Genomic DNA, 1,153,433 nt, shown 5'->3' on the forward strand with positions numbered 1-1,153,433 from the left:
TTGTTGCGAACATTTCAGATGTTAGTCACTTAAAAAAGAATTAGAATTTGACCACTTTCCTCAGAAAGACTAACCATCATATTCTATTCCACCAACAAATAAAAGAAGAAAAAGATGTCGTAAGTATTGTGGAATTTAAGAACATAAAAACATTACTAACATCTTTTTCATAGAGAAGCTTTCTTTCTCGATAAGTTAGAGGAGTAGGGTGAATGATAGAAGCCAATGATATTTCATTAATCCTTTGTTATATTTTGATGCCTATTATGGTATTATTTAAGTGTCAGTGTTCATTTTTTAGTAGCTGATTTATCTTACTCTCATTTAGTAGTCATTCACTATTTACTGAGGGGTATAGGATAGTTTATGGACTCCACCCCAAATGACTCTAGACAGTTTGGATTTAAGGATTTTTTTTAAAAAAAGTTATTGATTGCCCAGCTGGCATGGCTCAGTGGTTGAGCATCGACCTAGGATCCAGGAGATCTCAGTTCAATTCCCAGTCAGGGCACATGCCCAGGTTGTGGGCTCGAATCCCAGTAGGAGGCGTGCAGGAGGCAGCCGATCAGTGACTCTCTCATTATTGATGTTTCTCTCTCTCTCTCTGTCTCTCTCTGTCTGTCTCTCTCTCCCCCTTCCTCTCTCTGAAATCAATAAAATATTTTTTAAAAATTTATTGATTGATTTTAGAGAGAGAGGAAGGGAGAGAAAAAGAGAGAGAAATATCGATTTATTGTCTCACTTATGTATGCATTCATTGGTTGATTCTTGTGTGTGCCCTTACTGGAGATCAAACCCCACAACCTTGGTGTATCAGGAGGACACTCTAATCAGCTGAGCTACCCAGCCAGGGCTCTTTGCTTTTTATGGTTTTTCTGTCTTCTGTTGTCCTGTGTGCTATCATGTCCTATCACAGTCCTTTCTACTTCTGGCAGCTTTTGTGATTTGCTGCCTCTGATCTGCGGAGAAACTGGGTAGTCAGGTTTGTTAGAACTGTGTTTTTGAAAACGTTCTAGGTGAGGACATCAATCTCTTTCTTTTCTCTAGTGCCTTGCTGCTCAAAGAGGGGTCTGAAGACCAGCAGGATCAGCTCACCTTGTTAGAAATGCAGAATCTTGGGCCTCACTCCAAAACTGCTGTATCAGAATCAGCGTTTTAACAAGATTCTCAGGTGATTCATGTGCACATTAAAATTTGAGAAGCCCCACTTTAGCATATCAACTTTGTGACAGTTCATTTTTCTACTTCGAGATCCTTTTCTAGCTTACAAATTGTGTCTTACTGTGTTCTAGGTTCTATAGCTTGCTCTGAAATATTTTACGTCTAGACACAAGGGGCATATTATAATGTCGAGAAGCATATTAATGTTTGGTAAGAGGTAATTCATGAAGATTTTATTTTCTCTCCCCTAGGATATCCAGCGATCTTGGAAGAGTCTGTGTCATGGAATCGATCTCTGTGATGGGAAGCCCTAAGAGCCTTAGTGAAACGTTTTTGCCTAATGGCATAAATGGTATCAAAGATGCAAGGAAGGTCACTGTAGGTGTAATTGGAAGTGGGGATTTTGCAAAATCCCTGACCATTCGACTTATTAGATGTGGCTATCATGTGGTCATAGGAAGTAGAAATCCCAAAGTTGCTTCTGAATTTTTTCCTCATGTGGTAGACGTCACTCATCATGAAGATGCGCTAACGAAAACAAATATAATATTTGTTGCTCTACATAGAGAACATTACACCTCCCTGTGGGACCTGAGACATCTGCTCGTGGGTAAAATCCTGATTGATGTGAGCAATAACATGAAAGTAAACCAATATCCAGAATCCAATGCTGAATATCTGGCTTCCTTGTTCCCGGATTCACTGGTTGTCAAAGGATTCAATGTTATCTCAGCTTGGGCACTTCAGTTAGGACCTAAGGATGCCAGCCGGCAGGTATGTGTTTTTAAATTTTATTCTTGTTTATCTGGTATTTTTAGTTATGTAGTTAAACAAATAGCATCCATTTAAAAACCAAATTCTGATACCCTCCAATGATTATCATTTTGAAAACTATGAATGAGCACCTGAAAGTTCACATCCTGACCTTGTAGGGGCACATTTCTGTTCTCAGAATCATGCGGAAAGCTGAGAAAATAACTTTGGACTTTTCCGTCGTAACAGGCTAGTTCAAGGAAAGGCAAGGCTGGCTGATGAATAATGGGACACATTGCATTGAGTCTGTCCTTGCTTCCCCAGAAACAGAAACAACAGCCAAAAAGGCCTCTCTCTTTCTCCCCCTTCCTTCCCTGCAGCCATTTGGTAGCAGTGTTTCATTCTGTATGAAATGCTATTTAATGTGATCCTCAGGAAGAATGCTTTGGAAGTCCATTTTATTTCACGTAGATTATTCATAGAATTTATTAAAACACAGTAGTACAGTTTGTTTTATTTTAAATGTAGATTTTAGTTCGTGTGAGGAAAATAGAGGCAGATTGGACTTCTTAGGTTCTCTTTTAGTCTAGGGGTTCTGCCTAGTTCAGTTTGAAAATAGAAGTAAATGGGGAACCCCATCAATGCCTTTGTGGAATGAGAGCTTTTATGAGTAAACATATAAATAGTGCGCCTTAAAAACCTTTTAAAGATGTGGTTATGCATTATAATTAAGCATGATGATAAAATACTTTTGTTATTTTTGTCCATAAAGACAATTGATTAAGGGTCTTAGAAAATAAATTCAAGCATCTTATCACTGCATGTTGCATATCAGTCATGATAACCATTCACTTTCAGGTCTTTCATTTGGAAGCCTAGTAAAAGAATATATATTTTTTCCAGTTTTCCTAGATGCTATTTCTAGGATCCTTTTTTCCTTTTGCGTATCCACTAAAGTTTAGCAATGGATACAGACTAAATTAGGGATAAGCCTGACTTTAATCCTTTGCCATATTTGTGATAATTTTAACTCTTTAACAACAACAACAAAATTGTGGAACTATGATTTAATTCAAAGTGGGCTACAGAAATCATTTCATTTGTGTTTCATAGTGCTCATTTCCTTATTATGAATGTTTGATTTCTACTTGTTTGATTTCTACTTTTAGGCTCATTATTAAATTTCATAATTTGTAGCGTTTTTTCCAACAAATAAAAAAGTTCACTTCACCACTGTCACACTGTAATTAATTTACAATGCTTTTCCTTATTTCTTTGTTATATAGGTAGTGTTCCCCACTCCATTTTAGAAGTTCATGAACATTTGTATAATAGTATAAACTTTGTCACTCATCTGCCTAATATTAGGTAAAATTAATAATCCAAAGAGTTTTACATTGTCAGCATAATGCCAGTGTTTCAGTATGGTCTGCTCCAGAACCCTTATATAAACGTCTTCAGGCATGATATATTTAGGAATCTGTTTTCCCCAAGCATTACTTCATAGCAGTATTTTTCTAGCTCTGAGAGCTACCTATAAATAATATTGGCTCACTCCAGCAATGAATTTGGTGCTCAACAAATATTTGTTGAATCTTCATCTGCAGTAGTATCTCTAAGAGGTTCTGGTAGTTTGAAAGCCCACCCTCACCTCCACCCGTCACATCATTAGTGTTCTCATACAGCTAGTGTTAGAAAATGGCAGTTGATTTATTTTCTAAATTACTAAGCCTTATAATACCATTTTTCCCCTCTCTAGGAATACTGTCATTCATTTAAAGATGAAAGAATCTCATATTTTGAACCATGAAGTAATATATTTGAGATAATCCACAGTTTTTCAGTGATACCCGGCGAACTGGTTTCTAAGCCAAAAGATAAATTTTATAAATAATACAGCATCATTATATAATTTAGAGGTTTTAATTGCAAATTCAGTCCTGAGTCCATGCCCATCTTCTCTCTTGCTGAATATCTGTAAAGGGCAGTGCTTGTGAGCACTCTACTAGGCAGAATCAGGTAGCAGGGACTTTGTTTTTTTTAATGACACTATTTTATTCTATTAATAAATAATAAATTAATAAATGCATTATCTCCTAACTTTTTGCATCACTCAGGGTCATCACAAGTGATGCTCCATAGATTAAGTGGAGTGTGGGATCATTACCATTTTTGTAAGCAACAATAATAATGATGTGTCTTTTGTTTTTGCTGCAGGTTTATATTTGCAGCAACAACATTCAAGCTCGACAGCAGGTTGTCGAACTTGCCCGGCAGTTGAATTTTATTCCCGTTGACTTGGGATCGTTGTCATCCGCCAGAGAGATTGAGAATTTACCCCTGCGACTGTTTACCCTCTGGAGAGGGCCAGTGGTGGTCGCCATAAGCCTGGCCACGTTTTTCTTTCTTTATTCCTTTGTCAGAGATGTGATACATCCATATGCTAAAAACCAGCAGAGTGACTTTTACAAGATTCCTATTGAGATTGTGAATAAAACCTTGCCCATAGTTGCCATTACTTTGCTGTCCCTGGTATACCTAGCAGGGCTCCTGGCAGCTGCCTATCAACTTTATTACGGCACCAAGTACAGGAGATTTCCACCTTGGCTGGAGACCTGGTTGCAGTGTAGAAAACAGCTTGGATTACTAAGTTTTTTCTTCACTTCGGTCCATGTTGCCTACAGCCTCTGTTTACCGATGAGAAGGTCAGAGAGATACTTGTTTCTCAACATGGCTTATCAGCAGGTATGGGCCGTGCTTGTTGCTTATCTGATGCTTAATATAATTTGTAAAACGTAAGATTAAAAATAGGGTACAACTTTGCATAGCTTGGTTTATTTAGGGCAGGGAAGTTTTGTTCTTTAAACAATGTTTCTGCAAAATCATTTAGGGTAAAATCTGCAACCATCCCTTTCTTTGCAGAGTAAAAGCAGAGAAATAAAGGATTGGGGGTTTTTTCCTTTTTTTTTTAATGTTATTATTGCGATGATTGCTTTTAGTACTGAACAGCTCATTATTTTAATGTTTTGTAATTGGCAATGTTCCATGAAACATTAAGGCAATTCTTAGTAAATGTATACAGTAAAATTAGAACCAGTGCAAACATAAAACAATAGGGAGTCAAGATCAGGAGACATGCACTTACCACGTTTTTGTTCTCAAAAAGCAAGAAAGATACTAGTTCCTGAGGTGAAGCTTTTCTAGCACTTAGCTCAAGGAAATCTCAAGGAGAGCTTCACAGAGGGAGCTTAATGCTGGAGTAGACTGATTTCCTCAATAATTCCCATTCAGCGAATGTAAAATAAAGGGTATCATTGCAGCTCTTTGATGTAGCATTTCTCAGTGAAAGCCGAGGACACTGCACCAAAACAAATGTGTAACAGCTTTTTCTTTTTATAAGGAACCAAGGCATCATCGGCCAAGTATATAGGGTCTGGTACTTACATGTGTTTCAACAATTTCAACCTAAAATCATTTGAAAAGAAATTAGTACATCAATGCTTTTAAGCCATTCTTTTCCTAAAAATATTAATTCTGTTACCTGAATACTGAGGTTTCAATCTGCTCTTCCAGCGTCCGCCCTCCTTCAAGCCGTTTGCTCAGATCTCACCCCTCAATGAGGCCTACGTTGGACACCATTTTAAATTCTGCTGCCTGCTTCTGGCCCAACCCCGGGCTCCTAGGCACTCTTACTCTGCTCTACTTTCTCTTTTGTCAATAGCAGTTCACCACCTTTTAACACCCTTGATGTTTTCCTTGTCTGTTATTGTTATCTGCCCTCTCATCAGAACGTAATGCTGAATAAACTCAGTCTGGAGGCTCTGCTAGAAATAAATGATAGAGATTTATTCAGGGGTCTTGGAGTTTGCAAACTGTGAATGCAGGTAGGCAAAAACCCAAAGAAAAAGAAGTTAAAAGTTCTTATTGTAAAAAGTGTATTCTTGAGAATTGTCAGTCCTGCATTCATAGCCCTAGGGTTGGTCCAGGACAGTTACCAGCCAGATGCCAGGCAGTCAGGATGATGGGTGCCAGGTGGATACGCACATGAGTCCTTCAGGGGATAATCAGAGAGTTCCCTGGTGGTCAGTTTTATATCCAGGCATTAATGCAGCACTAGAAAGTTTAAGTTCCCAGGCTAGTTGTAACAAGAATGGAATCTTTCCTCATGCCTCAACCTTCATAACATTAATAATTGTAGCAGCTTGGTTAAAATGGCTCCATTTTATATATTTTCTGTCTTTACTCTTATAAGTTCATGAGAGGAGGGATTTTTATGCATTTTGTTCACTGATATATGCCTAATGTCTAGAACTGTGCCTAGTACATAGTCGACACTCTGAAAGCATATTTACGGAGTGAAGGAATGAACTGGGAGGGCAGGAAGATGCAGGTTGTAACCTCTGGGTATACCGAGGTATGCTGTTGTTCTGTATTGTTGTGCAGACATCAGATGAGATAGGAGGAGCCTTTTTCGACAGAGGAATTCTCTGGACCTAATGGCTAAGATCTAGCTTTGCTTTGCTTTAATTTCAAGTATGTTTGGTTAACTGCAACTAGACAACGTTAAGGTGGTGTTACATTAGAATCTGTTTTCCATGAATAGATACTTACGTAAATCAGAGCTTTGGCCAGAGGAGTCCAACCCTTGATTTATACCTTCATACTGTTTGCTTGTAACTAGATATTCTAAAAGCGGTCCCTATGCAGAATACCGCGCCTTCAGAGTTAATCAAGTCTGGCTTGGTTACATAGCATTCTCGAGGTAAGGGGAAGACATTTGGAAAAGCGCTGTATAGGAATGAGGCAGTTGGACAGTTGGAAATGTATTTTAAATAATGAGGCAATTCAAGTGGATAAATATTTGCATTCGGTAGGGCTTTATCCTCAGGGAAATCTCAGCTTCCTGTGGAACAAAGGGTAAGAAGAAAGAGATAAATGAACATATATTCTTGATGTGAGAAAGGAACATACAGCAGTAGTTTAAAAATTCTAAGTTGAACTAAGTTGAGCATGTACCCAAAATATTCAATCAAGTTAAACCAACTTGTAAAAGTACCTCAAAACTAAGTCTAACTGCCACTGCTTCTTCTGTGTCACCCGGAACCTACCCCTCGGCATTTCATGGTCTCGATGCCAGAGTCCCTGTAACCGTGATGCATTACAGGTTTACCGACTCTTCTCACGTGTGTGCAAGGAAGGAGAGAATCCTAGTCCCTCTTTTTGTTTAACTCTCCATTCTCTTTCTCCCACGCCTAGAACAATGTAATAGATTCCTCATAACAGTTTGTTAAATTGAATTAATACAACTTAAGTATGTCCATATGTGACGTATTCTTATGCCAAGAGTGAACTCTGTGCTGAATCAGTTAATGTTCTGCCAAATAAGGGAAATTCACGTTCGTTCTCTTGTTAGGTTCATGCAAACATTGAAAACTCTTGGAATGAGGAAGAAGTTTGGAGAATTGAAATGTATATCTCCTTTGGCATAATGAGCCTGGGCTTACTGTCCCTCCTGGCAGTCACCTCCATCCCTTCAGTGAGCAATGCTTTAAACTGGAGGGAATTCAGTTTTATTCAGGTATGTGGGGTTCTGTTTGGTGAGGGAATGGGCTGCATAGAATTTAAGTGTTAAGTACAGTTGAATTTAAATATGCTTCTCATGAAAAGATTGCCTTTGGGGGCTGCATTTTTGCAAGTAAGCTTGGCGAACTCATATTGTTGGAGGCTAGCCTAGGATCATGCTAGTTTAGTAAGTGAAAGACCAGAACAGGTTTTTATTGGAAGGCTTTGATAGCATTGCCTGCTATGCTATGGATAAAGGTTATTTTAATAAGAAAAAGAAGGTGGGGATGTGTGAGCTTAGAACAAGTTTAATGCCAAAAGTCAATGGTCAGTGTATTGTTAGCCAAATGAATGAAGAATTATTTTATTTTTTATTTTATTTTATATTTTGAGTCATCTTGCTATGCCTAGAAAAATCTCATTGATTTGAATTCAAGTGAGGAGAATGTCAGTCGAATATTTTATGAGAAATGTGTGTGTACACATACACAAACACAAACAGTGGCAAATCAGATAACTAGGTTAATGGATTATGACAAGCTACCTGTTAGTATATTTAGTATATAAGCTATATACGTATGTATATGAGTGTGTACAAAAAGATTTCAAAACACCATTGTTCTTTAATAAATTGAATATTTGCCTCCATTTATTCTTATTTAATAAATTCGCATTTTTTTAAAATCGTCACCTGAGAACATGCTTTTATTGATTTTAGAGGGAGAGGAAGGGAGAGATGGAGAGAGAGTAACATCTTTTGGTTGCATCTTGCACACACCCCGACCAGAGATTGAACCCGAGACCTTTTGGTGTACGGAGGATGCTCCAACCAACTGAGTCACACCAGCTGAAGCTAAATTTGCATATTTAAAAATATGTAACTCAAACATAGACCCTACCTATATTATCACAAAATCAGTATTGGTTGGATACAAGAGGTTTACAGCACTATAATGCCAAAGAATATCATTTGGTGATACACTAAATTTTGGGGGAGGGGGGCGTACCTATTTGCTTGAGGTTTTATGTTTTTAAGTTATATAAAAATCTCATTCAAATTAAGGACATTTCCCTTATCTAAATTCATTTTTCTTCTTTTGAAGGAAAGAAAATGTGAATACTTTTCCAAGTGCTAGTTTAATCACACTTGGAAAGAAATACAAGGCCCTCAGATAAAATGTGCTATATGGGTGCAAATTATCATTATAAATTTAGATGAGTAATTGCAAACAGAACAGTTTTCTGCTAGAATTTTGATCCTTTCCCAGTGAAATTAGATGTTACATCACTCTATGAATGTAATAATACAATTGAACATAATAATTTAGGGAACCAGGAATGCTGAACTTTTAGATTTTAACTTATAAACTGCTTAACTGCTTTTAATAATCTTATTTAATAAGGCCAATGAAGCCACATGTTTGAAATGCTATTTATATTACTTACTAGCATATACTATTTTTCATATTTACCTTCAGTTAGTATGTGCATATGAATGTGTATATACCCCCGTGAGAATGCTCTTGAGCATTTAATTTTATTATATATGTATGTATGTATATATATGTATGCATACATATATAAACACACCCATTTTTGTAATACACACAACTAGCAGAAATGTGAATAACCTTTATGAAGAAGTTTAGCAGTTTTTATCAACACCCTTAAGGTAAAGCCAGATGATTTGACTAGCAATCCCACTATAAGAAATCAGTTCAAAGGAAATAAATCACAATATAGAAAAGGGCTTCAAGTGACATTATTTAGAGTTGAGGAAAGCTGGAAACAGTAAATGATCAACAAAAGGAATGGTTAAATAAACTATAGCACATTCATTCAATGGAATGTCATACAGCATTCAAGCTATGTCCTTATACTTAATGACATGAGGAAAAAGTTCTTCATATAATAAATGAAATAGAATATTAAACTATAGGCAGTATGGTCTTATTTGTGTAAAATAAAGCATGCATATAAATATATATGAAAATGTTTAAATTTTTAATTTAGTAGAGAACAAAAAGTAGCTCAGTAATTTAAGATAAAATAGTTTTTATCAAAATATAAAGATGGTATACCTGGGTAGGTTTATTGATGAGTTTGAATAATTTGTCTCTTATTTCTTTGTTTCTTTTTCTTACTCCTCCCTCCAAAGTCTACACTCGGCTACGTGGCTCTGCTCATAAGCACTTTCCATGTTTTAATTTATGGATGGAAACGAGCTTTCGAAGAAGAGTACTATAGGTTTTATACACCACCAAACTTCGTTCTTGCTCTCGTTTTGCCCTCAATTGTAATTCTGGGTAAGAGCATTTTACTTCTTCCATGTATAAGCCAAAAGCTAAAGAGAATTAAAAAAGGCTGGGAAAAGAGCCAATTTCTAGAAGAAGGTCTTGGAGGCGCAGTGCCTCATTTCTCACCAGAGAGGGTCACAGTGATGTGATGATAAATGGTGCTCGCTGATGCCATAAGGAGGCCCTGCCCATGCCATCCTTTTTATGACTTCCCGTGTGTTCAGTTCCCAGTGCGCTGTCCATTTCTGTGTGCTGAAACTTGTTCAGTGTGGTCTCAGCCAAATAGTGGTAGAATTTTCTTCAAATTCATTTTCACAAATGTCATTTTTTGCCAATATGGATATTTGTAGTTAACTTATTGTTGAAATTTAGATATGTTTTTTGTTTTGCACAACTGTGACATTACTGTTATTTTAACAAACTATATTCTTAATCAGGCCAAAATGTTTATAGTTAATAATATAGATACAATATAATGTTAAAAACACTTTGCAAACCAGCAGAATTTTAGGTTTTAATATAATTCAATAGATAAGTTTTTTTCTGAAGCTCAAGTAAGGTTTTAATCATTATCCAGTGTAAGAAATAGAAATGCATAATCATATATTTTTTTTAAGAAAGGATGCATTATATTAGCATCTAGGAAAGGGTGCATGGCTATATTCCTATATTTCTCTCATAAGACAGGATTTGAAGAATATCATTAATTTTGTGAATCAGTGTGATTATGTGAACAAACACAAACTGAAAAGACAAATTGAACCTGAAGTGATATTTAAAATGCATTGGAGACATGAAAGATATTCTGATAATGCGTACCTCATGAAAGATTTTCTTTATCTTGTTACAAAGCAGTTCCCTTTGAATATTAATATGTTGTCCAGGAGAAGACAGCCATACTTGGCCTCCATAACTGATTTTGCTAATATAGTACCAATCCTGGAAATCGTATAATTGTTTCTAGTTAGAGGGAAAGTAGTAGGTTTGCACACAGGTAGTTGTTTGTCAACTGATCTCTGTTGTTGCACCTTAGCCAGTCACCACTCTCTATGGTATAGGATTTTACAATTCATTGAGGGATTATAAAATGCCACCTGTTGTTCTAAGCACTTTACTTGTATTATCCCATTTTATGCTTAAAACAATCCCATGACAGAGGTAGTTATCATCTTCATTTTACATATGAGAAAACTGAAGGATAGAAAAGTTAAGTCACTTGCCCAAGGTCATGCAGAGCCAGCATTCAAGCCCCGGCAGTCTGTTCCAGAGGCTGATTCTAACCTCCAGGCTGTGTGGCCCCTACTCCATCTCCATGCATTACATTATGTTGCCAAGGCATTGATATTCTTGAGAGGGAGTTGTGGTTATCAAATTGTGGGACAATGCACAGTTACTTGCCTTGGGGGAAGATCTTGCCTGAGCCATGACCCTGGAGACCCATGGCAGTCCTTATGCCTCCCAATAAGCGTGAGGGACTCCAGCAGAGATAGGACAATGGCAGTTTTAATAAATGTCTGAGGTCCTACAGAATCTTAAAAAGTCCCTGTAGGTTGGTCATCTCCTTTTCTCTTCTTGGGAAGTCCTACTGCCTGCTCAGCCATTCATTAGGGAGCAGTTTGCAAGCATGAAGGAGATTAGGGTAAGTGGTTAATTAAAAATCTGCTCTAGAGACATATAATCATACAAATTATTCATAAAATTTTTCAGTGCTGACATGCCACATTAAAATTGCATTTTATTCACACTTGGGTTAGAACACCCTACATTTTCACCCGTATGTTCTTTCCTATTAAAATAAAAAATTGCAGATGAAATACATTCCTCTGAAATTATAACATTTGTAAACTCACTCTCTGAGTCTGAGGGACTACTGAATCCAGCTGACAGAAATAAAAGGATGTTTACTTAGTGGAGGCTACCTTTTCCACCAATGGCTCTTTCCCTACTATGCATTGTGTCGGTTTGGTAAATCACTCATGATTCTCTAATGTTCTCTCCTTGGTGAATTTTAATATCTTTTACTTTTTAATTGAGCTCTCTATTTTCTTTATTTTAATTATAATCTTCCCCTCTTGATAATCACTTACTTGTTAGTTCTTAGTAGCGATTTGACTGGGTGATAACTTTTAAAGGTAAATACCTATAAACTGTTTAGTGGACTAGTGAAATCAACAGCATATTTTCAATATTTTCTTGTTCCTTAAATTTCACTGCCTGAAGATCTTATATTCACCATTTAATGTGAAAATACAATGAAATATTTTTAAAATTAGATTACTATTGAAGCATATTGTTGCATATGTATATTAAGTAGCCAATAATAGAAATAAAATCACTTTGGGAGATAAATGGGGACTTTGAAAATATGAAAAAATGAAATTTATGAGAATATATGTAAGATGTAACTTGTTTCAAATGGTATCTCCTTTTCTCCTTTACAGAGATGAAATTAATTTTGAAGTGTTAGAATAAATGTAATAAATTCATAATTCTAAATATTTAAAAGCCTTTCAAAAGTGCAAAAATATTGACTTAATTGCTTTATTTGACTTTTAATTGCTTTACTATTTCCTACCTGATTATTTTTCTTCATCACTACTTTTCATAATCATTTTCATAAAAAATCATTAGTCTGGCCTCAGAAGTAGGACTGAATTCTGCTCTTACTAGATGTGAAAAAGTGGTGGGTACTTTAAAGTAATGGAAATTTGTTTTCTAATCTATACTTTGAGAAGTGCCCCTGAGAAAATTGTAAGAATGTAGAAAATATATCCAGTCTTAAACCTATGCAAAAAAAATCAAGTAATTTTTTTCCTAAGAATAAAATAATCCTGGACTGATGATGCTACTTAGCTTTTTTGTGCAGATGTCATATGTCTCCTCTATTAATAATTTTTAAAATTATGTTTAAATATGAATATATTCATGCTAACATATATTTTTCATAGCATTTATGAAAATTTAGCTGAGATTGCCTACATGTAGAGATTTTTATTTAAATTTTAAAATATTTTAAAGTATGAATAAATTATATTTATAGCTATTTATCAGAGATGATTATTTTGTGCAATGTATGGGATTGGCTAACGAGCTCTAGTGTTAAAACTACCAGATTATTTTCTAATAAATTGGCATTATTGATTAAGGAATTTGATTAAGGAATTTCTTGACTTGATTAAGGAATTTCTTTCAAAGTTAATTTGATAATAGTAACATAAGGTATATTCATACAGTCAGATTATGAAAATTATTTGAATAAAAGGGCTTCAAGAATATATCACATCCAGTGTTTGTATTGTTTATCTCCTATGAAATATGATAAAACTTTAATTCCTTTAAATTGCCTTTTGCCATTAAACTATTTCATAATAAATTCTGTACAGAGAGGACCCCCCCCCAAAAGAGGTTTATTTGTGAAATTTAAGGTTTTTTATGTGCTATTTTAAATAAAGTACCATAAATGTAATTCATAGGTATTTCTTTAGGAATACTGTAAACACTGAACCTGTGTCAGTCTATAAAATCTGTTTTGAAATAAGTGTTTAAACAGTTGAAAATGTCATGTTCAAATTATTTTGTAAATTCATGACTTGAAGCAGTGCTACTCATAGTGTAACACACCTTGGTCCAGTGTTAAGATTATTATTTGTGATGTGTCATCATGAAAAGGAGATGTTCCACCTTCAATTCTTCATAAGTCAGTGAAACAAATTCTGGTATATATTCACTATATGTAATTGCTCTAAATGGAAATGTAATAATTTTAGTGAAAACACATTCTGTAGTGAATTTTACAGGAATGAAATGGTTCTTCAGTTTTTTTAATATGAAAAATTATGAAGTGCAAATATTCAGAGATTCTGCCCATATGATACCAAAACAACGTTTAATTCAGCCTAACACATGTGCATACTGAGATCTTTCACTTTCCAAATCATTGGATTTTCATTCATGCAGCCATTCAAAATTAGGGCCAACTGTATGGATACTCCCAGTGACTGGACTGGCTAAGTTAAATCACCAAAGCAGGGGCTTTTGTATGATTTCCAAGATGCCAACTTCTAGGAAATATTCTAAGATTTTCTTTAAAGGTTTTACATAGTTTTTCAGATCCCCATCCTGAATAGGGACTGAAAGTTGTCTCTCAATGTCTAGTTACTCTACTTCTTTACAATCTGCTGACCATCAAATTCCTCAGCCGCCCTTGCAGTCAGGTGGCCCCATGTGACTGAGTGTTGTCCAGTGACATGCAGGGGGAATGTATGAGTGACTTGCAGGAATGGAAGTCTCTTCAAAGGAAAGCAGCACGAGTTTTTTACCTTTATTGCTCCATCTTGCTGCTGGAACTATGGAAATAACAGGAGCCTTGACCTATCCAAGAGGACCAAGGCCACACCCTAAGGAAGGCATGTTAGTGACTAAAGAGATCTTGACTGTTTCACTACTTGGACTGCCTTTTCCTGTATTTAAGCCATTGTAAATTTGGGTTTCTTTACATGAAGTCAGAATCAATCCATTCTGGCCTTCAGTTTTCCGTCATGATACCGTTTAACACTGTTTGAATAAACTAGAATGCAATAATTCTTACCTTTAAAAGTTTTTAAAGGATAATCTGCAATTCACATTAGAATTGGTTTTTCATTGTTAATTAATTAGACTCATCTTCTTGCCTTGATCTTTGATTAGATATTTTGTATCTGCTAATAAAAGTCTTCTTTATAACTGTGTAATAGATATTTGCTAAAACTCTGTAATCACCAAATGATTGCTATCAAGTTACATGCCATGTTTTTATATCATTCTCATAGATCTGCCTTATAAACATCTAAATAAAAAGCACTATGTATGATAGTTTTGGAGTCTTGGGAGTTTTGTTTTTTTTTGCCAAAGTAGTCATTTAGAAAACATCCATCTAATAAATTGGTATTCCTAAAATCATTTCTTTTCACTTGCATTCATTAAGTTTTTTAAACCAGGACTCAACACAATAGTCGAACTATATTCTGTAAGCTCCCAGATAGAAGGAACTCTTGTCTCATTCATTACTATATTTCTAGTGACTAGTGCAGTATGGTCCTACAGATACTAAGAAGATATTATAATGAATATTGATTCATCTTTACAGAAAATTATATTATTTATCATCCCACATCCATGCGGCCATGCCTGCACTTCTCCTGCCCACACCCCTCCCCGTCACTACCTCCATCTCTCGCCTTGCCTCTTGGCCAGTGACTTGGAGCTGCTCTGTGACACCAAAGTGGAGTCACTGCTGCTGCTGCTCCATCACCATCACCACCACTGCCACTGCCACACTGCTGTACTGAGGAGGAGAAACCAACATTGGAGCCTGTGGACAGTGTCTGTGGAGGCTCAGGCTTCCCTGAAGCTGCCTAGCAATGCATGGGTGTTAATGTCCTGAGAGTACAACTGCCAGTAAAATACAGGACACATAGTTAAATCTGAATTGCAGAAAATCAATGAATAACTCTAATAGTTCTAGTGTGATTCTGTTACTAATTGCATGGGAATATTTATTATTTACCATTTATTTGCTAAATCTGGCAACCTACTTGAGGGGTGAACTTTGACCAAAGAGATGCATCACAAGGAGCTGGACCCGGCCGGGCATGGCTCAGCGATTGAGCATTGACCTATGATCCAGGAGATCGTGGTTCGATTCCTGGTCAGGGCACATGCCCAGGTTGCAGGCTCGATCCCCAGTTGGGAGCATGCAGGAGGCAGCTGATCAATGACTCTCATCATTGATGTTTCTATCTCTCTCTCTCTCTCTCCCTCTCTCTGAAGTCAATAAAGATATATTTTAAAAAAAGAAAAAAAAAGGAGCTAGTGGATAAATTCTCCCTTTCCCCCAGATGGGCTGTTCTGAAGTGCAATAATCCATAGGCCTCCTTGAAAATATCCTAAAAGACTGAGGGATTAACTGCACTTACTCCAAAGCTATGGCCAGCTCAATAACACCTATATTTGTGTTCCCTTCTCCACTGCCTGCCTCACTTGCATCTGTTCATAACTTCTGCTTCCCAGAAATTGTGGCCCCCAATAAAGTGGTAGCAGTTCAATGTTTATTGTTGTTTGTTTATGGCAGGCTCTAGGGAACCTAAGCTAGCACAGTAGTTTTGGTAGTGGATTCTTCAAATGGAAAATGAAACACCAAATAAATGATTCTGACAAAGCAGGTTCAAAATTCAGATTGGTTGGACGTCCTGGAAGGAAATACATCTCCCAGGGACAGATTTACATTGATCAAATGTACAGCGATAAATTGTTAACTCAGAATAGTAATTTATCATGGCTGTGAGAAATATCAATGTCCTGTAGACAAGAATACCAGTATTGCCTTGACTAAGCATATTCTATTCTTGAATCTTCTTCAAAAAAAAAATAAAAAAAATCTTTATTGATTTTAGAGAAGATGGAGAGAGAGATAGAAACAATGATGAGAGAGTCATTGATTGGCTGCCTCCTGCATGCCCACGACTGGGGATCGAGCCTGCAACCCGGGCAGGTGCCCTGACCGGGAATCAAACCCCAATTGCCTGGATCCTAGGTCGATGCTCAACCGCTGAGCCACGCCCAGCCGGGCTTGAATCTGTTCTTTCTAAGAATTCAATTTATAACTCAAAGGATGTTGGAATCAGTTATGGGCTGAATTGTGTATCCCCCTAAAATTCATATGTTGAAGTCCTAACCCCCAGTACCTTAGAATGACTATACTTGGAGATAGGGCCTTTCAAGAGGTAATTAAGGTAAAATGAGGCCATATGAGTGGGCCCTAATCCAATATAACTGGCATCCTTATAAGAAGAGTTTAAGACAGGGAAGACCATGTGATGACAAAGGCAAAATGGGACCATCTACAAGCCAAGGGGAGAGGCTTCAGAAGGAAACCAATCTTGGACACCTTGATCTTGGACTTCTAGCCTCCAGGCTGTGAGGAAATAAAATATCTGTTGCATAAACCACCCACTTTGTGGTGTTTGTTCTGGCAGCCCTAGCAAACTAATACAGAGCCCATGGAATCAGAGCAAGTGAAGTCATAGAACTTGAATAATTAATTCATTGGAATAAAACTTGTCTGATTGATCCTGCTCCACAATAAAGACAGTTATATCCTGGGGGTACTTTACTATAACCTCCCACGTTATAAACACAGTGAATAGTTTTTAGTTCTGAAAGCTTGAGAACATTTTCATTTCACAGAAATATTTCTCTATCATGAAACCAAAGCTTTGATCAGGTGAAAGTCACTCTTCATACATCATTTTCCCGCCTTTTTTTTTTTAATTTAAAAATGAGCAATTAAATTTTTTTTTTAGAAAAAATGTATTATTTTTATTTATTTTTTATTGTTGACAGTATTACAGATGTCTCCCATTTTCTCCCTTTTTCCTGCCCTCCACCCAACCCTCGCCCCGCCCCAGGCCTTCCCCACACTATTGTCTGTGTCCATGGGTTATGCATATATGCATACATGTTCTTTGATTAATCTCTCCCTGTCCCCACTTCCCTCCACTGAGCTCTGTTATTCTGTTCTATGCAGACATGTCTCTGGCCCTAATTTGTTTGTCAGTTTATTTTGTTTATTAAATTCCCATTTCATTTTTTACCATTTATTTAGTTTCTCCACTGAATATTTAAAAAATCACTCGCAATTTGGATTATCAGTACACTTTTTATTAGAATGGTTAACTTCAGGGATGGCTGTTCTTTTACTTTTGTTTTCTGTTCCATGTACTTAATACTCCCAAATTTGCATTAATGATTTGATTGGAAAGAAGTAATTAGTTTTGTTTCTTTTTTTAGGCTGTGTTTCTGTCACAACCTGATCAAATTTTTAAAACACAAAAGTAGGTTAAATTCCAGCTTTATATGTATTTCTTCTGTTACATAAGTCCCCAAAGCTAACCTACTAACACTATACACTAATTACATTTCATATGTGCTATAAAAATTGTTTAAAATAAATTACTCTGACTCAGAAATGAATGTGATTGAACATATAGAATATTTTGCTTTAGTGTAGAGACAACCAAATTCATATGTAATCTAAAATACTTATTAGAAATGTCCCTGATTTATGCTAATGAATAATTATAATTTTACTAAACATTGCTAACTAGGTAATGTGCAAAGAAGTATCAGGAAAAAAATCAGAATAATATTTCTTAATATTACATTATTTATGTTAAAAACATTTAACTTTGTTACTTTAAAAATTAAAAATTATGTATAGGTCAACATATTAACATTTCTACTTAATCTTTAAATCTACAGCTGCTTTTTAAAAGAAAATGCAATTTGTAATTTAACAAAGATGTTAAATCTGCAGAATTATCAGACTAACACATTTTTATTCTCTATGTATAAGTCATTTCTCTACTTTTAACATTTTGCTGAAATAGTTTACCATTTCAAAAGTCAGTTTGTTTATATCTTTGTGTTTTAATGTCATAAAAAATGTGTCCTGTACTCTTAACTTACAGCCTTCAAAAATCTTTATTAAGAGGGATCAGTGAATAATGATTAAACTTAATCCACTACCTAATTTAAACAGGAAAAAGTCAAGGGTTTTTAAGGGCTAGAAAGGGGGAGTTCATGGGAGTTATCCTAATTAAGCACTGGAAGCTGATACTCTGGATATAAAACGAAATGAATATATAGGTCTTTACACAATTAGTTAAAAAAGTAAAAATCCTGTTGTTCATTTGTCAGGAAAGTGTCTTCAGTTCAGTCCAATAAGGAGAGTCTGACTTTCCAGGGTCACGTTGGCCTATGAAACCATATCAGCTTCTGCCAACTGTGCCGAAACACAATAGTAGTTGCTATCTCCCAGGCAAGCTCTGCTTTAAGTGGGGAGTTTTCCCTTGCAATCCCTCCTACTCATTTTTCCCCATCCTGAGATGCCAGGATGAGCACACACAGGATAAGCAGCATCCAAACTAGTTCTCCACCACCGTCTTGGTTGCAGGTGCCATTCCCACAGGCCCCCATTGTGTTTATTGCATGGCTTCAGTCTGCTTTTGGTGTGGTGTGCTCGGAATGTGCAACTCAATGAAGGTCATGTTAATAATACACTTGACAAACCCATTGCACTCTCCCGGGGTGATAGCAGACTTAGACCTACTGAACCCAATTCTAGGTATAAGACCTGAGAGGTGCTCTAAAAGTACCAATAGGTAACTGCAAAGATAAAAGAAGAAAAAAAAAGGAGTCTGAAGCCCAGGCAATGGAGTTCCAAGCAGGGGAGAGTGCTCAACAGTGTAAAATACTACAGAGAAGTACAGCAAGATGAGGACAGGAGCATGTCTACAGACTTTGACCTCAGTCAGAGCAGTTTCAGAGAACTGGGATGGGGAAAGTAGAAGAATGCACTGAAATGAGGAAATAGGGACTGGACATGCTCAGTTCTCTTTCAAGGAAGCTTGGGGAGGGGGGGGCGTGGGAAGTGGGCTGTGATTTGCCCTAAGTACTGCCAGGCTCAACCTAGTTTTTCCATTTCTTTTTATTTATGAGGCTAAAAATGTCATTCAGTGTTTGAACTGGTTAAGGGACCTAAGAAACCACTGATCAACTTGCTTATTCTACAAATGAAGAGAGAAACCCTGAGAAGTGAGATGAAATTTACATTTATGGAGTTTCTGTGTAATTTTTTAGTCCATAAATTTCATAGAAGATATAAAAACTCACATTTAAACCTTGAAGAAATTCTGTAGCTTAAAAAAAAAAAAAAAAAAAAAGATTAAAAGGCTTAAAGGATTCTTAAATGTTCACAGCCAAGGTGTTTGGAGTGATTAAGTTATACTGATCATTAGCATGAGCAGCTTTCTATTCAAAGTCTTCACCCTTCTCGGACTATTACTCAGGGTACAGTGACTAGTAAAGATAATGATAATAGTGACCATTTACTGGCGCTTATTATGTGCCAAGCACCGCTTTACAAAAATACCCTCTCATTCTATCTCCTCACAGCCATCCTATGTCACAGATAAGAAAAGTGAGGCTTCCGGGGGTGAACTTGTTCTAGATTCAGTGATTTGACTCAAAAGTCTCCCAACCTGGTGTCAGACGCCTCGTAGGGCCGCTCGCGTACAGAAGTGGTAAGAGGCTGGGGCACGCAGATGCCGCTGGCCGCTTCTCGGGGGCGAGATAAACTCCACTTCCAACACTACCCGTCCGCCCTCCGTCGCTCACCCACCCACGTCTGCACCTCGTCCCTCCGCCCACCCCCGCCCGTTTTAAGAAGGCCCAGCGCAAACCACCACAACGGAGACTCCGCGCAGGTGACACCGCACAGCCCCGAGCCGAGGTCCAGAGCGCAAACCCAGCGGGTCCCCGCGTGGAGCTGCCGCAGGTCAGGCTTCGGGAAAGTTTGGATTCCCCGGGCTTCCGTAGGGGGCGGGGCTTCCGCCGCCTCTGGCCCCGCCCTTAGCAACGCGCTAGCGTGTTAACAACCAGCCGGCTGGCGCGAGCCGAGGTCCGCGGGTGGGCTGTGGCGGCGGCGTGAGGGTGGTGTCGCGGGGGCCGAGGCCACGGCCGGACCCGTGGGGCCGCCTTTCTCGACTCTAGCGGCTCTCAGGTGGCCTTCCCTTCTCGGCGGCTTGTCTCTGGGTTCCGCAGCTGCGGGCACTGCGTAGGACCGAAGAACCCCCACCCCTCACTCACTCCGCCGCCGCAGCCATGGCGACCGCGGAGGCTCCGGCCGCTGCGGAGGCCCAGGGGCCGAGCGGCCGCAGCAAGTCCAGCAGCCCTCGACAGATCCCAGTGGTCGGGGTGGTCACGGAGGACGAGCACGCTCAGGTACCCGCCAGTGTCCGTGCTTTGGGGGGGGGTGGAGGGCGTGGGCTGAGAGGACGGGGCGGGGGAGGGCGGCGAGGGCGGAAATGGGACCAAGTGGAAACGAGGGGAGCCGGCGGATCTGAGGTTCCCGTCGACCTCCAGGCACCTGTTAGCTGATCCCCCCGAGATCGGCGCGGCTGCGAGCGGGTTCGCCGTCGTCCACCAGCCTGCCCCGGGCCTTGGGCCACGTGGTCCTCCCGACCGTCCAGCCCAACCGAGCGGGCGAGGCTTGGCCGCCTCCCAGCCGACAAAAGTGTGACCCCGAGGGGCCTAGGGGAAGGGAACATTCTTGGAGGAAACGCGACCTTGACCACTTTGTTTGCACTGTGCTTTTGTATGCGGATCCCTTTTGTGTAGTGAAGCTCTTGGCAGAGGCGTAGAAATTCTCCCGTGTTTAAATTTGCTGCTACTGAAACCTGCACCTGGAGGGGAGGAAACTGCTGTTCAAATTAGAAATGAAGCATCGTTTTTATATGAAATTTGAAGCTGATAATGAAGTGGGTCAGGGAGGGTTGGCAGAGAATAGAATTGATTTTCTTTGTTTTTCTCTTTTTATGTTATTGATTTTTACTGAATATATTGGGGTGACACTGGTTAATAAAATTATGTAGGTTTCAGGTGTACAATTCTATAACACATCATCGGTGTGTTGTACTGTGTGTTCACCACCCCTGGTCAAGTCTCCTTCCATCACCATCTATCCCCACTTTACCCTATTCAACACCCTCCCCTTCCTCTCTGGTAATGGCAGTACTGTTGTTTGTTTGTATTTGCTTAATCCCTTCACCTTTTTCACCCAGCCCTCAACCCCACCCCCTTCTGACCGCTGTCAGTCTGTTCTCTGTATCTGAGTCTGTTTCTATTTTGTTAGTTTATCTTAAAATTGATTTATTTCATTGTGCTTGTATTTGGTTTTGAATTTACTTTTGTTACGCAAAATTAATTCTCTCAAGCTGGTCTGTTGAGAAATTTCACTTCCGAATGGTGGCCTGGATCTCCGTTGTAAGTGGGGGTATTTAGAAAGTTCAAGTTGTTTGTTCCATTGGACCTCCCCAGAGACCCATGGTCAAGCCCTAAAACATGAATTCTATGGAGGAATCCTGCCCTGCCTCGTCCCACTAATGGCGTGGGGCCACTATGGGAATTACTGTTGAGACCTTACAAGTCTCAGGCTGCGTAAGGAACCCTGTCTCCTGCGTCCAAATCCTGGAGCCTTGGAGAATTCCTTGGGAGTGGCCAGTTGACTGGGGACCTCTTCTACTGTGGGAACAGGGTTGAACTCTCTGAGGATGGTCAGACACACAGTAACATGCAGAGCAACAGCATTTTTGCATGAGGAACAGGGGGAATTTACCTAATCAGTTTTGTGGAAGTGCTCCAGCCTGGGCTGGGGGAAGAAGAACTGCAGAGGAGCAGCAGCCTTCCACTCCCAAGGCTTCAAGGGAGCTCAACACTACTGCTGTTCTCTCAAGCCCTGGGCAAAACTGGGAAGCAGGTGAACTTTATATCTTACAGTTCTCATTCATTCTTTCTTTACTTGGTGTAAAAGGGGACAGTAGGCAAGGGTATATGAGGCGGACAAGCATGGGCTAAAAAGAAAGGGGGGAAAAAGAAGAAATACTTTTAATAGTCCATTGCCAAAATAGTCCACAACGTATCAAGTAAAGCAAAACAAGTGCACCGGTGTAAGTGTATGTACTTTCTTCCTTCCCTTTTTTCTTTTTCCATTTCTTTCATTACTACCTCTCCTTACAGGGCCTAGTATTCTCTTCCAAAAAGAAATCAATGCATATTAATTAAAGTTCCTACCTTGTTAGAAATGACAAGAGAAAATTTCTGAGATGCCCCACATTAAATTACATCAGGCTGGCAGAGTGAGAGGGAAAGACAGGAGTAGTTAACCAGTTAGCAATGGTGGGCCAGCTAACAAAAGACTGCTCACATTCCCGAATGTATGTTGGAGCTGTGAATCGACCTCCAGGCATGTATTAGCTGACTACTAGACTCAACATATCCCGAATATGCATGAGCTTCCAAGACTGTGGTGCCTGGCCAGGTGTGGCTCAGCGGTTGAGCATTGGCCTAGAATCTGGGGGGATCGAGGTTCGATTCCAGTCGGGGCATGTGCCTGCTGGGTTGCGGGCTCAATCCCTGGTTGGGGGCATGCATGAGGCAGCCGATCGATGACGACTCTCTCATTGATGTGTGTCTCTCTCTCTTCCTCTCTCTGAAATAAAGACTGCAGTTACTGTTGTCAAATGTAGTGCGAATTTCCTACTTACAGACTGCACCTGTCGTGGAACTGCCCCCTCACCCCTGCTTCACCTTTCCCGCCCCCCATCTGCAGCCAATGTAAATTCTTTCGTAACAACTTATACCTTTCTTCCCTAAAACATAATGTTTAAAAGCGCCCATCAATTCCAGGATGATGGACATGTTTGTCTTTTCTACCAGCTGCTGCTGGTAGTTTAGACTTCATTCCCCAGGACCTGGTCCTTTTTTTGTCTAGTATATGGCTCAATAAATCTTTTTTAGAAAAGCTTTCAGCCTCAAAGGGTTCTTTTGTTTGTCTGTCTGCTTGTTTAACAATAACTACTTCAGGAGTATTAACATTTTATAAAGTACTAAAGAAAAAATATCTACCGAAAGAAATGAAATAGAATAAAAACTTCTTAGAGCTGGGAGAAAAGACGACTCAGCCCTCTTGGGTGTTGTTTGTGGTTGCTTTTACAAATGAGGACCGTAAGGCCATGAGTTAAGTGAGGGTTACTCAGAGTGGGGTCTAGTGCTTTTTACCATCATTAAAATGATCTTTTTAGACCTCTGCCTCGAGCCAGTGAAGACTCTTGGAACTCTAAATGTTTTCAATCCTTTCAGATCATTCCACACTTGCAGCCTCCTCCTCTGCCTATGCTTGAGAGACAGTGTGTCCTGGCAGCTAAAAGTGAGACTGTGGATTCTACCTTAGTTCAGTAAGGCAGCTCCATCATGGGCTTAAAATCAGTTGTTTAACCTTTATCTATTTTTTTATTTTAATGCTGTTCCTCTAACCCTTTAGAGCAGTGCTTCTCAGATTTTAATGTACGTTTGGAGCATCTGGGGATCTTATTAAAATGCAGATTCTGATTCTGTAGATCTGGAGTAGAGCTCTGGATTCTGCTTTTCTAACAGGATTCCGGGTAATGCTGAGGCAGGATAGTAAGAAGCTAGGAAAATTCCCTGGCAAGTGGAATTCAGAAACTAAGATAGCCGAACAAACTGGCTGAGCAATTTACAGCCAGAAATAGAAGGTCATCAGGGTGGAAAGCCCCACGTGCCTAGCATGGGCAATACTGGCCTTTCCTCCCCTGTCATATTGCTGATCCTGCCATTTAGACTCCCTGACCTTTCCTCCCTAGAGATAACATATAGGCCATTTCAGCTCCAGGCCCAGAAAAGCAGCAAAACCAGGAGATAACTAAAGACGCCCTGCCCTGGTGCTGACCAGTCAGTGGAGACCACGACCCTGAAAGGGCACACCTGGGAAAGCTGATGAAATTCTATTGAGACCGCCCCTAAACTCCCAGCCTTTAAAAATCCCCAAAACAAAGGACCTAACAATCACTCTCCCTCCCAGGCCTGCTCCTTTTCCTTCCCCCACAGGCATACATCTCCTAAACTCTAGGGATCCAAAGAGACTTGCAACCAGAGGAGCAATGGGCAGCAGCAGCTCATCTGGGCTAACCCCCGAACCTGTCTCCAAGGCCCCCTTTTCTCTGACTTCTCAGTTAGCCAAACCAGTCCTGTCCTGGCTCATTTCTTTCCTATAACATTTTTAGAGAGCCAAAGCAGTGCCCCCGCACCCCCCCCCCCCCCTCCTGCTGCTGCTTCTATCCTAGGCCCTTCTTTGTTTCACTGTCCCCAGCTTTAATAAACATACTCTCAATCAGCTGGTCTTGTACTGTGAAATCTTTCCTGCAGGAAGTCAAGAACCCACACACCACTGGCTGGCCCTCCCTAGGCAGACCCACTCCGAGCCAGGTCTCCTTTCTGGTAACAATGCAATTGTGACCCATTAGAGGACCCCAGTTCCCACTTTGAATAGCAGTGCTTAGTGTATTATAAATGCAGTATGATATGAACAGTGCTGCAGAGTTCACAACAACTAACTCCTGGAAAGCTGTAGGAGATAGTTTCATCTGTATTCAGATTATAAAACAAAATAAACAATAACAATAAAATAAAATTCTAGCCCTCCACGAGCAGGTCACATGATATGGTAAAAAACAAGGGGCACCAAATGGGGCTTTAAAAGAACTACTTGCTCTCCTTCCTTGTCAGCACAGTGCCTCAGTCAGTCCTACATTGATGTGTCATCCTTCTAGGCAGCCCTTTGGTTAGCTCCTTTTCCTGGTCCCAGTCTATTTTCCATAAACACCACTTTATCACTGTATCATCCTCCTTTCTCTGAGTCCCACCCCTCTTTCTTTTTTAAAATGTTTTTATTGATTTGAGAGAGAGGAATGGAGAGGGAGAAACATTAACCTTACCTGCAACCTGGGCATGCACCCTGACCAGGAACCAAACCGGCAACCCTTAGGTGCACGGGACAAACCTCAACCCACCAAGCCACACTGGCCAGGGTCCACTCCTGCCCCCCTCCCCTTCTTTCAAGATTTAACAGTATCTCCTTATTGCTTACCTCATCTAATATAACTACATTGACCAAATCACTTAACCTCTTTAGGCCTGTTCCCTTTTCTATTAAAACTTTCATGGCTGAAAACCTTTCCAAAAGAAAGGGTTTATTGAGCCATATGCTGGCCAGAAAAGCATCAGGTCATGGGGCATGAAGTCTGAACCAGCAGCAGCAGGGCTAGATGGAGAAGACGAGTTGTCTGCCATCCTAGTGTTAACGGGCTTTTTTACATATCAAGGAGGAAGAAAGATGTGAGTTGTTTTGAAACTTACATGGGCTGTAGATAAAGGGAGTGGGAGAGGGTGAAGTGGGGCTATTCTGGGATAAGTGCATAGTCGTAAGGGAGAGGTGTTTGTTCCTTTGGATTGGCTGGAGGCAACAGTCCGGAAAGTTCCTACGTAAGCAAGAAGCAGAGGCTTCTGCTTCCAGGCTCCTGGTGATCAGTGGCGCCTGGCTGTTCTCGTTAGATAATCATGGAAATAGCCACCTGGAAGTTAATTCAAGGTTTCAACATACGCTTAGGAATGTAAGCAGTTTTCTGTTGGTTCTGCCCTGCAGTTGTTAACTGATTTACCTCTCTGTCTCTTTGTCCTACCCTTCTGCCTGCTATAGTTAATTTAGGACAACAGAATTTTCTTCTTGTTACTATAAGATAGGCCTGTACTAGATAAGTGTTCCCCAAACCCAAGTGACCATCACAGTCATCTAAGGAGCTTTTAAAAAACATTGTACTGTACATAAATGTGCCCTACCCCAGATCTACTCACTATAACCCCCAGTGGGCAGCCTGGGACTCTTAAAAAGCTCCCTCAGGTGTTTAGCTTCAGAACCACTGAACTAAATGATATTAAAGGCCTTTGCCATGTTAGGAATCAAGTGCCTCAGCTCCACTTCTCCGTCCCGTTTTTAAGGGTTTCCAATGCATAATCTGTGATTTATCTGTAACATATGTTCTGCTTAGTGCCACCTTCATGACAACAAAAATGTTGTCTGTTGTTTTTTCTTGTAATTTCCCCCACTTCCTCCAATATTCACCAGCAACACCCAGCACAATACCTGGTACACAGGAAGTGATATTTAATATTTATTGAATGAGTTCCCTCTCTTTTTTCTGAATTTAAACCTTACCCTGTTGGCAGCAGTGAGACCCACACCAGGTGTTACACCGGTGAGGTCAGACAAGACTGGGGTTCAGCAACCTCAGTACTTGAGTTCTGGCTAAGAAGGAGTTCAGAGCCAAGACTCAAACTATAAGAACGTTTGTTTGGAAAATTACAGAGGAAGAAGAAGAAATTCACAGAAGAAATGGGCTTAGGAAACAAGTTGTTATAGAGGCAAAGGAAGGGTCATTGGAGCTTAGAAGTGAGAAAGGTAAAGGTGACTAGCCTGGGAGGAGGAGGAGTGAAAGGTACAGGCGTGCTCCTGGGAGAGAGACTGCTGAGTCCTCTGTCCTAAGGGTTTTAAGGGTGGAGATTTTAGGGCGGTCCCATGAGGAGATCTCAATAGAATATTCAGCAGCTTTCCAGGTGTGTCCTTTCAGGGTTGTGGTCTCCCCTGATTGATTGGTCTGCGCCAGGCCAAGGGGTCATTATTCAATGCAGCTGGTCCTGAGGTCAGCCTTGGCTGTGGCTTGCTTGTTTGGTTTTGCTGCTTTTCTGGGCCTGGAGCTGAAATACAACTGAGGCCTAGATGTTATCTCTAGGGAGAAAAAGGTCAGGGGGTCCAAACTGCAAGAGATATGCTAGGGGAGGAAAGGTCACCCTGGGAGCAAGGTCCCATCTTACAATTGTCCTTTGCTAGGCACCCAAGGCTTTCCTCCCTGGTGGCCTTCTGTACCTGGCCCATCATCCTTGCTCTGCTCATGTCTATCTGCCTACCAGAATCCTACCTTCAGATCCTACCTCTGCAACATAAAGTACTCCCCCAACCGGAAGCATTTCCCATTTATTTTCAGCCTTGAAGAGCTTCTCACAAATGCATATATTCGTAGGTCTGAGTCACACAATTTCTCACCTAATTATCACTTGTTTTATGTTGGTTACTGTTTAATTTTCCAAGTTATTTCTCTCCCACTAGAATCTTGGGTTCTTTAAGTGTAGGAAATACATCTTAATATTTATGGGTCCTTCATTCCCTGAACTCTAAGCTCAGAGTAAAAAACTGAAGTCCTCATGAGTAGCTTACAAAGCCTCTGTGTTCCAGCCACACTAACCTGGCTTCTCCTCAGCCTGCCAGGTGTATGTCTGCCTAAGGGCCTTTGCCTGCAGGTTTTGGCCTTGATATTCATGGCTTGTTCCCTTACCTCCGTCAAGACTTTGCTGAATTGCCTGCCAAGCATCCTAGCATTTCTCCCTTTGCCCCGTGTCATCCTTTGTAGTACACTATGTAACATTGATTTTGCTGCCCTCACTGCGTATCAACTTTTTATGAAAGCAGATTTTGTGCGTTTTATTTGATACCGTATCTTTAGCACCCAGAACAATGCCTGACACAGTGTAAGCCATCAATAAATATTTGTAGAAAAAAATATTTAATTGTGATTAGTTCAGTTACATAGGTATCGGCTGAGCTTCCGTGCCCAAATTTGCTCTCCCTCAGAGACCTCTAAGAACCTCCACATCTGCTGGTTGATGTCATATATCGCCACTGACTATAATGTTTCCATGGACTGTGTCTTTAAAATTGCCTACCGCTGTTTTGGAGTAATTAGTAGAAATAACCTCTGTGGTCAGTTGAGGAGTCAGGCAGAAAACTACGACGCAAAGAAACAGCATTCTTGCACCAGACAGACGTGCAATCCCACTTACTAGCTATGTGACCTCAAGTTAGGTCTCAGGGCCCCAGTTTCATCAACAGACATAATAATGCTACCTTTACGTTGTAGATTTGAGGACTAAAGATATAAAAGGACCAGGCACATGAAAGGACCATAAGTAAATGTTAGTTCCTTTCTCTGTAGCTAAGTATCAAATGAATTAGATTTCTCCCCTTTGAAATGTCCCTTGGGAAAGTGGAAAAATAAGTTCATCCTATAACCTGAGGGGAAGGTCTAATTTGCTTCCAAGCAGTTTATTAACTGTTTGATCTTAAAAGGTTTTGTTAAATGTTTTTACCAATTTCTCCATAAGCATGTTATAATAACAGCAATTATTTTGATATTTACACACGTGTGTTCTCTTTTGCTTCTACAGTATGCTTCTGTGATCTCATTTACCCAAACTCTTCCAATTATTACTTTACCCTGTGGTTTAGAAATCTCTGCCCCAAATTGAACTCATCTCCAGCTTCAGCACAGCCTCTTTGACCAGCATTCCCTGTGTCAGCAAATGATGCCACCCCTTATATAATTTCCGAAGCCCAGGAGGCTTTCTCACCTTTTTCTTTTCGTTCCCACCAAGTCAAATCACTCATTAGTTCCTGCTGATCGTACCTCCTTAATGTTTTTCATTCTGCTCACTGTTGTCTGTCTGTCCCAGTTGCCCCTGCCTTAGTCAAGACCTGAAGTTACAGACTGATTTCCTATCTCCAGTCTAGACCTTTCCAGTTCAGTGTCCACTCAAGATAACATTCTCTTTTTATTGTTCCATTTATCTGTTTGAAACCTGTGGAAATGAACAAAGACCACACTCGTGAGGACAAACAGAGGCTATTTATTCAGAGCTTGTGCTTAGAAAGAATTTTCAGCCAGCGTTACTTGCATTTGGCAGAGACTGCCAGGCAGGCAGGGAAGGTTTATAGTGAAAAAAGGGAAGGCTTCTGGTGCGCTCTGGTTGGAGGTGGTTGCCATGGGGAAACAAGGTGAGCTAGCTAGAAGCAGGGCATCCTGTATGATTGAATTGGGAAGCATATTTGGCTTTTTCTGGGTCCTGACTGGCAAATGAGGGGGCAAAAAAAGGGGAATCATTGACCAAATCCTGACTTTTCTGAGCCAACTGCTGCAGAAATTGTGGTTTGGCTCTCCAGGTTGGTTGCTGCTGAGGTTTAGGCCATAGTTCTATTGTCATGTATAGTCTGGCCATTCTCTGTTTATATACCCAGTCCCTCAAACCTTTCGATTATTTTTGAAGATCCTTCTCATAGCATAGAATGCCTTTTGTAAAATGGACTTAATAATAGTACCTACCTTACTAATAGAATTTAATTAGTAAATACATATAAAGTGGTTATAACTGTACCTGGAAAGAGACATCTAATAAGTTTTAGCTGTAACTCTCATTGTTATTGTCATTGTCCTTATTTGTGATTTGACCTGTACTTACCTCAGCAGCAGCATCTGTAGCACTATCCCCTGCATTCTCCTCTCCAACACACTGTATGACTCAAATACCATCTTTTCTCTTGCCTCCAGGCCTTCACACGCATTACTCCCTCTGCCTCCATCTCTCAAACCTTCAGTCCGTCTCACAAATCCTACTTACTCTCACCTCTGCCTCCAGAAGTTGTCCCAGATTGCCTCTGATCCACCCCATGCCATTCTATATCTCTTCTGCGTGCTTCCAGAGCATACCTCTCAGCATTTGTGGAGCGTTTTATAGCATGTTATCTATATTACCTGCATTTCATGCCAGACTGATAGCTACTTGAGGTCAGGGCAATGTGTTCCCACACCTGGCACAGGTTCTAAAACACAGAAGCTGCTTATAAATATTTGTGGAAGGAGGCAAAGGATAGGGAGGAAGGGAAGGAGAGAAGAAGAAATCTTAAAAACAAGTAAAACAGAGTAACATAAAGTATAATAATACAAGATAAGTCCAAGTGGAATCTATGCTTTAATCTTTACTACTCTGTTTCTTGTAAGGGTTATACCTGCTCATTGGGTGGGGGGCTGGGGATCTGATAATACAAGCAGGTATTTTAAAATCCTTTACAAATCCTCAAAACCAATGTTGCAGAAAATCAGAAAATAAAAACTCACTATATATGTTTCTCTAAGAACACAGGAGGAAAAGGGAAAAGACAACTGAGGTAGTGGCAGATGGCACTGTTAAACACCCAACTCATAAAAGGCAAAATTCTATTTACAGATTTATTGGTAACAGTAAATTTAATATTTCAAGCTATTGAACAGTAAAATGTAACAATTTTTATGGTAACCATAATATCAGGTATAGACAAGTATTTAGTAAATTTTTTTATTGTTAATTTTTAAAGTAAAAATCATTTTGAATAAATAAATTCATTCCAATACTCATTCTGCAGACTTAAAGTTAGAGTGCTTAACTAAAAATTGTTCCTGAAAGACATTTTTTAAGGTCAGAATATACAAGTTTGTAATTGTGAAGGAAAGGAAATTCTAGACTTAAGAGGCAAAGGAATAATGACCATGTAAAAATATGGAGATGTGTACATTATAGATTTAAAAGTCAGAAAATACAGTGGTGTTAACACTAAGTGAGATTATTTAAAGCATTTATACATGTAAATAAAAGCAGAAAATAATATGTAAAACCAGAAAATAATATATAAAAATAAAAATTGGTGTATTTAGATGGTAGGAATAAGTAGGGTATTTTCCCTTTTGAATATTTTTTATGTCATGATTACATCATCTTTTCAAAGGGTTATTTTAAAGTAAAAGTAAGTGTGAAAGAAGGACTGACAAGAGGAAGGAAACAAAGAAGACTGGGATAGCTTAACTCATATAAGAGGAGTAAGCAATTTTGATATAACATTTGAATTAAAATGAAAATATCATGCAACAAAACATTGATCCCAGAGTTAAATATAGCCAAACCTGTGTTTAGAATTTGGGGACTTGTGTATTATCATAAATACTTAAACTTTGGGGCATAGCATCTCTTGTTTCCTTCCTCACTTACCCACAATTAACTTCATACGGTTGGCCCAGTGTTTGGTGCTGGGGATGCCAGAAAGCAAGCCTTTGCTCTCGAGTGAATTTTGACACAGGGCTTGGTGGGAGATAAACATGTAAACCATTTCAGAGCAACACTGATGGGGGTTGTAATGGATATGTGCTTAGGGTGCTCTGGGAGCACAGAGGAGGTACATTTGTTCCATCCGTTTTCATCCCTTGGGGAGGTGACGCCTGAGCTGTGTCTCGAAGGACTTACTTGTGGGGGTTAACCACGGAGAGGAACAGGATTGTAGCAACATAAATGAAAATAGAGGAGGGGGTGAGGGGCATTAATGGAGTCCCTGAGTGATTTAGGTGGTTATATTCAGATTTGAGATTTATTATTCTTACCCTGGGGTAGAGGGTGATGCTGAAAAGTACAAGAGTGGGTGGAGGCGGGGGGAGCAGCAGGAAAGCAGTTGAGCGAGAGGTGAGAACTGAGTAAATCAATAAGGTGCAATGGGCTCCAGAAATACTTAAGATGAAAAATCTGTAGAACTTGGAGGTCCCTGTTTTCCAATGTGGGTGACAGTAGAACACTGGCACCAACTGAGAGCGGTCAGAAAGGCGATGTCCTGCCTGTCGGTTAGAGGCTCGTCTGGTGCTGTCTGCATAGGTAAGCTCAGGGTAATGTGTACGCATGAGGACTGTAGTAGGCATGAAGAAGGTACTTGTATTTTCCAAAGCACGGAAGTGCTGTTATTCCAGGTGCTGTCTTGTGCCTTTTGGGACTAGCCAAATTTAAAGACATTAGGATTATAAGATAATGCTAGAATTCAAGAGGTTTGTTTTTTTTAATTCTAAAATCTTTTTACCCCTAAAAGATCTCATCTGCTTTTCACTCTCCCCTCACTATCTCTTTGTCATGAGATATTTTTAAGTTGCCAAGGGATAAATAATATCCTATGAAAATAGTGTGTTTGATGTAATTTCTTGATTCTCATGATATAGAATACTAAGGGTTGTGTGTGTTTTTTTAGGGTGCTTTAAAGCCTATGGACCTAAATCGTGTCATCAAACTCCTTGAAGAGACTGAGAAAGTAAGCTTTGAGGGAAAATTTCTCTGCTAGATCACTTATAAACTGTGATTCCCCTGAAAGGTAACATGTATTCCCCCAACATAAGTCTCATTTCTCTCCTCCTGAAAACTCTTCAAATATTCAAGGACTGTTTAAATTTAGTGTGAATGTATTTTGGTAGGCAGGATGGAGGAGGATACTAGATTTGGTTTCATGGGATGAACCAATCCATGGTGGATTTAAACAGAAGGATTCATAAGAGTAGAGGAAGACTCAACTAGCTTCTGTGTTTGCTTGTTACCATGTACAATGGGAGCAAGGGCAGAAAAAGTATATCATGATGTACTAAAGTTTTTCTGATATGAAATCAGGATATAGATATAGTCATAATACTCATAGGTAATTTATTTTGAGAGAAATCTTATGTAAAATATAATGAAAATAAAATTATTTTAGATACACAAAATTGAGAGTTCAAGCATTGGGGAAAAGGGTGATAAATGCATATGCGTGTATGCTCACACACCGCACTCTCCTAACGTTACCCAAGAATTGATTGAATGCCTAAAAGCCAACACACACTCTGAAATGACTACAAGATGAAGAGTGCATGCTTTTATTTTATTTTATTTTATTTTATTTTATTTTATTTTATTTTATTTATTTTATTTATTTATTTATTTTTAAGAGTGCATGCTTTTAGTAAGCAGAAAATGTGTTGAATGTAGTAGAGCCTATCAAAACAAAACAATGTCCCGTGATTAGTAGGCACAAAAATTTAGTCATTGTTTTAACATTTTTTAGCTTCTGCATTTTTACACAGAAGACAAAAACACAAAAATAATGACTCATAAGAATTTATCTTTTGCTGGCTATGTTTGTTGTGAAAGTTATTTTTAATTGTGAATATATGTACATTTTTCTAAAAAGAAAACTACATATAGCTCCTACTAGTTGTCAGTAAGGATAAAGTAAAAAAAAAAGTATAGAAAATGCCACAGCCTCTTACAAACAATTTAAAGATTAAAAGGACAAAAAGTGATGCAGTCATGAAAAGACATCACTGTATAGGGTTTGGTTTGGTTTGGTTTTAATAGGCTGAAGCTGTTTGATTTGCACCAGTACACTGGGCATATTTTAGAGATTAAGATTACAATTTCTGGAGTCAGGTTGCCAAATATGACTCCCAACACCACCACCACTTATTATCTGCCTGATTTTGGACAAATTACTTAGTGTTTCAGCTTGAGGTTCTTATTTCTGGGAAAGAGGAATAATAATAGTATCTTCCTAATAGGGTTGTTTTGAAGATTGATATGAATATATGGTGCCTAAATGGTGCATGGCATAGGAAAATGCTCAACATGCTTCAGATAGTTAATATTATGTCTGGATACAATTACTGCTAGTATATTAATTTAGTTTTAATTTTAGATTTCCTAATCAAATTTAAATGGCAGTTTATTTTTACCTTCACTGTTTCAGGAAACATTTTATAATCCTTACATTATAATACAGTAAGTTAAGAATTTCTTGATAATTTTAATGTCTACTTTCTTTTTATAGTAATGAAAAATGTTTAAATCTCAATAGTTTTAACAGCACAAAAGAACTAAAACAGATCATTTGTTTTAGGATGACTTAGAAGAAATACAACTTAAATCTGTGAAGAAAGTGATACAATATTATCAGAATGGATTTGTATCCTTTATATATAGATGTATATTTGTTTCATTTATCCTGAAATGGGAGAATTTTTATTAGAAAATGAATCGATTTCCTATTGCTGCTGTAATAAGTTACCACAGAGTGACTTAAAACAATACACATACTTTATCTTATACATCTGGAGGTCAGAAGTCCAAAATCTGCCTTACCCAGCAAAAGGTATTAGCAAGGCTAGTTCCTGTTGAAGGCTCTTGAGGACAGTCCGTTTCCTTGCCTCTCCCAGCTTCTAGAAGTGGCCTGCATTCCTCAGCTCCTAGCCCCTTCCTCAAAATATCATCACTCTCACCTCTGCTTCTGTCCTCACATTTCCTTCTCTGATACTCTCCTGCCTCTCTCTCTCTCTTTCCCTTATGAGGACCTACCAGGATAATCTAGGATAACTTACCATCTCAAGATTTTTAACTTAATCACTGAAAAGTCCCTTTGCCACATAAGGTAACATTCATAAATTCTGCAGATTAGGATGTTGAGATCTTTGAGCAGGCCATTATTCTATCTACCACAGAAAATACCTAATATTTTGTGTGTTTTACAAAGTAGTATTTTTTGTTTATAAGAAAATATAAAATTGAAGAAAACAGGACAATGCAGTTAACTCTGTACAGATAATGTCAGTTCTATAGACTCAAAGAGATGGTGGATATGGTTAGGAGGGCCAAGTCAGTCTTGTTTCTGCCAATTTACTTGAGTATTTGTACTGTTAATAAACTTCTCAACTTCTCCACCCTTATAAAATAGGCATAACAGCACCTCATGAGGTTGTTAGGAAAACTAGATGAGATAATATACATGCAGGTGCTTGATAATCTGCAAAACATTAATGTGTTATCCCCACTAAATATACCACCTCGATCAGAATATGTGGAAATGTGTGTGTCTTAAAACTATCATGCTTAAGAACCAGTTTATTTTTGGGTGGCTGCTGCTGTTTTAATCTTTGCCTGTGTATGCTATTATAAAATGTGATAAAATTGCCACAGGAAACTCACTTTCTGTGGTCATCTTGCCATAGACTGATAACATACATTTGCAGAACTCAGAATTCCATAGACAGGGAATTGTGCCTTATAATTTTATATCACTCTTTTCTTACCTTACCTTATTTTAGCCTTGTTTTATATGGATTTGTTGAGTCAAATTAGTTACCCTGGGGGCTTGTGGATCTGAAGCACTATTACTGGTAGCCAAGAAAGTCTGGGGCCAGTGATTTCTTTTCCTGTATTAATCATTATTTTTTCTCTTCAGGTTAGAGAGTTGGTGTCAAATGACTCTATTTCTGAAAGTCTTTAGTGGGCTGGCTTTAGAGGTCATAAAACTTAAAGCAAAGGTATGTTAGAGAAGTATCTTGGTCACTTCTCTAAGAATTTAACAGAGGTTTATCTTTCTAATATAGCCAGCTCTCCCATCTTTTCCTAAGATGCTCTTGGAAAGAGACTAGAAGCTAAAGGATCAACCAAGAAGTTGAAGCCACGGCTTCCATGTTCCCTTAGCTGCAAAACAAAATCTGTGAAATTTGTTTATGTACCAGTTGGGGTTTTTTGTTTTGTTTTGTTTTTATTTTTTATTTTTTCCAGTTGGGTTTTTTAAATAGATGAAATAAAAGGTGCTTTTACCTGACGATCTACAGATGGTGCATTTTGCTTTTATACTAGTTTTAAATTAAATAAAATCTCAACCATTTTAAACCTTAAATACAAGAAAATGCCTCTGAATAATATTAATAAAGTAATGCAGAAAAGTAAGGTAGCTTTGGGTTTCTTATTCTGAAGCAGTTAATGTTTCATGTGAGTAGGTGGAAATGAAGGATATGATTGAGCCATTAAGTTAATATTTTCAACTGAATCCCTAGTGTAGTTGTTGGTAATCAAATTCTAAAGGTATCATGATGAGAGGAGAAAAAAATATTTAGAGTAATAGGTTACTGAGACAAAAATTAAGTAATATTCCTTAAAAAATATGGTTCTTCCCTGGCCAGTGTGGCTCAGTTGGTTGTGTGTCATCCAGTGCACCAAGAGGTCACTGGTTCGATTCCCTGTCAGGGCACCTGTCCGGGTTTTGGGCTCCATCCCCTGAAGGTGGCGTGGGGGAGGGGGCAGCCGATTGATGTTTCTCTCTCTCCCTCACTCTCCCTTTCTCTCTAAAATCAATAAAAACATTTAAAAAGAAATATTAAATATATATATACATATATATTTCTAACTTTTCCTCTTTAGTCTTCCAAATTAGTATAATTAAAATAGTGTCAACCACATTTAACAAAATGGGAATTCTATAGATTTTCTTGGCCACAAGTGCTATGAAGAATAACAGAATAGATTCAGTGACATAGAAACATGGATCAGACTGAGGAATCTCAGAGAGAAGGAGGGGGGTGGAGAGGGAGAGAGATTAACCAAGAAATGTATATGCATATTGCACAACCCAAGGACACAGACAATGGTGTGGTGAGGGACTGGGGAGTAGGGTGGGGCTAGGTGGAAGGGGTTAATGGGGAGAAAAAGGGACATCTGTAATATTTTGAACAACAACAAAAAATAATGTTAATAAAAAAAATTAATCTTAATTTTATTTCTTAACTAAAAAATATTAAAGCCCCTAAGGGATTTAGTACAGATATTTAAAATTCTGAATCTGTGTGCAGGAAAAATTGAAAACCAGCCTCGTTTTATAGAACCTGCATATAATATCATAAAATTATGTGGGTAAGTTGTTTTTCTTTAAGTTTATTTTATAGTCACATGCAGTATTTTATTATGTTTTATTTTGTATTACAAAGATATTATGCACTATGATGTAGCAAAGTGAGGCAGGACTCAGAAAACTTCACTTGATCACTAATTCCAGCAGTTAGTATTTCAAAGGTAGTCAATTTTATTGTTGTCTGAGGTTGCTAGCCACAGGAGGTTAAACTGTAAGTATATTAAAATGTTTTTTTTTATAATAACTTGCTCTCACAGTAATGATAAATATGAGTTGAAACCAAGAAGTTGTAATATCTTTAGAGAATCCTTGAGACAATTTATGGACAATGCTTGATATTTTCAGTGTAGTTTCTTTCTCTCTTTAGAAAATTTGATTCTCAAAGATGTATTAGGTTCTGATTCATGTTTTTTGATTTTCCAAATTTGAATGAAGAATAAAATGTCAACAGTTATTTTTGGTATATGTTTTTTAATATTTATTAGAGGTCAGAATTATCAAATTAGTCTGCCCTACCCTCTGTACTGTTTCTCCAGTCATTTGGGAGAACTAGGAATATCTTCTGCTTCCTTGCTGCCACATAGTGGCTAACCAGGATACATATTAAAATATGTGATTTTGGTTTGCAATATAATATAGTACAGGAAATTTCTTTCTTTTTTTTTTTTTTTTTTTTTTAAATATATCTTTATTGATTTCAGAGAGAGGAAGGGAGAGGGAGAGAGAGATAGAAACATCAATGATGAGAGTCATTGACCGGCTGCCTCCTGCACACCCCCGACTGGGGATCGAGCCCACAACCCGGGCATGTGCCCTGACCAGGAATCGAACCGCGATCTCCTGGATCCTAGGTCGATGCTCAACCACTGAGCCACGCCTGGCAGGGTGAGGAAATTTCTTAAAGTAGAAATCAACCTTCCTGACAATTTAACCTTTGAAACCTTTCTACCAATTTAGTTTTTCAAATACAGTACTGTTTCTTTTAATATGCAAATAATGATATTAGTAAGACTGTATATGAAGTAGGTTTTAACTCGCATTTTTAGATTTAGGAGAAATGACATTTAAAATTTTGTAATTACATTTAATTTTTTGGCCATTGGAACAAAATAGTCAAAAATAGTTTATTGAATGCCTTACTTTTTCATAGAGACCGTGGAAAATAAAGACCTAAATTATCACTCTGGTGCTTTCATGAACTTTAATATACAGATAGGAAATTATTATATTGCTGTGAGATTGTATATATAAAACATTTTCAAACAATGAGGCTGTGCAAGTCGTAGAACACCAGGTTCATAAGCATGACTTTCAACATCAGTACCCCCACAGAGCTCCATCAAAAACTGGTTCTCTAGGAGAGCTGTGACTAAATGTTTCACTGAGCAATATGACAGATCCTTTGAATTACACTCTTTACTTTCCCTCACATTTCATAATTCTCCGTATTATTTCATTTTTTCTATTTTCCTAATTTCTGCTTTTGTCTTGCATTTCTCCACATCTTACCCTCACTTGATTCCCTTTTCAAGACATTTTTGAGAGATAAAAACATTGAAAACAAAATAAAGCATTTCTGTTTTGGCCCATAAGTAGTATGCTTTTCTCATGGCATCAGAACTATAATGCTTATCTTTTTTCATAATCTTTTTGGTGAAAAACTCTTTTGATGCTTTATCCTTTAGGTTGTTCCCTTTGGTAGCACGGGAAAAAGTTTGAGGACAAGTAGAACTAGTTTTTAGAATTTAAGTTATTTGCTTCAAATGAAAAATTTTAACAAACACTTGAAACGAACCTCTGTGGCATTTATAAAATTGCCTTTTTCATAGTTTTCCTTGGAATATCTTTCAATGGTATATATATATATATAAATCTCCACATGTGATATTTCTAAATACTGTTTTTCAACCATTTAGTTAATTTTTTTGAAAAACATTAATTAAAAGTCCTATGTATAGGATATATTATATTTTAAATGAATAGTATACGAGCTTCAAAATGCCAAAATAGTTTTTATTTTGTATTTAAGAACTTTGACGCTTAGACTAATGACCTAGGTTCAAGTGCCTTATCTTTCATGATTTATAAATTATTTTCGAATAACTTTGGTTATAGTAACTGTGAAATGTGATTCTAATATAATTAATATTTGTTAACTTTAATTTCTTAGTGTTTCAAAAAGTGTATCTGTTATTTTGTGGACAGTAACTAATCCAGTTAATAAGGAAAAGGTCACTGCCCTTTAAGAACAAATAGCCCATTGATCTACTAACTAGAGTTTTTAAAACTTCAGAAAAAATCCTTAAACAGCTTTTAAGTTATAGGTAAGCCTAGACATGTGACTCATATTAGATTATCCAATGTCTTCCTAATTTTGATGGAAGTACACCTATAATCTCTTTTTATTTTTCCCTTGGAGAGAGAGAGTTTTTAAGTTTTTTATTTATGCAGTATTGCAAGATGGCTTTCTTAACCCTTGCCTTATGTCCATCTCTGTTCATTTTTATAAGCCTTTTTTATTTTATTTTATTTATTTTTGGTCAGTTAGCTAGAAACATAAAAATGTTTTTGATAGTCGTCAGTTCCCCAGGGCTAAAGAATAGAATATTATTCTCATTTTATTCTTTAGAAAAGAAATTTTTCCTACTTTACAAATGATGCCTCAATTAAGGACTTTATGAAACATAACTTGTACATTCTTTATTCTTATTGAAGCTTGCCATTTTTGAAAAAGAAAGTATCGGATGAAATAACATATGCTGAAGATACTGCGAAGTCAATCGCACTTCTGGGTAAGTTAAGGTTTTTTTAAGATAGAGAATTGTAATATAGAACAGGCCTGAATGACAAGAAAGGTGTCTTTCACGAAGTTTCACTAAGAGTGCGTCTCCAGATCTAGGCTCTTTTCTTGTTTTCTTGTTGGGGATTAATCATAGTGTGCTTGGTGATAATTTTTGTATTGTTTTTCCCTCGGGTATTTTATGATACCAACAAGACTTTGTGTTCCTTAAATACAAGGACTGGCAGATACTTCTGTGTACTTATTTGTCTTGAGGTTGCTTAGTTGCATAAAATATTTAACTGTTTTTTTGTAAATTAGAAGTATGTGTCCCTCTCAGTAATCACAAAATGTTTTCAACCTTGAACTCTAATAATTGCTAGAATCATCAAGATTGTTCAATAAATTACCTAATCATAAAATGGTGGAACATTAAAAACTTGAACATAGTATACATAAAGATGAGGGTTCCTGTGTTTTGTATTCAGAATATGAAAAAAATAGCATAAAACATCAGATTTTTGCATTTTGGTTATTGCTTGATTTTCTAGAGAAAGAAAATAATTTCCCAGGAAATGAGATCAGTCAAACACTAGCTCCTTGAATCAGCCCTTGAGTACATGACAGCATGTTCCCAAAACAAATCCTACATTAAATTTATGCTTATTAATTTAGGTCTTTGTTTGTATAAGAGAACCAAAAGATACGGAATTGGTCCAACAAATAAAAAATAAATATTTACTGAATTGTTATGTTCCTAATATTACATTTCATACTGAAAGATGTTAGAGACTCAACTGGAATAAGTAAAAAGCATTTTTAATTTTTAACTCTAACCCTTTTATATCTAAATATGTTTCATTGTCCTTAACTGTAGATACCTTGGGGAGAATGATTATGGCCTAGAGTAGGTGAAGGTATCAAGGAAATTAGAGTAAATTTCGGGAGGTAGATAAGATAACCTTATTGAGCAGGTAGGCTGAAAACTAATGGGAAACTTGAATTGTGTGAATCTCTGTCATCAGTGGAAATTTACAATGGGAAGCCAGCCCCAAAGAAGACATGGTATAACTGATAAAAAGTATAGGTTTGGTTGATAACATTTTAAAAAATGCCTCTGTTGCCTTATTATTTTAAAATGTTGCCTCCAAGAGTGTTTGCAGACATTCCTATGATAAATACATGGCCCATTTCTTACTGTGTCAATCTGCTTCTTGCTGAATGACTGCCCACCTGCAGAACACAGTACTGTCTCGCTTGAGGGCAGTGTGAACTCAGTTTAAAATGAGCTCCCTTATATTGTTCATTAGACTCCACATAGGAGTGAAATCATGTGGTGCTTGTCTTTCTCTGCCTGGCTTATTTCACTTAGTATAATATTCTCCAGGTCCATCCATGCTGTCCCAAAAGGTAAGATTTCCTTCTTTTTTCTGGTCAAATAGTATTCCATTGTGTTAATGCACCACAGCTTTTTTATCCACTCATCTACTGAGGAGCACTTGGGCTGCTCCCAAATCTCCCCTACTGTAAATAATGCTGTATTGATTTTCTAATGAGGATATTTTTAGTAATCCTATTACTAACACTTTATGCTTAAATTTGCATATAAACTTATGACAGTGCTATTAAATAATATTCATTTATCTTTCTGGCAGGTGAATTAATGAAAGTACCAAGTTCTGAATTGAGGGTACAAATTTGTAAGTGTATTGTTGACTTTTATCATGCAGAACCACCAAAGAAGCATATTGCAGGTGAAGTTTTCACTGGTTTTTCAGTAATAACTTATGTCTTTATAAAACAGAATATTCTGTCCCATTTCTCTTTGAACTTGGAAAGAGAGTGGGATCATAAATGCAACATAGCAAAACCAAGATTTATTTTTTTGTAGTCTCAAGCTCTTTGATTATTTTAAATAAAAAATTGTATATATTTTTTAAATTTTAGATTTGCATATTTTTATTCTGATGCTAAATATTTATGATACAATTTTTAAAGTCTTACTCAAATTGGTTTAAATATAGTTATTACTATTAATGTTAATTAATAGTGTTGGTAGTATTATTATCTTCTAACATAACTATTTATAGTATCTGTCCCACCAATTAGATGTTAAGTTCTTAATAATAACATTCTCCATCATGTTTGGGAAAACAATTCTGCACATTACAGCTAAGGGATCTTAACATGTGATGATAAAGTGAATCACTTTACTGAAGTGGGTGACAGCAAGCAAAAGGCCCTCGCACTGTGGGGGATATAATGTCACTTAGAACATACTTCCTACCTTCACAGTTTCTGTAATTTATAATCAACCTAGGAAGGGAGAGAAGATACAAATTATAGTTACATGTTTCTTAAGATAGGTGGAAATAAGACTTCGTGGTAGAAAAGAAAGATTACTTATATGACTAAGGAAAAATGCAGACACCTGAAGTAAAGAAATGATTAAGGAGATAATTAAATGCCAGACTTGAACTATTGGTGAGAGAGACGAGTGGAAGCGCTTGGTAGATGGTAGACATTAGCTGCTAAAAGCAAGACCAGCAATACAGGCTTGTAAATAGAGATGGTAACTGCAGCCATGGGAATGGCGGAGCTTGCGGGGAAGGGCCAGGGAGCAGGAATAACGTGATGGAGGGCCCCAAACCAACATGTGGGAGAGGATGACTCAGAGGTTGACAGTGAAGGGAGGTTTACAGAGGAGGGAGAAAAGCTAAAGGCTGCCGTGTCCGGGGTGCTACTGAATGACATGTTCGACGGAGGAAAAGTGGCCTCAGGGGCCAGTCCTGCAGAGGCTTCCATAACTGAGGAGTGAGAAGGCCAAGCTGAGGTGGCCTCTGGAAAGCTGTGACTCATCTCTGCCAGGTTATTACCATAAAGTGGTCAGGGCACATGCAAGATTAGGGACCGAGGGCACTGAGAGCGAGGGCAGTGGGAATGGGGGGGTGGGGCGAATGCAGACATCTTTAAGATAGGATGGGCAAGGAAAAGAAGGAAGATTGAGAACAGCTTAACTGGTAGCACGATCAAAGAGAAGAATTTAGGTTTTGTTTTTAACTTGACTAAAAATGAAATTTATAGGCAGAGGAACAAGATGCTAGTAAGTGGGCCCTGGCTGCTGTGGTTCCGTGGTTAGAGCATCTGCACACCTCCTGAAGGGTCCCGGGTTTGCTTCAAGGGCCTCTACCTGGGTTGCAGCTTCATCCCCTGCCCTGGTCAGAGGCATTTGGAAGGTGACCAATCAATGTGTCTCTTTCACATTGATGTTTCTCTCTCTCTCTCCCCCTCCCTCCCTCCCTCCCTCCCTCCCTCCCTCTCTCCCTAAATATCAATGGAAAAAATATCCTCTGCTGTGGATTGACAAAGAAACTAGTAAGTGGGAGATGGTAGGGTGAAATTCCCAAAGAAAGCTTGAGAAGATGGAAATAAGAGCAAAAGTTTAGGGTGAAGCTTGATACGATGAAGGCACCCTTCTTTAAGATAGAAAGGGAGACAAATGATGTATGAGATGTGGTAGAGGAGTTAAAGGTGCCAAGAAGTGAGCTCGACCTTAATTTGATCAGGCTCTGAAAATTAGGAGCCTTGGACCATGCTCTCACTAACTGTCACACAGTTGATTTTAAGTGATGGGCATGGCCAGACATCTGGGATCACAGCTCAAAAGCCCTCAGTAGAGCAACTGTAAGAGACATAGCCCTGGAGATAGGAATCAAGTCCTTAATATGACTATGTCTTCTTATAGAAATGTAAACTCAATAGAAAAAAATACAGTAAATATAAAGTATGCATTTTGGTCCATACATGTCATAGACTATTATGCAAATAAAAATCATGATTTGTGACAATCTGTTGCAGAGTAGGGAAAAGTTTACTATAAAATGTTTAGTGGGCACAGTGGGATATAAAATTCTGAATATATTTGGTATATTATTAAAATAATATGCATACATTAAAAATCAGAAGGAAACGTACCAAAATGTTAATATTGTTTTCTCTGGGTGGTGAAATTACAGGCAATTTTTGTTTTCCTCTTCGTACTTCTTAAATGCCTAACCCATTTTTAAATGCCGAACCCATCACAGGAAGGGACGGGGCCTTGTCCAGGGTCAGACCGCAAATCCAGAAAGATAAGACAAACTGATAGACATCTCAGACCTATGACAAGGAATCTAGTTGGTCTCGAAAGCCAAGAAGTCAGGGAGGTAGATGAGTGATATCACTGAGAGAGAAAGTAGCTGCATTTCAGGTGAGCAAATATCCTTGAATGTTCATTTAATCTCCTTGCATGTAGTTGGGCAGGCACCTTTGCAACTATGTCAAAAGGAGAGATAGTACTTCTCATAAAGCTAAGGGAGAAGGAAATTCTTATGGGACGTGTCACCAAGAATCAGACTTCCCTAAGATACCATTATATTCACTAGCATTTATCAGAACAGCATTACATTTTATCTCTTATTTCATTGCCAACATCATATAATTGCTGTCCTTTGAAAGCACTGAAATAATGGTTGACCTGCCTGAATAGTGAAACATTCATTGTTTATAATCATGACATTTTTCTTTATGGAAAGGCATATCTACTGATGAAAAAGGAATATTGTTCTTATTTAGAATTTAAGATATACCTTGAATTTTGTGGTACTATTTTAAATGTTATACCAGGGGTCAGCAAATTATGGACCACAGGCCAAAATTGGCACACTGTAAAAAAACTTGGAACACAGCTATGCCCATTTATCTTATTTTTATTTTTATTTATTGTTTTGATAATCCTCATCTGAGGATATTTTTTCCATTGCTTTTCAGAGAGAGTTGAAGGGAGAGACGAAGGGGGGGGAGGAGAGAGACATCGATATGAGAGAGACACATCAGTTGGCTGCTTCCCTCACACACTCCAAATGGGGAGAGCGAGCGAACCCACAACCCAAGTACATGCCCTCAACTGGGAATCAAACCTGCAACCCTTAGGTGCTCTAACCACTTAACCACACCAGCCAGGGCCCCATTTATTTTTATAGTGTTTATGCCTGCTTTCGTGCTATAGTAAGTTGAGTACTATTTGCAACAGAAACCTTATGACCCACAAGGCCTAAAATACTTACTACCTAGACCTTTATAGAAAATGTTTGCCTGCCCCCATACTAAACCATTTTAAAATGCCATACACTTTTTCAGAGGTTTGTTGTTGCTGTTGTTTAATGATAAATTACTCATTCCTTTGTCTTAATGTAGATGATGACTATGTGAAATAACTGTATTTATTAACTAACTGTTGTTAGGTTACCAACAAGCTAGCTCAACATATAAGATTCAAATGGCTGAAGATGGAGGATTGGCAAAAACAATGGTTCAGTCACTGGCCTTGCTTGAAAATCAACTTGTTGAGAAACTTTGGGTACTTAAAGCTCTGCAACATCTCTCAACTTCTGGTTTGTAAATTATTATATTTTAATGCTTTATTCTCAGCTAAGTTTGTTTCTAATAATGTCAAGACTGCAACATAAATAATTTTTAAATTTATTTTCAGAAGTTAATTGTACTTTAATGATGAAAGCAAAAGCAGCCAGTGGCATCTGTGCTCACCTCAATGACCCAGATCCCTCTGGACAGCTTCTATTTCGTTCATCAGAAATACTTTGGAACTTACTGGAAAAATCATCAAAAGAAGAAATCGTACAACAGCTTAGTAACTTGGAGTGTTTGCTGTAAGTATATGTGGTTAACTAGGAATGTTTTTTAACCTTGACATAACTAACATTTTTGTTTGAATTTGTGTTCCATTAGGCTTGACTCACGTAATGGCTGTGTTTCAGGACATATTTTTTGTGCCGTTGTATAAATGCGCCTGCACAATAACAAGCGATTTTTTTTCTATGTGGAAGGCATTTAAAGTAGCTTGTTAACAAAACTTAATTATGTCTTTGAATATGTATAAAGTAAAATTAGACATTTAAAAGAACTGTTTTATTTGTTCATTCAATAAATGTATTTTTGAATACTTACTGTCTCCTAGTTACTGCAGTAAGCATTAGCAAAAATAAGAGTAAGCCTTTAAGTTAGTTATTCATTTATTCCTTAAGTAATTATTGTTTTCTCTGTGCCAAGCTCAGTTCTAGGCCATAGAAAGACAATTAAAACAATACAGATATGGTCTCTGCTTTCATGGAGTTTGTGTTATGTTAGGAGAGACAGACAATTAAATAGGCAACTAACTGCGAGCACACTAAATGTTGTGAAAGACATTATCATAAGATGCTACATGTTTTCCAGAGCACACTAAATGTTGTGAAAGACATTATCATAAGATGCTACATGTTTTCCAGAAGAGGGTGAATCAGCGCATTTTTGTTTGCAAGTGACTGAACACCCAATCTAGCTGACTTAAGCAATTAAGGAAATGTATGGGCTAATGTAACTACAAAGTCAAGGATAAAACTGGTTTCATGTGCAACTGTATTCACGGCTCAGCAAACACCAGGGCTTGGGCTCTCTTCATCTCTCTGCCCTGTCTCCACTGCGTTTGCTTTATCCACAAGCTCCACTTGGGGAGACCTGAGAAGTCTAGGTTCACAACATCATAACCCCAAGTCAAGCAGAAGAGAAAGCTTGCTCTTCTGAAAGCACAAGAAAATTCTTCGAATTGAGTCCCTGTTGGCCCTGAGCATTGTGTTGGCCATAAGCCCATTCCAGAGTGAGTTACTAAGTGACAAAGAGAAGGAATGCTCTTTGGCTAAAAGGAAGCTGAAGGCAGTTCACAAGACCAAAACTGAGGAAAGAGTGAAGCCTACATAAAAATAAGGGCACTTTTATCACAAGAAAGGCAAGCAGGTCCTCAGAAGCAAAGCAACAAATGCCCATTTTACAGGGAACGCGACTCAGACTTGGAGAGCTAATAAATGCTTCCTAATGAACCCCAATCTGGTGTTTGAATGATAAATATGAATTGGCAACACAGAAGCGTTTTTGCATGCAGATCCTAGACGAGGAAACAGAAGTGAAACAAAAGTTAGCAAAATCGAAAAACTGAAAGAAATTCAATATGATGAGACAAGAAAGTAAAGGGTAGAATAGTGAGAGATGAAGCTAACAATGTTAGCAGGGACCATAATGTGAAAGGCCTGAGAAGCCTTGGTAAGAAGGTAGGACTTTATCCTAAGAACAAAGAAAAGCCTTTAAGTAGTTTTAAAAAGGAAATGAGGTGATTGAATATTTTAGAGCAGTCACTTTGATCGCCATGCATAGATTGGACTGATGGATTCTTACTACAGTGAATTAGAGGCAGATTTGGAAATATAGAAAAGATTAGAAACTTTGAAATAAATAGTATAATATAAAAAGGAGATTTTGTTGATAAACACATAAGTAGTATTTCCATAAGAATATGGTTCTAAAAGTATGATTTTACTTTCCAGGACTTTAAAGGAAGTATTTAAACATCTGTTTATGAGAGGTTTTAGTCATTACGATCGTCAACTTAGAAATGATATATTAGTGATCACTACAATTATAGCTCAAAATCCTGAAGCACCAATGATTGTAAGTATGAGTAAATTGTATTAATTTAAATTGTGGAAGTGGGGGGATTGGGAGGGAGCACTAGACTATGTAGTAATATTTATGTACTTTGTTGTAATGCTAAGTTATGTAGTAATGTCAGGATGGCTACCAGTATAGTCACACTCTGCCAGTGCTTCCTCCCATTGCTTTTGGAAACTTTCAAGATTTTCACTCTGTCTTTGGTTTTCAGCAGTTTTACTATCATAAGCCAAGATGTGATTTTCTTTGTATTTTTCCTGCTTGAGGCTCATAGAACTTTCTAAATATGTAAATTTAGGTCTTTCACTAAATTTGAAGAATTTTACACCATTATTCTTCAAGTGTTTTCAACCCCATTCTCTCCTCTTCTTTTGGAACTCTGATTACATGTGTGGTCTACTTTTTGATATTGTCCCTCAGGTTTATGAAGCTGTTCATTTTTTCTAATCATTTTTCTCTCTGTTCTTCAGACTGGATATTTTGTATTGGTCTATATATATTTAAATTCACTGACTTCTTTTTCTGTCATCTCCATTCTACTATTAATCCCATCCAATATATTTTTATTTCAGATGTTATATTTTTCAGTTTTAGAATTTCCTTTTGGTTCCTTTTTGTTGTTTCTATTTCTCTACTGAGAGTTGCTGTCTTTCCATTTGTTATGAACATCTGGTGTATTCCTCTGAAAAGTGGTTTTTTTGTGTGTTAATAGGCATTTTGTTTGGCTATTAACTCATCCCAGTGGTAGATGACAGCTCAAACCTCAGTTCATTTCTTTTAATCTCAAGTGGGATACTTGAGTATGCCCTGCCTTTGCATGGTTCACCCATCAGCCTGATATTCAGGAAATTTATACACAGAATTTGGGGTTCCTTCCTCTGGCTCTTTCCTTTATGGGATTTATCCCTTCACTTTTCAGAAGCAGTGGTTGCCCTATGATTGCTTCTGTCCTCTGGTTCTTCAAGTTACTAGGTTACAAGTTTACCCTGAGTTTTAGCATTTCCACAAAGTGCAGACTAGAGCCTGGGCTCATTCTCAAAGCCATTTAAAAAACAAAAATAGGGGGAAAACTCATGCAGTACCACCTTGGTTTCCTCAAAGTCTTGACTCCCCTCCAATATCAGCTTGGTTTTGGTCACAGATAGTTGTTTTTATATTTTGTTCAGAATTTATAACTGTTACCTGCAAGAGGGTTTCTTATAGGAGCTACTCAGCTATCTCAGAAGCTTAGCTTCCCCACATTTCATCATGTAAAAGTCATTGGATGATTGACATCCTAGAGTAGAGATCTTTGTCAACAATATTCACATATCAGCCACATACTTTCTAAGTTGTGCTTGAAGGAAATTTGGCAGTGAAGGACATAACCCCACGTTATGGGTATCAGGTGATCCCAGCATAAGAGAACAGTCACAGGATTCATACTGCGCAAATAGGGAAGCACTCCCACACAGCTTCCTAGCCAAGGCTGCAGTATGCATGTAGGTGTGTATGTTTTTCTGGAAGCCCTGGTCAGTCAGTAAGTTCTCATTAGCATCCTTGCAAACATTCAGGTGAATTTTCTGAATGTGAGTCAAAGGAATAACATCTTCACATTGTAAAGAAATCATCTTGATTCTAAGTAGTAAATATGTAAAGCTGTAAGCTCAGAAGGTCCAGGGTTTGCCCTTATAAGCTCAACCTAATATACAAAGTCCAATTAATACATTTCTGTCAGGAATGAGTTCCCTCACTGTGAAATGCTTCCAATTCTGGTCATTCTTCAGGGCTTTTCATCTTAAGTAGGAACTGTTTTGTTATCTCTTTTAATCCTCACCTGAGGATATTTTTTTCATTGCTTTTTCGGAGGGAGGAAGGGGAGGAGAGGGGAGGGGAGGGGAGGGGAGGGGAGGGGAGGGGAGGGGAGGGGAGGGGAGGGGAGGGGAGGGGAGGGGAGGGGAGGGGAGGGAGGGAGGGAGGAACATCCATGTGAAAGAGACACATTGATTGGTTACCTCCTGCACAAGCCCCGATGGGGGGGGGGGGCAGGAATCAAACCTGCAACAGGGGTACGTACCCTTGGCCAGAATTGAACCGAGGACCCTTCAGTCCACAGGCCAACACTCTAACCACTGAGCCAAACCAGCTAGGGCTGTTTTGTTATCTCTTTACTAAACCTTTGACATGAGAGTGGTTGGGGTAGGGGTAGGGAGCAGGGTTGTTTAAGAAGAAAAGCAGTTGAAAATTACTACTTCTTCCCTTATTTTGTCACTTGAAGGTATAAATAATTACATAATTAACTTGTCTTAATTCATATTGGGTTCTTAACCAAATTTTAAACAGCACCTTATAAAATAGTCTTGAATAATATATTTCTAAGTAAAATATCTCTTAGAACCTATAGAAGTAAGTCTAATATTAAATAAATTACAAGTTTATCTGGCTATATACTTTTATTTTCTTGCTTTCATTCCTTGATATTATTAGTGCTTTATGACTTCAAATGAATGACAAGGGGAATCTAATAAAGATACTTAGGTAAATATGGGCATCTGTAACTTACTTTCCACTAATTCATTCATTCCTCTCTTTGTTTTGTGTATTTATATTAGGAATGTGGCTTTACCAGGGATTTGATACTCTTTGCAACCTTCAATGAAGGTAAAAGCCATAAAACTTTACTTTCAACCTGTAATTATCTTGATGAGTCTTATATATCATTTTGGCTTTTATTTTACTTTCTTTTTTTCCCCCTCACAGTTAAAAGTCAAAATCCTTTGGTAAAAGGGCTTAAGCTTTCTAATTCCTATGAAGATTTTGAGTTGAAGAAATTGCTGTTCAACATAATTGTGATCTTGTGTAAAGATTTACCTACTGTGCAGGTGAGTAATCAAAACAAAAAATTGAAATTGACTCGCTTTGTAGTATAACTTCTTAAAAATCATGGCTGCAAACCTTTCACCAACCCATACGTTTACCTTAGAAAGTAACAAACTCTTATTAGCTGGAATTTCACCTTTTCAACATTTCCTTTGCTTATCTGTAAATAAACAGTGAACTTACCTAAATTTAAGCCATGTAAACCAAAGAAAAGCAGGAGAACCTTAGAGATTTATTTATATATTTAGATCTCCTCGGTAAGAGAACATAAAATGAAAGAAGATCCATATAGGCCCATCTAGCCTAATAGTCTGTCTCTGACCATAGCAACAGGGTTGATTCTGCTGGAGGAATGCTAACTTCTGCTGCCAGTATCAAACCCTTCTAAACTGCCTTTTCTCCACACCAACCTAGCATCTTTACGTTTTTTTATTATCCGTGAATTTATCTTAATACTTTATATCCTATATAACAACATGATGCAATTTGAAGAACACGGGAACTGAATTTCACCTCTGTTTTATCACCTACTAGCTATGTGGCCTTGGGAATATCACCTAAACTTTCTGAGGCTCAGTTCTGCCTTCTGTAAAAGGAAGGTTATAAAACTTCTGCCCTGTTCACAAGGCTGTTGTGAGATTGATTCATGAGATTAAGATAAAGGCTTCATAAACTGTAAAGTGACAGGAAAAAATGTGCAACTAACAATTTCATTAGTTATTTCCTGTGTTAAGTGAAATTTCATTTTAGTCCTAAAACTCTTTCAAGCTCCAGAGAGTTATCATGAAAAAAAACTGGGAATACATTCTGTCAGTATCAATAATGATAATATACAGGTGGTTTGCCTAATGGTTAAGGCTTCAGCCAGATGGAATCCAGTGCTGTCACTTTCTAGCTATGTGATCTTGAATAGATTGTTTAGTTTCTCCAAATCCCACATATCTCTACATCGAAATGAGTATGACACCTACCTCATGGAATTATTATGAGGATTAAAAGAGCTCAGAATTTTCTTGGTAATGCCACATTGAGGAATATACAGGGTTCCCCCCAAAAAAGTGTATACACTTTACCAGCTGATAACTCAACTTTGAAAATGAAATGCATTTTAATAAACACTGCCTTGATAATTATTCAAAATGTATGTGTACATTTTTGGGGATACCCTATATACTAAAAAATGCTCAGAAAAGGAAAAAATGTCTTTACAGTTATAACTTTATTAGTTACATCAAATACATGTACTCTATACATCCTAAATGTATTTTCTGAAATGCCAGATAGAAAATATTCAATAAAATGTGGTTCATTTTATGTCATATACTGGTGACTATGACATAAAAAAATGACTATGTGTACTAATATTTGCAGTTCACAGAATATTTCAAAAACATTATCCACTTAATACGTACAGTGTTTCTAGAACTACTAGTCATTTTTATTCCTGTTTTCTCAGGCCTAAATCTTGTGTTCTTTCCATGTGGACTAGTAGAAAAATTAGGAAAATTCATAGATGTTATTGTGCAAAAGCCTTTAATAATGCCAAATGAAAAGGAAGTTGAATAGAATATAGCGCATGGTGTGTTACTACCCTGTGAACCACAAATACGCATCAATCAGAATCAGCTACACTATTAACTTCATCGGGAGCTGGTCGGCTCTGACAGCCGTGGCCGTGGCTGTGGCCGTGGCCGTGGCGGCGCCGGTGCGGCGCGAGGGCCACGCAGGCTGGAGGCTCAGCTCCCACTGGCCAGGTCATTCCAGCTCCGACTGGCTCGGGCGCGATCAGGGCGGCCGTGGGCCTGCGGGGAAAGAGAGCCTGAAGGGGGGCCATGCTTCCCAGAGCGGAGTGAGCAGCCGGCAGCCCTGCAGAAGCCCCGTGAAGGCGAGATCGCTCATCGTAGGAAGGAGATTGAGCGTCTACAGAGGGAAATGGAGCGGCACAAGCAGACCATCAAGAAATGAAAAGATAACGTTGAAGATTAAGTGCACGCAGTTCCCCATAGAATGGTTACATAGTGCCCATTTCTATGAAGACACAGTTCTGGTAATTAATATCCATCTGTGCTACTGACAGATTATAATGAACTGTGATCAGTGGGGGAAAAAATTAACTTCATTGTCATAAATAGCTATGCATTTTTGTCTTTTTTTGAAGTCGTGGATTCAATAGAACTTTAAAATTCTAGACATGTATTTAACTATGGTTTATGATCTGACTGGCATTCATTGGACAGAATATTTGTATAAGCTCTGATGTGTGTGCTTAAAAATTAGCCATAGTCATTACTTCAGACAAAATTGGTTTGTATAATATACTACTGAATCTGTGAAATGTTTCCTTTATAAAAAGGGGGAGGAAGAGAGAAATGCCAGCAGTTTATTTGCCCCAAATTTCTACTCCTGTGGTTTTATCATAAGAAGGAACTAAACTATATACTGTATATAAGCAGCATAGATCCAAAAACTTGATACTGTATATTATTGTGTATTATTATTTTTATCTAGAGAGTACATATCCCAGAAGAGGGGATCATAGCCAACTATTGTTATTATTGAGTTTGGTTTGGGGTTTTTCTTTCTTTTTGAGGGGAGGGGGGATACTTATTATAGGTTGAGATCTTTAGGAAGGAAATATTTTGAAATGATTATCAATAAAACATAAAAGAGGAAATATTTTATTTTCTTAGATTAAATTTGTTTTAATTATGTTTCTAACAAAGTACTTTTTGCCCTTTCTCATAGCTATTAATTGATGGCAAAGTTGTTTTGGCTTTGTTTACCTATGTTAAAAAGCCTGAGAAGCACAAAATAATCGAATGGTCTGCAGCACAGTATGAAGAATTACAACTACATGCAATTGCCACTTTGTCATCAGTGGCTCCTTTATTAATAGAAGAGTATATGTTGTGCCAGGGAAATGCTCGAATTCTGGCATTTCTAGAATGGTGTGAGAGTGAAGGTGAGTGGCCCTTAAAGATTCCTATCAAAATTTTCATCTACATGTTGCAACTGAACTCTCAATATATGCATAGAGAAAGTTATAAAATTAAAGCAAAGAGAAATAAAAATTTAAATCGCTTCCTATGATTTTGATTTATTTACATGTTTTAAGAAAAAAGCAATCTGAGATTTCATTTAAAATCTGATATTAGTAAATGTCACAACTATAGATGATGCACACCTCTCAGTAAAAGAAATTGTAATCTGATTTAAAGATTTGTATTATTAAGCCTATCCAACAATTCTACTAAGTGCTGCAATATTTTAATCATTAATTCAACAAGTATTTATTGAATGCCTACTAGGTACCAGGTACTATTTTAGCTGCTGAAGATATATTTATGTTCAAAATAAATAAAATCTCTACCTTCATGGAGCTTAAAGTCTAGATCTCTAGTTAGAAGTAATAAATCTACATGTGGTCTTCAAAATTAGAAGAGCGCTAATTTGTTGGATATTTCAGTTTTCATAATTCTTAGAAAGGAAATAAGATATACTTTCTTTTTAAAAACAATTTATAAAGAAGATACTACATTCTTTTCTGGTAGTAATTTTGCTCTAGAAATAATTTTATATGGGACATTTTCATCGGATCAGTCATATCATTAATTTATCCAAGGGGGGGGAAAAATTATAGCTTATATTTTTATTCCCTAGTTTCTAATATGCTGAGTTACTGAATTTAGTCTTGTTAAATAAAACAATTCAAATAATAATAATAAAAAAAATAAAACAATTCATTTCTTCTGTCTATCCTTTAAGTTTACAGAAGAATATATCATTATAACATTATTTATGTTTACAAAAAAATGTAAGTCAAAAGAGGAAATGGTGCCTAACTAACTAGAGGAAGACTGATAGCTAACAATTACTGAGTATCTACTGTGTGGTAGGCCTGCAGCACCTTACAAGTGTTTATTTATTTAGTCCTCACAACAAATCTAGGACTTCTAGGTACTGTTATTACTCTTGTTTATCAAATGGGTAGAAATGAGTAAGAGAAGTTAAATAATTTGTTCCCAGCCACACGGTAAGTGGCAGAGCCAAGATTTACTGTAGGCAGTCTAGCTCCAGAACCCACACTTTTAACCAATACACAATACTCAGAAGAGTATTTTGAACTTTTTTTATAGCTTTAAACATAAAGCGACTTCTAAAAGAACCTTTTGAAGAGTGTGTATTGTAAAGAAGATAGGGCAACTTGCCTTGCTATTTATCAAGACCTACTATGAAACCGTAGTAATTAAAATTGTGTGGCACTAGGCCAGGAATAGATCGATGGAATGGAATATACAGGTGGTTGGCTTTCTCAGAGACGATATTGCCATAAGAGAAGGATGGCGCTGGGGCAGTTAGCACTCCGTGCAAAAAAATAAAAATTAGATCCTTTCACCTTATTAAAAAAAATTAATTACAAAATGATGAATTAAAGCCTTAAATATGAGAAGTTAAACTATAAAAATCTTAGAAGAAAACATGGGAAAATAACTTTATTATAATAAGGTAGGAAAAGACTGAAAAACCAGAAGAGCTTAAACTGTACAGGAGAAGATTGATGCAGTTAATTACTGTAAAACTTCGAAATGTCTTTCTGACAAAATCAGAATAACAGTCTATAAATTGAGAGAAGACATTTATCACCCCTGTGACTGATAAAGGATTAGAATCCAACTGCGTAAAGAACTCCTACATATCTAAAAGAAAATAACTCAGTAGAGAAATAAAGAACAGAGACTTCCAGGTGACAGAGAAAATCTCAGATTTCCAAAAAACACTTAACCCTGTTGGTAATCAGAGAAAATGCAAATGAATATAACAGTGAGCTACCATTTCACATTTAACGGGTTGGGAAGACACTATTAGTCATACGTTATATCCATATAACCACTTTGGGAAACAATTCGGCAACTTTAGTAAAATTCAATGTAGGCATCCCCTGTATGATTCTGGTGTCACATGACAAAACCCTTCTCAGTGGGAATAAGAGGACATGAACCAGAATGCTCATCATAGCAGTTTGCACTAGTGAATGATTTATTTATAAAATGAATGCTGAAAGCAATGAAAATGATCTAGATCTACTTTTGACAATTTGAATAATTTTTAAAGCATAATGTTGAGTAACAAAAGCAAGTTACAGAAGATACATACAGTATGATACATTTGAAGAAAAATCATTTATTTTTTGTTAATCCTCACCAAGGATGTTTTTTCCATTGATTTTTAGAGAGTTGAAGGAAGGAAGGGAGGGAGAGAGAGAGAAACATCGATGTGAGGGAGACACATCCATTGGTTGCACCCTTTCAGTGCATGGGCCGGTGCTCTAACCATTAAGCCACACGGGCCAGGGCCATTTGAAGAAAATTTTAAAATATTTTTATTCTGGGAAGAGGAGGAGGGGGAAGGCATAATATTTATTTCTCTAAAAAAACTAAAGCAAGTATAACAAAATTTTTACATGTTTCAACTTATAGATATGTATATGTCTGATATATTGAGTAGTTTATTTGAAATGTTTTGTTTTAAATTTCTTGATATAAAGTAAATTATTACTATTCCTCCACAGATTTCTTCTTCAGTCATGGTAACAGTTTTCATGGTACCGGCGGCCGTGGCAACAAGTTTGCCCACATGCGCTACACTCTAAGACTCCTGAGAGCCATGGTCTACCTTCAGGATGACGCTGTAAACCAGGATCTTTGTGAAAAGGGAACAATTCAGCAACTCATAGGTAAAATGGAACATGCCTGGTACTGATGCAAGTAGAATAGTTACAAATTAGAGGTTTTGTTTAAAATGTTTTTCTACAAATTTATTTTGTTTTTATAGCTGAGAAACTCCTGAATATTTTCTTGATTTTTGTTTCCTATTGTTGCTATAAATCAGTTTCTTTACCTAAACATTCATGATCACTCATCCTTTAAACATTTGTTTTCTCAAGTCATATACCATTTCACTTAGGATTATCTTCCTCTTTTCTGATTTTTTAATGGGCTATTGTTATAGTTCATTCTTCTAGTAATAAGATTATCACTTTCTGGTCAGGCCTTTTAGAGTCATTTTAAGAGAGGATGTTACATTTTCCAGGGCTTCTGACGTAGCAAAACACGGGTGCACTGGTGTACGCAGGAGTGTACGCAGGACGTCCTGACCCTGATATGAAGTATCAGGATCGCCTGGATTTTCAACTTAGAATTGGCTATGCTAAGTTGCCTTATCCTCAAAATACATACATGTGAGCTCAGTGTAAAATTCAGAACCCCTAAAAACAGCTTTTCACTTTTTGTTAAATTAAATACAGTCTGCCAGCCCTAACCTTTCCTGACTTTGAAAAGTAAGAGCTATTTTAGCCATGTTTATATTCAGTGATTGCCTCATGAGTAAGTGATATAATTTGCTGGGTGTCAGTGAATTTCAAACGCCCACTCAGAACTCTCCTGCCTGTTAAGCTAGAGTGCCTGCTCTTCCATCACTAGTGGAGTGGAGTGTGCTCTCTAATAATACTAACAAGCAAACAAGACTATGAAAGGATGTTAGACAGATACGGTCACTCTATGGGGAATTTGCTTAGGATGACCAAACCTGAAAGCAGATGGTTTCACTTCCATGCACTTTTTTTTATTTTTATGTTTTATTGATTTTAGAGAGAGGAAGGGAGAGGGAGAGGGAGAGGGAAACATCAATGATGAAAGAGAATCATTGATCGGCTGCCTCCTTCACGCCCCCTGCTGGGGATGGAGCCCCAAACCCGGCATGTGCCCTGACTGGGAATTAAACCATGACCTCCTGGTTCATAGGTCGACATCAGCCACTCACCCACTCCAGCTGGGCCAGAAGTCAGTCTTAAGACCCCAGCCTAACTGGGTGGAATTCAGGAAATACAATTTCCATCTGTCCAGGAAGAAGTCTTAATCTTCTCTGGGTGGAAAGGGGTAGGGAAATGGGAAAACTAACAGCAAGTGTTCCTTTCTTAGGACCCTTTTCCTTTAACGTGAAAGAAGCCTGATCTTTATCATGTGAGAGTTGTTAGAGGCGGGACTTTCTCTTACTGACTCTAACAGAGGGCTCTGCAGTAGTAATATGCTCCACAAACAGTAACTGCATTGTCAATGTAGATGTTTATGCTTATATACCTTTTGTGTATGCACTGGGGTTACAAACATGTATGAGCAGGACACTGGGGACCTTGCCCTTAAAACAAAAGAAAAGATGCATGTCATAGAAAGATATCACATGTTACCATGTACTATCAATAAGACTAATGAGTATTAGACTAAATACGATAGAAACTAAAGTGCTTGGGTAGTTTTCAGAGCTGGGCAGTCTTTTTTTTTTTTTTTGTCTAGTTAACATTTATTGAGTGCTTATTATACACAGGACACTGTTCCAAGTACTTTAAATATACAACCTGATTTAATCCTAATGATAATTCTTGGTACAGGTACCTATTTTATAGATAAGAAAGTTATGGAACTTTCCAGAAGCTATGCTTCAGGGACTGGGGGGGCGGGAGGGATTAGGGAGTTGTTATTTAATGGGTAGATGAAACTTGCAAACTTGAGTCAGGCCCAGATTGTGAATGGTTTTGAATATAATGCCAAGGGTATAATTAGAGTGCAAAAAGGGTGCATTTACTGTGTGTCTACTGTATGCCAGGCATATACCTAATCTTACAACTCCCCTATTTGATAAAAATTATTAGCTACATTTGTACTAACAAAGCAGACATTTTTTTCTCCCTAAATCCTGATAGTAAGTGGCAAGGGGGGGCGGAGCCTGACCTCTTAACATGCTCTCTATCTACTATACTCCTCTCCACTCTTTATGACAATTACTGTTAATCCTCTTTTGGTTTCTGATCACCTGATGAAAGCTGTCAGTCCTGATACACATGGCAATACAAACTAAATTTTGCTTATGATTTATTTCATTGCATGGGAATTTGATTTCCTTCATAGGGACTAATTATAAAAACAAGTTTTACAAAGAATTATTTCTCATTTTTTATCTTTACTATTCTTATTTTTAATTTAAATATTTTAAAATTTTAAACTGTAAAATATAATGTTAAATGTACCATCTTACTCATTTTTTAAAGATTTTTTTTTATTGATTTTTAGAGAGAGAGGAAGGGAGAGAGAAAAAAAATTAATGTCAGAGCAGAGCAACATTGATCAGCTGTCTCCTGCATGCCCCCTACCAGGGGTGTGCCCTGACCCGGAATTGAACCAGCAACCCCTCAGTGCATGGGAAAATGCCCAGCCAACTGAGGCACACTGGCCAGAGCCCATTTCAGTCATTTTTAAGTGTACAGTTCACTAGTATTAAGTACATTCATACTGTTTTGCAACCAATCTCCAGAACCCTCTTGATCTTGTAAAACTGAAACTCTATAACTATTAAGTAATAATTTGCTTTTCCCGCCTTCCCCCCAGCCGCTGACATAGACCATCCTACTTTCTGTGTCTATGAATTTGACTACTGTAGGTCCCTATATTAGTGGGATATATTGTATTTTACTTGTCTTTTTCTGACTAGCATGTTTTACTTAGCATGATGACCTCAAAGTTCATCCGTGTTGTAGAATGTGTCAGCATTTCCTCCCTTTTATTTTTCAATTAAAACAAATTGTTTTATAACAACACACATTTATTATCTTGAAGTTCTGTAGTCCAGAAGTCTAACTTACATCTCACCAGGCTAATCTTGAGATGGTGGCAGGACTGGTTTCTTTCTGGAGGCACTAGGCGAGAATCTGTTTCCTTGCCTTTTCCAGCATTTAGAGGCTGCCTGACTCCATCATCTTCAATGCCAGCAAGGCCAGTTGAGTTTTCCTCAGCTCCCATCACTCAGAAAATACTCCCTCTTAAAGGAGGGATAATATTTCATTATATGTATAGACTACATTTCATTCATTCATCAATAAAGATGGGCTACTTCCAACTTTGGGCTACTGTGAATAATTCTGCTGTGAACATGGGTGTACAAATACTTTTTGAAACCCTGATTTTAATTATTTGGATTTTACCCAGACATAGAATTACAAGATCATTTGGATATTCTGTTTTTAATTTTTTTAAAGAATTGTCATACTGTTTTCTATAGTGGCTGCACTATTATACATTCCCACCAACAGTGCACAAGTTTTCCAACTTTCCCCCATCTTTTCCGATACTTTTGCTTTGTTTTGTTTTACAGTAGCCATCCTAATGGATGTGAGTTGGTATCTCCTTGTGGTTTTGATTTGTATTCCCTAACGATTAGTGATGTTGAGCATCTTTTTATGATATTGTTGCCATTTGTGTATCTTCTTTGGAGAAATGTCTAGTTAAGTTCTCTGCCAATTTTTAAATCTATTGCTTGTTTTTTCATTGTTGAGTTTTAGGAGTTCTTTATATATTCTGAGTATGAATCTTGTATCAGATATATGATTTGCAAATATTTTCTCCCAGTCCATTAGTTGCCTTTTCAGTCTGTTGATTGTGTCCTTTGATACACAGAAATTTTTAATTTTTTTCTGTCAACTTGCTATAAAAGTTTCTTACTACTTAATCTTAATTTCTGTACTCATCTTTTTTTAAAATTACAGTTTATTTCAATATTATTTTGTATTGGTTTCAGGTGTACAGCATAGTAGTTTGACAGTCATATACTTTACAAAGTGTTTCTATGGTATTTCCAGTACCCACTTGGTCCCATACATAGTTATTACAATATTATTGACTGTATTCCCTGTGCTGTACTTTACATCCCCATGCCTATTTTGTAACTAATAATTTGTACATCTTACTCCCTTCACCTCTTTCAAGGGCAGCACAATCTTAACAGGAAGCTTTATTGAGTTGAGGTATACCAGGCTAGTTTCAAGAAATTAAAAGAGAGAGAGAAAGAAAGAGAGAGAGACCCCTTCAAGCAAAGGGACAGCATGAGCAGAGACATGATGGAGTCAAAGTTTTATGAAGATAAGTTTAACTGTCTTTCTAGCCAGGGGCCAAGATAGAAAGAGTTTTGAATGGCAGAAAATAGAGTTTGAACTCTATCATCTTTAGGCATGGGGAGCCACTAGTGGTTTTGACCAGGGAAGCTATATGTATAATGCTGTTTTAGGAAGAGGAATCTGGAAGAAATATATCGGATGATTTAGAATGGAACAATCAGAGGGTAAAGGCAGAGAATTAAACGATACTGAAATAAGAGGAAAATAATTCAGTATTAACATAACATGTGGTGCAGACAACAGGGAAAGTGACATGCCTACACCCAGGTGGGAAGGAGAATGAGATGACCTAGAAAGGAGCAGACCTATGGGTAGCCAGGTCGCGCTTCTAGAAGATGCTCCTATAAGAGGCATAGAGGCCCCTCTGTCCATGGTCTGCCCCTGCACTGGGCCTCCAGCGTGCTCAGCTAGCCTCGCTAGGGGCCGATCCCCCACCAATAATTCATCCTCACAGGACCAAGAATCACCCCTTCAGGGCCAGCTTTGGAGATGGGCTGTGATTTCCATGGTCCTTCTACTTTGGAACATAGCTGCACACCATCTGCTAATGCTAGTGACCCCTTTAACAGAGGAAAAATGGCTTTTGTTCCTCATTTAGAGCTTTAAGGAGCATTCCTTTTTTGAGGCAAAATTTTATTGTGCATGTTGTTGCATCAGTGTAAGTGACTGTTTTCAAGGCTTTTTAAATTTTGATGAGAAGCAAGGGAGAGATTTTAAAAGACATGGGAATCCTGCTACCTAAAGTTGTTGAAGACTCCTTCACATAGACATAAGGAGAGGCTGCAGAAAGACAGAACAAGAATAGAAATGCTTATGGTGGAATCTAATAAACAAAATAGACTGAGGAACAAAATAGATCCAGAGACATAGAAGCATGGAACAGACTGAGGGATTTTAGAGGAAAGGAGGGGGTGGGGGAGTGGGTGGAGAGATTAGCCAAAGAACTTATGTGCACATATGCATAACCCATGGGCAGACAGCAGTGTGGAGAAGGCCTGGGGGAGGGCGGAATCGGGGGGGAGGGATCAATGGGGGGGAGGGGGATAGCTGTGATACTTTCAACAATGAAGATAAATTTTTAAAAAGTAAAGAAATACTTATGGAGGTCTTCTACCTTTGCTTAAAATTGATCCTATTTATTAATCACAAGAAGAGATGACGCAGAAGCAACAGCAGCTAAGGTCAGTCATTTTGGTCATGTATTTGCAACGGCACTCATTTCCGTCTCATGAAACTGCATATTTTTAAGTGGTTTTGTTTACTGAGCAAAGTATCAGGTTGTTAGGGCATCTTAATGACATTCCATTAATTCTGTACTAGAAATTCTGTATAGATGGGGCTACTGATTTATTGAGAGTTCAAAGAATCCATTTATCATCTGCCTACATCTTCTAGGCAACTATGCAATGAAAACAGCCCTTTTTAAAATTATTTCTCTAGCTGAAATTTTATAAGAAAGGATTTCAAAGCAGTAACTGATCAAAATAAAGATATACTATCCAATGACTTTGCATTCTTTAAATTTTTTCATATCAGAAATATTTAAAAATACAATAAGCAAGTTTAATGACAAGGAAGAGGCCATTATTTTGGAAATTCAATCGGACATATTACTTATCTTATCTGGTCTTTGTGAAAATAACATTCCCAGGAAGGTATGTATGCCTTTGAATCAAAGTTTTATTTAGATCTCCCAGTCACCTAATGCTATGAACTTTTTCTTAGTAAGTGTTCATAAATGTTGGTGTTGTTTAATCTCGTGGAAATTTAATTTAATATTTTTTATAATTAGAATAGAATTATATACAGTAAAGTGTATAGATCTTAAGTATAGTCAATAGGCTTTGAGAAATGTATACACTCGTTTAACCAATATCCTCATTAAAATATAGAATATTGTTATCTACCTATAAAATTTACTCATGTCCCTTAGCAACCATCCTCCCACTTGCCTCCAAGAAACCACTATTCTGATTTCTCTCCCCCTAAATTAGTTTTACCTATTCTTTAACTTTGTATTAATGGGATCATTTACTCTTTTATATCTGGTTCCTGTCATCCAGCCGTCATATTTCTGAAATATATCCATGTTGTTGCATGGATCATTATTGCTAATTGTATTGCTGAATAGTATTTCACTGTATGAACATAGCAGACATTTGTTTCTCCATTCCCCTACTAATAAATACGTAGGCTGTTTCCATTGGGAACTATTATATGTAAAGCATCGATGAGCATTGTTGTGCTAGTCTTTTTGTGGACAGAATGCTCTCATGTCTCTTGGGTAAATACATAGTAGTGCAATTGATGGATCATAAAGTAAGTGTTTGTTTTTAACAAACTGGTAAATAGTTTTCCTAAGGGAGTTGTCCCGTTATAAATGCTGGCGTGGGTTTGAATCAAGTTCATACCTAAAACCCAAAAGGGGGAAAAGGAGCTAATTCCCTTTGATCTTTTTTAACTCCATAGCAAACTCTGAGTCTGAGAAATTGATAACTTAAATAGCAAGAGACAGAATTGGAAAGATAATAAAAAGTTATGAAGGTTTCAATAAAGGGATTTTAGAGAGAGACAACAGGAACAGCAAAGGATCCTTAGCTCCAAGCTTTGATGCGACTTTTCATATCCTACCACTCTGTGCCTGTGCTCTTCTGGAAAAATTCTCAGTCTTGGTTGTTGGGAACTAGAACTGAACCACAAAGCAATGAGAAAGGTAATTGGTAAGGGGCCAGTATGAACTGGTAATAACTTCATATCAATTATTAAAGTTTTTTGTTTTTTTTAAATATATCTTTATTGATTTCAGAGAGAGGAAAGGAGAGGGAGAGAGAGATAGAAACATCGATGAGAGAGTCATTTATCGGCTGCAGCCCACAACCCGGGCATGTGCCCTGACCGGGAATTGAACCCCGATCCCCTGGAGCCTAGGTCAACGCTCAACTGCTGAGCCACGCCCGGCCGGGCTAAAGTTTTTTTTTTTAATTTTTGTACCAGAGGATATATTTTTTCCATTGATTTTTTTTTTTTTTTTTTAGAGAGAGAGTGTGGAAGGGAGGGAGAAGGGGGGAAGAAAGAGAGAAACATCGAGGTTGCCTCACACATCAATTGGTTGCCTCCTGCACGCTCCCCAATCAGGGCCAAGGATTGAACCGCACCCAAGGTACCCTTGACCAGGAATCGAATCCAAGACCCTTCGTTTCATAGGCCGATGTTCTAACTACTGAGCCAAACTGGCCAGGACTAAATTATTAAAGTTTTAACTGCCATTTATATTTTTGTTTCTCTTTTGGGAACTTTAGAAAATTTTCCATGATGGAACTTTAGCCTCTTAAATTATTTGCTGCTATCTAGTATTCATCTGACATGATGATTGAATACTTTCATTATACTGTGGAAGAAAATTATGGGACAAGCCTTAGGGTTTATTTTTCTAAAAGAGAAAGAAAGGGGAAAAACAAAACATATAAAGCAACATTAAACTGGGCTACTGATTGATGCCCTCTCTTAAAATGGGGCTTTACAATAGTTTGTTGTAAATTCTTGAGAACAACTGAGTACAAATTCAGAAACAAAAAATTGAATTAAAAGTACTATTTTCCTAATAATGTTGTATTTATCTGAAAGAGGAAGTTTTAGGGTACAGGATGAAATGGGAAAGGAAGGGAATATTTATTTTTTATTTATTTATTTATTTATTTATTTATTTATTTCAAGAAATAATTTTAAATAAATCTCTTAGGAAATTTTTGGAACTGAAGGAGTGGATATAATTCTTGGTGTAATGAAAACAGACCCCAAGAAGGTTCAGAGTGGATTAGGCTATAATGTACTTCTTTTTAGTACATTGGACAGCATTTGGTGAGTATTACTGTAATCACAATACAAGAAAAGTACCTCTATAGCTATGTATGCTTATTTTCTTCCCTCAAAATCACACCAGAAAGATAACTCCCTCAATGCCTTTTTCTTTTTAATAGTCCAGAAATGACACTTACCAGTGATTTTATATGTAGAAAATCCTAAATAATACACACACACACAAAAACACACACACAAAATAACTGTTAGAACTAATAAATAAATTAGGTAAAGTTGTGGGATACAAAATCAACATATAAAAATCAGTTGCATTTCTACACACCAGTACTGAGCTATCTGAAAAGGAAATTAAGAAAATAATCTAGAGCATGAAAAAGCATAAAATAACTGCAACAGCACCAGAAATCATAAAATAACTTTTTTTTAAAGAAGGAACCATGTTAAATAATTACAAATTAATACTGAGCCATAAATAATGAAGTAATAGCCATGTTAAATAGGAAGGGGACAGAGAAATTGGGCTCCAGGAAGCTTACGATGCCTGGGAGAAATGATGGAGGCAGCCTCTTCGACCAGCTCAGCCTATATCCCCCCTCCCCCAGGAAAACCCTAAAGGCAGCCCCCACAGCAACTTCAATCCCTCACTCCCTGCAAACTGCACAGGCCTCCGCAGCAGGCACTTTACAAATAATCTCAACTGCAGAGATAAGATGAAACTAAAAATCATCCAATGAGGCAAACCAACACCATGAAAGAGACAATAAATGAATAAATTTGGAAGAAACAGTTGCTAGAGTAACCAGATGAGACCTTTAAGAATAACTAATATGAAATATCGAGGGAGCATATTGCATCTATGGGAAAGAAATAGGCAATTATGAAAAAGAATTAGTTGATTCTGGTTTTAGAGTAGCTGAAATTAAACTACTCTGGCAAAGCCTAGTCAAAGTTCAGTTTTTAAGTAAAAAAATTACTTGTTTTGGGGGAATGAAGAGAAATACTTTGAAAAAAATTTTGATAGGAATAAACTGACAAATTGAGTTTAACAATAAACCCTTGTTAAGTGAATATCTTTCTTGTCAAGGTGCTGCATTTTGGCTTGTTATGCCTCAGAGGATTACTTTCTTGAAAAGGAAGGCATTTTTCTCCTGTTGGATTTATTGGCAGTAAGTATGATGATAACAATTGTAGAACAAAAAATAAATGTCTTTATTAACCCTTTCCAAGCTGAATACCACAAAACATTATTTTGTAACTAAATGTGCCCCCGAAGTATTCAAATGTTTGTTTTAATCAAAACCCCTATGGGAGATTTGTAATATGCACTTGCATATTAAAGGCTCTGAAAACTCCTTCAGTGAAGAAGTCAGTTTATGTAGGACAGTGTTCCCAAACACGTGACAGCAGAGAAATTGTTTCATGGGGTTTTTTCTCACCAACCTTTAAAGAAACTGTGAAGTGCTAAACTATATCAAAACCTGTAATTGTTTAATAACTTCTAGCCTTTTCTCTTAGTGTAAAAAGTTAAGGGCCATGTTAGAGAAAGGAGTAGAGACCAGCATTTATTTATTTATTTATTTATTTATTTATTTATTTATTTATTTATTTATTTTGAGAACTTCGTATAATTTGTAGGTAATGTGAAGAAGCTAGTGGGTCAAGGACCATTTTACAGAATAAGCAGGGGTGAGGATACTCAGCCTTCCAGGAAAGACGGTTGCCAGTTAGCAGCTGTGACAAATGGCAAGGACCCTGATTTATCCTCAAAGTAAACCCCTACTGGCCTCAGTTATGAGTGAGTCCATAGTCAAGATGATGCGGGGGGAAAAGTATAATTTTGTTTTGATAAAACTTTGGGAGATGTTCTTACAGAGTTCTAGCTATGTCACTGTTGATTGCCACCATTCTTGATTTTATTAACAGAATAACAAACCTTCTTTGATTTAGTAAAGGTACTAAAGTTATTTGTGTCCTTTCATCTCTCTGAAAGAAAATGCGGTGAATATAAACTGTAATTGAAAAACATTTTTTAAAAACTCAACTAGGAAAAAAGATAAATAAATAAATTACATTTAAAAGAGAAAATTAGTTGATACTAGAGATAAGAGAGCAAACTCATTAGATATAAAACATTACAAACAAAAATAAGTTAATAAGAATTATAATAAATAACCCACCTTGATAAACAGGAATGAGTCATAATCAGAAACCCTTGTTAAGTTCAGAAGATTGAATATATACAGAAGACTGTATGTGTTGCTCCGCTAATGTCCTAAGTGATGTTCGGCTCCCATGTTTCTCTGCATACAGTACAAGCAGCCCAGAGATGTGTGGCGATGTGTCGGGATTCTCAAAGTCACAAAGTTTATTTGGCTCATCTTCCTGGAATCTTGTTTTTTCCTAAAGATTTGGAAGTGAGGGATTATACTAAACGTGTGTCCATATATTAAATACTTAAATTTTATATTAATATTTAAGATTATATAGAAGATTTCAAAGACATTTCTCACTTGTGTTCACTCTGCTTTGCTGTTAGAGTTTCTTTGATGGACAGGTACAGAGACTGGTAGGACAAGTCATGTAGCACAGTCATTGTGACCATAGGCTGGCATCCTGTACTTGTTAGCTGTACAACTTGGACAAGTTATTTAACATCTCTGATATCAGCTTCTTCAAAACAGAGATGACAACAGTATCTACCTCATACACTGTTGGGAGGATTATGGGTGATACGTGTATGCATGGGTCACTTTTGTTCATATATATACACACAATGTTATTTTATAAAAAAATGTTTTTATTGATTTCAGAGAGAGGAAGGGAGAGGGAGAGAGAGAGAGAAACATCAGTGATGAGAGAGTCATTGATGGGCTGCCTCCTGCACGCCCCCGACTGGTAATTGAGCCTACAGCCCAGGCATGTAGCCTGACCAGGAATCAAATGGTGATCTCCTGGTTCATAGGTCGACACTCAACTACTGAGCTACACTGGCCGGGCTACACAATGTTATTCTATCTAACATTAGTTAGAATAGTTTCTGACACATATTTTTGCTATGCAAGTGTTTTCTATTTTTATGAATATAATTATTAGGTTGTATTTAATGTAGTTTGAACCAGTCAAGTTAAATTACAAATTACAATTACATTCTTTAATGACATTTTTATATTAACCTCAATCCGTCTCCTAAAAGTGAAGTATAGAAGTAAAAAACTCATTTTATTGAGAATTCTGCTTAATATAACCTGCTAAAATATTTATTCAGTGTGCAATAATAATAATTGCTAATAGTGGTTAAATATTATTGAGAGCTTACTGTGTAACAGGCAGTCTCATAGTTATTATGACTTATCATAATAACTCTCTAAAGCAAGTAAATGTTATTATCCTTCATTTAATAAAAGAGGAAACTGATAATGTTTATAATTTAAACAACCAGTTACATGCTTCCTTTGCTATTCTACTAGCAGTATACTATAAGAGTTTATAAATAAAAAACATTTCACACAGAAACCATCACTGTGTAGAGGCCATTGCTATGGATCACTTCTCTCTACCTAAATATTGTTTACTGAAAACTAGTTCTAACAAAACAAAAGAAATACACTTGATAATTTTTCTTAAGTTCTTAAGTACTCTTTTATTATGGATGCTGACTTTCAAAATACAAAATTACACCTCATTTTGAATTATTTTCATATGTGACTACCACTTGCAATTACCATCAGTTCTTCTCTTAGTAACAATGAGGTTATAGCTACTATGAGTCCTTACACGCCTTAAAGCATGTAAATTGGAAAGATCCTATTTCAGTGATTTATATACAGCAGTGTTGACCTTGCTCCACCTAAAATGAACATCTTTACTTACTTTTGCACTCTCCCTTTTCCCTAGTCAACCAAATCTATTTCATTTTAGGTCATGATGTATGTTTGTAACTACATCCGAATTATATTGAATCTTTTTCTTTTTACTCTTTTTAATTCCTAATGTTTGAAAATTTATTTATTATAATGGACATCTGTTTTAACAGGAGATTAGCCCAAATCACACTTAAGTAGAGTTTCAATTTTATAAGGCAATGATTTAGAAGAAACTTATTAATACAAATGTTTCTCCTATTTTAAGGTAATAGTGCTTAATATTTATTGCAACTTTTTTCTTTTCTGTTTCCTTGCAAAAGCTGAACCAAAAAAAATTCTGCAGTCTAATACTTGCAATAATGGTTGAGTTTTGTGATAACCCCAAAACTGCGGCTCATGTCAATGCTTGGCGAGGAAAGAAAGACCAAACGGCTGCTAGTCTTTTAATTAAATTGTGGAGACAGGAAGAAAAGGAACTAGGAGTGAAACGTGATAAACATGGGATGATTATTGGTGAGTGTACTTATTATTGTTAGTACAAGCCATTAGATGCATATTTTGTTTAAAAGAGATCTTTAAAAGATTAGGAAAGTAATAGACACATAGCAGTATGGTGGTTACCAGAGGGGAGGGGGGAGGGGGAAGAAGGGAAAGGGGGTGCAATGTAGGATGACAAAAGGAGACTGGACTTCGGTGGTGAGCACACAATGCAGTATACACATGATGTATCATAGAATTGTACACTTGTAACATATAATGTTATTAATAACTTATTTAATGTTATAAACATATAATGTTACCCCAATACATTTAATTTTTAAAAAATAAAAAGTAAGATATTAGGAAATTATGACAATTTTTACCCTGTTCTTTAAAGTTCTCTTCACAGGGGTTTGCACATCTTGCCATCATAAATTCTGAATAACTGGAAGAAAACTAAGTAGTAGCAGATTCATATTTCTATAGAAATTTTCAGGAAATGGTATTTGATTATATACTTTAACTTGGAAAAATTAGCAGTACTTCGTAAAGAAGTTTCTTTGGGTTACCTGCTTTTACAAATAGATATTTCAGTAATATTTTATATGCCAGTGAAATTTGGGATGTAAATAGTGTCCTTGAAAACAATTTGTATAATATTTTGTACATTTTTATTGCTTCATATTTATATAATTTACTTTTTATATGAAGAAACTTTTCTAAATAATCAAGTGTTTCATAAATTTTAATTACTAGATTCTAAGTTAATGAAGTTTACAGTATCAGAATTTATAGTTCATTAATCTATTATGCAGTGCTACATTGTATTTTCCCGACCTCTCAATATTCTTATTATGGTTTCATCTAAACTGTTAGTATTAGTTATTTTTAAATGAAAATACTTCTCCTTTAACTTCTGATGATTTCTATCTTCAATATGATTTTATTATTTCTGAGTTTTGATCTATAGCGTTATAAAATAGTTTTTTATATATAGCATAATATATAGAAACCAAAAGCAAAGGAGATTGCATCATTGTTAAATTGACATTGTTCAAAATCCGGATTTCAAAATTAGAAAAGTTACATAAGACTTTCACTTTTTTTTTTTTTTAATATTTTTTTAATCCTCTCCGGAGGATATGGCTTTTTGTTGACTTTTAGGGAGAGAAAGAAAGAGAGAGAAACATGGATGTGAGAGCAGAACATTGATTGGCTGCCTCCCATATGCACCCCTACTGGGGATCGAACACACATCCTACGTACGTGCCCTGTCCAGGAATTGAACCTGCAACCTTTTGGTTTATGGGACAATGCTCCAACCAACTGAGCCACCCAGGCAGGGCAAGAGTTTCACTTTTTTAAAACTAATTTTGTGAAATTTTCATATCTTACATAAATAACAAAAATGAAAGCTATAAGTTTTGCCACAGAATGGGGAAGAAATCACAGATTACTTATGCATTCAAAAGAGTAACCATGTACAAGGCATTATTTTTCTGTGTTATAATGTTTTTATATATTTTATGATGTCTGGACTAAAATCTCAAAATTAAGTATTAATTTACTACAGTTTTTATCTGTTCCTTCTATGTTTTCATGACATCTAATGATTAGATACAAAGAAACCTCTATTTACTAGTTTTCAAGAAGAGCAAAAAATCATGCCACTGCCTGCTAACTGCCCGACTATTGCAGTTATGGATGTTGCGGAGAACATTAGAGCAAAAATCTATGCTGTGTTGGGCAAACTAGGTAAGAAGCTACTCATCAGATACCCAGTTGCCTCTCTGTTTTGCTAAGTATGTATGTTCATTTTGCTTTGGAGCCCATTTTTCAAGCATGGTGAGCAAACTCCCTTTATACAGATAAATGCATGTTCCGTTGTTAACCCAACATCCAGGCTACACCCTGATCAATTAAGTCAGGGTGTGTGGGACCCAAACATCAGTCTTTTTAAAATTTCCCCAGGCAATTCCTGTGTGCAGCCAGGATTAAAGGCAGTTAGTTTAGATGACTAGGCTTAAACACTAAAATTCTGAATCACCTGAGGTTTTTTTTTTAAGTCCTTCCTTCTGATTAAGGAAAGAGTCCTCACTCGTCAGGTTATGAAAGTACAGTATCATGGTCTGACCAGAGCACAGAAACTAGTCCTGTTTAATGCCTAGGTAAGGATGACCTGGCAGCAGGAAGTCAGAAGCTCACAGAAGTAACTTTTTCATAAATCGAGATGAATTCAAAAGTAACTGTTTGAATTTTTTATGATATATGTATATTGGGATCACTTGCTCTGTTAAAGTAATTCTCTCTTTATGAACTTTGTTTAGATTTTGAAAATTTACCTGGCCTATCTACTGAAGATTTTGTCACCCTTTGCATCATACACAGATATCTTGATTTTAAAGTGAGTACCTTCTGAACCTTGTTATTAAAAACTAGTATGGCAAAAAAAATCCATCGGGAAATAAAAGTTCTGTTCATAGCTGTGAGCAGCCACCTGAACTGTGCAATTTTTCTTTTCCATTTTGCATCTGATACTATTCAAAAAACATACAAAAAAATAATTCATTGTGTATTTTCTATGGGATAAGATTTTATCCAACTATTAGTTTATAAAAGAAGTTGAATGTTGCTGAGATAGAGCTATTCAGAAGCCTAGCAGAATGTGTAAAATATAATTTCTTCTCTTTACAGATCATTAGGAGCTAGAATTAAATGAATTATTGCTTATTAAAATAAATTATTAATACTTATTAAAGCATTACTTTATCATTGTTTTATATGATCACATGTCAATTAAAGGATATTAGGTTGCTTACCTTGCTGGTTATATTTTTGGTAAATAAGTACTTTCAAAGTTTCAGGGAAGTCTTTTCAACTAAACATTTTCTTTTACTAATATTAGTATACTGTGTATTTGAATGTTGTAAATGAATAAACTTCTATTTTCAAATGAAAATAAGACTGAATTTTATCTCTATCCTGGATATATACATTTTTCTTTAAATTTTAACATCCTCAAGCACATTCATTTTCAGACAACCCAGAATATGCGATGGAGCTTTCAGTTTGATAGAACCGTGGAGTTAAGAGCTTGAGATTCAGTTACTGCTTTAGCAAGAAGGTGAGGGTCAGGGCTCTGTTTCTCAGGGTGGCTAGGTTCTAGGGTCCCAGGAATTCCCGTGGTCATTCTCCTATAAATTCAGCTTGACTCATCCTTCTATAAAACTTTAGGAAGGAAAACATCAGTAGTTAGGGGGATGAGACTAAAGCAGCAGTTTCTGCAGCTGTGAAAAGAGTGACTGTAAACCAGAGGACAGTGATGATGGCAATGAACTAGACCTGGTTAGTGGAGCCTCATCCATGAATACTGTATCCTTAAAAAATGTTTGAGAATTACTTCTGAATACTCAAGTGCAGCTGGTGCTCCAAGTCATTCCCAGCGCACTTAACTCACTCCTAAGGAGTAAGTTAGGAGAAGCTGGTGCAGTAAGTGTTAACTTTGGAACAATCAAAATAAAGTATTACCTAGAATTGTATCTTTTCTTTTTCAGTTAATTTAACTATTTTAAACCTAAATTTTATTTAACAGATTGGAGAAATATGGAATGAAATATGTGAAGAAATAAAATCAGAAAAGTTAAGCCCAGTCAGTACAGATAAAAGTATTTTGGAAGCTATTATAGCAGCTTCAGAAAATATTGGAAAGATGGTCGCTTCCCTGCAAAGCGAGATGCTTGAAATCCAGGCACGCCAAGATGTGCAAAATGAACAAAAAATGTACACAAAAGTAAGCTACAGATACCACTGAGGCACAAGATAATAATGTCATTGTTTAAACTAGTTGAAGTTCTGCATGGGATGTATTTACCTTACTTACGAATGTTCTAGCACTTAAAGTTATTTTGTAGTTTTCTCTTCTGTTAGTTTCACTGTCTTTGTATAGTTTTTAAAGACACCATGGAGTTGAGCTTAAGATATTCAATTACTATATTCAGTGCTGGTTTATGGCATTATAATTTGATTTCTACAGGCCTACATTTCAATAGGTAAAGACATCTGAGACTTCCCTTTTTTGAAATGTCAAACAGAATTCCAAAAATTATTAGCTATTTGAATGTATACATTTAGCAAATTCTGACAAATGGTGTATCTCTGTGACTATAGGTATAACCTGACCAAGAAAGTTGGCCCTCACCCCTCACTCTGTGAGAAGCCCTTACTGGTATGCCAGCCATAGGCATAGCCTCATTTCAGTGCCTAACACTATGAGCATTCCGTAAGTCCAGAGATAAACAGGTCTCTGACTTCAGCTAATCAGAAAAGCCTGTCAGAAAAATATAAGCCATTTTCCTAAAGCTTTATGCAGATGGGAAGGGAACACATCAGAAGCTTTTGAGCAAATAGGTTAAGTGGCTGTTTAAGTTGACTTGTCCACGAAATGAAAGAATGATGTAGCGCCCCCACTTATGCTCGGTGATCCTTTATGGCTGCAACTAAATATTTAAAACACCCTAAGGTGATTTCCAAAGTGTTTTCTATTGCCTGCTCCTTTCACGTAGACTATAAAGGTTTATAGCTTCAGCCTAGTGGAGCTCTGTGTCCACCTGTGAATTCTGCTCTGTGTTAGACACCTCCTTGCTTGAAAGTTTTGTTTGTTAAGAATTTTTATTGTGTGGATGCTGCCATTTAACCCATTTATTTGCACTTAGGTGGGGTAGCCCTACTGGAAGTCCTGCTGCTTCAGTAGTTCTGTTGAGTGACAGAATGTCTGGTCTGTAGACTAGCTATTCTTGATATTCTAGTTATTGTTGATTTGCTGTCATGGCTCTGACCCTACTTATTTTTTTAGCACTTATTTAATTAAATACTCTTAGGTTCATGATTTAAACTTAATAGTATATTTTACGCCAACCAAGGGCATGTGTCCTCTGATTATATATTTAGTGGGTGGCCTGCTGCAGTTTGTGAGTAGTCACCTCCCTAGCCTGCATCACCACAACCAACTCAGCACCCTCACAAAATTGCTTGTCTTGTGCAGTCATGAATTAGAACTGGTTTTACCAATACAGTCTTGCTTAAACTGTTATCAGTGGCAGCAGGAATCTGTTTTCTCCTGTGAATTTGTTGTTGGGCCATTTATATATTTTGTTCTGTATTATTATCCATCTTCACAAGTGATAATTGTGAAAAACAATCAGTCTTGCTGAGAATGATTGTTTTCATTTTTATATTTTATGTGTTTATAACAACAGTTTTGTATTATATTTCATGGAAAGCAGTTCAAACCCTAGACACAATGAAGGAAGGACTTTTCCCTCCATTTGAATACTTTTGTTTTTTTAAGTTGTTGAACTTTATGATTACTCTAGTCCTTTTGCTAGTCGGCCTTAAAATATACCTTGGCAAAAACTTGTTCTTCCTTCAAAATCAGAGCTTTCAAACCCTCTGGTACTCTTTCACAGAAACTGGACCTCTTAACTGTCGTCTTCATTTCAGATACAAGCCACACACAAGCAAAGAGAACTGGCTAATAAGTCATGGGAAAACTTCTTGGCTAGAACATCAAATGCTAAAACTTTAAAGGTAGGATTTTTGAACTATTATGATACCCACAACGAATAGCTAACTCTGACAGATATTTTCAGGAATAATTATCCATTCACCTTTTTTCTGTTGATCTTCCTGTAGAATGCATATGCAGTGTAGGCTGATAACTGAAACTATGAATTTTCAGTTACAGAGATGCCACTCTGAATTTTGTTTGATTTAGCAGTGGGAAGCAAGAGCGTGTTTCTGGCTTGCAAAAAGGAGTTGATGGTCAGCCAGGAATGAGCTTCTACTTTCCATGCTGAGCCGCGTTAGTCACTGATCTGTAAGAAGCAGAGTGAAGGGCAGAAAAACTAATTGTCCATATTATCCTCTCCCCCAAGGACATTTCCCCTCCGTGACCACCAAAAGAAATGTTATATTAAAGTTTAAATGGGGATTTGGGATAAACACCCGTTTGGAAGCAGCTTCAGCTATAAGCTAGAAACGAAAACTTTTTTAATGCGAATTGTTTGCTTGAAATATGAGAGAAGCACCATTAATTTTTCGAAATCTCATTACAGTCATCTATCTTTTCCATCAACACTTTGAAAATATTGCTTCGTAACATCATAATTCTTGCTCTCGATATGCAGTTGTTAAATGTTATGTTAGTCCACAGAGTATAACCACAGTAAGACAGGAAAAGCATAGCTAAGAGCACACTTATTCAAAGCACCGTGTCTTCCCTTTTCGCTGAAAGTTCTTCCCAACTTTACTTATAAAATATGCTCATAACTACCTGTACGTTTAAGGAGTATTTAATGAAAATCAGCCCCTTCCGAACAGGTCATTGGTTACCTCGAATTTCACCTGTTCTGGTGCCTCAGATTTTGAACTTGAATATAACTACAGCAAATTGTATAATTTATATTATTCTAAATGCTTGAAACATTTAAGTGTACTAAATTAGTATTTAATTTATGCAAAATACTTTGAAAATATGGGTCACCTGATGTAAATTCAGTAACTTATTTAATTGTGCACTAAATATTGAACCTGACCCCCCCCCCAAAAAAAATTGAACCTGATTTCTGTAGGACCTGCTTTATTTCTTGGCATATGACCAAGACTTCTAGAAATCTCAGTAATGTTTTTAGGTATCTTCTACAATGTACAAAAGATACAACTTGCTAATAACTATCTTCTTAGCCTAAATTATTAGCAGATTCCAGTGCTAACAAAAAAGGATAAGCCAGACACAATTAAATATAATTTGTATACTTCATTGTAAGTGTCATAGTTAATGCTTTAATAGCAAAATTATTTTCTTTCTAATTTAAAAATCTTTAGAAAGCGAAAAGACTTCAGGAAAAAGCTATCGAATCCTCTAGATACAGTGAGCGACCACCAAATGCGATATTTCACCAGACAGATATTAAAGGCCTTAACACAACGGTAAGATTTTTTCCCCCCCATTACTTTTTTTAGTAGATATTGAATTTAGTCCCCAGAGGGTTATGTCCATGGGGTTTGTCTTATATTTTTCCTTTTTGCTATTCAAATTTCATATAGTTAAGGCATGTTTGTCTTCAGGGTACCTCCACCCTCACCCAGTGCTGGTTTAGACTAGACCCAGCCCCTCAGGATTCCCAAAAAACGGCTGCAAACACCTGTCAGACTGTATCTCTCTGTTTCTTAGACAGAAAATGTTCAGTGCCTCCTTTGCCTGACAAACATCCGTGCCATATCTCGGCGTTCCTGGTGTCATCGTCTAAACATAGTTTGGCCCTGCTTGCAAAGCTGATAAGCAGTAGAAGTAGAATTTAAACCCATTTGCCTGGCTCCAAAGCCCTCATCTCTCCAATATGTCATGATCTCTCTAGTTACTTATATGTACGTTTTGTGTCTTTTCCAAAGTAAACTGAAGGATGAATGAGTTTTTCTCCTATTGAAAAATTTTGTAAATGGACTCTTAGATATTTACCTTTTGCTTTTTTAGGTGCCCTCTGGTCGGGTAGTAGCAGTGGAAAGCACTCCTGCCCGATTGGTGGGAGGACCTCTGGCTGATACAGATATTGCTCTGAAAAAGCTTCCTATTCGAGGAGGAGCCTTACAAAGGGTGAAAGCAGTAAAAATTGTGGATGAGCCAAAGGAGAGTGTTCCTACATAAAATGCTCTAGAGACTTTTTGAGATAAATCCTGCTTATAATTTTTTGGTTAAATATATACAAATGTAAAGCAAATATTTTAGAATAAATGTTTTGGTAAAATACTATAAAAAATAAAAGCAATCACATGTAATTGATTTTTATTGAAAATATCAACATAGCATCAGAAAGGTTGTCATCAGTTTCTTTATAAGATGACTAATTCTTTCAGCTGAAATCGTGAAACATGTTGTATCAGTGGAAACTCTTCCGGTTGCATATGAACTATTCCAACTGATTTAAGCCAAAAAAAAGAAAATACACAAAAACTTTTACAGGTTCTGTAGCTATCAAACCTAGGAGTAATTAAGACTCTGGGCGTTGTTGGATCTAGGGACTAACACTCTGTGGCGGGATCTCGTCCTTCCCTAGCAGCTCCTCGGTAAGTTCCCAGGTTCCAGGCAGTAGAGAGAGTGCAGGCCTGTCTCGCAAAGCTCTGCATCTGGCCCTGCACCTTGGGCCCGACTGGCTGCATGCCCATCCCCGAGCCGTTCGCCGTGACTGTGGCCAGATCTGAGTACTGCCTGCTCCCGGGGCCAGACGTAGGCCAACCCCACCCACCCGAGGAATATGGATGGAGTGGAGCAGGGACTCAGGATATTGTTATCATGAGTATATATAAATAGCGGGCACAAAAACATTAGCAACAAATACATTGGTCAAAGTAAAATAAGTTATCTCTGTTATAAAAAGCAAATGTTAGTCATGAGGTAAGCAATAAAAATAAAAAAACAGATGGTCTTTTAATAGATAAATATGCAAAGCAAACTCTATGCTACTTCTCTTCTTCAATGGGGAAGGGAAAGGGAGAGTGGGGGAAGTGTTTTCCTTCCTTTGGTGTGGAGGTATCTTGCCGAAGAATAGGAGGTAGGTGCGTTAATGCTGGGGATGTAGGGTGGTGTCTGTGTCCCTGTGTGCCATTAGGAGGTTTCCATAGCCTGTCTCCATCCCCATCAAGCCCCTCCTCCACCCAGGAAACCACGAAGTTGAGTTCATGTCCAGGGCTGGGAGAGAAAAGAACCTGTTTTCTTAGATAGGAAGATACACTGGAATTTGCCTAGATTCTAGGCCCGTATGGCACACTCAGCAGTGTACTGGTAAATGTACAGCCAGCTTTTCGGGGGGGAAGCCCTCATTTGTAGTGTTTGCCAGTTTGCTCTCCGCTAGGACTGATTCCAAGCCTCCAGCATGATCCTCCCGGATGCAGAGCTGGGAAGACACACGTAGAATCCACTTCCATTATCTGATAAGAGAGGGCTCAGCACCCCACCAGCCCATCTCCTACTGCCTCCTTCCTTCCTCTCCTCTTCCTCCCCCAACTCAGCTTCCTTCAGGAATTTCTCATTACCCTCGCCTGTGAGTATACTAACATCTGCAGTGAGGGGAGCAATCGTAGCCGTTGTTAGTGTTCTGATTAAACAAGTTGCCAGTTCGCCTCTGGCCGGCCGTCTTTCTCCCTGGCCCAGCTGCCCATTCTTGTGGCCCACAGGAGTAGATTAGATGCAACAGCTTATTAGTGAGCTTTGTCTTCTGAATCACTTCTGTTACCACCACCCGCAGGACATTAGAAGGAATAATTTCTTCTCTTCACAGGAAGCCCTAAGCACAGAGTCCATGTAAAGGGGAGTTACTGAGACAGCATGGCCGTGGGTGGAAGCGCGCAAGGGTGAGATGCCCGTGCAAAAAGCACCGCACACCTCAGGTACATCTCAGATACGGAGTCCAGATGAAGGGTCCGTGGCTAAGAACTCTGAATCTTTGCCCCACTTTGTAGGCTACAAGCTGCTTCCTCAGCCTCTCAGCTCCCTAAGGACAAGTAGAAGCCATATCTCATTCATTATTGTAACCAGTAGCTCAGTAAATTATTGAATAGGTGCGATGGTGGCCGCAGCTCCTGGCAGCCTTTCCCTTGAGCTCTGCAAACGCAGCCAAGTCCTGCGCTCGGAGGGAAGATGCAGCCAACAAAAGACTATACACTAATGCTGAGCTCGGACATGTTAAAGTAGTTCAAATGTATCTACTTCACAACAGGGATAGACTTCCTCTAAAAGGATGAGGCATGAATATTGTTACATTAATAAAGCATGTGTAGAAGTAGAATCACTTGGTTGAATATCACTTTTTGTCTGTAATGCAACTTGATAGCTCCAGATTAATTTGGACCGATTGCAGTCAAAATACCTGTGATGTCTGTGAACCTTTCCCCTGCCGTGTAGACCTTACCTGTCGGGGAGAGGAAAGGTAAAATAGGGCAGGTGCTTACCTAGTAGCCATCTAACAGCTGAGTAAATGTAGGTGGGTGGAGGGTAGTAATGTTGCTTAATCCAGACCCTTGCACTTGGTAGAGAGACTGTACCCAAGTTTGCCTATTACAGCTCCAGCCACCCCGCAGGGAGAGCGTGAATCAGGACGTCTATCTGACTGTCACTAACTCTGTACGTCTGTCTCCTCACCTCCTGTGCTCCCCCGCGCCCCGAGCCCGCGGGGAGGTACTGACTGCCTAGCCAGCCTGGCTGAAAGGCGGACAGTATGTTTCCTTCCATGAGTCAGTTGAGACAAGATTTCAAGCTCTCAAACTGGAACTTTTGCTAACAAACTAAATGGAAAGAAAGTCAAGAGAATAAAAATGCAGTTTAGTGAGCACAGGTGAAAGTGGCTTCAACACCCGTCAGTAATGAGAGTTTTACATGGGAGGGAGCTCATTCCATGGTTAGACCCTGTTAGCCAGTGGTTGCCGATAGTGGGGGAAAACCAGTGAGTAATTAGGTGAATAACTCATTCACATGGCTCCCAGTCTGCCTCTGCAACACAAGGTACATTTCATGTCACAGGACAAAACTAAGGTGTTCACCCTACATCTTTAAGGTAAAATATCCAGTTTCTTTAATCATTCTTACTTAATCCTTCCAGAGTGAATGAATCTGGCCGGCCCCCTTCTGAAGTGCTACAATTTGTTATTCGTCTATACTGTGAGCAGCCGAGCCAAACGAGATTTCCGGGGGTAGCCAGGCCCCTGGAAGGTAGTATAGTGAAAGTGGTCCCTCTCATTTTACACACCTGCCCACACAGCCTAAGCTAACATTAGTTTCATTAGCACTCGTGTTTAATGATTGCTTGTATTTAGTTTGTAGTCAAAGAAAATGTCAGAGATGCTTCCTGAAAAAGAAAGAAGCAGCCCCTGACACCCAGAGACTGTCTTAGTACTATCAGGTCAAAATTCTATAGGTAGACCCAGTGCTCAGACCTTGATTTCTAATAATATTACCCAATAAAAGAAACCAGCATCCCCTGGAGAAATGACTGGTTCTAGAGATAGGGCAGAAATATACAAGATGCATCTGGAGCATCCTATGGAGCTCCCACGGCTAAAGCTGGAATAATTTAAGCAACAAGATGAACAATGTAGCATTGGATTATAACCCAAACTGTAAATAAATATCCATAAGTCCATATTTATATAAATAAATGATGAAAGAAACGGAAGAGAGGAGAGACAAGTCTCCCACACAAAGAATTCCAGGTCATTCGTATAGAGTATTTCCTAAAGGAGGTAGAACACAACTCGCCACCCCGAGTGTGGGATATGCTTAGTGAATTGCTTCCAAAGAATACATGGAGAAAGAGAAGGGAAAGTAACTTTACAGCAAAGAAACCTGTCAAACAGTACTTTAGCCAAGGTTAACGGCATCAGTAATAAGTCATGCTGATAGCACGCACCCTTGATATAAAATGTCGAGAACACCTCTTTACCTTTCTGATTTTCATCCAAAAATACTATAACTCTCTCTAGTCTAATCATGAGAAAAACATCAGGCAAACCCAAACTGAGGGACATTCAGCAAAATTGTCAAGATTATCAAAAACATCTTAGAGCCTAAGGACACACGACAACTCAGTGTCACTGTGGGGTCCTCGGTGGGATCCGAGAACAGAAGAAGGACATGAGGGGAGAACTAGTGGAATCCAAATAAAACCTGAAGCTTAGTTCATAATGCCCCAGTATTGGTACATTAGTTATGACACATGTGCCGTGCTAATGTGAGATGATAACAGGGAAAATGGGCGAGAAGTATACGAGAACCCTGCGCTATCCTTGCAACTTCTCTGAAAACCTAAAACTATTTTAAAATAAGTTTAAAGTAAAAAAAAAACAACAGACAAATGCTATAGGGAGAGCAGAGGAACTTGAAGCATAAGTACTCAAATTATTGCCCATTTTATCACTTGTGAAGAAATATTTAGGGGAGCAGTATTAGATGCTGTGCTGGCTGATTTTCCTCCTCAGCCTTCCGCTCCCTGGAAAATAACTGGTTATAAGTGAAACAATATAAGCTCAGTTAAAACCCTAAGCTGTGAAACTGAGCATTCACCGTAACATCACCGCCTGATTCAGTCAGTGGTTTTTTGTGTGTGTTTGGTTTTATTGCGAATAATCTCTTGACAGATCTAATCAAATGATTTTGAATAGAGCAAAATAATATGTACTTTTTCCCCACTCAACCCCATTTTGGCCACCATTTCTCTTTTTTTAACTTATATTTTGATGTCATACAACTGCTTTTGAATTAGTTACATTTCCTACTGCACCTCTGTCCTATTGCAGTGACAGCTCTGAGAGTCAAGAATTGTGTCCGGATTGCTCAGCAGTGTACCTGCAAGCTCAATGAATTTTTGGCAAATGAATTACAAATAAAAGATGAAAAAATAAATTTTTCTATAGACAAGTGTCATGATTTGGGGCAAAAAGTGGGGGAAATTTTAATAGAATGTGATATCTACAAGGCGTAAGATGAACTGCTCTAAAACCAGAATGCCCTCTTTGGCAAATGTCGTTATTTTTAATATTTTTAATAATCCAGTGTAGCATGTAAAATTGGTTAGGAGAACTAGGAAACCATTTGTAATTAACCTATTTTGGAAGGATAATAATTACACTGGTTAACACTAAAAAGTTTATCTTTGATGCAACAAAATGTTTATGACATGATTGATGACAACTGGTTGGACAATTTTTTAGGCTAAAATTATGTCGTCTTGCTTCATGGCATTGAACTTCTGGTTTCAATTGTTTGCCCACGGGTTGTCAAAGAGAACTGTTTTCTAAGAAAAATCATGATCCTGTGCCTCTACCTTCAGGAAATGAATTAGGCATCTTCTTGAATATCTGTCTGGTCATTTTTATAAAAGGACATAAGTCCTACCCTCCAACCAGTTGATTTTTCTGAGCTTAGGGATCCACCTTTCATTGGCAAGATAAAAGGCTTTTAATCCAGGAATGTATTAGACTTATAACCTCCTATTCTGTGCAACCAGTTGTTATATAAAACTCAGTTGTATGAAATAATATTTGTAAAAGATATGCAGTCCATTCATTCTTTAATATTAGTGATTCTTAATCTGGGCTTCATGGGCACACAAACACACACACACCCCCCAAAATTATACACAAAATAATGAACGTGTGTATATACAACACCTAGTAAAGGGTCCATAGCTTTATCAGCATTCCCAAGTGGTCCGGGACTCAAAGAATGTCAGTTTTCCCTCACTTAATTCAAAGTTTATTCTTGGATCCAGTCAAACCATCAGCTGCATACTTGCTCGGTATTATTTTTGCTACTTTTAATATTATATTGCTTCTATTTGTGTTTGGGCGTGCTGGCATCAACCCGCATTCGAGGGAATCTTTGTCAGGATACTCGAAAACAGCGCTGTGCACCAGGGTAGCCATTCTGAAACCCCGTGGGACAGATTTCCACTGGGTCTGAGTCCTAGAAAAAGCTGGGCTTCTCCCAAACATATTGTTTGGTTTCTCTTATCAGTATTGTGAATCTTGAAACTGCTGGATTCCCTCCTCTTCACTTAGAGAAGTAGAAAATTCAGACCAAATTTACAGCTACCCTTTATCAAAGGTGTGGGGTTTTTATGACATGGATTTTAAAGTATTGATCTAAACTAAAACTGCATATTATTACTTTCCTGTGTTCATTTCCCATCATCCCAATTTCCTCATCTACTTCATGTTACCCTATTGTTTGGTATATTTCTTTAAAGCTTCATATCATTTTTGGAATAAGATGTGAGATATAAATAGGAAATAAAAAAACCACACAACTGAACTAGCACCTAAAGACAAAAATTCTATCAAACTGCACTTTACTGAAATAATGCATCTTACTGCTTTTCTGTTTGTTATTCCTTGTTAAAAATGAAGACAACAAAAATGAAAAAAATTTAGTCCTTGATGCATAGAAAAATAATATATAAGATGGCTCAGTGATGAAATGCACATATCAGAAGCCACACAGTGTTCTACATCAAAGTTAAATATTACTTTTTAGGACAATACTGGCATTAGTTTGGGCACAATTTTAAAGTCAATATTACATATAAGATACTTTATAAAATTGGTTACAGTTTTACTCCATTGACTGTTGCATTAAAAAATATGTTGCATTTGCATTTTATGTGGAGTTTTCTTTAAAGATGCTTTACAAAGATGCCTTCTAAGTAAGAAACTATTAAGTTTCCTAAAAAGATGGAAATGATCATTCAATAGCCATAAAGCAATTACACGTCAACAAAAATGCAACCTTCATCAATATTAAAGAATTAGAAATAATTTTGATAAATACTACAGGAAATACTTGACCTCACAAATACTGACAGGGTGAAACGTTCAGGTTGGCATCATCTTGCTTGAGACATTTTCTGTGTTCTTTCTTATATGTAAAATACAAATTTTGTAAAATACAGTCCTGTGAAGTTACAGAGGAGAAATTGTGAACATTTCTTTTATTATGACTCTTAAGATTCCCTCCTTTTAAACAACTCCATTGAAAAAATTAATTTCAAAAGGCTAAATATGTGTCCGAAGTTTAACGATTTCTTCAACAAATGAAATATGAATAATTAAAGTGTTAAATGGCTTTCTTATGAACTACTCATGGGAAAAAATAAGATAATAATTTTAATGATCTATCAAAATGTATTATATTCCAAGATCATACAGAATCAAGTGTACATAAGAGTACCTGCGGTTTCTACATAATATAAAATAAGTAAAAATGGAAATCAAAGCTGATCATATTAGAAAAAAGTATGGCAAGCTTGCTAGCGCGTTGGATAAGCTTGAAAAATCAAAATGATTAAATATTGAATTTTTAAGAAAACTAAACTGTTATTCTCTTAAGTACACATTTAAATGACCTCCTGTTATCTTCTGTGGAAAATTATACTTGGGAGGCCTCACCTGTCTTCTGCCCATTCCATGAGATCTTGAAAGTAAGCAGTCTACATACATGTCCCAGAAATCCTGAGCTATGCTTAAGAAGACATCATAATGTCTAGGCCGCTGGGATTTTTGCAAGAACAACATGAAATTCCAGAAAGCATCCACACTGTGCTCTATCTTGAGTTCCTTGAGATCTATCAACGTCAAAGAGCAAGCGTTCCAGCACTGGAGATCAATGTCTTCCATGATCCCTGGGCTGACGCTGGCCAGCACTCCCTTTTGAAATTCAAAATCTGCGTTAATCAGATTGATCAGCACCAGGCACCCCAGTGGTAGGTAGAACCATCTTCTTGTGGCCAAGTCCATATTCTATACAAGAAAAAAAAAAGACGGGATATATTTTTAACTTAAGAAAATTATTCAAATTATTCAATGATCTCTTTAAGCCTAAAAAATCATAAATAATACATATTTCTTTTTGATCCAGCCAAATTTGCCTACTATGTATTTGTTGGTTTCCATCTAAGTTGCTGACTCTCAGACTGACCTTCGAAAGGATATTACAATTACAACTTGTTTACCATCCTAATAAACAGTCTTCAGGAGCCATTGAAATCCAACACAAGTTTATGAAGATGCTATAGATAAATTTCATCACACACGTTTAGGGCTGGAAGAGACCTTTAAAAGCATGTGCCCCAACCTTCTCCCTTTACAGATTAGAAAAATCCTCAGTGATGTGGCTCCGTCAGTTCTCAAGTCTCCTGTCCCCCACAACACATTCCAACTAAGTGGATCAAAATGAAGCCTATTCTATGTGTAACCACCAGAAAAAAGTTTGCTCAAACGGTGTTGGACACTCAGGCAGCGTTTTAAGTTTCAAAGTTACTGATACTGAAAAAAAAATTTTTCACATTTTTATTCATTGAAAAATATTTGTTACGCATTGACGTCCGGTGAGTCCCTGGCTTCCCCAGGTGGGTCAGGAGCTGGATGGAGAAGAGGAACATACATGCGTGAAGCACGGAGACAATAAAGGAGATAGAAGCTAACAGGACATGGTGCGGGGCCGGCGACAGTCAACAAAATCTGGGCATTTTCTAATGACCCTGCACAGTTTCCCTGCCAATGATCACTCAGTCAGTCGGCCAAAAGCACCTAGGTGGGCGTCAAGGACCAAACCCGGCCGCGCACCGCCGCAGAGCTGCGATTCCAGGCTGGCGCCGGACGCGCCCCGGACTCGACGAGACAGCCAGGGCGGAGCGGAGGGGCGGAGGCAGGTCTAGGGGACGGGCTCACCCCAGCCCCGAGTGCCGCCGGCTGCCACCGCCCCGAGAAGAGTTAGGATGAAGAGACAAACGAAACGAATTTAAATTTAGGTCATTAAGGGCAGTTCACAACCTTGAAAATTGTGCAGGTTACCCAAACTGACAGTGGTCACTTTATGAAGATCTAAAAGGGAGGGACTGGGTAGGACGGGAGGATCCCCCCCCCCCGGTGGCTTTCAGGTGACTCTCCCGGACCAGTGCCCCCCTCGCCGGCGAGGTCACCTGGGCGCAGAGGAGGGAGCCCGCGCGGGAACAGGGTCCCTCTCCGCGGCCGGGGCGCGCGTCCCGGCGCAGGGTCCCGCGCGCGCTGCAGGCTGCTCCCGCCCGGGAGGAACGAGCGGTCTCCACGCGGGCTCGGGACCAAAGTCGGCCCTCCGGGCTCTCAGCCCCGCCCGGCCCGCCTCACCCCGGCAAGCGAAAGGCGGGAGCGGCTCCGGGACCCGCCGCGAGCGCGCACCTGGCGCCCCGAGCTCACCCAGTGCGACTGTGTCCGCCGCTCCGCGCGCTGGGCGGGGAGGCTCGGCGTCTCCAAAGGCTGCGCGGTGGACTCTGATTCTGCTGCCGCGGCCGGGGCTCGGGAGTCAGCCCCACAGCCCGAGCCGGGCTCCTTTTCTAGGGACCGAGTGAGGGGGCAGAGGGGCGTGGCCCGGCTCCCGAGGCTCCGCCCGCACCTTGCCCACCTCCCGAGCCCAGGACCCATGGGCGAGACGCACGCCGCGCCCCTGCCCCCGCCGCCTTTCCCGCTTCTCTTGCGGGCCGGCGAGTGTCTTCAAACTCCAGCGGCTCGGGGTCTGCGTCTCTCTCTCTCCCTTCTCCCTTTATTCTCCCTTCCCTCCTTGAGAAGATCCGCCCAGGCGGCAGAGTACTGACCCAAGCTCTCTCCTCCCTCTACCCACCGGCCTCCGCGCCCTGTTCTACCCAGAGAAAAACTTTCAAAACGTGTGGTTGAGTTGTATGAGTTCTTTATGTATTTTATTATTTGAGGTATTAGCCCTTTATCGAAGGTATCATTTATAAATATCTTCTCCCATTTGGTATGTTGCATTTTTGTTTTGTTGATGCTTTCTTTAAGATGATTTTAAGAAAAATAAACATTTGGGAAACGTATTTGCTTAGGATAGAAGGGGTTTGCTTTGGATGTAATAATAAATTAGATGGCTTAGTTAACTTGACCAACTGTTAGGTCTAAAGTTCTATATGAATTTATCATAGCCATTTTAAAATGTAGTGTGTGCTTTTGAGTTTCACCGCTGCACCTTCTTTTTGCCACAATAAGATACCGCCTCACACCTGTTAGAACGGCCATTATCAATAAGACAAGAAATAAGTGTTGGAGAGGGTGTGCAGTAAAGGGCACCCTTGTACACTGGTGGGAATGTAAATTGGTGCAGCCACTATGCAAAACAGTATGGAGGTTCCTCAAACAATTGACCGTAGAGTTTCCACCTGACCCAGCAATCCCTCTTCTGGGCATCTGCCAAAAAATTTTTGAAAACACTTATTTGTAAAGATATATGTACCTCTATGTTCATTGCATCATTATTCACAGTAGCTGAGACACGGAGAAAACCAATGTGTCCTGCAGCAGAGGACTGGATAAAGAAGATATGGAACATACACACAATAGCATCTACTCAGTCTTAGAAATGATGAAATAGTGCCATTTGCGACAACATGGATGGATCTTGAGAACATCATGTTAAGTAAAATAAGATGAAAAATGATAAGAACAATATGATTTCACTCATATGTGGGATATAAAACAGAAAGCAACAAACTAACTAACTAAACAAACTCATAGACTCGGACAACAGTGTGATGGTTATCAGAGGGGGGGTGATAGGAGACTAGGCTTTGAATGGTGACCACACAGTGCAATATACAGATGATATATTATTGTGTACCTAAAACTTATATAATGTTACTAATCAATGCTGCCCCAATAAATATAATTTAAAAGAAATACGTGCCCGGCCGGGTGTGGCTCAACTGTTAAGCATCGACCTAGGATCCAGGCAATCAGTGTTCGGTTCCCAGTCAGTGCACATGCCCAGGTTGCGGACTAGGCAGCTGATCAATGACTCTCTCATCATTGATGTTTCTATCTCTCTCTCCCCCTCCTTTCCTCTCTCTGAAATCAATAAAGATATATATATTTTTAAATATATAAATAAAAATAAAAATAAAAGAAGTATGTGATTGATAAACACACACAGTGGAATGTTATTTAAATCGTCTTCAACAAAAGCAATGTATTCATCACTATTCTCATGATTATCCTGTTCCCAGTATATCCCACTGTCTCTAAACTTCACCTCTGAGTTATATCAGAAAGCATTCTCCCTTTCTCTGTGTCACTTTAGGCCCTGACCCCATTTCAGAGACCCTTCCACTTAATTTAGCCTTACTTCTGCAATTAGGTGTTCATTTTCACTACATTACTGGGCACCTATTTGTATTTGCCATCTACAACATATTGTCTTGTTTTCCATAAGAACATTAGATCTTCCCTATGAATTTATAAAACTACTCTTTATTTCATGTTTTTCCAATAACTGACATAATACAAGGAGCACTCAATAAATATTTTTAGCTGATTTCTATTCATATTCATGATATTCTCTCCACTTAGGAAGTTTTATCAGCTTTGCACAAGACACACACAAATCTTTGCACAAATTGCACAAGTCTTTGCACAAGATTTCCTGGTTTAGTCAGGCCAGTGGCCTGTTCATTTGTCTCCCATGCTTCCTGCCTCCAGTCATTCAGTTGCAGTTCTGTCATATATTTGTGTTTAGCCCACTTCTCCTTTATACAGCATGCTTCTCCAGGAAACACTGCATTCAGAAAAGCACTCCACACAAAGCAGACACAGATTGACTGACTAATGCTGAATATCCTCAAAAGAAAAAAAATTTCAATTCATTGACTTTCTGACTCATTATAATGAAAGACATTAATTTAAAACATCTACCACTGTAATTGCCTCTAGTAAACCTTAAACACAATATATTTATCAAAGTGTGATTCAATGACCTTGGGGAGAAAAAGCGCAGGAAATGAGGATGAAACAAATAAGTACCCTGCAGAGAAAATAAGTACTCCTTGGTTGCTGACTAATTGAAGAGAAAGAAGGCATCCCCTGCGCGCCCCTCCCCCCCCCACACAGGAACACAGGAGAACACAGAACAAAATACTGTTTCTGAGATAGGAAAAGAAAAGAATTCAGGAGAGAAGCTGAAAAAAGATCATTGCTTCTTACTCCTGCCCAACAGGCCCATTAAGTGTAAAATATTTTGTTGTCATTTTTTTTTTTTAAACTATGTCTTTATTGATTTCAGAGAGAGGAAGGGAGAGGAAGAGAGAGAGAAACATAAATGATGAGAGCATCGTCACTGATTGGCTGCCTCCTGCAGCCCCCCAACTGGGGATTGAGCTCTCAACCTGGGCATGTGCCCTGACTGGGAATCGAACCTCGGTCTCCTGGATCCTAGGTCAATGCTCAACAGCTGAGCCATGCTGGCTGGGCTTTGCTGTCATTTTTTTCTTTTTAATATATCTTTATTGATTTCAGAGAGAGGAAGGGAGATAGATAGATAGAAACATCAATGATGAGAGAGTCATTGATCCGCTGCCTCCTCCACACGCCCAGCTGGGGATCGAGCCCCCAATCGGGGCGGGTACCATGACCAGGAGTCCAACCTAGATCTGGATGCTAGGCCAACTTTCGAGCCACACCCGGCCAGGCTGTTGTGATTTTTCAAGAAAAGTAAGAAATAAAAGTTTACCTTAGGTTTAGTTTATACCTATCTTGAGTTTAGCTAAAACATAGAAAGTATATAAACACCATGTATCCTAGAATCCTCATCATACCCCATTTTGCTGCCTGTTTGGATTTGCTTCTATGTATCAGGTAGATCTGCTCGGGCTCCCAGTCTTTTGGATGGTCTCTGGTGCAGGCCAATGTGAGACGCTGTTTGTGACTGGCCTTGAGTACCCTGTTTGAAGCTTTCTGCACTCCATAGGTTTTGAATTCCTCTGCTGGGGCTGGGGGCTGACTGTGTTTTGTTTTTTCATTTTTATAGTTTCTATTTTTCTGCTAGATTTCAGATTTCATTTATTATGTACATATTTTCTTTTATATCCCTGAATGTGTATAGCAACTGTTTTAAATCTTTGGTAATTCCAACACCTGGGGCATTCCAGGGTGATTTCTGTTGATTGTCTTTTCTCTCAAAAGGGAGTCACATTTTCATGTTTCTTGGTTTATTACGTAATTTTAGGTTGTATCCTTGACATTGTAAATGTTATTCTGCAAAGACCCTTGATCCTGTAATACTCTCTCAAAGAATGTTAGGTTTTTTCTTTGGTTGTTTTGGTTTAGCATGCAATTGACTTGACTGGGCTATGTTTTATGGACAGCAGCTCAAATGTTAGGTCCGTTCTTTTAGACTGAGCTTGATGGCTTAAAGTTTGCCCTGTTCAGACATCGTTCAGAGGAGCAAGATGTTTGTAAAAAGAATTTGAGGATTCCCTTCTCTGGATCCCTCCTTCCTTGGAGTTTCCCCTTATTTTCCAGCAACTGTACTTGTCCCAAAATGTTCTCCCATTCTTCAAGCCAGAAAACCTGGTGTTTTGTATAAGAATTTTAGCCAACCTGTAGGGAGCAGACTGAGGTCTACCCTTGGGCTAGAAACTATGAAAATTGGAGTCTGAATGCTTCCCTTCTAACAAATATCAACTGCCCACCAGAATCTGCTTACTTTTGGTCATTTTCCAATGTCTTCAGCTATTGGATCTTTATCTTTGCTATATGTAGGAGGATTAGTCTGACAGAGCAACTCATAATCAGAACTCCTTTATAGTCCTCAGTTTGAAAGTTAACAAATCTGTGGCCCAAGAAGGTGTTTCCTTGTTTATGAAAAATTTATTGAAATTGGGGTTCGCCAACATGAGAGTTGGGTTTTTGTAGTGGGATAGAGGTTATTGGGCAATTTCCTGAACTTTAATAAACACTAGTTTGAACTGAGTGAAGTGATACCCAGTCAAAATTCTATATTATAAAATATTTTAATAGAAATGTAATATTATAACTTTTCATTACTTGTTATGGATGTTGCTAGCAAAGTGCTGAAAATAGTTCCCTAAAAGATATGTGTATGGAGTATCTAAAAAGTGTTTGAAATTAGCATACACACACATATTCAAACAGATGATCTCATATGAATGTTTATTTCAAAAGGTAAAATAATATACCCAAAAACAAACAATAATTACTTCTCTGGATGATAGAATTTAGGTTGTCATTTTTCTTTTGTTTGTAATATTTTGAGCCTGAATTATTTTGCAATAAGAAAAAGAGTGATTTAAAAATAAAATAAATCCTCAAAACATTTCATTCACATTAAGATATGTAAGCACTTCCTAACATCTTGCCTTCTGGCTTATCTTTTTCCTTTTGTGATTATGATTATGTGAAAGCACAGAAAAGAGTACAGATTAAGTTGTTAATAAAGAATTTTAAGTATATACAGAGGTGGGCAAAAGTAGGTTTACAGTTGTGAGTACACAAAACACAGAGTTTATTCTTGTATTATTATTTATTAATTTTGTATCATTTCCATAAAAACAACTGTAAACCTACTTTTGCCCACTCTGGTATAAAGAAAAGAACACATTTTGAGAGTTAGCTCTCTCTTTAATTTTACATCATTGAGAATATAAGTATATCCAAGGCAGACTTCCAGATTCCCTTTGAATTTCTTTGTTATATTTAACATTCTTAGACATTCCTTGATGTAAGCTATGCTGAACTCTTTACAGCCTCACATGTCTTCTTATTTTCCATGTCAAAGGAACACCTTTTACCTTGAGTTTTTGAGCTCTCCCATTAAGGCATAACTAAGGGTAACTCTTGCAATCCTTTCTATAAATAGTTATTATACCAGATAGGGTTCACTTGGCAAAACAGAACACTATGAATTATATGGAATAAAGAATTCAGTAGAGGTATTAGAACTTACACAATTGTGAGAGAAGCTGAGGAAATAAAGGTCTGAATGTGAACAGAGGGTTAGAGTAAAGCCAATAATAAGGGACCACAAAGAAATCTGTGGAAAGCTGTTGCCTTTGCATATGGTGGTGGGGGCCTGAAGTCATTTTAAGTCAGAAGTCAGAGAGTCAGGAAGAAAAGTTGGACCATTGGGTAAAGCAAGGGCACATATTTCTTCCACAAAGACAAAATGGAACCTATGCATGTCACTCCTCATGTCAAACCCCAAGGATGCAGGCCACCTACAGAAAAAGTTGTGCTTTTGACCATCTTGCTATACATGCTAATTGGCCCAGGAACTGGAAAGCTGAAGGAGATTTCATGGGAGCTAGAGAAGCTATGAGCCTGGTGCTGCTCCATGTGAACAAGGTGAGCAATGTGAGCCAGAATGTCAGTAAACACACACACAAACACACACTCACACACACATTCGCATTTGCACTCATGCATGTGACATACACAAGCATGTGTTGAGCAATACCTTGGACCCTGCACCAATATTTTGCTATAATGGTGGCTGCTCCTCCCTTCCAAATCTCATGAAAATTTCTCTAATGGGCAACTTTAAATTGTAACTACTAAAGGGAAGGAAATTCTGAGAACAATAGTTCCAGCTGAATTACCACAGTGCTAAATTACCATAGTCTTGCTGTCACCAAACATACTATGAAAAAGTTGTCAGTAATTCACCTTGACCCCACTCATAGCCCTACTGAAAAAGACATAAAGTGAGGTTGGATGTATTTAAGACCTACAGAATGTGATAGGAGAAAATAACTCAATAAACTCAACTTTCTGGTTCCAACCATCCAACAATTCCACGTAAGATTCTCAGACATTATGACTGGCACTAACATAGCAGGTTTTTAAAAATAAACTTGGGCTACTGTTATTAGTAAAATGCGGGGCAGGATGGATCATAACTTTGACTCAGTGGTAACTCCTATGTGCCTACATAAATAAAATGGGTCAAGATTACTCAATTTTATGTCCTATCTAATTCTGCTACAGTCTTTTTATCTAGCCTCACAGTAATGTTTTATTAAAAAAATCTTTGCTTTCTTGTTGCAACATTTTAATATTGTAGAAGGAAGTAATACAAAATGGATGTAGTTACTGGTTTTTCTTCTGTGTAAGTTGTAAGTAATTTCTACACATCACAAATCTCATCTTCTTTTAACAAAGAGTGTTTATCAGCAAATACGATACCAATTTTCTTTGATAAAAAGAAACAATCTTTCATCTCTGAGAGAATTTTCGGTCAGAAGTCTTACATGACAAGATTACAATATTAACATTTTTTTCTAAGATGAAGTTTCATGTAAAATGCTTTCTTTAATGAAGAGATGCAATCATTCCTAACTACTGGAGAGACAATTTACACAGTAGGTAAAGAGAAGTGCAAATTTGGAATTAATGGCATACAAGAGGGTAGTGCTCACAGTCCAAGATCAGCCCATAGAGGTTCTCTGGAAGAAATATTGCTTCCTTTACAGTTCAGAAGGGATTCAAAAGAGGATGAAAGAGGTGGGAAATTCACCCCCAAGTAAATATCAGTTACTGTAATAGAAAAGGAAAGAGAAAAATTTCATTTTAATACGTTCTCCAGCTGCCCATAACCAAATTATTAATTAAGAAGAGGAAGGACAAGAGTTTGGGATCATGCAGAGAAACCAAAAAGAACAGAAAATAACATGTTCATGTTTTACTCAAATTCAATTCCAGTCCCAAATTTCGTATTTCCCAAAAAAGGAATATTTCAGAACACTGAATGTGACAAGTTATAGTTAACATAGCAAGATGAAGTAAATGCTTCATACTAAAGTAAGGCGCCAGATCCAAATTCAGATTTTTAAAGGAAATGATCACAAAAATTATTGGACTGCTGAGGTCCCCCAGGTCCAATGGGCAGGGCATAGGGGATGCCTGATCCCTTTCTTCATGCTCATTTGGATGTTCAGGGACCTCCAAGAATCCTGCTGAGACAGTGCACTGTCCTAGGCCTGCAGCGGCGAGGCATAATGACTGTAGTGCGCCAACGCCTCTTTCTAGAGAAGAATATCCTAGCTGGTTAATTTATAATGCAGTAGTAATAAAGACTGACACTATATACAAATATGCTAATATAAACATTAATTTCCTTATTTTGAATTATTATTGAAATTATCTAAGAATTCTATCTTACTGTAAGTGGTTATTGCTTGATGGAGTATTGGTAACAAACAACAAAGAAAATGGGTTAGGTAAATGAGAATCCTGAATACATTACCGACTTTCCTGCGGTATGAGCACTCTTGTTTTGGACAAGCAGGAAGCATCATTATCAAAGGCCCTTCTGATGATTCCACTGCCATTCTTATACCTGTAGATGATTTTTTAAAGTATAAAAAGAGAGAGCAATCAATGACTCATATCAATAACCCCTTAAAATACTTTTATTCCTCTAGTACAGGTTGGTTGACAATGGGGGTCTTAAAAACATGATTCAACTAAGTCTTAGGATTTCTATAAATATTTCTAAGAAAGTAACCTTTAAATGATATCCTTCCAGTTAAAAACAGGATGCATTAAGAGCAAAGCAAATTCATGTTCTATAGGAATAAGTTTTCTCGACTCACTGTGAATTCTGGTATCAAATATATTAAAATTTGCTTCTTTCATTAACACTGCTACTCTGCTTAATTATTCTTATTTAGTAATTCTAAAAATCATGGCAGTTTTCTAGCACATAGCTGTGAGATAAGTTAGGAATTCAGTAACTGTTATATGAAAGGATGAATGAACAAACCATAAACCCTTAGGAAGGAAGACAATAAGATAAAACCACTTTTTTTTCCTCTTCACATAGATTTTACTTAGGGACAAAAATTACATGGCCTAAGGCCCTCACTTTGACAATGCTGCATTTTAATTTAGAGAGATGAAGAGCTTAGCTGGTATATAGCTCTCATTTGTTCAATCCATTTACCTTTATCTAGAACTTGATTTAACTGTAAAGTGTGAGAACCCCAATTTATAATTGTTCTCAGAGTAACAATATTTTGAATAGCATGAAGCTAAAAGAATACTTGATGTTACTTTTGGGGATTACAAGGCTAATGAGTGAGAATGACTCTATGTACCACTTCAGGTGATTCATATGTCATAGAAGTTAGCAATCCAGCTACTGTCTTTCTTTAAAAAAAAAATTAACTAACAAATATTCAGAGAATATATACGGAGTCCAAGGCCTGAGCCAGATGGACCCTGTTAGGATATATTAAAAAGATGAAGACAGCTAAATAGTTGGAGATGGCAATGTACTGAGCTTTAAAAAAAAATTTAAAGATTGAGGTGGCAAGAAGATATAAGAACAGAACTTCCAAGGAAGCAACTTCATAAATGTTCTCAATTGGAACATGGATATGATGGTTGGAACTACAGCAGTAATTCTGAGACCATAAGGGGTCTTAAATATAGTGATATGATCAAATCTGTTGTTTTAGGGGGGAAAAATACCTCTGGAAGTCATTATGGACAAAGGATTAATGTGAAGAGTTTTGGGTTATATTACTTTCTTTGTATATGAAAGCTTGTGAAGCCTGATGACAGGTATAGAATCAGTAAAATGATTAAGGTTAAAATGAATCTTACAGAAGCAATGTAAGCTGTGATGCTCTGTTATATTAGGGATACTGAGAAGCCTCCTGTTTCTACATATTCCCTGCACTGAAGGATCTCCCACAATAAAGCTTGACATTCTTTTAGTAGAAGCTAAGGCCTTTTATTCATTCCACAATTAGAGATAAAAACTAAAAAGTAACTACTCTGAGAGAATTAACATACTAACTTAAAATCATGTCAACTTGTAAAATACAGGTATCAAATCCATGCCTGAGATCCAATTTTGATGGGTACCATGAAAGGAAGGCAGAAAGGCACTTAGTACCTGTAGTAAGAAGAAGTAATTATAAGGAAGAGAGTTGGGGGGATGCATAAAAGGGAGGTTATGAACACTAAAAAAAAACCCCTATTATTTCAATGTTTTTTCTTTAAGATGGTTTTGGAAGAGGAAATGCAAAGAGGAAGCATTTTGCTAATAAGTACTAGTAAATCCAATTTAATGATTACTGCTTGCTAACCTATAATCTTCATAACAAAAATTATAGATGCTGCCCTGGCCAGGCGGTTCAGTTGGTTGGAGCATTGTCCTGTACACCAAGATTGCGGGTTTGATTCCTGGTCAGAGCACATACCTAGGTTGCTGGTCCAATCCCAGGTAGGAGTGTGATTGCCAGGGAGGCAACAGATGTTTCTCTCTTACACTGATATCCGTCTCTTTCTCTCTCTGTCTCTGTTTCTGTCTCAGTCTCTCTCCCTTCCTCTCTAAAAATCTAAAAAACAAATATATCCTTAGTGAGGATTTTAAAAAATTACAGATGCCGAAGAGTATCAGAAAGTTATTCTTACCTATGCTGAGGTAAACTGTTTACATCTTGAGTAACCATTAATACAGAGAAGTGGGATGAATAATATAAAACAGTAAAATTGTGTGTACGGTTCTACATGTAGTGATGTACTTTCATTTATATGTTGTATAGGAAACTTCCTGGGAATTTGAGTAGTTATTACTTCATAAGAAGAAACTTGAATACTCACAAAGGCTTATTTCCTAAATGAAGTAACCAGAAGCTGTTTAGTAGGCAATTATTTCTACTATGAGTAACTTTATGCTGGTTCCACCTAGAAACATCTTGACACAATTAATTAGTCAGACTGGCTGGCCAGTCCTTGCTAATGTCCTCAAAATAAAATATGGGCTGGGTAAGTTTTGATATGAGAGTAAAGAAAGAGGAAACTAAAGATGACTACTGAGAAAGAAAGACCACATTAGGAGTTCTCTCGAGGGCCCTGGGAAATGAGTTTTTGGTGTGGAGGGGAAGACCCTATCACTTCTAGGAAATTACTGAACACCAGAGAGAGTGGTGTGATACTGATGACAGACCCTCTAACCTACTTATATCGATTCCTCTTAGACAAGCAGAATCAAAGTATGACAGACAAAAAGTGGGCATCTAATTGACAAGGTGAGAAGACACAAGATCAATTTAGATAATCTATAAAGGAGACAATCAAGTTAGACAATTTTCATTTTAGTCTATTGACAAATAAACAGTTTAACATCATAAAGTATTAGGTTTCTAAATTACATATTTATTCATTTTATGCTTAAAATAATTATTCTACAATATGTATTAGATTAAATGTAATGTAGTGTCTAGAAATGAATCCTGGAACAGAGAATGGTTATAGTTAGTTGAAAAACTAGCGAGATCAAATAAAATCTGCAGTTTGGTTAATAGTATTGTACCAACATTATTTTCTAGTTTTGACAAATGGTTATATAAGACATTAACATTAGTGCAAGTTGAGTATATGGGAACTCTTTGGACTATCTTTGTAGCTTTTCTGTAAATTTAAATTTATTCCAAAATAAAATGCTTATTTAAAAACGTTTTTAATTAGAATAACTCTATTTTATATTAAACATTTTAAAAATCATATTGTGAATTATGCCAGTGGCTCATTTGGGACTACCATGTCTATTATACAAAATTCTTTAGAGCCACTAAGTTGAGTAGTTTGACTACACTTAAATCTTCTGAGTAACTATGGGGAAGGCATTCTGTCTTCTCAGTGGCAGGAGTAGTAGAATTTTCTTCTAATAATGACTTTGTATCAGGTCTGGATAATACTCTGGGTCATTTCACTTCATGTTCATTTTAGCCGCACATTTTAAAAGAAACAATTTCCAGATTCACGTCTCTTTTACTATTCAGTAACCAGAGCTATAATAAATATTTCAGGCTCTGACCATCCATTTTTCAAGAAAAATATGATGCTTTCTCCTTTGTTTATAGTCCATAACATTCCTTCGGTATTTTGAGATTTTTTTAAATATCAATTTCTCATTTATATTTTACTTGCTGTTATGTTCCCATAATATATATATGTTATGGGGAAGAAAATAATGTGGGCTTGTGTTCACTAGTAAGACATAAAACCTTAGAAAATAAATAGAGTGGGCTTAAAACAATTCTGACATAAGAAGACCTGTTAAAGATAATCATCCAAATGGCAGCAAATATTATCAAGATAAATTAAACATCTACAGAGCAACAATCTAATGTCCTGATTAATGTATCATTACAGGTTAAATGACAATTACGGCTTTAGTGACTGGTGGGGAAGAGAGATTCAGGAGCAGCAAAGGCATCAAGGCGGAGCGGGAGAGTTTTCACTTCGCGTGTTTCCAAAGAGTCAGGGTCGTAAGCAAGGGGCAGGAAGGTGAAAAGCATTGTGGGAGTTACGCTTGGCGGTGACGGGAGATTTGCAGACTGGCGGGGTCAGACTGGCGGGGTGGGCGGGGCTCGGGCGCCCGCTTCGGCCGGGATCGTTTCTCTCCGCACGAAGGGCTGCGGAGAGGCCAGGGGCGGCCTGGCCGCGCCCCGCCAGGTTCAGGAAAGGTAACCTCCGGCTCCCACAAAGGCGCGCGGGCTGTAGACCCCGACCCGCCGGCCCCGAGAGCTACTGTCCGACGGACAACGACCCGTTTCCTTCACCACTGGATACGGCGCAGCGCTTACAGGTCGCAGGTCCTGAAACTTCTGTCACAGGCTTCAAATCGCCTCCTGGGAAGTTTTGCTAGAGATCACTCGACTCCTCAATGAACTAACAGCTTTCTCGGGCCCTTCTTTCCCAGCTGCGTTTCCGTAGCTTTGACGCGTTTGTTTTATTGTTGGAGGGCTTTTTGTTTGTTTTGTTTTTCTTTCAGGTTTGGTAGAGACTGAGGTACTTTACGGTTTCCTCAGCATACAAATTCCTCCAAGGCAGCTCAACTCAAAATGTTCCCATTCAAAATGTTCATGCCTGAGGCACACGCGCCACACCCGACTGACCCTTGCCAGGGCGCCCTCAACACTTCTTACAGTTTTAAGCTGCTTTCCAGTAAAATGAGTAGCGCACCTTCCACCTGTCCATAGGGCGCGCCACACGGCGCATGCGCCCGTCCTGTGCGCGTACACCGTACGGCGCATGCGGCTCTCCGCCGAAGGGCGCGGAGAGAAAACGGAGTCCGCGTCTGGTGATGACGTAAAAAGGGCGCGCGGTACTCCGGTGTGTACACCTTCGGCGGGAGTGAGTCCGGCCGTTCGCAGTCATGGTGCGCTGCAGCTGCGTGCGGTTCAGAAAGGTCCGTGACCGGTGCCCTCCGCCTGATGCCCGAGGGCCACCTGGGGGCTCAGGAACTTCTTCTCTTCCAACCTACCTTTTTTATTTGGGGGCCTCTTTCTTGCCTGTTTTCTAACATAGTCTCCTCTCGGGTCGTCCTGTGAGGGGGTGTGTCTGCCCGGCCTAGGTAGGACGGTTGTTTGGGGACGGGGTGTGAGTCTTCTGGGGAATTGTGTGCACGTGGGATGAAGAACTGAGGCGCCTGCCTGCATTGAGACATGCACGACGGTATACGTGGAGTGTAGGTTTGACTTTTTCTTTTGGCTCAAATAGTGTTTTTCTTTTAAGTAATAATATCTGTAGTCTTTTTACATATACGTTTTCTCTTTAGTGCATTGTCTTTAAGAGCTTTCTAAAGACGACTTTTCATCAGTAAATGAAAACATGTCATCAGAGGCTTGCCTTCTTGCCAGAAATTTAGGCCAGTTTTTGTGTAGTGTCGGTTTTAGAATCGTTTCTGTAAAGAACTTACAGTTGCTTCAAATTTAAAAGCCTCTTTGAGAGCCTTACTGGTAATGTTTTTTTAAACGAGCCAGCATCATAGTTTGGCCATTATCTTATTACTAACGATGAGATTGAGATATTTTCTTTTAAGTTTGGGTTCTAAATCTGATCTATCTAAAGCAGTAAAAATGCATAAAACTATTGCCTTTTTTTGTGGGTAAGTTACTAAAGACTACTGCCATGAAAAGTCACTTCCAACCAATGTTGTTTGCAAGTGGAATCTCTCTCTTCACTTAATGTGATGCATTTCTGATCTAGCCTTGCAGAACCAAAAGCGTAAGTTCTTCACCCCAGAGAAAAGTACTCTGGTTGGCCCTCAAGTTTATCTTTTATATATTCCTCCCACCCTATTCTTTTACAACATTCTGTTTTATGAATATGTTTGCATACTTAAATAAATCCCTGCACTTTGATTCTTTGCTGTGACCCATCCACTGCAGTCTCATGTCTGGACTGCATCAGAATCACCAAGGGAGCTTTTCCTAAATGTTCTGGCTTTGACCTGTCCTCACCCCCTCCTTCAGAGTCTATCAGAATGGTCAGTGGAGTATATGTATTTTGCAAAAAGTTTCCAGATGTTTTTGATACTTACAACTATCCTAGATGACTAAAGATGTAAAGATTATTGATTTAAGAAATTACTCTGTAAGGAATCTTGATAGTCTGTGAGGTTAATGCATAGGCTCTTTACCTGCAAGAAGGTCTTGATTTAGTGAGGGAAACAGAAGTAAACACTAAATCTGTAAGATTTCAGTAAGTTTACTAATAGATGTGTAAACGAATTGCTAAGAGCCTGGCGAAGTGGATGGTTAAGTGTTGATTAGAGGAATTAAGAAAGACACTGGCAAATAGGACGTTCAGGTGGATTTATGATAGAAAAGAACAAGTGACCTAAGTAGAGGAAAAGTGTGAGCAGAGCGGCTTGGAGATGTGAAAGTATAACGTGTAGTACAGAGCACAAGAGGAAGAGTACAGAGGAAGGGGTTGAACAAATAGAATTGAAACTGAGGGTGGTTAAGAGCTTTGAATATAGTACTGAGAACTTTATACTTCATTTCATAAATGCCAAAACAAAAAACCATGAGTGATTTTTTTAATAAGGGAGAAACATGATTAGAAATCCGTTTTCGGAAAAATAGCTCAGGCAGCAAGATGAAGGATGCTTTGAGCAAGGAATGACTACACCCTTAAAGACCAGTTAGGAGCTAATGTCATAATGGTTAAGATAGGAGAATAGCTTGTGCCAGGAAGGAAAGAGAGTTAGGGCTTTGGGGAAAGAAGCAGATACAGTCAGAGGTTCCCATATGTAGTCTCAATGAGTAGTAAACTGTGGTTCCATTATTTGAAAGAACATTGGAGGAACAGACTTTACCTAAGGAAAAGTTTGATTTTGTTATATTAACATATATTTGAGATGACTATTATCCTTTCAATACCTACAAACAAGTGACATGTTTGAGGGGTTTCAGATATAGGTTAAATACGGATATTGTCCTCAGTTGCTTTAGACTCTTTAGCTTACGTCCTGGCGATGTCCAACAGACTGGACCTAGAGAATGTCTCCACCTAGGAAAGAGTTAATACTGCAGGCTGAGGTCACCCAGGGGAGACAGTCTAGATTGAAAAGTGGAACAGGGTCAGAGACCTTGAGCAAAGGTGGGACAACAATTGGTAATTGAAAAAAAGGGGGGGGGGGTTAAGAGATAAAAGGGAAGAGGAGGTCAGGAGATGAACTGAGAAAGGCTATAAATTTGGCATGCAGGAGGCCCTTACTGACTTTTTGAGGCGTTTTAGTGGCAACAGAGAACTAGACAGGAGCTCTGAATTGGTAAGCACATTTGGTATACAAATGTTCTCTTTCTCTCCCTCTCTTTTTAAGTATGGAAACTTCATTGATAACCTGAGACTCTTCACCAGAGGAGGAAGTGGTGGAATGGGTTACCCTCGTTTAGGTGGAGAAGGTGGAAGAGGTGGTGACGTCTGGGTTGTAGCCCACAAAAAAATGACTTTAAAACAGCTTAAAGACAAATACCCCCAGAAACGGTTTGTAGCTGGTGAAGGAGCAAACAGTCGGTGAGTATTTACTGAATGACTCTGATTTTATAAAAGTAATCCCTCCCAGAAGAAAAAGAAGTCAAACGATAAAAATATAATTAGTAATTTGAAGTAAAGTATATCTTGTATTTGTAACAGAGCAAAAATCTACATTTGTTTCCATGCTAGTAAGGGTAAAACATGGCACTAAGACATGTTTCGGAGCTTCCAAACTTTCTCTCCTTTTCTTTCTTCAGTGTTTGTTCATGTTCTTTTGCGCTTCCTCTGTAGAAACAGAAAATGACCTGAATTCCCACTGTTTTCTTCTTAAATTATTTTTGACAATCTTTAGGAAAACTTTCTCAAACCTCATCGGAGCTACTCCACCCCATCACCACCAATAGTTCCCCCAGCATCTCATAGGCAGTGCTGAAAATTTACAACCTGTTTCACTGATGTATCTCTTGTATGTTTTCCCTTTTGCTTCCCTTTCATTCTTTCTATGACAACAAAACTTTTCCTTTATTTTTCATTAATGTTATTTTCTGTAGAACATACTAAGTTGTCCTCAAAATATGAGAAGAATTATTTCGTTCGTTATAAAGAAAATGAAGAAAAAAATTCTTTAAGCTTCCATCAAAATGCAGGCTATGATTTCTCAGGCCTCTCTTATTCTGTTATGTCATAGGAGGTATTGAGTAATCACTAGACTTTATGTCCCTCTCTTCTTTTTTCTTCCCACAGAAGTGTTTTGATCCATATTTGTCAGGATACCAGATGATGGAATGTAGCACTTACTTGGGGGATGGATATAAGCAAAGGATAGAGACTGGGATACTAAACACTCTATATAACACAGATACTCCCAACACTAAAAACAACAACAAATTATCCTACCCAACATATGCAGCAGCACTCCCTGCTTGTAAATGATTCCTTGGGGAAACCCCTTAAATTTCTTTTGAGCATTTTTGTTTTATGAATAGTCTGATTAAAAACCATTTTATAGAACAGATTTTGAGAGCCTTGTATTTGTTACAATTCAGTAATTCAAGTTTTGAGTACAGAATGTTACTTTATTTTGATATTACTGGTGGGAAATAACAGCAGTTTACATCCTAAAGTAAAATTTGTTGTTTTATAATTTCTTTTGAGAAGTAAGGTTGCTATAATTCCAACCTTATTCCGTGTTCAGATCAGTGGTATACTTAAAGATGGTATACAATGTTTAAATTTTAAGAAAGTTTTAAATAGAACACATTTCTTACTGGGATTGTGTGTTGCAATTTTTCAAATAGAGAGGCTTAAATCTAAAGGATTAATAGGAGCCAGCTGGGTGAAGGGGAGGAAAAAGCATTTCAGAAAAGGTAACATGAACACAGGCCCAATGATAGAAGACAAGTACCAGTATGAGACACTAAAAGAAGGCCAGTGTGGCTGGAATGCAGGAAACACAGAATGTAGAAGAAGAGGAGACTAGAAAGATTGGTACGGGCCAGACTTTAATTCAGACCATCATTATTTATGAAATATTGCAATAGTCTCCAATTTGGTCTCCTGTCTCAGTCATCACCTTCAATCCACTTTTTATCCAGTTATTTTTAGAGTGACTTTTCTAAAACACCAATTTGCTAATGTCACTTGCCTATTTAAAATCCTTCAATGTTCCCTGTCACTCTAAGATAATCTTCAAGCTCTCTGACATAGCATATCAGACTCTTCATGATCTGGACTACAGTGTCTTTATTTTACAACATACCACCCCACTTGTACCAGCATTATGCTAGAAATAACTATTAATTTCTCCAAACAGCTTGTTCTCTCCTAATCCAGAGGGTGTGTGTGTGTGTGTGTGTGTGTGTGTGTGTGTATACATATATGTGTACATTTATATATATGTGTGAATATATGTGAACATATTCAGGTTGCCAACACATCATTTCCTGCCTTGTCTGGCAAGTCCTATTCCCCTTTCAAGACTTGGTTCAAGGACTACTTCCAAAATATAGATAACTAAGATTTTAATTTCATATATCTAATAATGTCTACCAAAAATCAGACTCTCTTGTTCATCATAAAATCATCGCCCAATAAATTGGTTTATGCTTGTTCAACTATGGAAATTATTGAATACTATTTCAACTATTTAAAAAACTATCCAAAGTTTGTTTGAAATTTAAGGGTAAATGTTTTTAATAAAATGATATTTTAATTGAAAGTTCACCAGTGGTAACATATAAGAATGAAAATTAAATCTTGCCTCTACATTCTAAAAACTGCAACACACATCTCAGTAAGAGAAATGTTCTATTTAAATCTTTTTCTAGTATATGGTGGTCCCTCGGTTTTAGAATGGCCCCGTTGACGAACATTTCTGTTTACGAACGCCATAAACCCAGAAGTAAATGCTTCGGTTTTCGAACATGCCTCAGAAATCAAACATGCCACATGGCTTCCTCTTAGTGCAAGATCGTGAGGCCTAGCTGTCAGCTGTTGATCCCTCGATTTTCCAGCATTTCAGAACTTGAACTGTCTTCTGGAATGGGTTACATATGAAAACTGAAATACCACTGTATTTCTAATTCATCCATTTCTGTCAATCCAGTTCATTCAGCTTATGTTAATTGAGTATCCACTATGTATCAATCATTGTACTAGATGCCTAGGATACAATGATGATCTAAACTAATATGTGCACTGCCCTTCTGGAAGTTACTGTAGTGTAGTAGGAGAGCAGACATTAATTAAACACATGAAAAATGGAGAATTATAACTGTGACAAGTCATATGAATGAGACCCTACACATGTTTGTGGGTCTGGAAATTCTGACCTAATCATGGAAATCCAGAATAAAAAGATTTTATAAAGGTCAACCACCAGTAATTCCAGAAATAACCAGTATTAACCTTTTCTTGACTTTTCTTAGACTTTTCTGTGTGTTTATACAAATGTAATCAAAAAGGTAGATAGCTAGATAGACAGATAGTTTGGAGGTACAAAAATGAGAGGACAGGCCGGCTTGGCGTAGCTCAGCAGTTGAGCATCGATCTATGATCCCAGTCAGGGCACATGCCTGGGCTCGATCCCCAGTCGGGGGCGTGCAGGAGGCAGCAGATCATTGATGACTCTCTCATCATTGATGTTCCTATCTCTCTCTCTCTCTCCCTGCCTTTCTCTGAAACCAGTAAAGATATATTTAAAAATAAAAATGAGAGGACAGTATTTTGCAACCTCCTCTTTTCACAACTTTTTTCTAAGCCAGAAGATTGTTCAGAATGGCTGCATAGTATTATAGTATTGGCAATAACATTTTGTCATTCATCTGTTTAGGTAATTATTGATTTTTTACTATTATACTCATAATGCAACACACATCCATGTGTATATAGTAGTTTACATGGTTATTACAGTTATTTTCTTTTAGGATAAATTCCCAGAAGTAGATTTACTAGTTAGAAGTTTGTACCAGTTTATTCTCTGATGAGCAGTTTGAAAGCCAGATGATCCCCCTCTAATTAAAATACTCTCATTTGAGGTCAGTTTTTTAAAAAGTTTTGTTATTTAATTGATTTTTCTTTTTTTTCCAGTTTATTTGTGTACATGTCAGGTGTAGAATACATTAGTTCATTATTATTTGTAAGGACTTTTGGTGGTTAGCTTGTTAATTTAAATCATTACTTTATTTTTATTGGGATATGGTAGTCTAAAGTGCAAATAAATAATTAGGGATAATTTTATTTTTCCTCTAATATTTCGCCATTTAACATCTACATAGAAGAGCTGGTTGCTAGTCTTCTTTATACACCATTATATTTGCTTGAAGCATAAGCCATTTAATTTTGTGGGGTTTTCTTATTTTAATTTAGCTTTATTTTTTTGTAGGGTTAGTGCACTGAAAGGCTCCAAAGGAAAAGACTGTGAAATTCCTGTACCTGTGGGTATTTCAGTAACTGATGAAAATGGTAAAATTATAGGTAAGTGTACTGTAGATTCTAAGGTTGTGAAAAAGATGCACTTCTTCTAAATTGTTTGGGAGCTGTGGGGATAGCATCTCTTCAGTTCCAGAATTTTTTTAAACATTAACTAGTTCAGCTGCTAATTTATTAAAGAGCTTTTAAAAATGTTATATAAAGGTTGTTCAAAGTTAATTGCTAGATTTAAGATTATTTTAAAGATATGAGAGTGTTTACTTGGTTTTAAAACATATAAACTAGTGTCTTTCCACTGCTTACAAAAGTGTTTTTCCAGGGTCAAGCTTTTAATGAAACTTCCGGCATCTGTTTCTGAAAGAAAAATGTCATTAGTGATTAGCTTTACTTACTTACTCTAAGTATCTTTATCTCTCTTTTTAAGGAGAACTCAATAAAGAGCAAGACAGAATTTTGGTAGCTGAAGGAGGTCTTGGTGGTAAATTCTTTACAAATTTCTTACCTTTGAAAGGCCAGAGACGAGTAATTCACCTTGATCTAAAACTTATAGCTGATATAGGCCTAGTGGGGTAAGTATCATTCATAATCTTTATTTTTATTTTTCCATTTCCAGAGAGATGTGTACATCTCAGGTGCACAATACATTAGTTCATGAATAGGAAATAAACATAAAATGGTAATTTGGTAAAATGGTAAGTTGGATCTTGCTATGACTGTTTCCCTATTCTTTAGGCTCTGTTTAGGTTCTATCCATTCGCAGTACTGTAGACAACCTTACTATGTTGTCCTTTTCCACCGGCCTCCATAAATTTATTATAGAAATATTTTAATCAGAAAATTTTAAACGAGCTCCATTAAGAGCTTAAAAATTTTTATAGTATTCTAAACTAATCTTTGCAAAATATTATACCATTATTCCAAATGAAACTTAGGCAGAGATTTGAAAGAAGAGTTTTCTCAAATTTGAATGACAGCTCTGTGAAGGCAGGGATATCATTTGTCTCATTGATTGCTATGTTTTTGGCGCCTATGATATTGCCTGATATAAGTCAATGTTCAATAAATACTAATTGGATAAATTTTTTTATTCAGATATAATTGACATACAATATTACATCAGTTTCAGGTGTACAACATAATGATGCAATATTTGTATGTATTATAACATCACCACAATAAATTTTTTTTCTTGTGATGAGAAAATTTAACATTCACTCTTAACAACTTCTAAATATATAATACAGTATTATTATATAGTATTATTTACTATAGTCACTGTACTATATATTATATCGCCCGTGATTGATTTATAACTATAATAAAAGTTTGTATCTTTTGACCCCCTTCACCAATTTTGCCTACCCTTACATCCCCTCCTTTGGCAACACTAAGATGTTCTACCTGTGAGTTCAATTTTTTGTTTGTTTGTTTGTTTGTTTGTTTGTTTAGATTCTGCCTATAACTGAGATTATATAATATTTGTTGTTCATTGTCTTACTTAGTTCACTTAGCACAGTGCCCTCAAGGTCCATCTATGTTGGAAAGTGGCTATATTTCTTCCTTTTTATGGTTGAATAATATTTCATCCTATATATAATGTATGCCACATTTTCTTTATTCATTTATCCATACATAGACTCTTAGATTATTTCCATGTCTTGGCTATTGTAAATAATGCTGCAGTGAACATAGGGGTGCATATGTCTTCTCACATTAGTGTTTTTGTTTTCTTCGGATAACTACCCAGAAGTGGAATTGCTGGACCATCTGGTAGTTCTATTTTTAATTTTTGAGGAAACTCCATACTGTTTTCCATAATGGCTGCACTAATTTACATTTCTATATGTTGGATAAATTTAATGAAAATACCTGAATGAAATTTAGAAAATCCTCTGTTAAGCAACTTTCATTCCTAGTACTGTATTTTCTTTCATGCATTGTGGGCCTTTCTTGAGGGAAATTTTACAGTGTACCCTTGAAAGGTGTTTAACAGTTGGAAAAGAAGGCCAACCAACGGTGGATAGTCTTTCAGAAAAAAAAATCAAAACTAAATCTGATCAAAGCTTTATATATAACTACCTATTTATAGAAAATCCAGGGAAAATGAGCATGTTAAATGACATCATGGGGGTGTCAGCAGAAAAATCCAAACTATGGGAAAGACTCTACAGGACAGATGACCCAGTTTTATTTTAAAAAACAAAATTGCCAAGGGAGAAACAAGGTGGAGGGGGAACTATTACCAAAAGAAATCTAAGAGACACATCAACCAGTTGTAATGCAGACCTTATTGGAGTCTATTCAACCAAACCAACTTTTTGTCTTGAGAGTATATTAGTATTTGTTGAGCTAGGTGATGGCTAAATGGGATTTATTACTCCTCTCTACTTTAGTATATATTTGAAAATGTCCATGTAAAATGTTTTGGTTTTGTTTTTTAATCCTGACCTGGCCACGTGGCTCAGTTGGGTAGAGCGTCATCCTGTACACCAAAAAGGTTGTGGGTTTGATTCCCAGTTGGGGCTCATGCAGGAGGCAACCCATCAATGTTTCTCTCTCTCTAAAAAATCAATTAAAAAATTTTTTTTTAAACCCACAAAACAATAAAAGTAATATTTTATCAGTGTTTGGTTAGAGATTGTAAATTATGGGTATTTTTATTAGTTTCTTTTTGTTTTCCTATGCTTTACAAGTTTGTGGGGTTTTTTTTTATTTTTTAAAAATATATCTTGATTGATTTCAGAGAGAGTAAGGGGGAGAGAGAGAGAAAGAGAGAGAGAGAGAGAGAGGGAGAGGGAGGGAGAGGGAGAGGGAAAGGGAGAGAGAGAGAGGGAGAGGGAGGGAGGGAGAGAGAGAGAGAAACATCAATGATGAGAGAGTCATTGATCGGCTGCAGCCCACACCTCGGGCATGTGCCCTGACCGGGAATCGAACCCCGATCTCCTGGATCCTAGGTTGATGCTCAACTGCTGTGCCACGCCTGGTTGGGCAGCAAGTTTGTTTTTTTACATAATTTGAATTATTTATTCACAATACTGAAACATTTTTTGTGTTCAGCATGAATTTATCTTTACCTATTTCATAAGTATATTTTGTTCCTTAAGTTTTTCAAGATTACTTTAAATTTATACTCTACTTTTAATTCCAGAAATATTCAAGAAATTTGCTTCTTAAAATGTTAAGGATTCAGAGATTAAACAATATTAATAGTACTGACATTTGTTGCAATGTATAAATTCATTTTCTCATTTTAGATTCCCAAATGCTGGAAAATCCTCTTTGCTAAGTAAAATTTCTCACGCAAAACCTGCAATTGCAGATTATGCATGTAAGTATAATTTGTATTTTAATATGTGGTGGTGAATTTTTAAAGACTAATCTTTCTTTTAGTGTGAATAAAATGACAACTCTAAGTGTAGCCTTAGTTTGAAAATTGGCAGAATATATGCATTTCCCATTTATCTTTGAAACCTCTGTAGCCCTCAACAAAGTTTCTAGTACTTGTTACTTACTTTGTTGCATTTACTTTTCTGTTGCGTAATTATTTATTTGGTTTAGTTATGATTTTATGAGCACCTATCCTTTATCAAGCACTGTGATAAGTACTAGGAAGGCAGAGATGAATTCTTTCACTCTGCTTCACTCATGGCAAGTATATTTTTCTGGGAACTGCAGTAGGTTCTAGAGTTACAAAGACTGGTAAACAGAAACAGATACTATTGTAACTTTTATTGAGCTTACAAACTAGTGGGGGAAGGCATATAGCTCACTAATGAATGTAAGGATATGTAATACAGTTGAAAAAGAGTTTAGGTGACTGCTTTAGAATTTTTTGTGTAAATGTCATGCTGGGGTTGAGGTTCGAAGAGTAAATATGAGTTAATCAGCAACATAGTAGAGGGGAAGGGTCTTTCAGTCAGAGGAAATGGCACACGAAGGCTTTTTGGTGGCAGTGAGTAGATTCGTGTATCTAGAGAACATGTGGTAAGGGAAAGAGGGAATCAGTGTGAGGCTGGAGATATATAGGTAGAGACTGCGTCATATTGACCATGTAGACTGTATTTGATCTTTATATCTTAAGATAGCCTTTTAAGCAAGGGATAAAATGATTACATTTGCTTTAAAAAGATTTCTGCATATAATACAGTAATGGATTGGTGTGGGACATATGTGGATCTTACATATGTAGAACAGTTAGTAGGGTATTGTAGTTGCAAGGTGAGATATAATGGAAGCTTAAACTAAATAGTGAATGAATGTGATAGGATCTCTGCCATCATTAAACATAAAGGTACAGAATGATATTAACCTGGAAAATAAAATTAAGCCATTCTAAAATTAGACTCTGATAAAGTAGACTTCATTTTGAACTAACTGCTTTAAATTACATGACCGGTATTTATTGTTATAATACAGGGTAGTCTTGAGGAGGAAAGAAGAAGAAAAGCAAAAAGTCATAGGAAGGAGGCTAGTGCAGGATTGGTGAGTCTTAAGGATAGCTGAAGGAGAAAGAACTGGACCAGACCTACTGATAGAAACCGGAATTCTGCCCCCGCCACGGTGCTTCTCCAAGTGTGGTAGAGGAACTTTGAGGCCCATTAATTTAATAGACTGTGCATATTATAAAAATCTGTATTTGTCCTTTTTCGAGTATATTGTAAATGGCAAAGATAATTGTACCTTCTATTTCAACAAATAAGAAAATAATTTGAATTAAATTGTTCACAGAAAAAGGTATATTGTTTATTTTATACATAATGCTAAGACAGTTTTGAGAGTACTAGCTTTTATTCCAGTTTTAATTTATTATTGCTTTTTCTTTTAGTTACAACATTAAAGCCTGAACTTGGAAAGATTATGTATAAAGATTTCAAACAGGTGGGTATTTTTAAAGTAAGACACTTAAAAAATAAATAAATACTTGGTTAGAAGTGAAAGTATTTGCTTTTGGTACTTGGACTTTATATTTGACTGTTTCTATGGTGTTGGGGGGGACAGTTGCAAGTGAAACTGATCAAATCAATAGTGAACACTATCATAGTAAAATACTGTATAAGAAATGTAACTTATTAAATAGACTTTTTTTGGTATTTTTAAAATGTATTGGGGTGACATTGGTGATATAGGTTTAAAGTATACATTTCTATTATACATGATCTGTTTATTGCATTGTGTTCCCACCACCCGAAGTCAGATCATCTTCCATCACCATATAAAGGACCCCCTTTACCCTTTCTTGCTCCCACCCCCCTTCCCTCTGGTAACTACCATACTGTTGTCTGTGTCTATGAGTTTTTATTTATTTTTCTTGTTTGTTCATTTGTTGCTTTCAGTTTTATATCCCATATATGATTTCACTCATATGTGGGATTCCACTCATATGTGAGAATGTAACTTCTTGTTTGAAAGTTAAACTCCAGTTTGTCATTACAACATTGTTTTCTTTATTTTCTTTGTTTCTCTTTTTTTATCCTCACCCTGGGATATGTTTTTATTTATTTTAGAGAGAGAGGAAGGGAGGGCGGGGGAGAGAAAGAGAAACATGGATGTGACAGAGAAACCAATCAGCTGCCTCCTGTACGCACCCCAACTCGGGATGGAACCCACATCCTGGGTATGTGCCCTGATCGGTATACAGTACTGGACAACACTCCAACCAACTGAGCCACACCAGCCAAGGCCTCTTCTTTATTTTCTGAATCTCTGTTTGATCTCATTGCAAGTCCGTATTTACTTTCATATTTGATTATTTTTATTAATTGAAAACATTTTCTAAAGTTCATGGAAATGGTTTTATTTCAACTTTCTCATCAGAAAAATTTTAATTGAATGGGATTCTGGCCTTATCTAATTATTCAAATTTATTTTTCTTTAATAAGGAAGAACTGTAGATCTTTTTGGTAATTAGACTAAAACAAAAATATGTAATGTATGATCAGCAACCGTGCTCCTTGGTATTTACCCAAATGAGTTGAAAACTTACATCCAAACAAAAACCTACACACACGTTTGTAGCAGGTTTCTTGGTGACTGCCAAAATTTGGAATCATCCAAGATGTCCTTCAGTAGGTGAATGGGTAAACTGTGGTACATCCAGAAAGTGGAATATTATTCAGCACTAAACAGAAATGTGCTGCAAGCTATGAAAAGACACAGAGGAATCTTAAATGCATATTACTAAGTAGAAGAAGCCAGTATGAAAGGTTGCATACTGTATGACTCCAACTATATGAGATTCTGGAAAAAGGGAAAACTATGGAGATAGGAGGAAAAAAAAAAAGAAAGAAAAATTAGTGGTTGCCAGGGATGAATAGGCGGAGCTCAGTGGGTGTTTAGGGCAGCGAAACAATTCAGTACAATACTATAATGGTGGATATGTGTCATGCATTTGTCAAAACTCACAGAATGTACAACACCAAGAGTAAACCCTAATGGATTTTTGGTGATGATGTATCAGTGTAGTTTCACATAATCCATTGACATAATTCAAAAGAAATAAGATTTATATTCATTTATAACAGTGGTATAACAGTAAAAAATTAATAAAACTTCAACAATTATATAGAATATTAAATAAGTAAAATTATAAATACAAGATAATATGAATATAGCAAACAATATTTAGAGGAAAAGAGAACATTGTAATTTTTAAGGGAAGTTAGTAGAGAACCTTCAAACAAACTTTTAGGACATGAGACCTCTGTAGTGTACGCTGCTTTGTCACATAGCGACACTTTTAAAACTCTGAAATCTTTTTTTTTAAATATATCTTTATTGATTTCAGAGAGAGGAAAGGAGAGAGAGAGAGAGAGAGATACACATCAATGATGAGAGAGTCATTGATCGGCTGCCTCCTGCACGCCCCTAACTAGGGAACGAGCCTGCAACCGAGACATGTGCCCTGACCGGGAATCGAACCACGATTTCCTGGATCCTAGGTCGATGCACAACTGCTGAGCCTCGCCCGGCTGGGCTAAAACTCTGAAATCTTTATTCACAAGAGCAGTGTGTGTAGAGCAGTGCTTCCCATCTCTTATTGCTCATCAGAATTATTTGAGTGGCTTAAGAATAACAATGATAAATGAAGCCTGTGCCCCAGAGATTTGAAACCAGATCTCTTAGGCATAGAGCCTGGGCATCTGTTTATAAAACTGACAGTGATTCACAGTGAGATTTGAAAACCACAATTGTAGAACAATGATTAATAATGCTTATCTCCAAATGAATATAGGAACTCTATATTCTTTACTTTTTAAGAATGGTCAATAGTCCTCCTGGTAGAATATGAACAGAAAAGGAACATTAACTACATATATAACTTAAAACTACAGAGCAGTTCTAAGTAAGTTTAGCTGAATTAATATTCTTGAACACTTTTAAGAATTCAAGAAGTTGAAATTCTGTGGTAAGTTCATATTAAACAATATAATTTTTGGAATTCTTACTAGAATTTTGTGATTAATTACTGTTAAACTAACCCCTAAAGTTCTAGATTGTTAGATTAATAATTAAAAATGGGACTCTAGCCTGGCCAGTGTGGCCTAGTGGTTGAGTGTCTACCCATGAACCTAGAGGTCAGGGTTCAATTCCTGGTCAGGGCACGTGCCTGGGTTTTGGGCTTGACCCCCAGTAGGGGGCATACAGGAGGCAGCCGATCAATGATTCTCTCATTGATGTTTCTTTCTTCTTCTCTGAAATCAAAAACATTTTTAAAAAATAATAAATAAAAATAAAAATTGACCTCTAAGTTCTGATAACAAATGATTTTGATTCTTAATACATTTATTTTGTTGTAAAGGCATCTTGGCTTTATAAAGATGCAGTGGTAATCACTAATTAGGGACTGTCTGTACTCGAAATACCATGAAAATTTTGGATGTAATTGTACTTAGGATTTTCATGTATTTTTCTTTTTTATCAAACCATTTAATTTTGTATTAGATATCAGTAGCTGATCTTCCTGGTTTGATAGAAGGAGCACATGTGAACAAAGGAATGGGCCACAAATTCCTCAAGCATATAGAAAGAACTAAACAACTACTTTTTGTTGTAAGTCATATGTACGTATATCAACTGAATGTGAAAATCAGTGAATTTAGTTTCCCTAGATGTTTTTTATAAGTTTAAAGATAAAATGGTAGCATATGTGACTCCACTAAGTCTGTTTAAATGGGGTCAAATACTATAAATAATCTTTGCTTATAATTGGGGATAGAAATGGCATTATTTACTGTATCAGATATAAGTTTGGTCATACTTGTCAAGGTTTAATTTCTTAAGATTTTCAACATACCACTGTATTATATAGTGTCTTTTTTCTACTTTATTGGAGGTGCTAGAGTTATACAGCTGATCCTTGAACAACATGGGTTTGAACTGTGCAGGCTCACTTACACACAGATTTTTTTCAATAAATACCTGTACTGTTTTCAATCCATAGTGTTGAAAGTCTGCTGATATGGAGGGCTGACTGTATGTGTTGATCTATGTCATTTTATATATGGACCTTGAGCAGCCACATAATTTGGTATCCTCACAGGGGTCCTGGAACTAATCCCTTGTGAATACCAAGGGGCTGTAGTAAAGTTTTGGGGGAGGCAAAAGTTATATACTGATTTTCAGCTGTGTAGGGTGGGGTAGGTGTTCATGCCTCTAACCCCCAAGGTGTTCAAGGGTCAGTTGTTCATGAGATTGTCCATAATAGTACAAATTGTCTATACTAGTTTTTCATTTTATTAATGGTTGTGATTTTATCAGAATAATTGCAGTTATCTTGACACTACATTTTCTCTTACTTATTTTGAATTACTAAATTACCAATAGAGTATAGATTGAGAAATTATTTTTAGCTTGAGAGAATAAAACATTCCAAAACAGCAGCGTATAGCTAATCTTATGTTAAAGGGTGTTTCTTTCCCTCTTTGTTTTTAGGTTGATGTTTCTGGATTTCAGCTTTCTTCTCAAACTCAATACCGCACTGCCTTTGAAACCATAATACTGCTTACAAAAGTAGGTTTTCTGTTTCTGTTTTACTGTGTTTACTGGTCTAATATATAGGTACATAAGACTATATGAAATAACAAATAATAATTATAATAAATACATATTCCACCTCTACTTTTTGAAGCTTTGATGTTAAAGAATTATCTAAACTTGCTGTTTCCAGTTCTTCAGTATTAACCTGCTCCTAAAACTATTGCAACCAATGAAACTCTCCTTATTGCATACTTCTCAAACTGTATCTTGCTTGAACTTTTATTCTTACTTCTTAGACTGCCTCTCAGTCTACTTTTTATACTCTTTCCTGTTTATTCTTTAATTAGCATTCAGTTAAGTAAATATACTGATGACTCCCAGATCTGTATCTGATACCCAGATCTTTTAGTTAAGCATTAGACCAGCTGCCTGTTGGACATCTTTGATTGGATATCCCATTAATTTCTCAAACCTAATATGTATAAAACTGACCTTTTTTTTTTTTTTTTTTTTTAACTCTCCAGCCTCCTCTAAAACTTTACTGAGTATGTAAGTGAGAAACCTGAGTGGTTGTCTTAAGTCTCTTTTTCATCACCTATATCAAACCCTGTCAGTTTTGCATCCTAAATCTCACTGAAATTCATCTCCTTGTCTCCATCCACACTTTTAATCATCAACCCTTCTCATTAGAATGTTTTAAGTCCCTCCTATCTGGTCTCCTTGCTTCCGGTCTCATTTCCCTGCAGACCATTTTTTATGTGGCAGCTAAAGTGAGCTTTGTAAAAGAACCAAGCTGATACTTGTTCCCTGATTAAAACACTTCGATGGTGCCCCATTGCTGTTAGGTTAAAATCTAACCGGAACATGGTTTATAAGGTCTGGCAAGGTTGGGCTCCTACCTAGCAGTGCATCTCTTTTTCTTCACATCCCTCCTTACATTGTATATCCAGCTCTGTGATTTCTCCCTAACACTACGTGATGTTTCTTATCTCCAGGACTTTGTATATCCTATTTTCTTTACCACTTTTTGCCTATTATTAATAACACTGCTGTACACATTTGTGTACAGATTTTTATATAGACATGTTTTTATTTCTCTTGAGTATATACCTAGGAGTGGAATTGCTAGATAATATGGTAACTGTTTTTTTTTAAATTTTGAGTGACTGCCAAACTGTTTTCCAAAGTAGCTACACTGTTGCACTATTTTACAATTCTACCTGCAATGTATGAGGTTTCCACTTTTTCCACATTAATGTCTGCACTTGTTATTGTCTATCTTTTTATTTTAGCCACCCTCGTAGGAATAAAGTGATATTTCATTATGGGTTTTGTTTTCCAATGTTTATTTCAGTTTTATTTATTTTTATTGTTGAAAGAATTACAGATGTTCCCTTTTTTTCCCCATTGACCCCTTCTACCTTATACCCACCCCCCACCCCAGGCCTTCACCACATTATGGTTTTGATTTTCATTTCTCTAGTGATTGATGTTGTTGATCATCTTTTCATGGGCTTATTAGCCATTTGTTGTCTTTGGAGAAATGCCTATTCAGATTCTTTGTGCATTTTTTTTCTTTTTAAATACATCTTTATTGATTTCAGAGAGAGGAAGGGAGAGAGAGAGAAACATCAATGATGAGAGAGTCATTGATCGGCAGCAGCCCGCAACCCTGGCATGTGCCCTGACCGGGAATCAAACCCTTGTCTCCGGGATCCTAGGTCGATGCTCAACCGCTGAGCCACTCCTGGCCGGGCATCTTTGTGCATTTTTTAATTGGGTTATTTGTCTTTTTACTGTTGAGTTGTAAGAGTTCCTTATATTTTCGATACAAGTCCCTTATCAGATACATGATTTGCAAATATTTTCTTCTATTCTGCCAGTCGCCTTTCCCTTTTTGTCATATGTTTTGAAACACAGAATTTTAAATTTTAATTAAGTACCACTTGTCTATTTTATCTTTTGCTTATGTTTCTTGGTGTCATAGCTAAAATACCATTGCCTAATCCATGGTCATGAAGATTTACTTCTATTCACTTCTGAATTTTATCTGTGTGCCTAATAGAAGTCCAGATATTTGTATTTGGCTTGAGGCACAGATCAGAGCTATCTCTAGGATGTCATGTGAGCTAAATTATATTATCACATGACCTAACTATTAAACATTTTCCTTTGTTAATTAATTTTATGGTTGTTGGGATTTACTGCATTTCAGAGATGTGACTGGGCTCTAGATTACCTAGGCCTACAAGGTAAAGAAAGATACTACCAAACCTTAGGTAATCTATATAGATATTTTAATAAAGTTGTTTGGTCTTTTTTGATTTAAAGGAGTTGGAGTTGTACAATGAGGAACTTCAGACAAAACCTGCACTTCTGGCAGTAAATAAAATGGACTTGCCAGATGCCCAAAATAAATTTCATGTACTTATGAACCAACTCCAGAATCCTAAAGGTAAAACTGATTCATTCATTTAATGTCAATTTAATGAATATCTAATATGTGGAGAGTGTGCAAAGTGATATAATCAGTGGAAAATAAAACTAACAGTTGCTACTGTTAAATTCTGTTTGATGAAAGAACCCATACCATATGAAACATTTAAATAACATTGTAATGTAATATTTACCAAGTTTCCGAATGTGTGATACAGGTAGTAAGAGGAGACAAAGAAAAAGATAATTTGAGCTGAAAAGGCCAGGCTTCATGAAGAGGAAACAGTTAGCATCTACCTATAGTCTTTCACTTTAACATATTTCACAGGTTCTGGAACTTCATTCCCCTAATACACCATAAATTTAAAAGCAGCTCATAGTTCTAAAGTAGTGTCAACTGTGTGAGTCTTTGAAGAGTACTAATCTTCTAAAAAGAGCGTGAGTACATCTCTATATATGTGTAACACAGAAAAATAGATGCTGCTACTTCAAAAGGATTTATTTGTTTGAAATTTGTTTCTAAATGGACCACTTTGTGTAAAGGAACTTAAAGGGACTCTTCACTATCTTGAATATTGAACTTTGCAGAACTCTCTATCCTACAGTGATTATGGTTTCATTTTTCTGAGTCTAGGAGAGGACCTCTTCACAAATGAGGAAAAGTAGGGTGGATGGGAAGTGGTTAACATGTTTTTAAATAGTACTAATTTCCCTGTTTTTATCCTTGGGGTAAAAATTGGGGAAAGTAAATTATTAGGACTAGCACATAGCACCAGAAGATTCTTTCTCCGCTCAAAAGTATTTCCCTGGTGTAATTTATATATTGGAGTTGTCCTTGAGTTAGTACATTACTTTTCGAATATAAGTATTCCCTGGAATTAGTAAATAGTCTTTATTCCTTGATGTCATTTGCTTTATGAGATCATTAGATCTGTTTGCTAATTGGTCTTGCAGAAAAGGACATTTTCAGAGGAGGTACTAGAAGGAAGGGTAACTCAAGAGTTTGTTGCTGTTTTGGACCATGATAAAACAAAATACAGTGCCCTCAATGATAAATCCTGAATTCACCTGTCTGGATTTCAGAGGGCAAATTGGTGTCATAAACCAAGCTTCATGTTCGCTTGTCCATTTTCTTTCAGTCTGGCCTTTGCAGGTCACGTCAGTATTAACCCATCCCATTGTGTGCCACCCCTCCTCCCACTGCCTTGGCGGCAGGGGAGAGGAAAAAGTAATATAACAGCTCTCAGCCCCAGTGGAGTGATAGAGCAGACTCATCTGAAGTGATCTCCCCTTGAACTACCCCCACACCTTTCTCAGTTTTAGTATGGCTCTTTGTACCAGTGCCTGTACTTACTTTAAGGCACTTAAAGGCCACCTGTGTACTGAGGCAAGCTAGAGTATCCCAAACTGCAAATGATGTTATTTTTATAGAAAGCTTCTTGCAGAGAATCTACATTGCCTCACTTATCGACCCCTCCCCAAAGCAACTTGCTTCTGTAAGTAAATACTTTTCTGTGATTCTTTTACTTAATTTGGTTTAAAATATCTTTATCCAACAAATATTTACTAAGCATCTGTCATGTACCAAGAGCTTTACCATTGTCACTAGTAAAAACCAAAGGTTCTGTGAGCTTATTAGAGAGAAGGAAAAAGCGGAATTTAAAATGCTGAGTTTGCCCAGCTGGTGTGGCTCAAGTGCTGAGCATCATCCCATGCACCAAGAGGTCACCAGTTCGATTCCCGTTCAGGGCATATGCCCTGGTTTTGGGCTCGATTCCCAGTAGGGGCGTGCAGCAGGCAGCCAGCCGACATTTCTCTCTCATGGATGTTTCTACCTCTCTCTGCCTCTTCCTTCCTCTATCTCTAAAATCAATAAAAACATATCTTAAAAAAGAAAAGCTAAGTTTTTGGTTCTTTGGTTCACAAATCAAACCTTTTTAACATAGTTTTGACTTACTTTGAAAGACAATAAAAAAGAACATAGTTTTATGTTTTTTATTTCAGATTTTCTGCATGTATTTGGGAAAAACATGGTTCCAGAGAGGACAATGGAGTTTGAACATATCATTCCCATCTCTGCGATTACTGGAGAAGGAATTGATGAGTTAAAGAACTGTATAAGGAAATCCCTGGATGAACATGCCGACCAGGAAAATGATGCATATCATAAGAAACAGTTGCTTAATTTACAGGTTTCCAATACAATATCTTATAGTGAGCCACTGTCAAAGAATGCTGTTACTGGTTCCAGAATGGAAAAAATTTAAATTGATTAAAAATGAACATGAAATTGTGTTCACTTGAAAGTTTTTCCACAGATGTATATTTTAGAATGTTAGTTATTACTAACCTTCTGATATATATGGCATCATTTGAGAACCATATCTTTTAATTGTTTACAGTTAAGTATATCAACAGTAAAAAGTAACTGAGAGCTAAACATGACAGTTTATAATTTTATGGCCAACCCACCTATAATAAAATCCTCTGATATTTCTGTTCTTATGGTGTCTCTAGTGAGGTCACTTTTTTTTTTTTATAAAGGGATTTCTAGAATATTATGAGAATGAGCAAACTAGGTTTTGTTTGTTTGTTTTTGGACCTGTCATGTATATGGTTCAACTATTATATATAATAGTTCTCATTTTTAGAAAATCTAAAAACCCTAAACTTGAACATATGTTCAGTGATAACAAAGATTACTGAATCATATTTAATAGAAGCCAGCAAATACATATTTGTGATTTCAGCTTTTAGAAAATTTTCTTTTTTAAATATAAGAGTATTTTTTCTTGCTTTAGAGCAAAATGGTGTATGACTCATTTTCTTATGTCCTAGACTGTTTGAATGTCTACTTTCATATTTTAGTTAAGAGAAAATAGGAAGTGCAAACTTTAAACAATATTATCAATCGTCAATATATTCTTCAGATTATAATATCTACATGCGTTTCAAAAATATTTACAAATTGGACATTTTTTTAATGAATTATAAGATATACATGTTCATTGTAAAATATAAAATTTAAAGTGCAAAAGCATGTTAAAAAAAAAGTTCCCATCTTTCTGCATTCCGTACTCCAGACCTTCCCAGACAAAACCACTGTTAATAGTTTCCTGTGTTCTTGCAGAATTTTTTATTTATATATCTTTTTACCCAAATAAGTTTATTATATAAACCTTTTCCAAGTATATTTTTTTTACAACATAGTAGCAAGGTAATGAGCTTTTAATAGTTACTCTTCAATGCTGTTTTTAAATTATTAGGAATTGTTTTGGAATTTAAGGCTTAGTGAAGCCATTATATATGGCTATAAGTATTAAATAAAAATGATGTAAATATTGATATACTTAAATTTCTTCTGATATGACATTGTGACTTTTTACAAACATTATTTCACTTTTATTTCTTCTGTTTTCTGTATCCCACTCCCACTCCTCATCCCAGTCCCCAGATCACTAGCTTTTCTTGTATTTCTTTTTTCTTCACTGCACAAGTATTATTGAGTGTCTCCCGTGTACCAGACACTGTGCAGGGCGGTACACGTAGTGTTGAAGAGAACAGGTAGAACCTGCTGCCTTCATGGATCTCACATGCTATAGCAGAAACTGCAGGGGATTAGAACAGCTTAGTTCTACTTTGTAACAGAGGAATAAGAATGAGAAAAGCATTTGGAATTTGAACATCTGTACTGAGCATAGTGACTATGTTTCATATTGGGTATGTTTTACACTTACAACTTCAGGGTCATTTTTTTTTTCTTTTTTAAACTCCGTTATTTCCTAGTTACAAACAAGTAGCAATGTGAGGACAGTTGCCTGAAGCTCTGACACCATAATCTTATTCTCTGCTGTGTAAAGGATAGTAGTTGTGTACTGAGGATTAAGAGGAATTCTTATTTGCTTTGTCAGAAAGTTAATGAAAGCTTTAGATTTCTTTCTTGCCAAAAATGAACATAAACACATGGAGTATTTTCCAAGTAGTTTCACAGGCGAAAACTGCTTGGTTTCAAAGTTCAGGTAAAAAAAACTCACTTTAAACAGGTAAGTTCTATCTAGGAATTTAATATTATTAAGGTACATTAAAAATAATGTTTCAGGCCCGGCAGGGCATGGCTCAGCGGTTGAGCATCGACCTAGGATCCAGGAGATCGAGGTTCAATTCCCGGTCAGGCACATGCCCAGGTTGCGGGCTCGATTCCCAGTTGGGGGCGTGCAGGAGGCAGCCGATCAATGACTCTCTCATCATTGATGTTTCTATCTCTCTCTCTCCCTCTCCCTTCCTCTCTCTGCAATCAATAAAGATATATATTTAAAAAAATATGGCAACATTTTGTTTGAAGACCAAACTGTGTATTGAATATTGTGGATATTTTAAAATCCTTAAAAGTATCTCTAATTTGGTTTAAATCTGTCTCTTGTGGAATAGACAGGTGAAACAGATCCAAACAAAATAGTTTGAGCACATGGTTTGTGCTGGTACTCATAGTATCTAACATAGTCATATTTCCCTCCTGGGCACTGTGCTGAAGGTTTCTCGTACATTATCTCTTAAATACTAGTTGCCTCCTGCTCACTTGTTTATTTGAAATTGGGTGGTGGGTATATGAGTGTTGGGTTTTTTAAAAAATACTTTATAATTTTTTAAAAAAGTATTTGCCTTACAAAAGTTTATACCTTGAGAATTAAGCCATTTAGATACCCAGAGTTGACAAATATTGACAGACAACATGCTATAATTTTTACTGCAAAGGTAAACAATAAGGAAAAATAAACATCTTTTTTTCTTCCTTAAAGAGGTATTTCATAGAAGCATTTTGTTTTCTATTTTGTGATTGGAGCCTGGTGAGTAGAGGAAAAGTATCAGAGGAATCTCTTTAACTTTGAGTGGGTGTTACAAGCCAGCTGAAGGAAAAGCAAAATCAAATACGCAAAGAAATGAGAAAAGAGAAAAAAGAAAGAAAAGCATGTATGTTGGAAAGTTTTAGTATTACCCTGTGAATAGTTCAGAAGTAACAGGTGAGATTATTGCCTCAGTTGGCCATCGTAGGATGAAAGAGCCAAGGACAATTTCAACTACCATTTCTGATCATAACCAACCTTTAATTATAGGCAGCTCTAGTTTTAATTTTTTTCTGTTTCTCGTTATGTGACAGTCACTTAATAGTTGTTGGTACTTGAAAGACTTCAGAGGAAGTAATCACCTTTGTATATATTATTAATGTGTTCATAATAGAAATTAAGTCCTTTGGGATGCCCAGGTACCAAGTTATGTGAAGCGTTGCTATTATCTGAGTCATGCCCTTTGAAATATTTGGAATTTGAAGAACCGGATATGCAGTTTATAGTCTAACTTATTTTGGAGCAATATATGGCAAGGTAGTTTTATTTGCTACCAAGCATTTTTATTGGTATTATTTCTATATAAAAGGCTTTAAGAAGGCCATGGTATAATTTCCTTACGTTAAGAAAAAGAACATGATTATAAAGATAAAGCTAAAATATACCTTCAGTTTTGTTTGTGGTTTGCTACAAATTGAGGCAGACTGAAAATATTTTAAATCAAGAGCAGACATTGAGTAAAAACTTTTGGCTTTGGATGGATTTGCAACATGATTAAATAAGAGTAAATTAGGTCAACCAAATCCTAATGGGAAGAAAATAAAAATACTCTATAATATTTGACCCTCAGTTTCAAAAGCCTTTCCATGATCTGGCACTACTTCAGGGTCAAGAGAACTTGTAAGAATAGTACAATGAGCACACGTAGCCTTTCCTAAAAAATACAAACCAAAAAAAGACACTTGCTTTAAAGAATCATTAATGTCAAATTTGTGACACATCCATCAAAAGTTTAATATACAGATTTTTCTTTAAAAACTGGGTTAAAAATAGCAGTGGTGGGAGGAGGGGGTAACTACTTTGACAGCATGGTTGGACCTAAAGGCTATTATGCTCAGTAAGTCTGAGAAAGACACATACCATATGATTTCATTTATATGTGGAATGTAAAAAACAGTATAAACAAAAAATTGAAACAGACTCATAGACACAGAGAACAGACTGATGGTTGCGGGGGGGGGGGGCTTGGGGGAGTGGGTGAAAAAGGTGAAGGGATTGAGAAGTGCAGCTTGGTAGTTGCAGAATAGTCACAGGGATGTAAAGCGCAGCACGGAATAAAAATAAGACTTCTCACCTACTTAAAAGGGGAAAAAAAAGACAATTTAAAACACCTGAATGCAATTATAGGCAAAAGCCTTTAATTATCCTACTTAAGGTAACTTGTACAATTGCCTTCTCTCCCCTCTTCACTAGTAACTTTATTAAAGAAGACCTGAGGCATGCTGTCATTCTACCCATTTTATACTAAACCACAAATTCCTAACAGTTTTCTTAATTAAGGTATAATTGCACTTAACGTCATTAGTTTCAGATGCACATCATAATGATTCACTATTGTATACACTGAAATCACAGTAAGTCTGGTTAACATCTGTCACCATACATAGTTTCAAATAAATTTTTTTCCTTGTGATGAGAAGTTTTAGATCTCTCTTAGCAGCTTTCAAATATGCAATACAGTCTCCGTGCTGTCCATTACATCCCCAGGATTTATAACTAGAAGTTTGTACCCTTTAACCCCTTCACTTACCCCCCCCCCCCCCATTTTTGGCAACCACTAATCTGTTCTCTGTACCTATGAACTTGTGGGGTTTTTTTGTTTGTATTTCAGATTACATACACAAGTGAGATCATCCAGTATTTGTCTTTCACTAACTGCACTTAGCATAATTCCCTCAAGGACCATCCACGTTGTTGAAAATGCAAGATTGCCTAACAGTTTGGTTGGGTTTGTTTGTTTGTTTGTTTTTTAAGATTTTGTATTATTTTTGGAGGGTGAGGGAAGGGAAAGGGAGGGGGGGAGAGAAAGGGAGAGAGGGAAACATCCATATGAGAGCAAAACAATCAGCTGCCTCCTGCATGCCCCCTACCTAGGTCTGAACTCAAAACCCAGGGAATGTGCCCTGACCAGGAATTAAACCGGCAACCTTTTGGTGCATGGGATGACACTCCACCAAGTGAGCCATACCAGCCAGGGCTTCACCATTATTTTTTTATATAGATATATTACTATTTCAAATGAAATCCTGAGGCACAAATAGTTAACTTTCCCAAGATCATACAGGGGAAGAGTGGGATAGAGATAGATGCCATCTTTTATTTCTGTTTAAAGCTATGGTGCTTTTTCTCAAACTTTTTATTTTAAAGATTTCAAAGTTACAGAGAATTAGAATAGTACAATGCACACTCATATACTTACTCTTTTTAGATTCAACACTTACCAACATTTGCCACATTTACTTTATCTCCATTTGTGTGTGTGTGAGATCATTTGAAAGTAGTATGTATTATGACACTTAAGCATCCTTTATTTTTTAAAATTCACATCAGTCCTACCTAAGACTTCCGAATCCTTTATATTCTACTCACTAATACAGGACTTCACAGTTAGGAGAAACCATAAAATAAAGGGAAAGGAGAACTGAAATTGTGCAGGAGAGTAAGGTTAGTTCAGATCTCTAATAGGTAGTTGCGTGCTCGGCACTTTGCCTATATTAAATCTATTAATTTTCAAGACAACCGTATGATGTAGGTAATCTTATCCTCACTTTACAGATGATAACCTCAGAGAGAAGTTGCCTAAGGCCACCCAACAAATATGTAGCAGAGCCCTATATAAACCTAGGCAGTTAAATATATATTTTTAAAAATTTAAAGGATGCTGAAGTGTCATGATGCCTGCTACTTTCAAGTGATTACACGTACAAGTGGAAATAAGCTAAACAGCAAGTTGGTAATTGTTGAATATCGAAGGTAAGTATATGACTGTTCACAGTCTCTGTCCTTTTGAACATTTTCAAAATAAATTATTGAGCTTGAGCTCTTTTCCACTTCATGCCTTGCGAAATACTTTGAGAGGGAAAAAGTATTTAAGGATTTTTGCCAACAAACCTTACAGACACATCGCATTTAGTGGGAAATATTTACGTGGGCACTCAACTCAAAACCACCTTTAGGTTTTTTTTCCCTTTGAACTTTTTTTTTTTTTAAGATTTATATCCCAGCCCGACAGGCAGGGGCTCAGCGATTGAGCTTCGACCTAGGATCCAGGCGATCGGGGTTCGATTCCCGGTCAGGGCACGTGCCCGAGTTGCGGCTCGGTCCCCAGTCGGGGCGCGGCTGCGGGAGGCAGCCGACCAATGACTCTCTCATCATTGATGTTTCTTGCTCTCTCTCCCTCTCCTTTCCCCTCTCTAAAATCAATAAAGATAACCCAAATCTGAACGGAACCACAGGCGCGGGAAGAATAGGGTAGGTGGGAGCCAGGCGGGGGAGGGGACCGCAGGATGTTGCCGGGCGGGGCCCAGGCGGTTCTGGGAAGTGTAGTCTCCCAGGGCTTCCCGCTCGGGCGCCGGGAGGACCTGGACAGGCTCCCAGAAGCCTCCGGGGCGGCTCCCGGGAACGCACTTCCTGGGACGCGGGGAGCGCGAGCCGGGGCGGCTCTCGGGGTGGGCGAGTGGAACGCCGCGGGCGTGAGGAACAGGTAGGTGCGGCGACGAACCGCCCGATCCCTGGGTCTTTGGCGTAAGTATTTGAGGGTTTTGTGTAAAATAGGTAACTCGAAGGGCATCAGGGACTTTGAAAAGTGCGGACCCCATTTGTGGGTATGAAAACTGAGTGAGGAGAGGTGTCTGATAGAGCTTTAAAAATCTGTTTTGTACACGGGGGCGTGGAAACGGCGCAGCGCCTTGCGGGGATCGCCGCGGGCTCGCGGCGGGGCCGGAGGGTGTGCGCTGTGCGGCTGCAAGGTGCTATTTTTGCATCACTGGCTGCCGCCGGTTGTGTAATGACGACCTGCTGGCGGATCAAGCCCCCTCTCTGTTGCTGGGCTGGGCTTGTTCTGAGAGCGCACGGCCTCCGTTGCGCTCTCTCCTATTGGCTGGAACTGAGAGCTTTTTTTCCTCCCCCTTTCCGCCAGCTCCTTGCTCCTAAGGACGCGGCTCACTGGGAGGGAGGCAGGGAGGGAGATGGGGAGGGAAGGTGGGGGTGCAGATTGCTCTGGAAGCTTCGTTTGCTTTCCTCTGAAGCCCAAGTTCTGTTACAGGCCAGACGTGGTGACCGCACGTAGAATAATTGCTCAGGGATCCTAGGGTGTGTTTTTTAATTGTGAAATGATCTCCCTTAACTTTGGAGTGAGCAGTTATGCTTGATACCTACTCAAGACACATACATTTAGAAAATAAAAATTCGATTGAAATCTCTTCCGTGCAGACCTCAGTGGGACAGCATTCTGTATGTATCATGAGCGTGATAGGGCTGGTGATAAACGCCTTAATTCAGGAAGTCATCAGGCGTTCGCGTGTGCTTTCTCATCCTACCAATGGAGATAAGGAGTATTTGAAGAGGAAGTTGTTGATGCTTTAAAAAGATATATGGAAACATATTTAAATAGCAGGTTGAGTCATTGGTGGCGCTGTAAACTCAAAAAACATTCTAGTTGCAAATTTTAGCATGCACAGTGCAGATCAACTTTGCCTAGTTTTGTGTCAGTATCCATTAAAGAGGCATAAAAGAAACATCATGAATTTATTTTACTTCCCAGACAATTAACTGCACAGTGTTTCCTCAGCCCTTTTTATTGTTTCGCTATAGTTATGAAAATGGTCTGAAAATTCATCAAATGTTTACAATTTATTGCTGTGACAATAAAGTGATTTTTATCCTTATATCTCCTATCTTCTCAAATCATCAAGTGAGAGTTGTTTTTTCTTCTATATGTTATATACAATGTGTGAATTTAAGAATAAACTGCCTTGCCTGGCTGGGCGTGGCTCAGCGGTTGAGCATCCACCTGGAGGTTCCATTCCCGGTCAGGGCACATGCCGGGGTTGAGGGCTCCATCTCCAGGCCTCGAGTGTGCAGGAGGCAGCTGATCTATGATGACCCCCTTATCATTGATGTTTATTTCTCTCTCTCCCTTCCACTCTCTGAAATCAATAAAGATATTTTTTATTTTTTTTTGAAAAAACTGCCTTTTAAAAAAACTTACTGCCCACCTTTTTGATATAACATCTCATTGGTTTTAGATGTTTGCTAATTATTTTTCCTAATCCATGTGAATCCAAATTGAGTTTTAAAGAAATAGTGTATTAATTTGGGACATTTTTTTCTATTTCTTTAGGCCCAGATCATTTCTACTCTTTGTTCAGATGTGCATATATTCTAAGTTGATTAAAGTTGTTTTAGAACTATCAAGTACCTCAAAGAGTAAGTACCTCCTTCAATTATATTTTTCTTCTTTTTGCTACCATATATCAGATGACAGGTTTTTCTCTTTTTCAACAGAATAGTTATAGGACAGACCTCCGTTGTGAGTGCAATGATTGATGAACTACAAGTTTCAAAGAAAACCCAAATTACAGGTAGAAGGGACTGCAACTGTTACCATCAAGAATTAATTTAGCTGCTGTTATGTGTCTTCTCATATAGCTATTCCTTAGTATTGTCCCTGAAAAAATATGTAGCAATGGGTCTGAATTTGTACAGCTCTTAGCCACTATTCCTGCTCCATACTTCTTTGAACTCTATTCAAAACCACAGAACAGGTATCCTTTTGAAAATATTTTTATTTGAAATGGTATTTTTGATCACCTTTCACTGTGTACCAAATTTTATTCACCTACTTCTCTGAAAGTCACTGTGGAACAGATAGTCGAATGAGCAATATGAAGTAGTGGTTTTGAAACAATCCTTACTTGATTTGGTCAGTAACTACTCCAAAGAGAATGCTCTCTCATTGTTATATGGCTGTAATCATCTGTGGGTGTTTGCTGGTAGTTCAGAAGAAAAGCATGTTACTAGCTAAAGAAAGTAATCCTGCTACTACTCGTTACAAACTTAAATTGCTGACCATATTCTGTTTAAAAAGGCCTCTACTATTCATGGTCTTGCAGCTACCTTGGGGGACATTTTACAGATGAGTATTTGAAGTTCAGAGGACATGGATATCTTGTTCAGTTTGTAAATGGTAGCTTCTGTTTGGCAGTTAGGTCTTTGATCCCTTGGGCTACAGTGCCAAGCTGTCTCTCGATGGAAACAAGCCCACGCATCATATATATATGACCCAGCTCAAGGCTGTCCCCCAGCTAGTGTTCATGAGTGTTCCTCAGATTTGTTAAAGTGTGTTCTTAGCTTTGCATATTTTCCACAGTCCCTAATAAGGGCTTTTCATATGGCAAAAAGATGATTATTTTTCCCCTCATTGCTATTTTAATAGGAAAATATAATCAATTATTTAGCTTTGATGAGCAAATATTAATATGATATATTAACCACTCTTAATGAAGAGGGGTATATCCAATGCACAGCATACTTAAGTTGAAAACATAAACAACAGCACAGTCATAATTGATTGACTCTCTAACCACTGTGTTACTTAATCACTGTTGCCAAACTTAGATATTTCTAAAAGCATAGTTTGTGTGTAAATACCTGGGAATGGCCTCATTTTTCTTGGGAAGAAAAAGAACTTTTGTTTCTTAAAAAAATGAGAGAGACTGCCAATAAAGAGTGGAAAGCAGGGGCACAGTCTAGAAGCAGCTTGGAGGGTTTACAACATGGACTATGAATGAATGGGACTGTTGTTAATACAGCAAATTTATAACTTTCTCTCTGTATCCTGACCATACTCATGTGGACCTTTCATTTGTTTGTTTGTTCATTCATTTAACAATAATTGAGTGCATTCTATGTGCCAGTGTTGGACACAGTGAATAAAACAGAAGGCTCTCTGTCCTCCTGGAATTCACAGTCTGGTGGGAAAGATAAATACTGAGCAAGGAATTATAAGCACAATTGCTGCTACCAAAGGAAAAGTACAAAGGTGCTACCAGAGCATCTAACCAGGGCAGGGGAAGATTAAAGAGAAAGGGGGGGAGGGCAGGGTTAGGGCCAGGCAACTAGGAACTGGAAAGATGAATTCGTGTTAGCTAAGCAAAGAATAGGATAGGATTAAGAAAGTTCTAGGGGGAAGAATAGCATGAGGAAAAGACCTTAGCCAATTTAAAAAGTGGAAAATTTGAGAAGTGAAAAGCGGTATAGCTATATAGATGATAGTGTGTAAGGTGGGAGAGTGACAAGTAAAAAGATTGAGAATTTGGCAGGACCAGATGGTGGGATTTGAAACTTTAAAAACTTTATTCTGAGGGAAATAGGAAGTCACTGAATGGTAAGAAATGTAGTGATATGATCAGATTTGCATTTGAAAAAAAATTATTCTTGATTCAAAATTAGTTGGTGCACAGCACAAGAGTGGAAGTTTCTTTCCTTCTCAATACAAACAAATCTTAACCCAAGAGTCAGGATTACTTTCAGTTTTAAATCACTAAACGTATTCATTCTCCCAACTATCCCTACAAAGTGTTACTTCATCCTTTTAGTAGGATATATGACTTACCAAATCATACGTATATGGAGTTAAGAACAGCATAAAAAATAAAGCAGCCAAAGAAAGATACAAAGAACAAGGACATTAATTCCATCACTGAGGTTGAAACTCAGCTAAAGAATTGAGATTAATAGTATTTCCCTTCTGAAAAAGTGCTGTATCCCTGTTGGCTTTGTAAATAGGACTTTTAGGTAATCTCTGCGATCTGAGCTAAGAATGCTTCAGCAAAAGCAAGTTCAGGGGACTGGTATATCACTTGTATTGATTTGATACAGGATAAATTTGAACATACTTTATACTGAAATATTGACTGTTTATTAGTGTCATTTGATAGTCTGTAGACTAAGAAATACAGGAATTTATTAACCATAAAGTGGTTCATCTTGATCTTGTTTCTCATTCCATTTGCGTTGTAGGAAGCAGTAGTACAGGGCAGTTTGGAGAAATCTCAATTACCTTGTTGCTCCAAGGACCTGTCCCCTACCTCTGAAAGCAAGAAGGAATTATGATTGGGTTAGGACTCTGAACAAGTTATCTGAAGGTGTTCTGAAGCTTTGAAAGAAACAGAGGGATCCTTTTTCTTATGTTTCACATCTTTGATCAACTCATCATTGTCTTTCATTGCTCAGTCTTTTTCTAACCCTGAATAATACATTTTTGTAAATAGGTACACTTTATTGGTTCACTTTGCTTAATTCAAAACAATAATTACTTGAGATGTAGTAATCATACAACTGCTTTCACTATCAGTATTTTGAGCTCTTATAAAACAGCATATTCTTTCCCTCAATCTGACTGTTAACATATTGGGGCGAGGTCCAGCTCTTAGTGGCCTTATTGTTCCTCCTGGGCCTGACACAGTGTTTTTGCATGTGCTAGATACTGGGTAAATACCTGTTGAATGAATGATTGCTTAGCAATGGCTACTTCCTTGTTCAATTCTGCATTATCGATAGCCTACCTTAGTGTTACTGAACAGAAAAAAGTTTGTCCACCTGATCCTAGCAGAGCCAAACACTAGACACTGAGAATTGGAATGGAGAAATACTGGCTTTTATTATGAATGGTCCCACCCAGGAAAATAGGAAGCTAATACTCAAAAGCTCAAACTCCTCGATGGCGTGTAGGTTACAGATTATATAGAGCAAAATCACAAGACATCATGGGTTAGGAGGTTCAGAGTTGTGCTGGGAGCCGATTGGTCAGAAGTGAGGTAAGGGTAATAAATCATTTCTTGAGGTCTTGACGACAGTTCTAAGATCTGTTCTGGTATCCCTTTATCTGATTCATGGGAAAGTAGCCAGGGGGTTGTTTCACCGTAGGGCTCAGGGTCTGAAACACAATTTAGATCAAGATGTTATCTTTAGCCTGTCATTTGTTAGGTCTAGGCTACTACTATCTTCTGGTGCCTCAGGAGTTGCTGGTTATCTGGGAAAAAGGCTGTGTCTCAGGGATGGATGGATGGATGGATGGATGGATGGATGGATGGATGGATGGATGGATGGATGGATGGATGGAGATGATAGATGATAGATGATAGATGGATAGATAGATAGATAGATAGATAGATAGATAGATAGATAGATAGACATAGATATATAGATATATATGGAGAGAGAAAGAGGAGAAAGAGAGGTGGTTTTTAGAGGTAGGATTTAAACCTAAATTTAATTAAAGTAAAAAGAACCCTCGGTTTCATTTGTTGACTTTTCCAGTGTAAATATTCTCAAACTTGCACCAGAGCTTCCATTGCTGAACCAAGGTGGTTGGTTGCTAAATTTAAGCAAGACGGTTTTTCCCCCCAAATAAGGACTATATTTTTTTTGTTTTGTTTTTACCCATAACATTTTTTTAAAACAGTTGCTACCTCTGGTCATATTGACAGAAAGGAACATGATAAACAAGTAGTAAACTTAGAACTAATTATGCTTAAAAAATGGTCACTTGTGCTTAAACTCTGATTTTATATTGTACACTTACATATGTATGTACAGGTATGTGTGTAAACACACCTATATTTTCTGCTACTAAAATTGTTCCTGGTTTATATGATTAGATTAAATATACAAATACATCATTTTCTAAAGAACATTGTGCTTCCCATTTGAACACATCTGGCCAAGTCCTCACCCAGTTTCGTAGCATGTTGGTCATGTTCTTTCCGACCTCTGAACTCCTGAAATGCTACCCCGTCATCTCAGTAGGTCATATTTGATTCAGCAAAAGATAATAATGGATTCTCTAAACCTATACTGTATCCAGAAGTAAGAATATCATCAACCTTGCTGCTTTGTCATCATCTGACTAAAAGAAGTAAATGTACTACCTTATTAAAGTATAAAGTAGTCTGTTCTGTTGCCTTGTAGGGGGCATGATAGAAGGCAGAGACAATTTATTCGAGCTGTGTCCGGAGAGTGAGTTTCAAACTTTTGAGGAAATTAAAGCTTAATAAGATACCGGTTTTTATGGTTTGTCATATACAGAAAAAGAACACAGCCTTTTAACTTGGGATGAGAGAAAGGCCTGGCAGCTTTTCTTCTTTTCCTTATAATAGCAATAATAGAGATAGGTTATCATTACTTCAGAAATCTTAGTGTTCATCTTATATGAGCAGTAACAGTGTAATAAGCAGTGGTAGTATATTAACATACTTACCAATAACCAGTAGTATGATAAACTGCAAAGCATGCAAGTCATCTTGAGGCAGCCAGGAAGCAGCTGGGCAGAATAATTTCAGGGACTTTTTCATGTCTTTTCATTTGACTGACTCACTGGAGAGGAGTTCATTTGTGTTTTGTAATTTTCTGGTGTGCCTAGCATAAAAGAATGAGATGTTTGCTTTTTCTTGTTTTTTGAACTGCTGCAGTGTGCCAAACATTGAGCTGGTCCCTGAGAAGTGATTGACATTTGCCTTGCACTTCCAACGTGCCAGGCATGTTTTAAGCACTTGACATTATATTAACTCATTAAATACTTAGAACAGTTCTGTGAGGTAGGTCCTGTTATTTTTCACATTTTATGGATGAGGAAAATGAGGCACGGAGAAGTTTGTATCTGACCCAAGGTCACTCGGCTAGTAAGTGAGGAGGTGGGGATTAGAACCCAGGCTGTCTGCCTCAGCATCTGCCCTCAACCATTCTGCTTTCCTGTGGTGCTTCTTTCACTACATCTTTGTCTTTTATGAGCTGCCTTCACCTCTGTTGTGCACTAGTCTCATTTTACATTTGCATGAGCATTTGAGGCTGAACTTACAGTGTTTGTAATTAATGGTTGTTGAATGCCCTGACCCTATATGTTTGAGTGCCTGACACATGAAAGTATTTAATTTATGTGTGTGGAATGCTTATTGACAACCAAGAGGATTTAAGATGTGTTAAGAGAATTCGAAATTAATTTGGTTGTTCCTGTGATTCGCTGTGAAGATACTCATGTCTAAAGACTTTAGTTGCTATGTGACCCAGTCAGCGGTAATTGTGGTATGTGTATGCCTGTGTGTGTGTGTGTGCGCGCACCTGTGCTTTGAGGTGTCACACACATGTATTTATAAACATTTTTATTGTACATATAGAGGCTATAAGGATAGAATTTTCTCTTTTTGATGACATCATTAGTTATGTTGCCAATCAGCACCACCTTTTTCCACTCTGCTCTTCTGTTCTCTCATGATTTGTCCTCTTGTGTGTGGCCCCCCTAGTCTGACTGACAGCACTGCTCAAGCCTGCCTGCCTGCCATGGGCTGTCGGGATGTCCATGCAGCCACAGTCCTCTCCTTCCTGTGTGGAATCGCCTCAGTAGCAGGCCTCTTTGCGGGGACTCTGCTTCCCAACTGGAGAAAATTACGACTGATCACATTCAACAGAAATGAGAAGAACCTGACTGTCTACACGGGCCTGTGGGTGAAGTGTGCCCGATACGATGGGAGCAGTGACTGCCTGATGTACGACACTACTTGGTATTCATCAGTTGACCAGCTGGACCTGCGGGTCCTCCAGTTTGCCTTGCCCCTCAGCATCCTAATCGCAATGGGTGCCCTGCTGCTCTGCCTGATTGGAATGTGTAACACAGCTTTCAGGTCTTCGGTGCCCAACATCAAACTGGCCAAGTGTCTGGTCAATAGTGCAGGCTGCCACCTGGTGGCAGGGCTGCTGTTTTTCCTGGCAGGTACTGTGAGCCTCTCCCCATCCATCTGGGTCTTCTTTTACAACACCCATCTGAACAGGAAGTTTGAGCCAGTCTTTACATTTGACTATGCAGTGTATGTCACAATCGCTAGTGCTGGGGGCCTGTTTATGACTTCCCTGCTGCTGTTTATTTGGTATTGTGCCTGCAAATCTTTGCCTTCTCCTTTCTGGCAACCACTCTACTCCCATCCTCCCAGTATGCATACTTACTCACAGCCCTATTCAGCACGCTCCCGCCTCTCTGCCATTGAAATTGACATTCCAGTAGTTTCACACACCACCTAATGGAGAAATAGTTGTTAAAGGAAACATTTAGCCTCACATTTCCCTTGTACAAGGAGCTGTTTTGGACCAATATACATTTTCCTTTGTTTCTGACCAGTCTATGAAGCCAAATTTGTATGTCCTGGTAGAATGAAGTGCTGCTAGTTTTATGAAAAGTACATTATTTTAAATGTGAATCATTCCTTTTATCTTGCTTCTTATGCTAGGAGGATTTTTTACCTCTATATTGATGTCTGGTCAGTAATTCAAGTGGAAAGGACCTGTGTCTCAATTGAGGTGATTTAGAGCAACATAGTAGTGTAAAAAATGGTGGCTAAGAGAAGCTTTTGTATGTGATCTTTACAAATATTTCAGAATATGTATTGTCTTTTTTTCTATAATACCTTAAACCAGTTTAAAAAAAAGGCAATTTCAGATATAAGAAATTTCTTTCAGGTAATGGTAATTAATAATCTTTACAGTAGTCAGACTACCAGCTTAAGGCTGTGACTTTTCTTAGTTCTCTCGGGGCCAACTGCATTGGTTAGAGTTAGGTATTTTGAAGATTACTTTCTTTTGTGAATTCCTTATCTTCTACCTCATGCCAGTGTTTAAAAATAAAATGCATTTTAAGTGATACCAGAGAAAATAAGCCAAACATTTTAAATACCTATTAGTATGGATAACAGTTAACAATTTTAAGAGTTAATGATTCTATAAATTATATTCTTGTAGTTAAAATGTGCCATGAGATGGACTGGTGCTTCCTCTGAGGCAGAAAAACATTTTTTTACAGATATCATCCACTAAGTGGTACTCATGCCCATGTATAATCTCTTAGTAACTAAGGAAAAAAATAAAAGAGGCCCAAGTGGCTTGCTCTCTTTTAGGCAGTGTCCGGGGACAAGCATCTGTTCTTCAGTGACAAACATCAGAGGTTCACTCTCATTACTGCCTTTTGAGTGATGGGCGAAGTAAGGTATGGCTTCACCATGACCACATTCACTCTTGACTCAGCTCCTTCATTGCGTATTTCCTTGAGCATATATCTTTGCCCAACATGTTAGTAGTTACTATAGAGGATACATGAAAAGTGTGAGACCTTGTCCCATTCACTAAAAAATTTTGATAGAGAAGTTCAAACTATTATCTGACAATTAGGGAAGAGTCTGACATCATTGGTAGCTGCTCGTAACTCCTCAGTCATTGATCCAGGAATATATTTCAACCAGAGACATGGCTTTCTGGTAGACAAACTTATTGTACAATGCTAGCAATATTCTGGAGCCTAGAAATTCAATTCATTGGATCCTTTAGAGCACCTACCGTAGCTGAGACACTGTAATAACATTATGTAAGATTCATGAGAATGGGCAAAAGCAGTAGAGAAACTGTTTACTTTTCACCTCTGAAAGTATGGTGATGTATTGAAGGAGGAGAATTTAAAATCTCTTCGAATGGGCTAACATTTAGATGAAACCATGTTAATACTGAGATGAATGCTTAGAAATTCAGGGATATTGGGTCTTTACCCTTGTGAATTTGAGCTGCTTACTTAATTGGTGTAATTTGCTACACATCAGTACTGTGTTCATAAGGATTTTGTTCTATTAACCATTAACCATTACTGGACTGTTTTAACATTCCACAAACAGCTAGTTGCATGGTAAATAGGTTCTTATGCCTCTTTACAAATCTGGAGTATGATTCTGGTACTTCTGTGGATGTAAGTGGTACTTTTATTTTTTCTAATTCCAACACTAGTTTATGTATATAGCAAATAAACCCAGGTCTATCATTTCTAAATGCTGTTAGGAGAAAGCATGCACGGCTGTGGGTTTTTAGTTACAGCTCCTGATTTCCTTCAGTTCTGTTCCTTTTAACTCTTGTCAGATTGAGCTAAATCTTGGTCATTCCAAGACAATGGCAGGTAGAATTTTGAGATTAATGTTAATTTACCCCTTTGCTAATTAATTTCAGTCCCCTCACTAACTTTGCCCAGAAGTGTCAGGAATTCCACTATCTCCCTGTTCTTTGTGTAAACAATGTTAAAGAAAAGTAGACTCAACCATTAATATATCACACAGTTTTTAGTCCAAGGGATCGTAACTATAAATGCTAACCTTTTCCTACAAGAATGTTTTGGATTTTTTTCCTACTCTGTAGCCTTAAGTCAGTATTTATTATAGATTCATTAGACAAAAGAAACAGCTGTTTCCCTTTTTGTCTCTACTATTTCAGATTTGCGATCAGTAGCTATTCTTCAAAGCCATCAAAGGAAAGCAAGTATTTATAATTTTTTTTGTGTGTAACTTTTGAGCACTCATCAGGCTGTCATTGTGATGGGGGATCTTTTTTTGTTACAAGCCATTAATATTAAGGGCCTTTTACAGAAGCCAGCTTGAAAAGCAACCTTAAATGTGGTATGATGCACCAGATTTGGTTTATCCAGCCATGGGAGAAAGAACCCTGTTTACTTGTAAATATTCACTGTAATAGATCATATGTTTGTTGTAAGCTGCAATGTAAAACCTCAATAAAACTGCACTGTACTTCTTGATGTTATTAAAAGATGTATTTTTACAAGTTTCTGATTCTATCTTCATTTTCCTCAGTGCTTTAAGGTAAAACATTTTGAAAAATGTTTTTCAAATATGTGCAAATTTAAAGACACAGCCCCATTTAAAGCTATATAGAATAGCAATTGGAAAACTGGATTTATTATTTCAGAAGCATCAGAACCCTTTATTCGTTTCTAAGAGTCGTCCTAGGAGTTTACTGGACTGTTTAACATCCATGAAAAAGCACTAAGGGCAATCAGTGTGCCAGATTTGCCTCATCAGTGGAGTTACCTAATGGACTGTGATTTTGGAGACTGGGAGTTACCAAATGGTTAAATAGAGGACCTTTCCTTACTCTGCAGAACTTGAGGTTGCCAGGAGAAGTGGTCCTGACAGGTAAGTCACCTTAAAGTTTCTGAAATCAGGGATGAGCTTTTGGTGTTTTGGATGACAGCTTCCTGGGATAGTTCTCACGTACGTGTACTCCTCACTGGGCCCTCGGGACCTTAGATGGCAGAGCCATGTGTTGCACTGGAAGCCCAAGGCTGCTTCAGGCAGGGTGACTAACACACCACAATGTGGAGTCCGCCCCTCAGTTGGACAGGCTCACTGAGGGTGACTAAATGCTTGCACATCCTTTCGTGCTAACCGGATTCACAAGAGGCTGATTCACCAACCAGGAATGAGAACTATAGATTACTTGCATCCACTATGCGAGACCAGTGTTTAAAAGTACACCCTACGCAGAGCTCCTTGGAGAAAAGACTGATTCTAGTCCTGGCTAGGAAAGTACAAGATGAGCCCAACACGTTCTTCCAGAAAGTGAGGAAATGCTCAAAGAATGATGGAGACTTATCGAGTTACAGAGGAGCCAGCCCCAAGAGGCCCTCACTGACCGAGTCTGGGAAATCCGAGCATCAGAACGAATAATAGTAATGGGTTATAACCCACTGAATAACGCAGAACTCCATGTGTCCCTACTGCAATAAACAGGCAGAGAGGGAAGAAAAGCAGCGTGTCACAGTAAGACAACCGCCTTCCGACCCAGGAAGGTTCTGTGTCCGTGCGGGGCACACAGAGCCCTTTACTCCTCCCTGCAAGACTGTGGGACTCAGAGAAAAAGCTCAGTTACAGCCTGCCTAGTACTCATATCCAAATCTCATGTTGACAGGGAACTTGGGCTTGTTTCTTGCATTTTGTTTGGAAATATTCCAGCATTCCAGACTGTCCTGTAAAACAAATTCTTCAGTAAATTTTGAGGAACTAAGTAAGATGGTGGGTGAGGGAAGGAGAGAGAGTTTTCCGTATGAAAAACCCATTTTGTATGAAAAACCCAGTGCAGCTGGGTCCTGTTAGCAGGAGACTAGTAATCATGATTTTGAAGGGTCTTTGTTCACTAAAATCCTCCATAGATAGAGTGTGTGTGTGCAAGTCTCCAGGGTTTTGCTTTCTAGGAAAAGGTAGCAGCTTTTCATGAAGAGAAAAGGCATTACCAGTACTTGAACTGCATTATATCAGTGGCTTCTCTCCAAGATTCACACTCATCAGTTTGAAGGGATACTTCTGGTAAATCAGGATAATTCAGTTGTATTTTAACATAATGTTTCCTCTACCCCCATGGCCCTTTTCTTGCCTTCACTCTCAGGCTAACTCTGTGGTCCAGAAGGTCCCAGTGGGGATTTTAGCACCAGGAGACTGCTGCAGGGAGTGGGAAGGCCCAGGGCCTGGCAGCCCCACTCTGGGGTGAACAGGAAGCCCATCTTCCCCCTCGCTGGCCATGTGAATGAGGGCTTTGGCTCAACTGCCCTGTCGTGTTTCCAACCTGCTAACCTGCTCCTGGCCACTGGAGCCAGGTGGTACTGGCCAACTGTGCACCTCCTCCCAACTCCCTGTTCAGTGACACCAGTTACTTGAAACTGGCCATGGTGGAAATATTTATGCCACAGAAATGGACAAATTCTACAAGTTACAATCTATTTCTCTCTTTTTCTTCTTTTCTTCTCCCTCTTTTTCCCTCCCTCCCTCCCTTTACTTTTGAGAGCTGTTTGTGAAACATTTACCAGCACACACCATTGTTCAGGCAAGATTAATTTGCTGATGTAATAAGAGATTAAAACGCATAAGGCACTTTGGCAGCCCAGAAGAGAGGAATTTATTTCCCTAGGTGGGATTCACTTACCTATCTGACTTCCTCCAGCTCACTACCTATAAACTGCCTTTCGCAAAAACATGAACCATATTTCTGCCTTTGGAACTTTTTATGGATTATTCCTCTGTCCACATAGCTCTGTCCTTCAGGTCTCTTGGGTCTTCTTGGCCACAGTATTTAAAATCGTATCCAACAATATTCCCCTAAAACACAAATGATTTCCTGATGCCTTCTCTGTTTCATTGTTCTGCATAGCATTTATCACTGTCAGTGACCATAAAACTTTACTCATTTGTTCAATTGGTCTACTTTCACTAAAATTTAAGCAGCATAAGGGCAGGAATTTTTGTCTGTTATATGCATCTCCAGTGTCCAAACAGTGGTTGGCTTTTGGTAGAGACCCATAAATGTTTGTTAAATAAATGATTAAGTTAAAAAAGATTAACTTGCTGAACTTCAGGTTAGTTGATGAGGAAATTAGGAATCGTATCAAGTGCTGAGAGCTGTAAAACTTTATCTGTGATAAGGGATTCTGTTTCCAGCATTGCCCCATTTCCCTCCCCACCACCAATCCATCCTAAAGACAGGAAACAGAATGAACTTAACAAAATGCAAATATGAATAATCTCTCCCCTACTTAAAATAATTCAGCAGCCACCTGTCAGAACAGAGTCTAAGTTCTAAGTTTGAATGGAAGGCCTTGTGCAGTAGCACATACAGGAGAACATCAAAGAACATAGAGCCAGGAAAAAAAAACTGCTTGGCATAGCACAGTGACCCAGGAGTTATCTAGAAGGAAGTTTTTCTTGCTGTGCTCATAGCTAATAAGGCTCTTAGCAATTATTGACACTATCTCACAAGTCGAATGTAACAAAGAATGCAAATTTAATAAGAGGGAAATTCCTCTTCAGGGACCACTAGATTGGCCACATTCCTTATTCAGGGAATTTCTGTTTCCTTTATGATGGAAAGAGTGACCTGATAAGTGGGATAACTAGCCTTTAAGATGCCCCCAATGGTCCTTGCCTCCTGGTGTTCATACCCTTGTGTGGTTCCATCCCACACTGAGTGGGGCTGACCTCAGTTACCAGTGAGATTTTGCAGAAATGGTAGTATGTGACTTCTGAGGTTATTGGTCATAAAAGACATTGTAGCTTCTGCCTTTCTCTCTTGGATCACTTGCTTTGGAGGAAGCCAGCTGCCATGCTGTGAAGACAGGCACAGCCCCATGGTTATCATAGGAGGAATGGAGGCCTCCTCCCAACACCCAGTATCAATTTACCAGCCATGTATGTAGGAGAGCTATGTCGGCAGCAGATTTCCTCCACCCCAGTCGAACATTCAGATGACTGCAGCCTGATAGACCCTAAGCCAGAATCACCAGCTAAGCTGCCCCCAACTTTCTGACCCACACAAACTGTGGAAATAATGCTTATTGCCTTAAGGTTCTAAGTTTTGGGGGGTGATTTGTTACACAGCAATAGATGACTAATATAAAGAGCTAAAGCAAATGCAGGGGATCAATTTTGAGGTGTTGTGATATCATAAAACATCTCTCGCAATCCCAGATTCCCTTGGAAAGTGCTGAATTTTTATTGCCAATATGTGATAAAACAGTCTAATCTGAAGCCTGTATGTTGGGGGTTAAAAGTGAGAAAGATCTGATCTGAGCTTTGGTTGGGAGCAGAGTTCTCTAATTTTGGTTAGGTTGTGAGTGACTGCTGATGTCACCAGAGAAATAAACTGAAGAATAAACATACATGGAGTTTGGGGTAGAAGTTAAATACATTTACAGTCCAACAAATCTGATACTCATAGTAATTATATGGTTACCAGGAACAAATAAACCGTAAGTATAAAAAACACATCATTTATTTTTGTCCATCTGATTATTTCTGGGGTCATTCCTTCAGGAAGAAAACTAAACTGATAGTTTCCTAGGTAGGAGAGGAAATAGCTGATTCTAAGACTCATTAGGCAGTTGAGTTGGCAAGCAATACCTCCCACTACTAGAAAAAAGGTTTGGGACACGGAAGCTAAGTTGTATTGACATTTCAGTACAGTGAATGTAATCTGATTGTCTTGCTAACAGTTGGCCTGAAAAGGGGGCCAAACTAGGTGGTTTAGGGCTCCAGAGGGGAGAGGCCTAAGGACACTGAGCTCCTTGGTTGGGAAATAAAGGAGAGAAGAAAATGTGACCAAAGTAGAAAATGGCACAACCATGAAAGCACCAGAAGCCAACTTCTCTTTTCAGGCTGCTTCTGTCTCCACCCAGCCTAATCAACTTCCCAGTCGCTAAGGTGGAACAAGCCATAAATGCAGAAGTAGAGTGGGGAGAGCCTAGTAAACTTTCCCAGGTAGAGCCACGATGCCCATGGAATTAAGGTAGCTTTGATAGGGAGCAGAGCAGGAAATAAGAATTTCCCAACATTTCGTGGTAGCAGAAGTGTCTGTAGTTCAGCTGAAGTCCAGGGAAATTCTGCGTCCTTAGAAGTGATATCATGAAGGAATGATGCACAAAAATTCACTTTATTCAGAGTACAAAAGTATGTATTAAGGAAGTAAAGGAGTCAAACTTTTAAGATGTGGAGAGAAAAATGGCAAAGAAAAATCATCTTAATGTTTTACTTAAAAATCCTGCTACTGTCAGTCACATATCAAGAAATTGGCAGCCTATCTTTCTGTGTTTGTTTATATTTTTGTTTCTACAGATGCCTCTGAGTTTTTTGTTAGAAGCAAAGTCACTGAGACTGCCAAGAGAATTAGCAACACAGACATGAATCATACCATGGGCAGTTAGGAGGCACCCCTCCCCACTTCCCACTTGTATCTGTGCCTTTTGAAGGAATTATGACTTCAGGGCAGGACTGGCTTCACAGGCAAAAGACCTGCACAGTCACACAAAGCCCTGTGCTCAGAAGGGTCCTGCTCTTAGTTTAATATTCAGTGGTCACTATCTTGAAATTCTTCATTTTTGAACAAGGGGTCCTGCATTTTCATTTGGGTCTGGACTCCACAAATTATGTAGCTGGTTGTGCATGAGAGCACTCAGGAAGGGAATACAGCGGCTCTGGATGCATGCAGAACTGTGATTTTATCCAAACTGCCTCTTGCTATGCAGTAGGAAAAGTACTTCGATTTCCATCTGCAGCAAGGACAATGCCATCTTACTCCTACAGTTATTACTGTAAGAATTAGGTATTTTTGTGAAGAAAGGCAGATAAAGCACCTAGTATAGTATCCCTGGCTTCACTATGATTATTGTTCATAGGTCCAACTATCAGATCCCAAGTGATATGACTGCTGATCATAAAAATAAGTATCCTTATAAAATCAGGTGTCTATTTTTGCTTTACATTTTACAGACAGCTATGGATTTATATCTCGAATGCTATCACTTTTGCCAGGATCCTCGTGACTTATTCTTTCTGTTGGAGCTGTTAGGAGAGACTAAGGAAATTAGCAATCCTTGTAAGTATTAGCTACTTCATGTTGAGTAGCTCTGTTCTTCATGAGTCCAGAAACAAGGAGGTCAGCATGAAGTTTCCCTGATTCTTCAAGGAGGTAGGAAGCTAACCAGGATATATGTTGCCCTTTCTGATAACCTGGGACAAAGGATGTTTTCACCGTTCCCACTATTAAAACAGCTAGAACTTTTTTCTGGCTGGAGGGAATATAAATTTGAAACTTATGAAGTGATCAAACAAATAGCCTCCTGTTTTAAGCCAACCCCAAATAGCTACAGTAAGGGAAACGTACTTCCTTGTTTATTACTTTGAAAGAAAGGGTGATATTGGAGCACAGACTGACTAAACCCAAACCAGTCCTTAAGTGGTCCGCACTGTGGGGAGAGGACAGGGAGCCAAGACAGGTCATGACATTACCGAAGACTGAGATGATGTACCTCAAACCAGCATGTATAGATTGTGCCTAAATAGAGTCTTTCACTATTAACAGTAGTTATATTCTCTAAAGCCACCGTGAACACAGAATTAGTGTATACTGAACCCATTGCTCCTGGGAGAAAAAGAGACTGAGATTCCTGGAAACCGCTACTGACAACGTTTTCATCAATCGATCAATACATTACCTTGTTTTATGTGTGTTTCTGTTTAATCTTATTTGATATGTTTTTAATTCATTAACACTGAACTCATGGCCACACTCATGCCTAAACAAACTTATCTAACACATGTGTTTTCTACATAAGACACATCACAGTTTTCTTGCACTTAAGAACACTGTACAGCACTTAGCACTATGCTTTAAGGTCCTTTTAAACAGCAAAATTGCCAACAAAAAGCCAAAATGCAAAAAACGTGGCATTAAATAGATCACAAAAAGGACACTGTTGACAGTATGAGAGCTGAAACAAGAGTGTTGCCTTGTTTGACCTCAGCTGGGAACATGCAAGTCAAACCCTTCCAATTTTTGCTGCTCTGCATGAATCCGAGACTGACCACGAAAGCCCATAAGGATTGACTGTGGGGTAACAAATAAAATTTTAGTGAATTGGTGAATTTATAAACAACGGAATCCACCAATAATGACAGTCAATTGTATACAGAAGTTGAGAGCGAGCAACCCCAGAGGGTGGGTTAAGAGGTGCATATAGACGTGAGACCAGGCCATCGCTCTCCTCTCCTCTTGGAGGAGGCAGCAGAGAGCACAATGGGTGTGGAGTCCGGAGAGCTTGGGGAGTTCCAGGCCTCGTCTTACCAGCTGGGCAACTTTGGGTCGGCGTCTGCAACTCCCATTCCTGTTTCTCAGTTTCTACATCTGTGTGTTGAGACCAGTAACATCCGCCTCACTTCTTTCAAAGGGTGGTTGTGAGGGTGCAATGGATTTTTCTTTAAGTTCTGTTTACTGTCACCTAACGCTGGGGCAGAGAATGAAGGAGGGGAAGCAGGTGTCATTTTGTATCAGAAATTTCCTTCGTAGATGGTTTGGCTCCCCAGAAAAATCTAAAGCCAAGTCCATGCAAATGTTTGGATTTGGATAAATATGTTTCCAGGTAAAATGCATTACGAATCCAAGGAAACTAAGTATAACCATGAGCATTTTCTGGATGAACTGACCTTGTGGAATAAGATAAAATAATCGAGCCAACAGTTCAAAGACCTACAACACCCCTCTTCTACTAGGATTTTAGGGGGAAATATGGAAATGAAAAATAACACTTCTGATGTAACCACCTTGGGGGAGGGACCCAGTGAAAAGTTGGCTCCACTCTTATGGACAGGAGTTGGGGTAGGTGGACCAGACACTACAAAAGGCCCCAGCCCTGGGTGATGGTTGCATGTTAGGAATGTACTCAATAACACTTAATCACACGTTTAAAAATGATTAAGATGGTAAATTTTATGTTATGTATATTTTACCACAATAAAAAATAATCATGAAAAAAAAAAAAAAGCAAGTGGCTGGCTGGAGTTTGCCCATCCCTGCCCTAGTGGATGGATCATCATGGGTGTTTTTGGCTTAGGAGACTCCTAGGCTGTAAGAGAAAAGGGTCTATATTTACTCGGTTCTTCAGTAATACGACAAAAAGAAAAATTGAAGAAAACAAAAGGGCCCAGCCTGTGGCCAGTGTAGAGCTACTGCACTGTTCTTCCATCATGTTAGGATAAAGATGCAGCCCTAACCCTTCCCTTGTAGGATAGGAAAGGTGGGACATGCCATGAGCCTGGAAGAGGCATTTCTATTTTGTCCACTACAGCCCTGTCCATCCAAGGAGACCCCTGCCTGAGCTGTGAGTACATTCTCCTCTGAGGCAAGGGGGTAGAGGGACAGGGGACTAGGGACTGATGTCTTTTCTGGCTTTTAAAAATTTGTTCACAAAGTCAACAGGTAGATTTACTTTCCTCTTTTTGAAGTGCCTAAGGTAAAAGATATTTATTTTAGTTGAACCTATAGATTAGGTTAGAGAAAATTGATAATAGGCTGTTAGTATTTTTTATATCAATGCAAAAAAAAAATTCTTCAGGAGAAATTCAAATAAGTATGTAAACCTGCTTTGAAAATGGTAGAATGTACCATAAATAGGAGGTATTAGGAATTGCCAAGTATCTATGGCTATGTATATTTACAAATACCACTTCAATATAATCTCTTTCAATGAAAGATATTTAAAAAGCAGTTTCATCTTCAGGTTTGATATTCCACATTCTGTTTTGCCAAGATGAGGTCTTCTCAGCCCTTTTTATTATGATTTTATTCTGTGCTTGATATGAAACTAAATTAATGAGCAGCTATTTCTAAAAGTTATCATCTAACACTATTCATTTGCTTTTCTGTTTAATTTGTATCTCCTGCTTCTTTTTTTGATGAATAAATTCTTATTTTAAGACCAAACATTTATTTAGCCCTATATGTCTACATGTAATTCTTATATTTGAAACTCCTTAATCAAAACTAAATGTGGCCCTGGCTGGTGTGCTCAGTAGTTAGAGCATAGGTCCGAGGACTGACGGGTCACAGGTTCGATTCCCCACCAAGGGCACGTACCAGGGCTGCAGGTTCAATCCTCAGCCCCAGTTGGGGCACATGCAGAAGGCAAACAACCGATGTGTCTCTCTCACATCGATGTTTCTCTTTCTCTCTCTTCCCCTCCCTTCCTCCTTTCCACTTTCTCTGAGAATCAATGGAAAAAAGATCCTCGGGTGAAGATTAACAGTAACAACAACAAAAACAAAACTAAATGTGGACTTAGTTTTAATATTTGCCTTAGTAATTAGTTTATGAGTATAGAAACAAGTAAGTGATATGTTTTATAATATATTTGTGCCTCTGTTTTTTAGGTCAACATAAAGTATGCAGCTTGACATAAGAGCACTAGGAAATACCTGTGACAACATGGATTTTGATCATCTGAATGTTGTCTAAGGTCTTAGGTTTCCCAGTGTATCCACACATCTCAGTAGTAAGATCACACTGAATTATGCCATTTAAAGGACAATAGAGTGGACATCCTGTGCTGTCACCACATCCCATTTTTTAACTAGACAAAACCTGATGAACTTTAAAACCATTCAGCAGCCTGGCAGGCATGGCTCAGCGGTTGAGCATCGACCTATGATCCAGATCAAGGTTTGATTCCCAGTCAGGGCACATGCTCGATCCCCAGTGCCCATCAAGGACTCTCTCTCATCATTGATGTTTCTACCTCTCTCTCTCTCCCTCTCCCTTCCTCTCTCTGAAATCAATGAAGACATGTTTTTTAAAACACACACGCACACAGAACATTCAGCAATAGTGCTTGAAGGGTAACTCCATGTAGAGGTATTTTAAACTTAATATTCCACTCCTAAAGATTGGAAACTGTTAAATTCCTCAAAATTAATCCTCAGCAGTGAAATTTCAGGCATTATGTGCACTAGAGGTGAGATTCTTTGATTCCTGAGTTTCTCCTGGGAACTCCTAAATCATATCATACGAGCCTAACCAATTTCAGTGCATTTTAGGCTAAAGCCTTGTAAAAGCATGTAAAAACTCACTGAGATTTCATGAGAAAATATTTTTTAAATTCACCTTTATTGTTGAAATTGTGACAGATATTCCCCTTTTTTTTCCCCATTGACCCTCTCCATCCCGCCCCACCCACCTCCCAGGCCTTCATCATGCCCTTGTCTGTGTCCATTGGTTATGCATATATGCATCTAAGTTCTTTAGTTAATCTCTTCCCACCCCCCTCCACCCCACCCTCAACCCTCTTTCCCTCTGAGATATTTTTTTAAAAGATAATTTGAAGATCACTTTGTGAAATGGTCTTTTGCAAAATACATTGTGATATAGAAAACAATCCTTATTTTAGCATTGCACTGGGTGGCATGTATAAGTAACAATTTTTTGAAAAGAACAGACTATATACAGTATATGAAAAAGTTCTCTACAGCCTTTGAATTTGATTGATCTGCCTGGCTATAGCTTTATTTTTGTGGAACAATTATGACATCTAGTGGTTACTCTAAGTAATTCCAAGGAATGGTTTCACATGCTATGTCCGCCTTAAATTCATTTAAGTATGAGAACTTGCCATTCAAACAATACTGTAACAAATATCTCTTTACATAATTATATGGGATAAAGACAAAGTAGTTGAATTTCTGAGTGGAAGGATATGTATTTAAAATGTTGATAATGCCAATTCACCCTTCGAAGAAGGTTGCACCAGTTTCCGCTTCCACTGTGATGGAGAGTAGGCCTTCACATCACCCTAACAATGAGGATTACCAAACACGTTCATTTGTGTTTTAACTTTCACTTCCTTATGAATGGGGAAACTTATATTCTATGGCTTTTTTCTTTTACTTTCTTTTGTTTCTTATTTTGTGTGTTTAGCCACTTATATTTGTTTTTACATTGTATTTGTTTATATTGCCGATAGGATTACGGATGTCCCCATTCCAGCCCCCTCTTTGCCCTCTTCCACCCAGCCCCCATCCCGCCTCTGGCCATCACCACACTGCTCTCTGTGTCCATGGGCTGTGCATATATGTTCTTTGGCTAATCTCACCTTCTTTCACCCAGTCCCCCCTCCCCTCCCCTCTGACAGCTGTCAGTCTGTTCCATGCATCCATGCCTCTGGTTCCATTTTGTTCATTAGATTCCACACATAAGTGAGATCATGTGGTATTTGTCTTTCCCTGATTTAGCCACTTCTTTTTCTTTGTCAGTGAGCCAACCCACATCTTTATTCCATTTTTTAAATTTAATGGTTCTTAAGCATTTTTTTTGTTGGCAATTTTTGCATAATAAGGAAATTAGTCATTTATCTGTCATTTCCATTGAAAATATTTTTCCTACATTGTCATTTATACTTTGTGATTGTTTTCTGCTTTGTAAAATTTTTAATTTTTCTGAAGTCAAGCATATTAGTTTTTTCCTTTCTAATTTTAGTTTTATTGTCATATTTAAAATGGGATATTGGTGACATAAGCAGAACTTTACTTTTATCTCTATACAATTCTGTATTATTTGAATATATTACTATGAGCATGTATTACTTACGTTACAAAAGTTATTTTAAAGGACTACTTAATAACGTGGAAGATATTTAGAATCTGTAGTTAACTACAGAGCAAGTTATAAAACAATAAGTAAAATATGATCCCACTTTAGAAAAATAAAAGAATATCTATGCAAAGAAAAAAGACTGGATGGATATACTATACCAAAATGTAAACAATGATCTCAGAGTTGAAGAATTTAGGTAATTTTTTATTGTTTTCTTTTGTATTAATCTCTATTTTTCTAAACCCTCTATACTGGACATATATTCCTTTTGTGGTTATCAAAAGTAAAAATAATTATATCAGAATGCATTAATTCCTGTGTACAGATCTCTGTAAGAAACTTTTACTCTAATTTCCTGTAGCTTATGTTTTACTTCTCTCTTCCCTATTCCAATGACTTATTTCATTCTTAAAAAGTTGGATTCATCAGGCATGTCTCATAAAAAAAGATTATATACTTCATTAATACCTTTAAAGGGAGAGATTTGTGGTTTGTGGAGCGAGAAGATAATTCGATACAAAAATATCAAACATGAAGGTTATTTCTTCTACCACATTTCAGTCAGGCAAGACCTCTAGTCACTGGGTTTCTCCTCCATGCTTGACTGACCTCATCTGTATTTTATGTGGAATAAATAGCAAGTACTCCTGACCTTCTTTGAATTCTTTTTATTTACATAATTATATTCACCCTTGTTCCAGAAAGGATTTACAGTAGTTAATAAAAACACACAAAGTTTAAAAACAAATAAAATGTAACCAGATAAAGTAAGTGTAAAATAAGTGGGTGAAGAAATCGGGACAAAGAATATAGAAGAGTCCGGATGGTGTGGCTAAGTGGTTGGGTGTTGACTAAGGAACCAAAAGGTCACAGTTCTATTCCCCGTCAGGGCACAGGCCTGGGTTGCGGGCTCCATCCCCACCAGGGGTGTGCAGGAGGCAGCCGATCAATGATGCTTCTCTCTCACCGATGCTTCTATCTCTCTCCCTTCCTCTCTCTCTCAAAAAAATCAATAAAACCTATAAAACCTATTTTTTAAAAAAAGAAAATATAAGAGGAGAGATAAAATGAAATTATAAGATGAGATCTATCCCTTAAGGGCCAGCACTTTTCTTGAGGGTCATACCAGCCTCCTTAGCTGCCAAGAGAGACCAGAATAGGAAAGGGTCAAACTGCGCTGAGATGGAGCCCTGAGGGAAATTACTCCAGTGTGACAATAACAGCATTTACTGAGGCTTCCTATGGGTTAAAAACAAGGCTCTTTACATCATGGTTTTATTTAAACTTCACAATAACCCCATTGTTAATGGGGAATGTTTATTTTTGTTTCTCTTGACTCCTTAGGAAGGACACATTTGGGAGTCACTCTTTGGGCTTCTGCCCCTTAATAACATCTTCCTCCTTAGGAGAAGTTTGGGGAAGTTGATGAGTTTGAGAGAAGAAAGGAGCCCCTGTGCTCCTTCACCAGGCAGACCTATTCTCCAGCCCAGAGGCTCTCTGCCCCTCCATGCACAAAGCTTGCTCTCGGAGCTCGGCCTCCTACTTCTGGCCTTCTGATGTGTTCCTCAGTTCATCTGTATCAGTAAGAAACTGACACTGTCCACAGTCCCTTATCTAAAACTCATGAGGCCACTTGGGCCTCAAAATTCAGAGATTTTCATCTACAGGTTCTGGGACAACTCCCCATCATCAAACATATTATTATTTCTGCAATGAAAGGTATGAACGCTCACACTGAGTGGGATAAATTAAGACTATATCACAACAATTCAGATCAGATTTTACTGTCAAGTGAGTTCAGCTGATGTTGGATTTCGAAGCCAAATGAGTTTCAAGACACTTGGTTTTTAGAACGTTTTGTGTCTTGAATTGTAAATGTCTGACTTCCGTGTGTACTTCCTCTGTTGGCTCCTGGCTGGGAGAAGGGAGGAAGGCAGAGGTGGCTGCACTTGGAAGGTAATAAAGCTTAAGCTTCAGGGCCCCCTCCTGTAGCCTTATAACTTATTTTATATTCATAATTTTATATTTTCTTTTAAAGAGACCCCTCAAAAATATAAGCCTCCGGCCCCCAAAACCTAGGTCTACCCCTGGAGAGAGGTTTGATGGCCTTCCCTAAAACCCCAATAGCCTAAAGGTAGGTACCATTATTCCCATTTTTCTAAGGGAGAGACTGAGGCAAAGAGAGCTTAAATAACTTGACATTCGGTTATAAGTGGCAAAGTTTGGATTCAAATCCAGACAGTGGAACTATTGAATTTGTGCTTTTATTTGCTGCCTTTCCACATGGGTGGATAAAAATAAGAAAATAATTGGTATTTACTTTCCAGTTAAAGCCAAGAGGGTAGCCCTTATCCCAATAGAAATAACCTTAGGCATCTTAATTTCTATGAACCATCTCAGTGTGATGAGAAAAGAAGGAATGGATTTGTTTAAATAAAAGCCACTAGCATCTTAGGAAAAGTACTAACATAGCACCTCTGTACACTCTCTTCTCGAGAGAATCCTTGGGACTGAGTCCTGTTTGCCCATAATCATTTTCCTGTTGTCGAGCCTTCAATATTAGGCACAGTCTCTGCTTTTTTCTCCCCCAAAGTGATTGTCTTTCCACTTCCCAACATCTTAGCTATATTTGGCTTTTCATGTAATTCAATCTGAAAACCAGCAAGAGCTGTGTACACAGAATCCTCTAACTTTTCTCTCACGGTAAACAGTCTCGCATTTATATCACCTCATTTACTCTGCATGACAAACCTGTGAGAAAGGGGAACAGGGAACACCTACCTTTTGCAAGTGAAGAAACAGGACAAGAGAAACTAAATTCTCCAAGGTCACCAGGTACTGGTAAAATCGGCACCAGGACTCAGGACATTTCCCGCCTCGCCCAGGGACACTATGACCACCTCTGTTTTAGGCAAGCTTGAAGGACAGGGTTTTCCACAAGGGAAAACAGAGAAGATTGCTCATCTAAAGAGCATCCACCCTGCCCTGGCTGGTGTGGCGCAGTTGGCTGAGCGTCGTCCTGGGCACTGAAAAGGCGGCTGGATAGATTCCTGGCCAGGGCAACATGCCCAGATTGCAGGCCCCATCCCCAGTCGGGGTGCGTTCGGGAGGCAGCCGAGCAATGTTTCTCTCTCACATTAATGTTTCTCTCTCTCTTTATCCCTTCCTCTCTCTCTCTCTGAAATCAATAAAGACATTTTTTTTAAAAAAGCTATAAAGAGCATCCACTCCCATCATATATGTTCCGTCTTGTTTCACGCGTAACTTCATCGGCTGCTAAACTGTTGAGTTCCCCAAGAACAATGAAACCATTTACACATTCAGACTGATTCTTATTTCACTCTCTCATTCCCCTTCCACTTGGCATAAGAGAACAACAAGGAAAACTTTTGTTTTATTCCTCACAATTCAACAGTATTTTAAAACATTTTATTATGAAATATAAAGTTATAGGGAACAATGATAATCCCTTGAAGAGCATGGTGATGATACCACACAGCTACAATACACCTTAGCATTTTGCCATACGTTTGCTTTAGATTCTTTAAGCGAGTGTTTCTCCAGTCCCATTATTTTCTTGCACCACTCAGAGATAACCAGCAAACTAAATTTTGTGTATTATCGTATAAGTATTTGTACAGTACTTTTGCATAAATAAAAAAAGATTATTTTATATTTATATAAAAAGGAATTTATGATTGCTATAAATATCTTGTATCTTCCATTCTGCAATCTGTTTTTTACACTCAGTGGATTTGTTTTTTTACACTGATATTGAAAGCTAATAGATTTATGCCTTTGGTTGTTTCATATTTATGTTTTTTAAATTGACTTTCAGAGAAGAAGGAAGAAAGACATTGATGTGAGAGAGAAACATCAATCCGTTGCCTCCCACATGCACCCCAGCCAGGGATTGAACCCCTAACCTGGATATGTCCCCTGACCAGGAATCAAACCAGGGACCTTTCCGTGCATGGGACAATGCTCAACCAACTGAGCCACACAGGCCAGGGCTATGTCCTTAGTTTTTGTAATATTGTGGAGGGATCTTTGTTGCCATTACATTTTCTAATTGTTTATGAGAACACTATTGATTTGTAATCAAGGAAACTTTCTGAACTCATTTATTTGTTCTAATAGCTTGTGGAGTCTCTTAGTTTTCCATGTAGGCAATCATCTGAAAATAAGAGCAGGTGAGCATTTTTAGAATGATTGTATTTCTCAGTGTTACCTGCACTTTCAGAATAAGAAGCTCCTAGGATATCTCATTTCTAAAATAAAATCATTGTCCACTATCTACAAGTGTCTGTTCCGATACAGAGATTCAGGAAGTGCCTCCTATCCCCATCCTGAGGTTTTTCAGGAGGTGTTGTTATAACCCTGTTCTTTTTTGGCTCTGTCACCAAAGATTTCATTCCCTGAAGAACTTGGTGTGGCTTCAAATGGAGCCACAAGGCCAAAAACCTAGAAGCAAAGGGGTTACCTTTGTGTCAAGAAGAGCATAGTACCCCACTTAAGGATATCTGTGATTTTATACGACAGTAGACTTTTTGGAGGACTAGTCTTTAGATTTAGGAAGGCCCTAATCAGATGTTTCTGCAAATAGATTTAAATAAATCTATCTCTTCTCTTTTTGTTTGTCAATGAAACAAGTGGAAGAAGAGCTGTGAATTCAGTATTTTCTGTTTCCATTGAGAAGAAAAGTAAAGAGTCACATAATGAAAATCAAGGTGAAAGATGCATTATCTTTGTGGCCCTTTATTCTGACCACGTATCAGGGCTGGGCAAAAAGACTAGTAGTCTTAATAAAGCAAGAGTCTCCTGGAAAAGCATTGTCTGGTTTCCATGGCAACTGGGAGCCAGAGTTTTAACTGCATGTCCTGTCATTATTTTCAACTGACATCATTAAAGGACATTTTCCCAAAACTCTGCTCAATAGAAGACATTAACGAATAAACTCTACGCGTCGATTAGGGTTTTTTGGATGCAAACAATAAGAAATGACTAACTTAAACAAAAAGTTACTGGAAATATTCTAGGTAGCTCAGAGTCAAAGGAAATGTTGAACAACTGGGCCTCAGGAAGGAAAGAGATGAAGGCAGCTCTGGGAAACTGGGAAGTCGCTGCAGAGAACTGCCACTCGTCAGCCCTGCACGTTCCTGTTTGTGTCACTCCACTCGAGAGACACTGATTGGCCTGACTCATGCCAAGAGGCCCTGCCCCACCGCCCTTGGTCTGTGTGTCGATGGGCTGAAGGGGGGTGGCAGGGAAAGCACCTTCCTTTTCATGTCCTCCCACAACTAGACATGATGGAGAGGGGGTAGTTCCCAAGGGAAATCAGGGTTTTCTTATCCCTGATTTCCAAGAACAGGAGAGGTTATCCAAGAAAGGGGGAGAATTGCTGTACAGGAGGGTACAACAGATATTCATTTCACTCCTCCTCAGCATGATTTTTATCAAACCTTAATACAGCAGTCTCCTGGCAGAACCTCCCGGCAGTAGCACCAGAGGGGTCTAGGACCCCAGAAGGAGAGGACTCCTCTGAAAGTGGGTCCAGGAATGCTGGGAGGGGGGCCTCCGTCAAGCCCACTGGGGGACCCCAGGCTGCCAGCATGAACCTGAGTCCTTTGGGAGAAAGTAGCCTTTTCACACACACAAACAATGGGACAGAGTCTTTCAGGACCGAGAAGAGTGTTCAGTAGGCCCTTAGGCTGGGCTGGCCTAGAAAGGTCCCATAAGGGGACTGGGACTTTTATTTTTAACTTCAGACTCTTGTTAGAGCAGTGAGCTCCCAGGAGGCTTCGGAGGTGCCCCTCTCCTACTTTGACACCTTGGCTTGACTACACAACCAGAGCTTACTCGGAAACGTCTCTCCCGCCATCCTTGCCTTGCTTCTGCGGCTGCTCCCACTGCCTGTGAAGCAGGTACATGTGCAGATACCAGAGTGGACCACCTGAGTTCAAGCCTGGACTCTCCTACCTACTTTCTGTGCCCCTGTCCTGGCCAATATGTGACAGCTGATGAAGCTCTCTAATCTTCATCTTTGTAAGATTTATTAAAATACCTAATCCTAGCCCAGCTGGGTGTGGCTCAGCGGTTGAGCGTCGGCCTAGGATCCAGGCAATGGCGGTTCAATTCCCAGTCAGTGCACATGCCAGGGTTGGGGGCTCAAACCCCCCGTGGGGGGCGTGCAGGAGGCGGCTGATCAATGACTCTCTCATTATTGATGTTTCTATCTCTCTCACTTCCTCTCCTTTCCTCTCTCTGAAATCAATAAAGATATGTTAAAAACAAAACAAAAACCTAATCATAGAATTGCCCCCATTTCCTGATAGCATCTAATCTGGAGAGAAGCCCTACTTCCTTAAGCCCTCCCCCAAATCACCTAACATAAAACCAAATTCTTCATAAGCCCTTTCCAACACCTTCTTATCGAGACACCCACATCTTCCCATGCTGCGAATTTTCCTTCTCAGTAATGAGTAATAAACCCAACTTGTTCAGTGACAGGTGTTCCTGATGGTCTTTAGCAGGAGTGTACTGACACAATCGTGGGTTTTGAAATTTGAGCGACCTGGTTTGGCATCCTGACTCCACCACTTACCAGCTGTATGACCTGACAGGTATCTAGTATGCCTCAGTTTCCTCATTTGTAAAGTGAAGATAATGGCAGCACCTTTTCATCAAACTGTTACGAGTATTAACATGTAAAGAGCTTAGCACAGTGCCTGACACATAATGTTATCAATAAATATTTACTAGTATTATTGGCTCAGCAATAGTATAACTTTCTTTACCTGATTCTAAGATTTCTTTATGCTGATTCTAAGATTTGCATTTGATTTTGCCTTTAAAGATTGGTGGAATTACCCTTGATTTTTTTCCCCATAGTTCTTGCCAAATCACATAAACCTGAATGCCAGTGTATGTGTGCATGTGTGTGCGTGCACTATTTGATGGGAGATGAGAGTAGGGCCTAACATTTACTGAATATTACCTAACAGACACTTTGCTGGGGTTGTTTACCTTATTCAATGAACAAAAGCTAAGGAGATTTTTCTGAAAAATCTTTTGAGATCAGATGCAAAATTTTCCAGCAGAACTGCAAACAGTTTTGCTGGAAAAAGAGGCCATTTAGCCATCCTCTGGAGGAATTTGATCCTAATTTAAGTCTGAAGCAAGGATTTAGATTTAATTTTCCTGCTAGGGGTTGGTATATTCTTTGCCAAAGACATGACCTTCAATTTTTTTTTTTCTAAGAAATATCTTTTAGAGCCTGCAAAACAAATTCAACTCACATGAGAATGTAAATTAAGTTAGGCTACGGAATCACATATGCTACTTAGTGGCTCCGTAGAAGTTTGACAGCAGAGTTTAGGTTGCAACAAGCTCCAAGACACCCGAGAAGACCTTTCAGTTCACGGTCTGGAATGATTAAATGATTAAAATTGCTCTTTAATAATTAAACGTGCCATCTGTATAAGGCAGAGTGTGACCTTTCACCCTGGCTCTCTCAGGCTGTTCTAGAATTTCTGCAGTTGGCACATGTGGTATCAGAAATCCATTGCTATTCTTCCTTTGAAATCTTAGAGGAGCGGACTTAGAGCAGCTGTTTTTGTGCTGCCAGATTTCATTGAAATGTGGGTTTTAAAAGCCCTTGGCTGTCATTTTGAGTTAGCTTACCTTAATCAAAAATTTCACCATAATATAATTCAGCTGATGCCTGAAACTCAATATAGCGGAACATTTGCTGAACAATGCACTTAACAATAACCAACTGGAATGTATGTTTTCCATTGAGATGTCCTTTTCATGTTTTATGTGTCCTCAAAGATGTCTAACAGATAATGAACATTCTTTTTTCTATATTTTTTAAAATATCAAGAAAATAATCTCCACCTTGCCCTCTTTCCCCAGGTCGGGCACATAAAAGGAAATGTGAATTTGGAGAACTATGTGCTCTACTTCTGCAGTACCACTTGAAAATTGATGCTACCCAGTTAAGACGACTGTAGTGACTAGACAGCAAAGATGAGTACATTTGCATGTTTGTCTTAAATGTTACATCAAACAACTTCCACAGCTCAGAGATCGACAGGTACAATGGTCTGTACAAAGGAGTGTCTGTCACCATAAACATGATTTCTCTGTGTGTTTGGGGGAAGGGGGCACTGACCTTAACAGTGCTCGCTAATTAATCTGTAGTGTCCTGGAGACTTTTCATCTGCTTGTCTTCAGCAGGCTGTTTAGTTATTAAAGTTCAGCTTTTAGACTATATCCAATGTTTTAAATGTTGACTTTAGTGCTTCTTTTGGAGATAAACGCAATTCTCCACTTCCCTTAAAGCCAGAAGCAAAGATAAGTGAGTTAGTCTTATTCTTAATATATACTGCAAATTTTATTTTAAAAAGCTAAATTCGAAAGGTTAAGGGATTAAGCAAAAAAACAAAAAACAAACAAACAAACAAAAACCCCTTCATAGGTAGACAACAATATGGTGACTACCAGAGGAAAAGGGAGGTAGGGAAAAGTAGGAGAGGGTAAAGGAGAAATAAATGGTGATTGGAGGAGACTTGACTTGGGGTGGTGAACACGCAATATAATATATAGATGACATATTATAGAATTGCATCCCTGAAACCGATATTTTTATTAACCAATATCACCCCAATAAATTCAATAATTATCAAAAACTTTTTATAAAAGCTAAACCATGGGGTAAACTCTCTTAGAATCTGTTATTTGAATTTGTTTCTCACATAAACTTTATAGTTGGTAATCTGGAAAAATTACCCTATTTGCTTTACTGAGTTTTTTATTGTATTCAGGAGCCAGATGGAATTCGCTGGGCATTAAGACATAACATAAAATAGGGTATATTTTTCCTTTTTCCCCAGCAAGATTTTAAGCCATGGGGACAGAAAACAAGTATTCATTTATTCATTTATTTATTTTTAAAATGTTTATTTATGATTTTCTCCTATAATGGATACTGGACTACTTACCACCACGAATGAGACATGTAAGAACTCAATCTTGAATTAATATAGGGAGCCAAATACATAAAATAAATATCCATAATACAAAGTAATTTTACATATATATGTGCATATGTATATACATGCATACACACACAAATTTATAAATCAGAGGAGAGGGAATTCAGTTTGTGAAGGAAAAGTGTGCTGGTTATTTACCAGCTAACCTTCCACATTCATTCCCTACCCTTCTCTGCCCTACTCTGACCTCTATGCATTGCATTACCTCGGTTACTTTGCCCCTCTGGCTTTGGGAGGTTAAGTATTAAAAGAAGAAAGAGGTCAGGGTATGTATTCCCCCTGCTCCCTCAACCAAATTATTTTTCCTCTACCTTATGACCACAGCTCCAATCGGGCAGTCTTTCTGCTCCTGCTTTGCCCCTTCATTTCCAGGGCTGGTAATAGCTTCCCTTTGTTATTAGTCCCTGGGTGCTTCACCATCCTTTGCTCTTGTTACTCCTGCTCACACCTCTGTATTTAGTCCCTTCATCGAATTCTCTTCAATTAACTCTCCTGCTGGGCCCTAGACTGACACAGAGAGGGGTAGAGAAGGTCAAGAAAGGTGATACGGAGCTTCCTTTGCCCTCAAATGTTCAACATATATACTTGGATAGATCTGAGCAAAGCTATTATCCAGACGGAAAACATGTCATTTTTGTTGCCACCAACAGATGGCATCAGCAGTCATGTCAATCACTTAGCACTGTGCATTGTTCTTTTCTTGAGTCTGTTGGCTACTGTGATAGAATAATCACCCTATCCTGGGTTTCTCGGTTTCAGTTACCCATATGTATAGGAAAAACATGGTATCTGTAGGATCCAGTACCATCCACAGTTTCAGGCATGCAAGGGGGGACTGTTGTATTGTGATTTATAATAAGAAACATATTTGATCGCTGTGTCTGTTTCTGAGAGCTTTAAGTTTTCTTTTGTTATGTTAATGAGGTGGCTTCTATTGACATCCTAAACCCCAATGTAACTATGTTTGAAGACAGGGCCTTTGAGGGAATAATTTAGGGTAAAGAGATCATAAGGGTAGGGCCCTAATCCAATGAAACTGGTGTCCTTATGGGAAGAGGAAGAGGCACCAGGAGCATGCACTACAGAGGAAAGGCAGGTCATTGGTCTATAAACCAATGAAAGGGGCCTCAGGAGAAGCCAACCCTCAACTTGGACTTCCAGCCTCCAGAACCGTCAGAAATAAACTACTTTGTTTAAGCCACTGGTCTGTGGCATTATTCTACTATGCAGACACATGCACTAACCAATGAACTGTAATCCACAAGAGACTAGGGCAAGTGACTGAGACAATGAAAGAAAATATTTGTGCGTGTGGCTAAAGGATAATAACATCAGATGCCTGTTAGCATTAGGAGAGGGCCAGGAGTTTCTTCCAAAACTTGAAATGAAGAATGACTTTGAGGTTTCTCTCTTTGGTGACTGGATGGATATTGGTGTTATGAATCAAATTAAGGAGACAGGAGGAAGAACAAATATGATGGGGAGTATGAGTCTGACTTTGGGCATACTGAATTTAAGGTGTCTGAAAAACATTCAAGTAGAAATTTCCAGAAAGAACCTGAAATATAAGCCTAGAACTAAGGCGATAAATTATTTTTTTCATATAGATTTCATTGAAAATACTTATTGAGCACATAGTATATGCTAGGTACTTTTCTAATGCTTGGATTACATCAGGAAACAAAAGAGACAAAAATCCCTAGTCTGTGGGGCTTATATTCTAGTGGACAGGAGAAAGAAAAAAAGCAATAACATAACAAGTAAATTATATGGTATTTTAGAAGGTAATGCAGTGCCTGGGAACAATAGAGAGAGCCAAGGGGGTTGGGACAGGAGGGGGTGTGGATTGCATTATTCTCTGCAGAGGTTCAGCCTCATTGGGAATATGCCATTTAAGCAAAGATTTAAAGGAGCTGAGGGAGTGAACCGAGGGACTACCTGACGGAAGTGTGTCCAGGCAGAGGAAACGGCCACTGTGAAGGCCCTGAGGTCATAGCATGCCTGGTATATTTGAGACGCAGCAAAGATGCCAGCATTGCAGTAGCCTAATCACATAAGAGAGAAGTAATTACAGATGATGCCAGAGAAGCAAGATGGGCAGATGTCAGATCACATAGGGGTCAGCTCTTTATAAGGAGCTTGGGCATGATTCTGAGTGAGATGGAAACTTTAGGATAGAAGTGTTACCTGGTCTGGCTTTTAAAAGAATTACTAGCAAGGCCAAGAGAGTCGGGCAGGACAAGGGCAGAGAAACCAGGTAGGAGGCTCTTACAGTAACAAAATGGGAGGTAGAGGTTGGCTCCTTTGAAGGTAGAGATGACCTGCTAATGAAATGGATGTGGAATTTCAGAAAACAAAAGGAGCCAAGGTGTGGGATCAGAAAAACTGGGATACGAAAGTGGATGGAAGGAAAGCTCATAAGTTTTGAACACGTAGAGATGTAGCAATCAGATGCCATTGTTTGAAGAAGTTGAATAGGCATTTTGATATATTTGATGGGAATTTAGCAGAGAGGTCCAAACTAAAAATATAAATTTAGGAGCCTGAAGCACATGGTTAATATTTAAAGCCATATCACTGGATGAGATTGCCAAGTGGATAAATATACCTAGAAAAGAAAACCAAGCATTCTGTCTGGATCACTCAATATTAACAGGTCTTAGAGACAAGTAGCATCCAAAAAAGAGACTAAAGCAGAAACAACTTAAGAGGTAGGAAGACATTCAAGAGAACATGGTGAACTGGAAGCCAAGAGAAAAATATATTCAGGAACAATATTTGATCATTGGATTTAGCACGTGGAGGTCATTAGTGTCCTTGACAAGAGACTTTTTGGTGGATTGGGGGCTGGGGAATCTGCTTAGAGAGGGTTTAAGAGACAGTTGAATCAGAGTTGAATCAATGAATACAGACTACTCTTGCAGAATTTTCTTCCAAGGGGAAAATAAGGAAGTGGGGTTAGAAAAAGGTTTGTATGTGTTTTCAAAGACAGGACCAATAACAGCATGTTGATATACTATTGAGAATGATCCAAGAGAGACTGAGGAATAAATGATGCAAAAAAAAAACAGGAGAGTTTCTGGAGCAAAGCTGTTGGAGAGATGAGGAAGGTGAGATTTAATGCCCTTGGGTCAGGTTTGACTTTAAGTAGGAGCATGAGTCATTCCTCTATAGTAACAGGCATGAAAGCAGAGAATGTGAGTGCAGATGCTGGGGTACATGTGGAGGTGGGGTCTAAGTCAGTGTTCTTCTGACTGGTTCCATTTTTTCTGGTAGTAAAGCAAGTCATCGGCTAAGAGTGACCTGGGAGGCTGAGGAGTAAGTGGTCATTGTTATGTCCAAAGAGCATGAGACTGCTGGTTCCAATCAGAGGTAGCAGAGTTGGGGCTACCTCTCTGGGCAAGATGGTACTTTTGATGAGGCAATGAAACCTCACTTACAAGACACCAAGAGACTGAGGTCAGTGCAAGGGTTTTCAGGTGTCATGGGTGATAACATTACTTTCCCAACCCTCTGCCTGAGGTGGGGTGTTGTAATTGTTGAATAGATTCAGGACTAGTGAGGTATACATTTGGGCCAGGGGAGGAATCAGGAGGCACAGCAGACTGTTAAAGAATGAAATTCAACCAAGTAAATATGAAGATCTAATTGGCTTTATTAAGCAGTTCATGAATCAGGCAGCAAACTATCTAGCAACCAGAAGGGTGCTTGGAGGGGTTGTACAAAATGGAAAGTTTTTATAGGAAGAAGGATGAGGCAAGGCAGCTATTAACAAAAAAAATAAAGGATTGTTTTTAGACATCTTGGGGTGTGTGGGGGAGGATGACAGCAAGGATTTTTTTTTTTTTTTTTTTTTGGTGCAGATTGCCTCTACTTTCTATGGGGGATGGAAAGGGCCATGTGACAGATTACCTCATTGGTGTTGACCAGAAAATTCCAGACTGGTTGATGAAATTTATATTTCTGGGAGAGGTTGAAACAGCAATTAGGTCAGGTATTAAATCTAGGTTTGGTATCATGGGCTTTAGCACAAGTGATGCCATTTGGGCCTGTGGTTTTCCCTTTAATAACTACGATGCTCTGAGGGAGGGAGTGTCCTGATCTCTTCTACTATTCTGCTCCAGAAATTAAGGGTCTTCTGTAACAGAAAACAATCACAATCTACTGTTCTTAATTTGGAAAAATATCAAAAAACTTTCCCTTTATCTTTTATTCATTTGGATGGAAAATTTTTGTTTATTTTGTGTATGTGTATATGTGTAAGAAATATGTACACACATATATGGAAATTGTATATAGGTAGAAAGAGCAAGAGAGCAAGCTTGATTTATGAACAAAGGAGCTTTATAGATGGGATTCGTAGACTTACACATTCCCCTTCTTCATTGCAGATGTTTAGATGAAAAGGAGCATAGGGACCTTATTTAAGAACAATAAACACAAATCTTTTACCACAATTTTTCCTTCCTTTGAGGAGTCCTAAAAGGTTGTTGTCAAGGAATGCTCAACAGATGAAGAACATAACTCACAATGGCTTAAGCAAAGGGCAAATTATAGGCTCAGACAGTAGAACAGTTTGACTCCAGGGACTGTCTGATCCAGGGGCCAGACAGATCAGCAGGAACCTGTTTCTTCTGAAATGACTCAGTTCTCATGGTGGCTATTCCCTTATGAGGTGGGGTCCTCTGAGAAGCAGATGCCAAGACAGGGTTAGACAGGACGATGATTTGGGTCTCCATGTATCAATGTCAACTCAGGCCTTGTGTCCAAAAGACCTCAAAATGTCAGGTATTTCTCTTTCCCCAGTGTACAGTCACTCTAGTAAATGGTTATAGGTCCTTTGTGGAAGAACTGGGAGAATCATTATAGTATATTTTGAAGCAGTGTTGTGGCGTCCCTTCTAAAAAGTGAACACCTCTTTAGTCAATGGGTTCTGGATCTGAAAGTTGGCTCAAGTTTGGGAACTGCAGAAGGGATCATGACTTTTTATTGGGGCTATTGCCCTCAGCCTCCTGCTCCTCCATTTTTGTTCTTTTCTTGTGGACGCTAAACAGTACCTTGCTGACTGCCCCTCTCTTTTGCTCTACTAACCACCATAGGTCAAGCCCCCATTGGCCTCCCCTCTGACTTTGGCGGTTGTTATGGCAAATGTGGCCTCCTGGCTTCTTGCATTTAAGTACCACCAGTTGACCATTATTACTTTGGGGGCTCTTTCGTTCTGAATGGATGTTATGAAGCCCAGATCCATGACTGCTTCTACTGTCAGTCTTGGCCTGCATGGAGAGCCATCGCTGAACTTCTTAGTGACACTGGTATGCTCCTTACCAACACATTCCTGGTGGCCTTGGTGAACGGTGTTTTCTCAGGACCCTCTCCTAGAACATAATCATCTGGTGGTTTTTCTGGCTTCATATAATATGCTTACTTCAGCAAGCCTAATTCTCTAGCCTTTTCATTCCTTCCTATTCCTCCAGCCTGGACAACTCAGGCATTTCTACTTTCCCCAGTGTTGGCCATCACTTTCTTCAGGCTTCTCAGAGCCACCCTAACAGTGAGTGTGTCCCCATCCTGAGGGCTTGCTAGTGCACTAAATCCCATGTCCTGCAAAATTATCCCCAAGTTGATGAACTCTTGCTTACCCAGTTTAACATTCCTGCTCCTTGTTCAAGCACCCTCAAAATTCAATATTAGTGGCACTCATTGGCAGAAAACAATAAAAGCTAATTATACTTTGGAATATAATTTTTTCCTCTCTTATCAGGCCCAGCATATCTGCAGCTGGATTCTACTGGGATTGAACCATTATTGGCCTAGGAACCAGGAGAAGAGGCAGGAGGCACCTATTCAGACACCCTTGTTTTCTAGCACACAGGGAGGCCACCCCTGCAAGCTCTGAGATTTCAGAGGGAACTGCAGAATCAACCTTACACCCCTAGGAGCATCCATCCACTCACCAAGGCCATCAAGAATGTGCTGATAAAAAGGGCTCCAGCATCACTAAGAAGTTCAGTATCTCTTCTTTATAGGATGAAACTGACGTAGAGGCTGGACTCATTAATATCCGTGTAGATTATGAGGTTCCCAAAGTAATAAGGCCCAGGAGGTGGCACTTAAACATAGCATGTTTCAGGGTCTCAAGCTTTTCTAACCAGAGCTCTGGCCTCAGCATAAGACCTGCCTGCCTAGGCACGCAAATGTCTCTGGAGCTCTCTATCAGCAGCAGTCTCGAGGACTTCCTGTCAATCTGGAAGGATTGACTCTGCTGCTTAGCTTTGCCCACTCTTCCATTACTAGGGACAAAGTCTACCAAAGAGGTCCTCTATATTCCACACTTAGTCATTGACTGCTAGCCCTTGGTTTCTCATTACCCCTCTTTCAGGGCATCAATACAACTCTTTAACGAACCAATTCTGTTGTTCTTGTAGCCACCATTCCCCTATCCTTTCAAACGACTGAATTATATACCTACCAAGGCATTCTTATCTCCACTAGTTCATTTTCCTAAGTGGAAAACATTTCACCACCAATAAAATTTTTAGCCATTTAGCTGTCATCTCTTTTCAGGAACTATTCATACTCCACATACTGCTCAAGATGGCATCGTTATACATTGGAGAAGAAGTGAATCAGTCTCAAAGCTTTATCTTACCTCGTTTTCTCAGAATACCTCTCGTAGCATTTGTGTTAGTTATTGTTCTTTTAAGAATCAGCTGCCAAGATGGGATTAGAAGTACGAGAGGTTTATTAGGAAAACAATTGGGAAAGATAAAGGGGAGGGAGCTAGTGAAGGTAGGGAGAACCTTCACACAACAATTCAGGTATGAAACCTGTAAAGGAGGGGGGAAAGGAAGATTTGTTTGGTAGAACTTCAGAGTATACAGCCCAGTTCTAAGAAAGTTTCAACCAGATTGACAGGAAGTCCTCGAGCTCGAGCCAAAATCTTCCACTGGAGGCACTCTGCATTAGTGCTCCTGCATGCTTAGTCTTGGATGGAAGCAGCCTGTAGGAAGCATGGACTTGGCACAAATGTGATGGAAGAATCTGGGACAACCGCTGAGGCCATTAGTGAATTATGCTGTGAGCAGGGCATATTCACTGCCTTACTCTGCATGGTCTCAAGATGACTTTTGGCAGCTATGGGAATTAAACCCTTCCCAGTTCAAATCCAGAGAAAGATAAGCATCTTTGGCCCAGCATTCCTATCAAAAGCCCAGAGATTGACTTGGATTGGACCAGTGTGGGTCATGTGCCTACCCCTGACCCAGTCATGGTGGCCAGAGAAATGCCATGTTCTGATTTGTCCAGGTCTAGTTTTCAAGCTCCACTTCCAGGGTAGTGTCAGAGCCCCACTTACACTATGAGAAGTCAGAAGTGGTGAGGGGCTGGTTCCCAAACAAAAACACACACATAAAGAATATGTCTTTATTGATTTCAGAGAGAGGAAGAAAAATAGCAACATCAATGATGAGAGAGTCATCGATTGGCTGCCTCGTGCACATTTCCCCCCACTGGGGATCGAGCCCGCAACCTGGGCATGTGCCCTGACCTGGAATCGAACCGCAGTCTCCTGGATCATAGGTCAGTCGATGCTCAATTGCTGAGCCACAGCCAGCCGGGCTGTATTTTTAATATTAATGGCTGTTGCCTGTTTATTTTCCAAAGACACTATAACAATTCACAGTTCCACCAAAAATTATAATAGTATTTTTTTCTACATTTTCACTAGCAGTGTGTGCTAGTTTTGTTTTGATTTTTTTGCTGACCGGATGGGTACAAAGTGCTACCCATTATTACTTCAATTTACAGTTTCCTAGTGCCAGCATGCGTTAAAATATTTTTTAACACATTCTGGCTACTTGGATTTGCTTTTCACAGGTCTCTACTGGTTCTTTTCTTGCCACTTTATAAGAGCACTTTTCATGTTATAGCTTATAACCCTCCATCTGACCTCTGCATCGCAAACAGGGAAGGAAAAAGCAGTCTGGACTCTTCACAGCCTTCCCTCTCTCCATCTTTGTTATCAGTACGAGGTCCATAGTACTCAGGGTACAGTCTAGATCAATATGCCAGGGGTGCTAAGGGACAACAGCACGTTCATTTTCTGTTTGTTTTGTTAATCTTCACCCAAGGATATTTTTTCCATTGATTTTTTTGGAGAGAATGGAAGGGAGGGTGGGAGGGGAGAGAGAGAGGAACATCAATGTGAGAGAGACACATCAATTGATTGCCTCCCTCACATGCCCTGACCTGGGTCAGGATGGAACCTGCAACCCAGGTACGTGCCCTTGACTAGGAATCGAACCCATGACCCTTCAGATGGAGGGCCCGTGAGCTAACCACTAAGCCACACAGGCCATGGCTGCATTGTTCATTTTTGAAAAACAAAACAAGATATGTCCTGGAGGGAGAAAAAAGATGATGGCGTAGGTAACAGCTGCACCCGCCACCTCCCGCAACCACATCAAAATCACAACTAAAATACAGAACCACCATCACTCAGAACCTCCTGAGATCTGGCTGAACAGAAGCCCCACAACCAGGGAACTGAAGCAGCACCAAGACCGGTAGGAGGGGCGGAGACTCGGGCGGATCGGGGCTGAATCTTGGAGACACAGCCGCAGGCCCACACCCGGTGCCGCTGTTTAAACCCGGGAGGGAATCTCAGCGGTGGCGGTTTCCTGGAGAAGTGAGGAGTCCCAGCCCCACAGCAGGCCCCCAGCCCAGGGCTCCAGGGCCGGAAAGAGACGTCCCCACAACTCTGGGCTGTGAAACCAGCGGGGACTGTGGCTGAGGGTCGCGGAGGCTGCGGGAGCCCCAGCAGCTCCTCCTAAAGGGCCCGGCACGGACTCACTCAGACGCGCTCCCTCTGAGCCCAGCGCCGGGCAGCAGCCTGAAAGGACCTGGGACACTCGGGGGGGGGAACTGACCTGCCTGAAATCTGGGCGAGAGGTGGAGGGGCGGCTTCCTCCCAGGCCGAAGGGCTGGCAGAGGCCATGGCTCCCTTGGCGAGTCCTCCCCGCACACAGCCGGCGGGCAGGCGCCATATTTGAATCGCAGGCGCCTGACTCACACCTTTGGCCCCGCCCCGTGATTCCCGGAGGCCCTGCCCCCCCCACCTGCAGCTCATCCAGGCCATTTCCAGGGGCTTTTCTGTGCAAGTGGCCTCTCGAGCCTCATGCTTAGGACTTTGCTAAAATCTCTCAAACAAGCAGCAGCGGGCCCCATATGGCTTGATAAGTGGCCCCACGCCTGGCACTAGCAGCAGCCTGCATTGGCTCATAGCTTGGCCTCTCCTGGGCACCTCCAAGCCCAGCACAAGTAGCAGCCAACTACGGTTTGCTGTGTAGCTCATGCTGGGTGGCCCTGGGCAAGGCACTGGCACAGGCTCACTTTGCACCTCCCGGGAGGCCCCAGAGACAGTGCATCTGGTGGTCAGACTCGACCACACTGGGTTACAACCCTACCACATCCACGAGTGACACACTCAAGGGGCGCACTTGGTGAACACCAAAGCTCCACTGAAGTAAGTCCTGCTCCATAGGGGTGTCTCCAGCACAGCAGCTCTTTGGCTGTAGTTATAGCTGGTCCTCATAGCTGATTGGTCTGGGGGTCAGATCCTCCCAATGACACCAACAGCAACCAAGGCTCAACTACAACAGGACAGTGCACAGAGCCCACACAGGGGAGCACCTAGAAGGCCCAGCTCAGGTGACTGGGGAGGCTGAGGCCCTGGACCCTATAGGACACCTACTACACAAAGCCACTCTACAGATTCCAGGAGACATAGCGGCTCTACCTAATACATAGAAACAAACACCTGGAAGCAGCCAAAACGTGGAGGCAAAGAAACATGTCACAAAGGAAAGAACAGAAGAAATCTCTAGAAAAGGAACTAAATGAAATAGATCCAAGCAAGGTAACAGATAGCGTTCCGAATAATGGTTATAAGAATGCTCAAGGATATCAGTAAGAGTATGACGAAAATAATTGAGAAAATCGATGACATAATAAAGTACCAATTTGAAATGCAGGCTACCTGAACTGAAATGAAGAATAATTTATAGGGAATCAACAGTAGAGTAGAGGACACTGAGAATCAAATCAGCAATTTGGAACATGAAGAAACAAAAAACACCCAACCAGAAGACCAAAAAGATAAAAGAATCCAGAAATATGAAGATAGTAGAAGGAGCCTCTGGGACAACCTCAAGAGGCTCAACATTCGTATTATTGGGGTTGCCAGAAGGAGAGGAAAGAGCAAGAAATTGAAAACCTATTTGAAAAAATAATGACAGAAAACTTCCCCTACCTGGGGAAAGAAATAGACTTACAAGTCCAGAAAGCACAGAGGGTCCCAAACAAGAGGAACCCAAAGAGGCCCACAGCAAGACATCCTAATTAAAATGCCAGAGGTTAAAGACAAAGAGAGAATCCTAACAGCAGCAAGAGAAAAGCAGTTAATTACATACAAGGGAGCCCCCATATGACTGTCAGCTGATTTCTCACCAGAAACTGCAGGCTAGAAAGGAGGGCAAGAAATATTCAAAGTGATGAAAAACATGGAACTACAACCAAGATTACTCTACCCAGCAAAGCTATCATTTAGAACTAAAGGTCAGATAAAGAGCTTTTCAGACAAGGAAAAGCTAAAAGAGTTCATCACCACCAGACCAGCACTACAGGAAATGTTGAAGGGTCTTCTTTAACAAGAAGCTAATGAACAAAAGAATATGATGAACTAAATAGATTCAGAGACATTGACGCATGTAACAGACGATCATAATTCAGAGGGAAGAGGGGAGGGGGGTGGAGGGTGCAAAGAGATTAACCAAAGAAATTATATGCATATAAGCGTAACCCATGGACACAGACATTGACAGGATGAAGGCCTGGAGAGGGGGTGGGAGCGAGGTGGAGGGGGTCAATTGGGGAGAAAAAAGTGGGTCACCTGTCATACTCTCAACAATAAAGATAAATTAAAAAAAAAAAAAAAAGATAGGCCCTGGTCAAGGACAAGTTTCCATGCCCTGTCCCACCCACCCCTACCCCTACCCCACCCCCACAGTGCTCAAAGTTTAGTCATTCTGGAACCATCTGCATCATTCTGCCATATCCTTTAAACTATGTACTCCAAGTTATAGTTTTGAAGCTGTGTATTGTTGCCACTGTTTCATTATAACTATTAATTATATTTTTCTGATACACTTTAAAAATAAATTCATAGCTATGAAAAAAACACATTCATCTGTATACCCGTTAAAACACACCCTCTACAGGGAGGCTGGCGAGCGCATGTCCCTAGGGCCACGGGGTCCAGGACGGGACCCAGGAGGCGCAGGCTCAGGACCGCAGCACCTGCCGCGCCCCCGCGGCCGGGTAGGTTCCTTTACCTGGGAGGAGGGCGCACGGAAGGCGCAAAGCTTTCCACGCGCCTGAGTGGTGAAAACGAGAATCCAGGCCTCGTTCCCAAAGCAGCCTTACAGCAGGACCCAGCGAGCCTGGGCGCTCAGGGCCCCGAACCCGCGCCCGCGCCCTGGGCTCGCCCCGCGCCCCCGTGCGTTCCGGCCGGAACCCTGCGGCTGCCGGGGTTCTGCGATTATGCTGGGCTCCGAGGGGCTGCCTCGGACCCGGGCCGCGGCGGTCACAGTCCCCGACGCGGGGCCGCCGGGGCCGCTGGCTGCGAGCTTGCGGGACCCAGGCCTGAGCCGCCATGTGCGGGCTGCGGGCGTGGGGCCAGGTCCTGCTGCCGGTTCTCCTCGCTGTCCTCCTCACCCAGCTCTTCATCAGCTTCTCCGAGAAGGGCCTTGCCCAGGTCTCCAGGCCCAGGGGCCAGCAGAGGCCGCGCTCGGACGTGGACGAAGGTGAGCCCCGCAGCCCGAGGCCGGCCCCCAGCCCGAGGCTGGCCCCGCAGCGCCCCCTCTCGGCCCCGCAGCCCGAGGCCGGCCCCGCAGCGCCCCCTCCCGGCCCCGCAGCCCGAGGCCCGCCCCGCAGCGCCCCCTCCCGGCCCCGCAGCCCGAGGCCGGCCCCCAGCCCGAGGCCGGCTCCGCAGCGCCCCCTCCCGGCCCCGCAGCCCGAGGCCCGCCCCGCAGCGCCCCCTCCCGGCCCCGCCTCCCGAGGCTCGCCCCGCAGCGCCCCGTCCGGCCCCGCCCCGCCCCCGCTCGCCTCGCCGCCTGGTCGCTTGTTTCCTTGTGGTGCTGGCGAGAAAACCTATGGAAAGGCTCCTGACGTTCTGGGTGAAATCCAGTTAACTTGGGCTCGAGTTAATTTGTCTTATATCTGAAATGGGGGGAGAAAGATTAAAATCGTTTTAAGTTGGGGCGAGAAGGCCCCTCCCCTGGCTTCCCGCAGGGCCTGTGTAGCAAGCACATGAGCTTCGGGCTGTGAATAAGCCGCTGGTTTTTGTTCTAACCGGACTCCTCTCAGTGGCCATAGCTAAGTAGTCTTTCTCAGTGTTTTAAGGTCTTCGCTAATAAATTGCTCACTTTGGATCTTAAGAAGTAATTGCTTTGGTTTGGAGACTTCCCTTGGTGTTTCCTCCCCAACGGAAGGGATTTTGCAGCGTTCAGAATGGTCCTGAGTTGAATTTATGAACTTGGAAGTAGGGTTTTAGAATCCTAAATGGGAACTGTATATAGACAGAATAAGAATAAAATTTAAATTACTTGGAAAATGCCCTGTAGAGCCAAGATTGCCATTTTTATGAAGACTGTAGGACAGAATAGTTACTGCTGTCTGGTTCCCGGGGCCCTAAAGAATGTTAGTATCTCTGAGTGAATCCGTCTTCCTTACTAAAAACAAACCCAGAGCGCTCAGCTTTGAGGGGAGGGGAGTGGGGAGAGACTGAATTAGAAGGCCTGGCTTGTTTCCTCCGGCTTCATCTCCCCCGTGGATTTCTCTCCTGGTCGCCTCCACACACACTCCAAGAGGAACAGTGTTCTAGCACCATCCTGCCCTGTTCTCCCCACGCCCGGGACAAAAACACAGGCCACACCTAGACACAAATCCTTCCCTTTGTTCCCTAGCAAATTGGAGTCGTACTAGAATTTCAAAGCACCTTATTAATATACTCAAATAAGAACAAAATGAGAGTGAATAAAACAAATTAATCATAGAGAACACAGTCAGTGCTAGGGCTGACCACGCTGGTCAGGGCTGCTGAGGAAACAGCTTCCTTCCTGAGGGAAAGCCTGGTGCCGCTTGTCCTAGGCCTCCCCCAAGTGTTTGCCTCCCGGCCTGGGGCAATTTCCCCTTTGTCCTTGCGTGTAACTTTCCTATTAATAAGGATATGGTCTCTTAGACATGATTCCTTGACTTCTAAAACTGAGAAAGGGATTCTAACCGCTCACTGAAATCCCCACCTACATCCTGGTAGGATTCTGAGTGAGTGATAGGACTTTGTGGGTGATCCAAGGTCAAGTGAGACCTCCCCCAAAGCAGGTTGCTTTGATCCTGAGGGCTTTTAACCCTCATGTTCATTTATATTTGAGAACTTAGTAAGCAATATCCCAAAAAGTTACAGTCTGCACTTGGAACTTTGGGTTAAGAATTTTCTCCCCCAATATCTAATGAATGAATTTAAAAAGTACTCCCATGTAGAGAAATTCTTTCACCAGGAGCAACCAGACAACAGATGGGCATAGTCTAAAAAGGAAGTGGCAACCGAGAAAAGAAATCAAACATCCTGGATCAGCACAGCGTGGCAATGCTCCGGTGCCACCATCACCCCTTAGAAGTAACTAGAGAGTCACTCAATTCCAAGAAATTTCATTAATACTCCCAGATTTGGAGATGCAAATTGAAGATTCTGTTCTGAAGATTAAGAGGAAATGGACAGAGAGAGAGAGAGAAGGGTTACAGAGGAGAAATAAGGAAAACAGAAACTGAAGAGTAGCCTGACTTTGATAGAAACACAGGTTCCTGAGCTACAAACTAGATTTAGGGGGGCAGATCTACAATCCAAAGACATCCCCTTTATAGCAATGGGAAACACCTCCAATTAGCTAGAGTGAACCCTGATAGTGGAAAATGGCAAAACCTCAGAAGAGAGTGTAGAGCCCCACAGTATAACAAAATCTGGCATAGTCTCATTTGAGTTCTATGCCTTCGTCAAATCTGAGAGCAACCAAGTGAACAGGACATAAAATATCACAAAACTTGTTTCTCATAAAAAAACCCAAAAAACTCAACGACAGTGGTAAGGTGGTCAAGATGAAAATAGACAATATAACAACTATATGCAAATACTGCATAGCTAGCAAAAGAAATAATGAAACTGAGGAGTATATGATAGCATGTAGAAAATAATCTACCCTAGAAGAAAACATAACTCAGGGGACAGATGAAAACTTCCCCACTTGTGCTTTGAGCTAGAGAACCACCAAATGAGAAATAGATTCGGTGAAACAAGTCTCAAAGTCAAGATATCAGGAAGAGATGAAAAGGTAGTTTTCTTTCTTTTTGTTTGTTTATTTTGTTAATTCTCGCGCGAAGATACGTTTTGCATTGATCTTTAGAGAGAGTAGAAGGGAGGGGGGGGAGAAACATCGATGTGAGAGAGACATATGGAATGATTGCCTCCTACACGGGCCTGATCGGGAGCGGGGATCGAACCTACAACCCAAATACATACCTTTGGCCTGGAATCAAACCTGAGACCCTTTGGTGCAAGGGACGACTCTAACCACTGAGCAGTAACCACTGACCAGAGCAAAAAGGTAGATTTCTTCAAGGAAATAAATTGAAGGGTAAGTAACTTGAACATGAGAGAAGGCTTTCAGGCTTTCTCTTTATTCTGGAAGTATCTATTTGTTTATTTCTGCTAATGGTAAACACCAAGGATATTTTCCATGCACCCTCTAAGTATACTTATTGTATTGGGCTCTGGTAGCTGCCTCCTTCCTCTGTCCTCTAGACTAGGGGGTGCTGTTATCTGAAGGAGGTGGGGTCTCACTCTTTCCCCTAGTAAACTTCTCAGTCCCTTCCATCATCTGCTTACCCAAAAGGGCCAGAAAGACTGTAAAAAGGTTGCTAGTTAGTAATGCAAATGCTCAATCTAAACCTTGGAGATGGATCCAGATCAGGTGATGTACTGACATGAAGCTAATGAGGCCATGAGGGCAGATTTGGAAAGCAATGGAAAGGTCAAGAAAAGCGAAGGTCTGAGTGATGCCAAAATGCATGTGAGAGAGGAAAGAAGATGCTAGTTTGAGAACAGAATATTGTGATTTAACAGTTCATGGTTAGAGCCATGTGGGATGATGGCAATATCCAGCTTTAGATCATGGAAATAGTCTGCTCAAAGTCAGGTGAAGAACCTACATTTTTCTGTATGGTGGAATTTCAGTTGATTTTTATTTTTTATGTATATTTATTTCTTATATTGAACATGTACCACTTTTATAACTACTTAAATATAGTAATTCTGTTTTAAGTTGGGGGGGCAGGTTAACAGATGAAAAGAAGGGGAATATCAGGACTTAGTGGAAAGAAGCGAAGCTGTGGTCTTTACGTTCACGGGAACATTTTTGTCTGCAGTATAAGAAACCAAGGTTATTCACATAAGAGAAATGTAACTGTCTCACTTGAGCAAGACAAGAGGAGAAATGCAGTGGACTCAGGAATGAGTGAATCGCCACCAGTTCCCTTTGCTTCTGTTTTTACTTTTTTCTTTGCCTGTCAATTTCATTCTCTCCTACTAGCTTCTTCCTCAGGGCCTCCTTCTTGGCCCCTGGCAGCGCCCAAGCCCACATCCCTTCAGCTTTCCAAGAGAAGAGAATGAAGCCCTGACTACCCATCGACCCTCTAGTTCCAATTTCTAAGCCATGGGGGGAGGATCCTGATTGGTCTGACTTGGTTATACTCCCTCTCCCTGGACCATTGGGTCTGGTCTGGGATTAGCCCAGTTTGATTCAGGAGCAAAGCCTTAGGTGCCTGGCTGGGATCAGGGAGTTTGAGGAGGAGAGGGCAGTGACTTGTCCTACTATGTGTTCAGAGCTGAGGGAGCAGTTCTGCAAAGGAAGGATGGGTTCTGTTTCCCAGGAGAAGGGAGAGGTGCTGGTGGCCGAGTAAATATCATGGATGCAAATCCACACTCTGCCATATTAGCAAGTGAGCTTGAATGCGCTGACTTTTGTGAGGTCAGTTTCTTTATCAGTCAAGTGGGGATAATAATAACCACCTTTCCGGATTGTGAAGATTGGCTATACTTGTTTACAAGCCAGCGTTTATGTTTATAACTTGCTCGGTAAGGATTTCATATAACCCGAGGGTGAGGGTCAGCTTATAGTACCCATTAGGCCGAGTTTCTGCTGTGGCTGCTCAGAAAGGGTGAGCATTTCTCTCATTGGTCCTTTCAGAGGTGCTCCTTTTCCAAGTTCACACGAAGATACCCCGTGTCTTCAACTAGTGCTAGCAGCAGCCATGTCTTCAACCTTCTCTAATGTATTTAAATATATAAAAGTTTGCCCAGCCAGCATAGCTCAGTGGTTGCCCATAGACCTAGGATCCAGGAGATCGAGGTTCGACTCCCGGTCAGGGCACATGCTGGGGTTGTCGGCTCGATCCCGAGCGGGGGGCCTGCAGGAGGCAACCGATCAATGACTCTCTCATTATTGATGTTTCTATCTCTCTCCCTCTCCTGTCCTCTCTCTGAAATCAATAAAAACACATTTAAAAAAAATAAAAATAAGTATATAAAAGTTAAGTAAAAGCCATGTTGATATCACATACATGCTGATATGATGCGATAAGAAGAGAGTGTCACCTCTGCAGTGTTCTTTCCTAAAATCCATATTCACTCCAACCATGAGAAATACATCAGACAAACCCAAATTGAGGAACATTCTATAAAATATTTGACCTGTACTCCTCAAAACTGTCAAATTCATGAAAAACAGGGAAAGGCTGAGAAACTGTTACCGACCAGAAGAGATATGGTGGTTAAATGCAATGTGGTTTCCTGGATCTTGGCACAGAAAAAGAACATTAGTGTAATAATTGATGAACTCTTAATAAATCTGGAGTTTAGTTAGAAGTGATATATCAGTGTTGGGTTTTTAGTTTTGATAAGTGTATTATGATAATGTAAGATGCTAGTGATGGGGGAACCGGGCAAGGGGTATACAGGAACTCTCTGTATAATCTTTGCAGTTTTTCTGTAAATCTGAAATTGTTCCAAAATTAAAACTTAAGCTAACAAAACAAGCTGTGGGGAGCAAGGAGAATTTGGAGAATGGTGGCTCAGTCATGTGCCTTTTGTTTCCCTGCTCCTGCCTCCTGGGGTGAGCCTGAAGGCGCCTTTCCCACCGCAGCTGAGCAGTAGAGTCTTTCCCATTGACCTTGCCTTTTCCTCCACTCAGCTTTCCCCTTGGGAACTTCAAGGATGCTTTTGGATAGAAGGAAGGAACATTCAATAAGACTTAATTTGAAAAACTGTTGTAAGTTTTTTTCCAGCCAAATCAAATCTGTTTCCAATCAAACAATTTGAAATTAAATAGAAAAGTATGACTTTTTCCATAGAGCCTGTGAACTCTGTTCCCCCAAAACAGAGTGAGTTTCTTCATTGTTACTGTACCACAGGACAACTGGGGTATTCATTTCACACCCTACTTACTTTACAGAGATGTTGGAGTCATAAAACGAACCACTGAAATGCTTTTTCACAATCTCATATTTTTTATTCTAGAACTTCTGAATATAAGTTATATTCTAGTTGTGTGGGGTTTGTTTGTTTTTTCACAAAACAAGAAGAATGTAAATCCTCATTTGAAGAAAGTTTTTAAAGCTTTGTGGCAAAACAAGATGGAGAATTTATATTTTTTAATATTTAAAGGACTAGTTAACCAGCTATATCTTGGCAAAACCATGCTGAATAACAGAATTACTCAAAGAGGCTTTTAAAGTATGGTGTTTTAATTATACAGTGATATTGCGATTTTTTTCTTATTGTTTTTTAGAAGTCATTCTGTAGAACTGACTTGGGTGATCAAAGTTAGATGGTGCCATTTCCTATTTTTCCAAGTAGCAGGGGAAATAAAGATTTAAATAGCACCAATGGGAAAAGTTTCTAGATTATTGAAAATAATGAAGTAAAATGCTGGGGTATGGGTGACTATGCTATGAAACAGGAATGACTAAATGAAATGCACTTTTATATATATTGAGCAATAAGTAGGCTTTGTATTTAAATTTTTTTACTTAATATTTTTTCTTGTAGAATGTGCATTAAAGAAAAATTGTCAACTATGCATAGAAGATAGAAAAGTAAGTTAACTTTCTTATGAGGAAATTACCTTGGGAATGTTATAAAGTCGCATAATTAAGAGCTGCAACCTAAAAGATATGCTAAACTTTGTTCTATACAATTTCTATAATATGAATGACTAATAGAAGTTATTAAGATGTATTTCTACATTTCAAACCATTCTCCAAGGATCTAGAAATAAACAAGAAGTAATTTAGTGTAAACATGTACTTCCTTCTAGATGCTTCAAAAACAACACTTTTTTGCATGAAAAAATTGTACTGACTTTGGGAAGAATTTTTTTCTATCAAGGAAAAATAAGCCCTTTGAGATACAGTGAAAAATTTCTTGCTACTCTATCCCCTAAAGACTAGGAAGGATGACACACTGTTCCCTAACCACAATGTAGCTAACGTCCCCTTTCCTGATGATCACATGTCTGACACCTTTATTCTTCACTTCAGATTTGGAAAAAAGCAGAAATGCCGTAAGTAATGAGGTAAATGATGTTACAGAGAGCTTGGCAGCAACCCTCTCAAAATCATTCTACTCTAACAAGTATTAGAGAACTGAAAAATAACACCAGAGACAGTTAGAAAGGGCACACTAGCAATTGCTATCTGTCATAGTGATCTGGAGGTACCGCCCTGTGCCCCTGTTTATGTTCATCTAGGCCATTCCTCTGCTTTAATGAGGCCCTGGGCTCAGGGCTCTTGGACTTCTCTACTCAATTCCTGCCATAATATTATGTGCTTTCCATCCTTGGCGATGGCCCAGACACACTCTGTCCTGCCGTGTCCGGACTTCCTCAGCTCTGTGCATTAGGAGGTCATTCCCATGGCCACGCCCTGAGTCTGAGTGATCTACAAGGGCTCTTGCATTCTCATTCCCGTGCACTAGACATACTTTTTGGCCTCAACAAGACAAAACCAGCTGGCCAGCATGGTTCAGTGGTTGAGCGTTGACCTATGAACAAGGAGATCACGGTTTGAATCCCAGTCAGGGCGCATGCCCAGGTTGCAGGCTCAGTCCCCAGTAGCAGGCAGCCGATCGATGATTCTCTCTCATCATTGATGTTTCTATGTCTCTCTCCTTCTCCCTTCCTCTCTCTGAAATCAATAAAAACACACACAAAAAAACAAGGCCATCCTCTAGTCCTTTAATCTCATTTTTCCTTCAGCTTATGGCCCCCTCCTATGGACTCCCTTCCTTCCTGTGAATTCTCATGGCTGTTCACTTCAATGCACACTTTTCTTTCTTTGTTACAATGAAAATTTTCAAACGTGAAAACAGTATAACTTTATACCTCCCCCCCAAAAATTCCAACTTGACCAATCTTATTTCGTGTATACCCTCTCCTTCAAAATGGATTGTTCTGAAGCAAATAATGGTACAAATACTGCGAAAAATACTGAGTAAGTGTTGTTGTGCACATGGAAATTTTAGAGTAGTGGACATTGAAAGGATCAAAACAGCATTTACTAGTTATTTATGGGCAAATGTGAGATACAGCAGAGGTTACACAGATACAGAGAGAACTGTTTTTGTGTTGTTTGGCAGGTACAATATGTACACTACAAAAAACAAATCTCTAAATGGAAGAATATAATAATTTCAAAGGGAGTAGAACAGATATAAATGTAACAGAAGTTTATAAATGAAAGTATTCACTTCTAGTTGGTATGCCTAGATTCGATTTCTTTCAGAGAATAAGCAGAATTTGGTCTGAGCCTTGAGGATTAGGTGAAATCTGCACAGGAAAGAGTAGGCCTTGGACACACAAGCCACGGCAGAAAGAGAGAACAGGTATCCACGTGGCAGAAGTGAACATCTGGTGTGGTGGATGTTTGTGGAATTACTTGGAAGGTAAATTTCTCTCCAGTTGTGATGGGGTTGGAATGCCAGACTATGGAGTCTGTGTTTTAACAATAGGGATTCAACTGAGTTATTTTGAGCTAAAAGGTGACATGACAAAAGTGCTAATTTATGATAATGAATAAAGCATCCGGAGGGGCTGGAGGGACAGAAGCCCAGGAAGTCTAGGATTGTGCCAGCTGAAAGGTAAAAATGGAAGAACTGACAGAACTTCATGAACTGCAGAGAGAGAGAAAGTAAGAACAGGAGCCAAAACCCACTGGGCTTGCTCCTCTCTGACAGGTTCAAGGTTTTTCTGGCAATTTCATCTCCCTAAAAACCCCGCTAGATGGAAAACAGAACAAAACAACCTGCTAGATGGCATGGACTTGATTCCTAGGAACTCCAAGAACTAATAACCAAAGCCAGAAGTCTCTGGGTTGCAATCCTTGAACCTAGACCTTGACTTTGCAGCTCCAGTCTTTACACAACAGTCCTAAAGGACAGGACCCATTCAGCCTAACTGGCTTCAATCTCAGACTTGTCTAAATGACTTCATTTGACCTTTGGTCTTGCTTTGCAAGAAACAAAAACTGGCCTGTGAATACCTCCTGCTCTCAGGCTGTGTCCAAGGGGTGGTTCCTTCCATTGAGGTGAGTCATTACCTCTGCTGGTCTCAGGATGTACAGCCAGAAGTGACTGGGAGAGGTCTGGGAATCAGTCTTGGAGAGCTGATTACCAGCACAGAACCACACTGATTAGGTTAGAACTCCAGGTCCCCTATTTATTAAGTGTGTGGCCTTATGTGAGTCATTTCACTCCTCTGTGCCTTGTTGTCCTCATCTATAAAGTCGACATAATGGTACCTAGCTCACAGGGTTGTCAGGAGGATGAAGTAGTACATAAAAGGGACTTAGAATGACGCCTGTCACATGGTAAGCACAACATATGCAACAGCCATCTTTCCCACTCTGTCCTCACTTTTTCGACTTATCCAGGTTCTAGTCTTATCTCCCACAATGGTTTCCACCTCTGTACCTTGCTTTTGCTTACTTGGGCAAGGGACTTAGAATTCCCTTTTCCTATTTTCACACGATTATCTGACCACCGGTGAGCGGGAAGAGGGAGGAGGTGAGGCTAGGTTGATTGACATCACCACTGGGCCCACATATTACAGAGGAAAAAGGTGCTGCTGACAAGAGGAATGGGAAAGATAGTTGGAGAGTAAAACCCTGTCTTCAGAAGTCATTATTACTACCTCATGGAGTAACATCTCAGGCTTAGTTCCCTAAACACAGCCTGAGAAAAAGATTCAGGTACATGTCATTTCTTCAGTGACTGCTCTTTAGCAAAAATCTATGAAAGAGTAAGGGACTCAGGACAAGTAAGGGACAAGAGCCAAGCGAAGATACGCCCTCAGCTAAAGTCTCCACTTGGCCTGAACCATGGACTGCCCTGGGGCGAAAACAAATCACTTAGCAGAGTTGTCCCTGTCCTCAGGCAAAGATGCCCACTGTTTGGAACCCTACATATTAGTCAGTTACTGGCGGGGTTGGGGTGGGAAAGTTAACTCACAGGCAAGGTTGTCCCTACCCACTGAGGACAACTCAAGAAGGGCAGCTTGAGCCACTTGCAGCCACCACTCATTGCAGCTGGAATTGAGTGCATGAGCCTGGTAAGGGAAATCTGGGCAGACCACCGACAGTATCATGATGATGATGATGATGATGGCTGTGATTTATTGAATACTTATTGAACTAGTGCTGAAAGCTCACTAGAATTGTGATTATTATAATTGGACACTGCTTTTATTTTTTTTCTTTCCAAATACAGTGTTTTTGGTGCAGTGGAGAAAACACTTGCAAAAAGTTTTGTTTTTCATATTTGGGGTGTCAATTAAGTTCGGCATTTTGGTTAAGCTGTAACGGTGAGTTGTCCGTATTTTAATTTTTGCGTACTTTTAAAAATTAATTTGCAAGTACTAGTGATTTGCTACAGTTGAAGGATTATAAATTATTATATTTGCTTTATTAAAATAATAGCAAGGAGAGAAATGGGGGACATCTGTAATACTTTTAATAATAAAATTAAAAAAATAATAATAATAGCAAGTTTGTTCATTGGTGTTCCCCTAATATGGGCTGATACTAGATTTTCCAGCCTTTGTTGGGTCAACTAGGTCAACATTCATTCTGATCGGTGGGTGCCTTACTGTACCAGTTGTTAAATACTTTAAATTTCATCTCTATTCTAGTGTACGATAACCATAACCCAGAGACGGGTGGATTATATTCTTATGTTGTTTTAGGAACTCCATGAATTTTTTATAAACTAGTCCTGGGGTGAGGACACATTGAGCCCAGTAGCATAACTATAACTTCTATTTCCCCAGCTAATGTATTTTTTCCTGAGAATTGCCATTCAGAACAATGACTCCCTAGGACTGAACATATCTCAATCATCAAAGAACCTTTAAATTATATCTATCATGTTATATTTTGGTTTTGTTATATGGTAACTACCAAGGCAGGGAGATGTATTAGAACATTTTAAGAAGTTTTCAAAGAGAGTTAAAACAGAAGATTTCCTGGGAACCCTGACGATCTAGAGCAACCAGCTGTCTGTCTTTTTCTTAACTGAAATGAAAAAACATAAATTTTGCCCTCAAGTCCCTGTTTTCTGTAGGTACTATTAGGTATATTAAAATCATAATTGTTTGTAGCAAAGAGTTGATAAACAAGTAACACTTCCTATATTTAGTGTGATGGGTAACCCTAGTCTCCTACTTCGTGTTCTGCCCTTACAGTTACACATAGCGTGCGGGAAGGGTGGGGGGAGATTGCAAGCGCTAGAAATATGTTTTCCCAGCAAACACTTGTTATCTCTTTGATAAGGAACTGCTGAATCCCAAAAAACAAAGCATCCCCTGATATCTACATACAAACCTGAAGGCAACTTGGATAAAATAAAGGAAAAAATAGCCAGTGGCCTAATAGTTTACCAATTTGGAGATAATGTTACCTCCTTTTAGCAACCCAAATTATTTTAAGATGGTAGTGACCGCTGTGCTAATGGTGATTTGATTGGAGTATGCAATGTATGCTATTGTAGCTTCAGAAACGACTGACTCTGTACTTAAGAATCAGACTGTGTGGTACTAGAAAAGATGAAAACATGAGACATTATTCGTCTTCTGTTAACTTAAAATATATTTCTTTTTATAATTTCAGTTGACATGTTCGGATTCCTGATGCTTCTGCTCATCGCAATAATAATTATAGCATTCATTTGGCATTGCTGCATCTTTCATTATTACCTGCAGGAGTATGTTCATTGTGTCCTTAGTAAGAATGTACTTTGGGATAATATCATTGAAGAAAATGCTAAGCTAGTTATCAGAAATTTTCTACCTTTTCAATGTAATAAAAATAATATATCCATATGATAAGGGAAAAAGTTCAAAAAGTACAGAATATTATAAAATGAAACATTTAACTTTCCCACCCTCTACTCCACCTCTGATACCTACTCACCAGAAGTAATCTTTTTAGTATGATTTTATTTGTGGTTCTTCTTTCGGTTACCTCAATATATTTGAACAATATGGTTATATCTCCTTTTCATGATTTATTAATTTTAGATGTTATCTTTTGACCCCTTATCATGAAAGCTGAAAAACTTATCTTGCACTATCTATATTTTTTGTTATTTTGCTGTTATCATTTTATTTTTGAATAGTAATTATTAGCTCTTAAGATTAGTAATATTTCTTCTGTTGGTTATCTTTTTTACTTTGAGTATAAAATATATTTCTTTTTATAATCTCAGTTGCTGTGTTTAGATTCCTGATGCTTCTGCTCATTGCAATAGTAATTATAGCATTCATAATGTCTGTTTCCATATTGCTCCCATTATTTAAGATAAGAAAATTTGGAACCCTATACATCTTTCTATTTATCATCTCCTCCTCTATCTTCTAAACTCTGTAAACTTTCTCACTCATTTGACCTTTTCAAGTGTATATTTACATTCTATTCTGTAACTATGTTTATACCACGAAATGCTTACTCTATAGTTTGAATCTAAAATTTTTAAGTGAATAAAAAGAATAGAACATATTATGATTGTATAAATATTGTTTGTAAAGAACCAAAATGGAAATAGGAAATGTAATTCTGTCGCTAACCCAGAATGCTTGACAGAGAAGTAACTAGTGTCGGATCAAATTGATTCTCTTTGCTTACTCTCCATTTCTCACATCATATGCTTCACTTCGGCTTGTTTCATGTTTATATTGTGCTTTTTCTGTACAGCCTTTGCATTTCCTAGAGTTTTCAATTACCTTCATTATTTCTTGTTAAGAAAGACACATGTATCTTTATTCCCATCACTGTGATTATTCATCTTACTATTTGGTAAATATATATTCACTTTCTTCTTATAGGCATTCTTCTAAAAGTCCTGACACCCTGTTCTAGTTTATAAAACTTAGTTTATTTTCAGTGCTCTACTGAGTTAGAAGAGTTTTTTGGGTCTTATATCTTCCTCTTTTTAGAATTGATTTTTTTCCCTTTTACTAGAGTACATCCTCAAGTAATTTTTTCAAAAGGGGTTCACAGAAGTATGGAAAGTATTCCCATAGTCCACACATGTCAAGAGATTTGTCTTTCTCCATTATCCGTCAGCCCAGCATGGCATTATTTTTCTTTCTTCAGATTGTGCACCTTTTCTAAAAGGACCCATCAATAAGACAGGTGCATGCTAAAAAGCCCTCCTATAAGTAAAATGTGCCTATAAAAAGGTAAGGGTTGGCCACATATCCTACTTGCTTACCTAAGACCTCTACTTTGTATAGGATTTTTGTATTTTTCTGGCTTTGAGCCTTTATCTCCTTGTTTATTAACATACAAATATAAAAGACAGGGTATGTTGGAATAAGATCACTTCTTATTCTTTACCCTCCGGAACATAAATATATTCAGAAGGAAGAACCAATAGTATACATTGCATGTGTGGTTTAAGAGGTTGTGGCAAACATGTTGTTTTTTTCTTTTATATGTTTTCTTCCCCAAATCCTGGTGTCTAATACGTGTTATCACTTTTTTGTATATGCTTATGAATAAAGTGGCAAATGATACCCGTGAGAGAACAGGGTCCTGAGCAAACATCCATCACTGAAGCCTCTTCTACCTGCAGTTTAAAAGGAAACCCCAAAGTGCAATATACAGACATGACATAGATTGTACACCTGAAACCTGCATAATTTTGTTAACCAATGTCACCCCGATACATGTAATAGAAATAAGTAAGTAAAACTAAGAGGCAAAAAGGAAATCCCTGAAGCCTTTCTGCAAATATGGCCCAACAACTGTACTCCATTCTGGTTTCGCTCTGCCATCCACCCCCCTCTCTTCTTCAGTTTCCTCTAGAGATCTCCTAAGCCTCGATAATTCAATGAGCACTGTATTCTGTTAGAGGAATTTGTCTTACTAAGGATTTATTTCACTTCATGATCCACAGATCTTGGTTGGGTTCCAGAAACATCCACCTTTCATTTAAAAAATGCCCTTGAATGACAAACTGATTACTACATTGGATCTAACATTCTTGTTACTCAGCAGATATGATTTAAAAGTTAAAGCACTTTTGAAAGTTTCAAATGTTAGAGAATATAAATGTTTAACTGCTCATCTACTCAGTTCCTGCTTGACTCCCGTCTGTTTCAGCAAATACGTATCGAGTGTGTATTATGCCCTCGGCTGTGTTGTCACTAGAGATATAATTGTAAACAAGAAAGGCCAAATTCTTACTTTCGTGGAGTTTACACCCTACTAAGGGGACACAGACAAGAAACAAGCAATTGTTCATTTTATTATTAACTTATTGATATTTTAATGATAGTCCATTAATTTTAATTGTGTTGTTCTCACTCAAACACTTTAATTCTCCTGCTGGATAAATAAAAGGAGAGCTTTATTAGAGGGTTGGTAATTTAAAAATTGCATAACTTTAGTCTTCTAATGAAATAAACTAATTCTAATTATAACCTTAACTATTCTGAAAATAAACCTTACTAATTCTAAATTTACCATCGTTTTGAACAGCCCCCGATTCTGTATTGCTGGAAGACCATACACCTTTCCTACTCAAGGTAGGAATACTGACAAGTGTTTTAACTTATTTCATGAGATGCCTAGACTTTTGGTAACTCACAGCTGGAGTCTTTCCCTTACTATTCCAGGCATCAAAATTAAGTATGAGTAGAAAAAATGACAGCAGATTTCATTGTTCTCCTTTCTAAAGACACATTCTTGTAGCTTCAATAGTCTAGGATGGGTAAAACCACGATATTGACAGAGAAGAGTTAAAATTTCCAACCCAAACTGGATATTAATAGCCTTCCCAGTTCCCCCGACTCCTACTCCAGGAAAGCAACTCAACAAAAGATGACCTTTGCCTGAAGGAATCCTTGTGAACTTTTCCCCAATTAATTCACTTCCTCTTACCTAGTTGGCTGATCCTCTATTCACCCTTCTCAACTGGATTCTTGAATCTCTCCCTTAGCTACAAGGCACTCTCTTACCCGGGACCCAAATCTTGGCTTCCTTCAGCTCATCACTCCTGGCTCCTGGCAGACACTCCCCTGCCCAGGCCTGGACCCTGAAACCCCAGCTGAAGTCAGAACCAGGGCCCCACTTTTCACCTGGGCAATTGGACCACAAACATTTTTAGATCAAATACGACTGAGAAAAGGGTACTGCAAGGTCCTTTATAATTACATTAAAAATAACTTTGGGGGAACATCCAGATTATTGTGCTGCTCTGGGCCTTCGGGACAGAACAGTAAATCTGAATGAGAAGCAGGGTAAACCTCACAGGGGCAAGGGAAATGTCCAGCACATACACACTCCACTGCCAGCTCCTAGGTCTTGTTATGTAGAAATTGCCTGGGCGGTAACAGGGTGCTGAACTGTGTCAAAAGCTATTTGAGGAGGGGCCTGGAGTGCTTCCTAGGGTTGAAGCCAGAGCCCAGGGCCGCAGAGCATGCTGCAGGGTGTTCTCCCTCTGCGTTAAATTCCACAGCAGACTGCGCTGGAGAAATGCTCTGAAAAGAGCACAAGATTGAGTATTTATTATTTTAGGTAGAAACAATGATAACAATTATGTATTCACTGATTGAGGCAATTAGTTACACTAACTTCATCATAGGGAATAAAATGTAATAAAATTCCCAAGGCAGGATGCTTTTGTGCCCAGAAGAATACTCTCCAAGCCCAAGGGGGAAATGCCTGTATTAAAGGACTGAGTTAAGGAAACAGGATTCTTCAAAAGGAACTGAGAAAAAGATGGAAAAGTGGGAGACAGGGGCTATCTACATCAAGAAAGGAAGGTCTGCATACGGTTGGGGAGAGATTCACGAATGTCCTTTGGACTTACAAATTGGGAGGTTCCTGGTAACCTGTCTTATGAGTGTTTATTCAAGACAGAATAAGCAGACTTTTGACTTACGGAGTAGAAAACTATGGAACCTGAAAAATGTTATACACAGTGTGGGGTTTGACCACGATGCTCCTCGTCCACAGTGTCAGCTTCCAGGAGTGGGGGTAATATCACCCTCTTGGTCCTTGGTACTTGGGCCAAACTTCTCTAGAATTGAATTCAGAAGATGAATTGCTGGGTTAGGGAGTCACTGAGCATCCACAGTTTTCTCTCGCTGGAGACTAGTCTTGTGGCCACCACATAAGGTTTGACCTTTTCTTATTTGTCAAATTTATACCCAAGCCTGGCCAGTGTAGCTCAGTGGTTGAGCATCGACCTTTGATCCAGGAGGTCTCGGTTCAATTCCTGGTCAAGGCACATGCTCGGGTTGAGGGCTCAATCCCCAGAAGGGGGGTGCAGGAGGCAGCTCATTGATGACTATCATCATTGATGTTTCTACCTCTCCCTCTCCCTTCCTCTCTCTGAAATCAATAAAGACATTTACAAAAAAAAAAAATTATACCCAAGTTGGTAATACGTGAAGTCACTTGAGCTCTAAATATTAAAATAACAGTAACATTAAAACCTCAGAATAGAACTCATATGATTATTTATAAATATTTTGTATTTAGCACTTTAAAATATTAGGTGAGTCATCATTAACTTTTCTTAGAAAGAATTTGAAAAGGTAAATTGATTTTCTCTTCTCACAGTATATGATGAATAGATAACTGAAAAGACATCTTCCAGAGAGAGAAGGAAGTCTCTATACTGGTAAGGTTTCAAATTATATTGCATGAATTTTCTGCATGCCTTTTCCGCCCTCCAACTAAACAAACTTTTAAAAATGTAACCAGAATTATTAAGAAAGTAAATGGAAATCAAATCTGTAAGATGTGAATGGGTTTCCAATGCCTGAAAACATGTAATAGAAGGAAGCAGAAGATGAAGATTACAGCTCCTCGCTCAGGCTGCCTTAGTGGAATTCTGGGCTTAATTTACTGAGTATTGTGTCGTACTGGACAACTAACTTAACCTGTCTGTGCCTTCATTTATTCAACTGTTAATATTATCTAACGATAGTGACTGAATCATTGGGTAGCTCTGAGGACAAAGTGAGATTTTACAGGTAAACTATTTAGAATAGCCATAGACTCTTAGCACTTGAGGTCATATGAAGGTCACCCTGCCCAACCCCTCATAAGTAAAAGAACTAATGGAACAGAGCAATGGTAATAAAAATTTACGTAAGTGCAGTCTTCTAATGAAATAAGTCCAATTATAACCTTAACTATCCTGAAAATAAGCCTAACAGATTCTACATTTACCGTCATTTTGAACAGAGCTCGAGTGTGTACGGCTAGAAGACCGTGCAAGGACCCTCTTATGAAGATTTTCGTCGTGATGGATGAACAGCTAGGAGCCGCCACTTGGATTAAAACAGTTACTAATTTGGCTTCGTGTGTGTACGTGCGTGTGCTCACATGCGCCTGATTTACAGCAGGTAAACACGAGGCACACTTTTCCTGCCAGCGCCCACATCCCCCGGGAAGAAAGGGAGCCCCTGGCTAAAGGCGCGTGCCGTAGGCCTGTGCTCCTGGAGAGGTCAGTGCAGGTGAACAGGGGGGGAGGGAAGGAGGCAGTCACCTCCCAGAAACCGGCGGGCACCCTCCAGGCTAGCGTGATCCCCAGGGGGAGAATACACAGCAGTTTAAAAGATCAGTGACGCTAGGGTGACCGTATATCACCCAGACTGGCACCATTTTGAGAGCGAAAGGGGTGGTATGAATCTTTATGGTGTGAGAACAGGTGTAAGTAAACCAGGACTATGTTGGGCAAACGAGTGTGTAGTCAGGCTGGTGAACAACCACTGTCATGAGGGAAATGTGCCCATTTAATGTTGTTGGGGGGCATCGGTTATATGCAAACTTTTTAGAAGGCAATCTGATATCTATTACTATTTTATTTTGGGGGGACTCTTTGACTTGGTAATTCTGTTATTAGAGGTTTTCGTTCCTTTACAGAAACACTTCACGAGTCATCACAATTATGTGTATTAGTTGAACCATATGACATTTCTGTGTTTTTCCAGTTATGACATACTATAAGGGGCAATTTCATATGCTTGAAACTAATAAAATGATCAGGAGTTGATCTAGGTTTTATGGGGCCTGAAGCATATGGAATTTTGGAGCCTTCTCTAAATTTTTTTTTTTTTAATTTTCCTTTTGTTATTTTACAAGAAATATTTGACTCTGATAACAGATATTTTCAGGGCCTTGAAAGGGCTAGGGCAAATGAGGGCCCCTAAGCTTAAGCTACATGACACACACACATATTCTAAGAAATGTTTTAGAAATATTACATCCTTGACTAGACTTGAATGAGAATGGGACTGTTAAATACTACATTTGGGGATGTAAGTTAGTACAAGAATTTTAAAAATCAGTTTGCTAACATAAATCAAGAGCCTTAACTTTTTTTCACACTTTATGCCAACAATATCACTTTGGGGAATTTATCCTGTAAAAATAAGATGAATAGTTTTATTTTTTAACATTTAGCTCTGTGATCTATTAGAATTAGTCATGGTATAGTGTGTGAGATTCAGCTACAAATTTTTCTTCTTCCAAATGCCTATTCAGTAGCCCCAGTACAATTTATTTTAAAAGCCCATCTTTATGCCAATTATATGAAATGGAATCTTTTTCACAGATTAAATTTCCATACACATTTGAGTATATTTTTTTATGTTCTAGTCACTGTCATTGGTTTGTCTGGTTTATCATTCCCTAACACCATAACTGTTTAACTATGGAGAATATATAAATTAAATTAATATCTGGAAATAATGTCAAATCATTACTTTTTTTGTTTCCATTTTTCAAAAATTTTATGTTCAAGCAGAATAAAGATAAGCTGTTAATTCTAACTTGTGCCAATGCTGGAAATTACAGAAAATGAAACATTTGGTCTCTAAAAAACATCATCATTCTAGAACCTCAAGGTTCTGCATGGAAAGTAATTTATGCATTTACAATGATTTCCTCTTGGTTTGTTTCAACTTGGTTTTCCCCTCTCCTCCCTTTCTCTTCCTTCTCTCTTTCTTCCTCTTTCCTTCTTTCTTCCTTTCTTTTCTCTTTCTTTCCCTACTTCCCTCCTATTTTCCTTTTTCAGAAGCAGGCTTACCAAAGAATTTGATGAAATTAGAGAATTTTAAAAACTTCATGTCCTCTCATGCTGCCCTGTTGTCCAACTTTTGCACAAGAACATTTCATTTTGAATCAAAATGCAAATGCAGGGGGGAGGGAAATGTTACTGCAGAAGAGCGTTCATCATACAGTTGACTAGAATAATCATATAAAGACTTTGAATGCCAAGGACACATTTTTTAATGCTTTTTGACTAGATATTCTGTTAAAAATAAAGCAGTAAAACATCTAAAAAATGAGACCTGAGTCCAATCCAAAGCTGAATTCAATAAGGCAATATTTTGAAATCTTAGTATAAGGCATTAAAACATATTGGCATAAATTATAGAACTAGTTATGGATTTTTTTTCATATCTAACTAGTAAACTTAAAGAAAACGTAGTGAACTGTATTGAGAGAAAAGGAATTGGTCTTGGATTGTAAGGAAGCAGGACCGTGAGAAGAGAGAAAGAGCTGGAAGGCCTGGGGTTGGGGGAAGCTTCCGCTTGGGCGATGAGAGTGGAGTGAGGGGAGTTTTGAAGAGAGCGGCTCCCTGAAATTGGGTTCCCTGGGGACAGAGATTTGCCTGCAGGCGTTTCCTGGGGAATGCTTTTAGGAATAACACACCTGAGGGGGAAAGAGAAGCAGACTTGGGCAGAGGGAATAGTTGAACTGTGCTAAGGCCCAACAGAGCCCTCAGTCAATCTTCCAGGGAGCTCTGGGAATTGGATGTCTTCCCTCACTGAGGCAAAGAGGCCCAACCTCCATATCAAAAACCATCATTAGATACGGGATGCTGTCCAAAAAAAGGCTTAACTATGAGTGAGGTGGCTCCCTTTGTTTGAGGGCAATTCCCAAAGGGATCCTGGAAGCTGGAGGAATCAGCACCCTGTTCCTGGGGAGGTCCAGACAGCACACCACAGCAAGCACAACAGCAGCTGCCATTGATTTAGGGGAATATCGAGAATGGTGATGCTGGGAAGACAGGATTGAAACGTTCTGCTCTCATAAGAGCACACGCCTCCCTCACCACTTTAGCGTTTTCTTCATAGCCTAAGTGAATATTTAAATTTCTTTCAGTTATATCTTTCCACGGGTATCTGATTTTTTTTTTAATTGACCCAATGCAGGCCTTTTGCCACATGTGACCAACTTTATTTTTAGGTTAAATAAATGTTGGAATGGAATTCATTGTGATGGTGAGTGAGAGGGGGAAAGATATGTAAACAGAAGATGGTAGATTTACTAGAAAAAAAAGGTAATAAAAAAATGGGGTGTCTTGAAGTAGAAAAAGCAGATCTAATGGAACATATAGTGGGGGAGTAGAAGGTTGTGGCCAGAAATTATAATTTCTTTCTAGAACACTAAGAGATGGAATAATTTATATCAAGGAGTAGCAAACTTTTTCTGTAAAGGGCCAGATAGTAAATATTTTAGGCTTTTCAGGCCTTATGATCTACTCAACTTTGTTGTCGTTGTGCAAAATCTGCCAGAGATAATACTTAAACAAATATATATGACTGTGTTTCAGTAAAATTTTATTTTTACTGAAGGCAGCGGGCCAGATTTGGTCTGTGAGCCATAGTTTGTGAACCCCTGGTTTAGACGAAAAAGACCACTGAACCAGGGTTTGCCTAACTTGTTACACTGAGCTGTCACAGTTGTTTTTTGTTTTGTTTTTTAAGTGTTTTTTATTGATTTCAGAGAGAGGAAGGGAGAGGGAGAGAGAGTTGAAACATCAATGATGAGAATCATTGATCAGCTGTCTCCCGCACGCCCCCTGCTGGGGATGGAGCCTGCAACCCGGGCATGTGCCCTGACCCAGAATCAGACCTCGGTCTCCTGGTTCATGGGCCCACATTGAACCACTGAGCCACACTGGGTGTAACGATTGTTTTTAAAGAGGCCAAATAAAAGAGCCAAAAGAAGATAAAAAGGAAAAGCTGGAAGAAAGTAGCCATTATGTGACTTCTAACCCCACCACTTTTGTCACATTGTTGATCATGTAAGCATAGCCTTTCAGTTCATGATTTACTTTTCCACGCTTCACATTTATAATATTACTTCAGAAATACTCAGGTTGTTTTTAGATAGAAGCAACGATTACTCCAACCAACACCACATATGCCACCCTGATAGATCTAAATGGGTTTTGACAAGCACACCATTAGAAGTAGCTAATCTCAGGATACAAAATATAGCAGTAGCCTAAAAGGAATAGATCCGACTTCTGAAATACATGAGGGACGGGGAAAGCAGTCTTTCCACTTAATTTGTGAGGTTCTTGACAAATCTGTTACCCTCTATACTTCATTTTGCAGCTGTTCAACAAAAACACACTTGATATGTTTCCAGAGTTTTGAAATCTACATAATAAATTGAACTCACTTGAAAAGATGTTCAGTGCCCTTTTTAGATAAGGCAATATTTCCCACATCCAAGTTCCTGCTCAGCCAAATCCACAAACATGGATGTTATTAAAGAAAGCCTTCAATGTGCTATAGTTGAGAAGAGATGACCCTACCCATTATAACTGTAGAGCCAATAGAAATTTACTCCAGAATTTAATTTACTCTTATAATTTGGGTTTCAAAATAATTAAAAAGGGAGAATTAAGAGAAGCCTTTATGTCTCTTAGCTATCTTTTTGGTAAACACATGCTGTTGAATTATATATTGAGCATTCCAGAGCCTAATGAGTAAATTGTGAGTGAAAATTGTGGGAAAAGACTTCGCCGCTGTTCCATTCTGGTAGAGGAGAGTGACAGGGAAAAGGCTGAGGTGAGGGGAAGAATGACAACAGCTTTGTTAACCCGACCCTGCAGATTAGATGGTCATTGCCCGAAATGCCAGCTTCTGGTTGGCTCTAAGAAAATGCCCTTTTCTCATTTCACTCACCGGCGTTTCTCCCTCCATTTAAATGGTAATTACCCATTTATAATGCGTTGCAAGCGTGTCTAGTTTTACTCAGAATCCTCTGGGAGCTCCAGAAACTAGTACTTTCATAATGAAGTGGAGTTATTTCTTTTGTGGAGTTATTTCTTTGCTTGGGAAGATTTTTTTTTCTACTCTCACCTGCACTTCCCCCCCTCCCCCCCAAACCAATAGGATTCTTCCAATCAAATAATGAGCATTGGCAAAACTGAATAATGATATTGAAGTCATGTAACTTTAAATAATATCTGTATTTTAAGTGACTTTTAATTACCTTGGTAGTTGTGCATGCATATTAATTTGGTATTAGTATTGTTTTCTCCTAAATAAATCAGACTTATTTCCTGTAAAGTCACCATCCCCCTCAATTTTTTGTTTTCAAAATTACATTTCTATATTATTTTAAAATCTAACGGTTAATTCTGATTCCACACCTTTCCCTTTCCCCCTCTTCTCTTGGTGCATGGCATTTAGTTCAAGGTTCACTTGAGTATTCATATCAATACTGAGTGTTTACTTGTTTCCTTAGGTGTAGGATTTTATCATGACCTTCCAATGGCTTGAATGCAATCGAAGTGCCAGGCAAAACCTAGTATCTCATGACCACACGTACTAAGTATGGATCCCGCCACACATTCCTGACCTAGTATTTACATAATCAATCACTTAATATCAATAACTTCTATCTTTCTGATATCAAGACCATTTTTATGTAAAACATCAAACTCATGGGAGAACAAGCATTTTTTTGCCAAGTTATTTATAATAAGTAGGATTAAGTAGTCAATATAAAAAGACAAAAGTTGATAAACTACAATGCAGGGATAACATTTTTTCTATAAGTTAAGCAAGATTTCTGTCAAAAGGGCGTCTAAATGAAATAAAACCACATAATGAAACCCTGTGTGTAATAATAAAATAAGAACAACAGTAAGAATAATGAATAATAATAAATAAGAAGGCAGTAACGCTTCTCAATGGGCTTCTAAAATGTGACAAGAGCTTTTTTGGAGGGTGGGGAGTTCTGTGGTCAGGTTTAAAAGCCTAAGGTCAGTTGCTTAACACCCGTGAGCTTTGCTTTCCTCATGTATATAGGAATAATAATAACCACTTTGCAAGGAACCTTAGAAATAATGTAACAAAAGCTCCTGGAATAGAATATATAATCAATAAATGACAGCTCCAGGGCAGGAGAAGGAGCCGGACAAGATAACCACCATGAGGTAGAGAGAGTCCAACCCCTGAACCAGCAAGATCCTAGGTTCTAATCTCTACCCACCACTTTTTAGCTGCTTAATACTAAGCAAAGCTATTTGAATACTGTCTCCCTACGTAAAAGGGAAATAATGCAATAAAAGCTGTATGAGAATTTAAATACTGTATGTTAAACACTTTTTATAGTACCTGGCGCATGGTTGGTACTCAAGAAATGATTCTATTATTGCCTATGATGAGCCTGTTATGTTACCGTAGGCCTGTGGGCACTGTGCGAACATCAAGAGGAACCGTACCGGGAGCCCTAAGACACTTAAAATCCTTCCAGGAAGATAAGGCCTTGAGGTTAGTATATAAGTTCAGAAAGTACAAAATATACTATAGTAAGTTCCACAGTAGGAGCCCCCAGCTACCTGAGAGTTGAGTTCAAGTCTAGAGAAGCACATTGACAGGGATCAGGCAGGCTCAATGGAGGCAATGGAAGCACATCAGCAGAGTTTACAGAGCTGCCAGGAAAGCAAGGGGCAGAGATTGGGACTGCCCGAGGGAATTTGGGGGAGAGGAAGCAGAATGAGCCATGAAAGCCACAAAGGTGGGAAAGCACAGAATATACATGAGTGAAATAGTATATAAGTTCTTCTGTTTATTTAAAGTATAAGGAATGGGGAAGTTGCAGGAATTAACACCTGATAGTTACTGGGCACTTATGTGTCTGGCACTGTTCTAAGGGCGTTACACATATTACTTCATTCACTTCTCACCACAACCCCATGAAATGCATTTTAGGATTAACTCCACTTTATAGGTCTGGAAACGGAGCCCTTCTAGTGCCTACAAGTGCAACACAAATTGGTGCCACTTCCCTTGAGCTGTAGCAGCGCGGTGCTGAGGCACAGCTTGGTAAGTGGTGTGTGGGCTACACTTCTTCCCCTGCGCACCCCTCACCCCTTAGCCTGATCCCACATTCAGGACCCCTCAGCCCACATTAGCATGTGCATCAGTCCTGCTTAATGTCACAAAGCTGGGCAATCTGGCTCCAGAGCCTGAGCTTTTAATCAAGACACTATGAGATGGGAAAGGCACCTGGCCCTTATTTGTGGGGAACTTTGAAATCCACACTTAGGAATCTGAGCTTTGTTTTAAAGTTACTGGGAGACATTGACTTTATTCTGAAGGAATGCAGGAGCACTTTTTAGCAGAGGTGGGGAATAATAGAATCACATTTGTAAGAACACATGCCTTGATGGTGTTCCTGGGGGGACAGGGAGATGGGAGGGTCGATGGCTTAGAGGGAGATTCAGGCAGGGAGACAAGGTAGAAGGAGAGTGCCGGGCGTTCAAGTGGGAACAGTGGAAAGCCCCAATGAGGGCCCTGGCACTGGAAAAACACGGAGGGGACAGGCTGGAATGACATTCAGATTAGAATTGGCAAGCCCTGGTGATCATTTAGAAGTAGAGAGTAAAATGGAGGAGCTGAAGGAGACCCCAAGGCTTCCAGCTTGAGTGATTGCAAGATAATGATGCTGATAATATAAAGAAGGGAAACTGGAGGAAGGGCAAAGAGGTTTTGGTGAGAAAGATTGAGTTTTCGTGTTAAATCTGTAGTCACAGCAAGGCATGCATGTAGAAACTTCAACTGACAGTTGGGATTGGGGGTCTGGGCCTGGGAAAATTTGAACTGGACACGTAAATGAGGAAACAATCACCATGAAGCCGTGGGTGTGGGTGAGAGTGATTGTGGATTGTGCTGAGAAAAGCAAGAAGAGCAAGAATGGGTCCTTCAGCACGGCCTTAACCTGGATGTGGAAAGAAATTATGGAGCCTCGCCTCCAAGAAGATGGTGGAGTGACTCACAGAGGAGCTGGGCAGGACACGGCAGGGCTGAGATGTGGGATAAGGGCGGTCAGGAGCACCAAGTGCATGGCACAGGCAAACGTTGCTCCTGCACTTAGGCTATTTTGCAAACTGCAGTAACACTTTTAAAGTATTAGGATGTTTCAGGATACTAAGGAGCACTTTGCTAAATATTAGGTATCAGAGTAGCTGAAAACAGATTGTAGCATTCCAAAGTATCTTTTTTTAAAAAATTTATCTTTATTGTTGAGAGTATTACAGGTGTCCCATTCCCCTCCCCCCCCCAATTGACTCCCTCCACTCCGGTCCCACCCCCTCCCCAGGCCTTCACCCCATTATTGACTGTGTCCATGGGTTATGCATATATGCATATAACTTCTTTGGTTAATCTCTTCCCACCCTCCTTCCCTCTTTCCTCTGAAATATGATTGTCTGTTGCATGTGTCAATGTCTCTGGATCTATTTAGTTCGTCAGATTCTTTTGTTCATTAGCTTCTTCTTAAAGACCCTTCAGCTTTTCCTGTAGTGCTGGTCTGGTGGTGATGAACTCCTTTAGCTTTTTCTTATTTGTGAAGCTCTTTATTTGACCTTCAGTTCTAAATGATAGCTTTGCTGGGTAGAGCAATGTTGGTTGTAGTTCCATGTTTTTCATCACTTTGAATATTTCTTGCCACTCCCTTCTGGCCTGCAAGGTTTCTGTTGAGAAATCAGCTGACAGTCGAATGGGTGCTCCCTTGTAGGTAACTAACTGCTTTTCTCTTGCTGCTTTTAAGATTCTCTCTTTGTCTTTAACCTTTGGCATTTTAATGATGACATGTCTTGCTGTGGGCCTCTTTGGGTTCCTCTTGTTTGGGACCCTCTGTGCTTCCTGGACTTGTAATTCTATTTCTTTCCCCAGGTAGGGGAAGTTTTCTGTAATTATTTTTTCAAATAGGTTTTCAATTTCTTGGTCTCTTTCTTCCCCTCTGGCACCCCCAATAATACAAATATTGGGTCTCTTGAAGTTATTCCAGAGGTTCCTTCTACTATCTTCATATTTCTGGATTCTTTTATCTTTTTGGTCTTCTGGTTGGGTGTTTTTTGTTTCCTCATGTTCCAAATTGGTGATTTGATTCTCAGCGTCCTCTACTCTACTGTTGATTCCCTATAAATTATTCTTCATTTCAGTTCGTGTAGACTTCATTTCAAATTGGTACTTTATTATGTTATCGATTTTCTCAGTTATTTCCCTAATCGTGTGCTTAAACCTTCTTATGAACAAAATTCTGAACTCTGTATCTGTTAGCTTGCTTGGATCTATTTCATGTAGTTCTTCTTCTAGAGATTTCTTCTGTTCTTTCCTTTGTGACATGTTTCTTTGCCTCCACATTTTGGCTGCTTCCAGGTGTTTGTTTCTATGTATTAGGTAGAGCTGCTATGTCTCCTGGAATTTGTAGAGTGGCTTTGTGTAGTAGGTGTCCTGTAGGGCCCAGGGCCTCAGCCTCCCCAGTCACCTGAGCTGGGCCTTCTAGGTGCTCCCCTGTGTGGGCTCTGTGCATTGTCCTGTTGTAGTTGAGCCTTGGTTGCTATTGGTATCACTGGGAGGAATTGGCCACGTGGCCAATCAGCTGTGAGGACCAGCTGCAACTACAGCCAAAGAGCTGCTGTGCTGGAGACACCCCTATGGAGCAGGATTTACTTCAGTGGGGCTTCAGTGTTCACCAAGTGCACCCCTTGAGTGTGTCACTCGTGGATATGGTAGGGTTGTAACCCAGTGTGGTCAAGTCTGATCACCAGGTGCACTGTCTCTGGGGCCTCCCGGGAGGTGCAAAGTCAGCCTGTGCCAGTGCCTTGCCCAGGGCCACCCAGCATGAGCTACACAGCAAACCGTAGTTGGCTGCTACTTGTGCTGGGCTTGGAGGTGCCCAGGAGAGGCCAAGCTATGAGCTAATGCAGCTGCCGCTAGTGCCAGGCCTGGGGCCACTTATCAAGCCGTATGGGGCCCGCTGCTGCTTGTTTGAGAGATTTTAGGAAAGTCCTAAGCATGAGGCTCGAGAGGCCACTTGCACAGAAAAGCCCCTGGAAATGGCCTGGATGAGCTGCAGGTGGGGAGGGCGGGGCCTCCGGGAATCACGGGGCGGGGCCAAAGGTGAGAGTCAGGTGCTGGCGATTCAAACATGGCGCCTGCCTGCGGCTGTGCGGGGAGGACCCGCCAAATGAGCCACGGCCTCTGCCAGCCCTTCTGCCTGGGAGGAAGCCGCCCCTCCAGCTCTCGCCCGGATCTCAGGCAGGTTAGTTCCCCCCCGAGTGTCCCGGGTCCTTTCAGGCTGCTGCCCGGCGCTGGGCTCAGAGGGAGCGTCCGAGTGAGTCCGTGCCGGGCCCTTTAGAGGAGCTGCTGGGGCTCCCGCAGCCTCCGCGACCCTCAGCCACAGTCCCCGCTGGTTTCACAGCCCAGAGTTGTGGGGACGTCTCTTCCCGGCCCTGGAGCCCTGGGCTGGGGGCCTGCTGTGGGGCTGGGACCCCTCGCTCCTCCGGGAAACCTCTACCACTGAGATTCCCTCCTGGGTTTCAACCGCGGCACCAGGTGTGGGCCCGGGGCGAGTCTCCATGATTCAGCCCCAACCCTCCCTCGTCTCCACCCCTCCTACCAGTCTCGGTGCTCCTTCAGTTCCCTGGTTGTGGGGCTTCTGTTCAGTCGGATCTCAGGAGGCTCTGAGTGGTGGTGGGTCTGTATTTTATTTGTAATTTTGATGTGGTGGCGGGAGGCGGCGGGTGCAGCTGTTACCTACGCCGCCACCTTGTTTCTCTCCCCCAAAGTGTCTTGAATTGCAGGAGGCACATTCTATCCTGTGACAGGGTCACGCACAATAAAGGTTTGACCTCGCAGGAGAGAGGTTGCCTAGAGCATCCTGTAGAGAAGGAATCTGAGCAATGCCCAGGCTCCCTGGGAAAGAGCACTGGGATCTATCAGCCATACCTACCCTCTGTGGGGGGAGTGGGGAGCACTGTGCCTAATGGGTCTGCCCTTCATTGGGTGCTTCCTACGGTATTGTCAAAACTCTAAAGTCTGTGATGATCAGAACCTAATTTATTATGCACATCAACTGAAAAGGGGAGGGAAAAATGTCTCCTCATAATTTCAAGCACAATTTCCCAGCGACAGGATTTGTACAATGAAGCTGAATGTCAGACTCTCTAAGAGTGAAAAAATGCAAAAGAAGGTATATTTGATATAAGTAATGAAGGATCACCACACGCCTCCGAGTCAGCCCTTTCCTGATGCAGAGGTGTGTGTGTGTGTGTGTGTGTGTGTGTGTGTGTGTGTTCAGTTGTTTGGGACTTTAGATAAAGGTCGTAATGGGAATATAGTGGGAATAAATGTATGAAGGGGATCGAGAATAATTGCTTTTTACCGAAAGAGGAAAAACATTATTTAAATTTCTGCAGTCAAGCACTTTGATGATAGAAAGCCACAGGTAGGGAACATAAAAGCCAATGCTGAATAGAATCATTCACTGGAGAGAAGTCACAGCCACCACGTTAATAGCATTTTAGATGAGACTCTCCACCGTTCTATGTAAATAACTGTTGTGAAAAGCTTTCATTTCATAAGTACTCATTATGATAGACATTTATTGTTAGTCTTGAAGAAGTCATGCATAGACAATTTTTGGAAAATATCATTATAATTTAAATACCTATTGGAATTAATTTTAAAATAATTTTGCCTTGCAGAATTCTAGAGGTGTAGTTCTTTGTGTTTCTCCTGACTTATTCACTGTATTGTGAGAATTTACACCAATCGTTTCATCTCTGAGTCAGAATATAAGCCCCTGGAGGGCAAGGGTGGCGGTTTTTCAGGGTGCTATCAACACCTCTGGGTGCAGTCCTGCCTCTCGCTGGTCTCCCCTTACTTTTCTCCCCATTCACCGACATTTTCAAGAGGCAGCTTTTACAACGGAAGTCATGGTGCCCACCATCAAAAACTCAAAATCCCGCTGTGGAGAGAACAGCCGCCAAAAATAGACACAACTAGTAGCAGAGAATGGGCTCGGTAACTGCTATTTAAAACCTCGACTGCGTTCTCATTCTCCTTCCAGCCACAGATAAAATTCTCAGGGATATACGGGCAAGGGCTTCGCTACTTGGGCTCAAGAGGTATGCCAGCATGGAAGAGCTCCGCTATTACCATTTCCTGGTCTCGTTTAGTATCTCTCTTCCCTGTATCTTTGTTCTCACTATTTTCTTCCTGACAAGGGCCTCTTGTACCGATTCCCAGAATTCATTTGTCAAAACCCTAATACTTTTTCAAATCTCATCTTAAATACCACAGTCAAACAAATTTTCTTGGTCTCACTTTAGCAGATACGAGCTGTTCCCGTTCACTTTTCTTTCCCCGCTCTCCTGGTACTTAAGGTGGACATTGTGTGTGCAGAATCTCAGCTTTACCACTTACTGTTTGTGACATCTTGGGCACATTAGTAACTTCCCTGGATCTCAGTTTTGTCATCTTAAAAGGAGGAGTAAAAATAGTTGCTTGTCGAATTAAGTCAGACAGAAAAAGTTGAGAACCACATGATTTCACTCATATGTGGGATATAAAACTGAAACTCATAGACACAGACAACACTGTGGTGGTTGCCAGAGGGAAGGGGGTGGGGGTCGGGGGTGGGGTAAAGGGGCCAAATATCTGGTGAAAGATGATTTGACTTTGGGTGGAGGACACACAGTTCTATATACAGATTATGTATCATAGAAGTGCACACTTGAAGCCTATATAGTCCTATTAACCAATGTCACCCCAATACATTTAATTAAAAAATATAGCTGCTTGTTTACATGGTTGTGGTGATGCAATGAGATAACATGTAAAGTACTTATAGCAGTGCCTAGCAGATAATAAACAGTAGATAATAGCTGTCATGCCAGCACCTTACAGTTTCTGGCACATAGGTATATAAGTTGACTTGAATAATAATGATAAAATTGAATAAATGATGAGTTCATTTCGGTCTGATTCCTATAAGAAGAAAGGGAGTTAGAAAGAGATAGATTAGGGTAGAATGGATTTGCTTGAATAAGCATTTATTGTATTTTTGCTTTGTGTCACCATTGGGGATACAAGGTGGACAAGACAGATAATATCAGGGGAGATATTTGGTCAAAGGATACAAGCTTTTAGTTAAAAGATGGATATGTTCTGAGGATCTAACGTACAGCACAGTGATTATAGCTAATAATACTGTATTCTATATTGATAGTTGCTAAGAGAGTAGATCTGAAATGTTCTTACCACAAAAAAGAAATGGTGATTAGGTGGCGTGATAGAGTTGTTAGCTAATGCTGTGGTAGGGGTCATTTTAGAGTCATCAAATCAACATGTTGTACACCTTAAGCTTACATAATGTTATTGTTAATTATACCTCAATAAAGGTGGGGAAAAAGACAGACAATGTGGGCACTAAAAAAAGTGAAGAGTGCCCTGGCCAGTGTGGCTAGGATGGTTGGAGCGTTGTCCTGTACACCAAAAGGTCAGGGGTTCAATTCCCTGTCAGGGCACATACCCAGGTTGCAGGTTAGATCCCCAGTTGGGGTGCATATGGGAGGCAACTGATCAATGTCTCTCTCTCTCTCTCTCTCTCTCACTAGCTCTCTCTCATCAATGAAAAACATCTTTGGGTGAGGATTTAAAAAAAGTGTTTTTAAGTGAAGAGCAAATAAAAATAAAAATTGTGACACTCTTGAGAGGAAAAGAAGGCACTGAAATTGGGGAAAGTAAAGGTGGGGAGCCCACTTGAGATAAATAGGAAAGGCATCCTTGAGGAAGTGGGGTTTAAGCAACTACCAAAATGTGTTCAGGAGTCAGCCACGAGCAGAGTTGGGGGAAGGAACACACCGGGTGGAGCTTCCGAGGTAAGACCGAGTGTGAGGTGTTGGAGAAACTCAAGTTCAATGTGACTGAAGTGAGCAAGGGGTTGAGCTGAAGACTTAGGCAGGGATCAGACTCTGTAGGGACTTATAGGCCATTAGGAGTCTGGGTGGCACTAGACTAGACTGAGACCCTGTGATTTTCAGCTCTGCTTAAGGCTATGAAACATGTAGAAAAATATTTGGGAGTAGGCGTTGAGGCGCAAGAGCAAAGCCCAGGGGTTGTGACTAAGAACAGTGTCAGAGGAGACAAGAAATAATCTGGGAAGTGGAGGAGTTGCACTGGGGAATACGAGAAGCTATTCTCTTCTGGAGGGTCCCTTTCTACGCAACAGCTGCTGCCTTTCTGGAACGAACGTTGACAGGATTTTTCTCATAGCAGATGGAAAGTCCAGCCGACATGGTGACCTTTGGAATGGGCGGTTTCTTTTCTGCCAAGTGGAACCTTTTCTGTGAATGTTTTTGCAGAGCGAGCTGTGTGACCTTAGTGCAGGGTGGCCAATGCTATCCTTCCTGAACACTCAACCTTCTTCCTTTCATGTCAGCGGAAGAAAATAAATCATTTATGTTAGCTTGAGTAATTGAAGCTTTTCATTTCCAGTTGACCCCTGTGTGTGTGTGTGACTAACTTGAGTTGATAATCATTATTACCCACATACAGCTTTTCAAGGGATGGACCATGAGTTGGAAAACATTGCATTTCAATAAAAATTGGTATAATGGCCTTGAACTTAAGCTTTCCAGTCTAAATGTGAAACCTGCAAGTTAACATTGTATTACATTTCCAATAACGACTGTGTCCTTCTTGTTTCAGGCTCCCTTCAGGATTTTAATCATCCTTACAGCCTCTTTGAGAATGATTGAACTTCTAAATTCCCGTAAGTTAAAATTTTAAATTCTAGTGAACATTTTCGTAGTGTATCTTATTACTTTTACATTATGACGTGTGTGGTAATTTAAGATCATAAGGGTTGAAAAAGCTCTTGAAACAAGATTTTACGGTTGGTTTAAAATTTTCTTTCAACTTTTGAATAATCTCCTTCCTGGCTAGTTTTACAATCATAGTCTTCTTCCCTTTGAACATAAAGTGTAATAAGTATAGAATGTTCAAGCACCTGACATAAATTTATATACGGCGTAAGGATTAAAGGTTACACCCTGTGACTCTCTCTGACTTGGCTATTTTTTCATCACTTATTTTATACAATCAGATTGAACCAATGATGATATATCATAATTCTAAAATGCACAATACTATCTTTCAAGGATTAGTGATTTTGGAGTTGTTTGATGTTACAGTAAATGAAATTATGAATAACCTTGTTTTCTGGGCTCTGTTTGACTTTTTTCCTCTCCTCGCCTATCAGGGAATCTTAAAAAATAAAGTGCAACTCAGCTGGTTGTCTTTGAAGAATAACAATTTGAGATGAGAGCAAGTTGATAGTGCAGTAATAAGGTCTGGTGATAGCTTTCCCAGGAGATATCTTATGCAAAAAATGATGGGGGTCTGCCATCACTGAGCACAGAATGCTGCCATTCTCGACTTTAATAGGAAAGCATTTATCTTCTGCACCTGCTCCAGGATATGAATAGCTGTCATGTACTCCAACAAAAGAGAGGGAAAACTGTCACTATGATTTTTAAAATATGCATTGGCATAAGAATAAGGAAAATATTTTGAGCACTTAGAATTTATTGTTCTTGCTCGATTAGGCCTGGTTTCTACAGTGAATTATTTAATTTATTTTTAATATTATTAGAATTTTCCTATTGAGTTCATAGTATGACTTCATCATTACAGAAAGCTCTCTGAATTATTAAAGAGAGCCTGTGTGCGTGCTTTATGAGTAAAAGGTTATGCATTTATGATTACTGAATTGTCAGTGACACGTAGCAGAATGAAACACTTAGATAAAATGTAAATGCAGTTTTTACAAGTATGCCAGTAAGACATAATAAAACTTATTCCTAAAATTTCACTAAGTAGAATAAATGTCAAAATGGAATAAAATGCATATTGAAATTGATTATTGGAAAGACAAAAGGTTGACCCTGAAGCCAGAGCCTTAATGTTTTTATTTTATTTTAAAAGATATTTTAATTTTATTTTTTAAATTGTCAAGTTTATTTTTATTAAAATTGTTTTTTTTAAATTGATTTTATTGGGGTGACATTGGTTAATAAAATTGTATCGGTTTCAGGGGTACAATTCTGTAACACATCATCTGTATGAAGTCAGAACCTTTAAATGTTTTTTAAAAATATTGAAATGCTATTACTTTTCCACAACATTTTTATTCCTAACTATTACTGCTTTATTGGGTAAAACTATGAAGGAAGCCTGTCAGATCTCCTGTATGGTTATGTTTGCCCAGCAGGTGCTTCCCCCTGTGGCATTTTACACGCTGATTTTTCTTAAGCTGCTGTCTTTCAGCCTTAAGTTTCTTGAGGAATATTCAAGAGATTTTAAGACTGCACAGACACGCAGTATATACATATATAAATTTTAGCAAAGATTAATCTGACTCCTCTTTTAACAGGGCTACTGCTGTTGCTTAAAATGTCTTTGGACCTCTTTCTTTGAAATGCCCTTAAAAATCGGCATTTAAAACACATCATCGGTGGTTGCAGGTCATCATTCTGGGGGGAGGGTTGGGAGATGGGAGCCAAGGATTTGTTCCTGAAGTAGCAGAATGGCACCCAGGGCCCTTGCGGTGAGCAGGCAACTGAGCGTTTCAGATCATTCATTCTTGGTCGGAGTCAGGGATAGGATATACAGAATGTGTTGCGTGCAGGGGAGAGGAAGACTGAAAAAGCAGAGAGGAAAAGGAGGGGCCAGATTAACTATAATAAGAATTTAGAAAGAAAAATACAAACTGGTTTCAGCAGTTGTTGAAAAGCTTTGAGTTTTCATGGCGACTCTTTTGAACAAATGCAATCACTTAGAAGGACCGGCCTCCCATGAGGCAGAGGTTTCACGTGATTTTCACTTCTACTTCTGAGTTCATTATATCCATATTAAGATTTAAAGTGAAATAAATTAAAACGGAATCTGATTAATTCTTTCTCGGCTCTTCCACCCACCGAGCATCAGTCTGGCCAAAAATCTTACTCTCCACCTTGTACATCATGATTGATTCCTAGTGGTGAGACATCTTCCTAACTTTGTAGAGTTTCTGCAAACTCCTGAGTTACATAGGTAGTGAGGAATCACGGTGCCTCCAGGAAAGTTGGCTTTGGACAGAGGGAGCAAAGTAAATTTAGAAAAAAAGGGGAAAGGTGCCTAGATTCAGAGAGTCACCATTCTAAGTGGAACTTTGGGGGGTTTTCACATTAGGAAGCGACAATCTGGAAAGAGATAAAAAACGATCGGCGTAATACCAGTTGCCAGCTGAAACGTTATACTAATTATCCCAGCTTCTTTAGGTCTTACCTCCTGAGACTGAACAATGTGCTTGGAAGAGGAGATGAAAATTTAGATTTAGGGAACCTAGTCCCAGTTCAGCTCTGACCTTAAATTACTTATGATCTTTACAAATTACTTCAAGAAAATGGCCGCTTTCTCTTTTTCTAAATGAATCCTTAGAGACAGGAAAATAGTAGTGTCCCTGTTGTATAAATAAGGAATTTAAGAGACAATCCAGCCACCGCAAAATAAATTGCCCAAGATTGTTTGGTTTTCAGAGGTGGAGCTGTGCTTGGAAGGATACAGCTTTTGTCTTATAAGAAACTGCTTCTCTGTGAGATGGCAGCTCAAAAATTTCTTTTAAATTTGCCTAAATCATGCAAGAAAGAGGTGATTGTGCTAGAAAAAAAACCTTCCCTGTCAGTGAAACAGCATTTCTGGAGGAAAATGCTTTCTCAACTGTCCAACAGTAAACCAGAAAAATATATGCTTGGTTATAAAGCTAAGGATAGGTTTGCTTTTTATTGCCCTCCTATTTGGTTCCAACACTTCCAGTGATTTCCAGCTCAAATGTTTCCTTTATTCATCACTGTGAAAATACAAAAGCACATAAGATTATAATAAAGCAAGTCTTCTGGTCACCTGGAAATAAAATACTAAAACCTTAGAGAACTGGGTTTCATATTCAGGAATGGTTTTATGTCCACTGTTTAATCCTAACAACATTTGAGACTTACTGTGTATAAATCTTTATCGGTTGTTCAGAAAAATTGCAATAAAAATATTACATAATGCCCCTGACATCAGGCACTATAGATGCAGATTCTAATTAGTAGGATATTTTCACGTCCCCTTGCATAAACCCACTGCTCTAGCTTATAGACAAAGAAGTATTTCACTTGAAAATATAATTACAACAGAAAAAAATCAATGAAGTGTTCATAAACATATGAAATTGCCAATATGTGTTTTGGGGGATTTTTTGGGGGAAGGTTTGGTTTTTTATAAGAAGCAGGTAGAAGAGCAAAATATCCATGGTTCAAAATACTTAATCAAATGTCTCTCATCCTCTCTAATTGTCTCCTCAAAGTTTCTCCAAAAGAGCCCTCAGCATTTTATAATCTCAACAATTCTGAATTGTTGCACTAAGGGGGAAAAAAAGGCTAGAATTGCTGTAAAAGAAAGAACCATTTACAATGTTCATTGAAACTGAGCCACATTAAGCACACTGTTATGAGATGGCTACTTTTTTGTACTATTTACTATATACCCTTTGAAGTGTTATAGTATATACCATTTCATATACATTTTGCTAACTTTTAGAAAATATTGGCTCTTAATCAAGAATGTAACTTATGCCATATTTTTCCTTTGGGGAAAAAGATCAATTTGAATTGTTATTATCAGCTTATAATAACAAGAACAAAATTTTATATAACTTTATGTTAACAAAACATTGTCACAAACATATAACCCAATGAGAGGCTTTTTTCTTCTTCTCTCCCTTTACCCTCTTCATTTTTCTTTTTTTCAAGTTTTATTGAGATATAAATGACATATAACATTGTATGACATTTAGTATTAGCATTAGCATTAGCATGCAAGATAATGATTGATATTCTATGTATATGCTACAAAATGATTACTACAGTAAGTTTAGTAACATTCATCGCCTCACATAGTTTCAATATTTTTTTCTTGTGATGAGAACTTTTAAGATCTACTCTCTTGGGAACTCTCAAATATGGGTATAGTATTATTTATTATTCTCACTCTGCTGTACATACCTCCCCAGAACTTATTCATTTTTACTGGAACTTCGTATCTTTTGACCCCCTTTGCCCATTTCACCCATTTCCTACCCCATCTCTTACCCTCTGGCAACCACCGATCTGCTCTCTGTATCTGTGAGTTTGGCTTTTTTAGATTTTACATATAATTGAATATTTTGGGCATCTTTGTTATAAATTAATTGAACAAATATGCATGGATTTATTGCTGGGCTTTCTGTTCTGTTCCATTGACCCATATGCCTATTTTGGGGGCAGCATCATATACTGTTTTGATTACTGTAGCTTTGTAATATAGTTTGAACTCAGGAAATGTGATATCTCTAGCTTTGTTCTTTCTCAAGATTGCTTTGGCTAGTCAGAGTTTTTTGTGGTTCCATACAAATTTTGTTTTATTTCGGTGAAAAATGTTTTTGGAATTTTGACAGGGATTGCATTGAGTCTGTAGATTGCTTTGGGTAGCATGAAGATTTTAGCAATATTAATTCTTCCAGTCTGTGAGCATAAAGTACCTTTCCATTTATTTGTGTCTTCTTAAATTTCTTTCACCAGTGTCTTACAGTTTTCAGTGTGCAGGTCTTTCACCTCCTTGATTAAATTTATTCCTAGGTTGTTGTTGTTTTTATGTGATTGTAAATGGGACTGTTTTCTTAATTTCTCTTTCTGATAGCTTGTTGTTAGTGCACATAAACAACTGAATTTTGTATACTGATTTTGCATCCTGCCGCTGTACTGAATTCACTTATCAAGTCCTCTACAAATAGACAGTTTTCTTCTTCTTTTCCAGCTTGGTTGCCTTTTATGTCTATCTCTTGCCTGATTGCTTTGGCTAGGACTTTTAGCACTATGTTGAATAAAAGTGCTAAAAGTGGACACCATTGTCTTATTCCTGATCTTAGAGGGAAAGCTTTTAGTTTTTCACCATTGAACATGATGTTAGCTGTGCACTTGTGGCCTTTATTCTATTGGGGTATGTTCCCTCTATACCCAGTTTATTGTGAGTTTTTATCATGAATGGATGTTGAATTGTGTCAAATGCTTTTTCTGCATTTATTGAGGTGATTGTATGATTTTTATATCCTTTATTTGGTTAATGAGGTATATCACATACACCATGATCAGGTGGATTTATTCCAGGAATGCAAGGATGTTTCAACATCTACAGATCAATTCTTCACTCATCTTTGTTTAGTTCACCATATGTTCCAATTTGCCTAGGACAGTCCTACTGCATGCCTGTTGTCTTAGTGTAATTACAAATAGAGCCCCCTCAAATAAGCACATGAAAACATGTTCACCATCCTTAGTCATTAGAAAAATGCAAATTAAAACCAAAATGAAATACCACTACACACTTACTAGAATGGCTATAATTATAAACACTGTGCATACCAATTGTTAGTGAGGATGTTGAAAAACTAGTTTTAATACATTGCTGTAAAAAATATAAAATGGTGCAATCACTTTGGAAAATTATTTGATAGTTTTTAAAAAACTTAAATGCACTTATCATACCACCCAACCATTCTACACCTAGATACTTATCTAAGAAAAAAATAAATACATATGTCTATACCAAGACTTTTACATGAATGTCCATAGAAACTTAGTTTATAATAACTCCAAAGTGGAAACCCAGGTATGTATCAAGAAGAGAATGGATACATTATGGTATAGCCATGCAATGGAACACTACTCAGAGAAATAGGAAGAAACAATTGCTGCACAGAACATGGAAGAATCTCTGTGTGAAAGAAGCCAAGCAGGAAAGGACATAATATATGATCCTGTTTATATAAAATTCTGTAAAATAAACTTGTAAACAGAAACCAGATCAGTGGTTGCCTAGGAATGGGAAAAGTAGATGAAAGGAGAGATTGCAAAGTGCTACAAGGAAACTTTTCACGATGGTGAATATGTTTATTATCTTGACTGTGGCCATGGTTTCACAGGTGTATGTCCAAACTCATCAAATTACAAATTTACATATGTGCAGTTTAATGTAGATCAATTATACTTCAATTAGGCTGTTAAAAAATAATGCTGCCTGGCTGGTGTGGCTCAGCAGTTGAGCACTGACCTATGATCTAGGAGATCTAGGAGTTTGCGGTTTGATTCCTGGTCCGGGCATGTGCCCAAGTTGTGGGCTCCATCCTCAGCGTGGGGGCGGGCAGGAGGCAGACCATGGATTCATGAGTGACTCTCTCTCATCATTGATGTTTCTATCTCTCTCTCCCTCTCCCTCCCTCTCACTAAAATCAATAAAGACATATTTTTAAAGAAAAAAAAATAATGCCACTGTTCACTCTCAAAGGTATTACAGTTTGAATGTTGGTAATATCTTATTTGTTAATCTGGGTGTTGATTTTATAGATTTTTTTTTAATATATCTTTATTGATTTCAGAGAGAGGAAAGGAGAGGGAGAGAGAGATAGAAACATCAATGATGAGAGAGTCATTGATCGAGCCCACAACCTGGGAATCGAACCCGTTCGCCTGGGTCCTAGGTCGATGCTCAATAGCTGAGCCATGCCCAGCCAGGCAATTTTATAGATTTTTAATTTGGGTATTTGTTTTGTAGATTCATTCAGTTTGTAAAAATCCACTTACAATATGTGCACTTTTCTGTTTGTTATTCTTCAAACAAACCATAACAACAATAGAAACAAAAACAACAAAAAAAGCCTGGAAGAATCCCTGAGGAAACATGCAGAAAGTGTTTCATTTGGCCAATAAACTATAGAACAGCCCAATTTTTTATATATATATTTTTTATTTTAGAGAAAAGAAAACTGAGATATAGAAACAACTTACAAAAATAATAAATATTTCAGAGGCTACTTCAGCTAGCTTTTTATTTCCTGAAAAACCTATGTGCTTTCCTGTGCTTTTCAGGCCAGTGAAAGAACTGGCCTATCTTTAATAAATGTTTGTTATGTTAAAAATAATCATCCTTATTTATGGTCATCCCTTATACATTCATGTCATAATTCATGATGATTCACAGATTCCTTCAGAGGTAAAAAATAATATTTATTTAAGTATTTACAGCGAGTTTGGGGACACAAAGCAACTGACCCTTGTCATTTAGTTCAATGATGCCAGTATAGTCTTTGGGACAAGGAACTGTAACACAAAAGGATTTTAAGGAAACAAAAGACGTCCCACTAATGGATAATACCATTCTGATCATAGAATAAAATGAGCAGTAGAAGATAATAATATATTCATCAGCATTTGAGATACGTGAACACTTAAGAAAAAAATATCCATGCATTGAAGTGGATTTTTATGCATTTTGGTGGCAGCAACTCAGTAAAATCTGTTATCTATGGAAGATTTTTTATTACTGGGGTAAAAATAAGCAAACAAGTCTTTGAGGGTAAAGAGCAATTTAGTTTAGAAATTGATTAATTTTATAAAACAATAAACTAACTTTTAAGTAATATGGCTTATTGCATTTTAATAAACACTCCCCAAGGATTAATTTATTGGTATGATGTTTTGCATACAGTAGTCTTCAAAGTGGTGTAGACTGATTTCAGTTCAATTCATAGCCAGTTTAGGGAAGGAGAAGGTGGTAAGGCAGACAGGGAAGATACAAGAGATGGGCACCACAGAGCAAGAGACAGCAGAGAAATGCTCTGTAGATTCTAAAATAAATCATTTCCAGAGATCTTCAGCTGTTACCCAAAGCTTTGGGTTCCTTACAGAGTGTAGAACAGTCTCTTGGTTCCCTACTCAACATCTATTTCCCTCCACACATGTGCTAAAATGGCCCTGATTTTGTTGAATAGCCATGAACTTGAGAGAGTTTGGCCTGATTCCCAGGCCCAGAGGGTAAATCCTAATTGGTTTATGACATTCTCATTTCCTTGCCAGTAATTGTTTTAGAAAGGACATATAACTCATTCTGACCAATCAGAAATAAGAAATCTGCTGGAAGCTTCTAGGAAAGGCTCTCTCACTCTTAAATAGGACGCAAGAAGGACACCTTCCTCTTCTTCAGTTGGGCAATTTTGTATCTAACTGTGGTTCCCAGAGCCACTTCAGCTACTTTCTGATAATGAGATAAGTGAGTCGGTGGAAAAAGTTGATACCTTATGAGGGGCAGAACTGAACCCTGGAAAGAACCTAGGTCCCGATGATGTCATTGAGCCCCTAAATTTTCCAACCCAGGGCTTGCTGCTAACCAGCCAAGTGATCTTGAAGATTGATCTGGGCCTCAGTTTCCTCAACTATAAAATGAGGAAGATGACCCTTTTACTCAATCCATCTGGAACTCCTCAGCTCTACCATCAATCCATGGTTCTTGCAATCCATAAATGGTTCACTGAAGTTACCAAACACTTCTTGCTGGCAAAAAAGCATATAACCAGGAAAATGCAAACATCAGTGAGCTCTACCATAATTTTTCAGTGTAATTTCTAGGAATACAAGTTTCAAAAGTTGCCTAGGGCCACACAAAAGATTTTCAGGAAAAAAAGAAAGAAAAAAAAATGAAGATTTTCAGGCATTTCAAATATCAAAAGCTGATATGTGCCCAGTGTTGATATAATGTGAGAAATAATTAGCAAGAAGCGTGAACTGCCACAGTCCTATTCTTGTATTGATCACAGTATGAAAGGAGAGATGCTCTATGCCAGGCAATCTCACCTCAGTCACTTTTCTTTGGACCGTTATGTGAAGGTATTTTGTAACTTGGTGATTGTTCTCACTACTCTTACTTTACAGCTTGGGAATTTCAGCTTCAATTAGATGAAATGGAATTGTCTTTTGCACCAGGAGGTCACAGGGACTATTCTTTCTCCTTTGTTCTCTGTGGTGTTGCTGCTACTACCTGTTAACTTACATCTAGTGTTTCAAAGCCATTTCTTCTTGGTCTGGGTTTGCTAATGATATTTAAGGATTGCCTGACCTTTCCATTACTTACTGTTAAATATTTTCAAAGCAAAAAGAGAAAAGTGGATTCTTGCATCAAATGGGGTTTTAAGCTAAATGATTTCCAAGATCTTTTCCCACTCTTGAGAACCCCTGAGAAGTAAACACTTTCCCCAATGGAATTTTTTCTATTTTCAAAAAAACTATTAATGTTTCCAAGTTATTGATAAAAAAGAAAGTTTTTTAGTCTAAATCCATCTAAAGTCAGCCTCATGTGAAGGCAAAGAAGCAGTGATTTTCAAGGGTCCTAGGATGTTCCCATGAGTCCTGCACCTGTGTTTGAAATGCCTGCAGAAGTCAGTTAATCACCATCTGACATAGAATTTTCCTCTGTCAAGAAAAGATGGACCAGTGTGCTCTCCAAATATTTTTCCAGGTTCAAATTTCTATGAACCAATATTACATGAATTAGGAAATTAGTAAAGGCTATTATATTTTCTTCCATGTAAATCAAATATTCGGTGAGTTCCTATAATATACAAGGTACTATGCTTTTATTTCATGCCAAAATTAAAATGTTATGGGCAGAAAACCAAGCCAATAAAAATGTAGGCATCACCTTGGAAACCCAGGACAAAGAAAGCAAGTGATAGAGATAGTAGTGGGAAAGGTCAGGAGAAAATCCTGCAATTTGTGGCCTAAATTAAGTTATACCTTAGTGTCCCATCTCTATAATGGCAGTACACTGGATGCTTTTGACTCTTAATAAAAGCCACCTGTTTATAAAGGATTAAGCATCTTATGAACTATGGCAGAGCAAATATAAATGTGATTTGGGAATCCTAAAACTAATAATAATCTCACCTAATGCTTTTTTAAAAGTGTACAAACTCTATTTTGGTCATAATGGTTCTAACATTGCAGATACATCACCATAGAGACCAGCTTTTCTCCGAACAGAGACTCTTCTCTTTGGAAATAATGTCAGGGAAAGCCAGTCTGCTTTCATTCCCCTGCCTCATCTCTCCTTTGTCTTTCCCATGATGCCCTCTGCTCACAGGCACAATTCCACCCCTGTTTCTGTCTAATCGTAGTTCTTCAGACTATCTGCAAGCTTTTCAAAATCAACTCATCCTACCAGACCTGAATGCCTGGGCTCTTCCCCCAAGCATGTTTCCAACCAGCCTGGGTCTATGGTACATCTTGAATGCCTGGGGTCTTTCTCCTCTCCCCTCTCCCCCCTGGTTGGCTTGTCCATGGATATAGCAGCTGCCTCAGTTGCCCTGTCTGCCTTCTCACCTTCCTCACCCTCCTCCTAGGATCAACCAAATCTTTCCAGGCCATCCCACAAAATAAGCCATCCATATCTTAGAACTGAGCACGGGGCACAATTTTCCAGTATTGTGCTGGCCTCCTAGCTTAAACATCCATTTCTTCTTTCGGCGGAAGTTCTGACTTTTGCTTGGGATCCCCCTTTCTCCCATGTTAGTCCAAGCAGACCGGGTGAGCCTCTGTTCTAAGCACTAGGGGCTGGAGTTTGGGACCCAAGGTAAACTATTCCCACAGTGATTGGGTCAGAGGTGGGAATATGACCTAAAATGACCCACACAGAGAAAATGTCAGACTTCCCCTAGAAATGGCAGGATAGTTGCTCCCTTTTCTTTGGTTAAATGTAAACCTGAAAGGTTGCAACTGAAGCAAGTTTGACACTAACATTTGCAGGTCACAGAGCAAGGGAACAAATGGAAGCCTATGTTCTAAGAATAAAACCATGTGCCTAAATATGTAAAAATTATAAAATCAAACTCACTGCTAAATACAAATTGTTACTTTCCCTTTTTGGACAAACAGATTTTCTCAATGACCTGGAAGGTCAGGTTCAAATTCTCAGACTCAGACTTCTACTTTGGAACATGGGTTGGATGAAAATCTCATACTTTGTCCCATTCTGTGCTTCTCACTCCTGCCTCAGTTCTATACCACAAGACTCATGAGCCACATACAGACATCCTAGCCCGTTCATCTGAATTCCACACTCACCCTCTGCAAACAGCTCCCTCATGGTCCCCAAAGTACACAAATTGGCAATTTAGTTCACCTTTGGGTAGATGGACTCAAGGAGGAGGCCCACAAAGGGCTGAGAACTAACCTAGAGATTTTGACAGGAAGTTCTTGGGTCCACGGTCCCAGAGTGTGATCTAGAAGAATGTGACAAGTCTCCAGGGGAGTCTGTGCCTTCGCTCCAGAGGCCCTTTGTCCCTTGGGGAGGCACATGGCTGGAGGAGAGCCAGAGAAGAGCTGCCTATTGTACAAGGTCCAGGAGAGGGGCCCTTTGCCTGGATCTAAGGGTAGCACTTAGCTGCAGGCAACCATCTCACAACCACCAGGGTAGGAGCTGCCTTAGGAAAAAAAATCTAACACACCAGAGAAGAACTGGACAAACCAAAAGACTGAGAGAACTGGGTAATGGTTACACCATGTGAGTCTCCACATAAGCCACACCTAAAGCCAACCCTATCCTGGGACTGTGCGGTTTTATGAGCTAATTCATTTGGTTTTTGCTCAAGCCAATTTGGGGTGAGGTTTCTGTCACTTGGCGACTGAAAGAATCACGTCTGATAGGCTTCTTGGTGATGGTGTGTGAATGACTCATGTCTGGGCTGCTCTGCTTCCTGAAACTGTGGGATTAACCTTGGTCTCGCCAATCTCTGCAGATGAAAGAGCCCCTCCCCCTCATTCCCTACATCCTGGTGAGGAGGGGGTTCTACGTCCAGGGCTAAGTCACTTCCTTGTCAGCCCAGTTGTGCCCAGGTACCAGCCTGCCTTGTGCCTAATCCTCCTAGTTAACAAGGGGAAGGAGCTAGAAACTGCCAAACAATAATCCACTCATTTAACTCTTGCTAAAATTATAACTACAGTTGAGCCCATTGAAAATATGCCACAACGTGATAAGCCACAAAGAAAAGACTCAAACAACTATGAAGGCTCTAGTCTTGAAAGCATCAGTCCCTCACCATCAGCTTTCTTAGCGAGGGTGGTCCAAACGCGTGGGAAGGAAATGAATGCTCCTGTTTTGAAAACTGGTTCTTCTCTTTATTGACAGGTGTGTTAATCGTTTAAGAAGATGCATATTTGTGCACATTTTGTTTCCTGTTCCCCTTTCCAATGGCCTGTCTGATTTTAGTACCAGTTAATAAAGGTTCAACTCAGAACTTTAAACCCCAAGCAGAGGCTCTAAACCCCAGAAATTAACTTCTTGAGGTCATATGGAACACTGTGTGAGAATGAATAAAGAGAATTAATTAATTCATTAGTTAATTATAATGCATATAATACTTGATCAAGTTCAACTGATGTATTACTATGTTCCCTATGAAATCCCTAAAAACTAGGGTGTGACACTTTTTCTTTAATAAAAAGAAAAATGTTGAGGATGAGAAGCCATATATGTGGATTTTTTAAAGTGAATATTAGAACATAAACTTTTTAGGGTATTAGTCCAACCACAACTCACCCCCAGTTCTTTAAAAAACAACTTCTCTGCTGGAGGGTATGTCTGTTCTGTTTATACAACATGCCTCACCACCACCCCTCTCATCTCTGGCCACAGAGAGGAAGAGGTATGAGCAGAAATAAAGCTGATGAACAAAGAAGCAGAGATGAGACACTAAGAGGGCCCAAAGAGAGACTTGCACATACAAAACAAGAGTGGTGGCCAAGGGTCTTGACAGCTTTCCAGTTCCTGGTTCCACTCTCACCTGAGGCCCACTTTCAGCTTCTTCCTATTGGTGCTGAGAGACCCCTTGCCTCACCTCCCATAGCTTTCCAATAAAATCTGGGGTTTTTTTTTCCTCCTTAAGCTAGCTCCAGAAGTTTTTTGCTATTTTAAATGGAAATTCTTAACAAACATATGCTTTTTAAAAGTTTGCCTTTTAACTTGTGTACAGTCATGGATTTTCAGCTCATTAAACTTTAAAGAAAAGCTTCAGAGAGACTTTCTTTTAGTCTGAGAACATCCTGAAATTCTGCGATTACTGTCACTTGAACAAGAATTTGCTCTTCTGCTACATAAAAAAGTTCTATTTAAAGCAGTCTTTTTTACTGGAGATACTGTGAGTGGTACAACTTGCAATGGTCTTGGGGTTTCAAAATAAAGATCACTTCCCTGAATTTCTCAGCAATAATTAGATAACTAATCAATTGCTAACATCCACAGTGATTCAAATAATCAGCAAACTTGACAATATTGAACTTTACCTTGGGTTTTAATGGTCTCGGTGTACTCTCTATTTAAGTGATGTTGAAGCTTTCTTTGAGTAAAGGAGAAGAAACATTTTCTGCCTGGTTTCTTCTAACTTCAATTAATGCCACACCTTCTTTTTTTTAAAAAAGCAAAACAAAACTTCTATAAAAATCTCCCTATCGTTTAAACATCTGTATTAGTTTTCTAGGGCTGTCATAACAAAGTACCACAGATAGGGTGGCTTAAACAACAGAAATTTATTTTCTCACAATTCTGAAGGCTAATACTCTGAAATCAAGGTGTCAATAGGGTTGGTTTCTTCTGAGGCCTTTCTTCTTGCCTTGTAGATGGCTGCTTCCTCTTATGTCTGTATATGGTCTTTTCTCTGTGATTATCTGTGAAATGTCCTCTTCTTTTAAGGACACCAGTCATAATGGATTAGGGCTACCTAATGACATCATTTAACCTTAATTACCTCTTTAAAGACCCTATTTCCAAATACAATCACATTCTGAGGTACTTGAGGATTAGGACTTCAACATACTAGTTCTTTGTGGGGGGGGCGGGGGTTGGCTTTTTTTGGTGGGAGGAGAGACACTTCAGTCTATAAAAATTTTTAACCAATATATTTTGATTACCTAATATGAGCTGTTTTAAAGATTGGGGAAAATTATGAAAAAGAAAAATCCCCTGCCCTTCTAAAGATCCAAGTCTTGAGGGTTTATTTTATTTAGGATGCTGTTTAAGCCTCTGTGACAGAAACCCCATACTAGAATAGGTGAAAATTTCTCTCCTACATTCAAGTCCCGAGGTGGGTGCCCAAGCCTGCAGGACGGCTGTGCATTCCTAGCACCAGCTTCCTCTCTGGGCACAGGGTAGCATGTTGATATTCATACTCTTGTGTCAACTCCCCCCCACCCCCCACCACCTTGAATGAAGGTTGGACATAGTGTCTTGTTCCCAACAAATAGAATACAGTAAAAGTAATAGCATGTCACTTCTGGGGTTAGGTTAACAAAAGGATTGTGACTTCTGTGTTGGGTACTCTCTAGCTCTCTCTTCATCTCTCACTTACTGACCCTGAAGGAAGACAGTGGCTATATTGTGAGCTGCCTGAGGAGATGTTGCTAAGGGAGGCCTCTGGCTTCTGGCCAGCAAGGAATTGAGGCTCTTTAGACCGAAAGCCTGTGAGGAACTGAATGCTGACAATAGCCAGTTGAGCAGGTTTAGAAGCAGATCCTCTCCCCTCCCCCACACTGTTGAGTCATCAGATGAGACCACAGCCCAAGCAAATAGCCTGACAGCAACTTCATGAGAGACCTTAAGTCAGATGCACCCAGTTAAGTACCTTCCTGGTTTTGGACCCACAGGAACTGTAAGATAATAAATATTTGCTGTTTTATGCTACTAAAATTGGGGGTAATTTATTATGTAACAATAGACACTAATATAAATTTCATCTATGCTTTGGAGTCTTCTCTCCTGCTTCTCTTTCCACACCTTCCAATAGCAACTAGACATGGAGAAAACTATTTAAAAGAAAGAAAACCTTCAATTTACGTTTATTCCCCTTCTAGCTACAGCTACATTACTCCCTTCCTCCTTTGAGCCAAACTTCTTGAGGTTTCTGGACTTACTCAATACCCTTTCCCTTCACGTTCCTTCCATTTCACTCCCCTCCTATTTATTCTAGTGCCGCGTAGTCTTTAGCCCAATGAACTCTCAGAAACTTCTCTCACCAATGTCTCCAACAAATCCAATGGGAATTTTCAGACCTTATTTCACTTCACACTTCTGTATCATTCAGTACACCTCATTTCTCTAAGTGTTTTCCTTCCTTCATACCGATTACATCAGGTTCCCCGGTTTTCCTATCTTTTGGAACATTCCATCTTGGCCTCTTTTGCAGGCTTTTTTTACTCGGCCCTAAAAGCTCGCGCTCCTCAGGGCTCAGCCCAAGGTTGTTTGCACTTCTCACTCTGTATACTCTACCTGGACGGTCTCACTTCTAATGAAGCTCTGATTGATATCCAGCTCCTTCCTGAGCTCCAGACTCATATATCCAACAGTTCTACTCAGCAACTATAGGGCTACACTTATCATTAACTACCCCCCAGTCCTCCTCTTCTTCCTCTTTCTTCTATCACAGCAAATCACATTAGTACCTGGCCATTTTTGCCCAAGCTCAAAAAATAGTCACCTTGACTCCCATCTGTTCATATGTGAAATTGTTATTGTTCTCTTTTTTTAATACTTTACAATTCCGTCCACTTCCCTCCATGCACAATGTCACAACTATGGACCAAGACACCATTATCTCATGCGTAGGGAGCTGTAACAGCCTTCTAACTGGTCTTGAACTCACTGTTCTCTCTGCAGCCTATGGGCTTGTTTTATAACCCTTTAAAAATGTCAGTTCCCTGCTTAAGGCCCTTCGGTACTTTTCCATTGCCCTTAGGATCAAGTCAGAGTTTTATGTCAGAGTGCGCAGGTAGTGTGGCCATTGAATTTATCATCCATATGGGGCACAGTGGAGAGTGAAAGGAAGTGCTGTTAATAATTATGAAGGAACAGGTGTGTCAATTGAGACTGTCTGGAAATAGGGGATAAAAGGTCACCTTGTTTATGGAGCCCTGGGAGATTTGCAGCATATCTCCTGTGCTATCATACCCCCAGCTATTCTGAACTTCATTCATTTCCTTGAATTCACCCTGCTCACTCTTGCGTTGAGCTTTTGGATCTATTGTTCCTTTTGCCTGAGAAACTTCTCACCTCTCTTATTCTTCTGAAAAATTTCTATTCATCTGTCTGGTCTTGACATAAATGTCCCTTGTCCAGGGAGATCTTTCCTGACCCATAGATTCCTGTGCTGTGGGTTCCTATAGAACCCCTCCTATCATGCCTCTTGCTCCTTTGTATTACTTATAATTAACTACTTGAGGACTGACTTCCCAGCTGGACTATAAGATCCTTGAAGGAAGATATTGTCCCTGTTTTGTTCATCCCTATATCACAAGAAGGAAGCAGTTCATGGAGGTAAAGCATTCCAAGTGCCTGTGTGGGATTCTAAAAAAAAAAATCTCCCATCCTTTGACACTGCAGTAGATGGTATTATCTTCCCAACCTCCCATTCCTACTTCTGCTGGGTGGCAAATTTCATAGCCCAGGGCAGGAATTAAGCACTGTAGAAGTTTTTGGAGATAAAGATCTCACTTGCAGCGATTCTGACTCAGTTGGTCAGGTGTGGGCCCAACCAATAAAAATCTCACTGAATGATTCTAACTTGAAGCCAGGATTGCACGTAGTACTCTCAGAGTAGTGCTGTCCAGTAGAAATTCTTGAAAAGATGGGAATGTTCTATGTCTTTTTTTATCCATTAGGTAGCCATTCGCTACATGCGGCTATTGAGTATTTGTAATGTGGTTAGCGCTACTAAAGAAGTGAATTTTTACTTTTTACTTTTATTTTACACATTTTAGATTTATACATGTGACTAGTGGATATTGACAGTACAGCTCTGGAACAAAGGCTCTCAAACTCGAGTGTGCTCCAGAACCAGCCAGAGGGCTCTTAGAGTGACCCATTGCTGGGCCCCACCTCTAGAGATTCCAATAGTGTGTGTACTTCCGAAGTGGGGCCTGACAATTTGCCTTCTAGCCAGTTCCCAAGTGGGACTGCTGGTGCTGGTCGAGGCACCACACTTTCAACCTGTTAAAAATATAAACTCAGGTCCCATCCCAAATCAGAATCTACATTTAAACAAAATCCTCAGATTATATGTATGAACAGCAGAGTTTTTATTGAGGTGTAACTGACATATAACATTAGTTTCAGGATGAACACTGCAGTTCGAGAAGCACTCGTTTGGATGATCTGTGTAAGTCAGACAAGTCCAAGCTACCCATGAGCACAGCTTCTCTCCTCTGGAATTAGTTATACCTTCATTTAGCCTTCACCGTTCAAACTGGTTTTAAAAGAAAGCTGAATCATGTGTGTCACCCTGCTCTTTGTCTCATTAATGAATCATTCTCAAGATCCAAATTCTAAGAGTAAATACCCAGTGCTTCACATAAGTAGAAATATGTTCCATCTAAACCAAACACTTGGTTTTCTCTCTGTGGTTTGTATTCTGCTTGCAAAGTTTTTCAGCTTATCTTTAGGTTTTTTCACAGGTCGCTTTTCTTCCCCTTTCAGTTTCACTCCAAGCTGAAACACAGTCCCTCTAAGTTCCCAAAGCAAGACTTAGCTATAACTTTACCAAAGTCTTGGGAATCTATGGAATGGAAACATGCAGAAAACCAGGCGCTGGAAAGAAGTGCTTCAGGAATTCTTAACCACACCTTTCCCAAGGATTATTCCGACTTTTGATTTTATTTCTTGACTTCTTGACGTGTTGCTAAGACACAGTTCACCTACCTACCCTGGACCCCTGCCTCCTACCAGATGTCTATGCTTCCTCCAGATTATAGCCTTTCCATCTCATCTGAGGACCAAAGACAGAGAAAAACCCAGCTCCCCCTTCTGTCCTGGTGCAAAGCCTACCCCAGCCCAGGTGTGTCCTCATTTGCAGTTCAGTTCCTTGCAGTCCTTAAACCTCTCCAATCTAGAAAGGATTTTGAAGGTTTCCAGTCACACCTCCCACCCCCAAATATTTACCTGCCTTCAGAGGCACCTAGTGAAATAAAAGATGCTATAAGTTTTCATAAAAGTTAGAATTCTGCTTCAGATAGAACACCCTTTCCATATAAAATAGTTTTGTTAGTTCATTCAGGGAACAGATCGAGATGTCAGAAATTCATGTGTGGTGGCTGTATTTTTAAAAGTATTAGTGGTCATTTGTGCATGCTTGCTGTGTGAGTAGAAAGAATGACTTGAGTGTGAGTCAGGTGCCCTCTTTTTTACTCCTTATTTCCCTTTTTCAGTAATCTTTCTAAAGCTTCCTGTTTCTTGACATAATTTCAGTGAAATTTAACTTGAACAAAGTCATGTCATCAGACAGTGCCGCAACAACTAGATATTCATGTAGGGGAAATGAACCCCAACTCATACCTCACACAATACACAAAAATTAATTTGAGATAGATTATATGCCTAATCATAAAATCTAAAACTACAAAGGTTCCAGAAGAAATCGTAGGAAAATATCTCTGCAATGTTGGGGTAGGCAAAGATTTCCTAAGAAAATACAGAAAGTACTAACCACAAAAGGAAAAAAAAATAATGGTAAGTTGAACTTCATAAAAATTAAACATTTTCAAAAGACACTGATAAGAGAATGAATAGAGAAGCTACAGAATGGAAGAATATATTTGCATCACATTCATCTAACCCAACACTTGCACCCAAAATATATAAATACACCTACAACTTAATAATAATTTTAAAAATGTAATCTTAAAAACTGGCAAAAAGATTTGAAGGACACTTCACAAAAAAGATACATAAATGGCGATTAGGCACTTGAAAATGTTCGGTATCATTAAGTTCTCATAAAAATACAATTGTAAAACACAATGAGACACCACACACCCACTAGAATGGCTAAAATGAGCTCATACATTGCCAAACTCTCATATATTGCCTGTGGACGTATAAAATGATATAACCACTCAGGGCAGTTGTTCAGCAGTTTCTTATAAAGCTAAACACACACTTACCGTACAATTCAGCAATCCCACTCATAAACATACCAAGTGAATGAAAAGATGACCTCACAAAGAACCATTGCAAATGCTTATAGCAGCTTATTCCTAGTAGCCCTAAATTGGAACCAGCCCAGGTATCCATAAACAGGAGAATGGGTTAACAAAGATAGCAAAAACAGCAACCACCTATGATATAGTCATACAGTAGAATACAACTCAGAAATAAACAGGAACTAACTACAAACACAACAAGGATGAGTTTCAGGAACGTGCTTAAGTAACAGAAGGCAGGCTCTAAAGATTACATACTGTGTGATTTCACTTACATGAAGTTCAAGAACAGGAAAACCCCATCTGCTGTTACAGAAATCAGAAGTTGCCTGGAGGTGGAGGTGGTTGGGAGGGACTGGGAAGAGGCCAAGGCAACTTTCAGCTGTGATAGAACCTTCTATGTCTTCATAGGAGTGTGCATTACGCAGGAGTCAAAACTGAAATCTGTGTGTCAGTTTTGTCCCAACTGATCAAATGTACAACTAAGAGCTATACAGTTCTCTCTATTTAAGTGATACCTCAATTTTTTAAAACTTGAGCAGCTTAAAATAATATAATTGCATTTAACCTCTGTTACACTGATCCCACTAACTCTACTCATAATGGTCAGCTACCCAATGGTGGTGATGAATAGCAGTTTATATGTGTTGTTTAATTAACTAAAGCTACTGTTGCTATGAATTGTCTGAATTTCGCTTAAATTGCTACAGATTTATTTTAACTTCTGTTTTCAACTATAATACGCTGTAGATTTGCTTTTAGAGAATGACTGAGTTTTCAACTCAGTTTCCTCAATGTTTTTCACCAACGTATGATCCTCTTAAATGCTTTTGTTCATTTTTATTTTCTGATCTGAAAGGTCTTCAACATTTTATGCTTTGCCACCAACATCCCATCAATTCATCACAGCCCAGTTCAAGTGCCATTTCCTCGATGAAGCTTTTATTCCCTTTGTAGCTAAAAGAGCTCTCAATTCTTTTCCTGACCTATTATAGCAATATTCTCTCAAGTCCTAATTCCCATGATGATACAACAGCTTAAAATGTATTTGGAACTTCTTTTCTTGAGTGCAGGCCACACAGGTTTAAGCCACAAAAAGTATTCAAACGTCTAAATAAATATTTGAACTCAAAAAAATATTCAGTCTCATATAATATGAATCTCCTTCCCCTGAACCTAGAGCATACATGTAAAAAGATAAATAATTTGAATGTGTGAAAATAGATCTTGCCTTATCTGGAAAGTATAACAGGGAAAGTTGAATGATACTCTAACTTTTAAAATCTTATGGTTAAAATATATTGTTCTCATATCCAAGGTCATTTTAGACATTACAGTCATTGTACTGGAAAAAGTTCAACAAAATAAAACAAAAGTGATTGACAATTTCCATCTTATTATCAAAAGACAAGAGACTGGTTTGACTCGAAGTATCTGTTTTAAACAGACACATCATATATTTATGACAGCTCTATATGAAGACAGTTTTGTATTTCAAATTATTTGTGGCAGTGGCAAATATTTAGTCAACTCACTAGTGAGAATATTGTATACTTTCATTGCAAAGGTTAGTTGTATTGTGTTGTGTGGGACTCTTTAGTATGTATTAAGGACCATCACTAAATAAATATATTTTAGTTTTCAGGTGGTGTTGTTGTTACATTATATCTACTTAATGATCGAGGCTCATATCAGTCCATCCTGTACTATAATGGCAATAAGAGAAACAATGCTAATAAGTGATGATTCATTACACTGGATATACAAACTCTGCTTCATAACTTTACTAATTGTCTTCCCCTGTTCCAGACATAAGCCAGTGTCCATTCTTATTAAAGGAGCATTTCAAAAGCCCTGCCAAATAAGTGCATATAGAATGTAGGAATTATCATGGTATTAAACAAACTGCAGCACCTTAACTATACTACACATCAGATACTGAGGTAGGTAGTTAAAGATATTTACTAAATTAAAAACCACCAGAGGGCAGCTTAATACAATAGTGATTGAGTGGTTAAAAGAATATGGTAGTATTTTAAAAATAACTCCAATAAATTAGATACTATAAATCTATAGATATAGAGAAAAGAGAATAAAAAGAGACACATTTACTATTTTAAAATTTCATTTATAATAAATTTTTCTGAGTTTGGCATATTTGCATTATATTTTATATGTAGTGCACTTTTTTTTTTTTTTAATATATCTTTATTGATTTCAGAGAGAGGAAAGGAGAGGGAGAGAGAGAGACAGAAACATCAATGATGAGAGAGTCATTGATTGAGCCCACAAGCCGGGCATGTGCCCTGACCGGGAATTGAACCCTGATCGCCTGGGTCCTAGGTTGATGCTCAACTGCTGAGCCATGCCCGGCCGGGCTGGAGTGCACTTTAAAAGTTGATCTTCAAATACAAATATGAATTAAAATTATTCACCTCACTTTTTTTTTTTTTTTTTTGGCAGCAGCAAAATTAACCAGGAGATCAAGCAACTTAGTCAATATTAAATTTTTTGAAATGTGATCTTAGATTTCTCCCTCTCCGTAGTAGCCAACGCTCCTCCTGTATGAAGGAAGTGGCATCGTTAGCTTGTCTTTCTAATTTAATGTAATTAAAAATGAAAATTAAGATGGTAATGATAATTCTATTTAAAGTACTTTGCATAATTTTAAAATAATTGATGTATTAATTTCTTTGCTCTTTGTCTCTTCCTCTAGTTTGAATGCTCCCTGAGGTAAAAGTTATGTACTTAGGGACCTTACAGAACACAGTGGCTAGCAGTTGGTTTTCAGTAATTTTTTTGTTGGCTTGAGTAAGTAAGTAAATAAATTCTTAAGGGACTAACACTTCTAGAAACCATTCTATGTTTTCATGTACTCAACTTCCATCCATCCCTCCATCCATTCATCCCCACAGACATCTAACCCTCAAAGACAATCTTCAGACAGTGTTGCTTTCTCTTTGGTAATTGAAAAAGAAAAACAACAACACCTTTCTGCCCTGACCAGTGTGCTCAGTGGTTAGAGAGTGAGCCCTCAGACTGAAGGGTCATGGGTCGATTCCTGGTCCAGGGCACATAAGTCTGATCCCCAGCCTCTCATGGGGAGCATGTGCAAGGCAATCAATCTGTTTCTCTCTCCCTCTCTCCTCCTCCCCCCTCGATTCTACTCTCTCTAAAAATCAATGGAAAAAATATCCTTCAGTGAGGATTAACCAAAAAAAAAACAGCCCAAAAACTTTCTCAGTGAAGAATTCCCAGTTTAAAGACCTTCCTTCTAAAATATATTGAGTAGTCTTTACAATAGGGGCAGCCTCATTTTAAAGACTGACAGCCTTCCTCAACTTCCCTGTTGGCCAATGCAGCGGTAAAAGTGTGTAAGGGTGCATTGTGCTGTTTCCCTCCCTAAAGCCTGGGTTGCTGGTTAGAAACTACTTTCTGACAAACTGAAAGATGAAGCCTTTCTTCTTTCACAGGATATATGTTATTTATCTTGGAGCTTTTGAAGAAATTTATTGCCACTCTTGTGGCTTCTTTTTTTGTTTTTTGTTCTTTATTGTTGAAAGTATTACAGATGTCCCCCTTTTTTCCCTCATTGAACCCCTCCACCAGGCATCCACTGCCCCCCCCCCAGCTCTTCTCCACATTATTGTCTGTGTCCACAGGTCATGTATACAGTATATGCATCTAAGTTCTTTATTATTTTTTAACCCTCACTTGAGGGTATTTTTTCCATTAATTTTTAGAGAGAGTGGGAGGGAGGGAGGGAGAGGGAGATGAGGGAGAGGAAGAGAGAGACATATCGATTGGTTGCTTTCCTAAGGCCCCCCTGACAGGGGCTGGGGATCGGAGATCAAACCCGCAACCCAGGTACGTGCCCTTGACTGGGAATTGAGCTGGAGAGCTTTCGGTCTGTGAGCTGACGCTCTAACCACTGAGCCACACTGGCCAGGGCTCTTGTGTCTTCTTGGTAAAGTAATATGAGCACTAGGACTCTGCCCTGGGCCATGATCTCCTCTCACATACAAGCCCCACAGCTCTAACAATCACCTCTATGCTGATGCCTTCCAAATCTGTACTTTGAGCCCTGACTGCTTTCCAAAACTTCAGACGTGTGTACCCACCTGGATGACCCACAGCTACCTCCCACCCATAGTGGGAAGGGAAGGAAAGGAAAGGGAGAAGAGAGGAGAGAGAAGAGAGTACTTGGATGTTTTTGTAGAGTTTAACCTTCCTCCTCTTCTCTTTAAAAACTGTGAGGAGAATACAGACTACCAGAAAATGTCTGGGATCCATCAAGAGCAGAGACTTGCCCCCCTTCCATCTAGGATTCTGGGAAGAGGGTGCCATTCAGAGAGCCTGACACAGCATGACGCAGCCTAAGGAGGGTAGAAATGTCAGAGGGTCATTTTTAGGCAGAAAGAGAGGCTGGAGACAATACTCCCCCCAAGTTCCTCAAGGCTTACTTGAAGCAGAGAAAGGATATAAAAGTTCCATATAGTGAGGACTGGGGATGCTGAGGATTGAGCCAGTGACCTGCCAGGAGTCACCGTTAGGGGTCACCTAGAACTGGAGGCTAAGTGACAGAGGGATGTCAGCCTCCTCAAGAGGGTTGAGATGAGCCAAGTCAAGGGCATGGTGTAGGAAATGTGGGTCAGGGATTGGGGTTGGAAAAGACACCCACAGGCCCTTAAGAGTGTTTACCAAGAGCAGAGACCAGAAGTCACACTGTCCAGGTGCTAAAAGAGCGCAGGCAGTGAAGATGGGCCAACAAGACACCCCTCACTTGTGGTCAGTGGGAGCGAGTAAGGAAGGACCAGGTACCAGAGTTCCTGCCTTCATTGCCATTATGTGCTACCAGAGTGGTACATTTGTTAAAACTGATGAACCTACATCGATGCCTCATAATCACCTAAAGTCTGTAGATTATCTTAGGATTCACTCTTGGTGTTGTGCATTCTGTGGGTTTGGACAAGTGTATAATAATATGTGTCCACCATAGTATCATACAAAATATTTTCAGTGGCCTAAAAATTCTCTATGCTACAACTATTCACCACCCCCCTCCTGCAGCTGAACCTCTGGCAACCACTGATCTTTTTACTGTCTCCATAGTTTTGCCTTTTCAAGAATGTCAAATAGCTGGAATTATACAGTATGTATCCTTTTCAGATTGGCTTCTTTAACTTGGCAATACGCATTTAAGGTTCTTCGTGTCTTTTCATGGCTTGATGGCTCATTTCCATTGTCTGTATGTACCACAGTTTATCCATTCACCGACTGAAGGACATCTTGGTTGCTTCTAAGTTTGAGCAATTATGCATAAAGCTGCTATAAACATCCATGTGCAAGTTGTTTTGTTTATTTGTTTGTCTGAGATAGAGAAATATTGATTCGTTGTTCCACTTATTTATGCATTCATTGGTTGATTCTCATATGTGCCCTAACTGGGGATTGAACCCACAACCTTGGCATATCTAGACAACCCTCTAACCAACTGAGCTACCTGGCCAGGGCCCATGTGCAGGTTTTTGTATGGACATATGTTTTCAACTCCTTTGGGTAAATACCAAGGAGCACAATTGCTGAATGGCATGATAAGAGTATGTTTAGTTTTGTAAGAAACCACCAAACTGCAAAGTGGCTATACCATTTTGCATTCACACAAGCAATGAATGAAAATTCTGTTGCTCCATATCCTTGTCAGCACTTGGTGCTGTCAGTGTTCTGGATTTTGGCCATTCTACTAGATGTGTAGTGATATCTAATTGTTATTTTAATTTGAGTCTCCCTGATGATTTCTGATACGAATATCTTTTCATATGCTTGTTTGCTGTCTATTTCTTTGGTGAGGTGTCTGTTAAATTTCTTGGCTGATTTTCAAATTGTGTTGTTTTCTTATTGTTGTGTTTTAAGAGCCCTTTCTATATTTTAGATAATGGTCCTTTATTAGATGTGTCTTGAGTAAATATTCTCTCCCAGTCTGTGCTTGTCTTCTATTCTCTTGACATCATTTTTGCAGGTCAGAAGTTTTTAATTTTAATGAAATTCACCTTATCGATTATTTCTTTCATGGATTGTGCCTTTGATGTATCTAAAAAGTCATTGCTATACCCAAGATCATATAGGTTTTCTTCTATGTTATCTTCTAGAACTTTTATAACTTTGCATTATATCTTTAGTTCTGTGGGTCATTTTGAATTAATTTTTGTGAAGGATGTAAAGTTGGGGTGTTGATTCATTTTTGTGTGTGTGGATACCTAGTTGTTTCAACCCCGTTTGTTGAAAAGGCTCTCTGACCCACTGTATTGCCTCTATTCCTTTGTCAAAGATCAGTTGACTATATTTATATATATCTATTTCTGAACCCTAGATGCTGCCAATTCTTCTGTCAGTATCACACAGTCTTAATTACTATAGTTTTATAGTAAGTTTTGAAGTTGGATAGTGTCAGTCCTTCACCTTTGTTCTTCTCCTTCAATATTGTGTTGGCTATTCTGGGTCTCTTGCCTCTTTAAGAATCGGCGGGTTGATATCCACAAAATAGCATGTTTGAATTTTGATTGGGATTGCATCTATATAGATCAAGTTGGAAGAATTAACATCTTGGCAATATTGAGTCTTTTTATGCATGAACATGAAATATCTCTCCACTTATTTAGTTCTTTGATTTTATTCATTAGACTTTTGTTGTTTTCCCTCATATAGGTCTTATACATATTTTGTTAATTTAGACCTAAGTATTTCATTTTTCGGGATTCTAATGTAAATGGTATTGTGTTTTTGGTGGGTTTTGTTTTTTCTTTTTACTGTTTTCAAGACTTTATTTTTTAAAAGCTTCTTTATCTTTATTGTTGAAAATATTTCAGATATCCCCTTTTTACCCCCATTGATCCCCTCCACCCTGCATAATGGTACTGTGTTTTTAATTTCAAGTTCCACTGTCCATTGCTGGTCCTCAACATATTTTTTAACAGTAGCATGGTAATTAATCATATGGCTGCTTAGTAAGTTAACTAACCTCTTTCTTTGAAACAATATTTAGATTGTTTCCTGTTTGCTGCTATTTAAAAATACCAACCAGATAATGTAAAATCCTATACATATATCTTTAAAGGTTCCTAAGGTCACTTCTTTAGAATAAACTCCTTAAGGTGAAAATTCCAGATCAAAAAGTACGCAAATTTAAAGGTTTTTGATATATGTGGCCAAATTGGCCTTGAGAAGTGTCATGCCGCTTTAAATTTTAACTGACAGTGTACACTTCTCTAGCAACACTAGGTATTGTAGTATTGAAGTTCTCTTTTGGAAAAAATATTTTTGATTGAAAAAATATCTTGTTTTAGTTTGTAATTTTATGATCACTGGAGAGATGGTACAGTTCTTATTGATGGATAAATCTCTCTATTGAGAACACCAATAATTTGCTCTATGCTGCCAGGATTTTTCCCATTTTGGTACTTTAACAGGTACTGAGCACAGGGAAGTGGCATGATGTGAAATGTCAGTAGTGACAAAAGCAATAGGTGTGTGTGGTTAATGGGCAATGATATAAGGATCCTCCTTCCCTTCTCAATAAGTAAAACATAGTCCAGAATAGAAAAATCCATTGAGACGGAGAGTAAATTAGTGGTTGCCAGAGGCCATGGGGAGGGAAGAATGGGGAGAGACTGCTAATAGGTACAGGGTTTCTTTTTGGCATGATAAAAATGTTCTAGAATTAGACAGTGGTAATGATTGCACAACTTTACGAGTGTACTAAAAACCACTAAACTGTACACTTTAAATGGGTGAAATTTGTGGTATGTGAATTAAATCTCAATAAATCCATTATTTTAAAAAATCAGTGTAACTATTTTTCAAATATACAGATGATATTTCAAATTGAATCAACAGGACAGTGTGTTTTAAATCATTTTCCTAGGGCAAAAGAAAGATCAGAGGACTCCAGGCTTACTGATCCAACATTAATGCAAGGGTAATGGGTACAGTTTTTCTATTTGGGGTGGTGAAATTTTTCTAAAATTAGATGTCATAATGGTTGCATAGCTGTGTGAATATACTAAAACTCAATAAAGTGTACACTTTAAAATTGTGAATTTTGTGGTATGTAAAGTATATCTCAATTTTTAAAGTTTTTTTTTTAAGTTGGCACAGAGTTACTGCATGACCCAGCCATTCCACTCCCAAGATAAATGGAAATGTACATCTACACAAAAACTTGTAACAGGTGTTCATGCCAGAGTTATTCATAATAGTAAAAACAACCCAAATGTCTATCAGTTGATGAAAGGATAAAGAAAATGTGGCTTATCTTCATAAAGGAATATTACTCAGCAAGAAAAAGGAATGAAATATTGACACACGCTGCAATAGGATGAACCTTGAAAACACTGTGCTAAGTGAAAGAAGCCGGTAGACCACATAATGTATGATTCCATGTATGGAAAATGTCCAGAAATAGCAAATTTACAGAAGCAGAAAGTAAACTAATGGTTTTCCTGGGGGAGGAGGGGAAATGGGGAGTGACTGATAATAGGTAGGGGCTTTTCTTTTAGGGGTGATGAAACTGTTCTGGAGTTAAATGGTGGTGATGTTTGCACGATCTTGTGAATATACTAAAAACCAGTGAATTTAACACTTTAAATGGGTGAATCATGTGGTATGTGAAGACTGCATCTCAATAAAGCTGTTTAGGAAAGAAAATATGCTAACAAATAGTTACAAAATGTTGAGACAAATGTTAAAGAAAGACAGATGGTAGAAGGTAGTCTCTGCTAATATAATGTAAAACAAAACAAAACCCAAAGAATCCTCTTTTCCTTTTCCAACCTTTTTCATGAATGATAGCCAGCATTTACCCATATCTTGAATCCATAATGGCTCCTTAACCCTATTCTAGATCTTGAGTATATTAGCCAGGATCATTTCTCCATTCTTTCCCCCACCATGGATTCATGACTCACTGTTCTATGCTTGCACACATTGCAAGTATTCTGCTTACTCACAGAGTTTATGAATTCCACATGCATTTTTTGCACAATTTCATGCTGTATTACAATAAAAAGCTTAATCCCAAATTTTTGCTTTTACCTTGCACTCTTTTTAAAAATACAGAAATACTAAGTAATGTTGGTAGTATGCATTCATGCCAGACCATCACCACAATGTTCGATTCTGCCAGAAGAAAAGCATTTAATATTAGGCTTTGGTTCTTGTTAGTATTCAACTCTCTCTCTATAAAAATTATGTCTCCCTGGTAACTAGGTAGTTTGAGCCATTGTTTTGACTTTTAACAGCGCGGGGAGTGGAATTTTGTCAAATGTTTTACGTTATTGCACTTCCAAATTCATTCAACAAACATTTATTGAGGACCTGTTATTGGCTAAGCACCATTTATTTATAATGATCATTAAAGAACTACACTTGATTAATCAAGTGTGACTTTTCTCTTGCAGACACTGGTAAGAGCACTTCAAAGATGTGAATGGGATTAATTCAGGGCTGCTGCTCCTGACAGATAAGCCAGTCTACTTGCTTGAGAATGACATGCAAAAAAGAAATTAGGTAAGAAGAAACTTATATGAGTAAATTAGTTTTGCTCTTGTAAATTGTAAAGTGCTTTTGTTTTTCAGATTTTTTTGTTTTTTTTTAAAACAATTTAAAGAAAAATTCTCATAAGAACTTTGGGAATGATGCGGACATGGAAAGCAGGAGGCTATGTGGTGTGCTTGCTTAGAGGAGCACAGGAATCCAGAAAGTTTAAATCTTACTATTTTATTTCAACTTAACCTCGAGAAGCAAACATCAATGACCAGGCCTCCCTAACATTTTCTCTACTGCCCATTTTACTCAAACTTGATTCTAACCTGAAGTTGCCTTTCACGAGGAGAGAGCCCCACCTATTTCCTCCATGGGACCTGTTATTCCACCCAATCTCTATATGTCTATATACATTGACCAAGGTTAAAAAGAAAACAAAATCTTTCCTCATTGTTTGGGACGATTTATCTGCAAAGTATAAAAAAGTAAAACGTACCTCTGCTTTTTGGAGAGAAAAGTTCAGAAATGACTGTGTTTTGTAAATAAAAACTTCACAATACTTATCTTTGGCTAAAGATTAAGCATGAGAAATTCCAACCATTCAAAATGATAATTTTTGTAAAATTAGACATAGTAAAAACAAATGGATCAGATTCTTCATCTGTTGCAGAAATTTTACAGATTTAAATGTTGCCCTTATGTATATAAGTGCTGTATTTGAAGTCATTTGCATAATAAATTCTCATTCTTATCAAGCACTAACTGTTCTTAGGAAAAACCCACACTCCTCCTCCCATGTGCCTCTTTGACTCTGACATCAGGTGTGTGGGGTCTGTTCCCACACCTAGCGATTCTGTGACATCAGCTAGGTGTCCTTCCATTTAACTCAATTCTGACAGTATCTACCCGGATAGCAACAGATCCTACAGGTTAAGGGCCCAGGCCCTATCTCGATGCCAATCAGAAGTAGTAGGTCCTCAGATTACCCACACCTTCTGGCAAACTTGGCTACAAATCAGAGGTTCCCATGACCTCCTCCCCTCTTGGATTTGATTATTTACTAGAACAGCTTATAGAACTCAGGGAAATCCTTACTTACATTTACCAGTTTATTAAATGATATGATAAAGGGTACAGATGAACATTCAGATGGAAGACATACGTAGGGTAAGGTGTATGGAAAGGGGCTTGGGCTTCCATGCTCTCTCCCAGAGCTCCACTGTCCCAGCACCTCCATGTGTTCACTAACCTAGAAGCTCTCCAAACCCCATACTTTGGGGATTTTATGAAGCCTTCATTATAGCAATAATCGATAACTAACTCCACTTCCAGCCCCTCTCCCTTATCTAAAGAATGGGAGGTGGGCTGAAAATCCTAGGCTTCTAATTATGGCTTGATCTTTCCAGTGACGAACCCCCATCCAGAAGCCATTCAGAAGCCCATCAAGAGGCACCTGATTAGAACAAAAGACACTGCTATCACCCAGGGAATTCCAAGGAATTTAGGAGCTGTGCATCATGAACTTGGGTCAAAGACCAAATATTAGTGAACAAGTTCTTAGTTCAGATATCACTAGCTGCCCCCATACTTACCAAAATCAAATAGTGAGTTCACCAACACCAGAGCTTTAGCAGAGTTTGAAATCTCTCTCTCTCTCTGTTTCTTTTTGAAGAGGGCTCACAAGATTAGCACTAGAAGACGCTCCTAGTGCTCATATCACTTAGGTAATTACAAGGGTTTCAGGAGCTCTGTGCCAGGAACTGGGGGCAGAGACCAATATATATATATTTTCCATTATCTCACATGTACTGAGGACTATTATAAGTGGTTTATAAGTATTAACTTATCTAATTCTCATACAATACTATGAGGTGAGCTCCAAATAACATAATGTAATGGCAGAGAGTGATGCAACATGACATAGTGTGATATGATGTAACATAATGTGATGTAACATAACACACCCTCATCTTATAAATGAGGAAACTGAGGCACAGGAAGAATGAGTTTCATAGCTTTTAAGGAATAAGGTTAAGATTTTAACATATGCACTTAAACACTTTTATTTAGATCAAATGCTCTCATGTTAAGCACAAGTTCTTAATTCAGATATCAGTAGCTGCCCCCATACTTACCAAAAGCAAATAGTGAGTTCACCAACACCAGGGCTTTAGCAGAGTTTGAAACCTCTCTCTCTCTCTCTGTTTCTTTTTGAAGAGGGCTCACAAGATTGCATGCGCATTAGGCACCACAAAACTCTGAAGCCACACCTGGGGCCTGCTTGACTGGTCCTTGTTACCTTAGCGGAATTAAATAGGAACCATATTTGTTGGAAAGAGATTTGGGAGCCAGCAGCCTGTGCTGGATACTCTGTTTGCGCCTCCAGATGAACTCTCCACCCTTCTCGCCCCTAGTCTGCAGCTCAGGAGATGTAGCTCTATGGATGTGTCCCTGGCCTCCTTGCCATAGTCAGGGTCCAGCAGTGGGGGCACCGCAGGAGGTGGGAGGACGGGAGGAAAGAGCATTGATTCCCTTGGCTCCTTTCTTGGCTGATCATGTAGGGTGAGTTTCATGGGTGATGACTTGTGCAGTCAACAGGCACCAAGCTCAGAGGACCCTACGCTTGGTTTAATGCTTTGCTGTCACCGTCTTGAAATTGTCAATTTTACTTTGAACGTGTGCATTGTCAGTGAAGTCTGATATGTGAACAGAGGAGGTAAGCACAGTAGGTATCTGCCACTTCTGGTTGTCCCGTTAGCATTTCCAGTGCCCCATGATCATGGATTCCTTGCATGCACGATGCCTGGGAGTTCAGTGAGACGCAAAACAAGCACAAGGTAAAAGTGTCTCATCTACGATAGATTAAGCCCAGAAATGCCCCTCTTTCCATTTGAATTAAAATTTGCTTAAAATTCAGGAAAAAAGGACAATGGCATTCTAAGAAACATGAACAACCAAGAACTCTACCATGCCCTTTCTTACCCACGTTACTTCCCTGTATCAGCTAACCACTTGCACTAAAAATGATGCCTTAAGAGGAAGGAGAAAGGGCAGGCAATCCATAGTTCCCTTTCCTTTCAGCCCCTCTTTACTAATCAGTAAGCCAAAGGCCGAGAGTGCCAGCATAGTGTCTGTATAAAGAAGTGAAGTAAAACAGTCAAGTTAGTTTTTGTGCAGCATTTCTACTGTTCCTGTAAGAAAAAAAAATACACATGTATATGCAAACTATTAAATACGAATTTTATAATTTTGGTGATTCCGCTCTTAAATGCTCATATATCTCATTTAAAACTGACCTTGCACAGTGAAAATAGTAAAATTCAGATTAATAACGTAAATTTTTTAAAATTTAGAATGGCATTAGATAGAAAAATTTTTTGAAAGACCAGTCAAGAGAGGGGGAGAGAGAGATTGTGGAGGGAAAACTAAAGTTTTATATTTTAGGGCCTTCAACCACATTTTTTTTTGCATTTTAAAATTTGCACTGGACTTTACAAATTCTGTACTGGGCCTCACTTGACAGTGGCTGCCTTCCTCCACACAAGGTCACGATTCCTGATGGGTGGCCCTTTTCTATGGGTCTCCCTGGGTCCCTGTACCTTCAAGCCTGCTGCAGGTACCACACTGTCAGTATTCCAGGGTGTGGTGGGAATGTGGAGGGAAAGAGGGAGACTTCACCTTCCCTTGTTTCCTTCAACCTCTATCCACCTTTGTAAATCATTTTCACTAGTCTCTTGTTTACAGTCCTTTTGCATTTATATACTTTCTTATAGACAATTTCAAACATAGACAAATATCAGATGCCCACGTAATCATTACCCAGCTTCAACAATACTTCTTTCACTCTTCTGGAGTGTGCCATTTGTTTCCTGCAGGGCTCCTGGCTGATCTAGGGCCTTCTTATGCATTTTGACTATTTAGGGTCACTACACCCCTCTCCTCGACAGGGAACAGTAACATGGCAGCCTAGTTCTGAAGAGAATCAAATGGACATCATCCCACAGATTAAAATGAGGAAAGTGGCTTTAGACACATCCCCTGCCTGTTCAATGAAACTTGGTTCCCTAATTCCTTCCCCAGCATCCTAGCTCATCTTAATCCAGGCTTTATTTTGTACACAAAGTTGCAAAGAGAGGGCATATTTGGTGTCATTTAGAATAAGCGAATTGCATGAATCAATAGCATTTATTCCCACAGATTAATAAGTGCTTTATCTTTTCATTCATAAGAGAAAAGGAACCACTCAGGAAGATTTTTTTTCTTTGTGAGGAGGTCCTCTTTGGGAGAGAATTGATTACATGGTCTTAGATCAGCAACATATTTGTCTTCCACGATTTCATGAGAATAATTTTGTCATTAATGAGATTTGCTAGTAAAGCAGAAAGGTCATATCTATAAGGATAGCATCATTTGTAATATGAGACCCTGGACTCTTTTCTCAGCAAAAAAAAAAAGAATCATTTCAGATTTAGTCTTTTCACTAGTAGGCACAATAAAAGTCATATGCTATTCTATAAATGGGTATTGGGAATTAGACTGTTTTTCATCATGTCCCACCAGGGGTACCATAGAATTGCCAAAATCAATAGTAACCTAAAGAAGGAAGGGTTGGGAGGAAGGACTGATATTTTTTGAATGCCTTCTTTGTGTTATCAGTGCTCTCAGCTTCATTATCAGTTTAATCCTCATAGTAATCCTAGGAGGCAGATGTTATCATTCCTGTGTTATGTAGGAGGGAGGTGAACCTCAAGGAGGATAAGTTGCCCCAAAGCCCATAGCTACATAGTAATCAGCATAACCACCTATTTTTGCCTTGCAGTGCTTGACGCTATGAGAAGCACTTTACATCCACGGTGAAACTTAATTAACCCCATGTAGTAAATTGATTTATGCCCATAGTACAGATGAGGTGGGTTAAGCAACTTGCCGATGGTCACATAGATAATAACTGGCCAAGTCAGAATTCCCAGTCAGTGCTGGCTCACTCAAATAAACCCTTGCTATTCTTACTGCCCTCTGTTGGCTCCCCAGGGAGATGGGCACACTGTTACAATTACTTTTTCCATCTTGAATTCTCTTGCTCTTTACCAATGTCCATTCAATCATTCTTAGATCCTTCTCTTTGATGAAAGACACAAAAGCAAACGTGAGCAGACAGGTCCTTTATCATCATATTTCATTGCACAATCAGTCTCAACAGTGGGCCTGTTCTTATCTCGACCATTTTCTTGTCTAACCTAAGTTTCTCCTTTCATTGTCTCCAGACATTTTCACTCAGGTGCTTCTAAAATATTTTAAGAAGCAACACACTCCTCACCACATTTTTAAGTTGATGCCTAAAATTTTTATCATGTTAAAAGAGTTGCATATATGTGCATGTGTGTAATTTCCAACACATTATAATGACATTTAAAAATAAATTGTCACATCACTATTTGATATCTATCCAGTAGAATCTGAACAATATAGCAGTTCAATACTCATCACACTTTTAAAATATATATGTCAATTCTTCTTTACCTGTAGGACATTTTTTTGTTCATTTTTCTTCTTGAGATGTTATTTCCATTCCATTTCTTAATATATTTTATCCTTTAAAATATTTATTTCATGAACAACATACTTCTATGCAACAAAAATATGTAAATAAATAAAAATAATTTTTAAATTTTCTGTGACCATGGGTTCAAAGTGTTAGAAAATTCCACACAATTTCTCAAAACAGCATAATTATGTTACAAATACTGAGGAATAATTACTAAACTTAAAATGTAAAATTGTATTGGAATTGCAGTTCTTAATGGTAAAGCCTTTTCCCCTCATATATTCAGGGCTAAATATAACAGGGTTGAACATCAATGCTGAATGTATGACTTGGTACATAGAGATAGTCTGAGAAACTCTTAAATGAGTAAACAGGAGTGATGGAGTCTTGTTATAGCAACAGGGCTCAATTCTTTGAATTCTTTTGTTATATGCCAAAGATTCCAAGGTGATTTATCATCAAGATTATTTTTAGCAACCTTTCATCTGATGACTTGATTAGACGTCCTTCCCTTTGGTGGAAAGCAGAGAATTGGAGTCCGTCTGATTTTCGAGTGGATTAATTACCCTATCATTAGAGTCACTCGCTTCCCCTTCTTGAGCACACCCCGGGCAGTGCCTTAGAAGGTTTGGGCTGAGTGTGAGGTTTGCCTTTCTATTATCAAGTGATAAAAGAAAGGTGATTGCTCAAAGGAGATAGGAAGAAATAAACAGATGCTTTGATCATAGGAGCTTTCTGGGATCAGTCTAGTTTTTATGAAAGCGTATCCGGAAAAGGAATCCCTTGAAACAATTCATGCCCCTCATTAAGACTTTATGTACCCCCACCCCCGGTTCAAGACTCATTATCTCTAGCATTTGTTTTTCCAAGCTATAGCTCATTTGGCACTTTAGCACCCCAGCACTGCTGATAAGTGCGGTGGCTAGTCTTTAATATTTGTCCAGTGAAGTGGGCCTTTTTTCTCACCATCTTTAGTACATATTCCCCCCCCCATGGGTGTTTCTTTTATCCATTCAACTACACTGTATCTTTTTATAAATTTATCTTTATTGTTGAAAGTATTACAGATGTTCCCCCTTCCCCCCCATAGGCCCCCCCTCCCACCCTCCCATTTTCTTAAACTTGAAGCTCTTCCAAAAGCTCCCTTAGGGCCTTGTAAATAAGACAAATATATGGGCACAGATGTTTAAGTGTCCTGGCCAATCCGATTGAAAAAATAAGAAAGAAAGGAAAGAGGTGTAGTAGGCAGTTAGACAGACATGTGCACAGCAAGGATGATGGGTCAGGTATAGAAGGTCACCTGGGTAGAAAGCCCCAGGTGCCCAGAAAGGACAATTGTAGGGTGGGGCTATTACCAGGAAACCCTGGTTGGGTTCCGGCTGCCCATCATTGTGTCCAATTCAACGGAGGCAGGGTTGAATCATATAAGGCATCTGTTGAGATGGCCAGCCAACCAAGAAGACAGGGGGTTTACAAGCATCTAAAACCTGTCTTACCGTATGGTGCAAGAGATGGGATTATAAAGGGGAATGGGGTAAATTGAGGCTGGGAACAGAACGCAGCTACGTGCAGCCCCAGAGGTCTGCAGACGTCAGCTATTGTTCTTGACGGATCTGGTGATGCATGGATAAAATGGTATCTGACTCTTGTGTCAGCACATGTTTCTGACTGTTCCCTGCCTCTAGCTTTATGACTTTGTTATCACCCTGTGGGTTTGCATCCAGCCATAAACTGGTCTGCTGAATTCAAAGGGAACACAATGGGTCTGGAAAGGACAAACTTATAACTATATCATACATCATACTATGAAATAAGCACAACTAGTTATACAATCAAACTATAAATCACAATATTCAGGCTATTGTACCCCATCAGGACCTCACCCCCAGAGTGACCTTTCCTCCCCTAACATATCGCTGGTCATGTGGTTTGGACCCCCTGATCTTTCCTCCCTGGAGATAACATCTAGGCCTCAGTTGTATTTCAGCCCCAGGCCCAGAAATAGCAGCAAAACCAGATAAGCAGCAAAACCAGACAAGCAACACTAGGGTTATCCTCAAGACCAGCTGCACTGGATAATGACCCCCTGCCCTGGTGCCGGCCAATCAATCAATGGAGACCACAACCCTGAAAGGACACACCTGGAAAACTGCTGAATATTCTATTGAGATCTTCCCCTGGCACCTCCTTAAGATCTCCACCCTTAAAACACTCAGGACGGAGACCCAGTGCGATCTCCCTCCAGGGAGCAGGCCTGCACCTTTCCCTTCCTCTTCACCTTCTCCCTCCCCTTCACCTTCCCCCTCCCACCCCCAGGCATATTACCATTACCTTCCTCACTCCCAAGCTCCAAGGGCGCTTCCTTTGCCTCTGTAACCTGTATCCTAAGCCCATTTCTTCTAAGAATTACTTTTTCTACCTCTGTGATTTACCAAATAAATATTCCCTTATAGTTTGGGTCTTGGCTTTGAATTCTTTCCTAGAAAAGAATGCAGGTTGGCCTGGCCCCACAGGTCTAGCAACCAGTGCCATTCCTGCCACCTACAACAGAAGGAAAGGAAGGGAAAAGAAAGGAAAGGAAAGAGGAAGGAAGATCACAAAATACTCTCTAAGGGGATTTTAAGTTATAAGAGGTAGATTCTCTACAGAGAGCCTATACATCAGGCCGCAGTTATTTGGCCTCTTGGGTTTACACAGACATTGATGGCTTCCCTCCATTCAACATCTATTCCTAGCTTCCCCCAGCAGGAGTACTCCTGAGACAGGCTAGTGAGCCAGGACAAGTGGAATAGGGAAACTGAGATAGTCACAATATCCTACCTTCCCTAACCAAAGACACTTAAGAGAAAATTTATAGTTCCCTTCCCCAACCAGAGGGTAAATTGTTTAAATCAACCTACTCAGGGAGATAGATAATGAACATTTAATTAGTGCCATTTGTGCCAACCACACCCAAGGACGGATGGAGTCTGGGGATTAAATCTCATTTTGGTGCCTGGAGCTGATAACTGTTCTCTGGAGATCTTTCCCCAAGACCTCGCCTAAACTCCCAGCCTTTAAAACCCTCAAGATAAGGGACCCAGAGCACTCTCCCTCTGAGGAGCATGTCTGCCCATTTCCCTTTCTCTCTTCTCCTCCCCTGGGTGTATTACCTTTGTCTTTCCCCCCTCCTAATCTTCAAGGTCCTTCTTTTGCTTCTGTAACTTGTTTCAGAAGCCCGGCTGGCTCACTTCTACTACCTCTTATAATTTGAGTTCTTGGCTCTGAATTCTTTCTTTGCTGAACTTGAGAACCAAGGTCCAGTTTTGCTGCCAAAACCACTGGTAATACCCCAGCTCATTCTCAGCCTCGGGGCTTTAGTGATTGATCCCATCTCCATTCTACAGGTAAGACCTCATTTTTTTGGTTTGTTTTTTAAATTTATTTTAGAGGGAGGAAAAGAAATATTTATTTGTTCCACTTACTTATGCATTCACTGGTTAATTCTTGTATGTGCTATGACTGGGAATCAAACCCACAACCTTGGCATATCAGGACGTCACTCTAACCAACTGAACTACTCAGCCAGGGCCAAGACCAAGACCTAGTTTTAGCCATAATCCATTATATCCCATATTCCTGACTGCAGGAATTGATTGGTTCAAGTAAAATGCTTTTATTTATTATTTTTAATATGTTTTTATTGATTTCAGAGAGAGGTAGAGATAAAAACATCAATGATGAGAGTCGTTGATCGGCTGCCTCCTGCACACCCCTCACTGGGGATCGAGCCCAAAACCCAGGCATGTGCCCTGACCGGGAATCGAAGCATGATCTCCAGGTTCATGGGTCTACACTCAACCACTAAGTCATGCTGGCTGGGCAAATAAAATGTTTTTAAATATACGTTTTGGCAGATGCCTCTGGCAGGGATGCTTTCTTTGCTGTTGGACGTAAGTGAAGAGAACAAGCACCAGAAGTCTCTGGCAGTTATCTTGCCACCATGAGGGCACAGGTCTCTTAAAAAGAAATACAACACCGTTTGTAGTACAATTCCTTCTTCCATCTTGAGTTTCTCAGTTCTTGGCAGAGCCAAGAAATGAAGAGAAAGAAACTGGGAACTAATCATAGTCACTTGACCTAGGATCAACTTCCCCCTGAGGCAGATAAATTCCCAAATATTCTGTTATGTGAACCAATGAATTTTCCTTATTGTTAGTTAATATGCATTAGTTTCTTGTTACTTGCTACATGAAAAGTGATAATATAGTCACTGCTGTAATCAACATCTCTGCATTTATTTTGTTAGTTAATTTTTTGAAATATTGGTGTTAGCAGGGACATGGTGAGAGCTCAGTTCTTCTCTTCTTGAAGAAATATTTCAGTCAAGAGACAAAGTGTACTGAAGCTGTCCATAAGTTGCTGACTTTGATTGAGGAATTATAGACATCAGAAGCTTTGAGTTGACTTTTGACAAAGGTAGTAAATTCAGACAACATTATGACCTAATAAACTTTTTTTTTTTTTAAATGAGAAAGACAAAATATAGCAAGGAATTTATTTGCCACAGCAAAATATACTTAGGACAATGAAATAAGGAAGGACACAGAAGAAGCAACAGGAGAGACTAGGCTGGGCGGCTTTGGCTCACTGGGAAGTCAGAGAGAAGGGGGAAAGGGGACCTTGGAGACAGGTTCAGGGGATTAGCCTGGGGTGAGCTGGCGCTGCCCATTGCTCCCCTGGCTGCAAGTCTCCTGGGATCCCTTAGAGGTTAGAGGTACATGCCTAGGGGACAAGGAAAGGGGGAAGGGAATGTCACCCGCTTGAGAGCTGGCTGGGACCTTCATTTTCAGTGGTTTTAAAGGCTGGGTGTTTAGGGGAGTTCTTAGGGGTGGATCAATAGAATGTTCATCAGCTTTATGCTGACGGACCAAAATGAGGTTTATTCTCCTAATTTGTCTGTCCTTGGGAGTGGTTGGCAAATGGCACTAATTGGATATCTTTTATTTGTCCAGAGTAGGGTGATTTAAGCTACTGACCCTCTGGCTGGGGAGGAGAAATGCAAACCATTTACTCTTGAATGTCCTTGGTTTAGGGAAGATAGGATTTGTTAGGTGGCTGCAAACTGCTGTATAACTGTCTATCTCAGTTTCTCTATTCTACTTGTCCTGGAATTTTCCTAGCTTTTACTATGCTATAACATTGGGACTAACTCCCCGGCCGGGCGTGGCTCAGTGGTTGAGCATTGACCTAGGATCCAGGCGATCAGGGTTCGATTCCCGGTCAGGGCGCATGCCCGGGTTGTGGCCTCGATCAATGACTCTCTCATCATTGATGTTTCTATCTCTCTCTCTGCCTCTCCTTTCCTCTCTCTGAAATCAATGAAGATATATTTAAAAAACAACAACATTGGGACTAACATATACATCATTTAAAGAAAAAATACCATTGCTTAAAAAGATTGAAAAGCCAGATACCTAGATTTTTATTAATTTCAGGAAAGAAGTATTGGTGTTTATACAGGTCAACATATGGCACTTCTCTTTTCTCTACCTGATCTCTAAAGACATTGAGATCAAAATGCCAGGATTCTTCCCTGATGGAGCTGCTGTGGTCACAACTTAGCTGTGTCATCGCAATGGACTTCCTAATACTTCAGTCCTGAGCTGGACTTCACAGTCAGCTACAGGCAGTGCTGGGCCAGCACAGGCTTGTCCTTATGAAACCTGACAAAAGCGTGCAGACAGATACACAGTACATGGGCTAGCTTCCAAGAGAAGGAAGAAAGGAGGGGCATGGCTACAGTGCCCAGCATCTAATCTCAAACTGCACCTCAGTCCTCTTATGTAGAATGAGATGAGTGAGAGGCAGGGGCCGAGAGACAAGAAAGCAAATATACAAAAATACGTATGTAGAATTGTGACAAACACTAGGAAAGAAACAAATAAGGCCTTGTAAAAGAATAAATGGGTGAGATTGTTTTAAAAGAGGTAGTCTGAACAGGCTCCTTTGTGAGATGACATTTAAATTGAGACTTGAAGGGTGACTGGAAGCCTGTCCTTCAAATGAAGGTAAGAGGTTGGAGCCCGGCAGCATTCCAGGTGGAAAGATCAGTAAGTACAAAGGCCGGTAGGTGGGGAAGAGCAGGGATGGAGGGCAGGTGGCCCAAGATGAAGCTAGAGATTTAGGCCAGGGCTGAATCGTGCAGAGCTGTGAGTGATGGTCAGGTGTTTGGATTTCATTCCAAGTGAAATGGGAAGTTGCCAAACCATTGAAGAGTTTTAACAGGAGAGTGACGTGAACTGATTAGTGATTTAAAAAGATCACTGTTTTGAAAATGAACCGGGCAGGTACAAGAGCAGAGATGGGAGATCGATTGGGAGAATACAGCAATAGTCCAGGTGAGAGATAACAATGCCCTCATCTAGAGCGGCAGCAGTGGAGATGAACAGAAGCCTAGACAGTTTGCTGATGGATTAAATATGATTAAATATGGGAAGTCAGGAACATCTTGATTTTTTTTTTTTTAAATCCTCACGCAAGGATATTTTTTCCATTGCTTTTCAGAGAGAGTGGAAGGGAGGGAGAGAGAGAGAAACATCAATGTGAGAGAGACACATTGGTTGCCTCCTGCACGCACCTCAGCTGGGGCCGGGGATGGAGTTGCAACTGAGGTGACTGCCTTTGGCTGGAATTGAACCCAGGACCCTTCAGTCCATGGGCTGATGCTCTAACCACTGAGCCAAACCGGCTAGAGCAACATCTTGACTTTTGGTTAGAACAAAAATACAATGCAGTGGTCCCTCAGTTTTCGAATGTGATTCGTTCCGGAAGCCCGTTCAAGTTCTGAAATGTTGGAAAACTGAGGGATCCAGGGCTGAGAGCTGGGCCTCAGGATCTTGCCCTCAGAGGAAGCCATGGGGCATGTTCAACTCCCGAGGCGGGTTGGAAGACCAAAGCATTTCCTTCTGGGTCTATGGCGTCCCTAAACCGAAATGTTTGTCAACAGAGACATTTGAAAACCCAGGCACCACTGTATTTCCTTCCTTCTTTCCCCTTCTCCCCTTCTTTGTTTAATTATTCTATTCTTCTTAGTCTGGGAAGAACACATCAATATTTTATTTGTAGACATGCTATGTTCGATATACATAGCTGAGATTCAACTATATGGACATATGAATCTGGAATTTCCATTTGGGATATGCATTTGGAGATTATCACCAATAGACGACATTTAAAGCCCTGGGAGTGCTAGAGAAGCCTGAGAATTAGTAGCCAGTTGGAGAGGTGGAAAACCAGAGTATAGCATTGTGGAAGTCAAGGGAAGAGCATTTCAAGGAGGGCGGGGCTGACTGTGTTACACGCACTACCTGAGCACTGTAAGACCAGGACAGAGGGGCTTTCTGCACTTGGCCCCCTGGAGGTCTCACCTTGCCCTTGACAAGCAATTTCACTGGGGGAAGGAAACCTAATTGTAGTGCGTTGAAGAATGAACGGGAGGTGAAGAAATGGAAACAGTTATAGGGAGCCCTTCTGAAAGATTTTGTTGTGAAGGGGAGTAGAGAAGCTATAAAGGAAAGAGAATGTGAGGACAAGGGTGGCATGTGTGTGTATTTAAAGATGGGAGATTTCAAAGCTGTTTGTTTATTGTAAGAGATGATCCAGTAGGGTAGGAGATGGTGACATGCAGAAAAGAAGGGTTAAGCAAAGCAATGAGGTCCTTGAGGAGACTGAATCCAGAGCACAAGGGTTGAGACTGAAAACAGAGTAAAGGCCTGTCATCAGCCTAACAGGAGAGAAAAAGGAGAGCAGACGTGAGTAGGCAAAAAAGATGAGGGAGGCTCCATCTGATGCTTCTGTTTTCTTACTGCTATTCAAGACCTAGGATAGAGTCATATATATAGTCCCCAGTAATTCCAATGTCTTAAAAATAATATTTTAATGCTGTCATATGCAAATCAAAATATGATTTAATTTACAACATTGTGAGGCTTTCCATAGATATAAATTCACAAAGACAACTTCCTTGGTCAGAACATGTGTGCAATTTTTTTTTTTACTGCAAGTACATTCTAATCAACCATATTTAGAATTAAATATAAAAGAACCAAGAGTATTCTATAATTATAGATATAATTACTGACATTTGAAATCTGCTTGGTTGAGTAAACCAGATAATTAGAATTTTATGTTAAATAAGCTGAGGTTCAAACCTATGCAGGACTGAGTACTTTGCACAGAGAAAATTTTCCCTGGCTAGACTACTACATTTTTAACCCGGGCCAGGTATTTCAAAAATATGCTCTTTTGTGGTCATAAGGGAGCGCCAGATGGGGATGGAATGGGTGGGGAGAGAAATATTACACATGACTGTGCAATCACTTCACCACTGTTGGAAAAAGACAAAACCATGACCAAATTCGTAACATTACCTTTGGCCTCTAAAGAACAGTACATTTTTTGGCTATCATCCTCAATAATTTATCTTTCTTTTTTTTTTTAAAGTATATCTTTTTGATCTCAGAGAGAGGAAGGGAGAGAGAGATAGAAACATCAATGATGAGCGGGATTGTCATTGATCAGCTGCCTCCTGTACGCCCCCGACCTGGGGATCGAGCCTGCAACCTGGGCATGTGCCCTGACTGGGAATTGAACCATGGTCTCCTGGATCCTAAGCCACACCCAGCCAGGGAATAATTTATCTTCATGTAACATAATCTGTTTCCTTAAGAACTCAGAGAGCCCTACACAAGTTACTTCATTTGTATTCACTGCATTCTGAAGTTGAGAGCAATTGTCTAGACTAGTGCTATTCCATGGAAATATGACACTGCCACATGTGTAATTAATAAATTTCTAGCATCTACATTTTAAAAAAGTAAAAAGAAATAGGTGAAATCAATTTGAATGTTATATTGACCTAACCCAAGATGTGGAAAGTATTATCATACCAACATATAGTAAACATAAACACTTGTTCATGAGATATATCGCATTCTTTTGTTGATACTAAGTCTTTGAAATCCAGGGTGCACTTAACACTAGAGCACATTTCAATGTGGACCAGCTACATTTCAAGGGCTCAGTAGCCACATGACATCTCAGTTTTAGATAAGACTGGAAACGGTCATGTGTGGTCCCAGAATCCAAAGCCCAGGCTCTGTTTCAAGGTAATATAATGTGAGTCACAATTTATCATTTTCCTGCTCAAAAGCCTCCCAAGACTTCCTGTCACTCCTAGGGCGACAGCTAAAACTCTTACATATAAGGCTGAGCATGATACAGCCCTGCCTTCCTTGCCGACTTTATGGCCTAACAATTTCCCCTCCTAATTCTGCACCCATCCCCACTCCCAGCTTTACCTCAGGATCCTGGCACTTACTCCCAGTCAATCCTGGACTGCATTTCCTTATGGCTCAATAACTGAATTCATTCAGGTTTTTGCTGAAATGTTGTCTCAGGAAGGCCTGTGATGTAAAATAGCTCTCCTCTCTAGCCAGTCTCCAGCTACTTACCTGCTTTTTTGGTGTTCATTACACTAGGCACGGAAAATGCATGCATACTTACCTGACCAGAGATACCATGATCATGAGGGTGATTTCCCAAGGCAAGGCTTATCCATTGCGCTCGGATGTACTGACCCCTGTGATTTCCCCAAATGTGGGAAGCTCGACTGTATAATTTGTGGTAGTGGGGGACTGTGTTTGAGCTTTCCCCTACAACAAAAGTAAAAAAGAAAAGAAAATGTACATACATTTTTAAATTTGTTTACTATGTGTCTCCTTACAGTAGGAAGTAAGTTCTATGAATAGGTCAGGGGCATTGCTTTGGGCACTCTTGGATCCCCAGCACTAGGACTAGTACCTGGCACACAGCAGGTTTGCTGAATGGATGGGTGAAGAGTGTTATTTTTTGGTAGACTCCTTGAGATTAAATGTCAGCCTATCTGTTTACTATGTTTATTCATTGAGTAATTGCTTAACTTCTTTAAACTTCCTCATCTGGAAAATGAGAGTATTATTAACAATAGCATCTATTTCATAGAAACGATGTTGCTTTGGCAATTAAATGAGACAAAGAAGGTAAAGTACCGTAACTGGGAGTTGTAACCTACCCCACCATTCTTTTGACAATGTTTCTGTAAATGCTGACTCTAACTAATATGTAGCTTGTAGATAAACAGCATGTTTGTATAAGAACCCTAGGAACTAACTTCAGAAGTTACAGATTCCAGCTTTCAGCTGTCCCGGTTTTGGGGGATTTGCTGACCTTCAGCCGTAGAATCAAGATGACGTAGAACCAGGGTGACCTACACCAGACCATCACTTGACCACTTTCAAGATCCTTATCGGAATGGACTGTGCTGGCCTGCACGTAGAGAGCTTTCCAACCCCTTCCCCTTGATTTCCTTGTTCTGGTTTGCCTCTCCCTCCTTATAAAAGGAAGGAGAGGTGCTCAGATGCTTGCACTGAGATGTTGAGATGGGCTTTGTAACAAGAGTCCCCCTTCTCCTCAGGTGACCAGCACTTGAATAGAACCTCTTTCCTTTTTCACCAGCATCTGTCTCATGAGTTTGTTTTTTGTGGTGGCAGACAGCTGAACATGGGTCCCAGTTACAGTACCTCATATAGAATCAGGCTCATAATAACACTCAAGAAAATGTCCTACGATTCCTTTTAGTTAAACAAAGATGAAAACGAGTGCTGTGGCTCAGAGGTTCTCCTCAACCCCCACCACCGCTCCTCAGACCTAGCTCTTTGCCTCTCCAGCACCTGCGTTCCCATTCACGTTCAGCCACCCTTTCAGTTCCATCGAATGCTGTTCAGCATTCTCTCCCCTGACTTCCACAGTACAAAGGCCTTCCTCCCACCCCCTGCCTGCTCCCTCTCACCCCCTTCTGCCGACTACTCTTCTTCCCTTGTTTCTTCAGGCTCTGCCTTTGATGCTAGCTACTCCTTGCCCACTCCCTGAGCAATCTCATCCACTCCCAGGACTTCAGTTGCCATTTCTATGCTGCTGATTCCAAATCTACATCTCCAGCCCCACTTTCTCTGCTGAGCTCCATGTCTGTGTCTGCAAAGGCCTTGTAGCATTCCACTTGGATATCCCAAACTGAAATCAATCCATTTCCTCCAAATCAACCCCCTCCTCTTCTACTAATAAGTGGCCCCTCACCCACCCATTTTCCATACCAAGAAATGCAGTGTGAGCCTTGAGTCTTCCCTCTTCTATCTCACAATACAATAATCAGAATGTACTCACATATCTGTCTACTCTTACCTACCCCTGTCGCCATACTTGAGTCCAGGCCAGAATCACTTTCTGTCTAGAGTCCAGCCTAGATAAACTAAGTTTCCTAATAGACCCTTCTGTATCCCCTTCTTTCCTTCCACTAATTCTCCACAAAATAACTAGAGCAATCTTAATAAAATGCAAATCCAATCTCACTGTCTTATCGTGCTCAGAGCCTAACTGCTAAGCCCTCCAAGATGATGGGTAATTCCCCATTGCCTTTAGGATAAAGTCAAATTATGTGCACTTTGATGCAAACAGCAGTCCTCCAAAGTATCGTCTACCACATTTCTGTCCACCATTCCTTATGCTTTGCCTCCCCGAGGCAACCACTCTCAACTATTTTACCTGATTCCTTTGGAATTATCTCCATATCTTTAAAGAATATTTGTATTGCTATTTAAAAAAAAAAATTTCAGTGACTTCCAACTCTAGAAGATGAAAATTTAGCTTATTTTCAACAAATCCTATGATGTCCACCACATGTATGAACACCTCCCTTCCTTGTCTTCTCAACATGACCATGACTTACTTATATAATGAATTTAGTATTGGCATTGCTATGACTTTGTAAATGTTATTCACATCTAAGCCATAGGGTATACTATCCTATTAATACTTTTCCTGCACAACTTTTTTTCTTGAGTTAATAACTATCTTTTCCCCCTGTAAGTAACTTGGTTTTTGAAACAAAGAGGCTTGACTCCATTTTTTATGTTTGACTGTGGACAGCTTTCAATTTCCACCCCTCTTGTTCCTATCTGCTCTACATCTCGGCAACCAAGATAAGAAGACCGGTGTAGGCATTTACCTCCAACAGCTGATGGGAATCTCAAATATTGCAGACTATCCCGTGCCTGGGAAATCCTCCACTATTCTGACTCTACCTTTTAACCACAATTAAAGCCAAGCCACCCCTCGCCCTTTGCTCATTTCCTCATCTGACCCCTGAATAACCCCCATCTCTGCTGGGTACCCAGGCTTATTTAGATTCAATGGTGGGTGAATTGTGTCATGTGTCTAGATATCCAATAAATTCCTGAGTGGGCAACCATGCCCTGTGCTGGACAGACTGATTTATGTAGTTTTCACGTACTTACCATTAATACATCCCCCAAATACTCCCACCCCCAATTTTGTAAATCTTTCCTCCAAATGCTTTAAATACCGGTCATTTTATCCATGTCATTTTCTTCATGCTCTTTGTCCCTCTGCCCTGCTCCAGCTCACTGACTGGTTGATCTTAGGCTTCCTTCAGAGCGGTGGCCATAGATTTTCCTTTCCCCATCAACCTGCCTCTCTCATGTATCAGAACTCTATATCCTGGATTCCATTTTCTCTTTTCTTTTTTGGTTAAACAAATCCTCTGATAGCTTCCTGAGAAATGCACTTTTGAAGTAATGTTTTTGACCTTTCACATCTGAAAAATCTATATACTACCATCCCACTTAATTAATAACTTGGCAAGGAAACACTACATTAGAAATCATGGAAGGGAAAAAAAATCATTTCATTCTGCTGTTTTCTAGCATCCAGTGTGGCTGTCAAAAAGCCTGAGGGTATCCTGATACCTGATTCTTTTTAGAATTCTCTTTTTCTTTTTTGACAGTTTTTAGAATATGAAGTGGGGAAAGGTAGGCTTATAGCTATAATACCAATAATACAATAATTGATAAATAATAAGATGCCTCAGTGTAGGTTTATTTTCATCCATTGTCTTGGGAGGGCAATCGGCTCATTCAATTTGGAAAGTCATGTGCTTTCATTTCAGGAAATTTTCTTGAATTGTTTACTTTGATAATTTTTTCCCTCCATTTTCACTGTCTCTCTTTCTGGAACTCCCATTGCTCAGATATTGAACTTTCTGTACCTTTCTCATCTTTTATCTCTTCTCTTTTCATCATTTTGTTTTACTTCCTGAGAGATTTAGCCAACTGTATATTTTAAACTTTCATTTGAATGTTTTCTTTTTTTAAACTTCACCTGAGGATATATTTTTCACTGATTCTAGAGCGTGAGGCAGGGAGAGAGAGAGAGAGACACCCATGAGCGAGACAAACATTGATTGGTTGCCTCTGTAAAAGCCCTGACTGGGGATTGCGCACCCTTATCGGGGATCAAACCCACAACCCGGACATGTGCCTTGGCTGAGAATCAAACCCATGACCCTTCCATGCACAGGAAGAATCCCCAACCAACTGAGCCACACCAGCCAGGGCAGAATTTTCTTTTACACTATGATTATTTTAATATCCAAGAGTTCGTTTTTTGTCCCGGCCAGGCATGGCTCAGTGGTTGAGCATTGACCTAGGATCCAGGAGATCAAGGTTCAATTCCCGGTCAGGGCACATGCCCGGGTTGCAGGCTTGATCCCCAGTTGGAGGCGTGCAGGAGGCACTCGATCAATGATAACTCTCTCATCATTGATGTCTCTCTCTCTCTCTCTTCCTCTCTCTGAAATCAATAAAGATATACTTTTTTAAAAGAAAGAGTTCATTTTTTGCCCTATGACCGTTACTTTTAAAAACAAAATAAACTGGTGAACAAAATAGATCCAGAGACATAGAAGCATGGAACAGACTGGCGATTCTCAGAGGGAAGAAGGGGATGGGGGTTAGCGGTGGGGTGAGTGGGTGGGAAGAGATTAACCAAAGAACTGATATGCATGTGTGCATAACCCATGGACACAGACAATAGTGTGGTGAAGGCCTGGGGACGGGGGGGTAGAAGGGGTCTGGGAGGAAAAAGAGGACATCTGTAATACTTTCACCAATAATGATAAATTTAAAAAGATTTAGGGAGCATTTGAGATCTTGCTTTCCAGCATGTCATTATTTTGGCTTAAACAAACTAATAAAAATTCTCTACGGGTTAAGAACCAAACCAAAACAAACACATTTAGAGCATCCAGTTCTTGTTCAGTGACTGCACTATCTTGTAATGTTTTGTCCATCTTTGAATCTTTGAAGATATTAACAATAGGCTTTTCTTTTTTCTCCTGCATAGTCTTAATTTTTCCCTCATTGTTTTTCTAAGCTAGTTTGTTTTTATTTCTTTCTGACTAGAATATTCCATCAGGATTCCAAGGTGGTGGTGGATCAAGTGGAAGCTACACTGACACTTTCCCAGGACCAAACTGGAATGACAACTAAAGTATAGAAAAACCATCCTGGATAATCAACTGAAGACTAACTGGACATATAACCAAGGACATAAAGTGGAGACTGCACAGAGACTGGTAGGAAGTGCAGAAGCACAAGAGGGCTGGCTGGGCCACCACAGGTAACAGCTAAAGCTCTGGAGGGATATCTCAACTGTGGGGGGTTCCCAGTGAGAACTCTGGCTTCTAAACCCCAAGCTGGGCACCCCAGACCAGAGCAGTAGAACTGAGAAAGGTACTCAGATAACATCTGGCTGTGAAAATAAGTGGGGTTTCTGTCTGCCAGAGAGACATGGTTGGAAATGCAGGCACCCTCTTAAAGGATCAATGCACAAAGTTTTGTGTGCAGCCACTCACTTTGGGCTCCAGCAGAGGGAGGGCAGAGTGGGCTAGAGCTGTGTCAGGAAAATCCAGGATGCTGGTTCTGGGGATAGAGCTTGGAGGGCAGCCATCTGGATTCCTGTGCTGAGTCATTCCCCAATACTGCAGAGGACATATTTCTCAGGCAGGCATTTACTATCCAGCAGCTTTTGCCTTGGGGGAGGGGTGAGAGAATTGCCCCACCCCCTGGAGTTTACACCTTGTTGTGGTCTACAGCCTGAGGCTCATTAAAAGACTCAGAAAAACAATCAGCCTGCAAGAAGAGGTGGATCTCTGGGTGCTTTGAGTCTTTGCCTGATCTGCTTCTGGACCTGGGTATTGGAAAAGCAGAACCTGGTGCACATCTTGGTCCTTTCCAAACACACCCAGAACCAGAAGAGGGAGCCATGAACTGTGGATCACTGATAACTCCAAACAGGGTACTCAAGGCCAGTGACAAACAGCACCTGACATTGGTCTACACCAGAGACCCTCCAAAAAGAGGGTCTCTACCTAATACATAGAAACAAACCCAAATAGGCACTCAAAATGGGGAGGCAAAGAAACAAGCCCCAGATGAAAGAACAGAATTCTTCAGAAGAAGAGCTGAATGAAATAAAAATAAGCAATCTATCAGATATAGAGTTCAGAATGCTGATTATAAAGATGATGAGAAAAGATAGGGAAATTATTATGAAGGAAATTAAAAATCACATAGCAGAAATAGAGAATATGTTGAAAGGGATAAACAGCTGATTAGAGGAACCTGAAGAGCAGATAAGTGAATTAGGAGACAGGGTAGAAAAAGCACTCAATCAGAGATCCAAAAAGAAAAAAACAAGTAAAACAGGATTACAGTTTAAGAGAACTGTGGGATAACATGAAATGTAACAATATTCCCATCAGAGGAATACCAGAAGGGAATAAAAGTGACCCAGGTATAGAGAATATGTTTAAAGAAATAATGGCACAAAACTTCATTAATCTGGTGAAGGGAAAATCAAACAAGTTCAGGGAGGCATAGAGTGTCCCAAGCAAGAAGAACCCAAAGAGGCCCAAGCCCAGACATAATTAAAATGCCAAAAATTCAAGACAGAGAATCTTAAAGGCAAGAAGAGAAAAGCAAGCTGTTACCTACAAAGCAGCTCCCATAAGGCTGTCAGATAATTTCTCATCAGAAACACTACAGGCCAGAAGAGAATGGCATGAAGTATTCATGGAAATGAAAAAAAGCAAGGATCTGAAACCAAAACTATTCTATTCAGCAAGGCTATCATTCAAAATAGATGGTGAAATAAAAAGCTTCCTAGACAAAAAAAAAGAAAAAAAAAAAAAGTTAAAGGAGTTTATCAGCACTAAACTAACATCGCAAGAAATGTTAAAGGGACTGCTGTAATAAGAAGTAGAATGCTTGGTAAAGCTCCCCTGTGAAGCTGTCCAGACCAGGGCTTTTTTGTGTGCTGGGATTTTTTGATTACTGCTTCGATTTCATCAGTTGTTGGCCTATTCAGGTTTTCTGATTCTTCCTGATTCAGTTTTATGTAATCTCACTCATATGTGGAATCTAATGAACAAAAAAAATCTGGTGTACAAAATATAGAAGCATGGAACAGACCCAGGAATCTCAGAGGGAAGGTGGGGGTGAGGAGACATTAATCAAAGAACTTACATGGATATATGCATAGCTCATGGACACAGATAATAGTGTGGAGAAGGCCTGGGGGGAGGGTGGGCAGGGATGGATACTGGGTGGAGGGGGTCAATGGGGGAAAAGAAGGGGACATCTGTAATACTTTCAACAATAAAGATAAATATTCCATCAGCTATTTGGATATCCTTGGCTGGCTGCCCATATATAGGAGAGAGACACTAAAAAGCTTGGGGCAAGCTCAATTTACATGGTTTAACCTGTCCATTGTAGGCTTCACTGTAGGGCAATCTGTTGGTCAGAACTATGGGAAGAAAGTGAGGAAAGAAGGATAGGTGTCTTGACTTTCAATTATAAACTTTCTGTAGGTTGCCACTCAGCCTTGCCAACTGTTGGCTTAGGATTCAGCTTTTTTGGGACTGACAAGTCAGTTACTACTCAACTATAATTTCTCCAGCTTCCAAAATTATGTTGGTGATGTTTCTTCTTTATCTATGTGTTTTTGAAATTATGCTTTTAAGAAATCCATTCACTATAGGATCAGTGGCTCTTCAGGAGTAACAGAAATTACCGTGTTGTCTGACATTGCTAATAGGAATTAAAGTATGCCCAACCCTCACTGTATCTACCTTTGGTCCTTGCTGTTCACCAGCCTTATTTCAGTTCATTTTCTACTCAGACCACTTTTCAATCTCTGGCCCCCAAGAATGCTGATCCCTCTGCTGGGGACTCCCACTGGCTGCCCAACTACCTCTATGGATCTTTCAGGTCTCAGTTTAAGTGAGATTGCTTGGGGCGGACATTGCTTACCCTCAGATTGGGGTGAACTCTCCCTGCTGTAGGGTATTTGAAGAACCCACTGCTTCCTCTATTTTAAAATGGGTCACTTTTATTTTCCCTCATTAGTCTGTAAGCTTTGTGCAGGCAGGGGCTGTGACCATGCTCCATCTCTTTCACTGCAGTAAATCCAGCTCTTAGCACAGTGCTTAGGACAAAGTAAGTGCTCAAAGTGCATTTGATGAATGAACAAATGAGCACAGTGAAATTATTTGCTTATGATAAGAAAACATGGTACTGGAAACTGATTCTCAGCCCTTTCCGTTCAACTATATTGGCTTATCTCTTGTTTTAGTTTGTAATGAGAAGTCAAACATACTTGATTAGGAAAAGGATATAACGATCCCTTGAATTTGTAGGTTGGTAGGACCAGGAAAATTGTCTATCTCTAGTTTACAGATGAAGCAGAGAATAAGTGATGCTATACAGTTCACGAGAGAAGGTTCTAGAACTGAGACTATCTTCAGGCTCCTAGTAGTGCTGTTACTTATTTGTTTATATGGGTTTACTGTTTGAAACACCCCTAGGATGTCACCTCTCCAACTGTATCGTCTTTTATACTCTCTCCATGGTATTTCTATCTTGTTCTCTTTTCCTGACCTTTGTCAAATAACTACCATCACGTTGCCATTTAAGGGAGTAAATCAGCGATTCTTACTTGGGGTTATTCAAGAACTATCTCAGGTTCTTCTTCAATTTATATGTGTCTCTTCCTCCTCCAGTTCCTGCCTAGGAAGTTCTAGGGTAGTCCTTTGAAAATGCTCCCCAAGTGCTGTACACTGAATATTTGTCCCCCAACCCCCCCAAATTATACATTTAAACCTAATCCCCAGTGTGATGGTATTTGAAGGGTTTTTGGGAGACCATTAAGGTAGGAGGGAGAAACTGCAATGAATGGGATTAGTGCCCTTATGAAAGAGGCCCCGGGGTGCCTCCTCACCCCTTCTGCCATGTGAGGACTTGGTGGGAAGGTGATGGGAAGAGGGTTCTCCCCAGAATTCAACCGTGCTAGCAGCCTGATCTTGGACTTGCAGTCTCCAGAACTGTGAGGATAAATTTCTGTTATTTAGAAGCCACTCAGCCTATGGTGTTTAGTTATAGCAACCCAATCAGACTAAAACACCAAGTAATTTTATGTGACTCATCCTCATAGGTGGGGAATATTGGGTTAAATAGCAGTTATGACCAAACTGTACTTTATTAATCCACCGCTGATGTATGCTACAGTGGTTCAACAAGTGATAGTTGTAGAATGTGTAGTTCATTTACAAACACCAACTGGAGTAGAAAGGAGCCTCTTTCTACTTTTTCAGAGTCAACTGAGCATTTTCAATACCGTACTTTTAATTTCTTTTCATAATGTAGGAAAAAGCAAAATGCTGTGCTGGAATTTAGGAGCTTTGATCCATTTATTAACCTGTTTGAGTTGGCCAGTTCCTTGAACTCTCTCTGCTTTAGAATAGTTCCTATCTATCAGGACAAAGATAACTATACCCAAAGTATAGCAAGAGAAAAAATAAATGCCACACATCATGCTACAGAAATGTTTCCTGCAGGAAAATATTTTGGTAACCAAAGTGTATCTCAGTCTGGAACTGTAAACTGTGAAGATCTTGGGGACAGCCTTGTGGCAGCTCTAGACCCATTTCTTTGTATAATATCACGTTAGTTAGAAGTAGTGTTTTCTTATTGTACAAGTTATACAACAGTGAAAAACAGGAATAAGATGCCATTGTAATATTTATGCGTGGTTTAACAGGAGAGGAGAATTTATTAGTATTTCAACTCACACTTTGGCCCCAGTAGTTTATTTTCATCAAAACTATTCTGACCTAATTTATGATTCAATTCATTCGGATATTTCAACAACCTCTTTGTTTTTTGTACAGTCATTTGCAAGTACATCAATTTACTTAGTTCCCTAGGTCTCTTGAAATATATAATAAAATACAGAATTAGCTATAAAACAATCAGACAAATTTAGGTCTTATTCTGAACAAGCCTGGAGGTTTGTGTCAGCAGTAAGTAGTTTCTGTAAATGTAAAAAGGTTTCAAACCAGGAGTGAGTGGGTAATGGACGGCTAATAGAAGGGAGGGGAAGACGAGAGGAGGCCTCGCCGATTTGGGTGTGAAGGCAAATGCAACCTTCCATTTCCCTCCTCTTTTGACTTTAATTGGCACTTTGTCAAAAATGAGGAGGAGGAGGAGAGGGAGGGACACTTAAGACTGGACATTATCCAATAGTTAGAACTTAAAAGTTGATGACAGGAGTTTTGGATTCCATGTAACAGTTTCACTGATAACTCACTGAAAACGGCATACCTGCTTCACCTTGTGGCTCTTCGGTTCCTGGATGAGTTCAAAAAAGGATGATAACATTTGATCCCAAAAATAATTAACTAGGGTAACTATTTAGAGTTTTAAGAGGATATTTAATTATGTAAATTTCCACCACTTTAATAATGACACTCTGACCATATGTCTTAATCTTTAGCTATCTATGCTTTGGCCCTGGCCGGGTAGGTCAGTTGTCTGTTAGAGCATTGTCCTGATAAGCCAAGATTGTGGGTTCGATCCCTGGTCAGGGCACATACAAGAAACAACCAATGGATGCATAAATAAGTGGAACAACAGATTGATGTCTCTGTCTCAAATCAATAAAAATAAATTAATTAAAATAAAACGACGATTTGGCTAAATTCTAAAATTTTACATTAATAAACAAATGTTTCCTCTCTCTTTACATATGTTTTTATTCATTTCAGAGAGAGGGAGAGAGATAGAAACATCGATGAGAGAGTCATTGATCAGCTCCCTCCTGCACACCCCTTATTGGGGATGGAGTCTGCAACCCAGGCATGTGCCCTGACTGAGAATCAAACCGTGAACTCTTGGTTCATAGGTTGACACTCAACCACTTAGCCACACCAGCTGGGCAACAGATGTTTTCTGTTTAACTTTACTTTCCAACTATTCTTCACACCCTTGTCAACCCTGTTTCATGGATTTTTTTTCCCTGATAATATTTTTTCATAGTTTCAGGTCAGTAAATCTGCTTCTGCATCTGTTGGTACTGTAGATTCTAATCAAATCATCTCTAGCCTTGGCCAGGTAGCTCAGTTGGTTAGAGTATTGTCCCGAAACACCGAGGTTGTGCGTTCGATCTCCAGTCAGGGCACATACAAGAATCCACCAATGAAAGTATAAATAAGTGGAACAATAAATTGATCTCTCTCTCTCTGTCTCTCTTCCTCTCCCCCTTCCCACCTTGCTCTGTTTCAAAAAAACAAAACGACCTGTCTTTATTTCATCTTATTTGGATTAGGATTCATTCTCTTAAAATTTACTGTCAGCATAGTAGCCTGCTATTTTTCTTATATGGACAAGATCCATTTATAATAATGGCATAATTTATGTATAGCATGACTAGAAAAAATGTATCTTAAAATTCACATAATTTCTTGTCTCTCTCATTTGTGTATTAATTACTCTTCACTAATGTGTATACTATTTAGTATATAAGCTAGGAGAGGAGAAACAGCCATTCAACTTAGAATCAGAATTTTGCAGCTAAGACTGGTGATCGATCTAGTTCAAGCCCCTCATTTTAAAGATAAGAAAGTGGGTAAGACCACACAACACTTAGTGATAGAGTAGGGACTAGAATTCATGACTCCTGGGTCTCCAGCCTCTGTTGCTACCACTCCAAGCCTAATTAATACACATGCATGCTTTAACTGATGAATCTGATTAAGGTCAACCCATGCTGAGTTAGCCCCTAGGTAAGCTTATTTGTTTGTATTCAGACACTGCACCTCTAATTCAGGCCAGCCAAAACTCTAACCTTGTGAACCACAAGTTCAGATGGAGAACTGGCACTGATCCATCTTCCCACTGAAGACACATATGCCACACAGATGCTGGATAGTCATCATGGTTTCTGAGGACAACACATCACTTCTCAGTGGCAGCGCTACATTCTACATTCATTAACAGACCTTTTATTCGCATCCACCATGAAACAGGCATTGTAACTTTTGTATCATTGGGTCCCTGCCCTCAGGACCTTACGATCTAAAATGATGGCAAATGTGAAACAAATAACTGAGTCCTAGAACATAAGTGTACATATCTTCAAGACATCCACTTAAAATTTTTCTTCTTTGCTCTCTCACTTTCTTGCAAAATTAGCAATTTTAATATATAACCAACAAAGGAAGCAGATAAGCATATCATGGAAAGCTGGTTATTCATAATTGCTGAGGTTTACTTGGCCCATTGCTACCGACTGTTTCTCCTGCGAGCTATACTGTTGTAATTTGGGGAATTTTTTTGGAGGTGGGAGAGCTGAAGTTTTGGAGTGGGGTAGGTAAAAATGAAGTAAATATATATTTTTAATGTTTTAAATTAGTATTTTTATTATAAAAGCAATGCATTCTTTGGGTAAAACATTTAAATTATACTTAAAAGTTTAAAGTGCAAAATAAATGTTTTTTTTCTATTCTGGGTTTGCACACTTAACAGTTTTCTGGTTCCCCCCCACAGATTTTCTATTTATGTAAATACACATATATGTATACATTTTCCCCCACAAATGGGTTAATGATAATTTTTTTTTCACTTACCCTAGATATATTTATACATCAATATATATTGAACTATCTCATTAAAAAAAAAAAAGCTTTTACCTATCCCTCCTCAGCCTTTGGCTAAGTAAGATCATCTGTAAAAAATCTTTACCTACTATGTATACCTTCGTATGCATATACCATAATTTATTTAAGCAGAAGTTGACCATTTAAAAAGTGGTAAATACTAAATACTGGGGTGGTAAAACAGAAAAATTACATATAAACAGCCATTGCCAGAGTAAATAATAGAACAGCCACAGACATATAGTCAGAGTTTATTAAATTAATGACTCTTTGTTAATCTCTGTCGACTCTTAGAACCCATCAGGAATTCGGTTGCTCTTGTCGTCATTCATAGCTGCTGATAACTTTCTCCCTAATTAACACGAGCAAGTGGTAAAAGTGAAACTTTTTCCTGTCTGAGGCCATACTTGGTGCTATTAGTAATACCTAGATAGGGTCACCATTAACCAACATCCCTGCATTTTAACTCCTGTCGACTTCCTGATGAATTCCCCACCCTCCTGTGCTCCCCACTTGACTTGACTTCCTGTGTTTTTTAATCAGCAGCAATCCATCAAGACCCTATAAGGTGCTCAGTGCCCAGCAGAACACATCTAAGTGTTTCACCTCACAATGTAGGGAAGGCAGGAGGCTAGTTTTTGTTTTAAGATACAAATCTATTAACAAAACACAAACTCCCCAAAACTTCCTTTAAACCAAACTGCATTGTCACACGCTCACAAGCCCTTATTACACAGCCAGATGACTCAAGATAACTAAACTTCTATTCATAAGGAGCTGGCTGGCCCCGAGTCAGCACTCAGGCCCTCCCCCACCTTCCTTCGCTCTCCCCAGGGACACTGACATTTGGAGCCCTCGTTTTTTAGAGGAATGAAGATGATGTGCGTTTGCTGCCTGAACTGTTGGCTCTGGGATTTTATAAAAGTACCTCCTGCCCCCTTTTACAGTTTTTTTTTTTTTTTTTTGAGGTGGGGGAAGGGGAGGTCAGAATCTCTGGCCTCTAAGTCTTCCAGTTTGGAAATATATTCTGCACAGGGGCAGCAGGCTAAGGACTTGCGTTTGCTGTTTACTCTAGAAGCGGGTATTCCCATCAGAAACCCCATCTGCAGCGTGTCTCACTCTGCCACCGGGGAAGAGGGAAGCGGAGCCCCAGCCCTGCCTTGCTCGAGCTGAAGCTGCCGCTTCTGCTCCTGACACTAAACTGGCCCACCTTTCCCTTGCCATCTTTCACTTCACAGCTTCCCAGGCAAAATGAAAAAAAAAGAAGTCACTGTTAAGCCTGAGTGTGTCCCCGAGGCCTTTCCACTCCCCCGACCTGGCGGCAGCCCCCCAGCTCCGCGCTCCATTCACACGCGGTCGTGGCGGGGAGAAGGCCACGCAGGTGACCGGTCTGGACTCGGCCCCTTCCCGTCCGGGGCGTCTCCAGGCCTGAGGCAGGGTCCCCAGCTGCGCGCTCCCCGCCGGGCCGGGCCCGGGTCCTCCAGCGCGGGGGCGGGGCGGCAGGGCCGGGCGGAGCGGGGGCGGCCAGGAGGGGGCGCCGCGGGGCGGGGAGGGCCGCGCAGGACGCGGGCTCCGAGCGGGGAGCCGAGGTCGCGCCGGGGTCCCGCGCCCGGGGGCGGTCGCCGAGGGGAAGGCGGGGCGCGGCCGCGGGAGGGGCGCCGAGGGCGGGGCGGGCAGCGGTTCCGCGCCGCGGCTCTTTCTCCCGAGCGCCCGAAACTCGGGGCTGAGAACTTCTCCCCGCCCGCGCCCTCGGCGCCCCCCGGCGCCCGCACCGCGCCCCCGGCCCGCCCCCGCCCCTTCCCGGGCCGCGCCGCCCCGGGTTACAAAGGAGGGAAAATGAGCGGGGCGGCGGCGCGGCGCGGAGCCACTGCGGCGGCGGGGACCGAGGCCGCCCCCGGCACCACGTAGAGCGCGCCCGCCGCGCAGCCCGGCCAGGCCCCAGCGCCGCCTGCGGACGGCCGCCCGCTCCGAGCCCCGCGCGTCGCCTCCCGGCCGGAGGAGGAGGCGGAGGCGGAGGCGGAGGTGGAGGCGGAGGCGCCGCCTTCCCCGCGCCGCGCGCTCGCCGTTGTCTGCGCTCCGCTCTGGACCAGTTTGGGGAAGTTGCCGCGGCCCGGCGTCGCCCAGATGTGCGACCTCATTGAACCGCAGCCGCCCGAGAAGATCGGCAAGATGAAGAAGTTGCGGAGAACTTTGTCGGAGAGTTTCAGCCGCCTCGGTGAGTGGCGCGCAGCCCGGGCACCTGGCCCGGCGCCCCCGGCCCCGCGCTTCTGGCACCGGCGGCGCAGCGGCCGCCCGGGGCTCGCGTGGGGTGCGCGCCGCTGGGCGCGGGCCGTGGAGGAGGGGACAGTGCCCGGGACCTGGGGGAGGGTGACGACGGAGAGGAGAGGCACCCCTTTCCTTCAGGATCCGGGGTTCCATTTGTGGATGATATTAAGCCTGCAATTTGGGCTCCGGTCCTCGCCGCTACGCTCGGGCTCTCTGGCCGCGGGGGGCCGGGCGAGGGGCCGCACGTGGGGCTGCGCGGCTGCGTGGGTCAGTGATGTTTTGCGCGCAGGCGTTGGCACGGGGTGTCCAGGCAGTAATTCAGCTCTGGACGCTGGCGAGCCGCTGAGTTGCGCCTCGGTATTGTCTAGCACAGCCAACCTAAAGAGAAGTGGGACAGATACCTTGGGACCTTTTGTTCGGCGCTCAGGTCCTCGAAAGCGAGAATGGGTTGTTCCGTCCCGAGGTCTCCGAATTTTTCCATTGCTGCAGAGAAATGCGCGCTGGGAACTTGTCGGAACATTTAGGAATTTCTCCCGAACTTCTCCCATCGATTAGAGCCCCGGGACTATTGTCTTTAAACCGATCAACCAACTGACCAACAGATAAAAACCGACCGAGACGTGCTTAGGACATTTAAGAATAAACCCGTGTGACAGACTGTAGCAGGGAGGCACCAGTGTCACGTGGAACGGGTTGGCTGGCTTTCTGAGGCTGACCATAGAAAACCCCTTTAAACCTTAAGACGGTGGCTGCCACCTCACATAACTTGCATTTGTACAGCTAACTGCTTTCAGCAAGAAAATCGTGCCAGCACTAAAAATAACCTCAGAGTCCCTAAGAAGCCTTCTAGCCTTTGTAACGTGTCATCCACGTTAATGAAAGTGTTAATGGAAATTAAGCAAAAGATGCTTAATACCTTAAAACCCCGGGTGCATATGAGTATTATAGCCATCCTTCTATGCATGTATTTAAAAATCATTATATAACTGCATTGGAAAGTACGTAAACTTTCTTTGAGTAAAAGGAAACATGGGTCAACAGTTTTCTTTGTTGTCCTTTAAAATTTTGTATTGGGATACATCATCTTTCCCATGATGACGATGTAACGTTACCGCGGGAAACCAATATTTAGTCCTGGTTTAGTTTATTACATGCCCTGGATATTTGCAGTTTCACTTTTACAGGGTAGGGATGCATATGAAGAGCTTGTACATTCAAATGAAGTTTGAGACCAAGAAGAGTGAGAGGGAGCTAGGTGTGGAGGTGGTGTTCATTATTAAGGAGGGTGTTTCAGTCCTCCCTCCCCCCAAAACCATCACTGGGGCGGTTCTGGAGTCCATTAAGCCCTGTTCTAAAACACATTAACTGTATATTTGCTAATGCTAATGACTCTGTTGGAGCCCTTCCAGTTTTTTGTTAAATAATTCATTGCAATCGAATCTCAGTAAGAAACCAAGGACATTAATACAAAAATTCCTTATGTTTAAATAATTTCAAGGTTTTGATCGACAATCAGTAAAATTTGGATTAACTACAGTGCTGTCAAATGGGGTATTATAGTTAATTGGATTTTCTAGCTTCCTGAGATTTAGTGATGCGAAACTCCTTTTGTATTGGGATACATAATGAAACTCCTTTTGATTCTGACTCTTGTTAAAACGTCTTCTGAGACCTAGTAGGTTTTAATTCCTTTTGGAAACAGTACATTGCAGTAAATATAACATTATTGTATTGATGGAAGGTCTTGATTCTGAATGGCCTGTCTCATTCTGGAATACTGTAAAAGGAAATAAAGAGATTTAAAGTAATTATGCCCCTGGCCGGTATGGCTCAGTAGGTAGAGTGCCGAGAGGTCACCAGTTTGATTCCTAGTCAGAGCACATGCCCAGGTTATGGGCTTCATCCCCAGTGGGGGGCATGCAAGAGGCCGCTGATTGATGTTTCTCTCTTATCAATGTTTCTATCCCTTTCCCTTCCTCTCTCTCTCTCAAAAAAAAAAATCAATACAAATATATTAAAAAATAAAGTAATTATAATTGAATACTAAGCCTAAGACATTTATTAGAAGTAGCATTACAGAAAAATGAATCTTTGTTATCTATGTATTTTCTTGATGTGGTATTTGCAGAATCAAAAATCAGCGAAATCAATCTGATTATTTAAGGATTTTTAAGGTACTGGAGGGTGTTGAATTGAAGTTTTACTATGGGATCCTATAGTGCATAGATGAAGGGTGTGGTGCATAGACAGACTGGGGATTTCTGGTGTTGCCACTTGTAGCTGAGTGACCTTGGACAGGTCCTTCAATTTCTGAGCTTCAGTTTTTCATGTACAAATCAATTTGTTATTGGCATTTAGTGAAATAATACATATGAGGTCCTGTGTGGTATGTAATAAAGATTCAATAGGTGTTCATAATATGTTTATTATCATTATTAGTGATTGCATCATACGGACATAATTGATCTTCGAAGTGGAACGCAAGAGAAATAAGGGCATAAGTGGCCACTGACTTGGCAGTAGAGCTAGCCTGAAAACAGGATAGGTTTTGGAGTTGGACTGGTCTGGGGTTGAACCCCTTTTTCTCTGCTTGCTGTGCACCTTGGGCAATTATCAGAATTTCTCTAAACCCCAGACTTCTCATTTGTAGATTTTCTTAAGGTCGTTGTGAAGGTTAAATAGGATAAAATACATAAAATATCTAGTGCAAGATCACTCACATGATGGACATCGTTACTGGAGGCTGTTATTATTCCATCCAATTATTTTGTTTATCCCCTGTCTTCCTCCTTCATGGGTACTTCATGAGGAGATGAAAGAGTAAATATTTATTCCTGTTGAATAATCCAACATCACAATATATTCATTCCCTTTAACCAATCTGCGATGGCTTTTGAAATTAACATACTGACTTTATTTTGCCTTTTTTAGTATGATTCAAAAGTGTAGCTTGTTATATGATAAAATGCACAGCAGCACTGTCTAGCCATAAGAAAGTAGTAATCATTCATCTACAGAAAATAAGGGCGATTTTTGAAAGTATACGATATCCAATCAACATTTATTAATAATAATTTCGACTATATAAAAGTGACAGTGCTGATGTGTAATTTATTCCTATGTGAAAGATCATGCCAACTTTGTCATTGCCCACCTCAACGACAGCTCATCCGAGATTGCGGTCTAATAAAATGCATTGGCTTTCAGGCCATGGCGCGCTAATTTACGACATCTGCCAGGGAGTGACTATAATGCAGCTATGGTTCTTTTATTAGATGGGTGTAATTGAATTTCAAAGCCATCCATTGATTTCAATAGTATTTATGGCTTTCTGCTAAGTAGTGTCAGTGTGTTGATTTATTTAGAATTTACTACAGTTGTCTCTCATGTTGTTTTTAATATTTAGGTTAGCATAAACAAAGACAAATGGGAATTTGTTAATTAATTGCTTAGAAAGTTTATATTAAAATCCACTTCCTCTTTTCTTGTTTTATTTTTATTTTTAATTTTTGAATGTTAGCCTGGGAGGAGAAAGGCTTCCTGTGATATCTAGTGTAAGAGTAAGGTCAAACTGACATTTCTTCATAGTCATTTGAATGCATTCCTTCACCCTTATTTGGGCTTTCTCCTAGAGAAAGGAAGTTTATACTCTGTGATATTTGAGATGAAACCCATGTATACCATTTCTTTAAAAGAGTTTTTGAGAGACCTGAGTTAAAGGAAGAGTCTGTGGTTACACTGAATTTTGGGGTTCGTTACCTTGTACTGTAAGTGTGTAATTGTAGAGTCCGGTTGTCATTTGATAAGTCCATTCTGTCAGAAAAGAGAAATGGAAGGTTAAAGGGTCAGGCAAAATCGAACTGTTGTACCTCTCCCAGTGTAGTTTCAGAAGATTTTAATTTGAAAACTATGAAATGGATTTCATATCTAGGATCTTTTCGTAAGAGAGTATATGTATGGTTTTCATATGCCAGAACTTGAGAGTGCCTCAAAATGTAAGGTGTTGACTTTTTCCATTGAGATATGTAACTCATTAATTCAACATATAATTACTGAGTACCTCCTGTGTTCTAGATATTGTGCTGGCATTCAGATTCAGTGACCATTGGTAGTGGTCCTTGTCCTCAGGACTTTAAGAGAAGACAGGCCAGTGAATGGGCACTGACACTATGTGTAGAATGAAAAATTCTGCCTTGAAGATGAGCATAATTGCTATTGGAGAACATAGGAGGGGCACCACTTTGGTCTTGGTGAGATCATGGAAAGCTTTCTAGAGGAAGCAGTGTCAGAGCAGAGGACTGAATAGAAAATCTGGTTATCTTAAACAGTTTAACACATGCCCCGCTGTTAAGCCAGAAACATGTAATATGCTTTTTGTTCCATGATATCCTTGAAGACAATTGTGGGCTTACATTTACGTGAATGATTAATGACAGTCGGGGAATGTAATCAATAATGAGATGTTGTGTGCTTGCTTAGGTCTTCAGTGACCTGGTAAATATTTGGAAATGGCACCTTTAATTGGCTTTTGTTGTTACTATTACCTGTTCTTCAGGGCAAGAATTCAATATTTAGAAGAAACTGTGTAAGCTGTCAGCCTAGCAGTGAAGGGTTTCAATGAAGCGATAAACTTCTTAGTCTTAAAATGTTCTCCCCTGTAGTGTCCAGGGCTTGAGGATAGTGTGCAGGGGAGAGAATCTGGCTTCCTGTTCCTATAGCTTAGAAAATACACCTGCAATCCCCTCTTCTGTTCTCCTTTCCTTTCTACCTACAGACCACACCCCTCTATCCAGAATGTTGGAGGAACTGGCAGGACTTAGAGGGCAAGAAGGAAATAGTCCACTCTGGGTGTTAAGAATTCTAGTTTTCTGCTTTCTTCATCTCTCAGCTTGAGGGCCTTTATTCCATATTTGCAATTCTCTAAGGGATTGTATCAGCTGTAGTTCTTATTGGATGCTTTGCTTAAGAAAAACCATGGCTAAATTTCCAGAACTTTTATCATGTCCAAAGTAAATGTATTCAAAAGTTTGTGCTGTGAATTATAAGCTTGCTGCTGTTTGTACCTTGTATGGCAGCCACATAATGATTTCCATTAATCTTCATTAAATGTGCTAGGTATGAGGCTGGACAATAATTGACTTTGTATTTGAAATCAACAAAATAATCATTTCTCATTCTAAAAAATTGTTTTTTTTAGATGGACCCACTTGTCTATATTTATGTAGGTCACTAATATATTATAACAGCTTCACTAGTCAAGTATGTTAATTAAAGAACATGCCTTGGATTGAGGGAGCAAGGGGTATAGTCTAGTAACATTGTTGACCTGTATTTAAAGAAAGCCTTTTATTTTTATTTATTTATTTATTTAGATTAGAAGTTTTACGTTCTAAGTTAAAATTTAACCATTAAGAACTAACCCTAACCATCAAGAATACCTAGGATCTTATATATGTATTTCTATCAAAATAGGTTATTTTAGATTTAATGTAAGTTTAGCATAATAAAATATGTGTAATTGAATGTGAGGCCATTTGAGACTGGGACAAAGGCCTGTCTTTTAATTTTCCATTCAGAAGAAGTTGTTCTCAAATAAAGGAAGTAGAGGAAGCTAACACAGATCAGTTTCTTAGACAAAAGGGAAAGATTAAGAATTAAATTTTCAGAAACATTTTCTCTCTCTTAACCTGCTGTCATCCTCCTTAACGCACCACCATAACTGCTGATGTTTTAAAAAGACAAATTTTTAGTATAAAACAGAAAATATACCTTGTTTTTGAGATTGCTACACTATAATAAGCTTTAATATGATAACTTCAGTTTAGGTACGTGACTTCTCTCAGAGCTTAATTGCCAAAATAATTTGCTTTCCATTGCTTTAGTCAGAGTGTGGCTTTCCAAGTACTTCTATCTGGAATAGAACTATCAGTAAGCACCTATGCACAATTCTTTAAATTTGAAACATTTCTCCAACTAGTGGTTTCAGCTAAATTAGCTACTTTGTGCATTACCTTCATATGAATCATTCTAAGTGATTGTTGGATTTAAGCAACCAAGTGTTTGCCAACTATGCATAAAATACTTCTCTTTCTCTTTTCCAGTTCTGAAGCCAGACATATTTAAAATAAATTTCAAGAATTCACTCGTTCCTATAAAATATTCTGAATGTATTGTTTCCTTTGTTGATGCTTTGTTATCAAATTTCTCATGTTGATATGCTTGAATTATATCTCTGCAGTGCTTGTGATACATGTTTGGTCTTTCATCACCGTGCTTAAACTTCTCTCAGTAGGAAAATCTCATTCAGGGCGGTGTGCAGAGTGGGTGTCACCCTGACACTTGGTCTGGGAGGTCCATATACCATGCATAATGACATATGCGCAAAACCCAGAAGTTTAAGGGGACATTTCTTTAATAGTACTTTTTTTGATTCTGTCATACTTTCATTTAAACATTTTCCTACTGCAGAAGAGGAAGGGGAAAAATATGCATGCTTCTTTTCTGTACTTGGGAGGGCAGTACATTTACATATGTATGAGAGTGTTTCACAAAGATGCGTGCTGTGCGGTTCTCTCATTTGTATCATAACATTGTTATTCAGGCTGGGGTACAGTTTTACTTTCTGAAATGAAAACGCCATACCGCTTGGATCTGTTTGGTATTTTTTTCTGTTTTTTAGAACTTGGCCTCTTTGAGACATTTCACAATAACTGTTTCCTTTCCTTTCTTATTTTATAGCTTTGAAGAAAGACGACACCACCTTTGACGAGGTAGGTTAAATTTCTTTATCTAATGTTAGATGTATTTAATTACTGCCAGGTTAAGTCAATAGGTGCCAACTTCCCACTTAGAAACAGAGAAAAAGTGCATTAAAAAAAGACCAGCAAGAGGTGATATCTTTTTAGTTACACTATATTATTTTTCAATTGTAAATCAGTCAAATGAATGAAGAGAAATGTGCCTTTTAAAATGAAAAACACACCAAACACACCAAACACACCAGGCCTTGGTGGCGTTGCCTTGTTGGTGATGTGCGTGCTCAGGACAGGCCTGGGGCCGTGGGTGAGCTGGGCAGCGCAGCTCGCTTGCGGACCTCCTCTGAAGCAGGGTGTGATGCGATGTTGACGCCACATATTGTCTGTCGGACTCCCAGAGGAGGTGCTGACTTTTCCCGTTCTAGTTTTCCTATTCTTTGTATATCAGATCTGTCTTTATCTACCTGCTACAGAGTAGCAAAAAAGCCTGTTCAAGTAAGGCAGAGGTAATTAATAGCATTCTGAATGTGATTTTTCAATTGTACTCTTTCCTGAGTTTTTCCAGTATCAGTGGGAATCACCAGAGAAATAATGTGTTTACAAAATGTTCTCAAGAGTGCTATGAAGTGGTGTTTCATTGTCGCCATCCAAACCACAGTAATTGATCTGTGTTGTAAACTGGACCACATGTGTACACGTATATATATTGCGTGTTTATATATGAACACAGACGTATGTACGCGATGTGCTTATCCTGAAGCCTAATGAAAGCATAGATTAGTTTGGTGTGGTTAACAGCTGCAGAGTCCGTGACATGTGCTACCTGTCGTCCCCCCCTGTAGTGCTTCAGCGAGGAAAGGACATTTGTGCTCCTGGAAAGCCCCCTCGGCCGGGCGGCTGGCTGTGGTGCGGGGCAGGAGCACGCAGGGAAAGCCTGCTGCAGGCCGGGGTTTCTGGATGGGGCCAGTGTCATGTGGCTGTCGCGGTCTCCCGCTTCACCGGCCTGCTGCACCTGTCCTCTTTCCCGGGCTCAGCTCTGCAAAGCTGCATGTCCCTGGACTCGGAAGCCACTTCCCCTCCCAGCACTCCTGCACCATCCTAGAAAACTTAGTTACTCTAGACCTGAAGCAATAGAGGAATCTTTTCTTCCCCATCTGTAAAGGTTGTAATGATGTTCTCTAAACCTGTATTTCTGGAATTTCAGCAGTGTTATTGAGATGTTTTTAGGAGACTATTTTCTTCTCAGAAGAAATCAACATGAGAATATTGGGCACCTTTTCTCTCTTTATAAAGAAAAGGCTCCCCTCTAATTATGGAGGTAATTTAAGCTCATATAAAAAAGAAAAATACGGAAAAAGAGAAAGTCTCCCGAATCCCATTTCCAGTTACAGCCACTGTTGAAAGTTGTTTTTGCTTTTTTCCTCTTGTTAAAAAACACGCAGAAAGCCACAGCCCCTATATTACATCCTGTTCCTCTTTTAACCTGGAACAAACATGTTACTTCCCTGTGTTTTTACTCATGACCCCTAATCATCATTAGGAATGTAAAAAATATCTCATCTTGTTTAAATACCATTGTTAATGATCCTATGCTAGTCTGTCATGTGGCTGTGACACGTGGCTTTTAAAATAATCTGAGGCTGGAGCCTCCGTGAAAGTTAAGGAGGTATATTAAACCCTCCAGTCCCCCGAAATGTCTGTACAGAGATTTTGTAATTTGGGGAAAAATCATCCTTAGCTTTTACAAAGTGTTTTCCTTCCTCTGTACCACAAGAGATTGGTTAAATACCTCAGATTAGTGGCTCTCAGAATGTGTCCCCTGGAAGAGACATTGGAGGTCACGTGACCCATGTCGTCATCTCACCGATGAAGAAACAGGTCCATAGGAACCTGGTAGTTCCCAGTTAACCAGGGGAAGAGCCAGGGTCAGGAGCCTGGGAGGCAGCTGTAGCAACGGCTGCCTGACTATAAATAAACCCTAACTCAGCCACCCTCTCAAGAGCAATCGACTGACCCTTCCTAAGCCTTTTACAAAGTTGGTGTGAGAATTAAATCAGCTAAGTGTATAAGGGTTCCAGAACAGTGATGGCACATAGGAATCGTCTCTTAATTGGTATTGTCATTGTCCTTGCCATCACCTCCCCCTCATCACCGATGCTCTCACCGAGACATCCACCTTCTGTAGTTGGAAGGGCTGCAAGGATGAAGCATTTAGTTTGAAATTAAGAATTGGAGAGTTATTTCAGATATTCCTCTAAAATTCCATATAAGGCTTCGTGTGATGATTTGCATGTTAATTAAAACTGTGAAAATATTGTCTAAAACCTACCACTTCTCAGGTTCCTTCGGAGGATGACTGCATTCAGCTTTGCAATCCCTCAGGTGGCCTGCACGTGGTTAACAGTCAGTAACTATCTGCTAAATAAGAATAACTGTCGGTTGCCAATCAGGAGAGAGAATGTTGAACTGAGTACCAGATGATGTGAATTCTCATTTGCCGGTTCCTACCTATCAGGGCAAGTCGTTTAATTTACCCAGGGCTCAATTTCTCATTTGTAAAACCAATCAGACTATGATCTTCAAGTTGCTTTCTCTGTTTAAATGTATGACAGTGGCCTACGTAACAATCAACATAAAATTACAATTTTGCCAAGATCAGAAAAGAGCATCAGATCTGTGATTATATAAACAGAAAGTCAGTGACTTCTTCAAAGATCATCTTTGGATTATAGTGATAGAAGTTTTCCTGAACTTGTTTTGTGATCTTCCTCTCAAAATCCGGGGAACTGGACCATGTGTTGGAATTCAGTCAAGATTTGAGTCTTAAAACCCTGGGCTGGGTGAGCGACTTAGATGGGCATGGAGGTGTGGCGGCTTTCTCCCTCTCTGTGTTTATGAGCTGGAGGCTCCTTATCTCGAGGAATGGCTTCTCCAGAGGGTCTGGAGCTGGAGTTTAGTTGCTACTCCCCAATTTATGTAGAGGATTTTTCTAGGACATGTATACATGTTGGACCTGGAATGGAGGAGAGAAAAAATATGGACCTTTTTGAAAAAAATATTTATTTACTTGTTTTTAAATAGGCTGAAATTACCATGACTGTTAATTTTCATAACCAGTCTGGACTTTATTCAGGAACCGTGTGCTAATGCTTGTTGTAGAGAGAAATGAGAGGCACTTTGGAAGCTAAGTATTGAGGCCTCAGATAGTTAGATTCGTAGGCAATTTTGTTGGAATAGGGAATTTTGTTGAAGCCTTAGGGTTTGACGCAGTAAGTGGCTAAAATGAATGGGCTAAATAAATAATTGTTGGCGAAGCAAATGGTTAAGCCAGATTGAAGGATCAAAGAAGATTGCTACATTGTGTCACAGTTTTAAGTGGACAACGTTTTTGGTGACATTGTGATGAGAGTTGGTGTTGTCACTATCAATAGTGATACTATTGCAGAACTTTCCAAATTTCTTTCTTACCTTTGCTCCCCAGTGAATGGCCATGGCATGTCCCCTAAGTGGATCCATTCTTCCTGGGGCAGTGAACAGCAGCTGTACTCTGACTTCTGGTGAAATTTGGAATCTTATTTTTTTATTTAATTTGTTTTAAAATAATAATACCTAAAATGTTAAAGGTCAGAAACACAGCTAATCTGCCCTAATGTAAAATTACCACATGTAAAACCTTTTGAACTTTGGAAGCAGAAAGCTCCAATTAAGTGTAAATATATGTTTATAGAAAGAGCTGGAGAAGTCTAAAGCCACAGCAATTCATGAATGGTTCTTCTGCATAAATTAAGAGGTTAAATGGTGTAGCTTTAGTTCTGCTTCATGCCTCTGTTACTTTAGCTCAGATAAGTTGTCAGAACAAAATGTTGACTATGCTTGGCTCTTTGGGGGAGAAATGCAAAAATTTTAGTGATCAAAATAAACCTTTTCAAATGAGAAGTTTTATTTGTCTATGGTATGGAATCCAGATAGTTCAGCATTTATTTAGTTTGGAAAAAATGGGTGATCGTTTATGACTTTTTCTAATTAGTCTTCACTCTGCTCAGTTATTTCATGTTTGCGAAGTATAGGGGCTGCTAGCACATTTGCGCATTTTCTAGCGACTCTATTTTTTGTATACTAGAAAAATGTGTACAAAGCCTACCAAATAGCTTCACATTTTTACACCTGATCTGTAACTTCTCTGAGCTACCTTCTTACAAGTTAACTTGCTTCCTGTCTGCTTAATGTGATCATTTTGTGAGATGGATGGGAGCAGTAGTCCATTGATTTCAGCTTCTAGTCCAGGCCCCTCTGTTATTTTGTATGAAGACGTACCTATCATAAGCACCTGTAGTGAGAAAGGCGGCGGTGATTTTTATGAGAACTAGAGTCCAGGGCTGAGGTACAGATATGATTTGGGGATATTCTTGGCCATTCTTTTCCATCCCTTGAGGGTGGTGGAAGCTCTTGCAGTCTTTTCTCTCCCTGTCATCATCATTGGAGGCCTCAGGGTCTGTGTGAATGATGTTTGCATTGTATGCAAGGATCTAGCTTCAGACTTCTTAGAGTTCCTCATCTAAAATAATAAATCCCAGGAACAACCTTTTCTTCCTAGCTCTCTCTCTCCTGCTGCATACTCCCTTTGTCTCTTCTCTCCTGGCTTCCAGTTTCCAGAAAACCCCTATCGCATTCTTCCAGCCTAAGCCTTCCCCCCTCCTCTGTTCACTCATGGTACATCACTCTCTCCCCAGTATCCTCAATGGCCTCGCCACTTTGTACTTTGCTTGTAACCTACTCTGCCAGCCCTTGATTTTGACCTGGCATCTTTTCCTTTCTTACCCAGTGGCTGCCAAGAGCTGCTTGAGGAAACCACTCTACAGTATAAATAAATTTATCGTCTCCAGCCTTTGCTGGAACCTGAAGCCACTGTGCACAGCCTTACACTGTGTGGCTGGCCTGCTTCCTGCTGAAACCTTTCCACTCCCCTCAAACCTCCTAGCAACCCTCCTCCCTTTAAGGAGATGACTTTCCCCCTGTATTAGTTTGCTAGAGTTGCCATAGAAAATTACTACCAACCAGGTGGCTTAAAACAACAGAAATTTATTGTCTCACAGTTCTGGAGACCAAAAGTCCGAAATCAAAGCGTCCCCAGGGCTGGTTTCCTCTGAGGGCTGTGAGGGAGGGATCTATGCCAAGTCTCTTTCCTTAGCTTGTTTGTTCACATCGTCTTCCCTCAGTGAGTGTTCATGTATCCGAATTTCTCTTTTATAAGGACATCAATCATACTGAGTTAGGGACCCACTCTGCTCCAGTGTGACCTCCTCTCAATTTAACTAATTCCATCTGCAGTGACCCTGTTTCTAAGTAAGATCACATTCAGAGGCACTGGGGAGTTAAGACTTCAACAGGAATTTTTGGTGGACACAGTTCAACTCCTAACGCCCTCCAACTTCTTACAGCACTTAATGCCATTAGACTGAATCAGCACCTTGCCCCCACATGTACCTTCATTTGCTCCAGTCTTACTCCCCACTCCATCCCCATCTCAGAGGAGAGTTGTCTTTTCTGTTCTAGGCTAGTTCCTTCTCCACTTCCCTTGATTCCTTCCCCTCCTTTCCATGCCAGAAACTTGTGTAATGGAGTCTTTCTAATCGGCATTTTCTGTCTCTTCCTTTGTGTATAGGTATTTCACCATAGGCCTCGAGCATGGTTAAGTTCCCCATCTCTTTCATCATAACGGAAGCCCTCTGTCCTCTGTGGTCATTTTCTTTGTTGTTGTTGTTGCTAACCCTCACCCAAGGATACTTTTTTCCACTGATATTTATTTATTTATTTATTTATTTATTTATTTATTTATTTAGAAAATATATCTTTATTGATTTCAGAGAGAGGAAGGGAGAGGGAGAGAGAGATAGAAATATCAGTGATGAGAGAGTCATTGATCGGCTGCCTCCTGCATGACCCCAATGGGGATTGAGCCCGCAACCCAGGCATGTGCCCTGACCAGGAATTGAACCATGATCTTCTGGATCCTAGGTTGATGCTCAACCACTGAGTAATGCTCAGCTGTGCTCCATTGATATTTAGAGAGAGTGGAAGAGAGGAGGGAGAGAGAGAATGAGAGAGAGAGAGAAAGAGAGAGAGAAAAGCATTGATGAGGAAGAGAGACACCGATTGGTTGCCTCCTGAATGCACCCAGACTGGGCCAGGATCAAACCTGCAACCTGGGTATGTGCCCTTGATCAGGAATCGAACCCATGACTCTGGTTCATGGGCTGACACTCTAACCATTGAGCTACACTGGCCAGGGCCTCTGTGGTCATTTTCTCATGCTCTCCTTTTCTGGTTTGTCTTTCCCTTGCTGTTGGCTACCCCGTATTATACTCACATCAGCGTGGCTGACTCAGCTTTCTGAACTCCACAGTCAGATGTCCAGATGCTCAATAGATGTTTCTGCCTCTGCATCTCTTGGTCACCTTGATCTCAGCACTTACAAAATGTTACTAATTCTTATATTCTCTAAACCTACACCTGTTCCCTTTCCTATCTCAGTGATTGGCTTTAACAGCCACATGATTTTTCCAAGGTGAAAACCTGACACCATCCTAAATTTCCCTTCAATTCCTAAATGTAGGCATTGGCTCTTGTTCCCTCCTGCCATCTCCATTCCCACTGCTGAGGTGCACATTCAGCCTCTTCTTGTCCTGCTCTGGCCTCCCTGCCTAGAGCCTGCCTCCCATTCCAACTGAATGACAGACCTGAAACACAAATCAGGCTATTCACCTGCTTAATACTTTAAAAGCTTCCTGTCAACTTTAGGTTCAAGTCCAAACTCCTAGCTTGGCTTTCAAGGCCTTGTATGATCTGTCTTTTGCCTATCTTCCCACTTATCAAACAGTCATCTCTTTATGTCTTCATCGCCGTTCCAGCTACCATGATCTCAGTTTAGGACTTTATCCCTTTTACCTATTTTATCCCAGTGATCTCCTAATTGATCTCACTGTTCCATCTGTCACTCTTCTGGTCATGGCACTTCCTTCCTTTAAATTCAAAGATTTGTACATCAAGTATTTGTTGATGTCTGTTTTATGTGAGGCTGTGGATATGCTCTCAACCTGACTCTCAGTCTAGCCAGTCTCACAGAATTTAATCCACTGACCAGTTCCTGTCATCTTGCGGTGTGGTGCCCAGGCACAGATGCAATGTGACTCTTTAGAGTAAGATTTTATATACCTTTATATCCTATTTTATTTTCACATGATGTCGTCATGTCTGCCAGTCCTGGAAGGTACGGACCTATCCCATGCAAGATGTCTAGAAATTTAGACTATTCTGATTATGCCAATAAATCTTTATGTTCAAATTCACCAAATTTGGATGACTGAAAAAGAACTTTACTTCCTCCTTAATTCTGTCATTGGAAATCTAGTTGAAATTTTCAGACGCTTGAAACTTTCTTGTGCTTCAGTTTTCCCTTTGGTTTGATCACATTTACCATCTCCCTAATTATGGTAGGCATAATTACCATAATTATGTCTAGTTTCAGACAGTGCCTACAATGTCTGGGTAGTGCTGTAAAGATTAAGGGAGGAAGTTCATGTCATAAAATGTAAAATGTATGACATTTGGGAGAATTAGTCACTTTCATTTTCTTAATTCCCAAAAGACAGAATGTTACAGAAGTTGAAGGCACCGTGCATCCTGACGACAGGCCTATTTGCCTGTAGGAAGTCTCTCCTATAAGGGCAGCTGGTGTTCCCTTTTGGGCAGTGTTTTGATTTGAGTGTTTAAATTCATTTACAGAAAGCTGACCTTGGGTGTACAAAATCTCTTCATATAGCCTAGGTACTTATGATTTTCTCCAACAAGTACAAATGGGCTGAGCTACGGGGGATATATTATACCCATTTTCCTTCTGACTGAAATTTGAGTAACTGATTTATAATCCAGAAATCCTTAAATTGCTTGATTGTATTTGAGATGCTCTTATGGTAGGAGCCATAATGATAATTGAAATCAGCTAAGTCAGGTGGTCAGGTTTTTTTTTTTTTTTTTTTTTTTTTTTTTTTTTTTTAGTAATCACTATTTCTCTATTACAGTTGACATACAATATTATATTAGTTTCAGGTGTCTAATCACATCCTAGTGATTAGATATTTTATAACTTACTAAGGATCATCTTGATAAATCTGACACCATGCATAATTATTAGAATATTATTGATTATATCCTCTATGCTGTACTTTACATCCCCATTACCATTTTGTTACTACCAGCTTGCACTTTTTAATCCCTTCACCTTTTTCACCCAACCTCCCAGACCCCCTCCCATCAGGCAACCATCAAAATGTTCTTAGTACCTATGAGTCTGTTTCTGCTCTGCATGTTCATTTATTTTGTTTTTTTGACTCAATTGTTGATAGATACATATTTATTGTCACTTTTTTTCATATTTTTGATATATTTAAAAAAAATGTTTTTTTGTTAATCCTTACCTGTGCATATTTTTTCTATTGATTTTTAGAGAGAGTGGAAGGGAGGGAGATAGAGAGAGAGAGGGAGAAACAGCGATGTGAGAGAGACACATCAAGTGGTTGCCACCTGCATGTACCCTGCCCTGGTCTGGGTATCGAACCTGCAACCCAGGTATGTGCCTTTGACCAGGAGTGGAACCCAAGACCCTTTGGTCCGCAGGCAGACACTCTAACCACTGAACCACACGGGTCAGGGCTCTTCTTTTTCTTAAAGAATACCCTTTAACATTTCATGTAATACTTGTTTGGTGGTGATAAACTCCTTTAGCTTTTTCTTGTCTGGGAAGCTCTTTATCTGTTCTTTGATTCTAAAGATAGCTTTGTTGGGTAGAGTAATCTTGGTTGTAGGTCCTTGCTTTTCATCACTTTGAATATTTCTTGCCAATCCCTCTGGCCTGCAAAGTTTCTGTTGAGAAATCAATTGACAGTCTTATGGGAGCTCCCTTGTCTAACTTTTCTCTTGCTGCTTTTAAGATTCTCTCTTTGTCTTTAACCTATTGCATTTTAATTATGATGTGTCTTGTTTGGACCTCTTTGGGTTCATCTTGTTTGGGACTCTCTGCACTTCCTGGACTTGTATGTTTATTTCCTTATCCAGGCTAGGGAAGTTTTCCATCATTATTTTTTAAAATAGGTTTTCAGTTTCTTGCTCTCTCTCTCTTTCTTTTGTAACTCTGATGATTTAAATGTTGGTATGCTTGAAGTTGTCCCAGATTCTCCTTACACTACCCTAATTTTTTTGGGTTTTTCTTCCTTTTTTGCTGTTGTGATTAGGTGTTTTTTGCTTCCTTATATTCCAAATCACTGTTTTGAATCTTAGCTGCTTCTTTTTTATTGTTTCCATGTCCTTTTTTATATTTTGAAGTTGTCACTAAGTTTATCTACTCTCCCCCTAAGTTCATTGAGTATTGTTATGACTACTGTTTAGAACTCTTCATCTAGTAGCTTGCTTCTCTCCATTTAGTTTAGTTTTTTTTTAATGGAGTTTTGTTCTGTTTTTTTCATTTAGGACATGTTTCTTTGTTTTCTCATTTTGGCAGCCTCCCTGTGTTTGTTTTTATGTATTAGGTAGAGCTGCCATGTCTCCCAGTCTTGGTAGAATGGCCTAATGTAGTAGGTGTCCTGTAGGCTCCAGTGGCACAGCTTGTCTGTTCATCTGAGCTGGGCACTCCAGGTGCTCCCTCCTCCCCCCATGTGGGCTGTGTATACACTTCTCTTGTAGTTGAGTGTTGATATTATTGGGACATCAGTGGGAGAGGTTTACCCCCTCAGGCCAATCTGCTGCAAGGACTGGCTGTGACCACTGTAGAGGATCAGCTGTGCAGGGCTCCACACCAAGAGCAGGACTTACTTCAGTGGGGCTCTGATGCCTGCTGAGTGCACCCCTTGAGTGGGTTGGGTCCCTTGTGGAGGTGGTTGGGTGGTACTTCAACGTATTCTGAAGCTGTTCAGTTGGGATACTGGCTCTGGGGCCTCCAGGAGGTACAGGCCAAGGTTGGCCACTGCCTGTGTTCTTCCTGGAGCCACCTGGCATGAGCTACAAAGCTATCTGTAGATAGCTGCTGCTAGTTCCGAGCCTGGGGCCTCTTAGTGAGACGTATACCGCAGGCTAGATGCTGCTTGTTTGAGAGATTTTAGGAAAGTCTGAAGCATGAGCCAAGACAGGCCATTTGTATGGAAAAGCCACTGGAAACAGCTTGGTGGGTCTGCAAATTGGTGGGTTGGGGTCTCAGGTGAATAGCGATAACGAGGTTGATGGAGACTCAGATATGGCACCCATCTGCAGCGTCTGTGGAGGAAGGGCTCAGAAAGCTGCCCTTCAGTTCTCGCCGTGATGCTGGATAATTCAGGTCCTCCCTGTATGTTTCTGATGCCTTTTTAGTGCTGCCCCAATGCTGGAGCTCAGAAGGAGGGAGTCTGAGTAAGTCTGTGTGCGAGCCCTTTCAGAGGAACTGCCTGGAACTCCTGGAGCCCTGAGGCTCCCTCAGCCTGAATCCCCACTGGTTTTTACAGCCAGAGGTTATGGGGACTTCTCTTCCAGGCACTTGTACCCTGGGCTGGGGAACCTTGTATGGGGCTGAGACCCCTTGCTTCTCATATCCCTCCTGATTTTTATCCACCACTTGTAGGTGTGGGACAAGCCTGTCTGCATCTCGGCCCCTCCTCCCAGTCCGAATGTAGCTGCTTCTTTAATTCCCTAGTTGTAGGGCTTCCACTCAGCTAGATTTCAGGCCTTTCTGAATGATGTAGTTTAGTTGTATTTTTATGTGGTTGTGCAAGGAGGCCTGTACTGTGTTTACCCTACGCTGCCATCTTGACCAGAAGCCAGTTTATTTTATTTTTTAAAAATAAGGTCAAAGAAGTGTCTTTATTTTTTATGATCAAATGATTTTCTTTTTTAAAAATTAAATTTATCAGGATAACATTGGTTAATAAGTATATAAATTTCAGGTGTCCAACTTTATAATATGACACCTATATACTCTATTATATGCTCAGTAGGTCAGGGTTTTTTGAGGACAGGAGTAATGGTCTGTACTTTCAATTAATTATTTTTTAAAATTTGATTTTCTTTTTTTCTTCATGTCGTCCCTCTTTTCTTCTTGTCCTGTCCTGTCCTTTCCTTCTTTTCCTCCCTTCTTTTCCCTTATCTTTTGTTTAAGCATATGAGCCTGGGGATTTTATTAAAATTTTTTTTTTAATGATCTTAATATATGGCAGAACTCTTTGCCACAGTGTCTTATAATGCAACACTGTGTGCTTATTTTTAAAAATGAGATAAGTAGTTTTTATGTGTGTTTTTAAAAAGCTGCTCATTAAATTCCAAATTCCATGATATTAAATCTTATATGCATGGGTGAGGAATGTGTGGGGGGAAAAATTTTAAGGCTCTTATGACCAGTTAAAATAAAGTAGAAGAAATTGTCTTAACATATACTTGTATACACTGCTGATATTGTGTCATATAGAGTACTTATTTGACTTTTCACTGATAACACTTTTTCCAGCCTGGCCAATCTCACTTGTAAGTATTGAAAGAGACTGAAATTGTATGGAGAACTCTGGAGTCTTAGAGTCACAATTCCATGTGCTCATTTGTGTTCTTTCAACCTGTGGACACTCTCATGTGAGATGTCTGTAAAGTGTGATTCTAGAAGGTATTTTTACGTTCAGGCACTCACCATTCTAGTCTAGCTGACCTCAAACACATTGTTCTAACTGTGTTGACCTATTGAAGTATGCAGATAATTTCCTTAAAAAGCTGTAGAGCAGATTGATGTCAGTCTCTCAGTTGTGTTCTCATGTATTTTCTTGTGTGGGAAAGAAAGGGGCTGAGTTGCAGTTAGAGTACCAGGAGTTTGGCATAGTCCAGAGTTTGCCCATAGGAATGTGTCAAGTAGGGAATTATCACCCATGACATATGTCTTCGTGGAAACAAATGGAAATATGTTCTTCTAGTCTATTCCTTGCCTTAAGGCTGGGCTATAACTATAACTTAGTTACCTTAGAACATTATTTCTTCTGTTTTAAAGGATTTTTCAAAGAAGAGAGGGCACCAGTTTTGTAAAACAGTGATGGGCATGAGGGTGAGAGTTTTCTAAATGCTCCCTGAAGATTTTGGTGTGGACTTCACCTCTCCCTACCCCAAATTACACCTTGAAAATAACTTCTGCTGCAACCAGGGTTGTTTTTTGAGTGTATGATATCCCACAAGTGTATTCTGATGATAAATGATTGATAGCTACTCTTCTAAACTATTATTGAACTAAAAAGGGGTGGAAGATGGATATTGGTACAGTTACATGCAGTCTGAATTTTTTGAACAGCTCTTGATTTCAGATCATGCATCCTGATTTTTGGTTCAGAAAATATAGTCCTAGTTTTGCAACTGTATACTTCTTGATATCACATTAATTTTCCAGATATTTTAGCCAAAGGGGAAACTATGACAGAGATAAAGAAATTTTAAACGAAGGAGGGCTAAGTAGACATTATTCCACAACAGATAAAAATGAGTAAAGATGACTTATGGTTATATTTTCAATTTTAACAAAAATTTTATTTAAAAATTATTGTTAAAGAAGCGAGAAGATAGATGGGATAAAATTGTGTTAGTCATTCAAGGCATGAATTACAACTTCTTTTGTGTTATATAGGCGCTCATTTATTTTGAATCTTCAGTTGTACAGCTTCTTTATATTGTCTTCGTGAATATGATGAAGAGTTTCTGCAGGGCTTACTTCCCTTCCCTTAAAAGGCAGACTGTTTAATTTTAAAAATGAGCATCCTTGAGTCATTAGATATTGGGGTTCAGGTGTGCAAAATGCTTGTTAACATATGGCCTGTCCCTAGATGCCTTAATTGAGCTCAGAACTTTCCCCAAGAGGTTTGCATTACTTTATCTAAATGATGTTACATGTGCAAGAAAAAGGTGCTTTCATCATAAAAGGAAAATATAAATAAATATGTTCTTTGCAAGATATACTGATCTGCTTTACATTAATTTCTCTACAGTTATTAGAAGATAAAAATCTTGCAGCCCATATGAATGGCATTAATTTGATAAGTTTCAGATACTTTTAGTATCTACAGCATTCCATTTATGTCCCTTATTATATTGTTTTATATATGCATTTCCCTCAATTTGAAAAATTTTTTTTCAGGCAGCGTAGGCTTCTCACCCTGGACTTTCTTCAGGTTCAGAATTTTTCCTTCTTATCACAGTTACCTATTTTTCACTGAGTAGCTTTAATATTTGCTACTAAGGAAAGTAATGCTCACTGCAGAAAATTTACAAACTAGTAAAAAGCATAAAATAAAAGTTACAGTGTTAAGCGATAATATCCTTGTATATACAGGAGTATGATCTCAGCTTTAACATGTAAAACATACATGTTTCTTGCATGGGGGAATAAAGGAAATACAGAAGGCTGATAGGGAAATTGAGGTTCATTGGAGTTCAGACTTGCTCAAAGCTCCTTAGCTAGAAAGTGGTTTAATCTGTGATCCCAGCCTAGTCTCTCTGATTCCAATGTGTGCTTAGCATTTTACTGAGCTGTGTCCCAGGAGAAGGGAGAAACAACACCTGGGCACTGGATGTGTGATATTCGGTGTATTGATGGGGATCTGGCCTAAAGTTCTTAGAAAGATGCAGCTGATGTTTGGTAGTAATTCTAACAGATCAATGGTTTTCCTAATAAGATGTAGAGCAAGTGAACCTGGAAGATTCCTGCAGTAGATTCCAATGTAATTTTTGAGCCAAGTTCCACCAAGTTACAGAGAAGAAACTGAGGTCCAAGGTAATTAAATAAATTGCTGAAGAAAGCATGGTTGGTTAGTGTGAGATCACGGACTCTTCTAAATTACTCTTTGCGTTGCTTGTATTGCTGTTTTTATCTGTATTTGGGTGGGGTTGGGTGGAATTGTTGAAGAAATTAGCTTCCTCCTTCTAGTAGGCATTAGGATTCAGAAGACAGTGAAGGTTACGGGAGGTTAACGGATGGATGAGGTACCGTGGATCACCAGCCTGCTGGGAGATGTTAGGCGAGTGCTGGTGTGTGTTTTAAATGACATGTTCAGAAAGCTGTGTCAGAAGATCTTTCAATGGGTGTAAATTGAACACGGCGAATAGTTACTATTGAACAGAGTACATCAGATAATAAAGTCATTCTTTCTTTTCAAATCCTATTAGCCTGTGCATGTGAAGCCACTCTAGCTTCATTTTTATTTCATATTGTGATACTTGAAATCTTCATAAAGCTTAAAATATAGAGGAAACAGGCTGATCTTTTAAATATTTACATCTCAGTAAGAAAAAAATAAAGATTTTAGGTGGGCGTGGAGAGAGACAGCGAATGCTTTGTATTCCTTCTCTTTGGTAAGTGGGTTTCGAGAATATCAGACCCAGGTTTTCTCTCTGTCCCCTTTACCCCATGCGTCCAGTATCATTGGGTGTTCTTTCCCTTTCCCCCCTGAAACTGCTTGGTCTTGGGACTGTGCTCAGCCACCAGCCACCGTGCTTTCTTCACCCTGAGCCCTTTCACGGCCCTGGCAGTGGGTCCAGGCGGTTTATGACCTTTTGGCTGCGTGTGCCATCCTTCTGCTGTGGCAGACGTGCCCCTTTCCTAGGTGACCGCTGCAGGCCAGGGAAGAAGCAGAGCAAGTAGCTGGCAGGAGATGCTGAGGTTTTGGAATGATTGGCCCTCTTCTGCAAGTAGAGAATCATGGCCCTGAACAGGAACTTGAACGTCCTGCTCCCCACTGCCTTTCAGGGATGACTTCTGTCATGCCTGTCATTTGATTTACTTTGTCTAATGTTTTTACCTCCATTTGATTTGGGAAGATTTCAGGACATAAAGAGTTATTTTTAGATTCTTCTCTGGTACCAGTTGGGCTCAGAAGTAGGAGAATTTGTGACCTCTTAGTGTTCTTTTGTTTTGTTTTGTTTTTAGCCTCACCTGAGGATATGTTTATGGATTTTGAGAGACATACAGATGGACAGACAGACAGGGAAGTGAGAGAAACATTGGCCAGTTGCCTCCCGTACTTGCCTGGACCCGGCATAGAACCTGCAGCCTAGGTGTGTGCCCTGATGGGGTTTGAACCTGAAACCTTTTTGGTGTACAGGACGGTGTTCCAGCCACCTGGGCCCACCCGGCTAGGGCTCTTTTTCTTTTTGATGACAAAGAGCAGAGAAGTGAAAATCTCGAGAGGGTATAATCAGTTTTCCAGTTACCAAGCTCATTGAGTTAATATTTACTCTTAAAATGAATGTATTTGCCAGCCCTTCCTGCTGTTTGTTTGGGGAACATGTAAGTTCCATGTGAGAGCCTCTAACTTGTTTCTGCTTCCATTCGGGCATTTTACCTCTGAGGCTGGTGGCTAGTGTACTCAAGGGTATAATACCCTTTAGTAGTATTGTACTTCAAATCATATTTATCTTGAGAGTAAAGGAAGGGACAGAGATGAAGCTAAATCATTTTTTTCCTGTTTCTCTGAGTCTACTGCTCAGTCTTCTTAAACCTATTTCTAGTAACTCAGTCAACACATACTTAAGCAGTTAAGAAAACTGGGATTAAAATACAGCCTCAAAACAGATTGTAAACAAAATAAACTGATGAACAAAATACATCCAGAGACATAGAAACATGGAACAGACTGAAGGATCTCAGAGGGAAGGTGGGGAGGGGTGTGTGGGTGGGGAGAGATTAATCAAAGAACTTATGTTTATAAGCATAACCCATGGACACAGACATTGGTATGGGGAAGGCCTGGGGGGTGGGTGGAGGGAATCAATGGGGGGAAAAAGGGGACATCTGTAATACTTTAAACAATAAGGATAAATTAAAAAAATTGTACTTGAAAAGGTTTGATATTTATTTATTATTCTAATACTCTTACATTTTTACAATATAAAATAACACCTGGTTATTAATGAACAGATAAAAAATATGATATAGAAAAATTGGGAGAGTATGAAAATTTTATATTTAGTAAAAAAATTTCCCAATACCTTTAAAACAATATTCATTTCAGTTTACAGTGTTGTTGTTTTTTACATGCGTGAATATGATATGTCCCACTATTGTTCAAGTTTTTTTTTTTAAAAAAAATAAAGATCTCTTCATAAAGTATTGTAGTGCTCTTAATCTTTGTGACTTGCCTTTTCATTTGCCATTTATGTTATTTTGAGACATCTTTTAAAAAATGCTAATCAGCCCTGGCCAGGTGGCACAGTTGTTTGGAGTATAGTCCCATACACCACAAGGCTGTGGGTTCCGTTTCCGGTCTGGGCACATACTAGGTTGTGGGTTCTGTACCCAGTTGGCACGTACAAGAGGCAACCGATCGATGTTTCTCGCTCACACCGATGTTTCTCTCCCCCCCCGCCTCTCCCTCCCTTCTTCTCTCTCTCTCTAAAAAAAAAAAAAAATCAATAAAAACGTCCTTGGGTGCCTGGATGGTGTGGCTCAGTGGTTGAGCATCGCCCAGGAGATTGCCATTCTATTCCCGGTCAGGGCACACGCCCGGGTTGGAGGCTCGATTCCTAGTGGGGGGTGATGACTCATTATTGATATTTCCCTCTCTCTCTTTCCCTCTCTCTTTCTCTCTCTGAAATCAGTAAAGACATATTTAAAACACCACACATACACAAAGTCCTTGGGTGAGGAATAATAAAAATAATAATGATAATAATTAAGAATGTTTTTGTTGTTTCTGGCTCCTATAGATTTTTATATACTTATTTTGTATTTTGCTATTTTACTAAACACTTGGTTTCAGTATTTTTCAGAGGTTTCCTTTGGGTTTTCTAGGTATGTAATCATGTCATCAGCAAATTATATTTTTATCTCTTCCTTTCCTGTTTTTTAAATTTTTTTTCTCTCTTGATGCTTGTAACTTTCTAAATTAAAGCTGTTATTTTCTTTAGCTCTCGGGTGAGTATTTTTCCAATATAAACAATTTTAATGAACATAAAATGTTGATTATTTCAACTTCGAAGTATTTAATAACGAAAGGGTCCTCAGGTACATTTTATTGTAAGTTTTGTTGGTGGGTTTTTAAAGCATCCTGTGTAAGAGACCTGCTGATTACATTTAATTATTTGAAGAATGTTTTGAGGAATTTTAAAATTTATTTATGTACCAAAAGAGAGACATACGGGTTTTTATTCAGTATCTTCTTGACATTCCTTTGCACTTAATAGTCTGTATATTAAATGTTTGAGTCATATCCTGCAAGATGTATCAATTAACACATAATATTTTTGTCCAGTCAGAAACCTGCAAAATGTGTATGAACTTTTGGTGAGACATCTGCCACCATTTCGGGGATCATTGAGCATCACCAGTTTGGGGATGAGTCACAGGAATTGTTGATTCGGTGGTCGATGGGCTGGGTATTTTTCTTCGAGATTTTTTAAAATTTTTGAGTGATTGATCAGCGCTTGCTGTTTTTGGTTGTGACTGGGTCTGTCCAGGGCTTCCCACCCTGAGCTCCCTCTGCCGGAGGGTGATGAGCTTGGGGATCTCTCTTCTCCTGTCTTCCAGCAGGGATCTCTCCCCTACCCCACAACCTTACGTGCCTACTTTCCCTTATCTGTCCAAGCAAGGGTCATAATCTCTACCTGGCAAACTTATTGTGAAGATTAATCAGATAACGCTCGTAAATCCTTTAACAGGTCTTGGCACACCGCAGGCACTCCGCTTCTCAGGGCTTGATAGTGCCTCTCAGCATCCACCATGCTCAGTGACATCTGTGTCATCCTTCACGCCATCTGAGCCCTCACGTCTGGGGAACAAGCTGAGGGTCGCGTGATGCCTCCTTAGCTTCCTCATGGGACACCAGTGGTCTGATTTTAGGAACCTCTTCATTTTAAAGATGGGGAAACTGAGGCTTTGAAGCCCAAATTTAGGCTTCCTCCTGCCGCTGCTCCCCACCCCTCCCATCACAGCGGCCCTTCCATACCCGTGTGCGGGCCGGATCTTGCGGGAAGGAACGGCCCCTGGTGGGCTTTGTCTGCTCGGTGGGTTATTTTGTTTGTTCAGCACAGTGTCTTACGTTTAGTATGTGCCACGTAAATGACGCTTGAAAGATTAAACAGACAACACTTTTGGAGTCTTTTTGGTGAGTTTATTTATATCCATAATCTCTCTTTTAGAATGCCATAGGAATTCACTGGTCGTTTATTGATTATGAGACCAAAAAAAACCACAACAACCCAATTTTTTCTTTTTTTAAATTAAATTTACTAAGGTAACATTGGTTAATAACATTATATAAGTTTCAGGTGTAGAGTTCTATAACACCTCATCTGTATATTGCAATGTGTGCTCACCACTCAAAGCCTAGTCTTCTGTTGCCAATATAGTTGACCCACTTTATCCTTAAATGTTTTTTCTTTATGTACATTATTTAATCTTCCTAATAATGTTGGCATTATTGTTTCTACTTTTACAGATGGGGAAGCTGAGTTTTAGATTAGTTAAGCAACCAGTGCAGCAAGGCTAGTGAAGTGGTGGAACTGGGGGTGACCTGGCCCCCTCCGTAACAGCTACAGTAGCTGCTGGAAGGGACTTGCTGGATTGTTGGCTTTTAAAAGGAACGTTGAAAATTCCTTGCATTTAAATGATACTGAGTTACATTTACTGGTGAATTGTGTGACTTTCAAGTTACAGATTAATGCTAAGTGTGTAGTAGGGTAATCCTTGGCTGTGGGACTAATTGAGAAACAAAACGACTGTTGCTGCAAACAAATTGATTTTCCTACTTAGAGTAGGCGCTTACTCCAGTCCTAACGATCCTCCAGCATTTGCCTTCAGGATTCTTTCTTATCTAATTAAAACGTACAGGCAAGATGTTGTGCGTTTTCAATAATTTAGTATCCACGACTTTTACCCCTGCTGTTCGTTTGGAAACAATTTAGAATAATCTGTGCACATTTTTAAAAATCATAAAGTGACTGCCCATTTGTGCGGCGGTGTTTTTGGTCATGTAGAGCTTATGAGTTTTTCGTACTTACCTTGAAATAACCTTGTAGAAAAATTGAGGATCCTGTGTGGTGACTGTTTCCAGAAGTCTCTAGCTTGTGATAGGGGGAAAACAAGCTGTGTGACCCATGGATATGTCTTTTGGGGTTAATTCTGTTTGTATCTTTGGATTTTCCTCCTCTTCCCAAGATATATAAAAAAATTAAACATTAGAGGTCACACATTAGTGCACTGGATTTTTATCTAAGGTTGTCCCTTCTCTAAGTGGGGAGCGAGGGTGTGGGAGGGTGGGGACATACCTACTGACCTTATTAGAGATTTGGGAGATGTGTTATTCTGATCCCTGATAGCTTAGCAAAAGGCTATCCTGACTCTGTTTTTATTGAACGCTCTTCCTGTCATTGGGGTAGTTTATATTGTTTATTTATTTACCTTTGTGTAAGGAAGTTCCTTCTTTACTGGCTCATCTTATCATAGATCAAAGTTTCCACCCAGGGACCTTTACTGAAATGGTATTGTCGGAGGCTGTGTGTGGTTTCTTTCTGTCTTCTTTTTTTTTCTTCTTTTAAAAGCTTTTTGAATTTTTGCCCCATCTGCACTCGATGGTTTTCCTTCTTTTTATTTATCACTACTGTGTAATGAATATTCATAGTTTCATTATTAATGCAGTAGCATACCATTTGTCAGCTTCCTGGCTTCCTGGTACTATAATTAAAAAAAAAGACATCTGATTCTTTTATTTATTTTTCTTAATTTTTGTCATCTTTCTTTGTCTACTTTAAATTTTTTTCCTTCTCGAGTTTGTAATCATGTGAGTTTTGGGCCCCTGACTGAGACATATGTGCAGGCCTAAAACTGCACAGTTCGGGATGTCAAATGGTTTAAGAGGATTTCTGTCGTGGACTGAGGAGAGTGGAGCTGTGCCTTCTGGGGGTATAGTCTGACCACATGAATACCAGTAATTAGGCAGCTTTTATTTTAAGAGAGGGGCAGCTGTTGCTAGAGTTGGATTGGAAGATCTTTAGTTATTTTGCTCCCTCTTTAAAGAGCTACTGTCCATACATGCATCTTGTTGCCCGGGGGGATAGATATTGCCATATTGATATGTGAAACGGAGGGGAAAATCTGAAAAAGAATATCAGAAGTGTTCTGAACATTAGATTTTCAGGTATTAGGTTTGTTTTCTTAAGTTTCCCCCCCAGTTTATTTAAAAAAAGTTGTTTATGTCAATTAATTTTTAGTGATTTTTAGGTACGATTTTCACCGATCTCGCACTTGATCAGAAGGTCTAGTGGCAAAAGCTCCCCTGAGCATCCGCAGCCATCCCCTAGAGATTAGGACAGTGGTTGTGCTTTCCGGGGGTTCTCAAGCCTTTTATTTAAATCAGTGCTTAACACCCAGTGATGATTTGGGGGGGGTCTGTGGAGTCAGAGGGCTAGACCATTGTCTCCCCCTTTGCCTTGGTTAAAGGCCCTGTCACCCCTTCTCACATCAGGCAACAGTGTCGCTGCAGATCCACAGCAGATGTTTATAGGGCTTCAGAGTTTACAAAACAGTTTCACATGTTGTTTCAGTACATTCTTGCAGCAGCCCCACGGAGCAGGGGAGAAATACTTCCAACCCTGTTTTGAGGAGGAGGGAAGTGCGCTCCGGGAAGGTGAGTGCTGTGCCGTAGGCCACAGATTCCTGTCCTCACAGTAGAGCTGGGTCTGGAACCCAGGTTTCCCGCCCATCTACCCTCTGTTACTCTGCATCACCCGAGGGAGTCGGGGTTTAAGGACATTGCTTTCAGGATCAAATTAGGGGAGGTGTGTGACCTAAAAGCCCTAGTAATACGGAGTTCAAAATGATAGTCCTTTCTTCAGTGTTATAACATGAATGACAAATAATATGAGTCACCCACTAATGTGCCCATTCAGACAAATGCATTTTATTCTTTCATATTTCGTGACAGATTTATAGACCTGAATACTTAATTTCCCGTAGCTGTGAAGAGCATAAATCTTATTTTGTATTCTTCAGATGCCTCCAGAGCCAGCAGCTCAAATTGTGCTAGGAATATTGGCAGTTTGGCTAGGAGGAAAGAAGGGCAGAGCGGCCGGCAGCCAGCCCCTTGAGCGTAAGGAGGAGATGAGAGGCCTTCGACAGCGGCACAAAGTGGGGCAGAGCTTGGGTGAAAGCAGGCCGCTGCCTGTGAGAGGCATTTAGCGTTCAGTAAGGATTCGAGTTTCTGCTCCACCACTTGGTAGCTTTGGGACGATGGACACACAGCCCCTAATCCCCGAGCCTCAGGATCCCCCTGGGAGCCTGAGGGCTGTGAGGCAGGGTCGGGTATGGGCTGAGAGGGCAGGGTGCTCGCTGCCTGGTGCCGTCAACCTGCGGTCGTGTCCAGGCTCCAGCTCTTCTTGGCTGAGCGACACTGACCGTCTCCATGCCTGATGAGATGGGGGGATGGTGCCCTGGCCGGTGCAGCTCGGTCGGTTGTAGCATTGTCCCCTACACAAAAAGGTCGCGGGGTCTTTTCCTGGGCAGGGCACACGCCTAGGTTGTGGGTTTGATCCATGGTCTGGGTGGGTATGGGAGGCAACTCATCAGTGTCTCTCTCTCTCATAGATTTTTTTTTTCTCTCTCTCCCCCCCTTCCTGCCTCTCTCTAAAGTCAATAAAACATACTGAAAAAAAAAAAAGAAAAAAAAGAAATGGGGGGATAATAATAATAATAAATATAGGGAAGTATCTGATGCCTCTGTTAAGCTCTCAGTATGTTAGTTTTTTTCTCTCCTCTATAGGTTTATTGAGGTTAAGCCCAAAGAAAGAAATTTGAATACCACTAGAATATAATTTTTTAATATTTGCATGAGATTTCATTCATGTAGTTATTGGCCTCTTATACCTTGGGCGTTTCTTTTTTAAATGTGATATTTTTGTACTATTAATCACTGAAAATATTGTGTTATATCATGTCTAGGAAATTCATTATGAGCCTTTCGAAGAGAGAAGGCTTTGTGATAGAAGCCAGCTGCCCAGACATTTCCCCTCCTCCCCCCTCCCCCAGCAGACAGCAGGAGCAGCCTGTTGGCCGGGGTCCAGATTTCCTAAGTGACGGGATTGTTCCCGGGGCCAGGAATGAGAGGAATCTGCCCAGATTGGAGATGGCCTCAGCCACTTCGCTTGCTTCCTATCTGCAGTCTCCTTCCCCAACTAACTGACCTGGCACCGTTTTCCATCGTTGGGCATGCTGTTTGCACACGCTGGCAAGTGTGGAGGTCTTGCTATAAAAAAAAAAAAAAAAAAGACCTTTGAACCTACTCTTGAATCTCATGGAAGTTTTTCTGTTTTTCTTTGTGCTGTGGAAGAAGAACTGGGAGTTCACTTTAATTTATGGTTACATCTCTACGAATCAGTATGGCCAGCCTCTGGCTGTGTTTTTCACGTGTAGCACCTTTGCTGACCTAACTCACGTGTTGAGGTTGTGGTTTTACTTTCCCCATTTACTTAGGGTGGGAAGGGTTAGTTATTTGAATGGCTCAGACCAGGAAATGATTGGCTGTTGTCAGTGGAATTTGTTTATCTTTTCCGCTCCTCTACATTCCTAGCCTCTGAGCGAACTCATCACTGTGATTGCACTTCACTTTGTACCAGCTCCTCCCCGGCTCTATTTTTATTAAATACCTGCTATTTCTCTCTTCTTTGGATGTGAATTCAGGGAACCCCATGCAGATATTTTAGAAAGGGCTCCCTTGCTCACATTTGTTGAAATAAAAATATTTATTGCGGAACACTTCCTGTTCCCTTTTTATTTGCCTACCTCTTAAGTACATGTTTTCTGCAGGTATTCTCTGAGATTTAGGATTTTTCTGTCTGCATAATTTTTTTAAATTTAAAGTTGATGCATGTAGTGAGGGTCCATACTAGCACTGTCCAATAGAACTATAATGTGAGCCACATATAATTAACATTTTTTTCTAGTACTCATATTAAAAAAGTAAAAGGAATGGGTTACTTTAATTTAGTATATGTTATTTAACCCAATATAGTAACCCCCTTAATCAGGGAAGGTGTGTTTTCCAGATCCCCAGTAAATACCTGAAACTGGATAGTACCAAACTCTCTACATATGCACTATGTTTTTTCCTTTACAGACATACCTGTGATAAAGTTTAATTCATACATTAGGCACAGTAAGAGATTAACAATTCTAACAATAAAATAGAAGAATTATAACAATATCCTGTAATAGAAGTTACATGACTGTGGCATTAAGTAAAATAAAGGTTACTTGAACACAAGCACCTTGATATCACAACAGTGAATTTGATAACCAAGGTGGCTACTAAGTGACTTGGGCAGCCAGCAGGTACAGCATGGGAACATGGACAAAGGATGTCTTGGTGGGACAGAGTGGGATGGTGGGAAATTTCATCATCCTATTCAGAATGGCCTGCAATTTAAAACTTAGGAATTGTTTATTTCTGGAATTTTTTATTTAATATTTTTGGACCATGGTGGAATGTGGTAGTGTGAGTAACTGAAACTGTGGAAAGTGAAACCTCAGATAAGGAGAACTATTCATCAAAATATTATAATTTGGACATATAATCAATATAAAAATTATTATTGAGATTTTTGCAGTTTTTTGTATTGTTTCAAAATATGTTTGTCTATTTTATACTTACAGCATATCTCAGTTTCGACTAGGCACATTTCAGGTGGTCAGTAGCCACATGTGGCTAGTGACTCCCTTATTGGTCAGCACAGATCTATAATGTAACTTTTGTCTCAAAAAGGCATCGCAGTATACTGGCAATTATTTTCTCATCAGAGTGGCTTAGAAAAGAGGCATGAGTCTGTGCCTCCTGCCTTTGTCCATAATTAACACATATCTAGAGAAATTTCCTTTGTTAGGAAAACTAATTGTGGGATAAAACATGAATTCAAATGTAGCGTGTGTCAAGTCACCTAAACAGTTGACTGCTAGTAATAAAAATTGCTTTGTCTCACGGCCAGACTTAGCAGTCAGGACAAGACTCAGCATTTAGCACAGTCCCTGGATGCACTCACACAGAACTCACTTTAATGCTACTGAAGTCTGCCGCAAAGCTGGGAATGCTGTTTGTCATGGACACTGTATGGTCCCCCTACCTCCAATTACTTTTCAAGGTCATAGGGTTTAAAAGATGATTGATCTTTAGGATGCTAGCTCATCTGCCTTGTGTTTCATTTTGTGCACTCATTTTTCCAGGACTCCTCAATTACTTTCTTTGAAAAAATGGTTATCGTGTATTAAAGATCGTTTCTGAGTCTTAAATATAGATGGTTATGGCTGAATCTACTCAAGGACAGTGTTTCTTAGACTTTAATGTGGATGTGAATCACCTGTGGATCTTGTTGCAGTGAGAGTTTGATGTAGTAGGTCTGAGGTGGGGCCTGAGAGCTTGCATTTCTGAAAAAGTGTCATACGATGCTGATGGTGCTAGTCCACAGGCCATCCTTGGAGCAGCAAGGATCTTGTGCTATGGTAAAAAAAATGCCAATTTTGGTAAGTTTTTATCAGCCTGCACCAAAAAGAGAAAACTAATAATGTAGAGAGTGAGGTTTTCCCCTATGCTAAAGGTACTCTTTTGTTTTACTAATTTCTTAAAATTCTGAAATAATTTCTTTCCTGCCTTCTTGTTACCATGATCATTGTAAATAGTAGTGATTTTTTTTTTTAATGACCTTTCATGGCAAAATTAAAAAGCTGACAACCCTATTTATATCTCCAAGTTAATAAAATAAAAGAATTTTACCAATCTACAAACTCCTAAATTCTGAGGCCACAATACCATCTAAACTAGTGATTTCTAATTTTCTTTTAAAGCATTTAATGGGGTCTTGTATTGATAAAATTACTTGGGTAGTTGTTTAATGTCACTTTCTCCACTGTGCTCTAAGCTCTGTTACCCCCCCCCCCCAACACTTTGTCCTTAGTACCTAGCACTGGGTCTGTTGTCTGTTAGTTTCTAATCAATACTTTTAGGACAGCTTTATGCATTGGGTCTCAGTGGGAGTACTGCTTCCTCAGGGAGTGTTTTGGAAATTAGAGAGAAACTAACTGGTTGTCCAAAGGAATGGAGTATGTACTGGTGTTTGGTGGGTGGGGGACCAGAGGTACTAGACATTCTGTATTGTACCTAACAGCCAACCATAGGAAAGCTTATACTGTGCATTCTGCAAAGTCTTAGTGCAGAGTCATTGGTGAAAGACCTACCAATAATTACCTGATCCAAAAACCTAACCCATTTAGCATATAAAGACAAATTTTTTTGGGCGCAGTTCCATTTATTAAATAAATTTATTATATGAAAATTTCAGGAATGTAACGGCTGCATACTTTAAAAGTTGTACTTTGATTTATTGGTAAGTTAACAAAGACATTTTGGCATGCTCCATCACCAGCAGAAGTGCTGCTTGCAGTATTGAGTTGTACCAGTGCTCATTTGTGGCAGTGTGATGATTATGAATATACGTCTGTGTATTCTCCCTCTGTCTCTCTCTCTCTGCCTTTATTTAAAAATATCTCCTAAAAAGTGTTGCAGGTGTTCAGGTGAATGTCTTTTACTTCTTTTAAATTTAAATTTACTCACTAAAAATGGTTGCAAAAATCTTACATCATTAAATCATTTAGTGTAGTCACCCCTATTACACAATGAAAGTAAAAATTACTCCCCTCGATTTTGCCCTTACATTTCAGTTTCTCTTTGTGTGTGTGTGTGTGTGTGTGTGTGTGTGTGTGTGTGTGTGTACACTACTTTGTAGATTCCGAATGTTTGCTATCAAAAGGTGGCGCTGGCCCGACAAGGTTGAGAACCCGTTTCCATGGAAGCATCAGGGAATCAAGGATTCCTGGCTTTGTCTTATTTTTGTGAGCTGCTCATTTAATGTCCCTGAATTCACTAGATGATCTGCATCATGCACTTATAGTGAATGTTTCGTGAATGAGCTCACGCATGGGAAGGTGCCCCAGCTGACTTGGTGACTGCTTGCCCAGAGCTCCTCAGAAAGGCAGACTGCCTGCCTGAGACCCCCTGTGCTGCTTCCCTTGTGTTTTCAGTGTGGACAGACAGACCGTTTTGGAGGAAGGGATTTGCCAAATGCTGAGCTATGGAGGGGTGTGGGGGTGCTGCTGGTGGGGGGGGGGGGCAGTTTTCCTGAGTTTTAAAGTTTGTCAAGTGAATACGAGTAGAGTATGATCTGGTTTTCCAGGAAGAATTTAAGATCCTCAGACCAGGGGCTGCTATTGTAAGAAGTTTTTGACAATTACATTTGGCCTGTTTCAGAGCGATTAACTACAAAACCCATTAAGACTCAGGGGTTGGGGAGACTTGTATATGTTGCTCAGCAGTTGGCTCGGGTGGGCTACGGGCTCAAAGTCCAAGGGGGAGCCCACAGTTTACACTTGGTGCCAGGAAAGGCTCCTGGGACTGAGTTGACGAAAGATGGCAGCGGGTTCCACAGAAAACACCTTCGAGTCCAAATAATTCAGGCAAGCTTAGATCTGGCTAGAATGGTGCTCGTTAGTTGGAACTAGAAAGGTACAGGAGACTCAAGGGTAATTGCCACTGGAAGAAGGTCACTGAAGGTGAAGCCACCTGAAATGGAGATCAACATTTCATGATTAATACGCATTTAAGGTTTGATTGGGATTTGGTCTTTTAGAAAATAATCTGATTATTATGAAAATAAAGTTTGTTCTAGTCTTTATTTGCAACTATGTGCTATTCTTAGGAAAAAAGAAATGAATTAAGTTTTTTTTGAATAATTATTTCTGACAATTATATGATAACACATGCTGTCCATCATTTAAGCATAATTATAAATAAATTATTTATTTACTTATATTTTTCTAAGGGATTTAAAACAATTTAGTAATCACTTCATTCTCTTTTAAAATTGTAGATTTTTTCCCCATCTTTAATTGTTAATTGTAACGAGGATCCAGAGATCCTCATTTTCTGTGGTCTTATATGTGACAAGCAGTTTTCCAAAATCACTTTCATTAATCTTATGAAATGTCTGTTTTGCAAGATTTGTAGTTGATTTGTTTGCGTTTTCAGGCCACTGGTGGGAAAGGCAGATAGGAAGGAATATTTGAGTGTGGAACTGATTTTATATGTCATTAATTCTCCAGAGAATATTTTTGAATTATGATAAGCTACGTTTGGGGATAAATATTTGCATCACAAATTCCCTCATACCCCTCAAATTCTTTGTGTATTTTGTAATGCCAGTTTGGTGATAGAATCAAGGGCTGATGTGTTTTTATCCCTCTATCACAGGATCTTATGCAAAGTAAGTTCTTAATAAGTGCTTGTTGAATGGAATTGTTGAATATCATGAATTTATATTCTTCCATGATTTCATAGTTGCAAAGTTTCTCTGAGTTGCTCAAAATTGACATCATAAAACTTAGCCTAGCATTCTTTTTGTGTTAACACTTTATAAGGTAATGTTTTCATCTAAAATTTAGATCATAACTGTTAAATGTTTGCTTCAAAGAGAACACTTATTCTTTGAAATTAATAATAATCTAAAAAATCACACACACAAGCTGGATAGCATCTGTGCAGGGAACTTTCCTCTCAACATTATGAGCAATTATGAAACATGACCAAAGAGAGGTCTTGTAAATTATGAATATTCTGAAAACAATGAGGCAGATTCTCCTGCTGCAAAGATAAACCTGGAGTTAATGGAAGCGCCATATGCCTAAGGGGAGCTGTCATCAAGACAAACAAGTAGTTTGTCAAAATGGCATTTAGATGATTGTAAGCAATATTAATCCAGACATAAGCTGTTGTCAAGCTTAAGTCTGAGTGTAAAAGGAGCTATTTTAGGCTTATTTGTATATTGTTGTCTAGTGGAGCAAGTGATTTGAAGCCATCAAACTTTTAGGGTAAAAGATGGAAAATTGCATATAATTAACCAGCATTTGGATCTCTTCTTTATCAACTGCTGAATGCAAACTTTGATTATTTGAATTATCTTGTCTGCTTTGACCCATCCTATTTTATTATGAAATGCTGGAGAAAGTAAGCTGCTTTTTCCACCTACAGTACCACTTCTCTCCCACATAAAGGAGGGGTTAGCAAACAGAGGCTTTGTGTAATATAACACTCATTATACTAACCATCCAAGGGAGCCTGAGCCCCTGTAAAGCAGCTGTCTCCCAACTGGGGTACCTGTACACTTAGGGGAGTAGAACAGACTTTGTAAGTGGTATGTAGGCCTGGATAGTTTTAAGAGAATCTCTTTTCAGCTCCTTAACTTCTGATGAATTCTTCGTGAAAATTAAGCTCCCTGAAAACACACTCATGGTCTGGGCATCATGCAGAATCTTCTTGCCTGCCCTTCCGCAGTCTTCTCCAATTGTACATAAAAAAATACTCTCCTCCATCCATAATCTTGCTATGGTGTATTGACTCAAGGCTTTTAAAGGTCTGTTCATCAAGCAGAGGACCAGTTCATACTTTTGATGTCAGGTAAATCTTAAGGCCCCTTAGCTGTTCCCTACACCATCCATCTTATTAAGCAATGCATTACTAATAACATTTATTTTTATGTTTAATATCTATCATAGCCAATATTATACTTATTATGCCTATTAATGATAAGTATAAGTAATTATAATAAATATATAAAAATGAAAGATAGGGAAATAATCACAATAACTGAATCCAGAAGACAGATATTAAAGCTTAGAGTTTTGTGGTCACAGGAAATCAAAGGCATTTAAACATTTTTAAGTATGTATGAAACTTTTTGCTCCAAAGAAGTGCAATAGAGTATTTCTAAGTCAGCAAAATACTTTCAAGCCTAATGTATGAGGGTGAAATTCTGAGGGAAGAGAGGAATGAAATATGATTTCAAGGAGAAAAGGGTATAATGTAAGTTTTCCTAGTCATTGTTCATATAAAACATGGATTATGTTGGGAATGAAATCTCCATGATATTTAGGCTTCTCTGGACACATTTAAAATAATAATGTTAAGAAAGTGAAAAGACAGCCTACAAAATGGGAGAAAATTTTTGTGTATTTCATGTCTGATAATGAACTAATATCCATAATATATAAAGAACTATTACAACTGAACAGTAAAAAGACAAGTAATCCAATTACAAATTGGTAAAGGATCTGGATAGACATTTATCTGAAGACATACATATGGCCAATAAACATATAAAAAGATGTTCAACATGGTTAGCGATCAGAGAATTGCAAGCCAAGACCACAATGAGATACCACCTCACACCTGCTAGGATGACTAGAATGAAAAAGACAGACAATTACAAGTGTTGGCGAGAATCTGTGTGGTTCAGCTGCTTTGGAAAATAGTCTGTGGTTTCTTAAATAGAATTACAGTATGATCCAGTAATTCCACTCCTAGGTATGAGAAATAAAAACATGTCCACACAAAAAACTTCTATCCAAATATTAATAGCAGTATTGTTCATAATAGCTCAAAAATGAGAACAATCCAAAATTAAAATGTGGTGTGTCTGTACAGTGACATGTTATTAGTTAATAAAAAGAAATGAAGTGCTGATAGATGCTAAAACATGAATGAACTTTGATAACATGATGTTTAAAGAAAAAGCCAGTTTCAAAGGACTACATATTTTGTGATTTCACTTATATCAAATGTCCAAAATAGGTAAATCTGTAGAGACAGAAGGTAGATTAATGGTTGCCAGTGGTTGGGTGGGAAGGTGGTAAGAGGTTTGGGGATTGACAGCTAAGGAGTGTGTGGTTTCTTTTTGAAGTAATAGAAATGTTCTAAAATTGATTGTGTTCATGTTTGCACAGCTTTGTGAATATATTAAAAGCCATTGAGTTATGTTCTTTCAATGGGTAAATTGTCTGATATATGAATTATACCTCAATCGAGCCATTTTAAAAAAACAGTGTAATCATTTTATTTTCAAAATGTCAGTGTTTACAATATGCTGGAAATGACATACTTTGCATCCTTTAAATAAAGTTATGATGAAATGTTCCAAATATAGACAAAAAATTTATAAAGCAACTCATTTCTGCAGTCTTAAATTACCAGCTATTTGGGTGCATACTATTTCATTGAGTTGATGCATGATACTTGGCTCATTCTCCTACGTAAGGCTGTTTTATGTTTTGATATTTTAAATAATGAAGACTTCTGTACACTAAAGTTTTTTGTTTTCTTTTGGCTATTTCCTTTGGGTGAAATTCGAGCTGACTTTCAGGAATGAATGATAGTAATCGAAAAAATTATCGATTGCTTAATATATGTCAATTTTGGATTTCCTCACAGCAGAGTGTGAGTTAAACCATATTTTTATCTCCGTTTTGCAGGTGGGGAATCTGAGGATTAAGTAACTTGTCTCAGGTCTCCAAGCCGGAAAGTGAATCTGTGAACCCCTTTTGAGCTTATGTCCAATTTGAGGAAATAGCTCTGTGTAGTTCATTTATATATTTTAGTGTGTGTGTGGGGGAAACAACAATAATCAACCACACATAGATTACAAAGTATTTCCTGGCTCAGATAAGCTTGGGAAGCTTACATTCTCTTCTTGGTGGACACACATTTAATATTCAAGTCTCTGAAAACTACTTCAGTGAAGAAGCCTGTTTAACTTGAACTTCACTCTCATGTTCTTTAGATCACTTCCTAGGGGCATCCCCTGTGTTCGATGAGGAGAACTTTTCATGGAGAGCCATTTGGGCAGGACAACCCAGAGTGGTCATCAGATTCCTGTCCTGGGCCCCCAGAAGCCCACTTTATAAATATTTGATGAGCATGGATACTTACTAGAATTTCTTGAACTTAAAAATGTAATGAGACTATGTATTCATGTTGCTTCAGAAAATTCAATTGGCTTTAGCTTTTATTTTTGCATAAAGATTAGGCAAAAATCACAAGGTAGATAGTTAGGAACTTTCAACATTCTACTTCTAAGAAAAGAAAGTAGATGCCTTTATAAAAATGAGCTGCTTTGATTTTACTGAGCACCTGCCCTGTGGCAGGCTTTTTGTTGGAAACAATGAGGGAGGGCCCTCATCTCATGGAATTTACATTGTACAGAGATGTGGAGATTACTGTTAACTCATGTCCTTTTCTTTAAAAAAAAAAACACAAAAACCTTTATTGATTTCAGAGAGAGGAAGGAGAGGGAGAGAGAGATGGAAACATCAGTGATGAGAGAGTCATTGATCGGCTGCCTCCTGCACGCTCCCGACTGGGGATGGAGCCCGCAACCCAGGCATGTGCCCTGACTGGGAATCGAACCCCCATCTCCTGGATCCTAGGTCGATGCTCAACCGCAAAGCCACGCCCGGCTGGGCAACTCCTGTCCTTTTCAACATGCTTATATATGTACAGGGTGGGGCAGAAGTAGATTTACAGTTGTGAGCACACGAAACAGAGTTTATTCTTGTATTATCGTGCGAACAACTGTAAAACTACCTTTGCCCCCCCCCGCCGTATATCCCTACACGTTATTATAGTTGGAAGGTTTTCTGCACCTTGTGACTGGGCACTTGGTCTATTCTTGGCAAGTAAGTTCTCAGTTTTTTCATGCATTAATGTTTTGATTATGGTAACCAGCTTTGGGTTTTTTCTTTGTTTACAATGTGTCGGTCTACAAATAAATCTTTTTTCTAATTAAACAAATGATAACTTAACTTTAAACAACCCCAAATTCTTTAAAATCACTAAAGACACTGAATAAAACTGGTTCTACATTTTCTTCCTTTTTCTGTAATGCAGAAGGAATTTTAAAATTCTAGACATTTACCAGGCTTGCATTGAAAAAGCATCTAAACATCTGGTGAAGGTGTTGGTAGATTTCTTTGGTGAGTTTTCTATCTAGTCTCATGATAGCATTGCTTAAATAATTTATAAGGGAAACTCTGGGTATTTTTCTCCTTTTTAAATAGATCATAACACATATTCGATAATACTTAAATGAATGTTTTTAGACAACTATATTTATGTATAGTTAGATAAACAAAAGTGCTTTCACCTGTTAGCAAATACAAGCTCATTTCAAGATATAAAAGTCTTGTCTTTAACATTTTGGCCAAAAGGAAAAAAAAAAGGTTCTTTTTGAAAACATGTTGTCTTCTTTTAATTTCCCTTCTTGTCACACACACTGAGAATAAATAATCGCCACGTACTGGACTTCTTTTAAACAGATCACTGATCTGGGAAGTGCTCACTTAGTCTCAGAAGGGGTTTGGCCATCGGAGAAGAAAACCACAGCTGACTTTTATGGGTAGAGGCAGAGGGCAGGAGCAGCCCACTTTTCCCCAGCAGTTGCGTGGGCCTAGGGATGACTCCAGCTAGTTAGTGAAACGAGTGCTGGCTTGTTTGTATTTCTTTAACCTTGCTACTCTTCACCCAAACATTCAAAGAAAGGCAGTCTAGCGCCTTTCATGATTCACGAGGCTTAGGGAGAGAGATGTTTCTCTCGTGGATGCCTTTAGTTGTTGAGTTAGTGGTTTGCCTTAGGGTGGCAAGAGTTTTCATTCCCTAATTAATGAGAGGCATGCGGACAGTGTGAAGGACCTGCTTTCTCCTAGAGATGATTTTTAATGATTGAATGTGCATGTGAGTGTCTTAAGCCCAAAGCCAGACTGGATGCTTTAATGGACTGCATTACAAATTAGTTGAAAAATATAACTTGTCTTAATTTTTTTTCTCTTGTTTGTTTTTTCTGCATTAAGCTCTTTCCTCTACCTTTTTTTTTTTTTAAATTAAGTATAATATATGCATGCACTACAAAAGAGCATAGAAAAAAAATTTCCTCTCAGGTTCCTAGTATCCCTCTCTAGAGACAGTGCTAAACAGCATTTTAAAAACTCCTTCCAGACATTTTCTATGCTTATAAATCCTCTCCCCCTTTTTTTTATACTAATGGGACATGCCTTGTTTTCCTTCCTAACAATATATCTCGTGGGTGTTTCATATCAACCTGCAAGATATATTTACAGTTTGCATGCTACTCATTGTATGGTTGCATTACAGTTTACCCATTTTTTAAATCGGTGAACTTTTAGATCGTTCATAGGATTTCATCCTGACAGCGGTGAATGGACAGTTTTGCTCACACCTGGAAATGCTGAGTCATACAGGCTACGTAGAGTTGTAACCTTAATGTATATTGCCGAACTTGCCTTTCGGAGAGAGTGCACTATTCACACCCCGCCCACCATGACTTTTTCTCTACCCTATGTTCTGATTTGTTTTTCTGGAACTTACAGATTTTTCCAGCCTGGCATATGCAAATTAATATTTTATTAGTTGTTTTAAATTTGCATACTTTAGTTATTAGTTTGGCTGAGCATCTTTTCTTTTTAAGCTTATAAGCCATTTTGATTATTTTTTTCCCTGTGAACTCCAGGCTACTTCTGATACTGATGAGAATTACTGCACAGGTTTTTGGGGGACACTCAGAGACTTGTGTCTTAGAACCTTCTTAGTGTTATTAGAGTCCTTGGAGGTCATCTCATCCCACCTTCCACTTGGTGTAAGATATATTTTATAACCTTTGATCACCTGCTTGAATTCTTCTAGTATTAGGGGCTTAAAACCTCACGGGCATCTAATACCTCTTTTGGCTTTAACTGACAGAAAATTCAAGATATGTTAAAAGAGTAGTTGAATTTATAGAGAGGGTGGGAGCAGGTGGACTCTTTAAGTAAACCACAGTAATGACGCTAGAAGATTCTCAGGCCCAGTCTGGGGACCAGAAGCAATGCATGTTTAGTCAGTCTCATCCATTTGATTATGCCATGGGAACATAACCAAGGAGGGCTCTTTGGGGATGGTTAGTTAATTATCTATTTCTCCATAATCAGTTACCCCTAAACTTAGTGCCTTAAAACAAATAATAAACATCTAGCATCTCACAGAGTTTCTGTGGGTCAGGAATTTGGGAGCAACCTAGCTGGGTGGTTCCGGCTCTGGGGGGGCTCAAAAGTTGTAGTCAACGTTGGTTGAGCTGAAGTCGTACGAGGGCTTGTCTGGGCTGGAGGGTTTGCTTGCACCTTGGTCACTCACATGGCTGTTGGCAGAAGGCCTCAGTTCCTTGTCACATGAATATATCTCTGTAGAGTTATAGAGAATGTCCTCAGATTCTGGCAGCAGCTTTCAGAGTGAGCAATACGGGAGAGAGCAAGGTGGAAACTGCAGTGTCTTCCATGACCTCAGAAGTCACATGCAGTCATTGCTGCAATATTCTTTTGGTTACAAAGGTCAGCCCTCTTCAGTATTGGAGGCAACTACACTACAGTGTGACCACGAGGAGGCAGGGATCATTGGTGCATTCTTGGATAACCATGGCCCTCTGGCCCCCAAGGACTCACATTTCTCTTACCTGAAACACAAGATACACTCATTCCTCTTAGGGCCCCAGATCTCATCCCAGTCCAGAGGCCAACTCTTTGTGTAGGAGCATTAGGAGATATTTAAACATATTCTGGAAATGCTAGATATCTGTTAAGAATTTTCCTGTGTCAGAAGAACTTGTTGTATTTGGGTAGTGTTCTCAATTATTAAAGTATTTCTGTAGGTTCTATCCTATACTATTTCTGGCCCAAGTAAATAGGAAATAGATTTATAATCCTGACAGAAGAAAGGAGGTCTAGTCAAATATTCCAACTTATTTTTGGTCAGAAAAGCTTTATGACTTTCACTAGTTCTTGAAAATGAAGGTGGGGTTCCTGGAAAACACATATTGGAGACTTCTCAGTCCAGGAACTTGAAACCTACCAGGGAAAATAAGGATATGAAAACTGCTGGCTACTGACTTGCGGTTTCAGCTTCAAGCCCAGCATTTCATATTTTGTTTTGTGAGGCTGGGGCTGGAGCTCTGCGAAATACACTTCCCAGACTCCCTTGCCGGCTGGATGCCTGTAGGTTTTTGGCAGGAGGAGACACCGGCAGAAGATTGAAGTGGAGGAGGCAGGGGAAGAAAGGACTTGGCTGTTTCGGCTCCTGTCGGCATTTCTCCTGTGGCCGGCTGTAACTCTGAGTCTATAGTTTCTTTAAGATTTTTGGCATCAACTTTGCCACAGCCCCTAACCACCGTCCAGGTATCAGTTACTGTGCATGTCCTGTTCCCCCCACCCTGCTTGGATTCCTGTTACCCGCCCCTCTTTTGAGCACCCAGGTTCTCTTAACCCCATAACCCCTTTTGCTTCTTTCGCCTTAAGGTTGTAGCTGCTTCTAGCAGTTGCTAATATTAGGGTTATCTCTGTGTCTCCTGTTTACTTTTTCGATCCCCCAACACCCATGTCATCGATTTCCTCTGTTCAATCCCTGCCATTTCAAATACCTAATGTCTGAGGTTTCTGCATTGCCATTGATTGAAACAGCACTAAGGTTCCTAAATACATCACCCTCACAGTTACAGCGACCTGTTTGTAGTTATATTTTCTTTCTTGGAAGGGCATAGCAAGAGGCTACTATTCTTCATCTGGTTCTTTGTCCAGATGTTTAGTGTTTTTCTGATTTTTAGGACTCGTGTCACTGACTTCATTTTATGATGTGTTCTCATGAGCAGGCCTCTGGGGTCCTCCTTCCTTTCTCCATAGTGGCCTTAGAGATGCAGTTATCCAGGGTGCCCGAGTACTTTCTTTTTATCTGTTTAACCCCAGCACTTTTCCAATCATCCTCAATACTAAGGAGTATACATACCCTTGGCCCCACCTGGTCCTGCCTGAGCACCTGCCCTGTGAGCCTCTTCTGCACACGTCTGTGTGGCCTCCATCCTCATAGACCTTGCCCAGCAGTGGGCCCCTGCAGGACCTGCTCTTACTATTCCTCACATCTTATGTCTTTCCCAAGGCTTGGCTCCTGTACTGCCATCTGCTTTATTTCCCTTTTCTATGCCCAACTCCAGTTCCCCGTTTTTCTTGTTATCACCAGTTGGATTTATTCATAGTTTATATATTTTAAAATTCAAAGTGCTTGCTGTGAAGATATAACTGCTGAATTACTTGAATTTCACATAAGGACTCCTGCATGAGGAAACGTAATTATATTAACTCATTGAATCAAGTGAGCATTTTATAGACCAGAGGAAAACAACTAGTGATTTCATTCACGATACCTCTGTTCTGCAGGTTAATAGATTAATTAAGCCTTTCTATTTTTCCTAGAGGGGTTATATGTTTCTTTAGTAACCATTTATCTTGTTGCGCTGTTTGCATAGCACCATAAAGTAGGAGTAAAAGGACTCACTCAGCTCTTGTCCCTTGGAAGACTATACTGTGTACCTGGGGAGCCAGAACACATACATTAAGCAGCTAAGGGACCAAAAGAAATGTAAGAAGATGTGATAGAGTCCGTACGTAATTGTATGTTGTGGGGCATATAATAACGCTGCTTCCTGTGTGCAGGCACTAAGCACTTTATGTTGGCTCATTTAATCCCCACAATTTACACAGTTCCTCTACTTTGTCCTGTTTTATAAGTGGTGAATCTGAGGCTTAAATCACTTGCCCCAGGATACACATCTACAAAGTGACAAGAGTTTAGTACTTGAACCCTAGATTGATCTGAGTGTAAAACTGCAAGGTAGACCTGAAGGTTACCTGCGTGTGTGTTGTGCCTGTGTGCGTGTGGGTTTTAAGATGTGCTGGGTCCCTTCTCCATCCCTTCCCATCCTGCTCTGTGCCCTGGGTGGCCGACCTGTGTGGCTTACATCAGTGAGCGCCCTTGCCCTCCAGCTTCCAGGCAGATTCCACCATGGGAAGAACTCAGGAGATCAGAGGGCAGGTGGAGGATGGGTTTTTATTCCTCCAGCTCTTTCCTACCAGGCCCCAGCCTGTGGGCTCCATAGCTCTTCCCCCCGACCCTTCTCTGTGTCTGTCTCTGAATTCAGGAATCACTCTTACCCCTTGACCCTTCCAGCATAGAGGGGTGACGATTCGTTGTTGTCAGTAGCACTAACCCTGCCCCGATTTTAAAAGTTGTCCTTTCAAACTCAGTTTGAATGTGTCATGTTTCCTGTTGAGGCTGGTTTGAGGAAATACTTGCAAGGCATTCCTTCCTTTCTCCCTCCCTTTCTCCCTTCCGTCTTTTCTCAGTGTGTCCTGCATAGAGGTAAGAAGTAGCTAAGACGTGGTTCCTGTGCTCAAGGGACTTATAGGTGAAAATAATAATATTCGATTAATAGTAACAGAAATGAAAGCTAGTGATGTGGTGAGAAGTGGAGTTGGGACTAGATAATCTAGCACATGAAAGGAGTTGATTACTCAATGAGAAATGTAGCTAGCACTTCCCAAGTGGGTTGTTTATTTTTTCTACCTGTACATGAGCTTTTAGCTCCTGGCCAGAATTTAGAAAAAAACTTATTTTTATTTAGTTTAATAAAAAAAAAATTAAGGATGGTGTACATCTTTTTGAAAAAGGGAGTAACTGGAAGTGTGGTTTTTAAAACTCACCCTGTTCACTGAAAAGGTAAGTTCACCTTAAGAGTTGTCAATCAAATAAACGTCTCTGCTTTTGCCCCTGGCTTTAAGGTGCTTATGAAGTTTGAGAAGGTCTGTCAGGTTTTGTTTTTTAATTAGTAGACATTACTTTTTTGGAGCAATTTTAGGTTTAAGAAAAATTGAACCTAGTTCTGGTATCACCTCTTACCTCCCCACCCTCAATTTCTCCTATTATTAACATCTTGCATTAGTGTGGTACTTCTGTTACAATTGATGAGCCAATGTTAATTCATTGTTATTAACTAAAGTCTGTAGTCTACATTAGGGTTACATAGTTCTGTGGGCTCTGACAAATGTCTAAGGGCATGTATCCACTGTTACAGCATCATACAGAATGGTTTCACTGCCCTAAAAATCCTCTCTGCACCACTGATTCACCGCTTCTCCCCTTCCCCTGAACTTGGCAACATTGATCTTTTCACCATCTCCATATTTTTGCCTTTTACAGAATCTTATATAGTTGGATTCATACAGTACATAGCCTTTCCAGATTGACTTATTTCAATTAGCTATATGCATTTCAGGTTCCTCCGTGTATTTTTGGGGAATGATAGCTCATTTCTTTTTATGGCTGAATGGTATTCCATTGTGTGGGTGAACCACAGTTTGTTTATCCATTTACCCATTGAAGGACATCTTGGTTGCTTCTGGGTTTTGGCAACTATGAATAAAAGCTGCTTTAAACATTTGTGGGTAGGTTTCTGTGTGGACACATGTTTTCGACTGGCCTCCCAGGACTTAAGATATATCGAGAGTTTGGGAAGGCCTATCAGTTTTTTTAACAGCCAGGAAAAAATGTAGTTTTTGTCTCTGTCCATGTTCAGCTCTCACCCTGTTATAATGGCTTGGTTGATTAGATAATCACTAAGGCAAAGACCCAACATCAAAAGATCACACAGGAAAAGGAAGTATTTCTGGAGTAAACTACTCGTTTTCAGATGTGAAGTCCAATCTCTCATCCAGAGAAGGGAGTTCTTTGAACTATAGTCAGAGCCAAGGGGAGATACTTGCCTCCTTGCCAGACACATTGAAGCTTAATTAATCAATTAATCACATACTTATGTAGGACCTGAGAATTAGAGTTGAAATAGAAACTGAGTATTTGACATTAATAAATCAAATATCAAATACTTATCTGTTTTATAGTTTTATATGAGCAATTTACTTGATGATTTTTATTTCAAATTGAGGAAAGTAAACACATTACAAATGCATTTCTAGTGTATGAACACATCTTTGGAATGTTAATGTGACTCTCCCTTGCCTTTGAGTAAGCAAAGAGCCATTCTTTCAAGACTTCCTGTGGCCACAATACTTCTGCCAAGGGGTCTGACTCCCTGGGAATTTGCCAGCCTTTCTTCGGAGACGTTGACTCATGCTCAGGCACCCTTAGAGTTTCTAGTGGTCGGTTGAGATCTGGGTCAGTGTAGGTGGGTGCTAAGCCAGACATATAAATTTCCATCTCAAATCACCTAACTCTTGAGTGGTGTAATTTCAGGAAAATCGCTTCAACTTTTTTGTATTTTGTGAGTACCAAGCCTCCTTCTGCTGCCTGGGGGACATTATGAAGGTAGATTAGCCCAGGTTTTTTAAAGCACTTAAAGCTCCCCAGGGGAAGGTCCTTGCAACTTCCAGGCATAATGACTGGGTATATTCCAGCTGGAATGAGGTGAGCAAAGTGCACTCACTTTAAAGCCAAATGCTCTCACCCTTTTCTTCCGAGGATGCCACTTAGCCCCTTCATGGGGATAATATATCTTGAATGTGAAAGCATTTGAGTTGCACTGGGGGATATTTTGATTTATTATGCAATATTTCACCATAAATCTGGACTCATAACATTTTGGTATCTGAACCTAAAGACATCATACGCAGTGGCCCAGAATCTTCCTTACCTAAGTGAGGGCGGGCAGGTGCTCCTCCTTGGTTCTGCAGAGCCCCTAGGCTGAGCTTCTTGATCTGCTTTTGCCTGTTTAGTGGAGCCATTCCTGTCTGCAGTATTCTCCATGTAGCTCAAAGCATCTCGTGTGAACATTGAAAAATGCTTTCCTAATTTCTTACAATTATTAATAAGAATCGTAAATGAGAAGTATTTTATATCCATAACATTTTTTTTTTCCTATTTCACAGCAAATGACTGGCTAAAATAATGATGCAACATCTTACTGCTCTCAGAGTTGGACCCTCTTTCTGTTGATATCAGCAGATAAAAAATGTGAATTGGAAATAGTTGCAGAGAAATAGATATTTAAAAATATTTTCTAAAAAAGACAGTTTATGGGTGAGACATTGGAGATCACTGTTGTTCATTTACTTAATTCCTTCTTTTCATTTTGTAGCAATAGGAGACTGTCATAGCTTACACTTTGGAGGTGTTTACGTAACAGGCAGACCATCTTAGTAATGTGACAGACTTTCAGTAGTTGATGCCGTCAGTTTCTTAGCTGGATGTAAAAGTAAAAGCTGGATGGAAAGTGTAACATGGTAGTTCATTTGAGCATCCTTAGGTCTCTAGTGCAGTGATGGTAAAAATGTTCTAGATCTACATAAATTAATCTTCTGATATTTTTTCTCGATCTGTGTTGTTCAATACTATAGCCACTAGACACCTGACTTTCTTCATACTTTTGTTTTTAAAAATGCATATATAGTCTGGTTTTTATAAGTAGCATTCCCAGTGTAATGTGGACATTAGGAGTCTACAGATTTTTGGTGGAATATCGGTTGAAATAAGAATCTGCACTTTTGAGTAAGTTTAAAAGATAGTTGGGGGGAAAATTTATGAACCCAAAACCCCAAAGTAGAACCATCATCTCCGTTGGTTTTGGCATTTTTCTTGTCCTTATTATGTTCAGACCCTGAAGTGTTGGACTACATGCCTTTCTTTTGAACTGTTTGCAAGAACCAGCAGAATTTTAAGGCACTATAGATTCTTTTTGTTCAGTAAATAGATAGACATTTCTTGCTGAGACGACAGAAATCTGAAACTACTTTTAAAGACTACACATAGTTTAACTCTGTGAATGTTGCCAGATATGACCTTATTAAAATAAAGTTATGATACTTGGGCCTGCAAGAATATTACCCAGAATTGCAGTACAGTTGGTTTAAAAGGAAAGGCAGGGGGAAAGCCCTAGGATAAAAAACTCCACACTTGGGATATTTTCCTGATTTTTTTTCCTGTTTTATCCAAATATTTTCTATTGTATATTTTCTACTACTAGATCCTAAGGAGATCACAAAACTATGTTTTATTCTTGTCTTTAGGGAGTTTATGAAATAATGACATAAGGCAGAAATGAAGAAAAAGCTCTTAGAATGATACAGAGGGCTGCGGGAAAGTTCCAAGTAGTTCAGAAAGAACTCAGCAGTCGAGGTTTGTGGAGGGGGTGGAATCCTGGAGCCAAGGGGAGAGAGAGAGAGAGAGAGAGAGAGAGAGAGAGAGAGAGAGAGAGAGAGAGAGAGAGAGTGTGTGTGTGTGTGTGTGTGTGTGTGTTTGGTTGACTTTTCATTTTAAAGACTTTTTAAGAGCAGTTTTAGCTTTATACTAAAATTGAGGGGAAGATACAGAGATTTCCCGTATACCTCCAGCCCCTGCACATGCATAGTCTCTCCTATTATCAACATCACTCCCCAGAATGCTGCTTTTTTTTTTTTTGTACCAAAGATGAATCTCGGATTTACTCTTTATAGTAAAAGCCCTACCTTATTACTTCAAACTGCACTAATTAGGAAATCTTTGTGAAATGATTAAGGATTGAGCACAAATAGGATTTTCTAAGAAATTAATGGCATCAGTGACATCAAGTAAATGTTTGACCTGTTTAGAAGATAGTGGGTTAAAGTACGTCTGTAGTGAAGGACCCGTGCATAAACATTCCAGTAACATTGAGTATGCAGAATGTTAAGAAGGAAGAGTGTGTTGGCTAAGAGCATAGAGGCTAGCATCAGACTCCCTGGATTTAAATATTGGCTCTACTACTTACTTGCTTTTTGGCTTGATCAAGTTATTTAACTTCTCTGAGCCTCGGTTTCTTCTGCAAAATGATAATAATAGCCCTGACGGGCTTACTTAGTCGGTTGGAGCATCATCCTGTACACCAAAGGGCTGTTGGGTTCAATTCCCGGTCAGGGAACATACCTAGGTTGCAGGTTTGATCCTGGGTCCAGGTGTATGCTGGAGGCAACTGATCAAAGTTTCTCTCACATCGATATTTCCCTTCCTCTCCCCTCCTCTCTCTAAAATCAATGGACATATCCTTGGGTGAGAATAAAATATAAAACAAAATGATAATAATAATCTTGCTTACCTCATAGCATTGCCGTGAAGATTGAATGTATTAATACACATAAATACTTAGATCCTTGCTTGATACCTAATAAACACTCATTAAGTGACTGATGTTATTTGCTTATTTATTTTTAAATTAAATTTCCACCTGAGGATATATATTTATTGATTTTTAGGGAGGGGGGAGAGAGACATCAGTGCGAGACAGAAACATAGATCAGTTGCCTCCCATATGCACCCTGACTAGGGATCCAACCCACAACCTAGATATATGCCCTGACCAGGAATTAAACCCAACAGTCCTTTGGTGTATGGGATGACACTCAGCCCACTGAGCTACCCGGCCATGGTAACTGTTATCAATGTGTTCCTAGCACTGTGCTAAGAGAATTTCTGGCATCAAAAATCTTACAGACTACCAGGTAAAAGAACATGTATTGATATATAATATACATAAAACTTCAGTATAATGCAGTACAAATAGGTGCATACTTTCTAGTTTGCAATTTAAAAATGGTAACTGATTCAGTGCACTTTTAAAACCTAATTTGAATCCCTTCAGATAACAGAAAAGTAATAGCTTTTCAAAAGACATGCTCTGCAGTTTAGACTTTTCCATGAGTTATGAGTGACCTTCCCCTTGTTGGACCGATTAGTGAAATTTGGCTGTTCGGCCCACTGGGGAAGTGTACACTAACATTCAGCCTCACATCTCAGGCGAGTGTACTGATTAGGAGGAAATGCTCCTGTTTCTTGAATATTTTCCTACAGCCCAGCTGCAACACAGTGGCTCCTGAGTCTAAGGACGTGGAAACTGGCAAAACCATGGAGTGAAGCCACTAGCAGAGAGGCCCTCAGTCACACCACTTGGCACCTGAGATGGAACAGACCTTGATCATTGGGTCATTTCCTAGTGATTCTGAAACCTTTTCTGACAGAATGTTATGACGCAAGTGAATTGAATTCTGTGTTTGTTACAGGATTCCTGTGAAACCTTTTGAGAGGCCGAAGTTTGCCTACTGAGGTCTACTCAAGCTGAAATGAAAAACAACTATATTTTGCAGCTTTCCTGTTGGTGAAAGGTTCCTGTGGCTACTGAGGCTCTTTTCCTAGCTTCATTGCTATTTTAGAAGTGTGCTCAGCAGGACCTCTGCAGTGCACAACTCCAGGGGACAGTCTCATAGGTAGTTTATGTAAAGGGCCCTCCCTGGAATTGCGTAGTCCATGGCCTGCCCACCTGCACACGGGGGTCGTCCTGAATTCTGCTCTTAGTCTTGTTTTACAGCCTGTTGTTACAAGTTCCTTGGAATGTGTGCTGATCTTATGGATGAAATCGGGCCTTTCACTAGACAAGGCCTTCAAATCCAAAGACTCAGATGACCCGTATTTAACCATGCGCCTTCTATGCCTGGTGGCATTAACCCAAATTCATGGTTATCTCCCAGGTTTTGATGACATGCCTTATCAGTGTAATTCACCTGGTGGTGGGTTTGAAGGCTTTCTGACCCTCGTGAGCTGGGACTTCACTAAGCATTCTTCACTTTTAAGTTTGATTTGTTACTGCAGCCACTGTTGCTGAGGGTGATCCTTCTGCTGTCACTGGCAGGGCTTGGAGGTTATAAATGTACTGAGGGTTGTGTGCAAGAGGCTGCGTCTCCCTTACGCAGCAAGGCGCTGTGCTTCCAGCTGCTCCGGGCGGGGTCTCAAGCCACTGCCCCAGCTGCCCCAGGAGCTGTCAGAGCCCACTCTCTCCTGCATTACAGAGGGATTAAGTATGCTTTTTGCTAGAGCTGTGTCTGGCAAGAGTCTTAGAACACTTCCAGGAAAGAAAAACAAAATTGTATTTCAACAAAGGAGTAAGAGAAGTTGGCACTCATCTCAATGAGGTCGTGTCACTTGGGACACAAAGTTTGCGTGCTCTTTATCTTAACCAAGTTTGTAGGTACTCCGAGGAATTCTTTATGCCTGTGCTTTTAACTTAGAGAAGTTGGAACAATAACTTTGGGGTGATTGGAGCCAGGATGATGTATTTTGCGCATATAGGTTGATAGGAATTTATATTTACTCATGGACAAAGTAGATCACTGTTCATGCCCAGATTTCTTTTTTTCTACATTTGGGAGTTAGGAGTAGTGGTATAAAGCAAGTCTGTTCATTGGAACCACAGGCGTTTGGAACTGGAAGAAATTCTGATACCTTGTACGACAAACTCATTTTGCAGGTATTGAAGCCAAGACCCTGAGAAGCTAAGTAACTTGTGTGAAGTGACAGAGCTGGTGGGTGGTAGAATCTGAACCAGCACGAAGGCCATGCTGTGCCAGTGAAACATGTCCTGCTCCGTTCTCTCCCCAGGCAGGTGCCCTTGGAGAAGATAGAGAGCCTGGGGCATGTAAAGAACCCCTCTGGGGGGGGGGGGGGTGTTTCACTTGAAGGGTTTATTGAGGTGCTATGGAATAATGCTTATAAAAGGCCCTATTACTTACTGGAAGAGTGACCTTGGGTAGTTAGTTAACCTCTCTCTGCTTCGTTTCTTAATCTGTAAAGTCACATATACTTCCTTATACAAGTGCAGTGGTGCTCTAAGCTAAAATCTGTAAAGAACTTACAGCAGTGTTGAGCACAGAGCGGCTGCTATGCAACCATGAGCTGTTAGGATTATGTGTTGAAAGTTGCCTTTTTGCTTTTTTGTATAAGAGAAGAAACATCTTTAGAGAAGTTTAAACAGTTATCATCTTGTGACCTTGCTCCTAACTAAGAGTTTTGAAAAGGGGAGAGACTTCAACACCAGATAATCATGTTTGAATCTGGGCTCCTGCACTTTCTAGCTGTGCGACCTGATGCAGCTATGCCACCTGTTCAGTTTGCTCCTCTGCCAAATGGAGATATGAATATACATCTATATATTCATTAGGTTGTGAAGGGTAGAGGAAATGGATGTGAAACCCAGCCTGGGTGCACAAATGGGAGGTGTTTTCTGTTGAGTGGAATGAGTGGAATGTACACACACACACACACACACACACACACACACACACACACTTCTGTTCAAGTCCCCTTTCCTCCATTGCTCTCCAACTTTCATACGTCTCTCCATATAGATTATAATACATCTGCATCACTTTCCTTCACTTTATATATAGTGTCTTGAATAGTTAAATAGTTTGTTGTGTCTTTGTTTTCTCTCTCTGAAACTGAGTTCTTCTTGAGAAAGAGCATTAAGATTTGTACTTGTTTTGGATCACTCTCACCTCAGTACTGAGGGTGTGATAGGTGCTCACTGAGGAGCTGTTGATGTTGATGGAATAGTCCATCGAAGTAACCAAAGAGTGGGTCTTCTCCTACCAGCGGTTCAGGACCTACTCTCTTCAGCTTTCTTTTTGCTTGATTACTGTTTTTAATCTCAGTACCTCTGTGTTAGCACTTTCTGCCTCTGAGCTATGAGGAGAAGCCATTGTTCCTTTATCTCTGTTGTTCTAGTGCAAGAAACTGGAGATATTCCTAGTCATTGAATTTTTATCACAAAATATTTTCGCTTAAGATTTTTGGTGATATTTCTCTCTTCAGAATGTCTCTGTGAAAATTCATTGCACCTTTTAGTCACATTTAATAAAACAAAACCAAATTTCCATCATTTTCATGGTTCAAGAGCTTTTTGTCAGTGCTTGTATTTTATAGAACTTTTCCTCTGCAGAGTAGAAATGGCTTCCTAAAAATACTGGGTTTTTATAGTTATAGAGGCTGAAGCTCTTGGAAATTGTTTACATTATCAATGTAGAGGTTTTTTTCCTTCAGTCCTCACCCAAGAATATGTTTTTATTGTTTTATTTTTATTTATTTATTTAATCCTCACCTGAGGACATGTTTTTTAAAAATTGATTTTAGAGAGAGAAGAAGGGGGTGGGGAGAGAGAGGGAAACATCAATGTGAGAGAGAAACATCAATTGGTTGCCTCAGGTATTGGGATCCAATTGAGCCACCTGGCCAGGGAAAGTGGAATTTTAAATATAATATCTTCTGATATGTTTTTTATAACACATTTTTACATTTTACCTAAAAACTTTCTAAATGGATTTTTGCCCCTCTCAATGTCGCTTAAATATGTTGATGTTAATAATATGTAAGGAGGAGCATTCATTCATTCAGTATTTAATGCACCTTCTATTGCAGGTGGTGTACTAGGTTGTAGGAAAATAGTGGTGAATGACACAAACTTGGTATATTAGTCCTTGTATAATTTACAGCTTAGAGAAAAGTAGGAAAAAACTAACCTTCAAATGAAGTCATGCGCAAGGAAAGGTTAAAGTCAGTAGAAGTTGCTAAATTTCACTATTACTGAAACTAATGAATATTTAAAAAAACCTTTCAAGATGTGATGAACTATGAAAGTAAGGCAAGATAAATGTAGTTTTTTCTCCATGATTGTTTACTTTTGCAAGCACTATGATTATTTGTTTCTCTATACTTTATGTGGCAGAGAACCCAAAGGATCTTAGACATTGTCCTGCAGCCATCTGACACCTATGACAAATTTAACCCCTTGCAGCCCAGTGTTTGAACTTCAGCGTGCAGCATTCAAGGGAAAGGAAAGAGCTTCTTTCTATGAAACTTAAGATCACAAGTAGAGACAGGCGACTCTTCTGTTTCCACTAGAAAGTGGATGACCCCCATTTAGATGATATTTGGGTTGCCTTTACTCTGCAATAGATTTTCATCTGATAATTATAACGTTGAATTATTACGGTCACTCTCCTGAAGGGAACACAGCACAAGCAAATAATTCCTTAAAGTCCTCGTTGTTTTTCTACAGTTTAATGAGATTCTGAAAGCTGTATCTACATCCAGTGTAAAATATTTCTTTTCCCTTTTTGAAAGATGTAAGAAGGATTGACTTTTTTCAAACTGAAATAGCTAAAGGAAGAGCCAGCAGAACTTAATACATTTGATAAAGTTTATCAATCATAAGTGATTTAGGACTGTATCTTCTATTAGACATTACCTGTATGGATTAGATTGATAACCGATAGCAAGATGAGAGCAATATGAAATCTGCTGTGTGCTTGAGAAGAATTGTGAAGGTCTGAAGAGCAAAGCTCGTTGAAGGAACTCTCTTGGGGAGAACTTTTGGTAAATCTCAGTTGATGATCAGCTCAGCCCTTTGTCTTGGATCCCTAAATTTTTACTCAAGGGAAAAGAATTTGAAACGATGTTTTACTTAGGCAAGGTCATGAGTCAGCCTCAGTAATGACTTACTGCATCTTATGTACTTATATCCACCAGATGCATGGAAAATCTATTTGCTTGTTCCTTTTAATTGGTAGGTATTTTTATTATTATTAATTATCTTATGCATTTAATTTGATAAACTGCTTAAATTTGGGGGGTGAGATTTAAATCAGTATAATCCTATTTAATAAAAACAAAACCAGACACTGCAGACCACATTGCAGGAATGTAAATGGGCAAAGTGCAGGCTGAGTAGAGTGCTTGGTGTATTTGAAAGGCTCATGTGGGGGGGGGGGGAAGATTGGAGGGGGTAGTGTTATTTTTATCTCTAGCTGATTGTATCCTGCAAAAATCCAAGCTCAGTGTTACAAATCTTCAAAAATATCAAGGGACTTAAGAAATTCAGACTTTATGTTAAATCACTACATCTTCAAATGTCCTTAATTAATTAATTAAGTTTTTTTTTTTCTTAAAAGCATGGTGGATGTCATACAAACCAGTTAAAAAGCGAATTCCCAGCCAAGGGGACAGTTTTAACCTCAGCTGCAGTCAGGGTCGATAATTGAAAGTGCAACACGGGAAATAACTGTAGAGTAGCTTTTAAGTACTGAGGGGAAATCCTTTTAAGTGGCAGCATATCCTGGAAGCTTTCTCCTCTTTCTAGAAATCCAAGCATCGAAGGGAAAAAGATTTTGGAGAGGCATTTTCTATGTGTGCAATACTGGAGAACCCCACTTTTAAAAATGTCAGCATTTACAGCCAAGTTGGAATAGTGGTAGTATTGCATGACTGAATTATACCTGGGCTGCAGTTTGAATAATTATAAATGTGGTCTGGGAAATTGCTTCATTTAGCACATCAGTTCTGTTATGGAAATGTGACTTTTCTGGAGCAAGCCATCATGCTTGCAAGTGGGTGAATGGACCGACTTTCTATTTGGGACACCAAGAAGAATTGCTGGTTTGACCACATCACTCCTCTGTTAGCACTTCAGTGGCTTTCTCCTGTTCACGCGTCAAACTCAGTAGCCCTGCAGAGCCCTTCCCTTCCTGACCCCGGCCTACTCATTCTGCCAGCCCTCCTCCAGTACTGTTTTCCAGCAATAGGGGGCTACTCTGTTTCCAAATGATTCATGGGTCTCTCTGTTTTTGCATCCTTGCACCTGTTACTCCCTTTGCCATGAACACAATGTTGCCTGGTTAGCTTCTCTGATTTCCAGACTCAGCTCAAATATCTTTTGTTAAACAAAGACTTTATCTCTAAATCAGCACTTGATAAGCTCTGATTTGGGTAGACTTTAAAAAAATAGACAAAAATTGTATTTATATCAGGCTCTAGAAGTGCTTTGATTCTCTGCCAGGGTTGCAAGAGAAATGTTTCATGAGCTTCCTAAGTATGCTGTATAAATAAGTCAATTTACATGAGTTTCCCAAATTAGGGATCTTCTAGCTCCTTTGGATAACTCACAGTGCATGTGAGCATATTGACAACTCTGAGAATTAGTGTAGCCAGTGCCTTAACTTCATTTGATTAGCATTTTTCAAACTTAATTGACAATGGAACTCTTCTTTCAGAGTTCATCTGTTAGTGCCTTGAGGAATGCCTGGTTTGGGGACATAATTTGGGAAAATATTCCCGTGAAACATGCTTTTGATTAATAAGAGGAAATACCTTAGGAAGGAATGTCTTAGAAGTAGAGAAAACAATAGATAAATTTTGTTCATCATTTTGAATGGACTTCACCACTTGGTTTCAGTATTTTACTATTTGCTAATTCTTAGTGGAGACCCTTCAAAGCCATGACTGGCCAAATTGCCACATAGTCCAACAACAAGCAGTGCAAATTTATATCACGATCTCTTAATAATTTTTTACTTGAAAAGTTGCAGTCACACAAAAGTAAAGAAGAGGGTATGAGGAACCCACAAATACCTTTTACCTAGATTCAACGGTAAAGGTTTTGCTACCTTGCTGTTGTTTTTTAAGTCATCTGCCCTCTTCTTTTGCTGAACTGTTCTAAGGCTCATCCAAGACCTCGTGAAGTGAAGTGAAGTGAAGTGTCATTTCACTTTACACTCTTCAGTTTGCATCTTCATAAAAGGGGCCATTGCTTTATATGACCTCAGTAATATTGTTGCATTTATAAAAATTATAATAATTTCATGGTAATGTTTAGTTGCCAGTCCATACTTAAACTTTGAAAAACATTGAGATATAGTCCACAGACCATAAAATTCCCTGTTTTCATGTACAATTCAGTGCTTTTTAGGATATTTACAAAGTCAGGCAACCACCACCATCTAACTTCAGAACTATTTTATCATCCCCCCAAAAGAAATTCATATGTATTAGCAGTCACTCCCCGTTTTCTCCTTTCCCTTAACCTAACTTTTGTCTTTAGATTTTGCCTGTTTTGGGTGCTATATGGGCTTTTGTGACTGACTTCTTTCATTTAGCTTAATGTTTTTAAAGTTCATCCATGTTTTAGCATATTTTAGTACTTTATTCCTTTTTATAGCTGAGTAATATCCCATAGTATGGATATATCAGTTTGCTTATCCATTCATCAGTTGGTGGGCATTTGCTATCTTTCTGCTTTTTGGTTGTTAAGAAACATGCAGTAATGAACATTCATGTACAGGTTTTTGTGTGAACATGTTTTTCACTTCACTTGTGTATATTCCTAAGAGTGGAATTGATGGGTGATGTGGTAACTCTATGTATAATTTTTTGAGGGACTACCAAACAGTTTTCTAAAGCAATGGCAACATTTTACATTCCCGTCAGCAGTTTATGAGGGTTCCAGTTTCTCCACATGCTTACCAGCGCCTGTTATTGTCTGTGTTATATTTTAGCTGTCTTAGTGCGTGTAAAGTGGTATCTCTTGTGGTTTTGATTTGTATTTCCCTAGTGTCTAAGGATGTTAAGCACCTTTTTCATTTAGCTATTGACCACTGTATGTCTTCTATGGAGAAATATCTATTCAAATACTTGCCTAGTTTTTAAGTAGGTTATTTGTGTTTTTATTATTGAGTTCTTTATATGTTTTAAACGCTAGTCCCTTATTAGAGATATTAGTTGCAAATATTTTATTTCATTCTTTGGTTTGTCTTTTTACTTTGTTGATGGTGTCCTTGGAAGCACAAAAGTTTTCAATTTTGATCAAGTCCAGTTTATCTATTTTATCTTCTGTTGCTTGTGGTTTTGGTGTCACACTTAAGAAATTATTCTAATCAAGGTCATGTAGATTTATGCCTATTTTTTTTTCCCTGAAAGTTTCATAGTTTTAGCTAATACATTTAGGTTTTTGAGACATTTTCAGTTAATTTTTATATATAGTGTTAGGAAGGGGCCACACTCTCAGAAGTAAAATCTTAGCTTTAGGTTTCAGGTGACCTAGAGAGATAGCTATTTTCCCTTTGCCTGCATCCACTTGTGCATCCATCCCCCACCCCCACTCCCCCATCCTTAATTAATCATGATATAATTTACTAGAACCTATTTGTATAGTAGGGAGTACAATCAGGGTTTATGAGAGGACAAAGTCTCTATTACAGATGTGATTACATTTAATTAAGTCAACAACCAAGTTATAATGGACATCTGCCATATTCTCATTCTTGCCTACTTTTCCCCTGTTCTGGAAATGGGACTTGTTTGTTCTCTGTGGAGTCCCCTTTCCACACTCTCTCTGTCTATAGGCTGATCTTACAGCACATACTTCTGCTGAAAGAGTGGGGAGTGGGCAGACTGTACTGACTTGGCCCCTGAGGATTGTATCTCTAAAGCCACATATAAGTAAAATAAATGAACAAGCCGAACAGAAACAGACCCATAGATACAGAGAACATTTTGACAGTTGCCAGAGGGGAGGAGGGTTGGAGGATTGGAGGGATGGGTGAAAGATGGGTACTATGGATGGTGTCAGATGGGTACTAGATTTATCAGGGTGATCACTTCCTAATCTATATAAATGTCTAATCATAGGGTTGTACACCTGAAACTAATATAATATTGTATGTCAGCTGTTAATTTAAAAATTAAAAAATAAATTAATTTTTTAAAAAGAAAAAATTCTTCTGGCATCTTAGAATAATTTCCCACTGACCTCTGTATTATATCTGTGTAAAAGTAAAACTTAGACACAAATGCTTATAGCAACATTATTCCTAATAGCCAGAGGGTTAGAACAACACAAATTTGCATCAACTGATGAGTAGATAAAAATATAATATGTACATATGTAATGAAATATTCTTCAGCTGTAAAAAAGAACGAAGTACTGATGCATGCTATGACATGGAGAAATCCTATAAACACGCTAAGCAAAAGAAGCCAGACACAAAAGGGTCATGAGAGATACCTGTCATTAGTGGGAAAGAAAACTGACAAATACTGCTATCTTACCACCAGGAAGGGGTGTCTGTCTGTTTATAAAACCAGCATGAGGAAAGGTGAGCTGAGAGATGGATTCTTAACTACCCATGGAATAGCTGAACCTAACTTTGCTTGAAGCGTAGACTATTTCTGGACCTATCAGATACATGAGTCTGTATATTCTTCTTTATATTCGCAGCTGAAAGAGTTGTGGTTATTACAAAGATGGAGTGCTAGAAACTGAAGACACCAGATATGTAAGCTGCTTCGTGCCTCCATGGACTTGACAACTCAGAAAGAGAGTCATGAGTGAATGGGTGAATGAATTAATGAATTAATGACAAATGCAAGAGCAGACATAGCTATGAAATAGATGGATAGCACAACTATTGGGGAGGGGTTAGGGAACTGGGAAAAGCCCTCAAAAAGATTAGTCTTAAATTGAGAGGTAGGTTGGCCTTCACTAAGACTTTCTGTAAACCACAAACCTGATTTTCCCACTGCAGCCTGCAGAAGTCATTTCTGTTATGTTATCGAAGATGGATGTGTTGTTACATTCTACAGGTGGCATAGCACTTACTATCGATCGGGCTTTACCAGGGAACTTTTCTTACAGCCGTGAAGAGAAGGTGGGAACTGACTGTAGCAGGTTGTCAGAAAATTCATAATTTGGGAAGTAGTATTAAGGTTTCAGAACCTTATTTTATTTTATGTGATGTATTTTTGAAATAAAGGCCCAGTGTACATTGTGCTTCAGGTTAATCTAACCCTATGGAACTTGGGATCATTTCATTCAACTCATTCATTTTACAAAGAAAAAAAATTATAGCCCATATAGGCTAGAGAATGTACCCAAATTCACACAACAGGGCTTGAACTATAATTTTGGTTTCTTTACCCTTGTTGCAGTCTTTCTGCTACTTTATATTTTCTCCAAACAAGGGTATTGTGTTTAAGAAAGAACATATTTCTTAAGAAGAAAAGCTAGTGAGACTTGCAGTAAAATTCTTGAGGAAAAAATAAAGAACAAGGGAGGGTTTTATGTGGATGAGCCTTTTGTTTAGCAAATTGCCAGCTGGATGCTTCCATCATTCGGAGTTTGGTACCCACACCCACTGCAATGGCTGGATGGCTGCCATTCTTCATCCAGATGGTGTGCCCCGTGCCTGTTCAATTAGGCGAGGAGCTGTGGCCCTCACCGAGATGGTCAGCACACCTAATCCCAGCATTCAGAATTGCCAGCATACTGAATTTGAGATAAGCAATTATTAGAAGTCACAGATCAGCTCCCCCCCTAACTCTCAGGAAATTGTTTATTTTGTTAAAAAAAAATCTTCACTGAGCCACCATCTTCTTCCTTCTGCAAACTCCACAATAAGAAGATTATATAGGCTCCACTGTAGCTTTGAGTAAGATTATCAAGAGTGTGAAAGTGTTAAGGTGTAAGCAGACAAAATAAAGAAAAGTTAAATTTTTTTCTCAAAGAACAATTGATGCCAGTGCTTGGTCCTTTCCAGTGGTGGGCACTGAAAATCTTTACATAGAATAGGCTGTTTGTGTGCCAGTCAAGACTTGCCTTGAAGTTTCATTTGGATAGCAAGCCCATATATATATTTTTATTCTGTATGCTATTTGGGGTGGCTGAATAGGGGGCAGCTGCTGGCATTGTGGGAGGAAGGGTAAGTCTCTGCCCTCCCCGGCGAGCATTGGTATATCCCACCCCGCTTAGTTCTTTGTGTCTTTCCTGGTGCTCAGTGAAATCGTTTCTAATGAATTTGCCACTGTAGTAGTTATGCAACTTACCTAACAAATAAGAAGTTCCTTCAGCATCTTTACTCGTGTTAGGTAAAAGCAAACACTAAGTTGACGTTATATTCACGCTCTCCAAGGATGACACAAAAAGACAACTGTGTTCATGCTCAGCTGAAAATTATTCTGTTCCCTGGTTGTCCAGGAGCCATTTGCCAGAGCTTTGGGAATAGAATACGCTGTCAGTTATCCTTACATTGAATGTACTTTATTTTGGGGGATAAGTGAAGTGGGAGGAAAGTACAACTTCTGGAATTACTTGGACCTAGTGTGGAAAGGTGACTGGGAGAGGTGAAATCTGCATAAAGTGAAGAGAGGTGAATGTAGAAGCAAATAAGAATATAGAAAATCCAATTTTTTTTTTTTTTTTTTAGTAATGGCTTTACTGCGGTATTAGTCACATACTATACAATCCACCCATTTAAAGTATACAATTCAGTGGTGGTTATTATATCCACAGAATTGTGCAACCATTGCCTCTGTCAGTTCTAGAACATCGCATTACTGAAAAAGAAACCTTGTACGCTTTATCTGTCACCTTTCTCCCCCTACCTCACCAGCCCTAAGCAGTCACTAATATCCTTTCTGTCTCTGTGGATTTGCCCATTCTGAATATTTTTATATAAATGGAATCATACAATTACGTTATGTGGCCTTTTGTGTCTGGCTTCTTTCACTTAGCGTGTTTATAAGATTTCTCCATGTTGTAGCATGCGTCAGTACTTCGTTCCTTTTTATGGCTGAATAATATTTCATTATATATGTATATATTATATTTTTATCTGCTCATCAGTTGATGCAAATTTGTGTTGTTCTAACCTTCTGTTAGGAATAATGTTGCTATAAACAGTTGTGTCTAAGTTTTACACAGATGTAATACAGAGGTCAGTGGGAAATTATTCTAAGATGCCAGAAGAATTTTTTCTTTTTAAAAAAATTAATTTATTTTTTAATTTTTAAATTAACAGCTGACATATAACATTATATTAGTTTCAGGTGTACAACCCTATGATTAGACATTTATATAGTTTAGGAAGTGATCACCCTGATAAATCTAGTACCCATCTGACACCATCCATAGTACCCATCTTTCACCCATCCCTCCAACCCTCCAACCCTCCTCCCTCTGGCAACTATCAAAATGTTCTCTGTATCTATGGGTCTGTTTCTGTTTGGCTTGTTCATTTATTTTATTTTTTAGTTTCCAAATGTAAGTGAAATCATCTGGCATTTCTCTTCCTCTCTTTGACACATTTCACTCAGCATAATACCCTCTAGGTTCATCCATGTGGTTGCAGATGGCAAGATTTCATTCTTTTTTTACGGCTGAGTCATATTCCATTGTATATATGCACCAATTCTTTATCCACTCATCTATTGATGGAAACTTGGGTTGCTTCCATACCTTGGCTATTGTAAATAATGCTTCAGTGAAATAGGGATGCATATGGCTTTTCGATTTAGTGTTCTGAGTTTCTTTGGATAAATACACAGACATTTCAGTTTGCCATCGTTTAAATGCTGGTTGACCTTTCAGAACACAAAACCCGTGTAATTACTTCTAAGGAGTAGATAAAAAATTTAGAAGACTGCTTTTAGTTCAAATTATAGAGCTGGAACTTTTCCGCTGGTTCCATTCTCAGGAGTTTTTAAATTTCTTCCCTCATACACATCACTGTCAAAGACGAGGTTCTCACACTCTGTCATTTCACTTTGTCTAAGTGATAGCGCCTTCCCCGATCAGACACTGTGGGGCTCTGTGGTAGTGATCCTCAAGGAGCAGGGAGGGGCAGTAAGCAGAGGAAATAAATGTACAGACATCGGTGTGTTAGGTACCATCGCAGGTACCAGTGATTGGAGAAGAAGAGGGAGTGATGCCCTCATCCTGGAAGGGTCAGGGAAGACTTTACAGGGAAGACTTCACTGATGTGGTCACATTCAAGTTTGAATTTTTAAAAACTGAATGAGAACCTAGATTTTTTGTCACAATATAAAATAGTTTAAATTTTGGGGCACTGATTTTTTTGTGTTGTTACCATCATAATCACTGTTTTTAAGCACTCATTGTTTTCTTTTTTTTTAAAATGAAATAAAATCATGCTTACATGATTACAGAATGAAATAAATCATGTTTATATAACAAACTACCACACCCTGTCAAGTTGCACAGAATTTTTAAAAAATTCTTTGAATTTTTATTATTGATACTTTTTTCCTGAGCTTTTATATTTATTTTTGGACTAATATTTTCATTCTTTTATCTAATTACTGAACAGAAAACTTAGATACTAATGGAGTGTAATATGTGGGAAAATGAAGTTTGTAGTGTTAAAACCATATATTTAACTAGAGTTTAAAATGTCAATCCTAGAATTACAATTAATACAGTTGTTTTTGCATAAGTTTTCTCAGTATATTTTTACTACAAAAATGACATTTTAAATTCTAAATTAGTGTTTAAAGTTAAACACTAATTATTATCTTATTTATAAATGTTATGAGAATTGCTTACTTCATTATACTAAAAGCTCTAGAATTTGGAAGAAACTCTTAAAATTGATTAATTCATTGCTCAGACATAGTAGATGGTGCCTATTAACAGAATTTTCTCTAGAAGTCTTCTGACTTCAGTATGATAATTATTCACATCATTCTGCTGAGAAAAATTTGGATGTGAATAACCACAAATCCATCTTTCATAAATCTTAAAACTATAAATCTCAGGCTTTATTTATTATGCAACACATCCTTACTTTGCTTTCATGATTAATACTATATAATACAATAATGGAATACTGTGATTGATGTATTTTTAAATATTCTTACATCCACTGAATTTATAGCAAGGTTAAAACTTATTTTTACATAGATATCAAGGGTCTAATAAACTGAATTAAAAGTCATTTGTCCATAAACACACCACTTACTACTTTTATAGAGTGTTCAGTTGTGCTGATTGCATTGGGATGAATGTTTTGTCATGGAAATACTCTTTGACAATGGGCATTTAACTAAACCTAGTTCTACAGTGAGAGGGTCTACTGTTCATAATGAAGGGGGATATAAAATTGCATGGAAATTTTGAAAGAGTCTTACACAAGGGGTGCTTCCAAAGATGGAACAGTATTTTTAAGAATATGGTTATTTATACCAAGAAGAAAAATAAAGCCTTTCAAACAAAGCCATGTGTTAATTATTGGTCTATGGGTCCTCCTGGGTAGGATCATGAGAAACTGTAGAGTTGGACCTTTGGCTACTAGAGAGATGGCTGGGGATCACTTGGTGGGATATCAGAGTTTATATTGGAAGTTTTAGTTTGAACAGATCATATCAATGTAAAGGCAGCATAGCCATAGCGGAAATGATTTACTGGGAAAGGTGGGGCCACTAATTCCTCCAGAAGAACATGAAAGATGAACTTCTGCAGATGTAGACATGTCCAAGGTGAGAAGAGAAATGAGCTGTACAATAACCCCAACAGCTTAATTTGCTTCCATAATTATTCTTCTAAATGGGAAGGTAAAAAAAAAAAGTAAACTTTTAGATTTAGATGTCTCAGAGATGATTCTCAGAGGGCTAAAAAATATCCTAAAATGCATAATTATGGTTTATGCAAGCATGTTTTTCCAAAACATTTTGTGTAGGCGATTTTACAAAGGATGATGAATGGAAACCACAGAGACATACTTGCCTCCTCCCAGGAAGCACCATCCCCTCCTTCTCTGCGCACTGGCAGCTCCAGACCTCCTGGGACAGGCCAAGCCCTCTCCCCAGCGATCCCCACCTGGCTTTGCTACCAAGCCAGACACTCCTCTTACCTCTCCTTCTCTGCCTGGAGGGGGCAACACAGCCCTCTCTGAAGAAAGAGCCCTGTCCATCTGGGATTTACTTTCACCTAAGGTGTAGAAGGTTTAAGTAGGTCCCGCCCCCAACAGTCGATTTTAGGAGCCCATTTATTGAGCATAGTTCACTCTTACTATGTGGTGTTTGGCCATGATGGGGGCAGTCATACAGGCTTATCAATAGCATGGATCTCATTAGTACTGAGATGGTTTTGGGTTGAGGTTGGTTTTGAGGATCAAGGAGCCTGAAATCTTGCCCATTCAACCTTCTTTTCCATATGTTACCCTTTTATTTATAGTAGGATTTTTTTCCTCGAAGTATTATTTTTCATTTATATGTATGTACATTCTTGTGCCAAAACGGTGCTATTTTATTTATGGTAGGCATATAGCACATTCTAATACCTGGTATGGCTAATCTGACCTTTAATTCATTGTTTCCAAATTTCTTTTAACTATTTTCATCCTTTTGTATACTTTGCTTTTTAAGGTCTGAATAAAGCTTCTCTAACCCCCAAATGAATATTGGCATAGACTATTTAGAACTTTTTTCTTGAAATATAAATTTGGCCATTCCTAGCAAAGTATCAATAGTTAATTCTGGGTGTATGAAATAGATCCAAGGGATGTGCTTTATGAAATAACCAGCGAACCGTGACTCTGTTGAAGGGTTTATATGCTTAACTTATAAACAGCACCTTCTTGAATTACACTCAGAAATAGAATTGATTCAGTGCACCAGTGTAATTTATTCTTTTCTATATATACAGATATACAAATCAGCTGTTTTCTACATTAGTTAAGTACCAACTACCTCCCTGTGAGCTTATAATATGATTCACAGATTGCAAAAGCATGTAAAACTGAGAGAAAAACTTTTAAACAACCACGACCTTGTTTCTACTTACTGATTTCTTAGCATCCTGCTTACTTTCACAAACAAGTTCAGGTTTTGCTCACAATAAAATGCTATTAAAATTTTTTAAAAATATATTTTTATTGATTTTTAGAGAGAGAGGAAGGGAGAGAGAGAGAAACATCAATGAGAGAGAGAAACATCAATTGACTGCCTCCTGCAGGACTCCTACTGGGGATCAAGCCTACACCCTGGGTATGTGCCCTGACCGGGAATCAAACTGGTGATCTCTTGGTGCATGGGATGGTGCTCAACCAACTGAGCCACACCGGCCAGGGCTAAAATGCCATTTTTAGTAAGAGTTAAAACAATGAGTACACGAAGGAAGACGTAAACTCGGAAAGGAGAGGATGGAAGGTGAAGCTGTATATCAAGAATTTTTGGCTAGGCAATGATCCTGTGAAGGGAATTAGCCAACTTCAGAGCTCATCAGAAAGGCCAGCTGGTAGACCAATCTAAGAACAGTCTTTATGTTGACATGTTCAGTCAGTCAGAAAATATTTAGTGAGCACCTACTATATGTCTGTCACTCTTTTAGGCCCTGGAAATATAGTAGTGAGCAAATCAGACACAAGTCCCTGCCCCTATAGAGCTTACATTTTAGTGAAGGGACACCAATAAACAAAATACACCATCTGTGTGGTGTGTAAGACAGTAAAAATTGTTAAGGAGAAAAGGAAATAAAGCATGGAAGGGAGATAGGAAGTGTTGGGGAGAAGCTTACATTTTTGTTGGAGTGGTCAAGGAGGGCCTCCTTGAGAAATTGACTTTGGAAAAATGGCCAGAAGGCCATGAGGGGTGGTAGGTCAGAGGAAGAGAGGTGCTGGCAGAGGGGACAGGTTGTGCAAAGGCCCTGGTGTGCTTGGAGGAGGGAGTGATGGAGAAGGGGCTAGAAGACTGAGTGAGGGGAGAGTGGTAGGAGGTGGTTCCAGCATCTCCAGGATCATCCCAGATGTTTCAGGGCTCTTCAGCTGAGAAAGATCAGGGCCACAAATAAAAGCAAAGAAACCAGCTTGCCACCGCTTCTATTTTTATTCAGTCGTACATCAGGTTTTTTATGTGCTCAGAATTCCCAACATCTTGAAGAAGGAGAAGTGATGTTATATCCTAGTACAACTTTGCAGTTACTTTTCTATTTACTTTGACGTAGGCCATTTTGAAATTTGAGCAAACATTTTAGGATGTACTTCTAAATGTGGTACATCACTGTTTATTTTGGAAGCAAATAGGAAAGGACCTGTCTGGATCCACTTGGCCTTATGAATACACTACACAGACAGATACCCACTAAGAGAGTATTGTTCTAAAAGCAGGCGAACCCTGTGGTTTGTAATCTTGTTTAAACAGTCAGAGTTGCAAATAACGATCCCTGAAATATAACTTCCTGTCATTCACCTACCTGCCAATTTCCCCTTAAATTTATGGGTTTTTATAAAACTTACTGTGAAACTTGAGATGCTTGTAATAGTCAATTTCAGACTCATTTTATACTTTTTTCCAGACAAAGGTGTTTTAAAATTATGCCGCTGAAATCCTGTAGTCATTTCTCACTGTCTTATTGTGTTGTTGGCTGTTTGCTGTCTGCTTAAAGAAAATAGAGTGATGCTTATAAAATCGTGGTTTCAGTTCTGTTCAGAAACCTAGCTGGGTAGTCCTTTCATTGAGGCCTCTTCTGTGTATTTCCTAAAGGGGAAAACACCACCTCGCTTTTCGCTTTCGAGGTGATGGGGAAGAATACATAATCTGTTTTCTTAGAAGCTGTTCTTTCTTGTGAATAGGACTGGGAAGTCTACCATCTGCACCCTGATGCATATACAATCAAGCCTGTTTCCTCTGAAGTTGATGATTGGTGCCTAAGATGACTCGATTTTTCCATTTTAGTGACATTTGTGATTTTTATCCCTTTGTTTATGGAAAGGGAAGATGGGGGCAAGTGTTACGAATGTCAGGTCTCTCTGGTTGGTGGGTTGGTGTCTCGCTCCAGGATACGTTGTTTCCTTAGGCTTCCAGGGAAGCGGGGTAGGAAGATGCCCCACAGTGCCAGCTGTGTGGCTGCCAAGCAGCTGGACCACATAGGCGCCTCTTTGGCAGAGTCAACACTTGGGCCAGAAAGGCTGTGACTCAGCGATGAGTGTAAACATTTGTTTAGTTTGAATGATTAGGAGCAGAGCGCCTGGTCCCTGGTTATGAACTGATTTGAAGAGCGAAATGGAGGAAAGCTGCAGCCTTTGCTGGAGAATAGTGCTCTTAGAAGTGTGGACTCTAGGGCCTTTAAGGGAAGCCACTTAAGCTCAGAATATCAAGGGAAGCAATGGTGTTGGAGGACAGGCTCTTGGTGAGTTCTCCAAAGCTGAGCAGAGGGACTGGCAGAGGTGAGAGAGTGGAGGGTTTGCCTGGCACCCTTGGCCAGGGCTTGGGGTAGAAGCAAGGTGCTGTTTGCTGAGAGCCTTCACAGTCACATCAGTTGGTACATGAGCGAATAAATGCGTCCCAGATCTTTAGGAGGAAGAGAGGGATAGCAAGAACCAAGGGAACAGTTCCCCCCTGTATTATTATTTGCTTATATTTATGTCTCTCCCACTAGACTATGGATGCCCCGAGGGTGGTGTTCATGCTTATTTATTTTGTATCACCACTGTCGACCGAAATGAACTGAAGGATGGGATGAATTTCTCTTTTTAATGTCATTTTTTAACCTCTTCAGTTTGAGGGCAACTTGTTATTCACATACAAGAAGTCCACAGTGTATAATGTTACTCTTCTTTCTTTCTTTCTTTCTTTCTTTCTTTCTTTCTTTCTTTCTTTCTTTCTTTCTTTCTTTCTTTCTTTCTTTCTTTCTTTCTTTCTTCCTTCCTTCCTTCCTTCCTTCCTTCCTTCCTTCCTTCCTTCCTTCCTTCCTTCCTTCCTTCCTTCCTTCCTTCTTTCTTTCTTTTTCTTTCTCTTTCTTCTTTCTTTCTCATTCATTCATTCATTCATTCATTCATTCATTCATTCATTCATTCATTTTTATTTTTAATCCTCACTGGAGGGTATTTTTTCCATTGCTCTTCAGAGAGAGTGGACTGGGGTGGGATGGGAGGGCGGGGGAGAGAGAGAGAAACATTCATGTGAGAGTGAGACAGAAGCACCAGTTGGTTGCCTCCCACACACGCCCCAACCAGGGTCCGGGGATCGAGCCTGCAACCCAGGTGCCCTTGGCTAGAATTGAACCCGGAACCCTTCCGTCGGAGGGCCCACGGTCTAACTGCCAAACTGAGCCAAACTGCCAGGGCACTTTTCTTCCTTTTAAGGTATGGGATTTAAAGGAAAAGGATTACACAAGGCCAGAGGGCTGATCATCTTCATAATAATGCAGAAGTAATCATTGGTTCATTGTTCATTTGTTCATTCATTCTGTCGTTCATCAGACATGCACTACCAGTTATGTGTCAGGTGCTGGGGATGAAAAACACAACATAGTAGTTTAAGAAGGAACTCACAGACTTCTGTATTTGAAATAAAAAGAACAATAGAATAATCATCCACCTAAATTGTTTCCAAAGGATTTGTATTAGGAAGAGTTGCAAAGAGAGTTGGGAACTGCTCTTAAGAAACCGAGCTCAGAGATAATACTGTGCGATCAACTTCAATGTATTAACTGATAGCAATTTGAAATAACAAAATGAATTCAGTTACATATTCAGATACAACATTCTAAAGCTTGTTACTTAAGATAAATTTTTCTGATAATTTACCCAAAGTAATTCTATTTGTGCTTTATACTAATACTAATGACTTATTAGGGCAGGTAGTATATTGTCTCTTTAAAGGCTTCTGATGGAAACTGCCTCAGCCTTGGGCAAGTAGCTCAGTGAGTTAGAGCGTTGTCTGGATACACCAAGGTTGCAGGTTTGACCCCCAGTCAGGGCACATGTAAGACTCAACCAATGAATTTATAAATAAATGGAACAACAAATCTCCCTCTCTTCCTTCCTTTCTCTCTAAAATCAATAAATAAGAAAAAAAAGAAATTATCTCAAACTGAATTAATGTATATTTAGTTAAATTGTTTATTCCTTCCAGGAACCTCTAGAAACACCAGTCCCCAAGGCAGTTTATTTTAAAAGAGAGTTATAGGTAAAATTGCAAAGAACGGAGAAAAATCCAACTGGTAATAGTTTTTTAACCTCTTAAAATACTATGCACATTGTGACTGTGCAAGAAATGCTCTTAAGTGAACCCAGTAGATTTATTGGCTAAGAAGAGATAGCTTTCTTTTTAAATCAATCTACTTTTGTTGGCATAGTGCAATTATATTATGTGATTTGCTGTATAAATCATTGAATCTTTGATTTGTAAGAATGAGTTTTTTAAATGATCTTTAGCTCTGTAGATTCATAGTCACCATAGGCTACTGGACGGACTGCCTCAGAATGTTATGGATGGATGTCTCCAACTTACTAATATGCTGTGGCGCTCAGAGGCCATTATCTTCATTATCTTACTCCTAGCGTTTTAGATGTGATTAAAAATGATTCTTTGTGGTTGGATGTGACGGGTCTGTAGCATTAGTATCTCCTTTGTGTGTGTGCATAAATTTTATTTATACACATTTAGTTTATATTTTTGTATACATTCATTTATATATATTTACACATATATTTACATATATTTTGTATATGTATATATGCATACATATATGCTTTGTGTATATATACTACACACACAAAATATATATAATTTGAGGAATAAATAAGAAAGTGCCATCTTGTGTAGCATGTGAATTTCTTTATGTTGTGAAATATATATATATATATATATATATATATAAATATATCTGTATTGATTTCAGAGAGAGGAAGGGAGAGGGAGAGAGAGAGATAGAAACACCAATGATGAGAGAGTCATTGATTGGCTGCCTCCTGCATGCCCCCGACTGGGGATCGAGCCCTCAACCCGGGCATGTGCCCTGACTGGGAATCAAACCCCGATCGCCTGGATCCTAGGTCGATGCTCAACCACTGAGCCACGCCCAGCCAGGCATATTGTGAAATATTAACTTGACTAATGACATTAGGAGGACATCAGTTTATATCATCCTTGGATTTTATGACAGCCTCTTTGAGCTGAACTCGAGTTTTTTTCCATCATTAGACATTTCCTAATGCCTGATTAAAAAATGAAGTTTATTTGTCCTCTTAGACTGTCACATGTTATTTAATATAATTAAATTTATCTATGAAATCATGTGGATAGAGGAGCACCCATTCTTCATTGATTGTAAAAGTAAAGTATAGAATGAATAATAAATTTAAAATCACAGTGTAGAAGCAGCCAGATGAGACCCTGGGGTCAGACAGAATGAGTTTCTATTTGTCTTGCTCTCAAACACACTGTTCTGTGTTGGAAATCTATTGGGCATATTAATCAAATTCCCTGTGTAGGCTGTTCATAATAAGACAGTGCCTTAAGTTGCATGTCTCATCACCACATATCAGATGTGCGTAATATATAGGGATTTAGATCAGATGCTGGAGTGTTTGGACGCTTTTGTTCCTTTGAGTCCTTGAGGGTGGAGAAGAGGTATGTGTGACAGAAGTTAGCTCCGGGTACCCTGACATTTATTATTTTATTGGAATATATTTCTGGAGACACAATTGGTATCTCAAATTAGATGACTGAATAATTCATTTTTAAGAGTTTAAAACTTTGTGGGCAAAACAGATTTCATCCATGCATGGGTGTGTTTGAGAATATAACTATGTACACAGTTAACACCTTTCCCCCAAACTCTGTTGGAAAATTAAAGGCTCATTTATGGATTCTACAAAGAGATGAACTCCTGCATTTGGGAGCAGTGCACATGCTTGAAAGTATGGATGCTTGGATTTATCTTATAAGAGAGTGTCAGAGTCAGGGGTTTTACTCCCCTCTATCCTATGCTCTTTTTATTCTTTTTTTATTTGTATGGTTGTTTTTTTAGGAGATACTTTATAAGACTTGACTACTTGGGGCATGAATTTTAAACTATTGTTTATTATTCAGCACCAGACCTTTTTGTTCTCTCATATTGATGGTCTGTAAGAAAACAGGGAAATGGGGAGAAAAGGGGACACCCATAATTCTTTCAACAATAAAGATATATTTAAAAAAAGAAAAGATAAAATAAATAAATAAATAAAAAAAAATAAAAAAAAAGAAAACAAGGAGGCTCTTCCGTTGAGCCTGCTTGCCTGCAGTCTTGATCAAATGTCACTCTGATTCCTGCGCACTTCTGGCAAACTAAGAGGTATTCATGAAATGCTTCGTTCACTTGTTCGAGACAAATATTTTCATTACATACTTGGTAGAGGTGGCTCCATTTGTGTATCTACCAGACATTTCCGTACCGATCTCCTCTTCATAGACTCGTGGATTAACAGGTGCACACTGTCCATTTGTCCTGAGAATGTGCCCACCGGCAGTGTTCAGCTCCTGTCCGGGATACCCGCGCACTGGCGCTCGCATTGGTCAAACTGCATATTTTTGCTAATTGTCCTTGTGTTTCTAGTAATATAATACAGTTAACAATAAGTGGAAAAATATAAGTGTAGAAAGAAAGAATGGTTGTTTCTGTGAAAAGTAAGTGAAACGCATCGGAAGGGTACAGGCATGCTCTGGCGCCCCTCCCCGTTTTTCCGGCTGACTTGAGTGTAGCGGAGACAGCTCTAAGGATTGTACAAATGTAGAAGACTTTAGCCCAAGTGTCTTTAATCTTCCCTTTATGAAACTCAATACTAGGATTTATAGATGATGCTTTATGGTTATGGTTAATGTGGGGGGCAAAAGACTGAATTCCTGATCATCTTAAAGAAAAATCCTTCACTGTATTTCAAAAGATAATTGAGTGAATGTCCATTTATAAGGATTAAGTTAAATAAAATGTTTAAGGCATGTATTATACTTTTTTGGTCAATCACTGCTTTAAATGACATTTTGCTTTGTCCATTTAGTTGTGACATCCATTAGAGTAGATTATTGCTTTACCGCCTACATTCACTTACTTGTATCTGTTTGTGCACTGAGATTATGTATGAGCCTTTTTCCTTTTTATTTTTAATAGTCCAGTCACAGTCCCAAATATTAAAGTTTACATTTTCACTATCTAGTAAGAAAATATCTAGAAAACAATAATAACCTAAAAAACCTTTAGGGAGAATGTATAAATATCTAAAAGAAGGCTTTTCTTTTACGGTAGAAGCCAGTTAAACACAATTTAAAACTTTTTTTTTCTCCAAATTTTTTTTAAAAAAACTGTTTATTTTGGAAATAATTTACACCTACAAAAACATTGTAAGAATAGTACAAAGAACATTAAAATATCTTCTCCCATTTGCTTTGTTATTTGCTCTTTCTGTCATGTATCTAATGTGTGTAGATATGCATATAGATATACAATCTCTCTCTTGCAGACACACAATCTTTTTCTGAAGTATTTGAGAGTAAGTTGCATATAAGATAACACATATTTCCTAAGAATAAAGATATTCTCTTACATTCCCCCAGTGCAGTTATTAACTTCAGTGTATTTTGCATTGACACAATACTTTTTTTCTAATCTGTGGTCTGTTTTCCAATTTTGTCAATTGATCTAATAATGTATTTTTATGGCATTTTTTCCCCTCCTAGTGAAAAACCAAGCCTAGGATCACACATTGCATTTAGTTGTCATGTCTTTTTAGTCTCCTTTAATCTGAAACAGTTCTTCAGACTTCTCTATTTTATGACATCAACATTTTAAAATATAGGGTATGGTTTCTTTTGTGTGTGTGTGTGTGTGTGTGTGTTTAATGGAGTGTTGCTCCTGTTGTGTGATATTTCCTCTCGTTTAGATCCAGGTTCAGTGTTCCCTGCCAGAGTATTTCATCACTAATGTTGTATCCTCAGAGTCTCACATCTGGAGGCACATGACGTCCATCTGCTCCTCAGCTTTGATGTTGATTTCTATCATCTAGTCAAGGTGTTAGCTGATTTCTGTATACTATTTTTCCCCATCCTACTCACAGGCAATATGTGGGGAGACATTTCCATGCAGATATCTTGCTCCTCATCAAAATATCCCCCCTAGACTTAGCATCCATCAGTCATTCTTTGTAGTGGTTGCAAAATGATGATTTCCCCCTCCACATTGACATATGTAAGCAAGAGCCCTTCCCTTTCCTCAGTGCCACTCTTTTAATTATTGAAGCACAATAATATGTTTTTCACATATTTGGTCTTCCAATAATCATTAAAATATCTTTTACAAAATTGAAAACATTTCCTGTTGAAATTTTGATTAGTATGGCATTGAACTTTGAAACGAAATTAGGAAGAATTGCAATCTTTAAAGGGATTTCACTTTTTAATTCATGATCTGGGCAAACCCCATGTAAACATGAGATGTAGGAAGATTTAAGAGATAGCTAGAGTACTGAAATGTGTTTTGTTTTTTCTTTAAACCTAAAAATTGATCTTCAGCATGGGTCTGTTACATTCATCAACCAGTATTAAGGGCTTGTTTAGAGCTGGTCTGAAAGTCAGGCTGGGTAAGAAGTAGCTCTGGGCTACTGGACTTTTGGGTTGAGGTAGCCTCCCTTAAAATAAGAATTGTGAACAAAAAAAGGCTTTACTTAGGAGGTGGGATTTAAATTGAGTTCTGAAGGGTGAGCAGGGTTTGGGTAGAAAGTGGAAAAGGGGGGCTTTTGGGGTAAGCGTAAAAGATGGGAGGGGAGGTACTGAAAGTAGAAGTAATCGTGAGGTATAAGGGCAAGAACTGATTTAGAGGCACATTAATCACTAAATGTGTATTGGGGTGGGGAAGCAGTAGACTATGTTTTTGGGGTGTCTTGATAACCAGGCAGGTTTTTTACCTGTGTTACTTTGGGTAACACTCCCACCCAACTCCAAAAGAAGGATTTAGGCAGTTATTTAAAACATAGCATTTTCATATATGCATAACCCATGGACACAGACAATAGTGGGGTGAAGGCCTGGGGGGACGGGTACAGGATGGAGGGGATCAATGGGGGGAAAAGCGGACATTTGTAATACTTTCAACAATAAAGATAAATTTAAAATAAAAATAAATTAAAAAAACCCAGCATTTTACCTTTAAAACATAATGAACTTTTCCCAAAGGAATCTGAAAGGAAAGAGAAAGGCATTATTAGTCATGAAGAAACTTATCTTGAATTACAAAAGCAATTTCTGAGATACTCTGATGAAATTGTGAAATTATTCACCTTTTGCTGATGATCTAACACAAACAGGAACTGTTGCTGTAGCCAAAAGCAATCACTGCCAAAGGACAGGAAAGCCAGTGAATACTTGATTTAAGTCATCAGGTTTGACAGCCCAGAAATGTGATTTAGAATTATGACTTCTTTTTTCTCAGTGTCACCTAAATCAATACCAACAGTATTAGAATGACAAAGTATAAAGTTAAAAAGCTCAGGCTATAAGGGGAAAGTATTAGGAAGGAACTTCAAGAAATCCAGGTTGGATCTCGGTAATCACAGAGCAGTCAGAATGGACATGTCCAGCACATTCCTATGACCCTTTCCTGCATCTGAAATGAACTGAAGAAAATTATTGCTGCCCTGGCTGGGTAGCTCAGTTGAATAGGGCATCGTCCCGGTATGCCAACATTGTGGGATTGATCTCAGGTCAGGGCACGTAAACAACCAATGAGTGCATAAATAAGTGGAACAACAAATGGATCTCTCTCTCTCTCTCTCTCTCTCTCTCTCTCTCTCTCTCTCTCTCGCTCTCTTCTTGACTCAAATCAATAAATTTTAAAAAAGAATAAAAGAATTATTGCTTCACAGATTTCCTACGGATGTTCAGTATTTGGTTTAGACACCTGGGATCATAGACCAGTGAATACAGATTTCTAATGGAAATTGGTGACGATGCCTAAGAAAATAAATAAGAAATGGAAATATAAATCGAAATAGCATGTTATTTTGTGATCACATTAAAAAATCTAACAACCTGAAGATGTAATCTTTTTCACTTAGGTCATAATTAGCTTTCCCTGTATGTCAGTATCATTAAACCACTTAGTTAAAAACCTGCTTAATAATTTATATTTTATAGAAAAATATTTTTCATTGTTTACATAGCATGTGAAAATGACATAATAATCGTGCATGTTAAAGTACCAAGTCAGTAATTTATAGGCAATGACAGTAATAGCTATTAACAAAAAAACCTATGGTTAATCAATTCTTGCAAAAGTAAACTAGAAAACACAATACAGGTGTAAGTTAACAATATATATTGAAAATGTGTTATTGTAATAAAAACTGCCATACAAAGTGACCCAGTGGGAGAGTGTCCCAAGACAGGATTTCTGAGATAAGCAGGCGTTAAAATCATTGGTGCAGTTAGTGCTGATGTCAGAGACAATTTCAAATAGCATTCATGTGTAGAAACAGTGTTTACGATGTGATTACGTGACACCACCAACCCATATGCCATAATGAATTTGCAGAATCATTCCCTCTCTCTTTCCCTCTTGTCCTGACTTCATCCCTGTCTCCTTTCTTCCATCCCTCCCACCAAAGTGACTGTGCTCCTAAGAATCTACCAGACGCTGTGTTCAGGGCTTGCAGCCATAAATAAACAAGACGGAGGAGTCTCAGTGGTGTTCACCTTTGTGGAGCTGGAGTTCTGCTCTCACATTCTTCTACCCTAAGTGCCCGTGTTCAGACAGGTTAAGCATGCAGTTACAATGCAGTGCTAATACGAATATTGGAGTCATTTATATAATTATCTTGATCTTCAGGAGACACAGATATGGCTAAGTGTGGTTGAAAATGTATATGAGACTATGGAGTTCTTTTTTAAAAATGTCATTTATTAATGAATTTGTGAGAGAGAGGGAGAGAGACACACAGAGAGAGAAACATTGATTTGTTGTTCTGCTTATTTATTCATTCACTGGTTGATTCTTTCATGTTTCCTGTCAGGGGATGGAACCCAAAACCTTGGTGTATCTGGATGACGCTCTAACCAACTGAGCTACCAGGCCAGGGCAAGTTCTTAACGGAACTTGTGGTTCCTTTCAGGAGCCATAGAAGATGATGGTTCTGGTTTTAATGACTAATTTAACATCAAATCTATGGTTCATAAAAATTTGTGCTGTACAGATTAAAAACTGCCTTTATTTTTGTTATCCTAGGGGTCATTTGTTGTTTTGAATATGAACTGAAGGGATGTTTAGGGAGGTTGGGTGTGGGTAGAGAATCTCTTTGAGTTGTTGAGCAAGAGTGATGGAGAATGGAAGAAAGGGATTAAAGTGCAGGAATGAAAATAAATGTTTAAGTGAGCTGAGGTCTGTGAGTCCTTGGACTCTTTTGAGTTAGAGAAATACTGAAGGCATTTTCCCATTTCAGATCTTCCTTCCCAGACTGGCCCTCAGGGGGAACTGTTAACCCAAAGTAGTTTAGTTGCTGACTAGAAGCCTGTTGGAAGATTAGCAATTCATGGTTGTTGGGGACAGACTGCTTTTGTATATTCAGTGTTCATAAATTGAGTTTTCATAACTTAGGAAATTTTTTACCTCGAAGTAATATTTGCTTTCTTCCCCCCTTTTTTATTGAATTTATTAGGGTGAGACTGGTTAACAAAATTAAACAGGTTTCAGGTGCACAATTTCACAGCACATCATTTGTACCGTGCACTGTGTGTTCACCACCCAAGTCAAGTCTCTATCTGTCACCATTTATCCCTCCTATACTCTCCTCCACCTCCCTTCACCCCCCTCAAAATAATATTGGAAAACCGATGGAATTTGCTCCAATTTCTTTGAAGACATGAAATATATCTTTTTTTTATTATTATTTTTTAAAAAAATGTATCTTTATTGATTTTAGAGAGAGGAAGGGAGAGGGAAAGAGAGAGAAACATCAATGATGAGAGAGTCATTGATTGGCTGCCTCCTGCACACCCCTCACTGGGGATCGAGCCCACAACCCGGGCATGTGCCCTGACCAGGAATCGAACCACAATCTCCTGGATCCTAGGTCGATGCTCAACCGCTGAGCCACGCTGGCTGGGCGAAGACATGAAATACATCTTACCTATGTTTGGATCCCTCCCTAGGTTGGTTTTAGGCACTTAATCATTGCTGAATGGATGGAAGAATTTGGAAGTTCCTAATAAATTGCATATTACTCGGGAATCATTCTTTGATGATCCAATAAGAAGAGAAACTTTTGGTCTTTTTTGGGAAAATTTTTATAGAACTTTAGAATTTGTGATTGATGTGAGAGACCCATGTAGTCTAACTGCTTTATTGATGCTCGAATCTACATTTTTAGTTTTTATTTAAAATTTCTAAAGTTAATATACTTTTTTATGGATACATATGCAACTTCATTAGAAGAATCTGATCATTTGCACTGAGAATCTTAATTGTTAATGAAGTGATGTACCACCAAAATCAAGGGCCCACATCTTTAGACTGTAAACCCTCTAAGGCACATCTCACCCGTATTTAATGCTCTGAAAGGCATGCAGGGTGGGTCTGCTTGCTATTTGCTTTCTTAGAAGAAGCAGATAGTGTAACACTTAATTGTGTGGGCTCCGGAGCAAGAGCTCCTGGCTCCAGATAGGGTGTGTTTCAATTTAAATTCTGGATCTACTAGGTTTCCTTATTTTTTTCAGTGCTCTAGTTTCCCCACTTGTAAAATGGGAATAAAAATAGTACCTACCTACCTCAAAGGATTGCTGTACAGAGGAAATATGTCATTTCATGTAAAATGCTTAGAACTACCTGGTATTCTTATTCTTTATATTCTTTATATTATTATTAACTTCCTTAGCTATGTCTGTAATTTTATTTAGAAAGTGTTTATTAAGTGAATTAAATAAAACACTGCAACTTAATTTATCTTATCTTAGAAAGAAATTCTTTTGGAAATACTAAATACTTCATTTATAACTATTCAGTGTGATAATGTGGTTTCTCTTACATTGAGCCAGATGGCGTTCTCTAGCTACAGAATAAAGGATCCTTTAGCTGTGTGTCATTTTAGTAGCAACCGCATACATTACTTTAAAATGAAATGAACATGGAATTAAAAAAAATGATACATGGCAAATGTATAGAATTTTTACTAGGTTGTAAGAGAATCATGTTTGCATCTAGGTATTTTTAAGAGCATAAAAAAGATGCATTGCCTGTTCAGCGTGGCTCAGTGGTTGAGGGTCGACCTATCATCCAGGAGATCCTGGTTTGATTCCCGGTCAGGGCACATGCCTGGGTTGCAGACTCAGTCCCCGTGTGTGTGTGTGTGTGTGTGTGTGTGTGTGTGTGTGCAGGAGGCAGCCGATTAATGATTCTCTCTCATCATTGATGCTTCTGTCTCTCTCTCCCTCTCCCTTCCTCTCTCTGAAATCAATAGAAAACATTAAAAAAAAAGATGCATTTGAGTAAATACTTGTAAAGACTTATTTTGACAGAGATTACTTTAGAAGGTAAGCAAATAAAAAACAAAAACGGAAAAAGCCTGTAAGTTTAATTATAAATGTGCCCATGCGTCTTTCAATGCTCAACTTAGATTTAAGTCTTAGATTTTTTATTTTATGTTTTGTTCATGGTAATAATTATTTGAAAATATTTTTTAAAAATTCTACTGTAGCCTAGCCTGGCGTGGCTCAGCGGTTGAGCGTCGACCCAGGATCCAGGCGATCGGGGTTTGATTCCCGGTCAGGGCACATGCCCGGGTTGCGGGCGCGATCCCCAGTCGGGGGCGTGCACAGGAAAACTTGTAATTTTAAATAGAGTGGTCAGAACCATCCTATTTCTGTTCACAGAAGCTGTGACTTTTGAGCAGACCTGGAATCCATGAGGGAGTGAGCCACGTGGCTGCATGGGGGAAGTGTATTTTAGGTGGGAGAACAAAAGATGTGGGTGGAACAGAGTCAACAAAGGGCAGAGTAGTAGGAATGAGGTCAGGAACATAAGCAGCATTTTATAGGGCCTTTTAGGCTGCTGTAAAATTGATTTACTCTTAATGAAATGAAAACCATTGGACGTTTTTGAGCAGAGTAAGGTTATTTGGCTTCCATTTTTAAAGAATTGCTCCATTAGCTGTCCTGAGACTAGACAGTAGGAGGCGTGGGGCACCAGTTGAGAGGCTCCTGTAGTCCATACGATGTTGCTGGATCAGGCCACCATCCAAGGAGGGTGGCTGCTGTGAAGATACTAACAAGTGGTTGGAGTCCTGATTTCCTTTGAAGGTAGAGTCAACAGGATTTGCTAACTGCTTGGGTATCAAATTAGACTCATCAAGGCTTTGGGTCTGAATAACTAGAATGACGGAATTATCGTGAACTGACATGTGGGAAGACTGTTGGAGGAGTCTGTTTCAGGATTGTTGTGGGGCAGAAGGTCAGCAGTTTTGTTTCAGATGTGTTGAGTTTGAGGGGAAAGGTGCAGGTTTCTACATATAATCCCATAGCACATGTGTGTTATACTTAAAGGAATACAAAGTAAAGGAAAATTAGCTATCATGTGCTCCAATTTGAGAAATATATGCATTTAAATATGGAATTGTTTTAAGGATACAATTGATTGCAAATGCTTAGGAACTTGTATTTCTGGCTCACTTCCTTATGTCATTGTTCCATCTAACATTTCCTTTTCTATAATTAGAGATTGTATCTTCTTTTGTTGGCTTGGATTTTAGACAAATATACCCAAACATTTCATTACACATCTATTTTTCAGAGATTTATCTTTCAAGAATTATCTACATTCAGTAGCCATGTGTTTATTCCAAAATGATTCCACAATTGCTCAAGTATACTTGGAATTCTGTTTTTATAGTAATTCAAAAACTAACTTACAAGCCATGCAGGAAAATTAGTCTGGAAGGGATTTTCAATTTTTAGACATTGACTTTCATTCAACCTCTGCTTTGGCACATTGTACATTAACACTCCTAAAGAGCCAACAGCTTTTCATATGCCAAATTTAGTCTTTTACCCATCAGTAGACTAATGACCTGGACTACCACATTGTTATGTATGAGGGCTCTGCCCGCTGGACTGTGCTGGGGGTGGAGATTGGGCCCTTCCTCCTGTCTTCTGCCTCCTGCCCCAGGACTGCTTGGCACTGTGACTATCCTCACCTCCCAAACCAAGAGAGGCCAGGGTTTGCAGAAACTTATTAAGCATTCGATACCTTTTTATTTATCTCAAAATAGATATTATATATTAAAAATATATTTCGCAATGTAAATGAAATATTTGCTGTATTTGCTAAGAAGGGATATTCTTTAATTATATAGTATCATCTTAGGAGAATCCTTGCCACAAAATGTCCTTGTTTCCTATATCAGGATTAGTTACAATTCTTTTGGGGTTTATGAGTCTATGGCTTTATTATAAAAAATCTTTTTATTAATTGATTTTTATTTTAATTCTATTTTTTTTTTTTTTTTTGTAGAGAGAGGGAGGAAGGGGGAGAAAGAATGAACAAGAAACGGATTTGTTCTTCCACTTATTTATGTAATTGTTGGTTAGTCCTTGTTATGTGCCCTTACTGGGGATTGAACCCACAACCTCGGTGTATTGGGGTGATGCTCTAAGCAACTGAGCTACCCAGCCAGGGCTTAAAAAATCTTTATAAACACTGTCATGTCACTTATCACGGCTACTAAAAGGCTTAGTCAGATTTGTTGTTTAGCAAAAGTGAAATGCTTTTCCTTTGACTTAATTTTCTCATGCACTTATTTTTATTTTTCTTTTCAATTGTGGTAAAAAGCACATGACATAAACTTTACCATCTTAACCATTTCTAAGTGTCCAGTTCAGTTATGTTAACTAAACTCACATTGTTGTGCAGCCGATCTCTAGAATGTTTCTATCTTGCAAAGTGGAGACTCTGTGTTTATTGAACAACTTTCCATTTTCTCCTCCGTCTCATCAATTTATTTTTAAATTACTTTAAAAATCTAATACATACACAGAGCATTAAAATGTCAGGTTGTACTAAATGGATGATTGTAATAAAACAGCAGTTTTGTGTTTCCCATGTTTCTTCCTCTACTTGTTTTAATCTATGTGGATAGTGACAGTGAACTCTTTTTTGGTGTTCCTCAGCAGAATATGTCACAATTCTTATTTAAATCAGTAGTGTATATTTTCATTATGAAGACTATATACTCAGTATTCACTATCCAGTAGAGTGGTGTAGTATGCTAAGTTGCCATTCTTGTATGACTTTATTTGTTTCAGCTTGAGTTAATAATGAACATTTGTTGCCTATTTAATTTTCCAGTGGCCCCACCCCTTGTCCCCCTTCCACATGTGCTGACGATATTTTAATTGATGAAAAGATTTGGGGTCCTCACAGCTCCCACTTTTCCAGCTCCACACTTACTCCTTAGGCCTGAAGAGCCTCCAGTTATCCTGGGACTTCCTTCGGTGCTTCGTCATGGTGGGTTGCATGCCCTGCGCTGGATGCTGAAATTTTGTTCCTTTCATGGCCGAAGCTGCCATTATTTTGTTCTCGCACTCGAATGGTTTGGTTGGGTGTAGAATTTTATGTTGGAAATAATTTTTTCCCTACAGAATTTAAAAATCATTGCTATATATTGTCCTCTAGGTTTCATTTTATATTTCAAGAACTCCTTGCCATTTAATTGGTTATGGGATGAATCTGGAGACTTGTGTTTTGTTTGGAAATTTTTCTGGTTTTCATTACTTTGCTAGTCACCTCTCTTCAATTTTCCCTGTACTTTATGGAATCCCTGTTAGACTTTGGATCTACTGGGTTATGGAATTGGTAGTCTAATCCTTTTATTTGTTTACTTGGGTTTTCCATCCTTCAGTTTTTTGTTTCTGTTTTCCAAGGGATTTCTTTGACTTAGTTTTACCAACTCCTTGCTTTAAATTTTTATTTGCTGATTATATTTTTAATGTTAGAGATCTCTTTCTTGGTGATTGATTTTTTTTTTTCCCCCCCATAGCATCCTGGTTCTTATTTTATATACGTGATATCTTCTTTCTCAGACAATATTAATTATAGGCTCTATTTGTTTTGTCTGTGTTTAAATTCTTATCCTGTAGGGAACATTAAACATAGTTCTTCTAAAAAATAAAAGTTTCTCCTTACCTTAACATATTCTTCTGTGCAATGTCTGTGTTACATTCAGGCTGTTTTTTCCTGTTTATTTTTGTATGCTGCTCTTATATGTAGGAGGCTGTTACTGAAGTTATGGTTTTCATCCCCAAGAGCGAGTCTTGACATGTTGAGGAGCACCTGCCCGTGGAAGGCTCATGGGCAGGTCGTTTGGCTGTATGGTGATGAAGTGGTAAGCAAACTGCTTCAGCATGGGACTCACAAATGTCAGTATGGGAAGCCTTTTTTCTTAGAAAGGTTTAGTTTTTCCAGAGAAGATTCTTCTACCCTCTTGGTTGGAGAAATTAAGCCCTGTATGTGGAGCAGATTGAAGGAGTAGATCTGAGGGTCCTAGTGTTTTTCAGTTAGCAAATTTTCACTCAGCCCTTCTGTGTTGATCCCTGATTCTGCGCCCACTTTTTCTAGATAACTGATCTTCAAGCCTCTACAGGTCAGATTCTCCAGGGAATAACCTGCTTGCATTGGGTAGGGGTGGAGGCCTGCAGGGTTTCAGTTGCTCCACAGGGAGACTTCACTCAACTTTCACGTTTTCAGTTCTCCTCATTGTCTCTGTCCTTGGTTTACCTGGCCTGTCTGAGTTTTGTGCACGAATTGGCTGACGTCTCATTGATACCTTCCTAACAGGCACTTGACCAGCAGCTTTCTCCGCTCTAACTTTCCCTTTGTCCCTGTGCATTTACATCCTTTTAATTCGTTTACTAGCCTGAGTTTTGAGAGGGAGAGGAGAGAAAAGGTCTGAGTGGTTAATCTGCCATGTTTAACAAATATCCCATCCAACTATTTGAATTTTTATCTTGCTAGGTTGTACGTATTTTACTATCCACCTTAAAAATCATTTCTGAAATGAGGCTGGGTGTAACATGTTTTAAAAGCTTCCTTTGAAGGATGGTGCGGTGTGTAGGCATGAAAATGCAATATGGAGCGGAGCACAGAATTGAAAGTTAATGAAATCTTAATATAGTTTTAGAGTGAATAGAATTCAATATGATTAAAGACAACCTTTGCATTTTTAGATATCTGACGTATATAATCACCGTTCCTTCTACCTAGTTATCCCGCCCTTCACCCCAAATAAAAGGAGTGGAAAAAAATCCCAAAGAATAATAGAGTATACTTTTAGGCACATTTTCTTTATGTCACTACCTCTTTTTCAGTGCTTTACGGGTACTTTAGAGATGTGGGCATACTGAAAAATAGCCATGGTTTAAGTCCCAGGTAGTTATTTTTAGCTTTTACAGGCAACCATTCACAATCTTGGAGACAGGGACACAGTGCTTCCTTGCTACATCTTGGATCATGACGCCAACCACTGAGCACTCCTTATTGCTACATCAGTTAGTTTTATGAAGAAGAAATAATGATCTTGAGACCTCCTATGCATGGCCATACAGCTTTTAGTCAGATCAGTAAGTATTTATAGAATAGTGTCCATGAATTTAACAGATGAGACTGGACTTGTTCTTTCTGAATCTCAGTCTAATGCCCTTTTCATTTAAATAATTCCTGGATTTACTGTGGGTTGCAAATGTTAGTGCAATGTATTAGCAAGTAGAGTATATGTACCAGTAATTTTTACCTTATTTTGACACCACCAGCATTTCTATAAATCTGTTTTGACAATAATAGGAAGTTTGTGAAGAAGGCTTGTAGTCAGAATTGGTTTCCAAGTAGCATCTGGGTCTCCCTTGGGAGGTATCACCATCAGGAGCGGTTTCTACATGAATAGCATTATTTTATATTTTCTTTGTTTCAGCTGTGTGAACTCTAAAGTTACAGATCTGACATCTTTGTAGATATAAACCCAAGTTTCATTTTCTACTTTCTAGCATCGACTTGCATTTTTCATTATATTTTGCATAGAGGTCACTGCACTGTTATGATGAGAAAGAAAAACTGCTTTAAATTCAGGGCATTGCTTCTGTCAAGTTAGAAAAAGTTATCCCTGGAGAAAAGCATTTTGCCAGCAGGGTTCCGCAGCTTGCGGGGTGTACTTGGAAAAGGTGCATAAAAATGTGAAGCACGTGAGTGAAAGAATAGTTCATTTAGCCCGTGTGTGAAATTCCAGATTCCCTTTTTATGCTCTTATGAGAAATATCCTAGGTTTTGTACATATTTGCTTCTTTCCGTTTTGAAATGGTTGCTGTGTACTCTTCCCCAAGGTATTAAACATGTGATGACTTCTGTGGAATGTAAATATTAAGGTTGATGTCTAAAGGTCGTCTTTAAAATTTTAAACACCTGCACTCCTTCATACTTAAATATTTATTGAAGAGAAGTTGTGTAAGTTATATAAGCTGTGGTGAGCCCTGGAATAGACCCCCAGTCTGTGACGCCTACCTGCACAGACTTGGAGAAAACGGGCCAGGGTTAGCACCCATTCCGTAAGTGCTCCCCCGGGACAGCATCTTCAGAGGTTTCCCCATTCTCCTGTCACTTGAGTGAGTCTTTGTAATGAATCGCTTGGGCAGATGCCTTCTTCTAATTTTCCCTGTAACACCAGACACTCATGGTTGTGCTGTTGGAAACCAGGAAAGGCTTATATGGGAAGTGGCTGGGAGAGCAGACATTGGACTAGTTTGTGCTGCGATATAACTGCTGTGTTGCTCTTTGTCTCTAGAGTCAGCTCAGTGGATGTCTCAGGCCCACATGAAGAAGTGCCAGTGAGAGAGCATCTACTTGGTCATTGACTTGGAGTCCTCTGTTTTTTTTCATTCTTCTTAATGATTCCCTGTTGAGATCCCCTCTGACTTGGTATTAATCAGAAACCTGCTTACTGAGTAGAGGGGAGTTGTTTAAGCTGGCTCAGATAGCATGTCATTGCTCATTTATTGGAGTTATTTTGTTTCCTTTAAAAATGGACTTATAGCATAAGGATGCTAAGGTAAGAAAGATCCTTGAGGAAGATCCAGTGTGTCATTGGAATTAAATAATTTGTATAAAGAGATAAAAGCAGATGGAGTTGGGTCAGTAAATTAAAGGGTTAGTCCACACGGTGTTGGATGCCTAAGGGATGGGAAGGAAGGATGGATCACTGTCATCAAGATCTGCTTCAGCCCGCCCGGGTGTGGCTCAGCGGTTGAGCATCAACCTAGGATCCAGGTGATCAGGGTTCGATATCCGGTCAGGGCACATGCCCGGGTTGTGGGCTTGATCCCCAGTTGGGGGTGTGCAGGAGGCAGCCCATCAATGATTCTCTCATCATTGATGTTTCTCTCTCTCTCTCTTTCCCTCTCCTTTCCTCTCTCTGAAATCTATAAATATATATATATATAAATCTGCTTCAGGGTGGAGCTCTTAATTTTTCATTTTTGCACCTTAGTGCTTGGATATGTAGTAGGGTTTTGGTATATGTTTTTTAAAAAGCAGTCAGGGATGGAGTACTGTCAAGTGAGATGTTGAGATTAAGCTCTAAGGTGAGAGGAAAAGTAATGATTACATTATAAATACTAAGGATACACAGAAAGCCAAGAGGAGTAGAAGGCAAAAAATGATTTGAAAGAACAATGAAAACAAACCATGTAACATTGATTGAAAGGTCTTTAATTAAAAAAGAAACAGTATTCTTTCGAATACTAAGAATCTTATGCATTCTATATTAAATTTCTTTATACAAGTAAATATGAAATATTAAAATAAAACCTACTGTTTTAAACTTTAAAATCTAGTTTTTCAAGTTTATATGCCTCTTGTTTAGACTAACTGAACTCTCTTTTATTTTAATTGGAAGCTTGTATTGGATAAACTCTGGACTATTTTGGTATCTGAATGATCAGATGCCAGTTGTTTTACTAATTTAAAGAAACATAACTGAAACATCTTGTTGACTATTTTCCTATCCAGTGTGGTATTAATATTTAGTATTGTTAGTGAATTAACTGATTTACCGTGCATACCCTAGAATCTTTGTGCATTAATTAAAGACGATCATGTAAGAGTTCTTGAATTAAAGAGCTAATTGATTAAAAGTTGAAAATATTCAAATAGCAACCTGCTGAGAAAATGTTTCATTTGGAAAATTAAAGATTTGTGAGCAGGGAACTATAACTGCCTTCTAGGTATGAGTAAGGGATGAAATAATCATGTAAGACTTATATGACATGTCTCTTATATTCCATGCAGTCCTCGAGCAGCTGAGTTGCTACTTAACTAAGAACAGATATTATTTTTAAAAAGCAGTCAAGGATGGAGTATTGTCAAGTGAGATGTTGAAGTTAAGCTCCAAGGTGAGAGGAAAAGTAATGATTACATTATAAATACCAAGGATACACAGAAAGCCAAGAGGAGTAGAAGGCAAAAAATGATTTGAAAAAACAACAAAAACAATGAAAACAAACCATGTAACATTGATTGAAAGGCCTTTATATAAGCATATGTGACCAGAGTAATTTTTCCCAAATGAAATCCCGATTTCTGTTTCCTTGCTTATGAATCCCTCGCTGCAGGATAAACCCCAAACTCAGGCTGGCACACAAGACCCTTCATGGTTGCCCATCGTCTTCTTTCAGCCTTATTCCAAGCCTTACCTTTCACCTTCCTGCTTCCTTCTCCCCCAACTTTCCCCAGATCTTCTGTAGGGAACTACCTTTATTCCCACGAAAGATGTCCTATTATTTCCTACCTCTTCGTTGCATTCATGCTGCTCTTTCTGTCTAAAAATCCACTAGCTAACATTATGAGACTCTAAAAATATAACTTGAAAAATATTTAATGGCTTCTTTTGGCATTATACCACATGCATTAAAGTAATAAACAATTGAAATATTTATTTTCTACCCCAGTAAGCAAAGAGTAAGAACATAGACATGGTATTCCTTCTTGTATTTATTCAACAAATATTTATTGAGCACCTACTGTTTGCCAGAAACTATTCTTGGCCTTGGATATTGAAGCGATCACGATAGAGACATTTCTGCCACCATGGAATTTTTACTTTAGTGGAGATGACAGATAGTAAACAAAAATATAATGGTCAAGAAGAGTGCAAGGAATAGAAACCAAAGCAAGGAAAGGGGAAAGAGAGACAGGAGGGGGAGTGTTGGTAAAACGGTCAAAGAACCTATTTCTGAGAAGGTGATGTTTGAGTGTAGGTCTCAGAGAAGGGAAGGAGTAACCGGGGAATATCTGGAGGAAGAGAGGGCAGCGGCCTTGAATTATAGGGGGGCTTAATGTTCTTCAGAACCAGGAGGGAGCGCAGGGTGGCTGGAGGACAGTGAACAAGGGGACTGGTGAGAAGGTCATGGTTAGAATGTAACATTTCATTCTAAATCAGAATCTTTTAAGATTTTGAGCAGGACAGTGATAGTTTCAAAAATCCTGGCTGCTGTGTATAGACAGGCAGGGAAAAGAATAGGAAAGTAGCAGCAGAAAGGCAAGTTAGGAGGCTGTAATGACCATCATGGAGAGACGGACTAGGATGGAAGCAGTGGAGGTCTGAGAAGTGGTTGGATTTGAACTATGTACTGAAAGTGGAGTCCAGCAAACTAGCTGTTGTGTTGGATGTAGGATATCAGAGAGAACAGTCAAGGATCCTCAAGTTTTTGACTAGAGAAATCAAGTATATTAATAGTAGGGCCATTTATTGAGATGTGAATACTGGGGGCGGGGAGCAGCCTGGGGAGAGTATGGAATCAGGATTTGGCTTTGGACTTGTCAGATTTGAGATTGATATATCAAAGGAATTGTCACCAAAGTAGTTAGATGTATGAGTCGGGGGGATAAGGGAAAGGTAGGGCCTGGAGATATAAATTTGGGGACCCACAGTGTATTGATGGCATTTAAACCATTACATTTAAGATCACCTAAGGAGAGAGTATAGACAGAGATGAAAAGAGGTCCTAGGTCCCAGTCCTGGGCCACCTGCACCTTAGAGTTTGGGAAGAAGAGAAACCACCAGCAAAGGAGACAGAGTGCAGAGGAAGTGAGATAAGAAGAAAACTAGCTGTGGAACCCAAGTGACGAAAAATGTTTCAGAATGGAGGAGGTGATCAATTGTATCAATCGCTGCTGATTGGTTCAGGCGAGGTCTGGGAATTGCACACTGGGATTGGCATTGTGGAGGCCATTGCTGGCTGTGGTGGAGTGGAGAGGACAGAGCCTGGTTAAGATCAGTTGAAGAATTGCCCTGGCTGGTGTGGCTCAGTTGGCTGAGCATCGTCTCGGGCACCGAGAGGTTGTTGGTTCCATCCCCCGTCAGGGCACATACCTCAGTTGTGGGCTCAGTCCCTGGTAGGGAGCATGCAGGAGGCAGCCAATAGATGTTATGCTCCCACATCGATATTTCTCTCTTCTCCCTTCCTCTCTTTCTAAAAAATCAATAAACTATTCTTAAAAAATAAAATAAAATAAAATGAGTTGAAGAATGAAAGGCAGCTTTTGCTTTTGGTCTCAAAAAATCATTGCTAAGATCAATGTGTAATCATTTCACAGTATATACACATACCAAATCATTATGTTGTAAACCTAAAAGTCGTAAAATGTTATATGTCAATTATATTTCAATACCTTGCCTTCCCCCACTCCCCCAAAAAATTAAAACAAGGAGAGGCAGTGAGTGGCGCCAATTGGGATAAACTACTTTTTGAAGAATTTTGTTATAATGAGAACCATAGCAATGAAGCTATAGGTGGGAGGGTTAAGGGATCAAGGGAGATTTAAAGTGCAAGATAACTTTGGGAATAGTGACAGTGTCATTCCCCACACTCTTTTTTGTTAAACAGGAAGCATGCTGAGCTAAAGCAGTCCTTAGCTCTAATATTTACAGTCCCTATAAATATGAGAAAATTGTCACCAAAAGACATAGGGCTTTTTACATTCTCTATGGTGTTAAAAATGTTTTTATAAAGTATCAGATTGTAGTGCATTTACAATATGCTTTTTTCTTTTAACTTCTCAGATGTTAGATAATGTCTTTGAACTGATAGAAGCTGAACTGCACTGTGTGAGATTTTCTATAAACCTAGAAGTAATTTCAGAGTAAAAATTCTAGACAGGGCTTCTATGTCTGAGCAAAATTGGTGACAGTTATGTTATTCTAATTCTTTTAGAATACTTAAATGGAATTACAAGAATTGAACATTTCCCCAATAAAAAGAAGTATTGGATGGACATGTCAGTTGTTAGAAACATTTAAAAGAACTTAAATACTTGAAAGGTAGCTGATACATGCTACTTGATGATTGTTCTGCTAGGTGGGGCTGGCTTAGTTTTACTTAAAATTAATTGCTCACACAAAAATATGCTTCCCAGCCCTGGCCGGTGTGGCTCAGTTGGTTGGGCATTGCCCCCTGCACTGAAAGGTTGCCAGCTTGATTTCTGGTCAGGGCACATACCCTTTGTGTGTCCTGATGGCGGTAAACTTTCTCATTCCAATTTGTTCAGTAAACCTTATCTTGAAGCTGCAGGTTTGTAGTTACAGTGGAGAAATATGATGGATAGTGAGAAAAATAAGAAAGTTGAGAGAGAGAACAGAATGAGAGAGGGCTAAATGTTTTCATTACAGCTCATAGAGAACTATAAATAGCTCCTTCTTCCTTTAGCCAGAGGAAATATCAAGAAGAAAGGCTAAAGGTAGCACCTATAGCTGTTAAAAAAAGTGGTTGAATTTCATGGAATGGTGCAAGAGCAAAATGCACACACAAATACATGCTTACCAGCCCTGGCCGGTGTGGCTCAGTTGGTTGGGAATCATCCTGCCCACTGAAAGGTGCAATGGCAATAGAAATAGAAACCCCGATAGTGAAGAAGAATGATATCGATAGGAGCTGATGGACTTAAGGGGTGACTGAGAAAATGAGTTGACAGCCCATGGCTGATATAGAAGGATTGGGCACCCAGGCATGTCCGGTTCCTGAGCTCATGATCTTTCTCCATCCAGCTGTTCTGCATCGGAATTTATGTTGAAGTTAGTACTTCAGTGTATCTGTTCACATGGTTTCACCCATGATGTTTCTTTTGTCCTTACCAAACCTGCTTCATCCTTTAGAGTTTTGAGTTAAGCAACCTTGAGGGGTAGAGAGGAAATATCTGAACCAAGGCGGACCTGCGCCAGGTTCTGGTCCTTGAAGTCAGGTGGCCTGGCCAGTGCTGTAGTTGCTACGGGCCCATGGAAGGAACCGGTTGCGGTGGGCTCAGTCAGGAAGAATGAATTGCTGTTTATGTGAACTTTTATATGATCCGAATCTTCCTTGAACGATTAGGAGAAACAGTGACTGTTGAGGGAATCTGGTGCTTCAGGGGAGGATTCATAAAACTAAGCTATTCTATTGGCCTTTGTTTCATGATAAGTAAAACTCCGTCTTCCCTAAATGAGAATCAGTATTGGGGAAGAGATTGAGAGGGAGAGATGGCCACCAGGTTCCCATGACTAGCTGTTGCCACAGTCCCCAAGCGCAGTTTTCCTTAAAGAACATGGAAAAGGAGTTTGATTGTCTGCATCTGGGATAACTAGGAAAAAACACATCTTTGAACCATATGGGCAGGCAGTGTACTTGGTGTCCCTGGAGTCCATCCAAATAATCTTCCACCAGAGGGGAGAAAAGAACCATTGTTCATGAGGGTTCAAATCACGGAAACTGTTCAACTCTACTAGGCTGGGCTCTTAGGATGTTACAGAGGTTCTTTGTTAAATTATCAAATTACATCCAGATATAGATGACAATTCTTATGCTGAGAGTAATCATTGCAAGTCTTTGGATATACATCTCTCCCCTCCTCCAACGTCTTACCTATTAGTTTCTTTGTGACTCTAGTATGCAGGATTTGTTACCTAAAGTGAAAATCGGCCAGCTTTGCTTGACCCATCCTTCCGAGCCTTCCTGCTTCTGAACTCTCATAGTTTTTTCTTTTCCTTCTTCTATGGCAATTATTTCTTGTGGTACATTTCTTTGTATAAGTATCCGTGAGAGCAGCAATTGTGTCTCATTCATCTCTATGCCCCCCTATAGTACTTAATACAAAGGTTAATAAATGATTGGCACGTGAATAGAACATGAAAAAAATCCTTTAGTAATGACATATAGAAAATGTAGTTTATTTTATAATGTCTTCTTAGCACTTTTCTGACATATTCCTTAAGTCCCTAGTGTACCTTTGTGGCTTTTTCCAAAATCCACTTCTTTAATTTTTAATAACTCTCTTTCCTTCGTGACCAGAAGCCTTTAAAACTCAGAGTTGGTGTAACAAACTGATTTCCCTTTCACAATTCCTTTGACATTTCTTAGCTACTTAAGGGTGGTGATGTTTGCCAACACTTTATAAACAGAGTCGGTAGGCTAAGTCAGTTTATTCCCCTTTAGGTATTGTGCCTAGAATTTGAATACATGCTACCATAGCAACTTGGATGCCTGGTTAAATTAATCGGTCCAAGTATTTAGGCTTCCGACAGGTGCAGATAACAGATTAATAGGTAATACTCCATGACTTAGGGCAGTTATACACATTTCCCTGTAAGTTATAACAATAAATTAAAATTTTTTAATATATATGATAATTTAGTGCACATTTATAGAAATGTTATCATATATCGTGAGTGTGTGAGTTAGCTTTGTAAAAACCTTTGGCTGCTATTAAATCCATCCTTTCCTGCCATCATATAAGTCAGCGTCAAGCTTAAGTCCCCTTTTCCTAGAGTTTAAAGCAACACACCTATTAAGGGACTTAGCTCCAGCTCTGGCATTAGTGCCTCACAGTAGCTCCGCATCCTTTCGTACATGCATTTCCATGGGTATTAGCACTCTTGGTTACAAGGAACTCAAAGTCAACCAGAAGTAGCTAAAGTGGAAATGGGATTTATTGGGAAGATAGTGTGGCAGAATAGAAACGAGGGCTGAGCAATGACACTTGAGAAAGTCAGGCAACCAGGCGGTGCTGAGACCTCAGCGGCCTGGACCAGGGACTCCACTGTTTCAGTGCTGTCTGTCTCTTGCCCTCGTCTCGAGACTCTCAGTCTTGGCAGTTTCAGGATTTCAGTCCAGCTTTTCTTCAGGGCTGGAGACATGGACATCGTTGGCTTCTAAACTGATGCTTTCGCTGCTTTGCCACCATCAGGGGTGGAGGGATGGGGTACAACTAACTCAGTTGTGCTTGGAAAAGTCCCAGGAACGACTGGCTAAGTTGGATCCCCTGTCTGTTCCCAGACTGGGGCAGCCTCCCGAGACTGCAGTGGATGCTGCTGGGGGAGGATCCATTTCAGGAACCTGTCTTATTTTAATAACCACTCAAGAAAAACATTCCACAAGGAGTGGCAGGGAAGGATTCAGCCAATACCCATGTGCTGCTGTTGTCGCCGCTCAGTGGATCCAAAAGGCGGGCAGTAAGTTAAAGCACTTCGGAGTTGTTAACATCCCTGTTACTTGTGCATTTTGCAGCGAATCTCATTCTCTTTTATGCCAGTGAGACTGGTCGGTGATACGATCATCTGATGATTCGTCCTTAGAGAAATGGTTACTTTGGTTTGCTTTCTGTTCTTTGAGAGTGATGTACATGTAGTTTTAGAATGATTTAAATGAATACCAGTATTAGCTTGAAAAGGCAAATACTAAGACATTGGCCACATGAAAGTTAATTAAATTACATAGGAGCATGTATAAGTAAAATCCTCAGAGAGAGAGATACATCAGTGTGAGGGAAACATCCATTGGCGACCCGGCTGCCAGGCTTCTCCCCCTCCCCTCTGCATGTGCCCATGGGGGGGATCGAATCTGCAGCCCCGCTATGCGCCCCTAGTGGGAACTGAAATGGCAACCTTTGGGTGCACGGGGTCATGCTCCAACCATCTGAGCCACTCTGGCTGGGCCATATTTTAATTTCAATTGTGAGTTATCTTTTCCTTATTGTGTTTACTGTTGAAAGTACAGGATTGTTATTTATTCTTTCCCAAGGTCCTGCTTCCTGTTGTGTTTTATTTCTCAGGTATATAGAGTAAGACAAAGAAAGCAAATTGTTTAATGAATACTTTTTATTTTAATATTTTAAAGTACATACTAGATCAGTGGCAGGGAATTTCTAGATTTAAAAAATGTCAAATGCAGCCCTGGCTGGGTAGCTCAATTGGTTAGAGTGTTGTCCTGATACACTAAGGTTGTGAGGTTGATCCCCAGTCAAGGCACATACAAGAAGCAACCAATGAATGCATAAATAAGTGAAACAACAAATCAATGTTTCTTCCACTCTCTCTTTTCCTCTCTCTAAAAAAATCAATAAAAAAAAAAAGTCAAATACAATTTGAAGTTACTTCTCACTTATCTATTTGGTAGGAAGCTTTCTTCCTTTTGGGGTTTTTCTGGTTTTCTAACTAAGTGAAATTTTACAAAGCTAGAATAAGGTTCCTAAAAGCAATAAAGCTGACTCATAACCTTGAACTAGAAAACCCTTTCTCCCCCTTTGATAGTTAACTCAAAAACTTAGCTAAGTTTTTGAAAAATGAGCCTTCGCTCCTTAAGAAGCTTTTGAAAGTCATGGATTTGTTGGCTTTCTCCTTCCTGGCATCAGGAAGAGAGAAAATCCTCACATCTGTTCTCTCTGCCTTTTGCCTTTATTCTTGCTGTTACCTGAGGATTTTGTGTCTGCCACTGAAGTTTTATAGTTTAATGCACATTTCTCAGATCATATTAACACCACCCATTTGGAACTCTCTGATACTGTTCTTTGGTGAAGGTGGCCAGAATAAAATCACTTGTACATCTGGGTCGTCTGCTTCATTTCACACATGGGGCATGGCACCATATCAAAAATCCAGTTGCTTTTGCTGGAGCATGAATAGGAAAAACTGTACGGGGCCATGGAAGTGCCCAGGCATTTTTAGTATCACCTGAATAAATAGTAACTACATAAATGTGTATGTGTATGTATGTAGAAACCATGCAGTGTGTGTTTTAATGCAAATACAAGTCTTATGTAAAGGATTAGAAATTTAACTGAGGAAAGCAAAGACTGAGATGTAGACAAGTTGTTACCTGGGGTCATTGAGGACACACACCCAGGAAACACTATGTACAAGGGGGGAAAATTGTTCCCTGAAGAGGAGGAGGTTGAACCCTTGGGGAGAAGTGGCAGATTTCAGATGTTTGAGATGTAGGCAAAAAATAAGGCGTATCTTTTTCTTATTGTAATCTGCATCTAGCTGCTTGTGTTATTAGATTCATGAATCTTCTATGCTGCTTTTTACTAACATAATTTAAAGTTCCCCTGTTATAGCTCTGTCTTTGGAGTTTTCATTTCCACCTGAAGGAAGTTCATAACTGGATGTTTTTCACCTGGACATATTTTCTGCAGTTCACCAGCCCAGGGTGTATCTCTAGCCAAGATACAAAAATAGAGCCCCCATGTAGGCGCTGCAGGAAAGGGAGAGGCGAATACTTTATGGCCTGTGTGGCTGTGTCTTCTTTTTATCTGTGTTCTGGATGCATCAGGGTTTTGAATGGTCTGCCCTCAACCTTACTTTTCCCATAAGTCCTCTTGTTTTTAGGGTGCAACTTAAGAAAATGTAGCGTTTTTCAGGAACAAATTTATTGGGTTGTGATAGCATCACATGTTTACTGATAAAATTTGTTCGTCTTTTCCCCTTCAGAATCCAGAAAACACTCAAGGTTGTGTAATATTTAGAAGAAAATTCTAAGGTTTCCATGAAACGCCACGAATGGCATATGGATATTTTTGGTATTGTGGTTAAGTAATGACTTTTAAACATTCAATTCAAACTCCTTCAGAGGGTCTCGAGAAAGTATTTTAAGTAGCTTTCACAATGTTTTGAGAAAATATTTCAGAGGGTCTTGAGAAACTATTTTAAGTAGCTTTCACAATGTTTTGAGAAAATATTTCAAGTAACTAAGATTTCTTTGAACATATAGGAGTGTAAGTAATAGCTGGCGTGCGTGGAGAATAATTAAGTTTAAAATTTTTAGGGTTTATAAAAAAATTAGGGTTTAGGTTTTCTAAAACATCATGAACATTTTAAAATAAATCATATCCTGAACATTTCTCTTTAAAAGTTTACAATAAAAGGAAATTGCTGGGGTTACACGGAATTACAATATTTTGAAATTCAAACTCTTTTGGGGAAATTTTTATCTTTTCTCCATCACTTATCAAAATGAAATATTTTTCTCTCCCTAAAAGCTTAAAGGTTTAATGAAATTAATTAATAAATTAGGTGGCTTGTATTAGATTTATATAAGTAGCCTTTATCTTACCTCTTTCTTAATTTTTAAAAACTTTTCTTATTTAATGTCTCTTTTTCCTTTTTCAGTTAGTCTTTCTGTACTTCTTTCTTCAGTTACTTCTTTTTTTCCAGGTTCATATTTTTTTTTTTTTTTTTGGGGGGGGTAGGGAGGCATCTGTCTGTAATATCCTACTTATATAAGTGAAGGTCAGCCATCTGGCAGCCTCATATATCTGAGATAGCTCCAGGTAGGTTGATAGGAAATGAGTTTTTACACAAATGAGAAGAACCATAAAACTGTAAGAAGGAAATCCTAATGGCAAAGAGAAAATAACCAAAAATTGAAGCAGAGAAACACATAGATGTCAATTATTGAGATCAGGGCCTGTGGCCCTGCATCCTCTCCATTAAAACCCTGTTGCCTGTCAGTAATGTTCATGACTGACCTCATCATCAATGAAAGATTAATTGTGTTTATTACAATCCATTTAAAAAGCTAGGGAAGTACATAACAGTTTTAAAATTTTTAAAAATCACGTAAAGGCAGCCACTTCAAGAAATTAATTTTCATTTTTCTGCAAAAATCACTTAAGCAGATGTCAGATTCTAATATTTTTGTCGACCCCTTTCTTTCCTGCCTTTTCCTTTATATCCACTGAGATACTATTTCCACAAAAGGCTTTTTGTCTCTTCTCTTTAAATATGACCCTTTATTTTAACTTCTTCTATTGTTCTTTTGTGGTGTACTTTCAGATGCATCTCAGTGTCCCCCAATAAACATTCGTAGCAGTAGACTGTGAATCCTGAGTGCCATGATCACAGTGGTTAATTTCCTGCAGCTTTGGCCCCTGGACTCTATACTTCTGCTCTGTGGCCAAACTTCTTGCATAGTCGTATACATTTGTTGACACTCTTTTTTGCCCCACACATTTCTTAAGCTCCCTACCATTTCCACTCCACCGGAGCGTCATCAGCGCCTCCTTCTAGTATTTATTTATTCAGCAAGTACTGAGTGCTGTTCCAGGGGCTGGGGAAGCAGAACAAATCAAGCGAGTAGAAGTCCATGCTCTTGAGCAGTTTACATTCTAGTGGGGGAGGAAGACAAACAGATAAAGTCATGTAGATACCGAAGCCAAACTTGTGCAAAGTCAAAGGGGAGGGAATGGAAGGAGTCTGCTGGGAAGAACATTCTAGGCAGACAAGACAAAGATTCCTGAGGCAGGGATCAGTTTGAGGAAAAGAAAACGTGTCCATTGTGCCTGAAGCCTAGTGTGGTGAGTGCTGTGGGCTCCCTGCTCAGGGGGTGCCCATGCTAAATGGCAGCCCTTCCTCTCCAGGCCTCAGTCAGTGACAGCCGCCAGGTGTACACAAGGCTGGCCCCCTGCTTCAGTGGGACTAGTGTTGGGTGCATTTGTTTCACCTGAGGTCACATCCCTCCTTGGCTTTTCCCCATCTTCCTGTCCTCCTCGTCACCCCTTTCCTCTGAGATCATGTCCTCAGTAAATTAGGTGAACCAGAATCCTGGCCCAGCTCTGTTTCTAGGAAACCCACATTAGTGTACTTTTGACTTTTTTCTGGGCTCCAGATCCTTAGGTGCCTACCCAACATGTCCACTTGACTGTTCAGACGTACCTACAACTTCACGTGTATAAAAATGGAATTCATGACAATTTCCCCTTCTTCCTGTATCCACTCCTTTAGTTTGGGACCCCACCTTTCACCTGATTATACTAAGAATGCAGAGTCCTGCTTAGATTTTCCCTCTCCGTTAGACCTCACATCCAGTCACTCAGCAAGTCACTCCTCCTGAATGCCTCTCACCTCCTGTGTCTCTCCGTCTCCACTCTTACTGCTTTAGCTCAGAGCCTTGACTGAACTATTTAGTCTCCCAGGTGGTCTCCTTCCCTCCCCGTTCCTCCAATCCATTTCTATACCACTGCCCCATTGCAAAACGAAAAATCCCATCCAGCCCCTTCTGCTTATAGCCCTTCAGCGATTTCCTTTTGGATTATATGGCAGCCTCCTGTAGGATAAAGTGGCTCATTTCTTAGCAGGGCAACAGTGCCAGCCAGTTATGCTCTGGCATCGGCCACCTTTCCTCCAGCCTTCACAGCTGCCACTGCTGCGTGTACTGCTCCTGTCCTGCTGTTTCTCAGATGCCCTCCCCCCCGGGCAGTGCCCAGAGGCCTCCGCTGTGCTGCCTCCTCGGTGACGTCCTCTGTGAGCCACGAAGGAACATTACTTGTGTCCAGTGCACTCATTTCGGTGTGTTGGGATCACCTGCTTTATCTTAGGCACTCACGGGGTTCCTGGAACGCACTGTGGTTCACAGTGCTGGGCGCATCAGCACATGCTTTTTGAATGAGTAAATGGGAAAATAAGGAGAAGCTTTATTGTGTTAAGTTTTCTGGCTTTTCTACAGGATAGCTCAGTGAATATGAATGCTGTACATGCTCTTACCCACCAACTCTACAGAAAAAAGGGTAGAGAACTACTTAGAATATAGATGAAGTGACTAAAGAGAACACTTCTAAGGTGGGGTTTCCCCAGGGAACACTGAATGATAGGGGAAGGGAGATTAAGCCCTAAACTGTGGAGTTGGGAAATTCATTAATTTGTTAACTATTTATTTAATATTGGCTAAACGCCTAGCATTGTGTTATGTGCTTTGGGGAAACAAAGCTGATACCGTTCAGTCCACGAGGGCCTCAACTCGGGGGAAAAAGCCGACAGTACAAGAGAGTTTCGTGAGGCAGCCTGTGACCAAATCCTAGATGAGTCAGTAAGAAGTGCTGTTGGTCTGGCAAAGGAGTCTTTGTGGGGTCATAAACAAAACCTCAGGTTTTTGAAAGCCTTACTGAAATGAAGCTTGCTATGCAGAAATGATGTTCACATAGCTTAATAGTTTCCAGATATGAAGGAGATAGCTGTCTCTCGGCTTTGGTGAGGAGGGGAGTACATCACATTGTGTTTGAAGAAGAACTTTCTGTAAGATTTTTGAGTGAGCTTTTGTGCTGCAGAAAAAATAAGGTTCGGTATCTTCACAGTGTCATTCAGAGGGATGAAGGTGAAGGTCGCTTGCCAATGGGGGATGGGGGAGATAATTCCTTTAAACCAATTAGGATGTGAAGGGAAAATGCTTTTCCCTGAGGTTGTTGTTTTTTTTAACATTTTTAAACACACTGTTTGCGGGTAGTTTTCATCGCGCACTCTACTACCAGTCAACGTAAAACGTATGAAACGTTTCCCGCATACAGTGTGTTAAAAATTGAATTTTGGAACCTTTAGCCGGTTTGGCTCAGTGGTTAGCGCTTCGGCCCTCTGACTGAAGGGTGGCGGGTTTGTTTCTGGTCAAGGGCACGTACCTCGGTTGCAGGCTCGATCCCCAGCCCTGCATGCTGGAGGCAACCAATCGATGTTTCTGTCTTTGTATCTCTCCCCTTCTACTCTCTCTAAAGAAATCAATGGAAAAAATATCCTCAGCTGAGGATTAACAAAATAAAATAAAACTGAAGTGTGGAGACAGAGGAAGGGAGAGAGAAGGGAGAGAGAGAGAGAAGGGGAGAGAGAAACATCGATTGGTTGCCTCATGAACACACCCCGACTGGGGATCGAACCTGAGACTTAGCTATGTGCCCTGACCGGGAATTGAACCCACCACCTTCTGGTGTAAGGGATGATGCTCCAACCAACTGAGCCTCACCAGCCAGGGCTTCACTGAGCTTTCTGATTTATAAGTGTGAATCCAGTTCTGGGAGCAGTGGGAATATTGGCCACTCATCGCTGACACAATAGCTACCTCCTCTTGCCCTTTAATTTCTTAATTAGATGAATACCTTTGAGGTGAGATTTCATGCCTGGCTCTTTTTCTTTTATTTCCTGCCTCACATGTTTCTCAATTGTTTCCTTGTGTTTTAATCTAATTTATTAACCTTTTGTGGTTCTGTTTTCTGAGGATAGGAAATACTTTAAGCAAGGAAAATTGTAGATCAACCACTTTCCTGTAGGGGTCGCTATGAGAGTAGCAGTTTGGCATTCTTCCTTGCCACCCAGCACCATGTGGCATGACTTGACACAATTAGCCTGAGGACTGTGAGATCTGGTTTGTGTTGGCATTTTACTTTTGAGAGTGGTATGAGCCTAACCCCACCAAGAATTCTGCAGGCTCATAGCTTTTTTATTTTATCATTTTAGTCCGTAAATGCTACCTGTGCATTTTTTTTTTTTTTTTACCTCACATATTGGTGCATTATTTTAGAGTTCTCATTATGCCCCATTTGCGTATGACAAATAAAACACACAGACACATTAAACCATTTTAGTGGCTTTTGCATCATGAATGATGGTAGCCTAAACTTGGCCTTCTGTCGGACCTCAGATTATTGTTTAATGGGGTTGTCACTCAGGATACTTACTGGCTTCCTCCAGTGCTTTTAAAAAATTGAATTGAGTCTGATGAGGTGCATCCCCTTGATTAAATGTTTTTCTTCCCATGCAATCACCATTAGCTCTTTGGCTCCAATTCTGTATTCTTTTGAAGCAGCCCTGCATTGCAAATCAATATCTTTCTGGCGAGACAGTGTGTTGTGAATCGCCTGGACGGCATATGCACAGTTACTTTGGCTGCAATGCTGCTGCAGAGCCCGGTTACTCTGCCTTCCTGGGAACTCCACAGGCAAGTCCATCGTGTTTGGAGGAAAAAACAAGAGATTTTTTTGGAGGAAAAAATTGCACTGTTAAAGCTATTGATACTGAATGTTAGCATGTGCTTTGTGTTCTTCTGAACTATTTTTGGTCCTGTTCCACGGAGGTTAGCTTCTCTGGGGTGATTTCTGGGTTGTTGTGTTTTTTTTTTTTTTTTGCTTCTGCTTCCCCCTTTCTTGGTTGTAGTACGGCCGTACCATTTCAGCTTGCTAGTGCAGAAAGATGTGAATTCAGTTACTGGATGCGCCTGGCCTGGTGCAAACACATTGCTAGAGACATGTTAAAGAGTTGCAGGTGAATCGAGCCTGAGAGAGACAACAGCGAAACGGTAAGAGGGAGCATGCTTAAAATTAGAGCAGGGGTTTTAATTTGGAGCATCTCGGCGAGTCTGAATCCTGACTCACTCATTTATAACTTGAAAAGGATTCATTTTATGCATGTCATTTTACTCATCCCCTTGCATTTAACTGCCAAAAACATCACAGACTGATCAAGGGGGTATTTAAATTAGGGATCTGACTGGAGGTTACTCATGGGAGAGTCTCTTGAGGCTCCCGAGGCTACTGCTTGTAGTTTGTAAACACCGGTAGCAGTGACAAGATGTGGAAAAGGTTTCGCGACTGTGCTTCTTTGCCATAGCTGAGTCTTATTTCTCCTGAAACTTACCTTATTTATTACAGCTGAAAGAGGTCGTACAGATTGTTTTGCCTGGCTAGGCTTGGCTGTGTGCCCTCTGAGTCAAGCTAGAGAAGGGGCAGGAGACTACTTTTTTCATTTGGGTAAACTGATGTCTATGAATTAGCTGGGTTTGATCAGAGTGGAATAAACATCTCTGATACATTAGGGACCTGGGGCTTCCTCTGTGCTCGTCCCACCCCCGCCCCTTCTGGAGCACAGAAACGCACCTGCTTTAAGTGTGTGCTGCCTGGCAGAGGTCAGTGTGCTGGTATTTTGCATCGTTACACCTGTAGTGGTTATGCTTTCACGTATGGAAGTGATGATCCTTCGTGCAGTTCTGCTTGAGGTGCTGGCTGGAATAGTGGACCGTTAGCATTTTGGATGCAAATGGAGAAGCCCTGCTGCATTCACGAAGGACCAGGGCAACAGACAGGCTACTCCAAAATGATGCTTACAGCTCCTCCAAAATGATGCTTACCAGCTTGTGAAGAAGATAACAATCGAGAGACAGAAATGCAAACCTTGATAATATCTACAGAGGTTGAATTCCTGTTTCCTTTGTTAATTGGCACAGAATATTAGTGGGTAGGGGTGGTTGAAGTTGAAGGACATGTTTTAATGTTGTTCAAAGTGAGGCTACTATACTACATGGTCCTGGTGAATTTATAAGGATCTACCTATTATATAGGAGCTGAATGTTAAGGATGTCAGCATTTGATTTTTTGCTTTAAAAATATTCTGCTTATGTGTATTTAACTCAATAATTCACATAAAATTTAAATGGTATAGGTTGTGACTGTTAGTTGAGAACATCATCAGTAACTTGCTGTACCATGCTGGCCATAAGCCAGTTGTGTATAATTTTATGACATAGGCATTTTTAAGAGAGACCACCTAATTACTTGACAGGCTAACTGAGAGAAATCTTGATAATATATTGGGGTTCACTAGCATATTTTGGGGGGGAGCCTTAAATATGCTTCTGTATTTACTCAACTGTTTATTGTAAAGGTTGGACATTGATTTTTGGGAATGAATATTTGAATTTTCTTCCAAAGAAAGTTCAGATTTTTGTGTTTTGACATTTTAAAATTATTTTTTTAAAGAGTAAAGATGGACTATAAGCTATTATTTCCAATACTTCAGTTGTTCTTTATAAAACAAAGAAACAAATAACTCTTTTTCTATTTAGAAGATGATGTGCCCTGTGTTTACTGTTTTTTTTTTTTTTCTGAGAGTGATGTGTTCTAGCTATTTATATTTTTACCTTCACTCTGTGTCAGCTGTGAGGTTTATTTTTTCGTGCTGTGACAGAAGGAATTGTACATTTGCAAAAAGTAAGTAATTTTTTAAAAGGGAAACAAATAGAGCAATAATATGACATTGATTTTACAATCATACATTTTTTTATTCCTCATTGTTCAAACATTTATTAGCCATCTACTATGTGTAAGAACTTGTAGGACATGCTCTGAGGAAGTATAGATGAAATAGATACACTCCCTTCCTTGAACTGAAGGAGCTTAGATATAATAGCATTTGTATTTTTTTTGTCTGGAATATGCTCCATTATACTTTCTCATGAATAAGTAAATTTAATGCTTTTTGAATATTATATTTCCCACTTAGGAGAGTCCTTTGCTTATTTTCTTTTAATCATTTATTTATTAAACAAACATTGATGATGTCTGCGGTGTAATAGTGTACCTACTGTGTATCAGTAAGTAAAATAGACCTGGTCCCTGTCCTCAAGAAACTTACAATCTACTTCAATTTAAAATATTTCAAGGAGAGCCCTGTCTGGTCTTCCTCAGTGGTTAGAGCATTGGCCCGTGCACTGAAGGGTCACGGGCATGTACTTGGGTTGCAGGTTCGATCCCCAGCCCAGGTCGGGGTGCCTGTGGGAGGCAATTAATCGATGTGTCTCACATTGATGTTTCTTTCTCTCTCTGTCCCCACCCCTCTCCCTCCCTGCCTTCCACTCTCCCTTAAAAAAAAAAAAAAAAAAAATCAATAAAAAAAAATGTCCTGAGGTGAAGGTGAAGATTAACAACAACAACAAATTAAAAAAAATTTCAAGAAGAAATTTTGGGGCCCTTTTTTCTTTTTTTCATTTTGGGCACTTGTGAAACAGAAACTGTATGCTTTGTTTTTTTAAATTGTGGTATAACATATACCTAACAAAATTTGCCATTCTAAACAAAATTTTTTAAAACAATTTTTAATATGTTTTTAAAAAAATTGATTTTAGAGCAAGGAGAAGGGAGAAGAATAAGAGAGAGAGAAACATCGATGAGAAACATCGATCGGCTGCCTCCTACGCATCCCCTACTAGGGACTGAGCCCACACCAGGCAGGTGCTCTGACCGAGAATCAGTCACGCGGCCTCTTGATTCATGGGTCGATGCTCAACCATTGAGCCACATCGGCCAGGCAGAGATTTCTCTTTTTAATTGTTCGATTTACTGACAATAACTATATCACAGTGTTTTGCTACCATCACCACTATCCAGTTCTAGAACTTTTTCATCATCTCAAATAGAAACTCTGCTCATTAAATAGTAACTCCCCATTGCCCCTCCCCCCAGGTTCTGGTCATCTGTGGTCTGGTCTAGTCTAGTCTACTTTCTGTGTCTGTGAATTTGCCTATTCCAAGATACCTCATATCATATCAAGTGGAATCATATAGTATTTGTCCTTTTGCATTTGGTTTATTTTCACTTACCTTGTTTTTAAGGTTCATCCATGTTGTAGCAGGTGTCAGATTTTCATTCCTTTTTAATGTATGCTTTGATTTTTTTAACGGAAAAGATAGCAATCCCGTCCTCCCTCGAAATGAATTCACTAAATCAAGTTCCCATAGGGACACCAGCATGGGTAACTTAGAGATACTAAAAACAAAGACCTTGTGGGCAGGGGGAAAGGATCAGGAGTAAGAAAGCACTGAGGGAATGACCTATGGATATATTACGTTTGGGTTCTTTGCATGGCCTGGTAACTGAGCACGGCAGTTGGGCTGCTTACACTTTTCAAGTCAGTTCTTTGCTGATCTAGAGCAGCAATCTGTTGAAACAGCCAGTGGAAGGCTGGCCTGTGGCTTTTGCCATTACTAACATTTGAATTGCACGCTCTCTGCCTCTAGCACCTTACTCTATCTGACTTTATAAGCAATGACTGATCATGTTGAGGTCCTCTTGTAGAATTAGAGACTCTTAGAACTGGCAGGTATTCAGCAGTAGTATTGTCTCAATGGCTCCTCATCCTTCGTTCAGCCGGTGGGAATCTCCAGCTGCCCACTGCAAGCCACCTTTCACTCCCCACTGCTGTTCTGGGTGGACACTCGGTCTGAAAACCCCGGGTATCCTTTGAGTTGGACAGACAGGAATGAGAGAGGGTGTAAGCTTGATGTCCTATTAAGCAGTTTTCCATTGGATGAGGTAAGCTTGGCTTCATCGTATAGCAATCTCTTTCTCAGATTTCTACTTGATACTGCTTCTCTTGAATCCAGATGTTTTCCTGATAGAGGATCCTTTTTAGAAAGCCAAGTTAAGGCCCCCAGAGCTGTGTATTTATCTGCCATCGACTGATTTGATGTTTCTTAGCTTTTAACAAAGCAGCCAGGAAACACAAACATGTATGGAGGAGGAACAGTGAACGTGGCAGAATCGAATGCCTCAATCACCCCATCTTCCCCACCAGCCTGCCCTGTTGAATGAATCTTATGCTTTCTGCACCCCTTCCCCACAACTTAGCTTTTCAGTTCTGACTTTTGATATGAGGCAGAATTAGGTAAATCAAAAAAGTAAGTTGCCCTGGCCGGGTGGCTCAGTTTGTTAGCGCATTCATCCTGTACACCAAAATGTTGCAGGTTCGATCCCTGGTCGGGGCACATATGGGAGACAACTGATGGATGTTTCTCATATCGATGCTTCTCTCTCTCTCTCTTTCTCTTCCTCTCTCTCTTAGGTAAAAACCTATCCTTGTGCGAGGATTAAAGATAAAAGTATGTTAAATTTGGGTGGTGGAGGTTGGGCAGAGGAGGGAATGATGGATCAGAGAACCTTAGACCACAGAGCAGTTATTTTGCTTTGAAAGTGCTTTTCTTTTGCATCAGAAGAAGACAGAACGAGACAAGTGTTACAGATCAGGTCTGTCCTTTGCTCATTTCTCTCAGGATAGAAAGAGAAGGCAACCTGATGGTCAGCAGCTTGGGCTTTGTAGTCAGGGTCCTGGAATAAATCTCCTTCCTTCTGTTTACTCTCCGCATGGCCTTGGACACGTTACTTAATACTTATGTGCCTCAGCGTAATCATCTGTAAAATCGGGATAACAACAGTACCTCATGGGCTTGTTGTAGGGATTAATTGAGAAACTACATATAAAGCATTTTTGGTAGCAACTGTTATGTAAGAGCTCCACAACAGCTTTCATCAGCATTGTCATCATCATATAGAAATCTTTAATTTCCATCTCTCTTTTCTATCAGCTTGCATTGCATCTTGCCCACTCCGTCTCTAGTTGCTTGATTATTGAGCATACATGACTGTTTCTTAGTGTTAGTGGGTTTGAATGTATAAAAAGAGGGTCTGAAAGAGTGCTCCAGCATTCTGTTTACTGTGTGGCAGGTTTGGGAAGGAAGGGTCTATAGTCTATAGACTTCCTCTCCTGCCCAGCGGATACAAGTTGCCCCCCTCCCCTCCCCGCTTATTCCTCAGCTAAATGAGATCTCGTTAAAAATACAACAATGACAGCGGAGTGCTGCTGGGAGCACTGGGGGTTGTTTTCAGGTGGCAGACAAGCAGCAGGGTATGTGTATCCCACTGCTCTGCTCTATTCAGCTTGGATATCTCAGTTAGGATTCACTATTGACTTGCCCCAGTCATAGGAAAGGTTTACAGAGCCAGTCCTTGTGAAATCAGTTCGGACTTTATTATTAATGGATTGCTGTCAACTGAAATTTCAGCTCTTTACAGTAGATGGACCAGTTGTCAAAGCTGCATTGAAAGCTGCACTCCATTTCTCCCCAAAGGTTCATTGTTCCCTGTGTTTCTCTTCATAAGCTCTGTGTGGTTAGTGACCCATATATGATTCTCTGAAAAATTGAAGAGCTTCAAAAGTCAATCCTGCATTGAAGGATGCCCTACATTTTTCTGAATTCTTTGGTGGGGCTTGCGTCTGGATTTATTTTATGAGAGTAAAAACATTAAATTTTTAAACTTTCTAACATCACTTATGATGTTAATCACTAAATTTTTATCCAAGCATTAATAATGTATTTAAATTTTATTAAAAAGATGGTTATTGTAGGTGAGGAGAAGAGAGTTGTCTTTATTTATGTAGCCATCTGTTTCAGACTAAGAAGAGAGTACACAATTTTATTTCTCCTTCAGGAAAAGAATTTAAAAATATTTATAATATTTATTTTTAAATGCTGTCCATATGGTTTCCAGGGGAAAGAAATCCAGGCCCTAATGGATCAGTCAGTACCTCCAATAGTGTCTTTTTAGTGTCCATTTTTAATGTTACTGTGCCTTCTGGATGCTTTATCTTACATGAGGGACAGAATAGTGAGCTTACAGATATTTGAAAGGAATAAGTGTGAAGAAACAACTAGCCTGGTTTCATATAGAGAAGCTACGGGTGGTGCAGTGAAACTCAGAAGAGAAACAGAACAGAATTCAGAAGGCACCTGAGACTGTTGTTTGCACAGCCTTTGAGACATGACTGCTTCTTCGGTTCTCATGATGTTAAAAAACCTTCGCATACCAAGTATATGTGTACAGTTCGAAAGCATCCTGGACCATGGTACTGATTTCAAACACCTATGAATCTGAGTTCAGATCTGTTTATTGGTTATTAGTGCTTCTGACGTGGTAGATATTTTTCAATTGCTGTAGTTCATATTGGTCAGTCCCCCTTGCCAGGTTATTTCACACCTCTGCACGGTGAAAACACAATCTAGTTTTCCCTTCTTAAGTAGGGCCCAAGACAAAGCCCATTTAAAAGAAAATCTATAGTTAAACCTGTAAAGCCTATGCGGAGGAGGGAGGTGTCCCTGTTTGCAGGCGCAGAATTTTTTTCCAGAATAAGAGCTTTGAGGGAATTCTGTCTTGATGAAGAAACTAATTGGCCATGCAGTGTGAGCCACTTTGTAGCTCGATTCTTCTGTTTTGTCAAGAATGGGTGTTCCACTTCCCATTGCAGCTCTGGGAATTGTGTAGGCTGGAATAGGCTTTGCTCTGGAATCGCAGTAAAGCCACTCCCTTGTTGTGCGTGTGGGTTCTCATTTCATGTACCCCGTTTCTGAGCCCCCTGGCTCTAAGTGTGGGGGGGTTAATGTAGATGTCATCTGTATTTTACTTCCCAACACTATCATTTGGCCATATGATGTGAATGCTATACCCCTGAGTCTTTTTTTCATGATGGAATTTTAACCAGCATATAATTATGGATGTCAAATGGGAATCAGAAAATTCACGTATCTTCTTCTTTCTCCCCTTGACCTTTTTGGGATATTGTGTAAGTTTTTGGTGGAAGCAGTGACCCGGCCTTCCACAGAATTGCCGGGTCCTTCCGTTTGGGATTAGGAGTTCATGTCCTTTGTCTAGTCTGGGTGGGAAATGTTCGGAATGATTTTGTGGTAGTTTTTTTTCATCGATATGGTGGCCAATGGCAAAACAATGTTTTTGTAATAAAACATATAAATCCATACATTTCTGTGCAGGAAGTAATGTTACATATGCTGTTATAACTTGTGTACATTCTCTGTTTCTGTTCCTCACTCACCCTAATCCTGTTGGTTTTTAAAGATATATAAATATATCGGGTATACCCACTACTTAAATATATTGGGTGTACCTTATCAAGAAAACTTTATTTCAGAGTTCAAAATTATGTTAAAGGATTATTTGATGTTACCACGATCTTTTGTGGGACATTTGAGCAAAATAGTTACCCAAGGAAGATTGAAATAACTATCACTCATATTGTACCCAGAGACTGAAGCAAATCTTGCCTCTGAAGAGCTTGACCTCTTTCATAATCTCAATCCCTTACTTGACCATAGTAGCAGAACCTATTATTACACAGTTTAGAGCCCTGTACCTCAAACTATACCACACACATATCTCCTGGGAATCTTGTTAAAATTTAGGGTTTGACTCAGTGGTACTGTGGATGGGCAGGGAAGGGGGCTGAAATCCCAGGTGACGTCAGTGCTTGCTGGTCTGCAACCAGCAAGGGGTTAGAGAATATTCCAGATAAAATTCGGATCCCCAAAGATAACTACATCTGAAAAACCTGTATAGGCCACAATTAACAATAGAGGTGGCATTTCTACCTTTACTATGAGTGTTCATTAAATGTAGCGTTAAATTTATCATTATGACTTGGACAAAATAAAGAATCTAGAGGTTAGTAAATATATGCATTTATCTATGTGAGTTTATGATCAAAGCTGTATCTTTTATATCCAAATCAAGTGTATAATTGTAACAGAAGGGAAGGCAAGCAAATAAAATTATTTTATCAATGTATATTAACAATTTAAGCTGCTGGGAAGACCACCTAAATATTTCATAATAGAATTAGGAAAACTATTATCAGGCCTCTTGGTGGTAATGACTGAAGCCCACCCAGTGAGGGTTGTAACAAAACTACAGCCACTGAAGCGGCATAAAGGAATGTGGTGTCCTCAAGAGTTCTCCATTCAGCTGTGTCCATTAGCTGTGGATTCAGGATTGAAATTAAATCAGGTCAGACCCCAAAGAAACCAGTCAGTAGAAAAATAAGCATTTTAAAATTAAATCACAATAATAGACTGAATTCTGGTGAGTGGGAACAGCTGGTGAAAGCCTCTTCATTGATGGAAAAGATCTGGGCTCATTTTTATGTAGTTTTCTTAAGGCTGATTTTTTTTGAAACAGCCAGTGTTTAATTAAAGGGGAAGGCTTATACTAAGTTAACCAATCCATTTTTGAGTAAATATTAACAGAACACCCATTCCATGCTGTCTTTTGGGCTTTGGGGACATTAAAGAAATAGGAGATATGGTTTCTGTTTACAGTTTGGTCATAGAAATATAATGAGTGCATGAGAAACAGAGCAAAACAAAGACCTCCTTTCACCCCCGTAAAATTAGCCAAACACATGAAAACAGATTTCACAGTTGCTTATGAAAACATGTAAGACAGCATATATTTAAGTGACAAATTGTGAGGTACAGTCTCTGAAAATGACATAACTCTTAAGGCAGCTTTGGCCGGGACAGTGGCAGTGACAGTGACATAGGGGCACAACTAACATTTAGTAGGCAGAACCAAGTTTGCCAAATGTCCTACAGTGTGACTGCTGCACCATAGTAATTCCTCAGACAAAGCCCCAGGACTCTGTCACTGAGAAACTATGCCAGGATCTGAGCGTTAAGGAAGACCCACAGAGACTGGGGCTATCAGAAGTGTTCACGTGTGAACCTGTCTGCCTCCTTTCTAAACGCTAAAATCTGAAGGGAAATGGAACGTACAAGGAAGCACCAAGAAGTGATTTTATGTGTCTGGCCTTATCTAGCTGATCTATATAAAATCATTTACCAGCTATAAACTGCTGCCTAGAGTTCATAGTAGAACAGTCGAGCTCTAAAAGATCTTAAGAGCTGTTTACTCCCGCTGTCTCATTTTTCAGATGAGAAAACTGAGACCCAGAGAATTTAAGTGACTTATTGTAGTCACTTAGTTCTGACTTAGGTGAGCAGCAGGCTTGCCGGTGTATTAGCTAATGTTCTGAAGGTGATTTTGGGCAAGATCTTGGTTGTGATAAAACACAGCTGTAAGTAAAAGTACACTCATGTATATATCCCTTCGTATAGGTATAGCTAACACCTCCTATATCTGTTCCATGTAACCATTCACACTGCCACCTCTACACACACACAGGCACACCCCTTAGAAAATAAAAAAAAAGACTATAACCAAAGAGAGGACAGTATACTTTTAGATCTTCCAGGTTTAGGTTAGAGATGAAGGTAGCTGTCGTGGGTTACGATTGAATAGGCTTTAGAAATCCCCACCCCACCCCAAATACCTTGTCCACCCACCTCCTAATAGCTGAAATTCCCTTTACAAGGGATAGAGCTTTTTATTCTGTATTCCTTAAAGTTGAAGTACTTCTGGGAGAGGTAATACTCTTGTTTAAGTGTGCTAAAACTTGTAAATGACCGATGGTGGTTTTTTTTATTGGGAGCAGATTTTGAGGGGAGATACTGAGTAGCAGAAAGCCATCAGGCCCTCACCAGGTGATGGGTGAAGGGGAAAACAAATGGAAGAGGCTGTTGGAATGTCGGGATTTTTGCTTATTTCAGTTTTTGCATTGGACCTGTGGTGGATATGCCTTTTATGAATGTCAAAAGACCGTGACTTAGCTCACTGTCCGATGCATGGTATATATTCGCTGTGGGTCAACTGGAATCTTTTAAACCGGTTCTTTTTCTGGTGTCTGTCTCCATGAAGAGTGTGGAATAGAGAGTCAGAGAAGGAGGCCACATTCCGAGCCAGGAAAATACCGATCACCTGAAGATGGTTGATTCAAAGGGACAATTTTCAGCCCAAATGAATTCACTGGAAATGAATGCCAGCCTTGACTGAATTAAGTTGTGCTCTTTCCAATCCACTGCTGTGCGTATGGTAGACAGTTGTCTGGATTTTACATCGCTCCAAGCTAAAATTGTAGGTCAAACTGTGACTTTTGGAGCCTCCGACACCGTTTGAATTTCAAACAAGTTTTACTGAGTTTTGAGTCTGCTGGCTCGTGTACAGACCCCTGTTAATGATGAGTGAACCAAAATAATTGATTCAGAGGAACACCCGAATGTGTGGGTACTTCTCTAACCTTGTTTGAAATTCTGGCGTCTATTGAATTTGCTGGAAAAAAAGATCAGGGATTTATTTTGGTCTTTGTGATGATTTCTCCTCTGTATCTGTTTTCAGGTACCTCGAGACATCCCTGCTTATGTAAATTTTGTCACTTCAGTTTCTAAATGGAACACAGAAGTGTGAAAAGATGCAGTCATAGAGAAACTAGATCCTTGACTCCTATTAATATTGGAATGCCTCTTGTTTTCAGGCAGCACCGATAGGACAGCTGCCTACGGTGATTGGCTCTGGGCAGAGGTACCAAACGTGTTTTCTTCTGAACCCACGAGTTGAGAAAACCCCTTTAATCTATGGGAACCCCTTACTTTCTATAAGTTAGTAAAAAAATCCTTGACCAGATCCTGCAAACAGAGGTTTGAAGGAAAAGGTCCTCTTGGTAGCTATAAAATAAAGAGGAAAAAAACCATTCTTTGCCCTTTGGAGGAGACAGTCATGTTGAGATTAAAGCATCCCCCAAAGAATAATTGCAACCCTGGGTACGCCAAATATTGGAACGGAATAAATGCACAGTCACTGAGGTGAAGTCTTAATAAAGGATTGGTCTGAGTGCATGGGGTTTAACCAATAGGGCTTCTGAGCAAAGGTAATTTTTGAGAAGAATCTTGAATAATATAGTTGACTCATGGCTTGGTGTTGGTGTGCCCCATGCTGAGGGACAAACAGTGAATGTGTGAATGACAGTGAAAGCTGATGGGGTAGAGAACGCCCAAGGGTCTTCTGTGCCTGGAACAGCCGCAAGTCAGTGGCTTTTGTACTTGGCCAAGTGCCCACATCCTTAGAAATATATATAGCTAATATAATATGATATAATATAATAAAATATATATAGCTAATGTAATTTTGAAAACCAATTTTTTAATCTAAGTATTAATTACTGACAATCAAATTTCTTTAATTTCAAATACTAATTTAGTGTCACTGATTATGTTAACCATATTTCAGACACCTTAAAAAAAGAAAATATGCACAGATATGATTATTGCAAGTTAGATTACTAAACTGTACTTACCCCAATTTAAAACACCAATTGTTGGTTTAATTAATTTCAATGTCATTTCTGTATTCCTTTATATACCTTCCTAGAACTATAGGTGTCCTTATTTAGATTCCTTCTAGGGGTTTCAGTAATCATATTTTTTGACTCTTCTTGTTGTTGTGTAAAGTTTACAAATCCACAAGTAAAATAATGCCGTCTCAGGACAGCCAGGGTTATAGCGTCTGAGTTGTGGACTGTTGGAGTCTTGGCTGCTTTTTCCAAAAGTGATTCAGATTCAGATCTGAGTCACTGGTTAGCAGTGAAGTTTTCTTTCTCAGGGTTAAATTTCCCATAGGTATTAAAATTTAACTTATTTCCAAAAACAACACCTTCCACATTGGATTGACATAAGTTCTCTTTGCAATCTGGTATCTCTCCACCAGACATACATATTCTTTGTAAGATATTGCTTAGGTGACATCACATACCCTTTAGCCTTTTATTGTGTGACACTGACCTGTTCTGTCACCATCGGAACATCCTGTGTTGCTAATCTTTTTACACCTGTGCTGCTTAAACCCTCTCCCCACAGGCTCCGGTCAATCATTCTTATTCTCAGTACAGTTCTTACTTTTTATCCTTGGCTTACTCACAGTTCCATGAGTTAAAAACCAACCGGATCCCATTGTATTTATTCTCCATGTGCCCTTTCTATTAACTTTTCTTTCTTGAAATCATAGCAGAGTCATGGTTTCGCAGTAACTCAACTTGTTCCACTTAACCGTATTTTTCTTTTTCTTTTGATGCTCAAATATGTAGTCACGGTTCGGCCAGTAAGAACCCCCTTGTCCTTCTAGCATTGTCCCTGGCATTTTGGAAAGGATCCCAGTGTTCTGCTAACAGCTGGATATTTCGCAGCTGTTTTGTGCTTCCTGCCCTGTGGGCTGGAATCAGGTCACCTTCCAAGGAGGCCTCTTTTTTCGTAGTGGAGAATTGGAACGTAGACCACAATCAGGGCACTAGGGGTACGCATGAAAGTTAGTAGTGCGTCAGACGGCTACAGTGGGGTGGTTGGAAACGTCTGCCTTTTTGAGGTTACGGGTTTGCATTAATTTTTCCCAACTGGACATATGCTTCTGCCCTCAGGTTTTCGTACAGTTTGAGGTTTTATCGTCATCAAGACTTTCTGCGGCACTGCCCATAGCATTTTGTTGTGGGAGGACAGACAGATTCTTCTGGGGGAGGGGAAAGGTTTGTGTAGATGGCTGACCGGTTGATAGAAAGATTCAGATGAAGATGGAGCACCGGGGAGCAGCACCAGTGCACAATCCGGTTTCTAGAACCTTCCTTCATTGCCAGGACTCCAGTCAGCTCATTCTTCTTTTCATGTACCCCGGGCACTTCAATGGTTTTATTCTGTGAGCCACCCGAGATTGCAGCTCTCCGGGGAAATGAGTGCTGTTCTCGCTCTGTCTGCCCTGCGCCCTTCTCTCGACCAAACCCTGCCTGGTTCTCGGCAGGGCCTGCAGGGCTGCCCGGCCGCTCGTGAGGTCAGGCACAGGGCCGAGTCCTCGTCATCTTTAGGAAGGGCCTGGAATCTGCTTTCTCTCTTGCTTGTGGCCAACAGAGACAGCCAGGTCACGTTTAAATTGTTTGTCCCAGAGATTGGAAACTTGAAACTTTTCCAGAGCAGTCACTTTGGCCTGTGTGGAAAACTCGAGTATAGGTTACTCGAGGAAGATGCTTGCCCACAGCAGGTGCTGGTACTGGTATCTTCACATAAACCTCGGGCACAGTGGTGACCAGCATAAATTGTGTATAAACTTAGTTATGTGCAGAACCTGCTCATGGGCTTTATAATGCCGATGGAGTTACACCGGGGAGAAAACTCTCAATGTGTGCTTATTTATTGATAGTGGTCATAGAATCGTCACTTGTTTTCTCCTGGATCTGATACAGTGGATCGAATTCAGGGAGTGGTATCTGCAACATGTTCCTAAGAACATTCTGCTCAAATATCAAGGTGCTTCAAGCAGTTTCAGTAAAGGTAGTGTATTAGTTTTCCATTGCTATGTAACATATCACCACAGACTACCAGGCTCTTCTCTCAGTTTCTGTAGCTTAGAAGTCCAGGCAGGGCATAGCTGGTTTCTCTGCCCTAGGTCTTACTGGGCTGAAATCAAGGTATTGGGTGTGGTCGTGGTTCTCACCTGGGGCTCAGGATTCTCTTACAAGCTCACTAGTTGTTGGCAGAACTTATTTTCTTGTGGTTGTAGTACCCTGATCCCCATTTTCCTGCTGGCTGTCAGCCAGCGACCACTCTCAGCCCTTAGAGGCTGCCCCACTGCCTGAGCCATGAAATGTTTGCTTTCTTGCAGGCTAGCGAGATCGCATCTCTATCTTCTGTGACTAGCTGGAGAAAGCGTCCTGCTTTTTTAAAAAAAAATATAATCTTTATTGATTTCAGAGAAAGGAAAGGAGAGGGAGAGAGATAGAAGCATCAATGATGAGAGAGTCATCGATCGAGCCCGCAACCCGGGCATGTGCCCTGACCGGGAATCGAACCCCCAGTTGCCTAGGTCCCAGGTCAACGCTCAACCGCTGAGCCATGCCCGGTGAGCTCGTCCTACTTTTAAAGAGCTCTCCTGATTAGGTCAGGCCCACCCAGGATAATCTATTTGCTCTATCATATAACATTGTGGTAGTGATATCTCACCATATTCAACTCAAAGGGGAGAGGATTATTCAAAGGTGAGGGACTATGGGTGTCATGTTAGAATTCTACTGATCACAGTGGGCTTGTAGTTTTTAAAAAATCTTACGTTTGTTGGTAGCTTTATTAATTGATTGATTTTAGAGAGAGAGAGAGAGAGAGATTTGTTGTTCCACTTATTTATGCATTCGTTGGTTGGTTGTTGTATATGCCCTGACCTAGGATCAAACCCGAAACCGTGGCCATCAGGACAGCACTCTAATCAACTGAACTACCTGGCCAGGGCTGTTTGATAGGATTTTATGCATGTATATTCAGGGTGTCCCCCTAAAAATGTATACATTACTGTAAAAGCCAATTCTGTTACATTTTGAAAATGAAATGTATTTTAATAAACACTGTCTTTATAATTATTCAAAGTGTGTATACATTTTTTTGGACGCCCTGCATATGTTTATTATTTTTGTGTCAAGCCTGGTGTTTTTTTGACCATAGCTTTTGGATAATAAATGTTTCAGAGCTCCAGCCCTTTTTAGCAAGAGAGCATGAAAAGCCACTAATTTAAATGAACCTTGTTAAATCTGATTTATGAATTCGACAGAACCTTATTGAGCTTTCCCGTGGGCTGGGTACCGAGTACAAGACGCTGTAGGAAAAGGGCGCAGTAATGTGGACAACATCTCTGCCTGCATGGAAATGGACAGGAAGATGCTGAGTCTCCAATGTGTTCTGCTGATGGGAGCCTGGGAAACATGGTGCCTGGGAAACCACTGTGGGATATTGATATTCTTAAGAATTTTCATATGAACTCGGAACTAACTGGTCACCATTTTCCCATTATTTATGATTCAATTCAGTCCCCATTTATATCTTTTTATATTATCATTCTATACACATTTACTACCTCATTTGATTTAGATATACATATGTAAATCTTTTAGGTCAAGTAAGAAACAGTATTTTATGGCTAAAACAGAGAGATTAGCTTCTTTCTGAAAGTGTCACAGTAAATTGAAAGATCCATGTGCTTTGTTTTTTATCCTTAATTTTTGCTTTCTTCAGCTTTTGGTTTCATTGACTTTCTTAATTGTTTTCTATTTCATTTATTTCCACTCTGATATTTATTCATTATTTTCATTTTTCTGCTTCTCTGGGGTTTCGGTGCCTCTTCCTTTTTCCAGTATTTTAAGTTATAATCTCATTGCTTTGATACCTTTTGTCTTTTCTACTATTTACACTTAGTACTGTAATTTTTCTACAGCTAAAGTTTTACTTTAGCATCCTGCCATTTTTATATTTTGTATTATTTTCATTTAGTTCAAGATACTTTCTATTCCTCCTTTTGCGTTAATTTAGTTTCCAAATATTCGCTGTCACACCTATCTTTTAAAGTACTTCTCCCCACCCCCTAGTCCTTTCTAAGATATTTTCTTTAACACTGGTTTTAAGCAATATGATATTGATGTGTCTTCGTGCCATTTTCTTTGTATTTCTTGTTCTTGGGGTGCACTGACTTCTCAGGCCCAGGCGTTTATATTTTATAATTATAATTCAATTGCTTTGGTTATGTGGGTGGTTTCACATCCATGTCACCTATATTGCGTGTGGCTTTCACATTCTTAAGGAGGACACATAAAGCCTTAAAAATGTTGAGTGTATCTGATCTCCTTGTGGTAAATGTTAAGTTTTTGATCATGTGTAGAGGACTTTGTCTTTTAAAAATATCTTTGGCTATTTTCTGGTCTCATAAATAAATATGATGATGTCCTTCTTATTTGACTTAATTAGACTCTAACCTGTGCTTAGTAGTTGAGACACTCTTAGGACAGGTTGATGCTGAATTACACACAGAATTTGGTGTGATTTTTTTTTTTCTGTACATTTCACTGTGCTTATACATACATATATATATATATATATATATATATATATATATATATATAGATGCCTACATCTATGTCTGTATCTGTCCGCATGTACATTTGTATCTGTTGATATCTGTTCCTACACATAGATACGTTAATTCCCACATGGAATCATCCTATATATATATTACTCAGACACTTGATAGTTTTACTTTAACAAATATAGGATTATCTGAAATATCTTCTGTTTTTCTGCCTTGTAAAGGGATGTGGAAACTTCACAAAAAGAAAAAAAAAACTTTAAAAGCAATTTTAGAGCTATCTTTTCTCTAGAGAGGATAATAAAGCTGCCTAGCTTTACAGACAAGCTAGAGGCCATAAATTTATTGAGTAAGAACAACAAAGTCTCCAGAGTATAGGGAGAAGGAAAGAGTTAGACATAAATTAGAAAACCAGGAGCAAAAGTCAGAGACTAAAATAAGATGAGAGAGTGGGATAGGCTGCGCAGAAAGAGAGTGAGTGGAGATGTCGGGAAGGGGATAAGGGTCTAGCAGAGTCATGTCAGCAGAATTTTGAAATGTGTTAGCGTTTTTCTTTTGCCGGTATTACTCCTTTTCATCCATTAGTTTTGGTATTTAAAAAGACATTATTTTTAAAATTTTCAACATCTCCAACCATGTTAATGTTATAATATGCTCCATTCCATTTTGGAGATGAAATCAAGATGAGGGCAGATTTTAAACATACATATTCAAGCATAAAAGTTTAGAAGAACATTATGATCTTTTTGTCTGTGTTAGCTGCTTCCGGAAGACCCATGAGTTAAAACAATGATCTGATTTAGCTCAACTGAATTTATTTATTTTTTAATTAGGGAAAGTTTACCCAACTTCTTTTTTTAAAAAAAAAATTTATTTTTATTTAAAATATTACAGATGTCCCTTTTTCTCCCCAATGACCCCACCCCGTCTCCCTCCCCAGTCCCTCTCCCCACCATTGTCCGTGTCCTTGGGTTGTGCATATATGCATATAAATTCTTTGGCTACTCTCTCCCCCTCCACCCACTCACCCTCCTCCATCCCTCTGACATTCGTCAGTCTCATCTATGCTTCCATGTCACTGAATCTATTCTGTTCATCAGTTTATTAAGTTCTTTAGATTCCACGTATAAGCGAGATCATGTGATATTTGTCTTTCGCTGCCTGGCTTATTTCCCTTAGCATAATATTCTCCAGGTCCATCCATACTGTCCCAAATGGTTCGAGATTCTTCTTCTTTACAGCTGCGTAGTATTCCATGGTGTAAATGTCCCACAGCTTTTTTACCCACTCATCTAGTGATGGGCACTTGGGCTGTTTCCAGATCTTAGCTATTGTAAACTGTGCTGCTATGAACGTCGGGGTACATATATCCTTTCTGATGAATGTTTCAGGATTCTTAGGATACATTCCTAGGAGTGGATCCCCAACTTCTTAATGATTCAGAAATAATCCCACTTGCAGTCAGATGGTAAAACAGGTGACAAAGTTCAAGAATCACCTTGGGGCACTAGCAGTCTAGGCCTTAAGTCTCCCGTTTTAGGGCAGCATTTTAGTGACATAAGCAGAGTGATTATGAGGAGTTTTTCATATTGTGATTTAAGCTGGTGTGGCTTTTAGAATGTGTCCTTTTTGGGTCTTCCCTCAAATTAAAAGTGGCATGCTTTTTAGAATAACAAATCAGCATGGTTTTGTTTTTTTAAAAGATTCTTATAGACACTTTAATTTTGTTCTACATCAGCCATCCATCCATGAGGATAAAACTCTGTTGTACCATAGCCACATCTGGTCAATATAAAGTACTCAAAAATTACAATAGATAGTCCATTTTACCAGATTATGTTTTTCTCCAAAAAGCGATGCTCATATGTTAAAATTAGTTGATTATTTATCTTTCTTCTAGACTGAAAAGAACTTTTAAAAAATTTTTAAAAGTTTTCTTCTGTATTGAAGACATTGGGGCGACTTTGGTTAATAATAAAATTATATCGTTTTCAGGTGTAAAATTCAATAGTACCTCATCTGTATATTGCATTGTGTGTTCACCACCCAAGTCAATTCAGCATGTTTTTGGTATTCAAGTTTCAGGGGAGAGTTCTGAGTGGAATTTCTTTTTCTTTTTTCCCCCAGATATGTGTCACAAAGATGTCTACACGGAACTGCCAGGGAATGGACTCAGTGATCAAACCCCTGGACACAATTCCTGAGGATAAGAAAGTCAGGGTTCAGAGGACACAGAGCACTTTTGACCCATTTGAGAAGCCCACCAATCAAGTAAAGAGGGTGCACTCAGAGAACAATGCCTGCATTAACTTTAAGACTTCCTCCAGCGGCAAAGAGTCTCCTAAGGTTAGGCGGCACTCCAGCCCCAGCTCGGTAAGTGCAGTCTCTCATCAGTGGTAAGCAGAAGGAGTAGCCCTCTCAGAGGAGTAGCACGCTGTGCTGGAAGAGGGCGGGGGCTTGATCAGTGCATGCTCTCCCAGGGTGGTTTAAATTAGGGGAGAGAGAGTGTGTGCTCCAGCAAACTATATACCGACTCTTTATTCATAAGCACCCACAAGCAAATGAGAAATGATCCAAAAAAAAATCATTTTTTTTTTCTAGTTGCTTTCAGTTAGAGGAATTTATAATTAAAAACCCTTTGGAATTTCAGGATAGCTTTGAATTTGGCAAGTCCACAAAGAATGTCGGTTCAGAATAAATGTTAAAATTTGTTCACGTGTGTTATTCCAGTTTGTTTTCAGTGTCACTGTTTTAAAATTTAAGAGCTAGACATTGAATCATCTTAACAGAAACTATTTTATTATAATAGAGTTTTCTAAACTCAAACTCTATGAAGTTTTGCCTTTTGATCTGCGGAGGTTTAAGATCTGAGGTGATTGCTGCTTTTGACTGAAAATTTTTACTGAAACTACTATTTCCAAGACTCGGCTGCATTTAACATTGTAAAAAAAAAACCAAAACACACACACCTTAGGATCTTTTTAATTAAGTAATTTTCAGATTTAACTTACACTTAAGAACCGTTTCAATAGGTGCACTTAAAAGCTAAGAGGAGAATGCTAAGAGAATTTCGATGCTGTCTTCTTGCTAAGAAAACACATGCCATTTCACAAACTTTAAACATTAAATACCATGAGAGCCAGATCAGAGCAAGAAATGTCAACTGCGAGGAGAGTATTGACACTTCAATTTAATTAAACTGTATGACACTGCACAAACTTGGTGTCACATTTTGTGTTAACGAAGCTGAAATAAATGTTATTAATGCAACATTTGTGAGGATAATTGATTATCAGCTTTTCCTCCAATTGGCGCCATCATCTTGTCTATGATTGCAAAGCAGCGTCTGTCTAGGTCACAGATATAGCACTACCTCTGGGGAGAACTTTCAGATTTAGTGTCATTTAGAAGAAATGAAAGGCGTTGTTGTGAATGACTAAGCCTATGTTATGGAAAGAGAATTATGTATTTTTACTATGTATTTATCTTAATATCTTTGTATCAACCTATGATTGATATGTAAAACTGGCATTTTCAGGTATTACAGTGAGGCATACACTAACAATTATTCACTATTTAAATGAAATTTAATTTAACTGGTCCTGTATTTTATCTGCAATACTAATTATAATCTAATGCTATGCTATTTTTTTATTGCTCAAATTGTTCCTGCCTTGGCCACTGGGAGCTCTGTGTCCTTTTGAGATGTCTTCACACCTTTGTTTCTTGAGCAGTTTCTTGCTTTCTTGTCCTGTGGGACAGTCTTGGCTTCTATTGTGCTTTCCAAACCCCAAACCTAGAATCTGTTATTTCTCTAGAGAGCCCTGGTTCCACTTATTGGAAAATGGAATTTAGAAATGGGTCCTGGGTTTGCTTGTTGCCACTGGGGGTCATGTAGTTTTAAAAGTCAGTGTGTACATCATAGTATCAATAGCAATGGGGTTTCAATATTTACTTTTAATTTTTAATAAGTAATGAAAATCCTTATCAAGGAAAGTTGAGACGTGTCTGGTCCTCTCTGTATTTCTCTGTTTAAAGTTACAGTTTATTTTTATTAAAGTAATGCTTGAACATAGCTTGAAAGGTCAAATAGGAGAGGATTCTGGGAGGATGGTAGTGGCATAGGTTTTGAAACTCCTCATATAATTAGAGCAACTAAAACCAAGGCAATGGATGACATTGACAACAAATACAGGATGGGGCAAAAGTAGGTTTACAGTTGTTCATATGGAAAATAATACGATTAATAAATAGTAATACTAGAATAAACTCTGTGTTTCAAGTAAATCTACTTTTGCCCCACCCAGTATAGCAGACCAGGTATCTCCATGAACCTCAGAGTAGGAGTGAGGGGAACAAACCACGAGCAGTGTTAAGAACTGCGCGGTACCCGAAAGTGCGAGGGAGGAAGCTCAGGGAAGGCACAGGGCCTAGAGCCTACTCTCAGAGCCAGGGATCTTCCACCTTGCCATCAGAGTGCATGCTGGCAGCTCGTTGGGCCATTCTTAGGACAGCGACAGCAACTGGGAGGGACTTCGATGCTCCTCTGAGTGGGTGAGTGCAAGGAGGTCAAAGGCTTGCAATGAATAGAAAGTGCTGGAGCAGACTCTGCAGGGCAGGTTCAACAGGGGCAAAGGAAACAGAAGGTGCAGAAAGAAGTATTGCAGACAGACAGGGGGAGAGTGTGTGTGCTAGATCATCTTTTTTTTTAACTTCATGAAAATAAAAATGTTTATCCTATAAAGCTAGAAAAGCTATCTGGGCCATACCCCTCTATTCTTAAACTACAGAAAATTCATGTTACTTAAAAATAATCAATAGACAAATTATTGGTTGAATGCCATACAAAACTATGAGAAAAAAAAAAAGGAGTAGGGAGCTGAATAACGTCTTTATAGATAATGAAAGCAAGCAAGTGGATTTTTAATGATAAATCGGCAAAATCCAAAAGAATCAATGGAATTACTACAAAAAAAACCAAGAGAAGCTATAAAATAGAAAGTTATGAAATTAACCTACAGAGCCCAATATGAACCTGTATAAAACTGTTGTAGAAACTCTTGTACAAGCCACGTCTTCCCAACTGTGTATCTACCTCTATGCTGTTTGCATGCTGGTCATTCTGTGTGTTAGGGGCCATGACTAAAATCAAAGAACTAAGAGTGCCTCAATTTTAGTGACCGTCACATCCATCTGTACCTCCTGATTTTGTCCCATATCGGCACTTTAAAACTCAGGTTTTCTGATTCTTCCTGATTCAGATTAAATGATCTCACTCATATGTGGAATCTAATAAACAAAATAAACTGATGAACAAAATAGATCCAGAGACACAGAAGCATGGAACAGACTGAAGAATCTCAGTGGGAAGGTGGGAGTGGGGAGAGATTAACCAAAGAATTTATATGCATCTATGCATAACCCATGGACACAGACAATAGTGTGGGGAAGGCCTGGGGGGAAGTAGAAGGGGTCAAGGGGGAATAAAAGGAGACATCTGTAATACTTTCAACAATAAAGACAAATTTGAATTAAAAAAAATAAAGTTCAGGCAAAATGTAAAGAATGTGATTTTATCTAAATTGGTGTATTTCAAAAGGTGTTTCACAGATTCGTTGACTTGTTTCAGATGTTTTTGGAGTGCCTGCCCTTCCTGAGGCTAGGTCTAGGGTAGTGTTTAATGCTGTCACTGACAGGACAGACTTTCCCTCCCCTTTTCCTTCCACCCCCCCCAACCCGGCTGTGCTCTCCAACAGTGAGGACTGCTGGGAGCACTACAGGAGACGGCCTGCCTGTCTTGCTGGTCCAGTTTAGATGGGATGTTATTGGGCTGTGCTGTCATAATCTGAGATTAAAGAGAACATAGTTTCAGACATTCGTATACAGATTACTGTCCTCTATACATTCCAAAAATTCCTCAGCATTACCTCCTTCTATTACCCGCCCCCCCCCCCCCAATGTACATCCCATGCTAGGCAGGCTCAGTCTAGAGAGGGGAGGGGGAGGGTGCAAACTTGAAAGCAAGAGTTGCACTTCAGTTCTCAGATGGTCATCCTTAGGGGGTCTCATCTTGGTATTGCCTTCTGCTTGTGGGGCTAGACCGTTCCCAGAGAGAACCAGGCCCCCTTGTCAGGTTGTCACCATGCATGGGGATTGGGTGTATCTCTCTGTCCAGCGTTTAGATCTATTTTGTTATCAAGTTACCCATCAAGTATGGGTTACCTTAGTGTGACTCTGTTTAATGGGGCTAGAAATGCAGGATGATAGAGCCTGTTCTGGAGATCCAAGGCAGAAGAAAAATTAGCCAAGGCGGCTCTCGCTTCAAATCCTGGTTGTTGACTGAGGTCACAGTTCTGGTGGAATCCTTCCCATCTTATCCTCATACCCACTCTCTCAATTATAATATAATGTAATAGAGTGGTGGTTCTTACCCGTGGTTTTCCCCATCAACTATCTTAATCAAGGGGTTATGCATAAAGGTTACAATCTATTTCAATGAATTCAGTATGAATTCTTATAGCCATATCATGGTATCATTACAGTGAACACAGAGGTGTTACTCATGCAGTTTATAAGTATAAATACAGTTCAGAACCCATCCCTGTTTTTAGGATAGGGTTTCAATAGATGATGGACTGTATCATAATTTAATATCTCCTACTTTTGGGTAGGAGTTAGGTCTACATGTAGATTCCACCAATGTAGTGGTGGTAAAAAAAAATCTGTTTTTGATTCCAGTGAACCTGGTTTGAATTCTTGCTCTGCCATTAGCTGTAGGATCTTGAATGAGTTACTTGATTTCTCCAGTCTTTACATTCTTCTTGTTCAAATGGCGATACTAGTAGAACCAACCCCAGGGTGGTGGTACAGGGATTAAATTTGGATAATGTATTTAAAGTGATTAGCTGAAGCCTGGCTCATATTAAACATAGGATGTTAGCTAGTTTTTGCTGATTGCACAATGAACTAGAGCTAACAAGGTCAGGGTCCAAACACCGTTCAGATGAAATATTATCTTCACTTTTTCATTATCCATGCCAATGTCCCCCACCACTGGTCCAGACAATTGACAGTTCTCTGTACCTTTATTCTGTTAAAAAAAAGTATAAACATTATCTCATTAAATTCCACGTCTCTGTGCAGTTAGTGTCCGCTAGTTATTGCTGATTAGCTCTCTGCAGTTCCAATTCCCTAAAGTGCTATCTTAAGCCTGCACTCTAAGGAGGGAAGCGATACGCAGGGAATAGGTGCCCCATGAAGCCATTTCCCACCCATGCATGCACATGACATCAAAGATGATGTTTGGAGTTGACAGCATACTGGTTTGATGTAGCATCTTTATTTAAATGTGATGCTTTGATAAATTTGCAAGGGAAAAAAAGGCAAACCAAAGGCTTGAACTTTAATTATTAAACTAAAGAGGACCTCTCCTTCTGAATTATTCTTAGTTTTGTTCATTTGACAGGACTGGTTTTATTATTGGCTTCTTTAAAGACTTAGCACTTAGATTCCTTATTTATTTACATAGTTATTACAGGTCAGAACATTTTTGCGTACTTAAAATAGGAGACTGCTTTTATGAGAATCTAACTCTTAAAGTTCAGACTATCTCATAGACATGGCCTAGTCCATAGGCCCATTCTCTTGGAGACTAGAACAACTTTCAGGGAGGTATTATATGTATTCAGTTTGTGCTGTGGAGCTAGTGTGATTGATCTGTAAGTTACAGTGTATTTCCATAATGTCTACATACCGGTTTCACAGGGCAAATAACATTGATTGTATGACCACCACAGGTGGGGAAATATTAATTTTCTGCCATCACAGTGTTCATGGAATATATTTTAACCATGGCAGTTAATGCATCCACATCCATTTAATTAGATAAATAGACTACTTTGTGCCATTAGCATTTTCTCTTACTTGATTTTTCTTGCGGATAAATGGGGTATGTTTTAAAAAATACTCCCCTTGTTTTTCTAATGTCCTCAATTTAATTTCTTCAGGTTGTAAGTGTAGTATGGTCTGTGTCTCAGAATGATTACATCAGTTCTGATATAAGACAGTTTATGAAGAGTGATTAATTTTTAGAAAATTATTTGTGCCTTCCCGGCAGAGAAAATATACTCTTACAAATTTTGTGGGACCATGTCTACCTCTTGCTCTAAATACGCATTAGCAGTTTACCTCCTAATATGAGCAAAGAGGAGATTGTCTGCTGCTGCTTTTTACTTCAACTTAGATTGAATTTATTCTTAAAGGAGCGCAAAAGCAAACATACAGACTTCTCATTCTGATTTTAAATAATTTAGAGTGGAACTGTGAACACAATATTTTCCCCATTGAAGATCATTTTACACTGAAGTTTAATGTAGGTTTTTAAATTTCTATTTAAAACTTGGGCTCAGGAGGGTGATGCTAAAGTGCGACATTCGCAAGCTGTTTCCCTGTGATGAAAAATGCATGAGAACATAACCCACACAGGACTTGTCAGGTGATTTTGAATGTAATTTCCTGCTAAGTTTTACTTGGTCCAACTCAACACATGGTTTGCACTTCACAAGTTTCTTGAAGAAAAGAATAGGCTATTGTCTTTATGAATCCTTTCCTACTATATATGTGTTGTTCTTTTTCTAGCTGCAGTTAAATGTCTAACTCATATTACTCTCAGGCGTTCTTCTTTTCCAGTATGTGCATGTGTATTTACATTTTAATTCAAGTATTGATTTGTCTGCATCCCATGGGTCTTAAAATGTCATGTCCTTACTGCCACATATTTATTTATGAGTTTTCTGTTTTGATTTTCTTTTTGGCCTGCATGACTAAACTATTTAGTTTTTCTTTTATTCTTTATTTCTAATTTATTACACTGAGTTCAGAAAAAGTAGCTTGGAATGTTTCTGTGATTTTGAATATTGAGATTTTCTTTGTGGCCTAATCTGTGGTCATTTTTTGTGAATGTTAAATGTGTACTTAAAATAAAAAGTATCAATATGTGAATTAGATTAAAATATTAATTCTAATATGCAAGCCCACATATCCCTTACTTATTAGTTGTCTGCTTGCTTTGTTGATGTAATGAGCGATGTATGTCTCCCACTATCACCATGGGTTTGACAATTTCTCATTTTATTGCTATTAGCAGTTGTTTCATACATTTCAAAACTGTGTTATTTGGCTCAAAGTAGTTTGTGATGATTAAATTTCTTGGTGGATGTTAATGTTAATTTTAATGAGATATACTAATTTAATTCGTTTGTTTCCCATAGTCTGTCTTGTCTGCCATCAGTATTGCGATAGTGCGTGATTTTGCAAAAATACTTACTTTTGCTATATTTTTCCTGTACTCCTTTATTTTCAGGTTTACTCACTTGCTTTAATTTTGTCTCTTCTCAATAGCATATTGCTAGGTTATCTTTGTTTTTTTAGTCTGAGAACTTTCTAATAATAGAGGAAGTTTGTTCATTTATGTTTATTGTAATTTTTGATATGTTTGGATTTTCTTCTTATTTTATGATTTTTCACTTAACATGCTTTCCTACTGAGTACCCCGCCTCCTCTAGCCTCCTACTTTTTACCCTCTTCGCCCTTCTTCCTTGCAATTGTTTCTTTCAGCCCTTTCCCCCCAGATTTGTTTGGAATTTGTATCTTATTTAAATTATTCTAGGGGTTACCTTTTAAGAATTAAAACTCATACATTTGTAGTTAATCAGTATCTGCAGTCAATCCAGCGAATCTCAATATGCTTTATTTCTCCTATCCTACTGTTTCTTGCTTTCCTGCAGTTCTTCCATCACTCCAACTTCATCTTATATTGAGATAATATAGAATTTTATACCTAGATTTTTTTTTGATGGTGGTAAGATTGCAGCTTTTCCATCCCACTTGAGTAACTATTTTGAGTATAGTATTCATGATTCAAAGTCATTTCCCTTTTTATTTTGAAAATATTGCTGAATTGTCTTTCTTCAGCCAGTGTTGTCTATAAAAATATTACGCTTATTGGATAATTTTTCTGTTAAGATGCAACCTCACCTCAGAGTTTTCTGGGAAAATTCTGTTCAAACATTGAACTTAGTACTTTTTCACCTATGTCCATTCTTTTATTCACTGCCCATTAAATGTTTTATTTTACTAATTAAATATTTAATCTTTAATCTCTCTGAAGATACTGTTATTTTTATTCAAAGTTATTTTTACCTTTGCAATGTCAACTCTCTTACCAGGGTTTGAATTTACTTCCCATTAAATTTTACGCTTATTGATTTTTCTGAAATGATTTGTGATTTTTGACACTCATTTTTGTGTTGGAGAATTGCTGTCGGCTTATTCTGTCTTGTGTAAATTGTCTCCAGTAATTGTATGAGAGAGGCAGGAGTTACAGCTTGGGGATGTGGGCATGTCCTGTTTTCTCTAGGTAGTGGCTGCTTCTCTTCTTGCTCTGCCCCTCTAGCCTGGATACCCACATTCTCAGCTGTGTCTTCTGTGCAAATGTCCCTGTAGTTTGCTTGAGGTGACGAGCTGTGTCTTCTGTGCAAATGTCCCTGTAGTTTGCTTGAGGTGACGCCGCATGCCCAGCTGTGTGTGATATTTACTTAGAAGCTCCTGCTTCTTTTAATTGTAATAGCCTTTGCCTACATGTTGGGGCTTTAAGTTCCCCCAATTTTTTTCTCCAAAGTTATGATCCTGATTACTTCTATCTTTCAGAAGTCCTCAGAATTTCTGATTAGATATTGGTACTCTTTTCTGTTTCCCAATTCCTGTTTCTGATTGTCTTTTCAGTCACTGCATGACATTTCAGATGGCAAGGAAGTAAGAGGCATGTGCTCAACTTGCCACAGAATCCTTATAAATGGCGGGAGTCAGATTCATTGTCAGGATGCTGTGTTGTTTTGTAAGTGGTGCAAGAGTATATGCTCAAGAATAGTGTTCTGTAAACTTTTTGGAGGAAGCTATTTCCCTGAACTTCTACTGTTGGTTACTTACAAAGCACCACAATCATTAGCAACTTGTTATCAATTATATATGTACTTATAACTAGATCAGATAATCCCTTTAAGATGCTTTTAATTCCTCATATAATTATCATTTGCTAATATGTTTTGGTATTGCCCTTTTATAGCGATGTTAAAATAATATGTAATTAGCTTCCATGGAGGACAGTGCTCTCTGGTGAAGTTGGGGTGGAAGTTGAGCACAGCAAGTAATGAGCTCTCTCTCTTAGCACTTTTATGGTCATGATGGGGGATACATACCATTTCTTAAGGAAGAGTTATTTTGTTGCAGCTAAATCTAAAGGATTGGTTTTTGTAGACATAAAAGAGTTCCTTTTCTATTAATTGGTGATATCTGAATGATAGATCTTTGATTTGTCTTTGATTATCTGTTTGTATCGTCAGGTATTGGAGGAATACCTTTATATGACTAAATTTTGTACAGTCATGATTTATAACAGGGTTCAGATAATAACTATTTTTAGCTTTGTTGGCCATGTGATCTCTGTTGCAACTACAACTCTGTTTTAGCTTGAAAGTCATAACATAATATCTAAATGAATGAGTAACTGTGTTCCAATACACTTTATGTACACTAAAATTTGATTTTCACATAATTTTCACATGCTATGAATTTTTTTGATCCCCCCCTTTAAAAATATCTAAAGACTTTTCTAAACTTATGGGACATATGAAAACAGGTGGTGGATGGGACTTGCCAGCCCCTACTTTAGAAGATTATATGATGACATAGAAAATAGTTACAATATTTTGAGTGGGGAAAAAAGCAGGTTACAAGATAGTATGTATAGTGTAATCCCATTTATGTAAAAAAGCAGTCTTCTGTATACAGATAGCATTGGAAGAAGAGGTATCAAAATATTTATGGTGATTCCCTCTTAATGGCTAGATTATGGGTTAATCTAAACTTCTGTACTCTTTGTATATTCAGAATTTTGTACCCCAAATATCTGTTGTTTTTAAAAATAAGCATTCTTATATCATAAAAATGTTATTTAAAAAGTGACAGAGGATTTGTATATTTTTAGCAGAGTTGGGTTATTTATTGTTAATTAGTTTGATACAGTCTGTTTTGTTTACCCTCTGCTCCATTTTTAGCCGACAAGTCCCAAATTTGGAAAAGCTGACTCATATGAAAAACTGGAAAAACTAGGGGAAGGATCTTATGCTACAGTATACAAAGGGAAAAGCAAGTAAGTTCATTAGTTTTTTAATGTTTCAATGTGAAATGTACCTGCTCTCTTAAAACTAAGTCACAGTATATTTAAATAATTTTCATGTAATATATAATAAATTTCCTCCCTCAGATTTCTTTTTTAACAAGTGTAAAAGTGAATAGAATTGGTTTTTCCTGCTAACAGTTTTGCAGACTTGTTTAGTTTGTCTTTTCTGTCCCACCCTTCCCCCCATCTTTGCTTCTCTTTCTCTCATTGGAGTTGGAAGCCTCTGGTGAGAATTCATTTCTGGGTGAATGATATGAATAATTTATCATGGAGATTTAGCTTTTGCTTAAGAATTAGAGTAGTGGCTGACAAAGCCAAATGTATTGGCCATTCTCGATGTCTTTTTAAATGAGTTTTCACTCATCTTTCAGAAATTACTTAATAAAAAACACGGCATACTCTTTTTTATTCCTACCTGTCTCCTTTGGCATCACCCTGCACATATTTTCACAAAGAGCAACAACTCTTCCCCATTTGTTTTCTTCCCCCAGGTCAGGGCAGAGATTTAGGTCCTGAACAGCTCACCCCCTGCATGTTTCTGATAGACTTCCTCCCTGTCTCTGATTGATTAGGAGCACAGAGTTACTATATTCAGTGCCATGTAACTCATAGAAAACTTAATCATATTTCAGAAATAAGTGCAGGGGACACAAGCCTTGTCTTACCTTAATCACATAACCAAATACTATTAAAAAACTATTTTCTAAATTATTCCTGTTTTTGTTTCCTTTGAAGTCATTATAAAAATTAGGAAATTTTAAGCTAAATTATATAGAAGAAAATGATCTGAACTATCATTTTAAACACATAACTGGAAATGTTGATTGTATGCTGATTTAGGTGGTTTTTGGCTTCTATGGAATGTGTTCTTATACCTTTGTGCATGATTTTTGAGTTAAGAAGGTGAAGGAATATTCCTTATAAAAGAAGAAATGTAAGTAAGGAAGCGCAGCAATGCTGTACATAAAAAATACTAGTATAAATTTTGAGATCTTAGATATTTGAAAAAAGGTCTTTGTTTATTTGAATGAAAAATAAGAATGATGGGGAGTAAAAACCAAAACAAAATCTAAAGGGCCGCTAATGACCTAGCGGTGCTGCTTGAGCGTTGCGGAATGTCGTGATAATGGTCTGGGTGGCTGAGCTAATTTCAGTAGGGGTCGTGTCCCAAATTTTAAATTATTTCCTAAAGAAAAATAGTACTCTGCTGTATAAAAAGTACTCATACATCTCATGTTAATAGCATGAAGGTAACTGCACTGGGTTAAGCAATTATGGTAAATATAGTCTGATATATGCTTTGTCCCATTGACTCCTCACCATGCCCTGTAAGATAAGGGCCTATTACTGTCGTCTCCATTTGACCAGGACACTTTGTGCTTAGAGAGTTTCAGCTGCTCGTCCAAATCCATACAGGTGGTTCGTGGCCATACTGGTTTTGGCCCGTATCTATCTGGTTTGAAGGCATTATTTTCCTAACCATTGCACTACACCGCTTCCGCAGTGTAAGGCCTTCCTTGGGAAGAGTTCGTCCTTGTTGAATATTCCAGATGGTTCTCACATATACTCTCACTCGGTTTAATCATGAATCAAACAGATGCAAACATACGATTTCATTATAAGGAAACAAACCAATCACTTGGAAGCCCTTCCCACAAAAGATGTGCTCCGCTGATTTCCAAATGTAAGTTAATAACTCTATTAAATGCTTAACTTTTAAGATTTATGGCACAGTCTTGGGGATGGTTGAGAAATCCTTCATTTATTATGCCTGAATAAAAGGAAGACTGCCTTTTACGTACCTGCAGTCTTTGAGAAGGATGGCTCTGGACAGTTAATACTTCTCACTCCAGCAGGCTTAAATGTATCTTGTCAGCATTTCTCAAGCAGTTTCAAGCCTGCTGGTCACATGTAGTATTTAATTTCCTCCAGCTGGAGATGAAAGCCATTGACCACTCGCCTCCTATAATGGATGAGAGGCTGCATGTGCTTGCTTGCTTTAAGGTGTCGAGGTCAGGCCAAAGAACAATAGTTACGTGCCATTCAGCAAGACCTGAGGGCTGCGTTTGTTTGATGCATCCCCTGAAGTGCTACGTAGTTTAAAGAGTCTCTGAATGTTGGGATCCCTGTTGCAGGTTCCTCGATAGGATTCCTCGCTGCTGTCCCATAAATGTCTGCAGCTCTGCCCCCATCTTTAAACACTGTCCTTAGCATCTTCTCCAGGAACAGCTATTATTATCTTGCACTAAAGCTGCCTGGCATTTGTAGAGATCTCACTAATTTTTGGTTTAAGAGCATTTTACGGATGTCGATTTCCATGGGCCAAGTTCGGAATCTGCCATGAACGCCATTGCATTAGTTTGCTAAGGCTGCCGAAGGAAAGTACCATGAACTGGGTGGTTTAAACAAGAAATTTATCTTTCTTACAGTTTTGGGGACCGTGTAAGACCAAGATGTTGGCGGAGTTGGTTCTTTCTGAGGGTTGGTTCTGTAAGGGACTCTGTTCCCTGCCTCTCCCCTAGCCTCTGTGGTGTGCTGGCTTCTCGGTGTCACCCTCTTCCAACTTCATGTTCACATGGTTTGCTCCCTGTGTGTGCCTGTCTCTATGCCCAAATTCCCCCTTTTTATTAGGACTCTAATCATATTGCATGACCTTATTTTAACTTGATTACACCTGTAAAGACCCTGTTTCCACATAAGATCACATTCTGAGGTATTTGGTGCTAGGACACCAATATATCTCTTTTGAAGGGCACAGTTCAATCCATAACACTTATGAATTTCAGACCTCACTAATTTGGCATTGTGTTTATAACAATGTTCTTCTTGTCCTATTTATGGTATATATAAACCATCTTTTATTTCATGTTTCTTCTTTAAATAATATAAGCAGAGGATATACCCCCAGCAAGAGGTTTGTGCAGTTGTTGATTTTGGTGTAGTTGCTGTTAGCCATAATTTAGAAACTTGAGAAGGAGTAGAAAGACTTTTTATTACTCTTGAATTCTCTTGATTTTCTTATTCTTGCAGGGACACATAGGTTGGGTAGTTGACTGTGATTCCTATACTGTGTAAACCCCCTTGGTAATGAGTTTGGTTCTAAAGAGTTTGGCTGATTAACTGCAACCATATCAATGTAAAACACTCAAGAATAAGTTTAAAAAAACACAGACAAAACGCTTTAAACTTTTCATATTTGAGTAGAGATTTTTTTTAAAAACATTTCCCCAGCTTCATAATTATTTCTTTGTGCATGTGTGTGTTTGTGTTTGGGACAGGGAAGCAATTTATCATAACTCTAACTACTAATCTCTATATCCTGGTTTAATTTCCTTATTATGTTCTCTCTTTCAAATCCCTTTAAAATTTAATATAGGGTTTTAAAAGTCATACATTGTATAACACCTCAAATTTTAAAACTTGGTATAAAATGTCTTTAATTCAGCACCGTGAAGTCATCGCTTTACCTCTCAGTTTCCCAGGAACGTTTGTATATTAAGACACTTGCTAACCTGTTCTGAGCTTACTCAACTGGAGATGAGTATTTATTATGTTATTTTTATGCCTTTTCTATGCTGTGTGTGAAAAAAAGGTATCTTAGATGTGGATTCTGCTGTCAAGAAACAATGATCTTGAAGGGAGGTGGCCCATATACATAAATAAGTCTATAAAGTTAGAATGTAATATATTCTGTAAAAGCTAGAATGTACTTAGAAAGTCCAGGTAAAATGATGTGGAGTTTCAAAAGCAAGGAAGAGAGGATGACATTGACTAAAGTACTTTATATATGTTCTTTCCAGTGGCGAGTGTTTGAATTCACAGATTCATTTGCTTTTTAAAAAATTTTATTTTTAAATTACAGTTGCCATTCAGCATTATTTTGTATTAATTTCGGGTATACAGAATAGCAATTAGACAGTCACATACTTTGCAAAGTACACACCTGGCACCACACATAGTTATTACAACATTATTGACTATATTCCCTGTGCTTTATTTTATATCCCAGTATATTTTGTAACTACCAGTTAGCACTTCTGATTCCTTCACCTTTTTCACCCAACCCCCCAACCTTTTCCCCTTTCGCATCCAAGAGTCTGTTCTCTGTGTGTGTAAGTCTATTTCTATTTTGTTTGTTTGTTTACTTTGTTCTTTAGATTCCACATATAAGTTAAATCATATGGCATTTGTCTTTCTCTGACTGACTTCTTTCACTTATTGTAATACTTTCTAGCTCCATTCATACTGTTGCAAATGGTAAGATTTCATTTTTTTTTTTTTTTTAAGGCTGAGTAATGTTCCATTGCATAAATGTACCACAGCTTTTTTTATCCACTAACCTATTGATGGGTACTTGGGCTGCTTCCATAGCTTGGATATTGTAAACAATGCTGCAGTGAACACAGGGTGCAAATCCAAAAATTTGTATGGAGACACAAGACCCCGACTAGTGACAGCAATCTTGAAAAGGAAGAACAAAGTTGGAGGTCTCTCACTTCCTGACATCAGATAATACTACAAGTCTATAGTAATCAGAACAGCATGGTATGAGCATAAAAACAGACACGTAGACCATTTGCTTTAAAATTAAGCCTTCTTCATCACTGTGTGTATTGGTAGGACGCGAGACAGTTCTCTTTTGGGGCTTGGTGGATAGCTTAGTATCAAAGGGTGATACTAAGCTATCCACTAAGTTTGTTAAAGCCTGAGGGCCTTGAAGTAAAGGCAAACTGATTCATTTTGATTATTGTGCGAATTTTGATTAAGCAAAGGTGCTATCTTTGAGTGTTAAAGTGGAATTGGCTATAAGCCATATCATTTGGAAAGGTTTGTGGGTTGTTAATATGTGAGCGCCCATGCATGTGTGGCTTTGATAGATAGGAGTTACAATCACCGGCCACCTCAACTCCCAAACTTGAGATGAGGTGGAACTCACCTGCCCCTCAGAGCCCTGGGGTCTGTTGGTGGAGCATACCCAAGTCCCTGCCAGTGCCTGAGTCCCCCGGTTTCTGCACGCAGTGGTGACACACCACGACCCTTTATTCCTGCAGGGGACAGAGGCCTCTCTTTTCGGGGCGGGGTGGTGGTGGTGCTGTAGCTGCTTGCTTTTGATTTTCTCATACTTCTAGTGTCATTTAGATCAAGAAAAATCTTTCTCTTGGTTCTACCTCTGGAATTAGAGTATTGGACTTTGACAAAGCCATCCCACAGGCGGTCCTGATTTCTGGTAATTTTTTCCTGCTTATCTTCAGTTTCTGTTGAGGCGAAGATGCAAAGCTTTACTCCTGCGGGGGCCTGCTAAACACAGAAGTCTGCGCACGCTGGTTTGTGCCAGCCTTAGGTTATCTCAGAGGCCAATGAGAACAATGAAGGAGTTTGCTCACCTGTGTAACAGGAGACTTGCGTGATTGAAAGTGTCAGTCTGCCTTTAGCATTTCATTCTGCCAGTCTCTGCTGAATTATTGAACTTGAATGAAACGACCTCATAAATTGAGAGACTAGCCCAAACCAAGACTGAAAAATACTAAATACATTTCAAAGAGCTCTTCGAAGCCCCGGGAGGAATAGCCGGAAGAAATGCTGTTAATTAAAACAAGCAGCAGTCGGGAAAGACAGTGGCAGTTAACCACCTTTTCAGAATTTGTGAGGTTAAAGAGGTGGCTTTTACTGTTTGCCCTGAAGGTCAACTCCATTGCAACACTATCAGGAGTAGTTTGAAGAATTTTAAAAGTCAGAAATGCCCAGATGGAAACTGATGGCCCACCGAAGTTTCAATCTTAAGTGTTGACACGGGGACTGTCATGCTGACTTCCAGTGTCCTGAGATGTTACTGCCTGCAAATGGGAGCTCTGTGCCAAGGAGAGGCACGTCTGATTACTTGGTGTGAGCTCTGCTGCAGGATGCTCCCGAGGCCCTCTCTCTGTTTCTCATTACGTCTGCTTTGCTTTCTTTTAGACTTTGGGTCCATGGGCCAAAGCTTATTATCACAGCTCACTTCTAAGATCAAGCCTGTATCCACACTATTAGTCATAGGGTATGAAAATGGCAGCATAGTATGATAATACAGTCAGCGTTAGCTTTGCAATTTAATGCACAAAATACATGACAACATACAAGAGAAACTGGATTTTGCTCCATGTGATTTTTTAGACCTGGTGCTCCTCGTGTACAGGTTAAAGTTGAAAAAGTAAAGTTTTTATCATTGCCTAGGCCGAGGGGGATAATAACCCACCCACCAACATCTGCTAATTTTATTTTTAAAAAGCAGAGCCTCTCTTGAAATTGCAGATTTAGCCCTGACTTCCTTTAGAAAAAGAATGGAGGGCAGGAGGGTCTGGTTCATTGGTACAGCTGGTTTCACTTAGCCTGCAGCAGATAAATAAACAACGCCTAATCTTTTCGACAAAAGTGACAATGAGGATATTGTTTAGGCAAGAGGCATGATTTCAATTATTAGACTAAACTGTACAGGGATAATTTTTTTATTAGACAATGTTTAAATGTGTTGGCCTCTGTTGGTCATTCTTGTTATAGGGTTCTTTGATCATTTGATTAGGGGCCCCTCAAAACAATCAGTGATATTTTCTGTCTTCAAAATTGAGATCATATATCAGCTATGCCCAGCTGGTGAAAAAATGGGGGCATTCTTTAGATAGTGGAAGAATTTTTTGAAAGAGGTAGTGTGGAAATTTCCAATTATTATAATGTCAGGGTTCCTAGAATCTCCCATAGTTCACCCTAAATAGTGTTTGAGGAGAACTGGAGGAAGGATTTGATGGTGAGATTGGTTTCAGTTTAAAGCAGACCCACATTCCTGCGTTGTTTTATTATTATTGTCACTCCTTTAGTTTAAACCAGGATGCTAGGGAAGTAGTGTCTTTCTAGTCTAAACCAATGGTTGTCAACTGGCTCTCAATCTTTCTCCCCAGGATACATTTGATGATATGTATCTGGAAACATTTTTGGTTTTCCCAGCTTGGGGAGAGGTGGTTGTGTTATGGACATGTAGAGAGGAGAGGCCAGGGATGCTCTTGAACGACCATGCAGATGAACAGAACAATCTTCTTCAACAGACAATTCTTTACTACAAAGTGTGATAGTACCAAGGTTGAGAAACCCTTGTCTAAACAAGGAATGCATGGAGGCAGTGTTTGTTTCAAAGAGCTCCTGCCTTTAGAGGCATTTACTAAGCCCCTGTGGTGTTCTGCGTGTGAGGCCAGGCAATGGATATGTAGTGGTGGGAAAAACTGAGTGCCTCTTCTCATGGACCCATCATCTAGTTGGGAAGGCAAAAATTAGTCAAGTTAGCAGATATATTTGGAGTTTTAAGTTGCTTAAAGGAAAAAAGATGTATGAGAAAGAGTTAAGATAGAGAGTGGTGGGTTTTATCTATTTGTGTGAGAGAGGGGTGGGTAATAGGTGTACTTTCAGTGGATGGACAATGGAAGCCTTGCTGCGAAGGGGACGGGTATGCTTAGATCTGAAGGAGGACACATGACCAACCAGGTAAAGAATAGGGACAAGACCCTTAGAAGAGGTTGGTAGGTTTCACAGACTCCGAGAGCCCCCCCGTGACTGGAGGCATGGGATGTGTTCAGGGAGATTTGTATGAATTGAGTTTTGAGAACTTGGCAAGGCCTTGTGGATCATCTTAGGAACGTTCTGCTTATATATTGCTGCAAAGTGAACCACACCAAAAACATAAAGACTTAAAACAACACTGTTATTTAATTTGTTGCAGTTGGGGAAGGGCTGGGCAGGAAAGGTTTCTGTTCCATGTGGTATCATTTTGTGCAGCTTGACTGAGATAGGAGGGATCCATTGCCAACATGGTTCACTCACGTGGCTGGATGTGGCTGGGAAGCTGGAGCTGGCTCTTCACATGGTTTGGGTTTCCTAATAGCATTCTGTGTCAGAGTGAATGTCCCCTGACATAGGAAGTCAGATGTCTGCCTTCAGCCCCAGCATGTAAAGAGCTTGGGAGTTGTTGCTCCTATCCTGACAAGGAGAAAAAGCTGGGCAAACTGAAAATCAACAAGTTTTTTTCAGTTCATCCAAGAACAGAGTTCACAGGGAAAACCACTATACTAAAGTCTGAAGAGACAGACACGTCAAGATAGAGCCATCATCTATCTCCTTACCTGGAGCACAAGCTTCTGGAGCCATACTGGTAGGAATGCTGAAATAGTAACTGATGATCTGCTGGCGACTGAGTGTGGACTAATATGAGAGTGAAAACTCCAGGAGGCTGCAGCTGTAGGAAAGCCCCCACATTTTCTCGGACTTTGCCTTCAGGAACCCCACAAGGTTCTCACAGTGAAGATCATGGAAGGAAGATCCCCTTGTGGCTCTGGCAGTGGGAGGGGGAGGGGGATCTTTGTAAAATATATCCAGACCTTTCTCCATCACAAAAGCCTACTCTGCAGGGAAAAGTCTTTGCTGGAATCTTATCCCAGCCTGTGAAGGGATTTTCTTTCTCCCACTCAGTCTCTCTCCAGCCTCCTTTCTGTCTCACCAAAGTGGGAGAAACCATAGTTAACAATGGTCGGGTTGCAAGGAAATAGACTGGGAACACTGCAGTCAGGGAAGGAAGTCAGGGTTGAAAGGGAAAAAGCTACATCATAATGGGAATACCTGCAGAAGAGGGAGTGGAGCAGAAGTATTTGAAGTAATAATGGCAGAAAACTTATCAAAATTCATGACAGACACCAAACCACAGATTCATGAAGCTCAGAGCCCACCAAGTAGGCTCTGTATAAATATATATATAAACACACACACACACACACACACACACACACACACACCCCTGATGCCCGCAGCTAGTCATATCATATTCAAACTGCAGAAAAACAAAGACAGAGATAATCTTGAATGAAGCTAGAGGAAAAAATACTTTACCGTAAGGAACAAGGGTAAGAATTACATCAGACTTTTCATCAGAAACCAAGCAAGAGCATGGAATGGAACACTTAAAGAAGAGTCTTGTAAAACATCACCAATCTAGAATTCTGTATCCAATAAATATCCTTCAGAAGTGATGGACAAATAAAAACTTTCTCAGAACTTTCTTCAGGCATTCAGGCAAAAGGAAAATCATGTAGTTTAGAAAGCTGGACCAACATAAGCAAAAGAAGAATGTCAGAGAAGGAATAAATGAAAGTAAAATAAAATCTTTTATTTTTCTTAGCTGATTTAAAAGTAAACTGCTATTTAAAGCAATAATAGGACAATGTAGTGGGTGATTATAGTATATAGATAAGTGAAATGAATGACGACGGTGTCACAAGAATGGGCAATTAGAATTGAGAATACTCTGTTATAAGGCGTCTATGTTACATATGAAGCAATATAGTGCTATTTCATGGGGGACTTAGATAAGTTAGAAAGGTATCAGAGGAGGCAAGAAAAGGGAAAGGACAAATACAATGAATAGAGAACAGTTACAAACAAGATGGGTATTAATATACCAATCTCAAAATCACTCAGAATGTAATTGGTCTAAATACACCAGTGAAAATGGAAAGACAGAGATTGCCCATGTGGATGAAAAATGAGACCCAAGCCCGGCCAGCGTGGTTCAGTGGTTGAGCATTGACCTATGATCCGGGAGATCGAATTAATGACTCATCACTGATGCTTCTCTCTCTGAAATCAATAAAAACATATTAAAAAAAACACAAGACCCAACTATATTTTTTTTCTATTTTTTCTTTTTAAATTAAGTTTGGGGTGTATTTTTTTTTTTTTTCTATAACAAACTTGCCTTTCATATAAAGACTCAGGTTAAAAGTAAAAAGATGGAGAAAAATATACCATTCTAACACTGATTACAAGAAAGCTGGAGTAGCTATATTAACTTCAGGCTTAGTAGACACTTCTGACAGTTCAGAAGATCTTCAGGGATAAAGAGGGGCGTTACAGAGCTATAGAGGGATGGGTTTCCCAAGAAGACATACAGTTCTTCATGTGTATGCACCTGTCGCTAGAGTGTTAAACTATGTGAGGAGGAAGCTGACAGACGGGGAAGGAGAGATGGACAGATCGACAACTGTAATTGGAGACTTCAGTTGTCAGTCATAGACAGATCCCGCAAGCAGAAAGATCAGTAAGGAATAGATGAGCTGAGGGGCACTACCAGGACACAGAAAGGGAAGCTGTCGTATTTCAGGACCCGTGCCCAGAGCTGGCAGTTTTGCTCAGGTGTTTGAAGAGACCGGATGGAAGGTGTAGGGGACATACGCTGCACCTCTCAGTGAGGAGTGTCAGAGAATTTGGGGCCATGTTTAAAAATCTCACAGTAGAGATTGGATTTCATTCTAGTCTGGAATGAAATCTTTGTCAGCTGTGCACAGAGTTCTTCAGTTACCTTTTCTGACGACTTTCTTATTGACTCCTTTTTGAATTAACCTCACCAAGTTTTAGATAACATTCTTGAGACGGACAGAGATTCTGTTTGGAGTAAGGGGCTTTGTGCAGAGGGGGCCTTTTGTCCTGGTTTGCCTGGGACAATCCTGGCTTATGGTTTTTGTCTTTGTGTAATTGTTAATACTTCTTTTTACTAATTCAGTGTTCCCATTTGGGTGATAAGTTATATAATCACCTTACTTAGATAATGCCTTATTCTTTTAGAAATTTGAAAAAAACATTTTGCCAAAACTCCAGATTTGCTTAAAATATTATATTATGGCATTTATAATAAGTATTTAGAAGGATTAATTTTAATGAGTCTTCGGGGAGCTTTTCGAATTGTTCGTAATTGCCATTGAACCTCTAACGCAGATTTGACAATTTAAAATGCTTCATGGCTGGTTCATGAGCTTTCGACAGCAAGGTATGAGCACTAGACTTCATGCTTTTTGTGAAACAGCAATGATCAGTCTAAAATTCAGATAACCTACCTCGATCCCTTACTACTCATAACATAAGTGATAGGCTCAGAGTAATTTAAGGTAGTGGAAATGCTGGAAATTTGAAGCAGGAATTAATGAGCCCACTGGGGCTTGAGTGAAATCCGGTGCTATTAGAGCTCCAAGCTAATAGGTTATAGTGTCAGTGAGTTTTAGTCAAATATGTATGGTCTGTTTAGCACCGATGCACACAAAAGAAGTATACTATACCAGTAGGAGCAATTATAATAATGGCGAGATGGCATGTTGCAGAAAAATCTAGGACTACAAGCTGCGTAGAGTAATCAAGTACAAGATTGGGTTGTAGACTCTGTTGACTGGGGATAGGCCAGGATCAGAGAAGAGGCGGAGTGGGGTTTGATCTGATTCTTACCCTAAGTATGCTTGGGTTGCCCAGGAAGTTCAACTTAGGCTCTCTTTTGTTGTCTCATCTTTGGGCCCAACAGCAATACCTACCCGTGTCAATAAAATCTGAAAATGGAAAAGGTAAATGCAAGCTTAGTGGCTTCTAGCCAGAAAAATATCTGAGCTTAAAAAAACATCTCAGACAGAGAGGAAATTATTTTAAAGATTTTGGGCATGAGACATTTTTCATGCTTAATGGTTGATTCAAGAAAACAGACATCGCTTTCCCTGTATAAACAAATTCTTTGAAAACTTAAAAGATAATTCTGTCTGTAGTTCAAAATAGTCCCTTTGGGATTGCTGTGTTTTTAACCATCTCTGTTTTCGGGGATTGAAATCAGTGGTCCTACAGATCCACCAGCATTGTCTGAGCTGAGGGAAAATTGTAAACACTGGATACTTCGGTTAATAGTTGAAAGCCCTGTTGTAACTCAACAGAGAATAAGGTAGAAGTTATTCCTAATTGGCCTGATGGGTGACACAAGAGTGAATTCGGAAGCAGTTTGGCAGCCAGCACAGGGACAGACAGGCTAAAAAGCCCCTGAGGAAGCAGAAAAGGGACCAAAGGCTTTTGTTGTGCCTCTGATCAAGCCTCTGGGGAGAGAGAATAGGGAAATGGAGATCCTGAGAAACCAAATAAATGTTACAAAGGAGCCCTATTGGGGATCCCAGGGGAAGTTGAATTCCTAATGAGAAGGCAATGGACTAGGTAAAAACAGTCACACTTTTTTTTTTTTTTTTTTTTTAACTTTGTGTTCCTGAGAAACTTTCAGTGTTAAGCTCTGGAGAGTTGTGGGCACCTGTGACTATGCCCAAAGTAAAGCATAGAGAACTGTTAAATTAAAATAGAATATATCTCATCTCTGAGCGAAATAGGAGAGATGAAATAACAGAACACAAGTACTTAGAGCTGGACAAAGGAAGAACCAAGGAAGGCGAGAGGGACGGCTAGAGAGGTAACAAGAACACCAGGCAGGTACCACGGAGGGAAGAGAGTTGCAGAAGAGTGTGAATGATGAGGTCAGGTACTCAGCAAGGTCAAATCAGATGAGTCCCGAAAGAATCCATTACACTGGCAATTAGGAAGGTTTTTCTTAAGTATGTGTAGGGGATTGGTGGGGAAAGCGACCCACTTGCTTTGGGTTGAAGAGATAGAGAGAGAGAGAGAGGGAGATGAAAAACGGAGGCTAGAATGCAAGCTGTTACTTTGAGGAGTAATACAGGGAAGGGAAGAACAAAAAGAAAGGAGAGAAATATCTTTTGTTTTAGTTTTGAACTAGGAAAGAATTGAGTATGACATAGGTTATAACGAAGGAGTCAGTAAATAGAGAGAAAATGATTAAGGAAAACACTTGAAGTACACAATTTTGATGGAGAAATCTGAGGAGCTCTGTTTCGTCTGTCGCTTGAACTTGATTCCGTATGCCACAAATAACTGGTCTCCCCTGTTCCTGGTCTGATAATCTGTAGATCGGAAACAGCTGTCCTTATTGCCAGCTTCATCTCATTGGGGACTTAGACCTATCAGAACATTACCCTTCTTAAATCTTTCTTCTCTTTTTACTTGTGTTCAGAGTTCTCATTGAACTCTGGTGTAGAACATTGTGTCTCTACTTGGCCCTTTTTACTCCATTGATACTAGTTGTGATTTTTAAGAACAATATCGATTTTTGTGAGTCTCTTATTTCTCTTGGTGCTACCTTGCTCTTTGCAATTTAGGGTTATGAAATAAAGCTGATATTTAGTGAACACTGGGGTAAGCGTCATTTTTTTTCACCTATAAAAACAGGGCGAGTAATAGAATTGATTTCTTACAACTGTGAGGAATATATATAAATGAATACATTTGGAGAATTTAGAACATTGTTTTGCATATCGTGCATGGTCAGTATCAGCTGTTATTTTTTTTAGTAAAAATCCCAGAAAAGCTTTGAAATAAGACTGTTTCCCCCATTTTACAGATTTAGAAACGGAGGCCCATAAATTTTGAGTAGCTTCCCCACAATCACATAGCTAAGTGGGAGAGCCAAGATTCAGGCCCAGTCAAGTCCAACTAGAGAGCTGAGTTATAATTTTTATCTCCTTTTATTTTTGGGGGAAAAAATTTGAAATCTGCTTTCTTAAGATCTGTTCTTACTCTACCCTTTAGTAATGATTGACTCTGGGGATACATAGCTAATTTCTCCCATGATTCTTATATCTTCTTTTGTGCCAGGTTGCAATTTCCTTTCGTTATTTATCATTCGTATTCTCTGCTGTTTTAGGCAACCACAGAGTGACATCATCATAGCAATTTCCCCCCTTATTTCACCCAAGTGATTTGTGGCTTTCCATAGAGGAGATACCTGCTTGAAATAGAATACTCATTGTTCCTCTTTCCCTTCGGTCAAATATGTTTATTTTGGACAAGGTTTTCCATTCCGTTGCTGCCTTCTCCTTACGCACCTCAGCTCAGGGTTTGATGGCACCTATTTCTCTTACTACCTTTTTATTCTATTCATGTGGCAAACATAACTCCTGATCTGCCAGCACCTTGACAACCCTTTTACCCTTCTCATAAATAGTGGAGGAACTAATATCTAACATTATAGCAAGAGTAGCACCTTACAAAAATAAAATTCTTTCAAGTAGAGTTTTGAATAAATCAGAAACTCAGCACCCGTGAGAATCTGCCCGAAGTATATTCCCACCACTAACTGTGAATGCAGTTAAGCATTCAGACTTAAATTAAGAGGAAAAATGGTTGTCTCTACCTGTTAGGCCATTTGGAAGTCTTGCCAAAACTTCATAGTAACATATTTATAGCCACTTCCTTATATATTTGTATCTAAACAGGTACATTTATATTGTTTGTATGTATTTACTCACACAAGCTTTTAGATGACTTATTAAATGATAAATCTTTTTTGTGATGGTTGATGTGACCTGAGCTAATTTACCATTGACCTACCTGTTAAAAAAAAAAGTACTTGTTTAATTGATGAGAACTGGAGAGAACAAATATATTTAAGTTTATTTTGTCTAATAAAAATGGGTATGCGGAAGATGCTTCATCAAAAATACACTTGTTGAAACTAACGTGGCCAGATCTCTACATATGGAGCCACTTAATAGTCAGCCTGTACAGTTATATTTTCCTTTCTACTTTTCAAAAACTTTCTCTTGTGTTATATATAGTTCTATAATGCATGAACACTCCCCCATATTTGTATATATGAAAAACAAAATGCAAGGTTAACACCTGAGTTTATACCCGAGTAGTAACAGAGAAGCACTGGAAACTTGAGTGTCTCCACCTCCCATCTGTCCTTTCCTTACCCTGCTTCAGAATTGGAGGCATTCCGTCTATCTGAGATAAGTAATCTCCTCGTTTTTAAAAATAGCCTGTGTAATCCCGCCATACTTTCTCCTTAGACACTCAAAATGAATGTTTTGTAATATAATGACTGCATGCTTATCTGACAAGATTAATCATGTTTTCTCACTTTCTGAAATTCACTATCTGAATTTCATTTGATTAATTAGTGGCCTGGATTTTTAAGATTGTGGTAAAAATGAGAGAATAAGGAATGCATTTTCTTTAAAAATTGGTGTATTTAAAAACAAAAGAAAAAGGGAAAGTAATCCTCTGTGTTATAACCAGACAAAGTTGTTTCTCTTACCATGAACACAAGATATTAGTTTTATAGTATTCATTTTAATAGTAATTTTTATGTGGATACATTCCTTTTATTTTATTTTAAATATATCTTTATTGATTTCAGAGAGAGGAAAGGGGGGAGAGAGAGAGAGAGAGAGAGAGAGACATCAATGATGAAAGAGTCATTGATCAGCTGCCTCCTGCACGCCCCCGACTGGGGATCGAGCCCGCAACCCGGGCATGTGCCCCGACCAGGAATCGAACCCCGATTGCCTGGATCCTAGGTCGATGCTCAACTGCTGATCCACGCCCGTCCAGGCTACATTCAATTTTTTTTAATAAGAGAAGAGTATAACTAAATCTTAGAAAAAAGAAAAATGGTAAACAATTATTAAGCGACTAAATATCTTATCTGCAGATATTTGACACAGAAAGATTTATATATTTGTATTCAGTTTACCCAATTTGCAGATATACCACTCATTTTTTTAAAACTCATTATAAGGCAACGTGGTGCACTAGCTAAAGTCTCATTTATTTTCTGGACTGGGATTTGTATACACGGTGCAGTTATGGAAAAATTTCTCAGTTGGATAACTACTGATGATTTCCCATCTGCTTCAGTTGGAGAAGCATGATGGCAGTTGTATTCATTCCTCATTTTAGGTGAAAATTAAGCAAATATCTAATTGCTTTTGAGCAAATGTTACCTCTGGAGTCAGGGACTTTACTCCTTTAGCACTCACTTTGAACTTAAAAGAAAATCATATCAGAAAACTTCCTGTTAATGACGGAGAAAGACTGACACACACAAAGGAGAGACGTTTAGGAAAGCTGCCATTTATGATTTCTTAGTTATAGAAATTGTTGTAACAGGGAAAGCTGGTGGAATTTGCCCTGTGTGCAGCTGTGCACTGGTTTAGACCTTGTTGGACTAAACCAATAAACAGGTACAGCGCTCAGTGTTTATTGAAGCCGGACTCCACCAAAGCCGTTCATACAAGGAAATCCTTGCCACATGGTTCCTTCTCAAAGAGGCTATGTTATGTCTTCTCACTCAATGGAAATGAAATTTCTTATTAGAAGCTCATTTTCATGTTATGGAACAGTTTTTTGTTTAAGACCTTGTCAGTTTTCCTAGTTAAACCTAGCAAACCAGATAGCTCTACAGAAAAGGGATGCTAGTGTCCTGTTTGATAGTGACAAACACACATGCTATTACTTGGAAAGCCCTGGGAGTAGCATAGGTGGATTTAACAAATTGAGTATTCACCTTTTTGCCACCAAATATTTTATAGTATGTGTATATATACATATATATATATAACTACAGTATATAAACCCTAGAAATTTATTTATTTTTAGTGTGTTTTAATTTATATTTATAAATAATATTATAGCCTGTTTTCATCTGTACTTATATCATGAGATATATTTAGTAGACTTATAACCTCAGTTACTTTACCTTTATTGGTTAGGGATAAAAATGTATATTTAACTTCTTCAGGTGAACATTGTTGGTATGTTAGCTTTTACTTCATTTAAAGCTCTCCCTTAAAAAAAAAAAAAGTAGTGGGCAATAAATATATTGATGTCAAACAAGATCAAACATCTAATTATCGGATCAATATTGTAGAGGACTTGGCATCCAGATCTCTCCTGAGTCTGCGTTTCTTTCCTTATGTCCTGTTGCTTCCCTAGTTTCTGCTCTCTGTGCTTTAAATGTGTTTTCCCCACTTCTGAACCTTTGTTTTTGATAGACCCCTCTGTGTAAGTGATTACCTCTCCTTGTCACTCTCCACATCCTATTCCATCTCTAAGGCCCAACTCAAGTCTCACTCATACTATGAAACTTTCCTGGTTTCTGACAAGACTCCCTCCTTGACTAAACTTTAGTTATGCTCGTCTAAGCCCTCTTCTTGACAAGGCCTTGACTTTGCCAGCTACCCCTCACCCTCCACCTCCTTACCAGGCCTGGATAGCTCATTTTTCACTTTAGAGAAACCCTCCCAACCCTTGATTTCTCATTGCTCTGGCCTGCCCTCAGTAAGAATCCTGTTAGATCAATTTAGCAAGATTTAGCCCTACCTTTGATGTCTCCTCTTAGTAATTTTCCATCAATAGTGACTCCCCTAACCGGCTCCTTGGCTCCGTATCCCTACTTGGTTTTGTTGTTTTCAGAGTTAAGCCTTACTTTCCTCTCCCCTATTGCAGTAGACTTGAATAAAGCCTTACTGTTTTAACAAATGTCAGAATAATTTTTCCTTTTTTTTTATGATTTACTTGCTGCCTTGCTTTGTATCTACTTCCTCCTATGTATATAGCTTATTCTCATATAGATAATTAACTCTTATGTGTACAGTTGACCCTTGAACAATGCATGCATTAGGGGCAGCTGCCTTGCATGCAGTCAGCCTTCCACATACTCAGATTCTCAGCCATGGAGCTGAGCCTTGAGCAGTGCATGTTTGAATTGTGCAGGTTAATTGAACTGAGCTCATCTGAAAAAAGTCTGCATGTAAGTGGAACCGTGCAGCTCAAACTCTTGTTGTTCAATGGTCAACTTTATATATCCTGTTCTTCAGCACCTGTCACAGTGCTGTTAACAGATGTTTAACTGATAAATGCTAACTATGTAATGAGTGGGGAAATGTTTAGGAACGCTCTGATCAGGCTCTGTTAGTGCAGAAGAGGCTTTGACAGATGGTCCTTAGGAATAGAGATTTGTAGTTGGGAATAGGAAGTTCTTTCTTCAACTGACATTTGGTTACTGTGGGCTTCAGTTCTTCCAAGTCTAAGATCATGTCTGTTGGTTTATAGCGTATGTGTCCTGGACATGATTCAATTAGTTGTTTTCCATCACTGGGCGTGGAGCACACCCATTCTACTGAATCCTGGCCAGGTCAGCTTGGAGGAACTGCCGCATGGGTCCTGCCCCCATGTGGCTGTCAGGTCCTTGCAGGCTTTTATTATCTGGCTAACAGGGTTGCTTTCACTAATAAATTAAAATGCAAGAGTCATGGTATTTTATGAAAGAAAGAAGTACTGGGGCCATTTTCCTTAAAAGGAAAGTGTGAGCTTGTTTGAACTTGATGCTTCCTGGGTTCTTATTTCAGCCCATCCAGTAAAAGGATATATTGTTAAACCAAAACAAAAAAGTAAGTGGCCAAATATAAAAGTAGGGTGCCAGTAAGAAAAATCTACACCTAGAAAAAATACTCCAGAAGATACATACATGTGGAAGAATTTACCTCTAAATAGTGGGATTCTTACAGATACAAAATATTTCTATATTTTCCAACTATTCTTCCATAAACATATGTTACTTTTGTAATGAGGATAAGACTTATTTAATCCATTCTAAAATACATTGACTTATTTTGAAATTTGTAAAATATTATTAGAAAACAGTGACATTCTTTGAGAGTAAATAATATGATCACAAATGTCTGAACAAAACATGTACTGGTGTAAGCAGAGTGCCTCTGGTGAAGGAGGGACCAGTATGAGCGTGTGGACCACACGCCTTTCGCCTGTGGTTCACTTTAATTGTTGCTACCACACAGAGAACTTAGGAGTATGGGCTCTGAAGTCAAATCTCCTTTAGATCCAAATTGTGGACTTGTCACTACTAGTTGTTAGACCCGTGCCTCAGTTGTGTAATAAAGTGAAGTTCATGATAGTATCTATCACTTAGAGGTGTTACAGGGATTAAATGAGACATTGTAAATAAAGTCCTTAGTCCAGGGCCTGCCATGCTGTAGGTACTTCAAGGGTATTCAACACAAGTGCTATTTTTGAGTTAAAGACAACTATCTTGATTTTAAAATTATTGACTATGTATGAAAACATTTCATTTTAAATCAAGCTAACTAATTTGTACTCTGGCTTTATTGCTAGGTTTTGGAAGTAGTGATTCTAGAATAGATCTTATATACCAGTTATATATAATTTTTATGAAGGTCTTTTTTTATATTTTGTATTAATTTACATATGATAAAAGAGCTGATTAATATAAAACCTTATCTTCAACCCATGTAGGTGGATTGTTTTCAGCTTTATATTTAATTTAATCATTTTTACTTTGACATTCTGCTTGCCTTTAAAGCAGTCCATTTTAGTGTTACTTTTATTTTTAGAACAATCTTTTAGGTTTAGGTAATTCATGATAATAAATGCCATAGCAGTGTTCTCCAATCCTTTTTGTCATAAAAGATAAATTAAACTAGGTAAATTTCCCCTTGCTTTATATTGTTTCTTAAATTTTATTTTAAAGATATTTAATAATGACATATTTCCTGTATTTATGAAAGTAATATATTTTAATTGGGGAAAATAAAAATTACTCATAATACTCCTTGGCTTGATATGTCTCCTAGTCCTTTAACCAAGCTACTGTGCATTTTTAATAATTTTGTTTGTTGGTTCTCCATGGGCCTTTGCAGCCAAACCCAAAAAAGAAAATACTAGCTTTCTATCCTGATTATAATATAAACCTTAAGTGTATGTGTGTGCACGTGCCTGTGCATTCATGTGTATCTTTATTAGAACTGGGTTGAGATAGTTTGAACTCTGAATACCCCTGACTTAATGGCTCTCCAGGGCTGTTTTGATTGTTTAGTCCTGCTGTTCCAAACTTCATTTAATTTTGTATGACTATGTTTGCTTGGAAAATGCAAGATCTCTGTGGTTAATAGTACTTTGCAATGAGTATTTGGGGACTGCTCAGAGTCTCGTGGTGAATCAGGAATGTACTTTCTGGTGCATCTCACTTAACTTCTTGGAGATACTTTTTTCCTGAGAGTAGAAACTTGACTTCTCTCTTGTGATGCTGAACATGTACATCTGTACTAGAAAAAGAGGAACATTTTGATTCTGTTAGAGAAATGGGAACATCATACTTTACACATCTTAGAACTGGGAAGGAAGCCTGAAACACTATAAGGTTGAACATCAGATTTGATTGTCTTTTCCTTAGTCCCAGCTCATGTGTTGACTCACTCTGATCGTGATGCTGTAGTTAGGATTTTAAAAAAGAAAATTATGAACGAGTAGACTTGATTTTTATTTTTAGATACAGTATGGGGCATAATATGTAAGAATTTGGGAGAAAATATAGATGCTTCTCAATTTATGATGGGATTACATTCCAATAAACTCATCACAAATAGAAAATATTGTAAGTTGAAAATGCATTTAATACACTTAACCCATGAAACATCATAGTTTACTTTCAACATGCTCAGAACACTTGCATTAGCCTATAGTTGGGCAAAATCATCTCGCTGCTGCTGCCCAGCATCACAAAAAAAGTATTGCATCACATATCACTATTCTAGGAAAAGATCAAAATTCAAAATTTGAAGTATGATTTCTAATGAATGTGTATCGCTTTTCCACTATCATAAAATTGAAAAAATCCTAAGTCAAACCATTTTAAGTTGGGGCCCATCTGGTATAAGTAATCTAAGATAGGGGGAAAATGATAGTATCATCCAGAAGTACATCCATTCCTTTTCTGCCTTTGTGAAGCCTTTTCTATGGGGAAAAAACTACTGAAGATAGAATCTACCTAAAGTGGCAACTTGACCTCAGAAAGAGAAAGTTTGATTTCTCTAGAAATGTAGAATGCAGCCTTTCCAAAGACCTCAGTAATATGCTTCTCCAGACAAGGGTGCTTGAAAGTGGGACTAGGGAAAAACAAAAAAATAACCCCAACTTTTTTTTTTTAGAGAGAGAAGGGGAGAGAGAGAGAGCGAGAACGATAGAAACATCCATGTGAGATCAAAACACCTTTTAGTTTCCCTCCGTACGCACCCTGACGGGGGATTGAACCTGCAGTCTTTCAGTGTATGGGATGACTGAGCCACCTGGCCAGGGCACCCCAACTTCTTTTTTTCTTTATCTTTACACCATCCCTTCATTTTTAGTTTTCAGTGCTTGTATATTTAAGGTGTTGCATATTTAAGGATATACACTGTTGTATGTTATGGATAAACACTTCTAGAACTTATTAATACAGTAAGTTTCAGATCTTACCCTGTGAAATATCAATCTGTGAAAACTCTTCATAATAGACTACATTTTATTTCTCTTTTTATGAAACTCTCCCATCTCATCAAATACACATGGCCCTTCTCTAGTACTTCCAGGAGTATGTGTTACCAGCTACCTTTCCATCTGTGGTGTCCTGGTATCTTTTCCATGCTTTGAGCCTTCTCTTGATACGTTAACATTCTTTGTCTTTCATAACTGTGCCTTACTTTTAAAAATAAACTTAGCTATGTTATTTATGCATTTTAGTTCCATCTTGTCTTATTTCTTCTTTGGCGCGCCATTTCATCAAGGGCTGTATGCATGTGACTCCTTGCTCTACCCAGAACGGTTCCTTGCCTCTGGAGGTGTTCCAGGAGGATACCAGGAAGTGTACAATCTATTGCCCTAAAACTCCAGAAGGTTAATGTATCAAAATGGATGATAAAAGTCTCTCCAAACCAAACAAACATTAGACCAGATTACTATAGTACAGTTCAGCTCAGTGAGGGAAGGAGAGGAAGCCTTGGAAATCCAGGAAAATCTCAGGTTTGAAGCTTACACATAAAGGGGCTATCAGGTAGAAGGGTGATAGAGAACCCGTGGCATCACTTGCCTTCTGCTTTGCTTCTGTCATTGCTACCAAGGAAAGGTAGCATCCGGTACCCAACTGTGGAACTAATAGAGGGGGGAGTTAAATTATCAGATGTCTTAGGAAGTTTAATAGTACATGGTCCTCTAAGGAGCTCTGATTTAAGACCTGAGAAGCCCGTTTCACAGAATTTTAAAGAAATTGGGAGTTGAGATTGCCCCATCTCTGTCAGCCTTTGAGGAGCTGTGAAGAATTGGAGCAGCATTAGCAGCCTTGAGGTGCCCAGATCCTCACGGAAGAAGCTGGGCTCGGTGAACCAGAGCCAGAGGACATGGTCTGACTTGCCCTCTGCGTGCCCTTCTTATTCCCCCTAACGAAATGCTTGTTCTGATGATTTCTGAGTAGTTAGAAAGCAAATAAGTGATCTGTGAGTTCATAAAAAATTATGTTGCCTGGCGGGGCGTGGTTCAGCGGTTGAGCATCGATCTAGGATCCAGGAGATTGAGGTTGGATTCCCGGTCAGGGCACATGCCCGGGTTGCGGGCTCGATCCCGGGTCAGGGGTGTGCAGGAGGCAGCCGATCAATGACTCTCTCATTGTTGATGTTTCTTTCTCTGTTTCTTCCTTTCTCTGAAGTCAATAAAGAGATATTTAAAAAAAAATTATATTGTTCCTAAATAACTTTAATTCCCTTTTCTGGTCAGATTGTTAAGCTAGTGGACTAGCCAAAATACTGTAGATACTGTGTATCTGCTAGTTGATCAAATGTAGGTTAGTGTTCCTGGTTTTTTTGCTGATTGATAAGGGAGAGATAGGCAGTTGGGTGATATGCTGCTGCTCATGGTAGATTTAAAGCAAGCTGATGAACTATACTGAAGGGTAGTAGGGTTTCTAGTACCTCTTTTACCTGATAAATGGTTGGCTCACTCATTATTACTGAGCCCTAACTGTGTGCCAGAAATTGTGCCAGGTACAGAATTTCCAGCACATTCCAGGGGTAGGTGGAAGGTCAGTGCTGTGGTCTGGGACAGTGGGGTGGAAACCTGACTGAGAGCGTGGAGGTGGAGAGGAAGGACTGGATTGGGGAGCTTGAAAGTGAAAAGAGGAGGAGGGAGGGGAGAGAGGGAAAAGAGAGGGCAGGTTCCCCAAAAAGAGCATAGGGTGGGAGTCAAGTGTGGTGTCAAAGAGCACTGCCCTGGACCTCATCCTGCTCAGTGTTGTCACTCTTACCCGGGCTGAGGACACATAGAAGGATGTGTGGCCAGTGCCTGCCACTCACAGGCTTGGAATTTAGAAGACACGGGAGGCCTGAGCAGTTGGTTGCTGCTGACAACTTGGCATTTTGTTAGGGATAAATAAAACTGCTGAAATTATGTTTAAAAAGTGAATCCTTGAGGGAGAAAATGAATTATTAAGTACAGGGCAAGTTAGAGTTGGTGCAATTACAGGGCCCATGAAGAAAACTCGGGTTTTTAGGTGTTGGCAAGATCACTATGAGTTTGTAGTGTTTTGTGACTATCACAGTCTCATTCAAGCTAGGACAAATTAAGTGCAAGTTTGGTTTCTGGAACGGGGCAGGGTACTATCCCAACCCACTCAACACTTATTGGACCACATCTGTTAGTGTGTACACCCTGGAAAGGGCATTTGAAAAGGGATTAATTAGCTGAGAGGTATCCAGAAGCTTGCAGCCTGAGACTGCGAGGGCACTCAAAATAGTTGAAAAATTTTTAATGTTTATTGTAACAAGGAGACTTTAATGTTGGAGCAACCGGACAAAGGTAGAGTGGCACTGAGAAGTTGATGCAGGAATCTAAAAGTTTAACACAGAGGTTCTCAACCTCAGTTGCACATTAGAATCACCTGGGGTGTTTTAAAAACTACAGATGCTAGGACTCCACCTCACAGCAAAGAAATTAACCGTAACATTGCCTGGTCCCATCCAGGAAATGTTATGTTTTATTTATTTTTAAAATAAAACATTTTTTAAAATTACAGTTGACATTCAGTATTATATTAGTTTCAGTTGTACAGTAAAGTGGTTAGACATCAATATAACTTACAAAGTGATCCCTCCAGTAAGTCTAGTGCCCACCTGGTACCTACCATATACAGTTATTACAATATTATTGACTATATTCCCTATGCTGTACTTTACATTCCTATGACTATTTTGTAACTACCAATATGTTGTTAATCCCTTTATCTTTTTACCCAGCCTCCCAATCTCCCTTCCACTTGGCAGCCCTCAGTCTGTTCTCTGTATCTATGAATGTGTTTCTATTTTGTTTGCCATTTATTTTGTTTTTTAGGTTCCAAATATAAGTGAAGTCATATGATACATGTATATTTTACAGTACGTTGGTACAATGGTATGTTTTAAAGTTCCCACGTTGATCCTCATATATAGCCAGGGCAGAGAACCTGTGCCTTCTGGCCACCTGCAGAGGCTGGGCCCGTCCCTCCTCAAGCCTTGCCTCGTTCACGCGGGGGCAGCTACACTGAGCAGCAGCCCCTATGTCACTGCTCCCGAGACTGGCAGCATGGACTCCCCTCTGCCTCACGTCCCTGTTGACCCAGGTACCACCCAAGGTGTAAAACTGCCTGATCACCTCCTGTCCCTCAGACCTCACTCCCGTATTCTCACTACACCTCCTGCACCATCTCTTTTCCCCTCCTTCAGACTCTTCCCCTGTCTTCTGGATCTAGAACATTATTCTCTGATGAACAAATTACATATTCTCTATCTCTTTCTGTTTTTTAATGCCTGCTTTAAAAGGAAACTGGCTTTCTCTTGAGGCTATTACTTCCCTTGAATGCTTCCAAGTGACCCACCCTTTTATACCCGACCTAGATTTCCTACTGAGATCCAGAGCCATAAATACCAGTGCTTCCTTTCCATCTCCACTTGGATGTTCCCACACTTAGATCTTCCCAGACAGGACTCTTGGTGCCGTCATTCTAAATCTCCTCTTCTTTAGTTTTTCTCAACTCTTGAATAATAAATGAAAAATGGTACCTCCTACCACCCAGATACCGAAGCCGGGACATTTGGAGTCATCCTTTCCACCTTTCTCTACACCCAGTTCAATTTATCCTGACAGCATGTCGATTCTGTCTTCAGAATATCATTTTCCCTTCTCCCGGCTCTCCCCAGCACCTGGCACTTTGTGGCCACCATGTCCTCCAGGAATCACGGCAGCAGCCCCCTGACCTCCCCCTGCTGCTGCTGCTGCTGTGCTCCTTCCGACCATCCTTCACCATAGTGAGCGAGCCGCAGACACATCATTTAATCACACCGCCCGCTTTCTTAAGGTCCTGCGGTGGTTTTTAGCAATCCTTCCTGTGGCCCTTAAGGACCTCCATGATCAGGCTCTCTTGTCCCAACTCCGTAAGTATGCCCCTCACCCCACTCCTGGCCAGCAAGCTCCAGCCATTCTTTTATATTTTGGTTTAATGCATTGTGTTCTCCGCCTCTGGGCTTTGGTACAGGTTGTTTCATTTGCCTGGAATGTTCTTTGTTTACTCTTTTATATTTCTTGTTTCAGCTTAAATGTCATATTTTCAGAGAATCCTTCTGTAACTGTTTAAACTAGGTTCTTTATCTTTTTTAAAGCACATTACAGTTTTCCTTAATTGCATTTATTAATTACCAAGTTCGTATTAGGTGTTTTAAAAAATTTATAGAACTTTTTATAGAAAATTAGTAGAGAACATAGGTATAATAAATCCCCATTAGCCAATTACCCAATTTCAAACATTGTCAACCCTTGTCTGATTTTGCTTTATCTATATTTGTTTCCCTCACTTATTCTGAAACAAACCCCATACATCATGTTATTTCATGGCACATTTATTTTTTAATAGATTAGAACTCTATTTTAAAACATAACTGTGAAACCATTATCACATCTAAAATATTCAACAGTTCCTTTATATCATCAAATATACATATGCACTGTTGGAGTCAAGATAAAACTGGATCTATACATTGCAATTAGTTGATACCTCTCTTTTAATCTATGGGTCCCCCTCCCATTTCTCAGGAAATTTATTTGTTAAGAAATGCACTCATTTTTCCTGTATGAAGAATTACCTGAGGTTTGGATTTTTCTGATATATCCCAAAAATGTTATTTAACTTTCCCCCATCTCTTTAAAATAAGTAGTTAGATACAGACTTGGTTAGATTCAATTTGGATTTATTCTAGGGTAGAATGAGTGCTTCCATCAAGAGGCACATACTATCTGATAGTCTCTTTTTTTGGTGATTTTAGCACCTGTTCCTAATCTATTAAATGATTATGGTTAGCAAAATGATGTTATTCAAACTCTATCATTTCTTCTTCATTTGTTACATGCAGTACATCTGTAGAGAGAAACTTTCACGTATCAACGACCTGGTTACGCTAAGATGCAGTGTATATGAAAATATATGAAAGGAAAGGGAAACGCTTGATATATTCTTTATATTTTACAGTTTTTTAAACTAATAAGGTGATTCCATAGCACCCTCCAAATATAACTGATGGCTTTTTTTTTAAGTCTTTTTATAAACATATGGACTTAAACAATATTTGAAACCTTTCTAACACAGGTATTATTTTAGCAATGCTCAAATTGTCCCATCTTTGATGAGTGTGAGCCTCCTGCCTCCCTTTGACATGTTTTAGCCTCTTTGTAGTTAACGTGCTTTATGTCTGTCTCCGTGGTGAGATATAAGTGCAGGGAACATGTCTGTGTTGTTCATCCTAATTCCAAGCACAGAATCATCATTTCTCAATGAGTATTTGTTGAATGAGGGGCGGGATATTAACACTTAATTAAGTGGGGGTCTGTCTTGTACAAGCACATTTCGTTTAGTCTTTGTGGAGTCAGAATTTGAATCAGAGAGTGGAAATTTACAGGAAGCAAATTTTAGCTCAATGTAATGAAGAACGAAATCATTTAGGGGTGTTCTAGGGGAGTTTGAGTTCTATCAGAGTCTTTCTGGGGGGGGGAGGGGGCTACCTTTTTCCCAGGCCCTGAAAGGACAAAGATAGATAAGGGAGAAAAGATCTTCTTGTCTGTTCAGAAGTCTGAATGATCACTGAGGTTTCTTTACTTGCAAGGTAATAAGACTCTCAAACTCTTCAAACTCTTCATTGCCAGATTTTATTTTTGGAAAGGCGTAAAGTTGGCTGGTTTAAAGTGGTTGAAATGTACATAATTCTGTTTTCTCCCGTGAACATTATATGCCACTCTAATTAATTTTATGTTTCAAAGTTATTATGAGTTTGTACATTTTATAAGACATTGGCGGTGATGAATTATGCTTTAGCAGTCATCGTTTCTTTTACATGTAATAATTGTTGTCTAAGCATAGCATACCCTTTTCTCATTGTATTAAATCTTAAAAAATATATCTTTATTGTTGAGAGTATTACAGGTATCCCATTTTTTCCCCCCCCAAATGACCTTCTCCACCTCGCTCCCACCCCCTCCCCAGGCCTTCACCCCATTATTGACTGTGTCCATGGGTTATGCATATATGCATATAACTTCTTTGGTTAATCTCTTCCCACCCCCCACCCCCTTCCCTCTTTCCTCTGAAATATGATCGTCTGTTACATGTGTCAATGTCTCTGGATCTATTTAGTTCGTCAGATTCTTTTGTTCATCAGCTTCTTGTTAAAGAAGACCCTTCAACATTTTCTGTAGTGCTGGTCTGGTGGTGATGAACTCCTTTAGCTTTTTCTTATCTGTGAAGCTGTTTATCTTCAATTCTAAATGATAGCTTTGCTGGGTAGAGCAATCTTGGTTGTAGTTCCATGTTTTTCATCACTTTGAATATTACTTGCCACTCCCTTCTGGCCTGCAAAGTTACTGTTGAGAAATCAGCTGACAGTCGTATGGGTGCTCCCTTGTAGGTAACTAACTGCTTTTCTTTTTCTGCTTTTAATATTCTCTCTTTGTCTTTAACCTTTGGCATTTTAATTCTGATGTGTCTTGCTGTGGGCCTCTTTGGGTTCCTCTTGTTTGGGACCCTCTGTGCTTCCTGGACTTGTAAGTCTATTTCTTTCCCCAGGTAGGGGAAGTTTTCTGTCTTTATTTTTTCAAATACGTTTTCAATTTCTTGCTCTCTTTCCTCTCCTTCTGGCACCCCAAAAATACGAATGTTGGGCCTCCTGAAGTTGTCCCAGAGGCTCCTTATACTATCTTCATATTTGTGGATTCTTTTTTCTTTTTGCTCTTCTGGTTGGGTATTTTTTGTGTCCTCATGTTCCAAATTGATGATTTGATTCTCAGTATCCTCTATGCTATTGTTGATTCTCTGTAAATTATTCTTCATTTCAGTTTGTGTAGCCTTCATTTCAAATTGGTACTTTATTATGTTATTGATTTTCTCAGTTATTTCCCTAAGAGTATGCTTAAACATCCTTATAAACAAAATTCTGAACTCTGTATCTGTTAGCTTGCTTGGATCTGTTTCATTAAATTCCTTTTCTAGAGATTTCTTCTGTTCTTGCCTTTGTGATATGTTTCTTTGCCTCCACATTTTGGCTGCTTCCAGGTGTTTGTTTCTATGCATTAGGTAGAGCTGCTATATCTCCTAGAATTTTTAGAGTGGCTTTGTGTAGTAGGTGTCCTGTAGTGTCCATTGGCTCAGCCTTCCCAGTCACCTGAGCTGGGCCTTCTAGGTGCTCCCCTGTGTGGGCTGTGTGCACTATCCTGTTGTAGTTGAGCCTTGGTTGATGTTGGCATCACTGGGAGGAACTGATCCCCAGACCAGTCAGCTGTGAGGACCAGCTACAGCTACAGCCAAAGAGCTGCTGTGATGGAGACACCCCTATGGAGCAGGATTTACTTCAGTGGGGCTTTGGTGTTCACCAAGTGCGCCCCTTGAGTGTGTCACTCATGCATGTGGTAGAGTTGTAATTTAGCGTGGTCAAGTCTGACCACCAGGTGCACTGTCTCTGGGGCCTCCTGGGAGGTGCAAAGTCAGCCTGTGCTTGCCCAGGGCCACCCAGCATGAGCCATACAGCAAACCGTAGTTGGCTGCTACTTGTGCTGGGCTTGGAGGTGTCCAGGAGAGGCCAGGCTATGAGCCAGTGCAGGCTGCTGCTGGTGCCAGGCCTGGGGCCACTTATCAAGCCATATGGGGCAGCTGCTGCTTGTATGAGAGATTTTAGGAAAGTCCTAAGCATGAGGCTGGAGAGGCCACTTGCACAGAAAAGCCCCTGGAAACGGCCTGGATGAGCTGCAGGTGGGGAGGGGCCTCCGGGAATCACAGGGCGGGGCCAAAGGTGCGAGTCAGGTGCTGGCGATTCAAATATGGCGCCTGCCTGCCAGCTGTGCGGGGAGGACTCGCCAAAGGAGCAATGGCCTCCGCCAGCCCTTCTGCCTGGGAGAAAGCTGCCCCTCCTCCTCTTGCCCGGATTCCAGGCAGGTTAGTTCCTCCCCGAGTGTCCCAGGTCCTTTCAAGCTGCTGCCGGGCGCTGGGCTCAGAGGGAGCGTCCGAGTGAGTCCGTGCCAGGCCCTTTAGAGGAGCTGCTGGGGCTCCCGAAGCCTCTGCGACCCTCAGCGACAGTCCCCGCTGGTTTCATAGCCTAGAGTTGTGGGGACATCTCTCCCTGGCCCCGGAGCCCTGGGCTGGGGGCCTGCTGTGGGACTGGGACCCCTCACTCCTCCAGGAAACCCCCACCACCGAGATGTCCTCCTGGGTTTAGACGAAGCACCAGGTGTGGGCCCACAGCTGCGTCTCTGAGATTCAGCTCCCATCCGCCCTTGCCTCCGCCCCTCTTCCCGGTCTCAATGTTTCTTCAGGTCCCTGGTTGTGGGGCTTCTGTGCAGCCAGATCTCAGGAGGCCCTGAGTGCGGGTGGTTCTGTATTTTAGTTGTGATTTTGATGTGGTTGCGGGAGGCGGCAGCTGCAGCTGTTACCTATGCTGCCATCTTGATCCTAACCTATTTTTTGAGAATAAAGTATAATAGCACTTTTAGGGTATTTCAGAATAGCAAAGGCTAAATAGTTCTGAAATGATCTCTCATTTACACGTGAATAAAAATTGAATTTAGATGGGGATAGTAGTACCACGATTACTTAGTTAAGTTTTTGATATTTGAAGTATGTATTTAATACAGTATCATTAGCATTTTAACTTGTGTCTTAAGAATAAAAGAAGTGCTATTAGTAAAACTTTAAAGTATTAATGATAATGACTTTGCCAAAAACTTAAAAATTTGGCCCAAAATATTATCGTTGATATACCCGATCTTGTCATTGTCCTTCCTCTGTTAATATCTACATTTTCTACTGTTGCTTCTAAACCAATGCAGTAAGGAGACAGAAGCGTGGTGTCTACCTGAACTCGGTAGTATTTTCCTTAGTAGTTTCTCTTGAGGCAAAATCATAATGAAAGAGTGAGGAAGAATATATTAAATTTCCCAGAGCATATTAAATTTCTTTTAGGCATATTGCCTTAATTTCCTTTATATCCTTAGACATAATTCTTCTAGGTGTTAGCACATGGACACTATTTTCAAAGATGATCTAGATAGTATTTGTAATTTTGTTTTATTATACTGTTATCCTATTAATTTCAGGTAACTAATAAAATAGAAAATCTTCAAGCTCTCCTTTGAGAATTGCTTGCCTGTAATGACATTCTCTTTGTGCATCAACTTTTGAACCTGGAAAACTTACCCTGAGCTAACTGAGGAGTCTTTCTTTATAGGCTTCAGGAAATGTTGAGTGAACAAATGAAGAAATGCATGAAAATACGAATAGGCTGTTGACATTCAAAGCTTCACTCTCACAAGAGAATTGTAGTATTATTTACACACTTAGGGCACACAGAACTGTGGGTAGAGTTCTGAAGTTGGCAGAGATGTGCATTTGTGATTAGAACCATTCTGAAAGCTGGATCCACTTGAGCATGGCTCTGCTGGGACACCCAGCCCCCCATGTCTCTGCGTGGATAGCTCTGTGCGTGCTCGGGCATCCCCTGGCTCTTCTTCATGCCGCACTTGCCAGCTCGTCCAGTTTGACAGACCAGAGCAGTGAGACACTCATCCTTGGGCCTGAAGTGAGCTTGACAAGGAGGCCAGGCTGGGAACAGCAGTTGTTGGAAGAATCAGAGAATAAAGAAGAATCTCTGCAATTAAAATGGCTCTCTATATAGCTTAGAACAACTAGACACAAACCTGACAGCTACCTCCAATAGAATGTCCTGTGGTGATAGTGGCACAATTTAAAGCATTTATTTTTAACCACCTTATTTTACCTAATTTATGTCTCCGTTGCCAATCAAGCCTTGATTGCCTTCTGTTCATTAGCTTTTGATTTAATTAATAAGACTTGTTAACGAGGAATCTTCAATATTTTCCTGTAAACAGCTCTAATTTATTGCTTCAGTTTGAATTTCGTAATCATTCTAAAGAACTTAAATCGGTGTTTGAAGCCTATGTTTTGAATCTTTAATAAAAATAGTTTAAACTCCCAGGTAATTATTAGATACAGTGTTTAGTTTGTTTTTGATAGAACAACAGGCTTCTTATTTTGATATCTTTAAAAACTGACAGTTTGGTAGAGTAGTAACTTAAAATTTCAATTATTTTGGCCCGTACTAAATTTAAAAAAATACATGTACCAAAGATGGAACATTTAAAAATTTGTCATATTTGTTCCAAAGGTACCTTTTCCAAAAGTGGAGCCAGTGACTTAACAGTTTTACTAGATTTTAGAACTGAGTGATTCAGGAGTTGGCGAGTGTCTAGACATGTAGAGAAAAACTGATTAAGAAAAGAGAAAGTTAGAGTAACTCTTAGGTTAAAGAGCAATTTGATAATCAGTATGGTTCTTTGTGGGAAACCAATGAAGCAGTTGGAGAAGAGGAAGACACAGTGATCTGGGCTCATATTGTTAAAGGATAATGAAAGTTTTGAAACCTGTCTGTTGGGTGCAAAAGGCTAATTAACAAAGCATTCCATAAATCATAAAATTTTAAGGAAATGAGAATTTTCCATATCTACGTGCATCAAAAACAGAGAGACTGCATCTTTAATTTGAAAAAGAAAATATTTAAACCAAACATGAAAAAATGTGAAAGCTTTATAAAATTTTGAGATTTCTGAAATATTTGAAAGTAGTAATTTTTTTGATTGAATAAATTTGACATGTAACCTTGCATAAGTTTAGGGTATACAGCGTGTTACTTCAATGCATTTATCTGTTGTACTATGATTGGCAGTGTAGTGATATTTATCACATTAGAGTACTGTTACTGTCTATATTCATTATACTGTGCAGTGGATCTCTATGGATTGCTTATTACTCATTACAACTCTGGTTTTACAAGTCTTAAAAACCATCAGTCTTATCTATCATTCTTCCCCCAATTCCCTGCTAACCACCATTTTACTTTCTCTTTTTTTATACGTTTAACTTTTTTAGATTTCACATGTAAGGGATATTATACAGTACTTGTGTTTCTCTGTCTGACTTATCTCACTTAGCATAATATGTCAGGGTCCATTCATGTTTTCGCAAATGGGAGGATATCTTTCTTTCTCGTGGCTGAATAACATTCTGTTGTGTTGAGCACCACTTCTTTTTCTGTTCATTCATTGATGGGCGTTTGGGTTGTCTCTGTATCTTGGCTATTGTGAATAATGCTACGATAAGCATGAGAGTGCATATATCTTGTTCAAACCCTTCTGCATAAAGGTTCCCTTTTTCACCATATCCTCTCCAGCTCCCGTTATCTCTTGCCTTCTTGATGATAGCCATTCTCACAGGTGTGAGGCGATTATCTCCTGTGATTTTGATTCATATTTTCCTGATGATTAGTGATATTGAGCAGTAATTTTTATACCTTATTCTTTAGTTATCTTGCAGGTATAAGGAAGGAAATAGCACATTAACATTATTAATATTCATTCAATGAAATATTTTGAGTCTATTGCAGGCAGTTTTAGGCACTGAGTACATAACAGTTACCAAAACAGAAAAAAGTTCCTTCTCTCCTGGAGCTAATAGTCTAAATCTTAAGGAAGTATAAATCTTAAGGAAATGTTAATTTCATGTGATGTAGCACAAAATCTCAACATCTCTAACTGTTATGTTTATCATAACTAAAATAAATTAATACTTGGAGATTTAATTCATGGAGAATTATGCTTCAGAATCAGAATCCCATTAATCTGGATCTTGTCCTTTCTTTCCTTTTAATCCTTACCCAAGCATATGCGTATTGATTTCAGACGAGAGGGGAAGGGAGGGAGGGAAGAAGGGAGAGAGGGAGACAGGGGGGTGGGGAGGGAGGGAGGGAGGGAGGGAGAGAGGGGGAGAGAGAGAGAGAGAGAGAAACATTGATGTGAAAGAACATTGACTGACTGCCTTCTGTACGTGCCCCAACTGGGGGATTGAACCCACAACCTAGGCATGTGCCCTGACACGAAACCTTTCAGTGTATGAGACGATACTCCAGCCAACTGAGCCACACTGGCCAGGACTGGATCCTGTTCTTTTATGTGGTTAATCATAATAAATGTTCAAAATTTTTTTTCACTACAAAAATAACGCACATTAGTCTATGAGATTAAAGGTGTTGTACTTCTAGTTGCATTTAAAGAGTAAGTTTTGGCTCAATTGAAGATTCATCTCCTTTCAGTGTATTACAGGCAATCATAGCTTCATGGTCTGAGAGTGTGTTTTAAGTATATAACCTTCAAAAACATGAATTCCCTGTATCTCAGGATTCAGTTCATAATATGTATAAGTTAACAATCTCAAGGGAAATGGGAAAGCTTTGTGGGAAGGTTGTCTGTGTGTTTTTTCATGGGTGAGGGGGAAATATCAGTAAATGAGGGGAAAATTCCAAGCAGTTCCTGGAATTAGTTACTGCCTCCTCAGGGAGCAAGTGATGAGCTCAACTGGGCTGAGAAAAATCTGTGCAGATGTCAGCTCTGACTGCATCCCAGCCCGAGGCCCCGCTAAAGGTCTCCCTTACTCCTAAAGGACATAGTGAAGAGCACAAGGTACAGTCTCCAGTTGAACTGCGTGTGCATATTAATGTTCTGCCTGCACCTGGGTACCCGGAGCACAATCAGGATGAGAACACATAAATGGTGTACTCAGAGAGGAGACTTGCAGGGCAGAAAAGCAGCAGGTCTGACCTTCCAGCTGAAATACAAGGAAAAATAAACACCACGTAGATGGCAGGCACATCGTGGAGCCTTATAATCAGATCTCCTTATTTGATTACTGTAACCAATAATGTATTTCCACAGTGAGTTTCATGAGGAATGCCAGTAGGATGGTTGGGCTGTGATAAATTCTTGGCCTTTGGAGTTTCATGTCTGCGGCAGTTTTTTGAGCAAAAACAGACCAAATGAATTCAGATCTGAAAAAAAACATTCAAGTTCTTTATTTCAGACTCAGTTCTCCTTTGCTAGTTCCATAACCTTGAAAGATCTTTGGTTGCAATTTAAGTTGCAATGGAAAACCCTTTTTCATCTATCAGACTGGCAAATTTAGTGGTTGATAGCATAGTATAGGTGAAGGGGGAACAGGGGCTCATCATTTGCTATAGGAAGTGTAAATTGGTACAGACCCTATGCAGGATAATTTCCTACTATTCATCCGAATTAGAATTTAGAAATGCATGTACATTTTGATCTTGCAATTTTACTTTTAGGAATTTACCTTATAGACATATTTTTATGTAGATGAAATTACATTCTAGGAATATTTATTGCATCATTGTTTACTGTTTTAGTAGCAAAAAGTTGGAATCATGACAAGTGCCTATCAATACAGGAGTAGGATTGAATTAAGTATCACAGTTATGCAAAGGAATACCATGTGGTCTTTTAAAAGCAAGATACAGTTTTCCATGAATTTAAGAGGAAGTCACCAAAATATATTAAGGGATAAAAACTATATTCAGTGTACTCTGTATGGCATACTACCATTTGTGTATGTACACGTGTGTATGTATTCTATGTGTGTGTGTGTGTGTGTGTGTGTGTGTGTATGGGTTGGGCAAAAGTAGGTTTACAATTGTGAATATGTGAAACAGAGTTTATAATTTTTTTTAATCCTCACTGGAGGATATGTTTTTACTGATTTTAGAGAGCAGGGAAGGGAAAGAGAGAATGAGAGAAAAACATTGATGTATGAGTGAGACATCAATTGGTTGCTTCCCACTTGTCCTCCCACTGGGGATTGAAGCCGCAGCCTCGGTATGTGCCCTGACTGGGAATTGAACCCACAACCTTTCCGTGCATGGGATGACACTTCAACCAACTGAGCCCCACTGGCCAGGGCCAGAGTTAATTCTTGTATTGTTATTTATTATTGTATTGTTTTCCGTATGAAAAACTGTAAACTTGTTTTTGCCCACACCTGTATGTGTGTGTGTGTGTGTGTGTGTGTGTGTGTGTTTAAGTATACATGAATAATAGTAAGTGGTGACCTCAGAGGATGGGAGCTGGGTGGCTGAGAAGGATGTGGCAGGGAGATTGACTTTTTCATCAAATGCCTTTTTGTATCTTTACAAAATTTTTAATGTGTGCATGTAGGCCCAGTAAAGAAAGTAGAACATTCAGCCTGGCCAGTCTAGCTCAGTGGTTGAGCGTCCATCGATGAGCCAGGAGGTCACTGGTTTGACTCCCGGTCAGGGCACATGCCCGGTTTGTAGGCTCGATCCCTGGTGGGGGGCGTGCAGAAGGCAGTCACTCGATGATGTTTCTCTCTCATTGATGTTTCTGTCTCTCTATTCCTTTCCTTTCCTCTCTCTCTAAAAATCAATAAAAACATATTTAAAAAATGAAAAACAAAAAGAAAAAGCATTCGATTAGAAGACTAACAGAATCAACCGGATAAAAGTTATCTGCCTAGTGCATTCTTACTTTTAATTAGAGCTGATACCCATTTAGAATGCATCTGGAAGAACCATCTGCTTTGGATAGGTCTTGTGTAACCTTGTAATAGTAAAATAGTCATAATTTTTATTTTGATGATACACTGTATTATAAAACACAATCAGACCAAATGTAATTTTAGGATGCTCTGGTAAGAAAAAAAATCTTGAAAAGGGAGGCATGGTTGATATTGAAAGGGAGGGAGGAAAAAGGGGAGGGCAGAAGGAAAGGGAGGAAGGAAGAAGGTAGAGGGAAGGCTGAGTATCAAGTTTCTGTCCTTGGGACTGAATGACTTCAGTTTAGGACTGAAGATGAAGACATTTCAGCAAAAGAAACAAAGGAGCTATTGGAGAAACAAAGAATGTTATTTTGACTGCTCTATTTTTAATTAATCTGAGAGTAATTGATGGAGCATGGAGCACGGTGATTTTGTTAAGCACTAGTTTCATTCTGGAAGGAACATAGAGTGAATCAGAGAAAACTTCAGTTAAATTTTGGACTATGCAAGTGCGAGTATTTGAAATGGAGTATTTAAAGTGTGAATATTTATGATGATGATGATATAGAATTCCCAGCCTGACTGAAATTAATCTTGTTGTGGCGGCATAATTGAGTCCCTGACATTTTCAGTGCAAAAAATATAAATGGTAAGGAAGAAAATTAGAACCATAACAGGAACAGATTTTCATGGATTTGCCTCTCATTTTTTCTTTCCTTCTTTTCCAGGGTAAATGGGAAGTTGGTAGCCCTGAAGGTGATCAGGCTGCAAGAAGAAGAAGGGACACCTTTTACAGCTATCAGGGAAGGTGGGCATTTCTTTTGTTATCTTTGCTTTTGTGTTTACATGATACCTGTAGCTGTTTAAATATTATGCACCTCTGAATATGATGAGTTTTAAAATTATATGGTTTTATCTCTTATTGGAATGTATAAGCGGAAATTTAAAGATCAGTACCTCTTGCAATCATATCAAGTCATGCTATATAAAATGAGATTATCTATCTGATTTGGTTTGCAGAGCTCCTAAGGTACATATTAATCTAGCATTACTCTGTATTTATGACTTTTCAGGAAAGTCCTTAAAATGGGGGACCAGCCCTGGCTTAGTGGCTCAGTTGGTCAGAGCGTCATCCTATACGCCAAAAAGGTTGTGTGTTCAGTTCCCGGTCAGGGCACATACCTAGGTTGTGGGTTTGATCCTCTGGTCAGGCCACATATAGGAGGCAATGGATCGATGTTCCTCTATCACATCAATGTTTCCTCCCCTCCTTCTTCCTTCTAAATAAATAAATAGATAGATAAAAGGGGATCATACTCTTATTACTCATTTATATTCGTTTTTGATTTCTTTGTTCTATCCCTTACTACATTTTCTATTGATTTTTCTTATTGACTTATACATACTCTTTATATATTAGCATCATTTATGTTATATTTTCTTTTGTTCTGACATTTTTCTAGAAATTCCTTTTACAATGTAGTTACTTGTTACATTTAAGTTTTTATTAAATACAATTGCTCTGTCTTTTGCTTTATTACTTCTTGCATAGTATCTGTACTCCAAGATAATATCTTCTTTTATTACGGGAAGTTTTAAGTTCAGTTTCAGAACTTTTAGTATTAAAAGCTCTACCTCTACTACATTTTTGAAAGTACAAATTATTTTTGCACTGAAGGAACCACAGCTACTTGTTCTGGTAATCTACAGTGAGGTATGAATATCAGCGATTTACTGCAATAGTGTTATTAAGGTATTGATGAGCTAAATGTAGTCCGTTACGGGTTTGTTTTCCACAACTATTTTTATGATTTAAATTATTTTTGAAAGTCTTTTTTCTGGTTTCATCTTTCATTTTCTTTTTTATTCCACTTCAGTTTGGTTTCCATAATTCCTACTTAGCTGAAAATGTTCTTATAAAGTTAATCAATGACCTCCTTCTTACCAAATAAAATAGACACCTCTTCTTCTTAATTTGCCAAACCTTTTAGCAGATCATACATGGTTGAAACATTCTCCCCTGTGACACCAGACCTTTCGAGTAGGTAGTTTTTTCTCTTTCTGTTGTGCTGGTTCCTTTTCTAAATATTAGGGAGTTTAAGGACAGGGAAAGGGCCTTCTTTTCTCTAATCAGCACTCTTTCCAATGTGATTTTATTATTTCAAGAATTTAAATAGCAACTATAAGCTGATGACTTATACATGTCTCCCTTTAGCTCCATTCTCATATATCCATTACCTGGCATTTCCTCTTGAATCCAGTAATATATAAGAGGGATAATATATCACTGCCAAGTGAGCTTTCTTTCAGGAATGCAAGGCTGTTTCAACCTCGAATAGTCAGTCAATGTGTAACAGTCATCTCGAACTTAACACATCCAAAGGAACTCTTTTTCCCCTCCATCACTCAAATCATTTTCACCCAATATTAGCAATAGCAGCACCCAGTATTCCTCCTTCCTAAATCTTGCCCATGAAGGAGCCCTGTAAGTTACTTGACTAAAACATGTCTCAAATCTGTCTGCTTTCTTTATCTTTATGGCCAGCCTCAGTTTCAAGTACTGAATGGCCTGTTTTTCCCCAAAACATGCTACAAGATTTGCTATGTCAGGGATTTTACACATGTGTTCCCCATTCCCAGAGTGCTCTTCTCTGGCTCTTCTCATGTGCCAGGTGTCAATTCAGATGTTTTCTTTTCAGATAAATTTCCTTTTACTGTTATATCTAAAATAGCAGCTGACCATCATCTTATGCATTTTTATTCTCCATGTCAGCACCCTGTTTTCTTTATAGTTCTTACTGGAATCTGAAATTAATTATTTTCACTCCTCTCTACTTGTATATAATCTTAGTGAGATCAGGGACCTTATTGGATTGTTCACTGCTATATCCTCAACATGTAGCATGGTAATCATAATATTTATTGAGTGACTTAAGGAAAATCATTGAGCGACTATAGAGTATTAGACACAGACTCTGCCCTCAAGGAATCTGCTTTCCAGGTGGGAGACAGAACATACAGATAATAATCTGAGAAATAATATTAGGTGGCATTTTTAGTGCCAAATCATTTCTAAAATATTGTAAGTTTTAAGTAAATTCCTCCATTAGTCAAGGGAGGTAAGGTGTCAGGTGGGCCTTGAATTAGGCATAAGAGAGATAAGCAGTGAAGAGCAGATTAAAGACAAGTTGCATTCCGGAGAGGTATAGAGGGAGCTGAGACCAGAAAGCTCAGGTACAGTGACTGGGTCAGGAGTTCTCATTTGGTGGATGTGGGAGGATGGGATGGTTATTGCTCCATAGAAGGTATCATCACAATAATTGGATAGTGCAATTGACATTTAGTGCAGAGCTGGACACTCTGCAATATGTAGGACACTAATACAGAAGTAGGAAACTGCAATCTAAGTCCCTCTGCCAGTTTTTTAAAATAAGCTTTTATTTGAATGCAACACTCCTATTTGTTTATGTATTGTATGTGGCTTCTTTTTCAGAATCAAGTGGTTGTGACGAAGTACATGGTCCACAAAACCTAAAGTGATTACTGTCTGCCCTTTACAAAGTTTCTCAACCCCTGCTTTAATACAATGAATAGTTGTTTTATGTCCCATAAGCCTTTTGAATGTCCTACTGGGCATTCATGCAGGTGAAAACCTGTTTATATTTGTCTTAGGCTATTTGCCAACTATTTAATGTATAAACCCAAAGCATGCTCTGCATACATTTAATATGTACCAAATTTTCTAGGAATATAACTACCGTGTAAATGGAAGAAAAATTATATTTTGTTTTATTTAAAATTTTACTAGAATTTGTTTGCCATTTTGGAAAGTTACTTATCTAATGGCAATATTGCTTGTGTTAATTAAGTCACTAATGTAACACTTTCAAACAGTCTGAATTTGTAGTGGTTGTGTTCAGGCTTATTCTATATATAGATGTGAGCACCACTCTATCATGATTTGCAGTGTAGTTGTACCTCCTTTATTTATATATTTAAATACATCTTTTATTATAAGTTATTTTTTATTTCTTTTACATTTTATGTATTGATATATATTTGAAATTCTATATATAAATATCTGAAATTATGTGTGCACACAGACCCTATTATCTATGAATTTCATTTCATTGTGGCATTTGTTATATAAAGAGGATATTGGGTCTGATGAGATTGGAAACCACTGGCCGAGATGGAGCCGTGGGTTCCAGTTGAGCTAAGGAGGGAGGCAAGGTTAAGAGTGCTATTGAATTTGCTTATGGTAGACCCTGAATATTAAGGAAGAGAGTGGCAAAGAGATGCCTGACCTAGAGAAAAGCAGGGAGAAAATGAAATTGAGTAGTAAGCCTGTTCCGTGGAATTAACCAGCCTAACCTTGCTGTTGGTGCCTGTTAGTAGACAGTTCATAATGACTTTATTGGATCCAGCTGTGACAGTTGGGTCCCTCAATGGGAAGTTCAAGGAAAGAAGCAACTAGGGTCAATTGAGGCTGTTGATGAGCTGTTTATGCTGCCTGGATATGAAGCAAGGCCCTTGGGCACATGGTTAAGTCTTGAAATAAGCTTAGGAACTGTGGCTGGGATTCAGTTCTGTTGTAGAATGCAGGGCTGGCTGTGTAGCTGGGACATTTTGCGTGTTGGAGAGTCTCTGAAGAACTTTGAGCTGAATGTATTAGAAAGCTAAATCTGATATTAGGATATGATATAAATTAGATAAGAAGGAATATGGAAGCTGATAAATCAGTTATTCAAAGTAGTGCAGATTTATTAGGACTCAGGTTTATTGGAAAGTAGTCACAAAAAAAGATGGGTAGAGAATGAATTGTCAGAGCAAGGTGAATTATTGGTTATAGATGATTTGAAAGGGAAATATCAATGGTTTTGAGATTGACTGAATAAAAAGATGATGCCACAGGGAGAAATAGTTTGTGATTCTCTGGAGAACTTCTTTTAACACTTTACAGTTTGAAAGGGCTATTATCCAATTTAATCTTCACATTAGCTCATTGAAGGTTTGTTGTTACTGTTTTTTGTATAGGATTTATATTGTTTATAGAATCTGTATTATAAATATGGAATTGAGGCTCAGAGAGGTTAGATGACTTGTCTGAGGAGTTGGATCTTATACCTAGATGTTCTTAGATCAAAACAGTGTCCTGCTAACTTTGAGGGGTAGTTGATTTGGATTTTAGGTATTTTGAGTTCATGAGCCATCTATTATGATAGTGCTTGTTGGCGATGTGGCAGTGTAGCTCCCAAGAGTGCAGCCTAAGTAGGATATATTTAGCATGGTTTTTGTTTTTTTAAAATATATCTTTATCGATTTCAGAGAGGAAGAGAGAGGGAGAGAGAGAAACATCAGTGATGAGAGAGTCACTGATCGGCTGCCTCCTGCATGCCCCCGACTGGGGATCGAGCCCACAACCCGGGCATGTGTCCTGACCTGGAATCAAACCGTGATCTCCTGGATCCTAGGTCGATGCTCAACCGCTGAGCCACGCCCAGCCTGGCTAGCATGGTTCTTAACAAGTTGAACAAGTATCGTGTTTTTGTGGGAGAGATCTTTGAGTGAAATCTGGGAGTTAATTTGTAAGGCATTGTAGTGAGTTGGAAAGCCCCATGAATATTAGAGTCTGGAAAGCTGGGTGTTGAACCTGATTTTGTTTTTCATCACTGTACATTATAAGGCAAGTCACCTGTATTAGTTTGCTAGGGCTGTAACAAAGTACCACACATTGAGTGGCTTAAAGAACAGAAATTTATCATCTCATGGTTCTGGAGCCTAGAAGCTCTAGGTCAAGATGTCAAGGCTCTCTTTCTGGGGGCCATTTGGGAAGAATCTGTTTCAAGCCTCTCTCCTTGGCCTATAGAGGGCTATCTTCTCCTGTGTCTTCACATCATCTCCCCTCTATACCTGCCTGTGTCCAAATTTCCTTTTCTTATAAGGACACCAGTCATAATGGATTAGGGCCTACTCTCATGAACTCACTTTAACTTAAAATTACCTCTGAAAATTTCCTATCTTCAAATAAAGTCACGTTCTGAGGTCCTGGGGTTAGCTCTTCAACATAAGAATTTTAGGGGACACAATTCAGTCCGTAACACCACCTAATGGCTTTGGACCCCAGTAATCCCACTTGTAGAACAAGAAGTTGGTTTGTGTCATCTCTTAGAAACTGTCTACCTCTGCATTGTGGTTTTCATTTCCCAAGGGATCTTTAAACTCAGAGATCAGAGAATGAAATGAATTGTTGAATCCTGGAGTTGCTGATCACAAAATGGCATTGTGCTTTCTTTTGAATAAAGTATTTTGAGGTTTTCCTAATAATATCTGACTTCTGAGTGATGTTTAATGATAGAAATGACCCTATAGTAAGAAGAAGAATTAAACTTTGGGTCAATTTTGGTTATTTGTTTCTCTTTTGTCTTCTCAGTCTTGCCTTTCATAGCCTTATTTTTCTGCTGTTCACATGGGGAAACAAAAGCTAACACCAATGCTCATCATCTTTTGCTATTAATACTCCTAGAAATCTGTGCACATTAACCCTTCTTTGTGGCCAGTGGTAGAGCTTGAAATACTTAGGACGAAGGTGGGAGATGCTTGCGAGGTGTGTTCATTTTTATATTTTTACATTGATGAGGGAGTAGCATGGCTTGTGGAATTGCAATGAAACACTTTAATTTTAGTTTTCCTCTTTTCTACTCTCTTGGTCAATTTCCTTATTCACAAAATGTCAACAGCAGGAAGATTTCAAAGTAGGAAAGCACCACACAGTTTTCAAGTGGCTGCTTGCCACTTATAAGCTTACCTGGGAATTTAGGTTTTAACACATAATTTTCACCTACAGTGTAAATACTTATAAGCAACCCTAATCTTACCTAGATTTATGTCCAAAGGTGGACTTTGAATTTTATCTCATAGAGCTCAAGTGCTTAATGGCTTGATTTAGGTTCAGGTGCTTTGAAACTCATTCTGTCTTTGATGGCAGCTTAGAGAATTAAGTAGCAGTGCTGAGGGCCAGCTTTTCTCTTTTAATTTAAAATCTTTAAATGATATCGTCATGGTTTTTAATGGTACTGATAAAGAATCAGGAGATAGGCTTTGAAAGGGAGTAGATGGAATTTCCTAGGATATGCCAGCTTTAAAATAACTTAAAAGTGTATAGGTTCTTACTCTGTGATACTATATTCTAGATGTCCAAACATTTTTTTTTTTTTTTGGCTAAGGTTTCCCTGGACAAGGAATGAAAGTGAGGGAACCAGTTGTCTCCTTTTGTGGATTCTTGAATATTTAATGGTTTTCTTAGGTGAGAGTTAAGTTTGAAGAGAAATCTATTAGATATTCTAATAGAGAGCAATTTAAAATTATAATAGTAATAATATCAACGAACAATATTGAGTGAAGAAAGTAGGACACAGAGAGGTTAAGTCACTCAGCCAAGGTCACAGCTAGGGTGTGGCAGAGGTAAACATTGAATCTGGCCAGTCACACTCCAGAGCCCACACTTAACCATTACACTATGGCAGAGAGATTTTGAGTAGAAAATTTGGATTTATACTGCATATTTGTTTCATAAACAAGGTTATGTTATTGTCATTAAATTAAGGTAAGCAAAAAAGATAGATTTTGAGGGCGGTGAATGTAGGGGGAAAGCTTGTTTATGAAGGTGCAGGCACATTATTCAGTAAGTATAGTGGGGCAAGCTAGGGTCAAAACCAGGAAAGGAACAGGATCGACAGGGCAGCTGAGGGACAGTCTGGGCACAGAGAAGAAAAAGAACCCTGTAGTGGTAAACTGTACACTGTGGAACTCAGTATTTGAATATGTTCTTTTATTTATTTTTTTAATTTAAGAATCTTTATCATCACTGCAGTTGTATAACAAATATATGTAAGACCCAATACAATTAGTTAAGAGAAAGAACAAGAGATATAAATATTAGGATATTGGAGAGGCACAGGCAAAAATACTACTATATATAGATGGTATAATTTTTGTATCAGAATCCATTGTATTTTACAATTCAGTGACCATATTTTTTCTTTTAATTTTTATTATTTATTTATTTAAATTAAATTATCTTTACTGTTGAAAGTATTACAGATGTCCCCCCTTTTTCCCCTCAGTAACCCCCTCCTTCCCCCCCACCCAGGCCTTCACAGCAGTATTGACTGTGCCCATGGGTTATGCAGATATGCATATCAGTTCTTTGGTTAATCTCTCCTCAACTTCCAATATATTCTTTTTAATACCTGTCCGAAAGTGCCCTGTGTTTTACCCAGCTTTTCTCTCTCTTCTTCTCTTCACCCTTTTCCAGAAACTGAGTCTTTGTTCCATTTATTCCTCAATTGATCCCCCCCCCCTTTATGCTATTAGAATTCTGGCAAAACATTTTTAATTTCTAATAAAAACTGAAGTACCCAGGAAGGCAGAGGTAAATAGAAATTGAAGAGGTGATTAAGAAAGAAAGACAACATTTTTTTTATGTGGAAACAGTTAAACTGCTAGGAAAGTGAATAATTGGTCCTTTAATTGTTACTTAATTGTATAATTGTAATTTGATTATATAATTAAATATTTAATAGTACAGTGAGTTTGGTATATAAATGATCTGTGTTGATATTTTTATAATGTGGTAAAGTTATGAAATAGAAAATAAGGCTGATTTTAATTGAGCATTAAAAATTTTCTTGTTTATTATTTGAGTTTTGTCATCACACCTGTCTTACATCACAGCCTCTTTATTTATTTTTGTTATTGTTTTTTTAAACCATACAATTTTTTTTCCTTATAGCTGTCTGATATAATTGCTTATGAAGATTGAATGTTAGGTTTGATATCTGTGCTGTAATTCATTGGTAATTAACCAATCCGAGTTCATTTTTTGCATTTCATTTTTGGAGTATTCTATTATTTCCCTAGGGCTGCCGTAATAAATTTCCACAAACTTAGTGCCTTAAAAAGAACAGACATTTATTTTTCCACAGTTCTGGAGGCTAGAAGTCCAAAGTCAAAGCATCAGCAGGATGTGCTCCCTCTGAAGGATCTAGGGGAGAATCCTTTCTTGTCTCTTCCTGGCTTCCAGTGGCTCCCAGCAAGCCTTGATGTTCCTTGGCTTGTTTCTGCATCATTACAATCTTTGTGTCTGTCATCACATGGCCTTCTTTCTTGTGTTTTTTTCCTGTTCTTATAGGAACAGCAGTTGCTGGACTTGTAGCCTACCTTATCTTCATCTTAGCCAGTTACATCTGCAAAGACACTGTTTGCAAATAAGATTGCATTCTGAGGTTCTGAGTGGACGTGAATTTTGGGGAGACACTAATTCAACCCAGTACAGGTGTTTATTCCTCTCTATTTCACAGAGAGATTTGTAATAGTGGACTGGGACATGCATTGCACCTTGGAAAGCTCAGGAGAAAAAAGGACTGCATAGTGGCTTTGATCAAACTTTTCACTACTTTCTTTTTACTAAGTGTACATATATTAGACGAATGGATGCATTAGTTTTCTTCATGGTGATTTCTTCTTGGTCTTTTCTACATAGGCTCTTTTATTTTGCTTTGAATTTTTTTTTTAAGAATGTGTATTACTTTCCTGGGTGATTGAAGGACTCGTGAACTATAGCTTGTGTGGAGAGTGATTGTGTCAGGAAGGGTAGTGAGTATGACTGAGGCATTGGTAGTTAGGTTGGAAGCAGACAGAATTGATATAATAGAGATCCCTGAGGCTACTAAGTAGATGTGAGATGACAACAGTCTGTTTCCACAATTCTGTGTATTGATTGTTGGGACTTCAAACACATTTACTCCAAGACAAAATAGAAATTTTGATTGGGATCCTATGCTGTTCCATAAGAGTCTTTTTTTGACCCAGATATGCAGTCCAACAATTACATAGCTCTTTAGATCAAATAGAACCTAAATATTCTTTGTAATATCCTTTGACAAGATGATTTCTGGATTTCTAATGCCTGGACACCTTCCTGGTGAGAGAAGGAATCTGCCAGAGAAGTCAGCTCTTTCATTCCCTCCTTTTCCCCTGACCTGGAATCTCTCTTTCAGGCTCCTGGAAGCTGAATTGAGAAGTTGGGCACAGATGGGAAGTGGGGCCCCAGGAGCATAAGCTCCTTCTGTAACAGAACAGACCACAGTGTGGGGAAGAAGCAGAGAGGGCAGCCATCTGTTCCTCTGTATTTTATCAATAGTGGTCTTGTGAATTGTTCATCATCTTGTAATGATATCTAAATTAACAAGTAGATTATAAGAACAATTTTTAGTGAGGCTTTCCCCTGTGCTAATGCAGCATCTGACCCTATACATTGGGTGACAGGTTAACTATGTATCTCTCAAGGGTCTTAAGAATGCGTAGAATTCAGTAATTCTGTGCTCAGCTTAGACATTTCTGATTTCAGCTGTTTTATTGGCAAATGTCCTTGAAGGCACTAATTGTACCACCATTGTTTGAGATATTTTAATCTTCTTGGAGCTGATTTGGAAGCTAAGTCAGATTTTAGAGATCTTCTTGTCTAGGGGGTCTCTCAGTTGCATGTTGGTGGCACTCAAACTGCATGTTTGGCTCTTGCAGTCAATTTTAACAAATTGGACGAATGACCAACCAGCAAGGGTTAGTTTCACTTGTGGCTAAGAGCCTAGGCTCTTAAAGTCTAGCTGCCTGGATTCATTTGGCCTTCATTCTCACCTATATGTGTGATTTTGCACAAGTCTGTTAAACTTTCTGTGCCTCAGTTTTCTCATTTCTAAAAGAAGGATACAAATACTCTGACCGCGTAGGATTGTTGGGATATGGCAGTCATTAAATATAAAGATGAGGCCATAAAATAGAAACAATCAAGGAGTAATGAAGGTTTCTTGGAAATACAAAGTTCATTAACAAGAATTAAAAATTCAGGAGAAGATTTGGATGGTCATCTCAAGGAAAACTCCCAAAAGAAGGTCTCTTATCTCTTTGAGGATGAGTGTTACAGTTCCTTTTAATTTTTTTCTGTATTGTCTCTGTTTCATTTTTTTCCTGCTTGTCTGTTTTGTTCTTTCTTACTGGAAACATCCTTCAGCTGCTTGGAGACCTTGATTGCCAGCTCATTTAAGAGTGAGACCCTGATATTCTGACTGGAAGCGCTAGGTTCCTGGGTAGGAAATGTTGTTGGTTGTTGGGCTTCATTGTAGGGTGATGGGGTGGGTTAACCAGCTTTTTCTCCTCACAGCCCCTCGGATGTCAGTATGTGTAGGTCTCTTCTTGAGAAGAGACTTACATTTCTCCAGAAGTGATTATTTAACCTCCTGCCCAAAGGATTTAAGTTTGCTGCTCACATCTTGGTGACTGAGTAAGAGACTGGGGTTGCAGGGGATTCTCACCCTTCAACATGCAGAGTTTTATTGAATCTTCTTACTTTCAGTTCAGGTCATGCAGCTAGTGTAGAGGGACTAAGAGGTATTGAAGTACTTAAGGCAAAAAATGATGAAGGCCTATAAAAGGCCTGGGCAGTAGGGAGAGATAGATGAATGTGCTTGGGAGGGACTTAGAGGGACACCTGGTAGGGCTTGGTGTTTGACTGGGCATGGAACTTGATAGAGACGGAGGTGTGCAGAATAACTTCCAGGATTCTGGCTTGAGTAATTGAGTGGATAGTGGAAGTATTAGGGAAAGGACTGCAGGGTGGGAGCAGGTATAAGAAGGGAAAGATTGTAAGTGCAATCTTAATGTGTTAAGTTTGAGGTCTGATGTTCATGTGGCAGTTGTTTATATGGTAGTACAATTTATATAATAGGTCAGGCGTACCTATATTGGGAATCTTACTTGGCACTTTCAAGTACATGATCTTATTTAATCTTTCAACATCATGAGGAAGGTTGATGTTATTATCTTCATTTTAGTAATTAAGAAGCTGGAATCTAAAGAAATTTTTGTCCAAAGTCTTACAAACAATGGTGTGGCAGATAACGGAGTCAGCTTGAGTCTTCTACCCCATGTCCAGAACAGTGCCTGACACATGATAGCCACTCAATACATGTTGGTGAGTGAGTCAATGAATAAATGAGTCAATAAACTCCACATCATTTCTTATTATTCTACTACACTGCATTACATTAGACACAGAAACCTATGTGATCAAAGTTGTACACAGATTTTTTTCAGGCTACTAAGAAGCAGAGAATTGAAATTGGGAAAGCACCATACAGCGAGTCAAAACATTTCGAGTCTTGATAGAGACTGTGCTACTAGCTATGTGATTATGAGTGAGTCACTTAACATTTTTTTTCAGTTTCTTTATCTTTGAAATGAAAGGGTTAGACTATCTGATCTTAGAGCTTCATGATTAAAATAATAGTACCAGCATGAATCTTTACTTGGATAAAAGATCTATAATTGCATCATCAATATTCTTCATACACACATGCTGTAATGCAATGTGCATTTACTGTGTTTAAAATATTTCTTTTAAACCCTCTAATAATCTTTATGTCTGTCACTGCAAAACTTAACATGAATCGCTTCAGAGCATTTGATAATTGACAGGCAAAAACTTTGTAAATGGAAGATAAAAATCCATGAGTCTAGACTTTGATTCTAAGTAAGTTTAAATAAATTGACAAAATTGTTATTCTTTATAAGTCTGAGTAATTGAATGGGTGTCTGCCAATTGATATCAACAAAAAATTTGCAAGCTGTTAGATCATGTGACTTCAGAAACTATGAAAATCATCTTTTCTTTTTATGTCTGGGTAGAACTTTTCAAATCAAGTAACTTATTTCTTGTCTGCTTTAAATTTGTAAAAAATTTGTATTACATTTTCTTCTCTTTTATTTGGAAATATAAATGTTTTCTTGGAAATATAAATTGAACTATGATACATTTATATTTAAAACCTTTTTGGAAGGATTATGTAACTAGCTCAATCTGAAATCATTTATAACTGGCTAAAAATCTTCATGGACTTTTTTGATATCTTATGTGCTAATCTTTTGAAAATGCTCTCATTTAATTCCCACAATAATCCTATGGTATATATAGATATCAGAATCTCAAAATTACAGATGAGGAATTGAGGCCTAGAGATAAATAAATTGTGTTGTTTCAAACAATTTGTTAGTAAGCAGATAAGTTAGATTTTAACTGGGGTCTTTTAACTGAGATATTTGTTCCAAAGATGACACCTCTTACCTTCAGAATTTCTTGACTAATTTCAAAAAGTGATGGGAATTCATAATCTATGTGTAAATTGCTTGTCATGATATTGTCTTAGCTACTACAAATTGCTTTATAAAAATGCAGTCTCTTGGCATACCTTTGTCATTTTCAACATTTGAGAAGCTGTTATATTGTTTTGCTGACTAAACTATGTATAAATTGTTTGTTACTAGGTAGTAACAGAAATAATCAAAGGATGACAAACTATGAGCAGTAATTAATTCATGACCAATGTCATGACCATTGACAGAATTTAGTGTCATATGTCTTCAAGTTCTAGACTAAATTTCCTTGAATGTTTAAGGAACACTTAAGGCCAATTGTAAACAAGGAGACTTTTTAATCTTCATTAAAGAAAGATATGTGATGTATATTGGAACAAACTTTATGGAAAAGAATTTGGCAGTCCTAGAAGAGGGGAGAGGGAGAAACGGTCAACAACATACAGGGGTAAGCAAAAGTAGGTTTATATTTGTGAGTATGTGAAACAGAGTTTATTCTTATATTATTTTTTATTAATTATATTATTTATTTGTTTTACAACTATAAACCTACTTTTGCCTGCCACTGTATTTGAAGAAATAATTGCCAAAAACTTACTAAATTTATTGGAAAATATGATTCATTTATTAATCAAAGAAGGTAAATGAACCAAAATTAGGAAAAACATAAAAAGACCCTAATCTGGACCCATTGTTAGTCTTACTGTTGAAAGACAAATAGATAACCTTGAAAGAGATAGGAGTAAAGCAACTCATTACATGCAAGGGAAAAAAATATAGTTTAAGATCTAATCTCTCATTCAAACCCTTGGAGGCAAGAAGGCAGTGTAAGGGCATATTCGAAACAAAACAAACAACCTATCCACCAAAACTTTCCATCCAACAAAACTATCCTTCAAAAATAAAAACTAAGGACATTTTCAGGTCAGCCACAAATTGGGAGAAAATATTTCAAAATAATATATCTTATAAAGGATTTATAACTAAAATATATAGAGTATTTAAAGAGGTCCAAGACTCAGTAATTAGAAGATTCCCCTAAGTTTTTTAAATGGGCAAACAATTTGAATAGCTATTTTACCAAAGAAGACATACAAATGGCTAATAAGACATGCAGTGAGAGTTGACTATACACCCAATATAATGGCTGTAATTGAGAGATTAACAATACAAAGTGTTGGCAAGGATGTAGAATATTGCTGATGGGAATATCAAATGGTACACCACTTTGGAAAACATATTGACAGCTTAAAAAAATTGAATAATAAATTACCATACTACCCAGCATCTCTACTCTTGTGTATCATCTACCCTGGAAAAGGGAAAACATCCTTCCACACCAGGATACCTATGAGAATGTGCCTAACATTACTATGCGGAAAAGCACAGATCAGGGAACAATTTCAATACCCATCAGCTGCTGAATTCTTAAACAAAATATTGAATATCTGTACAGCAATAAAAGGATCTAATTACTGATAACATGCTTCAACATGCTTGAACCTTGAAAACATTATGCTTATAGAAACCTTGTGTATGTACATAAAATTCCCAGTAATGGCAAATCCATAAAGACAGAAAGCAGATTAATGGTTGCCTGGGGCTGGAGTTGAGAGTGGGGATTGACTGTAAATTTTCACCACTCTCTGATAAAATGAAATTGTAATGAAAAGGACTGTAGTAGTTTTTGAATTAAACGGGAAAGAGCTCTTTGGTGTGGTCATGGAAGAGATAGGATTTGGGCTGAGCTTAAGTAACAGTGTCTTATTTGGTTCAGGTTGCTATAACAAAATACCAGAGACTCAGTAGCTTATAAACAGCAGAAATTTATTGCTCACTTTTCTGGAGGCTAGAAGTCTGAGACCAGAGTGCCTGGGTGGTTGGGGGAAGGCCCTCTTCCAGGGCGCAGACTTGTCCTTGTATCTTCACGTGGTGGAAGAGGCTAGAGAGCTCTGTGGGATCTTCTTTAAGAGCATGCATCTCATTCTCGAGGGTAATATCCTCACGACCCAATGGCTTCCCATTGGCCCCGCCTATTAATACCATCCATCGCCTTTGGGAGTTAGAATTACAATATATCAGTTTGAGGGCGTGGGTTACAAACATTCAGATCATAGCAGATAGGTAGGATTCACACAAGGGGAAGTGAACAGGGAAAGGCATGTCCACTAGGGTAGCTGGCTAAGGTAGGAAATACTGCTTCCTCCCCGCCCTTCCCCAAGCCTGTCACTGGTGTAGGGGAAGTTAAAGATCTTGGTGGCGGGATGTATGTCGGTTGCTCCTTAACATTTTCTGATGAAAAGCCTAGCTGTTCTTGTGTTCACTGTTATTACACTACAAATATAATCTGGATATTGTTTTATGCAAATTCTTAGTTTCTGAGAGTTGTGTTCTTTTGTTTTTTATTACTCTCACATTTGTTACTGTGGCATGAGTGCCACTGTTGATGCTGGGTCATTAGTATGGCAGGGCATCTGGGGTAATTGGTGAGGGAAAAACCGAGAAACCACGGATCTCTGAGAGAATGTCATGAAAGCTGAGAAAGAGGGGACAGAACAAGATGCTGAAAAGGAAGAATGGGTCTGGCCGTGGGGGATTAGTGAGGAGCTGTGAATGATTTGAGTGTCCTAAGCAAGGGTGAGTTTGAAGTTGATAGAACCATTTACAGAAACAAGGAAGCTGGGAGTGGTGGTAGTTTTAGGGTCAGTGTTTGAATAGAACTTTCATATGCTGACCTTGAGGGGATAGCCATTTATCCCAGTAGAAGTCACTGATCGTAGGATTTTGAGCTGAGAGGAACTTGAGTGATTATATAATCCAGTTCCTGGATTTTTCAGAACAGACTGAGAGCTAGAGAGTTTAGTAGGTTGTTTGAATTACCATGGTCAGGAGAGCTCAGGCCTGGAGTGAAAGTCATGGGAGTCATTACTGTAGGGAAGATGGCCAGAGATCTGGCGTGAATCACATCTTTAGAATGCGGCCCTCACCACAGAATGTATCTGATCTTGGGGGACGTGCCAGAAAGATACATCGTTTAGGTTTCTCTGTATTTCTCATTTTCCTCTGACATTTTGGAATGTGGTGGAACTCTTCAAAAGACCATCAAGTAATTCCCATTTTAATTTTTTAAAAAGCAAATTAATGCCATATGTGGAGAAAATGTACCGTATAGTTTATGATGGGAAAAGTTTAGAAGTAGAAAGTTAGTATAGGATATTTATATTTTTTGGACACCTGCCATCTCAGTGAAGTCCCTGAGTGGTATACTCATAAGAATTGAATTGATAATAGCACTAAAAGAAAAGCTCTAACAATTTGAACAGGGCCCAAGAAAAAGAATTAAAGGAAATAATAAGCGAGAACTTGGCAGTGGCCCTGTCATCTGTGAGCTGACACTCCTTCCTTCTGTCCTGAAGTTTAGGGCTAGTGTGGGTAGGAACCAGCAGCAGGGGCAGTTTTAATGATGACAATTTGGTTTCATAGAAGTACTTATGATTATCAAATTTTCTTCATGAAGACCAGGATTCATTTCTCTTCAGGGGCTTTTTTTTTTGCCAGATTTTAGGCAGTTTCCATGGTGAGCAGCAGATTGGTTGTGTTTGGTTATTTAGGATCACCTGGGTAACATTTGTTATAAGTTCTAAATGCATAAGTCAATTCATAAATACTTGTCTGTGACCTTGCTATCTAAATGTGTTTAATTATACTATAAAGATTATAAGCCCTGTGGGAAGAGATACATTTCTATTCTCTTAGGGACTTCCAGGGTTGATTTGGATCTTAGGTTCATCCATTTGGAATGTTGCAGAGAGCTGATGGGGATAAAGGGAGCCAGTAACTCCCCACACCTACCCATTCTAACCAGCAGATCCTAAACCCACAGGATTGATCACTAGATAGATTCAAATCCATAGCACAGCTCTTAGCACTAGGACATGCTGCTTCCCAGAGGCAGGATCACAGAGCTTAAGACGTAACCCTTAAGTGATTTGCTACTTGATTGTCCCAGAGCAGCAGACCAGGACTTCACCCCTGGTCTAGATTAGAAAAGAATCCAAACTTGTCTGGCAGGGATTCCCCCATAACCAGTGAAATTTTGGGGACAGAGATTAACCAGATACTAGACACAGTGCTATTTCACAAGGTGATTAATATAGCAGAGCTTATTGATACCACACATGGTGGAATAATTACTGCAAAAGACAATATTTTTGAAGTATTGCTTTATCAGGGGAACTAAATCAAACTGAAAATGGAAAAACATGAAGGTACAGCTGCCTATTACACAATTTTGTTTTCAGATGCATGCTTGAAAATGTTCAGAATTGGGGAACTCTGGTAGCTTAGCTGTAGCTTGAAAAACTATACTTCTAGACACTATCTTTCCAGAAGACGCTTTCCTCAGTAGTAGATCGTTGCACATACTGCCATTAAGCTGCTCCTATTATAATTTCAGATTTACCTAAACTATTAAAAATAAAGTAATAAAATTATTCTAAGCAAGCAAATGATAGTAAATTTGGTTTGTTAGGAGTCTTTTCCCTCAACTCCGAGTTTTGTGCATGAGATAGAAAAATTACTGACATTAAATCTGCAATATTTAACAGGCCGTCCTGCCGTCCTGCTTCAGTAAAACCTCCATCATTCTAAAAGGTTTTGAGTAAAACAAAATCTTAAAACCCACCAAGAGCAAATGGCCAATATTTTTTGTATGTATATAATTTGTTACCCAAACTTTTCATTTGCTGCCATTTTATTATATGTATTATGGTACTTGGAGCAAAAATATGGCCAGAGAAATATATGAGTGTATTATTTTCGTTGATTTGATTAAGCTGCATATTGCTTTTGGGCTTCATAAAGCATCTAAGCAAATTCTTAAGTATGGTGTTATATTGCTTTGGCGTGTGCATGGAATTGTTAGTGGGAGCTTTATGTGTCATTGGAGGGCAGTGCCATGGCCTTTGTTATTTCAGAGATGAAGTATAATGCAAAAGCAAATTTGAGATAACAGTCAGGATCTGAGATTTTCAAGCCTATAGACTTTTCTTATGAAATGTTTTTTTTTACAAGGAAGAAACTGAAGTGGTTTGTTATGCATATGTGACCCAGAGGATATCTAGCCAGCTTTCTTTAATGCTGATATTTCCAGGATACAGTCCTTTCTGCATGCATGCGCATGAATATATACATCAGTACACCCCTGCAAATTAAAATCTTATTTCAAATAACTCATGTTTAATAAGTGTGATTTGTGTTTTTCGTTTCCCTGGTGAGTGTGATTAAAAAAAAATTTCATAGAGATAAACATGTAGGAAACTGTCTTGTTTTTAATTGCTATGGGCCCCCTGAGTTCATGGAATCACTCTAAGTAATTTGTGGCCCTTAGAGAAGAAAGAGAAGACATTTCTTTAAGGTTTTAAATAGTCATTTATAAGATTAATGTAGACACCGAGTCTTTTGAGAGTTTCCAGCTTTTTGAGGAATATTAACCTTCCCTCAGTAGGAGGAGGAGGTCTTCTAATGCTGAACACGTGCCCTTTCTCTTGAGGGGTGATGAAATTCCTCCCTTTGAGATAATTTTGGTAAAGGAATAATTTGATTAGAAATCAATTAAGAAAGCACATACAGTAATTCACACATAGGAATCTTTTATAGAATTTTTCAAATGAAAACTAGAATGTTTTTTTCTTAAGGATAACTAGTGATTTCCACTTAGCAAAAACCAATGACCTTTTCAAATTTTTGGTCATCCTCAACTGCATTTTATAATTTGACACTGCTGCTGCCACTGACCCTTGCAGTATTTAACGGGCCTTCCTGTATTGTAGTTTTATTTGTTAAATCTGGCATCTTGAAGTCCCCTCTCTTCTGCTTCCTCCTCTTTGTACTTCTTTTGGGCATCTCACAACCCCCTGGACTTGGTGCTGTCTCTTCACTTCCTTATCAGAGTTCATCTACCCTGATGTATTAGCTGCCACCTCTCTATGCTGATTTTCCAATATATATCTCTAGCCTTGACTGTTTTAGCTCCCAAATTGAGACACCTTAATATAACTCTTATTGAATGTATTGCTCCTATCCATTGGAACTTAGCATGACCAAACCAAATTCTATTTTGAATGCTCTGGACCAATGATCCTATTGCATTCAGGGTCAACATTAGTCTCATTGATTGAAAGAAATCAGGTTTTCTGTGCTGGGATCATGTTATGTTAGACTCCTTTCTGTCCTCTTAAGTCATCTGTCACCATTGTAGAGTTTTGTTTAGAATGGCAACCCCTTTTGTTCCTTTCCTTTCTCTCTTCATTGCTGTTTTCCTGTCCAGGTATAAAGTAGTATCCTTTATTACTTGAAATAATACCCTTTCTGAGTCTCTCTGATTTAGGCGTTCCTGCATCCAGTTTCTCCTGCATTCTGCTACTAGATCAGTCCTTGTTTAGCACAGTTTTATGGTGGGTTGTCTGGAGTTGCATGCGGGTTCATTGGGGAGTGCTTCAGGAGAAACCTTCAAGGAAGTGCGGAAGGCAGGATTGGGCAGAAAGAGGAGCTGACCTGCAGTGAAGTTGTACCTGAAGCCTCAGCTAATCCTACAGAATATTCTAGAGCTGGAATGGGCTTTCACAGTTGCAAATCGAGGCAAAGGGCCAGACCGTTATAACTCCTTAGCTCTGGAGAGAGGCCACTGATGTGATCTATTTCAAAGACCCTCTAATTAAATCTGCATGGCTATCGTTTGGTCTGTAACCACCATGGAAGTCTTTTCTGCCTCTTCTGGTGGCTGTGAGCAAGTCACCCCCCTCAGAAGAGGCATGAACTCGGAGGAGGCTGTCTCTACAGCCAAGAGCTATTTCCAAAACAGGACACAGCTGTGGAGCAGCAGCGGCGGGATGGGTGTGTTGGTGCTGAATAGGGCGGCAAGCTGAGCCCCACAGGCTCCACTGCAGTCACAGTCAACGTTTCACTTTCCTGTGTAGGCGCCCCTCTATCTGCTTCATCAAGGTAAATATCTCTGCCTTACTTTGAGGATCCCTCCATGATCCAGCCCCACCTTACCTGTTTTTGAACTCAGTTTTTACCATCTTCCCTGCCTGTCCTGCAGTCCAGTAGGGTTATCCTCAGTGTTGCCCCACTGGTGAAGTCTGGTCTGCAGCCTCCTTGAGGTCCCTGCTCACCCACTGTCCACTCTGCACCTTCATGCAGGCCTTCGGGCCTTTGCCTCTGCTGTCCTCCCTCCTGCAGTGTCCCCTCTCCTCTGAGTCTTCTCTTCTCCTTTCACACTCAGTCTGTGAGTACTGAACAAATATGTACTCCATTGCATACTTTATCGTAATTGTCACTAGTTTTGTGTGTGCCGTGCTTTAACGTATTATTTTGGAAGGTGAGGCATATTTACTGTGGTATTCTTGATAGAGTCGAGCAGAATGCTAGGCTCATAATGGAAAATCAATGAATGGCTGTTTTATTTCCTGATTGCTTTGTAAATGACATAGCCAAAAAACACACAAAACACTCAGATTGGTAAGATAAGATTGAGCTCAAGGGATGAAGTTTTCTAAAAGAATTGCAGAATTTTAAGCTTCTAAGGGTTTGTGTGGCTCCTGAGTAGATGACCTGAAGTGGAATTATGAGTTAATAGCACGTTCCGTATCCTCTTGTCCCCTTCACTTTCTCACACTGTGCTGGGGCCAGTGCAGCCTGCGGTCCCTTCCCTGTGATCCCAATCCCCCCTTAGGAACTTTCTTCCTATCTCTATACCTAATGCTCTGCTTCCCTCCACTCCTTCCTCAGCTGCCCAGTAACCCCCTCTACCCACAGAGCAGCCTCTCCTGGGCATCACCCCTTCACAAAAATTTACGTTTATCAGTGAACAAACTACATTTACACATGACAAAACTTGATGTTGGTTGAAAAAAGCCAGACCCAAAAGAGCACATAATAATTGTTACAAAAGCAGACAAAGCTATTTTGTGGTGTGATGATCTGTTATAATCAGGATAGCAGTAACTCTTGGGAGATAGAGTATTTAGAAGGGTACAGGAGAGGGTTTCTGGAATGCTAGGAATTCTTTATTTCTTGATCTAGTGCTGATTATGTGGATGTGAGCTGTGTACTTGGAATTGGTACTTCTTTGTATGTATGTTATCCTCTGAGAAAAAGTTTTAAAAAATGATCTTTCCACTTGGCAAGCCGATCACTTTATGAGCCCTTCTGTGACCAGGGGCATGTGTGGCTCTCCCCAGATGTACTGATTTAGAGATAACAGAAAGAGAGGAGTCATGGACTTGGCCCTATTTGTTTACCCTGGTCGTGGTGGCTCTGGGGAGAAGTGAGAGGTTATCAGATTCATCCATGTGTTACTCGACATTATTATACATTAATCATAAAAAACTCTTGTTAGAAGTTTTGAATTTTTTCCCCAGTAGAGCCTAGTTATCAGATTGTTTTCCTGTATAGCTTATTAATTTTGCCTATTGCAAAGGAAATGCCTTTACTCTTGTTTTACCTTCAGGAAGAATTAGGGAACAGTTGCTCATGATTTTCCTTAGGTGTTCTAGATAGACAGTAATTTGTGTTGAAAAAATTGCCCACTGGGTACTTCAGAATATCTGGGAAGGGAAGGTTGAAGTAGAGGGAGAAATTATTATGTGTTCTCTTTGGCTACGTCATTCAACTTGGGTGCACTTTTTCATGGTACAAAGGCTTCGAGCAACAGAGAGAATCTGTTCTCCGTTGGACGTTTTCATTTTCACTTGGGTGGTGTAAATTAATGTGATCAGATTGGAAAGGCAGAGACAGGGAAAGTGTGGGTAGCAAGCCCTACTGAGAAAAAGTAGGCTTGGATCAGCCAGACCTGGTCTCTAATCTGGGTTCTGGCAGTAAGTAATGGGAACTTACGCAGATTGGTCAACCTTTTTCTAAAAGGGCAGTAATGAAGCTCTTTCCACTTGCAAGATTCTCTTGAGGACTAGACAAAGATTGTAAAGCTCCAGATTCAGTAAGTGCTCAATTAAAGGCTGTGATTTTGTTTTTAATTTAAAAAGAACTTTTCAATTATAGTTGGTATGCAATATTAGTGGTTACACTTTACGTATTACCTTACAAAACGATGACCCTGATAAGTCTAGTACCCATATGACACCATGTATAGTTACTACAACATTATTGCCTATCAGGGCTGTGATGGTTACTGCTGTGGTGACATAGGGCTGGAACAGAGGGGACACACATTTCCAGGTTGTTATTTTGAATGCAGAGTATTGCAGTACAGGTATTCCATAGTAAGCTCTTCCGGGATGTTTGGGAAATAAAAATAAATGGGAGGAACAATCCTTCCTCTTCAAACAATCACACAATTTTGTGAAAAAACTAAACGACAATTTTATGGTCATATATTAACAAGTAGTACAAAATCTTTCATACATACAAATAGGATTCAAAGTAAATGAAAGTTCCTGTGTGATGGGGTTTGTCAGGAAAGGCTTCTGTTAAAGGCTAGAGGTAGGTGTGCCGAGAGCTGAGTTTTGGAAAATTAATCATCATGATGAAGACAGACAACATTGATTCTTTATGGACTCTGCTGGGCGCTTGAGTTTCTGTTTTATATGTATTATCTAATCCACAGAACTTCCCTGGGAGGTATAACTCCTGGAATTATCTTCATTTTATAGGTGAGAAAAACCAGAGCTTTAGTGGAGGAGTGTGACAGAGGTCTACACTCTTGTCGCCGGCTGCATCATCCTGAGTGAGCACGGTGTTTGTAGGGGATATCATTAAAATTGTTTTGGAAACAGTTGCCCTTATGGGAGCTGTGAGTTAGTTGGGTAATCAGTAATTCTACCTTTGTTCTCATAAATCCCAACAAAATGATAACTAATAAAAGGTAGCCTGGTGTAGTGGAAAAAATGTGGATGTGGAGGGAGAAGAACTGGTTTCAAGCCCTTGCCACTTGTTAGCTTCTGTGCATCCATGGACAAGTTACTCAGCAAAGCTGAGTGTCTGGATCTTCACAAAGGGTCTAGAGATAATGTATTTTCCATTTTGCTCTATAGGGCCATTGTAACCATCTCCTGGGTTTATGAGATTGTCAAGTGCTACAAAAGAAGTTATTTTTGTTAATAGTACAAGTTATAGACATGGTGATGATGATAATAACATGGTGATGATGATAGAATCTCAGCAATAATAATAATTTAAAAGAGTAGTAAAAATAGACAGTAATGCTTTGCATCAGATGGCCACAGGGATTGAACTGCCCAGAGCTGGCAATATTTCAGATATTTACTGATTAAGTTGTTTTGGTAGATTTGCAGTTTATGCCCTTCTTGGCTCAAACAAGCAATTAAATTCTCCTCAGGAGATCATGCAAGGTTACCTGTAGTTGAACAGCCTACATTGCTGAAATTTTGGCTTTAGTTCAAAATTCATGGCCAAATTAGCATCGGAATCACTGAGGCCTATTCATAAAGAGTGGATTATGTAGGTAACTAAAGTTTATGTAGTTAGCTAAAGTGACTTGAGGTTCACAGTGTTGCCAGGAGATAGAGACTGTACTTTTATACTGTAGCTGTCTGCGGGTCTGACTGTGTTTATATCTAAGTGAGTGTATGACTTGGGCTGGAGCTTGCTAATTTAACGGAGGCTGCCTCCAATTTAGCAACTGAGATTTGTGAAGGGCCCCTAGGGCATTCCAGGGAAGTTTTTGTATAAATGAGAGATAATGGCAATATTTTAGTCATTCGCAAATCATCCCTTTAAGTAAAATTCTTTACAAAAACCACTAAAATCATAGCGTAATTATTTCTAAAAATTAAATTCAAGTGCTCTTAGAGAGGGATGTTTTCAGAGCTAGAAAACATTCGTTTCAGGTGTTCAGTAGTCATTGCCCTGCCTTTCTTGCAGTAGTATAAGTAGTGAAGATGTGTATACAAACTGATGTCTTGGAAATGTTTTTTTGTGTTTTTTTTAAATTATACTTTATTTTATTTTAGCTATCGTAGGCAAATTGTATTTTAAGGAATTGTACCAACAGGATTTTGCATTTAACGCTAACTGGGACTTGGACTTCTCAGGCACTGACTGATTATATAGAGGGACTAGATTCCAGGACAGAACCCAAGCTAACGCTGGACTGTGGAGATTTCCCTGGGTCTTGCTGAGGGGCCACAGCTCACCCAAGAGGAAGTGCTGGTTAAAGTGTCAATAGGAGATGAAATGATGATCATAAAAATTACTCAGGAATCTCAGGAATTAGTCCTGTGACTCAAATGCATGCCATTTTATTCATTTCCCCAAACTTTAAATATTTGCTAGTTAGTCTTTGTATTTCAAAACTCCAGCAAAAAAATAGGCATCACTCTGGACAAACTCCCTGTCGTATCCCACATCTCAAAACGGGGTTGGTGCTTTGAAGAGACTAAAAGAAACTAAGACTACAAGCCTCGTCACAGAGTGGGCTTCTTCCTCCTTCATGTGGTTTTCTGAAAACACACGCACACACACACACATGTGTGTGCATGTGTGTGCATGCCTGCATTTTGGCAAAACTATTCAGAAGAATGCTTGGAAGCTTTTCTGCTGTGGTGTAGGTAGTGGAGACATGATTGTTTTTAGATCAGGTGTGTTTTTTTAATAACTTAAAAAAAGATTGCTTGATATGAAAATTATAGCAAATATAGTTCCTACTAACAGAATTTTTCAGATTGTATAGACTTTAATGTTAGGGACTTTGGAAAATGTGCGAGTTATTTTTAATAAATTCTTGATAATAAGACTCTGACAAAATTCTTAATCATAAGTTTATCATTGTTTAAAAATTGTATTACTCATGTTTTGGAAAGGATCATTTGAGAGTAAATTAACATAAAAATGACCATTCAGAATGTGGTAGTTATGCTTTTGTTAGTCAGAACTCCTAGCAGTTTTGCTTTTTAAGTTCATGTCTTAATTGGTCATCTGGATAGAAATGTCAAGAAATTGCTTTTGCAATTATAGCTATCTTAGAATAATTCTTTCTAGAGAAACTGAGCAAGGATGCCAATTAATTCCAGCTGTTGGAGTGAATTGTATGTAAATATCTGAGTTTAACCTCCAGTAATTTAGGGGAGAAGCTCTTAAATGCTGTAATTTAGCAACCAAAAAGCTTCACAGGTCATTTGTGCCCTCATTTGACTGAATTCTTTAATGAATATTGATTTCTCTCTTTCCTTCTTCATGAGCTCAGTATCCCTGGCCGCTGTTGGCTATTTCTGTGGAGGTGCCAGTTCTAGTAGGAAGGCAAGATTGGGGGAGAAAAAAAAAAAAAAAAGCTTAATTTCTCATTTTAAAATTTGTTATTATTAGATATTTTCTCTAAACTTGAATACTCAGTTGCATATGTGTTTAATAAAAAAATTAATACACTTTGTTTTTTTAGGTCTATAGAAAAATTGAGCAGAAAATCTAGAGAGTTTCCATATACCCCTTTTCCCCTGGCACAGAATTTATAATTGATGAACAAATTCATCGATACATTTTTATTTACAAAAGTTCACACCTCACATTAGGGTTCACTGTGTGTTGTGCAGTTCTGTGGGTTTTGACAAATGCACAATGACATGTGCCTGCCATTACTGTCTCTTACAGAATAGTTTCACTGCCTTAAAAATTCCCTGTGCTCCCCCTGGGCATCCTCCATCCATTCACTCGTGGTCCCAACCCCAGGCAACAGTTGGTCTTTTACTGTCTCTATGGTTTTGCCTTTTCCAGAATGTTATATAGTTGGAACCATAGAGTATGTAGCCTTTTCAGATTGGCTATTTTCACTTACTAATATGCATTTAAGGTTTCTCCTTGTCTTTTCAGGACTTAATAGCTCATTTCCTTTTGGCGCTGAATAATATTCCATTGTATGGATGTAACATAGTTTAGTGATCCACTCACCTACTGAAGGGCATCTTGGTTGCTTCCAATTTTTGACAATTATGAATAAAGCTGCTATTTACATTCTTGTGCAGGATTTTGTGTGGACATAGTTTTCAACCCCTTTACTTAATTTCTTTTTACCTAGGAATGAGTACACTCTGAATATATAGGTAAGGCTAAGATAAACCATTCCTTTGGGGAAGATGAGAGGTTTGGAGGGGGAAAGATGGACTATTCAAATTTAAAGTATGAGCCCAGCAAGAGTTTGCAAACACCAGACTGTCTCCTGCCACTGGGTTAGTGGGGTGGGGTGGGAATGGAGAAGCTGGAAGGATGTTTTTCCCTGCATGGTTACAGTTCAAACCAATTGAGAGGAGCATCAATAAACAGCCTTAATCAGTCCCAATTAAGAGTCCTAGTAGATTAAATTCTCGTAAACTTTTAAACTGCGTTTATAAATTTAATACATTTGCTGCTTTTAAGCATTCAAATGCCTTGATCTAACGACCAGAACTTCTCCGAGTACTTAAACTATTATTGTAAATCTAATAAGACAAAATTGATATAGTTCCTCTTAAGAATTCCAGTGGTGGTGAGAACCTAGTAAAACTCTCTTATACCTTTTCATTTAAAATCACAATTTTAAAATAAATTAAATTGGAACTACAAGCATAGTCTGTCAACATAGCAAACTATCTTAACCGTGATACATACTGTATTGAGTAAATATTGAACTACATCCAAATGATTACACACTGATTTCTAAACTTAACCTCAGAGGTTTAACACTGTGGGTTTGATTTTATTTGATTTGATCCTTACATGAATACTTAAAATTAAACATTCCCAGAGTTCTTGTCACGCAGAGGGATTCAGAGTTAGCATCCCAGGAAGAGCAGGCTTGTTATATGAAGTGAGTCAGGTAGCTTACCAGTCGAGATCTGAGACCTGGTGGAGGGCCGCCAGAGGTGTCCAGGGCACCTCTCCAGGCCGCTGAAGGACAAACTGTACCATTTTGTATAGTTACTATGACAACCAGAAGATTCCAGGTCTCTACTCTTAAATAATCCTTTTATCTCATTTGGATTTACAATTCTCCAAATCCAGAGCCACTTCTTTCATCTAATCTCTTCACCTTCTCACGGAATTCTGTATTCTTTTTATATTTTTCCTGTCTGGTCAGGGCAGAACTCTGAAGGCTATTTAATCTAATACTCCTTAAATCTGTCCCTCTCCTGCTTCTGTCCATCTCCAGCCACAACACTGAGGTCTTGCTCATGACAGCTGTGCTGACTGAGTTTCCAGCTATGTCTGACTGAGATCTCATCTGCTTGTTGAATGACTTACTGACAGGACAGTGACCATCATTCATGCTTACTGAGGAAAGGTAAAGAAGTAATGTCCTTTTACAATTCAGATATGGATGTCTTATGTGACATTTATATTCTGTATAAGTGTATTTCTAAGTAGTAGAGTGAGTGTCAAGCACAACTAAAGGCTTTTCACAAAAGATTCACTATGAAGTACAATTTTAGATTAGGTTATTAGGATTGACTTGCCTCTTTCAGTCCCCACATGTAGTCCCTTGATAAATCCTGTTGGCTCCACCTACAGAAATATCTGAAATCTAACAACTTCTCACCACATTCTTGGCTCTACTGTTAAATAGCCTCTTGATGGCTTTTTGTTTGTTTTCATAGTTATCCCCAACCCCCTTCAGTCCATAGCCTACCTTCCACACAGCAGTTGGTATGATCTTAAAACACAGATCAAAAAGTTTTTCTTCCAGTATCAACCCAATGCCTCTATCATAATAGACTGAAATCCAGATTCTTTACCTGTATGTTCTAGATCCTGGCTTCTCTCCAGCCTCATGTCCGATCAGTGTCCTTAACCAGACTGGCCTCCTTGTTCTTTGACCACATGAGGTTATATCTCAGGACCTTTGGACTTACTGTGCCTCTTCCTGTAACTCTCTGCCCTGACATATTAACGTGCCCCTCACATCAAAGATTACCTCATCAGAGACATATTCAGAGTATGTTTAATCTCCTTTCCATTTAAACTCCCTCCCTGCACCCCCCCCCCCCCCCCCAGTCTCCATTGCTCTGTGGTCTCTTACTGATTAATTTTTATTCAGAGTTCTTACCGTTAGCTGGCATAGCCCTGTGTATTTATTTATTGCTACAAGCTCATCACTATATCCCCAGCTCCTATCATAATTCCTCGCACTAGTAACACTTATAATACAATATACTTGCTGAATGAATGAACAAATGAGTGAATGACTTTCTTATTATGTGTGAAGGCCCAATAAAAGCAAGGGCTTTGCCTGCCTGGTTTATAGCAACCACTCAAATATTTACTGAATGAATGATGGATGGATTTGGGTTTAAGTGACTTTGAGGCATTTCACTTCCTGGTCTTAGAGTCCCTTGACCTTGTCTTACTTACAATAACCTTTTTTCCTACCTCCCTTGCTGCATCACCTGTCCCTAGTGATGAAGTGGCTGAAGGGAGTCTTCTGTAAGTTTCACATAAGAGAGTCTGATGAAAGCACTTGTCCTTGGCCCTTAGGTGATTTAATCTAGTTTCCACGTGCCTTGCTTCTTTATGTTATGTAAAACCAGAAGTAAAATTAGTGGTGTAAGAACAAATATAAGAATAAAATGGGAAATTTGAAATTATTCGAAGACTTAGGGTTGCTAAAGGTACTTGTCATCTTCAGTGTGTAATTGACGTTAGACATTGCCGTTCATAGTTTTAAAATAAGCCACTTTACATAAAGAGTAATTTATAGTAAATACCTAGTATTTAACAAAAGATGAGTGTTTTTAAAAATCTGAAAATCCCTTAAAGTTTGAATATTAAAAATGTCATCCAAGATGAAAAAACTAAAAGACTGTGTTGCTAAATATTGAAGTATCACCGAGGGTAAAACAAACCCTTATGTTTGAACAGTGCCATACAGTGCAGGAAGCATTTCCCCTACTTTATCTTGAGCAGATATGGGCCTGAGGTCAGGTTTGATAGAAATACTTTAGCTCAGAATGTAGGTCATTAAGAGGAGCTTCTATAAAAGGCTTTGGAGAAGTTCTTTTAGACAAAGAACTTAGAGTAGTTAGTGGCTTCTATCCCCAGGGTTGCTCAGTGGAGACCAGGTAGGTCACATGGGTAAGGACTTGGTGAACTTTCCAGAGTGCTTAATGGCCCCCTGCACAGTCTCTTCTCGTGCTAGTAGTCAGGTGCTTCCCATATCTTCAGCCCTCACCTTGTCATCCACCACGTCTGCGCCTAGATCCTGACTCTGCCCTTGTCCTTTCTCTGGAGAAATAGGGGAATAGTGAGATTGTGGGGTTCAGAGTCACTGGGCCTGGGTGTGGTTCAGCTCTGCCACTTAATCTTTCATAGGCTTATTTTAATTCAGATCTCATTTATGTTCTATAAAAACCCATGCTTCCAACTATTAGTTGATTGATATTGGAAACCACCACATTTCTAAGATTTGTGAAGCCATTAAGCAAATAATGGCATGAAGGGATTCTGCAAATCAGAATCCCTTGGGGAGCATTGGGGCCGTGATTCCACACAGGATGCTGAATCAGCATCTTCGGGGCTTAGGTACCTAGATCTCATTTTCTAAGTTTTGATGTTTGAAACCACTGTTTTGGGGACACAATAAGAATTACCAGACATAGTCTCTACCTTCAAGATGCTTATGTCATGCTAAGCGAAATAAGTCAGAAAAAGTCAAGAACTGTATGATTTCACTCATATTTGGGATATAAAACTGAGAGCAACAAATGAACCAACAAGAGAAACAAACAAAAACTCATAGACACGGACATCAGTATGGTACCTGAGGGAAGAGGGGTGGGGAAGGGGTAATACAGGGTAAAGGGGGTCAATTATATGATAATGGCAGAAGATTTGACTTTGGGTGATGGGCACACAGTACAACATACAGATGATATATCATAGAATTGTACACTTGAAACGTATAGATCTTATTAACCAGTGTAACCCTAATAAATTTAATTTTAAGAAAAGATGCTTGTGTCTCGTTAGAAAATGAAGAAGACATGAATGATACAATTAGGAATGTGATTAAGTTGATTTTTGTTTACTTGGTTGATGGGAATGGAGGGGAGTCCAGATGAGACAGCATGGGGTTGGGTGTCGTCGATTTTTTCTTGAGTTAGAGTGTTTGGGTAGACAGGTACCAGATAATCTGACTAGGGTAGCAAGAGTCATTTTATTTATTTATTTCTAATTTTTATTTTATTTTATTAACTTTATTGGATCACGTCTCTTGGATTACAGACTCTTGAAATCTGATGTAAGCAATCAACCCTCCCCTATTGGGAAAATACAAAGTCACAAAAATTAGCACACCCTTCAGGGGTTTCTTGAACACCTGGCTCCATATTAAAACTTAGTTCTTAAGTCTAATGAAATAACTGAGCCATTTCTGTCAGTCTTATGGACTAAAGAGCAGTGATTATTTCTGGGCACTATGATCAAGTGCAAGGTTTATGTGCGAGAAAGTTTCTGTGCTCTGAAGAGCTGGTTTTAGATGTGGGACACTTCTGAAAAATACTTTTGAGTAATATTTACAAATGGACTAAAATTCTGGAATGCAGAACGGTAAACTTCGTATGTTAGAATGTGATGTGAGAGTCAGTACAGGTTATATAGAGGGAGCTAGGGACGGGCCAGCGACCGCTCTCCCTTCAACGCCTTGTCCTTTTTGTCTTCTGTCAAAGGCTGGGTGCGGTCATCTCCAGGGGAGAAAGACATGTTGGACCCAGAGGAGCATGGCCGGAGAATCAGATGGATTTAGAAGCCCAAAGAGTCATCCTTGTTTAACTTTTTCTTTTTCTTTTTTTCCCCCACTAGATTCTGCCTTTCAGGTTCCTGCTTGCCCCTGTCAGGGCAGGTGGGCAGACAGATTCAGAGGGATGTGTGGAGACCATCTGTGGTCTGAAGATGTGCTTGAGTTGTGTAGTATGACCCTTAGGTTTATAGATTCTGAAAACATTAGTGTCAGAAGTCATATTGAACATCTTTTAGTGTAGTGATTTTTCAAGCCTGGGGTGGGTTGTATATAAGAGTTATGGAGGGGAATACTTGTGTTGTATAAAAAAACATGTACAGTATGACTGTTGTTTCCATAATAGAAATTGTGGGACATACATTCACCATAATCATTTTGGCTGTGGTGGATGTGCTGGTGGTCAAGTGAGAAAGTTTTGTAGAAAGCTAGAAAGAAAAGATGTTGAGATCTGGTCCCATCTATTTATTTAAGAGGCAAGGAAAGGAAACAAGTCCCAGAGGTGAATTGAGTTAGCCAAGGTTGCACAGCTAATAGTGTAGAATTGAGACTATAGCCTGTTCTCCAGAGTTCTAACTTTGTGCTTTTTTCCTCTATGCTTATGCCTTTGGCTCCCTACGAAGAAGTTCATTAGCCATAATGAACAGTCCCGCTGTTGCAGGGTGGTGGAACCCACAGCGAGACAGCTTTCTAGTGATAAAGGTTGTAAGCAGGGAAGCCCATTTGCTTCCTTCCTCCCATCCCATCTGTTCTTTTCCCTAGAATACTCACCTTAATGGTTTCTACTCGCTGTGATGTGTTTCTCAAGGCTCAGAAATGAATGGCACATTGGTGCTTCCAGGGTTTTAGAAAGGTCTTGTAGAAACCACATATTAAATGTAAGAAACAAATACGTCTATTTTCTGGTCATCTTTCAGACTTCTTCCAAATGGCACCACCGAACGCTGTGCTTACTTTCACTAAAGTGGTATAAACCACTGGTTTTAGTGGAATGTGATTTATTAGACAGCTTTATGCATGGTTTTCATTCAGAATCAAAGTGGAATGCTTGTGAATAGTGAAAATTTTCTCTATTTGAAATTGTTTCTCACCATTATGATGATTCTTCATCCCTCCTTTCTGAACTGACACACAGGGCTGCTTGCTGGGACATTCAGTTCAGTGCCACCAACATTTATTTTATGCCGACTGTGTAGACATCTGGAAAGATATCAAAGAATGAAGGGTGAGAGTTAAGCTGTCATTTAAGCTTTGGGATAGATGGATGAGAGGCTGGAAGTAAATTGCTTCTGAGGACAGGCTACATCTATGTTCCGTCTAAGAATGGACTGGCTATCTTATTACCTTGTTACCGTCACCGGAAGCTGTCACCCTCAAACCAAGATACTCTTTTCTCCTGTCTTTTCTAGCCTAGCATATCTGTCTTCTTCGAGAACTCTGATTTATTTTAAATGCATAAGAAAGATAGCTGCATGGTTGTCCCCATTGGGGAGATCGTCAGAGTGATTTTCAAGAATCATGGGATGACCAGAGCTTAATTCCTACTTGTCATTTGAACAACAAAGTTTGGAAAGTTCATGAACCTTAAAAATATCAGAAAGCTTTCAGTTTTCTTTAAAGCCTTAGTGATTTGCCAAAAGTATCCAACAGAACTACCAGAACAGGACATTGTCCTAAAAATACTTATACAACCCCTTTAGATGTATTAAGAGTTAGGTAGGCAGGAGAACAGGAATTAAGATAATTTCTTGTCTTTTAACTGTGGTCTCTCCCATTCCTTGCTTTGCTTGGGCAGGGCTGCTGGGTGGGGAGTTGAAAACAAAAGGGGAGTTGGTAGCCTGAGTTCAAGGAAAGGACCAAGTAGAAGCTCTGAGGAGTTGTGTCAGTTCAAGCCGAGTCAGACCACTTAACAAATGGATTCTCACACGCTGAAAAGTATACAACTCGTCTCCACTGAGAGATTTAGCCGATACTGCATTTGTGGAAATTCTGAGGGATGTCTCTTTACTTTTTCATTGACACTATTTCTGTATAAAGTAAAATGAGAGTGAATAAAGATATACAAGAGTACACACACACACACACAACTAATACATATATGGTGTCATACATACAGAAAAAAATAGGAGGAAAGACCCCAAATTGTGGTTATCTTCCAGCTGAGATTCTGATGGAATTTTTTGCTTTTTACCTTTTGAAATTGATACAAAATAATTTTTGCATTGTGAAACTTCTGTGTGATACTGTAATGGTGGACACATTTGTCAAAACCCATAGAATGTTCAACAAAAAGAGTGACCTCTGGGCTTTAATCAAAACAGTGATCAGTAGTAGTTCATCTGTGGTAACAAATGTAGCACACTAAAAAAAGATGCTAATAGTTGGAGAAACTGTGAGAAGGGGGAAGAAAGGGTATATGGTATATGGGAACCCTCTGCATGTTCTGATCAATTTTTTATAAACCTAAAAACGGCTCTAAAAATAGTCTGTTATTTAAAAATAAAAGTAATATTGTTAAATTTTTGAAGGTAACTGAACATGTGACTTAGTTGCCTCTTAGGGAGCTTCACCTATAACAGCACTTATTTCTGAAGTTTCTGGTGGAGTGATGTGTTTCATTTTATATACCCAGCTCTGATCTTTCCCCAGTGGCCCCAAGAGTACTGGGAGGATTGGGAGCTGGATTGTGGTTAATTGAGGCTACTTAAATGCCTGGTAGTTCCAGACATATGCTTATGGAATAGAGGAAACTAAATTTTATGGGGTGCCCCCTCTGTGCTGGACACTCTGCTAGGGGTTTCACATGTCCTCAGCTCCTCCTTGTGGTGTCCTTGTGACATAGATGTCATAGATGAGGAGACACCTGAGCGAAGTCACAAGCTAGCAGAGACCAGAGCTTAAAATTCACATGTATCCAACCGGCTCCTACTGTGTTCTTTTGAGTTCTTATAGTGCTAATTCTTAGTTATGCATTAGCCAAATTTAGCACTTTATGTTATATGTTTTCCCACAAGATGCCATTTTGATCCCACGAAACTGGCATTTGACGTTTTGGTGATATGTTAGGTGTCTTGAGTCCACTTTCTTTATTGTCTGATGATCTTCACGTGAAGGCCTAGTGAAGGGTTTGAAAGAAGCCAGCACAAGGCAGAAGCAGGCAGTGAGAGTGTGTGCCAGAAAATAATTTGGTAACCCACTAGGAAAATGAAGGCGGAAAGGAAAGGGCTGGAAACGAGTGGCTCAGATTGGAGAAAGCAGCAGCTTCTAGGAAAGGCATTTCAAACAAAAAACAGGTCTTTCCCTCGAAGAACCAGAGTGTGTCAGACACAATCTGACAGTTAAACACACACATCTGTGTGCATCTGTGCATGCACACAAATGCACTTACGCACACAATTGACACTCTTTGTAACAAAATCCGGTATCACAGGGAACAAGCGTATGGCTGAGCACTGAGCACTCTTCTAATTAGAAATAAAGGTTGGAACCAGGAATCCTGCTTTGTAAACTCCTTCAGCCTTCGGTTAGGGTCTGAGTTGGGTGAGAGTGTGATGAAGAAGCGTTAACGCATTTGCTGGGCTCTGGTGCAATATCTTGCACAGGAAACCACCGGCCTTATTAATGTTGCTTTCATTGGAGAGATGTGCACAGCGATGGTAGTTTTCCCACTTGGTTTTATTGGGATCAAGACATAATTACTGTACTCTAAGGAGTGTTCTGTTGTTAATTATTTAGTTTGCTTGTTTAAGTAATGAGAGAAATTCTAATTCCTTAAATTGACATCTTCAATAACAATGGGAGCTACCGATGTTTGCTTATAGGTCATATGAATTTGATAGAAACCAAACACTGGCAGCAAATAATGCTGTTTCTCTTTCAGCTCTAATATTTTGGCTTTCTAGTCATTAGCTCCAGCCCTTTCTTTCCCTTCAAAAAGTACATGCTTATAGTTTAATGTAAGTCATCTATACTTGTCACACACAGTGAGGTACGAGCTTCAAATTTGAAAGTAATGATTTATCTTGATACTTTTAGATTAATTTTGCAATTTTATCAGAAAATTGATTAGTGACTTGATTATTTCATTTCATTAGGGTTAATCAGTGGTGATATTCTTAAGCCACTGGGAATTGACAATCTCTGTCTCAGTAGGTTGACCTTGTATATATGGGAGACATTTGTACAGCTCTGAATTTTCAGAGTAATGTTTGTTAGGAAAAATAACCTACCTGATCATTTTCTTGAATGAAAAGCATCCTGGATGTGAAAGCCACTGTGGCTCTGGTCCCCTTAGTGCTAGGATGGTGGCAGGGGATACTTTTGGACACAGACCTGTGGCAAGGCCACCTGAAGTAGGAGCCCCATTCCCTGAAAATGAAGAAACTTCCCCTGTGCTTGAGAGAGCCAGGACCAGTCTTTTGAGAACTTTCTGGCCTGGAAGCCAAAATTCACTTTCTGATGAGAGGTAGGAAAATCCTTGTATAGGGAGATTCAGTGGCCAGGAATTAATCTGGATCGCTCTTACATTATTTCTGCCTCAGGTAATGAAGTTTTTTACTATGTCGTGTATAGGATAGTTTAGTTTTTACTGAACTGTATCTCAGCCCCAATCTTCTATTGATAGAGCATTCTGAAAATTTTGCTAAGGAAATGGTAAGAGTTTTCAACCTATTGTCACAGAACTACCAAGTTTTAATTTTGATGTTGTAGTTTAAAAGGTAATAGATTTAAAAAAAAAATAAGTTTTTTCCCCCCTCATTGTACCTTGACTTTGCAACAGGCATATTAATAGAGCAACAGACCAAAAAAGCCTGTGCAAGTTCAGCCAGAAGATATTGGAAAATTAGAAAAGCACTTTCATTGCTAATTGCATAGGCGGTTAATATTGGAGCCTGGGGAGAGTCTGCCTGTGGAAGTGTAGTGATGTTTGGCAGTTAGGAAGGGTGAGTTTGAAATCTGCTAATAAATAAACCCTGACGCTGGCCAGTGGGGTTTAACTTTCCAGGATCTCAAGTTTTAATCTACAATGAAGGACAAAGCTTAAGTTAACTTCTCAGAAATTCTTGATAGAAAATTCTCTGTTTTCTAGCTTATGTTTTATTTGCACACATATTAAAAAAAGATGGTAGAAATAAATGTTTCATGTCTAAGCTCCAGATTTTTGTTCATGTGATCTTAACCGTCTCTAAAGTCAACAAATGATGGACAAGAAAATCCCAGTGCCATTTATGTATCAGAATGTTTGGGCTGCAAGCTGCACACGATGTTCACCCCCGTTTTAAATGAAAAGGAAATGTATTATCTCACACGATTAAAAGTCTGGAGGAGAGGTGGGGCTCCAGATGCTGTGTGACACTCCCCCCTCCCCTCCCCATCTCTGTGCAGCTCCCTGTCACACGGTGGCCGTTGGAATGCTCCCGGTCATGTCCAGCAGGGAAAGAGAGAGAAAACCCAAGCACGGAAGTCTTTTATGTTTCTCCCTTTGTTTACTACACTCTAACAAACTACATACTTTGTACCTTTTTCTTCTTTCTGTTTATTTTTTCTTTGTCATTCCCCAGTAGAAGATAAGCACCACGAGGGCAGGATATTTTGCTCTATGTGTCTTTTGTTCACGTATGTGTCTCCAGTGCCTCACACATAGTATCTACTCAGTAAACTTTTATTGCATGAATGAATGAGTTCTCTTAACATTTTATAAGAAAGTGTTGCATGACATGTATCTTTGAGCTTTAAAACGACACATTCTAAATTTTGAAGGTATTTAAATGATAGAAATTATATTATGTAAATCTGGTTGATCACTTATGGATATGAGTGTTTTTATTCCACTTATTTTAAAGGTTTCATTTTACTCTTCATCTTTTAAAATCATTAAGTGAGGTGAAGGGATTATGATGTGCAAATTGCCAGTTATAAACACAGTCAATATGGGAAAGTACAACATAGGAAGTGTAGTCAATAACCTTGTAATAACTATGGATGGAGTTAGATGGCTACTAGACTTATTGGGCTGATCACTTCATAAGTTAGATAAATGTCTAGTCACTAGGTTGTATACCTGAAATTAATGTGATATGGTATGTCAACTGTAACTGGAAAATAAAAAAAAAAATTTAAAAAATTAAATAAGTATAAGTAAAGTCATTAAGTGGAAACATTTTCAGGGGGGAAATTTCCACCACAAAATTGAGTAAGTTCCTTACTTGAATTCCTTTTGTAATCCTTTTTTTTTTTTCCTTCAAAATGAAGTGGAAATTTAAAACTTGCAGGAAATAAAATGTCAATTTTCAGATGTAGAGCATGCATACAAGTGGAGGTTGCTTTTGCTAGCCCTCTTTTCTGGTGCCATTGGTTTGAATGCATTCCCCACAGATCATCTCATAAGACTTGTAGTAAATTATATTATTTACATGACAAGTAACGGGCACCACTCAATGCTAACCTTTTATTAGACATGTGCATTTTCATTTCCGTTATTATTATACCTATGTGAATATTTCTGAAAAAATAAAATGAGAATTTTTTTCCCCCCTTTGGTGACACTGTTATGTCACTGAGCTAGGATGGCAGTGACCTGGTTTCTGTCCATTAACAGCTGTCCTGTCAAGTTGTCACTAGAATAGTACATTCAGGGGGTGACTTGTATGTGAAAGAACTTCTTTGCTGAAGACAGTCCATTCTGTCTGTTCCTGCTGGGTGAATCTTCTAGAAGTTCAGGTCCTGTTTAACCCCCTTTCTTTTTTGTATCCAAAAATAATTAAGCTCCATAAGAACCTGAGAAATGGACATGCAAACCTTTGTCTCAAACATTGTCCTCATTACTCTCCTTCAGACATTTTATTTTATAGCTTATTTTTTAACTAAAGGTATATAAGGCCTCCTGCCCTTTATGACTCTTGTTATTTCCCCCAACCGTGTTCCTTGAGCTTAGACTGTTCTACCTCCTTAGAGCACACGCATAGGTGCCTCTGCTCCAGTTGCAGTTCTCTCTCCTTCCCCTTCATTGCCTTAGTATTTTAGTTGTTCACATGTTACCCTCTCTCAGCACGTACACAGACCTGTGGTAGTAAAGTTACCTGTGTGCTTCTCACCTACCAGGTGCAGGCATTTTGCTTAAGGTGGGGGTCTGGGTAAGGCAGTTCTCTGAGGTGCCACCGTCCATGCTGTTGCTGAGCATTCTGCACACAAGCGCCAGGGATGTTTGCAGGAGGCCGTCTCCCTTTACAGCTCTGGATCCATCAAACTGAGCGGGACCTCAGGTGCTAACCTGGGAAGAAGACATCTGTTTGCTGAGGTAGCAGGAAAGGGGGAAAAGATACAGACACAGCACTCGCCTAGTTCCCCATGCAGGGTAGGTGAGGACTGTGATCTGGACAGATGTGGAAAAGCCAAAGTTGTGCATGTTGCATGGAATCCTCCAGTTTTTAAATACTCACTACATTTCTAAAACATTGCACAGGCCAAGCACCTCAGGTCTGTGGGTTGGATCGAACTCTGCTGTAAGCCTACGTATGGTTTAGACACCTCTTCCTTCTCTCGCTGATGCTGCCTTATTTATGTGCTTATCTCATGCTGGGTAAATAGTTAGGATGTAATTTTCATTTCTAACAAGAGCTTTTAGAAATAAATTACAGTTTCAAACAAATATTTTACCATCTTGCCATAATCTGAAATGTGAGTGGAAATTAAATAGTGCCTTTTTTGTTACAACTTTAGTGTGCACCATTTCACCTGCCTGTGAAAGGAGAGCTGCTCGTGATACCCTATAGGAGGTTTCTTCGCTTCTTTTAAAATTGAGTGAACTATATAGGCTCCGTGTGTTTGTCAGTTATTACAGAAACGAGAGTGATTTATTTTGATCACCATATCTAGGCTGAACTAGACACGGTGCCACAAGGTAACGGGTCTGCAGCACAGTGCAATGCTGGGGGCTGTGCTGCTTGCGGCAGTTTGTGGAAGATCATTTAAGGATTTTATTTTTCTCATTTGCACATGCACTGTGCAACCTTCACTTAATAGGCGTCTTCGTAAACTTAGCACCGAACTGAGTGCAATGAGCACAGTGGGAGTGAGAGCAAATAATGAGCAGGTGGGGATACAGAGAGGTGGAAATAGGTCATCAGGTAATTATAACTCAGGAAAACTGATGGTGCTGAGGGACTGAGAGCAAATGCTCCTACCTCGAGCCTTGGGGGTCAGCAGAGGGGTCCAGAGGAAATGAATGCTAATTGAAGATCTGAAGAGATGGCCAGGATGCGGGAGGCTCAGAGGCTATGGGAGAAGGAACAGAAGAGACAACATCCCAGAGGTCTGAGGGGACACAGCGAATTGGAAATCTGCAAGGAGCACCATGTGGCTGGAGTTCAGAGTGGGACAGGGGGCCAGAGGAGCTGACCCCCTGTCACCAGGAGTCCTATTGTGCAGGTCCTTGTGAGTCCTGTTAAGCAGCCCTTGAAGGGGTGTAAAAAGAGAAGTGACTTGATCAGGTAAAGGCAATTTAAAAACCCCCAATCTGAACAGCAAATTCCTCTTTAGCGCTCTTCTTTACTTATTACTGTCTCTTTAAACCACTTTAGTCCAGATGGTGATGCTGCAAGTGAACAGTTGCACAGATATATCTGAGATATATCTGGTGTCCTTCTAGTCGTTTTAGCTTCAGGTTTTCCCCCCCTTCAGCACTGTATTAGGAGTCAGGAAGTCAGGAAGTCAGGGCTTGAGACCGGTGGCCAGCTTTCTGTATATTTTATTTTCCCAGTTGTCAAATGAAGGTTTGGATTAGATGCTCTTGATGGTGACGCTCAGGTTTACAATTCTGCGAGGATGGTTTCACACATGCGTGATGAGTCAGTCACCCTGTAAGATCACAGATGTATTCAGTGCATTCACATTTTACATATAGTGGTGTGTGTGTGTGTGTGTGTGTGTGTGAATGTATATGAAACAAGATGAAATGTTATTAGAAAAGGAAATGTGGGCCAATAGGGGTGGAATACGTTTGAGAAAACGATGCTAATGCCAGTAACGGGTGGCTGTTCATCACAGTTCTCAGGGGATGCCTTCTGTATGGAAAAGCAGGTTGTCTGAGCAGGAGCCTCTGTCAGCACCAGTCACAAGCATAGGGACAGAGACACTAAGAAAAGCCCTTCCATTGTCACAACATTTTAAGCTCAAAGTGTCAGGAGTCAGACAGTTTCCTAGCTACATGAATGTGTGATCGAATTATCCCTTCATCCAATTCTCCTGGTTGGCAGTGGTGGAGATAGAGGTGCAAAATTTCTAGAAAATTTGAGACCATACTAGAGAAACCTCTTCCTTCCCCTGTGTCCTTTCCTTGAATGGCTGTTTTTTGTTTGTGTTTTAACTATCACGACAATCTGAAGTTACCTTGCTAATTTAGAAACATAAAATATATAATGTGCAACTGACTTTTTACTTTACTCATATAGTTACCATAATAGATAAATGTTTTATCAGAAGCATTTCTATAATACATTTCATGAAACCTAGCGCTCTTAAGTTGTTGCCAGTTTCTGAGTACTAGAGACTCTTAAAAAGATATGACAATGGGTTTTTATTTTATTTTGTTGATTTTATAGAGAGAGAAGAAAGGAGAGAGAAACATTGAATTGTTGTTCCGCTGATGCATTTATGGGTTGATTCTTGTATGTGCCCTGACCAGGGATTGAACCTGCAACCTTGGTGTGTCAGGATGACACACTATCCAACTGAGCTACCTGGCCAGGGCCAAAAAAGACAATATGAGACTCTAATAAAAATTTTAAAAGTTATTTTTGTACCAAAGTGGCTTCTCTAGCATAGGAGAGAGTTAGCAAGGTTGGGTAAAGCCTTTCCCCAAACTTTTAAATAACATTTGGCCCATGTAACTTTGCATAAATGGCTTTATTTTTTATCACCATAGGCTTCTGAATACTGAACACTTGAGATGTCACTCTGCTCTTTATATATTTGTTTTTCTCGCTTTTGTGTATTTCCAAATATAGAAAAGCCTCCTTCATGAAACAGAGAGAAATGAAAGCAGTCAGAGACAGCTTTGCCAGGCCTGCCAGCACATGATGGGAAGGCGGTCTCTGACTGGATCCTGAATTGCTTGTCTTAGATTCAATATCTAGTAAAACTTCTGAATATTTCCGTGGGGCTAGAGTGGGCCAAATGTTGTGTCAAGAGCAGCTGAGCAGAAGAAAGCACTGCTTGGGGGAGCTAAGTGGGACTCTGTATTAGCGACCTGCCATAGTGGCTGAGCTCTCAGAGCTGAAATGAACTCGGCTTCCCACCAGGGCCCCTCTGCTAGAGGCAGCAGGAAGGATTTCAAGGCCTCGTCCAGGCCTGTGGATGGTCGGCTCTTTCGTCATAGGGTTGTTGGGGTGAAGATCACATGACTGCTTGAAGGTTAACTGATGCTGTGAGGAACAGGGTTCTGAGACTGTGCACTTTCCACAGAATTATACAGTAGTTTGTAAATTTTATAGCTTTGACTTTGTAGTTCAGTCAAAGGAAGTAGTGGCATGTTTGGAATTTCAATGCAGAGGATATTCAAGGGTAAGAGTTAACCCCATCAAAATTTTTTATATTTTTCATTGCTCTTCCTTTTGTGATAATAATCTGTTTATAGTGTCTCTAGATCTTTTAATTGTATCTGTTTCTTAAAGCACTGGATCTGATAATGTACTTATTGCAAATTTTTTTACATAAAATGGTACTCTTTCACAGATTTTAGAAATTGTTGTGTGATTGAAAAGGCCATACACCCCTGACCTTATCAACATTCTATTCATATTGAAAAACCTTATGAGCTGACATTTTTTTTGGGTTTTTGAACTGGACAGGGAAAAACCCACACACATCAGAATACCGTAAAATTTTCAGAATAAAGATTTTCCTCTGCCTTCTGGCTCAAGATATTATATCTTTAGATGGAATCTATCTCAGTGGCTCTGTATGTGTGTGTATGGGGAGGGGGATGGGGGAGGTGGGGTAGGGTGGGGCTGGGATACCTAAGTATTGAATAGTGATTGCCATATAGTAGATGTTAGATAGATACCTATTGGGTGATTTTTGGCCCCATCCCCATCTGCTTTGACTTGGTAGGTTTGGAATAGGACCTGATGAATTTGCGTTGATATGAGGCGGCACACCAGTTGACTCTGATGTAGGTGGTTGAAGGCCCACCAGCACCTTGTTGTGGGCCTGTGGCTGTGGCTATGGTGACATAAACGACCTACTTCTGGACAAAGGGTGTGGGTGGAGATAGAGTCCCCTGTGTCCGGAAATCTATAAAATTACCCTGCTTTCTGGAGGATTCTGACAGTGCTCCACCACTTGACTGGTATCTTATGAAGCCGAGTGTCCTATGTGCAGGCCCTTAGGCCCTAGGACTTGCAGCCATGACAAAGAAAATATTTTTGACTTTCAACTTATCTTTATATTTGTAAAAGAATACAATAATAGCTATTCACATACTTCATGTGGGAGAAGTTGATTTAAGTATAGCCAAACAGTGATAGCTATTATGATATAAATGTTTATTTTTTAACCAGAAGACATAAGGAGCTTGGTGACAAACCACATATCTTTTTCTTTCATTGCATAGTTTGTCATTTTCTTACAGACTGAACATGAACCCACATATAATACAGTATAAAATAGTTCAAATAAAGTAAACCACCTAATAGCTTCTAAACCTAGTCTTTATAGCCAGACAAAAAAACAACTCTTTGATTGTCAAGTCTTCTGGTAAACCCTTTGCTCCTGAGTTGTCTCTTTTCTGCCTAAAGACAGTACTTGGAGCATAACCACTACTATTCCCAACCCTGTTGCTTAGCAACATTTGTTTCTGCAGAAGTTAGTAGCAAGACCTTTACATTCGAGAAGAACCACATGTGTATCAGTCACATACTACCTGCATGTGTGTGGATCTTCCCAGTGGCAAATAGGAACCAGATTAGCTACAGTACAGAATGGCAGCTGGTGGGTCATCTACAAGTTTAACTGGGAGTAATCAGAGACAATAAAATTAGAATCTTTGGCACTGAGCAAATTAATCTTAATGCCGGTAAGTAACTGTTTAGATAAGAAATCGTTTCGGTTTTTTGGATTAACATGTGATAGAGCAAATTAGAGACTGATACAGGGCCTGCTGTATTCCAGGATAGGAAAAGAGACCCTTATACTACAAGGATTTATACCCATACCCCAGGGAGTGGGGGTTAGTAGTGACAAATCACACTGTAGTTTTACTGATTCATTATTGTTGTTGTGTTGTGGTTGCATATTAATTGTTCAGTTAAACATTTGTATGCCTTTTGTAGTATTATTTCAGTGTCTTTAGCCAATTAGCTTGTTATAAAGAACTTTTCCAGATGCTTTTTATTTTAAAAGGGATATATCTTTACCACAAACAATTCAAATTGTATAGAAAGGTTCATGTAGAAAACTAACTTGTTTCTGTATCCCTCCTTTCAACAATGACCATAGTTTGATGAACAGGTTTTTCCTAACTTTTTTGTGTTCTATGCAGAGTCAATTCCTGGTCATTTGGTGGCAGATTAATTGGTTTGAATATTAACAGTGGTAAAAAAGTAACAATGCATTTGTGAAAAAGTTAAAATTGCTTTGAACCAAGTAAACCTTAGGTTGAACCATGCGAAATTGCTGTTAGTAGGTCAAAAATGTCAAGTATTGGCAGTTTCAAGTGGTTAAGCTATCCTGTAGAGGAATTTGACCTTTGAAGTGATTTAATACGCAGTCTGTGTGGTCCTGTGAAGCTGCAAGGTGGAAATAGCCCCCAGGTGACTGCTCTTTGCCAGGAGTCAAGTGGTGGAGATACAGGTATGGATGGCAGGGGGAACGGTTGAGGCTGTAGTTTCCAGTACCTCATTTCAGCTCTGTGACGTTGGGGAACTCAGGAGGGGAGCAGAGCAGGAGGAATATGCAGTGGGATTAAAAAGCTCAGCTAAGGAACAAGCAAAACAGTAGACTTTCTGATGGTTATAAAGCAATTTATGATATTTGTAAGGTACTCCCAACTGTTGTATTATCTTTCCACATTTGGACAACAGCTGCTGAACAAAAAACATCTCTAAACTCTGCATGTGATTTTAGCTAAATTAAGTTTATATGACATCACATTTGTTTTAAGCTTGTGTTTTGGGTTAGCTATGACCTTTTTTCCCCATAGCAGAGTTGACTCTTTGTATGTATGTATGTATGTATGTATAAAGTATACAAAGCAAAAATGGTGTCAAAGATACAATTCCATTTTAAACCTCATTGTTCCACTTTTCAATTAGTAGTTTATGGTATGTGCATGTGTGTGTGTATAAGGTTACATATCATTAAGGGGAGTAGAACCACAATATTTATCCTAGTATGCAGCTGAGTAGGCCGCACACCGTGCAGTGCCACACACAAGTTAACCTGGAGCTGTGCGTCAGTTCTCAGGGTATGCAAATATCTCTGCCTGTCTCTCTCTAGACCATTTATTCATCACAGACACAGTTAAACAGGCAATCTTGTCTTTTCTCTGCATGTAATCTTTTTTTGTTGTGATTTGCCTGTAAGATTTTACCATTCAGAATATTTTACTTATGAAAATACTCAGAATCCACTGGCAAGTAAGTGAGATAGAACTTCTCATTGAAAGTAATTGTTCATTAGTTTTTATGTATTGTTTTCCTGTCTCTCATGGCTCTTTTATTCTGAAAAGGAATTGGAAAGATATAAGATTAAATCCACTTATTATTTAACAAGTAACATAATTATGTTCACGTCTTTTTTCCATACAATTTCATAATTCATTATAGGGAGATAATTCATAGGAAATATTTTTTCAAAGCTCAATTATGTCCTTTGTGGAATTATTTATAAAAACTGAAATCTTAAACCATCTATTATTATTTTTTTTTTGAGATGAGCAAATGTCATAGTGAGTCTGATTATGGGGTGGGGTTGAGGTCATCTCATTCTTGTTTTTAATCACAGGAAAGGAAGCTTGTATGGGGAAAGAATGGAATTTAAGAGGCAGAACCAGCTGCTCCTTGCCAGTATTGTTAGCTGGTCTTCTCTGGGTTTTTGGAGGTGTTGATATCAGAGGGCCTTGTGTTGAAAATGAGTGTCATCTGTCATCAGACTGAGACCTGGGGCTAGTACGGGTCTCATAGTAGAGGGGGAAGATAGATCACACTTGAAGAAGACCTGCCAGGTGACAGCAGGCCCTTTTCTCATTCAAGGAATAGATTAGGCCCTGTCTATATATCTAGTTTTATTATTTCTAGTGTAAAGTGAACTTCACACCCTTAGAGCTATCTAGCTGTGGGCTTGAAGAAAAAATCCATGTCTATTGTGGTTGTAACATGCCTGAGACATGGTTGGCTCCTTGGGTAGTAACTTTTGTCTCCTAGAGAAGTCAGGTAGCAGTGCCTCTGGTCTACCTCACTGAACAGAAGAAAATGTGGATGCACTATTTCTTTCCAGAGGCTAAAGCGGGAGTGAACAAGGATGGATTGTGTTTATTTGTGATCTCCCCTTTCCTAGTAGGATGTCAAACAATGGACAAGAAGACTATCTGAAATATTAAAGAAAGATTTTGTTCGTCTTTTCTTTATTAACATTGCTTTGAAAAATAGCCATGGCAGTGCGAACCTGATAAAATGAAATACTGTTGAATTTTTCTGTTAACTAAAAATGTATTGTTATCATGATGAGGTTGGAGTTTAGGTAGAATTTATCTCTTCCAAACTGGAGTGGAAACTGGAGATGTTTATTCTCTGAGTGGGAGGGGTAGGTTTCAATATGATTGATGGTTGGGTATCTGAATCCTGCTACCAAACTAAGGAAGGACTCCCTGTGTCCTTATATCCTGCTGGGACTTTGTCAGAGGCACAGTTATCTTTAGGAGCAACAGTGTTTTTCTGTTTTTGTGTTGTTTCAACATCACAACCCCAAAACTATTGTTAGAATTTTCACCCTCAACCCTAATTACAAGTCTTTTACATCATGTGCAATTACAACTTTTCAAACCTCACTGGTGAAATGAATTTCAAACGTTGCCATATGTTTTCTCAGAATCTGTGAGGAAGCCAGGAGTGCTGAAATTATGAATGCTAGTGTTACAGGATTTGTTTTGTATATACACGATAAGAAAATAACATGTGGTATATTTATGGTATTAGTGGGATTACATGGAAAATTATTTTGACAGTGTTTGTCTTGAACAGGGAGACATACTGGTGCTGGGACTGGTAGGTGTTAATCACTGGGCTGACTTGGCAAGCCCTGGAGACAGCATGGATTACAGTACCTGGCACCTTACTGGGGACAGTGGCTGCTGCCTTGGCAGCCTCCACGTTAGTCAGGTCTGCCACCCCCTCCACCCCCCCCATGTTGGTGGATATCCCAGCCGGTTTTCCGCCCTTCTCTGCCATTTTTCTGCCATCAGCTTTGAAAATAGTGGCTCTATTCGTTTCCAAATGTGAACTCATTATGTTAATCTCAAAAGGAAGAGGGCTTGCTTTCAAATACAGATGTCAGTACTAATTTAACTGATAGTGTGTTTTTAAAGTGTATATAAATGTATTTAGAAATCGAAAACCTGTAATAATTGAAACTTACTAGAATTAAATGTGGAAGCTTTGAGTTTTCTTGTAAAAATGGTCAAAACTATCATGTAAAAAATGGCATGACTTTTTTCTGTATTATTCACTGACAGGAGAAAATATTTTTTCCCAAGGCAGGCATTTGATTCTACTGAAACTATAGTAGAAACACAATAGGAAATGATGGGTATGAAGACATTACTTTGAGAAATGAGAAAGAATTTATGTGCAAGTGGTGAGAGAAGAAAGGGGGAGGGGAGTAAATAAATAAATCAATATAAATAATTTTTAAAAATCCAAAGCAAAGGATCCTTCAGGGATGGGATTCTCATTGAAATATAAGCTTCAGTTCCTTTTTGAAGTTGTTGCTGATAAAGATGGATCATCAGTTAATTTGACAAGCTGAGGGATAACTTGAAAAATGAAATTGGACAAGATTACAAATGATATTGTGTAATGCATTTCCAAAACTTGCTTCACAAAGCCAGGTTCTTTTATACAACATGCAATTCATTGGTCCTTAATTCATTTCACTTTATTTATGTTCCTGTACAGACTATGTGTGAAGTAGGTGCCTGGTAATCATTATCAAATATACTATTGTGGTCTGAAATATCACTCTCTGAGGATGAGCTTGCCTCTGAAGATTAGTGCAGGGGCAAGAGTCCTTTGTAAAATGCCATTTAACATTTTAAATGTCTATTTTAAAAGTGAGCAAATGTGAAGTTTGGTCTCCAGATTAATATCTGAAAGCTAGCTATTTAATAAAGCTTTAATTATTTAAGGCTGATAGGCCAGTTGAATTAGTAAAAGAAGGAAGTTTATAAATTATTGAAATTAACAATACTAAAGTATCATAAGCCTATATAGTGGACTTTTCTTCCAAGTTCAAGTGCTGTGATTTAATTGTTATTTTTTAATTATTTTCTCATGCATGCTAACTTACAAAGCTGAGATAAAACTAATTTGTAGATGTTTTAACTCTAAGGTTTTTAGTGTGTAAAACTAACGTCCCATGGCAGATATACATTAGGCGAAAGAGAAGACCTTCCCATGATAACGTAGACTTCTTGGCCTTGAAAAACACACACACACACACACACACACACACACACACACACACACACACACACAACAATGCTTCTGATTTGGCTTCACAAGGAACACATTTCTTGTCTTCTAGTGTTGAACCAGCCACACCAAGTAATTTTCAGTCCGAATAGCCTTCTTTGGACCAGTTATGTGTTTATTAAAATTTATCTTGGGATTAGGGATATCGTGTATTGCCCTGAAACATATTTGCCTGGGGAAGACAACGGAAATTTATAGCAATAACAATAAGTAAGAACAGGAGCTCACATGCCTTGAGGTCATACCAAAACTTAACAGTCTACATGCTTTACCTCTCTGTCTTCTCTGGGGACTGCCCAGCCCAGTACAGCCTCTTTTGTATGGTGATTATATATTTAAAATATCATTTTATTTGAGTAAAATATTAAATAATTTAGATTTTCTTTTTTTCTTAGTATGTTAAAACATGGGTATGTCTTTTTATTTTTAAAAAATATATTTTTGAAGCAGTTTTAGGTTCACACCAAAATTGAGTGGAAAGTACAGAGAGTTCTCATATACTCCTTGCCCAACCCACTCCACCCACCCAAGCCTTTCCTACTGTCAGCATCTCTCACCAGAGTGGTATGTTTGTTACAATTGATGAACCTGCATTGGCACATCATTATTGTCCAAAGTTCATTGTTTACATTAGGGTTCGTGCTTGGTGTTATAAATTTCTTTTAAAAGATGTGGTTTTGCACTATTAGTATCGAGGGTTCAAGGTTTGTCCAGAGCTGCCAATGACAGTGTCTAGGTTAGGAATAAATACTTGAATAAATGACGGAACACATGCAGAACATTTTTTCTCTCTCCAGGTTGTGTGCCAGAAATCAAAATAGAAGACACAGTATTAGTAAAATAAATAATGATGATAGAGGAAGCTTCTGTTTTTGAGTATTGTGCGTGAATGGTGATTGATGTAAAGGAGATAATTCTGTTTATTTCTGGTCTTACTGAGGGATGAAGAAGAATTTATTCCTAAATTATACTTGTGCTTTTAATATATAAAATGCTCATAAATTAATTTAATAAGCTTTGGATTTGATTATTTGATAAGATGGGCTACTTGCATGGTTCAGTATTTTTTACATATTTCCTCATCTTTCGTGGTTCTTTTATTCTTATACAGAGAAGATATAAGACCACATCTACTTATTATTTAATTATAAGTGATGTTTTACAATATGCTCATGTCTTTTTACCCTGAAACTTCATTTTTTGTAATAATAATAGAGAGATATTCCTAAAGAAATATTTTTCAAAGCTCAATTATGCCCTTTGTGGTGTTATTTATAAAAGCTGAAATCTTAAACAATACAATTTTTTTTCAGATTAGCAGTGTCACAATGAGTGATTAAGGGGGAGGAGTTGTCTCATTCCTGTTTTTAATCACAGGAAAGGAAGCTTGTAGGGGAAAGAATGGAATTTAAGAGGCAGAACCAGCTGTTCTTTGCTCAGATCTTGAAATTGCCAATATTGTTAGTTGGTTTTCTCTGGATTTTTGAGGCATAGATATTAAGGGGCCTTGTGTTGAAAATAATTGTCATCTGTCATCAGACTGAGATCTGGAGCTAGTACTGGTCTCATAGTCAAAGGAAGATAGGTCAAAGTTGAGGAAGACGTGCCAGATGACAGCAGACCCTTTTCTCATTCAAGGAATAGACTAAGCCCTGCCCAACATGGTCAGGAGGTCCCTAGATATGTATTTCCCACTGTGCCAGATGACAGCAGACCCTTTTCTCATTCAAGGAATAGACTAAGCCCTGCCCAACATGGTCAGGAGGTCCCTAGATATGTATTTCCCACTGGGGACCTTAAATGAATGGCATTCAGTAAATTTATTGATTTGCTATTGTTTATTGGGCCTTGATCTAAGGCATGAGATTTGGAGGACAATGCTTGATTCTGAATATTTTTACTCACACTCCTCCAAATGTCCTAAATCCAACAGAGAGAGCAAATAAAACACACATAATCCACAAATTCAAGAGCATTAGGAAACAGCAATAAGCCTGTGGTTACAGAGAGTGGTGCAGGGGTGGCTTACAAAAAGGTTTCAGAGACTGTAAAAAAAGTAGAGAGACATGGAAGACTTAGACAAAGCGTGGAGAAAATCACTCCAGAAAGAGAAAGCTGGGACTTCATATAGCTCACAGAACTGTCTACAGGAATGGAGATCAAAAGTGAGAGGGACCAAAACTGGCAGCCATTGAAAAACATTGCTTCTGGGAGAGACTCAGTTACATAGAGAAAGGATGCTACCCTCATAAAGACATGACAGTGAAAGTAGAGAGGGAAAGAAAAGGGAGAAATTAAGGGCCCTATACAAACAAGAAAGAAGACACACTAAACCGTCCCCTTTGATCCCACTAGCACCATCCATAAAAGCTGCATAGAAGAGGGAGAAACTGATTGAAAAGGGTCCTCAAGCTAAGAGCCCAGGCCATTGAGTGAATAGTAATCAAACAAAGTGGCCCACATCGCTGCAACTGCTGTAAAGCATCAGAAAATGTAAATCAGTGTTTCTGCTGATAAAAATGCTTTTTAGAAAATCATCATGAAATTAAATTGTATACAACACTATAATCTAAGTTGTTTTAATTTAGGCACTTGTGTACGTGAAACAAACAAAACCCACCTTAAACTGGAAATACAAATTCTTACAAGAGAAATGAACAAAAGTCAAAATGAAATGACATTAGAGTTAATAGAAGTCCTGGGAAATACAGAAGAAAAAACAAAATCAAATCAGAAATGACTAAATCACATGGTGTCCAAGAAAAAATAAATCCAAATGACAGGTGACCCAATTTATTAACATTTACATTCAATTTAAATGGTTTAACTATCAGTTAAAAGTTAGATATTGGCAGAATGGATTAAAAAAACACATAACCGAACAATATGCTGTCTATAAGAAATTCACTTCAAATGTAACAATATTGGTAGACCTAAAGCAAAAAGATGTAAAAACATACACAATGTAAACACTAATCAAATGCAAGCTGGAGTAGCTATATTAACATCAGACAGACTTCAGAGTAAAGAAAGTTACCAGGGACAAAGACATTATATTTTGATAAAGGGACCAATTCACAAAGAAAACATAGCAGTACTTGATGTATGTATGTATAGTAAACAACAAAGCTTCAAAATACACAAAGCAAAAACTGGTAGAATTGATTTTTTATTTTATTTTATTTTTTAAATATACCTTTATTGATTTCAGAGAGAGGAAAGGAGAGGGAGAGAGCGAGAGATAGAAACATCAATGATGAGAGAGTCATTGATCGAGCCCGCAACCCTGGCCTGTGCCCTGACCGGGAATCGAACCCTGATCGCCTGGATCCTAGGTTGACGCTCAACCACTGAGCCACGCCCGGCCGGGCAAAAACTGGTAGAATTTAAATGAGAAATTGAAAAATTCCAAATTACAGTTGGGGATGTCAACACTCCTCTCTTAGTCATTGATAGAAACTGCCAACCGGCAAGATCTAATTGTCATTTATAGAGCTCTCTAACCAACATCAGCAAAATATATAGGGTGGGGCAAAAATAGGTTTACAGTTGTTTGTATGGAAAATAATACAATAATTAATAAATAATAATACAAGAATAAGCTCTGTGATTCGAATACTCACAACCGTAAACCTACTTTTGCCCAACTGTGTACATTGCATATATTTAGCACATATACCAAGACAAACCAGATCCTGGCTCATAAAACAAACCTTAACAAATGTAAAGGAGTTGATATCACACCAAGTATACTCTCTGACTGTGATGGAATCTAACTAGAGATTAATAACAAATAACTGGGGGTATGGGGTATGGTGGAGCTTCATCTAAACAAAAACCTAGTTCCTCTGCCTTTGATTCTGAATTGTTATTGGCTTGGAAAATCGGAAAATAGGTACATTTTATCTGACAATGTCCCAAAATGATAATGAAAGATATCAGTTGATTGTTACCCATGATCAATTGTCTCTCTGTCCACTTTATTTGCAGCCTCTCTGTTGAAAGGACTAAAGCATGCTAACATAGTGTTGCTTCATGATATCATCCACACCAAGGAGACGCTGACACTCGTGTTTGAATATGTGGTGAGTAAAATAAGAATTCAGATTTTGATGGACATGAGTAAAAATCTTATAGTATGATCATAGAGTTTGATTTTTAGGTTGCTATACTGAAATGAGTATTTTACCTGAATACATGAGACTTAATTTTGCATAATTTTGAATGATATACATCTTAAAGAAAAATCCTTAAAAATATTAATTTGAATTTTCATTAGATATATATATCTATAACCTATTTGCTACTACAATACACTATAATTTTTAGGTTTATCAAATAGTATTAAACAGCATGATGGTGATTATTCCAGCAAAGGAAGTTCACAGACAATAAAAGTGGGTTTTTTTGATGCAGGAGGGGATTTTTAACTTATTTTTTCAAAGGCATCCATATTTAGATTTTTTTTTTTTTTTTTTTGGTGGAGCAGAGCCTGATACCTACAATTTAGACTTCATAGTTTTTCCCCTCACTTGGTATTTCAGCTATTAATTAAAACTTCCAATATGCATAATACAATGTAATGATCTTATTGTGTTGAGCGTATTACTGCTAGAAGACTTGGACTTGAACTCATAATTAATCTTTCTTCGTTTCTCTTAGAAAAACATATGGTATTTGTGTAGCACCACTTCAGCATTTAACTGTGGAATCATGAAATGTAACCATGATAATTAGCATCTCAATTTTCACAGATGGATCTGAGAACATGTAATTTATAAGATACAAATGACATTGGTGGAGACTTTTATTGAGAAGACTAGCTGTTGGTATTGTAAATGTATTAAGATCCCATTTGTAATTACCACACTGCTTTTTTAAAAATTTGAAATAGTTTTCAATTTTCCTTAAATATATATAATAGAATGAATATTTGCAACATTTTTATCTTGCTAATGTCTGCCTGTGTCTATTTGTCATATGAAAATTATTGTCTTATGACGAAGCCATTCATCTTGTCTATTTACATATAAATGATAGATACATTTGAATAATATGGTAATGTGGCTACAAGGACAGCTAGAGCTGAGCAGTTGAATATATTACATGCTACCAAGAATGGATGGAGATTCACACGTTAATGCAAATATCATTTCCTTTGTTTAATCGATGATGTTGGCATCAATAATGTATTCAGCTGGTTTAGAACTGGAATTTTTGTTTCATATTTTTCAGTATGTCTGGTTGCAGCATTTCAATTAAATCTAGTTTTTTTCTTAGTATATGTCTGACTTTTGTAATGTTTTGTGGAAAAGATACTTCAAAAATATACTTGTTCCCTCTCCCAAAATTGGATAATTAAATTAAAAAGAAGAAAAGCAGTTTGACCCCCTAAAATCGGTAACAGTGATAAACTAACAAAAATAATGTTAAAATATGTCCTCTAAATCTTAAAAGAAAATTAAATATATTTGTGAGGCTAAAAATGTGCCTAATAGGTCAGATGTCATTTGATGCTTTTCCTGTGGAAGTTGTCATATAAAAAAAAAGAAATTCTCTGTTTTGCAATATTTGCTAGCTGATGAAGACCAAGGTTTAAACAATCATTCCTTTTTGTGTGAGTGAAATTTCCTGTGGCTCCAACTCTTGTGGATACATCCCAGGTCCTCTTAAATCAGCCACATGGTGACGTGCCCCTGCGCAGTACTCTCCTGACAGCATTTCACCCCTAACTTCTCTGTGGGAGGTGAGGCTTAGATGAACCTGTTCTCTTAGAGAACGAGGCGAGCTTGTATCCCTTATGGTTCCTGGCTGCCCTATCCTTGCCTCTTCAGTTCACTCTCCCTTATTTTCTTACTTTCCCATTGTTTCCAGGCCTTTCTCCTTTCTGACTGACGTTTTTTGGTCAGTCTTTTTTATTTATCTATCCTTTTGCTCCCTCTGGTGAAGCACTTTTTGCTGCTACAACTGAAGTTCATTTGTGTGGTTTTTGTTTATTTTAAGTACCATGTTTCAGTGAATCTCTGAAATCGGAGTTGGGAGGGAAGCTGGTAGAGAACAGCTCTGGGCTGTGGAAATATCTTACAAGAATCTTTCCAGTTAGAGAGGGAAGGTTGAATTGCCCAGTGCAAAAATAACTTCCCTGAATATTTCCTAAAGTTTTTATTTTTGGACATTACTCTTTCATTGCTTGTTGTCTGTATATATGCTGATATCTTGAGGAAAATGAAGGTTATTACATACTTTAATGGATTAGTTTAATTGGATTGCTTTCAGTATCTAGCAGAAATAAATTCTACTCTTTTCTCACATGTTTTATAGCAATGGAAAGGCAATTGTAATTTCAAAGCATGAAATGCCTTGGGAATTAGCACAGATCTGGGTGAGAGACACAGAGTAGAAAATAAGACAGCACTGTGAGCATGGGATAGTGGGTGACGGATCAGAAGGGGAAGTGAAAGAACGTTAAAGACAAGTATGACCACAGTACCAAAGACCAGCAACTAAAATTTACTGAGTTTTATGCCGAGCACCGTGCTTTACAGTTATTACTTTCAGTGTTCTCAGCAGCCTTATGGAATTATGAATAGCACCACTTTACAAAGGAAAAACCTAGGGATTAAAGAGATTAAGTGCTTCTCCAGGTATTGTAGCATGTAGGATAGATGCAGACCCATCTTACTCTGAAGGCTAATTGCAATATTATACCTCCTGTTTATTTTTACAGCTTTCCTTAGGCTGAGCCTTTGGTAGAGAGGGAAAGGAAACTTTCTTCTTTCCTTCCACAGTACTCTTTGCACAACCTTCTGCATTTGTGAAGACCCAGAGTGCTGTAAATCTTAAATACAGTTAAACTGCTTTATAACTTAAGTGAGTTTTATAGGCTAGCCATTTAAAATTTTATTTTAATTATGAAATGGTTAACTTTCCATGAAGAAAACTTTTAAGTTACAGTATTGTTCTGTGTATTTCACTGGCATCTACTTAATCTCACAAACATACACACACTCACGCACTCACACTCACACACACACACACACACACACACACACACACACACACACACAACCATGTTATATAGCAAGCCCTAAAATTAGTATCAAACATTTTAACCTACAATTTCCTAAACTTAATGATATTGCCATATTGCAAAATTTTTCATATCAAAGTTACTTTCTTAAAAAAGCTGATATTATAGTTTCACGTAATTAATAGTACCTGTTTTTTGAGGGAAGGGAATGAGTACCTTAAATGGTGTAAGAAAAATCAATACATCATACCCAATAAAACCCCAGACCTGAAGGGAAAGTAAAATAATTTAAGATTCATTACATATTACTGGATTTTTTTCTTTGGATTAGAATTAAGTAAGTATTCAAGGGTTTTTTGAGGTACTTGTATAATTTGAGTTCCACAAAATGAAAGGTTCTTATTTAGGATAGTTGACATGTTGTGTAACATATTTGTTTCCTTTGCTGTAAAAGAGAACTCTAAGCCTAGCTGCTTTCTGTTCTTCTCACCAATGACATATTAGGTTACATAAAAGCCTTCTGAGGGCCAAAATAATGAAGTAAGTGTTGAAAAGTTGGTGATGTGAAAGAATACTTGAGGAAATGACTTTGAAGGTCATTACTAAAGTGATTTAGTGGATAATAGGACATTGTTAATATCCCTTAAGTACTGTGAAGAGCTCCTAAAACACCTGAAATGTAGGTTCTTACCCATTTTCAAAGTGTGTAGATAGAATGAGCTGCAAGCTGAAGGTTGGGGCACACTGGGAAATGTGCTACCCGGACTGCTCACATCTCAGTCTTGTAACACATGGGCTCTGTGACGTGTGCTATTTGGATACTACCTTCCTCCAGTTCCTAAATGGGAAGGAGCATGGTCAGCCAAGGTGGGGCTCGATTAGCTTGAAGAGGCATCTGGTTTCATAATGATCTAAATATTGTTATAGCTGTCTCTTTTCTGCATAGGCTTGAGACTTGGAGAAGAAATATAGAAAATAGTGAAAGTGCTAACACATTTTTTTTCCTACTTAAACAGAAAATTAAGCCTTTTAGTTTTTATTTGCTGCCAGAGACAAGTAAGTGCCACATTACCCTATTTTACACCATGCTGAAAAATTTAAAACAGATTCCATAAGTGGAAATAAGAATATTAATAGTAAACATGATTATGTAAATATACATTACCATTAGCTAAAGGGTGTAACTCTTCTGTTCTATTTTAAATTAAATGAGAGCAAAGTATGTGTAAAAGACTTTTCATTACACACTTAATAATTATGTATAATAAGAAAAGCAGCAAACTTATAGCTAATCATGATATTCATTGGAGCAATCATTTTATTTCTTCTTCTGTGCTGTAAACTCATGAAATATTCCAAACTAATGTGCAACATTATGTCAAACAAAAATCTGTATTCCACATGAAAAAAAACTGTCACTGGAAATCATATAAAGTGATTTATGTGTTACCAAAAAAATCACATAATTTACTTTTTATATTGCTTTACATGCTACAAAGCACTTTCTCATAAATATTGTTCTGTTAGAGTCCCTTTTAGCCCTTTGAAGTATAGAAGGCATGTAATACTGTTATCCAGGTTTTTATTGATGAGGAAAATAATGCTTAGAGAGAATTCAAAACAGATTTACTAAAATCACTCAGATAAGCTAATGACAAAGGGAAGCCTTATGGCCAAGTCGTTGCATTTCAGCCTGCGGCCTGCTGGGGTTAACCAGCGGCGTAGTTTGATGTGATGGTCTGAGGTATCTGTGATGTTAGGATCTGGAACTCTCAGCAGATTCTCTCTTGTCACCCTGTCACACAATCTACCTAATTGTTTGGCTTCTCTGCCTCATACATCTTGATTTCTAAATCTATAAAGAATGCTTTCATTTGCATGATTTTATGGCACATCTGTTCTCAAAAACTGTAGCTCTCCATCAGTATTCTGGTTTCCAGATTAAACTGTCCTGGTACAATTCAGCATTTTCCTGCTTTTCTGTGAGAAAAAAATACATGTGCTCATGTCCATGCACATACAAACTAAGTGGGGGTGATGAGGGAAGGCCTCGCTGAAAAAGTGAGAGGTATTTAGGTAAAAGTCTGAAGGAGGTGAAGGAGGAGACATCTAATCTAGGCAAGAGCCTCCCATGGAGTGGCTGCGTGGGGAGCAGCAGGGCGCCTGCGGCTGGAATGGAGCAGCCGAGAATGAGACAAAGCCCAGGATGCTGTGGGGCCTGGATTGTGTCAGGCCTTGTAAGGTTTTGTTTTAATGAATTTTGCTCAGAAATGAGATGGGAAGCCACCGAAGGGAGTTGAGCAGAGAAATGATCTGATCCAATTTATGTTATCATTGGATCTCTCTAGCCGCTTTCTTCGGAATAGACTGGAGGTGGGCAAGTTCTGAGACAGGGAGACCCGTCAGGAGGCTATTGCTGTTCGCTAAGCATGAGATGATGTCAGCAGTGGAGATGATGAGAAGTGGTTGGATTATGGATATATTTTCAAGGTTGAGTGATAACATTAGATGCGGGATTTGAGAGATGAAGAGGAGTCAAGGGTGTTGCCAAGGAGTTTGGCTTGAGCCACTATGATCATGGAGCTGCTGTGAGGAGAGGCGGGCAGACCGCAGGAGGAGCAGCATGGGCAAAATTCCATGCAAGTTTTAAGTAGGTTAAGTTTGAGAGCCTGTTACATATGCAAGTGGAGATGTCACAAAGTGGTTGGATACATGAGTCTGGAATTTAGCAGAGGGATGCAAATAGAGATTTAGAAGTTGTCTGGGTTATAGATGTTATTTAATAAGGAGTCTGGATGAGATCACCAAGTATGGTAATTGTTACATTGGTGGCGCTAAATGAACCATGCCTTTGGATACTCACACTCTTAGGTAGGCCCTGCCCCTTAATCTACCAGGGTTTGTGACTTACTCTAACCAATAATGCGACATGGTGAAAGTGACATCCTGCCAGTTGTGGTCCTGACAGCCTCTGTTTTGCACTACTAAGCGTCCTGACCAGCTGCGTTAGAAATCCAGTAGTCCTCCTGGAGAGACCATGTGGAGAGGGAGAGACGCTAGACTACATGGAGAACCCAGAAGACAGTGTGAAGGTAGGCCCTAGACGTAGGACCCCAGCCAGCCTAGCTAAGTGCGAGACATGTGACTGAACAAGCTATCAGGACTAGGGGTAGAGGGGAAGCATTCCAGGCTCACAGGTATCATATGGAGCCAACATGAGTTGTCCCAGCTATGCCTTTTCTGAATTTGCAACCCAAGGGTCATGAGAAATATAATAGTAATAGCTGTTGTTTTAAGCCACCAAGTTTTGGGTTGGTTTGTTATGTAGCAGCCAGTAGCCAAAACACCATATAAGTGGATGAACACAGAAATGGAAGAGTTTCATGGACTGAACACTGGGGCACTTCAATATCAAGGGTCAAAGTGATGAGAAACAACCAACGAAGGAAACTGAAGAGGAAACACCAGCAAGATAGATTATTTGTGAACTCAGATGAAACCGTTTCAGCTGAGACTCTGAGCTGTATGGACTTGGGTCTCACAGAAGCAGGGGCTGCCTCTCCAGGGCCCAGTAGAGTGTCTGGCATAAAGTCGGTGGTTAGAAAATACTTTTCATGTGAATGAATGAGTGACATTTGAAGCAGGACGAGTGTGAGACTGTAATAGTTCTACTACTTAAAGCAAACAACCAATGAAAGCATAACTACTTAATTCATAGTTTTGATTTTTTTCTTTATTTTTCTGTTCATCTGTATTCCATCTTTAGTTTCTATGTATAGTCTTTATTTTTTCTTTCAAGACAAATATTCTTTCAAGCAGAAGATTTAGAACAAATGTGACTTCGTAGCAGCTACAGGAGGCTGTAGACAAAGCCACCTCGTTGAGTCAAAGGAATTAGTGTCTGGCCACTCTAAATAAATGTACCAATCAGAGTTCTCTATTGCAAGCAAAAGAGATTCTCTTTGGCTGAATTAATCAGAAAAGTTTATTGAGAGGATAGCACGTGGCTGACAGACCTGCTGGGAAGACTTTAAAAATGCACAGGAACAGTGCGAGGCTGGAGAGCCAAAATCATGTGGTGTAACTGCGCACTGAGCTCCTGCTGCTGCCAGGAGTGTGAGCTCAGACAGTGCCTCTTACTTCGCTGGCCTGGCTGCCCTGGGTGACGGGATGTTATTACCTCTGTTGATGATGTCAAAATGGCATCTGCATTCTCCATGCTTCTTTGGGTCTTTAGCTCCTAATGTTAAGTGAGGGTTGGCTGTGTTTGGTTTGCTGATACTAAGTCACTTGCCCATGTTTTGACTGCACAGACCCCTGAGAAAGTGTCTTTTACCTTTTGGTTTTTGTAAAGGCAGGTGGGTGTTGCCTCCCACCCAAACTCATAAAGCAGGGGATTTTCCCAGCATGAGGAATACATTCAGATACAGGACACACTTCCCTCCGGTGTCTGCTCTTCCCACCCCCCCTCCCCCCAAAACAACACACCTCATAAGCATCCATAAGACTAAATTCATTATATAGCCCCAGGTAAATTGCATCTAGAATGTGAAAAGAATTGTGGATGGCATAGTCGTAGAACCATTGTTTATAATCTTTGAGATATCATTAAGAATGAAGGTGAGTAAAAGTAATGCTGATTTTTAAAGGGTGGCAGGGAACAAACCTCTGAATCTATTAACATAAAAGCTTACTATAGAACATTAGTGAAATTCAGAAATAGATTTTTAGACAATAAAGTCTAATAATCTTTGTTCCCTTCTAGTAAGAAACAGTGGTATTTCTTGATGTCAGCAAAGCTTATGATAGGGACTCTCATGAGATCCTTATAAATAGAATAGAATTTAAATGCACTTGTTCAAGATTATTATTCTTTCGGTTTATTGCTGGTTGAACAATTTTCCCCAAACTCTATTGATTAATGAATTGAGAAAAGTCTATCAGGGTATGCTGTAGGGCACTGTCCTTGACCTTATGCTATTTGATATTATTATTAATAACTCAGATAAAGACATGGTGATGATGTTCTTAACCCACTTGTGTATGTGTGATAGCTGGGAGTCATAATTAACACTTGGAGTGATGGAGTCAGGGGTCAAAAAAGAATCTGACGAAATGATGAACTCAACCTACGAGGTGCATTGCTCTGGGGATAAGTAAAATGGTCTATTTGTGTTTTTTTGTTTTGTTTTGTTTTTTAAAGCAGCTCAACCTAATACAGAAAAACAGGGTGGAGGAAAGTTAACTTAAAAACAATTCATTTGAAAAAGACTGTAATTTCTTTGGCTCAGAGAACTGCAGCAGACAGGAGTGTGCACCAAGGAGGGCCAATGCAGAAGCAAGAGGCCTGTGAACCGCATATAACAGCGACTTTCAACCGCTGTGCGGCAGGAATTTTTAAAACCTGCACTGCCTGACTGTTTAGTCAGGGACACTTCAAGGCACTGAATTTAATTTACAACACAAAATATCTGACACTGACCTCTTTCCCCTTAAATTGACAAATAAATGACAACAGCCAACATAACAATAGCCATTTAGTGTGAGTGAATCAAAATTATACTTTTTTTTGGTTAGACTGGCAAAAAGTGTTTTTTGGTGTGCCGCAGAATTTTAGTAATTAATGTATGTGTGCCATGAGATGAAAAAGGTTGAAAATCACTAGTGTAAACCAGTAAGTGCAAGAAACTTATTCAAGAGAATTAAAGACATATTGGAGAGCAGAGAAAAGGTAACGTATCTATTCCAGACAGAAAAAGAAAACCAAGTGTGAGGGTTCTTGGGAGGCTAGTTTGGGCTTAATCCTGGGCAGAATGGCCAGATGTTTTGTGTTGTAAATTAAATTCAGTGCCTTGAAGAGCAGTGAGCACCATGTTACTAAAAGCATTCAGAAATACTGGAGGGAGAGTTCCTAACCTCTACTCTATGCAGGCGGCTGAAATATGTAATTTAGCTATGCTACTTCATGCAGTCATGACTGAAACCATGAAGCAGGTATAGGTTCCCTTCATTTTGCAGATGAGGAAATTCAGGAAATGATGTCAAATACAGTTGACTCTTGAACAAGGTGGGTTTGAACTGCATGGGTCCACTTATATGCAATTTTTTCAGTAAAAACGTACAGTATTGTAAATATATTTGCCTTAAGCTTTTTAAAATAACATTTTCTTTTCTCTAGCTTACTTTGTTGTAAGAATACAAGATATAACACATATGACACAAAACACGTATTAATCGACAGTTGTCAGTAAGGCTTTCTGTCAACAGTAGGCTGTTAGCAGTTAAGTTTTTGGAGAGTCAAAGTTGTACACAGAATTTCAGCTGTGCAGGGGATCGGCACCCCTAAGCCCCGTGTTGTTCAAGGGTCTACTGTACTCCATGCACGCCTTTTGCAGTGGGTGCGTGATATTTCCAGTGTCGAGTGGGAATCCAGGTAACTCCCAGTGTACATCGCAAAAGACTGCCCAAGTGTTTGCAACTGTTATGTAAACTCATCCCACTTGGAATAAGTTTTAGAAGCAGAAAAATGAGTTATGTTCGTTCACTTAATAATTCATTTGTTCATTCATTTTTTTCCTCCAGCATATAGGGGCTATTGTCGCTGTGCCAGGGATTATCCTTAAACTCTAAAGGTACAAATATATTGCCCTTGTACTTATTTATTTATTTATTTTAAAATATATCTTTATTGATTTCAGAAAGAAGAAAGGAGAGGGAGAGAGAGAGATAGAAACATCAATGATGAGAGAGTCATTGATTGGCTGCAGCCCTCAACCCGGGCATGTGCCCTGACCGGGAACCGAACCCTGATCGCCTGGATCCCAGGTCGATGCTCAACCGCTGAGCCACGCCCGGCTGGGCTGCCCTTGTACTGAAACAGGTTGAAATCCTGTGGACGACTGCAGACTTAGACTAGATGATCTCTGCCTGCCACTTAGGTTATAAATTACTGTCACAGATCTTCACGTGTCATGGGACTACAACATATTTGTGTTGTAACACAAATATGAAAACAATAGGAAAACTGGATTTGACTCATGGGCTTTTCTTTCTAGAAGAATTTCAAAGATGTAGTGTTATATATGGAGAAGTAGTTATACAGTGTAATACTGTGATTCTGTATTTTGAAGGGATGGGTTGTCATTCAGAACCGAGCACCAAATGTGAACAGATGTAAACATTGTAGATGATTGACTGTGCAGGCAGCGTAAGATAGAAGAAGTCTGAACCGTAAGGAGAAACTAAAGAAATGGAAAGGAAACGAGCTAGCTTTCAATCACTGCTCTGTTCTTCACTTCTCATTTTCTCTAATTGGTAGGATAAAGTCAATTATCTTCTTTCTGTCCTTTCCCTAATGGCTTCTCCTCATCGCATGAGGAATCATGGTCTCTTTCAGTCATTTTCAACTGTGTGTGTTCACTATCATGTTGGATGAGATTTTAGTTTTTTTCCTCTTTAATCATAGCTATCTTCTCTGTTTTACTTTTATTTCTTATGGTCGCCATCCTTATTAGGAAGTTCTAATCATAGTTCAATATTTGAATTCACATTTGTGATAGAAGCATGTCAGCTCTCTAACTGTTGCTATAGTTATAGTAAATGTCGGATCACCCACAAAAACACAGTTACGACAATGTTCCACTATAGATGATTTTTTTTTTTTTTTTTATGAGAATACACTCTTTCTTTATGGACTTTAAAATTTTTAAATTTTTTTTCTTTAATTTAGAATCGTATTATTTAAACTTATAGGCATTTAATAGGGGAGCTGTGATATGTGTTATTTGCAGAGAATAGATGAAAAAAAAGGCTATCGATAGAGGGAAATCATAGGGAACATAAGAATAGTAATAGAAAGAGAATTCCTTTAGAAAGAAAAGAATGCATTTCACATATGAATTAGTTGGAGGGTTTTTCTGATAGGAGTTATCTCCACATTTCTCAAGTTAAGAAAACAGTCTTTTAAAAACTGTGCATGTGCCCAGCCCTGTGTGGCTCAGTGGCTGAGCATCGACCTAGGATCCAGGAGATCGAGGTTCAGTTCCCAGTCAGGGCACATGCCCGGGTTGTGGGCTCGATCCCAGTCGGGGGCGTGCAGGAGGCAGCCGATCCATCACGACTCTCATCATTGATGTTTCTCTCTCTCTCTCTCTTTCCCTTCCTCTCTCTGAAATCAATAAAGATATATTTAAAAATAAAAAATAAAATAAAAACTGTGCATGTTTCAGGGGGCAGGTGGAGACAGGAGAGTGATGGTATTAAATGTAATAAGACTGACAATAATGATAAGTGGGGAGAAATCACAGAAATGGACCAGCTAAGGTACTAAAGTTACCGCCTGATGAAAGTGATCAATACTTCCAATTACCTTTACATTATGTTTGACTAGGCCACTAAGTAATTGGAGAAAAAAATCATTAGCAAATTTATCTCTAAGTGAGAAAATTTCCATTATTATATATCATGCAAAATGGGGTGTCTGCAACTTCACCAATTTTCAGAATCAGTAATTTGATATATGAATATCCTTATAATGACCGCTTAGGATTTTCTTTTATATAATAATTATTATTTCTTATATTTCAAGAATACTTAGTTACCATGCTATAGTTTAATATGCATTTTGTGCTTTGGTAAAGGTATATTAAATCCACTTGAGGTTTAAATCATTGATTTTTATTTCTGATTTTGTGCAGGTTATGCAGCACATGAAGATAGATTCCGTTAGTTCTGTGGTTATGAAGAACAACAGTTTTTAAACTTTCAACTCTTTTAGCTAATTCTTTAGGATTTTCCTCTAGATACCTAGTAAGACTTTCTTTTATTTAGACAGTTCTTGGTCATTCACCTTTTGGCATCATTCATCTTTTGGCATCATTCATTTGGCCGGCATTTTCCTACAGTGAAAAATGGGGAATTTAATGGACTGTTTTTCCATTCTTCTACTTTCAAACTAGGGAACCCATCCTATCCTGTCATCCTTTGAACCTCCCATCCTCTCTATATCAGTATATTATAATTTTGATTAAATCAGAAATTCAGTATTTGCACTATTATGTGGATATAACTCTTGTTTGTAGCTGAGGTCTGTTGTATATTGTGATTACTTTCCCCCTTCAGTTCAACTTTTGGTTTCCCTGAAATTATTAACAATTTCCCATTTTTTAATTTCTGTTAGTAATTCAAGGCCTCCCCAAGCCTCTGCCTGGTTCATCTCCCTTCACTGACTTCCTGGGATGTCCTCCCCCCCTTTCGTGGGCTGGGGCTCTTTTATCTCTCCATCTCAAGATGTTTTGTTTTGGGGGGAACTGAGTTTCTAACAGGTTTCAGGGAAAAAGTGTGCAGATTATTTTTTTGAGAAATTGCATTCCTGAAAATATCTTTCTTCTCTACTCATTCTTGATTGACATTTTGGCTAGTTATAGAACTCTTGGTTAGAAACAATTCCATTAGAATTTCAGTGGCATCACTCCAGTGTTGTCTAGTTTCTACTGTTTCTGCTAAAATACTCCTATTCCACTGTTCTGAAATTTTAGGATGAAGCAAGAAATAGATCAGCTTGCAACTTTATTTTCATTGGGTGAACCTTTTCAATCTGGAAACCCATGTCTTTCTATCCTTCTTAAAAAATATTACCGTTTTATTGAGAAATAATTCACAAAGCAAAATTTACTCTTTTAAAGTGTATAATTAAATGGGTTTTAGTATATTCACAGTTTTGGGACCATCACTACTACCGAAATTTTAGAAAATTTCTTTATCCTTAACAGAAGCCCCATACTGTTAGCAGTCACTTCAAATTATCTAATCCTTAGCAACCACTTAGCAACCACTAAATCTACTTTATGTCTCTAGGTTTGCCTGGACATTTCATATAAATGGAATCATTAGTATGTGACTTTTCTGATAGGCTTCTTTCACTTAGCATAATGTTTTTGAAGTTTATCCATGTTGTAGCATAGACTTTATTCTTTCCCATGGTATGTATATACCACGTTTGTTTAACCATTCATCAGTTGATGTACATTTGGGTTGTTTTCACCTTTTGGCTATTGCAAGTAGTGCTGCAGTGAACATTTGTGTACAATCATTTGTTTGAGTACCTGTTTTCAGTTCTTTTGCGTATACATACACCCGGTGTAGAAGTGCTGAGTCATTATATAACTCTGTGTTTAAGTTTTTGAGGGACTGTCAGTCTGCTTTCTAAAGTGTATGGCCCTAGCCGGCTTGGCTCAGTAGTTAGAGTCTTGGCCCTCGGACTGAAGGGTCTCGGGTTCGATTCCAGTCAAGGGCACATTCCTCATTTGCAGGCTCGATCCCTGGCTCTGGTTGGTGCGATCACAGGAGGCTACCAATCGATGTGTCTCTTTCACATTGATGTTTCTCTCTCTACCCCCACTCCACTCTCTCTTTCTCTCACCCTTCCACTCTCTCTGAAAAACAATGGAAAAAAAAAATCCTTAGGTGAAGATAAAAAATAAACAAAAATAAACTATATGCACCATTTTGCAATCTAACCAGCAGTTTGTGGGGTTTCAGTTTCTCCACACCCTTGCCAATACTTGTTATTGGCTGTCTTTTTTATTACAGTGGGTATTTAGTGGTTTCTCATTGTCATTTGTTTTGAATTTTCCCTCATGACTAATGATGTAGAACATCTTTAATGTGCATGTTCTGTTCCAAAAATTGTCTTAAATTATTTTGTTATGGTTGCCTTCCTTCATTATTTCTTTTCTCTTTGGATCTTTTATTATGTAAAAGTTCAACTTCCTGGATTACTCTTCTAATTTTCTTGTGTTTTGTCTCTTATTTTCTAATTATTTTTTGCTTTAGCTCAATGGTAAGGGACATTTTCTCAACTTTGTGTTTTATCTATTTTATTGAAGTTTTTAAGTTTTATTATTAATTCCAAGATACTCTTTTGTTCTCAAAATATTTCATTATTACTTTATTTTTAATCCTCCCTTGAGTACATGTTTTTATTGATTTTAGAAAGAGAGAAAGGGAGAGAAAGAGACAGAAACATTGATGTGAGAGAGAAACATCAATCAGTTGCCTCTGGTATGTACCCTGACTGGGGATCAAACCTGAAACCCAGGCATGTACCCTGACTGGGAATTGAACCCACAACCTTTTGGTGTATGGGATGACCTTCCAACCAACTGAGGCACACCAGCCAGCGCTCAAAATATTCCATTTTATAATATCCTTTTCTTGTTTCAAGGTTGCAATACGTTTTCTTACCTCACTGGAAATATTAATAATAATCTCTTTGAAGCTGTTCTAACAATATTTTATTTGTTTCAACCAAGTTAATTTTTTTTCTTTCAGTTTGCTTTGGTCTCTGACTTTAATATTATAGCCTTTGGTTTTTGATAGCTGTGGTTCTTGGCTGTCTAATCATACTTAAAGTGGTACAGTTACAGCCTGATTGGTAACTCCACATGTGTGGATGGCTGGTTCACCATGAATTTCACCGTGGAACCTGACTAAGCCATTTTGTTGGGAAACCCTTGATATCGGTGCCCATCTGCTGCAGTGTGTGAGATCCTTAGTGAAGGTTCTCCTAAACCCCCACCTGGAGGCAGAAGCCTAGCTGCCAGTCTTTGGAAGTAGAATGGGGGATAGGATCCCACACAGTCCCCCTGTTTTAGGATAGTAATCCTTATTCCTGACTAGTTGCGTTTTCTAGTATAGACACTCTCTGTTTTATACTCTCTGGGGTTGGAGAGGCAATTGTCTATGTAAGCCAACCGGGAAGGGATCTAAGGATTAAATAGCTACAGAAAAGCCTTTCAAACAATCTTTCATATTTTAAACCTCCACATGTAGACCTTATAGTCATTCTCACATCCTGGTGCCACCAACCCACAGGCCTTTTTGGTTGTTTCATTGTGCATATAGGGCCCTGTCTAGCTAGGCTTTCCCCTCTGCCAGGTTAATAACCCATTTGTGTGTTTTGTGATGCTAAACTTGCTATCTGTTTTGGAAGTTCTAAATTTTGGTGAGTGGCGATTAAAGAGAGTAGAAAGTAGGTGCATATGTTCAGTTTGCCATACTTAACGTGGAACCTCAACCATTCTTTTTTTTTTTTTTTTAACTGTTTTTTGTTTTTTTAAAAATATATCTTTATTGATTTCAGAGAGGGGAAAGGAGAGGGGGAGAGAGAGACAGAAACACCAATGACGAGAGAGTCATTGATCGGCTGCAGCCCGCAACCCGGGCATGTGCCCTGACCGGGAATCGAGCCCTGATCGCCTGGATCCTAGGTCGATGCTTAACCGCTGAGCCACGCCCGGCCGGGCTCAACCATTCTTAATAAGTTCAAATATGAACAAATGCTTGAGCTTGTCATTGTGTATGCCACTATGGAATTAAATATTTTTTTCACATTAGAGGTTGTGAAGCACATAAATCTTTGATATTTATCAATTGTCAGAATTTATCAAATGGGACAAGGCTATTGGAACTGAAGATGTTTGAATTAACTGCTATTAGATTATGATTCCATTGGTAAAATTTTAGGCACACCAGCAGTGTCTAAAATGTGAGGGTGCTTTTATTAGAGTGTCCTGCCTTGATGGAAAATATTTATGCTTGTTATGGTGTTTTAGTTGTTTTTCTGTTATAATTTGTTATAATTGTGGGATGATGATACACTTATAAAGGCATACTCACACATTCGATAGCATTTTAAGGCCAACAAGAACATTTTTACAATTATGGGTGTGTGTAAGGAAATAAACAATGCCGAAGAGTTCTGATTTTAAAACCTAATTATTAAGAATGTATAAATTGCTCATTTTGCAGGTTCATTGTGTTTTTTATTAGAAAACTCTTTTTAGAAAACAAACTTTAGTGTTTTACGTTAACATACAACTTCAAGTGAGTAATTTGCTCCTTTCTCACTGGCAGATACAAGTCCAGTTACAAATTCCCAACAGATGCTCATGCCTCATTTCCATTTTATAATTTAGGAACGGGAAAACTAATTTGTCATGGCAGTTATTTGCTAAGTAAGAATTTTCCATCTTCTGGTTTCCCCCTTTTTTCTTGAATATGTGATCTTCGTTTTAAAGCCTTGGATCTCAGTGATTAGCTTTCATTTCGGTCATCATCAGGAACATTTGGAAGATAGAATTGGCTCTCTTTTTCCCTCCTTCTCTACCCTTTTTGCTTGAATAAGGAAGTTAGAAACAGCAAAGAAAGACAAAATGTTGAGTATCTTAGCTAGAATCTAGGGAAATATATTAAGGAAAGAGCTCTTCTAACAAGACAGAAAGTCATCAATACCGGGGGAAGGGGAAACAGAGAGATGATTAGTAGCAAAGTGTCTATTAGAAGAAAAGAAAGGGCTAAGGATTTTTAATGTTATCAGATTTCACCTGAGTTAAAATACCATAAATTGAGTGGTATCTTGTAATGGGTTAAAGGGCAAGATGATCACTCTTGTCTGTCATCCTGACATCTGTATAAAATGAATGGGCAGCTAGTCTCCCTGAGGGCACAAGCTGGGTTTCTCATTTGGTGTTTCTCATAGTACAATTACAGTGGGAATTCTGTAAATCTTTGCCAAATCAATGTGGTTATTTCCATAAAATTGATGCATCAAGTATATTCTCTGTGTGCGTGTCACAAATGTAGAGTCATTTTTCAAGATTTTTAAAAAAGCATCCTTACAGATTGTGACAGATTCTGACCACCCCCTCCTTTAAAGAAAGACTTGCGATATAGCTACAGGAAATATGGTCACCAGAATGCTTCCAGTTGTTAGCAATTCCAGGGTCTGTCTCAGCTGCAGAGCTTGATTTTGAATGAGTTCAAACCTTTCCTCAGACATCCTGTATCTGGAGACTGTGTGAGGTAGGGGTTCAAAGGCCTCCTCATTTCTGCCCAGTGCAAGGCAACTCTGGCTCTAGGGTGGCCACGGCTTATTGGCCCGCATTGCAGTTTGCCTTCCTTTGTTCATCCCTGCTCTCTTCTCCTTCCTTTCACCTAAGGAACATATTGTATCCTTTTACATAATCAGCATATTGTACCCCAGACTCCATCTGGAGAACTCAAGTTATGACACAGAGTCATAGAGATTAATTTAAATATACGGTCTAACTCTTTAACAAGGATTTGTTATCTTTCAGGGAAGTTACTGTTAGAATATGGGGTTCTGACTTAAGTATCCAAGTATCCCAGATCTCATACCAGAAAATAAAAAAGATTTTTAGAGTTCAGAGTGGAAAACAATAACATGGTTTAGCAACACTTTCTAGAAAAGTTAACTTTAATAAGCAGTAATTGAATTTGAAAAATTGTAGCATCCTTTTGAAGTTACTAAATTCTTGCCAAATGTTCTATTAAAATTTATGTGGGAAAGAAGGCATGGGTGGAGGTGGAGGAGGGTATAGAGGGGGATAAATGATGATGGGAAATAAAAGAAAAATTAATGCAAACATATACATGTAATTATCTAATATTCTTACTATATATTATCAGTGGAAAAAATTGAGTGTGATTGGCTTACTGTAGAAAACTATTACTATTCTTTAATATTAGATCTCAATACCTGCAGGAGGGTTATATTTTTCTTCTTTCCCTATTAAACATAGGCATGGACATGTGACTTGCTTTGGCTAATAAATTGTGAGCAAAAGTTATCAATTATCTCAGCATAACCTGCCTAATCCTGACTAATATATCCCAGAATATGTGCTATCCAACCACCCAGAGGAAGCCAATGTTACCATCTGCTGTCTTCTTTTATGACTCATACACGCATGTTAAATGTATGTATGCGTAGTTATTTATATGTGTGCTATATTCAGATATAACATATGCTGTTTTCTTAACCTTTTATACTCATAGAAGTTAATGTACCATTGTTTCAGATAAATAAATGTAGTTATATATCAATGTTTATCCACATTTTTAAATCCATGCACCTTTTGTATTGATATAAAAATCCTATGCTTTTTTTTTTTTTTTAAATAAATGTATCTTTATTGATCTCAGAGAGAGGAAAGGAGAGGGAGAGAGAGAGAGATAGAAACATCAATGATGAGAGAGTCATTGACCAGCTGCCTCCACTCCCCTGACTGGGGATCGAGCTCGCAACCTGGGCACGTGCCCTGACCAGGAATCGAACCCCTATCTCCTGGATCCTAGGTCGATGCTCAACTGCTGAGCCACACCCGGCTGGGCAAAATCCTATGCTTTGATATCATTTTAAATCTTTGATAAATTTAAAATTCTTAATAAAACAAAATCAAATAATGATAATTTTAAAAAGGTTTTATTAGATACTTAATTCTGTTTTTTTTACATTCAGATCCACATGTTTGATAAATACAGGCACTAAGGTTGCATCCCACAAGCTTTTTTATCATAGTGTCCAGGGTGAAGCACTGATGTGGTCACCTTCCATGTCAAGTATAGTTTCTGCTATGTTGTTCTTAATAGAAATTTTTATAACTAGCTTCTTATGTTGATTACAATAATTATGTGTGAGGCCTACTAATTTATTCTGAAGTAAATATTCAGATTTTTGCCCAAAATTCTCCAGTATGATTTTCTGAAGAACAATTTTGTAATTATTTCAAATTCGAGCACCAGTAACTTCTAAATTTTGCTAAGACTGACTTTCAAATGGTATTTTCAACCATAGCATCAGAAAAGCACCACCTGAATTTATCCCGACGAACTTGGTAAATTGTATTCTTTCTTTTGAAAAATTTGTCAGTAACCTTTTTATGGTAAATTTCACTAATTTCAAGAGTATGGAAAGATATTTTTAGCTCTGACTCACTGAATACATAACTAGATTTTGGCATAAAAGCTTAAAATATATCATGAGGAGCAATAATGTTGGTCTTTGCTTCTTGAAGTTTCTGGATTCATATTTAAAACATCAACTATATCTGCCAAATATGTCAGGTCCCTGGGAAAGTTATTATCTTGGCAAGTTTGCAAGTGTCTAGTGATTGAGGACAAAAATAAAAGTTATTTTTTCCAAGGTACTTTAAATTTTATACTCATGCCTAGCAAGGAGCTAAGCACATTTCCTTCATTTGTGAATCCAGAAAAGCTAGTAGCAAAAGAGACAAAAAAGAATGATTTGATTTCTGCTAAAAAATTTTTATGACATATAAGTTAGCAATTTGACATTTGGTGAGAGATCCTGAATAAGAAATACTTTGGAATTTCTACTCCATTTTAACTTTTGGCAATACAAAAATTCATGAGTTTTTTTCCCCCCTCTGTGATCTGAGGTCTTTTTATTCTTTGCCATTAAAAGAGCTACTTGAAACAAAACTTTTACAATTTTTGTGGATTCTTAACACATTTCACTGCTCAATTTCTTGTGCTTCAGAGCATCACACTCTGTAGGTAAAAACTTGCATTTAAAAAAACAATGTTGGTATGATCCTTGTACTCATTGAGTTTGAGAGATAAAAATGAACTTCGCCTCTTTTCATACTATATTGATATAATGGCAGAATACTTTTTAAAGCAGAGATCTTACATAAATATGCTTATGCTCATGTGTGTCACAAGAATACCAATATAAATGGTCTTTTTAATCACGCACAGCAAACAGACATTTCACATACTTTGTCCTGCCAGGACTTTCTCTGAAAACTTTGTCATTCTATACTCTATGTATTCCCAACAGCCAGAAAGATTTAAATAAACTCTGTATTTGTGATATAAATTTATTTTTCAAACTATTGTTCCAGTTAAAGAATTTTTTACTTATCCCATTTTGGAGTCTATAGACTACAACCCTTGCCCCGTAAATAATCATATATTCATAACCACGTTCAAGAAATCCAAAGTATTTTGCCTTGTAAAATCTCAACAACATTACTTCTCATACATCCCATCTGTATTTCCTTGGGGCGACAAAAACCTCCTAAAATCATTACTACTAGGTCAAGTGATATGAACACAAGTTATAAATGTTTCATTTTAGGTAAGAAGAGGAAGAGTGTTGTTCACATTTTTTTTCTTGTTGTTCTTATTTCCCTTAGGGTCATCAGTAAGCTCCTAAACATCATGTACTTTTTATTTATCTTTATGTATTTTATAACACTTCCTCCAAAGTAAAAGTTTGAAAATATGTTTTGATTTTCAGTTGATATGCCAAAAAAGGATGAGTGACAAACTAACAAATGATAATGGTTTACTTTTTTCGTTGTGATCGTGTTCCAGAATTACTGTTTTTAAAATTAGAAAAAAACATGTACCTGAACCTCATTGCAGTATAATTCAGAAAGTTCTAAGCCACACATCTATTATGATTGGTCCCCCTGTGGGCCTTACTCTTACCCTTTAGAACCCAGATTATGAAAAAGGCTCCTCTATTCTGCTTTGTAGTCAGCAAAAGTTATTTCAGAATGGCCACCTTTGATTTCTCTGTCTTCCCTTCCCCTCATTATATCTCCTCTTCCTCTCCTCTCCCCCACTTTAGTTCTCTGCTTCTAAGGTTTTTTCACATTTTCATGTTGCATTTACCCTATAATTTCAGGATATTCTGTATTTCTAGCAGGGCAAGTCCAAAAGGTGTTTTTGGAATTAAAGTATTCCTGAGAACTATTCTAGTTCCTTTATTTTTCTTCCATCTCATGTTTTGAGTCCAAAAAATTTTACGTGGCCCACTTTGTTAACGTCCCCCCCCCCGCCCAAATTCTTGAGGATGTTGGGTGATCAGACCATTCCATTCTTAATACCCATTGGCTTTTTATTTTTCCTTTCAAAAATCCCCCTGGCTTCAAAATAGCATGAACATCTTTTTAAAGTGGCTATTTGACTCTGTTAAAATTTATTATATGGTTAGGCTTGTGAATGGTTTGCCAGAGGGTGTATAAACCACAGTGGGTAGCTCTTTCCTTCACTGTTTCAAGAGAGCACATTTTATACATTCTCTTAAATGCAGGAATAGCATATGGTTCTGAAGAACCACAGTGTCTACTTGTAGAAATTTTCCTAACTTGCTTAAACTTTCTAAATCTATACTTTGAATTTATTTAATTTCATAAAGGAAAATCATATCTCCTAGTTTTATAAAGCAGATGAATTATTAGAGTAATAGAAGTATAGGTAGAGATATGTTAATTTTATCACTTCGCCCCTGTGATACTGAAATGCTTCAGACACTTGAACTATTGGAGCATGAATATTTGCATTATTTAGATCAGAGAAGAATTGCCCACAATAGTCTGCTGCGGTACAGCTATACAATCTGTCTACCCCTGACGCCATTGCCAGAAGCCAAATAATAAGGTTTCTTGTTTTAATGGAAAGATCTTTCAGGTGGCCGGTTTTACATGATGGGACTGTGGTTGGAAGTGCTTTCTGTCCAGCCTCCAGCCCCAGGCTGCCCATGCAGTTTGGATTCAGAATTAACAGCTGAAACCAAGTATAGGCAGAATTATGGGATAGCGAAGTCACATATAGGCTTAATATGCCCAAAAAGAACAATACATTATACTTAAAAAAATGACAATAATTTAATTAGAATAAAGCACAATACTGTGACTGCTATGGGAGGACTTTTGTGTACGTTAATGACCCTTGCCCTCCCCGGGGAATTTGTGTGTGGTTTACTGGTAGAATTTCAAACATTTCCTAAGTGGCTTAAAACCAGATAAAAAGAAAACAACACAGAAAAGGGCTTTGTAATATGTAAAATAAATATGTTCAGAAAGAGTGGAATATGTGAGAATATTCCATTTGAGGACATATTTTTGGGTGATAATGGGATAAATTGGAAGAACTTACTCTGTGTTGTCATACCATGTCCTATGATGCAACTTGAGGCACAATCATCTAATTGTAATTAGAATTTCTACTTCAGGAGGAAGAGAGAGCATTTTTGTACTTATTCATCAATGTCTTTTCCTTTTTCTTTTGTCATGAAAGATAAGGGATTTCAATGCATTAGCATAATACTTACAAAATTTTATTTTTTTAACCACTGTTTTAAAAATGGACCCCTTTGATACATACTGGGTATAAACTTCCTCTATAAAGCATCTTGAATGGCTGTGATTTCGTTTTAAAGGAAAGTTGATTAAATGTTTCTTTTCATCTTTTTCTCACTAATGAATGGTGCTCACGTGTTAGATCTCGTAACATTAAATTTTATTAATTATAATTTGGGAATGAAGTAGATGAGTACAATAAAGCTTAATGGACAAAACTGTGATTTCAAAGGCAATTTAAACCTGTGGACTTCATCTAAGAGCAGTTTGGAACTAACTGCGCAGTAATTTGATGTATCAATTCTTACAGCAGCGTAGGCTGATTAAAACGGAGACTGTAGCTAGAGGAAAATTGCATTGATTACTATAGAAGAAAGGAGGGCTCAACTTCTGTAAGTTGCCTCTAGCAGCACTATTCTCCAATGAATTACATAACTTTAATGAGCTACAGGTGAAATAGGTTAAAAACTAAAATGAGAGTGAGTTCTACCAAAGTTCATAGCTACCCTTCAAGTATGGTTCTATTTAGAATGCTCGTGGTGTGTCCCCAGACCTGGGACAACAGTAATGAAGGTGACATTAGCTAGTGATGGAGCAAGCATCATAAGTAACATCTGCTCTACATATTTCCTTGGTCACACTAACACTTACCATTGTTACCATTAATTTTGGGGCCACACACAGTACTGCTAAAGAGTGGCAATAATTGCTCTTGTCCTTTAAAAATCTGCAAATTTCTTGATATGATCTTTTACCAGTCAGGGTACCATTTTAAGTTTCATTTTAATGGTGTCATTGACCTGGAGGAGATTGGAGTGTCTACAGTCAAACTGGGATGGAGACTAAGGAGCTTTGTAAACAATCAAAAATCAGTTAAAAGGAAGGCTCTCTGTTTTTATGCTTCCAATTTGCACATGTTATCAACTAGTTCGTAACCTATCCCATCTTTTTTAATCACATGGTTCCACTTAATTTTGTAAAAACAAGTTTTCATTTATTTCAAGATGAAAGTATAACTGAACCTTGGTATTTAGCGATAACATAAGCCTATGCTTTATGAAGAAAGAAATTCAGAATTAGTTTTATTTTCTGGCATCTTTCTGTAGTCTTACTCTTGTGAAGCAGGGTGGGGTTTTTCAGTGTTATAAAAATCACACCAAGCTTGAATATACTGACTTTCCTCTTGCTGTCAAAATGGAAAACTAGATGAAACGGAAGTAGAGAATGTGAGGTATATTAAACAAAACTTTAAGATGAGGATTTCTGTTGGTTATCCCCAGAAGGACTTCCTTAATTTTAGCCTAGATACTAAAAATAGGGCTGTGCTATTTTCAGTGCCATATTTTGGCAGTGCTTCTGAAGAATCTCAAAATTTGCTGACAAATATTGTGGACCCCATGCTTAGCATTGTAGGAGAATGGAAACAAGTGCATGTTTTGGGGAAGGGGCTTTATTTGGTTTGCTGCTTAATGACATACGCCCTGTCTGGAAGTCAGCGCTAATGCAAAAGCATAGTTTCTCCGAGGATCTTGGTCTATCTTGAAATAGGGGGTTTGATCATACGAAGAACCAATAATTGGAAAACCTCACTTCATGGTTACTGCATTGGTTAATAAGAAATACAAGAACATACTGAGTGGCTAAGCTTATTTAACAATTGACTTATAACTGTTCCCACCCTGGAAAATGTGTGAGTAAATTTCATCTCCAAGGGATTGTGTGAGTTTGTGGTCTTCAGAGAGCCTTCTTACCAGTGGCTGTCAGTGGAGGGATGCTGCTTCTTTCCCCTGATGCAGAGTGAATTTCAGAGAGAGGGAGGGATGGAGAGTGGAAAAACATGAAGAAACGAATGTCCTAGGCCAGCTTTTCCTCATTGTTTCCTTTGGCTGGCCTCTCTTTCCCAGTTCTCTCTTACAGGGCTGTTCTCCGCTCAGGCTTGTTTGGAAATTGTCGGTATATTCATGATTTATCTTTGTAGTTTCCTTTCATGTCCTTTCTTTTAAGTCTCCTGGCTGTGTACTATTAGTCATGCGGCTCTCAGCTCTACAGATGACCGAAATTAACTGAGACTCTACTGTGTGAAGTGCTTGTGAGTAAAAAGTCGGTTCAATTTTCTGCGGTCTCTCTGTTTCCTGCCTTTTTGCAAGGGGAGATTTCTCTCCTGCCTTCTAAATTGATCCAGCCGCAGAGTAATCAAGTCAAGACGGGGAAACCCAAATTGTAAATGTGGCACACTTCTCTACAGAGAACCTTGCTGTTCAGGCTGATAGGATTTCAGATCTGTTCCTCTGATTCCTTCCCCTAGAAACACTCCTGTACCTATGTAAATAGCCAAATAAATGCTACCTGATGGGTAATCAACAGCAAGGAAGAAGGGACCTGATTTTGAAGGAAATACACGCTAGCGTGGAGTTTGAGCCTTTGGAGCCTCTTTCTGCTCCCGCTCTGTCTTCCACGTCACCTGTAAGCCTAGCCATACCTGATGGCTTCATTTAAAACCACCTTCTGCATGGAAGATTGATGAGGTGTCCTCAGGCATTCAGGTAACATCCTGTCAGACACAAGCACTTCTGAAGGCCTTGCCCTGAAGAACAGCAGCGGCGATGGAGCAGATACGATTGGAGGTGTGGGAAGGTGAGGTGCGACATAATGCAGGGAGGGAAAGAGGAAAGGTGAGCCAACAGCCACGACAGAGATTGAAGGCCGAAGAGCGATAGTGTGTGATCTGCAGTCACGGGCATCTGTTCTAAAGCTGCCTCTTTTATTATTTGTACAAGAAATAGCCAGAGATCAAGGCAGATGGATCTGAGATTATTCGTGTGTCATCTGAGGATAGTGGTTTCTACCCAGGCTGACTTTAGAAAATGGAGTGACAAAGTACCTTCTAGCATTATTGTTTAGTTTAGTTCTGTTTTATGGACCAGTGCAAATCATAAGGGGCACATAACCCAATGGTTTGTACTAAGAAGAGAAGTTAAAAGGAAAGAAGCAATGTAAAGAAATCTGTAATTTTGGCACATCTAATGCAGTCCCAGATGTAGTGCTGTGTATTGAAAAAGAGAGAAAAGAAACAGTTTTTAATGCAGGTAGAACAGAAGTTTGCCAGGGTACAAAACCTTGTACTATCCTGTCTCTTGCTCCGAGATTCTCCATGTTCTTACCCTGACCATACAGAGCAGTCGGAGGCTAATAGTGAACTTGCCGTGTGGAGTCGCGGTGGTTGTGTACAGGGGCAGTGGAGTGTGCGTGATGGTGTCTGAGCATGCAGACGGGAGGCCCCTATGGAAGGACGGGTGCAACCCCTGGGAGCTCCAGTTTCCTGACTGTATTTATCCTTCAGTTTTTAATTGCAGTCCTTCCAAATATTCCTCCCTACTCCAAACACGCCACAAAAGGTTGTCATCATCATGATCATCATCATCATTATAGCATCAACCAGTCACTGGGCAATGTTCTGAACACACTTGCTCATTAATTCTCACAATATCCGTATGATTAGTTATTTTAGGATTATCCTCATTAGATGAAGCTAGTGATATACAGAGGTGATATGATGTGCCCAGGGTTACATAGTTAATTAATGACAGCCGTGTGTGTATGCATGTGATGTGTATGCACACACACATTTTCATGCCATACATTTAAGTAAATACGAATTTAAAAATTTTAAAGGTTTGGAAAAATCTTTATTAAATGTCCTACGATTTCATTTCTGAAGAAGCCTCTTTCCCGAGATTCGTGATGTTGATGCCATTGGGCATCGACTCAGAAGGGCATCATGTGTACTTTGAGGATCAGGAATCCCTTCCCCACCCCACCCTGCACCCATTCCTGATGTGTTTCCTTCTTTATAGCTTTGGTTTTTATTTTTTTTAAAAACTTGAATACTTTATTCTTGGGAAAAAAGCTATAATAATTTACAGGTATTAAAATCCACAGAATATAAACTTTTGTCTTATTTATTTATGCAAAATCAGCATTTAATAAGTGTCAAATATATAATACCATAAAACTTTTGGAGGATCACATTAACAGATGTTCTTATGTTGAACTATTTTTTAATTCCTAGGTTTCACTTTGTTTGGTGTTGAATTCCAGAACCTACTGTCAGAATTTACCCATCTGTGGTCATAAAGAGGCTGGTTTAGTTCTCTCCAGCTCTCCTTTGGTTTTGCCTGCTTTGGCATTGTAACTGTAAAGGAGGAGTGGGAAGCATCTTTTTTGTTGTTCTGGAGTGATTTATATCTGTTACTTGAAGCTTTGGAAGATTTTCCATGAAAACCCTCTGAACTTGGTACATTTTTTCAATTCGTATCTCTTATAGAATCAAATTTAATCATTTATTTTTTAAAAGACAAGTTTTCTCTAGATTTCAAATATATTGGTTTAAAGGTGTTTATAATATTGTTTAGTTCAGTTTCTAGTACTATATGATTATAGTATATTTTTAAATCTCCACATTTTTACTTGTATAATTTTCCTTATTCTTAATATTGATTTCAGAAAAACCCTCATTTTAAGAAAAAATTAGTCTGACCAAAGATTGGTTTGTTTTATTGGGTTTAAATATTTTTTTCAATTTCCATGAAAATAGATTTTCTTTCTTTGCATTTCCTTTTCTTATTTCCCCCTTTGGACTGTTTTTCTTCCTTATTTTCCTCCTGCTACCATTGACCTTACGACCCCATTGACTGGAAGTAACATTACTTTTTGGATTACTAAGAAGGAAAAAAGAGAACATATTCAAACCATGACTGAGAGCTTTCCTATCATTCAGAATTTCTACTTATGCTTATTGCAAGAGCCCTACAGGTTTTTAATTCTGGCACTTCTTATAAAAATCTTACCTGGAATTTTGAATGAATAGTTTCCAGATAAATATTATATCTCATCTTTCCATCTTTCTTCCTCACATGGTCCTTCAGTTGTTTGTTGATGCTTATGTCATCAGAGTAATAACTCTGCAAATAGAGCAAAATAAAAGTTTGCTCAAACACAAGCAATGACATCTGTATTTCAACTACTGCCTGGTAGTAGCAAATTAATGCTATTATTCCAATGTCAAAGATAAATGGTATGTCTTACAGTTGATGGAATATAGTATACCTTGATGTTTATTTAGTTGTGGGAGAAGGTGTAATATGACTTCTGCTTTCTGATAACTTTTGAGACTTCCTCTATGTCTAATACATTGTCAGTTTTTGTGAGGATGCCATTTGTGTTTTAAAAAACATGCAGTACAAGTTTATTGGGCACAAAAGTAAACATGCTATTTAATTGTGGTTTTCATGTTCTTCATCATCTTCCCCCCTTTTTGGGCCAATTCTATTTGATTTTCAAAAGAAGTAAGCTAAACCCTTCATGATTTTGAGAATGTTTTAGTTTCTTCCTTTATTTTTATATTGTTTTATGTTGATATGTTGTTAAATTTATCAATGTTTACTAAATTTTCCTTGAATTCTGCTTATCTAATATTTATGTTGATATGCTGATTCATGTTTATTGACATTTACCAGTATAACTAACGTAATATAAATGTATAATATAGAAAATATATTATTTCTCTCTTTTTTTCTGTTTATTATTCTTAGTTTGTACCTTGAAAACAGTGTGATATGATTTTCTTTATTTTGTAAACTGAGTTTTTTACATTTTTAATAATAATTTTAGAATGTCATGGATATGTTGTAATTGATATGATTGGATGTACTTTCTATTTACCATTTTATTTGTTGTGTGAGAAGCAATTAACAAATTAGATATAGTTCTTTTCTCGCGGTCTTACTGTGTAATGACCAGTGTCTTAAATAATACCTTATTTTTGTATATCATGTTATGGGTTAAAAGTACTTTCTTATGTATTCATTTTTTGTTCTTCAAAACTCTTCTCAAGGGAGATGTTTTTCCTGTTTGAAATGACGCAAAACTTAATAATATGGAGTTACAAAGTGGCAGTTTGGAGTAGAGAATTCATTCCTCAGTTTGTTAAATGAATAATATAAAACTTGTATATATTCACTTAGGAAAAACTCCTTAGAACCCATTATAATTATATTTTAGAGTCATTTTAATGAGCTATACTATATGTAAAACTATTTCCACCTGTATTACTCAGTTCTTCTCTGTGTCTGACATTTTCCTTGGAGCAGAGAGAGAGTAATTTTCAAATTAAACATAGTTTCTTTCATCATGGAGTTTGCCTTTGATTTAGAAGCTAAGCACCTTGACTGTGGTCCAAAATAAAGGCGATATTGTCTCAGAACATATCTAAGAGCATTTCTTCTGTCCCATTTTCTTTCCCTTTGCCCTTCAGTTGGCCACCTTACGTGTCCTTAGTGACTAGTGTAGTGCCTGGAACATAATAAGGGCTCAAGAAATGGCATGACGAATAGCGAATGAATGCTAAATGCTGCCATATATCCTCATCAATTACCACCTGGCATGAAATGAAAACTCAGTAAAGGAATCTGAACTGTTGTCACCATGGTTACTGCAAGGTTCTTGAATATGTATCATGATTTCTCAATAATTGACTCCTGATAATAGGACTCAACTACTCATGTTCAGTGGCTTTTACAGAATGATTAAATGTTATAATTTTTATAGTATCTTCCAGTAAGGCAAGAAAAATTGGAATAGCAACTTTACATGTTTTTTCCAAAATCCTTTATAGTTCATAAACAGAAAAGCATTAAGAAGGAAATATATAATTCTGGGCAAATTGAGCTTGGGATATTTAAAAGAATAATGGCATATTAATAGGGATTTTTGTTGTTATATCTGGATGTATTTTTGTCTTAATTTATAATTTTGAAAGTACTTGTATTTTATAAGGTATATTTTTTGAAATATATTCAGGAGTTTTGGAAACCTGAAGATTGTTTTTTAATGAATACATCTAAGAGAAATTTAAATAAATCCAGTGAGTAATTTTACTATAATGATCTAATTGTAGTATTTTTTCCACACAAAATAATCATAACCTGCATTTGTACTTGAAAAATACAAGATAATTGAAATTATAAATGGATTGGTTAATTGTGTATGTGTGCGTGTTTTAGTTTAGTTTCTTAGTTAAGCTACTTATTTTAAGGTTGGTTGTTTTGTTTGTTTTTAGCTAAAAGATTTATATTCAATGAGAAGGGAATTAGGCATTTAACAAATTATGGACATGAATTCCTTCTAATACACAGATATATTTAACATAAACAGAGCCTAGAGGTAAAGGTAATGATTGAAATTGTTTAAAAATGAGGGTTGGAGGAGCATGTGATTGCGTAAACTAAAAAAAAAACCCACCACTTGTCTTATATTTGCTTTGTTCAGAGGGTAATGGTGACTTTGAAGTCGAAAAATATTGATTCATCATGTTGTAGCCAGAGGGACGTTAATACATTTTCTCTTTTTTTTCCCTAGCACACTGATTTATGTCAGTACATGGACAAGCACCCTGGGGGGCTGCATCCAGATAATGTGAAGGTAGGAAAAGATCTTTTTAAGTCAACTATTAGCATTCTTCTTGTGCATTGTTTTGAGCCAAAGTCTAATCTCTCTACCATAACTTTACCTTTTAAAGAAATGTTTGTGTACAGAGAATACCGAAGTGAACCATAGCCATTGGTTGTAGTCGGGAACCATGTTTAACATTAAATATTTTCAATGGAGTATTATTGTTTAGATGTTATTGTATTTTTTCTTCATGGAGAAACAGTAATGAGTGAGATCCACTGGAATCCTGTTGTAGCACTATTTTTAGTAGCTCTACCTTGGAACCCCATACTGAAGTGTCAGTTAGCGTCAATATAAAGCATTATTAGCCCGGCTGGGCGTGGCTCAGCGGTTGAGTGTCGACCTAGGATTCAGGTGATCGGGGTTCGATTCGCGGTCAGGGCACATGCCCGGGTTGCGGGCTCGATCCTCAGTCGGGGGTGTGCAGGAGGCAGCCGATCAGTGACTCTCTCATCATTGATGTTTCTATCTCTCTTTCTTCCTCTCCCTTCCTCTCTCTGAGATCAATAAAGATATATTTTTTAAAAAAAGTATTATTATTTTGAAGCATGCAACAGACTGAGGAATTCCAGAGGGGGAGGTACAGGAAGAGATTAACCAAAGAATTTATATACATAACCCACGGACAGACAATAATGCAGTGAAGGCCTGGGAGGGGGCCAATGGCGGAAAATGGGGAGGGGCATCTATAATACTTTCAACAGCAAAGATTAATTAAAAATAAATGAATAAGTGTTATTATGACCCAAAACAGTGTTATGGTGAGTTCACAGAGCATACTTTTCATTTGTGTATACAAATAATTAACAGTGGTTCTATTTCCTACTGCTGTCTTCATTTCTTTTACTATAAATTGGATTACTATGTGTCAAAATAACTAAGTTTTTATGATTTACCTCACAATTATCTTGAGAATTCTCCCAAAATGTCAAGCTTACAATAGAAAAGCCTTTTTGGCAAATGTTAGGGAGTTAGAAGATACCAAGTTATGCCTGAATGTTCAATGATGTGCTCACATTCTGTAACTCAGATGACTACATTTCGTGACCCTGAGAATCACTTAAGTACTATAGATGTATCTAAAGTAAAATGTTCCAGTTTCTTCCCATTCGTAGTCTACACCACTCTTCACAACATGGCATGTTTTTTCTTTTGTGCTTTTCCCTTCGCTTGTAGAGATATATATGCTGATATGAGTTTTGTGTATTTATTTTTTGCTTTATAAAAATAATACATAGTTAGATTGGGGGAGAAATTTTAACAGATGAAGAGACTTGTTTTATTAATCTTGGTCATGTTTAATAAATGTTAATGGCACATGAGCATAATTTTATTTTTTTTACAATTAAACATATCAAATTGTCTTATTTATATATATCTTAAATGTCCTTTTCCTAGGGTTGACGGGGTTTAAAATTAATAGCACAGTACATCTTTACTCCTGTTCCCTAGTTTAACCCTGGGAATATATAGAGAGCCCAGGTAGTAAGACCTTTAGCTTTGGGGAACCCAGGGTACTAACAGCCTCAGTGGAAATCAACAGCAGCTCTAATTTTCACTTCCTGGCTTCTAATTGCAGTGACAGGATTGAGATTAAAGAGCTAAATGAATCTTTTCAAAGAACCATGGCATCACTGGGTTTTTATTATTCTTACTTGGTTTTCTCACTCCCCCTTTGTGTGTCATTAGTTTGGGACAAATATTGATGGAGTATTTTGTTGGTGAAACAAACAAAGAAAGGTCATTCCACAAAGTATCTCCGTGTTCACTGCCCTCGGGCCAGTGTCAATGGTGATTTTTGTAGCATTTGTAAGTTCACTCCCGGAAATGGTATTTCAGCTTCTCTTAATCTAGTTTCGTAAGCTTTTCTTTCACCCTAAGGTTGCTCATCATACTTCAGAGGCTTCGTGTTTGCCACTTATTCCAAGTACAGGTTGTACCATGGCAGGAAATAAGATTTACTACTGCAGGAGTTGACGCCTCCTAGGGCATGGTGACAACTTAGTGGGGAATGAGATGTGCAGTCAGCATAGAAATAATGTAAAGAAAATTAGATGCAACACCAAAAGAGAGAGAGAGAGGGAGAGGAACTTTGATGTGAGAGAGAAACATTGATTGGTTGCCTCCTGTATGTGCCCCAACTGGGGATTGAACCCGCAGCCTCGTTATGTGCTCTGACTGGGAATTGAACCCACAGCCTTTTGGTGTATGGGACAATGCTCCAACCAACTGAGCCACAGCGGCCAGGGCGGCACTGGGCTTTTCAACAGCAACACTGGAAGGGAGATGGCAGTGGGCAATGGCTTGAACGTTCTGATGTAAATTATTTCCAACCTAGTATTCTATACTAACTACCAGTGAAGAGTGAGGGTAAAACAATTATTTTCAGATGTTCAAGGAGTTGGAAATTTTGCCTGCTTTGCAGTTTTTTTCAGGAAGCTACATAAACATGTACTCCACTAGAACTGGGCACAAACCAAGGCAGAGAAGACAAAGACACCAGGCACAGAGGCCACCAGAGGAGAGAGGTGGAGGAGAGCCTCAGGACAAGAGTGAAAAGAATCCCAGGATGACAGTGATGCATCAGGCTGGGAGGGTAACCCACCAGGCCAATTGGAGCAAGTCACATGTCTCCAGGAGAGATTTCCAAGAGGAAGAATTATTAGAGAGAATACCTATGTGTTTAAGCAGATTTACAGGATGGGAGAAGAGTTGTGTGCTGGATTAGTGGTAACTACAAAAGAAAACTAAGCAAAGGAAAACAAACCCATGGACAAAAGAACTAGATCATTGCCAACACTAGAAAAAAACAAATTGTTGTGCAGGGGCAAAGGAAAGTGTTCATATTAAACGACACCTCAGCTGAAAACAACATTTCCATGATCATAATAATTTAAACATTAAATGTGGATGTAATTTAAAAAGAAAAACACCTCTTCACGTGATTGTGTTGTAGCTACGCCTGTTCCATGATTCACATCCTAGAATAGTCATCCATTTCAGCTGCCACATTTTATATAAAATAAAGATCAAGACCATTGAAATTAAAGGGGGCGTTTCGACTCTGTCTAGTGTTTTTTTTCTCTATCTGGCATGACTAATACACACAATTACTGTAATTCGCTTATTATTTGTGACTTTATATGCACTCAGTCATATAGGTTTAACATCATTTTTCCTATTGAAGATAATAGTTGCACCTTCTCTGAGGGGTATGGGAAGTTAGAAAATAGAAAGCATCTTGTTAATGCCTGGGCTTTGGCATCTGAATTGCAGTGCACAAAAGCAGACGGCCCTTATTTCATGTCGGTTTCCATGGGAGGCCACTCACCTAATTATGTACTGACTTTTCTTCATTGTTTGCCGCTTAGAGACACTGCACTCCTCCAGGGTTACATTTAGGATCTGCACTGCAGGTGAAAGTATTCTCAAAGAAGTCTGACTGCGACATAGTGACAGATGCCCCACTGGTATTTCTGTTTGATGTATTAGCATATTTTTTTCATGCGGTGATATTTATTGTCACTCAAATCTGTGAATGCGAAATGAAGACCATGAGAATAATATTTACTAAGTTAATAGCTGTTCATAACAGTGGGCTAGATGTTAATTAAAAAAAAATACAGTTGAGCTAAAATGAGACCTTGTAATGGTTCTCTATAAATTTAAGGAGATGTGAAAACCAGGTGAGCGAAGCTATAACCTTTAAGAGTGAATCTTCTTTTAATAACACCAAAGCTTTGTATTTAGCTAAATTAAATACATCATTAAATATTTGGATTGTAATAGATACTGAATATTGATTATGGTGAACAGAAGGAATACAGTGATCAAATCCATTTGCTTCTAAATTTGGTGATTTTGACTTTTAGTTTCATCACTATGCACATGGCAATGTGTAGAAATATTTTAAATATTTATCTTGGATTCTAAAATGAACATATATTTGTTTATATTTCATATATCTTTGTTTATTGTAAAAGTATGGGGTGTCATGCACCTAAGAATTGAGGAGATTGTTCTTTAGTGTGAGTCAGGTAGAATTTCAAGCATTACAAAGGCCATGTATCACTGAAGAATGGAAAGAAAAAAAGAACAATTAGAACAGCATGAAATAGTCTGGAAACTTTATACTAATTCCCAGCAAAACATCTATTAAAGTTTTATCTTTCTTGATGTATATTTCTTATATGCACTGGAATAAACTCATAAGAAAAATTGCCAATTTAACTAAATTTCTAGAATCACTTTGCTACTTTAATTGCCTACAAAATGTGTCTATTCTCAACATGGCACTCTGAAATAAATATTCACTATTAACTAATGGTTTATTTCTTAGTATAATGTCAATTTTAGACAAATGGGTAATTTTAGCAGTTAATTACTTAGAGGGCAATTTAAAACCTGAATCAAAAGCCGGAGGACATTGGCTTTGCTATAAATATTTATGATAATTAAAAATCTAGCAACCAATTGCTAGAAAATGATAATTGATATGTAGGAAACTGGTTAGATTTTTTTATTTTGTAAGGTAGCTAATTCTTTTCCCCTCTTCATAAACCTTTTACTATGAATATTATTGGGATTTGGGACTCATAGCTGGGTTGAATGCAGAACTTGTATTAGTTCTTCATTTTACAATTCTCTGTGATATACAGAGATTTTGACTTTTAGTTTGATCATTGAGTTAAAAAATGACCATAACAGTCTAAATCTCATTCTTTATTCAGTTCTTCTTGTGGTCTTTAAAAATTGATAAGCATGAGAGAATGAAAATTTAAAAAAAAAAGAAATTAATTGATGCTGTCTCCAGTTGATATGCAGAAGTGTGGATGCTCCAACCTTATTACGATTACGACATTGGGTCTTCCTGTGTTTTTATGTAATGTACCTTCATTTCAATGTTATCTTAGTGATGTTTCTAGAAAACACATTTGCTACAAGTATCGGGAATCCTGTTGGTATAAAGCTGAGTTACGTTTTTTATTTCAATATCTATATTAATTTAAAAAGATGAGAATCATTGTAGTTGAAAAATTGCTGTTTTTCTTTCATAGTCCAGAGAACAAGCAGGTGTGCAGCAGGCAGAATAATATTATGCCAAATTAAGATTGTCTTATACAGATGGCGCTGAGAATTGGTTCCTAAATGAGACTTTCTGATGTTCAGATCGAAAATGAGATAACACCCGGTTTTCTCCATATTCTGAATTAGAGCTCTCATGTAGCTGGTAATGATTCCTACTACATTACTGTGAATATTATAGAGCCTTTCCTCATACTATATTTTGAGAAATATAATTATTTCATGACTCTGTTAAAGACTGTTTTAAAAATTTGACATCAAGTCTCAGCACCTGTCTAGATTTCTTGTGAGTTTTTACATCCTATTTTTGTTATAGCAAAATAATCTTTCATATCTAGAAAGTAAAGGATTGACAATAAAGTGAAATTTCATGTGTCAATTCATATTGTATTGGACATTCAGAAGGGGGTCTAAGTAGTGAATTTCTGGTTAAGATGTGGGGCCTGCAGTCAATGTTCAGAACATGCCTTTTGTATCGTGGCATCATCTGCTGATCCTGGAGGTACTTTAAAACCCAGATTGAAAAGAAGGCATCCCAAAGATTGATGAGATACAATCATTGGAAGTATGCGATGTGATATTTTAATTGTAAGATGGAAATACCCAGTTTGGGGAGTACCCAGTGGGAATACAGCCTCCTGGGTTTCAAGCTCCAAGCCATTCACCTTGCCTCGTTTCCCTTAAAGATGGATCCTGCATTTGACCCCTCTGTTTGCATGTTTTCTAAGACTAACATGAGAACCCAGGGGGAAATCAGCCTGAGAAGTAGAGTATACACACACTCCCAGGGATTTTTCTGATTGTCTCGAACAGGCACCACCTTTATGTGACTGGCCAGTGCATATCATAGATATTTTCTCATAATATGTAAATTCCTATTACTTAAGGCCTCTCTCAAAGGATGTATGTACAGAGAGGTTTGTTGATCATATGTATCCAAAATCCAAGTGTTTTCTGCATTCCATTTCAAATTTATTTTTCTCTTTGATACAATTTGTACAAGCCCTTTACACTCCAAGATTCATCACCTTCGTCAATGTTTCAGTCAGCATCTCCTTTTAAAAAAGTTACACTACCCTTATCATTTGACATTTAAGAAAATTCATTTGATTTAGTGCCTAAGATGTTACTTTAGGCAGTAAAACCATTTTAAATTCTATTTTATTTCTTTCTGTTGTGTTTAAAAAAGAATGGCCTTGTAGTTGGGGGAGAGTAACATCATTCACAAATGAAGTTGAGTAAAAATTTGTATTTTGTGCTATTTCTTTTTTAGTTCTAATAAGTGAGTATCAATCAGGTCTGTTGTGTAATTCTCAACCACGTTGCCAGACAGAAACTTGACAATGACCGATCTTAAGATTATATTGTTTGAATTCCTTGAAATGACTATTTCAGGTTTTCTCTGGGAAAATTATTTTGGGTAGCTATGAAAATCAGTAGCTTAAGTTTTATCATTTTGTTTGTAGTCAGCTAGGGAATATTTCTAAAACTAATTTTAAGCTGCTAACCAGCTTTATTAAAGGGAAAATTCTCATTTCAGCCCTCTTCATCTTACATAAAAACCCTAATAACTTGGAAACCCACTTACTATAGTAGAGCTTTTTCTAAGAAACTTTGCAAAAAAAAAAAAAAAGAGGTTTCATAATCCCCATTTGACTCCTTGTAAGCATCTCAGCTCTGGTTCCCATGGCTTCAGTCTGCCTGCTCACTTTGGGTGGCTCCGTGCCTGGAACAACACCTTGCTTGAGATCCCCTGGAAGAGAGGGCGGGATGAGGGGCCGGTTCTGCTCAAGGATTACAGAAATTGTGCAATATCTTTCCCCACAGAGCTTGCCTAAGTACCTTAAATTCTCATTTTTTCGGTTATTCCTTTCCAGAAAGTTGTCCTCTTCAGGAATAAAATATTAATATTCAAATATCTTAGAGAATGTAATTTAAATTGTTGATTATTATGTAGGGATGTGTCTCAGAACCTTGAAGCAGAAAGCTGAATGGAAGAACTCGAAAGGAGCAAAAGTGGCAGGACAGGCTTTCCCTCCTATTCAGGTTTTCCAAGATTTGGACCCATCCGCAGTACATGGCAAAAAAAAGTACATGCATATCTATGACCTAATGCCATTTGTGTCTTATACCATCCCAGTAGCACACTTAATATCGTCAAGCATGTCCAGAGTGACATACATTATACCATAACTTTGAATATGTAGGGTTTTATTCTTGTCTCCTTTATATCTTTGTATAACCTTCTAAGTATTCTTTTAAAAAAATTCAACAATGGGATTGTAATGATGCTTTGAAAAATAGATGTTTGGATGTGAATTGTGTACATTGTATTACAAGTTAAGATTTGATATTTGCATTAGGCATTTTCAAATTTGAAACTCAACCAAATGGAATGAATCATGAATTACTCTGGGGCTTTTAAAAATTGAAGGAGACCTAATTTTATGATGAAACCATTATCGGATGCATGTTATAAAATATTTTGACATTCATTAGAAATTTGGGGATTTCCAAGTTTCTAATTATTTTTCATTTTTAGAAAGTTTGATGCCCAAATAATTTACTCTTTGTGTAGTTTATGGGTTTTTAACTAATACAGTGTTAAACATGGAGCATATTATTTGAAGCATTTATTACCCATGGACAATTTTGCTTTATTTGCCAGTGTCACATTGCCTAGTCTTGGGTTCACACAATCTGAACTACTTTTAGAAATAGTACACATACTTTTTGAAAAATCAAATAGTACAGAAGCCATACTCTTAATTGTGGGTATCTGAGCCAGACAAAAATGGGTTCAAATTACCAGTACTACCTCTTAACTTGCGATGTGTCCCTTTGGCCAATTCATTTAATTTCTCTGAATCTTTATTTCTTTCTCTATGAAATAGGAATAATAATATCTTTCTGACAGAGGTCTTGGGAGGAGTAAATTATCTAAATGAATATAAAATGGTACAATGTCTATCACAGTAAGGGCCTAACAAATGGCAGTTATTGCAGTTGTTGATTTGTAGAGTGCCCTCCATTTGCTATTCATAAAATAATGGAATGGTACAATATTAAAGCATGAATGACTATTATCTAAGACTCAATCAGTCATTTTCAAGATGAGAAACCTAAAATACAGAGGTGTTGACAAGCTTGGTCCCCAGAAGGCAAAAAAGCAGCTTAACTATTTTGTAAGAATTGGTTGTGTGCTGTAAGGCAGGAGTTCATTTCCTTCTGTAATCCCTAAAAGAACCTGGATATTCCTTAAAGGAAGTTCACCCGTGCTTAGTCTCTTATTAAGTGGGCCCACATATATTAAATAATGCATGCATTTCAGACCATTCCTGGAACTCAGTGACTCTAAACATTGAAACAAATAGCATCTGATCACACACCTTTACACTTTGAAGGAGAGGGAAAATAAAACTTGTTGCTTACTGCAAGTGCCAGTACATCTTCTCAGTAATAAATACAACACATTGAGTCTAATAATGTGTGCTTTTTACCAACATTTACTCTAAAAGTTTCGATCAAAGGACTTATGTTGATATTTTTTACCTGCATAGAGCCTGAAGAGTTTAAGAAGGGAATAGTATTAAAGATTATTCCCAAGTAGTCTACACCATGGCACTGAGAATCCGAGCTGCTTCCTGCAGGGGATGGCAAGGCAACTGGGCTATAGATAGACCTGCTGCTGGCAAGTGTCCCTGTTCATCATATCATTGTTATTTAAGGCATTTTCCCATTGGGGTTTTGATTGCAGAAAGTGAACATGTTTCAAACTAGGATATAAATCTTCAGTGATCATACTGAAGAATTTGGAGGAATCTCCTTTTATAAAGTTGAGTGAAATATCCTGAGGTGACAAGGTGGTCATAGGAAGACCTTATGGTTACCACAGTGAAAAGACAGAAAGCGAGTTTCGAATATGTTGTTGTTTCATCTTCAGTACAACAGCTGTCTTCTACCATGTTATTTATTTCTAAGAGGTTTTGAAATAGCAAAAACAAATTCAGTAATCACAGGTTCATTACATAACTTGCTAATTGAGACTTGCAAACTTGGGTTCACTTAATAAAAGTATTTTGCTTATATTGAGTGTATAACTCTTCATTCCTGCATTTATTAAGCATCAATCTCACTTAAGATAATGAGGGGTAGTGGAAAGTTCACAAGCACTGTGTGATGGTTGGATGAATTTGAGTGTTTCTTGTGCATTGAGAGCTTTAGTTTTCTCATTTGTTTCAAAGAAATGGAAAAATATAGAACCAAAAATGGAAAGAATTAAATGATACATGTAAAAGTACTTGGACCAGCGTTTAAACTAGAGTAAGCCTTCAGTTAGTATTGGTCCCCCTTCTTTTTGGGAACTGATATTCCATTGATGGTTACTATGTTTTATTAGCAAATACCAAAGGTGATTTTTTATTTTTTATCTGCATGTGACTGATTTTTGGTGGTCCCTCTTGTTCTCATAGTGTCTTCTGGTTTTCACCAGGATCAAATATATCTTGTTGCATGGTGATTTATACAATGAGCAATTGAAGTGGCTTTCTCAAAAATTTACATGGAAAAGTTAGGTACTTGCCTACTGGTCTAAAGAAAGAAATCCCCAAGACTTGAGTTCTCAAGACATTTCCAAAGAACATTCCATAGGATATTTTATTTAACGCAGCGTGGCCTCTGCTTCCTTATAGCCTTACCACCGTTAGCCAGTAGTGCATATTCTGTTAAGCACATTCCAGTGTTATTTCTAATGTTTTCATTAAGTCTACTGTTGTCCTCTTGTTAGCATTACTTTTATGATGGTGAATTGGTAGCTTTACATTTCATATGTTATCTTTTAAGTTTTTCTTCTTAATTTATCTAGTGATCTGCTTGCTTGGTTTCCTCAATATTTTCCCTCATAAAAGCAAGGGGTTTGTCATATAACACATCATTTCAACTTGTGCATCTAGCGAATGATCCATTGGGTTTTCTATTAAAGTGTTATGTGTAATGAATTCTGTCTTTAGAGTGACAGGTTTCCTATCACTCATCCCTTCCATAGGGCTTCTCTTCGTATAACGGCAGAATCAGTTCTACATTTTTGTTGCTGTTGGTGCTAGATCCTTTCTCCTCTATGTCTTCAGTACACTCAGTTTGTGTTGCTGTTACAGTGCAGACCTCCTGAAGCGGCGATTGTGTGTTTATCTGCCCCTTACACCCCGGGGCCTGTGAGTTCCTGAGTCCAGGGCCTACATCTTATATTCTGTTCATCTTTGCACCCCTCTTCCATGGCAGCACCTGGCACATGGTTGACAAAGCCTGAGTGGATATATTCTATGGGAATTCATCCTTACTGTGTATTGCTCAAAGATCTAAACATTTGTTTGGGGCTATAGCTTAATGTTTGGCTCTGTCTGTCATATTGGGAGCTTAGTTTGTCCAGTTGTTACTGGAGTGTGTAGTTTCATCCTTTCCTAACACTGATTTTTGTAATCTCCTTTAATATGTTATCCTATTTGGATAACATGTGTATTATTAGCATGCGGATTATATATTTTCATTAATTAGGAAAGATATTAAAAGAAGAGCCCTTTGGGACTGTTTGATGTACCCACTTCTACACTTAGCTTCTAGAGAATTCTATTCCATCATTTCCTACCTGTCATTTTTGTATCTGCTGCATCCAGAAGTCTCTTAAGTTCGGTTTAGAAATCACATTAGCAGTATAGGGGTGTCCGCTGTGCACCAGCTTAGAAAGGCACAGTCTGTGGGAGGTAGGATGATGCTGTACTGCCGTAGACATGTGCAGAGGGTGCTGTCGGAGCCCAGAGGGGGAGCACCTCATGTAGACCTGTAGGGGAGTGAAGGTGTGGAGAGGTGGTCAGGGAAGGCTCCAGGGAGGAGCGATTCTTGAGAAGAGACCTAAGATATACATGGAGAGTAGCAGGCAAAGGGGACAGAGGGCTTTCTGTCAGAGGAGAGTTGAGAACAAAGGTAAAGGGTTGTGTGCTCTGAGCGTGGGGGTGGGTGAGATTGCTTGGAGTCAGGGAATATAGAGTGATGACTCCTGAGCACTCAGGTGGATCAGGGCTCAGCTCAGTGGCCTTGAAGGCCATGGTGTTAAATGCCCAGACTTTATCCTGCAAAGCAGCCTTTACATCAATACTTTGCCTACTTGTTTTGATTTCTGCCCAAGATTCCTGTAGTGTTGTGGTTAAAGGCATGGCCTTCGGAGCCAGGCTGCCTGGTTTGAGTTCTGGCTCTGCCGCTTAATTGCTGTGTGACTTTGAGAAACTGCTCCATGTCCTCCTCACTAATGCATAGATGATAGAAGTAGCTTCTTCATTAAAATTCTTACAGAGATTAAATGACCTCATATTCTATGATGCATAGAATGGCAGCTGGCACTTGGTGTGTGTTTGTTAAACTAAAATGCACTGCCACGGCTGGATAGACAATCACGTTCTGAGAAGTCGGCTACGCCCCCAAATTAGTTAGCACCTCGCCAAATGCCAAACTGTCTTCTCAAAATCAGGTTATTATTTTAAAATTTTAACAAATGCGTTACATTTATTAGGGTAGCATTGGTTAATAACATATAAGTTTCAGGTGTAAAATTCAATAATACATCGTCTGCATACTGTTGATTGTGTGCTCACCAATTAATTTCATTTGTTGTAGGGTCTCCCTTTGTGTTTATTGTTCTTTCGTAAAGCTATTGAAGAAATGGAGTGGCTTTGTTCACTCACTCTTTTTCCCTTCTGAGCTGAAGGAATATGGATTTTCTTAGAAATGGTGAGCATTAGGCTTCAGGGTGCAGCGGCTATTAGAAGTGAAGGCAGCTGGAAGCTGCTGGTGATGGAGCTAAGTCTTTCCATCTGCTAACAGGGAGGGTGGAGAAGAGTTGTCAAGTGTTTGCTTCCTAAGGTTCCTGAGCCAGGGATTGAATGTAGCCTAACACAAAAGAGACTTTACTTTCTGATGCTTAGATCCTGGAAATAATGGTCCTCAGCCTTGACTGCTCCACAGCATATTATTACATCCAAAGATTTTGAAATGAATTCATCTTACTGTTATTTGAAGGTATCTACCCTGTAAACAATTGACTTGGCTTTTATAGCCCCTAGTTAGTTGGAAAATATTCCACAAATGCTAGCTTCCAGGGCCCTCAAGGAGTTGCCAGTCTTTTTCCATTCGAATATTCTGGAATCTTGATACCATCCATCTTTGACAACTTACCCATTTAAGATTTTCCTGAAGCTGCCTTTTGTTACTAGCTGATTGTATAGACTAGAACGCCAATGGCACTTAAAACATTTGTTTTTATTTTTGTTTTAGAAGATTAATTTTCAAAAACTATGTCAATTAGGTTTATTTTGGCTAGTAAATTGTTTAAAAATACTCCCTTTTTCATAAACAGAATATTGGACAGCCTAGTGAATCACATGTTTTGTTATCAACATAGACATATTTGATATGATCCAATATGAAACTAAACAGAGAAGGCCTTCAGTCGCTTCGTTAAATTTCTTACAAAAGTATTACTCTTGAATTTTTTATTTCTCTGTTTTCTGAGTTTCCTTTCCTTTTTGATGGGTCTGTTCTGTAATTAGTGAAGGTACATGTCTGTCTTTAGGTAATGGCCTAATCTCTGCAGCCATATGTGCAAAAGCAGTATAATTACAATGTAGTATTAATTGGACCATGGGACTGTTTTAGTTTTAATTATTTGAAATCATCTTATCTTTTCATTCCTTAAAGCATGTTAATGGGCGAATCCTTGGGTATCATGTTTATGCTGTTTCTATGGAGTTAAACGTGCACATTTACATAAACTTGGTAAAATATTTTGCGTCTTTTAATGTTATGGATAGATTTTTTCTCTGTCTTAAACATTATTTTAGGCTTGAGGAAATCAAATATTATAAAGAATTGATTCTTTACATCTTGCTTAATTTATAGAACACAGATTGAATTATATATCTCTTTGGCTGAGGAGGTATCACTCTGGGTTGACATGATGGATTGTTAGAAATTTTCAGATTTGCTTCTTAATAAACAAGGGCTTTCCATACCTTTGTATACATTCTGTTTAAATAATTTGGTAGGCAATTTAGTGATGGGAGTACCCATTTTTAATAAATACAAGTACTTGGCAGACTGTATGTAGAAACTGGCATTTATCTGTGTTCAGATTTTAACTTTTCTCTCCCTATTTTTTCAGTTGTTTTTATTTCAGTTGCTGCGAGGGCTGTCTTACATCCACCAGCGTTATATTTTGCACAGAGACCTGAAACCACAGAACCTTCTGATCAGTGACACGGGGGAGTTAAAGCTGGCAGATTTCGGTAGGAAAGCAGTTAATTACCAGTCTATTTTGTCACACTGTGCGAATGCCCGGCAGATGGTAGCACTGCATTTGTTTAGGCGCACTTCTTCTAGCATTATAGATCATGGTAAAATTTTTTTCAGGAATGAAGGAATTTTTTTTTTTTTTTAATCATCAACATCATGCTTGGTGGGTTTTTAAAAATTTCAGACTGCTTGTTAGAGTCTTAAGTCATCATACACATAAATTACATCTCATATATTTCCAAAGGAAAAGTCAGTAACATTGTGAACATAAAATATATTGAAAGAAATCTCTTTCCCCCCCTTTTTATTATGAAAATATCAACCACATTTAAAAGTAGAAAGTTAGTATAATGAACTTCCATTGCTCATTACCCAGCTACAATAATTCTCTATATACTGTCACACTTGAAGGAACCTGAATTCATGTCCCTGGACTTTTTCAGGGCATCACAAAATATATTCAATAGTACGTGGCGCCCTAAGGTTTTAATAATTTCAAAATCTAGGGGCAGTGTTAACCTTTTCAGAGGTGACTGTTGCTTTAAGAATTCTCAATAATTTTATAAAAGTTGACGCTGATGCTGATTGGAAAGCTGAGGTCCTGGTCTGGACCCATACGATGCCATCTCTTCCTTTAACGTGTTCAGGTTGGCATCTTCCGGCCCAGAAGCTTTCTTGCAAACACTCTCTGAGGCACCCGGAGAGGAGCAAAGTGCTTGCCCGTCCTTGCCCACCCCCCACCCCTCCCGCACCAAGCCTGCCTGCCGGCCTTGCCTGGCTCTGCCGCACCCAGAGCGTGCTGAGCTGACTCCTAGCGCCCGGGAGTGCTGATGTGTTGACATTGCATTGCCTCAATTATTTTTGAATACATATTCTGATTAGAAATTTGTTCCATTAGGAGTGGAATGGAAATATTACCCTTGGGACATAAAGACGCCTGAGGTTGAGATATGGGCTTTTGCTGAAATATGATTATATTTTCTCACTCTACCCCCACCCCTCCCAATAAATTAAAAAAAAAAGCAGGCAATGTTTATTTCTTATTCCCACGTTAGTAGACTGTTCAGTATCTTTGGAATGAATCTACCCTGTTGGGTGTTATATAGCCTTTTCCTCAAAATTTGAAATACAACAAAAGTGAACATTTGTATTTTGCAAAACTTTGTCATTTGTACTCCTGTAGTTTGGTAAAAATGATGACTCTGTGTGTGTGTGTGTGTGTGTGTGTGTGTGTGTGTGTGTTTATTGCTGATTTTAGCATCAGAACAATACTAGGTCTTTCTATTACAGGGTAGAAAATAATGGGAGAGTAGGTGGTAGGAGAGAAGATTTGCAGTTCCTCACATTCAAGGTTATTGAATTTTCTGTGAACATATTTGTAGTTTATCAGTAAATTAATAAGGATTTATAGTCATTTTTTTTCTGGTGTGTTAATATACTATAAAGTATATGTTGTAATAAATTGTTGTATTAAACATTAAATTTTATTGAGCATGGTTTTCTTAAATATTTTTAAAATACATTTTTGCAATGTTGGTTTTATCTGTATAACCAAGGATATAATAGAATTGTATATAGAAGTTTACTAGGGGTTGTTTTTTAATTTCATGATGACTTTTACTATAGCAGTTAAGTTTATTTAAAAGATTCTCATGGAACTTTAAAACAGATATTTTATAATATCAGATTCAGAAGTAAATTGAAATGTAATTTTAAGCAACTTAGAAAGTTTTAAGAAAATTTAGGAAGTATAAACAACTCAGGTAAATATTAACATTTTTGTTGTATATTTTCTGAGTACCTTTCTTCTCCTCTCTTTTCTTGCTTCTTCCACCTATTATAAATCCTCAAAAACCAAACATACTGTTTTTCAAGTCATTTTTAAATAAGAATATGTTATGAACATTTTCTCATCACATATGAAGAATTTATTTGTAACAGCTTAGAGTTTATCCTTAATGGCCAAAGCTCAGCCTCATTATTCCGCCCCTTATCAGCTACAATTCTAGTTCTTTCTAATGATTCCCTGTGACGCAGTCCTGTATGGAACACGCTTGCAGAGAAAGCTGTATATTAAAGCCTATAATTCTTCAGACGAGACTGCTCCGCAGAGAGGCTGTGCCGTGCCCCTCCCTCAGTGTCAGGGACCGAACCTTCTTGCTGGGCAGGCACCCTTGGTGTGCATCCTGTGCCTGAAGTGTAATGAGCGAGATCCATTCACCAACTGACAATTTCCCCCAATTAATTGTGCATTATTTTTGTCCTTTAATTTAAGACATGCAATTAAGTGTGATTTACTGCACTTGGGCACGTGTTTGTGTCTGAGATGAAGGAAACACGGTGTAAACTGCGGAGAAACTAGACAGTCAAAATGGGGTGATGCCAGGCAGTGGAACAATGAGAAACTAGGTCTTCATTCAGAGTTTGATGTATGAAGAGCTTTAGAAACAGTTTCTTTGTGCTACCTCCTTGTATGTGAAAAATACCACAAAATTTTAATCAAAGGAGACAAATGAAATCTGTATGATTATTGCTCCCAAATTGTGAATGCTACTACCTTTATTAGAAAAATGTATTGGGGAAAATGAGAGAAACGCACTGGACTTGATTGAGTGTATTCTATGTGCCAGACACTTAGATATTTTTGTTTCAATGTCTCTTCAACCTAGTCAGGTATAGTAACCTATATTTTTGAGAGAGGCATGAGATTGAGAGAGGGTTAGGATGGTGCCTGGGCTTGATCATATAGGTCAGTGGTTGCAAAGCTGGAATTCAGGTGCTCTATCCCCTATTTTTCACTCTCAGGTGGCGCAGGGTCTTTGTGTTTATACACACCGACATGGTACCGTACAGAACTGCCTAATTCCTAGTAAATTATCGATCCTTAAGCATATATATTCAATTTTCTACATAAAACAAATATGACACCCACACTATAAATAAATTACACAAATACCAAAAAAAAGAATGCATCACTTAATTGAAAGAACATTTTATCATTTGACTAATTCAATAATTAGTAAGTGAATTTAACTTGAGTACTTGGAGATTTTACCTGCTGGCCGAGGTAAACCACATGATAATGCGTTTGCTGACCCATTCAGGTTCAAAGGGCAGTTCTGAATTCCAGGTGGTCAAAATGCTGTAATTATTTTCTTTTTCTTGTGAGCAAAGTTATATTTGAGCAGTTACCTGAGGCTTATTTTCTATACGCAGTTTGAAGAAGGAAATTACCCATGATTTAGAGTCACCGTGGCTTTCCTAATGCAGAGGTTGGTCCTGCCTGTGTATAATACAATAATAACATGAGGCAGAGGCATTCAGGCTGGTTTCTGAAGAGGGCTTCATCTTTACATTATCTTTGAGAAAGAACGTTTCAGGTCTCTTATCCAGCCTGTGTCTTCACCCTTTGCTCCTCCTTACCTGCTGTGGTACAGTCAACCCCAAACTCGTTCCCGTATCAGAGCCTCTTTCTTAGCCTTGCCCTTTGCCTGGAGGACTCTTCCTCCTGCTTCTCACTGTGGCTGCCACTTTCTCATCATACAGATCAGAGATCACGCGTCACCTATTCAAAGAGGCCACCTTTCCAGAAGTCAGACCTTTCCCATCACTGTCATCCAGTTTAACTTCTTCATTAGCACTTGCAGTGCATTGAAATTGTTTTGTTCACTTGTTTGTCTGTTTTTTTATTCTGCTACTTGTAAGTTTCTTGAGGACAGGTACTTGGCCTTTTTTGCTCACTGTTGTCTGTGTTATGTCTAGAAGCATGCTTAGCACATAGTAGGTGCTCAGTAAATATTGGTTGAGTGAACAAAAAAATATGCATGACTACAATGAATAATTGTGTAAAGACCAAGACCCACCTGAATTTACTAGTTTCTGCTTGATTTATTTTGGCAAAACAGTTTGCAAATTAATTTTCTCTTCATCACTGCTGTCCTGGCTGGGCACAGTCATGAGTGTAAGTGAAATTTGATGACTTTAGATAGTGTTGGAGCCTCAGGATTGCTTTGAGGCTCTGATATATAGGCTCTACATACCTGTTTGGTATTTACTATATTTGTAACCTCAGGCTGCAGAAATAAGTGTCACTGAGTGAATGTAAAGATGCACAAAAGATGTATAAGATCTGAAGATCCTACTGTGCAGACATTTAATGATTTTCTAATTGTACTGTTATTGAGAACAAAGTGTGTTGAGCATTGAATTAGGAGACCTGGCTCTGTCTATAACTAGCTTGTGACATTCAAGAAGTCACTTATCCCCCCTAAGCCTTAGGGTCCTCAACTGAAAAATAAGAGTATTGAACCGACACTTTCTAAGATCCCTTTCGGTGCTGGTTTTTTATGTTGTACGTTTCTGAAATTATTAACTTATTTTCTAATAACCAGATATTCACTGGTGGATAAAAATCTGTCCATTGAATCTGGAATCAATGCTATACCACCTCTCCTTAGAATCTAATTTTTTATTCTAGCTTCTGGAAATTCAAATAGATGAGAGCCACGCTTTTTGTGATATACATGAGATCACATTAAAAGAAAGTTATTGAAGTATGACAAGTAAATGCATAAATAAATTTGCCTAGAAATTAATGTTCATTTGCAGTATGAAACATGAAAACATAAAGGCATTTTTTTCAGGTAAATGAGATTAAAACAAAATAGATGAGTCTGTATAGTTAAAGCTTCCTGCAATTCTTGCAAGATGATGATGGTGTCATGCACATTTCCCAGCCATTCCTCTGCTGTTTTTAAGGGTCATGGCCTTGCTATATGGAAAGACAGCTGGGTTAAATTTGCCCCTGTAAAAAAGAGAGTGACAACTCTGTAATATAAGCACTTAAGGTCTTGGCTTATTTCGCTGGCTTTTCCTAATGTAGGAACCGAGTTAAATAGCTCAGTGGTTTTAATCAAGTAAAATTACACAGCTCTTTCCCACCAGAGGTCTAAAATATTATCGTCCTAATGTTAGTAGTTTTCTCCTTCTGGCTGTTCCTTGCCTTAATTTGAGAAAGGAAATGATTGTAGATCACATTTTAGATTAATTTGCAGAGTACATCAGAGATGTAACTCTGCAGAGACGACATTTATTTGTAACATGCCTCCCAGAATTCACATAGGAAAAGGAGAAAACAAGGAAATCGGGTGCCTTCAGATGCAGAAAAGAGTCTGTCAGTTTGATAAATATTTACAGTCTCTGAATTAAAGCCTGTTAGTCCCCAAAGTATAGACCTTTAACTTTTATTATCATTAGCATATAAAATTCACCATTGAAGCTCTAGTTATAAATTCAGGGTTAGATATAACAGTCCATTCATATGGCCTGTAGGAGTCAATTTTTTCTGTACCTTTGTTTTAGAATATATTTTCTATTAGCAAAAATATCTTTATTACCCAGTGAGGTATTACTCTACTTTTAAAAAGGTCCTTTGAACAGTTTAGTGTATAAGCAGTTTTAATGCAAAGTTTTGGGAAGATGCTTTTATATAATTCTGAAAAGTGGAGAATATTTTTAGAATAACTGATGCTACAATATGAACCAAAGAAAGCAATCCTCTACCCCCAATTTTTTAAGACTTCATTAAACTCCAAATCAAAATGTATATATCTTAAAATCTATCAGATTATCAAGATTACACATTAGAAATAATTTTGATTGACATGTGAACTAGATAAAGTTATTTCCCCCAACCCATTATTTTAGCAGCGTGGTAACCCTTCTGAAAAGGAAATTTTCTTCTCTCTGACCATGAAATCATCACTTAGCTTCATTATTTAAATCTTGTTTAATATTCCACTCCTCCCTCAAAAGGTTGCTGGCTTTCAGAAGGGATGATGACATTCAATTCTATTGTTTTGTGTTATCACAGTGTAACTTCTCCCAGGTATGGTGACATGCTACATATATGAGGTTTTTTCTCCTTTTAAGTAGACTTCATTTTTAGGTTCATAGTAAAATTGAGCAGAAACTGCAGAGAATTCCCATATGCCCCCTGCAGTCACACATGGGGTAGCCTTCCCCTGTTATCACCATCTCCCACCAGAGTGGTGAATTTGTTATAATTGATAAACCTACATTGATATGTCAGTATCACCACAAGTCCCTACTTTACATGAGGGTTTACTCTTGGTGTTTCACATTCTGTGGGTTTTGATAAGTTATGATGACATGAAATTTATTTGGCACTATAGTATCATACAGAAGGGCTTTGCTGCTCTAAAAAATTCAGTCTGTATGGATTTTTTTAAAGCTGTAAATGGGAACAAGAAGGAAATACAGTATATGAATTGCAACTAATATACATATTCTACGCTTTGAGAAGTGTCTGTTCAGTCACCATTAAACAGATTGAAGCAATGCGGATAGGGGTTGATTGCTAAGAATGGCAGCTTCAAACTCCATGGAAATGAGGACATTCAGAACAGTGTTCATTCATTTTTAGCCATATCATGCATGTGAGGTAAGGAAACATTTTAAATGCAGAACAGACTGCTACAAATAAGGCTAATTATCATCTCCCCACTGTCCATGGAAACCTTTTGGGCAAAGGGATTTCAGTATGAAAACATATTTTTTTCTTATACAATAAGGGGGCAGGGAGCAAAATTGTTGTTAGTAAATCAGAGAAGTGATGCAGGATATGAATTGAAATATACCAATATATCCTCTTAAAAAATCTCTGTAGGCGATGACTGGAACCCTCAGTGCTGGCTGTGATGACCAGATAGGGAAAAATATAGGTGACGTTAGCAAGAATAGCACTGAAATGAACCTTAGGGTTATGTAACAGGTGCTACTCAAGACAACAGTGATTACACTTGAACATGAGTTTTGTTAACCTGCAGGTAAGCGTAAAAGGTTGCTTGGAGTTTAACAATTCACTAATGTCCTTTATTTATGGATCTTCCTTCATCTCCTGCTCTTCACCTTCCAAGAAGCCACATTGTAAAATGCAGCCAAAACCAGACTCCTCTGATCCATCTGTCAATATGCCTGATTTATACTAGAATCTTGGAGACAGTGAGTCATTGTAGTCTAAAGCACATGTTCTCTAAAATTTTTACTGGAAGCAAGAAAAACTGAGCAGCGACTATGGGAAATCTGAGATATGCTGTAAATTCTGAAAGTTAGACGTACTGGAAAAATTTATGAATTTTATTTTATTTTTTCTCTCGATACTGTCAGTTTAATATTAGTTTGCTTTTTTGTTTTATTCTCTGGTTTTTTGTTAATCCTCACCTGAGGATAATTTTTCCCATTGTTTTGTTTGTTTTTTTAGAGAGAGTGGCGGGGATGTGGGGGAGACAGAAAGGAGTGGGGAGAAAGAAAGAGAGAGAGGAAGGGAAGGGAAGGGAAGGGAAGGGAAGGGAAGGGAAGGGAAGGGAAGGGAAGGGAAGGGAAGGGAAGGGAAGGGAAGGGAAGGGAAGGGAAGGGAAGGGAAGGGAAGGGAAGGAAGGAGGGAAGGAAGGAGGGAAGGAAGGAGGGAAGGAAGGAAGGAAGGAAGGAAGGAAGGAAGGAAGGAAGGAAGGAAGGAAGGAAGGAAGGAAGGGAAAGAGAGAGAGAGAGAGAGAGAGAAAGAAAGGAAGGAAAGGAAGGAAAGGAAGGAAGGAAGGAAGGAAGGAAGGAAGGAAGGAAGGAAGGAAGGAAGGAAGGAAGGAAGGAAGGAAGGAAGGAAGAAAAAGAAAGAAAGAAAAGAAAGAAAGAAAGAAAGGAAAGAAAGGAAGAAAGAAAGAAAGGAAGGAAGGAAGGAAGGAAGGAAGGAAGGAAGGAAGGAAGGAAGGAAGGAAAGAAAGAAAGGAAAGAAAGAAAAAGAAAGAAAGAAAGAAAGAAAGAAAGAAAGAAAGAAAGAAAGAAAGAAAGAAGAAAGAAAGAAGAAAAGAAAGAAAGAAAGAAAGAAAAGAAACATTAGTGTGAGAGAGAAACATCAATTGGTTGCCTCCCGCACATGCTGGGATTAAACCCGCAACCCAGGTACACGCCCTTGACGGGAATCAAACCTGCAACCCTTTGGTGCACGGGCCGACACTCCAACCACTTAGCCACACCAGCCAGGGCGTTCTCTACATTTTTTTAAATGCCGTATATGTTGGTTTACTTTTGAAGTAGTGCATATTTATAGTAATATTTAAAATTTTTCTTCTCTCTTTGAATGTTTTTTTTCTCTCTGTTGTAATAAACATAGGAAGCTAGGACTTTTCTCTTTTCATTATCATGAATGGGAAATAAAAAAATGAAAACAGAGAACATGATCTTTGCTGCTTTAGGTATTTTAGATGCATGTCTGAAAAACAATCTATGTTTATTTTATCACATACGATAAAAATAACCTTGGTGTGCATAATCCAGCTTACAAATCTAAAGGAATATAACTTTTTTCAAAAATTCAAACTTTAAAAATAGGACATCTCCCTATTAAATATCTGCCAAGTTATTTGACATTCCAATTTTTAATTTGGAAAGATACTGATATAAAATGCAGATTGGAGTGTTTACTCCATTTTCGGAGTACAGTTGTTAGCTAAAGAACTCTGTTGTATGAAATGGTGACCAGCTGATAGTAGATGTGAACACTGCTCAGAACCACCTGGAAGTCATAGAATGGGGAGCAAGGGGTGACAGCAGAGGCATGAAGAGAGGCGAAGGTAAGTTGGAAGATGCAGGATCATACGGTTATGATGGTTTCTGAAAAATCAACAGAAAGCTCTCAACCTACTTAAAATAAGTTGTGAGCATCTAATAAAAATCACTAATATTAACATTACAAGAACAATACAAAATAAATATGATATGAAAACATTTGCTCAAAGAATTGGAAGCAGAATGTGATGTTATTGCTGAAGTCATCACCACTTGTTGATAGAATCCTGTCATTGGGAAAGGTGTGTGATTGGGAAAAGTGTGTGTGTGTGTGTGTGTGTGTGTGTGTGTGTGTTCAGAATAAAGGCAGCAACTCTGTGATGGGAAAAATAGAAATAAATCTGTTATAACTTTATAAGAGAAAAGGAAAACTCATTATATTCACATTCTCAAAATTTGTTATTTTAGATTTTCTCTGGATTTCTTAAATCCTCACCTGAGTATATGCTTCCATTGATTTCTAGAGAGAGAAAGGGGGGGGAGAGAGAGGGAAACATCTCTGTGAGAGAGAAACCGATTGGTTGCCTCCCGTACACACCCCCACTGGGCATTGAACCTGAAACCTTTTGGTGAACAGGATGACGCTCCAACCAACTGAGCCACTAGCCAGGGCCGACTTTCTCTGGATTTTGAAGGAACCTTCGAGATGATCTAGTTCCAATGTACTAGATTAAAATTCTTAAAAATGTACATACTTTGGCCCAGAGTTGCAAAAATAAGTTAACATTGTGGCCATTATGTAGTAGGTGATGTGTTCAGTTATTATTACCGACACCTCTAGAGCCCTAGCGTCGTGCCCATTAGACTATTGATACCTTATTTAAATCATGCATAGTCTTAGTTTCCCAAACATGTGAGAAGGTGGAAGTGCTAACCAGATGTCCGCTCAAAGGAAGCGCAGCTGGTCCGATGGCCTGTGTCAGCTAAGCAGTGAGATCCTTGTCAGGAAGCTGGGTCCGGAAGACTGGCTATCACTCGGTACTGAACACTGGAACTAGATAGAAGTGTGGCTTGAGGAAACCGCAGGAAACAACATAAAGAACAATTCTCCCTGCAGACCTGTCCGAAGCCTGGCTGGAAATATAAGTTGGAATGGAGCCTCAGTAATTCATGAATTAGAAAGAACCACCTCTCTGATTATATTCGTAGGATCAGTTAAAGCATTGAGAAGCCCTCTGGGCAGATGAAGGCTGAATTGGCTTTAACAGTGTTCCCCTTAGAATTCAGCAGTGCTGGGCAGTAGCTGAAAAATGCTCTTAATGTCCCCCAGGGGGAGGACTTCTGTTCAAATCTGACCTTTTCCATGGGTTGGAAGTAAACAGGACACAACTCCAGGCAGGTAAAGCTGTACCAGAAGGACTTAGTAAAAACATTTAAGATTGAAAGAGAAAACTTTTTACATGAAAGCAATACACCCATATGAAAAGACAGAATAAGGTAAAATATCCCAGAATGGTTGGGGCACATTCTGGAGCCAAATACCTTAGTTTGAATCCTGCCTCTGCTATTTGCAAATCTTGTGTCCTTGAGTGAGTTACTGAAATTCTCTGTGCCTTAATTTACTTGTTTGAAAATGAGAATGATCATAGTAATCCTGGGCACCTCAAAAATTGTTTAAAGAATTAAATAATTTCATGCTTATAAATCATTTAAAGACAATGCTCGGCTTATAAACAGACAACATAAATGTCCTATTTATTTTTAACTAAGTTTAAGTGTTCAAAATGTTATTGATTTTTTAATGTGATTTTTCCCCCTAAAATGTTTAATGAACTTTTTGGCTTTATTTTTATTTTTTAACCCTTACCCAAGAATATGTTTTACTGATTTTAGAGAAGGGAAAAGGAGAGAGAGAGAGGGAGGGAGGGATAGAGAGAGAGAAACATCGATGTATGAGAGGAACACTGATCGTCGCTCCAGTCCTCGCCCCCATTGGGGACTGAACCCGCAGCCTCGGTCTGAGGCCTGACAGGCACCCTTTCGGTGCACGGGACAGCGCTCTGTCCACCTGAGCCACAGCGGCCACGGCCTCTTTTGCTTTCTTGAAGAGGGATATAATATGGAATATTAATAGTTCACTCAGCACATTTTTACTGAGTGCCTGCTGTATACCGAGACTGCTCGTGGCTGAGTGCAGGGTGAACCAAGGTAACCAGGGTGAACCATGGCTGTTGCAGTCCTGCTCCGAGCTTTCCTTGCAGCCTCGGTGTCACCATTTTGAGTACCAGTTATTGTGTTATACAGAGATGCCCCAGGAACTAAGGAACTTTTGAAAGCGATCTGATTTTTAAATCGTCTCGTACATTTTATGGAAATTGTCGTTTGTCTAAAAGCATAACTATCGGACAAGGTGAGATTTTAAAAGTAATTATCTACAAATGAATGTTAGAATCTTTCTGTGGTTTGTAGTTCAGACTTAAAAATATCTCTATAACAGAGCCATTCATTTTAGCTTTCCTGGTGAAAGGACTAAGGATAATTAAATAAAAGGGAATTATTCTGGTGATAAGACTCTTTACGATAGATCTGTAGCACCAGTGTCATTCTTTGAGAAGAAAATTATACTTTATGCTAATTTTTAAATGGCAGAGCACTTTGGTAACTAGCCAAGAATCTGCTGGTATTATGCATTTTCTCCTCATAAACAACTGAATGCTTCTGCCAAATGTTTCATTAGGAGAGACCTGTGAGATAAGAAGATTTTGTGAACCACAAGAAAAATCAGTCTTAGCTGAAAATATAATTACACTTTAGTGTACAGGTTAATAAAGAAATGAGTAAACCTTGAACACTACTAGAATGAAAGCTACTTCTGTCTGGTGTCAACACTTGTGGTCTCCTAGGGGCAGATCTTGCTGCAGAAATTATTTTTACCTTGTCAGGTAATGCAGAAATCTAAATGAAAAATGGCATATTGGTTTTTCAGAGTCTTCAGAGATTTGATGTTCTGTAAAACAGTGAAATTAGTTTATGAGAAAACGATGTAGGACCTCTATGACTTGTTTTCTAAGATTTATGTGGCAGTTTTTTGGAAGTAAGATTTGATGTCAGAGTTCATTTGACCAGTCTTTAAAATCTCAAGAGGAAAAATACACAACTAGAAATATGCATACATTAAGGAATACACATGTAATCTTCAAAGAAAAGGTCTGTGTAGACTGGTAAAATGAATGATTTAAGATCACAATAGATTGTAGGTTTCTTAGCAAATATATGAATTTAGTGCTTTTGTAGCATGCAGCTTTCCTTCCACTGAAAATATCAGTACCCTACATTTTGTCAGCCCTGGCTGTGACAGCAAACTCAGTCACTTCTTGAATTTTAAGAATTGGCTTATTTTACCTTCTTTGTGAGTGACATGTCTGTGATCTACTTTGGATATAGGTATCTTCGCTGTACAGTGTTGAAGCAAAGGATGAGCATTTTGCCTAGTATAAGATGTAGTAGTCATTCTGGACTCCAGTGTCTGAAGCATTTTTCGCTTTGAATATTGAATTCAGCATTTGAAAGCATTCTAGTAGTTGAATCATTCAGACATGTTATCTAAAGCTCTTAACATTAGATTGCTTTTAGGAAATGAAATTGATTCAAATCTGTCATTTCTACTGCTAATCATAATAGCAGCCCTTTATAGTTCATAAAGTGATTTCATAGCTCTTATTTTATTTATCCTTGTAACCCTGTGAAGTAGACAGTACAGGTCTCATTACCCCCTTTTAATATGAGAAGATTGATTTCTGCTTGCAATATTAGCTCAACGTGGGCATCAGACTGACCGATATATTAACTTTGGCATTTCTGCTAAGTCTGTGTACTTAAAAATAATTCATCTTGAAATCATCTTATAAGATCATATGACTTCTTTTATATCTTTTAAATAGCAACATGAAGAGCGTTCAAGGAGTTCTCATTGTTATGCTGATCAGTGATCTTTTAAATATGAAAATTATAGATAAATACGTTTTGCTGTCCAGTGAGTTATCAGTGGAATAGCTATAAATGAGCTCTTTGATCTGCCTCTGATAAGTAGAGAAGTTTTGATGCAAATTTGAAATTGCCCTTTAGTCACTAAGTGAATGTAAAATAAACATAGCACTTGTACCCACCCGATCTAACGATTATCTAGAAGTTGAAAGCACAAACACCGAAGGCAGTAAAACATGCCAGTATATTCCAACTTGCTCTCTCATTGCCAAAGATAAAATTTCTGGAAATCAGGAAGGGATTAAAAAACAAAAACAACTCAAAACCTTTTAAAAACGTATGAGGCATGGAACAAGTGCTCATTAAACTATTCTGCACCTCTTCCTTTCTCCAAGCTGCCCCATTCCCACCCGGCCGCTGACAGTCACTGTGGGTGCTGATGTAGATGAGGTGTGTCACTGACGCCTGAGGGAACGAGGGGGCAGGAAAGAATGAGAAACTACTGTTTGTCTTCATAGCGGTAAATTGTTTTGTTGAGAAACACAAGTGTGTAATTTTTTTTGCTCAGAAAAAAATATCATACTTGGTATATTTAGAGAGCTAAAAGACCAGAAAAGACTATAAAAACATTGGAAGGGAAGCTTTTCCATCCTTGTATTATTTTTAGGAGCAGCTAATTTCCCCCAGTTAGTTGGTAGGATGACTGTTATCGCCTTTATACACTTATCCTGCTTGCTTTTTACAGAGGTATTCAGAGCCAACTTTTGATGGCTGAGTCTTTTACTGCCTCTGTAAACCTGAAAAGGCATTTCTAAAACAACGGTCCATGGAACATACATTAATAAAATATAATTTTTTAAATGAAAAGATTGTCCTTGGTCGGATCAGTTGAGGGTGTGCTGCATGAGTGTGTCTTCCCCACCTTCCCCTGCCCAGTGGAATCCCAGTGTACATTAGCTAATGATTAAAGATTTTTCACCTTGCTGAAGTTGAAATAAAATCTGACATTGTAGCTCTCGGATTTCATTAAGGACAGATGTTTGAGTCTGTAGAACTTAAATTGGGAAACTGTTAGTGTATTAGTTATCTTTTGCTCTGTAATAAATGACTACCAACTAAGCTGTTTAAAACAACACACTATCTCTCTTCCTACGGATTAGGAATCTAAGTGTGGTTTAGCTGAGTGCTTCTGCGTCAGGTTCTGTCACAAGGCTGCAATCATCTGACGGCTCTGCTGGGAAAGGCTGTATTTCCAAGCTCACATGGTCATTGGCAGTTCCTTGCAGTCTGTTGGACTGAGGGCCTCAGTTCCAAGCAAGCTGTTGGCCAGGGACCGCCCTCAGTTTCTTGCCTGTGGATCTCTCCAAAGTGGCTGCCTGCTCCATGAAAGCATGCAAACCAAGAAGGCAATACTGTCTGCAGCCAGATAGTTACAATCTTGTGTAAAACTAAGCGTAGGAATGATATTTCATCACCTTTGTCATATTGTGCTTTTTAGATACAAGTAACAAGTACTTAAGGGGAGGAGAGTCCACAAAAGCATGAATACTAGGAGACAGGGGGTTCAGGGGAACTATTTTAGAGTCTGCCAGCTACTATTCATATAAAAAGTACTACCCAATTATTTCACAGCGATTATACCGTGTGATGTGATTTTTCCATAAAGAAGAACAATTAACTGAGCATGTGAAGCCTGAAGCTAGGATGTAAAGATGTATAAAGGGTATTGATTGGTGCTTGTGTGAGATACTGGGATGAGCACTCTGCTTAAGTATTTTACCTAATAAGACTTCTTTTCCATAAAACCATATAGAAGCTTGAGAAGTTGAGCAAGCAATAGGTCTGGAGTTCTCAGGCAGCTCACTGAGAAAAGAGACAGTTTATGCCACTAATTATAATATTTTCCAACAGGTGACTTCTCTATACAGAATCGGAGGCCAGAAAAGGGTGCCACACTTTATGCTTAGGCAACTTAGAGGGAACCATCTAAAGTTTTTTCAGGGGATGAGTAGGATTTTATGAGGTTTCTGAGGTAAGGACAGGGGCGGGGCCAAGTATACGTAAAGGTAAGGAGTTTTACATAGTGGTGATATCTACAGTACCTCTACTGGTAACCTGACAAAGGACAGAGCCTTTACAGTTTAGCCAGGGCCAGAGATGCTGGTGGACATATGGACATGAAAGCCAGAGAGTAGATTAAATGTCAGTTAGGTGGCCATAGCGGCAGATGGCAACTACTTGGTTATGTTTTTTATTATTTACTTATTCCCGGCTGTCTTCCAAAATGGCCCTGCAGCAGCTGCTGATTGAATGGTCTACTTGCTTTATTCTTATTTAGCCTGCAGGCGTTCTAGGCAGACTCTGCTTCCCCGCCCCAGTTTCCATCTCCAAGTTCCACCTTCAGGCAAGTGTATCTGGAAGGGCACCTGGTGTCAGTGCTGGGAGGCCCCAGGGGCTAAAGGGCTGTGGCACAGAGGGTCTCAGCACTTGCTTCTCCAGCCTCCTATCAGCTAGAACCTGCTGCCAATCAGGCAGGACCTGGGTCATGTCCAGTCTCTGCACAGATAGGCCCTTGGGACTGTGGCTGGGCGCTGAGCTAGGTGCCTGCAACCTAGAGTTTGCTATGCAGAGCCAGTTGACAAATCTGGGGAGGCCAAAGCTGGGCGAATCCTCTGGACTAGAAGAATGACAGCCAAGTCTCACAGCAAAGACTAGGGGTGAAAAACTGGGAAACCTGTGGCTTCTCTGCAAGCTGATCCCTTGGGCAAAGATAACAGCAAAAAGGCGGGCTCATTTAACAATGAAATTTAGTAAAACATGGTTGCAGGGGTGAAAAGTCTAAGTGCTGGTTCTGATGTTTTACTAATTAGCTAGTTGACCTTGGACTAGTCAAATGAAAGGGATAGCTTTGTTTCTGATAAGATTGGATTTAACCTTTAAATTTCATTTTTTAATAATTTCAAGTTTTTCTTAAAAGCTATTTTCCTAAGTGAGTTTATTGTATTGGCTCCCATGTGTTTATACAGTTTATGGTCATTTTCTTAAATACCTTTAAAAACTTCACAGAAATTTCTGCTTTGCCCACAAAAAAGTAAAGGAACCTGACAAATATAAAATTATTGTTGACTGCCAACCTTATCTGGAATGGAGGTATTACTTATTACCTTTCTTAGTGTAAGAGTGCCAGTGACTATTATTTCTAGGTAATTAGGAAAAAAGAATGGCTAAGAATGAAGTGCTTTCAGAAAGTTCATTTTCAAAAGTAAATTCAAGGCAAATCCGGAAACGCATCTTCCCCCCAAAAGAGGATGTATAATCCTTTCCCTGTTTTTCGCTCTATATTTATTGTTCTAAACATGGAGAATAAGGGAATGAAGTGAGATGCCAAAGAAAAGAAGTCTACAAATATTTGCTCAGAATCTTGCGAACCTAATCACAGTAGCCATTTAACAATTTTCAAGATACCTTCGAGTCCTGTCTTCACATAGTATATCATTGATAACGTGGAATCTGTTTTTATCACGAACATAGTAGGATTTTTCATATTTTATTTCCATATATTGACTTTTACAGTGATAAGTACTATATGTTCTTGGCTTTAAAATAGACATTATAGGCAGCTCTAAAGAAGAAAATAAATATTACCTTTTATCCTTCTTGACCCATATAGCCCCTGTTAACACACTTCACGGTCTTCTCTGTATACTTACATAACTTGCTTAATTTTTTAACAGCATATACATTGCCTTTTAAGGCCATATGATTTAACTAATGTGGTGGTTTTCTCACCAAGCATTCACCAGTTCATGAGTTGTCCCCGTGACATTCATGGTGAAATGGAGATTGATGTGACATACTGGAAATGCAGTAGAAAATGGACAAATGTTTTTCCATAAAATGGTCACAAACTTTATATTTAAACACAATAATATTGTATTTCAACTTGAATAGGTCCTTTGCTTCCATTTATTTCAATATGCATAGTACTCAGATTTTAGTGAAGAGGAAGCTTATGCAGAAAACCTAGTCTCTTCTATTAATGCTATTTCTCTACTGTAGTTATTAGATTCTCTTCATAGATAATAGATTTGTTTAATCTTGTTAAATGGACATTATTTTAACTTTTAATATGTATCTAAATCTGAATAATTCTTTAAACCCTTCCATTCTGAAACTTCAGCTTGGGTGCCCTCAAGAAGAGAGTAGTCTTCATCACAAAACAGTTACTGCTCCCTGATTTTGTGCCTCCTGGTAAATGGATGAATATTCATGTTGAGTCTGGCATCCAAATTATTTTTAATAATTCAAAGTGGAGGGCATCATAAATAATAGTTAAGGATACTTTTTCATATTATACACTGTTATGTGCTTTATCAGAGAAATGCATGGATGGCCTTTCTCCATTGCTAGTGAGAGTGGGGCTCTTGGAGTGCCACTGGAATAAGCATTTCCGGAGGCCCCCACAGGAGGACGAGATGTGGCAGAAAGCTTTTTTGCGTGGAATTACATCCCTCATTTTGCAACGTTCCATTTCTCTTAAACCAGTCCTGGAATACATGCAGCTGGGGATTCAGCAGAGCTAGAAGCAAAGCCAGGGTCCAGAGTTTCCGTTCCATGGTGGAGCTGGGTCTGGTGTAGCATCAGGCTAGTTACAGTCGATTAATTTATTGTGTGTGGAGTCCACATGGCTGAGAGCCATGTGGGAAAATGCAGAGTGTGAGAGTGCTGCAGGCCAGGAGTCAAGCCTGAGAAAAAGGCAAGAGAGAGAACTCCTTTTGTTAGGAGTTTATATATTTCAAATCTTTCGTGCTTGCAATGGCCATGCCTTCTCTGGCCAATGACCTGTTCCCAGGTTTGACTGACAGGCAAGTCCCCTCCTTGTGTCACTCAGACTTTACTGGGCATGAGTCTATTTGGACTTCCCTTTGCTCCTTTCCAGTTACTCAGTAACTGGGTTTATTACAATGGTGTCAAATCATAAACTAGAAACATTTCAATCAGAAATCACATAGATCTAACCACTAACCTATTTTCCTCATTTTAATCTTCTAATAGTTTTCAATTTTAGTATTTTATTATCCAGCTATAACAATGAGGTAATTTGTCTTCAGATGTTAATTTTTAGCATTTATGTTGCATTGTATTTTACTTAAAATGAAATTTACCCATTACAATTTGATGAGTTCAGAAACTCTCCTGGTTCCCTAGAGCAATCAAGTATTATTTTTCCTACTATTATTTTTTTAATTTTTTCAGACCTTAGACAACCTGGAAGAGTGGAACCCCAAATAATAAAACACTACTCGGAGAACAAAAGCTCTCTCTCATGAGATAGTCTAGACTGGGGTTGGCAAACATTTGCTCTAAAGGGCCAGATAATAAAAGTTTTCAGCCACGGAGTCTCTGTAGCAACTACACAAATCTGTTGTTTTAGTGAAAAGGTGGTCACAGGCACTGTTTCAACAAATGGATGTGGCTGGATTTGGTCTGTAAGGCCAAATTTCCACCCTCCATTTTAGACTTCAAAATTTCGTGTTTCTTACTAATAATAGCCAGTGACCCGGATAGAAAACATTTAGCTCAGTGAGCTTTTCAGGGAATGCATTAGGTAATGAACTAATTTGTGGCATTTTAATTTAGTACACTTGTCTTTTGAAAGTTATTATTTCTGAAAGTGTCGAATATATGTGGCATTCCAAAAACCTGCAAAGTGCAATTAGAGTAAGTTAATGTTGCCCAGTTTTTTTGTAATAGCAAAAAGATAATGGAAAAAATAGTTTGGAGTCTGCATTTGAATAATTGCACATTATAAATCTCAAATCATACCACTTACCTATGAAAGTTTCACAAATTGGTGACATGTCACATTGTATTTTCTTTTCATGCAGTGTTGCTGCTCTAAATGGCGTTTTTGAAAAATGAGCAGTCTGTCTTTGTTTTGTCAGTGTTTCATACCCATCTGAGCAGTCTCACTAAGCCCCACAGGGTTGAGAGCTTGTTTTGGAGGAAGAATGTCACCCCTAGGCTGACGGAGCATGCCTGCAGACTACTGTGACAGGAGCACTTTGCTCCCCTCAAACATCCAGCATGATAATGTCATGTTATCTTTACCAAACCATTTTTAAGTTGAAGCCTAGCAATCTCGTAAAAACGCAGCCCACATTCACTAACTCACATGTTGACAAAGAATGGGCTTATCATAGGAGCTAGGTAAACTTGACAATTGATAATAGAAAACAGTCACTTGTTACTTCATAACAAAAATATTGCAAAAAAAGGATGTTAGCATAGAAAAAGTGGTTTTAGGAAAAAGTATTATATGACTTATCTTTGGAGTTAAAAGTGAGTAATGTGTAAAGTTGCTATTTTTTAAGACAAAAAAGTTTTATAGTAAATGGTTGATCGTGTAAAGGATATCTTTTTTATAAATTCGTGGGTGTTTTGTTTTGTTTTAAAGACTAATTCCCTTGAAATTTCATTTTAGAAATGCACACTGTATTCACAACATTGATGTAGTTTCATCTTTAAAGCCATGTAATAGAGTTAGAGCAGTTTAGTGCCCATGAGGTATTGTTTTGTACTTTTGAATTTTAATCTGCAATCATTAATTCAAAGTTTAATCAATCCCCTGTGATAAGTTTTACTCAATTTCCAGAAATATATTTCATACAAAGACTCCTTTGAGCTCTTTCAATGAAATATTTAATGAAGGAAACAGTGAGATAGTCAAAGAATGGATAGCAAAACAGCACTTTTCAGACTCTGGGACTCAAATTTGGTTTGAAAAAAGATTCTAAATTTAAAATGACCTCATCTATATTGTAATGTTTTAAATAAAGCTTTATTGGTGAAGATAAATGCTTTGATAGACACGTTATTTGGACTAACAAGATCATATAGCACTAGATGAATTTACTTTTTGTAGCTGACAGCTCTTTTAAAACCATGACAGTCTTCTGGAAATGTCCTTGGTCCTCTCAAACTCAGCATGTGTTATGTTTGCTGACAAGCAAGGATAAGTAGATTGTCAGGTTGCTGATTCTGAGTTCAAGCTTCTCAGAATCTACCCAACTATATTCTTACATCCATTAGTTCTTGGTTATTTAGACAGCATGCCTTCATGCGGTTAAATTGGATGTAGAAATGAAACCTTCATTGTATGAATTATAAATTTTTTTGAAAATTCTAGCTGCTTGGGCAGTTTTGACACTTTCATCTTAGGGAAATCTATTATCAGTTTGTATACTTGCAAGCAAGATTCAAGGAAGATTTTTTTTTTTTAAGTTGGAAATTGCTTGATGATTCAAATTGCTGATGCCAGCTTATCCTAGGTCTTAGCAGCTAAACTGGCAATTATGCAGAATGCCTAATAGAAGTCATCTTGGTTGTAGTGGTGAGAATATTTAACTAATAGTTTATGTTGGCTTGTTCCACCCAGTCATTAACTCAGGGATGCCAGCCATAAGTTTCCCTACTACACCAGGAAAGCCTGCCATTTAGAACCAATGACTGCTTCAGGATTCAAACGATGAAATATAAAGGAACATGGTAGAATCTTAGGTTGGAGAACGGCCTGCTAAGACTGCACAGAGCGGAGTGAGGACTTACTTGACACTTTTTCTTTCTTTTAAAAACAAGTATCATATTTTTTTTCATTAGGAAACATGAATACACAGTAATAGACATTTCTAAGAGGAGAAAATGGGAGTATAGTGAAAATTAAGTTTCCTTTTCCCTCCTGCTTCCTTGCTCCCTCCCCACAGGCATTGCCTTTGCCGGTTTCTTGGGTCTCTTTCCAGAGACATCATGCTCATGTATAAGCTATTATTTTTTTAGTGCAAATAGTACATAACATGCCCATCGTTCTTTCTTTTGCCTTCCCCCTTAGCAATGGTTGGTTCCATGTTAGTACATATAGACTTCTTGGCCTCATTGGCTGCATTTTGTAGCTATCCCATAACGTATTTAGCTATTTTTTCCCCCTGGAATTTGAGATTATGTTTAGTGTTTTGCTATAAACAGTGGTAGAGTGAACTTGCACTGTCCATGAACGTAAGTCTTTGTGGCTATAAATACAGGATAAACACCTGGAATAAGGGGCCATTGATCACTCTCTGAAACGCACCCAGCGACTTGCACGTTCAGTTCAGCCAGTCAGCTCAGTGAACACAGTGCTCATTCCGCACCTGTGCTGGCCCTGGGGGCTCTTGAGAATCAGACGCGGCCTCTGCCTTAAATAGGCCAGGGTCACTCTCCAGAGACTGCGATGCTTCAAGGTAAAGCGCCTCGTGTCAAATCAGAGGTGTAGCTGGATCTTGTGGACATCCACGACAGCAAAAGTGACTTCTGACCTTGAGGATCAGGGAGGACTTTGAGGATGAGTTGGAATTAGAATTAGACGTGGGAAGTGGCAGAGAAGGGCTTGTGGGGAGGGGACAGGAAGCACAGCTGCACCAAAACACACACTGGGTGCCCTGCTCTGTGCCACACGGGCCTCTTCACCACGCCTGTGACATGCCAGGCTCACTCCTGTCTCAGAACCTTGGCACTTACTGTGCCCTCTGCCTGAAATACTTCCCCTAGGTTTCTTTATGGCTTCGTTTCTTTACAGTAATGCCCATGGGGCATCGAGGTGCCTCAGCTTCTGTTCCTGTTCTTGTCTCTTCCCGTGATGCCACCATGAAAGTGCCTCCTGTGATGGCCTCGCGTCACAGCGGCCTCCTGCCTAGTGTCCTGCATGGCCATGGCCATCTTGGCCTCCTCTGCCTTCTGCCCAGGCCTTCGCCTTAGGCCTCCACAGTGCAGTCAGCATCAGGCTGTCATTTCCAACCTGATTTCGTGAGGGTTGGGCATTTGGTGAAGGGCAGGGCACTGCAGCTCAGGGAGACTGCTTGCTTCTGTTTGAAGTTCATGCAGAACCTCAGTGTGAAAGAACAGGGTTCTCTCTGTTTATCTCCTGCTTATCTCTCTCTCTGCCTGGGACTGACTTCTGTCTCTCCAAAGTGAGTGTATCCCAGGGCTGCACCTGGAATTTAGGCCTCAAGTCCCCTCCTCTTGAGAATCTGCGGGCCCTGGAAGGACTATTTTCAGATCTTGGGGTCCCCTTCCATTCTCAGGACTGAGGCCATTGGCCTGCAGCCCCAGTAAACAACCAGAGCACTTAATATTTTCAACAAAACACAACCAATAGTCCAGTGCCAGTACTCTTGGAGTGGCTTTAGACTTAAATGTTACTACAAGCTGGGCTTTATTGGTCCTGTCCTTTATAAGGTGGAGAAAGCTCTCGTCACCTACCCTTTCTTCAGTCCTCCAGGTTCCTAAAAACCTCTGCTCAACAATTGGAGCGAATATCATGTGTTGTCTTTCTTGAGGCAGCAAACATCTTCCTCAATGAAACCCAGAGCCTCAGGGACCTATTAGCTCTGAGAAAACATGCGCCCAGTTTACAGTACACCCTTTGCTCCTTTTGAAGCTTCAAGATTCAGGTTAATTTCTTAGCTTGCCCCAGAACAGTGGGTGGGGACTTACTTTACATTTATATAACAGAAATTGCTGTTAAGTCGGTCTTCTTAGATTAAAGGAACAGTCAGCCTCAGGTAGATTCAGGTCTCTTCGTTCAGTAAAACTGAACAGCTGGAAGCTTTGAAATAAGTGTGTTTGTACTTCTCTGCTCATCAAGATTTTTAATAAAAAACCTCTCAGATCTGGACACACTTCTTTCTGTGTTTGAGTTAACTCTTTGAGAGGCAGCTAAGTTGCTCTGCAGTATCAGAGACACTGACATTGCAATAGTTGGTATCTGAGCTGGTTTTAACACATCTTAATATTGCCATTCATGGGTGAGACCCTTGTAAGCAGAGGCAAATTGACCCCCTAGTGCTTAGACAGACTTAGTCTTGTCTCGGTATTGCATTTTACAGAATACTCAGTGTCATGTCAGGGTGCAGAACGGGTGAGAGTGGTGGTAAGAACTGAGGCAGTTACAAGGAATGATGCTTGCTCATGGGGCTTATCATATAGATGGAGAGAGAGATAAACATAGAGATAAAAAGATTAATAAAACAGTTTTACATGCTAACTGCCAAGTGAGCCAAATAGAGAGCCAGATGAAATATAAAAATTTGGAGGAGAGGTTGATTAATTCTTGAGGTTTCATTTATCTAAATTTTAAATACCCTATTAAATGAAGTTTAAGAAATTATGGAATTTGTTAGGAAAGTAAGTCTAACACTTGTACTATTAAGAACCAGTAGTTTCTATATTAATAATCTACAGTATAATATCTCTTTATATTTTTATTTAACATATATGTGAGCAGCATAAATGGATTCAAGTATTTTATGTATGTTTTGAGTTTACTTTTTACCAAAAAATATGGATCATGAACTTTTATGTGATTCAGTTTTACTCACATTAGGTTTTTAAACATTTTAAAATCCAGGGATAGATTTTCTGTTGAAACCTGACACAAAGTCCCATGGTGTAGGACAGGGAAAAGCAGAGGTACTCTGGCTGAGGTCGGGTTGGATTACTCTCTGTTGGCCAGGGCAACATACACATGCCACCTGCTATGGGAACACTGCCTCAGGGTTATGGTAGGTGGCTGTTTTTCTTACAAATGTCAGCCCAACAACAGGCTCACTATGGGCCAGACACCCTACCAGGAACTGAGGATCCAAAGGCAAAAATGAACCATGGTCCTACCTTCAGGGAAACTGCAGTCTTGTCTTGGGCAGGTGGCAGCTGACATGTGAAGGAATAACTTAGGATGTCAATGCAAGCACAGGGCTGCAGTCAGTCACAGATTGGGGGGGGGGGGCTCATTACTTGGACCTGGGAGGAAAGGGCAAGTCAGGGTATAGTTTTGAAACTCATATAAAAGTCCACAGCTGAGTAAGGCTTTTCAAGATATGACACCATACTGTGCAAAGAAACTGACGTGAAAGTAGATAATTACAGGTAATATGATGGGCTGCTAAACAGCTGGCTGGAACATAGAAAGGAGTCAGGAGAAACAAGGCTGGAGTAATAGCAAGGGGTTTATTCCTTGGAGTTTAGACATTTGGGATAAAGCCCAGGGGATCCATCAAGCTCTTTAGCAGAGGAGTGAGAACTGATCAGATTGATAATAGCCAATATGTATTTGGTGTTTCTGTAGGCCAAAGGCACAATTAAGCCTTTTTCATGCATTTCTTATTTAACTCACACAAACACCCCATCACTCAGGTGTAGTCATTGTCTCAGGGATCCTAGAAGGAAGAGGAGAGCAAGTCAGATGGGGTGGTTGAGAGGAATCTGATGAAGGGACTATTTATGAAACTGGGGACACTGTTAAAGATGTGACACTCCTTCAGGTTGGCAACACTGGGGAGCTTTTCCCACTCCCCCACTGTGGGATTAAGAGAGAATCTGATGCTGCAGCCCACTGAGTAAGAGCAGTAGCCTTCCAGGGGAGAACATAACAACTGCCACTTCCCTGTCCAGCTGGGAAGGAGCCAGGGAACAAGTACACCGCCCTCACTTGTTTCTTTCCCTGCGATGGTTTTTCCGTGAGCCTCCCACTGGCCAAACCCAACTTGAAGCCAGGGGCCAAGGACTCCAGTTACAGGCTCTTTAAGCCTACCTTGTAAGTAAGTGGTAGTCCCCTCTGACCCCACGGAGGAAGCTCTCTCACACTACATGCAACTGTCTCCTCCTCAGACTGTGGAAAAAGAAAGGAAGGGTAAACATAGCAGCTGGGAGACCATGTGGGAGCTCTTTCTAAGGTTCGGGACCCAGCAGAATACGTCTCAGGGCCTGGAGTGCCAATGGCAGTGAGGACAGGACAAATGGAAGGGATTTGAAGCAGTGGAGGCAGATGGACCAAACTGGGGACCTCAGCTTCCTTCTCATAAGATATGACAGACGGTCTTAGATACTTTCCAGCATGAAAGCTCTGGGACTCGTCTCCGTGGTGATTGTGACATATATTTATTTCTTTGGAATTAATGTATTTTTGAAAATATTCCACAAATGCCCAGTATACCTCCTTTAGGAGATTTGAAGTTTATTTGTTTACTGTATTACTGATGCCCAACTCCAATTACAGGACGACCAAGACTGTCACCAAGTGTCACTTTTCATCAAATTATCAAAATAAACAGGCATCTCTTTTCTTAGACGTTTTCTCTTAATTATAATGTTTGGAATCCTATGCTGAGTGCAATATTGAGACTCCCAAAATATAACTGGACCTCGGCTGAAATAGTATGATAAAAGACAAAACTGAAAACATGAGAGAAAATAGTTCAGAAAAATTGGGCAGCAACCATAAAATAAAAAATGTCATGATTCAGTATGACTCAAACCTCCTTTCCCTTGAATTGGCTTAAAAATCACCTCATTAATTTGAACTGATTCAGTTGGACATTTACTGTTGTAAAAACATAAAACCTCTTAGTTCATTTTGAAAGTAACTGCCTATTTTCATCTCATGAAATATTTTTAAAATTCACTTCAGAAAGGACACCTCAGAACTTTTTCTTTATACGATATTATTACGTATGCTTCAGATTAGCTTTAACCACACCCAAGGTTGAGGTTGCTGGATAAAAGGGGGTCCCCAGGGTCCTGTGTGACCTGAAGTAGATTAGTTTCCTTTCTGTTAAATTGAGTATACTAGTAATCATACAACCTTTTAAGTTGCTATAATGATGAAATGATATCATATATTTAAAAACCCTTTGAATACCTAACAGATTATAACTGCTCAATAAATTCTCATCAGGCTTCCCTATAAATACTAGCATATGCACTGATTTTTATATTTTAGTATTATCCATAGTAAGACCAGGTAAGGATATGGTTCCCTACACACACACACACACACATAAACACACACACTTGTTTTTTTAATTGAGTGGTTTACAAAGGAAATGGGAATGCTTTTCTCTTCATCTCCCAGAGGAACACTCGCTCTAATTTCTTACTTCTCTTAAAATCTAAAAAAAAAATTGAGAACATATGTTGTCATTTCAAATGTCATGTGTGTATGATAATTTCATCTCTATAGATTGGCTTCTTTCCTGTTAAGTGCAAAGCATACCTCTGGCATAAAATCATAATTATTCTCAGGCTATATCACCTAATTATAGTTGTGATTATTCAGTAAATAATCTCTCTTTAACATATACAAGTGCATACTCATAATATTTGTGGTATATATTCACCTATGAGCAAATGGCCTAAAAGTTTTGAGTCTTATGTCTTGATTTGTAACTTAGATTTTATGATGAATTTAGTATGTTTTACTTTTAATTTTTAAAAATTGGAAGCAAATCAGCATGAATATGGAAATTCATCAAAATTGCTAATTTAGTCAGGTTATGAAATTCATTTTCTATATTGTGTTGTCATCTAGCCTTGAAATAATGACATTGAGTTTCATTAACTGAGAAGCAGGAACTAGAAAACGAAATGTAAGCCAGTGGACTGTGAAAATGATGGTATTTTCACATACAATCTATTGAAAATGATTTTGCATTTTCTACTAATGCACATGTGATATGATAGGATCATTGAGGTGGAATTATTTACTTAAAGGCCTTTTTAAGAACTTGAGCATATGTGATTTTCATGCATTTAGTAAACAAGGTTTTCAGTAATATTTTCTTAGGATCACAAAGTTTTAGTACAGACGTACCTTGGATATACTGCAGGTTGTTTCAGAACAGCACAATAAACTAAGTCACACTAATTCTTTGGTTTCCCAGTGCATATAAAAGTTATTTTTATTTTGGAATGCGCCTTTCCCTTTGCTTTTTAAAAATTTATTCATTTAATTTTCAATTACAGTTGTCATTCCATATTATTTTATACTTGTTTCAGGTGTACAGCATAGTGGTTAGACAATTACGAACTGATCCCCCTGGTAATTCTAGTACCCACCTGGCACCATACATAGTTATTATAATATTATTGACTATGCTGTACTTTACATCCCCATGACTATTTTGTACTTCTTAATCCCCTCACTTTTTTCACCCATCCCCTGTGGCAGTCATCAGTCTATTCTCTGTATCTGTGTTTCTGTTTTCTTTGTTCCTTTGTTTTGTTCTTTAGATTCCACATATAAGTGAAATCATATGGTATTTGTTGTTTCTCTGTCTGACTTATTTCATGTAGCAGAATATTTTTTATTTGAAACACCATCTTTTTAACTACACCTATATAAAAAGGCACTATTGTATTCTGTACTGTTATGAGTTAAAATACATTAAAATGATTCAACATCATCCTCTGTGAATAATATGGCTTTTGGCATATATAAAACTGATATCATGGGTTATGGATATAAATTTCAGTCATATCTCTATTGTTATCCAATTTGTTGCAATATGCCAATAATATATTTATATCCACAAACTGTAAATGATAAAAAAAAACCCCACAGTTATGTTTGCACCATACTGTAGTCTACTAAGTATGCAATAATATATGAAAGGCAATGTACATGCCTTAATTAAGACATATTTTATTGCTGTAAAATGCCCTTATCTGAGCCTCCCGTGAGTTGTAATCTTTTGGCTGGTAGAGGGTCTTGCCTCTATGTTGATGGCTGCTGACTGATCAGGATGGTGGTTGCTGAAGGTTGGGGTGTCTGTGGCAATATCTTAAAACAAGACAATGAAGGTTGCTGCATTGATTGACTCTTTTCACAAACAATTTCTCTGTTGCATACGATGCTGTTGGATAGCATTCTACCCACAGTAGAACTTTCAAAGTCGGAGTCAATCCTATAAAACTTGCCACAGCTTTATCAACTAAGTTTATGTAATATTCTAAATACTTTGTATTCATTTCAACAATCTGCACAGCATCTTCACCAGGAGTAGATTTCGTCTCAAGAAACTAAAGAAACTACTTTTTTTTACTCTTGCATAAGAAGCAACTCTTCATCTGTTCAAGTTTTACCATGAGAATGCAGCAACTCAGTCACATCTTCAGGTTCCACTTCTAATCCTAGATCTGTTGCTGTTTCCACCACATCTGAGGCTACTTTCTCTACTGACTGGAGTCTTAAACCCTTCAAAGTCACTCATGAGGGTTGGAATTAACTTCTTCCAAACTCCCCTTAATGTTCGTATGTGACTTCTTCCCATGAATTACAAATGTTCTTAATGGCATCTAAAATGCTTAATCCTTTCCAGAAAGTTTTCAACTTACTTTTCCCGGATCCATCAAGGGAATCACTCTCAATGGCATCTATAGCCTTACAAAATGTGTTTCTTAAATAAATAAGACTTCAAAGTCGAATTACTTCTTGATCCACAGGCTGCCAAACGGATGTTGTGTTAACAAACATGAAAACAACATTAAACTTGTTTTACATCTTCATCGGATCTCTGGGGTAACCAGGTGCATTGTCAGTGAGCAGTAGCATTTTAAAAGGAATATTTTTTTCCTGAGAAGTAGATGTAAAAGTGGGCTTAAAACATCAGTAAACCATGTTGTAAAGAGATATGATGTCATTCAGACTTTGTTGTTCCACTTATAGAGCACAGACAGAGTAGATTTAGCATAATTCCTAAGGGCCCTAGGACTTTTGGAATAGTACTTCATATTCAAGTCACCAGTTGCATTAGCCCCTAACAAGAGAGTCAGCCTGTCCTTTGAAACTTTGAAGCCAGGCATTAACTTCTCTCTAGCTATGACAGTCCTAGATGGCATCTTCTTCCAATATAGGGCTGTTTTGTCTGCATTGGAAATCTGTTTTTATCTTATGGATAACTTGCTGCAGCTTCTACATCAGCACTCGCTATTTCACCTTGCACTCTTATGTTACTGACATAATTTCTTTCCTTAAACCTTATGGACCAGCCTATTCTAGCTTGAAACATTCCTTTTACAGCTTTTTCACCTCTCTGTCTTCATAGAATTGAAGAGAGTTAGGGCCTTGCTCTGGATTATTATTTTCCTTAAGGGGATGTTGTGGCTGTTTTGATCTATCCAGACCACTAAAACTTTACTCAATAAGGCTGTTTTGCTTGCTTATCATTCATGTGTTCACTGAAGTAGCACTTTTAATTTCCTTCAAGAACTTTTCCTTTGCATGCGCAACTTGGCTAACTGCACAAGAGGCCTAACTTTTCAGCCTATCTCAGCTTTGGACATGCCTTCCTCAGTAAACTTAATAGTTTCTAGCTTCTGATTTAAAGTGAGAGACTCTTCCTTTCACTTGAACACTTAGAGGCCATTGTAGGGCTATTCATTGGCCTAATTTCAATGTTGTTGTGTCTCAGGCAATAGGGAGGCCCAAGGAGAGGGAGAGAGACAAGGGAATAGCTGGTCTGTGGAGCAGCCAGAACACACAACATTAACAATAACTTTGCCATCTTATATGATGTTTGTGGTGCCCCCAGATAATTACAAGAGTAACATAACTGATCACACACCAGCATAACATTTATAATAATAATGAAAATTTTAAAGTATTGTGAGAATTATCTAAATGTGACACAGAGCCATGAAGTGAGAAAATACCATTGAAAACATAGTGTGAATAGACATGTTCCATGCAGTGTATTCACAAACCTTCAATTTGTGAAAAACGCAGTATCTGCAAAGTGCAATAAACTGAGGTGCAATAAAGCGAGGTATGTCTGTAGTTGGACATACTCTGAACTTTCCTTAGTCTGACCCATAGGTCAGCAAACTTTTTCTTAAAGGGCCAGCTATTTATTATAGCTGTATAGGCCTGTCAACTTCTCAACTCTGCTGTTTAGTGCAAATGCAGCCATAGACAATATGTGAGGGAATGGGTGTATCTGTGTTCCAGCAGAATTTATTTACAAAGACAGGTAGGTGGTTTGCAGACTATCGTTTGTTGACTTTGATCTCATTCCCGTTGTTATTTTATACATAACATAAGCAAGAGAGCTTAAGTGACTTCATCAAGGAGACACATCTAACTGGTGTTTAAACCACTATCAGGAATTTAGTTTTTTCATATCACAAGTCTTCCAATATATAGGCTAATGCTCTGACAAAAATAGCATATTCCTTATATGGTATTCACCCAAAGAATTTTGACTCATTGGTCTTCCCAGCACATCTTTAATTTCATTTAAAGCAGTATTTACCTGAGAAGTATATTGTTTTTATTTTCTATACAAAATAGAAAAAATAAAGAATTCCTATATATGAAATTTAATTATTTGAATATCTCTTTTCTTGTTTAGAATGTCTATATTAAAATGTGATCATTTCTGTTATTTAAAATGAAAGATATAAAAAAAAATCTGTGCCCTTTAGAATAGCCAGAAATTAGGCATAATTTATTAACTTAAATTCAAAGATAATTAAAATCAGAACAAAATAAAATATTGTCTTAACATGTTTAAATGTCTTCTGGACTTAATTTTATTCTATTAGAACTCACTTTCAAAAATTCCTCTTATTCATTGGAGAGACTCTGAAAAGTGCCAATCAAAACATTTTAAAGGGATTTTGTTATCCTGTAAGAGTAGATTCTGTTAAAGTAGAAGTCTGGACAGAAACAAAACCAAAAATGTTTTATTCAAAGGAAAGAAAAAGATCTAGTTGTCATCTCAAAACTTTTTTCCACTTTCAACAACACCATGTTATTAAATGTACAGTTGGCTCTTGAATAATTTGGGGGTTGGGGGCACCAACCCTTCACACAGTTGAAAGTCTGTATACAACTTTTGACTCCCCAAAACTTAGGTACTAATAGCTTACTGTTGACCAGAAGCTTTATCCGTAACATAAACAGTTAACATATATTTTGTATGATTTTATACACGCGCGTGCGCGCAGGGTGAGGCAAAATTAGGTTTACACTTATTTGTATAGAAAATACAATTAATGAATAATAATACAAGAATAAGCTCTGTTTCACGTACTTACAACTGTAAACCTACTTTAGCCCCACCCTGTGTATGTATATAACTGTATTCTTATAATAAAATAAAGAAAATGTTATTAAGAAAATTTTAAGGAAGAGAAATATAGTATTTATTGAAAAAATTCTACATATAAGTGGACCCACACAGTTCAAACCCATGTTGTTCAATGATCAACTGTATAAAAAAGCATAGACCTGTCCCTGAAACGCCCACATTTCCGGCTTCCTTTGATGGCAAGTGTGGGGCAAGGGAATGGAAGATATCCAACTTGCATAGTGCGTGTAGGGGAAGGTTAGGCATTGAAGTATTTTATTATTCACATTAAAAGGTATTCCAATTAAATTTTATTTTTCAATAAAATTTCAGTAAATTCAGATAATTTGTCTATAATGTATTTTGAAATTGATAACTATTTGTCATGGACAGGCATGAGGCTAGTGTAACAACCTTGTAAGAGACGGTGAGGACCTAAGGACAGGGAAGAAAAGAAACTATAAAGTAAAATCCATTGGCCCGGCTCAGTTGATTGGAGCATCCTCCCATACTCCAAAAGGTTGTGAGTTTGATTCTAGTCAGGGCAAGTACCTAGGTTTCGGGTTCAATCCCCTCTCAGTGTGCATACGGGAGGCAACTGATCGATGTTTCTCTCTCTCTCTCTCTCTCAAATCAATAAACATATCCTTAGGTGAGGACTTTAAAAAAGGTAAAATCCATTGAATTTTGTAATTTTCGAAGTGGAAGGAGCCTGCAATGAGACAAGACTTCTGGCTTTAGTGAATGGATCGATAGTGATGGTTAGTGGTGAGTTATAGAACACTGGACAGCGTAGTACTGGTTGGAGAATTGGGGACAGGAGAAATGTTTGAGATAGCTGTGGAAGATCTAAGTGGCTATTTTTTTTATGTAGAAATCTAAAGATTTAGGGGAAGATTAATTCTAGAGATAATGTATTTGAGGCAGGCAGCATATAGATAGTAACTGGAACCAGGGGATTATATAAGATCATCCAGGAAAATCTGTCAAGTGCAGAGGAAAGGTTAAAGCCAGAACTTGGGAAAACACCAGAAGAAAATGCTTTGCCTTTTGTTTTGTTTGGTGGTTGTTTATTGATGCACTCTAAGAGCAGCAATAAAAGATTTTCAAACAGCTTTAGCACATCCTAAGATACTTAATATAAATCCTGTAGGACGGAGAGGACTCCATTAAAAATTGGTATGAAAAAAGAAATTCCTGGCAAGCTCCCTGGACTGTGGAATGGGAAAGAAAGATAAAAGCCTTTCTCTGCCCTTCTCCAGGGATGACTCATGGAATAGCGAAGTTCTCCCTTTCTAGCCCAACTGCCAGATGTTAAACTGCTACCCAAATAATTCATGTCTGTGTGGATTCGAGTTATGAAGAAAGGAGACCCTGGCCTAGACATACTGATTTTGTGATTAACTAAGAACATGACCATCTTTTTCTAATTGTTCGGTTTGGGGAACGAAGTATGTTGAGGGAGAGGTGTGGGAATTGCTCTAATAAAAACACGAAATCACTGACAAGCACAAAACAGTGGCCCATCCTCTGGAAAGACTGGAGTGGTGAAAGATACTCCTTTATATCTTATTTTTAGTTGACTTTCACAAGTTCACCTAGCTTGTACCATTATTCCACTTTATTAGAAAGAAACAAGACACCGTTGCCAGTTCTTTTTCAATCCCTTAGTCAAAGCGGATACATGGGCGTTTTCATTCTTGACTTGTCCTAGGTTTAGTGATGTTCTCCATAGAGCCTGAGAGATTACTCAAAGTCTCTAAGCAATTTTACCACCTGCAAAAAGGATGCATTGGAATTTGAAGGAATGATTAGATGTGCGTGAATATAAAATCTAATGTATATCTGTATATGGCTAAAATAACTTTTCCTGTTTGGGGAACCTAAAACAGTTTACTAGTAAAATGCATTTACTCCTGGACTCATGGCATATCCCCAGTGTTAACGAAGGAGATGACTGTAGGGACTTGTTGTGGTTGTGTTGAGTGCCTGCAGGACATCCGTGTACCCATGTCTGCTGAGGAGTTGCATAGACCCAGATCTGAAGCCCAGGGACAAGCAGAAACAAGCTGGGGGTAATATCTCATGAGAAATCACCTGTCCGTAACAGTTAAAACATGGCATCAGTCACAGTTACCTACAGAGTGTATATACATTTGAGAAAGCCCTGGTTTGAATATATAACCCTAGACAAAACCAGCATGTAGGGGAAGATCCCAGAAGGAGACCAAGTCACTCCTATTGATTCTTCCGTATCTGAGAAGTCAAGGGAGTAGATTTAAAAGAAGAGGAGTGAGGGGACGGTGGGGAGAAAAAAAATAAAAGAAGGGGAGTGCTCAGCAGTGTCCATTGCAGCTGAGAGAGCTGGTAAGGCCTAGAAAGTCTCTGCTGGTTGATGCTGAATGACTGGCCAGCGTAGGGCATATGCCATGTGATTTATTCTGTGTCCCTGCACCGGCAAGAGGGTAGAACCAGGCTAAGGGTGGCAGCAGATGTTGGATAACCATCTTAAAGATATATGAAAAGGAATTATTTCATTGGGTAAGAGGTTAACTATAAAGCTTCAGAACTCTAGAAATCTAAGATTCTGCTCTGATAGCTAATATCAAGGTTGCCCATCTTTGAATAATTGGCACTAAGGCTTGAATAAGAGGATTTTTTTTACTCTACTTTAGGGTCTTTGATTAGTTTGAAACAGTAACATCTTACCGTTGGATGCTCTAAAGTGTCATGCATGCTGTTTTCGGGGCCCTTAACAACAAGCACCTGTTCATAAAGCACACACTCAGCCACAGCAGCAGCGCGCGGGTAACCTATACTCATCTGGTTAGCATTTCACTTGGCTTTTTAACTTTTAATTCACACTAAACATTAATGTAAGAAGTTTTGATAATAACCCGTGAACTTCATCTTTTTTAAAAGGTAGTGTAGCGCTCTTCCTGTAGTGTAACCATAGCAACTGGCAAGGAACAGAGAAAGAAAGCTTTCACACATGCTGGGCTAATTAATCCTGTCCTACAGTTTTCCTTCAGCTGCAGGATGCAGTTTAATAAATTTTGCACGAGTAAGCGTGTTTTGATGCATGAACTGTATAAATACATAGCAATAACTTTACCAAAAATATTTATAGAAAGTCCAGTTATATATTCCTACTTCAAGTGTACTTTCTTTTTCTTTTTTTGAGTCATTGTTTTAATAATTTGCTCCTTCCCTGAAAAGTTTTGAGGTTTATTTATCTTTTTAACTGAACAGATATTGGTAGGGTGAAAACCTTTTGTTTATCAATATACAGGACACTTTCCACAAGAAACTGTTTCAATTGATTTTATTAAAGTGAGACGTTGAGTTTTCTCAAGCAATGCAGAAAAATGTATCTTAAAACTATAACATGCTTCCACATATGATACCTTTGCACACAAATCATTTTAAGAAACTGTCTTAACACACTGAAGAGTTGGATATGAACATCTCATTTTCACGGTTCCTTTGGGAAGTTCTGTGGCCCTCATGAGGGGAGTTTGAGCAGCCCTTGGCCAATACATGTGGGAAGGAGGAAACTAATGGAGACAAAGCCTTTTCTATTTATATTTTCCAGATCTATTTAACCAGTTTTATAAACTTATATGAACATAATTGAACTGAAATCACATATAATTATTTAGATTTATACTATTTCTATGTTATTTTGAGACCATGCTCTCCCTTTAAAACTGAAAATACCAGCATTTTCTATAACTAGCCTGGTTTTCTGAGCTGTCAAAGAAAATCTCAGATGTTTTCCTTCTCCTGTCCCTCTGGCCTCGCTTTCTGTCATCAGGGCCTCAGAAAAACCAAGGGAATCCAGCCTGAGTGTTTTTGGCATCCCATTTGACATGAAAACAGCATATGGAACTAGTCAGAACCTATTTCAGGCCTGTGAGTAGCTCTTTGGTCTCTGTATAGAAACATGCCCATTTGAGGGATTACAAAATTCTGGAAACACTGCCACCCTAATTGTCCTATCCGTTGTTCAGTTTTGCCTGAACTGAGGTAGGAAAAACCCTTGCAGAGAAAAGGTCAAAGGGATTAAGAAGTACAAATTACCAGTTATAAAATCGCCATGGGAATGTAAAATAAAGCATAGGGAATATGGTAAATAATATTGTTATTATGTATGGTGGCAGATGGGTACTAGACTTATCAGGAGGATCACTTTGTAAGGTATATAAATGTCTAATTACTCTAAATTAAAAAGGAAAAAAAAAAGTAGAAGTTGTTTCGGAAATCTGTTATCAAAACTAGTCATTCTGTTTATGTGCAAAAAAGCTGCACCACATATATGTATGTATGCATGTTTATAATCTGTACATTTTAACATAGAATACTTATAAACATTAACCAATTTATAATATGCCATTGTATTATTAGAAAAACTGCATTGTAGAACAGTTGAGTTACTGTACCCATAGTTGAATTAATTAGAAATTCTTTGTCTCACCAGCTGTCTTATTAATTTTAATGTTTACATAGAATATACTAAGGGAATACCAAGTGTTTAATAAACAGGAAAAAAAGTCCTTTTTCTAAGTACTACACAAAAATTTAAATAAGCGGAAGAAGAAAATGAATTTATTATGGTAAAATATTATAAAAATGCATATGTGCTTTGAGCATCACAGTGATAAATAATACTTTACTCTTGTCATTAATGAACATGTGATAGAAAGCTATCACAGAGATTTTTTTCTTTTCAGAAATAACATTTTAGATTTTGTGATTTTTAAATGAATCATAGTTATTATAGAAAACTTGGAAAAATATATTTCCTGTTCTTTTTTTCTACGCCTAATTACTTATGGTTGTGAGGTCAAACTGCATACACATTATCACTTAACGTATTATTGTGACCATTTTCCCAGTTTTTAAAAATTCTTAGAATACATTTTAATGTATTTAACTATTTTTTTATAATTATTTATTTAGATAGTTTTCAAATGAGCTTCCTAAGTAAGCATTTCCTAGGGAGTACTTGACAGACACTGAAGCCAAAAGAAGTTTTTGAAATATCCTTTGAAAAAACTGTCATAATTTCACCTTTCAGATTCACAATACACATTAGGAAAATTAAGGGCACTGAGAAGTCTCACTGTATGGAGTACTGTTTAACTTTTTAAACCATTTTTTTTCAAAATGATTTGATCGTAGAAGCCTTTCTGGTAACACTATTTATAACTCCCAGAACTAGAACTCCATGAACATTCTTTGGAAAGTCCAGAAAATTTCTACGCTTCTGTGTAATATCTAATCATTGATGGATCATTTGTTTACTCTCCTGAGATTTTATTAGAGACAGGATGCTTTATTAGGCATATAAATGATTTACTGGCATGTGTTTGAAACAGGTAGACCTTTCTTGTAACCTTGACACTGAATTCGTGATTCTGTATTACAGTGTCGTGTTTGACCTTTTAAAACTGTGAACATTCAAACTTAAATTCCCTTGTTCCATTAATACCTATTAAACTTCTTTATGTTTCATGTAACCTGCAGGTCTTGCAAGAGCAAAATCGGTCCCAAGCCACACATACTCCAATGAAGTGGTTACCTTATGGTACAGACCTCCAGATGTCCTCCTGGGCTCAACAGAGTATTCCACCTGCCTTGACATGTGGTGAGAAACGGAAGCTCTTCTCTAGCTAATTTATCTAAGTGCTTGGTCTGGGTCAATCCTAGACAAACATCCTAACAGTTTGAATGAAGATTAATGGTGGGGAGTGCTTGCCTGTGTGTGGCAATGATGCTGGATTTTTAAAAAGCATGATTGGGAATATTCCCTAATCAGAGCCTGCCTTGCAGATGGGGCCTAGTAACCGTTCTTGATGGACAGGGGCAGAGACATTTTTCTAACTGTCAGTACAGTGATTTTTCTCCCTAAAGGTCCTAATTTGTGACTTTATTTTATGACAAGGACATATATCTATATCTCCAAACAACAGTATGGGTTGGAAGTAGTAGCAATCATGTTTAAATTCACAACATAGCTCAGATAAAAGATTTGAAAGTTTTAGTGTAACTCTCAGGCATTAAATTTGGTCCAGTATACTTCTGAAAACTGTTGGAGCCAATTATCCAAAATGAAATAAAACTACTCTTTTAAAGGGTCACAATAAGTTTAATTTCAGTAAAGTCTCGGTTTTACAAGATGGTTTAGCAGAATTTAAAACTCTGTCGTGATAGGAGACCCAAAGACTAATGAGATTTAATGCATAATTATTACTAATAATAAAGTACAATGAGTTCCCAATCTATTGTGATCTGGCTGAATCAAATAAGGTAATAATTTTTAGCACTCAGGAAAGGCTTACTAGTGACTGTTGAAAATGTCCTTTATTAATAGAAAAACCCCTTTCTAGACTCACAATTGTGTTTAAAGCAAAACAGTTTACATAGCACATGGTTATTTTATAGCAGGAATCATCCTCCAAGAATGACTGTGCCCCATATACAGAATTCAGCTACATGTTCATATAACGTTTATGACCTCAATAAAACTTCAGTTCGTGTTGTTTATCTCACTGCCATGTACTTACTTCACAGCTCTGCCCTCAGTTATCTTGGCTTTTAGGTAATTAGGCTGTGATGAGGTCTGGCTTCTTCCCTGATGTTTGTGATTCAAATATTTTATGGCGAGAAACAAGTTCCTTGTGATGTAGGGCACAGTGTAGATTTTCTTAATTTAGGTTCCAGCAAACCCCCTAGGAACGGTTTTGAAACCACTAAGATTATATGCAATATTTTGTGTACACATGGATGTATTTATTTTTATGGGGTGTAGATCTATGGCTTTCAATAGAGCTATAAAGGAATCTGGGTCATGAAACAGCCTAAGATCTATTGCCATACATTTTGTAATGCCTTATAATAAATCTAATACCATTATAATGCATGTTCCAAAACACTGAGAATAAAGATGACCATCTATCATTGGGGAGCTGAGCTAATATTTATTTTTTCATCCCACTTTCTGGCTTTTTTGTTTGTTTGTTTTGGACATTTTTTTGCAGTTAAATTTTTTTCCCCCCAAGACTAGGCAGGGGCTTGGGCAAAATAGATATTTTGATCATTAGTTGTAATGGAAGAAAAAATTGGAAATAAAGGTCAAAGAATGCATCAAGATATCAGTTAGACTAATTTTCTAATTCCCTTCCTCCCTCTTCCCTTAGACTTGAGAGTAGGCTATGCAAATAATCATTACTTAATATTTGTGAGTTATGGAGTAGCTGTCTGTATTTTTTAAGTATGGAAATTGTGGGTTGCCTTTCATTGAGGTCAGTTGAGGACTCTGCTAATAGAACATAATTTGGAAATATTTGTAGCTTGGAGCCAGTTTTTTGTCTTAGTGTTTGGCAGTTCAGTTAAGGCTCTACCCTTATAATTGGGAGAAGCTGTTTTTTATACCCTATTGGCTAATTTTCCCCAAACCTTTAAAAGGGCTGTTTAAAATACAAAGAGCCACTTAGGTCGTGACTTGCTGATATATGTTTCTTATCATTGGTATTTGATTTTCAGTCTTTGCCTCCCCCACCTCCCGCCCCACACCCTTCTTTCCTTTCATATTTGTGTGTGTGTGTGTATATGTGTTTGTTTTAAGGAAGGGGGCTTGGGCACTTTCTGCCCATTTACTTTAAACTGAGACATAATGAAGTATAAGAATAAGACTGCTATTTAAAGTGGAAGGGAGGGCCCAGCTGGGCGTGGCTCAGCGGTTGAGTGTCGACCTAGGATCCAGGTGATGGGGGTTCGATTCCCGGTCAGGGCACATGCCGGGGTTGCAGGCTTGATCAATGACTCTCTCATCATTGATGTTTCTATCTCTCCCTCTCCTGTCCTCTCTCTGAAATCAATAAAGATATATTTTAAAAAAATAAATAAAAAGTAAAGTGAAAGGGAGGAAAACTGATCCAAAATAGTAGACCCCAGCCTTGGCTGGGTGGCTCAGTTCGTTGGAGTGTCGTCCCATATACCAAAAAGGTTGCAGGTTTGATCCCTGGTCAGGGTGCATAAGGGAGGCAACCAATTGATGTTTCTCTCCCCCTCCCCCACCCTCCTTCCTTTCCATCTTCCCTCCCTCCCCCCCTTCTTCTCTCTCTAAAATCAATACACATATCCCCAGGTGAGGATTAAAAGAAAAAGAGTAGACTGCCCCAAATGCCCTTTTGTGTGCATGCAATAGTTATTGGCAAAAACAAATAATAAATGTGTTATGCTTGAGCCGTTTCCTATGCTTCTTGGCTCTTCATTTCCAAGCCCTAAAATCTGAGCTATATCTATGCTATGCCTGTCATTCTGAATTTGATTTCATTCCAAGCCATTTCCTAAAAGTCGTTTTGTTATTATCCACTAAGTCAGGTAAAAATACATGTGTTTTTCCAGTTAGAGAGAAGTTCACAGGGCACTGATTTTTGCATAATAAATGAGATCGATGCTGGGTATGTGAAGACCTAGAAATGGCACTCTAATTGAGTCATGGCTCAGCTGCACCAAGGAGAAGCGCAAATATTAACCCATGGACAATAGCAGGGGGGCAGGTGGCAATTGTTTCAGGCTATTTCTACAGTTCATTTACCATCCTGGGGCAGTAGGGTAGTAACTAAAACCTAACGATCCCTACACACTGTTATATTTTCCAGTTTTCCGTTTAAATAGCCACAGGCAATAAAACATTAATGAAGACACATAGGCATTAACCTCGGCAGCGAGTGCTGAGAAACGGAACCCGCCGTGTCATGATTTCCTGCTCTGGGCCTCCAGCCCCGTGGTGTGAACGCTGTGCAGTGAGCGCGCATCAAGAACGACAGTTTTCATACCTTTGTCTCCCTCCGTGAAGGGGGCTTTAAGCAGAGGAATTGGACATTATCTCGTGTATAACTTCTCTTAATTCTTGGATTTTATAACTCTTTGAAAGTCAAGGCATAGGAAATTATCTTTAAGCTTCTAAACCAAAAAGGCTTAGCAAGCACCGAGAGCCACATTAAGAGAAGTGCAGATGCGAAAGCAGCTTATCCGTGTGGTTAGTTCCTCCCTGTCAGGGAGCTGTGTTCTAGCCATGGAGGTCATTGCTCTAAATAAGCTTTGTAGTCCTTTATAGAAGCTTATAAATATGTTTAGAGCGGCATTTATTTTCTAAAGCAGAAGGTCACTAGGGATCATTTTAAGGGATTAATTTTTAACATAAGGTGACTAAGTTATCTGTAGCTAATAAATAATTATCTCGTCAAGATCACAGTGCTTTTGGGGGCCACAGTATTTATTAGCACTACCTTATGGTATCAATTACAGTGCTCCCCAACATGGTGTGTGAGGAATGATAGCGTGTCAGTCTCTTCCTTTCATCATCTGTTTAAAAGCTAATTAACATATTAACTATGCTTGTCAAAATGTGGGGCAAATCGTTTATAAATAAGCCTGTCAAATGTAATGAGATTGCATATTAAATCACCCCTTTTTCTATTACATCTCTGATTTAAGATTAAAATTAATTTACTTAACATTGTAGCAGCTGGGTGGTTAGAAAAAAATTTCCATACCAGGCTTGATATATAGAAAAATGCCTGCATCAAAATTGATTTTGCATATATCAGGAAAGAAATTCCCTATTTATTGAGTATTATAAGGCCATTTGACATTGCTTTTTATTAAATAAGCCAAATCACCACACATATTGGAAACAGACAAGAGTTGCCATCATTCTTAATGAACTCTCTTGAACCAAGGAGATTTATGTAATAAAATAAGGCTTTTTTGAGGACTCAGGTTTGTTTACCAATGTTTTAGGAGAAGGAACCAGAGGTAAATCCTACTATAGCCCCCATCCTGAAAATATATTTGTTCTCCATGAAGTCCTATCATGAGTAATAGGGTAATAGTAGTACTAATAAGTGAGTCTTAAGTAACAGTAATAATAGGAACAATAATAGATACTTTCGTTGAACACAGACTGTATTCTAAGCTTTCCCACATTTTAATTACTTACCTATTATGCCATAATACAGTGGAAGAAAGCAAAACCCAGGAAGACTAAGTAGGATAGAAAGTAAGGTCACACAGTCAGTGAGGAGAGCCAGCATTCAAACCTGCTGCTAATGCACTCCAGAGCCCTTTTCTTTCCAACATATTACATAATCTCTTAAGATAATTGATAATAAATTGGTTTTCCTTTCACTAGTACAGTTATTCCAAAACACAAGGACAGTAAAATTCCTATTTTGTAATTTAGATTATGTTCTGAGTCATGTTGAATCCTTTGTGTGCTTCCAATAAAGGGTGTCGCTTTTTCCTCTCACTCAGCAACCTTGAGGACAGCCTTTCTCCCCTCACATTACTATTCTGTATTATATAGTTTTATTCAAGGAGGACTTTCTTTAAAATACATTTAAGGCATGAATCTCCAAATTGAATACGTCTTATGGGACCAATATCTCTGCTGGCACATATTTTCCCAACTCCTCACCATTACTCATTTATCACTTCTGCTAAAATGAATGAGTCCATTTAAGAAAGAATGCTAGTAAAAATGAGAATTTGAGTTCACGGGCTATATAAAGTCATCTATCTGTTAACACTATTTACACATTTATAATTAATCAGATCGCAAGACCAAGGAGGATTTTAATTAGTCACTGTCACAAGTCTTTAAGAGCTCTGGAGAGCTGCTCAGATAATACATGATCCAGGTGACTTGTCCGTGTAGTCACTGACATGCAGTGGAACTTAACAAAAGAACAGGCGACAGTCAGAGGGCGTCTAGGTGGTTGAAAGCTGAGCTCATTGTGGCAGCCATGGTTTCTGAATCCACTCCTACTATATTTAAGTCCCTTAAAATTAGGATGACCGTATAGTATGTATTCCAGAATACCTTTGAGAATTAATAGTAATTCTGCCAGAACAATAGATGTAAGACAGGGATTTAATTGTGATATGTGTTCATCTTTCTCATAAAGCACCAGAGCAGCAATTTTTTAAATACTAGTAACCAGAAAGACTTAATGCATGTGAGTACTTAATTCACACCAAAGGACTGCTAGCTACAAAGTCAAATTCCTTGTGGAAAACTTCTATAACATTGATTAACGAATTGACTCCAAAAGTGCAGTTCTCTAATATTCGATGATTATGGCATTATTGAGTGGCTGCCAAAGTACTGAATTTTGTGATAGCCTTGGAGTGCTGAAAGGAGCCAGTCCTATTTTTCTATCAAAAGCTTAGTATGGTTATGGTTTTTACATCCCATGTTGTTTATCATTGTGTGTTTGTGAGAGGAAGAGTGTAGGTGTGTTTTCAATGGATATGTTTGGTCATTTATTAGTGGTAAGCTGGCTGAATAATAATATATAAAATGAGGCATTATTTGTAGTCTTCACTACTAAATATTTTTTTAAAAATAAAAATTCCCTATTTTTATAAAAGTTGGCAAAGTAATTGGAACCCACAAATCGGTTTTTGGATGATTTTTAAATAGCCAATCACGATGACTAATTTTCATGATATTAAGATAGCCCTTAGTATACTCAGCTGCTTCACTGGTTTGCGAGATAGCAAGATATGATTAAATATGAAATTCTTTAAGAAATATGAGACTCCACAAATGTTGAGAATAATGTTCTTACCAGTTCTTAGTATATCAGCCAAGAAAATATATTGCATTTTTATTGGAATAAGGGCATACCTCAGAGATATTGCAAGTTCGATTCCAAACCACTACAACAAGGCAAGTATTGCAGTAATGTGAGTTGTGAACTTTTTGCTGGTGGAGGGTCTTGCCTTCAATTTGTAAAAAATGCAACATCTATGAAGTGCAAAAAAGCGAAGCACAGTGAAACCAAGTGTGTCTGTATAGCATCCAGGGGTGCTATAGGATATTTTGAAGAAATGGAGGCTGCTGTATCTGGTTTCAGGGACATTAACATCACCATATATGTCTAGAGAATTAGAAATTTAGACCCAGGGTGTTCTCATCATGTGTGCGTGCGCGTGTGCGTGTGTGTTTAATTTGGAAATACATAAATCAGTGCTCAAAGTTTAGACAACATTGAAAGTATGCTAGTGCCTTTTATGTTTTAAGTTGTGAATTCATGTAGAAATCAGTCCTCTGGTCGAGTAACTAGCAGTGGTTTGTTGCCTAAAGGAGAGGCAGTCTTGTAGTAGAGAACACATCGAACGCCAAAATTAGGTTCTATCTCTGCCCCTCCTTCCCGTGTAACCTTGGTTGACTAAATCCTTCAACTGTCCTTATCTTCAGTTTCTTAATCAGATAATAAAGCCTATGATAATGAAGCCTGTTTCAGGGATAACTAATAACTAATAGCTGCCACCACAGTAGCAATAGCAAACATAATAATCTCCTGTCTCACCCACACTCACCCTCTAATTTCCCAGAGCAACTGCTTTCATCTTGTTTATTGTCTGTCTCTATATGTCTTAAATAATTGTTTATATTACTATTTATTGATTTATTATTTTAGACTAGGTAGATGTTATGATAGATGAGGGTTTAATTTTCTGTCGACTGTTTTTCCCTTCATTCTCCCAATATAGAGTCTATATCACATTTTGAAACATTAATATGTAAATATTCCTGCTTAAGTCAGGTAGCATTCATGATATGTATACTTTCTTGCATAACCTTGTGTTCTTCTGGACTTTATAATTGTCTCTGATTTTTATTAGTTTAGTTGTCTTTGTTCTTAATTATTTATAGATATGAAAGGTATGTCAATTATGTATGAAAATAAATTCCAAATGCTCAAGCATATTGGCAGATCAATAAATCCCATTTAATTTTCTTGACATCTCCCTCCCTCAGCCTTTTCCTTGGAACTTTTCTCTCCCCTGTCCCAGTTCTCTGATTTCTTGCTTTGGCACAGCTGAACATCTGTCATCTTGGGACTTCCATTTGCCCCTCCCCTGTTGTCACAGGTCCTAAGTTGGTTATTGTCCGTTTCCCTTCCAATCTGTTCTCTACCCTCTTCTGCCCTGCCCTGCCCTGTGCCCTGGATGGCCAGCCCTGAGGTCAATACATCTTCCAGGCTGTCTTGGCTACAATTCCAGTTGGGTGCAGGCAGTGGACAAGTGGGAGGAGAGGGAGATGGAATACTTTCCCTAATTCTTCCCTATATTAGCCCATATTTCTGGAAATGGCTGACTACAACTTCTGTGGGGAAGTCCCTCTTCCATGGCTCTTGCTGTCCATAGATTTCAATCACACTTGACCTTTCTTTCTAGGGGGAATAATGGCTTTTAGTTCTAAGGCAGGTGATGGCTTCCTCCTGTTGCTAGCCTCTTAGTGTTTCCAGGTCTTACTGGTTCCCTCCCACCTCTGGAGGTAGTCATTTCATTAAAGTCCATTCTGGGTTGGATTCGCTCTCCCTCTGGACCTTTACTGATCACAGATTCCCTGTTACCTGGATTCCATGTCTTCTTTCTTTAGCTTCCTAGGAATGAATGCATGAGAGCTGCAAATTTCAAATACTTAGCTTTCTGAAGATGTCTTTACTCTCCTCCCACACAGGACTGATGAAGTTTCAGCCTGAGTGTATCGTTAGGCTTTCCCCTCAGAATGTTGAAGGCCTTGCTCAGTTTCTTTGGAGCTTCTGGTGTTGCTGCTGAGAAGTCCGACTCCACTCGGATTCGCAGCCATTTGTGCGCCCCTCATATTTCCTCTCAGGAAGGTGTCAGGCTCTTTTCTCTGTCCCTGGCATTCTGAAATGCCCTGACTGTTTAGTTGGGTTGTGTCTTTTTTGGTTGGTGCTGGGTAGGTTCCCTTCAATAGAAAGACAGCTGTTTCAGTTCTCAGAAAGTTTCTTGAATTTCTTTTTTAATGATTTCTTTCCTTCCATCTTCTCTGTCTTTGCTTTTTGGAAAATTTGTAATGGTTTGTTATTGGAGCTCCTATCTTAATCCTCTGTTTTTAAAAACCTTCTTTTTCCTCTTAATTTATCACTTTTTATCTTCCAAACCTTTCATTCTTTTTGTTCAAAATTTCAGTTGTCATATATATAACCACTGCTTTCTTTTCCTCTGGTCTCTGTTGGAAGCTTTCCTCAACTATGGGGGTACAGGAATCCTTGGCTATTTACTTTATCAATGAGGCGCTATGAATCCATATACTTAGGGAGCACTACTGACTGCTCAGTTCATTATATATCATTCAGACAAAAAGCTGGACTCTTCACTGGGCGAGCCTCAGATGTCAGTGTCTGAGGCCTATTTGTTCTTCCCAAGGTGCTACTTCGCGGCAGCTGACCTCCTCCAAGCAGGATGGGGGAGAGGAGCTGATGGTCACACAGGCCAAGAAACATTTTTCACTTAATTTCCCTTTTTCAGCTCTGTGCCTCACCCTGCGCTCACCTTTTATCCTCAATTTGGGGCCTTTTGGATTTAATTTATCCAGAGAATAAACACTCAGTGTCCTGCTGGTGGGTTGGGGTGGGAGATAGTCTGAAAAGACCTGTAGGTCCATTGCTTGTACAAACTATTTCCAGTTGTCTGTCTCACCTGCACAGATTCTAGAGACTGTGTCTCCAAGCCCTGAGACTTTTCTGAGTTTTTGTAGGTAAATACTCTGACTATATCTTGAAGGTGTAACTGCCTGTGGTCTGTCGAGACTGCCACACCTTCATTCACATCTTCTGAAAAAAGGGTACCTCTCGTTCACTCGTCTCTTCATCTATTTATTTTATTCTTGCTTAGAATTGTATTCCTTAACTGACACCTTAGTCACTTTAGGGAGGGAGGGGGAGTCTGCACACACCTTACTACTTGTCCTGCTCTTCTTGTTGATAATTTAATATTTGAGGCTTTAACTATGGACGATTGACTACTAAGGTCTTTCTCCTATAGAAATGTGTGATTTTGCTTGGAAACAGATTTGAACTGCAAGTGCTGATGGATGGGGGCCACTCAAACAGCACAATGCAAGTAGGAGCCTCTTGACTGCTGGCATCTTAGTGTGGTGGTGGAAATTGTAACCCTAATCACTTAAGTGTTTGGAAATGACATCTTATTTATGGAAAAAAACACAAACCTTCAAAAGAAAGCCATATGCTTTTTGATGAGCTAGTGATAAAAGGGAATAAACTGTGTGGTGATAGTTCTTAAAAAGATGAAATTTTACATGAATGTAAAGAATTGATTGTAGAAAGTAGGCCTTTTGATCAATGGTGTGTGTGAATCCAACATCAGCTTGCTATTAAAACTGGCAGAAGCAATTAGTGAAACTCTTTCAACAAATACTCTAGTCAATATAAAGTTGAAGGTGAAAGGGTAGACTGTTAACTTATACGAACAGAAAAGATATGATTGGATGGAAATGTGATTGGAGAGAAAACGGGAGCTTGGATAAACATTGTGTGACTATAGTTCGTAGAGGGATTTGGGTGTCTGCTTCATACTGTTCATTGAAGGATGGAAGTGGGGACTTCTGGACTGTTGTGCCATTTGTGAATTAATTCCTCAGGACTCTGCATTATCTGAAGTGTATTTTAATTAAGAATTACATTTCTATTTACTGGTATTCTGCTGTATGAATTAATATAACAATGTTCTAGTAGCTTTCTTGATTTTAGATGCTACATTATATAGTTAATAAACTTAGATATTTGTTTTGTTTTCTGTGGGTTTTTTTTTAAAGTTTTGCTCTTCAAATATAATGATCCTAGATTGATAAAAGATACCATTAAGGGGGGAAAAAAGGAAATAATACAATAATTGAAAAAGAATTAAAGTCAAACTTAACTAAAATAATCAGTGGCCAAGAAATAGCCTTCTAAATTCCATTAAAAAATAAAACAATCATAGTGTGTGACGGGCACTTAGCAAATTACTAAAGACAGAATCTGAGTAGTTTCCTGTTTTCCTATACACATGAGGGTTGTTTATCTTTTGCTATGGCATTTTATGTTTCTATTTCCATGTGAGACAGATTCCAAGAATGAGGAATGAGGAGTTTAAGTGTAATTGCATTTTGTATAGAAACTTGGGAAGAGTTTTCTATTCTTCCTCATTGATAACTTAATGGTTCTTCCTTGACTGCTAGCTTTTACCATGTTTGCTTCTGAAAACAATATATTAATGTCCTGATGTAAACTTAACAAATTACAAAACTTTATCAACTATATAAATTTTTATTATTTGTCATATTTAAGCCTAGTGTATTCAATTTAAAAATAATTTCAGAATTTTAGTAACCCAGTGAAATCAATTCATAATTTTCTTTTATTGTTGTTTTATGGCCATTTTATACCCCATACCCAAATTCTGAAGGTGCTTGCTTATGTTGCACACACCAACTAACTGGTTGATGATAGCAAAGAAAAAAACCACCCCTAAAATCCCAGGGCAGCCCCCTTTCCACAAAGATCTCTCTTACACAATATAAGTATCTTGATTCACTCATTCATTCATTCATTCACTCATTTGACAAACCTTACAGAATTTCCAGAGGTTCCGGAGTGAAAAGACCTGGTCCCTGTCCTCCATCACCATTCACTAGTGCCACTGCATCGCACAACTCCAGGGGGCATCATTCACATTGTAGAATATGTGTAATGTCTAGTCTGTACAGCCACGTTCCAGGGAAAGTCTTTGAGAATATTTCAGAAAGCCCACAGACTCCACCAAAAAAAATGGACAATGGGCGGGATTTACAATGGAAAGATTTTTGCCTTCAAGTCATCCATATATTATCTAAGATCTCAGATGGTTGTCAAATTTTTTTTAAATTAAATTATTTTTAAATTGATTTTTAGAGAGAGAGAAATAGGGAGGGGGAGAGAAACATCGATGTGAGAGGGAAACATCCATCGGCTGCCTCCTGCACACATCCTACAGGGGATCAAGCCTTCAACCCGGGGCTCTGACTGGGAATTGAACTGGTGACTTTTCAGTGCATGGACGACGCCCCACCAACCAAGTCACGCTGGCTACAGTGGTTGTCAAATATTTTACTGTCAAATATTCTCTCAGCAGTTACTCTCTTCATGATATGCTAGATATGGCTTCTCTAAAAAGATTGCTTGAATGTGTCATTTGCTTTGATCTTTAACATAATTATCCATGAATAATTTTTTTCCTAATTCTCCACATTAATGCAGGAGGATTAATACGTTTGCAGGGAGGAATCTTATAATATGACTTCCTTGTTCTGCATCAGCTGTCACATAAACAGAAATTAAAGATGCACAAGGCTTATTAATGTTTTCTTCTTGTCGTGACTGGTCTGTAGTTATTCCTTGGAGAAGTGCTTTCACTGGTAGCATTTTAAATGGCTAATCAAATGGGATTTCTCTCTTCCTTTCTTGCTCCATAGTATGAGAAATAATATCTCTCTGCTATTGAATGCAGTATTTTTGAGTTTTATGTTATTTACTTATAGTAGTCTTCAGTAAGGATCTTTCCTATTTACATTTTTTTTTTTATTAATTGTGCCTAGTTTCTGGATGTTCCTAGTCTGAATATTCTCAGTTATCTATATAACCTAGGGCTGTTATTTTAATATTTTATTTCTAGGATCTTCATCTTTGTGGGAGGCTGTTTTGAATTTTCAAGCATTTTTTAAACATAGACAACCATCTTATTTTCAATACACTAGCAATGGTGATAAACTTCAGATTTTAGGGAGAGTTTCATTGTCTGCTCAGACCTGAATCTTGAAGACTTGATTTTGGTATTATCTTTATCTTTCTTAGCATTTATGTCACCAGGAACAAGAACAGATTTGCTGTCGCTCTTTCTTCTTTTGTAATCTGACTGGACTGACTGCATAAAGCCACTTTGCTCTAGCGGGGGAGGCAGCCTGCCATAATGAAGGGATCACTGGCCCAGGCTTCAGAGTCATGGTTTCAGGTTCTGCGACTGAAACTGAGACATTCAAACATGTAATACAGTTTCCTTAGATGTAAAAGTCAAAACATTGTCTTAGGCATTCTCTAAAATTTCTCTCTCTCTAAATTTTACCATTTGAGAAAATGTACTGCTGAACCAGAGGTTGCCATGGAGACTGCTGGCATTCCTTCAGAGCGACTTATAAATCAAGTTAGGGTTTAGATATTTGGGTGAAATTACTGAACTGATTTTTTAGTGTTTAGTTTTATATGATAATGTTAGTTCTACATCCGGTTTCTTTCTCTATTGTAGTTTCTTGTGTCTACTGCTCAGACTAGTTTATGCAATACATTCATTCATTTTTAAGATCTTTATCGAACACCTATTTTGCACCGGGCACTGGGTCAGGCCCTGGGGCTTATAGAGATAGAAAGACCCATTCATGCCTTCAAGGTCAGAGGGAAAGACTGTGATGAGCTATAAAACAGGTAGGTATACAGTTGGTGCAGTGGTGGCTCAGAGGTGACAGTGATAAATTTTTTCTTGGTGGATTGTTGAGGAGAGGTGGGGGTCAGAGAAGGTGTCACCAAGTGGTAATTACTTGGGCTGACTCGTCAAAGCCATCTTTCCAAGATGACAAAGCTGGGGTTGAAGGCCATGAAGGCCGTGCTGTGGATAAAATATCCCACAAAGAGGTGAAACGGCTGATATTTGTGGGTAGGAAAAAGGACATGGTCTAAGAAGCAGGTAGAGAAAAGGGAAGGAATTGGGAGTAGGGGGTGTAAATGGTTGGAGACTGTAATGGAAGGATATTTAGGAATACTTAGGATATGACAACTTGATGACTGAATGAGAACAGTAAAGCAAAGGCAAGGGTTTTGGATGATTCTTATGTTCCTGGCTTAGGTAACTGGACCAGAATGCAAAAGTACAGCTTTTTCGTATGATTAAAAAAATACATATGTATAAAATTACATATACACACAAATATATATATATATATATATATAAACTATATGTATACTGAAATATGTATATTAAGGTAGGTAGATAGGTGTATATTAAAATGTGTGAGCAAGAATTTTCATTGTAACATAAGAAGCATTAATGCTGGTTGCTACTTTAAGGTGATTGTGTTCTTGAGCTTCCTCAGAAGTCTTATTTCAGATGTCAGTGCTGTTAAGGGGGCTCCTACTCACCTGCCTGGCACCTCCTCCAAAGTCAGCAGCCGAATGCCCTGGGCCTTGGCCTTACTGAACTACATTAGCTGCCTGGACTTCATTCTTTGCTTTTACTTAATTTTTGTTCTGATATGCTTAATTTGCAAATGTACCTTCTTAGAGATATAATTTTGTCTCGTTTGAAAAATAAATCTTAGAGTTTCTCATTATATAAAAAGTCTATTTTTTTGAATTGAATGTTTTTTGAGATGGGCTTTTACCCACAACCTAGGTTTGGTTTGGTGTGGTTTTCATTCCTTGAGAACTAAGTACTCCAGAGAAGTATTTGACTAAGATATATTGTGCCTATCTGAGCCTAATGGAGCGCTAACCACAGTAAATGATGAGTGACAGTTTAATCAATTCAGTTCCTTCAGTAGTCACCAAGGGCATGTGGAATGTAATTTTTTAATCTTTCACTTTTCAAATTCTGCAAATGCCAACTTGAAAAGATCACATCTGTTATGTGTAATAAATTTTCTTATAAGTTATTGCAAAAAAAAAATTTGTTTTAAATTTTGATCTTTTAGAAGCTAACCTCCTAGGGAACAAAACTGTGGTCTATTTTACAAATATATACATTTCTACAGGGAGAAGTGAGATAAACGGTACTCTTGGTCCATTGAGTCGCACTAGCTTTAATTGCATAATGTTTTATTTCAGTGAAGCATGGCTAAATAAAATTACCTATTAGGTTAATTAATGAGGAACCTTTCTGAGTTAGTATTGCATTCTTAAGTGTGAGGTTCAGGCTGTGTTTAGCATTTAATCTAATTTATTTCACTAGTCTACTGTCTTTGTTGTTCCTTTGACTGGAGCCTAAATCTATATTCAGAGGATTAATCCAAGTTATAAAACTCCTTTCAAAACAGAATTACTGAGGTTCCTTTCAATTCTTGCTCCTCGGTTTCGGGTCTTGCAACCAGCAGCGTCAGCATTGCTTAGAGGCTGGTTAGAGATGTGGGGTCTCAGGCCTCAACACAGACTAGTCGGTCAGAACCCTCATTCTAACCAGATCCCCGTGTGACCAGCAGCCACATTAAAGAGTGACAAGAGCTGCTTCAGATGCTTTTTTCCCCCGATGATGGACACACAGACTTTGAGGGAATTTCTGGTGCCAGCATAATGTTGAAAGAAAGAAAGGCAAAACCTGCAGCGAGGTATGGTTCTGCTCATCTGTCCTCCTGTCAGAAGCAGCTTGACACTCTCTTTATCTACAGCCCTCTTTCCGATTCTCTGAACTTGAGTAGAGGCCTCATAACTTTCAATTAGGGAGGTCAAAATGAGAAGGGGCAGCAGGTCTCCCTGATGGCAAGAGTGTGAGCTGGCTGGGTCGCTGTCCTCCCTGCACATACTCAGATGTGCAGGCTCTACTGTGTCCTGATCCGTGCTCTGTGGTTGAAAGCTGCCACCTGAGAATGAAACTGTCACTCTGCTTAAAACTCCCTACCCTAAGGAACCTCAAGACTTTATTAATAAATGGATTTTAGAAGCTAAAATCTAGGAGAGTTTTTTTGATATTTTAATTGAATTATATTTTAAAATACTTGTCTTTCTTCATTGTCTACTGAGATAGAACCAAACTGTTGCCCTGAGAATTGCCCTGAGAATTAGGAAGGAAGGAAGAACATTGTTTTATTTTTTGATGACCAAAATAAGATAAATGTAGTTTAGATAAATAATAATCTCTAGGTCCTGTTTTATATTTCTTCGTGTGGGATAATCATTTAATGGTCAAATTAGCACTCGGAGCATCAGTGTCTTTATGAGAAAATTGAGTACACTCTGCTTGGAATGTCAAATGCAGGTATTATTTGAGTAGGGAGTTGATGGGTTTAATTAATCCTTATTTTAGTTGAAAGATGTAAAGTTGTCCCAACAGGACTTTAACACATACGTAGTTAATACATAGGTAGATTACAATGCATCTTAGCAGGTGACTGTAGTGAACTAACCCTATTTCATTCAGGTCTGGGAGGGCTGCGAAATTACCCTAACCCCTTGGCTCATTTGAACTTTGTCTTTAAGAGTAAAAGACCAGCCCAGTTGGGCGTGGCTCAGTGGCTGGGCATCAACTTAGGATAGGAGATCCCAGTTTGATTCTGGTCAGGGCATATACCCCGGTTGCGGGCTCGATCCCTGGTCGGGGGCATGCAGGAGGCAGCCGATCAATGACGACTCTCTCATCATTGATGTTTCTATCTCTCCCTCTTCCTTCCTCTCACTGAAATCAATAAAGATATATTAAAAAAAAAAAAAAAAAGTAAAAGACCAAACCAACGTTCCGAGAAAGATGATAGTGGCTAATATATTTACGAGTTAATAAATTCCAGTTGTAGCAAGTACCATGAGAAGCTTGGAATTAGGAATGACCTGACCCAGCCAGTCTGAGAGATCAAGAAGCTTTCCCAGAGAAGTGTCATTGAACTTGCTGTTCCCTCCTCTGATGAGAGAAGTCCTGGCCCCTTCCTTGGGAATTCCATTCTTTCTCCGCACTCCCCCCATTGCCTAAAACTTAATAGTTTAAATTTTTTCATCTTGAATTTCTTTGCCTTAGAGTGTGTATGCCAGTTTTCAAATACCTGAATATCGAACTTAATCTTTAATTAATTTGCTGACCAGGTTATTTAAGGTTAACTTTAACAGGCATTTTACATTCTAGCCTGCACTTCTAGGTGGACTTATGTTGTTTTCAAGAAAAAGTTCATCAAAATGCACAGAGGTGTTTTTTTTTTCTCATGTGGAGAAAACTCAAAATGCTGTGGCTCTTCTACTTAAATGACAAATTTTATATACTGTCCCAAGGAGATGCTGTCCATCAGTTTGTCCTTTATTAAAAATAAAATTTTGATTTTTAAAAATATATATTTTTATTGATATCACAGAGAGGAAGGGAGAGAGAGAGAAACATCAATGATGAGAGAGAGTCATTGATCAACTGCCTCCTGAACGTCCCTTACTTGGGATCGAGCCCACAACCCGGGCATGTGCCCTGACCGGGAATCGAACCGTGAACTTCTGGTTCATGGGTCAACACTCAACCACTTATCCACACCAGCCAAGCAATAAACTTTTGATTTTAGAATAGTTTTAGACTTACAGAAAACTTGCAAAGACAATAGATGGTTTCTATATACTTCTTACCTGGTTTCTTCTATTGTTAACATCTTACCTATGGTATATTTGCAACAAGTAAGGAACCCACAATGATAAATTGCTATTAACTCAACAACTTTACTTTTATTTTACTGGTTTTTCTCTAATTTCCTTTTTCTGTTTTAAGATCCCATTCAGGATGCCACATTATATGTAGTCATCCTGTGTCCTTAACCTCCTCTGGGTTATGGTAGTTTCTCAGACTGTCCTTGTTTTTCATGACCTTGACAACTTTGAGGAGCGCTAGTCAGATATTTTGCAGAATGTCTCTCAATTTGAAGTTGTCTTGATGTTCGGGGGAGGAAGGCTGTAGAGTTGAAGTGACCTTATCGCAATCTATCAAGGGTGTGTGCTGTCCACATGACTTATCACTGTTCACATTAACCTTGTTCACATGGTCAAGGTATTGCTCGCCAGTTTTCTCCATTGTCGAGTTACTTTCCACCCCCACCCCCACTTCCATATTCTTTGGAAACAAGTCCCTAAGCTCAGCTCTCACTTGGTAGTTGAGAAAGGGAGAGCGGAGGGAGAGTGGCACTGCTTTTGATTCATTCATTCAGCAAATATTTTTGAGCCCATACTATGTGCCTGACACTTCCCCCTGCCTTGGGGACAAGCTGATGACCACAGCCTGTTCCTTGTCTTTTGGATCTTCCATTTAGAGGAGACACACCCCCAAAAAGCAAATACAAGCTAACATCCTTTGAGTGTTGTGAAGGAAGCATGCTAGGGAAAGGAGGGTGAGACATGGGGCCTGGGCAGCGAAGAGGAGCCTGCCTCACATATGGTGGCTGAGAAAGACATTTCTGAAAGGAGCCATTTGGACTGAGCCCTGAATAGCAAGAAGCAGTTATCCATGCACAGAATGAGGGGCAGTGCATTCTGGGCAGAGGGAGCAACTCGGGCACAGATGGTGACATGGGAAAGAGCGTTGCGTGGTTAGGAGCGGACAGCAGCCGGCACGGCTGGAGGAGAGAAAGCCTTGTGGATAGAAGGTGTGACATGGGATTGGAGAGCGTGCGGGTGTCTCCACTCTCTCCGGTTTCCACTCTTGGTTTTAAGGAAGAAAAAAGCTCAAGGTATCATTTAAAAAATCTGATTCCTCTCTTTTCATCTACACAGACACACTGATATTGGATGCGAATAGAAAAGAACTTGAAATCTAATATTTCTAAAATTTCATTTATCGAGTGAAATGTTCTGTTGTTTATGAAAATAATAGGTAGTACTTTCAATAGTAAGAGTTTGCTCCCCAGTCTTCTAAACACAAAACATAAACTTCTTTAAAAACTTCCTAAAAGTAAATTCTCCTCCTTCCATCCAATCCATTATTCACATCAGCTCACCAAATCCTCTATTTTGAGAAGAAATTCTGATAGAGCTGGTTGTAGAAACACCATTATTAAAAGTCACCATTTTCTCCCAACTTATTTCTAAGTTAAAAATACTTTAAAGATCAAAATATTCACCTTAAATCAAGTTTTAAGAATCTATCAATTTTTTAACTTTATTTTTATTGTCAATTCTGTTACAGATGTCCCCATTTCCCCCCCATTTTCCCGCCTCCACCAGCCACTGCCACCGTCTCCCCACACTGTGGCCTGTGTCTGTGGGTTATACACACATGTTCCTTGGCTAATCCCTTCACCTCCTTTCATCCAGTCCCCCCATCCCCTCTGCCATCTGTCAGTCTGTTCCATGTATCCATACCTCTCTTTCTGTTTTGTTCATCTGTTTATTTTGTTCATTAGATTCCACCCATAAGTGAGATCATATGGTATTTGTCTTTCTCTGACTGTGGCAACTTTGAAAGAATAGCTGTCACAGAAAGCTGCTGAGGAACGTAGCAAAAAAACAGATCTTATTTGAGAGTCCATTTCTAGTAATTATTCACAAATAATCCTAATATGTAATTTCTTTTACTTTTTCTCCATAACTGATAAAGATGATTTTTCTTCTATTTATAAGTTTTTAATGCATGTAGAGCATAACATTGATAAGGGTTGAGCAAACTTTGTAAAGGACCAGACTAAATATTTTCAGCTTTTCAGGGCATATAGTCTCTGGAGCAATTATTCAACTCTGCCATGACGAGAAAGCGGCATAGACAATGCAAATGAAGGAGTGTGCCTGTGTTCCAGTGCAGCCTTATTTATGGAGGCTAAAATGTGACTTTCATATAACGTGCATATATCACCAAATAGCCTTTTTTTTTTTTTTTTAACCATTTCAAAATGTAAGAGTCACTCTTAGCTTCTAGGCTTTATAAAAACAGGCACTGGGTGGGATTTAGCCCGTGGCCCATAGCTTTCGGACCCTTGTGCATTACTGGGTGTGGTCCCCCTGCCCCCAATAGAGGTTATACTCCTGTTCGTCTCAGTCGTTTGCTGCCATGAGTGGGAAAGAACAAGATGGCCTTACAACTAGTGGTTGCAATTGCTTCTGTCCTCAAAGCTACTTTATCTCCTGAGCTGTAATCTGGGTTCCCCACACGTGTGTCCAGCAAGCTTTATCCACTGTATTGAGATGCAGGAAAAACCTGAGGCCTTCTAGCCCAGGGATAAACACCAACTTCTTAGTGCAGAATATGGACTTTTCTCTTTTTAACTTTTCCGTTTTCCACTCAGAGCCAAAACAACGGCGTATGGCTCTGTCTAGATTCCTTCCTTACTGGATCCTGTCTCCACCTGAACTCCCATGCCCGCCCCTGCCGCCATCACTTCCTACCCATCAGGTCCTGTCCTTTAAGTCATCAAGAGTACAAGTCCTTCCTAGCTCTCCGCATTGCGACGAGCATATCCTCTTGTATCTTATCATGGGAATTGTGTAGACTGTTTTAGAATTACTGTGTTTATAGTATACAGATATACTTGTAAGGAGCTTGATAGACGTTTTTCTAAAATTGACAGCAGTTTTGAAAATTTACATGACTATACCAATAATGAGAATCGAAGCTGAAGGAAAACAAAGAAACTTTTCTCTATATTATCAGAAAAGGTCATCATTATGGTAAAGGAAAGACTAAGTTATCTCTGTATTCTTTGTATTTTCTTTACAGATGACATTATAGAATTGTTACAGAAGAGGTAATCAAAGATTATGCATGCAAAATTTTAGAAAGAAAAGCATCAGAGAGGTGTGTCAGTTTATTAATGTTACATTACTTTTCTACGTTTTATACTATTTGTCACGTTTGTTAGATTTAAGTCTTTTATGACTTTTTGATTTATTTTCTCATTCTAAATGCCCTTTTTTAAAAAAAAAAAAATTGATTGATTGATTTTAGAGAGAGGGAGAAACATCAATTTGTTATTCCACTTATTTATGCATTCATTAGTTGCTTCTTGTATGTGCCCTGACCGGGGATCAAACACACAACGTTGGTGTATCGGGATCATGTTCTAACCAACTCAGCTACTCGGCTAGGGCTTCTAAATTCACTTTTGTACCCAATTTTTTATTCATAATTTTATATTCTTTATTAAAATAAGAGTTTCAAAACTGACCTTCAGGCCTAAAAAATAGTGTCTCTGCTCATAATTACAGAAATGATCAATTCAGCTTGTGATAAAAACCTATTTATACATCTGTGGCATAAATTAAATTTGGAAGTTTTGAGTTCAGAAGAATTAAAAAATGTGTAAGCATGGTGGATGTTTTATATATTATCTTACAAGGTAACTAATCCTAAAATAAGTATTTAAACACACTGTGTCTTATGACAACTTTGTGAGCTTTGTGACCAGTTCTTATTTCTGGAAAATTTAGACTAAGTGAGTGATAATTACATAATTACTCAAATTGTCAAAAGAAGCAATAACTTAAAGGAGACATGCACTGAAATAAGTTTATCATAAGTGTAGAACATAAGTGGATGAATTGTTTCTAAGTAAACTGCTAAGGTCAGTCAACTTGATCCATCAAGAGAGCGCACAGGCTAATGCAGAGTAGGAAGGGGAATAGAGGAAAGCAGGTGGTAGTCCCTTCAGATTACATTGAAGGGCTTTTATTGCTCTTTGGCAGTAAGGCAGCTCCAGTAATAAAGTATTCTGCTGTGTTAATATGTTGATATGTTTTATATTTCTACTTTTTAACTTTCTTGAGGTTCCTATCTCTTTTTATAAATTCTTGAAGTATAATTCTCTCAGCTTTATTAGTATACCCTAAGGCATCTTTGAAAAGTGATGTCATAGGAAACATCCATTAGAAATGGGAGTTCAGGTGCCTTCGCTAGCTCAGCAGGCAAGAGCCTACAGATGTGCTATATCATCGCCTTCCCGCTGAGCAGAGTTACAGCATAGATTTGCCTTTTAATTGTTCTAAGTATCATATTATGGAGATGGTATAGACTAAGCACAAGCAGTGGTTAAAGAATTTCTGTAAGGAATCCTGACAGTGTAATGGTTACCTCACCAGCTAGCTTAGCAGGGTAGACAGCAGGGGCGGCTGTGCCTTCTAGTAAGGGTCTTCACACTCAGGCGGAGCTCGTGGTGGGAAAGACTAAGGCCCAAAGGTGGAGAATAGAGGGTTTGTTCTGAATACTAGAAAAGGAAGGTGCAGGTAGCTATTTAAACCTGAGATAGTTTATGTAAATGTAAATAAGATGACAATAAAGGTGCAGGTTAGTAGTCTTAGAAAAGAATTTGTTGCATTAAAATTTGTAAAATCACCAAATTGAAATTTTACACCTAACTGGACATCTGAAGCCCTAAGATTTATAAGAATATCATTGCATTTTAATATGCTAATAAAATAATTCTCGATACCTCTATTGTGTCTCAAATCTTAAAGGAAAAATGTTAAAACCCATCTGCCTAGTACATTGATTTTTGAAATTAATTCTTTGCTACTTGAATTATTTTTTTATACAAAGTAGCATTTGTATTTGTTCATTTTGACTCTATATACTATTGGTGTTTAATTTGGATAGAAATTATGTGGTATACTAGAGAAGAGATTTCTGTAAATGCATTACTTCTTTAATTCAAAACAGTATTTATATACAATTGTGATAACAACTGGGTAGCTATAGAGAAGTAGGCCCCTTGTCTTTAACCTCTAGAGCAGGGGTGGGGAACATCCGGTCCACTTTGGTCCGTGAAATCATTTGGTCTGGCCCTGCCAAGGCTACTGCAGGCAGGACTTGAAATTCAATAAATGTGGGAGCTTTTTTCATAGCTAATTTATAAGCTGATACTTTTGTATGGCCCACAAATGACGTTATAAATATCCAAATGGCCCTCGGCAGGAAAAAGGTTCCCCACCTCTGCTCTAGAGGACCTGAAATAAGGTAAAGAAACAAGGGTTTGCTCACCCTAAATTGAATATGAGTGCAGCAGTTAACCCCATATCTTCATGATTTATTAGGATACTTTCAGGAAACAAACTCATTCAAGGTAGAGCCATTAAAAAAAAAATCTTGGAGAATTGCTAGAATGTTGGTAGAGAGATCTAGCAAAAACACTGGATTATCTGAATATCCAGACTTTAGAAAGGCAGGAACCAGGCCAATTCAGGGAACTTGGTCTGCATGAAGGTGGCCTAGTTCTCTGACACTAATGTGACTTATCCCATCTACATATGCTAAGTTTATTTTCATTCTGCTCCAAGTGACTTGGTCTCCAAAGCCCCAGCAGAAGTATTTGATTAGCTCTCTGCCTATACCAGGGATTGGTGGCTTCTATATCAGGGTAAGCAGTTTCTGGACTGTATCCTGTAAGTAAGGTAGAGCCACCACGTTTTAGAGTTTATTGGTTTCCACCTTTTTTTGAGCCCAGTATAGTTGCATGTATTTAAATTCCTTTCAGGGCAGTAGACAGAGACGGGAAAGAAAGCTATGGGATCTAGGTGTATCTTTAACAGCCCCTGGTTCTCACTGAGAACCTTATTTATTCATTGTTTCTCTCTAGGAGCAGGTGTTCTAATTCCAGTTTTATTTTTCTAAGCAGAATATATTGAAGTTTTTGTAACAATTGTCTCTTCTCTGTTTAGGGGAGTTGGCTGCATCTTTGTTGAAATGATCCAGGGAGTTGCTGCTTTTCCAGGAATGAAAGACATTCAGGATCAACTTGAACGAATATTTCTGGTAAGTTCTTTACAGAATGTTTTTGAGAAAAATTGGTTTCTAATTCATCCTTTAGTGACACATTCCACAGTGGTAGTGGAAAATAATTTGAAACAAATTTATCGGTTGTCACACTTAATTCTAACATATTTTTGGACCTTTGAAAAAGCAATAAATTTGTTAATAATTATGTTTTTAAACTACTGCACATTAATAATATGTCAAAATGGTAAGAAAGGACAGGCTTTCAGAGGCAAAATGAGAGCTCCAACAGAAAAATTACAAATAATTTATATAGATATCCCCCTTCTTAACACCCACTTAAATGTGGGCTTTGATCTGTAACCTTTTCCCATAAAGTAGAGCTTAGAAAGCAGCTGAGGGGAGGAGAGGATAGTGACTTTAAAATGGAGATACCAGACAAACATACCTCAGCCAGGTTTTCCAGGTTGTCGGCAAAGATAATCATGCTGGTAGCATGTGCCTTTGATACAGTGTATTGAGAACGACACTTTCCTTTTGTGATCTTTCTCCCAAAACCATGAGCACAGTCTAGGCATGAAAAACACGTCACACAAACCCAAATTGAGGGCCATTCTACACAATATGTGACTAGTACTTTTCAAAATTGTCAAGGTCATCAAAAACAAGGTCATCAAAAACAGGTCTGAGAAACTGTCATAGCCCAGAGGAGGTGACAAAGACATGACAACTCAATGTGATATGGTATCCTGGGTGGAATCCTGGAATAGAAAAAGAACATTAGGGGAAAACTAGTGAAATCCAAGGAAAGTGTGCAGTTTAGTTCATATCAGCATATCAATGTGTTTCTCAGCTATGACAAATGTTCCATGTAATATAAGATATTAACAATAGGGGGAACTGGCAAAGGATCTACGGGAACTCTCTATACTATTTGTTGTAACTTGTCTGAAACTATTCTAAAATTTAAAATATTTAAATTTTTAAATGTACAGAAAATAAAAATAAAATGTGACCTAGAGCTAGGTGACCTGGGTTTATCACCTGCTCGGTCACCTTGGGCAAGGGACTTAGCTCATTTCCCATTGGAGAAATGAGGGATAATAGTGAGACTTACCCCATAGGTCATTTTGAGGAATAATTGATTTAATACACATATAAAGTGCTTTTAGAACTATTCCTGACACATGGTAAATACCCTGTTGATTTTCTGTCTGAAAGATCTATCCGTTGATATCAGTGGGGTGTTAAAATCCCCTACTATGACTGCATTACTATCCATCTCTCCCTTTATGTCCTTCAGTATTTGCATTATATATTTAGGTGCTCCTATGTTGGGTGTATAAATGTTTACAAGGCTTACATCTTCTCATTATGGCTTTCATTTTGAAGTCTATTTTGTCAGAAGTAAATATTGCTGCCCCAGCTTTCTTTTCTGTTTCCATTTTTATGAAATACCTTTTCCATCCCTTTACTTTCAGTGTGTGTGTGTCTTTTGATCTGAAGTGGGTCTCTTTTAAACAGCATGTACAGCATGGGGCAAAAGTAGGTTTACAGTTGTGCATATGGCAAATAACACAATAATTAATAAATAATAATGCAACAATTAACTCTCACATACTCACAACTGTAAACCTGCTTTTGCCCAGCCCTGTATATGAGTCTTGTTTTGTAGCCACTTCTTTTCAGTTCTACTTATTATTTCTTATCCATAAATTCCCACACAATAATAAAATAATGCTTTATGATTATAATAATAATGCATCTTTATAATGGAAGATTCCCACAATATCAAAAAGTATAAAAGTTGAAAAATCACCCTTTGTTCTACTATGCAGAGAAATATCACATTTAGTCTTTTGATGCATATCTACCATTTCTACACCTTAAGAAAATTGAATCATATCTTGTGCACTGTTTTGTTACTTTTTTTTTTTCACTTAACCATATGTAATCAACAGCTTTCATTGAAAAATAAACCTAGAAACTTATCATCATTGTTAATGACAGGGGAGTGTTTCATTGTAGGGTGAGATGCTATTTGCATAGTTTATTTAGTTTTTAACTGTTATAAGCAGAAATATCCTTTGTACAGTTATCCTGTTACTTAACAGTTATTTGAATTAAAAGTCCTTTCTTCAATAAAAGTTAATTTTCATAAGTCTATTGACTGTTCTTACACATCCATCCTTTTATCTAAACTCATGGAACACTTCCTTCTCCCTATTTCCAAGAAAATCCCTTGCTGATTTCACTGAGATTGCATTGAGCCTCTAGACTATATTAGGAAGAAATGATATAAAATTGAGCTCTACCAACCCAGAATAAGTTATATTCCTTTATTCGTATTTTATGGCCGTTGGCATAAATGTACAGTTTTATAAACATATTTTCTTTTGCTTTTTTCTACTCCATTCTTTATTTTAAATAACTTTTCTCCAGTTATTTCCTTAAGACTATAATGAACTTGTTCATATATTGTATCATTGAAAAATAATAGCAGATGTGGGAATTTTAATGTGTGCCTTAAATAGATTATTATACTAAAACATCTTCAACTATTTAGCTTTTTAAAAATTAAATTTTTCCATTACCATTTATTCACCCTATACCCTCTCCCACCTCCACCCCCCGCCAGTCATCACACTTGTCCATGTCGATGAATTCTTTCTATTCTTTTTCCTTTATTGCTCAATCCCTCCATACCCCCTGCCTCCACGCACCCCCTACCCAAGAGCTACCAGCCTGCTCTCTATGTATGAGTTTGTCTCTGTTTTGCTTGTTAGTTCAGTTTGTTCATTATATTCCACATATGAGTGAGATCATGTGGTACTTGTTTTTCTCTGACTGGCTTATTTCACTTAGCATGATGTTCTCCAGGTCCCTCCATGCTGTCGCAAAGGGTAAATTTTTTTTTTATGGCTGATTAGTATTCCATCTTGTAAATGTACCATAGCTGTTTTATCCACTCATCTACTGATGGGTGCATCAGAGAAATATCTTTACCTATATGTTATTTTAGAATGGATTCAAAAGAAAAGGAAATGGTTATACTAGAAATGAGGTATATTCTCTAGCAATAGAACAAAAAAATGAGTTTCATGAAATCGTAGTCTATAGATATAGCTTAGTCAAAGTTTTTGTTTTAAATATCTTTTTATAATGTAAGTAATTTCCAATAAGTACTATCCTGTTGGATTGCTTCCTGTATGAAGATTTTGCTTGTATTTCTTATTTTATGGCAATAATTTCCTAATTTTATGGGTATTCAGAGGCCTTTGAACTATGACTAACTTTTTAATAAATCAAAGAAATAAATCATTGTAAATTCCCATGGCAATATTGATATCCTTAACTACTGTTTGCTCCTGTTAGAGCACAGAGGCCCTTAAATGCAAATAAGCATCCTGACTAATGATAATAACTCTATCTTTTACTGTAGTTATTTTACATGTATAGTGCTTCTTATAAGTAAAATATCCTTTGGTAATTAGGAGATACATGTCATCTTCTAAAATTGCTGCTTTAGAATTAAAATGTTATGTTTTACTCTGAAAAATTAGACATGGTCAAAAAAAAAGAAATCTACAAACTTCTTTTGACAGTAAATGTTATGATCTTAAATATTTTATTTTCTCTGCTGACTTGTTTAAATTTGCAAACGTTAGCTATATGTCATGTTTTACGAGCAGATGCTCTCAGGAGTTGTGCAATCATTGGAAGAAGACATTCTACTAACCCAACATGGTTGAGTCACTGGGGAAAAATGCTTTTCCTTGGTGACCTTTTATGTCTGGTCTGGAGAGGAATGGCTATTAAAGTGTAATTAAATCCACTTTCACAGCTTCTCATATAAACTGCCAGGGACTGTTTTTTTAAGCAGCAGTTGTGTCTTTGGCATCTGGTAAAGCATTGCCAAGGAGGTAATCAACTTTGAGAAGTCCTGAAACATGGGATTATTTGGTTTGTCTTGTAGTTTAATACGGGGATTAAGTCCGTTTATTCGCCTGTGAACTGTATACAGAAAGGTGGTTAATAACTTTGAAGCACAAAATTAATAGCTTGTTACCAAGATAACTAATATAATTAAATTCCACACAGTGAGTCTTTATTACAAATGTGAAAAGCAACAAAGATCAGTCAGCGAAGCCTTTATATTTTTCTTTTGATGGTGTTTTTTTTTTCTCTCTTCTTTAGTGGAAAGGAGCAATTCACATTTTTAACAAGTCCAATGAATTTATTTCTGCATCGTAACTCTGTTGATAACTGTAAGGTGCTCTGGCTATGCTATGATTTGAAATTTCACCATTAAATCATTTTCCTTGAAATTGTGATGCTCATATGCAAGAAAGAAGGAAAGTGATAGAACTTTGACAAATTATATTTAAGATATTTTGAGTTGCCAGGTGAATGGGCCCTTAGTTCTTTAAGCAATAACTGCTCTTAGGTGAAAACGGTGATTTATTTTCTTTTTTCAGCACTACCCATTTTTTAATATGGCATGATATATTCTATTCACTTTCATTAGTTGCAAAAATAAGCAGTAGATGTATTCATCCAGGTAAATATATATTTAGAGAGACAAAAATCAGAACTAATAAAAAATTTGTATTCTAATCACATTATTCTGAATTGAAAAAAGAAATCTGCTTGCTGGAGCCCTGGGACTATGCGTCTCTCTCACTTCACAACAGCTGAACAAATGGCAGAGAGTGCTTGCGCAGCTGTCTGAGACCTTTGGCAGATGCTCTGGGCTTGTGTGGCTCATGGCCTGATGTACAGCAGCCGGGACAGAGGGACTGGCATGATTCTGTTTGGGTTGTTCTCTCTGCCTTTGAATGTTTTAACCCTGAGGGTCTCACCTTTCCCTGTCTCGTGAGTCTTCTGGCTTACAATGGAATTTCACCCACCAGTTGTTTGTTAACCTATTGCACATTGTTTGATTGGTACAGCTGTTAAAATGTTTTTCTTTCTTGTGTGTATATGTCAGTCAGGACTTAAAAGTGGGTAAGTGTGTGAGTGTGTGTAGCAGACCCACTTGCAACTTAGAAAACTACTACTCAGACTGCCCTTCGAGACAGATCATTCCCTAGGCCAGCCTGTTTTGCAGTAGACTGACTGTAGAGATGTAGTCTGTAGACCCAGTTCCAATCCTTGTTTCTCTGTCCTGGCTCTCTATCCAGGATCTTTTTTATTTTTTATTATATTGATTTTAGAAAGGGAGGAAGGGGGGAGGAGAGAGAGAAAGAAACATTGATGTGAGAGAAATACATCCTGATCAGGGATCGAACCGGGAACCTAGGTATGTGCCCTGACCGGGAATCAAACTCTACCTTCTGGTGTATGGGATGAGATTCCAACGAACTGAGCCACACTGGCCAAGGCAGTAGCCAGGATCTCAGCTGGAACCATAACCCTGAGGTTTCATGATTGGCTAGGACAACCATATATAGAATGTAAGAGAAAGCTGACACTGACCCCTTAAATGGTTATTACTATTCCAATTGGATGTAGCGGCCACATTGTTAAGATGGAATATTGATATCTGAGATTTGTATCATCGCTACCATTACTAGGCTTGCTTGAGGTCATTTCTGCCAAACTTTCTGAGCTCTCACTCTGCAGCACAAGGTGCAGTGGAGACATGAAGGAATTGTGTGCTGCATACCTGCCCTGGAGGAAATAATAACAGTCAGGGTGGGCAAGCAAGCATACCTTTAGGAACAGAGTCATAAATAATTGCTGAGCCATGGGCCAGTGAATGAGAGACCCAGTGTTAGCAATAGGTCCTGTCTTAGTTAAAATACTGAGCTTTGCGAGTTAAATATTGGGTGCTGATCCTAGGCATTTTCTTTTGTTTTTATTCTCTCTGAACAAGTTACCTTGTAATTGGATTGTAGTTTCTGCATCTCCAAAGGGAGGAGTTGAACTAATGATTTCAATAATGTCTTGCAGCTCTAAGCATTTTTAATTCTAAAATGCATGATATTACAAGATTATACATAAAGTCTGTGGGTGGTGTTTAATGATAAAATTGCTAAGGAAATTCTTTGTAAGCATTGAAGCAAGTTTTGAAGTGAGGATTTAAAGTGGAATAAGGGAGACAGGAGACATCAGGTGACAGTGCAGGAGCCAGAGTCCGTCCTGTATGGGTAGAAGGTGAGATTGGATGTTCAAGACTGACTTTGATAGATTGAGGACTTTTTACCTTATTTTATCTATAAAGTAATAATGAGACAGTATAATTTTTTAATAAGAGAGTAATAATGTTAACATGGCTTTAGCAAAATTGATATAGTATGATATAATGATAAACTAACTGTACAAAGACTGACAGAAGTAGAGAGCTAAGCAGTACATGTTGGGGCGAAGGCTATTGAAACTATTAAATAACAATTTTTAAAGTCGACTTTAGCGAAACAAAGTAGGGGAACCCAGGCCTCTTTGAATTTGTGCGTGCTTCTCGCAAGCCTTTTTGATAGGCATCGTTATTTACATGGTAGCAAATCTTTTTCAGAATGCTAAGTTTATAAAAAAATCAAGTGGTTAGAAGAATTTAAAAGCAGTATGAAAATAAATAAAGATCACCATTTGTAGGTAACCAGTGTTACACATTTTTGTTCATTTCTTTCCTACGCTTTCACAGTTGGGTTAGTAATAAATGTATGGTTCTGTATCCAGCTTCTTTTTATTTTCACATTAAATAGGGAACAATTTCCAAGCCATTAATATATACTTGAAAATATTATTTAAATTACACTATAATGTCTTATAAATGTGCCCAAATGTACTAATGCATTGCTATATTAATATTACTAGGTAATTTGCCTGTGTTTTTTTATGCTGCAGGAAGCATCACATATTCTTATCTCATTCAGTTATTCTTTCAGCAGGATTATTACACTTCTATTCTGTGCCAGGCACTGTGCCTACAGGCCACGGTAAACCAACAGCACAGTCTCTGCTCGCCTCAAAAGTGCTGTCATCTGGGCTACATTTGAATTTCTTCCAGAAAGTCAAATCAGAAGGCTGTTGTTGCAAAATTGTTTTGATACCTCCTGGATATAAAGGATACAGGAAAGAAAGGAGTCAAAGATAACTTCGGAGTTTCAAGCTTGTGGATTAGTGAGGGTCCTCAAAAATAATGGGGAAGTTGAGGAGTGGCCGTGGAGGGACTGGAAGAAGTGAGCTCCAGTTCCTGGACTTTCAGTGATGGTGAGCCAGGTGGAAATGTCCCGTACGCAAAACATACAGAATCAGGAGAAAGAGAAAGATGAAGGGCTCATTCACTGGGCCACACCAGTTCCTAACAAGGAGTAGGTGGAGGGGGAGGTGCCTTGGAGCCCTGCCTGAGCCTCGGGGACGTTCACAGTCTGTCACGAGGGTGTGGGTGGGAGCTGGACCAGGAGAGAACAGCACAGTGCCGCAGAAGTCAAGGTGAGGGTGCACCACAGACAAGTGAAGGAAAAGCAAGGAGGAAAAAAATCCCTCCCTCCAGGGAGATTACACATCAGCTCAGGTCTGTTTAGCTGCTGGATGGGGAGTCATAAGGCAGAGCCTTTCCTTTCTGTCCTGGACAGTTCTATACTTGGGGTCTCGCATATGGTTTCAGAGAGATGGTGTGTGTAGTGGAAACAGTGAGAAACTGGAGCAGTTGGGAACTGGCCAAATACCTCTTTCCTTGTGGCATCTTAAGGCCCTAAGTGGGTTCTCTCCATGTGGGGTAGCTGGAGCTTCCTCATGGTATGGCGATTGGGCTCTAAGAATGGGTGTCTTAAGAGGACCAGATGGAAACTACATAGTTTCTCTTAACTTAGCCTCAGAGGTCATACAGCAACTCTCTACCCATCACAGCAGTCTCAAAGCCTCACCCAGAGTCAAGGGGAGGGGACACAGACCTCTGTGCTAGATGAGAAGAATCTCAAGAATGCTGGGGCCATGTGTTAAAACTCCAGAACTGAAATGATGTAAATTTTCATCAGGGCATATCACCGTGTTGAGCTGATAAACAGCTTTGTAGGGAAAAACAGCCTGGGAAGCAGTTTTTTCAAGCTGCTAGGTTTCTGTTGTTTTTCCCCTACTTCTGCCAGCCATTACAATACTGTTTCCCATGGTAATATGAAAGTGTGAATCGCCACAGAGCGTGATCGGGTGGGTCACGAGGTCCCTCACTTCTCACCCCCCTTTTCTTCCTCTTTTGACTAACAAGGTCACAGATGTGTCAGACTGAAGAAGGTGGTGAAATACTTCCATAGTGTGGCACATCTGAGGCAAGTGAGGGGGTGGTGACACTTCCCAGCAAACTCTCCGAATGTTGTCCATAGAGATTTTTATATCTCAAATTCTGCCTTAAAATGTGTTATCGCTTGCAGTGTGCTCCCCCAGATAAGTCCTCTATTCCTCAGAACATCGCCTATGTTACCTCTTGTGGGAGGTAGCCGGTAAGGTGGCTCCCAGTGGTCCCCACCTCTTGGTAGTTGTGTCCTCTGTCATCCCCTCCCCTTGAATGTGGGCTGGACCTAGAGACTTGCCTCTAATGGATGGGCTATGGCAAAAGTGAAGGGGTATTAATTCTGAGGCTAAATTACAAGAGGATTACAAGCCAGCCGCCGTGTTGTAAGTTGCTCCGTGGAGGGGCCCTCCTGCCAAGGAGCTGATGTTTCCAGCCCGCAGCCAGAGAAGACCTGAGGCTTGGCAGCACCCATGTGCCTGAGCAAGGAAGTGGCTCCTCCCTCGGCTGAGCATTCCTGTGACTCCACGGCCAGAGTTAATGCTTTCGTTGCCACCCTGTGAGAGACCCTGAGCAGCAGCACCCAGCTAAAGGTGCTCCCAGATTCCTGACCAACAGAAACTGTGAGATAATAAATGTCTGTTACTTAAAGCCACTGAGTTTAGACTAACTTGTTCCACAGCAGTAGGTGACTAATACATTTCCTTGGATCCCATGACCAGGAGAGGGTAGGTACTATTGCTTTTGTTTTATAGCTGAGGAAGCTGTCTTCAGAGATTATATGACTTGCCTAAGAAGACCTGTTTAATAAGAGCCAGAACTGAAACTAAATCCTAAAGCTGCTGACCCTTTCACCAAAATACTCCTTTTAATTGTTTGGCTGTTTTTGCTGATTGGTAACCAGGAGTGTGCATGAGAATGACTTGGGAATCACTTTCTGAATACGCATTCTCAGTCCCCACTTAGGGCTCCTGAATCAATCCCAGGGGTAGTCCTCTCTCTATGTCTTCAAATATATGAGCAAGCCCTGGCCGATGAGTCCTCTGGGTTAAGAAGGATGCTCTTAAAGATACGAGTCATACTTTGAAATGTTGTGCATGTTTTAAATGTTCTGGCCTTTTGCGGCAGCCTAAAAACCTAGATCGTGGAGACATGCTCTCCAGAATACAGGAATCGTTCTTGTCAGACTGAGTCCTGTGCTTCTCACAGGGATAGTTTTGGAGTGACTCTCTTGGGGGACTCCTTTGTAACAAGTATGAGGGCTTCTTTCCCACGGCTTTGTGTTAATAATAGGTGACTATTATTAGAATTGTGTGCACAGCAAATGAAGATTTGTAGTCATCATATCCCAGCCCTGTAACTTCCTGTCTGTCCTGATCACTTGGTTAACATTCTGCGTCCCTACCTTTTCTTATACCTCAGAAGACTGTACGCTCAAGGATACATCCATCCAGGCTGTTCCTCTTTTGTGAGGCATGGGTTCATTTAAAATCTGACCTTGTATCATCTCCTACCCAACCTCCTGCAAGAGAAGAAAAAGCCTCCTCAGAACATTCTATCCTACATTGATCTCTCATGTCTCATTATCATATATCTCAATAGAAAGCTGTGGCTATTTGATTAAAATTTATCATAAGAATAATCTACCCAAGTCATTGGAGCATGTCCCCTGGAGAACAGTTTTATCCTAAGTCAAGTTAACAGATGATCTGACCTTGGAGCTGAATTTGTCCCCTCTCTTGTTTCTTTGGAAAATGACAGGCATACGTTCTCCAGGTAGTGTGGAGGTTATGGCATTTTTGTATTCTACCTAAAATCTCCTTATCTATAAATTTAGTTGTACTAGAAAAGTACTGAGAACTGTTTTGTTTTATTTTTTTAACATCCCCAACTTATTTATTTTATAAATGGAAGTTTGTACCCCTCATTCCCTACCTCTGGCAACCACCAGTCTGTCCTCTGTATCTATGAGCTTGGTGTCCTATTTTGTTTAGATTCCTCATATAAGTGAGATCATACAGTCTTTGTCTTTTTTGTCTGACCTATTTCACTTAGCATAATGCCCTCAATTTTCATCCATGTCATTGCAAGTAGCAAGATTTCATTCTTTTTTATGACTGAATAGTATTCTCTCTCACACACACACGCACACACCTACACGCGCGCGTGTGTATGTATGCCACATTTTCTTGAGAACTGTCTATCTTAAATGTACCATTCATTTAATTTTTTTTCTCGGTATTGTGTCTAATGTAAAATCAGATTTCTGTTACTTTTGAATAAGTCTAGATGTTAAAATTGCCAGTGAACTTGAGTTTCTACTTGGGAGTACATTTTCCTTCAGGACAAGAGCAGGGGCCAGGTCATGCTTCACCTTTCATGTTGGCCAATCACTGATAGAGACACAGGAATTGTTTAGGGACACACCCTGTGTTGTCAAACTTGTGTGCCATCACACCTGCCAGGAATTACTCTTCTATCCCCAATGTCTAAATATAACCCACCTTTTTAAATATCAGAAATGCTTAGTGAATTTTTCCCTAATTTCCCAATTACAAATTCTCCTTCTCCTCGACTTCTTGGTTTCTTTACCTAAACCTCTCTGTTGTCTCCCTTCGACTTGACCTTGCAATGCTGTTATTTTTGCTTTTAGTCCCTTAATAGAGCTTAGGATTTGGGAATAGGTGTGGGGGAGAAAGGAGTACTCTGTGCGAATCAACCATTAGCATGCACCCCGATGCTGCAGAGAGTCGCAATAATAGAATTATTGCAAAGAATTACTGCATTTTTAAAGTTTTATTTTTTATTACAGTTTGCATTCAACACTTTTTTGTATTAGTTTCAGGTGTACGGCAGAGGAGATAGACATTCATATAGGTTACAAAGTGTTCCCTCCTGTAATTCAAGTGCTTACCTGGCACCGTGCGTAGTTCTTACAGTATGGTTACTCTCTGTGCTTTACCTTATATCCCCATACCTTTTGTAACTACCAGTTAGTACTTCTTAATCCCATCACTTTTTTTTTTTTTTTAACCCCGTTTCCCAGTACAACTCTGCTCTGACCTCCATCAGTTTGTTCTCTGTAAGTCTGTTTGCTTATTTTGTTCTTTAGGTCCCACATATAAGCAATATCATATGGTATTTGTCTTCCTCTGACTGACTCATTTCACTTAATGTAATACACTCGAGGCCAACCATGCTGTTGCAAGTGGTGAGATTTCATCCTTTTATGGCCCAGTAATATTCCACTGGATATATGCACCACAACTTTTTTCTCCACTTGTCTGTTGATGGGCACTTGGGTTGCCTCCACATCTTAGCTGTTGTAAATAATGCTGCAATAAACATGTTGGTGCATATATTTTTTCGAATTAGTGCCTGGGATTTCTTTGGCTATATACCTAGAAGCAGAATCACTGGGTCATAAGGCAGTTCCATTTTTAATTTTTTTAGGAACCTCCACACTTTTCCATAGTGGCTGCATCAATTTGCATTCCCACCAATGGGATTATTGCATTTTTTAAGCTTTATTGTGTTCTTTTTTAAAAATGCATCTTTTGGGAGATCTCTGTGGGGATGACATTAAGAACCACTTTAAAAATTAAAGACAATTTCCCTTCGTTTGTTTAAAAACAGATGTGAGTTCATGTTTCCCTTTAGTTTCTCCTTTTGCACTTTTTGTTCCAATAAAATATGTACGTGACTATGATTTAACATTCAGATGCATAGTTCATTTTATTGGAGCTCGGTAGAACAAATTATCAATTTGCTCTAATGAAAATTTAGTATTAAAAATGTTTCATGTTTGCCATGTGAAAAGCAAATAGCTGAAAGGTGTTAATAAAATCCTTTTTGGAGAATAATATTGGGCTCATTTCTCAGATCCCATCTTATTTCCGATAAAATGAAATATTGTTTCTCTCTCACACAGAGTAGTGATTTGTGCACATTTTAATCTGATTATTGACTCTTTGGATGTGATTCATTTCAGACAGCAGCTGTGGGTGCCTAGGATACTCCCGGCAGTGGGCTTCAGTGAATGTCTACTTTGATGAAGTTTGACACAATGTTCATTGAGTTTTCTTTGTAGTACTTAGTACTGGCTGGGAGTGCCCCTCTGTGGAAATCCAGAAGCTAAACCATAGGGAACTTAATATGATTGCCAATCCCTTACTGATGGTCTTCCTTATAATGAAAAATTTGTTTAGACAAATAATCAGGTAGTATATAGATGGCTCGTCTCATAGTTGTGAGCTTCCTGATACCATGATGTCCAATTACATATGAAATGGGAAAGGTATTAACTTTAGTGAAATTACAATCCTCTATCAAGCAAAAAAAAAAAAAAAAAAAAATTAAACATGTAATACAGTGCTTGTTCATCTTTTCAAACATTAAGCTCAATTTTGTAAACAGTAAGAGATGCTTTTATATGGGAATTCTTGGCACCTTCCGCTTGGTTTTGCTGCGAACCTGAAACTGCTCTATAAAATAAAGTTTATGAGGGGGAAAAATGATGCTGTAGATGAATCAAAGTGGAATACTGTCCAAAAAAATCCATTCTCTTCTTCTGAGTCAATAGTAAGATTTCCCCTTGCAAGAATTATGTCTTCCTTCTGTCACTGAGCCACTTTGTGGAAGGAAACAGACACCTAGGCAGTAAAAGCGCTTATTGCCTGGCAGCTGAATGAAAGCTGTGCTGGGTGGGCCTGGGCAGGACAGAGATCCTGAAGCTAAATGACTGGCAGCATAGTAACAAGGTCAGGGAGAGGCATTAAAAACCTATAATCATTACTTTGGGAGTAGAGAACAGGGATGGGGCATTGCAGATGATCCTTCTTTTTTTTCCTGTGTATTTAAGTTGGTATGAATTGGTTAAAATGGGAGCATTCATTTATTTGAACAGGCCTGTATCAATATTATTTCAGAAAGGGTAAGAAGTGCTGTATCATATTATCTATCACCTAAACTCAGTGACTTTAATAGAAATGAATCTTTAAAAGTGGTCTGTATGTTACAACAACTATTTTCTGACTTACAAATACTGAATTATTATTTACTAGTAAACTATTCTGTCTCAGCCACCACTTAGATTTTTTTTTTAATCCTTACCTGAGGATATTTTTGTTATTGGTTTTTTAGAGAGAGAGAGAAACATCAGTCAGTTGCCTCCAGTACTCCCCCCAACTAGAGATCAAACCTGCAACCTAGGTACGTACCCTGACCGGGAATCGAACCCCCAACCTTCTGGTGTACAGATGATACTCTAACCAGCTGAGCCACTCAGCCAGAGCTTAGCATTTTTTTCCTCTCTAACTGATACTTAAATTTCTTTGTCTTTTGGATTCCAAAGTAATCATTTTATTTATGAAAATGCTACAAGAAGCAAGCTGGGTTTTTTTTATTTTATTTGTGTGTTTAATAAAACAACTGCTTTTGCTGTTCCTGTGCTCAGAAAGTTAGAAAGCTGAATGAAACACAACAGAACTCTCATTTCCTCTAGCCTTTGACTTCCCTCCATTGGTAGTCCTGAACCCCAATAACTGAGTTTGACAAATGCCAGGAATCTAGCCTTTAATTTAAATTTAGTGTTCAGAACTCTATATTAAGGTAAAAAGAACTACAAATATGTCTACTGTTGGCTACTTCCATCTCACTGCTCAGTATTTTACTGACCCTTCTCCTGTGATCCTGCCCTCCAGACAGCTGTGCTTTATTTTCGCTGATGTGCACTTACTCCAGGTTATTTCCACTGATGTCAGCCAGGCCTGACAGGCCAACCCTTATGTTTATAGCATTGGGATAGAATCCAAGAAAGTATTAGAAGGTCGTGACCTCTCTTGCAGGTACAGAAAAAGATGCTGAGATTGCCATTGGTATTATAATAGTTCGTCAAGGTGTTCTCCAATGACAGAGACGAGCACTCTGACTTTTTCCTCCCACATACCCCAGGCTGCTCTGTGATAATTTTTGACACTTCACAGCTGCCTGTGACAATAGTAAGGACACGTTTTAGAAAGTAGAAAAAGACAAAGATTTCATTTTAAGAGGGTCTTTCTCAAACCCATAACAAAGGAGACATTCTCAGTGAGGTCCTCACATTTAGAGATAAGTCAGAAGAGCAGCTTGTAGGGAATGATTCAGAATGCTTCTTTGTTCTTCAGGAAACTCAACATCTTAACTACAACCAACATATTAACTTAAGAGGATGGCATGTTTTAAAAATCAGTGTAATCTCAGATCTTTTATTCGTATCTATTTGGTCTTCATTAGCATAACATTATGGGAGCAAGGTGGTCAAATGGCAGATCGGTTTCAGAAATATGTAACTAAGTGAAGAAAGCAAGTACAAGTCAGTAGGCAAAAGTATTATGTTTTATTTGTTGTTTTTGGTTTTGGTTTTTAGTCTTAGAATTTCTGAGAATGAAATATTTACCTTTACGCTCTTCAGCAGTTTTTGGTTAGAAATGCTTCCTTTTCTTTTGTTCTCATTCATCTCTTTATGATACAACTTTTAAATATTGTGAAGGAACGGTATGCTGTCTAGGATGACAGATTAAGTACCTTCTTTTCCCCTTACGGGAACCTAGTAAGAATTTGAAGACTTATCGGTGCTGATAGCTTACCCCTACGGTCGGTGTGTTCTACAAAAAATAATGAAAAAAGGAAATTCGGGCCTGCTACCAACTCTCAGGATACACAGCTTTGATAATACCAGCCTGTCATTTCAGATGATAAGATAAAAAATTCACTCAGAAAAGAAAGAAGAAAGCAAAGAGATTGTATCCGCAGTGTGTCGCAGCATAACCTGCTGAAGAAATAATGTAGTGATAACGAGAACATGACATGAAGGTACCTTCAGTAGTCGCTCTGCTTTTTATTTTCTCCTTTCTTGGAAAAGGCAAGACTTTTTTTTCTAAATGTGAGTATAAAAGGAGACTTTCTTTTTATCCTTTTGCTCTGTTCTTTAATTAGAAGATTAGTATTTAATTAATTCCACTGAACCCCAGGGGGAAAATTAGGATATGTTGCAGTAATTTGGGTATTCACCGCCTAGCAGGATTTGAAGAACAGCTGGTTGACCTAAGTGCTTTGTGCTGCCTCCATTAAAATAACACACAAATCTTTCTTGTAACTGTAGCCAGCACAGCTTCAACACAATTGTTGTCTTCAAAGCTCTTTACCTTTGCATTACACTGTGTTTAGGCCCAATATAAGTGACACAGCATTACCATCTGTAATAAACTTATGAAAGTTATGACTCCATGTCATGATAGGTAGTAAATATAAAAGTTTATCAGATTTTTGTAGATAAATTCTTGAATGAAAGCTCATGATCTCTGGACTGCTTGTTGGAAGACTCAACTTCTACTCTTGTCTCTATTTGTAATTGGACATGGTTAAGCAGGATTCATTTCTTCACCTATAGAATGAGGCTAGAATATCCATAGCTTTCAAAAAAAATGTTAGTAATGTAATTCTTTTTGAAATAAATTTCACCTATAATCCAGAAACCCTCAAGTCCCACCTGCTTGACCGCCCTCCCCATACCCCACAATAGCCCTGGTGTGTGTGTCCAAGAACTTGTACAACTCCAAGGAACATAGTATGAGAACAGTGAATGGAAAGATATACCATGTTCATCAATAGGAAGAATCAGTAATGTTGTGAAGTCTCCAAATTGATCTCCAGCTTTAATCTCTTGAGAGAAAGAAAAGATAAGGCAATAACTATAAGGACAATCCTCACCTATAAAATCTAAAATAAAGAACAAATGTGTTATGTATCAAGTTGGGAGGTGAGGGATGCTTTGGTGATGGGCAATTTTGACTTTTTCTTTTAACCTGAAAAGATTGTGAGCAAGATCAATAGGGGAGCAAGTAAAAAATTTAAAATTTTAGATTTTGAAGGAAGCTCTTATTTGTTCTTAATGAATATTAGTTGATGTCATCTTCTGATAGTTAGTTGCTGGTGAGTTGGTTGAAATGAAGTCTAAAGGATACAAGAGAAAGTCTGAAATAATTTATTAAGCAGTGTGCTTGACTGACAGTGAGAAATAAATGATGAAATTAATGAACAGCATTGAGAGCCAATATGAGGTTTAAAGCTGCTACCTTCTCCAATGAATGGCTACCAATCAGAGTCCAGTCTGGAGTCAGAAACCACACTGTAATTTAAACAGGTATGATTTAATATAGAGTTATTAACTATTTGCAAGAGATTTGCTATTAAGGGTATGGAAGACAGGGACAGGTGGGTGGGACGAGATTAACCAAAGAATTTATATGCATATATGCATAACCCATGGACGGACAATAGTGTGTTGAAGGCCTGGGGTGGGGGGGGCGGGTGCAGGGTAGAAGAGGTCAATGGGGAAAAAAATGGGACATCTGTAATACTTTCAACAATAAAGATAATTTATTTTTTTTAAAAAAAAGGGTACAAAAGAGAATTCTAAAGGATATCCTAAAGATGAAGGGACAGAACCTAAGAAGGGAACAAACTTGGAAAGGTCTCCATTCCCAAGTTTGGGTTTCAAACCCCATTGGAAAAGGTGTGGCTTCAGCCCACTGATTGGCAGGGAGGCTCTTTGGGTTGCCCTGGGCCAGAGCTGGTCTACAACTACAGAATGGAGGCTAGTGGCATGGAACTTCCAATCAAGACTAGCTAGCTCTGAGCCTCCCTCTGGGGTACCAGCGGGCCTAGGCTGGTGGGTAGGGCATTGCAAGCCGGAAACCCTGTCTTGGTTTTGGCAGGCAGGCAGGGAACTTCTGGCTAGGGCTAGAAAGCTAGAAAGTGAGGCCAACTGGGTGGTATGGCTGGTGTGCTGCCTGGGTTCAGGTGCCACCAGATCAAGCTAAGATCCTTTCTCCTCCAAGGTCCCTCCAGCACCACCTACTGGGAAAACTTAAAATTGTGCCAGCTGGTAAGGGAGAAATATTCCAGTATCACAAGTAGGCAATGGATGGTGCATTTGGGGCTGAGTAGCATTACATTGATAAAGGAGAGAGTTCCTAACTTGTGCCCTGAGTACTCATTAACAATTTCAGGGACTTTATTTCCTCAAAGTCAAATGCAAACTCATAGGCTCATTTCATTATTAAATGATAGTTTAATTATTAAAAGAGAAAAACATCTTACACACTGTGAGTCAAAGGAAGAACAAGATTAACTCCAGTCCAGGCTTATGATTCCAGTCCAGTTAGAACTCATGGTCAGGGAGGCTTGGAACATCAGCAATTTAAAACTGCTACACTTGGATAAAATGACACATTTTGGCACAATTTTAAGGTTTACAATTTCATATTCCAGGGTGTGGCCACTGTACCATTCCGACACAGAATTAGCATCTCTAATTAATGTTATGTAAAACAGAGGCCTGGGAGGCAGTGCCCAAGGAGACGTTCCTTGTGAGGCAAAATAGTATTTTTAGGACCAAACCGGATTTTTCTTTTAGGGTCCACATGGCATGAAACAGATGGTGATGTGGGCGGCTGTGGTTTGAGATCTGAAGCAGTTCATGAAGACACCCAGTCTCGTCCTGGCCCCACCCAAGAGGCGGTGATGGCTACAGGCTGGTCCCGGAGACTCTGCTGCAAGCTCCTGTCAGCCATCCCTGTGGGCGGATGGCTGCACCCTGCAGTCGGGTAGCGCCCCAGACTAGACTGTGGGGCAGCTGGGAACTCAGCCTGCTGCCATGTTCAGAATTAGCATAGCCATGCCTATTTTAATCTGAAAAGGAACAGGGAACACTTTTTCCACCATAGCTCTCTTTAGTTCTTAAAGGTACAACTTAATGTTGAAACTCCCCTTCCCCGTAGGTCCCATTTTTCCGCTGCCTCGGCTGCATTTATCCAGAAACTTGGACTGTGGCTGTTAACAGGGAAGGAGAAAGTCATTAAACATGCTCACTTTTTTTTCCCCCCCAGAAAAACGTTATACATTCTTGATAGAAATTCTTTACTACCAATACCTGTATTACCAAATTCATTTTCTTAATTCGATCACATCTCGTTGTTCTCCCCGTTTGTGCTCCATGTCAATATTCTGTTCTAGTTATTTTAAATTTATTTAATCTTGTTGTCTCTTTTTATTTAATTAAAAAGCACTTAGAATTCCACTCTACAGAAGGATGTGAATGCAGAAGTTAAAATCCTCCCCAGCATCACAGTAATCCCCTCCCTGGTAGCTCTGATGAAAAGTTGTGTCTATCCTTTCTTCTGTGCCTGTGCATAAACAGTGTGTGCTCATGAGTGTTGTATGTTTCACTAAAACATGTTACAAGCATTGTTTTCAACTCCCTGGATTTTGTCGCCTAGTCCTGAAAATTAAGGTCGTTCCTAGGTTTTTCCTGACATGGAAGGAGAGCCCCCTGCGGTAGCATCCTGGTTTACATGGGGCTTCATGCACTCCTGCGTTACCTAGCAGACAGGATTCCTAGAAGACTGTTGGGTGCACCTTGAACATTTCTATAGATTTTGACAAATCCTCCAAAAATGTTGAACCAGTTTATGCCTCCATCGGCAACGATGCGTGCGCCCTCCCGTCCCACACCGATGCCAGTATCACTGATTCCCCCTAGAAGCTGCCCTCCCTCCGCCGGGACTGCTTGGCGCTTGGGCCACGCCAGCCCCCTTGTTCAGCCTGTGACTCGCTTTCCTGAGACAGAATTGTCGAGGAGGGGAAATCGTTTTCCTCTCCCCTTCCGAGTTCTTAGCGGAGACCCTTGTAGCGAAAGACAGATGAACAAGAGAAAAACAAAAGTTCCCTAACATGTATCCTCATGTAATTGTGGGAGATACCCGGGGAAAGATGAGTAGCTCCGTGGCGGCTTAGAATTCAGACCTAAATACCTTCTTTAATAGGGAAAGGGGATGGGGTAGAGGAGAGGAAATGATTTTTAGGACAGATGAACGGGTGGGAGGTGTGATAGTTTGTGACAGTTTGTCTGGGTGTGGTGTCAACTTCCAGCCTGCTATCCTGTGACAGCAGTCAGTCTCTGCTGGCGGATGAAACTTCTCTCGTCAAGGGGATCTGTGACATTTGAGCTCCTTTTGGAGGATCTGTCTTTAGGCAAATAAGGGGACTTCAGAGGAAGCCTCTCCTTACATTTGCTGTTTTTCAGTCACCTGCAGCGCAAGATCATCAGTATAACAAAGCAGCACATTTGGGGGTGGCATGTTCTGCTGCCTTCGGAATAAAGCCAAGAAAAGCTTGTTTCTTCTCCTTGATGATTTGCCACAGTAGCCTGGTTCCCTAGAGACTGTGTTCAGACCAGACCTTCCTGGGAGCCGCCGTAACATATGCTGTGCTTCTAGAAAGGTGTGGGTGGTATCACTAAACTAACCAGGGTCAGTTTTCTTCATCTTGTGGAATGGGAGATAAAGTTAGGATAGTTTTTTTTCCCCCTTAAACCGTACACATTTCCAGATAGAACACTGCTAGACGCATTTATAAAGTGTATAACAATCAGATAACTGTTACCAGTAATTGGCAGTCAAACAAATCCACCGCAGTTACAACCACCCACCACAGGAGCAAAATAAATTTATTTTTTCTTTTTTCCCAGATGAATAGAAGCCTTAGATTCATTTCAGCTAGATAGAATGAAAAAGCCTTTAAGCTAGCAAAGCTGTCAATAAACTGGTTTTTACCCCCCGTAAAGACAATATAACATCAATAAAGAGAATGAAAACAGGAGGGGGGAGGGGAAAAACCTAACAACTACTTTAGTTTCATTTTTATACATGTCCTTCTAATTTTTGTTCATCTGTCAGTATTTTTATGTGGTTAAAATTCTTTTTTGAATATCATTTTACATTCTGATTTTTTTTTCCACTTTAAACATGACATTTTGTTAGATATTTTAAGTAATACTTACAGCCTTCGTGGTCATTGTGTGTTAGGTGAGGTAAGGATGGTGGTGGCCTCCCAGAAAAGACGTATGCCACTTGAAGCGTCCCACTCCTGGACTAGAATTGCTCATCCGGGCACAGCAGAGCCTTAGAGCCTGGGAATGTGAGCCGGGGGAGGGGAAACGCCAGAAAACAGGGATGGTGGCAGTGGCTTTTTGGTGGCAGTAATTCCACGCGGGAATTTGTTGTCTGACAGGTCACAAAGCTCGCTGACTCAAGGTGAAGCCAGCTAGCAGAGCTGAGATTGTGCATTTAGTGGGCTGGAGGGAAAATCAGAGTAATCGAGGGTGAGAGGAAGGCAGGCAGGTGAGGGAAAATGAACAACAGCTACCGAAACGAGAATCACTGCTTTCGATTCAGGTTTAGAATAAAGGCCAGAACTTAACCTTCTCAGATTCAGACTACATTTGAGGTCATTCTTTAAAGTTTTTCTTGAGCGTTGTTAGTTGTTAATTTTACCCCTTTCTTGCTTCCTTCTTCCCTTGTGTTTGCATTATAGCCTCCAATGCCTAATTGGCATTAAAAAAAAATAATAATAACAACCTTAAAATCATAATCTCAAAGGGACTGGAGCATATCAAAGTGACTGAAGGAGAATTTGCAGTTTTAAAAAGCTTGTCTTTGTTCCTGTCAGAATACTTAATTACTTCTGAAATTTTAAATAACATTTGAATTTAAATTTACAAGAGGATATTGGCTTAACTAAAGTTTTTAAAACAGTACCCTAGAACAACGATTTTTAGCTGGTGTGCCGCAAGCATTTTTAAAATATGCAACACCTGACTGTTTAATCAGGGGCACTGACCTCTTTCCCCTTAGATTGTCAAATTAGGAAAAAAAAAAAAAAAAGACAACGGCCAACATAACAATAGCTGTCCAGTGTGAATTAATCAAAATTATACCTATTTTTGTCAGATCAGCAAAAAACATAGTTTTTGGTGTGCCACAAAATTTTAGTAATTATTTTATGTCTGCCATGAGATGAAAAGGGTTGAAAATTGCTGCCCTAGAAAAAGAGATTGTACTTTGTAGTTGCATTTTATGCTAAATTTTCACCTTTTGAAAGTGACTGTGTCTTTTTTTAAAAACAAAATTAATTGCTTTTGTGGTGTAATTAACATGCTATGTTTAAAGTATACCATATGATAAATTTTGCTGTGGAAACCATTGCCATTATCAAGATAATGAACATACTATCATACCTGGAAGTTTCTCGGTGCCTCCTGGTAATTCCTCCATCTCTTCCCTTTTCCTCCCTTCCATCTCCAGGCAACCTCTGATCTGCTTTCTGTCACTATAGATTAGTTTGCCTTTTCTTAAATTTTGTATAAACAGAAATATAGAGTATGTACTCCTTTGTTTCTTCTTTTTTGATGGGAAATCTGGTGTTTTTTAGTGAGCATAACTATTTAGATTTTTTTATGTTGTTGTTAGTGTCAGCAGTTCATTCTTTTTTATTGCTGAATGGTATTCCATTGTATGGATATACCACAATTTGATTATCCATTCATTCGTTGGCATTTTGTTTCCAACTTTGTTATTTCTGATTATTAAAAATGAAGCTGCTATGACTAAATCTTTATATGGACATTGTTTCCTTTTCCCTTGGGTAAATACCTAGGATTGAAAAGGCTGGCTCATATGGTGGGTGTATATTTAACTAAAAAAAAAAACTTGCCAATCTCTTTTCCAAAGTTGTACTGTATTACATTGCCAACAGCTGTGTGTGAGACTTCCAGCTCTACATCTTTAATTTTATACATTTTAATGGGTATGTACTGATATCTTATGGTGGTTTTAATTGCATTTCCCTAAGGACTCATAATATTGAGCATCGTTTCATGTACTTATTTGCCATACATATGTCTTATTTGGTGAAGTATCTGTTCAAACTTTTTGTTTCCTTTTTTTTTTTTTTTTTATGACAGCTGAGTTTCGGGAGTTTTAAAGAATATATTCTTGATGAGAAGTTTATCAGATATATGAGTTTCAAATATTTTTTCTCATTCATCGGCTTATCTTTTCGTTCCCTTAAAAGTTTCTAAGAGTAGAAGTACATAATTTTGATGAAGTCCAAAGAAATCTTGGGTCTGTCCCACGGTCAGAAAGATTTTGTTTGTTTTTCTAGAAGTTTTATAGCTTTAGGTTTTATATTTAGGTCTCCGATCCATTTTTAGTAAATTTTTTATGTGGTTCTAGGGATAGATCAAAATTCCTTATATAGCTATACAGTTGTTTCAGCACCATTTGTGGAAAAGAGAAGACTGAAGGAAAAGACTGTTCTTTCTCCACTGATTGTCTTTGCAGCGTCACTGAAAATCAGTTGACCATGTATGTGTATTACTAGACTGTTCCATCCTGATGCCAGTATCACACTCTCTTGATTACTGTGATTTCATAAGTCTTGAAGTCAGGCTTTTTAACTCTTTCAACTTTATTTTTTTTCAAAGTTGGTTAGCTAGTCTCTCTGTATCCTTTGCATTCCCATGCGAGTTTTAGAATCTGCCTGTTCATTTCCATTAAAAGCTTACTGAGTATTTGAATTGGATTATGTTGAATCTACAGATCAGTTTGGAGATAATTGGCATTTCTCATAATCTGAGTCTTTCAATCTGTAAACATACTGCATTTCTACCTTGATTTAGATAATCCTTAGTTCCTCTCACCAATGTTTCATGGTTGGAAATGTAGAGATCTTGTGCATCTTTTGTATAACTATATAATATTTTTATGCTATTGCAAATGGTATTTTTATTTAAAATTCTAGCTGTTCATTGCTAGTATATAAAAATCCTATTGATTTTTTTTTGGTATATTGATCTTATATCTTGCAACCTTGCTAAAATCAACTTGTTCTAATAACTTTTCTGTAGATTCCATAGTTTTCTATGTAAATGATCATGTCATCTCTGAATAGCTTTTCTTCTTTCCTTCCAACATGAGTTTTTTAAATTTTTTTTCTTGCTCTTTGCACTGCCTAGAACCTTCAGTACACTATTGAATAGAAGTGGTAAGAGTGGACATCTTTGTCTTGGTCTTGATCTTAGGGGAAAGCATTCAGTCTTTGCCAATTAAGGATGATGTTGGCTTTAGGTTTTTTGCAGATGTCCTTTATCAGATTGAGGAGGTTTCTTTCTGTTCCTACTTTGTTGAGAGTTTTTATTAGGAATGGAAGTTGGATCTTGTCAAATGTTTTTTTTCTCATCTATTGAAATGATATTATCTGGCATTATCTTGGACATAAAATATGCTGCTTTTCTTATCTCTGTTGCTCTGCAGGTATTGTGTCTTGCCTCTGGCTGCTTTTGAAATTATCTCTTGATCACTAGTTTTAAATAATTTGATTATGAGGTAGTTTTTGGTTTACTTTTGTGCTTAGGGTTCATTAAACTTGTAAGTCAGTTTAACATTTTTATCAAATTAGGAAAATTTCTGGTTACTGTTTTAAAATATATTTTATTCTACCTCCCTCTGTCACTCTGCTTCAGGAGTGACAACTACATATCTGTTTGGCCACTTGATTCACTGATTGTCACTGATATTCTGTTGACTTTTTACTTTTTTCCTTATGTTTCAGTTTGGAGCATTTCTGTTGCCATGTCTTCAAGTTTAATCATTTTTTCTTCTTCAGTGTCTAAATAGTCATTAATCTCATCCAGTGCATTTTTCATCTCACATGTAGGAGTTTGTTTTTTTTATCTCTTCCATAGCTTTCCTCTTTTATAAATTCTGCCATCTTCGTCATCTCTGGGTCAGCTTGCTTCTTTGATTGATGTTTCTTCTCATTATAAGTTGTATTTTCCTCCTTTTTTGTATGTCTGGTAAATTTTTAAATTATTATTCAATGCCATATAGTGTGAATTTTTTCTGGGCATCTTTGTATTTCAAAAAATATTCTTCAGCTTGTTCTGTGACATGGTCAAGTTACTTGAAACAGTTTTACCCTTTCAGGTCTTGGTTTTAGGCTTTAATAGGCAGGACCCAACCTGTGTTTAGCCGAGGGTGAGTTTTTTTATAATACTGAAGCAAGGCCCTTCTTAGTACTCTAAACAATGCTTTGTGGATGCAGAGGTTTTCCACCCTTACTCTTAGGAATATACACTGTTTTCAGCCCTGAGTGAGCTCTGGGCACTGTTTAATTATTTGGGTGGTTCTTTCCCTAGCATTGGGTAGTTTCATGAATTTCTGCACTCACCAGTACTTAACTGAATCATCAAGATCATCAGAGCTTTATCACAATACTGATTTCCCCTCTCTGATAGTCTACTCTGAAAATTCTAGCAGCCTTTGCTTTTCTGGATTTTCAGCCACATATTTTCAACTGAGAGAGGTTACTAAGCTCTCCTTCGTTTCCCCTCTGCATTGTGACCTAGAATTTTTTTCCAGGCGGTAAGGTAGATTTCACCTTATTTGTTTTCTGTCTCTTGGGAATCACTGTCCTTTGTTGCCTGACATTTACATACTTGAGAGCAAATTTTTTTTGTGTGCTTATGTATTTTCACTGATGTTTTAGTTGTTTCGAGCAGGAGGGTAAATTCATTCTCTGTTATTTGATCTTGGCTGGAAGTTGTGATTGTGTCCTGATGACCCCTAGCATTTAGCATGCTGCTAAGAGCGACTATTCCTCAGACTGATTATAAAGAGTCACTTACATAGATCCACATACAAATAACTGGGTGGTGTGTAAGAGAAAGAATAATATGCAACTTATTTAGAGGATGTGACAGTAAATAAGAAATGTCAGACAACAGAGCCTTTGTGAGCAGGACTTTCCCGGGATTTCCTGGATTACTCCTCGCCCTGGCCAGTTTCAGGACACCAGTGCACCTGAATTTTACCTTCTTCCAGTACCGCGAACAGTAGAATTAGCATGGGCTGAAACTATGTAACTCATTACCTACCCTGATTGATCCAAACCAGCAGGAGAGGCATCCAGTTATCACAACCTCAAACAGAGGCTTGGATTTACATAGAAAACAAAACCCAAATCCCCCTCTTCCTTTGTTCCCTTCCTTTCCTCTCTCTAGGTTCCTACCCAGTGCTTCCCCCAGGGGGTCTTCCCAGGGCTTCATATTTGTTGTTCCATGACAGATGCCTCCACATCAGCTAGTGTTGAACTAGTCTGTTATTCACTGTCTTCCTACTTTGAGTTCTGTTTTCTGGCAGTAGATTGTTCTTTGCTTATGTGCACTTGTTTGTACCAATTATTAGAACTTCGTATTTTCTTTTATTACCTACGTTTTCCAAAATTTTACAAGTCCAGAAACTGAGTCAAGATTTAAAGAAAGACATTCTAGAAATCATCAAGGCAAACTGCCAGGTCATTTTCCACATGGGGCTTTTTTTTCTTTTTTTAAAATGTCACTTCCAGCATTGAGAGTATTGGAGTTTCTGTTCTTCATAAGTAACTCCAGTCTGGTTGGAACCCAGGTTCCTATTCTATTTATTCACCAATGTTTTATTTTTATTTATTTATTTATTTTTAAATATTCTTTATTGATTTCAGAGACAGGAAGGGAGGAGAGAGAGATAGAAACATCAATGATGAGAGTCATTGATCGGCTGCCTCCTGCACGCCCCTGACTGGGGATCAAGCCCACAACCTGGGCATGTGCCCTGACCCGGAATCAAACCTCGATCTCCTAGATTCTAGGTCAATGCTCAACCACTGAGCCCCGCCTGGCCAGGCTCACCAATGTTTTTAAAGAAAGAACTTTCTTTCTATAGACCACATGGTCTCATTATCCTTGTGGGTTTTTATTCCTGCTGCCTCTCCTTGAGCTAAGAAAAGGCAGTTCTTAGTTAGGAGAATCTTTGTGTCTGACTATAATAATCACAAACGTTATGTAACAGGATTAATTTTGAGGTAACATGTAATTAAGACTCAATCTAAAGAGGGTTAGCTCTGCACGGGAGAGAATGCTGGAGAGTGTTCCAGGCCCTGTCTCTATGACTAGTGAAATAGCTATTCAAATTTGAAAAATTGCACTGGAAAGTAGGTGACCTGATTTTCTTTTCTTTTATAATTACAGATGTGCTGAGAGTATCTCACATAAACTCTTCTAGTATTTAAGCTGATGACATCTTTGTTAGTTGTCAAGATATTAGAACCTTAAAACATCACACCAATAGACATGTCTTTTATGCTGGTTCCATCACTAAACTCTGCCTTCGGTTTATTATAATCCAGTACTGATTATTTGAAGTCACACATTAGGTAAACCAAGTTTTAATACTTATAATTCTGGTATGAGGGAAGTTGGGGATTAGGGAAGAAAGGAATATAATTTAATTGCAAAACTTCCTTTTGCTCACATTAAGTTGTCTGCTATTTGCCTCCCCTTGCTTCCCCAAATTAGTTTCTATTTCAGGGATTTTCTATTTTGTTATGAATACTTTTTATAGACATGGTAAAACTAAAACACAAAAGCAATGGCAGAACCGAAGTAGACATTCCTTTGTGAACTTCTCATTCTTGGAGTTGAAACATGAGATCATGCTTAGAATGATGGTCTAGCCTGTGTTCTTTTTTCCATGATTTTTACAAATGTTACCAACTCTACAGCATTAAATATGCCATTGTATACAATGATTATTTTTTACAGATGTTTATTAGAAGACCATATATTGTCTCCAGGCTTAATGTGATGTAGAGGTGGCAATAGTACTCAGCAAGTATAGGGATTTTGTGAGTATTAAACAAACTAATATTTTAAACAAACTTACCATAGGTTAATTGTCATTAAACTAAGTTAGCTGCCAGTAAAGCTTAGTTGTCATTATTGTTATTAATAGAGTCTTGTTTCATTTGAGATATAAGTATTACATCCCACTATGGTGTATGCCCAGAATGTGTGAAGAGACAGCCTGTCTTGGGTTGCAGTGCCTGAGTGCCTACTTGCCTGGCTGTTTGGACCAACCATTTACAAAGTTTCACTGTTGAATGGGCCAACTGTGAAAGCCCCTTTCAGCTCTCAAAGTCTTTTATTTATTTATTTATTTATTTATTTATTTATTTATTTTCATCAATTGAGTGAGGGCGGGGGGTGGGGAGATCAGTTTGTTTTGTTTCACTTATTTATGAATTCATTGGTTGATTCTTGTATGTACCCTGACTGGGAATTGAACCCCCAACTCAGCTACCCAGCCAGGGCTTTGATTAGTTTTTTATTCATATTAAAACACATAATCCTTGAGACTAAGTTTTGAAAAGTTGTCTACTGTCACTAATATTTATTAATGTACTGAGTGTATTTCCCTTCTAGCATGCCGTCTTCCTCTAACAGAATGTTCTGTGTCCTGCCATTTGACTTTGCCTTAGTCTCCTGTGCTGTTCCTTGCTGTCTTAATGCATTAAGTGAGGTCCAGACCCCTTAACACCTTAATCTCTTCTTGTCTGACTCAAACTCACATGCCTATTGTTCCTTTTTATCAACTCTGGTCAGTCTCTTTATGGAGCCCCCTTATTTACCAAGCTCATTCCTATTTCTTTCTTTTCTCAGGCCGCTCCCCCTTCAAGGCACTCCCTGCTTTCACTCTTACCCACATTCCATCCATTTTAGCCACTTTGGTGTCTGCAACCTCAGGAAGCTCTTCCTTTGCTAATTCCTCTTTAGTCACGATTCACATCACACAGGTTGTACCTGTCCTATGTGCCATCTACACCCAGCATTGCTCCCAGTAAATGCAGACATCCAGCAGCATTCCTCTTCCCGACAGCGATTTTCCCCGTCAACACGTATTTATTTTTCATACCTTGCTTCATAGAATATAGGTCAGACTCAGTTCTGTGTTTACATGCAAAAAAATAAATTATATGAACATCCCACTAAACATTTGTTTGCTTTTACAGGAAGTATTGTAAAAAGGATAGTTGGTGACATATATTAGTAGATTACTATGTTTTAATTACATTTTGAGAACTTGATGGTGGCAGGGTTAGGGTTGACATGTAGCATGTCAAAATTTCTCCCATTTAAAGTAGTGAGAACTAGGCTCTCAATTAGCATTTAATACAGAACTTTGGCTTTGCAGATATGGATTACTGACCTAAAGTGAACAGTGCCTGTGCTAACCATCACTAAAAAAAATAGATCCGTACTGCTGTTTAACTGGAGGATGCTGTGGGGTTAGAGAGCTGCCTGTGGAAACAGCAGCCCTCCAGGCAGTCTTCGCTTGCGAACTATACACCTGCGGCTTAGAGCTTCAGCCCTTGTGAATTTTGATTTGGAAATATTTGAAATCTGACATGTTTTTTCTGCCAGCAAAACCATAACACTCGTAACGCATTTCTACCAGTCACCCTTTACACATGCCTCTCATTTTACCATGATTTCAGGCAGCCCTTCAGGCCTCAAGGACTGGATTTCGTGTATCCATCAAATTTAAGGAAGTCTATTCCAAACATGCTCTCAAGGATTGATGAAAATCCATCAGGTCATTATCAGAGGTGGTGCAGTCCCCTAGAGAGATGTTTACATTTAGCAGTTTATATTCTTCAGAGATTGTGCTCTCTCTGATTGTTTAATGTGTGCCACGTGGTTCTACCTGGGCTGTCATCCTCTGTTGAAATAAGAGTTGTGTGTTGTTACTGCCCCTCCACAGCCCACCCAACCCACCTCCAGCCGCATCAGCTATTTGGTCAGTACTCCCTGGGAGATTTGCAGTCCAGATCATAGGCAGCATTGCAGGGTGCCTTTGAAACCTCACTACGTGCTACCTCAGACCTCGCTGTGATCCACCTGATGCTGCTAGATGCTAGATGCCTTTTATATTCATCAGTTATGGCAAGTTTGAAGGTTTTGGAAACCAGCTTCTACAGAAGTGGGAGGGGGGGTGTGTGAATGTGTGAATGATTTTTATTCATCTGTTAAACTATTGAATAAATTCAACAAAGCATTGTCCATAGTAACTTTAGATGCACGCACTGCGCATCTAGAGGGGCGCAGAAAGTGACTTAGGAGGGGCCTTTGTTTAAGCCTCCCACAAACGCCAGTATGCCTATTGTTCCTGTTAAGAAAACCAGGGAAAGGAAATAAGAAACAAAATCCTTATATCAAGGAAGAAGGCAGTCTGAATCCCTGTGGACTCTTGTTTTTCTGTTCCTGGGTCCCCAGTGATGCTCCCTTTCTTCACTTTATCTGCTGGAGTCCATTCATAATGAGCAAAACGGTTTAAGGATACAGGTCTATTTTCTCTGAAGTTAATATCTCTTAGTGACATACATTCCACTTTTCAAAAAAGATTGACCATTTGAAAAGAGATTGTTCCCCACTGTTTTCTCCAGTATGGAAAGATTTTTCAAGATATGTAAAAAAAAAAAAAAGGCAGTGTATAAAATATGTCTAAGTGCCCATTAGTGGGAGGAAGAGAGAACGTTCTGCTGAGCAGATGGATATGGTATGATGTTCAGAGAGTGCACAGAGCTATTTCCAGATGGGGCTTCCTTAAAGGACTCAGGACTGGGCCAGTGCTAACAGCACCACTTTTTATCAAATACTCTTATATACTGTTCATCATTACTATTAGTATTATTCTGTTTGCATATAACATTTTCATTAAAATTTTAAAGCTGAGAGTTAAAACAACGTTTTTAGAGAGGAGAGCCCTTTTAAAATCGCATGTGGTCAGTTTCCATATAAACTCAGCTCAGCAGTAGGCTGGATGCTTGGTGATGCTCCCTCAAATGCTGGACTTTTGGTCTGTCTATAGCTCTCATTGATTCCTCCAGCTGCCTGAACAGGTGTTTGTGCTTGACATGAGCAGGGCTTTGCAATGGATGAGTGTCAGAGCTTCTGGAAGGGCGGTGCATTCAAAGAGCTCTCTCAGGGAGAGCCAACACCAGTGTACTCTGTTGTTACTCGTGTCCTGTAAGTAGGTGAATCTGTGCACGGAGATAACAGAGCATTTTGAATTACTGAGCAACCAGGGTGCAAAAGCCAGCCAGACTTCCAGATTATTTCCATAACTAAAGAATGGTGCTGCTTACCAGTCTCATTCAATTTTGGGGTTGAAACCAAAGTAGACTGACTTTGCATCAGCCGAGGGTTGCAGTGGCAAACAATAACTGTGGCTATACAGAGGGACAGTAGTATTTCTGAGTGAGTTTGTGATATAATTCATGTGACGTTAATGATGAGTAGTTACATACTAGGTAAATTCAAAATCCTCAATACAAGAGAAACAAGAAGAAAGGGAAAGGAAAAGAAGCCATCCTTGTTCAGAAACCTCAGGAGTATCATGATGGAGCAGAAAGAATTAGGGCCTTGGGGTCAGAGCTCCCTGTTTTTTTCCCACATTCTTCATGGACTGGCTCTTTGTCTTCATACAACTCTTCACTTTCTTGGCCTGGTCTGTCTCATGAACACAAGGGTACCTAGCCTGGTAGGATTACTGTGATGACTGAAGATAATATATGTAGAGAGAGAGTTTGTAGCAGAGAGAGCCCAACATACAGTTGTCTCGGGTAAGATTCACTTTGCTGTTCTTACTGGCAGCAATGTAGCAGCCTCTGCTGAGCTCGCTTCCACTCGCATTGCCTGCATCAGCCCCGTGGGCTGGCTCAGCTCTGAATGGACAGCTCCGTGCAGGTACCAGCTCCATGCATTTCTTCTTTCATGTCTGTAGTGTTAGGCTTTGATGTTCCTTCTACACCTTATCCAGAGAAAATTGCACCGAGTAGACCTAGCTTTGATCTATTTTCAATTTTGACTGAATTATGGACAATAATACTGTATTTTAAAGTATAGCCAGAGACTCCAGGCTACAAAATTTCAAACCCCTTTTAGTCCTTTCAGATCCTGAAAGTAGATGATTAACCATTGTCAGCTCTCCATTGACTTGGGCTTTCTCAGCTGTTGAACTCCTGGCTCCAATTCACACCTCCATTGTCCCTTTAATCCTGTGTAATTTTTTGTAGTGCCTTAATTTCAGGAGGGCATTTATGTATTTGTTTTGTCATTTTAACAGAATTATGATCTTTGATTTATTCTATCCTAAAAGCTGCTTTTAGTGTAATGGTTTACAAAGCATCCTATAGCCAACAAAGGGACTGTTAAAGCATTAATTATATCTTCCTTTACTGCTTATGGCTTTCTCCCCATGACGCCAATGTGTGAAATTTCAGGTTATCAGTACTGCAGGGGGACTAGAAGTGCAAAGAACTCCTCCTCATCCTTGATAATGCTGCACGACGAACCACTTAAAAATTCAATGGCTTAAAAATAATTATTTATTCTTGTTCAAGTGCTCTTGGGTTAGTTGGGGTTGGCTGATCCAAGCTCAGCTCATCAACTACAGGTTAAGTCCCGGTTTACTCCACACATTCCCTCCCTCCTGGGACCAGTGGGCTAATCAGGGCATGCTTTTCTCTGGCAGTGGCAGGAGGGCAAGAAGAGTGAATGGAAACAGGTGTTTTCTCTTAAGTCCTACGTTTGTAACTGCCCCTTTCCCGTCCAGCCCCATGCCATTGGCCAAACTAGTCAGAGTGCCATGAATTGCTCTATAGTCAGGTGGCAGAGGTGCAGTTATAGGAAGGGGTGAGGAGTCAAGATCAGTGATAAAACTAGCTACGTCTGGCTTTGTGGTTCGAGCCTTTGTTCCAGCAAATCTACAAACCTCAGCTTCTCGGTGATTGCATTCATTCATGGCATTCAACAAATAATTTCACCATCTACTTGGTGTTAGGCATTGTTCTAGGTGATGAGTCTATAACAGTGAACAAAATAGTGAGAAATCCTTGCCCACATAGATCCCATATTCTAGTCAGAGAGACAGAAAATAAATAATGTATGCGTACATGCGTGAGTTTATCAGTGTATAACATGTCAGAGAGTAAAAAAGTGCAATGAAGAAAAATTAAATAGGGTAAGTAACATAATTCACCTCTCCATGCCCCATAGAGTGCCGTTATTAACAAGTTGGTGTTTGTGGTTAAGGGGATGGATACTGGAACCTGACCACTGGGGTTTGCATCCTGCTCCTCCTTTCACTTGCTTTGTTATCTTGGACATGTCTATTATTTTTTCATTTCTGCATAACACATTCCCACAAACTTAATGCCTTAGAGAAATATACATTTATGACCTCATAGTTTGTATGGGTCAGGAATCCAGGCAGTAGCACGGCTGGGTCCTCGGATCACGGTCTCACAAGGTTACAGTCTAGATGTTGGCTGGACTGCAGTCCTTTCTGGAACTTGGGATCTTACTTCAGTCTCATGTTGTGTTGGCAGAATTCAGTTCCTTATGGTTGTAGGAATGATGTTCTCATTTTCTTGCTGTTAGCTCTCAGCTCCTAGAGACCTCTATAGTCCCTTGCCATGTGACTGTCTTGTAATACCTCTCACAATATGGCAGTTTGCTTCTTCAAGGCCAGTGGGGGAATCTTTGTCCAGTCTCCTGAGTCTACTAATACAGAATGTAATTCTGGGACTGACTCTCCCCTCACTATTGACGTATTCCATTGACTGAAAACGAGTCACAGATTCTGCCTGCATGCAGTGGGGGGTGGGGGGGGGTATATAAAGGCATGACTAACCGAAGGTCATCTTAGAATTCTGCCACAACGCAGTACTTAACCTCTCTGTGCCTCAGTTTCCTCATCAGTAAAATGGGGCTAATGATAATAATATCTACCTCATCAGGTGGTTTTGAGGATTAAAGGAATTAATTGAAGTAATTGAAATAACTCACTTAGAACAGCGGTTGCTACAGAGAAATTTCTATATGTGTTAGCTATTCTGTTATCTGTAAAATGTGAGGATTTTGTTAGGCGATTTTTAAGATCCCTTTCAGCTCAAACATTATATGATATTTTTATAATGCATCATAAGGCAAAAATGTACAAGGACAAGAAATATGACTGAGAGAAAGAGAGAGAAAGCACAACATAGGGACAAGTTTTTAAATTAACCTAAATAGACTACATTTCAAGGAGGCAGGAGTCATTCCTCCTTTATGTTGCCATCAGTGGAACCTCCGTAAGTACTTCCTGATGTGAGATTGGTGAGCTGTCTTGTGAAGGTGCCTTTGGGGGACCAGAGGCTCTCTAAACAAATAGTGCTTTGTAAGAAGTTTCCTCCTTTGGTCACCATACTGTCTCTAAATTAACTGAAGCCTAAGGATCTCAAATAGATCATTGGATGATGCCCCTGAGTTATGTAATGTTACAGTTTGAATGTAGGTGCTAGTGCTACGTTTGAGAGGTGGAAGTGTGAATGGCTTTTAACCAAACTTGTTTAAACATGAATAACTGAAGCAGTACAGCCCCTAAAGGCCCCCTGCCACCCACATAGATCCATGAAGAGAGGGCCTTATGGTCACCTCTTCCTGAGGCCACAGGAAGGGTCCAGATCTTGCTATTACTGCTTCCCCTGCTAAGAGCCACTGATGAGAGCTGTTCCTCCCCAACCAGACAGGAAACTGCTTGGGTGTGGGGGTTGGGGTTGTGCAGTCTCTCCATTCCCTGTCTCTGGATGATATACTCTGTCTGGAGCAGTGAGGAGCCAAGAGGCAGCTTTAGTAGTTGTTTGTATAATTCATACTTGTGTGTTTATGTTCTCTGTGGGAAGGCCCATGATTTAGAGCAGCAGCACTACTGACCCTCCAAGCTGGATATTTAGGGGGTCACCCTGTGCTTGTAGGATGTTTAGCAGCAAACCTGGTCTCTATCCAGTAATTGCCAGTGGCAATCCCTCCCTCTCTCCATTGTGACAACCAGAAATGTCTACAGATCTTGCCAAATGTCCCCAGTACATTTTATATATGTATTTACATAGTTATCAGTAGTTTTGAAGAAATAATTAAAACATGCATGATTTAAAAAAATTCAAACAGTATAAAATGGTAAAGAGTAAAAATATGTCTCTTACCCCGATACCTTAGCACCAGTTTTCTCCCTCCAGAGGCAAACATGTTACCATTATTTAGATCACCAGGGATCTCTGGAGACTGCACTGAAATTTATATAAATGCAGATATGGGTATCTAGTTATTACGAGACACACAAGCATGTGTATTTTATATATATATATTTTTTTTTAATTTCTTTTTTTTTTAAATCCTCACATGAGGACATGCTTTGAGAGAGGAAGGGAGAGAGAGAGAAACATCAATGTGAGAGAGAAACATCAATTGGTTGCCTCCCATATGCACCCTGGCCAGGGGATCGAACCCAAAACCCAGATACATATTTTGACCAGGAATCAAACCAGCAACCTTTTGGTGCATAGGATGGTGCTCAGTCAACTGAGCCACACCAGCTGGGCAGTATTATATTTTTATTAGCAAATTTTTTTCATTTATGTTCAAGATGAAAAGAAAATGTCTGGAATGAATCTCTTTTAGTTTCTTTCCATTGTATTTTTAAGAAATAGTTTGTCAGCTCTTTCTGGACGGATATATATTCTCTCAAGAAGAATTATTTCCTGCTTGGTGAGAAGCTGCATCCTCTTAACTTATTCCCTTGGCCTCTGGAACCTCTCACCATGATCTCCTTTAAGACTGATGCCGTGTGGCAGTAAGGAAGAACTCTTTGGGGCATCAATATATTAAGCCCTCGACGGAGACATTTTTCATCTAATGAAACAACTGAATCCTTCAAAAGTGCTAACAGCTGGTTTTTGGTTGGGAGTATGTGAGCTGTGGCTTTTATTGATTTTCTTTTTCTATTGAGGACACTGCGTACCTCATAAGGTTGTATTTTTTCATATCACGGTACCACCTTCTCACACAGTGGAATACGATATTCTTATCAAGGCTCCTTTTCATAATAAAAGCATTGCTGTTCCTGCTACTTCCCAAATCTGTTTTCTGTATTATGGTAACATGAAATTTAAGCTTGATTTTTGTTGGTCTTAGGATCTGCCCTTAAAGTTGACTTCCATATTACATAGAATATATAATATGTATCTTCAACTGTATATATGTTATATAATTCAAGGAATATTTTTCAAACTGATAATTCCTGTGCTTGGCAAGGTAAAATAAGTATACTCTTGTACTACTGATGGGATTATTACTTGACCTGATGATTCTACAGGATAAATTAGAAAAAAATTTAAAATATTCATAGCATTTGGCTTAGACAGTAGCCTTCTCAGAGCTGCTAAATACTCACAAGGACACAAATCTTTCTGATTAGAAAAGTCCAACAATGGGAAAATAGATAGGTAAATTATTTTTATTATTACTACTATTACTATTAGCTAACAAAGTACCAAACTAAACATTTTATGCATTATCTCATTAACTCTCACTCTGTTGTGAAATAGGTATTATTATCCTATAACCACAAAAGGAAAGTGTGTCTTAAAGAAACTAAGCTATCAAATGATAATGATGATGATGGTGATGATAGTGAAGGCAGCTAACACTGACTGAGCCTACTATGTTTCATGTGGTATTCTAAGTACTTTACATGTGTTACCTTTTTTAATCTTCTTATCCAGAGCCTAATAAGGTAGGCACTCCTTGTTATTCCCGTTCTCCCAAAGGGGAAACTGAAGCCCAGGGAAGTTAACTAACTGGAATAAAAGAGGTTAAGTTATAGCATTCAAAATATTTAAGTGGGATTTGAATGCAGATAGATTGATTTTGGAGACCACATTCCTACTTCAGGGTCTGCCAAGGTCATATATGTGGTTGGTTTAGTAAATGGCAGACCAAGTCCCAAACTCAGCTCTGATTGACAGTCTCTTAATCACCAAGCGGTATAGCCAGTTAGTTAAACTAATTCAATTTAATGGATTGGCTTGTAGTATGTCATGTGAGTACTTACTCTCTTCAGAACTGAAACAGGTAAATACGTAGCACAGAGGGGTGTCAAGGGTAAGGAAGAAAAGAGTTCTCTCATCGTGTTAGAATCGCATCCCCTGGCCTCCCCTGGCTGCCTCCAGGAGGTGACGGTGGCTCCCCAGCTGGGTGTGGGTGGACTGCTTCAGCCCAGAGGGAAGGATACCAACTGAACCCAGAACCTAGAAACAGTGTAATAGTAAAAAAGGAGTGTGAACTTTGGAACCATTCACCTTTTTGAAATCCTGCTGCTGCTTCCTGCTTGGTGAGGCCTTAGTCAAGTCCATTTTCTCTAAGCCTCAGTTTCCTCATCTGTGACATGGAGGAATATGAGCCACCCAGAGGCATTGTTGTGAGAATTAAACGAGATGGTGTATCCACATGTTCTGCACCAAGGGAGCACTTGAGGGTGTAGTTGAGACTCTCCTTTCTCTCAGCCCTCTGCCAGCACTCTCCACACACATTTTCATAGTTTTACAGAAACCCCTGAGTACTTAATGCTCTTATCTTGTACACATGCCCCTCTGAAGCCTACAAACATGAACATTTTCTGTACCCAGCCAACTAAGAGTTTTCTACCTTCCCCTCACTCCAAACACAGTCCAGCCTGGCCTGAAATGCACCTGATATTGAATAACTGTAAAGTGACTTAAGAACTGGGGATATGCCTTGAGGTGTTTTGTTTGCTCACCTGTATCACCACTGGCATCATCTAAAATAATTGAGGTTTTCTTGGTCAGGGGTGGGAGGGTCTGTGTATTTTCAAAGTGTTTGTTTCTAATCTAGTAACAAAACTTGTCATAGTACATATTAATACGAGAGTCAAATTCTGCTTTATATTATGAACACGCCTAACAATACTCAGTTGCCTTGTTCTGTACTATAGTTGTACCTGCCACTTTGTTCAGATCTCTTAGTTCTGAAGTTAATGACAGAAGAGGCTATTAGGAAGAGATGGGTTTCTAGCAGGGGACTATCCAAAGATAGAAAAGTACATTTTCAAAGGCATCTTGGGGAAACCAAACTCGTCAGTTTTGGTAGGAGGTGGCTTAAGGCTTCCTGGGTGAATAATTTAGTAGAGGACAGTGATTTTACGACTTAAATCTGATTAAGTTGCATGCATGCAAGCATAGTACATGGAATGAGAAAGTGCTAAAAATTACGGTGATTGTTCTTGGACTCAAGTGTGGTACTTGAGGGTACTGTGGATGACTTGATCATATGTTTGCTGCTGACAAGGCTGGTAGCAGAAGGAAAGACACACATGGCTCTGTTTGTAGATTACAGTGTGGTTTGTAAATGCTTCTACAGAGGACAATCTCGTACAGGTAAGACTCCGAGTCAGCTGCCTGTGTGCTGTCTCTAACAGCAACATACGGAAAATAGCAGTGGCAATGAGAGATTTCCTCCTTTTTGAATTTAATTTCACGTGTACTAAAAGAATGAGTCCCCAGGACTCTTTGGCAGCAGTGTCATTGGCCAAAGTCTTAGTTTTATATCTTTCAAAAATGCCTACCCGCCCTAATCGCCATTCCTCAACTTGTTGTACTGGGAGCCTGTTTCAGTCATAAGAAACCATAAAACAGAGGTGGCTGCATATTTAAAACAGTCAGTGAGCTCTTTGAAAGGACCGAGTGACCTGCCTTTTTAGTGAATGTGAGCCTTAGACGACTGCACCTCCGTTGGACTGGCACTTTGCTCCCGTTTGTTGACAGGCAGCCTTGTAAGGCTGTCCTTTGTGCCCTGTACCCTGTCCGTGGAGAAAGGGGGCAGCGGACAGGGAGTGATGAGATGCTGCCTTCTTGAGAGATCAGAGGACGAGCAGCTGCGACAGCTTCAATTGTGCAAGGAGGCCACACTGTGTCACCGTTGAGATTCCTAACTTTTGGGAAACTTTTTCCTTTACTGAAAATAATAAACCATCCAGGCAATGTTTTGTGATGTGCTGATAATCCAGAGTAAAAGCCATTTCTTCCCAAGAAATAACAAAACAGGGTCGTCTTACATAAATATAATGGAGACTAGGAAGATTTGCCCGCTGTTGGCCCAACCCCTGATTTGTCTGAGTATCTTTAATCTTAATTTTGTCATTTGCATGAGGATAAAACTCATGTCAAAGGTCAACATATGTGTTTAAATGATTTTTATGGTATAATCTAATGGGGGCCCATTAACTCTTTGGAGTCCAGAGACCATCCTTTCGCCCCTCCCCCGCCACCAGTCACCATTAGCCGTGTGACCCCTGCAAATCACTCAGCCTGTTACAGTCATCATTTGTATGTCTGTGTATAGCTCAGAGATCCCCATTTAGGGTTCATTATTCATTGTATCACATTTCATATTCATAGGTCCTGGAGCCCCTCTGAACATTATAAAACTTTCTGTCCAAACTATCATGATGGAGGATAAATTAGAGTGTGTGTGTTTCTCACCTGGAGCCCCTCCAGGACAGGTTTCCACTCTCTTTTCCTTGGTACACTCAGGCAGGCAGCAGATCTCTTGGCCTGCCAACCCACCCTTTCCTGCGTGACATGGAGTCTCAGTCAGTACTGGCTGCTGTAACAGAATATCATAGACTGGAGGCTGGAAGTGCAGGATTGGGGTCCAGCGTGGTCTTTATGTGAGTTTCCCTGGAGGGTGTGCTCCGAGAGATCCCACGTCTCCTCCTTTTTTTTTTTTTTTTTTTAAATTTATCTTTATTGTTGAAAGTATTACAGATGTCCCTTTTTCCCCCGCATTGATCCCCTCCACCCCACATCCACCCCACCCCCAGGCCTTTTCTATACCAATGTCTGTGTCCATAGGTTATGCATATATACATATAAGTTCTTTGATTAATCTCTTCCCACCCACTCCCCACCTCTGTCTTCCTTCTGAGATTCCTTAGTTTGTTCCATGCTTCTGTGTCTCTGGATCTATTTTGTTCATCAGTTTATTTTGTTTATTATATTCTACATATGAGTGAGGTCATGTGGTACTTGTCTTTCTCTGAGTGGCTTATTTCACTTAGCATAATACCCTCCAGTTCCATCCATGCTGTTTCAAAGAATAAAAGATCCTTCTTTTTTACAGGTGCATAGTATTCCATGGTATGCATGTCCCACAGCTTTTTTATCCACTCACCTACTGATGGGCACTTGGGCTGTTTCCAGATCTTAGCTGTTGTAAATTGCGCTGCTATGAACATAGGGGTGCATAAGAAAGATCTTAATCCCATCATGAGAGCCCACCCTCCTGACTTAATCTAATTCTAATTATTTCCCAAGATCCCACCTCCAAATACTATGTCACATTCAGGGATGGTGGTTAGGGTTTTAACTTAATGAGGTGGGTTTTTTGCTGGGGGGAGGCACAAACATTTAGTCCACAGAAATAATTGTTTGGGGGGGAAAAATGATTAAGGAGTAAGGAAGATATAGGCATATATCTGCTTTTGCATTAGTTTTTTAACTGATTCATATATAATCCACAGTGCATGACTAATAATTTCTAGTCATTGGAAAATAATTGGCCAAATATGCCATTGATGCAGAAATGCATTAAAATATAATGTAAAGTTAACCAGGTAGCTCACAATAATCTAAGCTGGTGCTGATGAGGCTAAATGAACACCGGTTTAGCATTTAAATATCAAGAATAACAGCAATTGAATATTATACTGAACTCATTGTCACCCTGATGATGAACCCATAGGTCCTGAGAGAATACCTTGTTTTCAACCTTGATTTACTCATTTCAGATGATAAATACCAAATTTTAGCATTGGTATCCTAAATACCAGTTTGGGACCCACTGAATTGGTTAGAAATAAATAGTCCATTTATAGGTGAAAGTCTTTGGTGTTGCATTAAGAGAGACAGTCTGCTCTGGACCAGGTGGGGGCCTGTGGAGCCTGTGGACCTAAAGGTTATCATGAAGGTCACCCTTTATCAGGGACTGTCTTTTCCATAGTTGTATCCTAGCATCTCTAGCAGAGTCCTTCTCAGTAACAGGCTTGCAGTAATTTTTTTATGAATAAATAGGTACTAATATACACATATGTTGTAGTTGTAATTGTATATATCCAAATAGTATATATACAGTTGCAAAACTATAATAAAATATTGCCAATGCAGCACATACTGTGGAACCCCCTTGACCTAAATTTTTAAACAACCTTTCTGCTAGTAAACTTAGCAGAGATTTAGTTGTAACTCACACATTCCTGCACACCCCATTCAAAGCTCTAAAAATAGCAGCGCCTTTTTTAGAAATAAGGTAAATGTATGGATTTCCTTTTGTAAGCAGGCCCTGACCTACATACGCCCAGAATAGGCGCAGCCCTTACTCTGTCCTGTCCTCCCTCCCCCCCAGACACAACAGCACAGGGGTGGGGGCATCCCTTTTAGCACTCTCCACTTCCGGGAGCCCCCATTCTGCCTCTCCAGTGCCCCTTCCTAAGTGCAAGCAGGTGCCTCTGTGAACGAAGAGGTAAGAGGCTGAAGAGGAGAGAAAACCCAGCCTGACCCCTGCAGGGCAGCCACCGCCCCTCCCGCCCCTGGCTGTAGCAGGGCCAGAAATGCAGAGAAAATGATTCACTTTGTAGCCACCCTTCATCCCCTCTAGGAGAGCTCTTGTCACTTCTCCCAAGCCCCAGCTCCTGGGTTCTTGACCCCAGTCCCATCCTGCCTCCCTGAGGGCTGGAGTGGCTGCCCCAGGCTCGGGCTTCCTGCGTCGTGAGGACGGGAGCCCTGTCCTGCTCCCTGGCCGCCTCCATCGGGAGAGTGTTGTGATTTCCATGGTAGCTGTGCTGTCGTCGGAAATGCTGTCATACGGGTGGTTTGGCTCTGTGTCGCTGTCTGGTTTGTTATGGATTTAACAGCCTTCTGCGCATCAGCCAGGGGACTAACCACCATGCAGAAAATCGTTTCTTTGGGAAAATGTATTATGAGTCCCAAACAGCTCTCAAACCATTGGAACACAAGTCCATTTTAGGAGCCAATCTTTTATTTTTCATTATGGAGTTTTATAGCAGTAGAGGGATAATAAGATGACGGGATGAGTTTTCAACCTACCATTTTTATATAATGCGATTTCCCTTCCTGAATCTCGGGCAGAAACTCATAAACAGCACAAATGCCCATCAGTAAGACAGTGGATGAATAATACTCCATTCACATAATAGTCACACAAGAGTTTGGATGAATCTTAGCAATATAAGTTTAAAAAATAATCCCAAAAGATTAGCTACAGCATTATATTTTGTATATAAAATTGAAAATAAGCCCCGGCCGATTTGGCTCAGTGGTTAGAACATTGGCCTGCAGGTTGCAGGGTCCGGGGTTCGATTCCTGCCAAGGGCAGGCACCTCGGTTGCAGGCTCTGTCCCTGTACCTGACTGAGGCTCATGCGGGAGGCAGCCAGTCAGTGTGTCTCTCACATCGATGTCCCCCCGCCCCCTGCACTGCCTCTGAAAAGCAATGGAAAAAATATCATTGGGTGGGGATTAAAAAAGAAAATTGAAAATAAAACACATTTTATAATCTTTACAAGGACCTGAAAAGGAAAGAGAATAATGAACATGATTCAGGATGGAGCTTACTGGTGATGGTTAAAACTTAAATGACCCAGCTTTTGCCTGAGGTGGTGAGCTCAGGGATGCGTGTTATGTTAATTAAAACAAAATCCTGTGCACTAGGTCCACAGAAAGAAAAAAAAAAATAATACGAACATTTTTTCTCTCTCTTTGGTTTGAGGGATAAATGCTCCTATGACTGTGAGATTGAATAAGAATGAGTGAGAAAATAGGTGTTCTTTGTAAAAAGCAATATAGTATCACTCCTTGACTTTGAAATCAGGCCCTGTCTGGTAGGTCAGCAGAAGCACCGCAGCACCAACTGGGAGGAAAGGAGCCACGCAGCTGGCGAGGCGGCCTGGCCGACCGTCAGCTTCTGTCTGTCGGTCTCTGCTGGTCTTGCATTCATAAGTTGCTTTAGAAGTCAACTGAGATGAATTAACAGTCCTATTAATAATGCTGCACCAGCATCTGAGTGACAGGGTGGGGAGGGCACCAGACATAACCCCAGGTTGTGTTCCATAGGTCAATGGAACAGAACAGAGAGCCCAGAAATAAACCCAAGCCTGTGTGGGGTCAGTTAGTCTGTGACAAAGGACAAAAGAACATAGCGGGGTAAAGACAGTCTCTTCCATAAATGGTGTTGGGAAAATTGGACAGATACATGCGTAAAATGCAACTAGACCACATTTTTACACCATATATAAGAATAAACGCAAAATGTATTAAAGGCTTAACTATAGAATGAATTTTCAAGCTTCAGTGTACACATGCTCTCCTGGGGTTCGTGTTGGAATTACAGGTTCTGATGCTTCCAGTCAGGAGTGGGGTCTGAGCCTCTTTCTGCAATGATGCTGAGGCTGCTGATTCAAGAACGATGCTTTGAGCAGCAAGGCTCTGGCACCTCGTGCTCCTGCCTCCAGATCCCTCTCCCTGGTTTTTCTACATTTTGTGCTGCTGCTTCAGGCAGTCAACCTAGTTCCGCTGCGTTCACTTGGCAACATCGCCCCCCCCCCCCCCCCCCGCACCTCCAGCCTCTGTGGCCTCCACCCTTTGGCTCCTGAGTGACGGGCACGTGCGTTTCCATCTCCATGGCTCCCACAGCGCACATTTGGGGACTGACAGTCTGAAGCCCTGTCACAATAACATCACTCAGTGAAATGAAGGGAAGATGTTGAAATGAGAGTGAAATGGATGGAGGAGTCAGGGTTTAGGGAAACGGAATAGAAACAGTAGAAGAAAAGAGAGGGGGGAAAAATGAAAATTTAGTTGGAGGAAAACATTTAAATGAGCTGCAGAATTTTCCAGTTAAGAGCATTTTCTAATTTCTCTAATAGCCAACTGCTTGTGTTTTTCATTCATCTACCAAAAATCCTTTGTGGCCCTCCCGATCCAGGCCAAAGGCTTTGGAAACAATCTATAAATCACCTAACAAAACTGAGGACCTCTCCCTAAGGGGTTGCCTAGGTACATTGGGCTAGTCAGTGGTCCCAACCTTATCTGACATTAGAATCACTGTTGAGGTTTAGAAAATTCCACATACCCAGGCTGCAGCTCAGCCAATTAAATCAGAATCTATGAGATGTGTCCCACTCTTTAGTATCGTTAGTATTCTTTATCTTTTTTTTTTTTTTTTTTTCTACTTCCCAGATGATTCCCATGTCTAGCCAAGTACCTCTAAGCCTGGCCTTTACCTTCTGGCAGGTGATTCGAACTCACTTAAAATAAAACTCTAAGAGCTGTCCTTTACTTATTTGGGTTACTTTTCACCTAACCCTTTGCCATGCTGAAAACTGCACAATATTTTGGAAACACCATTTCCTTTAATCCAGCTGATTAAATATATTCAAGTAGTTTACTGAAGCACGGCCGCTTTTCATTTTCTCAGTCCCGTGGCTCCCTCTCCTGGCTGTTCTTAGGTAAAGCTCCCTGCTCTGCAGAATCTCACTACAGGCTCCACTGCTCCGTGGAACATAACCCCAAATCAGCATTTTAAAGCAGCTTTCCTAATCCTACATCCAGCCTGTACGCCACTGGCATTGTCAGAAACGAACAGTTTGAACAGCCTAACCCCTTATTTAGTGGCACTGTAGCTTAAGCCTTAGGGAATGTATGTGTGTGTGCGCACACACACGCACGGACACACACACCACATACATGGGTATATTTTGCTTATCTTGCTACTAGAAAATATTTTTATAGCTGCTGTTGATTCTGCTGGTTCCCTGCAACATAATGAACATTGGTACTTACTTTGGATAGAAATCGGGGAAGGAAAGCTTTCATCCGCACCTTCCCTACCCTCCACATTCAGTCACACCCTTTCCTCATCAACTCACTTCTCCCCATCTACCCGTATTAGGACAAATAAAAACCAAGGTAGATGTAAATGCATGACCTCATCTTATCGCCCAAACTGTTTGTTGTTGTATTACATCAGAATTTTACTGCACATGACCCTCTGTCTATGGAGGCAGAATGTGATTTTTATTGTATCTGAATGAAAATGTGCCGTCCAACCCTTAGCTCTGATTAGACCTCAGAAGGCTGTCTCCCATTTTATACAGCTCGTGTCATGCGGACGTCCTTTGTTGTATGCTGATGTCTCACCCGATTGCCCTTGTTTTCCATCTGACTCAGCACAGCATCAGTCAGTCCCCCATGGACACTGCAGTGTTGATTTATTACAGGTGATGTTCCAATCTCATTCAGAGTAAGCTTCCAACCCACCTCATGGGACGTGGGTCCACCGTACCCTGACCTTCCTTTCTGGGTCATCCCATGGAAGACTGCCTTGTTTATTTTCATACCTTTTTACAGGTAGCACCTGGTATGTGATATGGCTCAGTGATTACATCTGTATTAGTTGTTTATTGCTGCATAACCATATCAATACAGACGTAACGACAACACACGTTCATCAGCTCACAATGCCTGTGGGTCAGGAGTACGGGCCTGGCTTAGGTGGGCGATCTGTATTAGGGTCCTACAGGGCTGCAGTCAAGGTGTCACCTGGGCCTGCGTCTTATCTGAGGGTCAGCTGGGGAAGAATCACTTCCAGGCTCATTGGCTGTTGGCATCGTTCACGTTCTCGTGGGTTGTTGGATGGAGGCCTCAGGTCTTGCTGGCTGTTGGCTGCAACCACCTTCTTTTCCTTGCCGTGTGTCCTTCCTACGCGACAGCTTGCTTCCTCGAAGCCAGCAAGGGAGGGTCTCCTAGCGAAATGGGAGTGAGCGTCTTACATAATATAATCACAGACACGACACCTTGTCACTTTGACATATTGTGTTGATTAGAAGCAAGTCCCTGGTCCCATCCACACTCCAGGGGAAGAGTATGAACACCAGGAGGCAGGGGCTACCGGCACCTTAAAGTCAGCCCGCCTCAGTCTCCTTTGATTTCCACTGGGTGGTCCCATAGAATTTGTAGTCAACTAAAAACCATGAGTCTTTTTTTACACATATTGTTGCCAGCCAGGTCTTCCCATCTTGAATAATTAATTAATAGAACCTAAGTACTGGACTTTATATTTATTGGTATTTGGCTTCTCTGTTAGGTTCAGGCAGTTGTTCCTATCTGATTAAATATTTTTTAATCCTGACTCAGCCATCAGAATATTACAAATCCTTTCTATTGTGTGCCATTGGAGAACGTAAGACATTTTCCAGTGTCTTCCTTTAAGTCACCGAAGACATGTATACAAATATATACATTGTGTGTGTGTGTGTGTGTGTGTGTGTGTGTGTGTGTGTGTGTGTGTGTTGGACTGGACCGAAAGAAGGAATGAAAAAGCCTAGTTTCTAATACCCAGAACATCTCCCTAGAGTCTGGTCAGTTGGCTGTGAATCATTTAACATCACTTGAGCCTCATTTCTCCATTTGATCTTCCTGAGAGCCAACTGGACAGCTCTGAAAGGCATAGTCTTTTCTTTTTTAAAAAATGTTTTTAAATTTATTTTAGAGAAAGAGGAAGGGAGAGGGAGAGAGACATCGATGAGAGAGAAACGTCGATTGGCTGCCTCCTGCACGCCCCCCTACTGGGGATTGAGCCCACAGCCCAGGCATGTGCCCTGACGGAGTTGAACCGGTGACCTCCTGCTGCATGGGACAGCGCTCAGCCAGCTGAGCCACAGTGGCCAGGGCCAAACACTAGTTCTTGAACTCAGCTCTAGAAGTTCAGAATTTATAAAGTAAATGTTTTAGCAAAGGGGCTCTCTTTTTCTTTTTCTTTTTTCCTCTGCCCCTCAGAGGCTGTCATGATTGGTATGATTTAAGCCATACCTGTCAGCGCATAGACAGATCTGGAAGAATACATTTAAGGGCATTAAATGCGAGTTCATCAGGGTCAAGCAGTGTAAATCTTTACTGATAAGGTGAGACCCCCTCTTGTTTTCCTAACAGATATGAAAAGTCCTGGAATTCAGAGACATTCTTTTGGGAACTGTGTATATGTAACCATAGCGAAGAAAGATCATTCTGTAGCTGTGGTTTGGCATTTGTTTTCTACTACTACGTATGCTAAAGAGTTCCACATGTTTTTCTGGATCTTAAATCCCTCTCCTAAGATCCATGCCTGTATTTCCAACTGCCGTCTTCACATCCCCTATCTTGACCTGCAGGCACTTTTAACACTGAACAGGCCCAGAACTAAACTCATTGCCCTCAGCCCCCACACTTGCTTTATCACCTGCATTCTTGGTTTCAGCTAATAACTTCTTGTTCCCTATAGAATGGCTTTTAAACAGTAAGAAATGCATTTTACATCGTGACTCACAGGGAGCGTGCGCACGTGTGCACACATACACACACACACAGATACAACCTGAACAGAAGTTTCATAAAGCACTATGGGTCTTTACCATGTATGTTACCCTCTGATATCTCCTCTTTATTTCTTCTTTTAAAAATGCTGATGTCAACACTCTAAATGAAATTTACAATTCCCCAGTGAGAGCCCAGTCTCACCGCTCTGTCTTCTGTGACAAACAGGAGATGTTAGCCCAATGGGACCTGTAGTTTGGGAAAATCTGAAACAGTTAAAATATAGTTCCCTTGGATTTGGTTCTGGCCCTAGCCCCCTCCCCTTCTATAACCCAGTCTACAGTTCAGTCGCACCAAATTTCACAGTTACCCAGATACATCATGCATTCATTCCATTCATTCATTTAGTCGATATTTACTGAGTACATGGCATATGGTGGGCAGTAGGGATCCAAACACAAACATTATGGTCTTCACTCTGTGGTCAGTCCACAGTTCAGTTAAAAGGCAGACAAGTTACCTAACAATTATGAAGCAGTGAGTAGGTCCTGTAGACATCTGCAAAAAGCCCCCAGAGATCACAAAGATTATCACATGCAACCTGGAGCAGAGAATCCAGAAAGTCTTTCAGGAGAAGGTAAATTGTGGGCTGAAGCTAGACTCAGAGGTAGGAGTTAACCTGACTAATTAGGGGCAGGACATTCTGGAAGAGGAAACCAGTGGGAAGATATAAGGGCCTGAGCAACATGGGTGTTTGGAGGAAATATTTTGACATAAGCCTTTCCTTTTAACCGGAATACTTTCCTGTCACTCCTACCCTTTCTTCACTTGGCCAACCATTAGTCAGGGTTCCTTCTACCACTAGCTGATCCTCTCCAATGCAGCTTTCCTCCCTGCCCCCTGGTAGACTCAAGCAATCCCTGCTTTGGGCTCTCACTGCCCTTTCCTGAGGGAACACTTATGTTGAAGGCAGCTCATTGGTGTCTTTGTTCATGTGTCTCACCAGAGTAGGAGCATCTCAGGGCAGCGCCCAGTCTCACCCCTCTGTCTTCTGTGACACACAGTAGATGTTAGGCCAGCGAAGAGATGAACCAGTAAAGGAACAGGAAGATGTGCTCGTCACAGCACAGGTGTAAGGTGAAGCTGCTTAAATGAATCTGTAGGTGAGTTTTTAGCATATCAGAGCATTTTGTTTTAAGATTAAAATGGGCCTGAGATGCTTATTTGCAGACAGATAACCACATTTTCAGTGTTGAAGGCACACCGGATGCAATTTTGTTTTGTTTTATTTTTTGCAGTTTTATTTGCAAAAGATTGTTTTTGGCTTTTAGATAATACTTCTCTTTCTTTCTGACTTAAAAGCATCTTGGTAGTGGAATTTCTTAGTTGATTAATATAAATGAAATTCTGACACTAGAGACAACACACACCCACTTTCCTTATTGCACAAGTACCCTATCATCTCCAACCATATGTTTCACCCAAACTGTCTTTCCCAAAAAGGCTTTTATAAGAAACAAAACTGACTTTTAATTCTTCTTTTCCTTCGCCCACTGGCTGCCCAGTTTATATTTCCTGTGCTGGTGGCCGAGGAGTTGTAGGCAGGAGAAGAATTTGAGACCTGGAATCTCATCAGTCAGTGCTTTAATAATTCATGAAAAAGTCATATTTTTTTCTCTTTGCGAGTAAATTTTACGAGATGGCCTTAATATTTGATGATCACTTTGAAACAGACACTGGACCTGGATGAGGGTGGTGCCTGTAAGAAGGTTTTGCTAACACAAGCATCGTGGAAGCAGGTACCATTGGGGTAGCAATCGTACCTTTGTGAGGAGTGAGGGAAGGAGATTTAGGACCTGGCTGGACTTTCATTGTTTATAAAACCTTCAGAGGCTCTATTTCATATGTAATGGATTAGCTGTGATCAAGTCGTGATTTTGTGCTGAAAGTTTCTCTCTTTAGTTGTTAAAGTATAGTACCGATGACTCCCTTTGTCCTTCATCAGAACTCAATGTGAGCTCGAAGTGGGGCTTCCCCGGTGAGCTGTGTGCGCTGTCTGCACACCAGATTGTCTCCCTCTCTTGACATCGTGGTTGGAATAAGTAAAAAGAAAGGGAGGGGGGTGCCTTTTGCAGAGACACTGTTATCACACTTGTTCACGTCAGACACAGTGGCTTTGTCTCTTTTCCAGTCTCACGACTCTTCCAGCCCTGTCGCCTAATTGCATCCCCACTCCCACCCAGCTCATCATTAGTGGGACCTGGTTTGAGTAGATCTGCCTATTAATGTTTGTATCAGTTAGTACTTGCTAAATTAGCCAATTACAATTTTAAAGAAAAGTCGTATTATCAGATCCCCTGAACCCGTGAAGATCATAATATGTGTATTTAGCCCTGTTTCACCAGAGTGGGGGCCAGTGCGTGAAGCGCTTGCTATATGTGCGCCACCCTTTGACTGGACAGCTTTGTCCCCCCAGTAAATAAATGCATCAGTAATCAGAGCTCTGTATTTCCGTATTGCCCAGAGGTGCCTGCTAATCCTCAGAGACAAGTGAATATGCCTCATTCCACCCCCCCCCCCAAAACCTGCCACTCCTCCTGTTTCGCAAGCTTCTGGCTTTATCTCTCGCCCTTTTTAACCTCTGACTCTTTGTGTTGGTTCATGATAGTTGGAGTTAGACCCCTGCCCAGGGGTCACTGTGGAAAAGTGGACAGACTAGGTTCTCCCACATGGCCAGCTGCCTGTCACTGCCCCCCGTTTCCTATGGGTGCTTTGAATAATATCTAACAGGGACACAGCACCTGCCAATGCCAGGTACTGTTCTCACCACAGATGAGGTAGGTGCTGTTATCACCTCCGGTTTACAAATGAGGAAGCAGGAGCTTAGTGAAGTTATTTCTTGTCCAAGGTCACATAACTAGTAAGTAAGTAGAGGTGCAAGGAGTCTGTATACAGGGTCTGGGCCTTGAACCCTTTATCTCCACTGTTCTCCTTTGGTGATTTACTGTGATCATTGAGTAAAATAGCCATGGATGGTGGAGTTGGAAATTCAGATGGAGTGTTCCCAGTTATATGGGAGCAGGAATTGTCCTTTAAGTCCTTTAACCAGATCAAACGTTGTGGTGATAGAAAAGCACACTGGGAAAGAAGGTAGAAGTGTGGGTAAGGAAAGGGGAAAGTCTAGGGAGAACAGTATTTTGGGACGAGAAACCTGTAAATCACATAATTAAAGATGTTAACGGTCATGAGCATACGGCCAGTAGAGAACGCGAGCCTCCCAAGCTGTCTGCCCTGCTTCTTTGAAACATAACGGTGCTTGGAGGATGTGGGATGAGAAATGACAGAATTCTTAGAACTGTTCAGTGATGAGACATCTGATACCGGAGTGAAGGGCAAAAGCTCATGAAAGAATCATGAGGGACACAGACATACTTTATTCAGGTCCATGAAGATGATAGGATGATAGCTTATCCTTTGAGTCCTAAGCCTACTTGTTAAATTTGGAGTTGATAAAATACAGCCAATTTAACTTTTCTTACCTCATTCAGCTGCATCTGTTAAAACACAGACATTCATCTTGGGTGGCTCTTTAGCCGGGTTTGTTTTTTACTGAAATAAAATTTCTGGCACACGATAATGGAAAAAAAAAAAAAATCCAGAGTTTCATCATATGCAGTGTACTGTTTTCTACACTGGAGAATTTTGAGTGCTTTGGAAATAATAAGACTGTTTCCACAATTTCCTGCTTTCCACTAGGTTCTTGGAACGCCAAATGAGGACACTTGGCCTGGAGTCCACTCTTTACCACATTTTAAGCCAGGTATGTTTCATTAATTACAAATGACTACGTGCTTCCTGTATGCCAAGGGTGAAGGTATAAATGTTCCCCCTCAAGTGAATATATTACCTTGAAAAATTCTGGTTACTTTCTCCATTGTGTATTTCTCCATTGCATATTAGTGGAGTTCTTTTATTTTCACATTTTATTTGTCTGTAAAGATAGAATAAATGATATCCCTCATGAGAGATTTTCAGTTTCTATAAAAACAAAATTTAAATTGGAGTGTGACAATCTGTGTGACTTCTTGTAAATACTAGGAAAAGTATTAAGTTGTAAAAAGGAAAACATCACATTTTGATTTCTTTTTTAAAAACTAGAAATTTATGGTTAATTAATTTGAGTTTAAACATATGAAATATTCTGAGTGTCCAGCATTCAGTCCTTTTTAATGTAAAATATTTAAACACGTAAACTGGAAAATCTGAAAGAAAAATGCAGAATTTATAAAAATAAACTGTTACTTTTTATCACCAGTAGGTGGCAGTCAAGAAACTTCCAATTTTAATGATCATACTAAACAGGAAGAATCTCAAACTTGGTTTATTTAACTTTTATAGGAGGGATGAAAGGTTTGGAATTGGAAACTTAATAAAAATCAGTGGAGTGAATTATTGTAAAATGATTCTCTTGTTGGTTTTTATTTTTTTCCTTGGGTTACAAAACATGCATTATAAAATGCAGACCCACCATAAAATTACTGAAAGGGATTTTTTGGGAAGATCTAATAGTTCATTATTTTATGAGGGAAAAGAGCTATGAATAATTCCTGTTATGGGAACCAAGTGTATTCTTTTTCCCCTCTTCCTCTCTTTTGGGGGACTGTCAAGAATAAATTATCAATCCCCCAAAAATGACTGCATTGGGAAACTATTTTTATTCTTAGTGTTTTTCTTCTGAAAGTGTAGAGTGTGTACTGAGAATTCTTTTATCTTCTTCAGTGCCCCAAGGACTCTCTGTACTTTAAAAGTTTTAACTAACTTCTGTGTTCTAAAAGACTATAGCAACTTAACAGTTTAGATGGACTTTTTTTCTTCTTTTTTGAGCCAAGCAAGAGTCATCCTTTAACGGCTCCAATTGTCCCTGTTGAGTCTAAGTGACAACACAGCTCTTTATAAATGTTTCAAATGTGGGCCCTCAAAGAAGGTTAGCTTCCCCGTGTTAGTATCTAAAATATAAAATCCTAAAGAAATAAAACAAAGGAGAATATGAAAAAAATCTCAAATGAATAAACATAAGAGCAGAAAGGAACAATTAAGGTAGGTAGGCATTTGGCCTGCCAAGTTTCTGCACTAGAAAACATTGAGTAATTTGTTGACTTTGGTGTGAATAGAGTATATCTTCATCAGCAACATTCAAAAGCATTTATTAAATGTGTCCTGAAAAGTAATGTGGTATAATAGAAAATAAGCTAATCGATTCATAACTTGAGATCAGAGACTGTGCATAATACATGTTTTAACATTCAACAGATACTTGTTGCCCTGAATTGTACTGAATGATTAAAACAGATATTATTTATGTGACTCTTAGGATATATACGTCTTAAGTTATTTATATGATGTACAAGTGTCATTTCAGACACATAATACAGAATAGGTAATGGGGGTACAGAGGAATAACGTGTAGATGGTGTAAGGCGTGGGAGCTGACAAACAAGAAAGACATTATGGGCAAAGCTGGAGGCTTGAGGATAAGAGCAGACGTGATAAATGCTTCCTGAGTTGGCTTGAGAAGAGCCAAGGGAAGACAAGAAGCCCACCTATGAGTTCTTTCATGCAGCCCAGGAACCAGACCACCGGGAGGTCCTAGTTTCTGTCGGCCTGGACCTCATCCTGGAGGGGAAGGTGCACATTTCCAGAGGAGAAGTGTATCAGTTGTAGGGTCCGTCTGTCCTACCCCGAACCTTTATCTCCTTATTCTGCCCCAAAGAGTGCTTGAGAGAGTCTGAGAGAAAACAAAAATGTCTGAGCCATGAGGACATACTTTGTTTTGTTTGGTTTAATAGACTTTATTTTTTAGAGCAGTTTTGGTTCATAGCAAAATGAAGTGGAAGGTACAGAGATTTCCCATATTCCCCTGCTCCCATACATGCACAGACAGAGTCCCCATGAGCAACGTTGCCACCAGAGTGGTATATTTGTTATATTGATGAGCCTTCATTGACATGTCAGTATCACCTAAAGTCCATAGCTTATTTTTTTTTTTTAAAGTATATCTTTATTGGCTTTCTCCTACCTCCCTAATCTATCACCAATGGATTTCATGTAAGCTACTTACAGTACACTCACAAAAATTCTTAAAGAGTATATCTTTATTGATTTCAGGGAGAGGAAGGTAGAGGGAGAGAGAGAGAAACATCAATGATGAGAGTCATTGATCAGCTGCCTCCTGCACACCCCCGACTGGGGATCGAGCCCACAACCCAGGCATGTTCCCTGACTGGAAATCAAACCTCGATATCCTGGATCCTAGGTCGATGCTAAACCGCTGAGCCATGCCGGCCAGGCAGAAGTCCATTTTTTACATCAGGATTCATTCTTGGTGTTGTATATTCTATGGGTTGGGGATGCATGTATAATAACATGTAACCCCCACTATATTACCATACAGAATAGTTTCACTGCCCTAAAAATCCTCTGTGCTCTGCCTTTTAATCTCTCCCTCTGTATCTGCTTGAAGAATTTCACATTTATTTTCACTAGAGGTCATCAGTAATGATGGAGACTAGCAGAGTGCCTAGAAAATGCCAGAGAAAATGTAGTAAGATTAAGTTTTCAAGAAATGAAGTTCTAATACAACCTTAACAACAACAACAACAACAACAAAAATCCTAAGGAGACTGGTTTCATATTCCTAATCTTGGAATTTTGTAAAATTCGGTTTTCAAACTTCATCTCACTAAAGTTAATATGGAATGCCAACCACTAAATAAAGACTTCTCTGTCTCTTCAATAATCCAGGCCTCCTCAAGAGGATTAAAGCCCTTGATATTGTCCAATTTGTGTGATTCGATTAATATCCTACCTAAGAAAAGAATTAGAGTTTTAGCCTAAGGGTGGAGATTAGAATTAAATGAAGACACAAATAATTTTCAGAGATATCGAACGAATTGTCATCTCCTTAAAAGTGGAACATTTAAGTTGTTCCATACCATAAACAACCATACACTTTTTATTACTTTAATTGGTACGTTGATGTTTTATATTTATCCTGCTCCCAGTGCACCCGCAAGATATGTAGCCAGAAACCTATGCATTGCAAAAAGTCCTAACTCTGAACTTTTAAACATCTTTCTAAAACATAAAAATCAAGATCTCAGAAAGGGGCACAAGAGGATTGGAAGTTTAGATCTAGAACCAGTACACAGGATTCCCATATTCAAGTTGGGTCTTGACGACAGTACCTTGAGTAGGAAACTGTCTCCAAGGAAGGAGTGGAACTCCACAAGTTCAAAGCCTTGTGCAGTCGACCATCTAGAGCAGTGATTCCACATTGCTGTGACTATGTGGGTGAACCAATGAACCAAGGGTAGCGTGAAAGAAGGCTTTTCTTTCCTCTGTCTCTGGGACTTTGGAAGCACAGAGCACAGCATGGTATTTGTATCTGAGAACTTATGTAAATTTTTGCATTTGAGAATTCTTAGAAACACAGAATAATGGCAACAAATTCAAGTACTGGTTGGCGATACTCTGCATTGTTTTTCACTGTTTGCCAAGTGCTTTCAGGTGCACTATGTCACAAGGTCCTCAAGGGGCAGGTAGGCAGAAAGATGAAGCTGAAGGTAGTTGAGGAAAGCCCTTTGTCACATTCCAAGTAGCCCTGGGCCAGAAGCAGATGTAGCAGTCAATTCTGAGTGACAGTGCTCGTGAGTAGTTGTTAATTGCTAATGCCTGTGTGGTGAGCTGGCTTAGCTGATCTTGTCTTGGTTCTGCAGGGCTTGCCTCCAAGCTGCAGGTTCAGTTCCCGTCTTTCCATGCATACCTCCTGGGAACAACAGATACGAAAGAATGCGTGCTCTTCTAGTGGCAAGAGACTGGAGCACAAGGGGCAGGCCCATAGCCACAGGCACATTTCAAGCATAATTAATCCTTGCCTTGTCCTGCTCGGAACATGAGTCATCCCTTTGTCCCATGTAGCCACAACATCTACTCCACTGTATATAGTCACTCAGTAGTTTATCAGCTGGACTGTCCTGTAACACGGAGCTTAGGTACTGGTAAATCTTATTTTACTTATTAATGGCCTCAAAGCGTAAGAGTAGTGATGCTCACAATTCAGATATGCTAAAGTCAGTGCCACTAATATATCATCATTTACACAAAACATCAGTGGGGCAGAGAAGTAGACCACACTCATGAAGGTGAGAGAGGGAGAGAGGAAATATTTGCTGAATAACTAATGTCCTACACTAGGTCTTCTAACTTAGTAGCCTTGTTGGCTACTCCTGGCTAAAATAAGTGAATCAAATCCATTTCTGTTTAAAATTATGTTGATTTTATAACCCCTTTAAGCCATTATCATAGGGCTTCTGCTGCAAAACAAAGGCATAACTATGGAATAATAACGTATGCTAATAGATAGGTGGGAAAAAAAATCTTGGTTTGTGTGAAGATGCGAGTAATATTTTACATCCCTCCGCTCCAGATACTCAAGTCAGACCAATCGGGTGATAAACTGACTGTTAATAATTAGCTCAGTTGTAAGACCTGATGTAATTTTCTTCCCTTACACGTGTCCTTGATTCTGTGCCATCAGAAAGCCGTTGTAGCTAACAGACAATAATGTTTGCAATGGAGATTATTTTAAAAGGACATAAGTATGTATATACACAGATGCTTTTGCCTCTAGAGCCAGCTTTGTAAACCCAATTAGTAATCTCTTGACTGTAAAAAACGACAATCGATGCTCTCTCAGAATGCCGGCCCTCGCTCTCTGCTAGGGCATTAGAGTCACAGGATTACATATAAGGAGTTAGAAGAGCATCGGCACGTCTGTGATTTCTATTCGTTTCTTTCACTGTTGCCTCAAGATGGATATTTAGAGTAGCTTAGCATTTGCCCTCCCTAGGGTAACATTGCTTTTTATATACCATATGCCTGTTTTGTACATGTATAACATAATTGTACCAGATGCTCAGCTTTTCAAGCATATTAGTAACAGTTGTGGTGGCAATAATAGCTAACAAGTATTGAATGTTTATTATGTGTCAGGCACTCTTATTAGCTGTTGAGTTGCATTTTCTTATTGAACATTCATAGTTAACTCTTTAAGGTAAGTACTGCTATAAGCCCCATGTATAATATAGGGAAACTCAGGCACTGAAAGATTTTTTTTTTTCTTCTTTTTTTTTAAGTAATAGTCTAAAGTCACTAGAACTTGGAAAGACATTTGTCTGGCATGTCCTTTGTACCCAAGAGAGGTTCGTTCTCCTAGATTTGAAAGGGTTAGACCCTTGAAGCACATGGGAGAGGGCAGGGAGTCAGGAGAGTATTGTTTGTGCTTGTATTTTTTAAATAGGCTTCATTTTTTCAGAATTTTTAGGCTCACAGCACAACTGAGCAGAAGGTACAGAGATTTCCCGTTTGCCCCTTGTCCCCACACATGCACAGCCTTCCCCATTGTCAACATGCCCCACCAAGTGCTTTATTTGTTACAACCGATGAACCTACACTGACACGTCATTATAACCCAGAGTCCATACATTGCATTAGGGTTCACCTGTGCTGTTGTTCATTCAGTAGTTTTGGTCAAATGATTGACGACAGGTATCCATCGTTATAGTATCATACAGAGTAATTTCACCGCCCTAAAAATCCTCTCTGCTCTACCTGCTCATCTCTCTCTCCCTTAGCCCCTAGCAACCACTGATCTTTTTACCATCTCCATAGTTTTGCCTTTTCCAGAATGTCATAGAGTTGCAAGTGAGTTTTGTATTGCTGGTTAAAGGAACTTTGCTTTGTCTGTGCTTATGTGTCCCAGCTCTTTGGTAATGGTAGACTGGAGCAGAGTCCTGGCTCAGCCCCTGCCACTAGCCTGCATCAGGCAACTCAACCTTTCTAATCTCAGTTTACTTTCTTGTAGCATGAAATGATTAGACTGCCTGGTAGCTCAAGCTTCCCCGAAAAGGTTCTCGGTGCTCCCTTCCTGATCTCTTTCCCCCTTTGCAGAGTTTGGATGGAGGGGTGGGTGGGGACACACGGAGAGTGAGAAACATAATCTTTCTTCTTTCTTTTCTGGGAGCTGTAAAGATTCATTTTGATTTATGAGTAGTATACTTTAGACTTTAATAAATGCCTAACTGATTAAACTCTGCCTCTCTAGAGAAAAATGTCTTATGGAAAGAGAAGTGTTCCCTGACTTTTAGGTTGGGAAAGGTGTGATAGTTGGAAGACCTCTCCTGGGAATACACCCTCACAAACCCACATTTGTATGTATATTAGAAAAACCAAATGCTGTCCGAAGTCGGAGTTTAATGAATATAGCAGAATGTTTGTTTCTAAAAGTTGCTCAAAGATTATTCATTTTAACATACGCACATCAGTAGTTGAAGGCTGGTTTGCTGCAGCCAGGGCAGGTCAGGATGCTGCAGTCTCCTGTTTTCAGGACTGGAGATGGCTGTTAGCATCTGAGGAAGCCACTCCGGGTGACAGCTACAGGGCAGTGCAATTCTGTTCGGCGTTAATATGTCACATCAAAGCCTCTCACTGATAACGCTAGAGCTATGTCATATCTCAATCATATATTCTGGGGATATCAAGTGTTTTAAAGCTTCGAATTGCAATTGTGCAATTTCTAAAATGCCCTGTTTGGATCACTGTGCTTTTTTGGAGCTGAGATATCTAAAATGCCCATAGTTTGGAACAAGCTTAGCCTTCTATTCGGGGTAAGCCTTTTCTGCTGTAGAGGAATTCTGCTTTACTTCTTTTCTAAAGACTATAGATGGTTTCAGTACAGCTCTTTTATATCTGAAATGTTTGCTGCTGGCCTGGCATTCCTAATAAATATAAAAAGGTACAGTATTTGGGACACTTGTAAATATAGTTTTCTTCCATTGATGGTCCCTTAGTGTTGGTGCCCATGATGTATTGAAGGCTACTTATGATGGTGTATGTTTTGTGCACTGATCTATTCCCAGTGCCTAGAACAGCGCCTGGCAGACAGTAAGCACATAATAAATATGTGCAGAATGAATAAGAGAAGGAATGAATACTCGTACCTTCTGTCCTGAAGGATTGAGGGGAATTATCTGCTGTATAAACGAGCAACTGGGGTGACCGTCTGAAATGCCGCCAGAGGGATTCATGACTGTGCTCCCTGTTCGCCCTTAGAGAGGACTGGAGCCCTTTCCTTCTTTCTACCGAAGCACCCTTGAGAAAGGCTTCGGGGTCCATGCCTCGGCCAAGTAATAGGATGCCCACAGCTCTGCTTCCGTCCCTACTACTTGTACAAGCTCAGTAAGAAAAATGCATTTGTTCAAACGCAAAAGAATCCTAAGGAATTTCATTGTGCATAGTTGAATATATGGTTGAGAGCAGCGGTTTTCAACCTTTTCATCTCATGGCACACATAAACGAATTACTAAAATTCTGCGACACATCAAAAACTAATTTTTTGCAGACCTGACCAAAAAAAGGCATAGTTTTGATTAATTCACAGTGGATGGCTGCTGTTGTACTGACTGTTGTTATTTATTTATTGACAATCTAAGGGACAAGAGGTCAATACCCTTGACTAAATAGTCAGGTATCACATGTTTTTAAAATTCTTGCAGCACACCGGTGTGCCTCTAATGGCACATTGGCTGAAAATCGCAGATTTAGAGGAGTTAATTATAAAATACATCCAATATTTCCAATGGCGTTTTGGACATAGTCATTTTTATATTGAGTTATATATTGACTTAATATAGTATTATTTACATTGGATGATATTAAACGCATTTGCAAAGGATACACTAATATTTGCGACTTCTTATGATTTTTGTCTCTGTTGCTTAGTCAACCTTCACCTCCCTCCCCCCCCAAAAAAGAAAGAAACAAAAATGTTAGTTTACAAATCCTGGCTTAGCCTTGTTAGTTTCTGTGCATATACTTGGTGTTTTTTTGTTTGTTGGTTGACTTAACTATTTGTTTTCTTGTTACTGAAGTTAAAAACACAGCAGTGTGTTATAACGTACACAAAACCCACATGGATGAAAACAGAATTTGGAGAATAACATAATTCTCCTGCCCCATGCAGTACATACCGCTAAGCAGATGAATAATTTCCAATTTGGGGTCCACCCTCTTGGGGCTCCAGTCTGCTTTCAGAGTGCCTCGGGCCACGTCGGGTGGAGCCCTTTCAAGCTGGGAGACGTGAGGGCCTACAGCATCGTTTTCCACTCGTGTCCCTGTGGAATTTCAATGAATTGCAACGCGAAAGCGTGGCTGGCAGTTTGAGGGAAAACCTTCCCAGCCTTCTGTCCCCCATCCTCATCATGTGGCAGAGCAAGTGATTCCTGCCCTGGCCCCCCGCTGTGCGGGACCATCCTCTGCAGTGGCCCTGCAATGAGAGTAGGTAAAAATCAGCCTGCAGGTTTAAATTACTTGCACTCCTCAGTGTACTATGAGTTGGCGAACGCTTTAAGTCACAACAGTCTAAACTTCTAGTTTAAACATAGTTGGGAAGAGAAAGCCGACATTAAAGCACCCAGCGAGAGAGCAAACTAAACGAAGAGCAGTGTGAAACACGCGCAGGCAAGTACTGGAGTAGTGTGACACATTTACTCACATATCTATTGATATGTTGAATATCTGTTTTATTAAACACACCTCTGTTAATTTGGGGCACTCGTGTAAGCCCGTTTGTGTTTTCAAAACTGACATGGCTAATGATGTTGCTTTCATTCTAATGAACATTACTTATATTTCTGATGGAAATAGTTTTTAAAATACAATGTAAGTGTAATGTATGCATACTGCAGAAAATGCTAGAAATGGCTCTGTTTGAAGTTGTGTGTGGACTTCAGCAGTGAGGATCTGAAAGATGCTGTTGAATTCAAGACATCAGGTCCTGCGTGTTACTCCTAGCGTCAGGCATCTGAGTCTGTCTTGTTTTCATGGAAAAGAAATAGATGAGGGCAGTGGCTGTGCCTCTGGGCTCTCGGGGGACTGTGTCCGTATCTACATTGCAGCACTTTTCATCCTGTGTTTGTAATTCTGCATTTACATTTCTGTGCCTCTGAACTATAACCGGGACTTATTCATATTCCTGTGCCCAGTGCCCAGTGCAACACCTGGCACACAGACAGGTACCCGGGTGACATTTGCTAAAAGAACGAAGAGTTTATGTGAAGCGATAGAAGGTAAATGTAGGAACAATTCATTCTTCTTATTTTTTCTACTTTCATATGGCATGTTTCACCGTCAGTTTTGGTTCTTTTATGCACAGCTAAAATTGACATACTGTATTTTGGAAAAAAATTTCTATTAGCATATTCTGTCAAGCTCTAAATAGAAGCAATTCTAAGAAGTAATATTTATGTATAGTCATTAATTGCTAAGAATAATAATTTACTTGTAAATGTAAGATTGTATTAATTTTATCTGTAATGGAATTCTTTTTCCTCCCCACATCATAGCAAATTATTAAAATTGCTGTGTGGGGAGTACAAAGTTAAGAAGATCAAATTTGTTTTACAAGGACATTTGATGTAATTAATTTTAAGTATATATCTTGCTTTTAAAATACCAGACTTTAGATGATAATAATTTTTTTTTTTTTAAAAACCTTTACAAAAAGAACTATTCTTTCCATTTCTCCTTACTTTGTCAGTTAATCCTCAAACCTAGAATATGCCTTTAAATTTAAATTTCTGCTCTACATCAACTGGCTGAATTATGTTGCATCTTATATAATGCAGTCTACTAGAGAATAATTTAGACGTTAGACATTCTTTGTGTTGTTTTTTTTAAATCCTCACCCGAGGATATTTTTTCCATTGCTTTTCAGAGAGAGTGGAAGGGGGAGAGAGAGAGAAACATCGATGTGAGAGAGACACATCAATTGGTTGTCTCCTGCACATGCCCCAACCAGGGCCAGGGATCGAGCCTGCAACTGAGGTACGTGCCTTTGGCTGGAATCGAACCCGGGACCCTTCAGCCCACAGGCCGATGCTCTAACCGCTGAGCCAAACCAGCCAGGGGTAGACATTGTTTTGAAACAAATAAATACATAATTGTTGGTGAACACTTTTGCCTGTAGATTCAGATCAGTAGATATTTGTGATCAGGCCTGATCTTCAGCTAATGTACATCATTATAGTAGAGCAGCTACTTTCTGTACTGATTGGTCAATGCCTGTGCCTTGCAGGTTATTAAATATTTTGACAATTACTCCTGCTTGAATAATGACTCTGAGACTTCATGAGAATTTTAAACAACTTTGGAATCATCATGGAAAGATTAATGTATTCTCAGGGGAATATTTGAATTGTATATGTAATTCCAAATCTTGGAAACCTGGAAGTTGGAGATCAATAAGTGCTCTATTAGTCATCCTAAACCCTATCTTTCTGTCACACCCCATGTTCAGTTTATCAATACATTTTACTGGCTCTGCCTTTTTAAAAGTTTCAGACTGACCCCTTCTCACTGCACCCTGTTGCCATAGCCCAAGTCATATCAACTCTCTCCTGAACAATGGTAATAATCTTTTATTGGCCTTCCCACTTCCAGTTTTGTCTCTGGTAGTGTGTTCTTCAAACAGAAGCCACAGTGATCCTTAAAAAAGTCCAGATCACATTTAAAGGCCACAAAGGCTCTGCGTAAGCTGGTCTTCTGCCCGTCTCGGTCTCAGCCTCCACTCATCTCTCCTGGGCTCTGTCTGCTCCAGCCACCCTGTGCTCCAGGCTCACTCCAGCCTTGACATTCCCTGCTGGAATGCAGGAGGAAGGTTTCTGTCTGATTCCCTCCTGTGTCTTCAGCCCCAAGAAGTATACCTGGCATGCAGTAGTTGCTCAATAAACAGTAATCAAGTGAATGAATCCTTGTACAGTAGTATTTCCAGTCATCCCTTTGAATCAACTCTGCTTTTAGAGATAGGAAACTGTGTCCTTAAATTTCTTTTTGTTCTTCTTGTCTAATGGTATTCTTCTACGTGAAACATACTGTAAAAAATATATATAAATAATTTTTAGCCTCTCCTTCAGAAAGCTTAGAGTTAAAAGCAGACAACACTGACAAAAGACACCAACAAATATTTAAGCAAATTTAAGCCTACTGAGTGGTAAATTATTAAAAAGAAACGAGATCACTATGAAAAAGAAACCATTTAATTTTACTGGAGAATGTACACACACATCCTGTCGAAACAGAAAGACACCATATTGTTATGTGTAAAGATTTTATATTATCCTTTAATGGAACTCAACCAGATTTCCAATGGGAACTTTGTTTATTTTGTTGGTGTCTGTTTTGTTTGAAACTCGCCTTTCCTTGTCACCCAACCTGAAGTGTTCCTCTCATGTTGGCCACTCCGCATCTCTTTGCTTCACTTTGTTAGAACATTGTCTTCCCCCACCCCAGCTTTATTGAGATATAATTGACATGTAACATTGTATAGGTTTAAGGTGCACAACATAAGAGATTTTATATGTGTATGTATTACAAAATGATGAACCATAATAAATTTAGTTAACAAATCTGCTACTTCACAGTTATAATTTTTTCAGTGTGGTGAGAACTTTTAAAATCTATTCTCTTAGCAACTTTCAAATATACCATGCAGTATCGTTAACCACAGTCACCATGCTGTACATTACATCCCCAGAACTTATCTGATAACTGGAAGTTTGTACCTTTTGACTATTTTCCCCTATCCCACCCTCCTCCATCCCCCCAGGCAACTGCCAGTCTGATCTCTGTTTCTATTATTAGTTTGGGGCTTTTCAAAATTCCACAAGCAAGTGAGATTATAGGGTGTTTGTCTTTCTCTGTCTGAGTGACTTCGCTTAGCATAATGCCCTCCCCATAGAATGCCCTCCGGGGTCCGTCTGTGTTGTTGCAAATGGCAGGCTTTTCTTTTTTTATGGCTGAATAATGTTCTATTGTATATATACACCACATTTTCTTTATCCGTTCATCCATGCATGGACATTTATGTTGTTTTCACATCTTAACTATTGTAAATAATGCTGCAATGAACATAGTGGTACAGAAATCTCTTCAAGATAGTGATTTTGTTTCCTTCAGATATATACCCAGAAGCGAAATTGTTGGATCATATGGTAGTCCTATTTTTAATTTTTTGAGGAACTTTCATCCCATTTTCCATAGTGGCTGCAACAATTTACATTCCCACCAGGAATGTACAAGACCCTCCTCATCACTTATCTCTTGTCTTCTTGATAATAACGGTTTGAACAGGAGTGAGGTGATATCTCACTGTGGTTTTGATTTGAATTTCCCTGATGATTAGTGATGTTGAGCAACTTTTCATGTTCTTGTTGGCTATTTGAATATATTCCTTGGAAAAAAATGTCTGTTCAGCTCCTTTGCTCATTTTAAAAATTGGAATATTGGGGTGGTTTTTGCTATTGAGTTATGTAAATTTTTTATATATTTTGAGCTTATCCTCTTATCAGATATAAGGTTTTCAAATATTTTCTTCCGTTCTTTAGGTTACCTTTTATTGTTTTCTTTTTTTGTTTTTGTTTTGCTGTACAGAGCTTTTAGTTTGCTGTAGTCCCACTTATTTTGCTTTTGTTGCTTGTACTTTGTGTATCATATCCATAAATTCATTGCCAAGGTTCCCTGATTTTTTCTGTGGTTTCAGGTCTGACATTTAAGTCTTTAGGTTGGTTTTGGGGTTTTTTAGTTAATTTTTGTAAGGGGTGTAAGATAGATGTCCAGTTTTATTTTTTAATTATTTTGCATATGAATATCCAGTTTTCCCAGGCCCATTTATTGAAGAGACTGTCTTTTCTCCATTGAGTATTTTGGCTCCTTGTCAAATATTAGTTGACTTTATCTGCTTGAATTTATTTCTGGGCTCTCTGTTCTGTTTATTAGCCTATGTGTCTGTTTTTATGCCAGTACCATACTGTTTTGATTACTATAGCTTTATAAAGTAGTTTGAAACCAAGAAGTATAATACCTCCAGCTTTATTCTTCTTTCTCAAGATTATTTCGACCATTCAAGGCCTTTTCTGGTTCCATATGAGTTTTAGGATTGCTTTTACTATTTCTGTAAAAAAAAAAACAACACAAAAAAAGCCACTGGAATCTTGATAGGGATTGCATTAAATCTATAAATCACTTTGGGTAATATGAACATTTTACCAATATTAATTTCTTCAGTTATGAGCATGGAATATCTTTCCATTTATTTGTGTCTTCAGTTTCTTTTATCATTGTCTTATATTTTTAGTTTGCATATCTTTTACCTCGATGGTTAAATTTATTCTTAGATATTTTATTGTTTTTGCTGTTGGAAATGGGATTGTTTCATTTATTTCCTTCTTGTATAAATTGTCAGTATATGGAACTGCAACTGATTTTTGTAGATTGATTCTGAGTTCTGCAAGTTCACTGAATTTGTTTATCAGTTGTAACTCTTTTGGCGGAATCTTTAAGATTTTCTATATATAAAATCATGGCATCTGCAAACAGACAATTTTACTTTTCATTTTTGGATGCCATTTATTTATTTACATATTTATTTGTTTATTTATTATTTTGCCTAATTTCTCTGGCTCAGACTTCCAGTAAGTACCATGTTATATAAGAGTGTCACCCTTGTCTTGTTCCTGATCTTAGAGGAAAAGCTTTCTATCTTTCACTGTTAAGTGTCATATTAGCTGTGGGCTTATCATATAAGGACTTTATTGTATTGAGGTACTTTCCTTCTATATCCAATTTTTTGAGAGTTATTATCATGAATGGATGTTGAATTTCATCAAATGTTTTTTCTTCATTGATTGAGACAATCGTGATTTTTATCTTTTTATTAATATGATATATATTTTAGACTTGCATGTGTTGAACCATTCTTACAAGCCAGGATACGTACTATTAAAGAGACATTTTTTCATTGCTTGTGGGAAAATGAAAAGTAACCTTTCAGCATCTATTTAAATGTAAAATGTACATACAGTTTGCCAAGCAGTTCTACTAGATTGGAGAGTCTGACCAACAGAAATGAAAACATCATATCCAACGGAAATGAAAGCATCAGTGTATAGAGATAGAGGTGCAAGGATGTTTAATAAAGCACTGTTTTTAAGGTGAAAGGAACAGGAAGCCACCTAAATTTTCATCAGCTTGAGAATGTCAAATAACTTATGGTACTTCTAGCCTATGGGATATTAATAGAGTTTTAAAACAATTGTTACATCTATTTTCTTGATTTGAAGGATGATCCAGTATATATTATTAAATGCCTAAAAATTTTTTGGCAATGTTTATTGTACAATTCATCTAAAAAAATAAAATAGTGTATATAGTATATGGGTTTGTGTTTATTCACATAAGAAATATGTGGAAAGAGACATACAGAGCCATTAATAATTGCTATATCACCAGGAGTGAGCAATGGGAGCAGGAGAGATTATCAATATCTATTCCATGCCACTTTGTTGTTTAACTTGATAAAGCAAACGTTATGTTTTAATTGAAAAAATAGAATAAAAGTTGTTTAATGATAAATATCCATTATAGGACATTGATGGTTGGCTTTGAGCAAGTGTAAATGTCATAGAGTGTAAGAAAGGAGACCCAACGTGACTGTATTTGGTCAGAGATGTCTTCTTAGAGAAAACCGAAGGTCTCACTTGACCGATGCACCAATATTCTCCTGTAAAGCTTCTTACAGTTTGGAGGTTTGGAATTTGCATTTCTTTTTTCAGCCCAATAAAAAGTTTGATATTCTAAGAAGTAATCACTCCGAAAACCAGATTATGAAACAAGTCACTCTAGACAAAAGAAAACAGTACTTTGTTGTTTAAAATGTTAAGCTCTCCTCGTTTCAAAGGTGAAGACCTACTGTGGCTAGCATAGTGTGGCTAAATCCAACACTGTCTTTTTAAAAGCTGATTTTTTAAACATACTTTTCAAACAATATAGACATTTGAAACAAAGATTGTTTATCATTTTTCTTTCTGTTTCAGATCGCTTTACTGTGTACAGCTCTAAACACCTTAGACAAGCATGGAATAAGTAAGTCTTTATACAGATTGTGCTCATTCTCTCACTCTCTTTTAATTTTTAAAACTCTCCTGATAAGTTTTCATGACATTTTTTTCATCTGTTCGTCCAGTTATTCATTCATCCATTCATTTAACTATCAAGCAGTTGCTAAGCCCTAACTGTGCCAGCCACCATGTTCAGCCTGAACCAACACTGTTGTACATGCGAGTTTGTGTTCCTAGGGCAATGTGGTGTTGCTTCAGAGCTGTAAAGCCTACAACTCATTTGGTCAATCTTCTTGTAACTAGATTTCAAGAAACATTTAGCATCAGCAAAATAACTTTTATTAAGTACAATATAATGACTGACTTTATAATCTAAATAAAGTTGGTGACAACTTTTGAGCTAGATAAAATTGATCTTTCAAATTTTTTCAGTTCTCTTATTTTTCCCCTAAGCTTTATTGGGAAACTAAGTACATACATCACTCCATTTATTTAATTTCTGTTCTGTCACCTGACCTTGTTAAAATAGTTTTATTTATTGGTTTCGAAATTTGATGAAATCTGTAGACCTGGGTTTCTCGAGTTATTCAGAGGTCTTTTATTGCAAGCCTGCCTGTTAGTAAATCATTGAAAGTTGAAAGGCAGAGTAACTGAGTCACTTGTTTTATTGTGGGTATCACATTTCAAGCAGTATGCTATGGAAACCGTAACTAGAACCGCTTTGATAAAATATACTATAATTTATCAGAACAAAATTTTGTCTCGAGGGAATTTAGTGTTATTGTCTCACTTTTTACTGTTACTACATTTTAATTATAGATGCAATAAGTTATGAAAGTAAAAAGTAAGACAAAACCTTTCTAAATAAAAATGTCTTTAATCAATACTGCCAGTGGATGCAGCGGACAGCTCATTGTGAGGAACTCATGGAATGAATGCATTAAATTCTACAGTGCCTTATTTGAAAGATTTGACAGTTTATTTTGATTAAATTCATACTTATAAGAACACTCGAGTATAATTATTTTTGTCAAACACCACGCCTTACATTTGCTATTTGAAGAGTCAGTTCTTAGCATCTAGAGTCTCCCTAATATTTGAGGAGGCACGCCCTCTGCTGGGAGCATTCTGTGTGTGTTCCTCACCCTTTGACTCCCCCCTCTCCCGACCCCACCACCACTTTACTGATCAGTGGTCTAGCTTATTTTAATTAAGTGCTTTCATATACCAGGTAATATATACATATACAGTTCCTACCTTAATGAAATGATCAAACACATTCCTCTCTCATAATTGCTCAAAAAGTTTTGTTCAACCAACTAACCACTTTATGGAACACTTCTTGATAAGGCAGTTGAATCTCTAACCCTATCTTTGAAGTAACAGGAAAATCCTGCACATCTACATATAATAGCATCTGTGGAGAATAATCTCTGATTTAGAGAACTCCTTTTCCTTCCTTAAGCCAGAAAGAACTAGAATGGCCTCCAAATTGCCCAGGAAAATATATAACAATTCTTATCCACTTAGAATGGTTTACAAAAGACCTGGGGTATGTGTCTGTGGATGATGCTATGATATTTGTCCCGCTGTCCTCTGGTGGATATGACCCTTCACCATACACACTTGGCCTACTCCAGTCATTCATTGTTGTGACTTGTAGACTTATATTCAGCACCTGCCATCATGGGCACACTAACATATATGCCCCAACAAATGGCCTTTCTTGTTCAGTCATTCCATAGTGACTAGTGGGATACCTCTCAGAGAAGATGCTTTTGTCCATTTGCATTGCTCTATCCCAGGCAATGTCTTCAAAAAGAAAAAGGAAATTGAAGTAGTGTTCAAGCTTTGTGTTGTTTCACTTCAGTCTGGCCACCTATGACCTGATGCTTTCCTTTCTCTGAGAGATATTATTTCTATCACAGCAAAAGTAGTTAATTTCATTGGCAAAAATCAGGATGTGCATCCTGTGGTAGTGCTGCTTTAGAAGTTTTAAAAACTATGTGTGTTGTGCTCAATCTTAAAATTTTTCTTAAAGGCTACCAGATATCAGTAAATATGCTTTTACTTTTGAGGGCAAATAAGAATTTTTAGGAATATTATTTTTCACAAAATAAGAACATAGTGTCTTTTTAAGAAATTACTGTAGAGATATTTATGGCTTGCGTTTTCCATGAATATGGGATTTATATTTTTTTTCTACCAAAAACAAGGTCTAAAATACTGAAGGCAGCATTACATTTTCATGTCAAGTTTTTTTAATCAGTTGACAGAATTGTAGTTAATGATTTTCTTTTAATCTTTACCATCACATATGCTTTTTAAAAAAATTAGAATTAATTCAAAGTTATTTAATAAACTGAGTCCCAACCTTAGATTGCTTTGAAAATATTTTAGGTAAAATATTAAAAGCTGAGCTTGAGGTAAAATATTTGAAATTATAAATATGACTTGTTTAGAACCATGCTAATTTTAAGTCCCTGAAAGTGTTGCCTTAAGGATTTATTTCAGAAAACACTAAGTAATAAAATCATCACTAAAAATATTATAAAAATATTACTTTCTGATATCCCAGTGTTACATACTGAATCCTTAGAGCCAAGCTGTAGCCTGTAGCCAATTTTAACCCCATGCAATTTACAAAGAACTGAGGATTCAGAGACATTAATTTTATTACTGATTCTTCCTCCACATGGATGTGTGACCCTGCAACCATCATTGACATTTCAACGTTTCTCACTTCAGAGTGAGGTCTAGATTTGGAAAAACTGCATTTAAACCCTATTAGTCAAGTGCTGACTTTCTCCATCGCTGCTAACTAATTTGCTTGTCTACAGCGCAATTATGAAACTGAAGCAATTGGTAAATTCTCTTCTACAGCAGTACCAGGATCAAAACAGAGTGAACTCATTTGCAAGAACTAGTTTTAATTCAGTTTAGATGGGTTAATAAAGGATGCGTAGGTTAACATAAAGAAGTAAGTCACAGTTCAAAATTAAGTAACAATGCCTTTAAAAATACATATTAACTCAGCTCTTAAAGCCAGTGGATATGTTAACCTGCCTAAGCGAGTAAGAATTTCTTGAGAGACGAATCCTCAAGTCTCTTTGAAGGGCTCTAACATGTGACCCAGATTATTTGGGGGCCAAGTCTGCCCTAGGTAACACCCATGCAGCTCCCTGCTGACTTCATTTACACCAGTAACCATGGGCATAGTTTTATCCTTTGAAGGATTTTCTTAGTATTCTGGGCAAACAAAGCACGGATGGGAGAAACGTATCAAAAGACCTAGCAGCTATCTAAACTCAAAAGGATAATATGAAGAAGAAATCTTAATTACAGGGTTGGGAATAATAAATATATATTAATAAGAAAAGAAAGTTGTTTTATTCCCTTAACTGGAAGTGCATGATCTGGGTGGGCTCTTCCTGCTCAAAGGGGATTTGGGACTGAAGGGACACAAATCTTATTTTATAAATGCATGTACTGTTTTCTGACTGCCTTCAAAACATTCCATTTTATTTCACTGGAGTTATAAAGACTCTCCCTATTTTTCTTTCAAATCTCTCTATTTATAGTTGTCTGACATTGGCATGTATGTGCAATCAACCAAGAATTTCAGCCACTTAACAGATCTTTTATTATTTTGGCTGTAGAAGAAGCCTTAGTATATGTTCTCCAGCAAAGCTAAGGGTAGGATTCCAGGAACACATTTGCTTGTTTTGGAACTTTTTAACAGCTGAACAATTTTCGGAGGTTTGAAAGTAGCAAAAAGAGAACTGAGGGTAAACCACCAGAGTCACAGAAGACAAGACTTGAAAACGTAGCTCATGGCTAACGGAGCAGAGCCCGTCCGCAGACTTGCACAGGCGGAGGTGGGCCCGCCTCGTCCCGCTCGCTCCTCCCGCTCGCTCCTCCCGCGCTCGAGGTCTTCTTATAACCCTTCCTGTAGTAAGTCCAGCTGGACTTCTCCTAAGAATTAAAACAGTTGATACTTTAAAATGTGTAATAAACACAGAGACATTGCAATGAAGCTACCTTTACAAAGATGGAAAAATAGAGAAGAAAACATTTACCTGTGTGTATTTAATGTATCAGCACAGTCACAAGCCCTAACATTGTGTTACTGAACTTTTATTAGTATATTTTATCTCATTTGATGATTCACTTCCAATACGTATTTTAAAGATGACTTGCTGGATAGTTGTGTCACATGTAAGTAAAAATGTGTTTAAAATAATATTTGGAGGAAATAACATTTCATTCTGTATATTTATGTTGGTGGTTCTCTGCTGCATTTTTCTTTTTGTCACATTTGGTTGCTTATCAATTAAGATTTAAATCAGTGCCTTCTCAAGAAACTGAAACGCCCCGTTTTCTATTGTACCTTATTCTAAGTTGATCTAAAATTTTCTAAAATAATAACATATTGCAAAGTAAGATAGAGCTTTCAGTTTCTTTACCAGTTGTTTAGAAATGGAAGGTAACAACAGTTATTAACACTAGGAGGAGCAGTTGAGTTGAGCCAAATCTTTCAATTATCTTTTTCCTCTCACATTTTTTCATTGTTGATCATTTTTGTTATAATTCTATTTACTTCAAAGTAAAAGTTTTAATTTATTTAGTGCCTGGAGATTTTTTTCTTACATTATTTTCAAAGAAACTGTTCTTTACATCATCAATGCACTTTTTTCAGGATGGGTTTATTGGGGTCACAAGCTCGAAAGCAGACACTAACCAGACATTTTGGGATTCCATTCCCTTAACTCAAAGGATGAGCTGGAGATGCAAATTTCAACTGCCCAGCTCTGTGGATCTGAGTCCAGCATTAGGAGGCTACGTGGGGTTTAAGTTCTTCACCACACCCTTCAAAATACTGTTTCAACACTTGGACAATAAAATCAAAGCAGGTCTCTGGTCCTGACCTTGGATACCCACACATGGCAATGTTTGGAGACCTCCTACTGTCACCTGCCTACTTGAAAGTCACAGTTCAGAGCAGTTTCTGGGGATGTTCATTTTCACAAGAATGAGTCATTAGTTCAGATACTAAAAGCATTATGTAGGTGAGATGTTTATAGGTCCATTAAACCCCATGTCACCTAATGGAGAGCGATTCTTCTAACAGAGTGCATTCTCGAAAGGGAAATAGAGGAAGTTCTAAAATAGGAGCTGCTCTCCAGGCTCTGGTGGCAGGCCTAGAGAGCCTCAAAGTAGAAGGCATAAAAGTCTATCCAAAGACGTGGGTTGGGGGCAGGTGCCAGGAGCACAGAGAGAAAGCTGTCCAAGAGAAAGCTGGCAGGTTTGCCAAAGGCCTTGTCCTGATCACTGATAGTAGCAAAGCATAAATGTGATGACATATAAAATGTTTCTAATCAGAGGTTTAACTTAATACACTCATTGCTCCATAGTCATAGCTGTAATGGGGACAGTGTGCTAGTTAACATTGGGGCAGCCTTTTGCAGGATAGAATTTGCTTTCATATATGTTGTCACCTCCTCCTGTGCTTATAACACTCTTAGGAGATAGACAAGGAAGATACATTGACTTTTTATAGCTTGAAATAAAAACCTTGCTCAGTGAGAGTAAATGATCAATGCTATTGAAAACTGTAACTTGGAATCTATGTCCCAGTGTGAAGCTTATGAAAGAAATATTACCAATTTTAAAACCCTGATATTTGAGTGGGCTCATCAATATCTGATTTTATTTTGTTTTCACTACAACTTTGAGTAGAGAGAGCTCTCCTGGGAACTAAAGTCATTCATTCCCAGTCTAGTTTTTAGGTGTTTGGGGAGCTGCGATGGGGTAGAAGCTTGACTTCCTCTGTCCTGGGGAAATAGTGCTTGCAGCAGGCTGACCACCCACGTCCGCTCACGCCTCTCCCGTGCCACTGTTGGGGAGTACGCCGTTTGGAAAAAGGTGGGTTTGTGACAATCTCGGTGCTGGAGATGACAGGCCTACCGGCCACCCACTCAGTCCCTAGCGGTGAGATTTGCTGCCCATTCCACACAACTCCCATTGTCCCCAGGAGATTATCCTCTGTCATTTTGTGTCATTGCCAGGTTTCTTGTCCATGCCTTTCTTTCTGAAGCCAAGAATTCAGTGTCATTAATAACCCCTGGTGATGGCCAGGGCAGGCCCCATGCTGTTTGTTATCTGTCGGGCGTGAGTTTTTTGTTCCCCTTCTGATAGACAGAAAATATCCATCTTCTCACCCACTAATTGGCAGTGTGTGCCAGGCCTGGGAGTTGGCAACAGACATTGTTTTTCATCCTTTCAGATTATGTGTTGGATTCCTCATCCAAAAGTACACTCTTATGGTACAGCTAATACCTTCCTTCTGCCATCCAGCTCATTAAGGAGCAAAACCCAACCATGCTTCTGAAGCGGCAGAGGGCTCCCAGGCGCAGCTGCGCTCCACGGTTCCCTGAGAGGGGGCCGATAGAATTAGGCTTTCTCGAACTGTTCCCCAAAGTAGATTCTAGAAGTGTGAACTGAAGAAATTCTTCTGCTTCTCCAAAATGTAAAATGGTGTATTTGTATTCTGTGACTGCCATGACTAATTACCCCAAGTTTATTGGCGTAAAACACCACAGAGGTGTTTTTTCACAGTTCTGCTGGGCAGAGCCTGGATGGGCTCAGCTGGTTTCTCTGATCTGGGTGTCACAAGGCCAGGGTTAAGGTGTTGGAAGGGCTAGGCTCTGTCTGGAGGCTCTGGGGGAGAATCTATTTGCAGGCTTATTCAGGCTGGTGACAGACTTAAGTTTCTTGTTGTCATCAGGCTGAGGCCCTGTGTCCTTGCCGGGTGTCACCCAGCTCCCAAAGGCCACCCGTGTTCCTCACCATTCTGCCTCCTCCTTCAAACCAGCAGCAGTGCAGTGAGGCCTTCTCATGCTTCAGATCCCTCTCTTCCACTTCGGTGGGGAACCCTCCCTATCCCCACTTCTTGTGATATCATCAGAAGAAGAATTTTCCAAGATTCGCATGGGAGAACCAGTGGCATTTATTTGCATGGAGTTAAATTCCTGAGTTTCCAAGTTCCCATTTCCCTTTGTTCCACCAAGGAAGAAGTCCAGCTATGCCTTTAGCAAGGCTAGGATTAAAGCTGTTGCCCAGAGTTTCTGTTCCATGTCTGCACAGTTCAGTCCAGCATCAGGAGAGCTTAGTTTGTGTTCCCTGCTGCAGTCTGTCAGTCTATTGCATGTGGGCTCCACACGGCCACATAGCTATGGTCAGAACATGGGCAGGAGCAAAGCCAGAGGAACGAAAGAGCCACAAGCCAAGAGCCAAGAGAGTGAACTCCTTTGTCTGGGGGATTATGTATCCCCAAATTTTCATGTGCTTGCATTGGCCCCACCCCCTCTGGCCAGTGATTTCTGTTCCAGGTTAGACTGACAGGACCTTCCCTATGTCACCTGGACTTTATTGTGCATGTGTCCATCTCCCCTCTGTTGGACCCCTTTCCCCAGTGATTTGTATGGAATGGACCAGTCGTTCCCAGGAGGGTGAAATTGCAGCTTCGTGTTGAAGCTGTCCAGATGGCCATGCTTATAATGTCTGGCCTCCCTTTTGCTCTCTTCCTATTATTAATAAGTAGCTAATCACAATGGCATCAGTTCCACCCTCTCTTCTGCCTCCAGCGAGAGTTTTTTGCTCTAAGGCCCACCAATATAGCTCAGGTTAATCTCCCGATTTTAAGGTCTTTAAGCAAAATTACATCTAGAAGGTCTCTGCCATAAAAGCTAACATTCACAGGCTTCAGGGTTTGCCAAGTGGACATCTTTGGGACCATTCTGCTTTCCAGAAGTTGCTACTGGGGTTTCCTACTTAAGGATGAGTCACAGGGTGAGGCAGAGCAGGGAGACAAACCCAGCCCTCCCCAGCAGTCACAGTCTGCTTTGCTTGATCTCTGGTTCATCAGGGGACAAGGACAGGCCCCTTACTGATGGTTCCACATTGCCTGGTTCACATTAGGTATCCTCAAAATTATATGTAAGGAAGAAATTATTTTCCACCCCTAGCATAGAGAAAAAAGAGACTATTCTCAGGAAAGCTCATAGTCACTGAGAGAACTAAAAGTTTAGCCTGACATTTCTGCCCTCGCCAGATCAGTGCTGTCCTGTAGAGTCCTCTCCCTTGATGAAAGTCTCTGCACTGCCCAAGCAGCAGCCATTGGCCTCCTGTGACTACTGAGCACTTGAAATGTGGCTAGTCTGTCTTGGGGACTGAATTTTGAAATTTTATTTAAATTGAATTAAATGTAAGTAGCCACATGCTTAGCTACCACACTGGGTGGCACAGCTATAGATCAACATGTAAACTATTCCTTTATTTTCAGTGCCCACCAGTGTCAGATGAGTGTGAGTGCCCGATGCTTTGGAAATTCTATGCTCAAGAGTCCTTGCATTTTGCACGCAAGTATCCAGAGATCTTGCTTTATATTTTTGCTTCTCACTGCTGTCATGTATTTGTAAACACTGTGAGAAGATAATAGCTCTGGAGGACCAAGTAAGTGTAATAAATCTGCAGAGGGAATAGTGGAAGTATCAAAGAACATCAAGCAGACATTCCTTCCCTCCGGAAGCCATGCTGTTCCCTCCCCAGGGGCACTGCCTGTTGCAAGCTCTCTTCTCCTGTTCTCTCTCTTTTCTGTTGGGAACTGCTAGGGGTTAGGCACACAACTCTTTCCCCTTTTTGAACCCCCTTAAGAAGTCACCTCTCTGCTGTTGTTCCCGGTCCCCTTGATCTCCCCTAACTCTATTCAAAAATCATACAGGCTCAGCTGCCCCTTCACCACAGATAAGGTACTATTGAGAGGGACTCCACTTTCTAAATGAGCCTCCCTTGGGCCTCTGTGGGTACATATGCTAATTCCTCAGCTTCAGAACATTGAAAATTGCCACATTTTCAAAATGAAGTGTGAACAGAAATGCAGAAGTTTTTACTGCTCTTTATTTATAGGAAACACCAGATATGAGATCCCTTTCCTCAATATTTGTTTATATTATTTTCTTTTGATTAAGAAAATATTTATGAGTTTAGTGGATTGTCGGCCTCAAAATGAAGATGAATGTAAGAAGTCACTAGACAAAGAGATGATTTCGACAATGTCATCTTTTGTATCCACTGTCGCTCACTTCACACTTGACCTTGGTGGTTGTTTTTTGTTGTTGTCCCACTTATTTTTTTAATTAAATTTATTGGGGTGGCATTGGTTACTATGATCATATAGATTTCAAGTGTGGATTTCTATGTAACAATATCTGTATATTGCACTGTGTGCCCGCCACCCAAAGTCAGGTCATGTTCTGTCACCGTACATTAGATCCTCTTCATGCCCCGCCCTCCCTCCCCATTCAAAATTAGGATTGGACAAGGAACCCAATCATTTATAGGGACAAGGGGTCTCCCTCATCATTTGGGGAGACTTTCTATAAAACTGGGGCTCAAGTTCCACTCATTGTGAAGATACAGTTAATAGATTTACTCATGTTGATGTGTGCATCTGACATCTGCTGTGTAGACAGTGGTCCTACTGACCTTGTAAGAATACACAGTCAGTAAATATTGTTGATATGAATCAAGAAAGAGTAGAAAAGAGGAAGGCTGCAAAGCTCATTATTGGCACAAAAGGCAAGAAAATGCCTGAAAACAACATAATCTTTGGTATCATAGGGATCAAGTTCCCATCGTAGATTCATTACTGCGTCATATAATACTCAGGAAGTTCACTAACCAATCTGATCCTGTTTTTCAATCTTCAAAACCCTTGGCAGGATTTTGCAAGGATTGAGTAGGGTATTATGTAAATGATAGGGTACCTTAGGCAAACGTTATCTTTCCTCTCTTCTATTTTTTATCACACCCTGCCTCCCCTGCCAGTCAGAGCGTTCCGTTCAATTCCAAATAAGCAGTTGTCCTTGAACATGAATACCACTGCTGTACAGGTTCCCCAGACTTCTTCTGGAATATTCCTTCTACCTTTCCAGGAGCAGGTACTATACAGCTCTGTCACCAGATCATTTTTAAAATACTTCTTGTGTAGAAACAAGATTCCCCCCTCTCTAACAGTTCTTTCCTAAGAGTGATATATTAACAAATAGCATTGTACATAATTAATGTAAAACTTTGATTCATCCTAAGTCTTGAGACACATTTATTAGATAGTTTTTCTAGTTGGAATGAAGGAAATCCATAGACAAACACTGCTACCAGATTCAAAACACCTGGTAGACCTTTTCACGATGCTGTCTATATGTGAGCTAAGTCTAAACTAGGTGTGTAGCCCCTGGGTGTCCACTTGACCTAAGGGTTTTAATGGTGAGAATGAAAGTATTCTTATTGTTTACAGCTTTTAAATAGGGAGGGTAGGTACCTTATCTCTAGAAGTACAGTGAATAAAGGCCAGGAGCATGGCCTTGGTTTGGTCTGAGTGTCATCACTGGGGAGCAAATGGGTAGGGAACTCCGAAGGTCACTGGCCACCTTCTTTCAGACACTGAGCTCAGTCCATACCTTAAGGCACAAATCCCATGTTACCTCGTTATATCCATCATGGGAGTGACTTTCATTTTGTCTTTAACAACAACAAAGGTACATTAAAATGCCTTAAACACATGTCTACGACCCCCAAATTAATTGTTTTGTCTTATCTAAAAGCACTTTTAGATGATTCTGACATTTTTAGGATCTTAGAAAATCTAGTGGTGATTTACAGTTAAAATCTCCAGTGAGTGTATATGTGTGTGGATGTTATTACTGAGACTATAAATGAGATATACATGAATAGAAATATTAACTCAAAGGCATCAGTATTCTGGCCCTCATTGCATTGTTATACAGCCTACCTTTGCATATCTGCATGTGAATGCTCTGCTAGTCCTCAGCTGTATTTAATCCCTCAAGACTCAATATACAAACATAATGCCAAATAGAGAACTTCCCTTAAATTATTCAGATCTCCCCATAAGTGATTTCCTATTCTTCCTGCAATGGAAAACATTTGATCATAAGTTCAATTAAATCAGCCATCATCTTTGTGATGTTTGTCCAGCGAAATCCTTTAGTGACTAAACCAATAAACATACCAGCTGTGTGTGTGTGTGTGTGTGTGTGTGTGTGTGTGCGTGTTTATGGTACAACTGTTGTGGAAGAATTGATTTGAAGTCAAGATGAAGAGTAGTTCTCATTTCTGAGGCCAGATTTTGCCCATTTCACTGCAGCCAAGGTTTAAAAGATTAAACTCTTAGCAGGGATAAAATCATGTATATTGCATTCGTTTAAGTGCATTAGCTTTTATTTCCCACCTCAGAGCTTAGTTTTCATATATTGAGCTTTCAGTCGAAACTGATACACTTTGGAGATGAGAGTGAAAGCTGCCCAACCGCATCCACCATTCTTCCTCCTATTTCTTCACCTCCCTCCTCTCACTACTTAAAACCAAAGAAGAATGACTGTTGACACACAGTGCTGAGTTTCTTGGGGAAAATGCCCTCATAGGACTACAGTACCATTTATGGTTTCTCAGGTGTGTGTCAGCTCAAGCAGTAAAATTTATTAGAGGCTTATAAATGTTGATTGTTTCTAGTCCTGATCCTAAAGCATTTCAGACAACAGATAGAACCAGCCCCCTCCCCTGTTTTCTCTCACGCCTTTCCTACTGACCCTACTGATGGGGATGTAACTGAACCCTTACGTATACATATCTTTACGTGTCCTGTAGAGGGCAGCATGTTCTGGGGAAAAAAAGGTTAGAGGACAGCTACTTATCGCCATAAAATATGAGATAAGCAACTGATTTTTTTTTCCCCCTTTAGCAAAATAGGTCAGATATCTCCAGTAGGAAAGCCTGAGCTGCCTCACATTTTGATTGTCTGCCCCTCTCTGCCACTTTAGGTATCTGCTTAGATGGTGAATGTTTTTATGATTTGGGAGCACTTATCTCGGCTACTTAATTAAGGATTACACGAGGTTCCGTGCCTTGGCCACCAAATGGACCTACGGACGTCATTTTATCTATTAGATGACTACAAATGGGATTTTCCATTTGTCTGTTGTTTCTTGTCACCCAGGACTGAAGTTTATTATTTGAATCAGGTTATACCCACAGTTATAATTTTATGTGGTGGTCAAATGAGACTTTCCTCTCCTATCTTAGAATTCAGCTACCTCACATCTCTTACTTTTTAGTTGTGATCCCTGAAAGAATTCTGATGTCTGTTATTTTTCCCATGGGAGTGAAACACATTTCCACGGGGACATTTTCTATCCATCTTGATTTTGTTCCTGACCCCGCACTCTTCTCTCTGGTTACATTCACAGTCTCTCAATCCAATCTCTCCTCTACATCTAAAGAACCAAATCCTCCCAGTGTATAAACTACACAGTTCTTTTTTAAAACGTTAGAAACTTTGAGAAGCTGTAGCAGATTGTTTAAGGACAATAGAGCAGCACTGTCTGTGGATCCTGATGCGCTGATGGACAGGTTCTGTATCCGCACGTCCAGTGCGGTAGCTCCTCGCCACATGGGGCTCTCGAGTAACTTAAAATGCGCTTAGTGCAATTGAGGAACTGAATTTTTGATCATATTTAATTTTAGTTAGCTTAAATTCATATAGTTACATGTCACTCGTGGCTACCAAATTGGATAGTGCAGAATAGAGCATTACTTCTGATCACTTTGTAACAAATGTTTTACAAAATATATTGTGAGCTGGATTAGACTTTGCAGCTTAAAACCTACTGCCCAGGCTTTCATTCTCTTGCTTATTTTTTTCTCAGATAGCTGTAGGCTTAAATCCAAATCTTCTGACTCAGCTCCAGGATTTTCCCTCTCTCAGAACATCTGAGACATTTTCAATTTTCAAATTCTTCGATTTTGTTGAATATTGAACGCATCTCTCTCGGGTATCCAGAGTGGAGTTTCAAAGCGTGGCATTTCAGCAGCTTTCATTCTGTGGGCACAGGCCGTTTCACCATCGAAGCTCAGTCATCTCTCGACATCTAGTTTTTTTCTAAATATAGAAACAAATTTAGGAAATGTGCTAAAACCTGTCAAGCTGCATACAAGCTTGACACAAGTTAGCACATTTTCCTAAATTGTAAGTAGGTAGGTAGGTAGGTAGGTAGGTAGATAGATAGATAGATAGATAGATAGATGAAATAACTATTTACATGGACTACAAGTAAAGCCTATTTTGTTCCATCCATTTTGAAGCAACCTCAATATTCTTTTGAAAATGTTTTTGTAAGTTCCCATGTAATCATTTTTTCAAAATGCTTCCATATCTTTACCCATGGTCTGCAAATGAATGTCTTCAGTTTTCTACATTATGCTGATGTTGTTGGTTTTAAGACATAAGAGACTTTTGTGTAGTGGTTTGTATCATGCCACTAGCTTCTGCCTCATGTTACGGACATGCCGGAAAACATTCTTACCTACATGTTCCTGTTCCTAGCAATTATAAGTACTTGGACCCCAACTGATAATAAATGTGCAGCTTTTTAATGCTATTCATTTATCTTTCTTTTATTTCAGCTGTAAAGATAGAATTAGTGCTCAAGAAGATAAATAGCTCTAGCAATTATGCCAATTTGGGATCTCTTTAAGCCATGGAAATACATCAACACCCTTCCATTATAAGTCATTTTCTATAAAGAGCCAGATGTGAAGTTAAAGGCAGGAATAAAGGAATGTGCAACTTAAAGGTTGTGCTTTTTTTCGGTAAAGACTGCCTCAGCCTATTCTGTGCTGACCATCAAACCATCCTTCGTAGCCCTGGTGCCCCCAGATCCACAGTCTCCTGCACACAGTGAGAGAGGAAAGCATGGATGGCTGGTAGTCACATTGTTTCCTGAGGGACCAGCCTCTTGGGAAAGCATAGGCCTCCGCACCCCACAGGGCACAGCAGAGCGCACTAGAGAGGGATCCTGAAGTTCTTGTCAGCCCTTTGTTAGTAACGGGCTTAAGGCCTGGGCTTCATGCACAAGGCCAGGTTCCTGCCACTCTAAGACTGGTAGGCTTTCTATTAATGGACATGTGAGTTTTCTGCAGATCTAGACCAAAGTCTCCATAATATAGCAACTATTTCTGTGTTGGGGATGCCATTTGCAAACTCCAGAAACACTTTAAAAGGCTATTTGATAATAGAGAGGCAATCACGCAGGTTCATTTAGGTAGTAAGAATGAAAGGTCAAAGGCAAGGGCTTGGAACAGAGAGAAAAATGCGAAGTACCATTTCTTCTCTCTGTTGCTACAAATCACTCCTTAAATTACGCATTTTGATGTACGAGGCAGTGATGTCTTGGGATGGAAATGTATGACATATTTTTTTTCTAAAAATTTAAAAATCTCTTCTCTGATGGCTTCTCCTATTGGTAGCATGCATCACATCACGTCGCATCACAGACTAAATTATTTTCCAGACCTTGGACCGCAAAACTAAAACACAACCAAAACAATGTTTTCTCCATACTAACTTTAGCATCAGCCCCAGCCACATATGAAGTCGCAGTAATCCCTCCCAAACGCATACAGTTACTAGAATTCTAGTAGATGTCAGTTTGATGTTCTGCAGCTCTGAGGGCCCTGGTTCAGATGTTAGCGAGTCGGGCCATTTGGGGACCGTTGGCACAGAAGGGTTGGGACCGGGAAAGGAGGAATGGGTGACTAAGTGGAAGACACGCTTTCTCACTGTTGTCTTGATAAATCTGACTTGAGATCAGTACCTGGGAGGCAGGAGGAAATCCAGACATATAAGACAGACCAGGGTAACAGGAACCAGTCATGAGGAGCCATAAAATGAGGGAGACATTGGACATTTCCAAAGAGGGCCGACGTAGTTGGAGTGAAGGGGAGATGGGCAGCGAGGGAGAGTACACCTTGGTGTGTAACGCAGCAAAACACATTGGCAAAACCTTAAAATTAAGAGGCGGGTCCTGAAGTATATCTATCAAGAAAGTGTTATCTTAAGGTGTATAAAATAATATTGAAAATATTTTCACGTAAGGTGCTCTATCATGTTTCCTCTTAATGAGCATTTAAAAATAATGAGACCTGTACAAAATTTCCTCATGACCTCAGTCCTCCTATTTTTTCTATTGTTGTAAATCTCACAATGAGATGTTTTCTACCAAAGGATTTTCAGGGATATACTCTGACTTGGGAAAGAATATTAGTCTTTTTTTTAATCACTCTTTTTGTTTACTTTTGAAAAAATATTATTTTGTATTAGTTTCAGGTGTACAGCATAGTGGTTAGATAATCATGTACTTTACAAATGTTCCCCCTGATAGTTTTAGTACCACCTGGCCCCATACATAGTTATTACAATATTATTGACTATATTCCCTAGGCCATACTTTACGTCTCCATGACTGTTTTGTAACTACCAATTTGTACTCCTGAATCCCTTTACCTCCTTCACCTAGTCCCCTGACCACCCCCCTTTTAAAATACTTGTTTTACTGCATTTAGTAGGGTCAGTTGAATTTTTGACATGTATAGAAATGGTGGTAAAGTAGCAGTAATGTTTATTATTAATACCAGAAGCTGCATTTGTTCATGGTACACGTGGATGTGCCTGCAGCATGCCAAATGCTTTGTCTGCATCATCTAATTTAATCCTGAAAATCACTCTCAAATAGTTTTCCATCGTTTTCAGACAGGAACAGTTAAGCTTATTTTAGAAAGTTGATTTCCCTATCTTCAATTATATTGTAGCCTCAAGAGCAAATTTACGAATATATCCCTCATATGCCATTTTATACATTCCAGGGCTGAGACTAGGATGAGGCAGGTAAGGCATTCACTTTGGGTTTAGAATTTAAGATGGTGCCTCTCCCCCAAAAAACAAACAAATCAGTAAACCAGATAAGTCACATATTAATGCAATATTTTAAAAAAAATCAAGATAGCTTCAGTCTCTGGCTTCTTTGGTCTCCATCAAACAGTGGTTCATTAGCACCCATTCCCCCAGATCCACAACCTACTTCTTAAACACAAAAGCTGGTGAGGTAAGAGAAAAATGGGCCCATTTGCTTACTGCTGAAGGCACTGTAAACTGGCAAACGGCATGGAAAACATCATGGAAACGTGTTAAAACCTGTAAAGACATTCATTTGCGGAACATTCAAGAAACATAATTTAACATCTAAATGTTCTGGGTGCGTGGGAATGCACAGATAAGGTTCTTGTTTTCATGGAGCTTACCTTCTGGAGTATCCAGGACAATAAACGAGTAATAAAAAACAAAGTACCCTCAAAGAGGAATAATGCGTGAAGACAATAAAAGAGGGCAAGCTGAGAAAAAGAAATGGCAGTGGCGAGCTGTAAGCCATATGAGGCTGGGATTTGGACTGTTTTGTTTACTTTTATATCCTTTGCACCTAGAACAGAGCCCACCACACTGTAGGCACTCAAGAAACCGGTGTTGAAGAATGAAGGTGCCCGCTGGTGAGAGTATAGTGAGTCCTAGGAGAGTGAGATGAGGGGAGATTGCAGACCAGTCCCCTTGTCTATAAGGAGGGGTAATGTGAATCCTCTCGTAGCTGAGTATGTAGAATAAGCGAGAGAACATGTGAAAAGACTCTAGCACATAGTAAATGCTTCGTCTCCGTTATATACCTTCCCACAGTTGTGTTTAGACCAAGGGTGTCATTTGCTGGCTGGTCATGTCTTTTGTGAGAATCAGAAGAGATCAGATAGTTCAGCAGGTAGTTCGTTCAGTGTGCAATCTAGAAGACACTGGGTGACAGAAGACAGATGAGAGGCTCTTATAGGATCAAAAAGCATTACAAGGTATTTTGACTTTTCTTCTTAGAGCATCAGACCCTTGTAGAGGTTGTCCAACCATTCAACAGTCTTCCTTCTTGTTTCACACATAGCACACAGGCCAGTTCTCCTTCCCATCATAATGAACCCATAGAGTTTCAAATACCAGATGCAATGTTATATTATAAGGAAGCCGAAATCAGCCCTCAGCACATCGATTCCTCGTTTGCCTTGAACTAAACTTCAGTAACCCGTAAGTTCTGGCCTATCTGAATTTTCTTTCACATTACTTTAAATGGGAGAACTGTTTTTGGTGATTTTCTCCAATCCTAACCATTTCATGGGTTCACAAGACAACAACTCTCTTTTTTTTTAAGGAGTAGGCAAACATTATTTCTTCTATATCATCATAGGATGCTAAACTCTATCTTTTGACTTAAACAACAAAAATCTTTCCTTTTTACATTTTTCTTATCTTGGCTCATGTCCAGTCTCTAAGGAAATAAACATGGGAAGAAAGAGTCCTGTGGAATGTTAGCCGCACTGGTATTTCTCTGCCTTTTCTCATGCCCCAAGATTCGCCGAAGCTGATAGAAATTCGCCATGCCTCCTCTGAGCAGCGCCACGGCGAGGCATTCTTCTTGTAGGAGTCGGGCTGTAAAAGGTGATGATTTCCTTTTACTCCGTTCGGTTTAAGCCTGTAAAAAGCATTAAGTGAAAAATCAGATATATTTGTTAGGGTATTTATTGCGTTACCAAGTTATATTTTCAGTTCTCAGTGAAAGGTTTATTGAGAACATAAACTTTGAAGAGGTTTTGTTCAGGATTAAAGATTTTTTTTCCCCCCCTCTCTTTTGGCAAAATAGTATCACAGCAAAATGATGCTTTTTAGGACCTATTTTTAACTGTTTACAATTGAGAGACACATCAGACCATTCTGAAGAAGCAGGTACCAGCCTTTGAGACCAGCCTCTGATGAGATTTGTAACTTCTACAGGGTTTTAGAGGAATGAACGGCTATGAAGTTACCCTTTCCATTAACTCACTTTCCCGTAATGCAGATGCACCAATAAGTTAAACTGTTTTTCAGGAGCTTTTTACACTGAAATGGTTTTCACAATATTTATAACCAGTCCATCTGAATGTAAAACATAAGCCAGAGCCAAAGTTTAAAGGGTTTTTTTGGATAAATGAAGATTTGAATTTAAGCTACTGATGCATCTTTTATCATCAAAAAATAAGAGTCATCTATTTCACATTCAATAGTGCTGTGTAATCAACTGCTGTGAATTCAGGAAAATTGGATAATCTTTATTCTCTAAATAGCATAAATATCAGTAACACCGCATGGGTAGGACATTCACTAACAATTTACTTTGCTTCACTCTTGATGTCCTAAAAATGTTTGAACACTTGTGAAATAGGTGAAATAATAAGATTCCTATAATCGATTTAAGCAAGTTATGGTAAGAAAAGGTCAGTCTTCACAGCAGCCCTGTGAAGTGGGAGAGGGTATTAATTTTATCCTGATCTGTATCTAGAGTTGGAAAGGTTACGAGTTGCCTGATGTCCTTCAGGTAACAATGGAATTCCATATGGGGCAAGATCATGTGGTTGAAAAGGTCTAGTGTTTGTGATTGGATATAACTGTAAGCAGAATAACTGGGAAGTTGGAAATCTGTTCTGTTGATTGCACATCCCTTTGGTTTTGAGGATATTCTACACTGACTTGTGAATTTGGAATTTTCTTTTAAGTATTTTGTAAGTTTTAGCTTTCTGTTTAGAAGGGTTAGTTATTACTAATGTATTTTTATTTCCTTTAGCAAAATAAAATATATCCCCTCCTATCATGTCCTTCTGTCCAGAGGATTGAAAAGTACCTACTGTGCTTCTGCTGTTAACCACATTATTAAAGTAAAACACTGAACAAAAATTATAGAATCATATAATCACTACTCTCCTAAATTGAGGAATCTTTTCTAAAACATAACTGAAGTACAAGTATAATTCCTGACAGGTTTGTACTATCCTATATGAGAAAAAAAATGTCAATGTTTGGCAAGCTCTAACAAATCTTAGAGTAATTTTTTTAAATTATATTATATAAACATGTAGAATTATAGGTTAAGTTAGTATGTGTTATAGTGTTTTATATAAGCTATTAAAAAATAAAACTTCACAACTCACAAAAGTCACTGATGCTAGGCACTGGAGAAGAGTTGGAGAGGATTTTAAAGTGGACTCTCTGTAAAAACAATGCAGGGAGGTAGTTAATGGAGTCTTTCCCATAAGCAGGTGAGTGGAAATCTGATCTACTTTTGTGGTTATTAAGGAAAAGTAGATTTAAATAGGTACCCAAGGGCTTTTGTTGAAAAGAATATAACATGAAGTTCACTATTAGTTTTTGAATATTTTATGATAATATCTACATCAGTGGATTTATGAAGTATAAATATGAAAATCTATAGCTTCATATTAGGACATAGGAAAGACTGGTATAATTATTTCACCAGTTTTAAAAAACCAGGCCACTCTTTATTTTAGAGTGAACTTACATATATTCAATGACACCTCTTTTTCCAGGGATGGTAAAAAAAATAGTAATAAAATCAAAGCTAGAAAATTTGGGGTAAATATCTAGCTGAGCTCTGAAATCCAAAGCAAGAATGTAATGTTTTCCTTTTACTGGCCCACTTTTTGGTAGTTTTTAACACCTTTAGCAGTGTCGGTGCTAGTGCTTTCAAAACCCTGATTCATTCACATCCTGCTGAGGGCTCTTCAGCACTTGCTGTACTTTTCCACCAGGTCGCGTTTACTGTGAGGGCGGCTATGTATTGAGTAAGGGTTAGACCTGAAGGAGAGACCTAACCGTAGCAGGGCAGATTAGTATGACTGGCTTTGAGGAGTTTTTGTCTTGCCCATGTTAAGGGTATACTCCACCTGTTGTCTTTATTTAATTTAGGGCAGTTGGGGTGTTAACAAGAATATAGAAAGAAAATTACCCACAGCAGTAGAGTTCAAAATTAAAGGAAGAGAGAAATATTGAAAAATGTAAGGTGTTCTTATGGAAAACTTTAAAATAACCCCATAATCCCCTTACCAACTGGGTAACATACAGCTTGGTATAGATACATTTTAGCAGTAAGTCTTTGTTTTGTTTTGTTTTTGTTTTTTTTTAATTTTTTATTGTTGACAGTATTACAGATGTCCCCCATTCCCCCCCTTTGCGCCCCTGCACCCAACCCCAGCCCCACTCCCACTCCAGGCCTTCACCACATTATTGTCTGTGTCCATGGGCTATGCATATATGCATATAAGTTATTTGATTAATCTCTTCCTGTCCCCCACTCTCCCCCTCCTCTCTGAGATCCGTCAGCCTGTTCCAGGCATCCATGCCTCTGGACCTGTTTTGTTCGTCTGTTTATTTTGTTTATCAGATTCCACATATGAGTAAGATCATGTGATACTTGTCTTTCTCTGCCTGGCTTATTTCACTTAGCATAATGGTCTCCAGGTCCACCTATACTGTCCCAAAGGGTACAAGATCCTTCTTTTTTATAGCTGCGTAGTATTCCACTGGGTAAGTGTACTTTTTTATCCACTCATCTACTGATGGGCACTTGGGCTGTTTCTAGATCTTAGTGATTATAAATAGTGCTGCTGTGAACATAGAGGCACGTATGTTCTTTCCTATTAGTGTTTCGGGATTCTGAGGATATATTCCTAGAAGTGGGATCACTGGGTCAAAAGGCAGTTCCATTTTTAATTTTTTTGAGGAAACTAATACTACTTTCCACAGTGGCTTCACCAGTCTGCATTCCCACCAGCAGTGTACCAGGGTTCCCCTTTCTCCACACCCTCGCCAGCACATGGCAGCCCTTCTGACAGGTGTGAAGTGACACCTCCTTGTGGTTTTAATTTGCATCTCTCTGATGATTAGTGACACTGAGCATTTTTTCATATGTCTCTTGGCCATCTGAATGTCCTCTTTGGAGAAGTGTCTATTCAGGTCCTTTGTCCATTTTTTAATTGGATTGTTTGTCTTCCTGGTATTGAGTTGTATGAGTTCCTAATATATTTTGGAAATTAACCCCTTATCAGATGTATCATTGGCAAATATGTTCTCCCATACAGTGGGCTTTCTTTTCATTTTGTTGACGGTTTCTTTTGCTGTGCAGAAGCTTTTTAGTTTGATGTAGTCCCATTTGTTTATTTTCTCCTTTATTTCTCTTGCCCTAGGGGATGTATCAGCGAAAATACTGCTACATGATATGTCTGAGATTTTACTGCCTATGTTTTCTTTTAGGATTTTTATGGTTTCATGTCTTACATTTACATCTTTTATCCATTTTGAGGTTATTCTTGTGTATGGTGTAAGTTGGTGGTCTCATTGCATTTTTTGCATGTACTTGTCCAATTTTCCCAACACCCTTTACCGAAAAGACTGCCTTTGCCCCATCGTATGCTCTTGCCTCCTTTGTCAAATATTAATTAACCATAATGGTGTGGGTTGATTTCTGGGCTCTCTGTTCTGTTCTATTGGTCTATATATGCTTGTTCTTATGCCAGTACCAGGCTCTTTTGATTACAATGGCTTTGTTGTATAGTTTGATATCCAGTGTTGTGATCCCTCCAACTTTGTTCTTCTTTCTCAAGATTACTGAGACTATTTATGGTCTTTCTTAGTTCCATATAAATTTTTGGAATATTTGTTCTAGATCTGTGAAATTGTGTCGGACTCTAAAATTTAAGAGTCAGAATCTGGATACTCCCCATTTTGTAAGTAAGACCCTTTGATTATCTGCATCAATTAAAATAATACATGTGAAAGCACTCTGTAAACTGTAGAGGTGCCTACAAATAGCATTATCATTATATAGCATTCAATAGTCAGGTGAGCTGACCATTATGGGAATGAGTGTCTACCAGGGAAAGTGTGTCATTAACAGTTTCACTCGAGTAAGTGAATGAGAATTGAACTATTTTCTATGCATAACAAAACATAACCTATTTATGGAAAATACTAAAAATATTATCTGTTTACCTTGAGGGAAGGAGTCTCATTTTTTTTTACAGCAGTGCATTGACAAAGTCTCAGCATTAAACAACTCTGTGTCTCTTCATTATTAATGTAACTAACAGTCTTGCCTCTCATTTCATTGCACAGCCCAGTGAACAGAGAATTTCACTGCACAGGCCTAAATCTTTCCTTACATTAGTCTTTATTTTCCCCGAGAGTTTATTCCAATGTCAGGGATTCCCTTCATGTTCTGTTTGACCAATTACTGACCCCTCTTTGCTAAATGAATAGATTTGAACCTATTTTCTAAAAATAAGTCACTTTTTGAAAAATTAGAGCAGTTTTATGACCACAGTCCTCCCTCCGCATCCAAAGCTTTGATAAGAAGGTGATTAAATGACCATTTTGCTTTTGATGTACAGACAAAAAAAGAGTGCAGCGTCTGACGGGTCTGTTCAGTACAGTCGAGGAAACAGTCAGACTTGTCTTTATGGGTGGGCGGGCTTTATCCCAAATCATTTTCAAAAGATCAGTTGTTGTACAATCCAGTGGCCAGTGCCCATGTTGGCAGCTTTGCCGCAGAGACAGTATGTCCACTGTCAGATGAAAGGATCCGGCCCCCTGGTTTTGCTCTGTGAGGAGTGTGACAGTAAGTAGAGCCTGAAGAGGGGACCCTCCACACCACTCACTCCAGGCCACTCTTGTTTCCAGCTCTGAGAGACAAAGCGCACACTTATGCTGTAGACACAGGCCCACAGTGTGTGTAGTTCTGTCCCACTATAGAATGCAAGTGAGGGATATGCTAGAACTTTTTGTTCCCTTTTATTTCCTTTTAAGCTTTTACATGGAAATCAGTATCTTCATTGAATGCTCTAGTAAGTAAATTAAACCTACTATACCTCTACTCTTATGCCTGTAGCTTTCATGAGCTAAAACATTAATAAATCCCTGTGAAGATTTTTATAGAGATATTTACAAGTCAAACTCTTGGGAACAAAATGTAACTATCTTAGTTGTTCTGCAAGTAGACATATCATCAGTTTTAGAGGGAGTCTTTTTGGAACAGTATAAAAAAAAAAAAAAGCAAAAAACATACAGTCCCAGTTTACAAAATATCTTTAAAAAGACAAAGACCAATTTTTTTCCCACTTCAAAGAAAAAAGAAAATGACACCGTCTGGGAGAAGGCATGCTTGGAAGATGTTTCTTAAAGACCAGGACTTGACCTTAAGATGTTTATGCTCAAAAATGATTTACTTTTTAAATGTATGTTTCCTGGGTAAGTAAAACTTGTGTGGGTATCACAGTGGATGCGCTCAGTCCTCAAGCAAGCGCGTGGGCGGCCCACAGAGGCCGTGGCCCTTTCCACTCGTGTTGCTGTGGCCCCGGCTCTCCTCCCTCTCGCGCCGTCATTTCCAGTCTCCTCAGCTTCCGCAGTCTGCTTTAGTCTGCCAAGAGCTTCTGGATTTGCTTTGTCCTTTGTTTTCAGGATGGCTTAAACTTGGGTGAGTTTTCAAAGGCTGCTTTTCACTATTTGTGTTATTTTCTTTATATATATACATATGTATATATGTATACACACACACATATATATATAACGTATATGCATATGAAGGTAAAGTGTGTGTGTGTTGCATGGATATGGACTGGGAAAATAAAAATTCATTATGATTAGAATAGCAGTCTACCATTATTTTCGACTGTATTAAAAGCATTTGTTTGAAAGTTACTCATAAGATTTTCTCCACATACACCCTCTGAATTCAATAGGGATTGCTTCTCTTCATATCATGAAAATTTATAATTTAAAAATGTCTTAGATTTTTTTTCCCCCAGGAGTTTCCACAAACACCATCTTTTACTTTTCAGAAAATGAGTATGGAATGACCGTGACAGTCTCTTGTCCCGCATACCCAGCCGGGTTTATGTGACCCCTCACGAACACCACTTACTGCGTACACCTCCGAGCTGATCGGCGCAGTTCTGGCAGCATGGGGCAGATCCCCACTCACTGACCTGGGTTTGAGCCCTGAAACCAACAGGAGGGCCTCACCATTGACAATAGCATCTCCCCATTTGTCAGAACATCCTTTGAGATGCATCAGGGTCCCTCCCCTCAAGATGTGGGAGTCCCAATGTCAACCACTCACAGAGGGTCAGCACTCCACCCCAAATGCCGAATGCTCCATGTGAAAAACCCACCATACCCCATCTCTCTAAACTGCTCCCTCCACTGAATTTCCTTGACAAGTCCCCCTGATCCTCCCCTCTCACATCTCTCGATCGTCTGATGTCCAGCCTTCTTGATCAAGATGCAGAGCCATCTGAAAAAATTCTCCTGTGCCCCTTTGTTAACCCTTCCCATCCCCAGCCTCGGACAACCACTGCTCACTTTTCTTTTCTGTACTTTTGCTTTTCCCAGAATGTCATACAAATAGAGTTATGTACTATGTAGCCTTTGGCTTCTTTCACATAGGATGATGCATTTGAGATTCATCTATAAAGTTGAGTGGTAAAGGGACATTACCCTGAAGCAACTCCAGTTAGCTAATTTTTGAAGCTTAATAAAGGTCACCTAAAAGAAATAGTTAAAGAAAAAGAAAAAGAAAAAGAAACAACACTGATTTAGTAATTATTCGAGGGAGAAAGACCTAAAAATTACAAGTGTAGATTATTTTATGGTATCTAATTAGATTGTGGAGATTATAAATATATGCCTATGGGGGGGAAAGTATCTTCTACTACCACTAAAAATCATCTAAAATGGATGAAATACCACAAGCACATCCATTCAAATATATATGTGTAGGTGAAGCAAAAAGAAAGTAAGTGAAATCTCCAGGGGCCTAGGATGAAGAAACAAGTGTTGGCGTAGGTAGTTAGCTAGTTGTTATTAAAGGAAGGGAGCAAAGGAAATCAGACATTATTAAACATAATCAACTAGGGACCATAAGCCTACTTGCTTCCCTAGGAAGTTATAGCTTCACACATTCCCCAGGGAACCACTGGTCTGTTCCCCACAGATCACTGGGGAGAAGGGATTGAACAATAAAGGGGAGGTGAGCACGTGTGCAGTAGGAGTCAAGATGGCAAACGCAGAGGCCCTGTCAGTCTAGCCTGGGAAGAGAATAGACTGGTTAGGAGGTGGACCCATTGGAAGCCCACGAAGGCTTGGGAAGTTGGTTATTTTGAAAAGGTGCCTGTTCCTTCCCAAGCCAGAGGTAATATAATCAGCTTGAAAAAGAAGCTCTCTCTTGCTATTTCTGTGCCTGATAAGTAGCAAGATAGAACTTTTTCCATGATGGGATGGATGGAGAGGGGACATTGGAAACCCAGGGAAACTCCTTTGATTTTTCATCTGGTACCACAAATAAATCTTATCACTGGACCTCATCCTCCCTTGTGGGTCTACTGGAATGCTTTCCTGGCCACACTGCAAGAACCCCATTTCTACCAGCAACACAAGGATAAATAAGTGGTAAAGATGCAGCTGCCTTGTGGTGGTGGTGCTACAACATGAAGTGCAGCCACTTAGGAGTCAGGAATTCCCCACATACAGACAAGGGAACTTCAGCTCAGTAATGGGCTGGCTGAAAAAAATCTGTTTCCAGCAGAAGGAGACTGCAAGGACAATTGTTTGTGTTAGCCTTGGTCCTGGATGGGAATGAAAAAGCCTCCACTTAGAATTCTGTGAGTTTAGGTTAAAATTTGTATAATAGCCATGGCCTCAGAAGCCAACAGAAAGAACTTGGAGTACCTAATTGTTGAGCCAGCCCCAGGACTCCTCACAGAAGCAAAAGAAAATTTCTATGAGGAAAGATTTTCTTAACCCAGGCTCCTTAGGATTCCCAAAGATTAACATTAGCTAAGCATGAGCTCACAATCCAGAATTATAAAACATATATGAGAAAACATTGTGAGTGAGGGTCAGTAGCACAAGCAACAAAATTAGACTTCTCCCTTACCTACAACTTCAGTTGTTGGTAATTATGAGACAAAGAGCATAATTACATTTAAAATGTTGTAAAGAAATAAAAGATCAAGTTTAAAACTTGAACCAGAAACCATCAAAACTGAACATGTAAATTTGCCCAAGACTTCAAAAGAACAAAAATGAACAGTAAAAACGGAATATTAGATGCACCCGATTAGAGAATTAGTGAAACTGGGCGGTAGCTCTGAAATAATTACTTAGAATGGAGAACAGAGGGACTAACAGATGGAAAATATGAAAGAATGAGGAGAGGCATGGAATATTTAATAAGATGGCATTACATTGGCATTCTAAAATGAGAAAAGAGAGAATTGGGGAAAGGCAATATTCTAAAAGTAATGGCTGGCCTTTTTTCCAGACTTGATGAAAGACACGAAGCCTCAAGTTCAGGAAACACTGTGAATACCAAGCAGGTTAAATCAAAAGAATGCCTTCCATTGCAATAGCTGAACTCTGAGGAGGGAGAGAAGAGCTATCAGGCAGAGACAACAGGAGCCTGTGAAATAATATCTCCAGAGTTCAGAGAAAATGCTTTGAACCTAGAATTACTCCCCAGCCAACTATTATCCTATATGAAAACAAAGTAGAGAATTTATCACCAATTTCTTTCATCATGGAAAGAACTTCTAAAGTTTGTATTTCAGATACAAAAAAATAAAAATCTGAGAAAGAATATCTGAAACATGGGAACTAAGGTGATTAAATAAATTGTAAACATGGTAAAGCTGAATAATAACTTTAATCTGTGTCCTTAAAAGCATAGAAAACAAATAAAATATTAGACAATAACAACGTGAGAGATGGGACTAGTGTCCTCAGAATTAAAGTGTTCCAATGTTCTTGTATTGTTTGGCAGGATGGTAAAGATAAAATTTAACTCAAATAGTTAAAGTTAAATGGTAAAATGTTAAGGAGCCATTCACTTGGGGAACTGAGGGTGAAGGTGTAAAGTGTGGAAGTTTCTTCTGATATCCTTGATGGTTAAAAAACACCACCACCACCAAACCAACTTACCCCAAAAGGACACCACTAGCCACGGATTGGGTGGTTCTGTGGTGTTTTTGCTCACATATTTATTGAGTTTCTAATGGGCAGCGGGGGTTATTATTAGGAACACAGTATAACCTTTATATAGACAAGTGAAACATATAGAAATTCATTACTATTCCACCAAGAGGCTCCATAATAGGGGTTAACTAGGGCACAAGAGGATTGAATTAAAATCAGGATAGTGTTTTACAAGAGTTCTGACCTAAATGGGCTAAACCTGGGGGAACATCCTTTCTGTGGCCTCATTACTGAATGAAAGAGCTGCTGCTGTCGGCTAGGAGGCTCATTTCACTTCCCATTATTCCCAGCTTCATCCTCAAAGCACTGAGGATTTCAACTGTAGTATATTGAAGTAGACAGACTTCAGTTTCTTTACATCATTCTTCACTCACTTCTGTATTGAACTATTTCAATTCTTTCATAAGCCTGTAAAGTGTTTCTTAACTAAATTAGTAATGGCTCAAATGGACGAGCCAACTCTTGTGACGTCATACGTAAGACAGTCCAACCAGTGCGACCTTAAACAAATGTATAGAGGAACTTTAACTGTGTGGCATTACTGCAATAGTGAGACTGTGTGAAGCAACTTGTAACACTCATCTTGCGGAGAAAGAAGGTGTCAGATTCTGGATTGGTCATCTGCTGGTGCACTGCCACCCAACCAGACTATTGATAACTGGTCATGTCTTGTTCAAATGAACTTTCTTGAAGAACCTGATTGTTGTATCGTTGTCACTGTGTTGTATGTCTTGGGAGAGCCCTAATGCTTGTTGCCTTAGCATTAATTGAAAATGGAATGAAATATGAACATGTGGTCAAGTTCATAACACAAAAGTAGAGTGGAGCTTTTAAAAACAAGCAACTTTTATATTTGGAGAAGTATTGTCCTAAAATCCAGCTGCACTTCGTAGATACCAGTAGTCATAGGAATTACCATTGCAGTCAATAAAACTGGGCTGCCGGATGCTATTGCCTTGGAAATGGAACTTCAGACGGGCCCCCAGTTTATCATAACTAAGAGCCAAAACGTAGGCTTGGTGAAGGATAAGTCAGTGAAGCCTTCGTGGGAACATTGATAAGCAGTTTTATCAGGCTCAAGCTTGGTGGAATTTCAGCCTCTCTGCTTGGATTATGATCAGCCTAGTTGGAAACTTAGCAAAAAATTCTTGCTGTTCAGCATTTAAAATATGCTTATAATTTTTATCAATTGATCTTTCCTGAAACCATGCAGTATTGAGTTATGTCTTCTTCAAATCTATTTCCATGCCAGAATCTTATCAAAAGGTAAGAAATTTAGAGAGACTGGGTGCTGAAATACCCATCACAATACTTATATGTTTTTAATATCATACAGAATTAAAATCCCAGGAACTGGGAAAACCAATGTAGATCACCTGTGGTTTATCCCTTCATTCATTTCAGACATTGACAGTAGGGCTTCTATGGCTGTTTGCCTGCTACTTCATGTTTATAGCTCCCATATTTAAAACAGTAGACATCAGGTTTGTGTAACCACTGATTTTGTTGGCTTCTGACCAAGTTTATGATGATTTTTTAATGTCTTTCTATAAATCTCATTTTGTGCAGTTATGAAAACCTCCATTTTAAAAAAATCACAAACCTCTGGTGGAAAAGTTCATGTAAAATCCACATTGTACAGAAGCACATATCTTTACTGTCTCCAGACAAAACGTCTGAAAACTAATTTAATGTTTGCACTTTGGGGTGCAACTTAAAAGAGAGGGCCTAAAAAAAAGAATGAGTGAGCTATTAAAAGATTTTCAGGAAAATATTTTGCTTGTCTTGTGTAAGACATATGGAATATTCCCCCAAAAAACAGAAGTTAGTTTCTGCTAATGAATTGAACATATATCTAATATTTTATATTCCTGTTGAACTGTAATTTTATATTCCTGTACTGAACATTTTGTCTTATTATTTAATTGATAAAACGGTGCTGTGTATTGATGTTAATTCAATCATCTATTTATATTGTCTGGATGTATGTTTATAGTTCTCTGGGGAAAATAATTTGTCAGTGTCCATCAGCTTGTAAAACTCATTGTTACAGTTCAAGCATCTAAATAAATATTGAAATGCAAAAATAAAGTTAAAAGTAACCGCTAAACACATGGAAATAGAATGTATAACTTCTAAAACAGGAGATGGAAATTTGAATTTCAAAATTCAATCCAAAAGAAGACAGAAAAAAACAAAAAAGATAAAGCAGGTCAAAATAGAATGCCAGAGTAAGATGGTAGCAGTAATTTAAATATAGCAGTAATCACAAAATGTAAATGGAGTAAAATTTCTTCTTAGAATATGAGGATTATTTAATTGAATAAGTATTAAACCCGGCTATATAGTATTTATGAAAGAGACACCTTAAAATTATGGATATGAAAAATTAAAAGAAAGAGTCTTACAAAAGGTATGCCAGGCAAATACTGAATGAAAAAAACACCTGAAGTTATTAAATTAATAGGAGAAAAAAAATGAACTTTAGCCCAGAAAGTTTTATTAAAGATCAAAACGGTCAGTACAGAAGGATTGATGACTTAATTTACCAGGAAGAGATAGCAGTGCTAGATTATTATGCACTTAATTACTCAGCTTTAGAATATATAAAACAAAAATTGATGGAATTACAAGAAAAAAATTTTTTAAATATATCTTTATTGATTTCAGAGAGAGGAAAGGAGAGGGAGAGAGAGAGAGAGAAACATCCATGATGAGAGAGTCATTGATCGGCTGCCCCCTGCACGCCCCCGACTGGGGGTCGAGCCCGCAGCCCAGGCTTGTGCCCTGACCGGGAATCGAACCCGGATCGCCTGGATCCTAGGTCGATGCTCAACTGCTGAGCCATGCCCGGCCTTGCACGAGAAAAATTTTTAAAGTCTACCGTTACAATGGGAGATGGCAAACAATAGCCACGACTATTGTAACATTCTGATAAGGTACGCCTCTGGCCTGGGATAAAACTTCCAAATCCTGTAAGATAGCCCGAAGCGTCGTATCTCAAACAGCTTAGATGGTCTCAAAGGTTCTGGTGATGACAGGAACTCTGGTGTTGAAAATGCATGTGGAGAGTTGGAATAAAAGTGGTTCTTAAAATGCAAGTGAAGAAATAGCAAACTTTCTAAGTTAAAATTTTATATATGTAATTTATATATTTGTGTATAAATATAAATTCAGTTTGAATGTCAGATAAGCATTTGTCTATTTCATTGACATAATTAAGGTTTACTCAGTTTGGGAGATGAGAAATGAAATCGTCTTATATTGATGAATTCCTTATATTTAGGTATATATGTATAAAATTTAAATGTGACCAGCAGTCTATTTCAAAAACAAAGATACAACTACAAATATAATTCTTCAAAATAGTGAAACCATGCTTCAGGTATGATCCATGGCTTGTTGGAGCCGTAGGGACTGCGCACATAATGTGGTTGTCACTCTTATAACAGAGTCAGGACTAAAACTCAGATCTGGTCTCAACCTGGTACTGGTTTTATTTCATCACAGCCATAGAAAATGGAAACCAATGTGTTTTTCACCGTGATTATAGATAAACTGTACATGTATTATAAGTCCAATTTTTAACATAAAGCCTACCTATTGCAAACCTTGCATTTGATATTTTTAGAACCTTAATGGAAAGATTGTAATAGTGAGAGCGTCTTAGGAATAATTTGGGTGGCCCTGGCCCTTCTTAAAGGAAAAGGGAGGAAACTGTAGAGACTTGATGGTGCCTCTTTTTCCTGTGGGAAAATTTCCCTTTGCCAGGCAGAGACATTTAAAACCAATCCACTGATCAGGTTTTTAAAAACAGCCGTTGCAGCTGCCAAACACCAAACCATCTATGATACCTTCATGTGCGAAGATTTAGAGAGAAAGTCTCTTAGGTTAGACCTTTAGAGAAATTTTTTTTTCTTTTTTCCCTTTTTCTTCCTCTGCCCAAGTTCATTGCTTCCTTCCCTCTTCTGCTCTCCCAATCCTGCCTGCCCCCATAACAATTTTAAATCAATACTAAAAAGCTGCTTGAGGAGGGGAGTGGAGGGCTGTTGGGCACTGAGGAAAGGTGTTTATTGGCTAACTGGGTGTTTACTAGCTTCAGGGTGCAACTTTCCCACGGAACAGATACCCACTGGCAGGTGCAACTTTCTCCACGGGCTTCTGGCTGCCTCTGAGTCTGTATTTGTTGAATCTTGTTGCAGACACACAGGAATCCGAGGGTAAACGCCTTTAGAAACAATCTGAGAGCCTGGCAAATACAAACCACTTTATTTATTTAATTAATTGTTTTTTTCAATTATAGTTGACATTCAATATTACATTAGTTTTAGGTGTATAGCGTAGTGGCTAGACATTAATATAGCTTAAGAAGTGATTGCCCAATTAGTCTAGTACCTAACTGACACCATACCTAGTTATTTCAGTATTGTTGACTATATTCCCTGTGCTGTACTTGACATCCCCCTAACTATTTTAGAGCTGTAATTTTGGATAGGTTTGAATTCACTCAACTTTCTAAATGAGCAACCCACTACCTTCTCAGACTCCCACCTAGCTTCCCCTGGTATTAGATGGGAACAGAATTACCTTATTGGACTGACATAAATGAAAGAATGCAAAAGTGCTTTGACACATGTTCAACTATCCATAAATGGTAGCCATTATTAGAAACACTTTTTTATTATTAAGCTAATTATCCAGGATTGATCGCACTGATCAGTGCAGTAGAGATTCCGTGAAAAGCAAGGCTGGGCTGGGTTGTGTGGTCTGCTACCCATTTGAAAGCTGTACCACATGGAAGACTTTACTCCTTTGCTTTTTTTGGTATTCTTGAGACATATTTTCTATCTACTGTTATTTTAAAGGTCATCTTGAATTGATTCTGCCCCATATGGTTTAAGCATATCCCCTTTGTTAACCTGCATGCTAATATTTCGATTGTTGACATTTGACAGTGTACTTATTCCAAAAACTTTATATTCAATGTAAGAAAATGTGAATTCTTAGATAAAAAGTAACATAGTAACTAGAGAATTTAATAGCAGTTTTATTTTAATTCTCCTGGTTATTTTGTATTAATTTTCCTATAAATGTATCCATATGTGTATGCAGTACATAGATCCTCTGAACAAATTCTGGCAACTATTTGATAAATTATCCTCTGAAATTTTCTACCTCTGGACCTAGTTCTAGCCTGCAAGTATCAACCCTTTGCTTATAGAAGGAATATTTTAAATCAATGAGACTAAGGTTATATGAGTAAAAGCCAGTTTAGAGTAACAGATACTCTGAGAACCAATATGAATTCGGCTTCTGTTTATTTTCAACAGATAATTCAACTTGTTTTCTTGGCCAGGAATAAATAAGTCCAGAAAATTTGGGTGAGCCTTACGTCTTATTTAGTGACTTTTCATGTTTGGTCTGATTTCCCTCTTTTGTGCTTGTTTTCAGGCTCAGCTATGTGAATTATGCAGAGGATCTGGCCTCCAAGCTCCTACAGTGTTCCCCAAAGAACAGACTATCAGCACAGGCTGCCTTGAGCCACGAGTATTTTAGTGACCTGCCCCCACGGCTATGGGAACTGACCGATAGTGAGTAGGACAAATCCACAACATCCAAGCAAAGCAGGGACATCATTTTAGTATCTGTGTGTAACACACATGTAGAGAGATTAATGTTTGCGTGTGAATGTGTACATGTGTAAGATTATGTGCTTGCATATATATTATGAGTTTGTGTGTGTTTGTATATACATATATATATGTACATTTATGTGTGTGTGTGTGTGTGTGTAGTGAGAGAGAGAACAGAGGGAAAGGGGGGTTGTGTGTGTATATATTTAGTGGAATCCTGCCATTCAAACGCCAGCTTACCAGACAGAGGAAGAAAATGGATTCCTTTTTTGCTATCTCTGCTCTGCAGTTTGCAGCCGCGTGTCTTTGTATTTGATTATGTGTGTGTCCAAAAAATGATCTGAGCAGTCATAAAGGAAAAGGAAAATATGATTTACATATTTATGCATACAGTACTTTTTAACTGGCTGCAGTACAGAGGAGAAATGATTCATTTCTGTTTGATTCTCAGAGACCATCTTGGTTATAACAAAAACCTTAAAAAGGGCTGCTAGGCAGTGAGCTGACGAATAGAGTTGGCAGTTGGCTAATGTGCCGAATTGACATGTAGGGACTGAAGACATAATTCATTTTAACTGCAAATGCTCTTGGTATTAGTACAGTCAGATCTTCTCTAGATCTCTTAAAACAAAACACATTCCTGGGTGGGTTTTTGTTTTGTTTTTACAAAAGTGTTCATATTTACACAGCCTCTCTCAATTACATTTTAAATATTCGGGGAAGGGTTTATGGCTGGGAGGATCTCATCTTTCTTCCAAAGTGCGAAACAGAATTCTTGTGAAATTTCGCAAAACACTATTGAAGTTAGAACATTTCTGTTGAATGGTGATACGTCCTTTCCACATGCCCGTTAGAGATACTTCTTCTCGTTCTGATTGCCTTAAAATTAATACACTGCATATATGCATAAATATTTGCAATATGCTTATTAACCCTTAAGTGTACATCACTTGCCATGCACATACATACTTATTTCTTTAATCGTTTGGATTTAGACTTTTCCCCCATTGTATTAGATTCTCCTGACAGCAATAACCCTTTTATTTTGGAACTAAGTCATAGGTAACAACTGCTCTTGGGTGTTCCTAGGCTAAGTGTTTTTTTTTATAATCCCACAGTTAATTTGAATTACTTTTTATTACCCTGAAGTGACTATAGATACATAACCCACTACTCCCCCTATGCTTTGTTAAATTTTTTTATATTACATCTTTGTTTTATATTCTGCCCTGCTTCCTTTCTAAAAGTCTTCCCACTGACCATTACAACAGCTATCCCCATTTTTTAAAAATTAAAGATAAAATCCCTATGGAAAAATAATGAATTGACGACACGTCCTTTTATACTGAAGGGAAAAAATGATGCAAGTGGGCTTATTAGTTTATGGCTCATCAGACTCAAACACATGGTTTGTTTCCCTTTTTAGTATAACTTGTAACTCGACATCGCTCCTCCTTGGTGACATCTCAATCCCATCTGACTTGATGATTGAGCTTAAGCCAGGATTTTGATGGTCTGTGAATTCTGAATTTTGTAGTCGTACTTTTCTGTTAATATGGACTTATTACTCACTTGCCACTTAGTTTATCAGCCAGTGGTTAAATCCATTTTCTATCAGTAAGTAAATGCCTCCACATTATCACTCGGCAGCAGGCTGCCAGCGGAGACAGCCTTGTCCCCGTCATTAACAAGCACAATGTATGCAGAACACCAGAGGGGAATTAAAACCACAAAAAATACCTCAGGGTGGTATTTTTAATATGAGAATTTAATTTGTAATTTCACAGATTAAGAATTTTGGCTGCATTAATCCCTTTATCAGCTCACAGCAGGCTATTTGAAGAAGCATAACCATAAGGTGATATTCATTGGCGGAAACACGTCTTTGCATAACGTTAAACATCAGGAGGAGTGAAACCTTTTGAAGGGGGGAGAATAAAGATGAAAAATCATTATTTTTTTAAAGCAAGGTTCTGCTAAATGCCTCTGGTAACAATTTTGAGTTACAGAAATGCTATTTCTGTGTGTAGTAGATAATCATTATGAAGCATAAATCCAGTCTCAAGAAAGGGCAATCCCAGTGTTAAATACTGTGGTCATTTCCATTTTGAACAACGTGGTAGACCTTGTAAACATGTTTACAAAACAAGGAATCCTGAGACTTTGGAGACTTTGGGAACTAGTTCTAGGTGAAATGACTAGTTTGGGTGACTGTTATCTAGGTTAATATTCTGTAGACTATATTTAGAAATTCTTAACAGTCAGTTTTACATGAGTGTGGAGTCTTGTCAAAGTTCACCTGCTGGCAAGTGGCAGTAGAGCTGGCAACACCCTCATGTGCTCCCTTTCCAAGGAGATTTGATAAGAGGTCCCCCTGGGAAGACGTGTTGCAGAACCAATAAATGGATTGTCTTCGCCAGCAAGTCATGGTTTAGATTCATCAATTCCAAGAACCTCACTGCATTGTGTGTTCAGGCCGCTACAGCAAAATATCATAAATGGGGAGGGCGGGGTGCTTAAACAACACACCATTTCTCACAGTTCTGGGGCCTGGAAAGTTCAGGATCATAGTGCTGGCTAATGTGGTTCCTGTGAGAGCCTTGTCCTGCCTGTGGACGGCTACCTCTCCGTATCCGCACTGGGCAGAACGAAAGCGATCTCTTTCTCTCTTCTTATAAAGCCGCTAATCTCATCATGGGAGCCCCACCCTCCTGACCTCATCTAGCTTTAATTATTACTCAGAGTCCCATCTCCAAATACCATCACATTGGGGGGGTTTAAAGTCTTCAACATAGGAATTTGAGAGGACACCGTTCAGTCCAGAGCACTCACCTCCTTAAAGACAGCTCATGACATTTTAAAAAAATGTCCACAGAAGGAAAACATTTATGAAGCAGGAAGTGAAACCAGACGAAAGGGAGAAGAGTCGAACAAAAATAAGTTCAAAACGGGCTCAAGCCTTCTTGGCCACTTTTAATATATCGGATGCTGGGAAAAGACTATCAAGTGTGGTCAGAGCCTTGGTTACATAGAGCACTGCAGTCATTTCATGGATTATATAAAAATGAAGTTGTACACTTATGCCAGACTCTCACTTGCTTTGGAAGGACATATAACAATAGACTATCTTTCTTTATTATACTAGTCCTTCAAACCTCACCAGTTTCCGTAATACCAACGTTTAGAAGGAATGCATTCGTGTGCCAGCGAGGCAGGAGTTACAGGTTGATCAAGCAGGAGTGATGGTCGAGTTCCCCGGAGCTCTTGCGGTTGCAGCTGGCTCATCCTGGTGGCACCTTGTCACTCTCCCTCTGTCCTGAAGCCCCAGCAGCCTTGCCCCAGTTCTTCACAAAGATTTAATTGCAGGGAAGTAAATGAAAGGCTGATTTAGAAGAAATTCATTACTTTTTCCAAATACACCACAGGGCATTCTCCTGTGTATACTATCAAGTTACATAAATTATTGAAGCTGAACTACCCTTGTCGAAGTAAATGAACAAAATACACTTCATAGCGCAGAGGCCTTGATTTTATTACATTCGTTTGCTAATTCACAAAACTCAAATCTGCAGTAAAGGAAGGCCAGCAAAGTGGTGCAGTGTGAAGAGCCCCTGAGCTGGGAGTCAGACCCCCTGGCTTCTGGATTCAGCCCCGCTAAGCAGCCGGGCAACGCCGGCCAAGTACCTTATTCTCTGTGTGCCTCTGATTTCGCATTTAGAGAAATGGTGCTCCCTAAGGACCTTTCCAGCTATGTTTGTAGGTTTTCCTACATGTTCCTAAATTTGTCGTGTATTTTATCCTGAAACAACGTTATGGCAGCTCCGTGTCATCTTTTAAAAAAACGAAACAAGCACATCCATTTCAAATATACATGCTGTCTCCAATTCCAAGATTTCCATTGTGGATCCTTTTGAACCAGGCTTTTGCACCCAAGACTCCAGAAACCAGTGTTTTCAGTTTATCCGTTGATCCTCCCCCCAAACCCTCATCTTGATCCATCAGCAGAATTTAACCCAATTGACCATCACCTCCTCTTAGTAACATTTCCTTCGCTTGGATTCTAGGACAGGACTCCCCCACAATTTTCCTTTCACTTCTACTGTTCAGGCTCCTGTGGATTTCTTCTGATTTGCCAGACCTCTCACTGTTAGAGGGCCCCGGGGATTAGTCCTCAAATCTTTCTATATTTGCTCCTTAGAACCCAGATGATCCCATCCAGTCTCATGACTTAAATATCATTTATACATTGACAGCTTCCCAATTTATACCTCCAGCCCCATCTTCCCTGATTGCATATCCACCCGACTACTCATATTCTCCGTTTGGCCATCTAGTAGGTATCACAAACTTAGTATTACCAAAGCTGAACTCCTGATCTTTTCCCCCAGACCTGCTCCTTCTGTAGTCTTCCCCTTACCAATAAATGGCAACATTGTTATTCCAGTTAATGAAAGTTCTTTCTGATGCCTTTTTTTGTCACATGCATACTCACTTCTTCCACAGACCCTGTTGGTATTATCTTCAAAATAGATTCAGAATCACACCTCTTCTCACTTCTCCAGGCTATCACTGTGCTCCAAGTCATTCATTGTCGTCTTTTACCTGTATTTTTTTTCTTTGTTCATTTTTTTTTTTTACTTTCATATTATTTTGTATTAGTTTCAGGTGTACAACACAGTGGTTAGATAATCATATACTTTACAAAGTGTTCTCTCCAATATTTCCTGTACACCATGCATAGTTATCACAATATTATGGACTCTATTCCCTGTGCTGTACTTTATATCCCTGTAATTATTTTGTGACTACCAACCTGTACCTCTCATCCCTTCACCTTTTTCACCCAGTCCCCCAGTTCCCCTCCCCTCTGGCAACCTTCAGTCTGTTCTCTGTATCTATGAGGCTGTTTCTGTTTTGTTTGTTCGTTCATATTGTTTTTTAGAGTCCACATATAAGTGAAATCATACGGTATTTGTCATTCTTTGACTGGCTTATTTCACTCAGCGTAGCATCCTGTAGGTCCATCCATGCTGTTGCAAATGGTAAGAATTCATTCTTTTTTATGGCTTAGTAATATTCCATTCTATATACATACCATAGGCTTTTTACCCACTTGTCACCTGTATTTTTACAATGGCCTCCTGCTTCTCTTCTTGACTCCTGAGAGTCGGCTCTTGCTGTTTTCTCTCTCCACATGTGTACTCCCTCTTCCTCTAGATAGCCATGGCTCGCCTTCTCACCTCCTTTGGGTCTCTGCTCAAAGGTACCTATTTCCACACCAGCATTTCCAGTTTCTCTTCCTTGATTTATGTTTCATCATGACACTTACTACCAGTTGATATTTTATATTTTTTTGATTGTCTTTACCTGTCTCCCCCAGATGGAATCTACAAGAACAGGGGTTTCATTTTCATTCTGATTCATGTACCTCAGCGTTCCGGAGTCCTAGAATAGTGTGGGGCTCAGTAAATATTTCTTTAATGAATGAATGAAAGTATGGCACAAAGAAAGGCAAAATATGTTGTTTTCGCCAACTGAGCTGTGACTCTGAGGGTAAGGCAGACTCCCCTGTAGTATGTGTGTGTAAATCTGTAAATGTGTGTGGCTGTGATGACTCCGACTTTCAGAGACCAATACCTATCATGATGTTCCACGGGTTAGCCCTCCAGAATTGCATCTCAGTGTCCATTTTTAAACAGAGAAGGTAACAGATGCATCGATAAGTACATAAACGGTAACTTTCCATTCTGTCCACAGTGTCTTCTATTTTTACCGTCCCAAATGTAAGATTGCAACCAGAGTCTGGAGAGAGCATGCGGGCCTTTGGGAAAAACAATAGTTATGGCAAAAGTCTATCAAATAGCAAGCACTGATGAGCACAGCGTCCTCAAGAGAGCACAGGTAAGATGGCCCGCTTTACCTGGAAAGTAATATTGAATAGATGTCAATAGATCTTTTTTACATGAAATATTTCAGATTCACTTTCCCCCATCTGCTAAGTCTCCTGTGTTCGTTGTGGCTTTCACCCCAGATTCCACTGAGGTGCAGTTTGTATATTCAGGCACTTCTGGATTCTAACCCAAATTGTACTTCATTTATATGGTCAGAAGCAAGCCATTTAGTCATAAGCAAATCACTAGAACTGTTCACACATTCTTCACTGAGGTGAGAAAAAGGTTAACCTTGCGCCGTATTTGTTTGACCCACACAATTTTTAAAAATTAGTTTGCTCTCATTTTAAAATGGGAGATTTTGCACAAAGTCTGGATTTCTGGCTTTTCTTGGAAGATCAGCAGCTCTGGCAATACCGTGCTCCCGATCCTGCCAGGAGTGTGTGAGTCCGCCTGAATGGTGGCTGCCTCCCTTGGAAGGGACGTGTGCTTCCCTGGTTTTGCTCAGCTGCCATGTGGGCCACTTCGGATTCCTGCCAGGCCCCTGGTGCAGAACTCATCAGGGTGAAGCTTTCCTTTTTTTCCGATATGCTACTGTGACCCCTGCTCTTCTGCAGATAGGAAGCATAATCTAAACAAGGCCACCTCTAGGCACATCAGCCTGTCCCAGTCATCACACATGCTCCGCAGAAACAAGCATAAGACAGCAACTTCTGAAAAGGCTGTGTCTCTCCTTGCTGCCAGATGGAAGTGTCTGGGTTTTTGGAGTTTTGTGCCTCTGTATATACCTTTTCATTCAATGTCACATAACCCTCTCAAGCAGACAGAGAACCAACTTTTCTGTGGGGAAAGCTTTGTAGTCGCTGGTCCATGTTTGTTCCTTGCTCGTGTGGATGTTCAGTAATTCAATGTTCGAGTGAATCGGAGGGTGGGTACAGCATTGCAGGAGCTCCTATTCCTTCCTGTCTCCTAATATGAAAGAGGTTAACAGGCTCAATTGTCAGCCTGGCAAAGGGAGCAAATTAAATTGCCCACCTTGTGGGTAGGAGTGAGATCCTTCATTCTTTAAGTTATTTTTCCCTGCTGGATACAAAGTTACCTAGAAGCACAGCTTTCGTCCCCAGTAGCATTTGTACCCCATTCTGAATTTCAATTGGTCGGACAAAGAGGGGGCTGAGTTTTTGACCAGCTACCTCCTGGTCCTGAGAATGGTTTGAATTCATGAGGGTTGCAGCATAGACTTTTTAAAGTATTTAACCTGCATTACCATAATGAGGCCCCTGGCTTTATAAATCCTTTAGCCAGTTCAGTAGAACAAAACAAATAGTGGACTTTATTTGGGCTGCTCTCTCATACACACATGCACACAAGCAAGTTTGAATTTCAATGGCGAGGTTGTGTTCTTTCTTTTCTGCTCTTTTGATATGTCTCTGGCCTGAGCCTGGCCAGTCAAAGCTGTTAGAACGTGTGTGATGAGGTCAGCTTCTCCTTGTAAAATCAAATCAAACTCACGGACAGAGGCATAGCCCGTAAGGACTCAAAAATTAATTGAAAAGAGATTTCAAAAGGTGCTCAGAACTGTTATCATCAGTATTTGAAAGCCTTTAAAAAATGTATTTTCTTTGCAGTGTATTTTTAAAACGAATTTAAGGTTATATCTGCATGGTGGAAGCTCTTCCTCTAGAATTATTTGGTAATACAGATATTTTCTCTATAAGTTTTATCATTTTACATCAACTTGTAAAGTTTTAATGTCCTTATTGTTTTTGCTGTTTTCTTCCAAATCAAAATAATACCTCAGCTTGATTCAACATTATATCGGGAAAAAGTCTAAATTTTTTATTTTCTCAGAAAAGCTTCATGGAGGCTGGATTTTAAGACTTCTGTCAACAGAAAATCAGTTTAATTTCTTCCCTTTGTGGGTTTTTAATTTTAATCAAATGGGACCACCTTAGAGATAAAAAATATATAGCCTATATATTGTAGTAATACATCCTGTACAATGGAACTTATTCTGACCAGTGGTTGAATATCAAATTTTAGACATAAAAAGCAAAAAGTCTCTATAAGTGTGGGTATGCATAAAGAAAAACATGGAATTTTTTAGATTTTAATTTTGTTGTTGATGAATTATTGAACTGTTTAGAGCAGGATGTAGCATCTTAAATTTTCTTCAAATGCCCCAATTCTTTGTAAAGCCCAAAAAGATTGGGAGGGAAAGGAAAGAGGTTGGGGCCCCAATAGGCTGGGGGAAATGCTTTGTACCACTTCTGGTTTTGAAATGATGGTGGACTGGTAGACAGGAGTGTTTCAGATCATATTTTTTTCCGATACCTCGGTACCAAGCTGCTTCTGTACTCGCATGCTAAGGTCACTTCATTATTTAGTTAATAGTCCTAGATTTGCATGAACTAGATAGTGAGAAGCATTTTCCTTTGCAGCAGAAAGTGATTTTGGTTTCAGAGTCCTGAGACCAAATTAAATGAAAAACCACAATCACCAAAGTTTAAAAATAGAATAGGTGCCACTGGATGACCAAAATACTGTGCTTCCTACGTTTTGTTATCCTCTGAAGATGTTAACAGACTCAGTATCTCATATCGTCCCCACTCTTTAATCAGCATGGAAGGGTAAGATCCTCTTAATGTCCAAGGGAACCTTAAATATGCATAGAGATTTTCCCCGAGGAAAAGACTAGAAGCTGTATTGAATGCCACATCCATTAGTATCACTTATATTTGCATCCAGTGATAACAAACACAGCCCTATGTTGAGCTTAATTTTCCATTTATTCTAAACAGACAGGAAGTGCTCGGGTCGCTCTGTCTACTCTTTTTGCTGAATACAAGAAATAAGAGTCGCCTCTAATCTTTTAGACAGATGTTTTCTAATTTTTTCTGAAATGATATGCACTCATTAGGGTACATCTCTTTTCAATGAATCAGCTGGCCTTTAGACCCTATTAAATTTGTAGTAAGTCTACAGCTGTCTGTCTAGTGCATGAAAAAGTTGTATTTGGTTCAAGTGAAAGAAGTTAACTGCATGCATATTTTGGTGACCTTCTCCTTGCCTTGTAGAGTATTATCTTTGCTAATCAACGTTATTTAAGTATTATATGACAATGAAATAAAAAGTGTTAGGCTCTCTCTGCTTGACTTAGTCATCAAGCAATAATTAACTGTAAGTAATCTTCCAGGTAAACAGAGTAGAATGCATCAGCTGCTTAAGAATTTTAGTTAAGTAAGGTAAAGATTTTTTTAAAACTAAACTCCAAACAGAATACACTGCACTGGTGCTGAACATTCAGTAGAGCTGTGTGCTCACACCCCGAGGTGCCAAAACCCTGGGGATTTTTAAAAATCCAGGTTCCTGGGCTCCATGAATCTGCGTTTTAAAGAACACCAAAGGATGTTGATGCAGGTAGCCTTTGAACCACATATAATGAAATATTTAGTAAATATGCAAGAATTGTACGTTTGTAAAGTAAAACAATCAACTTACTCTGTCAGGACTGGATATAGACAAACTAGGAAAATCCACCCTTTCCTTTTCTTTTTTTAAGGAAAGTTGTGTAGACTTGTGCTAAGAAGGTAACCACTATTCACATGTGGCTTTTTAAATTTAATTTTTAATTAATTAAAGTTAAATAAAATAACAATTTTTGTTTCCTCGGTGGCAGCACCGCATTTCAAGTGCTCAGCAGCCACACATGGCTTGGGGCCAGGGCTAATGAAGAACCTCTCCAACATCACAGAACACGCTCGTGGACAGCTGGGGAAGAGCATGTCCCCTGCCTGCCTTTTAATTATTTATTATTTTAGCTTTTTTTTTAAAAAAAAAAATATGTCTTTATTGATTTCAGAGAGAGGAAGGCAGAGCGGGGAGAGAGAGATAGAAACATCAATAATGAGAGTCATTGATCGGTTGTCTCCTGCTCGCCCCCTACTGGGAATTGAGCCTGAAACCTGGGCATGTGCCCTGACCAGGAATCTAACTGCGATCACCTGGATCCTAGGTCGATGCTCAACCACTGAGCCACACCGGCCGGTCCCTGCCTGCCCTTTAAAGGAGGAAGCAGGGAAATTAAACTGGATTCAATCAGTAAAAATCTGTGTCAGTTCTAAATCATAGCCACTTAAGAGAAGCTTGAAATACAGGGTGTCCCCAAAAAATGTATACACAGTTTGTATAATTATAAAGTCAGTGTTTATTAACATACAGTTCATTTTCAAAATTTAAAAGAATCTACAGAAGTGAATAATTTTTTTGTCAATGCCTGTTTTCAAACTGATGACCGTTCCGGCCCAGGCACTGCTGATAATGTGAAGCAATGGAATCGCAAATATCAAGAATCATTTCGTTTAGTATCTGTGCGTCCTCAGTTCATCAGCTGTTGCCGGTTTTGTACCATAAACTTTATCTTTTATGAGTCCCCATTAAAAAAAAAGTCTAATGTCACTTTAGGATAAATTTCTTTGTTCAAAGCTTAGTCTGGCTTCACCCATTATATTCACATTTTGGGGGGATGCCCTGTATTTGAGGAAGAGAAACTCTCCAATATGGAAAGAGGCAGGTAGCAGAGCAAGAAGGACAGAGACGGATCATTGAGAATGACAGAAAAAGTGGTGCCCCAGGAACAGAGAGACCACGAGAAGGTGGCTTTGGGATCTTTCAGGGGAAGGAGACACGGTCAGGTTCCCTCGGTTATTGGTGGTCTTTGTTGAGATTGCCCCGGAAAGTAAGGAAGAAGAGGCCAACGGTCTGCGTAGCTGCACGAAGGCTGAGTGTCCCTCAGAGTCCAGCGGGAGCTTTAGCTCTGCCGTCTAATCGCCGTCTCGACCCTGGGAGCCGCTCCTGGAGAAACATCCCCGGGTCCCTCTCCTTCATGCTAGGACATTGTGGCAGCTGTCTTGTTCTGTCGCTGCATCAACTAGCATGGCTCCCATCTTCTCGTCTCGTGGCTTCTGCTGACTTGTTTCTGCTTAGCAGGGGTCCTGCTTACTGTCATTTCTCTGTCTCTCTCTTTCTGGGGCAGTTTCTAGCTGAGCCCTTCGCCTCAGATTCATACGGTCCTCAGAAGCAGCTCTGATGGGTGTAGTCGTCATCATGACGTGGACAGCAAGACGCTGAGCAAGGCTCTTTGGTCAGTCACCCCTGACTGTAGATGGCCCTGGGTCAGGCGCTGGGCCCTGATGCAGTCCGCTGAGCTGTGACCTGGGTGGCCAACCTCTTCTTAAGGAGACCCTCAGAAGAAGGCTCAGGGCTCAGCAGTCTCTGACGCTCCTACGAAGCAAGCAGTCTAGTCTGAAGGCTCCTTGCCTGGCCATTACCAAGGAAAAAAATCAGCCCCGTACAGACAGACACTCCAGTTTTCATGGAGCAACAACATCCTCATTGTGTGATATTTTTGAGCCAAGGTCTTTTTAAGAAGCCACGGTGCATTTTCTCAACTATAGACACAAAAGGAGATAATACCAATCAGCACCTAACACAATATAAGAAGTTCAAGTGTTGGATCTAGCTTTCTTTCAGTAGCAGGAAGGCTTCTGATTTTTTTGGCAAGAACTGTTATTTTCTTCATGATCCTGCAGAGTTGTTTTTCCTATCAAACAACTACAGTTTTATTCTCTGTTGTCTCATGTAGTTGACAAGACTAGTTCTGGAAATGACAGAGGGGGAAACAATAGTTTTTATCTGAAAGAATCCCCGGTTTTTGTCATTCCTCCTACATTGCTGCAGATTAAAAAATACATCTTATTTGGGAAATTGACAGTGCTTGAAACCACAGATGCATAATGCATATTATGAACACCCTTCAGAGAAGAGGCTGGAATGTGGTTTAGCTTCCCCACCCCACCTCCGCCCCCCTTTCCACAGTTTCCCCTCCACCCTGGAGAGTCTATTATCTCCTCTAAACTCTGATGCAAATTAGGCTCAGGAAGTTTGCCTCTTCTCTCCTCCCTCCTCCCTCCCCCTCCCCCTCCTCTGCCTCTTCTCTTCTTTCTTTGAGTCACCTCTGATCTGTACTCTGAACCATCACCACCAGCCCTGTGAAGGGGTTAGCAAAGGACTCTAAGGCCCTTGCTACCTAATCTGCTTAATTATGTCCTGGGATTGTGACAAAGAAGAATGAAAATAAAGATGAAGGTACCATGCTTCATCCAGAGTGCATTTTTTAATTATTTATTTAATTTTCTTGTATTGCCATAATTTCAGATTTACAGAAATGTTGCAAGAATAGTACAGAGAATTCCTGATACCCTTTCCCCATTTTCCCCAAATGTTTGCATTACATACACACACACACACGCACACAAATGTGTGCACATACACATCATTTTTCTAAACCATTGTTTTAACTCACATGACACTCCATTACCTTTAAATATTTCTGGTGTGTTTTTCTTTAAAAAGAATTCAGAGTGTTATTTTTTAATTTTAAAAAAATATGGTTTTTGCCCTTGCTTTTCCTTTTCCCTTCTCTTATTGAGAGTTTTTAAAAGCAAAATGACTAAAAGAGAAGAACCGTTTGATGCTTCACAGATTGGTTCGTCAGCACGATGCTCAGAAATGGGCTATATTTTTGTGATTCGGTGTTTCAGGTTAGATGAGCTCTCAAAATGGGGAGGGATAGTGAATAGCATTGCAACTTGTATCTCTGTCTTTTTAAAACCCAAATTAATTTCTTAGGGACTATTTAGCTAGCAGCATAATATAAGTGAAGCTTTTTTACAAAAAATAGTGGGAACCAGATGTGATGTGGCTAGTAAGCAAGATGTCTATTAGAACGCTTGGCCAAACTATTAGGAAGTTAGCAGTCACATATATTATAACAAGTAGTTATGACCAGCTCAGGTGCTCTCTTTTTCCATTTTATTTAATGTTGAGTCTTATGAATTTGGGATACAGAGGGAATCGTCTATGCCCTAAGTGCACTGTATTGTATTATTAATACCAGGATAGCAGCTGAGTCCCACTAGACGGTCTTTGTGGTCTGTGGATACTCTAAGAAGTGTCTGAGCATGAAAGGAGGCTGTTTGAGTTGAAGTGGGCTGATGGTCTGGGGTGACATTTGAATGCATGGAGGACAATGTCTAAATGATAATGTCGAGACAGGAAGGCAAAAAGAAGCTTGAAACTATTCCCATTGTCCCACGATACTCATCACTCCTCCTGAGATAGTTCTCTCATGGGAGCTTTGTCTGGGAAGAAATGGGGAGTGGGGTCAGGGAGGGATACACACTGGGACTCCTCGACAAAAGCCAGGGATTCAGGTCCTTAGACACATTAAAATTCTAGACAGATAGCAAATGTAATGAAAAGCACAACCCAAATGTATTTCCAATCTAACAAAATTAAACATTTTAGCTAAATTATTACAAGTATAGTTAACAAAATGTTTGCAATACTCTGAGATGCTTCTATGAATAAAGCTCTTAAGAACATCAAATCAGCTGTGCAAATGAATAATTTACCAAATCTGTTTTGGAATTTAGGATAGCTGTTTCCTCTACCAACACACACATACATACGCACACACACAGGAACACTCACATTCTGTACACTCACCCATTTGGTATAGAATAATTTTTCAACAGTCCTAGAGTTGCTAGGATAACATCATAGATCAGTCAGGGGGTTGCTTTTCCACCTAGAGAAATAATGCACAAAGTCTCAAACAAAAAAGCAATACAAAAGCTGGAGAAATTGATGGAAATTTAACTCATAATAAATATCACCACATATGCTAAGAGTAGAATCAAATACTCTGGCTCTTGCCCTGGCTGATGTGGCTCAGTTGGTTGGGTGTCATCCCATGTACCAAAAGATTACCAGTTGGATTCCCAGTCAGGGCACAGGCCCAGGTTGCTGGCTCCATCCCCTCCCCAGTAGGGGCTGTGCATGAGGCAGCAGATCAATGTTTCACTCTCACATCAGTGTTTCTATCTCTCCCTCTTCCTTCCTCCCTCTCTAAAAATCAATTTAAAAATCTTAAAAAAAATACTGTGGCCGTTAACTTCCATATTTGGGTGAATTTTTTTCCTTTAAATTATCACCATTCTTTTATGTATAGTGCCCTTGGATTTTTAATTGCTCTGGATTATCATTTTCAATGCAATTAGTAAAATTCCCTCAATTACATATAATAATTACTGTAAATGGGGCTATTGGCCTAATTACTATAAATGGGGAAAGATGTGTGATTATCGTGCAATTAAATCATGTACAGTATTTTTTTAAAATATATCTTTATTGATTTCAGAGAGAGGAAGGGAGAGGGGGAGAGAGAGACAGAAACATCAATGATGAGAGTCATTGACCGGCTGCCTCCTGCACGCCCCCGACTGGGGATCGAGCCCGCAACCCGGGCGTGTGCCCTGACCGGGAATCGAACCGCGATCTCCTGGATCCTAGGTCGACGCTCAACCACTGAGCTACGCCCGGCCAGGCCATGTACAGTTTTTATTTTACATTATTACATACAATGGCATAATGATGAATTATATCATTCCCTGGTCAACGAATCTACTTTATATTAAGATACCTAGAATTGTGATCCATTGTCAAAGATCCATGTCCCCAGTCTTTCTTCCTGAGGTAATTGAGTTACCCTGTGGTCTGGGAACCCACTAAATAAACTGTACCCAGGCAAGAAAAATCTGGAAGGAAAAAATCTTTTTACCTCCATTAATAAGAATGCCCAGATTATTCTATGTTTTCACCGTTAAATCGTCCTTGAGCCCAATGCCAAGTTCTACCATCCCTGTTTATTTTTATGTAAATGAGCAAAAATCAACACCCCTAAATGATGGCAACATTTAAAACATGCCTGAGGTGGGGAGGGAAAGGAGGTTCTTCCTCCACCGCGGCAAACATGATAATCACCCCTAGTTTACAGATGCACACTTAACGAGCTGATAGCACCTAATTAATTCTGCGAAGGCTGCTGCTTGACAGAGAGGGATTATGAGAATTGCATATTGATAGTGGCAGGAGAAATAAATCTATTTTCTCCATGTCAGGTAGGGTGTTCTTGTGTTCTTTAGAAACTGGCACATCTCAGAGGTGTTGCTCTCGAAATGATCTCAGGATAGAAAGAAATCAGTAATTACAGAGCCAGGCATTCAGTTGTGTCCTAATTTTCCCACCAGTTTTTCAGTGTTTCAGCTGCCTCAGAGACTTAAAGTATTCTCATTAGGTAGCTGCCGAGGCAGCCGCTCGCCTACTCCCTCGTTCTCTCACTCGCATTGCCTTTTTTTTTCCCCCATTCCTGCCTTGGGAGTGACTGTGAAGATCATTTGCTGGAATGATTGGCAGGTTAGAGGATTCGATCAGATGAGTTCCTCTTAGCGCAGGTCAAAAAGGCTAGTTAGCAGGAGCTGTCGAAAAATGCCAGCAGCATTCGAAATGGGAAATGTCATGACTTCGAGGCAGGGGGTGCCACCTGGAACAGAAAGCCCCCAGCTCATTAGCAAGTTACAGGATGCGGGTTTAACTGGAGGGAGCAGAGAAGGAAAGATAATACCCAATAGGAAAAATGATTGTGAAGTGGAATTGATTTCATGTATAATTTGTTTATCACTAGAGGGGACAAATGCTGTCCTTCTGACATGAGCAGAGGAGTGTGGACTATGAATGAAGCCACTTAGCATAATCTCCAGGTTGAGCTTTGGATTTAAAGAATGCAAACTTCTTTATTCTTAACTGTGGAAATGATCAGGTCATGTTACATTAATTAAAGCTGACATACTCTCAAATGTTTTATCTGGGCTATGTGGCAATTCAACAGAAACGGAGATGGGCAACTTTAGAAAATAAGAGGGATTTTTTTCCCCCCGCTGCTGGTGTGGAAGACTAGCTCAGTTACATACTGAATTATAACAGGGCTGTGGTTAGCTAGGCTGCACAAACCAAGCCCAGCTTCCTGATTCTTAAGCAATCATTTATAGAGGAGAGTATTTGCCTTTTGGGAGATTTAGGTCTAATCCATGTTAAAATATATTTGTATATTTTAGAATATGACTGTATCATATTTTGGTGCAGTGTTAAAATTTTAATCTGTTTTTTTAAAGGGAGGAAGCTCTCCGGTTTCATTACTGCCTAGTTGTCAGTTCATCTAGAATTTGATATTTTACCATAAAGTCAGCAACTTACGGTAGCCACATTTGCAAACAAAGGGAAGCTACAGAGATGTCCTTGCAGGAAAAATTAATCTGCAATTTGTAAAAGGAGTATGTAGTGGCAAAAAGAAAATAATATTGCCTAGTGTGTACTCCAACTAAACTCCAAATGTAAAGGTGCAGTGTTTTTACAATATGTTAAATGAGCTTTAGTGTAAAGCCTTTTTGTACATAAATCCCAATAGAAAATGTTTTTCCTTTTGATAAGAAACTTTTATGATATCATTTATCTTTTACACGGAGATCTTCATTTGTTATTTTAAGTCACAAATGCCACAGCTGCAAGTCTTCCTGGCTGAGCCCCAAAGGATGTTTACTTAGCATCTAGATTTTGGGTAAAACATATATTTTCAAAGTGTCTTTGCCTCGAGTTTCCCTTTCCTCTTAAATATTGAGACAGTTTATGGGGCCATTATGAAATAGCCAATGCTCGGTTTATCGAGCTGCCTCAGACTGCTGTCTTCAGTGATCGGGACTCTTAAAACCTCCTAGTCAAAACACTGGTGGAAAATGCATCCTGTTCTGAATTCAGCGTAAAAAGCTTAGCATTAAGCTACTGAATATAGCTGTCAAGATATACTGCATTCGTTTGTCAAATCTGAAAATTTAAACATCAGTGTGAATCCACTCATCCCCTCACTTGAGAGTTTTATTGTGTGGTCCAAATGCAGGCCTTTGAAAAAAAGATTAGGAAATACATCTGAAATGGTTCATCTAAAGTTAAGATTTTTTTTATTTTCCCACAGTAACTCAATTTGTTAATGACTGACAGATTTATTAGAAACATGAATAAATTAACTATTTTGAGAGAAAACAGTATCAAGGATATTTTTTTAAGTCAGAAAATTGGGTCTAAGTTGTGTCCAAGTGGATTTTCCAGTTTTAGACCAGCTCTCTAAGTAAGATGTTCTTACCTCTCAAGATAAACAAGCCAGAGGTGTCTGGCAGTCAGAGCCAGAGGCGAATGGTGGCGTTTGTTCACCTCTCCTGCCCGCCTCTTTCTCCATTCCCTGCCCTCAGCGTGGCCTTCCAGAGTTTGCACTGCATTCAAAGACTTTACAGACTCTCCACTAATCTTGCATTCCTCTCAGTGAATCCCCTCTCCATTAACTAAAATAATGTTTGATACATATTGACATTCTTATATTTATCATTCCCTGTGTTGAATCTTTTCACAGTATGGATTGAGTGGCCCAGTTGTTAAAATTTCACCTTCAGATTTGTAGATTCCCCTAGATAAGGTCCCTATATTCCAAAGTAATGGTATCCTTATAATTGTCCTCTATAGCAGCAGTTCTCAAGGTGTGGTCCAGAGACTCCATGGAGTCAAAACTGTTCTCATAATAATACTAAGATATTCTTTGTTTTTTGCACTGTTGACATTTGCACCATGGGTGCAAAAGCATGGTAAGGAAAACTGCTGGCTGCTCACATGGATCAAGGCAGTGGCACCAAACTGTATTCCCAGGGACTGTTCCCTTTACCACTACACAATGGCAACTGTTTTGAAAAGCCAGTTTCACTTAATTATGTTCTAGATAAAGAGGTAAAAATTACTGATTTTTTTAGATCTCTCCCTTTGAGTAAGTGTTTCTTTAGTATTCATTATGACTCAATAGGAAGTTTGCATGAACCATCTCCAGTGTAGACTTAATTACATGGCTGTCTCAGGAAAAGCTCTGATGTGGGTATTTGAGTTGCAAGGTGAACAAGCTGTTTGTTGGGGATTTTTCCCCCTGAAACATGGTTTTCACTTGAAAGAATGACTGACTGACAGAGAAATGTGTTTTTTTTTAAACTGGGATATTTGGCAGACATTTTCTTAAAAATAAGAAAAAGTTAGTCTGTCACCTGAGGAAAACAACTCATAGTATTTGCTGCCAATGATAAAATGAAAGCTTTCAATAGAAAATTGGAGTTTTTGGAAACTTTAGAAAACTGTACTTCCCACTGTGAGCTTGACAATGTCTCAGAACCTTTTCAAGTGAGATGGGTGGTGATATAAGCAAATGCAATTTTTTTAATATTATGTAATAGTAACTGGAACCAAGGTTTGACTGCCTACTACCATGAAAACCAAAGTCGTGAGACAGATACAGGTGAAAAAGGAAAGAGGTCCTGACCATTGTGGCTCAGTTGGTTGAGCATTGTCCTATGCACCGAGTGGTCACAGGTTTGATTCCCTGTCAGGGCACATGCCCAGGTTGTGGGCTCAATCTCCATTAGGGGACATGTGGGAGGCAGCCCATTGATGTTTCTCTCTCATCAGTGTTTCTATCTCTCCCTCCCTCTCTCTTCTTCTCTCTCTAAAAAAAATCAATAAAAGCATTTTTTTTTAAAGGAAAGAGGTTTATTCAAGTGTTGGCATCTTGAGAAGATGGGGGAACTCTTGTCCAAAGCCCATCTTAGCATCTAGGTGCAGGCAGGGGTTTTTATAGGGAGGGAGAGGGAAAGCAGAACAAAGAGATCAGGAGGAGGGTCTGTGGACGTGCAGGCAGTATCCCTGCTGGTCCTGATATGGATTGTTAATGTCAGAGTACTGGAACTGGTCAGTGATAGCCAAATTCCTACAGTTGGGCAATCTGCATCAACCAAAGTTATGGTCAAGGCCATTTTTTGAACAAACAGGAACTGGAACTGCTGATGCCTACAATGTGCTTATAAGGAAACTGTCAGTATGTGAGTTCTTTTTATCAGTTTGTTAGTATATTTTATTCTAATACCATTTCATGATTAGAGTAGTATAAATTTTTATTCCCCAGTACATAGTGAAATATGTCAACATTTGAAAGGTCTGCGTAAGTCATTGAACCAGTGTTTTCCAAATGACCAGTGCATGATTTAGAAAATCATTGCATGAATAAAATATTCACTAAAATTGTAAAATAAACCAATAGACTTTAAAGTAACAGAACACCAAGAATTCATTGATATGGTTTCAGATTTGCCAATGCAACTAACCCTTAAGAAACTAGCACTTGTTGAGTTTTGTTGTACTATAAAAGAAGAATATATATCTACAATTATCTGAAAGGGCTATTAAAACATTTCTTTCTTTTCCAATTACATATCTGTGAGAGACCATCTTTTCTTCAGTTGCTTTAACCAAAACAACATATCACAGAACAGACTGAATGCAGAAGCAGATATGAGAATCCAGCTGTCCTTTATTCTGCCAGATACTGAAAAGATTTCCATAATAAAGCAGTGCCATCACTCTCAATAATTCTGTTTGGAAAATATAGTTTTTATTTAAATAATGTTTTTATATTAACATATAATGGATATATTTTTTAATGACTTAATAAATATTTTAAATTATCAGTTTTTATTACAAATACGGTAAATATCAATAGCTATAATTCATATAAGCAAAAGTTCTTTGTTTTTTTAAATAGCAAAGGTTCTTAAGACTAAAAAGTATGAGAACCACAGCTTTATATCACTAGTAATATGCATTAACTTTAACATGCTAATTATGTCGCATGAATTTTCCCCTGTGAATAAATTACTATTCACTGAATTTTTTTCTGTATAAAATTATTCCACTTCTATCCATCAAACTGAATATCTTAGTTTTTCTGGGGATACAATGGATAAAATCCCTATTCTTGTGTTCACACAGATACTATCTGAAAATTACAGTAGAGTGCCATTTACTATGCCGTTAATGATTAGTAGACCAAGTCTTAAAGGACTTTTGCTATATATTAGTTGTTTGGGCTGTAACTTCTCTTTTCTCATATGCATTAGGTTTGACCTTGCATGGGGAGGCCCTGACTATAAAACACTAAAATCAGCAGGCCATTTTCATACCATGTTTAAAGGACTCAGGGGGACTTTCAATACAGCGCCCTTATCAGACTAAGCATAAATTCAGTTTCTTTCAGGAGAAGGGACTCAGGTTTTTCTCTGCCCACCTACTAGGCAGTAGCTCATGGAAACCTGGATGAATCTGGGATTCAGAATTGAGAGTTACTACTCAGCATGATTAGCAGTCAGATTAGGGTTCTGGTTTGTGTGTGTGTTTTAACTCTTTATTTTGAAATACTTTTAGATTTATAGAAAAGTTGTAAAGCCAGTGTAAAGAGCTATATACCCTTCACCAACTTCTAATATTAACCACCTTTATAACCATGGCACATTTATCAACTTAAGAAATTAACATAGGTCCCGTACTATTAATTAAACTACAATTTTATTTGTAGTTCACCTGTTTTCACACTCATGTCCTCCTTTTGTCCCAGGACTCCATCCAGGGTGCCACATTGCATTTAATTGTAATGTCTCCTTAGTCTCCTATGGTCTGTGGTAGTTTCTCAGTCTTTCCTTGATCTTCATGACCTTGATGCTTTGGAAGAGTACTGTTCAGTTATTTTATAGAATGTCCGTTATGATGTTTTCTCATGGTCAGACTGTGGTTATGGGTTTTGGAGAGGAATACCACCAAGATGAAGTATTCTTCTCATCACATCATGTCAAGAAGTATATGATATCCACATGACTTATCACTGGTCGTGTTGACCTTGATCACTCGGTTAAGGCAGGTGAAGTTTTAAAGCCCACGCGATATGCAGAAAGTAAAACCAGAAAGGCAGAAGGTCTGGGACAGGTTCTCAATCAAATGGAAAGAATTAAAGATGACTTACTGAACTGAGGACAGGGCTACCTGATGTCAGATTCGGAAAGGAGACAGAGAAATTAATCTCAAGGTTCAGACCTGATGAAAATGGACAGAAATGGAGGAGAGGAGTCATGGACAGAGATGACAGTGTCCAAGTTAAGAATCCTGAGATGTTTCAGCCTCTGACTCAGGATCAGTGGTAGAATTTAGCAAGCTGTCTGACAGAGTGTGAAATATATTTTGTGAACATAAATAAATGTATGGCTATTTTACACACGTTGGGAACAAATCCAGAGCTTTGGCTTCTCTGTATTGAAGTCCTCTGTCATTTGTCTGTCTTCCTTACCAAAATCTAAAACTCAGCGTATAGGAATTTGTGTACTGTCTTATCCTCATTTATGGGCCATAATTTGTGCCCATTAATATTTTTTTTAGATATTGACTAAATTTGTGAATATCCAACTAACTTCCATAATCTTCTTTTCTCTCAGCAAGTATTTTTTGAGTAGCCGTTATATGGGTGTTGTTTTAGGCAGTAGTAAGACAGTTTCTAGCTTCAAAATACTCACAATTTTTTTTAATTTAAATTTTTTTCAATTACAGTTTACATTAAATATTATTTTGTATTAGTTTCAGGTGTACAGCCTAGTGGTTAGACAATCATATACTTTACAAAGTGTTCCCCTGGTATTTCAAGTACCCACCTGGCACCATGCATACTTATTGCAATATTATTGACTTTATTCCCTGTGCTGTATATACATTCTCTGACTATTTTGTAACTTCCAATTTGTACTTCTTAATCTCTTTACCTCTGTCACCCAGCCCCCCAACCCCACTTCCCTCTGGCAACCATCAGTCTGTTCTCTATATCTATGAGTCTGTTTCTTTTTTGTTTGCTTATATTGTTCTTAGATTCCATATATAAATGAAACCATATGGTATTTGTCTTTCTTTGACTGACTTATTTTACTTAGTATAATACCTTAGAGGTCCATCTCTGCTGTTGCAAATGGTAAGATTTCATTTTTTTATGGCCAAGTAATATTCCAGTATATATATAAACCACAGCGTTTTTATCCACTCGTCTATTGATGGATACTTGAGTTGCTTCCATAGCTCGGCTATCGTAAATAATGCTGCAATAAACATAAGGGTGCATATATTCTTTTGAATTAGCGTTTGGGGTTCTCTGGCTATAGACCCAGAAGTAGAATTGCTGGGTCATAAAGCAGTTCCATTTTTAATTTTTTGAGGAACCTCCATACCATTTTCCATAGTGGCTGCACCAGTCTGTATTCTCACCAACAGTGCACGAGGGTTCTCTTTTCTCCACATTTTTGCCAACATCTGTTATTTGTTCATTTATTGATGGTAGCCATTCTGACAGGTGTGAGGTGATATCTCATTGTGGTTTTAATTTGCATCTCTCTGATGATTAGTAACGACGTTGAGCACCTTTTCATATGTCTATTAGCCATCTGTATGTCCCCTTTGGAGAAGTGTCTATTCAGGTACTTTGCCCATTTTATAATTGGATTGTTCAATTTTGTTTTTTTGGGAAGATACTACAATTTAGAGACACGGGTACAGACATTTAAATTTCAGGATAGGCTGCAGCAGAAGTTTGCATGAATCTACATGGGAAGACAAATGAGGTAAGATGAATTCTGCCATAGATTCTGGAGAAGTTTCACAAAGGAAGAGATTTTATGCGAAAGAAGGAATTAGGTTTTCAATGGGCATGAATGAGAAGAGGGTGTTTTCAAGCAGAGGAAACACTGAGAGCGGAGCCCTGCCACAAAGTGCAGCGTCCTAGGGAATGGTCTGGAAATGCTAAAGGGCACCAGGAGGCGGAATGACAAGAAATAGGACTGAAAAGTGATGTGAAGCTAGCTCGCGAAGGGCCTAGGGTGACACGCTAAAGAACTTCAGTGTGGTTGCCCAAGGGGCAACAGGCATGACTTCCCGGTAGACCCAGGAGAATCAACTCATCTTCAAGTTGGATTCTTTAGGGTCATATAACAACCTTGAAAGAAGATATGGTATTTTCTCCTTTTCTTAGAACTTCTGATTATGGTAGATCATGTCTTGAAAGTAAGTAAAGAAAATGCATAAGATTTCATTCACGCTTGTATCTAACATAATATTTGAATATTATAAATTAAACCAACACCGTTTTTCCTAGCTGAAAAACCTATTCATCCTCCAACCCTAAAATTTTGTTAATTTATTTTGGGTATGGTTCCTCGAATACACGTTTCTCAACATGTATGTAATGGGTTTCTTGAAAAGCTACACATAAATTCTTTATTTTAGTTAAAAGAATATGCTTTCTTTGTTCAATATACCTTTTTTGTAAAATGAATAATGCCCCAATTCAACTTTTGTGAATATATAGAATTTCATATATTAAGATATATTGACAACATTTAGGGGAAATGCAAAAACTATAAAGTTAGATAACTGATTTTCCAGGGATAAAAATGTAAGAAAATTTTTGAAGTTAAAAGAAATGTTAAAGAATTTAGTGTCTTCATGGTCTTACTTGTAATGTGCTCAGCACTCAGTAGATGTGCAAAAGTGTTTTCATGAATAAATTCATACTAATGTTTATGAACTTTAAGTTTCTATAAGAGTTAACTCCAGTTTTTTGCCCATTTTGCTTAAATACAAATAAACTTTTAAGTATTTGAAGATCTTAAAGTGTGCCTAACTACTTTAAAAGCACCTAATATTTAGAATATTTAGTAACAATAATTTTTTTGATGATGGTGATGATAATGACCCCAAAAATGTTGTAATAACTCACATAAGACAGATTAAACATAAATTATTTAGAATTGATGACAAATATTTTTAAAAGGGGTTTTTAAGTAAATTAAAGTATACCAAACTAGGTAGACTATTATGCACCCTTAAAAATCATAGTCGCCCAGCGGGGAATGGCTCAGTGGTTGAGCATTGACCTGGGATCCAGGCAATCGGGGTTCGATTCCCAGTCAGGGCACATGCCCGGGTTGCGGACTCGATCAATGACTCTCTCATCATTGATGTTTCTGTCTCTCTCTCTCCCTCTCCTTTCCTCTCTCTGAAATCAATAAAGATTTTTTTTTAAAAAAATTATAGTCATAAAGGCAGATTACACAGAGAAATACATATGATAATGTGAAAAAAGTATATAATATTCTCCTTGTGCACATAAAATATGTATGTAAAGAAAAATGACAAAGGAAATACATTAAACTGGTATATACCTGGTTTAGCAGAGAAAAATGGTTTTACACATTTTATTGTATATTTAATAAAGTTAGCGATTTTACAGTTTGATAGCTGTAGTAGTTTCTCACTGTAGTTCAAACTTCAGACTCGCTCGGATGGATCCAGGCTTTGTGCTGCTGTGTCATGACCAGACCTTCACTCTGTAGATGGTAGTGTATGCTGAAGAACCAGACATCAAGCCAGTTAAACTTATTTACGGCCACAGAGCGTTTCATAATTTCACATCTGAAGTATTTCTATTAGTATAAGAAATGCTATTAATTAACACTAGAAATAGCAGTGTCCAGATTATTAAGGAACAACCTGAAAACATCATTTAGCCAAAAGCAAAGAGAAGAGCTAAAGTAATCACATCAGAATAAGGATTTGAGACTCCAGACTCTTCCTTCACCTACGGTTTATCTCAATGCATGTCCCCAAGGCTGCTTTTTGAGTCTTTTTTCTTGTTTTTAACATAACCTCCTTTCCTGTCCCAAGACTAACTGCTCAGTGTTGTTTTGTGGGTTGAGAGAATGGAGGCATTGCAAGAAAGCCATGACTGTTTGCCAGGTTGATCCACTTAACTGTAGCTCAACAGCTCATGGCTGATGGAAAGTCTTCAAGGGAAATAATTTCTGTTATTGCCTCACCTCATCCCCCAAATATCTCCTGATCGTGGCAGGTGTTTGTCTGTCTGGAGAATGTAATACAGTCCTCAGTGGTCCACTGCCCACCTGTGAGGCCCTGAAATGTTTGCAGGAGGTCAGAAATTAAGATTCTCGACCTTATCTTTGTCTTGTCTGCAGCTTATGGATAAAGAAGAGAGGCTGGTGAGACAAAAAGCATTTCCATTTATTTGTACCTTTTATATTTGTAAAGCAGGGTGAAAATAAATTTTGAAAACAGGATATATGTGAAAAAAATGAATTTGTAGAATTTTTATATTGTGTGTTTTCACAAACATATTTGAGACCTGAAACCAGCTTAGCATGTGGTCATTTTACATAAATATTTTTCAAATATATAAATTCATATTTATATATTTGTGTCAACAAAAAACAAATTGTTTCCTTTTTTGCTCTCTTTCCCTTTCTTTGTGACTTTCCGGGCAATTCTTTGCCATTCAACAAGCTTTGCTTTTTGAACTTTGTGGGGGTTTTTTGTAGTTTCTAACTTCCACCTTCCTTCCATTTCTTTACTTGAAATGTTACCAGGGAAGACCAAAAAAAAAAAAAAGAAAAGTGTGTGTATTTGTGGGGAGGTGAAAAGAAGGCAGAGAGAGGAAGACTGCTGAGGGGGGAAAGATTTAAATGAGAAATAGAATGAATGCTTCACTTGTTGGCTCTTAGCACAATTACCATACCTTAGGAAATATGCGGGGAATAGTTAATTATGGCTAAAGGAGCCCCCTTTTGGCCCTGGGAGCTGACTGTCAGCTCTGAAGGATGTTGAATTGGAAGGCTGGTCTCTGTATCAGGCGGTGGATGGTCTGCCCCCAGAGCCAGGCAGAGAAAAGATAGCTGGACCAAAGTAGCCTCAGAAAAGGGAGCCACGTAGAGCATTTGCATACTTTTCCTGCAAAGGGGGTTTAATCCAAAGAAAGAAGGAGATCTCAGTATTGTCAGGCAGGCTTTGTTCAGGGCGAAGAGCAGAAGGAAATCTGCTGAAGGGGTTTTCTCAAAGCCTTGGTCTCAGCCTTGAGGTTGTTCTAGTAAAGTTATGTTCTTGAGGGGTGTTTGCACACTATTGTCTGTTTGAAGATCTTCTAAACCCAAAGGGCTCAAAGTATCCCCCTTTGCCAGCACAAAGGAAGGGAATTTGTGTGGTAAAAGTGACTCGTGTTGCAAACTGAACCCAAGCACCTTTTGTTCTTGCGCAAAATACTCTGAAGTTCCAAGGATGTCTTTTCGAGCCAGACTGAGTGAGTCGCACCATAAAAGTGTTTGCAGGCTAGAAAACAAGGAAAAACCAGCCCACACTTGTGTCTTTCTTTGCCAGCTCAAAGAGGCCTTAATGTAATTTCCCCAAAAAAGATGACTCCAAAAAAATGTGTCAGGTAAAAAAAAAAATTTTTGATTGGCTTGGATCAGTTTTGCCCTGTTTCCTTACAGAATGTTTGAGATTGAAGCGTTTAACTAAGTCTAAAGTTGAGGCAGAGTATTTGGGCCATGAAGCCGTGCAAGTTTTCTGACCAAACCACCAACCTTATCTTTTATCTGGCACCATGAGCTTCTGCTTGTGGCCTGCATCCAGTTTTCAGAACTGTGCCTTTTCCCCTAAACTGTGACGGTTTTCTAACAATCTACTTATTTATGGTGAGGATGTCTATCTGCAAACCTGCCCACATAGTAAATGATCATAATACTTACGGGTCAGAAATCAGGACTTGTCTCAACTTCTCTAGTCGGTTTGAGCCTAAGTCCCCATAATCCTTATACTTCAGGAACATACGTAGTAAAAACACAGAACCTGAGTTTTAGACATAGCAACATACTTGTTTATAAGGATAATGCCAGTTGGGAGTGCCTTTTAAATTTATGATCTTCCACGTGGAGCTTAATGCTTCAAAAAATAGGGTATCTTAATACATTATGAGTGTAATTGAAAACATACAAACTAAACATTGCTTGTGGCTTATCAAGCAGGATATATAATAAAACTTGACCTTGGAGGTTAGAAAAAAATTCATGTATTTATACAAAGCAACTAATTTAGCTTTCCTTATTTTATTTTATTTTATTACATAAGTAATGATCTGCTTTTTTTTTTTAGCTTTATTTTTTTAAGGGTTTTGCTTTATCAATTTTTTTATTATTATTGTGGCTCATTTGGAGATCTGCATGGAAGACCCTATACAAATTCAAAATAAAAATAAGTAATGAAAAATCTGTCTAAGGGTCTAAAAAGACAAGGAAATGTCCATCTGAGTCTCAAAATAAAGGCAAAACCTGTAACATGTAAAAAAAAAAAGAGAGAAAGCTTACTTTGAAATTAGCATGAGCCAGCTTCTGAGAGAAAAGTTGTGCCCTCTTCATTGGCAGAGTAATTAGAAAACCTTTTATCACCGTAATCATATTTTGGGGCTTCCACTGATGTTATAACAGCAGCAGTTGTGGATCACAGGTGAGGTTGGAAGCTAAGACATTGGCAATGGCTAGATAAGAGCTTTCTGAAGTTATAAATGGGTGGATGACATGGTGCTTGCTGCTTTCCTAAATACGTTATTTTTTGTTATGGTTGAGACGCTTGTCTCTGATCTAAGTTAACTCTGCTTTGCTGGAAACGGTGCATTTCTCCCTGCTGCTTTGCATTTCTCCCTGTGAGAAGCGTGTCTGAAGGGGGGGGACCTGAATATACCTCTTTGTTGCTGAGCTTGTCAAGCACAGCGCTGTGTTCTCTTTCCCACCAGGAAGGTCAGGCCGCTGGGGGCCAATCTGTTTTCTGAAATGAACCCCACTGTCTGTCCCTGGTGTCTGACAGATTGAAACAGTTGTCTGTGTTACTGCGCTTTCAATGCTGATTAAATGCCCGGTTTTCCGGGGAAAAGGGAATATACATAGGCGACATTGAAAAGATAAAATTTTTAGAAAGGCCTGGACTTTGGCTGTTAATATTTACCTAAAAGGCAAATTTCATTAACTTTCTAAGAACATATTTACAGATTCAGGAAGTGAACTGTGTGCACTGTGTACACACACACACACATCCCAACACACCAAGATAAGCCTTCACTTGTGAACTCTACTTCTAAAGACTTATATTGTGGGGGGTTTTAAAATCGGAGTAATAAAATTATGAAGGATGGAACTGTTTCAGTAGTAGAATTGTAGAAGTAAGAGCCTTTTGTTCACGTAGATTTCAGCTTCATGTATTTTGATCGGGGGTGTGTATAAAGCCTGAAGAAATTTGTACTGTGCTGAGCCTCACTTCAATACTCTCCAGATAATTGAGCTAATTAAATCTTTACCAACATTAACACAACTCCAGCATTCCTTGGATAGTGGATAATTATTGCATGAACATGGCAAGCTTAAACTAAACAGACGAAAATAGAGTTCTGTGCAATGGGTATTGAGCTTATTCTTTATTCATCTTTTGATAAGGTTTAATTAAAACTGCCTCTCTCCATTGTGGCCAGAATGAATGTGCTTGTTTTCTTAGTGAAAAGCAAATTATTCACTTCAGCCATGGTTCAGTAATCAAAGCCTTTGCAAAAGTTTTGGGTTATAGTGTAGCTGTGGGGATGTAATTGCTGCAATTCTGTATGAAGGCTTTATCTTTTTTTTTTTTTTATTACTTTCTCTTGTTTATTTTTGTAGAAAGAAATTTATAAAAGCCCATTTTGTGACTTGGTTTGGAAGTACATATGTTTAAAACCTTTTTATAGATTTAACATGGCTAGATTTTTCAAGCTGTACTTTTTACAGCCTCTTGCTAAAATGAAGGGGGAAAGGGGACAGACATTTAAATATATGGCATTTGGGGTGATCTTTTTAGTGAAGAAAGATCAATGAAATCTTTAAATCCTGTTGCTGCTGCCAGATTGACATATGAGTCGACAATCCTAAGGGTATGAAAGTAGTAGACATTTGCAATTTTTCTGCAAGTATATATTTGCATTCTCTTTTACCTTCCTTAAGGCCACCAGAAATATTTTTTGTGCTGTTCTTTGAAAGGGGATTTTCCCCCCATTTGTTGGTGATAATTTTACAGCATGAATAGATTTTATATATATTAATGACAACTTACTTGGGAACTTATTGTCATGACTGTGCTGTGATTTCTTTTCCTTTCTTCTTTTGTTTTAGTAAGTGGGAGATTATAAGGATACAGGATGTTTTATGAAACCAAGGACAAAAATAAAAATAGACCTCGGGCATAAACTGGAAGCAGGAACTTAAGCACAGACAGGCTTTCTCTCCTTCAACATCTTTTTTTTGTTGGCTTGATCCTGGCTTTCCCTGCTTCTCTAGTAGAAACTAAGTTCACTTGTCCCATGATTTGTCCTAAAAGACCAGACACTGCTCTAGGTCAGCTTTCCCAATCCCCCCAAAGGAAACCCGCCCTTCTTAGCTCAAGTGAATCAGTCCTAAGTCCAAATTTTAGTTGTCTCTACTTATTACTTCTTACTGCACTTTTTGCTCATCAGCTCCTAGAGAGGAGGAAATAGAGACATAAGCAAAAGTTTCTTTGTCTGTAGAATTATTGTGAGGGTGAAGTCACTGAATGTGGCGTTTTTCAACTCCCCTCATGGGTAGTGATATTAATCTAGTGAACTGGAAATAGTGTTTCTTAAATGGAATAGACTAGATGAGAAAGGAAAATCTCAGAGATCACGCATGTAATAAGAATAAATACTGTTTCAAGAAATTTTTGTTTCAGTTGTGTGTCCATGTGTGTGTGTTTGTGTGTGTGTGTGTGTGTGTGTACGCAAGTGGACCTGTGTTGAGTCACTTAATAAAATGTGTTTTTACAGTCAGTGGTGGCCAAAACAAGTTTGAAAGCCAGTGACTGCTCCTTAGATCCCTTTCAAGGTTTCTCTTGGGAGGCAGAGGGAGGAAAGGCGACGTTGGGCAGGACTCCAAGCCCATCACTCTCCCCATCAAAGTAGCTCTACTTTAATCTGCTTTATATTTTATGTTTCCACCTAAGATATCTTTTAAACAAAGGATGCAGTGGCCAAAAGTTTGAATAAATGATTTCCCAGGTCCCTTCCTGGGATTTTTAGAACTAAGTACAGTAGCCACAGGAACCAGATCAGCATTATTTTGGTTTTCTGTACTAGGGAGGGCTTGGGAAACCATCCAGCCCTCAGTTATTTGAGGTTTTATTTCTTTTTTTCTTTCTTTCTAAAGTTGACATGCAGTTTCCCTACTTAATCCCATAAAAAAAAACTTTGAGACTTAGCATATAACCAGGACAACACTAAATCTGAATGGGCTTTAAACAGCCTTACAATTTAAAAAGGGAGAAAGCAGTGAGCCTTTCTCCCTGCCCTTTTCCTGTTCATTCTTTAGGGAGGAATGAAAGGCAGAAGTGAGCAATGGTGATATGAGTGAGAACGATCTAGGCAGCCCCCTCACATGCCTGAATAAGGTCCTTGGAGAACTGAGGATCATGGAGAGAAACAATCTCCCTAATAGAAATAAATAGTAAGAGAACAAAGACTAAATTAGAAAAACAAGCTGACTTCTCTAAAAGTGCTTTTTATATGACTTCCTTTGGAAAGTTAAAATAGGTTTAGCAATTGCTTTTACTGCCCTTGACATTGTTGGGGGCATATAAATGGCCCAGACTGTCCTGAAAGCTGGGATCTGGTGTTGAGCTCTATTGTTTAATTATGAGTTCTGTTGTGCCTATTTGGAGAAAACGTGAAGTGGTTATAGGCTTCCTTTATTTTGACATTTTGTTACTGAACCTTTTATTAGTCACTTACTGCATTAGCATCAGTCCTATTAGCAGGAGGCTCCACTCAGTATAGGAACTTGTCTAATTCCAGAAGCTGTATGGGGTAGGGATGGAATCTTTGGCCTGAACCAGCAGCCTGCATTTCTCTACTTCACTGAACTGCGTACTAGCTCTGTGCCTAGGCTAAGTCCAAACCTTTCTAAAACTCAGTTTTCATCTATAAATCAGGACTAGGAATAGTGCCTATCTTACCAGCTTGTTGTGAATATTAAATGGAATGATAAATGTAAAGTATTTAGCACAGTGGCTTGTGTGGCTCAAAGCAAGTACTTAATAACTGTTATGGATCTTAAATTTCATGAAGTTCATTATAAATGAAAGGCTTCTTTGAACTCTTTTATGATAACTCTTTTTTGTCTTTCCATTTCCTTTACCTGAAATTAAAAAATTTTAAAAAGCTAGACATTCTTGTGTGTGTTACGTGCCGCAGAGCGGGCTCCCACTCCTGATGACTCTGAATGTCCACAGTGTCCTGTCCTCAGCAGCCCTGCTCAGCTCCTGTAGACTCATGCCTATGGTCTTTATGAAGTCAGTCCGTTTCATATACGGTTTTCCTCTTTCCTACTTTCTTCTATTTTTTCTCAGCATTATACTCTTTTCCAAAGAACCTTGCATTCTCATGATCTGCCTGAAGTAGGACAGCTTCATTTTTGTCATTTTTGCCTCCAGAGATGTTTCAGGCTCACTTTGCTCTAGGACCCGCTTGTTCGTCTTTCTGGTGGTCCATGGTGTCTGTAGAGCTCTCCTCCAACACCGTATTTCACATGAACCAATTTTTTTCCCTGTCAGCCTTCTTTATTGTCCAAATTCCACATCCATACATAGTAATTAGGAATACAAGGGTGTAGATACCTTAGCCTTGGTTTCTAATGACACACCTTTGCCCTTGATGATCTTTTCTCACACTTCCATTGCTGCCCTTCTAAGTCTCAGCCTTCTCTCGATTTCTTGGCTGAAGTGTCCATTTGAATTGATGACTGAACTATGGTAAGCAAAATCTTTAACAATTTCAATGTCTTCATTGTTAAAGTTGTATATTTCTTCTGTAGTCATAATTTTTGTCTTTTTGAGGTTCAAATGCAGTCCTGCTTTGGCACTCCCTTCTTTCTCTTTCCTAAGAAGTCATTTAAATCATTGTAACTTTCTGCCAGTAAGATGGTGCCATCTGCATATTTTAAGTTATTGATATTTTTTCCAGTAATTCCCACTCCTCCTTCCTTTGAGTCTAGCCTGTTTTTTTCTATGACGTGTTCTGCATACAGATTAAACAAATCTGAAGACAAAATGCACCCTTGTCTGACACCTTTGCCTATAGAAAACCATTCTGTCTCTCCATATTCTTCCCTGACCTGACAGTGACTTCCTGTTCACAGTACAGGTTACACATCAGGACAGTCAGATGCTGAGGCACGCCCATTCCCTTCAGAGAAACCCATACCCCCTCATGATCCACGCAGTCAAAGGCTCTACTGTAGTATATAGCACATAGACTAATCTTCTTCTGAAATTCTTTGGAGCACTCCAGCATCGAACGTGTGCTTGCAATTAGATCTCAAGCGCCTCTTCCTCTTCTGAATCCAGCTTGAACATCTGGCATTCCTTGCTCCATATAAAGTAGAAGTCTGTTGCATCACCTTGAGCATCGCTTGCGTGGGAAACTAGAACAATGGTCCTGTAGTTACTGCACTTCTTGACATTTTTTTTTTTTTTTAATCAATCCTCACCCAAGCATATCCTTTCCATTGATTTGATTTTTTAGAGGTAGTAAAAGTGTGAGGGGTAGAGAAACATTGATGTGAGAGAGACACATCAGTTGGTTGACTCCCACACGCTCCCTGACTGGGGCTGGGGATTGAACCTGCAACCGAGGTATGTGCCCTTGGCCGGGAATTGAACCCAAGACCCTTCGGTGCACAGGCCGACACACTAACCATTGAGCGCACCGACCAGGGCATTGACATCTCTTTGCTTAAAGATTGGATGTATGTTGAATGTTTCCAGTTATAAGCCATTGTTTTGTTTTCCATTTTCGTTGACATGTTCTTATTAGGATTTTCACAGGTCCAGTGTCTGTGGCTTGAAATAACTCTATCTATAGCCCATGTCCACCTGGTGATTTATTTCTTCACAGTACTTTCCGGGCAGCTTTCCTTTCTAGACTTACAGGTTTTTCTTCATAGGAATCTCCTTCAGAGGTATCACATCACTTTGTTTCTTCCGTGTAGATTTTCAGTACACTGGCTCCACCTTCCTGTTATTTTCTCCTGGTCGGATAATGTACTTCCTTGCTGGCCCTTCAGCACTCCTAAGCTAGGTTTGAATTTCCCTTGTATTTCTTGAATCTCCTGGTAGAGAGATCTCTTCTATCACCTTACTATTGGCTGTTGTAATCATGTTCTGTCTCTGTGAGAGTCATTGGAAAACCGCATTCAGGATTCTGGCATTGCTGCTATCACCTTTTGCTTTTGCCTCCTGCCTGTCTCTAACAATTTTAAGTGATTCTTCTGGCATCCAGCTTGACTTTTCTGTCCTTTTTACTTCCAGCCTTGTCTTTTCGCATTCTTCCCGAATATTTCTAGTTACTGTCCACAGTTCTTCTGGTTCTCGGTCAACCAAATTTAAACAGTGAAAATCTGTTCTTTATGGGGGGGTGTTTGAAGCTGGACCAGAAATGTAATGGCTTTGACAGCAGATTGTGTGAGTGGTTACATGGGTGCCTGGGAAAGGTCTGGAAAGAAAATCTGACCAAAGACCATTTAGTATAATGTCCAAACAAGCACCAACTACTCATTTTTGTAATCTTTATGCATTTTATGCCTAGAGAATTCTACTCTGCCATAAAGCACAGTAATCGGGTTAATAATAATGACAGTACTTTCTGAGGGCTTACTGTATGCCAGGCATCGTGTTGAGCACGTTACATGAATACTTTCATTTCGTCCCCACAACAGCCCTCTGAGGTCAGTGTTCTCATCTCCATCTGCAGAGGAGGAGACGGAGACATGAACTGTTCCTTCGCATCCCCAGCATCCCACAGCTGAGTGGTGGAGGTGCCACCATAACCCAGTTCAACAAAGTGCTAAAAATGTGCAGGGGAGATGTGTCATCTCATTGCCCTCCTCACTGATCTTCTGATTCTGACTGACAGGCCTGCTTCATTTCAAATGTTTCAATTGGAAGCAGTCTAAGCCTGTGCAGTTATTTAGTTGCTAATGTCTAGAGCAACTTGGACTACCTCTGGAGATAAAATTAGAAATGCAAGAACTACAGTGCCCCCAAAACCCTGTCCAAATTGAGTTAATTAATCCGTAACTCCAACACCCTACAGGCCCTATTTAAATATAATTTCACTGTTAGTGAGAAGCTCCAGGAACCTTGATTAAAACTGAAAGCAATCAGAAATAAAAAATATAAATCTGTCTTTAATCTGAAACTCTCAAGGTGGAAATGTGGCATAAGTCTCATATTGTTTCGCTTGGCTCTTGAAATACATGTTACTAATAAAATGACAATGTTCTATATAAATTTTGTAAGGTAAAATTGGTCTGAAAACATCTGAGATTTCTACATAAGCCCTGTGTTTTACAACATATACTTAAGATACTATTATTATGGGCCATATTCAGATGGTCCTGTCATTTTATAAATACTACTTCTTTCAGAATTAAAAATGCAGTGGATACTGTAGAATTGAGCTGCAGCTCTTGCCTCTGACCAGTCTCCATATATCCAGGCAGCTTTTCCTTATTTCTAACAATACTGGGGAGAAATGATGCAGAGAATCCAGAAAGCATTGTATTTGAGGATGCATTGCTTAAATCGCAGCAGTTGTAGCATAGTAATTTTTGGCATAGTCTCACAGTATAAAACTAGCTTGTGCTTCTTAACATAGTAACCATTTTGGAGCAAGAATTCCAGAATGTTCTGATGCCTGGAGCAAGACCAGGAAAGGAATAACCCACTGACAGATATTTGAGGGCACTGAAAGAAATGTATATTAAAAGCAAATAAAGTAAACAAAGAGAAGAAAACCTGCAAGTGAGAGATGATTGAAAGGAGAAACATAAGCTGCTTCTAGCTTTTAATTTCACTATCAGACTTTCAGGTTATAGCCTTATAGTTACATAGTATTGGGGACAGAAGGCCAAGGAGGAAAAGAAGAGAGACCATTGCAGACGTTCCTTCCTACAAAGAGATTTGAACATGGGGATGGTGTTTTGCCTTTTATTTTCACCGTTTACATTCTTAACTAATTGCTGAAGCTTTATGAGGAAAGCCATAGGTATTTGCTGCTCAGGTATCAAATACTCTTTAAAAAGGAATGGAACTCTGGGCTCCTAAGAAAACACTAACTGAATGAGACAGAAGGAGGGGTGACCTGTTCCCTTCGATGTTTTAAGATTTCCTATTGATGTTGATCACCAAGATGAGCAAAGATCTGTTCCGATTGAGCAGTCTCCCTGCGATCCATATAGGGCCTTATTTCTCCAGACATAGCTTTTCAGAGGGCTGAAATTTAAATTAATAAACCAGCCAGGGCTGCATGCCGACATGACTTGAAAGTTAACTGGAATTTATTGATCTGCAGCCTACAAGCTGTTCTATGCTGTGCTGCACACGAGAAAGCCGGTCTTTAAAGTCACCAAAAAATTTTTAATTACCTCAAAAAAGATCTTTTACATCTGTAGACAGTGCTGTTGTTTAACTGGAGCCTTCTGCCCCTACCCCTCTTCCCCCCAAATTGGGTCATTAATGACTGGTGTTGACAAGAGCAGCAGCTAATGCAACATTCATCATCCGTGCTCAATTTTCTGCATTAGCGGAGGGGAACAGAGGCCGTGGCTGGCCGGCCACTCTCAGCTCCTGTCTGGTGGGCTGGAGAGGAGGGGGGGTCAGAAGATGGGGGGATACAACTAGAAGCTCCCTGTTTCCTTTATTAACCTGGAAAGAAGCTTGCCTCCCTGCATGCCCCCAACTTCTTAAGCCTATTTCCGTTTCTCACTGGACGCTCTCTCTTGAAGAGACACCTGTTGTGCAAATCTAGACCCTTCCTCTCAGGTGTCCTACAAGAGCCTTTTAAACTTCAAAGGGGTTTACCTGGCTTTGCTGTTCAGAAATATGTATAATGGTTACCCCCGCGTGTGTCCTTTGTGATTTTTATAAACTTTTCCAGATGCTTCTCTCAGCTTCTATTTTTCCATGCAGAAAAGCCTTCGTTTCCTATTCTCTTCTGCCCACCTATGATTTTTTTCTCTCACGCACACACACCCCTATATCAATAAGGGGTTTTTTTCACCTCTATTTTTAAAAATAATAAATATTTTATTTCCCCAGTTTCACTGGACTTTTTAAATCAAGTATCTTGCAGGACACAGTAATTAAAGTTGTACATATTGGATGGGTGGGTACAGATAAGAGAGCTCGGTACAACAGCTGGAGCATCTTCTACTGCTCATTTTTCAGGTCCCCCACCAGCCCCACCCCCACCAGCATCTAAATCTCCAATCTCTCTCTCTCTCCTCTCTCTCTCCCTCTCCCTCTCCCCCTCCACCTCCCTCTCCCTCTCCCTCTCCCTCTCCCTCTCCCTCTCACACACACATACACATACACATACACACACACACACCTTTCTATGGTTTAAGAGGCAGGTGGATCCTGCAGATTTGGTGGGGTTTTTGTTGTTGTTGTTCGTTTGGGTTTTGGAGGAGTGTTCTCTCCCCCTCTCCCTCCCTCTCCCTCTCTGCCTCCCCCAAGATAATTTTTAATATTAAAAAGAAAATCCAGCTAATGCTGGCGACTAGTTTCTCGTAACATTTCTCCAATGGAAAATGTTGGCTCTAGTCATTACTGCCCAGCTTTAATCAAGTGCTCTCTCCCCAAGAAGACACTCTCCCCAACCCCATGTTAACTCCGTTATTGTAATCTGTCTTGGAAGTGGAACCTTGTCAAGGGTTTTCAGAGTTTAAATAAATTATGTGCCCTGCTTATTTACCCTCTCAAATAATTCAAAATGATTGCAGAGACATGCCCTTTCTCTATATAAACCATATTGCTTTCCCCCTAATAGATTGTGTTTGCTTATATGATAAATATCTTGTACTTTATTGTAGGTGATGCCAACTCGCCTCATATGGAGTGAGGCTATTAGTCCCAGGATCCAAACTGAACATCTTTTCCCCCATAAAAATCTGGATGGGTGCATAAATTCTCCAGGATAGCAACCAACTCAGAAATTATTCCTCTTGTGGGACAATATTTCATCACTTTTATTCTTCTAATCTCTGTTTCTAGTGATGTTTAACCTTAAAACGAGCATGTTTAACATTAAAATCACCATCAGGGAATCAGTCAAGAAGTAAAAAGAGACCTAGGGTTAAAAGTTTATGTATCTTTTTCTCTATCTATCTACACATACATATACGTACATATACGACCAATACCTATCTCAGGATTCTGAAGAACATGTAAATAGTAAAATTAAGCCATACAGTACAAAGTAAACATTTCCTTTAAAAGAGAATTGTAAATCAGATAATGATGCGCACGTAGTTACATTTTGCTTGCATAAAAATTCTCCATTTCCAGTCCCTTTCATAAGGTATGACTAGCTTCTTTGGTGGGTATGAAGTTGGTGAGGTAATAATTCGCTTTGTGCCTTAGGGCAGAAAGTGGAATGACCTCTATAAGGACACCCCGGTGCTGGATGTGTAGGCTACGAATTCAAGTACGCCTGAGTGTCCACCCTTAGGGGCATTGCTGTCCGTCGGGAGGCAGACAGCAGTCAGTGAGTCTGCCACGGTAATGAGGACTGTGCCCAGGAGATCCGGCGGGAGCAGCGAAGAGGGCTGTGTCGCTAGGCAGCTGGTGGGACTCCTTGCTGAGAAATGGAAATGTTTTCCATTTCCTTCATATCCATACAAGTCAACAAATGACTGTTCAATTTTTGCCATTTGCTGGGCATCGCGGGAGACAGGTTATAGCTGCTGTCTGTAAGGGGCCTGCAGACTGCCAGCACAGCAGGCCGCATGTGAACATTTACAGTTAGGGAGATTATTGTGACTACGTAGCGGAGGCCTAATAATGTTGAGTATTCTGGATGTAACGATAGTCCTAGCTCCTTTTTAATAATAATTTTCATTCAAAACACTCTGATTTTTGTCATAAAACAATGTTGCCCTCTTGAAAAAGAATCATTACAAAAATGGAAGTGAAAGGGCCATTTCAGTAAATAGCCCTGCAGCTCGGGAAGGAGTCCTGGATAGGAGATGTTATTCAGAGGGGGTGAAGTGTTGAAAAAAGCTTTATTTCAAAACATCCCCTCCCTTGTCTGAACGTGACCTTCACATTGGGAGCGTCTTCACGAAAAAAACCAGCGCCACGTCCAGCACAGGTGACAGCCTGTTTCTTCGTGTTCTTGCCTTTTTGACCTCCCCCCCTTCCTGCCACCTTCCTTGCACCCTCGGGCCCCCGGTGCGCTCACAGGCAGGGTCCCAAACCTGGAGGAGAGCTGACCGCCTTCGGCAAATGACGTTCTAATAGTTTTTAGCGGTTCAGGCTCTCCCAGTTAGCTTGTAGCTAATGCATAAAATGTTAATACTTCTTAAAAAGAACATATGTTCCAATCTCCGTGCCTTGTCAAGCACACACTAATCTGTTAGCAATTTTAGACCTGACAAAAGCTTGTTCTTGGCCGCATATCTGTCTCCATTGTATATCCTGTGCAAGTTCAAAGCATGATGATGACATTAAATAGCACATGTCTTGGTTTTGTTAGCTGGCTCTACGCTGTTTTATGTGAATGCACTGATTCCACTGTATGGAATTAAATATACCTTCTGGGTGTGTTCCGGTTGGCCTGATACATTCATTTTATTCTAGTCGACTTTCCCCCCCTCTCTTTATTGACCCAATGCATCCAGATCTATAATGGAGGGAAAAATTGATTGACTCAGAGAGTAGGGGATTGCAGTGTAGTGATTTCACGCTCAGTTGTTGGCTAACAAGGCACCATAGTTTTTATTTCGTGAGGCCCGGTGGCAGGAGATGAAGAATTGGGTAAGGCGCAGCTGCCACGGTTACCGAGCAAGCAGCTTAAAGGGCTTCAGTGTTCCAAGTGTGAGGGGAATTGTCTCTTCCCAGCAGGTAAAGGATAGATCTAGACAAAGTCTGTCGTGTTCAAGATGCTGACTGGCTTGGCCAATTCATAAATCCGAAAAATTACAACATCCTCCAGTTGGGAGGAAGTGGAAGAGACATTTCGTGGTGCACTTAACCCTTTTAATGCCATGGATGTAGACCTCCTGCTTGCTGGTGCTTTCCAGTCTCTCTCTTTTTTTTTTCTTCTTCAATAAGGGGGTGTTTTGTGTTTAAAGCATCTTTTAAAAATGTAATTCCTCTTTCCAAGTGTCCTTTTAAATCAAAAGGAGAGATTAATCAAAGAACTTATATGTTTATAAGCATAACCCATGAACGCAGATATTGGTATGGGGAAAACCTAGGGGTGGGAGGGGTGTGCGGGGTGGAGGGGATCAGTGGGGATAAAAAGGGGACATCTGTAAAAAATAAAAATAAAATAAAATAATAAAATAAATGAGGTCAACTAATTATCTCCTTTAGGTGAAATCTGGTCAGTTAATCCATTCACTTTTGCTGCTCTGTAGCAAGATAATGTAATATATTTACATTCTTTTTCAGACAATTAATGATTTTTCTTTTTTTTACATATTTCTCTGAAAGAACTAGAAAAGGCTAATGTTTATGTGCTGGTTGTGTTTATGTGCTGGTGTGCACGCGCCCATGCACACGCATGCATGTGCGAGCGTGTGTGGGACCACCACTAAATTTTTACAACTTCTTAAATACTCAAACTTTAGTATATAATAATTTTTGTGAAGTCAAACGGCCTCTGAATTTGGCCTTTCCTCCATCTATGACGGTAGTCTCCTAAGTCAGTAAAGGTTCTGAAGAGGAACACAGGGAGAATGTTTATCCTATTAAGAAACCTGTTTTCAAACATGTTAAAATTATTGTTAATATGCTAAGTCCAAGTGAGCCAGTAAAGAACCTCTACTTGATAAACTTAGCCCTCTTCTAGTTTCTTTGTATACTTAATACAATTGTATCGCTTTCTTTTTTTTAATCTTCACCCGAGGATATGTTTCTTTATTATTATTATTATTATTATTATTATTATTGATTTGGGGGGCAGGGGCATTGCTCAGTTGCCTCCCGTAGCCTAGGTATGTGCCCTGGCTGGGAATCGCACCTGCCCCTTTTTGGTGTTGGCGGACGGGAGGGCACCCAAACCAACTGAGCCACCCAGCCAGGGCTACAGCTGTATCTCTTTAAAGAGTCTTAGAATTTAGATTTTGATTTAGCTGTGTCTTTCAGGTTATGAATCCAAATTGGATTTTACTATAATAGACACAAGACTCATATTTCTTTATCATTTGCCTCATCAGTGCACAAATATTTTGTTATTTTATCTGGAGAACTCTTGACTGAAGGGCACAGATGTCATTATTAATATTTGCTTTTTAATGCCTGCAGTGTTCTGAGGATTGTATATCTCATGAAGCAGGCATAATTTGTTCTTAAAACTGGAGCTCTCATGTGCAGACTACTCCGTTTGCTTTAGTGTTCAGACCTGTTCTCATCCCCACCATCTGTACCCCAGTCTTCAGGCTGTGTCAAAGTTTGGGATTTGAGAATTCAGATTCTCAGTCCTAAAGTAAGTCTGATTTGCTGACACTTAGATGTCCAGTGGGAGCATCCTTCTCTGAGTCCATGTCTTTGATAGGGAATGGCCCTATTAAAAGTGGCTCATTGTTATTGAGATCCAAATACTATAAATTCCATCTTCTTCTTGTTCATGCAAAACGACTCCACCTGTTAAAAGCCCGAGGGAATGCAGTTAGCCTATAAAGTGGGGGGCTGGACCTGAGTTCCCATAACTCTAGAATTATGATGGGGTTTCGTTGAAAACTAAACCTTTTTTTTATTTCCTGATTTTTATTTCTCTGATTTCTTAGCAGTTCTATTTGAAATAATGTTTGCCATCCTTTTACAATGATTTAAATAAAAACTGGTTTGGAATGTCTTCCCTCTTGGAGTTTCCCATTTGGTTCCAAAAGGGCACTTCTGTTCGTATCCCGCAGATGAAGAGGAAAAATGCTTTCCCTTTTCTCTCTGCATAGTCTCCCTGTATCCAGGTTCTTACCTAGATGGATGACACAGTCCACTGGTAGCTAAATATCTACATGTCATGGTTACTAAGATAGAAAGGAGTCTCAGTTTTGCCCATTTATGATGTCATATTATGGCCCATAGTACTCAAAGAAGTAAAGTAGTCTAAAGAAATGGAAACTAGAGCCAACATGAAGTGGAAAAATCCTCGCAGACTCTGTTGCAGCTCTACCCATACATTATATAAAACCAAGCCTGTGTGTTTGGGATTATGGTATTCTTAAATGCAACCAATGGCTTAATTGGTATATTAACCAGTCAGATTTTCCTCATGTGGTTACAACTTCTCCAAAGCACCACAGGAAAATTGTAGCTTCCCATATAGACCACTCATCCATACAGTGTTGTGTCTTGTGAATTGTGGTGTGATATTTTGGTCTCAACAGATACATAGCAACTTCAGAGTAGTTTAGAATATAGTGGGGGAAAGTAGCAACTGGAATTACCATTTGGGAATTTTCCCAACCAGTAAAACATGTTTTCCCTCCTCCAATTTTATCACTAAATCTCTAGATAGGAATGGCCTTGTAATATAAGAAATCAATATGATGGGTAAGACCTATATTATATTTCAGGTTAACTTTTATGCATCTCTTAGATATCTGGTAAAGCTAAGTGGACATAGGACATATTTTTTAGCTTTAATAGTTTCACTCTTGGAGATTTTAATCATTTCTGGTGTTGGTGTTGTATTTTAGTCATAACTCATGTAAAAGTTGCTTCCAGGATTTCCCCCCCAGTAACTTATTATGTGCTGGGGCTATAAAGCTTAATTAGCTATTATCCCTGAATGAAAGGAACTGACAATTGAGCAAGGGAGACATACATGTAAATATCTTAGTTTAATTTAGGTGGGAAGTGCCATAGCCCTAATGTGAAAGACGTGATATAGGAGACAGAATAGCAACTAGGACCGGCATGTAAATAAGACAGCACATAAATACTGGAAGCGTTATTAATACCACGTGCCTGGCTTGTGTATGGTCATTGTGACTTTTTGTAATAGCTGCATGGCCCATAGGTTGAGTGCCATTTTCCACACATGGTAAAACTAGAAAGAGGTACCCAACTTTTATCAATCAATCCAAGTTATCCTCTAAGAATCCGATGGGGACACTGATGCCCCCGTGTCTGTGAAGTGTGGGTGATGGAGTGGGGCTCTGGCTGGGCCTTGGCCAACTGCAGAGCTGGGGGGGCAGGGTAAGGGGCGCACAATGAAGGGACCGATCTCTCTGGGGTCAAACACCCTGGAAAGATGCAAAGGTTGGGATTGGAGAACCAACAAGACGCCCTAGACAAAAAGGGGCTTGAACTGGAGACAGAGAAACTTTCAGCCGAGTGTAACAGACAGTAAGTGTTTATTGCCGTGCCATCGAGCAGGGAAATGACCCTATAGAAGTAGTGGAATCCCTCATGGAGGGAGGCTCTGATTACAGTATATTATATATTCATTGTAAAATTTTGGAAAAGCATGAAAATAAATCTCTTAGAGTCTTAATACCTTGAAATGGTGTTGGTTAACATTTTGGTGTATTTGGGAGCTTGGGGAGTTGTTTTAGCTTTTTTTTCTTAGCAAAATTGTATTCATACTTTACGCTATATAACTTATTTTTTATTTTATTTTTTAAATTACAGTTTAATTCAGTATTATTTTGTATTAGTTTCAGGTGAACAGAATAGTAGTTAGACAATCATATACTTTACAAAGTGTCCCCCTCCAATAATTTTAGTACTCACCTGATACCATACATTGTTATTACCGTATTGTTTTTTATAATCTGTTTTTTTCACCTACTGAAATCTTGTAAAATCTTGAACATTTTCCCATGTCATCAAATACTCTTCTGCAATGTCATTCCTTTTTTTTTTGCAATGTCATTCTTAATGGTGTGTATTCCTTCATATGATGTGCCACCGTTCTATTTAACGAACCATTGAACATTAAAGTTGTTTCCAATTTTGAATTATTATAAGTCATGTTGCAGTGAAGATCCCTGCATATAAATCTTTTCATACTTTACTAATTATTTCCTTAGGATATACTTTCAGAAATTCTAACTCAGATTTTGAGCCAGCAGGTATGGATAATTGAGGTTACTAATATATACTGCTACATCGAAAACACTATAAAAAAAAAATAAAGTGGATGTAGTAAGCAGCATGGCATGGATGAAAGATTCTACGGGAAGCAATTTATTCTAATGCTGAAGAATTCTAGGACCTGGCAGCTTTGGTTCAAATCCTGGTGCTGCTTGCTGTATGATAAACTCATCTCTGTGCTGTGGTTTCTTCCTGTGTAATGAGATAATTCACATGAAGCAATTAGAGCGGTGCTTGGCACAAAGTAACTCACGTCACTGAGTTGTTGTTAGTATTACTGTGACAATAATTTAGGTTTGAAGAGAGCCTATATTCAGTGACTAGAGGAAACAGAGAGAGAGAAACATTTGACAAGTCAGTAGGAATCAGAGACTGATGGGCTGTGTGAGACAAAGGAGAAAAAAAGTGAAAATGTGAGTCAAAGTTTTTAACCCTCAGAGATCCAGCGGAGTGGACCTCTCAGTGGTGGAGCTGCCTCTGAGCATCTGAAGTTGACACAGTGGGAGAGGGACACAGGCCGGTCAGTGTCTGTAGGTTACAAGGTAGAGGCTGAGGAAGGAGATGTCCATTTAGGAGTGATCAGAAGTGACCTGTTGAGACAGAAGTGGATGGGTTCCCAGGAAAAGTGAGGGTTGAGAGAGCAAGGCTTAGGATCCTGGACCACTGGAGGTAACTGGAGATAGCGAATGACAGGAAAGAAGAAAACCAGCCATGGACACTGAGAAGATGGCACTGCAGAGATGGACAGAGAATTGAATTGTGGATACCATGGAAGGATTAATGCCACAGAGGAGAGGGTACTCAGCAGTGCCAAGTGGCAGAGAGTTCAGAGATGATGGGAAATAAAAACCATTACTAATTATAATTAACCAGTTGAAGGGAAGAGATTTTGAATGTGCTTTGTGTATTGTATGATGGTTCTTTTTGTTGACTTTTATTCTACCTTTTTTAACGTTCTTTGTGAATGTTAGTCATCAGATTTTCTTGGTCTTTTTCAAACCCTACTTAGAATGACTTTTTACTCTATAAGTTACATTCTAAGAAAACTTGCAAACCAGTTAGTCATCCAACTTGCCTCCTAACAGATCTTTATTTCTCCATCATAACATCTTCGGCACAGTTGCTTAAGCATTTGGTTCATGTAACCATTAAAAACACACGAACAAAAATGCTGTAAAATAACAAGACTGCAATATTTTATGCCATAATCACTTGCCAAGTCTCCCCTTTGAAACTGAAGCCATTTTTGTGTCATTGAAGTATAGTAGAATGATCCATAAACAAGATTTCTGTTGGGTTTATATAATAAAACAGATGAAATCATTTTAAGCAGAATGTTAAAAGCATTTGCTTCCTAATTCAGACCAAGCTTGATCCAAAAAATATCCATCATGTATCCAAAATTTAAAAAGACAAAACAAAACTGAGTGTTTTTTGATTCCCAATTCATTTGCTGCGTAAACCTGGAAAGACTTTTTCAGATATAAAAACTCAATCACTAATGTAAATCATCTCTTATTTTCTTCCACTCTGTGCAAGTGGTTTTCCCAGGATCATTTTCACTCTTACATTTTAAGGCTTAGCTTATTGGCACTCACTTATCACCTTCTAACTTTATATGTAACTCTCACTGGAACTGGCTACCAGACTTCTTGTTACTAGTTACCTTCCTATTGGTGTTTCCTGTCCCCTTTAAAGTACACTTTGCTTTGTCTTGGTTCTGAATTTAATTTGAAATATGATTTTCCTTTAGGTCTGGTGTACCTGACTTTGCATTAAATCATCCAAAAGTTGATTCCCCCCTCCCCCAAAACATGTGGTTGGATAATTTTTAAATCTCTTTGTTAGATTTGGCTAAAATGGTTTTTTTCTCCTGTTTTCTATTATTTTTTGGGTGCCCAGCACAGCACTGATCCCAGATGGATTCTTTAGAAGGGCTGTTTGACAACAAGTTGAAGGAGGGAGTGAGGAGATCCTTTTTTTCCTCTTGCCTACAGCTGCTCTCAATATGGCTCATCATGACTGAAAGGAAATGAATAAAGATGAGTTATCTGAACTGAAAATCAGCCACAGAGCAGAAGCAATTCATACTCCTCAACCCATCCACAAATTCAGTAGGGAAAAGGAAGTCGTTGCCGTCACTTATTTATTCATATATTTTTAATGGTGGCAGGATGGTTTTTTTAAATCGTGTACCTTTGAGTAGTGGCCATTTGGAGCATTTGTGAAAAGCCATATGGTTTCCAATGAGATTCCCATCACATTCTGTGCGTTTGAAACCATTTCTGCTGAGCCTCTTGGCACAGCCTGCACTTGGAGCGTGAGCGGACCCATGCAAACGCTGTAGACAAAACTAAAGAACATGCAAATAACATTGAAGGAAATGTTAGTGGTTTGACTTGCCATTTTTGGACCAGCCTTCATTTGGATGAGACAACCTATATTTTATTTTAAGCAGCTATCATTTCCATATTTTGTGCATTACATATCTCCAGTGATTAATTCCTACCCTTGTGACTTAGGTATCATAGTCCTCAAAAACATTTGAAACTGAAATGTGTGGAGAGTTCTGAATTGGGGTCCAGGTTAGGAGGGAGCATAAGATTCATCAGAGAAATTGCTGAATCACACGTTTCACGTTTTCTCTATAAGAAAGAAGGTGTGTGTGAGTACGAAAGGCAATTTCTAACTGAAGTGATCTCATGTCCTCTGGGATTTGGGAATATGAGCACCTAAACTCTGGCCACAATCAGCATTTTTTTAAAAATTTATTTATTTGAAAGACATCAATTTGTTGTTCCACTTATTTTTGCATCCATTGGTTGTTTCTTGCACATGCCCTGACTGGGAATGAAACCCCCAACTTTGGCATATCAGGACAACACTCTAAACAACTGATCCAGCTGGCCAGGGCCTGGCCACAATCAGTTTTTATCCATGACAAACAAGAGGCTCACTGTGGCTTGTCCTGCAGAAGCCACATAGTGCTTCTAGTTGTACTTCAGATTCTTACAGACCTGGGCTCAATCTCAGCAACATCATTTTTTGCTAACTGGGTGTCCATGGGTGAGTCCCTAAACCTCTCGAAAGCTTGTTTCCTTCGTTTCCAAATATGGATAGTAGCACTTGTCTTACAAAGCTGTCGGAGAATTAACTGAGACAGGAGGGGTGGCAAGTGCCCCCTGCTACCTGAGAGGCACCCACGCATCGTGGCTTGGCTGTCAGGAGTTCTGCTTCCAAAGGCAGCTGTCCGGGTGCAACACTCACTAACTCCGTGGCCTTGGGGACAGAGCCCCCGTTTCCTCACCTAGACAGCGACAGTAATCATCTTCATATCTCATGGACTTGTGATGAGAAGTGACTGAGTGATTCATCTAAGCACTTAGACCGGTACGTACCTGGTACTTGGAAAGTGCTCAGTGCTCCCATATGATGGTCGGGCAGATGGGCGTTAATGCTTGTGATTCCTGGCACATCATGAACAAACAAGTGGCAGCTGCCATCCCTGTCATCCGAAAGTAATGCAGTGTGGAGTCCCGCTTCACAGTGAGCACTCTCGATTACACGCCCCTAGCTGTCACCCTGGAGTTTGTCATGGCCATGGAAGCATCCGGTCTGGCACTTACCAGCTGTGACACTGCTATTCTCCAAAGCCGTGAGTTCCACAGCTCCCAAGACACTTCCTTTACCCCTTGTGATAGCCATTGGCCAAGCACAGGCATTTTTGACGTCCAGTTAGGCTATGGCACTTCCAGACTTGTTAGGTGGGAGGTGTGGAACTGGTCACAACTCACATAGTAACGGAATAGGAAAAGTTCCCTGATTCCTGAGCAGGTTTCTCTGAAAAGTAATGTGTCCTTTCCAAGATAAGTTACGCTATATTGCAAGTTGCTGTAGAAAAGGGGGACTGTGTGAGGCCTTTCCAGGACAGGTGTATGAGTGAGTGAACCTTCTGCCCTGAAAAAGGTAAAGAACTGATGGGCAAAGAGTTGACATCTTTCTGCGGCTTCGATGTAGTCAGGCCATGGGGGGAAGGGGGAAGGGAGGTGGGGTGGTATATTTAATGTCCTGGCTATCTTGAAGCAACTCAGAAAAAGTACATCCTTAAACTTCAGGGCTCCAAAAGAGAATGGAAATTATGTTACATTTTCAATAATATGCTTTTCTCAGGAGGAGAAGCACTTTTAATATCTGTAAACGCTTTCTTTAATACCCAATAAATGTGATATGCTGCTGATGGGGGGGGGGGATGCCTATTTCAATTTTGTGCTTCAGGGTAGCAGAACAATACGGAGTTGATATTGCAGTAACTAGGCTCTCAAAGTACCCTTCTAATGAAAAACAGCACTGTTTGGGCAGTGATTTCTGGCATCTTTATATTTCCTTTAACTGGAAACAGAGGAAATGCTAGCTTGGTGTCATGACTACGGGATACTGTGTTCTCTAACTAAAAACAAATTGTGGGGACAGTTTTGCCAAGAACAATAAAGGTGGTTAGAAGGTATGGAACGGAGTACTTCTGGAGCTCATACCTAGCAGCATCATGGCCATAGATTGGTTTGCTAACTAAAGGACTGTTATTTTCTAAGATACAGTCACTTACCCTCCTTCCTGCCTAGCGCCTCAGTGGTGAAAAAGAGCATTCTGTAGAGACGAATAACTTACCATATAAGAATCATGAACAGTCGTTTCGCTTACAGTCGTGGACCCTATCAGCACTGTAAAGTGAGGACTTAGTGTATATAGATTCTGGGGAACAGCACAAGCTCTTTCTGTGATAGGCTAATCCTAAAACGGCTGTGGAGTAAAAGTACCAAAATCATGTTTTTACAGCAAAGTCATCAACTACTTCGTTATTTTTACTATGATCTCCCTGTTAATACATCCTTGCCTTTACTGTTGCAGAACAGTTTGAGGCAGACAACATGTATTTATTAAATAAAGCCAATGAGCCTAAAATGACTTTTAAAATCTAAGATATGATTGCAAAATAAATAAACTGGATATTAAAACAGCAAAGCTATAGACACTACTAAATTCTTCTTGGCATTCAGCACATGGTGAGAACATAATAAATAAAATGTTAGTCTTCGTTTTCCCCTCAATTTGTGAGTCAATAATTTCTATTAACAGTTCATAAAATGGCATGTCAACATGAAATATAAGTACCTTTTTATGTAACACTAAAGTAATAAAATCTCTACAAAAGTTGAGAAAGCAAATTAGCTATTCTGCCTTCTTCAAGCTTGATACTTTTAAAAGATTAACTTTTCTCTTGGTATCTCAAATGTTTGTTATTTTTTTAAAACTCTTGAGAGAGAGGCACAGAAAAGAGAACAGTCACTGCCTTCTTTGACAGACGGGCAAGTGGCATTAGCATGGGCAGACTTATTGGAAAACCGTCAGTGGAGGACTTTATATAACACGTGGAAACATTAGATTATATATATTCTGATAAACTTGTCTTTCTTTTAGAAGTGCATCTTCTTAAAGCAGTCCAACAAAAACACTCAAGTTTAAGTTTTCAAAAACCTCTGTTCAAATTCCGTAGTTCCAAGTTGATGTCATTCATCAGTCACTCAGTACATATTTATTTATTGCCTCTATATGTATAAGAAATTTTACTAGTTGCAGTGGTCTCTTTAAGCACTGATTTCTCTAAAAATACCTACTTGTATTCATGAGAACTTTTTCATTTTTTTCTATTAAATATATTTCTTCTCCATGTTTTCCCAGTAATCATTTGAGTTTTGTGTTTAAGGGATGTGATTTTATTTTTTCTGTTTCATTGGTACATTTAAGTTCCTATCACTCTCAGGGAAGACTTCATGAAACAGATAGGAAGACCTTTTTTTGGAGAGGAAGGGGGAGGTAGGAGGTAGGACACTAAGAAGTCCAGGCTTGGGGAGTGACCCTGTGAAGACACCAGTTGAGGAACAAATGTGAAGAATGAATGAAAGGAGATTGCTATGAACTGGGCTTGGAGGGTGGAGGGCAAGGGAGCCGTGGATCCAGGGTGCCTATAGGCCTAGGGTAGCGACAAAGGCAAAGGCCCCAAGATCAGACTGCCAGGCTCAGCCTTACCACTTACTGACTGTAATCTGGAGAAGTCACTTACCCTCTCTATACCTCCAATCCCTCATGTATAAAATGGAAAAAATAAGAGTAATAATAAAAACTGTATCTCATAGGGTTCTTGTGAGGATTCAATGGAGTTAATACATACAAAGTATTTAGAAGAGTCTCAGGCACGTAGTAAATAAACAGCAAATTTTAACCATTACTACTATAGTTATACGTCCTCTTAGAGAAGGGACAAGTGGTCAAGGAGGACAGCCCTAGCTTGGATGCATGGTGTTGTCAAAGCCATTCCAGGCTCCTTTCTCTGGGAAATATTGTGTATGCAATAATACAAATTGTACATTTAGTGTACTTACATAATTGCTCCTCAATTATTTTCTCTATCTTCAAAAAACCAAATACATCTGTATGTTCCTTAAACTAGCACCTGTGTGATTCATTCACACTACTCCGTGATAGCAGGAGTTTTCCTCCTGGCCAACAAGATATTTGGTCAGGTTTTTTGTGGTTTTTTGTTTGGTTTTGTTGTTTGTGTTTTTTTACTTTATCTTTATTGTTGACAATTACAGATGTCCCCCTTTTAACCCTATTGATCCCCTCCACCCCACATCCATTCCACCCCCAGGCCCTCCCCACACCAATGTCAGGTTTTATAAATGTGTTGAACAAGCCTATAGCAGGTGAAAGCAGCAGAGAAGATCTTCTTGCCAGAGTGTAATGATATTCTCTCTTCGGGCTGTTCATGTTCACTCCGTGTCTTGCTGTCCAAAGCAATCTGGAATGAATAGGTTCAGGGAAGTTCCCAGGTCCCTTAGAAGCCAACGTAAGGTTTTATGAAGATGCTGGTGATTTTGCAATGTAAGTATTCCTAATAATAGGCCAAGGGTTTTAAATTGAGGAGTTTGTGCCCAAGGGAAAAATAGCACTGTGATTATTCTGAATTATTGAGGAATGATCCATATAAGAAACATTTTAAATAGATGAAGACTACAACTTTAGGTGCAGAAACTAGTTGTTTTAACCACTTTAGATAAGAAGGTGTTTAGGAAATTGATTAAGGCTTTGGGATCCAATAGCATGGGCTTAGTCTTGCATGTAACACCTAATTGCGTGATCATAGTCTAAGTGTTCATTTCCTCATTTGGGAAATGCCAATATTAAGAGCATCCACCTCAAAGGAAGCTATAGGGATAGATAACTACAAGTCGCAGATAGCATACAATGTTATCTACATAGCAGAACACTGGAAACACACTGAAAGTCCAATAGTAGGTGAATGGTTGTATCAATTATGGAATAACCTTATCATGTTCATTAGTTTAACAACTATTCCTTCACTGATGGGAGAGTAATTTCAACCAGCTGAGATCCAAAACTATGAGGAAGTCTTACTTCATGGAGTGAAACAATAATTACGATTACTAATATTTATATAGTGCTTATATGCCAGGTCCTGCACTTACAAGTACTCATTCAATCTTCAGAACAACTCTAAGAGAGAGATTATTTTCTATACCCCTTTTACACGTGAGGCTAGAGGGGCAAAGTAAGATGAAGAAACATGTCCAGCCAGTCGGTGGCCAGGCCAGAGTCAGGGTGAAGGAACTGGGGACTTTGTATGCAGTTAGGAAGTAGAGTGAACTAAAGGCGGCTCCAGCAAGGCTCATCCAGCTCTGTGATTTCCTAGACAAAAAGTAGAAGGACTTGGCTATATTCAGATGAATAAAATGCACCATATTGCAGTGTTGGCATTATAGCAGCAGGCTCGAAGTACGGATGGAAACTGCTATGTTCTGTGTAGAAAGCCCTTCAGGTATCAATATTGGCGGCCCGTGGTTCTGCAAGCCCAGCTTCCAGTTGCAGACCGTTTTCTGCCTGCCTGCTCGGCACTGCCTTTGTGGAACACAAACTGTGACGTACTGAAGGAATCCAAGATGCATTTATAAAACATCATGTCAGGCCCTTTCTAGTCCCAGTGTCCCCTGGTGATCCAAGGTTAGGAACTGAAAAAATAGAACAGAATAGAGCAGAAGAGGAAGCAGACACCAGCTTATCACAGAGATATGTAGAGTGAAGGAGATATTTTTGTTTAAAAGGGAGACAGCTGAGAAAGAGTTATTTGATCCCTGCTGCTTGAGGGACAGTAGGGAAAGAAGGTATTTTTGTGATCCCTCCTCAGCGTTCCCTATGTGGCTTGGTTCACACACTCACAACACAAACCGAGCTCTAATAATACATTGCAATCGACCACAGAGATGTTGCAAGCATTATGCACAGTAGTATCTGACATTCAGCTCTCTTTTGATTACTTCCAGGCCTATGACATTTAGATGGCTGCACATTTCTTCTAACCTCAGGGAACTCACAGCCAACCTCTAATAATCATGAGCTGACATAGAAACTCTAAGGAATTGGGGTTTAACTGTGTTTCATCACCTTTAGGGTGGTAGGGTGAATGAGCACTGTATTAGGAGTCCAAAGACATGGGCTTGGGACTAAATCTAACCTTATCACCAACCAGCTGTGACCTTGAATGTGTCACAATCTCTATGAGGCCTCTGGTTCCCTTTCTGTAAAATAAGGATAGAGTTTTGGGTCTCCAGAAGGGCTTTCAACTCTAATATTCTATGTGAAGTCATCAGTGAGTTCTGGCTCCAAACAGGTTCAAAAGGGAATAAATAGTTTCCACATTCCACTGAGTAAATTGAGCAGGAAGACCAAGAAAGTAGACATCCCAGATGCTTGTCATGTTTACCCATCCACTGGGAATGGCTCAGATAGTTCCCAGAGTAAGCCACACATCCCTTTTCTAAAAGGAGAAGTGAAAATGTTAGTGTTGCATTGAATGTTTTATTTTTTAATCTATTTTTAATTACAATTTACATTCAATATTATTTTGTGTTAGTTTCGGGTGTACAGCATAGTGGTTAGACAATCACATGCTTTACAAAACAATCCCCCTGACATTTTAAGTACCCACCAGGCACCAGGCACAGTTATTACAATATTAATAACTATGTGTTTCCTATGGCACACTTTACCTCCCCTTAACTGTTTTGTAACTACCAATTAATACTTTTCAGTCCCTTCACCTTTTTCATCCAGTCCCCGAACCCCTTCCCTCTGGCAACCATCAGTCTGTTCTCTGTATTTGTGAAACTTTCCATTTTTGTCCGTTCATTTATTTTGTTCTTTAGACTCCACATATAACTGAAATCATATGGTATTTGCCTTTCTCTGTCTGACTTATTTCACTTAGCACAATACCCTCTCGGTCCATCCATGCTGTCACAAATGGTAAGATTTCATTCTTCTTTGTGGCTAATATTCCATTGTGTAAATGTACCACAGCTTTTTCATCCACTCATCTATTGATGGGGCGCTTGGGTTGCTTCCATATCTAGGCTATTGTACATAATGCTTAAGTAAACATAGGGGTGCATGTATTCTTTCAAATTAGTGTTTTAAATGTCAAATGCCTCTGCATTGTTTTTATTTTTAAAGTTCTCTCTATAGCATCTTCATTATCAAAGTTAGTCAATCACTGCGTTATTGGGAAATACAAACATGAATTTTTTTAATCTCACCTATGTCTTTACTAAATTTTATTCTATTACAGCATGCTTGAAAATTTGTGGATGTATAGGTTAGGTCAGCACGTGCATACTTTTTGAGCAAACTAATGTAATGTGGAAGAGTTGTTCTTAATGTTTCCCTCTCTTGTATTTGTGGGTGCCCTTCACTGTTAACTGTACCAAGCCCCACAAATCACTAATGGACTGTTTGCCAACTGCCTGTTTGCCTCATAAGGAGGCAGCGTGTTAACTGACAGCCTTATGTGTAGAAGGTCTCATGCAGAGAGACTCATGAATCGCGTATCTGGATTTCTCTATATATTTTTTTCACAAAAGTCTAACAAATTCATGTTGTCAAATCTTAGGAGAGGAAGTGTGTTTGGTAGCTTGAGCCTGCCGCCCATACAGGCTCTGTGTGTCTCCCGTGAAAGACCAAATATCATCCCAGTGGACCTGACCTAGTTGAACATAAATACACCATTGAGGAGCAACTGGCTTCAGAATTAATCAAATTTATGAGTAAATAGGATGGCCTTGCAAGGAGGCTACTCTTGAAGTGCCTCTTAATTAATTTTTAAAGCAATGCAGCAGCCTAGTATCTGCCCTACTGATGGCAAAATCTGTGAAATGAAATCGTTGTGTTGAAGTCAGTTGGATTGTTCACATTTTGTAAGATTAGAAAATGAATTTAACCCGGAATAGGTTTATAATACAGAGCCTTATATTTTTTGGTAAGATGCTGATCCAACCTAGGAGCTGAAAGTTAGGGCTGATTTTACCATACAAATTAAGGAGGCATTTTCCCTGTTTATTTACAAGGTCTCTGAGTAGATGTACTATATTTGTAAGTGCATCTGAATTTCAGTTTTTGTTATTCATAGAGTATACTCACAGGTTTCACTGACCCTGTCCCAACAACTCAGCTCAATCTGCATCGGAATTGATCACTTATTAAAATTTAGAGAGCTGGGAAGCCTCTGTGCTCCTGGACCTGCTGGTGAAACTCATTAAAGAATCAATCACCAATTAGGGCATCCATCCACAAGGCTGGAAAGGACAGCATCCAAATCCTCACTTCACTTGAGAATATTATCTGGAAAAGAGGAATATTTTTCAGTTCTTGCTCACCTAAGCTGAATTTTGAGAAGTAACCATAAAAGCTGAGGCTGAGAATTATAATTAGATCTTTGGTATAGACAAATTATACAGTGTCTCTTGATTTCTCATTTTAAATTCCCCCTAAAAGTTCACTGGATACAAAGACAATCTCTGAAGAGAAAGCTACAAAGCTGTTACATGCAGCCCTATATATGCCTGTTTGTATTTCACACTCTCTTTTGTCACCCAGTAACAGACAAAATGGAATTCAATCTAAGAATTTCTTTACTGTCTTTTAAAGATTTTCCTCAAGGACGTATTTCCAAACAATGATGAAAAATATTTCTAATTAAAAAAAAGAAAAAGACAAAGGCCCCTGGATTTGCCTAGTTATATGGTCTTTTCTGCATTCACAGCGACAAATGTTAGAAGTATATTTCACGTTGCAGTTCACCTGGATGAATGTAGACATAGGGCCATAGGTATCTTTTCAAGTAGCTGCCCTGCTGATTGCTATGATGTAGCAAGGCCATGGCTCCGATGTGAACCCAGTCTCAATGCCATGTTGCATATGGAGCTGTTATCTAGGTGACTTCCTGGGTCTCAACCTGGTGTCACAGCTTTGGATTCCAAATCAGCCAACACCATGACATTGCCCCCAGACAATGGAGACTTTGAAACTCTCTGATACAGAGAGGTGGTACGGCATGGTGAGGGCCAGGCTGCCTGTTTGTGAGTCCTGGGTCTACTACTTGGTTGCTGTGCAAAATCACTTAACTTTTGGGGGCATAAATTCTCATCTTAAAAAAATGTGCATAGTATCATCTACTTCATATGGTATGAAATTAAATTGTTTTGTAGAAGGTAATTGTTCACAGTTTATAAGAATAGAAAATGTATTTAACGCAAAGGGAAATCATAATGCAGAGCCTGATTTTCTTGTGTAAGGTGGTGATCAAGCCTAAAATCTGATCATGGGGGCTGCTTTATGTATGGTTATGTAAATAAAATAAATTAACTTTGTGAAGTGATTCAAAAAGTACCTGGTACATAATCAACATTTTACTGGTGTTAGCTATTAATAAATTTGTGTGCGTACTTATCACAGTGAAGGAGTCCTTGCAGAGCTCATAATTGAGAAATAAAATATAAAACAAATTATTTAAGCTTTTCAAAATTATACTTGTCAGGCGTGGTGCCAGTCACCTTATATCCCTTATCTTGTTAAAGACTACATGATTCCTTGAGGAACACATATTTTGCTCTGTTAAAAAGAATTAAACAAGTACAAAAGGAATATTTTTCATTTTTATATGTAGACTGAATATCCATTGATATCCAAGTTACATTTCATTTCTTAACTGTTTCTTAAATATCACACATTATACCACCATGCTGCATTCTTTTCAATTTTTTAAAAGTCTTTTCTCATTTATGAGTTTATTTTCTGTTTACCCATTTGGAGAGGTAGGTAAATCATGGATATAGGACATTATTATTTCCGATTTTTAAATGAGAACACTGAAGTTTTGTGAAACGGAGGTGAAGTGACCACCCAAGATGCAATGGTCCAGGTTCATGGTCCAAGGCCACAACCAAATCCAGCCTCCGATTGTGCCAGACTCGGTTTCAGCCCCTTGGCTATGCCGGGCCGTGGACGCTGTCTGCCCCATCACGCATCTGCCCAACAGTCCTTTCCAAGAGCTGAATAAAGCCACCAGCTTTGCCTGATTTCCAAAGCTATTGATTGTGCCCCTCTTCTTCACTCATCTTCTGGGTAATAAATCCATCCATTTAGAGACAAGAAGAATTCAGTGTTCAACTGTGGTCTGCTACACACATGTCCACTTTCCTTACATTTTCTTTGAACAGAACACAGTAAAACCTATTGTACAGCTCAGCGGCGTGATATCGCTTTGATAGACACTGAGTGACCTAATATACACACTCCAGTGTACTCTAATCTGTGGTCTCCCAGCTCCCACTCGGCAGGAATTCTGAGATGTTGATGGAACCCCGTGATTTAACAGAGCAGTCGGGCTGCCCTTTCACCCCTCACACTGGTTCTGACAGCTGCCTGCCATGTGTAGAGAAAACCTCACAGGCTGAAACCCTGTCACAGACTAAAGGTCCTTGAATAAACATACAAGCATGATCATGCTAGCACTCTAAAATTAATTTTTTAAATTGAATTTGTACTGGGGAAGTTTTACAGCTGAAGATCCAGAGCACTCCTAAGTGTGCCAAGTGCCTTCTCCCTTTAAAAATAAAATAAAGCAACACACACAGTAAGCCTGGTGTTGTCCACACTTATCTGAGCTACCTGTCTTTTTCAAGTGGATTAAGCCGTTTACCAACACTTAGATGTTTCTACTCGGAAACAGTTCCAAGCCTCCAGAAATCATGTGCAGCATCTCCTGGGTTGGTTAGGAAACTCGATGTGTGTTTAAGCGATCACTTTAATCCAGGCTGCCTCTCCTTTTATCAGGATATTCTTCGGGTAGAAAAGAATGGAAGGAGGCTTTAGGCACGACTTCTGTCCTAAATATAAAGTTGGCTTAAAAAAAAAAAAAAAAAATCCCTCCTCGGCCCAAATAGCATTGTGCTTTATAATTCATTCTTTTCACATACAGTACCCAGCGTTATCATGGCTAATGTTTTCCTGCTGAGCTGCCATCATCCTTTGTCAAGCTGTCAGGGTATTAAATTGATGTACCTTCCACATTTGGATAGAGGTCATTATCCTGTGCCTGGTTGCAATGCCTCTGCTGAGCAGGTTAACTGCTTGAGGTCTTTCATCTAGATAAATGTTTCGCCAGCACTTTTGCTCTGTGATGACACGAGCTGTTCCTTAGAGGTCAAATCGTGATTCTATGATAAGTTGTTCCCTGTGTGTTCACAGAGAGGGAGAGGACTGGGGCTCAAACTTCATCACAGGCCTAAAAATAATGGTAAATGCTCCTTTTAGCATCCTTCCCAAAATACTGGATTTAGGACTCTTAAAAATATGGACATTTGTATTAATTTTATATACGGAGAAAATTTTTGCTTTTAAGTAGTTTGTTGTTTCACTGTCATGAAAGATTCTACTAAGTGTGTCACAATCCACCCTTTAGTTCTGATCATGGCAGAAATTAATGTGTGTGTATGTAATAGATAATGTGCATTCTAAAACTGCAGGTTTTCTAATATTAAAATAATATTTAGAGTTGTTTAAAGACCACAATATTAGACACCTTGGTACTGTCCACATAGGAAGTCAGTTTTTAAGTGGAGACGTACAATTAAATCATTTCACTTTAGTGAAAATTGACTTGTTAATTAAAAATAACTTCAGTTTGCTTGAATTTGATTTTGTATAATGAAGAATATGCATACCAACTAAAAAGGAAACATGATTTTAAGTGATTATATTATTACCAAGTAACTTATAAAACTTGTTTTTGAATTCCTAGGTTTTCAACCTAATTTTTTTTATTGTGGTAAAATACATGTAACATAAAGCTTATCTTAACTAATTTTAAGTGTACAGTTCAATGGTATTATATTCACAGTGTTATATACAACCATCACCACCACCCATCTCCAGAACTCTTTTTTACAAATGTGGTTTTCTCACTGAAGCAGGCCTTATCTTCATATCTACCATAATTAGTGTTGTTATATTAGCTAAAAGAAGGGTTGGGTTTTTTTGAGTAAATGGAATAATATTTTTTAAATATATCTTTATTGATTTCAGAGAGGGAGGAAGGGAGAAGGAGAGAGAGATAGAAACATCAATGATGAGAGAGTCGTCACTGATCTGCTGCCTTTTGCACGCCCCCTACTGGGGATCGAGCCCTCAGCCCGGGCATGTGCCCTGACCAGGAATCGAACCGCAATCTCCTGGATCTTAGGTCAATGCTCAAGGGCTGAGCCATGACCAGCCGGGCTGGAATAAATTTTTTAACAAAACTTTTTAAAATGCTACTTTATACTCTCTTTTAATATGTAATCAGAATTACACATGAAATTAACTTTCTTGATTTGTACTGAATAATTTTAGGCCAAATTGCTTAATTTTAATCTTTACCGCATTTCTGTTTAGAACTAAAAATATATTGAGTTTTTAAAAAAATGCATAGTAGTATTTTCAGCAATTGGACTAGATTTTAGATTGTTGTTTTATTAAGGGTCAGTTATGTGCGGTCTACAAATTTTATCATAAAATAATATTTAAATTCTGTATAGAGGTACCATCTTGTTATTGAACTTGGAGTCAATGAGGTCAAATACACTGATAAATGTATTCAATGTAAAATATCTCACTGTTAAAGAATAATTCATGTACTTTTTTAAAAAGGAGGATAGTAGATAAATATACTTATATTCCATTGAACCCATTTTAAAGAATGATATAAAATCTTTATTTTAAAATATCAATATTTTCAGTAAGCCAAACATTACATCCTTTGCCACTATTAAATTTATGATCAGAGTATCCTGTTTCAACTTCAAAATGCACAGAGTACATAATTTAACTAAAACATTTATGAAGTAGTCAAGCAAAAAGGGTTAACAATTATTAAATGATCAGATTCCAATCCTAGAAATGCTGAGCAAATGTATGGAATATTTATCTTAAAAATAGTTGTTTTTAACATTAATTTTAGTGTTATAAATGGATAAGTAGCAAAATCACTTTCCTCCCAGTTATGCAAACAATTTGTGTTATCCAAAGGCTAATCTGTGGTCGCCCAGAACACAGGATTTCTCCAAATCTCTGTAGTTGGGCCTAAGCCAGAGGCCCTTGCTAATCTCCAGTGGATACAGAACTTACAGGATTTCTTATGTAAGCACTCTTCCCAACTTTATTAATTCCTGTCCTTGCTGCTGATCTAGCATGAAAGAAACTAGGGCAAGAGTTCAGTGCTCTTATTTGGAGTTGAAACTACATAGTTGAGAAATCAATGGCATCGCAACATTGTCATTAAACGTACAACTTTCTAGCCTTGAACTTTTTTAGTACCAGGAGCTGATGCCTGTTAGGTTAAATGTGTAATAGGATCCACAATCTTCAGATTCCCCTTGTCAGCTGAGCTGCCAAAGCACAACCGCATGATTAACTCCATCAGATATGCCCCCTTGCGCAAACCTCATGAACATCTATCATGAAAGATGCTTTGCTAGGTGCCTGGGTTGCAAAATGCATTCCAAATTCACATTCCCCCCTGCCTTCAAGGAGTTTACTTTTTGTTTTGATGAGAAGTTTAAATAGTAATGCAGTTTATGTTGCAGCTATTAAGTAGTCATTAAAGTAATACTTAATGACATATGAAATACGCTCTATGCATATCACTAAGTGAAAGAAGCAGGTTGCAAAACAGCTATATATAGTACAATCCCATTTCACCAACTGAAATATACTCATATATGCATAGAAAGAAGACAGAAAAATATAAGTTAAATACAAACAATGTTTCTCTCTTGATCAAGTGGAATTATGGGTGAGTTTAACTGCTTGTGTGCTCATATGTAACTTCTTCAGTGAGAGGATCTTTTTGGTAATGAAGCTGTTGTCACTGGGCCTGGGGATGACTCTTGGTTTTGGGTATGAGGCTATGGGCTGTGGACAAGAGAATAGACTATTAAGATGAAAAGGAGAACCCGCTTCTCAAGATCATTTTTGGAAGTCAAAACATAGGTGATCCTACCTGTAGAGAAGGCCAAGCACCCATCGCTCACTCATACCAACTCAGATTCACATCTCTGTTCTTGGGCAACAAATTCCATTCTTGCTGGGAAGCCAGGAGGGATTAGAGACAGAAGTGGACCGTCTGCCATGAAGTTCTCTTGTGGCCTTGGCCATCCACAGTCTACAGGTCTGCGTACCTGAAGGAGGGCCAGTTAGGGCCTATGCGTACTGCCTAGTGCCCCGTTATCTGCGTCCTCTAGCCCAGAATCCTCTCAACTTTTTCCATTGCTAAAAAATATTTGGATGCTTTTGCACTCAGGGGTTTAGGGGGAAGGAGCTTGGTGGAGTGGAGAGGACTTCGTTTCATAGCTGAAACCTAGCTCTAGCCCTTACAAGTTGGATCACCTGGATAATCCTTTAATGTCTCAGTTTATATCAGGAAATACCTTTAAAATGGGGATTGCACCACCTGCCGTGCCTCCTTTTAGGAGAATTTGAGAAACCAAAAGGAAAAAAAAAAATCATGTTAGAAAACCTAACTTTATGTCAAGAGATTATCCAGAGACTCAGTTTTTATTAACATTTTACCAGCTCCCGTTTCTTTGAAGATGTTGAGGAATAAATTTTGTGCCCGAGAGGGACAAAATTGCCCCAGCTGAAGTGCTGCTTTCCTGGGCATATCTGTTTACATGCAACAAGTAAACACCAGCTCTGAGATTCACGCTGCAAACCTCTAATGCTTAGGACTCTAAAGGATTTAATTAAGCTACAGGATGTATGATTCAAAAGCAGATTGTTTCCATTAATTTTATGAGTAATTTTGTTTTTGTTGGCTGAAAACTAAACCCAGGGCAGGAGTAGTGCACAGTGGGAGAGAGGACTTCTTGGAACAGCACAGGGTTTATGTCACAGACGTGCCATACTACACAGTCAAATAAGTACATGTGTGCACACAGACCAGCCGCCGTGACTTAGTATAGTCAAAGCTGGATTCGTCTCCCCTTACAAGTCAGCTACCTCTCTCAGCTTCTCTCTGCATCTTGTTCCCACTCTGCTCACAGTGGCTCTAAGTCTCCTTTCATCTGTATTTCCTATCAGCCCATCTTTTTTTTATATAACTTTATTTATTGATTTTTAGAGAGAAAAATTTATCGATTTGTTATTTCACTTATTTATGCATTATAAAATGGGCAAATTACTGTCAAAATCATGGCTTTAGACTTTATTCCTGGAGAGAACATAGAATTTTTTTATTTTTACAACTTTATTGATATATATTTTACACACATAAAATTTACTCAGGTTCAGTGGTTTTTAGTATATTCACAGTCATACAAACATCACCACAATCTGTTTCCAGAATATTTCATCACCCTAAAAAGAAACTATATACCCATTAGCAGTCACCCCCATTCTCATTTCTCTGCATCCCCCTCAGCTCCAGACAACCACTATTCTACTTTTGTTTCTGTGAATTCACCATTTCTGGACAGTTCACATAAATGGGATTATACAATATATGGCCTTTGGTGACCAGCTTCTTTCACTTACCATAATGTTTTCAAGGTTTACCCATGTGGCAACATGCATCAGTACTGTATTTCTTTTCTTTTTCCAAGTAATATTCCGTTCTATGGATATACCACATTTATTTACCTGTTCCTTAGTTTATAGATCTTTGAGTTGTTTCTTTTTTGGCTATTATGATAATACTGCTATGAACATGAAAGTGGCTGCACTGTTTCACATTCCACCAGCAGTGCAGGAGGATTTCAATTTTTCCACATTCTCATGGTGTTAAAAGTTTTTGTCCAAGGACCTCTGATTCAAATTAGACATGATTGACATTGTATCACTGAGGATGGGCTATGACTTAATACAACAAGTGTTTATTTCTTGCTCACACTTCATGTCCACTGAGTCACTGTGGGACTCTGCTCAGTGACACAGGTTAACAAGAGGCTGCATCTCCACACATGCTTCTATAGTCACCTTGGCAGGGGTGGGGATGCAGCAACATGAATACTGGCCCTTAAAGCACTCACGTGAAAGTGCACATTTCATCGGTCAGAGCAAGTCGAATGGCCATGCCTAACTTCCAAGGGAGCTGGGAAGGGCATTCCACCCAGGTCCAGAAAGCAGAGAGCTGGAAATTCGTCAACAGTACTAATGACCACCATGGAAATGTGAGCGAACACTAGAGATAATGTAAAGCATTTCTAGGGCAGGGTGAAAAGCCATTCCCTGTTTACTTTGATCCCAGAGATATTCAAGAAAGATTTCCAAAGGAGGAAAACAAGTCTGGGGACAAAAATGGGAGCCCTGTTGGGTGTCAGACCTGGAAAGGAACATGGATTGAGGACTGCAGTAAGAACAGGAAGCGAGGGAAGGCATGGAGTCAGAGTGAAACAGCGGGTCCCACGTGCGAGTGGAGATCAAGCCCACCTTCCAGATCTGAAGAGGGTTTCAGACTGCAGCCTAGGTGGACTCTTCCTTAGTCTCCTCTGTATGTCATCAGATGTCGGATGCTCGCCCCACACAAAGGACCTCAGAGCCACTAGACTCAATCTTTGTGCTCAGCTCTTGGTAGTGCTTCGGGTGCCTGGTCTCTCTGTCAGCATTGTGTTATGTTTTGGCCTGTGCACAGCCTGGTGCTTTTTGCTGTGGAACATCACGTACTGACCCAAGGTTGGTGACACAGTGGCCATCAGGCTTCACCAGCCACTAACTACACTGATCACAGCAGGGTTTTCCATCCTCTGTTCCCTCAGGAGCATCCTGTTTTCTCAGTGCTTAAAATTTGAGGAAGTGAGCCTCCCTTCGTATTTAAAAGGAAGACATGTCAAATGAAAGAAGTTTAGATTTCATTATGCCAAGTCCAGTTTTTCCTTAAACTTCCTCTACTTTGGTTTAATTGTAGAAGGATTACAAGTCTACAAGATGCTTAAGATCTTATATCTATGTTTAGAATTCCTCTTCAGAATAGTCCTTCAAAAATATCAACAACTGGCATTCAAATGGTGTGGGTGTGTATATGTGTATGTGTTGAGGAAAGGGCAAATCAGGGAAGAGGAAATATGAAGCTTCAAGAAAGGTAAATGAGGAATGGTCATGTTGCATTTGATCAGGTGAAAACTGTGGTCAAAACACATGTATATTTTGATTTTTGATCTCTTAGTCTGTTCTTTATTTAATGCTCAAGAGAAGAAATGGTTATAAGCCCTGGCCAGTATGCTCCGTGGTTAGAGCGTTGACCCACATACGTAAGGGTCACAGGTTTGATTCCTGGTCAAGGGCATGTAGTTGGGTTCAGGTTCAATCCCTGGCCCCAGTCAGGGCACATGCAAGAAGCAACCAATCAGTGTGTCTCTCTCATATCGATGTTTCTCTCTCCCCCTCCCTCCATCTCTTCCACTCTCTCTAAAAATCACTGAAAAAAGTATCCTCCGGTGAGGATTTAGAAAAAAAGAAAGAAATGGTATAGCCCGGCCAGCATGGCTCAGTGGTTGAGCATAGACCTATGACCTAGGAGGTCACTGTTTGATTTCCCGTCAGGACGGGAACCCTGGTTGCGGGCTCGATCCCAGGGATCCTGCAGGAGGCAGCCGATCAATGACTCTCTCATCATTGATGTTTCTCTCTCTCTCTCCCTCTCCCTTCCTCTCTCTGAAATCAATAAAAATAAAAAAATAAAAGAAATGGTATAAAATTAGGGTGTATAAAAATAAAATTATGTGAATCAGAGAACTGTAGTAATTCTGTGCAAACTTCCTTCAGCACCCAAACCAGCATGCAGATCAGTGGAAGGAGCAAGGTAGAGGAACAATTCAGTGTGGTTGCTATGACAACCCTGTGCTGATTGGAATAAGACTGAGGAATCATGATTCATGCCTGACTTTACATTTTCTTTTTCCCTTCTTAACTGGCTCCCAAAGATTTGCAGTCCTTGGGGCCTCCGTGCTATCAAGCCAGGACACAGAGAGAAACCGTGTGACCCTAGCTGTCCCCTAGCAAGGAAGGCACAAACAACTCGAGGGCCTGGGATGTACAGGGTACACGTGTAAATAAAATTTAACCAAGGAGATGAAAATTAGCGGAATCATCAGAATGCCAAGCTTCCAGGCCAAGTTCTGGTACACCACAACTCTAAAATGACAGAACCGAAGTAAGACCATAGAGGCCAGATCAATCCATGGAGAGCAGATACAGAAGGCCATGACGCGGTCTTCTGATGATAGGAAGAAACACTATGAATGATAAGAGAAACAAAGGTTTGTCCAGAGAGTAGAAATCAGAAGTACTTCACTAACAGCTTCAGCTTTCTAACCATAAAATAAAATACCTGCTTCAGAGGCTACTGTGGGGACCAGAGGTACAATAAATTCTCTCCAACTGCTCAGAAGAGTTGTCGGTGACCCTTTCTGACAGGGTAGACATAGGTGGCCACATTATAAGCAATTGCAAATTCTTGGCTGATAATTGTTTTTATCTTAAAAGGAGAAGAGTTCGGGATCATTGGCAAAGCTAAGAGAAGCCCTCGTAATAATTTTTATATTCACAACAATAAAATAACAAGGGTAGCCCATGAAATAAAGTGCTTAGCAAAGTATTTAATATAATTAGTAAGAATGGGTACTATGGAATTAGTTGCCTTTTTTATCCTGCAATAATGGGGATACATCACTGATGACTTTAATAAAGAAGGAAAAGGAGGGGAGAGTGAAGGATTGTGTTTTGGGAAAAGAACTTTTGACTCAGCTCCTCCGACTCTGAGGATCATTGACTTAGATCCCTATTTAGGGATCCACAACACCCTTATGCTTCTGTTGGCAGCTGCCTTCATCACATAGGATGGTCCAGAGTCCACCTCTCTTGAGGAAAACATGATGCATAGATTGGATGAGATTTGGGGTTTGGGGGGTTTTGTTTTGGTTGGTTGGTTGGTGGTTTAACATCGAGGGAAGGTGCGGGACATCCCGTAGGCCCTTTCCCTCCTTAACAGGAGTGTTCCTAGATTGTGCCACTTGTTTGAAAGGAATCACCTTTAAGTACTTAACTTATATGGACGGTATTTTCCCTGCAGCGTGTTCTTAAATCCTGGCTGGATAGTGGAAATTCTGTGATGCTTCAGCATCTGACATGTTGATCCTGAGGTTCTGACCTGGGTCGATGGGTCTATTAATGGAATTCAGAAGGTCTGTTTTCCACCTGAAATTGTATGAAAAAATCTGCATGTAGCTATATAGATGCAGTCTTCTGGAGAGAATCCCTTGATGTTCATCTGGTTCTCAGGTTTATCACTTACTCAAAAATGGTTATGAATGTATCATAATCTGAGTGCTCTGTTCCTGTTTTTTTTATTGGCTGTTGTATTTATCAGTGTTTTGCCCACTGAGGAGCTGGTAAGAGTAGGAAAGAAGAATGACGTTAAATAAATGTTTTTGGAAGAAAAATCACACTTTCAGATTCTGAATTGAAACTGATCTCCCCTATTACATAGCAATGTAACATTTTCTGTATAATATTATTAAAAACTCATCAAATAATGCAGTTAAATTTTGTGCATTTTAGTGTAAGTAAAATTTACCTAAAAAACATAAATCTATATATTAGGTTCTAATTAGTGATATATATACTTAGGGGCGAAGTGTGCTGATTTCTGCAACTTACTTTGAAATGCATCAAGATAATCATAGGATGAATTAGTGGATGGATAGAAGGATAGGCAGATGAATAGATACGTTACAAAGCAAACATTTCAAAATGTTAATTGAAGAATCTATGCAGTGCATATAGGGATGTTTACTGTATAATTCTTTGGTTTTTCTGTATGTTTGAAAATTTTAATAAAAAGCTGGGGTACTATATGATCATAACATTAGGGTATTTACAACTGTATTGTCACAGCAGAGAGAACAAGTGTCAAAATAAGTGAGTGGAAGTTGGTTTTATAACTTATTTAATGAATTAATGTGGAAGAATTCTTTAGTGCATAGAAATAAATCTACATATACAGATGCTCCTTGACTTATGATGGGGCTACATCTCAATAAACCCATCATAAGTTGAAAATACCATAAGTCAGAAATGCATTGTAACCTACTGAATACCATAGCTTAGCCTAGCCTACCTTAAACATGCTTGGAACACCCACATTGGCCTTCAGTTGTGCAAAATCATCTAGCTGCTCCTGCTCCCAAGCATCACAAGAAAGTATTGTGCCAAATAGTGCTAGCCTGGGAAAAGACCAAAATTCAAAACAGTTTTTGTTGAATGAATGCTGCTTTCACACCATTGTAAATTCAAAATACTGTAAGTCGAACCATTCGAATTTCAAGTGCAAAGAACTTATGGTCAAGAGAAATTACTGTAATATATGTGTATGCTCCAAACAGTGACCTCCAAACACTTTTTTTCAGACTGGGTAGTGTTTGTACAGTTTTATTTGGAGGTGGTTCTACCATAAAGCTCTTCTTGCCATTAATTGTTTTCTAGTCCCTCTAAATATTTCTTTGCTTGATTTCACACCATTAATTCCTTTCTGCCCTATCTGCTTCAGATATATCTTATCTTATCGGAATCACCCATCTCTAGTGTGCTGGCAGTCTTAAGCAAACTATATCCCATGGAGCTAAAAAAAGATTTGCTCTGCTCTCCTTTACACTTTACCAGACGTACGTCAGTGTCTAAAAATCAACCTGTTAGAATTTTTCCTAATAAGGAAAGACCGAGAGAGACGAGATTTAACTTTACTATGTTAACCCAAGCATGAGTAGTTTTATATCCTGACTGAACCGAGGTACTCAATAATTGATTATGAGAACGATATAAACCCTAACACTAAAACTCAGGAGGTTAGTAATTAGAATAGTAATTAGAAAACAGAGGGCCTTTCCATTGCAGCGTCTCAGACCCTGGCTCACTGTTCATAACATCTCATGCAAAGCCACTAAACCTAACAATTGCCAAAGGCACAAACCCAAAACAGCTTGTTGGCACTGGTTGGGCTATTTTATTTTGTTTGTTTGTTTCATATTTGTATACTTCATGCATATACATTCTGTTTAGTTGTTATGTTTCAAATGGAACTCTGGTGATTTTCCTCCCCCATGATAACACCAAGCAACTAAGTCACTAGGTCTGTTTTGGTTTTTTTCTTCCAAATGACCCCAGTGTTCAAAGGGACAACTTTTGAAAAGAACTTAACAGAGCATCATGAGACATGATAGGTGCTTAGGGTGCAATTTTAATGCCAACAGACTGGAAAACAAACAGCTTAACCCAGACGAGACATGACTTTGTTCTTTAGCATCTGTGTGAAGAGGAAAGCAGAGCTTTGTGCTCCCGTTCACAGGTGTGGGAGAGGAGATGTCACATTCCTGACTTACCACATTGTGTGTGGGATTCTGGTTTGGGGCAAGGCGAGAGGGTATTGCTTTGCTTCTCGCAGTAAGATTTCAATACACGTAAGTCCATTAGTGCTTTTGTTTCAGTCTGCCACAAGTGGACACTAAAAAAGCATGAAGCATCGCTTAATCCTAGGGGCCTGGTGCATGCTGGCTACTGTTGCTGCATTTTCCAGCTCTCATGCCAATGGAAGTGATTGACCCCAGGCCTGCAACCACTGTTCTTTGCTCTGCCACTAAACCACTGAGCTGTTGGCACTTTAATTGTTTTATACCAGGAGGAAACCAATTATGTTGATGTGAATGTCTTATTCATTAGACATTACGGGCTTCACATTTTTAATGAGCTGAAACTCTGGGTCTGCATCATGCAACCACAGTGAATCAAGACAAGAGGGTAGCGATGACGTTCTCTAATTCGTTGCAGTTGCTTTTTAAAAGATTTGACAGTATTTCATAACTCCAAAGGCTGCAATTTAAAGTCTGTCTGAGGTTGCATGCTAATCAAAAGCAGTAAATCATGTTTCAGTTATAAAGGGCAGCAGCTACATTTTGAAAATTGCAGCCCTTGGAAAGTTTAGTTTCTGTGTCATCATGAGTGCAGGACACCATGGATATTTCTCACGGGCAGAATAAGACCTTTCAACATTGTCACAAACCTGGTGCACTGTGAGCAGTCACAACAGTTATTTGAAGAACCCGCCTAATTCAATAGCGTCTGAAGGCTGCCCTTGAGTTAGAACCTGGGGACTCCCCGCTCAACAGCCTCTCAGACGTCCTCACTGCACACAGACAGAGCGCAAGCCATCAGTCAGGGCATGGAGGGTGCTCTGCCCCCCACCCTCACCTACGCACTTTCCCCTGCATCTGTTTTCTAACATCCAGTTATGTACCGGCCCCATTGGCCTCTTTCCTCCCTTTCTGCACATTCAACTATTATTTATCTTTCAAAGTCCAGTTCTTCCTCGCCGCATTGGTACCTCTAGGACAACACTTCCATTTTCCATTTTGACTTACAGGTTGTGTTGGCCGGCACCCCCTTCCAAACTCTTGGGGTTCCTAAGGACAGCAGCGGGTGTTGGTAAATATTTAACAGCCGGCTCTCTAGAAAGAAAGCAGAAAAGCCCTAATTGGTCATGCCTGTCTTGTAGCTGGTGGTGTAACCCCTCCTGCCATGGCCAATTTCAAGGGTGGCTGTGTTTAACAACTGGCTTGCAAAATTCCTGAAAATGTTCACCTTCGGCACTTGTGAGCCAGTTCAGGCCAGCTCCAGACCGCCACTGGGGTTATGCTTTCATAGCCCTTGTATTATTCTCGCCATTCACCTTAGCTGCTGTGCTTTGCTGAGAAATAGATGCTCAGTAAATGTTTTCTGGATTGAAATAAGCAGGCCAGTTGATGGTTTGGCTCTGCTGCTGCTCACTGAGTGGGGGGTGATTTCCGCAGAGATTCAGGCAGTACTTACACTTGTCATTTGAGAGCGGTGGCCGTAGCCGTCTCCTCCATGCCACAGGTGTGAATCTAAATAAACGGATTTGTTGACAGTATAACTGAGAATTGCATGAACTAGTTGATGGTCTTGAATTCAGCAGCCTCATTAGAGCAGAATGGGATCCTCCATGGCTTCAGTGGAAAACATACAGAGGAACATCTAAAACAGAGTCAAGGAGATAAGTGAAAATTCCCGGGGAAGGGCTGAGGGGCGAGAAGGCAGCAGGCCCGGTTCCCACCTCCTCGTCAGCAAACCCTCTGCCTTTCTCGGCGTTTAGCATTTGTAATACTTTGGTGACGCACGTTCCAGCACCGGAACGTCAGTGTGTTTCAGTTCATGTAGTCAAGTGCCAAGCTCGCTGGCTCGGTTTTTATCATAAACTTGGAAATTACAACATATCAATTCTGTTGTTTCTGTTAGGGTGACCAACTCATTCCGGTTTGCCTCAGTTCCAAAAACTGAAAGTTCCACATCCTGGAAATCCCCTCCATCCTAAAAACCAGGATCGACGGTCGCCCTGGTTCCTGTAAAGGTTGTGGCTCCTCCAGCGAGCGCTGTGGGTAGTGAACGGGAAGCATTCCTCTGGCTGCTGCCAGAAGACACTGCACCAGTGACGGAAAGGATTAGAGCTTTTTAAAAAGGAGTTTATAATACCCCTTCTCTTTTGAAGGCCATGGTCCTATTTTGCAGGCACTTTCATTGAATGAGAGAATAGATGGAAATGTACTTTGGATAGGAGAAAATGCCACCTAAGCACACAGTGCTGGTGTTTGTTTCTCCTAATGATACACATGTTCCCAGATGATATCTATTAAAACTCATCTGGAGTATTATAGAAATAGAGCAACTTTTTATAGTAGGATAACCAGTATCAAAATACTTTAAAAGAACCAATTATAATTTTGCGGAGAGTGCATATTGGATAACTTGACACTCAGCTAAAGTCTTAGCTTCCATGAGTCAGTGCTCAGTGACTTTTCCTTTGTTGAGAGTTGTTCATATTGTAATGCAGCTACACAGGAAAGAGCCGGTGGGGAGCTCAGCTGGCTCCCTGGTGCCAGCAGCCCTCGGCGTGGCCTTGTTGGACCCTTCCTGCCGACAGCAGACATTCCCTGGTGGAAATGATGTGCTGTGGGGTGTGTGGTGGTGTCCACGGTGTGTCACCATGTGACAGTATCAGAACGTGCCCCACAAGGATAGATGTTTCGGCTATAGTGTGATATTTGTGTTTCTACCTGTGTTCAGCAAAACACCACAGTAAAAATTTATGGCTTATGGGAAAAAATAGAATAAGGGGGAGACCAAAATGTATTCAGTTTGGTCTGTTCGGGCTGCTGTAACAGAACACTATAGACTGGGCAGCCTTTAAACAACAGACATTTATTTCCCAGAGCCTGGAGTCTGGGAAGTCCAAGATCAAGGCACAGTCAGGTTCAGTGTCTGGTGAGGGCCTGATTCCCGTTCTTGCTGGAGTCTCTTACAAAGGCACTAATCCCATTCATGTGGTCTCTGCTCTCATGATGTAATGTCCTCCCAAAGACTCCACCTCGAAATACAATCCCATTGGGGAATAGATTTCAACCTATGAATTTGGAGGGACACAAACATTCAGTCTCCTGCACGTAGCATTCACAATAGCAGTTAAAAAACACTAATAAAAATATTAGCACAATTTGCAGGTAAAAGAAGCTGGACGGAAGGGTTGGGGATGGTGAACCTTGGGTAAAAGGGCAAAATGTGCCAAGATCTGGGAGAACTGTAGAATAAACAATTAATTCCAAGACAGAGCTTGTCGCCCAACCAAGCCAAGAGGAAGCGTGTGGGGTAAATGGGCAGCATGTGCAGTTCCATTCACCTCTCAGCTTGCATGCCACTGTGTTTGTCTCCTGTGCATGGCTGCTGCAGGTTGGTGGCTCAGAACTTTTACACTGGAAAAATATCTGTCCCGTGAACCAACACGGCTTTTGGTTTATGCTGACACCATTCTCTATTTACCAATCATAGGTCATCTAATTTATGATACAGAAATGCATGTTTCAGCTTTGCAGATTTCTGCTGAGTAAAATGGTTCATGAGACAGATTCAAATTGTAGGTTGTCATATATGTTGAATTCAAAACCCTTGGCATGAAAACTGCCTCAACACTTTGGGTAATAATGCTAGACAAGTTTTAATTTTGGGAGAAAAAATCCACCTGAAAATGAAGTCACATCTCCTCTCAGATCTTTTAATTAAAGTCAGACCTGAACCCTGTGTTTCTCTGACTGCTGAATACTTAAGAAGTGTTTATGAGATTTGTGTTGTGCTTTAAGTTTTAAAAAATGCACACGCTGCTGGGTTACATGACTTTGTATTTGGTTTATTTAAATACAGTTTAGTAGGACTATAATATTTAAGGAAGGTTAAAGTGTCACAATCCTATTTAATTAACTTATCCCCACTTGGACGCCAGTCAATCATAAAGGTAGGCTAAGCAAGTAAAGCTTCAAATATGAAACCCTTGAAAAGAATAAGCCATGTTTGATGAAGGCTTTTCTAGTCTTAACTTTGTCATTAAAACTATTTCAACGAGCTATTTCAAACCTTACAGAGTATTTGTGTATGTGTGTATGTTTTTATATATGTGATCTTTTAAAAAGATTAACTGTCTTAGTTCTTAGGAGACCTAGATCAGTACTTTCCCTGAACCTTTTTCGGCCTTCTCTGAGATAGGACATACTCCCAGCATTGCCATCCTTTAGTCCACATGTGTCTAAAATATGACCAGTGTTTTACATTTACATAAATTTGATTTAATAAATAGTCACACCATTAAAATAGAGCATTCTTTTCAACCATAGCTAATTATACCTCATATAATGCCTGGTTTTTAATGGGGATTTCAATAAATGTCCGTTGATAATGATGATTATTGAAATGATATGTTAAGTCAGTCTCCTTGTGTGAGAAGTGCTTTGTTTTGAAATGTTAGACTTATAGCTTTGCCTAAAAAATTTTAATTAAGATCACCACTTTGGCACGAAGCTTAAAATGTGCCAAGTTGCTGCAATTAGTGCATTGTGCATCCATATGGATGTTACCAAACAGCTTTCAACTTAAAGGATTTGGGCGATTTTGAATGATGGGCCTTCTGTTAAGCTTAAAACAAAAGCCCGTCTATCTCTGCATTCATTTTAATTAATATTCTCTAGCTGGTCTCAAAGATGTGTTCTCTTCTGGGGGGAAGATGCATGATTATCATAAATCAGAAATAAGCTACAGAAGTAGATTTGACTAATTTTCTACATCCTTCTGTTTCATCCCATTTCTTTCCACCCCCCACCCCCACCCCACCCCCGCCAAGGAGCTTCAATGCAGTGTCAGAGTAACTGGAAAACACTGGTTTCAAATGTTCTAAAGGAAAACCTGTATTTCAGCCAAATCATAACGTAATTAAACTCACTCAAAAAATGAAGAAATTAAGCTGTCCCCAGATTTTTTTTAAATCAATTTGAAATTTACAACTTGTTATTTTGAGCCCAACATTCATATAAAGTCGATAGTATAAAACTTGAGTAAATGTGTTGTACATATACAAATGAATATAGGTCAGATATGTGTGTTTTTGTATATAGACATGATATTTTTACTTCAGAGAGATTTGGACTTGCCTAGGTGCTTAGGGTTTAGTAACTTTATTTGTGGACTTAATTTTCTACAGTATCCAACTCTGCTTGAAGATGAATTAGGTACAAGAGATTAGTTCAGTTGTTTTTCTTAGTATTTTAAGCAAAATCAAACCCAAAGTGGCACAATCTGGAAGGTTTTATTATTCCTGGTTATTTTTCATGTGAACTCTTACTGATATGGTACTTGGGGAAGAGAAGCTTTCTAAACTTTGTTTTCCGCCAAAACAGAATAAATTCTGTGGACGGTTCTATGAATTAGTTAAGGCCCAGGTTTTCTAAATGTTTTCACACAGCTCCCCTACAGTCACTCTCCATATACGTTCAGAAAAATATTCACTCCAATGGCCACTGGATTCCTCTGACTACTTGGGTACCCAATTTAGGGCAGCTGTGAATGCTGCTTTAAAAAGTAGACAGTTAAAATTATCTCCCAAAATCTTCATTGAATTAATCAGAATAAAGTAAATGTGAAAATTACAAAGCAGAATTGTAATTTACCAGAATACATGGGTAAAATAATGCATCTAACGTGAGTGGAAAGGCACGAAGTCAGTAAGTCTGCTCTAGAACACTGCCATAGCAGGTCCCAGGTTTATTTTCTTTATTCCAGCATTATGGAAATTTGTTCGCGATAGCCACTGGATTTGGCACAAAGATACCCTAATTTTTTCATACTATCTGGATTTTTAATTTTTATTTCCTTTTTTTAAAGCATGTCATTAGTTACATATCTGTCTTCAAATGCCTCCTGATATACCAATGATTTGGATTCTACATTAGAAAAGAAGGCTGGAATTAGTTTTATTATAGATAAAAGCTAAACTTGGTCAAATAACGTACATTGTTTGTCTGGAAGAGAATTCAGTTATTTTATAATTCTACCCTGTCTTTGCTATCGTGAGGTAGCTTTCTTTCCACCGGCTTTTAGTAATTGTACCCTCTCTGTTAGGCATCTTTACAAAGAAGTGTCTCAAATAGAAATGAGCGGATCACCCTACAGTTTCCCCTACATCCTGGTGACTATCCTGTTCACAGTGTAGGCGATGAAAGGAAAACCTACAGTTGTTTTAATTTGGAACCAAAATAATCACATCTTTCCAGTGAAGGCTTAAAGGTGTGGGGGGAGGAAGGAAGGGCCAGAGTCTGTCTGTAGAAAAAGAAATACTTTGTGGAAGGGCAATGCAGCAGGATAGAAATTTTTTAATAATTTAAGAAAAACAATAAAACAAACCCAATACCTTAGAGGGGGTAAATAGGCTAGCGGAAGGGAGGCCATCTGACCACACGGAAGCACCCCGAGTTGGGGTCCTCGGCTGTGCCATCCCACCAACAGGTAAACTCCATGTGTGTGTAGGGGTGTGTATGTGTGTGTGTACACACGGGGATTTAACGAGGAGCACAGAGGGAATTAGCAAGAGCCTGGCCCATTTTTAATTTGGGTCTGTTTGCTTGCATTTAGCACTTAAGGGCTCTACATTCAGTTTGGTCCGAAGAGTGATGAAGCACTCCTCGCTTACGCCTCAAATCAGAAATGCATGAAGTGCAGCTGCAGAGATAATACATTTTCCCCAAAGGCTTTGGCTGAGCAAATTAGGTGTCAATGGGGTGCCTGCGCAGGCAGTACTCTCTCTAATTAGTCTCTTGAGCCTAGTTGGTGGCGGGTATGAGATGATCTAATCAATTGGTCTGTGTCTGATGGTTCCTGTAAAAATCCTACCAGGCAGACTCTCTCCCACAGGTCACCCACCTGCACAGCGGGACTGCTCATTTTCATTTTTCATCTCCTCCATCACATGATGCTGACAGTTGGTTTTAAGAAAATTGAATCCAAAAAATATCTAGTTCATAGGGCACATGGGTCAGGAAAAAGTTGCATTATGGGTACCAGCGATCCAATTAATTAATATTTATAGCTGAGAAGCTCTATGTAGATATTTCTGAATAAGGATTTTATCAATAAAATCCAATTTCTTGTTTAAAACATTCATTTCTAGAGAAAGAACACTGTAAAAGCAGAAAGCAAGATAAAAATGGCATCCATTAATCAAATGATTTATAAACCTATGAATTGATGTGCACATAGTTGAGCTTATAATTTATATTCGCTGTTCATTTGTATTGTGTGTGCAGTCTGTTTTAACAATCTATTAAATGCAAGGGAAGGATTTACGTTGGTATTATATTTTGCTTCCTATGAATATCATTCATGTACCCTTCCTCCTATCACCTACATCCCCACCCATCACATGTATGATTTAGACATTTAGACTTTAAAGAATTTTTCTAGCAGTAAACTCACCTACCTTGAAAATGGAAACTGATACTGATGTTGCCCGAGGAGGGAGAAGGGACATAGCATGCTGCTGGTGAACAGTGTCAGTCAGGGTACTTGGCACAATTTGGGCTATAGAGTCATCTCACAGAGATGGGAAAGAGTCTAGCTCTCATTGACATCTCCCTTTTTTAATGTTTTTTTTATTGGATTTTTTCATTAAATGTCTGACCCCAAACCTAAATAAACGGGCTTATCCATAATCACTGTTTACCATTTATTATCCAATTACTATTATTATATATTATCCTTTATTATCCAATTCTATGCCCTGGGTTAGGTACATGTGATTCTTATAGAGAGTACACTTAAAGAATCAGAACAAAGGCAAAGACAAACACCCTTAATAGCTATAAAAAAATATATATATATATATTAATCCGATGGAATAGTAACATGCCATGGACTATGGTGACAATATGGTTTATTGTTACATGAAATCAGATACACTGAAAAGCAAAGCATTCTTTTCAAATAGAATGTCTTGGGTTTTTAAAAGGTTGGCCTACAGGAAGGTGTTAATCCTACTCACCTTTCTCAGCCATCAGTATATCTTGAAAGGCTGCTCTGTACCCGGCAATGTGCTCTCTCAGCAAGGGCCCAGGCACAGCATTCGCCCTAGCCAGTGTGCGCTGAAGGAACTCTACATCTGAGAACATCTTCCACTCCCAAGTTTTCAGATCTGCCTTTCCCCTTCCTGTCCATTCAACAACTATGTACTGAGTACCTGAGCTGGGCCTGGGCTATGCTCTAAGGACACGCTGGTCAACAAAACCAAGCTTCATCAAGAACATAATGATGCCATCTGCCCCCTTGCTTGATCCCTCATAGACAGTATCCTCACACCTCAAGAGGGACTAAATGAAGTCACTAGTTCAGGACGTCAGTTTGGAGGCCAGGTCTGCATTTTGTTGATTAAAATGGTGGAGCGGAGGAGAGCCAGACAATGACTATATTATTTGGATGTGGCTGTGGGACCTCCATGCCTAGGCAAGCAGATGTCAGGACAAACCCACACTCCTGTTTGGCCAGAGTGGACAGGCATCCTGGAAGAGTTTAAATCTCAGCTACTGTTTAAGCAACATGGAAGAGAAAGGGCATTTTTGACATCTGCTTAATTAAAATATCAAGGTTGGTAGTGGGGTTAAGGACTGGCTGAAGATGCCTATAGACAGGTGTGGTTGAAATGCTGCAGGAACAAGTGCTCTTTCTCACCTTGATGCCATGGGCCTCAGAAAAGATGTCATATGCCTCAATCAGAATAGGAGCAACAAGTAGAACCAAAGTTAGATTTTCTTCATTTTCCTGGAAGATCAAGGTATAAGTAGTTTCCATGAAATTATTTCTGCTAAGGCAGTGACTTTTTAAAGAAGAGGTTTGATAAAGGCATATCTGGACAACCTGGCAGGGGCAAGGAGTGGCCAAGTGAGCCACATAGAGAATTGTTCCACAGCAGCAATTATTTGAGAGAACAAATAATTATTAGTGGCAGCAAAGGGCCTGTGTGTGGAATCCATCTACTCCCAGGCCTCTCCCTCCACCCCCACACTTCTCCCAGAAACTTAAGGTAAGGACTTTTGTTTACATTTGGCACAGTCACTTAGGACAGAGAACTCCTATGAATGAAATGTTACCCCCTACCTTACACCATATACCAAAATGAACTCAAAATGGATTAAAGATCTAAATGTAAGGACGAAATTCTTAGAAGAAAACGTAGGGGTAAATCTTTATAACCTTAGATTTAGCAATGGATTTTTAGATATGACACCAAAACAACAAAATAAAAAATGGATAAATTGGACTTCACCTAAATTAAAATTGCTTGTGCATCAAAGAACACTATCAACATAGTAAAAGGCAATCCAGGAAAAAGCAATAAATATTTGCAAATTAAGATACAAATATATAAAGAACTCCTATAACTCAGCAACAAAAAGACAACTCAGTTAAAAATGCACCAAGGATTTGAGTAGCTGTTTCTCCAAAGATAGACAAATGGCCAACAAGCACATGAAAAGGTGCTCAACATCACTAATAATTAAAGAAATGCAAATCAAAACTATAGTGAGATACCAGTTCACACCCACTAGGATGTCTATAATCAAGAAAAAACAAAAACAGAAAATAGAAAGTAACAAATGTTGGCAAGGGTGTGGAGAAATTGGAGCATTTGTATATTACCAGTGGGAATATAAAATGGTGTAGCCACTGTGGAAAATAGTTTGCCAGTTTCTCATAAAGTTAAATACAGAATTGCCATATGACCCAGCAATTTCACTACTAAGTTCCCAAAACTGAAAACAGGTGTTTAAACAAATACTTGTACATGAATATTCATAGCAACACTATTCACAAATTTAAAAACAGCCCAAATGTGCACCAGCTCATGAATGGATAAACAAAATGTGGTATATCCATAAAATGGAATATTATTCACCATAAAAAGAATGAAGTACTGATACATGCTACAATATAGATGAATTTAAAAAACATTACGTTAAGGGGAAGAAACCAGACACAATAGGCTGCATATTGTATGATTCCATTTATATGAAATATCCAGAATAGGTAAATACATAGAACAGAAAGTAGATTAATGGTGTCAGGAGCTGGGGCAAGGTGAGAAAAGGTGTGACTGTTTAATGATATGGGGTCTGTTTGGGGGATGACAAAATGTTTTGGAACAAGATGGAGGTTATGGTTGCACAACATTTTAAATGTACTAAATGCCACTAAAGTATAGGTTTGAATATGGTTAATTTTGTTATATGAATTACAGCTGAATGAAAAAGGGGGGTGGAGGATGGAAGGCTAACCTTCTAAAAAATCATTATAGTAAGAAGTAAGCAGAGGGTGGAGAGGATGCCACCCTCAACTGAAAGAACTTTTGGCTCTCTTGGCCAAGGTAGGGCCATGCAGGGGTGAAGTCCTCGGTACTACAGCCCACACGGACAGCAGGGAGCAACTGCACTGTGAATTCTCCACAGAAGGCCAAGGTCTCCTCTCTGCATGGGGAAGACGACAGTGTGGCACTGCAGAAGGGGACAAGCAGGCCTGACCAGGCCTCACGACCTCAAACTTCTATACGGAGATGATGTGTTGACTTGAGTCAGTGGACTGATGGATCGAATCCCTGGGCAATGTGACTTGAACCTAGTAGTGGTTTTTTTTACCCTTCCTGGCAAGACATTTTTTTTTTCCATCCTAGAGACTCAGTGAAAATACTTACGGACCAAAAAGAAATGTGGACAGGAGCAGGATAAACAATCCTTCGCTCTTTTCAAACCATTCACATGGAAGTAGTTACTGAGTTTAAGCAGCAGCATTGGAAATGCATAGTCATATGCTGGAAGTTGGCAAGAGACTGGCAATTCGGGTCATGCCGACCAATTTTCATTCTACTTAAACTATGTCTGATGATAGGCAATGGAGGAATTATAGACAGCTGGAATTAAAAAGCATGTATGTGGTCCATTTTTCTGTTTCTTGTTCATAAAAATGAACACAATGACCTATCCTTTTAATGGTCTATGTGATGCTATAGGCACTTAATTAAGACCAATATTACCACTGATGACTTGGGGAAGGAAATTTGATGAATTCTCCATATTAATCCAAGATGAGGTTAGATCTTTTTTTTTTTTTTTTTTTTTTTTAATCCTCACCTGATACATGCTTAGAGAGTGGGAGAGAGAGAGGGAGAGAGAGGGGGGAGGGAGAAACTTGGATTGGTTGCCTTCCATGCATGGCCCTCCTGGGGACCGACCTGCAACCCAGGCCTGTGCCCTGACTGGGAATCGAACCAGCAGCCATTCGGTGCACAGGATTACGCTCAACCAACTGAGCCACTCTGGCAGGGCAAGGTTAGATCATTTAAATTCACGGAGTTAAATTCTTTGAAGGGAAGTAAAAGCAGTCAGAATATTTATCATAAGAACTTTGGGGGTAAAAGAGACAGCTTTGCTCAGATACATGTGCTTGGCGTGGCTGTGGAGGAAACAGATAGGCTCACTTTGGCCTGACCAATTTTGGTGTCTCATGTAATTTAGGAAAAATGAATGATGTAAGGTTTTTTTGGTGTTGTTGTTTTTTTTTACCATATAACAATTTTCTCTTTTCCTCTTTCCAGGATTAAGTTGTCATCATTCTGGGAAGAAAAAAACAAAACACATTAATGAAGTGGCCAATAATAGGAAGGGAATCATGGATCAGTTTCCTTTCGCTCCCTGTGGTGGATTTCACTTACAAGAAAATTGAAGCTGGCAAGACCCTGTTTTCTCTACAATTTATTCAAAACCTTGCACGCATTTGGATACCTTGTGATTTCCAAGAACTATGTGAAGATTAAGCTTCGCTTACTGATACATGGCATGTATTCTTTTCAGTCTTTTGTGTTTGATTTTGTTTGATTTCCCTCGGCAGCGCAGCGTCTCTGTAAAGGTTTTTATGCTTTTACCAACCATGTCTTAAATACATTAAGACAACACATTTGGTGTTCACACTTCTTCAGTAATGTCTGTACTTGAAAGCCACACAGTGGCATGAAACGATGTGTGCTTTCCTGGAGACCAGTGCACAGTTTGCAACCACTAGGAAGGAAATGTTTAGCTGAAGCAAACTCATGTTCCCTGACTGACTTGACAACTCGGTTCCTGGCCGTGGGGCTCCACTTGTCGCCTACCTTTTGAGGACATTTGCAAGTGTGATTTTTTTTTTTTTCTTGGAAATACCGCACATTTATCTAGGATATCAGAACCTGCTTAGCATTTTCAAGCCACATAGCATGACTGTTTTCCAAGCTGGTTGGAAATGGAGAATCACGTATCAAGCATTAAAAACAGAGACAGGGATAAATTGCTTCCTTTTCAACCTCTGGAGACTGAGGTGACTTTTTACATGTTTTCTGGGTCTTGTCAACATCTTATTTTTTCCATCCACTCTTTGACACTTTGTGTTTTCTTAGTGGAGAAGAGAGTGAGGAACAGAATGTTTAAAACTTGGGCCCACAGAATGGGACTGGCTGGATGAGCTCTGAAGGCCATCATTGCTCATTAACATTTAAGAAGCAAACTACAAAGTGATCCAAAGTTAAAAATCGGCTCATTTACATCAGAGCAACTTTAAATTACATTTTTTTAAACATTCCAAGCTGACTTGAAGCCATCATTGGGTACCCTGACCTTAAACTGTCTCCTGGAAAAACTGTTTGAATGCAGGTTTTAGAAGCAATACGGGAGTCTTGCTTTAAAGAATGGGAAAGGGAAATAGAAAGGCCTGGCTTCCCTTCTTGAAGGAGTTGAGAGACCTTGGAGGGTGGAGGCGAGTATGTAACATGGAGAGAGAAGTGGGTTGGGCATCTGTTGAGCTTTGATCTGGAGGGAGAGCTGTCTGACGTGGGCTGTCTCCCAGGGGGAGAGGCCTCCCTGCAGAATCCCAGAGTATACCGAGGCTAAGGGAGTGGTTAAATTCATCTAAAGCATGAAACCTAGTTCTTCAGGACACAAATTCCTATGGAAATACTTCGTGTACATTGTTTTACATTTTCCTATTAGAAAGAAGGAGAGACCAAGAGCTTGAAATGCATTGCACTTTGAGAGATCAAGTCTAGGAATTATGAGCCAGTTTGATAAAGACTTTCTCTGAGAGTCGGGTAAGGGGAAGAGATTTTCTACAGTTAAACCCAGTATACCTAGGGAATTGGACCCAGAATTCCTAAACATTAAAATGGTACCTTCCCTGCAGTGGGATGTGAGTATATAATATATTCAAGGTCACAGTCCATCCTATCCAGAAGTAGCATTCATTGTAAGCCTCTAAGTGTTAAGCAAGGAATTATTTACTGATTGATATTAAAGAGAGCAAAAGTTACCCAAGGCTAGAGTATTTACTATTTGCCGCCTAGAAATCTTTCCATTCTTCTTTCATACATTCCAACTCATTGGTAGTCTTTAGAGGTATTTTGATTTAACGTGCATTTAAATTAGGATTTCTTACAGTAAATATGGAGAAGAAAACCTTACATGCAACTGAAAACAGCCTTGCCTGTGGTTTGTCTTGAATGAGTCATTTGGGGGAGAGGTGTAACTTTTGTATTTTACTAAGTTTCAACCAAGAGCACCTGATGATTGTCTGGCTATTTAATAAGCTTTCTAACTTGAAATTTTGAAAATATTTAGTGTTAAAAGACTTCCATCAGGAAATGTTAGAGTCATTTAGAAATATATCTCCGCTGCCCTAGGCAGCTTCTCTTGGGAAATGAAACATACTAGCACTCAGAGGGGGTAAATCAGTTTTATTACAGAGACATACCTCTCAGAAGATCTTGTTTAGGAACTTCTGGTTCCCCATCCTTGCCATCAGTACAGATTATCCAAAGTTTGGTTTCTCTCTCCCTCCTTTCCTCTCCCATTTGCGATCGTGTCCTACCTCCCCTTTTCCCCCCACCATCTCTAGCTGAGGGCAGCCATGAAAAATCATCACAGAATGTGCTCACGAGCAGATTTATTATTCCATTGAGAAAGCACTGGAATGTTTTGAGAGATTATTTTTACAGGAAAGGAGTAGCTTGAATTCAAACAGCTGGACTAGTGAGAACACATGAGCATGGGGACGTATCAAGGCAGCGTCCCTGCACACACAGTATTCCGAGGGGAAACGTGGGGCTTCATGTCCATGTTCTTAAAGGACCAGTGAGGTTGACTTACAAATACAAGATACGCAGGACATGAAAAAAAATGTTTGCAGTGCCCAGAGAAAAACGGGGGGCACAAAGCAAGGGTGGCTGTCCACCCTCTGATACAAGGGTGAGAAGCTATTTCTACCTCGCGAGAGTGATGAGAGAAGTTTCCAGGGGCGCCTCCAGGCTTGCAGAGAAAGCGAGGCCTCTGGGTATCCTTTCCTCCGTGTGTACATGACAGCCAGTGTAGTCCCTACCCTAGGTCATGCATCTGTATAAGATACTCATCTGTGAATATTCCTGGTTTTGTAATCTTTGTTATATAAGAGGAAGTTTAGGCTGTACATACTGGGGTAGATTATTGCCTGCCCCCATACATAGGAATATGCTGCATAATTGTGCATAACTTCCATCTCCCTTACTGGCTTGTAGGCAGAGGAAACCACATATGTTACTGCCTTGCAATCCTCATACACCAAAAACAAAACAAGACAAAAAAAAGCAAAAACAAAACAAAAAAATCTCAAATAAAATCAGCAATCTCCTATTCTCATTCCCTTCCCACAGCAGCATATTTTAGAGGCACATATAAAATCTACATTCTCTAGTTGGGAGTGGATTTTTTTTAATTTTTATTTTATCTTTTTTTTTTTTCTGTAAGATACACTGAGATGCGTACTTTCGAACAGGGGGTCGGTACCTAAGAAATGTGCTAGCATCATTCAGAAAACTATTATACTTCAAAATAACACATAGTAAGGAGAATGGAATAATACATGTTGCATATTTGTTACCAATTGTAATTTGTCTGTATTATGAAAGATGTAATGGTTTGTCAGCTGTCTCTGTTGTTTTCTTGTAACATGATATGGAATAAAAGAATCTCTGTACATTTTCTTGGTACATCTTCTTGGTGGGTACCCAAAACACTGTGTCAAAGAAACACCGTCTTGAAAACTCGTAGGCACAACCATTCTCTAAAAGAGAAATAGAGACAAAATACACAGTTCTCTAGGATGTAGGAAGAAGTGAGTGAGCTGGAATGTTCCAGGAGTCTTTTAAACCCTTTCTTTCCTTGATTAGTGAGGCCAAATTTAGGTGAAGGGGAAGAGACTATGCAAAACAAACCTTGTGAGCTCGAGGGTCCTCACAGCCCCCCGGCTCCTTACTGACGTTCGCCACGTGTTCTGTGCATCTGGAGCCAATCTGGTTTTGTTTAATGACAACCCTATTTATCTTTTATTACCTCTTTTTCCTTTCTTTTTGTTTTGTTTTGTTCTGAGCATACCCTAAGATGAGGTTACCCCCCACTGGATACAGAGCTTCAGCCCCCCCGACGTTCTGCCAGAGGCATTACTGTTCTCCGAGCCCAGCACTCTTCCCTGCGCACCACCTAGTGGCGCCTGCACCTGGATGGGCAGGGAGCTCGCACTGGGATAGACAGTGTCTCCTTGGGAGGCTGTGTCATTTCTGTCATCACCCCCTCCTTGTCAGATATGTCAGCTTCATAACCCCAACCGAACCCCCATGAATAGATAAATTGCTAATAAGTTTCATGTCAGATACAGCCATCAATTTATATTGATGATATTCAGTGATTTAAAAATATCTTTGAAGGTAAAAATCAAAAGTTCAAGTCTCATGTTAAAAGGACACAGGACCCCTGGCTTTCCCCTGGGCAGACCCTCCCCTACCAGCAGCAGCGACCCCAGGTCTCCCTCCCCTTGTTCCTCTCCTAGAACTTGCGCGACTTCATAGCTTATAAACCCTTCACAAACTAACGTTCTCACAAAACCAAACATAAGTGTTCTAGGCTGATGCATGTTCCGTCCCAGAAAAGCTCACGTGAGCCCATGCCCCCTGACTGCCCCTGCTGTTTGCCCTAAAGCAGCGACTCATCTGTCCCAGAGGCATTTTCACAGTCCCACCGCCACCTGCGGACCCCGGGACAGGAAATGGGGAAGACTTCACGGTGCCCAAGGTGGAGCTAACAGACAAATTTCTCAGTTACATGGGAACCAAGTATTACCCTGGAAACTGATTAGAATTCTAGAAATGTCAAAAGAATAACTTGTTCCTGAGAGTTGTTTCAAGGGAGCAACGTTTTGCCAGTGCCCCCCTTCCGACTGCCATGGGGGCGCATAGGCCCCTTGCTGAGGCCACTCGGCAGCCTCAGCAGCGGGCTCACATTTTAGAGCTGACTGTGTGCCGGGGTTGATGTAGTCCCACGAGCTCTCCAAAGATGAAGGCAGAGGGCTGGTATCTCCAAGAGAGAAAAGAAATGGCTCTGGGAATTCCTTTTTAACTTTTTAAATGTGGCAGTGGAGACGACAGTCATCCCTTATCTTCATAATGGCCCGATGCTCCCTTTTTCTTCAGCAAGGGCTGTCCGGCTCTGTCAGGTTGGAGGCTGTGCTGTCCTCAACTTGGCCCCAGAGTGAAGAGCAGGCGGAGGGGAGGGTGTCAGCACCCCTGAGCCCCTAGGCTAGCTCGTCCAGTTGCTGCGATGGCAGGCGGTGTAAATCGCAGCAATGAGAACCCCACAGCGGCCCAGCCGCCTGCTGCTGCCGGTGGGGGGTGGCGCTATGGGCATTAGCTTTGAGAAGCTTATACAGCAGAGGGTGGCTAGGATAAAGGACACAAATCAGGGGAAAACTGACAAGATTTAAAAAACCCAAGGCCTCATATTTACTGTTCGTCCCCCAGGCTCTGGCTGTGCTATATTGTCTGCGTTGAGTCCTGCTGAGAGAGAGCCACGCACAATAATAGCCGGGAGCAGCCTCGCGGCCCCAGAGCCCGCCTCTGCCAATAGTGCAGCCTGTGCTGGTGGGGAATGGGATTCCGATAGAGTTGTCTTTTTCCTCCTGCCCTGCAAGACCACCAATAATTATGGTGGGGTAAGGGTTCCCTGTTGGAGTTTGTCCTGAGAAGCGACGCAGTGTGGTTCCTGGCGGAGGTCGGTGCTACAGCAGCCCAGCGTGCCTGGCAGATGCGGACAATGTGGGGAAGTGCAGGGACACGTGTCTGCACCAGCGGTTCAAGGATTTAGAGAGGTTGCTTGGGGCGATGGGAGCAGGAAGCGGTGTGAAACAATCAATGATTCTTTTCCCTCTCTCCATCGACAACCAACTCAGGTAACTGGGTACTTTGCATCCTCAAAGAAAGGCTATAATCCACTCAGATCCTTGGGGAAAGCAGGCACAAGTCCTGCAACCTTACTCTGCCTAATATTTGGAGAATTCAGACCCTCATGTATCCACACCATTAGCCCAGTGACTTGCAGCCCTGGCTCTCAATTAGACTCATGGGGAAGTTTTAAAAACACCCCAACCCCAGACCAATTCATTCTAAAAATACTGAGGGTTGGGCCCCGGCATTGGTCTGTTTGAGGAGCTCAACAGGTGATTCTATTGTACAGCCCATGAGAGAACTGCTAGACTGTCCTTCCTCCTGTCTGTCTGTGAGAGGGTAGGCAAATTTCTTCTGGAAGAGCCAGATAGTAAATATATTTGGCCTTCAGACTGGACAGTCTGTCACAACTACTCACTCTACTGTTGTAGTGTGAAAGCAGCCACACACAACTCGAATGAGCATGGCTGTGGTCCAAACGATTGACGGGCACTGAAGTTTGAATTTCACACAATTTCACATATCATGAAACATTTTTCTTTTGACTTTAAAAACTACTTAAAAATATAAAACCCGTTCTTAGCTCATAGCCTGTATATAAACATGCAGCAAACAGGAATTTGCCTGGGACTGAAGCTTGGCTACCTTGGCTTAGAATGCAGCCCTGGTCATGGTGGATAGGGCAGGACCACCCCCAATACTTGCAGGGCCCAGGGTAGAGTCAAATGGAGGGTGACATACCATATATCTGAATCTTTAGTGATATAAATGTGACTAACAAAATGTTAAATACATTCAATTCTCCTTTCTTGACAAATATGTCTTCATAATGACCTACAAGGCCAGGGTTTTGCTTAGAATTCTAGGACCCCTCAAAGTTCACCAAAACGTGGTGGCATGCCATTTCAAGACTACCTCCTACTTTTCACTTCCCACTCCTAGCTCTAGGAGTGTGATCCGATGTGAGGAGCTGCCCGGCCCTCATGTCCACGGCTCAGTCCATACCCTTGACAAAGAGCCCTTCCTTGGCCAGCCCTTGGGGAGGGCGGTTTCAGGGAAGACGCCCTTTGCAGAGAGAATTCAGCGGCCTGGGCATCTGGAGTATGTGGAGTAGAATGGGGGAGGTAGATTCCTGTTGGTCATGGCTCCAGGGATTCCTTATTCTGTGGGGAGAGCTACGCCTGGAGAGGATCAGAGCCGGGCCCTTTAAACATGGGAACCAAAACAGGGACCCTCTTGCCTGGGTTTAGGGGCACTACAGGTGGGTGATAGGAGCCTGAGAATCAGCTCCCATGAGTTTTCAGGTCCCTTGTGCATTGGCCCAACCTATTCCAAACCTATGGAAGCAGACCTTATAATGTGAAGCAGAACCATTCTGAGGAAAGGGCAACAAATTGCTTCCATCTCCAGGCATTACAGGATCTGCACCCTGGGTCAGTCATGTAATGGAACTTGCTGGTACAAGTTCACAAGAACCAATTGTTAAAAATTTAGGAATTTTGTGAGCCAGTACTTAAATCATTGAAAACTTGAAATCAGATGGGAATACTTACACCACAGAAATCGGCAAACTCTACAAATGAGGTCTTTATTTTCTTTTTTTGAGAGCCAGGTTTCCAACACGCCACTGCCTCCTGTCCCCTTTCTTTCCAGGTTCATGTCCCATTTCTCTATGCTCAAGTCCTCCACATACACTGTGCTGAGCTTCCCACTGATCCTAGGACACTCCAGGCCCCCTCAGGCCCCTGTTCTTGTGCACACGCTATTACCTCTGGTTGGAATGCTCTTTCCCATTCTTCTAGCAGGCAAGTTCCTATTAATCCTTTTAAGACCCTGTTTCAACCTATCTGTGTTGCAAAACATTTTAGAACTTCCCTCAAAACATTTTTCCTTCTTCCACATCCCCACATCACTTTGAAAATAGTAACAACATGGGTCTTTTTTCAATCTCTATATCCTCAAGCTCAAAATGGAGACTAAGACACCATAGATGTTTAACGATATCTTTTGTGGGGTTTTTTTAATGAACCCGTTATTAAAGGGTAATACAAATTAAACAAGAGTATCATGGAATTTAGTTTAGCTTCCTAAGAAAGGGTTCAGGAACCTGCAAACGCTGTGAATATACTACATGTATACTATGCCCTGCAATATGCAGTTATATACCAGGTACTGCCTGGCTCTCTGGGAGAAAGAGAAACCAAAGAGAAAAGATCTGTGCTTGTCCTTGAGGAGCTCACTGAAGCAGTGATTCCTACGTGGCTGACAACCAAAATCATTTGGGGAGCTTCCTAAACATTCCTCCTGAGCCTCAGTCTCCAGGGTGGCGGCCCAGGTGTGTGTACATTTTTAAATCTCAAGTGATTCCAACGGTCAGCCACGACCGTGAGCCACCCTGTAGGGGAGTTGAGACACCTAACTTCCTAACCAGGCTGTTTGCCTCCCTCTCAGTCTCCTCTCTAGCCTCACCACCTGAAGGCTCCGTCAAATTGCAAATCATTTGGGAGGCACCCCTGCTTCAAGCCTTTCAGTGGCTCTTCCTCAGCTCCAAGGAGCCCAAGCTCTGTAGAATGGAATCAACCTCCACTCCCCCCATACACTATGCCCCCCCTTTCCCCTCTTCACTTTAATCTCTCCTCACCTCTCAGTTGTCTTCCAGCCTCAGGGAGGCTTGCACCCCCCACTTTTCCTCCCTCTACCTGGACTCCTTCTCCCTCCTCCGCAGGTAGCTGCATCCTACTTACGCTTTAAGGCTCACCTTTTGCATCACCTCCTCCGTGAAACCTTCACTGATGAAGCCCCTTCTTCTGGTTAGTTGACTTATTTCTCTTCGCTACTCCCTCCCTTCATGCACACAGTGTGGCAGAGGCTGGCTAAGTGTTTTCTCCTGGACTAGACCGACTAGGCCACGTTTCACAGCCCGCCTTACGAGGACTGACCAATGGAGCATCCACAGACGTGTCGGCCCCCCTGGCAGGCCTGGCCCATTAAAGCATCTTGTACACTATTCCCGTGTATTTTTTCCTTTCTTGCCATCTTCATGCAGATGAACATGGCTAATTGGAAGTCACATGTTTAAGAAGCTGGGACCGCAGTATGGAAGAATTACCCTAGGGAGAGGGCTGAATCACCCTTTAGTCTCTGAGTCAATTATTTGCCAACTGCAGGCTGAAAAAAAGTAATTTTTTTTCTGCTGTTGGTCATGAATGTGCAGGTGAGGGTCCATGCTTTCAGTTGTTACCAAAGTTGAGAATCCAATATGGTGCTCTATATAATGTCATTTAAGGATCCCCATTACTGCTTATCCTATGTCATTCCATGCTCAAGTTTATTCATAAGTTTAGCATCAGAATCATGGTATTTTTGGTCATCTTATTTTGTGGGCCAGTAAACATACCCTGAGAGTACAGGTGCAGCTTTACTAAAATGTTGCTACCTTTCCATGGAGGTCATCTGTTGCTGGTTGAGGTCCTGACTATCATTAGCAGCTTGGTTGGGTTGAGGGTTCATTGGGAAGCCTGGAGGCACACTCCACCTTCTAAGCCTACACTGGGAATGGACAAGAGGCAGCTGTTTGCATGGGGTGGAAATGGAACTTGAATATGGGTGTCTCCCAGATTCCTCACAGTTTAGAGAGGATTGGGGTGGGAAGAGAAGGGACCTTCATTTGCTGTCTTGTCAGGTATAGTTGTTCTGCAGTGGAGATCAGGGAAGTATTTGGGGGAAATCCCTGGGTGAACTAGACTAGAATGTCCAGAAGAGATTAGCAAAGCCAGGTTACCCGTTTATTAGGGTCTAGTCTTCAAGCTTAGTATCAAATGAAGTTAAGCTATGGAATCAAATGGAGGTTTAAAAGCAAACAAACAAAAAAAAAAAGCAGGGAAGAAGAAAGAAAAAGTGAGAAACAGAGCAGCCTCAACAAAGCCTGGAGATGTCAATCAATACTTACAATTGGGTTTGAACAGACTCCTAGGAATGCTTGCTGAAGAATTCCAAGGATATCTATTCACACAGAATAAAATATGACTGGTGCCCCCTTGTTCCGGTTATCTATTGCTGCAGAACAAATCCCCCCAAAATTTAGTGTCTTAAAATAACAATCATTTATTACTTCTCATGATTTCTATAGGTCAGGAGCAGTTTGGCCAGGTGGTTCTGGCTGGTGATTTCTCATGAGGCTGCAGTCAGATGGTGGCTTAGCTGGGGTCTTTAAGGCTCGTCACTCAGATATCTGGTGCCAAAGCTGGGAACACTCAAAGAGCTGGCGGCTGAAACATCTAGAGCAGAGCACCTCTAACGTAACGTGATTTCTTCATGAGGTCTCTGAAGCATGACGCTCAGGTGAGCTGGACATTTTATTGGGTGACTTAGGGCTTCTCAGTGCGTGTGCCAAGAGAGCAAGAGAACCAGGTGGAAGCTGTATCGCTTTTTATGACCTAGCATTCTATTTGTTAGAAGTGAGTCACTAAGGCCAGCCTATATTTAAGAGAAGGAGAATTAGACTGCACCTTTTGATGGAAAGAATGTCAAAGAACTATGGGCATGTTTTAAAGCCAGAACAGTCTGCCCTCCAGCCACAAGTTATTTATATTGATCCCACATGCAAAATATACTCATTCTTCTAAGACCCCCCCAAATATGTCATCTGGATGGCATCCATCTGGGGCTCAAGGTCCAGTATCCCATCATCCAAATCAGGTTCAGGGGCTGCAGATGGGTCTCCCTAAGTGCAGACCCTCAGTGACAGCTCTTTGAGTACCATTCTTAATAGGAGTATCTGTGAACTCAAGTGACAAGATTTTTGCTCCCTTCACCCAACATACTTTGGTGAGATAGGCATAGGATGCCGCTGTAGACATTTCAGTGGTCTTGGCAATCAGGTAATTAGTAGTCTGTTGCAATTCTGAAATCCACCCAGGTACATGCTGCCAATTCCTTGATTGGAGCTCAGTATTGTTTCCTAGGAATGATTCTCCATGGCTCTTGGCTCCACTCCCTGAGCTCTTGGTTCCTCCCTTTGATTTATCCTTGCTGTTCTATCAAATGGATGCCCATTTTCATAACTGAATCATTTTCTTGGCCTGCTTCTTTACCATAGAATTTTGGGAGTCCAAGGGCATCTTTTCATTCTACATTACCTCTGTCCCTTTTAGTCTGAGCAGGCAATGTTTTCATTAGCACACGACTCTTTAACATGTTACATGTTTCCTATCAATCTTGTTGGGATTCACTACCTGAGACAAAAACCATATCCACAGATCTCAGTGAGGTAAGCTTTGCTATCCCTTAGACTTCTTCAAAAACTGTGAGAGTGTGCCCTTAAGATTTTTAGAAGTGTTTCTGTTTGATGGAGAAATTTGAAAGGCCTGCCCTTAAGATCTTTTGACTGAGAGAATCTATGAGGTACTACCTTAAGTCTGTCTGAGGTCTTTCTTAACAATGGGTCTAGAGTCCCACCAATATTTTCATATTTAGATGGAAATTACATATTTTAATGTTAGCCTCATCTGTCTGGAGAGGATGAATCTGAGAAATAGTTTTATTTTTTGAACCCCAAAAGTCTTGGATCTTTTATACTTAATTCTTTCTTGAGGTCATCTCTCTCCTCTCATATTTTACTATGGGCAGGTAGAAGAATCAGGTGGCACCTTTAATACTCATAGTAGATCATAAGTTCATAAGGTACATTTTCTATTTTCCACATCGCCATTGGTGAAAATATTGCTAGATTTTCCACCACTCTATAACCATGGTCTCCTTTCTTGCAGTTCCCAACACACTTTCCTCACTTTCCTATAATCCCTCACAGCCTCTTCAAAGCTCTTTTAACCTCCACCCTTCACCCAGGCCCTGAACCACTACCACATGTTTTAAGTTTTGTTGTGACAATGCCTCACTTCTAGGTACCCCCAAATTCCAGTTATCTGCTGTGAAACTAACCACTCCAAAAAATTGGTGGCCTAAAAACAGCATTCATATGTGTTACCTTTCATGGTTTCTGTGGATCCAACGTTGTGGATCAGCTTGTTTGAGTATTTCTAACTCAAGATCTCTTACAGTCAAATGTTGCTGGGGCTGGGGCCAACTCAACAGCTTCACTCTCTGATATCGGGCACATGGGCTCAGAAGACATGCATGGCTGGGGCTAGAACTGCTGGGTCTCTGCAGGCATCTTTCTGTTTGTCCATGTGGTCTCTCACTGTGGTTTCTCTAGCATGGTGGTTTCCATGGTCCAAAGAAATGCGCCTTAAGAGAGAGAGCCAGGCAGAAGCTGAATTGCCTTTGATGAACTATCCTTGAAAGCCACAAGAATCCCTTCTGCTATTTACTCTTAATTAGAAGCAAGTCACTCAGGCCAGCCCAATATTTTAAGAGAGTGGGAATTAGATTACACCTCTTGGTGGGAGGTATTTCAAACCACTTGTACACTTGGGTTAAAACCACAGCACCTCTGGAGTTGAACAACATGGAAGCACTGTCTTAGTATGCATTTGCTTGCTGATCGGGAAAAGTTTTGTAGACTGGGAGAAAATCCAAGACTGTGATTTTCTTGGAATTCTGGGAGTTAGGGCTCTGTTTTTAAAATTATCTGCAAATGACTATTATTCCACATAAGCACTTGAGAAACCTTTGCCTACGCTGTTGCTTTTGAATCTGGAGGTGATAACTTGCCTCACAGGAAACCACGGATTACACAGAGGAGTTTTGTTCTCTGTCCCTCATTAGCTTCCGACTTCCCAAAGCCAGGCAGCCACTGTCCCAAAGGAAAAAGAATCCTCCTCAAGTAGCCGGCGAGCGGCTCTCTCCATTTCCAGTCTCTAAGACTTCCTAGTGCTTGGATTTGACTTAGTCTGGATAAGTAGCTTTGTAATACTAATTTTTAGAAACCCTGCTGTGCCAAAGAATTAACTAAGCCATTGTCTAGCTTTAAATGCCTCACAGGGGACTAAAATAACAACTTTGGGGACAGACCAGCCCATTTTTCAACCCCACCTCATTCAAGGCAACAAAAATCTCTTTTCCTCAAGGCTTTTTTTTTAGTCTGTGGAATGCCAATTTTGTGGTCATCGCTAGGATAGTGTGCAATCAATTTTCCAAGTGTAAAGAACTTCTAGGGGTGCAGAGATTTTTCTTTGCAGGCTGACAAATGAAAGTATATTTATGGGTGTGGGGGGTGGTATGCAAAGGAGTGATGTTCCACACGCAGAGATGACTGGAGGCTTCTTTTCTATATTTAAACTATATCTTCCAATTCATGAAAATGAATTGCTTTCCTTTCCCCCCTTAAACCATTCTCCCTCTGCCCCCTTCCCTCTCCAGACTTTATTTATTTTTTAAAAATAACTGAGTTACATGTGATTCATTCCTAAAGCTTAAGACTTATTTTTAACAACTTGCTCAAACATAAATGCCATTGCTCACATCCTTAGGGAGAGTGAGTTGCTCTGGGGCAGGCAGAGGAGAGGTAGACTTTTCGTGAGCATTATTTGGTGAATGAAGATTTAATTTCTATTAAAATAAATTGTGCAGAAAATGTGACAGATCGTTGAGTAATATAAAGACTACTATACTGGACACGAGATGAGAAATGATTGAAATCCACAAAGCTTTGGGGAAAACAGTGAGGGGGACTTTTCATTAAAAGTTTTTTTAATGGTGTCAGTGTTGTTTTGAAAGCTGAGGTTCTATCCATTGTTCCAGGGGACTCATTCCATGCCACCTTGTTCATTTTCTTTTCCTCACTGTTAACAAGCATTGTTAGGAGTCTAGGAAGTTTTGATAGGAGCTCAGCAAATCTAAACTTCAGAGATCACTGAGCTGGTGTAGACCAGATGAGAGGAGGGATGGGGGGGCGGAGTCAGCAGGGAAAGCAAAAGAAGAGAGAGAGAGGGCCAGAGAGAGTAGACTATGATGACAAAATATCATATTGCATCAGATCAACTTCCAGCTCTTAGTCTCTTCATTTTAGTCACATCTTTCCTTCTTGGTATCAACAATATTGTTGCCAAAACCCTACGGCTACGGGTGACATCAACATTTAAATCTACCAGGACAGATGGCAACATAAATGTCCTTTGTTGCTCTCTTAGAGGATTCCCAGGGCTGCTGCTGCTGCCTGCAGTGAATGGGACCTTAGAGGTGACTATTTCCCACAGAGGCGCTTTTTAGATTTACCTTCAGGAAGTTAAGATGCTTCATTGTTTTAGGGGGAGATTTGTTGGCAAAGATTGTGGGAATTACAACAGCAATAGAAAGCTAATGCTGGAATGAAAGTTACCAATTAGCAACTCTACAACATCCTGTCTGCTCAGCCTCCCAGGATAACAGAGGAGATTGTTACAGCTGGCCACCTCTAGCCAAAAAGTTTGTTCGTGACCATACAGAGTAGCCTGGCTAACAGATTGCCTTAATTATAGCCAGGGAAAGCTCCATGGTCAAGCCCTGTTTTTGATCAGAGACTCGCAAAGAATACATTTAAATTTATGAGCATGCACTTAATCAGAATATGGCCTTTTGCTGAATTGTCTTAATTTTTTAATGTGCTATCTTTCTGTTCTGTGACAACCTCTGGTTGAATGATTTTCACTAAATACATTATAACATTAACACTTTTTTAGATGATTGAATCCTCGGCATGACTCCAAGTTCTGCTCGTTCTCTACATGAGCACAGGCTCTGGCACACAGTAGGCCCATAACAAACCTGCACTGAGTGAGGGAGTGGGTAAGTGTCTACACTGCTCTTCTTCCACCTAAAATGCTAATTAACTCCTGGCCATCTGCAGGCTACCCCAGGAAGCCTCCCCTGACCTGCCTCTGCTCTGCTTCCCCAGCACCCCATGTATAACCTTTCACTTATTTTATTTTATCTCCTTATATTAAGTTATAAGTATTTGTCTATTCACACATTTGCTATTTCTGTAAGTCAAAAAGGCCAAACATCAACAATTTTATATGGTTCAGCCTAATAGAAAAGCAGGAGCACATAGTAGGTATATATCAACCTAGGTTGAATACTGGCTCGGTCACTTCGGTTGCTGTGTGTCCTTCCCAAGCTCCCTAGCTTCTTAATGCCTGTTTCCTCATGTGCAGAATGGAAATAATAATAGCAACTACATCAGAGTGGTGGAATTAAGATGAAATGACACCCACTGCATGTTAGCATGCAGAACAGAAGGCTTAGTTCATATAATACATGTTAGCCACAGTTAGTCAATAGATAAATATTACTAGTTGGGTAAGATGAAAGCAGGCTCGCCTTCACGGAGCTCACAGACATTGGAAGTATGAGAATCAGTGTGTCAATGCTACAAATGAGGAAGGTGCTGGGCGCTAAAGGCGTCTGTTTCCAACTCTCACGCCAGGGTGAAATCATTTTTCTGTAGATCTGGTTTCCCAAGTAAACTGTCAGAGGACTTGACTCTCTTTTTCCCTGGTATATGGTGGATGCCATAGTTCAGTAACTAGTATGTGGCGATACTCAATAAATGTGTGTTGAATGAGTTAACTAATCAATGACTAAATGAGCTATAGCTCCAGTCCTATGAACATGGGAGACAGAAGCGTCTCAGGTCAGCGTTCAGAGCCAAAGCAGCCAGGAAGTTCTTCCTTAGAAAATTGAAGTTATCCAGTGTTTTACTATAGAGGTCTATGGGCCAGGACCTCTTTTGGATGGAAATGGCAAACAGGTGTCACTCAGTTAGATCCTGGGGTTTTGACTGGTTTTTGTTTATTTTTAACTATCTTTTCACAAGGCTGAGGCACAAAAAGTGGATTTTTGAACATTACTGTTTATGTAAAGTAGAATCATGTAAGCACAGAAACAGAGGAGAAAAATGAGAGATGATTTCACCCAGTTCACAAGCCGTCTATTTATTCATTCATTTTTGTACATCCCACAAGCATTCTATGTACAGGGCACGGTGTTGAAAGAAAAACAGCCAGCCCCCAGCCACACTGTTTAATGGTCTTCTGCTTCAGGATCTTTTTTCTTTTCTAACTTATTTCATTGTGTACATTTATTCATTTATTTAAGAAATATTTGCTAAGAGCCCAGTGATGGGCACTGAGGACTCAGTGATGAGCAAGCTGTCTTGGCCTCTGACTCCATTAAACGTGGAGTCTAATGGGGGAGGACAGGCATTATCAAGCAGTCACATAAATATCTAATCAAGCTGCAGCTACTGCAGAAAAGGAAAAAGAGGGTGCAATGAGAAGACATAGCAGGAATCAGGAAAAGCAAAGTCTGAAAGCTGAGAGGAGGCAGAAGCAGGAGAACGGAAGACAATGGGGGGAGTGACTTGGGCAAAAGGCCCACAAAGATGAAGGAGGAGACTAGGTGCTAATGAAAGATGTAATCTGCTCGGATTTGCATTTTTCACTGTTTACCAGCAACTAGATTGTGGGTTCTTTGAGTTATGAGGCTGCATCACACTCATTTTTTCCTCTCTGCCCACATCCAACAGAGGGCTTTGAATGCAGGTGCTGCTCAGTTAACACTGATTGAACACAAGAAAGCATGTCAATGATGTGACCATGCACTGGGATGTTAATGATGACCTAGCTCAGTGGATATTTGCATCTTCAAACCAAAAGATACCCTAGAAACTCCATTGCTTTCCCCTTGGCCATGCAGGTGAGAGATGAAGGAGCATGGCCCTGCTTCTCACTTAAGGAATGTTTCAGTTTATATTCCTTCTCTGAGAGAAAGAGTTCTTGGCTATCCCCTTGTCCAGATTGTCATTAGAAGAATCGCCAGTTGGCCACAATCTCAACTGCAAGACTCACTGGTCATTCTGATGATTTGGGGTAAGCGAGGCTGCGGGATGAAGCTCTCTCCCTAGCTCCTAGCTCTGCTCTCTCGCACAGAGTCTGATCAAGCTGCTCAGGTTCCACATTCCCTGAGTTCGCTTTTTCTGTTCTGAAGGCCTTTGCCCATACACAGGCTGGTCAATAGGATGACAAGTGTCCTTTTGGAATTATAACTTCTCATCTTTTGGGATGGATGCTGAGTAACTCTGGCAAATGCTTCTATCGGCTGCTAAAGAACATGTTGCCTTTGAGATCCTTAACAATATATTTGCCACCTCCATCCTTAGATACTAAGGGACAGGCTTTTGGAATGGGGACAACAGGCAGAGATAAATTTCAGAGGCCCTTTCACACAATAATTGTCTCAAAATGGGCCCAGATTTCAAGGATCTGCATCCCCTCCGGAGAGACTTTTCTTCCCAGTGAGTAGAGAGTATGTGAGTGTGATTGTAGAAATGCAGTGAGAGAGAGCTCCTGATCACTCTTTAAATTATTTGATGCTGACACTGATGTCATTTGTAAAGCCACTAGAAACCACGGGTGATGGCTAAATGACACACATGTTCTTAAACAGCTTCCATATTTATCTGCTTGGCTGTTTGCCTCCCTTCTCATTTCTCGTGCCATTCTGTGAGATAGCCGCAGCCTCAGAGATTCAGCGAGGCCGTGCTGAACCCATGAATACTAAAGAATCGGTTTCCTTAGTAACAATAACCATGAAGAGGCCCTCAGAACTTCCTGCCTTTCTGTCCATCTGACTTTCTGTTTGTTTCCTCTTGGTCACATGGAAAAAGATGCCCAACCCAGGCCTGCCCATAAAGGACACACACATTTTGTGACCCAGACACAGAAGGGAGGCGTGTCTCTGCGGACGTCACATTTCTTTTCTCAACCTGCTGCCCTGTTCTGTGTGGTCAGGGCTCAGCTAGAGCATCTTCAAAGGCCCATGGCCATCTCAGAACTCATTTTCTTCCTTCAAGTCAAAATCTGGAACTACAGAACCATAACGCAGGGGACATAACTGAAATGACACTTTCTACAATGTGGCGCTTTCCAAAAAGAAGACATCCCTTCTTTCCACAATATTTCTAATTCTAAAAAGAAAATGTTAACCAAGTAGAAAAGTTCTGATGATTTTCTAGGTATTTTTTGTTGTTGTTGTGAGAAATTGCCCTACTTCCTGCCCCAATTCCCAACTCTAATCATGATGAGCCCCAGGGGCCTGCCTCCCCAAAGGGTGCAGAGGGAGACACACATTGGGAAACCTTGGGCTCACCGTCTGGCCTCTTTTGATGAATCCTGCCATATTGTCTCCTGGGCACACCCTGGGGTGCCTGCCTTCTGTGACTCGATCCCCTGGCCTGGATCCTGACTGTGGCTGCAGAAGCATCCCTCTGCACAGCAATCTCGTGAGGCTCCTCCTAGCCTCAGCCGTCCTCAGGGCTGTGTCCACCGGGTGTGCAAGCACAGAGCACCATCTGGACTACGCTGCCACACAGCTCTGGGTTTGACTACAGATGCAGTTGCTTCTAGCAGGAGATGAGTGTGGGGTGAAGCATGGAGAGAGGCAGACAGGGCCTGATCATGGAGGCCTTGCTGATAAGCTTGCTGATAAGTGAAGGCAAGCCACTGAAGTGTTTTAGTATTGTTGGGAAATGGTCTGATTTGCATTTTTAAAGACCTTTCTGGCAACTGTGAGTAGGATGGATTTGAAGGGTTAGAACTGGGGACAGGGAGATCAGTTAGAAGCCCATTCCAGTCAGTAGTCCTGGTGAGCAGTGATGTTGGCCTAAATCTGGGCATTGGCAAAAGGAATGGAAAGGAAGGGGCCTCCCACAGCTTTTCCACGTAGCTCTGTCTACTAGACGCCTCCTTCAGACATTGCATCTGCAGTTCAGGCTCCAAGGCTTCTTTTGATCTCATATCTTTAAATCTATATGGGGTTACCTTACCCTCCCACACCCTACACTGCATCTCAGTTTGTTTTTGACTCCCAGAACCTAGTATAGAGGTAGGCTCTTAGCAAAACAAACAAACAAACAAACAAACAAAAAACACACAAATTGTTGAATGGAAGAACGAATGAACTGAAATAGTTTTCAATTTTAATCCTATTTAATAAAACCTGTGATCCTGAACATTGCAGTCCTCCTGCTGTCCTCATTCAAACGTGTTACAAAAGCTGGATGTATGTTCTGATCAAAAATTAGATACGAGTAATCTGGCTATCATAATGCAGATGATCCTTGATTGGTATGTAGTATCATTTTCTCTGTCTTGGATTTGACACTAAGTGATAGATGTCAAATGGTATATACCTCAAACCCTTTAGCTAGAAGAGAAATAAGTGGAATTCAAGAGGTTAATTCTGTGCAATTTCCTATTTACTTAGAGATAGAGGCAGGGAGGGGCCCTCTCTTCACAATTTTCTCAATTAAAAATTGGGCCAAAGTCTGGTGGGACAGTGACAAGTTGAATTGGGTACACACACAAAGAGATAGCTGAGACATTTCAATCAGTTGAGGACTTACTGTGTAGGATTTTTTTAAAAATATGTCTATTGATTTCAGAGAGAGGAAGAGAGAGGTAGAGAGAGACAGAGACATCAATGATGACAGTCATTGATTGGCTGCCTTCTGCACCGTCCCCTCTGCTAGGGACTGAGCCCAAAACCTGGGCATGTACTCTGACCAGGAATCAAACCGCGATCTCCTGGATCATAGGTTGATGTTCAACCACTGAGCCATGCCGGCCAGACACTGTGTAGCATTTTGAAGGCAACACAATTCATAGCTAATAATTTGAATAGCTTCTCCCTTCTGGTGGTCTTAATTTGTCTTTGATCTAGAAGTAAAAATTTCAAAAAGTAAACACAACCTGCATGCAGATGTTTATAGCAGTTTTATTCATAACTGCCAAAACTTGGAAGCAACCAAGATGTCCTTCAGTAGGTGAATGGAAAAATAAACTACAGTACATCTATTATCAGTGGGGAACTCTCTGCACCCCTACTTTTGCCGGAGGAAGTGGGCTTCTTGCAATGTCATTAGACAAAGAATTTTCTGAGACTCACATGGGAGAATGAGGTATTGCAGAAAGCTTTATTTCTGTGGAATCATACCCCTTAGTTTCCAAGGTCCCATTTCCCTCTCTTCCACCAAGGAAGAAGTCCAGCTGTGCCTTTAGCAGGGCTAGGATTAAAGCCTTTGTCCAGAGTTTCTGCACAGTCCAATCCAGCATTAGGCTAGTGTAGTTTCTGTTCCCAGCTGTAGTCCATCAGTCCATTGTGTGTGGGATCCCCAGGGTCACATGACTATGGAGGGAACATAGGCAGGAACAAAGCCAGAGGAACAAAAGAGCCAAGAGCCAAGAGCTCGAAGAGCCAAGAGTCAAGAGAGAGAATTCCTTTGTTTTGGGATTATGTATTCCCAAATTTTCGGGGCTCACAGTGGTTCTGTCCCCTCTGTCTAGCCAATGAAAGATGTTTACAGGCTTGACTGGCAGCAAGCACCTTCCCTACATCATCCTGACTTTACTGCACATGCAACCATCTCCCCTTTGTTGGACCCCCTTCCCCCAGTGATCTGTAGGGAATGGACTTATGGTTCCCTGGGGAGTGTAAAGTTGCAGCTTCCTGGTGAAGCTGCCCAGGTGGCCATGCTTATAATGTCTGGCTTTCCTTTTTCTCCTTTCCTTTTTTTAATACTTAGCTAATTACAACAGTATCACATCCAGGCAATGAAATATTATTTAGTGCTAAAAAGAAATGAGCTATCAAGCCATGAAAATACATAGAGGAATTTTAAAGGCATATTACTAAGTAAAAGAAGCCAATCTGATAAAGCTACATACTGTACGATTTCAACTGTATGACATTTTGGAAAAGGCAAAACTATGGAGACAGTAAAAAGATCAGTGGTTCAGTGGTTGCTAGGGAGGGTGGGTAGATAACTAGGCAGAGCACAGGGAATTTTTAGGGCAGTAAAAATATTCTGATATTATAATGATAGATATAAGTCATTGTATATTTGTCCAACCCATAGAGTAAACTGTAATGTAAACTATGGACTTGGGGTCCAATGTAGCTTCATCCTTGTTAAAAAAATGTACCATTCTGCAGAGTCATGGGGGAGACTATACATGCGTGGGAGCAGGAGGTATATGGGAAATCTCTATATTTCCCTCTCAATTTTATGGTTAACCTGAAACTTCTCTTAAAAAAGTCTTAATTTTTTTTTTTTTAAGGCAAGAAAACACAAAATCAGAACAAACAACTGTGGAGTAAACTCAATGAGGTCAGCTATGAAATGAAGTGCACATATTATTCTATAGCCCAGGATTTTAAAAAATAACTCAAGGCTTACTTTTTGTACATATTCCCAATAAAGAATTTTTACAAACCTTGTACATCCCATGCACAGTTTTATATAACTTTGGAAGAGCAAGACTCCGATGGAAAAAAGGACACAAGGACCCGACTTGTGTGAAACTATCTGCTTTTCTGCGACAAGAGGTATTCCTGTTAAAGACATGAAAATCTACAAATAAGTACAGAGGGGAACCAGTGTAGTTCTCAAATGCTGTGGTAAGGAACAGCCTTATGGCCTCTGACTCATCAGCCGAAGGCAACAAATCACCACCAACAACTCAAAAAGACACAGGAAAATACAACTACTTCAAAATCCATACCACAGCAATTACCATATTTTAGCAAGTGGTTCCACACTGAATTATTTCACAGTTATAATTAGGTTGCTAATGCAGTGCAGAATTGGACGATACACTAATTTGGTATACACTTTATCTAATCTGATGAAAATGCAACATTTTGCTGGCCAGACTTTTTTTTAAAGCAATTAAAAAGGACTTCTTCAATTTAAGAACTTTAATATCACATTTTTTTAGTATTGTGTTGGGCTTTGTGGTGTGTATGTGGTGGGGGAGGGAGGGGGAGAGAAATTCCATCCCAATTATAGGCACGAGCCATATGCTTTTGTCTCTGATTCCTTTCCAATATTCATCATGTAAGATTCTTTTCTTGCTTGCTTGCTTTTTTCTTTTTCTTTTCTGCCTTTGGTGAATTATAACTGAATTTCCTTCTCCAAGACAATTCTCTGTTCTAGTCATAGTAAATACTAATTTCATTTCCATCCTATTATTTTTTCTAATTAAGCATTTGTCATGCAAAAGGAGATCTGAGGTGCCTGTGCTTTCCATTACGTAAAATATTCAGTTATGATAATAGTTTGGGGATGGTATCTTGAAGGTGTTATGGAAAGAAACCAGGGAAGAAATAAAATAAAAGAAACTATATTTTACCTTGAACTTTTGCCCATTTGTTTTCTCCCTGAGAGGCCACAATTGCTGATATTGACAATGTACCATTATGAAGGATGAACACATAATTAGCAACTTTTAATAAGGAGAGTTTCTGTCTAAATTTTTAAGGTTAAAATATAATCCTCCATCTCATTTTTTCTCTTCTACTTACATTTAACAAAACCTATAACCTATACTTGATGAAATGTGCTTCTGAGCTCAAATTGTTTCAGAACAAAGTAGGAATATGCCAGAGGACAACCTGATATTTCTTGAAAATTCTTTCTTCCTTCTTATGACAAATCCCAAGGGGCTGGGCTCTGTTGAAGGAGAATTTGTTTTCTAAACCCTTTGAACACAAAGCTTTTCCGTTTTCTGTAGCAAGATGTTTTTCCCAGACAAACATTAACAATCACATCTTACATCTATATTTATATCCATACATATACTACGTATCCAAAGCATATATATTCAATATATGTATATCTACATGTATGTCTTTATCAATCAATTTATTAAATCTTAGGCTTTAATTTTCAATTCTTTCTATAGTTTTCACTGAATAAGTTACGAAACTGGATTTTATTTTATAAAGGTGGGACCATTTCCTCTCAATGTCTCAAAATGTAGACTGAGAACTTTCTGGCTTTGGAAGGAAATCTGGTGTCTTTTCTAAAATTGCTACCTTCTGAAACACACTGTGTATGGTGTGTGTGTGTGTGTGTGCGCACCCTGATTGAGTAAAGAGGACTATCAGTTGAATCTTACTGTGAATAACTGTGTGTTCTGTATTTTGGAAGATGCTGCTGAGGTTGGTGTCCCTCCCAGATCTGTTTACTGGGCTGGGGAAGTTTCCTCAGCTGCTCCAAGTGTTGGCTGCTGAGGGCTCACAGATGTCCCAGTGGGCCCAGTGAGCCCTCAGCAGCCAACACTAGGCTAAGTGAAGAGCCACCTCAGCCAGGAAGTCAGTGGGGGTAGGCCACACCCAATGACTGATTAATAAGGGGTAGCACCCTGACCCCAAGCAGGAGCAATTCTGTGCCCTCCCCATGGTCCAGGCCAGGGTGGACTTCCTCAGAGACCACATCCCTCACCTTCCCTGTCCTGTTTCACTCCTTCCCTCCCAGGATTTCCCTGAAAAGCAGTAGCCTGCACCCAAACACACTGTCTCAGGCTGTTTCTAGGAAACTTCTTTCAACTTTAGACACTCAATTTCCTAATTAATAAAATATGGATAATAATTCCAGCCTACTTTATGTCTCAAGGTTGTAGCGTAAATGGCAAATTATGTGAAAAAATTTTGTAAACAGCCAAAGCAGTAAAAATAGTTTGCAGGCAACATGATATAATAATTTAATATTTAACCTTAGGTTCTATGAAAATATGATTGATTTCTCCCAACTTGTGCTTTTTACACGTCAGGCTAATGCTTGAGTGCTCATATCTCACTCCCTAGTGAGAGCTGACTTGTAAGGGCTGCTGACCTGTCTGCATCATTCTCTGCACTTGGGCTCTGCAGGTGAAAGACGGTGAATGAAAGAGCAAGTAAAGTAATTAACTGAGAGAGGCAGGAACGCTTCCTATGAAAGTTTGTAAAGAGCCAAAGTGAAAGAGATGTGAGTCCAGCATAGGACAGTGTCAGCCTGGAGAAGACACAGCCCCCACCAAAGATCAACTATGCAGGAACCCAAGAACCTGCCTGATCTTCGCACGGTTTTAGGCAAAGCCAGGAATCAGATTGTTGTATGAAATCTCCAGATCTTTAAACACTAACAATATACTTTAAAAAAGTCTTTAACACCCTACTAATTCAAGCAAAACATGACGGAAGGCCTAATTGGGCTAGTAGTGTGTTACCTAGGTCCAGATTTAATTCCCTGAGATAAGAGACCTGGTGATCCCCTTTGAGGCCTCAGCTCCCACACAGCGCTCAGCACTTGGTAAATAAAAGACCCTGGAGAAAAAGGACCACCGTTAGCATTGCAGGTTTCCAAGGAGTGAAACGGCTGACCCCTAGTTTTAGAAAACAGCCCTCCACTGTGCAAAAGCCACTGTGCATATGGTTCTTTTCCCTAAACAGTATTACAACATATGAAAATTTTTATTCACTTGTCAGCTTGCTGTTGCACAACTTTTCAAGAACACTTAGTCTGTTTCCTCGTCTATTAAACAGAAATAATTATGCGTGACTTGAAAATAAGCTAAGGTTTGTAAAAATGATTTACAAACAGTGGCAATGAACCCAGATATAAGAAATCACTGTTTTCTAAATTCTTCCCTGGAATCTAAATTTGCAACCAAGGAACAGAGTCTCTCTTATCTTTTTTCTTTTTATTATTATTATTATTATTAATACTCACCCGAGGATATTTTTTCCATTGCTTTTTTCAGAGAGAATGGAAGGGAGAGAGAGAGAAACATCGATGTGAGAGAGACACTTGGGTTGGCTGCTTCCCGCACACGCTCTGACCAGAGCCGGCGATCGAGCCTGCAGCCAAGGCACGTGCCCTTGGCCCGAATCGAACCAGGGACCCTTCAGTCTGCGGGCCAACGCTCTAACCACTGAGCAAACCGGCTAGGGCTTATCTTTCTAAGATGGTGTTTCCTTAACTTTAGTCATGATTTTGCCATAAAAACTGCATTATTATTTTCTATTAATATTAATTACATCATCTTTTTCTTTAAGTCAAATAACATTTTTTCCCTTACTGCCAATTATATCTTTCAACTACCAACTTGATCTTTGTCTTAAGTAATAATATACATGAATGCGCAGGTTTCATTTTCTAATATTTAACTTTTATATACACACACACATATATATGTATATATGTTTATATATATGTGTATGTGTATGTGTATATACAGGGTGTCCCAAAAAATGTATACACACTTTACCAGCCGATAGCTCAATTCTGAAAATAAAATGTATTTTAATAAACACGGCCTTAATAATTATTCAAAGTGTGTAGGCATTTTGGGGGAACTCTGTATATATGTATATTATTCATCTACGTATTGCCTGAAATCACCTTGCTTATCACGTTAAATGTCTTCACCATTTGGGATACTCTTCCCCCAGGAACAGTAGAATTTCATAGGAATATTCTCTGTATCTCTGAGTTTATTAATTTACTCACTGAGCATTAGTCACCTACTGTCAATCTTACATGAAACTGGAACAGGCAGGAGAAGAGTAACATCATTGGTTCCACAAAAAGCTTAAACCCCTCCAAAAAACCACTCTAGTGAGCTCGCACACAGCTAAGTCTGGTGGCGCCTTCTCAACAGCTTTCTCACAGGGAGCTGTCTGGTGCTGTGTTGCTAACTATCCAACCCCCCACCATTATTTCTAAGATTGACTTTAGTCATTTAATAAGATAATGGCATTTAAACCAGTCTCCATTAGGATATGAGATGAGGTTAATAATGTCAGTCTGTGTTTAAGTGGCGTCTCTCCCGGTAAGCACTGAAAGTTTTACAAAAGTTATCTCATTCTCATCTTCATGACACCCTTGGGAAGCCATCGTTTTTGTAGCTTTACTACAGAGAGAGCAGCTGAGGCGTCAAGAGGTTACATGCACTGCCCAATCTGCCGCCAGATCTGAGATCCCAGATCTGCAAGCTGGTTTGATGTTGCCTAAAGTATCTGTAATGCATGTGTTCATTTCACACTAAACGTGGGGAATGGCTCTGAAAATATTTACATTTAGGTCTGTTAATTCATAGGCTCTTTAAACCCTGCAGTGTGGAATCAGTGGGATGCGTCTTCCCTCATTAGCAAACAGACATAGAGGTCTAATGCCGAAGTCTGGCATACTAAATACCACCTTCCGGGTGATTTGTGTAGTATTTGCATGTGCCAGGCACTGTTCCAAGTGCTTTATAAATATCGACTCATTGAAACCTCATAATGACCCTATGGAGGAGGTGCCATTACATTACTCACCGTTTAGGGAAGGAAACTGAAGAGGTTAGATAGCTTGCCTAAGTTCCCACAGCTGGTAAGGGGCAGAGCTGGGAGTCAAATCCACTCAATCTGGTTCCTGAGTTCATATCTTCAAACCAGAACATTCTGCACCCATCAAGCTTTTAATAGCTGTTTGTTTCTCTGCTTCTCATGTCAGTCGAAGTTGTTTTCCCTGTCAGTGGTTATCCTCCTAACCTTATTCCAGGCAGAAATTTCCCATTTAGCCGGTGATTCTGGCGCCCAAATTGTGCTTATAGTCTGGCTGGATGACCTCTGGTATTCTAGCAGTGACTGCAAAAGAGGGTTTCAGAAGCTCAGCTCGGCAAATCATCAATCCATCCCATTCGGAGCTCTACAAGTCACTTTCCAAAAATATAGAAGAAGGGAAATCCTTGCTTCATTTTGCTTTGGAAAAGAAAGAGGGACATTCTCCCACCGGTTTGCCCAGGGCTGGGATGAGTTTTTATAGGAAGCAACAATAGTTTTCACAAGTGACTCATGCAATACACCTTATGTTTGGAGAGTGTTTTCAAAGTATTATACATGTTCATTATCTCATTTGATCCTTATACAGCTGCCCAGTGAGATAATCAGGGAAGCTATTTTTATAACAGCCATTGCACAGATGAGAAAACCGAGGCTCAACGTCGTGAAATAAACTTGTCCAAAGTCACCAGCTAATGAGCTACAGGAACAGAATATATGTCCAGTGTCATATGGTAATAATCCCTATAAATGATCTCATCTCATATTAAGCTTAATAGCTTCTAGTGATATCATTGTAAAAACTGGACATTTAAATGAATAAAAGTCAGAGTGATTCCTCCTTAGGGTTGCAGTCAGTCAGGACACTTGAGAACATTTAATGATTTCCATGTTCAGCTCCCTCCTCCTGTTTGAGAGAACATGAAATTGACTTTCCAGGGTCATCAAAAGGCGAAGAGCTCCCATGTGGCCACTTCTTTCAAACCTGGGACTTGTACTTGCTTGCTTGCCCAGAGGCTGCCCACCGTCAAGTGAAGGGGACCTCTAGGTCTGAAGAAGAGACATCTCTCTTGTTTCAGGCTGTGTCCCTTCTCCCTTGGTTATAGACACTGTGTGATGGAATATTAGTTCCACTAAGGAAGGAATGAAAAGGCAATTCACTTGGATGTGTAATGTACAGGTTAGGCATTTGGTCCTGGAGGTCAAATCAGCCAACTTATACTTTCTCTATTAAGTGTTTTCTATAGAAAATTGGTTATTTTTTTTCTTCCAATTGCTGAAACAAATGCAGTGAATTTACCACTTATAATTTAAGATTTTTTTTTCTACTTAGTCTGCCTATTTATTTATTTTTATTACTGATTGTTTTCCAAACATGTCGTTATTGCAAGCAAGCATTGGCTTCCCCCTTCTGCATAGGTTCTTACCTAAACTTGACTGGGATCCAATTGCCTGACATGAGCTTCTTCAGTTTTTGTACCTGCCACCTCAGGGTTTCCTGGATTTTCTCCCCCAGTCCCTCTTTCATGAGAAGAGAAGACATCCTCCCAATTTCTACTGCTAGAGACCCCTCCCTTACCAAGTCCTTGAGAACTTCACTCTGTCCATTACAAAAATCTCCCTGACACTCTCAACCCACTGTGTGCCTCAGCCTTTCTCTCTTTACTGGGATATTTCTCTTTACCCACCAAGAGGTTTAAGTCTTTTCATTTCCATTTTTCATGGCATCCTGTCTTTGCTGGCTTTTATGACATTAAAGCCTGACTTTCATCTCTTTGCAGTTTCTGTTTCATTTACTTACATTTCTTTCTCTACTCCAAACATAGTTAAACACAGTTATGCTCCAAAATTTGGTCCTCAGCATTTTCTCTATTTTCTAGAATTTCTCATTTGGTGGTTTATCCATCACATTGTTATTACTCTTGCGTCTGATGTAATACTTTCTTTGTCAAGTTGACTTTGAAACAGCAGATGGGTTTCATTTCTAAAAAAAAATGCAATTCCCTAAAAAAAATTTTTAGCACATAAGAAGCATCAAAATATCAAAAGACTAGCACATCATGATCAAGTATATGAGACTTATTTCTAAGAATGGAAGGATAGCTCAATATTAGGATACTTATTAATATAACTCACCATATTCATAGATTGAAGGAGACAAAAATCATATAATTACTCTACAGATGTTGAAATGTGATAAAATTTAACATCCTTTCTAATAACTCTCAGTACTGGGAATAGATATTGTTTCTTTAACATGATAAAATAAATGTCTCTCATCTTAAATGTCAACTTTATTCCTTACTGGGAAACCAGAAGTATTTTAATTAGGTCAAGAATAGGGCAATTACATCAGTAGATGAGTGGATAAAAAAGCTGTGGGGCATAGACACCATGGAATACTATGAAGCTCTAAAGAAGAAGGATCTCATACACTTTGGGACAGTATGGATGGACCTGGAGAATATTATGCTAAGTGAAATAAGCCAGGCAGAAAATGACAAACATCACATGATCTCACTTATATGTGGAATCTAAAGAACTTAATAAACTGATGAACAGAACATATTCAATGACATGGAAGCATAGATCAGACTGACGAATGTCAGAGGGAGGGAGGAGGCAGGTGGGTGGAGGGGGAGAGAGTAACCAAAGAATTTATATGCATATATGCACAACCCAAGGACACAGAGGGACTGTGGGGAGAGGGACTGGGGACGGGGATGGGATGGAGTGGAATGGGTCATTGGGGAGAAAAAGGGACATCTGTAATATTTTAAACAAAAATAAAATTTAACAAAAAGAATAGGGCAATTATTACTAGTATTATTTAACATTATTCTAAAAGCACTTGCCAACACAATTAGACAAGAGAAAGAAATGAAATTTAAAATAGCAAAGAGAAAGAGGTAAAATTATGGTGATTGGAAATCTTAGAGAATCAACTGTAAAATTATAACATAATAAAAGAATTTGGTCTCACCTTTTGTTGGTGAGAGTATAATCAGATGCAACTTACATGGAGGATACCTTGGTAACAGTTATTAGAATTACAATATGTCTAACCTTTGACCCAACAATTTGATTTCTAGGAATATATTCATGTACTTGCACATATACAAATGCCATAAATACAGAATACTTATTGCATCTTTATTTGTAATAAGTGATTAGAGGCAAACACCCATGAATAGAGAACTAGTTAAATCTGGTATACCATTCAGTAGAATATTATATAGTCATCAGAAAGAATGAAGCAGCTTTATGTGTATTAAGGAACTACCTCCAACATATATGAATAAGCAATGAGAAGAAGGTGTAAAACCATGTATATAAAGAAAAGAAATGGGGGAAAAGATAGTATTTCCTTTTGTGCCTATATTTAAATACCTAAGGAGCTGCCAAAAATGGTTGCTCTGGGAGTGGAACTGAGTGACTCAAGGAAAAGGGTGAGAGGAAGAAATTTGTTTTTTGCTATATGGGTTTGGTATAATTGTGAGTAAAACAATTAGAAAGTATTAGCAGAACAAAAATGCTAAAAAACAAACAAACAACAAAAACTCCCACCAACAATAAGATTAAATCTACTGCCTCCTAAAGAAATGGAAAAGGAACTCACATGGAACCTCTTCAGTGGCTATGTAGAAAACCACCCAAAGCTTAATGACTTAAAACAATAAAAATGTATTACGTCTTACAATTCTGTGGGCTGACTGGGCTCAGCTGGGCCATTCTTCTGCTCACAAGGTATAAATTGAGATCACTCAGCAGCTGCGCTCAGTTGGGAGCATGGCTGGCACTGAAATGCGCAAGATGGGACCTCAACCCCCGGACCTTTCTGTGTTCCCTCTCATCATTCAGTCGTCCCAGAGCTTCTTCACGGCATGGCAGCTGGCTTCCAAGAGCACAAAAACAGAAACTGCCTGCCTTTTTAAAAAATATATTTTTTTAAAATATGTTTTTATTGATTTTTTTTTAGACAGAGAAGAAGGGAGAGGAAGAGAGAGAGAGAAACATCAATGATGAGAGTCATTGATCTGCTGCCTCCTGTACGCCCCCGACTGGGGATCAAGCCCGCAACCCAGGCATGTGCCCTGATTGGGAATCGAACCCCGATCCCCTGGATCCTAGGTCAGTGCTCAACCACTGAGCCATGCCGGCTGGACCCGCCCCCCTTTTGAAGGCTTAGACCTGCAACTAGCATACTGTCATTTCCTCGTGATTGTACTCCTGGTTAAAGCAAGTCCCAGGATCAATCCAGACTCAAGGAGAGGGGAAACAGGCTCCATCAGGAACGACAAGGAATTTGTGGTTATTTTTAATCCACCACAGACCTCTACATTTGCTCAGCTCAGATCATCATGGTTATCACAATAGGTATTTGGAATTATTCCTTAAAGTGTTAATAAATCTGGGTCAGATCATCCTATGTAACTCCTAATAGTTATTGTTTCTCCAAACAAAATAGCTCAATTTCTGGCCTTAGAAAAGTAATTTTATAGACTCTTAAAATTCAAGAGCTGTTTTAAAAACTACTCAAAATTCTGCTGGAATTTATATAGGTCTGTTTTGTAGATACAAAGATCAGGTGACATATTTATAAATCTAGAGAAAGTAGGTGAAATGAATTTTAATCAACCTTTATTTAAAAAAGAAAAGTCAATATATTTCTGCAAGGAAGATTTGTATTTCTGGAAGCCAAAACCAACCAGAAACCAGAGGTCTCAGCTAGCTCTATTACTAATAGTAAAGAGGAGCCTGCTCTGGATGCCCTGCCCAGGAACTTGGCAGGGCCCTTCCTGGCCACCAGGAGTCTCAGTGGCTTCCTAGGAGGGCCAATGAAAGGGACATAGGGCTGGAGATAAGACCTCCAGTCCACCAGAACTAAGATACACTGTTGGCCATAATCCAGACTTCTCGTGGGTCCTCTGCTGTGTCTCACTCTTTCTTGCTTCTGAGTTTCTGCAGACACCATTCCTGTTTATCACAATGCCCTCCTCTCTCTCCCGCCCACACTTTTCCCTTTGGCTCGGCTAACTCCTGTTCATCCTTTAGGTAATGGGATTATAGTTCTTTTCCATTGTGAAATTTCCCCAAAATTAGGTCAAATGCTTTTGGGGAAATTCCTACTTCTGTTGTATAAATAATTTTCCAGAGGCTGCCTCACCTTTTCTCTGGGGTCTTAACCTCTGGGATGGCCCCCAGCAGCATGTCTGTACAGGAAGACTAGCTTCCCTGGCTCTGATCAATTAATCCAGGGGCAGACACTACACTCAAGATGGACCAAAGATATTCCCTGTTGGACTGAAATACTTGGAGTATTGATAACTAAGTCATATTAAGGAAGCACGTTAGAAGGAAGGTCCATAAACTTCTGCCAGAGAGGTGGAGCTAATCTGAGTCTTGCACTTGTTTATCTCCCCCTTGTATCCTCTTAGACGCCTCTATGACTTTCCCATGCATTAATTTCTTTGATGAAGCTATCCAGAGTTGTCTATAACTCCCAACCAAAGACAATACAACTAATACCAAAGGGAATGAACTCATGCATGCATGTATGATAAATGGTGTATTTGTTCTGTTTCTTTTTTCAGTGGTAGAATAAAGGCTCTGTGAAGACAGGGGCAATGTCTACCTTATTTGGCATTATATCTTGAACACCAAGCAGAGTATTTGGCACATGACAGGTGCTTCATAAATATTTGCTGAATGAATGAATAAATGGAAATACAAGATTGATGCAGCTCTTTCTGAAGCACCTGGGAAAGAATGAGACTTCATTACGGCTGGGCAGGAGGGTGAAGGGATCATCGTGGGTTTGGATTACAAGTTGGTAAGAAATGCTTTGAATGTAAATCCTTGATTGAATTGTTCAGGGGGCCATAAAACTCAATCTTTGGAAAACATCCTATATTATCTGACTGCAAAAAGAGTAAAGTATGGATTTTCTCCTTACCTTTGGATGCTCAGAGTAGCTGAAACAGCTTTCTTACCACAGACAGAAAAAACTTCTCCAAACTTGTGCAGTGTAGGAGAGGAGGAAGGTAGCTCTGCGACGCTGTGGGCCCCGCAGGGCTGTGTGGCCTTCACTGGCTGGCCGGCGTGAGGGCAGCTGTGTGGCAGGAACAATGCTGGAAGCCTCCAGTGGTCGGTGTGTGAGGACAGAACAACCAGGAGAGCCATTTGCAGCAGGAAGAGTAGCCAGGGGTGAATGGAAATGAGTGGCTAGGTCCCATTTTCTGTCTACTCTAATTCTCTGGAAACAGGCCTGAGAGAGTTGAAATTTCAGTATCCACATTGGTTCTACAGCCACAGGGTTCTGGGGTTGCCCCTAAGCTCTTAGCACACCCAGGCTGGCGCCACAAGGGTTACACTATTTTAGCTGCATACAGAGGTTTTCTAGTAAGAAATAGGGAACCTAAAGGACTCAGGTTTTTAATTCATCACAGAGGCGTGTCTCTTTGCAATTTTTTTTTTTTTTTTTTGTAGGACATGAACCTGCTAGGCAACTTGGTCAGGTGTGTGAAAACGGAGTTTAAAAAAGGGGGGGCTTTGTATTTCTGTGCTTCAGCTATCTGCTTTGTAATTGCCCTGAAAGATGAAGTAACTTTGCATTGAAAAATGTCTCAATAACAGTCCAATTCTGGATGCAAAAACATCTCTGAACTTTGGAATGATATCCAACTAAGAGTCAAAGACGAAAGCCTGATTTCCCAGCATTCACAATACAGTAACCCTCCAGCCTCATGACTCACCTCATCCTTCTTGGGGAAGGTTCCAACTCTACAAGTTCAAGCCTGTCCAATCCTGTTAGGAAAATACTCGTCCAACGCACAGGTGTCTATGGAGAGGTGAGACATTTTGTTCAGTTGCTGTGGGTCTGAGACCATCAAATCTGTTTAGGAACAATTTTATCTCAGACATTTCTTAATATTTGGTGTAGACCTGTAGCCTTAAAATTTTGCTGAAGAGTTATTAAACAGCTTTACTGTAGTTAGCTAAGGAGAAATTATATAACCCAGTGGTTAAGCTCATATAGTTTACAGCCAGACAATCTCAGTCCAAATCCCCATTCTCCTGTTCATTTGGGTGCGACCAGCTCCTAATTATCTCTGAGCCTCACTTTTCTCCTCTGTGAAACGGAGATAAAATAGAGCACTCCTCATGGAATGAATGTGAGAATTAACAAGCACCTAGTAAGCACTCAGTAAATATTATTACAGCTATATTTAACCTTGTAATATAAAATAAAATTATTTTACAAATTCAGATTTGTTAGTATGGCAGTTTTAAAAAAACTGCTACAAATTCCTTGACACTGCTTCATTTGAAATGGTATCTATGTCTCCATCACTTGAATCTGATCAGGTTTGTGACAGCTTTGACACTGACTATGTTGGAAGTGACACTCTGTGACTTCCAAAGCTAGGTCCTGACATGCAGCTTCTGCCTTGCTTGCTGGAACACTGAACTGCCATGAATAAGCCTCACTGGAGAGGCCACTCGCAAGCCCTCTTGGTGACACTCCCAGCGGAGTCCAGCCAGCCCTGCTTAGGAGGAGGCATCCGCTTTTGGAAGTGTATCCTCCAGCACCAACTGTTCTAGCTCTTAACTACCTGTGTCACCCCCTTGCTGCTGGAGTCCGACCAGCTGAGTTCCAAGTCATTCCTGCTGGCCCTGTCCAAATTCCTGACTCCATGAACTGCGAGAATAATAGAATAGCTAATATTTCATGCCACTAAATTTGGCATAAAATTTGGCATAAATTTGGCATAACCATAGGTATATGGAACATTTAGAAAATCATGGGTTTGGTGATAACACTAGGGTAAAGGGAAAATTAACCATATCCAAGTCAGCAGATCCAATCTTGATCTGTGTGCATATTTTTTCAAACATATGTCAATTTTTATTGATGGCAAAGTTTACTTTCTTCTTTCTAAGCTAAAAGTCCTGTGTTAATCTGAAGGGTCTGCACAAACAGAATGCCATATAAACGACAGCAAGGCCCCAAGGGGAAGCACACTAGCCATGTAGACAGAGGCTTCTCTTCTGTTCTTGAGAGAACTGAGGGGAAATGAAAGCTGAATAGAAAAGCTCTGGGTTTAAACAGACCCTGACTGCACTCCAACCTATCAGATCAATATTGCAGAGATTCCTAAAATCAATGTGTTGAGGCAGTTTTATCAAATGCACTTGCCTACTGATTAAGATTCTGACTTTATTTTATTGTATTGTATTTATTTACTTATTTTTCCTTTTTATTGAATGTATTGGGGTGACACTGGTTAACAAAATCTAACAAACAAAATAAACTAACAAGCAAAATAGAGGCAGACTCATAGACAGAGAGCAGACTGACAGCTGTGAGTGGGGGCGTTGAGGGGTTGGGAGGGAATGGAGGGATTGAGCAAAAAAGAAAAAGACCTCATGGACAAGTGTGGTGATTGCCAGAGGGAAGGAGGGGAGGGAGAGGTGGAGGAGGGTATGGGGCCCTAAATGGTGATGGACGGAGGCTTGACTTGGGGTGGTAAACACACAATACAGTGTACAGATGACGGGTTGTAGAATTGTACACCTGAAACCTGTGTAATTTTGTTAATATTCCTGATTTTTAAATGTAAGCATGCAAACCTCTTTGTTGTGATCAGAATTATAGTGTATTAAAGCAGCAAGATACACAATGCCCATTAGATTATCCTACTAGCTTGATAAGTGAGGAAATTCAGGCTTAGGAAAGCAAAAAAACTCACCAAGATAAAAGAAACAATGGTGCCTTTAACCCAGCCCCAAAGAATACGCCAATGACCAGGCCTTTCTTCTGATGCAGAATAAATGTAAGAATGGCAAGTACATCCCCTAAAGGCCTAGTCCTGGACCAAATCGGATCACAAGAAAGCTATGCTTTGAGCCTTTTTTTTTTTTTTTTTTGCCTCCTTACAGAAACACCTTCCCCCATCTAAGATGCATTATTATATCCCAGTTTTTATCATGGGTGGATATAAGAAACGGCCATCTGACAATGCCCTTTGATGTTTGATCTTTCTACTAAAACATCCAAATAACTGTCTTAACAGTGAGGCAGAATTTTGTGTTTCCTAATGAACTGTCTTTAGGTGACAAAAGCTGTGGAATCTATCACGCTTCCCGGGGTTGCTGCTGCGCCAATGCATGCGGTAACTGCGCTTGAATTCTGGTTCCCGCAACCGACTGACTGTGTGAGCAAGTCCACTTCTTAAACCTCCACGTCCGCGCCTTCACTCTGGGTCATCATCTTGCCGCTTCATCAGCACTGCTGTGAAGATTAAAGTCACTCACTAAGGTATGATGACAACTTTAAGGGGGGGAAATGGGTGTGTGTTTTTTTCTTTCTAAATTTTTTTCAAGTATTAAGATCTCTTCAGCCTCAGATGTCTAATAAAGTATAAATAACCCGGTGCTTTTCTTTACCCTGGCCAAAGAAATGTTGTCAGATCCTAAATGACAATGCCTGGTTGTATGTTTCATTTGTTCTTAATCATAATTCCAAAGATGTTATTTTAAGAAGAATTTGTACTGTACTTTAGAAACTGTGGATTGACTTCCATGTTACCTTCTGCCAGAGGATTTTAGGCTCAAGCAAGAAGCAAGCAAAAACAATCAGATCAGGTTCTGATTTTAAAAGCTGTATAACATTATTTCCTCCATACACACACACAAAAATGTCAAGTCATGCAGAAGGTAGAGCAGAAATGCTTGCTTATAGAAGCACAAATTTTACTTGTTCTCTTAAAAACTTCTTTCTGCACCAAAATCATTCCAAACTCAGTTCCCTACATCTTAGCCAATCAAAGAGGCCTCTTTAAGTTCACGAAACATAAGGTTTTAATTTACAAGGGATCATCTATATTTCTTTCCCAGGGCCTCACAGAAGGACTACATTTTAAATCCAATACAAATGCCTGCATGCTTTGCTAAAGTTTTCCCAGATAATATATACTATTTGCAATTGCATAATAACAACAGAAGTAATTAAAGCAGAGTCATGAGATGGTTCTTTACCTCTGGTGTTTTTGAGACACTGAGGGTTAAGTAGCAGCATTAGCAAAATCTTCTTTAGTTAACCTTTGAATTACAAGAAAATTTTGGATAATTATTACCCTACCTTGTTGAGGATAATTTAGTGATGGTGGTAATATTTTTTCCTTTGATACTTCTACTTTTTTAAATGTGTTTTCTGAGATTTGTGTACAGGTAATCCTGATTCATATTAAGACCTACTGAACATACCCATCTATATTAAATCTTTGCATCTTACCATGTTTAATATGTAAATTCTGACAAATTACGGCTGACTCTCGAAAGATAAGTTAGCTCAGGATCTCAATATGAATCAGCCAGAAATGTCCTATGAGATGAAAGCCAAGATAATCAAACTTACAATCTCTTTTGCTAAGTTGTTTTAAGGAAAGCAATATATATTTTAATCCTTACCTGAGGATATTTTTCCCATTGCTTTCCAGAGAGAGTGAGGGGGTGGGAGGGAGACACACGTTGAATGGTTGCCTGGCGCACGGCCCCAGTATGGAGCCCGCAACCAAGGTATGTGCCCTTCGGTCTGCTGGCCGACGCTCTAACTACCGAGCCACACTGGCCAGGGCAAAAGCAATATATATATTTTAAAAGATGGACCTTTCAAAGTGAATCTAAATTGAGACTCTGTGTGTAAATGAATCTAAGAACTCTCTCACCAATGTCAAGAACAGATTTGTGTAACAATGAAGAAAGAAAAGATACTCAGTTTTAGAACTGCAGCAAAATACAGATGTTTCAGAAGATAAGAATTAGCTAATGTAGATATTCCTGGGTTGGAAATTCAAGAAGAAATGAGGTAGAGATCTATGCTGAAAGTTTAGGCAGAGTTCCACCTACAGCATCTCTATAAAAACAATCTAATAGACTCTTAGGTGAGGCCTCCCAGGCAGGAGGCAATAGCATAGTCTGAGCTTTCTCTGTCATTGTCAACTCCCTAACCAAACAATACTCTTCACTTGGAAAGAGAAGAGTCAGGAACTCAAAGCGGAGTAGGCCAAGTTCTCACTTTCTTTTCTGGACACACAAAAGTGATACAGAAATGAGAGTCCAACCTTATAAAGTTTAGTTTCAAAATATGTTAGGTCTAATCCAGCAATTCTCAAACTATATTCCATAGCACATTACCGTCAAGCAGAATATTTATATTGTGTGTGTGTGTGTGTGTGTGTGTCTTCCAAGTTCATAGGTGCATAAGTATATTCCAAATGTAGAAAATACTAGGTAAGATAAAGTTTAAAAAGGGTTCTTTACATTACTACCTCTCAGAGATTTTATTAAGTTAGCATGAGTCTCCAACAAGGACAAAGAGTATGGCCTTTTTCCAAACGTATTTGAACAAATTTATTTCACGGAACGCCCTTAGGAAAGCTATTGTATTCCACAGAATACAATATGGAAAATGCTGGTCTAACTCATCAGTGAGTCCCAGCACTGATGCTCCTACCATCTCGATCTTAGTGTAGAAAACTATGTTAAACACTGAGGAACTGCCATGATCTGCACCCAGAAACCACATTTTCTCCTATAATTTTTAGGAGTGGACTTGTTTCCCAATGGACTTTGTTCAGACATAAGGCCTACTCTGGCACTTACTGGCTGTAGGACGTGGACAAATGACTTAACAGCTTTGAGCCTTAGAGCCTTCATCTATTAAAAGAATATAATAATCAGTACCTACCTCAAAGAGTGGTAAAGTTTAAGTGGCACAATATATGTATATATAGTGTACATTAAGAAAAGCAGTACCAAATACATATGGTAGGCACTCAAAAATCTAGTCTTAGCCAGTGTTATATACAACCTCTGTTTTTTAATGAAGGTGAGGGTGATTCAAGCCTCCCATCACAAGCCAGCAACAAACAACTCACCTAGAAGCTCAAGGTCCACCAGGTCAAACTTGGAGCATTCACCTAACTGCTTGCGTGTCCACGTGCACTCAACTGTATGTAATCAGAACTGGATCTCTAGCCCTAGTAATTATCGACATTCAACCTGACGTAAGCAATCTGGAGAAACTTTGGAAGATCTGAGAAAGGCTTGCTAAAACAAAATATTTGATATAAGAAAGTTTGACTGAGTCTAATACTTACAAAACTAATATCAAGGAGAAATTGGGTTATGTTTATAGTTTCTACCAAATTGAAATATTTTTATGAAGAAGTTCATAATAGTTCATACTTATTTAGTAATTTTTATCTGTGGATCTCAAACCTTTCCACATACATTAGAAAATAATGTATTTTAGACTTAAGTGAAAATTTGCTGCTCATGTTTCTCTTCTAATATTTTGTTACCCAATACCTTCAAACCTCCCCGAAATATAAGACTGATTATTATTAGTTACAATTCTGAACTGTTCCTGATTTTAAAGGTTTCCTCTGTATCACATAGGGTTGATAAATGAAATATGATGTTGATATAAAAAATAATTTAAGTGGGTTTTTAACTTTGGAAGACCAACTTTCAGGAAATAATGTTTTCATTTTACAAGGTCTTCTTCACACAAGCCATTGAAAACTTCAAAAAAAAACAATTTAAGAAAAAAAGAATGATAGCTACTTAAAAAACATGGAAAGGGTTAAAATAAGCATCTAATGAAATCAAGCCAAACAAGGCCATTTAACCTGTAGTGCATCCCTTAACATTTCTGGGCCTAGTATTCATAATTGTAAACTGGAGAAAATTAACTAGTTCCTATAAGATGTTAGTTCTTTCCAGTTTCATGACCTGATAAGAATGACTTTTTCTTTCTTTGTAACTCCAACCACTGCACTTCTGAGCCTCCTCCCTAGTAAACTTCACTGTCAAGTAGAAGATAAAATAAGCTCACTTCTGCACAAATAAGCTTCACTCCAACCACTGCACTTCTGAGCCTCCTCCCTAGTAAACTTCACTGTCAGGTAGAAGATAAAATAAAATTTTGCCCGGCCGGGCGTGGCTCAGCAGTTAAGCATCGGCCTAGGATCCAGGCGATCAGGGTTCGATTCCCGGTCAGGGCACATGCCCAGTTGCGGGCTTGATCAATGACTCTCTCCTCATTGATGTTTCTGTCTCTCTCTCTCCCTCTCCTTTCCTCTCTCTGAAATCAATAAAGATATATTTAAAAAAAAAGAAAAAAAAGAATTTTAATAGAACAACTTTTGAAGCAGGAAAGTGTCACCTACTCTGAGGAACAGAACTGAATAGTCTGCCATAGTCCCTGTGCCCCACCCCCTTGGGAGAGAAGAGTTTAGAATGATAGTGGCCCAGTCACCTAAAATGACCTTGAGAAAATGGGACACAAGACAGATAAGTCTTTATAAGAGAGGAATGGTAGAAGGAAAATGACTTGGTAAAGACTCTAAGCATGGGATACTATCAGCAAAGGAATGAGCACCAAGGTAGGGGGCTAGAGAAGTGTCCTGGGAGACTGTGGATCAGGATGCTGGAAGGTAAAATGAACAGTCATGTACTGTGAATGCTCAAAGGACATCAGTGAGCGCCTGTGCTCCCCAGCCTTCTTTTCAATATCAGAATGTTCCATGAATGACTACCAACACACACAATACACACCCACACCCAAACCCACACAGTGACATTTGATATCTATTGTACATTTAGTACCTGTTGCTTTTTCTTTTCATACATACTAGGAATTCAGAAACACTTTATTTTTATTTTTTCATTTTTTTAAATCCTCACTGAGGATATGGGTTTTTTTAATTGACTTTAGAGAGAGAGAGAAAAACATTGATGTGAGAGAGAAACATCCATCAGTTGCCTCCTGTACGCGCTCCAACCAGGGGCTGGAACCCATGACCTAGTATATGCCCTGACCGGGAATCAAACACTCAACCCTTTTGGTGTATGGGATGACTCCCAACCAACCGAGCTAGGGCCAGAAACTCTTTAAGACAAATATATATTTCTTGAATTTACTGAACCTATGAATAGTTGAAGAACAATAATATATGTATCTAAAACAGTGTCATTTTGTTTTAACAAGTAAAGATATGACTACACATCCTTTAGAGACACCAGCATGCACGGTGGTGAAATTCACAGCTCCCCGTTAGCGTGTAGTACAAGTAATGTTGCCAAACTCAAGGTGTTTGCCACTTTGGGTGTTCTATTTAAGAATGAGATGTGGTTGTCCTTAGGTAGTTTTATTTACATGCAGCAAGGAGTCAGGGGATTTACATCCAAAGCTCTTTCTTTCTGAAGGGAGGCTTAGCCATTGACTAAATATATAATATATGCTACTTAGTCAATTATATTTTGATTCCTTCTTTGCAATTGGCTATACTTACCTGGTTGTGTTCCAGTCAAGCTCATCCAGTTACAGCTGCATCTGCAAACTATTGTACTGTGTTTTAACATTTAGCATGAATAGCATTTAGTAAGAAACAACCAGGCCTTGAGATCTTTGTCCTAATAATTATACCCATCTTAAGTAGTGACCTTCATGTGTAGACTAATCTTCACACTTTTCAGTGACAGTGTGCCCTGGTTCCCTCTTTCACAGTCATCTTAAAGCCATCCCCTGCTTATGTGGGGGGAAAGTGGCCTTTAGTAGCTCCCTATTGTCTATCTGTATAATTAAGCCCAAACTTTTTTAGCGTGGACTAAAACTTTCTCCTGACTTCCCCCAAATATCTCAGCCACACTTACCCCCACCCTCACCCCACCCTTTGAGCAATTTAAGCATTTCAGAGCTCCCCCTGTCTTTTGCACCTTCCACCCACCTCTCCATCAGAACCCTCCCTACCCTTTGCACAGGCTGGCTGCTTCCCTTGTGTTCCTTCAGCTTGAGGTGGGTTTTAGGATTACTGATCTCCGCATCTGTGCCCCCACAGTACTCAGCCCTCCTGTAAGGCTGGGCCATGTCTTACTTATCTTGTACTCTTCTACTTAACAGCGCTTACAGCATAATAGGTGCTTGGTAAGAAGTTATTAGGCAAATAAATGGATAAACAAAAGATAGAAAATAAGGGTAGAAAAGTATCCCAAGAGTCGAATCATAGGCCAACAAATCCCAGGTAGAATTAATAACACAACGGCACTTGATTGATAAAACTGAGTTGCGTAGTTAAACCGTCCTTTGAAAATAAAAAACCTTACACAGAAAACTAGAAGAATGTAAAGCAGCTGAGATGGATTGTGTTGTTTGAAATTAGGAAGAGGGTGTTCAGGTTGCTTTCAACTCTCAGACTTGTTTTATTTTCTAAACTGGCAACCACGAGACAGCCCAGTCTCTGGCACCTAACTGGCCTGGGTCTGACACTCCCAGAAGTTCCCTCCAGGGCCATGGGCGTCCTGGGCTTTGGGAGGCTCCTAGTAGCTCCCCAGGGCCCAGGCTACCGGCCAGCGCAGCTTGGAGCCACCTCTGGGGTCTGGGGGGCGGGGGGCGGGGTCAGGGGTTCTCCAGTTTTCTCTCAATATTTAATGGGTCGTTCCCTTTGCTTCTGTTTCTGACTTGATTAAAGAGGAGAAAAGGGAGCTGGACTACAAGAATAGTAGCAGACGGCGCATCTGGCTTGAATTTTGAAATTGCATCCAAGTTTTTGCTGCTGTTCTTGTTTTTGTTTGCTTGTTTTGGTTTGGTTTTGCTTATTTGTTTGTTTTCATTTTACAGCGATCCCAAGAACTCCTCCTTGGGGGAAATGGCGCATCCAAAGCCCGCCAAGCCCAGCCTGAGCGCTCCAGGATTTATCAGAGCAGTCGTGGAGCCAAAACCTCCACAGACATAAACTCAAAGGAAGCCGTGCGCTCCTTAAGTCAAAGGCATCTGTTCCGATCGCCTCGCTCGGTTTGCCGTTTGTAACCAGCGTTAAGAGCAGGATTTTAAAACATGAAAATGGATAAAAGAAAAGCTAAGTCCCGCGGTCCGCCGACTCCTATTCATTATCTCCAGCAGCATATGGGACCATTCTCCTACTTGTCCTCTCCCTTTCTTCCTCAAAAGTAAAAGCAACCAAGCTTGTCCCGCTTCACAGCAAACCCACTCTTTGTGCCCGAGCCGTGCCTCCGCCGCTACTACTTCCTCCGCCTCCCGCCTCCTCCCCTCCCGCGCGCCGCGGACTCGCGCTCAGGGAAGACGGCGGCGGGCGCCCTTTGCGCCGGGAAGCCAGAGCCGCGATTGGGCGACGGTCCCTGAGCCTTCGCGCTCCGCGTCGGTTTCAAGGCTCCTCCCTCCTGGTGAAAGACAGACTGCGGGGCGCCTGGAAACCGGTCGGAGGGCGCGCGAGGGAGAGGAGAGCTAGCGAGTTGAGGGATTGACACAAATGGTCAGGCGGCGGCGGCGGAGAAGGAGGCGGAGGCGCTGGGGGGAGCCGAGGCCGCTGGGCTGCCGAGAGTTGCGCGCTCTACCCGGCCGCGGCCACTAGCGCGGCGCAGCCTGCCGGGAGCCAGCGAGCCGAGGGCCAGGAAGGCGGGACGCGACCCCGGCGCGCCCGAGCCACCCGGGCACTCGCCGCCGCCCGCGCTTCATGAATCTCAAGTTTCCGCGGCGGCGGCGGCTGCGGGACGCGGAGCGGGAGCCGGGGGAGCGGGCCGAGCGCGGCTCGGGAACGACGGAGGGCACCGGCGCGGAGATCTCCCTGGCCACAGGGGGAGCCGCCGCCCGCCGCGCCGCAGCCAACCCCAGCCGAGCGGCGCCAAGAAAGGAGCCGAAAAAGTATGGCTGAGGAGGAGGTGCCTAAGAAGTCTCGGGCCGCCGCGGCCGGCGGGAGCTGGGAACTTTGTGCCGGGGCGCTCCCGGCTGGGCCGGCGGCAGAAGGGAGCTGGGACTCTGGCCGCCGCCGCCGCCGCCCCCCAGCTGACTCCGGGCGCTTGGCGCGCTGGCTACTGCTGCTGCTTTGGCTGTTGGAGGCTCCGCTGCTGCTTGGGGTGCGGGCGCAGGCGGCGGGCCAGGGGCCTGGGCCGGGTCAGCAGCCCCCGCCGCCACCGCCTCCGCAGCAACAGAGCGGGCAGCAGTACAACGGCGAGCGGGGCATCTCCATCCCGGACCACGGCTACTGCCAGCCCATCTCCATCCCGCTGTGCACGGACATCGCGTACAACCAGACCATTATGCCCAACCTGCTGGGCCACACGAACCAGGAGGACGCGGGCCTCGAGGTGCACCAGTTCTACCCGCTGGTGAAGGTGCAGTGCTCGGCCGAGCTCAAGTTCTTCTTGTGCTCCATGTACGCGCCCGTGTGCACCGTGCTGGAGCAGGCTCTGCCGCCCTGCCGCTCCCTCTGCGAGCGCGCGCGCCAGGGCTGCGAGGCGCTCATGAACAAGTTCGGCTTCCAGTGGCCCGACACGCTCAAGTGCGAGAAGTTCCCGGTGCACGGCGCGGGCGAGCTGTGCGTGGGCCAGAACACGTCGGACAAGGGTACCCCGACGCCCTCTCTGCTGCCGGAGTTCTGGACCAGCAACCCCCAGCACAGCGGCGGGGGGCACCGCGGCGGCGGCTTCCCGGGGGGTGCCGGCGCGTCGGAGCGGGGCAAGTTCTCGTGCCCGCGCGCCCTCAAGGTGCCTTCCTACCTCAACTACCACTTCCTGGGGGAGAAGGACTGCGGCGCGCCCTGTGAGCCCACCAAGGTGTACGGGCTCATGTACTTCGGGCCCGAGGAGCTGCGCTTCTCGCGCACCTGGATCGGCATCTGGTCGGTGCTGTGCTGCGCCTCCACGCTCTTCACGGTGCTCACGTACCTGGTGGACATGCGGCGCTTCAGCTACCCCGAGCGGCCCATCATCTTCCTGTCGGGCTGCTACACGGCCGTGGCCGTGGCCTACATCGCCGGCTTCCTGCTGGAGGACCGGGTGGTGTGTAACGACAAGTTCTCCGAGGACGGGGCGCGCACCGTGGCGCAGGGCACCAAGAAAGAGGGCTGCACCATCCTCTTCATGATGCTCTACTTCTTCAGCATGGCCAGCTCCATCTGGTGGGTGATCCTGTCGCTCACCTGGTTCCTGGCGGCCGGCATGAAGTGGGGCCACGAGGCCATCGAGGCCAACTCGCAGTATTTCCACCTGGCCGCCTGGGCCGTGCCGGCCATCAAGACCATCACCATCCTGGCGCTGGGCCAGGTGGACGGCGACGTGCTGAGCGGGGTGTGCTTCGTGGGGCTCAACAACGTGGACGCGCTGCGCGGCTTCGTGCTGGCGCCGCTCTTCGTGTACCTGTTCATCGGCACGTCCTTCCTGCTGGCCGGCTTCGTGTCGCTCTTCCGCATCCGCACCATCATGAAGCACGACGGCACCAAGACGGAGAAGCTGGAGAAGCTCATGGTGCGCATCGGCGTCTTCAGCGTGCTCTACACGGTGCCCGCCACCATCGTCATCGCCTGCTACTTCTACGAGCAGGCCTTCCGGGACCAGTGGGAGCGCAGCTGGGTGGCCCAGAGCTGCAAGAGCTACGCCATCCCCTGCCCCCACCTCCAGGCGGGCGGAGGGGCGCCGCCGCACCCGCCCATGAGCCCCGACTTCACCGTCTTCATGATCAAGTACCTGATGACGCTGATCGTCGGCATCACGTCGGGCTTCTGGATCTGGTCCGGCAAGACCCTGAACTCCTGGAGGAAGTTTTACACGAGACTCACCAACAGCAAACAGGGGGAGACCACCGTCTGAGACCTGGGGGCTCGCCCAGCCGGGTCCCAGCCACCCTCAGAACTTTTCCCCGTGGAGTCCTGGCCCGCCCCCGTTGCTCCATGCTTCCTCACTAGACACTTTCCTCTGCAGGCTTCTTTTTAACAACAGAGCTCCTGCAAAAGCTTCCGTCCCTGGGGGCAAACGGACTCGAGGCCCCAACTGCCTGAGGGGGGGATGGACCGACCTCTCTCGCTGGTACCAGGACTGTACGCTTTTATGATTGTAAATAGCCTGTGTAAGATTTTTGTAAGTATATTTGTATTTAAATGACGACCGATCACGCGTTTTCTGATCCTTTCCTTCCTTTTTTTTTTTTTTTGGTTTAAATTTAAATTTGAATTATTTAGGGCGGTTTAACCATTGGAGGCTTTTCCTTCTGGCCCTCTTCGGAGGACTGCAGAGATAAAACCCGAGCGCGCCGGCCCGGTGCGCCCCTCCCGCCGCGCGTGGGTGGGGTGCGTCCAGCGCTGCACCGGCCTGGTCACTTTCCACCCCCTCTTTCCGCTCCCTCCCTCCCTCCCTCTCCTCGCTTGAGTTTGGAGATCTTAAGGTACTGAACTACTTTACTTAAAGCTTTCAAGTCTGCCCTTGTCGGGGCCAGATTTCCAAGGCCTGCCCCTTTGACTTCCCGCAGCTGAATTTTTCACTGTTGAGAACCTTCCCCCGAGCTTCAAGGAGGCCCACGTAAGTTGCTGCCGCAGCCCCAGGCTCCCTCCGCCCTGGCCTCGGACTCCCCGACACTCCCTCCTTCCACCTCAGTCTTAGAGGGTGAGTGGGAGACCCAATGCCAAACTTTTTAAAGTCTAATTTTTGGTGGATGAGCTCATTTCATTCTCGAGCGTCTAAAACCTGGTATGAGTTTGGCCGGCGTCATGGAAAGATGCGGTTACTGAGATTTGGGAAGAGGCATGAAGCTGTGCGCGGGTTGGGAGAGACTGGAGCTGGGGGTTGTAAAGTGTTCATTCTAATTGTATACTGATGCCTGGCAACCTGCCTGTAGGACTGAGACAGTCCGGGTTGAGATGTTAGCGTGCTGTGGAATGGAAACGTTGAGGTCACCTGGAGAGCTTTGTCAAGGAGTTGCTCTTTGCTTTCCTTAGCAGGACTGCAGAACGTAAACTGCATTTGAAAACTTGAAGGAGATTTCAGTGTAATGGACTTCCCCAAAATGAAGTGCTACTTTCTGATTTTTTTAATCAAATAATAATTAGACATATATCAGAAACTTTAAAATGTAAAAGTTGTACTTTCAACATATTGCAACTCTTATTCAGCAACACATTCTGAGGGAGGAACAATCCACATCATTAATAACAACCTGGTAAGATGCCAGGAGGTAAAGGAGGTGGAATAATTGATGGGATTAGCTCCTGAAAGAAACAAAATATGGGCATGCATGCTAAAGGGAAACTGTGCAGGTCTGCTGCGTTAAATCCTGTGTGCTCCTTTTTGGATTTACAGAAATGTTATCAAATGTAAATCTTTCAAAGCCATTTAAAAATATTCACTTTAGTTCTCTGTGAAAAAGATGAGAAAAGCAATCCTCCTGATTGTATTGTAAACTTTAAGAGTTTATCAAAATGCCGGTACTTAGGACCTAAATTTATCTATGTCTGTCATACCCTAAAAATGACAATGGTCTTTGAATTTGGTATGCATTTATTCTGTTCACTATCACAAAATCATCTATATTTATAGAGGAATAGAAGTTTATATATATATATATATAATACCATATTTTTAATTTCGCAAATAAAAAAAAATCAAAGTTTTGTACAAAATTATATGGTTTCTGTGCCTGAAAATAATAGAGTTGAAACTGTCTAAACTATGAACTATCTTTGCATTTTATAGTATCTTGTGGCCAGTCCCACAGTATATAAATTCAGGAATTCAATGAAAAAGCCTATCTTTAAACCTTCGTACCCATCCTTCCAAAGACTTATCCTACTTGCATTGTGATTGACATTGTGAAGTCCCTAGAAAAGATCTGCTTGCAGAACAGTAACAATATAAAATAGAAGTTTGAAAATTATTTCTTTACCCAAAGAAGGTTATTAAAAAGAGAACTCTAATTTTAATATTAAAATTTTTTTTTGTTTTGAGGGGTAAATTTACATGACTTTTTATAACATGGAGGTTTATTTTTAAATCATCAGCCATCACCTTTGTCACAATTTTTATGAGGTATTGTCTTATATTTTCCATAATCTTGGATATTCCAAAACCATAAACAGGTATTCAATAAACGGTTAACTGACTGTGTTTATAAGCATTTTAAGCAGCAGTAGGGTGTATAAGTTTGTTTTGTTGTTTTGCTTCTGAAGACTCCATTTTTATTTTGTTCTAGGAACATTCTCCAGAGGCATTATCTAGTTGGTCTACTCTTAGTCAGAATTTATATACATGCATATATGTAGAATATATATATTTATATATATATATACACACACACATACATATCTATATATACACATATGTATATATATATATACACATTAATTTTTATAAAATAGAGATGCAAAGTTTACTTATACATTTTACAATATGGAAATAAGGTTATGAGAAACAGAAAATGCCAGATGAAAAACCTTAAATACCTTTAAAAAACAAGTCTCTTATTCCTTTACAGACTAAAAATATCTTTATTAAATTTTCCATGAAAACACTGTGTAATAAAATGACAAGCGGCTAAAATGAAGACCATTGATACAATAGACTTACTTTCATGGTTATAAGGCAATTGTCTTATGTCAATATTTTAAGGCAAACGAAAAAGTTAAATCTAATTGAAAATACAGCATTCAGTTTTAAGTACCAAGATGGAATTTTATGTTCTTTTTTTCTTTGTTACATTAATCTAATATAATAGATATCTGAAAAGGTTTTATTGTATAGACACACAAAAAATAGCAATTCTTATACCAAATTAAAACACGTCTCCTCACAAGATAATTTGATCAGATAATTTCTGGGGGGGAAAAATTAAGATTATTCTTCTCTATCCATGGAATAAATATAAAGCATTCATATTGTGGGTGTCCTTAAAATGATGTAACTACAAATTTGTTGCAGAAAGGTTTTACAGTGTTAGATTTAAATAGCTTTAAAAGACATTTTTAAGTAGGCACCAGGCTTTGTGTTTAGAAAACAACTTATTTTAAATTATGTAGAATATAGAAAGGCAGTGTATTATTTTGTTTCTTTCAATACTGGTGGCAAAATAAGACGTGCCTGGAAAATTGTAAAGCTACTGGGAATATGGTACCATTAACATGCTGTTTCCATGATAAACCCTATTTTCAGATGGTTTGGTTTGCCTATCAATGGGAGTCAATTTCCCCCCTCACGGTGTGCTGAATTCAACTTTTATACATAGTATAAAAGCCTTCTGATGCTCTCTTTTTTTAAAAGCCAATTTTAACTTGAACTTTGTCGGGGAAGAAAGTAATATTTTTAATCTCAAAGCCAGCCAGTGTCAAACATATGCAAAACAGCTGGACCAGATTTTTCAGTTTGTCTGGGGTAGTCACTTGTTAGCCTGAGTTTACATATTCGGTCCTTTTGTCTCCAGTGAGCACCGAAGCCTTCCTGTAGTTGCATCATTTCTGAAGTCTAGCATTTTACTAGGAAAGGAGACCACAGTGAAGAGTTGGTAGCCAATTAAGAAAAAAATTGCCTAAACCATAAACCATTTCAGGACCTGGATGGTTTCCAATCACTTTCCCTGATATCATGTTTCAATCTTGGTACACTTTTGTTTTTTTAAAATATGCCATGTTTTCAGTGTGTGTGTTTGGGTTCAACTTCAGCTACTCTAACTTTTATTGCTTTCTAATCCATCTATTGGCTGTGGGCCACATTTTATGTAATGTACATGCAGTTAATTGAAACCAGTGGTATGACACTGAGTATCTCTGACATTTCTGATTATAATATTCTGCGTATCTGGGGCCTGAGAGATAAGACTCAAAATGTGCTCATTACCTATGTCTTGGGCTGGACACGAGTCATATAGTTATTGAATACTTCACAGAATATACTAATTTCAAAATCTTGCAGGATTAACGTGCAGGAGCCAAAATAAGATAGGGACTGTATATAAGAACTCTACAGCTACATTACTAAAAGAAATTGCAATACTACCTGAAATTCGAGGCTTTTATCTTGAGGCCCTTACATTTGAAATGGGGGTCTTACAAAGGAAGTGCCAAACGAGGTAATGTTTATTTTGGTGACTCCTAAGATTTACATCTATATTTTAAACTGTTGGCAGATACCAAAAGAATTTGAAAAACAGTACTTGAGCTTCAATCCTGACTCAGAATTCCCTTAAACTTTTGGGGCTTAAATATTTTGGTTCACTTTGGTCATACCTTTTGACAATGGATATGTTAAACAATTACGGTGACAAAAGAGCTTATTTGGAATCTGGTGATTAAAAGGCAGATAGACTCTAGACCAATTTTATTAAGTTTATCATGATTTGCTGTGTCACTACTGCATTACAGAATCAAGTTCCTGTTTAAATATAATAACACTTCCTTTGGTTACAGCTTGATTTGGGACCCCAATAACAGGTCAAATCAAAGAGCTTCTCACGGAAATCTTTCTCATGTCATGGATAGGCTAAAGTACATGCTGTAAGCACATCCTATAATGGACACGTAATAAATATTGTAAGGGTTATCATCAGTTTTATAAGTGAAGCAGATTCTTAAATTGCTTGCAAAAATCAGATAACATTTTCCAATAGAGATTTCTCTAAATCATTTTATATTAAGATGGTGATATTCTAAAGAGGCGTATTTTGGGGTGATAAAATCAAGTAACGTATTTTCTAAAAGGATCACTAGTACAGTAGTTGAATGGCACATTCATATAACTAATAATTCTAAAAGCAAAGTTGCACATTGATTATTCCTATACATTGGGTTTAATTGCAAAGCATTGACTTGCCCATTTTACACACGCAGTCTATTTTTTAAAATAAAATCGGCTTGCTTGAAGACAGTTTTTAAGTTTTAAAATGTATAATATGCATATTTCATATAAAGGTCTCAAGAAATTTCATTCACAGTACTGACTTTCAAAAGTTGTTCATAGGAATGCAATGATTAACATGAAAAGGAACCACTATCGCTGCTTTCAGGTAGGCCTGGGTTTCTTTTCTTTTTAAAAACCAAGTATCCTCTAATTTGTGGATATCTCCATGTTTCAGATCTCAATACCTGTTTGAATTAAATTTGCTGGGGAATAACTGCAGGATCCCCCCATAGACAAAGTGTGGCCTCTGTTTCCTTTCAAGTTGGCAGTGTGTCCTTGCTTAAATGAAGCGCTCTGAGACGGATTGTTCTCTTGCCCTTGGAAATGCTCATCTTCACAACCGTAGCAGCAAATACCTGGAAGTCATACAGGCTAGTTAAATGCATATTCCAAATGCCAAGTGCTACTTGATTGTTAAAAGGATTTTTTTCTTTCAAGATAGATTTGGAGACTATTCTTGACCTTGTATTTCCAACTCTCGGAAAACATTTTTTAAAAGTTAACTTCAGCAAATGCTCTGTCAAAAACTCGACTCAGCTAGGGGGACCCGCTATCCACATTTGCCCAGACCCAAGGTGTTTCTTGAAATGTGGAACTTTCAGTAGTAAAACCAGGAAAATCCTGGGCAAACTGGGATGGTGGGTCACCCTGTTCCATGGATTATATTGTGAGAAACTGTTAGGTTTTATATATTTATATTTAATTTACTGTATAATGCAATAATTTCCCATATAATAATGCAATCCACTGGAACGAGATTACACACTAAGGCAGGGATTACTCCAAACGGCTGTTTATCAACAGATACTTTTTCTCAGAGGCAGTAGGCTTAGCACCCATACTTTCCCCAAAATGAAAAGTTCTATCTACAGGGAAGAAAAAAGAAGTAGATAAATTTAGAATTCTGTGATTACTGGTAATCATAGAATGTAGCACATGGGCCATGTGCTCCACAGCCTTCACATTTCTATTTGCATCGAACTCTTCAGTCAGAATTGCCTACCCCTTTCTATATTGAGTTCATTTTTCCTGTCATTCTTTTTATCTATCCATTCCTATCACCTTTCTTGGAAATGCACATAAAATTTTACTGCTGTTGTTGTTGAAACAAAGCATTATTCCTGCTATCTTTTCATTAAACTCAGTGTAAAGGAATAGAAAAGATGTGCAGATAATGTAATTATTTCAGGAAGTACCCACACATTAGACCCTTGAGCTGTGATCCTCATTTGGCAATATCTGAACACATTTTTTTATTGACATGACTGGGGGCTGGGGTTACTGTGGCCGTTTAGTGAGTAGAGACCAGGGAAGCTACAATGCACAGGACAGCCCCTGACAACAAAGAACGATCTGATCCAAAGTGCCGAAGTTGAAAAATCTTGCTCTAGTCTAAAGGAATACTTAAAAATGTGAAAAATTAATTTTAAAACAATGAAATATTTTAACTTTATGAAATACAATTGAGGAAAAATATGGATTTACTGTGCCTACAGCATGGGTCTTACTTTTGACTACAACTTCCGTTTTAAATGATGAATAGCCTGATGACACTGCATAGCTGTCACGTCTTTGTCTCCTTGGGCTGCTATAACAATATATCATGGACTGAGTAGTGTAAACAACAGACATTTCTTTGTCCTACTTTGGAGACCTGGGAAGTCCAAGATCAAGGTGCCAGTAGATTCAGTTTCTAATCCTGCCTCCTGGCTTATAGACAGTCACTTTCTCATGCTGTGCTCCCTTGGGGGTGGAGAAAGAGAGATTTCTCTTCGAGTAAAGGTGCTAATTCCATCATGAGAATCTTATAGTCATGACCTAATCCAAGCCTCATTATTTCCCCAAGACCCCACCTCCAGATACCATCACATTGGGGGGTTAGGACTTCAACATAGGAATTTGGGGGGAAACAAACAGCCCATAATAGCCAATAATATAAATCTGCTTTTATTATTTAAAGCTCTGACTGCTGCACTTCCCCCAATTTTTACAAAAGGATGTTCTAGTCACTGAAGGCCCCCAAGGTGTCTGGGGGCCTTTCTGCAGTTTTCCTGGCCACCCATCTTCTGTCTTTGTCACTACACTTGGGTTGTCTTGAACACACGTTGGATTCTCTCAGTTTTTATGAGACTGGTTAAATGTAATAAATCAATCTGCAGTGCAGCTACTGCACCATTTGAGAGAGGTTGGGACCTAGTTAGAAGGAAGAAGGCCCTTGTTTGAGAGGGCTGGTTCGGAGCAAGAATTCTGCTACAGGAGTGGTTTAAGGTCGGGGGAGTAGGCAGGCTAACAAGATGTTTTAGGTCCAAATGTGGCAAATTTGTGGATTGAGAGCCCTCAGAGTGGCACAGCTGTCCCAGGAGCTCTGTTTGTCCATTTGCTCATTGATGACTTGGGGTAGATGAAAGAAACAGCCTGGGAGGGGGAATCTTTATGTCTCAAAAGCAAACAGGTTGGGGTTATTTGGCTTTGAAAGGGATAAAAAAGAAAGGGGTATAAAGAAAGCCAACTATTCTTTCCCCGGACGCGCCCTCGTGGAGGTGAGTAGGGTAGTTGAATGGAAGCATCTCTTGAATAGGGCCGTGACCCTGGATTGGAAATATCACCTTCTTTCCTTATTCTCTTTTTCAAAATAAAAAATCAATTTCAAGATAATAGGGAACTGGAAACAGGGAAGTTGAATGTCATCTGGGAAAGAGTGTTGGACTTGTAAGAACCTGGCTTGAATCCCAGCTGGCTCTTAGCCTCAGATCTATTCACCTAAAATGGTAATAATAACAATATTTTACTAAGCTGACTGTCGGGAGGGTCAAAGAAATGAAGTATATGATGATATTTTTAGCACTAGAGAGTCATCTACAAACCTTCGCCCTCCTCTGCCCCCTCTATATGTCTCCCTCTACCTCTGCTTTGCCACCACCCTCCCCTCCTCTCTCATCTCCCTGAATTTCCTCTCCCTTCTCTTCTTTTACTCACCTCTGTGGCTCATGGAAATGGAAGAAGCATAATGCAAACTAATGTAGCCCTTTTCCTGCATCTTCTTTTCAGGTGAAGCCTGTCTTACAAGATGTATTCAGATAAAAGATTAAGTTAATGGGCAGCCTTAAGGTTAAATGACACAAATAATGTTCTGTATACTAACTAGCGATTGCTTTTAAAGTGTAAGTGCATTTCTATGCAGTCATGCCCACTTTGGATACACCGTTTCAAATTCGATTTCTTTCCAGCTGCTAACAATTCTGACCTAATTGGTAGGTTATACACTTGGGTAACATGGCAACAGCCCTTTGAGGCCACTCCAAATCATGACCAGGAAGAGAATCATAATTTCCTTTTAGAAATATGTTCCTTCCTGCAATGATAACTAATTGAAGAATTGAAGGAGTCCTTTGTCTGTCCTTGTTGACTAAATTGCCAAAGGGAGCTTATTCAATAGCGTATGAGAATGTTCCTTTGATACTACTGAAATGTACTGAATGTATTTTAATGCGTGAAGTCGAGCAAGGTTGAGGGCTTATATCAAAGTAGTTGATAGGTTATTTTCTTATTTTCTTATATAGAAAGAGCAGCTAGCCATTTGGTGCCTTGGTCACCCCTGTGGTCAGTGTATTGATTTTCTTCTTTTTTAAAAAATTTTTTTTATTGATTTCAGAGAGAGGAAGGGAGGGGAGAGAGAGAAAAAAACATCGATGGGAGAGAAACATCATCGATTGGCTGCCTCCTGCATACCTGAAACCTATGTGCCCTGACTGGGCATCAAACCGGTGACCTCTTGGTGCATGGGTTGACACTCAACTACTGAGCCACACCAGCCGGGCTCGTGTGTTAACTTTCTATTGCTGCTATAACAAATTACCATAAACCTGAAAAACACACATTTATTGTCTTACAGTCCTATAGGTTGGAAGTCTAACATTGGTTTTATTGGGCTGTAATCTAGGTGTAGGGCTGTGTTCCTTTCTGGAGGCTCTAGGAGAGAATCCATTCATTTCCTTGCCTTTTCCAGCTTCTAGAGGTTGCCCCCTAGGTCATGGCACCCTTCCCCATCTCTAGAGCCAGCAGCCCTGGGTCAAGTCTTTCCTCTCACTGTCTGATTCTCTCCAGCTGGGAATGGTCCCCCGCTTTTAACAACTCATAGGATTAGATCAGTACAGAGCAAGGTCCCAAAGGTTAGAGTGTGCCTATCTTTGGAGGACCATTATTCTACCTGCCACATCTCTGTTTAGCTGTTGGAAACAGCTAGAGGGTCTTTCCTTTTAGAAATATTCCCACCACACTCTCATGCTTTACAATTTCATATTTTAAAAACTGGCTCCCTAAATTTCTTCTGTCCTTCATTTCATTCTCTCAAAGTATGTTTCTATCAGTGTTCAATTTCTCATGGATTTCCCCTCTCCCTTTACCCCATTTGGTAAGCATCTTGCAAATCAATCCTAATTCTCTAACTCTACTATTTCTCTGTATTCTAAATGTCATCTTTCTTCCTCGCTACATATCCTTTCACTTGCTACCCTTTTTGTTACCTTATATGTGGTTTCAATACATATTCTTCTAGATTCATGTTTTGTGTCTGTCCCAGAAATAGGTCAGAAACAGACGGTGATTAACTAATGTTAACCTTCTTCTCCCAAGTGAACACCTATAATCCCACTATTTATTTATTTTTTTATTTTTTTACTACAGGTGACATAACCACATGGTTTTCATTAGAAACTTATCTGGCAAGTTAATTGTGTTTTTGCCCTTTGGTGAAGGGCTGGATGTGAGAGATAGTGGACACAGTTAATCTCATCTCTGTTAATCCTATCTGTGTTTCTGGCTGTGATTGTAGATTTTAATTCTTCATGAAGTTACCATCATGTTCATAGAGAAAAACTTTTCTCTGATGATCTTTAACTTAAATTTTTGTCAGAAAAAAAAATCTTGATTGCCTGAGTTGCGTTTTATACAAATTCAGGTAATGAATATGTGTACCCTAGTTTAAAACGTTATGTTGACATTTTTGGAGAAGAAAATTTTCTAGCATTACAAAGGCATCTTTAAAAATGTTCTCTAAAATGTAATTTTTCGTCTACACTAGAAACTAAAGGCAAGATTGTTTTACTATCTAGACCATTATGGCTAAAATTATATTTTCCCTCCCATATACATGTAAATCTGTCTGAAAAATGTTTGCCTTTTCCAGCAACTATTTAAGAAGAAGGATTTCAAGTTTTCATAGCTATTTCCAAGTACGCATTATTTGTAAGCATCTGAATTTGCAGGGATTACATTGAAATACAGTAGTATTTCTAAAAATCAGTAATGAGTTAACATATACAAAGTATTTAATACTACTATCATTTATATTCTTTAAAAATTTTATATCATTTGTATTTTCTGTAACTTTTCCCCCAAGTAGGGATAATTCAGTAACAAGCCAGAGGTAACTTGAATGTAGTAAAGGCTCTATAAATAAAGAAGATATATTTTAATAATATAGAACTTCATTAGAGCCAAGTGAATTAATGTAGGAGGTGTAGGGAGTGTTTGAAGATCTCAGAGAGGGCAAGTTATAATGACACCTCATTCAATGCTAACTAAAATAAAACCAGATGATCCTCAAAATATACAATATTTATCAGAGCTGGCAAAGGGTTTCTAGGAATTCTTAAAATTGATCATGCATAAGAATCACTCAAGGAGCTTATTAAATATGAGGATTTCTGACTTCATTTCCAGAGAGACTGATTTTGTGGACCGGGGAAAAATTCAGGAACTTTCATTCTGATGATTCTGATGCTTGGAGGTTCTTGAGATGGTCTTTGAAACACTGGGTTAGGTCAAGTTAAGGAAATGGGGGAAAGGACCAATAAGAAGAGAAATGGCTTGGAGAAGGAACACACTAGTAGACCCAAGGGGGACAGGGGGATCATGGATGAAACTGGTGACAAGATACCCAAGAGTGGCAGTTCTGGCAGGACCCTCCACTCCACCAGTCTGTCCTCCAGTTTTTGATAGGGACAACTGATGTTTCTCAAGTTTGTGTGAAGTGTTTAGTGAACAAATTTAAGACAAGCCCCTACCCATTCCTCCCACCTCCAAGCCTCCTCTTATAAAGACTTGTGCAAATTTCACTGAACTCAGGGCCTGAAAATTACAAGAACTACCTTTTTAGAACTCATTTCAATAGGGAGCAGACCTGCCCTTCCTGCTCTGTCTTTGTCCCTAAAGATTTAAATCAGGAACAGCCTGGTGTGCCCAACAGGCCTCTCTCCAAGGCCACTGAGTGGTTTGCCCACATCTAAAATTCTTTTCATGTTAACCTCTACTTCGTGTAAGTAGAGGTTAATTTAGAGTTACCCCTTAGTTAAAAGACTTTCAGAGTAAAATCAGTTCACTGATCACTAGGTAAGGAAGAAGAATATGATTCTCTCTTGCTTAGATGCAGCTTCTGACAGTGACACAGGGAGGGTGGGCAGTGCAGCGGGTGGAGGCTTGATGGGCAGGCAGAGCAGGGGCTTCAAAAGGCTCTGGTCTCCCCAGGCTGGGCCCATTTGCTTTCAGGGGGGCAGCCAGTGGCTGAAGCTGAGCATGGAGGCTTCTCAGGCAGCTCAGCTTCCCATCCTTTCTGATTTTGTTTGTTTAGGTTTTTCATACAACTGACTTCTTAGAAGGCCCTTCCTGCCCAGGGAATTCACTAATCAAGCTAATACTCTATTTATTTCCATAAACAAAGCCTATGAAAGAGCAGTTCACTCATGAACTGAGAAATGTGATCATTTCCACTGTTGTTTGGAGCGCTTCAAAGCACCATTGTTGATGTTCACATCAATTAATCCAGGTTACTGGGAAATGTGAGCAAGACAGGAATAAAATATATCCCAGCTGATTTGACAAGATTAAAATACACACACACAAAAACCAAACTGAAGGTGTCTAAACTCATGTTGTCTTAAGCATGTTAAGAACTTGTTTCGTGGGAAAGAATAATCACAGTACAAAGGAGGGGACTGTTGCATCTTTTTGGAATGAAGTAGTTTTATTCCACAGAACGTACTGGAGCTTGGAAACTTTCAATCAGCCTCTTCCTCGGTGCTGGGAATATACTGGGAAGTGATACCTCCTCCCGGTACAGTGAACGCCGTGCTAGTGTCTAGGGAATATGAAGAACAGTTTTGGGTAATTGTTTTTATTATTGAAATGTTTTTATGGCCAAAGTAAAGACAGATATTGAATTTCAAAAATAAACATTTATTAGATCTAATTAATTATTGATAGTCTTAACACTAAATTCAAAGGACACACGGGTCATGACTAAAAAGAAGAAAAATTCATTCATTCAGTAGTTATTCCTTCCAGATAACAAAGTGTATCAATTTCAAGGCTAAGGAAAACAACATTTTTAACCAAAGTTACAATAGAACTTATCCGAATTAAGCAGAGATGGTGGAAATGAAGTCCTTTGTAGGAAAATAAAATTGCTCTATCTCCCACACATTCCACTTGCCCTCACTAATTTTTCAAACTTCCTTTTTTTAAAATTGAGATATAATTCACATATCATAAAAGTCACCCTTTTGAAAAGTGTAAAGTTCGGTGGTTTTTGAAATTTTTTGTTATACAACCTCACAACTACTTAATTCCAGAATATTTTATCAGGCCTAAAGGAAACCCTGACCCATTAGCTGACACCCCTTCTTCCTTCTTCCCCGATTCCCTTGACAAATACCAATCTGTTTTCTGTCAGTACAGATGTGCTTATTCTGGATACTTCATGTGAAGGGAATCATACAGGTGGCTTCTGTGTCTGGCTTCTTTCAGCTAGCATAACGGTTTCTAAGTTCATGCACTTCACTCCTTCTTATGGCTGAATAATAGTCCGCTGTATGGATTTACCACATTTATCTGGTCCTCACCTTGGGTTGTCTCCACTATCAAGAATAATGTTGCTATGAACATTTGTGCACAAGTGTTTGTGTGAAAATATGTTTTCAGTGAGGAGTGGTGCTGGGTGACTCGATGTTGAATTTTTTGAGGAGATGTTAAGTTGTTTTCCAAAGTTTCACCATTTTCACCCTCACCAACAGGGTACGGGGGTTCCAGTTTCTCCATATCGCCTCCAACGCTTGTCATGGTCTTTTTCTTACAGCCATGTTCATGAGCATGACGTGGCATCTCACTGTGGTTTTGATTTGCATTTTGCTTCTTTTAATATTTTGAAATTAATTCAATGGTGAAAAAAGGAAGGAAGTTAATGATGGCTTTCACACCTCTGAATAAACTATAGGAGGAAAGCAACTCAAGAATTAGTGCATAACTTACCTATTTGTATATCACTGTGAACAAAAAGGATGCAAATGGCTTATCAGAATGTGTAGTATAACAGATGTAGAAAAATATAAAATACTACTGTGAAGCAATAGAATTCACTGTGTTGGGTGAATAGAAAACAAGTGAGGTAACTTGTAAGTGCAATGGGCATATTATAAAGTTTTGTACAGTCACCAGAGGTAGGCTAAAATTTTGTCCTTGACCTTCTTAGGAGCCAAAGTAAAGAGACAAACTGTAAAATCCATGGTGCTCATAATATTAAAAACAAGTTAGAATCCTTTACTATCTAGAGTCATTCATTCTCTGCATGTTCCCTGTAATATCAAGGAGATCTTTAATCTTGATGAAGTCCTTCCCCTTGATTACTATTTCTGGTGGTAGAAGAGCTAAATTTGGCCTCTTACTTCTTTCTGCCCAGCTAGTGGTCATCTGCACTCTTCTCTATGCCGTGCTTCCTTTACTCCTGAGGAAATTCAAACTACGGTGTTATTTTTAATTATAGGTCCTTAATACCCTCAAACAGAATTAATTTTTCTTTCTCTGTGTTCCCATAGCACTTTTTAAGCAGCCGTCGCATTGAATTTCTCATTGATTTCTTTATGTGTCAGTCCGCCCCCTTGAACAGTGCTGGCTTTCACAGAGGGAAGCGTCTTCATCTTCTCACTGTCAGTGCCTGGCACAAAGCAGGTGCCCAACAAAGGTGGTTGTGTCAGGCGGATTTCCGTGATCACTCCTCACTTCCCACCCAGAGAATGAAGTGAATGCATGCCCCAAATGAACATGCCTTTGTTATTGATCTTTAACAGTGACCTGCACTGAGGATCATCCGGGCAAAAAAAAGCTGTGGTACATTTACACAATGGAATACTACTCAGCCATAAAAAAGAAGGAAATCTTACCTTTTGTGACAGCATGGATGGACCTAGAGGCTATTATACTAAATGAAATAAGCCAGTTAGAGGAAATCAAGTAGCATATGATTTCATTTATATGTGGAATCTAATGAACAAAAAAACTAATAAAAAAAAGCAGAGACAGACTCATGGATACAGAGAACAGACTGCCAATGTCAGAGGGAAGGGCGTTGGGGGCTGAGTGAGAAGGGTGGAGAGATTAACCAAAGAAAAAAAAGAAAGAAAGACTCATGAACACAAACAACAGTGCGGTGGTTGCCAGAGGGAAGGGGGGGCAGGGGCAGGTAGAAGAGGGGAAAGGGGGGATGGACGGTGATGGAAGGAGACTTGACTTGGGGTGGTGAACACAATATACAGATGATACATTGTAAACTTGCATAACTGAAGCTTGTGTAATTTTATTAACCAATGTCACCTCAATAAATTCATTAAAAAATACAAATGAAAAAGTGACCCCCAGAATGAAAAATCTTTTCTCAGATTTTAGCCCACCATCTATTCTGGAAACCAGGTTTTCCTCCGCTTCCACTTCCTAATCCTAATGGAAGCTTTTATTTGTATCTTTGATAAATGTAATCTTGTTTCCTGCAGAAAAAGATAACTTCATCTTGCCTGACTCAAATGATCAACTTCAGTTTTAATGCTGTCACAGGTCATATCTGCTCTGTCAACCAGTTTGTTGTCATTTGCGTATCTGGGATAATCTGAAATATATGCATTTGCCTTTTTGATGTAATTATGTACTTAATGCCACCGGGGGGAAAATATCCAGTACATTTAATTATTTATTGGGAAATTTTTGTTGTTCTTCTGATTTAAGAGTCTAAAACATCACATTTCTCTCCCTTTCCACCTTCCACCAAAGCTTTACATAGTTGTGGGGAAATGTCATTATTTAATATGTGTGTCCTCTGCTGATGTGTCTCCCTGACCTGCATATGTGTCCCCACTGTGCACGCTTGTAGCAGCCTGCACATTCATTATCAGAGAACTTGCCACAGTTCAAGTAATTGTTGGTATAATTGTCTCTCCCTTACTAGTCTACAATCTGTTTTACTCAGTAACTCAACAGCTTAGCACATTGCCTGACTAAAATTTTGGGTCAAATCTATTTTAGATTAATTACATAATATGTATAAATACTATATTCTTTCATGTGGTTCCACCACTGAATCAGTAACTAAAAAGAGGGGCTATGCGGTCTCAAAATAGCAAGACAGACATTATCGGAGGGACGGTTAAGGCAGTCAGCAAACCAAATGATTTCTCTGATACCCCATTTCAGGTTTACTATAAACTAATCAAACAAGGTCTTACATTCAGCAACATTTAAAACCTCCTAAAATATGGAATCTAACATTTTATCAATACACAAAACAGTAATTTGGAACTTAATCATTTCAAGGTTTATTTTTATTTGTTGCCCTGAAACTTCTACGTAACTCTAGGCTGCATTGCTAAATCAACTGGGACATCTTACTCACTATTAGAGGGGCTTTGTTTCCTGAAGCAGTAAAAGGATCTTATGAGAAGCCACTCACACCCCAAAGGAGGTCCCACAGCAGGAAGTCTAAGGGAAGTGTGGTGGTGAGAACTCAGTATAATTTGGTTTTTTTAATTTCCACTCTGCAAGACATCCCCATGATATAAATATTCCTAATTAGCACAGAGTTTCAGTTCCTTCGTACAAAACGCTGCGGTGCAATTTAAGGCTGCTTAAAATTATCTTAACTTGTCCCATTTGGCAAACTAAGCTAGGGCCTTAAGAAATGTAGAGCTGTAGTGTGCAGGAATGCAGGCAGGCTGTGTGAGCTCTCTGCAGATCTGAGAGAGCCTTTTTGTTGACCTTACACTGAATTCTTATGTTTGAATATATCATCAGGATGCAAGAGCCAGCTTCTGGCTAACTGACAAGAGAAACTTCTAGAACATCAAGGCAGAAAAATACAAGAAGTGGAAAACTACCAAAACTAAAGTTTTTCAAATACAGTTCTCTTTCTAACACACATTCGCATAAGCAGCCCTAACAAAAAGTAGGTTTTCTGATAGCAGATGCCAAAAAGACAAAAATATTATTCCTGTCTACTCTCTTCCTCTTTCGTTAGGTATTGGATGCCATGAAAAAGAAAATATATCTATATTTCTTGAACCCACCCAATATTTTTGATATCTTGACATCTCTATTTATGTTCTGCCCAAAAGTTAGCGATATGAAGGATTTATTTTAGATCCTGAGCTTTATTTCCTGAATCAGAACAGCAATCATGATGGATTCACATGCTCATGGCATTGAGTCTGGGCTATGGCGTGATCCTGTTCTCTAGACATTTACAGTTGAAAACATGTCATTCAACAAGAGAGATATTTTCCCCCTACTTTCTTCCACCGCCATAAAATATGATAAAGTACAAGAATTAAGAAAATGAACAAACATTACACTAATAAAACTCAAATAAACCATGGAATATGGAAGAAAACAAGTTAGGCAAAAGGTAAAGAAAAATGAGACCAAGGATATCAATAGATTAAGAAATGATTGTATATGGCAAATAAGATCAAAATATGACTCAAACATTCCTGAATTAACTAGATAACTGGCAAGTTTTTCTTCTGATGAGAAGCAAGGCACCTCCTGGGAAACAATTCACCTTAGGATGAGTTAAATCCCCCCAGCCTGGTGGAGGATTAGTGACAAAGTATCAGGAGTGAGATTTACAAGCACTGCCCTTGGACCGACCCCCATGAAACCATACCTAAAGCCTACCAAGAAGGCAGCCTGAGAATGAACACTAAAAGTGCTGTTTTCATTAAAATCTGTGAAAGACAGTAGTAGCACACTTCCCCACTGCGCTGACAAAGTGCAGCGTGAAGGGGTGCCCTACTGCATTGCAGAGTTCATTGTGACTTTGTGGAGCTGTTTGGCTCATTGGCAGTTGGTGCAATGTGAGTGCATCCGGTTCACGTAGAGTTTTCACATTACACTATGGCACCATCAGTGCAGGTGGAACTGAGTGGCTTCGACAGTAAAGGGAAGTGGCCCTGTGTCAGTGTGGGCAGCAGAGGGGTTGCAGGAGTGCCTTTGTAGAAGCTCCATGGATGCTGCAAGCTTCAGAAGCACATCTCAAGAGGAGGAAAGTGGTGGGCATAATACCATAGCTGTCAGGACCATCTTCTTGAGCCCATGAGACAATCTTCAGAGCTCTTGAAATTACTGGGTGAGGGTGAATTTTGAAAATGAACTGAGAGAGTTAACCATGGTTAAGTCCAGGCTGTGGGTTATGTATCGGGTAACATGTAATTTGTCATCCCAACAGGGATGACTTTGAGAAGCAAGGGTGTGTGCTACTAATAATTATGCTGAGACAACAGATGCAAAATGAGACTGTCCTGGACAAATTGGAATGTATAGTCAGTCACACCATGAGGAATTGTTGCTTTCAACTCTGTTACATAAAATCACACATCTAAATGAAGTAAGGAGATGAGGTTTCACAAGAATGACAAGGCAAAGCTAAAAGCATAATGTTTGCATTGTCATGCTGACCCTAGTAACCCCCTTCCTGACCCACATTATAGTCTAGAAAATTATGTCTGGGAAATTATGTCTGTCAATTATCCATCACTCATTGGCAACCACTAAGCATCCTACCTTGCTTAGCATGGTCACACTGTCCCCACAGTTGTGGTATGCCCCACTTCTGTCATTTGATTATACTCTCTGCCTTGTGATCCTTCTGGGATAGTAGCCTTTGAAGGCCCAAAGAGATGTTTTTATGTTAGACTCCTGGGGGTCAAGTTTAGAAATACAGTGCTTCTCATCACAGCTGGCCACATCCATCAGTTCTGTCAAGATACTAATGGTAGAAAATTTCTTTACAAATATAGTCGCCCTGAGATCAAGATCCCAATTTACTTGGTTCCTAATTCACAAAGAGAAGTTGACTTCTTTTTTAAACTGTTGAGCTTTTGTTTTTAATGAATTCTAACATGGAGCTTGAAATTTCCATTGCAAACTGTACTTGTTTTGTTTTAAGTGACTTTATAACGTTATTATAAAGTTTCAGCATCCAAAATTGAACTGTTCCTCTGTCCAGATGGCCCGTACAGATGAACTATGCAGTCGTCGGTCCTTGTCCAAGCTCACTTCTTTGAACAACTGCCTTTGTGTGAGAGGTTATGTTTGGTAAGTTAGCTCCCCAGTGCCTACCCAGGTGCAAATAATGCTGGAGTTGGTGCCATATATGACAACAGAGGGGCTGTGAGTCCACTGACTCTAGGTCTGATTGCTCTACAAAAGTTGAGAAGCAGCTACCAACTGCAAAAGTCAAAGCCCAGGAGGCGTGATAACTATTTTCTTTTATTTAAGATATCTGCCAAGAGTCTTACTAAAAATTCTCTTTATTAACCTTCCTAGTAATCTATGAACTACAGATTTTTTAAAAATATATTTTTATTGATTTCAGATAGAGAGGAAGGGAGAGGAAGAGAGAGAGATAGAAACATCAGTGATGAGAGAGTCATTGATCGGCTGCCTCCTGCACGCCCCATACTGGGGATCCAGCCCACCCACCCCCTACCCCACTCCGGCATGTGCCCTGACTGAGAATCGAACAGTCATCTCCTGGATCATAGATCGATGCTCAACCACTGAGCCATGCCCAGCCAGGCAGAGAACATGGATTTTTGTGTTTTGTCCACAGGAGTATCCCTGTAACAGTGCCCGGCTCAAAAATAGTTGTTTAATAAAAGAATATTTCTTCAACTTTAAAGCAAGGGTAGTCATAGTGCCTATCAGGAGGACTGATACTCAGCTGGCTTCCATTGTAATATATAATTTCAATGTCACGGGGTTGTTGTAAGGTGTGCATGAGGTAAAACATGTGCAGCACTTACGGTAGAACTCGACACACAGCAAATGGTCATCTGTAGGGAGATAGGATGTTGGCATCCAAGAAGATTGGGGAACAATGCAGGAGCCCAGTAGTGGGCACCCCTGGGTCTGAGAAGCAGTAGCAGTGGTTTGTATTGAGTCCAACCTGGCTGTGGGGAGGACAGTTGCTAAGAATGCTGTAGTCCTGGCCTCCTCTAGCCAGGCTTGAACCTCACTGCCCAATAAGGGATTTGGGGTAGGGGGAGTTCTGAGGAAACTGGTGGCAATAGAGGAAAGGGCAAAGAGGTGGGAGCTGAAGTTAAATGCACCCCCCCCCCCAACCTCCAGGAGCTTGTTTATGATTCAACCATTAGTTCTCCAGTCTTTTGATTTAATACATTGTGTGTTCAGTATCTAGTCTCTGTTGAAATGCAAATGCCTGGGGGCTGGAGGTCCTGCATTAACCTGTCATCAGTAAATGGCCTGTATGTCATCTGCCCAGGCATACTGTTCTCTTGGTGAGGAGATGGCAAAGTTCTGAGGGGCGGCCACATGGCAGATAAATTTGATAATGGGGCACAGAGGTCATCAGAGCACCGGACAGTGCCCAAGAAGGGGCAGCCCCATCCTGCCAGGGAGGAGCACTGACAGTGGATAGCTGCTGGGTGGCTAAGGTTGAGGGGCAGAGGGAGCAAGATGTGAGCAGACAGGTAGGAGGGATCTGTTAGCAAAATATCTATTGTGTATCTGGGAATAAATTGTGTTACAAAGATGAGAAGCTCAAGATTATTCTCAGGCTTCAATTTAGTTTCTCTGTTCCTTTTCCTAATAGAAATTTTATTAAGATACAGTACATGGTGCTCTTTGATTAAGTTATGTATATAAGAATCAGGTCAGTCAGCGAAGGTTAATTTGGTTTGAAATTTATACTATTTGTGCATTTTATTTGGTAATAATAATTCATATACTTCACACTTGTATATATAATATAAATAATATATATATAATCTATATAATCTAATGTATATTATAATATATAATCTATCACAATAACTGAGAGGTATGTGGATATGTAATATTAACTCCATTTAATACACGAAGAAACAAAGGCACAAACAATTAAGATGCGAAAATAGGGGCAGAAACCCCCAGGGATGGGCATTCAAACCATGGTTTTCTAACTTTAGATTCAATAATTTTTTTTAATCGTACTTGGCTGCCTCTCAGCCACAAATTAATTGGTGGCATCTAGCAAGCTGAAAAACAGTATTTTTTCTTTTTGCCATTAAATAGGGAAGCATTCTAGGTTCCATCCACCAGTTTCTTCCTGTTACATGTACTAATTGAAGAGTAAACTAGTTCTATTCTCTAAACCAGCAGTTCAAGAAATACACAAGATGATCCATTTTGTATGGGTATGGGAAGAGAATATTAGGGTATTTTTAGTTTTATATTTTTAGATATGTTTAAAGAACATACTAGAGCACTACAGTATACTTTAGTACATATATACATAAACATACATATACACATATAGCGATAAATTTGTATAATTTATAAGTAGGTGCATTTATAAATACTGGGATGAGTGCTCTCTCTCTTTTTAAAACACAGAATTGCATGCTCAAAAAAGCTTGGAAACCATTGTTCTTAACTGGTAAGCACTGTCCCTAAAATGTCTGCGCTGTTTTTAGCTAAGCACACCTCTCCTTTTGTTTCACCTTAGGCTTAGTGCAGTGCTGCTGTGCCCAAAATAACAGAAGCTTTGAGTGAGAAGGGCCTGGAGGGATCAATTCGCCTAACCCCTTCATTTGACAGAGGAAGAAACTGAGGCTTACAGGGGTTAAGGGATTTGCCCAAGCTGACAAGTTAAGGTTGAGCCCTACAATATGGGAAACGGATGGAAAATCCAGTTAATGCTTAGCCAGCCATGGTAATGTGTCATGGGGCTGTCTTGCAGAAATTAAATCCGTTAATAATCCCCAAACCTTATTTTAGCCAGGAGTTTCAAATGCCTCACCTATCAAACCCTTTGCTAAAGATGATCATGCAGTGGCTTTGTTTCTCTGGGCACCCAAGAATGCCTGCATTAAGCAAAAATGTCACACATACTGCTCACTGGGTATCAGGTTATGCGGGGAATACATACAGCTATTTAATTATATATATCAATTGTCAAAAACAATGGTATTGAAACAAATATACTCCCCACACTTGGCTGCTGTAAAGAATGGAACCAAATTATAATATTCCCCAATAAGCAAATAATTACTCGCTCAAAATCTACTCAACTTTGAAATACTGTAAGTCTGCTTCTGAAGGCACAGTCATTTTGGATTTTAGACCAGACCAATGCTGGACTATTAACATATACTAAATTACAGAATGTTTGGTTCTATTCCTAGACTCTAGATCTCATTCATTGATCTGGTTGTGTGCTTAGTTACCAGTGCATAGGGTTTTATTTACTGAACCATTATGACAGATAAGACTAGCCCCACCTTTATTACTTTTTAATTTTATATAAACATCCAGACTATTATTGAATGCCATCCCCCCTCCATGAACTTTTACAATCCTTTTGCCTATTCAAAAGCAAAATAAAATAAAATACCCCAAAGCCACTATAAGCAATAAAAATCCTACTAGTATCTTTATTGGGAAACTCATGAAATTTATAGGCTGGCCTAGGGAGAATTGACTTTCTTATACTGTTGGGTCATCGCTCCCCCACCCCCAATGGGCTATTTAATTTTTTTTCAATTACGATATTTCTTTTTATTTATTCAACCATTTTATGTCCCCTTGGCAAATGGGATCTTTTTATTCTGTTCTATTTTCTAACTCAAGCTGTGAAATTTTTTCTTTTTTTTACAAATCTTAAAATCTGTCATTTTATTGCGCTTTCTTATTATTTATAGTAGCTTTTTAGTTGATTCTCTTGGGGTTTTTCACAAAGTCATTCATCTCATTTGTGAATAATGACTATTTTGCCTCCTCCTTTCCAATTTTTATGCTTATTTTTTGCTCTTATATAACTGTATCAACTAATACTTCTAGAACAATTATATAACTATGCTTCGATGATTGGTCATTTAGAATTTTTTCCCATTATAATGTTGCAGTTAGCATTTGCCCAGAATTTGAGTAGTTTGGGTAATTTCCTTAGGCTAGATTCCTATAAGTGTAATTTGTTGGGTCAAAAGGTGTAATTTTAAAGACTTTTAATCCATTTTGTCATAGCTGTTCCCAAAAAGCTCTGTCAGTGACTGCAGTCACCTTTCCTCCTCTGTCCCCAATCCAGAGGCTCCCAGCCCAGATGCCTTCTCCCTGCCCCTTCCTCTGTGTGCCTCCTTTTTAACTGGCCACTGAGGGGCCACCCAGGAAACTCCAAGTCTAGCCTCTCAAAATCAAATAAAAATCAACACAAGAACATAAAATTGCTACTTGAGTAACCCACTAATCAATTTGGAGATGAAATTTAAATGAATTGGAGATTATTTGTTCACTCGACTTGCAAAATATCCTAGACGTCTCCTTTCCCTCATTCCTCACATCTAAAAGCAGTGGCCAAGTCCAGTAGATTCCGTCACCTTAACTTCTCTCCTCTCCGGCCTTTAATCTCCATCCATAGTTACTGCTCTAGTTCAGGAACTCGTCCTCTCTCATCTCCACCACGGTAACACCATCTAACTGATCTTACAGCCTTTGAACAATTCTTTCTCCACCTACTTAAAACCCTTCAGTGGCAGGAAAACTCCTTAGGATGATCACCATCTATCTGTCCAACTTCTCATTTTAAACCTCTCCACTTACATGCTACCTTCTAGCCAAACCAGACTATTTGCAGTTCCCTAATAAATTGTAATTCCAAGTCTCTGTACTTTTCCATGTGCCTTTCCAACTGTAGGGATGCCTTCCTTAGCACCCCACATGTCCAACCCCATTCACCCAGAAAAATCCTTTTGATCTTTTATGGTGCCACTCAAGGAGGTTCTCTCTGGGGAAACATTTCCCACTCCATCCCTTGCCCCTACCCTAGAACTATTATAGGAAGAGCTATCCATTGATGGAATATGGCAATATTTCTTGAAGTTCGTTTTGTGCCCAGTTACCAGAGTTCTTATATAAGCGGAATAAAGATTGATAAAAATTGGTAGAGACTGGCTTTCCCCACCTTTTTGGTGAATTATATTTGTTTAAATGTGACTTCAAGGTTATTCGATACAAATCTATTTCCACCATCAGTATAAACACAAGAATTGGCATTGCAGAGGGGCCCTAAATCTTGAGCTAGGGAAGGAATGTTTAAAAGAGAAGAGTCACCTCTGTACCTCCCTGCTTTCTAGTGCTTGGGGTGCTTGCCTTGTTGACTGTAAAAGATCACCTTAGGCCCTGGAGAACAATGATGAGAGACTCCCAGTGACTCTTGCAATTTCAGACAAAGCTTTTGGTCTCCCTCTTTTTGTGGTGGGGGAGAGATTCAGAAATCCTGGGAACTAGTTTGATAGAAAGGTAAAATCTTAGAGTTGAAACAGGGATCAGCATATCATCTAATTGAACTCTTTGCTTCCAGAAAGACCTAAGGAACTAGATCTTTCTGTTTCTTTCTTTCTTTTTGTTTTCTTTTGTTTTGCTGCATTATCAAATATTTATTTCAATAACTTCCAGAGAGTTAATGCATGAATAAGATTTTGACATAACATGAATTCATTACATCTGTACATGTTCATAGCAAAGACTGTCTAGAAGAGCGTAGTTTTAGTGGGTCAACTTCTGTTTCTAAAGGCCTGTGGAATGAAAACTCCTTTGTTCATCCAAGCCAGCACTGTCAACCCTCACCTGTGAGGAATCCTGGGTCTCACTTCCTTTTCTGCCTGCCACCCATCTTATCTCCTCTAATTCCATTTCCTGCCTCTAGCGCAACTGGTAAAATATTGCTGGTTTACTGGGATTTCTATGGAGTAAGAGCCTTCCCTGAATAATGCCAGTTATATAAGTTCTAACTTATAACCTCTATTCGTGTTCTGCACAAGTGGGTGAGGTGTGGGGGAGTGGGGAAGCGGGGAGAGCCTCCCATGGAAATGCAGCCCTCGAAATTCATCGAGGAGCCCAGCCGGGCGTGGCTCAGCAGTTGAGCGTCGACCTAGGATCCAAGAGTTCGGGGTTCGATTCCCGGTCAGGGCACATGCCCGGGTTGCGGGCTGCAGCCGATCAACGACTCTCTCATCATTGATGTTTCTCTCTCTCTCTCTCCCCCTCCTTTCCTCTCTCTGAAATCAATAAAGATATGTTTTAAAAAGAAGAAGAAAAAAAGAAATTCATCGGGGAAGTGGGGGAGGTGTTCCCATTCCGCACCTGGAGGACGAGTCTGCGCAGCTCAGCGGCCTGCCCTTCTGCGGGCTGCTCCAGAGCAGGCCAATTTATTCCAAATTCCAGCGCGAGTTAATATCTACTGAGATGTTCAAAGCAAGTTAACCATCTACGAGTTATGGGGGTGCTCTTTATTGTGGATTCATTGAGAGACACAGACAAAACTGCTAACATATGTTTCTGTTGCTAGGCCTTAGTCTTATCACAATTGGAAACTGTAGAAAATCAATTACGTGCTTTGGATTACTCCCTTCGCTGGCGCCAAAGCGTTTCTCCATTCTTTCGGGATAGTGAGCACTTCGCAACATCTACCACTAACAGCCCGTTAGGATTCTCTGCTAAATGAATGTAGTACAAATAAACCAAACAGAAGGCCAGTGGAATGCTAAACATGCCCCGCTCTCCTCTGCCGCGGCCTCCTTGCAGCTTGGGACCCTTCTGCCTTGCTGCTGTAACATCTGGACAGCATTCGGGGTTGTTTCTCAAGGACACAGGCGTGCACCTCCGGTGAATTTCAACTTTCAGCATCTCTCTGGCTCTAATCTATATTTAATGTTTCATGACTGGTAGTCAAAGAAGCTTCAGCTAAATATCAGGTTGGAATGAAAATGATCCTTGGGAGAACATTTGCTTCCAGCGTGCGCCAGCAAAGTGTCTGTGACGGAGGCTCTCCCCAGAGATGTGTTGCCCATTCTCTTGCAGTAATAATAATTACGCCTTATGATTGCTGTGCCCACATAATCAAAGATCGCTTCAGCACACGTGATCCCAAGGGGACGCTGCCTCCGCTCCTAACTGGATGTCAGCCACAGAGAGCAGCACCCCTAGGGATCCCCAATCTTTCCATTGCCCTTTTCAGTACTGTGTTGTTAGCATTGTGTTTCCAGTATTCTTCTCAATGCAAATGATGTGTAAATCATGCCCTCCAGAAGGCACGTGGGGGGGGGGGGGGAGAGGGGAGGGGGAGGGGGCAGTGTATTCTTCTCCCTGGCCCCTCTCCCCAACCTACCACAGGGATTTCTCCCATGGAACATAATTACATCTGTGCCATATGGGCTCATTTATATTCTATTACAGGTTAAGCTAATACAACTCAGAAATATGCTAAAAATACCTCAAAGTATTCTAAGGCTGTCAAAACACTTGTCATTTCTTGCTCAAACGTTTGATTGCTAGTGTTTTTGTTTTTGTTGCAAGATTCAGAGAGCTGAGAAAGCATGCTGGTGTGCTGGTGTCCAGTCTATAAATATAGTTTAATTTCCTGTATTATTGCAATCTTTGGGCTTGCAAAGAAAAAGATTTTTCTTTATAAACCTGAAATGGCCCCAAGACATGGGCACTGAAGCCCCTTTACTTGTAGATTTTAATTTCCCAAGAGGTAGAAAATACAGATTTCAGATGTGTGGTTTTGTCATCTTTAGACTATTTCTTGTCTTTGTTTGATGTAATTATTCATTGTGACAGAAAAACACCTGCAGCGGGCTGACACACCAGAGAAACGTGCTGTTTGAGTTGTAAGAGTTGGTTTGGATGTCAGGCAAATCTTGTCAAGATTTTGCATGTGGCATGATAATTAGAAGTACAATCTGTAATGAGTAATGAGTTCAACAATGATTCACAAGGGCATGTTGGGTTGTTTTTATGCAATGGTTAAAGTCCATCAACTCATTAATTTCCACCATCAGTTTGGAAAATTGGTAGGTCATGCTTGTGTAGACTTTTAACCTAATGGTTTGATTATGTAATTAATTTTTTCATTATTACTATCTTAACATGTTAGTGAAATTTTTGAAAATTCGTCTTGGGAGCAGAACAAGCACAGATATTTTACTTTCCCATGCTTGGCAAGCAGCATTTCCAAAGCATGTATGGTACTAATCACAGTATCAACCATCAGTTAAATACAACCCATTTAACTGAGAACTGAATTCACGCAAAAGCATACTTTTCTGATTTACTTATAATTGTTCTGTGCTACTGGTTGAAGGAGTGGCTAAGACTGCCTGGTTCCAATTTCAGCTCTACTACTTGGTACGCTGTTGTCTTGGCAAATTCCATAATTTTTCCAGTTCCCCAATCTATAAAATGAGCATAGGAACAGTAGCTCTCCCCATAGTACTGGAAGCATTAAACTAGACACTGTACGTAAAATACTAGGTTCAGTGTCTGGCACTAATGATCACTTAGTGAATATTTGTTGTTATTGATTTTAGTTTTAACATAAATGGCTTCTTTATATAATTACATAGTTCTTTTATTTTTTAATTTTTTTTGGTTAATCCTCACTCAAAGATATTTTTTCCATTGTTTTTTATAGAGAGTAGAAGGGAAGGGAGGAAGAGAGAGAGAGACATAGATGTGAGAGAGACACATCAATCGGTCGCCTCCCACACATACTCTGACCCCGACCAGCTCTGGGATCAAACCTGCAACTCAGGTAGGTGCCCTTGACTAGGAATCAAACCCTCGACCTTTTGGTGCACTGACCAATGCTTTAACCACTGAGCTACACTCGTCAGGGCATTAGATAGCTCCTTGAATTTAAAAATTATGTTTTTGGAAAACCACATTGTACAAATTTCCATTTACCTTAGAACATGTGGGCCAGAATTTCTTGGCAATTTTGTATTGCACAACCAAGTTCTTACTCCATTTAGAATCAATAGAATTTCATGAACTTGCATACGAAGAAAATAAAAAATTCAGTGTTAATATACCAAAGACAGTCTTTTCTGCTTAACACATGATTTTGAAGTATTTGTACATTTAGTATTGTTCAGGATACAAAGTGTCTGAACTTGTGCAATTGAAATGTTACATTTATATAGGAAAGAATTCTAGCTTATGGTGGATAAATGCTTGAGCCAGTAACTATAACCACGTTTTTAGTTTTTGCTTCTTTTAATCCTTAATATAGAGCTATTTGAAGATTTTGAAACTCTGTGTGTGAGTGTGTGTGTGTGTGTGTGTGTGTGTGTGTGTGTGTGTGAAGGAGAGAATCTATACTGTAGACACATGCACACAAGAGAACCAAATTTGAGGTCTTCATTTCGGGATTCCTGTTCAGCCCTCATGACCTTGGGTAAGTCATGTGCCCTTCGAGTCTGCAAGATTGGGCTACAGATTATCTCTCAGGCCTTTCCTCCTTCTATCGGGCTGCTTATGCTACCATAAAAGCAGAATGAAAAAAGTGAAATGATTGTGAGAGGCGCTGTAGGTTTCCCTAGACACTTCAAAATTACATTTTTGAATGGAAGATCTAAATAAAAATTAATGTAGAAATAGGAGTTTCTTTTTCACTTGCCTTGGCTTTGTGGTTAGGATGGAGACAATGACAAGATGAGGTATGGGCACTCTTTTACAGCTGAGCACCCCCATCACCCGCCCTGGCCGGCCTGCCTGTCGGCACTAGGTTTTTGGACAAGGGTGCGAAAGATTTTACAAGGAAGCAGCAATGTGATTCTAGCCCCTCAAGGCTTATGAAATTTCATGTTTAAAACTGATATTTTTCAGCTTTTGGAAAATGTTTTTTTTCCCCTCTCAAAATTACCCCCCGAGACTTTTCTGCAGAGAAGATCAGACATACAAACTTTTGATGGTTCAAGTTCAATCACCTTTTTTCAGTTTCCTTTTGTCAACTGTATTGTAAATGGCTTTAAAGTAAAATAAAAGTTTTCCTCTTTAACCTTACATTTTAAAAATAAAATAAATCTTAAAAATGGTCAATGAGATTTATTTCTCAGGCTAGGTCAGTATGAGATTAATGTTTTCCAAAATGTCATATGGTTCCTTTCTTATAAAATCTCCCTTAACCTATTCCACTATTTTCAACATGAGACCACCGAGGGTGTTAGAGATAAGGACTTGTAGAAATCTATTCTACTGAGAGTCAAAGGAAGGTCTTTTTCTTTTCCCCCGTAGTTTCCCTTAATAGGTCAGGAAAAAATTCTTTGAGAAAAGCTGGAAGTAAAAATGAAACAACCTAAGACAACCGCTAGGTTCACAAACACAGACATTTATTTGTTTCTGGGGAGAGAAAAGTATATGTGTGTATGTGTTTGCTTTTACCTGAAGCCAGACTTAATAACAAATTTAAAGTTAATTGCATTTATTTAAAAATGCCCAGCCATGCCATGCCTTTCTAAGAGACAAAGATCCCCATGAGAAGCCTTGTTTTCCTGATGTGGCCCTGAATGTCAGCAGCTCTATAGAAGTAATGGAAGTTATAACCATTCTGCTTCTCCATGCCAGATCTACATGCTTACAGCTTTAGAAACAGAGCTACTGTGTTCCCATATCTTCTGTAAAAGACATTTGTCCTACCCAGAAGGAAAGATCATTTCAAATTTGAACATCCATTTATAAAACTTTTGGACAGAAAAGCAAATTCCTAGAGTCCCACTTGACTGAAAAAAATCTATTGTATAAAAAGTCCTCTGAAGATGAAAACAAATAGAAACTTTAGTCACAAAATTATGTCATATTTCACATAACCTATGTAAACTATCATCTGGAAGACAGTGGGAAATCTGAGAACTGTGACTAATTTTTTTTTATTTTGAAAAGTCCTCTTAGGAAATTTAATGCATTAGAATTGTAATGTGTGCTCTCTATTGTTGCTTTTTGTTAATACTTATTTGTCTTTTTGGTAGGAAATTTAGAATAATCACAATATATTCAAAGAAAAATATAAATGTCATATAGAGATAAATCCCATTGATATTTTGTTTTATCTCCTTCCAGTCTTTTCTCTATGCATAAAAATATATTTTAGAGTAATGAGACTGTACTACATGTAAAATTATATATCTTGGATTTCCCCTCCCTTAGCATTCTTTCATCATTTCCTCATGTCTTTAAATATTTTTCCTGAATTCTGTTTTTAACAACTGCATAATATCTCACTGTACCATAACTTTGTTTACTTTAAACTGCCATTTGGGGACTTTAGTTTCTTGGAGATTTCAATATGTAGTGAATGATCTTTCCAATGACTTGGGCTTTTAGGTCTCTAGTGGTTTTGTCCTCCCCTTCTACAGTCACCCTCTCCCGAGGCCAGGCCTGCTGGACCACGTCATTCCTGCTCTCTAAATGTTATGTATCGCACTCTGACCAACATCTCCTGACATTCTGGGTCATTCTGATTATAATTCTTTGACCCCGTTGGGATCTCCAGTTCTACCACCTTTTCATATCTCTTACATCCTTCCTGTCCTGGTCCCCCTTCACCCAGCTGAACTCCACCCACAACAGTCACTCTCAATAGCTCACACCTTCAATTTCCTTGCCATTCTGCTTGGTCACGCTTGCTTGGCAAAACCACAATGCTGCTTAAATCCAACTCTACGCTTTTCCTGCACCTGGGTAACTTATCGTGGCCCAAGAACCACACAACTGTGCCGATCGGTCTCACTTTAAATTCATAAGCACACACTCAATGAGCCCTTAGTGGTCGCAGTAACCATTCTATGCTTCCCCAGTCCATTCACTTGCCTAATCGCTGCATAGCTGATACCTTCTTGTCTCTCCTCGAACCCCCACTATCCCCTCCTCCCATCTTTATCATCTTAGCTGATGGTATTGCATCTTACTTTACGGAGAAAACGGAAGCAATTAGAAGAGAACTTCCACTGACTCTTACAGTCACATCTCCACACTCACATCACCCCTCCGCGTGCTATTGTCCCGCCTGCGAACGCAGACGAGGCCTCCCTGCTCCTCGCGAAAGCCAGCGCCTCGCCTGTGCCCCAGAGCCCATTCCTCCTCACCTAACTCCTTTAGTAATTTTTCTTTCTCTGTCCAGTATCATCGAGGTGTATATCCTCGATCAGATCATTTCCAGTGGCATCTACCATCTTTCCCTGCAGGCTCTCACTCCATTTCTTTGCAACAAAATTTGCTGAAAGGGATGTCTCTACTTGCCCTTTCCAATTCTTCTTCCGTTCTCTCCTGAATCCTCTCCAATCCGATTTTTGCCTCACATCTAGTTACCTACCATATCTTCGTGTGGTCGCCTCAACTTGCGCACATCAAAAACCACTCCTGATACGGCCTCGCCCCTGTACCTCCCGCAGCTGTCCCCATCTCGGCTGATGGCACCACCACCTTCCTGGGGCTTAGGCCACAGCTTTGGCATCATCCTTGACTTAGCTTTTTCTCACACCCTATATCCCGCCCATCAGGACGGTTGTTATTCTACTTTCATCATATATCCAGAACTTGCCCATTTCTCAGTGCCACCTCTGCCACCGCCTTGGCCTGCACCGCCATGACCAGCTTCCTAACCTACCTCCCTGTTTCCACCCTTGTTTCTCCCACCATCTATTCTCAGCACAGCAGCCAGAGTGATCCTTCGAAATCTAAAGCGGATCAGATTCATCTCCACTCAGAATTTTGTAATGATTTCCCAGTGTGCTCGGAGTGAAAGGCAAAGTCCTTACAATGTGCTCTGACCCCAGGTCCCTGTCTGAGGCTTCTCCATCTCGTCTCCCCGAATACCTTCCACTCCAGCCACGTTGATCTCCTTGCTGTTCCGCAAACATGCCGGGCAAAATCCAGCTCAGGGCCTTTGCACTAGCTGTCGTTTTAGCTTGGAAAGCTCTTTCAGTCTTTATATGAGTGTTATCTTCTCCATAACGCCTGCCCTGTTCACCTTACTTTATATGACACCCCTGATAACCTCCTGTCCTCCTGATCCTTCTTACCATGTTTTCTCATTACTCATTTTATCCCTTTATCATATAGGAAAGCTTCCTGTATCACAGGGAAAGCTTCTAACAAGCTATGTAATTTGCTTTTTTATTATGTTTGTGTTTATTATCAGCATTCTCATCTAAAATGTAAACTCTTAGGGTGTCCAGGTCGTCATTTTGGTCACCGAGATATACCAAGAGCTGAGAAAAATGCCTGGCACATAGTAGGTGTTCAACAAACATCTGCCCCCAAACTTTAGTAAATAAGTCTACTCATATAGAAAAAGCAAACATTTAAAGGCATGTTAATCATCTTACTTCAGCCAATACTTGTTTCGAAATCTGGCTTTCCGGATTCAAGTGTAATTCCTAACTTTGGTTTGAAACACCTAATTCGAAACTTCGCCTCCCCATTCTTTGGAGAGGATGACTCAGAGTGTTTTGATGAGTAAAATGAGAAAGGATAGCCAGACACTGCAAAGCAAAATGAAGAATTATGACAACCATCTGGATATTTCAGCTACATGAACTCCTGCGGTGAACCCCTGTCATCCAGCAGAATATATACCTCCCAGCAGAAACGCTTTAATTTGTGAATTTAGCATGGAGAGTGGTGGGTTGGAATGGGCATGGTAGGGGGTTGGCCATGAAAAGGAAGTGGCAAGTGAAATGGAAGGAAAATAGATGTGCTAGAAAGGGCATCAACTGCCTAACCCTTGTAAGTGACCTGACCTGTAGTCACATGTGGGAAATGCCTGTGTGTTTCTGACCGAGAAAACTGTGATGTGCACTTACTGCACAACCAAGAAGGGGTAGCATTCCTCTTTTCGTCAGATCTGAAATATTTTCTTTGTTTTTCATTTACACTGAGAATCAAACTGTAAGAGTGTGCTTCAACTTCTCCCCCATCCCACATTCCAGAGTCTGAGCTCAGGCTATTACTAATCTGTTGGGAAAAACAGATTGAAAAGGATTTTAAAAGATCCCTTTCAAGTGTGAAGGCATTTGAATCCAGTCAGGCAGACAGGAGGGGCAAGCACTGAGCAAACACCTGCACTAGCCAAGGAGGGCTCAGAAATAGGGCTTGACCTAGCCGGGGAGGGTTTTGTTAAGGAAAGTGGGTTCCTGCAGAAGAGGAAAGCAAATGGGTCTCACAGGAACCCGGCCATGTGTGTGCAAACTGTCCTACAGCCATTTAAAATCATTTTCTCCTGATCTGCTTTAATCAGCTTCCTATCAGTTTCTTTCCCAGTTGATATATGCTGAGCAAAAATTACTTTGTCGTTTCATGGTGAAAGTGGGAATAGGATGGGGCAGGAGGGGCATGGGGGAACTGAGCAGAGTAACAGCTCTCATTCCATAATTCGGCTATGTTTTGTTTGTTTGGGAGAATTAAAGGGAAGTAAAAGAAGAATTTTGCCAAGGCCCCAACAAAGGTGCTCAGGGCTCAGAAGGGCAGTAAGTAGTTAGGGGAGCAGAGTACAGGTTTTTTAGGAGAACAGAAAAAAAGCTGCCAGGAATAGGAGGTAGAGAATGCTAGGATGTATGTGTGTTGGAGAAACACTGCAATTTTCTGTAGAATGGTCAAACAATGCTTTATTGACAAGGTAAAATTTGAACCAAGACCTAAAGGGAGTGAGGCCTTAAGTCATGGGAAGGAGAGTATTCCAAGCAGAAAACAGTAAAGACCTTGGAATGGAAACATACAGACAGGGTTTGGAGAACATCATAGTTGTTGTGTGGTTGGAGTTGAGTGACCCTGCTTTATTTTTAATAATGGGTGTTTTTACAACAGGTTCACAAAATTCCTGAAAGTTGAACAATTTTCTCGAGATTGGGAGCAGACTGGCAATGGGATTCTAATGTAATTGAATTGCAGTCAGAGGATCTGGTGTAAAGTCAACTCTTCAGAACTTACTAAAATCTAACATGAAGATTATGCATTTTCTTTACATAGTCAATGCTTCTGTCAATGAGAATTGTAAATTATAAGTTGAGTAATCCCTTAGACTACCATTTTGCCAACTTTAGTTTGGAAATAACTGAGTTCTAAAGTGTGCATAACATTTTTTAGAAGCTGTCATCTTTTTTCGTATGCAAGAACCAGTTCAATTCCCTTAAACAAAAGAACACAACCATTATTCTCCTTTCACCTGAGTTTTGCCGACAACAATGCCTTCTCTGTAGTTGGTTAGCTATTATTTTACAATGTGACAAAACATTGCAATATAAAATTTGTTCCAATTAACATTCTGAAAATGTTTGCTTGCTGGAGGAAGCACTTTTTTTCTTTTCTTTAAAATGCTATGAATTTTGTAACTGTAATTGAAAAATAAAATTTCAAAAGAATGCTATGTGTTCTCTTTCTCTCTCTTTTTAAAAAATATATATTGATTTCAGAGAGAGGAAGGGAGAGGGAGAGATAGAAACATCAGTGAGAGAGTCATTGATCGGCTGCCCCCTGCACGCCCCCTGCTGGGGATCAGCCCGCAACCAGGGCATGTGCGGGGACTGGGAATTGAACCAAGATCTCCTGCATCATAGGTTCATGCTCAACTGCTGAACCACACTGGCCAAGTTGTGGGTTTTCTTTTAACATGTTTTAGTTTAAACCTCCTGCTTTATCATAATGGAGTCAGCCCTAAATAGAGAGGGATGGAACCAGGAAATTTGGGATAAGACAGAAACTAGGATAGCAAAAATAAATCTTGAACAATGAAAACAATGGGGTTATTTATTATTGTCCTATGTTTTATTTGAGCATTTCTTCACTGACCTATAGAATTATGGAGTCCCTTAACCATTTATTCATTACTTCAACAAATATTTGTAGAATTCTTACCTTTGTACAAGGTGCTGTGCTATAGATACAAAAACAGTTAAAAATCTGTTTAGTGTCAACCTAAATAAAGAGATAAATTGAGGCAAGCTCAAGTTATCTGAAATTGAGTTTATTTAGGAGAAGCAGAGGAACTGCAATGCTGGAAACTCAAATTATAGCAAGCTACAGGCCAGGAGGTTTGGAGTGGGCTGTATCTGTGGGCAAGGAGAGCAAAGAGGGGAAAAGTGCAGCCAGAGGCCAAGTTCTTTGGTTTGAGGATGGGGAAGAGATTCTTGGTGGATGTTCATTGGTCAGGAGGTAAGTTCCAGTTTTCTGTAAGTCAGGGGGTCACAGGAAATCAGTCTCTTGATTCTTAAGTTGCATTTTCCTGAGGGCACATGCATTAGATTCCCCATTTCATACCCTCCCTTTCAATCTTAGGTGGAAATCCTTTCACGCAGAAACATATATAGTGTCTGCTTTGTGACTCCATAGTGCAGATCTTTCAGCTCCAACTGACAGGACAAGGGCAAAAATAGACTCAAGGTGTGGGCCATTTTCTACTTAAAAATGGGGTTTAAAAAAGGAGATGAGCCCGGCTGGGCGGGGCTCAGCGGTTGAGCGTCGACCTAGGATCCAGGAGATGGGGGGTTCAATTCCCGGTCAGGCCACATGCCCGGGTTGTGGGCTCAATCAATGACTTTCTCATCATTAATGTTTCTCTCTCTCTCTCTCCCCCTCCTTTCCTCTCTCTGAAATCAATAAAGATATATTTAAAAAAAAAAAAAAAAGATGAACACTTTCACTCATGATTGAAGCTCTTCTGGCAGCCTGTAGTCCTATAGGAGATGAAGGAGAAGATTGGGCATTCACTCTCACCACTGGGATAAGTTAGCATTTCCAAATATATATATATAATGTATATAATATATATAATATATATAATATATGTTAATAAATAAATAACAAATATAAATATATATATTTAACCTTTGTCTACTACCTTCTTCCTCCCAGTCCTGGGGAGTCTACAGGAAGGTGCTCTGAATAGCAAGTTTAGAAGGGAAAAAGCAAAGGAGGGAAGGCTGCTGCTGGGGCTGTTTCCCCAGGTGAAGGGATGATTTTGTCCAGCCCAAGTGTGAAGTAAAAACCTGTGAAGGAAGAGGGTAGACCAGATGGGATAGTGGGGCAGTTTCTTCATGTTTTCAGAGTTGACACCTCATACTAAAGTTTCTCTTTCTTACAAAAATGTATTATATTTCCAAAATGTCAGACATAGTCTTTATCTATTGTCTACAAAATCAACTGCAAATCTAAAAATATTAATAAATATAATGCATGTTGAGCTAAAAGGTTCATTGACTCTCTCCATTATTATGAATGATTAGAAACTGATTTTACTCAAAGAAGCAAGCAGTAAAAGAAAGGCGTGTTAAAAGCTAATGTTCCTTTTTGCTGGCATACCCACTTATGAGCCTTTGCAGTCGCTGTTCTCTTGTCCCAGATCATCTTTGCACAATTAGCTCCAATTAGGTCACAATTCAAAGGGTCCCTCTTCAGAGAGGCCTGCCCCGACAACCCAACAGACAGTAGCTCTCCGCATCATGCTCATCATAGCACCCTTCTTTAATTTCTTTGTAGCAATTAGGTTTTTCTAAAATGTATTTGTTCATTTTATGTGTTTGCCAGGTAATTTGTATGTCTCCTCCCTCAACCAACTGAAAGGAAGGCGGAGCTTTTGTGTACCTTGTGGTTAGTTTTTTTAAAAAAATAATATATATATATATATATGTATGTGTATATATATATATACATATGTATATACACATATGTATATATATGTGTATATATATGTGTGTGTGTGTATATATATATATATATATATATATATATGTGAATGTGTATATTTAATTGTCTTGGGTTTCTGCAGTATATTCTTCATTTGGAGTCCATGATTGATTCCAACATTTAGATCATATATATTTGGCCTGTGTGCTTAACATCCTGAATGCTGAGCCAGCTACTTACTGATTGTCAAGGTCTATTTAAAAACATTAAGGGATTTGTTACTATGATCAGGTTTGTTTTAGACTTTTATAGGTCAAGATTTTCATTGAATAGTGCCTCTGTCTCTCCAAAACATTTATAGACTTTCCATCTTCTACCTTATAGTGTTCTCGCCTTATTTGGACCAATGATTTGAAATTAGAAACTTTGTCTTTCATTGTTGTTAATCTTGTGTATAGCTTGGGTTTCATATTCAGGAAATGAGTAAATGATAAGAGATACAAATGATCATGAGATGTGTGACTTAAGCCTACAAGGAAGTGTTAGTCTTCTATCCAAATAGATGTTTGGGCTCAGAGGGCCCAGGAAGTGACTAAAACTTAGTCTAATCTAAAACAGACAAGTTATAATTAATATTACTGGTTGAAGCTGCTTGAATTAGGAAAACCATAATCATATCCTGCATCACAGTTATTACTCAACTGTGATATCTGTAAGAGAAGACTCTATGTGCTCTATTAGTGACCAGGCATCTTACTGTAGATGAATTCTACAATCATTCCAAAATAGCTTGTCTATCCAATGTTCCTGACTTTGCTTTGTTCGTGGGCCTGTCTTAAATTTCCCAAACCTAGCTAATATCAATCAGGAACATTTAACAAACTCTACCAAGGAACCTGGCTATAACAAAATGGCCTCAGCCAATGCTTCATTGGTCCCCACCTGTTCCTACATTGTGAGGGTTATGTTCTGTGGTAGGCACGTCTTTTCTGCATCTCTCAAATCACTCCTTTCTCTGATCCACCAGAGGAGCTCCAAACTCTAAGTCTTTCTCTCAAGTTTCAAACACATTCAATCAATATCTTTATGGAGGTGTCTGGGTAGATTGAATTATTGGACCCAACCCTTCATCATTTCTTATATCCACAGCCCTTGCCTTATAGTTTTGCTTCTCTCTTATTAAAGGCAGAGTATACTTCCCCGCCTCTTGACTTTGGGCTCGGCGATGTGTTTTGCTTTGGCTAGTAAGATGTTAGCAGCTGTGATGCAAAAATCATCTTGAAACATGCTTATGTGGTTGGGCTTGCTCCTTGATATGCCTGTGCCATCACCGAAAAGAATGTGTCCTGAATAGCCCACTGGGACCGGGGAGATGAAAGCTTTGTTGAGAAGACCCAGATCTGCAGACCTGCAATGTGAACCAAAACCAGCCCAGCTGACTCACAGATCTGTGAAAATGCAATAATTTTTTCAGTCACTGCATTTTGAGGATGCTTGTTATACACCATTATTGTGGCAAAAGCTAATTTATACAAGATATAGATCTTTCTATGGTAAAGTCAGATATTTACATCTTGTGCAAAGTAGTTTGGTGACTTACTGTCCTGAATGTCCCCATTCTAGAGTAGCATTTTGGCTTTACCTTTGTGCTTTCTCATAATAAAAAGAGAGTCTTCCTATAAAGTTGAATTTTCCTCTAACCACAGAGACAGAAAATCAAAAACTACTTTTAAATGACCACTTTGCCACTTTTGGAAAAAAAATAAAAGCTTGGCTGAGCACTATGCTATATAGATGAAAACCCAGATTTATCAAAAAGACAAATTAATGAGTGGTTTGTTTTCTTTCTGAGGAAGTATTTCTCTATAAATGTGACTTCACTTTATAAAAATATTTTTTGAAGTAATGATTTTTTAGTATGTCTGTCTCCTGCCACTGGACTCTACATTCCCTAAGGAATGTTTTGTTCATTTCTATGTCTCCAGAACCAATTCCAGTGCCTGGCTCATTATATTTGGTCAACAGTTGTGTGTTGAATTTCTTTATAATTAAATGCAGATCTTATAGAAATTCACATGAGTGGAAAAAGCTGAGGACTGGGATGACCTTAGAAAAGGTCAGAGAAGTGGTGGTGGCGGTGAGCTTGAAAGATTGGATAGGATTTGAGTTGACAGAGAAGAAATGGGAAAATATTTTAAGTAGGAAGTGAAATGAACAACATATGATGACTAGAAAGGACAGAACTCATTCAGAACCATTTAAAACAACTTACTTTACAAATATTTTGCGTATAATGTTAAAGAAACTTTTGTTGTAAAAAATGAAGGTAATCTATTATTGACCTCAAAGACCAACCAATACTAGTAGAATTTCTTTAAGGTATTAAAGAAAGTAGAAGTACAGTGAAGTTATTTTCTTTTCATTAGTATGTTGAAAACTGGTAAACAGACAAATTGCAACCCAAATTCTATTTCTGTTTTAATCCTATTGCTCCAATTCCCCTAAAAATTCCACTGAGATTTGCTTTGATCTGTATCAGCATACTGTATGTCATTATTCTTCATTTCTCACACTTATCTTGAAGCATATTTGAATTGAATGGGCTCAATATATTCCACCTACCATTTTTCTTTAGGCCCTAGTACATTGGTTTGCATGTAGCAGATATGAAAAATAGTTGCTGTTATTATTTTTATTGATATCTATACTATTAGCAATAGCTAATTACATTGATTCCTTATCTCAGTGGCTCTTTGAGGTGGGTACCAAATTCAAGTCTTTTTTGTTGAGGAAACTGAGGCATAGAGAGATTAAATGATTAAGAGATGAAACACCAACTCACACTGGGAGTCATGGCAGCACCATGACTCGAGTTCAGATCTGCCTACCACCAACACCAAGCTATTTTGAATCAAACTGATACATGTGGTTTAGAAGACAACACAGAAACAATTATATGCCAACCATACATTTTATTTCAGTCTGTGGCCAAATATCATTGCAGTACAAAGTGGTGTGTTATATATTGTATAAATTTGTGTGTGAAATATGTATATAAAGCGTGATTTGACTTTCTCACTTTCTGATGATAAAACTTGAAGGATAATTGTTTCTATGACACACGAATTGCACATATTTTTTCATTTTGCAGACCCTGGAATGTTCATTTATCCCTCTTCAGCTTGGGAGTTACAATGTGCTCATAACTAGCAAGAGCAAGCCTGCTGCTGCCACCTTAAAGTCAATGCTTAAAGAATCTCATAAAAAAGTGGAAATTCTCACCTTTATTTAAGTTTTCCAGGAAATCTCCCAATAGCCTTTTTGTATCTGAAAATGCATTATACCTTGTTTAAAACACTGTGGGAAACAGTTTTACTTTTTTTTTTTTAGTTTCACATAAAATGACTCGATGAGCTACCAAATAAAAGCTGGGAAAACTCAGTGAATGAGAATGATTCCTTCAAAAACTCCTATATAGAATAGAGCTTCCATGTTCCCTGCTTAAATAGCCAGACTGGTTACTTTACATCTTCATTTCACTCCTCACTAGAAATTAGAAATTCTTTAGGACATGCTCATTAGTTACAGTGAGATATAACCGGTACTCACTAGTAGAAATGAGACAATGAACATACCCCGAAAAGCTGTCTGACACAGGAAAGACTGATAGCTGAAATGGAGCTGTATTGAAGCAAAATTTTTGAATGCTATTAAAATTAAATTGGCATTAATCTAAACTAGGTTATTTTAAATTAAGATGTTAATTGTAATTCCCAGGAAACCACTAAGAAAATAACTCCCCAAACATAGTAAAATAAGCAAGTAGTATACTAGAAAGTAGCTATTTAATGCAAATAAAGCAGGGATGAGTGAATCAAAGAATAAAGAAGATAAGACATAAAAAGCAAAGAGAAAATTGTAGCTGTAAATCCTACTTTGTCAGTAATTACATTAAATGTAAATGGATTAAACACTCCAATTAAAACTCAGGTTGGGGGAAAGGGGACAGTTGTGATACTTTTAAAGATAAAGATAAATTTTTTTAAAAAAGAAGCCAGAGATTGCCAGGATAGATTTTAAAAATGATCCAACTCCTTGCTGGCCACAATAGATAAACTTTATATTCAAGGACACAAATAGGTTGAAAGAGAAAAGGATGGGAAAAAATAGACCCTGGAAGGAATAACCAGCAGGGAGCTGCAGTAGCTGTATTAATATCAGAAAAAATAGACTTTAAGACAAAATTTGTTACTAGAGGTAAAAAGAGCATTTTATAATGATATAGGGGTCACTTTATGGTCAATCTATGAGGACAGCATAGCAATTATAAATATATATACATCTGATAACAAAACCCCAAAATATATAAAGCAGAAACTGACAAAATTGAAGGAAGAAAAAACTATTCAGTCATCATAGTGGGAGACTTCAGTATCCCACTTTCAAAAATGAATAGGACAGGCATAATATCAATATGGAAATGGAAAACTTGACCAACACTATAGACCTGTTAGACCTACCAGACACCTATAGAACACTCCAATCAACAGCAGCAAAACACACACTCTTCTCAAATTCAAATCCACATAGAATAGTTTCTAGGATAGACCATATGTTAGCCACAAAACAAGTCTCAATATATTAAGAGGACTGAAAACATACAAAGTACATTCTCTGACTACAGTGGAATTAAATTAAAAATTTTATGTCAGGAGGTAATTTGGAAAATTCACAATTATATGGAAATTTTAAAAAACATACTCCTAAATAACCAATGAGTCAAAGAAGAAATCACAAGGGAAAGTAGAAAGTACTTTGATAAAGTATACATTATATCAAAATCTTTGGGGTGCAACTAAATTAGTGGTTAGAAGGAAATTTATAGCTCCAAAGACTTATATTTTATTTTTCATGTGTTTTATACACATATATATTTTTGAGGTTTTTTTGTTGGTGTTAGTTCTTACCCAAGGTTATTTTTTTCCGTTGATTTTTAGAGAGAGTGGAAGGGAGGGAGGGAGAGAGAAAGAGAGAAACATGGATGTGAGAGAGACACATAGATTGTTTTTCTCCTGCACACACCTCGACGGGGGATGGGGATCAAACTTGCAACCCAGGTAACATGCCCTTGACCCAGAATCAAACCCTCGACCTTTGATGAAAGGGTGGATGCTCCACCACTGAATCACAGCAGCCAGGACTGCATAGATTTTTTTTAATCCCTTCACCTTCTTTCATCCAGCCACCCAACTTTTTGCACCAGCAGGGATGGATCTGGACATTATTATGCTAAGTAAAATAAGCCAGTCAGAGAAAGACAAATACCATATGATCTCACTTATATGTTGAAACTAATGAATAAAGATCTATATTTTAAAAGAAATAAAAAGAAATAAAAAACTAAGCTTCCACCTTAACAAACTAGAAAAACAAGAGTAAACCCAAAGCAAGCAGAAGGAAGAAAGAAGAAAAGATGATTTTCCAAATGTTAAGAGAATTAGTGATTTTTCTATAAACTCAGTGAAATATGTCATTTGAAGAGCTCACTATAATTTTTAAGTACAGAGACCATTTCAAATTTTATATTATGATTATAAAAATAACTCTGGTTCAGTTAGAAAAATTGAAAATTGCCTAAAAGTATTTTAAATATCACAACCTAAAGTTAAACATCATTAACATTTGGTACACTTACAAAAGTAACTCTAGTTCACTTAGAAAAATTGGAAATTGCTTTAAAGTATTTTAAATATCACAATCTGGAGTTAACCATTATGAACATTTTGGTACATTCCCTTCTAATCTTTATTTTAAGCTCACATGCATAAAACTTACATAGTGGACAGAAAATATATACCTATCTTTCTAGGTTTTACTCCTGTGAAAATTCAAATATTATAGATACACAGAGAAATAGATATCCATATATCTCTGTCTCCAGCTTTATTACTCATCTATCTAGAGAATAAAAAGTGACTATCCCCTCTATCCCCTACTCTCAATCTCATTCTACTTCGCAAAGGTTTGGTGGGCATCCCTCCAGACAGTTTCCAAATTCTTAAATTATGTTTAAATTTTTATTTAATTTGGGTGTGTTTTTTTTTTTCCTTTGTTTCATTTAACCATATAACCATATGTTCTGGAGATCTCTTTATATCAGCACATGGAGATCTACCTGCGTTTTAAACTGCTACCGAGCAACACAATATGGACATATCATAATTGTCTAAACAACTTTTCTGCAAGGTATTTAATTTGTTTTAATTTCTTGCTTTCACAAGTGGCGCTGCAATGAATGTCTCTGGAAATACATTTTTATGCACATGTACAGTGTTTCTATAGGATAGATACCCCAATGTATGCATATACAGCCAAGCTGTCCCCTAAATAAGCTGTACTGTCACCATTAGTGTGAGGCAGATAAGCCCCCTCCCAAGATGTCCACGTCCTGATTCTGAGAACCTGTGAATTTGTTACCTTGCCTGGCAAAAGGGACTTTGTAAATGGGATTAAGGCTAAGAACCTTGAGATGGGAAGATTGTCCTGGATTATCCAACTGGGCCCAATCTAATCACATGAATCCTTAAAAGCAGAGGATCTTTCCTAGCTCTGGTCAGAGACAGAGCTGTGACTATGGAAGAATGATCATTGTTGGCTTTAAAAATGGATAGATGATGCCGGGTATGCTGGTGTCCTCTAGATGATGGAAAAGGCCAGGAAATGAGTTTCCTTCAGAGAACCCCCAGAAAGAAATGCAGCCCAGTCAGGCCCACACCTTGATCTTAGCCAAGCAAGACTCACAGTGGACCTCTGAACGACAGAACTGTAAGATAATAAATTAGTGTTGTTTTAAACAACTAAGTTTTTGGGCAATTGGTTATGCAGCAATAGAAAATAAATATAATTCATTTAAGAGAATACCCATCTCTTGAAATTCTTAACATTAGATATTTATCAGTCTTTTTAACTTTTGCAAATTTGATAGTCAAAAAATGGTGACCCACTATTGCTTTCATTTGAATTTCCCTGATTCCTGAGGAGGCTCAGATTCTTTTCATATGTTCCTGACCCTTCAAATTTCTTTTGTGACTTGGCGGTGAATAACCTAGGTTCATTTTTCTGTTGGATTGTTTGACGTTTCTGATTGATTTGTAGAGTTATTTTATATTTTTACATTCTGATATTAGTACTTTGTAGCCTTTGCTTGTTAACATGTGTGCGAAATATCTTTTCCCCAATTTGTCACTTGTCATTTTACTTTCTCACCACTCATTCCACTTTACTGGAGTTGCTCAATCTGCCTCACGAATTCCTACCTCAGCACTCAGTGTTGCCTGTGGGTAAGCACTGCCTGTGTGTGCCTTACGCTAGGCTGTTGTTGAAATGGGAACGATCTATGCCGGTGGATTTCTCCAAGGTTGAGTAGATACAAATTCTGCCTAACTCTATGAAAGAAAACAGTTTTGTGTTTGTTTATTTTTTAATGGAAAGATAGTAGGGAAGATTGGTTTCTTTCTTTTTTTTTTTTTTTTAAATTCTCACCTGAGGCTATGTTTACTGTTAGAGAGAGGAAGGGAGAGAGAGAAACATCAATTAGTTGCCCCCCATACGTGCTCTGTCTTTGGCTGGAAATTTTATGTTTTATTATTTTTTTAAATCCTCATCGGAGATCTGTTTATTGATTTGAGAGGGAGGGAGAGAGAGAGAAACATGGATGTGACAGAGAAACTTTGATTGTCTCTTGCACACGCCCTGACCGGGGGTTGAACAGGAAACCTAGGTATGTGCCCTGACTGGAAATCAAACCTGAAAGCTTTTGATTGATGCTCCAACCCACTGAGCCACCCAGCCAGGGCGAGACAGTTGGTTTCTTGAGAAAAGAATCCACAAATCTTGTAAAATCAATAAATTGAGAAGTTGAAAGGTTGATTCAGAGGGATAGATTTTTTCCGCCCTCAGATACTACCTGACCTGTTGTACTGAACAGAGAGGCCTGTTCAGTTGAGCACTCAGCCAATGGGTATTTAGGACCAGCCCTAGTCTGTTCTCATTAAACCAAAATTTAAAAAAAGGAAATGTCCTGGGGACCTAAAAGAGTCAGGTACACTTAAAACACAATGCGTGACTAAAAAGATTAAAAGCTAATATTTGTTGATGGATCACCATGAGCCAAGCTTCCCACTGAATTCTCACAGCAAGCCCATAAGGTGAGTGTTGTTATCCCATTACACAGATGAGAAAACTGAAGCTCAGAAGGGCAAGCAACTTGCCCAAGATGGCATTAAATGATAGAGCCTGAACTTGAACTAGACCTGTCTGACTCAAAAGTCTTAACCACTATAACTATGCCAGATGTCACATTTGAAAACTAGTCTTAGCCACCCTATAATAAAAAACTCTTCAGTAATCTGAACTAGTAAAATATTCAGAATTACACCTTGTTTAATTAATTTTGAGGCTATATAAAATAACTGGAAATCAGGTTACAATGTGTCCAGTAGAAGAGGATTTTTTAAAAAATACTTGATTGAATAGACAGCAGTGATTTATAATTAGTCATTGGTTTATTGGCTGATTAACTGTTGATTGAAGCTTCTGAAATACTGAAGAGTGCTTGAAAAGTAGCTTTCCCCATTCCTCTGCAATCTTATTTACCCTATAATTTGCAAAATAAATCTTCTATTGAGAGGTAATAAATACAGGAACTTCATTATAGCTCCTACCTGATTATGTCAAATGCTGGATTTGTGGAATCCAGACTAATGAATTTAACTGTTAGGTCTTGCTTTCCCGCTCCTCTCTGACATGCCTATATGTGTGGGGGCGACTGGAGAAGGCAGTCAGCTGCCAGTGTGACATAGAGTGGGCTAACTGCTCTCTGGAGAGAAAAATCTATCCTGGGGATGTTTACAGCCTGTTCAGAAGCTGTCAGTAGCCCTGGGGGCTGCAGCAGAGCCACAAGGCTGGCCCTGCCCTCCAGTCTTCCTGCCCCGAGGGGGGCTCCAGGACAAGCTCACACAGAACCATCTCAGCACTTACCCAGGCCTGTGCATTCCCTCCACTTATCTCACCAAATCTAAGAATCGCTGCTCACAAAAAAAAGATTGAATCAGCTTCTTCAACAAAAATTCCTCTCCCAGTATCTTTCCAGAACAAATTAACCAGTTTGTTGCCAAGAAAGACATGGGCCACAATATGGCCAAATAATGGAAAACTGTTGTATGTGTGTTCTCTGTTCTTTTCAATCTTGAAGGGGGCGCCCTCTGAAGGCATTGCCTGAGTCCCAAGACCCAGAAACGCCATTGCCATGACTTTATCTTTCAAAATATCTTGTAAAATAAGATTAGAGGTGAGGGAGGACTCCCGATTTGCTATTTGTTTGTTTATTTGTTTGGTTACCAGAATTCCTTCCTCTGAGGAACCACCAGCCCTGAGTCTGTGCCCCCACCACTCCCAGAGGTGGCATCAGGAGCCTGGCCTGCCTTTGAGAATGAGTCCTGCCCCAGCCCCAGTCACTGCTTCGAGGAAGGGCTGGATCCCTAACTGGCTTGGAGCGGTCCTTTCAGAGTCCTACCTGGGGTTCCTGCCAGAGCTAGCAGGAAATCCTATATCTTGCTCTTGCAGGTCATTCCATTAGGGAGATGTGAAGTTAGTTTACCAGTGGCTCTATTCTTTAGCTATATGGAGGAGGTGGCTGTCTGGAATGAAAAGTAATGAGGAGAAGACACGGAGGGAGGCAGTCAGTGGAGAGACACTCTGAGGACATTGCCCGAGCCCCCTGATCGAGCTGCCTCTTGGGCCAATTAAACCTATTGGTTCCCAGTGACTGGAACCAAACCACCCTATCCCTTCTGGCTTCTGCTAGTTTCTGCTCAGTTCTGTCACTTTGATCTCAAGATCCTGAGTAAGACTTTCTTCCATGTATATTCAAACACCTATTGACCCCTCCCCTGCTTCTGCGAAATCGGATCATTCTATACATACTGCCTTATAACTTGCGTTTTCACTTAATGTGTCATTGGCACTATTTCAGGTAATACATTTAGAGCAGCCTCGTTCCTTTACAACAGCAGTGTGTCACAGGAATGCATCAGTCCTCTGTTTATTTTTAGACTGTTCAGGGATGAGTGGACATTTTGTTGGTTTCCTAGTTTGGGGTATTATAACCCAACCTGCAATATACATCTCTGTAAAAATATCTTTAGGCACTTGGGTGAGTATTTTTATAAGATAAATTCATGGCAATGGCATTTCTGAGTCAACAGTTTCATAGCATTTTTCATAGAAATGTCACAGAAATTGCCAAATTGCCCTCCAGGAACGTTATGTTAATACCAGGCTCACAGTGACAGTGTATATGAAAAGGTCCCTTTTCCCACACTGGATCCAAAGTGTGGGGTATTATTATTCTTTTTAATCTTTGGTAATCTCTGAGGTCAATATATATCTCATTGTTTTAAAATGTGATTCTTTAAATATGAGTGGGTTGAGGTTCTTTCCTTCTGCTTAATGGTTATGTGTGCTTCTTTATCTGAGACATACTTGTACATACCTCCTCGCTTCTTTTCTGCTGGCGTCTTCATGTGTTTCCTGGTGATTTGTAACAGCTTGTTTCATCATAAGTGTATCAATCCGCCGCCTGTTATATAGCCTGTCATTATTTCCTATACTGTCTCTTTTTAAAAAAATATATATCTTCATTGACTTCAGAGAGAGGAAGGGAAAGGGAAAGAGAGATGGAAACATCAATGATGAGAGTCATTGATGGGCTGCCTCGACACGCCCTCTTCTGGGGCTCGAGCCCACAACCTGGGCACATGTCTTGACCTGGAATCGAATCACGATCTCCTGGATCCTAGGTCGATGCTCAACCACTAAGCCATGCTGGCTGGGCTATTGTCTCATTTTTTATTTTTATTATTTTTATTTTAATTTTTTAAAAATTTATCTTTATTGTTGAGAGTATTACAGGTATACCATTTTCCACCCCAATTGATCCCCTCCACTTCCCTCCCACCCCCTTCCCAAGCCTTCACCCGTTATTAACTGTGTCCATGGGTTATACATATAACTTCTCTGGTTAATCTCTTCCCACCCTCCACCCCCTTCCCTCTTTCCCCTGAAATATGATTGTCTGTTATATGTGCCAATGTCTCTGGATCTATTTAGTTCATCAGATTCTTTTGTTCATTAGCTTCTTCTTAAAGAAGACCCTTCAACATTTCCTGTAGTGCTGGTTTGGTGGTGATGAACTCCTTTAGCTTTTCCTTGTCTGAGAAGCTCTTTATTTGACCTTCAATTCTAAATGATAGCTTTGCTGGGTAGAGCAATCTTGTAGTTCCATGTTTTTCATCACTTTGAATATTTCTTGCCACTCCCTTCTGGCCTGCAAAGTTTCTGTTGAGAAATCAGCTGACAGTCGAATGAGTGCTCCCTTGTAGGTAACTAATTGCTTTTCTCTTGCTGCTTTTAAGATTCTCTCTTTGTCTTTAACCTTTGGCATTTTAATTATGATATGTCTTGCTGTGGGCCTCTTTGGGTTCCTCTTCTTTGGGACCCTCTGTGCTTCCTGGACTTGTAAGTCGATTTCTTTCCCCAGGTAGGGGAAGTTTTCTGTCATTATTTTTTCAAATAGGTTTTCAATTTCTTGGTCTCTTTCTTCTCCTTATGGCACCCTAATAATATGAATGTTGGGCCTCTTGAAGTTGTCCCAGAAGCTCCTTATACTATTTTCATATTTCTGGATTCTTTTTTCTTTTTGCTCTTCTGGTTGGGTGTTTTTTGTTTCCTCATCTTCCAAATTGCTGATTTGATTCTCAGTGTCCTCTACTCTGCTGTTGATTCCCTGTAAATTATTCTTCATTTCAGTTCTTGTAGCCTTCATTTCAAATTGGTACTTTATTATGTTATCGATTTTCTCAGTTATTTCCCTAACAGTCTGCTTAAACATCCTTATAACCAAAATTCTGAACTCTGTATCTGTTAGCTTGCTTGGATCTATTTCATGTAGTTCCTCTTCTAGAGATTTCTTCTGTTCTTTCCTTTGTGACATGTTTCTTTGCCTCCGCATTTCGGCTGCTTCCAGGTGTTTGTTTCTATGTATTAGGTAGAGCTGCTCTGTCTCCTGGAATTTGTAGAGTGGCTTTGAGTAGTAGGTGTCCTGTAGGGTCCAGTGGCTCAGCCTCCCCAGTCACCTGAGCTGGGCCTTCTAGGTGCTCCCCTGTGTGGGTTGTGTGCCCTGTCCTGTTGTAGTTGAGCCTTGGTTGCTGTTGGCATCCCTGGGAGGAACTGACCCCCAGACCAATCAGCTGTGAGGACCAGCTGCAACTACAGCCAGAGAGCTGCTGTGCTGGAGACACCCTTATGGATCAGGATTTACTTCAATGGGGCTTTGGTGTTCACCAAGTGCACCCCTTGAGTGTCACTTGTGGACGTGGTAGGGTTGTAATCCAGTGCGGTAGAGTCTGATCACCAGGTGCACTGTCTCTGGGGCCTCCAGGGAGGTGCAAAGTCAGCCTCTGCCAGTGCCTTGCCCAGGGCCACCCAGCGTGAGCTACACAGCTAACCGTAGTTGGCTGCTACTTGTGCTGGGCTTGGACGTGTCCAGGAGAGGCCAAGCTATGAGCCAATGCAGCTGCCGCTAGTGCCAGGCCTGGGGCCACTTATCAAGCTGTATGGGGCCCGCTGCTGCTTGTTTGAGAGATTTTAGGAAAGTCCTAAGCATGAGGCTCGAGAGGCCACTTGCACAGAAAAGCCCCTGGAAATGGCCTGGATGAGCTGCAGGCGGGGAGGGGCGGGGCCTCCAGGAATCACGGGGCGGGGCCAAAGGTGAGAGTCAGATGCTGGGGATTCAAATATGGCGCCTGCCTGCCGGCTGTGTGCGGGGAGGACTCGCCAAGGGAGCCATGGCCTCCGCCAGCCCTTCTGCCTGGGAGGAAGCCGCCCCTCCAGCTGTCGCCCGGATCTCAGGCAGGTTAGTTCCTCCCCGAGTGTCCCAGGTCCTTTCAGGCTGCTGCCCGGCGCTGGGCTCAGAGGGAGCGTCCGAGTGAGTCCGTGCCGGGCCCTTTAGAGGAGCTGCTGGGGCTCCCGCAGCCTCCACGACCCTCAGGGACAGTCCCCGCTGGTTTCACAGCCCGGAGTTGTGGGGATGTCTCTTTCTGGCCTGGAGCCCTGGGCTGGGGGCCTGCTGGGCAGCTGGGACCCCTCCCTCCTCCGGGAAACCTCCAACCCCGAGATTCCCTCCCGGGTTTAACCCGTGGCACCGGGTGTGGGCCCGCAGCACGTCTTTGTGATTCAGCCCCGATCCGCCCGTGTCTGTGTCCCTCCTACCGGTCTCAGTGCGTCTTCAGCTCCCTGGTTGTGGGGCTTCTGTTCAGCCAGATCTCAGGAGGTTCAGAGTGATGGTGATTCTGTATTTTAGTTGTAATTTTGATGTGGTTGCGGGAGGTGGCGGGTGCAGCTGTTAACTACTCCGCCATCTTGTTGCTCCTCTATTGTCTCATTTTTAAAAATTCTTATTTATGTCTTCTTCTGCTAGTCTGAAATTTTCATTTTCATATAGCCAAATGTAGAAATATTTTTCTCTTTTTATTTTTAAAAAACTCAATAATGTTATAAATCTACTCAATAATGTTATACATCTAAGTTCTGACAAATAAGATATATCAAAAGTGGGGGTTCTTTTTGTTGTTTCTGATGCTCCATTTTTAACAACAGACTATTTTTAGAGCAGTTTTAAGTAAACGGCAACCTTGAAGAGAAGGAAGGGATGCAGAAGCATCTCGTGAGTTTCCAGGACCCCCTCTTTACGTAACAGGTAGCATGTTCCTTTTCCTTCTTCCCCTTTTTCTTTCTTCTGTTGCCTCGGATGAGGTCTGTGTTAGGTGGAACTCCAGGTTTCATACTGGACCATACAAATGAGACTCTTACCCTAAGAACGGCAGCAGTGAGCTGGAGGGAAGCTGGGTCTCTGATAATCATGGACTCTCCAAATCGGCCCTCGCTTGCCTACCTTCAGACTTCATTTACAGGCAAGAGAAATTAACATCTATCTTGATCAAGCCATTGTTATTTCAGCATTTCCATCACCTGCAAAAAATCTAATCCAAAGTGATGCAGTCTGGATAAGCAACAGGCTCAGAGGAATAATTTTCAGAATTTTAGAATTCAGAAGTGGAAGTTTCAAATGATCATACGATACAGTCTAGACTATAGTTTTATTTAAAGTGGAGTGAGGTTAAAAGCTATTTTTCTTGAAAAGATTAAGGAACTGTGAGGCCAGGATGTCAGAAAGATCATCATCAGAAATGCTTTAAGGCCATTGGAATGATGGAAAAGGGGGAAAGCCTGGGCTCTTGGCAATGAAATCCCTTATGAATGGAGGGCACTGTTCTAGGGGTTGGTAGTCCCTGTGAAAATGGAAAAGAGGTTGCCATTGAAAAATAACATGTCCTCAGACAAGGGCGTTTGATAGAGACAGATGGGAAGACAAGGGTCTGGAAGCAGCAACAAATACTACTAATGGTTACTATTAATTGAAGAGGTGGAGAGGGCTTTAAGGGGCCTGATGTCAGTGAAGGCCAGGTTAGAGGTCATGTGAAATGGTGGAAGGACGTTGCAAAAGTTTGAGCAATCTGTTACAGTGACCAGCACATAGTAGGCTCTCACTATGTGTTTGCTGATTGAATTGTCATAAATTGGGGGTTCTGAAGGCACTTGAAAGAGAAGAACAAAAACATAGCACCATGTGCCAGGTGACTCTAAGCATTTGGCATGTATTAACTCATTCAAGCCTTGCACCAATCCTATGAAGTCGGTACTATTCTTATTCTCATTTTCAGATGAGGAAATTAAAGAGCAAAATGGTTAAGGGTTTGCCCAAAACACATAATAAGTGGTAGAGTCAAGGTCTGAATGAGAGCCTGAAGTCTTTGCCTTAAAACTACTACGTGCATTGTCTCTTGTGCAATGCTCTATGCCTCCCACTGAAGGGAGGGGGAAAGTTGTCGCAGTGTGTCTGAAGGGGCAAGGAAGTGGAGAATAGACCTGATGAGGGATGAGAGTGGAAAGGATGGAGGAAGGGTTGGCCTTGGGTAATAATACATACTGATAACAGAGATAGAGATCAGGGAAACCGGAGCTGGGAAGAAGATTGGAGAAACATAAGACTATCAGGACAGAGAAGAAGTGAGGATTAGACAGCTCCAGGGTTCCAAAGTTTACTTTCGTTTGCCATGTGTCTGTCAGGGTTATTACATCAAACACTAAGCTGAAAATGTAGGACATCTCAACTTACCTATTAGAGAACCCATATCCTCATGCATAATATATGCCGTCCATAATAAAATATGCAATTTACTAGATGCTGGGGAAATTAAACATACAAAGGAGGAACATGGTTTGCTTGCTTGTTTTGCCGTCTAGAGAAATCAGTGGAACAATTTGCAAAAACTGAGGAGAATGAAGATCCAGAATTAAGGGGGAAAGGTGGGGGGTAAAATCTATGTATCTTCTTTAGAAATCAATGAATGAATTTCTAAACCAAAAAACAGAGGGACCAAAAGCCTTTGCTCAATGAAACAAGAGACTGTTCTTTCACCTACTGTAGACTATCCCAATGTGTCCGGTTGGGAGAATTTTTATAATATTGTTTTTTGTGCGCTCTCAGCAAAAATGACATTTTCTCTTTGTAACATGTGGACTTAAATTCCTAGAGGTAACAAAACAAGCACACTAGGTTGGTTAAGCATTTGAATTTTTACTAATCTGATGGCTAGAAAAAATATGATGTTATTGTTTTAATTTGAATTTTTTCTAATTAAAATTGAGATTGAGCATCTGTTACTATCCTAATTGAACATTTTTATTCTGTGAATGCATCTTTATATGCTTTGCTCATTTTCTATTGAGTTTTTTGTCTTTGCTAATTGATTTATAGGTATTCTTTATATATTCTGATTGTAAATACTTGGCCAGCTCTGTGTGTTGCATATAACTTTGTAAGTCTGTGGCTTGTATTTTATCTTTATTTGGGGTGTCTTTTGTCATACAAAAGATTTTCATTTTAATGTAGTCACATTTGTCAGTCTTTTTAATTAATTGAATTTATTAGGATGACATTGGTTCACAAAACCATACAGACTTCAAGTGTACAACTCAATAAAACATCATCTGCAAAAAATTATTGTTATGGTTTGTGGGTTTTGTGTCTTATTTATGAAGTCATTCTCTGCCCTATGATCATAAAAATTTTTATATTTTTCCTAGAAGTTTAGAAATGTGCTCTTCTTCTTTAGATATTAATCTATTTGTAATTGCTTTTTGCACACAGTTTTAAGTAAGGAGCTAATTATAATTCTTCCTTATTAACTAATTATACCAATATAATTTATTAAATTACCCATCCTTCCTATACTAAGTTGGAGATTTAGTAGGATTTTCTACATAGATGATTAGTCTAGTATTAGAGTAAAGATAGATAAGTAGGTCAATTGAATAGGCTTTACTTAATAGAGACTTTCTATTTAATAGAGAGTCTCTATATAGTCAATTGATTTTTTAATAAATTAAATAAGCCAATTCAATAGGGAAGATAATCATCTTTCTAATAAACAGTAATGGAGCATTTGGGTAGCCTTATGCAAAAATAAAATAAAGTATACCTTGACCCTTAACTCATAATATACAAAATTTAACTCAAAATGGATCATAGTCCTAAATGTAAGAGCTAAAACTATAAAACTTCTAGAAGAAAACACAGATAAAATCTTAGTGACCTTAAATTGGTAAAGACTTCTTAAACATGACACTAAAGGCACAAACCCTCAAAGAAAAAGTCAATACATGGAACTGCATCAAAATTAAAAACTTTTGTTCTTCAAACATCACTGATATTGTAGTAGGCAGTTAGACAAGCATGAGTAGAGTAGGACTGATAGGCCAGGTACGGAATGTCACTAGGGTGGAGTGCCCTGGGTACCTAGCAATGGGAAAAACTGGGAAAACAGGGAACTCACTCACCCCCAGGATGACCTTTTCTTCCCTAGCATATTGCTGGTCATTCGGTTCAGACCCTCCCCTGACCTTTCCTCCCCTGGTATGTCATTGGTCATATGGTAGACCCCCTTAGAGGAAGAACAAGGGGGCTGAAGAATAGCCTCATTTGACAGCCAGATAAGCCCTTGTATAACCACTCCCTTAAGCATTAAGCCCTCAAGACAATGAGGTTCTGACTGTCTTAGGAACAAAGCCTCAGGTCTGATGACCACAGAGACAGAGTTTTGGTCAAACTAGAGATAACATCTAGGCCTCAGTTGTGTTTCTGCTCCAGGCCCAGAAAAGCACCAAGGCCACACAGGGTGAACCCATTGCTAACATCAGGATCAGCTGTAAGGACTAATGACCTCCTGCCCACGTGTCAACCAATCAGTAGAGAATACAACCCTGAAAGGACACATCTGGAAAGCTGATGAATATTCCATTGAAATCCTCCCCTGAGACCTCCCCTAAGATCCCACCTTTAGAGAGGGGCTAAAACCCCTTAAGACAAAAGACTCAACACACTCATTCTCTCTCTCTAGAGCCACCTGAGTCTTCTTTCTTTAGGTGTGTCTCTTTGCTTTCTTTCTCCTAAGCTCCAAGGGCCCTTCTTTTGTCTCTGTAACTTGTTTCCTGAGCCCACACAGCTCAGCTGGCTCACTTCTTCCACGGCTCACTTTTTCTACTTCTGTGACTCTCTGAGTAAACTTTTTCTTGTATTTGAGTTTTGGCCCTGAATTCTTTCTTAACAAGAAGAACTCAAGTATAGAGGTTGCTGAACCAAAGTCCAGTTGTTGGCAACAGTCTGGTGTCATTTTGCCTCCAACAACATGAAATTGAAAAGTCAAGCGACAGTCTAGGAGAAAATATTTTCAAAATATACATCTGACAAAAGAATTGTGTCTAGACTATATAAAGAACTCTTATGACTAATTAACTATATATAGTTAATTAGTCATAAGAGTTCTTTATATCTCCCAATACAAATTGGTCATAAGAGTTCTTTATATCTCCCAATACAAATTGGTAGGATTTGAATAGACACATCACTAAAGAAGAAATATGGATGCCAAATAAAAACGTGAAAAGATGCTCAGCATTATTAGTCATTAAGGAAATGCAAATGAAGGCCACAATGAGATATCACTTCACACCCATTAGAACAGCTAAAATTGAAAAAACTTGACCATATCAAGTGTTGGGAAGGAGATGAAGGAACCAGAAATGTCATACACCCTGATGGGAATGTAAAATGATACAACTGTTTTGGAAAACTAGAAGTTTCTTAAAAAGTTAAACACAGCTTATCTATGTATGGCCCAAGATGAAAAAGAAAGCATATATGTTTACAGAAAGATTTGCACATAGATGTTCATAGCAGCTTTATGAATAAAAAAACTGGAAACATCTCAAATGACCATCACCTGGTGAATGAATAAGGAATTTAGGTATGTTCATACAATTAAATTAAATAAGAGTCTCTTTTCCAGTTTTGTGGCACAACTCACCATGAACAGCAAAGTCTCCTGCAACACCCTGTATGAGGAGGTGCAGGAAGTCTCCATGGGAACCAGAGCAAGAGCCAGAAGTTTTTGGAAACTGTGAAGCTACAGATTAGCTTGAAGAACTATGACCCTCAGAAGGACAAACGCTTCTTGGGCACTGTCAGACTTAAATCCACTTGCCCTCCCAAGTTCTCCATCTATGTTCAGGAGGACCAGAAGCACTGTGATGAGGCCAAGGCTGTGGATATCCACCACATGGACATCGAGGCACTAAAGAAACTCAACAAGAATAAGAAACTGGTCAAGGAGCTGGCCAAGAAGTATGATGCCATTCTGGCTTCAGAGTCTCTCATTGAGCAGATCCTACGAATCCTGAGCCCAGGCCTGAGTAAGGCTGGCGAGTTCCCTTTTTTGCTGACCCCCAGTGAGAATTTGGTGGCCAAAGTCGATGAAGTGAAATCCACGATCAAGATCCAGATGAAGAGGGTGCTGTGTCTGGCAGTGGCTGTTGGCCATGTGAAGATGACACATGATGAGTTTGTGTACAACATCCTTGTACCTGTCAATTTCCTTGTGCCATTGCTCAAAATGAACTGGTGGAATGCTGAGGCTTCATACATCAAGAGCACCGTGGGCAAGCCCCAGCACCTGTACTAAGCTACAGCTTAATGTGCTATACTTCTACCATTAAAAAAAGAAATTAAATGAATAAATAGGAGTATCTGGAATAAATAGGAATAAATAGAATTAACTGCAATAAAAAGGAATAAAATATTGATACAAACAACATGGCAAATCTCAAAATACTTATGCTCAGTGAAAGAAGCAAAACAAAAGAGATTAGATATTATATGATTCCATTTATATAAAATCCATTAATAACAGATATATAATGATAGAAAACAAATTAGTGGCTGTCTGAGGAGGGAAGAATTACAAAGGACATAAGGAAACTTTTTAAGGTGATGGGTGTGTTCATTGTACTGATTGTGGGGATAGTTTCATGGATATTTACATATGACAAAACTTATTAAATTGTACACTTAAGTATATGCAACTTATTTTAGGTCCATTTTACCATCAATAAACATAAAAATAGATATGTCCAGATAGAATTCTTTTTGTACCTTAACAGATAAATGCATTAATAATGAAATAACTAACATCATCTTTTTTAAGTCAAAGAATTTGCCAAGTTTTCAGACTTTTTTAAAAAAAGTTTTTAATGGACAGCTCAGTTACTTATATTAGTTATGCATAAAGAAAACACTTTTTAGTTAATCATGGCATGTATATACCAGTGTTCCCATATCATATATCCCTTGCATTAAAATTTTTTATTAACTCCAGAATGATTTGCTGATATCATCCAATGTGGTGAAAAATTAATCTCTTAGGCATAGAGAGGAATGTTGGATGTGTGGGATTTTTTTTTTTTTTTTTAATCTAGAAAATAAAAAGCACTTAAGATTCTTTGTCTAAGATGTGATTTTAGAATAATTTCACTCTGGTATTGTTTGCAAAAAAAGGTTTTTATTTTCTTAAAAAATAAAACTTCTCACCTTTGATAATCAGATACTTTAAACATGAGCTCTCCCATCCTGTTCCTGAACTGATGTAAGTAAACATCTCATAATCTTTAACTTCAAATGGGAGCTGCTTCAAGGCAGTCACACATGAGGCCACATGTATTGTGTCTTCTGCTGGCACTGCCCCTTCAAACATTTTCAAAATTTCTTTGGTAGAGTCATCTCTGAGCCAAAAGAACAATTGGTATCTTTATTATAGTTACAAATCATCCAAAATGTTATTACGAAGTTTGATAAGCCGCTCTATCTACCAAATCTGGTTCTGCATTATTTCAGGGTATTTTCAAAAATCCTCCCAAATTAATTTCCCCAAACAAACCAAAATTTGCAACAATCTTTTGAAAAAAAATTCTACTCTTATTTGGCTAGTAGGTTGCTTGACCAATACTGTCGTGCAGAGACATGTCTTTTTATTTTCAAAAATAAAGAAATTGGGGCTTTAAATTTTACATGTAAAAATTGACAATAATACATTAGTTCTTCATGGAGGAATCAAGACTTGAAATACATATACAATAATACAGTTACTAAAAATAGAAAGCAGCCACATACTAAGGTCTTTTTAGTTAAATGCTATAATTCAAATATGAGAAAATTAATTTCTCTTGACCTAAATTAGTGAAATCTTAAAAATGATTGTCTCTAGAGAATATCGTTTAAGAGGATAATGTCACTTTTAGACACATTCTAAAATTCAAACTCATTTTGTAGCAGAATTACAGAATAATGTTTCAATTAAATTTGTTTCCCAAAAACCTGTCAGACCTTCATTTCTTTGGGAGATACTTTCACCAGTTGGCTGTTCAGTTTCCCAGGTGAAATTTCATTCATTGCTATTAAGAATATTAGTGATATTAAGAATGTGTGAATTTACATCAAACTTCAACCTGTCTTCTGCATGCTAAGGTTAAATATTAGTATAACAAAGAATTAAAACTATGTGTAATTAGTATTTATCAAAATAAATGTCTATTCTCATGGTATTATTTCAAAAAGAGAGAGAGAGTAGATCCATTGATTTTTCAACTTATCAAAATGACATGAGCCAGACTAAATGGATATCTTTAAAAGCATATAATCATGACACCCCCACATGATTTTAAGGAAGCTACTCAAAGTATTAATGATGTCATCAAAAGGCATCATTAAGAAGAAATGAGCAAATTAATACTGACACTATAAAGAATATATAATCCATTGGAGTTTACATATATGAGTTCAATATGTCCATGGCCCTGTTTAGATAATTAATCTGTGTGCTTACACAGGCTATGAGGATTAGCAGCAGAACTCACGCCAAAGGATGTCTCAGCTGAGGCTTTGCAGCAGAAAGTTCTTTAAAGTAATGCCCAGGCCTTTAACATAGCCAACTAAAAGCACTCCACTTATGGAGCAGATGGTCATGTAACAAGAATGTTTATTTTCATGGTGAGATCCTAACAAAGAGATTAATATCAGGACTACAATGACCACAAGTATTGCAAAAAATCTCAAAGTGAGGATCATCTCGCTTGCAAGACATTTTACTTAATGTCTCTATGTCCTCTTGGTTTGGAGCATGAGTGACTGTAACTGTGGACCTTAACAAAGACAATGAGAGCTCCTGATGGAGGCCTAGGAAGACTGGTCCAAACGCATAAGCAGCAAAGTTGGCGACCTTGCCAGCACCCATTGAGAGCAACCCAGTCCACCACAACCATCCTGCAAGATTTGCATGACCACTTTGACCTGCCCTCATGGATCCTGTTCTGGTGTCAGAATAGGAAAACTTATTTTTATTGGTTTTATTTCAAAATGTAATCTTCCCCAATGAAAATACTCTAGCTCATAGACAATCCCATACTAACATAAAAGTCATATACGCCATGCTTCTGGCTATAGCATTCGCTTCTGAAAAAGCTCCTGTGATTCTCACAGTTAACAGAAGAGAAACTGTTGGTATTGGAGAGAGCATGATTCAGTCTTCAAATCTCAGACTTTTACCTCCACATGCAGGCTACAGGGGCTGTCACAGCCCTGTCATGCCCCATCTTCATCGGGTATCCAATGGCAAGTGGGTGTGGCCTAGGCTGCAGCTGGGCTTCCCTCCATGGGGAAGTGGAAGCACAAATATAAAGGCAAGACTGACAATTTCTGTACCTCCCCAGGATGATCCCTGGCCCCCTTTGCTGCTGCTACTAGGATGAGATTGTGTTCTAGTGGCACCTAGTTCTGGGCTGTGTAATAGTAGATGTCAGTAAACACATATTTTGTGGTTGAAATGAATGTATCATTGGCCGTGAAGCTCAATGTAAAAGGATAAGTGTTCTCATCAAGCATGTAGCCTCACAAACTGATTACCACAAAGGTGGCCTGAATTTGTATATGTGTGTGTATAATGCAGTGAGCCCAGTGAGATCTGATTTTCATATGCTTACTCCAGAAAATCCCAACCCAGGAGACAGCAAAGAACCATTACAAAATGCACCTCTGCTTATTGGTGGTGTGGGTGTTACAACACAGGTACAATGGTTCCAATGCAAAGTACTGACTATTGTAAGAGAGCTCCAGCCATTGAAGGGTTTTAAGCATCCTTTGACCTGATCTGATGTTGTTGAAATTGTCAGTCTTGGCTTTATAGTTGTGCCTGAGAACATTCTATATTCAATGTGTTCTTATGGGCAATATTTTCTGCACAAAACAGTGAGAAACTTCAATGAAAATATTTTGTAGATTTTCCCATCAGTCAGACCTCTGGTTTCTTCCTGGTCAGTTTCCTTGGACACATGCCGTATGCTCATTTTTACACAAACAACATGTTGGTGGTAAATGCAAGTGGAAATATGAAGTCTAAATACTGCAGGTGCAGGACAGGAGCTACCAAAAGGACATGACACGAAAAGGGGGAAGGAAAAAATAGATCCTCAGGGAAGTCTCACTCCAAGATGAAATGAACTTTCAAAACATAAAGAGGCTGCAAGAAGGAAAGTTAAAATTCCAATATCTGTCTTGGGATGTGAAGAACAGCAAGTGTTCTTGATTCAACCCAAATATGGCCTGCTGACCCCAATGTCTGGCTGACCCTAACATAGCTGGCTGACCCAAGTTTTGCCCATCCCTTGAACCAAACTTGAACCTTATGTAAAACTGAAGTCATTTGGAGATCATTTGAAAATATTTTCCTCTCTTTGTCTTCTAGTTTGGACTGAGAGTACTCTGAGGAGAGCCATGTGGAACCACAGGGGAAAGAGCTCATTTTTCCTTTTGTATGTGTTTTAATGAGCATTTTCCTGCGAGCGTTAACCAAGGAAGGAATGGTGAGCATAGAGGGACTCCTTAATTTGTGCAGGGTGGTGTGAGCAAATGCAGTTTCCCACTGAGGCAATGTGGTAGGAGCAGAGAGGAATCACCGGATTTGAACTTAGAAGCCATAGTTCTGGGGTCCTGCCCTAAGCAGCCATTCAACATGCTGCAGGATGAATGCTGCGGTGGACAGATGAAGGAATACCAGCTACACCTGATTACAACATTTCACCAAGCCTGAGACTAATCTACAGCAACCACAGAAAGCAAAGCTCAGGAGGTTACCACCGGGGGTATAAATATATCCTGCATGCAGGGCAAGAAGTGGATACTTAAGATGTAGCCTCTGCTAGGTGTTCACAATCTGAGAACCACTGAGTGATGAACATGGATCTCTATAGGCGATTCACAGGAAAAGTCTGGTGTTGGATGCCACATGCAGAGGCGTCAGGACTCTGGCTGAGCCTTGAAGTGAAGAGAGTTTGACTAGATAGAAGAGAGGGGGAGAATGCATCTTAAGTAACAGGATGCAAAAAGCACAAAGAGGTTTAAATCATGATGAGAACATTTGTAAGACAGTGAACTGACCAAGACGACCAAGGGAGGTTCTGGAGGGCGGTAGAGAGCAGGTCAGCCTTGAAGTGGGCCCGGGAGCAGGACTTGGCATAATAGAAGCACAGGAGGAACACGGCGCCATTGCTCTTGAGTTGAAGGGAGATGTCCTGGGTGACTGATCTGGCAGAACGGGTGGGTCCTTCCTCACCACCTCCTGGCCGACTCTTGCTCCATGCACAGCCGCTGAGGTTGGATGGAAACCAGCGAACATTTCTGTTGCACGCCCAGGTGAAAAGATATTCAGATGTGTGGAGCAAGCCCGCTCGCATGTTCCCTTGTCCAAAAATTAACCAACATGACGAAGACTGGATCACACGCTTCCCAAACAAACCAAGTGCCTCTTCCCTTTCATATGATTTGCCAGATGACAGATGATCCCAATCCCTGTAATTACTTAGATACTTTAATTGACTTTCAGTGGCAGTAATAAGTAACTGGAGTTCAGGCTTGTAGAATTTCCTTCCTAATTGTCGCCGTTAAACTACTTATTATAGGGATAAGTAACACACCACTTTATTTAAACCATTTCCTACATTCTGCAGTTCATGTAAATTCCAGCGAAGGTGTCCCGGCATTTGCAGGCCCCTAGCAGAGCTGTTTGGGAGCTAGGAGCACTGTGGTGTGCCATTAAAAGAGATTCTCAAGCTGGTAGACTGTTTCGTTTGAATTAGCAAGCCACAGTTTCCAACACTGACGCATTTCCTAGTGCTTCGGATTTAAAAGGCTGTAGAAAGGATAATTGACCACAGCTTGTCAGCACGAGAGATTTACTGTCATTAGCACAAACTCAGATGAATTACTTTAATATCACAGAATATAAAAAATGGCCAGATAGTTTCCTTTCTCAGTAAGTTAAGAGTACTTAAACAGCTTTTCACACTTCACTTCTGCATTTGGGTGTAAAGGAGGGAGGAAATTATAAAGGACTCATGAGTGGGAGTGGAAGGGACGGGTGGAAGTAACCTGGCAGAGGTAGGAAAAGGTAGATTTCAAATTGTCGAAACATATCCAAGTGAACAGACCTGTTCAAGGTTGCTTGTTTTCAGGCTGGCATAAAAGCTAAATCCACATTCATTTTTTTAAAAAAGTTTCCAAAATTGACCTAGCCGGTTTGGCTCAGTGGTTAGAGCATTGTCCCATGGACTGAAGGGTCTCAGGTTCGATTCTGGTCAAGGGCTCGATCCCTGCCATGGTCAGGGCTCAAGTGGGAGGCAACCAATCGATGTGTCTCTCTCACATTGATGTTTCTCTCTTTTTCTCTCTCTTCCACTCTCTGAAAAGCAATGGAAAAAATATCTTCAGGTGAGGGTTAAAAATAAAAACCCACAAAAGTTTCCAATATTGATTTATATTTTTCAGTGTAGTGTTAATTTAGAAAATTCTGTTACAACTTGGGTTCTTTGTGTTTTGACTCAATTGTAGAGAAGAAGTACTAGAAATATTATAAGGTACTAGAAATATTATATTAGATTCTCAAGCCTTTATTACACCCTAGACACCTGTTTGGGAGACCTGAAATGTTTTATTCAGGGCAATAAAAATACAGCCCTTTAACATGCTCAATTTTGTTTTGTTTTTGAACCGTCCACTCTTCTGAGGATTGTGTAAAAGAGAGCCAGTGCCCAGACACAAAGAATGCCTAGGACTGGAGCAATTTATTTTCACTTTGCTTCCCCATGGTTCCTTTGGCAAAAAATATTTGCCTCCTAAGTCTTAGAACCCAGGGCAAGCCACCACTGGCAATTATTTCATTTTGATTTTGGGAGGAGAGCTTCATTCTTGCCTGATCATTGAATCTAGACTTGCTTTGCGATCTGTCCCCTCTACCACTAAGATACAAATGCGTGGGCCTGGTTCCTGTTGTTACCGTAACTGAAATGGGACTAATCTCACCGGTATATGCGTGGCTCCGCACTGCAGATTTACATATGTGAATGCCATTGCCAACTACTCTTGCTCCATTAGTCAGTTTGTTGGATGGTAAACGCTATCTGCTCTCTTCCCTTTGTATCTCTCAAACACATTGTATCATCATACCTGGAAGGCAAAAGGTGTAGAAATTCCCTTCTGGAAGGAAGGAGACAGTCTGTAAAATCCGACAGCATATCTACTGCATATCTTCTGCTTCCCTTCCACCACTAAGTGTCATGACAATAACATAGAGGGAAATGAACATTTCATAAAATAACCTCATTTGTAGCATGTTGTTAAAAATGGATTAACGACAGCAGCAATAACCAATGGCACAGCAAGCCATGTTTTCTCCCTGCAGGCTGGGAAGGCAGGTGGGTTGGACTTCTCAGGAGCAGTGAGTGGTGACATTCCAGAGCCTTGGGGCTGCAGGGTCTCTACCCGACTGGTTTCGAACATTCTCAGCGGGTCATTGCCTCACCTACATCTCATTAATCTGGTGATGGCTCGCCTCCAAATTGCTTTGAAAGAGTCATAGTTTGAGTCTCCTAGTTCCATTTTCAGCACTCAAGAATGGAGCAGAGGCCCCAACCCCCTGGCCATTTGTCCAGACTTTGTATGTTTGTGTGTCACAGAGAAAGACATAGTATTTATATTTAAAGAAAAAACGTCATGTAAAGAGGCTAGAGTGAGGGTGGAGAGGGATTTGAGAAAGTAACTTCAAAGTTTTCGAAACCCAGTAATAAAATGCTTGTCCCTTCATCCCTACAAGACAGGTAGTAACGGAACTGCTACCTTTATCAATGCCAAATGTGTGTGAAATGATGGCAACCCTCATACAAAAAAAGAAATGGCAAGAAATCGTGGTGTGCCTGACTAGGTTATATTAGCCTGGGTTGATTCCTTGTTGTAGCCAGGGGTCCTTTCATGTTCTCCAACACAGATTGAATCCAGGCCTGACCAGGATGACAACATTTCCTCTTGCATAGATAGTCATGTGTCCTTTTAATAAAATCTACATGCTCTGTCTCTGCTTGGCATGCAGCTTTAACCGGCCCATCGCATGCTGCCTGATTGAGGCGGCCATCAGATTGGAGATGCTTGTGGAAGTGTTGGGAGGCACGAGCTGGATGCTGGTCACGCCTGTGGCCAAGAATCTGCAAAGTGGACTTACTCCATTTCCCAGACCAGAATGCAGGGGAAAAGGGAGCTTTTAAATTTAAATATGACCACATGCCACTCAGAAAGGCTTAGCATCTCTCTCCAGGGATGGCTTGGCCCATATGGCAGGTTATAAGGGATGTTAGAAATTTGTCAGAAAGGAAAAGAGAGAGAAAAGAAAAAAAGAAAGAGCTAAAAAGAGAAAGCAAAAAGTAAAGGTTGGATTTTGTTTCTGTGCCTGTTTCTTTTTTTGCAATGGAATGCTAAGTGGCTACACTGAATGTTTCACCCGGTTGTGTCCTAATGAGTAGCTGCATTTCTGGATGTGGTAGCATGTGGTACGTGGGCTCGCTCTCCTGGATTTCATCTGCCTGGAGGAACATGCCCCTCTTCACTTTCACCTCCACTCCCCTGACAGCTCAGCTCATCTTTCTGGCAATAGAGAGACCATCAGTCACCAGCAGCCTGCCCATGAGTATAGGGGAAGGCAGGCGGGGGGAGGTGGCAAATGTTAAAACACTAATGAGACAAGGCTGTGTGTGGAGTGGCACCACTGAAAAAGCTCCATGTCTTTTCTGCAGTCATGATTTCCCCTAATCCTCACGAAGTCAGTGGGCTGGGGAAGAACAGAGGGGACTTTCAATCACTACACTGGGCCCCTGAAATTCTGTGGTGTAGATTCTGATGGTTGATTTTAACAGATTTCAATTTGGCATTAATATTTGCATGTCCCCTATTGTAACGTGTTTCCCCCCAAATTTAAATAGTTTTACTTTTATTCTCTTGAAAAGCAATCTATACAATAAAAAGAGCTACAAAGAAGTAAATAAAAATAATCTGTAATCTTACTACCCAGTGATAACCCATTGAATACTTTGATAAATACCTTTCTAGATATTTTTTCTATGTATGTACACACACAAACATAAACAGACATGCATATGTTCTTTTAAAAACCTCTTTTTTCATTTAGAAACATATCATGCCCAAATTAACTATGTTCTACATAGTTAATGGCATCTTTATATTAGTTGTATGGTTTTTTTCTTCATTATTATAAAGCACTTTTGGGTTCATCTTTGCACACTTTTTTAATGTCTTAAGAGTAAATTTGTAAGACCAGACGTGTTGATTTGAAGGTTATGAAGGTTTGAAATACAGATGTGTTCTCATATTGTCTTCTAGAAAGTCATTAATGATAAGTATCACTCATGTATAATTTTTTTTTTTTAAACGGATGTTTAGGTGTTGATTTCCTGCCTTTCCAAGGTACAGAAAAAAAAATCTAAATACCATGTAAGATGCTTCTAGAAGGGAAAAGCATGCTATAGTCAGATGATTATTTTGTCAAATGAATTGTCCTTTTACATTTCCTGTATTTTAGTTATAATACTCTGTTAAAATTGCTAATGATCATTTTTTCAAGCGTCTTCGTGATTTTCAGTATAATTTTGTGACTTCAAGCTAATTATGCCGTGTGGGCACAGTGACTTTCAGATAGTTTGTAAGCAGGCATATATGTTGGACTTGTTTTGGAGTTTAAATTACAAAACTAGATGATTCCTACAGGCGGTGTAATGTGAATGTGAGACAGAGTCCTGGGAAGGCTCATCCTCATTTGGTCTGAAAGTGGTGTCCAAGCCCCTGACCAGCAGCAGGCAGCATGTACATTCAGGCCTGTGCATGCGTGAAGGTGTAGGCCGTGGAGACACACGTCACCTGGATGCCCACTGCTAAAGAAACACCTCCATAGTCTTGTGAATAAACAGAAGGTGAGCTAAGAGTGTCATGTGTGGATGTGGGGAGAAGTGAAGGAGCCATTGTGACAAAAAGGAATAGGACACTTTGGGATAAGGTGGGGAAAATTAAGAACAGCGGCTGCATTTCCCAAAAAGTACCATATCTAGGCTTTTTAGACATCAGCAAAATAATCAGATTAAGGCAAAAAATGTAGTCCCAGAAGCAAAAATGAAACTCAGACAAAAATAAACAGTTGTATAAATTCAACAAGTTTGGTTTGTACTGATTTCAATGTGTGTGTGCCTGTGTGCATGTGCGCGCGCGCGCGTGTGTGTGTGTATGTGTGTGTAGCTATGAGTTTGCACAGAGTTCATTGTTCAGTAGCAGGAAGACATACATCACTGAGCCTTATATATTGTATCATGAAGCTCAGTTCTTTAAACATGAAATCATAGCCAAGCCCGCTGGGTGCAAACATAAGGCATGAGAACTAGCCCAGAACCACAGCCGTTATCATCTGTTATCTGGGCCTTCATTAATATTTATGGAGCCCATAGACTAAGCATAGAGCCCTCCATAACTCAGGGAACCGACACTGTGTTCTGAAAACAGTTTAATCTTGGCTTTTCATGTAAAAGCAAAATTTAAAAATGTTTGCAAATCGCAAAAAAAAAAAAAAAAAAAAATGTGCCTCAAGATAGGCTACATGGCTTTAAAAATTCATTTTTTCCTTTGAATTGAAAACCTGTGTCCTGTTCTAAAATAACCCTGCAGACAATTTCGGTCCCTTTTGAACTGCATCCCAGAAGAATAAATTCCCTGTCTCTCATTCTGCCTTGTTTTCGTGTGAAGAAGGAAACAGAGAGCCTGGTGTACCTAGGACAGTTTATGGGACTTTAAATAAGTAACTTAACCTCTCAGCGCCTCAATTTTACCTTTCAATTAAGGACAATAATACCCACCTCTCGAGGTGTTAAGAGAACTAAATTAAATATTGGAAGTGAAAAAAGGTAAAACCAGCTACAACATGGCTGTGGTTTCACATAAAGAAACAGAGGCCCAGGGAAGTTAAATGGTCGTTTCAGTGCGGTGAATAGATTTTCTTCACAACTCTGGGGCTTTTCTATGTCTGTAAACATTACCAAGCTGACACAATGCTTTTCATGAAAATGGCAACATCTTTCCTCATGCCCTGTGTTTTCATGTTCCCTGAATTTTTAACGTTTCTTGCTCTCAAGTAGCTGCTGCCATTGAGCCCTGACCGTCTGTCCGTCTTAGCTTTAGTGGTGAAGGCTTAGGGTGGGTTTTACCTAGCAGTTCACAGGCTGTCTGAGGGGTGCCTGAGTGTCACAGAGTCTCTGTGCCTCTTGAAAGCCCTTTGTGGCTGTTTCTGGAATGAGTCCCAGTGCTGGCTTCACACAGGTGTGTTCATTCTGCACCCTCCCTGAGGTACGGTTTCCCCTTCCACCACCAGCTGAAGATGGCTGTCTACTCGTAGACTCTATGAGCAGCAGGGCCACAAAATGTGATGACTCCCTTTCCTGTGTTGCTCCTTCACACATCACCCTAGTCTCCTTTTCTTGCTCCTACGCAGACCTATTTTTTCTACTCCTCAAGCCATTGCCTGATTGACATGAGATGTGTTCCTCAATAAGCCCAGTGACCTGATCACATCAAGGCAGGAGACACCCAAGACTCCAAAAAAAAAAGCATTAATTGCAAGAGCAGGGAAGCTATCATATACTCAGAATGACTTTTAATAAAAACTCACTGAAAGAAATTAATTTTTTTCTGATGATTTACTTTTCTGCCTGTACAAGACTCATGTTTTGACTATTTGCAAAGCTCCTACCCTGGCTATGGCTGATGGCTGGACCTTCCACACTGGAGCCCTGGTTTTGTTTTTCCAAGAGTGGGGGAAATCGCTCCCCAAATCTCCAGTTATCCACAACAGATTCCCTTCCACTCTGCTCTACTGTCTTTTCTGTCATGATGACAATAACAAAAACGCAATAATAATAGCTAGTACTTACATTACTAGTGCTTGCTATGTGCATGGAGCTTTCCTAAGCACTATAACTATATTAACTTGTTTAATGTCTGCACCAAATTACTTTATAATATCAAAGAATCTGAGGACAAGTACTGGGGTCAGAGCGGTAATAGAGTCAGACTGTGAGGACTTTTAGTACCAAATGGTGGTTCTCAACAAGGGGAAATTTTGACAATGTCTGGAAGCATTTTTGATTGTCTCAATGGTGGCAGGGGGTGCATTGCTACTGGCATCTAGTGGGTAGAGGTAAGGGATACTTCCAAACATCCTACAATGCACAGGTCAATCCCCCACAAAGAGTTATCCAGCTGAAAGTGCTACTAGTGCAAAGCTTGAGAAACCCTGGTGCCACGTGATTTAAGTGCTCTTGCCCTGATTGCCTAAATTCCAATCCTGCTTCTGCAATTTACTAGCTGAGGATTGTGGGTAACTTGTAACCTCTTTATGCCTCAATTTTCTTATCTTTAAAATGGGATGACAACTGTAATAAGACATGGGGTCGATGTCATGACTGAATGTATTAAAGCATATAAAATACTTAGCTCAGTGTCTGGCATGTAATAAGCGACCCATATGTTAGTTGTTATTTTTATTTTATGGAGCCCTTCTAGCTTTGGGGAGAAGATACCTTTAGCTCATTCCATCCAAGGGAATAATTTTTCTCCATCTTAATCCTAAAAAGAATGTCCTGTCTTATCAACTGAAAAGTTCAGGAGAATTTATCTTTGTCTCAATTAAGTGTCTCTTTCTCACCTTTTCTTCTGCATGTTCTTTTCTGTCTTGCACTTGTGTTTTGTTGCTTTAAAGTTTCCATGCCTGCTTTCCAAGGACTAGGTCATCCACATGATCCCCTTGCACCATCACACCATGTGTTATGTTTTGAGAGGAAGGAGCCTGTTATGACTTCATCCAAGTCTACATTTCTCTCTAGGATAGGTGTCCCCAGCATGTACAGAAGGAAAACCATGCCTACTTAGTCATCAGGCACAATTAGGGGTTGATATCACTGGAATCATCTAGGAACAGAGGCTGGGAATACATCTAGCTTCTGGTCTCCCACATCCATTTTCTTTGCATTCCCCATGAGGGGAACAATAGTGAACTATTCCTACATTTTACATCTTCAGAGTCTAATGCAGTTATATACTGTTTTTGTGATGGGAGACCCACTTTGAACCTAAGTTGGTACATGATTATAATTTAAACTGGTTGGGTATTTCTGAGCTGGTAGAATAATCTTCAGGCCTGCTAGAAGATTCTACCCGAAGAAGGAAAGGCCCTTCCGAAGGGGAGAGAAAGCTTGAAAATGGGATATGATACTAAAACTTAGGAGTTATGGGGATAGGGAGTAGTCCTGAGAACAGAACAGTGCCTGTCATTTAGTGTCCATGAAGATGAGTCCTCTTTGGGCCCAGTGAGTTTATATGTGAGTCCCGTGGTAAGCCGTGGAGCAGTGAGTAAACCTGAAAGATTTGTTTTAGGAAAACTTTACAAAAATTTTGTCCAAGGAGCACAGCTATGTTTACCTAACAGGATGTGAAATGGAACAGAACGCTGAACAGTTTGGCATGTGGAAGGTTCTGGTGCCTCAGCTGAGGGGAAAACATCTGGTTTGGGAGGCTCTGGCTGGATTCCTGGGGAAAGACGCAGAGAAGAGGGAGCACCCACTAGAGCGGACATGAGACGCTCACTGGGGACTCAGGAGACATTCTTTGGAAATATTTTTGCAGGCCTATGAATTCTGATTTGTAATGTTACCACTTGGGAACATGCATGCCTGAGGAAATAGATGGTGTTTAAAATTTCACAAAGATTTCCATACCTCAAAATGCTAACAAATATGGCGGTTTGTTATACTTTTCTTTCAATCCTTCAAATTGGCGTTTCCTCCTGGCATGCTTTGTAGACTTCTACTTTCAAAGGGCTTCAAAGCGTTGCTAGAAATAATATACTTACAGGACAGCCTGAAACTCTGGAAAAATGGCCTCATCATATCATTTATGAATTACCTTAGTATCAGACAGGGCATTCACAGCAATCAAAGCACATTAATTTTAAAAGACATTCTGTGTTTTAGACCATAACTACTATATCCACATTGAAGTAGTTTAAATATAAATGAGGTCTACGAAAATGTAAGACAAAATACAACTGCCAAAATTATATAAGATTATTGGCAAATGTTGGAATGGCAGCCCAGGGCTAGGCCTTAAAAGGTTGGGAAGAAATTTGCCCAAAGACACTCAAACTGTGTAAGCAAAGATACATTTTACAATTCCATCCACTTGGACTTTCTTTCTTTCTTTCTTTCTTTCTTTCTTTCTTTCTTTCTTTCTTTCTTTCTTTCTTTCTTTCTTTCTTCTTTCTTCTTTTTTAAATATATCTTTATTGATTTCAGAGAGAGGAAGGGAGAGGGAGAGAGAGAGATAGAAACATCCATGATGAGAGAGTCATTGATCGGCTGCCTCCTGCACGCCCCCGACTGGGGATCGAGCCCGCAACCATGGAATGTGACCTGACTGGGAATCAAACCATGATCTCCTGGATCCTAGGCTGACACTCAACCACTGAGCCACTCCCGGCTGGGTGGAATTTCTTTATTCAATATGTTGACTGCCTACATGTACAGTGTCACTCTCATTATATTCTATTGGGTAAAGTAAGTCCCACGGCCAGCCCAGATTCAAAAGACAGGGACTACACAAAGCCATGAATTATGGGAGGTGGGGTTCACTGGGGACCATCTTTGGAAACTGGCCACCCTAGGTAATGCCAGTGACAAAAAGTTGGAGAAAGTGAGCTCTGAGCTTAGGCAAACAAAAAGAGCTAACTTATAAATAGATCAGAGCATGTTAACTAGCATATAAGCATCGATATCCCTGAAGTACAGATAATTATACTATGTATAAATAGGGATATATATATATTTTTTAATTTTGAAAGACATACCACATGACAAAGAATTAGATGAGCACTACCTTGGGTTTCTCATCCTGAAAATGTACTCCGGGGGAGGAGAGCATTATGCTATCCTGCGAAAAGAGAAACAGGACCTTACTCATTTGGAAGTTAAGGGGTAGAAGTCAGAGGTGAGGGAGACATTTTAAAGTAAAAGCTTGAAGGAGAGGCTGTGTAAATTCTCCCGGAATGCCCTTCGTTTCCTTGAGGCAGTTAGAAGAATGACTGTTTACTCAGGGTTGAGAAGGGCAGAGTTAAGTTTGGCATATGCTGTGGAAAATGGGAAATGTTTCCAAATAGAGGGACATGGTATGCTGAACAGCACTGGGCCAGCTGATGTTGGACTCGTAAACGTGTAGCATGGCCCCTTGGCAGAGCCGTATGGTTTTCTTCTGTAGCACTTTGGCAGGGACAGAAACAGAAGTCAGAAGTTAAGGCTTCATAAAGGAATGGGCTGTGAGTATTGGAGGTATCTTTCTCTTTCCTTTCTTCAGGGAAGACTCTGTGGAGACAGCTCGAGGATCTTGTAGGCATCACCTTTCATGACCCTCCCTCCATCTGCTGCCTCCAAGGGGCACATTCTTGACTGGCACAGCTTCTTCTCCATAGGTGTCTTCTTCCCATATCTACATGCGAAACAAGGCCTATAAGACTCATCTGGTTGAGATCAAGATGGAGAAGATACTTTATAAAAAATTTATTTCATTGATAATTTACAAAGTTTTTAAAATATTTTCCCTACATCAGTAATGCATGTTCTTTCTAGAAAATTAGAAAATATAGATGAAGGGGAAAAAGGAAACTTAAAATGACCATAATTCCACATTGCAAAAATAACTACGTCAATAATTTGGTACCAATTCCAGTTATTTTTATGTCTATACAAAGTTGTCATAAGTAAGTGTAGGGTAGTGATTACACTCAGGACCAGGTACATAATTTGGAGGGTCCCGGTGTAAAATTAAAATGTGGAGCTCCTTGTTCTAATATTAAGAATTTCAAGATGGTGAAAGAAGAGCATTAAACCAACTATGGGGCCCTTTGAAGTTTGGGGCCTCTGCAGGTTGCATACCCATGAAGTCAGCCCTACTTGTTTCCTAACCTTAAGCGTGAACTAATTTACCAGCTGCAGGACTTTCCCTTCCCTTTCCTTCCCTTCTGCTAGCCTCAAGGGCAGCTCTGGGGCTGCCAGAGTGCTTGCAGCTGCAAATGTGGCTAAATAAAACCAGTCCAAGGGACCCTCCTCAGGTTTCATCCTCAGCAACATATAAAATTGAGTAGTTTACTTTTGGATATTTCCCATTTTTTTTAATCCATGCTACCCTCTCTTCAGCCTCATCTCCGAGGGAGCCAGGCCCTCCTAGACCCTCTGAGGGTTGGGGTCCTTCTGCCAGTTGACCCAGCAGACAGAGCACGAGCCACAAAGGATTATTCTGGGCACTTGAGACGCAATGGAGTTTGCTGAACTGGGTTTTGAACTTGTTTGGACCTGTAACCCCCTTTTCTTCCCAATTTCTACTTTTAGAATGGAAATGCCTATCCCGCCGTTGTGTTTTGGAAAGATAACTTGTTTGCTAAGTTTAAGAGGTCCATAGATGGAAAGGAATTTTTCTCTAGTATGAATCATGCTCAGAGTCTCACCTATACCTGACTTAGATGATTTAGGAGATAAGATTGGGGCCTTTTTGAGTTGATTACATTTAGATGAAATATTAGATATGAATTGATGCTGGAATAGGTTGTGACCTTTAAGGATTTAGGAAGGAAGTGAATGTATTTTGCCCATGGAATACATGTAAGTTTTGGGGAGGCCAGAGACTATAGTGTACTGAGTTGAATTGTGTATCCCTAAAAGATATATTCAGGTCTTAACCCCTCATACCTGTGTTGTGACCTTATTTGGAAACAAGGTCTTTGTAGATGTAATCAAGTTGAGGCCACACTGGCTTAGGGTGATACTTAACCCAATGACTGGTATCCTTGTAAGAGAGAGATCTGGACACAGAGACACATCATGGATGAAGGAGGCAGATATTGGAGTGATGCAGCTACAAGCTAAGGAACACCAAGGATTGCTGGCATCCTGCAGAAGCTTGAAGAGAGATATGAAACAGATTATCCCCCAGAGTTTCCAGAAGGAACCAATCCTGCCAACATTTTGATTTTAGAATTCTAGCCTTTAGAACAGTGGGAAAATAAAAAATTTTTAAGCAGTTAAGGACACAGTCCCACTTATGATCATTTGAAAATGATCACTATAGCTAAGCATGGACAAATGATTTGGGTGGAGCAAGAGTGTTGATTAGGGAGACAAGTCTCTCCTCAGTGACCCTCTCATTGGTCCAGGCAAAGGATGCTAGTGGCTCCAACGAGGGTGCTAGTGAAGTGGTGACAGTGGTTGGAATGCATTTTGAAGGTAGAGCTGATCGGACTTGCTGGTAGATTGGAGCAGAGGGTAAAGGAAAGAGGGGAACAAAGAAAGGCTCAAGGTTCCTGGGGGAGCCCTGGGTGGACGCAGGTTATCATTTGCTGAGTGGGGAGACTTGGAGAAGAGTAGGTGGGAGATGCTCAGGAGTTTCCTCATCAGAGTTCCCATGGGGATGGCAAGCAGTAACGTCCTCCCTTCAGCTGGTCCAGAGGGCAGCTGGGTGTCTAAAATCTCCACAGCCTCCCAATGGGGGTTCCCACGGGGAAAATCCCCGTGGAAATGAACTGTGTGGAGAAACAGAGAAGAGTCTGGTGCACTCATGGAACTCACACCCAGCCATGCCTACAGTCAGCCCCAGCTCCTTCAGCACTGCACCAGGCTCAACAACTCCTCCCCTTCTTTATTGCTAAAATGTATCTAACTTGGGTTTCTCGCATTTGCCTCCGAATGAGGCCTGAGCACAATGAGAAATATAACTCAGTAAATGGTAAAACAGAGCTGATGATATAGTAAGGTACTTGATGCATTAACAACGTTTCTTAAAATAAAATTTCTAATCTGTTTCTACCTGTTTCCAGGGCGAGCGGGTGCAATAAGAGGTGAGACAACATAAAATAGTATTTCTATTGAAAGGATTTTTTTTAAAAAAACTGTTATTTCTTTATTTAAAAAAATGAACACCAAGGTAAGTTGCTTCTCTGCTCATCTTTCTTCCCCAAACTCTCCCTGAGACAGTGCTCAGCTCCCTCCTCTCCCATGGTCCTTGGCAGCAGTGTCTGTCCCAGGGAAACTGCCACCCTGTGAAGCGGACTCTCTCTTGAGCTGCAAACCTCTGAGGCTTCAGAGTCACGTCTCATGTGCCGACGGCTGGCTAGTGCCTCACACCCCACGTCCTGCGAGCAGCATCCTTGGGACTCACAGCCTTTCTCCGCACAGCAAGAGCGATGTGGCACTTGTTTCTGAGGCCCTGCTGGAAGGAAGAGCGGGGCCAGGCTGGGAGTATTGTTATCTTTGCCTTATTAATAAAATAGGGTTAATGATTTATTCATAGCCGGGACAATGCTGCTCTGCTCTGGAGGACGGCACAGAGCTGCTACATTAGAGATGAGCAGCTGCTGGGGAAGAGATGGGCGCCTTCCGAGAAATGCTCTTAAGCTGTTTCTATGAGGCAGAGAGCAGGTTTATCTGACCAAGTCAGGGCCGCGCGGCAATTATTTGTATACTGTGGATGTTGTCGGATAAATACTGGGATGGAAGTCCCTGGAAAGGTGCCCCCTTGCTTCTCCATTTCTCATCTAATGAGTGTTTGTTCACCTTCTTGCTTTATTCTTTCCTGCTTGGAACCTGGAAGATGCCTGAGTTTGAAATGCAAGATGTGTTATCTGGGGGTATCAGTATAATGTACGTGTGGACGTGATCTCCATCAAAGAGAGCTCATCCCGGGAAGGAGAGGAGAGAAACGGTATTCGGGCTTTTGCGGTGCTAGGCGAAGATTACACTATTTTTACAGAGTAAATCCTTTAAAATCATATCTCTTCTTTCCCACGTAGACTGCAGCATTTTTTTTTTTAAATAAATAATTAGGAAAGAGGTCAACGACTGCAGAATCCTGATAAATAATTGGGAGAGATAATTTTTTTTTTTTTAATGCCAATTACTGTCACTCTTGTTAAGGACAGGGTACACTTCTGTTAGTGCAACTGTTTGTTGGATAATTAGCTGGCTCAGAGGGCAAGGTGAGGCAGGATTTGACAGTCTCCAGGAAAACAAAAAGGAGAGAATTCATTTCCCAGCAAACCAAACCAGCTCTGGTTAGAATGGACAAAAATTGGATTTATTTACGGCCAAGTTGCTGTTTTTGTTCTATCACTTCAGACCTGAGCCTCCCTGGCCTCCCCTGAGACTTCAGGAGATTTAGATCAGATGTCAGAAAGGAGAGCTGGATTTCTGCCCCTTTGGTGCCTAACTAGAGGGGAGAATTCAAGGCCATAGGAGGCATTAAGGAAAATCTCATTGTTGGTGTATATGCTTCCGCACAGCGAGGCTTCCTGAGGGAGCCCTCCCCTCTGCTCAGCTTCCTTGAGAAGAGATCAAATGTTTCGAAGCACTTCCACCTTTACTAATTTTTAATGCCTCTACCAGACGGAGACTTGCCCATTGGAAAAAAAAAAAAAATCCGTGCTTGTTGAAACAGCCAAAAATAAAAGTGACCCTCTAACAGTAGCACATTTAACTTCCTCCACAACTACCAGCAGGAGCCAAGGAATACAGCTTTTGCCCAGCATATTAAGCCTTGAAAATGTCTTGGGGAAGTGATCACACTGCAAATCAGAATATATTTAAATGTAATTCACAACATTCAGAGTCTCCTTACACAAGAATCCAAGAGGCTACCCCCAGATCCTTCCCTGTAACTTCTGCAACTCCCAGCCCCACCCTACCCATTCCTTTCCTTTGCTCCTTTGCCCATTCCCTCCCCCTACAAAAGCCACCCACGAGGGTCCATGCAGGATCCAGGAATGCAACCCTAGGATTTGATTTCCCAGGCCATCAGGAGATAACACTGCCTATCAGCCAAAAAATAGAGCTTCCTGACAGCAGTTGCAGAAATTACAGCTAATTATATGCTCCATGTTTCCTGCAAAAGATATATATTTTAAGCTGCTGGGCTGACTTTCTCCCTTGGCTGTATTTAAAGGTTAGTTCCTGACCTGCTTCCTGGTTTAATGGAATAATTTAAATATTACAAATCATTACTTGATTCTAATGAATTATATCTTCCCCTGGCACCTCACAAAATCCTTATCATGCCAAAGGAAATAGTTGGAAGGAACAGGGCAACCTCCATGGTAATAAACAGAATAATAAGCCATAGGGTTGTAGATTTCAGGATCCCCAGCTTCTTGGGTGGTTGAAAGCGTTTGGCCCTGGGCCTCCCACTCCTGGAGCACCTGAGGCATGTGGCTAAGCAGCATGAACTCCCACTCCCCTGCCTCACATGATTCTTCACTTGGCTTAATTGTCAGCTCCCACTAAGAACGTGTAACATCTCATTTTCCCAGAGACTGTGGAAGTTTGAGCTTTGCTTATGGCCAAGTTGGGAAGCCCAATGTGCAGCGTGTCCTTCCTTGATGTGCACATCCTGGGGATGGTCTGAACTTACTTTGGTTCATAGAGTCCTTTTACTGAATTTCAGCTTCAAATTCTAGTGATGATCTGGACCCAAACAGTTTCTCCGTGGGTGTGATTATGTGAGCAGATAATCTCATCCAACTTGGTCTATTTACATATATTGCCACTCTTATTAAATGCAGGCATACCTCGGAGATATTGTTGGTTTTGTTCTAGACCATTGTGCTAAAGTGAGTATCACAATAAAGTGAGTCATAATGTTTTTGCTGGTGAAAGATCTTGCCCTCAATTGGTAAAAATAAATAAATAAATAAATAAATAAATAAATAAATAAATAAATAAATAAATAAATAAATAAATAAATAAATGAAATGAAATGAAACACCCATGAAGTGCAAGAAAGCGAAGTGCAATAAAACAAGATATGCCTGTAGAGGAAAGCAACCGAAACATATGTATGCACAACAAAAGTGATATTCATGGCAAGGAAGAAAAGAGCTCTTCTCCCAGGAGCTAGAGGAAAGAGATTCAAGTCTCTTGATTTCACTTAGATAAGACCAGAGGGCTCAATCAGCCTTGTCAACTGAATCATGATTTTAGCTGTCAGATTGAAATGCCATGTGAAAACCCACCATGTATTCAGATGAATGGTTTGTGTGGTACCAAATGTCCTGATTTCCACTTTGGTGACTAGCAGATTTGCAAATGGGGCGAGTATCTTTAGAAGTAGCAACCATGCCACATGTCTCTCATTACATGGAACTCTCCTGTAGTGTATTGAACTATTGGTAATGGAACTTCTGAAATAGCTGATAACCCATAATTATTTTTACAAAGGATAAGCCTTGTAAATATATGCATTTAAGCTGCCTGGTTGATATGACTCAAAGTCTACCTTATTCCACAACCTTTGAAAAATCTCTTACACTGCCCTGTGCAGGTAATTCCACCTTAAAAACTAATTTATTCTTTCTCAGGAAGTTCCCCATTAAAATTCAGAAATCCCTGGAAGAGGTAATTCACCTTAGGAAGGGTAATTTTATCAGATTGTTTTCTAAGATGATGGGTAAGGCAAGGGTCTTAGTGAAATGGACTCAGTAGTTATGCCTTGGGGAGAGGAGATGGTAAATGTGGAAATGTCCACCAGGGGCTGAAAGAGCCCCGTGTCAAGACTGCCCATCACTGCGACAGTGTCAGGAGCAGTGATAGGCCATTAGCAAAAAGGAGAAGTGTGCCCGGCCGGGCATGGCTCAGGGGTTGATCGCTGTTTGATTCCCGGTCAGGGTACGTGCTCGATCCCCAGCAGGGGGCGTGCAGGAGGCAGCTGATCAATGACTCTCTCATCATTGGTGTTTCTCTCTCTCTCTCTCCCTCTCCCTCCCTCTCGCTAAAATCGAGAGATACATTTAAAAAAAAAAAATCAATATCCCCGAAGGCAAAACTTTGAGGGAAAAAAAAGGAGAAGTGACCTCCCGCTGGACAGATATTGATCACTCCCAAATAGACAGGGAAATACCCAAATGGAAAATTCAAGTGTGTGAGTGTATAATACTACACTAGTAAAATTAATATTTGAAGCCTTTTATTTTTAAGGTTTTTATTTGTGTGTGCGTGCGTGTGTGTGTGAGAGAGACAGAGAGAGAGAGAGAGAGAGAGAGAGAGAGAGAGAGAGAGCGCCAAAATGGGAAAACAGGGCCCTTGGAGTCATCTTCTCTGAGCAAAGTTAAGTGAAACCAAAACTCTCCTAGGGATAGATTTGAAGGTACATACAATAAAAGCAAAATCCAATTTACAAAGAAAATCACATCTAAAAAGATGAATGTCAATGAAACTCAATTTTTTTGTTTTGTGCAGAGCAGAGGAGAGCACAGGGAACTGGAGAAACCTCAGCTGATTTCTCAATGGGGAAAAACAAAATGTCTCACAAATCCCGATGTGCTTTAAAAGGAGACCCATCTGATGGGTGTCTCAGCCTCATCATAGACACTGCAGAAGGGCGGTCTAACATAATACCTCCTTCAGCAAGACAGTTTATCACATTCAAGAGAAATGACAGTAGAAGGAAGAGGGAAACCATTCTGGGACAAGCAACTGGTGACAACAGGATGGGAAAATCCAGCTTCCCCAAATATTTATTCATGCTTATGTAAACCTCAATTAGCTGTCTTCAAATGCTAAGCCTCTGCTGAAGAAACAGAGCATTTGAAAATGCAGCTTGGAAGTTGCTTGGTGTCAGTTATTTTGCGGCATTGTTGATTAATGCAATTGAAGTATATATTACAGAAACAGAAAGGAAATGTGACTTCTTCAGGGACCCATTAATTTCTTAAAGATAAAGTGTTTGAAGGTTCAAAGGCTTTGTTGAAGCTTATTTTAAATTTAAAATTTTCATTGCCAAGGGATTGATTACCATTCTTATATTAGCTTTGTCAAACACCAAGTTGATCTTAGCTCTTTCAAAGTTTTGTGGTACTCATCTGTTTTCTGAGATTTTTTTTTTTTAAAGAGAAGGCTGTCTTACAAGTCCTCCCAAGGACAGATTTGCTTTCCTTTTGCAAGAAGAGCAAGACAAAAATTTCTAAAGTCTTACAAAGAGCAATTCCCACTTTCCCCATCTTTGGGATCTTGAAAGTAATTTCTGCAAGTCAGGTACAGCACCTCCTCATTCAAACACTTCACCATATTAGTTATTGTTTGGTTTTCCCTGGACTTTAAAACATGAACTCATGTAAGTGCCTTTGTACATTTCAAGCTTTAATAATGTTGTTGAGGGACTCCTCAGTAAGATTATCCCATCTCTTCACCCCAAATGACTGTACATAGTTCTTTTTATAACTCTCTGCTGTCTTGCTCTGATCACTGCTCAAGGCACTCTCATAAACAACACCCTCCAAAAGTGAGCCAAGACGTCCCAAGCACCAGTCTTTATTTGTGCTGTCCCAATAGTGAACTCGTTAGTTCAAGAAGTCAGAGAGCAGTATTTCCGGCCCCTTAGAAACCCAACCCAAAAGAATACTATTATTTCACACAAGGGCAAGAACCAGAAATATGCCATTAGGAAATCATGGTTAAGATGGCACTGCCATCCACCCAGATGAAGGTGGTGGCATTAGTAATAAAAACATTGTGACTCAAGGCTTTGCCACAAGAAACTAATAATGAGATTGCTAATACCCTAAGAGCAGTTCAAGAGGAAATCTTTTTTCTTACAAGGAGAAATATTTTCTTCTCATCTGTTTTGGTTTTCCTTACTTTTCTAGTCCTGGAAAACTCCTACTGCTTGGTGTTGGGAGTGTGAAGTCCAGTAAGCAGGGGGCCCTCTGTTAGACTGTGCTTCCTTCGTGGCTGTCTCCAAGTAGACTGGGAAGTGTGGACCAATCCCTGGGCTCAGACCTTGAGAACTGACCCTCCACAGGTGCACCCAAGGCTTGATTCCATGCAGCCCTTGAACTGTTTGGGCTTGGCTAAATGGGGACACACATTCTCCCATCTGGTGTGGGAGAGTCTGCCTCAAGGAATGCTGTCACTCACATTGACTATTTTCAATGCCTTTTCTATTTGAGCTCAATGTTGGAGATAACTATCTGCATTCTACTACAAATATCTGGAAAGCAGCAGCAGGCTAGGCCTGGGTAAAAGAAACCTGACTTTGAAGATGCTCCCTTTCCCCCAATCCTCTCACAGTGGTGTCTTCCAGGCTGGCTGCAGATCTTTGTCTCAGCCTTCCCCCTTCCAAAGTCACTCTTCCCCAGGCATAAACATATTCCAAGTACCTGTTTCTGAATTCCCCATCCCCAAAGAATTGGCAGGAGAATCTGGACTGAAATGGCTTTAATGTGTTCCCAATCTCTAATAACATTTGCACATTAACTAGCTCTCTACCCCTTGGCTGAAAATAGTGAATTATGAGTATGTGGTGTATGTGTGTAACTAGGTAAATAAGTGGCAAAGACACTTGGGGGCTGAGATGAGTGAGGTGCAGTTTCCTATGACACTAGAGCAGGAGTGGCGCCAATACACTGTTGTTCACAGACAGCCAAACACCCTCAGATAGGCCCTTAATAAAGGCAATGAATGATGATGATGATGTGGCCTGGGAATGAAGGGGAAATGTGAGGTGGAAGCACAAAACCAGAGGCTATAGTTTCATTGATGCTAAAATAAATATCCCCAGTGGGTGGCTGGCGAGCAGCATGGAAAAGCACTTAAAGAGGCAGGGTTTTGCCATCATGGTCAAGCCAAACGCCCCTTCCTGGGTATCACATTCTGGTCTGGTGTGCACCTAATGGAGGTTGAGCTGACATCTCATGGGGAATTCAGAGGTGCTAGCTTTACATTATTGGAACTTTGCAGAGCAATTTCCTCTATACCTAGGAGTGTGTGGACACCCTAGGCACTCTTCACTCTTGAAGAGCCTTCCTCTGCAGGGAGCTGCACAGATTTCACAGGAGTAGAGCTAATGAATGGCCTCTACTCTATGCTTTTGATTTATCTGAAAGGGTTGTTTGTTAACAGTAAGAGGGTAGATGCCTTGGGAGGGACCTATCTCCTCCCACTTGCCTTTCTTTAGCATTCACCAAGCACAGACTTACAACCATATCCTAGGGTCAGGTACTGCCCTAGGCATTCAGGATACACAGGAGTAAATGGTCTCTGCCAGGGGTGGGGAGGTAAATAGTATCATCATTGTTTGGCAGATGACAAAGTATGGTTAGAGAGATTAAGTGGCCCAGAACCAAGGTATCCTAAAGGATTTTATTAGATTCATTAGATACTCAATTTGAGAATTTGAAGGGGAGAAGAGACCTTCACAGTCATTTCTCCTTCAAGGGAGGCACACAGAAACAGACTTATAAGCCATGGAAACTACTCTCCCCTGTCACTGTTTACATCAAATGCATGGAGTGTCTGAGCTGAGTGCACATGATTGGCCTGGGGCATACCCTGCTACCAGGGCCATGCTAGTGCTGTGTCTCCACCAGTTTGCTCAACCCCAGTCACCTTCTCAAACAAGCCAAGCTCTATCTTTCAATACCATTCTAGACCTCTGAGTGACAATGATGGTGAATAGAAGCATGGCTACAGCAATAATAACTACTACTTCTACTATTACTACCATGTCTGCTGATACTGAATTCATCTAGGAGGCACTTCCCCTACAGAGCGCTATAATGTCAACCCTGCAGGTGTCATTTTTATGCTGCAGTGTAGTAGTTGCAAACATAAGCTTGTGAGTCAAACAGACCTGAATTGAATCACTTTTATCATATTTTACAAATGAGGAAACTGAAGTGCATAGAGTTTGTTACTTGACCAAGATCACATAGCTTGTAAGTAGAAAAATCATGCCAAGGGTCTACCTGTTCCTGTCTTACTCTTGTACCTTCACTATTTCACTATGGGATGCTATCTACCCTCATTAAGCCCAGCATTTATTGACAATAGGAATAATCTGTTCAGCACATCCTGTGTGTCAGGAAAGGTACAAAGCCCTATACACGCACTGTCTCATTGAAGTATCTTCAATTATTCTTTATATTTACCTCCATTTTATGGAAGAAGGAAGGAGCTCTAGAGAGATTTAATAATTTACCCAGCATCTCACAACCAGAAAGTAGTAGAATTCAAACTTGATTCCAAAAGTGTCTGACTTTGAAGCCTATTTTTTAACCACTATGTATGCTATTTAGACAACAGATGTGGAAAGGACTGATGGATCGGGTCATAGTAAAAATTTCCTTTTATCACTGGGTAGAAATTTTCACTTTCTCAGATACAGAAAAAGTGTGAGTGTCCAGTTTAGAAATCCAGGTTAGCAGCAAAGACAAAACAAATACACAAAGACATAGGCCCTCAAATTATTAAGCCTTTGAGTTCAGAGGAAAGTTGCAGGTCATATGATCCAACTTCTCTCTTAGTTCAAAAAGTTGGTATTTCCACATCCCTGCCAGGTAGAGGAGACCTCATCCCTAAAAAGGAGAGTTATGGCCTAGATCACCTAAAATGCATTTTTTGCTGAAATTTGATGTATTGAAAGGAGCAAAGATACCCAATATTATATTTGGGTTATTAATACTGATAAATGTGGTGCTATTTTTAATTAGTCTTGACTTCCAAACCATGCAGGTTAACAATGGGTGGTAGGATGAATGGATTTTTTCACTATGGTTTTCTTTGTCATCTAAGTTTTCTGTTTTAAAAAATATATATTTATTTTATATATATATAAATATAATAAATATATTTATTTATTTATTATAAAATATATATATACATAAAATCACCCCACACTTAAAAAGTGCTATTTTTAAAGAGAAATGAACACACCAGATTTCATTAGTGTTAAACTGAAGTGCAAGCAGCATAGGCCCCAGAGTTAAACAAACCTGGCTATTGAATCCCTGCTCTCCATTCCTTACGATTTGTGTGGTTTTAGCCCCTTCTCAACCTCTCTGAACCTCAGTCTCCATTTGTCAATGGATTTTCCACCTACCTTCCAAGAATTGTGAGGATTAAATGAGATATTGCTGAAAATCACTTGCTAAATCTTGTCCCTTCCTTCCCCTTTTACTCCTTTCACCAGTTAAGAATACAGCTTGCAGGGGCGGGGAAAGTTGTGGGGGCACAGTGTTCTGATGAATTGCAAAGTCCTAAGGTTCCTCCTACAGTGTCATGAGGAGAGCGGCTAATGAACTCATAAACATAAAACAGATAAAAAGGAAACTGGACAAGAAGAAGGAGGAGGTAGCTGAGATGTAGTAAGAAAACATTTCAAGAGCCTATATATTGTAATTTAAGTTTTCATCTGCATCTCATTATCTTAATAATCCAAAACAACAGCCCTTCGATGCCTCACACAGAAGGAGGGTGGGAAATAATTTCCTTGGACAGGGCCCCTGGCCTCTCTATCACATTAGATATTATTTCCAAATGTTGAGTGTCAAGGGAGTGCTTCCCATTCTCCTAACCATGAAACAGTTTGGTTCCCTTTGGGGAAGAGATGAGTTTAGCAGCCCACGGAGCAGCCTCCTGAAGGAGACTTCTCTGGAACCCCAAAGCCCCACCTGGAACACAGTGCAGCGGGTGGAATGTCCATAAGAAGCCCTTTCTTTACCTACGTCTGCACCCTCCTTTTGGAGGTTTTATTTCATTTCTCCTCCCGGGAAATTTAATGTTATTTTAAAAACTGTTCTTTTGAATATTCAAACTTACAAAGGAGTTTCAATAATAGTACAAAGGATCTTATATGCTCTTGGAGTAAATTCCTCAAATGTTAACATTATAGCACAGTTGCTTTAATTATTCTCTCTAATTATATATAATTATTATCATTACTATTTTCTAAAACCATTTGAGAGCAAGTTGCAGATAGGATGTCTCTTTGCCCCTAACTACTTCAGTGTATTTCCTAAAAACAAGGGCATTTTCTTACATAAACACAGTAAAATTATTATAATCACAAAATTAACATGACTATGATGCTATTATTAATCCTCAGACCTTATTCAAATTCCACCATTGTCTTGACAATAGACTTTATGACAGAAGGATCCAATCCAGGATCAGGCCTTGCCTTTGGTCTCTTTAGCCTCCTTTAATCTTTTTCTTTTTTAAAAAATTTATCTTTATTGTTGAAAGTATTTCAGATGTCCCCTCCTTTCCCCCCCGCATTGATCCCCTCCACCCAGCATCAGCCCCCGCCCCGTTCCAGGCCTTCTCCACACTATTGTCTGCGTCCACGGGTTATGCATATATGCATATAAGTTCTTTGATTAATCTACCCCCCCCCATACTCTCCCACCCCAACCTTTCCTCTGAATTCTTCAGTTTGTTCCATGCTTCTATGTCTCTGGATCTATTTTGTTTATCAATTTATTTTGTTCTTAGATTCCACACATGAGTCAAATGATGTGATATTTGTCTTTCTCCGCCTGGCTTATTTCACTTAGCATAATACTCTCTAGTTCTATCCATGCTGTCCCAAAGGGTAAGAGACCTTTCTTTTTTACAGCTGCATAGTATTCCATGGTATAAATGTCCCACAGCTTTTTTATCCACTCACCTACTGATTTAGCCTCCTTTAATCTTGAACTCTTCCTCTGTCTTTCTTGGTCTTTTAGGACCTTGACATTTTTTGAAGAATATAGGAGATTGATTTTGTAGAATTCCCCTTAATTTCAATTTGTCTGATGTTTCCTCGGAGCTGTTTTCAAGTTTGCAAATTTGGCAGAAATACCATGGAAGATATGTGGCCTCTTTCTCAGTGTATCAGACCAGGAAGCATCTGATGTCAATGTGTCCTATTAATTAATTAATACAAATCTGGTATGGAGATACTTTGAGACTATTAAAATATTGCTTCTCCTCAAACTTTTACCACTAGTTTTATCTTTTAAAATATTTTAGAACTTACCCCTTTTTGTAACTTTTGGCTAAAACTAACAAAGGTGTACTGTCAATTAAAGCCCGTCTCCCCAGAAAGCCATATATAAGAAGAGTGCACTTTGAGGCGCAGGAGGCAGCCCGTCGACAGAGCGCAGATGCCCGCAGACCAGACTTGTTCTCTCGGCACCTCTGAAGCTCACTTTGTCTTTCGCGCTTCCTTCCACTCCCACTGGGAGATAACGCTTTCAATCAGTCCTCCAAGCTGGCACTGGGACAAACTGGGCCCCTGCCGGCCTCCAGAGAATCTCCCATCCTTGAGACTGCGGTCTGGTGGTTTATTTTGGAGGATTTTTGCAGAGCTTTTGTGTTTTCATGTCTGTGGATCTCTTTATGATGGTTTCTTATTGTTTACATTGGACATTGTTAACGTTCTCCTGTGGCAGGGCCCTGAGTCCTGAGCCCCGGGTCTGAGCTGGTAAACTAGAGTGACAACCAGCTGGGGGCCAGCAGAAGGGCAAGGAGAAAGCCCCCCACTGCCATGTGAGAGCTCAGTCTCTTTATTCCTCACAAGACCCTATAAAAATGCCAACAGCTTGGCAGCTGGACCCTAAGCACTGCAGACACTTCTCAGGAGGTATCCTGGCCCTTTTGGGCGCCTTCCCAGCACTGCCCTGTGGGTGCTCACCCCGCTTCCTTCCCCTCCACTCCCACCCGCTGGAGAGCCCACCATAGTGTCTGACAGAGCAGACCCTTGGGGTTAGCCTTTTCCTTTCAAATTCTGCTTTCTTAGTGGGAAACAAATGGGAAAATTTTATAAAGAAAGAAATTGGCATTCTGTCCTGTCTGCCCGGGGTGCGGTGGGGATTTCAGGCTGCCACTGTCTGCAGTACCTGCCACAGTCACTTAGATGGCCGGTGCTGGGACCGCAGAGCTCAGTCTTGGCGCTGGTCGCCACGCTCCACTCCAGGGGAGGCCAGATGCATTTTCTTCTCTCTCTCTCTCCATGATACAAATTGAAATACAAGAAGTTGTTTGTTTTTTCAAATAACAGTTTTATTGAGATCTAGTTCTCACAGCCATACCATTTACCCATTTGAAGTGTACAATTGGATGGTATCAGCATATTCGCAGAGTTGTGCAAGCATCACCACAATCAACTTTAGATCATGTACACCGCCCCCGAAAGAAACCCTGTACCCACTAGCAGCGACTCCCAAGGGGTAGTCTGGAGAATGGCAGGCACTGTTCCTCGAGCAATAGTTGCCCATCTTTGGTTCTTTCCCTCGACTTCAGTATTCAGTCACCATCTTGCAGACGAGCTGTGCCTGCAGTGGGCTCTCGGAGAAGGCCGGTTTAACTGATGGCAGCTATGCACTTGGGTTTCCTTCTCTAGGGAGCACGAACCTGAACTTGAGCTTTGCCAATTTTGACTTCTATTTTCTTCTGATTTGTTCCCTGGGGAATTATGAATGGGTTATTCTTAGGAAATGACAGGATTATGGGAATCATCTTTTCTAGGATTTACAGCTTTAGTAGCACTTTCATGTACATGATGTTATTTTGTTCTCCCAAACAGCAGTTAGAAGTAAAAATAACAATAGAATTCACTTACGAAGTGTTTATTCTGTGCCTGGCAGTTACAAGTAGTTTCCATACATGCATTAACTCATCTAATCCTCAAGCTTCAGATGAGACAGGGCTCCTTAAAATTAGCCAGAAGTACAGAAGGTTAAACAGTGACAAGCCCAAGGTCTTGGAGCTAGTAAGGGCAGAGCTGAGAGGTGAGCATATGTAGTTTGATTCCAAACTGAATTCTAAGCACCTCCCTAATTTTCTCCAGTGTTCCCACTTTAGAAGCAAGGACTGAGGCTTTGAGAAGTTCACATTATGAAAGGAACTAGTGAGGACTTGAATACAAGCATTTGGACCCCAAGCCCACAATGCTACAACAAGACAACACATGTCCATCTATGACTTAGACTTAGTTCAGTATCTTGCCAGGTACACAGAATCAAGTTCTTCAGGTAACCCCCCCTCCCCAAAAAAGGGAATAGAAAACATTCCTGATGGAAGCTTCATATTATCAAATATATTGTTATTATGACAGTAATAGTGTACAGAAAAGCTACCAAAATGTTCTCAGATTGGTTCTACTTTTGGTGGACCAGACCAGAAGTACTTTTCAAACCAATCTCCAAGGTCAGTTTTCCCTTCTTTATTTTTGCTTCCCTTTGCAACCTCTCTTGACTTCTCTTTCTCAGTGTTTCCTATTGGCAAACAGGGAATGAAGCACATGGATTTAATAACCAAGGCAATGATTCATGTACACTTTCATCTAATCAGAAATAGCAGCGGCAGGCCCAAGAACTCATTTTGGTTGTATATCATTTTAAAAGAGTCGACGCACATGTCGTTTAGAGAGAAAATAATAAAATTTAAAAAGCAAAAGCCAGCTCGGACCTGCCAGCTGCAATGATTGGTTACACAGGAGAAACCTATGGAATTCGGAGGCCATTTGGGTTTTGTTATGTGAGCTGAAGCAGCACCAACTGTGATCTCTACCACTTTAAACGGTTTAATGACTGTTGGATAAGCCTTCAGAGTTAAATGGTTAAATCACCAAATGCTCCATAAAGTAATTATGCAAACAATTTTCTGGCTAATTATCTAACATGAACAGAAGCACACAGCTGCTAAGATATATAATTGCTGTTTCACCAGGGCTGGCTATTGTATTTACATAATTCCTTTACTGATCTTGGTGCGGTATGGTGGGAGGCCACTGATATAATATCTCATGAAATGAACCAGTTAAAGTCGAAGCTCTGCTGACTCACTTTGATTTTTTTTTTTAAGAGACTACATTAGGGCCTGCAAGTTCATCCATAATGAGTGGACAAGCACATAACTAATAAGGACATTTGTATGGTATGTCTAAGTCTTGCACATATAAGTTTAAATTGTCCAATGTGGGTAAAGATAAATATTTTAACCCATTAGGTATATCATTTACATATATAAAAGTACACATATCATAACTGTACATTTTACAAATGAACACTCTCCAGTAACCAGCACCCAAAGCAAGAAACAAGACATTGCCAGGGCCCCAGAGGATTTACATTTTCAGAGAAACAAAGATTGAGAGAGTTCACCAACTTTAGATCCCTGCCCAAATAACTATTAATGACTATACTTCAAGAAACTGGAACTTTAAGCCCAAAGTAAAAAGGCAAGAACCCATGATGAGCAAAAAAATATATATATATATGTAAACATATTTATAAATCTACAGAAGAACTGTGTTTTCTTTTTTAAAAAAGATTAATTAGGGAGTTGTTCAAATAACAAGAAACTGAAATGCTAGATGACAATATATGGACAAAGGGAGCGGGAGAGGCTGAAATTATAACTCAATAATACAAGTTCATTGTATTATTCAGGAGCAAAAGAAATAGGTTCATTTTAGACTTTAAGCAAGACCTTGGACTCTTAAAATCTAAGAGTAATGCTCAAAGAACAGAAAAAAGGTGTATAATTTCCAGACAAATACATATGAAAGAAAGGAACAAAGAACACTAGAGTGATGTAATAAGAAGCAGAAAGAAGAAAGAAAATGTAGCAAATAGAAAAAACAAAATAGTGTAGAAAAAGTCTAGATATATTAGTAATCTCAGTAAACGTAAACAGACTAAACAGGTTTAATTATTACTAGATATATTAGTAATCTCAGATTTTTTTAAGAAACACAATCCATGTATGTGCCACTTACAAGAGATATACCTAAAATATGATGTTTCAAGGTTAAAAGATGTGGGAAAAGATAAAACAGGGAAATACTAACATGGCTGGAGAATCATTATTAAGGCAAAAAAGCATTACTTGGAATAAAGAAGGTGATGATTCAGTGATGAAGAGCAATTCATAGGGAAGAGATACCAATGATGAATCTGTATGTTCTAAACAAAACAGGTTCCTAACTTATCAAATAAATCTGACAAATCTATCTTAATAGGAAAGAAGCAGAGGCAGAGGAGGAACCTGGAGGAGAACATTCTTGAAAAAACTTCTGTGGTAAATTATACTAAGAAGGAGCTATTGTGGCTGAAGGTAGTTACCCTGGGTTTGTTGGACCTTTGTTTTAGACATGCCCTCTGAGTTTTGTTATATAACATATTCCTTTAAAATAAAGGTAGGAAATGATTAAAGTGATAAACCTGTAAATGGATTGGCAGTTTATAACACAAAATCATTGGTTTGAAAGTTATAAGGATCTCGGGACAGTTTCATACACCCTAAGGTGGTAATCCCTGAACTAGGGATAGAAAATGGTCCTTAGAAAAAGATCTTGTGAAGGAATTAGGATAATTAATACGCAAACTGCATATTGTGGTCCCAATTCCTGCAAGGAAAGAAGAGCTTTTATTGGACGAATACATATGTATCACCTGTTTGAAGGCACTGGGCAGTGACCAGAGTAGGCAGAAACAGGGAAGCACTTGATCCATGAAAGAAGGGAGTTTGTCTCTGGAGGAGAATTCCATGCCTCATGCTATGGGGTGCTAGAACTCAAGCAAAGATAAAAACCAAAAACTTACAATCTTTTTGGCCTGCGGGAACAGAGAACAGAGTGTGGGATAGACAGAATGGCTGGCAATTGAGGGTGGGGATCCCAGAAAGAAGGAAGCCATGGTGACAAGGGGGATACATTCTGCATACGAACTCCCTTCAGATCTTTAACTGACTTCTGAGCAATACAGTCACGAGTGGAAGTCCAAATATCCCAAGGAGAAAATGGCATCCAGACGGCTGAAAGGGCTGAGGAAAGATTGCAGCAGTTGGAACCGCAGGGAAAACAGTGTGTAGTTTCATTCAGAGTAAGAGTTTGGTAAATGCTTTGGGCTTTTCACTGAAACAGCAGAGAGACCCTAAGAGTAAAGGCCACATAACAGTACTAATGGGCTCACTCTGGAACTAAGAGAAAATAAATCCAGTAAAGCATAAAACCAAGCCTCCCGAAGTTAATGGTGATCGGTTAGTAATTTGACTGTTTGCTTAAACAGAATTGGACTCTTCAGAATAACATCACAAGATACAGAGTCTCTACGATAGGTCTTTTTAACAATTAAAAATCACTAGGCATACAAAGAAAACTTTTATTGTGATGCGCAGTCAAGAGAAAACTCAATCAGTATAAACAGATTGACAAGTGACCCACTTATTGAAATTATGAGACAGGACTGTCAAAAGATATTTAAGGCTGAAAAGGACCTGAATGTAAATCCTGAAACTGAAAAATACATTGCCTGACATTTAAAAAAATCATTAAATGGAATTAATATCAGATAGAGAAAACAGAAAAAATATCAGGGAACTTGAAGGCAGATCAATAGAAATCATCCAAACTGAAACTCAGAGAGGAAAAAAATGGGACAAAAATGAACAGAGTCTCAATGATATGTGTGCGGATCAGTATCAGGTGACCTCATATAGGTGTAAATTGATTTCCAGTAAGGGAAGAGAGAAAGAATAGAGGGAGAAAAAATAATTTAAGAAGTAATGGTGTAATATTTTTAAAGTTAATTGAAAAAAATAAACCCAGAATCCCATGGATCAAGGATGCTGAATGAACCCCAGTAGATAGATATTAGTAACCCAAGTAGGATAAATATTAAGATAACCCCACTTAGGAACATCGTAGACAGACAGCTGAAAGCCAGTGGTAAAGGAAAACATCTGAAGACAGAAAAAGATATATTTTATGTAGGGGACAATGATTGCAATAACCGCTGACATCTTTTAAAACTCATCATCGAGAATTTTATACCTAGTGAAATATATTTAAAAATTGAAGGGGTGGGTGGGTGGGGATAGAATAACCTAAGAACTTATATGTGTATATGCATAACCCATGGACACAGACAATAGCCTGGAGGGGAGAGTGCAGGATGGAAGGGGTGAATGGGGGGAAGAAGGGGGCATTTGTAATACTTTCAAAAATAAAGATAAATTTTTTTAAAAATTGAAGTGAAATAGACATTTTTAGTCAGATAAAAGCTAAGAGCATTTGCACCAGCAGAACTGACTGCAAACAATGTTAAAGGTTCTATATATCTAAAAACATTTTTAATTTGTAAAATCTAAAAATGCTAAAAGTTCTTCAAAGGGGAAATGTTGTAAGTTGGAAATTCAGGTCGATAGGAAGAAAGGAGAGTACTAGTAATGGTAAATATGTGGATAATTATAAAATACTGCTTTTCCTTTAAAAAAAACTTTATAAATCAAGTGATAGTTACAACAAACAACTTTTTGTAGAGAGTTATAACATTCATAGCAATAAAATATATGACAAAAATAGAAAAAAAGGCCAGAATATAAATGGAATTGTACTTTTGCAAGGTACTTGCATTATCCATGAAGTATTATAATATTAATTCAACATAGACTGTGATCGGTTATGTATATACATTGTAGTTCCTAGGAAAAGATATAAAGAGGTAAAGATAAAAAGCCAACAGAAGAGAAGATGGAATAAAATGCTAAAAATTACTTGATTACCACACACTCACACACACAACACAGGAAAGGAGAAACAAAAGAACAGAGGGGGCAAATAAAAAATAAATAGAAAGATGGTAGACTTAAATTCAACTATATTATTAATTAAATGAAATGTGAATTGATGAAACACTCCAATTAAGAGGCAGAGATTGTCAGATTGGGGAAAAAACAATAATTATATGCTGTTTACAGAAGAGTTACTTTAAATATAAAGACATACGTTGAAAGCTAAAGGATGGAAAAAGATAGATTATGTGCACACTAACTGTAGGAAAGCTGGTATAGCCATATCAATATCCAACAAAGTTGACTCCAAAGCAGAGAATTATAAGAAATAAAGAAGGTTATTTTATGATGATAAAAAGATCTAGTTCATCCAGAGACCCAACAATGGTAAATGCGCATGCATCTATTAGCTAAACTGCATATAAAATTGAGTTGAGTGACAAAGTTGTTTTCTTTTTTTCTTTTTTCTTTTTTGAGAGCTCCTTTCCTTTCTGTGGCTAACAGTGATGTGAGGATAGAGATGGCTTAAATAATGTTTACAGGGAGTGTAATTGTATACGCAATGCAGCTGAATGGTATGTTTCCGTCTGCCATGAAACTATATTTGGATTTCAGGTGGTAATTCTTTGTTTCTTTTTGAACTTGAAAGTAAAAAATGTTATTCTTTTTATGGATGTAACCCTAAGTTCATGAACTATATTTAGGGATGTCCTTGGCGGACTTCTTTAGCCAAGAGTTGTGATTTGAAAATAAGCTGGGTGAACAGCTCAAAGCAGTCATGGCCATAATGTACTCTGTGGTGAGGCCATTCCTTTGGTGTTTCTTTCTGGATGTTAGGCTACCGTTGTTTCCACCAATTGCTGAAATCCTGGCATTAAAGTGAGATAGTAACCAGTGAGCATTCTTGATCTTCTATTGTGATAGCAATCATGTGCAAGACAACACATTGAGTCATCTATTATTCAACATTTTCAAGTTTTTATTTCTCTGGAATAAGCTTCCAGGAGTAAGAGAGCTGGGTCATATGTTAACTTTATAAGAAACTGCCAAACCACTTTTCAGAGTGGTTGTATCATTTTGCATTTCCACCAGCAACGTATGAGAGTCCCAGTTGCTCTGCACCCTTGTCAGCACTTGGTGTCATCAGGATTGATATTTTCTTCACTCTAACAGGCGTGCAGCACCATGACTCATAGTTCAAATTTGCATTTCCCTAATGGATAACAATGCTGAACATCTTTTTATGTGCTTATTTACCATTTTTATTTACTCTTTGGTGAGGTGTGTGTTCAAGTCTTTTACTCATTTTTAATTTGGGTTTTTGTTGTCTTTTTGAGTTTTGAGAGTTCTTTATATATGTTGGATGCAAGTCCTTTATCAGATTTATAATTTTCAATTTCTTTTTCCAAATCTTTTCTTCTCTTGATAGTGTCTTTGACACAGCAAAGACTTACTTATCAAATTTTTATTTTATGAATGGTATTTTTGGTGTCATTTCTAAGAATTCATCATCTAACTCCAGGTCATGAAGATTTTCTCTTACATTTTCTTTTTAAAGTTTTGTATATTTATGATTCACATTTAGATCTATGATCCACTTTGAGTTAATACCATTTGTTGAAAAGACTATCCTTTCTCCATTGAATCATATTTTGTCAGTTGCTTTTGTCAGAGATAAAATAGCCATATTTGCAGAAGTCTATTTTGTTCCATTGATCCATGTGTCTATTTTCTCACCAATTCCAAACTGTCTTGATTACTGTAGCCTTATAGTAGGTCCTGAAAACCTTACACCAAAGAGTTCCAACTTTATTTTTCTTTTTCAAAATTATTTTAGCTCTTCTAATTCCTTTTCTCTTCCTCATAAATTTTAGAATCAGTTTCTACATGATTACAGCATGTATACAGCATGTATAATCTATACAAAAAATTCTGGCGGGATTTTAATTGATATTGCTTAAATCTATAGCTCACATTGGCAGAATTGACATCTTTAGTGTGCTAAGTCTTCCAAACTGAGAACACAGTATGTGCTTTCATTTATTTGGATCTTCTTTGATTTCTCTTGTCAGCATCTTATATAGTTGACCATATAATGACTACATCATGTTAGTTGCAGTTGTCACATAGTTACAATTGTTAGATTTATAATTAAGTATTTCAATTTTATGAGCTATTGTAAAGGGTACATATTTTTTAATTTTTAGTTTCCAATTTTTCATTGTTTATATACAAAATATTTGTGTGTTGAAATTTAATCTCCACTGTTTGTTTACAGAGTTCATTAGCAAATACTGAATAGTTTCTCATAATATTTAGCTCTCACCAGAGAAGGCAGAACTAGACCCCTTGAGGCTAACACACAGCATACAAGCCAGACTGGAGAGAAACATGGTGCTGGGAAGCAACCCAGGCTTAGGTAAAATGAGGCAGCTCTGGGATCTCCTCCTGTCTTTCCCACAGCTTCTCAAGTATGTGACCTTGAGCAATCCCTTTGCACAGGCCTGTCACACTGTAAGCAATCAGCAAATATTAGCTTTCCTTGGAGAGAAAAAAATATGGAAAGTCTATAGCCATTATTTCCAGATTGTTTTTTCTTTTTAAACACTGAAACTCTTTCTTCAAACAACAGCTTTTATGTTAAACCCATAAAAAATGAAACTGCTCTAGCAGAGTGGTTCAGTGTCCAGCCTATTTGTTGGGCCTATTTCTGGACCCTACCCTATATTCTCAGCAATGTTCAATATTCCCTAGAATTTCAAGAAACAATGTTTGAGAAAAAATTGACTACAGCATGGATGTAGGAATCCTGTGAAGGTGGCCAGACTCCATGGGGTCAGAGCAGAGAAGTATGTACAACCTTGCTACTCAAAGTGCAGTCTCTGGACCAGCAGCATCACTTGAGTCCTAGGCCCCATGCAGACCTACTGAATCAAAATCTGCATTTTGACAGGATTGCCTGCTGATCTGTGTGACCATTAGAGCCTAAGAAACCCTAGTACTGTGTTTGGAGAGGGAGAAAGCATGCAATATAGAGTCATCACAAAATATGAGGCATACCAAAAGAGCTCAACTAAATTTTACCAAAGCTGCATTCCATTAATCCCCTTTACTAATGGAATATTATTAGCATTTTTCCATATGTCTTCAGGGATTATGAATTTATTAAAAGGATAATACATTTTACTTATCTTTTCTCTTTGACCCCTCAGACCCATTTTTGGATTTCTAAATTATCTTTTGATTATGCCAACAACCTCCCATGAGGATTAGTGAATTCTAATTCTTTCCTTTAAAAAAAATGTTTTCCAAGCCCTGGCTGTGTGGCTCAGTTGGAGTGTTGTCCTGTATACCAAAATGCTGCAGGTTTGATCCCCAGTTAGGGCACGTGTGGGAGGCAACGATGGCTATTTCTCCTTCACATGGACCTCCCTCCACCTCTCTCCCTTCCTCTCTCTCTAAAATCAACAAACATATCCTTGAGTGAGGATTAAAAAATAATGCTAATAAATAAACAAATTTTCCAACTACAGAGAGAAATTCCTAATTACCTGACTCTACAAAGTGCGTTGTAAATGAAATATTAGCTGTTTGAGTAAAAAGGTACTGCACACAAATAATTGAACAAGATCGAGAGCACCCAGGCGGGAATCTCTGCTTCTTCACAGTGGTGGCTCTCCCGCTCCCCATCAAGACACTGGCATTCTGTTTGTAAATGATTGATTTTTTTCTCTCATCTGAATACTGATCAATCTATAACCAGCTCTGATGTTAATATTGTGCCAGGATGAAAAACAGAATAATAATGACACAGCAGGGGTCCCAACATTGAAAGAGAAATGGAAAATCCAGCATATTGAAAGTGGTTTTATTATCTACTTTTTTGTGATCTGACCTGGAGTCCAGAAATTGTGGTTTCCTTCCAGTTCCTTCATCTATAAAGTTTGGGATTAGTTAGTGACTTTCGGACTATTTTGTGGCTATGGAACCCTTTCTGCCAAGGAAATGGTAAAAGCAGCCCTACATGTGAAAAATAAAAAGGGACAGCTTGAGGGCAAGCTGCAGCGAGAGCCAGCTTTGAAGCTCCTGGGCAAGTTGCTCCTGAAGTGTTGCCTAGCTCTGCAGGTCGGGCGGCACAACAGGTCGTGCTTGAAAATTAATGGGTTAAAGCCAACTTGTATTTACCGGAATAATTTTATGTTTATTCTTTATGTAAAAAAAGATTTATAACGTACAGTGCTGAGGGGAATCTCTGTTAAAGTAAGTGGATCACGGCCACTTATTGGGTTGACAAGTGTATCAAATCCCATCAGTTCTTTCTGAGCAACACCCTACACTCTCCATTCATTCTCCCCTTGCTGCTTTCAAGCCACCATCCTAGCACAGGCAAACACAACTCCTGCCTGGACAATTAGGACAGCCTCCCAAAGAGCCTCCCTCCACCTCCAGTCCTTTGGGGAGAAAGCCAAGGTTTATACATACCAAATAGGTAAGAGATTTGCAATTTGCTCCAGGCTTTGTTACAGAGCCACACTGCTGTGGAGAGCCGAGTCCAGGATCCCTTGCCTGGCCTGAAGAGTTCTCCTCTACGTGGTCTACTGAATTTTCTATTTCTCATGCTCTCCTTGACAAGCCTCACAATTTAGTCAATGGGAGTTACGTTCTTTTTCTGATTTGCACCCTACCCAGTGCCTTTCTCTCATTCTCCCTTTGCCTAGATCTCTTATCTATCCTCTTTATATGTCTAAATAATACCCACCTTTCAAAGACTGAGCTCCAATGCTACCTTGTCCCTGAAGTCCTCCATGAGTCTCTCTGACCCTCCCAAAGTCCTCCCCATCCCCAAACCCTTTACTTAATATACACATGCACCTCACTCTGAGCACTTACCCCATTCCAACTTGAGTCACCCCTCTATACATTTAGCTCATGTTATTTTATTATTGACTTCCCATGCTTTCTCATAGTGACTACTCAGAGCATAAACCATGTCTTGTTGAATTCTGAATCCCTCATGATGTCTGTCATATGCCAGATACATAGCAGATATATGGTGAATAAAATATGATCTGTCTTATATAATATGATTATTGTTTCCCTGAGCAAACCTGTGTTACAAAAACAATTTTTCAATGGGAAATGGGGGTTATAACTATTAAATTTAAGGTCATAAAATTATTTTTCTTATATAAATTTTAAGAGTAAGGCTTTTAAATAGCTCTAAGTGTATTTTGTTATTGTGAGTGGATACAATATATTGGGTAAGTGTAACTCATGAAAATGACCTAATGCTCTTCATTTCCCTTTAATTCACCCATTTGGAGCTTCTCAATCTTTATCACCCTTGATCCTGAACCTGTGCTTTCACATACAGTACAGTTCCCAACTAATCACAATGAACCAAATCTAGGAGGGTATTTGAAAGACCTGGATGCTATAGAGAACTCAGTTACCTAAATTAATTGAATCTTTTTACTTTGTATGTGGAAATAAGAATTATTATGTCATTGGTCCCTATAGAAAATGTTGCAAAAGGGAGAGCTATATTTCCATTGAAATTCTGCCCTCTCATCCCTTGGGGATTGTTGAGGGACCTTTCTTTACTTAACTAATACTCTCCTCCCCATAGAATGAAAAGTAAGCCAAGTGGTCAGAGCCTATGTCATTCAGGAGCCATGGTTGTAGCAGCGGGCAGCCTTTCCTCACTGCAACTCAAGAGCTCCTTTCTGCTCCCAGGTCCACAGCTGTTTGGAAAAGTGGAGTTGAAGCCTGCTCCCAGACTGAGTCAATCAGGTAAATCTTATGACCTATTTTCCAGTGAGTATTAGAAAAATTCCATGTTGGCCTCCAGTCAAAGATGTACTCTCTAATCCAAATATAACCAGCCCCTGCATTTTAAGGAATGTTGGGTGTCTTTTCTGCCAGTTGCAAAAGCTATCCCTGGTTCCCTTTGGCTTATCTTTACACCTCTTCTCTATCAGTCAGAGCATAGAAAAAAGGAGAGGTGAGTCTTGGGGTCTCCAGCCTCAGCCACAAACCCTCCTGCATTTGTAAAACATTTTGTAATTTACAAGGCATGTTTACTTTTAGTAGCTCACTTTATCCTCACAATGCTGAGAGATACATTAAGATCTTCCCACCCTTACCCATGATCTTTTCAGTGGCTAAGGATTCAGGTCTTCCGACAGTAAGGAAATGTTCTCTCTGTTCTGTCCTGGAGTTGGCCCTTGGCAGTGGCTTGAACAAGATTCCTTCTGTCCTGTTTCCTATGAGCTAAGGCTGGGAATTCTCTTCAGCAACACTCTCAAACAGACCTTCCCGATGAACTGAGGGACAAAGTTACATAAATAAAGGAAGATGCATGTGAAATGTATTTGAGAGGAAGTGACAAGAAAAGGGAATGTGACTAGTCAGTGACTGGGTTGGAAATCCAGCAACTGTGGCAGAAATGCTGAATAAGAAAGAGAATTTGGAAGAGCAAGCAAGGCTTCATTCCCTTGGTCCTCTGACTTCCAGGTGACCAGGAGAGTCTAGTTCTGGCATCTGTAATAAACCATAGTATATTCATAGTGAGGTGGAGCTGAGGGACCTGGAGTACTAGGAGACCATTTGAAGATAATGACAACGTCCACTGATACTGGAGAAAAGTTAAATATTATTAATGACCCTCAATTTGAATAGGAACAAAACTGTCTCCTTCCCCCTTGACCCATCCCCAATCTTATGCATACTTCTGGGGGTATCCAGGACAGACAGAGATGGAAATGCTGCTTGAGCCAGTTTCCCATTAGTTCTCCAAAGGCAAAGAGGTCATATCTAAAACTGCTGCTTGGCAACCTAAATTTAAACCTTCACCATCGGGTGGTACTCTTGTGATCTATAGAAAGGACTCCAGGGTAGAAGTACACTAGTGAACATGAACACTGCCCTCCTGGTGGGTACACCTGATGCATTTGCCCTGGATCTTGCCAGCCTAGCATTTACCTACATGGTTTTTTTATTGGGTTGCTATCATGTGGATTTCTCACATACCACCTTAAGGAAGAAGAAAGAAAAGGAAAATTTATTAAGCATATTATCATTTTTCAGGCAGGATGCCAGCTAATTTATAAAAGTCATCACCCCAACAGGAAGCCAAAGCAGTAAGTGGCATCTCATATTAATAAAAGAGTCTACAGTTTATAATTTATATAAATTATCTCGTTTAATCTTCATAATGGTCCTGTTGTGAGGAGGGCATGGTCCTGATTTTTAAAATGGAAAAGCTGAGAATCCAAGAGGTTGGCCAATATCACCAGGAGTTTCAGAAGGGCTAACACTTATACTCAGATTAGTATCCATCTCACCAAGGCCTGAGATGCCTGGCTTCAATTTATGACTTATTCTGAAGGCATGGAAAGAATGGAGGCTTCAGAATCATGCAGATGTGAGGTCCAACCATGGCTCTGGAACATCCTAGTTCTGGGTCTTTGATAAATCTCCTAATCTCATGGGGATTCAGTTTATTTGTCGAAAATGAGAAAAATAACACCTATTTCATAAAATTGCTACACAATTTGAATGGGATAAATTATAGCATGTGTTTGAAGCTTAACAAATGTCATTTGCTCTTATATATATCCTCTAGAACAGGTAACCACTGAGGGAGTGGTAGGTGAGAGAAAGACCTAGGGTCGGAATCTGGGTGTATGATTAGAAATGTGAACACATGTTTATCAAAAGGAAGAATACCCTTTAAAAACTGAAAGCCACTATTCTAGAATTTATTAATCTCAAAATGTGTGATAAAAATTCTTCTGTGCCCTTTCTTCATGGAAGGCAAAAAATGGGGTGCCTTCCTTGAAGACATGGTGCTGGCACCAGAGAGTCAGCTCTGGTTGGTTTTGAATATCTAGTCTTCCTCCAAGGACCGCTGTGGAATGAGATGCAGACTCTCCAATTCTAGATGATGGCCATGTCCCTAAGTAGTCCCTCCATCATTGTGTGGTTTCTTAGGGACTTTGCCTGCATCTACAGGGTCAGAACAATAAAGGATACAGTTTAAAACTCATAAGAAGCCTTTGAAATCTCCTACCAATAGTAGTATCCCTGGTAACCCCTCAGGAAATTCTTTGAGCTAGGTTTGCTGGGTTTCCCTCAGCTTTTGTCTTATGGTCTTGGAAATCAGCCATACCTAATTGCTCTGACATAGTTTTCTCATTAATAAGTCATAAAGTCACTTTAGTAGGTCTTGACTAGCATTTTTTAAATTAAAAAGACAATACCAGATTAGAAATCTCAAAATGCATCATGCTTATCCTTAGTAAGTATTCCCCCCAGAACATTATCCTGTGTAGGATACTTTTTAGTGTGGGTAGCCATAAAAAATGTTTCTAAAACATGTTCTAAAAAAACCAGGTCTTACATTATAAGTGCCAAGAATACTCATGGAATAAGTGGCAAGGATTAGACTTTAGGTTTAAATCTAATATTTCACAGGTTATTTTCTTCCAGGCATTTCCATTAAAATATGTGTAGCTGCCATTAGATAAATGGTCTTCCCTTTTGATACAGCTGCATGAACCAATCAGCTAGATTTTCCCCTTGTGTCATATTTATCTCTACCACCACCTACTCCTACCCGTCATATTTCCATAGGGGAATCTCTTTGAAAGGCTTCCGATATCTAGTTCCTTACAGGGTGGAGTACTCCTGCTATTATTTTGGGCTTCTCCTGAAAATGAGTACACGATCAGTCCATCACCAGAAATAACCCAATCTTACCCATAGCTGCTCAGGAGTCTATAGTCCAAAGGTTGGAGCAGATCTTTGTCATCATTGTTGTTCTCCTCCTCAAGCCCCCTTCTGCTGTGTTGTCCTGCCTTGCCCTGGATGCTTGGGAACAACCTCTCCCTTGGAATTTCCTCCTCTGTGCTTTTCTACCCATTTCTTCTTGGGGAGCTCAGCTTCATTCTAGCACCACTCCCTATAGTCAAACCAACTTAGTCCCACTTCAAGTTTTCACCACTCAGATCTGCATAAGCAGATTCTTTTCACCTGGATCTTCCCATTCTTGAGAGTAGAGTTCTCTGAAGACTAAAACCTCTCTGGCTGATACCAATCACTCCTCACAGCCAACTCTAATGTGCTGTTATGATTAGATGGAACAGTGATGGCCAGGGACACATGTGATGAAGTGGATAGAGCATCTCATGCTGCCAGACTGGTTTTATCTGATGAGACTGAGTCTCTGTTCTCTGCATCACAGGAGGTCTTCACATTGGGCAATGTGTAAGCTGACATAGAGATTTCTAAGGAACCTATGCTTTTGTCCCACTGAATAGTGTTTGAATCAAAGGGTATTCAAAATACAGATACACATTAGTCCCTTCCAGGGTCCTATAGTTCTATAATTGCTCAGAGAGGGAAGTGTTGTTAAGGACCAGAGTGATGACAAGGCTTGGTTACATAGTGAGGCTAGAAGGATGGGTGGAATTCAGAGAAGCAAAGCAATGTCAATAGAAATTGTAGGCAAATATGACAGACACGGCAGAAAGGAATCAGGAGCCTGTGTATAGGTCAGTGCTCTAGGCTGGTGGGATGGAGTTTGGATAGAAACTCAGTGGTGAGGTAGAATGAAAATATGGGTTAAGACCAGACCCTCATGGAAGTACTTAAATTTCAGGAACAGAGGGAAAAGCTTGAAGGTGTTTGAGCAAATGAAAATGGTGTTTTAAAGAGATTACCATTCTCCATTGTGGAACAGGATTTGGTGCAAAGAGACATCCAGCAAAGGTAGGTCATCAGAGGAACCACTGTAATAATCCAGAATTGAGCAACCAAGACCCCAACCAGAGTGATGCAGTGGAAACCTAGAGGGAAGCATAGGTCTCAGGGCTTTTACAAGACAACATGCCATTGACTTAAAGCAATCTAACCAGTAACATTTTATTTAAGCACTCGGCCTTGAACCAGTTAATTTGCCCTTCAGATGTATTTTCCCTGAATATGTAAACTCTCTCATTAAGATACAAGCCATATGCCTGCTTTGAAGCTAAGCCAGACCCCACCTAATGCTGGCCTTTACCTCTTTTTTCTCATTGGTAATCAGCTCACTGAAGCAGATGTTACTTCCTGACTCCAGAGATGCCAACAGCCTCACAAAGAAATGGATTATAGAATTGGGGTCTGCACTCAGCATGATCCAAATATGGAAATCAAACTGAGGCCTTCTTAGACTCCATGCTTGGCAAGGAGAATGAAACAGGGCTTAACGTTGGTCCTCAAAAGACACTATGGTTACCAGAGCCATAGTGGGCCCATTACTTGCCTACAGAAGGTCTTGCCAGTAATAACAATTAAACACTAATGGTATACTTTCAATTTACCTTCATAGATTAGTTCGACAAATATTTATTGGCTATGTACCAGGCATTAAACAAGGCTTTGGGGATAAAAAGATGCACAGGGCACAGTACTTGCCTTTGATAAAGCTTCCAGCTGAGTAGGAGAGACAGACCTATAAACAACTAAATGGCATCACAATAGAGTGTTTTAGTCTCTGCTTGTCCTCTGTGCACCAAAAAATTGTAATGATCTGACACTGTAGAGATAGAGAGCTTGGGATTAAAGTCTTCCGACTGTATACTTTTCAATAATCACTTGGGAGGTCACGAAGTCACATATAAACACCTTCCACTAAACCTTTTATTTGAATAAAAGCAAAAAGGAAAACTAAAATCAAGTCCTCAGTAAAACCTGGGAGTTTTCCCCAGAATGATTTTGCCTTTTCCCCTGGGCCTTATTTAGCCAGTTGTGGTTGTGCTGTCTGACCTTTTTGTACAGAAGCCTTGAACTTCACTCTGTGGAGGCCCCTATTCTCAGTTCCTTGAATGAGTTAGACTAATGACACTTAGCAGTGGAGAATTCCAACCAACAGCAATAGGAGCAGTAGGAACTGGAGGGAAGACAGCCCAAGCCCTTAGTGAAATCCTTCTGGAAGACTTGTCAAAGTAGAGTCTACTGAGGTGTGTTTTTTTTTGGTCTAGAAAGTTTAGGAAAACTGGAAAGCTTGTTGGTGAGCTTTTAATCTTCTCTGTGAATTATAATCATTTATTTACAGACAGAATCCTGTCCCTCAATAGAAACTGCTTCCCAGTGTCAACAATAGAAGTCATCTTAGGAGAAGGTCAGCCCAAGATTACTAAGAACAGATTTTGTTATTAGTCATTTAATTTATGTTTTTCTGTAACAATCAGACTGTTGGTCTTTGCTAAGAATTAGAACCATATATGATGGGAGTCTGTTTTTCTGTGTTAAAGAGTTTTTTGGTTTGTTTTGGTTTTGGTTTTGGTTTTGGTTTTAGTTTAAATGAGGTGTTTTCTAGTGGTGGGGGATACATAAGATTGAGGTTGGAGAAGGCTAACAAAAGAGATGTTGACTGGCAATAAATGCTGTAATTATATTGGCTTTAAGGATTATTTCAAACCTTAGGAAGAGAAGAAGGTATTGAGAGCTCTTTTTTTAAAAAAAATTAAAATTGTAGATACGATGCCTCTAAATAGTTCCAGGCTAGTTTCTTTGGAAAGTATACTACCTCTTTCTGCCCCTCATATCCTTGTTAACTTTAGCTTAATAATAATGTGAGGGGCCAAAAAAGCTTTTAAAGCTGATTTCCTTCAGTTTGTTTCTTGCCAGGAACTGGAGGACTGATTGGCCATGAGGTCTGCAGTCTCCTGGCTATTTGTGAAAGTATAACATGTAACAAAGTGCACATGTCTACAAGCACACGCACACAGTGTGAGATAGCAGCACAGAAAAATATGTGGACATTAACTAAATTTCATTAAAACTGGAAATGGTAAGAGGGATAATAAATCCCATTATTAGGTTGTTTTCTTGTCCTCAAAGTGAAGTGCAGGTTGATCAACAGCCCTTCCTAGAGAGTTAAGTCAGATACCATATCTGGGCGTGATAGGGACAAGACCTGGACCCCCTGTTGGTCAAGGACAAGCCAAAGTCCGCTCATGGAGGCTGGAAGTGTTGAAGCGAAATCATACATTGTTTTCTGTGCTTTTCAAGTGAACACAAATAATTCAACAACAGCTGTGTTTCACTCCACTGGAGTTCCCCAAACATATACAGATCCCAAAAGTCACCTAGATGGGTACAAAACAAAGTAATTAGTGCATTATCCACTTCGGCTGTGAAGGCAGGTGCCAGAAATGGTCTTCTGCAGATTTCAGATGATTGCATTACATATGGAGTAAGGAGAAATTCCATGGTTCCTCTTTTGCTAACTTATGATCTTTTCTTTTATTAATCAAGAGATCCTAGAAAGTTGTATGAATCACAAAGGCACTGAAAAACATCAATACAACATATGTTGAGCCAAAATTTCCCAATGTCTGAATTATTCTCTGGTAATCATGTTTCCACATAGTTTAACATTTTAAAGCATAAGTTACCAGCCTTCCATGAAGTCTAACATGGCTCTTCCTATAAGAGAAAGAACTACTCCCTTTATTCAAGTTAAAACACAAAAGGCTACATTTTCCATCCATTAGGAGAAGCTAGACGTTTGACATGCCTTAGACTTCTACCCAAGGCAATTAAAGAGAAGGTTGAAGAGTGATTCACTTAGAAAATATTTTTGAGTACCTACATTTCAGGCATTACTAGTTGCTGGTGAAACAAATACTGCTCTTGCCCTCATAAAGCTTACAGTCTATCACATATCTGGGATGCTCACCCACTAGAAGGATTAGATTCAAATTACGCATTAAGGATTGCAACAAAGTGGGGTATGCACTAAAAAGGTGATCAAGAAAGTAAAGGGTCTGGGAATCATGATATGGAGAACAGTTGAAAGAAATCGGAAAGTTTAAGGATGTTGTAGGTATTATATTCTGTAATTCTAGAGGGTACACTCTAGATCAACAGGTAGTGAATTTTAGTTCAACACAGGAAGGGTATAACATTTAGAACCATCTCAGAATAGATGAGCTGCTTTGGAAAGTGGCAGGAGTCCTACCCCTGTATGTTGAAGTAGCCACTATCTTAGACATCACTGCTCAGTGGTCTTGTGGAGGCTTTTTTTTTCCCACCAGGCAAATGACTTCTAGTGAGTCCTCTAATTCTGAGGTTCTATATTCTGTAAATCTGATGAAGCTACCACCTCCATTTAGCAATTCACTCTTCAGCCTGCATGTCTCTCCCAGCCTGCAGAGAACTGGGAGAGACTCTTTACCTTTGTTTCAGGAGAAACAACACAACACTGTAATAGAAATTGCTCTTTCCTCTTACCACAAACTAATCGTTAAAGATCATCTCTCTAGAGAGATGGTCACTGACCAACTGTTTTATGGCAAGGGCATTCAAAATCATGTAGTTATTTGTTCGGATTTGATGGCAGAGCCCAGACAATAAGCTCCACTATTTCATTTTCCATGACGTGCAGATTGTAAGTGGTTGATTTTGATTCATGTTCTGAAGGGCATTGGGATGGGAATATTTGATTGCAGCTGGTCACATGCTGGGCCTAGGACATAGATTCCTTCAGTCTAACTCTTCCAGTATTTATTTAACTTTGTAATGTGCCAGCTCCAGTCACCAGAGTTGCCTAGCTATATGATTCTGACCAGAAAAATCCTAAACTTTTTCCCTACATTTTTCAATTCTCCTTCTTTTCTGTTTCTTCCAAATCAAACTTTGAGGTTCCATGACTGTTTATATAATCAGACACTTTGTTTCAGACACAGCACAACTAATGTTTTTGTGAGGAAATGCCCTGCAAATGCTTAAAACCTCAAAACAATTTTCAAACCTCTGCTTTCTTTTTTTCCTTTTTTCTTTTTTAATGGAAAGAACAATTAAAGGGATTTTAGGGGGACGGTCTGGCATACAACACCTTCAACCACCTTTCAGGGTATTTTCTTTGGAGGATGTGATACAGCTGTTTAAACTTAAAATTATTTACATCGGACAAAAAACCTTGATTTTTAAAAGTCATATGATTATATATAAACTAAAACGTGGCAAGGAACCAAAACTTGGCATTTTTCATGGACATATATTGCCCATTGGCTGTGGCTTCTGAAGGGTGTTTCTCTGGGCCTTTTGGGTTGTGGGAAATGATAAACAAAGACTACAGAATGAGAATTTTACCTAGTGAGTCATATTGGGTTGCAGCTGAATTTGAAAACAGCAGGTAGTCATCAGAAGGGTTTATATGAAGTCTAATGGATCAGAAAAAGAAAGCAAGGGGAAATGGTTTCTTTTCATACAGGGCCAGTTTCTCATCTGATGTAAGTCTTAGAGAATTAGCCGACATATGGAAATTATCCCCATGTGGTCATATGGGATAGCGGTATGAGGAATCGTTAAGGAAACAAGAATATTTAGCTTTGTAAAGAGAAGACCTACATAGGACAGATAGCTCTTCTAAAATATTTGGAAGGTCAGCACATGGAGAAGGGAGTATTGTGTGTTGCTCTCAGGGGCAAAACAGAGTTAATGGATGGACTTTGGAGAGACAGGCTGTGATTTAATATTCTCATCTCCCACTAGGGCAGCAGAGCTGTATCCTCACAGCAAGACAGGCTCATATAAGGGGACAGGAAGCTATTTCTGGTGATGTTCCCTGGGAACTGGGATGGGAACTGAGGAGACTGACCCAGCTCTGGGACTAATAGCAACGTTTCAGCCTACCAGATATGGCTCAACTCCACATGCAGTATCCATATGCAGTCCAGGCAAAAAGGCAATGAGGAGGAATAGAAGACACCCAGACTTTGAAGTCAGGAAGGTCTAGGTTGAAACCTTGGCCCTATCGAGTACTGTCTGTATGACTTTGGGGGAGTTGCTTGGCTTCTCTGAGTTGGTTTCCTGATCTGTACAATGCAGATAGCATCACCTGTGCTAATGGACAACTGTTGTTTAGGCCCACTTGGCATTCTTTCTCACTGCTTTAGTAAAATCACTTTGATTTCCCCCAGGTAAAGTAGACTTTTGGTGTCAGTCAAGGTGGCCTGCCAACCCCTGGGCAATAAAACTTTGCCTCTCTGGATTTTTAATCCTGAGTACACTGACCCCAGAATGGAAATGATTGGATTTCATCAATTATAATTGAAAAATACATTTTATAAGTAAATAAATTCATTTCTATTTTTAAAAATGTTTGGAACTGATTCCTTCTAAGGATGGCACCATGAAGATGACTGTCCTTTAGTTCCTGCTGTGTGGATTTCCTGAGCCACCAGATGGCTGTCCTTCCTGAGGCCTGGTTGCTCAGCTTCTCCTTCAGTTTTTTGAGCTGCCCCATGTTCTTCCAACAGATCGTATTTTCACCTAAGTCAGCTGAATCAGGGTTTGGGGTTTGCAAAAAGAAAGAACTATATTAAGGTACACATACCTTACTAGGGTTCCTAAAATAATTAAATGAAAAATATACATAAAGCCCATTACACTGTCCTAGTGTCTGGCACATAATAGGTGTTCAATAAATGGTAGCTATTGTGACTATCAGGTACTGATAGATGAAGTAGAGAATAATTCCAGCCGGTGGGAAAGGCCACATTCTGAAGTTAAGGTAGGAATACAGAATCAGGGGTTATTTATTTCAAATATCAGACCCTAACTGTTAAAGTTGGCTTGCCCATGGGATTTGGTGGGACTTCATGACTCTGAAAGTGATGACACTAAGACTTAAAGTCTCCAATCAGAAGATCATACAAAGTTTCCCACATTGGGAGGAAGGCTGGACTTGAGGGCCTCCAACATCTCTGCCAACTCTATGCAATTAATGGTCTAACTGCCATAGGCTTGTGAGGAGGTGCAGGAGCCTCAGGGCCTTCTAGGCACCAGGGAATACTTCAGTCTTGCTCTTACCTAACCCTGGGCCATTTAACACTGTTAATAATCTCTTCTCCTAGCTTTCCTGTGCCCTGCCCTCTTTCCTGATTTTCCTTCTACCACCCTCACAGTGCCTTTGTACATGCTGTTCCCTCTGCTCTTAGCCCCTTCTTTACTTCAGCCATCAGGCTGACTCCTCTTTGTCTTTCAAGATTCAGTTGAAGCGTCAGTTCTGTTCAATGCCTTCTATTCCACCCTCAGCACCCCAGTCCTCTCCCCAGTGTGGCTTAGCACCCTCTGTTCAGCAGTCAGCACACTGTGTTTTCATAGCTGATTGCTTGCCCCATCTCAACTGTGAGGTCAAGGCAGAGGCTAGACCTAGTTCACTATGTATCCCCAGTGCCCAGCACAATGCATGGCACAATGTAGGCATTCACAAAACATTTGAGGAAGGAAGGAAGGGAGAAAGGGAGAGTGGGAAGAAAAAAGCATAGGAAAGAGAGAGGAAGATATACCAAAGGGAAAAGACCATATACTGCATGTTTGAGTTTTATTTGTTGTGTGTGCATGTTGGAGGTCATTTGTTGGCATTAGTTCTTACAGTTGGAGACCTAATTTATGCAAATATGTTGAAATGGAACAGGTGGAAACTCTTTCACTATTCACTTCCCTGGCTTTGCTGCCAAGGAGCACAGCTGGGACCCAGAGAGTGGCCCAACCTGAGAGGCTGATGAGAAGACATTGGGGGAATCAGATTGACTAAATAGTATAGGCCAGCACTTTAATTTCCTGCTCTAGGTAGCTCTAGCCCTAGATAATTCTCAATATGTTTCCTCTAGGATTAAAGATTATAGGATAGTTTGCATCAAGTACACTTAAATGTGCCTAGTGTAGTCTACATAAGCCATCTTAAATCAAAATATTTACTGCATGAGCCCAGAGAGAACACACTACCTAATTATTTATCCTTCATTAGTTAAGGAATGGAGTCGGTGATGTGTTAGGCACTTTAATCTCCATAGGCCATAATTCTATGACTAACTCTAAAACAAAATGAGAACCAAACCCTCCATTAGCTGGCTTTAGCCCATCCTGCTTTGTTTCCTCCGGCTGTCTTTATGAGCATCTCCAGCGTTGAAGAACATGATGATCCCTCACCATCGTGTGCACCATACCCAGAAACATTTAGGTGACTTGTAATTATTCTTACTAACTAAATTGAACTTAGATCTTACATTAGAGAAAAACGTGTGTCTCTTTATATTTTGAACTATGAGCTCCTAGGGTAGGGGCTGTGGTGGAAGAAGTCGGGCACCGGTGTTATTATAGTCAGTCATCAGGCCAAGCCTCACTCTTGGTCCTGCCTCAGACAGGGAGCAGGTGTGGAGTGCGCACTGGCCTGCCTCCCAGGGCATGTGGATGGTGGGAAGGAAGGTCTCCCTGCCCGGCCACATGCCCTCAGTCCCCGCCCTCAGCAGAAACACTAGGCATGGACTCTTCAAGTGCAAAGGAGAAGATGCAGAATGCTCACATTTCTCCCATAAACAGTCCTGCTGCAAAGTTCTAGGAGTCATATGAATTCATCTCTGTCCCACAAGGAATGACACCTGAAGCAGCCAACCAGCTGTTTGTTGGGAAGAAGCAAAAGTGTTTAGCTAGGAGGAGAGATGTGGGCATAGCTTACGAACGAGATGGAGACACTTGAGTGTTATCATCAGGAAGATTAGGCTTATTCTCCGTGGTTACAAAGGACAGAATTCCAGGGTGGACATATTTCCAACCAGTGTGGTAGAGACATTTCTATCAGACGGGACTGTTCAAAAAGAGAATGGACTACCTCAGGAGGAACTGTGGTCCCTGTCCCTGGAGGACTTTAACCGCATACCAGGAGCCCACCTCATGAAGAAATTGGGAAGGGACTTTGGAACCCCACCTGGTAACTGGGCTAGAAGACCATGAGGATTCCTTTCTGTCTCAAAAGTTTAAGAAAATACAACCTAAAAGAATCTAAGAGCATGTCATAGAGGAAGAAGGATTAATTCTCTTTTATTTAAAATAGATTTTGTGGGGTCTTCATGAGTGTTCTGGGGGATGATCACTAACCAAGGAAAGCCCCCTAAACAAAAAATATTCACATTACCAGAGTAAGCTGGCAGGAGCCTGGAGACATAATCCCAGAATCCCAGAGCAGTTGGCACATACTGGACAGCATCTAGAATTATTTTTATTAGTCATTATGAATTGCCTACTATACACATAGCACTGTTGTAGGTATTGGGAGAATTACAAGATGTTTATGGTCCAAGGAAAGTGTAATATATATGGAGAAAGACATTTTTACTAACCAAAAACTCAAGGTCAACATTGAGAAAACTTTGAAAATATTTCAAATATGAAAGAAGGATATTGAAGAGGGTTCCAGCTGTAACTTTGAAGGCCGGTATTTGCCCAAACCACATCATACCTGTGTTTAAGTGTTCCATGGGCACGGGCCTATAGTGTGACCCCCCACATCCCTCCCTTAGCATCTCTCAGCCCTGTCACGGTCTAAGGTCGCATAGGAAGAGGAACTCTGCTCTTGGGGTAGGCTTTTCCTTTCACTCAACAGTGTTTTACTTGGCAAGAACAACGCATGCAAACTATTGGTTTCCCTTTCCTGATCTCTTTTTCTTCTTTATCCATGGTGTTTTATCGATACTTTGCCTCTGTTTCCCTCCAGACTGGCAAAGAGGAAAACCATGGGACAGGCAGGGAAAGCAAATGATGGGAGGCAGAAGAAGAGAAAACAGTTTCTTCTTTCACCTGAAAGACTATATCACTAATTCTTACTGTCCAGGTGATGTTAAGCTTCACAATGTCCAATGAAGCTGGGGAAGTGCCCACCTGGTGCTAGCATCCCAAGCTGCCTCCAGGCTTGGTTTTCTTGAACACACACACACACACACACACACACACACACACACACACTTTGCATTCAGATTTGGGAGAAATAATGACTCCATTCTCATTTGAACCAAATACCAGACGACATATTTCCAATTTGAAAATGACCGCTTAATTTTGTAGACTTTTAGATCAGACATAGAAAAATACCGAGCCTACAGGGCATGAGAAGGAAGGAAGGTGTAAGCCAGGAGGAACTCTTGACAAACAATTTCAATGGAGCTTTGTATTTTCAAAGCAGTTTTAAGTCATGAAGCAGCCCACCCAGCTATCCCGAGAAAGTAGGTCAGCACAATATTTTCACAGGTGAGGAAACTGAGATACAGTGTTTCAGTGGCTCACCCAACACGCACAACTTGGGTAGGAACACAGACTTCCGGAACTCCATCCAGACAGTTAACCAGGCGGCATTCTTCCCAGAAAGAGAAAATACAGGCATTTAGCTACTTTTATATTTTTATATGCTAACTAGGCTGAAACACCGCTGTTGTGGACCAAGAAGTCTTAAGGTGATAGCGCCCCTTAAAGGCAGAGATTGACGCTTGCGAGTATTCCAGCTTTGTCTAGAGTTCAGATGCTGTGTTCTGGGGATACAGTAACCAAAGAGGTTGCTGGAGAAAGAGGGGGCCTGGATTCTAGGAGTAAGTTGCATGACTGAAAAGTCATTGAAAATCTCTGAGCCTGCTTTTTCATCCTCAAAATGAAGACAAAATATTTGAAAGTTTTCTTTGGATAAATGCAGTAAAACATGAAATAGTTGAGTTATCCATAATTTAACTCTACTTTTTAAAGTATATATGGAAAGAAGTGGTAGTGCCCCTTCTCTGCCCCTCCAATACCACCCCAGAGCTTGAAGCATATTTTCCTAGGTTCATACAAATGCATAATATATATTTACATCTATATGCAAAATTCATATTTTATAATTCTTTAATAAAAAGGACTCATCTTTTCTTCAACTCCTTCTTTCACTAACAATATGGCATCATTCCACTTCATGCTGATTCTGTTTTAATGGGTGCAAAACATTCCATCACATGGATCTTACATAATTTGTTTAGCAATTCCTTTTTTGATGGAACTTTTAAATTACCACTCCTTGCTCTTAGAAGTAAAACAGAATTGAAAGTTAGAAACTACAAAATGAAGTGTGTGAAGGACAGATATATTGATTTCATCTGATACATGAAATAAAGATGAAATTTTTGTGTGTTTTGTGTATGTGTCTGCGTTATATTTGTCTTATTTTGTTTTAAATTGCCCCTGAACTAGAAGTGGAGTATTAGCAGGTCTTTTTGTTAGGGGACAGAAATTGAAATTTTTATTAAGAAAGTGGAAGCTGAATTTTCTATCTCTGATGTGCTGTTTACAAATGTAAGATCTAAAATTGAACAATGAAGTTCTCACCTGTGTGTTAGGGCCAGCAAGACTACTTATGAGGGGAATATGTGGGTCTTGGCCTTAATTTTCCAAGTTCCTCATATCCGTTAGTAAACATTGATCAATCGGACCATTCTCTACTTCATTTTGTCTGTGCAAACATAAGAGGTGGTACACAACATAATTTGTCTGACTCTCATGATTTATGATTTATGGAAAGCAGTGACAACTAATGGTAACTTCTCCTGAAGACAGGGTTGAGATATTGGTTTGCAATCCCCCCCAAACCAGTGCAGTCCTTTTTCTTGTCCAAGGGCTGGAAGCCAGAGGTTCAAGGGTAGGTGGCCTCTACTACTACCCACAACTCTGGTAAAAGTACAAAACCAGGGCTGCCTGTTAGGTCTCTGAGGTCACATTCCCGAGTGGAAGGAGTGTTGCTGACACTGCAGCAAAGCCTAGACCTGGGCGAGCGGGCCTGTGGACAGCGAGGCAGCCTTCTGCTGATGGTGATTCTTATTCTCAGTCTTTATTCCTCCATTCATTAATGGTGGATATTGTTTAAAGACATACACAGGCTACGGGAGCGCCATGTTCCCTTTGTCTCCCAGTCAAGAAAATATATCAGGATGCAAGTGAAAGAAAGAGACATTACCATGGGGATAATCTTTAATCCGTTCTGATGTGAAAAACTTTGACACTTTGTTCCGAAGTGATTGTGATCCACCAGCATGGCCAGTGCAATGTCTCAAGACCACTGGACAAGATTAACTATTTAGTCTCTTTCACGTCTGAATTCTCCCACCTCTATAATAGATACAACGATCCCAGCCACAACCAGGCAGCAATTCCTTATAGGATTTTGATCAGCCATAGTGATTTTGCATAGAAATATCTAGAAGTCAGGCTTAGAAGCAGGCTTTTTCTCCCACATGTAAGAGGCAACATTTCCTAACATGTGGCCTGAAGGGCATTTCCCTCTTCTCCCCCACCCCCTCAACAAACTCCAAAAAACTTACTTTTGCCTAAAGATGAATTTGTTGTGAAGTTGTTACAAACAATGGATGAAAACCCAGTTCTACATCATGTAATCCACAGAAAGGCACACAGAGGACAGGGCCCAAGGAAGCCAATAAGGCCAAATAGCAAATATTTGAACATCAAACTTTCCCATCCTGATCACTTCCCGTCACCCCCATTTTTTTGGTTCTAGGTCACTGATTAAAGGTTTTTTTCACAGATAACCTCTTCTCTCTATTTAAATTTACCCAGAGACAGTGCTAACAGGATGCCTCTGAAAAGTTCTCAGTGCCACTCTCTCCCTGGGAGATGGGAAGAGCAGAGCTCTTTGCAATGTAATCCTCCCACCCCAAATACACCTTTTCATGACTGGTGAGCATTTGCACCTCTCCTACTGAACAGTGATCTCATGTACACTCAAATGCCCCAGTGCAAGGGAAATGCCACTAAATTCTGCTGCCTGCTGAGCTCTTGATTTGCATGGATAGGAGCACTGTGGTTATGGCCTATGGAGCTAAGCTTCCCAGGGAAGAAGGTTATACTCACATTACTCTCACTCTAGAAAGGAGCTCTGTATTCAGCCTTGTGTTTATAAAACATGAAGGCACATGTCATAAAAAAGTTCTGCATATAAATGAAATAATGCAAAGCAATTATTATGCTTGTTAAGAATGCAATAATATGATTATGAAATGTAAAGTGTTAATAATGAATAAAATACGTTTTAACTTGTTTAAAATGATTTTCCTGTTTCTTAAATGCGGTACGTGTGTGAAACTAAAAGAAGGAAAGATGCCACATTGAAGGAGTGTGGAAAAGGCAGAAACTTTAACATCACAGAGACAAAAAACCAAAAAGTCAAGTCCACTGTGTTTGTTATCTGTGCAGACTGACTGTCAATATTGTTCAAATTAGCCGGTTAATTGTCAAATCTCCAGTTTACTTCAGGCTGTGTAGATGGTGTTAGTGGCAAAATTAGATGCTTCATAAATGGCTCTTTTGATGTTATCTGCAGATTCATCTTTCCTAAGTAGGGCTATTAAAGCAGCTTCTACAGTGGTGGCAATCTTTCCAACGAAAGGAAAATAGCTAAAATGCTTAATGGGCCCCCGAGGCAAAGATGATGGGAGTAATATTTAGCAAGCTCTGACAATACAGGAGTGAGTGGGGAAGCACCTTTTCGGGTGCTCAGTAGTGGTCATGGAGACTATGAATAATCACCTTCATTCATGACCTAGGAGCTTTCAACTTGTCAGGCCAACTCATCCTCCTCCTCTTTTCATATCTCCATTTCCTTCAACCTTCAGCCCATCCCCCTGTACACACACCTATTCCTTTTAGCTCCTGTCTCTCTAACCTATTCACAAAGAAAAACCAAATATATTGTGCAAGAACCCTTCCCCTTTCCCTACCCTGCTTATAAACCGTCACCCATCCACATGCATCTCCTCTCCCTTCTCTTGTCGAGGGTAACCCCTCCACCTGGGCTCTGGGGGCCATTTTTTCATATTTATCAGGTGCTCTATACCACTCTCAAGTACAGCCTCCCTTCTCTCCTCTATATTCAACTAATCCCTTTTAATTGGAGGGTTCCCACTGACATTAAACATCAAAAAGTTCATCTCACAGAGTGGGTGTGCCAGATTAATTACAGGACAAACAACAAATAGTGTTTTAGTATAAATATGTCCCAAATATTGCATGGGATAAATACATATACTGAAAAGTATTTGTTGTTTAATTGAAATTCAAATTTTACAGGGAATCCTGTATCTTTATTTGTTAAATCTGGCAATCATACAGCAGAGGTCATTCTAGCCCACCCACTGTAGAAAATAGGACTCCCCACCTCAGATACTTTCTATTATCTTCCTTTATTTTATTTTAAAGTAAATTTTATTAAATCTATTGGGGTGAGATTGGTAATAAAATTATATGTTTCAAGTTTACAATTACATAATGCATCATGTGTATGGTCAGTTATTTCAACCTTGATTGTCTAAGACAGAATTTAAGACATCTGCTTACCCTAAACCTGATCCTCTCCTATTGTTCCTCATCTTGGTGAATGACATCTAACAGCACAAGCCAGAAAACAAAAAGTCATCCTGTAAATCTCATCTCTCAAATGGCCCTTGAATCGATTATTTTTATCTCCATAATCACAAAGGAATATTATTATCTCTGGCTAGATTACTGCAGTGGCTTCTTCACCAAAAGAGCTACATTCACTGACTCAGAATTCCTTCTAATCTATTTTCCACATCTACAGCTAAAGTGATTCTTCCACCTGTAAAAAAGTCTTCATTGGTTTCTTAGGGGGCTCCAAGCTCTCTTTCCAGTCTTAACTTATGCCACTCTCGTCTTAATCCTCTCAACTGCAGCAGCAATGGCCAGAAATCAATGTCTTAAATGCAGCTATGCAGTCAAAGGGCTAAATGAGAAACTGATTACAAAATAACTAGTTTAAAAGAGTGTAGCAAGAAATAATGTTTCATGTGAAAATCAGCCATCTGCCAAAAACATGGTATAAAATTTAGGGCTGAAAGGCTCTTCACACATCATGTGGTTTAATTATCTCCCTCCAAGTAAGAGAATGAAGAAATGAATGTTCAGAGAGAAGGAAATGGCCAAAGCCACACAGCCATTTAGTGGCAGACCTAGGAGTGCCTGAATCCAAAGTCACACTTCTTGCACCAACTAAAGAGGGAGTGACTATTGAGAAATAAAGTGCTCTGAGAATTTACCATAACTCTAAAGGCATGAAGGAGTGGATCAGAGTGAGGCCGAAGCAGATGAAAGGACTGAAAACCAATCCACCCATCAACCAAACATGCCCGCAAGGGAACTAGCGAGCCTTCGGACACAAGAATCAGAAACTTTTTCAATGAACTTTCAGCAGGTTGAATAGGCCTGATACAGACAGATTCCAGCATAACAGTCAATGCATCTGGATGGGCCTTGGTGTGTGTACCAACTGCTCAGTATATAAGGAAACAATTGGGTCTTGACCAGACTGTTCACTGAGAGCCCACTTTCTATGAGTCTGCCACATAAGCCACCTGTTACCACCTGGGGCTTTCACAAGGAATCGTTTCCCTTTTCCATGAGTCCTTGAAGAAACTAAAAATGATCAGCATGGTGGTCACTGCAAGTTACAAACTGAGGGCAACATATTCAAGGCACCACTATTTCCTGACAATTAGGCAAAGGTATCAGCCGCGAGATCCTAGCTTTCAAAGGACATCCCAACCTACTGAGCACAGTTCATACTTTGAAACTAGATTTGTCGTTCAATAACCAAGGAAAGCTTTCTGGAGGACGCTACTACTGAGATCAAGGGAGCTGAGTAAATACCTGTGTATGCGTATCACTAGGGGCACTGAAGTGTACATGGGTGTGAAAGTTGCCTTTTAGTGTTAAAAGACCTGACAAGATTCTTTTCCAAATGAGATTGGAATTATTGGTAAATTTGTTGAGCTAAGAGATACTCTTTATCAGCTGTAAGTATTTTTAATTGGTTTCCAGGGAACACCTGTGTTAGGGTTATAAGCATCAAAGGTGATAAACAACTTAATTATCCTCCCAGAATCATTAGGAAAAATTATCACTGTTAGTGAGCTTTCTTTAATGCCTTCTTTTGAAGTGCCATCCTGCTACTATTGTGGGGCTATTTGTAGTTTATTTCCCAGAGCTTTGATGCTCCCTATAAACAGAAAGGGCAGTTAGAAGTACATTACTGAAGCCATGGCCAGGTGGCTCCGCTGGTTAGAATGTTGTCCCCACACCCCAAGGTTGGGGGTTCGATCCCTGGTCAGGGCACATACAAGAATCAACCAATGAATGCACAAGTAACTGGAACAACAAATCGATATTTCTCTCTCTTTCTCTCCCCCTTCTTCTCTCTTTAAAAAACCAATAAAGTAGATTAATGAAGTTTATAGTATTTTCACTGGTCAGATGATAGAGCGTATCTTAAGTTACCATCGGGCACAGCTTCTCCTTAGAGAAGCAGTCAGTTAAAGAGAATCTGAAAACCTTGTGAGAATTTTGGGGTGGGGCAGAAAGCATGACAAACAGAGAAAAGCCTGAGTGCAGCATTCGTTGCCTTATCATCGAGGCTTCTGAGAAAAGGGAGTTGCCAACCCAGGAGACTGTGAAAGGCAGGGAAGGGAAGAGTTTTATTTTCTGTTCATTTCCAATCACTGTTTTTAAATTTTTTTCATGAAGACAAATTAAGACGTGAAGGCAGAGTGCGGTAGCCTGTGCAGTGGTTAGCGGGCCAGACTCTGCTCAAAGTACCTCTTTCCTCAGATTCCACCTTAGGAGCATGAAGATTTTTCCACTTTCTAGGCTCTATTTGAATACAATGTCCCTGGGAGGTGGTTTTTCATTTTTGTTTTGTGTTTTAAATACTGCTATAACAAAGGACAATAACCTTTTTGTAGAAACAAAGAACAATCAGGAAGTGGTATCTGAGTAGAGGCCAAAGGTGAACTTGCCCAAGTTCAGATTTGCCCAGGACTAACCCTGAGTTACTCACCAGTTTCGTCTGCCTCCTTCTTTTATTTTTCTGTCACATGGAAAAATTTTCTGGCTCGTTTTTACTCTTTGAAATGGGGTTATGTGGTTAGCCTTACCTGTCTTTTTACCTGGCAGAGACTATGTTTTGAGTATCTTAAGAAGTGGTATGATAGAGTTTTAAGGGAATATACTACAATAATTCCTAAGCACTTCATGTTTTAGAAAATATTAACGGAGTTGAAAATCAGAGTTGCAGAGTTGTAAAGGGACCACAGGGAAGCTAATCCTGTCTCATTTTATGGAAGGTAAGGCCCATCTGGAAAAAGCTGTGAGCCCAGGACTCCTGGTGAACTACCCTATAGCCTCCCCACTTGAACCTGCTGAGGAAAATCTTGCACGGTGGTTGAGACTAGAATCATGTTAAATAACTGTCTCCATATGATATCTCTGGTACAGGATAGAATTAAAGGGAAACAGAGTGGCCGCCATCCTTTCAGCCCTGCCCCAAACTGCTAACCTACCAAGAAGGCGAAACAATGGATTCCTGAAGCCATTTCGAAGCGCGGAATGTTATATCACAATGAAAATGCCAGTTGGACATTAAAAATCAGTGCTTAAAAAACAGACTTTCAAATACCTGGCTTAATTGCTTTGAATTTAAATGGAGAATGAAGCAATTGAGTAGTCTCTTGGTCCGACTTGATTCAAAAGAGGTTAAACCTTTGTTATCACAATGGGCCTATTAACCTGTGGCTCTATAGACTGTGAACTTACAGCAGGGGTTGTCCCCTTCACACTTGTCTGTCCGGTCACCAACTTCCCCTTCTCCTTTCCCTTGTGCAGCCAGTCAGCTTTAAATTTTTTCTGAATGATGATGGGAATTGCTTGTTGAAAATCAAAACTCCAGGTATATCCATTTACATAATAGGAGAGAGAGAGATCCAATCTTATGATTTCATATTTGATATGTGACATGCTTTGGCTCCAGAAAGATATTTTAAAAATTCGGGTTATCTCAAACCAAATTACCTCTGTCTGTAAACAAAGGGTCAAGTAGAAATTTTCTTTTTTTAAAATATATCTTTATTGATTTCAGAGAGAGGAAGGGAGAGGGGGAGAGAGAAAGAGAAACATCAATGATGAGAGAGTTGTCATTCATCAGCTGCCTCCTGCATGGCCCACACTGGGGATCGAGCCCACAACCCGGGCATGTGCCCTGACCGGGAATCAAACTGAGATCTCCTGGATCCTAGGTCGATGCTCAACTGCTGAGCCACACTGGCTGGGTATCAAGTAGAAATTTTCATGCACTCTGCAGACCCCAACACCCCTGCTCTGTTTCTTACCTGTTTCCACCACAGCCCTATTCCTGAGATCTTTCTAGAGAGACAGGTAAGAGAAATCCTTCCCCCAAAGCTCCAGTTTCACACTAGAGAAAGACAGATGTCTTCCTGCTCTGGGTTCTATTATTGTTGACAGGGAAGGGCAAAGACCATGAGTTTTACAGTGTTTAATTGGCCACCAGCCCATGGCCAGCCATATTGGACTCTGCAGTTTCTGTCAGCTGGTATTGATGGTGGTCATAGACAAGGTCACATGAAGCATGGCACCTACAACCCTTTTGATTTTGAATAGAAACAATGATGTAGAAAACATGATGGTTTTTAGAGACTAAAACTCATGTTTAAGAATTCTGCATATTCAAAATTTCTCCCAAGTTTTCCTCAAGCTCTTTTCCCAGCCTAACTACCATAGAGATGTAACACAAGTTCCCCAGTAGCTGTGGCTCTCAGTGACAGTGACTTTATAGATGCCCCTAAGGGATTCTTTGTACCCTTAGAATATTTTCCCTAATTTATCAAATTGTTTCATAAAACAAACCTATCTACTATTACCAAACTACTAGAATTAATAGAAAGAGTTATTGTCTCAGCACTCTTCTTCTTCCCATCCAGGCTTGGCCTAGGGCTTCAGATTGAACCTCAATACTAGTAGAACGCAAAGCTGCAACCCAGGTGATTTTTGCCTGTGGAGATTTTTCACCTTTATATCTTATTTCTTGGGTAGTCTCTTGCCATTTGTTCCTGAATGGCCAATAGTAGTAACCTCATGGTAGCATCTGATCAGTGTCAGAGCCCTCTAAACAGTTCCTCTCAATAATGTCACCCCAGCACCTTTACTAAAACCCTTGCCAGGTCTTAGCAAAACTAGCATCCTGTGTTCATTTTCTTCAAGATCTTATAGGTAACCAGCAAGAAATTTAATACACCAGCACATGATTAGGTTACATGGGCAATATAGAGTATGTGACTTAAAGTCAAACCACAATACCTAAGCATTGTAGTAGAGAAAATGGCCCAAACAAAAAGCTATTATTATTATATTGTTATTCATCAATAGCAGCAGCAACTATTATAATTTTTCTATAGGCTTTCTATGACTTTACACATTAAAGTAAGGAATGTGAAAATTTCTGTGTCTTCTAGATGGCCATTTGGGGCACGGTCTTGCTTAGATGTTTTCAGTCTCTCTATTCTGTCTCCTGACCTGCACTGAAGGCATCCAGCCCTGATCAGTCACAGATGCAGGCATGGCTGGGTCAGCACATAACAGAGAAAGAACTGGCCAGGTAGGTTGGGGTAGAGTGTTGCTGCTTCAAATCCCCTCACTTCCTCTCCTCTTGGGAGCCATATGGGGAGTGCAGCCCTGAACTTCTCAAGCTCCAAAACTGAGATTTGTGAAATATCTTTAAGCTCAGTGTAGGATGAGCAGACAAGGATTTTCCTTCCTCTAATTTAAGCCTGACAGTCTTAATATTCTGCATGACAGGGTTTAAGATAAATGAAGAATCCTTTTTAATATGTGTGGAAGACTGGGCAAATGCACACCCTCCCCCTAATCTTCAAGAGTGGCACAGGAATTGGCATCTCCTGAACTACTTGTAAGTGAAACTAGCAGAGTGGTGATAATATTCCTGAGGGAGCCATTGTGCCTCAGTGGTTGGGGTTGATTGTGGGACCTTTCCCATTTCTGGCACAGTAACCGGAGAGTAATCTGTCATCTGTCTGATGCTAACACTGAGCCATTCACCAAGCACTGATGTTCTCCGGACTTTGGCTACTGTGTTGTGCTGGCTCTAAAACAGAACATATTTCTCAAATGAGTTAATGCCTACCTTACCACTTTGTTGCAATGTGTAATTATCAGAAATGACACTTAATTGTTTAATTATAAGACCAAAAGGTAGATAAGAACTGGCTGCAAGCCAACTATAAGACCAAAACTCTCTCTCTATAAAAAGGCATATAATATATGCATATGTGCCATACATGTACATACATATCTAGAAGTATTTTATTTCACTGTTTATGTATAAATCTGAACTTGCATATGTTTTAAGCATACCAGATTGTTATGGGTATGATTCAGTGATCATACAGGTTGACTGCAGGAGAGATGCAACCCAAAGCCTTATGGTTACATTGGTTCAAAAGGTGAAGTCCTTTACACAGGCTGCTTTAGAAACAGCGTTACTGAGGACTGTTGCTAAATACTACTCTGCTGAGCTATGGTGACCTGGTCTTCTTGCTGCTTTCTTCTTTGGAAATAATTCACACTGCAGTGAGAGCCTACAGTGACTGGACTGCACACAGTGCCAATTCAAGATGGAGAGGCGGTGAGTCAATCTCAATAAAGTTTCCGAGCTGGAGTCTGGAACTTGCCCAAAAGAAGGACTGATCCTTTGAGAAAACATGAAGAAAGGAATATTCACTTAAATCCCCTCTGGGATGTGTGCTAAACAGTACCTAAAGGTCTTAAAGAAATGTTGGCCTCCCTTTTCACAAGAGATCAACATTTTTACCTGTATTCATCTATTTATTTTTTTTACAATGGCTATTAGGTGTATCATACTTCTATCTGCATTTTATAGATAAGGGCATTAAGGCTTGGAGGGGCTCGGTAATGAGCCCAGCGTCATGCAACCAGTAAGTGACAGAAACTGAATTTGAACCCAGGCAGTCAGGTTCCAGATCCCATCACTTTGACCTTCAGCCTGTACCAGTTCACCTTGCTTTGGTTTACGACTCGTGCTAAAACTTTCAAAAACTCAGAATGAATTAGGAAAAATAGATGGTTCCCACCAGTTTTGAGTGTTCTTCTTTGCTAGTTGGAAGCCTTGGAAAATACCTAGGAAGAAAATGAAAACAACAATGGCAGCAGAGGTTCTGGCGAAAGCAGGGTCTCATCGTGACTCAACCTTGGAACAAGTCCAGACTCCTGCTCTCCTGCTTGGCACTATTTGCTGAGGCAGACGCAGGAGGCAAGGGGAGGTGAACTGTGGAGCGTATTTAGCAGCCCCCACTCCTGGGGTTCATTAACCACCAAGGAGATGGGTGTCACAAAAATGGTGCAAGTCACTCAGGAAAGCACTGGCTAGTGACACTGGTCTCAGGTTCCCAAGCCCAAAGGTCAACTACATGGTCCCTTCAGAGACCACCTTTAGTGCTGCCACAAAACTATCAGGGCTGTTAGAAAAAAGCCAATTGGCTGTTTCCCTTTCCTCAGCCATTGTGTGTACTCAATATTTTAAAGAGAGGCTTGAGATGTCGTGAAACCCACAAGGGGATTTTATAATAATCCTCTCCTACAAAGTCTTCCCTAATTGTCCTCCTAATGTCTGAGGTGACTCTCCTCATTCAAAGATTGCTTCATTGAGCAAGGGACATTTTATGAAATATATGATCTGCAAAGCTAGCCTTACCCCTGAGGGGGGAAAGGGGATGCTGGCTCATGTGCTTGGGGAGGGACTTTTTATGTATTCCTTCAACAAAGTTATATGAGGCAGCTGCTGTGACTGGGCGGCTACCTGGAGGCTGAGGGAAACACGGGGATTGATGGCACGGTCCTTTCTTGAAGAAGACTTTGGAGTCATACCTGCAGTGCTCAGAAGGGAAGGGCTGAATGGAAATTGCAGAACAGGACAGACTTGGTTGACCGTTGCTGCCATTTTGCTTGGATCGCCCTTATTGTTACCTCCCCACTCAGGTCTCTTCTACCCTGAGAACAGTAAGCAAACACAAACTTAGAAAGATAGAATTTAAGGTAGAACACCACAGAAAATGTTTTAAAGTCAACCTATCTTGGCGGTCTAGCTTCTAGACTCATTGTGATGTATGAGTGTCCCATGGTAGCATGTTTACAAAGGTAAAAGTCATGAGAAAGAGCATTTCTGGAGGGGAAGAAAAGGTGAATTGGCCACATGGTGCATGGGAATAAAACGCTTTATTATAGCTCCAGATTTGCTACTTACTTGCTATATTAGCTGTAAAATGCACAGCCTTTCTAAGTTTTAGCTATTTTCATGTGGAACGAACAGCAACTGCCCTGATGTAAAAATAAAATAAGCCATCCTATACTATACCCCATAACCAGATTCATTTTGGAGGGAAAAGTAAGTGAGCTCATAGGCCTTTAACCTTTCAGTATTTTTTCTTTAACAGTGTTACTTGTTGGTTTAAGGTGACAGAAATATGGAGTATTTCTGTAAGGCTAAGTGATTTCTTACCTCATGAAGCTGTAATCACCATTGTATCAGACACCTGACATGCACTATTTCTAATACTTTCTGTGTGACTTCTCTCTAACTCCAGCCACTGCTGTGGTAACTACTTCTGCATGGTTTCTAGTAATATTCACCCAGGCTCACCTTGTGATATGCTCTATGCCCCGACTTTGCACCTTCTGCCAGCAGGTCCCAATGTTAATACAGAAGTTTAAAATGGCACAGGGCCCTGCTAGGCACCCATGAAAATACAATCTGGAAATGCAACGGAGTTAGCACCCACATGGGATGGAAATTTGACCAGTGGGTGACACGACACAAATGTGGTGATCTCCATCAGATCCTTGGTTCATTTTACCTGTCTGGTTCTGAAAAATCCTGAGGGATCACGATGAATGATGTAGAACTGGTATAAATTTAACTAGCAGCCCAAATCACATCTGCTACGCCAGATGTGTTATCTTTGCTGCGAGTGGATTTAAAGGGCCTCTGGTACTAGGTATGAGAATGTGTTCTTCTCAATGCCCACAAGGAGGAAGGATCGAAGGAAGCTTACAGTCTCATTGTAGGGACAGAAACTCGCATGTGAAATTTGCACTTTCTGTCCCCACGAAAGTACAGTCTGGGTTTCCACTTTGCAGTGGGGGGGGGGGGGGCGCTTCAACCAGGTGCACAGAAAGGGTTCCACTGAACTTGAACCTTCTACTACCACGTTGTGAACTCTTCAGGCCGGTGGAGTTCACTGGCAGGCAGAGAGGGGAGTTAGTGTATAGGCCATTGTAACCCACCCTGATAACTGTGTGGAGCTAGATCGACTGTTACAGAATACAGCCAGGGAGGAAGATGCACAGGACCAGGAAGGTTACCTTCGTGGCAGCTCTGCTGGGTAAGCACGCTCACATTGGCTCTCCCTCCTTCCCTGCTTCACTCCCCTCACCGCTCCCTGCAGCTCCCTGGGAGCTGGGAAAGTAGCAGCACAGAAGCCTTTGCCTCAGGCTCCCCTTTCAGGATAATCCAAACTCAGGCTGCTGTCCCACTGGTAGGTTCAAATGTACTCACTCGCTGGGAAAGAATGTATATGCCAGCACTTTACATATTTCATGTTACTTAATCATCATGATGATCTTGAGAGGTAGAATAATTATTTCTATTTTCCACATAAGGAGACAGGTTCAAATAAGTCCAGGATCTTGCCAAAGGATATATAGTTTATGAGTAGCAGAGCCAGGATTTTGCTCAGGAAGTGTCTCATCTCACTCTAAAATTCAAGCTCTTTCCTCTATATTTTAGATCAGTGATAATAAAAATACACACACACAAAAAGGCAATTTCTTCTCTTGTATCACTGATAACCACCTTTGTACTAGTAGTAGTTGGTTTTCACTTTAAGGCTTAGTTTTCTTTGTAATATGTAATTTAGGATACAGAGCACTTCTATAGAAGTAAATATTGTAGGGATGTCAAAGGAAATGGCAGGGTTCCATCTGAAACGTGTTATGGAGGAAATCAGAGAATGCTCTTTAACAAATCAAGATCTAAGAAGTGCATATAGAGATAAAGGAAAAAGTCAGCTCATTAAAATTTTTTGCCTTCAGGAAATAATTCGTTTCTAAATAAATTCAGCACAATAAGAAACATGAGAGAAAAAATTGAAACCTTATCATATAATTTTAGTTTGATTATGTCACCAATAACCTAAATGGCAGTTGAGGGGAAAGAAATAAAATCCATAAAGGAAGTGAGAAAGGTTAAAGAAGTCAACAGTAATTAAATACTGACTAAAACCCAATGGAAATTGATCTGTATTAGCTGACGGCCACTCCTGTCTTTTAGAATGTTCTGCATCAGTAAAGAGAGAAAAGAAAGGTTTCTGCTATGTTGATATAAAGATAAATCATTTCTGAACCAAGGTTTCTAATTCGAGACAGCAGTGGATTCCCAATATCCATTCTAATATTTCACACCTACTGGTAGGTATTGAAATAGATAAGATCCTGTAATAAGGCCCTGTGAACCTGAGTCATAAGAGCTTCGTTGGTTTGCTGGCTGTTTACCCTTGTAGAAGCTGAAAGCAGGCGGACTCAATCTAATGCAAATCCGAAGTGAAAGAGGCAGCTCGAGCTTTTAGCTGTTATGGCTTCTGCTGGATGGTCATCTGTCCCCAGGGTTATATTTGCTCCGTAGCGACTCAGCTGACAGCAAGAGTCTGGAAAAACTTGTGCTCTACATAGGATTCTGTTATGGTGTTGCCTGTGGACGTTAGGCTTTCTTAGATAACACACCTAATGGGAAACAAAACTATGTGATGTTTATAAGCTTAAATGCTAACATTACAAATAATCAATCACTGTTATTAATGATGACAGTGACTGCCATTTATTCAGTGCCTACTATATTCTGGTTCTTTGATTATAAATTGCTGTACCTACAACTCTGGAAGGTAGGTGTTATTCACACTTTCTACATGAGGAAACTGAGGCTCAGAGGGAATAAATATCTTGCCTAAAGGGAAGAATGAAATAGTAAATCATCCAAGAAGGCTCCTCTCTGTTTTTTCCATTGTACAGCGTGGCTGCCCATTCACTCCCATAAGCAAAGGCAAACTAATAAAATCCTTCATGTTACCAGGTGTGTTGTAGAGAACAACCAATGCACATTTTAGAGTGGTGAGTAAATATGACTAAGGCTGCTGCCATAGATCATGGTTGAGTCAATAATAGTAACAAAAATACAGTTGATTCATTATGATATTTGGGCCATAATCTCTATCAAGTGATACAAAAGATGCACAGTCAACTCTAGAAGGCTATTCATTCATTGAACACACATGTGTTGAATGAGTTCTAGGTGCTAGAGTTGTATTAGATGCGAGAGCTGAGAAAAATAAGAAAAAATACAGAAATAAATGCATTGCTGAAAGGAGTTCTCAGGCTGTAGTAGTACTCATTAAATCAGAATGGCATTATGCTTATGGTAATTCCTCTGATCAGAATGGCATTATGCTTATGGTAATTCCTCTGATTACCATTATGCTTATGGTAATTCCTCTGATTTTTAGTCATACAAATGGTGGTCTAGGTCAATCTGGATAAAATTTATAGACCAACATTTTGATTCTCAAGGTAATTCTCAGTTCAGATCACCTGGGAGTCAAGGCTCTCTTTATGGACTTTCATGGACTACCATAGATGAGATGGCCGGTTTATCATCAAGCCTATTTTCCTTCTTCCTGACTACATGGTTAGTTACTACATAATTAGACTCCTACTAGCCTCCTTTGCAGTTAGATATGGCCATATGACTGAGTGTTAGCCGATGGGAAGTATTTGGAGGTGATGGGCACCAATCCCCCTCTGATCCATAGACATCTCCCAGGAGTTTTCACCATGCTCCTTCCCCTTTCCCCATTTTAATGCAGATGAGCCTAGTGACCCTAAAGCCACATGTTAAAGATAGCTGAGCCATAACATGGAAAACACCTGTAAGCCTAAATGACTACATGGAAGGCCACCCTCCCGGGAACCCCTCATTGTATTATATGAGCAAGAAATACAGTTAAGACACTAACATTTGGGGGTTCATTTATTACAACAGCTAGTACTACTGTAACTAATACAAATGCTAACATATATATTCAACAGCTGCTTATCTGAGTACTATTAGGTACCCAACCCTTCTTCCCTGAAAATAATTCAACAAGCAGACAATATGGTTACATTATCACATATAAGTTTTCCCATTTCAATAATCAGTAATGCATGATTCCTGAGTTTCCCTTACTGCTGGTTTCATTTGGACAATTGTTTTGTGCTACATTAGGATTTGCTTGCAAACAAGTTAGCTAATCTTTTTTTTTTTAATGAGAGAGAAAAACATGAACTTGAGAACTAAAAGTTGATGGCTAGTGAAATTCTGTGTCCTGGGGAAAAACTTCCAGTATTTCATTTAGGCTAATGTCAAACTAACTAATGGAAGGAACATCACAGTCCTGGAGAAGCACAATGGGGTCTGGTCTGAAGGAGAATAATGTGAGATCCCCTGCCTGAATTCAGTGTGTCTTAAAGGAAATGGCATTTTTCTGCCCATTAACTCAAAGATTTGACACAAAGTGAGCTGAGCCAAGTCCCTGAGTGAAGAGCGAGACTACACCTGAGCTCTTGGCCTCCACCATGGGGGCAGCCAGGTGGGGCAAAAATGACATAGACTTTGGTATCAAACCCTAGTGTGAATCCTCACTATTCCCCTTGCTTCAGGTGCTTTTAAACTACTTGAACTTCAGTTTTTCTCAGTAAACAGAAAATGATAATATCCATCTCTCAAAAATGTAGTGAGATAATCATAACTTTATACAATGATTGAAGGTCACTAGAATTGAGGTGATGATCACTTCATTGTAAAATCACTATGCTGTACACCTGAAACTAATATAATATTGTATGTCAACTATACTTTAATTTTTTTAATGCTGTGATTATTAGAGGCAGTGTTTTTCAAAGTGCTAACAAATAAAGTACCTTAATATATGGTAGACTTATTAGATTTATTATTAATTGAACTTACGTTTGTAAAGAGCATACAAAGAAAGCTTGAACCATTTGCATCAAGATATAACATGCAACAACTAAGTGTTTGGGCTACTGATTTTATGGTTTCCTTTCTCATTTGTGCAATAGCAAAATTAAGTTCATTTTATCCTGTATTATTCAATAACTAAGGCAAAATTATGACAAATCATTTCTAATAATCTCTTGGAGGTACAATTCAACAAAAACTTCTCAAGTGCCTTTAATATGCAACACATAGTGTTGGTTTTTAAATATGTTGCATCTTGCATTTTGTTTGGCTCACAAGGGTTATTGTAACCCTCTCTTGTCACCAAGACATGAATTATTTTATCTCAGGACCACTGAGACATAAGAGTGTTTGTTGCTATTACTGCTAAAACTTTATTCAACAGTCAGTATCTCAGAATGAGTACATGAACCTCTTATAAAAGATTGAGAAGCCATGAGTGCAGGTTCATTTATATCATGTGTGTATTTAATGCTCTGGAATTGTAAAACAACACTAAACAAAGTAGTGAAAGAAGGGGCAAAGAATAAAGAAGGCCCTTCTTTTTCATTCCCTGTATGTCATCAAGTGAGGTATATTTAGTTTGGGCATGGGATAATTTTAGGATGCAAGCTTTCTCAAGGCTGGGACTCCCCAGTCTTGCAGATATTTTAAGCTCTTATTAATCAGTCTCATCCACTTTATCATTCCCCAATATTTGTACCACATCTACCTCAGGGTAAACTGTCACCATGGTTACCATTCATTGTGATTTTGGAGGGGATGAGGCATTCTCACCTCCCCTACCTGCCTGGGTCCCACCTCTGGCCCGTTGAAGGAGAATGATGAAAGTAGGAGGCTCTTGTGGGCAGGTTTGTAATGCACGGGCAATAAATCATATTAGAGATAACAGAAGTGCACTGGCTTCCCTCCCCTGCCAACAGCTCTGGAAAGCCACTTCTGCTGCACATCTCTTTGGAGAGCAGTGGTGATCTGAAGAAACGCTTCCTCTTGAAAGAACCCTTATTATTCACAGTGGAATACTCTTGAATTTTGCAGATCGTCAAACACACACAAAAAGTTTTTTTTTTTCTTAATAGTTGAGGAAATAAGCCTAAAGAAAACGTGTACCTAATCCTATTAGCTGACTTAATATAGAATTATTAAAAAGCCTTGAAATACAGGATTTAACACAATTTTTCTAGCAGGGTGTGATGTAATCTGTTTTTGTTCCTCGGCTAGCAGATGGCTTACCTTTAAGTAATTTCCAATATGTTAAGAGATCAAAAGCCATCCTCTCGCCACCGAGGCAGTAATCGCTCCTCTCCGCTGGGGGTTGCTTGGGACTGTGGCAGGGATATGCAAAGGCTCCTGGCATTTCCAAAGATAGAAGGGCGACATTTCTTCAGACTTTGAAGTTAATAATCCTTCAGAAGTTAAAAAACAGGGATTTTTCAAAACCCTTTTAATGTTCTATATGCCATGCACGGAAGTAAACACCTGTAGGAAATCGCTGAGGGCTGGTGCAAAGCTTGGGCGAGCCTCGGCAGCCTCCCGTGTCCTGGGCCCGGCCGTGGCTGCTGCTGTGCCTCGGTCAAGCAGCGCTGTCTGAGGATGTGGTTCCTGAGCTGGATGTTCTGAGAATGATGCTAGAAAACAATGTGAAAGCCGTTGCCTGGGCTGTCACTAAGGAGCCCAAGCAGTGACATTTATGACAGGCCTATCCCCGCTATCAAGACGTGACTCTTCCTGAGGCTGGGATGCTTTCAACTGCTTCCTTACGCGTGTCTCATTGTTGGAAATGATCTATTGGTGAAGAGATGGGGTAAATTTGCATTTGGGATTCTGTTTGATCTTCACCACAAGAAAGAAAAATGTTTTGTATCTTAACAGTTTAATATGTTCCTAATGGACCTAGAGCCCAGAGTGAATTTTTTTTTTTTTTTTTTTGGTTAAATCCAATTCGGATCTTCACGATGTGCTGAGTGATAGAACCCTGATGAATTCTGAGTTCAGACAGACCTAAGCGTCTCAGGGTTCATTACCACCTTTGCTTAAGGCTCTTGCTTTTGATGCAGAGACGTCTCATTTTATTTCTTGGACCAGTTAATTTCAGGCTACTTAAAATAAGAGAAAAGTCTCAGTAGGAAAATATATTCTTAGGCATACAGGAGACCTAAGGTTGGATCTACCCGTTGGTGATAAAATGGATTGTTTTAACCTAAGTGCCAGGTCCCTCTACTATCACCCACTCCTCCTTTCAGCATTTTGGTTTATGAATTTGATAGCTGGAATGTTGGCAGTGGATAGGTAAATGAGCATCTAATAGTCATCAAAAGAGATAGGAGAAAATCGAAACAGAAATTCAGAGACATATGCAAGAAGCTTGTAGGTCCCAAGTTTCATTTGGAAAGGAGGTGTGGGCAAATGGCCGGGAAAAATTATGAGATGGGAACCTGAAATGTCGTAATATCATTACACTCAACACAGAAAATCACACATGAATAGAGAGTACCTATTTTCCAAGATAGACTCAAGTTTGGAGCTATAAGTAATATCTGTTCTCTGTTCTCACCCACAGCCAACAAGGAGCAGCAATATCCCTCACAGCCCTCAAAAGTTCTACCCCCACTATTCTACAAGGTATTCTCCTTTCAAGAACTTTCTGTTATTTTAAGTAACCCAAAATCACTGATCCAAGGAAGAAAACGAAACCTCTCCATATCAAAAGCAAGCTCTGGTAAGAGTACATGATTTATACTGACTTACACAAATCTTTCCAGAATGATTTCAACACAGCTGCTCCTCATACTCTCTGGAATCTCTTTTCTTGTCCTTAAAAACCATTGTTATGCCTCTGCTTTCATCTCCTCAGGATTAAAGGACCCACTGTTTCTTGATCTAGCTTTATTTAAGGCCTCTTGCTTCCTCGTGGGTCTCCCTTGTTGTGAATGAGGGTACAGGAGGTGGTAATTCAAGTAGAAGGCTGAGACTATGGCAGGCCATGGGCTTGTTCTTTCTTCGGTCATGTACCTAAAGATAGTCTGACTTTAAATGGAATGTCTAAAACCTAACTATAAATGACCGAATAGTCTGGGAAACTTGGAAAGTCAGTGATTCTGTTGGAATGTTGGTCTATCAGCTTGGATAATAATTGCTCATCCTGTAAGACGAGAGAGGCAAATAGTCAACTCTCATTGGACTGGGTGCGTGAGGTTGGGGGAGGAGTGGGAGAGTAGTCATAGAAAACAAAATACCACGCATAAAAATGAAACTAGTTATCGCTTAATCATTCATTATTGCCCTAAGTTTCATTAAGGAGCAGCATGATCTACATCTTGTTCACCTTTGAATATTGCTTAACACTTAAGGATATCTTAGTACTTTTCCTCCCCCCACCCAAAAGAGAAGATTCAAGGCTTGGAGATTCTGGGCCTCCTGTTGGGAGAAAGAAATGAGTAACAGGCTGAGTGGGGGGACTGTCCATTTTGCTTCCATTCCTGGCAACCAGAATGGCTCTTCTCACCCTGCCTGTTCATTTCTGAGGAAATTACTATTAGCAATAATTAGCCAGTACCTAATTATTCAGCTCCCCTCTCCCCTGGGTGTGTGTCCCACATCCTTGCAGCACCTGAACCACAGTCAATCTATGAATCCATAAATTGACACTGAATAATGTCAGATTGGTTGCATAAGATATTTATTGGATGTTAAGCATCTAGTTAGAGAATTTTAGATCATGCACCAATGTGACACTCAGCTCACAGGAAAACTATGACAATTCTCAAAGAGCTCTGGTTGCTTGAAAGGAAAATATTGCATAAATCATAAGGCTAGCTCTCTTCCTGTCTCCTCAGGGCATAACAATATTCTCTCTCATGTCGCTGGAGAGTGTTGACAATTGCCAACTTCCTTCCCCATCTCCCCATATCATGGACCACGGAATGGGTTAATTTTCTACACTCTGGACTCAGACTTGGGATTCCTATTCTTGTTCCTTTGTTAAAATTATGGGGGGGGGGAGGAACCCTACCTGTAGTGAATGCAGAAACACAAAGCCAAGAAGGACTTTTAGAGGTCAATAAATTCATCTCTCTGTCTTTTTGAAGGACTGTATCCCTTGCCACTTGGTCAAGAGCTCCTGGGATTCTGAGGCGATATAGGGTGAATGCGGGATGTCTGACTCCAGCACACAGTCAAAAACTCAGCCCAGCAGTGACTGCGCAGAGCTTTCTGTCTTCCCACTGTGCCCTGAGTAAAGACTTTTCACTTCATACATCATTCACAACTTGCTACAGGGATTTCACAAAGCCAGTACATACCCTCAACACAAAGAAAAGAAGAAAAAGAACAGGTCTGGGGGGGAAAGTGTGTCTGCCAAGTGTAGCATTACCAACCTGGAAATTAGCAAGGCACAGCGCAGTCAAGGACGTTTATCAACTAAACAAACGGAGCTTCTTGTCCTGTTCACGCGTTCGAGAGCCAGAGAAATTCAGAGTCAGACACGGCTAGACAGGTTCGTGAGTTTGCTTGGCTCCGGTGCCACGAGGAGCAAGGCAGAAGATGGAAACTGGAGGCTGTTCTCCCCCTAGAGAGAGCTGGTAAACGGATACTGATTCCTAGCATATGGCCCCCAAGATCCCAGGGCCCCAGAGGAGGGTGCCGCCTGAAGGGGCTAGAGATACTGTCAGGGCTGGGTGTGCTGCCCACAGAGACTGGAGAGAGGGTGCAGGGCACACAGGGGACAGAAGGCCAGCACTTGAGTCCTTGCATGGTCCATGCCAGGATTCTTCTCCACAGGAAGAGAAAAGGGTAGCTAGCTATTTCTTGCTAATTCTTGAGGGATTTTCTTTTTTTCCATAAGATGAGTCCTCATGAACATTCATGACTATTTTCTGATTGCACTTCTACTAAATAGTCACTGGAATTCTCCCCCAATTCTGTTGTTATATTATGTTGTTATGTTTTAGGTTATGTTATATTGTAATGTTTTATGTTATGTTTTGTTATGTTATATTGTGTAATATTGTTATATTGTGTAATATTATGTTATATTATATTCTGGTTGGGCTCATAGTAGCTTGATGGGCAGATTTGCATGGAAGAAATTGAGCCATAGAGAATTAGTCAGAATTCATCAGAGACAGAGTCATTAGTTTCCAGCTAGTGAATTAATTTAGGAAAACCACTGGATATGTTGTTTTCATTGTCTTTTCCTTCTGAGAAATAAAAAATGTTGGTTTTTGAAGCTTAGTGAAAAACGATCGGCTTTGTTATTAAGCTGAGTCATCTTAGACACCAAGTGCTCATTTCATTCTTTTTTCCACTTACACTCACCCCATGTCCTTCCCCCTAAGCCTCATGAAGAAATTAGGGGCAGGTTGTTTTCCATGTCTTGCTCTTAGACCTAGAAGCTCACCAAACCCATGTCCATGAAGCTATAGACAGAGCCCAGGGTCACCATTCAAGTACCAAATACAGGGTCCCAGGACATGCCGACTGTCTGCCCTGTCCTCAGCTTCAAGGCCTGGAAGTCTCTCCCACACCACACTGCACAAGCACACAAAGAGCCTAAGTAGTGGCATATGACCTCCACTGACTGGCCAAGTTCTGCCCTTTCTTGACTCTTTCATCTCCTGATCCCTGTTTTTTCTTGATCTTTTCCCTGGTCTCCCACATCCTCTCCTGACCCTGGGATTGGAGCATCTATTCTGGTTCCTCTTTCTAGATTAATATAAAGTAATCCACAGGCTCCTTCCACGTCCAACTCTGAGGTTGACCCACTCTTCTGACTCTAGAATTCCCACAGTTTTAAACAGAGCTCCTTCCATCAGACCAGCCCTGGGGGATACTGTTGCTTCTGATCCCATTTGGACAGAAAGGGAGTTGGGGGGTTTCTGTCTTGCACTGAACACTTAGGAGAGTGGAAACCTCTCAGAAAACTCTGAATTTAGCTTCCCATCCTTATGCAAGAAATCAGTCCTTCAAAAGCAAACAAAAGACTAAAAAATCTTTCAGGGAGAACCAAACTCACTGTGTCATTCATTCATTCATTTATTCAGTAAACATTTGTTAAGTTTCCACTATGTACCAAGCATTGTGCTAGATTGAAGATGCTGCTAGGTTCTCATGTTTGTGCTGCTCAAGAGGATAAGGCTAATGCCTATCCCATATGAACAGACTTGGAATAAAATAACTGCAGAGTGTTGCAATTTTATTTGGCCAGCCAACAATCAAAGTGCCTGATTGTTGCCATGGCCCAAATGTCAACAATATGTTGCTCAAAAGGTCTCGATGACAGACTGCTTATAGGAAATGTTATGTGTAAACCTTGGGCAGAATACATGATGTCAGAACAATGTCCAATTCCATTTTCTTTCCCCTTGGTTACTTCTAATGATTTTTCTGGGATCTGCCTGCTTCATGAGACATCCCTATATGAGCCCAACAGGGCTGACTCATCTCTTTATCATCATTCAGTTTGTGGATTCTAATATCCACCATGTGTTTGATTAGCTTATCTGACTCTTGCCTGGAAACTTAGTCGAGAGAAAATCCAAGATCACAAGATGATGGAACGGATATTTAAACCCCTTAGTACGAGAGGCTGACTTTGTTTTCCTTTATTTTACAGAAAAGAAAAGCAAGGCATAGTTGCAACTGGGCAGTGTAGTCTATAATAGGACCCACACATTTGGGCTCCCTATATTGAGTTTCCCTGAAAAGAAACAGAAGCATCACAGTAAGGAATAAAAATCCATGACAAGGGGAGGGTAATAGAGTATGCTCACATAAAAATAGATTTTGAGTACCTCTGTCTGGTAGCTTGGAAAGGTGACAAGTAATGTAAGGCTCAGAAATGAGTAGGATTCTAATGATTTTATCATAGAAAACTACAATGGTTTATTTTCAATGGTACTGCAGGTAGAGACCAACTTAATGGCACTTGTTCATAAAGGCAATGTAAATGCATAGTTTGGAAACTATGAAGAGAGAAATCCTTCAGATAAAGAAAATGTATAGAGTTTTTGTGCGTAGCTTCATTCGATCAGCCATTATCCCCTCAGAAGTCTTTAATAACTCTGTGGTACCTCTAATGAAAAGCTTTCCTTAACAGAGATATCATTACTTTAAAAAGAAAACTTTCTAATACTAGCCTGAAAGATACAGAAAAGCTATTGAAAATCAATTGAAGAACCATAGGCATGTTGCCTTACTGTGATTGCTAGAGATTTGGAAGAATTTTGCCCAAATTGTGCTAGATTTGTAAAGATTTTCATAATAGTGTTTGGATTCAGACCAGCTTTTGTTCAAAGCACTGAAACAGCATAGAGGGACATGCAGGAGAAAGACATGATTAGGACAGTAGTTTTTAACTTTGAGAGCAGAATGGTTCCCCAGGGAGTCACTGACTACATTTTCGCCAGATATATCAATGGGAGAAATACTGGATTCTTGGAAAGTGAGCAGAGCGCTGCACAACTTCCTGGGATATGAGAGGAGAAAAATACCACCGAAAACCAGCAGCCATCCATTAGTTCTCCCAGTGGTGCTCTGATTAGACTAATAGGAGCAGGTGTTTGTAATACGGGCCATTATCTATCACTTGAATTAAAAGTCAATATACATACATTGCTGGTGGGAATGTCAATTGGTTCAACCATTATGGAACTCTGTTTGGCAGTAGCTACTAATAGAACATGGAATATATGTACACCATATCATCCAGACATTTCATGCCTAGGAATATCCCCAACAGAAATGCATACATATATTCACATGTACAAAAATGTTCATAGTAGCACTGCTTGAAATAGCCTTAAATTGGAGACTACTCAAATGCCTATCAACAGTAAAATGGACAAATTGAGGTAAATTTATAAGAGAGAAAACTGTATAACGTTTAGTTCAGCAACTACTTGCAACAATATAAATGAATCTTATCAACACCATGTTGAACACAAAAAAGTCAGATATAAAATACTGAATGAGTCCATTTATTTAAGTTCTAAACAGGAAAAGTTCTTTTATGATGCTAGAAGTCAGGACAGTGGTTACTCTCTGGGCGTGTAAGTGACAAAAAGGAAGCTTCTGCCTCTGATCTAGGTGTTGATTAAAGGGGTAAGTTGAGTTTGTGAAAATTTACTGAGCTATCCACTTACATTTTAAGCAATTTTCTATGTGTGTGTGTGTGTGTGTGTGTTAGTTTGCTTGGGCTGCTATAACAAAATTCCATAGAATAAGGGGCTTATAGACAATATTTATGTCTCAGGATGGGAAGTCCACAGTCAAGGCACCAGCAGACTTTGTGTCTGGAGAGAGCCTGCTTCCTGGTTCCTAACAGTCATATTTTCACTGTGTCCTCACATGGCAGAAGGGACATGGTAACTCTCTGGGGTCTCTTTTATAAGGTCACTAATTCCATTCCCATAGGTGATCTAATCACATCCCAAAGGTCCCACCTCCAAACATCATCACACTGGGGATTAGGTTTCAACGTATGAATTTGGGGAAGACACAAATATTCAGTCTATAGCAGTATGTTTTTCTTTAATGAACTCCCTCCCAAAGGATTGATGCAATAAAAATCAATAATTTTCTTACACAATAGAGATAATAAATATGTAATTGAAGAAAGACCTTGCTTACATATCACAAAAAATGCAAAATACCTAAGAATGTACCTATAAGAAATTTTCAAGATATCGTTAGAAATAAGAATTTTTGAGTAAATGAAGATACATGCAATGCTCATAGATGAGAAGACTCTCTGTAGTTCAATAACAAGGTCATACCTACAGAAATTTGGCTATAAGTGTGAAGCACCCTTCTGTGGTCTACTCCATCAAGGGAGAGCCAGCTCCAGGGTTCAGAGTAGGTCAGACTCAGACTATAGATGAATCTCACACTCAGCAGAGAGTTGGAGGCAGAACTGGAAAAATATGGGAATTACCTGGCATTCTACTTGATAAGAGATAAAGGGAGAGTGGAAATTCTCTGATCAGTGTCTGTGTCTTAATGTTATATAAATTCTACCTCATTATATTTTTTAAAAGAATCAAAGTGCAGTATTGTCCAGAAAGGGAAAATAACTCTAATTTTAGCAAAACCTAAGATAAACATCATGCTCTTCTAGATAGCAAGACAGTCACAAAACTCTAATAGTTAAAACAGTGTGGAATCATCACAGGAATTGACAGATGAGTGGAAAACAATAAAGAGTTAAGAAACTAATCCACATAAATGAGGAGATCACATCTAACACTTGTCTTGGCAGACTATTCATTTATTTATTTTTATCATCATTTAACTACATTTTCTAAGATAGGCACAAATTATAAGGTGTCAAGCATACCATTTCTATTCTTGCTTTATCCCCAAATTATAGGGTTGGAATAATGGGTTCAGTTGAAAGAAAAATACCTGATTGCCACACCACCTTATTTAATCTAATGCTTACTCTGGTGTCAATAAATTAGCTATAGTTCTCTGTGTTTTCTATTTTTTCTATTGGTTTGTTTTATTTATAAAAATTAGATTTAACTAATATTACATATGATTCATAAGAAAAATTATAAAATTTAAACTTGTAACACTATACCCCCATCAAATTGGCAAAAATTAAAAGTCTGATAATAGCAAATATGGGTGATGATATGAAGCAATGACAACTCACACACACTCCCTGTGGAAGTGTAAATTTATGCAATTACTTTGACATTATCTAGTTGCATTAAATGTATACCTAACCCATGATCCAACAATCTTACCCCTAAGTATATATATACTCTTCTGCACTGGTGCACCAGGAAACATGTACAAGAATATCCATAGCAACATTATTTCCAGATTGTAGAAACAACCTCCATCCCCATCAATAGCAAAAAGTATAAATAAATTGCAGTAGAGCATATAATGGAATATCATACAGCCATGAAAATAATTACATCTCAGCCACATACAACTTCATGATGTCACGTGATAGAAGCCAGACACAAAAGAACACGTACAATATGAGTCCATTTATATAAAACTCTGAAACAGGCATTAATACCTTCTAGTGTTTAGAGATATGTAATTAGGTAGCAAAAGTATTAAGAAAAGCGAAAGGGTAACAACCAGGAAAGTCAGGAAAGTGGTGACCTTTGAGGGGACAGAGAGGTATTGGGACTGAGAAGGAACACATGGGAGCTCCTAGGGTACTGATAATGGTTGGCTTCTTGATGGTTCATAGTCACACAGGTGACACTTTATTTATTAAACACATCTTTAGATTGTATTACTTTTCTACATATGTGCTTTATTTCCCAATTCTTTAGTTAAAATAAGTCCAACATTTTGGGTACTTTTTCTTGGGGTGGGCCAAAGACATGTCTCTGGACCATGACTTTCCTTCCCCTGAGGCCCAATTGTCCTCGCAGGTCAGGTTTACTGCATGTAGCGCTCCATGTTAGGGAACAAATAACTCTTGGTCCTGAGATACTTCACATTTCACAAGACTGAGTTAGCTAGCATTCTCTATTTTAGAAGTTTGGATTTATTTCTCCTTATGGGATATATCATGAGCCTGTAATTAACTTTCTTCTTCTTCGTTTTTTTTTGTTATACTTTAAAAATGAATCCAGGTGTTTTGAACTGTATTTTTTGATCTAGTGAAATACAGAGTGCTATCGATTAGATATTCTGAATGTCATCTGTTTGTTATCATTTAGTAATGTGATATGCCTTGTATGTCCACTTTGGGGGCTTTTTTTTTTTTTAATTCCTGTATTCGCCACTATTGCAAAATCAATCAAATGTGAGCAAAAGCACAGGCAACTTGAATGACCCAGAACTGAGATTTGAACTGCCAAAACAAGCAGTAAAACAATTTTACTAGCTCTAGTGATTGTCAGAAAGATAAGAGTTATAAACTTTATTTCAAGTAAGTTTCTGAAAGATCTGGAAATGTAGTTATCGGAATGCAGATTGTATAGAACTTTATGTCCCCCTGATTATTCACAGATGCAAATTATCATGCAATTGGAAGCATATTAAGATATTGTAAAGATGTTCTGACATTAGTACTACGCTGCCTTTGTTATGTTAGGGTCAGTCTGCTCATTCTTGCCAAAGAAAGAGCCTTAAAGTTTGTATTCTTCCACACCTGGAAAATGATCAGGTAAGAATTTTACTCACACCCACCCAACTGGTGAATCACTCTTCCTTCCAGAGAATAAATTTTTTCTTGGGAGAGAGGCAAAAAGCAGTTACTTTTTAAAAAAATATATTTTGGCCTAGCCAATGTGGCTCAGCAGTTGAGCATTGACCTATAATCCAGGGGATCAAGGTTTGACTCCCAGTCAGGGCACATGCCTGGGTTTCGGGCTGCATCCCCAGTAGGGGGCGTGCAGGAGGCAGCCGATCAATGACTCTCATCATTGATGTTTCTATCTCTCTCTCTCCCCCTCTCCCTTCTTCTCTCTGAAATCAGTAAAGATATATGAAATATACATATATGAATTGTTTGACTTTGATTAAAAGAGTATTTCATAATTGTATTTCACATCATGTTTAAATTTCATATTAAAATCAAGATTAAAAAATGAAATTGATCAGCTTACCCCCACTGCATCTCCTTGTTTTCATGGCTGGCTCCATTTGATTCTCACTTGCCAGTTTAAAACCACCTTTTTCTTTGAAGTAGGTTCTTCCCATTAGTCTCCCTCATGGTAATTTTTTCTTCTGCGTTGTAGCATTTATCACATTTTTAATCACATGTTTATTTGATTGTGTTTTTTGTGGTCTGTCGGCCCCATTGGCTGAAATCTTCATCAGGGTAGCTATACCGTCTGTTTTATCAACACTCTATAACCCATGCCTAGCATAGGACAGAGTGTAGTCACTCAAATATTTGGTGGATGGATGGAAGAAAATTACCAGATTGAAACTACCAGATGAAAACTGCCATCTTATCCTCTTGTATTACTATGATGTTGTAATCCCAGGTATGAATTCTTCCTTGCATTATCTTGCTAGACGCTTGCTCATAGTACTAAAGGGAGCTCAACATTATGAAATCAGCATTATGGACTCCATTTGGCTGTCCAACAAACCTACTGAGTCAAAGCAGGTTTCACCTTCTGTCAGAGATGCCTTTCTCCTCTCCTAAGGCCATCATCTTACACACTAACACTCTCCCCACTTTTTCCTCCCCCACAAAAGCAAAGTAATGAAGATAAATAGGCATTTTACAGACAGGTAATCTCATGATAACAGATGCCTGTTATTTACACCAGCAGAGCCATTTCCACAGTGTCAGGACTTGCCTGCGCCCACCAGGGTCAGATTCTGCCAGTTCGTGATCTGTAAAGGTGGAGGGTTCATTAGGGCTCTGAGAACAGCTGTCTATGACTGCTGTGGATCAGATTACAGGATCTCATTAACTCCCTCTCCTTGCCTGCTTCAAGCCTTTTGCTAGGACCAAGACCTATTATTTCAACTTGTCTGGTATCAAGAGAGCCAGAGGCTGAGAGTTTTGTTTTACCTACTTCTGGTCAGTATCATTTTAAAGTGCATGCTAAGGAAAAGCAATAACAATAACATTTATTGCAAATGTTGCTATGAAATATGGAATTGTTTCATATCTCCGAGCAACTAGTTCTTATTTGAAACTTCCTATTATCTAGTTAAGAATGGCACAGTTTAAATATTAATCTGCAATAGTCTGTGAAATACAGAGACGTTAATAAAAATCCTAGGAAGTTTAATTGTTTTGCATTGCTTTTTTTGTTTTAAGTTTGGTTTGGTAACTTATCTGAGGAATGAAAATGGCCTGAGTGTTATTAAAAGCATGTGTATCTGCTTGGGGTTCACTCAGCACAGCAGACTTAGCTCAGAGAGTGGGCCAGCATTCTAGTTCTTCAAAGCACAAACTGCAAGGGCATACTGGTCTTTGCAAGAGTCCGCTGTGGACAAGTGGAGGGTGACTGGAGAATGTTTCAAGATAAGGAGAAATACATGTGTCAAGTCTCAAAGAAAGGAGAGCATGGAAGGATTCAGAAATAAAAGGAATGCCATTTGCTGAAGAACAGAGTATAGAGGGAAGAGTGGAGTTAGAATAGAAAAAGGGCAGGTATAGGCCAGAGTATGCATGGATTTATAGAGTATTTTAAGGACTTTGCTCTTTAACCCCAAAGCAAAGGAAGCACCTATGGCTTTTACCAGGCATGAATGAAGGTATGAATGTGGTCAGGTTTGTTTTTTGAGAAAACACATAGACTTGACATGGGTGATTAGTAAAAGTGAGGTTGGGATGCTATTGTTGTGATCCAGGATGAGAAATCATGGTAGTTTGGATTGAGATGTTGACTGTGTCGATAAAGAAGGAAGGAAATGATAAGATTTAGGCCATATTTAAGACATAAAAGCCTATATTACTTGTTAATGAATTGAGTATGTAGTGTGAGGAAGGAGCTGAAGTCAAGAATGCCTTCTATATAGTTTTTTTAGCAACGGGGTGGATAGCAATGCCGTTCACTAAGAGATGACACTGGAGAAAACCATATGTGAAAGAAAAGATAATGACTTCAGGCTTACACATACTGAGGCTGAGGTCCTTATATCCAAGAGAAGATGTTGCATGAGCAGTTAGATACAGGTCTAGGGCTCAGAGGAGAGGTCTGTCATCAGCACTGATAATTCAGGTCATGGGAATGGATGGGATGGCTGGGCAAGAGAGGGTTCAAAATGAAAAAAAGGAGGGCCTAAATCCAAGCTCTAACAAATTCCAGCATTTAGTCTTTGGAGGGGAAGAACTGACAAAGAGCCTAAGAGCAATCAGAGAGTTAGAAGGAACATGTGAAGAGTGGAGAAGGGGAGGAGAGGAATGGAAGCCAAGGGAAGAGGGTGTTTCAAGATAGAGGGAGTTACCAATGGTGGCGGGGCAAGGTTAATGTCGCTGAGCTTTGAATAAGATGAGACCTGAAAATTGTTTGCTGGATTTAGCAATATGATGATCACAGGTAACTTCAGAAAAGCCATTTTATTAGAGTGAAGGAACAAAGGCCAAAATGAAATGGGTCTTTAGAGGAGTTAGTGGAATGTGAGGAAATGGAGAAAGTGGATATAGAATTTCAACAAATTTCATTGACATGAGAAAAGGGAGGGCTGGTGACGAAAGAAAGCCAACACAGAATGGGGCTTCTTCACTTATTAAAACAGGAGAGGCCAGAAGATTGACGACCACAGTCCAGTTGAGAAGGAGGGATTGAATATACAGGGAAGAAAAGGGTTCATTGGCTATATTCTCCAAGGACGCACGCTGCCACTGGGTATCATCCTGTGCTAAACTGCAGGCCCTTCCTGTATCTTCTTCTTGTCTATTAGCAGATGCTACAAAAAAGAGTCCCTCTATCTTTCAGACATTGTCTCTGTATTCAGCTTTCTGAATCAGCAACCTCCACTTTGGCCAAGTCTCTTGTTGATCCTTCAATTTTAGTATATGTGCTGCCGAAGCAAAAACATCTTGTTGATCCTTCAGACTTTAATGGGCTCTTGCTCCCTGAGATCAATCCAGTCCAGCCCTCCAAGTTTACTTCCCTTTGGCAAAAAAACATAGCCACAGAACAACCAGGTTTTTCACTTGCCCAAGATGGGAAATGAAAGGAATAAACACTAGACTCACAAAATATCAGTACTGTTCAATGGCCGAAAATATTTGCCCTATGTCATAGGAAGAGCCTATGACCAATCTCTTACTCCATCTTAAAAAACACCCAACTTCAAGGACAACCTACAGTTGTAAGCCAGATGTTGTACACTCGTGTGATTCTTTATGCATGCTTAATGGGTTTTCCTCTTGGGTCTCCCTCTAGCTAGGTTTCTATTAAATTCAATATGGCTGTAACTCCCACAAAAATCTAGTCCCATCTGTTTTACATTTCTTTCCTGGACCTTTTAATGTCCTAACTTACTAGCTTGGAGAAAATATTGAAAGCTGAAAGCAGTAGATAAAGATTTGTGTTCAGGAAACAAGCTGTCAGCACAGATGTATGGTATAATTTTTACCAAAAGTTCAATATTACCTTAATGTGTATTCAGGGAAAAAGCTATAAATATAATGTTCACTCTAAATGGGATCATAAAACAATAGAATATTTTCATGGCTTTATACCTAGACATTGGGTTGAGGTAGTTTTATAGTCTATTATTTCTGATTCTTCTGTGGTTACTAGTGGGGTTTCATAATGAAAGAAAGAGAAGAAGGAAAAAAGGAAAGAAATGCGGAAGGAAGGAAGGAAGGAAGGAAGGAAGGAAGGAAGGAAGGAAGGAAGGAAGGAAGGAAGGAAGGAAGGAAGGAAGGAGGGAGGGAGGGAGGGAGGGAGGGAGGGGGGGAGGGAGGGAGGGAGGGAGGGAGGGAGGGAGGGAGGGAGGGAGGGAGGGAGGGAGGGAGGGAGGGAGACAGAGGGAAGGAGAAAAGATTTTTAAAATTCTGCTTTAGTTTTTGCTCTAACAAGGTAACAAGCATATGGGCATCTAGTTTAAAAATCCAGGATCCTGTGATATTTCCTTTGGTTCCATCTCTGCTCACCTCATGCTAAGAGGAAGCACAATACAGTGATAAGATCATAAACTTTAGAGACAGATAGATCTGGGTTCAAATACCAGCTGCATTGTTCACCATCTGTGAGAGCTTGGGCAATTTTCTCTCTGAGCCTCAGTTTCTTTGTGAAATGTTTAATAATATGAACCTTGCTGGGTCACTGTAAGGATTATATAGGATTATATGTGCAAAGTGGATTATATATCAATATATGGCAGCTATTGCTATAAAATGGACTGAGACCTAATATATGCATGCCTGTCTATTCCCTTCATGAGAGAAAAATCTAATTGGAGTAAGAGCCACCTGTTGTAGATGGGGGCCATTCACAATGAGTGGAGTCATTCACACTCGAGTTGTGACTCTTGTAGTGGAGGGGACCAAATGCTCCTTAGCATGATGTTGTCAACATTATGGTTTCCTATGAAATATCCTTTTTTTCTGAGACTAGACTGTGAGGTTTGGGGGTGGGGGTGGGGGGGATGTGGTGAGTAAAATACTGCTGAATACTGCTTTGATGAATAAGCTTACTTCTTAGGATGAGAGGAAATGGGCCACAATTCCTGCAGGTAGGGAAATTGAATCAAGGTACTTTCTATCTCCTTAATGCATAAATCCAGCGCAAACCCCTTTCCCTTTGGAGTCTGCAAAGCCTGAGAAGCTTGAGTTCATGACACCAGGAAGAACACAGAGGAGGAAACTCCAGCGAGGAGCAATAGAGATTCCTGAAGTGAGATCTGAGTCAGAATTCTGGCTTACACCACTAGAAGGTAATAACTTGCATTGTTTTAGTCTCTAAATTCATGGTACTAACACTAAATATGTGAGAATGTGCAGCCACTAGAAGTCTCATCGATTCTGGTGGGAGTGTAAAATGGTACAGCCACTTTAGAAAACAGCGTGATGATTTTTTATATAGTTAAATATAAACTTACCATGTGACTCAGCAAATCTACTCCTGAGCATTTACCCAAAAAAGAAAACATATGTCCACACAAAGACTTTTACATGAATATTCATAGCAATTTTATTCATAATAACCTCAAACTAAAACAACTTAAATATCTATCAACAGATAAATGGGTATTTATACATTTTGGTATAATCATACAATGGAATATCACTTAACAAAGAAAAAGGAAGAACTACTCTTACAAGCAAAAATATGGATGAATCTCAGAAACATTTAGCTGAGCAAAAGAAGCCAGACAAAAGATTACATACTAAGGTATTTTTTCCCATTTCTAGGAATATATAGAATAAGTGAAACTAATCAGTAGCAATAGAAATCAGAGTAGCAGTTGTTTGGGGGAAGGAGGTGGAGTGGGATTGACTACAAAGGGACCTGAGGAAACTTTGTGGGGTTCTATATATTGTTTAGGGGGGTGGTTACATAGTTATGTACCATAAAACAAAACTCAACTGCATAATAAAATTGTATGTCAACTATGCCTAAAAGAGTTGATAATAAACTCTTGCTAGGTGACGCTGTACATGACATAAAAACTCAGCTGCATGAAGGCAAACAGACATAGGTAATCCTAACTCTGACATTAACTAGGCTATGTTACCTGGAACAAAACACTTAATTTCTCTGAACTCCCATCGTGTTCTTATTTGTAAAGCAATGGGTAGACCAAATCAGAGGTTCTCAACCTTGTCTGCACATTACTATCCCTTGGGAAACTTTTAAAAAGTACTACTGTTTGGGTTACATGCCCAAAGATTGTCATTTTAATTGTCTTTGACATTGGGCTCAAGCACTGACATTTTTCCCCAAAAAACTTTTTAACTGATAATAATATGTATTGGTGTGAGAATCAGAGCTTTAGAAAGTTTATTCAAGGAATAGTCTGCATTTTTGTCTCCTTGGAAATTGGCCTCTGATCTCCAGGAACAGCATCATTGAATATAGGACTATGGCTTAGAAATTGTGACAATGTTGGAAGAGATGCCCAGAAAGATATAATAAGTGACATACATTTTTCCAAAATATAAAATGAAGAGTCATTTTCTATGAGGAATAAATATTCAATAACCAGTGCCAGCTTCCTCCATCATTATCTGAGAGTAAATGAATATAAAAGATAGATTATTGATTTATAGAAATCACCTTTTAAGAGAAAAATAATCAGAATATTCTTGAGCTTATAAAATTTTGAATTCATTTTGAATTTGTTGTAGTTCAAATTTCCTTTTTTATAAAATAGACCTACCTGGTTAGGAAACTGGCTGTTTTTTTCTTGATGGCCTATCCAAGAAGCCATTTAACTTCTTGGCACTCAAAATGACTGAAACATCTAGAGAAGGATCTTCTGAGCTAGTTCTCAGTGAATCACCAAAAGGCCCACGAGTTTCTTTAACATTTTGAAGCTAGTCAAAGCGCAATCCAATCTGGTAATTTAAAGAGTAATTATTCTTTTTATGGATTATCCAGATGCCCCGTCTCCCTTATTTCTTTGCTTGTTTGACCACCATTTGTCTTTATCTATTTGAAGAGAGGCTTGAGCACTTGACGGAAACGAGGTCATAGTTAAATATATCTGTTTACTTGGCAAGTAGCTCCATTTGTGGGAAGAAATGGAGACTGTTTTTGTTTTGTTTTTAAATAGAGGTTTCAGAATTATCCTAAAATCACTGATTACAAGCTCTCCACATTTGATGTTATTGATATGGGGGAAGGGGTGTGTGTATTGGGGTGGGAGATAGGAAAGATATGATAAACAGTAGACTCAATAGCTCAATCATGAAACATGGGACTAATTCTATGTTTAAAAGCTGTTCTTTGCCCAAATAAATTTTTTTCTATTTAACCTGCTACCTCAGCCATGGAATAGATATGAGCACAAGTCAATGTCATTGTTTTAAAAATTATCCCAATGGGGGCTATAAGGGTCTTGAGAAAGAAAACCCACACTGGTACAATAACATATGGTCTAACAAATTCACAATTGAGTGACTTTTCTTGCAGCTGTGCTTCAAATTATAGGCATTTCAGATGCTTAATGGTCACTTTAATTTACTGTGAGGAAGTATATGCTGAGCATCTGGAATGACATGATTTTTTCTTTAATCATTTTGATTTAGGTGACACTAATTACAAGTATCATCATGGTCTGTGGAGAAAACATTGGTTTCACTGTTACCTGCCAGGACTTGTTTCCATCCTCTACTGGGGCTTTTTTCCCCCCTCTTGGACCAAAATGGGTTAAATCACTGTTCTTAAAAGGTCCTTTGCTACTTAAGTGGCTGCATGAGCGTGGATTTGTAACAATGGAACAAATTGGTGAATTTGCTTAGCCAAACTAACACATTAAAAGATTAAGAATAGTGGTATTTAAATTAAGGTAACTGAAAAAAGCGGTGTACATCTGCCTGCCCTGGAAATTTTATAGCTAAATAGGTGTAACAACTTGAAAGACCTTGGAGTAACATAAAGTGTTTCTGTCTCTGACTACACAGGTAGTTTTGAGAAAAGCGTCACTGGGTATCCTGCCAAGAAAGTATTAAGTATGGAATGGGGCAAATGCCTTACTCTGAGCTCTACAGTCGTTCTGTTTCCTGTTTTAAAGGTATAAAATAGAAGGTTAAAGTAATCATTTAACTCTAAATCCCAAGAAGAGATTTAAATTCAAGATCAAAATATCTCAAACAGGCGGCTTTTCAAACTAGAGGGAAGATGCAGGAGATATGAATAAGTATACTTCAATATGGAGACATTATTAATATGTCTCAAAAAATATTTATTGAATGAGTGAAATGAGAATCCCAACCAATCGAGTCTTTAATAGGAGCTGTTTAACAGTTCTTAGAGCTTAAAAGTCTTTTAAAAATATAAGCACCTTAATTGTTTAAAAAAATAGGTAAAATCCCATAAAGACACTTTCTACTGAAAAGATCCAACTCTGTTGCTGGCTCTGCCAATATTACTTTTAGCTCTGTGCTCCCTGAGTCTCACTTTTCAGGTGGTATATGAGGACCATAACATTTTTTTTTTTCACCACCAGGCTGTAGTGAACATCAAATGAGCAAATAAACTGAAAAGAACTGAAAAATGCAGTGTTTTCTATCTTATCCTATTTATGTTGTCCTGTTTAAAAATGGGATTTTCTTCTGTTCCTCTCCCACATACATACTGATGAAGGTATTTGAGATCCAGACACTGCATTTCTTCTGAACTTTGTAAATAGCAGTGCTTTCAGTCATGGGTTCATTCAGAGAGGTGGCACTCAATTTGTTATGTTCATAACTAGCTAGTTAGTAATAGTAAGAAGAGAGCAAAGGGAAGGCCAGACATTATAAGTATGGCCATCTGGGCAGCTTCACCAGGAAGCTACAACTTTACACTCCCTAAGTAACTACCTGTCCATTTCCTGTAAATCAGTGGGGGAAGGGGTTCAACAAAGGGGAATATGGGTGCATGCTCAGTGAAGTTGGGGAAAGTAGGGAAGGCTCTTGCCTGCCAGTCTAACCTAAGGTTAAAATAATTGGCTAGAAGGGTAGAGCCACTGCAAGCATGCAGAATCCTGAAGACTTAATCAGTTAAGCTCCCAGTTATAACCCTGAGATGAAGAGTCCTCACCCTCTTGTCCCTCTCGTTTCACTACCTCCTCCTTGCACTCACTTGTTCCGTGACCCACACTCACCTGCCATGTGGCCCCGGAAGCCACATGGCCCATGGACATGCAGATCCCATGGGCAATGAACAGCAACTGGAAACACAAGCTAAGCTAACCAGATTCTGGGTTGGACTGTGCTTTAATATTGAGGGAAGACTCTGGGCTTTGCTGAAGACAAGATGGGACTTTTTCCATAGCAAAACAGGGAGATGGGACCTTGGAGGGGAACCCCCTTAATGTTATCTGATCAATAAAGTTTTCCATGATACCTCATCCTCCTATGGGGGCCTCAGGAAATTCTTGTTCCCACAGCATCCCTAGAGCTCCACTTCCACCAGTAACAGGTGAGAACACAGAGGGCACCCCCTGATAACAAATTATTCCAGAGATGATCAGGCCCAGTCCTGTTCAGTTGGATTTGCTCTCCCTTGTTATATGCTTTGAAGCAAATTATTTCCTTATTAGCACATCCTTCCAAAAAGAGATAGCAGAAATCAAAGAGTACCATCATATATTCTTAGAGTTAAAAAAGACATTAGAAATTTCAGCCCAGACCCTCCTGCTACCTAAGCATAAGGTTGTGAAAGACCACATCTGCCTAAAGCAAAGCTAGGTGTTCCCCAGGTCCCTGTATTAATTTGACTGATAAAAATGCTTTTGGCATAGAGAGGTAAAAGGCCTTGGTTAAAATGGGGATCATCACTTCCCCAACCCTTCCTATCCACTTCTTTACCTTGGTATTTGAGAAGTGGCATTGGTTGAGGTGTCCCAGAGCCTATAGTGAAGGTATTTAATGCTATGTACCCTTTGTAGTTTTTGGTTCTGTCCTTCAACTTCATTCTTACAGAATCTATAAAATACAGATTCTATGAAGAGAAATCTCTTCATACTAGATGCTTTTAATGTCTTGGCTATAAAAAAAAATTAGCAACTTCAATATACTCAACTATACTCAAATTAGAGCGTATTCTGGATTGATAAGTTATGAAATATGTACTTACGGAGATTTATGTTACAGAAATTTGAACTAAATATTCCTCAGGTGAAGGTATCATGGTGGCCATCTCCCAGCATAAATTCTTCCCTGTTCACTTAGTATACCAGTCATGCTAATTCCATTCACCTTGCCAGAATGCGGGTCATTTAGGAAAGGTATGTGACCTGATTCTATGAGGGAAGGTCTGCTAAGAGGAGCTGGGGTTTCTGGGAAATATTTCCTTCCTCCTAAAAAAAACTCACAAGGAAGGTATGGCCAATTTTCTTCCTGTGGACATAGTTATGTCTGCATGTGATGACCAGAACTGCTGCAGCCATCTTCATGTCCCTCTGAGAATGAATCCACCATGTATGTGTTGCAGAGCTAAGAAACATGTCAGAGAGGTAGAGGTGAAGCCCTGAGAAATTGTGTCTCTGGGAAATAATAAATTATTTTAGCCTGTTTAATAGATGATTCCTGTTAACCTATAGCTGAAAGGCATCCTAAGTGAAAATTTGCAGGATAAAATTCTAACTTAATCATTGATAAGCCACCCTCATACCTCATTGCTGTGAAAATGCTTCAAAACAAGTAGCTTGCTGATACATGGCCATTCCCTGTAAATTTCTCTGGAGAAGCCAACGTGAGGCTGAGAAGAGAAATTATTATTATTTTTGAAGGATCTTCCTGGATAATCTATTCCACTTGCTTCAGGTGGGCTGCATAAAGGATGAAATTAACCAGATAGAGGGGGGTGGGTAGGAATCAATCAGCATCTTTATTGAATGTCTTCTAGTGCCAGAATTCTAACAGAGATTTAATCAAGAGCAGGTAAAGTATTTATATTCTTTTCATGAGAAAGATTGTTTATACTCAATTATGCATTTCTAAAGGAAGTTTTCTTAATTTCCAATCTGATAGCTCTTATGCTGTTAGAACCTAGTGCAGAGAAATGTGCCTGATGAATGTGTGTTGACTTTTCTTTGCTAGCCAACATGAAGGTAGCCAGACCTTGCCAAAGTCAGCACGAAATCTATTTCTCATGAGTAATAACAATAATATTCTTTTCCTTTATAGCACCTTTAATCCAAGAATCTTAAGCCTATGTAAACATTTGCCCAACAATACATGCAACATTTCAGTATTGGGTTGGTGGAGAAATTTGACTAGATGGAAGAACACGGAAATAAAAATAGAACCCAGAATCTTAACTCATACTGTTCTTTCAATCTATTGTTCCCACCTAACCATTCAAGAAAAATAAAAAATTACAGAGGCTTCAGCAGGACAAACAACAAAGCTTTTCCAGCCCTAACGGATGATTCATTATTTCTCTTTTCCTGCCTTATAAAATTATTTTTAATTTTTTAATTTCTGTTACATTTTGTTTTTGACAGCGGGAAGTGTTGAATGTCAAAGGATGGGGCAATTCATCTGATTATGACTATCTCAGTATCTTGGGTCTGCCAAAAAATTTGGCAATATGTGAGGAGTGAGGTTTCTTTGGATATTTACAGAGCTTCCTGTTGGACTAAAGTATTGTCAAAACAAACTTTCTCTTTGTTGTTAAGTAATTCTCTTTCTAAATTGAAAGAGGAGAGAAAATAATGGAATCAAATTTTGGAGGAATAAAAAATGATGAATTAAATTTCTAATAGTCTGAAGTTCAGCAGATTATGAAGAGAGTTTTGAATTCCACCGTTTAGGACTTAGGATAAGTCAGCAGAAGCTAGGTAGAAGTTTAAGAAAATTCATAGTGAAACTAAGATTTCATGTCATTATATTTAACAGACAACAAACTCTTTGAACATAAATGAAAATTAATAAGCTAATTGTAAATTAATCATTTTGTAATAAAGTAGGCCCACCAGGATCTCAACTTGGCAACATTTTGATTAATCCATTGTTGGTTGATTGGTGATTACTCTGTCTTGATCCATAAAGGCTTTGAAATATCTTCTTAGAAAGTAATACTGTATTAAAAAATAATTCTATTTAACATTTCTTTTGTGTATCCCTCCACTTCAGTCTGTGTTAGCCAGGGGTCTGATTCTGTCCAGCACACAGCCAGTCAACTCTCAGACAACAACTTGATAGTAAAGACCTTGTTTAAACAGTCTCTCATGTCCCTGAAGCTGAGTTCACAAAGAGAATACAGAGGAATGTGTAGATTTTCATCTAGTTTACATAATGTACCTCTCAGCAATAAATCTCAATAATCCTTGCCAGGGACCTACACTGAAGCTGTGTCATAAACTGCTTAAAATGATACATTAAAGCTGAAACTTAATATGGAAACCCAAGATACCACAGGAAACAGGTCTAGATTTAGTAGACCACTTACATTTAGTGGAATGCCAAATCATATGTATTATTGAAGGTATATATTTTTTCATTTTATTTTTTTAGATTAGGCAAGATCTGTCCATCTCTGGTTGTTAATCTTGCTGTGAAATAACAGCTGATGGATAATTTCTAATTTTTAAAGAATCTTATTATTACTTAGTACATTGACTGCTCACCTCACAACTGCCATATGAAATGACTTGGACAAGCTTTATTATCCCCACCATTGTCACTTGTTCTAGATGGCTCAGCTGCTGAATTGGCCTTAGAATCCTGATTTTTCATCCATTTATCTTTTCTCTCCACAGTTGTTATTTTCTTACAGTCCTGAAATGTGTGTGGATTAGCCCTTAAAACCTAATTCTTTTCTATTAAAATATTTTTACTATCTTCACTTTATTTTCCTGTACTGTCTCCATAAGAACCGAATCACCACATAAATCCCCATTTCTAGGTATAATTTCTCTCTAATGTTGCTATAAATTATTCAATAGATTTATCCCAGAGGCTGACGAACTTCCTTGTGGAGAGCATCTCTCCTGTACTTAAAAACCATTCAAGATAAAAACAACTGCATGCTATTATTGTTACCCTATTGGACCAAGTCTGCATTACAAAATCCTCTATAAAATCTTTAAAACTTTCTGAAATTGCTATAAGCTGCCCCATTCAGAGGGGAGGAAAAAATAAGAAATATTCACACTTCATTGTTAGAAATGGTTAAACCAACTTTACTACTTTACTAGGGAAAAAATTTCAACAAACTCAGGTCCTCTATAGGTCTCTTCATTATTATGCTCTCTGCTGTAACAAAGTACTTTATCTGGCATCAAAATTACATTAATGCCCTATTCACACTGCTCTTGCAAAAAACAAATACTCCTTTGTGTCTGAGTTTTCTACATGGTTGCCCTGATGAAACATATGCCACTGGAGAACAAATATATTGATGCAAGTAAAAAAGAGCAAATTAATTCCAGAACCTAGTTAGAGATAAAAGATGCCATTTTCTTACTTTCTGAAATGTGACTTATATAAAATGTCACACTGGGCTGTATTCGTGGCGGAAAAGCACGCTGTAACTTCATAACCGGTAATTTTTCTAACTTGACACTTTGTCCGTTCCAAAAATGCTGAGCAGAATTGTGGGCAGCTTCTTCCCGCCACTTCTGGCTAGCCCATTCAGTAAATCTTAATGTTATTATTGAAGATGAATGAGCCACCCAAGGGTTTAGCAACTTGATTCCAAAATCTCTGTAATGTGTTGGTACAAATGCAAAGAGCCAAATTTTGAAGTTTCCTGGATCAGCAAGAATACCCTTTCCTGGGAGGACTTTTGATGCTTCCTTTTTCTGGTTGAGCTGGGATTCTACAAATCCTCCTCAAAAATTTTGGTACCCCTGCCAGAAATTGGAGAATAAAGGGTAGAAACTGTAAACCTTTCTTAATTGTTATCCAAAAAAAAAATGATCAGTAAGTACATATTTCACTGAGTAATTGTTTGCTGGAACACAAGATTCAACAGAAGAGAGATTTTTATACGTGAATCAGATGCTTTCACTCTCAATCAGCACATCTAAGCCACTCTGCTTCCACGTTTTAGACTGAAGCTAAAGTAAAACTATTTTTCAAATAACTGGGTGAAAAGTGAAAATTAAAACAAGTTCTAACAGTCATGCTGGGCACAATTGGAACGAATTAAAGATTTGAGCTTTTTATTTTTGTTTAATTCACTTGTAATTGTTTGTAAGGTTAGGCGTAGCCTCGGATATTTCCAGAGTATGTGGCAGAAACAGCATGCTGGTCCTGAAATTCTGATAGGACATTCATTCATTGAAAATAACACACACCTCTTCCATCACCATGCAGTCCAATTCCTGATATATACAAGGCAATTCATGAAGAATGAATGAATGAATGAATGAATGAATGAATGAATGAATGAGAATGGAGTGTTGGCTGCTTGGTAAATGATGCCTTCCCTCTCTTGGGAGACATAGCCATTCATTCTCATACAGAGCCCTCTTGGAAAAAGAAATGATCTTGACACTAAGGGTCAAAATGTGAGTTAGAAGAAGCAGAGGGAATGATTCGAACAAGTGCTAGTCAGACTTAACTAAACTGGTAGTTATTTACTATGCCACCTTCAGAATGTTTCTTTACATTAATTAAGGAAAACAAGAAGTTAATGGAAAAGACAATTGCTTTAAACTCCAAATTAGAAACAAAAAACAAAAACCTAGACCATAACCCTTCTCTGAAACTTGAAAATTGGTCTTGAAACACTTCAGTCCATAGCATTTTGGAGCTGAGGAGCACCATACCACATCCTGGAGTAGAAGGACTTCTGCAGGTTTCAAACAGTTTCTACATCACCAATAGCTAAAAGTCTCTCTTGGGTGATATTTGCCCAGCATACCTGACTCTCCCCATAGACAGGATGCCATTGGTTTCAAGAGAATTTTGATCAGAAGTAGGATGTGAAATTCCAAATTCCAAAGGTGTATTACAAAAAAGAAATACACCTTTTTCCATTTTGACTTTCTATTCACAAGTATTCTCTATCTTGTTGAAATCAATGAAAAGATAAACTATAATCATGTTAAAATAAGAAAATGGAAGAATCTAATGGATCTTGATTGTCAAAATTCAGGCACAATCAGCCACAGGAATGAGTTTTCCAATAGAAACTATGTGTTGGGCCCAGCCAGGCGTAGCTCAGCGATTGAGCATGAACCTGGGATCCAGGCGATCGGGGTTCAATTCCTGGTCAGGGCACAGCCCGGGTTGTGGGCTCAATCCCCAGTCGGGGGCGTGCAGGAGGCAGCTGTTATAGAAATAGATTTGTGTGTGTATTAGAGTCAGGAATATAAGTTTGATGTGTGTATTAGATTTGAAATAAGTAACTTCATCTTGTGTGACCGAGTGTAACTGTGAGGCCTGCGTGCCACGATAAGATGAACACTTTGTAGCCCCGGCCTCCAAGCAGGCCCGCGCTCTGTAGGACCCTGATGAGACACACTGAAGACGCACCACACCTTCAACCCAGCTGTTAAAAGTAGGGGCTTTTCGGCCACATCCTTGGATGCTTGTCTGCCCTCCACAGACTTCGTCCCCAGCTCCGGGAAAGCTGACCCTGCCTTGCTCTGCCCTGCACCTCTCTAGGAGAACTTCCAGAGGGCTGCAGCGACTGACGCCGTCGCGGCCGCACCCCCAGACCTCGTGTGTGTCTTTCAGCGGATCCTCCGGGTGGCCTGCTGGTGCCAAGAACCATTGGGAACTGGTAAATAAACCCTGTGTGATTTGCTTCATGTTTGTCTCTGTCTCCCTTCTTGAAACTTGAATTATTGGCTCGGTCTTATTGAATTAAAGTGTCTCTCGACCCTCACGGTGGTATAGCCACGTATTGGGAGTTAGACCACCTGCGTTTATGTCTCCAGAGAAGCTGGGACAGCAGCCGATCAAGGACTCTCTCATCGTTGATGTTTCTCTCTCTCCCTCTCCTTCTCCCTTCCTCTCTCTGAAATCAATAAAGACATATTTTTTAAAAAAGAAAAACTATGTGTTGGGTTTTGTCAGATAAGGACAAAGAAAGAGGCATAAAATACAAATGTCTGCAATATAATAAAAAGAGATAGACTACTGTATGACTAGAGCTACTAATTATAAAATAATATATGAGTGATAAAATGGTTATGCTTTGTAGATAAGATTAGGGATAGAGCGTATTGTTGCTATTAGGAAGGAGAGGTTGGAGAGACTCATGGGAAAAGAGAGAGATTTCTTGAAAACCTACTACATGTCTACTGCAGGTACCATATTACTACTTCCTGCACAAATTATTCAGAGGTATAATTGCTTATAGACACGGTTTATCCTAAGCTTTATAATATTTTAGTTTTTCGAATGGCCCATCCTGGTTGTGCTCTGTGGATGCATGAGTCTGCTTATTAGGGCCACTTGCCTCTGTATGGCTGGTAATCTCCTTCAGATTAGAAATTGTCTTGAGTTCATGGAAATAGATCCCAGGTCAAAGGAATTAGATTTTATTCCCTGTCTTTCCTTTAATGCACTGCAAGGCCTTGGGTGATTAGTGTATAACTTCAACTTACATGAGAGCCCTGGAGGCCTGACCCATGCACACCAACTCACATTTGAAAACTGGCTACTTTAGGGGAAAAGTCTAACAAGGGCAATGGAATAAATATTAATTCATTCAAATGCTTTATAATAAAACAGGTGTAAAATATAACTCCTGATATAATAGTATCAGGGCTCTGGGATATTTTTCCTCTCTGTTAATATTAATTGTCTTCTACCTAATAAAAGTCTAAATTTATATCCTTTTCTTCCTAAAATGCAGCATCTCTTATATAGGAATTAACCTAAGGAAATTATCTATATAAATTCTGACTATAAAATTCACTATAGTGTGATTTATAACAGTCCTAAATTTAAAACATCATAAATATTCACAAATGTGATATTCATCAACTAAATTAAAAGTAAAATAAGATATAATAGGAAACGGTATTTTAAGAGAATGAAAAGATGTCAGTAGGAAACTCCAAGGGCCTATCCCTCAATAGAAATCCTGAAGTGGCTGGCTAAAACTGTCAGAGTCAACTTTGTCAGAACTACGGAAGATAATCGAACATTTACAGCAGCCAAATAAATGCTTAATCAAGAAAGGGGTAATTGAAACCCAGTACAAAAGCTTTGTGGTATTTCAATTTACCTTTGCCCCACCCAACCCCCTCTGGGACAAATGCAATCTTGAGGACAACAGCTAACATCCCTGGAATGGATTCCTAGCACTGGTGAGAACAAAGAGGACTTTATTTACAAAGAATCAGTTACCTTGAATGTAAATGAATTAAATGCTCCAATTAAAAAATGCTCAGTCCAAAAGATTGGCAGAATGACTTTTTTTATAAATGATCCAACCATATACTGACTACAATAAACTCACTTTAGATCCAAAGAAACAAATAGGTTGAAAGTAAAAGAATGGGGGAAAATTATATGCAAACAGTAACCAAAAGAGAATAGGAGTTGATATACTAATATCAGAAAAAAATATATTATAGGTCAAAAATTATTATAAGAAACAAAGAAAGACATTATATATTGATGCCCAGCCGGGTGTGGCTCAGCAGTTGAGCATCGACCTAGGATCCAGGCGGTCAGGGTTCGATTCCCGTCAGGGCACATGCCCGGGTTTCAGGCTGCAGCCAATCGATGACTCTCTCATCATTGATGTTTCTCTCTCTCTCTCTCCCTCTCCCTTCCTCTCTCTGAAATCAATAAAGATATATATTTTTTTAAAAAAAGAAAGACATATATTGATAAAAATGTCAATACATCAAGAGGATATAGCAATTATAGACACATGTACAGCTAACAACAGAGCCCCAAGATATATGGAGTAAAAATTGATAGAACTGAAAGGACAAATAAGCAGTTCTACACTAATAGCTGAAGACTTATTTACTCCACTTGCAATAATATATTGGAAGCAAGGGCTGTAACAATACCTTAAGTCAACTAGGTCTAGCAGACATACACAGAGCATCCCACCCAACAATAGTAGAACACACATTCTTCTCAAATACACTTAGAAATGTTTCCAGGTTAGGCCATATATTAGACCATAAAATGAGTCTCAATGAAGTTTAAGATTGAAATGATAGAAAACATCTTCTCTGACCACAATGGAATGAAACTAGAAATCAAAAACAGAAGGAAACCTGTACCTCACAAATATGTGGAAATTAAACAACACACCCAAGCAACCAGTGGATCAATAGCCAATAAGAAAACACTTAGTTGAATAAAACTGAATTCAAGGACTCTGAAGGATTAAATAAAATCATTAAAGTCAAAGTAAAGTATATATATTGACATGGAAAGATATTCATATTCTATCAAGTTTAAAAAGAAATAGGCCGGCTTTATGTGTATAGGAGGATACCATTAAAATGCCTCATACATGAGCATTTACACAAAGAGAAAAGCATCTAAACAGGCCAGGCAAAATGTCCATTATCCTTAGTTGATCACTTTTGATGTTGTTTATTTTTTCTTTCTGTTTATATTTTCTAATATTCCCCAATAAATATATATTAATTAAGTAAATGTTAAATAACATTTAATAAAACTAAAATTAAATGAAAACTAAATAAGTGCTATTATAAGAAAATAATTAGACTTGGTTTTGGACAGAATTATTTCTTCAGTTACTAGTTTTTGAAGCATAAAGTCACTGAAACAAGCAGACAAAGAAATATAGATTATTTAAAACTAGCAAAATACTGCATGCATATAACAGGCAAATTTCAACAAAATTTTTATATAATATAGGCTTTTGAAGAAGTTTTCAATCAGAACATTTAGCTACTGGCCTGATTTCTCCTTGATATGATTTACAGCCAGATAACTTAGGCTTCGAGGAGAAAGTAAGCCCGAGCATTAAGAAGCACTATTTCAGGTAAATGATGATTTCACTGCTACCAGTATTTGGAGCAGGCATTTCAGGATGATTGATCCTCCAGAGGAAAGAAAGGAATTTCCTCTCTGACAGTCTGGGGCTCTTTAGGACTGTCAGCAGGGCTTGCTTGCTTTCACATTGTTGGAAATCAGTTCTGCACTAGATTTCTTTCAAGGATAAAAATTGTATGGGAATAAAACATCCAAATACATCTTCTCTCTGGAGCTTTGTCTTTATTCTAATATAAGGAAACTTTTATCATGTCAAAGTCATCGTAAATTTGGTAAAGAAAAAGCCAAGTCATAAAATGCAAATCAAATCATAAAGAACCAGACTCAATTGGCAAAAGAAAGAAAGGAGAGGCTTTTGTTCTTTTATTTCTTAACTTAGTGCCAAATAGGGATCATTTTTTGAAAGAATTAAGCATGAGCACTGTTGTGTCCCAAGAAAGATCAGACAACAGGGGAAGTGACAGCATCCTCTCCATTATTTTCTATAATATAAGATACTACTTGGTGAGCAAGTTAAAAAAAATATATCCAAATTTAAAAATACAAGAATAAGATAAGAATTAATCTATGTTTGTAAACACTTTCAGTTTCTCAGAAGAAAATCAGTTCCATGTGATCCTTGACATTTCTAAGCCTTCCATTCTGTTTCTCACTAGATTTGCTCTCAGAGAACAGGACCTCGTCTTTCTCCAAGTTCCTTACCCGCGATGCCACCTTTTCTAGTTTTCCACAGCACTTAGCTAAGCGATGGGCCTTCCCCGTTTTTGTATGTGAAGTATGCCTTCCTCTTTGACCACAAGCAGGAACTTCTGATGTGTCTTAACTGCAATTGAGATCTATTTTATGACAGTAACATGCATATGACATTGCATATTAAATTCAGAGGAGAAAAAAATGACAATTTGTAATGTCTCTGAGCTACCTAGAGAGACAATGCTGACTTCCTGCCAGAGATGGGGCCCTGATCATCCAGACCAAAATGATCTGGCTTTCTCCAAATTCCAGAGGGTATTTCTGACTTACACTGCTGGAAGAAGAGCTACCCAACTGCAATTTTTTTGCTTATCTTTATCCGTTTTCATTATACTTTGGGTTTTCACAGTTAGAAACATTTCCTCAAACGTATCCCAGTGCCCTACATGGATTAGACTCAATGAATTTTGTGAATTCTTGTTTCTAATGATTCCCTGCAGAGTTGGGGATCCTAAAAGGCAACGGGGGCAGGATCCAGCCAGGAGGCCAGCAGAGGCTCTTCTCTGATTGCCAGTGTGGTGGCAGATGACAAAGCCAGTAGCAAAATCAGAGGGCCCCCTCCATGGGCTGACGCTGGTGTTTCATCCCCTACGGACCCACAGCTCTTTAATACTCAACCCATTAGTATTTGCTCTTCCTGGTTTCTACCACAAAGGCAGTTTTTGTTTAAGAATGACTTTTATTATCTTTCTTAGAAATCATATATTTTTTTGTCTTTCATTTTTAAGTAACACAAACCAATAGAATTGGAATATAAAAAATAGTGTTCAGGGACAATAATAATTATTTAATATCAATTGAACATTTATGACTGAGTATAGTATTCAGTATATTTTTTTCTTCTGTTAAATCCGTTGTTCTAAAACTAGAATTTAGATAAAAGGAAGCCTTGAGATTCACTTGTGATCCAACCTAGCTCAGAATGCTAGGCCAAATGGATGTGGCTCAAAGCACTTGCTAATAGTAAAGAGTGTCAATTTGCCTGAAATGTAAACTCTAGAATTCAGAGTGTTTTCTTTGATTGACCAAGGATTAGTTTCATTCTTACATAGGTTTTTCCTCACCTCCCCATCAAGATTGAGGAGTCTCTCCTTGCTTCTAAGACTCTAGTGGCAATAGAGGTATCTCAGGAGCTAGAGAGACCCCAGAGTTAAACATGATCAAATAGTCTTTGAAAGTTGACTTCATAAAGTTCTGGATTAAAAATGTTTTGACATTATGTTTATGTTTTCTCCTATTCTATCTATCATCTATCATCTATCTATCATCTATCTATCTATCTATCTATCATCTATCTATCTATCTATCTATCTATCTATCTATCTATCTATCTATCTATCTATCTGTCTGTCTATCATCTATCTATCTATCTATCATCTATCTATCATCTATGTATCATCTATCTATCTATCTATCTATCTATCTATCTATCTATCTATCATCTATCTATCATCTATCTGTCTGTCTATCATCTATCTATCTATCTATCATCTATCTATCATCTATGTATCATCTATCTATCTATCTATCTATCTATCTATCTATCTATCTATCTATCATCTATCTATCTATCTATCATCTATCTATCATCTATGTATCATCTATCTATCTATCTATCTATCTATCATCTATCTATCATCTATCATCTATTATCTATCTATGTATCTATCATCTATATATCTATCATCTATCTATTTATCTATCTATCTATCTATCTATCTATCTATCTATCTATATCTATCTATCTATCATCTATCTATCATCTATCTATCTATTTATCTATCTATCATCTACTTATCATATTTCTGTGAGAAATTTCTGGATTCTTTGTATACCAAATACAGACCATGTAAAAGCAAGAGGGCTAGAAATTCCTGTCTAGACATCAAAAATTTCCCCCTCCCGGCTGGGCATGGCTCAGCAGTTGAACATCAATCTAGAATTTAGGGAATCGAGGTTCGATTCCTGGGTAGGGCACATGCCTGGGTTTCGGGCTCTATCCCCAGTGGGGGGTATGCAGGAGGCAGCCGATCAATGATGACTCTCTCATCATTGATGTTTCTATTTCTCTTCTTCTCCATTCCTCTCTCTGAAATCAATAAAGATATTAAAAAAAAAAAAATTCCCCTAGCTGTTGTTAACTGTGATGGTTAGTTTTATGTGTCAACTTGGCTAGGCAATAGTACCCAGTTATTCAATCTAACACTAATCTTGGTGTTACTGTGAAGGCATTTTGTAGATGTGATTAACATCTACAATCTCTTGACTTTAAGTAAAGGGAATTGTTCTCCATAATGTGGGTGGGCCTCATGCAATAAATTGAAAGACCTTAAAATCAACTGAGATTTCCCCGAGGAAGAAGAAATTCTGTCTCAAGACTGCAGCATCAGCTCCTACTTGAGAATTTCTAGTATTCCAGTCTTTCCTATAGGTTTTGGACTTGTCAGTCCCCCAAATCACACAAGTCAATTCCTTTAACTAAATCTCTTAATATATATATACATACATACATAAATATATATATATATATCCCTTACTGCTTTGTTTCTCTTTAAAATCCTGACTGATAGGCTGACATACCTTTGAAACTAGCATTAGGCTGAACATGACACTTCTCAAAAGATTTTGAAATAATATTGGTGTGTGTGCAGCAGGGGCAAGCTTTGCTATTTTCAAAATCTCCCTGACTATCTGAAAATGCTAACTCTACTCCTCTACCCAGGAGGGGTTACCAGGCCCTACCTGTGTGATGGTTTGCCCTTCTGTTTGATCTCCTCCCATCTCTAAGACCCAGGGGTGGTCACTTTCTCCAAGGCAGTTAGGAACTTCCTTTTTGTCTGGTCATAAGCTCTTTCTACCTGTATCTTATAATAAAGATTGTCATTCAGACTCCTAAGCTCTGTTTCTGATATGTGAAAGGGGATTTTGGAATTTGGGAATCTGTTTTCTCTCCCACAAAAGCCTGACCTTCAAAATTATTGCCTTACTAGAGTCTCAAAAAACTTAATTTGAAGCTGAGTAATGACTTTATTGTTCTAGATGATGTATATTCTGGCCCTGACTTACTATTTTTAAAAATACCTAGTTAATTCTGATTAATTAAATTTCCTTGTGGTCCAATTGGCCTGAACTTTATTTAACAGCTTACAGTAATAGGCTGTGGTAAATGATTTTGTTTCATTATCATTATTTCTTCCCTCTTCAACAGAGACACTTTCCAATGTCACTAGCTTGGAATTTGGCCAGGTGGCTTCTTTGGCCAATAAAATGTGAGAAGTAATGTGCACTACATTCAACCAGACTTTAAATGTGTGCATATGGTTTGGTTTGCCCTCTTGCATTCTTGAAATCCACCATGAAGAGACATTGTCCACAGAGCCACAGTTTCTTCATTCTGAGTCCCAGAATGTGGACACATATGGAACAGACCTGAATCCAACCCACATCCTGGTGCCAAGCCCAGCCAAACCTAGCCCAACCAAGTCCAGCAGAGCCACACCCTATCCATAGACCTGTGAGCAAGAAACCAATACCTGTTGTTATAAGTCAACTGAGATTTGGATGCAGGTATTTGTTACATACCATTATTGTAGCAAAAAGCTGACTAATATAGTAGTCTTGTAAATTATTCTTGCGTGCTCTGTATTTTACATGGTACATAGTAGGTTTAATTCAAATTATATATCTGATCATCCAGTTTAACCAAGACTCCATATGAACTGGCAAAGAAAAGTATTTTGCACTGAATAGTTTTTGTAACCACACTGGGGTGAATGCAGTGGAAATCTATCTGGTTTGTACCAGCAGGTCAGGAAACTGGCAAGGTCTTCACACAAGCAGGGCTTCCTACTTCACCTTAGAGTGCAGCCACTCTCGACAGGCTTTCTGTTGGCCAAGAACAACACACCATCCAGTGGGAGGGTAAATCCAACTTCCTCATGGCCATGTGCTCACTTATATGCCTCCAGCACTGGGCAACATCTTATCAATGTGATGGAGAATAAACTAGGGATGACTTTTGGTATGTATCTATTACCATGGGTATCTGTCTTCTCCATCCTCTGTTGACATCTGTGATGGCCTTCTAAATAACTCAGGGCATCAGAGAGTTGTTCTCTCCCAAGCTAAGACAACTCTGGCAAACCCATCTGTATGATGTGTGCACTGGGCACATTTCCTTGTCGAATTATTCAATTAAATCTGATAACGAGAGCACACTGACACAGTTAAACACTCAGGTGAATAAAGGATTCACTTTGAAGTGCAGAAATTTCTGGAATCATCTGTGTGTTAACAAGTGATGATTCTCACTGCCATCATCCAGGGAGGAAGAAGCTTTAGAAGAGGTAAACTAGAGTGGAGCATGCTGGAGGCTTTTTCTGGCGTGATTTCAAGGAGATAAAAGGTGGAGGCAGTTTCCAGTGTTCGCCTGAGCCATCAATCTTTTTAGAATAAATGTAATTAATTTTAAAAGACAAATAAGGCTCAGTTCTTAATCTTACTCCTTTGAACTCTGATGGGACATAGAGAGATGAGCACAAACATAGGTATCAGCGCATCTCATTTTGGATCTTCCCCCCTGCAAAACCCCTCATGCACAACCTTACAGAAACTTTGAGTTTTTTCATCTCAGTTCTCATTCTGTAAAATGAGCGATAATTGACTGGTCCCCTGTTATCACCATAGTACATATTACAAAGCACCAGCAAAACTTTTTGCAAATAAAAGAACCATCCAGAAATGAAAATTTGGGTAATAGCTGTTATTTAAATATGTTGTAGACATTATGAGACACCTATCAGTCATACTGGCTGTCTCTACAATAAGGGTATCATTACTAATGGTGTTTTGGCACTTGGAAAATGCCAGACTGTATTTTTATTAGCCTACCCAGTCTCTCCAGGTAGTCTATACATCTTTACAAGTAAGGATCATTTCTTAACTCTCTTTTAATTTTCATTACTTAGTACAGTATAGAAAGCACAAGGTAGGTAATCATTGATTATATCATAAAAGTAGCTAATAGCTGCCATTTATTGATCCCCCTTCCATGTGTCAGACCCTGTGCCAACCATTTTTACAAACACTATCTCTAATTTGTACACTTGAACAATCACTCCAAAAGAAAAAATTATCCCCATTTTACAGATTAAGAAACTGAGAGTCATAGAGATTGCAAGACTAAGCTGAAGCTATACTGCTAGTTTAATAAAAATGATTATGCATGTAATGAATAAAATATGTTTTAAGTAGTAGATAGTCACAGTTAACAGTTTAGAAAAGCAGGAACTAAGTTAAAGTATCACTAATAACTGCTAATTGCTGACATATTCATTATCCTCATCAACTATTTATTCAGTGTCTGCTAGGATCAGGGAGCTGCCTTGGGTGTTACTTAACCTCAGAACCCAAAGCTTTGCATCAGTGTTTAGAAAACAAATTAAATGTGTGAATGTTCATTTCTTTCTTTAAAAAAAAGTTATTGAATTTATTGCGGTGAGATTGGTTAATAAAATTATATAGGCTTCAGGTGTACATCATCTGTATATTGAATTGTGTGTTCAGCATCCAAAGTCAAGTGTCCTTCCATTACCATTTATCACTCCCTTACTTTCTTCTACTCCCTCGACCCCCCTTCCCTCTGGTAATCATCATAAATCAGTTCAATCACATAAGACATCTGTCTGGTCTCAATCTATCTTTTCAAATAATTATATCTAACTTATGAAGGGGAATTTTTTTGTCAAAGTTTCATGCTCACTTACTATTGAAATCATGTCTTACGAAGTCATATCTATACACACTAGTTGCCCCATATTAGCTCAAAAAGAAAAATGTAAAAGCAAGACTAGAGAGAGAATGAGGGGACAAATGATCCAATAAAGTTTTGAAACGCTCAACCTGTTTAAATGTAGTAATAAAATCATTACATGAAGAAGCTAGAAAATAAATTGGTTTTCTCAAGCTGTGAAAATGTTACCCCTAAATTTATATAAGTTGGGTATTATTTTTCCACTGATCTCCTCATGATCAAAATTTGATAATGTGGATGAGTCATTTAGGTGAGTTTTGTCCTCAGAATATCTCAGTCACAATAAGGAAAGGACTATTTGGCTAACCACTGTCTTCTTGCCTCTGAGGAAATTGAGAAGTGACAACCTGTGGTCAGTCAGCTGGCCTGTGTCATAGCTGCAAGTAGAAACCAGGCTTTCTTCCCAGGGCCCAGCCCCAAATTTCTAAACTATACTTTTAGAAATGCACTATCCTTTTCTTGTGGAATAATTCAAAATGTAATATAAACTTAAACAGATATTCTTCCAGTCATTAATTAGCCAGTGACTTGAATAGTAAGCATTCAAAAATGTGTAGTAAATCTAATTTTTAAAAATCAACTCTGCTTTTCCACAGCGGCAGGGGGCACCGGATAGCCCGTTCTTGTTTACAAAGACCCTCACATTTATCGTTATATTTAGTCTTCACTGCAATCCTGTGAGCTGGGATTGTGTTCTTGACTTTGTGCATGAGGAAAGTGTGGATCAAAGAGGCTAAATTATCCAGCTGGTGGGTGGCAGAACCAGGGCTGAAATGGCTTTATAAACTTGCCTCCATTGCTTCCTCCATTTCAATACATTTCTTAATTCTTCTCACGAAAGAGTTGCCTGTCTCCCAGTGGGTCCAAGCTCCCCCTTTCCAGGGCAGAGAGCTTTGGCCAGGAGGCAGCTGCCTGGCCAGGAATACACTTTCAGCCTCTGCCCATTTGGGTGGGGCCTGTGATAAGCGCTCATCAGTGGCATGTGAGCAGAAGTGTTATGTGTCAGAAGCAGACATGCCTTCTGCACTCTCTTTCCCAATCCATTGGCTTGTGTTGGCCTGAGTGTCTTGGAAGGCACATGATGAAGACAGCAGAGCTGCTGAACCTGGGTCTCTGAATAACAGAGCAGCTGTGCCTCCCACCCTTCTGCTTTATTAACCAGAAGTACTCACAATGGACTATTACCTGAGCAAAAAAATATAGATGTTTCTTGCGAAAGCAATGAACTTGTGGTGCTTATCTATTATAGCAGCTAGCAGTACCCTAACTAAAATGAATATAATTTTTAAAAGAATACAATTCAGATTTCTGTTATTTCTGTCAAATCTGTATAAATACTTGTTTACTCACTCACTGACTTTAATTTTGCTAAATGGAAATGACTCTGGAGGGTCATTTATCAATGACTTCTCTTTCTGTTCCTTGATTTTCCACTGGTTTAAGGTTAATGAAAATTGCTTTCCTATATTTCTACTTATGGCACTCACACAAAAGTGTCATAAAAGCATCTGTATGACAGTTATTTCTAAAAATAAATAGATACCTGACCAAAAAAAATTTTTATTAAGACTTCCCTCTTTTAAACCTTTCCCATCTTCAAAAACATTTTTTGAGCAAAATTTACATCTCTGTCTGGGGAAGAAGTGGTGGCCTGGAATTAATCAGTGAGGATTTATTATCTCTTATGAGTATAGCTCATACCAGGGCTTCCCTGCTGGTCGACAGCCCTCAGAGCCTTAGCACTCAGGATGCTCCCTCAGGGACACACAGGACCTGTTGTCTGGACACTGGTTTCAAAATGTAGCCAAAAACACATGCCAAGAACTCAAATCACTCCCACTTCCCCACCACACAGGGGGTCTGAGGCCCTCACCCTTGCATTTCCTTGATGTGGTTGCTCTAAGAGCAAGGAGTGGGAGAAATGATGCTTTTGAGAAAGAGACCTAGAGGAATTATTCCGACAACTCCCTCCCCCACCCGGAGCTTTCTACTTTCTTTCTCCCAGCAATGTCAAGGTGTTGCTCCTCTTAATATTTCAAGTCTAAAACCTGAATCCAAAATCTGAGGAGAAGGAAAGCTTTGCCAACAGAGCAGTCTTCATAGCAGATGATAAATGCGTCAAGTACTTTTTGGAAAAAATCCTGAAAGCAGAATTTGGTCACTAGAGTAAATCACCACAGAAAAAGAAATAAATCTCTGTGACATCTGCTAATGTACACCATTTCCCTTAAACACCTCTCCCTGTCCACTTTCCACACCTCCTTCCTCCTTTCCCAATGCTCCTTTTGTTCTGTGTTTTTTGGCCTTCAGGGAATGACTTAGCTGGCAGATGGTACCAGGAAAACTGAAGGTATTGCATCCAGCTGTGTGTAAGCATATTGGTGAGTTAAAACCCTGGTCTAGGATCTGAAATAAAAATCAGCACAAGCAAAATGATGGATGCTTTTTTTTTCATGCCTTATTCATTCAGGTGCTCAAAAAGCATTTGCCATTCACCTATAGTGCTAGCACTATTTAAAACAATGGAGGAACGAAAATAAAAGCTATGAGGCCTGTTTCCCTAGCCAGGCACAAGCTATATGCTTAAGGATCCCAGACAGACTATACTTAAACATAAAGAATGAGAGATTCAACTAATTAAATGGGAAAGATCCACATGTTGGAACACATGATGCATGAATCAGAAAAAGCATGCACTTGTTTTATTTGTTTGGGGAAAGATTGCCCTTGGATAAATTAACAGGAATCACATGTTATCACATGTTATATGACATGTGGCATATAACACCTGAAGGGACATCCTTGGGCTGAATGCATCCTGAGTCAGACTCTAATTACAGCCCAGAGTTCAGATTTGTCTCCTCCACTTAAGAGGTGGGTGGGACTCTAGGGAGAGTCTAGTGGAGATCCACAGAGGTGATGAAGGCCTGCAAAAGAGGGCTCTGAAGGAGTTGATGGGAGCAACAGTAGGCCCCCAGCATAGCTGGATTCACACTCAGCTCTACCATGAATCAAAGCATGTTCCTCAAAAGAGTCCCGAAGAGACTGTCCAAACTGAGCTTCCACTATGGAGCTTCTACTCTTTTCTGGCGATTCTGATGTCAGAATGGGCCAATCCAGAGCTGCCCACATGAGTCACCTTGAACTCCACCTGCTTTGCATTATTGCCTCTTGATTCTATTCCCTGGAGGTTCTTCAGACATCTGGACTGCATTGTGGCATGATATGCTTCTCATTTTCCCCACAAACATCACTGATTGAAGGCAGATGACACCTGACCTTAAGCTCACCTTTAGGAGTCTGTGCTAAGCATGGTTTAGCACAGCTAGGTTATAGGATGGCTGTTATTCCTATCTTCCAACCCTATGGGTCATGGGTTATTTTATAGAACTCCAGCTGTTGTACATTGCCAGGGAGATCAGAACCAGATTGAAATGCTGTTTAAGCTAAACATCTAGATAATTAGAGCCTAAGCCCAACTATTAAGAAAAGCCACACCTTCAGAAGTCTTTAAGAACGTGATAGACACTCGCCTGTCTTGGATATTTAAATACAATTTTCCATAAAAGATGATTTCTTGGTGTTTCCTCCAACACTATAACTGTATATTCCAAGCATGCAAGCACTGGCATTTCTTGAGCTTTTACTTTCTCCTTTGTCCATGTGTTTGGGGATTATGGGAATGAAAGGGAGATGGAAAATCTGAAAATTAACTTGGAGCTGCCATATAGCCCTTCCTTGGGGCTGGAAATGTCCCAGTAACTTTTAAATTTGATTAAATGTTTGTTTAAATGCATGTCATCGGTTTGAAATAAAATTCATTGGCTTGATTCTTTGGACATTCTCTTTGATGTCTTCCATCATCTTCATCACCATCATCTTCATCACTAAACTATATTGAGCTCTCACTGCATGACAGGTTCTGTGCTAGGTGCTTTACACGTATCATCTCTTCAAGGTCTCACAACTCCATTAAGTAGATACTATTAGTGCCCCCAATTTGCATACGAGAAAATTGAGACTGGGAGAGGTAATATGGGTTGCCCACTGGGTGATATGCCTCCTCCCTTTTTTTTGGTCTAATCAAGGTATCTGATAAACAATCACTTCTCTGACTTGGGTCTCATATTAATGGGGTGAGTTTTACATTTCTTGCATTCATTCCAAGTGAACAAAACACACTTAGCCCTTTACTCACAAAGCCTCTCTCTATGCTACTCTCTCCTCTCTGCTCCTGAGGTCTGTTATCTCCTTGCTCCCTCATCTCAGTCATGTGTCTGTCCTCATCGCCCCTATGTGTGGAGTTTCTAGACACCTTTCCTTCCATCCTCTCTTCTTCCTACCACCATGAATGGCAAACTTTTTCACGCTCTCAAAAACTATTAGGCAAGTTTCCAAACTCCCAAGGAAAAAAATGTCCAACTATCTGGAGCATTTTATGCACCTGACACCATCACAGATTAGTGGCATCAGATTACATATTCAGTAAGGACTTCTGCCACATGCTGTTGCAATTAGCCACATGGGAATGTGCAGGCCAGGACCCTGCACAGTTATTCAATCATTGCCATACTACAACATGCAGAGCAGTAAGAACTTAAAATGCCCTAGGAAGAGAATGCTGTATCTCATTAGGAAATGACATTGTGACTTTCCTGGGAGTGACAGCTCTGGCAGGAAAAGATTATGGCCTGGATTTCTAGTTATCACCAGTGTAACTATTCTAATTCTCCAGCTCCATGTCAGATTTTTGATAAAAAAACAAAAGACAAACAAACAAAAAACTTGAAGATGGTTTGACTGAGGCATGGCCTAAAATAGTGCCTATAGATTTTAGATGCTTGATCATCCATGAGAACCCATTGGAGGGACAGATATAAGGAAGTCACTAATCCTTAACCCAGACATTGAGTTGAGACCAAGGGAAGTGAATCCAGTTGGAAATGCTTATGGTACATGGCCAAAGACAACAAAAATAGCACCTATCAACTCTGCTTCTGGAATTTTCTCCTTACTTCCAACTTTTGCAGGGACCCCCTGAACATTTAATCTCCTCCTGAGCTACTAAGGACTCTGAGCCATATCTACCTGCCCTTCCCAGAGTTCCAGATCTGGACCTACTCTCCTCTCTTGACTCCTACCACCTGTTTGAGGGCCTCATTGTTAATAATATGTGCTTTTGACTTAGTTTTATAACTGTTACCATCTAACCAATGAAACAGAAATTTGAAGGCATTCTCTTCTGACTGATCTTTTCCATCTTCTATTTTAATTACAATGGGATATTAGCTAATAACTCTGCTTAGTGGCATAATATTAGAAAGTAGGGGAATAAAACAACAATTTAGAAGTCCTGTAATAGAGCCTTATGGCCTGTCTCCCAATCAGCTAAAGGCTTTGAATACCCCTCAAAATACGTATGATGTTAGTACTGCAGTGAAAATCTGCTCTGTGCAACCGTTATATAATCAATGCTAATCATCAAACTGTAAGCCAGGAATAGTCATGATGCTGCTGTAAGAGTGGCCAGGTCACTGTCTACAATTAACATCCCCAGAAACAACGCCAACACTGCCTGGGAAGGTTAGAATGGAGCATACTCTTTTTTCCACTTTTCAGTAGATATTTAAGTATCTTAGTAAGGATAGAATTTATATTATTGCTACCTACAGTTGTGGCAGAGACAATGGTATGTATTCATAAAACCTCTTTTCTTTTTTCCTCTAGGCCTAAAACTAGACCATATTTTCCAGCTTCCCTGAAGTTGGTTGAAGCCACATAACTAAGTTACGGCCAATGGAATGTGGACAGAAGTGATGTGCTAGACATAGGCCCTAAGCCTCCTGTGTCGGCCACTCCTTCTCTTCCTTTTCCTCATTCAACTGTGATGTGAACAAGAAATGAACTCTCCTTGTCTCAGACATCCCCCCAAATATCAGTGACACGTTACAACAGTTACCCTGATTAATAAATGTGCTTCCCTTGCATTCAGAAAGGTTCACTTAGTACCAAAGAGGTAATTGGCACAGCCAATACCAGGACACACAAAAAATTAATTTCATGGGGTTTGGTTTCAAGGTAGATGCCAATTACACCTTTATTTTCAAGCAGGAACTTTTTGGCATATTGCTGTTGCGAAATATCTAGTTTTCTTACCATCTTCCTGTTTTGCTTCCTGAATAACGCCGACATCCTTTGTGGGGCTGTGCTCTTTCCGCCCACCTTTGTGGCCAAATGGGACCTCACTGCTCTGTGCAGGACATTCTACAACCCTTCAGTGGTTTTCATCTGAGTGAATTCAAACAAAAGGAATGTGGTGATGCAGGCAGTAAAGTAATCTCAGCCCCCTGGGTTCCTTGGCCTTTTACACAGGGCACATGTCCTCAGCCAAAGCACTTCGGATTCAGACCCTTATATGAGTCTACAGTGTATGGGAGGGTGGGGATGACTTAAAACAGATGAGAGTTTTAAGTTCAGCCTGTGTTCAACAGTTAAATTCAATTTAGAGACTTCCCAAAACCTTTCTGAAGTTACTAAAGGGCCATAAGAAATCAGCTTCTTTCTTTTGTGGTTGCAGATTTAATTCTGCAGTTCATGAAGCTGCGTCAAACTGCTTGCGTAAGTAACACTGCAAGCTGGTGCTGATGGAAATGAGGATGGTTTCTTCTTTGTTGTTAAATACTTACAGTGATTCCACAAACATTCAGCCCCCACTATTGTGTTAGATGTGAGAGCCGTGATTCCTGATTCCTGCCCCCACCCCACCCAGAATTCAAAGATGTGTGGTGAAACATCCACTGAAAATGCCTTAGAAAGGAAAAGACTGATGGCGGGCCTGGTGCCGCAGAGGTTAAGCTTGAAAAGCCCATCCTTGGAAAGACTTGAAAGTCTCAGGGAAATACTGGGGTAGAGTTACAGGACTGAGAGGTGTGCTGGAGATTGGAGACACTTCCTGCTGAGATCACATTCCCTGCCTCTGTGTGGTCAGCGCAAGCCTTTTTCAGCACCACAGAAAATCTGCCTGCTCCTAAATTGCTCCTCATAACACAAACGTAGGTTTAGGATTACATCCTGGGAGGCCCAAAGCTCTAACACCCTGGACCCCTTTATACCTACTTGGTGTGCTGTACTATTTTTTTCTTTAATACCAAAACTTGAAAGCTAGAAATATGGTTCCCATTCCATAATCAATTGGTTAGTAACATGACCTGGAACAAGTCTCTTCTTCTCATTTGCATCTGTGAATTGGAGAGTCTTTTATATGAAGGCATGCAATAAATATGCGTTGACCTGAAATCCCCTAACTCTTTTATCATCTGTAAGAATATTTAAAATGGAAAAATTTCTATAGACTAGTGCTCCCTAACCTAGGAGTACATCAAAATCACCAGGGAAGATTGCCTTTCTTTGTTAAGATAAAACAACACTGTTATTTGTCTTTAGTTACCTTTTCTTTAAGATATAACTTACATGTAGTAAAATAGACAGATCTTAAGTGTACAGTCAATGTATTTTGACAAATACAACCCCATGTAAATATCACCCAATCAAGACATAGCATTGCCATCATCCCAGAAGTTTCTCTGTGCCCCTTCCCAGCTAACCATTCCCCTTTCAGTCAACCATTCTTTGATTTCTGTAATTATCTAAATGGAATTAAAAGTATTTACTCCTTAATTTCTAGCTTTTTTTCACTCATAATGTCTTTGAAAGTCAGTAATTCTTTCCTTTTTGTTAGTAGTATCCCATTGGATGACTATATTTATACCTAAATTGTGTCCTCCCCCAAATTCATATGTTGTATTCCTAACACTCAATATGATTGCATTTGGAGATAGAGCTTTTAGGAGATAATTAAGGTTAAATAAGGTCATAAAGGTAGGGTCTTAATCTGATAGAACTGGTGGCCTTATAAGAAGAGGAAGATAGAGGTCTTTCTCTGGATGTACTAACTGATGAAAGGCCATGTGAGGATAAAGGGAGAAGGCAGCTGTCTACAAGCCAGGAAGAGAGCTCTAAACAGAAACTGAATTGGTCAGCATCTTGATCTTGGACTTCCCAGCCGCCAGAACAGTAAAAAGTAAAATTTCTGTTGTTTAAGCCACCCAGATTTTGATATTTTATTTGGAAAAGTTTCAGCAAGTATTTACTTAAATATATCTCTGTCCCATTCTTTCCTTGCCTTTCAGGACTCCAATTATATATATGTTATACCTCTTGATATTTTCTCACAAGTTACTGATGTTATTAAATATTGTTACTCTCTCTGTTTCAGTTTGAATAATTCCTATTGACCTGTCTTAAAGTATACTGATTCTTTCTTATGTAGTGTCCAAACTGCTATTAGCATACTCAATGAAATATATATATTTCAGCTTAAGAATTTCCACTTGGCTATTTTAAAATATTTTTCACTTCTTATCTAAACTACCCACCTGTCATCCTTGATGTCTATATTACATGTAAATCCTTTAACATATTTATAAAATTTTAAGTCCTTTTGATTAATTCTTAAAACTGAGTCATCTATGCGTTTGCTCCAATTTGCTATGTTTTCTCTTGATTATAGGTCACAGTCTATTTCTTCATTATATGTCTTGTAAGTTTTTTATTGTATTCTGAACATCATGTAAGAAAAGATTTGGAGAACAAATAGAACATTATTTTATTTTGTTTATTTTTCCTTCTTCTCCATGGTAGTTGTATTGGTAGTTACAGCAGGTAAGATATTAATAGTATACTTTTCTTCTAGAGTCAATTTTAGGAGAGGCTAGGTCACACCTTTAATTATGTCAATGTCATCTGTATTAACATAACTCCCCAGAATAGATTTAAGTTTATAATTTCCATATGGCTACTTCTGCATTCGAATTTTATTGAAAGACATATAATAATCATCTTTATATACTTGAAAAGCAAATAGTTCCAAAAATTCTTCCAATCACAGCTTTCAGCCAGAACAGGAGTATCAACCACAATGTAAACATATTAAATACCCACTATGTTATGGGCACCAAACTATGTTCTGGAACACAAAAAGCTATGTGGACATTCCTTGCCTTCAAAGGCATTAAAATCTAGTTAGAGAAATAGGACAGATACCTAAAAACATGAATAATATGGTAAAATAGATTTTTTAATATGCCAAATGAGTGATAACAGAAATAAATATAGCTCTGTGAAAGAAGTATTCACCAAGAGCTCTGATGATTAGGAAAAGACTTCATGTGGAAGACAAGACTTTAAATGAGTCTAAAAGAAAAGGTAAAGTAAATGAGGCAGGGTCAGGGAGGCCTTTTCAAGAGAGAAGATGCCATGAACAAAACATGGTACATATTTAAGAAGATGAGAAATATTACAAAGTTTGGAAAACATCATATTTTGGAGGGTCTAGGAATTTGGTTTTACATGAGCATTAACTCAAATTCCAAGACCAACTGTTAATGCAGAGCCATGTAGTCAGAGCTGGCTTTGAAATAGTCCATCTTGCGTCAGATTGTGAATAGCGGCAGTGCCTCTTAGCCCTCAGATCTCCTTTTTGCCTTTTCCCTGCTCTGTATCCTAGTGGAGCGAATCTCACCAACTGGACTTGGCATGTAAGATTGGAGAGTGGGTGGAAAATAAAGCCAGAGTATTTGTATCCTCTTTCTTTTCCTTCGAATTCTCCAGCAACAGCTGTATCACTTCCTTGGTGCCTTTTCTTACCTTCCCCTAGGTGACTCTTGCCCCTGAGATCTGGTGACATTGCTCCTCCCTTTCTCTCACCATCTGGGACCTTAGCAGCTCCCTAATGCCACTAATCACTGAGGTCTCTCACCGACCCCTGATAAACTTCTTGTCCTCTTTTATTGCTGCTATAATGAAGTACCTGCATTGAGTTCCTTGTGCTTTAAATAGCCACAGAGGTTCCTGTTCTCCTGATTAGATCTGGTTAGAGCTGGGGGATATAATTATAAGTAACTTCCACTTTATGCTTCCACTTTATGGATTATATTTATACTTCTTGTTTTTGAAAATTTTATGACAGATAGCACTTTGTAACCAGAATAAAAGAAACATTTTAAGAAAATTAACATGAATGTAGTGATAAAGTAGATAGCAATTAAGAAATATTAAATACAAATTACATAAGGCCTGCATATGGAGTTCTGTAAATTGTAACCAGAGAAAGTAGAGGAATACTTGGGTGGATATACCAAGTATAGAGGCAGACACTAAAGCAGTGATTCTGAACCAGGGGGGTATGAAAGGATCATCTGCAAAGCTTTTTAAAAATATGCATGTTGGGTATCACCCAGACCAAATTAATCACATCTGAGGCTGAGTCCAGGCAAGACTATTTTTAAATGCCTTCCTGAATGGTGCCCATTAGCTCCATTTTTATTTTTCATCTTCCCATCACCAGTGAGAACCTTTAGACATGAGAGAGCCACTAGAGAGAAGAGCAGGTTCACTAGGAGAAAGGCCCAGAAGAACTAGAGGTAAAAGTGTGGTAAGTCAGATGGGAGAAAGCAAAACTATGTAATATCAAGTACTGCAAAATAGCATACGCTGTCATTTATACCTAGAAATTAACATCTAATAGATTTTATTAAAATGTTTCAAGTGGGTCTAATATATTAGCTCTAAAAACATAAATGTCTAAAATATATTAATGTAGTGGAGAACTACATTCATAGTAGTTTTAAAGACAAAGGGGGAAATGGTTTTAAAGACAAAGATTTGTCTATCTAAATGCTGTCTAAAAATGCCAAATAAAAGAGAGGGATTCCATTTGGAGCAATGTGTTTTTCTAAACCACGAGAACTATGAGAAAGATCCAATAAACATCAGTGTTTTAAATGCCAAATTAGAATGAATAAATAAATGACCTTCCCAAGGGAAAACTGACTCCTTTGAAATTTTAGCAAATAGAGTTGTAAGTGCCAGATTTCCTTATTTATGGAAAACTAAGCTTCATTAATATTGAACTTGCCAGTTATCTGCATAAGTAACAGATCTTCATGAAAAGAGAGATTCAGTAATTAGCATTTAGCTCTTCATTAAAACATATGAATAGCTAGAAAAACATCAACTTAGTCCCGAAGTCCACAAACATAAAAATTGTCTTTTATTATCAGAACACCATTTATGAGAAGTTCAAAAAACATTTTACGTAAAGCATCTAACAAGTGAGCCCTATGCTTAATTGATGTGAAAAGTTTTATTATATTTAATAAGACACCCCAAACCGCATTCACAGGCCTAACTTAAAAAATACTGGAAATCTCTAAGCCAGACAAAGAAGCAATCTAATGAGGAGGTGTTCTCCATAGGGACTGACCCAGGGTTGAGCAAACTGCTAAGAAATCCATACTACAGCTCTCATGGTCTGGCCTCCCACCCACAAGATCATTGGGAGGAATAGCTCCTCTCCCAATTAAACATGCGTCAAGGCTCTGGCCTTCTGTGCTGCACACAACAGAAGCCCTATGCATGCGCAGTGCCAGGGCAGGTTACGAGGATGCTCCCATTGTGAAAGGCTAGAAATTGGGCCAGCAGGGGATAGCAGTGGTGGGAGAGACAGATTGGGCCCCATATGGCTCTGTAGTGTCTGGGAGAGGTGAGAATGAAGAAAACAGGGGAGATTTGGGTTAATCTAAGGCAGTGGTTCTCAAACTTGTTCAGGTGCCAAAACCCCTATTGGTCTGTATCATTCTAACATATAAATTAGGATCTGTTTTACTAGCAGAAAAGGTGACTGTATTATAGATACACATTTTAGTTGTACATGTAAATATACATGTGTATAAATACATATACACAGTACAAAATTACTACCATCTGTCTAGGAAAACAAGCTGTGCACTAGCCCTGACCAGGTGGCTCAGTTGGTTGGAGCATTGTCCCATAAACCACAAGGTCAAGGATTCAATTCCCAGTCAGGACACATACCTAGATTTTGGGTTCGCTCCCTGCTCAGGGCATATAGGAGAGGCCACCCATATATGTTTCTCTCTCACATCAATGTTTCTCTCTCTCTCTCCCTCCCTTCCTCTCTCTCTCTAAAAAAAAAAATCAATAAAAACATATTCTATGATGAAGATTAAAAAACAACAAGCTGTGCACTAAATGCAAGGGACTATTTCCCTGTTTTCCTATTAACATTTCTTAGCTTATTTAAGTCATCTGCTCGTGTTCACAACCAGGCAAGACATCATAAGTGCCAATGACTTGAGAAATAATTTATGAGAAAAACATGAAATCAAAGTAATCACTCATTAACTTACATTTTTCTGAGAATTGGAAAAAGACCGCTATTTTTTTGTGAAAATCAGCTTGGCCCATCATAAGAAACACCCATAATTTGTTAAGACCCTTGGACAGTAAACAACTGAAACCTACCTGAGCAATAACAGGGGAAATTACTACAAGGATGTCAGAGTATATTTTGGAATTCAAGGGCAGGAATTTAAAAAGAAAAACTCACAAATTGTTGGAACCAAAAACTGCGAAGCCAGAAGGAATCTTTCTCTACCTGTTAGTTCTGTTTTCCTCTGTTTGTCTGATTCCCCCCTCTCTCTCTGCTCTGTCTCTCTCTCTTTTCTCTCTCTCACACACAAACACACATACAATCTCCACCCCACCCCCAATAGTTCTCTCTGCCTCTCCACCCCCCATCCTCTCCATCCATAAAGCAACAGGATGCGGTGCATTTCCCAACCTCCACACACATCTACACACACATCTTCAGCCATTTACTGAACTCTACTTTGGGGCTGCCTTCCTTTGGGCCTCTGAGAAACAGGGGAGCGTGGATAGCATCTTCTTCGTGATCATCAAATCCTTAATCCTTTATGCAAAGAACTTTTATTTACAAATGTTTCACCTATGCATGTTTTAGGTTATGAAAGTGGCAGCGGGAATAGACTAAGGTCCTGTTCTTAGGCATTTGCTGAGACGTTCCTGATCAGACACGGGGTTCTGCTCTGTGAGCACCTCGGATTGCGGGTTTCCTTACAGGGCTTCCTGAAGGGAGCTGCTGCCTTCCCGTCAGGGATGGTAAATATATGATGGTAAATATACAGAACAGCAGCGCACAGACACTCGGACTGTCCTATCAACAGGCGAAAAGCTATTATGTCCTGAGGACAGGACTAAGAAGCCGCATGAATGATGTCTAATGCCTGGGGGGGAGCCGGGCCGCTGCGGAGCTGGCTCAGCCTGCAGAGCCCAGGGAGGAAGATTACACTGCTTCTGTGGCTCCAGACTTGTCCATATTCTCAAAGAATTGCAAGTGAAAGAGTGACCTGATGCTGAACACTATAATCCGTCCGGCTGGCACTGTCATGTCTAACTCACCTGTGAGCACTGAGCTGCCTAAGCAAAGTAGGCAGCGGCCATGCGCTGTGGCCGGGAAGAGTCCAGCCACCCGGGAGACCTGTGACTTTTCCACACTTCCAAAGGGAGTTGTCTTGCTTTGCTGGGGGTTTATTTTGGCTGGGGGAGAAGGTGGTAAAAAGATGATTGAAGTGTGAAAACTAACAAATCGCTGTTTTGTGCGGAAGGGTAATAACTTAGGTTACACTTCAGGCATGTGTCAGGCGACTCTTCACTACGTTATGTCGTTGGCCAATGAAGCAGATGCCTTTGGGTAGAGCTGAAATATTCTAGCTGCTCCTGCTCATGTGTCTACATGCCCCCTGATACAGATCTGTTAAGCACAGCTGCTTGACTGGTGTCACACAGTGCCATGTCCTTTGTCCCACATCCTGAATGTCCCAGGTTGCATGTACCCTTAGGGGGTTTCCCTCTTGGATCTTGGTGGGTTAAAATCCTGATTCTATTTCTAACTGCAGAGCCTCTGCAGGCTAGCTTTATGCCCAGGCACATGCCTAAAACATTTCCACAACATTCTGTCACATGCCTGAAGTTCCTGCATATCTTTCTTCCTGTGGTAATGCCTCTTAAACCTGCTCTATCCTTTCCATCCCCTCTGTCATCACCCCCACCACCACTTGCCTGGGCTACTGCAATCGCTTCTCAGCTAAGTCTTTGCTCCCAGTCTTTCCCAAAACTGATCCATCCCATAAATGCTGTTAGAGGCGCCTTTTCAAACACCCTTGCTTAAGAACCATTGTCTCCCTGTGGCCAGCTTAACACCATTGCGTGTACAAAATCCTCTGACAAGTATTCAAGGCCCTTTGTCAATGTGACAATAATCTAATTTTTAAAAATATATCTTTATTGATTTCAGAAAAAGAAACGGAGAGGGAGAGAGAGAGAGAGAGAAACATCAATGATGAGAGCATCATTGGTCGGCTGCCTCCTGCAGGCCCCTACTGGAGATTGAGCCCACAGCCTGGGCATGTGCCCTGACTGGGAATCGAACCGAGATCTCCTGGATCATAGGTCAATGCTCAATCACTGAGCCACGTCGGCCAGGCAACAATAATCTAACTTGATAGTACTTTCTCTCATTGTTCCCCTGCACTTACATGTGCCCTCCAAATAAACTTTATTATTCTGGTTCTGGGGTACATTCTACACCCCAGTTTGATTTGATAACCTCTCAAAAGACCCCACCTCCAAATAAGGTCATTCTAAGGTACTGGGGGTTAAGATTCCAACATATCTTTTTTTAAAAAATAATAATAATAATTTTTTATCTATTTTCAAAGAGAAGAAGGGAGAGAGAGAGAAACATTGATGTGAAAGAGAAATATCGATCGGCTGCCTCTGGCATGCTCCTTACTGAGGACTAAGCTTGCAACCCAGGCATGTGCCCTGACCAGGAATCTAGCCAGCATTCTGGTGTATGGGATGGTGCCCAACCAGCTGAGCCATACCAGCCAGGGCCAACGTATCGTTTTATAAGATATAATTAAATCCATAATAAACGCTGATAAATAATGAAGCTTTGATCATTACTTTGGCCAATAGAAAGGCCCTTTTACCACCAAAACCAGTAATAAAATGTGGGCAGAAGGCTCTGTGGACCCAACAATCAACAGTTCCAGGGAGCCTCTTCGACACAAGCACCTGCAGATCCGTTTATATGTTCACCACAGCTCAAGATGTAGGGGATTATCCTTCTCAGCCCACAGATTCAAGAAGACAAAGTCTTCTGCTGAACAAAGTAAGATATAAGAGAATAGGCCATTGGAAAGCTTTCATAAAGAAGACCAAGAAATTCCATACCATCACCTGACGGAATTCCTTCCTAGACACGTCTACTTCATCTGCATATGTTAGCAAATTGATTCGTAAACCACCTAGTTGGCACTGTATTGGTGTTTTTGTTACAAGTTTCTCACGACTCACAAGAGACACAAAGGCCGAGTAGTATTCCATGGTGTGAATGTCCCACAGCTTTTTATCCACTCGTTTACTGATGGGCACTTGGGCTGTTTCCAGATCTTAGCTATTGTAAATTGTGCTGCTATGAACATAGGGGTGCATATATTCTTTCTGATTAGTGTTTCAGGTTTCTTCAGATAAATTCCAAGAAGTGGAATCTCTGGGTCATAAAGCAGTTCCGTTTTTTATTTTTTTTGAGGTAACTCCACACTGCTTTCCACAGTGGCTGCACCAATCTCCATTGCCAGCAACAGTGCACAGAAGGTTCCCTTTTCTCCACATCTTTACCAATGTGTGTTGTTTGTTGATTTACTGATGGTAGCCATTCTGACAGGCATCCAGTGGTATCTCATTGTGGTTTTAATTTGCATTTCTCTGGTGATTAGTGACATTGAACATACACAGTGGAATACTACTTGGCCAAAATAAAGAAGGAAATCTTATTCTTTGTGGCAGCATGGATGGACCTGGAGAGCATTATGCTAAGTGAAATAAGACAGTCAGAGAGAGACAATTACCATGATTTCATCACATGTGAAATCTAATGAACAAAATAAACTAATAAAATAGAAGCAGAATTATAGGTAAAGAACAGACTGACAGCTGTCACTGGGGAGGGGATTTGCAGGGCTGGGTAAAAAAGGTGAAGGGATTAAGCAAAACAAATAAACAAACAAACAAAAACTCAGAGACACTGATGTCAGTGTGGTGATCGCCAGAGGATATGGGGAGGGTGGGGGAGGTAGAAGAGAGTAAAAGGGGGATAAATGGTGACGGAAAGAGACTTGACTTGGGATGGTGAAGACACAATACAATATACCGATGATGCATTATAGAATTGTACTCCTGAAACCTATATAATTTTATTAAACAATGTAACCCCAATAAATACACTTTAAAAAGGAAAAAAAAGAGACACAAAGAAATGAAACATACTCTTTTTTGGCCATAGTACATGGTGGTCTACACTGTGTTCCTATAAATCTGACACTCAAATCTCACCGAAGGATGCCCCCTGCACAATCAGATATTGGGTTAACTAAAGGAATAGGCAGCTAAGCAAGTATTTTATATGTGCAGGGAACTGTGCCTTAGTCTCATTATTTTGGGTCGTTTCCAGTTCCTCTAGAGACATTGTGCAGAGGTTGTAAAATGAAGTTAGGTTTTGCAGCAATTAAGGACTGCCTTGTTGACAACACAGCAACGACCTATGATTTTTTAAAATGTGTTCATAAATTTAACTCATGAGCTAACCAAGATTTTTATAAAATGTTATATTGTTGTGAAGAAAAGTTGGGAGGATTTGAAACTATTAATTGTTTAAAAATAGATTATCCTATCTAAGAATTAAAATTAAGATTTAAAGACAAAAGCCAAGATATAAGGTTCCTTCCAGTGGTTTCTAACTAGAAACTTTTTTTTGAAGAGTCAAGATACTGTATATACTTAAAAATTAATTCAAAAGAATGTAAAGATTGAATTGTTTACTAAATCCAGCCACTTCATTGGTAACTTTTGAAGTTGTTACTATATAATGTTCTGTCATCCTTCTTGCATACATCATAAACTGAATTACACTGAAAAAAATTCTCCATTGTTTTCAACTCCTCCTGTTTTCAGTGCATTTTTAAATTGAAAAATATTTTATTGATATCTGAGTTCAAAGACAGTTCACTCATCGTAGGGCCTAAGAGCAGTTCAATAACCTCTAATACAGTGAGTATAAAAGCTTTAACCTGACAATTCAATCGCAGCTAAAATAACACTTGACATCCACCTGATTTCTGCATTTTCAACAACAACCTGCTGAATTATCTTTTCAGAATTAATAATATGGTAAAGACATGTCATCAAGTCAGGAAATGATACTGTTGCCTAACTCAGGACCAAAAAAAAAAAAATCTGTAAAAACTTTTCAGAACAAGATAATACAAAACGCAGACACTCTGTTTCACATTAAAATTTTTTAAATGTAATATTGTTCCTGTGGTCGTGAAACATTGATTTTTCATCACCATGAACACAACCATCACGGAAATTATATTTTGCCATTTCGGGTTATTTCCTGAAATACATCAAAATTATTTGGGGATTGATGGAAACCTATACCCACCTCATTCCTCCTCCCTTCTCCTCAGGGAAAAGCCTGCTGTGGTCCATGGGCGGGAGAGCTCCGGGCTTTGTGGGAATCTTCTTAGAGAGAATTTTTGCCTGTAGGCAGCATGAATGATTGAAGATAATCAGACACTCTCCTGCTAACCACAAAGCAGTGGATTCTGGAAGAGCTTGGCTCAGAAACATAGCTGGACCCCAGAGACGAAGATGAAGTGTGGTCTCCAGTAAGTTGTGACTCTTCCTCCCTCTAGGAGGCCGACGGAGCTGACTGCTGGGCAGGCTGGGCTTCCCTGCGCCTGGCCTAGGAGAGTGTGGGGGCCCGGGGGCTGGAGGGGCGTCCCCCAAGGCATCGCGGGGAGACTCGCAGCCCGCTGGCTTCTTCACCATTGACCAGGGAAGGAGAAAAACTCTAGCATCTTTCTCTGCCCTCGGAACTGCTGCGCTTAAGGTACTGGATCTGAGTCCAAAGTAGCCAACAAATTAAAAAGGGAAACTACTTAAGAGGAAGATCAGTCAGAACCAAAAGAACATGTGTGTAGGAAAATAAAGGATTAAGGGGGAGAGGAAGAGGAGGGGTTGGTGGGGGAGGAGGTGGGGAAGGCGGAACAAGCTGCTGGTGCCCAAGGAGGGCATAATCTGAGGCTCACTTCAGATGAAACCAAGGAGATAACAGAGAAGAGAGAGCATCTCAGAGGGAGAAACAAGAGCAGAATCAGGTGTAACGGAAGGATGTCCCCACCCTCAGGGGAACAGGCTCCTGCCACTTCTGCCCAGAGAGATTTTATAATTCCTATGCGTATCCCATACTTCCCTTTCTAAATGTCTAAATGTTAATATTTATGGAAGTTTATGTAGAGAGTGCAGAGAGGGAATATAATACATCTTTGACTTCACCGATCTCTGGCTTAAGAAGAGCCACATTCAGACCTGAAACAGAGACTACTGAATGGATATCTCTCCCAGATCCTAAGCTCTGAGTTTGATGCTCTCAATGAAAGGGACTTTTGGACTGTCTCCCTGGGGCACAGGAAGTGGACTGTGGTAGTCATAAGGGCTTTCACGAACATGTCCCGCTCTCTTCCTCCCAGACACATGGTAAACTTGCAATTCCCCTACCCTTTGAAGTTTGATGTGGCCATGCTACTTTCTGTAGACAATAACACATGAGAAGAGAGGTATGGTTCTATGAGCCAATTCATGATTGCCATATTCCCGTCCCCTTAGCGTAACAATCACAGGAATATGTCAAGATGAAGCCTCAATCAGCTTTGGTCCCAAGTGACTAGGATGAGCAGAAGCCCTGACCATGGACCACAAGAAAAATGTGTGAGATAAACTTTTCTCAGCTGAAGATACAGAGATTTGGGGATTGTTTGTTACTATGACAAAACCTACTATATACTGACTGATGCACATGTTAAAATGAATTAGAAAATCCTGACCCTTGGTGGAATAGGTACTGCTTAAAACACGTAAAAAATGAGAAACTCACATTAAAAATGACTACACTTCACAATTGTTGAAAAGTTTTAAAGTTACAACCATGTTGCTAAACTCTTAATGATACCTTAGAAAAATCAAGAAAAAAATTGTATGAGGATCACAGTTTGTCCTGGAGTCAGAGTGGAAAGTAAATTCTTTTCTTTTTTTAAATTTACCTTTATTGTTGAGAGTATTACAGGTGTCCCATTTTTCCCCCCAATTGACCCCCTCCACTTCGCTCCCACCCCCTCCCCAGGCCTTCACCCCATTATTGTCTGTGTCCATGGGTTATGCATATATGCATATAATTCTTTGGTTAATTTCTTCCCATCCTCCTTCCCTCTTTCCTCTGAAATATGATCATCTGTTGCATGTGTCAGTGTCTCTGGATCTATTTAGTTTGTCAGATTCTTTTGTTCATTAGCTCCTTCTTAAAGAAGACCCTTCAACTTTTCCTGCAGTGCTGGAAAGTAAATTCTTATATATCTCCTGGAGACCCTATTGAAATGGATGCACTCACTCACAGCCTCATTGTCCAGTTGGGGAGCATCTCAAATGGTTTCTGCAGGCCTTCTGAGTTTTTGTTTTTCTTTTGGGCCCTTCTTACATTGGATGATGTTTTCTTGATCAAGAGTGAAAAGAAAGAATAAAACCTGTGATGCTCACCTTTTGACATCTTTCCAAACTAGCAGTGAGTGAATATATTCCCTTATGAAATTTAGTACAAGCTACAGAGACAGAAATAAAGAAATTATCATAAAACATAATGTCAGGGAGGTAAGTATATTTCATTGCAGCCACTGGGATTTATATTTTATTTACTGGCAAAGAGAAAACTTGTGTTAAATGGATTCTTTTTCCATGAAAAATGAAGATGTGATATGTGAGCATGTTATAGAAGAAAATTATCTGATGTTCTAAGCTCTTTGCTGCACATATTAGGGTTTTAACCACCTAAGCTAAACCACTTATCCTTGTAGGAGCACCTGTTCTATAAATTTTTGTTCTCACTCCTCCAATCACAGAACCAGCATAGTAACAACAATAGTATGAGGTCACCTGGGCAGGTTAACAGTACTTAAGGGGTCCTTTAACAGTACTTAAGGTGTCCTCTATGAGGACAAGAAAATTGTGTTTAAATAGGAACTAAATAACTTCTATGGTTAAGCTATATACAGTTTTCTGATGGTTAGAAAAAGTGCATGTGAGATTATACACATATAATCTCATTAACAGGCAATTAAAAATAAGATATAGGCATAACTATTGATGGCTCTAACATTAATTCTCAGTCTTGCCACATTTATGGAGTGCTAAAGTCCTTAGCCCAGAAGTCCTTTTTTTTAACTGAAATATTGACATAACATTATATTAGTTTCAGTTGTACAACATAATGATATAATATTTGTATGTATGGTGAAATGACCACCACAATAAGTCTAGTTAACATCCATCACCACGCATAGTTACAATTTTTTTTCATGTGATGAGAACTTTTAAGATCTACACTTTTAACAACTTCCAAATATACAACTCAGAATTATTAACTTTAATCACCATGCTATACACTACACTCACGGAACTTATTTATTTTATAACTGGAAGTTTGTATCTTTTGTCCACAGTCGCCCTAGGAGGTCTGTAGATAGAATTCAGGAGGTCCAAAAACTTAATTGAAAACCTGATGTATTTTTGATGTGTTTAAAGATATTCTTAGAAGGGATTAATAGGCTTAATCAGACTGCCAGAAGGATCCACTGCACACAAAAACTTCATAATCCCTGTCAGAAGTAGTAATCATTCATATTGTTGTTTATTTGGCAAAATGGGTTGTTTATCTCCAGCACAGTTTGTTCTTTCTGAGTCCCAAACATTTACTCAACAAACATTTATAGATCCTCTATGTGTGCCAGGCACTGTTCTAGATGCTGGGGATCCAGTAATATAGAAGAGGCTTTTGCCTTGGAGGAACATAACTCTTGTGGGAAGACACAGGCAACAGACAAGTAAATAAACCCAGTAATTTCAAACTGAGAAAAGTTCAGTAAAGGAAATACACAGAATATTAAGTAAATGGGGCCGAGTAGGGGATCTGCAAACTCTAAAAAGTTGAGGTCTGAAGGTTGAGCACATGCCAAACACAGGAAAAGGTGTGGGAAATATATGCCAGGCAGAGGAAAAAGCAAAGGCCAATTCACCAAGGCTTCAAAATCCTGTCGGTCCATGACAGACTGGCTACCTTCTGGTCACAAGGCTGATAAACTAAGTCCAGAGACCTTTCTCCGTTGGTTGCAAGTGCTCAACTCCTGACTCAGTGTTCAGAGTTCATCAGCTGCATTCATGTTGCTCTTACTGCTTTTCCATTGCTCTGCACACATCCAACCAAGAGAGCAACCAGGACTGGCAGCTCCTTATGCAACTCCCATAACGACCTCGAAAGGCAGAAGCGGGAGGGTGACCATCTTCCAGCCAAGCACTACCTGAAGGCTCCCCTGGTCCTGCTCCCTTATTTTTCTTGCTACAATGTCTCTGCTCAAGACAGGAAAGTTAAGAGTGAGTGAAGGAGCCCATTACCATATTCTCAGTGTAATAGCCCTCCCTCTGCACCCAGTTCGTTAACAACTTTTAGGTACATTTTAGGTCTTCCACTACAATTAAATGTCATGGTCTTTAGTTAATATATCTCCTCAGAAGCATATATATGATACAAAAGGATACATCATGTCTCTAACACAGAAGACTAATAATCATTCACTGGTGTGCTATTTTAAAATTTTTGTAGTAATGTATATTTTTCTTTATTGCTACCATTAATGACTGGGTTTCCGCCGTCTGGCGTTATCAATTTGCCCTCGTTCGTTTACCAGTTTCTCATTCTGTTTTAAGCATCCACTTTCCTCCCCTCTCAATCCACGGTAGTAACCATATGACAGACTCTACACCCAAGTCCATAGGTGTCATGTGACCTAAGCCCAGCCGATCAGAGCCCCAAGTTCTGCTGGCCACAGGGATGGGTTCCAGGAAAGGCGCCAGAGGTGGTGAGATGTCATGAAACTCTTAGTAAAACTTCTGGACTTTAATTTGAGCACATTGAGAGTAAATAGTTGTGAAAACCACCTCAGAACCCCATGAAACCCAGGAATAAATATAGCACATGACAGAGAGGAGAGCCAGGCCCAGGAATAGAGAGATTGGGTGCTGGTAGCCCTATTAAGTAAAAGCCTTGCCTGAAACCAGACTTACTTGGAATGGTTAGTTACATCCCTGAATAAATGTCCTCTTGACTTAAGTGAGTTTGGGTTAGGTTTTCTGTCACAACAGAAGAAGTCCTAATACCTGGTGATCACTGAAGACAAAATCATTCACAAACTTGTTAAACAGTCTGCCACACTACATTAGCCGCTGCTCAGCCTTTGGCCATAATATATTCATCCTCAAATGGATTTATCAATATATTACAGTAACATAGAATTATTTTCTCTCCTCATTTTTACTCCTCATTCTTTCTTGTTCTTTTCTTTTCTTTTCTTTCTTTTTTTTTTTTTATAGTATTATTCTAGATTTAACTCCACACTAACTTACTGTTTTTTATATATGAAGATAATTTCTTAAGCACAATCACTACAACCCTCACTATGATTCAGAGCATTGAACCAAGACATCAATACAGCCTTTGTCAAGGCCAAGCAGGAAATAACTAGTAGCTGACTTCATGAGTCTAGTACAGAGAAACAAGTTTCAAACGATACCTTGTATTTAAGCTATATGATATTTATATTCCAAAGGGCAATCAGCAAAATTCTGATATTATAACACACACACAGACACACACACACACGTGATTACAAATGTGCATGAAACAAGGTTTCTTTGACAGTTTAATGAATGGAATTTACTCCATTCCAAAGTCTTGCAACTCAGCAACCCACTTCAGGCTACATAATTTACCCATCTAGCTGATACCTTGTCCAAATTGGAAATGTGCTTCTGCCTTTTGCTAAAAGTATTTGGATGGCCCTGTGTAAAGGGAATTGCTATTCCCCTCTTACTCTTTTCTCAGGAGACTCTTAAGGTTAGACCAGCAGGACCTTGGAAGTTTTAATGCCAGGCCAGCAGCTGAGGCCACCTTCAAACTCCATCTCTAGGCGCTTTTCAGAAGACCCCTGGAAACCCACTTAACTTCTCCTGAGTCTTGTTTTCTCCAACGGATCTCAGAAACGGTAGGGGTCAAAGCTGCCAGCCTCCCAGGACTAGTGTAAAAATTAAAGATAATGTTGGTCAACTGATGAAGCAATTTAAAATAATTATGGAAAAAGAAAAAGGTATACCATTTAACTTCTGGGTTATTTTTATCATTTTTGTAAATCCTCCAAATTGTTTCAAATCAGTAATTTGATTTAAGAAATAGAGTTTTCTCATGCAGCCAGTCGGTAATGCTAGACAGCTATGGGATTGTCTTTTCTTCCCCTCTGCTCCTGACAGAGTTTGGAGCCCTCAGGGCCAGAGTTTCTGGCAGAAATGAGGCATTCCAGGCCTTCTGGGGACGCGGTGTGTGTCTCTCATCTTGTACAGAGAGAGTTCATTACTGAAAAGTGTGTGCTGTGGGTGGGAACTAAAAACAACAGGCCCCAAAATAGCCTACGGCTGAATTAATTACCTGTGGACTCGCTGCTAATGATTTGGGGAGCACATTGGTGCTTAATATTTTATCTGTTTAGCACCACTGTAAGGAATCGTTTTTCTCTTGGGTTTCTGCTGCTTCTGAAGCAGAACCCACACCTTCTGGAGCTGGTGCTCCCTCCTGGGCACAGGCACCACGACGTGGGGATGGGGACTGGGGCCTCCAAAGAGGGGGTTCAGGCTGTCCACGGAGCAGCAACTTGTCAGAGGCAGGTTCCCATCCCATCCCGGCGTCCTTCACTCACATGCTGCCAAGACGATGGCAGAATAGCAAGAATCGGGGATTGAACTCAAAGTACTTTCATCATGAATCCCCAGAACATTCTGAAAACATGAGAGGCACTCAAGAAACATTCACAATAGGAGAGGAGAGGAAAGGGCTCTAGGAGTGGCGGCTGAGTATTGGATTACTCCTAATATTATTCCCAATAGCCTAACATTTGGTTAAGCCGCCGTAGGTGGAGCAGAACTCAAACCCAGGCTGTGTGGCTTCAGGGTCGATGTTCCTGGGAGCCAAGTTATGCTGCCCATGAGAAGAGCAAGATGGAAGAGACAACGGTGACAGTCACAGGCAGCTACCCAAGGGGGCCACAGGGCGGCTGGCGGTCTTCATAATCAAAGCGGAAAAGGAAGCCAGACAAGCCACAAGCGTTCATGAGAGGAGAACATATCCGATGCTCAGGACATGCACCTACATATATACACGCATGCACACTTTGCCCACCTGGGAGGATGCATTCCCTTTCTCTAGAGGAGAGGTTAGGGTGGGAGAGAACTGGTGCCTTCGACCACAACAGGGCTACTTGTTAAAGAAAGAATTCCTCGAGGCAGGTCAAAGCTATGACACCAATACAAGTTTCCAGAATGGTTCCTCAGTTGCAGGGGAAATCCAGGGAGATGCAAATAGCCATTTCTCTGATGATCTGGTTTGATCCAGAGATAAAAATGCAGGATATCAAGTAGAATAAAACAAGGACATATCTTCCAGGCAATTCTCCATAAATTTCATTTCTCATAAGCAAACTTAAGGCAAATATTGGGCAGCAGATAGTTTGAGTTTAGAAATAGGGAAATTTTGTGCTGTTGATTAAGAGCAAAATCTATATGCTTTTGAAAAATCAACTAAAGAGAGGTGGGAAGGGTGTGCCATGAAAAGATGTTAGGGAGCCCTGACTGGTGTTGCTCAGTGGTTAGAGCATCAGTCCGCACACTGAAGGGTCACAAGTTTAATCCCCAGCCAAGGGCATGTGCAGTTGTGTAAAATGGGTTTAACCCTTGGCCCCAGTTGGGGCGCATGTGGGAGGCAATCAATCGATGTGTCTCTCTCACATCAATGTTTCTCTCTCTCTCTCTCCCCCCTTTCCTCCCACGCTCTCTAAAAATCAATGGAAAAAATATCCTTGGGTGAGTATTAACAACAACAAAAAGATATGAAGGGATATGTATGCTCAAGGGTTTGCTGAAGAGCCCACCCAACCCCCATATGCAGTCAGCATATCGGCCTCTCATTCTAGACTTTATTTTTTTTAATATAATGAATCTGGAAACACAAGTTTAAATTTCAAAAATCACTGAAGTCATATATATTAAGTGTAAAATAGGCAATTTTTTAAAAAATGTCAAAGCTGGTACTAAGGTTACCCATGGCTGCAAAGCGTCACAGAAGCTGAAAATAAAATGCAGGTGACTGCTTTATTGCTGTTGGTTTTTAACTTCAATATTGCCTGTGCTGCAACTTCTCCCAATGTACTAATAAACCAAAAGAAGGCCCTGGAGTTGTGTAAAATGGGTGATTTCATTTCTTTAAAGCTGAGGATAATCACATATCTGGCACCTTATATTTCAGTGTGGGAGCCACAGATTAATAACTCTTCCATCTCATTTATCCCACCCCATACTTCCTCGGTTTCCAAATCAGTGAAATTGTGACTTGCTGGCCAAGTCTGAGTGTAGTATCCAATCACCTTACACGTCAGGGTGCTCGCCAACTCTGTTTTGTGAAGCTTCCACGGGCTGGCCCAGGGGGACAGATGGATAATTTTGCTGATGAATGTCTCATGCTGTTCTCGAGGAGAACTTTTTTTTTTTTTTTTTACTGTGGCTGCAAATGGCTATAAATCCAGCCCAGGCTCATCCCCATCTTCAGGTGCACCCCATCAGTTGTAGGCATCTTATCAGCAAGAAACAGCCTTGAATGATAAATATTCCAGCCTCCCCAGAATCAGTTATCGAGAGATTCAAATCGTGGTCAGTACTTAGAGCTGCTATTACTACAGACTTAATGCCAGTTACGCTTTGTACTTATCTCTGTAACCAGAGAGGCTGAATAGCTCTTTTTATGTCTCCACTCCTGGTCACTAAAAGCTGAGTTCATTCAAAATTTCCTCCTGCCTAGGGAGCTCACAGGCCTGTAATAAAAGTTGAAGAAGAGATTTGTGTGGATATAAAGTAAAATGTATGTTTCCTCTGGCATCTACTCCCTCCCCACAACCCTGCCCCAAATTTGGCCCCAGGGCAAAGGCACATGAATCTGAAGTGGGGGGGCAGAGCGAGGGAGAAACACACCTCCCTGCCCTCAGCATACGACAAAATGGTTCCAGCGTAATGGGGTCTTTTTCCTTCTGTCCCTTTGTTTTCATGAAATTGATCTACAGAGTCTGACATCTGAATAACGTAGGGCTTAGGATTTATGAAAATTTGCCAGTTCTCAATGGAAAATGACCACTTTTTCCTGCATGGTCCTAAAAGCATACTTCTGATGAAATTAAATATAAAATCTCAATTGTTGGGAAGATTAAGGGGAAATGGTAGGTAAAAAAAAAACCTTACTCTCCTTCATGGGGTACCGGCACCATGAGATACATAAAGAAGAGAGTCTGAAGTTAATAATACTGTCTTGTATATTTGAAAGTTGCTAACAAAATAGCTCTTAAAATTTATCACAAGAAGAAAATGTGTAACTATGTGTGGTGAGGGATGCTAACCAGATTTATTGTGGTGATCACTGTGCAATATATACATATATTGAATCATTACACTGTACAGGTGAAGTTAATATCTTATATATCAATTAAGCCTCAATTTTTTAGGTATAATTAAAATCAGCACATTAAAATAAAGAAGAGAGCCTGGAAACTTTTATAAAGAAAAATGGCAGAGTGTCGGGCCACGTGGCGCCCCCACCAGAAAACTAAAAGTACCCATGCTCAAAAGAATGCCTCTCAAAAGGAAGTCCACAGACACTTTCATCAGCTCTTAAAAGCATCATCACTTATCTTTCTACATTGTATGGTTAATAAGATTCTCTATGCAGGAAGCAATGTTCTGTAAGAAGCCAACCTTCCAGCTTGGATTCTGTAGAACTCACGTTTGCATGAAGCACTCTTCAGTGGCCAAAGGTCTTCCCTTTGTGTTGTAGTTGACACTCACAGCGACCTTTGGTATGGGGCCGGCGTGAGTATTCCCATTTCACTGATCTGATCAATGAGGTTCAGGCAAGGTTAAGCAACTTGTCCAAGGGAATGAATTTGGTGATAAAGTATGCATTTTGGCTATATGCCTGGGTTACAAAACATCAGTGCTCCCCATTCTGCCACACTGTCACCTAGGGTACCAGGGCTGCAGGTGAGAGGTGGGGGAGGGGCTAGCCATGAGCAAGAGGGGTGGACTGACCCATCAGTGGCCATTTTTGAGGCACACACTTGTAGTCCAGCCAGAACTTTGATTCATTTTTCTTGATGTCATTTTTACACAGCGGAAATAACCCCTCCCCCAATTATCTAGTTTTATATCACTCATAAAAATATCCCTTTTACAGCTACCCATTTCCTTTCTTCATAGGGTCATGCTCTTTTCACAGTAAGCAACTTCGTTCCCTTGATGTCTCATCAGTATCTGAGGCAGATCTTCCCCGGGAAAATTTCAGTACCTCTCAGGCCGTCCAAACTTTAATGGTGAGAGGAGAGGGGCAAGGCCTGAAGCAGAGATCTGTGCTCTGCTCTGGGCTGTGGGTGTCTGGCCCCATCATCCCCTCCCAAGCCCAGAGACAGGCCGCTCAAACCTCAGCTAAGAAACAGAGCTAAGAATGACATCCTACCGAGGTAGCCTGTGAGAGGAAAAAAGATGCAACGCCAGCTTTGGTCAGCGAGCGAGCACAGGATTTCAAATATGCCCCAGAACTCCCAGGGCCATGAAAAGTTATTTGCTTAAGAGCTCTTGGTAAAATAAAACAAAAGGTTAAATTCCCCCCAAATAACTTTATTTTCTCTGTATGTAGAAAAGTTCTCTAAATTGATGACCTCAAGGCAGGCAATTGTATAATTGTGCTACTGAACAGATGACAGAAAAAGATTTTCCTCTGGTTTTTCATCACCTTTCAGTCCCGTACTCGCGAGGTGGAGGTGCCATTCACTGCCGTCTTTCAACCTCTACCACCTTTTGCGCAGAGGGGAAGACAAAAATCCATGGGTTCCTCTTTCACTCAGAGATTAAATGGTCAGATAGTGCGTTTGGGGCCGCATTCCAAGTCCTTCTGAGACCATTTAGAAGCATTTCATCATTGCAACTGTTGTTTTAGTTTTTCATCTGCTCACAGCTCAGCCCCAACAAGCCTAGGCCTGCCCCCTTTCTTTCCCTCTGAAGCTTTTTCCTCACAAAGAGCCAGGAAACTCCTCACCTCCTCTCACACACTGAGAAGCTGTGGAAAGAACATGTCCCAACTCAGCGAGCGCAGGGTTGGTTTGTTCTTTCTTGGCATTCAGTCTCTCAGCCCCAAATGGAGATTTATCCATACGCATTTTATTGCTTCCTAACTCCACAGGACACTTTAATCCATTTTGACTACATCTCATTTCTTATCCGGCACAAAAGTTTTCTCATTGATACACATGCCTCTTGTGTGGCCCTTGTGTCTATTTTTCAAAGCTGTCAGAAAACAACACTGGTTAACAGAAAACTCCCAACCGGTGTGTGTCAGAGAAGCTTTTCGTTTCTGTTGCTCACTGTCTTCTCTGTAGCATCCCAAGTGCACCTTTGCACGGGCTGGCAGAAGGCCTGGCTGCAACTCCAGCTTCAATGCATCACTGACTCTCCAGCCCCCCCCCCCCCTTTTAGAGTGTCCTGGGCAGGATCGCGTGCCGGAGAGAACACCCCTGAAGACGAGCCTCGTCGTGGCTACCTCCACAAAGACAGTGGCTCTCTGACTCAGGCTTGAAATATTTGCTGTCAGTGGTGCATGGAAAAGGTAAGGCTTCTGAAAATGGCTTTTAAAACAGCCGAATCAATCACCTGGGTAACTGGGCAAACAGAAAGTCAAATAAAATTTAAAAATACATCTAAGCATAAACCAGTGGGGCCTCAAAGAGCCCGAAGCAGCCTTGAGACAAAAATTTTGAGTGGCTCTAAGAGTCAAAAGAAGTGCAAAGAGGGAGCCATACCTTAAGGGCTCAGAGAGGAAGCTCCTTTGGCCTGGCTTGCTCTGATCCTGAATGTTTGGTAATGATTCCAGTGCTTTTATTAAGATTATTTGTCATGAACCAGTTCAGACAAGGTAAGAGCCAACCCAAATCTATCTCACAAATGCACACCAGCCTCGCATCCTTCATGACGTGTGGGCTAAGCTGAGTTACTTCCCCAGAGGCAGAGTGCCTGGGCAGAGGATTCCAGGACCTTCTCCTGCTTTGGTCTTTAAGCACTCTAAGCCATCAGGAAAATTAAAGTCTGACCTGGGCAAAATTATTAAGGGGATGACATTCTTATACAATTCTACTCCTGACTACTCTATCATAACTTCTCCTTGTAACTAAATATTTGGTGATTATTAATGACTTTCTTCCTCTACTTTTCCTCCCAGTACTCCTCCCCATTACGTAGGCTCTGCTTTCCCTTACCCCTGGGGAAGATGGTTTTAAAGCAGAAAGCCTCCAAGGCTTTCTGGCTTTTGCTTTCTAAAAGCCTCAATGTTTTAGAACCGTGGGAGGTAAAGGAGTTGTGGGTAGAAGTGGAGTAGTTTTGTTTTGGAGAAGACAGGGAAGAGACCAAAATAAAAGGGTTTCTCCATGTCTAGAAGTAAGAGAGCAGGAGACAGAGATGTTGGCTGATCCCAGAGGGGCAGACGCTTGGATTAGCTTTCTGGCAGCACCACAGGGAAGCCTCCAGAAAGGCATGGCCATTAGACCGATCTAAGAATAGGCGCATTCTCTGACGTTTCCTGCCCATCTCTGTTCATGGACTGAGGTTCTCATCTCCTCTTCCTGTGGTGACCTCATTAGACTTACTAAGAATTCTCATATTCCTGCTATGTGGACAGATTTCAATGCCAGAATTGAAATCAGAGAAGAAAAGAAAAACCTCAAGATTTACTTATATTTAATTTCTTAGTAGATGGGATAGTTGCCCTACAAAATGGTCAGAACTGTGTACAAATGCTGCTATTCAACCATTTGTTGAACCACAGAAATGACATTGTCTTGTTGCTCACCAATTAATGAAAAGGTAGTTTATCCACCAGGCAGGTGCTGAGCTTGCTGGGTCAGCAGGGACCTCTGCCTGTCACAGGGTCTCCCTAAGTAAAGGTCCTCCACATAAACCCTTGCTTTTCCCCTGCCATCCACGAAGCACCTACTGGGGGCACTGGTGGAAAGTGAGAAAGGGTGTAAAGGACTTAGGTGGCTACGAGCTGGGAGCAGGAAGGACCACAAGTTAAAACACAAATCTGCTTGGCAGCCTCTGGTCTTCTCTTTGGGAGGCTGGGCTTTCCTGTATAAGACACATTTTCCCATCTTTTTGTTTCCCATCTTCAAATATATGTTCATGTCTGTGAGTATATCTCTGAGCAACAATGAAGAATAAACTAACAATGGGCCCTTTGCTGCAGTAAAAGCAGGGAAACAATATCCTTCCATTGATGTCAAGAGAAGAATAGCCTCTGACTTTGGATGTTTTTACAGCCAACTATTTAAAAAATATTAAAGGCCGAAGTTGAATAGGCATCCATTAGACACCAAGAAATAATGGGAAAACGGACATCTCTCCCAACTTGAACCCAGGCCCCTGCTGAAACGCAAAGGAAAATTCAACAGAGTCCAGTCTACTTGGGCATGTTTTACTTTGGAACTGTCAACCAGCTCCAAGCCTTCCCATGTTCCCCAGGCAAAATGGGTTTCTGCCTTCTCTGCTTTGCCATGAAATTTTGTGTTATAGAATGAGATTCTTCCTTGGGTTATTCAAACACCATCATCTATGAGCACCTACTGTAATCAAGGCTCTCTGTTGCAGGCCTTATAAAGATGTAGAAAATACAGTTCTGCTGTTAAGATTCTTAGAGTCTACCAGGCAGTTATTTTGTGAAAAGTTATCTTGTCCTGTGCCAAATGGCTTGGCATGTCTTAAACCCTCTACTAGACTGCAAGATCCTTACAGACATGGTTTGTGTCAGTTCTCTCCTGCTCCCTCAAGAAGCCGTGTCCAGCATGTACCAATATATCAGTATAGTAAGGGCTCCATAAATGCCAGAATTGAGTCCCCAGACTTTGGAACTAATGTCAAAACTTGATGGGTGGATGAGCAGCACCTGCTCCACGTGGTGTCTTTCCCCGCACCCACTTGCTTCTCTCTCTGGCCAACCTCTACACACTTCTGAAGTGAGGGTCAAAGATTTGGCTCTTGCCCCTTTACTCACTCAGTTCTCCTTAGCTCACAACTAAGACAGTCGCACTAAGCGTGAAGCCTGTGGTCTACTGCATAGATGTTAATAAACACAGTCATTCAATTGTCTCCCCCTCTCCCCTTTCCCTGCTGACCCCAAGGATATGTGGTTGCTTTTCCTTTAAGTACATTTTCTTTAAGACAGTTGTAGAAATCCTTTCTCATTGTAAATTCTTTGGGTGACCATTTTGCTGCTTCTCTCTTTGTGATGTGGTTTGTTCCTTTCTTAATGTTATGTGATTTGTGAAAGAGGACTCTCATTCATAAAGAATTTCACATACTGGTCAAATCAGATTTAAAATGCCAAACATTGGCAGGTGCATGGACCCAAGAGTTCGAATTACAGTAAGGAAGCCCAGAGTCCTCATTTGGGTTCCCCCAAAAGCAGACTCAGAGATGGGGATTTGGGTACAAAGATTTGGAAGGTGATCCCAGGACACATGGAAAGGAAGTGAGGAGATGAAACAGAAGGTAAATCAGTCATCAAAGGGTGTGTTGACGAGCAGGTGGCCACTCTGGGCAACTAGGGCTCCATCTTGCTGAGGAGCCTGTGAGACACTGTGCAGACCACCTGGGGCAAAGGGTCTGGGTTATGTGAGACTCTATTCCACCCTCTTTTACTGAAGACTGCTTGGGCATTCATTCCTGTCTTGTCCAGCAAGAAGTTTCTAGCTCTGAAAGCTAGAAAATGCCCTCAGGCAGAGAGAAACAGGAGCTTAAGAAGTCTTAGCTTATATAGAAAGCTGACACTGAAGCTGCAGGAGACCTCCAGAGTGACTGAGGGGATACACCAGGCACCAACAGCATCTTCTGCACCTACTGATGTAAATGAAACCGAATACCTAGCAGGACCCACCCTCTAGAGACAAAGAATGTTGTACCTGGGACTGCACACGGGAATCCAGCTGAGAGTGAGAGTGGGACTGAAATCCAGCCCATATTCTGTTTACCCAACTCTATGCTCTGGCATGAGGCTGCATCCACCTGGAAGAAGGGAAGTTCTTTTTCAAATTTGCACAGAAGTGCCAAATGGGCTAGCAGTGACCCTGATAACAAACACTACCTTAATATTATACCAGATGCCAACTTGACAAGGATATCAGCATTACAGGGTCTGATTTTACACACCTTGGCTTCTTTGATGTGGAAAAGGGGGCACACCAGAATAACAGGGCAGTGAAAAGCAGCCAGATTTAGCACTAGGTAATCCCATTTTTGGATATATAGATGATTCTTCATGCAAATATAAGTTTTGCTACCACCCCATTCACAGCAATTCTCTGAGATCCTTTGCAGCAATAATTAATGTGTGCTTTAGCATGAGCTTTTTTTCTGTTTCCAAAAGAGATTTTAACTTTTTGCCACAGAGAGAGGGGGGACTTTGTCAAGTTGTCCCTTTTGCCCCTTTGCCTGTCACTGGAATTTGCTGCATAGCTGTGCCTGTCCCACTGAGCATTTTCACCTGACCAGAGTCTTCTTTCTAAACCCATCTCATAAGTGAACCTCATAGATTCCCAGTGGTTACCACTGAGGGATTGGCCTGCGAGTGATGTCTCTGGTTAGTTCACAGTTTGGAATTTCAATCAGTGCTGTGGCTCCCACTTCCCACGTTTACAATAGACATGTTGACTTTGCTGAGTATGTTTCCTGAATTTGCCTGTGCTTCTGGGTAAAGGCTTTTAATGTTCTTTTCTCTTCCACAAACTGTGGTTTGCATGTTTTCCATCTGACTACTTAATGGCAGGATGCCTTTCTCCACCTACGACCAAATTGAATTTTCTGATCATAGGTTATTTACTTAGTCTTTGAAATCCTATAACTTGTTCCAGTTACTCATACTGACTGAATAACTCCTGCAGCATGAGAGAGCTCAGGGTAGTCTCACATAACCGAACTCAAGTCAAGGGCCCTTTACATTCTGATAGCTATGAGACCTTGTGAAGACCTCCTTGCAGGCTTTCCTATCTTAACAGTTGTTAACTTCCTGCAATCAGAGAAAGTTGGGGCTGGCCATGGCTTGGAGATCATCCCAAGTGGTGTTCAGTGTCTGCAGCTCATAGACTACAAGATCTTGCAGAAATTTGATGGAGAAAAATTATTTTAAGGAGGACTACAATACATGCGCTCTCTCATTATGGCTTTACTTAAAATGGGAGGAGGCATATGATGGTGAAGAGCAGTAACTCTGGGATGGGCATTCTGGCATGACCTTGAGATTTCGTTATTTTATTCCTAATTTTTGATAGCTGTCATCATGGCCTTAGCTCTAACCCTGGGTGCTCTGCACATTCAGTAGGTAAGAGATGGTAACTGGCACAGAAGCACATTTTTAACACAATGAAATTTGGTCTCATGCACCAGGCAAGTTCTCCTATTTCCTATAAACAGGGAACGGAGATGACAGTTTCATATTCTAACAATAGCTACAGGGAACTACTCTGTTGGCAAGTGAAATCATCGAGGAGCTCTTATTTCCAGATGCCTGCTTTTTATTTATTTAAGTTAATGATTAAAATAGGTGGACAAGCCCATTTGACTTTCTGCATGTGAGAAACAATTTTGTTTGATATCATAAAGTTTCTTTTATCAATATGTAACCTGTTATCACATTGCCATTTATGTTCCTAACTTGAAACTTGATCCTTCAACTCCTGTAACAACTTCTTGGGTTTTAAGGATTCAGGCACAGCTATTTTTTTAAATAATTGGAACCACTTGGAATAATGGAATAGAGGCTTTGGGGATCAGACAAACCTGAGTTTAAATCCCACTGGCTAGCTCTGTGACCTCAATCAAGTTAGTTCATTCTCTACGCTCGCCATCAGAAAAACTTGGGCTAATATTAGTTCATAGAAATGCTGAAATGATTCAATGAGATAGACAAATGTATTTTATTTTTAAAAGACTATTTTTTTCCAAACCATGGAAATCTTTTTTTAATTTTTATTTATGGATCTTAGAGAGAGGAAGGCTGGGAGAGAAACACTGATTTGTTGTTCTACTTCTCTATGCATTCACTGGTTGATTCTTGTATGTGCCCTGACCAGGGATGGAACCTGCAACCTTGGCATATCAGGACGATGTGCTAACCAACTGAGCTACCTGGCCAGGGCTGATAAGTGTATTTTTAAAACTAATATAGTGTCTGAAATATAATAGATCTTGAACTTACCAAACTATCTTTTTTATCTATCTCTCTATCTCTAGACTTTCTTTTATGACTATATTAAGAACTCTAGTAAAACACTCAATATTTCCCTCCAAGTTAAAAAAAAAACTGCCTATGTAGATTGCTAATATTTTACACATCTTCTTTCAGGGCAATATTTTTGCCCCTTATAAGTCAGAAGTTAAGGTTCCTATTTTTGAAAATTGTGACTAGGCCTGTTTCTCCCAGCACCCCCTCTATGCTGGGTTCTGCATTGGTACAAGAGTTCAACAGGATTTCAGGGATTGATAAATCAAATGAATCATAGCTTCTAAATCTGAACTATTCCTCTCCTTTAGCATGAAGACAAGTAGAAGTAAAAAGACTTTCTACATTGCCTCTGTGATATTTATGGGTATCAGTTCTCTTAGCTGACACCTGGATTTAAGAAATATCACCACTATGTTGTTTTCACTACTACTCTTGTAGCTGTTCTCTGTCCTTCTATCCTTGGAGCACAAACTGGCAAAAACAGTTAGTTCATCATCAGTCTTTCTCTACCTTATCAATTGTGATTCAATGGCAAACACTCTTGGCCAGCATCTGGCAAAACTGGAGTCATTGTTTGAGGGGTTTATTTTCTTTTCTTTTTAATGAAATCATTTTGGAGCTCTGCCACAAATCATTGAAGAGGAAATGCAAATTTTTGTCTTGCGAATGCTAACATTTGTTGAGTATATCTAAAGAGTGGACAAGTAAGAAGTTCCTTTCTTAAATCCTCAGTGGTATGTCTGGGGACATATGTTTGCCTTTCCCTTCTCTCCCCATGCGTAGAGACACACATGAGTCTAGCCCAGTATAGGATTCGCTGTGAGGAGGTCCTGGCTCCTTGTGACTGCTTTAAAGACTGGAGAATGTTGTGTGTGCCATGGAACTCTCTAGCAGTGTGGCCAAGTGGTCTGTGGTACCCTTCTCAGAAGAATCTTTTAAAAAAGAATAAAACATAATATGTCAAGGGAAACCAATATATTGAAATACAGTTATCAAAGTATTTTATTATGCTATAATAAATACTTGACTAATGCATAAAATAACAAGACCTTGTGGCAGGCCTAATAATAACCGTAATTCCAAGTAGTGATAAGTGTAAATATTATAGAATATAAACAATAAAATTGGGGATATCTGAAACAACAGTGAAATGACATGAAAATACTCATGATTTTTACTGGTAATAAAGTCCTAAGTGTTATTAACACTATTGTGGTTCGTTTCCTACATTTGTAATTAAAGGAATGTTATAGTTCAGAGAATAGCAAAAATAAAGGTATCTTTTTTTATTCCCATCCAAGTTTATTGATCTGTGATAGGCAGTTAGATAGGCATGAGCAGAACAAGGATGACAGGCCAGGTACAGGAGGTCACCAGGGCAAAAAGTCCTGGGTGCCTAGCAAAGGACAATTGTAGGGTGAGACCTTGTCCCCAGGGCAACCTTTCCTCCCCTAGAATATTGCTGGTCAAGCTGTTTGGACCCCCTGATCTTTCCTCCCTAGAGATAATTTCAACTCCAGGCCCAGAAAAGCAGCAAAATCAGACAAGCAATGCCATGGCCAAGGCTGACATCAGGACCAGCTGCATTGACTAATGACCCCCTGCCCTGGCGCTAACCAATTAATCAGTGGAGACCCCAGATCCTGAAAGGACACACATGGAAAGCTGCTGAATATTCTATTGAGATATTTCCCTGGGAGCTCCCCTAAAATCTCCACTCTTAAAACCCTTAGGACAGAGGACCCAGTGTGCTCTCCCTCCTGGGAGCACACCCAAACCTTTCCCCTCCCTGTCCTCAACCCCCCACCCCTGTCACCTTCCTCACTTCTAAACTCCAAGACCCTTTCCTTTACCACTATAACTTGTTTCCTAAGCCCATTTCTTCTATGAATTCCTTCTTCTACCTCTGCGATTTTTCAAATAAATGTTCTCTTATAGTTTGAGTCTTGGCTCTGAATTCTTTCTTAACCAGAACTCAAGTCCTGAGGTTGCTGAACCCAGGTTTGGTCTGACCCCACTAGTCTAACACTGGGTGCCGGTCCTGCCACCCTCCACAGATCTCCCTGAATTTTACCTCACCAACCCCTTGGATGTTCATGGCCCACAGCTTAAGAATCCTCAGGCCTCGACTCCCAGTGTGAAAACTAAACTCCTCTGGTTAGAGATTCTCACCCTCTGGTCTCTCTCACTGCCAAAGCTGCAAGGATTCCCGAGGCAATTCCTTGCCAATGGCAAGAGGCAAAATCTGAGCATTCAAAACCAAAGCTGTACTTAAGAGAAGGGCCTTTGTCTTTGCTGACAATGGGACGGATTCACCCTGAAAAGATCATTGTGTACCTTGGATGTTGGTTAATGTGGCTTTGAAGGCTCTGGAAGACACCACCAGGAGAATTCATCTCCTTACAGACTTTAATGGCACCACATAGCAAATAGTGAAGGGAAAGGGCAGATCAATACTTTCAGTTCTTCTCAGTTGATGTCTGCGGCCAGGAAGCCCATGGCGCTGCAGGCGAGCCTTAGAGAGAGAAGCCTGGAATGCTCGCACAGGGCACTGTCTGGGTGTTCCCGGCACTACCTTCTGTCTGTTTGTTCTTCAGTGTTTGTTTTTCTATCCCAATCCCTCCTCCTTCTCAGCCTGGCTCCAGTTCAGCTCTGAACCAGGGCCTCAAAGGGCTGAAGGCAGACTTCCTCTATGAAACCCTCCTGAAGCCATCCTAGGGCTCTGCCAGTGGGAGACAGGAGTCACAGTGCCGGGGACAGTCATTGCCACCTCCCTCCCTCCTCTTTTCCTCCTCCTGCCAAGCCCTGACAGCTCTGGAAGCCCAGAGCCTTCCTCTGACTCCCGAGCAGCTCTCCGCGCTGTGCAGTGCTGCCAAGCCACGGGGCCAGCTCTAGGAATGTGTTTTTAATATTCATTGTTCACTCTGTCTGTTACCGATGTGTGCACTGCAATTATTGTAATTCTTTGCACATGTGTTGTTATGAAATGGGTGCCTTTCAAGCTATGCCAAGTTATTTTTTTTTCTTTTCTGAAACCCAAATATATTATTTCTACCTATGTTTCAGTTAGTTTGCCACGCTTCTTTATTTTATTTCAAAGATCAGTCTGGGCGGCAGAGAAAGAATGGCGTGTGCACAAAGCAAGGTCTGCCTGCTTTCCTCGTGGTAGAACAGTTGCTTTTGATTTCACTTGTGCGGTTTTTACCTCACTTTCTTGTTTTCTTCTTTCCGTGCACACAACCAAGGCAGCTTTCAGACATGCGCATCCCACAGGTGCTGCTCCTGGAGTAGCCACCTGCATCCAGGGGAAGGCACACATGGGGTGTGCAAAACAGACATGCATACGTGTGTGCAAACAGCATTCAGTTGGAAGATTTCTTGGATATTAGTTTTTTTCTCCTCTTAGTGGCAGGGAGGGAAAGGAGATTGAGAAAAGTCATTTCTTTTTTTCTTTTTCTTTTTCTTTAACTCTAATTGGGCCTTTTCTGACACAATGTAGAAATGTCAGCCACTAAGGCCACAAAAAGAATTATATGTCTTCATTAATTCAAATTCTTATTTTTGTTTTTAATTTTTACCAAAGAAAAAATAGCAAAAGTAAAAGCAGATTTAAAAATCTGCTACCATTTTTTAAGTTTCTTAGGACAATGACAAAACCTTCTTAAATTAAGAAAACTATTGTCTTCCCATTAAGAACTTACTCTTGAGATTCACAGAAACTAGATTAAGGATAAAGCAGTGGAGGCTGATGCCACTAGCTCCCCCCAGATACATATTCCTTACTTTAGATTCTCAGGCCACTTTCTGTTTTTGCCAGGCAGAGAAATCTAACCCTGTCTCACTTCTGCCTACTAAGCATTTTACTTTCATTGTTAACTCTATCTATTTGTCACCATGAGACATTATTATTTTAAGGTAGCTGGGAAGCAGGACTGCTTGATGCATAATAGTGCTGTGACTCTTGTTGCCAAGACGGAATCAAACACATGGAAAGTGGCTAATGTGGGAAATCACACCAGAGAGAAATAAACATGCAGACAGACAAAGAGAGGCAGGGGAAGAAAGAAGGGGGGAGGATAGATAGATTTATTTTTATTTTGAGGAATTGCTTAATGTTATTGTGCGGGTTGGTAAGTCCAAAATCTACAACATCTAGACTGGTGTTTAATCAAACAACTGGGTACCATACCTAGCCAGGTTGACACATGAAATGAACCGTTGCATAGCTGTATAAGATAACTGGGGTGAATAATCTCCATCCCTTCACTAAACCAGCCTATCAAAGATTTAGAAGCATAATAAGGTAAGCAGATCTCCATATTGGAGCCAATGTGACAGACGTATTCTGCCCCAAGAAAATTCCTTCCAAAAGTAAGTCTTTGAAGGAGGCTCCTCTAAGGAATCTGTCCCTGTCCTGAACTCACACCCCCTCTCTAATCCACACTCTCTTTACTCCATTCATCCCCTACTCAAGCCCCTTAGTTAGATCCCCAAACCACCACCACCGGAAACTCCACCCCACCACACCCCTTGGTCCGTCCTCTGTCCACACTCTGAAACAGTGTCCTGTGTTCAGGCCTGGTGTTCGCTGAGCTATCCTCTGCTCAGCTGTAGGCTCCAGAAGGGCTGGAGAAGTCAACTCTACTCCTACGATGAAAAACAAATACAGGTGCCCCAGTTCTTTTTCAGTCCCCCCAAAAGTGAAAGCTTTGTCTGCTTACCTTACAAGTAGGGTAGTCAGATTTCAAAAAAAAGCCCAAGTACATCTGAATTTTAGATAACCAGCAGATTATTTTTTTAGTATAAATATATCCTATATTCCGGACATATGCTAAAAAATGATTCACTGTTGATCTGAAATTGATGTCCAGTTAAATTTGAATTTCAGATCAAGAACAAATAATTTTTAGTAAAAATATGTCTCATAATATTTGGGATGTATTATTTTGCCTTGTTGATCTGAGGTTCAAATTTAACTGAATATCTTGCATTTTATCTGGCAATCCTGCAAATACAAGATACTCCTCAAACTCATGCAATACTTTTCTCTCGGTGACAGCTTGGGCTGATTTCCTATCTAGTGACAAATACATTTCCTTAAGCAAGGCTTTGGGTCTTACTTCCTCTGCAACAATAGCTTATAACCACCTCTCCTCCCAATACCAGATACCCTGGTGGGATGGGGCCTCTTCAGCTTTATTCCTTCTCCTAACTGGGGGGAGGTGGAAGAAGTGTTAAATTTATCTTGTTCAGGTGGATATTTTCAGAGAAGGGATCATTGACATACCCCGTCACCCAGGCTCAAAACCCTAGAGCCATCCTCAATTCTCTCTTTCCCTTAGTCCACCCTCCTAGGGCTTTATTTACAATGTCTTTTGCACCCTCTCCCTTTCATCCCAGCTGTCCTCCAAATCCAGACTCATTATTTTTCACTTCAGTGACAGAACAAATTTCTGAATTTTTCTTCCTACCTATAGCATCTCTCTTCTGCAGTCCATCTACCACACGCCCTGTCCTGAAGTTCAGTACCATCGTGAACACTCAAATATTCCCAAGGCTCAGAAGCATCCTGTTTCCAGAATATCTGCCAAATGAAGTCATATATTTTGGCTCATATGAAATCCAAATATCAAGCCATATATTAAGTCCCTCAAGCAACTGACTTTAAACCAAGATCACAAACTTTTTCTGTAAAGAGGCAGATTGTAAATGTTTTAAGCTTTGAGAGCTATACAGTCTCTGTCACAATTACTCAACCCTGCCATTGTTGCATGAAAGCAGCCATAGACAATACATCAATGAATAAGCATGGCTCAGTTCCAGTGCAACTCTATTTCTAAAAACAGGTAGGGAAGATGGATTTGGCCTACAGGCAATAGTTTGCCAATCCCTTCTCTCACTGCCAAATCAAACCTGTTCTCCAAGTCCCAGCTCAGGTGTTACTTTCTCTGCAAAGCCCTCCTTGATCCACCCAGTTTGAAGTGACTCCTTCACCCCATGCTCACAACACTTTATGCCTCTTTGATGGCCATGCCCACATGCTGCCTTGCACAGAGTTCATGCCTCATCCCCTGCAGAAGTCACTATAGTCCTTTACACAGGGTAGATGTTCAATAAGAAAGTATTAATAGGAAGAATAACTGAAAGTCACTGTATAGTGAGTCTAGAAAAAGGGCAGAGGCTTGATCAATGACAGCTTCTTGCTTCTTCTCCAGGAAAAGTGTGGGTTCCCTTGAAGACCATGGACCAACACCAAATGCCTTCTGGAGAAGCCCAACTTCCAGGCCAGTCAGCCATCATTTAAAACAGACAGAATCCTGCTCATCAAAAATAAATTAACTAAGCATTCAATTCCCCAACCAGGAAGATTGGTATTGCAAATGAATTTAAGCTGAAACCATTTTCCTTTTTGAAATACACCTGTGTTTCTAAGCAGTTAGACAGACATGAGCAGCGCAAGGGCAATGGGACAGGTACAAAAAGTCACCAGGGCAAAAAGTCCTGAGTGCCTAGCAAAGGACAATTGTAGGGTAGGACCTTGTCCCCAGGGTGGCCTTTCTTCCCCTAGAATATTGCTGGTCAAGCTGTTTGGACCCTCAACCTTTCCTCCCTAGAGATAACATCTAGGCCTCAGGTGTACTGCCTCTCCAGGCCCAGCCAAAGCAGCAAAACCAGACAAGTGACCCCACGGCTGACCTCAGGACGAGCTGCATTGACTAATGACCCCCTGCCCTGGTGCTGACCAGTCAATCAGTGGAGACCCCAGTCTCTGAAAGGACACACATGGAAAACTGCTAAATATGCTATTGAGATCTTCCCCTGGGAGCTCCCCTAAAATCTCCACTCTTAAAACCCTTAGGACAGAGGACCCAGTGTGCTCTCCCTCCTGGGAGCAGGCCTTCGCCTTTCCCCTTCCTCTCTCCATTCCCCCCAGGCACATTATCTTTGACCTTCCTCACTCCCAAGCTCCCTAAGCCCATGTCTTCTACAGGTTACTTCTTCTACCTCTGTGATTTTCCAAATAAATGTTCTCTTATAGTTTGAGTCTTGGCTCTGAATTCTTTCTTAACCAGAACTCAAGTCCTGAGGTTGCTGAACCCAGGTCTGGTCTAACCCCACCGGTCTAACACCTGGTGCCATTCCTGCCTTGGCCAACACACCCAAGTTTTAAAATAAATAGCTTCATCTGATCTGAACTGCCAACGTTGTGCTCCAAAATCCATCTCTTAAGAGAACTTGTTACCTGCTTCCATTCAAAATCCACGAGACTCCAAGGCTAGGAAAAGCCAGGCCCTATCTTCCTCAGAGAAAGGGTGTCAGAGCTGGGAAGAATAAGCTGAGGAAAAGAGCAACAACACAAACATTTCTCCAGCAAAAACTAGGAGAATTAAAAATGGTTTTATAGTTAGCTATCGCTGAAAATTGCAAGCAAATTTATTTATCTAGTGCGTTAGTATTTTTGTCACTTTTCTGGATTTAACAATTGTTTAGTGATATTACCACACATTTGATTTTGTCTCTCTAATCGTTTTAGGTGCATGCCATGTCCTCTTACTTAATCTATAGATCTCTCAAGGGAAGATACACATTTTCTGTTCTTGCATACCTCCTAGAGTATTACAATACCAGGGCCACGGTAAATGCTTAATAAGCATGCAATAAATCAATGATTATATGGGACAAATTAATCTGCTAAAGTCCTAGGTGGGGGAATTAAGTTACTAAAGTTAATATTTTAAAAAAGAATTCTTCCCTTCTCTTAAAATCCTCATCCCACCTCTTTTTCACCACCAATTAGTACCTCTAATTCCTTTGAAATTTTCATAACAATAAGAAAAACCAAAATTTTGCTTGCAGCTATGTTTTATTGGATTTAAAGGTTCTTTGATGGTAGTACACAACACGTGACACTTAGATAGATGAAAAGCAGAACTTTTTGTTACTTGCCAAACCAGAGAAGGCTTCCAGGCACAGCCACACAGAGGGTTACACCCAGGGCTGGGTAGTTTATGTATGGCAAGCAGGGTGGGGTTAACCAGGTTTAGCAGTCTCCCCATGAATTGGCTGATTCGAGTAATTTCACAGGCCTGTTTCTAGTTCTCTGGTACCTGGCTCTGGAGTGATTAGGACTGGTTCATAGAAACCAGGAATGTGAGGGTTCTTCGGTATGAAAACTTCATCAGCTATTCAAAAAAGGAACTAACCAACCTCTAGTCAGAGCCTCAAAACTAGATCAAAACAACATTTTAAAAATAACTATGTTACATGCTGCAATAGAAGTCATTCACAACACCCTCATCTATGTTTCATGAAAGCAGGAACCTGCCTGTACCATTCTTCTTGTCACTGTATACCAATGCCCAGCTGTAACCCAATGCCTGGCAGGTGGAAGGCACTCACATTTTCTTGAGTAAATTAAATGAATCCATATTTTTACTCCTACGACAGGGCAGAAAAGTGGAGCACTGAGAATGCTGGCCTGGAATCTACACTTTTGGTAGGCAGTGGGACTTGCACTTCAGGGCGAAAAAAGTATAGTATAGCTACTATTCGGGGGAAAATGTGAATAAGGCCGATATTGGTCAAGAGATTATATCCATAATCCAGAATGTTTTTGTTTTATCAGAATGTCAGATGCAAATAAAACAGACCTGCGTTTATTGTGCTGATCAAATCTGAGAGCAAAGTGATATTTGGCAGGAAGAGAAATGGGAATGAAAAAAAAGAAACTGGCCAAATGCCAGCTAAACTGCAATGATTCTACTGTGGGATAGAATATAACAAAGCTTCAAAAATCAAGAAGCAAGGAAAGATAAAAAATGAGATTGGATAACATATGCTCATGAGCTCTGGAGAGTCATGATCTTGGAAGAGAGAGTCACTGGTTTCATAAGATCACAAGATACTAAGAGCATTTGGAGGGGTTATCACAGTCTGTTGGCAGAAAAGAACTGAAATAAAATACATCTAGATTTAGTGTAGATAAAATATATAGAAAATAATGCCTTGGGTCTGTAATCTGTAATGACTGTAAGTCATTAACCCAATGAATGCAAGAAAACAGACTGAAGAAATGATACTATCTTACTACAGTGTTTCTATGGGAAGTAACACATGAGGGCTTCAAGATAAACTCTAGAAAGCTTTAGAAAGGTCCAGATGAAACAAATTCAAATGGCTTCTTCATCACAGGACCAATCAAATTCTTTGTTAGGTTGACACACGTTGGGAACCTCCAAGAAGTAAGCATGGTGGGAGGGTTGTGGCTCCAGAACCCTCTTTTTGTGAACCAACTCATGTTTCATAGAACACTCTTCGATAAAGCCTATGCTAACATGATATTTTTCCACCTGTGTTATTTTTGTAGTAACACTAGTTATTTTCTGCCAGAGAATTTAAGCAACTAAATTCTAGAACAAGTAATGCCATCACTAATTCTTAGGGACAAACTAGAAAATTCTCCTTGTGTCTAATATAGGTACCTATGCCCTTTGAGAAAATACATCTGGTCCTCCTATGATATTCTTGGGATAGACTAAATATATGATAATATCAGCTCTCTTCAGTGTTGAGAAAATAAAAATAAAAAAAGATCTGAAGCAGGATGTGGTGAGTGATGAGAGAACATCACACTGATCCTAATGTTAACCATTGTCCTACCGTGTTCTTGTTCATCTACTTAATTAAAAGCCTAGAAAAAAAAAAAATCAACTTAAAGCCTGGAACCAAAGCAGCAAGTTAAGAATAATATTAGCAACTAGAATTCAATTTCTGCAAGTCTGCAAAATTCAGCAGTGACTGCTATTGAATGAGCATCTGAGTAGGAGACCAAATAATATTGAATGTCAGCATTTAGCTACTTAGCTTGATGTGTCAAGCAGAGGCAGAGGCTGTAGTCAGCATTCCAGAAACAGTAGAATGTGATAGGCAGGTCTTCACCCAGCAATTTGCCCAGTGATTCTGAGATAAGCAGTCTCTCTCTCTTTTTTGCTATAAACCTTGCAAGATATTGTGATTCTGATGCCCTAACGGGGCAGTTGTTTATTGACATTATGAATGATGTAAGGTCATTTTATGATGACTTTCAGGAAACTACTGGCATTCCTTTTTGTTGTTATTTTATTATTTTTTTAAATTTAAAAATTTTTTTTCAATTACAGATTGCATTCAATATTATTTGGTATTAGTTTCAGGTATACAGCGTATTGGTTAGACAATCATACATTTGGGAACTGGAAATATCAGAGGAACATTACTTTTTTATTCTTTATTTAGATGTCCATTAAATATCTATATGTTCATAGGAGTCATAAACACATGGCCATGGAGGCTACTTTTAAAATCACTGATGTTACAAGGAAAACAGCCCCGAGGAAGCTGGTGGCTTTCAGTAACATCTCCAACAATGGCTTCTCTCATTGAAATATTTATTAAGTACATACCACGTGCTAGGTCCTTTGTCCCCTGGCCCGCTCAGCTCTATCTTTATAACTAATGACCAAGACAGCCTAGGCAATCAGGCAGCTTTTAAATTACTTTCAGTGGCAAAAGGAACAGACAGATGGTCACACAGCCACAAGTATCAAGCAGGCATCCTGGGCTCAGGTATTGCCATTGGCTAAACAAACTCACACTAAGGGAACCACACCTTTAGAAAACTCAGGTATATCCATATACCAGGTAACAATGACAAACACCATTCCCAAAGGGGCAAAGAAAACGAAGCTTCTTTATTTTCCTATAACTATGGCAACCAAAGGGGTACAACCCCAGTTTATACCGGCTGTCTCAGTGTACCAACTGGCCTAACATTTCCCTCTAATTTTTTATTTTTTAATGAAGAATTATTAATAGTTGCTTTGGTAGATCTCTACTTTGTATTCTCAGCTTCTGACAAGGTCTTGTCTAGTAGTGTGGGAGCTGTATATGAAATTAACACATTTTTATTTACATGTGATTAAATCTAAAAGGTACCCAGCAATAATACATTTCTCTTTTCCTTATTTTTTCCAGTCTCAGCATAACAAGCACCTCCTTTTCAAAGACAGCAGGCAGTGCCCTCAGGCAAGAGAGAGCTCATGAAGCTAATTTCTTACAATTTGGGTGATGGCGGGAGAAAGATTTAACACCGGCTGTCCCTATTGGCCATTGTCGGGCCAGCCTATTGTATGGTCTACATCACACTCACACCCTTCAAAACCCATGACTCCACTAGCCATTAGCTGGCAGGATCAGTAGAAATGTGTCTTCATTGGTTAGGTTGGAAACATGAATAGGAGCTAGAGGCTGGGCCATCTTGTCATAGAGCTTATGGAGAGCAGCCTGAATAAGCTCATTACATAGGTTCATTATTTATTGTATGGTATATATATATATATATATATATATATATATATATATATATATATCAACAGTAATTATTACTTGGTGATGCTGTTTTATTTTGCCAGAAACTCTTTCAGCAGCAAGGAGCTCAAAAACCCAAAAGCACACATTTAGAGAAAAACTAAATTCTGAATTTCGGTTTCACAAAGTTATTGATGAATGTGGAACTTGCAAAGAATGCTTATCAATCTAGTTTGCCATTGACCAGGAGGGCTAAGTGATATCACTGACCACATGAAAACCAGAAGACACAAATCTGAAGAGGAAGCACCAGTCTCTATTCCAAAAGTCAGAAGTGATTTTAAGACTATATTCAAAAATAAGTGTTGAACATGTGCGCCTGCAGAAAACACGTTAACACATCATTCAGTGAAGCGTGACTTTTCACTTACCTCGAATGATTGTCCTTCATTAACTTCACCCTCTTTGGGTTCCAGGTTTCCTTTTGGACACAGGAAACTGAAGCAATACTGCTCATGTGTTGGCTCCATGGCAGAGGAAGAACTGCACAAATAGTTGAAGGAGGCCAGTTTGATAGCAGGGTCCTAGATACAGCAGAGAGAAAATCAGTTAGTTCCAATAAAGGTTGTTTTTCTTTATTTAATTCACGAAATTAAAATACATCTTTTGGATAGTCATTCAGTCAAAGAGAAATATCTGACATTGTTGTTAATGTTATTATAGTTTCTGGTAAAAACTTCAGCATTAAAGATAAAATTATTTGGTTTTTGGTCTGTAAATACAAATTTTAGTAAGGTACAGCATGTAAAAATATAATATTTTTACTAAATTAAGAAACCTTTGTAGCAGAAATATATATAATTAATTATAGCATCCCCAAAAGCTCCCATATTCCACTAATCAAAATAGAAACTTTGTCAAAATGTATAAATAGTATATACACACACGCACACACACACAAAGTTAAAGAGACTGAACTATAAAATTGTATATGAGGAAGCTGTTGTTCAATGTTATTATGGAAATACACATTTTCTCTGCTTCCCACCATCCAGGTCTCTCCCTAATGTTGCAGAACCCATAGTAAGAACAGAAACGGAAACCCATACACTGTAAGTCTAAAGTTTCATAAGTTATAAATCAAACTAGAAACTGTTAAAAAAAATGATTGATTCTGCCATGACACATAGACCTTCAGTAATGGCCTGAAAAGCCAGGTTATAATTTAGAATCCCCAGATTCCTTGGAATTCCTGTGTGGAACTGGCTGTTTGGGGAAAGCTCCCATCCCTGGCTCTTCCTCCCACCAGCTCCCTCTGGCACAGCAAGGGCCTCATACAAACAGACAAGGACATTCCAGACTAGTCCATGAGTCCACCCTCTGTCAAAAGCATCCCTCCCCCATCCCTAAATAGCTGTCCTTTGACCAAATCTTAGGCCATGGGGTGTTCATAACTGGTAATGCGGTCCACTCTTGGGAGCAAGTACCCAAGGAAAATGCCTACCCATTCCTGGGAGCAAGTCAGAAACCATCTGGGCAAAAGGACTATAAAACAGCCAGAAAACAATTAATAATATGGCATTAGTTAGTCCTTACATATAAATAATTATTTTAAATTTAAATAGAGTAAATTCTCCAATCAAAAGGCACAAAGTGGCTAAATGGATAAAACCAACTCTAACTATATGATGCCTGCAAGAGATTCACTTCAGCTTGAAGGACACACATAAGGTGAAAGTTAAGGACTAAAAAAAATGATATTTCATGCAAACAAAAATCAAAAGAGAGGAGTAGCTATGTTTATATTAGACAAAAAACTTTAAGTTAAAAACTAACAAGAAGCAATGAAAGCCATATATAGTAATAAAGAACTCAATTCATCAAGAGAATATAACAATTATATATGCACCCAACATTGGAACGCCTACCTATATTAATAAATACTGATAAATCTGAAGAAATAGACAATAATTCAATTATAGTAAGGGATTTCAATACCTCACTTTCAACAACGAAAGTGATCTGATCATCCAGATAGATTATCAAAAAGAAAATATTGGACTTGAACTATACTTTAGACAAAATGTACCTAATAGAAAAATACAGAACATTTCATCCAAGAACAGCAGAATACACATTCTTCTCAAGTGCACATGGGACATTCTCCAAGTTAGATCATATGATAGGCCATAATAGTCTTAGCAAATTAAGAAGATTAGATTTAAATCATTTCATATCAGAAAAGATACCAAACATTTCTTCTGACCAAAATGGTATGAAATTAAAAATCAACAACAGTTTCCCTGGCTGGTGTGGCTCAGTTGGTTGGAGCATCAACCAGTACACTGAAAGGTCTTGGGTTCAATTCCCAGTCAGGGTACATACTCAGGTTGTGGGTTCGATCTCTGATCAGGGTGCATAGGGGAGGCAATCAACTGATGTTTCTCACATTAATGTTTCTCTCTCTTTCTCTTTCTCTTTCTCTCCTTTCCTCTCTCTCTAAAATCAATAAAAACATATCCTCAGGTGAAGGTTAAAAAAAAAAAAATCAGTAACAGTAGGAAAGCAGGAAAATTTGCAAATATATGGAAATTAAACAACACACTCCTGAACACCAATGGGTCAAAGAAGAAATGAAAAAATATCTTGAAACAAACAAAAATGGAACACAGTATATCAAAATTTATGGGATGCAGCAAAAGCACTTCTAAGTGGAAAGTTTATAGTAATAAAGGTCTACATTAAGAAACAAAAAAAGATCTCAAATAAACAACCTAAACTTAATCCTCCAGGAACTAGAAAAAGAAAAACAAACTAAGCCCAAAGTTAGCAGAGAGAAGGAAATAACTAAGACCAGAGCAGAAATAAATGAAATGGAGACCAGAAATCCATAGGAAAAAAAACAGTGAAACTAAGATTGGTTTTTTGAAAAGATAAACAAAATTGACAAACCCTTACTAGACTTAGAAAAATAGAGACAACTCAAATAAATAATATTTAAAATGAAAGAGTAGGCTTTACAACTGATGCCACTGAAATACAAAGGCTCATAAGAGACTACTATAAACGATTACATTCCAACAAACTGGGTCCCTGGAAGAAACTGATAGATTCCTAGAAACAAACAATATACCAAGACTAAATCATGAAGAAATAGAACTTCTGAACATATTAATAATTAGTAAATAGGTTGAATCACTAATGAAAAAAAATCTCTCAACAAGTAAAAGCCCAGGATCAAATGGTTTCACTGACTAATTCAACCAAACATTTAAAGAACTAATACCAATCTTCTCAAACTCTTCCAAAAATTGAAAAGAAGGGAAGACCCCCAAATTCCTTTTAAGAGGCTAGCCTTACCCTGATACCAAAGCCAGATAAAGACACTACAAGAAGATTTAAAAAAAACAAAAAACTGTAGGCCAATATCCCTGATGAATATAGATATAAAAAATTCTTGATAAAGTACTAGCAAACTAAATTCAGTGACACATTCAAAGGATCATAACCATGATCAAATAGAAATTATTCCTGGATACAAGGATGGTTCAACATATGCAAATCAATAAATGTGATTCATTAAGAGAATTAAAAAATAAAAAGTATATGATCATCTCAATAGATGAAGGAAAAGCACTGACAAAATTTTAACATCCTTTTATGATAAAAACTCTCAACAAATTGGATATATAAGGAACATACTTCAACATAATAAAGGCCACATATGACAGGCCAACAGCTAACATCATACTCAGTGGTGAAAGCTTGAAAACTTTTCATCTAAAATAAGGAACAAGCCCAATCAGGCGTGGCTCAGTGGTTGAGCACCGACCTAGGATCCAGGAGATCAGGGTTCGATTCCTGGACAGGGCACATGCCCGGGTTGCTGGCTGCAGCCGATCAATGACTCTCTCATCATTGATATTTCTATCTCTCTCTCTCCCTCTCCCTTCCTCTCTCTGAAATCAATAAAGGTATATTTAAAAATAAATAAATAAATAAATAAATAAATAAATAAATAAATAAATAAATAAATAAATAAATAAAATAAGGAACAAGACAAGGGTGCCCACTCTCACCACTTTTGTTTAACATAGTACTAGAAGTTCTAGCCAGAGAAATTAGGCAGGAAAAATAAATAAAAGGTATAATTTCTATATTACAAAGCTACAATTCACTTCTCTTTAATAAAAACAGTATGGGGCTGCATAAAACAGACACAAAGACCAATGGAACAGTTGAGATTCCACAAATAAACCCTCACATATGCAGTCAACTAATATTTGACAAGTAAGCTAAGAACATGGGAAACGAATAGTCTCTTCAATAAATGATGCTGTGAAAACTGGATATCCACATGTGGATAAATAAAATTGGATCCCTATCTTATACTACTCACAATATTAACTCAAAATAGATTAAATACATAAAAGTAAACCTGAAAACATAAAACTCCTAGAAGAAAACATAGGGAAAATCTCCTTGACATTGACCTTGACAGTGATTTTTTTGGATAAGACACCAAAAGCACAAGCAACAAACGCAAAATTAAAAAGTGGAACTACATCAAACCAAAAAGCTTCTACACAACAAAAAATATCTCAAAATGAAAAGACAACCTATAGTATGGGAGGAAATATTCACACAACATGTATCTGATAAGAAATTAATATTTGAAATACATAAGGAAATCATACAACTCAATGGCAAAAAAAAACAACAAAAAACCCACAACTAATTCAATTAAAAATGGGATAAGAATCTGTAGACATTTTCCCAAAGAAGACATACAAATGGTCAGCAAGTACATGAAAGATGCTCATCATCACTAATCATCAGCAAATGCAAATCTAAATCACATTGTACAACTTAAGACTTAAACCATGTTGTATGTCAATTATATCACAGTAAAGCTGGGGAAAATAAAAAGAATCTCACTTCTCTCTAAACCTCTCCCTCCTGTTCTCTCTTCTGCTAAAGTTCTAATCTTTTTAAAGTCTTACCATGCAATGTGAAATTGATCAGTCTCATTGTATCTATTAAAAAAAATTTTCTGTCTTGTATCTGGATCAAACTTTATGAACTTGAAACTGAGAATTTGTACCTTTGATCCAATGATATACTGACACCAGCTCATACCACCACATGAAAACCAGTTATTAGCATCTCTTCCTAACTCCACTCAGTGAAGTCCCATTGGTAGCTTAAAATCAGTCATCCTGAGGTTATTTACGCTGCAGAAACAAGCAAACACCACAAATTGAGGCTATTTTTCTAGAGAGTCATCTGCTGAACATTTACCAACAGACCATTGCTTTGATTCCAGCTCTGAACTAGTATCTCCTGGGGTTAATGCAAAGTCATATCTCATGGCCCTAAAGTATATAATCATAGGAGGAGCAAAGAGGAAGAAAAAAAAACATAGAATCAGTTAATACCTTAAGTTACTATGCAATGGGCACTCCACACAGGCGCAATCCTCCTCTGTTCCTTGCCTCTGTCGTTCCAGTCCCCCACCTCCCTCTAAGTGCAACCTGAGGCACATTTTCCTTTTTTAGGAGAGACATTAATACAAAAATATAAGTATTAAAGAGTCTAGCACCTGAGACTTCTTGTCTAAGACAATGTGACTTTTTTCTTTTGTAAAAAATCAGGAATACTAATGAGTTTCTTTACTAGAGCATCACAAGGGATTCCAATTCTGTTAAAATCCTGGCCAAGAGCTTCATGTGCAGAGGGTGGTTAATTGATGGATCAGACACTGTTGGAAAGTTAAATAGATAAGTTCCAAGACTACCCAGCACAGTTAGGATATAAATAATTTAGTAATACAGAAATTAAACAGATAAGGCACACGTTTTTAAAGTGGATCCTGATTATTTCCTATTACAACAAATATCATACAATTAATTCTTTTCCCTAATGAAGTGTTGAGCTCCCAGATTATAACAAATTTATTAGACAGTATTTGATACCAAGAAATCCAGTCAAGCAGAATAATTTTGATGGCCCTTTTGTCAAAATTATCAGGCTCTGTTCTGAAATTTCCACTTCTCCATTTATTCAACAAACATTTGCTGAGCACGTCTAGGTACCAGGCACTGTTCTCCATGATATAGATACAAAGATGAACAACATAAACAAGATTTCTGCTGCCAATGGAGCTTGCATCCTAGCTAGGAGGAGATGACACAGGCACCTAAACATGTATAGTAGCAGAACATGACAGAGTGGATCCAAATGTGAACGCCTGGTCAGGGAGGCTCTACAAGAGGTTGCCATTTGGACTGAGATCTGAATGATAAGAACAGGTGTGCTAAGATCAGCAGCTGTCTGGACAGAGCAGACAACCAGACAGCCAGTGCAGAGGCCCCAATACAAGAACGAGTTTGTCATTTTCAGGAACCAAAAGTTTGGCTAGTGCGGCTGGAGCATAGTAAGCAGGTTGGAGGTTGTTTGAAATTAATTAGGATCCCAACCATGGAGACTTCATGTCCAGAGTAAGGAGTCTGAAATTCATTCCAAGTATAGTTGGAAGTCATTGGATGGTTTCAATAAGGGAAGTGACATAATCTAATTTATATTTTTAAAAGATCCCTCTTCTGCTTTTCTAGGCTTGGAGTCAGGTGGGGTGGGAAGAAGGGATGACTGGGGGGAGGGGGGACAGAACACCTGTTAGGGGGCCAGCTCCAACATCCAGAAAAGAAGCAGGAGCAGTGACCACTAGGAACAAGCATTAGACTCTTTGCTATGTCACTTCTTTTTTTTTTTTTTTTAATAGATGTAAATCTGGTGGTTTAGACTAAGGTGATTAACAGTGGAAAAGAGAAGATGGCTCTAGGATGTAAATTAGAAGTAGAATCAAAATGACTTTCTAATGGATACACTATAAAAGATGAGAAATCAAAAAACAAAATCAAGGCTAACACCTAGAGTTTGGGCTTAAGTGCATGCATGGATGGCATATTTTAATGAGATAAGAAATTCCATGGAGAAGCATCTTTAATAAGGAATCACCAGCTCTGTGTCAGCCACACTAAGTAATGCCTATTTGGCACACTCACTCACACATATATTAATTTAAGCTACACTGTGGGGATGGTTAGTTGTCCTAATTCAGAATTTAATCTTCCAGGATGTTTGGACAATATTATATCAAAAAATCTACTCCCCACTGTAGTGGAGATTCTAGCCAGTAGATGTCACTACTACAAGTGCTTCAGCTACCGTTATTTCTAACCAACACCAAATATTTAGCTAATTAGTATAATACATGTTATAAATGGGTCTTCATTAGTGAAATTGCTGAAAATTGATAAAATCGGTGGAAATAAAGATATATGCATTGCTTCAAATGATCTAGAGACACTATCTAACCTCTCATAAACAGTACCTACTGCAGCCTGTAGTCTTGTGGCTAAAGCCTGAGAATGTAAATTGATACCTTAATGTTGCCGTGTCCAACCATTGGCTCCGAGGATTCTGGTTGGCAAAGCCAACTATCAGGGTAAAAATTCTTTATCTAGAATACCATTGCATCTGACTCAAATGAGCATTTCATGAAGTGTGGGTGGACCACCTGAAAGAACAAAGAACTAGCTTAGATCAGCTTAGATCCAGAACAAGACAAGAATGTCTGCTCTCGACACTTCTATTCAACATTGTAGTGGAGATTCTAGCCAGGGCAACTTGGAAAGGAAATGGAATAAAGGATATTGGATTGAAAAGCAAGAAGTAAAAATATCTCTATTTGCAGATGACATGATCTTGCATATAGAAAATCCTAAGGCCCGGCTGGGCGTGGCTCAGCAGTTGAGCGTGGACCTAGGATCCAGGCGATTGGGGTTCAATTCCCAGTCAGGGCACATGCCCGGGTTGCGGGCTTAATCAATGACTCTCTCATTGTTGGTGTTTCTATCTCTCTCTCTCCCCCTCCTCTCCTCTCTCTGAAATCAATAAAGATATATTTTTAAAAAACAAAAAACAAAAAAAAAAAGAAAATCCTAAGGAAACCATTAAAAAAAAAAACACCTACTAGAGCCAATTAACAAGTTCAGCCAGGTTGCAGAATACAAGATCAATATACAAGAACAATAGTACTTTTATTTACTTTCAATGAACACCAAAAAATAAAATTAAAGAAACAATCAATTCCATTCCTAATAATATCAAAACGATTAAATACTTAGGAAGAGATTTAACCAAAAAAAGTGTAAAATTTAGTGTGGGGATTCTTAAATTTTGTTGAAAGAAATAAAAGAACAACTAAATAAATGGAAAGACAACTCATGTTCATGGCTTAGAAGATTTAGTATTGTTAAGATGACAACATTCCCCAAACTGATCTGCAGATTCCATGTAATCCCTATCAAAACCCCAGCCGGACCTGGCTGGGTGGCTCAGTGGATTGGAGCATCATTGTCCTGTACACCACAAAGTTTGCACGTTTGATTCCCAGTCAGGGCACATATAGGAGGCAACCAATTAGTGTTTCTCTCTCTCTCTCTCTCTCTCTCCCTTCCTTTCTCTCTAAAATCAAGAAACATACCCTCAGTGAGGAAGAAAAAAGAAATCCCAACTTATGTCTCATCCTAAAATTGATATTGAAATGCAAGACTTGCTCAAACAATCTTGAAAATTAAGAACAAAATTGGAGAACAAACTCATACTCCCTGATTTGGGGAGGAGGGTGCCGACAGTGAGGGTGAGACGCCCCTTCTACACTGTGGTTATGGCCTTGAGGCCAGTCCAGTCAATGTGTTTACCCAAACACATCCGGGCAAGAAAGGTGAGGAAATGAAGGGTGCTGGTAAGAGAGTGCTAAGGGTAGTTTGGGTAAAAAAAGAAAAAAAAGAACAATGAACATGATTAGCAAATAGTCCACAGGTAAATATGTGACACCGACTTTCCTTTATCTACTAAATCTTGTCCTTAAGCTTTTCTTTTTTTTTTTCTTTTTTGGTCTATATCAGAAAAGCAAATCAACCATATCACTCATTAAACCAGGCTGGATGTAATGGGATCTCCAAAAATAACTTTTCTCTCTCTCACCTTTAATTTTTTACCTTGTTCCACTCTCAGATGGGATTTCAATAAATGTAATATCTCCCAATCACAGTGTCTTGCCCAATGCTGCTATCATACCTGGTTCTTCTTAACAGAGTGTACCCTTCCACTGGCATATGTCAGACATGATGCCTATCCAAGCCCATTGACCCCTCCAAAAAGCCATCTCGGTCTCTGTGCTTAAATGTACAAGTCACACTCTTCAGTAGCCATACTCTGTGGATATCTGGTGCATAGGTGGATAGTGTGCCTGATGCCTTCATCTCTGATTATTCCTCAGCATTGCAGGGGCCCTCCTCCTCCACTGTTCTCCTAAGACAAAGTGAGTTTTCTATAGTATCCAATTTTATCTTGTTTATTTTTCACCTTCTCTCCAAATTCCTACCTCAGTTTCTATATATTTCAGTTTCCAACTTCTTGATCAGATCTTTGAGTCCTCTGACAGACACAAGGTGACTTCAAATAAAAGTCAGTAGTTTGGAGAAAGAGACAAGTAGTGACATGAATATATACATTCCATGATGCCCTCAGTAAAAGGAAGCAAATCTGTAACTTCAGATTTCTGTGTTTAGCAAATTGCTTAGCATGTAGGAAACATTATCTATAGAACCCAAGTATTAACTAGAAGGCCTAGCTAAAATAAAGTATGTATACATGTATATGTGTGTTTGTATGTGTAACTGATTACATGAAAAGATTTTCAACATGCAGATTGTGAAAAGAAAAATAGCCCCTCAACCACATGAAATAAAATCCTCATGCAGTAATAAAATAGTGAAAACAAATATGCAGGCTCTGAAATATAGAAAATAAAATAAAAAGACACAGGAATCTCATTAAATCTGCAGCTCCATTCATATTCAACCACACCCACTCTTCAGTTAGATTTTGAAAAATTCTCTGGCTTATTTCTTTAACTGTATTTGGCTTCTCTGTCTTTTCTTAATGTTCAGAAGCTTTTTAAAAATTCCTTTACCAAGCATTGAATTTGTAGTGGGCCATTCTATATTTTAATATTAGTCACACTAAACACCCACTGAAGAATCTGAGCCAGTCATTTGATCCTCAAGTCTCAGCTCTATATAAGCACAAAGTCTTGTTTTAAACTCTTATTATTAAATAAACAAAATAAGGCATACATTTCCATCAATACATTTTTAAAACATTATTTTTAGAGTAGCATGTTCACACAGATGTTCTTACAAAACATAGGCAACTGATGCTTGGTTAATTTAGTGAGTTTCACATTATGTGTTCAATAAATAGCAGAACTGATTTTACCTCTTTCACCCTGTTCCTCCATACCTAAAATTTCTTTACCAAACACAGGGCTTAGCTAGAGGCAAGGCTTAAAATCTTAGTGCCTATTGAAACATAACACACTGACTTAAATTTTTATTATGATTAAATGACCTTTTGTTAAACTAGATATTGTTAGGCAGGAGAGACCACTAAGGTTTCAGTTGGTAGAAGTTCAATATAAGATGTGACTGCCTCATTCTTGCCATATTGGTGATCTTTCCAAGGTTGGCTCTGTTTTGCGGATACATATCTGAATTAATTCTCAAAAAGTAGTTATCAACTATTGTACATCTACAACTGCCCTAAGAAAAAAATTTTAACACCTGAAACCTACATAATTTTATTAACCAATGTCACCCCAATAAATTCAATAAAAAAGAAAACAATCAGCTAACTTGAAGATAAAACAATATAGATGACCCAAACAGAAGAACACAGAGAAAATAGACCAAAAAAAAAGAAACAAAAAAGAACAGGAACAGAGCCTCAGAGAATCGTGAGATTAAAATAAAACGTCTAACACTTGTGCCTTCAAAATCCCAGGAGAAGAGACAGTGGGTGGGGTAGAAAACTATTTCAAGAAATGATGCTTAGTAATTTTCTAAACTTGTCAAAAAGCCTAAACTTATAGATTCAAGATGAACAAACCACAAGCATTGCAAACACAAAGAAATCCATGCCGACACATCATAGACAAATAACTAAAAACTGAAAGAAAAGATGAAATCATAAAAACAATCACAGAAAATGATGCCTTAGCTAAAAGTAAAAAATAATTTGAATGTGACAATGGATTTCCCATCTGAAACCATGGAGTAAAAAGGAAATTGCACAGATTTTTTTCAAATGCTAAAAAAAAAAAAAAAAAAAAAAAAAGTCAACCTAGGATTCTATAAGTGGTAGAAACAAACTTCATGAATAAAGAGGAAACCAAGACATATTCATATAAAGGAAAACAGAGAATTTGTCACCAACAGGCCTGTGCTGAAAAGATGACTAAAACTGTCTTTTCTGAACAGAAAGAAAATAATGAAAAAGAAAAAATTTTAAGTAAATAAAGTAGGAAAAAATATTTCCTGAACTACACGTGTGAAAGAGTTAACATCAACAGGAAAAGGCAAATCCCTTAATTAAAAAATAAATTTAAAACATGACCAGGCAAAGATAGTAAAATATTCAATATTGGTAAAGATTCAAGGATTGCAAATTCTGCTCAATATGTAAAATTATATATTCTTTCCTAAGGATAGTCAACGATATGTATGAAATGTCTTATGAATAGTCATTCTAAACCCAGTAATCCTACATATAGGACTCCTAAAGATGTATTCAAAATGTGCATAAAGATTTATATTCAAGGAGGATCATATCAAGATTATTTATGAATCATAATTAAAAAGCTAAATTTTCCCCAAAATAGAGAAGTAATAATTATGAGATAAAACTTCCTGTAACTATTGAACATTATTTCATTACAAAATGCTCTTGTTATAGGGCTAATTTTTTAAAGCATGTTACAAACTATATGTACAATATATTTCCATTTATATGTAAAAAGAATCTTAAAGGATATAGTAAATGTTGTGGTTATACCTGATTGATAAAATTACAGGTGATTTTATTATGTCTTGTGTGTTCTTTTATTGTTTATTTTCAAAATTTCTTTAATAAACATGCTACGTTTGTAATAAGAAAAAAATAGCAAGAAATTTTCCAGGAAAAGATGTTTCACCAAAAAAGTAAAAGTGACTGGCCACAACCTTGGAGGTCTTTAGGGCAGTTTGCTCCAAGAGTTAGTTGTTCCAAACCCAATGCTATTTTAACTGCTTATTAGTTTGTAAGTCCTGCAATGGAAGGCCCACCTTTTATTTGCCAGCAGCACTAAGTAGGGCCAGATGGCTCGCCCTTTGGAGAAATGGTTCTCAACCTGGCTGCCCATCAGAGTTGCCTGCAGTGCTTTAAAAATACACATGCTCAGGCTTCACCACCCAGTTTCTTTCCCTGGAGATTTTGAGGATATAGAGCTTGGGACTCTGGAGTGTGTGTGTGTGATTTTTCCAGAACTCATTGTCATTTGTGATTTTTCTAAAGTTCTAATGTACTACATGACTTAGGCCTTGATTCTTTAATAGTCTTATTTGGTATGACTTAACTTTCTCCATTTGTATGACTGCATTTGGCCCCACTTGACTGTAACTCCAGTTACAACAGACAAGACTTCTTTTTTATGCAACCAACATATTTTACTATCTTAAATTAAGAATGAGTTTAGCAGATAACTTTTCCTGTAGGTATTTATTCCCAGAAAACAGGGCTACAAATTGATTTTTCTAAAATACAATTATTTTGAAAAGATTCTTTTGCTTTTGCTTTATAAATAACTATACCATACGACACATTTCTTCATATAGTTAGCTTGCCACACAGTGTGTTTGGGAGGATACATAAAAGGATTAGCATTGTGCATTTGGAGGCATTCATTTTACATGTACACTTCACAGGCAATCTATGGTGGTCTGGCCAAAATGTGTGTATGTTTATAACTGCCATAGAAGCTTCTGAGCCCAAAGTAGTTTGATGATGCTAGGTAAGTAAAACAGTAGAACCCTGATTGTACCCTGAAGAGGATTTAAAACTCTTTTCTTCGGAAAAGCTAAGGACTCTTTACTTAAGAGAGGAGTAGGCTCCTTAGCTTCAACAAAAGGATGTTGATCCTATCCTTAGAATTGATGGTTAAGACATTCCATGGGCAACCAACTATATAGATGCACTCCAAGAAGTTGTCATAAAATACAAGGTGGTGAAAAATAGGTTTACAGTTGTTCATGTGGAAAATAATACAATAATTAATAAATAATAATACAAGAATAAACTCATGTACTCACAACTGTAAACCTACTTTTGCCTCAACCTGTATAATCTCAAATTCCAGCAATGTAAATTTTTTTCAAAAGCTCAGTTGGAAAGACAATATTTGGATAAAATAGCTTAAATGTCACATGTAGACATTCAAAAATAGGTCCTTGGATCAAGTCAGACATGCAGAGACATGGGCCTTTTCAGAATTTTTTTCACTAAATCATGCCTTAGGAGAACATTAACAGTTTATACTTGAGAATCTCTCAACATTGGAAATGTGTTTTTGTACGTATTTTGTGGACATTGCTTATCAAACAGCAAGAGGTGTTTTTTTTCTCCAAGTACTTTTAATTATTTTAGTAGTAGAATTTGTTTATAAATACAATACATGCTCACTGAGTAAAATTCAAAAAATATAATATAAATGATAAAAAAAGAAAACAAACCTAACAAACTCCCCAAAACACTATCAGCTACCACTATCATTACTAGAATTATGAAAATCTAAGCTATATATATACATTTATATACATTATCTAATATATAAGTATATTAGAAGATAGATATACACACATAAATGGGATCTTATACATTTTAACCTGATTTTTTTCATTTACAATATCTTACTGAATAGCAATGCACATAAACTTTCTCAGTGACTATATATTATTACACTGTATGGATGTACAAAAAATTATTGAGTAAATAGCCTATCAATGTATTTACTACTTGGTTCTAATGTTTTGCATTAATATAAAGGGCACCATGTTGAACATCCTCGCATGTCTTTGTGCAATTATCTGATTACCTCCTTTGGATCGATATCTAAAAGTGATATTTCTGAAACCACACAACCTGATTCTGGAAAAAGGGAAGAGTATTGACAGGGAAGGTGAAATGCCCAATGTCTCTCCTACCAACAGTCCTAAAGTGACCATTCCCTCTACCTATTCCCACCATTTTGTCAAGGTTTTTCACTTTTTGATACTAATAAGTGAAAAGTTTTCCAATGCAAAATAGTTATCCATATTTCTTCCTTGATGAATTGCCCTTTCATGTCCTTAGTCCATTTTTCTACAGAAATGTTTATCTTTCTCTTATGATTTATAAACCCTTTATATAGTAGAGCTTGTAACACTTTGCCACACAAATTGAAAGGTTTTTTGTTATTGTTGTTGATTGTCAGCTTCTATATTTAATAGTTTGCCATTTGCTGATTGAGAAATAAAATGAGAAGCACGATATGTCACTCACACTATAAATTACAACTTCTCCTTTATCCCTCCAGACCCAACTTAAAGCTTTAGCTCCTTCCTTATCCTTACATGATCTCTGCCTCTGCTTAACTTCCAACTCATTGTCTGTAGAATTTATTTGGCAGTTTATCCCGTCGTGCCTGGTGACATAGCTAAGTATCATAAATCACACTAGAGTCTTATTTGTCCAGGCCAGTAACCAACTCTGTAACAGGAGTAAAGCATTCTCTCCATGCTCTCAAAGCAGGTGCTCAATAAATAATAAAGACTTATTTAGAACACTGAATAGGGGAGAAAGTAGGTGAGAGGGGTCACTTGAATTTTTCAGGCTTGAGGAGAAGCATGGCTGAAGCATTCAGCCAGACAGATTATGAATCCCCATTGTACTCTTGCTTCAACATTCTGGCCCCAGATAAAGCTTATTGCAATCATGTCAACCCCTGAGACATATCTGTTTTATCACAAGGGCATCCATGTAGAATTGGTCCCTGACTTACAATGGTTCAACTGAACAATTTTTCAACTTCACGATGGTGCAAAAGGAATATGCATCCAGTAGAAATCATACTTCAAATTTTTATCTTTTCCCCAGCTAGTGATATGTGGTATGCTGTGATGCTGGGCAGTGGCAGCTCCCTGCCAGGCACACAATCACAAGGTTAAACAGCCAATACTCTACAGTGTATGGTGTTGCCAGCATTTTTTGGATGCTGTGTTTTGTGTTTTCATATCCCATAATGTCTACAAAATGTCCATCTATGTCTCCTTCTGGTGAGAAGAAGAGAAAGGCAATTACTCTTGAGATGAAACTCAAGATAATTGCCCACTCTAGACTAACATAAGTGTTCTGAGCACATAAGTTAATCTAGCCTAAACTATGATGCTTGATAGGTTAGGTGTACTAAATGCATTTTCGATTTACAGTATTTTCAACTTAGGATGGGTTTTTGGGCCACAACCCCATTGTAAGTCGAGGAGCATCTTTATTCAAGTTTACCACAAACACTCCCAGTTTATGCCTGCTCGACTTGTGTAATTGTTAAAAGTTCCCCCTTTCCACTTCCAAAAGTTTGGGGAAATAAATTAAAATGTTTATCCTATCTATTTATGGCTCTGGTTTCTAATTTATTTCCTAAGCTGATAGTCTACCACAAAAATTAAAAGCCTTAGTAGATGAAGATGAAGTTTTCCAAGTAGGAAGCAAATTTTGGCCCCCTCTTCTTGGCTTAATCAATTAAATTTATATGAGAACCCAACCTTGAAGGATTAAAGAAAACATTCAATGCACAGATAAAACATTTAACATTTATATGAGGTTTTTAAAAGGTCATAAATGGTTCTTTTATTGTGTTCATGTTTTCTTCAACTAAATTGAGAACTTTTCAGAGTACCATTATTCTTAGTTTTCATACCCCTTCATTATAGCACTCAAACCAGTTCTCTGAACTCAGTGAGCATGCAATAAATTCTGCTGTGAGACCACTGGGGCCTGGAGATTTTAATTTGCTTTTTGATTAAGGGTGTTCTTCCTCTTGACTGCTATCATGTCATCACAGACTTGTGAAGGGATAATATTGATTAGAGTGCTGAATAGGAAGTGGAACCACAAAAACCCAGTTGAATTATAAGATTCACTTTTATGTCTTTGGCTCAACTGTCCATGGATATAGCTCCTCTGAATTAGATGTGTCTGAAAATTCAATTACCCCAAATGGAAACATCTGGATCCTTTTTTCTTCCTTTAATCCTTTGTCCTGGTGACTTTGCCAGACAGTCCATATCCCTTGTTGGTTTGGCAGGAAACATATAAGGGCATAGTTAGAAGTAGGGGTAGCTTCTTAAAATGTTTCCTTGTCTGGTTTTTTGTTTTGGTTTTTTTTTTTTTAGTCTATGTGGACAATTTCCTCCTCTAGATATTAGAATCACAAATTTTTATCAAAGTGAAGACCTTAGAAGAAAAGTTATTGTGACTCCCTCTTTTACAGCAGGAGGAATTTGGAGGGAGGCAAAATGAAAGGAGCTACTCAAAGTTACATATGTAATGATGGCAGAGCTGTACTCAAACTCTTTTTTGTTCCTGATCCCCAACCAGGAGCACTTAGCGTTATACCAGACCCTAAATGCCTAACTGAATATTAGCTATTGTCTCATTCCAATCTGTGATACTAAGTTGATTTTAACCATAGAAAACAATTGTTCAATTAAAATAAATTTGAATCTCATAAGAGACAAGAATGATTTTTCAAAAAAATTCCCTGACATCTTTATAAATGCTGAGGGATAAAATTAACTTCCTTTTTGGATGGAAGATTTTTGTCAAGCTCAGAAAGACATGTTTGTGTGTGTTCATAAACTGGAATCAGAGAAAATGGGATCTCACAGGGGAGATCATGGCCCAGGTCAGGAGCCATCATGTACATCTCATCGCTGCCCACAGTTCTTTTCATAAAAAATGGATAGTTCTGGGAACAAAGAATAAGGGAGAGGTAGACATATGTTTGGTCTGTGATTTTAGTTTTAACTTAGGAAAAGCAGAGAATAAGATCTTATAATTATATCTGTAGGGGATAGAGACAGCCCATTTAGATAAGCTGAATATCTAGTTTTCTAAACTGAAAAGAACAGTTTTGATATTTTGGCAAGCTGTGACCTCATGCAGTGGAGAGGCTACAGAATACTACTGACCAAGAGAAGCAATTTTTAAATAAGCTATCACATGTCTGAGAATTCTAAAAAAAATATTTAAAAGTCTATTTAATATTATTTTGAACATAAATTCTTTTTAAAAATATATATCTTTATTTCAGAGAGAGGAAGGGAGAAGGAGAGAGAGAGATAGAAACATCAATGATGAGAGAGTCATTGATCGGCTGCCTCCTGCACGCCCCCAACTGGGGATCAAGCCTGCAACCCGGGCATGTGCCCTGACTGGAATCTAACCGCCATCTCCTGGATCCTAGGTCGATGCTCAACCTCTGAGCCACGCCTGGCTGGGCTGGACATAAATTCTTATCTTTATTTCTTCCAAAATGTGTTCAGTGACATTTGACAAATTAAAAGTACATTTGTTTCATGTACAATTATTTTTAAATCTTTACTGAATTAACTACTCTTAGGTGTAAGTTGATCTTCCTCCCATCTCTCTACTTGCCTTAAGGCTCAGAGGTGATGTTGAGGTTGTGAAGAAGAATCATATGACATAAAGGAAATAAAATGAGCACATGAAACAAAAGCCCCTTCTGTGCAATCAGAGGATTAGGGCAAGAAGGGTGATTTAGGCTTGGGAGAGAGTTACAGGGAGTAATTAGAAGAGGCAAGAGGAGGTAGGACACATGAATCCCGGTGTCCCTTTTCCAGTGTTTGATTTCGAAGACTAGTGGAGAAAGGATTTTAGTTAAGTTGTGGGGATGCTGAAAGCATAGGTGTACCTGCCCTGCTTGGTACCCTGGGAGGAATCCCTGAGCAGGGAGTTCTTTCACAACTTGGAGAAGGCCTAGTAGTGTCTTTAAAGAGAGAGAAAGAGTCTGGCCAAAGGGAAGATCCATCTCCCTATCTCTCAAATGGATAACCCAAAAGATTCCACATGCTCCCATAGATGGCAGATGGTAAATGGATGGTGAGTTGAAATCCAGAAAGCTTGTCATGGTGCCTACCATGACTAGAGGTGAAGGGGCCCTACACAGAATTTACACAGTCAACTATCCAGGCTTGGGAACTACATGGAGGATATGGAAGGTGCTCAGCAAAACCTAGGTAGCAAGAACATTCTCGTGAAGAATGTAAGTGGGGCCAAGGCAGCAGAGAGGAGCCACTTGGTCCCACCCCTGCTATGAAATAAGAAGAAAGGCATGTATGTATTCATAAGCCACAGATTTCATGGTGGGTACTGAAAGGAAACTCACAATATTCACATCTAAGGGCAGAGTGAGTTCAATATTGTAACTATTCAACATATAGTTATTCTGTATTTGGTAGCATCAAGTTTATGGTCCTAGAAAAGTGAAAATAGACTAAAAGTCCTAGCTGCTGCAAAGTTGCAAGATCACCACCTACCGGTAATCAGTTCAAATTTCAGGCACATTGTTCTTGAATTTGCTGACAAATTAAGAATGTCAAATACAATTTATACATTGTGACAAAGAACATACAATTTCTTAATATTACTCCCAGTTCCTGTTGGTGTTTAGCTGGGAATTGAGAGTTTCTGGAGAAGTGTACAGAAATCTAAAACAAAGATTTTTTATTTACAAATTATTTTCAGTGTTCTATAAGTTTCTTCATCTTGGAGATAATTTAGATCAATGGCCAAGGAAACACAACATATATAGGGGTGGAAAGGTTATATAAACATTTTTAGAAGAAAAACTGTAAGGACTAATTACTATCCAAGAATTTTAATGAAAAATGATAACTAAAGAAGTTATGTAGTTCAAACCAGCACTGTCCAACAGAAATATAATACGAGCCATATACGTAATTTAAAATTTTCCAAAGGCTACATTTCAAAAGCAAAAATAAACAGGTAAAATTAATCTTAATAATATATTTATTTAACTCAATGTATCCAAAATATGTACCATTTCAACACATACTCAGTATGAAAAATGATTAATGAGGTATTTTACATTCTTTTTTATCATACCAAGTCTTCAAAATCCAGTGTACCAGTCTGCATTCCCACCAGCAGTGTACTAGGGTTCCCCTTTCTCCACACCCTCTCCAGCATAGGTCATTTGTTGATTTGTTGATGGCTGCCATTCTGACTGGTGTGAAGTGACACCTCATTGTGGTTTTAATTTGCATCTCTCTGACATTAGTGACCTTGAGCATTTTCTCATGTGTCTCTTGGCCATCCGTATGTCCTCTTTGGAGAAGTGTCTATTCAAGTCCTTTGCCCATTTCTTAATTGGGTTGTTTGTCTTCCTCTTGCTGAGTAATATGGGTTCTTTGCACACTTTGGAAATTAGCCCCTTCTCAGATACATTCTTGGCAAATGTTTTCCCAAACGGTGGGGTTCTTTTGTATTTTGAGGCTGTTTTCTTTTGCTGTACAGAAGCTTTTTAGTTTGATGTAGTCCCATATGTTTATTTTTTCTTTTGTTTCTCTTGCCCTAGGTGCAACCACTGTGGAAAACAGTATGGAGGTTCCTCAAAAAATTAAAAATGGAGCTGCCTTTTGGCCCAGTGATTCCACTCCTAGGAATGATCCTAAGGATCCTGAAACATTCATCAAAAAGAATATATGTACCCCGATGTTCATAGCAGCACAGTTTACAAATAGCTAAGATCTGGAAACAGCCCAAGTGCCCATCAGTAGATGAGTGGATAAAAAAGCTGTGGGACATTTATACCATGGAATACTGCGCAGCTGTAAAGAAGAAGGATCTCGTACCCTTTGGGACAGTATGGATGGACCTGGAGAATATTATGCTAAGTGAAATAAACCAGGCAGTGAAAGACAAACATCACATGATCTTGGTTATACGTGGAATCTGAAGAACTTAATAAACTGATGAATAGAATAGATTCAATGACATGGAAGCATAGATGAGACTGACGAATGTCAGAGGGATGGAGGAGCTTGGGTGGGTGGAGGGGGAGAGAGTAACTAAAGAACTTATATGCATATATGCACAACCCAAGGACATGGACAATGGTGGGGAGAGGGACTGGGGAGGGAGGGTGAGGAACCGATCATTGGGGAGAAAAAGGGACACCTATAATATTTTAAACAAAAATAAAATTTTTTTAAAAAGAATGAAAAAAGTAAATATAGTTATGAACATTGGAAGAAATTGTCCCATGCCAAAACACATAATAAAAATAGCTACTATTTTTCACATGCCAAAAAATAATAATAATAATAAATCCAGTGTATGTTTTAGACTTACATTAAATCTCAATATGGATGCTGAATTTTCAATGGTTAAAGTGAAATGTGATTCTACCAAAATAATAAATTGTGTTAAACAAAAAAAATTGTTACACTACTTCTCTTTTTAAGTTTAAAATACTTAAAATTTTAAATAATTAAAATTTTAGTTCCTCGATCACATTAGCCACATTTCAAATTTCAGTAGCTACCAGTGGCTAGTGGCTACCCTATTGGAAAGCACATGCCCAAGCTGACATTTATCACAGGTGCACAACTGATGCAAATTGAATAGATGATTAAATAACATACCTGAGTTCTACAGATTACTGGCTGCTACTTTCATATTTTTTCATTGAACAATTATTTAAACTAATTAGATATGGAAGAGGGAAAGAGAGAGAGAAAACAAGAGTTTGGGAGGAAGCCATAAGGAGAATTAGAATTCCATTGACAGAATTGGGGGCACTAAGAAGGAAGCCTTGGTTCAAGAAGGAAGATGAATGAATATAGAAGCTCTGAAAGGTCCCTGTGAGGATTGAAGTTCTCATTGATAATCCCTAGCACCTGTAGAGCTTGCCATCAGAACTGCTTGTATCTCTTGTCCCGCAGCTTCCAATGGCTGCCCACAAAATTGTCCTATCTATTCTGGAAACAAAGTCAAACCCCAGCTGTGCTGTGCTATGGTTTTGTTTGCCTGAGCCATGATTCTTAGGATGGTAGTGTGGACTTTGCACCCACTTATCTTTATAGCTTCTCTGAACCCTAAATTTCAACTTCTGCCACACTTGACCATGAGCTTCTACTTCTGACCTTGTCCTAACCTATGCTGGGGAAGTTTGCAGTATCCAGCCTAGTCCATCTACTTGAATTCCAAATCATGCTGTGTCACCAGTTCACTTGGATACTCAGCATCTGTGGTAGGCAGCCTCTACAATGTCCCCCAATAATCCCCACCTCCCAACATCAACACCCTGTGTAATTCCTTCCATTTAGTGTAAGCAGGACCTAAGTGATTCACTTTTAACCAATAGAATACAGCTAAAGTGATGGAATATAAATTCTTCTGATATTAGGTAACAAAAATACTGTGGCTTCCATCTTGTGTACCCATTCTTACTCTCTCACTTATTTATTCTGAAGAAAGTCAGCTGCAGTGTTGCAAACTGCCTTATGCAGTGTTGCAGACTGCAGTGTTGCAGAGGCCCACATGGCAAAGAACTGGAGAAGTCTAAGTCCAACAATCTATGAGGATCTGAATCCTGCCAACAACCACATGACTGAACTCATGTTAACTCTTATCTATGATGAATTGAATTTTGGACATTTTAAGTGATTACAATATATTCAAACCAGAATGCCTACAAGATACTTGGTAATAATAGATCTGGAGCCTAGGAAAGGGAGAATGGTAACTCCTCGGCATCAAGGCTACAAAGAAAGTCATGACATGTCAATGTCTTTGAAGATTTGAATGTAAGTAAGATGCATTTGTCAAGTGGGTGAGGGGAATAATTTCCCCTCTTTGAGTCTCACTTGTCAGAGAGTAGGAATCTCATGAGAAATATTTGTGGAAATTTAAAAATATACCCATAGCCTAACCTTCCCTTGTTAACATACTTAAATCAGAATCTCCAGGAATAGTGAATCATGCACATTTTTCTAAGTTCTAAGAGAATGGAGCTTAAAAACATATTAGTCTCTTGCACAGAATTCCATATGGGCCAGGTCTGTAGAGTTTAATACAAGCAAGTTTTCCAGAAAGCCTCCTTTTTAGTATAACCATCTCACTAATAAGCCAGTGTCATGGCACAGAACTAACCCGCAGAGAACTAGCACCATAAGTCATCTTCTTTTGTATTAAAAATATCATCTGCCATGAACTTCCATGGCTGTTCAAGCCCCCCAATCTGATTCTTCTACAGAACTGTCAACTAGTACTCCCAGAACTACATTAGATAATACTAGTAAAGTCAAACATTTTTGCTTTGTTGGACTTTATTGGGATTACATCTAGTGATTTTTCAGTCATATGGCAGGCTTCTTGGTTGAGATATATAAATGTACATTAAGCTAAGGAAATGTCCATCCAGTCCTATTTAACTAAGAAAATCTTTCAAAATCAAGAATGAACATTAAAATTATTGAATTCACTTTCAGCACCTTTGGAGATTATTATAAGAGTTTTCTTGTTCGTTAATAGGCATTATACTGTGAAAAGCTGTCTGGAGCCATTTTAAATGGAGCAGAGCAGCCATTCCAGAGGAACTGCATGTACCACTTGCTCCTTGAACCTTTGGAACATTTGGCCTGGGCAAAATAACCTTTGGACTGGGCCAAACCAACATTGTTTTATAAGCAATTGTTTGTAAAACTAACAGGAAAGCAGACATCCTGATCACAGGACTGCTGATTATGGACACTCTTTCTGAAGATAGAATCAGTAATCAGCCATGCATTGCTGAAGAATTACTTAATTTTTTAGCACCATTAGAAATGTTTTCCTCTATTCATGTAATCATTTCCCTTCCTTTTCTCATTAAAACCCATTGCCTTCACCCTGTAATTTGGCACAATCTGAGTTTCTGCCTGCATATGTGCCTCTGAAATGCAATTCTGTGATCTCAAATAAATGCTTGTTGGCTTTTTATTTTTAGGTTAACAATACTATATTATTAAATTATAAGTAGGTGATTTTTTATATTTAAATTGATCATAGTATATTATTCTTTATGCTCTTGGATTTTACTTGTTAATTTATTTAAGATTTTAATGCATTTTATCACAGATTGATCTGTATTTTTCTTTTGTGTGAGTGTGTGTGTGTGTGTGTGTGCACGCTCAAGCGAACATGAGTGAGAAAGGAGAGAGACAGGAAGCAAAAGGAGACCTCAGCATGTGTAAGTGAAAGAAATTGGGTGGTGAGCACACAATGGAGTATACACATTTTGTACTGTTGTACACCTGAAATTTACATAATGTTATTAAACAATGTCACCCCAATAAATTTAATTGAGCATTTTTAAGTACAAATAGAGTAGAATGAGCTCATTTAGACTTTGCGCTCTCTCTTCTCTCTCTCTCTCTCTCTCTCTCTCTCTCTCTCTCTCTCTCTCTCTCTCTCACACACACACACACACACACACATACACACATGAAACCGTGCCCCTTCTAAGAATCCTCCAAAAAAGATCTTCAGAGCAGTTGGAAAATATTTGATTTTTTTCCAAATTCTCATTTTGCAAACAAAGAAGCTGAGTCCTAAAAAGATTAAGTGCTTGTCTAAGTTCATGTACCTGGGTCTCTCCTGGCTAACAGTATGCAAAAATTGAAAGGGAATAGGTCCTTGAGGGAAAGCTAGTGTAACTTTATTTAAGTTGGAGAAAGAAGACTGACTGGACACTTCATTACAGTCTGCAAAATGATGAAGGGGTTTCAAATAAGCAATGACAAGCTGTCCTTTTTAATTCTCTTTCTGGACAGGAGAAGTAAAATGGCTTTAATTAATTCAAGAGGGATTTAGGTCAATAGTAAGAATTTCCTGAATGAACAAATTCCAAGACAATAGAAAGGACTGCCAAGGAAGCTGAGGAAGAGCTTTTTGTGAAGCTCTTAAGAAAAGTGTAGGCTGCTGATTTTCTGCAATGATTTCAGTACTATTAGGCTGAATCAGATACAATTGCTGATATTCAAAGTGTTTTTACCTATAAAAACAGCAAATTCACCTAGATCAACTTAACACATGGAAGTAAGTAGGTAGGCTTAGCCATAGAGGACATTTTGTCTTCATTTTAGCCTTTAATTTTCCTCTATCTCCATAGAATGTATAGGATGGAAACAGACATATTTAAGGTCAGGATTTAAAGCTTACAAAAGATTCTTCTTAAATTAAACTCTTGTCATTTAAAAGCCAGGGTTACCAGTATTCTTATTTGTGTAACCAATAATTCCATAACTGATAAAGTATGTTTTAAATGAAGTATTAAAATCCATATCTGGGGTGCTGAATGTCCTTATGGTACCAAGATATGCCATCTCAATGAGATCTTTGGCAGTTCAGGACTTCAAGCCAGTGTCAACCACAATGACTGACGATGCAATTTGGTGTAAATGCTGGTCCAGTAGGTTATCCCTCTCCTCATTTTTGGGTCACATGCCATCAAAAAGGTAGTTATGCAGGAATTTTTCCCATGGCTGTTGACTTTGGGCCATTGTGTATAAATTACTGCTAAGCTTTGACATTATTTACTATACAAATTTTTTCAGACTAGGGAACTACATTGCTCAGTTCTGTTATGATTTCTCCTATGTAGCTGTGTTCTGATCAGTTCCCATTAAAAAAAAAAAAAGATTCCTAAGAATGATAGAAACTTTTGAAAGAATCAGACTGGGCCTACTACATACTAAAGGAATGGGGTTTTCTCTCAAATGAAAATGCACAATAAACTATTTACCTGGAACATAGACAAGTAAAAAGAACCAAAAATCAACAATAACAATACTGCCCCAATTTTGTTTACTCATCTTAATGGATATAATGCATCCGAATGGAGTTAAAACCTTATACTGCGCTGACATGTAAGCCAGAAAATCCACCTCTGCCATTTGCAATGGCGCTAAAGCAGTGCAACCATACTTCCCGTAGGGATTCCCAAATGCTCCCATTCACTCTGTTCTTATACTTTTGGGTGTCTACCACACCCATTGTTATAACCATATAAGTTAGCATTTAATCCTATTAGGTGATGTGTTCAAGTGTGCATCTTAACTTCCCATTCACCACAGTCTCCTTCATAAGCTCAGTGACCTTCACTTCTACACCTTCATGAGCACAGTGACCTTCAGTATAGAGAGTCTAAGTCTATGCACCTCGATGTTTCCTCTGAATGGAAATGAGATTTGAAATTCCCACTCATAATGTTCACAGCACTCACAGTACCTTGCACAAATCAGTCAATTAAGGATTCTCTGGTTGCTTCCTTGACCTTTTGTATCCAATGCAGTTTCTAGCACTTTCCTGGACACAAAGATGCTCAACTCATCATGCTCCCCACCCCCATGTGCACACCCCAAATTTGCTCCCAGACCTGTGTTCTCTGCCCAGCCACTCAAGCTAGAAACCTCAGCTTCCACCTTGACTCCTTTTTCTTTCCCATCTGCCTTACCTGATGAGTCACCAAAGTCTGCTAGTTTTACCTGTTATCTTCACATTTTTTGAGCATATCTGTTCCAGGCTGCCTTCGGTGTCATTATCCCAGTTCAAGCCTGCTTTACCAAAATCTCCTCCAAAATGGTTACCATTCTCTCTAAATTACAAATTGGACAAGGTCACTCTCCTGCTTAAAACTATTCAATGCCTTCCCATGGCATGCAAGCTCCTGAAGTGTCCTACAAGGCCCTAAGAGGTCTGTCTTTGGCCCACTGTCCCTGTTTCATTGTTCATAATTCAACAAAAACCACACCATTTATGGTACACTCACACCCCACACCCCACCCTACCCCACCACACACACTTCCCTGCTCCCTGCCTCTGCCTGGGTGCCCCCTCTTCCTGGAACCTTTACCACCTCACTCATACCTTCTCTCCTTGCCTGCCTAACTCTGATTGGTTCTTTAAGTCTCAGCTCAGGCAAGTTTTTTCTGAGCCTCTCTATGCTCCAAATCAGACTGGGTTGGGTGAACCTCCTCTGTGGTCCAATATTGCCCTGTGCATGTATCTATCATTGTGTTATTCCTGACCTGACAACCCTTACACTCATTTCTAGAATTGGCAGTACCATCCCCTAGTGCTGTCAATGCTACCTCCAAAACACATCTCTGATCCATCCAGGCCTTTCTCTCCTCACTGCTCATACCTAATTGAGTGTCATCTCACTCCTGATTCCTGTAATAGCCTCCCCACTGATCTTTCCAACTCCATTGGCCCCTCTTCTGCTGAGTGGCAGCCAGAAGGATATTTTAAAGTCATATTTATAGATCATGTAAGTCCTCTGTAGAGACTTCTTAATTACCTTCCCTACACTGACAATGGGCCTCACAGGCTCTGACTGCTCTGGCCCTGCCCCTCTTTCCAACCTCTGTTCCCATTATTCTCACCCTCACTCAGCAACTCAGCCTTAGGATTCTCAATCCTAAACTCATTCCTGCCCAGTGCCTAAGGGACAAGCTGCTCCCTTTGCCTAGATCATTTGTGCCCTGACTCTGTGTATGTCAAATTCCAACTCATCTGTCAGGCCTCAGCCAAAATACCATTTTCTCAGAAAGGCTATTCAAGTCCCAAATCTCACTTAGATCCTCCTAATCTCACTCATAGTACCAGCTGTGTCCATTATAAAAGTGATCACAGTTACTAATTGTATGTTTATTTGTTTAATGTCTCTCTTATCACACTCTAAGCTTTATGGGGAGCAGATTCAGGCATGGGTTTAGTTTTGTTTTGTTTCTAATCTCTGTATACCACAGGCAATACAGAATGAATGAATGAATGAGTGAATGAATGAATGAATGAATTGCATTTACCATATTATTTTTAAATATCTCTATTAGTGTCTGTTTTCCCCAATAATTAGTGTTCCTTATGCACAACATTAAATGTCACATAGAAATGTTTAATAAATTTTACTGAATAAATGCCCAACAATTGTGTGGATTAATTGATTAAGAACTGATTTATTATGAATTACATTTACTCAAGAAATTCTAAGTTTTAAAATATGTTCTTTATTATTTTAGGTAACTTTATTCCATATTTCTGAAATTAGTCTTAAATGATAGTTTTATGCATTCTTTTAAGAGGGAGATGAACACATACATATTTCTGGGAATGTCATCTCAATATAGTATTTTGGAAATTTCTAATTTCTAACTATGTTATATAAAGAATTTGCTGAAACATCTAGGCTATTTATCTGCTTCTAAAAGGGCTTTATTAATAATATTTTAGGTGGATAACCACCTCTTGTATTCTAAAAGTCTTCTGCTGAAAAGTCTGTTGTATTAAATAAATTTTTCTCCATGTGTCTTTTCTGAACTACCACTACTGTCCTAAGTTTACAAAATTGTTCATTATACATTCTTCAACTTTATTAGTATATCTTAAGATTGATTATAACATATTTTTGAAGCTCCAAAATGGCATACTTAAATCCAGGCTCTGATCTGGGATTAAAATTTTAAGATCAAGGGGGAAAAATTCTCCCTAGACATTTTTACTTTGAAAAGGAGAGAAAAATTAATACATATTATATCAACAAAAGATTCTTAAAGCAGTACACACAATTAAAGCCTGAATATACAAATGAAATAAAAAATCACTATGATGAAATGAAGTGTCTCATCGAGTTAAGTGTCTTCGAGCAGCTGGAGTTCGAGTCCCCTCTGGATATACTCATCTACACCTGCATTGCAATCTGCTTCCCATGAAGCATCCAATTAGTCCCGCTTCCTTCTACCCTCACATGTAGATTATTAGTTCCACAATTATTCTCCCTGGCCTCCATTGGGGGAAATGTCTAACAGTTGCCTTAACTCTTGAACATTTCATTGCCTTTGAAAAATCCAATTCCATTCAAAAACTCCTTGTTTTATTTGTGGTGCACACATCTTTACCAAAAAATTTTTCAATAGAAATTCTTAATTTCGAAAGCTCAAGAGCAAAAAATTTTATGCTTTCTTTCTCTTCCTTTAGATCTCTCTTTTCAAATGAAAATAGCAACATTTTGAAACATGATAATATTTAAGATTTCAGAATAATTGACTCCAGAGAGAGAGAACTTCCATTTCTAACCTTCTCTAAATCTTTACCTTGATAAAAAAAAAAAATTGGTCTTGGCTAAGAAGGGTAATTGTAGTGGATAATATGGTCAAATGCTGTATACAAATTTTCTAAAACACTGAAGTTGTGATACTTAATATTATTGAGGACTTATTTTTTTCTTAAGTAAAAAATTTAACCCACTTACTAACAGAGTTTATCCTGCACGCATAAGGCCAAAATAATTTTCCATTGAGGTAACCAAGGGATCAGATTTATTATAAAAAATGTTTTTTTGGTTCAGAATGCAAGTATATCTACAACTACATAAGCACAGATGATGAAAATCTGCTTTGTTATATTAAAGGGTTTACACCTTTATTATATAGATTAGTAAAAATAACTCTAGGACTTTCAAGAGATAAATGGATAAAGGACATGAAACAAAGTTCACAAAGAATTGAGAATGGACCCAAAACTATTAAGTGCAAAAATGTGCTACACAGTCGTAATTATAAAATGAAAATCGGGAAATGACCTAAATAAAAAATTAAAATATGGGAAATGGCTGACATAGAATGGAATATTATACAGTCATTTAAAAAAACATGTTTAGAAATTATTAATAATCTGGGAAATGATTCTGTTATGTGAAAAAAAATAGAATGCATTTATTTGTAATTATATACAATATGATCACAACTTTCTCAAAAACATGAAAACAATGGGTTATTAGTCTGCCACTGACACTCCCCCAGGACTAATCTGGATTTACAACTAAAACATAGAAAAAACATCCTGAAAAACAACTGAAGACGAGCTGGAGAGCACCCTCATAACCAAAGAGGAAAAGTGGAGACTACAAGGAGACTGGTAGGAAGCGTGGATGTGAGAGGGCTGGCTGGGCTCCCACAGACAGCAGCTGAAGGTCCAGAGGGAGATCGCAGCTGTGGGGGTTCCCACTGAGGACTCTGGGGCATAAACCCCAGGCTGGGCTTCCCAGCCAAGAGCACCAGAACTGAGAAAGGTGCCCACATGACATCTGGCTGTGAAAAGCAGCCGGGTTTCTGTCTGCCATGGAGAGGCGCTGGAACTGCAATCACCCTCATAAAGAACCAATGCACAACTTTTCGTGTGCTGCCACTCACCTTGGGCTCCGGCGGAGGGGGAGTGGAGTGGGCTGGAGCTGTGTGGGGAGAGTCTGGGGAGAGTCATTCCCCCAGACTGTGGGAGACATCTTTCTTGGGAGGCGAACTTTAGGCTTTTGCCTAAGGGGGGGGGGGGGGGGCAAGCAATTGCCCCACCCTGCTGGAGAGCCTCATTCCCTGCCCAGAGGAGTTTCTACAGCCTGAGGCTTGTTAAGAGACTGATAACAATTAGCCGCCCCACCCTGTGGAGCTTCTACAGCCTGAGGTTCATTAAGAGGATCACATTAACAAATCTGCCGATTGAGGCAGACCTCAGGGTGCTTTGAGTTTTTGCCTGATCTGTTTTGGGACCCGAGCCTTGGGAAAGCAGACTTTGGTGTGCATCTTGGTCCTGTCCAAACGCATCCAGCCCCAGCAGTGGAGACCTCAAGCCTGGGGTTGTTGATAGCCCCAAACAGGGTACTCAGGGCCAGTCACAAACTGCGTCTGACATTGGCCTGTACCAGAGACCCTCCAAAAAAACTGAGAATCCTAGCAGATCTGCCTAACATTTATCCAAAATGGGGAGACCAAAAAACAAGCCCCAAATGAAAGAACAAGAGAAGTCTCCAGAAAAAGAGCCAAATGAAACAGAGATAAGCAACCTCTCAGATACAGAGTTTAGAATACTGATTATAAAGATGCTCAACAGCATGAAAAAAGATTTGGAAACTATGAAAAATGACCAGTCAGAAATGAAGAATGACATAGCAGAAATAAAGAGTACATTAGAAGGAATAAACAGCAGATTAGAAGAAGCTGAGGATTAGATCAGTGAATTAAAAGACAGGGTAGAAAAAAAATTACTCAATCAGAGACCCAAAAACAAAAAACAATTAAAAAACAAGAGGACAGCCCGGCCAGGTGTGGCTCAGCGGTTGAGCATGGACCAGGGATCCAGGCGATCAGGGTTCGATTCCCAGTCAGGGCACATGCCCGGGTTGCGGGCTCTATCAATGACTCTCTCATCATTGATGCTTTTATCTCTCTCTCTCCCTCTCCTTTCCTTTCTCTGAAATCAATAAAGATATATTTAAAAAAAAAAAAAACACAAAAAAACACACACAAGAGGACAGTCTAAGGGAGCTGTGGGACAGCATAAAACATAACAATATTTGTATTATAGGAGTGCCAGAGGAGGTTGAAAGTAAGCAGGGGTTAGAAAACCTATTTGATGAAATAATGGCAGAAAACTTCCCTAACCTGATCAAGGAAAAAGGCACACAGGTTCTGGAGGCACAGAGAGTCCCAAGCAAGAAGAATCCAAAGAGGCCCATGCCCAGACATATAATAATTAAAATGTCAAAAATCCAAGACAAAGAGAGAATCTTAAAGGAAGCTAGAGAAAAGCAAACTGTTATCTACAAAGGAACTCCCATAAGGCTGTCAGCTGCCTTCTCATTGGAAACTCTGCAGGCCAGAAGGGAATGGCATGAAATATTCAAGGTAATGCAAAAGAAGGATCTGACACCAAGACTACTCTTTCCCACAAGATTATCAATCAAACTGGATGGTGAAATAAAGAGCTTCTGAGACCAAAAAAAAAAAGGTAAAAAGACTCTATCACTACAAAATCAGCATTACAGGAAATGTTAAAGGGACTGCTATAATTAGACGTAGAAATAAAGAGAATGAGAAACAGCTATAAATGTCAGTAGATAAGTATCTTTCAATAAGAACCTTAAATGTAAATGGATTAAATGCTCCAATAAAGAGATATAGGGTGGCTGAATGGATAAGAAAACATGACCCAACTACATGCTGTCTACAAGAGACCCACCTCAGAACAAAAGATTCATACAGGATGAGAGTGAAGGGGTGGAAAAAAAATTTTCATGCAAATGGAAATGAAAAGATAATAATACTCATATCATACAAAATAGATTTCAAAATGAAGACCATAACGAGAGACAAGAGAGGCCATAACATAATACTAAAGGGATCAATCCAGCAAGAGGATATAACTCTGATAAACATATATACACCCAATATAGAAGCACGTAAATTTATAAAAAAATTTCTAGAGGACTTTAAGGGAGAGATCGACAACAATACAGTCATACTCGGAGACTTTAACACCCCATTGACTTTACTGCATAGGTCTTCCAGACAAAAAATCAACAAGGAAACAGCGACCCTAAATAACACACTAGATCAGATGGATTTAATCAACATTTACCGAACATTCTACCCCAAAGCTGCAGAATATATATCCTTCTCAAGTGCACATGGGACATTCTCAAAGATAGACCACATGTTAGGACACAAAACAAATCTCTATAAGTTCAAAAAGATTGAAATCATATCAAGCATCTTCTCAGATCACAGTGGCATGAAACTAGAAATCAACTACAATAAAAACACTAAAAGACATTTAAACACATGGAGACTGAAAAGCATGTTTTTAAACAATGAATGGGTTACCAAAGAGATCAAGAAAGAAATAAAAAAGTTCCTGGAAACAAATGAAAACAAACACACAACAACTCCAAATCTATGAGACACAATGAAAGCAGTCCTAAGAGGGAAGTTTATGGCACTACAAGCCTACCTCAAAAAACAAGAAAAACTTCTAATAGACTCTTTAACTCTACAACTCAAAAATTTAGAAAGGGAACAACAAGAAAAGCCCAGAGTAAGTAGAAGGAAATAAATAATAAAGATCAGAGCAGAAATAAATGACATAGAGACTGAAAAAAAAAAAAATACAAAAGATCAATGAAACCAAGAGCTGGTTCTTTGAAAAGATAAACAAGATTAATGAACCTTTAGCCAGACTCATTAAGAAACAAAAAGAGAGGACCCAAATAAACAAAATAAGAGATGAAACAGATGAAATAACAACTGACCCAACAGAAATACAAAGGATTGTAAGAAAATACTATGAACAACTATATGCCACCAAGCTGGACAACCTGGATGAAATGGATGAATTCCTAGAAAAATACAACCTTCCAAAACTCAATCAGGAACAGTCAGAAAGTCTAAATAGACCAATAACTGCTGGTGAAGTTGAAGCAGTAATCAAAGGGCTCCCAGCACACAAAAGTCCTGGCCCAGATGGCTTCACAGGGGAGTTGTACCAAACATTCAAAGAAGTATTAATACCTATCCTCCTCAAACTACTTCAAAAAATCCAAAAGGAAGGAACACTCCCAAACTCTTTTTACGAGGCCAGCATTAGCCTAATTTGAAAACCAGATAAAGACACTACAAAGAAAGAGAATTACAGGTCAATATCCCTGATAAACATAGATGCTAAAATCCTCAACAAAATATTAGCAAATCAGATTCAGCAATATATTAAAAAGGTCATACGCCATGACCAAGTGGGATTTATTCTAAGGATGCAAGGCTGGTACACTATTCACAAATCAATAAATGTGATACATCACATAAACAAATTGAAAGATAAAAATCACATGATCATATCAATAGATGCAGAAAAAGCATTCAATAAAATCCAACACCCATTTTTGATAAAAACTCTCAGCAAAGTGGGAATAAAGGGATCATACCTCAACATAATAAAGGCCATATATGACAAACCTACAGCCAACATCATACTCAATGGACAAAAACTAAAACCATTTCCCCTAAGAACAGAAACAAGACAGGAGTGTCCATTTTCACCACTCTTATTCAACATAGTACTGGAAGTCTTAGCCACAGCAATTAGACATGAAGAAAACATAAAAGGCATCCAAATTGGAAAGGAGGAAACAAAACTGTCATTATTTGCAGATGACATGATATTGTACATAGAAAATCCTAGAGACTCCACCAGAAAACTACTAGGTTTAATAAATGAATTCAAGAAGGTAGCAGGATATAAAATTAACACGCAGAAATTGATGGCATTTTTATATACCAATAATGAACTCTCAGAAACAGAAACTAAAAAAAAATCCCATTTACCATTGCAACTAAAAAATAAGATACCTAAGAATAAACTTAACCAAAGATGTAAAAGACCTTTACTCAGAAAACTACAGGACACTGAAAAAAAGAAATAAAAGAAGATATAAACAAATGGAAAAATATACCGTGTTCATGGATTGGAAGAATTAACGTCGTTAAAATGTCCATATTACCCAAAGCAATCTATCAATCTATGCAATCCGTATTAAAATACCAACAGCATATTTCACAAATCTAGAAAAAACACTTCAAAAATTTATCTGGAACCAAAAACACTCCAAATAGCCATGGGAATCTTGAGAAAGAAGAACAAAGTTGGAGGGATCACAATACCTGATATCAAGTTATACTACAAAGCCACTGTAATCAAAACAGCCTGGTACTGGCACAAGAACAGACATTGATCAGTGGAACAGAACAGAGAACCCAGAAACTGACCCAAGCCATTATGGTCAATTAATATTTGACAAAGGAGGCAAGAACATACAATGGAGTAAAGACAGTCTTTTCAATAAATGGTGTTGGAAAAATTGAACAGATACATGCAAAAAAATGAAATTGGACCACCAACTTACACCATACACAAAAGTAAATTCAAAATGGATAAAAGGCTTAAAGGTAAGACATGAAACCATAAAAATCCTAGAGAAAAACATAGGCAGTAAAATCTCAGACATCTCTCATAGCAATATGTTTGCTGACACATTTCCTAGGGCAAGAGAAACTAAGGAGAAAATAAACAAATGGGACTACATCAAAATAAAAAGCTTCTGCACAGCAAAGGAAACCATCAACAAAATGAAAAGGGAGCCCACTGTATGGGAGAACATATTTGCCAATGACACATCTGATAAAGGTTAATATCCAAAATATATATGGAACTTATACAACTTAATAAAAGAAAGACAAACAATCCAATTAAAAAATGGGCAAAGGACCTAAATAGACACTTCCCCAAAGAGGACATACAAATGGCTAAGAGACATATGAAAAAATGCTCAACGTCGCTAATCATCAGAGAGGTGCAAATTAAAACCACAGTGAGGTATCACCTCACACCTGTCAGAATGGCTCCATCAACAAGTCAACAAACTACAACTGCCTGGGGAGAATGTGGAGAAAAGGGCACCCTAGTACACTGCTGGTGGGGATGCAGACTGGTGCATTATGGAGTGGAAAGCAGTATGGAGTTTCCTCAAAAGATTAAAAATTGACCTGCCATTTGACCCAGTGATCCCACTTCTAGGAATATATCCTAAGGAACCCCAAACACCAATCACAAAGAACTTATGCACCCCTATGTTCATAGCAGTGCAATTCACAATAGCTAAGATTTGGAAACAGTCCAAGTGCCCATGAGTAGATTAGTGGATAAAAAAGCTGTGGCACATTTACGCCATGGAATACTATGCGGCTGTGAAGAGGAAGGACCTTTTGGCCTTTGGCACAGCATGGAGGGAACTGGAGAGTATGATGCTAAGTGAAATGAGCCAGTCGGAGAAGGACAAGTACCAAATGATCTCGCTTATATGTGGAATATAATAAACAAAATAAGGTGATGAACAAAGTGGATCCAGTAACATAGAAGCTTGGAACAAACTGAGGGAGCTCAGAGGGAAGGCAGGGAGGGGGGTGTGGGTGGGGAGAGATTAATCAGGGAACTTGTATGTTTATGGGCATAGCCCATGGACGTGGACATTGGTGTGAGGAGGGCCTGGGGGTGGGATGGATGTGGGGTGAAGGGGATCAGCGGGGCTAAAAGGGGGGACATCTGTAATGGTCTCAACAATAAGGATAAAGAAACATTAAAAAAAGAAGAAGAAAGAAAGAAACTTCTAATGCACGTTATAACGTGGATGAACTTTAAAGACATTATGCTAAATGAAATGTGAAATAAACCATTCACAAAATACTGTATGATTCTACTTCTATGAGGTATCTAGATTGGTCAAATTCATAGATACAGAAAGTAGAACGGTGGTTGCCAGGGCTGGGGGAGGGCAGGGAATGGGGAGTTAGTGTTTACAGGTAGAGAGTCTCAGTTTAGGAAGATGAAAAAGTTCTGGGGATGGACAGTGGTTATGGCTGCAGAATAATACGACTGTATGTAATGCACAGAACTGTACTCTTACAAACGGTTCAAATGGGAAATTGGTGTTATTATATTTTACCACAAAAACAGAGGTAGTGTTGAGTTTCTATCTGCCCTGTAACTAGCTTTCCTGACTGTTAACATCCTACATAACCATAGCATAATTATCAAAACTAAGAAACGAACATTGGTACAATACTATTAATCAAACTACAGAGTTTATTCCGATCATGCCAGTAGTTCCACTAATGTCCTCTTTTTCTGTTCCAGGATTTAGAACATACTACCGTTTTGTAACAAAAACAAAAACAAACAAACAAAAACACAGGGAAAGCTTTTATAGAAGAATTTGTTATTTGCTATTTGATTTCTTAAAGACTAAAATCCCTATTATTATATTTTATTTATTTTTTAAATATATCTTTATTGATTTCAAAGAGAGGAAAGGAGAGGGGGAGAGAGATAGAAACATCAATGATGAGAGAGTCATTGATCGGCTGCCTCCTGCATGCCCCCAAATGGGGATCGAGCCCACAACCCAGGCATGTGCCCTGACCAGGAATCGAACCCTGATCACCTGGATCCTAGGTTGACACTCAACCACTGAGCCACGCCCTGCCAGACCCTATTATTATATTTTAAATATCTTCAAATTTACCAAAACAAGGTTCAGGAACTTATGTGTTGTATAAAGCAAGTACCATATCAATTACAATTAGGTTATAACTAGGATTAAAATCAAAATTAAAACTGGATTAAATGATACAGTTTATTTCTCTGTCAATAGAAGTCCACAAGTGGGTGGCCCAGAGACAACATGGAAGATCCATGGTGCCAGGATGTCCAGCACCTTCTACCTTGTTACTCTGAATGCATGGCATCCATTCCCAAGATCATGACCCATGATTGCTGCTGGAGCTCCAACCATTACATCCACATTCCAGGAAGCCAAAGGAGGAAAGAAAGGCAGAAAGGTTTTCCCCCGCCCATTAAGGACAATATCCAAAAGTTGCACTTCCACTTACATTTCACTGGCCAGAGCTGAACCACGTGGCCACATCTAACTATATGAGAGGCTGGGGGTTATAATATGCATTCTGAGATGGTATGGACCTTGCAAAAAAACATTAAGAGTTCAATTACTAAGGAAGGGAGATGTGGAGAAGGATTTTGGAGGACAAGTAGTAGTCTGCCACATGACACATCCTTCATTGTGGACTTAAGTATAAAATAGAGTCTAGAGAAAACAGAGCAAAAAAATTTCCTCTACCTTAGTCATTGGCAAACATGTGCTTTCATTACAGAAAAGAAGTTAAGGCAAAACATGTGACTGCCCCTGATCTGGTGGGTATAGGTGTCCTTAGAGATCATATGAACTGCTGAATTAGAGTCAATGAGTCTCTACATTTAAGCAGCAAACCAATCAACTCAAAAAATAACATTTATGAGGCATCTACAATATTGTTGAGCACACACCCAGAGCTAAGCTGTACTCTTAAGAGTAAAAAAAAAAAAAAAGTAATTAAAATTTGTTTTAAAAAGCACAACACAGTCCCTAACTCTCAATTTATAGTTCTATAAAAGAATTAAGATGTTCAGATGAGCAATGACAGCATAAGACAAAGGTAAACAGAGTACTGGATTTGCCCCAATCCCGCCTAGTACCATGCCATCACCTTCCAGACCAGGATACGTTTTTTGCGCCTATTTAATAACAAGGTTCCCATCCAATAGGTTGAGACCTATTAATAAATCCAGATGCTTTACCTGATCAGTCTATAACATCTTGTCATCTCCCTTTAAGCTTCTCAACAGGGAGAAGGTTAAGCCTGCACCCTAAGTCAGGACCATTATTTCAGAAATTCCCCCACCAACCAACACACAAGGAGACCTCACCATTTTGTCCCTGCCTACCTCATAGGTCTTCTGGAGGTGGAAACAGTATCTCTTAACAAAAAGGCCGGGGCACTAATCACTATGCTGTACACCTGAAACCAATACAAAATAATATTTGGAGGAGGGGGAGGCTAGGCAGACCATTAAATGTGTTTTAACTATTAAAAGAGGTAGGCGGATGTTCATTCTCTTTATCTATCTGAAGAATTTCCCCTCCTAACATTGAGTCATGTTCACTTTTCCCAAGAGGAAATAAAGTGTTCCCTGTAAATTACAATCTTCTCTCTCCTGGTGCTGTGGACCCATGCCAACATAACAGAGACAGCCAAACAGAGGGCTGTGATAAGCTCCTCAGGTGCCAGGGGAATGTTATCAGAAGAAATCATCTTCCTGTGACAAGACATATGGATCCTCAGCATACTCACAAAACAATTGGGCCCCCAAGGAATAGAAACTCATCAAAGACTCAGTGGGGAATTGTGCACAAAACAGAAATGGAAACCACTGGGAACAGAATTTTATTAATCCCAAAAAGTTGTGCCAATTGGGTTCTTAGGAAAAGTCCCCAGATTGATACGCCTGGAGACAAAGTACTTTTGGTGACAAATATGATAAAATCTTCAAGAAATACCCTTTCTTCACTTAAGATTACAATATTAAATTTGGAAGACTGTTTTAGTCTATAAAATACAGTTGTTATATTATCTGTTGTGCCACAGTAGGCAACTGTGTATACCAGGAACAAAAATTTAATGCTCTTGGATGTGCACAAAATTTAGAAATGCAACCTCTTTTATTTTGTCTATAACTAAATGGGTCTTTGCTACCTGCTGGGTAATAGAAAATAAAGATAAATAAATGTCCAGCCTACTTGAAGTAGAGCTTAGTTTCTCCAGAACAGAAAGCTCGGTCTCAGATTTTTCAGTTTTTCAGACTTTTGCCTTCAATCAAGATGGTACCCAAGGATGGAGCAAATGGGTGTGGCTTGAGTTACCTGGTGGAGGTGTCCTCAGCTGGTAAGGTGTAGGGCACTTTAGCCTCTGGTTTCTGGAACAACATTTTTTTGTCCACCAGCTTTCTGCCTGCCCTGCTGCTACATATTGCTAAAGTCTGTGGCTACTCTGATTCCAGATCCGTTCTTTTGACTTAAGAACTGCTCCCATGAACTCTTGTGCACTGTTGGTGAGAATGTAAATTGGCAAAGCCACTATTGAGATTCCTCTCAAAAAATTAAAAATAGAACTACCATCTGACCCATCAATCCTTCTGAGTATATTTCCAAAGGAAATGAAAACAGGATCTCTAAAAGTTCTGCGCTCCCATATTCACAACAGCCAAAGTATAAAAAAGCCTACATGTCCATCAGTGGATGAATGGAGAAAGACGTGGTAAGTATACATATATATAATTCCTCGTCTGGCCGGGCGTGGCTCAGCTGTTGAGCGTCAACCTGGGATCCAGGCGATCGGGGTTCGACTCCCGGCCAGGGCACATGCCCGGGTTGTGGGCTCAATCAATGACTCTCTCATCATTGATGTTTCTTTCTCTCTCTCTCTCCCTCTCCCTTTTGTCTCTCTGAAATCAATAAAGATACATTTTTTTAAAAAAAATTTTATATAATTCCTCCATGAGAAAGAAGGAAATCCTGTCATTTGTGACAACATGGATGAAACTTGGGGGCATTATGCTAAGTGAAATAAATCAAAGACAAATAGTGTATGATATCACTTGTATGTGAAATATAAAAAAATCAACTCAAGAGAGTAGAAAAGTGATTACCAGGGGCTGGGGCTAGGGGAAATTTGGAGATGTTGGTCAAAAGGTACAAATTTTCACTTATAAGATGAATAAGTTATAGGACCTAATAATGTATAGCACAGTGATTATAGTTAATCTACTCAGAAGTTGCTAAGAGAGTAGATCTTAAATGTCCTCACCACAAAAAAGAAATGGTAATCATGTGAGGTGAGGAAGGTATTAGCTAATGCTATGGTGATAATCATTTAGCAATATATAAGTGCATCAAATCAACATTTTATACACTATAAATTTACACAATGTTATATATATATCTCAATAAAGCTGGGAAAAATATATAAAAGACTTTCTCCCACTGAGACCCAGAAATAAATAGCTCTACATTCTGGCTTGGGTTTCCTAAGCCAGTTTCCAATAAAGCAAAAGTTTCAGCCTGGGAACTGTCTCATGCAAGGGAATATACATATTTTGACAATAATTCGTTCATCTCTTGGTTCCATAAATATCTCCTGCCTGAAGGATTTATTTAAGAAAGAAAATGATGGCTATTGAATTTTTCTATTCCAATTGAGTGAGTGATTCATTCACTAGAGATCTAAGTAATGATGATAAATGGAAATATAGAAACTAACACTGGAAAGAACTAATCTCTATTTTATAGGCCTGAGGAAACTAAAGCTAGGTTAACTTAAGTGACTTACTCAAAGCCACCTAGTTAGTTATCGGCAGAAGTAGAATTTGAATCTAGGAGCCCTGACTCTTAATTATACCACAGAAGTTAAAAAGATACTTTTTTATTTATGTAAATTATTACTGATTTGCTTCAAACTAAATTGGAGTCTAGATTTTCACTTAGCAATAGTGAAAATGTTAATGTGCATATTGTTTTTACCTTTTTTAGTTAGCCAAATTGGGATATGAATAGTCTTTGTTAATATAAATTAATTAAAAATCTTTAATTTTCATACAAATATCTATTTTAAACTGAGGCAGTTCTGAGTCACTGTGAGAGACAGAACACTGGGATTTCTCTTGGTTCTCAGTGTTATGTCTTTGGAATACTTTGTTCCAAGCAAGCATTTCAGAGTTCTTTTCCTCTTAAAAATTTGAATAAGAAAGAAGAAACACCCAAAGAAAGTATTTGGGTCAATTTGACTAATTCCAAATCACAATTACACTTTATTTTGTGTTTCCAAATAGGTCCAAGAACAGAACTACCTGACTCCAACATTAAAATCTCTTGAGAAACACTCCTGCAGAGCTTGTTTCCCAGCCACGTCCATACATGTGCCTCTGTGGATAGTACATTAATAGCACTCACAATAGAAGGTATTGTTCTTTATAGCTAGTCAAATTAATTATTTGAGCACCCCATGATGTACAACATGAAAGAACAGCTTTATAGATATTCAGGGCACCATATAATATGCCATGGTGAATTATTGACTCTAATGAGAACATTCTTAAAAGAGGGAACTCCCAAGGGTGCTGGCTGAAAAATTGGGAGGAGGAGCTCATAAGTTAAATCAATAATTAGGAAGACAGAAGGAAGAGAGACAGATTGGGCAAGAGATTTCTGAAAATTGAACACTTGTCATCTGTGATCTCCCTTGCCGACGATTCATTAAATAAAGATAAACTTCAGTCACTTATTGACTAACATGCCAATAAATCCTAGGCTACATGGCCTGTGATGCATGAAATGGATAAACCTAAATATATTGCCAAGGGAGTTGACTAAGAGTGATGTAATTTAGAGAAATTCATGAGCATATTTAAGTATTGTGCTAGTTATGTGTGTTTCACATTTATATGCCATGCTGAGTGTTGTGTTGGGTTGATAGGGGATATAAAAGAAGCAAATAACATTCTTAAAGGAGTTTACAGGTTATCTAGAGACATCAACAATGAATATATGATGTTTCTCAAGAGAATTTACCAGTATTTCTAAAAAGACCACTTCGATCATTTGCAACGTGGAATTGTATCTTTTACCTTATCTCTAACTCTATCTCACACATTTTACGTAAGTAAACTTTCTTTAAAAGCAGATGGTTTTAGCTCTTGCCATGCATTCTGCCAAGGACAAAGAGATGATGTAAGTTTTGTAACACATGACTAAAATAAGGAAAAGTGTAACTGTAGGCTGCAGTAAAATTTGCAGAAGCACTCCTGGTCTCCTCGGATCACTTATGTATATTGTCTTAAAGGTTTTACTACTGTGTAAATCAAATGCGGAAGAATGCTGTCTGTTAAGGTCCTGGAACATGGACAACAATATTCAGCTCCTAGAACTAATAGAGAAATCAACCTATATATATTTTACACTACTCAGAAAAGTTTGTAAGATAACTAGCATTTTGCAGTTGTAGGGAAATAAGAAAGGAGGGGGCATGGAATCCTTCATTCTTCTTTCTATGGAAGTGCCAGGAGGGTGGAGGATGAGTCTACACATGTTTGGGACTTGCTGGGTTCCATCCACTACACTCCCCCTTCCATCTGCTCCATGAAGGAGCTCAGTTCAGACTAGCTGTAACTCCCACCAAGGGTAGGGAGCACATAAAGAATCTCTTTGCACCAGCAAACACATTCTCAGACGAGGTAGGCACAATGTTAAGGTCTACCTTGCTCTTGGACTCTTCTATCTATCGCCAAGACTTCTAGAACCTGAATTCTGCTTCGTTCAGTCCACTTTCTAGTGCCTTTCATGTCTGGGTCTTGTAGCCCAGGCCCTTAACTTTTATTCTCTCACTGCTAATGCTTCCCCGACCCCCCCCCCACCTCTCCTGTAGCCTGAGATGTTACTGTATGTGAATTCACACACACACACACACACACACACACACACACGAGTTTCCCCATTCTGAGATTTTATGAAAGAACAATGGTAACTGAGGCAACCCTTGTTATCTCCCTGTGGAATTTTTTGAGAGATTGATGTTTTGTATTGTTTTTTCATCCTAGGAAACATTGGCCTCAAAAGGCAAAGTCTCTGGCAAGAGAAATGTTCCTAGAAGGACCTGAAAATACAATCTCCTTTCATGACAGTTAGCAAAATATCTTCTGTCACTTCTGGGGCTCTCATTCCCCCTCTGTGCAGCATTCATAGCATTCAAGTATATTAAGCATTCACATCATTTATATGTGGCTCAGCCTCCGTTCTAATCCTATGTATTAGTACAGCTAACTGCAGCTCACTCAGTGCTGCTGTTTGCACAGCTGGACATGTCGGATAGAATGAGTTCATCCCTTCAAAGATGAGCTTAAAACTGCCGTCTAGTAGTGTCTTTCTTTTTTACACCTACGACCATTTCTCATTGTTCTCACAAGAACAGTGAGTTATAATGAAGTCATGTCTTTTAGTGTAACGCTGCAGGTGCACAAATGCTGATAAACCTCCTTAACTCACTGTCAGATCAGCATGTTTATCTTCAAGCTGCAGAATGTATTTAATTATAAGATATGAAAAGGTCCTTCAGATTTGTTCTCTGGGCCCAGAGCTAATGACTCATCCATGAAGCACTGTGTCTCCCCAAAGGTTACAATGACTAGTTGCTGATCATCTGAAGAACTCATCTGTGGTAGCATCTGGATGGCAAAGTATAGAAATTTCTTTTAAAAATAAAGAAAGAAATAGCTTCTAAAGGCCCAGGAAATTTTACCAAATATAGTTAACACAATTATACACATACACACAGACACAGGAATATATATAGAGAGAGATATGTAAATATAAATACACATATACATATATACATATATATGTGTGTGTGTGTGTGTATATATATGGAGAGAGAGATGGTAAAATGTAGCCAGCTTCCAGAACTGTGCTATAAGGAATTCACTCTTAAAATCTTAAAATGCAAATACCCCTAGGAGGTTATTAACATCTTAGTGTAAATTAAATTTAATTGCATTACTTTCTTCTTAAGACTAGATTTCTGAGGGAATGGGAGTTTGACCTGAAATTGGAAGGGAGATGTGTGAGAAGGCAATGGGTGCTCAGAAGAGGGGAGAGAAGGGTTTTGGAGTGCAGAACTCTCTCCCCAGTAAGACAGGGCTGGGAAGGTCCCTTCAGAAGAACACCCTGCATCCAGAGGGCCCTGAGATCCTAAGGGTTGGGGAAGCAAACTAAGGAAATAGGAAGACGGCCTGAGCATGGACATCCTTGCCCATTGGGCAAAGATGGAGAGGGTACAAGGGAGACAAGAGTCAGTCCCAAAGACAAATAGGTGTGGAGGAAAGTGCATTTATTGAGAGTTAGATAGATCATTTAACCTCTAAGCATGTTTTCCTCTGCCTATCTCACTTCGCTCTTAGTGTAAAGATCATGTTTTATGAACAACTTATTGGAAAGTGTTTTAAAATTATAAAGCAAAAAAAAAAGCCCTAGTGTAATGTAAATTACCATAGTTATTACTGCTATTAATCAGTATTTACTGAACACTGACCATTTACCATGCACTGTACACAATAAAGCATCCCTTCACTCAAGTTTCTCAGGGCTCCGTGAAGGGGTCGGGTGAGTAAACCAATAACCACAGCAGAGAATGCAAAACACACACTTGGCATAAAGTGCTTCGGGGATAAAGAAGAAGAGGACCTGCCTCTGCCTGGGAAAACGAAGGCTTTTCCGAGGAGATGGCTGAGCGGGGTCAGGCTTGAAGAGCTGTTCACCGGAGGGGACCATGGAAAGTCAGGGGCAGTAGCAAGGGCAGAGGCAGCCAGCCCCACGCAGCGAGCCTATGCCGCTCAGGGCTGCTTGGCCTAAAAATAAAAAGCGCAGGAATGCCGAATCTCAGAGCTAACTCCCCTGGCCTGATTCCATGCTCACCGAGCTGCCCTCTGAAAATAACTTGGCTTCCTGCTTAGATATGCCTGCAGGGAAAGCACATGCTGGTCAAGGAGCTGGAGTATGCAGTGCACCAGATGACTCTATTTCTCATTGTGAATTAATAAATCAGTATTCTGGCTGATGCTTTTTTTTTTTAAAGAGCAGGAATGAAACTATCCCTTATAAGGCAGATGCAAAGAAAATTAGGTGAAAATTCACCAGGAAATCAGCCTTCAGGCTGACGATGTGGACAATGACAGAACAGCTGTGCAAGCTCCGCAGGTGACATCCGGAAATGGGCTGCCGACAAAGCCGTATTACACAGCACGTTTTCTCCCCACGTGAAGTGCTCCCTCTCACAGTTTTCTGCACTGTTGTAATCCCCTCAAATAGCCCAGCCATAAGAAAGCAGCACATGTCAGTCATCCCAGACTTCTGGAAACCCGGGCCAGAGGGTAGGATGCATGCACTTTATCGAACCCTTTACCCTTTATCGGCTGAATTGTGCCCCTCTAAAATTTGTGTGTTGAAGCCCTAACCATAGCACCTCAGAATGTGACTGTGTTTGGAAAGAGGGCCTTTGTTTAAATAAGTAATTAAAGTTGAATGAGGTCATTAGGGTGGGCCCTGATCCAATATGACTAGTCTCACAAGAAGAGGAGATTAGAACACAGACAGACAGAGGAAAGACTATGGAAGCTCTGGCCAGTGTGGCTCAGTTGGTTGGAGTGTTGTCCCACATATCGAAAGGCTGCGGATTCAGTTCCCAGTAGTGGCACTTACAGGAGGCAACTGATCAATGTTTCTCTCTCTCCCTTCCCCTCTCTCTAAAACCAATAAGCATATACTTGAGGATTTTTTTAAAAAAGAGGACCATGTAAAGACAGAGAGAGAAGATACCCATCTGCCAGCCAAGAAGAATGGCCTTAGAAGAAACAGCCCTGATGAAACCTTGATCTCAAACTCTTAGCCTCCAGGGCTGTGAGAAAATAAGTATCTGTTGTTTAAGCCACCCAGTCTGTGGTACTGTGTATTATGGCAGCCCCAGAAAGCACATACACATCCTTTCAGATTCCTCCCCCAACCTTCTAAACAGAAGATGCTGTCTGTGACCTTCAACAACCTGAAAGGTCGTCCATGCCATCAACAGGAATGCATGTTAGTCCTCCATGCTTATTTTCACTCCAGTTACTCAAGTGGGTGACTTTGGAGGCCCAGCCATGATAAGCATTGTCTAGTCTTGCTAATGTAACCAAAGACATCGTTTCTGAGGCACGAGGGGCCTGAAACTGTAAATCTTGTACAAACTGCACAAAATCCTTGACACAAATGAATGAGGTGAAGAATGTATATACCAAAAGCACAAACATTTTTTTGGTTTTTATTTTTATTTTAAAAAATCGAGGCTCTGGCCTGTAGTTCGGTTAGAGCATCCTCCTGATACACCAAGGTTGTGGGTTTGATCCCTGGTCAGGGCACATACAAGAATCAACCAATGAATGCATACATAAGTGGAACAGCTAATCTTTCTCTCTCCCCCCATCCTCTCTAAAATTAATAAATAAATAAATTAAAATTTAAAATAAAATCAATACCCTTCTGGATAGGTGAGCCACAGAGAGTGAGACCACTGTCCAGTTAGTTCCTAAAGATCTATACTCTGGAACAATCAGAACTTTTCTGAAAAGTGGGGTCCCTCAGTTCCAGACTTATGGCTTTGAAATCTGCTCGCACACAAGGTTCAGTTCTTTTTGCAGCGAAAAACTAGTTTGAGAAACTGGAACCCTTTCATTTTTGCAACCAAAACTGGACTCAAATATGTTTCATTCTTTCCCTCATTCACTTGTTTTTTTTTTACCTCTTCTCTCTCTCTCTCTTTTTTTTTTTTTTTTTTTTGAGAAGCAAGGTTAACATATATTTCCCTTGTAAAAATCATTAATAGATAAGAGTTGACGTGGTTCACTAATATTGTGGTTCATTAATGTGTCCCTTTTACTGTCCACTGAAATATGCCACATTTGGAGAGTAAAATCTTCTTAATTCCCAATGGAGCAGCTCAATACCTGCTCCATTTCCATCAGTCTTCCATTGAAAAAATACATCAGCAGCGGCAAGTCATGTGGATAGCATATACTTTTGAAATGATATGATGAAAATGGCACTTCTCCCCTGTGGTCTTCTCCCCAAAGCACATAAACCCCAGTCTAATCACGAGAAAAGCCTGAGACAGATCCCATGTCCCCAACTGAGGGGCATTAGATTAGATATCTGACCAGTATGCCTCAAAGTTGCCAACGTCATCCAAAACGAGGAAAGTCTGGGAAACTATCACAGCCCAGAGGAGCCTTAGGAGACAAGACAACTAAATGTAACATGAGTGAGATCTTGGAACAGAAAAAGGACATTAGGTAAAAAATGAAGTACAGTCTTAAACTATGGGCTTTAGTTAATATTAATCTTTCAATATTGGTTTATTAATTGTAACAAATGTATCATAGTAACTTAAGATGTTACTCATACGTGAAACTGGGTATAGGACATAGGGGAATTCTCTGTACTATCTTCACAATTTTTCTGTAAATGCAAAATTGTTCTAAAATTAAAAGTTTATTTTTTAAAATGTTTCTGTTTAACTCTACCCAAAGATCATCACTATCTATAACCAGACTCTAATACACAGCGAGACAGTCTTCTCCAAAATTAGAATATGTGGCTCCCCTCCCCTCTGATTTCCTCTCCCAGTGCTACTTTTATACATATTTCATGTAAGCACTTTATCTTTCAGTAACAAGAGCTTCTGTTAACTTTCAACAGTCAGTTGACGACTGCTGCTCCCTCTTCTCTTTAAAACAAATACTTCAGTGGAGGCTTCATATCATCATCACATCCCCTGGTTGGACCCAGCACATGGCTCTTGTCTTCATGTTTTCTCCATGGGGGTGTCTACAACTTCAATTCCTGGGGCAGCTTTCTCACAGTCTAAGCCCCAAGATTTCATTAAATAAAGCCCTCTGGGGCCAAAGCTCAGCTGCTAGAAGTGGTAGAGAGATGCCAAGAGGCCCCACACTAAATCAGTGTGAGGAAAATCGATAGCAGGGAGAGCCGGGGTGTAACTGTTTTCAGCCCTTAGCATTAAAAGTCCTACAACAGATGAACGCCACTGGGGACCCAAAGTCCCTAAAGAGAGTAAGCTTCTACTGTCAAATCGTTTGGGCTCCGGGTTATTTTTTGTTGCTTTTTTTGTTTGGTTTTTAACTAATCTAAAAGCAGTGTTTATTTGTAGAAAAAGCCTGTTGGCCTTGAAATTTAACTCACACTCAAGTTGGCTCGAATTCAGAGCTGAGCTTGATCTTCATTTATTATTCAATAAGAAGAATACAATTAGCCTGGAGTTGGTTTTCAGACCCAAACACAAAGGAAGGCTCACATAAATCTGAACAGGGATAATTCCACTCTCCCTATAACGGATGTGGTGCTGGAGCAAGTAGCAGGCAGCAAATCAATACACCACCATCCTCCTCAAAACCAGGCTTAAAGGGAGTCTTTGCCCCTGCTCGGAAAGCGAGGCAAGATGGGCCTGCCTAGCAAATATTTACCTAAGGGAATCTTTTTTACTTTGTAAGTCATTGATTTAGAAAATAGATGGGTGCTAAGAAGAAGAAAGCCTATGAAATTCCAATTACGTATGCTCAGCACAAAAGTAGCTGGCGCTAGGAAAGAACTGAGCTGCTAGTCCTTCAGGAAAGAAGAAAACTTAACCTTCCAGTGAGCCAGGTGGCATCCTGGAAACCCTCTAGGAGGAAAAGAGCGTCTGATAACAGAATTGTTGTGAGTCACATATGGATATATATCCCATTGACCTTTATGGAAATAGGATGTTTCCATTTATATCAAGTAATCATCACTACCAAACAAATTAATAAATATGTAACTATATCATATGATTAGGTCAGTACACAAGAGTTTTGTTCCCTCAGTAACAGCTACCATCTGTTGACCACCTGTTGAGTGCTAACTATGTATCAGGCACAATGATAAGTTCTTCCAGTCATTAGCTCAGTCAAACCTCACAAGAATGCCAGAAAGTAGGTATCACTATTATTATCCTCACTTTATAGCTGGAGATACCTGGGCTCAGAGAAAGTAGATCATTGTTCTGAGGCGTTGCCAGTTGGTTAGAGGGAGAGCTGGGATTTGAACTCATGCCTCTCTGGGGCTGAACCAAACACAAAGCCGCCATGCTAAAGGTTCTTGGTCACTCTTACCCATACATTGATTTACTTCAATAGATAGGCCTCCCTGTTACCTCCAAATGGCTATTAGGAACCCAGCAACTCAAGATGCACCACCAAACAACTATTAGCAGCCCTACAACTCTCAGCCGCCATGACAGAGCTTCCCTACTGAAAAAAACATTCAAGAGTAGAGAATACTTATGTGACCCACAATTCATTTCTACCACCTCCAAATAACTGTTGAGAATTCTGCAACAATAATTTATGATTTAAAAAAATCCTCCCTCAGCAGAAGACTTTAGAACTATTAGATCAGAACCATTAAATCAAATGTGTTAAACCAGGAGGGCTTGTTAAACCCACATGATGCTATCCCCCCACTCTGGAAATTCTGTTCCCATAATTTGAAGGCCTGAGAATGTGCATTTCTAACATGTTCTTAGGTGATGCTCATGCTGCTGGGCCAGGCCTTACTTGGAGAACCACTGCATTAGACTGTCTGATCCATCAACACAAAAATACCAGACAATTTCCAGAGTCAGGGCCTGTTTCATGTGTATTCAACCAGTGTAGTTGCACACAACTTCATCCATGCTCTGAAGGGTCCTGCACTTGGGGTTTAATGCTCTGCAGTCATTGTCTTAAAAGGCTTATAATGATTTGGTCTTTGAAGTTTGTGTTTTGTAAGTGAAGTTTATTGGGACAATGAAGCATGTTTTGGGGACCTGAAGCCTTAGCATGGTCCTACCACCTCCCACCACCTCTCCACCTCCCTGGAATGGGTTCTCAGTCCCCACTGTTCCATAGCCCCCAGCCAACCTAGGATTGTTCTTCTCAAACCTGCCCCAACACAGCTGCCACCTGGGGCAGCTCCCAGTCATGTTGAAAGAGGAGGTTAGGTCTGCATCCTCTGCCGCCATAGGGGCCTGGGCATTGGTACAAGAATGGTTAGTGTTGGGTGCAAGCTCCCTAGCATCTCTGGATGAGGCAAGCTGGTGACCATCCCAATTCAGGCTGACAGCACCATAGCACATTCTGCAGGAGACTCAGAACTTAGGACTCTGCCATCCAGAGGTAGAGAGGTTGGTGGGAAAGACTCTCATCATTCTTCTAAATTCTAAATGTTCAAGCGTTTGAGTTATAGCTTGATCTTAAAGGAGAAACAACTTGAGTTGAATAATCCCTATTAAAAGAAGTATTTTACAAACTTTTGCAAACAAGCATTGAATGTGGCATTACAGGAGCTTTTTCAGCTATTGACATGATCACAAAGAAAAGAGATATTTGAAAGACTTGAATGGAACTTTTAGTGAGAACTTTATATAATCTCTGTCTTCCTTCCCACCATAGCCAATTCATTTGAAAGTGTGCTTAATGATTTAAGCCCATCTTCACTGTTTGGAGAATACCCTAGATCAGTGTTTCTCAAACAAAGTGCATATAAATCACCTGGAGATTTTGTAAAAATATAGATTCTGATTCAGTGGGCCTGGAATAGAACCCAAGAATCTGCATTTCTAACAAGATTCCACGTGATGGTGCTGCTGCTGGTTCATTCTAGATTCTTACCTCAAAATATGGTCCGTGGAGGAGTAGTATCAGCAATCCTTAGATGCTTAATAGAAATTCAGAATTTTTAAACCTACAAAAAAGAATCTGGATTTTAACATGATCTCTGGGATATTCACAAGCATATTAAAGTATAAGAAGCGTTATCCTCGACCTTTTGCACCATTACCTTCCTCTATTTCTTCTGCTTTCCAAAGCCACAAGATGGGAATTAGTCATTAGGACTACTGGTGACTGTCCCAAGTTTACATAATATGGTAGGTTTTAGGAGGAACACATTGAACTTTGTTTTATTCTCTATCCTGACTCTCCCGACCATGTTTAAGCATAGCAGAACTTCCAGCCATGATCTAAGACTCATTTGTCGCTTTGGTTTCCATAAAAGATTGGTAGAACCAACATTTTCACTATTTAAAGGCTGCTAAATCTGAAGAAGGGGACATCCGTAGGGAGTCATGGACCAAACTTGAATGGGACCAAACTTTTCTGACCCATCGGGTTTTTGCTGTGAGTAGCTGCAAATTATTAATAACCTTAGATAATAATAAAATGCATCAGAAAAGCCCTAAAATTATTGCAATCCACTATTAAACATCCACACTACTTGCTCTGAGAAGCAGTGAAGTCGAATGGTTAGGAGCACACGAAGGCGCCAGAGACAGTCTGGATTCAAATTCTACTTATGCCTCCTGTAAACCGTGTGATCTTGAGAAAATTACTTAACCTCCTTGTGCCTCAGTTTCCTCATTTAAAACAGATATGATAACAGTACTTACATAAAGTTTTATAAGGATTAAATAAAGTAGCAATGCCTTTTGAACCATGCTTCGTGCAGAGTATGCTTTGCAAAGATGTCCAATTGCAAACTTAAAAATATGATTAAATGTTTAAATTTCTTTTGCAAAGGCTCAATATTTTATAATTTAGCTTAATTGAATCTGTTGTGCTGTGACTGGGTACATATTTTTCATCCCATTAAAGAGAAGAGGAACGTTCCCATAATTGCTATAGCAGTGAACACATCAAGCATTGAGAAGCATGATGAAAGTGAGGTCAGCGGCCATAGCCCCCAAAGGTCCTGAAGGGGAGGCCCTGAGTCTATCTCTATATTTCTTGGTCACCCACTAGTTAGAGGAAGAAAATTCAAAATATATCTCCAGACTGCCATATATGTAGAAAGCCTCACCAGTGTGAAACCAATTTGTTTTACTTTAATATTCAGAGATTGTTGTTTTCTGAATGGTTAAGCAGCCATCAAAAGCTGCCAAGGTACTGTGCAAAATGAAGTTTAAAATGGAATGTTTAGCAATTAAATCTCACTCTGTAACCTGGCTAGTATTAGTGCAATAAAGTACAATATACAAACACTGCTTTTTCACTTAAAAACCTAAGGGGAAAACCCGTATAACAGAGACTCTCAGATTTCAATGCTCCTTCTCCACACAAGATACTGAAGATAGGATCAAGTATATTGCAAGATGTCTGCTGCACTCACAGGCTTTTCAGGTGCCTGCACTACGAAGCCGGTTTCCCTTGTGCTCCATCAATTATTTCTTTGTTTTGCCTGGACGGTGCTTGTAAACTCCTCAAGGTGTGCTCCTGGGCAGCTATGTGTGTTTGAGAATTTTCCCTTCTGATCCCTCCTTGGCTGTCTCTGAACCAAAACTTATTTGCAGGCAAGAGAAAACTGATGAAATTTTTATGACATTTAGATTTTCAAAGCACATGGTAGTGGCTCAGTAGGTTTGCTTACCTTGGATTAAAACCTATTAACGTTCCAGCACTTTCCTCTCCGTGAGATTCATTTCTGACTCGCGTGTGGTGACTTGCAGAGTGCTTCATTACAGCTCAGGGGCACAACTGATGCCACACCAGCCATTAAAAATGAGTGTGTGAGAGTAAAAAAAAAGAAACCTTTGTAGATGAGGGCCAATTCGTTTCGAAGGCGATGACTGTAAGAGCATTCACAAAGCAGCAAGCATTAGCTCAGATTCAAGCTATGTCGTTTTCTCTCCTATTTTTAAATACCAAATAGAGAACTGGGAGAGTTCTTCCTTTATGACTGCAGCTTTGGTCCCTGCCCTTATTTTCTGCCGTTATAGCTCCAGTTAAACTGTGTGAACAGCCCTGTGTTTTTTGCCGTGGATGAAAATCCGTAAGTCTGTGTCTGGCTGGGATCCTAAGGAAAGTCATCTTATTGCCTATGCCTCAGTTTCTTTATATTCACGATATACTCTATACCAAACTCTCAGGATTGGGGGGAGGAGTAGGGGAGCTAATGAATATAATTTTTATAAGTAAAAATCAGCAGATAAGTAGAGCCCAAAGAATTAATTTTGTTGTTACTAAGGTAGCACATTTACTATTTGCCATCTCAAGATGCCCCATAGTTTTTCCTAACTGATTGCAATTTAATCTGGTTTTCAACAATCTGGTTATCTACATAGCTGCAAGCTCTTAGATAAATACCTTTGGATCATGGTTTCTCAATCTCAGTAATTTTTGACATAATGGGCTAAATAATTATTGTGGGGGGTGGGGGATTAAGGGGCTGACCTATGCGTTGTAGGATGTTTTACAGAATCCTTGACCCATTAGATGTCAGTATGCCTCTCCCTACCCAATTGCAACAACCAAAAATGTTTCCAGATAATGCCAAACGCTCCCCAGGAGACAGAAGCACCCAACAGAGAAGCACAGCTTTGGAGTTACTCAAGCAGGTGTGGCCTCAGGTTGCATATATCATAAGTGGAGAATAGCAAGAGCAATGTAGCTAGAGAAAGCCAGAGAAACAAGTGGACACACTCCACGAACCTATCGCGATTTGCACAACGCAGACAGTAACTAAGCCTGAAAGCTAACAGCGGCCACTACAGCAAAGAAGGGGACTGACGCTGTCAACAGAAATTTTAGAGCAGGATTTGGGGCAGATAGGAAGGTAGCTCAGGAGGGTTTCCAAAACTGCAGGCAAACATCTAATAATGGAAAACGCCACCCCATTCCAGGGGCCATAGGAAAAGAAAGAAAAGTACCCAGGACAGAGTTGGTCAAGGGTAAGCTGAGGACAGGGAGGAGAAAAGCCTTCTGTGTTGGGCAGAGGGTGGCTGAGAGGGGAAAGGACAGGGTAAAATAACATGTGGAAAATGAAAAGGCAAGAAGAGGGGAGACAAAGACAAGAGAAAGAAGAGCAGGAGAGTAACAAAACTGACAGTGAACAGAAAGGAAAGAAATGGGAGGGAAGCCAAAAGATATGAAGACATGCCTGGCCTCTGAGCTCATCTGAACCCACCTGAATCTCTACTTTGGCCTCCTGCCCTGTGACTGTCTTCCCCCCACCACTGGTGTGGCCCCTAATCAACTGTATCTGCTTTCTCAGAGGCTGCTCTGCCCGTTGGGTCATGCAGTCAGGGAGGGGCTGGCTGGTCGGAAGACACAGCACCTACTGCTCTGCTGAGGCCTCAGTCCAGATTCTGCCCTTTCCCTGCTCAGATCTAGTTCACCCAATGGCTCCTGGTTCCCAGTGCTAACCATCTTCCCACACAATATTAGGCTCATCCTGGGCACAGAAAGGATGTGCTGATGATATCCAGTCCTTAAGGCCCTCCACTCTACCTCTCCAACTTAGTCCATTCTCATTCTAATATTTCCCAGCAGTGTTTTTTAGAAACTTAAGAAAGGTGATAGTAACACCCAGTGCATATTGAGCACTTACTACGTGCCTGGCACTATTCAAATTGCTTTATCTGAGTGAACTCATTTGATACTCAAATGAGTTTGCAAGGTAGGTGCTGATATTAGTTTCTCTTTACAAATGAGAAAATGGAAGCAGAGAGTGGTTAGATCACGCAGCTCACATGTGATAAAGTTAATCCCTCACAGTCTGGTTCCAGAACCCACATTCTGAAAATGATCCACTACTTTGGGCTGGAGGAGAATCCAAGAAAGCTTTCTGAAAAAGTTGGAATTTGTGTTAGACCTAAAAGAATAGACAGCTCTGAATGTGCAGAAGCACTGGGGGGAACAAGGGACATTCTCATTGAAGGAAATAGCAAAGTCTGGGAGATGGGAAATTATGAAGCACAGGGCAAGCATTTTGGCCCAAATCCTCTTATTGATCTTTATTCAGAGAATGGAGTATATTTCAAAGAAGGTCCTTCACTCTTACGTGTATCCTCTAAATAGTTGATTGGCTTTCCCATCTACCTAGTGCCAAAGAGAATTCAGGACATAATCTAGGATTACCTTTCCCGTCCCCATCACCCACCCATCACCAGCCACACACATCCCAAGCCCTGTCCCTCTCTCTCCTCTCCATTCCCACTACCACTGCCTCAGTTTATGGTCTGTGACACCTCACCTACACCATGAAGTAGCCTCCTACCTTGAGTCCCATCTTCAGCCTCAACACCCTTCAAGTTGTTCTCCACATCAGTGCTAGGGTGTCTTTCTAAAACACCATCTGGTCAAACTCCTTCCCCACCTGTAGGATAAATCCAAGTTTTTTTGAAGCAATCCACTTGTGATCCAGCCCCTTCCTAGCCACATCTTCTGCCATTCCCCCATAGGTTCCTATCCTCCAGCCACACCGAAGGTACTGTCCTCTCTACAGAAAGCTTTCTACCCTAAAAAGTCCTTCCCCACTCAGCCCTCCAACCCTCAACCTCTAAATGTACCCTGAAAGTTCTTGTTCAGGTGACTCAGCCTGCATTCTCCCTCTGGAAGCCTTCAATGACCACATAATGCAAGTTAGGCATTTTTTCTAGGTTCCCATAGCATGTTATCTGAGCCCTTATTTCCTACATTACGTTTAATTGTTTTTTCATGTTTCATTACTCAACAGACTGTAAACTCTTTACAGGCTGGGGTTTTGAAACTCATTCTCACCTGCATTTCCCAGTGCTCACTCATGTTTGATAAGTGAGTGAATGATTTATTGGATTCTCAAATTCTGGGATCACAGACATACACCCAGTTCCATCCTGTCTTATCCACCCTCTGCTTTAATGGAAGACTCATTACTTTCTCCACTGGCTCTGTTCTTCCATCAAATTAAAATAGCTAGTTAATTACATATTACTGTCATTACTAATATCTTTGTGTTATCATTTTTTAAACTGCAAGACAGAAAAGCTAGTTTAAAAACTGGTTAATCCAGATATAAGAAAGATATTTATACACTTAATTTAAATCCAAGGTGTGTTGAACACTCAAGAACTGGCGATGGCATCTTCATCTCAAAGGAAGGATCATAGTTTGACACAGATTCTGTTTGTAATCTGGCAATATAAATTTATACATTAATTTTTTTTAATATTTTTGTCATTCTAGTTACTTACTTTTATCTTTCCAGTGATTTTTTTTCTTATAAAATCTGCTTTTTTTTTTTTTCCTTCCTCTCTGGAGAACTTAAGCCCAATTATTTACCCACACCCTCAATTGACAGCTGTTGGGCTCCCTCTCCCTCTCTGTTTTAAACCTAGAGTTGCACTGGGGTTGCATTTCTCCTCTGCGGCAAACTTGGGACTCCTCTATCCCTCAACACTTAGATCTACTTCTCATCTTGCTCCCAAGCTGATTATGGGTCCTGCTTTGGGGTTGGTAGTGGTGGTTTAGTACTAATGAGACTACTTACTAGTAATAGCAGTAGTAGTAATATTTTTTTTAATTTGCTATGTTCCAGAGACTCTGCTAAGCACTCATCATATGGTTTATTACAGTTAAATTCTCATAGCACTCCTGTGAAAGCCAAGAGAAGAACTCGGAACCAAACCCATGCCTTTCTGATGGCAGGGTAAAGAAGCAGCTCCTTAGTAGGTCTTGTAAACGGCAAATGTAAGAAGTTGTACCTACCTTCCCCCACCTGATTACAGACTCCCCAGCCCCTCTTGTCTTCTCACCACCTGTCTCCCTGCTGGAACACAGAGTGAAAAAAAACTATTACTATGGCTGCTGCTCATTCCTTTGTATCTCTACCTTTTCACTTTGCCAAGAGTTCCTGACTCCTATTGCCTTGTCTGCTTACCCCCTTTTCAGATCTTTGGTTCCTGATCCCTGCTATATCTCTATCAAAAACAACAGTACCTTTCATCATTATCATTTGCAAGGAAAAAAAAATTTTTCGAACACCAAACTAGGCAGACTCTCAGATTAAGGGGTGTTTCTTGAAGTGGAATAGGTTTACCTATAGGTTCAACTCATGTCCCAACAAACTCTTAATGCTAAAGCAATGTGGTCTTCACAACCTCAACACTTGGATTTAGAACTAGACTGGAAACCAACTCACCAGTTCTCCAGGGTCGACTGGCCCTGCCACCCATCCTACCAGAGTAATGTCTTCATCCCTCACATCTCAAGATACTCAAGACTCAGGAGAGATTTAAAGTAGCTCCTTTTCTCAAAAAGGTAGACATCCTTGGCTTGGGTCACCTTTCCATCCACGTTAAGACCTGATGGGCATATCTGGTGCTCAGTGGCTTCACCTGAAATAAAGGTAGCACTTCCAGCCTGTCTTGTCCTTTCATGCAAGTTTCTCAGAGACATGCAGATTGACCAGAGGCTGTCTGCACTCAACCTGTAAGTCAAGAAACATGAAGGATAATACAAATTATGAATTGTCTCTCTCTTCCATCTTCTCCCTGACTTCTATCTTCCCTGTTTACCATAGTGACTTCTTCACTCAAATTCATTAAATTCATTCTTCATTCAAATTCTAAAATTAAATATTGTGTCTGAAATACAACTGGATGCATTTTGAAGTTCCGGCTACATGCCAGGCACTAGTCTTGGCACTGGGTAGACTATGATGAAGAAAACAAATGTCCCTAATTTCATGGAGTTTGTATTCTGGTTATTTAGATAACAAGAAATCAATCACATGCACAAAATTTCAGATGGACACTATAAAGAGAGTAAATCACAGTAGTGGCATAAAGAGTCATCAAGAAGGTAAGGTCAGCCACCTTATAATGGCCAGGGGCAATGTATTTGAGGAAGCTCTGATGATTCCTCCTCACCTGAGCCAATTTGCCCAAAGACACTTGTTAATTAGATAATCATTCTTGGTTATAATCCCCTTCAGGGAAGGGCTTACGTGAAAGCACAGTGACATTTATAGAAGATATTCTGTAAGTGACCATCACCTAATTAATTTTTCTCTTATGTTCGCTTTGGAGCCTGTTAACTAGAAAAAAACATTGGGTTGCTCCAATGAATCTCTGATAGCTGCACAAGAAACTTATTCCTCATCAAAGATTTACCCAAAGTACAGAGACCACCTGACAATGTGTTTTACTTTCTTTCACCCTAAATGCTCTTTACCCACTGGGATATTATCTGTTGACATCCAACATCTGTTGTTCATTTTTGAACACTAATCCCTGTGGTGTGTCCTTTGGGTGATCAAGCTTACTCTAAAGCTCACTATAAAATATTCAAGAAGATTGGGACTCTCCTATTTTTCCGCTGACATTTTTACCCCTCCTTTGATTCCACCTGGATTTTCTTTTTTCTTTGCTTTCCCTTCCACTGTTCACTTCCTCTTTCAGGTAGGCCTTTTCCTTTCACCTGTGCATGCCACACAGCCTTGGCCATGTGCTTTCAAACGTATAATACTCATAGAATTCAAGCAAATTTTTAAGAATAAGAGGCCATGTCCGAACATTATTTTCATAGGAAATAAAAAATTTTAAAGATCAAGTCTATTTTCCTTGGCAAGGCATGTTTTTTCTATTTAGGGTCTATCAAAAGTTGTACTTCAGAGGCCTGTCATAAACTCCTAGGTGTTAGGAGCCCTTCCTTCATCAATGCTCTTTGAAGTTAGGAATTTAAACAAAGGATAATAAAAATAATTATGCTTATATTTATTTTTGTCCAGTACCCTTCATTCCAAGACATAAGAACAACTTTCAAACAAATTAAAGCCTACAACCACTTTTTCTCACAGATAAATATTATGATGAATAAGTAGCTGTAAGGGTATGTTAATCTGCCAGATACACAGTACAAGCTGTGCTGAAACTGAACTGAAATTTTCAAAACACTAAAATGAAAATGTCTACTTCTATTATCCTTTCCATCCTACTGCTTCTAACAGCTCCCACCCCATCTTCCAATTTCCTCTGAAGTGGCTAATTGTGATGGGAAAGGCTCTTCAAATCATTTCAGTGACAATGCACTGAGATTGTTAACCAATGTGTTAAAAGCTTACAACAAAATGGTTTCATTGGGAAGTATAATTTGCTTGTCATTTTCATCTTTCCAGATGTTATGGAAGTTTCCTTTATTCACCAAGCCAAAGAACTGGCTTTGAAATTGGCAGGTAATTATGAAATACTTTGTAAGAATAAAATCATGGGATAACAGTGAAAGTGTTCTTTCTCTGAATCTTCCCCCATGCTCATAGGTTTGTTCTTATCTTCTGAACCTCTGAGAATTCCAGGAGAAACCTTTCTTATAAGCAAAGTTCTCAAAAGGTAACTGGCTCTTCACCTCTGGAGCATTTCTTTATCCCATAGGATGCATAATAAGACTCTTCCTAAATCTTCAAAATCTCTAGTCTTATCACCAATAAATCAAAAGCCAGATGCTACCTAGTGGCTCTCCCTAGGACATCTCAATTAGACTTCCATTTGTTCTACAACCTAAATATTGGGCAGCTCAGGGATTCCATGTAGGGAGGTAGGCTGGACTGAGCCTCATAGGCCCATTCACATTCTAGCTCCACTCATTTGGATCCTGGTCACTTTGGTCAAAATCAAACCTCTCATTCCCTATTTGTAAAAGAAGAACTTTTGACTCCATCTCTAACTTCCTATCCTGCTCTAAGATTATATTCATTTCCTGTAAGTGACCACTGGAAAGCAAAAAGCAAAACAAGAGGGTAAATTAGGTAAATTAGCCATCCCATGTGTGATCTAATTCCATTTTTGCTTCATACAGACCCACCAGTCTTCCTCACACAAATCAAGACAATAGGGAAACTCATATCTTGTGGGTGTTAAAAGATAAATTGAGGCATATTAAAATTTTTAAGAGTTTGAGCAAAAAAAAAGCAATTGGAATTGAGCAGTGCCAAACCTGAAGTGGTTAGGAGAGTTGTACCAACAGGAGCCAGGAGAAAGACTTATAGAGAACATGCAAAAGAAAATAAAGGAAATGATTTGATTGGCTATAGTTTCAAGCCTAGTTGGCTGTCTGTAATTGGTTGTTCGTAGCATGTTGATTTCGTAACCTTGCATTTACAGGCTTACAGTTTGGTTTTCTTTCATAGGCCACCACAGCACTGGAGTCAACTTAGTCTAATGGCCTCCTTGTTTAATTAATTTAATATGGCAAAAGCATTTTTACAACCAAAGGAAAGGGAGTCAGAGTACACAGCCTCTACTAATTCCACAAAAATGGGTTTATGAACCAGAGCAAACAAGTTAAGATTTTCCTAATAAGGAGATCAAGCTTTTCAGATCATTCTAGAGTGCTTCCAACTGGAGGCAGATTGAGGTTGTATTTCTCCTCCAGTAGAGGAACAGCTTTAGAAGCTGTTTGATAGACTACGGGAATTCAGGTGTCCAGAGCAAAGAGTTTCCACTTGTGTGCGCAGTGAAGCCTGTTCATGAAACACTTCCCAACAGCCCACCCCATAAGGAAGTGCTGCCTCCAGGTCTCTTGGAGCAGTTCTACACTCTGGTTTCCTACTTAGTGTGGAAAACCTATGTTTCTGATTATTTTCCCAAATTTGGCATGAACTAAAAGTGAGTAACACATTGCAAAAGAGGTCTGTGCTGGACAGCCACACAGCTGCGGCCCTTCAGATCCAGTGTGGCAACCCCAGGAAAGGGTCTGGCACTCTGGCTCCGTGGAGTCCCACCCTCCACACAGCCTCTCTCCAGAGCAGTGCCAAAGGGCCAGCTCACGCAAGGCCTCCCCACCTGCTCGCCCCATGTTGGCCTTCCTAAGCTTCCCTCTCTCTCTGCAACGTCTCCCAGCTTCTTTCACGCTACAAATTTCATTCCATTTAGCATGTTGAAGCCTCCTCCCAGATTATTCATCAAGATGTGAAATAAGATAAAACCTAATCCACAGTCCCTCAGCTATGAATGCTCAAAGCCAGGCTCATTAAACATATCTGTCAACGATGGATTACACCAGCCTTAGGCCCCAAATTGATTGGAAGGCAGGGGAAGGGGTACAAAGCATCTGGTTGCACAATATATTCAAGAGAAGGAACTCCTTTTAAGGTGTGGCCAATTAAATCTGTTTAGAGATAACTATAGGCTACATCATTTTATAGATTCTTTTCTCTGGCTGTTAATGGCAGCCAAAGGGATGGAGAAACAGATGTCAAGCTGGGAAACAATAATTTGTGTACCGTGTGCGAAAAGCTGAAAATCATTATGAATGGGAGTAGAGCAATATACCATATTGGAAGCAAAACTAGTGAATTCCTGCATGGATTCAAACACTATTTCCTTGTGTCAAGAGAAGAAGAAAAAATACTGAATTCTGTTAAAGTGCTTAAAGTCACATTTCGCTAAGGTTCTGATCTATCATCCTGTCATTAGCATCCTCAGCACCATCTCCATCATGATATACTTTGTATTTACATTAGGCTTTTCAAGTTCAAAGCACAAAGCAGACACATCAGGCAATTAATCACCTTGAGGGATCTGTGTTGGGTGGAATGCCTTCCCAGCAAACGCATTCCTAACATGTCACTGGGGCATCCACGCGGCAGGAGTATTCCTGGCCTACAATTTGATGTCATATGTTGGCATTTTGTCAGACTTCAGATACACATTTTCACCTACCAAACTGACAGCCCTATTTTCTGAATCAAAGGAAAAGTGAGTTTGCTGCTTTTTTAACATTAAGAATCACTCCTCTCCATTTGGGTGTTTCTGGGTAGTAGCCACATTTTATACACATCTAAAAGGCGGGGGGGGGGGAGCTAGGGGGGAGGAAGTAAAATTAAATAAATATATTAACTGTTTTTCAATGAGAAAGTGAGCAATAGGAAAAAAGTAATTAAATCTGAGGAGATTTATAATGGGAAGCAGATGTGGACGGGAAAGTGATTTGAAATTACCAAAGGGTTCCAGACATCTTCCAAGAATATGTTCTAATACATAAACATTTAGCAGCACAATAGCTAGGCCAAAATTGCCCAGTGTCAGAACTTCACCTGCATTCTTAAGAAAGTTTGCTTTTCGCTCCTCGAGATTAAAATGGGAAAGAAGGGTTTCCCATACTTGAGCTGTTTATTAACGATTCCTCATTTATGATGGACAGTGAAACTGGGCATATCTGTTTCGCTTTTTTGTCCTGGTAGGTTTCACATTCTGCTTCCAATTCCCATGCCCCCGTGCTGTTCTATTTGAATTTCCAATGCAGCGGAGGAAATGGCTCCTAAAATATTAAAATCCTGTTTTCATTGACTTTCTGTACGCTTTGTGACCACATTTCTATTCAGATCAGGTTGCACAGCGTTTAACTTTGCAAGTCTAAATTTAAAGTTAGAGCAACTGCATGGTCCCCCTTAAGTGGCTAGCTCTTATAACAAGGGAGAAGCAGTCTGGAAACTGCAGAGAAGCCAGACTGTTTTGTGTGTGTGTTTTTTTAATTTTTACTCCTCTTTTCAGACTTTTTGAAACTGTTTCAAGCTACAACTATACTTTAAACAGGGGCTCATTTGGAGCAAGACACCAATCTGGAGAAAGTCTCCAAGGAGCAAACTTGCCTAGGTTCCCTTTGCATGGGAAATAGTCTCAACCATGTCCCCAGCCCTCACTCCAGAATTTTTCTCCTTACCACTAATCCCACTTCCCCTAAATCTGAATTCTACATAGAAACCGTTTTTGTTGTCTAATACTACACCTTTATTGCTCCATCCCTGAAGGCTAAGCAGTATGGTCTCAAAAAATGAAGCTGACCATTCTCTTTGAGGGAGTCAGGCTTTTCTCAAACCCCAGCTCAGTCCCCAAGAAAAATTCTCTGAGAAACTGAACTTGGGACCTCTGGAGTCTGTCTGCCTCAGGGAACTTGTTTGCCCCTCCCTAAGTAGCAACTCTCACTGAAGTATTATAGTTCTAATAATTAAGGCCTATATAGTATATTGTAGTTCATAAAGCTTGTTTACACCTTCATAACAGCTCTATGACAGAAGGTGGGCAGGTTTTGTTTTATCTACATTTTATAGATGAGGAAACTTTCATTCAGACAGAGTGTATGAATTGTCTAAGATCATAAAGGTAATGAGTAGAGAACAGGGTCCAGCCCAGGCCTCCTAATTCCCAATCTTGTTTACCTTCCCCCATAAGCATGGGTGTTCCTATAATTCCCGATCCCAAAAGCAGGGTCATTCTCAGAAGTTTTTATTTTCCTGGTACTTCCTCTCTATCCCAGGTGAAGCAGACCAGAAAAGGTTTGGAGAATTCATTCAGACTCTGGTCACACAGCTTGTGTGCAGAGGTGGCCTGTCTAAACTTCATCCCAACTCACTTCACTTTGATCTATGTTAGTCTTAGTCATATTCAAGATGGTCTTCAATTCTGCAAATACTTGTGGAGCCCCTAAGTATCCAGGCACTATACAAACTCTGAGGAGACAACAATAAATAAGACCAACCCTGAGCCAACCATTGAGGAGCTTAGAGTTTAAATGAAACATACAATTATAGTCCAATATAACACAGTGGTAATGGAAGGCTTTCTGAAAAGGGGGATATAAATTAAGGCTTGAAAAATGAGTTAGCCATAAGGAGGTGGAAAAAAATATTTCAGGTAAAAAAGTTATAAACACACAATTATTATTATTATTATTATTATTATTACTTCATTGGACAACTATTGTTTAATGGGCATAGTTTTAGTCTTGCAAGATAAGATTGGTTACACAACAATGTGAATATATTTAATACTACTAAACTATACACTTAAAGTAATTAAGATTGCAAATTTTATGTCAGTGTATTTTACAAAAATTAAAAATAAAATATTTGGGGGGTGGTTTTCCCATGTACAAAATTTACCATTCCTGAACCTTTGAGTACTGAAATGTGACCTCTGGGCTCAGCTTTTACTGACTTTACATTATTTCCTGGTGGGACATTTCAGTCCCTCTATTGGTCAACTCTGATAAAGGACAACTCTGAGTAAAAGGAGTATTAACTGTGACTTCCTCCAACTTCAGCCTTCTGGGCTGTTCACCCACTCCCAGCCCTGAGCTCCTCCAGGCCTGACCAGACCAACCATGCTAAAGTGCAAACAGTAAAACTCTGCCCCCCCCTCCCCCCGAGGCCATGCTGAGGAAAGGAAGAGGGTCCAGGCACAGCGATTTAAAACTGTGCCAAGCAAAACATCTGTGTAAACAATTTTTAAATTATTTTAAGATAAGAAATCCATGCCTCACCCTGGACAGTGTGGCTCAGTTGGTTGAGCCTTGTCCCGTGCTTGGAAATGTCGCCAGTTCAATTCTCGGTCAGGGCACATGCCCGGGTGGAAGGCTCCATCCCCAGTAGGAGGCATGCAGGAGGCAGCCGATCAATGTTTCTCTCTCATTGATGCCTCTCTCTCTCTCCCCCTTCCTCACTCTCTAAAAATCAATAAAAACATATTCTTAAACAAAAAAAGAAATCCATGCCTTGTAAGGTCACTTATTCCTAGGATTCTGGGGTGTGGGGGGAAGGGGAGAATATGATCTAATACATAGTCATTTAACAGCACAATAGCTAGACCAATATATATATATTTGGGGGGTTTTGTGGCTTTTTTAAAAAATAAAGTTCTCTCTGAGCACCTCCAGTTTGGATTGACAAAGGGAATACAGTACGGTCCACGTGTCGTGGCACCAGCCCCTGAAACTGTCCTGGAGCCCTGGGAGAGCCTGGCAGAGCTGAAACAGTGAGGAAGGCGACCTGGCCCCATGAGGTTGCTGGCCCTTTCCCACACAGGGTTAAATTAGACTAGTCCAGCACCCCAAGCACGTTCCCCGTTTTCCCAGAACACTGGGCAAAATTACCAGCATTGGAACCTTCAGAAGTTGGAAACGCTCCGAGGTCCAAGGAAAATGTTATCCACAGAAGGGAAGTGTTACCCAAGAGCCATCACAGCTGGTCTCTCCCTGTCCCCCTCCTTCCTTACCTTTCCCCATATACTTGCTCCAGAACACTGTGTGCTCCTCATAGGCCAATAAACAACCAGAGTAACCAGATGGGTTCTAAAGGAGACCAAACTTGAAACAGCAAGGCAAGCAACACTAAAAACCTATCCAAGATTCTTAAATTCTTTGCAATTCTTATCTCAGAAAAAAAGAAAAACTATAGTCAGCTGCAAGCTCCAGCAAGATCAAGGATCTTTCCAAGGGTTTTCACTGGCTTCTGGATGACCATCCAACCAGCCTAGCATGACTTGCAGGACCTTTCGTGATCTGGCTCCTGTTTCATTTTTCTAGCCATACCTAACATCACCACTCTCCTCTCACACTGAACTCCAGCCATACTTCTTGATCCTACCACATTAGTTACAGTTAATTAGTTACACTATAAAACAAACAAAAACATTGTGATTCATAGCAGACAGATGTTCCTTTCTTATCTAAATTCCAGGAGACTGACAACCCACATCCCTTTTGCTCAGATCTCATTAACCAGAACTAGTCCTAACACTAGGCTGGGAGATGTAGTCTCTAGCTGGGTGTCTATGTGCTCAGCTAAAACTTGCAACTTTTAGTTCTAAAATGAAGGAAGGGAGTACAGATGTTGGGAGATAATTAAGAGCCTGTGTTGTCTCCCACCTCTGTGTCTTTGCACACCTGCTTCCCTTAGTCAGAGTGCCCCTTGCCTCGATAATTCTGCTCATCCTTAAGACTTAGTTCCAACCTCACCTTCTCTGGGACCCAAACCCTTGCTCTTGCATTCTCGGAGCATCTGTGCTTCTCTCTCTGCCCCAGCACTTACCCTACTCTTACTATAACTGCCTACTTGTTAGCGCTCCTCCCAGACCATAGGTTCACAATAACAGGGACTATGTCTTTCATTTTTACACTCACAGAGCTCAGGCTAGTGCATGGTTCATAGTGGGCTCCCAATTAATGACTGTGGAATGAAGAAATAACATATGAGAAGGAAGGAATTATCTGGAAATACTAATCACAATTCTGTTCCAGTTAATCTGGAAATTGTCATATTATTTCTTTCTCTCTCTCTTTTTTTTTTTTCAATTTTAATTTTTTAACTGTCTCAATATGACTGTGCTTTCTAGTCTTGTCCATATTCCACATTAATTTTGATGCTTTTGAAAAACTACATATATTATTTTTTCAAAAACATTGTTGAAATAATACAGGTAACTAAGTGTGGGCATTAGATTAATCTGGAAGTGGGTTATTTGGAATTTGGAACAGATTTGCTGTAAAAATATTTTATACATGGTAGTTGGGTATCCAGCCAGGCCACAAAAGAGCTATAAGTCATAACGTAACTAAACTCAGAATCTTACAGTACTATAGGTCCTACCCATGCAGAAGAGGACAGTTCTCTGGAGAACTCAGAGCTCCAATTTTGTTCCCCACCCAACTTTACCCTTCAAAGTAAGCTTAGGGGCACCTTAATTTCGGTTCTCCCAGAAACAGGCCCTGAGAAGAGGATTTCAGTGCCAGTGGTGTATCGGGGAGGTGCAGGGAACACAGGTAGAGAAGCGGAAAGTAATGCAGGGAAGAAAAGCAGCCAACATAAGTTGTGCTATGAAACCAGCTACCATGGAGAGCAACGACCTGAAGATGAATCCTACAGGCAAACCCCAGAAATGGGGTAAAATGCATGCTTCTGAGTAATCCACCCAAGGGCAAAGGAATCAGGGCATTTATATATCAATGCCTGAGAGCCATTGTTAGAGCGCTGGTGCATGGGGGTTGAGGACCCATATTGATTCCCTAATTTTTCATCCTCGGTTCAGAAAAATAAAGTCCTCAGAACAGAAATACCACTAACCGGCAGTCAGAAGTCACTGGGCACACACTTAGAGGTCTGAAGAAAACGTCAAACACTATGGAGTAAAAGAAAGGAAACCTTGTCCCTATTGTACAGTTATGACTTTGAAGGCAAAGAGAAGTGACTCTGCCTACCCATTCTGAAACAAAAGTCTCTCAAAACTAAACGGAGGGATCTGAAGGTCTACCTCCAGGCTGAGCCCCCAGCCCGCCTGACATCTGCTCCGTGTCTGAGTCTAGACCTCTCCTGGCCTGCACTGCTCTCAAGTGAGGTTGAGGTAAGGGAAGTGGCCTTTATAATTAGGAACACAAGCCTACAGTAAGAGTAAACGTTGGTTTAAAATAACAGCTAAATGGTCAATGAAAGGCAAGTTCCTCCCTTTTTCTTTTGTAAAAGTAGTTCAATTTCTGTTCTTTCCAGGTGGCAGTTGACACCCTCCAGAAAGCTGAGATGCCAGCTCATTAAGGGGTCCAGGAATTAGGGGATCACTTACCTCCCGTCCTTTTGCAACAACAGTAAAATCAATCTCTGCTGTTCAAATTGGGATCTCCTATTACATTAGAGTGCAGCATTCAAAGCCACGGTGGGGGAAACACCAATGTTTGTAGAGCAGAGGAAATCCTATCGTGGGGCAAATTGTAACTGGGAAGGCATGGGTTGGGGGGTAGCGGGGGCAGCCCCACCTTGGGTAACTCAAGCCTCCCACAGTGCCTCAGAGGAAGAGAGCCTGGCCTGGTTTTCACATGCCATCTGCCCTGCCTGGACCCTCGGCTATTGTTCCTTCTCTCTGTTTCTCCAACAGAGGCCAGGACAACTTGTACTATCGACGAACAAGCTACCAACTCAAAAGGCTTTTTTTTTTTTTCCTAAACTAGTAACTTCACTGTAAACTGAACTAAAAAACTATCAAGCAAAGAGAGTTTTTTAGACTTGAAGAAAACCATTTCCCAGGGGGAAATCTCCATTGGAAGAGTCTCACAGGCTGGGAAGTGCTGGGGAAATGTAATTCTAATCAAAGGAAGCTCCTCACCCAGCATAAACCCAGGGCTGTTCCTGAACAGAAGCAGAAAATGTACAATAGGGTCATAATTAGGTACTGAAATTCATAGAACACCAGTGGCAACACAGGAATTTCACGTTAAATGAAACCTCAAATAATTGTTCTGTAACAGAAGTTGTATTTTTGAACTATCTTAGACGTATTTCTTTCTTAAAGAATTATTTAATGCATCTAAACGAAAAAGCAAGTTTTTTCTTTCATAAAACAAGAAAACATATGGTTTTGCCGTCACATGCACAACACCTGCTTTTTGTACATATTCTTTTTATATGTTACTTTTACATCCTCACACTATGTGGATTTTTACTGATCCAATGCCATTATGGTTTTTTAAAACTGCATTAAACTCTATGTCATAAAATTCACCAATTTTAAGCATACATTTGAAAGATTTTTTTAGTAAGTTCACCAAGTTGTGTAACCATCACAATAACCCAGTTTTAGAACATTTCTATCCCTCCAGTGAAATCCTCCTGCCCATTTCCAGCTGCTTCCCATTCCCACCCCCACTAATCTACTTTCTGCCTCCCAGGACTTGCCTTTCCTGGATATCTCATGTAAATGGGATCATCTAGCATGTGGTCTTTGCTTCTGAGTTCTTTCACTCAGCGTAATGTTTTTGAGGTTCATCCCTGTGGTAGCCTGTGCCAGTACCTCCTTTATTTTTGTTTCTGAGTAGTAGTCCATTGTATGGAGATGCTTCATTTTGTTTGATCCCCTCACCAAGTGATAAATATTTGGGTTGTTTCCACTTTGGGACTATTATGAATAATACTTCTATGAACATTTGCATACAAGTCTTTATTAACAATGTAGCTATGAATATTTGTAGGCGACTCTATAAATAATGCTATTTTGAACATTTGCGTGCAAGCCTTCAGGCAAACATATGTTTTTAGGTCTCATCAATTCATTTTAAAGCAGAGAAAACAAAGAGCTTGACATACAGTCAAGAGAAAAAGAACCTTCTTATTTAGACTTAGAAAAGATCTTCTCAATAGCTTGAGGAAAACACTGCACTTTAACAGGGGGAAAAAACCTTTTTACTATAAAATAACATGTACATTGGAGAAATTTTAGGAAATAAAGAAATATACCACCTATCAAACTACCGTTCAGACATGAACACTCTTGACATTTTATGACTTTTCATCCAGTCTTAATTTTATAGATATGTATTTTTGCATAGTTTATGTCATGCTATGTCATATATAGAATTTTGTCTTGTTTTTTTAAATAAACATTTTATATATAATTAAAACTCCCCATAAGCACATTTTTAATGGCTGCATGTATTCCATCATGTGTGATACACCATCTTTTATTTAACCATTGCCCATTGTTGGACATTTAAGTTCATGTGTTCAGTAAATATTTACTAAATGCCTAGTGTGGACCTGGAATTGTGCTAGGCACTAATGATATAACTATGAGAACAAACAAGCATAATCACTACCCTCGTGGAACTTACAGTCTAACATATCACTATTAAAATAATATTATTAAAATCCTCAAAAGATCTGTATTCTCATTATATATTAATTCCTTATGACAGAGCCTTAAAAGTAGAATTAATGGTTCAAAGAATATTAATACAAGGTGTCCCCCAAAAATGAGCCAATAGCTCAATTGATGTCCCTTTCTTTTCAGATTTAACCCATTGGAATTAATAATTGTTCAAAATGTGTATACATTTTTGGGGACACCTTGTATTTTTAAGACTCTTAAGAGATACTGACAAGTTGCTTCCCAGAGAGGTCATACAAATTTGCATTCCCCTATTGGCAGTGTGTGCGAGTAGCAATCTCACCATTTTTTTGGTCAACACTGCATTTTTAACAAAGCTTCCAGCTACTTTAAAATCTTTTTGGAAATGGACAGAAATTTTTCCATATTAATAAAAATCAACTCTCTTATCTCCTATTTACAAATTTCAATTTATTCATTACTACAAAGTCAAGTTTATACCTTAAAGCTAATAATGCAGCTAAGAAAATTTTGATGACTAACAAATCTTGTATAATAGATGTTTTCCCAAATGCCTATCCATGTAGCAATTCATTTTCTTAATAAAGATATTTTCCCTTTGTTGATACCACTTACATTTGATGCCTTTGGCATGTTAAATAATTGAATATAATTTCCAAAATGTGCTGGTAGTTCAGATTAAAATATTTGGGGGATGCCTTTTGTCTAAGATTAAAATTCAGAGGCAAGCTCTGGACAATTACTCAAGCAACTGGGGGAATATTCTGAGTGATTTTATAAGGTATCTTAATGGTTCAGATACAATCATTTAAAAAGCAGCTGAAGGCAATTTTTGTCTTCAGCTACACAGTGGTTTCTCTGATATTCTGACTGAGCTTTCTTTGGATACTTCATAATTACTTATAGCTTCAATTTGCAGCCCCAACAGACCTCCAGAACTCTTCATCCAAACAATAACCAACATATGGGGGCAAGGAGAGAAATTATTAAGGGCTATTTAAATCAAATTTAAGTCAAATGAATTTACAGAGAGAAGAAACAATGCAAACGTAACACAACTTATCTGGCCGGCGCAGCACAGCTGTTGAGCTTCAAACTATGACCCAGGAGATAGAGGTTCGAATCCTGGTCAGGGCACATGCCCGGGTTGCGGGCTCGATCCCCAGTAGGGGGCGTGCAGGAGGCAGCCGACCAATGACTCTCTCATTATTGATGTTTCTATCTCTCTTTCTCCCTTTCCCTTCCTCTCTCTGAAATCAAAAAAGATATTTTTTTAAAAAAAACAAAACAAAACCTCATTCAATGTCAACATTTTAAACAACAGAATAGTATATTCCATTGAATGGTCATAGAGTCACAGGTTCAAGTTGAAAGAAACCTCATCAATCTCTAGCCCAACCCTTTCTTATTTTACAAATAAAACCCATGAAAATGAGATGAAATGACCTGTCTGTGATCCCACAGCAATACATGGGAGAGATAGAACTTCAACCAAGGACTTTTGTTCCAAAACCAGATTTAGTCACCATACAACAATTTTGGCTTCTCAGCAGGCTTTTAAAATGATATTCTACCTATAAAGACAATGGTAAATAACAGCAGCTACCATTTACTTTATTATACACATTCAATGTGCCAGGCTCTGTGCATACATTTTCTCACTTAATCCTCACAGCCCCCCGATGGTATGCAGCAAACGAGGAAAATGAACTAAAAGGCAGTTAAGTGTCTTGCTCAGAGTCACACAGTTAGGAAGTAATGTACATAAGGACTGTAATCTACTCGAAGTGTGGTCCATAGACTGTCCTATTAGAAATGCAGAACTTCCAGCCCCACCCCAGACTTATTGATCCTACTCTGCCCTTTTAAAAGACCCTCCTGTGATTCATATGCCCATAGAGGTTTGAGAGGCAATGGTAAAACCCAAAGCCTATTTTCTTAGCCATTTCACAATACTGCCTCAAATCTCTGAAAAAGTCAAGGAGACTATTATAAATAATTTTGTAGGCATCACATAACCAAGAATTAAAGACAACCCACTGCTTTAAGAGCTTTCATATCAGCAATCAAATCTAACAGGAAAACTGCAAAGGACAGACAAAAATTGTAGAACAGACAGTGTTCAGTACCACCAAACGGTATATTTCCATCAATTCCAACAAAAATTTATATTAAAAAACAAAAGAACAAAACTTTAATCTACAAAAGCATAGATAGTCTGATACTGTTATTAATGGGAGCCCCACAAATATTGGAAAACCAGGAAAACATGGTGAATTTATGGAGAAAGCCTCTATTCTCTATCCAAGAGCAGCTCCCATTTGAAAAAGAATTGAAAAATCATAAAGTGTTACTTCTGAGAAAAATTATCACAACTACCATATATTGAGATGATGTTCTCAATAGATAATGAAGAGCAAAACACTTAAAAACTGACAAGTTAAATGCAAAGTCCCAATCATCGTCCATAGGAACACACTCTAGTGTTCTCGCTATAATTCCTCCCAAAAAACCCACACAAAAAACAACTTGACATTTCTAAGTTCATAAACAACACATGGAATCTGTACAGCACAGCATAAATAATAAGCAAAAAGTACTTCCCAGAACTTACAGTGAAAAAGCTCTGAGGGGGAGAAAAAAGGGGCCTTTAAACAGTGCAATTAGTGTAACAAAGTTACATTAACACATAAATAATTTCACCGGCAGGTCATAGGATTCACATGCATATTTTATCAAACTGTAAGAAATAATTTTTCAATCTGACCCTGATCCTTCTGTGTACTTTGAAGTCTGCAAATCAGCAGTATAGCCTATAAGTTTAAAGAAATTTAGAAAGAATTGTGAAGTTAAAAGGTACTTTTGATGTTTGTTCTTTTACTCCATCACAAGGGCATTCGATACAACTGAAGAAAAGTGGAAAATGTTAATGGCCAAGAAATTTCCATAGCGGGCATGTTCATTTAACCCTTTATGCACACTGCCTGTCATAGGCCAGAGGTTAACGACACCTCGGAGTTCTAATAAGTTCCCAGGCCCTGTAAACGGGCCCCTTTTAATAACTCTCTCATTACTGCTACTGAGCCTCATTCCCACCTCTCACCACAATCAGTCCCTAACTTCTTGCTGCCTGTCGCCCCTCATTTTACACAGTGGTTCAGGCTGAACCCTCTGAAGCACCGCTCAGATCATAGTACTTCCTGCTCAAAAACCCTCAGTGGCTCCCCTTTATCTGCAAAAGGAAATTCATACTCACAATCTGGCTCTCAGGGCCTTTTATAATATGCCCCCAATTACCTTGCCAATTTATTTCCCACACTTTCCTCCACACCAACCTTAATCTCAGGTCAAACCGAACTCCTTGAAATTTTCCACCTCACATTTCCCTTCCTCAGCTCCTCATATAGGGAGGTTATAGCCTGAGTTTGAATCCCAGATTTACCTCTTACTAACTGTGTGGCTTTGGGCAAGTCATTTAACCTTTCTGTGCCTCAGTTTCCTCATATGTAAAATGGCAACAGTATCCAAATTACAGGGATGTTATGAGGAACGCTTGACTTAATAAAGGATATGCCAAGCATTTAAAACAGTACCTGGTGCAGATTAAATATTACATAAGGTTAGCTATTGTTATTATTACTATTAATATTTTCCTCCCAAAATCTCAAATGTTTACCATCACCCCCTTCTCTCAGACTTGAATGATCTTCTCCCCCCATCTCTGTGTTCAAACCCACCTCCCAGATCCAGCTCAAAGGAGACCTTGTCCACAAATTCATCTCAACATCTCTTAAGGAATACTCAGCATTTAGTTGGCAATGAAAATTATTTGTTGAAAGAATGAGGTTTAGCACTGACCATTCCTCCTTGTAAATGCCTGATTACAGGTCTGTGTTTTGCACTGATCTTTAAACTCTGTGAGGGCAACTATAGCCATAACCCCAACACTGGCCCATTGCCTAGTCTGCGAAGTCCTTAACAAATATCCATTATATAAATACATAAATAGAAGTTGGACTCTTCTAGCATCTTATTTGCACTTACTCTATGTTCTATTTCCCATATTATATTAATTATGGTACATTATTTATATATGTAATGGTAATAACTATATTACTCAGGGTAAAATCCATATCTGATTTGCCTTTATATCCCCAGCGACTGGCATAGACTCATATATACCGGGTGCTTACTTTTTTAAAGGAGGAAAGAAAGGAAGAGAGGAAGGGAAGAAAGGAAGGATGGGAAGAGAGAAGACGTCAAACACTAGTGCTAATGTATTACATGAAGAAGTTCTCTTCTGCTGACTCCCACTGTCAGAATGCTTCCATCTAAACCAATAGAAAATTTACTATGCCATAAAAATTAACTTTGTTATGCAAGATTTCTCCTGATTCTAAAAGCATATGCTAGCCACATTGTCAAGGATGTTTTTACAAACTTTTCTATCCCTATTTAATGTCTCCTTATAAAAAGAAAAAATAAGGGGGTGTGTGGGTACATTTCTACCAAGCAGCAGAATTGTCAAAGAGTTTTTCTGTTCCTTTTTCCTATGGACAATCCTTATGGTTTGTGTCAATCCCACAGCTCAAGCTTAGAGCAAGGATTTTCCCCTTACCCCCATCCCACAGGGAAATTCAAGCATCCTGCTCACTCCTTCTTCTGGCATGCTTCTGGGTGTCAGCTAAACAAAATTGTGCTGGAGTCTCCAGATCTCAGCCAAGACTGTGCTGACTAGCAAGGAAAAGAGCATGGAAGGGAAGGATCCACATGTCTACTCTGCCCAGAATCCCTCTTGCTAGTATGGATGACCTTTCTGGCAACTATCACCAAGTCAGAATGCAGAGGCTAAGAATACACCCAAGAGCTTCTAAGCACAGTTCTCATATTACCACCTCCTCAGGGACTATAATAGTTGGTCCTGTCTGATATAGCAAAGAAGATATTCAAGGAAGGCAAGAAGGAAATGCATTGCTGGTTTTAGCATTAGTACCAACCTGAAGTCAAGGCCTTATAAAGAAAATTGGTAGAAATTTTAGAAAACAATGTCTGCAGTGAAAATTGCTAGACAGTGAATACTATAATGATAACAGGTACAGACTATGAAGCCAGGCTGACCCTGACACACACCCAGCTCCTCCTCTTACTCACTGTATGATCTCTGCATTTGGCCTATGCTCTGAGCCTCTGCCAGTTATAATGCTTTAATAAAATAATGTTTATAGTCTACCTAGCACTTAGTAATCACTTAACAAATGATAGCTACCTTTGAGAAGATCAATGTAAAACAATGATTCTTGCAAGACAGCTGTCTCTTTGCTATAATTGTTATTGTCTATTTTGCCCAATCTTTAAATGTTGACACTGATCAAGCATTTAATCAAGTGAATAAGTATAATACAAAAAATTCCTAGGCAGTGCCCTCAGTGCGTGGCCCCCCGCGCCCCCCCCCCCACACACACACACAATCTGTCTCTTGCTTCGACAGTGTTTGGATGGAACAGGCCCAGGGATGCCCCTTCTTCCAGCCTCCAGCCACCCTCCAATCTCTCTTCCGATCACCACTTTCGGAACTACCTCAGCCATCCTCAGCCTCTGAGAACAACCAACATTGTTTTTTGACCTTAACTCCTTACTGCCTAACAACCACGAGCTCCCATATCCATCAGAATTATTCCACCAAGGTGGAGGCTGCCGTCAGCTGCCTGGCCAACCTGCATCTGCGGGCCTCCTACACCGCCCAACCTCTAGGCTTCTATTTCCACCCAATAATGTGGCTCTGCAGGGCATTGGCAGAGAAGAAGTGAGAGGGTGCTGAGCGTCTCTCAAAGATGCAAAACCAGCGCAGTGGTCATGTTCTCTTCCAGGACATGCTGAAGCCTTCCCAAGATGAGTGAGACAAAACTCAGGGCACCATGGAAGCCGCCATGGCCTTGGAGAATAAGCTGAACCAGGCTCTTTGGATCTGCATGCCCTGGGTTCTACCTACATAGACCCTCATTTCTGTGACTTTCTGGAGAAGCATTTCCTAGATGAGTAGGTGAGACTTATCAAGAAAATGGGTGACCACCTGACTGACTCCACAGGCTGGCTGCCGCCAGGCTGGGCTGAGCTAGTATCTCTTCGAAAGGCTCACCCTCAAGGACGACTAGGAGCTTTAGGAGCCCAGAGGCCTTGAGGGGCCCTCTGCATCCCCTGGTGTCTGGCTTTTGCCTGAGCGTCTCGATGAAACCACTAGCTATTCTTTTAACCACACTGGAGCCCTCTCTCATGCTTTGGACCAAATAAAAATAATAAAGCTTTTTGCAGAAAAAAAAAAAATACATATATAAACCACAGAACATAGTACATAAATTCAAATAAAATCTGATATTTAAATGGGGATTTCCAAAGACTGTATGTGGATCTTGCTTTATAGAAAGATCAAATTTTTTTAATCCTCACCTGAGGATATTTTTTTCCATTGATTTCTAGAGTGGAAGAGAGGGAGGAGGGGGAGAAAGAGAGGAAAACATCAACATGGTACATGCCCTTGACAGGGAATCAAACCCTAAACCACTCTGTCTGCGGGCTGACCCTCTAACCACTGAGCCAAACCGGCCAGGGCAAGAAAAATTAATTTTTTAATAAAATGATTTCTAAAATTATTTTCTAATTGCCCATTGTTCTCTATTACAAATAATGAAGCGTAGGGGAAATAACATGCAACTTGAAATTTTTTTGTCTAAGACCATTAAAATGATGATCTTTGAAATCAAACAATTGAACACTAAATGATGACTCTAGTCGCCTCTTCGCACTACATGTTTCCCATGCAGCAGCAACCTGAGCATCTTTTGGCTACTATTGGCTACCCGTTTTCCTTCCTGAATCATACAATGTCCCATCATCCCCAACTTCACATCCACTGCTTCTATCTTTGTGGCTTTGCCCTCCATTGCCTAATAAGGCTGAACAATACTTTCATTCCTCACAGTTTAATACATGGGACTGTAATTTTGAGGATGGAGATTACATAAAATAAATCATTTTCCTGCTTTATTAGGCTTAGAGTATTGCACGGTGTGTTTACTTTTAAAAGGGACTACTCATACTACATATAATATCCAAAAATGTTGTAGAAAGGCCCTTATTAAATTCATAAAGCTTTCCTCATACAGCCAGGATCATCATAAAATGTATTTGTGAAGTGTGAGTGAAAGAACATTTATTGTGTCTAGTCAGTGGTGTTTCCAACCTCTGCCAGCTTTTGTTTTTGTAAAAAAATTTTCTGCATTAAACACACACACACACACACACACACAAGAATCAATGTTCCTCATTAGCAAATAATTCTTTGTTCATCAGTGAATGATGCTACCAAAATGACAAGTTAAGAGCTGTGGGTTTTTCAGGCTTTCTATTTTAGCAGATGCATCAAATAGCTAGTTTAACTTAAAGGGCTAGCATACCAAGTAGCCTGAGTTCCCCAAAGTTAAGGGAAAAAAAGGTGCAGATTCAATCGCTTTCATATATTGCCAAAATAGAGGAAAGAGCCATGTTCATCATAAAACTAAATTCTCCTTTTAAAAGGCAGGCTGATGATAACCACCAAGTTATAAAAGTAATTAGAGAATTTTCAAATTATCTAAAAAGGTCCTCCAAGACCATTCAGGAAAGGAACACTATGTAATTGCAACAATTTCTCAGTTGTGTTTTACTGTAAAAGTCACATTACAGGCTCTATATAATGGCCTGCACAGGATTCTCTTACGTTCCCAATAAAACAAAAGCAACTCTGCTGCTGCTGCTGCTCTAATTGGCACCTCAGTCTTTCTGCTTACTTAGCACAACTTCCCATGAAAGATATTGAACCTACTTGAAGTTGTCAAAAATCCTTTAGAAACTAGGGGTTTTGGTGGAAGCAACCTGCCAATAATATTGAGTGAGCTAAATAAGGAAACGCGGCTAAGCAAGGCTGGCCCATATCCAAGCTCCGGATGCACTGTCAACGTGGCAGGGCATTCATTCAAAAGATCAGCTCCTTGGTAGCAGAAAAGCAAAGTTCAAAGGGAATGTTTCAGGGAAGCTAATTTCATGTTTGCGTTTAATCTCCATATTAAAGAAACATCAGACAAGTGGTATTTAGAGAAACTAACTCTAAGGCTAAATCCAAATTCTGGGACTCAAGCTATGTCTGCCATTTGAGAGAACAGCCATTAGGGAGAATGACCAATAAATAAAGAAATATTTTTACAAAGGACATTAGATTTCTATATCCTTTGTACTCCCAGAAAAAGTGAGAGTATTCTGTTTCCTCATATACTAACTGAACTCATTAGTCATCGGAGATTATTCTATTTGATATATTTTTCTTTAAGGGCTGTCTGGCTCTCTTTCCCTTCTGGAATTCCACATGCACCAGGTTGACACATCTCCTCATCAAAGTATAAAATATTCCTGGACAGGTAAAATAGTCTCTGTCACGTGCCTTTTACTTTGGATATGTATATTTCCTATGTAATTTTAATGTATCTGTAAATCAAAAGCATTTACTGGAAGCAAAAGGTGAACCTGGGGTTTACTGATATTTTGTGCCAGGATTGGGAGCTGTTTATTGCATGTCTAAGAACTTTACATCTTTCAGATGGCTTGTATGACATCTGAATTTTTTTTAAATAAATTTTTATTGATTTCAGAGAGAGGAAGGAGAGGAAGAGAGAGAGAAAACCATCAATGATGAGAGTCATTGATCAGCTGCCTCCTGCATGCTCCCTGCTGGGGATCGAGCCCGCAACCAGGCCATGTGCCCTGACTGGGATTCAAACCTTGATCTCCTGGGTCATAGGTTGATGCTCAATGGCTGAGCCACACCAGCAGGGCTGCCATCTGAATCTTACTGAGCTGCCAATGGCCACCATTGGGCCAGATTTTCATGCAGAAAACTTTGATACTGACAACAAAATGACTTTTATTGAAGCAGGTTGTCAAACTGAAATAACGGGGATTGCGCTAGGAAAAGTTATTGAGCAGAGCTCTCTAATTCATACAATTAATTGAGTCAATTAAGCCCACCTAGTAACCTGCCTTCTAATCTCTAGGTTCATCCACTGGCCAGGCTCAGCCAACTTCAAAAACCAGAAAGCTGGTCTAATGATCCTGCCCAGGGTGTAAGCCAAGGGTTGGCCCTGCTGGATATAACCAAGGAGGAAGCCACTACTGAAGTAGTATATAATATATTCACACACAGGCCAGATAAAGGAAAAGAGATTTTGTTTAATGGTTTTTCTCAAGACTTTAGGAAGAGGGCAAAAGTAAATATAATTTTTACTCAGCTAGAGAGGAAAGGGAAACACTCAAGCTAAAATCAAGGGAAGAAAAGCGAGGGTTGGATCTCAGTATTTTATATCTTGACCTTTTCCACAAAGAATTGAGACATCTCACAGATAACAGTAAAGAAAAAAGTGGAGAAAAATTTATGTGAAGTGCTAAGTTGTGACCAAGAAGAAAGAATATAAATTGATCCTTTGTGGCTGAGCTCCATGCTTCTTCCCAGCTAAACCAAAAGAGGGGTAGGATAGTGGAGTAATCCTCACTATCAGAAAGTAGCGAACAAACTTGTATTAATCCTGGAAGCCCTCTGGTGTGGATCCCATAGAACTCTGTGAATCAGAAGGAATCTAGTGACAGGCCTCAGTTCCAATGGGAGCTGCCTGCCTCCACCTAGGCCAGGGTTTGGATGACAGGGAGTAAAATGTAAACCCTAGTCCTTGGGCATTTTGCACTCCTGGAAGGTCTGGCCTTCCAGAAGGAAGGAACCCAAGTGGAAAATGACTTGAAGTACCTTACCATGAAGTGCCATACTCTAGGGAGGATATTTTTAAGTAGTTTAGATACCTAATTTGAAATACATGATAGCTTTGTCCCAGAAAAAATGAGCTATAAATTTTTCTTTTTTCTCAAATCCAAAAACTAGATGGTAATTTTGAGGCTCACAAGTACATAATGCTACTTATTTCTGTCCCACAAAACAACGCTTTGGCATCAGACTCCTGGACATGCCACGCAGAGCCACATTTGGTGGATAACCCCTACATGACAGATAGTGGGAGGGCATGCTCTTCCCTGCCCAAGGCTCTGGATTATCTTGCCTAATTGGCTACCACGTGTGGACCTCGTTAGAAGAACATGCAAGTGCTATACATGGTAAAGAATGTATTTCTGATAATGTTTCAGTTAGGTTTGGACCAAGGCCAGGAGTCTCTCTGGCAGACTAAAGCCACTTTACCCACACTTTACTTTTAGCAAGAAGATTCATGATAAGGAAATATAAACAAGACATCTAGGATCACAAGGGGACCCCACCCCACTTCCTCACCCTACTCTTCTACCCCTTCTCAAAGATGAGGAAACATTCCCAGGCAATTAGTCATGATTTCTTTTCTACCTCAGTCTCTCTCCTGCTAGGTTTGCTAAGAAAGTTTGCATCAAGGACTTCGGAAATTCAAGGCCAACTTTTGAAAGATTTTTTTTTTTTTAAGAAGTGAATACCAGCAAAACTTCATCTGATTTAACACAATTCCTCCCCTAATGTAAAATGCTATCATTTTTAAATAAAAATAAACTATTTTTAAAAGTGCTTTATTAATGATAGGAAAGCCTTCATATAAAATAATAGCAATGCTTGGTTTTAAATAGTTTCTGGGAAAAGGAATAATAATACAGTTTTCTGTGTATTAGTTTGTCTTGTTGCTTAATATGTTCAAGATTTGTGATTTGCTAAGGCCAACGAGGGATAAAATATTTGAGCCTGTTTTGAAAATCTACTTTAGCCAATACTAAGTGGGGAACCATGACCGTTCGGAATAATAGACTCATTATTATAAAGAATTAACTCTGGCTATCACATTAGAAGACATCTGAGCAACTACCTTCCTTTATAAATGGAGAAACTCAAGCCCATGGATGTTAAGCATCCTTAAAAGCAATCCTGCAAGGGGCTTAGCATTGGGGCCAGAGGCCTTTGGATGCTCACTAGATACATGACCACATGCAAACTACATAACCCCTGTAAGCTTCAGCTTGCTCATCAGTAAGATGGGGCTAACAATCATGCAAACCTCAGATCGATCATGAGGAATAAACAAGTTATTAAGCACAAAGCACTTACTGTGGGAGAGGAGGAACTAAAAAAATGTTAGGTGCACTATTGTTAAAAGAAGCAGGGAAGAATCAGAGTCAGGGAGCCAAGCAAATGGGGTTTTTCCTGATTACCTTTCTCCAAAACTTGACTATTAATGGAGTAATGGAAACATTATTGAAAACATACAGTCCAGAAACATCTCTAGTATAATATCAAAATTTGGTATAAACTGGAACTTCACTACACTGTATGTTGGAGAGGTAGTAAGCCTCCTGGTTAAAAGCATGGACTCTTGAGCTAAACAGTCTGGGTTCAAATCCCACCTCTCCCACTTTCTAGCTGTAAAACTAAGCAATTTATCTAATTTCTTTGTGCCTCATTTTCCTCCTCCATAAAAGGACATAATAACAGTACCTATGTCACAGAGTTGTGAAAATGAACTGAATTAATATTTGGACAGTACTTAGCATAGTGTCTGTGCAAATGCTTTAAAGTTTTTATTTTTATTTTTATTATGATAATATTACAGGACCATCTAGCACATCATCCAAATTATCTTTATACTGGAAGCATCCAAAGAAATTTATAGTAGTAGTTTTACTTCTAAAACCATCTAGAATCATGGACTCTGATAACTGGATTATGCTGAGGCACCAGCATATAATTCTATTCCTAAGAATGATTCACTGAAATTTTAGAAATGCCTGATTCTGGAAAACACTGGATGACTCAAAGATAACAGTGTGGATTTAAAATTTGATTCACCCTTACCTTTAAAATGAGTACTTGTCAACTTCTCCTGGCCCTAAGGTAACCCCCGATAGGCGATTAATAATACAGCTAGGGTGACTTCCTATTCAGTAGAATTTGTTTGCTTATTTATTTTTTCTTTTGTTTTTTAACCCTCACCCAAGGATATTTTTTCCATTGCTTTTCAGAGAGAGTGGGAGGAAAAGAGAGAGAGAGAGAGAGAGAGAGAGAAAGAGAGAGAGAAACATCAATGTGAGAGAGACGCACTGATTGTTTGCCTCCTACATGCGTCCCTGACCCAGGCGGGGGATCGAGCCTCCAACTAAGGTACTTGCCCTTGGCTGGCCAGAATCGAACCCAGGACCCTTCAGTCAGTGGGCTAGTGCTCTAACTACTGAGCCAAACTGGCTAGGGCCCTATTCAGTAGAATTCTAATCATCTTTTTTGGTTTTGTTATTGTGAAGCCATAGCACTTTTAGGGGAGCCATGAACTAGCCCAATCATTTTCCAGAAGAGGAAACTGAGATCTAGAAAGGTCGAGTGCTAGGCAACATGCAGCTAGTGAATACTGAAGACCGTACAGGATAATATTTGAGGAACATTAGACTGCCTTCTCTAGTCATCGGAGAGAGTTCAGACTTTATACTATAAATCTGATTAACTGAATCCATATTTTATAATAAGGAGCTTAAATAGGAGCAGGTTGAACTTCAAATTACTTCAGATGAAAGTAATGTATCTTTTTGGATATCAGGCTCTTGTTTAAAAATTTATGTACTTTAAAATTCCTGTTACAGAGAACATAAACAGTACATAGAGTTTGATCAGTCAGTGAAAAATTAATCTCAGGGGGTAAATGTTTCATCTTCCAGGGCATCAGAGAACTAAATAACAAGCAATTTTCTAAATTCCATCCTAGTCTTAAAATCGTCTGTTTATATGATATGGATGAGTAGCTTACTTATAGAGGCTGGTCACTCCCTGCAGAACCACCTCTCCTGAATATAATCATCACAATATATCACTAGCATATGTATCCAGCATGATTCAGAAATGCAAACTGCAGCTTCTTTTTCACTTAAAATTTTGAGTTGAGTTAACCATATCTCTTACTCATGTTACACCATCATTCAACCTCACAAGGTCTGTATCATATTTTACCAATTTTATTGTTTTCCCCTTACCTTTTCATCCTAACTTCCATTCCCCTCTTTGCCGGAGGCATCCACACTAATGTTTATAAAACATAAATGTGTTTAGGTATGTTTGTATCTTTGAAAAATACATAAAGTTGTTTGTATTGTTGTATGTGTTTAATTTATATACATATAATTGTGCTATAAAATATTTTTTTCTTTTGCATTCAACATACGTTTTTAAGATCTATCTATGTTGCTTTATGCACATCTAGATAATTAATTCTAAGTGGTACATAGAATTCTACTACATAGGTATAGTCCACAAATGACTAATTTATTCTCCTAACAATGGATATCTCAGTTGCTTCCAACTTTTTGCCTTCCCAAATAGAGCATCCATAAACTTACTCATACATGTTCCCTTATAGTCCTGTGTGAGAATAGCTCTACAGAATATACCCAGGAATGGGAATCTTAGTGTATATGACCAGATTTCTCTAAGCACTGCCAGATAACTCCCCAGAATAGTTGTACCAGGTTAGACTTCCACTAACAATGCAAGAGGGTTTCCCAACTCCCTCACCAATAGTTGGTATTATCTGACTTTTTGATGTTCATCTGTCTAATGAGCGGTAGAGTGTTTCGGACCTATTCTAGTCTACCAGTTCTCTCAAATGTTTGAACCTGCTTCTTTTGGTTCCTAAAGTCTTCTGGATCTTATACTTACCTTTCAAAGGCCCTGGACAACTAGAAACACTATCTCAGGACTATCTATGTAGACTCTTCCCTCACAATCCTGCTCTACTCTTTGTATGTCATGCTGACCTCAGAACTTCTCTTATAGGCTTTCATTCTCTTGTGAGAGGGGGATTCCAGGTTCTCCTAAAACCTTTCTGGATGTTTCTGTTCACCCTATGGGAGTTCTCATTCATGGAGTCAGTACTCAGTGCTGAGTTCCTGCCCTTCTCTCCCTCTCTCTCTTTCCTCCCTCCCTCCCTCCCTCCCTCCCTCCCTCCCTTCCTTCCTTCCTTCCTTCCTTCCTTCCTTCCTTCCTTCCTTCCTTCCTCTCATCTCTCTCTGCCTCGTAGATGTGACATGTTTTCAACTTCCTCCTTTTGACTGACATGACGTGTTTCCATTTCTTATATTCACTGTCCCCTAGGTGACATTCTCCTGCTCTTCTCTGGTGTGATAATGGAGGGAAAGCGATAGGAGGAGAACCTGTATTACTATAGGGGGAAATACACTGGAGAATTTTGAAAAAATATTGTCTTCATGCACTTACTATTCCATACGAATAACACTTTAACCATTCCAAAGTACTTTTACATATCATTTGACCTTCTCAAAAACCTAGATAGAGAAGTTGTTACCATTTACAGACAAAAATAGAAACCAAGACTGAGAAAAGTGAAAGAATTTTGTTCAGTAATAAGATAGATAACCCACAGATAACCTCTTTTAGAAGAATTCATGTGTCTTTTACAACTTTTCCCCTAAGTGTATCAGGAAACCTTTTTAGAATAGCAAATCTCCCTGTTCTCTCTTTGGTGGATCTGGTCATCTGAGCCAAAAGGAAATTCTGGCCCAAAAATGAGGACTGTTTTGTATCTGCTTTGCAGCAAAAACTTATGGTTGCTCTTAAGCATTTGCAAGAACCTCTGAATTCTTATTCCTTTGTTGGCAATTTTTCTATAATTAAAAAAATATTCTAAAGTATGATCATCACTGTTCTAGTTAGAACCAAACAGGCAGCTGTTCATTTATTCAGTCTATATTATACTTATTAAATTGTATCATACTCTGACACAGATTGTGGATTTGATTCATTTTGTGGACTAATCATTTTAAATGTCTAATTCTCTGAGTATAGACCTATATACACAGTTTATTTTAATCATGTAATTGTACTTTTATTTCCTGGGAAAAGTAACATATTTTTCCACCTATTTCTGAAACAGTTTTAAGTTAAAGACATTTGGAAGACACTTTTCTATATCCCAAGTGAGCATTTTCTGCCAGGAGGTTAACAAAGACCATCTCTGCTTGAAGGGAGACTGTCTGGGTTGGTGAATGGAGACAGACCTGATTATGAATCCTAACTTTCTACAACCTAACAGCTGTGTGGCTTTAGGCAAGTGACTTAATCCCCAAACCTGTTTTCTCAGTAATAGTAAAGGAATAATAGTACTTATGCTGAAGGGTGAATGCAGAGATTCAATAAAGTCACGTATGCACAATGCCTACCATGTAGTAAGCACTAAAATGCTACTTTTCTTCTTTCTCTTTTCCTTACAAAAAATAAACAGAATCATCATGAACAACTCTGTGGTACTCCAGAAAATCTACACTAAAAATATTGCAGAGACTATTCCACCTTTGAAATGAACAGCAGAAATAGGCATTTGTATGCCTTGTTGTCCAAATATGTGGCCTGGTTTTGCCCTTTGCACACAGTAGGAACCTGGTATGCCAGAGAAAGACGCATCAATAAATGAATGTAAAACTCTATGTGAGCCTAGAGCATGAGCGATTAACACAATAGCAAATGTCATTCAGGTGAATGGTTTCAACCAAATAAAGCTATATTTAGGGCACAGTCTCATTCCCTGCTACTTTCTGGATAGTTCTTGAATACACTTTGAAGTCAAGGAGAGTGTCTCATATGGATGAGATGCCGAGGGAGTAAAGAAATACCGGCGGGGGGAGGAGGGGTAACTAGGCCTATGTGGTGTTTTTTAAGGAGCATAAGGTATTTAATAAGGACATTTTTTTCTTACAGAACTGAAAAATGCTGTTTTAGAATCAACCAAAAGAGCAAACAAAATCCATGTAACCTTATGCGGCATGGCCTTTCCTTATGCAAATATATTAAAACACTTCAGAACTGCTCCTTTCCATAATTTATATAATGCATCCTCTCTAGAAGAAAAAAAAAAATCCTACTTTCTGTTTATCGGGTAGTTAAAAAAAATAGCATGTCACTTTTATTCCAAGAAAATAGGAATACACAAACCCAGGATAGTAATTCACCAAAATAAGGGCTGTTTTCAACAATTGTCCATACTCACCCTGCTCCAGAGTACAGGTAGAACAGGCTCAAGAGGAAAGATAACAAAGCTTAAGCCCAATTTATAATAGTGCACTGCTACAGTTAAGGCTGCTTCTCCCTTCAACCCAGGGGGCAGTGGGCAGGAAAGGGAACCCAAGCCCAATATGTAGAGTCAAGCACAAAGTAGTTATTGAAGGTCCTTAGAACACAGACGTTCTACTAGGTCTCTGGGGGTCCTATATAAGAATGATGAGACGTAAAGCCCATGTTCAGGGCACTACCAGTTTTCCCCCATTGGACTCTACCCCTTTCAGCTTCTCAACTTGAGGCACACAGTGAGCAGCTTACTATAAACCTACTCTAAAAACCTGAATATTTCCAGCCAAATCCAGCCAGAGCAATATATCAGGTTACTCTGCTGAACTGCGCTTCCCTCTCATATGTGAGCCAAGTGTTTCTCAGCGTAGGCCCAGGAGATCAGTGAGCTTATAACCGAGTGCACTGGGTGGGAAGAGTGTAAAAGCCAAGATCCAAAATGGGCATTAGGACAGGGTGGCTGAGGTGGCTGAAAGGTACAGACCAGGAGGACGAAGGAGAGAAAAGAAACGAGAAAGAAAAAGTAAGAGGTTAAAGGATATTATCATGGCCCCCTTTCAGAGGAGGAAGCTGAGACACAGAGCTGAGAGCCGCGCAGCTAGTGAATGGCTGAGCCAGGCAATAGGCTCAGGTGGTCAAGCTCAGAACCCACTTGTTTCTCCACTCCACATACTGCCTTTCACTAGAGAAAGCCAAGGGCCTATAATTCTCAGCTCAGCCCGTGTAGTAACAGCACATGCTTGTGTCTGGGTCTCTTGGTTACCACTAGGAAGCAAGCACCCCAGGGTAGCATGGTGGTCCTCTCTGACCTCTCAGCTTCTGAACATCACCCCATCACCACACACAGGAGGAAACAAGCTCTCTTTCAGGCCAGGGTGGATGTAAGGTATGGTTTATGAAAGGGTCCTATTTGGTCCTTTCTGTTTGACCCACTATTAAGCCCCCATAAAGCTTCCTGGTAAAAGAAAAGCTTTCTTAATGAGAAATTCCCCATGGGGGCAAACCTGTCATTCTCTCAGGCCAGATTGTCATGGAAACTTTTATAAAGAGGCGCTCAACACTCAAGTCTGCGGGCAGAAAAAGGATCCACGCAGTTGGTCTTTTGTAAAATTATACAGATTTATTCATTGCCACAGTGAGGCAATGACACAAGTTCCTTTTACTGATGAACGGAACTGGAACACAACGAGAGGAACACAGTCAGAATTTAATTTGTCAGACCTCGTGCCACTCAACTAGCCCATATATTTCAGTCCTCAAACAGCCCAAACAATCTGTTTTAAAAACAATAATCAGTGCAAAAAATTATAAAATAATTATGAGTTGAAAAATGCATGACTCTTTAAAGTAATGCTCAGACATCTTAGTGTAAATAATAACAGGGTCTTCTTCTCTAAAGGAGTCAACAGACTACAGCCCTTAGGCCAAATTGGGCTTGTTACCTGCTATTATACAGCCCAGAGCTAAAAATGTGTGGGGTGTTTTGTTTTTTTTTTATCATTTTTCAATGGCTAAAAAAAAATCAAAGGAAGAATAAGATATTGAGACATGTTAAAATTATATCATATATAATACATAGTACATAAAGTTTTATTGGTACACAGGCATGTTCATTCATTACTTATTGTCTCTGGCTGTTTTTACGCTACAATGGCACAACGCCTAAAATATTTACTATCTGGCTCTTCACAGAAAAAGCTTGCCGCCCCCTTCCTAAAATGACAAATATATTGCACTGGCAAAATTTCCACTGCCTAATTATTGAATTGTAGTTTTTAATCATTAGAAAACAGTGAAGCATTTTGTGACTCTCCCAGTAATTAATTTCTAAAAACCTTGTTCTAAATACACATTGCAACCTCTTCTTCCCTCTAATGATATGTTGCGATCCCTTAATTGTTTCAAGGGGCATGTTTTCTCTTACACTAAAATGATGTCTGACTGATACAAACCAGGGCCGTTCTTCAAACGCCTAAGTGAAGCAAAGCAGAAAACATCCCATGCACACGGACATTCATTTGGCAGGAACATTGTGCTGCTAAGCTTGAAACCAAAACAATTAAAGCCAGTAAAGACAGAGCACGTGGGCTTCTGTTCCTGCCCCTTGCTTATTCCAAACTCCTCAAATCCACAGGAATTTTTTGTGCAGCTTTTCATTAAGCATTTCAAAAGGAAAACAGGGTACCAGCCTTCTTAGGATCTGTAGGGTTCGTTGTTGTTGTTTATGACTGTCCTTTGATGGTGGCTGACCCGTGAGGGCAAACCTGCCACTTATATTTCTCTTAAAAAGAAGTGAACTGTCACAGGATTCAACTGCCTTGTTGTCATTTTACGTACAGATATGTAACATTCTACTGTCTGCAGATCTGATTTTCAGCCACGCTGCTCCCCAAATACATGCCTATAGAATTGTTCCAAATCTGGCATTGTCATTGACTTCAAAAGTTGCTCCCTAAGCAGAGGCTTTGGAAAAAAGACACAAAACAGACTCGCCAATTATTATAATTCAGGCATCTCCTAGGACTTCATAAATGTGCTGTAATAAATTATGTTATCTCCCTAAGTTACATGAAAGTTTTATTTGTATTCAAATGATAAACTAAGCAGCAACTTCTTCATGGGAGGTACTGGCAAGAAGGAAGGCCCGCAATTAAGGGCCTAGGAGTCTGTGATCCAGTCCCAGGTCCTCTGTACCCACTCGATAAGCTAGGACATTGGAGAAAACGTTGTATCTTATGTCAATTTCACACTATTCAAATACGTTTTAAAGTTTTGCAGAACTCTATGGAGACATCTATCTTGTGATCTTAATCAGAAAACTATTCATGACTCAGATCTCAAAGACTCCTTTAAACCAGTTTGGGAAACTACTGAAGCTCATTCAACATCCTTGAAAGCTGTTCTAAGACATCGTTATAATCAAATGCAATATTTTCCCCAAACAAAATGAAAACTTTTGTCTCTGACTTGCATTCAACCACTTCAAGAGATATTATTTACTTTAGTCCAGAAATGTAATTATGAAAAATATTATAATTTTTATAAGCAGTTTTAAAAAAGAAATAAGCCAGCAAGAAAATCTGTTTAGCCAACCAAAATTTTCATTGGTTCTACAGAATAATTAATGCCACTGTTTGTCTTTGCTAGTCATTACTAACTATCTAAGTCAAAGAAGGCAAATATCTCTCTACCACAAGACCTGATTTTTGGTTAAGAAATGAGCCAAAGGGAATTTTTTAAAAGTGGGGGAGGCAGCACATATTTAATTAGGCCTAGGCTTGTTGCCTGATTTTCATTAGGCCCCTGCCTGATTCTGATTTGGCCCACTCTAAGTACTTGTAGGCCACTGGGCACGAAGGCCAGTGCTTATTTTCATGGCTGTTTCAATTCATCAAAAAAATCCTTTGAAGGATGAAAGAAACTCCACATTTTTTCACCTGTTGTTCTTTCTTGTGTGCCTGTCACTTCACTAGCCAAACTTGCTTCAAGCCAAACCAAATGCTTTCCAAACCTCTACAGCATTCCTTTGAAGATCTTAAGTTAAGTATTTTCTTATGCTGACCAGTATAGCTTCCAAATAAGGAATAAAAAAATAACGTCGTTCTTAAGTTATGTTTTTTTAAAATACCAGAAATGTAAAAACACATTCCAATATGTGCAAAAAAAGCAAAATTCCTCTTCTCCAAGTTTAGAAGTCTCAAGCCAAATACACCTGATGTTCATTACCACACCCACAGCACATTGCTTATGTATGACAAAGTTCCCGCACAGGCCATATGCTGTTTTTATTGTTACCACTTCACCAGTTTTCCCAGGCTCGCTAGAAAAAGTATTTTATAAGACCAGCCCACTGAGTGGGCTCATCTTACTACGCTGATGAAATTTGGTTTGTTCTTTACTTGATTAACAATAAACATCTCCTTATTTCTAACAGCACAGCAATTAGAACCCTGACCTGTCACCACCGGCTTCAAGTTTTGGCTTTCATCAAAAGAAAAGGAATTTGCCAAGAAGGAAAAGCACAGCTCTACCTTCAAGCTAAACATAGTTCTGTCTTCTAGAAAATATGCACTTTCACACGGCTCCAGCAAATGCTCTTCAAGCAGCTTACAGAAGATACTAAGAGAAGTGCACAGCAGACCCTAGTGTGAGGTACTGGTTTAGCTGAAAGAGATGCAAACTAGCAAAAGCTGATACCAAAAAGCAGAAAAGACTACCCAGTTGATATAAGGGGAAATGAGGTCTCACTAATCTGCTGATACTCTTTGAGGGAGTCAAAAATAGATTAAGACAAAACCACTGGACATAGAGGATATATCTAAACTTCTTGAAGCTTCTTACAAGAGTCTGTACCAAGGCTTTAAAAAAAAAGTTATGAAGGTTACATTAAAGATGTATTCTTAGAAAACCAACCAAAAAAAAACAAAAAGCAAAGTAGAGTCAATTTTCTAGATGGATCTTACTGAGCATAGTCATAGATTATCTGTTATTATTGTTATTATTATTATAATATTTTAGATAACCTATTGTTATTATTAAATGCTTACCATATCCCAGGCACTGTACTAAGCATTTCATGTAAATTATCTCCCATACTCTCAAGAGCATCACTAAATAGGTAATATCTCAATTTTTCAGAATAACCAGAGCTCAGAGATTTGCCTAAGAAACACTGCTAGCAAATGATGCTAAACTAAGATTAATTGGTTAAAGGACTTTTCAGCAATAACTTGATTTCTCTGAAGTTTTCATAGTGACAAAGGCATTTAGATAGCTATAATGTTTTCTTATCCCATGCTTTTATTTCTGTATGGCATTAATAAATAATCAATGCATTCCTCACCACCCCAGGGGATTTGGAATTCGCCATGGATCGGTTCTCTAATTCTTGCTCACTCTTGCTATTTATCAAATGCGAGTAAAGCTATTTCATTCCATAGAAATTATTGAGTACCTATTATGGATCAGGCAATATATAACTATCTTAGACTTGATTGTGAAAACAAGTTGAAAGAATTTACCAATATCAAGCAGAATATTCTTCCTGCAGTTAGAGTTTGCTCAGTCCTCACAGGTCTGTGGGAACCAAAGAGGATGCCCTGATCAGCTAACCCAGATTTCATGGCTTTCCCCCTCGATTCATTGGGACACACCCACCAATCAAGCACTGCCCAAGCAACTCTAGTAAATCCCTGGGGGCATCTCACCTGTGGTAAGGAACAAGCCTTGTCAGATGCCGTGTGGCTTCTAATTCCTCCTGCCCTTTTCCAATCCTTCCATGGACACTGTTGGACTGGAAGAGAACCGCCCCCCCTTTGATTGTATTACATTCTGTTAGAGGGGTCCCTAAGTAATCTTGCTTGTACCTCCAGTGTCCAACAGAGTTTTAGCAAAACAACTCTTTTCATTTTCATTTATAGCCTCACCCCAACTTTCTGAAGGACTGAGACATGATATAAAAGGAGGCAGGACTACATGCAAATTTGAGTCATAGACCACACCATTCTCAGAATAGCCCCTCTCCTCTGATGACTAAGGCTTGTTACTAAAGCAAGCCATCACCCTGGCTCCCTCAACCCTTATAATAATCTCCCAAGATGATCTTCAGTCCTTTTACAAAAACACTTCAGACATGCCCTGCCCACCAGTAATTATGACATGCCCAAAACACGGCTGAACCCCAATGGAAGCCACCATATGGCCTTATGGCCATGTTCAAACACCCACCCTCACCCCCACCACAGACACACATCCCTTACTAGAAAATAAGTCCCTTGAGGTACATATGCTAAAGTTGGAACTAAATTATCCCTACTTTCTGATATGGCTTATTGGGAGATTTAGGGGGGCAGGAAGGATAGAGCATACTTTTAGGTACACTCCTAATAAACCATCAGAAAACAATGATAAGGGTCATCCAAGAACAACTCCTGTAGAATTGTAAGAATAAGTTAAGTTCTGGCAGGATGGCTCTAGGGTGGAAATTTAGAAGACAAGCAGGAACTAGCCAGAAAAAGCCCAAAGCACTAAAGATCTGTTTTCATGGTACCGAACAGTTATAACTTTAGAGAACTTAAGTCCAACTTCCTCAAAACTGAAAACTACATCTTCTCAACAGACAGTTGTTGCCCGGCTGGTATCCTCTCAATCCATTCCTGTAGCTTTAGCTGCCTGTATCATTAGTGAACAGTTCCCTTCATGAATCAATGGGTTCCTACCTCAAGCATTTGTGTCTCTTTACCTGTGGACTTCCTCTGCCTGCAAGAGCATGGTCTACCCAGTCTCGGGGTAACCTAGAAGTGGTGGGGAGTTCATTCTTCCAGGACTAATCCTGCACCCATGAGCAGCTCCAGATGGTGGGTAAATGCCCAGCTTCCTTGCCCCTTGCTGGAACTATGAAGTCTCTTAAAGGGGGCCTGGCAGGATTGAGTCCCAGGCACCCAGAGAGAGTCCCAGGAACTCTCTACTGACTTTCCTCCCATGTCTGTTTCATAGCCCAACTCCCTCAATGTGCTTCCTGGAACCACTTCAAAAATAAACTACCTGCTCCCAAATCCTTGTCTCAGGATCTGATTTAGGAAAACAAACAAAGATGACTACTTTCAGGTAAGAATCCTCTAAAATACAAACTAACCCACTATATTTATGCACAAGAAAGCAAAGAGTTTTGAAGGAAAGAAGTACTAATTTCAGAGGCTTGAGGACCTTTCCTTTCCCCAGCTTCATCACTGGGGAAGTGACCCGAGTCCAAAGCTAACAGAGAGAGAGAAGCTTCTGGGCAAGGTTCCCTTACACAGCCAAGCTTAAATGTGTCAGGGAAGATAAATGGAACAAGGAGGAATCTCTCCGTGCTTCTCAATTTCACCTCAGTTTCAGGAACGCATGATCCCTGGCTTCAAGGAACTTAGTCTGTGGAAGAAAAGTAATCATAAGTAATCGTTAAAATAATCAAAATGTATTGTGTCATCCCTGACTGCTATCGCCAGTCAGGAGGGGGAAGCATTTCAGTAAATATTTGTTGAGTAAATAAATGAACAAACTCTGTCAATGGAAGGTATACCCTTAGTAAATTTTTAAAGACAAGCAGGTCTTCACCAAAGGAAGGGATGAAGGGCCATTCCAGGCAGAGGGAAAACATGTAACTAGAAAAGAGCTAGAGTCTACAATCAGTCTAGAAATCACTAGCTTTCAAATTGGGCTGCACACTGGAATCACCTAGGAATTTTTTTTAAAAGTAAGGCTGTGGTCACATCCCCAGAAACTTTGGCTGAAGTGGTAGAGGGCAAAGCCTGATACTTGGATTTTTTAAACTTGCCTAGGTGGTTCTAACATACAGTGAAGTTTAAGAACCACTCCTGGGCCATCCTACAAACTCCCTTAATCCTGCTTTGTTGCCTTTTCCCCCAACAATCCTCACTAAATCTTCCCGTAAGTCAGAAAGATAGAGTGTGACAAGTTTCCACAAACTCACAGGAGCTCTTTTTGTCCTGTGTTGTCTGTCTTCTCCTCAGTAAGAATTGGATGACCTTAAATTACCCCCATAAAGAGGACAGGCAGCCATAGAAATTGAACAAAAGGGATGGTTGAGTCTTTTTAGTCCAGTCCCATAACCTGCCATGTGCCCAAGCTCCACGAGAGGACCTTACAGTGGAATAAAAGCACAGGCTCCACCTTCCTTCCCCACTTCCAGCCCATTCCCTCAGCTCCTGTATCTCTGAGGCTTTTATTGTAACAAGGTATTATAAATTGTGTGGAGGGAGATCCTCCCTATTCGCCATGGAGCTTACAAAATGATTCCCCTGGGGACCATAGCAAAGTAAATGTGACATACAATTTCAGAACAGGAAGAACTGGGTTGCTTTGGGATAGTACAGAAATTATTAGCTGTGGTGTCCACATGGAGATCAGAATGCTGCTCTCAACACCGCTTCTCCTTTGTGCCTTTAGGAACAGGTTGAAGAAGAGGGATGGTTTATGCCTGGTGGGACCTATTATGGCAGGAAACACTCACAAAAAAGAACTCTTTCTCATGGAGACTTAAACAAGTTTCTTTCTGTTTATAACACTTAGCATTCATTCCTTTTTTAGGACATAGTCTTTGTGTGTGTGTGTGTGTGTGTGTGTGTGTGTGTGTGTGTGTGTGTGTGTGTCTGTCACTATGACATTCCAACAAAGGACAAGTGGGGAGGAGTATTATTCCATGTGACATTCACAAACCTAACCTCTATCAGCTGCTTCTGAAGGTCACTCCTCCCATGACTGGAAGTGAGCTGTGCACGGCCAGGAGCCCTGGAACACTAAGCAAGCAGCAAAATCGAGGCTGAGACTGCCTTTCTGGCACACTCACTACAGTTTCTTTCATTCACTCATTCATTCATTCATTCATTCATTCATTCATTCATTCATTCATTCATTCATTCATTCATTCTCTGAGTACTTGCTCTCTCACCTGCATTTTGGAGGGTGCTAGAGAACAATGTTTCCAAATCTGATGATAAATCTCCCTGCACTCTTTTTAAAAATACAGGTTCCCAGGTCCCACCAGGTATCCCTAAATCAGAATCTTCAGGGAATTTGTACTTTTAAAAAGCACCTTAGCCCAGCCGGGCGTGGCTCAGCGGTTGAGCATCGACCTGGGATCCAGGCGATCAGGGTTCGATTCCCGGTCAGGGCACATGCCCGGGTTGCGGGCTGCAGCCGATCAATGACTCTCTCATCATTGATGTTTCTGTCTCTCTCCTTCCCTCTCCTTTCCTCTCTCTGAAGTCAATAAAGATATATTAAAAAAAAAAAAAGTTTAAAAAAAATAAAAAATAAATACATAAAAAGCACCTTATCATATGAATAGTTAGTTTGGAATGATTGGTCCCTCTGCCTTGATGGACTCTTAGGCCTCGTTGTTCTGTGAATCTAGTTCACAAAGGTCACTTCCAGTTGGATTTCTAAGTGAAATAATGTTATCTCTATCAGCAATTTCCAGATCACTACATGCCATGAAATGCCAAGCCCGCCCACAACTCCTTAAAAAGCCCGTTAGGTCCCTGGCCAGTGTGGCTCAGTTGGTTAGAGGGTCGGTCCATGCACCAAAAGGTCGCTGGCTGTGGTCACGCAAATTTAAGAGGCAAACAATTTGTGTCGATTGTCTTGGGTGGCAACAAATTATGACTTTACTCAGCAAGTTGCTGTCTCTGAAAGGCTGCCTGCTGCGAGTACTAATCAAGTGCTGGCATCACACAGGAGGGGAGGTGACCAAGGGAATGGGCCAGGAGAGATTAGAACACATCTCCTGCGTCTATTTTCCTCTCATAAACTGTAGTCCCGGCAGCTGCAAGTGTCGTCATTTGTTGTCTTTTTTCCCCCCCGAAGCCCGTTTTGTCTTATCTGATGTTGAAACTGCCTCGCAGCTTTGAACACCAGAGCATCGGAATAAGAAATCAGTTGGAAGTTTGTTGGCGTGTCTTCCTATGCTTGACATTTCCACACTGATAAGGTGCAGCTAAACATTGACTTTTCGGTTAAGTTCCGATTAGGTGTCTGGTTGGTGAGCATTGATTGTGAAGCATTATCTTTCTTCTCCTTTGGGGCACTGACTTCTCTTCCAAAAATAGAAAAGACAAAAGGAAAAAAATTGTTGCCTGAAGTGTTGTCATTAATTACCTGAAGGTCTTTTCTGAGCTGTGATTAAAAATTGTCATTGACTTTTGAGACATGGGAGTATTTTTGTTGAAGATGGTGTTGGTGAACATTAGGGCATATTAAAAATCTGATTTGTACACTTATAGGTTATTCACATGTCTTCAAATTAGTCCATTGAGGCAAATGCCACCCTGTCATCAATATAAGTGCACAAACCAGAGAACTGGATTACTTTAATTATTTACTGCCTAAATGTATATCTCTGCCATTTAATCAATAGTGAAGATCTCTGTGCTCAGTTTAACCACCACAGATCCAATCTGATGGATTGAGCTTCCTTTTACTATTAGCTTGGAATAGAACAGTTAAGAGAATCTAAAACACAGATAATTTTGCCTCTCTAAACCCTTTATGAGTTTCTCATTGTCTCCCAAAGGAGATTGTAAATTCCTTGAAAGCAGGACAATCCTTGATTGATTTCCCAAGATGCAACATTCCTAGTCTTCTGAAAGTATTTTCTTGTTACTCCACCAACTTAAATTATTAAAACCTATTCAAAATGTTCTTCAAGTCAAATGCTCAGACAAATCAGCAAGTACCATGTGGCCAGAGAGTCAAAGCATGGTCTCTGTTCCCAAGGAGTTTACAGTGTATTTAGAAAGAAAGTAATACAGAATTATTTACTGATATGATGTAGCAAAAGAAAAATCACTGTATTCAAAGGAAAGTACCTTCACTGTGGGCTGGAATGGTGACTGTCGCCTTTATGAGTAAATTAGCCCTAGGCCCTGAAAGAATTTAGCTATGTGAAAGGCAAAGACCTTCCAGGTTTTCTGTAAGATAGGACATTCTGATTGCAGTGTATTGCCCACCTCACCCCCCAAATTAAAATATTTTATGTAAAGAAAATTTTGTTTTAGGACCCAGGTGACTAGCTCGATTGTTGTTTTTTCAGCAAAGAAAACTAAACATTACAATCTTTGTTTCTGCTTTGGTAAGGCAGCTGAAATCTGAAATATATATATAAATACATAATGAACCATATGATATTGCTTATATTTGTCTGTTTTTGACCCATAGAAGCTGCAATTTCACATGACTCAACCATACACGTACACATGTGCATGAGCGTGTGTGCACACACACACACACACACATATACATTCAATGTAAAACTTCTCATCTCTGTTTGATCAAAATCCCCTAACTGTGATCATTTGTAGCTGTATTAACATTTTAACATTTAACAGGCAAGTAATAAATTCTCAATAAAGGCATTTCTATCAACACTATTAATATGTATTTCTACAAAGCCTGCCCTCAGTACCTATACCATGAACCTGACTTGGCAAAAAGAACACTTGATGATTCAAGTTGTGGATAATGAAGCCAACATTCTGGTTCACATTCAGATGGGCACTTGCATTAGCCCTTCACCCCTAGGAATCCACACCCAAAGCCACTAGCAATCGGGAGTGAAAGAAATGGGAGGTCTTGAGTCATCTCTCCACTGAACATGTCATCCACATGACTAAAGCACAAATAAACAGGTATGAGAGTTTCAGTTAATGAACATAATAAAATAGACCATTGTTGCCTATCTGGACCTCAGAGGGAAGAGAAGCACAAGAAAGCCTGGTAATGAGGTGGGCATATCCCATGCAGGACAGCACAGCAAATTTCGCCTGGTCTTCTCTGTAACAAAGGGGAGCCCATTGGGCTTTCACACAGGGTACACTTCCAAGGATTAAACACAGTTTATTTTTTATTTCTTATTTATTAATTGTTGTATTATTTATTGGTATTACAACTGTAAGCCTACTTTTGCCCACCCCTGTATATGTTGCTCATCTGGATAACTGTATACCCCTCAAAAAATCATTGTATTTCATGTCAGTATGTCGGTGTTCCGTGTTAGACCACAGTCTCTCAGGCTGGGGCAGGCTGAGCCAGTTGGGGAGATCTGCATATTCTCAGTTGGAATATATTATCAAGAATTTATTAATTTGAGGTATTGGTTTCACTGATAATCCAAAGTAAACATATCCTGAATTATCTGGGTGACCACCTGAAAACCAAATGCCAGCCCCACAGACCCTGTTTGTCTTTGTGTTTGCAATCAGATCGGTGCCAAGTAGTCCCACTTTAATTGTCTGCAGCTAATTAGCAGTGAACCAAAGTAGACTTCAGAGGTAAGTGAGGCTTTTGCACCAAGTGTGCGCCAGATGACTTCACAGTGTGCCTGAGGAACAAAGGTGTTTCAGTGCTTCAGAAAGAAGAGTGGTGAGAATTGCATCATCCCATGGCACCCGGTGGGAAAGGCAGACCAAACCCAAGAGAACCTACACCACAGACGCTAACACTACATTAAATTACTTACGTTAACTGTAAAGGAGAGAGTTGTCGGTAATTTGTCCATTTGTTTTGATAAGAACTACAAGCTGTAAGAACTGAACATAAGAAGTTTATGCCTAGTTTTAGTTTGTACATATTTGAATTTAAAGGATTTAAATCAGCAATGGGTAATACAGGAATTTTTAAGGGGTGCATAAAATAAGAACAGTTTTAAACATATGAAAGGAAGCTCCTCATTACTCATAATATGAGATCTGAAAACTAAATCCATAATGAGATAACCTCTGCCGTTTTATATAAAGTTGCAAACCTCTTCACATATATACTTACTATCAACTGCTCTGCTTGTATTTCTCCGAGTACTTGTCACTGTCTAACATATTTGTATTTTGTTTATTTATTGTGTTTATTGTCTATCTTTTCCCCCACTGCACTCTCAGAATATAAGCTTCATAAAAACAAGAATTCTGAGCATCTTACTCAGTGCAGCATCGTCACTTACCTAGAATGGTATGTGACCCATAGTAGGCACTGGATCACTTGCTGAATAATCGATTCGTTAATGAAGGCCTGTGACTCAGCAGTTCACCCTGGAGCAACTCCCTCACTTGTGTGCACAGAAACATGAGCCAGGCAGCATTGTTTGCCATAGAAGGAAAATTGAAAAAACCCTCAGTAAAGGAAAGAAATACACTGTGGTGTGATCATACAAGGGAATTTAACAATTAACATAAATTAAATTGATTTACATGGATAAAAATTAAAAACTTTGCTGGAAGAAAAAAATGAATTGTCGAATGATACAAGCAGTAACGCACAAATGCCCCGATAGAAAAGGAGATGGAAAGGATACGAAGGCTGAAAGGGGGGCTTTGGTTATAGCTATAATTCATTGTTTTAAAATGTTTTACCTGAAGAAAATAAGGCAAATATTAATATTTCTGAAATTTGGGTAATATTTCTGAAAATTGGTGCATGTTATATTTCTCTGTATATTTCTCTGATGCTTAAAATGTTTCATAATTTTTAAAAAGCATTTTAATACAAGTGAAAATAACTGTTAGTTTCTTTTCCTGCTTTAGTAAGTAATTATAGCCCTTTCTATGATAGTGATCATCAGTACGATGGTTCTTTTCCCGTTTCCTCGTCTTCCCCCTTTCTTCTGTAAGTCCTATTATTGTTAATAGCTACTATTTTGTTTCTCTTGATATCATGCTTCTTTCCAAAAATCATTTGATATAGCATACCACAAAAGATATGAATAACAATCTAGCAAGGTTAAAAAATATGTAAACAGGCTAGCTATTGAAGTCACCATTAATGCCATAATTGAGCTTCAAATTTTTCTGGAATGACCAACAAGCACACCAAGCAAGTATATGGGTCTTGTTGTTAAAAAAAAGTTACCTTGGGGAAGACAAAGCTTTTCCTGTGATTGAAATCTCTCGTGTGTAACTTTATACAGTGTTAGGGATACAAACCTGGACAATATCCTCAAGAGCATTTTAACTAAAATAAAAAGTTGATTTCATATGCCTTTTCTTGCAACAACTTTAAAAAGTAGCTGAGGACATAATGTATTAGTGCTATTCGGGAAAGGGCATTTATTCTTTAGAAGCTAAAGTAACATATGCCTTTAGTCATCTAACTAAATCCAAAGATAAAATACCTAAGTGGGTAGGCAGGGAGCATGTCTCTTAGATAATTGTTCCTAAATATAATTTCCCTTAGACAAGCTACTGATAGATGGAAACCAAGCATCCATCAATTAAAGATTATAGTCACAGACTTGGACCTGTAGCTAAGTTATTGAGCAAAAGTGGGACGCTTTATTAAGTACCACTTGCTTTTTTTTAGAAATAACTTGAAAGAAAATAATAAAGTAAACATTCATCATAGGCTCCAACTAAAAGAATTCTATTTTTTTCTTTTAGATTCATCTATTCTTTAAGTCTAAAAGAAATGCTATTCAGAGTCCTAAGTCCGGATTTGGCAGACCAAGGGTTATGCATGCCAGGGATGCTGTGGTTTACTAGTAGCATTTTTTTTATATCTTTTCTAATGCCTGCAGTGTAGAGATATATTGCAGGGATTTCAGTTTGGGTTAGTCCCAAGATAAGACTGTAATTGAATGCCCACTTATCCATTGACTATTTCTGCTATGACCAGCAAAATAAAGAAAGACAACTAATAACCTACAACATTGAACTTAAGATAAAAAATCAACTAGTTATAAAAAGCTTGTAATAATAATAATAACCACTTCCACTTGCATCTCCCTTTTATGTATGGTCTCATCTAATTCTCACAATGGTTAGTAGTAAAAAATAATAATAATAACAGTAATGACACTGACCCTTAGGGCAATGTGGTGACTTGACCTAAATCACAGAGCTGGTCAACAGCACAGCCAGGACTTGAATGAGCCCTGGCTATAAACCCAGCTGACTTGCCGTAGTCCCAATATAGCCACGCAGTCCTTGGTAAGAGAACCAAGGTGCAGGACTACTTCCCCTTCTTTTCCAAAGACAAGGCTGTGTGGTCTTCATTCCTTCAGTCACATGATTGTGAGGGTCATGAATGGACAACTCTCTATAGATCTTCCCTACACCAACTCTCACTAACAGAATAATAAAGCTTTCCTCAGAATTATATCATCTCTTAAAGATGGAAAGCAGTTACAAAGAGGGAGTTCCTTTTGGGAAGATTTTTTAAAGTTAGTTGATGAATTGTGACTGCAATTAATAAAATCAGAAACATGATGAGCAGATGCACATCTAAAAGCTGATAGGCAATCACATCCTGAGTGATATGTGAAAGGGATGGTCTCCTTTCAGAAATGAGATCCATAGTTTTAATGAGTCCATAAGCAGATTCATAAGAATTGCTTTCAAACAAAAGTTATGCTTTCATTTGTTTGTTTCTCCTATATTAGGAGCTCAGTGTATAGGATAAAAGTACTTTCTTCAAATGTGGAATGTAGCATTATGCTTATTTAATAATTAAGGGAAATCTAAAAATCATAGAGCTTTCCAGATCTGAGTTGATCATATTTTCAACCTCCTAGTCTAAAACAACTGTCAGCAGAATGAAGGACCCAGAGGGATGGTTGCCCTTGCTAAAACAAGGTGGGAAGGTCCTGGGACACATGCACAATGTAAGCAAGACATTCTTTTCCACAAGTGTCAGGATCACTTACCTTCAAATACCAGCTCAACACAGCTGGGGGGTTGGGGGAGTCTGGGAGCCCAGAAATACATTAAGTAGCTTGCCTAATTTTAAACCAGTGTTTTCTTCCATTTATCCAAGTGCATAAGGCATACTATTTTGTGCCCCTCAAAAAATTCACTGTTTTCTTTCGTTCACTCAAACTGACTGACAGGTATCATACCTAATACCGACCAGATTTCAATAGTATCTAAACCTGTCCTAGGTAAACAAATGTCTGTTTTAAATTAGTCATCATAAATATGACTCCAGAAGGTAATATTATTCTAAAAAAAGAATGCCCTGGAATTAGCAAAATACATATTTCCATGGAGATTAAAACAACTACCCAGCTGCAATCAGTTATGTGGAGTCTTCAGTTATAAAAAAGCAAAGAGATTGAATCACCAAAATAAAAGTCAGGTACCACAGTGTATACTTAGTGGGGGTTTATCCAGAAGTGTCTGTGCTTGATGTGAATGACATGGCTGGTGAGGTGTGAAAAACTCAGGCACAACAGGAGGAAGACATCTCTGCTGGAAGAAAGCTTCTTCAGCCACATTTCATAGCCTGAGGCTGGTATTAGGAGGACTCATAAAAGAAACACCATCTTTCTCAGTGATGATTTCTACTTTCCGTAGCAGGAGAACCAGTGCAAAATCAATGAAACAACTTGCCTAAACAACCCATAACAGACAGCTAATTTAGTGCTAACAATGTTGATTAGTGACAACCAGAAAACTGTTATTTGTCATATTTAAGAGAGAAAGTATTATTTTAATTAATGTATTGTTTTTATCTTGAGTCTGCTAAAAGTTCTTTATTGTAACATTAGGGAAAGTCAAACCAAGGAGTTGAGGAGAGGAATCAATTACTACATAGCAAAGAATCACAGTAAATAGAAGGGATCACATGTTATTATCCCACAGCTCCAATAAGAAGGGGATCCTATGGCATCACAAATTCACCCATGTGGAGGAACTTGCCTAATTCTTACTGCAATTTGCTGTTTTTGTGCCTAGGACAAGCAACTTAGTATAGCCACTGCGTAGATTCAGAGTCTTAAAGTAGAAAGAAGACAGGAGATGTCACTTAGTACAACCTCCAGCTCAAGACAGCAACCCTCACAGATTCAATCATTCATTCAACAAATATTTGAGTACCTATTATGCACCAGTCACTATACCAGACTCTACCATTGCGTTCTGAACAACATAGGCAAGAACCCCAACATCAAGAAGATAACAGTCCAATGGGTGAGACAAAGTACAAGTAAACACATGAATAATTGCAGATTTTGAGACAGTTTATGAAAGAAATCAACAGATGCTGGGGTAGAGAACTACACAGGGCAGAGGAAACCCAACTACAGATACAGTGGTCAGGAAGGTCCTCTCCAGAAAGGTGGTACTTAAGCTGACTCCTGGGGGAAAAAACCTTTTCCTCATAAAGAGCTGAGGAAACACCACTTCAGTGAGAAGAAATGGCCAGTGCAAAGCCTCCAGGAGGGCAAGTATCAGCAGCATAGTGAGGAAAGGGAAGTAGGTAGTTAAAGGGGTAGACAGAGGTCAGATAATGCAACCCTGTTGATCACAATAAGGTTTCATTTTACCTTAAATGCAATTAGGAAGACTTTCAGCAGAGAACTGGCAGGATGGGATTTATACTGAAAAAGATGCTCCACTATATACCATCTCTTATGGCACCATAATACCCTTGTGTCAACTGATAAACTAGGTACCAGTTGCTTTAGAACCTCTAGACTCCTTGTGACCTATGTGATTATCATATTTTTTATGAAGTAAGAACATGTGCCTAACAGTTTGTTCTGTAATAATAGTAGTTATAGTGTAATAGCAGGGCTAATATTTGTTAAGTGCTTCCTATATGACAAACCCCATTTTTATTCAATTTATTGGGGTAACACTGGCCAATAGGATCATATAGGTTTCAAGTGTAGATTTCTATGATACATGATCTGTTTATTGCATTGTGTGTCCACCACCCAAAGTCAAATCATCTTTTGTCACCATATACTTGATCCCCTTTACTCTTTACTATCCCCAACCCCTTCCTTCTGGTAACCACCACACTGTTGTCTGTGTCTATGAGTCTCAATTTTATATCCCATATATGAGTGAAATCATATGGTTCTTAGATTTTTCTAACTGACTTATTTTGCTTAGCATAATTTTCTCAAGGTCCATCCATGTTGTCGCAAACGGCAGTATTTCATCTTTTCTTATGGCTCAGTATATTCCAAAAGACTCATATAAACAAAATAAAAAATGAAAGAGAAGTTATCATAGACATCACAGATATAGAAAGGATCATACTAGAATACTATGGAGAAGAAAAAAAAAAGAATACTATGAAAAGCTATATGCCACCAAATTCAATAACCTAGAAAAATGGAGAAGTTCCTAGGAATCTATAAGCTTCTTAGATTGAATCATGAAGAATTAAGAAATCTAAATAGACCAATAAACAGTGAGGAAATTGAAACAACCATCAAAACCTCCCAAAAATGAATGCCCAGGACCAGACAGCTTCACCAGTGAATTCTACCAAACAGTTGAAGAGAATTTGATATCTATCTTCCTCAAACTCTTCCAAAATATTGAAGAAGAAGCAATACCTCCTCACACATTTTATGAGGCCAACATAACCATGATACCAAAACCTGGCAAAGATAACACAAAAAAAGAAAACTACAGACCAGTAACTCTGATACATACAGATGTAAAAATCCTAGACAAGCACCATTTTAAAGATTTTACATTATGAGTTCATCTAATCATCACAATAATCCAATGATGTAGGTTCAATTATTATCCTATTTTACAGATGAGGAAAACTAAATCAACTTGTGCAATATGTAAATGCTTTCTATTTCAATGATTTCTGCTTTTATCTTTATTATTTCCTTCCTTCTACTTTTTGTGGATTTAGTTTGCTCTTCTTTTTTCTAGATCCCTGAATGAATGCTTACAAAATGGACAGTCAACATTTCTACTTTCCTAATATAAACATTAATATTAAATTTTTCCTCTAAGTACTGTTTTAGCTGCATTCCACAAGTTTTGGTAAATTTTTTTGTTATAATTTAGCTCAAAATGTTTTCTAGTATCCATTGCAATTTCCTTTTTGATCCAAGATGTATTTAAAAGTAACACTGCCTGGTCAGGCATGGCTCAGTGGTTGAGTCAACCTAGGATCCAGGCGATCGGGGTTCGATTTCTGGTCAGGGCACATGCCCAGGTTGCAGGCTCGATCAATGATCCTCTCATCATTGATGTTTCTATCTATCTCTCTCCCTCTCCTTTCCTCTCTCTGAAATCAATAAAGATATATTTTAAAAATTAAAGTAAATAAAAGTAACACTTTTTGTCCAAACATTTGAGAGTTTTCTAGTTATCTATTATTGAATTCTATTTAATTCCACTGTAGTGAAAGAATATTCTGTCAGATTTCAATCCTTTGCAATTTGTGGAGACTTGTTTTATGTCCCAGCATATGGTCTACTTTTATAAATACTCCATGGGCTTTTGAAAGAAGGAGCATCCTATAGTTGTATGCAGTGTTCTATGAATGTCAATTAGGTCAAGTTGTTTAACGATATTGTTCAAATATCTGTTCTTACAAGGTGTTTTTGTGTGTGTGAATGTACCAGTGACTGGGAGAGGGAATTAAAATCTATTTGTCTATTTAATCTTGTCAATCTTTGCTTTATGTATTTTGGGATTATATTATGTGTGATTGTTTACTTCCTGTTGAATTGGCCCTTTTAGCATTAAGAAATATCTTTTTATTTCCAGTAATATTTTTTTGCTTTAAAGTCTACATTGATATTATAGCCATACTAGCTGGCATTTGGTTAGTGTTTATATGGTCTATCTTTTCCATTATTTTACTTTCAACCTATCTGTGACCTTTTATTTAATGAATGGCTCCTATAAATAGGACATAGTTGGTTCTAGTCTGACAATATTTGCCTTTTAGTTGGAGTATTTATTCCAATTACATTTAATATAACTATTGATATACTATATAGGCTATCTTTGGATCTTTTTTTTCTCTTCTTAAAAAAGACCCTTTAACATTTCTTGTAATACTGGTTCGGTGGTAATAAACTCTTTTAGCTTTTTCTGGCTATAGGCCATCTTTTAAGATATTTTTCCCCATATTTGTCCCATCTGGTGTTTTGGAGGGGGAGTTCTTTATCCTGCCTTTTCTGCCTTCTCTTAGATTAATCAAGTATTTTTTATATTCTATTATTGGCTTTATGTATTTATTCTTTTGGCAGTTGCCCTAGAGATTGCAGTAGCTCTTCCCCTTACTTAGCTCACAGCTGAGACAGGGCAAAGCACTGCATTGTCTCATATCTCTGGTGCATCAGGACTAGAGTTTAAGTCCTCCAGAATACCACGTGGTGCTTTCATCAACATACAACAATTAAATGTATGCTTTATTTTCTTTATTTTATTTTTTTTCTTTTTTGTCTCTGGGTCGCATTTGTCCAGGAAACTCTATTAACTATAGATTCTGATAAGGTTTTTTAAAAAAATTATTTGTTTTCTTCATGCAGGATATTGTAGACATTTTATTAACCAGGTCCTCTTGCTTATATTGCAGGTATGGTGTGACATTTTCTGACACAAATACGGTATCTCCACCATGATTCTACCACAAACAAAAAGTCAACCAATGCCTGAAGTAAAAGTGTGCTAAGGAGTCTTTATCAAAAACATCCTGTACAGTAGAGGATACATCAGCTTTCTGAACATGATCTTCATAATTTATAATTCATAATTTATAAATCATTGAGTTAGCATACTTTTATCATTTCCTTAATAATGCACCAAACCTAGAATAGTTTAACTCATTTTCTCCCTCTTGCCCTTTGTACTACTCCTGTCATATGTTATAAAACCCAAGAGATATTTTATTATTATTAAATAGTACTCCTTATATTTATTCATCCTGGTAATCCTCATTTTTTCCTATAATTTTGTGCTTCATCATGGATAGTTTTCCTTCTTGTGTTTCCTATTATACAGATACAAGTTACAAATTCTCTGAGGTTTTTGTTTGTTCGTTTGTTTTTAAAGTCTGTTTCACTACTGGTCTCTGGTATAAGAAAATAGGCAAATTACATTGTTATTGCTGGCATGAGTCAGACCATAAAGGCTAGGCTGGAGGTAAATACTTTATTGAATGGGTAATGAAAAGGCACTAAATTAAGTCATTCAATGAGCTTTGTGGCAATGTACTAGACCACTTAGAGGGAAGAGAAACTAGAATAGGGAGACAAATTAGAAGCTTATTAGAAAAAATAGTAAAGACTCAAATTTTGGGTGTCGCATCAGGAATAGAGAGAAGGAAGCAAATTAAAGAGATGTTGATAAGTAAGAATAGATCTGATTTAAGAACTCTTTGGATGTGGGTAAGCAAGAGAAAAGGGCCAGTGAAAATGGCTTCCAGACTTCGAGGCAGTAACTAATTTAACTGTGCTACTATTAACACAAGTGGGAAGTTAAAATGAAAATCTGGGGTTGGCAAGGAAAGTGAAATATTGTATATCATGTTTCAGGAGCTTGGATATTTAGGTGGAAATGCCCAGAGGACAGCAGGACTTTCCAGAGAGATTAGAGATAAAAAATGTAGATCTGAGAGACATTCACTAGGAGAACTAAATGAAAACATAGCTAAAATGGGATCTAAGAATGGAAAAGAGTAACTAGAGCGGTTGTACCCCTCTTCTCATTTCACCTGCCTCTCTACCACACAAATTCTGCTTCCACAGACTCTGCCCCAGTGCACTGCCTGCCGTGCCAGACAGGAGCCGGCTTGGGAAGGGATAATTGCAACAATTAAGTCCGTGACTTTAAGTAGAAAGTGAAGGAAGAAGATAACAGAAAGAAGGGCAACCTAAGGATTAGGAGAGGAAAAAGCATATTCTATATCCCCAGGGCCACCCAACTGAGGCTGTCATATCTAGGCTAAAATATATATGTAATGCAACATTCATAATTTGAGCTAAGGGAGAGATTGTCCGTATATTTCAAATAATTTTGTCTAAAAAGAAATCTAGTTACACACAAGTCTTAGAAGTGAGAGTTGTTTTCTTAGTCATACTTTATCTTTTTGAAGTCTATATAATAAATATTACATTTTCAATTAAGAAAACCTATACCCTTTTTTTGCTCACTTCCCTTCCCACTCTGAACCACCCTTCCAAATAATATTTTTTTTACAATATCACTTAGAATGCTCTGGTGTATGTCATTGTCTGAAACCAGGGTACCAGCAGGGAATTCAGCAATGGGAATAACGGTTCTGCTTAACACAATCCAGAAACATAATAATCAGGAAAGTGGATAAAGCATTTCAAGTCTAGGGAGAACCTGAGTGTTGCTGAGCAATAAAATAATATTTTAGTTAATTATGGTAACTTTCTTATCTCAGAAGAAGAGCTTCATGTATAATGTTAACATCATAGCACAAGAAAGAATCTCTAGAGATCATCTGCTTTTAAGCAATTGAGCATCTAAGTCATCTAAGAACAAAAGTTGTCTAAGCTCTTGAACTTCTCCGCAACCTCCCTTGACAACCCATTCCAATGTTCTGAGGTTATGATAGTGATGAATTTTATATCATATATTTGATTGCAAAATAGATTCTATAGGAGTAGGGAGAGGAGACACACTTCGAGTTAAGTTCGAAGTTTCATTTATGTCCCAACGGTTGTCTTGCTGTTGTCCAACCATTTCCAGATAGTATCATGTACTCCTACCTTCTGAGAAAGCTTGATTTGTAAGTGTGGTAGAAATTTCTTATTGCAAGATTCCACTTGGAGGTGTGTCCAAATTATCATGAAGAAGCAAAATATAAAAATGAACAGTCCTTAGAGATACCCAGTCATGGCTAATAATCCAGTTATTTGAGAGGAGGCTATTTGCTTTTTACAACTAAACTGAAGTTTCTCTCTCCTATGAACAGACCTATGTCCAAAGCGTAATACATATTGAGCGAAATACACAAGCTGCCTATCCATCTCTTTCTGTTGTAGAATAAAATTATAAACCATAAAGGTGTTCTTGATAACCCAATTTCCCTCCCGTGAGGTAAAGCCAAACAGCTAATCCTTCCCTGTGAGTAAACAAATCAGCCTTCACTTGAAAACTTAAGAAAAGAATTTGCAAAACACCTGCATAAGGAGTATGTTTGCTCTTCCTTGGGAGCTCGGAATTTGTCTTTGCCACTGACAAAGCATAAGAGTGACCCAGCACTAAATAATGAAGCGACCTCTCAATGTCATTCACAGTTGAAGGTTGGAAATTCTACCCCGGTCTGTGAGTTGCAATTCACTAGCTCTGTCATAACAGTGGAATAACAGCAAAACCATTTGACTGTCACCCTTTCATTATTAATTAAGGGTTAAGATTACTTATGACGCATCATTTTATGTTGTCGAATAGTTCTGATGAAATCACTGCTGCTTTTATGCAAGCTATTAAATACATGACTTGGAAGACTTTCTAAGCTCAGTTTATAACTGACATGTGGTTGTCTGGGGATTTGCCCTCTAAAATCTGATGATGAATCCTGCCCTTGCAAGCATTTTCTTTTTAATGGGCATTAATTAAATGTTTATCAATGCTAACAATTAATCCTTTGTGTCCTTTCTTAATATGGCTATTGATTGTAGACTGGGAACGTCGCAGGTTCCACAATGGCTGACAGAGTAACATCAAATTAAAGCAGCTATGATTTCAATTACTTAAGTAAACCATCTGGGAAACCGTAGAAAGGTCTTCAGCTATTAGGAATGGTGCCTTAGTTCTCGATTGTATTTTCACAGCAAACATCTAGATCCTTCATATTTTTTACATTAGCAAGTCAGAGGATACAGAGGTCCTCTTCAAAGTGTCTCCACATCTCATTTTCATTTCTCATGGTGTTCAAAGAGTCAGTTCTAAGGCTTTCTCTCCAAACTGTTGAGAGACTGGCTTATTTTCAATCCAAGAATGCACAATGATATGAGTTACATGGAACTGCCTTATCTAACATTCCTAATAATAAACCACAAACAATTTAGCTAAGATTTGTTGACTTGTCCCCCTGACAAGTCAACACAGCTCAAAGCCCAAGTCACCAAAACAGTACCAGGCATTCAATTCAGAGCAGAACTCAACACTCCCAGGTGTAATGTATGACCAGACTACTCCGAATTTATTACAATCTGACTAACCTCATTTGTGGCTGCCAATCTGGAAGAGGCAGGCAGGAGCCTGTGAAGGATCTTAAGTGAACTCTCAGCCACACTCCCCATAAGTCTGCTCTTATTTAGATAGCCATGCAGATGAACATATCACAAAATGTGCTCACGATATGAAAACGTGCCAAGAGGAACAGGCAAGTCTTAACTTCAGTTTAGAGTCAAAGGTAGGAATGTGGATATGATCCAGGGCAATGCAGTGGTGAGCAAACTGAGTGGAGAGACATTTAATGATTCATCTAACTAGCTGGCTTGCAGAAGGGTTCTGAAGGCACCGGCCTTTGGCACACTTGAGCAGGTTTATTTTTTTTCTCCCAGCACTGCAGGCACTGAGACAAAAGCATGGAGGAGGGGTTGGACTAGTAAGACAAGAGGATAATTGTGCTGTTGTTTGGGCACTACCTTATTCCTTTCCCCTGAGATTACAGAAATTGTTCGCTTGGACTACATGAACTCATCTCTTTAAATCATATCAAGGATAAGATATTGCATTCTTTTGAAGTCGAGTAAAGTTCCTTTTCACAAATCTTCATGGCAGAACCTTCTAAAGTTCTATCCCAGGCTTCAATTCTAAAATTGAGGAAAGGTATTTTGTACGAAAATGCTTTTTAATAAATTATCTCCCAATAAAAATAACTGGTTTGGGTTTGGTTTTGTGTATTTTTTCTGATCACTTTGCCACCAGTGGAAACACCAAGGCATGACTTGAGAGCTCCCTCCCTACAACATCCGATAGCCACTTGCAGGCCACCCCAAATAAACAGATAATCCTAGGTAAAAACCACTAGATTAGTTACTCAAATACTACAGGAATCTCCCCTGTTCCCCTTTCCTGACAGCCATTTCAAGCATGTCCTATGTGGAAACTAAGGAACTATAATGTCCTCTTTCTTTTTCTTCTATCTCTTCTCTCTCCATCTCTATCTTTCTTAAAACTTTCTCATTCCAAATAGAAAACTGTAACTAGCTTCCTTCAAAGTCTCTACTGTAAAGAGGTAGGCATCAATAGAGAGAGAAAAAATTTAGTTTAATTTGTTTAGTGGCCATATCCCTAAACCTCAATTAACATCTACTTTCCTTTCTCTTCTTTTCTTAAGATGTGATACAATATGATATAATAAATATAATATAATATGATATAATAAGTACAACACAATATAATACAATACAATGATATAATACAACATTTCTATTACTATTATAATATAATGTCACATAGTGACTCTAATGTTGCAATTAGTAGAGAGAGAACAAAAATATACTTACCAGAGTGGACCATCATGATTGGACTAACCCTCAGTCTTTCAAAGCTGAGACTATATTTACCATAGTAACATATGCTTCATATGCTTCATATGTTGTCTTTTATGCGTAGCCTTGTCCAGTTGCATTATCCCAGCAGATAAAGTTCCTCTGTGTCCCTACAGCACTCTGTTTGTGTTACTAATATATCATTTTATATATTATGTTAGAGTTAATTATTGATATGCCATGCCTTAGATCATGAGCCATCTGAGGCAAAACCCATAACATATTTGTCATTATCTCATTACCTCTTCAAACAAAGCTTAGCACACAGAAGCTACCAAAAATGTGTGTTGAATAAATGTTATAAATGAAGAAAACTTCCTGTGCAAGGAACCTCTACACCAGAATTGACAATCATGGCAACTGGTTGTCTTTTGAAAGCAGGCTAGGTGAAATGGAGGTCTGATTTACCCGAAAAGAAACCTGAGATAATGTGAAATCAAAAAAAGACAAAGATGGAGAAAACAAATCCAATTTTTTTCCTGAAATATCAGCTTAATGACCTAATGGAAAACTCATGTGTACACACACAAAATATGTTTCAAAGTACCCATCTTGCCATGGCTGGTGTGGTTCAGTTGGTTGGGCATTGTCCTGTGCACCCAAAGGTTGCCAGTTCAATCCCCAGTTAAGGCACATGCGCAGGTTACGGGCTCAATCCCTGGTAAGGGGCATGCAGGAGGCAGCCAATCGATGTTTCACTCTCACATCATTGTTTCACTCTCTCTCCTTCCCTCTCTCTCTAAAAAAAGTCAATTTAAAAAAATCTTTGAAAAAGAAAGTACCCATCATGAATGTGGTAACTCTGCAAGTCTTGGCCTTCTAAGACTTGAGCCTAGAGAAGTGGACAAAGCTACTAACTGGAGCTAACAGGAGTGATGAACTGGAGAAATACATAACAGTCCATCTGTCATCTTGGTTCAATATGTCAATGGTCCCATTGAGCATAGGGAGGATCAGCTGGTACATTTCTCAAGATAAGTCAGTCTCCTGAGTGAGAAATACCTGCTCCTACTTTGGCCTCTTTCTCCAGCCTTTAGCCTGTGAATCCAAATCATAGCAGTGATTTCATGGCAGGGAAGAAACAAAGTGCCACCTATTGTGGGAGCCCCAAGGCATCAGAATAACCTCATTTAGGTGAGTGTAAAAAGAGGACCTAAACAAAGGGGTATTCTGAGAAGTCACCTTAACGTAATAAATAGCCCCAATTAAAACAACCAGGTCCAGATTTTAAAACAGGTATTATCCAAACAACTCATAACCTTCTTTTTATTTGATGATTGAATTCACCTGAAGTTTCTGTGTCTTAGTTCAAGTTGCTGTAACAAAACACTATAGACTAGGTGGCTTAAACATACTTATTTCTCACAGTCTGGAGACTGGGAAGTTCAAGATCAAGGTGCCAGCAGATTCACTGTCTGGTGAGACCCATCTTCTTGGTTTTCAGAAGGCTGTCTTCTGACTGAATTCTTACTTGGTGGAGAGAGATCACCTCTCTGCAGTCTCTTCTTATAAAGGCGCTAAGCCCATCATGGGGCTTCACCCTCATGACCTAATTACCTTCCAAAGCCCCACCTCCAAATAACATCATACTGAGGATTGAGGTTTCAACTTTTGAGTTCTAGGAAGACACAAACATTCAGTCCATTGCAATGTGTAACTAAATTAAAGGTTATTCCATACTTAGTTGTCAAGAGAGAAGGGCCTCAGAAAGGTCTCTACTGGTGAAAATTGGTCCTTTAGGACCTAAATATCAGTTTCCTATAAGAGAGAAGCTAGGTCCTACTTTTGAAGCCAAAGGTGTAGAACATACCCCTCTCCATGGTTCCTACCCAAGAGAGCCCATCACAGTTATTCTAATGAGCTCATGTTCCCACTTTGGCCTCCAAAATTTGAATCCAAATAACCATTCACAAAACCAACAGAATCATAGGTGATTTACCCACTCTGGACACAATGTCTTATCAAACACAAATCTCATCTCTCCAGAACAGGGCAGGAAGCATATAGATTTCAATGTTTTTAATCTTTTTCTCCCACGTGTTCAAAGAATTCTCAAGGGGAACTAATCCAATGAGTAGTTTCAAGTCAAGCCAACAGCCAGACATGATTCTGGTCAAGAATAATACCTATATTCTTGGCAGAGTAAAACTTTAAACTACCAAGACAATGGTTAAGAAATAAAAAATAATTTTCTAAGAAACTCTAGAAGAGAAGATGCAAGGTATATGCAAGCTTGAGCACATTTTTTCTTTAATCCTTTCCCTGAAATAAGTTTTTTTAATATGTTTTTATTGATTTTTAGAGAGAGAGGAAGGAAAAGGAAGAGAGATAGAAACATTGGCTTCCTCCTGCACAATCCCCACTGGGGATCGAGCCCACAACCCGGGAATGCATCCTGACCAGGAATTGAACCGGCAACCTCTTGGCGCATGGGTCAGTGCTCAACCACTGAGCCACATTGGCTGGGCCAGAAATAAGTTTACTGAAAAAAATACCTTTCAAGGGCTTACCTAGAGTCAGAGATAACTAAATTCCACACCTGAGAATTACCCTTAGTGGCAAAATTACTGTAGGGATTTGAGGAGCCAGACAAGTTTATTTTGCATCTTTCAATGCCAGCAAACTGAACATGAACACATAAAGTGTGAAAGAAAATTCTTAAGCTGATTTCAAATCACAGGCATATGTTTGGCTGGAGAAACATATTGAGGAACAAACACTTCAAAGGAAAATCCTTTAGAAATGGAATCACTGGCACCAGAACCACTGCCTGTTAAATCGTTTGACCAAAAAGACTGCTTCAAGAATCCTCAGCTCTTTAGCCTATAACCAAAGCAAGAAATATTTGGAAGCAGTCCTGAAACCATAACTTCACTTGTGACACAATCCCTTTTCCATAACTCTGGCCAAACAGTCTAACTCTCTAAGGAACCATGAATCAAGCAATCTCTTGCCCTTGATGTACCCCCCAAGTAAAAAGGACTTCCCACAGGTAATTAACTGTGATACAAATATAATGCAAAACTACTCCTCGGAAGCAACACTGTTTTTGATATCACAATGTTGTCACTTCTGAGTTATTTTCTCATAGGCTCATTTTCATCTCATCTTTTGGATTAGTGTATGTAGACATATACCTACATATGTAAAATAAAACTTCAAGTCAGGACTTAAAATAAATGACAAGTTTTAAACTACTTGATGGAAAATTTGAGAGTACTTCTGTCTGTGATTTATTTTGTTCCACAAATTGAGGATATATTTAATTCTCTGTGTTTACTGAACATGCTTAGATGGAAGGAGACAAATAGTAGAGAATGAAAATAATTCTCTGAAAAATATTTAAAAGAATTTTCATAGATATCAAATCACAAGTAAGCCACTCAGACAAACACTCTTTGATGGGATATAAATTATGCATGTGAACATAAATTATACATAGAAAAGCCATTATATACATGTATGCATATTTCTGGGTGTTTATGTTCCTCCTGTATATAAGAAGGGATAATTACCTTATCTCCAGGTGCCAGTGGCATTGAAATCATTTAGTAATACATAAATAATTTTCAGAAGTTTTTCAGAACCATTCCTTTCCCTAGTATTTATGGGCACTTATTTCACTTTCATTCAATTATAAATTAGGCAACTTATACCCACACCAAGAAGAGTTCTCTGTGATGCTACATGCACAAAAGCGCACAGCATTTTCTCTTTTTTAATCTCCACCAGATTCTGAGAGGCAGTTCTCTCTTTCTGAAGCTCACATGAGTATTCATTCATCCAGACTGCTTTCTGCCCTGCTCTGTGGCAGGCCTCAGGCCTAAAGAGTTTCAAGGCATCAAAAACTTTAGCCGAGAACCTCTAGGAGCCAAATAGCTTCATCCTTAGTGCTCAGAAGCTACAAATGCCTTGGGTACCAAAAGCAGCAGAGCAAGGGGGATCGCAGCAGCAGTTGCATTGCAGGCTAAATGAGAAAAGCCACTTCAGAAGGGGCAACTATTTGCATGAAGCTCAGTGAGAGTCCCCCACCACTACCTCCATCACCTTCTAAACACTGTCTCTTGATATTTGCTTATTGCTCAAAAATGTAATCACTGTCCTGGAATTCATCATGCTTTTCCCTGCTTAGATAACTCCTAAGGGACCATCATGACAGGAGCTCTTTCTGAACCCAGTTAGATAACATGGGGAGTTAGATCTACTTTTGCCAAGAGGAATGAAAAGCAAAGGCAACGGGGGATTACATAAGACATTCCGCACCCAGGCTTGCTCCGATTCACCATTCCCATGATTGGACTGCGCCGCAAAGCAGAGTGATATACACGTAACCCATTCTCATTACACGCCTAGGTTATCACCTCCAGGTCACCATCAGGTCCATGTCTCAGCAATTAGTTGTGAAACTATAAACCTCCGTGACCTTTGGTTTTCAGGATTTTTGAAACTAAAAAGAAACTTAGTCTCAAAAGAATGAAGATATAGACCACTTGGCAAAAGAAATGAGTTGTCTGCCAGAAATCTTCAGATTAACATTCAGGTTAACATTTGTTCTTGTTTGGTAAACCTCAAAAAAGATCTCACATGCCCCCTCCCTCCCCCCCGCCCTATCCTTCCCTATCACCCTAACCTAAGTTGGAATAAAACTCATCCTCCTTTATGTTTCCTTAACATTTTGTTCAAATACTTATCACATCCTGCTATCACTATATCATAATCTCATATATGCCTGGTCTCCCCCACTGGAAAGCAAGTTAGCTGACATCAGAAAATAGGCTTCATTTTCTCCAATATGCTGAAAATAGCTGAATCCCTACTGCCCTTATAGGGTATTATGAATAGTCTTTGAAGTTGAAAAAGGTCCATATTAAAGCATATGTAGCAAAAATTGTAAGAGAATGTCAAATGAACCTGGGTATGACAGATTAGGAATTTATTTTTTTTTTAAAGAAGGACATAGTGTCATATTCAGAAGCCAAGATGAGTCTCCTATTACCCCTGTGAATGAGAACCTATTAATACAGGATTGCATGGGGCCTTTCTGAAGTAAAAGGGCACAACTCTAGAGAAGGAGTTTAGAGTAATGGTTTAAAATGTGGGCTCCGAATTTAAAGCGTCTCCCAATGGCCAATTTGGGGCATATCTGAGCAACAAAATAAATAATTATAATAACAGATCATAACCCACACAACAGAATAAGAATTCATGCAGCTTCTACTGGTATAAATAATGACAGCTCTTCCTGGCAGTCGAATTCCTGTAATAATTGTGGAAGAAATGATGAAAACAGAAAATCACTATACAGAAAATACTGCCATTCTAACTATTTTCAGGCAAGATTCACTAATGAATGCTAAAATTCAGGCAAAAGTCTGAAGAGAAATGGGAAATTGATATTGTCTCAAAATGTCGTTTGACAGCCAATGAATGAGACTTTTTATAACAAATAAAACTCTACATCCAGCGAGTGGTCCCGCAACAGTATCTTGAATGGCTTTATGTACTTACTCTTAGTATATTTTTTAAACTACATTTTCAAATGTCAAAGGCAAAAATAGTACATTTACAGTAGAAAAACCTGGCAGACACCACCTAAACCAAATAATAAAAGTTCACATCACCAGTAATAAACAAATAAAAATTATGTGCCTCTGATATGATGCCCTGAGGCGAATACATCACATCTATGGTATTTTGGTAAAAATTTAAAAATAATAAAAACCTGAATTTAATTTTGAGTAAATATCAGACAAGCCCAAATTGAAGAACATTCAATGAAATAATTTTACTTTCAAATAGTTTCATGGTCATGAAATACTAAAAAAAAAAAAAAATGTATGAGGGACTTTATAAGTTGGAAGAGACTAAGAGACACTATAATTATTTTTTCTTTCTCACTCAAGGATGTTTTTTATTGATTTAAGAGAGAGAGGAAGGGAGAGAGAAAGATCAATGTGAGAGAGAAACATCAATCTGTTCCCTCCCATATGTGCCCCAACTAGAAACCGAACCCACAACCTTTCGGTGTATGGGGTGAAGCTCCAACCAACTGATCCACACCAGCCAGGGCAGGCCATGCTACAGTTAAATGCGTCTATGAGTTTGACTGTTAGGTCCCTTGTATAACTGGCATCATGTAGTATTTATCATTCTATGTCTAGCTTATCTCACTTAGCACAATATCCTCCAGGTTTATCCATGTTGTGGCAAATGGTAGGATTTGCTTCTCTCTCGTGGCTGAATAATACTCATATATATATAAAGATGTGAAATATATATATATATATATATATTTCATTCACATCTTCATTTGTCAATGGACATTTAAGTTGCTTTCACATCTTGGCTATTATGAATAATGCTGCAATGAATATGGGCATGCAGATATTACTTCAAGATTTTTATTTCAGCCCAGCCGGGCGTGGCTCAGTGGTTGAGTGTCAACCTAGGATCCAGGCGATCATGCTTCAATTCCCGGTCAGGGCACATGCCTGGGTTGCAGGACTGATCAATGACTCTCTCATCATTGATGTTTCTGTCTCTCTCTCTCCCTCTCCTTTCCTCTCTCTCAAATCAATAAAGATATTGGGGGGAAAAAAAGAGTTTTATTTCAGTTCTTTTAGATATATATCCAGAAGTAAGATTGCTGGGTGATATGCTAGTTCTATATTTAATTTTTTGAGGGGCCTCCATGTTGTTTTCCATCGTGGTTACACCAATTCCCACCAATAGGGCACAAGGTTTCCTTTTCCTCCGCATCCCCACCAACGCTTGTCTCTTGTTTTTTGATAAAACCATTCTAACAAGTGTGAGGTGATACTTCGTTGTGTTTTTTGATTTGCATTTCCTTGATGATCAGTGATGTTGAGCACTTTTTCACATACCTGTTGGCCTCTTACATGTCTTCTTTGGAAAAATGTCTATTCAGTTCCTGCGCCCAACTTTTAATTGGGTCATTTGAAGTTGTACAAGTTCCTTTAACTTTTTAGATATTACTCCCTATCAGGTAGATGGTTTGCAAATATTTTCTTCCATTCAAAGGGTTACCCTTTTGTATTGTTCATTGTTTCCTTTGCTATGCAGAAGCTTTTTAGTTCTATGTCGTCCTAATTGTTTGTTTTTGTTTTTGTTGCTTGTGCTTTTGGTGTCAAATCCAAACAGTCACTGCCAAAACCAATGTCAAGAACTTTTCCCTATACTTTCTTCTGGGAGTTTTGTGGTTTTAGGTCTTCAATTCAAGCCTTTAATCTAAGTTAATTTTTGTATATTGTATAAAATAAGGATCCAATTTTATTATTTTGCATGTGGGTATACAGCTTTTCCTAACACCATTTATTGAAGAACTGTCCTTTCCCCATTGTGCATTGTTAGCATCCTTGTCTAAGTCTGTTGACCATATATGCATGGCTTATATCTGGGCTCTCTTGTTCTTAACAACTTCATACTTTTTGAAAAATTCAGCCTCCCTCACAATAGATATTCAAAGAGATACACTTGCAGACTCAAAAAAAAATGTCGAGGAGTTTCAAAAATACTTTAATAGATAAATTGTTAAAGTAAGTAAATAGCTTCCAAAAAAGCAATTTGAAAAAGTAACCATATTTTAAATAAATAGATTCTGAAATATGTCTTTAAAAAATTAGATAACCAGCAAGTTCTATATGAGCCAGATGAATAGCAGTTTCTGCCTTATTCTACTTGCAACATATAATTCTTGCTCTTTATATAATTGGAAGATACATGCATAAAACCTACTCCTAAACATTTTCAAAGCAAATATTTCTTTTTATGTTTAAATACGTTTAAATTGCTGTTTTGTTTTGGTTTAACTCGGTTTTTTCTTGGGGGGCAGGGTGTTTTGGTTTTTGTTTTGTTTTGCCTCTAAAAAGTGTGCAGTACCTCTTGGGCTCAATGGCAGGACTCTGGGATTTCACAAAACCTGAGCTGGAAATTACAGTCCTGAACTAAGACTCCAGCAACACAGGATTATGGAAAGTCTGGTATTATTTCAAGTCAGGATTTTCTTCCATATCCAATTTCACTTAAAGCTGAGCATTAGTCAGCCTGCACCTTTCCTAGAGCAGAAAGGAGATTTGATTAATATGATTTCTTTGTAGAAAATCTAAGAAGATTAAGGCACAATGATATAGGGAAAGCATGCCCTTTCTCAACATGACATTCTTCAGCACTATATAGAGGTCTGAAGATCTCTCTAGTCATTAGATTGTTCACACTCACTGCAACTGAAAGAGGGGAAAAAAATCTATCATCAAGGGAAACTTTCATTTTTTTCACATTTTAGTTTCCATCTCACGAACAGGTCAACAAATCTGGAGGTCGGTATCGATTTCACTCTACAACTAGGCAGGAAAGGGCATTTTTCAAGCAAGCATTTGCAGATTGTTTCCCCCCTCTACCCCACCTCTCTTTGGGGGCTGCACTTGTAATGGTCTCTAAGGGGAAAACTTTGTGTTTTGTAATGGTCTCCAGGGGAAAAACCCTTCTAGACGACTTCTGTATTCAGTGAAGCACAACACAAAATAAATCTAGTCGGGGTGATTTCTGTTAACTATTTTCCATCTGTACATTCTGAAAATCTAATACTAACCAGGAGGCATGCTTTTCTGGGAATATATATACATATATATATATAAAATATCATCTGCTCTTCTACTTTTACTTCATATAGGTTTGTATGAAAAAATATATATGTTGAGAGAAAAGAATAAAATTAAACTACCTTTCCCTAGACCCTCTCAACTTTCAGCACATGGGTATCCTATTCCCCCTGCTTCGCTCAAATGTACACCATTTGAGATTGTGATAGATGGGAGAGTAAATTACTTTCAATAGACCATTTCCAAGGTTGTTTTCTCCTTAGACTATCACATGTCAATTTGATGGATATGAATCGGAAGATTCGGTTACAACAGAAAGGGCTGCAGGGTCAAAATTCACTGTGCAGCCTTCTTTGTACATCTCAGCAGCTCAGCTAAGACATCTCGGTGCTCATGACTTAAAGAACCCCTACTGTACCAGTCAGGGACCTCTTGATCCCATGATCCTCTTCAGAAATCTGACAACCCACACAGGTCTTCCTAAACAGACACAAAACTACCTTACTGTGGGAGGGGGTGGCAAAGCTGACAAACCTGGTGTTTAACATCCATGTGCTCAAGTACAATTTATATTTCATTTAATAGACAAACACTTCACTCCTGGCTTTGAAAACAAACAGGTTTTTACTTGTTTTCACAATCTTTTTTTTAATAACTTTTAAAAATATTTTTATTGATTTTTAGAGAGAGAGGAAGGGAGAGGGAGAGAGAAAGAGAAATGTGGATGTGAGAGAGAAACATCTCTGGGCTCCCTCCTGCACGCCCCCTACTGGGGGATCAAGCCTGCAACCTTCTGGTGCACAGATGAAGTCAACCAACGGAGCCACAGGGGCTAGGGCATGTTTTCATAATCTTTACAACAAAGTAGCGCATAATACTAGTATGTTAGTTAAATACTCAGTTACATTAAGAACTATTCCTAGTTTTGATACATGGATCCTAGCATAGAAAAAAATAAGGTGGGGGGACTCTAACATAATTCATCAGAGAGAAAGTAATAATAGTTATTCAAATCGAAGGGCATCACTAAAACTCAGACTCTATTCTCAAGTAAAACCCTAAGTTTTTATTCTTAACATCACAAAGAAAATATATATAAAGCCAAGGGTCAGCATACTAAATAGACAAACAGTAATGTGTCAAGGATGCCCTTACAACCCATCCCTACTAGGTCGAATCATGAAATTGTCACTTTTGAAGGCCAAAAGTGGTCAAATATCAACAATTCCATATGTTCCCATATAATACTTAATACGGCACTAGGTACAAATTAGGTATAGAATCTATCCACGTCTCCCCAGTTCCACCACGACCAAAAGTGAAGCCCGCATCTCTCATCTGGAAATTTCAGCAGCTTCCTCACTGGTCCTGCTGTTTCCGCGCTCTTCTGTAATTTGCCCTTCCTTCTGTAGCCAGAGTGATCCTTTTTCAACAAACATACATGTGAGTGCACAAGTCATGCATGTGCTGCTTGATGAATTTTCACAAACTGACCACACCCACGTAACCAGTGCCCCAGATCAAGAAATAGAATATTCACATTAATGGATTCATACAATGTGTCCATTTTGCATTTGGCTTTTCTCACTCAACACCACATAAGTTGTTTCATGCTATCGTGTGTAGCAACAAATTGTTCATTCTCCTTGCTATGTAACATTTCAGTGTGTGAATGTCACAACTTATTTATCTATTCCACTGTTGATGAGCCAGAACGACTTCTTAATGTAAATAAGGTCAAGCAATTTCCCTAATTAAAACTCTTCACTTGCTTCCCCCTGCCTTTAAAATATCCAAAGTCCTTGCCATGGTGCTAGCCCTTGCCAGCTCCCTTCCCACGCTCCCAGCAGCCTCTCCCTGGCCCCATGCTCCAACCACACTGTCCTTTTTTTCTATTTCTTCTCTTAGTTATATGCTAAGCCCTTTCCCAACACAGAGCCTTCAGACAGGCTGGTCACTTTCTGGAATGTTCTCCATGGCCACCATCCCATCCTCTACCCACCCAAATCACGGCCAAATTTCAGGACTCGCTCTGACTCACCCTTCAGCTTAAATTGTGATCATCTCCTCATCCATGCCTTCCTTAACCTTCTTTCTTGGAACAGCCCTTTATTTCATACCACCCTGGTTGTTTCGCTTTGACTTTTCACTTTATTTCACCTTGGCTTTTGACTTTGGCTCTGAGAGGAAAATATTAAGGATAAAATGCCTACATTATTGATAGCAGAGAGAAATACAATTTCGTCATTTTTAAAGCAGAGCTCCACGGGGCGGTGGGGGGGGGGGGGGGGTTGCAGATTTAATGTCTTAGTTACAGCAAAACCTCAAATCATGCAATCAATTCAATCAATTTAATAGAAGCGTCATCCTAGCTGGTTATGAAATATAGAGTTGTTTTTTAATGGTTAACCATTTTCCACTTTTCAATCTGTTGCTTTGGCATCCTACCCAGTCAGTGTGAGAATTAAGGGCTCCAAGTGGTCCACAAATAGAGAAAGGTTGAGACCCAAATCTTCTTATTGCAATCTCCAAATTCCTAACGAAACTTCCACGATGCTCTGCAGCACACCTCCTGGGAGTGTTCCCTGCAGGCCAAGTGGCACCAACTTCCCACAAAACTATATACAGAGTTCCAAGGACAAAATCACTCCGTCTGAAGGGAGGTTTTGTATGAAAAGCATTTGTTTACAATGTTTTCTATAAAGATACAAAATGTTTCTACAAGGAAAAATGAAGCAAAAATTTTATTCTTCTTTTCAAAACTAAACCATAATATTCAATCAAGCAACTAGAGAAAGTGAACCAGCACATGTATGTAATTTGCAAGCCTTGGACATTTCTATTAGAAGAAAAAAAAAAAGTGGTTTGTTACCCAAAAAAAAAAAAAAGTATTTTTAAAGGGTAGTAGGGAAATTACATGTGTTCATTTGGGTTTAACTTCTTAATGAAAATAAGCTTCTTATTCTGGTAAGAAATAGGTCACAGGAATAAAAGTGTGCGGTAAATTCAACTTGACAAATGAGAAAATGAATTCCTGAGGGTAAAGCCTATTAAAAGAATATTTTAATTTAATCATGCAACGAAAATTTTTGAGAATCTTCTATATATGCAAGAAACTGCCTTACATATTTTAATGAGGCAAAACATAGTATTAGTTATACATAGTAATAGTTTGTTCTCTTACTAACTTCTCCGCCATAACATTAAAAAAAAATCAACTCTAAGGGAAAAAATGTTAAACCTCTACATGAAGATGCCAGCTTCTAATATTTGCTCATAAACTTCAAAATTCAACGATGTGTTGCACCCACAACTTAAAGGCATGCGCAGAGCTCTAGGCATTTCAGGGAACAAAACAACAGCCTGCTTTCTTGGCATAAAATGTGATATGATGCCACCTTATGGTTAAAAACTAAATGTGCTGATAAACAATCATTTTCAGATATACCTGCTTGCTTAGATCCCTGAAGGGAAAAATGATGAATACTAACAAATCTGTGAAGTTCACAAACCTAAATGCACAGAAGCAACTCAATCCTGGGAAGAAAATACGTGACACTAACGGCGCAGGTGCACAATATCTGGCAACAGGAGGAGGGCCTTTGTCACAGGGCCTGCTGACCTGTCTTCCCATCCTCGGTGGCTCCTCCTTTGAAGGCCCCTGTTCAAATGCCAGGTAGAGAGAGAGACAGGATTGCTCTGTGAGCTGAGCCAGGCCGCCTCCCTCTCTGTGCTTTGCTTTTGTATCCTTCCTAAAGGGACAGAGGAATCACTACCAGAAAAGGAGAGAAAGTTAAAATGTTAATGTGAACATATTTTTCTTAAAGAGGAAGAACATGTTTTTAAGTGCCAGTTTCATACACAGTACAGAATATTAATATCTACTGTTTTGTCTGCCTTGGAGAGTAAACCCCGAGGGGCAGATCCTGCCCTTTGAATCACAACAGACACTCTGGAGTCCCTTTGCAAGGAATGGTGCCGATGCTTAACGCTCAAGTTTTCATTCTGAAATTTAAGATTCGTTCACAGTCGTTTTTGCGGCTACCCGTGTGAGTACATTAATATTAACGACGCATCTATTTTCGTTTCCTAAATATTTGTTTTACTTCTGAAAGATCTTCACAAAGATCTCCAAAATCTGCCTGTGTGACACTGTTTACTTCCCGAGAGAGGCCTGGAGCTGGCACCGCCTAATAAATAACACATAGACATCTATTCAAGGACCCACTTGGACTCTCCCATTTGGCTGCCATTTCACTCCTGCCTCCCTTTCTGTTTAACCTTTTGCCTCCTCCAGAGCTGTTCGCAGAAGCCACAGTATGAAGAATGGGGGTTCTTAGAAGCCGCCGAGATCAAAGGGGTCCCCCCTGCAAACAGCATTTCTCTCTTCCTGGGCAGTTTCTGCTCCTGCTCTCTGGGAGGAAGGGGGTTGTTGGAGGAGGGGAGAGAGAATTTTTGTTATTAATTCCAAGCTGACAACTTCAGAGTAGGAATTTAGAAGTTTTACAAGTAGAAGAAATGCGTAACTTAATGTTACAGGCGATACACAGCCTTTTTGGTTATGGAGACAGAGTCCAGAGATCCTCCCCAGTTCCACCACCGCCCAGGCAGTGTACGAGGAAATCTGTTTAACAAATGTTAACTGCTGCGCTTCTCTTTCTTCTCACTGCAGATTTGCTTTTCTTGGAAAGTGATGGACCTTTTCTTTCCTATAGGCGGGGACTAAATATCACTGAGCCCAGAGATGTGAGAAATCCTCCCCCCACCCAACCCCCACCCCGCCACTGGGTCACCTTGTAGAGCCCCTCCCAATCTTGGGCAACTGCAAGAGCCAAGTCGCTTCTGCTTTCCAGAAAAACACTCAGAGACAGACACCACCTCCTCCCCAGGGTCTCGAGGAGCAGAGAGAGCTCTTATCTGACAGCAAGAGAAAGTCTCGGCCCAGCCCTTCATCATCTTACCCAAAGGCTGGCTGTGCAACCTCATCGAAAACATAGTGAAAACCATCAGTATAGGGAAGGAACTAAATAAAATCAGATTTGAGGGATCTGACAAAGTACAAATACATGGAAATTTAGAGCTGTGCTGTCCAATATGGGAACCACCAGCCACCTGCAGCTATTTACATTTAAATTACTTTAAATTAAATAAAGCTGAAAATTCCATTCTCTGATCACACTGGGCACGAGGGGCTGTTGTGTTGGACAGCCCAAATAGGAAGTGTCCCCATCATTGCAGAAAGTGATATTGGACAGCACTGATACAAAGAGTGCAGAAAAGTACATTTGGGCTCTTTGAACTCCGCTGTATCATTTCTAATGCCTTTTAGTAAACATCCATTGAGCATTTATTTCATGCAAGACATTGGACAAGGTACAATGGAGCATACGAAGATGGATGTAACGGTAACTGAACATTGGGGGTTTACATTTGCAATTTAGAAATAGACACATAAATAACTACCTATATTATAGACAGAAATGTGTACTACAACAGAGGAACCACCTGGACAAGTAGAGAAGAATGAGGCCATTTTGCAGTTTTCCCCGTCAGCTCCAGGATTCCAGGATAACTAGGACTGTCCCGATGGAGAAGCTGCATGTTTCCATGCTGTCAGCTCCACATGAACAGCCTTTGAATGTGTTCCATCAAGACTGGCTTGAAAAATCCTCCAAAATAAAATTTTCTTTGGTGAGAAGAAGACATAAGAAATATAAGAAGCACCACATGCTAATGGATTTGGAGTCAGAACCTCTTTTTGAGAGCTAGTCCTACTTTGCGTGGCCTTGGGTAAGCCATTAGCATCTCCAAGCCTCAGGATTCTCATTTTCAAAATGAAGAAAACAATCCTTACCCCGGTGCCCCAAGAGCTAGTACTGTAAGAATAAACATGATAATGAAGGCACCTCGGTGATAACAGAATGCTGCATAATTATTATCACTGAAAGGAACGTGAAACTTTGGAAGACATCTAAATTCATTGCTGACAAGTAAATTTTGATCTGCATGTGGAAGTTTCAAATTCTGCACGGGAAAAAATAAAAATTTTCAATCTATAAATCTTTGTTTAGATTTAAAAGTAAAAATACACACTCCCTGTCATCACCCCTATCTCTTCATCTTGATCGCAGAGGACAGTCTGCCTCATGCCAGCATGAAGGAGGCCATAGCATTGACGGTGACCTCACCTTGAATGAAAATAATTAAAAGTTTCCTGGCTAGGAAAGTCAGCCAATGAATGGGAAAGTAGGATAGGTTGACTTGTTACAGAGAATGGATCGGCAAGACCAATGCTGTCATGTACAAATGGAAAGAAAGGAGGCCTTGAAACAATCACTAGGTATGTGTTCTGCTGATTTCATGAGGGATTTTAATAAGAATTTCACACTTTGTAACCACAAGCTTGTGAGTCTGTCCGTGAAAATGCTTCTGTAAACGTAAAATGACACCACTTTCCTGCAACTCCAGGCAATAGGACTGGATGATTTCTTTTTCAGCAGAGAGTGTGACTAGGTTGGTTTTTTTCCAGATGTGTACGGAATGGTTTCAATTACCTGGTGCCATGCCTTAATTTTGGCTCCCCTGCCCTCCCCCAAATCTATTGGGTTTGGCAGTTCCAGCAAAAGAGTGGCACCATGGAGGGGGCCTTCCAGCCATCCAAGCTATGGTTTCACCAAGCTCACCATGCAGCTGGCACAGACTCACGTCTAATGGAATCGAAATGCTTATCCTGGGATGCAAGGCACTGAATACCATACATTTTCAACAAGGCGGTCTAAGGTTAAAATAATAAACTTCAAATGATGCATGCCACATGTGACATTTTGGTTCCAGACGTAACAACCCAAACCATGGTCCTTTGCTTGACAATTCCAAAACAATATTACTCTCCCAGGATTCTGATTTTGATTTTGCCTCAATTGCTCACAGATTATTCTTTGGCAAACCTGGAGACAACACAGTACTGTTTAAAAGGCATATGCTGGGAAGCCTGCATGATCATCTGCACTAAATCATCCCTGAATTCTTCATTCCTGTGGTCACTTAACCATTGCCACAAACGCGGCACGGGCTTTTTCTTCTGCAGGAAAATCTGAAATAATCACTATAAGTAAGTAGTAAAGTGAATTCTCCCCCTCCCGGAATAAAACAATAGACATTTGTTCTAATATAATTGGCCATTTATCCCAGATCTCAGCAATTTATAGCTCAACTGTCTGAAACTGAAATCACAACATTTTAATAGCAAATTATAGACTTATCAGTCATGGAAAAGTCCAGAACTGGGCTCCAAAAAGTCCGAACTTTGGTATACATTTCATAACCCAGTTGAAAGATCCAACAGTCTTTGCATTTTTCCACTATTTTGAAATTCTGTATTTAAATTATTTTTAAAACTTTGAAACACATATTTTATCTTGCAGTGCTTCAACCTTAATGACCGTAAGTGCATAAGTGTAAAACAATCATGGGCATAACTATTATTTAGTTTTCTGTTCTATCACCATAACTTTGTGATGAAGGTAAGTTGATAACCCTCCCTCATTACGTTATAATAAGGCTAGTATGAGACCTACAATCACACAAGTAATTAGTAATAAAGCCACTTAAGTGGTGAGTATTTGGGGACTTGAAGGTCACCTTATTTGAAAATATAGTGGTGGCTTTTTCTGTACTTTAGTTGAACTACATAAGCATAGCTAAATTTATAATAAAAGTACCAAATAACAGAATAATAAAATATTAAAAGAACAATGAGAAAGACAACCAGACTGTTTCTAAATCACTGAGTTAATATATTCTAGGTGGCTGGATTTTTTTTTTATAATTTCTTCAGAAAAAGTACTTAAAGGCAAAATAATATGTCATTAGGGCACAAGCAGAAGTGGGACTGTTTCTAAATCACAGAGTTAATGTATTCTAGGTGGCTACATTCTTTTTCTAAAGATCTCTTCAGAAAAAGAACTTAAAGGCAAAATAATATGTCACTAGGGCATACGCAGAAGTGGAGAAATGCAAATCAAACATAATCTAAGTATACCCAGAAAAAAAGCTAAAGGAAGCAGTGCACTCTGGGAGATAAAGCAAAGGGAGTTTTATAATTTCTGAGCTGGAAGGACTCAGGAGCTGACCTATTCTACCCTAACATTTCACAAATGAGGAAAATGAAGCCCAGATAAGGAGTTAGCCTAGAGTGAGGACAGAGTTGGAACCACAAGTCAGTCCCCTCCCTCTATTCAACCAATGCCCATTCTGCTAGACCCTAGTCTTTAGTCCAGTTCTGACCATGACATTGAATTGTCTCTGAGTGACACTGGGCCAATCACAAAATCCTCCATGCCTCTGATTTCTCCTCTGTAAAAAGAAAGATAATTGAAGCCACTCCATTGTCTTCATAAGATGATTGTACAATATTATTACATAGACCATTAGCATAATAAAGTTACACACTCAAAAGAATAAAAAAGAAACATCAAAGTAATGTGTTTTTTAAAGATTATTTGAAGTTACAAATGGATAGGAAATTCTCAAAGTTCAAGGTCCTGAAGAAGGCTACAGTTAGTAATCCCACAGAAGAGTTATAAAACAAAGACATTTTATCTTCTTTCAAATGCTTTCCCAAAGTTATCCTAGTCAAAATAATCATGGAGAAGAAAAAGAAAATATAGCTTCTGAATTAATAGGCATTAGACACTTGAAACATGAAATAGCAATAAGTATAAAAATTTAAATTTGGGGATTTTCCTTTTGTGTTCCCCTCATAGTTATTCATGATGAAGGCAATATTATTTGCAAGTAAAGATAAACATTCTTCGCTGATGACAGCAAACATTCTTTGTAGCAAAAACTCGCTAATGAACATATTCTCACCAGTGGGTCCCTACCACCTACCAAGAAGGAAAACAAACTAATTCTTTTTCTTGAATTTTTTTCAATTTTTGTATTATCTTTTATATATTAAGCAAAAAGATGACTGAATGCCTCTGGGCCCCTTAAATCATATTTTATTGCATTTTTTTCTTCACTTAGTCATATTATGGGAGGAAAGAGCCCATTCTTGCTGATATTTCTTTATAAAAGATACCAATATATGATTACTTCTCACCTCAAATTATATTGAAGAAATTGGTATAGAAATAGATTATTGCTTTATATCATAATTAATGTGCTTATGATGACTAAAGAAAATAAGGTTCCTTGCATGGCCCTGTGCCTAGAAGGATTCCTTGCACATAGGAAAGCCACATCCCTTTCTTTTACATTCATGTTTTTCTAGCTTAAAAATATGGAAATGAGCATAGATTCCAACGATTCCAATTATAATCAATATAACCAGTATAATCAACCAATAAGTTGTTCAAAATCAAGGTTGATTCGAAATGAATTCAGAAATGAACCCATCATGCTATCGTTTGTGTGGTCTAGAATCTTTTTTTATTTTTATTTTGTTTAATTACAGTTGATATTTGACATTATATTAGTTTCAGGTGTATGTTAGATATTTATATAATTTATGGAAGTGATCCCCCAATAAGTCTAGTACCCACCTGGCACCTATATGGTCTAGAATCTTAAATATATCAAGCACAAAGCCACAAGTACTGTTTCAATCACTGATGAGTTAATTTTGTTCTATTCTCTGATAATAGACTGATTCTCTGATCTATACTCACCATCTATTCTACTCAGACCCTTAGTCATAAGAGAAACTTGGCAAGAGCGTATGGTGTGAGAGTAAATCCCTCACCACTACAGTATTGAGAGGAGATTCTTCAAGGTAGGGGCGGGCCCTATGGGAAAGTAATGAGGTCTAAAAGTGGGAAAGGACTTCCACTTCTGGCCACAACAGATAAACTTTCCTCTTAAACAACTATAAAAATTGACAAGACACATGAAATAACTGTTTCCAGATGTTGGAAAACAGGCAAAATCTGATCTCTGAGAGAAGGGGGGGAAAAAGTGAACCTGGAAGTACTTTACGCATCTCAGTGTAGGGTGCTGAGGAAACAGATCAGAATTCAGGGCCAATGAGGCAGCTAGAATTGGTGGGGCATGGTACTGGGAGAAAGAGGCTGTGTAATATGTTTGTACAAAACATAATTCCAAGTTGAGAAAAGCACTATAAGGAATAAATAGTTACAGGGGCCAAAAATCTGTTACAGGGGCCCCCTTGAGTCTTTGGCTGGATCCTAGACAATAGATGCTCAGAACAAGACTCCACAAAGCCAGGGAAAGAACTCCAGAAGAGCTTTGGGCTGAACTACTATCAGTTCCCACAGGATTTGGAAATGTTCAAGTTTCAACCCGCCAAAACAGAGAGACCTCACTAAACACTCTGAGATTTCAACAGACCCTAGAAAGACCATGCCTTCGGAGAAAGGCTGCTCTAGCCCTGGTAAAAGTTCTCTAGACCTGCCCTAACAAGGCTGAAAAACAAGCCTTAAAAGAGCAAACTAATGGCTATTTTGCCAAGCATACCACGTAAACCCTTTAGCAATACACTGTATTAACTATGCTGCTTGTCACTAAAGGATGGCCAGTGTGTGTTTATGCTGCATTAGGTCAGACAATCTTACTCCAGATTTACAGGCAAAATCCTAAGTAATCAAGAAGTGAACTACGTGGAAATTATTATATGTGGACTCTGTTTTTATCTTATTTGGTATTTTTCAAAGCCAAGGCAGAAGGCATGGTTTGCAAAGTCAGCAAGGAGATCCTAAATCATCAACGGATCTCACTGAGCAACCTTGTAACTTATCTCAGTCTTTTCACCAATCTCTCAAACACTCATCAATGGTATACCTAAACTCCTTTCTCCTAAAAAATTATGACTAACATGTACAAGTGCTTGCTGGTGTCAGGGAATGTGCTGATCTCTTTACATGCATCATCTCATCTCTACAGCCCCATAAGATGGGATTAATATTACAGGCATATCTCATTTTATTGTGCTTTGATTTTTTGCACTTCACAGGTGTCGTGTTTTTTACAAATTGAAGTCAAGACCCTCCACCAGCAAAAACATTACAACTTGCCTTATTGCGATACTCACTTTATTCTAGTGGTCTGGAACCAAACCTGCAATATCTCTGAGGCATACCTGTACTCCTGTTTGCACACGAAAAAATAGAGGCTTAGAAAGGTTTGGTATAAAATGCTTAATGTCACACAGGGGTAAGGGATGGAGGAAGGTCTCTAACCCACATCTATAGGATTCCAAAGCCAGGCACTTAATCACATACTCAACCGATTCTCTATGTTGAGAATAAACATATGGATTCTAATCTCAGACACTCTCAGAGTTCCCACACAAAAATTCCACAAAAACATAACAATCAGGTAAGTAAATAAAAGCCAGACTTTTCTTTATGCTTCTTGCCTCATTCCTTCCTATCCCAGGCAGCTGGAGCAAACTAAATTGTACCAATTTTAGTTTTGATCTGGATATGAATGGGGGTGGGGAAGGCAGCATTTTTAAATTATGGGGTTTGAATAACTTTTTCTCTGTTGTGGTATTTTTATCAAAAATGGCAATTTCCAAAGAAGGCCAAATTCTTTGATATAGTCTGCTCTAAACTCTCATCTATAATTTACTCTAAACATAACTTTCCCTATTGGTTCAGCTAATCATTTAAAGATGCTATAGACATTCTTAAATGTGTAGACTTTCACAAAAGACCTGACCACTACAAAAGCTCACAGTATAACCCTAGACAAGTCAGTGAATCTTCCTGGGCCACAGTTGCCTTGTCTAAAAAAATGAGGACCTTGAACGACATTGGCATTCACCAAATTACATATCACAGAACACAAGTCCTAAGAGACACTGCCCTCAGAAAAGAAGCTCCAGGTCAAATAAGTAGGAGAAAAGCTATAGCTATATTTAGAGACTCATGATCCATTAACACTGGATAATGTGTTATAAAATTAAGGCCTCAGAAAAGTCCTGCAGTAAAGAAAACTGTTTAACATTAATTTCAAGTTTCCCAAACTTATTTGACCAGAAAGCCATTTTTCGTGAAAAAATGTCTACAAACATCCAATGGAAGAAGTATGCATTCATTCACACAAAAAACTATTTAATGAACATCTACTATATGCCAGACAATACGCTGGATATTGCAGCTAGAAGGATAATCATTGTTCCTGTTCTGCAGAGTCTAGAGTTTTAATTGGGAAGATAGACACTAAATAAGCAACAAATAAACAAATATATGATTCCAAGTTAATAAAAGCAATATGCAGGAAATACATTTTTTAACATAAAACGACAAGAGGAGCATACTTAGATAAGACAGTCAAAAAAGGCATCTTTAATATCATAATATATCAAGATAACACAATATCCTAAATGATGCTAATATAATTTACAAGATACTCATATAATTACTAACATTTAAGGTGGTATTTGAAGAATGAGAAGGGGACTGCACATGAAGAGCAGAGGAACATATTCCAAGCAAAATACCAGCCAGCATCCTTGAAAATCCCAGGAGGTGAAACTTCTTAAATTGAGAGAATCCAAGGGCCAGTGAGGTGGAGGAGGGGTGGCTTCAGAAGGAACTGGAGAGACTGGCAGGGGCCAGATCATGCAGAGCTCCTGGGCCACAGAAAAGAGCGTGGGATTTACTCTAAGTATATTGGAAAGGAGTTTAAACTGGGAGGTCACCTGATAGAATTCGTTTTTGAAAAGGTCATTCTGGCCCAGCACGTGTGGCTCAATGGTTGAGCATTGACCCATGAACCAGGAGGTTAGGGTTCAATTCCTGGTCAGGGTACATGCCTGGGTTGCGGGCTGGATCCCCGAGGCAGGGCATGCAGGAGGCAGCCAATAGATGATCCTCTCTCATCGTTGATGTTTCTCTCCCTCTCCCTTTCTCCCTCTGAAATAGATTTTTTTTTAAATCTTTTTTTCATTCTGGCTGTCCTGTGAAGAACACTTTGGGGAGCCAAGAGAATACTTAGGAAAAACAATTAAGAAGCTGTCTTCATTTTTAATTGCTGCTGTAATAAATTACCGCAACTTTAGTGGCTGAAATAATACAAATTTATTTTCATACAGTTCTGTAGGTCTGATATCTGACAGGGGTCTCACTGAGCTAAAATCAGCAAGACTGCATTCCTTTCTAGAGGCTCTAGGGGAGAATCACTTTCTTGTTCATTCCAGTTGTTGGAAGAATTCAGTTACCTACGGTTGTAGAGCTGAGGTTCTCCTTTTCTTGCTGGCTATAAACTCAGGCCATTCTTAGCTTCTAGAGGCCACCCCCGTTCCTTGGCTTGTGGTCTCCTTCCTCATCTTCAAAGCCAGCAATGGTGAAGTGAGCCTTTCTTATGCTTGAAATCTCCGTCTTCCATTTCATCTCTGACTCAGTCACAAAATAGTCTTTGCTTTCAAGGACCCATATGATGACGTTGGGCCCACCCAGATAATCCAGGATAATCTCACCCTTTGAAGGTCCATACCCTTAATCACAATGGCAAAGTCCCTTTTTGCCAGGTAAGGTTAACATAGTCACAGATTCCGGGGACTAAAGTGTGCACATCTTTGGGAGGATAGGAGGAGAAGCATTACTCTGCCTACTAGCAGTTAAGTGAAACGTGAGGCAAATTAGACCAGTGTGGTAGCAATAGAAAAATGTTTAAGGCATATTTTGGAGAAAGAACTAATAGACTTGGTGATACTTGATTATATGGTGGAGGGGCAAAGAAGAAAAAAGTAAAGGTGAAAGTTGAAAGGAAAAGTGGGAAAAACAGCCTTCATGTTCTCAGCTTCTTCAGGACAGCAGTCCTAAACAGAACCCCTCAGCCAGGAGATTGCTCCCAGGAGAGGGGCTGACACTGGGTATGAGGCAGAGAAGGGCCGCCCAGGAAGGACTGTCAGTCAGTTTGGCATCAACTTCTAAAAATTACAGCAAGGGGGGAGAGGACTACAACAAGTTATTTTTAAATATGCTAAAGTCCAGATTAATTTACTAAGAAGAGTTTTAGCAGAATGGGAGCAAAAAATACAAGAAGAAAAGAACAATATTTTGGAAAACACATTAATCAGTTCTCAGCAATAACAATAAAAAATATAGTAAACAATTGCTCAGGGAAATTTTGTAAGTAGAATGCTTTCAAATTCTGCCACATTGTACAGGGTGGGGCAAAAGTAAGTTTGCAGTTGTTCATGTGGAAAATAATACAATAATTAATAAATAATAATATGAGAATAAACTGTTTCATGTACCCACAACTGTAAACCTACTTTTGCCCCACCCTGTAAGTTATCCTATACATTGATTTTTTTTTTTTTTTTTCAGTAGAAATAAGGGCAAGGACCTCTTTCCTGGTCTTCTCAAGAAGCATTTGGGGTAGAGGTGGAAAAAGGCATAGAGAGATTAATGGTGATGGGAAAAAATTAAATTACATTAAATTTTTTAAAAAAGAAAAAGCGTCAGAGACTATGATCATTTCCTTTCTCTTTTCATTTTTTTTAACAGTAGGATGATTTGAGAGCTGCTTTATTGGACTAAAAGCCTTACAATTTATTTTTTTCAAATAAATAAGAGTAAAAAAATCAAATAATAATATATCAACATTGGTTCATTAGTTATAACAAATGTACTAAACTAATGTAAGATGTTAATCAATAATCATGCAAACTGGGTGTGGGATATATGGAAACTTTCTGTGGTATCTTTGTAATTTTTCTGTAAGTCTTAAATTTTTCTAAAAATGATGTTTATATTTAAAAAGCAAAAATCACAAAATAAACATGTTAATGGAAATTTTTAAAAAACAGACAACCTTTGCCCAGCTGGCATGGCGCAGTGGTTGAGCATCGACCTAGGATCCAGGCAATCGCAGTTCGATTCCCGGTCAAGGCACATGCCCGGGTTGCGGGCTCGATCCCCAGTCGGGGGCATGAAGGAGACGGGAAGCAATGACTCTCATCATTGATGTTTCTGTCTCTCTCTCCCTCTCCCTTCCTCTCTCTGAAATTAATTAAAAAATGATTTTTAAAAAAATAGACAACCCAGACTAAATTTCTTTCCTTATATTGGCAAAAATTCTTCATTGCTTTGAAGAAGGTGCCCAGGCTGGGGCTTGATACCACAGGGACTCCTGCTCTGGGACCTCACCTGCAGCAGGACCTTCAATGGACAGAGCACAGACTCAGATGCAAATATCTGGAACACACCCCACGTTAAAAGATCAGTTTAACTCCTCATTTCCCAAGCCAACAGTCTGGCATAATGCCCCAGGGAAAACTTCCTAGAAAAATATCCAAGGGATGGTTAAAAGCCATATGCACAGAGCTGTTGCTTCCTGTACTATTTACAATATTGGAAAAATTAGAAACAACTGAGTGTTCCAACCATAAGAGTATGATTATCTTATGGACAATCTACTCACTGAAATATTATATTGCCACTAAGTGATAATTATGAAGATTAAGTTGCATAAGGGAGAAAGTTTATGATATCATACTAATGATATAAGGTGGGTGTTTTTAAATCGAAACATAAAAATGTACATAATATGTGAATGTAACTTTTGTCGGTGACCACCCAAAGGGTCCAGATTATTAATCTTATAAATAACTCACCCTCCTTTAGGATGTCTCTCATTTACAAATATTTATCACACACCAGGCAGGGTTCTTTACTCTGTGAAGCATATCTTGAGAGCAGACTCTTGACACAGTTACATAAATGCTTTGAATGACAGATAGCACAACCTGACCCACATCAGATATGAGGGTCAGCTGGCAGGCTAACTGGCTGGTGAGGCAAGCAGGCCCTCCTCCCCCATAGCAACCTGTGCTTCTTTTTCAAGTCACACTGTGGTTTTAAAAGGACAATCTTTATTCAGTCATTCATTCAGTAAACAGTTACTGAACTAGGTGCCAGGCTCTCTGCAAAATGCTGGTGATCAATGGTGAGCCACATGGACATCATGTCTCTTGCCCTTATGGAATTTACAGTCTAGTGTGAGATATAAATAACCCCATAAATATGTATAGTAGAAAATTGTGTTTCTACTACGAAAGAAAATAATATGAAAGGATTTCATATTATTAGAGGATTTAGTTTATATGGAGAACCATTTTTGCTAAAGGATATAGCATATATCAAGCAAGCACTGTCTTTGTGGGCAGTTTTTTAACGTGAAAATGTTGCAGACAGTGAGTTTTAAGTGGTGTTCATCTCATTCACAAAGATTTAAAGTCTTGAGATAGAGCTTCTAAGTAGAGAGCCATACACTTCCTCAAGCTCTCAGCCTCCCGATAATTCCAATAAGTGCTCCAAATTCTCAGCAGAAACATTCTCATTTCACTTTTTCTAGAGCTGGCCTCATATTTAATCTTGGAAAAGATTTCACAGCCCACTGCAAACCCAAATCCTTTTTCTGTTTTTTACTACACACACACAGAAAGAGGAAAAGGTATAACAAGTGCAGAAATGCTAGGTGTGTAAACATTTATAGCTAATCTACCTGGCATCTACACCCCCATTCTCTGGCATGAACATAATGTTTATTTGGGGACCTACCCCCTTCCCCACTCTTGGCCTGGTGTGCTGGATGGGATGCCTTCCCACCCCCACAGGGGAAATAGGCGGCTCAGTCCAAAGCCAACCTAGCCGTTGTTCAGGCCGAGTATATGACATAAGCCAGTCCAGTAGAAACACATCTCAGGCCTTGTGATAAGAATGGTGGGATAAAGACTCGCTCTGTTTCACTGGTTTTGAATCTGAAAGGATTAGCCCCAGGAACTTCTGACAGCCATCTTATATTACAAAGAGAGGGCCTGTCCATTTAGATTGAACATACAAAAAGCTACACCAAAAGGTGAAGTAGGAGAAATAGACCTTGATATCACAAAGAGCCCCAGATTCAGGCCAGTTTTCTCTTGCCTAATCTACATCTGGTCCATGGCAAATACTCTCAGTATTCTTTGCGCAACATGCACTGGAAAGAGAGGTCCATCAACACAGCCACCTCTCCTGCACTCCTGTGGTAGAACATCTAGCAAGCTGGTCTCTGCCTTTCAGATTTACTATGTAATCATCAGGCACTGGTCCACTATCTTCCCTTAACCACAGGGAGGCATATCAAGTTCTCCATGCCACGTGTAAAACCTCCTTTCTCTTGATCTGAGATGAAGTAGGAAGCACCCTCCCAAACCACCTCCTTGGAGATGAGACTCAGCACAATTCTCTCCAAAGAAATTCTTACAAATCCTGAAACCACCTCTACTCTCTCGATCTTTATATGACCTTTATGCGGGCAAGGGATTTAACAATCCTGTAAGCAGGAAATTCCTTTGGAAATTCTCCATAAGAATTCCCTCAGAAGGCAGCATTCGTTGTGTCTTTGGATCTTGGTTGAATGGTCCATATTAATATTATGTTACACATGTGAACATCACACATCACATATTTTCCAAAGGAAAAACACTGAACATTGCCTCAATGTTTTCACCTTTCCTGCAGTGTCCAAAATGAGAAGTCACAGACAAGATAATCACAGACAAGAACCAAGCTCATATTTTCCATATTCAAGGAACTACAAAGGGTTTAGAGGAAAGCAATCAAGATGAATAAAGAGTATAAAAACTGAGGATAAAGGAATTATGCGCTCTTAAAAATAAATACCTAACTGTAATCCTGACATATAAGAATGTCTACACCTCTAGGGGAGTATGTCAGGTTAGTTCATCTAAACTCATAACAAGTTTGACTTGGTTATAACAGAACAGATGAAACTAAATTCTGGCAGAAAGTTATTAAATAATTTAATGGGTTTCCGATGGAGGCCATGGTCCTTATTTGAAGTTATTTTTAAAAATAGAAAAGCCTCTCTTTAAAACAGTTTAGCAGAAGTCTTACTCTAAAGCAAGGTGTGACCTCTTTAATATACTGCAAGTCTTTTGCATGTATGGCCATTGTTGATTTTCCCACTGTAGTTTCTCTGGGTTTCTTATCGATGCCCTTTGCTCCAATCTCTTTTCTTTTTTAACTCAGATCTCTCCTGTTTCTCCACATCCTGTGACTTTCAAGTCCACAGCTCTCAGCTCTCATAACTCCCTAGATTTGTCTACTGGGAATTTCAGCCTTAACCATTCTGTTTTAACTTTCAAATCAATATACCCAAAGCTGAAGGCTTTATCTTCCTAGCCCTCAATCCACTTACTGTCCACACTTCTCTGTTTGGTCAGTAGAAACACCATCCTAGAGACCTGGAAATATTTACTTTACAATTCATGTAGTGAATATGAATCACTTTCCTTTTATGCCAGGCAAAATACTACTAGGAACACAAAGATAAGGCACAGACCTTGTCCTCAAAGGGTTTCCCCTCTACCACATATTTATTCCATAATCCATTTCAATTGGGATTATAATATTTCCCCCCAAACCATCTCCCCCTTGAATTTCATTTTTTCTGCCCATATATACCTCTCTTGGCCTCCTAACTCATACTCAAAGTTCTAAAGTAATCCTTTATGCCTGGCTTTCATGGCACAGCAGTTGAGCATCAGCCTATGATCCAGGAGATCAAGGTTTGATTCCTGGTTGGGGCAAATGCAGGGGTTGTGTGCTTGATCCCCAGCCCAGGGCATTTGGAAGACAGTCGATCAATGACTCATCATTGGTGTTTTTATCTCTCTCTCTCCCTCTCCCTTCCTCTCTCTGAAGTCAATAAAGACATATTTTTTAAAAATCATTTAAAGTAATCCTTTATTTCTTCTTCTTCTTTCTTACCCTATTGGTTTCTAGGCTCTATCAAATTTCCTTCATAACATTCCTCATATTCAATAGGAAACATTCACTGGATGTCTGCCAAATGCTAAGCACTGTGCTAAGCAAGAGCACAGTGATAAACAAGACACAAAGTCTCTATCTTCAACAATTTCAGAGTCGGTGTAAGAAAAATCAATAATTACAGTACAGCAGGATAAATATTATAATGGGCCTAAAAGAGAAGTTTCTAACCTGACCTGGACTCAAGGAAGGCTTCCCAAAGAAAGTAACACTTGAACTGAGCTGTGAAGTATCACGTGGTGTTAGCCTATCAGACTGGGACATTCTAGACAGAACAACAGCAAGTGGTTCAGTAGAGCTGAGGCATGAGCACAGGGAGAGAAGAGCAAGAGGTGAGACTGGGAAAGTAAAAAATAGGTCACATCAAACATAAAGGTCATGGTGTGCTATGGATTGAACTGTGTCCTCCAATCAGATATGTCAAAGTCCTAAACCCCGGTACCTGTGAATGTGACCTTTTTTGGAATAGGGTCTTTGCAGTTATAATAAAGTTAAGATGAGGCCATTAGGATGAGCCCAAATCCAAGATGACTGGTGTTCTTATAAGAGGAGGAAAATGGTGTGTGAAGACAGAGATAACAGGCAGAATGCCGAGTGACAATGAAATCAGAGGCGAATTTCCACAGCTGCAATACAAGGAATTTCTGGGGCTATGAGAAGCTAGAGAGGGCCAGGAAGGATCCTTCCTACGGGTTTGTAAAGAACATGGCCCTACCAACAACTTCATTTCCAACTGTTGGCCCCCAAAACTGTGAGAGAATAAACTTCTGCACAACTGACTTTTTTAACCAGAGTAATAAAATTTACATTTTATACCACTAACATTTCCCTTCCGCTGTCCATCTCATTCTTATGCATCCTTCAGTCCTAGCTCAACTCTCATTTCCATGAAGCCTTTTTGTCTTCAATACAATGTTCGATTCCACTTCACCAAAATTTACTGAGAACCTGCCATATCTGATACATTATCTAGCTTGTACAGATAAAACAAAGATTTCTAAAAATCCAAAACTATGCCTCCCTTTACAAAAAAGTTGGCAAACCAGCAACAGAAAACACATCACAGTATCATTCTTTCAATCAACAAATATGTGTTGAGTGTTACTATGTGTCCCATACAGTTCTAGGCATTGATGAAACAGTAACTAAAACAAACAAAAATGCCTGCCCTAATAGCACTTACATTATGGGAGGGAGGGGTATCATAGGAAAGACCAGGAGGAGGCGGGGGCAGGCTATAAAACAAATAGTTAAAAACACAGTGCATCCTAATGTGATAAATACAAAAAATAAAGCAGAAAAGGAGAATAGGAAGTGCTGTTTCAGTGGGTTCTCCAACAATCCCTACTTATTTGCATCCAAAATCTGATGGGCTGAACTTTATGATGAAAGGCTAAAAGGTTTACATCAGGAACAAGACAAGACCATCCACTTTTACCACTTCTATTCAGCATTGCACTGAAGGTTCTAGCCATGGCAATTAGACAGAAAAGTTAAGTAAAAGGCATCCAGATTAATAAGTAAAACTATTTCTATTTGAAGGTTCTAGCCATGGCAATTAGACAGAAAAGTTAAGTAAAAGGCATCCAGATTAATAAGTAAAACTATTTCTATTTGCAGGTGACATCGTCTTGTATACAAAATCCTAAGATATCTACTAAAAAACTGTTAGAACTAATAAACAAGTTCAATAAGGTTGCATAACACAAGATCAATATGCAGAACTCAATTGTATTTCTATACAGTAGTAATGAGCAAACCAAAAATGAAATTAATGAAACAATTCCATTTATAATATTAGTAAAAAATATATATATTGAAGAATGAATTTTTTTAAAAGAATGCAAAACTTCTACTCTGAAACTACAAAATATTGTTGAAAGAAATTAAAGACCTAAATAAATGAAACTACATCAATGTTCATGGAATGGAAAACTTAATATTGTTAAGATGGCTTTAGTACTCACAGTGATTACAGATTCAACAAAATCTCTATCTAAACCCCAGGTGGTGTCTGTGCAGAAATTTATAAGCTGACTAAAATTCATACGGAAATTCAAAGAACCCAGAAGAGCCAAAACAAAATTGAAAAAGAAGAGCAACATTGAAGGGCTTACAATTCTCAATTTCAAAGTTTACTTCAAAGGAACAGGAATAAAGTGAGTTGGACTCCCACCTCACATCACATACAAAAATTAACTCAGTATAGATCAAATACCTGACTGTAAGAGCTAAAACTATAAGACTCTTAGAAGAAAACATAGAAATAAATTTTCATGACTTTGGATTAGGTAATGATTTCTCAGATATGACAAAAAATTAGATAAATTGAACTTCATCAAATTTTTTAAATGCTTCAAAGGCATCATTAGGCAAATGAAAAGAAAACCCATAGGGTACAAAACACATATCTGATAAGGGACTTGTAGCTAAGATATACGAAGAACCCCTACAAAGCAATAATAAAAAGACAAATAACTCAAGTTAAAAAAAAAAAAAAATGGGCAAAAGACTTGAATAGACATATCCCCAAAGAAGATGTAAAAATGCCCACTAATACCTGAAAAGATGTTCAGCATCATAAACCATCACGAAAATGCAAATCAAAACTACAATGAGATATCACCTCACACCTGTTAGTATGGTTATAATGAAAAATACAGATAATAATAAGTGTTGAAGATGTAGAAGAGTTGGAACCATCATACATGAATGGCAGAATGTAAAATGGTGCAGCCACTTTGGAAAATAATACAGGGTTGAGCAAAAAGTAGGTTTATAGTTGTGAGTATGCAAAACACAGAGATTGTTCTTGTATTATTATTTATTTATTATTGTATTATTTTCCATACTAACAACTGTAAACCTACTTTTGTCCCACCCTGTATAGCCTCTCCTCAAATTGTTAAATGTAGAGTTACCATATGATCCAGCAATTCTACTCCTGGCTACATACCCAAGAGAAATTAAAACATACATCCATACAAAAACTTGTACATGAATGTTCATGTCAGCATTACTCATAATAACTAAAAACTGGAAACAACCCAAATGTCCATCAACTGATTAACAGATAAACAAAATATGGTATATCCATGCAATGGAATATTATACAGCAATATAAAGGAATAAAGTTCTGATGCATGCTACCACATGGATGAAACTTGAAAGCATTATGCTAAGTGAAAGAAGGCAATTATGAAAGAATTATTATATGACCCCATTTATATGAAATGTCCAGAATAGTAAAATCTACAGAGACTAAAAGTAGATTAACATTGCTAGGGCTGAGGAGGTTAGGGGAAACGGAGTGGCTGCCAGTAAGTACGGGGTTTCTTTTTGAGGTGATAAAAATGTTTTAAAGTTTGTTGTTACTCAACGGTGAATATACTAAGAAAAACTGAGTTGTACAGTTTAAGTGGGTGAATTGAATGGTATGTGAATTATATCTCAATAAAGCTGTTATTTTTTTTTAATGGATTGGTTGAGCCTTGGTCATGTGTCTATACCTTAGCCGTGGAGGAGGCTGGGAAAGTGAAATTGCCAATGCTCACCGTAAGCCCTTGGTCATAATTGATGAAGATGCTGATGGAGAACCCTAAGCACACTTGTTTTAAATAGGCTAAAAGTTGGTCATTAGGTGTAGCAGTCAAATCTCCAGGCTAGAAAGAACCAGCTTAAAGACATGACAATTGCTTCTGGTGGTGCAGTGTTTGGGAAGAAAGATCGGCTCTAAATCTTGAAGATGTCCAGCCTCATGTTGCTTAATTTCTCAATTAAGCCACAAAAAATGGAAAAATCATACTCTATGTTAAAACATACAGACTTAACTGTAGTTGTTTAAGCCAGTTTAATTTTCTCACTTCCTTAATTTAAAATACCTATGTATTCCTATCTACATTTCATCATATAGCAAAACAAAATATTTCTGTGTTTGAAATTTGGAAACTATAAAACATCAAAATTTATACTTTTATGGGCTTGCCCTTTTAAAAAAACAGTTTGTATTTAACTCACTGTTAATTTCTTTCTTAAAAATAATTGGATGCCTAATTATCCTTGGTTTCCAAACACTTGCAGAGCTTGAAGTGTCTTTTTTTTTTTTTCCCTTACATTATCTATAACTAAAAAGACTTATGGGGGAGAAAGAAAGCAGATGTTTTCAAATCCTCTTTCCAATTTAACTTAAGGGATCCTTACACATCCTGATGCGATTTTGACTCAAGCAGCTTAACTACCACTTGTAAGTTATGAAATTCCAAATGTTGGCATTTTAATCTGTATTTAAGAATAAGCACTGAATAATTTATGTTTATACTTCTTTCAAGTTTTATGTATTTAGTCTATTAGTCTCTCTTCAAAAACAACAGAGAGAGAGCATGATTTTGTATATGAGATGTGTTTTCCAATGGCAAGTATTTATTGGATAATCTTGTGTCTTGGTTTTACTGTAACCATTACTATGCTGTTATTCACAGTATTTTCCTACTATACAACCAGTGCCTGGAACAATGGAAAATATAAATATGATTTACGTTTGTTCATTGACTATTTCCAACTGAATAGGGGATATTTTCTCCTCAATCTCAGTCCTGTTTTGTTTTGTTTTTTAGTTTTTGGTGTTTATTTTTTGGCTAAGATAAAGCAAATAATCTTTGAAAGGCAGATTCTGCTAGGTAATAATTTTTTTTCTTAATGAAATCTACAAACTGAGCACCTAAACTTCTAAATCAGCAATTGTGGATATCTTCTGTTAGTGTTCTAAACGCTCAAATATTGGGGGACAAACAAATCTAGAAAGAATGGCATGATGTGAAGAGATCCAATTATAATGAACATTTTTCTTTGGCATTTTCATATTTCCTTTGAGAAAGATCACTTTCTTACCATACCCTGAATGAAAGCAGTTTTTGTTCTATGATCTTATTTTCAGGCATATTATTCTCTGACCTGCTCACTGTCCCATACCCACCAATCCTGTGGCATGATGCCTTCATATCATTGATCCTACCACACTTTCACTGTCCTTGCCCCTTGTGTACTCACTTCTCTCCTTACCCAGCCTGAATTCCAGAGTCAATCACTAAATCACTCCCCTGTGAGACCCTCAGCTCCCTTTCCCCACCCCTCCTTCTCTTAATCACTTGGCAAAACCTCAACCCTCATTAAATCTTAGTCTGCCTGCTCCACGTGGCTGACTGATCTCACTTTAAATTCATGACCAGTAACCCCAAGTGGGCCCTCTATGCTGCCTGGTAATCACACTATATTTCCCTAATCAAATCATTGTCCCACACTCCCAGACGGCTGCATTATAATCTTTTCCAGCACCCTCTCCCTTATCCCCACTCTCAGCAGATGACCTTGCTTCCTATTTTAGTTAAGGAGCCATAGTGATTCTTTTAAAACACAGTGTTATTTTTGTGCTCAAAACCTTCCAGTGGCTCTCCTTCTCCCTGGCAGAAAACACCACAGTCCTTACAATGACCTACAAAGCCCCACCAGATCCGACCGCATTAACTCTGACCTCATCCTGCGTGTTCCCCTCCATTACTGCTCCCGAGCCTGACTGGCCCCCTTGCTGTTCAGCTCACACAGCTTCTCCTACCTGGAGGCTGTGGCACTCGTTTGTTCTGCCTAGAACACCCTTCCCCCAGGTGTATTTACACGGCTCCCTCCTTAGCATTTGTCTGTGTTCTCAGTGAGGTCTTCTCTGTCCATTTTATTTAAATTTGAATCCAGTCCTTCACTCTGAAACTTCTTCTACCCCTTACCTGCTTTATTTTTCTCCATAGCTTTCATCACAACCTGCATATTCAATGTTTTGCTTACTCTTTTGTTTCTTGTCTATACTCATCCACTAGAATGTAAGCTTGGGCCTATGGGCTAAGATGGTGGCCTGTTTTGTCCACTGTTGAAATCCCAGCCCCTAGAACAGTCCCTGATATGTAGCGGTTGCTTAATAAACATTTGCTGAAGGAAGGAATGAGTAGGTGAATGAATGAATGAATGAATGAATGAATGAATGAATGAATGAATGAATGAAGAATATTAAAAGAAGTGTGTCTCCAGTCTATGTCAGGTTGTTGCTTCTGTAATCATTAACATGGGACACTTAAATGCAAATTTATATTTGATTGGCAAAAGGAGAAGTTGGAGAGTCTCAAAAATAATCTTAGCCTACCAGAACAAAATAGCTGTGACCAATGCTGTGCCCAGCAGGAGCATCTGTGAGCAGTTTCCTTTGCCCAGAAAAAGGGAGCTGCTCTGCTATATCTCAGAAATAATGGATATCTCAGAAATGATGGCTTGTAACTCAAAGCTGCTTTTTCTCTTTTTAGACAATCAGAAAGTTTATATTAGGCCCATGAAATTTGCATAAGTCCCACTGACATTAACCAATACAACTTACCTCACTACAAAAGCTCTTTTTAAGTAACCAAAGGTTGCTTTCATGTTAGTCAAAGTTAATGGCTTGTCATAAATGCAAAAAAACATATTAATAAGATATATTATCAATACATAAATATAACCAAATTTTATTGTGCCATAAATCATTCAAAGTGTTTTCTTCTATTTATTTTTAAATACAGCATTAAATTATGTAGAGCTATATCATTACAATCTGGGGTGTTGGGTTAGAGATTTTAATTGAGTAATGGTTTGGGAATTTTTTTAAAGGAAAAAAAAGCAAGATCAATTTTCCCCTTGCAGACTTTAGTAGGCAATATGAATGTCACATATATTACCTGCTTTATAAATCATTCTTTAAGATCCCTCTTCAGTCTCAGCACTCAGAACAACAACCCAGCAAAGCACTGAAAAACTCCTCAAATGTAAACCATTAAAATGAAATCTGTCTCTGAATGTTTGAAAAACTTACTGTAAAAATATCAGTTTGAGATTAAGTGAATAAAATTAATCACTCATGACCCTGAAGGAGGAAAATGGGGACAGGAGGAGCCAGAAAGCACTACAGAATTTAACACTGCTATCAAGGAAGTCACTTAAGGGATTGCTATTGATTCACTGGAGCTAAATTCAAATACAAGCTTTTCTTTGTTATTCAACTAGTCATGTCATTTTTTAATCATCAAAATTAACCAAAAAATAGCCACTAGAATTTTTTATTTGAATTTATTTGTTGCATAAGCTAGCTAAAATCTATATAAAAAATTTAAGGCAAATTAGTTCACTTGAATGCCAACTACAGGGACAGGGCCAGCATTGTTTTTTTAAGCTACTGCATTGCAGTTTACACCTATGGATGTGTGAAAAACAGCTAATTTGTTGACCCTTCTATACTAACCACTGTCTATTGATTCCAACATGCACAGAGCTACATAGGGAAGGCAGAGAGTGCTGAGTTAAGAGAAGCAGCTTTCTGCCTTCCTGCAGCATGTGTGGATGGAGCCACACAGTCAGCTACAATCTGCTGTTACTCCCTCTTTTGCAAGTGCATACCTTATCTCCCCAAAGACTTGCACCTAGAGCAGTGTTGGGAATTTCCTGTTTCTTCTATTGACTGTATGTTCCTTAAGGTTAGGACCATGTCTGAGTCACCTTCCTAAATCTCACAAAACTTAGCTTCATGAAAGGCATGGATGTATATATTCCCTTTTAAACAGCAAGCCCTTGAAAGAACAAAAACCTCAGTCTGATTAATCTTTTATGCCCTAGCACAGAGCCTTAAACCTAGTTGGCAATGAATAAATAAATAAATAAATAAATAAATAAATAAATAAATAAATATTGACTCAATGTTGAATGAATGGTTGAATAATGAATGAATGAACAGCAAACACTCTACAAGCCCTTGATAAGAGGCCTGAGGGAATATCTTCTCTATGGCAGAGCATCTCTGTGTCCCAAGCCCTCCTGTCCCAGCTGCCTGCTTCAGACATGGGAAAATCAGAAGTATCTGTGCTGCAGTGTGTCAGCAGAGCTGGGCCCATTCCCAGCAGAATTTATAATAACATGTAACATTCATGTCCTAGAGCTAGTTCGTCAACTGTTTTAACTATTTTTTAGCAAAAACTAGCTTAAATTAGCTAAAACTAGATAGCATTTGTATTAGCCACGTCTCCAATTTGGAAAGAGGTTCTCTTTCAAGAGTCCTTTGGTAAGAAAGTAGCTTGAAATTCTGAAGCATTCGCTTTTTCAAATAAATAAAAAATTTTAAATCCCAGAAAATATATAAATGCTAACTAAATGTATCGTAGGACTATAGTACTGTAACTCACTAATACTGTATAATCTTATGTAATACTAAACCACACTGGACTAGACTAGACCATGCTATACTACACTTCTTTACAATATTTTCCAAAGTGTGGTACTGGGAGCTTATAAAAAAATAAATATGGAATTCAGGGCCTAACCCTAGGCCTAATAAATTCAAATATTTGTATGGAGCCCGTAATCTGCATTTTAGTACACCCCTAGGGAATTTCTTGCAGAACCTTTTTCATAGAAAATACCACCACCTTGAGACCACTTTCCTGCGGGAAAGTCATTCATAATTTCAACTAAGGATTCAAAGGATGAATCCTCTCTGCACCCAGCCCCTGCTAAAGCTCCTTCCTGTTACATTAGAGATGCCCCAGCCTTATCTGTGCTCCAAGTTCTGTTGGTGGTTTGTCACCTGAGAGAGAGAACCTGCAACAAAGCTCAGGTAATAATAAGGGGAATTGAGGAAGAAGAATGGAATCTCCACTAAGGGGTAAAGGCATTGGAGCACCAGGAACTCCTGCCACTCACTGTAAGACGACAGGGACACGCTTTGGGCAGACTTACTTCCTTGCCAGTCCCCTTTCTCTCTCAGGTCAGTGTCACCCAATCCCCACCTACCCATTTCTCCGCCACTCCCCACTGACTTCGAACGCAATTTCTCTTCTCCCTGCCTCACTACAAATCAGGCCCCAAACTCACAGCCTCTCCACCCTTGTCCCTAAAGCTAACACCTAGTGCCTGTCTATTTCCCTATTATCATCAACTACGAGAAATAAATAGAATCTAAAAGGAATCTTCAGTCCGCTTTATCTTTCCTGATGAAGCATCAGACCACAGCTTCCAGACGCCTTGCTGCTCAGTGGGATCAGGTGACTGGTTCTCACCAGTGGAATGTTGGGGACGCAGTGATGTGTGTTACCTTCACTGAGGTGGATAAGAGCATGTGTAACTTCTCCACAGTCTCTTCCCACCTTGTCCAAAGGCTGGTGCAGACTGGATTTCAAGGCCTTAAAGATGTCAGAACAATTTGTTGAAAATGGCCTGGATCCTTGCATGGAGCAAAGCTCCAACTGACCCCTGACAACCTGCACTGGCTGTGACGTGAGTGAGAAACCATCCTTTATTGTGCTGAGCCACATTTTGGATTGTTTATTTCAACAGACTAACCTGACTACCACAATTATATATATTTTTAACCCTTTTAGAGAGAGAGAAACATTGATCAGCTGCCTCCTGCACGCACCCTGATCAGGGATCGAACTTGCAGCCCAGGTACATGCCCTGACCAAGGATCAAACCAGCAAACTTTTGGTACAGAAAACAACATTCAACCAACTGAGCCACTCCAGATGGGCCACAATTATATTTTTAATTATACAGAAGGCAGATCAATTTTAATTGCAAATGTACTCAAGTCAGTATAAATTTCTAACACAAACTCTATAAAAGTGTGCCAGCCTTGAACCATTTTCTTAGTATAATAATGGCATTTACTGTTACCAAAGTTTTTGTAATTGTGAATGTATATTACCAATATTAACAGTTGGATCCTTGAGTTTCTTTTTCCATACATTAATTTTTACATGAATCACAATAGGAAAATAAGAGTTGTTTATATGGGTTGTCATTCACAAGTAAAAAATTTGGAACCATTAATGTCAGCAGTGTGAGGAATAAATTATATACATCTGATACCCTTCAAAATAATCAATACTATGTACATTTAGCCCCAGTTATCTTTCTTGATAGTGGATTAACTCTCTACAAATAATTTATAAAAGTGACTCAAATGAATCTAGTTAACTTACATTACTGCCTGTCTTGCATCTCCATTACCTCCAGGAGATGAGAGCCCCGCAGCAGATTGTGCCCTTCATGTCCTTGCTCATCTCCCTTGACTCAGTCCCCACCTTCCTGTCCTTTCACACTGAAGCAATGCTGAGTTACTTGCAGTCTGTACAAGTCGCCTAAAAAGCATATTTAAAATGCAGATTTCTGGACCCCAGTGTTAAGAATCACGTTCAGTTGACTTTAATAAATATCTCGGGTAACTCTGATGTGGGTGAATTATAAATCACCTGTTGAGAAATACTATTTGAAACAAATAATAAAAATACTTTAAAACATTTTACAGAATTTTAACAAGAAAAAATGCCACAAAATGCATTTTTCTTTTGCTTTTAAATATTTAGGCCAGGTACTAATTTTACTCATATATGAAGTTATAAAAATAGGTACTACACTTCTAAAATACCTACTAAATTTATTTCTAAAATAAATAAACTAGAAACACCATTTCCAGTTATATTAAGAAAAGTATTTACAACTATTCTAATGTCAACTCCTATGGGTTTTTTTTTATTATTGTGGATCTATATATTAAAAACAAAAAAGTGAATCAATTTTTATACCGATTGGACTGATTTGATAAAAATAAAGAGCAGTAATATAAATAGGTAATATTACCCGCCAAAAGATCAGAAATAAACAATCACAAGTTAAAATTAATGGGGGGGAAAACAGCCTCACCTCAACTGCTAGTAGAGGCTATAATCTCACAGGTAGAATCAAAAGAAAAATTTATTTTTCAAAATTGAATTTTAGCCCAGAAGACAATTCCATACATGTCAATTAATTATGCCTCAGTCTAACTTCTTGACCATTAGTTTAGCTACAAGAACTAGGCTATTTTTAGTGAAATTTAGAAACATAAGCCTAAATTTTCACTCTATTTCATTTCAATCTACTGTGAGACTTTTGCAAATCACTCCCTTTCCCTTCTTACACTCCCCAACCATAAAATAGGACTAACACTTCTCTATAACCTTAATATTGAAAAAAATACACCATAGTCACATCTGTGCCAAAATTTGAGATTCTAGGAAATAAATCACTGGATATCAATGCAAAATATAATTACCCTGAAAGTTTCCCCTGTTGCAGTATTGGTAGAGTACATATTTCAAATGTAAATATTTAAAAAGATTGTTCTCATGATTAACATTAATAAATATTTATTGAGCGCCTATAGGGTATTTGGTAATGTACTAGTGAGCAATCTTACATGAAATATATATAGATTCACACTGCAAAAAAAATTACATAAATTAGAGTTTCAAGAATTGGAGACTGACCAGGTTCTCCTCTGGAAAAAGGAATTCAAACACACTAAGAGCTGGCTGACTGCATGAGAACTGGACACAAATCTCAACAGCTGAGGTAAACCACTTTCTCAGGTGCCAATCCTGCAAACACCACTTTCAGATTTCTTCTGAGGAGATACCACCATAATCCCCAGGAGACCTGAAGGAACACCTCTCTGAAGTCAGGACTTCCTTCTCTGAAGTCTATCAGCCACATCAGCTCTTCTCTACAGCCTTCTAAGCCTAGTGGTCCCCCAAAAATCTCACTTTTAGTAAAACCTCAAGCCTCCCCATAGAGTATCTTCTTTCAGAATTCTAGACTTGGCTTCTTTGATTAAAATTTCTTTTAACCAATTTGTAGAGCTCTTGTCAGACAGGAAATAACACATTGCAGAGTAAATAACCCAAGAACTCTGTGTGAGCTTCAAAACCTCATTCTAGCTTTGACTCACCCTGGAACCTAGGAAGGTGACCTCACTTCTTGGGAACTCTTTTTTCTCATCTGGAAAATGGAAAGATGAATACTAACCTGTTTTGATCAGAGGTTTTTTTTGGGGGGGGGGGGGGACAGGAATGCTTTTTGTAAAGGTCTTTGGAAAATACAAAGAGCTATAGAAAGATTAGATAATAAAGGTTAGTCTAAGCAAGACTGGAATGGCTACTTCTCTTTATTTTTACCCTCTGTTGAATTAACCTTTTTCTTTAGGTTACAAAAGAAGGAACCCTATATTTCCTTCCAGAGGAAGTTTTTTAAAATAAGTTTTTGAATGCCATTCATGTTTCAAGTTCTCCTGGAAATGTCTTTTTTCCTCTAGAATTATATAGCCAAGATAATGAGGAATTCAGAAGAAACACCTGCTGATGAAAACATACACAGGCTGGCCTGATGCCCAACAAAGATGAGTCCAATCCAATGACCAACTGAAGAAATTGCCTCTTTCTTCACAGACAGTTGGGTCCCTCATCTCTTAACACAAACCTAAGGTCTTACAGCCCTTTATCAAACCCTCATGGAATAGAAATACCTTTCCCAAGGGATCTGAATTTTGAATACGTTAAATTCCTCACCAGCTTGGAAGCTTTCCCTTCTCCAGTTTATTTTCTAAAAATAATTAATTCCTTCTATTTTACAGTTTACAAAGCATTTCCACATATTTTAGTGCATGTACAATCAAAGAACATGGAAAGGAGTACTACTTGAATGAATTCACACATAGGTATGAAATTATCTGTCTACCTAAGTAATGAACGGATGCCCTCAGGTAATGAAAAAGACAAATGTTTTACCCTGCCCCCAAATTTTATGGTCATATTCTATTTTGTGTTTTTGATGGCAAAGAAAAGAGAAATAATGAAGCCAAGATATTTTTAATGTCTTATTTCACCTATCCTGAAACAAACTAAAAATATAAAATATAAAAATAAGATATAATTTTGAGTTCTAAAAAAAGTCCTTAATCACTTTTACTAATCCAGAGGTACTAAAAGAATGTTTGACAATAATTGTCATCTTTCATATGGGAGTGCTTTTTTTTAAAAAAAAAAAAAACCAAAAAACTGAAAAAACACTACATCTATGGTCATACATTACATTTAGACAGAAACTTAATATTCTTAAGGTTTTTACATACAGCATTTAATTTAACCTTGCAACACTTTGTGAGGTAGGCACAGAAGCTATTAGTATCCCCATTTTCCAGATGAGTAAATTGAAATCAGAGGAACCTAAGAACATGCCCTTGTCTGCTTAGTATTAGGTGGTAGAGCTAAAAGTCAAACTAGGATTGGACTTTCTGTACTACACAGTGCCGCTTGCCTTGCTTATTTTAGGAAGAGTAGAAAATACGATTGGAGAGGCAGACAGGGGCCTGATCCTGGAGGGTCTTAAATGCCAGACAGCGCCAAATCACTCAAGATTGGTGTCCTTTTTTTGTTGGAGGGGGTGGGGAGTGATTTGTGTTTTAAATCACAGCTAAGCTATAGTAAGGCATTGCACTCACTGCGATTCTTTAAGAAATGCTAAAAGAATCTAATGCATTATCCTAAGCAGGTATTGAAATGTAAATTTGGAGCTGGGAGACAATAAACTGATAACTAGCACAGTTATCTTTGTTTCAAGATAGCTTGGAAGTCCTCCTTCCCTCCCACCTGAACCAGAGTAATGACAAATGAAGTTGCCACTGAATGGAACCATGATTTAGTAAGCTTCCTACAGACATTTCCCAGGCTATTCTATCTGAGTTCTTGTAACCGTGATCTTCAATTGGTTCCTGAAAAATATTCTCCTATAGCATCCTTAATGATAATTCTAATGTAAAATTCTAGCTCTTCAAAAGTTTTCTACAGCTTCCTTTTTGTGGAGAAGACAATTAGAAAAAAAGGAGAGGGAAAGATGGCATCTGGAGAAGTGGGGATTTTTGTCCCAGCATTCT

The 1,153,433-nt window shown here is 39.2% G+C and overlaps 7 protein-coding genes, 1 non-coding gene and 3 pseudogenes across 9 annotated transcripts; 9 read left to right on the forward strand and 2 right to left on the reverse strand.

Annotated features, from left to right (window-relative positions):
• Window positions 1-819: 819 nt before the first annotated feature.
• On the forward strand, window positions 820-14,624 carry STEAP2 (STEAP2 metalloreductase). The gene is made up of 5 exons (XM_016218904.2): window positions 820-1,171; window positions 1,413-1,935; window positions 4,132-4,659; window positions 7,328-7,492; window positions 9,635-14,624. The coding sequence occupies exons 2-5, from the start codon at window positions 1,444-1,446 to the stop codon at window positions 9,920-9,922; spliced, it is 1,473 nt and encodes a 490-aa protein (XP_016074390.1). The 5' UTR covers window positions 820-1,171; window positions 1,413-1,443; the 3' UTR covers window positions 9,923-14,624.
• Window positions 14,625-20,304: 5,680 nt separating this feature from the next.
• Window positions 20,305-76,088, forward strand: CFAP69 (cilia and flagella associated protein 69). Its single transcript, XM_016218892.2, has 23 exons — window positions 20,305-20,594; window positions 32,146-32,205; window positions 33,820-33,885; window positions 36,505-36,614; window positions 39,328-39,404; window positions 41,047-41,145; window positions 44,674-44,823; window positions 44,922-45,099; window positions 46,807-46,930; window positions 49,522-49,570; window positions 49,670-49,791; window positions 52,535-52,751; window positions 55,359-55,523; window positions 61,326-61,444; window positions 63,529-63,647; window positions 64,693-64,774; window positions 67,792-67,984; window positions 69,569-69,706; window positions 70,279-70,355; window positions 71,544-71,741; window positions 73,451-73,537; window positions 74,834-74,938; window positions 75,483-76,088. Exons 1-23 carry the CDS (start codon window positions 20,475-20,477, stop codon window positions 75,651-75,653), a joined length of 2,826 nt encoding a protein of 941 aa, XP_016074378.1. The 5' UTR covers window positions 20,305-20,474; the 3' UTR covers window positions 75,654-76,088.
• Window positions 76,089-82,781: 6,693 nt separating this feature from the next.
• FAM237B (family with sequence similarity 237 member B) lies at window positions 82,782-83,290 on the reverse strand. The gene has a single exon (XM_087821408.1). It carries the CDS (start codon window positions 83,288-83,290, stop codon window positions 82,871-82,873), a length of 420 nt encoding a protein of 139 aa, XP_087677534.1. The 3' UTR covers window positions 82,782-82,870.
• A 14,170-nt stretch (window positions 83,291-97,460) lies between these two features.
• Window positions 97,461-117,958, forward strand: GTPBP10 (GTP binding protein 10). The gene is made up of 10 exons (XM_016218890.2): window positions 97,461-97,535; window positions 99,957-100,150; window positions 103,995-104,086; window positions 104,466-104,610; window positions 107,296-107,369; window positions 108,867-108,919; window positions 111,983-112,090; window positions 112,973-113,050; window positions 115,349-115,472; window positions 117,458-117,958. The coding sequence occupies exons 1-10, from the start codon at window positions 97,503-97,505 to the stop codon at window positions 117,718-117,720; spliced, it is 1,164 nt and encodes a 387-aa protein (XP_016074376.2). The 5' UTR covers window positions 97,461-97,502; the 3' UTR covers window positions 117,721-117,958.
• A 6,027-nt stretch (window positions 117,959-123,985) lies between these two features.
• CLDN12 (claudin 12) lies at window positions 123,986-134,991 on the forward strand. Of its 2 annotated transcripts, XM_016218895.2 has the most exons (3): window positions 123,986-124,057; window positions 125,696-125,781; window positions 131,655-134,991. In XM_016218895.2, the coding sequence occupies exon 3, from the start codon at window positions 131,692-131,694 to the stop codon at window positions 132,424-132,426; it is 735 nt and encodes a 244-aa protein (XP_016074381.1). In that variant the 5' UTR covers window positions 123,986-124,057; window positions 125,696-125,781; window positions 131,655-131,691; the 3' UTR covers window positions 132,427-134,991. The 2 variants fall into 2 exon arrangements, with proteins under 2 accessions (XP_016074381.1, XP_016074383.1); XM_016218897.2 differs by lacking the exons at window positions 123,986-124,057; window positions 125,696-125,781 and adding an exon at window positions 125,795-125,936.
• A 107,510-nt stretch (window positions 134,992-242,501) lies between these two features.
• On the forward strand, window positions 242,502-242,661 carry LOC148092269 (U1 spliceosomal RNA). Its single transcript, XR_015715216.1, has one exon. It is a non-coding gene; the product is annotated as a U1 spliceosomal RNA (small nuclear RNA).
• Window positions 242,662-256,899: 14,238 nt separating this feature from the next.
• Window positions 256,900-753,662, forward strand: CDK14 (cyclin dependent kinase 14). Its single transcript, XM_087821147.1, has 15 exons — window positions 256,900-257,109; window positions 263,898-263,929; window positions 375,236-375,481; window positions 385,222-385,316; window positions 421,560-421,639; window positions 472,513-472,607; window positions 501,946-502,008; window positions 515,330-515,453; window positions 551,493-551,613; window positions 574,190-574,283; window positions 624,252-624,315; window positions 639,482-639,530; window positions 671,814-671,953; window positions 677,753-677,896; window positions 750,224-753,662. Exons 1-14 carry the CDS (start codon window positions 257,019-257,021, stop codon window positions 677,866-677,868), a joined length of 1,410 nt encoding a protein of 469 aa, XP_087677273.1. The 5' UTR covers window positions 256,900-257,018; the 3' UTR covers window positions 677,869-677,896; window positions 750,224-753,662.
• Window positions 661,863-667,420, forward strand: LOC148092270 (protein tyrosine phosphatase type IVA 1 pseudogene; annotated as a pseudogene).
• A 38,721-nt stretch (window positions 753,663-792,383) lies between the features above and the next one.
• On the forward strand, window positions 792,384-796,938 carry FZD1 (frizzled class receptor 1). Its single transcript, XM_016218777.2, has one exon. The coding sequence runs from the start codon at window positions 792,716-792,718 to the stop codon at window positions 794,654-794,656; it is 1,941 nt and encodes a 646-aa protein (XP_016074263.2). The 5' UTR covers window positions 792,384-792,715; the 3' UTR covers window positions 794,657-796,938.
• Window positions 796,939-849,040: 52,102 nt separating this feature from the next.
• Window positions 849,041-849,693, forward strand: LOC107541683 (large ribosomal subunit protein uL1 pseudogene; annotated as a pseudogene).
• A 2,064-nt stretch (window positions 849,694-851,757) lies between these two features.
• On the reverse strand, window positions 851,758-854,791 carry LOC148092271 (magnesium transporter NIPA2 pseudogene; annotated as a pseudogene).
• Between the last annotated feature and the right edge of the window lie 298,642 nt (window positions 854,792-1,153,433).

This window comes from Miniopterus natalensis, chromosome 10 (assembly GCF_054644295.1).
Source record: "Miniopterus natalensis isolate mMinNat1 chromosome 10, mMinNat1.hap1, whole genome shotgun sequence".
Taxonomy (NCBI): Eukaryota; Metazoa; Chordata; class Mammalia; order Chiroptera; family Miniopteridae; genus Miniopterus; species Miniopterus natalensis.

Bases quoted from the DNA above. Each gene is read 5' to 3' on its own strand.
- FAM237B (XM_087821408.1), bottom strand. From the start codon at position 83,290: ATGGACTTGGCCACAAGAAGATGGTTCTACCTACCACTGGGGTGCCTG.
- FZD1 (XM_016218777.2), top strand. From the start codon at position 792,716: ATGGCTGAGGAGGAGGTGCCTAAGAAGTCTCGGGCCGCCGCGGCCGGC.
- CLDN12 (XM_016218895.2), top strand. From the start codon at position 131,692: ATGGGCTGTCGGGATGTCCATGCAGCCACAGTCCTCTCCTTCCTGTGT.
- GTPBP10 (XM_016218890.2), top strand. From the start codon at position 97,503: ATGGTGCGCTGCAGCTGCGTGCGGTTCAGAAAG. The intron at 112,091-112,972 runs GTAAGTCATATG...CTTTGTTTTTAG, and splicing joins CTAAACAACTACTTTTTGTT to GTTGATGTTTCTGGATTTCA. The intron at 113,051-115,348 runs GTAGGTTTTCTG...TTTGATTTAAAG, and splicing joins CCATAATACTGCTTACAAAA to GAGTTGGAGTTGTACAATGA.
- CFAP69 (XM_016218892.2), top strand. From the start codon at position 20,475: ATGGCGACCGCGGAGGCTCCGGCCGCTGCGGAGGCCCAGGGGCCGAGC. The intron at 20,595-32,145 runs GTACCCGCCAGT...GTGTTTTTTTAG, and splicing joins CGGAGGACGAGCACGCTCAG to GGTGCTTTAAAGCCTATGGA. The intron at 33,886-36,504 runs GTATCCTTTATA...AAAATATTAAAG, and splicing joins AATATTATCAGAATGGATTT to CCCCTAAGGGATTTAGTACA.
- STEAP2 (XM_016218904.2), top strand. From the start codon at position 1,444: ATGGAATCGATCTCTGTGATGGGAAGCCCTAAGAGCCTTAGTGAAACG. The intron at 1,936-4,131 runs GTATGTGTTTTT...TTTTTGCTGCAG, and splicing joins CTAAGGATGCCAGCCGGCAG to GTTTATATTTGCAGCAACAA. The intron at 4,660-7,327 runs GTATGGGCCGTG...TTCTCTTGTTAG, and splicing joins TCAACATGGCTTATCAGCAG to GTTCATGCAAACATTGAAAA.
- CDK14 (XM_087821147.1), top strand. From the start codon at position 257,019: ATGTGCGACCTCATTGAACCGCAGCCGCCCGAGAAGATCGGCAAGATG. The intron at 263,930-375,235 runs GTAGGTTAAATT...TTTTTCCCCCAG, and splicing joins ACGACACCACCTTTGACGAG to ATATGTGTCACAAAGATGTC. The intron at 421,640-472,512 runs GTGGGCATTTCT...CTTTATTTGCAG, and splicing joins TTTTACAGCTATCAGGGAAG to CCTCTCTGTTGAAAGGACTA.